The sequence below is a fragment of the Canis lupus genome, chromosome 17 (assembly GCF_003254725.2).
Source record: "Canis lupus dingo isolate Sandy chromosome 17, ASM325472v2, whole genome shotgun sequence".
Taxonomy (NCBI): domain Eukaryota; kingdom Metazoa; phylum Chordata; class Mammalia; order Carnivora; family Canidae; genus Canis; species Canis lupus.
This window is the reverse complement of record NC_064259.1, coordinates 49,790,852-50,944,284: the sequence shown is the minus strand read 5'-3', so window position 1 is coordinate 50,944,284 and position 1,153,433 is coordinate 49,790,852. Positions and strand designations below refer to the sequence as shown.

General features: G+C 41.7%; 6 protein-coding genes, 11 long non-coding RNA genes and 1 other non-coding gene across 51 annotated transcripts; 8 read left to right on the top strand and 10 right to left on the bottom strand.

Annotated features, from left to right (window-relative positions):
- Nucleotides 1–34,665: 34,665 nt before the first annotated feature.
- Nucleotides 34,666–56,959, bottom strand: LOC118351194 (uncharacterized). Its single transcript, XR_004806243.2, has 3 exons — nt 56,767–56,959; nt 45,605–45,677; nt 34,666–34,931 (listed from the first exon to the last, which is right to left on the bottom strand). It is a non-coding gene; the product is annotated as an uncharacterized LOC118351194 (long non-coding RNA).
- LOC112665141 (U2 spliceosomal RNA) lies at nt 42,629–42,819 on the top strand. Its single transcript, XR_003140246.1, has one exon. It is a non-coding gene; the product is annotated as a U2 spliceosomal RNA (small nuclear RNA).
- An 11,684-nt stretch (nt 56,960–68,643) lies between the features above and the next one.
- On the bottom strand, nt 68,644–79,441 carry LOC112664195 (uncharacterized). Of its 4 annotated transcripts, none has more exons than XR_003139565.3 (4): nt 79,166–79,441; nt 77,052–77,297; nt 74,917–76,488; nt 68,644–69,873 (listed from the first exon to the last, which is right to left on the bottom strand). It is a non-coding gene; the product is annotated as an uncharacterized LOC112664195 (long non-coding RNA). The 4 variants fall into 4 exon arrangements; XR_003139567.3 differs by lacking the exon at nt 68,644–69,873 and adding an exon at nt 72,405–73,832; XR_003139566.2 differs by lacking the exon at nt 68,644–69,873 and adding an exon at nt 78,467–78,549 and having other exon boundaries at nt 74,506–76,488.
- Nucleotides 79,442–79,485: 44 nt separating this feature from the next.
- On the top strand, nt 79,486–86,332 carry LOC112664196 (uncharacterized). Of its 2 annotated transcripts, none has more exons than XR_004806267.1 (3): nt 79,486–79,690; nt 81,401–81,706; nt 85,549–86,332. It is a non-coding gene; the product is annotated as an uncharacterized LOC112664196 (long non-coding RNA). The 2 variants fall into 2 exon arrangements; XR_003139568.1 differs by having other exon boundaries at nt 81,081–81,706.
- A 26,822-nt stretch (nt 86,333–113,154) lies between these two features.
- Nucleotides 113,155–115,734, bottom strand: LOC112664197 (uncharacterized). The gene is made up of 3 exons (XR_003139569.2): nt 115,631–115,734; nt 114,188–114,858; nt 113,155–113,919 (listed from the first exon to the last, which is right to left on the bottom strand). It is a non-coding gene; the product is annotated as an uncharacterized LOC112664197 (long non-coding RNA).
- A 10,873-nt stretch (nt 115,735–126,607) lies between these two features.
- On the bottom strand, nt 126,608–134,715 carry LOC118351259 (uncharacterized). The gene is made up of 3 exons (XR_004806436.2): nt 134,398–134,715; nt 131,082–131,146; nt 126,608–127,302 (listed from the first exon to the last, which is right to left on the bottom strand). It is a non-coding gene; the product is annotated as an uncharacterized LOC118351259 (long non-coding RNA).
- A 3,969-nt stretch (nt 134,716–138,684) lies between these two features.
- On the top strand, nt 138,685–140,351 carry LOC112664198 (uncharacterized). Its single transcript, XR_003139570.2, has 2 exons — nt 138,685–138,881; nt 139,999–140,351. It is a non-coding gene; the product is annotated as an uncharacterized LOC112664198 (long non-coding RNA).
- A 16,357-nt stretch (nt 140,352–156,708) lies between these two features.
- Nucleotides 156,709–167,739, top strand: LOC112664199 (uncharacterized). Its single transcript, XR_003139571.3, has 4 exons — nt 156,709–160,984; nt 161,805–161,942; nt 165,666–165,789; nt 166,428–167,739. It is a non-coding gene; the product is annotated as an uncharacterized LOC112664199 (long non-coding RNA).
- Nucleotides 167,740–195,461: 27,722 nt separating this feature from the next.
- LOC112664200 (cytochrome P450 26B1) lies at nt 195,462–225,857 on the bottom strand. Of its 4 annotated transcripts, none has more exons than XM_049095669.1 (7): nt 225,842–225,857; nt 214,368–215,038; nt 210,601–210,825; nt 201,600–201,875; nt 201,183–201,338; nt 199,384–199,668; nt 195,462–198,997 (listed from the first exon to the last, which is right to left on the bottom strand). In XM_049095669.1, the coding sequence occupies exons 2-7, from the start codon at nt 214,569–214,571 to the stop codon at nt 198,605–198,607; spliced, it is 1,539 nt and encodes a 512-aa protein (XP_048951626.1). In that variant the 5' UTR covers nt 214,572–215,038; nt 225,842–225,857; the 3' UTR covers nt 195,462–198,604. The 4 variants fall into 4 exon arrangements, with proteins under 4 accessions (XP_048951626.1, XP_035556533.2, XP_025309323.1 ...); XM_035700640.2 differs by lacking the exons at nt 214,368–215,038; nt 225,842–225,857 and adding exons at nt 215,879–215,957; nt 216,330–216,916; XM_025453538.3 differs by lacking the exon at nt 225,842–225,857 and adding an exon at nt 215,879–215,943.
- A 9,714-nt stretch (nt 225,858–235,571) lies between these two features.
- Nucleotides 235,572–239,511, bottom strand: LOC112664202 (uncharacterized). Its single transcript, XR_003139572.3, has 3 exons — nt 238,903–239,511; nt 236,081–236,116; nt 235,572–235,769 (listed from the first exon to the last, which is right to left on the bottom strand). It is a non-coding gene; the product is annotated as an uncharacterized LOC112664202 (long non-coding RNA).
- Nucleotides 239,512–239,580: 69 nt separating this feature from the next.
- LOC112664203 (uncharacterized) lies at nt 239,581–260,434 on the top strand. Of its 2 annotated transcripts, XR_003139574.3 has the most exons (4): nt 239,581–240,222; nt 241,349–241,704; nt 248,974–249,125; nt 260,259–260,430. It is a non-coding gene; the product is annotated as an uncharacterized LOC112664203 (long non-coding RNA). The 2 variants fall into 2 exon arrangements; XR_003139573.3 differs by having other exon boundaries at nt 239,582–241,704; nt 260,259–260,434.
- On the bottom strand, nt 241,690–857,281 carry EXOC6B (exocyst complex component 6B). Of its 10 annotated transcripts, none has more exons than XM_025453542.3 (22): nt 857,027–857,281; nt 768,775–768,940; nt 762,248–762,295; nt 760,488–760,578; nt 760,331–760,376; nt 745,810–746,014; nt 609,423–609,599; nt 592,141–592,209; nt 548,777–548,860; nt 548,160–548,206; nt 546,738–546,858; nt 535,168–535,239; nt 534,381–534,478; nt 532,793–532,898; nt 531,808–531,917; nt 521,442–521,553; nt 510,763–510,897; nt 491,182–491,361; nt 427,909–428,050; nt 398,540–398,613; nt 249,214–249,326; nt 241,690–245,135 (listed from the first exon to the last, which is right to left on the bottom strand). In XM_025453542.3, the coding sequence occupies exons 1-22, from the start codon at nt 857,137–857,139 to the stop codon at nt 245,009–245,011; spliced, it is 2,436 nt and encodes an 811-aa protein (XP_025309327.1). In that variant the 5' UTR covers nt 857,140–857,281; the 3' UTR covers nt 241,690–245,008. The 10 variants fall into 10 exon arrangements, 9 of the variants coding, with proteins under 9 accessions (XP_025309327.1, XP_048951976.1, XP_048951975.1 ...); XM_049096019.1 differs by lacking the exon at nt 857,027–857,281 and adding an exon at nt 856,618–856,746; XR_007403261.1 differs by lacking the exon at nt 241,690–245,135 and adding an exon at nt 356,125–356,217 and having other exon boundaries at nt 857,027–857,277.
- A 13,328-nt stretch (nt 857,282–870,609) lies between these two features.
- On the bottom strand, nt 870,610–886,522 carry LOC125752834 (uncharacterized). Its single transcript, XR_007403260.1, has 2 exons — nt 885,614–886,522; nt 870,610–870,943 (listed from the first exon to the last, which is right to left on the bottom strand). It is a non-coding gene; the product is annotated as an uncharacterized LOC125752834 (long non-coding RNA).
- Nucleotides 886,523–888,080: 1,558 nt separating this feature from the next.
- SPR (sepiapterin reductase) lies at nt 888,081–895,466 on the top strand. The gene is made up of 3 exons (XM_025453550.3): nt 888,081–888,582; nt 889,172–889,462; nt 894,668–895,466. The coding sequence occupies exons 1-3, from the start codon at nt 888,261–888,263 to the stop codon at nt 894,856–894,858; spliced, it is 804 nt and encodes a 267-aa protein (XP_025309335.1). The 5' UTR covers nt 888,081–888,260; the 3' UTR covers nt 894,859–895,466.
- Nucleotides 895,467–925,152: 29,686 nt separating this feature from the next.
- EMX1 (empty spiracles homeobox 1) lies at nt 925,153–941,508 on the top strand. Its single transcript, XM_025453552.3, has 3 exons — nt 925,153–925,734; nt 931,589–931,773; nt 940,945–941,508. The coding sequence occupies exons 1-3, from the start codon at nt 925,197–925,199 to the stop codon at nt 941,110–941,112; spliced, it is 891 nt and encodes a 296-aa protein (XP_025309337.1). The 5' UTR covers nt 925,153–925,196; the 3' UTR covers nt 941,113–941,508.
- Nucleotides 941,509–949,180: 7,672 nt separating this feature from the next.
- SFXN5 (sideroflexin 5) lies at nt 949,181–1,071,867 on the bottom strand. 14 transcript variants are annotated; one of them, XM_025453560.3, is made up of 15 exons: nt 1,071,344–1,071,852; nt 1,067,541–1,067,594; nt 1,060,800–1,060,868; nt 1,047,740–1,047,817; nt 1,032,744–1,032,770; nt 1,032,264–1,032,318; nt 1,030,263–1,030,288; nt 1,004,369–1,004,422; nt 1,003,138–1,003,194; nt 1,001,671–1,001,736; nt 990,708–990,798; nt 975,856–975,971; nt 973,798–973,883; nt 967,617–967,734; nt 949,181–952,198 (listed from the first exon to the last, which is right to left on the bottom strand). In XM_025453560.3, exons 1-15 carry the CDS (start codon nt 1,071,443–1,071,445, stop codon nt 952,121–952,123), a joined length of 1,077 nt encoding a protein of 358 aa, XP_025309345.1. In that variant the 5' UTR covers nt 1,071,446–1,071,852; the 3' UTR covers nt 949,181–952,120. The 14 variants fall into 14 exon arrangements, with proteins under 14 accessions (XP_025309345.1, XP_025309350.1, XP_048952149.1 ...); XM_025453559.3 differs by lacking the exon at nt 949,181–952,198 and adding an exon at nt 954,858–962,109 and having other exon boundaries at nt 1,071,344–1,071,856; XM_049096191.1 differs by lacking the exons at nt 949,181–952,198; nt 1,071,344–1,071,852 and adding exons at nt 954,858–962,109; nt 1,070,214–1,070,511.
- LOC112664210 (uncharacterized) lies at nt 969,695–972,621 on the top strand. Its single transcript, XR_003139578.3, has 2 exons — nt 969,695–969,921; nt 972,301–972,621. It is a non-coding gene; the product is annotated as an uncharacterized LOC112664210 (long non-coding RNA).
- A 1,238-nt stretch (nt 1,071,868–1,073,105) lies between the features above and the next one.
- Nucleotides 1,073,106–1,110,155, bottom strand: RAB11FIP5 (RAB11 family interacting protein 5). 4 transcript variants are annotated; one of them, XM_035700719.2, is made up of 6 exons: nt 1,109,655–1,110,134; nt 1,088,884–1,089,320; nt 1,088,070–1,088,769; nt 1,078,939–1,080,960; nt 1,075,511–1,075,700; nt 1,073,106–1,075,226 (listed from the first exon to the last, which is right to left on the bottom strand). In XM_035700719.2, the coding sequence occupies exons 1-6, from the start codon at nt 1,110,083–1,110,085 to the stop codon at nt 1,075,023–1,075,025; spliced, it is 3,984 nt and encodes a 1,327-aa protein (XP_035556612.2). In that variant the 5' UTR covers nt 1,110,086–1,110,134; the 3' UTR covers nt 1,073,106–1,075,022. The 4 variants fall into 4 exon arrangements, with proteins under 4 accessions (XP_035556612.2, XP_035556613.2, XP_025309341.3 ...); XM_035700720.2 differs by having other exon boundaries at nt 1,078,939–1,080,645; nt 1,109,655–1,110,129; XM_025453556.3 differs by lacking the exon at nt 1,109,655–1,110,134 and adding an exon at nt 1,108,572–1,108,707.
- Between the last annotated feature and the right edge of the window lie 43,278 nt (nt 1,110,156–1,153,433).

The window sequence follows — 1,153,433 nt, the reverse complement described above, 5'->3', positions numbered from 1 at the left end:
CTAACATTCCTTCTTATTTCTGGTACTGAATAATTGACAAAAGCATCTTGATTGTGATGCTTTATTTTGCGGAATCTCTTTGGTCCATGCTGGGTTCTTTGGTTTCCTCCCGAGGACAAATCAATAAGACCTGGAGTTTGCCCAGCCAGTTCAACCATTGAGTGAATTGTTCTTGGTTCCTATCTGTCTTTTTGGTTGCTGTACAAATCCTACTGCCAGATCTTAGGCTACAGCATAATAATTTACATAATCAATTCAGAGCAAAAGGAGGGCAGAGCTATGAACAGTCCTATCAGGGTACTGTGTGTCTTGGATTTTTGCTCAGTGTTGGGAGAAGTTATTTTCTACTTCTCTTTTCCTGTTAGGCCTGGCCTTCATACCAGGTATAAGCCACAACTGGACCCAGCTTCCTTCCGTGGCCCATTGCCCACTCCACCAGGGGCAACTCTACATGCCCATGGGCTTGCTAGGAGAGGTTGCTGCTACTCAAGCCCCAGAGCCTCTCAATGCCTCTTACATGGGCGGTTGCTCTGTGGTATGGAGGGAATTCACATGCTGTGTTCCTCATCTGTTCTTAGTCTTACCTGTCCTCTAATCCTTATCCCTCAAACTAGGGAGTGGAGGTAGGGTCTGCAGACTCTCTTCTCATTTTTCCATCAGGGTGCTGCTCCTTAGGTAGGGCCACAGCAGATTGGCTTTGCTAGTGTCTTTCAATACAAATTTGTTCAGAGCCCCCCTGATTTTCTGGATGTGAATGCTATTCTTCCATAATAGCAGTGATTCTGTACATTCCTCATTTCCACATTTCTAATATTTTGGACATTTTAATGAGAATCTTGGGGAATGTGAGTGGGTGGTAAGGAGGATGGAACACCTGTGCTCACATCATTACCTTACTCAGAACTCAGTTGGTCTGTCTGTCTGTCCATCTATTGAGTCAACATTCCAGCAGTTAAATTTGGACCAAGCCTCATCATCCTGCTATTTCCTTCTGACTCAGCTCACTTAATTTCACCCCCCCTTTCCCATATTGGGAACCTGACTTCTTTGTTCTAGACATGTTTTTGTGTGTTGAGGGTTATCTGATATTATATTCTATGTCAATGGCCAGCCCAGAGGGACTAAGTAAAAGTCAACTGAAACCAGTAGGTCAGGATGGACCAGAGACATTTCCTTAAAGAGGAAAAGGCACAGTCTTGATGAGGCTCGGGTACTGGTCAGGCTTCTAGCTTCATCATTAACAGGCTGGGCTGCCTAGGGAGTATGGCTTCCTTTTATAGAGTCTCAACTTTCCTCCATTGTTAAATAAGAGCATTGAAATTCCGAGGCCTCCCTCTGTGATATTTTTGGATTTTTCAGTGAGCCAAATTCTGCTGAGAAAGAGGCAAGAGAAAGTACGGCTCAGATTTCTGGTTAAAGAGGCAAGACTTATGCTTGCATCAGCTTGAGAAGCCCTATAATTGCAGGTAAAACTAAACGTTGCAAACAAGTACAAGATATTTAATATTTTGCTGAGAAAAGAAAGGGGAAAGGACCAGCAGATGGACACAGAGAAATTGGATGGGAAAGAAAGAGAGATAGATGTGAAAAACTAAAGAAAGACTGAAAATAAGAGAGAGAGAGAGAGAGAGAGAGAGAGAAACAAGAGGCAGAGGGATGGAGAGATGTTTTGGGATGGAAGGAGGCAGGAGGAGGCCCCAGCACAGGGCAAGTGGTTGTGGAAATGAGGAGCTGGACTGGACTGGGCATCCATTGAGGAGGGTTTCACTCCTTCTAGTCACTGTTGGAGGTGACAAATAAAGCTCCAATGGTCTGACATGTCCTTGTGGCTGCTTCCCACTCACATTACCGCTCAGATTTCCAGCTCATCCCTGCGCTCAGGAGGAGGGAGCGACACCGCCAATGCAGTGACATCCGGGCCCCACTAGGTGGCCGCGGGCCTCCTTTGAACTCCAGACTCAGCAGAGAATTCCTCCCTGTGTAACTGGAGATCCGTTTCCTATTTCCTCTGTTCCCTGGAGAAGATGGGATGGAATTGTGATGAAAGGAATTCTAAATAGAATAAAGGAGACACACACACACACATACACACACTCATACTTCTTCATAGAAGCAGTTATTGTGTATGGAAATGGTAATCTCTGCAGAGGGGCTGAGGCTGGCCGCCATCATTTCTTGCCTGGTTTTCTTAGCAGCCAGGGGGTTTTCTTGTAAGGCCAACAAGAGTTATGGGTTGAGTTTAGCATTGAGTCAGGATCTACCTTTGGGTAGGGTTAGATTTAGTCTGCAGTCTGTGTTAGGATCAACACAGACCCCACAGTCGGGGTCACGATCAAGGATCTGATTGTGGTCGGAGTTAGGAAATAATTGTGGGGAACAGAACAACTATAAGCTCACATAAAAAATAAACTCGTGCCATTTTGAGCTCTGCTCTCTAAGTGGAAAAAACAGGGATGATTTCCCAGAGAGAATAAACTTCTGGTGAGGCTCTGAAGAAGAAACCTGGCAAGACAAAGTGGAGCCTTGGGGGACTAGGAAGAATGGTCGGACACAATTGAATGTAATGTTAGTGGAAGCCCCCTAATGGTGGTGTGTCTCTATCAGGGTCCAGCTCATCATCAGACACCTGAAGGCCCAGGTCACCCTCCCTTTCTCTGTGGGGGAAGAGAACTCTCCACTGGTGTTGGTCAAGGGCACCTCTCCATGCATTCCTGGCTCTGAGTACCCCTGGGCCCTGTCTGTCCTTGGGGCTGCTAGGGCAGAGGCTGGTGCCAGGCTGGGTAGACGCAACCTGGAAACAAGGAGTGGCTGTGGAAACAATGTGAGTCTGGTACACACCACCAGCCACTCCCAGGCTGGAGATGGGCTGATCATCACTGGGGAAGCCAGAGGCTTGGGTCAGCAGCTGCAAGGGGCTCACTCAACCCAGAGCCACCTTCTTCAGGAGGCCTTACCATCATGACCACCCCAAGTTAGCAACCGTAGCACATGTGAAGTCCACCCCACTGTGTTACCCGGTACTTTTTAGTATGGACTTTCATATGCATCTTAGCTGTTTTCTCAAATGATATCTTCGGTAAAGCAACTCTCTTCTTTCCCTGCTCCCTTCTTCAGGGGACTCTTGAGCCTGTCAGCAGTCTTTGACCTCCATGAGGGGATGGCTTTCACCCATTAGTTAAAGTCTTCCATATAGAGAGTCCACCTCAGTGAGCGTATCTCACTCTGGAGAAGCTCTTTCATCAATACGAGAAAGGGACTTCCTGAGGAAATGCCTCTCTCAGCCATCTGGGAACACTTGAGGGATTCCTCCACCATCAGTCTGGAGACTCTTCTCCCATCAGTCTAGGAGATTCATCATTATGGTTAATTAATGAGGGTTAATTAATGAAGCCTCTCCAGTGTGGTGAACATGAGAATATGTCTCCCCAGCAGTCTGGGTCCCTAAGGGGATGCCATCACTCTCAGCAGACTGGGCAGTCTGTTCCTGTGTAAGACCAGCCACAGCAAGGTGGAAGTGCCAACAAAGAATCCAGGTCAGGCTTGAGTGAAGGTCAGGATGGAAGGTCAGTCCATGCCCATGCAGATTTTGTAAAGGAAATGATGACAGACATAATATGCTTGTGGTGTTGGTGATTAAGGGAGCAGTGATACCTGGTGGTGGCGGTGTTGGTGTGAAGCTGGTGATGGTGCTGAGAACCTCAGCAGTGGTGGTCCTACCCATGGTGTTGTTGACATCAGCACTACTAGTGATGGGGGAAGCGGCAGAGATGGGGGGGACATGAAAGTTAGGGACCTTGTACTGATGGTGAGGGCTGCAGCAGAGGTGACCACAGTGACAGAAGATGGTGGTGGTGGAGATGGTAGAGGCTGCACCTTATTACCACAGTCCTGAGAGGGAAGGGTCCCTGGCCAATGGGAGCACAGAATGGGGAGAGAATAACTAGAATAGTTGGAAGGATAATCTCAACCATAATTAGAAAGTGGTTCAAGTTAGATCTGAAACAGGGATGCCAGTTAGAGTCCAAACCTGTGGGTTTTCCAAGAATTGCGAGATGTGAGTGAGAAAGCCCACAGGACCAAGACTGTGAACCTGAGATGGGACACGGCCCACACTGACGGAGCCCCTGGCCAGGGTGGATCTGAAGGTGAAACCCAGGGGCCTCCATGCCTCTGGGTGGTCCAGAGGAGGCTGCAGTGTCCAGGGCTGCCTGGATGGGGGAGAACTGATGACCAGATCCGTGGACTTCTCTGATCCCTCAGCCTCTTTGTTTTCAACTCAGGGGGCATGGGGTGGGGAGAGGGGAGGCTGTGGGAAGGATGTCAAAATCAGCTGGTGAGTGTTAAAAATATAAGCATACCTCCTCACAACGTGACCCAGTTTCTGGGGTGGGTCCTGGCAAATGTATTTTTAATAAGCTCCCAAGGTGATGATACAAACACACATACACACACACACACACACTCCAGATACTTGACTAGGTACTATATTCAGCAACCTCCACCTCTGCCACTGGGCCTGGGGGTATTTTTAGCCAAAGGCAAGAACATTTCCATATCGTCACCACTTTACCCACCCCACCCAAAGGGTCCTGAAGACTGCTGGCTGGATGGTGGGAGAGGCCGGGAGGTGGAGGGCAGAGGATCGACATTTCCCAGTGAAGAGCAGATGTCAGCCTCAAAGAGGGACAGGAAGCGCTGGTGCCAGACATGACTCCATACCCAGGCCCCGGGCTTCCTAGAGATGTGGGGTTGGTGCAGGAGGTTGGAGGAAGGATGTGGGGAGCTCTCAGAGGATGAGAGCTGAAGGAAGAGGAAGTAGGCAGAGGCCGAGGAGGTGCCAGGAGGGGGCTGGGCGGGGGCACCGAGGCCCAGGCTGCCACCTCTAGGGAGCTTCTGCTTGAGGTGCCCTCCGGCTACTTGGGTGGAGCCTGCCTTGCCCCCGGGCCAGCTCCCACTCACCTGGCCCAGAGACCACAGGACCCTCTTCCTGTGTGAGGCTCTCAGAGAATGTTCTTTGTCTTTGGGATCAGACCCACCCAGGTCTTGTATTTTACCCTTTCTGAAAGTTTTTGGGGGTGTTGTGGTTTTGTTTTGGTTTTGGTTTTTGTCCTCCCAGCTGTCTTCCCCTGTTTCCCCACCCCAACCACCTTGGACCTCGGCCACCAGTGTCCCATGTTGAGCACGGGAGAGTATTTACGAAAACATGTGCACTTGATGTGAGGGTGGAATGAGCACCCAGCAGGGAGTCAGGACCCTTGGGTCCTATAGCCCCGGTCCACCCTGTCCCCAGCTTCTGGGATCCCACTGCAAAGGCAAAGACATGGGAAAGAACTCCTTCCCACATTTCCTCTCCCTCTGTCAAGCCCTAGGGATTCCGTGTCTCTTGTTCTAACATGATGGCCTGAGTCTGCCAGCAGTGGAAGGATGAATCCTCCCACCTGGGGCCTGGCACAGTTCAGACTGTGGCTGCAGAAGGGGAAATCGAGGCAGCCCCTGAGACGCGCAAACAATCTTCTCTCTCCTTGGTGTTCTGCAAGGGGGTCACTTCGGGTCACAGGCCTTGTGAAAAAGGACTAAGGTTGGCAAATCAGGCTGAGGGAGTGACTTGACCTGATCAAAGGAATCTTCTTGAAGGGGAAAGTGAGAAAGGCCTTGAGAGCAGGAGTGACTGGCTTTGAAGATGGGGAGGCCCTGAAGTGAAAGAAGGGGGTGGCCCCTGGCAGAATGACTGGTGGGATAGAGGGTTTTGATGGCTGGTTTGTCCATGTGGTGGCCTCAAAGGGTCGGAAGGGATGCAGGGGAGGGGAGCACTGGAGAATGCAGGGAGGACTGTGGTGGAAGGTTGAGAGACCAGAGGATTGCGTGGCTGAGGTCCAGGAGGAAGGGGTGGTTCTGCAGGATTAAAGGCAGTTCAAATACCAAGGGGACTTTTCAAACTCCTCAGTGTCTCAGCTGCCCCTTCAGTGGCTCCATGGTCACCTGAGGCCAGGCCAGAGCAGCTCCTCCCAGGTGAAGCTATATGAACCTGAGCTCTACTTCCCTGCCAGGAAGCCCACCTCTGGTGTCTATGGGATCTCTTGCTTTCCAGGCCCTCAGTCCCACAGCCCCTAGCTTCTCTGCTTCCCCAGGAGCTGAAGAGGAGTGTGTGTGTGTGTGTGTGTGTGTGTGTGTGTGTGTGTACACACATATGAACGCTTGGGAAAGAGAGGTGTCTATTGTGGGAAGGGAAGATTGCCTGTCCCTGTCCTACTGAGAATGGAATGTGCTGGTAGCAACTTCTCCATTCTGAACAGAGCATGAGTGAAGAAGCTTCTAATACTTTTGCTATAATCAGCTGCATGTAGAGGCAGGTAATGACTAGTCAGGAACCCCTAACAGGGCATGTGAATTGTGTGAAAGCTGGCATCTGCCAGGCAGGCAGACCCACCTTCTCACTGCCCCTTGGGAAGTGTGGCAAGGACTTAGCCAGTCAGGCTTGTGTTCATCCTCTTTGCTCCTTGCCTGCCTCCCTCTCATGATGCCCTCCCAACCAGGCCCCTGCCCCTGTGCTGGAGGAGGCCATGCATGGACGTGGTAAGAGATGGAAGCATACAACCATACAAAGATTGTGCAAAGCCTCATACACAGGTGCCAGGAGTGGCTTTATCCAGAGTAACCCCAAACTGGAGACAACCCAAACACCCATCAACAGGTGCATGGCTAAACAAATTCTGATACATGCATCCAGTGGAACACTAGTCAGCAATAAAAAGGAATGAGCTACTGCTTATATGCAACTACTTGGATGAATCTCAAGATAATTGTGCTGAGGGAAAGAAGCCAGGCCAAATAAAGAGTACACACTGTACAGTTCTGTTGATAGAAAATTCTAGAAAATGCAAACTAATCTATACTGACAGAAAGCAGAGGAAAGGCTGCCTGGGGACAGGGAGTGGCTGGGAGGGGCAGGAGGAGGGATCACAAGAGGCAGGAGGAAACTTTTAGAGTGATATCTTGTTTATCTTGTTTTTGTATGTGAATGTCAGAAAAGATCCAACCACGCACGTTAAGTAGGTTATTTTACATCACTAATACCTCCATGAAACAGTTTGAAGACACAATGTGGGGGTGACTGTGATGGCCATGATAAAGCTGGAGCCAGGGTTGCTGACGGGCCCACTGCCAGTGTGAGTGAGGCCACTGTGTTCATGTGCTTTAGGTCCTTGTCTCTGTCTCCCTGTAAGCCACGGGGATGGATGGGACAGGACCTTCTTTACTTCCGTCCCTAGCACCCAGCATAGGGCTCACAATGCCAGGCATGAAATAGTCTATTTGTTCATCTCAGTGATGACAACCCAGCATGATAAATGCTACAATATGAGAAACCTAGGGGTTTGTAGGAACACAGAGGAACGTCACCATCAGACAGCCCACGAAGGCTTCCTGGAAAAGGTCAGGTCTGAGTTGGGACTGGATAGGCTAGTAGGGGCTCACCAGGCAAAAAGGGCTTAGATGGGGAAGGAATGTCCCATGTGTAGGAAACAGCTTGTGTCAGGGTCTAGAAGCTTCATAGAACAAGAGGTACTAAGGATGTTCAGCATGGTGGGAGCCAGAGTAGGGAAAGGGAGAAACAGGGTGTCAGATGGATGAGTGGATGGATGGCAGGCTGGATGGCTGGATGGGTGAATGGGTGAGTGGGTGGGTGGATGGCTGGATGGGTGAATGGGTGAGTGGGTGGGTGGATGGGTGGATGGGTGAGTGGCTGGCTGGCTGGCTGGCTGGCTGGGTGAGTTTGCTATGTCTACAGAGCCATAGGGAGCTCCTACAGTAGAGTGGGTACAGAGATTGACACTGGAACATAACAGTGGTGTCTCAGAGATTTTCTTCAAATGTGAGTGAGGCCTCTGCCATCCCAGTTGTCCATCTGGTCCAGAACCCGTGGGCCCACCCTGGTACTAGCCCATCAAAAGCAGGGAGAAAAAGATGCATGGGTTTGTAGAGACACCCCCAATTACTACCTGCGGTCCCCCTCACTGAGGACAGAGTCTGTGACTCTAGGAAGAGCAGAAGAGTGGGTTTCCTCCCAGGCAGGGCTAAGTTCTGCTGAGGTCAGGTCTGCAGCGAAGACAGTGATGTAAACAAGGCCAGGGGGGTGGAGTGTAAGGGGGGAGGCAACCCTTGCTGTGGATTGTAGCCGGTGGATCTGGGCTGGCCCTGCCGGTCCCTGGGGGCGACAGGAATGAAGTGAGAAGGTTGCAGATTGTTCTGGGCCCTTCCAGGAAGGCCAGCTGTGCTCCCCACACACAGGGTGGCCTTGGGCAGCACAACCAGATTTGCCTTGACGACAGGGGTGAGCCAGAGAGGCAACCTCCTGCCCTGGCTTGAGTGCACCCTGTGTGTGTGGCCGCAACTTCCCAGCACACAGCTCACCTTGTGCCCCGGCTCAGCCTGGCTTTTGTAGGGTGTAGCCACCCACCAAGGTTGGACACTGCCACCCAGCCTGAGGATCGGTGTCCTCAGCACTCAGTGACTGGGGGCTACAGAGACCACCCGTTCAGGGGCAAGGAGATCCTAGTGCAGTGGGTTGGTCTTGACACTCTGCAGTACCATGCCCTTCCCTCTGGATCCACGGTTCCCGTATCATTGTTCATTCTACTTGACACTCACCCCCTCACCCCCTGACACCGTCTGAAGCCCTTCTCTGCCCACCCTAGTCCCTATGGGTCTCCTATGGAGTGCCATGGCCTCTTGTAACCTCCCAGCTCAAGCCCAAGCAATGGCTACCAGTCCTCTCTTGTAACTAAGATCCTGACCCAGGGGGAGCATCTGCTCCCAACTCTGTTGACTTTTATCACTGTCATCTGCTGTGCCCATTAGGGTTGCAACATTAGAAAGGGCTATTGCCTCCCTGTTCTCCAGGGCTGGTTGTTTTGTCTACTTGAGTCTGGGATCCAGGGCAAGCTGTCCCAGGGATGCTGCCATTGCAGGGACAGCTCATGGCTCTCCTGGCCTCTCTTCAGCTTCGTGTAATGCTGAGTGAGGGGCAGGAGCAGGTCTCCATCCTCCCTACCCACGCCCATCCCTGGGTGACCCTTGCTCCCCTGCCTCCCTGGAGGCGCAGCTTTCAAAAAACCGGCTCTCCTGTGGGTCCAGTCGCTTCTCCAGTCCTGGGGGTGGGGGGAGGGGGCAATATGTCATTCCTTCTGCATGGTGGATCCACAAAGTGGTATATTCCAGGCCCTAGGTCCTTCCAACTTGTCCATTCATGATTCACAGCTCCACAGGGACCACGTCTCCATCATATTCTTAAGGAAGACAAGGAGAGAGGAAAAGGGAATGTCATGGTTACCACCACATCTCCTATTCCAGGGACCTTGAAACTTTGGGGGAAAACCCTGATGTGACTCTAAGTCAGCAGAGACAGGGGAAGGACAGGGAGCGCCTCTGATGTTTATTTGCAGAAATCACATGGTTTCAACAGAAATCAACCTCTCCTCCCTTCCTTCTGCTGCTTCTCTCTTGCTCTCTGGAGATGTCAGTGTTGACCAGAGAGGCCCAGTGGCCCTTGCTACTCTGTCCCAGATGCCTCCAGGATACAGATCACTAAAGGAGCTTAGGAATAGAACAGATATCTGTTTCAGACTCAAGCCAAAGCTATATATCTGAAAAGAGCAAGTGGGGTTCAGGAGGCTATGCACTTGAAAAGCAGCTGGCTCTGAAACGCGGCCATGAGGGTTGGGACGCCAATAGGCCAAGTCCAAGTGTTCCCTCACAGATGGGGAACTTGAGTTCTGCCAACCCTGATCTGGAATTTCTGAAGGCAGGGCCTTAGGATCCCAGGGGGATGTGCAGGCAGGCATGTCCCCGTGCTCTCACTAGGCACACATGGAGGAGCACACACACATGCACACGCATGCATACACACCCCGTGCACGTACAGACGCAGTTAATTCACTGGGTGCTGACTCCTCTCTGGCTTTAAGTTTGTGGGAGTGACTTGAAGCACATAAAGGGTGCGTCCCTTACACTTGCACCTCAAGAGGTTCGGTGAACTCTCTGGGAAGTCACAGCAGGGTGTAGGCAGAGCTGGCTGCATCAGGCCACCTCCTGACCTGGGATTTCCTCTGAAGCAGAATAGGTAGGCTTACGTCCTTTGACTGGATGTTGAGGAGACCAGGGGGGATGGACAAAATGAGAGATTTGGGGAACGTCAGAGTAGGTCCATAAAAAGGGACTTGCCAAAGCCCAACCGTCTTCCTGGTCAGCACTGACAGCCCAGGCACCAAGGCTGAGAGCAGGAGGCCCTGTCCTCACTCTGCAGAGCCCAGGCAGTCAGCCGCACAGAGAGAAAGCTGGCAGCCAGCGAAAGGCCTTGGACCAATTTTTTTCCACTGGTGAATCAGAGGAGAGTGGTAAAGGGGGCCAGGCTGGCCTGACCCCGGTCACCTCTGTGAGTCAGAGCTGAGGTCCCTGTGCTAATCTTAGCCCCTCCGGGAGGGCTTGTTAGGACTTGTCACTGAATCCTGACCACCAAACTACTCGTGGAGCTGATGTCACCCCAGGAAGGCCTGGCCCATCAGGGCAGGCTCAGAGCCTGGAGCCAGGGTGGAGGAGGGTCTGGCCTGGAGTTAGACCTGCACCCAGCTCACCTGGGACACTGAGCAAGTCACAGCGAGCCGTCCAGCAACATGAGCTCCCAGATCTTCCCAGCTCAGACATCCTGCCAGACCAGGGCTGAGCGGGGGCCAGCAGGAGGTCACATCTGGCCCTGCCCGGGTCCCAGCAATTGCTCACCAAGGACCTGACTCCTAAGGATGGACACAAATGGATGCAGCCTGGGGCCAAAGGGACCCTGATTTTGTTGTTTGATTTTTGGACACATTGCTCCCCAAATCCCTCCTCTACCCTGAGGCACAGCTAGTGGTTTAAGGCACTGAATTTTGAAGTCAGACTAACCTGGGTTGGAATCTTTGTTCTAACACTTAGAACATGTTTTTCTAACACTTGGGGTAAGTCATTTGACCTTACCGAGTCTCAGTCTTCTTGTCTGTAAAATGGGGAGAGCAACAGTATTTTTCTCAGGGAATTTTTGTGAGGATTAAATGAGGGAATACTTGTGAAATGTTGAGCCTGAGCTCTGTCACCGAGAAAACATTCAGTAAATCCTCGATATTGTCGGTAGCCGCTACGACCTCTGGGCTTTGCTCACACCCCTGTATGAAGAGAGAGGACGGTGAGCCCTTCTCTCCAACCAGCAACTCCAGCCTTTTCAATCGGTCTAGTAGTGTGGGACTTGCAAGGAATGAAAAGTGACGAGTTGTGGAAAGATCTCCAGGGCTGCGGAGACGCAGCAGAGGGATTGCAGTTAAACATGGGTGAGCTCCAGAAAACTGGGTGTGGGAGCCAAAGCCTAGCTGGCTTCCAAACCTCGGGGTCAGGGAGCCCGGCGTGAGCCCCTGGTGTCCGGGAGGAAGTCTTCTCCTCGTGCTCAGGCTGATAATCAGTTTCCCATTGAATTCCAGCAGAAGGATCTTTCTTTCCACATGGTTTCCCCAGGTGGTCCTTTCATCATGATCTTAACCAGAGTGTGTATCAAATGTATTGAAAATGCTGCTATTAGAGGAGGTGCAGGTGACACTTCCCCTCCTTTACTCCTAGCATGCTGATGTGTGTCTGTGAGACAGACAGACTTTCTAAGACACAGAAACACACACACACACACACACACACAGAGACAGAGAGGAGGGAGGGAGGGAGAGAAAATAAGAGAAGTTGCATCTGTGATCTGAACTCACAGGTATGGGCACCCTTGCTGTCTACCAAAGAAGCTGGAGCAGCTGTGGGGCTGTGGCCTGATGCTAAGTCTGGACCCACATCTCTAGACTTCTACACAGGCCAGAAAGGGGCCCTGTCCCTTTCCTACCCAACACTGGGATCTGCCCTCCTGCAGTCCTGGAAGGAAAAGAAAGAACAGAAGCTTTCTTCTCTCTGGGGAATGATTGCCAGGATGGGGGAAGCCCAGGTGTGGCCAGGTTCCAGGCAGGAGGAATGGAGGTGACCCGTCTTGGGAAGATGAGGCCATGTGGAGGCCCTAAAAGGAATGTGATGACTGGGAAGGGCGAGGCACTGGATCTGGAGCACTTCATGTGTGCGGGGTTATGAGATTTTTATGTCTCAGTCAGGAGGATTCTGGAGGATTTGGAGGGCTTGGGCACCTGGTGGTGGAGACCAGCCCTGCAAATCTGGGAAGCAGGGTGCAGGGAGTATAGCAAAGGCATGATGAGCATCCTTCGTTTGTGACTGAATGGTGGAGTCTGCGGGGGCTGCTGAAGAACGAGGGCTGAGAGAGAAAACGAGTAGAAAGGCAGCCCGGGGACCCTCTCAGTTCCTGCCCTGGTCAGACTGGGGTGTGGGGGAGAGCTATATGGAGGCAGTGGGGAGGGCCAGGGGCAATCCCTTGACATAGAGCGCTTTGACTCTGGGGTCAAGGGAACAGCTGTGAAAGCCACGGGCACATCTGGCTGGGGCTGGGCCTGGGCTGGAGGAGGGTGAGCCTGTGGCCGGCAGGGAGCCAGGAATGCGGTGGAGACAGATAGGGCCCATGTTTACTGCCGGCTGAGGTGTTGCAACAGGAAGAGGGCTGGGGGGAGAACGAGGCAGCTCAGGCGGAAACAATTTATCTGGAGCACAAGGAACAGCTGGGGAGGGAGGCCAGTTCTGCTGCTTTCCAAGGCCAAGTGGGACGTGAGGAAGAGATGCCGGGTGCCAAAGCAGCTAGCAGGCCCTGTCTCCTGCCACCCCCCCCACCCCGCCACCTTCCCTGCAGCCTTGAAATCCAGCCCCTCTGTTGTCGCCCAGAGCAGAGCCTGATGTCAGCCATCCCCTCTTGTAGGCCCCAGGCTGGGGCTGCCCTTCCCAGTGGGACACCCCACCAGACCACAGGTTTTATCTATTGCTGAATGTAGGGTGCACTCCCACCCTGTGCCAGGCATTGCTCATACCTTTCATCTGATCACTGTGTGAGATGGGTATGTTCTCCATTTCCCAGAAGGCGGAAACAGAGAAGTCATAAGCAATTTGTCCAGGGACACACAAAAAGTTGGGACTGTGGAAGGAACTTGAACCCTCATCTGTTATTTCCAGAATCATTCAGATGCCCCGGGACACCTGAAGGGGGACTGTGGGCCTGACATTGGCCCCATGGGACAGCCTCTCTTCTTTAGCCTAGCCCCAGGACCCCTCACCTTCACTCAACTCACAGCCCGCTCCCAAGAGGCTGGCAGGCTCCACAGGTACCCCTCTCCCAGCAGGGACTGGTCAGGGAGCCCTGGCTGTCACTCACCTCTCCTGTCTCTGCACCCATGGCTGGATACACAGAAACAGTAGTAGCTTCCAAGAGAAGATTTATGGAGCATAGGCGGAAGAGGACCTGGTGCCGGTGGGCTTCACTTGGATCTCTCCCTTGTCTCTTGGATTTCCAGAATGACCTGGACAGCTGCTACATGAGCCACTGGCTTCCCTCCTGAAGGAGACTTGGAGAGATGGAGGTGGACCGAAAGGAGCTGAGTAGACACCACTTAGAAAGCCCTCTTGGGTTTCACCCACTTATGAAATGAGGGAGAAGAAGCTTGGGGAGCAATGCCAAAGCAGGAAAGGCAGATCTTACCTCATCCCTGCTTTTAAAACCCACCAGTTGAAAAACTGGAATGGAGGCTCCAGCCCCACATTCAGCCGATCTCTCAAGGAATGTCATTTCCCACCCAGAAAGATGCCACACATCCTGTCTCACTTTGTGCCTTGAGTGAGACTGGGACCTCCTTCAGGCCAGGGTCTTTGCCTCCTACTTCTTTGTGTCTTGTTCATGGCAGAGGAAGTGAAATGAACAAGATGTGTGCGTGTCCCATAGTGAGCCACACCCTGTCACATCCGGTCCTCTCAACAATCCTACGAAGCAAGGATAACCACTCCCATCTTTCAGATGATGAAGCTGAGCCCCAAAGAGGAAGAGACTGGCCCAAGGTCATGTAAGCAGTGGGTGGCTATAACTCAAATGGATGGTTATTGAGTGCCTACCATGTATTGATAACAGTAAGTTCAGTCGTGCTACTGTAACAAAGAGCCCCTAAGTCTTAATATGACAAAGGCTTGTTTTCCTCTCAAAGTCTGTGTTAGACTCTTCAGTGCCACCATCTTCTACTCTTGTTTCAGGCCACTTGGCTCTGGGGCTCCGTCATCTCTTCTGAAGACTTCTCATTCACAGGGCATTGTGAATGAAGGAGTTCACTAATGCATTGATCAGAGCCAGCCTCATGGTCCTGCTCCCACACAAGGTAGTAGGGGCCAGGTGCAGGGCAGGCAGGATGCTGGGGGCACTGCAGTCCCTCCACAGCCATGCATGATGCTAGCCTGGGTCCAGTAGTCCATGTCCCCTGGGCAGTGTGCTCACCCTAAACACCCTCCAGTGTCCCTGGGATCTGCAATGGGCCCTACACAGGGGTATAGGTGTGAGCCTACGGAGCCTATAACTCAGCTGGTGTGAGCTTAGGGCTCAGACCTGAGCAAGCTCAGAAGAATCCTGTGATATTCCAACATGTCCAAGTCCATTTTGAGGTTGTCCTTCCTTAGAGGCTACTTCTTTAGGTAATGTCCTGTGGCCCTATGCGCTGGGATCACTTCTAAAGCTCTCTGCATTCACTGTGTCCTCCAAGCCCTTTCCTGCCATAGCCTGGACACCCAGTTCCCCGTCATGTGCCATCCAGAGAGAGACCTGAGCGGAATGACAAATCCAGCCACTGCCCTAGCTTAGCCTGTCCCTAGGCAGATGCACCATCACCGTCCTGATACAGTCTGCTTTCTCTCTCAGCTCAGCACCATGGGTATTTCTTGAGTCCTGGGTCCCTTGGGGAGGCAGTGTTCTTTGCATCTGGGCTCCAGGTCTCCCCATGGGTCTAGGGCTGAGCTGTGCCCCTAAGTACCTCCCCTGGACTCAGAGGCTTCCCCTTCTTCTGCCTCCAGAATTCCATGAAGTCAGGCTCTACTCTCCCCTACAGACACTGGCACAAGAGCGGCTGTTTCTACTCATCTATTCAGGGAAGATGGGGGAGAGACCCCACAAGAGTGCTGGACGCCTCAAAGACCTTTTCCATACGCTCCATTCAGGAATAAAACCAAACCATGTGGTTTCAAAGAGCCTCCAGTTGCCTGGGATTCAAGCCCCTCTAGGGTATTAGGAAGCTTAATGAATAATTATGTAAAGTGCCCAGCTCAGCATTCAAAACATATTAGAGAAACATACAGAGCGACATTATCTTTAAAATGTCTGATGTGGGACGCCTGCATGGCTCAGAGGTCAAGCATCTGCCTTTGGCTCAGGGCGTGATCCCGGGGTCCCAGGATCGAGTCCTGCATCAGGCTCCCTGTGTGGAGCCTGCTTCTCCCTCTGCCTATGTCTCTGCCTCTCTCTCTCTGTCTCTCATGAATAGATAAATAAAATCTTAATAAAATAAAATAAAAATAAAATAAAATAAAATAAAATAAAATAAAATATCTGACGTGGAACCATCTCCTGACCTGAGTGTGTGACTGCTGCCATCTCCACCTGCAGCCCAGCTATGTTCCACAGGCACACCTGGCTCAAGCCTCCCCAATGGCCCTTCTTCCCTCAGAGCCCACCCTCCCTTGCTGCTTAGCACAGGGACCTGTGACCTCATTTTGATCAATGGACTTGAGGGCTTGGAGGAAAGTTTTCTTCTCTACTAAAATAGCCTCATGAATGGAAACTCTGCTATTCGTTGTCCAGAAATTAGCATCTAGAGGTAGTGCCTGGGTCTCCAGAAGCCACTCTTTGACCATGAGGAGTCAAACCCCGTGGACCGAGATTGGTGGACCAAAAGTACAGGTGAAATTTGCATCACTGAATATGTGATTGAACCAATGAACCAACTCTGGGACCTACTGAACCCATTACTCCTTTCAGTTAGGTATTCTGTTACCTGTAGCTGAAACCGTTGGAACTAACATTGCATCTCATAATCAACAGATCCATAGACAGACTCCTCAACTCCTTCCCAATTTTCTCTTCTTCCAAAGTTCCTCACTTCAACAAATGACAGTTTCCTTTGGCAGAAATTATAGTAATCTCTGCTTCTTGATCCCTCATTTCTCTTAACCAGACTGTCACCCAATACCTTGACTTTTTCAGAAGTCTCTTAGATCACTTGCCACTGTCAGCGTGATGATGACACAGTGAATGAATAGCTATGTAGAGTAAATTGACTTCCTCTTGAACATGGGTACCTGTCCTGGCTATCTATGACTATGTTACAAAACTTAGTGGCTTAAAACAAAGACAGCATTTATTTTGCTTGGCAAGACTCTGGAGGGGAAAGAGCTCATCTTTGCTTCACCTCACATTGGTTGGGTTGAATCAAAGGCTGAAAACTCAGTCATCCCAAGGGCCATTCGCCCATGTGACTGGGGGTTGGTGACAGCTGAGGCTGTCAGCTAGAAACTTGCACATGGTCTCTGATGTGCTGGGCTTCCCCACGACATGGCAGCTAGGTTCTAAGGGTGATCATTTTAAGAGAGCCAGGCAGAAGCTGTATTGACTCTTCTGGCTCTGCCTCAACAATCACACAACACCACTAGCGGCACATTCTACCCAGCAAGGCACTCACAAAGGTCTGCCCCCATCATTCAAGGTTGGGGAAATGGGCTCCGCTTCCTGATGGGGGAGTGACAAGGTTCAGGAAGAGCATATGGGAGCAGAAATATTGCTGTGGCTGTATTTTAGAAAATGCAATCTGCTTCAGGACCCCTGTAAGCATTTGAAGTCAACTCTTGTCTACCATTCTCCCAAAACTGTCATCAGTCTTCCTTGTGAGACCTTGCACGCAGACCTCCTTGGTCCTCTCCTTGTCATGCATTTCTCTGAACGTGATAGGATGTACTTCTCTGAACGTGGTTTAGTGAACAGATTACATGCTGTTAGGAAAACTGGGTCTGTAACCCACCTCTCCCTTAATCTGATTCTGTGACCTTGAATAAATCATTTGAATTCCATAGGCTTCACTTTTTTCCTCTGTAAACAAGGAGCTGATGATACCTGTCTCATCAACCTCATAGGTCCCTTGTAGTAGGAAACCATATTGTTTCCTTGCTAGACCCCAAATTGGAGAAGCAGGAATTAGTACCCCCAGCCATGTGATATGGAGACTGTTTGCTAGTTAACACAGTGTACGTCATCCTGATCGCTGGAACGTTGCTGGACCCGATCATGCTTGCCCAAAGCGAGAGCTGAAGTAGTGAGAAGATGGCCCCTAGTTGCAATTCTACCTTCCAAATTCCGTGGCCAGTTGGCAAGACCTAACCTAATTTACGTCCAGAGTCATGGCTTTAGGGGAATCTAGGAAATGTCATTTTTAGCTTTCCAGATTCTATAATGCAAGAAGGCATTCTCAAAGGCTTGGCTTTGAGAGTCAGTTTAGCATACCCACCAGAGCAAACACTGGAAATACTGGAATTCTAAGGGTACCCCAGCTCGAAGCTGGGTGAGAAGAATCTACAACCTGATAATTGGGCCAATCAGGGCGGAATGAAGAGAATGGAGGTACAAAATCACATGAGATGAGCTTGAGAGGGCAGGTCAAGGAGATGGAGTCTATGGTATATAGTGTGTGTGTGATTCCTGAAAACATTTATTTTTTTAAGATTTTATTTATTTATTCATGAGACACACACACACACACACACACACAGAGAGAGAGAGAGGGGCAGAGACACAGGCAGAGGGAGAAGCAAGCTCCATGCAGGGAGCCTGATGTGGGACTTGATCCTGGGTCTCCAGGATCAGCCCTGGGCCGAAGGCAGGCACTCAACCACTGAGCCACCCAGGGATCCCCTCCTGAAAACATTTAAAAGACCCTAAACACAGCTGACTGAATATATTTTTGCTTTGTAAGTATTGCCTTAGAAATTATTAAATGCTACGTGAAATACTACACACCCCTGGATAGCATGAGTCTGTGAGCTCCGTATGTACAGGGAGCATGTCTGTTCATCTGTGTTGGACTTACCGTAGGCATTCAATAAATGCTTTATAAAGGAGTGAATTTGTCAGTGTTCCACTGAGAAACTGACTTAGAGGCCTTGACTTGATGTTCCCGGTGTGGTCTGATTAATCAGAGCCTGGTGGGAACGCCCCCTCCCCTGGTCTTAATATTATACTTCTCTTAACGTGGCCCAAGATTATATTAGTCTCCTTGGCAGCCACACCACACAGATGATTCATATTGAGCTTGAGGTCAACTATAGTCTCTGGGTCTGTTTCACATGAACAACTATTAAGTAAGGCAGGGCTTCCCCATCCTGTCCATATGCAGTTGATTTTTTGAACTGAACGCCTTATGTAACATTTCATCCCACTGAGTTATAGTCCATCCTTCTAGCTTCTCAAGACCTTTTCAAATCTTAAGTCTTCTAACTCAATGTATTATTCATCCCTCTTAGAGTTGCTTCATCCATGACTGTGACAAAATACAAAATACAAAATACAATCAGAGATAGGTTCGGGCTGGAACAATGGAATGTACAGAACTCCCCCGGTCTCTGGTACTCATGCCAAAAGGGAGTGGGATCAGCCAGGTTTACCAGCCCTTCACAAAATGACTCTGGCTCCTGGGCATCTTTGCTTCCTGTAACAGGCTGTTAAAGACATTTATCTCATCAGTATGTATCAAGATGTTCACACTGATAGACCTGGTAACCCCACTGCAATGTTAACTGCTGTGATCTAAAAGTCTAGGTACAGGGAAATGGCAAAGTTGATTGTGGTACAAACTCTCCATGGAACCACATGGGCACTATTAAGCAGTAATTATTAAAAAAAAAAAAACAGGGGTTGGAGGGGCACTTAGATATAATGTGAGGTCAAAAAAGCAAGCTACAAATTAACGTACCCCACGAGGGTAAATATGTTAAATCATGTGCATGGAAGAGGAGTATCCAAATATTGTAGAAGATGGGTGAAGGAGACAGGACTAGGGGTGATTTATTCTATTTTCTAAACTTCCAGTAACCCCATAGAATATGGCTCCTGAGACAAGAGTTAAGTGAAGGTATTATGCTGAGGACTGTGCCAGGGAGCAGGAGGGAGGGACTGAAAAGTGGGGAGGGAGGGAGAGAGCTGGCCTTTAGTACAGAGGGTCACTGGGTTCCACAGGGCTGCTGGTCTGTGAGGGCCAGTGGGAGCACTCATCAACTCCAGCTTCATGCCCTGGGAAACTCACTCTCCTACACTCCTGGTTTGTATGTGAGGGCACCTAGAAGGTTCCTGGGGCACTCCTGCTGGAGAGTGGGTGGTGCAGTGGTGCCCGAGGTGAGTTGGCCAGTGGCACAGATCTATAGGGTGGAGGGCAAGGTGGGGGCAGGGGGAGGAGTGGCAGGGGCATGGGGCTCACAGAATCTGATGTGCCGCTCAGGATGGGTCTGACCCAGCTCTGCTTATGGGTTATATACCTACCGAAGCCTGCTCTATCCCCTCAAATGCTGGACACTGGTGTCACTGTCTTTGGGGTCCACATTCCATCCTGATGTTTAGGAGAGCCTTTGTCCATCCCTGGTTTTCATCTTACCTCCTCTCATCCCGAGGTGACACCAGTGATTTCTCCTGAAACCCACCTCCCCTGGACCTGTTAGACACCTGCACCCTCCTGCACCTCGTGTACACTACCTCTGCGGGTACACATGGTGCCCAGGGAGGCTCGCTGTCCCAGGAAGGTGGGAGCATTTTCAAAAGGCAAGAGTTCAGCCATCTCTCTCATCAAAGTCCCTTTTAAGCTCTGACATGTTCTGTAGTGGCCCTGACACACTTTGTGTTATCTGATCTGAGGAAATTTTTTTGCAAGGCCCAGGGGTGGGGTGAGGCGGTATGGGGGGGGGGGGGATTGTTTTCCCACAATCTCATTCCTTGTTTGTTGTTGGTGATAATTTTTGTTTTTCCTCTGTTTCGAGTTTTTCACTGATCTTTTGAGTCATCTTTTCCAGGCCACTATATTTTCCCTGTTTGAAAACTATCTAGAGGTCCACCCTCCACCACGGCTTTTGCCCACCACTCCCTTCCTGTGACATTGTGAAGGCCAGGATGATAAAGTCCTTTCCTTCCCAGGTCCCTATCCTTTCATTTTACCACCACATGCCTCTTAGTTGATCAGAATTGGGTGTATCCTGCCAGTTTTGTGTGTTTCTTTTTCAGAGATTAAATTATCAGCCAAGCAAGAATGTAGCAGGCATCCTGGCTTCAGCGGATGTCCTTGTACTGGAGTCCCATCACTCCAGCCAAGACCTGGCTTCCGATGTTTGGGGGACCCTGATCTTGGACATGGAGAAATACTCCTTTTCACTCTCCAAAGAGGGACAGGAATCCTCTCAGCCCCCAAGGAGGAGTCTGGGGGAAGGTTTTTGGTAAAGATGGCTGGTTTCTTGGAGCAAGTCTTGCAATCCATTGAAGCAGAGGGGAGGGGAATGCCAGGCTTCAAACCTCAGCTCCATCACTCACTGGCTGTGTGACTTTGGGCAAGTTACTAACCCTCTCTGGGCATCAGTTTCCAAATCTATAGTTGTCGGAACTCTCTTGATCTTCCCAGAAAGTGTCAGAGGAAGGTTTTCCACACAAGGCCACAATGACTTGCCTGACAGAGATTGAAAAATGCCATTGACTATATTCTGATTTCGGAGAAGCTAAGTGAAAAAAAAAAAAGAGAGAGAGAGAGAGAGAGAGAGAGAGATACATCTTGGAACTGATGAAATAGGGCATTGTGAGAATTACATGACTTAAAAGATGCAAAACAGTAAGGGACCTGGACCATGTGTAGATGTGAGTGTGTTGTGTGTGTATATATGTGTTTGTGTGTGTGTGCCAGCTTTGGATAGTAAAGAGAATGGCAAGGATGAAGGCCTTGGAGGCATAGACAGCACAGCAAGATGGCTCGCTCTCTATTGTCCTTCCCAGTAGAACAGAGATTTTCATTTTTCTGAGAATCAACTGCCCAATGAGGTACTGTCCCTGACCCCACTTTCTCCCAGGGGTACTATGTGTCATGTGATTAATTCTCACCAATGGTGTATGGAAAGGGTTACTTTCCAGCTAAGGGGTTTCAAAAGGGAGCATGTCTTTTTCCATATATGCCCATCTGCTGAACTTATGGAAAGGCCTCAAGGCCCCATGGGATGATGGAACCACAAGACGGGAGAAGCTGGGGTTCCTGAATCATGCCCTGGCAGAAAGGCACAGACTGACCAGGAACATCCACATTGGGCTGCCACATAAATGAGCAACAAGCCACAGTTGAGAGCAGCCACTGACATTTAGGGATTAATTTGTGATGGCACCTCGCGTTACCTTGGCTAAGCACACGGTTGGTGGCACTTGTGGAGGGAACTTGAAAAAACCTGGGAGAATGCTTCAGAGAAATTCAAGGGACTACACGATCAGGGTCTCCCTCGCCGTATTCTAGTGCCGCAGAAAGCAGTTGACAGCATCCAGCCTTCCTTGGCCTCCCCCACACAGTGCTGACTTTATACCCAAGTTTTCATCAACGGACCATTCATTCAACATGCAGTGTGTGTCTCCCACATGTTAGCACAAAGTCCCTGCGTGACGGGGCTCTGCTGGGTGTGGTCTCAGACCGGCCCCCCATCCTGTGGTCAGGCCCACTCCTGCAGCCCATTCATCATCCTGACATCCAGAAGAGACCCCATCAATCACAACACCTCATTTGCTAATGTGACTTCCTTCAGCCGCACTCCACCAGGGAGGGAGACCCAGCCGTCCTGCGGTGGGTGGGTAAAGTCGGGGACAGCAGTCTGTACTCCGCAGACCCACAGCAGGACTTCCAGACCTCAGTTCCAGGCCCCAGGGTTAAGACCCCAAGGGCTTCTTGTCTGTGGTGGGGTCACCGCCGCTGAGCTGCAAGATTTCCTCCAGGAAGCTGTCAGGAGTGGGGAAGGAGGGGAGGAGGGGGTGGGGAGGGACCCCTCCAGCTCTGCCTGGAAGGCTGCAAAATCCCAGCACCACTACCTGAAGTCAGCTCTGAGTTTTATTTCTTTTTTGTTTGAAAAAATAAATAATAAAAAAAGTCCAAACGCAAACGGTTTGTCTGCATTTTCATTCAGTATGTGAGTGTCAAGATTAAATAGTCTGTGGCTGCTCCCCAGTTCACCTCTCAGATCATAAAACCTCTGTAGTGACTGAACGCAGGAGTGCATCAAGTGGCTTTCTGTTCTCCTGCTTGTGTCCCCAGGGCTAGTTATAAGGAATCCAAGTTACAAAGTGCAGGTACCTCAAGGCCGGGCCCCAGGTGGCCTTAGAAGTCACCCCACCTGGGATAATTTTCTATAACCCGAGGCCCACAATTGGGTGTGACAGTTTGACCCACAGGTTTTCTGAGGTTCCTCTCCCAGACTCTGAGGCAGGGGCCCCTTTGCCGCCAGCTCTGGCTCTTGCCTGGTCCGGCAGGGGTGCTCCGGCCTAGCAGGGCAGGGTAGCTGGAGGATGGGCCCTACAGAAGAAAGAGGCCCAACCTGCAGGTGAGACAAGCCTCCTGCCTGCAAGCTCAGCCTCCCTCACCCCTTCCAGGGCTGCTCTCCTGTAAACCTTTCATGGGGAAGTAGACCCAGGCAAGTAAAGTATTTGTGACCCGTGAGCTCTACTCATCAAATGGTGCAACCTGGGAAAGATGAAGTTGTTCCAAAATACAAAAGAGCAAAATTGGAAATAATAAAATTTTAACGAATACATTCAAATGTCATTAATTGTTCAATTTGATACTCATGAAAATTTCCTTCCATTTGAAAACAATTTGTACCTTTTATTTTCTCGCCTCGTACAGATTCCTGCATCTACGTGATGATGGCTGGGAAGTTGGAGCCAATTGTAAACTAAATGAGTAAACTTTAGCCAAATAATTTCAAAAGCAAAATTATAAAAATTCTTTCCAAGTATTTTATAGCAAAATAATTCTATTTAATGTGGGATGTGGGTGCATTTTAATTTTTTTATATACTCTGGGGTGGAACCTACAAAAATAAGACTGTCTGTTATCCAGGGAGCCCTGCCTCCCTCCTCAGCCCCTCCTCTTTCCCCTCCCTCCTCCCCTACTTGTGTTTCTTCTCAAAAGTCTCCTTCTCTGGAGTTTCAAGGAAGCATCAACAGAATCTTCTATGGAAAATATTAATTTTTATAAAGACACCGATTCTCAACATTCTGAGGCCGCTCCTTGGAAGTGGTAAATGTGACACAAAAGGATTGTTATTTTTGTCTCTCTCTGATCATTTAGCTATTTCTAAGGACAACATGCTCTGCTGGAAGGGACACTTCCTTGCAGCAGAGGAACTGAAGGCGCACTGCCCCTGGCTCCTCCGTGGATGGTCAGTCCCTTTGCTCTAGTTGGCTGGGCGATGGGTTGCCATTGTGGTGCGTGGATTCCGTGGTAAGCCTGGAGGTTCAGCCAGCAACAAGTAGATGCTGCAATCTGTGGCTTAGCTCAGAGGCCCTTTTTAACGAGACAGGTGGCCACCCAGCAGCATGGAACTTTCTTGCCAAAATGCTCAGACCCTCAGGACTCACAGGCAGCCTTCCCATCCCCTGGGAAAACTGCCTTTAGCACCTGAGGAACTGAGAGAGTCAAGGTGTGGCCCACAGGCCCCTCAGCAGGGACAGGTGAGACAAGCAGGTGTCTGCAGAACCCAGCAGACTGCTGACGGGCCTCCTTGGTCAGGAGAGAGGCTCCAAGGATGCCCTCTGAAAGCCCCCCAGGGACTCTCTCAAGCAACCCTGAGGATGGCCAGTTGTCTCAGCCTGGGGAAGCATATTCCAGAATGTCCTTCAAGGCCCTCCCAGAGACTAGCCACACTTAGCTCTGCAGCTTCCCTCCTTCTACTTCCTTCACGCCCTGCCCTCCAAATGGCAACTCATGAGGGGCCCCTGCCCTGCTGCCTCAGAGCCAGCTCTATCCATGCACTACCCAAGGCCCCCAGCCCGCATCTGGCTAGCTCCCCCATCTCCTTCCAGATGAGCTAGGGTACCCCTTCTCCCACGAGGCTTGCCCCAATTCCTCTGCTTCCCAGATGCTCCACCCTGTTCCCTGTATCAGAGAGATAGATGATAGATAACAGATAATAGATGGACGACAGGTTTAACTGTTGCTCCATCCGACCGAGAGCACCAGGGAGCCTCACTCATCCCTGTGCCACCCCCAGCCCGAGAGCAGAGATGGGCACACAGTCATGCTGAGTGAGCAGATGGATGGTTGCACAAGGACATGGCCCGGGGAAGCAGAAAGTTGAGACAGATATCCAGGTATCTAGAATGAACTCCAGCATCTGCTGTCTCCAATGCTCCAGGGACAGCATGGGGTCAAGTGAGGCCCAGAGACTGGGACGCTGTCCCCACCTCCTGCTCTCCACCCAGTGGCAGAGCGGGGCCCACCGCGGCGGAAGAGCCCCAGCTTCGGGGGCCAGACCACCTGAGCTCATGTCCCTCCTCTGCCACCTGCTCACCGTGGAATGTGACGCGCACTCTTCCGCTGCACTGTGCCCCCCCACCCCCATGACAGCAATAGCAGGGATCCTTGCTGAGTGGTGGCGGGGACGGAAACAGTAGGAAAGCATTAGGGCTAGTGATGCCAAGCCCCGCCCCTCAGCCTGCCTCCCTTGCCAGCCTGAAGACAGGGTCGGGGTCAATTTGAGGTCAGCCGGGGTCAGTCTGAATTCAGGGTCAGGCAACAGCCACGGTTCCACTGCAGGTGGTTTGGGGACTCCCGAAACACTCTCACCAAAGCCCCCAGGAATCAGGAGAAAGGGGGTACCGAGGGAAGCCTGCCACACTGCTGCCTCAAGGGATGCAGGGACAAGGTGGTCTTGCTCCTCACAGCCTGGCCTCCTCCACGCCGCTCCGTTACAGAAGAGCCTCACGCCCAGCTCCCCGCAGCCATGAACACTGGGCATTGTCAAGGGTAGGCCAGGCCCTGGCACACAGCGTGTGGGAAGCACTATGCCCATTGTCAGCCTCCCTGCCCCGGCGCAGAGGCCAAAGACTACAGGGCACCACCCCCAACCCGGTGCCCAGTGCCTGCCTGACTGGAGGAAGCCTTCCCCCAGCTGAAGGGGAACGAAGAAAGCCATCCATTCTGGAGATGTTGACTTGCCTCCCCGTCCCCTTGGCTCTGCACTTTGCGGGAGCTTCCCCAGAGACTCCAACAGCCCTGTCCCGGGCCCCCAGCTCCATGGTCCTAAACACAAGACTGGGGCACAGCTTCCTCCTATTTCCTCTTTCCACTCAAGCATGGCCAGGACTTCCAGGAGACGCAGAAAGGCCCATGGGAAGCAAGGACACAGTCACACACAAGGGGAGGCTTTTCTAAGGTTTGCTTTATAGAAATCTGAAAAAAAAAAAAAAAAAAGAACCATCCATACATCAAACCTGGCGAGTAGTTCAAGTCCCAGTTTACTCCCTTCTTCCAGGAAGCCTTCCCTGACTGCCCCAGCGTGCAATCTCTTCCTTTTCTCAGTGCTTTCAGCAGCTATTCTAAACTGCCCCATAAATAAGTGTGTTTAACTGGCTGGTGGCCAGGCCGAGGTGGGCCTGGGGCCTGGGAGCACAAGGGCTGCTCTCTGACAGCTCCAATAAGCTCTGAAAGTGCACACGCCCACGGTCAAAGGGCTCCTGAGCTAGAGCTGGGAGTCACCCCGCACTGGCTCAAGCAGAACACAATCACCAACACAGGATGTTGGGAGGCCACTGGGAGAACTGCTTTGTGCAGAAAGCCTTGCTCTGCTGGCTGTGTTGGGCCTCCCCATGATGTCTTCTCTCACCCACAGCATGCTTCAGGGAAGAACAAAAGGCAGTCGGCTGCCTGACCCGGCTGGGTCACACATCTAGAACCACTTGTCAGCACTGGAGTCTTCTAAATGCAGAACTCAAGTCTGGGGGTAGGGGCTTGGGAACCCAGGTTGATCTGCAAGCACGCCTGGGTCTGCGGCGGGTCTTTTTGGCCTGTTTACCTGAGCAAGAACCCCCTAGCTCTTGGGCTCTGGGGAGAAGGGGGCTTGGAGAAGCTCCCTCCTCTTTTCCCTGCCTCCTGACAGCAAAACTCTAATCCGTGCAGGCTGAGGGGAACTGGTCCATCTCTTTTTTTTTTTTTTAAGATTTTATTTATTTATTCATAGAGACAGAGAGAGAGAGGTAGAGACACAGGCAGAGGGAGAAGCAGGCTCCATGCAGGGAGCCTGACGTGGGACTCGATCCAGGGTCTCCAGGATCACGCCCTGGGCTGCAGGCGGTGCTAAACCGCTGCGCCATGGGGGCTGCCGGGTCCATCTCTTTTTGAAGCTGGCCAAGCTCTTCATCCTTTGTCTGCTTAACATCCAAACAATGTTTTCTTTTATCTGACTCGTGTCCTCAGGTCCTGTTTCCGGAGAGGTGGGGAACAACGTCTCCCTCCTCACTGAGCTGTCCTCGACTCATCCCCTTTGATTCACTCTCCCTTTCTGAACCCTCTTGTCTCTGGGTGCCTCCCCCTCCTTGTCTGTGGCCAGCCCTGGTCGGCCAGGGCCACCAAAGGACACCATTGGCACCTGCGAGCCTTTCCCTCCTCCTAGGGGGACGTGAAGGGCTGCCCATAAAGCAGACAGGCAGCCACACACCTCCTCACTGGACTTCTGGCAGCCTCACAGGGCATCCCCCTTCCCTCTGGAGACCCTGCTGGCACCTTGGAGCTTCCGAGGGGCCGTGTCTACTTTCACCCCTTTCTCTCTTTGCTCCTATCTCTCATCGGCAATACCAAGAAATAAAGGTCTCTTCAAACTGTCCAATGTACGTGGTTCATGAGGTGAGGAGTGGTATACACTGGGCTCCCCTCACAGGCCCTAAAACCTAAATGAACATGGCTATTACCCAAGGGGCTCGTGGTCCAAGCAGATTCCCTGGTACCTTGCCCAGTGATTCTGTTTCATAGATCTAGAGTGGGGCCTGGGACTCTGAATTTTTAATGAGCGTTTACCCCTACCTCCCAGGTCACATGTCTCCTGTCTCTGAGCCTTGTGTTGGCTACATTGTGAGGGAACAAAGGGGGGGTGGGGCCGGTACCCCCAGGAATCTCACCTGCTGCCCTGGCACCATGTGAGGCAGTGAGCTTAATGTTCACTCTGTCCACTCAGAGGTGGACAACATTAAGGAAACACTTTAAGGTGGCTTCTTTGATGAGGCAGGACTTGGGCTGGGTCTGAGGGCCTGGAGGAATTTGCATGCACAGAGAGGAGGAAAGACACATTCAGGTGCCAACCCGAGGAACAATGGCTCCACAGGAAGGAAGTGCCAGTGATGGAATTTTGGATGCTGGGGTGGGCTAACGAACGGGCCATTTACACACTTTGTCCAGATGAGCTCTTGGAGGGACTGGCAAAAGAAGAGGGAATGGAGGAGGAGGGCATAGAGAAGACTGGGCTCCAAGAAGGGTTGGAACTGAAAGTTTCAAGTATCTGGGTAAGCCCTCAATTCCAAGTTCTGATGTCAGTTCTTTCTTTCTGCCCCTAGTCAGGGCAAGAGTGCGGATGAAGCCAGAGCCAGGATGAGGAGCACAGATGGGTGTGGGCCTGGACCTGAGGAGGGTGTTCCAAGCCCCAGGCCACCCTTGCCGTGGTCTTGCACCCAAGCATCAGCCTCTCCCAGCCAGGATGGCTGGCTTCTGACCACGAAAGCATCCTGCAGATTTGCTGTCACAGTTTGAGGCCAGCTGCTGCCCACCTTCCTGCCCCGGCACCTGGCTCAGGGACTAGCCTTGACCTCGTGAGTGATCCTCCACTGGCTCCCCACCCCGTGTCATGCTCACTGTGCTTATGCATGTTGGCCATGGTCAAGAATCCCCTCTCCTGTGCTCACTTCAGCAGCACGTATACTACAAGAATCCCCTCTCCTGTGCAAGCTCAGTGAAAGTTGAAAGCCAGTGCCAACAAGGAGTAAAGAATGGAGAGAAAAGAGGAAGGTACCCAGAACCCCCAGGAGGGGGAGCTCTGGCCTGGGAGACCCCACACCTCAGGTCCAGTCAGGTCTCTGTCATGTGGTCTTGGGCTGGCCTTAGATCTCTTTCCTATAAAACGAAGCGGTTGAAAGAGTTTCTCCTGCTCCTGGATGCTGTATCCTGCTGTATCCAAGGAGACCTGCAAGGAGAACACAAACCCTCACCAGGCATTGTGAGGTCAGCAGTATCTGGGGAAAGCACCAGATTCAGCCACACACAGAAAGAGGGAGTTTTGTCTCAGAGATGCAGGCCACAGCCCAGACCGTCGTGAAGAGAAGAAACATCAACGGCGTTTACCCAAACTGGCTAGCAGGTGCTGGGTAGGGAGTTTTGACTGATAATGGGTCACGTTTGGGTATGTAGGTGTTACCTTCATCGCAACTGTGAGGAAACAAGCTCTGAAAGTGCACACGCCCATGGTCAAAGGGCTTCTGAGCTAGAGCTGGGAGTCACCCTGTGCTGACCCAGGCAGACGGCAGTCACCAACTCAGGATGCTGGGAGGCCACTGGGAGAACTGCTTTGTGCAGAAAGCCTTGCTCTGCTAGGGGAGGAAGCTGCCTCTGTGCCTGCCTGGCCCCGCCCTGGCACCCCCCCAGAGCTGCCTCTGGGCCTAACGGGTGCCCACCCCGGCTCCCAGGGCCCAGCGTCTTCACGTTTCCGGCCATGAAGCGGGCCCTGTGGGTTTGGAAGGGGGACTAGACCCCCCAAAACGGAAGCTCCATTAACACCACAGGCCAAACCAGTCAGTCACTTGGTAAAGCACAGCTGGGGTGCTTCAGATTAAACTGGGCTCTTCTTTGAGAAAAGGAAATGACAGAAGAGAGGGGCCCAGGAGGGCTAAACATGGTTCAGCTTCTCAACTGACCTCCGGGAGAGGGGCTGCTGGGGACAGGAATGATACTTTGTGTCTTTTTCAGAGACAGCTTTTATTTTATTTTTAAAGATGTTTAAAAATTTATTTATTTATGAGAGACACAGAGACAGAGACATAGGCAGAGGGAGAAACAGGCTCCCCAGGGAGCCTGGTGGGGGACTCGATCCCAGCACCCTGGGATCACACCCTGAGCCGAAGGCAGACGCTCGACCACGGAGCCACCCAGGCGCCCCAGAAACAGCTTTGAAATGAAAATAAAATTTCAAATATTAGTTAACATTTTTGCTTACTTTGTGAGTGTCAGTAACTGGGTCAAAGGCTTCAGGTGAACTAGCCCGGTGAATCCTCAAAATAGCCCCAGGAGCGAGGTATCACTATTACTAGCCCACCCTACTCTCAGAAACTGAGGCACAGAGAGGGAAGTGGCTGGCCCGACCTGGATCTCACAGCAGGCAATGGCCTGGCCGCCCACCCAGTCCTCAGCCGGTTTCTGCAAGGGCAGGTCAGTCTCCGTGGCCCCTCCCCGGGAAGAAGGGGCCCCTGGGCTCTCCACAGCACTCAGGAGGGCCGGCCCTCACTTCAGGGACACCCTTGTTCTGAATGGCCTCCCAGTCTTCCACGGGGACCGTGGGCAGCACTCAGCTTAAAGCAGAACGGCTGGCTCCTTGCCTCTTCCTTGCAAAGCTGTCTCTGATGCTCGAGCCCTTGCCCTCCTCGCCTCCTGTCTGCTGCCACTTTAGCTCAAAGAACATATGTGTCATCGTCTTTTTCCTTTGTAAGTTGCCTGTTTATATTTGTTGCTTATTTTTTTTCTTTCAAGTATTTCATTTTTCCTCACTGATTGGTAACGGTACTGTGGCATTTGCATATTCTCCTTCACTGCCTTTGTCTCTTTGTGCAAGGTTTTCATCCCTGTGGCTTAGGGACAATTCCTTAACAGTAACTATACTTAGGGGGTTACATCGCACCGTGGTTAAGAGAGTAGGCTCTGCAGCTAGCTATCCTGCGTGGGCTCAGACCCTGTCTCCACTCTTTATCAGCTGTGGAACCCTCAGTGAGCTCTCCACACCTCAGGGTCCCCATACACAAAAAATGGGGATAATAGTAGTACTTCCTTCAAAGGGTCGTTGAGAGGATGAAGTCACACATCCATGTAAAGGGTTTAGCATAAGGTCTGGCACAAAATTAATATCAAAGCAAGAAGTTCTATCTAATGGTGAGCATGTAGGAAAGACAGGCCCGGTAACTGGCTCAAGAGAGGTATTGGCACTTTAGAAGGGCTTGGGTTATACTGAATTTAATGAGGTGCTAAGTGTTTATGGTTGCATCTACAGGTTCAATGTACTCACTCTAGATTTTAGGTTCCAGATGAAACTGATTTGTACATATGGGTGTTTAAGATCTACAAAGAGAAAGTATAATATATGATAGGTTTTCTCATTATTTCCTCACTTTCTGTCTCAGCCTTTCCATATCCTGCATGCTCAATAAATAATCTTAAATCAGAATAAAGAAATAAATAAAAGTTCAAGGGGGGAGCTATTATATTAGTATTAAAGACATTGACCCTCTAGCTGCCATTTGTCCGACACAGGAATCAACTGCCCTCTAAGATTGGGGGATCCTGTGAGGTGGCAGGTTCTCAGTTCTGCTGAGCTTTGGAAAAGGCTGGGGTATTTTTGCTCGTGAGATAAGACAGAGCAAGAAGAGTGAAGTGCTCTGCATGACAGAGGGAGGAGAATTTGGTGTTGGAGGAATTCTGGGATGTAGGGAGGAAAGGGGAGATGTTAGTCAGGAGAGAGGGGTGTGGGTATAAGCAAAGCATGGCTGGGCTCCAGAACGTGGCCCCCTGACCTTCCAAGAAGCCCAGTGTGGTAATGTTTGGTTTGCATGTGGTTTCTTTGATCTGACTCTGCATCCCAGTTGACATAAAATAACTATCTCGGGCCATAAAGTCGGGAGCCAGCAGAGTCTGTTATCCCCTTGCTCCCTGACCTGGCAAATCCATGCCATTGAGAGGCGTAGGAGCACGCGGAATACACCCAGACTGCACACATCTCCTTTAACCCAGTTGATCATTGGGCTGTGTGTCTTCTCTGTGGTTGGAATGGATGCTGTAATGTGCCATCCTGGTCTCCTTTAGGACTGTAGGGCTTGATCTCCCGATTACAGAGAAGTGCTGCCACCGAGAACTGCTGTGCCACAGGCATAACAGTAACTAATGTTTGGAAATAAATTGCTCCAAAACAGGGGAACTCAAAACAACATTTATGATCTTGCAGTTTCTGTGAATTAGGAATTTGAGAGCCACTTAGTGAGTGGTTCTGGCTTCGGGTGTCTGATGAAGTTGCAATCCAGATGTCGACCAGGGCTACAGTCATTGGGAGTCTTGACTGGGGCTGGAGGATTGGCTTATAAAGGCAGCTCCCTAGAATGGCTGTGGGCAGGAGGCCTTGGGTTCTCACCACAGGGGCCTCTCCATAGGTCTACTTGAGTGTCCTTGGCACAACATGGCAGCTGCCCTTCCTTCAGTGGGGAGGCTCGATGAGGAGCCGTGATGGCTGTCATGACCTACCTAGTCTTGCCATCACTTTCTGCCACGTTGTTTGTTAGAGATGACTAAGTCCAGGCTTCATTCAAAAAGAGGGGAAATAGGCTCCATCTTTTGGAGGGCTGAATGTTAAACAATTCATGGACATATTTTTTAAGCCATTAAAGTGCCCAACTCCTGGAGAAGCCTATATCCAAGGATACAAAGGCCCCCAACTTGGGACAGCTCTGAAGGGCCATCTCAGCTTCAGAGCTCCCTGTGGGGTCAGCCCAGCCTTCATTGAGATGCAACACGGCTCAGTTTCTCCTGGTCTGACCCCACCTGCACATGTGATATTTCCAAGAACACTAATAAACCTCTAATAAACCTCCCATGCTCTCTACCTCAGAGTTGGCCTCCCAGGGAGCCTACCTGTGAAAGTGGTATGTTCTGTTACTGAGCTGAAGTTTTCCTCTCTTACAGCTATATCTTTGTGGATTCTGTTCTCGTGAAGGTTTTCAGGAAGTCCTTCCTGATCCTGAGATGAATTAAATACCTAGATCTTGTTCTAGGTTATCTATGATTTCAAACTTCACTCTTAATTAAGTAATACAATTGGAGTTTAGTTTAATTTAATTTAATTATTTAATTTAATTTAATTTATTTGAGATGGAAAGAGAGTGCATGGGGTGGCATGGAGGGGCATAGGGAGAGAGAGAGAGAGAATCTTAAGTAGGCTTCACGCCCAGCATGAGCGGACACTGGGACCGCTGGGCTCTCACAACCCTGAGATCATGACCTGAGCCGAAATAGAGTCAGACACTTAACCAACTGACTCACCCAGGCACCTCTAATTGGAGTTTTAATATATTTTGTGAAATAGGGATTTTTCTCTGCTGCTTAATCAATTGTCCTAACACCAGTTTTTTTTTTTTTAAGGAATCATTTTCCTACTGATCTGAAATGAAACTTTTACATATGTACTAAATTCTAACATTTAATTGGAATGGTTTCTGAGCTTTCTATTTTGTTCTGAACCCCAGCCACATTATTTTGATTATTATATTTCTGAAGTATATCCTAACATCTGAAAGTACAGGTCACTTTTCCTTTTCCTTCTTTTTTGATACTGTCATGAGTTTATTCTTTACATATACTTCTATAGTAAATTTGACATTTGTCTCACTTCCCAAAATCACACTGAGATTTTGACTGGGATATGCTAGATGTTTTGATGTCTGTTCTTCCAAAATATCTTTACAGTATTAAACTTCCCATTTAAGAATATAATATGTCAGGGTGCCCAGGGTGGCTCAGTCTAAAGCGTCTGCCTTTGGCTCAGGTCATGATCCCAGGGTCTTGGGATGGAGCCGGGTGTCATGCTTCCTGCTCAGTAGAGAATCTGTTTCTGCCCCTCCCCTTGCTCCTTCCTGCTCTCTCTCTCTCTCAAATAAATAAAATCTTTAAAACAGAAAAGAATATAATATGTCTACCTTTTTATTAAAATCTCATTTAAAGTTCTTTCTGGATATAGCTATATGTGTAGAAGGTATATGTGGGGAAGGACGTGTACATGTATGTATGGGTGTGTGTGTGTGTGTGTGTTTTCACATAGGCCCCACTGTGCTTAGTACACTTATTCCTAAATATGTCATGGATTTGGTTGCTACTGGTGATATTTTTTATTATGTTCTCTAGTTGGTTATTTATGGAAGCTAATGAAATCTGTATATCTGTTTTTTAATAAGCCATTGTTCACTCTATTTCTAATACTTTTCTAATTGATTCTCCTTGGTTTCTTAAGCTGATAGTAATATCTTTAAATAATGATAATTTTCTTTTCCTCTCCAATATTGACCCTCAAGATTTAGAGGAAGAGCACATTCCAGCCTTGTGCTAGTTTTGTTTCCTTTTCATACACGAGTAATATATAAGCATAGTACATATGTTGAAAAAACTTTTAAAAATCACCCATCTGAAATAACACAACTGTCTCTACTTATATTTTCTTTTTAGACTGTTTTCTGTGGAAATATATATGCATGTGTGCACATATGTGTGTATGTATATAAAATCATATGAATATATAAGTATTATAAAAATGAACACTATTTGTAATGTGAATTCTAGGCTTTCTATAGCATGAAAGCATTTTCAGGAAAATAAATATATATGTCATAATTTTATATTGATTTATATCTTTGTATCATAATCTATTCACGCCAGCTTCTAATTTTAGGACATTTAAGTTGTCTCCAGTTTTTGATATTCTAAATTGTCTTGCAATAAATCCTAGTTAGAATAGTCTGAATAGACTAGTCTGAATAGTCTAGATGCCCCCGCTGCATCTAGAATAAATTCCTGGAAATAGAATTGGTGAGTTGAATGATACATGTTCTTATAACATCTTTGATATATGCACTATTTTCCTACCAATAGTTACAGGGGATTTTAATGCTGATCATTTCATTGGAGCGTATCTGTTTCCATTTTCTCCAGTGCTGATTTTATCATTCCTTTTCACCTTTACAATCTGAAAAGAAAAAGAAAAAAGAAGTGTCACATTTCAATATGAGCTTCTTTGATTAGTAAGGAGGTTGGATGCAATTGGAAGTTGTATCTTTCTTTTGAGACTGCCTACCTATGTAGTTTATCCAGATTTGGACTTTAAGAGGGGTGATTCTGTAATTTTGTTGTTGAATGTCAAGTATTCCATATATAAAAACTATATTAACCCTCTTTGTCATATATTTTTTCCAAATATTTTTCAAAGTTTACATTACAACATGTAGAAATATAATATCCATATATTTTTTCACATAACATTATGAAATATCAATTTGTAAATTAGCCTTAGATTTTTTAAAAAGCAAGAAAACATTTCATTACATCTGATCTACTTTGTGTTTCTCTCCATAATTGCATTATACTTCCTCTCTCTCTCTCCCAATCTAATCATTTTCCCAGTTTTGGAGGGATAATGCATGTTTTGATAGTAATACTATGTGTGTGTCCATAAATTATGTATATATACTCTTGTTTGGCACATTATATTTTGAAACTTTACGTTAATCAAATCATAGTATAGGTGTTCGATAATTGGCTTTTGCTCAATATTATATTTGGAAATATATTCATATTGAAATATACAGCTATAATTCATTTATTTTAATGGAGGCATAGTATTCTATTTTATAAATACCTGACAATTTATCCATTTTCCTGTTGTTGGGCACTTAGAGTTTTTATTTTTCTGAATTTTCATTATAAGAACATTTAAATGAATATTACATGTATAAGAGTCTCTCCAGGAACATAGTGAGATGAGGATTGTCTGGGTCACTGGTATGCACAATTTCAGATTCTCCAGATGGTGCCAAACAGCTCTTGTAAGCAGCGGTAGCATTTTACTCTCTCCTGAGTATTGTTTCTCCACTCCAACTCATTGTAGTACCAAACTTTTAATTGTCAGTGCTGTGGAAAAAAAAATCTCACTGTTTTACTTTTGTATTTTCCTGGTATGAGTCAGTTGGGCTGTCTTTTCACCACTTTTATTGACCACTGGCGTTCCCTCTTCCTGAAACCTGTGTATACTTTGCCCATCCTTCTGTTTATTTTTCTAAACTAACTGTGGCAATCCTTTATACTTATACACGTTATAAATTATAAATTGTTTCATAGTCTATGGTTGGCCTAGGAATTTGTCTGGTGTTTTGTTGAGAACTATCTTAAAATTTTATGTAGGCTGACATTCTTTTTTTTTCGGGTTTGGGCTGTGTGTGTGTGTGTGTGTGTGTGTGAAATCTGACTTTCCTTATATGAAGATCATAAAGATAGGCTCCTATATTTTCTTCTAAAAGTTAAAAACTTTCGCTTTTTATAGTTAGTTCTTTAATCTACCTGGAATTTATTTTGTATATGGTGTGAGGTAAGGATCTAAATTCTTTTCCATATGGATAACCTGCTATCCCAGGACCACTTAGCAAATAGTTCATCCTTTTGCCACTAGCCCATCATTTCATTTTCTGTCATACCAAATTTCTGTATATGAATGAGCCTGTTTCTGCATTCTCTGTTCTGTTCCACTGGTATCCTTGTTAATGCCTCCACCAACAGCACATTTTAATAATTATATTTTTGAAATGTCTTGATACATAGCAGAAAAAGTCCTTGTACCAGATTTTCTCCAAAAGTTGTTTTTAATATAGTTAAATAAATCATTTTTCCTTTATATTCAGTTTTCTGTTAGAAAGGTGTGCCCCACCCAACATTATATAAATGTCAGAACGATAATGTATAAATATTTCATAGCTTCCCTACCCTCCTCCAGGCCAAAGAATATTCTGTACCTATTTACTTAGATCCCTGATTTTCTGTCATATTTTAAAATACTTGGTACAAAAAGCTGAAGAATCAGAAGGATCAAGGGTACATATGTATTTTGCATATACAAAATGTATAGCCACAGAAGAGGAGTGAGGAAGTTGAACCATACATTCTTGGTTTCTGAATGAATTTTGATTGGGAATTGAAGAGTGGAATAAATACCAAATTTTGTAGCTACAAGCTGTTGTACATGTGGAGGACATGGAGAATGGCAGAGATGGGGAGAGAATGTTTTTTTAATGTTTTGTAGCTCATTAAAAATGTACTTCTCTCTCTCTCTCTCTCTCTCTCTCTCTCTCACACACACACACACACACACACTGTCACTATGGCCCATTGGTATTTATTCAAGAGTGTAAAGATTTAAACTCCTTTCAATTCTCTTTTTCTGTATGGTTTCTGTTTAATGGTAATTCTATGGTAAGATTAAATTATGAAACAACTTAAATCTTATTTTGATAAATGAATAGTAACCTGTTTTTCCCTAGTACTTTAATAACCATACAATTTATTTCAGTAACAAATGCACATAAGAGAAGGTAGATGTCCCTTCCTACCTATTCCCCAGTCTCTAACTTGCCTTTTTCAGGCAAATTGTGACCAGTTTCTTAGGAACCTAGAGATACTTAAGTGTAAACCATGTGTATGGTTTACATTACCCCCACCCTTTTATCCCCATTTACAGTAGCATACTACATAAATTCGGCTATTCCTTACCTCTATCCCTACTGAACACATTATTTGGAGATCATTCCTTATCTGTGCATAAAGAACTTCCTGATTATTTTAGCACTAGCATAATATTTTACTATATGAACACATCAGTGTATTTACCTAGTCTTTTCTTTCCCAGTATTTTACTGCTGTAATTGGTATGTTGAACAAGCATACCTAATGATATACTCAAAATAAAACTTTTTCTCCCATTAACCATGATAATCCCAAATCCAAAAGTATTTCTTTAGAATAACACCTCTTGCCTTTGTTCAAAAACACTAGCTGTTCTCGTGGGTTTTCATTTTCAGTCAAAAATACAGCCTCAGTTCAGAAATTATAATCTTTATTTACATGTAACAGATCAAACCCCTGAACTTGACTTAGTGTCTTGTTAGCTACTGGTAAGAAGATTGCCATAGGAAAGGGACCTTTGTCTGCCTCTCTTCCTTACATGATTCCCCTGCTAGTTGAGATTTCACTTCCCACAAGAGTCAAGATGGGGGAAAGGGTGAGTAAAGGTAAAGGAATGAGGGGATGGTTATCATTGTTTGGGTGATTCTGAGTTCTCTGTCCCTAGCTGATGGTCCCGCTGCTTCCTTCTCTTAAGGAACTATGTGTGATTGTTGGAAGTGCTCTAGAAAGTTGCTCTTTCCTGCAGTTCTCCTGACCTGTTACTAATTGTTGTTTTAGACTCCTTTCTTGGCATTACCAGCTTTGTTCTACCAAGTTCTCCTTGGCCTATGGGGCAGCCCTATTGAATCAGGCCCAGGGACACCCTATGCTGGTCTTCAGTACATATCTGACTTCAGAAACACTCATTTATCCCTTGTCCTAACACTCTCTGATCCCAACCCAGGTGCAACTGCAGGGTTTTGACTAAAGCTGCAAGACAGACCTTCTCTGATTTCTGGGTTTCTCAGAAGAGTCAGCCCCTGACCCCGGGCCATTTTAGCACCCCCATACCTGGGGCAGGCACCAGTCTCCTTTTTCTCCCACTCCTGGAAAAGTCTTTTGAAGCTCCCCAAGAAGTTCCTTGAAATTCTCCTTCCTAGTCTTCATAGCAATCTTCCCTACTGGTCCCCCAAAGTTGAGGTGAAGACCCAAAAAGGCAACAGCTCTCTAAAGAATCCTTTCCTCCAAGCCCCAGTCTTGTAGTCTCAGACCTTGTTTTCATCCTTGATGTGGCTGAGGAGTTCAAGAATCATTGAACAGATTCTTGGCCAAATTCCTTCATCAATCTACAGAAAGAAAGGGGTCTGTGGCACATTCACTTTGGTGTCCTGAACCAAGAAAAGTTCTCTTCTAATATTTTGTTACACGATCATAAATAATACTGCCATTAATATTCTTTTCCAAGGATATTTATTTGTGCACATGGGCCAGTATATCTACATAAAATACCAGATGAATTAATAGAAAAGGAATTGTGGGGCCAAAGTATATGGTCATCTCTTTGTTATTAAAATATTGATATAAGATATTGCCAAATTGTCCTCCAAAGGGTTATGCAAATTACTGTGCACCAAAAATATATGAGTATCTGTTTCCCACCCTTTGAATAAGCTTCATATTTTACATTTAAGCCTTTGACCTACCTGGGTTTATTCTGACACAAATTATGTTTTAACTCCTGATATATCCCCTGCCCCAAAATATATTAGATAGAAAATGCAAATGTATTTATTAAAGAAATTCATCCATTCCCCACTGACTTAAAATGCCACTCTTATTTTGCAATACATTCTTGAATATTTTTGGACTTGTTCTGGGCTTTGTCTTTTTGTTTCACTGAACTGTTTTGTCTATTCCTGCACTAGTTCCATACGATTGTGATTATTGTAGCTTTATTATAAATTTTAATATCTGGTAAGAATACTCCCATTTCATTACTCTCTTTTTTTTCAAAAATTCCCTGGATCTTATCAAACCTTATTCTTTCAATGATTTTTAGAAACATTCTGCCTAGTTTAAAAAATCCTATATGGATTTTGATGAAGATTACAAATAATTTATAGTTAAATATGTGAGAAATAGACAATATTTAGTATTTAATATTCCTAAATAAGAACATAATATTCTTACTAGTGATTTAAAGAATTCAAGTGAGCCTTTTAATTTTCTTCATACAAATTTTTCAACATATTTCCATAAATCTAATTCCATGTTTATGTGACATTGCATATATTCATTGTTATTAAAATAAATATCTTTTTCCATTATACTTCCTAATTGCAGTTGATCCTTGAACAACACAGGTTTGAACTGCACTAGTCTGGACTTTTTGTATATAGTACTATAAGTGTATTTTTCTTTTCCTTATGATTTTCTCAATAACTTTTTCTTTTCTCTAGCTTATTTTATTGTAAGAATACAGTATATAATACCTATAAATACAGAATATGTGTTAGTTGACTGATTATGTTATCACTAAGGCTTCCAGTCAATAGTAGGCTATTAGTAGTTAAGTTTTGGGGAAGTCAAAAGTTATATGTGGATTTTCTACTACAAGGGGGTTGGTGCCCCTATACGTCATGTTATTCAAGAATCAATTGTAGTTAATATTGGCATTAAATTTTTTCATTTTGAAAAATATTACTATTTCCAGTCATTTTAGTTTATCTTCTTGGGCCTTCTAAATAGGTAATCATATTATTTATAAATAGTGATAACATTATTATCTTGGATAACTCTATTCCAAGATTTATACTATTCATTTTTATTTATTTATCCAGTTACCAAGGCTTCATCATCCACTACAAAGTTAAAGTTATGAACTCATACTTATGAATGTCACTAAGGATAGACAATAGTTGCAAAGACACGTTAACACAAAATGTTAAGAGTGGTTATTTCCTAGGTTGAAACGTCTGTATTTTGGTAATATTTGCAGTAAACATCAGGAAAATCAGTAAAGCTAATTTATGCAACTTATTTAAGTCTGTATGTCTATAATTACCCAAGTCAAGGAGTAAAAGAGCACTTACCCTCCTACTTCCAGTGATAATGGATTAATAGGGATGGGGCTTACTTTTCCACCCTAAATAACTAGAAATTAGAAAAATGCATGAAATAAGCACTTCCAGATATTAGAAAATAGGTAGCTCAGGAAGGACAAACAAACAAACAAACAAATGAGGGATTGAATTGGCTTTCTGCCTGGAGGCACCTTCTGGACCACAGAACACAGAGAGAATCCCAAGCTGTGTATGGCAGTTTCACTGAGTTGAGGAAACAGGAACTGGAGTTCAAGGATGCTGAGGCAGCTAACCTATTGAGAGGAAGAATTCCCAGGTAGGGTAAACTATTCAGAAAAAGAGCTTGAGAAATATGCACAAGAATCATTTTAGGAGTCTTTGATGAATACTAAAATGGCTGTGTGTTGAATAAAGCTCCATGAGAGTGGAAAAGAATAAACAGTGAATCAGAAGGTGAATAATTCTAAGATCTCAACCAGGGCTGGAAGAGTCCTTATTGAACATGTAGTACATTCAGTAGAGAGCCAAAGAAGAATCACACATTAACAGAAGGACTAAATCATAGATTAAAAGCCCACCAGAAAGGGGGCACATAGGTGGCTCAGTGGTTGAGTGTCTGCCTTTGGCTCAGTCATGATCCTGGGGTCCTGGGATTGAGTCCCACATCGGGCTTCCTGTGGGGAACCCCATTCTCCCTCTACCTATGTCTCTGCCTCTCTCTCTGTGTCTCTCAGGAATAAATAAATAAAATCCTTAAAAAAATTAAAAGCCCACCAGAAAAACGCTTTTAAAAAGGCCTTAAAAGGATCAAACTAAATCATTGGTAACTTTGCTGCCCACCACAACAAAGGCCAATGCTTTTTTAAAAAGACAACAACATCCTGAGTTTTAAGAATGTATTACTTACAATGTCCAACCTCTAATCTAAAATTTCTCGAGATGACTAGGAGCAGAAACGGGTCACCAATAATCAGGTGGAAATATCATTCAATAGAAAGATACCCAGATGGTTTAGGTGAAGTAATTATTACTTAATATTTAACTATTTACTCTCTTAATAGCTATTATGAATATGTTCAATAATTTAAATTTAAAGAAAACCTATATCTTAAATGTATTCCATAAGGCAGTACAATGCCATTTGAAGGTAGACCGAGAGACATATAAAAAACATGATAGGAAAAAAAAATAAAAATAAAAAAAATAAAAAATAAAAAATAAAAAAAATAAAAAACATGATAGGGCAGCCCAGGTGGCTGAGCGGTTTAGCGCTGCCTTGGGCCCAGGGTGTGGTCCTGGGGTCCCAGGATCGAGTCCCCCCGTCGGGCTCCCTGCATGGAGCCTGCTTCTCCCTCTGCCTGTGTCTCTGCCTCTCTGTGTGTGTTTCTGTGTCTCTCATGAATAAATAAATAAATAATCTTTAAAAAAAAAAACCGATAGCACTCTCTAATCTCTAAAAATAAAGAAGCTAATAATAGTGGAGGCAAAATAGAATAAAAAAAATTCAAAGGAGAAAAAAATGAATAACTGGGACAAATAGAAAATAAATAAAAAGATGGTGGACATACAAATGGCCAACAGGTATGTGAAAAGGTGCTCAATGTCACTAATCATCAGGGGAATACAAATCAAAACCACAATAAGATGTTACCTCATACAGGTCAGCATGGTTATTATAAAAAAAATAAATAACAAATATTAGTGAGTATGTGAAGAAAGGGAAATCCTTATACACCATTGGTAGTAATATAAATATATACAGCCATTGTAGGAAATGGTATGATGATTCCTCAAAAAATTAAAACCAAAACTACCATATGATCTAGCAATCCCATTTTTCAGTATTTATCTGAATATTTGCACACCCATGTTCATTGCAGCATTATTCACAATAGCCAAGATATGGAAGCAATCTAAAAAGTCCTTTAATGGATGAATGGATAATTAGAATATTGTTAATATAACATATTTAGTATAAACGTGCTATGCAATGTAGATATATGTATATATCTCTTGTCGTGAAATATTATTCACCCATTAAAAAAAGGGTTTATTGAAGTTGTGGGATATAATTACAGCAGTACTTAGAGGTAAATTCATACCACTAACTGTTTATGCTAGAAAAAAAGAAAAGCCCCAAATTAATAACATAATTAGCCCATCTAAGAAGTTACCAAAAAAAGAGAGAGAGAAAAAAGCCTAAAGTTATTAGAAAAAAAATAAAGGTAAGAGCAACAAAAAACGTTATAGGAAACAAACACACAAAAGAAAATCAATGAAAACAAAAGTTGGTTCTTTAAAAAGAATGTTGTTTAATTAGAAATCTCTAACTAGGGGATCCCTGGGTGGCGCAGCGGTTTAGCGCCTGCCTTTGGCCCAGGGTGTGATCCTGGGGACCCGGGATCGAGTCCCACATCAGGCTCCTGGTGCATGGAGCCTGCTTCTCCCTCTGCCTATGTCTCTGCCTCTCTCTCTCTCTCTCTCTCTCTGTGACTATCATAAATAAAAATTAAAAAAAAAAAGAAATCTCTAACTAAATTTATCAAGAATAAAGGAAGACACAAATGACCAATATTAGGAATAAAAGACAGGGAGTTCATTTAGATCCTATATACACTAAAAGGTAATAAAATAATATTAGGAATTAGTTTATGACAGTAATTTTATGATAATTTGCAGCAAATGAATAAATTTATATACACAATAAATAAAATTCCAAAATTTGAATTTGTGATTAGAAATAGTACCACAGATAAAACTGCAAACTCAGATGACTTCACTCATGAATTATATTTATTTCTATTAAAAAAACTTATCTGACATAAACTCTTTCTTAAAATAGGGGAAGAAGTCAGTATTATTATAATGCTGAACTATATAAAAACATTTGGAAGATGAAAAAACAACAGACCAATATCCTTCATGAACATTAAAAAAAATCCTTAAAAAAATATCCTTAACAAAATACTAGCAAATTGAGTCTGGTAATACATACATAAATCATGACCGAATGAAGCATTTTCCAGGAATGCAAAGTTGGTTTAACATTAAAAAATCCTATCAATACATTTCATCATATTAAAAATAAAGGTGATCATTTCTCAGCCTTTTGGCTAAGATCAAGTGCAGCATCTGTTCTTATCAGTTTAATGTCTGATATATTATCTATCCAGGGACGATATATTAAATAGATTTTTGGAGCAGGGAGATGGAATAGGAGCTTGCTCTGTCCAACCTGTGCATCAACCTGATATTGCAGTACCTTTAGGAATGGTGGACCCCCACCTTATTAAAAAATAAAGAAAATAAAAGTAAAGGTAAAAAATAATAAATAACATTCAATCTATAAGGACAAACACTTGACATAATGCAACTCCCATTCATGATTAAAAGTTCTCCACAAACAAGGAATCAAAGATTTTTTAAAATCTAAGAAAAACCTATACCCTCCTTCATCAAACAATAACAGAATACGTATTCTTCTCAGGCTTACATGAAAGACTGACCACCCAAGACTGACCACATTCTGGGCCACAAAACACACCTCAACAAATTTAAAATAATATAAATCATACAGTGTCTGCTTTCAGACCACAATGGAATTTAACTGGAAACCGGTAACAGATAACTGGAAAATACCAAAGCACATGGCAATTAAACAACACACTTCTAAATAACACATAAGTCAAAGAAGAAATTTCAAGTAAAATCTAAAATATTTTGAAGTAAATGAAAATGAAAATACAGCTTTTATCAAAATTTGTGAGATATGGTGAAATCTGTGCTTAGAGGGATATTTATATACATTAGGAAAGAAGAAAGATCTAAAATCAATAACCTAAGTTTCTGTTTTAAGAAACTGAAAAAAGACAAGCAAATTAAATAAAAAATAAACATAAGTAAAAGAAATATCAAGAATTGGAGCAGAAGTCAACAAAATTTAAAACAGGAAATTAATAGAGAAAGTCAAGATAACCAAAAGCTGTTCTTTGAAAAGATCAATAAAATTAATAAGCCTCTCTCCAAGCTATCTAATAAAGAAGGAGAGGACACAAATTTCTGATACCATAAATGAAAGAAAGGATATCACTATAGATCCCATAGATATTAAAAGGATAATAAAGACATGGTGCAAATGACTATATGCCCCCAAATTTGAAACCTAGATGAAACGGACCAATTCCGTTTCATCTAGGTTTCAAAAAAAAAAAAAAAAAAAGGTACAAATTGCCAAAATTCACACAAGAAGAAATAAACAATCTGAATAGGCCTATATCTACTAATGAAATTGAACTGATATTTAATAATCTTCCAAAACAGAAAGCACCAGGCCCAAATGGGGTCACTGTTTACTTCTACCAAACGTCTAAAGATACCCATTCTCTATAATCTCTTACAGAGGATAGAAGCAGGGGAAATAATTCAGAAGTAATGTTTTGAGGCTAGCATTTCCCTAATACCCAAACTGAACAAAGACATTAAAAGAAAGAAAACTACAGGTAAATATCATGAACATAGATGCAAAAATCTTCAACAAAATATTAGCAACTTGAATCCAATAATGTACAAAAAGAATTATACACCATGATCAAGTGGAATTTATCCCAAGTATGCAAGGCTGGTTCAACATTCAAAAATCAATTAACATAATCCATCATATCAATAGGCTGAAAAAGAAAAATCACATGATCATATCACTAGATGTAGAAAAAGCATTTGACAAAATCCAACACCTATTCATGATAAAGGCTCTCAGTAAACTAAAATAGAAGGGAACTTCCTCAACTTGCAATTAAACCTTTAAAAATACTACTTACAATAGAATCAAAGATATGGATCATTTAGAGATAAAATTAAACTATATAAAACACTGCTGAGAAAAAAATTTTAACTTAAGTAAATGAAGGGAAAGATCACATTCATGTATCAGAAGACTCAGGATCATTCAGATGTATATTCTGCCCAAATCAATCTATAGATTTAGCTGCAAGCTCAATCAAAATTCCAGTAGGCTTTTAAATAGAAATTGACAAGTTAATTCTAAAATTTATATGGAAAAGCAAAGGAACTAGGATAGCCAAAATGATTTTGAAAGAAAACCAAAATTGAAGGACTTAACAATACTTGATTTCAAGGCTTATTATATTATACTAGAAAAGAAGCCAGGTACAGAAGAGTACATATTACATGATTCTGTTTATATTAAACTCTAGAAATACTATCTAGAGAAATAGAAAACAAATTAATAGTTTCCTGAGGTCAGGGGCAGAGATAAAGGACAGAGGTAAGGGTACAAGTGAAACTTCTAGGTCAATTATCTTCACTGTAGTGGTGGTTATGAGGTTGTACACATTTGTCAAAAGTCATTGGCGCATACACTTAAAACGTGTGCATTTTATTGTAAATTATACCTCAGGAAAATATAGCTTTAAAAAGAGTATTATTAAGATATCCCTATGAAAGATGAAGAACTGGTATATGTTTACATTATACTTCTAAATTCCTCCTCTCAATTTTTGCCAAAATAATTTGACATTTTTAGTTTAGTTTTATCATTATCAGTTATATATATATATAAATATATATTTAAAGATTTATTTATTTATTTATTTATTTATTTATTTATTTATTCATGAGAGACACAGAGAGAGAGGCAGAGACATAGGCAGAGGGAGAAGCAGGGCCCTGCAGGAGCCTGATGTGGGACTTGATCTCGGAACTCCAGGATTATGCCCTGAGCCTGAGCTGAAGGCAGACGCTCAACTGCTGAGCCACCCAGGTGTCCCATTTATATATATATTTTAATGTAACTGAGAAAGTAGTCCACTTCACAACAGTAATTGCAATAGTTTAAATTTAGTTCTGTGTCCATATTGCTTCAATAGTCCCCAGTTTCTTTTATAACGTGACTCCCTCATTTGTGAACTTTCTCATTTTATCTATTTCTTAATTGGATTACATTCTTAAGTAAGTTTTTTTTCCATAGAAGATGGGTGTGTGGTATTTTTCCTGAATATGTATGTAAATAAAAATGTTTTCTGTTGTCTTAATACACAAATGACAACTTACCTTATATATAGAATTCTTGAATCTCATTTTTTTTCTTCAAAATTCTGGATAAATTTCTAGTTTTCTCAGTTACCTAATGTGGCAAAGAAATATGAACCAACTTTGATTACTTTCAATCTTGAAAAAAATCTCTCTTCCTTTGGTTTCAGACTCTTACAGACTCCTAGTTTTCCACATTTCTCAGGATTCACCTTCCTACACTCTTTTGTAATACTTCTTCCTCCTCTGCTCTTTAATATTGGTGCTCCCAGAGACTCTACCTAGGGCCTCCTTTCTCATGCCATACCAAGGGTCATAAATCCAGTCAATAAAAGAACTCAATAAAATAAACAATTTTCTTGGAAAATACAAATTGCCATAAGAAATTCAAGAAATACAATGCCTTAAAAGACCAATAATTAAGGAACAAATTGAAAAGGTTGAACTATCTCAAAATATGGTACAATGACTGTTTTATCACTTAAATGTTCATGGAATTGAGGATTTCCATGATACATAAACTTTTACAGAGAATATAAAGATATTTTTATATCTAGTTGATTTCATAATCATAGATTAATCATGATACAAAAACATGAGAAATATAGTAACAAAACAAAATGCCTACCAATCAGGTAGAAAATCAGATCAAATCAGGTCAAATCTAGCCCAAATAGTATCAGCCCACTGTTAGAGGAATTTGCAAGACATGATAAAGTAACTATAGCAAAAACGATACTCAAACTCAGTTCAAACATCAACTTGAGCTACTCAATGACCACACACCTCTCTACACAGATTAATGGTCTCACAGAAAAAGAATCATGCCCACCTCTGGGCAAAAGTACTATTTATCTCAGTCTCTGCTATTTTTCTACACACCATGTACAACATTCAACAAAAGTTTACAAGAAACACAAAAAAGTAATTAAAAAAAATTGTCAAGAGATAAGGTAGTCAACAGAACTAGACCCAGAGATTACCCAGATATTAAAGTGATCAAATAGGAACCTTAAAATAATTGTGATTAATATTTTAAAGGACCTAATGGGAGAAGTGGACAACATGCTAACGGGACTTCAACACTGAGGTTAAAACTATAGGAAAGTCAAATAGAAACACTACAGATGAGGGATGTGATATCCGAGCTAGAGAAGCATTCCTTTAGCGGGTTTATCCATAGACTAAATGCAGAAGAGAAAAGAATCACTGAACTTAAAGACAGCTTAATAGACATTTTCCAAACTTAAGTATTAAAAATCCAGAAGACCCAAAAGCTGTAGGACAATATCAAATTGGAGTCCCAAAAGAAGAGAGAAAACTTGGAAAAACAAACATTTGAAGATATAGCGGCTGATAACTTTTCCAAAATTACTGAAGGACAACAAACACAGATCCAAGAAACTCAGAGGAAAAACAAATATTAAAAAGAAACAAATAAAATCTAAACATATTAGTCAAACTGCCAAAATTCAAAAATATTCCCTGTATTGGTTTAGGGTTTCAGTGAGATTTCAATAAAAATTCCAGTGAGATTTTTGATAGAAATAGGCAAAGTACCCCTAAGCTATATATGAAAAAGCAAAGGAAAACTTAAATAACCAAAATAATTTTGGAAAAGAAAGTTGAAAGACTCATACTATCTGATTTCAAGACTTAATATAAAACTATAATTATCAAAATGGTAGTATTGGTAAAAAGACAAATAGAGTAATAGAACATAATAAAATCCAAAATAGACTCTCATGAATTTGATTGATTTTTGACAAAGGATCAAAAATAATTCATTAGAAAAAAGATAACATTTCAACAAATGGTGCTGAGATGCTTGGGCATCCACATGCAAAAAAAAAAAAAAAAAACAAAAAACGAAACCTAACTTCAATCCCTATCTCACTTCATATGAAAATTAACTCCAACACATCATAGCTCTAAATGTAAGTTCTAGAACTATAAAACTTCTAGGGAAAAGCTCTGGAGAAAATCTTTGTGATTGGATTGGACAAAATTGTTAAACTATGAGTTTAAACACAATCCACAAAAGAAAAGAATGATAAATATTGGCCTTCATCAAATTAAAAAATTCAGCTCTTCAAAAGACTCTAAGAAAAAAGAATGCAGGTGTGGAGAAAATATTTACAGCATATATATATTAAAGAATTTTTATCCAAAAATTGTAAAGAATTTTTATAACTTAATAGGAAGACAACCTAATCTAAAAATGTGTTTGAAAATAATCTAAACACCGAGCCAGAGAAAATATATGGGTGGCAAATAAGCACATGAGAACAGGCTCAGTATCATTAATCATTAGGAAAATGTAAGTTAAAACCAAAATGCGATATCACTACACCCCTATTGAATGGCAAAAATTTTAAAAATTAACATTACTGGGGTACCTGGGTGGCTCAGTTGGTTAAACATCTACCTCTTGGTTTTTGCTAAGGTCATGAACTCAGGGTGGTGAGATTGAGCCCTGCATCAGGCTCCACACTCAGTGGAGTGTGGTTCACAATCTACTTCAGATTCTCTCTCCCGCTCCCTCCTCCTCTGCCCCACCCACATGCACATACACACTCTCTCTCTAAAATAAATAAATAAATAAATAAATAAATAAATAAATCTTTAAAAAAATAACTAACATTACCAAGTGTCGCAGAAGAATGTTATTGATCAGAACTCTCAAACATTGCTTCTGGAGATGCAAAATAGCCCAGGCTCTAGGAAAACAATGTGGCAGCTTCTTATAAAATTAAAAATACAGTTAATATCTAAACATGATTCAGTGATTCTGGATTCCTAGGAATTTACCCAAGAAAATGAAAACATATGTCCACCAGTGACTGATCGGTAAACTTTTAGGAGCTTTAATCATAACTGGCCCAAATTGGGTAGCCCAAGTGGCTCAGTGGTTTAGCACCTGCCTTCATCCCAGGGTGTGATCCTGGAGACTAGGAATCGAGTCCCACGTTGGGCTCCCTGCATGGAGCCTGCTTCTCCTTCTGCCTGTGTCTCTGTCTCTCTCTCACTCTCTCTCTCTGTGTGTCTCTCATGAATAAATAAAAGCTTTAAAAAAATAATTGGCCCAAATTGGAAATAATCCAAAGGTCTGTCAACTAGTAAATGGATAAGAAAATTGTTATATCCATATAATGGAATAGTACACAGCTATAAAAAAGAATGCAAGAGTGACACAGGCAAAATATGAATGAATTTCAAAAGCATTTGCAAAATGAAAAAAGCCAGACACAAAACACCACATACTATATTCCACTTATTAGACATGGTATAAAAGGCAAAACTCTAGGAATAGAAATCCCCTGTATCCCTGCAAATTCACAAACATAAATACTCTCCAGGTTAATTCTCTCTCATGCAAAATCACTTATGCAAAAGGAAACTTAAATGAAAAAACTCAGACTCCAGCTTAAACCCCCTTAGGATGCAGAAAAATGTCCATCACCATATTATTTGTAACATACACTTAAAGGAAGTGGTTGGATGAATAACCATTGAAAGAATGCAGCCATTCAATCACGTGATGGAGAATGTTAATCACGAAAGAAGCAGATGGCATATAGGTAAGAAGGTAGGATACAAAATGGAAACACTACGAGCTAACAACTATGGAACGGCTCCTATGCATTGGACACTTATCTCAGGACTTTATGAATGTTATTCCATTCAATTCTGGCAAATACCATATTGTTATTGTTGTGTTGTTGTTGTTATCAGTTGTGGGTTCTCAAGCTCGAGAAACTTGATGTAACAGGCAGTAAGTGATAGAGCTGAGATTGGAGCCCAGGTAGTCTCCTCTAGACTCAGAGTTCTAACTGATACACCTTAGTATCTCTATCCTGCGTGACAGTAAACCTCTATTTCTTAAAAAGCACATATAGGCCTGGAAGCAGCTGAACCAGAATATTAACAAGTCATCCTCGGGTGGCGGTTACAGACAGCTTTTATTTTGTTATTTTGCTTCTCTCTACTTTTAAAATGTGTTCGCCAGCAAGAGTGTGATGTGTATAAGAAAGTAGAATAACACGTGTGATTTACATTGATGAGGACTTAGTCTTGTCTAAAAGGTTGCCTCCTCATGAGACTTGACATTCTAAGACTGAGGTCTACGCTCTGTAAGTCCAAGTGTGGCACCCTGCACTCTCTCTGGCTCACTCTCCTTCTGTGTCACCCCACTTCAGAAGTCTAGGATGAGCAGTGAAGCGCTGTCTCCAGAGAAAAGCCTTCCAGCTGCTTCTGCCAGGCGTCCTGGACAGCAGCCGGAGGGAGGCCGGGTGAGGCCAGCTCCCCCTGAGTCTGACGCCGGCAGGGCTGGCCCAGGGTCCTCAGCTGAGCCCAGGAAGCAAGGACCCAGGTCTCCCCCACTGGAGGTGGGATGGGTGAAATGATAGGAGACAAGGAGCCTTGAGGCAGTGGTGGCAAACATTAACAGGAGAAAAGACCTGTTTGATTAAGCCACGTCTCTCCTCCCCAGAACCCCCCTTCCCTCCCTGAGCTGTATTCAAACCCCATTGCATTTGGAGGGAAATCCAACCCATGTGTTTCTGATTCATTTACACTTAACTCATCAAAATCCTGTTTTGAAAGAGGCCATTGGATGGTCTACAAAGTCTGAGCAAAGCTCCCCGCCGCTGCGGGCTGGTTATGGACTCACCAAATACCCCTTCTAATCCACCAGGCCTGTGGGCAGGCTCTGCACCGCGGTACAGGCTGTCTGAATGTCTGCTCCCCAGCCTTGGCCCCCTTGGAGCCCTTCCCCAAAGCCTTCTGCCTCTTGTGAGTTCTCAGGCTGCCTGCGAGGGCATGAGAAACTCACCCAGCCCCCAGGGAACGGCACAAAATGTGCTGCCCTTCCCAGACGAGGCTGGGTTTGAGATGAACCCATAGAGGAGAACGCAAAAGAAGGGAACTAATAGATCTCGGGCCCGGGGAGTATATTTTAGGTCGCAGTGGTCTGCATGGGGCCCTCCCATCATAGTGGGTGCAGCACTCATCTCAGAGGTGAGTGATGACAAGACTAAGAAGTCTACCTTGTTGCCCAGGCATGCCTCTCCCACCAGAGTCTGAACCTGCACTATCTCCCCAGTCTCGGACCTCTCTGGACTGGGTTCGAATGAAGTACTGATCTTCCAGCAAGAGCAGGGCACCGAGTCCATCGTCAGGGCCCTGCAGGTGTGCTTGGGTCAACGTGGCATGGTGCTCAGTGTCAACCACGGGTGCAAAATCAAGTTCTCCTAAGCAGACATTTGGAAGTCATTAAATCAAAAAATGGTTGACTCAGATGCAAAGCACGCCCAAGCTAGAAAAGGCCTTGGAGATCTTTGTGGTCCAACCCCCACGTTTACAGATTGATCCTCACGAGATCCCCTCCAGGAGGCTTTGGAGGAAGCCAAGCTCCTCCAGCTTGCTGCTTTGGGAGAACATGGGGTGTGGTCAGAAGAGACGAGGAAGGCTGGGCCCCCTCCAAGCAGGGCTTAGACGAAACACGTGGGAAGCAAGAACAGAACCAAGAGTGGGGACCTGGGTCCTTTTGTGCCCCCATCACAATAGGTTTTAACCTTTACATAACCCCCATCCCTCTGTGCATGTTGCTTCTTTTCCCCTGTGATTACTACGAGCAGGGAAAATTCTTCAGAACCCGCCATGAAGACATGGACAGTCGGGGACTAGAAGGCAAGCAGTGCCCTGTTGGGAGCCATGGGGGGAACAGAAGGAGCTGACCGAGACAAGAGGACGGAAGATGAATAATGATAGTAATGACTGTTTATTGGGAGAATTTCTTCAATTGTGAAGCTCAGAGAGGTTCAGTAATTTGCTCCATTTCACACAGCTACTAAATGTTGGCATCCGAGTTCAAATCCACATCTGCCTGTCTCTAAAATCCATGTAACCCAACAAATAGGGAATGGGAGAACAGAAGGGAGAAGCTAGATTTGGCTCTGTGCTCCCTGGCATGCCGGCTTGATAATCAAGAAAGCTCCCAGAAGGAGGTGCTGTTGTGCAGAGTCTGGAAGGAGAGGAGGAGCGTGGTTTATTGTGGAGGGGAGGAGGGTGGTCCAAACGGAGGAATCAAGGTGTGTGCCAGTTGGGGTGTTCCGTGGCTCTGGGCACTGATGGTTTATGGTGGTTGCACCTGGAACCCACCAGCAGGTGGCAGTATTTCAGAACAAGAAGGTGACCAAAGTAGGTTAGGACCCTAGGTTAGTAGTTACTGAGCTCTTACTAGGTGCCAGGCATTGTCATAAATGTTTTATAAAGAGCATCTCATTGAACCTTCACAGCAACTGCATGAGGTAAGTATTATTATTAGCCTGTTTTACGCATGAAAAGGGTTTAGTGACTTGTTCAAGGCCACAGATCTGGAGATATGGGCACCAAGATTCTTAACTTAGAAGCCTAACTCTGGATTCAGAGCAGTGCACAGCTGTCACATCTCAATCCGCAAGCTCCCACCATGGGTGCCCCACCATACTGGGCACTAGAGACTGGACAGCATGTCTGCTCCTGCTGCCCCATTGATAGCTCAAAAGCCCTGGGATGGGGCAGGGAGGTCCTTAGAGGGAGCAGGTATAGGGCCGGCCACTGACCAGGTCCTCAGACCTAACTCAGGTCTGGCTGCTCCGCTCACAACTGAGCAGCCTTGGACATTAATGGATGTCTCAGTTTTGTTCATAATTGGGTATCACGGCAACATCATAAGGATTAAAAGGAACAAGAATCAGGCATGGCGTGGGTAGTGCCATGACCACGAATATCAAACACAAAGGGCACCAGGAGCCCAGAAGAGGGCCATCCAAGTGAGTTTCTGAGGCTGAACAACAGCAGGCTGCAGGAGGCTGAGCCCGAGAAAGCATGAGGACTTGTGGGCAGTGAGGGGAATTCAGTGTGCACCTCCCCATCCATGGAATCAGGCCTTGGGGAATGTTAGAAGACTGGGAAGTGTGGTCTTCAGAGGGCTGAACAGGGCAGTAGAGGATTCAGAGCACCCCGGTCAGCATGCCGCCAGCCCGCAGGCATGTCTCATGGACATGCTAAGGGCCAAGCACTAATCTGGAGTCGGCTCAGCATGGGCTTTTCCTCCTGCCCTGTACATGCATCCTGTCACTCTTTTGCCATTGACTGAATTAAGCTCTACCCAGACCCACCACCTAGCTCTGCCCAGCAGCTCTGTTAACCACCTGGTTCCAGAAGTCCCCTACAAGCTCTGCATAACCCACTCTACCTGTGACCCCACCAGTCACATCCTCAGAGTACGCCCATCAGGGCAGGAGATGGCTATACAATCTCCATCCCAGGAGTGGCTGAGTCACTCAGAGAGGGTGCATGCCTCAGGACACTGTGATAGATGAGGGTTGTGGGCAGACATGTAGAGTTGGGACCCATTGGCCTGCAAACACAGTGCCACCCAAGGTTGCTCAGGCAGCAGGACCCACCTCTCCTCTCTGCTTCCATTTCTGACTTTCAAGTCTTCAGTCTTCAGAAGCAGCAGTGAGGGCAACCTCTCGCTCTGCTCCAACAACCCCAGGCCTCCCTCCAACTCTCCCCGCCCCCCCATGCTTCTAGCCTTTCTTCTCAAGATATTGCAGGAACAAAGGCTACTGGCTCTTCAGGGTGGAGGGTGATGGGAGTGCATGTCTGGCTCTGGCGTTATCTGCACAGAGGCACATTCCTTCCCTAGATCACCCCCCACCCAGAAACCTCATCCTTCATTCCATCATACGCACAGCTGGGGCTGGGGGAGGCCACGACAGGTGGGCCAGCCTCGGAGGTGGGGATGGGGTGCCACGGCCTCTTCTCCACCCTCCAAACAAGACAGATATGTCCCCTCTGAACATGCTGGGGGAGATTATTTTAACAAGCACTTTTGTACCAGGAAATCAGTGTGTTTAACCTAACAAGCAAAGAACAGCCCAGTGGGGCCCATAAATCTCGTTCCCACCTATTAATTTTATGGCCTACATAAAGCAGTGTTGAAGTCCAAAGTATATGTGACCTAAAAAGGCATTGCTCATTCTGACACATATACGACGTGGCCAGGACTCGAACCCTGACCCTGACCCTCGCTCCAGGAAGCCAACTCCCAAGCCTCACAGGGTGCAGGGGCTCACACTGCAGAAACCTGCCCAGCCTCCTCTTGGAAGAACAGGACAGCTGGAGGAGACGGCTGGGGAGGAGGCTGGAGGATGCAGCTATTCCTGAAGCCCTTGATCCGAGACCCCAACCACCTCCAGGGCCTCTACATGGAGCTGTATAGGTTGGTCATTGCCCAAAGGCACCCAGACAAGAGGATGAGTGAGGGCTGAAGTCCAGCCTATACTCCATTTACCATGCCTTCTGGGTCAGGGATGCGTCTACCAGAGCAGGGCATTTTTAAAGATCCACTGGATGGGCAGCCGTGCTCATAGCACCCTTGGATTATCCTAACTCTTTCAAATATCAACCCCAAATCCAATGACTCACTGTACCCTCAAAGCAATTACATAGCCCTCCTGTCAGGTAAATCCTGGTTGTTGACTCCTGACTTCAGTTATGTGCCAACCCTTAGTGTGCTTCGGTTGTCTCACTCACCATGTAAGGACGGATGCTGGGTCACTCTGGCCACCCCACAGCAACGGCATATTATCTCCCACAAATTCATCAGGACAGGAGCCACCCCAATGAGACCTAGCCCTAAGCCAAGCCACCTCAATCCCTCATGGGCCCCACGATGGAAGAAGAGCTTGAAGACCCCAAATCCCAATGCACACTTGCCCAGCCACATGCTGAGCTCCCAAAGTGCACAGCTGTGCTCAGTAGCTCCTGTTTGCTCCCCCATCCCACCCTAGATTCATGGTCCAGCTTGTTTGCCTGGGAGGCTCACCTCCAGGCACATTTGGCCTCTGGTTTCCACCCTGGTTCACACCTCAGAGCCCCTCTGGGCAAAGTAAGGGAGGAGAATCCTGGGGCCAGAGACACGCACTCTCCATCATGGTGTTTTGCTTTATCTGGGAAAGCCATGTAAAATTCATGCTCCCATAATATATCTTTGTTAGCTTTATTATAAAAATGTTTCTCTTAGGTCAGTTTCCCCAGAAGCAAACCTGAGACAAGGATATGGAGGCAGGTCCTTTGTTTTGGTCCATGATCCCAGGAAGCACCCTATGGGGGTGGGGATGTGAACTGGGGAAGGGAAGGAAGCCCACATGGGCTATATTAGTGAACGAGGGGCTGCTTACTTTAGGGAAGGGGCTCAGCCCTGCTGAGAGCCTGTAGCTGGAGTGGTTAGCCATCGGTTCCTACCTGTCCTGTCATTAGTGCTGGGCTATCACTAGGGAGCAGTAGCTCCAGGCATTTCTGGGGATTGCCTGGTGAAGATGGAACCTGCACCCACAGTCTGACAGCATCCCCAGGCAGAGCTGCAGGTGCCTGAGCAAAGTACTATGGGCATTCAAGGTACATTGACTATGGAGTGGGGGTGGGCCGGGCAATGTTAACATCTGCTACAGTGTTTTGTTCAAATATGCAAGTAAATTTGATCCCTAAACCTCCCCTGGCCTCAGCATTCTCCAAGAAGGCCAGTTTGAGAAGCCAACATCCAGAACTCTCCACCCTAAATAACTCCCCATACACAGTCTTTCCACCAACTCCTATGATCTTTTCTTACCCTCGTAGTCATATGCTGGCCTGCTGACCTCCAAACCCCACCACACGTGGAACCCAGGACCCGAGTCATGAGCCGATCCCAGTTCAGCCTTGGAGTCTCTGCTTATGAAGCTTCCTTCCTCTGGGAGTCTTCCTCAGGAGACCACTTGTTCTTCCCCATCCCCAACTTCATCCAAGCCCTACCGCCTCCAACTGAAGGTCAATATGAATGATACGACCTACTGATCCCTAAACACACACTGACCCTCAAACCCGGCTGTACCTTGACCCTTCAGTCTAATGACACAACTTTACAAAGACCCACACACTAAACTATATCTTCAGTCCTCAACCATGGGTGACCCATATAATCAGTATGGTTATACTGATCCTCCAGTGCCAACAACACACTGATGCTTTAGTTCCATCTTTGGCCACACAGTGACCCACACTGACCTACAATCACACTGGAATATGTAGTCCGGGCACATATTACCATTGAAGTCAATCACACTTGGAGACACCCAGCCCTTAATACACACCAGCCCCCAGTTCCAAACAGGACACATGCTAACCGTCTAAATGCAACAAGATGCCAATCAATCAAGCACAAAGAATGCTGGCCACCATTCTTTCCAACCACACGCTGACTCCCAATCCCAACCATTGTCTGTCACTCCTATCTCAAGCCCTACATGAATGCCCACCACCCAATTAGGACCGCTGGCATGGACACCTCAACCTGAGCACTCACTGACCTTATGAACTTTAGCCACCCAGTGACCTCAGTCCCAGTAATGAACCTCAACCAAATAATGGTCTTAATCCCAGCTACCCCATAATCAGTCACTCTAACCCCCAAACAGGGCCACACCCTTAACCCCAGAACTTCACCTCACAATCAGTCCCAATGAAGAATGATCCACCAAATTTAACCTCAGAGTGATCCTGTCTTGAGCATACATGGACCCTCAAACCCCATCCATGTTCTTACCCTTAGCCCAAAGTCATACTGATCCCAGCCTGACTGCAAGCTATATACCCTCTGCCAAACTTCACTGCTCCTCCACAGAAAGGGCACTCTGATGGCAGCCCCAATCCACCCACTGTTCCTTGATTTCCCCCTAGCCACAGTGAACCCCTGGCTACACTGAGCCTTCAAATCCTGTATACATACTAACCCACCACAAAATATTCCCAATCCAGCCTCGCTCTATCCCCTTCAACCTCCCCACACCTGAACCATACCTCACACGAGTTCAACTGCACTTTATTCTCTAACACAGCCTCACCCTACAGACCTGTGACACACACAGCTAGCAACCACAGGGATGGTATTCATAGAGGGATCATCTCCAGGCTCCTGCATGCAGCAGCCCCTAAACCTGGACACTTGATACTGTCCTTTATGTCCTGTCTCCATGACTCACAGAAGGCACCAGGAGATTTTACCCAGCAACACTGGGTTAACCAGCTACATTCCTTCCTCCTATTATTTATATGTCCAACTTGACATATTCCTCTCTAACTTTGAACATACTGACCTCTTCCATGGGGTACAATTCCCTTGTGCCAGGTTCAGGTCTCTAGGGAGCCATCCTGGACAGCTACACCGAGTTGGGTCACACAAGTTCTGTGCAGACTACTGGGTAGAGGGGTCAGGAGCCTGGGTGATTATCCTGCTCACTCACCCATAGGGTGGGTAATCTCAACTGGTCACTTCCCCTTTCTGGCACTCATTTGATCCTATACATCAGGGGTTAGCAAACTAGTGTCAGCAGATCAAATCTGGCCACGCCCCATCTCATTTTCATGTTGTGTATGGCTGCCTTCACAAAACAATGGCAGACATGAATAGTTGCAGCAGGAACTGTATGAAGCTCAAAGGTGAAAATATTTACTATCTGGCCCTTACAGAAAAAGTTTGCCAACTCTGCTGTGCATCCCCTACCTTTTCCCCAGAGGTTTAATCACACTGGAAGATTCTCTGTGTGAAGGCTTGGATACAAGACCCTTCCCTTCCTTCTCTGGGCTTCTCCAGGAAGATGCTCCTTAATGATGTGTGGATTGTTCACTATGGTGATAATAAAACCTGTGATTGCCTGCCCCCCAACCTGTGGAAGAGGGGCCAAAGAAAGATCACAGAGTCAGAGAAAAGGCCTTAGGGCTTGGGTAGCAAAATTGGGATGTCCCAGTCTCTCTGTTTATTGTGGAGGTTCTTCCAACATTATTGCTTTTGTTTATTGAAACCAACCCCCATGGCGCTCACCACCCTTGGCAGTAGGCCCAGGCCTGCCCAGGCCCCAGCCTGCCAGTCCTGGCCAAGAGAACTGGGGGTGGAGGGAGCACTGGCCAGGCCCCATTCCAGGAGCCCTGCTTGCTTACAGCCTAAGGCACTAACCCCCAACCCCTTCTTAACGTCTTGCTTACAAGACAGCATTTGGAGACAATTTCTCATCAGACCTTCTTGTAAACATCCTCCTGGATGAAGCAAGCCTGAAGGAGCCCTTATTAGAAACACCTGCGCCAGACAACGGGCCCGGTGAATGACAGCTTGCAGAGCTGCCACTGGCCCCCCTGCCAATCCTGGGGCTGGTGAAGTGGGTGGGATGGGAAATGGGAGTGAGGGTTGTAGGGGGGCAGTCTTTTCCCTGCCTTCCCCTCCTCCCTAAATCCCCAGAGGGCCAGTGTTGCTGAGACAGGGCCGTTCCCACTGTGGTGTGAAAGGGTGTCAGGAAGGCTCGGTGGACAGGAATCTCTCATCAGCTGGTTCTTGTGGTGCCGCAAGCTCCCCCCATAAGTCACCTCTCAGATCTCGGAGTTAGTTATTGGCCTCTTCAGGTTCTCTAAACAAGATGGCAGCCACACTTCTTTGTCATCCATACACACCCAGAAGAGTGAACCTGCTGAGTTTCTTACCACGTGAAATGAATGAGACCATTCAAGACATTGAATTGTCCAAGTTCAAGCAGAGATAGAAGAGAGGGAGATAGAAGTTTACGTATGTGGAATTCCTAGGATGGAATAACCTTGACTGCCAGCAAAAAATAGAGAAGAAGCAAAATCTGAGTCCAAAGGCCACATCTTCTTCTGTAAGATAGTCTCAAGCCATCTTCCTTGCTCCAACCAAACATTTTGGCAGGTGGTGATCCAAATCCCCATTGCTAGAGAAGCAGCAGGAAAGAGGAGAAGGGGGAAGAGAGACTATATAAATTGAGCCCTGAGCTCCCCAGAAATCAATTCTTATACCGTGAGCATTGGTCTGTGATGGGACCTTCCAGCACTCCCTGCGCCCCTCCACTCTCCCTGCACCTGGAACTTGTGGCCAAGCACCTCTGCACCTCTTCCTGCAATCCTGCTCAGAGATTCTCCCTGCCATGCCACTTGTCTACTGATGCATCCCGGGACCAGCCACGGCTAGCTGGTGCTCTGGGCCATCCCTCGGCCCTTGTAGCAGGCCTGGGAAAGGACCTTCTCTACTTTTGGGGTGGGAAAGACTATACTTTCAGGGATCCTTTCTATACTTTGTTACTACTTCTGGGGCTGGACACCCTGGTGAGGCACCTTGCTAAGTCTACGTGGTTAGTTCTAGAGGGAGGAGAGGCATGAGCATCTCTGTCTCTCTCCCTGAGCCATGTTCCCACCACCCCTCACCCCAACCTTCCTCCCTGTGGAACACAGAGCTCCTGAGTGAGACTATGTTGGGGGAGATTACGAAGGACCAGTCTTTAATGAGTGGGGCAGAAAGAGGAAACACGGGGCTCCATGAAATAAATTAGTGAAATCTCGATTCCGATAAATCCAGTTTCTTAAAAAAAAACAAAAAAAAACAGCAACTGGTAGGAAAAGAAAATGTAATTTATGCCTATTGAAAGGAGGCCAGGTTTAAATTGATGAAGTCTCCTGTTTATGTAATAAATCCATTTCCATTCATGTCACCAATATATTTATCCACACATCCTGGTCCAAGTCAAATCTTCATTATTTTATTATTCAACGGGGGGCAGAGGGGAGGGCAGGGGAACAGAGTTCTGTGTCGAATTAATAAAGTCTCACTCTCTCCCCCAGATCCCTCCTTGCACAGGGACAATTTATTCCTAAGAAGAAGGCAGAAGAACTGGATGCAATTTATGTGCTTTGAAAGAGACCCAAACATAATTAGGCAAAGTCTCAAGTTCACCGAGAAATAAATCCCAGAGAAAGTAGCCAGGGGTAAAATTTACGTTCCCTGAAAGTCTGAAAGCTTCTCTCCCACAGGCCTCCTGCCCCTCCCCCAGGCCACCGGGCTTGGTTCCTAGTTCCCCAAACCCCACCAGGCCCCAGGGGTTCTCTCCAGTGCCCCCGCTTCCCACAGGGCGCTCCTGCAGGTCCCCAGGGATGCTCACGCTGCCCGTCCACGCCCCCCCCAACACATACACACCCCTCAGACCACTCACTGTCCATTCACTCCAGTTAGGACAAGTATAGGAATGAGGGGCTTCTTAGCCTGCAGGGGCCTCTGCCCCAGAGAAATGAGGCTTATGGGGGTGCCTGTACCTCCACACCCAACAGAGGCTCTTCCTGCAGAAGCAGAAACTCTGCAGGCAGCCCCTCTTCCAGCTCCAGGGGTCTCACTTTACTATCGAGGCCTCAGCTTCCTTATTTCAGGAGGGACGTCCAGGAGATAGTATGCCCTTGCCCCAGGAGGGGGGGTGTTTGGTGTTTGGGCAACCCCCAGGGTGGTTCAGGCTTTTAAAGCCATCTATTTGGAGACTCAAGTGTGGCTTCATGGAAGACAGTGAGCTGGTGGGGGGTGTTTCCCCAAAGGGGAAGCCAGTGAGTGGGGGTGAGCAGAGCAGAGTACCCCCCACCCCGGGAAGGACAGGGGCTGCCTGGGGCTCTGTATGGGGAGGGCAATAGGAGGTGAACCTCCATTCCCCTCCCCCACTCAGCAGACAAGGCCATAGGAATGAAGGATGCCTCTAGGACTGATTCTGCCCAGCGGAGAGGCTTCTGGGCACACACAGCCAGCACATGAAGGCTCACGTGGCTTCAGAGAGACCACGGGAATGTAACCTCAGTCCAGCCTTCCTTAAGGTTCCCCCCAGTGAGGAGATACACTCAGGGCCCATCCCTAGCCTGGCTTTGTTCCCCCAAGAAACAGGCTTTCCTGCTCTTGGCAACCAGGCAAAAGCACTTGGGAGGGTGCTGGAAGGTGAGGTGGAGGTCTGAACAGAGCCCAGGCCCTGACCACAGAGAGAGGACAGACATAACAAGTAACCAGTAGGAAAAATCAACAGGACACTATGTGGGGTGATGGAGTGAGGGTGGTTCGTGGGTTTCTGGCAGGAGCACCTGTGTGACCAACTGGTGATGCTATTGGCTCTGGTGGGGAGGGTTGAAGGAGAAGGAGCCAAGTGGCACCAGGTGGTACCAAAAATGATGCATTTACCTGGAAGAAGAGGAGATCTGGGGGAAAAGCAGGGATTAATTTGGGTTCAGTTTAAAGCAAGTGAGTTGGCCTAGACTGCCAACCCCAGAGGTGGGAGGAGACAGAGGGGTGCTGTTAGAAAGGGGGACACCCCCAATAGCGTCCAAGGCTGAGAGAAGACGAGGCACTAAAGATTGAGATGCCTCCATCACTGGTAGTGGAAAGTACTGCTGACTTTTTGTGGGAGCCCTTCCAGAGGAGTGAGGGGACAGAGCAGAGGCCAGACCTCAGCAGATGGAGGCAGAGAGCCTCAGCCTGTGTGTGGCTCTGAGGATGAATTTAGCTTTATAGGCTGAACAATGACTGACCTGGCATCACAAAACCAAGTGCTGGGGGAGAGTCTTGGAGAAGGTGTGAGGGGGCTGGTTCTCAGAGCAGAAGGCTACTGCACCCTTGGAGAGCATGCAGGGCACTTTTTCCCCCAAGATGGTAGAGAAGGTGGCTCCAGACATGAGATGGAGGGCTATGCCCAGGTTAGGGAAGTGCAGGGAAGTGGCCTGGTTGGAATGTGGGGTGGGCACTTTGCGTGGAGCCCCAGAGACCCCTTCTTTCCAAGGAAACACTCTTTCTAAAAACCCTCTGTTTTCAGCTTTTGCTGGCCACTGCTGACAGGGTGGCCTACCCCTACCCCTACCCCTGGAGAACATCAGGTACCTGACTGAACCCGACAGGACCAGTTCCAGAGTCTACTCTCCTTTGTTTGTGCTATGAGGATGCTCCTGGAGGGCAGGGTCTCAGCTAAGGAGCCCTTTCAGCTTCCCTAGCCAGCCCACCCTGATCGCCATGCTAATTGGAAGTGACCTAGATGCTGGGAATGCTGATGCCTTTCTCAAAAAGGCCCAGGCTGGGCCCCATCCATGGGCAAGCTGCCTTCAAAGACTGCTTCCCCTCGGGCCACACCTCTGGGAAAGTCATCATGACCAAAGGGGGCCATCTGATCCAACTGACAATGCTATTGCTCAACAGCAGCCCATGGCATACGTTGACGGGAAATGGGCTTGCAGTTCAGCCAAAGGGCTGGTGGCTTTGATGATGCAACAACTGCTATATCTGTGAAATGGGCATTCTAGAAGGTTCAGAAACAGAGCCCTTCCACCCTCAAACTCCCTCTGCCCATTGGCAGCCTCAGGCCAATTCTGAGCAAGCTGAGCAGGTGTGGTCAGGACCATCCTGTGGCCCGAGGGGTGGCCAGATTGTCACTGCCATGCACCTCCGGGGGTGCTTTCCTTGTAGCCGTACACCACCAACGGGGACCACTTCATCGTGGTCCGACTTCCCTGATCTCGGCAGTAGGGACTCTGGCTGTAAAATTCTTGTTTTACGAGTTCTCTGGGAAGCCAAAACTCCCCTGGCAAGCCGACCAGGCAGCCCCAGAGGAACGCAGCAAAGGGAGCCCGATTGCCAAGATGCGTCACATCCCAGTTGCTCTAGGAGCTACTTGTTTCTCAAAATCCCAAATATCCAGCCACTTGTCACAGATGTTGAAGGAGGTCTCTGTCTCCATCAGGAAGGACTGACTATGAACAACGATCTCAGGGTCCTTCTGTCCCTGATCCAAGCATGGTGAGAGGAACAGGAAGTGGGGGAGGCATCAGTGCAAGCCCAACTCGACTCTTCCATTGTGCATCAGACCCTGGAAAGCCCCCTCAGTGGACCTGCTGTCTCTCAGAAGCAGACCCTGAGAAGTGGATTCATGTGCAAGTGATTCATCAATGAAATGCTTCCAAGAGAAGCACTTTGGAGGAGTGGGGAGAATGGGACAGGGATAGGAAAAATCTAAATCACAGTGTGATTTCAGGTGAAGTTCCAGTGTCTGTATGATCCTGCAGGGAGCTCTGGAGCATTAATCTCACCACAGAGCTTATCCTGCTGGAGGCAAGAAAATTGGGCCATATTCCTTCGCCAATCGGGCAGTATAGTAGTTCGGTCTGCCACAGGCGGATAGAAACTCAGAATTTCCAGATGGTGCAAACTCTTAGGAGCAAAGCTCACAAGAGCTGTGGGATGGACACACAGAACTGGCAAAGGGCACATCGGAGAGGCCCAGAAGCATCGTTCCTCTTTGGTAATCTTCAGCTTTGGGATGACAGTTATTCCCTGCATTGATCCCTGTCACACCATTCCAACAAAGGCAGCAAATGAAAACCACTACCCATCTTCCCAGTATGGGTCCCACTATCCTGGCCTCTGACTCCCAGGCGGGAACCGTTATGGGGCCAATTGTGGGGTTTCAGTATGGATCAGTGTATCCTGAGAACCTCAATGACTACTGTACCACTCTGGGAATCATAGGAGTTACCATTTAACAGAGTCTCTTTCTGAAATGGGATAAAAGAGGACTGGTTTCAGGGCCCCTCCTTACTTTCTGGGACAGGAAACATTTGGTTCAGGCATGCAGCTTTTGTCACGACCACCAGAAAGACTGGACTGAGGGGTCATGACAAATATTCACTCCTCTGGGGGCTGGAAGCTTTACTCATGAACCACCAAAGCTGTGTCTTTGGATCATGAGCCTGACATTTCAGAATTAAAGTCCGCAAACTTCTACAAAGTGGCAATATTGGAACTCCACGTGATCATTATCCATCTTCCTTTTGTCTACAAGGAAACTCTCAAAATTTTGTGATTAGAAATGAGCCATAGCTTGCATTTATGTGTATTTTAAAATATTTTCCCTTATTTACCTATACTTGTTCCACATGCCTCAGCATCAGGGTAACTATCTATCTAGACACTGTTCCTGATAAGGACTCCTTCAGTTTTATGAAAGGATAGCAATTTTCTTGGCTATAGCAATTTTCTTTGTCATCAGCAAAGCTCATGGTCATATCTTAAATCAACAGCAGAGGATATTTTCACCCTGGTTGTTTGTCTGGAATTGTAACCTGAACTCCCTGCTACTCAGCTGTATTCAAAAGCATGGGGGGTAAGGAGGTGTGGTGAGTGAGGTGGGTTCCTGGTCATATTAAAAATCTCATTCCTGAATTAAGCCAGGCTATCCTAAGCTACCTGAGAGCTCATTCTTGGATGCATAGCTTTGAACTCTCCTGTAATTGCTGTTACTAAATTTCCTTTTAGTTCTGAGTTTTAAGACTTAGTAAGTTGTATGCAATTTACTATTTATTATGGGGATGTTGCCTAAGATCTTGTCTCTGGAAGTACACATTGCTATGAGGAGAAATCCACAGGAGAAATTTTTCTTTGAATTGATGGCCGAAAAGCCAGAGCCACAGATCTACTTTTTTTTTTTTATATGGGCATTGAGAATCTTGTATTACATTGGCACTGAGAATCTTGCATTATATGGGCATTAATCATCCACTCCTCTTTGCTTGGCTGCTAGAAAGCTCAGAGCCAAATTAACATCTCATCTATATCAGTTGTACATAGGTGTGAGACTTTCTATAGAATAACTGAGAGAATGCTTATCTTCAGCCTTACTACATATTATCAAATTATTGTCCAAGGAGGTTGTCATCATGACCCAGAGCTCCTGTTTCTTCCTCTCCTCATCAACACTGGATATGATCACAATGTTTAATTTTTGCCAAGCCAAAGAGTTCGAAGTGGTTGTCTTTTTACATTGCATTTCACTAGTTCCCCAGGAGCATCTTTTCATGTATTTATTAGCCTTGAGGTTAATTCTCTTTCAAGCTACCTATTGAGAGCCTTTATCTCTTTTTCCCTATTAAAATATTATTCTTTCTTTTACTGACTTCTGTAAGATTTGCAAGACCTATAGACTTCGCTTTACCCCTGACTTTATCCTACGTCCCTAATCTATTTGCCTCCATCTTGATTTCCTTAGCTATCTTTATATTCTTGCAATATACTTGTAAATATGTCATCTGCAGTAAGTACTCTTGGGGTTGTGGTAATCGGGATCGAGTAACCACGATAATAACAAGCCCCAAACTAAAAATCATTTCTAGAACAAAAGTAGTACATAATCAGGGTGAGACTGAGAGAGCCAGCGAAATAAAGACTAATGGGGTCATGGGTGGCCCATGTCAGAGGTGAGGAAGAAGGTCTTAAGGACCTGGGGTGAGGAGGCCTGGAGGAAATGGAGACTGAGATGGGAGGCCTCTCCGTCAAGCTGAAGGAGCCACAGTGGGCATGGCCAGAGGGCACATGTCTGGGGACTTCCCAGAGTTGTCTCAGTAGCTGTCCCCTTCTGAGCCAGGAAGGAGCAAACAAATGAGGTGAGAGCACAATCCCTGCCCTCAGGGGCTCACCATCAGGAAGGACAGACATATCCTCAACTGATTGCAGCCAGACCATGATAAATCACATAATAAAGCTGTTACCAAGCTTCCAGTGGGGGCAGACACCAGGGAAAACAGACTCTGCCAAGAGAGACGAAAAGGCATTCACACCAGGCTTTAAAAGATGAATGGAACATGTAACAGGTGGACAAGGGGACATGGTGGGAAGCCCACAGATAAAAATCCATGGAGCTAAGCCATCCACTTACTGATGCTTATATATACATACTCATCATATATTATTTCATTTAATGGCCCATAGCCACACTATGTTATTAGCCCGTCTTTACTGATGAGAAGACTGAAGGGTGAAGGTATGTGAGGAGACTGCCCAGGAGCTCAGTCAGAGGGAGTAGCAGATTGGGCAGAGGAAGTTGTCTGAGCAAGGATGTAAAGAGGAGAAAGTATGGCAGTGTTTAAGGCAGACAGCCATCCTGACCTCCCGCTTCTCCCAGACCCTGAAACCAGGCCAGCCCCCTCCCCTGATAAGGCCCAGCAAACACCTAGGGCTGGGCCAAGCCCCTCTATCCAGCATGTGCTGCACTCCCTACCCCAGAGCCTGATCCCCATGCCCGCTCTGGCCTAGAGATGGGCACCATTTCAGGCATGGGGCAGAGGCAGTGGCAAGAGCAGGAACTTTGGAGTCCCGACAGGTGCCTGGCAGTCTTCCTAGCATGTAGCCTCCAGTGATGTGGCCAGTTCTGCTCTTGGTGTCTCCTCACTCAGGAGATGAGGAGGGTAACACCAATGTTGCAGGGCTGTGAGGATTTTGGAAGGAAACCGGATGGCACATTTCACACAGCCCCTGGGTTTTGCCAGGAACCCAGAGAGGAGGATTGTTGAATCTCAATTATCTAGGATATTTCTAGGCAGAAGGTTCTCCCCAGGTCCTCTCTTGCTGCCCCTAGTCAGCATTCTGCCTGTAGAGGGATTTCTCACCCTGGCCTTCTACTGGCCCTCTTCCCGGCAGCTTGTGGGGGCAGAGCCACTGCTCCCCCAGACCCCTCACCTAACAACCTCCCCAGCTCCAGTGTATCTCCAATAAGTGGCTGTGTAGGTCGGTGCACGGGCCCTCCATCACCCACCCTCACTCATGGCCTGCAACGACTCCCTCTTACCAATTATGATTGAACTCCTCTTCCTGGACCACACGCCTTCATCCTCTGCCACATGTCCACGCTGCTCACTGTCCCTTCTACCCAGCAGGGACCTGGGCTCTCACCTTCCCACCACCACACTACAGCCCATGAGTTCCCTCTGTCTGGAATGCTCTCTCCCACTTCAACTGGCAGTGCTTACCTGATACTCCTCCCATCTGAGGCCATTACCCTCTAGAAGCCTGGCCCAAGTGTCCGAGGCCGGGAAGGATGGACAAATAACCTGGGCCACCAGGCAAAGAGGCTGGGTCCAGCAAAGGAGCCATCTTATTCTTCCATTGCTCTAGGCTGAGCCCCATTGCTCATTTTGTTGAAGCAACTGTGGCCTGGGAAGGGCCAGTGGCTGGCCTGGGTCCCCCACTGCCAGCAGCTCTCTGCTAGGCCCAAGGGTCCCTCCCACCTTTACCCCTGCCAACTGCTGCCAAGGGAACCCATGAGATGGGGTTGGTTACGTGCTCTTTGTCTCTAACTCTACTAGAAAGCCAAATGGAAATGAGCTGCTTGGGAGGAGGCAGAGGGGAGCCAGTAATGGCCTGGTCTTAACAAAATAAAATTTTATGATCCTTAAATACGTGAAGTCACCCTGAACAGCCATTAACCAAGCATGGTCAAGGAAAGGTACTGGCTGCTTCAAAGATGAGGTCAGAGTTCACTTGTGATTGGCACACTGACTGTTCCCATGCAAGCGGGTTTTGCCAAAGGGTCCAACACTCTCTCTGCCATCTGGAACACACCCCTCGTTTGGAGGCCAGGAGCTCCTATTATTATTATCTTGTTCCCACTAGGAGTTTGTTCAGCACATGTTCCCATCAGCAGGGTCTAATTCCTCTCCAGCTCCTGAAAGCATCACAAATTCTAAATTAGAGGTGTCTGAGCTAACAAGGGCCTCACCCTGCTCTTCTTACATTTCTTCCATTGTGTGTTCCTCATCCCTGCCACAAGCCACCAGCTAGATCTGCAATTCCGTGGAGACAGGGACTGTGTGTTTCGTTTTATCCATTCAACAAGTACTGATTGACCACCTGTCATGGGTTGTACCAGGTGCCTTGGGGAATAAAAAACATGGGAAAGCGAAGTCCCCACCTTCAAGAAGAGGTGACTTCAAGACTGTTGTGACTACATGGCCTTGCTTTGTGAAGCCATCAATATTTTCAGATACTAGCTCCCTTGAATATCCACAATGCTCCTGAGGGGGAGGCGGAACTAGGGCTGTTCCCATTTGCCAGACAAGTAAACTGAGGCCCCCAAAAGCTACCTGACTCCCTTGGAGGCACACAGTCTATTGGTGATGGAGCCTGGGCTAGAACTCCCCGTTCTCTGCTCCTATCAACAGTGGGCAGCGAGGCCTGTGCACTCACACATACAGTCTTCAGTGTCTGCTCCTCTGAAAGGGTTGCATGGTGCCTCCCTTCTTCTGGCCCTGCCCAGTCTAGCACCAAACACCCCACTCCCACCCAGTATGTACAGTTTAAGCACACATAGCTTTACAACTCATGGGAGACTAAAACCAGAAAATGATAAAAGGCAATGAAAAAACTGCCACGAAAAAATTTGATATTTGGCCAAATGCTCACAAGGCAGGAGGGGCCCCACTGGCAGGAAGTAACCCTGCACCCCACTCTGTCCCTCCCACAAGCTCTTCCAAGGGCCCTGTGAAGCAGGAATCCTTGAAGGAGGGTCTGTTTGGTGGATGGCTCTTGCCTGGAGTTTTAGAGACAACAGGGACCCCTGGTTAAATAGAACGTTGTCATATCAGCTCCTTAGGGCAGCAAAGCCATGCCCTCCCCAGAGGCAGCCAGCTGACAACTGATTCTGTCTGCAGGGCACACCAGCCTTTCATCGCTCACCTGCAACACCAATGGCTTCGTGTTGCTTCCCTCCACTGCTAGGGACAAGGTTCTAGGGCAGAAATGGGAGCCCGGTGAACTAAATTGAGATATTGCCCTTCCCTTTTCACAAACCAACCCATTTATTCTGCTGCCCTGATGTTCTCCATGGATGATACTGGCTCCTCTGAGGACACTGTGTGGATATGGCAGGCCGGGCTGGGGGTTGAGAGGGCGGGTGACACAGCGGCAGATGCAGCCACCTGGCCTTCACTCCCACAGACCCAGGGGATGATGGGAGCGGCGATAAACCTGAAGAGCTCGAGTCCATATGGACGGAAAAGACTTCTGGGGGGAGGCAGGGTTCAGCCCTGAAGGAACCACTGGTGCATCCTCTCTCAGGGAGAGCAGCAGAAGAGAAATGTCTCCCTTTTCTGGGGGGAAGTTTTGTCCCAGGATAGCCGAGGCTCTACAACCAGAGTATGTGCCTGAATCCCCTGGTGGAGGGGCCTGGGAGATGTTGCTCTTGAAAACAGAGATTCTGAGGGCCCACCCCCAGAGCTACTGATTCAGTAAGTCTGGGATGGGGCCTAAGAAATGTGCATTTTTCTTTCTTTCTTTCTTTCTTGCTTTCTTCTTTCTTTCTTTCAGAGAGAGAGAGAACTAATGTGGGGGGGGGGGCTGTGGGCAGAGGGAGAAAGAGAGAGAGAATTTTATTCAGGCTCCATTCCCAGCACAGGGTCCAACACAAGGCTCGATCTCACCACCCTGAGATTAGGACCTAAGCTGAAATCAAGAATCAGACACTTAACCCACTGAGCCACCCAGGTACCCCAAGAATGTGCATTTCCATCAAGTTCCTAGATGATGTGGATGCTATTGGTCTGGGGTCCATGCCTTGAGAACCACTGGAACATTCTAGAGACACACAAGTTGACTTGCTCTGTGGGGAAGTTCAGAATAGAGGACCAGCAATAGCTGTCTTAGGAGGCCTCTTATCTGGGAGCAGTCTGGGATGGTAAGGCAGGGAAGTGGACAGGTGAGTGCTCAGTCTTCTTCTTTCCACCCCGTCAGGGAGGAAGGAGATAGGAAGGCTGAGGGTGGAGGTCAGGAGCCGTGCACACTCATGCACACGTGTGTGTGCATGCATGCTTGTGTGTGTTGGGGAGGTAGAGCTGGACCTTCGCTGCCTCAGGAGTTAATCAGAGCTGCTAACTCTGCCTCCAGCTCCCATGGTTGGACCTCAGAAAGTGCCCACAGCTTTCTAGGACTCTCTTTCCACCATGCTCCCCGGCTGCTTGGCCCCTCCCGCCACCCCAGCTCTCCTCACGTCACCAAGGTGGGACCACGCGTGCTCCTCCGGCATCTCCCATGGTGGCCTTCACACAGCAGGGCCACAGCAGGTGCTCAGTAAACAATATGGGGCTGGATTTGATTTGGAGCAGAGCTAAGACAACCAGGAGTGGGAGGCAAGGAATGGCAAGGCCATGGGCTCCCAAGTGCTGAGCTAAAAGTGGAAAGTACAGTCACAGCCGCAGAGGCTTGGCCTTCTTCCTTCCCTCGCCATCTGCTCTGCGAGGAAGGGAGCAGGGAGAGGCCACAGCACATGTTACTCACTTGCTGAAGTCACGGGGTGAGGCAGTCGGGATGGGTTAGGGAAGGAGGCCTTGTTCCCGTCCCAGCTGGTGGCCCCTCCAACTACCCTGCTTCTCCAGGCCCCAAACTTAGAGCACCCCCAGCCCCTCACCCCCACACCCAATGCTGCAGGAAGTCAGGGCAAGGCTCTTTCCGACGTGTCCTCAGATCCATCCACTTCTCTCCATCAAACTGACACCGCCCGGGTCCTCCTTCAGTCACCTGGACTCCGAAATAGTCTCCTCTTGTGCTGCTGTGCTCCACTTCGGCTCCCTCAAACCCACTCCAGCCGGTGAAGCTGCAAAAGAGTCAGTTTGTCTCATCGCTTCCTTGCTCAAAGTTTTCAAAAGCATCCCTACTGTTCTTTGATTAAAATGTCTGCTCCTGGCGATGGGCTTCCAGACCCTTCCCGAGCTGATCCCTACTTCAACCTCACTCCTCTCAAATCTTCACTCCTCACTGTGGCCACATCAGCCCCCATGCATTCCAGGCACTTCCCCTTCTGACTTCTCTGCAGCGGTTCTTCCTATCAGGACACAGCCTGGGACTCTCACTTAACACTTGTTCACCTATAATTCAAGCGCTTGCTGCCAGGTGCTGGCCACCCTTGGCTGGATGAGTAAGTGACTGGTTGTTGGGAGACAATGCTACCCTAGTTAGACAACTCTAGCCCCAGGAGGGATTAGAAAGGAAGGATCTTCAGCCCCATGGCAACCCAGAAGAGGACATTATCTCAAAGTGGATGCCCAATTCCAACCCCCCACACCAACTCCTAGTAGGAGACACAGACATCTCTGAGGCAAGCAGGGATTCCTCATTGCACCCCAAGGAGCCCAGAGTTCCCACCTTCTGCCCGGGGTGGGCCTCAGGAGAGCTCCGGGGGAGGTCAGGGCTGTCATTCACAACATGGTCCCTGGGAATGGTGCTCCCAGAGCTGTTCAGTGTAGTCTGCAGGGCCACATGCAGCACCCCTAAGAAATGACCACTAGTATCTGTTTCTCAGGGGAACTGGGAAGAGATCAGCGAGTGATGCCTTTTATCCTGGGAGGAAAGGTCAATGAGAAAAGGGAATGCATGTCCCAGGGGCTACATGTTTTCACACAATGATTCCTGCAGGGTAGGTGATGCGCACTGCTTGGATTTCAGTATCTCAAGGGTCTGTCTCCCTGCTGCCCCTGTGGGTCCACTTCATGTCCTGCTTTTGTGGCCATGGGGTCTCCAGTTAAGATACTAAATCTTGTGTGGTCAATAGAAGCAAAATGCCAGTGTCTGATCCCCGTCTCCCCAGCCTCACCTCCAGCAGTCCCACGTGCCATCCTAAGGGATACCGAGCCTCCCTCCCAGGGCATTGGGACAATTGCATCAGCAAGCAGACATTAAGCACCAGGCACCGTGCCTGTCGCAGGTGGGTGCTGTGTGCTCCCCGTGGGGCAGGGGCAGGACTGAGGATGGGGATGGGAGAGAGACTTTCAAACGCGGAGTCTGCTTCCTGGCACCTATAAAATCATACTGCAAAGAGAAAGAATTAGAAGAAAGAGCGGAAGGGGGATGACAGGACTGCTTCTCGATATGCTTCTAATTTGGAGATTCTGGCAAAGGGCTGGGCGACGGCGTGGCAGGCTGAGCGGAACAGGGACGCGGAGCCAGGAGCCTGGGGTCTAGAAGCCACTCTGTCGCAGCCCCAGGGCCTGCCACCGCCCCCCTCAGCCTCCTCGGCCCCGGCCCGTGCCCGGGAGGGGGCCGGGGGAGAGCACTCCGGGGCCAAGCGGCTCCCGCCCAGCGCTGCGAGTCTGGGATTCTATTTAAGAGCACGTAGCCCATCTGGTTCCCATTGAGGAGGCTGCGTTTTCTCAAGTGCCGCCGCCCCCCCCTGCAATCCAGATCCCCACCATGTGACCCCATCTTCTCCCAATGGTGTTCAGTTTTATGGCTTGTTGTTCTGTGTGCGTGATTTGAGTTTGGGGACTTTTTTTTATCCCCCACACACAGATTTCCCTCCCTCTTCCAGAAAACATGGAGCTTGAACTTTTGACTGCCTGCAACCCTCAGGGGGATGGTGATGAGGACAGAGGGCATGGGGAGATGGATGTCTCCCTGCCTGTCTCCTACCACCCCTTTCTCGGCTTCTTCATGTGTTTCTCCTCTGTTTGAGGCTCTGCTTGCTCCTGATGGCTCCTCACATGAATCAGCCGAGGAGCGCGGAGGCCAGAGAGGAGGCTGGAGAGAAGCAGCGGTTCGGTTCAACAGTTCAGCCGTGTTTCCCCAGCTGCCTGGGCCTGTGCGTGCTGGAGCGCGGAGGGAGGGGGGCGCCGGTCGGGGCTGGGGGGGCCGCACCCCGATGGGCCGCAGCAGCACGGAGGGGGAGCAGCCAATAACCCGGCTTGTGGCTGAGCTGCCACCCATCTGCCTGCTCAGGGGCCGCCAGAGAACAGGGGGGGCCTGGCAGCCCCACCTGGCAGGGAGGGGCGCAGCGAAGGCTTCCTGGTACCTGATACGGTACCTGGTCGTTGGTCCGTTCCATCGTTCTGCAAGTATCTATGAGGCCCCTTGTACGCGCCAGGCCCCTCGCGGCCTGTACTGTGGAGAGAGCGGCAAAGGCAACAAATGTGGTCCCTGCGCTCAGAGAAGGAGCTTCCAGTCTCTAGGAAGAGGAGGACCTCAAGCAGATAACAGCAAGTGTTTTTGTATGTATATATATAGTTATAAAGTGTGAAAATGCTGACAGCAATTATCAAGGGGGTCTCACTGGAAAGAGCTGATCTTGAAGAAGTGACATTTAAGCAGGATTGAAAGGAAGAGTAGGAGTTAGTAGAGAGAGAGTGTTTCTGGCCCCGGGGGCGAGTGCAAGCCTGACCGGGAGCAGGGAGCCAGGAGCAGGAGGTGCAGACACCACAAAGATCTTTACTCCTTCAAGCAGTATGAGTGGAACATGGGGAACATGGGGGCGGATTGTGGGGAACAAAGGATGATCCAGGAGAGGTAGGCCGGGGCCAGTTCATCCAGGCCATGGTGAGGCCAGGACTTAGCCAGAGGTCAGGATCAGGGGTCATTCTGAGGTCAAGTGTAGAGGTCAGTATGACGCAGGGCTTAGTGCCCAGGCTATAGCGCAAGAGGCTGTGCTCTGGCCATGGTCAAGGTTAGGCCTTTGATGCCAGAATTAGGGGTTGATCTATGGCCAGAGTTAGAGTCAGTCTGAATCCAGGGCCAGAATGATTCTGAGGTCAAGTTTAGAGGTCAATCTGAGGACAGTGTAAGGATCAGTCATTCATTAAATATTCACCGAACATCTCTCTGGTTGACTCCCTAGGAATATAGTGACTGCCCCGACTGTATTCCTTGCTTTCCTGGAAACTGGAGTTGAATGGGAAAGACAGTCTTTAATGAAAGAATTTCCTCAATAGCTAATTCATTAATTACCATTGCAATGAGTTCTATGGAGGAGAATAGTTAGGTGCCTGAGACCTCAAAGCATCCTTCTGGTTACTCTGGCCACTGAGCAAATAATCCCACAACTGTCACCACATGAAACAGCCCTCTGCTACACTCACAGAATTGGTGGGTTAGGAATTGGAAAGGGCATGGTAGGGATGGCTTATCCCTGCTCTGTGCTGTCTGAGCTTCAGCTGGGAAGACCTAGGGGCTGGAGGTGGCTTGAGAGCTGGGGACTGGAGGCATCTGAAGACTTCTGATTCACACATCTGGCACCCGGGCCAAGACGGATGGCCAGAAGAGCTACCTGTGGCCTGTCCATGTGCCTTGGGTTCCTCACAGCATGGTGACCTCAAGGAAGCTGGACTTCTTATATAAGCACAACCATTACGGGGCAAAGGCAGCATCACCTTCTAGATGACCTAGGCTCAGAAGTTATGCAGCATCACTTCCACTGTGCTCTGTTGCTCAGGCAATCGGTGCCCACCAAGAAACAAGGGAAGTGGAGGTGGACTCCAGCTGCCGATGGGAGAGTGGCATGGTACAACACATGGATCTCAGGTATTTGGAAATCTCTGGAAAATACCATCTGCCACAGATACCAGCAGAGGGCAGGCCAACTTGCCCTGTGGTAAGGAGTCTACCTCTGTACAGCATTAGAAAGAGGGAAAGAGAGGGAGCTTTTGGAATGTACACCGGCCTCTGACAGAAGGGGAGCTAATCACTCTGCTCGGTGGCCCCAAGCCTGCTGGACACGCCGTGGGGAGGTGGAGAGGTTCCAAAGTTGAAGACGCTCTGCAGCAGACCGGCTTCCAAACACATCCTCCCCTGCACAGTAGAGAGGGCACACAGTTTCCAAGTCTTGGCTCTAATTCCTTACTGCTGCATCAATTTTTCCTTAATAAAATGGGGTTAAATTCTCCTGGCCCAGGCAGATTGGAGGCTGGCATAGTCCAAACCGATTTTGGGTTCCCTGATGCTTGAGGAACCTACAGGCAAGCCTAACTTTGATTGTATGCCATATTTTAAAAACCTTTGGTGCCTTACAGATGGTAACTGTTAATAACATTTTGTTGAAATTAGAAGTTTTGTGAATCAAATTCCATATGAAATACACCAGGGAACGCCTTGCCTTAGTGGAATCCTATGGTAGAATTTTCTCTAAAATGAAGAATAGTTTGTAAAGTGAAGAATTTCTCCCACTCTAGTGTGTGTGTGTGTGTGTGTGTGTGTGTGTGTGTTTTAAAATATGGATTCGTGTTGACCTGGTTGGAGGAAGCTGAGCCTCCTTTCCCAGGCCCCAGACTCAAATAAAACCTTTCCTTTGTTCACACGGGTCTCCCTCTGCCATCTGGAGCATTGTCGTCTGTCCTGGGCGGGGTGGGGGTGAGAGGAAAAGAAAAGGGTTCCAATGGCAGCGAGGATTTAAATCAGAAGTGGACAGAGCCTGAGTTATGTGGGTCTCTAGGAAAAATAAAAACAGCTGGAGCGTACACCAACCTGGAGGCCGTGAGGATGTATTGGGACAGCGCTGCCGCCAGGACCCCTGCATGAGGGGGTACAAAGAACCTTGTGTGGGATCCTAGGCACTGCTCACAGTTCAGGTTCAGCTACTAACTCCCTGAGTGGGCTTGGGGTGTCTCTCTGCGCCTCGGTTTCCTGCGTCACTCCTGAGGTCCCTTCCATAGTTCGTGGGCCCTGACCCTAACAGCACCCCACCCCACCCGCCTCCACCCCCTTCATGATAGCTGAAGCTCTGCAGCAGCCGGGGCATGACCCTCTTCCTCACTGGCCTTGGGAAACTCCCTGAACTTGGCCCCATGGCTGGGGTCAGGCGGGAAGTGTGGCCCAGATGACCTCATGCTGGGTTCTCTCCAGCAGTTCATCCCTTGCAGGCAGCTCAGTGACTCACCTCAGGGGGGCGATGAGCCAAAGCCATTTGAAAACTGAAAGCCTTGTGGGGCCCTTCCCTTCCAAGGGCTCTGAGAACAGGCCTCTGGCAGCTAGTAAGCTCTTCCCTTCCCAGGGACCCAGAATGAAAGGCTAGATGTGTCCCAGCCAGTGTCCCTTGTTCCCTCAGGCACGCTAGAGTATCCTGCCTTCCCCATTCTCTCATTTCTGAGCCAGGACCTCAGGACTCTAGGCTCAGCCAGTCTGTGTGGCCGGTGATTATACTCTTCGTCCTCTCTGGGCCCATCTCGGCATCTCAAAGGTACAATCTCTCCACTCCGTCTCAGTCCATCCTTGTTCTTTCTCTCCACGCAGCCCTTCTGAATCTGTGGCTCCAAGTCTATGCCTCTTAGCCCCAGGAAGGTTTGAGAAGAGCTCGGTGGGGAAGTTATTTCTTGCTCTCTAAGTATTCGTGGGTCCCGCACACTCTCCAGCTTCCTGGCAGTTAGGTGGGGTCCCTGCTCTGTCCAGTCTGACCAGTGATGACTTCTTGGCTGAGCACAGAAAAGTAGGCAAGTTTCTCCACGTGCTCTCTTCTGCTGGCACCTGGGAGATGGATATAGAGACTTCGTGGTACGGAGCTGCACTGCCAAGTGTGGTAGCCATAGCCGCATATGGCTATTGAAATTCGTTAAAATTCAATGAAATTCAAAATTCTGTTTCTCAGTCACACTAGCATGTTTCAAGTCCTTGATAGCCACATGTGGCTAGTAGAGGTTGCATTGCACAGCACATATAAGACATTCCATCACGGCAGAAAATTCTCTCGGACAACACCATTCCAGATGGTGAAGCTACAAGATGCCAGGTCACCATCAGCCCAGGTCCTCAAGGAGAAGGACCTCCCACCAATCCATGGTGGACATACAGCATGAGCAAGAAATCAGCTTGTGCCATGTGAAGCCCCTGAGGTCTCAAAGTGGAGTGATTGCTCCCATAGAGCTCAGCGTCCCTTGACTGGCACAGCTCACCTGCATGAGATGAACTGGAAGCAGCAAAAACAGGTAGAAGAGGACCAAGTTCTAACCTGCTGGGCAAATGCCATATGTGATCCAAATCATCTGTAATACAGAGTTGACACTTCACTGGCCTTGCAGGGGGAGCTGGCTGAGGCATAGTCGTGGGAGAGGTTCTGGAATAGGTGATGGGCCTTGGAGAAGGGGCAAGCTTCACAAAGGCTTATAGTCTTCAGCCTATAATAATTGTTGGCTGTCCACCTGGGAAAGCAGAGATAAGCAAAGAGAAGGGCAGGTATTCCAGTGGGAGCACCAGGATAGGCAAAACACAAGAGCAAAAATGTTGCTGGGAACACAGAAGCCGTGGGCCATGCAATTTTCCTTGGGGTTGAAAGGGAGCCTTTGGAAGCTCAGGAGACAAGTCAGATGGGAATTGTGAAGTGAGTCTCTGCATGTTTCCACCCGGAGTTGGTCAAGAGCAAGGAGTAGAGTGTGTGGAGAATGAAGGATGAACTAATGTCATTATTGATTGTCAAGGGTGAGGTCAACTTCAGGCATGACAGGCTGGAATTCCGTAACTAGGGTTGCAGAATTTGACGGGAAAGTATGGGAATTCACAGAGGCGGCATTTTGTTTAGGGAATAATCAGTTAATTAGTGATTAATTCACACCAGAAGCTAGCTAATTCTAGAGCTCCTCTTTCCTTCTGAGTTCCAGGCTTGACTTTCCAACGCTCCACTTGGCTTCCCCAGCTGAGAGTCCACTCAGCACCTCAACCTCAGCCTGGCCAAAGTGACCTGCACCACAAACCTCCAAATGGCACCAAATGCCATGGTAATCCAAGTGCATGGTCGTGTCCTTGGAATTCTCTGAAATTCACTCCAGCACCACCACTCCCGCCACCACCCACGTATGCACACATGCATGCACACACATAGCTCATCTCTCAACAAGTTCTGCTGGGGCTTCTGCCAACAGTACCCCAGCCTCTACACCTGCCCCAACATCCCTGCCTCTCCCATAGTCACACCTGACTATTCTCCTGGACCACAAACACCTCAGGACCGCAGGCCTTATCTCCTGTCCCTCTGCTCCCTCCAACCCATCCTACCAAACACCAAACAAGATTTTCAATATTTACTTGGGTTGTGCCTCTGCTCAAAAGCCTTCAGGGATCTCCAAAGAAATCAAACTTCCTCATCCTTGTGTTCAAAGTCTTCCGCTTGCTGACCCCAATGCATATCAGCATGATTCTTAACATTCCTTTTGCACAAACTCCAGTGTGCCAAAAAGATCCCCTCGTTGATGCCTCTGCACTTTGCTCTGTGAGACTCCTCCGGCCCTGCGAAGACTTGCCCTATCTCCAGCTGTTCCCTGGAAAGTATTTCTGGGTAGATGGAGGTCAAGTTCAATGAGATGAGACAGCAGGGACTTCTGTTTCCACTTCCCGACTACAAGTGCCACCTTATCATTGCTGGCAGCGGCCCCACACCCAAACCTGTGCCACAGCAGGCAAGAGCTTCCTATTTACAATAAAATCTGAACCCTTTGCTGCCACCGGCAAGGCTGTATATGATCTGGCCCCTGCTGGCCTCCCTAGCCTCATATTCCTCCACATGCCCCCCTCCCTCTCAGTTCTGTGCCCCTAGAGGTCTTCCAGCTGACCCTGAGGGCCCTTCCGCAGGCTGTCCCTTCAGTCTCGAATGCTGCCTAATGTCCACCCAGGTTGCAAGTCCCAACTCAAAAGTGGCTTCCCCAGAACCCTATTCACCATAGTCCCATGTTCTCTGGACTCACAGTCCTTTTCTCTCCATACCTCCTTCACAGTTTGTAGCTGTAGGGTGGCACACTGGATTACTTAATGTCTGTCTCCCTGCCAGGATGTAAGCAAGCTCCTTATGGCGGGGACCAGGCTTATTGAACCTGCCGTTGAATCCCCAGCAATAAATCTGGCATATAGTAGATGCTCAATAAAGATGTGGGGACAGAATGAGTGAGTGAATGAATGAATGAATGAATGAGAATCATGCAGAAGGTCCTTAGCACCATAGGGGTGTCCCCTTCTGGGCCCATCTCCCCATCATCACCTCTACACTCCTGCCATCACCCTGTTCATCCTCACTGGACAGGGGAAGGGGCCACTCCACATGGCTTTGGCTGGCTGGGACCTCACACTGAGCCTGGCTAGGCCTGTACTTATGGAGAATAAACAGTTCTAATCCAGAAGGGCTTCCTTTGCCCAGGGACTGGGTTTAGACACATAGAATTCTGTGAATTTGATTTCCCCAGACTCCAGGCCCCTCCCAGAGCAGCAGCCTCTGTTCCCCAAGCAGGCCTCTGGATAGAAGCCAGAACCCTGCCACCTTCTAGGTCTCTTCCCTCCCACAGTTCTTGGGCCCCCCAAATCCTAATCTCTCCTCCAAGATGTAAAAATATATTTCAAGGCACTAACTGGGGAGGTCATTACTTCAAAGACCCTCTTGGCAAATTCCTTTACTGGCCCAGTTTAAAAAGCCAGAGTCTTCTTATAATGGGGCTCCTCAGAGCAGGGCCCACCTGTGAAAATACTGCCCTCTTCAGGGATTGATCCGAGCAGGGAAGGGCAGGCGCCAGGCCCCTTGGCTGCTCCCAGAGGAAGGCTGGGGAGGAGGTTCAGAAGAGCTTAAGAAATGGTCTTTTCCTAAAGAGAGGGCCTAAACTCCTCCTGGCCAAAGACTCCAGACGGAAATTAAGGCTTTCAGGGCCTAGTTGAGGGACCAGCATTATGCGGGCTTCAGGCTGCCTGCTTGTTTGTGGGAACCCAGTGTACTAAAGGGACTGACATTGTCCACGATGAAAACATTATTCCTCCACTTCCAGCCCTCTGAGCAGGTGACCTCACTCCCCATCTCTCAGCGATGTGAGTCCCTGAATCTCTGGTCCTCAGATGTAAAGAGCTCCCTGCACTCAGACCATTGGGATCTCACAGCCCCTCCTCTCAGTTCACAGGGAGAGCCTGTCGGCTCCAAGCCTCCTCTCCCTCAAGCTCCAGCCACAATGAGAGCCGCACAGGCATCTCCTTCTACCTTCTCAAGGATGCCTGCCTGCTGTGAGTACCTCTGCCCCCCCTTGATTTAATCTCTCCATCTCTACTCGCCCCTCCCACCACCATTGATGATGCTCAAGAGTCCATCTGTTGAACCTGCACAGCTCCAGCCGCTGCCCTAGCTCCTTCTGCCATTCATAGCCAACTGTGTTGGAGGTACCCACACTTACTGTCTTTTCTTCCTCGCCCCTACTTTCTCCCCAGTCCACAGTAGTGTGGCCATGGTCTTCACCCCTTTCCTGAAACTGCTCCCTCCAAGTACCCAGAAGGCCTCCTTGCTTAGCAGCATATGTCTCTCCATCTTGAAATGCTACTTTATCTGGCCTTTCTCAGCACAGCATAACTCCATTGGCTCCTTCCCTCTGGCTGCACCTTCCTGGTCTACATCATGGGCCCTCTCCAGAATTCTGTTTCTGTTGTTCCTTGTTTTTTCTTCTCTCCACACTGCCCAGGTGATCTCATCTACTTCTATGACTTCAGAGACTCTAGAACCTTTATCTTCAGCCCAGAGCTGTCTTCTGAGCTTTGGACGAATACATTCATTCATATGTACACTCACTCACTCAACAGATAGAGCCCCTGCCATGTGTCAGGTGCTGTTCTCAGTAACAAAACAACAAGCCCCTGCTCTTGTGGGGCTTGACCGTGTAGTGGAGATAAATACTCTACGAGGAAACTAGGTCCCTCCAGGCAGGGTAAGTGCTAACAGAGAAACAGGCCAGTGTGATGGGGGGGCCTTGGGGGCTGCATCCGTCAGGGTTAAGTCAGGAAGCAGACGCAGTGAGTATGAAGAAATGGGGGACATATTATAGGAATAAGACATTTCAAAATTGTGGGGAAAACTAGGGAAGCAGAAGTCCTAAAGGGGGAGTTGGAAGAGCAGAAGAAAGTCATGAACCAGCGCCCCCAGCCAGGCGTGCCCAACAGGAGTGGGCCCTGGGGAAAGTCAATGGAAGGCGGTTTGCCCTCCAGCTGGAGGTGAGCAAGGCGGGCACAGGAAGACTGGTTCCAAGAGCCAGGTGCTGGCACCTGGGTTACAGCCATGTCTCCGCTCGGGCTCCCTGGTGCCCTTCTCTCCTTCCGGTTTGTCCCTCACAGTGCAGCCTAAGCAGCCTTTCGAACATGCCAACCTAACCTGCTACTCCTTTTCTTAAAATGCCTCCTGCTCCCCATTACCTTCAGGATCCCATTCAGACTCTGGCAGGCTGACCCTGCCTACCCCGCCTGCCCGGCTCCAGGCTCAGCCTTGCTCTCCAGATCCTCGCCACATAAAACTTCCTGCATGTTCTCGTGCCCTCACTCTCTTCCAGACTTCAGAACACTCTCCTTTCTTCCCTCACATTCTTTTCCTGCCAACTCTTACTCCATTACAAGACACCAGCTTACACACCTCCTCCTCCAGGAAGCTTCCATGATACCCACCCCACAGACATCTGGGCCCTTCCCACAGGCTCCTCCAGATCCTATATTTCTCTCTCTTTGCCCTTGTCTCATGCTAAGGTATACCTGCAGGTTTGCATGTCCTTGTGCCTCATTCTACCATGACCACTGAGAGGAAAGAGGCCTCACTCTGACCAGCCCGGGCCTGGGCACTGCAGGTGTGTGATAAGGGGTTTGAATTAACAAAGGTTTATAAAAGCTGTGCAATAAAACATAAATAAGATTTATTCTGCAATGTTTTTGTAAAAAGCAGAATGCAAAATTTGGTGTATATTAAGATTATAATTTGTAAAATAAATAGAAGGAAAATGTATACACAGTTAAATAAAAGGGGGAGGGGTGGAAGGAATGAGATAGTCGTTGATAAAGGCTTACCTCTGGCAGGTGACACAGTGGATGATTTTTCTACCTTTCAGTTTCAAACTGTTCTGTGAAGTAAAAAAAAAAAAAATCCCATTAAATATTTTTCAAAAGCAATAAATTGCTCTCTTACCACCTACTTCTATTTTTATATTCACATTCCTTCCTAACCACATTTGTTCTATACTTCCAAGAATGAAGATTTCTGTCTTGGGCAGAGAAAGCCAAATTTTTCCTTTCAGTAGGAGTTGACTGACCTGTCTTGTCTCTGTCATCTGTTCCCAGATACCATCTGCCAGAAAACATGTTCCCATCCCTTTCTTACTTTTCTTGCTTTGTGAGACAAAAAGTAATTATGAAGATTTTGAGTTGTATCAGAACAGCATGCTGATGGATATTTTTAGATACATAAATGGCCCAGGTGTGGGGTCCCAAATCTGACTTTAAAGAACAAGCTTTCCTCTAAATTCCCCAAAGGAAATATAAGCATAGAAGACAAAATAAGGCCAAGGAGCCTTTGTTCCTGGTGTAGGCTTTGCCTCAAACCCTGCTGCAGAGCTGAGGAGGTCTCCCTTGGCTTTGATGGGTGACCTTCTCCTCTCTAGGTAAGCCCAACCTCAGATCCTAGAGCTGTTGCCATGTGAGGAAGGGTGAGAGTACTCAGGGGAGTGGAGAGGTACACAATGAGGAGAATGTGAGCCCTAGAATCCAGAGCAGAAGTGATCTGGGAGGCCCATCCAGCAGTGGGAACATCACCAGCCCAGGATAAGTAAGTAACTGCTGAATCCAGGACCGAAGGAAGATCACAAGCCTAGCACTGTGGACCAATTTTGACTCTTATCATCCTCATTATGGAAGGAAGAGGAGAGCAGAAAATCAGATAGGAGCCTGGTCCAACTTGAGACTGATACGTAAGTTGCCATTTGCGTTCTGAAATTCGGCTTTCTTTAGATGTACCACTCCATCTTTGCTGCTGTCCTGCATCTATGTTCATGAGAGAATTCCCTTGGGGGATTTATATGCAATTATTTGGAATAATTTCCCCCCGAGAACATGTTTTGATCAATTTTGTCATTTCGAACCATGTTAGAATGTTTGGATTGTGTAGGAAGAGGGTGAGCCTTGGAAATTGCCAAGTAAGTAGATGGACTTGGTGGATTTAGTGCCCTGAAAAGAAGTCTCTAACATCAATATCAAGAATGGGTAGGTTGCACTAGTTCAGTAAGAGTTAATGAAAGCCTGAACTATGGCAGTCTGAGGAGGTGGACCCAGAGAAGGAGGGGAAGGTTTGAGAGCCATTTCAAGGGAAAGCTGATGGGATTAAAGGAGCAGTGAAGGTCATGTCCAAGGCTATAGCTTGGGAAACAAAGAACATAATGATAACAGTACTCCAGACCTGTGGCACAGATGAAGAGGTAGGACTTTGAGGAGAAGATGAGTTTGAAATGCCTGAGAGATATCTAGGAAGAAAATTTCAATAAATATTTGAAAATGTGGGTCTGAAGCTTGTGATAGAGATTGGGGGTATAGATATGGTATAGATAATAGTTGTAGATGTGCAGATACAGATACAAGGCAGATATGCATGAGAGACAATGGACAGAGACTGAGGTAGATCTAGCCATCTTTTGACACATGGCAGTAGGAATCCAAACCAGGGTGACTCCAAGAATTTTTCAAGGAAGAAATAATGGTAGTTGGTGACACTTAAGCATATGTGATAAAAGCTTGTAAGCAGTGAAAAGTGATTCCAGACATCAAGGACAGTGGTCCCATGGGAAGAAATCAAACAATCAAGTTGTGGGAGGAAATGATGACTGGGGTCAGAGTCCCTGAGTTTGAGACAATGGCAAGACATGCAACTGGGAGTCCTAACCAGGCAGGTGTTGGACCAGAGCTCTGGTTAGAGCCAGCCTGGAGGTGCAGAATTTGGAATCATAAATTCCTAAGATGTTAGTGCTGGAAGGAATTTTTAGACTCCATCTCATCTGATGCCTTACTTGTATAGATGAGGAAACTGAGATAAATTAAAGGCTCTACTCAAGCTCACACAGCTTTGGCTAGCAGAACCAGTCAGAAGTAGAAGCCTAGTCTCTCCATTCCCAGTCTAGAACTCTTGAGAATGCGAAGATGGAGAAGATAGTTTCTGAGGGAGAACTGAAAAGGGCTTATTGCAGTGTTAAGTCATGGTGACTCTGAGAGCTCTGAAATGATTATATTAGAACATGTGCTTGGTTGGAAGGGACAGAAATTAATTGTACCAACTCACAGTGAGGCTAGGAATGGCCTTCAAGGATAACTGGATCAAGGGATCAAATGCCTTCTGTACTGTTTCTCTCTTCTCTGTGTATGAACTTGATTCCCTCAGTATTATTTCATTCATAATGGGTGACACGGCCACCAGCATACTCCAGACTCCTCTCCTTTTAGCGTTTGGCCAAAGAGGGAAAAGGGCTTGCCCAGGGAGGGGCTTTGATTGGCCAGCTTACATCATGCTAATATCTCACCAAAATGCTGTGATCCACAAGACATCACATGACTATGACTGGGAAATTGTTTTTAATTGGAAAGGCCAGATGAGTCAGCAAGATGAGCAAAGAGACAGATTCCCTAAATTATGTCCTCTAGGAAATAAGGATTACTTATTATTACTTATTATGTCCCATAAAAACATTCTTTGATACGGCACAGTTACTAGGCCAGTCAATTAAAAGCATGAAGAAAACAGAGGCACAAAAAGTAAAATAAGCTATAATCACAATTCCCAGAGGTAACACTATTGAATTTCATATATTACTTTATATAAATGCTTTTCTTTTTTTACAAAACTTGAATCTTACTGCACATATTTAATAATTTGCCATTTCACTTAACAATATGATGCAAACATCTTTTCGTGTCAACACATACATTTCTATAATACTTTTATTGGCCACATTTAATTCTAATGTTTGCATATATCATCATTTATTTAACTAATTCTATACTGGGGCCACTTAGGCAATATTCTTTTCTTTTCTTCTTTTCTTTTCTTTCTTTTCTTATCTTTTCTTTTCTTTCTTTCTTTTCTTTTCCTTTCTTTTCTTTCTTTTCTTTTCTCTTCTCTTCTTTTCTTATCTTTTCTTTTTCTTTAAGTTTTATGTACTTAAATCACATCTACACCCAACATGGGCTTGAATTCATGACCCCAAGATCACGAGTCACATGCTTTTCTGACTGAGCCAAGCAGATGCTCCAGTAATATTCAATTTATTTTAATTTTCTATAGCTATACCTTTATATACATGACCTTTAACTTAGAACAAATTCCTAGAAACATAATTTCTTCAAAAAGAGTGTGTGTACTGTAAAAACCAAAATTGCCCTTCAGAAAGATTGTACCACTTTCTCTCATTCTCACTGATGGTAAATAAATGGCTTATTTTTTTTCTTCTTTTGCTAGTAGTATTCCTTTCCAGCTATTACTGGTAAGAATGATACATGTGTCTAGCATTGGGAATATATTATAAGAGTCCCTGTTCAAATATTTGGGAGCCAGATGAGAGATAAAGGAAAAAGATATTTTGTAGGTTTTTATTGGGTTTTTCTTCTACTCAGTAGATTCTAAGAGTTCTTTATATATATTTGACATAAAAATGTTTTGTTAGATATGTATATCACAAATATTTTTCCCAGTCTGTGGCTTATCTTCCTATTTTCTTTTTTTTTTTTTTTTTAAGATTTGATCTATTTATTTGACAGAGAGAGTGAGTGAACACAAGTATGGGGAGCAGCAGGCAGAGGGAGAGGAAGAGGGAGAAACAGGCTCCCACTGAGCAGGGAGCCCAATGCAGGGCTCTATCTCAGGGCCCTGGGATCACAACCTGAGCTGAAAACAGACACTTAGCCAACTGAGCTACCCAAGCACCCCATAGTTTTGTAATGGAATTTTTTAAATAGCAGAAGTTTTTCATTTTGGTGAAATTTAATTGCTCAATTTTTTTTCTATGGTTCATGCTTTTTTGTGTCTATACTAAGAAATACTCACCTACCCCCAAATCATAAAGATTATCTCCTATCAGTTCTACTAAAATGTTTACAGTTTTAGTTTTTACATGTAGGTACCTGACCCATTTTTAAGTAATGTTTAGTATGATGTGAGGTAAGGGCCAGGGTTCTTGTTTTCCACATGAATCTCCATTTGATCAACCATCATTTGTTGAAAACACTCATTGAATCAGCTTGCCCACTTTGTTGGAAATCCGTTGGTCATATATGTTTGAGTCCTTTATTTTGTTTGATTGATTGTCTACCCTTACGCTAATATGACACTGGCTTGCTATTACTTCATAGTAAAACTTGAAATCACTATCAATTTTTTTAAATTCTTGAATTAATAGCTTTTTAAATGTTTATTTTTAATTTTACTTGTGTAACAATGGAAATATTTAGGAGTGCAACTTTGCCTCTGAATCACACTTTGAGTCATCTTTGCATTATGGAATGAATTTGTACAACCATGCATTACAAAATATTTTAAATCTAAGATAATTAAAACTTGTGTTAATGGCACATACACAAAAAAGATATTCAAATACAAAAAGAACTTAGAAGGTGACCAATTAAAGAAAAGTATTTTAAAAGAAAAATAGCTTTCGTCTAAAAGTCCCAGACCTTTGGTATTAAGGCACCAGCCCCACTTCTTAGGCATTCTTAAGAGATACCCCGTCTCCACCACCAGTGGTACTGAATATGTTCCCTTGAATCTCTTCAGGCTGCTGGGCACTGCTGGTCTCGGTTGCTAAACCACTGCTACAATGGCTCCACCACCTTGGAGCCTCCCCCTGCAAGACCTCCACCAAGCCACACTGCTAAAGATGCCCCTACTGCTTTGAGCCACATCGCCAGTGACACCGGTGGTTCTCCTCCCTTCTTCCGAGTCTTCTCTTTCCCCAAGGACTTTTCCTTGTGAATTCACTCTGGGAACTAATGTGTTCAATCGAACTATACTGAAAGAAAAAAAAAAAAAAGTTCAAAATCTCTTCCAGCGTGAGAAGAATGCTCCTGCCCAGGGTGATGCACTGGGTAGGTGGCTGGGTGAAGTCCTAATCAGGACCACTTGGGCTCCTGAAACACTATACAGTTTTGTGAAAATGGCTTACTTTTTAGCCATTTTAAGCCTTTCACAATTTTGCTGTTCTTTCAAAAATACACAGTGTTATAAAAGTAATACGTATTCAATGTAGAACATCTGGAACACACAGAAAAGTAGAGAGACAAAAATCATCTATAATTCACCACTCGTGTGAACACTGTTAATACTTTTCTATGTATATTTTAACCTAATTAAGAATCAAACTATTTCTACAGTTCATATCCTGCTATGATAAGTTAATATTATTTGGGGATTATTGTCAGGTTTAAATTTTCTAGAAACCCTATTTTAATGGCTATGTATTTTTCTGTAGATATATCATAATGTAACCATCAACTATTGTTGATTATCTAGAGTATTCCCGTTTTGCTCTTATAAATAATACGTGCTATGCATCCTTAAACACATCTGTATTATTTATTATTTCTCTATAATAAATTCCTAGAAGTAGAATTACTGGTTGAAAGAAAATAAATCTTTATAAGGCTCTTGATACATAGAAGACAAATTTCTTTCTAGAAAATTTTTATCAGTTCCTACTCCCACCAGCTGTGAATAACAGTGTTATATCACACTTTGCAAGCACTATTTTTTTTCAATCTTTGTTAATTTGATAGGCTAAAAAAAGACATCTTGTTGTTTTAATTTGCATATTTTGATTACCAGCCATGTTGAAAATTTTTATATGCGTTTATTAACCTTTCATAATTTTGTTTCAAAGCTCTTTACATTTTAAGACCATTATCTTTCTGCCATATTTACTGAAGATATTTGAGGTATTGTTCAATGTTCTAAATTATTAGTGGTCATTTGAAAATAGTACAAATTCTTTTTTAGCTAAGATGTAAATTTTACATTAATGTTTAGATTGATAGTAGTTAGTTAAAAATGTCTCAAGAAACATTGCTATTAAATCTCTACCATTCTAATAGGTTTTGCCTTGTGCCTTTTGATGCTATAGTGATGGAGCATTAAACATCGATGGGGTTCTGAAAGGAAGCAGATGGCCCACTGTAAGTGGGTAATTTGAGGAGGGTCTAATAAAGAGACTAAATGCAAAGGTGTGGTTCTCCTACAGTAAAACCACAGTGGTAGTACAGTACCCTAGGGCTAGAATAGCAGGGATCCATCATCTTCCTTAGGTTGGAAGGAGCAAGGGTGAGAGCAGATATGGGAACCTGAAAACAGGGAGGGCCATGTGAAAAGGGCTCCTCAATGAGAAGTATGACCTCAGGGGAGGGACAGAGTCAACCTGTGATGCTTTTGCAAGAAGGCTACTGAGGAACTAAGCACCCCAGCTCCACCCTTCAAACTCCCCTCAATCTCCTGCTGGTGTTCTCCATTGACCAAACCCAAGTGGAAGCAGAGAGCAAGGGAGCTGTCAGTGTGGCCCCTACAGGCTCCCCTCTTGGAGCTCACAGCACCCAAGGAGATGAAGGAAGAGCAGATCTGGCAAGCAACATGAAAGGTGTCCAGGACAAAGACTTCTTACTGTTAAAAGGTTCCTATGACCTTAAACTCGTATCAACAGTAACTGACATTTTATGATACTTTTTGTCTTAATTCTGCTTTTTCTGGATATTCTGTTTACGTGTTTTTCTAATGTAATTTGCCCTATGCATTTTCTAATGGTGTAAGATTATTTTGATTGGATTTATTATCTATATAGCTTGCACTGAGCTAAGAGAAAGAGGGAAAAGCACAGACACTGGGCAGAGGCTGCAGGCTATCCCCTACTATCCGTTTCTCTCTCCTTAGTAGTAATAAAACTCTCAGTTGTCATCTGGGCACATGGCTTTTCAGAACAAAGCCTGCATTTCTCAGGCTTCCTGATAGCTAGGGTGGCATGGGACTAAGATCTGGCCAATAGGATGTGCAGAGAATCGATGTAGGCAACACTGGTCATTTCCCAGAAGGATGGAGCATGAGCCTTTCTCCCCCTCCTCCACATTGCTGCTTGGAGCAGAGATATGGTGGAGCGTCACCAGGATGATAGGGATGCTGGGGTAAGGTCCCTAGACCACGTGGATTGCTTATCTTCAGACACTGAGAAAGACATAAACTTCTTCTTTAAGTTACTGTTGTTTTGTGTATCACACTAAGCCAAGCCTAATTCCTAACTGCTATAGATCCCAAGGAGCAGAATTTCAGCTATCCATTCAAAGGGGGAAAGAGAATGGAGATTAACATTCTCTGAGCACCCACTTTATGCTTTCACCTATGTTACTGCGCTTAATCCTCCTAATAATCCTGCTATTATCACCATTTTCACTCATGAGGAGACTGAGGCTCAGTTTGTTTAAGAAACTCGCCCCATAGTCACACAGCTAATACCCTGACAAGGTAGGAATTCCAACCAAGGTGTGGCTATCTGACTCCAAAGCCCTAGTTCCCTTCATGTCAATCTCCTGTAGAAGAGTGAACAAAAAGGAGATTCCCAACTGGGCCAAGAGTGGGCTCATGAACAGGCTCTAATTGCCTCATATCCACTTGTGTGCTTCTGGGAACCAAATAGATAAACCATAACACCTTGTCATCATAGCAACCGTTGTTTACAACTGGAATTCATTCTTCAGCTCTGAGGAATGGCCAGGAGCCCTCAGCTCCGGGGATTTATGAGTAATAGGAAATGTGAGAACTTCAGTGTTCTGCTGTCAAAGAGAGAGGCCTTGGAAGACAAAGGTACATACTGCACAATGTCAAGCATTTGTGATTCACATGCCATCACCAGCATCATCCTAAAAACTCTCTTGATTCAAAGAAAATCACTTTCTCCAGTGAGATTCCCATTTCTCTTATTTACATACTGAAGGTGGGCAACAGGAGAAAGAATTACTGAAGCTTTGGATCATTTTTATACTTCTCAAGGGTAGAAAGAAAATGAATTGGGTTATAGAATGTGCCGGGTCCCCAGGTCTTAGTGAGCTGGTATCATAACTTCATGAAGACACCACATTTGTACTTTCTGGGGTCTTTTTCAGAGAGCTGCTTTGGGCTAGAATGTTGTGGGGCACACTGTGAAGTTAGCTCATCCTCGAAAGTAGTCAAGTTGTCCCTGCTATGATGTCCATACCCAGATGTGTATTCCACGTGCTACTAAAACTTCCAGTCCTTGGACTGACAGAACTTGCCTGCATCCTATATAAGAAGGAAGAGAATGACCCCTGCTGCATCTCTTGACCATTTGACCCCAAACACTCTGGATGCCAGCATTCTCCGGAAGTTTCTCTTTAGTTTATGGGACTTCTTTCTCTCTTCTAAGCTGCAGATTGAGATTCATTTTTTGCATATGAAAGTCTAGTTGTTACAAGGCCATTTATTGAAAAGACTATCACTTCCTCACTAAGTGCTTTTGCATATTTGTAAAAAATCAACTTACCAGTCTCACACCATGTAAAAAATTAACTTAAAATAGACAAAATACCTAAATATAAAGATGCAAGAACTAAATCTGTAGAGTTCTTAGAGAAAGATGGATATGAACTTTCATGATCTTTGTTTTGTAGATATGACAACAAAAACATGAACAATGGAACAAAAAATAGATAAATTGGGCTGCAACAAAATTAAAAACTGTACATTTAAGGACAATGTCAAAAAATGATGGGATGATCCACAGAATGGGAGAAATTATTTGTAAATTGTTTATCTGGTAAGAGTCTAGTATCTAGACTATTTTAAAACCTTACAACTTAACAACAAAAAGACAGCAACTGAATTTAAAAACAGGCAGAAGATATGAATAGACATTTCTCCAAAGAAGATGTACAAATGACCAACCAGTACATGAAAAGGTGCTCAGCATCACCGGTCATTAGAGAAAGGCACATCAAAACGACAGTGAACTCTCACCTCACACTCACTAGGATGGTCACAATAAACCAAACCAAAACAAGGGAAATAGCAAGTGTGGTGGGGATGTGAGGAAATTGAAATCCTCACATTGCTGGTGGGAATGTGCAATGGCACAGTAGCTATAGAAAAACAGTTTGGCAGTTCCTCAGTAAGTGAAACATAAAATTATCATATGACCCAGCAATTCCATTTCTAGGGGTATACCTGAAAGACTTGAAAACAGGTGTTCAAACATCCATTAGTTGATATCCATATCAAATATCCATTAGTTGATGAAATACCATTTGTTTAAAATGTGGTATATCCATACAATGCTATATTATTAGGCATAAAAAGGAATGAAGGGTTGCTACATACTATAACATGGGTAAACCTTGAAAACATTATGCTAAGCAAATGAGGCCAGACACAAAAAGCCATATATTGTATGATTCCATTTATATAAAATGTCTAGAATAGACAAATCCTTTAAGACAGAAATAAGATTGGTGGTTGCCAGGGGCTGGGGATAGAGGGGAAAGTGGTGTGATTGCTTGATGGGGACAGTGTTTCCTTCTGGGACGAATTTTGTTTTGTTTTGTTTGTGCATATTTGGATTCCACATATAAGTGAAATCATATGGTATTTGTCTTTCTCTGCCTGACTTATTTTACTTAGCATAATACCCTCAAGGTATTAGTCATTCATGTTGTCTCAGAAGACAAGATTCCTTTTTTTTCTGAGTAATATTCTGTTGTGTGTATATACTGTATCTTTTTCTTCTTTTTTTTTTTTTGTATCTTCTTTATTTTTTTCATCCATAAGTGAACACTTGGGTTACTTCCTTATCTTGGTTATTGTGAATAAAGCTGCAATGAACACAGGGGTGCATATATCTTTTTTGATTCATGTTTTTATGTTCTTCAGATAAATGCTCATAAGTAGGATAGTTGGATCATATGCCAGGTCTATTTTTAATTTTTTGAGGAACCTCCAAACTGTTTTCTATAGTGGCTGTAACAATTTACATTCCCATCAACAGCGCATGAGGGCTCCCTTTCTCTGCATCCTAACACTTCTTTCTTGTCTTTTTGATAACAGTCATTCTAACATTGTGAAGTGATGTCTCATCATGGTTTTTATTTGCATTTCCCTGATCATTAGTGAGGTGGAGCGTCGTTTCATGTGTCTATTGGCCATCTGTATGTCTTCTTTGAAAAAATGTCTATTTAGATCTCCTGCCTATTTTTAAAAATTAAGTATTTTTTTGCTATTGTGTTGAGTAGCTCTGCCTCTCTTACTGGTCTTGATGTGGCCCTTTTCTCCTTTGCTGTAGAGGAGCTGTTTCACTAGCTTTTTAGGGTTTTTTCAGAGGAATTGATCCAGATGTAGCTATGGATTTGGTTTGTCCACGGAAAGAGGTGAGTTCAAGATCTTCTCACATCACCATCCTGCACTACATCTATTTTAAACATTGAATCTGTAATTTGAAACCTTCCCACAAAGAAAGCTCTGGCCCAGAAGTTTTCACCAAACACTTACAAAAGAAATAATGCCAGTGTTATACAAACTGTTCCAAAGAATGAAAAAAGAGTAAGCACTTCCCAATTTATTTTATGAAGATAGATGCAAGAAAATAAGCAAATTGTGAACAAAGCGAATCCTGTGATGTGTTTAAGAAACCAAGTTGGGTTTGTTCCAAGAATGCATGGTGAAAGGTTAGTTTAACATTCAAAATCTCAAGCAATATAATTCACTATATTAATTATAATTGAAAAGAAAAATCAAATAATTATTTCAGTAGATGTAGAAAAAATGTATAGATCTCTCTCTGTATATATACATGTATATATATTCATGTATATATATTGATAAAATAAATAAATAAAAATTGTTAGTAACTAGCAGTAAAAGGAAACTTGCTTAATCTGATAAATTGTATCTATAAAAAAGTTATAGCAAACATTGTACTGAATGATGAAATATTGAAACCTTTCCTTCTGAGTTCAGGAATAAGAGAAAGGTATCTACTATTACTTCTGTTCAGGGATGCCTGAGTGGCTCAGTAGTTGAGCGTCTGCCTTTGGCTCAGGGCGTGATCCTGGGGTTCAGGGATCAAGTCCTGCATGGGGCTCCCTGCAGGGAGCCTGCTTCTCCCTCTGCCTATGTCTCTGCCTCTCTCTGTGTCTCTCATGAATACATAAATAAAATCTTAAACAAAAAAAAAGAATTTACTATTACTTCTGTTCAATGTTTATTAAAGATTTTAGTCAATGTGTTAAGGCAAGAAAATAAAACTAATAAAAAGGTACAAACATTAGAAATAAAGAAATAAAAATCGTATTAGCCACAAATGACATAATAGTGCTCATAAAAAATCCAGAACAATTGCAGGTAAATTATTACAGTTAATAATGGATTTAACAAAGTCACTGGGAATAAAATTAATATAGGAAAATCTATTGTACCTCTATACACTAGCAGCATACTATTAAAGAATAGAAATGATTATAGAATACTACTTATGACCTATCAAAAAAAATCAAATGCCTAGAACTTAATCTAATAAAATATGTACAAGAGTTCTACAAGAAAAATAGAAATATCATCAGGAGAATTTTGAAGTATTTAAATAAATGGAAGTATGTATCATGTCAAGAATTAGAAAGCTCAGTATTATAAAAATATCTGTAGTCTCCAAAATAGTAGTCCATGCAGTGAGACTCACACATACACATTGATTTGGACAAAAGTGACACTACAAATTTTTAGAGCAGTAGTTGGCAAATATTTTCTGTAAAGGGCCAGATAGTAAGAACTTAATGCTTTGTGTGCTATATGGCCTCTTTTGCAACGTCTTGACTCTACTATTATAATACATTAAAAGCAGTCATAAGCAATATATTAATAAACAAGCATGGCTGTGTCCCAATAAAACTTTATTTGCCAATGTCATTGTGTGCATTCTCAAAGGAGACAATATTGCCCTCAGGGAGTGAAAATTCATTCTTGGGGTGTGTACATGTGTGTGTGAAGACATCTTCTTTTTTTTATTTATAAAACATAGATATATGTATAGTACATAAACTGATAATATATGTAGAATTAAAGTTTTACAGTGGAGGCAATAGTGATTAGGGAAAAAATATTAAATTAATCTCCTTTCAGGGTATGATTTTTAGTTATCTATTGCTACAAAACATTACTACTGCAAACTTAGTGACATAAAACAACACATCTACTACATCACAGCTCCTGTGGTCCAGGAGTCTGGGCACAACTTAGCTGGGTCCCCAAGAAGACTATTATAAAAGCATCAGCAGGGGCTGGGTCAGCTGAAAATGTGCCTGAGGAAGGATCCACTTCTAAGCTCACATGGTTATTGGCAGCACTCTGTTTCTTGCAGGCTTTGGGAATGAGGACAGCAGTTTCCTCCTGCTGTCATCCAGAGGTCACCCTCAGATCCTTGCTACATGGCTGTCCTCATTGGGAAGCTCACAATATGGAATCTCACTTCTTCAAAACCAGCAAAGGAGAATATCCCCAAGTAAGACAGCTGTTATAATCTTAGGTGACAACATAATGGCAGAATGACAACTGATCACCTTTGCTGTGTTCTATTAGCAAGAAGTAAGATGCAGGTCCCTCCTGCGCTCAAGGACAGGGGATTACACAGGCATAAATACCAGGAGCAGGGGAATGATGGGAACCACCTGTCCATCACAGAGGCTAATGAAAAAGGTTGGGAAACCTTGTTTAGATGATAGCACAGGAGAATGTCTTCATGATCTGGAGGTAGGTAAAGATTTTCTAAGTAGTATACAAAAAGCATTAAGCACAATGGGACAAGATGATAAAGTAGACTACATTAACATGAATAACTCTATCAAAAAACACCATTAGGAGAAAGGAAAGAGAAGCAACAAACTGGGTGGGTGGGAGGAGACATTTAAAATGCACATATCTGACAAAGATAAAAAAAAAATCTATCTAACATGTATCCAGAAATCTGGTAAGTCTTGAAAGACAGATAAACCACTAGAGAAATGGGCAAGAAATTTAAATAGGTATGTCTCAAGAGAGGATTTCTAAATGCTCAATAAACAGATGAAATGTGTGCTCTGTCATTAATCATCAGGGCAATGCAAATTAAAAGCACACAAAAAAGACTAAAACTATAAAGACAAAAATACTCGCAAGGATATAGAGCCACTAGACCTCTCTATCACTGCTGGGGTAGTATAAATTGGTAAAATCATTTCTGGTAGTGGTCTTTGACAATAGATCTTTGCCAGTGTTTAGTGAAAATGAACACACAGATGCCCTGTGCTCCAGCAATTCCACTGCTAGATGTGTACTTAACACAAGTGTCATGTACCAAAATGCCCTGAGTAGCACTGTTCGTTAGTAGTCAAAACTTGAAACAACCCAAATGCCCATCAACAACTGAATAGATAGATGGTGGTATATTTACCTAATGTAAATCTAGATAGCAAAGAGAGGAAAAAAGACTTACTGCTTCGTGCAACAACAACATCGATGACTCTCACAAGATAATACTCAATAAAAGGACAGAAGGTGTGATTTACTCATATAAGTTTCAAAAATAGAAAAAACTAATCAATGATGATAGAAGTCAGAATAGAGATTTCCCCTAAGGGCAGAGAGGCCAGTGACCAATAGGAGTCACTAAGGGACTTTTGGGGAGCAGATGATATTCTATTTCTCCATCTGGACGCTGGTTTTAGGCATTTGTCATTGAGTTGCATCCTTACAGTTTGCGCACTTTACTGTGAGCATGTCATGCTTCCATAAAAAGTTTGTTTTAAAATTATATTCATTGAATTGCTAAAACCCAAATACAAAATCTAAATCACTAGTAGACAGAGAAATACAGACTAAAGGGATAATGAAATATTGCTTCATTCAATAGCATCTATTCCTAGAGGACATGTGGAGGAAAAGGAACTCTTAACATATTGTTGACAGAAATATGAAATGTTCTAGCTGTTTTGAAAAGCAACCTGTAAACACCTATAAAATTAAACTATATGGATATATGTGTACACCTAGCCATACATTGAGAGAACTAGGATACATAAGGATATATATTCAAAGACATTTATTGCTGCGTTGTTAATGTGGGAAAAAAACTGGAAGCAAAATTAATGGCTTTAAGCAGGGAAATGGCTGAGGAAATACTGTTAATACCATGGAATATTATGCAGCAGTTTTATAAAAGTGGGAAATACACTTTTTGCCCTGGAAGGATTTACATGAGGTTTTATGAACCAAGATGTAGAGAAGGGTAAATAATTTCTTATCTTTATACTTTTTTAAAAAAGATTTTATTTATTTATTCATGATAGACACAGAAAGAGAGAGAGAGAGGCAGAGACACAGGCAGAGGGAGAAGCAGGCTCCATGCAGGGAGCTCGATGTGGGACTTGATTCTGAGACTCCAGGACTGCGCCCTGGGCCAAAGGCAGGCACCAAACCCCTGAGCCACCCAGGGATCCCCCTTATCTTTATATTTTGATCAAAAATAACAAAGAAACAAAAACTCTTAAGTATGAATGTGTGTGTGTATGTGCATATGATCATGGTATAAAGATCACGGTAGCATAGAGAAAAATATGGAAGGTTCCATACTAGTTCACTAACATGGGTTGGGTTGCGGTTTTATAGAGGGATAGATGAGAGGGGGAAAAGATTCCAAAAGAAAAAGGGAGCTCAAAAAAAAAAAAAAAAGAAAAAAAAGAAAAAGGGAGCAAAGCAGTACGTTCATGTGAATTTACCTGTGCGTGTGCATGAAGAAACTAATCAACTTTAAAGGACAAAGACTGAATAATAACTTTGTAGTCATTTCACGAAAGAGGAAATAAATGATTTCTCTTGCATCTTCCAACTTTCAAGTCATTTTCAGGCATGCAAAAACCTTAATCCATAGCTATGAACCCCACTATTTGCTTGTAAAATGTAAGTAAGCTATTTTTCTTCCTTTTGTATTTTTATTTAATATAATATTTTTACTTAAAATCGTTGTCTTAAAAATAGTTCAACAATTATGGCTTGCGCTACCTTTCCTTGCTTTATTACTTTTCTTTATAACACACAGTGCCAACTGACAGCATACCATCCGTTCATTTACCTCCTGTCCTCCACGCTGGAGTGCACATGTGCTGAGGCAGGGCCTGACTCTGTTTGCCACTGTGTCACCAGTGCCTGGAGGGGTGTCTGGCAGACAGTAGGTTCCCAATCAATGCTTGATTGGATTTCTGAATGAGTATCTTTTCTATTTTGACTTCCCTCTATTTGAGCCCATTTCACTTACTCATGAATTTATTTAGCACATGTTTAAAGCGTACTTGCCATGTACGAAATAGGAACAAAGGAAGACAACATTCCTCCCCAACATGAGTTCCAGTGGGAGAAAAGGCCAGAAAGTCGGTGACTATAACAGAATGCAGTGACAGAGGTAAGCCTGATATATTAATGGAGTGCCAAGTACTGCCACTTCACTCCTAATTCAGCCCATTTGGGGCTGTGCAAGGGTAGAGAAGCTTCCAGAAAGTAGTAATCCATTGAGGGAAGGCACCGAGGCTGGGGATGGAACTACTGTGAGGGCAGGGAACAGGCCATAGGGCAGGAGCCAGAGTGTCCAAGGGAATACCTACAGGAAATCTGACTCCAAGGAGCAGGAGAGGGCTTCTGGATAGTATGAAGCTCAGTATCAAGTCCTCCTGGTAGACATGACTGTCTACTGAGGGATCCAAATAGAATCGCAGTGTAAGTCTTGTCCTGTCGCATCTGCCAGAGCTGAGCTTAAGGGGAATGGGTCAAGGTAGGTTGGTACTAAATTTTCAGCATCCTTTTCTGGTGGAATTTGCTGGGTTAACACGCTTCTTAGGATCATCTCGGCCTCTGCAGATGGATTTCTGTCACCATGACTCTCCTTAGGGAAGGTAAGATTCAAGGCTTTCAGATGCTGCTGTAAGACCCAGTTCTCTAGTTCAATTGGTTTGCAGAGCAAGAGGCAGCCTGGGAGCTTTCCGGGGACCCACTGGTTTACCCAATTCCCAGATCAGGATTATTTTCTCCTCCCTGACTCAAGGATAAGCTAAAATACAGCAGTTCTATCTATGGACTTGGTGTGAATTCTCCTGGCACTTTTAGTTGTACTGTTTTTTGCTCAGTGCACTAATTCCCCTTTCCTGGTACCCCTCCCCCCTCCCCGGGGATAACATCTTCAGTTAGTATGAATTGGATTATTACATGGCCCGTTTAATCTTCACGAGAATCCTGTGAGACCATTACTATTATTATCCCCATTGCCCAGGTGGAGAAACAGACTTGCAAGGACAAATCACTTGCACAATGCCTTGCAGCCACAAGGTGACACAGTTGCACACCTTGACACCCCAGCCTTTACCAATTTAGGAAGCCTCACTTCCCCGTAATCCCTGATTCACAGAAGTCTGAGCTCCTATCCGTTTTCAGCTCTATCTGGACTTCCTGGGGAATATTGGTATGTTCAGCAAATGCCTCCTATGTTCTTCCTACCTCAGGGCATCATCTGGCTCTGAAACACTGCTTGCTCTTCTGAACATTGCCTTTGTAGGTTCAGGATCAGTTTCCCCTGACATGTTCCTGTCTTCCTTGAGTCAACTCTTCCCCAAGTGTAGGAACAGCCTCCTGCTGCCATTCCTCTGGTGATTGGAATTTAACACAAGCCGGCCGAAGCGTAGGTTCTGCAGACAGGATTATCACACTAAGGGTTATGCTATATATATCAGCAATGACTGCCTGGCGTTCACAGGTCAGGGGGACCCACTAATGCCCTCCTTCGTGGGGAGGGGGTATCCACTTCACTGGGGCCCACTACTGCCTTCATCTTTCCCTTGACGCTTGCTCACCTCACTGGGGTGAGCCTCCTTGCCTTACCCTGATCTACTTGTCCTTATGTCTTCTCCAAAAGAAGTGTCCTTGAGCATAATGACCCAATCTAAGATCCAGCTAAATCGTATCCCAAAGTCCACAGAAAGGATCCAATTTTCTTTTACTTAACTCTAGGCCCACCTTCCAAGGACTTATTTTCCATTCCTATGATTAACCTCTTGCAAGCACAAATGACAATGAAAACTCATCTTCTTTCAAGAAAACCCCAGCCCTACCCACAGGAATATAGTCTTGCCCTCTGGTCCTTAAAATATATACAAACCTGAAGTTACCAGTCAAGACCTTTCGCAAATTCTAGCTTACTTCGTCTTGAAAAGTACCGTGTGTGAGCTATCAACAGTCAAAGCCATGCCAAAACCATTCCTTTGTCCTCTCTCCTCCAGCAACGGTGCTGACCAGACTGGCACAGGCTTTCTGTCACCTTCAGGGTTTCCTCCAAAACCTGTGACCAAATGTCTAAAGAGGAACCTAGAAACACCTCCCAAGAACAAACAATATTATACCAAGAAAGACAGCCTAATCCAGTAGTTGTGAAAGGTATTTCTTTAAAGGAAGTTAAGTGTTTCTGAGGCGGTGCAACTCTGTCCACCCTTCCCTACCTCCATCACTATCATTCAAAGTGACCTGTTAACATTGTTATGCATAAAAGCTTTGCTCTTTGGAAATCCACTCCATTTGCTTTGCTTAATTGGAAGGGCTGTTGCCCAAGAATGAACCCAAGAACTGCCGCCCCGAACCCATGGCCCCAGCAACAACAACAAAAATCACTTGAACTTTTGAAATCACAGTTCTGTTCCAGCTTTGACTCTCCTTATCAGGACTATATAAGCCCCAGGACCAATTTTTGACTTGAGGATCAAACTCAGAATGTCTTGGCTTTCTCTTCTCTCAACACCCTCTGCACAGAGGACGTTTCTGAAGCAGATGGTCTAAGAGTGACAGTAGCTGACATCCCTGTGCACTGTGTGCCCTGTACCACCACATCGAGCACCCTTTCTCATTTTCCAACAAGGACGGTGAAACTCAGAAAGGACAAATAGTGGGTCCAAGGTCCATAACTAATAACTGGAAGAGCCACTATTGAACCCAATTAGTCTGGCTCCAGTCTTCTAAACTGACTTTCAGGAGGGGAATGAGAGCCCCATGTAGGGAGGAGAGCCACTGAAAATACTTCCCCTTCCACAGCAGAATGTGTGTGCCATGACATCCACTTGGTGCACAATGAGAAGTCAATGCCCCTCCATGGTGCATATATCCAGCTCTGTGAGGCAACTTCTGTTTTTCCACTGTCAAGGAGAACACCGAGTGTGGTCCCTTTGGTTCTCTTCTCGGCATTGTTGTTTTCTTTAATGCTGGCTCATTTTCTGTGGCTGGCATCCCCTGCAGATGCTCACTCCTGCAGCAGTTCCCCGGCCCCTGCCGTTGCTGTGGTTCTTTATGGACAAGCTCTCTTTACTGGGAGGCCATAGGGGCCAGTAGGGGAGAAGGATTGCTCTGGGGGAAAGGAAGACTGGAACTCAATCTAACTCATGGGAGGTCACCAGCTTAACCCATTCCTCTCTGTTTTTCTTTCTCTGCAGAGTCCTTCTCATGCCCTGTGGGCTCTCCAAGGGTTCTTTTCTCCTGAGTTTACCAAACACCCCAGATATTTGTTTTGGATGCAGAGGTGGAGCATGTTAACTATGGTGTTTCTTAATCAGGCCCTGTGTTTAATAGACACTCCTTTGCATCTGTGGTATTTGGTTGAGTAAGTGCATTGGCTGCTTTATTTAATTCTTTTACACAAGGGGTGACTTTCAAGTGAATCTCATGCATTGGATAAATGAAGTCTTAGAGCCCCAAATATCACTGCAAATGTGATTACTGAACCATCATTGATAATTTTTGAGAGTACATAGAGAACTAGAGACAAGCCACAAAGGAGGAGACCGACAAGTATTAAATATTTTCCACGTCAACAAGAATGGAAGGCATGCAGGAATTGTAGACTGATGAGTGTGACACCTCGTACCAGCAAAACACTAGAACGGACTAATAAGTAGATAGTTTGTGCACATTAAGTCACTATGCACAAACCTCAATGATTATCTTACACGAAGTAACCTACTCTGTTTCTCCTTGGTTATTTGACTAATAGATTAGGGGTCACTATGGGTCAGTCATTGTGAACTATGCTGAAATCTCTCTGGAAATCTGTCTTTAAAGATTTTATGTGAGACACAGAAAGAAAGGCAGAGACATAGGCAGGGGAGAAGCAGGCTCCCCGTAGGGAACCTGATGTGGCACTTGATCCCAGGACCTGGGGATCACGACCTGAATTGAAGGCAGACACTCAACCATTGAGCCACCCAGTCACTCCGCATCTTTGGAAATCTTAATAGAGAAGATGAAAAAATGTCAGTCAGTTGCTGACAAATTAGGTGAATTTGTAACTAGCTGAGGAACTAACTATACCTAAGGGATGTTCATGAAATATTTTTAATTGAATTAGACAAGAGTATTTATGACATGTTAATCAGATTTGCAAATCATGCCAAACTGGGAGAGGTAACTAATAATTTGAATGACAAAATTTAGATTCCAAAGGCTCTTGATAGACCAGAACTTGGGCTAAAGCCAGCAATAACAAAAGTGAATGGAGGTAGTGTAAAATTTTTCACTTAGGTACCAAAACAAACAAACAAAACAAAACAAAACAAAAACCAATATACAAGCGCAGAAAAGAATAGATACGAGTTAGCAGTAATCCCTGAATTCGAGGGGGATGCTTTTGGCTGCAAGTAACAAAAAAATGCTTAATTCAATTTATCATCTGTAACAGAGAAACCTAGGAAAAGTAGCTTCAGGTGTGAAAACTTGACTCCTCTGAGACACTCTATGCTAGTGGTTCTCAACCATGGTGGAAGGATGGGGGACAGATTTGTACCTGGGGAATGCTTGACAATGTCTGAAGACATGTTTGGTTATCACAACTGAAGAGATGAGGTGTGCTACTGGCATCCAGTGAATAGAGAGAGGCCAGGGATGCTGCTAGGCATCCTGCAAAGTATAGCAGTGCCTCCACAAGAAAGAATTATCTGGCTCAAAATGTCAATAGTGCTAAGAAACTTTGACTTAGAGCAATCCAAATCTACCCCTACGGGTAGGAGTGTGAATGGATTGCCTTCTTCAGAGTCACATGGTAGAGGTATGGATAGCTGAACAAAACTTGGGGTTGGTTAGGAAGAAGGGAAGAAGTGCATTGGAGAGTCCACCATAGAGACAAGTTACCCATATTAAAAATATCTATTACTTTTGATGACAATGAGCCAGGGGCATTGTTAGCACGCGAAAGGTCTTTGTATGAATTAAAAAAGGCACCCCATTCCTCAGACACTCTACTGCCATCTACTGGAAAGTTATTATATGAAATACATAAATCTACAGTATGTTGTAAATAGAGCCCCCTAGAGTTGTGCAGGACATAAACTCACAACAGTTTAGAGCATCTCTTCTGCGAGTCTAACATGATCCAGCTATGTGCAATGGCAGTCAAAGAGGTAGCTTAGGATTTTATAAACAGAATTGCATGTCTCACATAAAGAAAGCAAAAAATCTGACTATATTCTACATTCATCAGATCACAGCTAGAATTCTTAAACTTTTCGTTCCATAGCTTCAAAAAGTGACCAAAGGAAATTGAACCAGAAAAGAAAGAGTCAAGAAGTCATGATATACAAGGAGTGATTTTTTTAAAAAAAAAGGATAAAGGAAATGGAGCTGTAGAGTCTGAAGAGGAAAACACTAGTAGTGAAACAGAGTCCTCTACAATTATCTGAAGGGTGTCAAGGGGAGCGAGGTCAGTCTGAAGCTGTGCTTCTCCAAAAGGCAAAACTGAGTCCAAAGAGTAGAACCAGAGAAAAATGACATTTCAAGTCTGGAAGTGACCTTGATGGTCAATTAACCCCAGAAGCAATATCGATATTCCTTCTACCTGAAGCAGTCACCCTGAGGGGGCAACTCCAGTCAATCCAAAAGGGTTTTTTTCCCTTTGACTCCCATCCATTATCCCTGGTCTCAACTGCTCTCTGATGACAAGTAGGTTTCAGAATCAGATTTGCTTTTACACAAGGAAGGTTTTCCAACCAGGGTTTCCACTCAAGGGCTTCCAGTAAAGATGAAACGACATTTGTCAGCGATTGGGTTTCTCAGCTATAAAATGAAAGCATTGAATCTAGATCTCCAGATTCTTTCCTGGTGTCCGAATGGAGCATGGCCTCAGGGCTACAAAATTAGGAGTGTGATGTGCAAACATAGAGCTAACTTTGTAGCTGCCAAATTTTTCCTCCCAGTTCCTCACTCTCCTTGCGCATGTTGCACAATTTGATGCTTGAATTTACCATAATTAATCAGTCCGCAACTGATAAACCATCAGGTTGTCTTCAATTTTTCACAATTATAAACCTTATTACAATAAACATCCTTATAAATAATTTTTGGGCACTTACATAAATATTTTTATAGGTTAACTTCCCAGGAATAGAATTGCTGAGTAAAAAGACAAACCCTGCAAAGTTAGTCCTCCTTAACAACTTACTTCACTTACAAGTATCCTTGTACTCACACCAATACTGGACAATTACACTAAATCCTATCCATCAAACTGATAAATTTGAATTTGAATCTCTTTGACTATTAGTAAGGTGGAGCATCTTATGTGTGTTGATGTCTATGAATTAGTTTTTCATAATTTTTGCCTATTGTCTGAGTTACAGACTTTATATGGAATTTTTTTTATTGTGAGTATTATGTCCAGTTTTGCATTTGTCTTTCCAAGTCTATTTAGGTCTTCTATTTGGCAGAAATCATTAATGAAATAAGATTTAATGCAATCTGACATTGTTTTATAACTGCTAGGTTTTAAGTTATGATTAGAAAGGTGTTTCATAGGGAAAGATTATGCAAGTATTCTCCAATACTGTTATAGCAAGATATTTTACATTTAATTACTTAATGAGTCTCAAATTATTTCTGCATATGGTGTCAAGGAGCTAGAGACACCATATTTTTTTTTAAATGGATGTCACATATTCTCACTTCATCTATTTTAAAAAGTCCTTTCCATGTTAATGTGATTGTAACCTTTTTATACTTTACATACTTGGGTTTTTTACGTGTGTGTGTATTTGTCTATTGTTACACTCTATTCTCTTCCATTAATCAAATCTTCTTTTTTTATCTCTGTCACACAATTTCCATTACTGTATCTTTATAGTACCTTTTTCTTGTATAGTTGATATGCAATGCCATATTAGTTTCAGGTGCACAAAAGAATGATATGACAATTCCATCCATTGTGCAATGCTTACCTTAAGTGTAGTTACATCTATCACCATGCAATATTATTACAGTATTATTGGCTATATTCCCTATGCTATACTTTTCATTTTGTGATATAGTTCTTTTTTTATACTTCATAAAACTAATTCCCTTTTCTTATTTTGCAAAATTATAATTGATTTTCTATGTTCAAGTGTTAAAATCCCATTGTGCTTTTCATTGGAATTACACTCAATTAACAGAGCAATTTGGGAAGAATTGATATTTTCACACAATTAAATCTACCCATCCGAGAAATTGTATTTCTCCATTTTTTAATTCAAACATTGCTCTATATTTAAAAATGTATTTTTCACATTTCACTTGTTAAATGTGCTACTAGTTATTTTGTAGTTAAGCATACTCTGAATTTTTTTTTACATTTTATTTTTTAACCGGTTATTAGTATTCAGGAAGCCTATAGATATTTGTTTTTTTATATAGATTTAGTCTGGTTGCCTCACAGAACTCACTTATGTCTGCATACTTGATGGTTGATACACTTGGGTATTTCAGTTACTCACATCATCCATAATAATGAGAAGCGTTCCCTTCCTATTGACTGTATGTAATTCTTTATTTGGTTTTCTTATCTCACTGTTTGTGCTAGAAATTTTAACACAATGATAAATAATAGCAGTGATGGTTAGCATCTTTGTCTTATTCTTGGCTTTTTTTTTTTTTTTTTATTCTTGGCTTTAATAGTGTTACTAGTTTTTTACTGTTAAAGATAATGGTTGCAGTAGTTTTATAATGACTAATTTTTATCAAGTTAATAAACTTGCCTTATTTTCCTGGCTTACTAGGAGTTGTTTTATCAAGGACAGAATTTAAATGTTGTCAAATGACATTCTGGCATCTGTTGAGATGATCATAAATTTTATTTAATCTATTAATATAAATTAATGAATTGTCTGATATTGAACTAGGTTTGAATTTCTGGAATGTTTAATCATAGTATTTTTATATTTTAATACATTACTTATGTGGAAATTTCCAATGATTTGGGTAGGACTTTTAAACTTCCATATATTGGTCCACATTTTGGTGCTATCTTTGTTAGATTTTAGTATCAGCACTAAATGAGTCTCATAAAATTATTCTGGAAGGAGTTTGTTGCTAAGTATAGACAAGAAACATTTGCCCTTTGGAGACCTGATAGAACTCACCTGTAAAATCATCTACCCCGAGATCTTTGGGTGTTAAATATTTTATAACATTTATACTTTCTTCTGTGGTTATTGATCCTTTTAGGTCTTCTGCTTTCTCTTTGAGCCAATTTTACAATTTATATTTGTCATGAAAAGAGCCCATTTCATTTAGAGTTTCAAATTTATAGGCATAAATCTATATATGATTTTGGATTTTTACAACTCTCCTCCGTATATATGATTATGTCCACTTTCCTATTTGTAAAATTATACATTTATATTATTTTTTACTCTTTTCTTTTTTCTTGCCAATCTTGGAAGAAGTTTGTCTCTTTTTAAAAATCTTTCTCAAGGAACTCCGCAGGAATAGCAATCATATCTGCTGTGCTTCCCCCAGGATCCCCACTGGCTGTGTGTAGTACCTGGCACATGCTTGGCAAACACTAAGTATTTACTGACAGAGTAATTGTTAGAGCTTAGTTTTGACTTTCTATATCAATTTTCTTCTTTCTAATTCATCAATTTCTTCCCTCTACTTTCTTTCAATCTTTTATTTTTAACAAAATAATTAAAGCAATGAATTCTAATCTGAGTGCAGCTTTGGCTTCACCTCATAAGTTTTGACATATTCTGTTTCCCTTGCTATTAATTTTTTGGTATAAAAGAATTTTTAAAAGATTATGTCTAGTGATTCCATTTTAGGAAAATTTTTTGGTTTTGTTTGTTACTCTTAGTTTTATTACACTATGGCCAGTTTTGGAAATTTATTGAGAATCTGTTTAGCTATTTGTATGTGGTCAATTTTTGTGTGTGAGTCACAAGTATTTGAAAAGAAGTTATTTTTCTGTGTATTGGGCGTAGAGTTCTATTGCAGTCATTGCATCAAACAATAATTGTGTTATCTAAATCCTTTTGAGTGTCCAATTCTGACAAAAATGTGCTAGAACCTCCCTCTATGATTGTGGTTCCATTAAGTTCATGCATTTCTAGAAGTTTATACCTTTCTTATAACTAGATTTCAATGCATAAAGCTCCACTAATATTGTATATTTTCAATGATTATAACTTTTATAAATATAAATTATCTTATTTTTCCAATCTAATTTTGAAAAGATTTAATTTACTTATTCATGAGTGACACAGAGAGAGAGAGAGGCAGAGACGTAGGCAGAGGGAGAAGCAGGCTCCATGCAGGGAGCCTGATGTGAGACTCGATCCCGGGACTCAGACCATGCCCTGAGCTGAAGACAGATGCTCAACCACTGAACCACCCAGGTGTCCCTCCAATCTAATTTTTTATTTGAATTCTACTTGTTGTGATAGCAATATTGCAATCTCTGCTTCTATTTTCTCAATTTTTATTCATCTTCCCCTCCCCATCTCTCTCTCACACACATGCATTTCCCAATATATCTTTATTCATATCATTATTTTCCACCTTTTGTGTCAGTTTGTTTACATGTTTCTCTTATAGACAGCACAATATTGGATCTGACTTTTATAGACAGTATGAGGGTTTTTAAAAAAATAGAAAACTTAACTTAGTCACACTTATTATTGTTACTTTTATGTTTGATCTCATCCCTGACATTTTATCTTCTCATTTTTATTTATTAATAGAAAACTTAGAACTTTTCTAAGTTTTACTGGGTATGTTTTTTGTTCCTTTATTCTCTAGTAGTTTCAAAGTCCTACATCCAGTTTGTAGCCTATCATTGGTTATCTCTAAATTTTGACAAATAAATCTGAATAAAGCGTGCCCATCAATAAATAACCAATATCTCAAAAAAAGAAAATTTTAATATGCTTTTTCAATTGTCTTTTTCCCCTGACTTCCTATTCCCTAGATTTCTACAGTTATGTTTTTATTTTTATAATCCCTCCATGATAGATGCATTAAGTTTCCAAATCCTATTACTAACATATTTATTTGGATTAAGTTGTTTCTTAGATCCTGGATCTTCCCTTTGCCTGGATTTTTTCCCTCTGATTCATTTTCATTTTGTTTCTTTCCAACCCTTCCACCCTACCCTCCCAGAAAGAGCATACAGATATTTTGACTTCCGTGTTCAAATAATGCCTTTTTCTGTCTCTCACATTAAAATATCAGTTGGGCAGATATAGATTTCCAGGTCCCCATAATTTTCCCTGAAAAGGCAGGTTTGTAATAGCTGCTAGGCTCCAGGGGTGGAGTTTGCCTAGGGTGGGAACTGAGCCACCACTCTGATGGTGGCTTCCTTTCAGGGTAGATGGGCTGGGAAGAGCAGCAGGCTAGAGTTCTCAGTAAAAGACTCGTGGCTATAAGGGCTCCCATCTTCATGCTCAAGTGCTGTGCACTCTGCTTCTAGTGGTAGTTTGGGGGATTGGAGAGCATTGGCCAACACCTGGGGTGAGGAACTCTGGGCAAGCCCGGAAGACCATCACATTGCTCCCTCTGATGGCTTCCTGGCCTCTAGCAAAGCTGTTGATGTTAACAGGACAGTGTCAACAGGAAGAAGGAAAGGAGTTGCTTCTGTGGGTGCTGAGGCCTTAGAGGATTTTACCATCTCTCAGATTCCTTTCAATTCTCTGTATTTGTGGTACTGCTCAGAGTTAACTGGGGCCCTGCTACATCCTCTTCATTCTTCAGTCCACACTTAGATTTGATAAGGAACACACACAACATGAACCTTCCCCTCTTGCTGGGGTGGATGGGGGTGGGTGGGAGGAGTGACCTGGTTTCCAGTTCATGTCTATTCAACTTGCCAAATGAGACTGTCCCACCACATACCCATTAGCTGTCCCGGTTGCTGCAAGCATTGGATCTTTTGAAGTTCTAAATACCCCTGCCCTTACTCCCAGGGGGTGTCCTCTTCACCTGTAATGCCTGCTCACTTGTGTATAATCAGCTATCCCTTCAATATAGATCCTGCCTATATCATTTCTTCCAGAAATTCCTATAAATGAATTTCTTGACATTTTCATGGCAGCCTCCTCTGTCAGTTCTGGTCTGGACTTTTTCTAACTCTTATTCTCACTGGTCTTTTTAGTGCATCTTTGGGAGGTAGAAGACTCAAGACCAGAACTGACTGGACTTTTCTAACTCTTATTCTTACTGGTCTTTTTAGTGCATCTTTGAGAGGTAGAAGACTCAACTTGCCATCCTAGAGCTGTATCATGAAGGTGCAGGAGTCTGGCTGTCAGAGGGATCTAGGGAGAGGGCACTGGGCTGGGAGAACAGGATATACAAAGGTAAGTGGTATGAAGGAACATGGCCTGTCAGGGGACAGACAAGGATAGCTGGACTGCTGGCATAATTTGCAAGTTGGAGAGGTATGACCAGGGTCAGGGTTGGGAGATGCCAGTAGTAGGTAGAGAATACATCATGAAGAGCCAGTGTGCAATGCCTGAGTTTGAATTTTGTTCTGCAGGCTCTGGGAGTTGTAGCAGTGGGAATGAAGCAATTGATTTTTGTGTCTTAGAAGCCTCACTGTGGTGACAGGGTGGAGAAAGATGGATGGTGCTAGGAAATGAGAGGCGAGGAGGAGACAATCACACCAGAGGGGGCAGGAGCTATGAGCACTGGAACTAGGGCAGTGGCCTGCAGCACTGAGGAGCAGATGGATAGCAGAGATAATAGGGAACTCTAGTCACTCAAATCTGGAGACCTATTGGATATGGGGGTAATGCAGAGTCGGGATGACTCAGAGGTTTCTGGTTTGGGCAACTCAGAGGATTATGCTGCTATTCATCAAGATAGAGAATACACTAGGTGAAGCAGGTTTGGGGGGAAAGATAATGAGTTCCATCTTAAACTCACTGCTTTTAAGTTGCTGCAAAGTGACCAAGTATTGATGCCAGTAAGTTGGGCCAAAGTTGGGTCTAAGGCTCAAGAAAGAAGAAACATGTGAGAGTTATTAGCGTATGTGGTAGTCAATGCCAGTGTGCGTGAGGTTGTCCTGAGAGAGTGTAGAATAGGCAAGGCCAGCTTCATGGGTGTGTGGCCACGCAGGGCCCCATGTTCAGAAGGGCCCTGTGTTTAGTTTAACACTCTACTATCACCATCTCGAATCTCTTCATAACTTTTAAACTGGGCACTTCACATTTTCACTTGCACTGGGCCCCACAAATTGTGCAGCAAGTTTTGAGGATAACAAGGACAAAAGCAAAATGCTCTGAAGCACTAAGCCTGATAAGACTGTGACAGAGCCCTGTGCCAGGTGAAAGGAGATGCAGGACAGGTGTGGTGTGGAAATGAAAGGGAGAGGGTCCCAGGGTGCCATGTCACACAGAGGAGAGTTGACAAGCTGTGGGGGATTGGGGGCCAAAGCCAGTTTGTACCATGAGAGATAAAAAAAGGTCAGGACTTTGACAAGAAGAGTAAACAAAGCAGATGTCTACTTTGGTGAGAGGGCACAGAGAAAGATTCGGAATCCCACCACTTCTTACCTCTTCTGCTGCCACTGTTATAGTACAAACCCCCATTAGCTTTGCCCAGGACCACTGCAATATCCTCCTCACTCATCTCCCTGCTTCGTCCTTGCTCCCAATGGTCACGGTGATCATGCTGAAGCTTAAGTCAGATCATGTCATGCCTGTGCCCAGACCCATCAAGGCCTCTCATTACAGCAGAACGTCAAGTCTTTACTGTGGCTGGCAAAGCCCTGCGGGATGGAGTCCCTCCTCCCTGTCTGGTTCCGCTCACCTCCACACTGTCTCCCCTGGCATGCCTGTCTCCCTGAGCTCCTCCAACATTCTCAGCTTTGTACTAGCCAATCCCTCTGCCTGGAATTCTCTTTCACCATAGATGCCATGATACCTCCCCGTCTTCCTTGAGCTCTGCTCAAGTGTCCCCTCTTAGTGAGCTCACCCCTGGCCAGGCTGTCTGTACCCTCTTCCCCCTACCCTGCTTTATCTTCATCACAGCTCTTAACATCTCCTGACTTTCTGTGTAGTTATTTATTTGCTTTTGTCTCCCCACCCCTTGGAGTGTAGAGACTTGGCTTTGTTCAGTTTATCTGGATGGTCTTGTAGAAGAATGGTGGCCCTGGGGACGGCAGGGGCTATACAGACCCTATTTCCCATGCCAGAAGTTGTCATATGTCAACTAGTGATGAAACAGAATATGCATTTGTTTGTCTGTTTGTGTACATACCTCTTTGTTTCACAAAAGGATTTAGGGCAGCTACAAAGATGTATCAAATTCAGCAAGATGACATAAATTAGAAGCAGGTGAGAAAGAAAAAAATGCAAAAGCATGGGTAAAGCCATAAAATGGAGCCAAGGATGGGACTAATACAAAATAAACATACCGTAAACTTTGATCCATTTGCTGGGGATGGGCCGCAAATTTGGCTCTGAAACTTCTAAGAGTCAGTGCCAAGATGAAACCCGATCAGCTGCACAGCTCCCAGGACCCTCAAGATTAAAGCAAACCACTTGCCTATGAGAAGCACCAGCATTCATTCCTGATGTGCCAGAGAAAGCAAAGAAATGTCTCCTTAACCCCTCCCAAAAAGGACAGCAGATAAGACTGTGAGCCCCAGGCTCAGACATCTTTGCAGCAGGCCACGAGCTCTGTTTCTTACATTTTCCAGCAAGGTGTAAGGGAGTCTTGCGGGACGGGAAGTGCATTCAACTGAGGGCCAGGCACATGAGGTTCAGTGCAGCTACCAGAGTCCCCATGGCCTAACGTAGCCCAGCAGTAGATGTTAGAGCACATGGTGGAGGGTGTCATCTGCCAATCTCTAAAGTCATGCCTTGGAAGGCCAGCGTCTCCAGGCCAAGTTCAGGCAAATGCTGGGGGGACCTCAGGTTCTCATGATTGGCACCTTATTTGAAGCCCTTCCAAGGGATGAAGTTTCACAGGAGACCCATCAAATGTCAAACTGGTGGAGAGGTTGGACATGCTCCTGGGAAAGAAAAATGAAAGAGGCCTAACGAGGGCCATGATTCTTCCCAGAAAATAATGATGGGCCCAGTGAAATATATGGCAAGCCACTTGAGCCTGGGGACATTTTAAAGCAGAGGCAGCCAAACTCCAACCCACTTTTATTTAAGTGTCAATAAAGTCTGTACGGGTGCCCAGCTCTGAGCAGTCTCCTTCCTGCTATACCTTCCAAGATAAACCGTTTGTGAAATGCACCCCCAAGGTAGTTGTGAGAAGCCCTGTGTGGGATGATTCACTGACAGCCACCTAAAATAATGACTTTGCTGATAGAGTATTTGATCTGAAGTCTTTCTTTCTGGCAATAATTAGACAGACAGCCAGCTGTCTCCCGGGCCCAAATGCTAAAATCCAGCTGCCCCAGAAACTCTAGACGGTAGGCTGCTGGGAGGCCAAGTAAAGATGGAGGGGCCCCTCCCAGCCCCACGCCCCGCCCCTGATAAGAATCCCAGTCACCTCCCTGCCTCCCTTGGGTGTTGAAAGGCTCTGAGATAACGAAGTGCCCCTCCTCTGAGTTCCTGGGAAGGAAGGTGCTAGGCAAATAAAAACCAAGGCCTGTGCAAAGAGCACCAGGAAGACCAGAATTACAAGGCAGGCTCCAGACCTGCCGGCCCCCCCACGCCCCTCAGAGCCCCAGCTCCTGAGAACTAGGCTCTTGGCACCATGACCAGGTGGAAGAAACGACTGGAGGTCCTTCTGGGTATCTTCCCTAAATCTTTCTTGACACGGATTAAAACACGCTGTCAGATCCACAAATACTGAACACACTGAGCAACCAAAGTCCAGTATATCCAGAGCCCTAAGATGCCTCAGCCTCATGCAGGGCCACCTTTGAGCTCCCTGGCTCTGCCCGAGCCAGCTCCCGAAGCCCAAGGCCCTCCCCACAGCAAGCCCTCAGGGCCTGTCTCTTCTCTCAGCTGGCCCCCTGCCAGAACTAGCCCCACAGAGGCTCAGCCTTGCCTCCCTCAGCTGAGCCTCCTGGCCTCCTCAGTCCTCTGGCCTTTGACCTGGCTGTACTCTCTCCTTCTCACCGGCTTTTTGGGGTCAGCCGCAGTGACCCTTCACACAGCAGGGCAGGAGATCGCCTTCAACCTGCCCGGTGACCACAGAGAGGTGGGGGGGTGGAGGCCAACTGTTAGGTCAATTTCACAAAAAGAGAAATAAGCTCAGAATTGATGTCGCTTCTGGAGTAGTGTTGTTGGGGTCTGGAGCTGGTGGCTGAGAAAGAATTCCTTTTTTTTTTTTTTTTTTTTTTTCTCTAGGAAAGAATTCTTAAGACATCTTTGGTGGAAAAAGATGGGTTTTTTTTTTTTTTAAGGCACAGGGACAGGACCCATGGGCAGATTGTGAGGAGCAACTGATGACATACTTTGGGACTGCGGGAAGTAAAGACAAAGGGAAGTTCCAAAAGGATTTCCATATGCCAAAGAAGACTCACAGGATCCTGGAGGCCTGGCTATTGCTAAGCTAAGGTAGTTCTTCCCTCTAACAAGGCATTAGCATTAAGACAGTTGGGAGCTTCCCGGAAGAACTATACTCTGCGGCCTCAAGTGTTTGTCAATGGGCTGCAGGTTATAAGGACATTTGATTTTATCTGCATTTCCTTCTGCCTGTTTCCCACATCAGATTCATTCCATGGTTGTCCCCCAGACAGGTCCCAAGTGAGCACCTACAAAAGGAGCACAACTCAAGGCTCCAGGCCGCCAGCCTGTAAGCCACCATGCCCACCCTGTCCCCAAAGCCAGCCATCTTATCAAGCAGGCCAGCTTTGCGGGAGGACAACCAGAACCTAGTGGACAAATACACGTGACAGGTACACGTCAGGGAGGCATGAAGCAAAGGGGTGGAGACCTCCACATCTCTTGTTTCACTTCATGCTTCCAGGGAATGACCCAGCTGGAGGGACCTATGAGTTTCCCCATTGTAACCTTTCACTTCACAGGTGGGGAAACTGAGGCTCAGAGACAGGAATGGGGATACAAGCTCATGGCTGTTATGCAGACTGTGCACTCCCATGATCAGAGCTGGGCAAACTGCAAGGTTCAGCCAGGAGTGGGGGTGAATGAGCACCCCTTGCTGATGGCTGGGGTGTCAGAGTCTCACTCACCCCCAACATGCCCATGCAAACATCTACCCTCCAGCTCCCATATACATCTAAGTCTCCCTGTACAAGTCCTGGCCACTAGGTCTTCTGGAAAGAGTATGAAGTCAAGCATCAGAAGCTCCAGTTGGCAGCTGAACCTCTGAGTGTGCTTGGGCCTGTTCTCAACTTTTCCCGTGAAGGAGTTGATCTGAATGAATCCTGGGTCTTTCTGGTCTCAATGTTCATCTTGGGATTCCAGGACTCCCTTTGGGAAAGTAGTCACCTCCTTGAAGGGACCAGATGTGGCCATGTGAGGCAGACACCAAGGAGAGGACAGGGGTAAATGCTGGATTATGGCGGAAGGTGAGAACAGGAAGGCTGCCGGAAAGACGAGGCAAGACACTGAGGAGGAAGACAAGCAGGACCCCAAGGCCAGAGAGAAGCCTGAGGGCAGATTGAAGCCCATTTGGGGCTCCCTGATGGTGCAGCCCAGCCAGAGGCCCCAGAGTCCTGGAATTTCCAGCCCCTTCTTTCTCCAGATGGAAAAGCCAAGGCTCACCTTGAGCTCAGGTCAACCTGGAATGGCTCACACCAGACATTTGCACATGCAGGGTCTCATTGGCACTTGATCATCTACCTGTGCAGTCAGGATTGATAACTTTAATTTGCAGACAAGAACACTGAGGCCAGAAAAGTGGAGCCAGGGCTGAACTGGGATGGAGCTTTGCCAGGAGCAGCAGGGACTCCATGGCCGGACCAGTGCCCTCCCCACTGTGTGCTGTGTGGCCCTTGGCCTCATCACAGCCCCACTCATGTCCAGATCCCTGTGTCGAGAAGCTTGGAATCTAGGACTGCTTCTAGTCAGGAAATCAGAAGTATCAAGATTTTATGTTCAATACTAGACTTGGCCTTCTGTCAATCTTTTTATTCATTTTATTTCCCTTTCATTTGTGAGGTACTGTGCTACACTGTAGTTTTGCAGTTTGTTTAGGGCATGGGCTTTAAAATGATCTTGTGTGTTATTGCTATGGTGCAACTGAGCATTGCTGCACTGTCTGGTGGGGGGAGCCCCCCTCCTAAGACCTGAGGCTCTGAACCCCCAAGGCCCCGCAGAGAAGCCTGTGTCCTCAGCTGTGACTGTGGGGTGAGGAGTGGAGACTGTGGGAGCCGAGAGGAGGAGGGAAGAGAAAGAGCCTGAGAGAGCTGTAAAAGTGAGGAGGTAATCACTGGAGAAGTTCCTCTCCATCATTAAAGAGGATCTTAATTAAAGTCCCCGAAATAGATACCGAAAACAAGCAACAGCTGTGGGAACCAGATTGGGCAGGGATAGCCAGGCTGCCCAGAGGTGCTGGGTGTTAGCTGGCTGGCTCCTCACCTGTCATTAGGGAGTGGGAAATCGCCCCACATCAAAGCCAGCCAGGAAGGAATGTGACAAATGCCATTCACCTTTAAATGGTGATGAAAATAAATGCCAAAGTCTGCCAACCATTGTGTGCGAAAACTCCTCAGGCAGAAGGACAATCCCCAGAGAGAGAGGCCAGGTGTGTCCAGCCAGGAAGCAAAGATGGGATGCCTGGATCTGGGAAAAGAGTCCTCCCTCTGCTCTGCGGTCTCGTTAGGGATGCACTTCACTTGACCTTTGACCTTTGGGTTACTTGGGGCTGAGACCCTCCGTGATCCTAGGAGAAGAATAAGCAGTTGAGTAGCCCCTTTCTGCCTGTTGTCCCACCACCCTGCCCAGTCACCTAGGCTGGTTCCTTCACTCCCTGAGCTCCCTGCCACGTCAGAGTCTTAGTGGGCGAGGCAGGTATCAGAGGATACCCCTGGCTGACACTGACACTGGGTCACAGTCACTTCCTGTCTTGGAATCCCTGATTTCCCTCTTCTGGGAGGCAATTATTTTCTTTTTTGTAATCCTAGACAAAAAATAAAGTTAAATTAAATAACCTCTGAGCCAAGGAGACTTCATTTCAGCATAATTCAGACTGTGGGGGAATGGCAGCAGGTTGGCATTTCCAGGTCAGATGGTGGTTGACACTGACAGGAGTTTGCCAGTGTCTGCCTGGAAAATGGAGCCCTGGGAGTCAGCTGGCCAGTCTTTTGCCCTGGCGATGTGCTGATACAGTCTTAGATGGGGGGCTGGCCACAGAAGGTGGAAGAATATTTTTTGTGCGAAGGGTGGGGCTACGCATTCATCCAGTTGAAGGAGAACAGTCAATCCCAGCACCTTTTCGAGGCTGCCTTGAGTAGAAAGCCAAGGAACAGTGGCACAGAGACCCAGAGATGGAAGCAGGGACAAAGGAAGACCCAGAGGGAATTAGGAAGGCAGGGAGGGGCACATCACTGCAGAGCAGTCTGGACCGAAACGCTGGCTTTCCCAAATAGCTTTCTCTTGGCACTTGACTTCCAAATCCAATACCAAGAGAGGCCAGCCTGTCCTCTCCTGTCCCAGCCTTTAACTTCGAATCCTACACGCATTGCATGGCAAGTTCAAAGCAAGGTCCAATGACTCTTCCTTTCCCTCCAGCAGCAGGTGTGGCCCAGGTTCCCTGACAGCCTTGTGCAGGGAAGAACTCGGAGTTCCCCAAGGGCAGAAACGCAGGTCTGCTTCTTGGCTTCTGAAGAGACAGAAATGTACAGGAAAGCCAGGCATGTGTGTTTTCCACTAGGCACAGAGGGAATGCCCTGGCTGTTCAACAAGGCCAGCAAGAGCAAAGGAGGGGGCCTGGCCAGACCCTTGGGCTGGGAAGATGTTTAGATGGGGGGCAGGCAGCTCTGAACCCCAGTAGAGGCAGGAGCCCAATGGAACAGAACCTGCTATCTTCTAAACCAGGTGGCCCTGAGAGTGGTTTCCCCCTCTACAGGTGAATTCGTGTGTGTGTGTGGGGGGGGGGGGGTGCCATGGTAATGCTGTCTCAGACCAGCACACACTGGCCCAGGCTCTTGTGATCCCGCCACCTCAGGCCAACGTCAAAGAAAGCAGACAGAAGCGCCTCACATAATGCATCCTCTGGACCACATCCACGAGGCCTGTCGCTGGCACTCTGGATGCCAGCCCACCCTTTGGCTGCTGGCCCTATTAGAACCTCGAAGAGAGGTCCCCGAGCCCAACAGATAGGTCAGAGTTGTGTTGTCTCTTCCATCCTCATGACCCAACTGTCAACTTTTCAAGTGTAAACAGGAGAAGAGGAAAGGGAATCGGCCACACATGTGTGGTCACTCACGCAGCAAAGCAAGCATTAACTCCACTGCACACTGCAAGTTTCTTTGTGGAAACTGGGCCAATATAATGGAACAGGCTTCCTGGCAGAGGACTGGAGAATCTACTTGACAAGTGGAATTTCCACTCCCATCCTGAGAGAATGGCGCACACAGGCACGATTAGCTCACCTTGTTTTAAGAATCCCAAAGTTTCCCCAGCTCAGAAATAACAGCTGGGCAAATCCCCAGCTGGGTGAGTGCGGGCGAGAGGGTGTTTGTGGTGGGTGGAGGCCCTGTCCTTTCTCCGGTGGAGAAAGCCATTTATGACCTCACAGGATGAAAGGAACCAACCCAGGCCCGCTGAGCTGTTATTATAACAATTATCAAGACCTATCACCTCCCTTTGGGAAATGTTCCCTTTCAAGTTGTAGTGCCCTCGTGTACCCTGGCTCACAGCCTTTCACAGTCATTACCAGGTGCCCAGGGCAACTGATTAATAATGCTTTCTTTCCGATGTGGATGGACGTGACCTGTTTAAAGGGCCATGGCTTCTCAAGAGCTCATTAAAGCCACTGCAAGGTAGTGGAGACGAAGTGTGTGCATGCTGTCCTTGTTACATTCATGATAGCCTCCCCCAGGCTCGTCCAGGTGACTAAACATGCCCAAGTCTTGTCTCAGGAGGTGTACATAGCTTTGATCCTGCTCAGCCTCCCTGCCCTGCTCAGAAATACAAGGTAAGGGGGATGGGAGGGGGACAAGGAGAATATTTTCCCAATTTCACCTCTCTCCCCGCAGGGTAATCCACCACTGCCCACACCTAAGCTACAGAAGCTTCCGAATATTTTGAGCTTGGGGCTTCAGGACATGTACTGATCCCTTTTTCTTCTAGAAGTTGATTCAGGACCAGCAGTTGACTCCCTTCTGGGTCTTTTTCCTGGATTCAGGTTCTTGGGAGAAGGAGGCCTTCTCCCCATCCCCTTCACCCTCATTTGACTGTCCCCATTGCCATGGGCTAGCGACAAAAAACAGTGACACTGGATTCTTGAGGAAATAATGTCAAACCTACAGGAACTCTAGAAACATCTATTACAGGCTCCTCATCTTACAGATGGGCAACACAGCAAGCAAGCGACAGAGACAAAGTGGGATCCAGCATTTCCATTCTGGGGTACCAAAAACAGTTGCATTCCCATGTCATTGCTTAGGAGTCCACTCATGCTTTGCTTACAAATATTTTTAAACGTGACACAATTTAGAAATATGCTTTCTTTTAAGACAAAATGTGCCAAGCCCTTTGAGATTTAGTCCTTTAGACTCACAAACACTCTGAGATCGGTATGAAAGTTATTCCCATTTTAAAGATGAGAAAGTCAAGCCCCAGTGAGTCACATGTTCAGGGTTACACAGATGAGAAGTGATGGAGCTGGAGCTCAAACTCAGTGGGTCCCGGGCTTGCTCCCAGCAACTTGGCGCTATGGTTCCCAACATCTCATGTTCCAGAAGCAAACAACCCTTTCAAGAAGACTTCCCATATTTCAATCCCTCTTTTTCCTAGTGGGAACTGAATTATTCTTCCTCATAGCCAGGAGCACTCTTCATAGCCCTCAGGTATCTGGTCACCAGATGTGAGCTCTCGAGGATGAACAGGGCTGGCTGTGGCTCGAACCTCCCAGAACCCGTCAAAGCCTTTTGTCCATCGTGCTCCTCCCAGAGCAGAACTGACAAGACACACAAAAACCCAGTCTTCATTTCTTTCCATGCCAAGTTTCCTACCCAAAATTGTCCTCTCTAACGCAACTGACTCACCTTCTGGGTCACAAGAACTTTGAATTTATTTGTTTGCTTGCTTGTTTGTTTGTTTGTTTAGAAGATCAATTCTGTCCTTAAATTGTAGCAGATTTACCTTAGGAACACATGCAAAAGAAAGTGCCACAGGTCTCTTGGATTTGTGTCCTCTGCTGGGCTCACCTGACTCCTCTGAATGACCAAGGCCAGCAGCTGCTGAATATTCAGTCCAGGCCCTCAGCTTCCTCCCCTGTGCAATCTAGAAACTTCTGTCTCCTGCAGGAATAGAGGCTGCTCCTGCCTCAGGGACAGAGTCTCAATGGGGGTTCAGGACAGTGAAGGGTCAGAGGAAGGGACAGAAGAAGAGTGGGAGGTATTCACAAGCAGGAAGGCAGTCCCTGGGGATGAGCATGCAGGCAAGAGGGAGGAGGAGGAGACAGCAAAAAGCAGAGGCAAGGGAAAGAATGTGCATGGGGAGGGCCACAGGATCCCAGGAAGAGACAGTGCTGTGCAAGGGGTAGGGGTGGGACTGGTTTCCCATACCCTGGGGCTGCCAGGGTTGCCCTTGGGAAAAGCACCCACAACTGGGCTGCCCCCGAGTGAGGTCTGGGAGAAGTGAGTCCCAGAGAGGGTGTGGAGAGGCAGACTGGGGAAGAGAGACCCCATAGGAAGTCCGGGCACAGTAAGAAAAAGAAGCAAGGGCTAGAGAGGGAAGGGAAGAAGGGACCAGCAGGCCATTCCGGGCCATGTCTCAGCTGTCTTCTGTGGCTCTTGGGGCCCTCTTGTGCCATCTTGGGTGCTTCCTTCCTCCAGGCTTCACCCAAGCCCCATGGCCAGCCCGGGAGACCCTGGCAGACATATCCCCTCTTTCCATCACAGTCTAAGAGGAAGAGATGGTGTGTCCATGCGGCCAAGAAATCCGAGCCCTATGTCCTATGTGGCAGCACCTCCCTGTGGCCCCATAGGACACAATTCCCCATTAAGGATTTTTCTACCCATTCTATAGATGGGGAAACTGAGGCTCCAAGAGGGATATCTTACTGCCTGTCAGGGACAAAGTGCTTAAGACAGGGCCTAGGCATACAGCCAGTGCTCAGTCAATGTCAACTACAGTTGTTGCTGTCTCAAAGCCTGAACACCTTTGTCTTGTTTGGGGCCATCCCAGAGCATGCTGTCTCCACATTTCCCTGGTCCAACCCTTGGCTCTTACTTTAGGGGATTGGGTGTCCAGGAAAACCCCCCAGGGCACCAGCCAGAGAGGTAGGAGGGAAGAAAGAGGGTCTTATTTACCTTTCCCTTGGGAAAGAAGGCATGATGTGCTGGAAATAGCACAGGCTTGGAGTGCAAACCCAGCACTGACCCTCTTCCTGACTAAGTGGACTTGAGGGAGTCACTTAACTGCCCCGAATCTCAGTTTCATCATCTGTACAATGGAGATGCTGCTTTGTTCCTGGAGGGATTAAGGGGGGATCGCCAGTGCCAGCACCTTACAGCTATGGGTACTCCACAAATACGAATTCCTTCCCCTTCCCTGAAGGGAGCTTCCCTTTGCCCAGTTAACAGGGGTGAGTGGGTGTCGATCTTGGAGAGGCTGCGTCGAGGGCTGTCCCACGTATAAGACACTTGGTTAGGCATCCAGACGTCCAGAGGTGCCCAAGACAGGCTGTCAGGCTGGCCTGGCCCTGATGCTGACAGCTTGTAGTGCCACTCAGGCACGAACACGGGGGCCAGCTGGGGCAGCAGAGGTGGCAGAGTCTGGGCTGCAGGTGAAGGAGGGCCAGGCCTGTCTTCCCCACTGCCCCCCAATACCTAGCACTATGCCCAGGCTGAGGAGAGGAAGTGCTGTGGGCTGGGCTGGATGAGCCTGAGGTTGAGCACAGGCCTCCCTAGAAACACAAGTTGTGAAACATCAACATAATTATGAAAATGCAAGCATAGGAACTTTTGCTTATGGGAACTAATGGTTTTTAATGAAGGAAATCAGCTTAGTTAAATCAAATTATTAGCTTTGCAATAGATGTGTAAACAGGAACTTAATGAATTTGTTGATTGCTCTTGCCTACTAAAAAGACATTACAGGAGTCCTCAGTCTAGCCTAAATACACACACCTGAGCTCCCCTCCCCCGTGTGGGCAACTCCCCAAACACACACCCCACAACCCCCAGCCACCCCCCACACACCGGGAGCTCCCCAGGCAGAGAATGTTTCTCTCCCATCAGCTCAAAGGACCACAAAGGGCGGGGTGCTTCTCTATGAAAAATCTTGTGCTTCTGTTCTCCTCTGTATACTCTGAACGTGGTTGCTGCCCAGGAGACCGTCCCTGGAGATTACAGGATCCAGGAGACAGAGGCCAGACGAGGAGGAAGGTTAAGACACTGGGCATCCACACCCCAGCCCCTGTGCACACATCAACTCACTTGACCCCGGAGGGACAACTCCTACTCTTATTCCCACTTTACAGCCTAGGAAACTGAGGTGCTGTGGAAGGGATGGGCTGGTGGTGGTCGAGCCGGCCTGGGCAACAAGCTCCAGAAGGGCACTGTTCCTAGTCTTCTCTGACCTCAGGAGGGACTTGGGGCCAGGAAGGGGAGGGAGCAGAGAGGAAATCTCTCACTGGGAGGGGAACTCATTGGTGCAGAGGAGCATATTTGAAGGCCATTTGGGATTGGGAACCGGAAGTCAAGGCTCAATGCTGGGATCCTTTGTGAGCCATGAAATGGAAATGGGGCCTCCCATCTCTAGGACACCCTGGAGCCGTGATGTCCCCATGGCTTCTCCTTAGGAACTTGTCAGAGGAGAAATCCTAGGGTCTCGTCCAAGAGGAGGTATAGAGAAGCCCCTCTCCCCTGAAACACGCGCGTCCACACACCGTCAGTATCGGCCAGGCAGGTGTCTCTTACTTCCAGGGCTGGGGGCAGGGTGCTGGTCCTGGGGTTGTATGAATAATGTAATGATCTCAGGCAGGGGCTGGGGTGAGGGCCAGGTGGGAGCTGAGGCAAACAGCAGACAGACACTCCCAAGAGACAGCTCACCCAAACCACCTCCGAGATACCATCAGGCAGTTACACCGCAAACTGCTTGTTGGAGCAGCAGCAGGAGACCCCGCCACTGCTGTCTCTCACCTGGGGTTCACAGATGGAAACATTAGTCAGAGAGAGGGAGGGAGAACGTGCTGAAACCACCGCAGGCCCTGGCCAGGTTCCCCCCATAAATGGGCCAGCCTGCAAGTCTCCGTGAGCTTGTTTCTGCTCCGGAGCTGGGGAGAGAGGAAGGGCGATGCCGCAGCCCCTGCCCTAGGGTGATGGAAGAACAGACTCAACCCTTGCCATCTGAGCCTTAGGCCAGGGCAAAGCCAGAAGCCACCATGCGGCAGCTTTGGGGAGTCACGTCTTATTTGGGAGAATCACATTTTCTGCACTCTGACCCTTGGAGCCTGCCATTAGTTAGAGGCAAAATATTCTCCATTAGGACCCCAGAGATTCAGAGCCATTACTAAGAGACCTAAACCAAGGGCAGGTGGGTGGATGGGTGGAGGGTAGCAGAGTAGAGGGGTACAAGAGGAACTTCTGGGCCACTGCTCACTGCTGAAAATAAGAGGGAGTGGAGATAGCTCCAAACTGGGTAGAGCAGCACAGTATCCACGGTCTTGCCACTCCAGTGGATGGAAGTGGATTGGACACTGTGTCCATACCTCCTGGAGAGAATCTCTATGAGAGCCTATCTCCAGGGAATATGGCTATAACCTCAGGGTGCCTGGCCAGGCACAATGGACTGATTTGGTATCTTCAGAATCCCTTCCCGGGAGGAACAAGTCTCTTCTCAAGTCGAACCCAGTGATTTAGAATCTGGAAACTGAAAAATTAGCCTGCCACTGGACTCAGCCTTAAGAGAGGGGTTGCCGCCAGGGCAGAAGAATCAGCCCAAGGAGAGAAGGAAGAGGCCTCCTTTCTAGCTCCCTGGCCCCAGCCATAAATGGTCCCACCCTCTCCATAATTCCCTTTACATACCGTACATTCTTCTACCAGCACAGTGTGTACTAATTAAAGATGCACCTCCTTCACTACACAAGCTGCTTAAGGGTAGAGATGGTGTGTCTGACTCAGAGCGTGGGTTCCCAGTATTTGTTGCAGTAATGGATGGATGAATAGATGAATTAAGCAGATGGATGGATGGCAGATGGCTGGAAGGGTGGATGGATGGGTGGCAAATAGATGAATGAATGGATGGATGGATGGTTGGCTTATGGATGAAGAGATGAATATTAAACCCATATCCGCCAGCACCCCTAGTGGCCACAGTATGCTTTGCCTTACTCTTGGGTTAGAGGCATCAGCCCTTCTCCATTCTAGCTCCATGCAACTGATCTAAATGTCCACCGGTGTCCTCACATGAAAAATTTCCTTCTCATTTAGATGCCAAGTCCTATTTCCTCCCACTCTTCTAAAACCTCACTCAGGATTATGGTTGTATCAAAGAACTTCTACGGTCTTACTGGCATATGGGCAGGGAAGAAGGGTCAGAGTCAGAGCTGGTTGAGGAACAGAAAGGCTTCCAAGGGAAAGTAAGACAGAGTCCCACCTGCTCCCATTCAATCCCTATCTGGTCTCTAGAGATGGAGCGAGGACAGGGCAACCCAAAGGAAGGGCAATTCTGGTACTCCCTGTCCCCAGGCCCCCTCAGATCATGAGGTGGAATGTCCAGTAATGAATGGAATCATGAGCCAGAGTCACTCACCTTTACCCCCAAACCAACTCAGCTCCAACCCCAATAACAATAAAATAACAAACACCTAACTACTACCATGTGCCAGGCACCTGTCCTAGTGTTTAACATATATGAACTCATTTAAACCCCATAACAACCCTGTGAGGCAAGGGTTCTTATTATCTTCATTTTACAAATGAGGTTACATAACCTGTTTAAGGTCAATAGCTAATAAATTGTAGAGCCACAATTTAAGCCCAGAAATCATGGATCTCGAGTCTTTGCTCTTAACCACTAGAGCATCCTGCAACCCTGATTTCAGACCTGGACCCAACTTAACCCTAACACCATCCTCCCCAATATTACCCAAACCCCACCCCCAATGCCCACCTCCCCATTCACTCACTCTTTACACCTTGACCTCACCAGCAATAGGAACTTCTAGAAACAAGTTCAATTGCCAGAAAATATAGGGAATAAAGGAACAAAGTAAAGGATACTAGAAGGTGGCAAACAGACAAAATACAAAACGTGGGACATTTTACAGAGCAAGTGACCTGGTATCGCAGCAAGTCAATGGCATGAAAAAATTAAAAGGGGAGGGAGAAATGCTCTAGATTCAGAAAATTATGAATCATAATGACCAAATATTAAAGGTGACTCTTGTTTGCATCCTGCCCAGTTTGAATAAATCAACCATAAAAAGCCATTTTTGAGGTAGTCGAAATACTTTGATAACGAGCTATTGGAGAATACCAAGGAAAACCGTGTTAATTTTGTCAGGTGTGATAATGAAATTCTGATCCTGCAAGAAAATAGTCATTATTATACTGAAATACAATTGATTTTCACTATTCTGGGAAGTTATGCTATATAAAGTCATCACAACACTGAGTTATCGAATACTGACTCCTTGCTCCCAGAGAAAATACAGGATAGGTCCCTATGAAGTGCTGGTCACATTTTCATCAACCGATCAATACGTGGCCTTGTTTTATGTCTGTGTCTGTTTAAAGAAGCCTTATTTCATACATATTGTTTATTCATTAAACACTGAATCTGGCCAATAGCATTGTAATTCATGAAAGTGAATAATTCATACAAGCCTGAATGCAGCTCATCTGCTCATCTAACACACGTATTTTCTCCAGAAGAGAGAATGGAGCTTCTTCATAGCTTCCTTGAACCCAGGAGCACTAAACAGAAAAACCACCAGCAAAAAGAAACAAAAATGCAAAAAATGTGGCATCAGATAGACTATAAAAAGGACGCTCTCTCGTTGTGGTAGGAGAGCTGAAACAAAAAGGCAGAACAAAGTTGTTAGGAGAGTAGATCTTAAATATTCTCCCCCACAAAAAAAAAAAAAAAAAAAAAAAAAAGAAGTAGTAACTATGTGACATGATAGAAGTAGCTGGGGGGGGGGGGATAATCATATTGCAATATATAAGTGTATCAAATCAACACCTTGTACACCTCAAACTTACACAATGTTATATGTCAATTACATCTCAATAAAGCTGGGGGAAAGAAATGAAAAATGAAAAGAAAAAAAAAAAAAAAGGAAGAACACTGGCTTGTTTGACCTCAGCTAAGAAGAGGCGGTGACTCAAATTTTTCACCACTCTATGTCCGTGAGGGCCCACCGAAGCAGCACCAGGGTTGATTTGGGCGTTATAAATTTTAGCACTAGATGGACTCGCAAATACAGAATCTGTGAATAATGAGGCATGACTGTTTTAAGAGTGAAACGGCATGGGGTCCAGGATTTTCTTGAAATCACTCCAGGAGTTGGGGGAGAAAGGATGGGGAAAGCTAGACGGACGGATTATTGATAACTGCTGACTGTGGATGATGGGTCTGGGGGTCCAGGTCCTCTGACAGGCAGACACCAAGATGGGATTAAAGATTTTATCTTGGGGGCACCTGGACGGCTCAGTTGGTTAAGCATCTGGCTTTGGCTTGATGTCAGGAAATCCCGTGCTCCTTGCTTAGTGGAGATGTCTGCTTCTCCCTCTGCCCCTCGTCCTGCTCATGCTCTCTCTCTCTCTCTCTCTTTCACATAAATAAATAAATATTTATTTATATTTCACATAAATAAATTGGGGGCACCTAGGTGGCTCTGTGGTTGAGCATCTGCCTTCGGCTCAGGTCATGATCCTGGGGTCCTGGGATCGAGTCCTACTTCTCCTTCTGCCTATGTCTCTACCTCTCTCTGTGTGAATAAATAAAATCTTTAAAAACTAATAAAAAATAAAATCTTTAAAAAAAAAAAAAAGGTTTTCTTATAATAGAGGAAATGCCTGTGATAAAGGATGTAAAGAAAGAACCAGGAAGGATGGGACAGCCGTCATTCTAGGTGCAAGTCTGACGCTTTGTGAAGGGGGAAGGAAGAGAAGGTTGGATTAGCCCACCCGAGAGACTACAATGCCATTGTGGGATCCGAGGACACTTGCGCAAAGCTGTGGGGGAGACCTCAAGTGGCAGTCACGAGCAGAGGAGCCCATGTCTCCCAGGACAGGGTTGCCTTAGCCTTAGTTCCAGGCTCTGGGCCAACAGCATAAGGATTCAGAGCCCTGCAGCTAGGTCCCTCATCAGGTAGGGCCCCTACAGCGGGATGTCCTCTGAGCATGCTCTCCTGGCTACCGTGTTAATAGTTCATTAAATAATTCTCTCTACTTTTGAATAAGTTTAAAATTTTTCTCAATGAATATTCAAAAGACAAAAGACTGTAGAAAGCAGGAAAGTCTAGGGGAGGGAACCCTGGGTGGCGCAGCGGTTTGGTGCCTGCCTTTGGCCCAGGGCGCGATCCTGGAGACCCGGGATCGAATCCCACGTCGGGCTCCCGGTGCATGGAGCCTGCTTCTCTCTCTCCTTCTGCCTATGTCTCTGCCTCTCTCTCTCTGTATGACTATCATAAATAAATAAAAATTAAAAAAAAAAAAGAAAGTCTAGGGGAAAGGAAGCATAACCAAGTTAGTGCCGGCTACAGACTGCTTGAAGGCAAGCAGTCCATGCAAGCAACACTTCCCTTTTTAATTCTACAGGTTTGTATCACAATGCAATATGGTTTCCAAATCACCTCCACTAGTCTGCCTTGAACCCTCACATCTACTTCATGAGACTGCAAAGGCAGGCACTGGGGTAGCCTTATATCCATTGGACAGATGAGTAAATCTCTCCGAGCACCCAAACCTCACTTTGGTCAAGAGAGTTGCCCGCAGTCATCCTGCTGAGTGGGGGCCAAGGTGGAAAACTAGTCCTGTTTCTCAGTTCAGCGGACCTTCCTGGCCCACCCTGCAAGCATTAAGACTTGCGGTGTCAGCTGGATTCCTCTGAACCCACGTGGAGCTGCCCACCCTGCTGTACCCGATCTTTCTTGGAACAAAGAACTTGCTTTTGTAAGATGGATAGGGTCAAAGAGGAGCCTGGGGGAGAAGGTTAAAGCTGTGTCTGAGGCCAGGGTTGATGGTTAGTCTGGGGCTAGAACAGGGTCACTGAGGTCAGGGTTAAGGGAAGGGTCTATGAGTGGGGAGTGACACTCAGCCCAGCGCTGACCACTATGGCTGGGGATCCCCGCTGCCTGGCCTGACCCTCAGCCTTCCAGCCCTGCTCTCCTCAGCCCCTCTGGACCTGTGGACAGGAGGGGTGACCCCACCCATGGCAGAGGTGCCCTGCGTTTGTCCCTCAGGCTCATTTGTGTATGTCGCTCCTTGGGCTCACCCAGGACGATTTCTCAGGAGCATTTCGTAAGCCACCTGCCTGTGTTTAAGCCCACTGACAGCAAGAACAGCTTTGGGACAAGATCCACCAATCCCCCGCCCATTGCTACAGACTTAATTACAGAGCCCAGCCGCAGTAAGTGGCCACCTTCCGCCCCCACACGGGGCAGGGGCAGGAGAGGGGACGGGTTTGTGCTCCACACGGCCGTATCAGGGAGAGAAATCAGAGAGCCTTTCCCAATAGTGTGATCAGCCTGGGCAGAACCCATGACCATGGTGGTGACATTTTCTCAGACTGCTTTGTGTTCCTTGTCTGGGTTCCTTCCCCCACTTTCAGCAATATTGTCCCCATCCCCCACACACCTGGGGTTATTTCACCCTGAAAAGGAAGGCCTGGAATCCCTGCCACCTCATAAAAGGAGTCTGAAGGGGCAGTGTGTAAGCCCAAAAGAGGACCACTTGCTGGTGGGATCACTGCCCCTGTGCCCAGCAAATGCGAGGCCCTTTTTGGCCACTGGGGTCTTCCTGAAGCCCAGTAGCAGTAAGGCTCTGGCGAACTGTGGCAGGAGCGATGTCCTCTCCTTCTTTAGTGTCTAGACCCCTAGCCAAGAGCTCCTAGGGAGCTGCCCCTGAGCTGTCAGAGAAAGGAGGCTGCTGAGGGCACTCCTGACCAGGTGGCTCCCACCACCCACACCTACAGCCCACCCCATCTGTGGGGCCCGTTCCCTCTTCTCAAGCCTCATCACCACCCCGGGAACCCACCTTACAGGAGCCCGGCAGGTCTGCCCTGCCTCCCCAGCCCACACTGCCCTGGGCCCGACGTGGACCACCTGCCCCACGTCTCCCTGGACCTCCTTAGAGCTCTTTACCTCTTCTGCAGACAGCGCGCAGCTCCTCGGCACAGCTCTGCCCTCAGCTGGCAGACCATGTTCAGCCGTAAGCCAAATCCAACCCGCCATCTGCATCCCTAAGGCCCCACAGACGGAGAATGGTTTTCACAGGTGAACACTTGCTATTAGTCAGACCATAGGGAGACCACTAACTTTAAACCCCAATTGAACAAAATGTTATAGTCCTCAAAAAATTTCCATTTCCCCCATTATTGACCTCTTAGTATGTCTTTAATTGTACTCATTATTACATTTTAAATTTCATCAATTAAAAAATTGGTGCAGGGATCCCTGGGTGGCGCAGCGGTTTAGCGCCTGCCTTTGGCCCAGGGCGCGATCCTGGAGACCCGGGATCGAATCCCACGTCGGGCTCCCGGTGCATGGAGCCTGCTTCTCCCTCTGCCTGTGTCTCTGCCTCTCTCTCTCTCTCTGTGACTATCATAAATAAATAAAAATTTTAAAAAAAATCTAAAAAAAAAAAATTGGTGCAAATTTGTTTTTTTCTTTTGTTATTTTAAGTGCCTATGATTTCTTCCATTTGTCCTCTTGGCCTGCAAAGTTGAAAATAATTTACTGTGGGATCCTCACGGGAAAAGTTTGCCAACTGCTGATCTAAATCCTTTCTTTGAACAGTCAAGTCCCTTAACCATAAGCATCCCTGCTTCCTCCCAGCCCAACCAGACTTCTTGAGTTCAAATCCTGGCCCTTCTGCGTACCGTCTTGAGTAGGTTATTTATACTCTTTGGTCCCCGGCTTCTGCATCTATAAAATAGGGATAATAACAGCATGATAATTTGGTAAGTTATTATGAGGACTGAATCAGTTAATATTTATGAAGCTCTAGAACAATGTCTGACACATGATGAGCCTAGGTATATGTTTGATGAATAAATAAAGCCTCTCCCAGCCCAGTGCAACCTTGAGCATCCATTAAATTTCTATCTCCTTCATATAGTTCCCTTCTCCTTTCACTGAACCCCTATCTGCATATCTTATCTCTGGCACACAATGAGAGCAGTGATAACATAGGTACTGTACTCCTTCTGCTCTGTTCCCTACAAGCTCCTTGAGGGCAGGGATAATGTCTTCTCTTCCTTGTTTCCAAGATGATTACAAGACGAAGCCACACACAAATACACACTCACACAGACGAGTGATATTCAACATCTAGAGCAGGCAAGAGCATTCTTAACATAAAAGTGACTGGAGTGGTTCTGGAGGAAAAAAATTTTAATTTGAATGCTTAGAATGTAAGTTTTCTGTATGTCAAAAAAAATTAAACAGACTGTAAAGTCAAGTAGGAAATGTAGAAACAATATTTGAAACAAATTTGGCCAGTAAAGAGAGAGCTAATGTCCTTATTATACAAAGAGTTCTTAGAAATTGATATGATAGGGCAGCCCCAGTGGCTCAGTGGTTTAGCACCACCTTCAGCCCTGGGTGTGATCCTGGAGTCCCGGGATCGAGTCCCATGTCAGGCTCTGTGTGTAGAGCCTGCTTCTCCCTCTGCCTGTGTCTCTGTCTCTCTCTGTCTCTCATGAATAAATAAATAAAATCTTTTAAAAAATAAAATAAAATAAATTGATATGATAAAAAGAACTAGGAACAAAATAGATAAATGGTAAAAGGAAAAATAGAAAAAAAGTGAAATATAAATGGCCAACAGCCATGTAGAAATGTTGTAATCATTAATTATCCACAAATGCAAATCAAAAGAATGACAAAAAATAATACTCCACATTAAATTTATAAACAGTTTTTAAAATAAGATTATCTAGGTTTGGCAAAGGAACTACCAGTGGGCGTGTAAATCGGTCATTTCAGTGAATTTGGCAATATGAATCAAAGGCCTTTTTAAAAAGACATCTTTTTACAATTATATCTCAACAACAATGGGGCAGGGAGGGAAGGGGGTTTTACCCTTTGACAGTATTGTGACTCCTGGGAACTCAGCCTAAGGAGTGGATAAAGACTTATAAACAATCTTGTGAAAAACTGAAAATGACTTACATGTTCAATAATAGGGATTGATTTAAGAAATTATGGTCTGCCCATATGACAGTATATTATGTATTGATTTAAAATATGTTAACAAAAAGCTTTTCACGACATGAGATATAAAATTGTACAAAGAGTTTAACTGCAAGTATGGTTTTTAGTGCATAAAAGAGATTGGAAGGAAATGTGCATGACTGTCCACCTTTCTGTACAGTCAGGCAGCTTCCAGGGAGTTGAGCTTACAGGAGGAGACTGTTCCAATCTGGGACATGTCCTTCTACCCTACATGAAGGACTCTGTGCATTGATACACGGGAGCCTCATTGTATCTGTGGTCATGTGAGAGAATGTCTTTATTTGTGGACACGGGTGGGAAAGCACGTGCCTGCGTAGGCTCTGGGTTTATGTAGGCATGTCTTCCACTTCAGGTTAAGCAAATTAATTAGCAAGTGATATGGACATTCCTCAGCCTGCACACCCTGACCATAAGGGGCCAGTAACTGTCCCCATAAAAAAGTATCCAGAGCACTCAGCCCCCAAGCTGACCCTAGCCAAGGGTACCTTCACACTCAATTTGGATGTAGACAACCTCAGGGGACCATGACTGGAGCTGGTCCATGGCAGCCCGGTCTGAGTAGAGGTGACCTGGAGGATCCCAAAGGCCTAGAAGGAGGCTGCAGTTGCTTCCCAAGGCTCTGGAAGGCCAAGATCTACATAGCCTCAGAGTGACCTTCAGGTGATGTTGGCCCAGTCTCAGCATTGTCCATGTGAGGGTCCCGCAGAGAAAAAGCCCACCACTTCCAGGTTGAGATGGGCCTAAGTGCCCTCCACAGACCCAGATGTTTGGTGGCAGCCCTCTGGCCCAGTGCCTCTCAGGCCCTCTTCTGTTTCCATTCCCAAGAAGAGGCAACACGATAAAGTGATTTTCCACTAAGAACTTCCTGTGTGATTGTCATCTCCCCAGATCTCCACCCGTTGGCCTGGTTGGAGATAAGGCCCCAGGAGCAGATGGGAGCAGACTCCCGGAGGTGTGCCAGGATGGTATCTGGAGCACCCAGCCCAGATCACAGGGTGTGGAACTCCCCAGAGTCCCCAGCACCTTCCCCTGAGCCTCAGCCCTGCTGCCTAACCCTAAATTGAACCCTGACCTGGGGCACTTGGCCTCTGAGGGCCCACCCTCCTTCAATCAATCAGGTCATCCTGTCCACCCCTCCGCCTCCAAGCCTGGCTGTGTGTGTGTTCCACTTGGCACACGTCTACCAGCACCTACTCAGTCTCTGGGGAGCTCCCTCAGAATCCGGACCAGCCACACCAAGTCTGAGTCACCGGCAACCCTCCTGTGAAACGAGTAAGCGATGATTTAGCCGGAGAGTGGAGAAACATCCACTAAAGTCCAGCTGAGGGTGCCCAGATTCTGAAGAGGCTGGGCAGTCTAGGATCAGGGATGCAGGGCTCTTCCCAGAGAACCTGCACATCCCGTCCATCCCTGAGTTACAGGAGCACAGAGTGCCGGGCATGGATGTCATGCTACCTTCTTAGAGCTTACAGTCTAGATGGGAAGATTGAAGACAAGTAAAATTGCAACTGCATAGGGGCTTTAGACCAGAATTTCATGGTGCTGGGAGAGCCCAGACAAGCATGGGGTATGGCTCATGGGGGAGGGCAGCTTGTCTCTGCCCTGTGCTCCAGGCCTATGGGCCAGGTGCTCCCAGCACTGTGTGAGTTCCTAAAGTGAGCCTGAGCCTCAAGCCAGATCTCTCCCTGTGCTGCATGGTCCTCCCAGATGGCAGGATGTTCACAGCGCCTGGGGACTGGGTTAGCATTGAGGGGAATCCACCCATCCTCAGAGGGTTAGCATTGAGGGGACTCCACCCATCCTCAGAGTAAGAGGTAGAATGCACACTACAATCAACCAGCCCCAAGTGGGCAGCCAAGGGTGGAGGGGTAGCGCTACAGAGATCAGGAAAGGTTTCTGGAGAAAATCATGTCCGAAGGAGAGCTCAGGGCTGTGCCAGGTGCTGCGCTGAGCTGATGTCCCCCAGCAGGAGGAAAAGCTAGCAGTGAGGCTGGGCGGATGAGCATGAGGCATGAGCCAGAAGTGAAAGGTGGCAAAGGTGGGCCAAGGAGGGGCCAGTGGGAGATGAGTTCTGTGGGCAGCCAGCTGGGCCCTGGGGGCCGAGGTCAGCCTCCTGTCCCTATCCTAAGCACACTCGGAAGCCATTGAAGGATTTTAAGCAGATGGTGGAATGAGGAACTTTGCATCTTGCTGTCCCCTTGGCTGCCAGATGGAAAACCAACAGAGAGGCCAGCAGAGAGGACCAGGGGCCAGTCACAAGGCTTTGGCAGCAGACCAGCCAGGGGGCCCCAACCCAGAGTGGGCAAGGAGGCAGGCAGATGTGGGGAGAGTGGGGAGCCCTGAGCAGCGGCCTCCAGGGGAACCCACGGGAGGCAGGACACAGATAGAGACAAGATGCCAGCACTGAGGATGAGGCAGCAGGGATGTCAGCCCCCCAGTCTCACTCTCCAGGCATTGACCCCATGTACCTGGGTCAAGGTGTAGTTTCAGAGGCCAAGATCCTTATCCTGAGGTCCCTGGACCTCTTGGGAGTCTGTGGAAAGAGTGCAAAGGTTGAAAAATTGGATGAAGAAAAAAATTCCATCTTTCTTTTCACTAATCCCTAACTGAATTCTCTTTCAATTATGCATGTAAGACCACAAACCACAGCAGGGCTCTGAAGTACCGGTGACTCTCACCAATAGAAATCAGATAATTTTCATATCACATTACAGTTAGGAAGAGTCCTTGAAATATCATAAATTCTCATCACTGCACTGGAATTGCAATAATGATTAGACCTTCTGCTAGATCTTATTGTTTAAAGTACTTAGAGAAAGCACGTGTATTATTATATCACAACTTCGGCCCTGTGTCGTTCCCACCCGATGATGGCTTTCCCACAAGCAGCCTCTATGCCGCCAGCCATCCTCACAAGCAGAGAAAAAAGCACCCAGTTAACCCAAGAAAGCTAATAATTAGTTTCCCAACAACCCATTAAAATTGTTTGGTGTTCAGCTTTTATTTAGTGGAAATGGAGACACAGATTTTTCAATTAATACAAATTATGCGCTTCTTTATGTTTGAAATAAGAAATCAATTGGTTGCAGTAAATGTAATATATTTCAATTTACTTGGAATTGTCTTTATTTCAGAATCTTCTCCTGATTTATAACTGGCCACTAGTAGCCACACCCTTTAACTCACACACATACCATTACCAAGCCTGATTCACAATATATTTAAACATTATTTGCATTCGGGTTCATGGGCATCCACTAGCCACATTTTTCCAGTTCTCAGTCCTCCTTTTTTGAAACTGGACCTGTTAAGAGGGTCATGTCAAAGCCTTTGAACCATATATAATAAAACAAATCCCTCCTTCCCAATAAAAGTGCTACATGCACCGTGCATTATTTGGTTGCAGGATTTCGAGTCATCGCCGCTTGGACTGGGTCCCAGGTGAGAGGCATGCCATGTAACTACGTCATGCAACATGCACATGCTTATCGTGGAAATACATGGATGAGATAGGTGGCATAAAATTTTCTTAGTTTTGCTTGAGGACATAAAATTTTTCTTAGTTTTGCCTATTTCAGTGGGAGAAGAGCTAATAGGCATTTGGTCATTTATAGATGGGGTCACATGTAGACGCCTAAGTTAGATGGCACCATTTTCCCACTTGAATCTTTTGTGCTCTCTATGGACTGGTTTGTGACAGGTACCCAGGTTTGCTTTCCCTGAATTAGGTTCTGCCTGCTACGGGGAACTGGACTCCAGACTGCCTCCCTTCAGGGTCCCCCTAAATCATCCCCTACAGCCCCCTATTCAAAGAAGCCAGAGACTCACCAAGAGTCTCACTGAAACAGGGCAAGAAGTGTTGACCTAACTGTTGGGGCACTGGTGAACATGGAGAAGGGCTATCCTGAAGCCTCCAAATGGACCTCGTCCTCCCACGGCACAGGTGTGAAGTGGCCTGAGGTGCTTCTGGTACCCAAACTTCCCATGGGGTTCTCAGTCTGCTCTCCTTTTCTTTGCTCCCCCTATCCCACCCCATCACCCACCTGGGGAAGAAAGTGTTAGATTACGGCATTCATGGCAATGGGAACAGTGACACCCTTCCCAAGGAAATGGGCCTATAATAAGGGGATGTGCCTTAGTCCAAAAGGGTGAGTCTCCATTGCTCATGCTCAAATCCAGGCAGCATAACATTTAGCTGGGGCTACCTGGAGAGGAGACTTCTGGATATACCTCCAGTAAAACTCATTGTACCTGTCTGTGAGGTGGCCAGCCTTCTGAGCTTGATCCTTCTTGGGAAAGTCTTTGGCTTCCTGCCATCCCCCAATCTCTATCGGATGTAGTTGTAGACATCCTGTGAGCTGCCCCATGCCCTGCTTCCTGGGAAAGAGGGCACGACCCAGGAAGTCTCGTGTTTTTCTTCTGAAGTACAGGCTATGCCAGGGAAAGAAGGAGAGCCGGCTGGGGCTGAGGAACCAGTGAAATTAGCACAGGACGGCTTCCTGGGGGAAGAGGCGCCTCAGCCCCTCACCAGTACTGCCCAGAACATTCCACAGACATTCAGAAACTTCTGTAATCTGACCCTCCCCTCCCCTATACACACACCCTATGATCTGGCCCTTGAATACAAATTCATTCCATTCCACTGGCTATTTCCTTGCCCAGAGTGCCTTCTACCCAGTTTGTTTCTTCTCTGATAGTCTTCTGATGGCTTTCATGGACTGCTGTTAAGCACCTGCCCACCAAGACTTCTCCCACAGCCCCTGGCCAGCCCCTGTGACACAGCCATCCATGAGGCTATTCCTTCAGGGCCCCTGTCTCCTCCTTCTCCCTTTGCCTAAAGTATCCGGCGAATCGAGTCATTTCCCCCAAGGTCACATCTTGCTTCCCTAGATCAGAGAATCGAGGCCAAGAGTTAGGGAATGGCAGCCAGGCTTAGGGCCAGGAGTGACAATAAATGGAAGAGCTCCTGGAGTCGGACAGGCTGTATCTCTGCACTGGCTTTCCTATGAACTAACTAGTTGGGTACTCTTGAACCTCAGTCTTCTCATCTGTAAAATAGGACTATCTGAAAGCAGTTTGTAACCTGCACAAGGCTGAGCCCCTGGATGGAGATGGTTACTCAGGAACTGCTGGCTGAATAGGTGACAAGTGAGCAAATTCCAGGCTGGGGCAGGGATCTGGGGCAGGAGTGGGTGGCTGCCCGCCTCACCTATACACAGGACCAACCCTGGGCTTGAGTTCCCATTCTTCCCCGCTGGATCCAGGGATTTGCCAAACAAGCAGCTCTCCTCTGGAAAGAAAGTGACTCAGGCCCCCAGGAGAGCTGGAATGAATCAGGGAGGCAGGGACTGAGTGTAGGGCCCCCACCCAGGGGCCTGGGCCTCTCCCAGCAGGAAGAACGTGAGCCAGTGCCCAGAGCTCACTGGGTGAGAGGGCAATCCTGCCGAAATGTGCCCCTGGCTAGCCAATGGGGCATAATAATAATCATTGCCATACTCCCTCCCACATTCCAGGCCTGTCGGGGCACTTCCACCAGTACTATCTTGTCATGCACAAATCTCCGAACCCTGCGTCAGGGAGGCCTCGGTTCTAGCTCTGCCGCTTGTCCTCGCCGGCCCAGGCAAGTCACACAGGCCTCAGTTCCCTCTCTGTTAGGGGGCATGGTGGACCCAGGCAGCCCTAGCCCCTTCCTGCCCTGGCTGTCTCTGAGAGGCAGTGGATGCAGAACGCAGGAGTCCCTGTCCTGGGGAATAGACAGGTGTGAATCCCGGCCCTGCCACTCACCTGCTGCATGGCCGGACCTGTTTCCTTGGCAATCCCCATGCTCCTGTTCTGCCATGACTGTGGGACAACTGGAGCCAAGTCCTCAGCCTGGACCTCTCCCTGTACGCCAGACCTTGCTGGCTCCACTGCTCTGCTGGGGATGCACGATAAGCAGCTCAAACCCAACACGCCCAAGACTGTACTCTGATCATCCCCCAAACCAGAAAAGAACCTTCTCCACCCTGTAGCTCACTAAATGGTAACTCATCCTTCCAGTTGTTCAGGCCACAAATTTGGACTCTCTAGTTCTCTGCCACCCCACATCCAGTCCAGCGGCAAATCCTTTGGCTCTGCCTTTAAAATTGATCCAGAATCCCACTATTTCTCACCACACCTCTCCTCCCACCCTCACTCCCTTTGAGTCTTGGCCATCCCACTGAAATTGCAGCACCCCCTCCCCAACATCCGCAGTCCACTTTATTCTTATCGTTCTCCATAACACTTACTAGCTTCTTTTTTTTTTTTTAAGATTTTATTTATTGATTCATGAGAGACACAGAGAGAGAGAGAGAGAGAGGCAGAGACACGGGCAGAGGGAGAAGCAGGCTCCATGCAGGGAGCCCGACGTGGGACTCGATCCCAGGTCTCCAGGAGGCGGCGCTAAACTGCTGAGCCACCCGGGTTGCCCCACTTACCAGCTTCTAACGTCCTAGATAATTCACATGTCTACTGTGTGTCCTGGTTATTGTCTTTCTCCTCCTTCTGAAATGTCAGTTCCAGATGGGCAGGGCTTCTTGTCTGTTTCACTAACTCATGGATCTGACACATGGTACATAATCAGAAGTTCTAGAATGGATGGATGGATGAATGAATCAGTCTATAGATTGTAATGGTTAAGAGAACCTTGGTAATCCACCATTTCCTAATTGTGTGATACAAACTGTTTATGCCTCAGTTTCCAAATGTATAAAATTAAGCTAATAATGGTACTTGACTTGTGGGGCTGTTGTATGGATCAAATAAAGGGTTCGCTCCAACACGGGTGGTGGGGAGGTTGGGGAGTAGGCATGCCATATGCTCAATAAGTGTCCACTGTGCACATGATGCCATTTACACAGCATCACTGGGAGCCAGGTGAGTCGGGGCCCACGGCCCATTTCCAGACTAGGAGATGCTCTTAGAAGCTCCTCTCAGCACAGTCAACAGGCTCTTCTTGCTCAGAGTCTAGGGAGGGCAGAGTCTAGAACCAGGCTCCTCTCCAAAGGAGTCAGGCAGCTCTGATGCAAGTGCTGGGTCACCCTGAGATACTGGGACTGTGACATGGAGGGACCGGGACCAGTGGGGAAAGCAGTGGCGAGAGGGTGAGGGTACCAGGCCTCAAGGGGTGAGTGGTCTCTCTGGGGCCAAGGAGAAGCTGTTCCCATAACAGATAGATTCCCCTTCTAGGAGCTAGGAACAGAGGGCTTTTCTAGGCTTGGAGTCTAAGCAAACCCTCCTAGTTTTCTTTGAGCAGCAAGAGCAGTGTGCAAATTAGCCCTGATCAGAAAAATTGTTAAAATCCACTCAGGGGAGACTTGCAGAAGCCCAGTAAAAGCCAAGGTTGGGGCCCTCATCAAACCCATCATACCCCTCACCATATCCAGAGGTCCACTGAGGCAAGAGAATCTGACCAGATCCCACTACCTGGAGAAATGTGGAGCTAGGGTCAAAAGTCAGGCTTGTGGCCTAAACCTAAACCACTCTCCTTCCACAGAGAGCCACAGTTTGGGCCAAGGCCTGCTGCTTCTCACCCCAACCAGAAGCTACAGTGGGCACTTGTTTCCAGGTCTTCAGGGCCCAGAAAATTCCCTTTTTCCACACCCTGTAGCTTGAGAGGACATCCAACCAAGGGGAAAGACACAGGTGTTCACATGAATCCCCTCTAAAGGTCTGTGAGTGGCTATTGACAACCAGTTGATTTTTCATTTATACTCTTACTTCCAGAGGGGACATGAGGTTGCTTACAATGAGATACATGCACATAATGCTGCAAAGAAATAAAAACAACGAATAAAAATTCCAGAGGAGAAAGACACAAATATGTCAAACATAGAAACTGACACAATCATATCCCCAATAGCCAAGATTTAAAAAGTCTCCAGGAGTCATAGAACCATCTTCTTTCATCCTTCTCCAAAACCTGGCATCCAGGAGACCCTTGAAGAATGCTCGTGGCTGATGAAAAAGTGGATGCCCCAATCTCTGGGGCAGCCTGGGTTCACACCCTGCTTTGGCCAAGCGACGCCATGGAGCATCTTGTCCTCGTTTTCTTGGTCTCTCCCCCAGAGGTTAGTCTAGGTCACGCATGAGGATGCTTGCCTTGCTCTTCTCTCTCCCCTGAGAAATGGTCTGTGGGTAAGACCCCTCAACCCATCTATAGGAAGTGTGCCCCTGGCTCATGAAGTCATCGCTGACCTTGGCACCTGTCTTGTTGTCTTAATGAATCAGGCCTCACTAAGGAGAAAGCCTCAGGTGGCCAACTGGAGTCATTCAAAATGACTTAATTGATTTACTTAATTGAAAAGAGAGGAAAAGAAGCCAAACCCTCCTGAGAGCAGTTTGGGTATCTGTTTGGGTCACGAGTACCATGGATAGGTCCCCAGCATGGTGGCTCTGACTCAGGGGACTCACCCCACCCTTATCCCAGCTTTACCTTAGAAAATCCATGGTGGGAGGGGCAGTTTGGGCCTTGGATCCTCACTAGCTCCAGAGAGCCAGGCAGCTTGGGATCATGGCAAGACCATCAACAGAGGAGGAACAACCTGGCTTTTGTGACCTAGGTTTAGAGAGCCAGACCCTGGCAGATTTCAACCTAGGAGCCTTCCTGGAGGAAATAGGCTGGGTCAGGCAACCCACAAAGAATGGTAGCTCTAGGGAAGTGAGGCTAGGAAGGAGAGGCCTTCTTAGGGGGGAATGCAGAGAGGAGCTCATGGAGAGGCTGGACCAGGCCCTAAAGGCCCAGAGCCCCCAAGGAGCTATAAGAAGTGAGGGTGGCAGGGGAGGCCAGCTTAGACACCGCCATCTGATCTCTACCCCATGAGAAAGACCTGGTATGTGTGTGTTGGGGTAGGGGTGATGGTGGAAGAAGGAGGGGGAATCTTAGCCTCACTGCGTGTCCCTGCCCTTGCAGAACACTGAAATGGTAGAGTTACAATATCAGTGATGTCTGACATCCATGGAGCAGTCACAGTGCCAGGACCTTCACCTGGTGCTTCCCAAGGCCCCTCTCGTCTAATCCTCATGGCCCCACCAGCTAAGTGACATCACCGCCCCACATCACAGCTGAGGAAGCTGAGCCCAAGAACGCACAGCTAATCATGGTGGTACCAAGACTTGATTGCAAGCTTGACAACTCCAGTACCCCAGCTATTCCTATCCCCTCCTTGGACGCGTTCCTTGGATGACTGAGACACAAATCAGGCTCCTGGGGATCCCTGTGTGGCTCAGTGGTTTAGCGCCTGCCTTTGGCCCAGGGCATGATCCTGGAGTCCTGGGATCAAGTCCCACATCAGGCTCCCTGCATGAAGTCTGCTCCTCCTGTGTGTGTCTCAGCCACCACCCTCCCTCCCCCATCTCTCTCTCTCTGTGTATGTCTCTCATAAATAAAATCTTTAAAAAACGACAACAACAAATCAGGCTCTTGGGGATGCCCTAATCTGATGGAAGAAACACAGTTCTATCCTTAATAAGCCTGGCCCAACTAGGGAGCTCGGTCATTGCTCTTAGGGAGCACTCTGGACCAATGGAGGGTGGCGGTCTCTTCTATCTGGGAGCTGTAGTCAGAGGAAGCAGGAGGAAGGATCCTCTTCAGTGGGCATCGCTGCAAAATAGACTGAAGAGACAAAGCCAGCATCTTCTCTTCCCAGGCTGAGGCCCCCTCTCCTTGTGATCCCGTCCAGGATGCAAGGGGGAGGCAGGCAGGCACTCTCATTCAGATGCCCAGGGGTTAGAAGAGAGGACAAAGGGTTCAGAGACAGGAACTCCATCCCAGAGGCCCCCTGAGTGCCTTGCATGTCTGAGAGATGGGTCAGTCTACAATCAGGGCTAGAGCTCAGCCAGGGACCAGAACAGCGACTGTCTGAGCCCAGAATTCAGTCAAATGGCAGAGCCACAGTCAGAAGCCACCTTGAGGTCTCAGCTAGAGGTCAGGGTCAAAGGTGCATCTGAGGCTCGAGAACAGTCTGTAAGCAGCAGGCAGCAGAAGGGAGGAGCTTAGGGGTCCTGTGTGCTGGGTCTGAGGTCACAGTGAGTAACTGTGGGAACCCTCGGAATCCTGCTGCCTATTGGTCACCTGCGAGGGAGCAGGTACCAGGTATGGCTGGGAGGGCCCCAAGGGTAGGCAGGGATCTACACCCAGCCTTATAGACTCCGTGCCCCTCATTCCTCCCAGTTGAGGTCATTTCACAAGCCCAGCCACTCCAGGACTGGGAGGAGAAGCAGAGGTTCTGAGGCGGCTCTCCCAGAGTGTGAGTCATGATTCCTGGTACTACAGCTTCTGGGCCCAGCAAAGGATGGGGGTACCCTATCAGCCTGCTGCCCTTAGCCTCAGGACCTCATGTGTCAGTAACTAAGAGTCAGCCAATGGCTAAATCCTATTGTGCCAGCCACAGTTCTAAAGCTTCATATACTTTGTTTCTTCTAATCTAATGCTGTTTATAAAGAAGGAAACTGAGGCAGAGTGGTGAAACGTGTGGCTCTGTCATTTAAATCCAGACACTGTTTTAAACCCAGGCAGTCAGCCTCACTCTTAACCACTGGATAAATTAAAAGCAAGACCAAGACTAGCCCCACTCCCCGCCACTACTCCAGCAAGCTAAGGCACCACCAAAGCCCTCCCCACTGCCCCTAGACCCACTCCCCCACTGGAAGAAGCTTAAAGCCAGTGTCCGAGGTGCCAAGAAGGGAATTCCAGGAGATGGAGGCCAGTCCTTGGAGAACGGTGGACCGCATTTGCACTGTCTCCACTTATCTGGATACCTGGAATGCCACCATCTCCATCCGTTTCTTTCTATTGAACACAGGCCCATCAGCAGGCATCTTACCCAGAAGGGGCAGCCCAACAGCATGCTAAGAAACACCACACTGTGGTGGAGTTATAGATGCACAGATCACCATGTTTCTAGTTGGTGTTGGTGGCCTTAATGCCTCTGGGGCTAAACTATTATGAGGACTGGGGCTTGTGAGGGCAAGAACAGGGATCAATAAAAATAGCTAAGGTATTCAGGGCCCCAGGGCACAGCAGCACCCTACACCCTTCAGGGGGGCTCTCACTGCTCCCTGAGTTCGTCTCATAGGGGGTGAGGTAACTAGAGCTGAGATACCCAACCCATTGCACAGATGAGCAAATGGAGCCCCCCCCACACTCTACACAGGATGCATCAATGGCTTCCCAGGTGACACTCCACTCCCCCTAGTCCTCTGTTGCTGGAAACCCCCAATTCTGTCTTGAAGCTCATCATCCCAGCTGCTCTCAACCCCAGGGGTGAACTCTATTGGCCTAAGCCAGAGGCTCACAACCCTTTCAAACCCAACATCCTCTTTTGATAGCAAACCTTTTAATCTACTCTCTTTTCTATCCTGAAGTGAAATCCGTAGATGATACAGTTTCAAAGATTAATACAATGCCATGCTTCCCAGAAAGGAGGAATACGAAGAAAGCAATTTCTAAGAAGATAATTGTGTTTCAATATGTTATGTGGTCAAGGAGGACCACCCCAGACAAGGCACTGTGACAGCAGCAAATGCAGAAAGATCCAGTTGCTCATGCCCCATGAAACCATGCTGCCTAGGAGTGGTGGGTGGCTCTCAACCACAGAGAATTATCCATCAATTGATAATTTAGTGACTTAATTCTGCTAAGTCTTGGGCAAGAACATTTCTATACAATGGAATTAGGTCCTAGGCTTGGATAATAAAAAGCAGGCTTTTTGCCCCCATGAATGGCTGGCATGACATCCAAAGGTCATGGAAGATGCAACCACCCCAAGTATTGGAGGACACCTCCAGCTGCCCACCGGTGGTCGTCACAGCATGGCATGGCCAGGACAATCAAGCATGCCCATGGTTACCCTCTGAGAGCCAGCCATGCAAACTGATGACAGGGTCTCACCCTCCTGGCCTGAGCGTGCCATCCAATCTTGGTCAGTGGGACCAGGGGGCCATAAGAAAATGTTTTCTAACTAATGAAAGAAGAGAGAGCCTCCTTGCCTTTTAATCACATGCCATTTTAACATTTACCACCCTAAAGGAGATGCTACAACTGCTATGTCAGTCAGCCCTGGATCACCCCCCATGTCAGAACCCCTTGCTATGTGTGAAGACAAACCAACCCTCTTGTTTTAGCTGCTTTGAAGTAGGCTTTCAGGTCCCTGTTGCTTGTTCAGGTACAAGAGACTTTTTCAGACCTAATCTCCTGACCCTCCCCTGGCTCCTCCCTCTACCTTGTCCCGAGGGACAGAAACACCCGGGACTGGTGATTTGCTCAGGGTTGCTTCCTGGAAAGGGAGTCTCCTGGGGGCTGTCCCAGGGGGTGCAGACCCTGAAAGGGTAGATCTCCCAGAGATGTGGAGGAGACCATCTGGGAACTTCTCGGGGCTGTTCCCTCCCCAGTTCCTCCTCTGACTCAAGAGACACTGGGATTAGCAGCTACATTCCTCACTGGTGTCATCCTTTATGCTTCCAAGTACTTCACAGGAGTCAATTAGCAGCAAAGCACCCCACCCGAAGTTGCCTCCTGAGGAGCCAGGGCTCCGTGAATGTGATGCGGGGCAGGACCAAACCCCGCCCGCAGTGGGCAGGGAAGCCCCCGAGTGGGGAAGAGTAGGCTGAGAGAAAGTGTGCAGGGAGGTGGCTGAAGTATGCTGTAGGGAGACGTAAGAGGACACAGACTCCACACCATGCAGGGCCTTCAGGCCTCATTGCAGCTTTAAGTTCAGCCCAGGTACAGGGGAAACCATGAAAGGGTTTAAGCACAGGGTGATGTAGTCATCACAAGCCCTTTCTCTAACCTGCCAGGGCACAAGCCCAATGGCCGGCATCCCTGCAGGCCTCACACTGTAGACAGATGCTACAGGCTGGAGTTTGGTCCTCAGTGGGGGACAGGGTGGTCTTCAAGGACTGGCACCATTTCCTGGTCTTGGGATCATCACGCTCTGGTGCTTGTTATTATCGGAGGAAGCAGTATGTGTTACAGACTGGAGTCGCTTCCTGACACGGAGTTTGAGGCCCATCATCCCTGTGCTCCAGAAGCTACCTTCACTCCCTACTGCGCAAAAGGTCAAGTCCAAGGCCATTCTCTGCACTCAAGTGGTCTCTCAACCTTTTCCCATTTGTCCACCAACACCATCACAGAGATCCCAGCAAGCTACCCTCCCAAGACCCTGGCACCAAGCACGTCCCCACCTCTACACAGTTGCTCCCCCTGCCCCCCCAACCCCAGCCTGGCCAGACTGCCACGCACCCGGCGTGCAATTCCCTCCTCCACAAATCCCACCCAGCTCTCAGCAGCTGCTTCTCCCCCTATAGACTCCATATGGATTTGCAAGCTCCCCCAGCCCACCACAACCGATGAGTCCTCAGAACCAGAGGGGAGTTTAGGTTGCACATTCCACGAGGGCTTCCAGGTATTGCCTTGAATGATTACTGTCATCTGACAGTGTTCTTCTTTTTAGCATTTGTATTCTCACCACACCCGCCCCCCTCCCACCATAGTAAACTCTTGGAGGCTGGAGACTGGTCTCCCTCATACATTCCAGCCCACTGCACAGTGCTGGCACCTGTCTGCTAGGAGCTCAGAGAGCGTCTTGTGGTTTTGAATGGCCTCTGCTCCAAGAAGTGACTCACCAATGAGGTGTCCTAACAGGGATCATTGGGGGGGGGGGGGTTGAGGGAAGGGTCCCCCCCACCGCAAATTATTATCACCACCAACAGATATTTGTTGTATGGCTCTACTGCCATACTGTAATTGGGGGATGAGACCTGCCCTTCCAACCTGTGATGATGGCAAGAGAAGCCTGCGAGCAAAAGATGCAGACAGAAGGGAATAAGAAGGCAGATGGAAACCAGTCAGGGAGGCCAGAATAGGGCGCGGGAGCAGGACAGTGACAGGGACTCATGGCAACAAGGGGCAGGGTGTAAGGAGAGGCTCAAGCAGGGACGGGAAGAGGCAGAGACTGGGGTGGGGTGAGGACCCAGAGAGAACAAACGAAGGAGACAGGAGGGAGAGGGGGTCAGAAGGGCAGCAGGAGCTCAGCCCCTCCCTCCCTGGCTGCCTCAGTGCCAGGCTGGGCTCTGCATCCCCAAAGCCTCTCCTGAAACTCCTGCATGTTGGAGCACGAAGCCCAGGTCCAGGAAGGGAGCCAAGCTGGAAGGCAGCCGAGTCCCAGCAGCCGGGGAGGCGTGCCCCCAGGAGGGTGGCAGTGGGACAAGGAGACAGTGCCCTGTCTCGTGCCCCCCCATCACACCTCCACCCCACCCGACCCAGTCAAGGGACAGCTTCCACACCCAGCAGGCTGTGGGCTGGATGGGGAGTCCTGCTCCAAGGCCTGACTCGGGTGTGTCTGCCGGGGACAAGGAAAGGGAGTGGCTGAGACCGTGGCTATTGGGGGGGTCAGGAATAAAAGGAAAGCCAGGATTAAAGTTTCAGTAACCTGCCTCGAAAGCACCCAGACATTGTATAGGACAAGATTCCCGGGCACTGAGTAAGGAAGGCAGCCATCCCAACTCCAGCTGGGTTGGAGAGAGAGGTGGGCACAGGGATGAAGAGCCCCCCAACCACACCTCCCACCAGGCAGCCCCTTCCTCACAACACAGGCCAGGCACCCACTGCCAGGGGCTTGGAACCCAGTCAGTGAGAACAGGGTGTGGCACTAGATTGGGACTTAGGGACAGCTGGGCCTAGAGAGGTCTGGGAGAGATGCCTGTATGTGTATGTGGTGAGAGGGAGATGGGAAGCCAAGAGAAGGGAGAGAAAGAAAGGCAGAGGCTGAAGGGCTTTGAGAAGAATAGCCAGCCAAAATTTGCAGTTCATCCGTGCACTTAAGCAACATTCATTGACACAAAAGGACATGGGATCCAATCAGAAGCCAGCATCTGCAGACAAACCCTAACCCTGATCGCACACTGAACCCTAACTAAACCTGGCCTCAGACTGAACTTTACCCCTGGCCACAGACTCACTGCTGAACCTGTCCTCAGACTTACTCTAATCCCAACTCCTCCAGCTTTACTGAACCTAACCTTGGCTACTGGCCACCCCAAAACTGTGTGTTTCGATCTCAAAGGTACAGGGAAAGAGCATAGACATTTCTGGAGAAACCCCACAAACCACACAGCGTCAGGGCTTGGTGGGAATGACATCTGGTTGCATCTCTGACCGAACACATCAGTCTTTCAAAGCCCTGCTCTCCACATCACCTTATGACCCTCAACGGGATCTCTCATCCTCCCCCCATCCCGTCCCCCTACCCTCCTCCAGGCAAATGTGCCCGCTTCTCCCTACCCTGGCCTCCTGCCCCCCACCAACTCCTGCCTGGAGGAAGTATTAAACCCCTACCCCCGAGCCATCTGTGTTCCAGCTCACCTAGCACAGCTTTCATCTCCTTCCCCAAGCCAGTCCTGGTGGGAACGCTCTCTCTGTCTCTCTTTCTCTCTCGCTCTCTCCTGAACTCCTGCAGCAGTGTGACTTTAATAACCCATCTGGCCACTAATCACAGACACTTCTGCTATCATCTTCTACAGCTATTATTCTCCTGGGCACATTGATTGCTCATGAGGCAAATGCTCAAATGATCTCCCCAAGTGGACAGTGATTTTTTTTTTTCACTCTCAGAATTGATGCTGAGATGAACATCCTTACAGACTTGTATACCTGAAAAACACCTCTTCCACCAGAGGAATACCCTGAACATAATATTAAAAGTAAAAAAATAAAAAAATCTCATGATGAAAACTAACAATGCCCAGCTCACTCCTCCTTTCCCCATTGAGACATTTGCGGTTCCTTTGGTGGTTTTCTGGTCTTTAACTGCATATATCTAAATTGTTTGTTTATATTCCTCTTTCTTAATTAACCAAATTTAAACTGTTAGTAGATTAAAGATCTGTTGACTTTCTACTGTGGAAAGGGAGTACTCTTCTACTGCCACACAAAAATATTTCTCCTGGTCTCCATGTTCTTTTTTGTTGTTGTTTGTTTATTTTTATTTATTTATGATAGTCACACACAGGGAGAGAGAGAGAGGCAGAGACACAGGCTGAGGGAGAAGCAGACTCCATGCACCGGGAGCCCAACGTGGGATTCGATCCGGGGTCTCCAGGATCACGCCCTGGGCCAAAGGCAGGCGCTAAACCGCTGCGCCACCCGGGGATCCCACCTGGTCTCCATGTTCTAATGGTTAACATGCCACATCTGAGCCGCATGGTGTACTATGATTACATTCCCTTTCATGGAGCATTTGCATTCTTTCTGGAGTTCTAGCAGAGGCTGTTCTTTTTCCACATAGGAATGCACTTGACTTGCTAATGTTCTATTGATGTTTTATTCATGAGTATATTATTCAGTAGTTTTCTATTTGCTGCTATTTTATAAAGCTTTTGTATTAGGGTGAAATAGATTTCATTAAATAAAAACTTTTCCTTTTTTATCTATTCACTGCAGCAATATAAGTTGCACATGAATTCTCATAGGTTTGAAATCAATCACGTGCAAGTACATATACCTTCGGTGCCTTTGGTACAGTTCGTAAGAGATGGGGCAAAGGGGCAAAGTTCCTGACAAACCGCTAGATGCATTCCATGTTTATTGCTCTAGTCAGCCTTTCTTTTTCTTCTTGACTCTGTTTTAGTTGTATTTTCCCTAAAACTCAACCAACTCTTCTAGATTTGCAAATGTCTTTTCCTTTTTAACAGAAGCTTTACTAAAGTGGAATTTACATTTAAAAATTCACCCATATTAAGTCTCTAGGTCAATGGGTCTTAACAAATTAATGCTTTCTTGTAACCTCTACCAAAAACAGAGTATTTTGGTGGTGCCATAAATTTCCCTCAAAACCCACCGCATCCCCACTTCTGCCCCAGGCAGCCAACCACCGGTCTGCTTTCTCTCACTGTAACTGTGCCTTTCCTCAAATTTTGTAAGCATCGAATCAGAAAGAATTTGCGTTTTCTATCTGATGTCATCTGCACAACATGCATGTTGTCATGCATGCATGTATCAGGAACTCATCCCTTTTTATTACTGATTAGTATCCTATTGTATGGATATACTGAAATTTGTCTATCCATTCATCAGTTGATGAAAATTTGGATTATTTCCAGTTTGAGACTATGGTAGGCTGAGAAAATGACCCCTCAAAAGATACTCACATACTGATACCTGGAATCTATAAAGGTTGCTTTATATGGAAGGAACATCTTTGCAGATGTGATTAAATTAAGAATCTTAAAATGGGGTCATTATTCTGGAATATCAGGGTAGGCACTAAATGCCATCACATGTATTCTCATAAGAAGGAGGCAGAGGAAGACTTGGCACGTGCACAGAGAAGGAGGCATGAAGACTGAGCAGGGAGAAATTTGAAGATGCTGCAGTGATACGGCCACTAGCAAAGGCAGGCCAGTAGCCACTAGAAACTGGTGGAGAAAAGACACAGGGTCTCCCCTAGAGCCTCCAGAAGAGGCAGGATCATGCCATGCTTTGATTTCACGCCAGTGAAACTGGATATCTGGATCCCAGAACCATGAGAGAGTCAACGTGTATTGTTTTAAACCACGATGTCTAGTAATTTGTTACAGCAGCTTCAGGGAGTTAATTCGGGGGCTATTTCAAATAAAGCTTTTGTACAAACCTCTGTGAGGACACATCGTTCATTTTTCTTGGATAAATAGGAATAAGAGTGCTGGAATATACGTTTAAATTTTAAGAAATTGACCATTTTTCAAAGTGGCTATACCATGTTGCATTCCCATCAGCAGCTTATGAGAGTAGTGCCACTGTTTCATATCCTTGCCGGCACTTGATATGGTCAGTCTTTTTAATTTTAATATGTACATAGTGATCTCTCATTGTGGTTTTAATTTATATACCCCGTTGACTCATGATGCTGAGCATCTGTTCATGTGCCTTTTTGCTACCCCTGTACCTTCTTTGGTGAAGTACTTATTCAAATCTTTTATCCACATTTTATCCAACTGTTTGCCTTCCCCTTGTTAATGTGTAAGAATTCTTTATATGACAAATATAGTTGCAACTATTTTCTCCAAGCCTGTAGCCATGTATTTTCAATATCTTAAATGTCTCTCAAGAAGTAAGACTTTTTATTTTGATAAAGTGCAATTTAATTTTTTCTTCTATACTTTGTGGTGTCTTGTGTCCTAAGAAACTAGCCTAACTTAACATCTCAAGGATTTTCTTCATTGTTTTCTTTTAGAAGTTTTATAGTTAAAGCTCTTACATTTAGATCTATGATCTATTTCATGCTAATTTTTTGTACAGTATATGGAGGTGAAGATTAAAGTTCACTTCTTTACATATGGATATCTAATTGTTCTACTTCCATGTTTTATTTTTTAAAAAATCTCCATTTCATAACTTTGGCACCTTTGCAGAACATCAACTAACCATATATGTCCCATTGATCTCTATCTCTATCCTCACTCCAACACCACACTGTCTCGATTACTATCATTTTGCAGTCATGAAAACAAAGTTTAATTAAGTCCTCCAGCTTTGTCCTTTTTAACAAAATTGTTTTGGTTCTTCTAGATTTTTTGTATTTCTTTTTTTGAAATTTTATTTACATTCAATTAATTAACATATAGTATAGTATTAGTTTCGGAGGTAGAGCTCAGTGAGTAATCAGTTGCATGCAATACCCAGTGCACATCACATCACGTGTGCTCCTGAATGCCCATCATCCAGTGATCCTGTCCTCCATCTCCCTCCAGCACCCCTCAGTTTGTTTCCTAGAGTTGAGTCTCTTATGGTTTGTCTTCCTCTCTGATTTCATTTTACTTTATTTTTCCTTCCCTTCCCCTATGATCTTCTGTTTTGCTCTTAAATTCCACCTATGAGCAAAATCATCTGATGATTCTCTTTCCCTGATTGACTTATTTCACTTAGCATCATATCCTCTAGCTCCATCTACATCATTGCAAATGCTTAGATTTCATTTTTGATGACTGAGTAGTATTCATGTATATATATATACACACCTTTTTTGCATTTCCATATACATTTTGAATCAGTTTAGCAATTTCTATCTCTTCTCCCCCCACCACACACACAAAGCCTGCTGGGGTTTTAATTTGGATTGTTTTACATTCATAGATAATTTGGAGAAACAACTGAAGTTTTAATAATATTTAAGTCCTCCAGTTCACAAACACAGTATATCCCTCTTTTCATTTCAGCTCTATTCAATTTCTCAGCAAGGATTTATAATTTTCCATGTATATGTCTTGCACATAATCTGTTATATTTATCCTTGATTATTTTAAGGCTCTGATGCTCTTACAACTGGTATTTTTAATTTGAATCTCCAATTGTTAATTGCTATCTTTTTTAGAAATCGCTTTTTCTAGGGTTTTGTGCTGTTTCTCATTCATAACATTTTGTGTATTCTTTTTGTATTTGATTGGCACTGTTAAAGATTGTCTTATTTTATTAGTCTTGATACAAATGAACACTTTGGATTGTTTATTAAGTGTATGGAATCTTTACTTTCTAATTTATTAAGTTTTGTTTTTTGTCTGTATGTTTTTCCTTTTACCTTCATTAGGTTTGCATTACTGCTCTCCTGTAAATTATTTAGTTAACCATTGAATGCATTTGCTTTCTTTCTCTCTTATTTAATTCTTGTGATGGGTTTTCGCTGAGACTCCTTGTCTAAGCTGGAAGCCCTACATTTCACAGAATTCCCTTCCTTATGTGGTTGTGAGTTCAGGGGGCCCCAAGAGAAATTTACATGAGATTTGGAAGACAGGAGTGGAGGAGTAGCCTTTTTTTTTTTTTTTTTTTTTTTTTTAACATGGAAGGCCAGTGTTGGGCCTGGTACCTGTTGGGCCAGGTACTATTGCTATGCATGAGTGCTGCATATCTGCCAGATGATCTTAGTGTGGACAGTGGCCCTCAGCTCCACTGGATCCCCTCCTGTTTCTCAGATTTTTGGTCCTGTTGCATGTTCAGTTGGTGCCAGCTATTTAGACAGTGAGAGACAAATATGGTTCCTGTTGGTCCTGGTGGGTTCCAGTTTGCTGTTACTCTTTCTTACATTTCATGCATTTTCCTTTCCACCTTCACCTAATCTGAGGATTTTCATTGGAATAACCAGAGGTGTTCAGTGTAGTTTATTACTACAAACTTCTTTTCACTTTGGTTAGCTCTCCAAAGAATTTTTTTCTCATCTTGTTAAATTTCTAACTATGTTACTAGCAATAACTTATACATTAACATAAGTTTTAAGATTTTATTGCTTGCCACCATTTCTTTTATAGCACAGCTTCTGTATTGGAGTTCTTGTTTTGATTCATTTCTCTGTTATATTTCTTCAAGCAATTTTTCAGAAGGAGTAATGGGTGGTTTACTTTCTGAATCCTAGCATATCTAAGAGTTCCTCTGTGCTGCCTTTCACATGAATAATAATTAGGTTGGGTAAGTAAACAGTTGTTTTTGCTGGCCCAGTACCCAATTCTTCCTCTTACGACCACCACCTCTCCTTCAATTCTCCATTCATGTAGGCTGAATGGAGATGACTCCATCCTCAGAGTGCAGGGGTAAACAGGCATATGACAATGGAAACATGGCAGTCTCCTGGTCATATGTCTAATAACAATGAGCACTGGCCACTGCCAGGTCAATGAGAGTGACTTTTGTTGGAATTATTATAAAACAAAGTCCCAGGGCTGCTAATGGCCAATTGAATCACCATGTAGACATTCTAAGAAAGAAGCCAACCTAGGGCAACTGGGTGGCTCAGTTGGTTAAGCATTTGCCTTTGACTCAGGTCATGATCTTGGAGTCCTGGGATCAAACGCCAAGTCAGGCTCCCTGCTCAACAGGGAGTCTGCTTCTCCTTTTATCCCTCTCCCTGTTCGTGTTCTCTCTCCCTCTTTCTCCCTCAAACAAATAAATAAAATCTGAAAGAAGAAAGAAAGAAGAAAGAAAGAAAGAAAGAAAGAAAGAAAGAAAGAAAGAAAGAAAAAAGAAAGAAAGAAAGAAAGAAAGAAAGAAAGAAAGAAAGAAAGAAACCAACCCAAAGTAATTGCAGACCTGAGGGATTACAGGAGACAGAGTCTTAAGCACCTGGATCTTGCCAGAAAGGAAAATGATTAACAACTAAAAACCCCAAAGATAGATTCAATTACTGCTGGAATTAGCAATACAAATGTGGAATATTTCTTTCTTTTTTTTAAGATTTATTTATTTATTTGAGAGAGAGCATATAAGCAGGGAGAGGGGCAGAAGGAGGATGCAGCCTGAAGCTGGGCTCAATCTCATGACCCTGAGGTCACAACCCTGTATTGTGAGATCATGACCTGGGCTGAAATCAAGAGTCAGATGCTTAACTGACTGAGCCACCCAGGCACCCTGAGTATTTCTTTTTTAACTTAAGTTTAATGGAATAAATTTGTTTTATGTTTTCTTATATATTTTCCTGTTTCTCTGAATGGATCTCTTGTTTACAGTTGCTTAATTTACTTGTGTGTATGGTGATTTTGTTTAACTAATCAGAGTGTGTATATATTTCTCCACGATTAGGATCTATGATATAGTCTGTCAACAATAGTTTATATATTGACTTCCATTCAGATTATTTAGTCCTGGATAAAATAGATCTTTTATGTGCTTTTATTCTGCTATTTTTGGGTTGAAGGTGGCTTTCAATTGCCTAGAAGGGTGGAGTAGGTGAGAATCAAGTGATCCATACAGAGTGATCTCTGTTCCTATGGTTTCTGAGGTGTCTCAAGGTCAGCCAGGCCATTGCCTCTCTTGTCTACATGAAATAGTGACATCAAAGATGTCCTTATTGGGGTGCCTGGGTGGTTCAGTCAATTTAGTGTCCAACTCTTGGTTTCAGCTCAGGTCATGATCTCTCGATTGTAGGATTAAGGCCTGAGTTGGGCTCTGCCCTCAATGTAGAGTCTTCTTCAGATTCTCTCTCCCTCTCTATCTCTCTCTCTGTCAAATACATAAGTAAATACAATCTTAAAAACAAACAAACAAAAAAGATGTCCCCACCAAATTCAGGTTGTAGCCTCAAGCCTTAGCCAATCTCTCACCACACTGGTTCCTGCCACATCTCCCAAAACCACTCATGGGATTGAAATTCCTGCCTCTTCTTCATCTCCTGCTACCCTGTCCACAGTCACCCAAATTGTTTCATAACTAGTCCTCAATTCTGCACCTGTTTGCTCTAAGCTTGGGCTTTCTGCAGGTTTCCTGGGTAACCTGTACACTTACTTTTCATGCAAGATGTAAACTTGCTACAGCTCACTCAATCCCAACATTTCTCAAACCCTAAGAGGCATACCTCCTATGTGAACCCAACAAAACACAGGTGGGGAGAGGAGTGCTGGGATGGGGGGCACTTGCACTTGCAGTGGGAAAAAAATGAGTCTGTATTCTTAAATTCATATCAAACTAAAGTAAACTTAACAAAATCTCAATTGGAGACACACAGGATAGGGCAAGAAAATTGTGTAGGGGCAGAGATGTTGAGAAACGCAGCCTCCAATTTTACCGGTAAGTTCTTGGCTGACTAATGGCTTCTTTCCTTTGTTTTAAGAGCCAATGTCAGATATATAAAGGTGGGTGGGTAGATAGGTGGATAAATGGATAGAAGTCCCACAAAGAAAACAAATGATATTTCAAAAATTCAACTATGGTTTGAGATCCCTTGCCTATCATAGGGTGGCATTCCATTTAGGAAGGTAATTTCCATTTTTTCCATAATTTTCATTGTTTTATGAAGATATAATAATACCTTGATTTTGTAGCAGAAACAATTAGATACTACCAAAATAGCATCTCCTTTTTGTCTACAGTGATAGTTCTATCTGAGAAGCAGTTGTGCAGGCTGACACCACACTTGCTGGTGCCCTTTGTTCCCCAAGGCAAGGCCACATGACCAGTCTTACAAGAGAATGAGAGCAGCTAGGATATGTACCACTGCCAGGTCTGACCTATAGTCCCTGCTCGTTCACTTCTCCACATTCTTCCAGCTGACTAAGATGGCAAGGACTAGACCATACTGGGAAGCCAATGCTCAAGTTGGCAGAGCTGCCATCAGCCTGATTCCCTGAATGGCTGGATGGAGCATAGCCTTCCATATGTTCCCCTTAAATGAGAGAAATAAGTTGTTTTCATTCATACAATTGTGGAGTCTTTTTTCAGAAATTTACTATTTTGCCCTAATACAATGGGATTCTAGGTCAAAATCAATTCCTTCCTACTCTCATCTTCCTGCCATTTCCATGGTATGAAAAGAATATAGAAAAAATAGCTCAATCATTCCATAGAAAATTGTTAGAGAAATTTTGAGTTTTCATGGGCAGCATGAAACAAGGAGAATGAGGCCACCCAAAATGTAGGGAGGACTAGAGAGTGGAAAGAAGACCAGAGTGGGAAGTGGCACAGAGGCTAAAGAAAAAGAAGTAGTCAGTGGTAAATTCCCAGTGGTGAGAATAGCTGAGTATGAAAACATCTAAAGCCCAGTGTTGAGTAATGCTCTGCGATGTAGCACTCCCTCCATTACTCCCCTGGAAACTTTAGTGAATCCTACTGCACAAAATTGTCTGATGATAAATGATAATTGAAGGAATGACCAAAGGGTGGATCAAGCAAGTGTGGCATACTAGAGATAGCACAGGATTTAGAGCCAGATCTGGGTTCAATCCCTTCACTGCTTCTGTGCCTTTGCACAGCTCTTATCCTTTGTGACTTTGAGTTTCCTCACTAAGAAGTGAGGGATTTCCAATTAAATGTGGAGGACCGAACCACTCTCTCAGAAGTCCCACTAAAACAAATGTGAAATAAAATTTTAATTTATAAACACACAAGGATAGATAGAAGAGGAATAAATAGTCACAAAATATTGGAAGGCAGAAAGTGGGTGACTAAACCATAACTGACAATACACAGGGGAAAGCTGAAACCCAAAGAAATTGTTGGGGAACACCAAAGATAAGTTAAATAGGCTTCAGTGCCCTTGAAAATCTGACAATTAGAAGTACCAGTTACCCCTGAAAGGGTTGCAGGTGAGGCTGAAAATAAGAGGTTTAGTTGAAAGCCTTTTGAGGGGTAATTAGATTCCCAGTGTGCCCTCTCCCATCCTGGCACAAGACTAGAATTTTCCCTCCCGAGGGAGATTGAAACAAGAGAAGCTCTGAATGCAGAAGCACTGGGAACAGCCGCAGATGGCTGTAAATGAGGAACTAGGTGATGGTGGCATGCAGTCCATTCTCCCAGCTTGACTCCCACATTCCTACAACAGGACTTATGGAACAATCTCAACCTGGGTGCAGGAGATTGTGGATCTCTCTCTGATTAAACCAACTAACCCTGGAGGAAAAGCCTGTAGATATTGATAGTCAGTGGTATCCCCAACAAATCAGCTCACACAGATTCCCCGAGGCTGTCACATACACTCCAAAAGCTTCACTCAGTTTCCAAGTAGATGTTTAGTGCCCCATTCTTAAATATGAGCAGACAGCCAAGGACTGTCAACATATGATGAAGGATGTTGACAAGAGCAAAATGGAGTTGACTATCAGTGTTAATTACAATATATCTGAATATGTTCAGAGGATTTTTCACTTCCTTTGGAGAGTTACAGGACTAATTAGTGATAGGTATGAAAACTAAGCAACCAAAAATGGACAGTTATTAGCCTCAGGGAAAACAAAAAGTTACACAAGGAAATGTGATCATAGTACACTATGTGGTTCAGCCGTGAAGAGTGGTCAGAATGTCAGGAGTAAATATTCATCCAGTCAAAAAAATATTTTTAAAAAAGTTATGATTCTATTGTAAGACTGGAAAGAGAACAAGTATGTCTGTATGTTGGGGAAGGAGTGGTAGCTAAAAATCTCACTTTTTATAGTAGAAAACCAACAGATAATATCTAAATCTACCAAAAAAGCCTATTTAAGCATAACATTTAAAATATGGAGACCAATATCACTGAAAAAGCTAAAAGTGGCCATCTCTAAGAAATGAGACTCAGAACTGGGGAGGGGTACAACTTTTAGACTTGGTTAGCCGTGTATATATAGAACTTTGTCAAAATAAAATGCCTGTTTAAGTGAGGTGCTGAAGTTTGTGAAGGCATTTGTAAGTTGACTTGCATTGCCGGTCATAAATTATTTTCTCTTTATATGCTTTAATTAATGGTGTTTGTCTCTACAATTATTAGTGTTCCTGGAGATTTTCCTTTTCCTCCTCTTTCCCCCTCCTTGTAGTTGGAACCTAATGATTAAGGACAATACCGACAGTAATGACCCCTGCTTACCTTCATTATCTTATTAAATCCTTGCAACAGCAAGCTCAGATAAGTGCTACTTCCTATTCTGCCTTAAAGAAAAGGAATCTGAAGTTCAGGGCAATGCAGCAACTCTATCCAGGTTGCATAAGTATGGCAAGTGGTGGATCAGCGGTTCGAATGTGGGTATGCTGACCCAGGGCCTGTGCACTGATGCTTCACGCTGTCAGAAACTTTGGTCTGAAGTCAGTGTGCCAGCTTCGAACTAGCAGCAGCCAAGAGCCCATGAGCGAGAGCTGCCATCTTCAAGACAGCAAGTGCCCTGCCCACTCTGCCCAGATGATTATTTCCTCACCCACTTGGGGCCCTTCATTACTACTCCCCGAAACAAGTCCTTTGAGCTGCGATTTCACAGTCCCGCACTTGTACCTGGTATTTGGAAGACAGCTCATGGGTGATATGTGTCATTAACACAATGGTTGACTAATGCAACCCCATTCCAGCTTGTGAGGGCCTCTCTTGTTGTTTTTGTTAAACATCTACTAGCAATAGCCTCTGCCTGCAACACCTGGCCAAGACTTCCCTCTTGTTCGTCCCCGGCTGGGAAAGCCTGGACCATCAGGGGCCTAGAAAAGTTACAAAGTACCAGTCCATCTCTAAGAGCAAATCGTGAGAGAGGCCTCACGACTTTGTGAGATGGCATGGTAGACATACAAGGGCTTGGAAGTCTTTGTTAGTCACCCCCACTGAAAGCAGGATCTAATTCCCAGCTCCCAAATGTGGGCTAGCTAAGCTGGGGCTGTCACCCAGAATGCCTACCCTTGAGGCACTGCAGGAGACTTTGCCTGTAGGTGCACTCTGGGTGACAGTCCCAGCTGACCTCAGCCCGGCAGCTTCTCTCCCAGCCTCTTGCACTGCTCAAAGCTGGGAGTGGATGAGTGAGCACCCTACACCTCCAGACCAGCCATTTCACCAGCTGAGGACTGTTGAGTGATTTGAATCAACATTATGAGCAGAAGGATAGTACAGCTGAGCTCTGTCCAAATCCCTGACCCACACAATTGTGAGATGTAATCAAATGGCAGCTGTTGTAAACCTTTTGAGTCTGGGGGTAGATTGTTACACAGCAACGGAGACCTGCAGCAGTCCACTTAGGGCCAGGATAAGTGCAGAAAGACTTCGTGGGTTGGAACAAATGGAGCCATGGCTTATGTTGACATTAGGGGAACACAGGGAATTAGCATGGGAGGAGACAGTAAATGTCTCTGATCTTGAGGGAAGAAACTGGGGTAAGGGAAAAGAGGCACTGAATTGGGAAAAAAATGAGCCCTAAGGCTGGTGAAAAGGGATGAGGCGCACAGTTGGTGGAGGAGTCTGGAGGGCATGGGAACCAAGGGAGCGTCCCTGAATGAGGGAGTGAAGGGACAGGATGGGAGACTCAGGGGAAGACAGCACCCTGGGAAGGAGAGCAGGAAGGAAACAGAAGGGGGCACCAGCCCACCTCCCGAGCCCTCATGTGGTTCTGGGCACCTGCCTGCTGTGCCCCTATGCCTAGTCAACAAGGGAAGAGAGGTCCCACCCTCTGCCACAAAACCTTCCCAGGGCCAAGAGCCACATGTAGTAGGACCTGCAGCTCCCTGCCCTTCCAAGCTCTCTGAGGAAGAAAGCAGGGATAGGCTTTGCTTCCAGGAAAACCAAGGCCCAAACGGAATAAGAAACTGCCCCAGGCCACAGAACTAGTCCAAGGGTGTGGCTGGATGCCTGGGCCCTAGGCTTCCCACTGGTTCCTTCCACCAGATTGCACCTGAGCAACCACCTCAGAGGAAGTGAGGGGAGGAAAGGTGAGTTGAGGTGAAGTGGTTCACATCCCAGCCCAAAGCTCATTTCCAGAAGGCACCACGGTTCTTCCCAATTCAGGGAGGGAACTCAATGCTCTAGCGAGCACGTGCATTAGCACACACAATACACATGTGAGCGCACATGCATCAGACAGTGAGGAGCTATGAGTCACACACCACATTCTGCTTTGGGGCAATGCAGGCTGTAAAGCATGGAAGCAATGAGACTTAGGCAGCTGGACTCCAAAGACAGCTCTCTGCCCACCCTTCATAATCAACACTAATGCCCAGGAGCCCGAGAAGGAAGCTGTGCCTGGATGGACTTCTGGCAATGATGCTCCACCCCCACCCCCAAGTGTCTCTCATGCTGGGACCACTTATGGAGTAGGACGGTCATGAGTCCCTCTAAGATGGGATGAGGGTAAGCCAGGGGCCATGGAGCAATTCTCCACTCCACACCGCAGCCACAAACTCACGAACCACAGGTACACTAGTGCTCACGCACTAGCCCGTGAGCCTCTGTCTCTCTGAGATTTGTAGGTCTTCTTACTCGCCTGCGAACCCAAATGACTCAGAGCTCTGGGGTTTCCAAATCCCACTCCCTGTAGCTCAAATGGCATAGCTGAGTAACCAGAAGGGTTGCAAGGGTCAGAGCCACTGATTTCCCAACCCTTGGGCCACTCTTGAGGGCGGTGGAGACCCCGGTCACAACGGTCATCTATCTTCAGAGCCCCAGACCTGAACAAGCCACCACTCCCATTGTGGACCCCCAAGCAAGAGCCTCAGGTCTATACCTCTCGCCCTGTACCCATCCCTCCTTGGTCTCCATCTTGGCAAGCTGGCCTGCCCCCACCCGTTAGAATTCTGGGAAAGGCAAAGAGGAATGGAACAATGGCCTAAAATTAGAAAGTACAACAGAAGCGTGGAACTCTGAGTCATGCATTGTTCTTTTTCTGCTGTTCCGAGTGCTGCTGGTAACCACAGCCTTCTGGCCCTGACAGAGTGCTGACAACAGGATTATGGCAAGCCAAGCCTCAGGGAAGAGGGGCTGCAGGGGGAGGGCAGGGGGATGGCCCCATGGAGTTTTGGCTACTGGATGTCAGAAGCCAGTCAGAGGACAGAAGGCCAATGTTCCTCTCGTGTCAGCCCCAGGGCACACAGAGGCGGCAAGGCATATGCCAGGCTACCTTCCACCTGCCTGGGCTCAAGCCCGTTGGCCTAGCCTCCCTTCAGCACCTCTGTGCAGTGTGTGACATGGATGTGCAATTTTACCTGTTCACACGAAATAATGGTTGACTTGGAGGATGGGTGGGCCATGATGGTGATACCTCAGGAATCACCGTGTAGCTGGTTCCCCTGCTGAGACCACACATTTGTCACCTTCTCAGAAAAAAATCAATTCATAGGTGCGTTTTCCAGTTTGCACTCTCAGGATAGAGACTGTGTCCTTTACCCCTTAGGTTGGGGATATCATAAGACTGCAGGACCCCTAGCAGGGAGCCTTGCCCCAAAGACCTCTTGTCCATCTTTTTGCCTCCCTTTAATGAAGGAAACCGGGTTTTGAGGCCCTCTCTTGCGGGTGGCCCCACGCAGTTACGGATGAAGCGTGTGTGCCCGGCTGCAGGCAGGCGCACTCCGTGGTGGGCCAGACCTCACGTGGAACACAGTTTTCCTAGAGCTCTACTCACCTGGGCTTTGTGGGAGGGGTGAAGAAGAGAGAAACAGTACCCTACCGCCTTTCTATCACCCCCAAAGTCCCACAAGGCCCCTTGAAAGTCAGCCAAAGCTAAAACTACCACCAGGGCAGCTGGCTGAGGAACCAACTCCCCGTTCCCAAAAGCTCTGAGTCTAAGGGGCCTGGGGACCCGTCAGCCTTCCTACCCAGTCTCCAGAAAGACTCCGATGCCGGTGGTGGGAGAAACACTTTGAGAAATAGGAGCCGAGACTTGGATACCATCGGCGATTCCAGAGCAGTGAATGCCCAGGCCCGCTGCCCCTGCGGGTGCCAGGGGAACCTGACGGTCAGACGGATCGTGTGGGCCGAGCTTGGGAGCTCCCAGAGCACCGGGAAGCAGGAATCGGAAGTTAAAATTAGCAAGATTGTGAAGAGCTTTGAATGCCGGGCAGGAGCCTGACTCCCACCTCTTAGAAATGGGAACAGGGTGGGGACAGGCACACGGCTGTGTGGAGATGGCCTGGAGGGGAGGCAGGGAGAAGGGATCGCAGCTTTCCTGGGTGCTTCTCGGTGCCCCGCTGAGAAGGGCCGGACATGTGGCCCTGCGGAGTGGCCCAGGCTGTGGGGGTGCCAGGCGGGCCTCGGAGCCTCGCGGTGGAGCGGGCTGGTAGGGGCTGGAGGCGGGCCAGGTGCCTGTGGCCGCCGGCAGGGAACAGAGTGGAGGGAGAGGAAAGGTGAGCCGAGGCCAACCGGCGACATCAGGATCCCCAGTGGAGCCGGGAACACGCAGTATCGTTGTCCTCGCATCATGACCTCTGCCCCACACGGTGAGGTCTCGGGAGCGCGGGGCGTGGGAGCCCTTGGCCTTACTGCTAAGCTGCACACGTGTCCCAGGTCTGGGGGGAACGTGGCTCCTAACCTCAGCTCCCCCGAGGGGCGCGGGCCATAGCGTCTCCTCCGAGGGCGGTTGGCACCGCAAGAGAAGCCACTGGAAGCTGGAAGAATTTCCCACAGCTGGAGAGTCCCCAGCACGTGGCTGGGCTTGGGGAGGGGAGGCTGCAGCCACCGCCGGCATCGGGCCCGGAGGAAAGTCAGGTCTGGGCCCCCGGGAGATGCCTTAGCCAGGATAGTCAGAAACGCAGAGCTTTGGTTCCAGTTCAGACCGACTGAAGACGCGTCTTTGTTTACAAAGAGCGTTTGTGTTTGTTTCCATTTGGGCTTCGGCGGAGGAGGGTAGTGAATTCCAGGGTCTGCTTCACGGATCAGCTCCCCTCGAACACACGCACACCCTGCCCTCCAGTTGTGCCGCCTTCTGTGTGTCGGCTGCCGGCAGCCCGGGAAGGAGGGTGCCCCCAGCAGGCGGCAGCGGGAGTGGGGGGCTGCCCCCCACGGGAGCACCGGGGGTGAGATGCTGCAGCCCACGGTTATGGAGACGTCCAGGACGCCAGGCGCGTGGATCATCTCGTTTGCAGTTTTACAGCAACCTTAGATACAATAATTAGCCCATTTTACAAATGCAAATGGCAGTTCAGAGAGGTAAACACACACACACACACACACACACACACACACACACACACAGGCAGAGCAGGATTTGAACCCAGCTACCCCAGGGCCTACCCTGAACCATCATTGGTGGTCATCCTGCCGCGGTACTGCCACCAGGGGCCTTGCCCCTCCCCTGAAAGAGGATGTGGACTGAGAGGCAGGAGAGGCCTGCAGCCCCGGAGCTGGGTGACCTGTCATGCCCCTCCCAGGAGACAGCTTGTCAGGGCTGCTTCCATGAGGCGCCTGAGGCTGGAGCAGCAAGGACTCTGGGGAGGCGTCATCTTCTCGCATCCCCCAAATCTGGCCAGCTGCAGATGCAGGGAGCTCAGCCAGCCTCAGGCTGTGGAGGCAGAAGGCAGGATGTCAGGCCCCGCAGCCTGGAAGGACACCTCACCTGCCTGCAATCCTCTCTTGATAATTCTTCATGAGATCTCTGCCCTGAAGCTCCAGCAAATCCCTGGGGTGCTGCCCAGCCACTGTCCCCTAAGCCTCCCTCCCACCCAGAGTGTGCCTCTGAAAGGAGGGTCTAGTCTTAGGGGAAGAAGCCATCTTCACAGACACAAACACACCTTCCAGAAATGCCAAGGTCAGAGCAAGGGATCACAAAAACTGATGACGTGAAGCAGTCAAGGCGAGTCCTGGGAAGTGAGGCTCCTGGGCAAGCTCTAAGCTATGGGAACCCATCAGCTCCTCACCAACCTGGGAAAGCTGCCTGGAGGAAGCCAGCTTTTGAGTGCTGCTGGGTATCCCCAGAAGCTCCAAACTGCATTCCCAGAGGCCTCTAGCTCCCAACAGCACCATGGGCTCGCTGGCTCCCTCACGCCCCTGCACACCCCATGAGGCCACATACCTACCATGATGCCAGACGAGGGGGCAGGAGGAAGAGATAAAGAGAAGCTTTGCAAAGGAGGAGTGGGAATACAGGCCACCTGGGGAACAGCCACCTCCAAACCTTCAATTCTGTGGTCCCTGACCACAGCCTTGCCCCCACCCAGCTCCTTCCCCAGAAGCTGACCTTGCCTAATGCAAAGAGAATCAGGACATAGCCCCCACCCCCCTATACAGGCTTCCTGTCTTGCCTCCTGAGGTGGGCAGCGTGCAGAGCCCCCGCAGCTTCACCACGCTCAGGGATTTGTGCTGTATCCCTTCTCCTCCCTCAGTGCTCCCAGCCAGCACGGCATCGAGGCAGAGTACACCACCCCCCCCCATGCGTCTCTAATCCACCTCCTCTCCCCAGCTCAGGGCCTGATCCTCTCTTTCCTAGACCACAGCAGTATCTTTCTCCACCACGAAGGATGCCCCTGGCTGCCAGATACAAGATGGCCAGCCAATAGAGACTCAATCAAGTAATGTGGAATCTTGGCTCTTTTTCACCTGTTGTGTGGATTTGGGCATTCTCTGTGCCCAAGTCACTTTGATTCTCCGTGCATCCATTTCCTCCTTGTAAGACAATAACCTACAGGTGTTACATGTATAGTAATACACGTATGAGTTCTTTAATTTTCTTATGAAATTCTTATGAGAAATTAAACACCATACAGTGACATTCTTGGCACAGCCCTCAGTGTTGGCCACCACTACTCTGCAGTGGGCAGCCAGGAGGCAAATCGCCCCAGCTCCAGCCAAGTCAGCCACTCAGTGATGTCAGACTCGGGTCAGCCTGCCTTGATTCTTGGGGCTCTCCCCTGAAGTGTCTAAGACAATGGTCATGGATGCCGACAGCACATTATCACAAGGCAAAGTCTAAAGGCAAATACCACTTACCTCAATTTTCTCTTTTTATCTGGAAGAAGCTTTTACCTGAAAAACCCTTCCTCAGGGGGATTCCCTTGAGTTCCATCATCTAATTAGGGTCACATGCCCATATCTAGGCTGGGAAAGTGGGTGTCCAATATTTTTAGCCCTTTACCCAGAGGATGGTTCTACCAGCAAGGAGAAGGAAGGCTGCCATTCTGCTTACCTGCCCTTTGATCTTTTTCCTCTCCAGCCCACTCGCCATCCTGCCTCCAGAGTGATCGACGTCATGTCAGGTATGGTTGTGTTGTCCCTGCTTAAAAAGTTTTAATAATTGACCTCAAGATAAAGGCCATTGTCCTTGGTGTGGCATATATGTCTCCTACTGTATGATCACAGCTTTTCTTCCCACCTCAGCCAGTTCAAACTTCTCACCATTCTCTCACACTGGGATGCCCCTCCCACACCACCCTCCCTCCTAAATCTGCTTCACAAAACTAAACTCCTGCTCATTCCTCTGGATGTAAGCTTCTCTGCAAAATTTTTTTGGCCTCCTTGCTCCCCCGTGAGGCCACATACCTGCCATGATGGCAGACGAGAGATGTTCATTCAGTGTTTGATAAGGAAAGGAAGGAAAGGAAGAAGGGAGGAGGGGAGGAAAAGAGGAAGGGAGGACTAGGATGATGCCCTGTGTACCACTAGGCACTTCCTAGTGACCCTTCCATGAGTACCCACTACTAGAGTAACCCTCTGAAGCCTCCCGGGCATGACATTTTGTCCCAGGCCATTGGTACAGGTTGAACCAGAGACCATACTCTTATTATTATAAGAGTCAAACATTTGGGTTTTTCTCTTTAGGGCAACTCCCTCACCCTACTATTTTCCTGTAGTCAGTGAGACATGCCAAGTATTTTTTAAGAGCTATAGTGCTGCAATCTGGTTGGAGGGAGCAATTTCCATTTGTTTTTTGAGTGTCATCACATTGGATTTGGCTCATCTCTCCAGCCTGACTCTAGGTCTCTTTGACCTTTGACTCTGACATCCATTCTTTATCCCTCTCAATCCTGGTTACACCCTCATGTGATAAACCTGTCATCTATGTCTTCATCTCTTTAGCTACTAAATCACTAAACAGGACAGAACATTCTGCTGAACCCTCCCTCCGTCTGACCTCAATCTTTTTCAAAATCGACACCCTTTGGGTGTGGTCATTCACCCCTGGAGAGACTGAATGGGGACAAGGCCTGGCTCAAGGTAACCTCAGAAGATGGGAAAGTGAGAAAAACCTGCCTTAGTCAAGCCTGAGGGAGGGGGAACAGGAGGGGGAACCAGACTGATACCCAGGAGGCTCAACATGGCTGCAGAGTTGCATCTTCCGCATCTCTGAGGCAAGCATCCCTCCTGCCCCTTCCTCTTCCTGCGTTTCTCCTTTGTACTGCCTGACTTCTATGAGTTACCTCACTTTTGAAATTCCCAAGAGAAAATCTGATGGGGCCAGCTAGTCACTGTCCAATATGCAACACTCCTGTGGGCAAAATCTTACCTCAAGTGTAGCTCATGGGCAGCTCATATCCCCTGTGTCCAGCCAATAGATGGCCTCTGTGGACTCAAGTCTTGATTCCTGGACCAACCCTTTGTGACCAGAGAGGAGCAGGGTTCCAGACCATAACACCCAACATTCACTAGCAAGTTGCTGTTCAACTCAGAGATCCCCTGACTAGCCCTCTGGCCCCAACCTGTGAGAACAGGGGCCACAGCTCATAGGCTGTATGAGAGCTGGAATCTGGGGACTAGATGCAACCCTGGAGCAGCCACTTGCTAGGGAGAAACCAGTTGTCATCAGGGGCAGGAAGCCCGGTCGAGCCAGTCAAGAGAGCAGACAGGTAGCAGAGACTGCCCAGGCGAGCCAGCCTTGGAGAAGCCTAGGTGAGTGGCCAGAGAGGACCAAGCTCATGTCTGTAGCAGCCCTGGTGGGCCAGATTGCACAACACGGGGCTCACGGAGGAAGGGGATGCAGCTGGCTGGTTAGGACAAGACACGGAGCCAACACTTGGATGGAATGGAATTCCTAAAATGGCTCTAGGGCAAAAGAGACCTTATGTGAGACTGGGTTCAAGGCCAGCCCTTATCTCTAGATCTGGGGCTTTAGGTGACAGCAAGCCCCAAAACAAGAGGTAACTGTGCTGCCTTATCCAATTCTAGACCAACTGGACTCCTTACATTTCCTAAAACCCTTGCTGGGATCTACTCCTTGATCAACCTTCCGGGTAGCTAAACATCCACCTGGTCTTAGTTGTAAGGAGAGGAAAGAAACAGGGTCAGACAAGGGCCAGGGTCTCCAGCTGGCCTCACTAGGGTGACTTGAAAGACTTTGGGTGAAACAGACAGTCCCCCACCAATACGTCTCACTTCATAATCAATCAAAAATGAGCATGAAGGGTGCCTGGGAGGCTCCGTTGGTTAAGGATTTCTCTTGGTTTCAGCTCAGGTCATGATCTCAGGGCTCAGGGTTGTGAGACTGAGCCCCTCATCAGGCTCATGCTGGGCATGGAGCCTACGTAAGGCTTTCTCTCTCCCTCTCCCTCTGCTCCTCCCCACCTTCTCCCTCTCCAAAAAAAAAGGGGGGGGCGGAATTTCACTAGTCTTTCTAGCAAAGTCAGGGCAGTGCCCAGTAGTGACCACTTTCTACAGATTTGCAAAGTTATGTTTTTACCCATCCAATCAAGGAGCCTACTTAGGCAGGATACTTCTACCATAATCCATCTTCTTTCCAGTTTTTAAATTCTCAATGACATTTGCCCCAGTTTCCTGATACTCTCCCAGCTTCCATGATGACCCAGAATTGTGCAATGCACATGTCTCCAGGCCTGCCGGTCATGACCACAACTTACCAACAAGATATCAGCACATCATTGATTACCCTAGGGCAGTTGTTGGGTATTGTCTGAGTAATCAAGTTCAAAAGGGCAGTGGTGGAATTAAACATCTGCTTTGGTTCTGGATCATTCACCAAAGGGAAGTGAAGATTCAGCCTGGGGCAACAGGAGGTGGCCTGCTTGCACTAGGGGGTGGTTAGCACAGATCAAGTCCAAACTCCTCAGCCTCATATGAGGAAATGACTCTTCTATAGGCCAAGGATTTCCAAAGTATTACTACTGCACGTTTTGAAACATGAACATAAAACCAGTGATGAGATTCCCAAAAATGATCTCACGTGAAGGATGAGAGGGAGGTCCTGGGCTCAGAGAAGAGAGAGGCTACTGGCTTCAGCCAGAAGGGCTTGCTCATCATTTAACCTTAGGCATCGCTTCCTCTAAATGTGTGGGAAATCAGAGGCCTCCCTGGGCTTGAAGCTGAAGACTCCAAGATCCTTGGAGGACTGTGAACTTGGACCAGGGCATCTCATTGTCTCCCGGAGCCTCAGATTCTCCCCTGCACAAACTCTCCCACAGCATGAAAGTTCTGACCCTCTTTTTTTTTTTTTTTTTTGGATGAGATTTTTCTTAACAGAAAACTCATTTTTAAAAGATTTTATTTATTTATTAGTTAGAGAGAAAGCACAAGCAGTGGAAGAGGTAGAGAGGGAGAGAAAGGGAGAAGTAGATGCTCTGCTGAGCAGGGAGCCCAACACAGGACTCGATCCCAGGACCCTGAGATCATGACCTGAGCCAAAGGCAGATGCTCAACCGACTGAGCCATCTGGGCGCCCCAAGTTCTGACCATCTTAATAAACAAAATAATTTCACCAACAGAGAAACAGTGAGATGGATTAGAAAATGATTTAATATATACGAAATTTATATGCACTTAATACATCCATAAATTATATTTAACATAAAACATCATTTTATTCTGTTGTTAAAATTAAAGCTGGAGTTTTAAGTAACATGTGCTACTTTTACAGAAGAAAACGCCAGATTACTAAACAAAAGCTAAAGACATTGATTTAAGAGCCCTGAGTGTCTACCAGTTTACATTAATGCTCAATTTCTTTTCCTTCAGTGGAAGTCCGGCATTAATGTAATTGTCTAACTCTTGATTGCTTGGTTTGTAGATGTAATACAAGTAGCTTTCACATTTGCCAGGACCCTCTCTCTGTCCTGTCTTCCCTCCCACCTGCCACCAACTGATCCTGCTCCCTTTCAGGCCTCGCTTATCACCCAGAGGGTCTGGAGGGTCTGGATTCTCCTCCCAGAGAGCCTCTAGGATCTGAACTCACTGCTTACCTCACCCTACCTCCCGTCATCTCTGTGCTTGGCAATCTGACCTCCGCAGCCGTCAGGGCAGGAAATGTTCCCCAAGGTCACAGCGGCCTCAGGTGCTTCCAGGACTATCTTATTTGATTTTACTGTCCTGTCCCATGCTGGGCAGCTCCCTGCTTCCCCAAGGTGCTTCCTCTGGAGTATCTTATTAGTCCTCCATTATCTCTCATCCTAGACTTTCCTTAGATGTTGGCATTCCCCAACTTTCTCTCCTGAGTGCCCTTTCTTTTTCCTTTCAGGGCAGACCCTTCCACTGATTCAATGCCATTGATTAGATGACGACCCTCTCAAGGTCCAGATTAAAACCCCATCTATTGTCTCCTGCCCACGCCACCACCCCACTCCTTTCCCCTGAGGTTCATCTCTTTGGGTCATTCTACCACCCAATCAGTAGTCTGGGTTAGAAATGTGGGGAATATTCCCACTCCGTTCTTTCCCTTACCTTCCTCATTCAACCCACCTCCAAATTTTCTCACCACCTCCCCCTTAGGAGCTCTCAAACCCATGTCCTTTTCTCCAGCCCCTTTTTAGTTCCAGGGATCATCTGGTCTCACCCATGCCCCAGTTGTAGTCTCCTAACTGGTCTTTCTACTGGTTGTCCCACCCCTGTCACTCCATATCCCCCATCTCCACCCTTATTCCAACCCACCATCCACATAGGAGTGATTTTTATAAAATGCAAATCTGATGATAGCAGTCTCCTTTTGGATCAAAGGATCCTCATCAGCTTTGGGAGAAGATGGCCATCCACAGCCCAGCCTGCAGCCCTCGTGTCTATGAAGCTAACTGCTCACCTCTCCAGATGGACCTGCCTAGTCCATCCTCCCTAACTCAGGCAGGTAATGGTAACCAAGCCTCCAGGTCTTATTCTAAAATCCAACAACTCTGTAACTTGGGCTGACCAAAGAAGGCCTCACTAACCTCTGGGAACAAAGGAGGTCACCCTACTGAAAATAACCCTGGCTTTCCTGTCCTGTGTCTAACAAGAATTTGGCATCTTACCATCTCTACTCCAAAAATTTCTGGGAGACCCCAGGAGTGTCTCACTTATGTTCACATACAAGCCCAGTTGCCACCTAGTGGTCTGCTGGGCTCTTGTGGAGGGTGGCATGTTGCCTTCTCAGCATGCAATTCACCCATCCTGCATGTGTACCAGCCAAGCAGTTTGAATCTTACTGACTCATCTCAGTTGTAAGGGAGGATCCTGATTGGTTCAAGCCAGGATTTCTCAACCTCAGCACTGTGGGACATTTGGGGCTGGCTAATTCTCTTTTGGGAGCGGGGAATGAGGCTGCCCTATGTGTTGCAGGATATTTAGCAGCATCTCTGGTCTTTATTCACTAGATGCTAGTCACACACACTCATCCATTGTGACAACATATCTTTAGGCATTGCCAAATGTCTCCTGGGAGGCAAAATTGCCCCTGGTTGAGAACTACTGGTTTAAACTAATTACACATGTCATTCCCTTCCGCAGTTACTGGTTTGGATATCTGACATCAATTGGTCCAATGAGAATGAAGTTCAAGAACTGTGTTCAGTGTTCAGTGCTTCGGTTTTCGCATCTGACTGATGTAGCCTAGGATTGGAGGTGGCCATCTTGCAAACACAAGGGGAGCCAGCTGTAGGATGAAGCCAATCTCATGGTAATAAAACAGAGATGAAAAGAAATCAAGTCCTAAGTGACATCCTTGGATCTCTAGATTAAACTGCCTGAAGCTCACTGCATTGCTGGACATTTCCAGATACGAAGCCTATAAATTCCCTTTATTGTTCATATTATTTATAACCCTGTTACTTGCAACTGAAACTGTCACTGCTACATCTGGCTCAGGCCAGATCCATAGCCTAACACAGAACCCTGTACCATCACTTGCTGTTTCTACTAGTGCCATTTCACACTGGGCTCTGATCTCCAGCCTGAGCATGGCTCCTGGAGACAGTACTTCTCAGTGGGCTCCGAACCCTCAAGATGGGAAACCATCAGCAAGTCCAGAGCAAAGAAATAGATTCTCTCTCTTCCCTTTTGTGTTACATTCTGGGAGAAGATCTCAAAGCTCATTGCTCTATCCACAAAATGGTTCAGCGTTAATGAAGTGGATATTTTGCTTTAATTAGCACTGCAGCTCTCTCCCAAGGGCAAGATGTGAGTTCATGGGACATGGCCAAGGACATATTTAAGTGGTAGATAGCACCCCATATTATTAGACTCTCTTAGCCTCTCCAAGGCCAACCAGGAGCTTTCTAATCTTAGAACACATTCCTTCCCAGAAGGTCTCTGAGTCTCTTACTGAAACACACTTTGTTTTTTTAGACCAATATTGATGTATCAATTAGTTTGTGCCAGTTTAGCCTGCAGTAACAAACAATCCCCAAATCTCAGTGGCTTGCAGTAACAGGAATTTTCACATTTTCAATATTATATTTGTAAAATAGGCATAATGGTTCTATATGTAAGTTTATTCAAGATTCATAACCCTCCCTTTCATATAATGGTTGCTGTATCCCACAGTTCTTTGTTTAAATTAATCTCTTGATCATTTGGCTTCCCTGACCAGGTAGTTTTTCAAGAAATGCTTAAGAGTGCCAGTGTCTCAGCATATTTTCATCTTTGTGAATGACTGCTGCCTTTAGACTTGAGTAACAATTTGCCTGAGCGAGAGCCTGTTATGTCATTCGTCTCTAAACTCTGTAGACAATACTCCACTAACTTTTGCTACTGAATGTTACTGGGGATAAATAAACCTCGGACCAACTGACACAGTTTTCTCCCTTGTGAGTGACTTGCTTTTTCTGCCCCTGTGCCTCTATGATTCTTTCTTTAGCTTTAATACCTAATTACTTCACTGAGACATGTTCTTTCGAGAACATGATGTGTCTTTCAAACTGTACATTCAGATCTCCCTCTATTGGACAGTTTTCTTTTCTTTTTGATTTTTTCTTCTCCATTTATTCTACTTACACTGAAACAACAGTTGCATATACTCTGAGGGCTTTTGTCTATCTTGAACACTATCTGTTTTTTCTATCTGTTCTCCAATTCATTTTATGAGATTTTTCTCATACTTATCTACTATGCATCTTACTCTGCCTTAAAAAAAATCTGTTTTACTGATTAACAATAAGGTTTTTGTCTTTCTAACACATTTATTGTCATCCTACATTTCTGGTTTTTTTTTTTTAATCTTTATCAGCTCACTATTGATCTCTCTCCGTTGTCTTAATGTTGCTTTTTAATCTCTTCTCTCTTCTCTGAGCTTTTCCATTTCCACTCAAAGAATTCATGTTCTTATTAATTTCTTTGTCATCATTTGGGGTATCAACAGGGTATTTTCCAAAGTGTTCCTCTGTTTCCTGAAGTAATTCTTTTTCTGGAATACATTCTTCATCAGCTCCTTACTTGTTTTATGTCTTCTCTTCTTTCTCTGTTGTAATGGAGTTTTGATGATTCCATTCTGTGTTTACTCATCTTTGGGGGAGTTTTTTCTAAGCCAGTATTTTTCTTGAGAATTATGTGGGGTAACTATGGATGAGTATACCAGAACAGCTGGCAGCCTGAATTTTGGCATGACTTCCTTACCAAGAGCACCATGTTGTTTTCCCAGGGTCACAATATTCCTGTCTCCTGTGACCTTCAGATTCCTTCATTCCACCTTGAGATGTGCAGGAAATCTTCTGGCAGTTCCCTTTTCTTTGAATGTCCTTCCTACTGTTTTTCTAAAATAATTTTCAAAATCCATTGTACTTAAGTAATATGTGCTCAGTGTAGAAAATTAAAAAATTCATACAGGACAAAAAGGAAAAAAAATCACCCATAATCTCACTTCCCAGAATTTAATATACTAACCAAGGGTTTCCAAGGCTCCATTTCAGACAGTCCTCCTCAAAAACGGTTCTCATTGTTTTAGTCTTTGCCAACCTGATAAGTGAAACTTACCTTTCCATTTGGGGTTTATTAAATTGTTATTAAAGTTTTCATATATTTATTTGTCATTGTATTTCTACTTTGCGAATCTTTATCTTCTTGTTTTTCCCTGATTTTCTCTTAATTTGTCCATATTTTCTTAATAATGTCTGCAGAATCTTTGAATTTTAAGTATTTGGTTGTGTATGAGGCAAATATTTATCTAGCTTATTATTTGCTTCATATTCATCTACTAAATAATGTTGAGCACCTACTCTGCACCAGACACCTTGTTAGATATAGAAAAATCATCAATGAACAAAATAAGATTTAAAAAAACTACGTTCTCATGAAGCTTATACTCTTAAGCAGGAGTCCATAAACTTTTCCTATAAAAGGACCAGAAAATAAATACCTTCAGCCAACAGGCAGACTCTATATAGTTACTTATGTAAAAGAGAAAATTCACTCCTCTCCACCCAACTCCAATTGCTGGGGCAGTGGGCACAATTTGCGTTTGTAGTTGTCAACTGCAGACATTCTTGGGAGGAGGAGCAACTATCCCAAGGAGGAGGGGGCACAGCTGCAATGGCCAGTTTCACTCTCTGTCCCAGTGATAACCAAAACCTAACAAAAACTGATTCTGCTCTTCCAGGACATCCTGGCCATCGCGGCTAGAGCAGCTGGTTAGCAGGAAGACCCCTTGCTGACTTGCTGTCCCCTAGACTGAGATTCCGCCACTGGATGTTGGGAAGTAACTAAAAGCACATAGGTGACAACTGGAGGGTCTCAGGAAGCTGGGAGGTAGGACACAGGGGGTAGACACTGGGAGCTGAGGGGAAAAGAGAGATGCCCGAGAATGCTCCAACTGGATCTCCATAGCTTAGACTACTAACCCATACAAACACAGGCTGTGGGCTGAATTTGACCCACATGCTGTTGTCTGCCAACCCTCGTCCTAGAAGAATGAGACATATAGTATATATACATATACATATAACATCAAATTATTGAGGTGCTACAGAAAAATAAAACAGGAAAGAGGGACAAAGAGTGCTGGTAGGGAGATAGGAATTGAACAAGAAAAACCTCACTATGAAAGGATCATCAGAGGAAGCATTGAAGGAAGTGAGGGAGCCAAGCCATTCAGATGTCTTAGGAAAAAAGGTCTGTGCAGGAGGGAACAGCATGTGCAAAGGCCCTGAGGCAAGAGCATGCCTGGTGTGCCCAAGAACAGCAAAAAGGCCAGCTCAGTTAGAATGGAGTAAGGAAGGAGTTGCCTATAAGAGATGAGGACAGAGAGGTAATGGGGCAGATCATGTAGGGCAGGAGTTTTCTACTCTGTCCACACATTAAAACCCCTGGGAGCCTCCCTATACTCCCAGAGATTGCCTTTTAATTGGCCCAATTCCAGACATCTCTATTTCTGTTAGAGTTTCTAAATGATTCTAATGTGAAGCCAGAGTGAAGAACCAATGATGTTGAGTTGTGGAAACTGTTGTAAGGATCAGCATCTTTTCTAAGATGTATGAGAACACTGAATGGAGTAGGGATGATTCTGATGGAGAAATGGTGTGATCTGAGTAAGCTGGGGAGGGAGAAAGATGTTTGGGATTCATAATGGATATCTGAGTGAAGATGTTGAACGGGCAGGTGAACACACTAGTCTGGGGTTCAGAAAAGAAGTCCAGGCTGGGGACATAACTTTGCTAATCATCAGAACATAGATAGTCCTTGAAGCCATAATATTGAATGAGATAACCAAGGGAAGAACTGTGGACAGAGAAGAGAAGAAATTCAAGGAATGAGTCCTGAGACCTCTCAACATTTTATTTATGATGACTTCCTAGAGAAGGTCCTAAATTTGTACATAGTTAAAGCTATGGGTTTCGCCTTTGAGGTTATATTTTAAAATTCTTTCTCACCCAAAGATTACATAGCTATTTACTTATGGTTCTCTCATGATTTAACTTTTTTTCTGTTTAATTATGCCTAAATCTTTATTCCTCAACACTAACTCCCAATCAAAAGAATCAGAACTCCTTAGAGCAATGGCTGATTCCAAGTCTAGGGCAGAGAAAGTACAAAATGAGCCTGGAACATCTTGTGCCAGAGTACAAAGAAGTGCTCAAAAATGAATAGGAACAGGTCAGAAGGCACAGGACCCACTGGCCAAATCGGCAACAATTTGAGCATCAAAATGAATAATGACAGTAATGGATGATGGCCCAGTGAAGAACATAGAATCCATGAGTCTACACTGACAGGAAAGGAAAGAGAGGGAAGAGAGCAGAGAGAGAAGAGAGGGAGGGAGGATGAGAGGGAGACAAAGTTCTTGCTTATAAATAAATGCCGACTCCTGGGTGGCTCAGTGGTTGAGCATCTGCCTTTGGTTCAGGGCATGATCCTGGGGTCCTGAGATGGAGTCCCATGTCAGACTCTCCACAGGGAGCCTGCTTCTCCCTCTGCCTATGTCTCTGCCTCTCTCTGTGTCTCTCATGAATAAATAAATAAAACCTTTTAAAAAATAAAAAACAAACAAATAAATGCCAACCAATTAAGAAAGAATGGTAGAGTTAGAAAATCACCATCTTACAGCAACCCTAGTAACAATTAACTTAGGCAAAAATGGGTAACGTATTTACATAGCCTCAAAGTATCCAATCCCCTATAGATTTTTGTACTAACCCCCCCCACACACACACACAAATAGAGTAACTTCCCAGAGGAGAAATCTGTTAAACACCACCTAACCAACTGATCGATCAAATTTGGCATCGTCAAAGATGGAAAAACCCTGCATAGTGTACCTCCCAAAGTGATGCACTGAGGATGACACAATGTGTCTTACAAAATGCAGAACCTGATTTTAATCATGAAGAAGTACCAGATATACACACATGGAGGGAGATTCTTTGAAACTACTGGCCTGTATATTTCAAAAAATACCAGTAACATGAAAAACAAAGAAACACTAAGGAATTATGCCAGATTAAAGGGAACTAAAGACATGGCAAGTAAATGCAGTGAATGAACCTATATTGGATCCTGACTGGAACAGGGGGAATGCCTATAAAGATTATTTATTGGGAAACCTGGTGAAATTTGAATATGAACTAAGCATTAGGTTAAGAAGATTGTATCAATGTTAAATATTTTTTAAGATATATTTATTTATTTGAGAGAGAGAGATCACGAGCGGGGGGAGGGCAGAGGGAGGGTGAGAGAAAATCCTCAAGCAGACTCCCTGCTGGGCTGAGAGTCCCAAAGAGGGATCAATTTCCTGGCCTGAAATTATGACCTGAGCCAAAGTCAAGAGTTGGACACTTAACCAACTGAGCCACCCAAGTGCCTCTCAATGTTAAATAATTTTAGTTTGAGCATTGCATTGTAGTTGTAGAAAAGAATGGCCTTGTTCTTTGGAGAACCTCACTGAAGTATTTAAGGATAAAGAGTACCTGTTACCTGAAATTTACCCTCATTTGTTATAGGAGAAATGAAACAAAACAAAACTATGGTTTCTACAGTTAGGAAACAGAAAAGGCCTGGGTTTGAATGTATATGCTACATAGATATATAGAATAAAGCCATTGCACAATGTTAACTATTGGTGAATAATGAAGGATATGATGGAAGTTATTGTACCCTCGTAAGCCTTTTCTGAAAACTTGATATCTTTTCATGACAAAATAGAAATATGCATAATTAGAAGCTAAAACTTGTTTTTCTGTGCATCTTGAGAAAGGAATCTAACTTAGCCATTATTTATTGACTTGGTGTATGAAATACCTCAATAATCAGTAATAAATTCTCACATACAGTTGGATCTGTTCCTGCCTTCCTAGTCTGTCCCATGAATCCATCTGTTTTTATGTACCAGGGAATCTGTTTTAATTGTCAAAGTCTTTAATTATATTTAATATCTGGTAGGGTTAAGTCCACCTCCCTTGCTCTTCTTCAAAATTTTCCTTTCCACATTTCTAGTTTTCCAGAGAAATTTATAACCATTTTGTCAAGAATTTCCTCAAGAAGACAAATCTCATTGAAATTTGGATTAGAATTTGTTCATTTGTAGATTAATTGGTACAACTAAAAACTTGTATTTTGATTCTTAGAAGAATGCTTGTCTCTTCTTTTGTTTGTCTCATTTTGGGTTTTTCTGTAAAGACTTTTTTGTTTTCTATGCATAAATCTTTCCCATCTCTTAAGTTCATTTGCATGAATTTCGTTGCTGTTGTAAATGCAATATATTTCCATGATGTGTTCTATCAACCTGCTCATTATTGCAGGAAAGATCTTGGTTTTTACATCTATATTTCTATAGTTTGTGACTGCTTCCCTCTACTAAACTCATTTGTTAGCTCTATGACTGTTTCAATGGATTTTTTGGAGATATTCAAATTACAAAAAACCATATCCCCCAAAATGACCACAATAATATTTCCTCCTTGGGAATATTCATGACCTTTATTTTATCTTCTTGTTTACTTCCATTGCTAGAACTTCTGCAACATTATAAGTAATAGTGACTAGACAGAGACATCCTTATCTTGTTCCTGAACTTAATTGGGAAGTCACTAATGTTTTCACAGTTAATTATGATGTTGGTTTGGTTTGAGAGAGATTATCTTTGTAATATTAAAGGAGTGTTCCTCGGTTCTTGCTTTATTTACAAAAACATCACCTGGAATGAGTGACAATATCTTGGAATTTTTCTAAAACTCTCATTTACTGAGCTCTGATTATGTACCAAGCTCTGTGCCAAAAGTTTTATAGTCATTAAGTAATCCACAGATGACCCTGACTTTAGACATTATTTTCCAAACTTGAAGATCAGGGAAATGTCCAAAAGTCCGCAGTTAAGAAGTGAAAAAGATAAGATTTCTACTCATGCTTTCTGTCTTTAAAAACTTAAGCTCTTAAAATAGTGATAATGTGGTTTTTCACCTCGATCTATTAACATAATTAATTGCATTCAGCAATTTCTTGCTATTGAACAACATTGGCATTGCTGGCATCAGCCCTCCTTGTATATAGCGAATTGTTATTTCACACATACGGCTGCATTCAATTCTCTAATATTTTGTGTCTGTATTTGTGAAATTGGGTTGCAGTTCCTCTTTGCCCATCTGTCTGATTGGCTTTTGTGTTGTGGGGACGATGCTCACTCAATAAAGTGATTTGGGACGCTGCCCATCTACTTGCAATTCCTAATCCTACTTACACAGCACTGAGGTGATCTGTTCCCTGAAGGCCTGAAAGAATTCACCTCTGAAACTCTGAAACGGTCTAGGCTTACTACTTTTTTTTGACAGTTTGTTTCAGCAGCGTCTGGGATTATTCATCTAATTCAGCTTTTCTACTACTTCTCCAGTCAAGTTTGGTAATGTGTCTCTCTTCCTAGAAAACTATCCACTTCATTGAGATTTGCAAGTTTATTAGCATAAAGTTATAAAACCCATTTCTTTCTATTTTTCATTTGCTCCCTATCATTTCTCATGACTGCACTCTCATATTTTTTTCTTGATTAAGCTTGCCGATGGTTTCTCGAAGTCACTGGTCTTTTTAAAGAGCCAGACTCTGGGTTTATTTATCACTTTACATTTCCTATTTTCTAATCCATTAATTTCTGGGGGTTTTCATGATTAGCTTCTCCTTGTTTCCTTGGGTCGTGTTAGTGGATGACGGTGGTGGCTTGCTTTTCTCTTTTTCTGGTGTCTGGAGAGAAATGCCTGGCTCATTTATTTTTCTGTGTTGTTATCATTAGCATTCTATATACTGCCTGTTAAGGATGTTTGTATTCCCTCTCAGACCCAAGAGTGACTTAGAAGAGTGATTTTTAATTTCCCAAGTGGTTCAGTGTTTTTTCTCTTTGCTTCTCCTTTGGTTTTTAATTTCTAGTTTTCTTGAATTCCGGTCAGAGAATGTGACCTGTACAATTTGTACATTTTAGAGTCTATTGATAATGTCTTTATGACCTGGCATAAGAATGATCTTTTAAAATATTCTCAACAGCAATTGAAGGGAATTTCTATCCTCTGTAGAATTCTCTGAGATGACCCCTGAGCAAGCTGGAAGGATGGAAGGCCATGTGACCTCAAACAGTCCCCAGGGGCCAGTGAAACCTAGCTTTCTCAACATGGGAGACAGAGAAAAGAGCCTGAGGTTGGGGTCCTGGGGCTAGCAAAGGCACAGGAGGGAACATCCTGTCCTTCTGTGGGCCTTGAGGAAATTAAGGAGTCAATCCCATTTACAATTGCACCCAATTCTTAAACCTAGGAATAAACCTAACCAAAGAGGTAAAGGATCTATACCCTAAAAACTATAGAACACATCTGAAAGAAATTGAGGAAGACACAAAGAGATGGAAAAATATTCCATGCTCATGGAGTGGCAGAATTAATATTGTGAAAATGTCAATGTTACCCAGGGCAATTTACACGTTTAATGCAATCCCTATCAAAATACCATGGACTTTCTTCAGAGAGTTGGAACAAATTATTTTAAGATTTGTGTGGAATCAGAAAAGACCCCGAATAGCCAGGGGAATTTTAAAAAAGAAAACCATAGCTGGGGGCATCACAATGCCAGATTTCAGGTTGTGCTACAAAGCTGTGGTCATCAAGACAGTGTGGTCCTGGCACAAAAACAGACACATAGATCAGTGGAACAGAATAGAGAATCCAGAAGTGGACCCTGAACTTTATGGTCAACTAATATTCGACAAAGGAGGAAAGACTATCCACTGGAAGAAAGACAGTCTCTTCAATAAATGGTGCTGGGAAAATTGGACATCCACATGCAGAAGAATGAAACTAGACCACTCTCTTGCACCATACACAAAGATAAACTCAAAATGGATGAAAGATCTTAATGTGAGATAAGATTCCATCAAAATCCTGGAGGAGAACACAGGCAACATCCTTTTTGAACTCAGCCACAGTAACTTCTTGCAAAATACATCCACGAAGGCAAAAGAAACAAAAGCAAAAATGAACTATTGGGACTTCATCAAGATAAGAAGCTTTTGCACAGCAAAGGATACAGTCAACAAAACTAAAAGACAACCTACAGAATGGGAGAAGATATTTGCAAATGACGTATCAGATAAAGGGCTAGTTTCCAAGATCTATAAAGAACTTCTTAAACTCAACAGCAAAGAAACAAACAATCCAATCGTGAAATGGGCAAAAGACATGAACAGAAATCTCACAGAGGAAGACATAGACATGGCCAACAAGCACATGAGAAAATGCTCCGCATCACTTGCCATCAGGGAAATACAAATCAAAACCACAATGAGATACCACCTCACACCAGGGAGAATGGGGAAAATTAACAAGGCAGGAAACCACAAATGTTGGAGAGGATGCGGAGAAAAGGGAACCCTCTTACACTGTTGGTGGGAATGTGAACTGGTGCAGCCACTCTGGAAAACTGTGTGGAGGTTCCTCTAAGAGTTAAAAATAGATCTGCCCTACGACCCAGCAATTGCACTGTTGGGGATTTACCCCAAAGATGCAGATGCAGTGAAACGCCGGGACACCTGCACCCCGATGTTCATAGCAGCAATGTCCACAATAACCAAACTGTGGAAGGAGCCTCGGTGTCCATCGGAAGATGAATGGATAAAGAAGCTGTGGTCTATGTATACAATGGAATATTCCTCAGCCATTAGAAATGACAAATACCCACCATTTGCTTCGACGTGGATGGAACTGGAGGGTATTATGCTGAGTGAAGTAAGTCAGTCGGAGAAGGACAAACATTATATGGTCTCATTCATTTGGGGAATATAAAAAATAGTGAAAGGGAATAAAAGGGAAAGGAGAAAAAATGAGTGGGAAATATCAGAAAGGGAGACAGAACATGAAGACTCCTAACTCTGGGAAATGAACTTGGGGTGGTGGAAGGGGAGGAGGGCAGGGGGTGGGGCTGAATGGGTGACGGGCACTGAGGGGAGCACTTGATGGGATGAGCACTGGGTGATATTCTGTATGTTGGCAAATTGAACACCAATAAAAAATAAATTTATTATAAAAAAATAAATAAAGATGACTTTATCTGGCTGCACTTGTAAAGGGGGCAATGCATTTTCTCCCATGGCCCCATTCCATTTTCCCTGTCACTGGCAGGGTCCTCTTGAGCAAGATTTTTTTAACAGCTCTCTCTGGGCCAGTTGATGAATCCTCATTCTCTGACCCATGAGAAACAGGGGCCCCCAGGCCAGGCCTCGGCAGAACAAAGCAACTGAGGCTCCCTCTGCCCTGCTGCCTCACCTGAGAACCACAGCCTCTTCTCAGGCAGGTGCCAGACCCCAGTCTACTGTGTGCCCCCACTGCAGGCCAGGCAGACTGAGCTCTCCCAGGGGCCTGCACAGAGGCTCACTCACACCCACACTCTCCAAAGGGACCCTCCCTCACCTATCCTCTCTACCCCCACAGCCTGGCTCTCCCACAGTGGTTTATGCCCCTGATCTGGGTAAAGGGCCCAAGAATCACTAAGTCCTTCATAATGTCCACATATGCCCTCAAATAGTGGTTTACAACTCAGGTGCACATCAAAATCACTTCAGGTGTTTTAAAAAGAATAATCCCTGGGCCGAAGCCCCCAGATCCTCATTTCATTGGCCTGGGCTGTGGCCTGGGCATTGGGGTTTTTTAAAACTCTACAGATGACTCCAGTGAGCAACAAGAATGAGAACCCGTGTCTGAGCCCATTGCTGCTCAAACTTAAATGTGCTTACGAAGTGCCCATAGGGCCATAAAGCTGCTCCCATTCAGGCATCCTTGGGTGGCTCAGTGGTTTAGCGCTGCCTTCAGAGTGATCCTGGGGTCCCAGGATCGAGTCCCACGTCGGGCTCCCTGTGTGGAGCCTGCTTCTCCCTCTGCCTGTGTCTCTGCCTCTCTCTCTCTCTCTCTCTCTCTCTCTCGAATAAATAAAATCTTAAAAAAAAAAAAAAAAGCTGCTCCCATTGAGCAGGTCTGGCATGGGGTCAAGAGCCTACATCTCTAACAAGCTCCCAAGTAAGGTGGATACATCTGATCCAAGGACCACTACAAGTGTCAAAGAGCTAGGATACCTATGTGACTTGGTGAGACTCTGCTTCATTTTTTTTAAAATAGACTTTATTCATTAGAGAATTTTGGGTTCACAGCAACACTGAGCAGAAGATACAAAGATTCCCAATCTATCCTCCACCACTACACACATACAGCCTCCCCCACTATCAAGCTATCAGCATCCCCCACTGTCTATGCAAGTTTACCTTAGGGTTCGAGCTTGGTGTTGTTCATTCCATGGGTTCTGACAAATGTACAACAATGTGTATCCACTACTATTGTGTCCTAAAGAGTGGTTTTACCACCCTGTAAATTCTCTATGCCCCACCTACTCATCCCTCCCTACCTGAGGGGTCACCTCAAACCACTTAAAACTGATTTCAAACACCTTCTTACATAGTTAGGATTTTTACTACTCTAAGTCATCTTCTTAAATGAAGAAGGCAGTACTGGCTCTCTAACACAGTTTCCCAACCTAAGCCCTATTATTTGGGGACAGATGGTCTCTGTGGTGGGGGCTGTCCTGCGCATTGTAGGATGCTTACCAACACCCCAGTTTTTACTCACTGGCAGCCAGTACCAAGTTACTGTACCCCCCCACCAAGTTGTGACAACCAAAAATTTATCCAGACATTATCAAACATTCCCAGGGGGCCAAAATAACCCCCAGTTCAGAACCACTGATTTATAGCAACACAAAGAGTTTGTTGGAGTTTAAAATTTTTTGTATTTAAATTTTCATTCATATATGCATTATCCTCTTGAGCCAGTAGTATTTTGTGCCAAATGGAGTTTTAGGAGTGAGGATACAAAAGTGAACAAACCAAATGCTTATGTAATAATATAACATCAAGCAGTGATAATGATGTGCAGACAAGAAAATTAAAAGAATAAATAAAGCAGGACGAGGGAATATTGATGGCCTGGAGCGGGGCTCAGCCAGCAGGGAAAATCCCATCATGAGGAGGCAAAGAAGGCCTCTTTGAGGAGGTGACTTTTGAGCTTTCAGGAAAATGAAGTGAGGATGAGTCAGGTAAAGACAGTGGAGGGCAGAGGCCAGGTTGTTCCAACCTAAGGAAACGTTGATACAAAGACCCAAAGGTGAGAGTGTGATTTAATCCCAGAACAAAATGTGACGTTGGTCTGAGGATGAAACGTTTGTGCCCCTTTCTTCCCCAGCAGACTGTGAAAGGAGCGGGATCTTAGAAGGTGATCCTGCCTGTTTGGGTGAAACCTCAGGAGTCTCCACTTTCCCCCTTTACTGCTATACCCATGTTATTCAATTTCTCTATAGCTTTTTTTAGTGTCCTTTACCTGTTAAATACAGGGATTCATGTGTTTAAAATCCTAACTAATACATGATGAGAAGAGCACTGGGTGTTATATTGTATGTTGGCAAATTGAAAATAAATAAAATATTTTTTTAAAAAATCCTCACTAATACCATGGATTTGTGAATTTCTTCTTTTGTTTATAATAGTTTTTGTTTCCAGCTTTTTTAACGAGATATTATTTGGTTCATAAAAGTTTGTGATCTATTTGTATTGTGGATTGACATTTTGATCAATATAAAATAACATTCTTTTTTAAGATTTTATTTCTTTATTTGACAGAGAGAGAGCACAAGCAGGGGAGCAGCAGAGGGAGAAGGAGAAGCAGGCTCCCCACTGAGCAGGGAGCCCGATGCAAGACTCGATCCCAGGACCCTAGGATCATGACCTGAGCTGAAGGCAGATGCTCAACCAACTGAGCCTCCCAGGCATCCCTAAAATAACACTCTTAATTACATTTTCCTTTAAGTTCTACTTCATATAGTTCTAATATTGCTACTTCTGCTTTTTTGTTTGCATTTCTTGAGTATAATAATTTCCCATCCATTTATTTTTCACCCTTTTCTAACACTGTATGTTTCTGATAAACAGAATATACTTTGATTTTTTTTATTTTTTTACACAATGTAAAAATTTTCATCTATTAATGGCAGAATTTCATACATTCATATTTGAATGAAACTTGTATGTTTGGCATTATTTTTGCAATATTCCTTTGTGATTTGTTTTATCTTTTCTTGCTGTTTTCTTTTTCTGAATTTTGTTTAGTTGATCAGTTTTTCTTGACTCCCTTTTCTATAATAATTTGAAAGTTATATACCTACAGAATAAAAGAAAATATTTAAAGCAAAAAATTGAACAGAAATCTCACAGAGGAAGACATAGACATGGCAACAAGCACATGAGAAAACGCTCCGCATCACTTGCCATCAGGGAAATACAAATCAAAACCACAATGAGGGATCCCTGGGTGGCGCAGCGGTTTGGCGCCTGCCTTTGGCCCAGGGCGCGATCCTGGAGACCCGGGATCAAATCCCACATCGGGCTCCCGGTGCATGGAGCCTGCTCCTCCCTCTGCCTGTGTCTCTGCCTCTCTCTCTTTCTCTCTTTGTGACTATCATAAATAAATAAAAATTTAAAAAAAATTTAAAAAAACCACAACGAGATACCACCTCACACCAGAGAGAATGGGGAAAATTAACAAGGCAGGAAACCACAAATGTTGGAGACAATGTGGAGAAAGGGGAACCCTCTTGCACTGTTGGTGGGAATGTGAACTGGTGCAGCCACTCTGGAAAACTGTGTGGAGGTTCCTCAAAGAGTTAAAAATAGATTTGCCCTATGACCCAGCAATTGCACTGCTGGGGATTTACCCCAAAGATTCAGATGCAATGAAACGCTGGGACACCTGCACCCCGATGTTCATAGCAGCAATGTCCACAATAGCCAAACTGTGGAAGGAGCCTCGGTGTCCATCGAAAGATGAATGGATAAAGAAGCTGTGGTCTATGTATACAATGGAATATTCCTCAGCCATTAGAAACGACAAATACCCACCATTTGCTTCGACGTGGATGGAACTGGAGGGTATTATGCTGAGTGACGTAAGTCAATCGGAGAAGGACAAACATTATATGGTCTCATTCATTTGGGGAATATAAAAAATAGTGAAAGGGAATAAAGGGGAAAGGAGAAAAAATAAGTGGGAAATATCAGAAAGGGAGACACAACATGAAAGACTCCTAACTCAGGGAAACGAACTGGGAGTGGTGGAAGGGCAGGAGGGTGGGGGGTGGGGGTGACTGGGTGACAGGCACTGAGGTGGGCACTTGAAGGGATGAGCACTGGGTGTTATTCTATATGTTGACAAATTGAACACCAATAAAAAATAAATTTATTAAAAATTTAAAAAATAAAAAAAATTTTTAAAAAGCAAAAAATTTCTACCAATTTCAAGAATTAAATAATGTATATAATCACACTTAACATGAGACATTTAGGGCATTTTTATTTCCTTCTTGGCTTTCCCCTCAGGTTAAATTTTTGTAGGAATAATTATATATTTGGAATTTACACTTCTTTTCCTTAAAGAATTAGCCATGTTCCAAAACATAACCATGAAACATAACCACGTTCCAAACAATGATTTAGATATTATTTTTCACAGCTTTATTACTCAAGGTTGTTTTTTTTTTTTTTTTTGTGCCACTCTTTTCATTTTTGGGTTCTTTATTTTGACTCATTTCTCAGATGATTGCTAAACCTTTTGAGGCATTGTTTTTCAGGCAGATTAAGTGAGTCCTTAAGTGTCTAAGAATATCTTTTTTTTGACCCACATATGAATGACATCTTAGTTATGTACAGAATTCTTCACAACTGTTGGTTCTGAAAATTTTACAGAAGTTGTCTTATTCTCTTCTGGAGTTTAGAGTTTCATAAACATAAGTAAAGTCTGCGACAAGCCAATTTTTTCTGCCTTTGTGCTTCTACCCTACCTACATACCAAAAGTGTTATTATTTTATCCTTGGAACTGGAGATTTTGTAAAGCTGTAAGTATGAATGGGTCCCTTTATTTTAATTTTGCCCCTTAAATCTGATGGCTCACAACTTCCTTTGCATCAGAAAAATTTTCTTCTATTATTTCTTTGATTATAGAAATAGTAGATTACAGAAAATAATTAACAAAATCTTTAATTAGAACCTTTCCTTTTGGAATTTCTTTTTGGTTCAGTTTGATTGAAATACAATTGACTTATACAACATTGTATAAGTTTAAAGTGTAGGGCAGCCCGGGTGGCTCAGCGGTTTAGCGCCGCCTTCAGCCCAGGGTGTAATCCTGGAGACATGGGATGGAGTCCCACGTCGGGCTCCCTGCATGGGGCCTGCTTCTCCCTCTGCCTGTGTCTCTGCCTCTCTCTGTGTGTCTCTCATAAATAAATAAAAATTTTTAAATATTTTAAAAAAGTTTAAAGTGTACAGCATAATGACTTGATTTGCATATAGTGTGAAATGGTTACCACAGTAAGTTTAGTTAACATCTATCACCTCATACAGTTACAAGAGGGAGAAAATGTTTTTCTTTTGTGATGAGAACTTTTAAGATCTACTCTTTTTGCAACTTTTAAATATACCACACTGCAGTGCAAACTATAATCATCATGTTGCACATTACATCCCCAGGACTTATTTATACCTAGACATTTACTCTTTTTGACCACCTTCCTCCAATTTTGTCTCTCCCCTGCCCACACCTCTGAAAACCACAAATCTGATCTCTTTTTCCATGAGTTTGTTTTTAAGATTGTACATATAAGTGAGATCTTCCTCTATCTTAATTAGAAACTTTAAATGAGTATATAAGATCTCCATTAGTGGTTGGCTCATAATAGGCTCACTAAATATATGTTGAATGAAGTGAGTGAACAAATGCATCTCTTTTCTCCTTATTTGTTCTCTTCATCTTCCTCGTATACAAAGATTGGTTCACCCGAATTCTCTGTTTCTTTTGTTTTCTCTCTTCTCTAGTCCCTTTCTAATAGATACCTACTATCTATTTTAATATCTAATCTATTCTAATTTTCTAATATTGTTTGCTTTCATGCTACTCATAGTTTATACTTTTAAATTTTTATAATAGTGATTTTTCATGAAAAGGAATTTTTGTAATTGAGATTATTCTTTTCCCATAGGCACAAGTAAATTTGTAGAAACTATAAAGATAAAGATAAGCTATAAAGATATAATACTTCATTTCATTTTGTTTTCTCCTTTTTTTTTTTTGCAGTAACTGTTCCACTGAGGAACATCTGTTCAGTTTCCAGTTGTCCCTGGGTTGCTAGTCTCCAAAACGTTCCCCCAAAAAGGCCCACTTCCTGCCCTTGTGGGTTCTCCACAGTGAGCCAGGGATGACCTGTGAGACTGATGGAGTCTTGCAACTATGCAGATATGATGGTATATGACTTTGGAGGTGAGATTCTAAAAGGCACCATGGCTTTCTCCTTGTGTTCTGGTATCTCTCACTCTGGATAAAGCTCACTATTGTCATGAGGATGCTCAAGCAGCCCTGAAGAGTCCACCTGGGAAAGGAATAAGAGGTCCTGCCAACAGCAGGTGCCAACTTTCCAGCTGTTATGAGTTGAACCACCTTGGAAGCAGATCATCCCAACCTGTCAAGCTTTCAGATGACAGAAGCCCAACTGACATATTGGAGGACCACCCTCATGAGAGTCCCCAGGACAGAGCCATCACACCATCCCTCTCCCAAATTCCTGACCCACACAAATTGTGAGAGATCATAAGTGTTTATTTTTGTGTTAGGCCACTAAGTTTAGGGGTAATTTGTTGGGCAACAAGAGATAACTGATATAGTCCTCTTCTTTTGAACTACTTGCTCATTTCAATAAATGTTACTTTCCCTCTGTTTACCTAGTATTGAGATCTGAGGTCAGTTCTGCCAGAGAGCATGTGGGGCTCTCTTCAAATCTCATTCCTACAGGAGGGAGAAGAGAAGGACTGAGCTGTGTCCTAGCTTTACTTTTCCTGTGCAGAGGTCTATCTGTTCATGATGAGCACAGAGGTTTCTATGGCTTGGTAAGTCTGGTTCTAGATGTTTCCTCACTGTGTGGAAGCATTTTCCATGTGGGTATATTTGAATGCTAGCTAGTGGTAGTAGGGGCTTTTCCCTGCTCCCAGTCATTACAGCCAGCAAACTCCCCAGGCCTCCTTTTCTCCATTCCTGCCAGCCATGAGGTCACAGTGTTGGTCTTTTTGCTTGCTTGCTTAGGTCTCTGTGACCCCTCCAGCAGTCCCTGGGAGGCCCCAGTGAGTTCCCATTGCAGGGCATTCAAGAACCAAATGCCCCCTTTCCTGCCATGAAACCCATCAGTCTCCATCAAATTAGCTTTCCAGACCACAGACTGAAACTACATTCTCAATGGAAATATATGGGCCAGAACAGGAATGAATAGCCACACAGGAAGAGCAACCTTTGGGAAATGGTCTGGCATCATCTTGTAAAGTTGAACACTCACACTCATGTATCCAATGGCCTACTTCTAAAGAGACTCTGGAATTTGTTCATTGGGACACAAGAACATTCATGACAGTCCTGCTTCTGGTAGGAAAAAAAAAAAAAAAAAACCTGGGAAACAGTCAAATGTTCACCCACTGTAGAATGGATAGATAAAATCAAGGTATGTTTATGACATACAAGGAGATATTATATAGTAGTGAAAGAATGAACCACAATTCCACATAATTTTGTGGAATCTCAAAATTCATAATGTGGAACAGAAACAGCAAGTGCAAGAAGAATAATGCCATTTACAAAATGACAGGCACCACGAAATACTACTTTGCCTAGGGTTACATTTCAAGGCGGGAAACAGAAAAACTCAAAACTGAGAAGGATGAGAAGAAAGGAGGGGGCAGCTGAGGCAAGTCTCACGGAGTTGGTGCCAGGCCTGGCCGACTTCATCGGCTCATCCTGAGGGGAGGTTGCAGGATATTTGCTTTATTGGTATTCTTTAAACCTCTACACATTCTTACGTGCTCTTCAGTATGTAATAAATACTTCACAAGGTGACAGATCGAAAAGAAAAGATTCCAGTTCCAACAGCTTTACGACTCAGGTCTTTCCAGTGGGGGTCGTTGGAGCCTGGACATCCGCTCCCCTCCTCCACCCTCCCGTAGAGTCGGGAAGGCAGCTGCCCTTCCCCCTGCTGGGAACCTCACCCCTTCCTCAGGGTCCTCAGTCTCAAGAAGCCCCTCAGTTGGCCTGATTGGCACCCGGTCGACATCTCCTGGGCCCACGTTCAGCTTGTCCCTGGACTGCTTTAAATATGAGGCAATAAATTCCTTCGTGTGCATGAGCTAGTGTGAGTGGGATTTCTGTCACTTGCAACTAAAAGCATCCTGAATAATACATAAGGTTTGTTAATTGAACATTTCTCAGAAGGTATGGGATCTGTTCTGACATGTATAAAAAGGTCTGAGAAGTTTTTTCTAGATCCTTCAAGGGAAGGGGCTGGTTTCTGAGTAGGGGGCTCATTCACCGACTCGGTACTAAGGGCAGTAGCTGGGCTGCTTCTGGCCTGAGGGACAAAACAGCCAGGTCTGTCAAATGGTTGGGGCCCGAAGCAGCTGGGGCTGGTCACAGGCCACTCAGCCTTAGACGCTTCACCTGTGAAGTAGGACGTTTGGGCCAAATGAAGCTCACGTACATTTTAACTTCATGGTCCCTAGATTCCTACGTGTTAAGCGTTTACAGACTGTGAGGGTCACTGATGAGTCACAGGAAATTTTAGTGCTGAGGGTCACTAAAGAGGCTGTGTTCTCCTTGAGGAAACAGGGACACGCAGCACCGTCAGCAAGCAGTACCCGGAGGCTGACTCAAGGACCAAGGTTCCCGGCACGGACGGCAGCCTGCGTGGGCTCCGAGGGAAGTCACCTGAGGAGGGGTAGGAGCAAGCGGTGCCCCCCTGAGCCAAATGTTTGGGGATTCAGACAAGGCTGAGAAGGTTCTCTGGGCTTGTTTCTGGCCTGGAAGTCTGACCTAGAACCAAGGGTGGGCTGGGGAGAGGCAAGACTCAGGGGTTCAGATCTGGAAGGCAGGCCAGGCCGAGCACAGTGCCCAGCAGGGGAGCGGGCGCCCTGTGGAGCTGCAGGGTTCAGGAGTTCGTGAAGCGAGCACCGTCTGGAGGGTGTGCTGTGCCCCCTCCCCTGGAGTGAAGCTCTCTTGCTGGATGCAGGAGTGAGGGTCATCAACCAGACCCTCTTGGGGGCTGAATATTCAGTCTGGAGAAAGCTTAGGGAGGTTCTCACAATAGGCCTCCAGCAGCTGCCCCATTCCATCTGGCGACTGGTGTTTAGAAGCTACGGGAGCTAGCGATTTGCAGCTGGGCCGAGGGAGGGAGGTGGGAGGTTAAGAGTGAACTTGTTCAAAACAGATTTCCCTGCTGCCTGGGCATCCTAAAGAGGGAGCTGGCTTCCAGAAGGGCCCCCTAAAACTGACCTCAGCCCAGTGCCCAGGGCAGCCAGTTCTGGTAGGAGGCAGAGGGGGTGAGGAGCCACATCATCCAGTGGGGATGGACAGGTGCTATCCTAACCAAACCGAGGAGCCCCACAGCCCTTCATCCTTCTTCCACATGCCATGGTTGGCCCTGCCAGATCCGTGAGTGCTGCCCCAGGTAAAATGGGTTACGAGGACCCAAACGCCCCTGCTGGCCCCATGGCTGGAAGTTCCCAGCAAGTGTGTGCCACCTGGTTTGCATATTTGTTTGCTGGTCAGGAGGGGAAAAGACATTTCCCTGTGGGAGGTTGCTGCCCCAAAATGGCTTGAAATCCTGTTATTGAGTCACCAGTTCTGCTACAGTCTCCCATCTAAGTCCCCACAGGTCTGTCATCCCCCTGAGCCATTGGCCTCATGACAGCCGGAAGGGTCAGAGCTGCAAATGCCCACAAGCACGGCAGGCTAAGTGTTCCAGGAGGGGGCTGGAGGAGGCACACCCTTCCACCATCTTCCTGGTCATTTGGGAAGCTCCTGTCTCACTCCAGGGACTCATGGTCAAGCCAACAGTCACACACTCCACTGCCACCCCTGGGGGGCAGGCACATGATCTCACTGGCCATCAGGCACTCCAGTCCCTGCCTGCAGCCAGAGCCTTCCTTGGGATTGTCATATGATCCATGAAAGGGAGTTCTCTTTCTCCTAGGATTTTGTGGACTGGGGTGGTCCTTGGCCAACCTGCCTCCCGCTCACTCAGAATGGAGCCAGATACACACAATGAAGGACCCAGGGATAAACCTAGAGAGAGCATCTGGGTAATCCCATATAAACCCCAGGAACCAACAGTACCTAAAGCCAGAGCCTCTTCTGGCCTTGGCAGCTCTGAGAGCCAGTGGGTCCTGTTTCCTGTTGCCCGTAAACAAACATCTTTACTGATGCAAGCCCTAAACGCAGGACACAGGGGACCACCTGGACTTCCACACTCCCCCCAATGTGATACCTGTGGCTCCGTGGGCCCGACTCCAACATCTTGAGGCCCCAGCCCTAGAGCGTCCCGTTCCGCAGCCCAAGAGCAGAGGCACAGATCCTGGCCGCAGCGCCTCCCATTCCCTGGGGTGGGTTGGCTTGGATCAAGGGCTTCTGGCCTCAGCTGGAGCCCCAGTCCCCACCTCAGGAACGCAGATTTCTCTGAAGAGTTGCTCCACGGCACGTAGACTTGGAGGCTCATTCCTTAGCTTGAAAGTGCAAGAGTTATTCCTCATTCAGACAGAATGTGAGGGACGCCTGGGTGGCTCAGCAGTTGAGCGTCTGCCTTCAACTCAGGGTCCTGGGACGGAGTCCCACATCGGGCTCCCCACAGGGAGCCTGCTTCTCCCTCTGCCTGTGTCTCTGCCTCTCTCTGTGTGTGTCTCCCATGAACAAATAAATAAAATCTTAAAAACAAAAAACAAAAAACAGAATGTGAAATCAGAGCTAATGATGGGATGAAGTGCTTTTGAACCAATGCACAAAAATTAACGTAGTACTTTCCAGTCTTGTGGAATCGAGGAAGCCAGGGTCCAGCCTGGGTGGGAGAGGACTAGAGGGTCATTTTCAGCCAGCAATGAGGATGGGATCCACCCATTCACATTTGTCCCGAGCACATGCCTGATTTGTGTCAGGCTCTGGAGCAGAAGGAGGCCCACATCAGTGAGCCTTGCAGGCAGTCCAGGGCCCCAGACCCGGGGATCCGCCTGTCCGAGACAGACGCCCCGGTGCCACTGCTGCAGGACACAGATGCTCGTGTGCTTCCCCAGCCCGCACCCCCTCAGCGTGTTGTGACAAGGAGGGACAGAGACGGGGAAACCAGTCAGCCATTCGTGAGTCAGGCCTTTGGCAGGAGGCCCCCGACCCCAGGGCATCTCTGACTCAGCCTGCTGACTGACAGATGGGGGACTGACAGACAGGAGGCAGTGAAAGTGCCAGGAAAGGGCGGCACTGAGGGTAGACTCTGCTCCCAGCTTCCCCAGAAAGCCTATAGGAGGCACCCCACCACCTCCAGGCCCAGCCCCGCGGGGCGCCCCGTGTCCAGCTTCCCCTTGCTCCTACTACTCACAAACCTCCTCAGCCTGAGAGGCTAAACAAGATGAGTGACCCCTGAGGGACAGACCAAGGCACCCCGTTTGCTGTGGTCCCCTAAATCCAGAGGAGACATCCGTCTGCCCTCCAAAGGACAGGACGCTCCAGGGAGGGTGGGGTGGATGCTGAGGGCTGAGGAAAGATCACTTCCTGGCCCTCAACCCTTCCCCACCCAGCCACAGGCCCCACCCCACAACCAGTTCTCTAGGTGCTGCTCACCGCCAGTGCCAGTGTGGGGCCAGCCCTGACCCCGAGGTCGTTTTCTTAAGCCTGCATGGCTCATCTGCGTCCCCCACCCTGTATTGATGCTGCCAGTTTGGCCCCTCGGGACACACCTTACACTCACTTCTCCAGCCTGAGCCCACACATGCCCTGACTCTTTATGTTCACGTCACTCCACCCAGCCTCCCAGATGCACCTCACAGCCTGCCCCTGCCAAGGGCCCCCCCACACTCACCCCCAGCCTTAGGATCTGCTGAAAGCCAGAGACAGGGCTGCATGGAACTGTTCTCCCTCGAGTTATCTCAGAACCCTAGGAAGGGATGGCTTTTTCTTCTGTTCATCTCCTTCTCTGCCACCTCACAGAGGGAACGGAGTGTCTGACAGCTTCTGCACCAGCCCCCCGGGGCTCCTGAAGCAGCCACCCCCCTGCTGCCTGCACGCTGAGCCAGGAGAGGCCCGGGCTTCCTGCAAGCTGCACCCAGGGGCCCTGCCTGCGCTTTGTCTTGCTGGGAGAAAATCCCAAGAAATAACATCTGCTCAAGGATTCCAATTCTTTAGCTGTGGGAACTTGGACAAGGTACTTAGCACTCTGAGTCTCAGTCTCCTAATCTGTAAAGAAGAATATTTGGGGCCTGGGATACAGATAAGGACCAAAGAAGACCATCTCTCCTTATTTTACTATTACTGACCCCAAAACAGGGCACTGATTTGCAACTTCCCTATACATCCCTGGACCCCTTTGAAAAGCTCTAGAAGCTAGGAACTCTCACTCCACAAGCCTGCCATGGATCTCAGGTTAGAAACTAGCTCCACCGATGCAGTCTGGATTGGACTTGGGGCTCAGCACTGGGGGCTTGGGGTTCAGTCCGATGCCAGTGACCATGGTCATTCAGCTCGTAACAAAGTACTTTGTCTACACCACTGATTATCCCACCAAGGAACAGCATCTTCAGTTTGTGCAAGGCAGAAAGGAGTTCCCATGTGGCTTTGGTCTCTCGTCTAGCCCGGGCCTGGAGATGGCAGAGCCAGGGGAGGCCAGTAGGGTATGCAGCTCCCCATCAATCCCCCCAGCAGGCTTCTTGCTTCCCCACAGCAACTTGACGCAGGTGCCTCCAGGCGGTGTGACATCCTCAGTGTCACAGTCCCATGCAAGCCTCCTCACCTCCTTGCATCTCTTGCCTAAGACAAATCTCCTGTCTGTTTTTATGTTTAAGTTTGGTATGCATGAAATACAACAGGCCTACAGAAATAATGCATGTGAATATATCAATGTATAGCCCAGAAGACATTTCATAAGCAGATACTAGTGTAACTACTACCTTAACCATCGGGGTCAAGAAAGAATGTTCCTCCTGGAAGGGACTGGTCCACATGGTACTCACTGCCTTGTTTTTCGTTAGAGTTTTACCCCTCTACATATGCATCCCTAGCAATATACTTAATTTTGCTTTTTTAGAATCCATAGATAGAGATATACCCCAAATTTTAATGTCTGGCTTCTTTTGATCAACTTTTTATTTGTGCAACTAATCCATCCCATTTGTGCCCCACAGTTTGAGGATCTGAGTTGCTTTGTGGCAGTAGGGGCAGAGCCCTAAGGCAACTCTAAACTTCCTGCTCCTGGGGGATCACTGTGTGTGACCCCTTCCCTGTGCATGGGACTGGGACTGGGAATACATGCTGTCCCACCCTGGCGATTAGGTTCTATTACACGGCAAAGGTGAAGGGAGTTTGCAAATGTAATTAAGGCTCCTGATCCACTGAATTCACATGAATCCGAAGACAATCCTGACATAATCAGATGTGTAGAGATCAGCTGAGACACCATCCTGGTGGCCAGGAACAAACAGGCTGCCATGTGGTCATGGGGGTCAGGAATAGCAGGCAGGTGTCAGGAGTTGCGGATCTAAATTCTGGCAACAATTGGTGAGCTTGGGTGAGAATGCAGCCTCACGAGACCTTTGGTGCAGAATCAGCTAAGTGATGCACAGGCTCCGGATCTGTGGAAACCATCAGACTCTACCATCTGTCTCCAAGGCCCACATGCAGAGCGGCTCGAGGATAATCCCAGGATAAAGTAGCCAGTCAGCTCGGGGAGCTTGTGCCAACCCAGTTTCCAGGGGGCATCACCACCTTACACTGCCCTCACCGTGGGTGAGAATTCCTGTTGCTCCACTTTCCCACAAGTGCTTGTGCCCCTCTCGTGCATTCCCATGCTCTCCTCGCCAGGTGCCAGGGGTGGACTGGAGCCCCAGGTACAGCGGCCAGGAGTCTACCAGCTGGGAAGGGCAAGCACCCTGCCAGCTGCTAGAGACCTTCGTCGTCTGGAGTTAGCCCCTCTCTGATGAGGCTCTGATTTGCATCTCATTTAAGCCCCCTCAGTCATGGGCAATACTAATTTGATCCTGCTGTTTTGTGGATTAAAAAACTGAGGCAAAGATACATGATGTTTCTTGCTCAGTAGAATCGGGCTTGAAGTCACACAGACACCAAGGACATTTCTGCAACAAGAGAATTAGGGGCCTCCTGACCTAGTACTTGAGGGTGGCAAGGATTGGAGTGACTTGAAGAAGAAGCCAAGGCTTGGTGCTCTTCCAGATGGGCCACCTACATAGCACCACATGAAAAATATGGAACTTCTTCCTGCAGAAAGCCTTCCCTGATTTATTCCATCCCGCATCAGTAATTTTCCTGCTTCATCTTCCCAGGTTAGACCCTCTCTTAACACTCTGTTCATTACAAAACCATTGAGATTGAGTTTTATAAATACCATTGACACCTGAAGTGAACTTTTGAGGCATTATCTGCTTCTCTTGCATACTCCACTTCCAAGCTGCCTCATCTATGCGGGGTGACTCTGGCTCCCTGGACATAGTTGGCCCAGAGGGTGACACAAGCTGGACCAATCAGATTCTGTCTTCCAAGAGACTGGAAAGCCCAACGCCAAGGAGCCTCTGGAGCTGTCACACTGGAGAGAAGGTAATTCCACAATGCCTCCGCCCTCAATTGCTGGCATGTCCAGGACAGCCTTGCTTTTCTCTTCCAATGGCTTGAGGTTCAGGTCTTCCTTGGGGAGTCTATGACACAAACTGACATTCTCCCAATAAATCCCCCTTTGTGCCAAAGCTACTTTTGTTCAGTCTCTTGTTTGCAGTAGAAAGAATCTGATCTAATGTTAGAGCAGGGAGGAAGGCTAGCATTCAGCTCTTCCTTCTCAGGTGGCCGAACAGAAGCCCAAAGAGGGGAGGTTGGTGGTCCTGCATCTCCCATAGGTAGAGGGTGATAGAGCTCGGAACAGACCTCAGTCCCAGACTCCCCGTGCACAGTCCAACATGCACAATGTTGACTCTGAGAATCACAGCAGGGCTCCCAACACCTGCCTCCCTCAGCAGCAGGTAGTTGTGCTGGGAGTCAGGTCAGGGAAATGAGAGGAACACGATGTCGGGGAGATTGGAGGGGAGGGGAAGAGGTGGGTCACAGTCAAGTGCAGCATGGAGTACATATTTGTACTGAGAAATCTGCATTGCTTTTTAAAACTAACCCCTGCTCTAATCGGCATATGGAGTTATTCACAAGTTATGGAACTTAATCAAGACTGGAATTATGAAATTAACATAGAAGCGGCATCTGGCTTCTGACAGGCACAGGTGTGCAGGTTGTATCTCAGGTAAGTTCAGCATCTGTTGCTGTAAACTCCTTGGGAGGTGCCACGAAGTGACACCCCTCACAAAAGGGATTGATGTGTCTTCCCACCCCCAAGCAGGGGGAAACAGCATAGGCAGGTTAGAACTTGAAGATGATTTTTATGTTTGTTACCAACTCCAGAAGATAACCCCCCCGTTTTTTTTTAATGGAACTGGAACTTGGCCTTATGGACTTTTGCCTGAGATGTAGGTCTTTGGGTAGGGCCTGGTGGTCTTGAAGTTTAGTTGGGATTGGTGGTGGTTATGGATTGGGTTGGGTGCCATCTCTCCTACCCTCATCCCAGGGCAACCAGTCAGAGGTAGCCACCCTCCTACCCAAGGAATAAACATGTGACACAAATCAGGCCAGAATCCTTGCAGAGGGTTGCCACATGACCACTGCAGTTACAGGCTCAGGGTAAGACTTTCTCACTGCACACCTTCAGGGGGCACAAGTCATGATGCGTTCTACATCACATTTAGCTCAAGAGGGCTCTAAGCCTGAGTCCCAGAGGAAGGAGCTGTGGGAAGGAAGGGCTTATCAAAATGTCAAGTCTACACCAGGTAAGGCACAAAGGGCTCCTGTGGTGTGGATAAGCCAGAAAGGAAGGGAGCTGTAGCCAAGCAGGTGGACACTGCCCAGGCACATCTGCCTCCCAGACTCCCTGCATTCCCTCCCAAGGAGCCTGATGCCCTCGGGTGAGCCAGGAGCCCAGCCATGTGGCTACTGCCAGCCAAGGAACCCCCTCTGTACCTCGGACAGCCTCCAGGACAGACCAAGCCCCCTGCAGGGGTGTCACAGTGCCACACTCCCACAGAAGTCTTTGTGGGCTCACCTGTCCTTGGTCTGCAGTGCGAAGGGGGCTCCACTGAAGGGAGCCAGAGTCAGAGCACCAGAGCTTGGTGGGCCGAGGGGAGGCATTCTTATTACCTGGAGGGGGCAAAGGCCAAAAAGGCTGGAATAAGTGTCTTCTGGGAGGCCAGGGTCCCTGGGAGGGGGGAGGCGGGGCAGGCAGTGCAATCTCTTCTGGTGAAAGAGAGGTCAGGTCAGAGATGAGGTGCTGACCCCACGCCCCTGTCTGCTGCTTGTCATCAGTGCGGCTATGACTCGCTCAGCCCTCCAGAGCCTCTGCAAGGCTGCCTCAGCCTGAAAACTCTGAGGCAAGTCAGGTTTGTTTTTCCTTTAGCCCCCAGCACAGACACAGAGTCATCCCCCCTTCCCTCCCGAGGCCCTGACCCCTCCGCCCTCACCTGCTCGGCGCCCAGCGCCCTGCGCCCCCCTGCCCTGCTCCTGGCTCCCGGGCCCTGGCCACCGCAGCCGCCCCCCGGCCACCGCAGCCCCCCCCCCCCCCCCCGGGCCACCGCAGCCGCCCCGAGCCCAGGCTGTTTTGGAAAAGCGCTGGGAGGCGCAGACTGTGCGGTCTGTGAGTTCCCTCCAAACCGGCGCCCCCACCCCTGCACAGACGGCGGCCGTGCCTGCCTGTCCACAACAGCCTGTGTTCTCCTGCCAGGCCAGGAGATCCCGGGGCCGGCGGCCGGGTGGGGGACGTCGGTGGCCCGCGGGGCCGCAGGGGAGAGGCGCGGACAGACCGGGTGACGACAGGCGGTCAGCCCGGGGGCAGCCCGAGGACCTCGCTGCCTGCACCTCCTGCGGCCACACGGGACATTCCACCGGGAGGCTCGGAATTTACGCTGTGAAAAACTACTACCTTCTGCTGGCACGGCTCCTGGGGGAAGCCGGGGCCCTGGAGGCTTCTGTGGGAGGGAGCCCCCGGGGGCAGGCAGGGTGGGGTGGGGGGCCCCAGTTCTGGTTCAGGAACTGCCCTACCCTGTGCTTCTGTGTGGCCACGGGAAAGTCACTGCCACTCCAAGACTCTGCTTTGCCTTATGGAAAATGGGGGACTCAGCTGTGCTCTCCCCCTCCCCAGGTGGAGGTTAGGGCCCCAGGAGGGCAGACCCTAGTACAGTGGGGAAGGGCCCGTGTAGCAGGACCAGGGCTCAAGGCGAAGGATGCAAAGGATGCGGTGCACAGGGCTTGCTGGAAGTCCTGCCCTGGCCGTGTGGTGCAGGAGATGCTGGTGATTCTTTTCGGGGTGGCCCAGCTCTGTGCCCAGGTGGCCAGGTGGGGAGAGGCCCTACAACCTTGTCTGGGCCTAAGGACTCTGAACCAAAGCTGGGTCTGACTAATGAGATCTCAAAAACTCCAAACAAACAAACAATGCTGTAGCCAAAAAAAAAAAAAAAAAAAAACCTTTTCTGGGTCAGCCGGGAACATGGGTGTGGGGGAGATAACCTCCCTAGGCTGCAGGGAGGGGATTGGGTGCCACAGAGGATGGGACCAGCCTGGGCACTGTAAGGCCCTGCCCTTGCTGGGGCTGAGGCTGGGGCTGGAGCTGGGCCCTCCTTCCCTTCTCCTGGCCCCTGGGTCCCAGAGTGCCCCCTGGATGGACCTTGTCCCTGCCCTGGACAGCATGCCTTTATACTGGCCTCACCTCTGGCCTCTGTGAGCGAGGTTGCAGGGCACCTTTTCGCAGAGTGTGATAAACAGGAAAGGCGACATGGTTTCAGGGGTCAAATGCACTTAGGGAACCCTTTGGTCTGTGTCTACTCTACACTGTGAAGCCCCTCACATGCCCATTCTCAGGCTCAAGGTCCTGGGAAGTCCTGTGGTGAAGGAATCTGCCCATCTTTACTTGACCCTCCCCTCAAACGTATTTGATCAGGGAACTTGTTCTCTCCAGCAACCACCACATAACAGGCTCTTGAGAAGTGCCTTGTGGGGCATGAGGCTGGAAGTCAGGAGACTTGAACTCTGCTCCTTAATTGGCCATGTGGCCATGGACATGAGTGTCCTCACTCAAGTAAACAAGATGGACTCTGAGGACAGGCCCTCAGCACTGGGTTGCCTCATCCAGCACCAAGAGGCCTGGCCTAGCTACTCATGGCCAGACTCGGCCGGCAGAGCCAGCTCCCAGCTGCCCCGTCCCCCAACAGGCCTTGGGGACCAGTGGCCATAAAGTTACACCTCCCCTTCACCCCAGGGGGATGGGTATGTCTCAAAGGACAAACTTTGTGGAGAAGAATTTCCTGCCTGACAGGTAGGCATTGCAGAAAGGAACAGGGGTGGCCCAGAGGACCCTGATAGTGATGCTGACAAGACAGAGACAAGACGGCCAAACAAGAGTGAGTCCCCACGGTTTATTATGGAAGCCTATAAAAGAGCCAGGTTGAGTATTTCCAAAATCACAAAATGCACAACATTCATTTTTTTTAATATGCAACATGGAATATTATATACAGATTAAAACCACATGACAGCAAAAACACTCACACGGCACCAGTTTCATATCAAAACAAAACACACAAGTGCTTTTTCAATATTAAAACAACTGTGATAAAAACATATTAATATTTTGAACCATGTTTACAATAGAGAAAAAATTCATATTTTACTAAATAACAAATATTTAACAGCAAAAACTTTATACTAAATATCTATTTTGAATTATAACAAAAATAGTACTTATAATAGTTTATAAAGACAGACACAAAATTATAACATTTATGAAAAAAAAGTTTTGTGTATAAAATAATATTATAGTGATCTGGGCAGGGTCAGGATGGTGCCCAGAACACAAACGCCAGCGCCCAACATCGAAAGTGCTTCAATCTGCAAGCCCATGGCAGGAAAAGTGTTGTGGGGTTTTGTCTTTTTAATGTCAAGTTACAATAGTTAGGAATGGTAAGTGAGGAAACATCACCCATCTAGCGCTACCTCTACTGAACCGGCACACAAATACACAGACACGCGTGGACAGAGACGAGACGGCCACATTTCAACACTGGAACCCTCCTGTCAGCCAGTCAAGAGCTTCTTTCAGTTCTGTTCTTGTTGCTTTTGAGACCCAGCGGGGCAAATAATCCTTCCTTCCTCCTCACAGGGACCCCCTCAGCCTTTCCCTCTGCCCCTCCCAGGCCGGTTACCCCAACACAAGGCCACCGATGCCTCCCAGAGCCCACCAGCCCCCCAGCCCCTTACCAGGGCTAGGCCTGGTGGACTTCCTGTCTAAACTAGCACTTACTGCATTCCTGGATATTCAGTCAAAAACAATTGGTTCAGGGCAAGCTGGGGCAGCTTAAAGGAGCATGAACCTTCCAGACACTGAGAATTTTTTTTTTTTTTAATGGGTAACAAATTTTGGTGCACCATGAAGCTATTTTGCAAGCTTTGATGAGTCTTTACACATTTTTGCCTGTTTTTCAGATTGTGTGTGTGTGTATGTGTGTGTGTGTTGGGGGGATGGATTGAGAGATTTTGCTAAATTTTTTAAAGTGTCTTTTTGCCAATATGTCTTTTCTGCGCTGATATTTTAGTAGTGAAAAAGTAGGAACTAAATAAAACATTTGAGAACAGGGTTACAGAGCAGTCTGCCAGCCATGAGCCCATTCCCCTAAAGCCTACCACAAGGGGGTGTGGGTGGGGACAAAGGGGGGTGCATCCTCCCCCTGAGCACCATAGAGGGGCCACGCAGATGTCCACAGTAGTCAGTGCTGCAGGGAGGGACTAGAGGGATTGGTATCCTGTACCCTTCTGTGTGTTTTTTTCTTGTAAAGAGGATTCACTGCTTTTAGAACATCAAAAGCCAATAGAGAAACACAGAAAGCAAAGAAAATCTGAAAACAGTCAAAATCATTCAGAGACTCATCAAAGATCCCCAAATCATCCTCGGGAAGCATCCCAAATTGCCAACACTTGAAATGCCAGTGGCAGGAGCTACTCCTTTTTCCCCCAGTCATCCCCTAACCAGCCGGTTTTCAACCAAATCACTTCTGACAAGTCGCACATACCCTCCTCCTCAGCTCTGCAGCCCCCGTGCAGTAGCTGCCTCGGGACCAGGGCAGAGGACCCGAGTCTGCACAGCAGAAGGGCTGCCTCCTATGCTCACCTCCCCTTGCTTTCATCTTGTCCCCACACCCCTGAGCTGGGCTAAGCAGACAGTGGCATAGAGGTGGGAAGGACTTCAAGGACATCTTTCCAAGGGCAAAGGGCCAAGGGTGAGGGTCAAGAGAGGGACCACAGAGGCCCTCACTCCCTGTCAGAAGAAAGAACCCGTATACGTCCCCATGCTCACTAGCAGGAGTGGGGGGCACCGGGGCAAACAGTGGCCAAGCAGGAGCTTGTGGTAGCCTCCAATCCCCCACATGATCAGGGTTTTTGACAGAGCAGGGAGGGGGACAGTGGGCCATCTCCCCATCTCCATAGAGGGCAAAGGCAGAGGCACTGGACTTCACCCAGGGAGTGAGGCTCTGAGGTTGGACCCACAGGAGGTCTGGAGCCTAGGGGTTGGGGGACTGCATCATTTGCAGAAGTCCTGCCCTGGACAGCTGGGACAGAGACTAGGGGACAGACGAGTTGCTTGTTCCAGTCCCCAGGAATGCCAAGATTCGGTTATATCAGTGAATAAATATGGGACGGTGGGGGGGGGGGGGCTGGAGGGGGCGGCAGGGGTGCAGCCCAAGAGCCAAAGGCCTTGTGTGTGTGTGACAGGGGAGCAGAATGGGCTCAAGGCTGCCTGGCGGGAAGGTGGGGACATCAGTGTGTATGCCCAGGGCCACCAGGGAGGATGCTGGGAGGACAGGGCCTGGGGCTCCTTTGCCCCAAGGTCAGAAGAGAGAAAAAGTAGCAGCAATAGGTAATTTCAAATGTCCAAACTGGTGAAGGGGTGAGGCCCCTCCAGGCTGACTGCAGACCCCCGCCCCACCAAGGGTGACTTGTGTTCTGTTACCCAGGATGCTATTCTTCGGCAGCCACACCAGGAAGGGCGCTCCACCAGTCTGAGTCAAAGCAGGAGGGACGGGGGTGCTAAAGACAGCGCCGAAGGGGGCACTTCTTCTCCTCCATCCCCAGCGTCAACTACCTGCTCTCAGACTAAAAGGGTCCCAAAGCAATAGAGAGGTGGGGCCAGTTCGGGACATCACGAGCACATGCTGCAGCCGAGCCACTGACATTTAACACTGTAATGGGCAAGCGGAGCGCCCCACCAGCCCCTTCCCAGGAGCTAAGCCGGGGGGAACTGGAGGGACTGGAGAGAAGTAGGAACCAGGGGAAAGGCCCTCCCCCCACAGAAGGATGGGGCCCTTTGGGCTTTGGGTAGGGTTTACTGGGGGTGAGGGCGGGGACAGGGGAGGGGGCAAGGTACAGGGGGCCACTCCCCGCTCCCCAGGTTCCTACCCTCTCCCACACACAGGTTTCGACCCTTCTGGTGCCTGCGGCCCCCACCCCCCCAGGCCTGGCTGGGCTGGGCTGGGGCTACCGGCTAGGCCCAGTTAGACTGTGGCACTCAGCATGGCCTCCGTCTCCGGCAGGATTTTGTTCTGGTTCGAGTCCAGGCCAAAGAACTTGACGCTGAGCCCATCCACGGGGTGCAGGACAGGGACCAGGGTGATGCGGGGGAAGGTCCGGGTGGCCAGCTCAAAGCGGCTCGTGCTAGCCAGCTCCACCGCCAGCACCTTCAGGAACAGCTTGGCCAGATGCTTGCCCAGGCAGGTGCGGACTCCGCCGCCGAACGGGAGGTAATGGAAGCGGCCGTCCTTGTCCTCACTCCGGGCCTGGCCGAAGCGGTCTGGATCGAACACGTTCACGTCTTTGAACACGGGCGCTGTGTCGTGGGTGTCCCGGATGCTGTACATAACACTCCAGCCTTTGGGGATCTGGAAACCCTGGAGGCAAGATGGGGGCAGGGGTGGAGTATGGTGGTGAGAGCCAGAGGACAGCGAGAGGGCCGATGACTTCCTGTCGGCCATCCCCCACCCCCTGAGCCCAGATGTTTCTAGAGACCCCCTTCCCCCCGCCCTAGGGTCCCCCAGTCCTGCCCAGCATCCCCATCAGCATGTTAGTCCTGTCTCTTGTTTACGGATGTCCACGTGCAACTTCACATAGGACATCCCGGTTGGCTTCATCTGACTCAGCATTTGGGGCAGGGTCTCTCCCATCTGACTGAGGTACCCTGACAGGAAGGCTGGTGTTGCTGTTAGTCAGCACCCACCCCTGACGCAGTGTTCCCAAGGCGCCCCGGAAGCCCCAGCCCTGCAGGGCCCAGCCTCACATCCAGCTCGAAGGTCTGCAGTACGGTCCGGTAGCCACCAGAAATGGGTGTGAACAGGCGCATGACCTCCTTGATGACACAGTCCAGGTAGTGGAGCCTGCTGAGCGTGTCGAGGCGCAGCGTGCCCTCACAAGGACAGCCGCCACTGTGCAGGATGCCCTGGGCCCGCAGCTCCTCCCGGAGCTTCTCCAGCACAGCTGGGTGCTTCAGCAGCTGCATGATGAGTGAGGTGCTGGCGCTGGCGGTAGTGGCATAGGCTGCGAAGATCAGCTCCAGGGTCCCATCCTACAGTGGCAAGAGGTGATTCAGGTTCAGCTGGGCAGGCCCAGTCTTGGGCAGCCCCCCTCTGCCAGTGGTCCCCCATGCCCCAGGGTCATCCAGCTGGGCCCTGCCCCTGGGCCCCACATTGCTATGGCTTTCAGACCATGATGGACACAGGTCACAGGGCCAGTCCCCTGGCTGCTACAGCCCAGGGCAGAGGCACTAGCCTGGGAGTCCCTTGGGGTAGGGCTGCTTCTCACTCACTGCTGGATTCCTGAGCCAGCCTGAGCAGGCCTAATCAGTGCAGTGAACAACCAGAAGAAGAACAAATCCCAAGAGGCCAGGCTCTGTGTGGGCAAGTAGGCTAGATCTGCAAATGGGCTTTCCAACTGACCACTCTGGCCCCTTTCTCCATCCCCAGGACATCTGGCAGGAGGTCAGATGGGGTTGGGGAGGTGACCTGAGACCACAGCCATGGTGACCTGTGCCGGGACAGCAGTGAGAAGGCTAAGGGGAGGCAGCCCCCAGAAGACTCAGACCCTGCCAAGGCTCTCAGGAGAGCAAGACACCTGAGCAATGGGTGCCCCCAGGCAAAGGTCTCAATAGGCCATCTTTGTCCCAAAGCCTGTATTCTACAAAAGAAGGACTTGGGTCCCTGACTTGCATGGCACCACCTATGGGTCACAATACTTCTTATGAGAAGGGAAGGTCACTGGAGCACCCAATGGTTCACCAGGGGAAAAGCTGCAGTCAGACTAGGGGTAAGCACAGAAGGTGGGGATGGAGAGGTATGCAGTAAGTCTCCACAGGCACCTGGCAGACATGCAGGTGGCCTAGTCTAGACAAGGATGAGTTAACAAATCCCTCTTTGGGTGGTGCACCCACCCTAAAAAGAGGCAGGCAGGAATCCTTCTTGGAGCCCTGTGTGGACAGTCTTGGTGCTAGCAGCCCAATTGGGCTTAATCAGTGCCAGGCAGGCCAGGAGAGAGCTTCAAGTGCCACCACCTTGAAAGGGCTGGTGGGATAGGAGGAGACCAGAGTGAGGTCCAAATCTCCCTGCTCATCCCCAAGGGCTGAGGCTGCTCTCAAGCAAGGGACTTCCCTTCTGGGGACCATGAGATGCACCGAAATGGTGAATATTTGGGGTGGAGGGAGGTGAGGAGGTCAATAAAGCTGCTGGCACTGAGGCTGTCCAGAGGTTGCTAGAGGCCAATTTTCAGCATCTTCTCCTAAATGGTATATGAGATGGTTGGGAGCAGAGGGGGATGGAGAGCATGGAGCCCAACTGCTGCGGGGGACCCACTCAGTACCAGGACTGGGTGCACAGAAGCTGTGGTGGGGGGCAGCCCCATGTATTGTGGGTATTTCTCATCCTCCCCGTCAGACCACATACACAAAGCAGGCTGGCTGGGTCCCCCAGCCCCAGGCAGTGATGACCACCACAGCTGCCCAGAAACAGTCCCTGTGGGGAAGGGAGCAGAATGGGTAGAAACAGAACATGGGGTGCTCATGCTGCCCTCTGGAGAGGCCGCCCCCACCTTTAGCTCCTGCATGGTCATCTCCTTTCCGTGCTCCTTGCTGCTCTCAATGAGGATGTCCAGTGCATCTGAGTAGTCCTTGCCCTGGGTGCACTGCAGCTTTTCCCGGATAGCTTTCTCCAGGCCCTTCTGCAGGATCTGCCGTGCCTGAATGCCCTGAGGGGAGAAGGGGGCCATGTGGTCACTGGAGAGGAAGGATAGTGTCACCAAAGGCCCCCTCCCAAATCCAGAGGGACTCCTCCCGGAACTTCCCATCTCAGCTGCAGAGAGCGGCAGGCGAAGGCTCTTCCCTCCCCCATCTGCTGACACCTCGCCTCTGCCTGTGTGACTGGTGAGTGTCCCGTGGTCAGCCACCCTTGCCCTCAACGTGGGCTAGTGGATGTCCATCTCCTCTCTTCCCAGGTCCTAGGTGCTCACCCGCCGGTAGCCGCTAAAAGGCAAGTCGACAGGCAGGGAGAAGACGTTCTCCACAAATTGCTGGTAGACTTCGAAGAGGTGACCAAGGTCCTCTTCAGGGATGCTGAAGCCCAGCAGCACACGGATGGCCATGCGGAAGGTGAGCTTCTGCGTCTCCTGGTACACGTTGATGGCCTCAGGGTGGCTGCTCCAGGCCCGAAGTGTGTCCTGGATCACCAGCCGGATCTTGGGCAGGTAGCTCTGCAGGGCCTCGTGACTGAAGATCTTGGAGAAGACCTGGAAGGCAGGGGGCAGTTGGCCAGAGGAGCTCTTCCAGGGCCCCACGGAAGCACGCACCCAGGGCTGTGGTCACAGATACACCAGGTCCTCATTCCCACCCAGCTCCACTTTCCATCTCCAGACACAAACCTTGCTGGCTCCCCTGCTCCAAACCCCCTCCTACTGCGTGTGCCTTGGAGCAGAGGCAGGGGAAAGAGGATGAAAGCACAGTGCACGGGCACTTTTATTCAAAGTCAGGACCTTCCATGTTACTCACAGGGATATCTGAGCTGTCATCTCCTTTCCTGACCCCCAGAAAAAAAGCATGAGCTCCAAACAGTGGCAAAGCCCCCGGGACTGGGCAGTCCAGCGGCCAGCAGGTCTGCAGAGGAACTTGCCCCATCCACAGCAGGGGCCTATTCCCAAATTCCCAGGCCTCAGGGCGGAAGGGCCCAGGAGGAGTGGAACACAGATGCGTGGACTGGACAAGGAAGAGGTGGAAAGCTGGAGGTGGCTAGTCTCCACTGATGGAAGAACAAGAGAATCTGAGGCTAGACTGCAAGCAGGACTTCCTGAGACACCCCCCCCCCACCACCACCACCACCAATTGCTCCCATTCCCTGGGCAACACCTAATGGGTGGAGATCCTACGGAGTCTGTTAATAGCTGTGCCATCAAAATGTCTTCAACATGGCTGAGTCAGGAGGCAGGGGGATGGGGACAAGAGTTTTCTACCCCAAAAATCACAAGGCTAAACAGAAGCCCATTTTGATTTCTTGCATCTTCCTGGTCCATTTTAAGTAACCAGTGGGTCCCCATTTCCACCTTCTCTGCCTTCCAACCTCATGTGTCCTCAGTAACCCCCTCCTGTCCCCTCCTTGCCCAAATGCCCCAGCACGCAGTCTCAGGCTGCTGCCCAAGGTTACAAGAAAGGGTAGAAGGTGAGTTTATTTACTGATGCCCTTGCGTCTCACTCGTTAAGGGACATCCTCTATCCACCCCACCCCAGAGTCCGGAGCAGAAGGGAGACACCCCCACCATCACCGAGGGAAGGGTCATTGGGGAAGGCGGAGAGGGGAGGGACAGCGCAGAGGAAGGGGACACAGAGTCCGCTAGCTCCCTTACCCTGCCCCGCGCAAACCACACACACGCGCTCACCCTCCCCGCCTGTCCCCCAAACACAACCACCGCACAAACTGTAAATGTGAGAATTTCCCCTGCAGTCAGCTCGAGGAGGAAAAGGTAACATTTTCCTGGCCTCAGCTCTGCATGGCTAATGGGAGGGCTGGTTTGCAGAAATAACAGTGCCGGTCCTTCAGTGGCCCAGCCAGGCATTCACAATAGCACTTTCATTCCCAAATTCCCGGTGGGCAGACGGAGGGAGGGAAGGAGGCCGGCGAGGGGCAGAGAAGCCAGCACTGTTTGGGGCTGCTCCTGCCATGAAGGGACAGCTGAAATGCAGAAGGACGGGAAGTGGCCAAGGGCAGCCGGGGTCTGAATGGGTCACTCACACCTTGCTCAGCTGTGGGGGTCCCGGGAACTCGCGAGGGAGGCTTCAGTGGCCACATCCCTTCAGAGGGTTCTGGCTAAAGGCAGTGCTCTCTGCCTCAGCCTGCCCCTCACTCTGGTATCCTTAGAATTTCCAGTTCAGCTCCTGATCAGAGTCTAATGGGGTGGGAATGGGGCCCTGTCCCCAGAGCCTAGTGTTGGCCAACTATGGGCCCTTACAAAACAGCAAGGTGCTCATCAGGGAGGCAGAAAGGTACTTTGTGGCTACCAGGCCTCGATGGGGAGACTGGAGGTGGAGGCAGGCAGAGATAGGGAGGCTGTACCTGGCCTAGAGCTGGTCGGCTCAGGGCCACCTGAGGAGTATGGTCATGGAAGGGGTAGGGGCAAGGACCGGCCAGGGCCCCCAGCCAACAAGACACCCCAGCCCAGAGGTGGGCATGTGGAGGAGCCATGCAGACCTAGATTGGTCAAAGTCCAAGCCAGCTAGGCTCTAAGTGCAGTGGGGTGGTGGGGAAAGGCAGGCTGGCCACCCAGAGACCTGTGTTTTAACCCAAGACCACACACCAACTCACTGCACCACCGTGGCCAAGTCATGCCCTCCAGCCTCAGCTTCCTCACCTATGAAATGGTAAGATTGAACGGGGTGACTTCTGTGGCTCCTTTCAATATACAGAGGACATAAACACCAACACTTAGGTGTCCCAGACTAGATGCTGCCCCCTCCAAAAAGCCCAGAACCTGGCACTGCCTGAATCACCTGGTTAAGCGCCTACCAGGCCCCCACACAGACACCGTACACAGGCCACAGTGGCCCAGGAGGGGCCATCCCAGGGTTACCAAAGGAGGCTCTCTGAGGACCCACGCCGCACTGTGAGGAGTCACCCGCCCATGAGCCCTGTCCTGCCCCAAAGGTAACATTCTCTGCGCCCTCTAGTGATGGCCAGTTGAATTGCTCCTCTGCAAGCCTTGGGGTCCAAGGAGGACAGGAGGACCCAGGGGACATGCGACTGGGGAGATGGACTCCAAGGGTAAGGGTTCCACGCGTCACTCCTAGGTAGACAGGGGTCCTAAGCAGAGGCTGGAATGACCCCAGGAGGCCCTCTGCCACCCCACACCTGCAGGCCTCTGGGCTGGGGCTTCTGGAAACGTCCAGGGCTCTTTCGACCCAGCCCAGGACTCACCACTGGCAGCCAGCAGGTTACTGTGCTCTCTGGGGCTCAGCTTCCCCACTGGCTTCATGAGGGGTCTAACTGGATATTTTTGGGTCCCTTCCCGCCTAGCTGCCCCATCTAGGATTCCTCGCAGAGGCCCCCTGAGGAGGGGGAAAGGAGAAGCAAAGCAAAGGGAGATAGGCAGGCACTCTGAGAGTCAAGGGACTTCCGCTCAGAGGTCACGCAGGCCATGACCCTACTTCCAGCCCAGCTGTTCCATCTGCATCAGGGCCTCCCAGGCACTAGAACTCCAGGTCCTCATCCCTAGGTCAGTGCCCAGGATTAACAACAGAGGCACTTCCTGCAGCCAGCCAAGGCAGCCCAGAAACCACCACCTACCACAAAGGCCAGGAGGGGGTGGAGGTGCTGGCGAGGGCCGCGGGAGGCCTGGGCCACGTCGGGCAGCCGGGGTCAGGACCCGGGCACATGGGAAAGTGCCCAGCAGAGCTGCTAGTGCGAAGAGACAAGAGACGAAAGGTTCCCAGCCCCCAGAGCCGCCTGCCCTGACCACAGTTGTAATAGGAGCCAGGGCCGCTTTGTTTCCCTCCGGAGCTTCCCTAGGAATTCCCAAAAGCCAAAAGCGAGCCAAGAATGTTGGACAAAGGTCATCGGGAACCAGCTCTGGCCCAGGCTAAGCCCTGCAGAAGGAGCAGCAGGTATGGACTTCCCACCAGCGTGGGTGCCCGGAGAGAGAAGGCCGAGTGTCACGGGAGAACCGGGAGCTCCCAGGCACAGAGGCAGGGTGGACGGGCCCCCACCTTGAAGGGCGTGCTTAGAAACCTCCATCAGTTTCTCCAGCAAAGTGACAGGCTCAATGGCCTTGTCCCTGCTTCTCTCTCAGCCCTGAATGGGAGGGGGTGGAGGTGAGGCACCAGGGGGCTGGTCAAGGCTCAGATTCTCCATAACTGCTTCTACTAATGCTTGCTTCCCCCTCCTGCCTCTCGCTGGGTGCCCCTGGGAGAAGGGCTGCTCACTGGAGCCCTAGGGCCCTGCGTGCTGACCCGCTCAGCCAGATAACCCCGCCCCTTCTCAGCTGGTGGCTGCGGCTGAACAGATGGACAGACAGCCTCTGGACAGGCCTCCTCGGGAGTGGGAAGAGCCGGAGAGGGAACCTACTCCTTGGGCCAGTGACTCAGACTGGGAGGAATGGAAGCGGCTGGCTGCCCGGGAGGGTGGGGGCCTGGGCAGGCTACCCGCCGCCGAGCAAGGAGCCAGAGCCCGAGCCGCAGCCTGCGGAGTGGAAAGAGCAACAGAGGGCAGGCAGGGCTGGAGCAGGAGCAGCCGTCAGCACAGCGCTCGGTGACGCCAAGGTGTGTGCTTTAGTCTCAAGTAAGGGGGAGGACGAGAGAGGACGTCATCTTCCCAGATGCCTGGCATTTCCACTGGGCCTTGACTTCACCCTGGCTGCCTCCACTCTGCCACTCTGGCTGGGAGGGGCTGGCCCAGACCCCCCAGGCTGTGCACGCTTCTGGGTCCCAGACACCTATGGGAACAGAGCGCCTGTCCCCCATTTAACTCTAGCTCTGTCTCCCCTAATGGTTCCCCCCAAGACACAAGCACATGGTTGGGGAGGGAGGGCAGCACTTGGCAGCTACCTGCTAAGCCACAGAATCCGAAAGGTTAGGTTCACCCAGACTCCCATCCCTCTTCCAGCCATAGCAAAACCCCTCAGAAAGCTGAGGCCCAATGGGGGAAGGGCCCTCCCAATGGCCCAGTCCAGGCCACGACCACCAGTGGCCCCCACCCCATCTCCCCCCACTCCAAACCCCACTGATTCAAGATCCACCCTCCACCAGTCCTGGGGGCTCAGAATTTATCTAAGAGCCCTAAGGGGACCCTCCTTTATGGCCAAGCTTATTCTCAGGGGAAGGCCAGCTGTTCTGGTTACTGTGTCCCCGCTTCAGCACTTCTCATCTCCTGGAGACGCACCCCCAACCCCAGCCCTTCAGTCCGGCAGCCTGAATGGATACACTGGCAGGCACAGGGGGCCTCAGGGCCAGAGCAGACCCCAGCCAAGCCTGCCCACTCGCTGTCAAGGCCAGAATTGTCTCCCAAGGCTGGAAGAGTGAGCAGACACATCAGCATCACAGCCTTGGACCCCTCCCTGCCCTGGGAGGACAGAGAAAGGAGGGTAGAGGGAGGGGATGAACTGGCCAGACCACTCGCCCCCTGCCTGGCACAGGGAGCAGTGTGGAGGGAGGCACCCACTCTAAGGCGCTCTGGCGGCTGGCTGGCCATGGGCTCCCTCCCCCATTGACCTTCAGAGAGATCGGCTCCTGCCACCCTCCCCCTCAGCAGCCCCTGTACCCACTGGCTGGTGCTACAGTAACTTTTGAGTGAAGGACTTCTTGGGCCGGCAGAACAAAGGCCCTGTGCTCATGCCAGGGGGCTGGAGCTGAGCTCTCAGTCGTTGCCCTGCCTGGCTGTGCCGCCCACCTTCCTATCCCTGCCCTGCCTGGCAGGTGGAAACTTCTGCCCTCAACTGAGCTGGAGAGACTCTGCAGCCAGAGGCTGAGCACTTGTCCAAAGGCCATCAAGAGCCAGTCTGAGCTGGCCTCCCCGAAGACCCCCAAACCCTCCTGGTTCTGCCCTCCTGCTGAAGCACTTCCTGGACTCTCCACCCCAACACAAACTCCAGGATGTACAGGGTTTCTGCGAGAAGTGCAGTGATCCTGAGCCTAACCTCCAACCCTACCCAGGACAGGCCCAAAGGCCAAGTCAGTGAGGGGTGGTATGTGGTTAGGCAGGGCTTCTTACTCCTGCCTCCAAAAGCCTGGGGAGCTGTTCCCCCCACCTTAGCCTTGAGTACAGAAGTCCCTGTAGCCAGAAGTCTGGGTTGGAGGGGCAAGAAAGCCATGCCTGGGGTCTCTAGGACACCAGGAATTCAGGATGAAGTGCATCCTCTGAGATGCTCTCCACATTTTGACAGGGCTACTGTCTGAGGCCCCCTAAAGCTGCTGGCCTTGCAAAGACACTCAGAGGAAATGCCTGATTCTGGGCTGTGGGGCTGTGCACTGGGGCTTCCATAAGTACCCCTAATTCCTCCTCTGTGTCTCTGACAACCTCCCCACACCCTTCTACCCTACCACACTCCATCCACCCTTCTAGGGCAACACCCCAGCCTCCCTGCATGCAAGGAGGGATGACATCCCTCCCCCATCGATCAGAGACACTCCATCCAGGCCCCCCAAGAAGGGACAGAGTCTGAGGTAGTGCCTATAGGGACACAGACCTGGCCTCTTAAGAGGATTCTGCTAGACTGGGCAAGACTTTCTGGACTTTCTGCCTGGCAAGCCCAGCCACCTTGGCCCTAGACCACCAGGATAGGAGGGCAAACACCTGGAGTGCAGCGATGGCTGTATGGAGCCCCTTCCCAGCACATCTGGTCAGACCTCCCAGAGAAGGGGTGGGCCACCAGCCCCAATGGAAACAGTGACGCTCCTAGCTCCCTGCCAGCCGGCCCCAGCACACCTGGGCCTTACTTCCTGTGAGTACATTCTAACCAGGCCTGGGCCTGGCCCAGCTGCCTGCTCACTAGCCAGGTCCACGACTGCAGCATGGACTGGATAAGGCAGTGTGCACGGCACATCCCCCCACGCTGGCCAGGCTGGGTCCTCGGGACACTGGGGTCCAGCAGACTGGCCATTCTCTCCAGGACCAACATCAGCCCCTGAAGACTGACTCTCTTCTCATCCATCCAGCTAGACTCTACTTCTTGAGGCAAGGACCAAGTTGCCCACTTTTGTGTCCACCTGACCCACAGCCTTCAATTTGGTTCAGTAAACCTAAGTTTGTGGAACATGAATTAGAGAGATTTGGGGGGAAGGACCCTTTTGTCCACCCATTTCCCATAGGACCCAGACATATGCCACATAGCAAACATGCACCAGGACACTTAGAGGGAGGGCCCGTGCACTGTGTTCCCGAACCTCTGTCAGGATGAACTGTTTTTTGGCGGCTTCCTATCCCCAAGGAGCTAGGGGATAGGGTGCCCCAAATAGGGAGACCATCAGTGCTTCTTCTGTGGCTCTGTTCCGGGGCCACTGCCCCTGCCCCTGCCCCATCTCCACCCCCCATCCCCCCTGGAGGCATTCCTCTGGCAGCTTTCTCTGTGCCATCTTCTTCCCCCCTCCCAAATGGACAATGTGAGCCAAAACCTTGGGGCTTTCCAGATGGGCCCTCCCCACCTGGAGGCCCACAGCCAAGTCAGGCACAAGGCGGGTGGAAGCACAAGACAACAGCCCTGCCCCAAAGCTCTCTGCTCCCCCAGGGTCTCAAACTCTGGTCCTGGCCTTCTCTTTCCTCCCAGCACCTCCTCCCCACCCCATCTCCAGCTCTGGCAAGCCCAGGTGGGCAGGATTCAAGTAGGGCTCTGCTTGGTGGCCCAGAAACAGCTCTTCCCGTGGATGCCTGTGTTGCATGCCCTGTCCTGCCCTTTCTTTGCTTCCTGACCTGGTTCAAGTCTCTCAAACACGCCAAGCCTCAGTGTCCCCTTCTGCGAGAGGGGGACAATGAGTGTTTTCCTGTCAAAGCCTCTATAAAGATAAAATGAGGAAGCAGACATAGCCCCTGGAGCTGGGGTTTCAGAGTCTCAGGCTGTCTCACTCCTTGGAACGGGCTTCGGGTGGAGTCATAAAGACTAAGAAAAAAAATAGTGTCTTATAAGCCCCCTCCCAGCCACGCCCCATCTGTCCCCTGGACGTGTGAGCTGTTTCCTGCTCTAGTGCGGCAGATGCGGGAGACTACTCTAGAAGCTCCCTTCCAGTCCCTGAAATCCGTGCTCTCCGGGGAGGGGGCTGTCTCCTCCGTCAGACTTTGCCTCCTTTTGTCTGCCACGGAGAACTACTCTTCACAGGCAGTTGAGAAGACCGCAGCTACGAGACGAATTCCTGCGTTCACAAGGCCCTCTTCGCATGGACTCCCGGTGGAGGGGGCTGCTCACGGTCGCCCCCACGCACCCCCCGACTCTGCCACTGCGCCCGGACGAGCAGAGGCTGCGGCCTCTCTCTCCTTTAGGCTTCAAACCGGGATGGGTCCCGCGACCCAGCGGACAACAGGGAGTGAGGGGCGGCCGCGCGCAGCGCCCCCCCCCCCGCCCGCCCCGCCCGGCGGCGGCTCGGCTTTCGGGTTACTGCAGTTCAAACAGCACGTGCCGCCCGCGCTCCGAGCCGCCGCGGCGGCGGGGCGGGGCGGGGCGGGGCGGGGGCTGCGCGCGGCGCGGCGCGGCGCGGCGAGGGGGCGGGGAAGCAGCTCCGTGCGCGCTGGCTCGCCGCCTCCGCGCCTCTTTTAGGCGCTCGGGAAATCCACGGGATAAACACCCGCTTTCTCTTCCTCTTTGCGGGAGGGGGTAGGTGCGCCTTGATCCCCCGCAGCGCCGCCGCGGTTCCCCCACCCTTTGCCTTTCCTCCACCATCCAGACCTGTGCGGCGGTGACCCAAATTCCAGCCCCCCCCCCCCGCCCCGCGCCCCCCGCCCCCCTCTTCCTAGGCGAGGCCCTGCAGCCGTCGCGCACAGCGTGCTCGGCTCCCCGCGCCTGCCCGCGTCGCCCTTAAGCAACCAGTGGCAGAAAGGCTAGGTTTGGTTTTACAAAGATCCGTCTCCAGTCCTCCGAACTCCTGAGGGAAACAGGGCGAAAGGGGGAGCATGGAGCACCGTCTGCCCTTTTCTCTTTTCGGTTTTGGGGAGCGCGCGAGGACAGGCGTTGGACGACGCCCTACTCCTTGCACGTTCGAGCTCGGCCCACCTCGCCTCCCCGCAACAGCCACCTCCGGACCTGGTAGTGGGACCGGCACAGCGCGCCGACACACCCGCCGACCCGGAGGAGGCCTGCGGGCTCTGGATCCTGCACCACAGCCGTCTAGACACGGAACTGTGGGATCCTCGAGCACGGTGTGAAACGGGGGCGCAGATTCCGGGTGGGGGCGTCCCTGGGCTTCCACAGACTCCTCTCACCCGAGACGGGTGCACGGAAGAACGGGGTCAGAGCAGGGTTGCGAGGCCCCCAACCCAGACAGAGCTCTTACCTTGCGCTTGTTGCGGTGGATGTCGCCGATGGAATTGGCCACCGTGTTCGGGCCCAGCAGCATGCGCGTGCTGCGTGGCCACTCCGTGCTCACGAGGTGGTGCTCGCCCATGAGGATCTTGCGCACGTTTTCCGCGCCTGTCACGCGGATCAGCGGCCGCCCCAGCAAGTGCGTTTTGAACACGTTGCCATACTTCTCCCTTCGCGACGACTGGAAGCCAGAACCCTGGGGGAACCACGGAAGACCCCCGTCTCAGGGCGTACATCTCCAGATGGGATGTCCCGGAGGCCCACCCCGGAGGGCCCGCGGAGGAGGCGCAGAGGATCCCGCCTGGGCCACCAGTTCTCCTGCCCACCCCCCAACACACACACACACGCACACGCACGAAGGTTTTATTTTTCATAGTATGCACAAGAACCAGGGAGCAGGGCCTAGAGGATAATAAATAACGCAGGAAGGCGGGAGGCCCGGGGCACCCCTCGGGAGGGTGTTTTTTGGTAATGACTTGCGGGAGGAAAACGGTATCCCGGACGGCGGGACCCGAAGCTAGAGCCTCCGCCCCCCTCCCCCTCGCTCCCCCGCCTCACGCTCCGGAGACTCTCGGAATAAATATTTCCAGGCTCCCGGCCACGGGCTGGCGAGACCCCGCGGGGTGGCCGCAGGCCAAAGATTATTTATAGCGGTGAGCGGTGCGTGCCCAGAGGCAGTCACTCCAGAAGGGGGTTGGGGTTTCCTCCGTTCTCAGGGGTGGGCCGCGAAGGGCCCCGGCGGCTCTCTCAGGGATCTGCAAGGAAGGGTCACGGGGCCGAGAGCCGCGATTTCCCTAATGCAGTCTGCCCGGGGAATAACCGAGGAGGGTTGCGTCGCCGCCCCCGAGTTTGGAACGAGAGCTGGGAGGACGGCGCTCCCCGCGGGGCGGGGCGGGGCGGGGCGGGGCAGGGCGGGGCGGGGCGGCCGTCACAGGTAACCGGATCCCCCGCGGCCGCAGCGACAGCGCGAGCCCTGGACGCCCAGGCCCCGGCCGGCGCGCAGACGAGCTGGCTGAGCGGGCCCGGCGCGGGTACCGGAAACCGAGGGGACCTCGGAGGGGCGGGGGCGGGGGCGTCCCGCTCACCTTTGACGTCGGCGCTCGCCACCCCACCCCGCGTTAACCCTTCTCCCTCCGGGGCGGCCACCGGGTTCCAAGGGGAGGGGCGCCACCTGTCCTGCACGCTCGCTGGGCCGCCGCCGACGTGCGGAGGCAGATGCCGTACCTACCGAGTCCTGCGCCCCCGGAGGGACAGCGCGGCGTCCCCTCTTCCCGGGTGGGTCCCCCTCCTCACTTTGCTTTCTTCTGCGGAAAAGTATCCTCCAGCTAAAAGTGTACACACCCCAGCACTGCCGAAAAGTGACTCTGCAGAACCCGGAGCCCTAATCGCTTTTCCACATGTGCCTCCGGCCGCGGCGCGCGACAGGGAGCGAGCCCAGAGCGCCCGGGCCTCCGAGAGGGGGGCTGGGCCGCCGGGGGACGCCACCCCACTCCCAGGTTGGCGGCGCCCCCCCACCCTGCCGCCGTTCTAGACGACGCCTACCCCTTTAAGAGGAACCTAGGCGAGGGTGGAGGTGCGACCCGGGGCGGGGGGGGGGGGGGGAGTTGGGGAGCGGGATTCCCTCCCTCCGTCTGCTGTACCCGTCTCCCTCGCTCCGTCTCACTCTCCGTCTCTCCTCTCCTTCTTTTCCTCTGTTTTTCTTTTCTTTCGACACAAAAGTTGGGTTGTGAATTTTCCGAGGTCGCCGCCGCCTCTCTCCCGCCGCCCCCTCCCGCCTCTGATCTGCCTAACTATAATTAAAGTGCGTTTTTTGTGGCATTAATAAAGAGTTATTTGTCCGCCGTTTCCACGGTCTTCACAAAGAGGACTTTCATAGGGGCAGCCGCGCGGGCCGCGAGTCCAATTTATACAAAAATGTTGTATTTTTAGCCCTAGGCTCTGTTTAGATGGCGCACGGTGGAAATGGAGAGCCCTTGGAGGTCCCCCCGTAAAATCTGATAAATGACTCCAAAAAAATAAAGCTGGGATTCAGAGGGCTCCCATTAACCCCTTCAGCGCTCTTCTACAGGCATCCCCCATTTCCCTCCCACCGCGGGGTCCAGGGCCCCGCGGGCTGATGGAAGGGGAGGCGGAGGCCTGGTTCCCCGTCTGCTGTGCGGGTTGGTCGCGGAGCCCCGAAGGCCCTTGTGGGATTCGGAGGAAAGGTCAAGGGGACATTCGGGGTAGCAGAGAAAAGGTCAGGAGAGGTGGTGGGGGGGGAGGCGACAGGCCACAGACTCCGCAGATTGTCTCTAACTAGACAGGAGCTGATGCCCGCGTGAGTTATTTTATTTCCTAACTTCTCGGCCAAAAGCCTAGACCACCGCCGCAGTTAACTCTTTAAGTGTGGTGGCGTGGGAGAGGCCCTGGGGATTTCTTTACGGAGGAGGGTAGCCCCGTTGGTTAAGGCGGACCCCACCCCCACTGAATGGACATCCCCAAAAGAGATGGACAGATTCTGGGACTTGGGAGGACCACACCGCAGAGGAACCTGGCGCCCCCCTCCCCGCCCCCGCTCCGCTGTCACTTGGCGCGGGGCGGGGCTGGGCGGGGTGTGTGTCTCTGTGTGTGCGCTCGCGGATTGCACGCGTCTGTTAATTTCAAGCTACGCTTTCTCACTTCTAAACCCACAGGTCCCTGCTGTCGCCTCCCGCCTCACCTCTCCCTTGCCGGGGTTGTCTTCAGGACATTCATCCTTCTCTTAACTCCCATCAGCATCCTCCGGACAAAACAGGTGCTCACGCGAACAGAACACACATCCCGCGGTTAACCAGAGGCGCCCCCCACCACCCAAAAGAAAAAACCTGGTGTATATCAAGCTGTAAAAGCGTTTGTCCAGCACTTGACGAGGTTAATTCCAGGTTAATCTCCCCATTACTTACCTGTGTCTGGTCCCCGACGCACCCACCGCCATTATCACCAGCAGTGTGCGGTTGTGTGGCGTCTAGCAACACACACACACACACACACACACACGCACACACTTTGGATTTAATAGACCAATCCCAAATTTCTCTCCTCTGCTGAAGTGTCCCCACCCAATAAGTAAATAGACCCTTTTCCTTAAAAGCCGAGAACCCTCGGGTCTCCGGCTTCTCATCTTCCTTGGGTCACCTCCTTCCTTCCCCACCACTAACTTACACTTCCCTGGACCGTGGACAGGGCAGTTGTACCTAGCGCAGCCGACGACGCGGCAGGAACACAGCCGGGGTCTTAAAGGGGGCAACTCTGGCTGCCACTGGCTCCTTCCTCTCCCCGACTCAGTTTTCGGGTCCCAATGACACGTCCAAAGCCCCCGGAAGCCGACGGCGACAGGGGCCTGGAGCGCGAAGGGGAGGCGAGAGCTGCTCAAGCCCCGACGCCCCCTCCGGCTCGCAGCGCGCGGGGAGCCCGCCGGACCGTCCACGCACCCTTGCTGGGCCGCCCGCGACTGGAGAAGGTCAATCTTGGGAGCCCTCTCGGGTCCAGGGGCCTCTCCGCGGCAGCCCCCAGGCTTTGCGCACCCGGCGCGGATGGGCTCCGAACCACGCCACGGGCGGGCAGGGGAAGCCCGGGCGGCACCCGCGAAGAGGAGGGAAGGGGCGGGGCGGGGACCGGTGCCTTCAGGCTCCCGGCGCCCCCTGGCCGGCCCGCGGCTCCAACGGCCCCGCGCTCGCCGCTAGCGGACCCCGGAGAGCAGCGGAGCGAGCGCACCCTTACCTGTAGCAGCCAGTGGCCGGTCTCTCCGATGAGCGGGAAGCCCATGGAGCCCTTGGGGATGGGCAGCTTGCAGCTCTTGTCGCGGGTGGCAGCCCAGCGCAGCTGCCACAGCTGCTGCGACACGGCCAGCAGCAGCGTCACCGACACCAGGCACGCGGCGAGGGTGGCCAGCGCCGACACCAGCTCCAAGCCCTCAAAGAGCATGTTGGCGGCCGCTCGGGGGATTGGCTGTGTCGGCCGCGGCGGGGGAGGGGAGGGCCGGATGAGAAGGGACGCGAGCGGCGGGGGAGGGGAGGCTGCGGCCGGGGGTCCTGGCACCTCCAACCGAAACAGAGAAGGAGGAAGGGGCCGAGGGAAGGGGAGTGGAGGCTGCGAGGGGAGCGGAGAGAGGGAGGGAAGAAATTGCCTAAAAGAAGAGAGAGAGAGGAGACACGAGGCGACTCGGAGTGTAACTTTGTTTGTTTGTTTGTTTGTTTGTTCCCTTATAGCGGGTTTAGGGGCTGCTCGAGGGGTGGTGAGATGAAGCCGTGAATCAAGCTGGTGGATTAGCTCTCCCCGCAACCATCACACTCGGAAAACTTTGCAAAACTTTGTCCAGCGGGAGCCTCTCTCGTTAAGAGCTAGCGGAGAGAAAGTGCGATCGATTTGTCAAAAGTTTTCCCCTCAAATTCCTAGGTGGAGAAAAAAAGGGAAAAAAAAAAAATCTGAATGCAAAAATTCCAACGAACCCAGAAACTTTGGGGGCGAGGGGGAAAGGCTCCCCCCTGGCCGAGGCGAGCGGCGGGGCCCGAGCCCAGCGTCCCCGGGCTGCCCCGGGCGGCGCGCCCGAGCCGCAGAGCCGCCGCTGCACCCCCGAGCCGGGCGCGGCGGGCGAGGCGACGCGGCGGGCGCGGCGGCCGGAGCGCGGGTGCGGAGCGGGTGGACCGCAGTCGGGACGGGACGCGGCCGGCGGCAGAGCGGCGCTGGGGAAGCGGGCGCTGGGGAAGCGGCGGCGGCGGCGGCGGCGGCGGCGGCGGGCGGGGTGAGGCGGGGTGGGGTCGGGGAGGAGGTGAAAACCGGAGCTGGGCTATTGTATCAATTAAGAAAAGGCAATCCGTCCCGGGACGCAGTCTGTCGGCTCTGGAGTTGCTGCTGGGGGAAGAAAGGGGGAAAAAAAGAAAGGAAGGCGAAAGGAATGAAAGAGGGGGGAAAGCAGGAGGCAGGGTTTCAGGGCTGGTGGTTTTAAAAGCTTCTCTCAATGTGAATTTGAGTCCAAAGCGAGGCGATGCGTGTGTTTATATAGAGGCGGGAGGCTGCGCCGTGGGCGCTCCGCCAGCCCGCCCCCCCCCCCACCCCCATCCAGCCCCCCCCAGCTCCCCACCACCGCCCCCCCCCCCCCCCGTGCTTACAAAGCCGGAGGCGTGGTGAGAGGCCGGCGGCCGGAGCGTGTGAGCGCCCGCCGGCCTCCCGCCCCGCCCCGCCCCGCCGCCCGCCGCCCGCCGCCCGCCGCCCGCAGCCCGCCCGGGACCCACTTGTAGCAGCCGCAGGATCAAACTCAGTTCACCTCTCGCCTCCTCTTCCTTCTCGCCGGCGTCTCGCTGAGCCCGGCACCTACAGACGGACGAGAGGAGACACACACACACACACACACACACACACACACACACACACGGTGCGCTCTCGCACAGTGCCCGCTTGGCTGCTAGGCTACTTCCCTCCTCTTTTCCTCCCTCCCGGCCCCCGGCCCCCTCCTCCCGCCCGGGGCAGTCCCGAGTGGGCCGTCGCCCCAGCGGCCGAGGTCCCCGCCGGACTGCCCCTCGATTGAGGTCCTCCGAAAGCCCCTGGACTGTGCTTGGGGTCCCTGGCTCCAACCCCGCGGAACCCCGCCGGCTCCTATCTCCCGCGACCCCTCCACCCTCCCATTTGCCCCTCCCAGTTCCCCCTGGCCAGGGTCCCTCATCCCGGATCCGGGCATCCCCAAACCTCGGACGCCGAGGTCTCTCCGCCACCACTGCCCCCATCCCCTGCAGATGTCTCTCATCCTCCAAGACTCCGAGGTTTCCCTCTCCCCGTCCGCGCCCAGGGCCGCTCTCGCTGCAGCCCTTCCTCTCGGGGACCCCCCTAACTTTGCAGTCCCCCTCCGCCCCCCGCAGCGTCGGAGGAACCCCGGGGCCGGCCTCGGTGAGTGTCCCGCGCCGAGGACAAATGCCGCAGCCCGGGCACCCGGAGGCGGGAGGAGTCCGGCACAAACGTTCATTGATACAAATGGGTAAATAAACACGCTGGGCGAGCGCGGCCACCTTCTCGGGGCGGCCACAGAGGGCCCAGCGCGCGCGCCTGTGCGAGGTGTGCGTGTGGCCCGGGGCCGCACCTGCGTGCGCGCGCGTGTGTCCTCGGGTCGGCCCGACATCTGCGGAGCGGGGTGGTGTGTCTGCGGGTTTATGTGTTCTCTCTGGAGCCATATGTGTGTCTGTGCATCGGTGCATCCGTCTGTCATCTGGCCTCTCCTCCCGCGTGGCTGCGATACATGGAGCTCCCCGCGCCAAGCGCGGCATCGTCTAGCTAGAGCCTGGCTCGCCCTCTCCCGCAGGTCCTTTTCTCCCCCAGCCCCCTTGTCTCTGCCGTTCGCTCTCTCGCACTCCCAGAGCAGAAGACTCGATATCCCACCTTCAGTCTAAAGTGGTGTGCGTGTAAACGAAACTAGACTCCCCTTTTAACACCTCCCCTGCACCCAATATCCTTCTATTTTGGAGTTCACCAGAAGAGAGTGCGTGTGAGCGTCTAAGGTGTGAGCATATGTGCTGTCCCTCCCTGTGTGCGCGCTTCGGAGGTTGAAGTGGCCACAGAGATCTGAAAGCTGGTCTCCTGCTTCCAGAGCTCTGGCGTCTGGACTCTCACTCTCTGCCTTGGAACCCCACCTGGTGGACAGTTGCAGTGCTACAGATCGGGGGGGAGCGATTCGCGTTCCTCCCGCCCTCAATCTTCCTTGGCACTGGGCAATCAGCCCCATAGGGCCTGCCAGTCGGCTCCCAGAGGGCTGCCTTCCCTCCCCAGTGCCCTCGGATTCCCCCCCGCCCCCCCCCCCCGCCCCGGGTAGCTTGGGGCTGAGATATTCACAAAGTTCCTGTCAGGACTACTGTGGCCTCAGAAATACAAAGCTAGAACACACCATCACAATGAGGAGGTTTCACAGGACAGTCGACTGCACTGGGGACCCAGGAGTGGTGAGGCCAGCATCACCTTGCTCCCTATGTGGGATTGAAGCTGGGTGAAAATGGGGCTGGGGCGGGATCGTTGAGTCCCCACTATTTTGAAGAGCCCTAAGAGTCTAGCCTGACCCCCAGACATAGCACTGGCCCCACGGTGGTGAAATGGGCAAGATGCCCTTGGGGAGCCCACCCATAGGATCACCCATCTCTGAAAGGATGCACATACATACATCTGTGAAACGATGGGCACACAGCCTTATCGAGGTACTGTCTATCTGCACAGGCAGATAGTGAGCACACACATATACGTAGGAAGGCATATGCACTCTGAGAAGCGTCATCAACAAATTCACACAGCGCCCACCTCCCAGCCACCAACATCAAAAGTCCACAAGAGTGTCTCTTCTGCGGGATCATAGCCCCAGAAGTCATTGTGTTTCCCCTTCCCTGTCCATGCTCCTGGAGATGGCTTTTGTGCACTTCCCTCCCCTCCTCCTCTCTAGTGGCAGAGTGGGAATTTGGAGGGGGCACAGGGAAGTCATTCTGAGTCCTTCTTGCTCAGCCACCAAAATGGGGTCCTGGGGAATGTCCACAGGAACAGCACAGCCCCACAACAATAGTTTCTGGATTTCCTAATTGGAACCATCTCTTTGCTCAAATCCCAAAAAGCACTTAGGACAAAAGAGAAGAAAAGCCATGGTGGTAGAGTTTTCTAAGATGTGCCAGAGACGCTGGAAAAAGTACAAATGCCGGGTGTGTGGAGCAGGCTAGCTAGGAGGGGCCAGGACAGAGAAGGGTCAGCGACTATCGTCACCAGTCGGATTCCATCAGAGGACATTCCTTCATCCACCTCAGATGGACTTCTGACCCTGGCCCCAGACCTCAGTCTGACCTGTCACCCTGACCTAAAACAAACCCCGGAGCCTAATTTCCAGATTGACCCTTAATCCTGGTCACAGATTGACCCTGCCCCTGACCCCAGACTGAACCCCAGTCCTCTGGAACACCACCCAACCTCTCCTTTGGCCAAAGGAATGTGGCTGCCCCCTCATGCACTGCCCCAAAGGGGGTCACGGCTCAACCCATGAGGCTCAGGGAGCAAGAGTGGGCTATGGATCGGAATATTTTTCTCATCCTGGCCTGAGAATGATCACCTGTTCCCCTGTAAGCATCCGTCTCCCTCCAGGCTGCTGCAGCTAGTATCCCAGGAAATCCTGCACACTCACCCCCCCCACCCCCACCCCCACCCCCACCCCGTCTACAAGTCTACAATCCTTTTTCCTGAGGCCCAGGGCACAGCCAGGGCTCCAGCTACTGCCTGCAGTGCTCTGAAACCTTGGCTTACAGCTTGTGTTTCATATCCCTGTAGGCCTCTGGACACCTCGAAATCAGTCAGAACACACTGGGGATCAGTCGTGGGGATGCTGGTTCAAATGGACTTCTGCATGGATAGACTTTGCAGCGCTTGGCAGAAGGGGCAGAGAGAATATGGGGGACAGGCTGCAGGCACTCCTGGAATATGCACGCGATGGGCAAGATACAACCTCTGTCTGCATCCTCTTCCTGGGCTCTGAAAACACCCATCCACAGGGGCAAGTCTCCCTCAAAGCCCGCTCCTCATCAAGAGCTCCCCAGGAATGTCCCGGATGTTCTATGCCCAGAGGAATCTGGAGGCGTTGCACCTTTCAAATTCCTTATATGTGTGCAGCGCGTAGAGCCCACACGTCTCTTCTGCAGCACTATTTTGTCTCATTTCCACACAGCCCATGAGATAATGCTCTTCTTAGGTATTAGGCACATTACTTTTTTGTATTGTTGAGAAAACTGAGGCCCAGAGTCCCCTTCCCCATCCTCACCGTACTGCCCTACTGTCTCTTCCTCCAAGCAAGCACACAGCCCTGTGAGACTTGAGATCCTGTCCCCCATGGCAGCTGCCCCTTTGTTTAACGTCCATTCCGACCATTAACACTGACGACAGAGTTGTCAATTTCACACTCAATTTTGCATAGTTTTGGCTCAGATTTTTAAAAATGTACACTTACTTTCTTTTCACTGAAACTACCTCTGCTTCTTCCAAACAGAGCCAGAGGATAACAGTGAGCAGAGAGCAGAGACCAGGAGCTGGTGGACAGGAAGCAGAGCTGGTATTCAGGGCTGGACAGAGTTTATGCAAGGCCTTCCAGGTTTCCCGCCTGGACTGGGATAGTCTGGGCGCAGGGGTAGAGCTCAGAATTTCACTTCAGGAAGTTCTATCTGCTCTTCGCCCCATCCTGCCTTGCTGGCATCCAGAAGTCCTGGGAAATCAGCTCCCTGCACCCCTTCACCCTCCACAGGCCTCAGGCTGGTCCTCATTTCATCTGAAAACCTCTCAGTACATGCTTGCCACTGGCAAGGCCCCTTTCCTGAAAAACCCCAAGACCAGTGGGGAAGCAAGATTCTATTTGCTTCTGAGGAGCTGTGTAGGAGAGGTCTCACCCCAGGACACCAGCTCCCGCTCAGATCTGTCCCTCCACTGCTTCTCCAAAACTGCAGGAGAAACTGCTACTCGAGTGGTGCCACTTTGGCCCTAGATCCAAACTCGTGGCCCTAGATATTCATCTCAGAGGCCTGCTTGTCTACCTTCTCCCACTCTATGCCCTCCTTCCAGAATAGCCACGGCAAGGCCGGCAGTGCACCTCCGGCGCCCGATCCTCAAGGACAGTGTAGAGGACGCTCCCTGACTGTGCCCTGGCTATTTGGAGAGGAAGGGGGACCCTCCTGTCCTGGCTGGGTAGGGGTGGGGAGTCAACCGGGCTCTGCTTGAAAATCGCTACAGCGACATGAATGCTGCCTTTCTAGAACCCCAGGAACTGTATCCTCCTCCATCCCCCTTCCTTCCAGTGTCAGAGGCTCTGAGGCTGTTTAGGACATTCACAGACCCCTCCAAAACCACCGCCTGCCAGGGTCCCACCCAGTCCACCCACCTCTTGTGAGGCGCCCTCCTGCTCTTTGTGATGCCATGGAGCCGGGCTGATTCCCGATTCCAGGTATTTATTTCTCATCTTCTTCCTTGTCCCTTAGTGTGACCTGCTCCTGCAACCCACCCCCCGCCCCACCCCGCCCCCGGTATCCTGTCATCATTGGCTGTCTAGATTTTTAATTTTTTAAAAAAATTTAGGTTTATTTGACAGATAGCGATGCCTGTCCGAGTGTCTCTACCTGCCAGGGTCAGATGCAGGCATAGCCTGGCTCCTCACTCCCGACCTCCCAGAGACCACTGGCTGCAAAAGAGCCCCTCACCCACCCTCTTGCCGCCCTGGGAAGGGGTGGGGGGGCGCTTAGGAAAGAAGTTTGCTGCTTTCTCCTTTGCCTGAATAAGAAACGAACCTCACCCCCCAACCTCATCTCAGAAAGCTCAGGTTCAGAGACTTACCCAGAAGGAATTTGACAAAGAAATGGAAATCTCCCCCACCCTCCCCTGTCAAAGCCCCCATACCCACTCCTTTTCCTTCCACCCCACACCCAACCCAGACGAAAGCAACTCAAAAAGGGACTTGCCGATGGAGAGAACGGGTAGGTACGAGGAACGCAGCTGACAGCTGTGTCCAAATCGGCACTGCCTGGAAAAGAGTAGCCTGCCCGGTGGCGGTGGGACACCGGCAGTGCCCCAAGCTGGCTGTGGCTGGCAGGGACACTGCCGCAGCGATGGCGTTCCCTCGGCCCGGGGAGCCAAGAGCCCTTTATAGCCTGAAACCTGCCCTGGCACCGCCCACTGGGCGGCTGCAACCAGGCCTGCAACTAGGGGAGTCGCTGGAAGCTGGGAGGGCTTCCGCCCGGGACCCCAGGGCCAGACCCCCACGCACAGGACTCTGAGATTCCACTTCCTCCCATCCCAGGCAACTCTATGTCCTGGTATGTGCACAAGACTCTGTGTGTGTGTGTGAGTGTGCGTGCGCGTGTGCTCGTGCTAAACGTCCATTCAAAGACCTCAGATCTCTTTCCCTCAGCCTCTTTCTCTGGCGGTAACAGTTTTTGAAAGGATGGGGAGAGCAGTGTGTTTCTGCTCAGTTTATCAAATTACACTCGGTGACAAAGGACTGAAGTGCATTTTCTTGAAACCTTGACAATTGGGATCCAGGAAGAGAAAAGAAAGCATGACAGAGAACTCAGAGCTTTTGTGGAAGGTAGAACACGGCTATGAAAGGCAGGGGATGTGGTTGGGTGGCTCTAAGTGAATTTGCCTTCATGTGGTTTGGTGTTCAAAACTGCCTCCCCCACCCGCTACCTAAGCTGCAAAAATCCCACGGATCCCAGAAATTGCAAGATTGTTGATTTTTAAAAGGAACACTATTCATTTTCACATGGGCTGAGTCAGACAAGCTGGAGCACAGCTTCCTCCCGCCAGGGCTCTTTTCCCAGCCCTCTGGGCCAGCGGGCCAGCGGGGGGAGGCCTTCTCAGAGAGGTCGCTTGTTGACCTCAGTGCCCACCCCCCCCACCCCTCACCCCCACCCCAGCTTCTCCTCAGGAGCCTGTCTGAGAGAGGAACTGGGCAGGCTTTTCCTGGACAAAGCCCTGTCCTGCACCTGAACTCTGAGGACTGCTAGATGGGGAGGCCATGTCGGTGGTCTGGGGCATTGGACTGCTCCTTTTCACAATTTGGGGGCAGAAGGGTGGGTAGCCACCCAAGTCGCCAGCCTGAGATGCACAAGAGCAAGCCTGAGAGGAAAATACGGCCTCATCCAGAGCTTGGAGACCTGCTCTGAAACCAGCCCACTCCCCCTACCCTGCCTTCCCATTCCCAGCTGGCTTTTGTTCAGAAGTCAGCCAGCAGGCAGGCCACTGACCTACCAGCAGCCTTGCCCACATCGCTCAGAGAGACAGCTAACCTGAGAACCTCACTGGCACATATCCCCAACCCCAAAGCATGTCCTCTAGCATGAGCCACGGCTTCTGCTCTCTCCCAGAAGGAGATGGAGAGGCAGAGCTGGGAGGCCTTGTGTCCGCTTCCTAAGCAACCCCCACCTCTCTTCTCACACTTACACCAGCTCCACGCTAACCAGTTCCCTTAGTTTCTTCCCTGGAAACTGATAAGGTGGGCAAAGCCAAGAGTCGCCCGGGTCTGACTGTTCTGATGGCCAAGGCCCTGTCCTGCACCTGAACTCTGAGGAGCATGGTCCCTCCATGCTTTCACTTGATCTCCATGCCTGGGCCTGGCCACTCTGGAGGTACCAGGAGGTCCGTGGGAGGCCTTTTAGCCCGCCCTGCCCATCAATATCACCACCAAAACTCTATGCTTCCTCTTCCAATCAAGTTTCAGTACCAGCCCCTGGTCTCACTCCCTGCGACTAGATGGCCACCCAGAAATGCCTTCTGTATGGAAAATCTGGGGTGCCTCTGCCTGTCTTAGTTTTCCCTCCACTGGTTTCTTTTTCTTTTTACGATTTGTTTATTTCCTTGAGAGAAAGAGCACAAGCAGAGGGAAGAAGCAGGGGAAGAGGGAGAAGCAGGCTCCCCACTGAGCAGGGAACCTGACGTGGGGCTCAGTCACGGGACCTAGCAACATGGCCTGAGCTGAAGGCAGATGCTCAACTGAGGGAGCCACCCAGGTGCCCCTTCCCTTTACTGGTTTCATTCCTTCCTCACTGTCCTGCTTTCCAAACCCATTCATTCTCTGCACTCGCAATTAGGCGGGGTAGCTTGGTAGCTACAAACAAGGATTCTGGAGTCCTTTAGACCTAGGCCTCAAATCTGCTCTGCCATTTATTAGCAGAGCACTATTCTTGCCCTGTGTGAGCCTCAGAGCTCCTCCAGTGTGGCGAGTGGGTTAGTAGGGAACGAGAGCTGGGGCACGGAGACCTATCAGGAGACTGGGGATAACTCAGGTAATAGCAGCAGTTATAACAATAGTGATAATGATAGCACAATAATAATAGCTAGCAGTTATATTTCCTGAGTGCCCAGTGCTTCACATGTATTATTTCATTTAATCCTCACAGTGATCCCACAAAGTGGATACTATTATCCCCACTTTACAGAGAAGGAATCTGAGGTACCAAGTGGTTCAAAAAGTTGCCCAAGTAAACTCTGCCGCATTTTGAGAGTTAAACTCAGGGAATCTGGATTAGTCTGAGCTATTATCCAGCATACTAAGAACTAAACCAACTGGTAGTAGTGAGGATAGAGAAATGTGGGAAAATTTTAGAAGTATTTAGAGTTCTAATCAGAAAGTGGATGGATATGGCAACTGACTAGGGGTGGAGGGAGGAGGAAGGGGGTGGTTAGGATTTCAGGTGCATGGTGGTCTTATCTACTAGGCTAAGAAACTCAGAAGAAGGGTGAAGCTTGAGAGACAAGATGAGTTTGGTTTTCCCCTGGAAGATTCCAGGTGGTTGAGGGATATTCAAATGGAGCTGCGTGGTGGGCTGTAGGATATGGAAATCTGGAGCACAAAAGAGAGATCTGGACTGAAAAGAGATTTGAACATCATCTGCATTCAGGTACTAGGGGAAGATGTGGGAATAGAGAAGCCTGTACAGAGAAGCCAGCCCAGGAGAGAGTCCCAGGGAGTACCAGGTACAAGCAGAGGAGCAGGAGTCCCGGAAAGAAGGACCTCTTTTCTTTGCTCATAACACACATCCTAGTTAACTTTACTTGAGACCGATTACCCTATTTGTTTGTTTCCCTTCAGCACTTAAAATCAGAGTTATCAAGGAACTCTGCTTAGCAATTTCAGCCCTACTTAACTGAGGGCCACACAGACACACTCACGTACACATGCACATGCATGTACACAGAACTTCCTGATCTGTGGACCCCCATTAGTAAGATTCTTTATCCAGCTGCCTTTTTAGCAGCACTTTTCAGTATCTTATAATTGTTTATAAAGCTATCTACTTCACTGAGGTATTTCAGCACATGACATGGTGACATGAACATTTTAGGGGCCCCTCCTAAGTGGGCAGGGTCTCATCTGTCCCCAGGCTAGGACTCTGTCCAGGCCGCCAGTCTTGCACCAAGTAGAGCTCTCCCCTTGCACTATGTCCTCTACCAGACCGTGGCTTCCTAGAGAACACAACCTGACTCCACTGTCTTCCTCTGTGCACTCAGGACAGAGACAGAAAGGGGATCTCTGAAGGAGTGGGGAGTAGGAGGACCTGGTGAGCTCAGAAGTACCACACTATTAGGTGTTCACAAAAAAAAAAACAAAAAACAACAACAACAAAAAAAACAAATGGGTGTGGGTAGGGGGAAAATATGAGAAGAAAAGCAGACAAATAATAGAGAGAGATGCAGCCACTTCCCATGCTCTCTTCTGACCCACTGTAGGAGAGCTCATGTGCCAGAGGAGCAAACATGGGTGGCCGGGTCAGGGGGAAGGCAGGAGAGAAGGGCAAGAGACAGGTGAGGGAAGGAGAGGAGGATGAGGGTGCTTAGGTAAGGTCTCTATGCAGTAATGCTAGTTATTAAAGCACCAGCTCCAAACCTCTGGGCTCAGCATGCCCTCCAAGGGGAGACAAGGCATTGCCATGGGGGGCAAGTGGCAACTGTGGGGAAAAGACCGGGCACAACTGTCACGTGGAGAGCAAATGAGCAGGGCAAGAATCCAATGCTTCTTCCTCTGCTGGGGGTGTGCGCACATTCTGATTCTCACAGATGCTCCTATTGCACTCACATCCATGCATTCTTTTCTCACACTACACATGCTCATCCCCCTCCCCATTCTCCACAAGCTGGGGCAGGAGGTGGGAACACTGAACTCCATGGCCTTGCAGCTTCAGGCCCAGCAGGAGGAGGACCGGCCACTGTTCTCTGCACCTTAGGACCCAGATGAGGAGTGACTGGCTTGGCCTGCTGTGTGAGGGACACCTCACAAGAAGATGGCCTGCTGGGGGTGAGGATGGGAGTAGGGGTGAGGCAAGCTTCTCAGGGAGGGCCACACTCATGTAAAAAGACCCTGCGTGGCCCTTTTCCTAGGCCCCAGATAAAGGTTTCCAGCTCTGCCCAACTGCTGATGTTTCTCCACCAGGGCTCCTCTCAGACAGGGCCATGGTCAGTTTGGGGAAAGCAGGATGAGCTGCTGTAGGGCAGGGGCAGCCCTGGGCTCAGAGAAGCCATCACTGATCCCTCAGGGCTCTGTTACAAGAACTTGCACCCTCCTTCTCCTGTGACTGAGTGCTCCCTCTCAGCCCCCACAAAGCAGCTGCAGTACTCAGTACAGAGCAATAGTAGAGAGAGGGACACTCAGTCCACAGTTAGAGAGCTGTCTGGAAAGGAGACATTTGGGCCAGGGGCCTCTCTCTGCCCACCTTATGACCAGCCAACCCAACTCAGGCCAAGGGGCGGCGGAATGAGCACAAGCCAGGGGTCAGTTCTGCCATCAACAGCTGGAGAGTCTTGACCATTTCTCTCTGAGGCTCAATTTTCCTATAAAAATGGGGAGAATAAGTTCTTGCCTTACTGGACACTTGGCAGTTGTGAGGCTTTAGAAAAAAAAGAGGGGGGTGATTTATGTAGACACTTGAAATGACAGGCTCCTAGCAGGGGCAGATTTGAGGAGAAGCTGAGGGAGCTGAGGTTTTGGGGTCTCACCTTTCTAGGCTCCTTCTGAAACCCTGAGAGTGGCCCTCGCAATTCATATTTTTGTATTATTTTCTTACAGATTTCAGTTTTCCCAACCCCTGGGACCTGAATGCTACTGCTTCCCCTTCTCATGTCCTCTTATTCTCAGTCCTCTCCAAGTATATTCCAGATGCAGAAGGAGAATTGCCCAGTCTGGCCGGCAGAGCTAAAATGAGCCCTGGGCCAGGTCCCATCCAGATAGAAGGTCTGGGTGAAACCACCTCTCCTGAGCAGGTTGCCCTCGGACTGGTCTCATGGCTGAACTGGGCATGGTGTCTGTCCTTCCCCATCCTCTACTCACAGCAGCTGGCCCAACCCAGGGATCAGGCTAAATGAATTCCCTGGGTTCTCAGAAGTTGTGGCTGACTCTGAGCCTTGTGTCCCAGTCTGGCAGGGGCTTTGCTCCAAAAATTATGAACTCCTAGAGAAGCTAGTTGTAGGGACGTGCGTGCTAGACAACCCAGAGGCTCGGGTATGGGCCTTCAGGAGAACAAAAGCAACTTGGTTGGCTTCTCCATTAGCACCCCGTTTCCCTAAGGAGCCTTGGAGGGAGTGGGGACACAGGGCTCCATCCTCAGTGTCTGGGAGATGGATGGGGCTGATTTTTTCCACGATTCCTCCCCATAAATCTGATTTGGCCCCTCATCAGTCTCGGCCAGTCTCCATGGAGGTGTGTGGTAGTGATGAATGGGCTGCCTGGCTAATGTGACTGAGGTGGCAGGGACTTGGGGAGGGGCTCTGCTCTGATGGATGGTCCTCATGAGGGCATATTGCATTAGACACCCATAATGCAATCAGCAGGGCCATTACGATACCAATTTGTTGCTCTTCCTCACCAGGGTGGGGCAGTGAGCTGGAAGATGAAGGACAATGTCAGGACTTTGGAGACACCTGGGAGGGGGGGGCGGATTTCAGGAGGGGGTCAGATTTCCCTGTTGGGGGATTTTGCTGGGGGGATAATATGAAGCCAAAGAAAGCCCAAGCTGGAAAGAGAAGAGAGGGGAAGTGAAGCCCAGAGAGAAGATGTGACCTGTCCAAGGTCACTTCTGGAACCAGAGGGAAGAGCTGGAGATAGCACCTGAGTCCCCTGCTTTCTGAGCCAGGGTAAGCGGGGTTGGAGGAGACAATGGCATTAGGAGAGAAGAGCCTCATCGCTGGCCTCTGTGTGGCTCAAAGCATCCACATTCCCCAGGAGATGTGCCGAGATGAGCAAAGCCCAGGACTGCTCCTGTGAAGAAAGCAGGTGGTCCACTACGCGGTGCTGCACTGGCCCCAGACGGCGCCCACTCCAGACACCTCCCCCACGTTATTTGTGATCTATAACCGTACCGTGAAGTTTCTCCTGTGACTTTAGTCTCCGGAACACGACACTGTCTCCAGTCTTTCCTTATCCTACAGGTCATCAGAAGAGAACCTTTACAACAAAACATTCCTCCCTGCTTGTGAAAGCTGTCAGCAGCTCCCAGTTGCCCTCAGGATGGGGCCTAGCCTGGCTCTCTGACTTCAGCCTTTCTCCCAGCCTGAGACCCAGGGCTCCCTCCACTCCGCCAGCCTCTTCTGTGGCGGCAAGAGCAGGCCCAAGCTTTTAGGTTCCGGGGCCCTTTCCTTGGGCCTCACGGGCAGGAATCAGACTATCGGATGCTTCAGTTCTGGGGAAGTTCAGCCAGGGCAGGCTTCACTCCTGCTATCTTTGCCCCGGCCCTCCTCTGGATCCCCTTGCTTTTTTTTTTTTTAAATTTTTATTTATTTATGATAGTCACAAAGAGAGAAAGAGAGAGAGGCAGAGACATAGGCAGAGGGAGAAGCAGGCTCCATGCACCGGGAGCCTGATGTGGGATTCGATCCCGGGTCTCCAGGATCGCGCCCTGGGCCAAAGGCAGGCGCCAAACCGCTGCGCCACCCAGGGATCCCATGGATCCCCTTGCTTTACCTCCAGGCTCACACTGCACTGTGCTGGTATTGATTTTATGCTCCGTCCTTTCAATGTATTAAAATGATAGCAAGTACAGAGATTGCATTCTTCCTCTTCAGAGCCCCCTGTGTCTATGTTCTCAATAAGTGTTTTTCTACATGAATCCTCTCATATATTCCAGGACTCAGCTCGTTTCCATCTCAAGCAACTTCATTCTGGTCATTTCTAAATGTTTCTTCCCTTCTGCCCAGAGCCACGCCAATCTCTCTCTTAGCCTGGAAGGACTTTCCCTCGATGCCAATGAATTCTAGGCTGACACCTCAGAAAGGATGGGATTAAAGAGCATGACTGTTAGAATCAAGAAACTTTGGAGAACTTTCTCTGCTTACTGATCTATAGTTTGGAGATAGGTCAGTTGTGAGGTTACATTTACCATTTGATGGCATTCTGTGCGCAATTTCTTTCCCTCACCAGATTTCTAAAAGATATCCTCTCCAAGTGTCTAAAACAGATTTCCTCACCTTCTCTCAAACCAACATTTCCCTGGCACCTGGCAACCCTGTTTCTGGCAGCCCTGTCAGTTTTTCCAGTAAATTAAGGGAACATTAGTTTACCTCTCCCACCTCTCTGGCTGTTTAATTAAGCAAAGGTCAATTGATTTACCATGCATTTTGATTCTTGAATCCACCCCTCATCCCCATACTCATTTCCACTATCCTCAGATTAGAGGAATCTTCAGATGGGGTAAGAGTTTGTTTAGAGATAATCTATACAATTAAATCTGCTGCTATAGCCTATTTTCTCACCCTTTCTTACCCTTACTTCCCACCCTGTTTCTCACTCATCTACACTTACCTGATGGCTTACAGGAGTCACAAACTATCAATGAGCAGCACCCTAGGTACCTCCTTCTGCCCCAGATGAAGGTAATTTTACAAGCTATATCAAGGAACAGATAACCCTTGATACAGCACTTCAGAGAATAAAGATAAGATTTCTCAAAAAAATTCCTTCTGCATGCCAAAACAAAACCTGTTGAAAGCAGCACAAAAACACTATTTGTACAGACAAGTCTTACTTATGAATATTTATATGAAAATGCTAATCAAATGCTACCAAATAAAATTCAGAAGTTCATCAAAATAATCAACCCAATCATAACCAAGTGGGGTTGAACTCATAAATGAGCCAAAAAATATTTCAACAACAGGGTCTGCTACATTAATAGGTAAAGAAAAAAGACTGATCCCTTCACTTTGTGTTGGGAAAAAAAAGCGTTTAATAAAATTCAACACAAATTTCTTATAAAAGCTTGCAATATGCAAGGAATAGAAGAAAACTTTAACCTTATAATTCACAACTGAACATTAGAAGCACTTCAATTAAAACAAGGAATAAATTCTAGCCATGATCTCTATTGTTCAACCCTGTGTGGTTGTCTTAATTAAATTTTTAAAAAAGTCACAAATGCAAGGAAAAATCAGAAGTATGAATATAAACACAACAAATGAACAAACAAAGGAAAAAGACAAAAAACAGACCAATACAGAGAATTAACTGGTGGTTGACAGAAGGGAGTTGGTGGGGGGAGGAGATGAGTAAAATAGATGAAGGAGATTAAGGGTACGCTCGTGGTGAAGAGCATGGAGAAATGCATGGAAGCACTGAATCACTGTACTGCACATCTGAAACTAATATAGCACTGTATGTTAACTATGCTTGAATAAAAAAGTAAATGAGCAATAGTAACTCCAAAAGAAGTATGAATATAAATAAAAGAGATCGCTCTTGAACAAATTTCTGATTTCTTTCAAGATTATTGATCTTTTAGAGCTCTCTCTCCCTTTCTGGAAAAGAAATATTCATGCAGTGGAATATACAATTTTGGCAATATGTATTTTTCTGGAAGCATCAGCCATCCTTAGGTTTGTGGATTTCTTTCCACAAAATTTACTTATATTTTAGTTATTTTTAAAAATTACTTCAAAAAATGTCCTCAACTCTCTGCTATTTCCATTTTCTGATCCTAATTTCGTCCAGGAAACAGGAAAGTATTTGTATTTTCTTACACTGGTTTTCCTTGATTAGGTTTGCTTAGTGATTTGTCTAGTTCATCCCCCTACCAATAAAATAGCTCTTTTATTTAGAAAGGAATAGGACATTGTCATGATTACAGCTGTTAGGACTGCCTATAATACAATCTCTCCGAGAATCAACAAAAAAACCTATTTAATAAAAGCATGTTGTAACTTGTTCAGATACATGATAAACATATAATCAATAGCTTTCTTATGTTAGAATTAATAAATTAAAAATACGATTTAAAATACATAATGAATAATGTGAATATTTATGTGAATAATGTGAATTCATGAATAATGCAAGACTTGTGGAAAGAAAACATAAAACTTTATGAAAGACGTAAAAGAAGACCTAAATAGAGACTTACCATGTTGGGATGTCAGTTTCTCCAAAATTGAATAAATTCAATATAATCACAATCAAAATCCCCATGGGATTTTTAAATGAAATTTCACAAATTAATTCTATCGCTCATCTGTGAGAATAAACATACAAGAATAGCCAAGATATTTCAGAAAAAGATCAATGATGGGAGACTTTTCATACTAGATATCAGAATATATTTTAAGGTATCAAAAATTAAAGTAGTCTCCTATTGACACTGAAATAGAGAAATAGGCAAGTAGGATATTGAGTCTAGAAATAGACCCATGCATTGAAAATCAGTGAGGAAAGGATTGACTAATAATAGGCATTTAGGATCTTCCAATAGCCATTTGAGAGAAAAAAAAAGTTTAGAGTTGCATCTTATATAACCCCAAAATAAAATCCAGATAGATTGAAAATCTAAATATAAAACAAAAATATTTTTATAATCTGGAGGCTAGGAAAGCCTTTCTAACCAAGGTACATAACTCAGATACTTAAAAGAAAAGACTGACAATTAAATTACATTAAATTTCAAGATTCTTTATGACCAAAATAGGTGAATGTGAAGTTATAGGTTAGCAATTCTGAAACTGTAGAGTGGGTTTGAATAAATAAGTAAATGGCTGGTAGACAGCGGGAGCGGGTTCTCATCACTGGAGAGAAGGAAAGGTTAGAATTATCCCTGTGGTACTGGATTGGAGTTTGAAACATCTATGTAAACTCATTTATATGTATATATATAATATATACCACACACACACACACACACACATGCATACATGCACACACAGATACATGAATACAGAAATAAATAGAGATATGCAGGTATATGTGAGTTAGTGTATATAATAAAGTATCTATCTCTGTCTGCTAAGAGCCCATAAACAGCACCCCAGTAGCAATGAGCACACCAAGCACCCAGATCTTGGTTTCTAAATATCATTCTACTGTAAAAGGAGCGCTAAAGCTCCTTGAAGAATTGGGTAATTCTAGGACTGTAACAGGAAAAGCACAAGATAAACCTGAAGCATCTTATAGTTCCATAAATCTAAGAAATGTTAAAATAAACAAAAGGGTGGAAGTTTTTCAAAGGTAGACAGGAGCCAACTTGAAAGAACTTTCCAATGGCCAAATTTGAGCAAAGAAACAAATAACATGGGTTGGGCTATAATCTGAAGTATAAAATAAATGCAGAAGTCCAGAGGATAAACATAGAGACCTGAGAGCAGAATTCAATGGGGAAAAAAATAATAGTCTTTCAACAAATAATGCTGGAATAATGGGACCTCCACACATAAAAGAATGAATTTGGACCTCTAACTTATACCACATGCAAAAATCAACTCAAGATGGATAAAAGACCTAAATGTAAGAATTTAAACTATAAAACTTTAAAAGGAAATGAAGGTATACATATTTGTGCTTTTGTATTAAGCAGTAATTTCTTAGATCACACCAAACCACAAGCAACAACAACAAAAGATAAATTGAGACTTCATCAAAATTTAGAAACTTTGTCCATGAAAAGGCACTGTCAAAAAGTTAAGATTCATAGAATGGGAGAAAATATTTGCAAATCATATTTCTGATAGGGGCCTAGTATCCAGACTATAAAGAACTCTTACAACTTAACAATAAAAAAGACAACCCATTTAAAAAAAAAAAAAAAGAGCAAAGGACTTGAATAGACACTTCTCCAAAGATGATATAAAGTGGCCAAGATCCACACAGAAAGATTCTCAATATCATTAGTCATTATGGAAAGGCATATCAAGGGGCACCTTGGTAGCTCAGTCAGTGAAGCATCCCACCCTTGGTTTCAGCTCAGGTCATGATCTCAGGTTCCCGAGATCCAGCCCCTTATGGGGCTCTGTGTACAGTGCAAAATCTGCTTGAGATTCTCTCCTTCCCCCTCCTCTTCTGCCTCCCTCCCCACTTGTGTTCACGCTCTCTCTCTAAAATAAATAAAAAAAAATTTTTTTTAAAGAAATGCACATCAAGACTACAGTGAGATATCACTTCATAGCCACTGGGATGGCAATTATAGAAAAATAAAAAAGCCAAAACCCAGAAAATGGCAAGTATTGGCAGGCCATGATGAACGCTTATACATTGCTAGAGGGAACATAAAATGCTAAAGCCTCTTTGGAAAACAGTTTGGCAATTTCTCAAAAAGTTAAATGCAGAGTTACCATATTACCCAACAATCCCACTTCTAGGTATGTATCCAAGAGAATTAAAACATTTGTTCCAAAAAAAAAAAAAAGTATCCACCAATGTTCATGGAAGCATTACTCATAATAGTTAAAGAAGTAGAAACCACACAAAGGTCCATCAAACCTAAATGGATAAATGAAGTGTGGTATGTTCATGCAATGGAATATTATTCAGTCATAAAAGCAATAAAGGACATTGTATATACATGGATAAACTTTGAAAATGTTATGCTAAGTGAATGCAGCCAGATGCTGAAAGTCACATATTATATGGTTCCATTTATATGAAATGTACAGGATAGAGAAATTAATAGAAATTAATATCTACAGGATAAAAAGTGGATTTGGGGGATGAGGGAAGGAGGGAATTGGGAGTGATTGCTAGTAAGTAGAAAGTTTCTTTTGGGGTGATGGAAGTGTTCTGAGATTTGATGCAGACAGTTGCACGATGAGTATAGAGAAATCCATTGAATTGTATGTTTTGAAATGCTGAATTTTATGTTGTGTGAGTTCTATTACAATACAAGATTACAAAGAGAAGAAAGTAGTCTAAAATAGATGCAAAAACATGTGTGAATGTCCATACTGAGATAAATAAGTGATTTAAATAAATTAATTAAGATGAAGAGCCAAAACTTTCCTATGAGTTCCCAATGGTTTATCTAGATGCCCATTCTAGGAGGCAAAGCTTAAGCCCCTCCCCTCCCTGCTGCCATCTTAGTGGTGTACTGCTGTCAGTGACTTGTTTCTAAACAACTAGAATATGGAAAGGGATAAATAGTCGCTTTATGGTGGAGAAGCATGAAGGACACTGTTATACCCAAGTGTTCAAGGTTCATACCACTAGTGATGTTGTGTAACTTCCGACGTATCACCTCTATTGTATTCTTTCAAAAAACCCATAACCCCCATCTACTTAAGAGCAAAACATCAGATGAATGCCAATTGAAGGACATTCTACAAAATGTCTAAACCAGCATCCTCAAAACTGTTAAGGTCATAAAGAAATAAGGAAAGATAGAGAAACTGTCACAGACCAAAAGAGCTAGAGCAAATAAACATTGTGGTATCCTAGATTGAATCCTGGAACAGAAAAGCTGGTGAAATCCCACTGAAGTCTGGGTTATGGTTTATAAAATTTTCACAAATGTATATAGTAATATGTTAACAAGAGAGGAAACTGGGTGAGGGGTATATGAGAACTCTGTATCTCTTTGCAGCTTCTCCATAAAGTGCAAGACTAGGAGAAAATATTTGTTCATATGTAACAAATGCATAGTTTGCACTAGTAAGCTTTGCCTCCTAGAATGGGCATCTAAATAAACAGGTCAAGGATATAGATCCGACCTCTTGACAGCATTCATTTCCCCCTGGTTCCCGGTTGACAGGACTCAGATTGGCTCAAATAGTGGTGCCGATCTCTTGATCTCTTGCCCGGGTCCCAGCTCCATTTATCTTTTCATTCATATACATAGTCGGTTCACTCAATACAATTAATGGGCATATATTATGTGGTAGAAAGTCTTCCAGATACCGAGGATAAAGCTGTGAACAAAATACTCTGTTCTCCTGTAGTTTACAGCCAATGAGCCATAAGTGGTCTAAACCAGAGGTAACTTCCCTCCCTTTGGCTGTGATTGGTTTTGGGCGTGGCCATGGGGTTCAGTTCTGGCCAATAAGATGTAAGAGGAGGTAATATAAAGAGATCATTTAAAATAGTAATTTAAATTTAATAATTTTGAGAATATTTTACATGGTTTTAGGGAAACAAATCTATAAACCCGAAGACAGAAAATCATGGTCTCCTAAGGAAGGAAGAGAGTTGGCCTGCACAGGCCTTTATCTCTTGGACTTTTCCTTGTCCTCCTTCTCCTTTCCTCCCGCCTGGAAGGTGGATGTGATGATGCTTGGAGGTTAGGCAACTGTCCTGTGCCCATGAAATGCTAAGCATGCTAAGTACAACAGAACAGAAAGACAAGAAGCCTGGGTCTCTGAGGCATAGCTGCTCTATAATTTCCTATAATGCTCATATTTAACTCTCCAGAATTCTTCCGATTGAGAACATTATGTAGAATACAAATCTATGTATTTGTAAAAACATTTCAACATCTTGCTGTATTCATTTCGGATTTTAAAAAAAGAAATTAGACTAATGAATAAAGCAAAAAGCCTGCTGTGTATCCAGGGGGACCTCATTTTTCCCCTCACCCTGCAGAGATGACTACTATACTGAATTCAGTGTTTTTCTCATGAATGTTTTCACACTTAAAATCATATCATGCTGTCATCATTCTTCAACTTGCTTTTTTATTCAACAAGTTTTGAAAGATTTGTTCATATTGACCCATGTAGTTCATTTTAACTGCTATACAGTCTCTCTTAGATGAATATCTCACCATCTATTCTCCCATTGGTGGAGATTTAGGTGATTTCTAATCTTCATCATTATAAATAATACTGGAATGGAATAAGACCTGTCTTATACATGTCTCCTTGTGGATAGATTTCTCTTGGGAATGTTCTCAGAAGTGGGATCACTGAGTGTGAGGGTATGCACCTCTTTAACTTTATGGGACACAGGCTCACAATACCTTGTTCAAAACTTTGTGGGCCAAATGTGTTTCAGAGTAAGAACGATTTGGATTTTAGAAAGGCAGTACAGTGCTGTGCCATACATCATATTCTAGCAGGGCTTGGGTAAAGTATTCCATAATCAAATATATTTCTTTTTCTGTGGTGAAAAGTGAAAATATCCACACACAAAAAAATGGAATAAAGACCATAAATAATCTCACATAGAGTCAGGTTTTGCCACCACATATGTTAAGAAAGAACTTCCAGTTATCAGGGTTTTTGTTTTGTTTTGTTTTGGTTTTATTTCTGAATTGCAGATAAGGGATTTGAATCTGCAGCACAAAACTGCTTTTGAAAGTAGCTGTATTAATATATCTTCCTACCACTGTTTCTTCAACCCCTCATCAGCATCTGTTAATATGGGACTGCAGGACTTTGCTATCTGATAGATGTTTGCATATTCTGTAAGTAAAACAAAACAGAAAATATAGAATATGGAAGGAGAGATCTCACTCACAATAGTAATGAAAACGTTAAACATCCATGGTTGTACGAAGTAAGAAATGTGAGGAATCCAAATGAAGAAAATGTTAAAACTGTTAGAGGAATATAAATGTGATAAGTAAATGGACAGATATTTTTCATCAATGTTTACAGGCAGACTATGTTATAAAGATGCTATTTATCTGCAAGTTATCTTATACATTCAATGCAGTGCCAATCCAAATCACAATAAAACTTTTGAAACTTGAAAAAAGCATGTATAAAATTACCATGGAAGAATAAATATCCAAATATTCAGGAACAATCTGAAAGAGAAAAGCATGATGTAGAAGGGATTAGTAGATATTAAAACTGATTAAAAAGATTTGGTAGTTAAAACAATATGGTAATGGTTCAGAAATAGAATGATCATGGAACAGTAAATAAAGTCCAGAAATAGGCCCAAAGATAAATGGAAATCTAACATATGATAAATATATTTACACTGATATTTACAAATTAATCTGTGATGTTCTGGGAGAATTGGTTAGCCTTTGGGGAAAAAGAAAAAGCTGGATCCCTGACCCATTCTTGACCTCAAAGTAGACTTCAAATTGATAAAATAATTAATGTGTTAAAAATGAACTCTCAGATTTTTATCCATTCATCTGTTGAAGGACATCACAGCTCCTTACAATACACACACACACACACACACACACACACACACAAAAGAACTATCAGAAGAAAACATGGGTCGATATTTGTATAATTTTGGTGAAAAGACAGTCTGACATGAAATCTACACGTCATAAAGGAAAAGCCTGATAAACTGACATTTGAAAACTGACGTTTTTCAAAAATGAAAAACCTTTCATGTGGCAAGAAATGCCAGGTAGTGAGTATTGTGGCTCATCTCTTCAATATCCTTCCACCATTGCCCCAGTGTGTAGCTGCCATGCGGTTTGTTTGGGAGTGAATAGTAACACCTCTTTACTCCAGAGTCCCAGAACTGATTGTTTTATCCTACCAGAGTGGTTCCATTGGCCTTGCCACAGTGATGAGTTCAAGTAACTCGTGTCTCAGCAGTAACCCCACGGCATGGTCCTTGTCAAAAAGAACGGCACATAATCCAATTTAAGCCTCTAAATATTGGAGGCTACGGGTCAGAAGGGGCCTTACTCTCTCAGAGGGCCTTTGAAAGTCAGTTTCCGCACATTGTAGTGTGGCGGTGGAAGAATGACAGCCCGTCAGCCACCAGCAGGGAACTGAGCTTTAGGATAGCTTTGCCTCTATAAAAGGCAGGGGGAACAGAAGGGAAAGAAACAAGGCCCTGACAGTTAGTCATCAAATCAGACCAACTCTGAACTACCTTTGGACTTTCAGCCAACAAATCTCCTTTTCTGAGTTAGGTTTTATGTTACTCGCAGAATAAGGAGTTCTAAATGATATGGACCATGAACAAACTCAAAAGACAAACTGAGGAAAATATCTGCACATGCAAATGACAAATAATTTAAATCCCTAAAATGCAAAGAACTGCAAATAAACACAAAAAGGAAAATAACCTTTTTTTTTTTTGTTTGAAAAGGCAGACTATATGGATAGCTGCTTCATATAGGTGGAAATGCTAATGACTAATACACATGGATGCTTAAGCTCCCTGTCAATTAATTTACATCAAACAAAGGGAAATCATTCTTTACTTATAAGATTGGCAAGGATGAAAAATATTGATGTTACTTAGGGCTGAGGATATATAGAGGAACAGACTCACATCCTATTGAAGACAGTGTAAATTGGTGATTTTCAAAAGAGTAATATACAGCTTCTCTTAACGTTTATAATACTTTTGATCTTTAACCAACCAGTGTCACTGCTGAAACTTCATACTACAGAAATAACTATGCAAGAAGGCAAGGGTGTACACAAACGTCTTGCAATACTATTCACAATAGTGAAACGCCAGGAACATCCCAGATATTCACCAGTTCAGAATTAAATAAACTCCAGAGACATCAATGCAATGGAAATATTCAAAGGCTTTATAAAGGAAGAAATCCTATTATATTGCCATGAAAGATGTCCAAAACATATTAAGTGGGAAAGAAACCTGTAATATAATATACTATGGTTGTGTGTTTTTTGCATGTGAAAAAGTATATACATATTCCAGTAAGTGGGAATTTCCAGCGGTTCTATGTGGGCAGTGGGATCAGGGCTCCATGACGGGGAGGTCTGAATTCTTTTAGATGCCCACATCCACATATCCTCGCACACCTGCCTTCACCCCCAACCCCACCCCTGCCGGGATGCATGGCCTGTCAGGGATTACAGGGCTGTTTTGGTCTCTCACCTGACTCACTCTGTTTCCCACCTGTTCCCTACTCCACAGTGTACCAGGAATGGGCTCATACATGCTTGTAGACAGCGTTCAAACCACAACAAAACTGACTAAAAGTTAGTTCGCTTTTTATTCTCAATACCCTTCCTAAATCCTGTCAGCTAAAAGATAGTCCTCCTAGCAGGGAGTGCTAGTGCTCCTTTCCAGGCCCCCTCCCTTGGTAGCAACTGTCTCCGCTCCAAGAGTGACTCCTTTGGTCACGACTGCCCAGGCCCCCTCCCTTGGTAGCAACTGTCCCCGCTCCAAGAGTGACTCCTTTGGTCACGACTGCCCAGATGCCATTGGCGGGGTAAAGTGCTGCCAAGGATGCACACAAGTGTAGAAGGTCATCCCTGACTTCAAAGAGCCGAAATGCCAGACAAGACGGCAGTTACTAGAAATCGTCAGTGTCTCTGGAGCTCAGCTTACTGCCTCCATGACCTGCCTCCCCAGAGCAGCCTCTCTCCTCCTGCTGCCCCGACGACAATGACAACGAGGGATCTAGTCTCACTCCTCCCCTGATGCCCTGTGCTGCCCTGCGCCTCAGGCCTTACCCTTTATTTCTCGGCCTGTGGGGAAAAAGGAAACTCTCTGATGCTTTGGTCTTCCTTCTCCCGTGCCCATCTTTGCCTCCTTGGGTCCCCAGGGTCCAGATCATCAGTTAACCTTTCACTTTGCCCCTGAGAATGACACCCCGAAAACTCCTTCCCTAAAACCTTGGAAACCTACCTGGGAAGAAAAAGTGAAATGGCGGCTCAGGCCTCACTATCTGAAAAGCCCTCGGCGGGGCAGAGCAGCTTTCCTAGGCCTGCGGAAGTGGTGTTTCCCCAGCAGGCTTCTCTGGAGAAGAGGTTCACTGGAGAGGGCAAGGCCTTACTCCATCAGCTTTAAAAATGAGCACTCCGTGGAATAGAAAGAAAGAAAAGCCATCCACTCGGGTGAACCTGAGCCTTGTAACAGAGAGGGGAGTGTGTAGGGAGAACAAGAGGGAGATCCAATTAATTACCCTTAGAAGCAAAGGTAAAAGTTGAAGATTACGAGACCCATTTACAGGAGGAAATAGACCCATCATTGAGCCTAGAGAATGAAAGGATTGTTTAGGCCAGAAAAGCGTCTCAATGTTCAGATTCCATTCCTTTTCTGGAGCTCTGGAGAGAGGAAGGTCATAGCTTGGGCTTGGAAGATAACACTGAGCAGCGGGTTCAGATCGGGAGGGGGCCTGTTGTCTTGGGTCCGGTGCTGGCCCACATCCTGCCCCCACCCTGAGGGAATAGGAGCTTCGATCCTCTCTGGGAGTTGATGTGGGCCGGCTGGTGAAGGGGAGCCCCCCCTGGCAGAGAGGCCCCTCCATTACCATCACAACGGCTGATGTCACAGACCCCACAGAGCAGCTGGGGCCCCCTTGTGCAGGGTAACCCTAACCCCAGCAGTGATTGAAACAGATAGAGTGGTGGCTCTCCCACACAATGCCCTGGCCCCCACTTCTCTCCTCCTCCTCCTCCTTGCACTTCCTCAAGAGCTTTTGTCTTCTGGTCCCTTGGGCTGTGAGGCTCTCTCATTCCCGGCAAACAATGCCCATTAAATTTAAAATTGAGGCCTCTGGGGAAAGGGTCTGGCACTTTCTCTCCCACTAGCTAGTCCCTGTCCTCATCTACCTGGGGAGCAGATAAGCCTCCCTGTAAGAAAAGGGGCAAGCTGCTGACTGCTTCATATCCCTCTCAGGTCCCCCTCCTCCCACCCGGCTCCAGGCACCCCATCAGGGCTGCTATTCCTCTCTGGGTAAGGTCTTGGCTGAGCCCCTGCACCGGTCAGTGATCAGAAGCTGCAGGAAATGTTCTGGAAGGAATCAGGTTCGGCCTGGCTTTGAGGGCCCATGTCTGTATTGGACCATTTTGTTCAGTCTCCCCAACTGGCTGGAATTGTCCGTATCCTCAGAAATCGGGGAGGATATGATGATCTGGGGATCACATGGGGGTTCCTGGAAAAGGTGGGTGGCAAAGCTGTAGGTCTTGGAAAATTTGCCAGAATTACATGAGACAGAGAGAGGAGGTAAGTGCTCAGAGCCTCTGGCTTTCCCTCAGATCTGTATTTCCAAAGGGATTTGGTTATCATTCAGTATTTTAGTCCTGAATCTTTCTTAGACATTGATGAAAGCCATGTACTTTCTACCCAGGAAAATGTGTGAATGCAAGCTGGCGCACACATGTCCACACGCACACACACACACACACACATGGTCCAAGGGTTCATGGACCCGTGGTTAAGGACTCTTAAATTCTATTAGGTGGTAGAAGTTTTGGCATCTAAGAGAGAGCAGAGGATGTTCTAGGTGGTACAGACAGGGAGAGTCCATCTGAAGGAGTGGCTCTACTGTGAGCCATTGGCTGATTTGAAGGGCTTGTACCTATTTCACATACAGGAGCTCGAGAGGCCTTGCTACCATTAACCCTGTTCTGGGCTTGGGGAGGGGAAGCCAGAAGGTAGAGAAGCTCTGGACACTTGTGTCCAGTGCTCAGCCATGAGAGATGTTTTGGAATGGGTTGGGGGGGGGGGTGCTTAAACCTTGCACATGCTATGGCTAGGTACTGGCTAAGCATTTTGACCATCCAAAGCTCATTCACTCTTCACAACCACCCTGATAAATCAGGACTACTTCTCTGTGCCACTGATGAGGATTATGAGATTTAGGGAGATAATTGGTCGAGGTCAGCCAGCTGGCGAGTGGCAGAGCAGGGACTGAAACCCGGTTGCAGTAGTCAGACTTGTTATTGAAGACATTTTTTCCATCCTCTTCTCATGGCTTCTGCACCAGCCGAGGGTGCAAGCAGGCCAGGTGCTGTTCTGCCATTTCTGGCCTTCATCCCCATGGTTTTGGTGTGCCTACTGGGCTCTGCACTCCTCCTCCCAGCCTATGCCAGGTTCCAGTCAACTTTTCACTCTCACGTGGTCTGTGCCTCACATCTTCCCACGGTTACCACAATCTGAATTTCACTCCTTTAAGGCTGAGCTAATTAGCATCCTGCTTTCTCTATGCCGTCTTCCCGACCAGACCCACTCACTCCTGTAGCAGGCCATGGTGCCTGTCCTCTCCCACACTGAGCTCTAAAGTAGGGCTCATCTTTCCCCTTCCCCCAGCCTGGCTTTGCTCTGGATAATGCTCCATCTTTCCGTTTAGACTAGGACCTTTCCGTTGCAGGCCTGGTGTTCACTACACACGAGGCTTCAGGATGCCTAGCCCAGCGTGCCACCTAAACCAGGCATTCCAGAAGTTCCTCCTCCTGATGGTGATGACACCTGTGTTAACCATACAGACAGGAAAACCCAACCCAGTGCTTTGGGATGTTTCCAAGGGCTCCTTGCCTGGTCTGGCAGGTAGGCTTTCTCCCCCTAGCAGGCCCCAGCCTGCTCTAGTCCTCAGTCCAGTCGAGGGGTTGCAATGGCTGTTATCCAGTTCGCCAACCAGAGCTGTGCTGTGTGAAAGGGGCGGAAGAACCAAAAGACCATGAGACAACACCGTGGCTTTTGAAACAGGTACATAGGCTTCCTTGTTTAATAGCAGTTAAGAGAGGAAAATGTACAGGAGGAATAAACATGCTCTTTCCACACGGGAGGTTCCCACTAACCACGAGGCCCATCTGCATCAGTAGCTTTACTAGTGAGTCTTAAAGAAAAAAGTTCCCTTTAGAGTTCAAAACGGACTCTCTTAAATTTCCTCCATAAATGTACAACTATTTGTGCAAAATAAAAAAGGCCATTTCCAACACATTAGTGAAAAGTAATTTTGAATGCAGGCAAAGGAAAAAAAAAAAAAGAGGCAGTTGAAGCAGCCAGGAACAGGGTCCTGGAAGAAGGGAGGCTAAGGTAGAGGCACCTCTGTAGCAGGCCCCAGGGAGTGTTGAGAGGCTTTATGAGGAAAGTCATGGCCATTGCCAAACTTGGGGATAAAGGGCCCTGGGTCTGGGGCTCGCTCAGAAAGCACTTGTCAAGTATGCAGTGAAGCTAGGCTGCTTTTGAGGCCTGAGAGACCGTTAGGCCTGGTAAACAATAGAAACACCGGGGAACACTCCTTGGAAGCTGGATGCTCCTCTTGTCAACAGGGACTCTGCTGGTTCCAATTTCCAGGTCCTGTTCTTCCTCACCCCCAACAGCTTCATTCATGGTCCACTCAGAGAGATTTCCTATGAATGTTAAAACTATCCAAGCTGCCTACACGATGACTGAAACTCACTAGGGTCCCAAACCAGAATGTCCCTTTAGAAACACGGGCCTGATTCCCCAAAAACTTGGGTAAGTGTCACGCTAACTCTAAGGCCAGCAGGCTTCTAGCCATGGGTGTTCTTGTTCTCTTACTGAGACCTGCCAGGGCTCTTCCACATCTCTGGGCATTTGAGGCTAGATCTTAGGGGTCTGAGGCGCATGGGCACATGTGCACAAGTCCTGTCAAGGGCTGGCTCATCTAGAGCCCGGAGAAAAACTCAAAAATCCTACTTCACCAATTCAAGCCACTTGGACATTGCTGCTCTGGGATTGTTGACCTCCCCCTGCGCAACAAGAGGGCATCTCTATAGACAACTCAGTAGCAGCATGTTGCTTTCCTCAGAGAAGACTGCAAGGAGACTGAGAGGGACAAGATCTACCAAAGGGTCCTCCCCTGAGCTTGGGACTTCTGTGTGTGAGGTGCAGAGGCATTCCCATTCCTCCACCCTGTTCGCCTGTGCTACAGCCATCTTTCTGGGGTACAGACTTGAGACCAGACCAGCAACGATGACTCAGAAAAGACAAAAACTGTGACATGCTTAAGGTTCTCTTTGTCTCACATCCCAGTCTCAGTACTCAGAGCTGAAAGTGTCTGGCTGCAAACTGGGGACCAGTGAAGGAGTGTGTGTTGGGCCCTTCTTAAGCAACAGGACTTCAGATTAGTGTAATCATTTTTTGCTCTCTCTCAATCAAGTCCAGGCTTCAGGCAATTGCATCTTGGGTCTTATTCCCATGGGTCCCCCACTCCCCATTGCCTTTGAAATTCTGGGTGGCAGCACTCATCCCTGACCCTCCTTCCTCCTGAGACCCTGGGTCAACCACCTGGGACTCAAGGTAAGCCTTAAAAAGCTTTTTCAGAGCTTCCAGGCAGCCTGGCCTCTTCAGCTTTGTGGAAGGCTCATGTCTGCGTGCATAACCTCTCTCCCTTGGTTTGCAAGTCGGGTAGGCTACGGGTGGTTGGGGTGGGAAATGAAAAAGGAAGCACTGCCCTCCCTAGAAGCAACTCAGTAGCTGACAAACATAGTGAAGAATTCTGTTTGATGAGTTTCTCCTCCCACTAATCCAAGCTGGAAATGCCTGTGTGGCTTATTTGTCATTGTTTGGGGATGCACAATTATACTCTTGTCTATAGCCACGGGAGCACCTGCCTAGAGAGTTTTAAAGTGAAGGTTCCTCTGACTGACCTCACAGCAAAGCCCTTGCACTAATGTCAGGAGCCCATCTGGGACAGTGGACACAGCCTCCAAGCTACAGTCCAGACTCCCCCGGCAAGCTCCAGAATGTGTGGGATCGGTTTACAGATGGGGCCAAAAGATAGCTATGGGGATCTCGAGAGAGGATGGAAAGGCTTGGGCTTCCGTAAGAGCTTCATATCTAGCATATGACTTAGTAAGGGAGAGTTGGGCCACTAGTGACAAACTACTAGCCATGGTTGGCCCCGTCTACTTCATGGTGACAGTGGCCCCATCCCCACAGGCATCCTGTCTAGCAGCAGCTGCCCCTACAGCACAGAGGCTGATAATATTCTTTTAAAGATGGCGGCCAGAAGGCTGGTTTTAAGATACAAGCCTTGGTTTAAGATACAAGATGTTTACTTGGAACACTCCCAAGTAATCTTCAGGTTTTACCTCGGGGTAAAGCAAGGGCCATTTTCAGGCTTCTGGAATCTGACTTATCCCAATGACACTACTGAAGGAGGCCAAGTCTGAGACTCTCTGTGAAGAGCTCCAGAAATAACTGTTGATCTGTGCTCTGAACCAAGTGCCCTGACCCTGAAAAGAAGACAACGAGATGAACAGGGAAGGGACCAAGGCTCTGATTCCATTCACACTGGCTTTCAAGAGCCAATAAAACTCCTCCTAGTGTGGCGCAACCTGCAGTTAGTCATGGAGTCCAATTATTACCACTGTATACTCAGCTCTGTCTTGTCCCAGAACAATTAGCAGTAAAAGCACCAGGTCAGATCTGGGCTAAACAAACTGCCAAGCTTGGGAGATTGGAGTGAAGGTGTCCTCTGGCCACATGCCATGCTTGTTCCACAGCCAGTGAAAGTTGGTGGACTGAAGAGGCAAGAACCTCCAGAACTGTGTGCTGCTCTTTCATACCCTAAGCAGTGATGTTTTCCGGGTCCCCTCCTTGTATCAGGAAGAGCCAACCTCACCTATGTGGTGAATGGGGCACCAGGGAGTGAACAGGAAATACTTTATTCTCTTTTTGCCTACTCACCTTACCTCCCAGAGCCAAGTACCCATTTCGTTTGTGTCATTCCTGAGCCCCAGACCTAGAGCCATGATGAAAGGTGGTTCACCATCCTGGGACTGGTGATACCACCATCTCTAGGCTAATACAGATAGTGCAGTGTAACTTCCCCTAAATCCCAGCCTAGCAACCTCTCACGTACTTGCTTTTCCTTGTGCCTCTTTTACTATAGGGAAAGATTATGCGAATACTGTACATATGTTATTAAAAAAATACATTTGCTCTCTTTGAAGAAGAATGCACAAATGCAGGGCAGCCAGGGCTGGGTCCTGGACTATGGGGCTGTCGTGGGTGGCCTCTGTGGGCTGGAGGCCAGCCTTCATGAGTGGTGGCTGCTGATGAGTCCCCGGAGCTGCTTGGCCACAGTGTCGATCAATTTCTGCTTGTCTCGTTCATTTTTCCGAAACTGTGCAAACATGTTGTTCTTGCGGCTGGTGTCCTTCATCCTAAACAGAGAAAGAAAGAGAGAGAGCAAAGTGTTTGAGGAGATGATGGTGGAAGAAAAACTGGCAGGAGGCAGAATGGCACAGTGCATCTTCGCCTCCACTCAGAGCTGAGAGTCTGGAATATTTCCATTGCAGGCCCGTACTTACCTTCTATTTGGAAAGCTGTCCTGCTTTTACCTTTGGAAGATAGTCAAAAGCCAGCTCTGGAGGGGCTGACCCCCTATCATCCAGACCCACCCTACCTATTTCCTTACTTTCTATCTCCAGGTATGCACCTGTTACAGGTATGTGGAGCATGCTAAAGCCCTGATGGTCAATAGGCTCTTAGAATATCTAGGATCCACTTATCATCTCATGAGCTTATGAAATCCTGCTGGGATCTTAAAGCTTGTATTTGAAAGATAAAGCAGAAAAATCCTCTCAACTAGCAATTCCAAGAGGAAATGAATAACTGAAAGCCACTGTGTCTTTCTAAACTTCAGCAGCCGGTTACTCTCTCCCATCCCTAACAAAACTAAAGGCTCAACTGATCTCTTTTGTCCCAGAGTAGGGACAAAGATCCAGAGGCGGTGGCTGAGTCCATGGTGCTGAGGAGAGCAGGGGGACCGTCCGTTCACTGGAGCCAGAACTTTAGGCAAGAGAAGCCCCTGAGAACTTGAGGGCTGTCCATACCCTCAGACCTTTGACTTCTGCAGAGCTTTCTATTACCAGGTCCTGCTAAAGCTCCAGAGATGGCATATTCTTAGAGCACAAACCATGGGTAGTTCTGGCCAACGGTTGTGGCCAGATGGAAAGACAACTAGGAAGCATGGATAAAGTCAAGACCAGGCTGGGGCTTCACAGAAACACCCAAGTCTGAGTGAGCCATTGTGATAGAATGTGGGAAGGTACTAATCCCTGCAGAGTTCATAACCTCTGACATCTGCCTGTTAACTCTGGCCTCAGCCTCTGCACACTGGACCTCCAGGCCACAGCTAGTTCTGGTGTTAGAGAATTAAGAACACCACCCAGACCAACTTCTTGGGGTTGGTATAGGTAGTCTTCACCACCATCCCCCAGGAGCCTGGCTGGCTCTCTGACTTCACAGTTCCCTGGGCTGCACGGAGATAGGTCAGAAGAAGGGCTGGGGAGAAGGAACCTGTTAACCCTGGTAATCTACCTCCAGGTAAACTTCCCAGGGGCCTTCAGCTAATCCTGGTCCATTTTTTTCCCCTATGGGGTGGCCCTTGTGCACAGGGGCAGATTTGAGGCCAATGGGTCAAAAGGCTAGAGATGCTACAAGGGCATTTATATTCAGGATATTCTGATAAGCATCAAAACTGGGTGGTTGGGGCTGACATTAACAGCCATAAATGAGTTGAGACTTTTCTCTCAGATCTAAGCTTAAGGGCTTGCAGGTTGGAATTCCTTAAGCGAACTCAGAACACTGAATATTGGGTACAACCACCCACATGTGCAGGTCTATGCTTGGAGGTGAGGAAGAAGGAGAGGTGACAGAGGTTGGTTGATAAGAAAGCACAGGATCCTCGAGGCTATGGTGATCACTGTATTTGATCCCTTGCACATTAATTGCACAATTATGTTTGTGGAACTTGCCTGGCTTTATTTATTTATTTTTAAAAATTTATTTATTTATCCCAGAGGACTCCCTTTCCTTTGCTGAATATGCTATGAATCTAAACAAAACAACATAAAACAAAAAAGAAAGAAAGGAGGAAGGAAGAAAAAGCACTCCCTTCACGTAAAGGGTGGTCGTTTTAAGGTCCTATGTGATCATTAATTTCATGACTCCTCGAAGCTGCCCAGAGACGGGGAGCCAGAACTGGCTTTCAACTCCCATAAGGCAGCTCCTGTAATAAGGTAGGAGAGAGGGAGGAAGAGGGTGCTCTCTGAGCCTCAGAGGCTAGGAGTTCTTGACCATTAAGGCCTAGAGTTGGGATTACTCAAAAGATAAACTCATGTGCCCTGATGGCTGATGGTGGTGTGCCAGTGTGTGCCTTGGAATGCTCCCAGTCCAAAGGGTAGCCCTTCTCCTCTCCCCTCCCCTCCTGGGATTCTGATCTACTTTGGCTATAGCCACCTCTCAATGATATAGGTGCCTCTTCTCTTTCCTGAATGTCTTGAGCGTGTCTTTGGGTCTTTTTACGTCTCACCCTGCCAAGAAATGCCAGGTTGAAAAGGAGAGATTGTCAAGCTCTGTGGTATATCTGGCTGTGGGGAAAGCAGGAAAGGGTCAGGTAAGAGGACTGATTCCTATGAGGCTGGGAAATAGGAATATTAGTGATCTGGGTGGCCTCTAGCCCAACTGTGTTTGGGAGGAAGCTTTTAAACTCTGATGATTGCTAGGGACAAGCACATGGCTATGTTACTTTCAGGCCTTCAGAATGCTATAGAGAGGCTGATTCTTTTAGCCTATTGTTGATCTACAGAAAGTGGATGAGGCACTCTCTCTCAGATCTAGAGATTCTTAGGAACAGACAAGTCAAGGACTGTTGAGAGAAGGAAATAGAAGGGAATCCCACAGCCTGTTTGGACACACAGTGAGTATGACGTCTAAACACCAACTGAGAGGCCTGCAATGAGGGACATTCATTTCAGCTGGGATTAGGCCTTGCCTCCAATAAAAAGTCTTCCACAGTAGACAGGGGTTCCAGATCATAACACCATGGGCTTCACCACCAGGAAGTGGGGGAGACTGCCGAGGAGCTCCCTTCTGTCAGGGCTGACATTCAAGCTTCGCACCAGCAAGGGCATAGACTGTGCCAGGAAGCTGAGTGGGAACAATCTTTTACCTGGCACCCACGGGGGGAATAATCCCTGCCACCAGCTCCAGCCCCATAGGAATTGGGAGGCCAATGGTCACTCTAAGGACCAAGGACAGAGGAGATAGCCAGCCAGTTGGCACCAGGCCAGTTTAGTAGATTAGTATGTCAGGGTGGAGACTCCTCGCAGGGTAGGGATTTAGTGCAGTCATTAGTGTCAGTGAGGAAACCAGAAGGACTCGCCTCAAAGTGGTGGAAAAGGCCCAAGTGGATAATATACTTACTCTCTAGATATCCTAGGGAGGAAGGTCATTGGGAGAGAGGATAATGGGAAACAAAGTTAAAATGGAAACATTAGTCTGTCATGGCTGCAGAAAAGTACACCCTGGGCTCTGAGATTCTTGGCTCCAAACACACTCCTCTGCATCCTGCTCTGGCCTACTTTCCCTCTCCCTCCTTCCCCCTTTTTAATTGCCTAGTAGGGAGGACACACCTAAGCCTTTCCTTCTGCTTGAGGTTCAACTCTGATCTCCTAGATGCCAATCCATGTATCTAAGTTCATATACAGCCATAAATGTACTTGCTGTGCTGCTTAGGTGCGGGGTACTCTTCTAAGAAGCTGGGAACTAACAGGTGTGATGACAAGAAAAAGCTGCCCTTTTTCCAAGCTGCCTTGGTTTCTGGCCTGCCAGCTCTCAACTAGGTTAGGAAAAGCCAGAGCAGAGCTAGGCTGCATAACAAATCCCAGCATCTGTGTGTTATCCTGGCGAGCCATGAGATGGTCCAGAGCTGGCCAACTCAATCTCAGTGGTAGCACCTGTGCTGGCCAGTGGCTGCCCAAAGTGAGAGTGAGACACCTTGTTCAACGTAGCTTTCTTGGGACAGTTGGCACAACAAGGCTCAACCTGGCAGGGAATGGGAGGGGGGTGCTGGTGAAGATTTTCGAGAATTCGGGGAACTTCTCTGCTAGAAACCACAGAAGCCATCTTCTGTGGGGCTGAGTGGGGCGAGTCTCACTCTGTTCACCAGGCAGCCTGAGCCCAAACTTAAGGCATCTTCCTTTCTTCTCTTGCCAGTTCTAGTCAAAGAGATGTTGCTTGTTGGCGCTCAGGAATTAAGAGTCTACAAGAAGGTGGCCAGCCTCCCAAATCCTGTGGTGGAGCTTACTGGGAGCACTTATGACAACTTCCAGAACAGGGCCTCTCTGCTATCTTTTGAAGATTTGAAGGTATTTTCAAAGAGAAAATTATCCCTGACCCTGACTCCCATGCCCTTTTCCCCACCTCCCAACAGAGACCACTGGACTGGGTACTCACTTCTCAAGCAGGGTCAGAGCCGTCACTGGGTTTACCCGCAGGTACTTGCAGTTGGGCTGACCATAGTCAGCAAGGTAGGTTGACCAATCCCACTGGATGAAGAGATCCAAAAGCTAGAAAATATTCAAACCCCACCCCAGGGATTAATCAAACAAGACAAACTGGGTTTCAGTTTACTATCACTTTATCACTTTACTATCACCTAACAGTAGATTTGAAAAATAAAGATAAAAATGTAGTCAGAGAAAGAATAGCTAAAGACTGTAATGCAACTATGAAAATAAATGAGCAATCAGTAGAAGGCCAAGTCATATTTGCCACAAGCACTGCAATGCTGCTAAGACTGCAGTATAGGCCAACATTTAGGTCTCAGAGGCAGGCCTGAGACTGAGGCAAAACACAAGACTATCATAATAACTGGTCACTTATTAATTTAGTGAATACCTATCAAATGCCTTCCATGTGCCAAGCACCATTCCAGAAGCTTAGAATTCAACAATGAACAACTAACGGTGGATGCAGTCCAGCGGCACATATGCAACCATATAACCTTTGAGGCTAAAAGGTGTGGGTTCAAGAACCAGTTTCATGACTTGCTGCATTGACTTTGCTCAAGTTACTCAGTTGCTACCATGAGATATACTGAGACGATATATATTGGTCTCTGGCCCTGGTTGTTGGCATACAGCTCCTAAAACCCTTGTAATTTGCTAAGTGATGAGGATACTAGGAGCATCTCTTGTCCTAATATTAGCCTTTGGCCTCTGTTCTTGACACAGATCTCCTCAAACCCATGTAATTTCCTGGGTGGCAGGAGTATCTTTTGTTCTAATGAGGTGACCCAAGGTAGGCTTCCGGATAAGAACTGGTCACTGGAAAGATCAAGCCATGATTAGAAGCTTGAAATTTTCAGCCCCATCACCCATTCTCTTGAGAAGGGAGAAAAGCTGAAAACAGAGTTAATGATCCATCATGCCCAGGTGATGAAGTTTCCATAAAATCCCCAGAGTACAGGGTTTGGTGAACACATGGAGATAGAGAGTGGTGTGCCTAAGAGGAGCACGGACACTCCTTCATGTCCTTTTCCCTGTACTTTGCCTCATGCATCTTCCACCTGGATGCTCCTGAGTCATGGCCTTTTCTAATAAACCTGACATCTAGTAAGCTGTCTCCTGAATTCTGGGAGCCCTTGGAGCAATTCAGCAAACTTGAGGAGGGGGTCAAGGGAACCTCCCATCTACAGCAGTTGGTCAGAAGCCCAGGCTGACAAGCAGGTGGCTGGTGTCCCGACTGGAGGGAGGGTCTCGTGGAACTAAGCCCTTTACCTGTGGGATCTGACGCTATCTGCGGGTTAACAGTGTCAGAATTGAGTCAAATTGTAGGACATCCGGCTGGTGTCACAGGGAATTTCTTGACGTGGGGAAAAACTTCCACACATTTGGTGACCAGAAGTGTCAGAAATGAAATGTTTCATATGAGTAGTAAAGGAGACTCAAGGGAGAAACACAGGAGGGAAGAACTAAGCTTTTCTCTATGTGGAAAACATAGAACTGAGTTTTTCCTTTATAGTCACAGACACAGACACATGCCTATAGTATGTAAACAGGACACGGGGACAATATAGAAACACTGGACAGAACCATGAATAGATCACATAGTATTCTGTGAGGCAATCTGTGTTGTACCTCTGTGGACACTGGCTGAGTAGATGAAAGCTAGGACCAAGGTAGGTCAGGACTGAAAAGTGGGCTTAGTCCATGGTTGTGGGCACAGAGCCTGGCACCAGGGTCAGGAGTGCTCAAGAGGAATGCCATGGAGTTAGGATTGCCAAGAACTTGATGTGTCTAAGATGAGGAGAGCACTCTGATAGTATACGGAGTTCTAAGTCTGGGGGAGATGCTAACTTAGAGAAACTTGAATAAATTTTGTCAAAGGCTTTAGTTCCCAGCCAGATGTAGCCTCAAGTTACCACCCTAACAAATATTTTAAAACTCTGAGTAAAACTAAAAAAGAAATTGGTACATTTCAAAGGTTAAGTGACAAAGGGGAAACTGTTGGCTCCCCTTGTAAGCTTCTAGAGGGGCTAAAGTCCCGTTCTCACATTGCTGCACAGGAGCACCCTAAGCAGTCTTTCTAGCAATAAGATACACATAAAGGCTGCTGGACTCCAGGCATGTCCCTACTTCTCCCTTTCCAACGCTGACGGAGGCAAGTGGGTGGCCATCTCTCTGTGCGGAACAAAGACCAGAGAGACCCAGAGTCCAATCCAGTGCCAGAACCTGGGCTCCAGGCACACCTTCCTCCCGTCTGTCTTCACTGTGCCACTGGGCAAACAGGCACCGTGGGCCTTGCCCTGCTTGGCTAAGCCTCCTCTTCCAACCATTCTTTTAGAACAGTTGTTAGAAACCTCCCCAGGCAGGACAGGAATTGGCTGAAAGCCTGAGCCTACAACTGAGAAAAGCCCCTATACCCTCAGCCAAGAAAGGGATGTTAAGATGAGAGGAGATGGAAGACAGATGAGCAGACACGTTGGTTGGTCTAGGCTGGCCTGGCCCCAAAGAGCCCTCTCAGGCCTCTTTCAGGTCAGGCCTATTTTAGTTGGCAAGTAAAAGGGCTTCTTCCACTTCCTTTCACTGCCCCAAGGCCTCACAGAGCTCTGCTTTAGGAGAGAATTCTCCCTGACTTCCTCCTACTCTAACTGGGGTGTCTCTGGCCTGTAGTGCCCAAAGGCCAGGCGACAGAGTTCCTCTTCACCTGCTCCTAGGAGTGCGATAGACATTTGGAGCGTCCCTTGTTCTGTAGTTCTTCCACTACTGTGCTTTACAAACATAATTATGCCTCTTCCCCAAGCCCCAAGAAAAACGTATGAAAAAAGATAGCATTCTCTTAATCAAAATCCCTTCTCAGAAAATGTAAAAAACCTTGGGGAGTTTGTTATTGTTTGTACACTAGGGAGCTAATAAAGAAAAAAAAAAACAAAAAAAAAGTGAGTGAATAAGTTGACTTGGAAAACTTGAGCTCTTAAAATACTTTTAAGGTATCGTCAAATGTGGACATGCACACGCATTTCATAAAATTACATTCTCTATTAATGAGTTCCTAGTTTCTGCGATGGAATTAACGGTATCCATATTTTCTGACTTATTGCCAAGAAAGCCATGTCCTTCTGGCTGATGACACCGGTGAAAATGACCAATGGGTGTGGAGATAGTTGATGATTTAGCTCTACAGTTTTCTATTTTTATCATCCGGCCAAAGTCTCTCAATGCCAGTAAGGAGCCTAAAAGCTCTGGGATGACAAGCGACTTAATTGCTCCCACTCTGAGCATGAAACTACACAACTCTATTAAGCTCAACCAGTCCAAGGCTGTCGATCACATTCTGGGTCCGTGTTGCTTTCCATAGTCCTTTCAGGGGCCAGTGCCCAGATCTTACAGCTTCCTCTGAGACAGATGGACATAGACTAGAGTCTGGGCACTACCGAACCAAGTTAGCTGCACAGGGCACGGTTCCACCAGATTCCACAGAACAGTGTTGGGAGGCCAAGAGACGCAGCAGGCCTGTTGGTCAACACGGCACTTTGATTCCAAACTGACTTGCAAAGGTGAACCAGCCCCTTGCAGCCTGGGTCTCTGCAAACAATGTCCTTGTTAGATCCCAGCTCAAGGATGCAAAACATTCGGTCATCATGAATGATCCCATTCTTTTTAACTTGTGAAATTTTTCATTTGGAAATAATTTCAAACTTATTACGAAGTTGCAAGAATAAGCATAAAGAACATCATATGCCTTCCTCCCACATCCATCCATTACCAACATTTCACACCATATGCTCTAGCCTTTGTGTGCTCTTTCTCTCTGTACACACATGGGCACACAAGATCTTTCTTTTCCGAGTCTCTTAAAAGCAAACTGTATGTACCGTGGCCCTTTATTCCCAAATACTTCAGCATTCCTAAGTATTAGGGATATTCTTTTACATAATCGCCATAGTTTTCAACTGCAGAAAAGTTAATACTGATACAGTCTGTATTCTAATTTTAGAAATTGATTAAAAAATGTCCTGTATGCAGACTTTTGTTTTTGTTTTGCTCTACTACATCACATAGTTTAGGATTAGGTATTACAGCTAGTGGTTTCTTCAGTCTCCTTTAATCTGGACTATTTCCACAGCCTTTCTTATATTGGTATTTTTGAAGAATACAGTCCCCTGCCTCCTTTTCCCTACGCAGTTTTTTTTTTTTTTCTGGTGCTTTCTAATAATAAGATTTAAGACTGGCATTTCTGGCCAGAATACTACTTAAGTGATGCTGTGTACTCCTCAGGGGATCACATCTGGAGGTATACACTGTTTGTGTCTCATTGGTGATATTATTTTGATCAGTCAAGAGGTTGTCTCATTCATCCCTGTCTAGGTATTATGTTTTCCTTTGCAACTAGTAAGCAACTGAGGAGGCAATTTAAGACCATGCAAATATACAACTCCTGATTAAAATTTCCCCTCAGATTTAATATCCATTGAGGGTTCCTGTCTATATTACCTTTACTATGATGGTTGCAAATGGATGGCATTCCAACTCCACCCTTCCTTCCACATTTATCAGTTGTCGTTTTGCATTCTTCCCCACTAACTTACATATTTACTTATGGTATGGATTCCTTGGTTCCCATTTCTTCAATGGCTTATATTCATTACTATCTCTAATTAATTATTTTGATGCTCAAACTGTCCCTTGATTTGACAAGTGGGAGCCCCTCTGAGCTGGAGCCTGTGCCCTTGTGACATGCCCCATATATTTTTTGAGGACTTCCTCACTTTCTGACATAATAAGGTGCTGCAGGCTTGTCTTGCATCTAACCTGCCACAGCCATTTCTCTGAAGAGCTCTTGTTTCTTTTAGTGGTAATGTTATAGAGACCAGGGTCTGGGTATTGGGTGTGCTTATTACTACTGGACTGTTTTTGTTCATTGCTACTGGGGGGCAAACTGTGGGAAGTTAAGCCCTTTCAGCGGACAGAGCTAGAAAACACATGCATGTAAATATACATACGTGTGTGCGCACACATATATACATGTGTACATTGGTGTAAGCATGTACCCATACATATTTTAGAAATGATGCATTTACACCAACACCTCAAATTCTAATCATTCTCACAGAGTTCTTTCTTGCCTTCCTCTATTCTGTATTGGTACTTGCTTTCTTCCACAGTGAGAATCCTGGCTCTCAAGAACACCATTTCATTTACTATTTTGCTCAGTCCTATAATATATCTAAAATAGGTTTGGAATTATTTGTACATATGACTACAAAAAAAAGCTTATTAAAAAAAGAGCTTGGGATATGCTTGCAATTTTCCCTCCCAACTTAAGACTGAGCATACAATCAAACACTGTGTTTCTAAATCACTTGGGTAAGTTCTTGATTTTCCCTTCAGTGTAGTTATGGTATTTATTTAAATGCAACTGGATTCATTTGTGTCCACTTGCTTTTAGTTTTAGGCTCTTCCTTCTCATCCTTGTTATTTAGTTTTTTTAAATATATAGGACATTAACATGCTTCCAAAAACCAAAATTATACAAAAAAATCAACTCGGAGAAGTACTGTTCCTTCTCTTGCTCTATCTCTTTTACCCCAATTCCTTCCATGCTTCACTGGTAACCAACCAGCTCCATTGGTTTTGGATTTGTCCTCCCTATGCTTCTATTTGTGAGGACAGGCAGAGGCACCTCTGCTTTCTTCTTTCTTGCTTGCTTTCACAGAAAGTGGCCTATTATATATGCACTTTAAGAACTCTTACCTCTTGATGTTCATAAGTAGGTGGTGGGTAGAGAAGAAGAAAGGAGGGTCACAGGTGAAAGACTGAACTTAAGATCACTTCCATGATCTTTATAATTTGAACATCACCTTGCAATTTTTACCATATCCTCATGCTCTGTGTTTTTATTTACTTAACATTTTTTTTGTATCGATTTATGTTTTGATCATAAGAAATACATAGAAAAACACTTGACATCGCTCTCACAAATGGGAACCCATTCCTATTTGCCATAAGTGGAAGATGTCTTGAATCCTAGTGTCACCATGAGGCACTGTCCCCGCCACTAAGACTAAAAAGGAATAGCTTAAGACATGGTTTAGCATTTCATGGTGCCTCTGGGTGCTACTGAAACCTGCATCTTGAGTACTGGAATGCCTTCTGTACCTCCAGTATTCCATCCACCCTATGTTTTGGGTTTAGGTTGTGATTTCAGCCAAGAGTTCAGTGATGGGGATCACTTGGGGGACCCCAACGGGGTCCATAGCCAAGGGTCTGTTTTGGCTGGTGAGGCCTAGCAAGCCTGGCTGGGCTGGGAAACATGGTAACACAACCACAAAAATAGTTCATTTTGCTCACAACCAGGTATCCTCATTAGTGTGTTTCCCTAATAGTTGGCTTCGGGTGAGTTCTTACTTCTGCATCAGAACATTGTTACAAATCTTGATGCTGCATGGAATGACTTCTGATAGGATTTATAGAACCACACTTTGAGCCTGCACTATGTTCATTCTATTTATATTTAAGAGATCCCTCCCTCCAATTTTAAAAAAGATTTTATCTTTAAGTCATCTCTATACCTAACATGGGGCTTGAATTTATAATCGCACGATCAACAGTTGCATACTGACTGAGCCAGCCAGGTGCTGCTGGATTTCTTAAGAGTTGTATAAAAATTATAAATAACCTACTAAAGTTTAAAAAGTTCAAATGAAGTAATCCCTTTTCATATTAACTCACAAGATTTGAGAGTAATAATAAAACATTTGCTTGTCTTAGATTTTCTTAATGAAGATGCAAACCTACTGAATTCAGAGAATTTTTTAAAGCATCCACTATGTGCAAAGAACATGGCTGGGCCTTTCAAGTACCATTAAAATAAATGGTTTACCCTCATATAGGAGAATAAAAGAAAAGCATGAATAACTGTAATCCAAGCCAAATCAGTGAAATGTTATTAAATGGCATGTACTAGTCTGGCTATTCCTCCTTTTTGAACTCAATCAGCTGAATTATTTTACAAATTTTTTACTTCTAACAAAATTTAAACAGCAAATACAAATTGTGGTGCAACCCACAACACACACACACACACACACACACACACACGTGCACACACTCTACATGTGCTTTAAGTTTATTCTGGTTATCACATAATGCCTAGAGGTGTCGGGAATCATCTCAGCAATATTAAATGCCAGTTAGGCTTATATCACTGCCATAAAGTTCAATATAGAAATTTGCCTGCATTTTATTAACATCAGTGGGGGATTTTTTTAAATTCCTATTTTGAAATAATTTTAGGCTTATGTAAAAGTTGCAGAAATAGTTTGGTCTGTACCATTTACCCAGCATTTCCCATTTCACATATTACATTGCCATCGTATAATGTTCAGAACCAAGAAATTAACATTGGCACAATACTATTAACTATGACTTTATTCTGCTTTTGCTAGATTTTCCACTAACATTTTTCTGATCTACTCCAGGATCCCACATTGTGAATTTACTCATCATGTCTCCTTCATCTCTTCCAATCTGTTACAGTTCCTCATTCTAATCTTTCAAGACCTTGATACTTAGTTTACCTTTGATCTTTTATTTTATAGACTGACCCTTAATTTGCATCTGCCCAATATTTTCTATGGTTAGACTGAGACAGTAGTTCTTAGCCAGGGGGAATCTCACCTCTAAAGAGACATCTGGCAATGTTTGGAGACATTTTTGATTGTAACAAGGCTGGGGTAGTAGTGGTGGTGATGATGCTGCTTCTAGTGGGCAGAAGCCAGGGAAGCTGTTAAATGTCCTACAATGCTCAGGACAGCCCTCACGACAAAGAATTGCACAATCCAGAATGTCATTAGTGTTGAGGTTATGTACTTTTTGCAAAAATAATACAGAAATGATATCGTATCCTTTTTAGTGCACCAAGATCAAGTGTACATGATGGTCACATCTCATTACTGGTGATATTAATTTTGCTCGATCACTTGGCTAAGGTAGTGGCTGATGACTTGCTTTGCTGCAAAGTTCCTATTTTTACCTTTGTAATTAATATGGTTCGTGAGGGAGTTACGTTTTGAGACTATGCAAATATCCTGTTTTCCCTCAAACTTTTGTCCACCAACTTCAATATCAACTGGTGAATCTTGCCTGCAACAATATTTACTGTAGTGGTTGACTATTTCTCTCTCATTCCTTCTGTAGTTATTACTTGAAATTCTGTGTGGAAAAGTACTGTCCCTTCTCCTCCTCTTATTTATTTGTCCAATTATTTATATTAGTATTACCTCATGAATATTTTATTTCATGGGTTATAGTTTAATATGATCATTAATTACATTTTTTTTTCAAATTGTTCCAGTCTTGGTCATTCGGAGATTGACTCTCCAGTGTATTTTTGACCAGCCCTTCCCTTTCTCGAACACTTGCTTACTCTCTGGAACTAAAATGTTGCAAGCTCATCTTGTACCTTCCCTGCCCCTGCTCTCAATCAGTCACTTTTTCAGAAAGCTCTGGTTGCTTTTACTAGAGAATGTTTTTTAGAAGCCAAGATCTGAGCAATTAGCATGCCCATTTCTACTGGGGTATTAATGTTTCTAGGTCATTTCAATGGACAGAGCTAAGAAATAAATGTATGTTTCCTGACTTGAATGTAACAAACACATCTATATTTATTTCTGTATCTATTTATATATTAAAATCATGAGTTCCTATCTGGTGTCTCCGTTTGCAGTCCAACACCACAGGGTTCATGCTAGCCTTTCCCTTTTTCCTTTTTTTATCATTTCTTTCTCCAAGAGTGAGAAACCTGACTCTCATTATCTATAATCTATTTTACTTATTTGTTCAATCCTAGCATAAAGTATTTTGGAATTGCTGATCCATACTCCTGTGAAAAATAAATTTACTAACTAGAGCGTAGTATCTACTTTTTTCTTTTTGTCTTTAGGCTTCTAATTTCCACCCGAAATACTGGTTTCAAATTTACTTGGGTTAGTTTTTCTCTTCCTCACCCCTTTCAGTGTGGTTATATTATTCTTTCATAATTCAGTTAGATTTATTTTTCAATGCTTGTGTTCCATTGTGGATTCCTCCCACATTCTGGTTGATTTTTTTATTATTTATTTATTTTGGGGAATGAGTCAGAGCTATATAAAAATTGTACTCAGAAGTATCGCTCCCTCCTCATCCAAACTAACCTGTTCTAGTCTCTTCACTTTTTCTATATCCTTCCTATCCACGCATTGCACCTAATTGCACCTCACCAATTTAGTTTCTGGTTTATTCTTCTTTTACTAGTTTTGTACAAATGGGAATACACATGTATGTCTTCTTATACCCTTTTCTTTCTCACTTGAAGGTTAACATTACCATAGATACTCTTTTTACACTTTGCTTTTTCTCACTTAATGATATGTCCTAGAACTCTCTCCCTAAATGCTAATTCCTTATTAATAATCATATTCATTATTTATTCATATAAATGCTACTTTTGTAAACCAGGTAAGTCATTTTTCAGACATTATGTTTTAGGGCATTTTATCATTAAACTGGCAGCATACAGGAGTATGCTCAATACTTAGAGAGTAGGGACATACTGATAAATGTTAGGACAACTTCAGTCAAAAGAAAACTCAACAAATCATTAATGATGCTTTGACTGCAAACAGAGTTACTTGTTTATGGTATTTATCAGAGGAGGACAACTAAAGTGTAGTAGTTGATGTTAGTAGTTGACACTTTATCAGCTATATAGGTTAACAAAACTGTAAATTATATTACTGGGTAGCATACAAAAATATGTACAAGTGGGAAAAGTTAGGATAAGGAAAGACATTTGAATCATGTCATACAAGTAGATACTATAATGAGCTCTTTCTCTCTCTTTTTTGCCTCCTATATGACTTTTAATCTATATAACTTTTAACTAGGGCTTTGGCAGTTCTAAAGCCATCTCCATTATATTTCTTAGTTATTTCAGAACACCCTCATAGTTTAAGGATTCATATTAAAATTCTGACTTCATGGGGGATGTGGTGGGGAGGACCAAGTTGGAGGACAAAGGAGAAGCAAGTTGCTGTAAATCACGAGATAAACATGTGGTACAGATGGCTTGATGGCTCACTCCTCAAGATGCCCCAGCTGTTTATTTTTAAAAACCCTCATTGATCCAGGGGCACCTGGGTGGCTTAGACAGTTGAGCATCTGATTCTTGATTTTGGCTCAGATCATGATCTCAGGGTCATGAGGTCGGTCCCTGTGCTGGGTGTGGAGCCTGCTTAAGATTTTCCCTCCCCTATGCCCATGCATGTGTGAGACCATCCATGTGGGCATGGATGTGCTCTCCCTCTCTCTCTCTAAAAAAAAAAAAAAAAAAAAAAAAAAATCCTCCATTGATTCAGGCTCTGGTACTTGCCTGAGGCTAGGTCAAAATTCTAAACAGACTTTCCTTTTTGCAGAAGTAGCTGAGAAAGACTAGAAAAATCCAAATGACTCAAAGTAAAAACTAGTCTAAGGGCACAGAGTGAGTTAACTGGACAGAGGACAGATAGAATTATAATAGTGGAACAAATGCCAACTTCCAGAAAAGGTCTTTGGAATGAGATATGAAGATAAAGTAGGGCTCTGTTGATCTTGGTTAGTGCATACCAACATACATGCTTCTCTAGCAGAAAATGTACAAGTAATTCAAATGGATGAGCTGTGCATGGATAAAGGAGAAGGAAATCTTCAAGTAACAATTATAGATTAATATTTAAGCAAACAATTCTGGGGATCCCTGGGTGGCTCAGTGGTTTGGCGCCTGCCTTTGGCCCAGGGCGCGATCCTGGGGTCCGGGGATTGAGTCCCACGTCGGGCTCCTGGCGTGGAGCCTGCTTCTCCCTCCTCCTGTGTCGCTGCCTCTCTCTCTCTCTCTCTCTCTCTAAGTCTATCATAAATAATAAATAAATAAATATAAAAAAATAAGCAAACAATTCTGATGGTGCCCTTGTGCTCTCATAGGTAGAAAGGATTGCCCAAGAACTCAGAAAGTCAAGATGAAGAGACTGGTGAAGAATGCCCTGCATGTTACCACTACTGGACTAGTGCTTGTCAACCAAACCAATTCATATCATGCTTACTTTTGGGAAAGAGAATCTATATATTTTTTGCCTTCATTACTAATTTTGTGATCGGAGCCTCATTTCCCATGTAGTAGATGGGGAGTTGCCTAGGATGGGGATCATGTTTTCTCCTTCTGACTCCTACATAGCTCATACATGGACCAGTGTTGGGCTAGATTCCCATCAGACAGTCAGCAAAGATATGTTACATGGAACTAAAATAGGTGAACTAACATTTTATAGGTACAGTTTTGGCTAGATGCTGGGACAGTCTTATTAATGTGTGCTTTTCACAAGAAACTTTCCAATGGACTAAACTGAAGGTCCTCTTGACCAGCACTAGAATGGTGGTTGAGTGAGGAAGAAGGAAACATCAAACAGGAGAGATAATTCCTATCACATGTGAGTGGGAACCCAGCCCTGGATATGCGGTTCCAAAGTTCCAAAGGAAGATCCCTAGGACTAGCAAATGGGAACTCAGCAGTTGTTTGGCTCCAAGGTGACTTCTGGGCTAGCTCCTAGTGGGCAGTATGGGGCCAATCTCACATTAGGGAGGGCCTCCTCCTCCCAGAATGTCTGCCAAAATTCCATGGGAGTAAAGGATCATAGGAGCTAAGGTACATGCAGACAGACACAGGTACAAAGACACACTGGCAACTGCCGCACCTCTTTCCCCCAGGGGTGCTTTTCTTTACATGTTTTCTCTTGAACAGGCACACTGAATCTTGTAGAGAATTGTGCTCCCAAAGCAGGTGTGTCGTTGAAGTCAACTTGATGTACAAAACCCTGAATCTGCACTTTACATATATTCCAGAAGAATTTTTCACATTAAAGAAGACAGACTACAAAACAAGTCCAAATAACATGCTCTTCTGAGACATTTAACATATAATCTGACAAAATTCTAAATATGTTACCTCTTCAGAACATGGCCACTACCTAAAGCACAGTAAACTTACTCAAGAGAATAGCAACATACAGAACACCAAGCCAGGCAAAGTTTCCTTTGTCTGTTCCCTGCCTTGGATAGGATGAAACCAATTGCATCATTATAAAGTATTTTTCATAATCACTAATGCACAGGTGCCCTTTAGGAGGCAGGTTAACACAGCAAGAAGGAGCCTCAGGGTGGGGGTTCCCTGACTGATGATGTGACCCCAGATAAGCCACTACATATGTTTTCTCCTTCGATATGGAATAATAACAGCTATTGACAGCTGAGGGCAGAGCAAGAGAACGGCTGTGAAAAGCCCACTAAAGAGCATTGGGTTGACTACTGGTCCCTTTGTGTTCACTGCCCAAGATGTCCCTCAATTCCCTGACCCTGGGGATGGGCCACATTCATTAAAGGAAGAGCATCTGCCTGCCTTCCACATACCCTTGGGAGAAATGCCTGACACCAAAACCTAGGCAGATGGAAGAAACAGAAAGCAGGACTTATTTTAACAAACATAAACCAAGTACCAACAATGTATCAGGGAGTCTTCTGAAAGCATAAGCTATCTTGAGTCTACAGAATGATGTGAGCACTCAAAGAAGTACTCTAACAAATAGCAAAGAAAGTTCAGAAGAAGGACATCTAAGCCTGAGCCAGGTAGGTGGGGACTGCCTTGGAAGTAAGCGGGACAAATGAGCAAGTGATAAATGGCCTCATATGCTAAACTAAGGAGATTGAATTTTAGCCTAGAGGCTTCTCTCCTTGTTTTCATCAAAGCTGCTATCTGCTTTCTTCTAGATCATGGGATGGAAAACTGCAGTCACCACTTGTTTATGTAAATAAAGTTTTATTGGAATACAGCCACGCTCATTGGTTAACATATTATCTGTGACTGCTTAATGCTTTAATCATTGAGTTAAGGAGTTGTGATGGACCAAAGGCCTGAAAAAACTAATATATTCCCTATCTAGTCCTTTACAGAAAAAGTTTGCCTTTAAGTCCAGGCCAGAGAGGGCAGTGTGCTCTGAAATTCTCTCAGATGTGAGATGTCTAATATCTACTAAATGAAAGGAAAAAAAAAAAAAAAAGAAAAGACAGAAAGAAACTGGGTTCATGGAGACCCTTCTGAGTATGAGGGGCAAAATCTTCATTATCTTAACATCTGGCATCAGAATTCTTTTCAGGCAGAGAAATATGTCTGCATCTCACTTTGTAAGATCCCCAAAGTGCCGATACATATAGTAGAGGGAAGGAATTTGTTACTCTAGTTCTTAGAGGCAAGGAGCTAATCTAAAGAGACAGGACTTAACTAATATGTGTGAGAACAGCTAAGAGGGAAGTTCCTATTGGTCTAATGGCCCCAAATGACTGTGAAGAGCTGGGATGTCTGATAAGTGACTGTTCTAAAGCTGTTTACTGTGTCATATGGGATAGAAATCTCCCCTAACAATCCACACCTTCAATTCTTATCTTTAAACAAATCTACTCTGCTCTCACTTGCTTGGGAGAATGAGTATTTATTTCTTGGTGAGCTTGAAGAGGCTGAGTTTCACACCTCGAAAGCTGCACATCGGCACTGTGGATATGGGAGCCTAGGAAAGAAGACTGGAGGTATCTAGGGATTCAAAGAAATCTGAAGAAGGCCATTGCAATTTTTACAGGCCAAGGAATTGGGGTGGGGAGAGGTGCCAATTTCTCTGGATCTCTATAGGTTAAAGGCATCTGGCTTACATTTGAGTTTTTCAACAATGGCCACTCGGTAGGCTGGCTCTTGGGCCTTCCAGAAAGGTCTGATCTCCTGCTCTTTTTTTCCCTGGTTGTGAGAGCAGGAGAAGGGGCAAGTAGAGTAGTGGCTGTGCAGTTCCCTGCTCTCCCTCCACCCCAGCAGTCAGGCACGGATGGAAGCTTCATTAAGCTCTTTATCAGAGACCAACTGCACATCAGCAGCTTCCTCTGAAAGGGAACGTCACTCTGAGAAATATTTATTTGCCTCATAAATGTGGGTTTATAGGTTTGCTATCTAAACTTTTCACCTCTGAGACTACCTTGGTAAAGAGAAAAAGAAAGACAGGGAGGCTTAAGGCTTTCCCATTGTCATCAGCTGGTGCCTGGGGGGAGACTCCCAAATAAAAATGCCAACACCAAGCATTCCTTTGTCAGAGACTGTCCTGTTAGGCCATTTCTCATCGATGACAGCATCTATCCTGCTGCAGGGGTAGAAGGAAAACCTATTATCATGCTGGGTGATAATAACTATACTGTACGTACATGTTCCAGGGGAGGATGGGAAGCCCTTGCCATGGGCTGACAGACTTGCCCCTTGGGGAAGGCAGGCGGGTGTGGGTTTTCGATGGAGTTGCTGCCACACATGTGGTAGGAGAAGGAGGTAAGAGCCATGGGCCAGTGTTCACTCTTTCAGCACCCTGTGATTTGTTCAAGGTTCTTAGGTAAGTGGATTAGGAACCATACTGTTGAGTTTTTAAGTATATACCCTCCCTCTCTGGCTAAAGTGAGTAAGTGGTTTAAACCCTCGTCCCCTGTGAGGATACTATGGATTGAAGATAATATTAACACTGTGAGCATAAGCAAATATCAAGGAAATGGCAGGGCACACAAGTCTGTCATGAATGAGCTCTTTCTCATCCCATTATAAAGTAAGTACAATGATCAGAGTTGATAAGGCAGCCCTCCTGAATTTGAAGTCATTAAAGAGGCTATTTAAAATATGATCCGTACCCACTATTGTGAATAATGAACTTTACTCAGCCTAAGGACATATTTCACATTGAAATATTAATGATAGTGATGTGTATGGACACTTACATAGGCATATGCACAAGCCCACTTCTGAAAGTAATTGTTCTGGTCTCTTAAACTGCAGTGCAGGGGGAGTGCGGTATGTGTAGGACTATCCTTTTGTAGCTATTCAGCATCTAATTGTAATTAATAAGTTGTCAACACATTGTTATATACACAAATACAAAGGGTGAGTCCTTAAGACTTTTTGTCAATAGTGGTGGTCAATCAAAAAAATTTGGAGACTCTGGTTAGATCACTTGCAGGAAAAATTATCCAAAATCCATGATGAAAATGGTCTGGGTTCTCTTTTATAAGTGGAAAAATTAAGAAACATTAGTTGTCAAAAATTACTTCTTGCCTTATATGAGTCATTACAAATTATAGCCCGGGAACTTTACGGTAGGCATAAAAAATATATCTAACATTAAAGGAGAGTAAAGCAGGAAATGTCCTCCTACTCTGGTCAAGTTTAGAATGATCTGGAAAATATGCCTGGGTCCAGACAAAAGGCTCGGCCTACACAGCTAACTTCTGAAGACCCTTAGCCCAATCAGATATGTGTTTAAAACCCATTTTGTTCTTGGTTTGAGAGACAGGAGACTGAATAAAAAAGTGCTACTCAGATTCCACTGCCAAATTGTAGAACTAATCAATAGAACAAGCAAAGAAGCACTAGATAAGTGATTCTCAACCACCAACGGATCGTTTCTGTTTGTCTTCCCTTTAGAAACTCCAAATTTCAGAAGGGTTCTTCTGTCTCCCAAAGACTGTAGTAAGTAAACACTAGTTCCTAGGAAGGCCACAGTCTCGGTCCCCCTAGGGTTGGTGTTTCCCTTGTTGTTAAATTTCTTTCCTTCCTTTCAATTCTATTTTTCTAATTATATTTGTGTATTATTTTAATGAACCACCTCAAGACCATTTTGGAAACGGGTGAGATTAAACAAATTTGATAAAAATTGCTAGTGAGCACCATACCTGCCCTTGAGAGGCAAATGAAGGGCCCAGACAGTGAGTACAGCATGTGCATGTGTTCAAAACAAGAAAAGATGGGCACAATTTGCACAGAGAAGAGAATTTCAAACAAGAGATTAGTGGACACCATGGTGAAGAAATAGGAGTAGCTGAAATGTGTTTAAAAGAAAAAATTGGACATTCCTTGAACATCCACTATGTGACAGATACCGGGCTAGGCATCTTACCTATTTCATTGAATCCCCAGGAAAATCAACAGACTTAAAGGGTAGGTATCTCATTTTATAGATGAAGAAATGAAGGCCCCAAAGGTTAAGAGAACAGATCAAAAGGAACAGATTCAGAAAGTGATAGAGTTAGGACTCAGAGGCAGGATAGTATAATTCTAAGACCAGGCTCTTCCCTTTATTCCCTTTTGGGCGTCTCTCCATGGCCCACTGGTATGCAACCTGGCTGAGCAGAGGTGCCATATAAAGTAGTAGTAGTGGGAAGACCGAAGAGGGAGTAACGGAGTTGGACTATGAGGAGTATTGACAGTCTAAGGATATCTAAAACATTTTTTATGCCATGGAGAGTGATAACATTTTGGTAGCAGTCTATGAGTCAGATCAGTAGACTTGAGAATATTTTCAGGCAGGAAGATAATGAGGTAGGTAGGTAGGAAGGTAATGAGGACTTGGACTAGGGTGGCAGCAGCAGGATGGCAGAGAAGAGGATGGCTTCTGTATCAGATCCAATGGGAGGACAGGAGGCGGACTGTGTGCTGCAGGGGAACAGGGAAGACTAAACAATGATCTTGAGGCAGAGTTTTCAAAATCCGGTTCCCCCAGGGACTAGGCAAGCAACATGAGTGAATGAATCTGGCAGGTGGCCACATGACTGTTCTTATTCTCAGCAAAAGCAAGTGCATCAATATGGCTCTAGGTTCTCTCTTGCACCTGCCTTTTGCTTAAACTCTAGAGGAGATGAATAGATATATCTTTTGTTTTCTGCTTTGACTTTGCTCACTGAATTTTATAGACAGAACAAGGCTGGCTAGGGGCCTGTGGCAGGTTCAATGTGGTCAAGATCAGTTAAGCCTCATGAAACAGCGTAACCTTAGAATTAGCTAACTCCACACCCCTAATACCACAAATATCCTTCCTTTCTTATCAGAATCTCCTTCTAAAATTGCCCTCATGTCAGAAACTGTCACATAGGACTTCTCAGAATTCTCATTTGAGGGAGGAACAATTTTTGCTTGAATTCTCCCTGGCATTTCATAAAAAGTCTGGACACCAAACTTTTTCAGTTTGTTCTACAGTATCTCTTGACTAGTGAACATACCTTTCCTTCGCTAGCTTTATATGTATTCATTTAGCTTTTGAGGGGTTTTCAGACTCACCAAACAGAAGATAGAAGGCCAGCATTACAGCCCTGGATCTGTCACTAGCAACCAGTTCTACTACTAAGTAGGATTCCTCTCAAAATAACTTTTACTGATGACCAATGGCATTACTGTCCCTTCCAGCTCTAAGATTCTCTCTAGAGAATTCATTATTAGGACATAAATAGCTATGGGACAGAGAGAGTAGTTCTCATCACTTAGCAGGAATGAGGCAGCTAAAATGGCTACTGGGAGGAATTGCAGAGAATGGTGCCATTCCTTCACCTTACAGACAAGGAAATTGAGGTTCAGAAAGATTCGTGATAATGTGCAAAGCCGCCACGAATGGGGCTGGGGTTAGAACAGAAGTATGTGACCTGTAGTCTACTTTTCTTTCCATTACATGCAGCAATTTAACACTTCTGATAGAGAAATAACATATGGCAAGGTTTTGTGGGTTTTTTTTGTTTTTGTGTTTTAGTTTACACACACAATATTGTACACAATGTTTGCAATTTGCTTTTTTTATTCAATATTATGTTTTCAAGATCTATCCTCACTGATTCATGGAAACCTAGTTCATTAGCTTTAACTGCCAAACAGCACTCTCCACTGTGTAACTATACTGAAATCTACTACCATGTGTTTATCGACTCATTCAATGATGGGAATTTGTATGATCGTGTGTCTGGCTGACAGTCTCCAGAGCAGAGTGCTTGCCTGTCCCCAAGGGGTGGCAGCATGCTAGGCAAGCATGGTGAGAAAGAGTATTGCTCAATCTTTACCACTGTCTGTATCTGAAATGAGGTAAAAAAGGTCACTTAGTGGGCCAACTTAAATACCCCTGCATATGATACCACAGCAAGCAGCACAGAGAAAACCCAAATGACCAGTCTAGGCCAGGACTCTCAATGAGATAATTGAAAGGAAATCTCTCTCTTGTTGGGAAAGAACATGCAGAGGAGTAGAGAAAGAGGCACAGTAAGCTGAGGTCATTAAGCCCACTCTGACCAGAATTAGGATAAACACAAAATATTTCCTGTCTGAATAGTAAGGACAGAAAGTTATATCCCCATTTCTGAGCCTCTGGGAATGGATCAGGAAGTCTCTGCAGGGTTTTCAAGGGTACTGGAGGTTGACCAGGGGCAGTAGAGAAGGACCAGCTCTGCTTCCATAGCTATTGTCCTCTATTTCCTTGAACTTGAAGAGATTGTCTCTGAAATCTTCCAAGAAGCACCCAAATGCCCGTTAGCTCATGTCTGAAGCGGTGAAAGAGACATGAGGAGAAGAAAGAAGCCTCCTCGTGGGACTTTGGTATCACTCTCAGGGGTCCTGAGATGGAAAGATTTCTTCTCTTACTCTGCACAGACAAGCTCGGTCTTCCAATTTCTTGTCTGGCCACAGCAATAGGGCCCTTGGTCTGTGATGGCATGGGAGCCATTAGCCAACACAAGGCCCTTGTTTTCATCAATTCCGAGTCACTGAGCTCTCAAATCAATATAGTTTTCTGACTCAGTTTCTCAATCAGTTATGTGCATTTATTATGAGCAAAAACCTGCTCCAGTTTATTACATAAGAGTAGGAAGAAAGATATAGTAAGTGAAAGCACTTGGAAAGTTTGCAGTGTTATTATACTTACTAACACTATTATCATAGGGTAGCATTTTATTCAAAGAGATTTTTTAAAAAGCAACTAAACATTACCCTTCATGAACTTTAAAGCAATCAAACTTGTCTGCCTTTTGCTTCAATGTTGTCAACTGGAGCCCCTGGCGCTCCCCCAAGCTACAACTCCCCTGTCCTGACCCCAGAGCCATCGTGTCCATATTCTCTGTGAGCCGGGGCAGATGGATATTCTCCTGTTTAGCACTTGTCCATGTGTCTTGTTCCCTGGAACAGGGTTCCTGCAAGGGCTTTAACGAGGGCCAGATTATACGCTGTGGGTTTTTCTGGAGGGGACCACCCACAGTTTAAATACCATGACCAAGTTATGGGAAAAACAATCTATCCTTTCACCTGAGATCTCTCCCACAGCTACAACCACCCCCCACCCCCAGAGGAGATGCCACAGTGTCCCTGCAAATCACCACCATTTCGTCACCCCTTGTCTTGTCCCCTCCATCTGGTGACCAGCCCCCTTCCTAACTTGAAGGCATCCTCTGTAGCAGCTACATATTCCCAACCCTTTCCCCGGCCCCCTCTACGGGTCTCAATAGCAGACATTCTACAACACTGGGCTTGGGGTGGAGGGCGAATTAGGAAATCTCCAGGCACGAAGACGAGCAGCGTGGTGCCAACTCAGCTCCAAGTTGTTCTGCCTGGGGGCTGCAGTCAGTTTAGGGTTCCATCGTGTCTCACCCCTATGCCACCCGGCAAGATACCAACCTCTTTCCAACATGGAAATAATAAGATCTACCCAGGGAAAGTGCTCAGCATAGTGCCTGGCATGTAGTAAGTGCTCAGCAGCTATTAGTAATGAGGAGGAGAACGAGGAGTAACAGGAGGAGGGGGTCGTGGGGAGGGGAAAATGAGAAGCCAAGTGACTTGTTTCTTGTTCACAGCCTCACCAGTGATGCTCTCTGATTTGGACTACCTGCCTATTTGTCTTTGTCCATCCAGATCCTTCCCTTTCTAAAGAGACCCCTAAGAAGAAGCCTTCTTCAATCATGCCAGGCACAGTCTCTCATTTGGTGTTATCAGAGCCTATCTGAAACTCCGAATTGTTCCTGTTGCCTCTTCCCGGAGATTATAAACTCCTTAAGGGTGGGATCTAGCTTTTTCTCTGTCTCCGCCTAGCACAGGTCTTGTCCAAGGTTAACTATGAAATGCTTAGGGTTGAGTTGAGTCACGGAGGCTTCTATTTCCCGGTCCCAGAGTGGTACCAAGAACAGCACAAAGGAAATTTCACAGCTCAAGGCTGTGTCTTCCTGGCTGCTCAATATGCCTGGACTTTATCACCCCACACGATTAAAATGGCCCTGTGTTGGATGAAGGCGGGGAAAACCCACACTCTCTAGACACTCCTCAAATGAGTAAGGGGTTCTAGAGGCTGGTTTGAGGTTCCATACTTGCCACAGATAATTCACTAAGCAATCATTCCCACTCTGGGACCCACTCTGGATGTTGGAGTACTAATTACATCCCACATTCCCAAGAGGGCTGTTGAGGTGCAGAGCTCATTTGTACTGGTCCAGAGGCTCTGACTGCCAAGGAATTGGGTTTATGGCAAATCAGAGTTGGTTGAGATAATCAAGTGGCCACTGCTCATCTGTGACCTATTGATGCTCAGGCTGTGGGTCCCCGTACTGTTCATACATAGTGCCTTTGCAAGCTTCTGGAATTATCTGGCCTGGGAGCATCTCTACAAATGGGAGGCTCACCAAATCAGAGTCCTACAGTTGAGGGGAACTTGGGACAGGCTTCCGTCCCAAAGTGGTCTTCAGCTTTCCCTGGATACCAGCAAAGTCCCTCTCCTTCATCCTCTTACCTCTAGGGCCAGATCAAAGGTACTCCCACCTCTCAGCCCATAAGCACCTTACAGGCTTGTTCATGTTGACTTTTTTCATGTTTAAGCACTGTGTGGTGGAGCAGAAAGGAGCCAAAATAAATGTGTGCTGACGGTTGTGAGAAACTGTTGCAGGAGGCCTGCACCCTGGAGCCCTGAATGCATCAAAGCAGACACCTCTGCCTGAGGTCCTCCTTCAGGCCTCCTCTGGCTTCCTGGCAGCTCTCCGGGGCACTAGGGCTCTCCACAAGGTACTGGTTTCTGCTTTCTCCTGGTGTTTCTTCACGTTCTCCAAAAGGCAGAGAATGGGTGGAAAGGCTCAGCCACAGGATATTGGACTGTTTACAGTTGGCCAGGCCAAGATTAGAGTGAGCACAACATATGCCAAGTTCATTGGAAGTTACATTTTCCCTTTGTTTACACATTAAAGGGGAGAAGACCAGAAGGAAAAAAAAAAAAGCAGGTGACCTCCTGTTAACCTCACTCGTCTGCAAGAGGCTGCTGCCCTCACCTCTGAATGAACTTTCAGATTATCTCAGACAAGATTCACCTTGCGCTGAACTTGTACGCCTGCTCTGAAGCCCCCAGTCACGTAGCTGTGATTAAACATTACAGAGTGGCCATAAATTTACAGAAGTATTATTGTAGCTTGCTTTCCTCTTTCTTCTTTGGGAGAGGAAGAGAGCAATGGTTTAGGGTGGGGGGAGCTCAAAAAGGGGAAACTTGTCGTCAAACAAACAGTTCCTTTTCACAGCTCCGAACAAAAGAGAAAATGTTGCATAGGTGTCTCAGAAAGAAGGGCACAGGAATTTGGCCATGGGAGAGAAATTAAAGCTCCAGAAGACTTCAGAAGTCTAGGGCACAGCCCAGATGTCCCCCCTCCCATTTCCAGGCAATCTCAAAGTCTGCAGGTGAAGCATGAAAGTGTGCTGCCCTGGCCCCCGGCTTTGACTTCAAGGCTATCCGAGAAGTACGTCTTGTGCCTGTGAGAGAGAGGCGCCCTCCCAGGGTTGGCTACAGGGTGTGGGCAGGCTGACGGCAGCAGGCAGGGGAAAGAAGGCTGCAGGCAAACATAGTTCGTTTTGTTCTTCGAGCTGCTGTGAAAGATGAGGACGCCCTAACATCTGGGAGATTTAAATGGAGATTGGACAGAGACTAGACCGTATTCTAAGGAAACACCCTGTGGCTGCACCCAGGAGACTGACCAGATGACCTAAGAACATTTCTTTCTATGATTCACTGTTGTATGCTGAAAGTAAAAAAAAAAAAGGATATTCCACTGAAGTAACGTTTGCTGAACCCTCTAGCGTCCCAAAGCCAAAATCCGCCTGCAAAAGGCCTGTGCTGCCCCTTAAACAATGAGACCTCTATAACCAGAAAAGGCCACGGAGTGCTCTATTTGATCCAAAGAATTGTAAAAAGTGGTCAGGAAGCCCAGACTGAGGTGATAGGCTCTGGCCAGCAAAGTCACCTTTGGAAAGGAGTCGTTCTGTCTCTGGTTACCTTATGGCAGTGACAGGGGTGCTAAAGAGGCTCATTGTTTCTCCAGTTGGCAAAGCCTTGTCCATAAAAGCAGCAAAGTGCGAGGTCCATCAAATGAGCAAAGCAGCTGAAGGCTTAGCTCAGCTTCTGCTCTCGGCAAGAACTTCTGCTGCTGTTAAGAATCAGAATCAGCCAGGAGTCCAGAAATGGCCTTGGGGCTACTCAGGCATCACCTCTGACACACAGAACTGGGCTGGGAAGAGAAAAGGCCATGGAGCGAGGACAGTATTGGCGATAGTTAAATTTGGCAAAGGAGCTCTGAAGGCAACCTCTGGTCCCGGGGGCCCCTGTGTTCAGAGCTCTGATCAGGACTTTGAGAAGGGAAACAAATGGGTTCCTGCTCCCTGTGCAAGTTCTGTGTTTGGTGGCAAGCCAGGAGGCTGAACACACAGAGGCTGGGATAGGACAGACAGGGGAAAGCTGCGAGTAAGCAGGAGCTATCCTGAAGCTGGCGGTCTGAAGGTAGGCAAACAACCATGTCATCACAGAGGTAGTAGCCGAGGGCAATGAGATAGACTCCATGGGGCAGCTAGCAACCAAGAAGGCATACACAAGAGGAAGAGAGGCAAAACTGTGCCAAGAGTTAGAAAATAGGAGATTAGACTATTGGATGAAAATTTAGGGTGGGGGTGGGGGAGGAGTAGCATAATAAGTTACATCTGTTGAGAGCTGAAGGTCAGCCAGACACAATATTAAATGCTTTATTGGCACTGTCTCATTTAATGTTCTTCTAGGAGGAAGATACTATTATGCCCACTTTAAATATAAGGAAATTGAGGCACAGGGCAGCTAAGCAACTGCTCAAAAAACACCCTGTTAATTAGCAAGGAAGTCAGAATTTGAATCTAGGCCTACTTGACTCTGTAATCTCTAAATAAGAGAAAAGAATCTTAGAACCATAGAATTAAGAAAATCTACAAAAGTTCATGTGGGTCAGGTTGAATGCAAGGTCCTCCTGCTTTTCCCACTATCCTTCAAGATTTGTATAAGCTCACATCCCCTCTAGGAAACCCTGAATTCCGCTATCAGCCTGTGAGATTTACCCCTCCTCCAAACGCCGTTTGTACTTACTGTTTACGGGGCACAGGAAGCACTGTATCACATGTTTTTCTATTCTTCCAACTGTTTGTCCCTCACAACTGAATATTTATTATGTCAGTAAGCCAGATGTTGATATCGAGAGAAACCTAAATGTTTTATGTTTGTAGATCCCAGAATAGAAAGTCAACTCCTTGAGGTCTGAGATTCACAAGGCTTAATACACTGAGAGGCGCACAGTGGGACCTCAATACCTTTGTGACTAAGCCCCCAGAAGCCAATGAAAGCTCTCCATATACAAAAACAAAAACAAAAACAAAAAACATTTTCTAAAGAAGAGAGCTGTTCATTAGTGGAATGTGCTGGAGTAAAGGGTGTAAGGAGTATGTATGTGAAAATAGGATGAGCTCTATTTCTTTTGGGTATATTTTTTCCTCAAAATGACATAACTTTATTGTGTATTTTCCTTATAAAAATATATATGGGGATGCCTGGGTGGCTCAGCGGTTGAGCATCTGCCTTCAGCCCAGGGCGTGATCCTGGGGACCCAGGATCGAGTCCCACATCAGGCTCCCTGCATAGAGCCTGCTTCTCCCTCTGCCTATGTCTCTGCCTGCCTCTTTCTGTGTCTCTCATAAATAAATAAATAAAATCTTTAAAAATATATATATATATATGATTTTTGCAAAAAAAAAAATCAGGTAAAACTTCCTTAACTCAAAAAAGCATAATGGGCAAACTATCAGCCATAATCTTATCTCCTAGTAATAACAGTTGGCAAGAATTTGGTATCTAGCCTTCGAGACTTTTGTCTCACCAAAAATCGAGTGCATCAGACATACTTTCAAAAGTAGATTTTTCTCCACTAACACAGCACAGACATCTTTTACATGTAAACACCTGTAGATAAACTTCATTTAAAAAGACTCAATAGTGTCTATTTAAATGGCTATATGCAATACTAAGTGAATGAAGCCCTTACAGATAGATACTTTGGTCCCCCCCCCATGCCCAATACTTCCCTATATCACAGCTTTTGCCATTCACTCAAAAACTGCCCTCCAGAATTGAGTATCAATTTATTCTCCCATTTAGCAGTTATCAGAATGTTCAGGAATGGAAATGCCTGACCAGAGTTGAGATGAACATTCGCCAGAAACACTAGAGGGACTATCTCACTGAATCAAAATCTTTATGTTTATGATCTTGATCATCCCTTTCTACCATAAAACCCCATCATGGGTGCCTGGGTGGCTCAGTGGTGGAGTGTCTGCCTTTGGTTCAGGTCGTGATCCCAGGGTCCTGGGATTGAGTTCTTCATCCAGCTTTCCACAGGGAGTCTGCTTCTCCTTCTGCTTATGTCTCTGTGTCTCTCATGAATAAATACATAAAATCTAAAAAAAAAAAAACAAACCCAAAACAAAAAAGAAAACCCCCATCATGCTTCCTTGCACTCTTCCTAAATCACAGAAATGTAATGAAAATCACTAGAACTTGTTTCAAATACCTGGAACCCTTTAGAAGGAGAGTGATAACTTGTATTTAGACTGTGCTTTATAATTTACAAATGTTTTCAAGTATATTTTCATTTTGTGGTACAAATACCATCTTCTTATTGGCTCTGAGATCTCATACTTTCCAACTCGAACAACTTAGGGATGATTAGGTTACAAAATAACCAGTGGGATGCCAGTTCTCATCTTAAGCCTTTTCTAGATCCTAAGACCCAGTCCTGCACCTCAGAAAGAAATAGGCCCGGGGTGCCTGCACCCTTCACCTCACCACCCCCAGATGGAAAGCTCTGTATGCATCTTCTATCTTCCATTGTCACTATCTAAGAATTCAGAAGCTCCTTTTCTCTGGATTTTAACCTTGCAACCACAGCTCTTTTTCCTCTGTGGTAACTTTTGTGTCAAATGAACACATAGGCAAGGAGTTAAAAGTTACAATTTTGTTACCTGAAGTAGCTTGAACTATTTTCGTCTGCTCAGTTGTTTTTTTTTTTTTTTTCTTTTTAATTTAATTTTATTTATTCATAGAGACACAGCTAGAGAGAGAAAGGCAGAGACACAGGCAGAGGGAGAAGCAGGCTCCTTGCCGGGCGCCCGATGTGGGACTCGATCCCAGGACTCCAGGATCACGCCCCAGGCTGCAGGTGGCCTTAAACCGCGCCACCGGGGCTGCCCTGCTCAGTTGTTTCTTATGTCATTGGTTGGGAGCATAGACTGCAATCCATAAGGGAAAGCTCCTTAGCTGTTCCTATCCTGCTGTTCCTCGTTCCCCCAAAAACCTTCTTTCTTAATTTTTCAGGCTTCTAAAGAAGCAAAGCTCAGCCTGGTGTCTTCAGAACCTCCCTAAAATTCTCCATTTTAGCACCCTTCCCTCTTTATAGGGAGTGCAAGTACCCTACTCTATTGGAAGTTATATGTGCTTCAGCCAAAGACCCTAGGCCGGAAGGAACAAGTGACTTGCTTAAAAACTGGGCTCTAGTTCCATTTCTGATCATCGCAGTGTTTGCTGAAGCAAAGGCTTAATGTCTACCTTAGAGAATGAGTGCTATAACCTGTACCGTGGATATTAAAATCAAGAATACACTGAAAATACAATATTGGGCATTAGAATATGCTCTTACATAATTACCCATGGCCGTAATGAAAGCAGTCCCTCTTTCTTAAAGTATATGGTGCTTTTGGTCTTCAGTGACAACATTTTTATATTATTGCTCTTTACATTCAATTATGATACAACCAATGAACCAGCTATGCACAATTACCAGGCATACAAGAAAAGAAGAAAGAAAGAAAAAAAGAAAGAAAAGGAAAGAAAGAAAAAAGAAAGAAAGAAGAAAAGAGAAAACAAAAGGAAAGAAAGAAAAAAGAAAGAAGAAAGAAAAGAAAGAAAAAAGAAAAGAAAAGAAAAGAAAAGAAAAGAAAAGAAAAAAGAAAAGAAAAGAAAAGAAAAGAAAAGAAAAGAAAAGAAAAGAAAAAAAAAGAAAAGAAAGAAAAAAGAAAAGAAAAGTTAAGTTTCCTTTGCTGGGTATCTGTAGCTGCCATTTCCAGGGTGTGCTGTTCTTTTGGGTCCTAAGCCTTTGCTTGCTATCAGCCTCTTCCTTATTCTCTCTGGTTTGTCTCCAGATATTACTTTTTAGGCAGTTAATCGACTACCCTTAATTTATTTTCTCTCATTTGCCATCATGTAAAATGCTATAAGGACTACTGCTTAGCATTAGAAAAGGGCAGATACTACACCTCTACCCTCAAGGAATCTATAAGTTAGTTGGGGATCCAGGCCAACATATTTAAATCAATTAATATGCTATCACTTTTTCTTGATGGCATATTACCTTTCCATAAATGCTACATAAAATGAGCACATCGACATGCAGTAAGGTATGTGCTGCCACAGATTTAAAAGAGCAGTGTATAATGATAATATTTTGTATGTACTGTATACCCATTTCCTAGAACAGTTCCTGACATGTAAAAGACACCCAATAAATATTTATAGAATGAATTCTCTCCTCTCCTGACCTGCCATCTATTTTAAAGCTAAGGGACCAGGTGTTTCCAGGACATGTACCTTTCCCAAAGGGCCCCAGAGTCATTACAATTTCCATAAAGTTGTGCAGTTTTCTGGCAGCCATCCCAGAGGGGGCGATACCTCATCTAACAAGTCAGCGGGTGCTGCTTCTCTGGGGACAGTGCCCATGGGAGCTTCGTTTGAACCTCTAATGAGACTGGGGGGTTTTGGTGGGTGGTGGGGAGCAGCAAGGTGGTGATACAGGTCTGCAGCAGTGAGTCCTGTTGCCTCAGCAGAACGCGCACACATCTCCGGTGAACACCCTGTAGCCCAGAAAGGCCACTCAGCCACACATTCTTTGATATGAGTGGGTTCCAAGAGATGTTTACAAAAGCATCTCCGCAAAGTGTTCTCACTTAGCACTTATTCAAGGGTGCCAATTAGGAAAGAGAACCATAGGCTGAGTCAAATAGAAGGCAAAAACACCACCTCTCGCTCTCTCCAGGCGGCGAAGCTTCCTCCTGTGAGATCTGGGCAGTAAAGGGTTAGCAGTTTTATGCTCCTCCCTCCACCTGAAACGCCTTCAGTCCTTGCCAATGCTTGGGCACCTGCAACCTTTAAGACTTGTGCCTCCATGGGCCAGTTTACTTGCCCCACTGGCGGAGATTCAGTTACAGATGTAGTGACAAGTGATGCTGGAAAAAGTCCTATTTCTGGACTCAATTTCCTCATCTATAAAATGAAGTTTGGGGGCTAATTGATTTCTCAGGGCCCCTTTCTAGCTCAAACTTCATCTTTATATGGGCTGTGTTCTCAGGTGAGAGGCTGGAGTGGACAAAGAAGCCTTCCTCTTCTGCTGGAGCCATCCTGTCAGGGAAAGGCCAGTCTTCCAAGAGGTCTGGTGCAAGGTCAGGGCAAAGGCTGGCGCGGTTACTTCCATACACGGTGTTCATGCCTTCACCTCCTTAGTCACGAAAGTCGATGATGAAGGCCTCACATGTGCCCCAAACAGTGCAAAGCCATAACAGAAATACAAGCTTTATTCTGCATAAGACAAAACATCCTACCATACCCACCACAGGCCAGTTTTATAGAGATTTTAATGAGGCACCAAAATGGTGAGGTTACTAGAAGGTGATGGGCAGCCTTATGAATGATTCTTAATCATACAACTCCCCACTGCTCACTGTAAATGTAGTATGTGGTCAGGTAACATAATGTGGGATTACTACAAAACCGATGTGATTTTGGATGTTTTGTTTTGTTAACCCCAGGGGCTGTGTGAGGAACTTAGAAGGGATATATTGGTTTGGTTTACCTGTTCCTTTGCTTTGGCTTTCTCTACCACCCAGTGTTACCTTAGTCTATTTAAAGTTTTATCCCAGTGATTCTCAGTGGTAGACTTTTCCCAAATCACAGAGCCCTTTACTGCTGTAATGAGTCTCCACACTGATAGGAGTGTGTGGAATCCCTTAGGTGTGTTGAGGTGGAAAAAAAAAAGCTCTACTGGTTTGGAATAGGCTGAGGGTATTTCTCCCTTTGGCTCAAGAATGCTGTGTCAAAAGGAGTGCTGCCTTGAAGGTGGCTGTCTGGCCTCAGTTGGTGCCTCTCCTTGTAGATGTCTTTCCCCTCTGGGGACCTGAAGCATTTCTAGAGGTAAGGAGCAAAAACGGGGTTTCCAAGGATGTGATGATTGTTCTCAACCACCAGCTGTTTGTCTCTGCCTGATTCAACTCTCAATCCTCTCTGTAGTTCCAGTTTCTTGGGCAGGGTAAGCTGTTTTATTGCTCACTGTAGAGATTTCCTTTAATTACTAACATATCACAGAGATAAACCCAAGTTTCTAACACACACAGGAATAGAACAGACCTAGGAAATAATAGCCCTATAAAAGAGGACTTGGAGTTGCTGGAACTGAGAAGGAATAAAAAAACAGAGTAATAAAAAAATTAAATGTCAGTATCAAGCGTATTAGTGGAACTGAAAATGCCTGTGAGGATAATAAAACATCTTCAACTTAATAATAATAAAAATGCGTTTGACTTAGATAATAATGGGGAAGATGAACCAAGAATTTGCATCTTGTTTCCTTCCAAGTTTTTCCTCACAAATGCTATTCTATTGAAGAGAAGCAAGGTTTAAGCCTATTGGATAATCAGCCTTTCAGGGATGTATGGATGGTAAGGACTCCCATATTCTCCATCTCCACTATAAAGTGAGGAAGAAAGCATGAATACTAATTGTAGCACATAAAGCTCAGGTTAAATATAAAACAGCTCCTACCAGAGCAGAATTTGAGCACTGGAAGAGGAGTCTGAGGTGGTGTAGTAGACCGTTTCAAAAGATGGCTGCAACAATAGTTCCCATCCCATATGGTCCTTTGCAAAGAACCTTTCTACTCTCCCATCAAGAGGCGGAGTCTGTTTCCCCTCCCTTTAAATCTCAGTTAGCCTCAGGCCTTGTTTTTACCAAAAGAATATGATGAGTGGGTGGTGTGGACCTCCTCAGGCTGGGCCTTAAGAGATCATAGCTTCTGCTTCACCACTTGGAATACTCATTCTTGGAATTCAGCTGCCATGTAAAGAAGCCCAAGTTAGCCAAGTGGAGAGGCAGAGACAGGTTCCAACCTCCTAGTCAACCCTGCCAACATACTACACGTGTGAGTGAAGCCATCCTGGTACTCCAACCTCAGCTTCCATCAGATAGCAACCTCTTGAAAGATGCCAGCTGATACCACATAAAGCAGACGGATGAACTGTCCAGTTGAGTCCTGGTCAAATTACTGACCCATAGAATTAGGAACAAACAAAATAGTTCTTGACTAAAGGTACCGAATTTGGGGGGTAGCTTGTTAATGTAGCAAAAGATAATCAAGACAGGTGAAAATCTCCATTTTAGGAGCAGGTTAGATAGTCACTTGTTTTGAGAACTCAGGCAAGACAGTTTGAGACCTCAAACCCACCTTTCTGGTTATAATAATCCACTGAACATGGGGAAAGAGGAGGAATTAATTCTCTTAGAGTCTCTATGGTGAATCTTGTTAGCACTTCTGGATGGGACTTCCTAATAGGAAGCCTTCAAGAGGAAATTGGTGTTTCTCGGTAGCTCCTGAAATAAAAACTCTTCATTCTCACTCAAGAAGGGGTTTCATTGATGCTCGTTTGCCCACTACCCCCTAGAGATCCTTCCTGCTGTAGAAAATTAAAGTCATTTCTGTTCATATCATCACTTGATATTACTGAGAATTATCACTGGTGTCTGGAGCACAGGATGTGCTCTAGAGTATCCTCTCTGGTGACTGTTACCACACACCACTTTGGTAACCCAAGCCCCTTTTCAGTGTCTGATTCTGGCTATGATTGCCCAGCCATTCAATCCTGGTTCTATGGCATCGTCTCTTCTATTTCCTTCTGGCTAGCCATACTTTCCACTTTGGTGAGCTGTAGTTAGAATGCATGAGGTATGTGGAGAGGTGGCCACTTGCAGGCTTCTTCCTTTTAGACTGTATCAATGCCATTAATGGGAGGTTCCCACCTACCATAAAGGGATTAATTTGATTTAATGAACAGAAACGCAGGCTGAGGGCTTAGGAGAAGCTTTCCCAAAAGGTTTAGTTGATGCTATGTTTTTGTATGTGAAAATTTTGCTTTGGGGTTGTGAACTCTTTAAAACAAACAGTTGAGGTCATTGTTAATGGGAGACAGGATGACTCGCATAGCTTCTGTCAAGACTGTTTTTAGGGAGGAAATGCAGCAAACAGGGTTGGGCCTTTTCACAATGATCCATCTTTCAAAAGCACGAGTGAATGCCCCATCTCATTAATCATAAGACTCTGGCTTACACTGCAAATAGGGAGCAAGAGCTACTCATGAGGCCATCACATCTCTCCTCTTGCTGAATAGTGAGAAAGGGCCAAATAATCTCATCTTCTTCCTACTTGCTACTAAAGAACACCTCTTTGTCCAGGCTGGGCACAGAAAAAAATGGGTGGACATTCAAATTATTAAATCTTATTGTTTTATGTCACTCTTCTGAGGTAAAATGTTAGGGAGGAAAAAAATCTTATTTCATTCTTGATTGCCCTGGGCTAGGCACAAGTTTCATCATGTCTCTTTGATATACCACCCTACCATCACCTGGTAACCAAGAAGGCCAAAGCAGATGCATCTTCTGTCTCACATGATCTCTCCAACATGTCTCATTCTCCTACCAAAACAATGCTTATTACCTAAACTTAACTTCCAAGAAAGAAACCATTATCCTACACAAAAATGACCAAAGAAATCAAGGGAGAGTAAAAACTCTGCAGAAAGGAACAGTTTTTGAACTTATCAGACAGCCGATGTTGCAAAACCAACTAGCTTAAAACTCAAAGGAAGACAAGTACTTTCAAGCAGACATGAAAAATGAACTCTTGTTTACTTGGGGTAGATGCTGGGTACCAGGCAAACAGTCAGCTAAAATTGTTAACAAATTGCATGAGAGTATAGAACTTTTGGGAACAATAGACAAAAGAGGAGTTTGAACCCATTGGGAAACTCTTTCTCATAGACTTTACTGTTCAAGTGATATTGGGAACAGAACAAGAGGTGAAAGAGGTCTTCCTTTGTGGTGGAGGCCTAGGGAGATGCACAGTTGCCACTTTAGGAAAGGAACAAAGCCCTGCCCCAGATGCTTCTACCCTTTCTCTACTACAAAACAAAGCCTTAAGCTGCTTAGGAAAAAAAAAGAGCAGCATTCAGGGCACAGGGGAAGATCCAGTGCAGCTGGGGAAAAGGAATAGGGAAAAACAACAACAACAACAACAACAACAACAACAACAACACACCCGCAACCCTATATCTACGCAGGACAGAAAAAGGATTGGGTCCAGATGATTAAAGATTCCTTACTGCTGAAGGAGGGACAGGATCACTGAGAACAGAAAATGTGAACACCTCCACTCCTCATCACCAAGCTAGCAAGCAACAAATAACTAAGGTCAGCAGTAAACTGCTGGAGGAGAGAGATTCTGAGATGAAGCAGAAAGTAAAGACCTAAAACAAGGAAGATCACTTAATTATGCTCTTCAATAGCGTAGTGAAAATTTCAGACAATGCAGTAAGGCCAGAAAAAAAGGCTCACAGATTAAAAAGGGAGAAAGAGCACTATTCACATATGATAAAATTGTCTATATAGAAAGCCCTCCTCCCCCAAATCTACAAAAAAACCACTAGTACTAATAAGTAAGTTTAGTTTCGTAAGATCACAGGATACAGGGCCACTATATGAAAACAAAACAAAATGAAACAAAAAACCACCCTCTATTCTAATGCTATATACAACAAACAATTGGAAAGTGAAGTAGATTTTTTTTTCTTTAAAAAAAGCACCATCTATAACAGCAACAAAAACCATGAAATACTTAGGTGCCAGGTTTGTGTGCTGAAAACTACAAAATGAAACAAATCAAAGATAACCTAAACAAATGGAAAGATATACTATGTTCATGGATTGGAGAACTCAAAGTTGGTAAGATGTCAAATTTTCCCAAACTGATCTATAGATTAAACACAATCCCAATTAAAGTACCAGCACACTATTTTCATTGGAAATTGACAATCTGGCTCTAGAATTTATATAGAAAAGCAAGGAAACTAGAAAAGCCAAAACATTTTTAAAAAGAAGAGCAAAGTTGGAGGATTCATACTACTTACTTTCAAAACCTACAACAATCATGACAAAGTAGTATTAGAGAAATTACAGACATATAGATCAATGTTCCAGTAGGAGAGTCCAGAAATAGATTTAATACATATGTATGATCATGGTTTTTGACAAAAGGTGAGAAGAAAATTCAGTGGAGAAAGGAGAGCTTTACCAATAAATGGTGCTGGAAGAATTGGATAGCTATTATATTAGTGCCCTGTGATCGCTGTAACAAAGTTACAAAAACTAGCTGACTTAAAACAACCAAAATGTATTCCCGCTCAGTTCTATAGATCAGAAGTCCAAAATCAAAGTGTTAGCAGGGCTGCATGCCCTCTGAAGGCGCTAGGGGAGAAACTATTCCTTGCCTTTTCCAGCTTCTCATGGCTGTAAGTATTAACTGGCTGTGGGCACATCACTCCAATCTCTGCTGCTGTGGTCACATTGTCTCCTCCATTTCTATGTATTTCAAAAATCCTTCTGCTTTTCTCTTATAAGGAAACATGAAATTGTACTTAGAGTACACCTGAATAATACAGGATAAATGTTCAAGATTCTTAATTACGTTTTTTTCTCATTAAGTAATGTGTATAGGTTCTATAGATTAGGGCATGGACATATCTTCTTGGAGGCCACAACTCAGCCCAATAGAACCACATACAAAAAAAAAAAAACACACATTATGCCATATGTAAAAATTAACTCAAAATGTATCATACACCTTAATGTAAAGTATAAAACTATAAAATTTCTAGAAGAAAACATGGAAGAAATTTTTTGTGATCTTGGCTTAGGCAAAGATTTTTTAGATCTATCACAAAGTGCACAATCCATAAAATTTTTCAAAATTGATATAATTAGACCTCATCAAAATTAAGAACCTCTGCTCTTTAAAAGAGAAGGACAAAACAGCATGGACTTGGAAGAAAGATTTTCAAACCATATACATGAAAAAGAACTTGTATTTGGGATACAAAAAGAATTTTCAAAACTCAGCAATAAGAAAAAAACATTTTAAAAATGGGAAAAAAATTTAGATGGACACCTTACCTTAGACAATACAAAGATGACAAACAGGCATGTGAAACGATGCTCAGCATTATAAGTCATTTGGGAAATACAATTAAAGCTGCAATAAAATCACTATGCACCTATCAGAATTGCTCAAATTTAATACAAAATCATACATCCATTTTGGAAAACACTTTGGCAGTTTCTCATTAAAGCTTAGCATAAAATTCAGCAACTCTACTCCTAGGTGTTTATAAAAGCTAAATGAAGACATGTTCACAGCAAAACATGTATATGAATGCTTATGGTGGCTGTATTCATAATTGCAAAAAACTGGGAACAACCCAGATGTCCTTTAAGTGGTGAGTGGATAAACAAACAGGGGTACATTCATTCAATGGAATGCTACCCACTAATAAAAAGGCATGAACTACAATCATGCTACAATATAGATGAATCTCAAATGCAAATTGAAAAAGACCAAACTGAAAAACTTCCATATTGTATGATTCCATTCACATAACATTCTCGGAAAGGCACGATACGGGAACAAAAATCTGATCAGTGACTTTAAGAGGCTGAGCATTGAAGAAAGGGTTTGATTGCAAAAGGAATGAAGGAATTCCTTAGCATGATGGAACTCTTCAATATCTTGGTTATGATGATGGTTACATGACTGCATGCATGTACTTGTTAGAACTGTAAAATACAAAGAGTAAAATCTGATGGATGTAAATATGTAAATTATTATCTCAATAAACCACCACCACCAATAAACCAATAATAACAACAACAAAAGTTGTGCTAATTTATGTTCCAAGTGGCAGTGTAGGGATCCCTGGGTGGCGCAGCGGTTTGGCGCCTGCCTTTGGCCCAGGGCGCGATCCTGGAGACCCGGGATCGAATCCCACGTCGGGCTCCCGGTGCATGGAGCCTGCTTCTCCCTCTGCCTGTGTGTCTCTGCCTCTCTCTCTCTCTCTCTCTCTCTCTCACTATCATAAATAAATAAAAATTAAAAAAAAAAAAAAAACAAAAAAAACCAAGTGGCAGTGTATGTCAAAGCCAGTCTCTCTACCTGTTCCAGTAATGCATATTATTTGTCTTTGAAAAAATTTGCTAATTTGAAAAAAATATTATCTTATTATTGCTTTTATTTTCACATTCTTGATTATGAAAGAATCCATATATTTATTGTCTTTCTGTGTTTATTTTGTGAATTTCCTGTTCACATCTGTTGTCTACTTTTCTATGGGCTTTTTCCTATTGATTACTGACTAGTGGGAGGTCTAGCTATATTCTGGATATTAATCTTCTGCCAATTATAGATACTGAACATTATTTTCTTCTAGTCTGTCACTTGTATTTTAACTCTGTTTTATAAATTCTCACCAAGTATCAGTAAGTTTTCAATTTATTTTTATACATTTTCCTGGCAATTATTTATAATCAATAACAATTTTTTTCTTTTTCTTCTCTGTCTTACTTCTGCATGTTTTAGTCATTAGCCGGAATATGCAGTATCATAATACTGAAGACAGTGAGCATTCTTTTTTTTTTTTTTAAAGATTTATTTACTTATTTGAAAGAGAGAGCAAGTGCACTCATGTGTGTGTGCCAGCAGGGGGAGGGGCATAGGGAGAAGGAAAGGGAGAGAGAATCTTCAAGCAGACTTCCTGCTGAGCATGGAGCCCAACTTGGGGCCCAATGTGGGGCTTGATCCCAGGACCCTGAGATCATGACCTGAGTTGAAATCAAGAGTTGGATGGTTAACTGACTGAAGCACCCAGGCACACTGACAGTGAGCATTCTTATTTAATTTTCTTACTTTGGCGACTTTTTCCCATTTTTATCTGCTGATTAAGATAGTCTGGTGTTTCCTGGATAAACCTTATTTGGTCAAAACAGATTATTCTCTTAATATGCTGCTGAATTCAATCCCTAGTATTTTGTTTGAAATTTAAAAATCTATATCCTAATTCAGAATGATGTATAGTTTGCTTTTTTGTATTTCTGGAAATGTGTCTTCCAGAATTAGGCTAATTGGATAAAGTGAATGAAGAAAATATTCTATTTTTTCTTAAGTTCTGATAGAACGTGAACAGATTGTACAGGAACATATTAAATAGAATTATTTACTAAATATGTGTGTGTGTGTGGGGGAAATCTCATCAAAAGACTGTTTAGTCCTCAGTCCTCTTTCAGAAAGACTTAAATTAGTTTCTCTCTTTTAGTAAAATCTTTGTTCCTAATGACAGTAATATGTTTAGTTGCTTACCTATAATATACATAAGACTGGTTCAAAGTGTAACACCAATTATCAAACTATAACGAACCTAAGAGTAAAATTTAAACTTTTTTTTTTTTTGTAATTCTTTTGTGGAAAGAAAACATAGCTGTTTTCAAAAATAACTTGAAATTATTATCTGTTCTTCATGGTTACGTTATGAATTTAACATATAATTAGGTTAATTTATTTCTGTTTTCATGCAATTTTTGAGTCTGCTTTCTTTCCTTTTTGATTTAATCAAAATTTTTAGATTTTGAAATAATCACAACTTAGAAAAATTGAAAGTGTGGTACAAATAATTTTACATTTTTTTCCCTAAACCCTTTGAGAGTTAATTGCCCATCTGATGCCCTATTATATGCACAATACAAACATTAAAGTCAGGAAATTAACACTGATATATCACTATCATCTTACCCTCAAATCCTATCCAAGGTTCACCAATTGTCTCAGTGTCTTTTAGAACCAAAGAATCCAGGTGAGAATTACAAGTTGCATTTAGTTGCATTTCTTTAGTCTTCTTAAATTCGGAACAGCTCCTTGGCTTTCCTTGACGTTCATGATCTTGAGACTTTTGAAGATTATAGATCAGCTGCTACCTTCTCCCCGCGAGTGCAAGCCCTCCTTACACTACCCCTAAGCTCTGATTCCTCATGCCAGACCGTTTCTCCAAGTGGGCACTCTTTTTGGCCTGTACTGGTTCTGACACCTGGAGCTGGACTGGCCCCATGCATGCAGGCCTGTGCCTCACTCTGCGCTATGATACTCTCAGCCAGGTCACTTCTCTGTGTGATGCCTTCCTCACCACCAGGCCACCCTTCAAACACAGATACCTTCCTCATTCATCCTGTTCAGGTTCTGACAGCCCACACCAGGCCATTCCTCTGCAGACTGCCTCCTCACCCTTAATTTTATTTTTTAAATATATAAGTGTTGAAGAACTACTGGAAAAGAAGTAGAATGATGGAAGCTTCAAGTTAACCAAATGTCTCAAATTTCAAAAAAGGGGAAGAAAGCGGGTTCTCATATAACTGTCACGGATATCCTTTGACATAGTAATTTTATTCCTGATACTGAATTTTATTCTGTTTATGCTGAATCACTTGACATGCTTTTTAGAAGGCCTTATATACCAAAGTGATCACAACGGATTTATTTATAAGAACTTAAAACTGGCAATATCCAGCAATGGGGAATGATAATGTAATTTATAATACAGCCATGATAATTTTAATTATGTTTGCAAAAATACAAAGAAATATTTTTTTAAAGATTTATTTATTTATTTTAGAGAGAGAGAAAGAGAAAGGACACACGAGTAGGGGGAGGGGTAGAGGGGGAGAGAGAATTTCCAGCAGGCTCCCCACTGAGCATGGAGTCCAATGCTGGGTTCAATCTCACAAACTGAGACCATAACCTCAGCCAAAATCAAGAATTGGAAGCTTAGCCAGCTGAGCTACCCAGGCACCCCAGGGATAAATTTTTAAATAGTATATAAAAGTCAGTATATAAAATTAAATATATAGTATGAGCTAAATTATGCAAAAATACATATTAGTGAGGAAACTAGATACAACAAAATATTTAAGGTGATTACTCTGGGTAATATGACAATGGGTATTCTTTTTCCCTTCTGAATTGTACCTTTTATATTCTTCTACATTTATTTAACAAGCATGTATTGGTTTTAAAATGGGAAAAATAAACTTTAAGACATTAGCATCTATCTCCATAGCACTGTAAGGCATAGCAGCTACTCATATCTATGACCAAAGAATGAGACTCTTCTGGATAGGAAGGGCCAAACCTTATAAGCAAGTACAGAACATCAGAAGCCATGAGGAAGGATGTGATCTTCTGACTAACAGTAGTGGTAGCAGCAACAGCAGCTAATGTTTGTTGAGTACTAACCACATGTCAAGTATTGTCTGTGTATCTCTTTATCTGATCCTCAGTAGTTCCAAGGGATTCCATTATCTTCTTTTTACAGATGAGGACACTGAAAGGTTAACTTACTCATGGTCAGACAGCTAGCACAGGGCAGAGCCATGACCTGAATATAAGCAGCTGATCTCACAGACTAGTACAGATTGGGCAGGTTGTAGAAGAATGAAGTCTACTAATCAGGGGGGTGAGAGGCACTGCAGCACAATGATCTCACTCTCTTCTCATCTGCTACGTGATTCCAGACGTCAGGTAGAAAGCAGTAACTGCCGTAAGAAAGAGCCATGGTTATGGGTTGGAGAAGGGAGAGATAACTTCTATCACACAGCAACATGGAGGATAAGTCAGCAGACAATGAGGCAGGCAGCAGGAAGACCAATTAAGAAAAGTTGTAGTGACGCAGGTAAGAGAAGAAGGTGGCCTGAACTAAGGTGTCTCTTCTATAGGCCAGCTTTGTGGATTAAAGGTTTCCACTCTGTGCTTCCCATGGACTCCCACTATTATGGCTTATTTTCCCATACCAGACCTGCCCTGGATAATCCCAATATTTGCAGGTCACGAGAAGTTGAGGATTAAAACCAGTATGCATTTCTGGTACTTGAGTCTTGCCATCCCTCCCTCTGAATTACTTTCTTTCCCTTTTACTCAAATTCCTATAAGGAAAGAACACACAGCAAACACAAAGGGGGATCAAGCAGAAGGACTTCTCAAGTTGATACAGTATGGATACCCAAGTGGACTTCTAGACTCAGTGGTACAGGATGAGGGCACTGACCACGTCTGCTACGTATGGTCCCTCAGCCACAGAAAAGAGCTGGTGCAATCAGAGCACTTGCTGTGCACCAAGTACCTGCCAGCAGAGGAGGGAAAGTACCCCCCAAGAGGGGAGCTTTGGGTCTTGCAGCCAAGGCACAGTCTTCTACCACAGGGACATTCCTTGTTCAAGGTAGGAGACAGGGAGCTTGCCTTAAAGGGGCCAGAAGAAGAATCTGGCAGGTAAGGGAAAAAGATGTGAGACAGTCACAGTGTGGACATGGATGCCTGAATGGCATATCAGAGTTGGCTTCAAGGGACAGATGTCTGGCAGAAATTTCCAGGAGTAGAAGGGAGGATGAGCATCTTGAAGGCTTTTTGATTATGATTCGCTTTCTTTGTGCCTCAGTTGCCCTGAACAGGACTGAGCATACAATGGGCATTTGGTAAGCAGTCAATGATATAACTTTAATGACCTCAAAACAACCCTAGGAAGCAGGGTTTATTAATAAGCCCACTTTACAGATAGAGAAGGCATGGTATTAGGAGCAATGAAGGAGTAAAATTTTGCCAGTTTATAAGTCAATGAATGTGTCAGAGGAACAAAATCAGCTGCCTTCTATCAACCAAGAGCATGCCTCATAAATGTGTTATTTGTGGGTGTGGACAGCAAGGTGTGAAGTGGCTACCTACCGTTCAGCACATTAGCACAGTGAATTTTTCAAGCATGAATTTTTTTATTGTCTCAATTTCTTTCTATCTTTTTAAAAAAAGATTTTATTTATTTATTTGACAGAGAGAGGGAGAGAGCATAAGCAGGGGGAGTGGCAGAGAAAGGGAGAGGGAGAAGCAGACACCCAGAGGAGCAGGAACCCCAATGTGGGGCTTCGTCCCAGGACCCTGGAATCATGACCTGAGCTGAAGGCAGACACTTAACCAAGTGAGCCACCCAGGTGCCCCCTTGATCCTGCCTAATTTCTAGGGACTAAAGCTAGAATAAGGAGGCCACCAGCAAAGGTCTCAGAACATTGCATGTGTGTATAAGTGTGTGCACATGGATATATCTACATGTATGTATTCATGTATGTGTTCATACCTAAAACAACTACTATTCATGTTAACTAACCAAATTAACATGATTAGTAATGATTTATTTGTCCACTGTCCTACAACACTGTTCTTCACCTTGCTGAGTTTTTATTTATTCTTAGGACCTTTTCTTTTGCATTTATCCCTTAATACTTATTCCAGTTTTTATATTTCCTTAAACTTTCCACTTAAAAAAATGGAATGAAGAAAAATTCTAGAGAGAATGACAAAAAGAACCAGTTTTAGCAACTTGAATGTACCTGCAGTTGCTTGTATCTGGGGGCTTGCTTTCTGTAGGCAATAAGAGACCCTGGCCTTCATCAGTGATGCTATAGCTAAGGTCAGAGAGAGAAGGATTCAAGGAATACCAGCTGCAATCATCAGGTGGTCCACCAGTGTGTGGATCCTGACAACCAACTTACTGGCCTCATTTTCTAAAGCACTGGTGTAGCATCAGCAGGAGGGAGCAGGTGGTGGTGTGGAGGGAAAGAGTGCAGGACTATGTGACCTTGAAAGGTCATTACCAGAGTTGGGACAGACCAATGGTTTGGAGCGGGGAATCCAGCTATCGGAAGCATTGTCTGCCCTCATATTTTCAGCTCTCCCATCCCTGCTGCCATAGTGCTGGAGTTCAGACAATGCTTCTCATGCCAAGATCAGCAGTTTGTAGCATTGTTATACACAATTTTACCTCTTTCATTTTTCTCCTCCTAGCATTACTCATTCTTTTAATTGTTAGTTTACTACTCTTGTGTTCCTTCTCTTCCCTACTCTAATCTAAGCTGAGTCAAATGACGGAGAGGACTTAGTTTTGTGAGAGGGTCAGCCACAGGTTGTCTCTCTTCATGTTTTCTACTCAGGCCCCAAACCGATAGCACTCCCTAAATATTAAATAATGAGGTTGCTGATTCCTTCTGTCTCAGTCCACTCCCTAGTTATAACTGGTATTATCACACTTCCAGTGTGCCTCATTGTATTTTCGTAATCATTCTTTGGGATTGGTAGGCAAAGATCACTAATATCTCACATATAGGTGAAGAAACTAAGGCTCAGAGAGGTGAAGGGATTTATATTGGTGGAGCCATGGCTGAATACTGATTCACATACTGTGAAGGTACTGGGGACCTGACTCATGCCACAGCCTCAGGTAAGCCACTTACCCCATTTGTGTGTAATTTCTAGTATAGGGATGAAAGTACCAACTTGCTTCCCAGGGAAGCTGCAGAGATTAATTAGCCAATTAAACAATTGTCAAAGGATTTGGAGATTCCAAATGTTACATAAATGTTTTAATAAGCTTTTAATGTTAAGGCTACATTAGGGACCCATGGGTGGAAATGAGGTGAATTTATCTATGAGTGCTTCTATTTTACAGGGTCTGCAAAGTGCATAAACTAGATTGAGCTGGTTTAGGGAATATGGTTGGCTCTTTCTAAATGGCTCCTAGGTGTTGGCCCTGCTACTTGCAAGTCCTATTTCTGCTTCCCCTCCTCTAGTTGAACCCAAGCAGATGGTCGCTGTCTATCTGGCCAACATAACGAGAAAACACCAGAGAAGGGCTGGCTCCCCATGCCTCCTGGGGCAGCTGAGATAATCACAAGCAGACTCCCCACAGGCCTTCCAGATGGGCACTTTGACCTCCAAGAAAATATCCCAAATAATTTCCAGGGCATTTGAAGCATGTATGGTGTGGTAATGGCCATTAAGAAATGACCCAGTCATGTCTAGGGTCTTCATGCTATGGTTTCTCTCTCTTCACTGAAATTTGTTTAACTTGGATCATAACAAGTTTGTAATATTGCATAGGGAAACTAATGACAACATCATACCAAAGAAAATATCTGAAGTCAATTTACTTTACAAGAAACCTCTAAGGCCCAATGAAGACAGGTTGTGTGATGACATGCTATCCCATGCTCATCTGAAAGACAATGGCCTGCTCCCAGTTGCTTAGTTTCATAAGTCTACTGAAGCTAGCCTCCCTTCCCTTTCTGTGTCTTACTTTTCCCAATCTGTAGAATAAGACAATGGATTCTGTCTGAAAGTTGCCTCAGCTGAAAGTCACTTTAAGCCAGAACAGATATTCAGCTGGTATATCCAGTCTCTTCATCTGAAAAGGAAGGACGAAAGAATCTACCCACAAATTTCAAATGGTAAGTCATGGCCCTCCATCACTTGGAGAGCTACTCTTTTTCTCAGATGTCTGCGTGAATAACTATGTCATTTCCTTGGAGGCACTGTTCAAATCTCATCTCTGTGAGGCCTGCCCGGTCTCATTTAATACTGCATTTGGTGTGGGGACACCTCTCACCTCCCTTCCCTGTTATCTTTGTTTTACTTTCTTATTCTTTCCACAGTACTTCCTACCTACTTACGACTATATAGCTTAGGAATTATTCTTATTACTTATCTATTTCCTCAATCCTCCATCCTGAATTATAAGCTCCATGAGGTCAGGAATTTTGGCCTATTTTGTTCAAAGATGCATCTCTAGTGCTTGGCACATAGCAGAGGCTCAGCAAATATTTATTAAATGAATGAAGGACCCTCTAAGAATAATTTACTTTTAAATTATTGAGAGTAAGAGGTTAACTTTTTTTGAATACTCACTATACACAACTCAGGGCCCAGAAGATATTTAAAAACACCTTCTAGTTGACTGGCATATGTATCTGAAAACCACAAATACTTTGTCATTGCCTTCTTCTACCTGTTTTCTCTTTGGTTTTGGGAAACCCTATTGATTAACCAGCCAAGTAGGAGGGCCATGCAAGGGAGGTGAAGCTGGGTAAAGTCAAGGGATATGAAAGGAAGACTGAGCAAAGACCCAGAATACTCACAGCAGTAAGTCATTAAGACTTCACAGAATTTGGGAGAGTCACTAACAGAACAGCCAGAGAAGATGGGGACTTGAAAAAACATTTATAACATCTGTCCTTCTGTTGTTTGGACCCCACTCCCTGGCTTGTTCTAGGCACTGCAATAGTTATCCTGTAAGATATAGGGAATACTATGATTGCCACTGAAAAAACAGAATCTCTAAAAAAAAGAGGCAACTGACACACTGGATGGAGCAGGGAAATGGTGTGCATGAGGAAAGTTCACAAGGCCACCTGTGTGTCCAGAATTCATCACAGAAAACTTCCTACAGGAAAGGTAGACCTGAGAGTATGAAAGGAAATATTTTTGCGTAGACATAAGAACAAGTATGTAATAATTATATTTTTTTATAGGCAGAGTGGAAGGCATTGGACAATTCATTTAAGAAACTTCTTAATCATTTTTTGTAACAAGAAATATGATTTTGTTTCACCATAATTCAATTTAACTTTTATTATTTCCAGAATCATTTTTTAAAATTATTTTTATTTTTTAAAGATATTTATTTATTTGAGAGAGAGAGAGAGAGAACAAGTGGAGGGAGGGGCAGAGGGAGAAAGAGAAGCAGACTCCCCACTGAGCACGGAGCCCTATGAAGAGCTCGATCCTAGGTCCCTAGGATCATGACCTGAGCTGAAGGCAGATGCTTAACAAACTGAACCACCCAGGCATCCCCCCAGAATCATTTTTTAGAAGAAAACTTTATTGTATATTTGAATATCAATGAACCTAGTTATGGACTCTCAAAAACAAACAAACAAACAAACAGCCCTGGGCTAGAAGCTACTAAGCTGATTATCAGCTGGAGAGAGTATATAGCCTTTCTTCTTGTGATTAGGTGCTTTGTAATTGGGTCCTTATGGGGGCAATGGTATCTTTGTTAGAAAATATCTAATACTCATCCTGGCCTGTACTGAAAACAGGTCATGCAGCTAGCTGGGCTTCATGAGTAATTCTCCTGGAAAATACTGCTACTGCACCATGAGCTGTGTATATCACTTAATATATCCCCCTACACGTCAAATAACTCATCACAGGCTATGCTGAGCTCTAACTGGGCAGAGGAAACTTTCATGCTAGGGGTCCCCTCATATATTTATTATTCCTCGGTAACTGAACCAGCCGGGGGAGGCTGATGGCTAAGACACCAAGAGAAGGAGAGGAGGCACTTGCTTTCATGTGAGGGCTTGCAATACACTCAGTCTTTGGAGACTAAAGTTTTATATGTGAGTCACCAGCACTGAAAATGTGTGGCAGTGACAGCATCTGTGTTCAGTATGTCTGAGGTCCATTGGCTCTGTTGTGAGCCTCCTCCCAATCCAACCCAAAGAATCCTGCTGTCTTTTCCTTGGTTACCAGGCCCCACTTTATTTGGCAAGAAGGTAGAAGGATCCCTAAATGCAGATAAAGTTATAAGGGTTAACTGATTTCAACAGCTCATAGCCATTGAGAGACCATTATTCAGAAAATGTAGTGGGGAACACACACACACACACACACACACATACACACACACACACATTCCTTCAACTTGTTTTAAATCATTGGACCAAACACATTCAGACTTTGGGAAAGTGAGTAAGGCACCAAGTTATGAGTGCAGTTTATAAAAGATAAAGATCTGAGTCATCCCTTTGTGGTTACAGATTATGAAGCCACTTTAGGCTCTCCCTAGACAGTATTCCCCGTGAATATTAGGCTGCAAACAGACCGAGCAGAAGGGAAGCACCTCTGATTACGACCCCTGTTAAGATCTGGTCCTAAGTATCTTTGTATACTTTACAATTTAATTTTTTGCTTTTGTAATCTTTACCCCTTGTGTATGTATCATCTAATGAAAAGGCCTTTTTTGAATTAACGTGGTATTTGGAAAAAGAACATGTGTTTCTGTTTTATTATTAAATATATTTTATAAAGAGAGAAAATGTTCTCAGACCCTAGTAGATGCCTGTCCTTTGTTTTTGTTTTTTTTTAAAGCAAGAATCCTGTAACACTTCAGGAAAATCGAATCCTTAACATAAACACTAAGATGGTGTGGGCCATGATAGGTTTTTGGGCAGACAGTGACTGTGGAGCTTAGGAATTCAGATTTGCTTCATCTGACCACCTTGGGGGTAAACATACTGCTCTGCCTTTTCCCAGCTAGTTGGTGAGCTTGGCATCTATTAAGCAGAACATTCTGGGATACAGACCATTCCAATTACCACAATGGTCTTGTGTTTCAAGACTGCTTGTTTATAAACACAGTCACTTTCTAGTTTAATTTCTTTCCTTTTTCAGTTTGTTGAAGCTCCAAAACCTTTTCAGAGTACAAAAGCTTAAATAAGGATTTTTTAGATTAATGTCTGGCAATATGCATTAAAATAATAAAAGACACCTGAAATGTGTGCTGCATAAACATCTAGTTTACATTCACTAGTAATCAAAGAAAAGGACATTAACACAATGAGAAGTTGCCATTTTGCACCTAATAATTAGCAAATGTATTAAAAATATTACTCTTGATGTTTGCAAGGTTTTGGTAAAATCAGCATACTCATGCACGGAAAGTAGCACTATAATACAGCAAATTGTATAGGAAGATATATTACCTTATGTTTTGTGAACTGTGAAACAATTTCTACCTTCTGGCACAATGATCCCACCCCTAGAAATTTACCTGCATGGAATAATTTACTAAAGTAAAAATGTTTAGGAAGATGTATATTACAGAATTCTCAGAGGAAAGAAAAAACCTATATAAAATTAAAAACAAGCTGAATGAATGGCTCTCAACTAGAGAGCAAATACCCTATTATGGGGGATGACAGTATCTCAGAATCTTCCTAGGGGAAAAAGAGGAAAGAAACAAATATATGTGTAGTTTTAAAAGCAAACTGGAAATTACCATTGCTTTTATATTATTTTAATAAAGTTGCTTTATTTGATAATTTTAAATAATATTAAACAGGATATGATGTTTTTATGTTCATTAAAAAAGGTATGAGTAAAGAAAAGTTTGATAATTTCAAGAGCAAGTCTAACAGGCAGAAAATTAGGAAATGCAACTTAACAATGATAATTAATATTTATTGAGTACTATATGTGTTGGCTATTGAGCCAAGCTCCTGTATTATTCTTTCTTTACTATTCATATCCTAGGTGGTGGAGTAGTTGCAGTGTGTGAAAAATCATTATCAGAACCAGGTAGTAAAGGAAAAATTCATTGGTTGTCTCAGAGGGCAGGGAGGTGTCTGAACCTTGAGCCTGCGTGGGGACTGGAGACAAAGACTCTGACTTATCTATGAAGTGGGGTTAGAATTGGAAGTTGCTGTGTAAAGATAAGATTCTTCATGGACTGAACTTCAGTGAAAGCACAAACCAGAAAGCAAATCTATCCTCTGGAGTGCGAGTAATAAAGAAATCTATTTACCACAACAAATGAAATACACTCTTCTGAATTTTCCTCTCCCAGGCACCCATTTCACAATATATTGGGCATCAGTTCATATCAGGCTATAAAATTTCTTCATTGCTATCCTTTAAACAATTATAAACAATAATGCCCTGAATAACTTCATATGTATGTACAAGCATATAAATCTGTAGGACCTCAAGTCCTTGGAGTGGAACTGCTGGATGAAAAGATATGTACCTTATATTCCCTTCCTTAGCAGGTGTACCAATTATACTACCACAGCAATGCATGTGACAATTTCTTCATATCTAGGAAACACAGGATGTTGGTAACTTCTAAAAGAATAGAAATAGAATGTAAAACCGCCAGTCCAAGGGGAAAAAGGGAGAAAGGAGATTTTAAAAATCAATCAAATAGAAGGAAGGCAGATAGACTAGAGACATGATGACCACATGCAAAGTGGTACCCTGGACGGGATCCTGAAATAGAAAAAGACATTGGTAGAAAAACTGGTGAAATTTGACTAAAGTCTATGGTTTGGTTAACCAATGTTAATTTCTTATTATGACAAATGTACCACATAATATAAAAAATACTAACATTCAGGGCAACTGGGTAAGGGCATACAGAAATTCTCTGTATTATCTTTGCAACTTTTCTATAAATTTAAAATTACTCCCCTCCAAATTTTATTTATTTTTTCTAAGATTTTATATATTCATGAGACACACACACACCCACACACACACACACATACAGAAACAGAGGCAGAGACATAGGCAGAGGGAGAAGCAGGCTCCTTGCAGGGAGCCCGATGCAGGACTCGATCCCAGGACCTCGGGATCACTCCCTGAGCCGAAGGCGTTGAACTGCTGAGCCACCCAAATGTCCCTTTATTTTAAAAAACAACACGGAAAAGAGGAAGGCTAGAGGAAGGCTGTCCCAGCAAGGAGGAAGATAGTATAAGCAGAGACATGGAAGGGAAATGTAGTACCATCCATGCAAGGAAATACATGGTTTGGGGTTGCTCAAGAGTAAAGTTGTATCTTTGAATGTGTAAGTTGTTCATTATTTCTTTTCTCCAACATCTTTAAAATCTTGATCTAGGTGTACGTGGGTTGTCATGTTTTAAGGAAAAGTGTGAATTTAGGTTTTGTATTCACTTTGATTAGCTCATACCATTACCAAAGCATTGCCATTCTGGTAGTAACTAGGGAGGAACTAACTTCATTCATGAAGACGCATCAGTGAATTGGTGTTCAAGTTACATAAACAGCCAAGTGGTGGTGGATATATTAAATTTGACTTCTCTATCAACTAAATAATGGCAAAAGCAAAATAAATGTTTTAGGGACAGTATGTTTTCTGCCCCCTTAATCAGAAGCAAATTGTCAGGTAAATAGGAAGCAGGGGAATTGACAACCACCGTATAAAACAACTATATATATATAGTATATATATATACACACAAATATATATATTTGTGTATGTGTGTATATATATGTGTATGTGTGTGTATATATATGTGTATATACACATATATAAACACACACATATATAAAATCCTTGGTATATGTGTCAAAGACTGATAGTAATTTAAGGTATTAAGTAATTTTAGAAAATACTTGCTTGCATCTTGTATTTCTTTTTGCATCCTGTATTTCATACATGTAATGCTAATATTTTATTTTATTTTTATTATTTTTAAAAATATTTTATTTATTCATTCATGAGAGACAGAGAGAGAGAGGCAGAGACACAGGCGGAGGGAGAAGCAGGCTCCTCATAGGGAGTCCGATGTGGGACCTGATCCCTGGACCCGGGATCACGACCCGAGCCAAAGGCAGACGCCCAACCGCCAAGCCACCAGGTGTCCCCATGTAATGCTAATATTTTAAAGCCATATAAAAAAATAAAAGGCAGGAAAAGTTAAAAACAAAGAAAAGGGATGATAAATAGCACAAATAAGATGTTAGAAATAAAAATATGAGAACAATGGTCTAAACTAATGAGTTAAAAGATTGAGGCTCTCATATTTTATTAATAAGCAAACCCAACTACATGAGAGACAAGTTATAAATCAAAAATATAACTTTGAGGACACAGAAAGTTCAAAGTGAAGCAATGGAAAAAGACAAACTGAGCAAATACGAAAAGAAAAGGAAAAAAGAAAGAAAATACGTGCAAAATAGACTCTAGGACCAAACCAAACCAAAGTACTAGGAATAAATAGTCACTATGTACTGGTAAAAGGAGAATTCACCAAGACAAAATTTTTAAAGTTTTATATACCCAGTAGCATAGTCTCAAGATACAAAACTATAAAAGCAAAAACTTGTCACTGTTATAAGAATAAATTGATATGCCACAAGAGTAGAGGGAGATTTTTATCACTTTTATTTTTATGATTAATAAGGCAGATTAAAAATATTTAAAAAGTGCAGAAGATTTGAATAGCACCATTATTTTTTTAATAATAAATTTATTTTTTATTGGTGTTCAATTTGCCAACGTACAGAATAACACCCAGTGCTCATCCCGTCAAGTGCCCCCCTAAGTGCCCGCCACCCAGTCACCCCCATCTCCCGCCCTCTTCCCCTTCCACCACCCCTAGTTTGTTTCCCAGAGTTAGGAGTCTCTCATGTTCTCTCTCCCTTTCTGATATTTCCCACCCATTTCTTCTCCCTTCCCCTCTATTCCCTTTCACTATTATTTATATTCCCCAAATGAATGAGAACATATAATGTTTGTCCTTCTCCGATTGACTTATTTCACTCAGCATAATACCCTTCAGTTCCATCCACGTCAAAGCAAATGGTGGGTATTTGTCGTTTCTAATGGCTGAGGAATATTCCATTATATACATAGACCACATCTTCCTTATCCATTCATCTTTCAATGGACACTGAGGCTCCTTCCACAGTTTGGCTATTGGGGACATTGCTGCTATGAACATCGGGGTGCAGGTGTCCCGGCGTTTCACTGCATCTGTATCTTTGGGGTAAATCCCCAACAGTGCAATTGCTGGGTCGTAGGGCAGATCTACTTTTAACCCTTTGAGGAACCTCCACACAGTTTTCCAGAGTGGCTGCACCAGTTCACATTCCCACCAACAGTGTAAGAGGGTTCCCTTTTCTCCGCATCCTCTCCAACATTTGTGGTTTCCTGCCTTGTTAATTTTCCCCATTCTCACTGGTGTGAGGTGGTATCTCATTGTGGTTTTGATTTGTATTTCCCTGATGGCAAGTGATGCGGAGCATTTTCTCATGTGCTTGTTGGCCATGTCTATGTCTTCCTCTGTGAGATTTCTGTTCATGTCTTTTGCCCATTTCATGATTGGATTGTTTGTTTCTTTGGTGTTGAGTTTAATAAGTTCTTTATAGATCTTGGAAACTAGCCCTTTATCTGATACGTCATTTGCAGATATCTTCTCCCATTCTGTAGGTTGTTTTTTAGTTTTGTTGACTGTATCCATTGCTGTGCAAAAGCTTCTTATCTTGATGAAGTCCTAATAGCTCATTTTTGATTTTGTTTCTTTTGCCTTCGTGGATGTATCTTGCAAGAAGTTACTGTGGCCAAGTTCAAAAAGGGTGTTGCCTGTGTTCCTCTCTAGGATTTTGATGGAATCTTGTCTCACATTTAGATCTTTCATCCATTTTGAGTTTATCTTTGTGTATGGTGAAAGAGAGTGGTCTAGTTTCATTCTTCTGCATGTGGATGTCCAATTTTCCCAGCACCATTTATTGAAGAGACTGTCTTTCTTCCAGTGGATAGTCTTCCCTCCTTTATCGAATATTAGTTGACCATAAAGTTGAGGGTCCACTTCTGGATTCTCTGTTCTGTTCCATTGATCTATGTGTCTGTTTTTGTGCCAGGACCACACTGTCTTGATGACCACAGCTTTGTAGCACAACCTGAAATCTGGCATTGTGATGCCCCCAGCTATGGTTTTCTTTTTTAAAATTCCCCTGGCTATTCAGGGTCTTTTCTGATTCCATACAAATCTTAAAATAATTTGTTCTAACTCTCTGAAGAAAGTCCATGGTATTTTGATAAGGATTGCATTAAACGTGTAAATTGCCCTGGGTAACATTGACATTTTCACAATATTAATTCTGCCAATCCATGAGCATGGAATATTTTTCCATCTCTTTGTGTCTTCCTCAATTTCTTTCAGAAGTGTTCTATACTTTTTAGGGTATAGATCCTTTACCTCTTTAGTTAGGTATATTCCTAGGTACCTTATGCTTTTGGGTAAAATTGTAAATGGGATTGACTCCTTAATTTCTCTTTCTTCAGTCTTATTGTTAGTGTATAGAAATGCCACTGACTTCTGGGCATTGATTTTGTATTCTGCCACACTGCCAAATTGCTGTATGAGTTCTAGCAATCTTGGGGTGGAGTCTTTTGAGTTTTCTATGTAGAGTATCATGTCATCGATGAAAAGGGAGAGTTTGACTCCTTTGCCAATTCGAATGCCTTTAATGTCTTTTTGTTGTCTGATTGCTGAGGCTAGGACTCCCAGTACTATGTTGAATAGCAGTGGTGAGAGTGGACATCCCTGTCTTGTTCCTGATCTTAGGGGAAAGGCTCCCAGTGCTTCCCCATTCAGAATTATATTTGCTGTGGGCTTTTCGTAGATGGAATAGCACCATTATTAAGTTTGATTTGCCGGATATGTAACATTGCATTCATTTACTAGGAAATACACATTTTTTCAAGCACCTGAAGGGTGTGACAAAAATTTATCAAAAAGATGCTACAAAGTGGAGTACTTGTCTGGCTCAGTCAGTAGAGCATGCAACTCTTGATCTCAGGGTTGTGAGTATGAGCCCCACCTTGGGTGTGAAGATTACTTCAAAATAAAATCTTTAAAACAAAAAATATGCTATTAAGCATACCTCAAAGGGACCATATTCTTTGAATCAGTGCAATAAAGTTACAAATACACTCATCTGTGTGTTGTCATTCTTTTCCTTTTAAACAAGACAGTCTATGACCAGGAACCTTATAATTTTACTCAACATACAAAAAAATTGGTGGAGCAAAAAAGCTAACAGAGTGATACCTTCATTCAGCTTTATATAATTAATATTGTTCACTCGTGTTATTCATCAAGCCAAGAACATTGCTGGTGGAGGAACAGTATTCATAAGGGCAAAAAAGATATTGAAAGAGCAAGGCCTTATGGAGGAAAGTATGACTGAAGCACTGGATGAGAGGGAAAAGCACAAAAGAAGCTATTTAATGAGGAAAACCTGAGCGCTTTTCCACTAAGGTCAGGAACAAGACAATGTCCACTCTCACTACTTTTATTCAGCCTAGTCCTAGAAGTCCTGCCATAGTGATTAGACAACAAAAAGAAATAAAAGACATCCAAATTGGTAAGGAAGAAGTAAAACTCTCACTGTTTGCAGATGACATGGTACTATATATATAAAACCCAAAGACTCCACCAAAAAACTACTAGAACTGAGAAATTAATTCAGTAAAGTCATAGGATACAAAATCATTGTACAGAAGTCTGTTGCATTCTTATACGGTAATTATGAAGCAGCATAAAGATAAATTAAGAAAACAATCCCATTTACAAATGCACCAAAAATAATAAAATATCTAGGAATAAACTTAACCAAAGAGGTAAAAGACATGTACTATGAAAACTATAAAATATTTATGAAAGAAATTGAAGATGATGTAAACAAACGGAAAGATGGTCCATGCTCATGGATTAGAAGAACAAATATTATTAAAATGTCTGTACTCCCCAAAGTCATCTACACATTTAGTGCAATCCCTATCAAAACACCAACAGTATTTTTCACAGAACTAGAACAAACAATCCTAAGATGTGTAGAAACCACAAAAGACCCTGAAGAGTCAAAGCTATCTTGAAAAAGAAAAACAATGCTGGGGTATCACAATTCCAGGATTCAAGTTACATTATGAAGCTGTAGTAATCAAAACAGTATAGTACTGGAATAAAAATAGACCGGTAGATTTATGGGACAGAATAGGAAACCCAGAAATAAACCCACAATACATGGTCAATTAATCTTTCACAAAGGAGAAAAGAATATTCAATGGGAAAAAAGACATTTATCTCAACAAATGGGGTTGGGAAAACTGGAACACTTGCTTATACTATACACAAAAATAAACTCAAAATGGATTAAAGACCTAAATGCGGGACTCCTGGGTGGCTCAGTGGTTGAGAGTCTGCCTTTGGCCCAGGGCATGATCCTGGAGTCCCGGATTGAGTCCCACATGGAGCCTGCTTCTCCCTCTGTCTGTATCTCTGCCCCTCTCTCTGTCTCTCATGAATTAAATAAATAAAATCTTAAAAAAAAAAAAAGATCTAAATGTGAGACCTGAAACTGTAAAAATCCTAGAAGAGAGCACCGGCAGTAATTTTTCTGATATTGGCCATAGCAACATTTTTCTAGATATGGCTCCCAAGGCAAGGGAAACAAAAGCAAAAAATAAAGTCTTGGGACTACACCAAAATAAAAAGCTTCTGCACGGCAAAAGAAACAATGAACAAAACTAAAAGATAACCTACTGAATGTGAAATGATATATTTGCTAAAGGGTCAGTTTGCAAAATATATAAAGAACTGATACAACTCAACACTCAAAAAACAAATAATCCAATTGAAAATGGGCAGAAGATATGAACAGACATTTCTCCAAAGAGGACATACAAATGGCCAACAGACACAGGAAAAGATGCTCAACATCACTCATCATTAGGGAAATGCAAATCAAAATCACAATGAGATATCACTTCACACCTGTCAGAATGGCTAAAATAAAAATACAAGGGAATATCACTCAGCCATCAAAAAAATGACATCTTACCATTTGCAATGATGTGGATGAACTAGAGGATATTATGCTAAGCAAAATAAATCAATCAGAGAAAGACAATTATCATATGATTTTGCTCATATGTGGAATTTAAGAAACAAAACAGAGAATCATAGGGGAAGGGAAAGAAAAATAAAATAAGATGAAATTAGAGAAGGAGACAAACCATAAGAGATTCTTAACCATAGGAAACAAACTGAGGGTTGTTGGAGGGTGGGTGGGGGATTGAGTAATTGGGACATGGCATTAAGGAGGACACATGATGTAATGAGCACTGAGTGTTACATACAACTGATGAATCACTAAACTCTACCTCTGAAACTAATAATATGCTATATGCTAATTAATTGAATTAAAATAAAGTAAAATTTAAAAAAATTTAAGTTGAACAAGCAAAAAGAAACCCCATACCACACAAGAAACAAGTGTTGGTGAGGATGCGGAAAAAAAGTAACCTTCATGCGCTGTTGGTGGAAATGCAAACTGGTGTAGCCACTGAGGAAAACAGTATGGAGATTCCTCATAAAATTAAAAATAGAACAACCCTAAGATCCAGTAATTGCAGTATTGGGCATTTATCCCCCAAAATATAAAAACACTAATTCAAAGGGATACATGCACCCTTATGTTTATTGTAGCATTATTTATAATAGCTAAATTATGGAAGCAGTCCAAGTGTCCATCTATAGATGAATGGATAAAGAAGATGAGGTAGGTAGGTAGATGATAGATAGATAGATAGATGATAGATAGATAGATAGATAGATAGATGATAGATAATGGAATATTATTTGGCTATAAAATGAATGAAATCTTGCCATTTGCAACAACATGAATAGAGCTGGACAGTACAATGCTAAGTGAAATAAATCAGTCAGAGAAAGACAAATGCCATATGATTTCACTCATGTGGGATTTAAGAAACAAATGAGCAAAGGAAAAAAGAGAGAGAAAGAGACAAACCAAGAAATAGACTTTAAACTATAGGAAATAAACTGTTGGTTACCAGAGGGGAGATGGGTTGGGGGATGGAGAAACAGGTGATGGGGATTAAGAAATGCACTTGTGGTGAGCACTGGGTGATGTATGGAATTGCTGAATCACTATACGGCACACCTGAAACTCATGTGACAGTGTATGTTAACTATACATACATTTAACTATACATACATAAGTTTAAAATAAAAAACTTAAAGAAAAAAAAAAGAATCTGTTATGGTAGACTGGAATCAGCAAGTTTACATTCCATCCAGGGGAAGAACATTTGAACTTTATCATTTAGGCAAAGGGAAGTGATCAAAGCTGTCTAAGTGTGAGGCTGATAAATCCGATCATTCTGCTCCACCGTGGAGGATGGACTCCACTGAAGAAACAATGCATGAAGTGATCAATTAAAGGAGTTCAACTGAGGTGGAAGCATGGAGCTACAGAGTGACGAACTGGTTTGAGATTTTGTAAGGGTACAGAGTTGACATCACTTAATAAATTACCTGAAATCCAGGGGAATGAGCAAGTGGGAGGAAAAGAGGAATCAAGGACCAACTGAAGATTTCTTAAAGTATTTGATTGGGTAGTGACGCTGTTAATGGGGAGAAGGGATGGAGAAGAAAGAAAAGCAAGTACAAGTGGAAGGAAATACAGCACTGGATTCAGAACATGCTGGTGGGACAGTGATGTTAATTTAGAGGAAGCAGTAGGAAGCCAAAGGGAAGCAGGTGGAGATTAGTGGCTAAAAAGAATAGAATTACCAGAAAATTGGCAACCAGAACCCATCTGCCATTTGCTATAAAGCCACAATCTTTATGACAACAGGATGAGTTTGGTCTGATAATTTATGGTCTACAACAATAAATGAGACATCTATTTCCAGACATAATTGTCAGCGGAAGACTAGGCAAGGAGTTCCCCAACTGATGCTGCAGAAGGATGCCACAAAAGGAAGGGAGAGACAATCCACAAATTGAAATATCTGTCCCATTTTCATTCTTCTACAGTTACAACTGCATAAAAATGTGTATTATGGAGTCACCTGATAGCAAAAATGGGAAATCATCTATATTCCCAACAAAGAGTCAATTGCTAAATTATAGCACATTAACTCAAAATATTTCTTTTAGAAAAGCTGCCCATGTTCAGAGACATAGATGCCACATGCCACCTAATAACATTCTTTGAAATGGTAAAGCTTTGGCTATGTTTGTGGTACTGGATGTAATTACATCAAGGTAGGGATTCTCTCTGATAGGCATTCCCTCTCAGAGCATCTTACAAAGGCAGGATCAACTTACTGTACAATGTAACCTAGACAGAAACCAAAAACAAAATATCAGAAGCAGGAAAGGAAGGGATTAGTGCAGAGGGAAAAGGAGTAGAGCAGCACTATTTCCCAAAGTTTGTCCACAGATTCTCTGCAGGGGGTAGGGGGAGAGTTCTGCAGGCAGTAAGTTGGTACTATGGTAAGCACCATAGTATAGGTTCTGAGAAGTTCTGGTGTAAAGAAACCCACTGGAATTCATTGAACTCAGCATGTCTCAAATTTATATATTATGGAATTCTTTCCCTGCTAGACACTTATTAGCATGGTATGGGACTATGGTTCTGCTGAACATCAAGAAATATGAGCTAAATTTTAAAAATTTATTTGTGAACTGAGTAGCTTTGGAAGGGGAAGAACTAGTAGAAAGACAAAAAGGTTGAATTTGGGAGGTCTGACTTCTGAGTGAGGTCTTTAAATAATTGAAGGCACAACATTTTATCTTTTTGATATTTTATTTTTATTTATTTTTTAAATTTATTTATGATAGTCACAGAGAGAGAAAGAGAGAGAGGCAGAGACACAGGCAGAGGGAGAAGCAGGCTCCATGCACCGGGAGCCCGACGTGGGATTCGATCCCGGGTCTCCAGGATCGCGCCCTGGGCCAAAGGCAGGCGCCAAACCGCTGCGCCACCCAGGGATCCCCATTTTATCTTTTTGTATTACAACTCCTTTTTGTCTCAAATGGAGAGAATTTATTTTACCTCTGTCTTACAGAGACCCTGATACTGGGTGCACAAGAAGCTGGCAGAGAGGGCAGTAAATATATAACACTGGATCCTGTGCATTCTAACATTTTAGCTAAAGACCCGATCCATATATCTAAGTGAGATTTTTAAAAATTCTTCACGCCGGGTGCTAAGGAAGAGAAGAAACAGTCTCTGCAGCAAGCTTACAATATCTGGTAAAATAAGATTTACATATGGGATACAATGAATTTAAGTGCTCAATTATTATGTATAGATTATCAGTCCTACTAGAATTCAGAGGACCAAACAAAACTAGGTAGAAGAATTAAGATTTGAAGTACTGATGAAAGATAGCTAAAAAAAAAAAAAAAAAAAAAAGCATTTAAGGCAAAAACCACTATGGATGAAAGTAGGAATAAAGGTGACATATTCCTAAGGGTGAAAAAACAGGTATGTGTCAGAGAACACTAGTTAAAAAAAGAAAAAGGAGTCAATAAACATTTAAAGTGCTTTCCCATCCATGTGAACAATTGGAGATAAAGTAGTTAACATTGATTTGATAAAATCAAACTCACTGAGAACATTTGATTCAAAAGTTCCCACCAAAAATAGAATCTAGTTCTGGATTAACATGGTGGAAGATTTTCCCAACTTTCCCAACTTCCTATTTCCCATGAAAACACACAACACACACACACACACACACACACACACACATTCTTTAAATAGTAAAGGCACTGTAAATTTAAAAGATCTAGTTGCCAAATCTGGGGAAATGAATTAATTGACAAAAGTGCTGGGAAAATGAACCGCATGAGACAAAAATAAACTAAATCTTCATTTCAGACCTTTATCCAAAATAAATTCTAGATGAATTCTTAATCTAATTTTAAAAATGGACCAATAAAGAAGAAGTTATTAATCTTCCTTCCAATAGTGGACTTTTGAAGAATAAAAGCGAAAAAAAAAAAAGAATAAAAGCGGTAAAAGAAACAAAGCAGGGTTATAGATTTGACTATATACAAATTTAAAGCTTCAGTAGATAATAAGACAATAATACAAGGCAAATAAACCAGGAAAAATGTCTTTAGTAAAAATGAGAAAGGAGTAATAACTTTACCACGAAGAGCTACAATCAATAAGAGAACATAATGCTCTTAATGAAACATGGGCAAAAGACGTGAATGTTATCACACAGTTCACAGATAAAGAACCATAAATGGCTAATAACCATCAAAGAATATTTAGCCTTAAGAGCAATCAAAGAAATGTAAATGAAAACAGTGAGATACTTTCTGCTTATCAAATTATCAAAGATTTTTAAAAAGTGAGAATATTTAATACTGGTCACAGCAAGATTAAAATGGGCTCTCTCACATAACATAGACTGGTAAAACTACTCTTGAAGGCAACTTGTTAATATACCACAAGAGCCATACAGGTTCACAGTGTTTAACCTAGTAATTCTACTTCTAGGAATTGATCGTAAGGAATCAATAAAAAAATCCAGACAAAGATATATGTAGAGGATGTTCATCACAGTGTTACTTACACTAGGCTAAAACTGAAACAATCTACATGTCTAACCACAGAAAAATTATATTCCCTAAGGTAGAATATTAAAAATGATATTTGTATAGTTTTTTTTAACAATATGAGAAGATGCTTATAAGATACTATTAAGCAAAAACTGTAAGACACAAATCCATGCAAATAATATCTCAGTATTATTCCAAATGTATACTTCTCCATATTTAAAACATTTTCTATGGAGCAGCCTGGTGGCTCAGTGGTTTAGCGCCTATCTTCGGCCCAGGGTGTGATCCTGGAGTCATGGGATCGAGTCCCACATTGGGCTCCCTGCATGGAGCCTTCTTCTCCCTCTGCCTGTGTCTCTGCCTCTCCTCTGTGTGTGTCTCTCACGAATAAATAAATAAAATCTTTTAAAAATAAATAAATAAATAAACACTAAATATTTTCTATGATATATATGTATTACTTTTATAATCAGGGAAAGAAACCCCACTACTTATGGTAACCATTTAAAGTGCCAATGGGACTAAGAATCTCAAAAGATCACATGACTGTGGAACCATATTTTCTTTACTAAGCAAAAGGAACTAGAACATTCAGGCAGAATTGATAAAGAGAGCTTCTAAATGGTGCTGTCTAGGAACTTAGTGAGCTAGGATCATCCCAGTTCACAGGTGTGCAGGGCTTTCTGTTTATAGCTGCCTTTACCCTAGCCCTCTTCCCCAGCCACACTCTTTGGAGATGCCGTGCTCCTTCTGGGGTACAGCCCTGCCTTCCTCCTTGCAGCATGGTGAAGGCCCTTGGTCTCTCTGGCAGCCCTTCCACACCATTGCAGCCTCTGCCCCCACCTCTTCTTCCCACTGCTTGTACCACTTATTTGGCATTTATCATGTACCATTTTGTACTGTGGTTTTATCTTTTTGCAGTGTAGTTTGCCTCCTCTTTAGGGAGACTGTCAACCCTTCAAGGCTAACACAGCCATACAAAAGTGTTTAACAGATGTCGGAGCTTAAAGCATCTAATAAATGCTGTATTCATCATTATGACCATGCCTGAGAAGAAAGGATTCCTCCCCATGTTTTATGGAAACTGACATCTAGAAGAGTTAATTTACTTCTCTTGGATTCTTGAGCTGAACCAAAATGAACTGAGAATGTTCCTCTCCCGGTCAGAGCAGGCAGCCTCCTGGCAAATCAAAGGACATAATCCCTTCAGTAACACAGCTTGCTTTACTAGCATAGTTGGTATTGATTTATGCTTCTGGGCACATGGCAGTTAGAGAGTAGGGCTGTAATATCAGGCTACTGCATACATACACAAGGGGAGATGAAATGGTTTGAAATATTTAGAATCTTGGTTTTTTTTTTTTTTTTTTTTTTTTTTGAGCTTGAACAATAACCTTCCAGGTACACTATTCTGAGAGCAAAAGGAAGTAAATCACATCCTGGCACTGGCTTGTCAGTACTATCTCAATTCAGAATTTCATAATCACTCAGTATTTGGTTATCAAATATAACACAACTTTCAACATGCTTTCCTGCAAGACAGCTACCAATTTATTTACATTAAAATATTCTCAGGTTCTATAGAATTGCCCGGAAACTTCATGCCAGCACTGCCCTAGTCTCTGAAGTGTTTTGACATGTTTGGCCCATAATGACTCAATCAATTAGCAATGCTATTCCAAAGGCAAAGTGGCTGGGATTTCTGTGACTCAGCAGAAGAGTCTTGACAGATATGGTTATTTTCCTGGCAACTTTCGACTTAATTGTTATTTAGCCAGATCTAGTATAAGCAGGTAAACAGAACTGCAAACAAAGAGGGATATCAAAATTTAGGACTACGGGCAGTCTCGGTTTCCCCTATACAATTTCAAGGGATTCTACTGCTCTTTGGCAAAGTCAGTGCCACCCCTAGTCACTATCAACATATTACAAGTTCTGTATTTAAACACAAAAAAGTAGTAGTCATGTTTTTTTTTTTTTTTCTTTTACTTGCTGGATAGAAAGGCAACATAGCTATAAACTCTAAATAGGGTCAATACTTCCAGAGACTTTAAGACAGAAAGGCAGGCCTGGAAAAGAAAAAGGCATAGTGGCCCATGGAGAATCGAAGAGCACCTACAAGTGCTAGGTAGAGGCTATCTAGGCAGTCCATTTGTTGATTCATTTATTCATAAATATTTATGGAGCACAAATGAGAGGTTAGGCATTATGTTAGGCAGTGGGAATGTAAACTGTTGAACTCTTCAAGTTTAATATATTGCTCAGTTGGGTATTTGACTAAGCTAGGAAAGTTATGTGTGCTGCGTGACGGGTTATCTGGTAATCTGGATGCTATATCCTTTACTTCTGATCAATGATTTTTCTCGTTGGACAAAAAGGCTTTTGTCTCTTAGAATATTACAGGAACTTGAAAATGTACACATGCAAATTTCAAATCAAATATATGCAATAGGAAAAAAGGGCAAGTAGTACAGAGAACAAAAAATCAATAGACATACCTAATAAAAATATAAAGAACTCAACACAAAGATTATGAACAAAACACAACAAACTGGAAAACTGACTATAAATGAAGTAAAGCCTCTAGCTGACAATATAAGGCGAGCTACATGGCAAAGAGAATTTAAACATGTTCCGAGTCAACTTTGTCCTTCTTCTTACCCTCGCCCTCTGCCTGACCTCTCAATCTCTGTGTAATTGCCAGTTTGTGTGGAACTTCACATACTATGACTTTTTGATTTCTGTTCTGTATAACATATTTCTACGGAGTTTGACATTGTGGCAGCAGGGGCTGTAAACTGAGTGCTCCTTGGAGGCTACTGACTTGAAGTGTGGGTGGAGAAGAGGCAGGAGAGAGCCAAGGCCAAAGAAAGAGGGAAACAAAAATATCTCTCAGTTTTGGACTTGGGGGATCATTTGCTATTTTTTTCCCTCTTAACAGTTTAGCTAGGATGTCTGGGTGGCTCAGCAATTGAGCATCTGCCTTCAGCTCAGGGCATGATCCTGGACTCCCAGGATCGAGTCCCACATCAGGCTTCCTGCATGGAGCCTGCTTCTCCCTCTGACTGTGTCTCTGCCTGTCTCTCATGAAAAAATAAATAAAAATCTTTAAAAAAAGAACAGTTTAGCTAAGATACAATTCATATACCATATAACTCACCCACTTAAAGTGTGCAACTTAATGGTCTTTAGGATGTTCACAGAATTGTGCAACCAGCACCATAATCACTTTTATAACATTTTCATCACTCTATAAAGAAATCCTGTATCTATTTTCAGCGGTCATCTTGAAATACATCCAGAGTATTCTGTTCTTAGCAAGCCTTTCTCTCAAAAAAACTATCTTAGAAGAACCTAACTGGTGTTTTAACAGCGCCTAACCAACCTGGGAAAGATAAATACTCAGGTCCAGACTTCCACGTGGGGGAAGGAGAGTACTGGACTCTAGCCCTCCCTAGCCTCCCTAGCTCATCAAAGTGGGTAGGGGGAGCTGAGATGCACTTGTGAAGGTAATATCCCAGGGGCAAAGGCTCACTAAAAGACAGATCAAACAACAAAACAGGAGAACACTTGCCCTCTCGCATTATGACATATCAACAGAGTATGATACATGGGGAATACATGATACAAGAGGAATACAACTGAAACAACAGCATATCTCAGACATTATCTTTTTTAACTGTCTAGGGAAATCCAAAGATAACGAAAATTTGGAAATTTTATCTTTCCAAAAGAAATTTGAAATTTGGAAATTTTCTCTTTCCAAAAGAGGAAATTTTTGCCTCTGATACACCTACAGCAAATGATAAACACAACATAACTCCCAGTAAGATAATCATCAAACCTCACACTAAAGGTATATTTATCTCCATTTCCTTTACCCAATATGCATCACATCTAGCTTTCAACCAAAAAAATTACAAGGCATACTGAAAGGCAAAACACAGAACTGAAGTGACAGAACAACCTTCAGAACCAGACTCAAATATGACAGGGATGCTGGAATGATCAGACTATAAATAAAACTACTATGACTAGTTTGCTAAGGACTCTAATGGAAGAAGTAGACAACATGCAAGACCAGATGGGTAAAGTAAGCACAGATATGAAAGCTTTAATAAAGAATCAAAAAGAAATGCTAGAAATAAAAAACATACTATAATACAAATCACAAATGCCTTTGATGGGCTCACCATTAGACTGGACATGGCTAAGGAATCAGTGAGTTTGAAGAAATGTCAATAGAAACTTACAAAATTGGAATTCAAAGAGAAAAAATGGAAAAAGAACAGAATATCCAAGAACTGTAGGACAATTACAAAAGGTGTAACATACCTGTAACTGGGATTGCCAGAAGGAGGAGAAAGAAAGGAAAAGAACAAATATTTGAAGTAACAGTGGCTCAGAATTTTCCAAAATTAAAGACAGACATCCAACCGCAGATGCAGGATGTGCAGAGAACACCAGCAGGATAATTACCAAAAAATTGACACCTACCCATATCATAGTCAAACTTGAGGAAATCAAAGACAAGAGAAAATTTTAAGACAGAGGAGAAAAAAACAACATACGTATAAAGTAATATGGAGAAGAGCTATTTAAGACTTATTTTTAATGATCATGCAAGCAAGAAGAGAGTGAAATGAAATATTTAAAGTAAAAATACCCCATCAACATAGAACCTTACACCCAGGTAATCTTACCTTCAAAAGTGAAGAAGAAATAAAACCTTTTCCAGATGGATAAAAAGTAAGGATATTTGTCAATAGACCTGCTCTGCAAGAAACTTTAAAAGCAGTTCTTCAGAAAGAAAGAAAATGTATACATAAAAAAATTACATCTAAATAATGAACATTAAAAAAGGAATAAATGAAGGTAATATAAAATCTATTTCTTATTCTCTTTTTTAAAAGATTTTATTATTCATGAGAGACACAGAGAGAGAGAGAGAGAGGCAGAGACACATGCAGAGGGAGAAGCAGGCTCCAAAAAAAAAAAAAAGAAAAGAAAAAAAAAAAGCAGGCTCCATGCAAGGAGCCTGACACAGGACTCAATCCCGGGCCTCCAGGATCACGCCCTGGGCCAAAGGCTGTGCTAAACCACTGAGCCACCCAGCTGCCCTACTTCTTATTCTTAATTGAACTAACAGATGTTTGTTCCAAGCAACAATGTATTTATCAAGTATATACAGCTTATGGATAAATGAAATGAATTAACATCTATGTTATAAAAGTTAAGAGAAAAAGAATTGAGAATATTATGATGTACTTGCGCTACCCATGAAATATTATAGTGTTCTTTGAATATGGACTTAGATTTCTTGTAGGTTTATTGCAAACTCCAGGACAACTACTAAAAAAGTAGTATAATTGACATAGGAGAGGAAAAAAATGTAATCTTTAAAAAGTTCAATTAAAACTGTGGACAGCAGAAAGAATGAAAGACAAAAAAGCAAAAACAAAAACAAAAACCACCACCCTTACAAAGCAAAAGCAATGACTAGAAAACTCTAATAAATATGGTAGATACTAATCCAATTATATCAACAATCATTTCAAACATAAACTGTCTAAAAACCAATAAAAAGAACAGAGACTATCAATGTGGATAAATTAAAAAGACTTAATTATACGCTGTCTACAAGAAAGCTACTTTAGGAAGACAGATAAATTAAAAGTAAAGGAAGAAACATTTAACTTTCTAATACAAATTTTAAAAAAGCTAGAGTAAATTAATTTCAGACAAAGCAGAATTCAGAGCAAGGAAAATTATCAGGGATAAAGAGAGGAATTATATAATGACAAAGGGGTCAATTCTTCACAAAGACATAACAATCCTTTAATATGTAAGAATCTAACAACAGAGCCTAAAAATATGTTTGACAAAAACTTATAGAACTACAAGGAGAAATATACAAATTCACTATTATAGTTAGGAGACTTCAACATACCACTCTCAGTAATTGACAGATTCAGCAGCCAAAAAAAGCAATAAAGAAACAGCTGAACTGAAAATCACCATTAAGTGGATCTACATGACATTTACAGAAAAATTCATCCAATGAGAGCAGAACACACATCTTTTTGAGGTCATATATATAGAACATTCACTAATATTGACCATATTCTGAGCCATAAAACATATCTTAACATATTTAAAAGAAGAGAAAACATATAGCGTGCTTTAAGACCACAATAGATATGAAGAGCTTGATATAAAAACAGAAAGATGGTTCAAATAACCCCCCAAATACGTGAAGATTGAACAACACACTTCTAAATAACACACAAGTCATATAAGTCTCATGAGAGAAAAAATCTTTTGAACTAAAGTAAAAGAAAACTTCTAAAAATTTGTGGGATGCAGCAAAAGTGGTTCTGGGAAATTTATATTATATTTATATCAGGGAAAAAAACCCTAAAATCAATAATCAAAGCTTCCAGCAAAGAAACCTGAATAAAGAAGAGCTAATTAAACCTAAAGCAAGTAGAAAAAAATAAATAATGAAAATTAGAAAAGAAACCAATAAAACTGAAATCAGGAAATCAATAAAGAAAACCAATGAAAAATTGGTTCTTTACAAATATCAGTAAAATTGATAAACCTCTAGCGAAGCTAGAAAAAAAGACTAAAAGACATCAGAAAGGAAAGCAGGACTGTCACTCCTCATACCATTGACATTAAAAGAATTAAAGGTCAGAAAAATAGGTGGTCACTGACTTCACTCACCATCACATAAAGACCACCAATGTGGCAACTGTCTATAGACAGGATACCTTTGTGAAAATCTCAGAATCTGAGGTAAGGATGAAGCACCCCCTTGGACACAGTGACCAAGAAAGACCATATCAGAAGAATAAGAGGAGCAGTTTCATTTTTATTGCTCCCCCTCCCCAGGCTGGCACCGTACCACACTGAGAGGGCCCACTTGGGTCTTTGGTTTCAATTTCTTCAGTGGGAAAAAGAGGGCCTAAGGTAGACGTCTACTTTCCCAAACATTGACAGATGATTCTCAGAAGGCCCACTTGGATCTTGCTTCATAGGAATCACTTGGGGAGTAAGCGGAGGCTAGACAATTGGGGATTAGAAACAAAGCAGGGACAGAGTTTAAGCAGCTAGTAAATGGAACTTGGAAAACTGTTTCTGCTGGTAGTGGCAGCACTCAACAGATGCTAGCTAGTGGCACTGCCTATTTGCATAGATGTTCTGGTGGGCCTGTCTGGCTAGGGAGCTTGATCAGCAATTCTGCTTGGTGTGGTTCCCCCAGTAAATGGATCATATCAGCTGTGGGGCCCTTTTGATAGCACTACCCAGACAAGGAAGTAAGTCAATAGTCCTACCCAACTTCTGAGTATAGCTTTAGTTCTGTTTGACCAGGAAGCTGGCCAGAGACCCCAGGAAGTCACAGAGCAAACCCTACAGCTCCTCTTGTGGGAAGAGCCAAGCCAGCAGCCCTGTCTAACTGCTGAGCAAACCTTCCAGCCCTGCCTGACTAGGTAGCCTGAACAGGAACCCTGGGAAGTCTTGGAGTCCAGCTTATAGCCACACTCAATTTCTGTAAGCCTTACCTAGACAGGGAAACTAGCCAGTGATCCCAGCCAACTGTGAATAGCCTATAGTAGGTCCCACCTGACCAGAGAGACTGGATAGTCACACCACCTGATTCTAGAGAATACTGTCCATCCTCATCCAACTGCCATAGTATAGCTAGAGGTCTTGCCTGACCAGAGGCCTGCAACCTCATCCAATAGCAGAGCACAGCCAGTGGCCTGTCCAATGGTAGAACCCAGGCTGATCTATGGATCATAGCCTGAAGCACTCTAATGCCAAGCCCTGCCTGTGGTCCTGCTTGGATAGAATCTAGCCAGTGGCACATCTGGATGTAGAGCACAGCCTGAGGACCCTGACCAGGAGTGACTGGAGCACAGGCTGAAACTCTGCCCAATCAGAGTCCACCTAGTGGTGCTGCCCTGTCAGGAAGCATAGCCTGCTTCCCTGTTCAAACATAGGTGATTATAGACTCTAGCTACTGGCCTTCCCTGACCCCAGAGCACAGCTTCACATGACCAGTGAGCATGAATAGTGGTCCAGATAAATGTGGAGCACAGTCAGCAGGCCCACTCAATCAGAGCCCAGTCAGTGACTCCCCTTCCCTGAAATCAGAGAGCCTGGGTGGCAGCCTCACCCAACTAGAGAACCCAACATCAATCCTAGCCTGCTTGTGGATGCTATCAGATGACCTGTCCAGAATATCATGCTGAGTTGACTAGTGAAGGTCTTTCCATACAAAGGCAAACCTATAAAGTCTGGAAGAGGAGACTGCTTCCTCAAATGTGTAGATATCAACAGAAGGACACAAGGATCACCAAGAATCAGGTACATGTGACACCATCAAAAAAAGTAATAGCTTCAATAACTGACGCTTAAAAAATATATGAACTGTCTAACAAAGAATTTAGAATAATCTTCTTAAAGAAACTCAATTAACTATAGGAACATGCCAACAGGCAATCAAACAAAATTAGAAAGACAATGCAAGAACAAATAAGAAGTTCAACAAAGAAACATATTGGACCATAAAAAAGAAACAAAACAGAAATCCTAAAACTGAAGAATACAATGACTGAAGAATTCAACAGAGTTTCATTAGAATACTTGAGCAAGCAAAAAAAAACAAAACAAAAAAACAAAACAAAACAAAACAAAAACACAAAAAAACCAAAACCACCCTTGAACTTGAAGCCAGATTACTTAAAATTAAATAGTCGTTGGATCAAAAAGAAAAAGAATAAGAGAGTGAAGAAGCCCCACCAGACTTAGAGAATATCATTAATAGAAACAATATATGCATTATGGGAATCCCAGGAGGAAAGAGAGAGAGAGAAAGAGAGAGAGAGAGAGAGAGAAAGTGTATTCAAAGAAATAATGGCTCTAACTCCTCAAACCCAGGGAAAGAAATGGATATTTAGATTCATGAGACCCAAGTAGGTTAAACCAGAAAAAAAGACTTCAATGAGACATAATTAAACTGCCAAAACTCAAGACAAAAAGGTTCTTTTTCAGTTGAAATATAGTTGACACACACTGTTACATTAGTTTCAAGTGTACATCACAGAGATTCAACAGCTCTGCTCAACACAAAGATGAAGGGATTTGAAAGCAGCAAGAGAAGAGTGGCTTGTCATATACAAGGGATCCTCCATAAGACTATGAGTAGATTTATCAGCAGAAACTTGGCAGAACAGGAGAGAGTGAGAGGTTATATTCAAAATATGAGAAAAAAAAAAGACTATCAGGCAATAGTACTATTCCCAACAAAGCTCTTCTTCAGAGATGAAGGAGAGCTAAAGACTTTTCCAAACAACAAAGGCTGAAGGAGTTCATTACCACTCGCCCAACCAAACAAGAAATCCTACGGGAATTTTTCAAGCTGAAATGAAAAAACTTTAATTAAAAATGTCAAAACAAAAAAAAAAAAAAAAAAAAAAAAAAAAAATAAAATGTCAAAACATAGGAATGTTTAAAACTCAATGGTAATGGTAAATATATAGTCAAAGTCAGACTCTAATGGCAGAACAATTGTAAATATTTATGCACTCCACATTGGAGCAGCTAAATATGTAAAGCAAATACTGAACTACCATATACTCTAGTAATTCCACTTCTGGGTATGTATGCAGAGAAAATAAAAATACTAACTCAAAAAGATATTATGCACCTCCTTGCTCATTGTAGCATTATTACAATAGTCAAGATATGGAAATAACCTAAGTGTCCACAGATAGATATATTGACAAGAAAAATTTGATGCATACACACACACACACACACACACACACACACATACAGGCATTATGCTAAGTAAAATAAATCAGACAAAGTTAAATTCTATATGGTCTCACTTACATGTGGAATCTAAAACAAACAAACAAAAAAATGAACTCATAGGTACAAGGAACAAATTGGTGGTTGCCAGAGGCAGGAGGTGGGAGCTGGGCAAAATGAGTGAAGGGAGTCAAAAGGTATAAACCTTCAGTTATAAAATAAGTAAGTCATGGGGATATAATGTACAGCAACAACAGTTAAGAATGTTCATATATTTGAAAGTTGCTAAAATAGTAAATCTTAAAAGTTCTCGTCACACACGCAAAATTTTGTTACAGTGATGAAAGTTAACTAGATTTATTGGGTGATCACTTCACAGTATACAAAAATATCGAATCACCATGTTGTGTACCTGAAACTAATATAACGTATGTTAATTATACCTCAATAAAAAAGTAAATACTAACAATACTAAATACTAATACTAGCAATACTGAAAGGAGAAATAAACAGCAACACAGTAAGAGTACAAACTTTAATACCTTACTCTCAACAATGGATAAATAATATAGACAGAAAATTCACAAATCAGAGTGGATTTTAACAACACCATAGACCAGATATATATAGAACATTCTATTTTACAGGATCAGAATACACATTCTTTTCAAGTGCAGATAGGACATTCTTCAGGACAGATCATATGTTAGGCCATAAACTAGGTCTCAACGGATTTAGGAAGTCAGAAATTATATCAAGTATCTTTTCTAATCATATTGGTATAAAACTAGAAATCAATAACAGGAAGAAAATTGGAACATTCACAAATACATGAAATTAGTACACTTCTCAGCAACCAATGGATCAAAGAAGAAATCAAAAGTGAAATCAGAAAATATCTAAAGAAAAATGAAAATAGAAACAATATGCTAAAACTTACGGAATGTAGCAAAACCAGTTCTAAGAGGAAAGTTTACAGCTCTAAGAGCCTACATTGAGAAAAAAAATCTTTTTTAACATTATAACATTGTACATCAAGGAACTAAAAAAAGAAGAACAAACAACAAAGTTAGCATAAGGAAGGAAATAATAAAGATGAGAGTAAAAATACATGAAATAGAGAATAGAAAAACACTCAAAAAGATCAATGAAACTAAGAGTTCAGTTTTTGAAAAGACAACCAAAACTGACAAACATTTAGCTAGACAAAGAAAAAAAAAGAGGATTCAAATAAATAAAATTATAAATGGAGACATTACAACTATATCACACAAAGTATCCTAAGAGACTATTATGTACATTATATGAAATCAAATTGGATAAACTAGAAGAAATGGGTAAATTTCTAGAAACCTACAACATAGCAAGAATGAATCATGAAGAAATAAAAATCTGAACAGACTAAGGACAACCAAGAAGATTGAATCAGTAATCAAAATCACCCAACAGGGGATCCCTGGGTGGCGCAGCGGCTTAGCGCCTGCCTTTGGCCCAGGGCGCGATCCTGGAGACCCGGGATCGAGTCCCACATCAGGCACCCGGTGCATGGAGCCTGCTTCTCCCTCTGCCTGTGTCTCTGCCTCTCTCTCTCTCTCTCTCTCTGTGACTATCATAAAAAAAAAAAAAAAAAAAAAAAAAAATCAACCAACAATGGAAAGCCCAGGGCCAGATGGTTTCACTGGTGAATTTCTACCAAACATTTAAAGAAGGATTAATGCTAATCTTTCTCAAACACTTGCAAAAAGTTAAAGAAAAAGGTATACTCGTAAACTCATTTAATGAGGCCAGCATTACCTTGATACTAATGCCAAATAAGGATACTACAAGAAAATAAAACTACAGACCAACATCTTTAATTATTATAAATAAAATACTAGCAAACTAGGGCAGCCCTGGTGGCCCAGTGGTTTAGTGCCGCCTTTGGCCCGGGTGTGATCTTGGAGACCCAGGATCGAGTCCCACGTCGGGCTCCCTGCATGGAGCCTGCTTCTCCCTCTGCCTGTGTCTCTGCCTCTCTCTCTCTGGATCTCTCACGAATAGATAAATAAAAAATCTTTTAAAAAAATACTAGCAAACTGGATCCGACAATACAGTAAAAGAATCATACACCAAGATCAAGTGGGATTTATCGCTGGGATGCAAGGATGGCTCAACACAAGTAAATCAATATGAGTGACACATTACATTAATAGACTGAAAGATAAAAATTATATGATCATCTTATTAGATTCAGAAAAACACTTGACACAATTTAACACACTCTCATGATTAAAAACTCTCAACAAATTAGGCCTAGAAAGAAATAATAAAGGCCATACATGATAAACCTATAGCTCATATCATATCAAGAGTGAAAAGTTGATATCTTTCCTGCTGAGATCAGGAACAAGTCAAGATGCCACTCTCATCACTCTTATTCAACATGAAACTGGAAGTCCTGGTCAAACCAAATAGGCAAGAAATAAAAGGCATCGAAATTGGAAAGGAAGAAGTAAAATTATCTGTTTGCAGATGACATGATGTTATATATAGATAGTCCTATAGTCCACCAAAAGATTGTTAGAACAATTAAATAAATTCAATAAAATTGCAACATACAAAATCAACATACGAAAATCAGTTGTTTCTAAACACCACTAAAAAAGTATCTGAAAAAGAAATAAAGAAAACAATCCCATTCACAGTAACATCCAAAAGAATAAAATAATTACATATGAATTTAACCAATGATGTGGAAGATCTGTACATTGAAAACTATAGGGCACTGATGAAAGAAACCAAAGAATATACAAATAAACGAAAAGATATCCTGTATTTTTGGATTGAAAGAGTTGTGAAAATGTTCATGCTACTCAAAGCTATCTATAGGTTCAATGCAATCCATATTAAAATTCCAATTCCAATTCACAGAAAAGAAAAAAAAATCCTAATATTTGTATGAAACCATAAAAGGTCTGAATAGCCAAAGCAACCTAGATAAAGTAGAAAAAATCTGGAGGCATTTCACACTTCCTGATTTCAGACTATACTGCAAAGCTATACTAATCAAAACAGGATGGTATGGACATTAAAACAGACACATAGACTAATAGAACAAAATTAAGCACTCAGAAATAATCCCATGCACGTATGGTCAGCTAATATTTGACAAAGGAGCAAAGGATACTCAATGGGGAAAGTATTGTAAGTAAATGGTGCTGGGTAAACTAGATACTCACATGCAGAGGACTCCTATTTTACACCATTTACAAAAAATAACTTGCAATTGATTAAACTTAAATGTAAGACCTAAAACTTTAAAACTCCTAGAAAGGACCTAGGAAAAAGGTCCTTGAAATGGATCTTGGCAATGATATTTTGGATATGACTCCAAAACCATAAGCAACAAAAGCGAAATAAACAAGGGAGACAACATGAAACCACAGTGCAAGAAACAATAAAATGAGAAATCAGCCTATGAAACAAGAGAAAATATCTGCATACCATCTATCTTATGGGGGTTAATATCCAAAAAACATACCCATAAACTCAATAGCTAAAAATTAAACAATAACATTAAAAAATGGGCAAGAGATCTGAATAGGTATTTTTTTCTAAAGACATACGAATAGCCAACAGGTTTACAAAAAGGTGCTCAACATCACTAATCATCAAAGAAATGTAAAATCAAGATCACAAAACGGTATTATCTCACACCTATTAGAACGGCTGTTATCAAAAAGGGATAACAAAGTGCTGGCAAGTATGTGGAGAAAAGAGAACCTTTGTATACTGATGATGGAAATCAAAATTGGTACAGCGTTTAGGAAAAACAGTATGGAGGTTCTTAAAAAATTAAAAATAGAACTCCCATACAAAGTAGCCATTTCATTTTGGGTATATGTTTGAAGGAAATGAAATCACTATCTTGAAGAGATATGTGCACTCCACTGTTCACTGTAGCATTATTTGCTATAGCCAAGACATGGAAATAACCTAAGTGTCTGCTGGCGGATAAAAGGACAAAAAATGTTTTTAATATATAATATTACTCAGCCATAAAAAAGAAGAAATCTTACCATTTGTGACAACGTGAGTAAACTCTCAGGGCATTATGCTAAGTGAAATGAGTCAGAGAAAGACAAGTAATGTATGATCTTACTTAGATGTAGAATCTAATAAATTCTAACTCAGAGAATAAATCAGTGGTTTCCAGAGGCAGGGGAGTGAGGGAAATGGGGAGATGTTGGTCATGGGTACAATCTACCAGATGTAACATGAGTGACTTCTGGAGTACTAATGTATATAGCTCAGTGCCTAGTACTATATTTTATCCTTAAAGAATAGGTCTTAAATGCTCTTACTGAAAAAAAAAAACAACTATGTGAGGTGATGGATGTATTAATTAACTTTATTGTGGTAATCATTTCACAATACATATGAATATCAAATGTACACACTGTATACCTTAAACTTATACAATGTTATATATCAATTATATCTCAATAAAGCTGGGAAAAAAGAAATGATAAAGAAATATTACAGAAACTAATAAGCAATTTTAGAAGTGTTGCAGGTTCAGGGTTAATATACAAAAGTATATTTCTTCCCTATATACCAGAATTGAAGAACTAGAATTTGAATTAAAAATATATTACACTTGCAATTATGTTAGCACTCCAAAAAATGAAATACTTATATATGAATATAACAAACCATGTACAAGATTTATAAAAGAAAATCTATGAAACTCTGATGAAAGAAAGTAAAGAAGATGTAAAGTAACGAAGAGATAGTCCATGTTCATGGATAGGAAAGCTCAATATTACCAAGACATCAGTTCTTCCCAACTTGATCTATAGATTCAAAGCAACCCCAAACAAATTCCAAGCAAGTTATTTTGTGGATATCAACAAACTGATTCTAAAGTTTATTTGGAGAGGCAAAAGATCCAGAATAGCTAACATAATAGTATAGTATAGCCAAAAGACTAAAATTATCTACTTTAAAACTATTATAATGTTACAGTAAGCAGGATAGTGTAGTAATGGTTAAAGAATACACAAGTAGATTAATGGAACAAAGTAGAAAGCCCAGAAATAAACCTTCTCATCTGATCTTTGAGAAAAGCAAAGGCAATTTAACAAAGAAAGGACAGTTTTTTTTAACAAATGCTGTTAGAACAAGTGGACATCCACATACAAAGAAACAAAAATTAATCCAGATCCTCTATAAATTTACATACCCTCTATAAAAACTAATTCAAATAGATAATAGACCTAAATGGAAAACAAAAAATTATAAAACTCCTAGAAGATAACATAGGAGAAAACCTAGGTGACCTTGGGTTTGGTAATAACTTTTTAGATGCAACACCAAAAGCATGATTGATAAGTTGTACCTCATTAAAATTAAAAGCTTCAGCTCTGCAAAAGACACCATTAAGAGAATGAAAAGATAAACCAGAGACTGGGAGAAAATATTGCAAAACACGTATCTGATAAAGGACTTGTGTTGAAAATATATGAAGAACTCTCAAAATTTATCAATAAAAAAATAATCAGCCTAATTTAAAAATGAACAAAAGATATGAACTGATACCTGACCAGAGAAGATAAGTAGCAAATTAACATATGAAAAAATGCTGCATATCACATTTGCAGACAAAGCTGCTATTATCAGAGGATTATAAATTACAACAATAATGAGGTATCAATATACACCCATTACAATGACTAAATCCAAAACTCTGATAGCAACAAATTCTGGTAAGGATGTGGAGCAAGAAAAACTCTCATTCATGGTTAGTGGGAATGCAAAATCACACAGCCACTTTAGAAGACTCTCAGTTTCTCATAAAACTCTTAGCACATAATTCAGAAAATGTGCTCCTTGGGGTTTACTCAAATAAGATGAAAACTTATAGCCACACAAAAACCTATACATGAACATTTATAGCAGCTTTATTCATAATTATCAAAACTTGAAAGCACCTAGAGGTCCTTCAGTAGGTGACTGGAAAACAAAATGTGGTACACCCATACAGTGGAATATTATTCAGTGATAAAAACAAATAAGCCATCAACCTACAAAAAGACATCAAGCACCCATGAAAGCATATTGCTTAGTGAAGAAGCCAATCTGAAAAGTCTGCATGCTGTATGAATCCCAGTGTATAACCTTGAAAGAGCAAAACTATAGAGATGGCAAATAGATCAGTGGTTGTCAGGAGTTTGGATGGAAAGAGGAAAGGAAAGATGGATGGAACACAGGATTTTTAAGGAAGTGAAATTATTTTGTATGATGCATAATGACACATGCCATTATAAATTTGTCAATGTAATGTACCATACAGAGAGAACCCTAATCTAAATTATGGACTTCAGTTAATAATAATGTGCCATTATTTGTTTAATTTAACAAACGTACTATACTAACACAAGATATAAATAATAGGGGAAGCTATAAAAGGAAGAGGAGGGCAGGAGGCATGTGAGAACTCTGTATTTTCATATGAAGTTTTCTGTGAACCTAAGACTTCTAAAAATTTTTTAAATTTTTTAAAAGGTGAAATACGTCTGTTTTAGATCTACCATAGCTCCTTTAATAACCAAGCATGAATAATCAAGGAACTGAATTCATATTCCTGTTAAATATTTCCTTTCTTTTCTGTTCCATATCTAAATAAATAGCATCATTCTCAATCCAATTGTTCAAGCTAGAAATTTGGATGTATGATAGTGTATTCATTTATTCATCCAAAAATTATTTAAATACCTCATATATGCTACATACTAAGGCTACAACAAAAACTAAACATATCTTAACCAAAAAGAGCCTTCTCAGAACTCCTGGTTTATGTACTATATATTCTTTATTCTTTCTTCTTCTTTATTCCAAATATTGGCAATTCTACTTTTTTTCTAACCCACTTGCTTTTCTGTCTCTATTGCTATTATAAGTGGTTCAAGGTATTTTCCTTCCTTCCTTTATTTTTTTTTCTTTAAACATCTGAACTATTGCAAAAGCCTCCAGATTGGTCTCTTCCATTGCTTCTTGATTTCCCCAATCTGTAGCCAGAGTGATTAAAAAAAAAAAAAAAACAAAAAAAAACAAAAAAAACAATACAGAACCTGAATGCCTTGCTTAATCAATGGCTTATTGTTTTTTGGATACAATTTTTTAAATATGAAAAATGCAGTATGTCCTACAAAGCCATGATCCAGCCCATTTACAACCTCATCATCTATTCACCTCTCAAAGTTCTAAAGAGATTACATTCTTTCAGTTACTCAAATGCACCAGTTTTTGTCACCCTGTCATCTTTGTGTCTCAGTTTATGTGTTACTTTTTCACAAAGGCTATCCCTAATCCCTCCACATTAGGCTCAGTCCCTATAAATTAGGCTTCCATAACTTATACTTTCCCTTTCATAGCATCCTTCATCTTCATCACAAACTGCTTGTTTTGTTTTCTAGAATGTAAACTCTGTGAAGGGATGGCCTGTAGCCTTCATTGTTGTATCTGTAGCGCCTAGCATATGGTGGGTACTCAGAATTAGTTGACTAATAATTGACATTAGTTGACTAATGACTGATATTCTGGAATAGGTTAATTTAGGAAGCAGTTGTTACCCTATTCCTGGAGATAGAGCTAAACAGATCTGGAATACTGATTAAGAGGTTCAATGACAGTTTCTCTGAGATCATTTTCTGTTGTAAATCTATAAAAGTAGGGACCTAAAAGAGATGACCTTCTAAGAACCTATTCTTTGGATGAGGTTTTTGAGTTTCCACAATAAAGTTCCCTGTGGTGTCATCCAAATTTAACAACAGTTATTTGCTTACAGAGGAAAAGTGACACACATGGTACCAAATACACATTTCTAGAGGAGGGTCATAAAACCTGCAACTTAGAAATGTAGAAGGTAGGACTCTACTGTAAGGTAAACCTCAAGAGGATAACATCGAGAAGGTGAAGAGAAATTTTTTTAAATTAATTAATTTAGAGAGAGCGTGCACACTTGGGTGCAAGCTTTGGGGGAGGGGCAGAAGGAGAGAGAATCCCAAACAGACTCCCCACTGATCAGGGGGCCTGACACAGGGCTGGATCCCAGGACCCTGAGATCATGACCTGAGCCGAAATCAAGAGTCGATGCTCAACAAACTGAGCCACTCAGGTACCTCGAGAATTTTTCTGATAAATATTTTGGATTTAATGAAATACAGGTTCTGATTTGTGGGGTAGGTATGTGGTCAAATCTTATGCCTGCCTCAGGAATGAAGACACAGAAAGGCAAGATGTGGACAGACATCAGGAATTATATGATACCACTATGTGTACAAGTCAGGGAACTACAACCCCTCTAGCAAGAAGCCAGGAGTCTTTGAAGGTACTGCAATAGGATGCTGAAAGTGGTAGGGGGAAAATCCAGCAGAGACTACTGCCTGAGAGAGAAAGGACACTTGGGGATATTGTCATTACAACACAGATGCTGTTGTTTGCTTAGTGCCTTTTCAAAGTTTCTAATCTTCCTCTAGCTCTTCTTCCAGGGTTTCCCAAGGATAATACACTATGCTGACCTGATGGTGTACCTCTAGCCTTTCCAGCTCCAACCAGATGTCAGAAGTCCTCCCTTGTAGATCTGCTATGAAATTAAGACACTTTTTGGCAGGCTGAAGTTTGTGACTGTAACTACTCATGTAAACTCCCAGCAACTTCTCTACAGCTGCCTTGGAAGGCAAACATGGGAATTTTGCAAATTTATCAGAACATGATGATTGGCTCATAGATGAGATTCTTTTTGGGGTGGGGAGAGGAGAAGGACAATTGGTAGTTTTTTCAGAGTTAATACTTTTGGTCATTTAATGATTTGTTTTGATTCATCTTACGAGGAATTTTGGAAGGCCTATTAAGATGCTCTGAATCTGAACTTGGATTTCTTTCTTGAGAATCCTGGGGAATTGGAAAGGCTGTCATCTATCTATTTATGGTGTAGAGGATGCCTGGAGAAGAGGAGATGGACTAGCTATCCCTGAAGAGCCTCTCACTGAAGATTCTCCAGTAATACACAACCAAATCTCAGAGTGATTCCATTGATGGCTATGCTTGCCAGTGGCCCTCCAGTCCCTCTCTGAAGCATTTCTCCACTTTCTCCACCTTGCCCAACTCCCTCTTCCAGAACCTGAACTACTCAGATAATACAAAAACAACCAAAAATAGGTTAGAAATCTTTCATTATTATAATTCCATGTCCCATGGCAGGTATGGGTACTATACTTCCTTTCCTTTAATCTTAGATTTCTGTTCTTATTTAGCAACCAGACTGGCAGTCTTTGAAGGTAGGAACCAGGTTTGATAAATCATCATTTTATTATAAATAAATAAAGAGACACATAAGAAACAATAGTTATATCTAGATTTGTTGAGCTTTAAGCTCTTTGTAGGCAGAGACATTTTAGCTTAAATTTGGCTCAATTTTCACCATTTCACCATGTGCCATTTGCAGTGTAGGTTCATTCAAAAATTATTATCTGATGGTGACTCAGTTTCCCAAATTTCCAGTGTTCCACGAAAACAGCCAGCTTAAATTGTTCATTTCTTTGGGTATGCCAAAAATCTGTTTTCACCTGTATTTCCTTCTGCAGACCTTGTCTATCTTGTTCATTGCTATCTCTCTTATGACCAGCATAGTAAATGCTCAATAAATATTTGTAGAACAAATGAAACAGTGTTATTAAATTATATTAAATTACTACTTATACTCTATCTACTACCAAAAAGAACATAAAGTTACCTGCGATATTAAAACATATGATGTGATGAGCACTGATAAATCATTGAATACTACATCTGAAACTAAGTATGTACTTTATGTTGGCTAATTGAATTTAAATTAAAAAATATATAAAATAAGATAAGGGCAGCTCTGGTGGCTCAGAGGTTTAGCGCCACCTTCAGCCCAGGGTGTGATCCTGGAGACCGAGGATCCAGTCCCACGTCAGGCTCCCTGCATGGAGCCTGTTTCTCCCTCTGCTGTCTCTGCCTCTCTCTCTCCTCTCTGTGTATTTAAATAAATAATTTTAAAAATCTTAAAAATAAATAAATAAGATAAATAAAAAGGGTTAGATTGAAAAACAGAAAATAAGAAAAATACAAATAAGAAAATAAAAATATGTAAGAAAAACAGAAACAGTAAAAAATATATTATATATATTAATATATTAGTGTATAATATAAAATAATGTATTATAATAGAAGCATATAGAAAAATATAATAAAATTTAAAATAGACATAGATAAATAGAAAAAAGTTAGATTAACCCTCTCCCCTATCCAGGAGTGCCTGGATGGCTCAGTAGTTTAAGTGTCTGACTCTTGATCTCACCTCAGGCCTTAATCTCAGGGTTGTGAGTTTAAGCCCTGTGTTGGGCTCCACACTGGATGTGGAGTCTACTTAAACAAAAAAACACTACACAAAATAGGAGAGAAAGAGAGAAAAATAAACTGGGAATCTGGGCAAATTTAGCATTGTAATGGAGCACTAAAGAGTTTTTGGCTTCCTGGCCATCAAACCAACAGAGAAACGCACTAAATTTCTAGTTTCAATGGTGTTCATTTGAAGAGGCAAACATTTTCTTGGCACTAAATTCTAGGATAAAAAAAATTTTTTTTGCATGAATCCTTATATGGTGGATGGTAGACAAAAAAGAATACAAACCTTAAATAACTTCATACCTGATCAACATTGACATTAGATGACTATTTCTTTTTTAATTTTTTTTTTTTTTTATGATAGGCACACAGTGAGAGAGAGAGAGGCAGAGACACAGGCAGAGGGAGAAGCAGGCTCCATGCACCAGGAGCCTGACGTGGGATTCGATCCCAGGTCTCCAGGATTGCGCCCTGGGTCAAAGGCAGGCGCTAAACCGCTGCGCCACCCAGGGATCCCTAGATGACTATTTTTGTTTATACTATTTTATCACCACCACTATTTTATCAAATCTATTTGCACCTTTCTATCTGTACCTGTATCTTCTACTTTATCCTCTGTTACAGTGAATGAATTATCCTTCATTTCTACTCTAATCCCACTCCTTTTGGTCTACCCAAGGGCTCTGTTCCCACAATTATCCCCTTTCTCTAGAATCAATTTTTCTCTCTGTGTTGATCCCATCACCCCATAAATATGTTGTATTATCTCTCAAGCTGAAAACTTCTGACTACTATTAGGGCACAGGAAAAGGAAGAAGGGCATTGGAGCCACAGAAGGGGTTATAGCTATTTTTGGAAATCATATAATTTTATTTAATTGAATTTATATAAACAAAGGTGAAAAATCTACCATTATTCTCTATGTAGATATTCTTTCTTCAGTGTGTGTGTGTGTGGGGGGGGGGGTGGGGGGGTGGGGTTGGTTGGTTGGTTGGTTGGTTGGAGGGCTGATGGAATATATCTAAAATCATAGGAAATACCATATTCAAATATCACAGGAAAGATATATTTCTACTTATAAGATATATTCAGGAAAAAAAATATTGGGAGGCAATGTAAAGAGTAAAAACTTCAGATCTGTCATCTGACACATGTAGATTCAAATCTAGGTTCTGTCATATACTTTGTGATTCTGATCAAGTCAGTTCATACTTCGGAGCCTCAGCTTCTCAACTGTATAAGAGCAATAATACCTGCTTTGTAAGTTGTTGTGAGAGTTGAATAATACACACAAGCATGTTAACACAATTAAAATATTAATAGTTTCAGTAATGAAAATGCTTGAAAATCACAGATCATAGTTCTAGAAGGGAGCTTTAGAAATAATGTGTCTCCCTTACTTTTGGCAACTGTAGTGGGTTGAATGGTGACACTCAAAATGAGGGTCCTATCCCCCAGTACCTATGGATATGACCTTTTTTGAAAAAAGAATCTTTGTAGATATTATTAAGGGCCTCAAGATGAGGTTATACAGAATTAGCATGTTGAACACTAAATCCTATGACAAGTTTCCTTTTTTTTTTTTTTTTTTAAAGATTTTACTTATTTATTCATGAGAAACACAGAGACATAGGAAGAGGGAGGAGAAGCAGGTTCCATGCAGGAGCCCAATGTGGGACTCAATCCTGGAACTCAGGGATCACGTCCTGAGCTAAAGGCAGACGCTCAACCGTTGAGCCACCCAGGCATCCCCTATGACAAGTTTCTTTATAACATGGAAGAGACCACAGTTATACAAACCATAAGCCAAGAATGTCCAGGTCCACTAGAAGTTTGAAGAGGCAAGGAGTCTCTTCTAGAACCTTCAGGAACACAGCAATGCTAACACCTTAATTGGAGATTTTTGGACTCCAGAGTAGTGAGAAAATAAATGTATGGTTTTTTAAGCCAAGCTTAAAAAACTTATGGTTATTTTGTTGCAACAGCCCTAGGAAATTATACAGATTTTAGCACCTGTAAAAGAAGTGCTGTTATAATAAATATCTCAAAATGTAGAAGTAGCCCCGCAACCAGGTAATGGGCAGGGGCTGAAAAAATTTTGAGTGAATCAATAGAAAGGCCTAGATTGCCTTGAAGAGACTACGGGTAGAAACATTAAGGGTGATTTTGGAGAGGGCTCAGAAGGCATGGCAAAGAAAGCTGTCATCTTAGAGGAGGTATATATACTGTCAAGAAAAGAATGAGTGAAAGAAACAAACATTAAAGGTGCTTCTGGTGAGGCCTCAGAAGAAAATAAGGAACATGTTACTAAAAACCAGAAGATGGGTTATCCTTGTTATACATAGTGGCAAAAGATGTGTTTGAACTGTGTTCTACAGTTGAGTAGAAAGTAGAACTTGTAAGTCATGAATTTGGATACTTAGCTTAACAAAGCGTTGAAGACGTAGTCTGATTTCTGCTTGCTGCTTACGACAAAATGTGAGAGAAAAGAGATAAATAAAAATTACCAAAAATTAGAGACAAACAAAGAAACAGACTTTTAATTATAGAGAACAAAGCAATGGTTACCAGAGGGGAAGTGAGTAGGAGGATGCGGAAAACAGGTGATGGAGATTAAAGAGTACACTTATCATGATGCAAAAATAGATAAAATGATATAAGAAAAATTATTAAAAATTAAAAGGAGGAAAGAACTGTTAAATAGAAAGAAACCAGTAGTTGATGATTTGGAAGATTCTGGGCCTACTCAGATTGCAAAGGATAGCAAAATTAGGAAATTTACTGTTAGGAAAGTGTGCTTTGGAAAGAAAGCCCAGGGTGTGCCTGGACAACATTTTGCTAAAGCGATTCAGTGTGAGACTTATTGATCCATATTCAACTATGTCAGCAGAAGCCAGAAATAGAGATGGGTTACCCAGGAAAGCTCTATGGATGGTCCTCCTAGCTAATGCTGATGGATCCCTGTGATAAATACAGGAGACCCACATGATTTTTAGGAATGTTGTATCAAGAGACACACTGCCAGCCTGAACCAAGGGGACAGAGACAGCACGAAGCGAAGGAAGGCTGTTGGACTTCCACCGTTCTAGAAGCAGGAAATTAGCAGACAGAGCTACTCATTTGCAAATGTGCTACCAAGAAGGAAAGGAAAGAATAGCTTCCAAGATAAAGACTCTGGGGCAGAAGTGGAGGCTGTTAGAGATGGCACAGCCTTGGAGAGCAGAGCCATGAGCCTAGAAAGCCATAGATTGTGCCTAGGCCCTGAAGCCTGATGGTATTGGCCTTGCTGGATTTTAGAGCTTCTTGGAATTGGTAACTCCTTTATTCCCTCAATTTATCCTTTTTGGAATGGAAATGTCTATCCTCCACCTGCTCACCACAGTATTTTAGAAATGGATAACTTGTTTTCTTGGTTCACAGATCCATAGACAAGAGAGGAATTCTGCCCCAGGAAATGTCATACCGAGTCTACCCATATTTGATAGAGATGATTTAGATGATGAAATTTGGGACTTTTGAGCTGATGATATTTAGGTAAGAATTTTGACTTAGAAGAAATGCTATAATGGATTGAACATCCAAAAATGTTGGGATGTGTGGGTCTATGTGTTTTGCAAGGGTGACAGATGTGAATTTGGGAAGGTCAAAAGGTGAAATATAGTGGGTTGAATGGTGATCCCTAAAAAGCTATGTCCAGGTCTTAACCTCTACTATCTGTGAATGTGTCCTTATTTAAAACAAAAAAATCTCTCCAGCTGTAACTTAAGTTAAGGATCCTTAAATTAAGGATCTTAAGACAAGATCATTCCTGGATTAAACAGGTGAGCTTTAAATCCAATAGTATGCAGAGAAGTGAAGGTCATGTTAATACAGAGGCAAACATTGGAGCTATGCAAACCACAAGCCAAGGAACCCCTTGGAGTTCTTCCAGAGGCCGGAAGGAGCAAGGAAGAATTCTCTCCTTTAGGCTTTGGAGGGAGCACAGCCCTTCTGACATTTTGATTTTGGAATTCTGGGCTCCAAAAATATTAGAAAATAAATTTGTTTTTTAGGCCACCAAGTTAGTGGTAGTTTGTTGTGGCAGCCATAGGAAACTAATACAGCTACTGAGATATCACCAAACCATTTTGCAGATAAGGTAAAATAAAGGTTAAAGAACTTAAGTGATTTCCATTCAGAGAAAAAGTATGAAACAGATGGTCTTTGCAACTATTGCTACAAGGCAGAGTAAAAAGATACTGGATTGAAAACTAGAAGCCTAGAGCTCCAGCTCTGGCTTTAGCTGTGTGATTCTGGGCAAGTCCCAACTTCTTGGGCATTAGTTGCCTCACTTTTAAAACTGAGAGTGGGGATGATAAGTACTGGTGCGTATAGTTCAAAACTGGCTGATCAATTGAATCACATGAAAAGCTTCCTTAAAACTACAGATTCTCAGCCCTCACCAAGTTTGGGAATCACAAGGCTAGATGATTACTAAATAAATTCCTTCTAATGCCAAATGTTACATTTATTAGAGATCCCATAGTTTACAGCACTTAAGTATTTGTATAATCTAGACTGTGTATCGTTGTGAACATGGAGGGGCTGAATGTAAAAAGAAGTATCTGGAACCTATTTATTCCAGGTTCCAGGGGCATGGAATTTGGGCCTAAAGTCACCCTTAATATCCTTTGTTCTATATAACCAGTCACTGTCCCTAGGCTGGAAGCACATGTGTGACATGACACAGGCCAATTTAAATAGGTATTGTTCAAAGTGTCTGCATATAAGTGAGTCTTGCCAACACAGATCTGTCACATCTGAGAATAATATTCACAAAATCTTTTCCATCTTTCAGAAGTCACATGGCTTTAAAGAAATAAAATACATCTTCTCTCTTAGAAAAGGCCCAGTTTGACTAAATATGTTGTTTGTTTGTTTTTAAACCTAACTTGGGTTATCTTCTTGGCTCTCCAGATTAATTTTTTTTTTCTTTTCTCCTGAATTTAATCTTTAACTGCAATATCATGGTTGGGAAAATCACATTTGAATTATAGCCGGAATTTAATCATTAAAATTAGTTGACCCTGAATAAATCAAACGTTAGCAGAATGAAAAATCGCTATCAATCTGATCCTTAAGTCAATACTGAAGGAAATGTATTATTCTGATGTTTACCATTTGAGGAATACAGAGTGTTAACAAGGCCTGTTAACACACAAAACCTGAATTACATGTCTGTCAGCTGCCAGAAGATCCTTATGAAGACAGGATTTGTAAATTCTGGAGAATTAGGGAGACCTAAAAAGATCAGTGAGACACTGATGCTTCCTTATCTTGAGAAAGATCAAAGCAAGGAGTGATTTCTTCTCTTCCCTCTGAACCACCCCTTTCTCAATGGCTGGGCTAGTCACCACAACTTCCATAGTCACAAAACGATAGGAGGCTGATGGAGAGGGATCACAGGGTCCCAGACAGTACTCCGATTCCTATAACTCCAGTCTCTTTGAAGACTCTTTGAAGATCTGAAGTTAAGTGGGCACAGAAGTATCTCAATCAGGCAGCTGGGACTCTTCCCACGGTTCTGTGTTAGGTCCTGTAAAAAGGACACCCTCTGGGAACTTCCTTCCTGAGACTTTTCAGGAGGCGGTTGGCTCACTCACTACATTTCACATTTGAAGTCTTTAAGTAGTTTAAAGCGAAGAGCCTATCTGTAGTTAGATTTTTGTATATTCTTAAAACCTAAATGGCCCAGCATTCTTTCAATTGTTTTTTAAATTCTCAGACTCCTAAGGCATAGAAATCAGGGAAACAGAGCTTTCTTTATGGAATGTCAAGCATGAACACCATGGAAACATCTCTAATCTCCCCCATTAGACTGTGAGCTTATCAAGGGCAGCGTTTATGTCTCTTCATCCTAGCATTCCCAGCACTTAGACTAGGGCTTGATACAGAATAAGTGCTCTAGAAATGCTTGTTGAATAAGTGATTTGAGTTAATAATAATAATAGTAGTAGAAGGGTCAGATATCTACAGATTGAGACAATAATTATTTCACTGAAATGTTTAAGCTTGGCTTTTCTTGTTACTGCAGCTATTACTGCTTCCCAAACAACAACCCCCCTCCATTCTGCCACCAACACTTTATGAAAAATTTCAGATGCACATAAAAGTTGAAACAATTTAACAGTGAACACCCCATACCCATCCCCTAAATATTACAATTTACATTTTACTGTCCTTGTTAATCACAATATATTCATCAATTATTCTTTTTTTTGATGCATTTCAAATCATGCATATCATTAACTAGCATTTGATATTTATTTACAGATCAATTTTTTCTTTTGAGGTAAAATTTACATACAACGCAATGCACATATCTTAAGTGTACATTTTAGAGGAGCTCTGAAAAATGCACAAATGTGTGATCCAAACCCCTTTTAAGGGAAAATATTTCCATTATTCAGTCCCTACCCCTCAGAGGCAACCACTGTTTTAATTTTTTTCTATGTTAGATTAGTTTGGCTCATTCCATGAATATTGTATAATAGATTGTCACCTATTCTAAAATTTCACAGAAACAACAGCATCAAATCTGTCCTCTTTTGCATAAGATTTCTTTCGGTCCATATGATGTTTTGAAGATGCATCATGCTGCTATATGTTAGCGGTTTTCATTTTTATCAAAGAATAATATTCCATTCTACAAATATACAACATTTTATCCATTCTCTTACTGATGGACACTTGGGATCTTTCAGTTTTTTACAATTATGAATACAGCCACCATGAACATTCTTTTAAAAGCCTTTTTGTGGACATGTTTTCATCTTGGATAAATACCTAGGATTGGAATTGCTGCATTATAAGTTAAGTACTTGTTTACTTTCACAAGAAACCACCAAACCATTTTCTGAAGTGGTTGTACCATTTTATACTCTCATCAACAATGCGTGAGAGTGCTGGTTGCCCTAATCAGGCCATTTTTGATGGAGCAATTTAGCTGTAGCTAGTGTCACCCCCAGCATGTCGCTCTGGGTTCTTTTGCCTTGGAAGAGTAGCAGTGGTTGAATTCTCTCTTCAAGTGTATATATAAAGTTTATATATAATAATAAAGCAGTATTATAGATTACACATCATAGAAATGTATATATATAAAGGAAAGTAAATTCTGTGTACATATCTAAAGGGAATGCTGTGGTCCATGGAGACTGTTGGGCTTTCATCAGTATCACAGGGTGAGGTGAGCCTGATTGGGGCATTAAGAAAGAACGGCAATTTACTTCTGAAAATTAAAACTTTGGGACTGGCTTTTGGAAAACAGAAGCATATCCAATTTTGAATATGTGAGGCAACAATTATGAACAGGGAGTCACTAGTAACCACTTTTGTGAAGTTGAAAGAGATTTTTAAAAAATATGTTGCCACATAGATCAAATTCAAAGGTTCCCTTTTCCTGCCCCATGGCCAATGATCTAGACAGTATTTCAAACACCCGGAAAGTATAATAGAAAAGAATCTTGTACAAAATATGGGCTCCTCAGCAGATTTCAGAAAGGGGAGTGTGGCAAGTGAAAGAAAAAACAAACAAACAAACAAACAAACAAACCAACCAAACAAACCAAAACAAACAAACCAAAAAAAAAACAGGAAAAACATAGACCAAAACCAAAACCAACCCCCACTCTCCCCCAGCCATCCAGATAATTTGATAAGAGAACAGAGAAGATCTTGGCAATTTCCTTGTAATAGCTGCAATTCTTGGTAACTTAATCCTTGGGGGGATGGTGAAGTGAAGATATTCCCACATGCAAGAGCATATTTCAACAGATTGTCAATTAGAGACACTGTCCACCAAAATTGGCTTATTTTCTACGGTGATAATCTATGGAATTTCTTTTCCTTAAATCACTGACTTGGAAATATAAAAGTTATTAAATTTATCCAGTTTAGAGACTACTATAAATAAGTCTGCTTGAGTCTGTATGTGCCTGCATGACATCTGTGATATCCTGAACCACCTCTGTCTGTTCTTCAGAGCGATGGGAAGGTGAATAAAGAGTTTATGTTGACAAGGACTATGAACTAAGCAGCTCCAAACACACTCCCCAGGCTCCCAGAACACAAAGAAAAAAGTAATCACTCCAAATGACCCCCAACTATTTAAAATTTCATACCATCAAGTCAGATGAACCAAAATTGCTACCACCTGTAAAGATTCAAAGCAATACAAAAATCACTAAGAAGATGAAAAAAAAGTGGCAGATGTGCTTGGAGGGAGGGAAAAGGAGCAGAGGAAGAACATGCTTGGAGCACCCCCTCCAGGGAACTGGTGATCATATCAGAGGCTGAGAAGTTCTGCCAGATTGCAAAGTAAACAAACAACATGCCTTATCTATTCTTCTCATACTTGGGATTTTAAGAAAAGTTTGTTCAAACTTATAGATTTTTCAGGGCCATAGAACTGAAGGCTAGGAGGAGTCTGAGTTTGTCTACACCCAAAATCATAGACCTTTAGCTTTAGAAGGGACATTGGGAATCATTTAGTATAATCTGCTACCCAATATGAAACATCCCTTATAAATGTGAATCTGTTTTCTGCTTGCATGGCTCTGGTTATAGGAAATGTAGTCTGCTCCAATTTTTGAGAGCTGTAGCTGTTGACAAGTTTTTCTCTTATATTGAGGCAATCTGCTTCCCTTTAACTTCTAATCATGGGTCCTAGTTAGCGAAACAGCAGTAAGCCTATTCATAGTTCCTACAAGTTGGGTCTTCCTAAGTTTGAAGCTGGATATTGTGGATCTTCTGAATCTCCTCTTTTCCAGGCTGAAATATTCACAGTTCTTTAAACAGGGCTTTCAGGGGCGCCTGGGTGGCTCAGTGGTTGAGTGTCTGCCTTCAGCTCAGGTCATGATCCCAGAGTCCTGGGATCGAGTCCCACATCAGGCTTCCTGCAGGGAGCCTACTTCTCCCTCTACCTATGTCTCTGCCTTTCTCTTTGTATCTCTCATGAATAAATACATAAAATCTTTTTAAAAAATAAAAAATAAACAAGGCTTTCAGATCTCTTGATAGCTTGCTTAAATTTTTCTCCTAAATGCACTTTACTAGCATCTTGCTTAATGCAGTGCTCTAGATCAATGCTTCAGGTATGGGCTTATTATCACTGCATACTGCCTCCAACTACAGTTGACAGTAAAGGTTGGGTTACTTGCTCACATTTACTTAAGTAGACAGCAGCAGAGATTGAAATAGGAAATCTATCTCCTGATTCTCAGGTCAATATTCTATTCCTGTATCACACTGAAAATAACCTGTTGGATAGAACAAATAATGTTCTTCAACATGGATAACAAGAGTTTTTGTGATAATAAAAGGAATGAATGGAAAACAATGAGTCTTAGCATTAAGAACTTCCTTCTCCTGGACCAGGTTAATTTCCTTACTGTGATCTTCACTCCTGTCCACAAAGGAAAATGAGATGTGCTTGGAGGCAGCCTCTCTGGGTAAAGGTCTTCAAGGATCTAGTAGCAGAGGATCAAAGCATATGAGTGCCCTTTGGTCTTCATTTAAGAGGTCCAGTAAGGTCCAGACCGGTTCCCTGCAGGTCCCAACTGAAATCCCAAAACTTACTTGTCTAGGCAATAGTATCCCCTGACATTAAAAGCACCTTACAAATAAATCATAAAGAAATTCGGTATGATTAAACATTGGTCTGGGTGGTAGGTGGCAGTGATAGTGATGGTAGTGGGTAGTGGGGTAGTGGGTAGTGGTGGTAGTGGAGCCTTGGCATATAAGCTAAACTCACCTTTTAATCAGAATTTTGAATATCGGGGAGCAGGGCGGGGGGTGGGGGTGAATGGGTGATGGGCACTGAAGGGGGCACTTGACGGGATGAGCACTGGGTGTTATTCTGTATGTTGGTAAATTGAACACCAATAAAAAATAAATTTATTATAAAAAATTTTTTTGAATATCAAAATACATATAGCAAAGGTGTAAAATGAAGTGATGTATATTACCCATGAAGGGGTGGCTAAAGTTTTTTGGGAGCATTGGGCAAAACAGGCATTCTGGTGCTTATCCGTCAGGATCTTTTTATCTTGCATCTTTGCTTTCTTTGTATATTTCCCACCTCCCTCAAGTTCTGAATTCAGCCCTCAAAATACATATGGAATTAATTCAACATATACTTACTGCAAATCAACAAGACAAAAGGCACTGAAAAGTGAAATTCACACACAAAAAGAACAGGCCTGTCTTGAAGTTGCTGGGCAACTAATCTAAAAAAGACAAACACAAGACAATAAACAAACTATGCTGAGATGAGAGAAAATGGATGCACGCAATATAAACATACCTAGACTGAAGCTTTTCTTCTGAAAGTGAATACCAAAGTCGAGGGATAATTGAGAATTGGGACTAATTTACTTTTGTCATCAGATTGAAAATTCCAGGAAATCCTCACAGAAATCCCAGAATAAAAATCCCACATAAACGACCCAGAAACTCTCCTGCCAATGAAATAAACTTGCCCTATGAAATTAAGTGGCCCTCATGTGAGCAGTTCTGTGCAACAGGCTGCCAGAGCAGGTTAACAGGAGGCTGGCAGCCAGTGCCACATGTGGCCTGCATAGCCCTGTGCAAGACTTGGACTCCGATATACCTGAACTTTCCATGACTGATGATGGGCTGCTGGGAAGAGGCTGCTCCATGGTCAGAAGGGACACTCGATCCTTGTTTGTTTGGGAGCGGGGCACTGCTATATTTGGAGTAGAATGTGCAAAGAACAATTGAGATAAGGCCAGGGTAAGCCACATTGTCCTTCCCCTCCTGTCACTGGGTAGACGAGTAAGCAAAAAACTATTATGCTGGACACGAGCCATCCTTATCCCCAAAGCAATGGATTTTATAAGTCAAATAACAAATAGAAACCAAATCTAGGAATGCTGAATTCACTGAGAAATCCAAAAGAGAAATATCAATTGTCAATTCTTTCCCAAAGGGGTTGGAAGGAAAGGCTGAATAAAGCAATTCTATAAAATGCAATCCAAAAGCCCTCATTGTTTACTGCATGGTAAATCATAATGGCAGGAGTGGTCTTATCCTGTTACGCTGGAAAGTGAGCTAGAAAAAGATAAAGTCACAGCCTTCGCCACTAAATAAAGTAAATAAATACTTTATACATACAGCTGAATGCCCAGACAATGCACAGTCTCAACTGCTCTCAGCCACTCCTGCAAAGGGAAATTCTCTCCCTTTCAGATTCTGCTGCAGGCACCACAATAAAGCATTCTGATAGACAGTCATAATGTTAGGGAGATTATGAAGGCAGTTTGCTTAGGACACCACAGAGCTGGCTGATATTTGAATTCTAGGCCTAAGATATTTTATTTCCTTTTTCTGAATTAAGAAGTGGACCTATCCCTCAGTATAAAAAGGAAGGATAGTGTACCAATAAAGAGGAGATGCTGCATGTAATCAACTAAACCATGTTCATCTCTCCTGACTGTAGAGCTGGAAACTGCCATTCTGTCTGTTGAATGGGAACAACATTGTAGACAGGGAGGGGACCCAGAGTCTCTCATTTCTATATTCTGCACTGACATTATCCCCACTCTTCTCTACTCTTCACTGTAAACATATACCTATAATTTCATCGGGGTCATCCCAACAAGTAAAAATCTCATGCGCATCAAGACAAGATTAGATGAGCCAGGAATTCTACTTCTAGGTTTACTTTGAGGTAAAAACTCTCAAGAAAGCATCATAGGCATGCACAATGAAACAAGCATAAGAACGCTCCATGAAATGCTACTTGTAACAATACCAACAAAAAGATGGAAACAATTTAAATGTTCTTCATTAGGAGAAAGGGTAATAAAATCTGGCATATTAATATAATGGAATACCATACAACAATAAAAGGAACAAATTAGATATCATTAATGGCACAGTGAGGTCTTAATTCTATTGGATGAAAAAAATGTTGCAAAAACAGTACATAGTGTGATCTACGTACATAAATTTAGAAAACATTCAGGGTAACATTCTATTATTCATAGGTATTCATATATTGCTTAAAAACCTAAAAAAATGAACTGAAAAAATAACAATTCACATCAAGAATAGGCCTACCTAGAGCCACTGTGGAAACACTATGGGGGTTCCTCAAAAAGTTAAAAATAGAATTATCCTCAGATCCAGTAATGACAATGCTGGATATTTACCCCCCAGATACAAAAGCATTAATTCAAAGGGATACATGCACCCCTATGTTCACTGCAGCATTATTTACAATAGCCAAATTATGGAAGCAGCCCAAGTGCCCACTGATAGATGAATGGATATACATATACAATGAAATATTATTCAGCCATAAAAAAGAATGAAATCTTGCCATTTGCAACAACATGGATGGAGCTAGGGAGTATAATGCTAAGCAAAATAAGTCAGTCAGAGAAAGACAAATACCATATGATTTTACTCACATGGGGAATTTAAGAAACAATAAGCAAAGGAAAAGAGAGAGAGAAAGAGATAAACCAAGAAACAGACTCTTAACTATAGGGAACAAGCTGATGGCTACCAGGAGGGAGGGAAAAGGGGGGAATGGGTAAAATAGATGAGTACTTAGTTACCATTGAGCTAATGTATAGAATTGAGCACTGAGTAATGTATAGAATTGTGGAGTCACTATATTGCACACCTGAAACTAATATAACACTGTGTGTTAACTATACTGGAATTAAAATAAAACAAACAATAAAAAAACAATTTTTTCCCTTTTTAAAGGGAAAAAAATCGGCCTGGGTATAAAATATACTCCAGTGTTTTGCTTCTTTTGTTTTCATGTAATTCTTTTTATATTTCTTCTTGCCAAAGAAGAAAACAGTCAAAAAATGTTGAATTTTCAAGTCTGGAGAGTAGAAATACAGTATTTGTTATATTTAAATTTCTCAAAAAACATGATCTCAAAGGGGCCAATCACTTGGTCATATTTACTCTGAACTATGGAAAATTTTATCTATTGGATGCTAGACATTTTAAAATAAGTAAAGACTTAGCCATGCTTAACGTGTCCTCTGAAACTTAAAGGCAGAGAATTGATGGCTATGTGAGTGAACATTCAGTACTTCAGACATGAGCCCGCCGCTCAGCTATGGTGGTACCCCACGAGGTCACTAGAGAGCAGAGGCAGAAGAGACCAAACATGCTGAGTAGCTCCAGCATCAGACAGATCTGAGTTCAACTCCTGAATCAGCTACTTCATGTGAGTTTGGTTAAGCTGCTTAACCTATTTGAGCACCAGTTTCCTCAGCTATAACACAGATATAATTCTTATCTCACAGTCTTTGGAAAATTACTTGAGATAATGTGTGGCTACCCTGCTTAGATTTTGCCCAGCACAGAGGAGATGCTCAGATGGGCACAGCAAATCAAAAGGATGAGGGAGTATTTATGGAAGGCTTCTAAAAGTGAACCATCCTTTTGTTAATTCCATATACATGATGAAATGAGACATGCCTCTCATTAGAGTGGGGAATATGAAGAGGTGAACAACTACAGGATGTGAGGTGGTGACCGGGGACAAGAAGCCTTCTTTATGTGCCCCAAACAGCCATGCCTTCCCATCATCACTGAGAATCACTGTTCTAGTTCAGCAGAACCAAAGCCTGGGTATTTCAGGCTCCTAGAACTGCAGAGTAGTGTAGCTGGTAGCAACTCTAGATCACTGCTCCCTCTGGGAACCTGGCTTCCAGAGATCACAGAAACGTGAGGCTTCCTGTTGACAGCAGCTGAAACCCCTGGGTAGACAAAACCCTGGGGCACCAGAAGGTGAGGGTGGCTGCTACTCGGTCTAAGCAGTCTGGAAGCACTATGCATGGTCTCAGGGGACTCCACCTGTAGTAACAGGCTCTAGGAATCCCAAATGAAGGCTGACACATAGTCCTAAGGTATCTGTCTACTCCAAGTCCCACCTCCTTCGAAAGAGAGACAGTGCTATGTGTATCTTGCTTCCAAAGAGCAATAAGGGGGCAAAACAAAAGATTACAAAAATGAACTCTTCGGACATATTAAATCACAAACTCTGAAGAAGATACCTCGGGTGGAGTCCATGTGCATGCCCATTCTCCCTCCACTTTCTCACCCACACTATCCTGAACACATCCCAGGTTGCTGTTGAAAACATAAAACTGCTTTCCTTAGCCATTTGTTTCTCAACATTTTCTGTCAACTAATCTAACTTTATTCAGAAAAGCATCAGTACCAGATACCTTATTTTCCTACAGTTATTAGGAAGTTATTAATCTTCAAAAATCACGATGATCAGAAAATGAGTAAAACTAACTTTCCTTTGTATTGAGCCTCACCTAAATGGCCCCTTCCCCAGACAAATAGGTGGCAGGGCAATACCAGGCTCATTTAAAAGTTTCTTGCTGAAATTTAAACCTCTGCTGTCTTAATCTTCCTTATGTGCATGGGAACAGTCTAGAAGGAAGAAATCAGCAACCAAAACAATGTTCTCTAGCAGTTCCCAAGTACAAAATCGCTCCAGATTTTCCTCTCAGTCCAGAGACAGTGCCTATCATTTTAGCAGCCAGGTGCTTTGACATGTTTCCTATTACGTTCAGAAAATGAGGAAACAGATGGTGGGAGGGATTAAGTGACATGATTGAGGCCAAGAATAAGGGTTTTAAAACTCTCCCTCTTTCATTTCTTGGGAGATATTCTTTCTGCATTCTGGTCTGCATTCTCTCAAGACTTTAAATTAAGTAGGCAAAGAGCATGGTGAATGCTCTGTCTACTCGGGAGTAACAGTTAAAATCCCAGCCTCTTGAGTATCTCACTTGTCACTGAATCCTTGAGTGAATCTGCCTACATGAATCTGTATCTTCTGAGGGAGTGTCTGGGTTAGTCAAATGAGGATTTTCACAACAGAAAGATCTACTGAAGGAGAGGGTGAAGGAAGCAGGGGGAGGGGAGACACAGAGACAGAGAGAGACACAGAAAGAGACAGGGAGAGGAGAGATTAGAAGAGGAAGGGAGGTGAGAGAAGAAGGGAGGGAGGAATAAAAGAGGAAGGAAACAGCAGGGGAAGGAGGTTAAGGACACTCTATCCTTCCATTTTTTGGGGAAAAAAACCCTGGTGATATTGGTGCTAATATGATGTAAAGTGGTCTGTGTACCTGTGAGGAAAAGCTTCAGTTTTTATCTTGATAAATACTTCTGGGTTTGCACATATACCACAACAGATTATAGTTCAAGATCAAAACTGCACCTGCAGTTCACAATGACCTATTTTTTGCCCCAGTCCCCCAAAGTTGCTCTGTAGCAAAGCCAAGTCAAAACAATGCTCAAAAAAAAAAAAAAAAAAAAAGGCTGCAAGTTCCTGGCAATTTCCCTTCCTTCCACATGCTGCCAAGGTCACCTAGAGGTGAGGCTGAACTCTCCATTTGGCCTTTTTTTTTTTTTTTTTCATTTTCCTCCCCCTTTCCCCTCCCGCTACTTAACGTACATACTGATATGGTTTATAGCCTGTACCTCAATAGCATTATCGCCCTGGATTTTTATCAGATCTGGGGTCAGGGGAAGCAGGAAAGGAGATTGGCTGTGGTTCTGGGTGTGGCAAGGTCCTGTTGCCTTATCAGGGAGGTAAGAAAGTGAATCTACCTGGTATGCTTCTGGCTGTGAAGTGCAGGGAGGTGAGCCAAGGTGCCAGGGGGTCACTAGGAGTTCACTTTGGATGAAGGCCCAGTGTTTGTAGAACTTAGCTCATCAACCTTTCTAATTTGCAAAGATGTATTTCCTGTTGGGTTTCTTCCTCTCTGTCATCTAGGCAAAAGAATCCAGTACGCATGCAGCTTGTTTGGCGTGTACAGGAAACATCCCTTTCCTGAATTAAGTCCAATTACGGTAATTCATTCAGAAAATCCTTGGGATCACTGGCGCAAGTTGAACTGCCCAGGGTGGATGAGAGGGGTGGTTAGCCAGGAGACTATGTGTCAAAGATCCCTGGGTGCTTTCCTCACCACTGCATTGACCTGTACCTGAACCTACCCGATGTCATCTTGCAAACTACATAACCTTGGTGTGCCTTGTTTGACTCTCCAATAAAATGGCGGTCCTCATTTATTTATTCCTAAACTGATTCTATTACCTGCTTAGAGAGTCCTGGAGAGTAGAACGACTGAGTCTCAGTGACAGAGAGAGAAACATAGAATCAAATTTCAAGAGTCTGTGCTCAGGACTTTGGGGCCGAGGGCTGGCTGATAGAAAAGCCCTGTGGCTGGCCCTGAAGAGAATGTTAGTGTTCTTTTATGCTAATTTTGGATAGAATTGGCCATTGGGTGGGTCTTACTACAGAATAATTACAAAGCAGGTGGGAATACTGACTAATTCCGATTAAGATCCTGGCTGAAAATATTACAAAATGCTAAAGAAAAGTGTTCATTTTCTGAGACTGATACTGTTTTAAAAAGAAGGTAAAAGATGAGACCAAAGATTCTACTTTTCTAGTTACAGCCAAATTATCCTTACACCCATCTGACTACTTTGGAATCCAGGTGTGATCAACAATACCAATCAATAATCATCCACTCAAACTAGAAAACTTTCTCAAGTCAAAGTACCCATGGTCAAGACACACGTTGAGAGACTGGATTCTCTGCTGAAATACGAAGAGGGTGTATACACAAGTCCCCTTAGCTAGAAGTTCATTTATCAACATGAAAGCAGGACATCTATAGACAGAAAGTAATTTACAGGCATCTCTCTCACTGGAAATCATTTGGCTTTCTTTTAATTCTATTTTTTTTAAAGTTTATATGTTCATTCATTCACTCAACAAACATTTTTGAACAGGGAGTATGTGCCAGGAACTGAGAGAAGGATATAAAAATTAGTAAGACAACAGCCTATCTTAACTAGTTCACAGCTAGTAGAGGAGACATATAGGAAAATACAGTATGGTATGATACACTATAATAGAGTTTTGTATAAGGTGTTAAGGAGGTGCAGAGGGCTGGCCAGTTCCTGCCTGAGAAAGTCCGACAAAGTTTCCCAGAAGAGGAAGACCTGAGTCTTAAAAGTTGAGTAAATGTTTGCCATAGGAGTAAGTGCCTAGCTAAAAGGAAGAAACTTTGTATGCAATGTTCATTGCATGGCAACAAATTTTGTGTGGGTATACCAAAAGAATGGTAGAAGAGGCAGCTGGAAAGGCAGGTAGGGTTTGGCCTGAGAAGGCACTTAAAGCAAGAGTGGGTTTTTTTTTTTTTTTTTCCCTTCTCTGGAGGTGGACAGATCCTAAAGAGTTGTATGCAGAAGTCCAACAATCAATCAAATTTTCAGTTTAGAAAGTTTGGCAGCAATTACAGGGGGAAGAGGAGCTTACCATGAAAAACAGAAGGGATATTGAGACAAGTGTGCAAAATAACTACAATAAAGGTTTTGTTAAGTGCTGACATTAATGTGGGTACTTGTGTGAGTCTTGTCATATATCTGCCACCACTGTGAGTGCTATAGAAAATCAAAGAGTTCAGAGATTGGGATGTAATAGTGAGGGAAGCTTCATGAAGAAGGTAGGAAGGAACTAAGAAACCACTGAGGCTCAGGTAGGGTGAGCATCCCAGAATGCAGAATCAGCACAAATAAAATGTGATGCTTCTAACTGCAGGCTAGAAGCATGAAGTACCCATGAAATGGACAAGACCTATCAGATAAATGGGGAAACAAGAGAAATAAAATTATCTGAGGCCCAGATGTTAAGGCAGATAGATCAAGTTATGCACAAGTCCATCCAAATCTGCACAGCATCTCAAAGCGGAACTAGGCAGTCAATATCTGTGGACCCCAAGCCTCCATGATCATGTGTGTAATAAGGGTTTCACCAATTTTTAAGTTTGTGCATTTGACTGAGGTGAAGCACACTGGACAAATACAAAACATATTCTTTCAAAAAGACATAGATTCCTCTAGTCTGTTAGCAATGTTGAACTTTAATCACCAACCAAGTGAAATGACATTAACTTGAGATAAACATGCCTCACTGGTTAGTACCTTGTGAAGTTTTCTCTTCATTTAAGAGTTGTACAAGAATTACAAGAGTATTCAATAGGCTATGACTAAAAGGAGTTGGCAAAGCCAAGAGTATTTGTATTTGTGTCCTAACTGAAACCTCTTCTGAGATAGGAAAACCTCAGTGTTAAGTATACATCTAATGCTTACACTAAGCAGAGATGTGAACAATTAGATCATTCCAATCCTATGAATGGAATATTTCCACCTAGTAATAAAGCCCATTTTGGATTATTATTCTTTGTTTATTAAACCAACAAGAGCACTCATTCTAGCTGGCCTGTCACAAGCACAAAGTGAACTAAATGGTTTGTTTAGTCTAACGATAGATGCTCTCTGCCAAACAAGGAGGATCTCGAAATAAAACATGACTTTACCATGGAATGATGTTATATAATTAGAGGGATGTGATGTAAAGATGGAGGCAACAGAATGATGCATTTCTTTTTTATTCAGCATGACATGAGATGAAATGGATTTCTTGCCAGGTTAAAGCACAAGGTGTGACAAGGTGTATGTAGCTCAAGACTGACTCTGGCCATAAATCAATTGTTGATGGTATTCCTTTAACCTAGTACATACTTGATAACTGCAGCACCATAATACAGTTCTGTTGATGACATAAGACAGTAAGCCACACACTGACTTTAAGATAACATTTCATGGACAACAAAGAGTTAAAGTTTACCTCAGACCCATTTACTCTACACAATAAATGACCCCATCAATCCCTCCTAGTCATTAACAATGCTAAGTTACTGCTGAATGATTTTGCCTACCCCATTTTGAATGGTTCCAGAAAGTTGTCCAGTCCATGTGTCAACAGACCACTTGGGAGTTCAAGCAACACTCCATAGCTCTCAGTTGGTAATTATAATGTTTTCCTAAATATGCAGCTGATATGTGGTTTGTAAATTTGCAAGAATCTTCCCAGGCCATTATCAGGTCTGGTAACCTCTCAGCACCTCAGGAATCAATTCACAAAGTGGGCAAGTAGAGTCATTTCCCTCAGCAGTTGTAACAAATTTTATGCTTCACATAGACATGGATGGTCAAAACCCATTTTTATTTTCTGATTAGTGCTGCTCAATTAATCCTCAACTCTCTTACAATCGACACTAAAAGAGACATAATCTTCCTTCTAAAACTACACTTGGCCCCGGACATATCCTGATTTCACCTGTTCGGGTCTCTGGGTATTCAATAAAGCAAGTTCAGCCGCTGTGCCAAGAGGCCACACAGAGTTCAAGGTAACACCTCACAGCCATCAGCAGGTTAATTATAATTTCATTTTCAAACACACCGACTGCATGCTTGTTTCAACTCCAAATGACCTTACCTGCTTAATTTTTTTTTTTTTTTTTTTGGGGCCTACATGGAGTAAATTTCTGTCAGCAAAGCTGAAAGGCCACTCAGAGTTCATAGTAACAATTCATATTTTTAACAGGTTGCCCAGACCTAAATCCTCACCTTCCAACATTCCAGAGAGAGCACTTAGTAGCTATGAAGAAAGTAGGGCACGGGGGATGCGAAAGAGAAGTGGGGAGGAAAGGGAAGGAGAAGCCATGGCTCCTGGTTTCTGGAGTTTTGAAAGGTTCAGTGCCAACGGCTATCTTAGTGAGCTGACTGGCTTGTGGGGGAAGGCCCTGTACTTTTGGGGTGGAGCCTTTACGGGAGTTTCTAGATACTTACTTGATGACTGCATCATTGCCAGAAGCAAAACTGGCTCGAAAGCAGTCTTGTGTTGCATTCTGAAGTGATCAAAATGGTGGAAGCTTGATGCTTCACTGAAGACGACTGGGGCTAATGCTGGCTTCCTTCCTACTGCTTTCTCAGTGGGTAGGGACAGAAAACAAGTTCTCAAAGGGGTAGATGCTCTCTGCAGACAAGGGCTCCTTCTCATATCGATTAGGCTGAAAGAGCCTGGGGAACATCAATGAGAGGAGTCACTTCAGATGTGATTTTTCTCATCCCCTGCTGCCTCTGTCGTATCACATGCCAGAATGACACGTTTTGTGGGAATGTTCTGTAGGGCCAACTGACCCATTTTCCCACTCAAACACCAAATCAAAACATGTGTCCCCAAAGCTTTTGCTCAGAAATGCTTTCTGGATAACTCATCATTCATCCTGTATGGAAATCTCATCTTCCATTTCACAGAGCTTAGCTGTTTTTTGTTTGTTTTAAATTTTTTATTTATTTTTTTCCCTAAACTGTGTACATGACTCAACTGCTCATGGTATTATTCATGTTGTGAGCAACTTGAAGGGACCAAAAATAAGTACAGACCCCATTGACATATTTCGTTCTTGGCAATTTATTCCCCTTGAAACAATTATTAGTTGCATGGGACTTTGTCTCAAGTTGCTTAAGAAAACTCGGCACTCAGGTTATCACCTGGCTTGAGCTGCATCTACTTTCTTACAGCCTGATCTGCCTTGTCGAGATGCTTTTGAATGTCCAAATGAACGGACAATTTCTATAATGTTAACTCATTCCCTCTACAGAGGTTCCCTGTCTTGGCAAACAAGTGGGTAGAGCCTAACAACCATTTCACTCTCAAAAATGTGACCACAGTCAATCTCAATACTGCTTTTCAAATGAGGGAGGTAATTTCTGGTTGCTGCAGGACCACAAAGCATTTAGTTGAGTGTTCTACCATAAAGCCTGAATGTTTCATTATTGTTGCATAATCCAGTGATTTAAATTTTTTAATTGCAGAGCTGGTTGTCTTTCCCCAAGTGAATCTTAGGAAGAAGCCCAGTATATAAAACATGTGATATCAAAGCCATTTAGGCAAATTTAGGCTAATCATCCAGGGACCTATCAGCTCAGCCCTTCTATCTCCCCCATTCCACTGACTTCTACCACCACAGCATAGAATCATACCCAAGGGGGCTCAATGGAACCACTAGCTGCCACATGACACAGCTTAAAAGCTACTAAAACATGGATGTTGGCAGTAATTAGAAAGTAGATATTTGTAAGTGGCAAATCATCTCCCCAAACTTAATTGACTCAGAACTATGTGAACATGTCAGAAAACCTTTTTTTCCCCATTAAATTATCATCTGTGAAAGGCAGAAGCTTTGACTCATTTATATATACTCCCCACAATACCCAGGTCATACTAAATGTTCAATAAATGCTACATTATACCACCTTGCCTCAGACTGGAAAAAATTACTTTCTGTGCAAAACATGTCATTTTAAGGAGGGCAGTAAAGTTATCTTCCTCCTCCCTTACTCTGCATTCATCCAGAAATCTCTAGTTATCATAGTGATTGCAAGAGACTGGTCATCATCAGATTCTCTTCATCACAGAAACATACCACCTGACCTTCAAACAAGGTGACAACCTGTATGTACCTCAACTTTCCTAATGAGAAATGTGGAATGACAATTGAAAGTTGAGGCCTAAAAAAAAAAAAAAAAAAAAAAAAAAAAAAAGAAAGTTGAGGCCTTGAAGAAAACTGATTTGTTTTCAACTTCCCCATTTATAAACAGCAAAAATTGAACTGATCATTTCCCTTGTCTGGCATTCCAAAGAAGGTGGTGAGTGTTCAACCAAGGCAAAGAAGTCATTTGAAACCTGCTTTTCATTTTAGAGGGATTGTTCCTTCTCAGTCAACAAGCAACCACGTATCTATTGACACCCTTGAGTCCAAAAATGAACATGAACCTGATCAGAACACTGGAGCCCAAGTTTAGGATTGCTACTTCATAGCAGAACGACACTGCTTAAGAATACCTTGAGTATCTTTTCCTTATTACTGTAAGTGGAATAATAATTGGTATCTCACAAGATTATTTGTAAGATAAAATGATAATACTCATGGAAATATCTGGTGTTCCTGGTGAATATATTATTCAGGATCCTGTGTGGGATCCCAGGAATAGAAAGGGTCAAAGAAGAGATACAAAAGAAATGTACTGGAATTTTGTACATCAATTTCCATAAGGGGAATATGCAGGCAGTTTGTGTTTTTTTTTTTTTTTAAGATTTTATTTATTCATGAGAGACACACAGAGAAAGGCAGAGACATAGGTAGAGGGAGAAGCAGACTTCCCTGTGGGGACCCTGATTCGGGACTCAATCCTAGGACGCTGGGGATCACACCCTGAGCCAGAGGCAGACACTCAACCACTGAGCCACCCAGGTGCCCCAGCAGTTCGTATTTTAATGTCCGTTGTGCTCAGGGATACCAGCTTAGCTGTAGTGAATCAAAGTTGTGGGATGGTAAGGGAGGAACCTAGGGCTCTGGGTTTGTTCCTAAGCAAGCCTCAGGATATATCAAATTGATCTAGATTCAGAACCCTACGAAGATTAAAGGCAGAACAGAAGCCACATTCCATCTGTGGAACAATCATACTAATGGTTATTCTATGACATGAAAAGGGTTTTCATTTCAATCACCGTATCTTTTCCATCACTCTCTTTCTCTTTCCCTCTTTTATACCTGAAATCAGGGCTGAACTGGAGCTAGAACAGAGACTGGATATTCTCAGAAGTGTAGAATACTATGGTCATAGACCACTTACCAGTGTTAAGATCTGTTTCTTTAGGTAATTATACCTCTGCCAAACTTTCTGGAGTTATATAGTTATATTTTAGATTCCCCTTGGGGAAAATTTGACCAGCCCTTAAGATTAGAATCAAAATACCTAGGGTAAAGGATCAGATGGCTTAGAAAATTTGGACCTTGGTCCATATGAAAATTGTATAAAGGGCCCAAATGTTAAAGAATTGCTTTTTGTATGTGTTAAAATAGAATTCTGAGCTGGAGGCCATTTTTTTATTCCTCTCAAAGTTATGATAACAAAGGAACTTCTGATTTGCTTCTCCTTTTTGGATCAACATTGGTGAACTAGCAAAATAAGTACAATTTTTCTAAAGCTAATGAGTCATTTAGAAACGGATGACTGACATTGTCATCAGCAATAACCTGCTTAACTGAACCAAATAATGCTTCCTAAAAATACATTTTTCATTTGTCTCACAGCAAGCATGCACTGAGTACTTCATCTGTGTAGGATCTTAGTCATAACAACCTCTGGTCTTCATTAATCTCTTCCTATTATTCTGCTTCTATTTTGCCATTTTCTCCTTTTTGTACCTTTTTTAATGGCATTATAACAAAGCATTTTATTTATGAGATCGATTCAAATAGCATATTCTGACATTCCTTCCTGTAGTTTTATTTCCCTGTTTCATCTTCATATTCTTTCTGGGGATTCTCTCTCCATTGCCTGTATCACCTCTGACTCCTTCACATATTAATTCAGATATGTTTCAACTATGGTAACTCACTATTTTTTCTCCTCCTTTTCACATTCCTTATGCTTTTAAGCCTTTTTTTTTTTTTTTTAGTAAAGTGTTCTGAGATAAAACAGATGTTTGAATTAAAAATAAATGACCATTTCCCATGCACCAAATATGGGTATAAAAGTCCGTGATAATGTGGAAAAAATCACTGTAAGTTAAAATGAAACGTATCTTCAGATTTCTAATCCAGACATGGTTGGGATTCCGTGAGGCTTCAAAACATTAAAGGTGGTAATGGCATCAGTAAGAATTTCTATTGTAAATCAATACAGGTTTTTGGTTATGATGAGTAACTTGCAGTAGACCAACACTTCTGCCAAGAATAACTAGAAAAGCCAGAGGAATGCCTGGGTGGCTCAGTGGTTGAGCTTCTGCCTTCGGCTCAAGGCGTGGATCTTGGGATCCAGGATCGAGTTCCACATCAGGCTCCTTGCAGGAAGCCTGCTTCTCCCTCTGCCTGTGTCTCTGCCTCTCTCTTTGTCTCTCATGAATAAATAAATAAAATCTTAAAAAAAAAAAAAAAGAAAAGCCAGAAACAAAATTAAAAAAAAAAAAAAAAAAAGCTGCTTGAAGGCACTATATTGTTGTTGAGACATCCAGGATTTGAGAAGACAAGATCTGGGAGAAAAGAGAAGTTCTTTGGGATAAACCCAAAATTCTGCATACCAGATTCTTGGTGTTGGGAGAGAGGCAAGGAAGCTGGGAGAATTTTTGGCAAACTCACAGTGCTAGAGAGAAAAGAATGGAGTTTGGTGTTACCAAGGGAGAAAAAATTTAAGTAATCAAGATTACAGAGAGAAGACAGAGACAGAAAAAGCAAGCCTACTGGGGCATGTGCTGATACTAAACCATAGCAGGCAGCCGGCTGAGAAGCCAAGCAGAAAATGGCTGAAAAGTAGAGCAGAGTTTTCTGCAGAATCTTGGTAATGAGAAAACAAAAATTAAGAGTTCACCTCTTAGCTAGGAGGGTCCTTACTAAAATGCCCTGGGCCCTTACTTGGAACACACTGAGGAATACCTACAAAAATGAAAAAAGTATACATGGAACCTTATATAAATTGCATCCCAGTCTGCACAATTCCTGAATGGACAGCACTGATGTCCCCCTCACTCTAATACCTGCTCAAGGATAAGATCAATCTCTGGAGGCAAATATCATTATCCAAAAAATTTTCATGCACAATGGCTGGGATTCAATAAAAATACAGACTTGCCAAGAATGGGAAAGAGAAAAACACAACAGAAACAGTTCTACTGGTGAACAAAATCAGAAATAAACTTTAAAGTAACTGTGACTAATATGTATAATAAAATAGAAGACAAAATGCAGAATTTCACCTCACAATTGACAAATGAAAAAAAGAGAAAATTCTAGCACTGGAAAATATAATATCTAAATTTAGAACACAGAAGGTAGGTTTAAGAACAGATTGCACACTGCTGAAGACAGCATTAGTAAATTGAAATACTGGTAAGTGCAAAATATCCAGACTGAAGCAAATATCTAGATTGAACCAAAAAGATAAAACATGTGAGACATAGTAAAAAGATCCAAAATATTTATGGTTAGAGTCTCAAAGAGGAGGAGCTAGAGAATGAAGGAAATGAAAATTTGAAGATATAATGGCACCAAATTTTTTAAACTGATGAATGATATCAAGTCACAGATTCAAAAGGAATTTTAAATTCCATGGAGGAAAAACACAAAGAAAACCATGTCAAGGCATATTAGAGGAAAACTGTCAAAACCAAAGACAGATGTTCAATGGACCAGCAATAAGACTGACACCTGACTACACCAAGAAAAATGATGAAAATCAGAAAACAGTAGAACTACATACTGACACACTTAAAGAAAGTAACTGGCAACTTACAATTCAATACCCAATGAAAATGTCCATCAGGAATGAAGGTGAAAAATAAAAAGACACTCCAAGATAAACAAAAGTTAATTGACTATCAGCAGACCAACACTAAAAGGAATATTAAAAAGAAACAAAAGAGTAAATATGTAGATACATATTTACATATAGCATTACCATCATCATCATCATAATTGTGTTCCTTTGGATTTAGAATACTTGTGAAGTTAAAATATGATAGCAATAATTAAAAGGTTCTAGCATTTTTGTGGGACTTGTTAAATTATTCTAGACTCTAAAGAGTTAATGATGTTTGTTGCAGAGTTTAGGGCAATCACTAAAAGAAATACCAAACAATGAAAGATATGTTTGTTATACAGTCTAAAAACCAAACTAATAGATAAAAAAGTAGATAATAAAATACAATGAATTTTTAGAAGGGAAGAAATAAGGAAGAGAAAAAAAAACAAAGAGAGGGCAAAATACAAAAACAAGAAGTAGGATGACATATATAAATCCCAATATATCAGTAATTAATTTAAATTCCAGTTAACTAAATACGCCCATTAAAAAGCATAATTTGTTAGAAGAAACACTCTACATGTTTCTGAAAAAAAGCATATCTTAAATATAACAACCACCAAAATCTGAAAATAAAATGATGAAAAAGTATATACCATGCAAATACTAGTCAAAGAGAAATCTGATGCAGCTATACTAATATCAGAAAAAGTAGACTTTATGGTAAAAAATATTATTGGAGACACAGGAGGACAATATCATATTGTTAAAAGAGTCAATCTACCAAGAGAATGCGACATTCCTAAATTTATTTTTTTTTAAGATTTTATTTATTTATTCATGAGAGACACAGATAGAGAGGCAGAGACATAGAGAGAGAAGCAGACTCCCTGTGGGGAGCCTGATGCAGGACTGGATCCTGGGATTCTGGGATCACACCCTGAGCGGAAGGCAGATGCTGAACCACTGAGCCACCCAGGCATCCCCATTCCTAAATTTAAATACACCTGGTCATATATGCTTTGATATATGTAGAGAAAAATGGGCAGGAATAAAAGGAGAAATAACAAATCTACAACCACAACTGGACAGTTGCATTCCCCTCAATAACTGATATAACAATTACAATAACAATCACAAAAATTCGTAGAGATTATCAATTTGATTTACCCATCTGATGAATAAACTTGATCTAATTGATAGCTGTAGAACACTGCAGCCAGTAACTGCAGAAAACACACTTTTTAGAAGGGCATTAGAATATTTACCAAAATTGACCACATGCTGAGCCAAATGATAAATCTCAACAAATTTCAAAGCACTAGAAATAGTTCTATTATATTCTCTGACCACAGTGAAATCAAGTATAAATCAATAACAAAAAATAGCTAGAAAATCTAAAAATGGCAAATAATGTTGAATGTTAATGAAAGTAAGATTTATCAGGATCTCTGGAATGAAAGAATATCTGTGCCTCAAGGGAAATTTACTGCCCTAAATACATACATTAGAAAAGAAGACTGGGGAAGCAAAAAGATGGATTTGGGTATTCATCTCAAGAAGTAAAAAAACAGCAGCCTGCTATTGCTGCCATTGCTGGTGCTGCTTTTACTTCTCTGTAAAAGTGCAATGAATAAGGTCAACAATTGTTTTGTAAAGACTAGTAAAAATGATAACCTCTATCAACAACAATCAAGGAAAAAAAGAAATAAAATATCAATATTAGGAATGAAAAAGAGCACATAACTATAGATCCTACAGATAATATAATAATACAATGAGATAATCTTATGAACAACTTAATGCCAATGGATTAGGAACTGTGGATAAAATAAATTCCTAGAACACAGTTTACCAAAATGGACATAAAAATAAATAGAAGATCTGACTACTCACTTGTGTATTTAAGAAACTAAGTCTAGGGATCCCTGGGTGGCGCAGCGGTTTGGCGCCTGCCTTTGGCCCAGGGCGCGATCCTGGAGACCCGGGATCGAATCCCACGTCGGGCTCCCGGTGCATGGAGCCTGCTTCTGCCTCGGCCTGTGTCTCTGCCTCTCTCTCTCTCTCTCTCTCTCTGTGACTATCATGAATAAATAAATAAAATCTTTAAAAAAAAAAAAAAAAAAAAAAAAAAAAAAGAAACTAAGTCTATATTAAGTTTCCCAGAAAGAAATTTTCTCATCCATATGATTTCACTAGTGAAGTCTTCATAACATTGAAGGGAGAAATAACGCTAATCTTACACAAATTCTTCCTGAAAGAGAAAATGAGGGAACTTTTCACAAATGATTTTTATTAGACTTGCATAACCTTGATACCAAAACCTGAAAAGGTCATTGTAAGAAAAGAAATCCAATAGAAAATAGGGCAAAATACTAGAACTAGCACTTCACAAAAGAAGATATCACAATGGCTAATTAACATATGAATAGGTTGCTCAATATCATTTGTATTAGGGAAATAATGCTAATTATATTATTTTATTTTACAACATATGATTATATTAAAAATAAAACTCACAATGAGATACCAGTACACACTCACTGGAATGGCTAAAATTAAAAAGAATATAATACCATGTGTTGTTGAGGATGTGGAGCAAGTTGAATGATCATCATTCTTGGTATAAATTGATTATAATCACTTTGAAAAACTGGCAGTATATACTAAAGCTAATATACATATATCCTATGACCAGCAATTTCAATTGTAGGAATATGTCCAATAGAAATGGGTGCATCAAAAAGCACTTATAAGACTGTTAAGGCAGCACTATTTGTAAAAACCCCAATCAAGACTTCCCAAATGTCATCAACAATCAAAGATTAATAAATTGTGGTATAATCATATAATGGAATACCTCACAGCAATGAGAAAGAATAAATTACTGATTCATACAACTGTTTGGATGAATTTCATAAATATATTGTTTTTAATAAAAGAAATTGAATGTAAAGAAGTACATACTGTGTAATCCTATTCATATAAAGTTCAAAGCAGGCCAAACTAATCAATCAATGCTGATAGAAATAACCATAGTAATTTTATTGGTTGGGAGGCATGAGAGACCGGGAACAGGTATAAAGAGGAACTTCAGGGGATTGTTGGTAAATGTTTAAGTTTTTTAATCTGGCTTTTGTGAGTGCATTCACTTTATGAAAATATAACAAGGTACACAATTGTGATGCATAGTTATTTAGTCTTATAATAATATGTTTATTTAAAGTGTCAGTAAATGGAATATTTACTTTCCCCCTTAAACTTGTACTGCTTGACATCTTCTAAGTGAGTGTACAGTAAGACATGAGTAGTAGCCAAAGGAATTCAGAAGAATTTGTTCATGATCCAGTCGGTTGGTTTTCCACTCAAAGGAACACAGCTAGGTACTGTGATGAAAGTAAGTGAGTGTGTGTGTATATTTACCATTACAAAATTTGAAAATGTTGGGGCACCTGGGTGGCTCAGTGGTTGAGCATCTGCCTTTGGCTCAGGTTGTGATCTCAGGGTCCTGAGATCAAGTCCCATGTCAGGCTCCTTGTGGGGAGCCTGCTTCTCCCTCTGCTATGTCTCTGCTTCTCTCTCTGTCTCTCTCATGAATAAATAAATAAAATCTTTTTTAAAAATTGAAAATGTTTTCATTTTTAATCATTCTGATGGTTAGTTTTAAGTGTCAATTTGACTGGGCTACAGGGTCCCCAGACATTTTGTCAAACATTATTTTGGGTGTGTCTGTGAGAGTGTTTCTGGATATTCATAATATTTAGATCAGTAGACTGAGTAAAGCAGATTGTTCACCCCAATGTGGGTAGGCATCCAATCAGTTGAAGGACTGAATAGAACAAAAAGGCTGACCTCTTTCTGCCTAAATGCCTTGAGCTAGGACATCAGTCTTTTCTGGCTTTTGGACTGGTACTGAAACATCAACTCTTTTAGTGTCTCAAGCCTGCTAGCATTCAAACGGGAACTGTATCACAGGCTCTCCTGTGTCTCAGGCTTGCCCACTGCAGATTTTGAGAAATCTGTCAGCTTCCATAATCACATGAGCCAATTCCTTATAATAAATCTCTTATAAACAAATAGACATATGAATATATACATATACATATACACACAGGTCTTACTGGTTCTGTTTCTCTGGAGAACTCTAACACACTCATATGTTGCTTAATTTTTGCCCATAATAGATTGTCTGTTTAAAGGCAGAAGACATAACCCTGAAATAAGAAAAATAAATGAAGACTATTGAAATGATAATTTTGCAAATACGTTCCAATGATCTTAAATAAATTTGTAATTGTATTTATTGATCAGACTCTTCATAAAAACATATTTGAAAAGAGGAAATAGTTTTATTCAATCTGACTTTGTATTCATTAGGATTTAAGATTAATCATATTGACATTTTTTTGAGAAACACGTGCATTTCCTACCTTTCCTTATTTTATTTAGAAACACAATTTGAAAAATATAAAAACATTAGTCTTTAATATTCAAAATTAAAAATTTCAGGGGCACCTGGGTGGGTCAGTGGTTGAACGTCTATCTTTAGCTCAGGGCATGATCCCGGGGTCCTGGGATTGAGTCCTGCATCGGGCTCCCCGCAGGGAGCTTGCTTCTCTACATATGTCTCTGCCTCTCTTTGTGTCTCTCATGAATAAATAAAATCTTTAAAAAAAAAATTCGAACAATCGATCTTATAAATAGATCTGGTTCTTTGGATCTGTATTTTAATAACTGGAACTCCTTACATGTTATCTCCAAACAATTCAATAAAATATTACAATTGGATTATTTCATAAATCATGCCTTCTCTTACATAATTAGCTTAAAATAAATACTATGCATAATTTTTATATGAGAAAAGGTAACATGTATTTAATATTTCTGGATATTATATTGAAATTAATCTTAGAATCTTTAATTATATGCAAAATCTGAACTTTTCATTTGCTTCTTTATCATATGCCATGAAAAAAATAACAATATTATTTTTAAATTCCAAAAGGGGAGTGGTCATGAGGTTATATTTCAATTCCAACACTCATAAATGTTTGAAAAATGCTCACTTACTCTAATGTCTACCTCCAACTTTTACAGATAAGAAAAATGACAACCTGAGGAGTTAAGCAATCTGACCAAGGATACATTTTGAGTTAGCAGTAGAGTGAGAGCGAGGGTTAAACACTCAAGTCTCCTTATTATTGGCACAGAGTTTTTTGTACCACAGCATAACAAAGTATCTCCCTTCTAGTGATATGGATCATCCTAGCTCCTCAATTGATTTTTGTATAAATGCAAAAAAGAATCTGGTCAACTCTAGCTATTTAAATGTTGCCATGTCTGGCTGAGAAATTCGCAAATATAATGGCTCTTTACATTGTCCCCCACCTTCAATAAATTTAGCTTTCACCAGCTAATGTCTGAAAACATCTTTGGATAATTTTCAGCAGAGAAACAATAAATCAGGGATGTCAGTGGGCTGAGAGGGGAGAACTTTTCCAATTTTCATAAACAAAAACTTCCGTGACAGCTGCTTTCAGGTTTTGAATGTAATTTTCCTAACTGATGTCTTCACTGTGGTGTGCCTTGGCTGTCTTCCATTCACTAGCCAACCTTGAGGGAAACGTGATTTATGTTGACGCCACATCAGTGTGAAAATCTGATCAAGTAAAGTAGTACTCTGCAGCCTCTCTGGGGAAAGCTGGAGGCAAGTCACCATTCACATGTAGATAAGGCAAAGACAAGGTCCATCTATGAAAGTACTACCACCCTCCTTCTGGTTTAAATTCCCAAATGATTAGTAGCTAATAACACAGCCTCAAGAAACTTCCCAATGAAATAGCTATAAAAACTCTGAGAAAAGTAAAAACTCTTAACAATGCTAAAATCTAAAATGGGTAGTTAACTTATTGCCAGAATTCAGAAAGATCAAGAATCACAATCCAGAGCTCATGCAGAACATACTCACCAATCTTCTCCACACCTACCCCTGGCTCAAACACCAGCTCTATAACATGTTTCCTAATCCTGGACAATTTTCTGCAAATCAGATTCTTTGGCTTCATTTCTAGAGATCCTGGTTCAATGAGCCCAGGGTGGAGGAGGGGGGTGCTGTCTAGCAGTGAGGTTTGAAAACTACTGGTCTCTAACAATCAGAAAAATTGAGTGGCCATTCCACTGTTGCATGACTGCTGCTTTTTTTTTTTGTTTTTTTAAGACAGCTTTTTTTTCAATAATTAATTTTTAAATTTTATTTATTTATTCATGAGAAACAAAGAGAGAGGCAGAGACACAGGCAGAGGAAGAAGCAGACTTCATGCAGGGAGCCCGACGTGGGACTCGATCCAGAGCCTTCAGGATCACACCCTGGACTGAAGGTGGCATGAAACCAATGAGCCACCCAGGACTCGAGAAGTTGCAAAAATAGTACGAGTTTCCATAAACCATTCAGCCAGCTTCCCCCACTAATAGCTTTTATATTCAGGGTACATTGTCAAAACCAGGAAACTGACATTGGTACAATACTATGAATTTAGGTAGAGACCTTATTTGGATTTTTACCAGATTTTACATGGATTCTTGTTTATGTGTGCTTTATATGCACTCGTTTGTGTTTTATAAAATGTACAAAATTTTATCACATGTAGATTTGTGTAACTATCTCTACAATCAGAATGCAGAACTGTCCCATTACCATAATGGAACTCCTTTGTTTTACTTTGTACTAGTCACACCTTCCTCTATCCCCAACCCTAACCTCTGGCAACCACTGATTTATTCTTTATCACTAAAATTTTGTCACTTAGAGGATGTTATATAAATGGAATCATACAATATGTAAACGTGATAGATTGGCTTTTATTTTTCACTCAGCACATGCCCTTGAGAGCCTTTCATGTTTTTGCATATTATCAATAGCCCAAACCTTCTTATTGCCAAGTAGTTAGTATCCTATTGTATAAATCTATCATAGATTGCATGTATCTTCAAAGCGCATATCCATTCATTCTTTGAAGTACCTCTGGATTGTACATAGGAAGTACATTTCCAATTTTTGATTATTACAAATAAAGCAGCTATGAACATTTAAGTATAGTTTTTTGTGTAAACATAAGTTTTCATTTCTCTAAGATAAATGCCCAGGAGTGTGACTGCTAGTTTATATGGTAAGTATATATTTAATTTTATAAGAAACTGCTAAGGTGTTTTCCAGTGACAGTATCATTTTATATTCCCACCACTAATGCATGCATGAGAAATCCCATTGTTCTGCATTCTTATCAGCAGTTGGTTTATCAGTTGCTTTCTGAAGTGCATAAAGCTGGATACCCTTTCTCTCAGCCTCTATGTAATACTTAGACTTTTATAATATGGCAGAAGGTAAGAGGGCTTGAGTGATACAAAGCATTATAGAGTCACAATGCAGCACAGATTAAAAGATCCCAGGAAGAGAACATGCTAGGGCAATAGGGTATCCATTCATCCTACTGGTTAATGTCAGAGAGAGAGACAATACAGATAGGCTTAAGGTAAACAGTAAACCATTAATGTTGCATTAGATGAATAATTGCGGGATACCTGGACAGGAAGTGTATATCAACGTGCTCCCTAGCTGTGGATCTGAGATGGGGCTAACCATACTCAAGAACAGGGTTAACAGGTATCTGGTTTTTGAAACTGAAAATCTGGTATTTAAGCTTTTGGCCTAGAAATAAATCCACACTGTGATGTAGCTTTTGAACCAACATTCTTGCTCTAGGCTTATAAAATGTGCTACTGTGCTGACTCCTAACATGGATACAAGAGCATGAACTTTCTTTTTTTATATTTCTGGGGACACTATACAGCAAACCCAAGTAAACAAGACCACAGTGAATCACAGATCCTGTCTGTTGACATAAAAAATGCATCTAATATTCCTTCTAGGATAAATAATTGGGGGAAAAAACCTATGGAAAAATACTAGGATCATTGCAAAGGAGTATCATCCTTAAGTCTCAAGAGGAAAACATATTTTTGGAAAAGATTTAATATAGAAACCAGAAGGGAACTGAAAACTAAAAATTGATTTCAACTCCCAATATGATGCAAGGAAGCGGTACACAGTGAAAGAATAGTCATGATAAAGGAGACAGTGTATATAATGTAAAATACCCACAATGCAATAGTAGAATTTTAATAAATGTTAAAGGTAGTAATGATCATGACTTCTGCAACTTAAATATAGATTAAAGGACAAGTCAGACTTTGATAAGAGTGCAGAGGTAAAACAAAACAGATAAACAGAAAAAGAAGATGATTTACGTGGGGAGACAAGACCTAAGAATTGAATCAACAATTATTCACTCTCCAAAGTTAACATTTATTATAGTCATTCTATTCTTTCCCCAGTTTGTCTCTTCACAACAGAAACAAACCACTGATGATCTGATACAATTTTCAGCTCCAGAATTCTGGCCACAATGGCTCTAATTTCAAGACATCCAGATTCAGGAAGGCACATGTTGAAGACAGGCAACCATCACCTCCATCTGTTTTTCTTTCCTTAGAAGCTTGGGCTTATTTGGCTGCTCTTCACCAGATTTTCTTCTTCTTTCACACATATATGCACTAATCTAAAGCCTAGGACCTCCAGGCTAAGGCAGTAATATAACACACATTTATGTGTTTTCTGTAATGACAGGCTCAAATGATCTTGCTTGATCATTAACCCAGTAACAAAGTGTTTAATGAAGTTAAATGCAGTCACACTTCAATTTCTTCAACTATAATTCAATATACCAATTTTAATACCACATGCTCACCAATTTTAATACTACAGCCTCTACTTCCCCTTAAATTATATTTGCTTGCGTTTTTGTCTTTTGTCTTTTAATATCTGAGCATCATTTTTTGACGTCTCGATTTTTTTTAAAAGCCAATCTGTGTCTTTTAGTAGGAACACAATCTATTTACATTTATTACCATAAAGAGTTTGGTCTTGAATTATCTGGTTTATTGCTTTCTGTTTTGTTTTATTCTTTGTTGTTTCCTTAACTATGCAGAGATCTTCTTTGATTTTGTTTTTGCTAATGATTTACAAGGTATACAAACAATCTTGATTCAATTTTTAAGATACGTACTTATAATAATTATCAGTGTCAAGAAACAAAGAGCATTGGGGAATCCCTGGGTGGCTCAGTGGTTTAGCACCTGCCTTCCGCCCAGGGCATGATCCTGGGGTCCTGGGATTGAATCCCACATCAGGCTCTCTGCAGAGAGCCTGCTTCTCCCTCTGCCTGTGTCTCTGCTTCTCTCTCTGTCTCTCATGAATAAATGAATTAAATCTTAAAAAAAAAAAAGAAACAAAGAGCATCTATCTATTCTACACTTTTTCTCATCCTCCAATATGATTGCCATTATTAGGGATTTCAGACCTAGCTCTTTATTTTAAAGTATTTTTAAGTCCTTACATATCTTAATATAATATCTTAATAAAATATTTTAAATATTTAAAACTGTCTCTCAAAAACTATTCAGACTTCAAAATGTTTTTAAAAACTTTAATGTTACCTACCAGGCCTTTTATACAATTACATCCTTTTATTTAAAAAAGAAAACAAATTTTGGGGTGCCTGGGTGGCTCAGTCAGTTAGGTGTCTGCCTTTGGCTCAGGTCATGATCCCAGGGTCCTGGGATCCAGCCCCACATTGGGTCCCTGCTCAGTGAGGAGTCTGCTTCTCCCTCTCCCTCTGCCTGCCATTCCCCTTGCTTGTGGTCCTTCTTTCTTTCTGTCAAATAAATAAATAAAATCTTTAAAACACGTCATTAAAAAAAAAAAAAACAAACAACATTTCTATTGATTAAAAATACAAACATCTTGATTACATTATGAAGACTTTTTATTCTTAAAAGTTTGTAAATGTTTTCACTTTCTTTTAATACTATGGAGCAGGGGGTGGCAAACTTAGGCCAGGTAGTGTTTCAGGTTTTGTGGGCCATATATATTTATTCTCTGTATCAAGTACTCAAGTTGGCCATTGTAGTGCAAAAGGAGCCACAGACAACAGGCAAATGAGTAGGCATAGTTTTGTCTCCATAAAACATTACTTATAAAAAATGCAGTGGGCCTTAGTTTGCTGGCTTTTGCTATGGAGAAAAGGTCTGGGGCCAGCCTAATTGAGTTAAATCCTTCTCTAATTTGATGATACTGTATGAAATGAGAGGCATAGCTCTATATTCTCTATTCTATATTCCTCTTATAAGAGACTAGGACATAAATCTAACAGATATTCAGTCATTATTTATGATTTTTTAAAAAAAGTAAAACTAGAGCTTTAATGAGTATTTTAAAACCAGAATGACCCAAATATTTTCTCATTAAAGAGCACAGTCTCTGAGAATCTGTTTAATTTCTTTTGACACAATCATTATATCAAGTAAAAAACTGATTTTCCTGTAAAATGAAAGCAAGCTCCAGGGGCACCTGGATGACTCAGTTGGTTAAGCATCTGACTCTTGGTTTGGGCTTGGGTCATGATCTCAGGGCCTGCATTGGGCTACACACTCAGCATGGAGTCTGCTCAAGTTTCTCTCTTCCTCTTCCTCTCCATCCCCCTCTGCCACTCCCCTACCTCACTCAGCATGTGCATTCTCTCTCTCAAATAAATACATAAAATCTTTTAAAAAAAAGCAAGCTTCACATCACATGGAGCTCTGATAAATGCAGCAACAATGGAATCTTACTTTACGGTGAATCCTAAAGGTTCCGTGACTCTTTGTAAGTACAACAAATCCAGAATGGTATATAGAATAAAGAGTAATAACTTCAATCTTGTCTGCTTCTTGTACTTGGCTGGAGAAGGAATATTGAAAGATGTGTAATGTAAGCATCTTATAGTATAATGAGATGGATGAAGCCCTCAATGATGGGCAGGGCTCTCATTTTCACCAAATTGGAATTGTAGGAGAAATATTGGCAGATGTGTAGGAGGGGAAAGGGGGAGAGATAGTCAGCTACCAGGAAAGTAGAGCTAGGGGTTGTCTAATAAATTCAGACAAAGCTGTAGTATAATCTAGTGAGACCAGTGTTCACTGCAACTATAGGCACAGCTGAAACAAATCCACAAAAACCTGAGCTTCAATTATCATTTAAAATAAGGCAACTTCTTGATTTTCATTGCAGATATCCTTGGTTTGCCTCTTTTTAAATCTCTCCTAAATTTACTACAGATTTCCCAGAATAAACATCCTTGTTAAGTATTATGGTCTCTTTCTTTCTATTTTAATAATAAGAACTTAAAAAAAAAGGTACTTGCTAGAAAGGGGTAATTAGGTTTCTTGCGGGAAATAAATGCTCCCAAGCATATCTATTTATATATTATTCTCTATTTCTCTCTATATGTATATTTCTCTCTCCATATCTTTATGTATTTGAAGGGATCTCTAACATAAAAATATAATCCTGTAATTCCTACTCTATTTGTCAAAGAGAAGGAAGGAAGGAAGGAAGGAAGAAGAAAGAAAGAAAGAAAGAAAGAAAGAAAGAAAGACAGACAGACTATGGTGAGGAATGGGATGAAAGGCTTATAAGCAAATACCCAAACTCACTGCTATATGAGAATATCTATCAAAATACTTGAAAGTGAAACCATTAGAACTATGGAGATAGAAAAAATCCACTAAAATATCAAAGAATGCCTTAAGCCACAAGGGTTAAGAGATGGAACACAGGTTCTAGAAGAGGATAATAAAACTGGGGAGATCTGAACTTTAAGAAGAAAGGATGAGAAGGAAATTCCCTTAATGTATGTACCTGTTTGTGTACATCCAGTGTTACATGTGTCCATCTCCTACTGTGATCCAAAATTAATGCAGTAATGATTTTGAATGGCTCATGAGCTCAACCAAGGCCAGGATAATTTTAAACAACAGATTTTAAGTAAAGGGTTGAAAACACTGGACTGAGGTTCTCAGGGGACTGCAGAACCTCTTTCTTCAAAGATAGCAAAGACCATGTGACCACCTAATTGCTGCAGTAATTTCCTAAACTGGGTAAGCTTCTATATGACCTAGGGGCAGATTTCCTTGCTTTGTTACTTCAAGAAGCTTCTTCTCTACCATAACTGTTCATGGCCTTGTTTCCTAAGTACAGCTTCCAGTGGTAATAGTGTTCCAGTGGTCATTGCCTGGTTAATCATTATGGGCCATGACTTCCGCAGGAGAGAAAAAAGCCTGGCTTAAAATGTATATTCTTTTAGTTGACAGTGAAGATGTTTCATCATCAGTATCAGCCAGAACTTCTCAGACACATATGCCTCAAGCTATCTTTTATTTCAACCTTTGAGAAACCCAGAGTAAAGAGGAAGACATGGAAAATGTTTGGTTTCAAGACTCTGTCCAGTGATTTGCTGCATCAAGTCCTAGTTTGAATCTTCGTCCTACTGTAAATTCTGCTGACTACAGACTTGTGTAGATCTTAAAACTCGACAGCTACCTGCAGGAGAAATTTTTTATTTTGATAAGAAACAATCATATATCTGCTGTCATGTGATGAGCCATGTCAGCAGGGAAAGTATTAGCACTTCCTCAAACCCAGGCTACAGAGAAAGAACAGAATATGGCAAACGTGATGGGATGTCACTTCTGTGATTAAGTTTCAAAGACTGTGACTTCCATCTTACTATGTCACATTCTCTCTTCCCAACTCACTTGCTCTGATGAAGCAAGTTACCACGTTGTGAGATGCTCTATAAAGAGGCACACATGGCAAGGAACTTGAGGTCATCTGTGGCCAGCAGCTCTTGTGCAACTGAAGCCTTGGGTAATAAACCTATAGGGAACTGGATCCTCCATCACTGGGTAATTAAGGAAATGGATCCTTCCTGAAAGAGATTTGAAGTGACTGCAGCTTTGTGGGAGACCCTGAGCCAGAGAATCTAGTAAGCCAATCTCATCCTTGACCCACAGAAACTGTAAGACCATAAAAATGTGTCATTTTACATCAAGTTTTAGAGTAATTTGTTATGCAACTGCAGATAATGAACATGAAAGATTAATGGGTAAATTAAAATTGTCCATTAAGTCTAGGGAGTGGTTCATATGAGTAGATGCTATTCTCTATGGTCAAGGAGTGCCACAGTTAGTGTTTAATAAAACAGCGAAAGCTGGAACACTACTCTTCCTGAATAGCAAGGGTCTCATGCTGAATGACTGCAAAGGGAAGTTGCTGAAGTTTGTATTTTTCTAGATTTTCCAAGAAGAGAAAGGATGACTCCTAAGTTCTTGAAGCATCTGCTTGCCTAAGGCTGATTATTAGAGCAGATGACATTTTGAAGTCTTAACTAATATATTTATTTTAAACAGATTAGATAATTATAAATAGAATAAATTAAGACAAGAAAAAGCAAACTTTCGCATTTGTATTTTTCAGAATATACTGAAAGAAGACTGTACAAAAGAGGACGTGGAAGTTAAATATTTATAAGGAGCCTTTCCAATACGAATCATGCTTTGTAATTGTCTGTAAAATCCCCTTAAAGACAAAGAACTAAAGGCTAAGAGTGGTTATGGATTTGTCTATGTTTTCTAACATAGAGAATTTGAACAGAATCCTGAATGTGTATGTCTCAATTTTACATGACATTAAATAATATTATATTAAAAACAATAGATTTGCTTCTGAATAAATTAGTATGTAATCCTGAAGTGCTGAATATAAGCTTATATTCATTCTGGCAGTTTCTAATATAAAACAGGAAGTTTCCACTGTAATATAGTTTGAGCTAGCTGAAATGATACCTTGACATGCTTGCGACAGAAGAAAACACAAGTCTTTCAGACTTTTCTAGTGGAGAAGTTTTCTGAGTTGACAAAATCCAGAGGGTCAGATTTCCTTGGCTTTTCTAATGCCACTGTTCTTTTCATAGCACACATACAAAGGGAAGAAGGAGAGTTCTGAAGAAGCCCCTAAATATTTAGATGAAGATAATTCATGTAGAATTTCCTGAGGGTCTCTTTTATATACAGCATACATTTAAATGGCATAGATAAGAATAGTAGATAGATAAAGATATCATTTATTAGGTAGAATTATTTTGCTCTCTATTTTGCCTGTTTCTAAAATGTGTTTTGGGGGTTTCATGATAAAGGATGTGTGTATAATAATGTTTTAAAAATGGAAATAGAAAAGACACGATATGATCATATGACTACTCTCTAGGTATTTAAAGAACATGACTATTAAGGAGGAGAGAAAAGCATCTTAAGAGACTTAAACTAACTAGGTGTAATGGGATGAAATTAGGCAAAGGAAAACTCAGGATAAACAGAATGTTTTTCTGATTTTTCCTAAGTTTCTACTTGTGAACTAAATTCCCTGAGGACGATTTTTTGCAGTCATGTGAAAAGACTGCTCTTTTTGTACTACTGTATAAATGATGAACTTGCAGAAATAAAGACAAGAGATGAACACAATTATATAACAAGTATTTTCTACCTCTAAATTTATCTTCTAAAATTAACTGTAGTTTGAAAAAGCATGCAAGTAATACGTAAACACATTCTCAAAAGTTGGAAGAAGGCAATCAAGTAAAAGTTGAAATTCTCCCTTTCCTCCCTTCTATAAACTCCCTTTCTTCTTCAAGGTCATGTCACTGTTAACATGAATAATATAGACAGATATTTGAGAATAGATGGAATTTTTACTTTAAGTATTGTCTCATGACTTAGCTTTTTAAACTTAGTATGTCTTGGAGATCTTTCCATGCTGCTACATCTACTGCCTCCACCTTTTTTTTTTTTTTAAGATTTTATTTATTTATTCACAGAGACACACCGAGAGAGAGAGGCAGAGACACAGGCAGAGGGAGAAGCAGGCTCCATGCCCAACGTGGGACTCCATCCAGGGTCTCCAGGATCACGCCCTGGGCTGTAGGCGGCGCTAAACCGCTGTGCCACTGGGGCTGCCCTGCCTACACCTTTTGAATGGATGTATAATATCTCAGATATGAATGGTCCATAATTTAGCCATTCATCTACCAATGGGTGCTTAGGTTTGTTCTAATTTCTCCCTGTTACACAAAGTACTATAATGAATATTTCATATTCATATTCTTGTACACATGTGAGAAGTACAATTACTAGAGGTGAAATGGAAGGTGGAATTTAAAATATTGATAATTACTGCCAAACTGTCCTCAAACACGCTGTACCAATTTGTACCCCAATTTATAGCTTCAAATAGTGTCAGTCTCTTCTCTCCTTTTTTCAACACTGGACATTAAAAATTAAAATTTTTTCACTCACCTGATAGCTGAAAAATGATACTTCATTATTATTTTAATTTCCTTAATAATGAAGGTTAAGTACCTTTTCATTTTGGGGTAGGACAGTTTTACTTCTTATCTTCCCAACTATCTGTTGATTTGCTACCTTTTGCTCATTTTCCCACTGGTTGTTAGACCTTTTTCTTATTGAGTCCTTAGAGTTTTTTATATATTCTGGATATTAATCATTATTCCATTACAGATACTGCCATTATTCTTTCAGACTGTGATTTAACTTTGGTTATGCTGTCTTCTATTATATTAAAGTCTTAAATCTTGTCAATTTTATTTTATGGCTTTAGATTTTGTATTTTAGTTAGAAAGTCTTTTCCCACTCTGAGAGCATAAAAATTATTCTCCTATTTTTCTTATAAAACTTTTAATGTTTAGGTTTTTAATACATTTGGAATTTATTTATGGGCATGATATAAAGCAGGGGTCTGATTTAAGTGTTGCCCCAAAGAGATAGTAAACTGTCTCAGCACAATTTACTAATATTTTCTGACCAATTTGAAATTGCCCCTTTATCATAAAGAAGCTAAATTCCCATTGGTATATTTTTTTTCTATTGTGCTACTTTATTCTTGCTCCAAAATAATAATTTTTAATTTATGGCTTTATATGATGTTTTGATTATCGAGTAATGAAAATATTCCCTTGGTATATAGGCAAGATTGTAGGGGTTAAGAATGAGGGCTGGAATCAGATCTTAGTATAATCTCAGCTGTGTTATTTACTAGTTGGGTGTTACTAATTTTGTTATTTACTAACCTTGGGCAGGTTACTTGATCTCTCTGTACTGTTATAGTAGACATGATCTGAAAAATGGTGATACTAACAGTTCCTACATTTTATTATCGGGAGAATTAAATGAATAAAGACATGTAAGGTATTTAAACCAGTACCCAACACATAATAAGAATTCAAATATGATAGCTATTGTTCAAGATCTTTATTCTCACACATTATATGTTTCACAGAAGTTTGAGAATCAACCTATCAAGCTTCATAAGACCAGTTCCACAGGGATTTTGATTAGTATCCCATTGAATGCACTGAGGAGTTTCAAGGACAAAATATTGACAAAATTCCTAGCTCTTCCAATCCAGAAACATGGTGTATCTCTCCATTTCTTCTTCTTTTATGTCCTTTTGCAAAGTTTCATAATTTTTTCCTATAGATGAGGTATATTTCTCATTAGGTTTATTCCCCAGGAATTTTATTGATTTTGTTCCTATTACAAACGAGATTTTTTGCCTCTATTGATATTTGCTGTTATATAGGAAAGCTATTTGTTTTAGTACATTAATTTTATGTATGATCATCTTTTATTGGTACATAGGCATATCTTGTTTTATTGCACTTTACAGATGCTATGTTTTCTACAAATTGAAGGTTGGGGCAATCCTAATGTCAAGTCTACGGGTACCACTTTTCCAACAATATTTGTTCATTTAATGTCTCTGTGTCACATTTTGGTAGTTCTCACATTATTTCAAACTGTTTCATTATTATTATATTTGTTATGGTGATCTGTGATCAGTGATAATGACTGGTTGAAAGCTCAGATGATGGTTGGCGTTTTTTTTAGCAACAAAATATTTTTTAATTAAGATACGTACATTTTTTAGACATAATGCTATCACACACTTAACAGACTACAGTAGAGTATAAACATAACTTTTATATGTGCTAGGAAACTAAAAAACTCATTTGACTTGCTTTATTAACACATTCACTTTTATGTGGTGGTCTGGGACAGACCCTGCTATATCTCCAGGATATGCCTGTATGGTTTCTCAGTCAATTTCCTTGAAATATTTAGGCTGACGGAAATATAATCTGTTAATAAGGACAGCTGTGTTTCTTCCTTTCCAGTATTTTTTGATATTTAGTCAAAAACACTGAGGAAAAAAAAATTGTCATTTCTTCCTGTCTTTTGGTTGAGCACTAGAAGTTCTGCTCTATTTAATGCTGCATGGCTCAAACAAAAACACAAAAATAGTAAGAAACATATAAAGCTTCTTATATGCTAGGTACTCTTCTAAGTGCTCTAAATATATTAATTTATTTAATCCTCATAACCTCATTAGGGATAACTGGAATTAATCTCCCCAAATAGGACTCTCATTGGAAAGAGATTCTGAGAGTTTTCCCTTAAAGGAACTTTGTAGTCAGTCTGTTAGTTACATCTAAACACCACCACCCAAGGCAAGTTAAGCAAGTTGCTTCTTGTCCTTTAATCCCAAAGCTGCTTAATTTCCAAGTGAGCAAGACCAGTCAGTTCCAGTTCTAAAATCTTAATCAGACTAACAACTTAATCAGAATAAAAACAAGATCTGTAAGAATTGACTTTGACTTTTCATAGTCACATGGACCAAGAGTTGTTGTGAGCAAATCCTTAGCATTAAATAAGTCTCTTAGGGTCATAGACAGCCCAATTCAGACGTACTGTCAGGGAAGTCAGGTGTGAGAAAAATTAGGCTGTATTTCTGGCTCTGAATTCTTTAAAAAATTTAATTAAAAAAAAGGTTTTTAATATATCATTCTCAGCCTTTCTTTTAGTAATATCATAGATAATGTGTTATGATTTATTTTTCTATCAACGATACAGTGTGACCAACTAAAATTAAATAAATGTAGATTTGTATTGTAATTTTTTAACAAGTTCATCATATGTTGTAGATTTTTAAAAATTTTTATTTATTTATTCCTGAGAGACACAGACACAGAGATAGAGAGAGAGAGGCAGAGACACAGGCAGAGGGAGAAGCAGGCTCCCTGTGGGGAGCTTGATGCACAACTCAATCCCAGGACCAAGGATCACGACCTGAGCCAAAAGCAGACATTCAACCACTGAGCCACCCAAGTGTCCCATATGCTGTAGTTTGAATATGCTATTTTAAAAATGTACAGCGATGACTATGAACTAGGCACTGTTGTAAGTGCTTTATAAATATCAACTCATCCTCATTACATCTGAGGTATGTACCATAGTATACCATATGGCATGCATGTACCAGGATGTCATCATATTAAACACATCAAATTTTGATTTGATTTAATTAAATTTTTAATGAAATTGCTCCAAATTTTTGTCATTACAAACAATACTGTAACAAGGTTCTTGGCCCATCTGCCTTTGGGAAGTTGTACAATCATTTCCTTAGTCTCAATTAAAGAAGTGCCTTCTCAACAGCTCTACACTAGCTGATTCAAGCTATCCCGAGAAGCCAGTGAAATAAAAGGATTATAATTCTAGAGCTCAGAATTTCTGTTCTAGTCTAAATAGCACGTGACTGAGGCTTCCTTCCTGTCTTTTTCTCCTATTCCGAAAGGGGGAGCAAGCAGCAAGATCCCAAAGTCCTAAAATTTCTGAACACATTTTCCTTCTTGGAGAAAGCAAGCCTCTTTGAAAGAAAGGAGGAACGCTTCTTGAAATCCTGAATAGCCTGACTCAGATGAAGGCATCTCTCAAGATATGTTCATATATATTTCCCATCATGAAAATTATCTTTAAAATTTCACAGTTGATAAAAACTGAATCTAAGAGGCATAAGTGACTTCATCTTAAAAAACTCTCCAAACCCAAATGTTCATAACATCTTCATTGTTATCTTCACCATTACAAAAATACATTTGTATATAATTGTATCATTGTGGATATGCTGTTTTTCTGATCTATTTTTAACATTATATTGTACTTCTTATATGTATTGTGCTCCTTACATGCATTAACCAGGTCCACAAATCTGTGGTTTTAAAGACAATTATGATTAACATACAACTAACAGTTCAAGTCTTCTTTCAACTGTGAAATATCTATACTGTTTTTCACTTTCTTAAAATCAAAAATAGTAATAGTACAGATACAAATCCCCTGTTTTATTCCCTCTGTCTCTTATCCCCTTTGGATAATTTATAAAGATTAAGAGTATTTTTAGGTTAAAAAAAAGTAGTGGTCAGTTTTATGGTCTTCATTGTATACTGCGAAACTCTTCTCCAGAAAGACTCTGGCAATTTATTCAGTTACATCTAAGTCTACATATTTAAAAATCCTTGCCTGTTGTAATTGGTAGTGAGTTACCATTTGCTCTCATTCTCTACAGTTCTGAAAAAACATGGCAATCATTCCTACTTACTAAGTAATGAATTTCTAGATAATACTATTAAAATTGAATTCTATTTTATTTAAGATATTTGCATCTGTGTTTATAAATGAGATTACTGTGATGTCATATTTTAGGTGCTCACTTTAGTGCACATTTTAGGATCAGGACCATATTTATTTACCTCTTTCAATAAACTAAGGAACCTCCTAGTTTGTTTTCCCAAGTCCATAGTAACCCTCCTTCAAATCCTTCCACATTACAATGAGAATAACCTTTTAAAAACTCAAGTCTCATCACTACCCATTCTTAAAATTTTTAATGGCTTTTTACTTTTATGATATAGTCTAAAATCCTAACTTGGTCTATATAGTTATGGAACATCTGGCCACGCATGCCTCACCTTTTGCTTTGGGGTCTGTAATGCACTCCTCAATGGGAAGTCTACTCCCTCTCTCAGCTAACTTTTACTGAGCTACTCTTAAATGCCACTCACATCTGGTTTAAAGGTCCCTCATTATCACCTCATTTTGTTCAAAATTGCTCATTCAATGTCGGATGTCTCTGCTAAACTGTAGAAAGCTCTGTAAGAGCAAAGAACCTTTATTTTTTGTTTTTCCAGGGGAGCAGTGAGTAGGCATTCTTTACCTCAGGAATGCATGCACTTGATACTGTACATACTGCTTTCCTACTATGGTACAAACCAAGGATAAGGACCAGTTCTTGTGTATGCTTTCCACTCAAAATTCAGCACAGCGTCTTGGACTTAATTAAAAGTTCAATGGATTTATATCAGCATGTATTCTAGAAGAGTAATACAAAGTTAATAAAACTTAAAATTTGTATCTGGTATGTATTCTTTAATATTTTAATGTAAAACATTACATAAAGCATAACAAATATGTTTACAAAATATACTACAAAATAGAATATAAACTAGAGGAGATGATCACCCACCACAAAGACATAGACATACTGACTTTTAGAGTCCATTGATGATACTCAACAGAACTGCTGAGGTCAAATAGTTGACTCATTTGAAAGCCTTATACAATCGAATAGGTAAAGTCCTTTAAAGGGAAGAAATACTCTGAAGTGAAGAAATCTCCTGTGCAGAGACTGCAAAGAAGGAAAATTCAATAAAACCCACAACATTTAAATATTTTCTGCTTTTACCATTCACTTCACTAAGTCCAAATAGCCCTAAATTCTCTAGGAAATGCCCAGGTGTCTACTGTATATGCCCAATCAGACCTAGCAACCTTTCCACAATAGTGGATCATCTCTTGAAACACTGCAGCCCTAGAGTCTTATGGCATCAATTGTCAAAATCTACACTTGTTCCCTGTATATATACTGATAGCTTAAACCAAGAATTTTAAGAAAAGTGAAAGAGGGACAGCTATGCAATAAATAAGCAATGAAATGTCTGTGGTAAATAAGAAGAAATAAATTCAATTAAAACAAATTTGATAATTGATTGAGTCTATTACTAAGAGGACATCTGTAAAATGAGGATAACAGGAGTATTTACCTCACAACGGTGTTTTAAGGATCAAATGAGTTAATACACACAAAGTTCTTAGCACATGTCACTATTACTGGTTTCTTTTTCCTATTTCTCATTAGGCAGCTGGAACTTAAGGTCTTAAGTAAATAAAAATAATTGGCTAAGAAGAGACCTTCTGGTTTATTCATCATTGATGACAATCTCTATACATGTACATTTCTAGCGAGGTTCCTGATATTCCAACATTATTACTTTTGTCCATCATAATAGGCAGGCAGTTCTTCCTATCATATCTAAAACTAGTACAGATAACAGGTTTTTGTCTAGTTCTTTTTTTTATTCGTAGGAAAAGAGAGGTGTTTTCTATAACTTAAACGAAGATGATGACTCTAAATGTATAAGGGAAGTACTTAAACCAAACTGTTTTTATTATCATAAGAAAAAGTAATTATACTAACATAAAAAGATGATAAATCTGATAGTGATTAGAAACTTTAGAAAATAAGTCTTCTCAAGCAGAATTATAAGAAATCAAAGGATAGCCTTCTGTTATGAACCGAATATCTGTGTCCTTTCCCAAATTCACAAGTTGAAAAAAAGTTCAAAATGATTATTTTCTCAAAGTCATTCAGTAGTGTATGAGAGAGACAAGATTCAAATTTAGCTTAGTCTAAATGTACAGATCACACTCTTTTTTAAATTTAAATTCAAGTTAGTTAACATATAGTGTAGTACTGGTTTCAAGAGTAGAATTTAGTAATTCATCTCTTATGTATCACACCCAGTGCTCATCCCAATAAAGTGCCCTCCTTAATGTCCATCACCCATTTAGTCCATCCCCCTCTCCACCTTCCTTCCAGCAACCCTCAGTTCTCTATATTTAAGAGTCTCTTATGGTTTGTCTCTCTCCATTTCTTATTTTCTTTTTCCTTCCCTTCCCCTATGTTCATCTATCTTGTTTCTTAAATTCTGCACATGAGTGAGAACATAGGATATTTATCTTTTTCTGACTAACTTATTTCGCTAAGCATAATACACTCTAGTCCACCCACATGGTTGCAAATGGCAAGATTTCAGTCTTTTGATTGCCAAGTAATATTCTACTGTATGCATCTGCGTGTGTGTTTGTGTAAACACACCACATCTTTTTCATCCATTCATCAGTTGATGGACATCTGGGCTCTTTCCATAATTTGGCTATTGTTGATAGTGCTACTATAAACATTGGGGTGCAGGTGCCCCTTCGAATCAGCATTTTTGTATCCTTTGGATAGATACCTTGTAGTACAATTGCTGGGTTTTAGGGTAGTTCTATTTTTAACATTTTGAGGAACTTCCATACTGTTTTCCAGAGTGGCAGCACCAGTTTACGTTCCCACCAACAGTGCAAAAGGGTTCCCCTTTCTCTGTACCTTCACCAACATCTATTGTTTCCTGAGTTGTTAATTTTAGCCATTCTGACAGGTGTGAGGTGGTATCTTTTTTTTTTTTAAGATTTTATTTATTTATTCATGAGAGACACAGAGAGAGGCAGAGACACAGGCCTGTGTCAGAAGGAGAAGCAGGCTCCATGTAGGGAGCCCAATGTGGGACTGGATCCCAGGACTCCAGGATCACACCTGAGCCAAAGGCAGATGCTCAACCGCTGGGCCACCCAGGTGTCCCTATGTGTGAGGTGGTATCTTATTGTGGTTTTGATTTGTATTTCCCTGATGATGAGTGATGTTGAGCATCTTTTCATGTTTCTGTTAGCTGTCAGTGCCTCTTCTTTGGAAAAGTGTCTATTTTATGTATTCTGTACATTTCTTAACTGGATTATTTGTTTTTTTGGGTGTTAAGTCTGATAAGTTCTTTATAGATTTTGGATAGTAACATTTTATCCAATAGGTCTTTGCAAATATCTTCTCCCATTCCGCCGGTTGCCTTTTAGATTTTGTTGATTCCTTTGCTGGTGCAGAAGCTTTTTATCTTGATGAAGTCCTGATAGTTCATTTTTGCTTTTATTTCCCTTGCCTCGGAGACATGTTTAGTAAGAAGCTACTGTGGCTGAGGTCAAACAGGTTGCTGCCTGCTTTCTCCTCTAGAATTTTGATGGTTTCCTGTCTCACATTTAGGTCTTTCATCCATATTAAATTCATTTTTGCATATGGTGTGAAAAGTGGTCCAACTTCATTCTCTGCATGTCACCGTTCATTTTCCCAATATCATTCAGATCGCACTCTTATATTGCACTGCATTATTGAATAGCTTATATAGTTTTTTACTTCAGCAACAGAAGACATAATGTATGTTGGATTAGTTTTATATTTCTTCCATTACAAACTACCACAAATTTAGTGGCTTAAGCAATACAAATGTATTATCTCACAGTTCTATAAATTAGAAGTACAACATAGTCTCTCCTCAGCTAAAATCAAGGTGTTGGCAGGGCTGCATTCCTTTCTGGAGGCTCTAGAGGAGGATTTGTTTCTGTGTTCATGTAGTTTGTTGACAATTTGGTGCCTCATGGGCATAGGACTGAGATCCCCATTTGCTTGCTGGCTGTTAGCTGAGGGCCAGTCTTAGCCTTTAGATGCCACCCATACTCCTTGCTCATGTTATCTTTAAAACCAGCAAGGTAGGTCAAACTCCTCTCACACCTTGAATCTCTCTTTTCCTTCCATCTCATCTCTCTAACCTGCTCTTCTGCTTCCCTCTTCTCTTTTAAGGACTCATGGGATTAGACTGGATTTGCCCAGATAATCTGGGATAATCTCTGCATCTCATAGTCCTCACCATCATATTTGTAAAGCCTCTTTTGTCCTATAGGTAGCATAGTCACAGGCCTCAGGGATTAAGGTGTGGACATCTCTGGGGGAGCGGGGCATTATTCTCTCCCACACACACATTTTTCTTTCCTGAGCTAGGCAGAATATGGAGAGTATGAAGAATAGAAGACTAAGAGAAACTTGAAGCATGATACGAAGGAATGGGTAGAAATACAGAACCCCCTCCCTCCCAAAAAAGAGCCAAAGAACGAGCAGAAAGCTAGATCTTTAAGGAGACACTGATCTTGAAGATTCTTATGTGAAGTTTTGCCTGTACATGACTTATTGATTTCCTCTTTTAACTTGGAAATAATTTTCTCAAAAACACTTTTTCTTAGTCTTTTACCTTCTAATTCAGTCATCTTTCATGTGCTGCTACTTGGGCAGTGACCACACAAATGTCAATTTTGTACATAATATCCTAAAATATCTCAGAACACTCAGCCAATGAATTGCTAAATTGGCTGAACATTCAGAGACCTCTTTTCCAGGAACATCTTGCTCTAGGCAATAGAATAATAATAGATCATTGCTAGAACTCCCTAAAGCAAGGTAAGTGTAAAGCTGTAATAGCTAGATGGTAGGTTCCACTGCTGGTAAGCAAGACCTTTGCCTCAGGTTTTCAAAAAAAAAGAACGCAAGCAGGGGAGACTCTTAATGTCCATATTATTTTTTTTCCAACTAAGTCAAGTAGATTCTGAGATAGATATGTGGACTGATAAGTTTTCATTTAACTAACTAAAGGAATCAGGTGGATCTTGTGTTATAAATGGAGGATCATCCGTGATAAGACAGCTAAAAATCTTCCTGTTACATAAATGCTATCTTCTAAAACTGAAATAAAGGAGTTCTAAGCAAGTATGTATAAATTAAGAAGGAAACCATCTTGAAAGAGGGCAAGTCTAAAGCCAGTAAAGATGATCCAGAATCACAGAATGTAAGACATCAGAGGGAACATGAAAATTACCTAACCTAATTATTTCATTTTACATTGTGAAAATTAAAATATAAGGAAGAGACTTTCCCAAGATAACCAAGTGTTTGGCATCATCACACATCCTGACTTGCCCTTCAATGTCCTATATCCCGTGCAGAGTGCAGAGGAGGTGGTTCTACCATTAGTTGCTAAATTAGATTCTAATCTGTCAGCCACCTTATTCTTGAACTTCGATGAGGAGGACAAAAATGGGGGTGAAAACAATGCCAATCTTTGCCACTGTAAGCAATTCTAGCCTCAGTGCTACTGGCAATTCTGTTCTATCATCTTGGGGCCCAAAGAACATCTCTTCAAAAGTAAGAAGGGTTGGCTTATGAAAAGCAAGAGCTCTAGTTCTCACCCAGGGGTCAATGTATCTAAAAGATGGTAGAACAATGCATAACACAAGACTCAGTATGTGCATAAGAGATTTTAGAAGTGTGTGTGTATTTAAAAGTACCACTGGATTCTGAGGGAAAAATGGGAAAGACAAAGTAGGAAGAAAGGTTAATGGCTTCACCTCTGCCACAGCTGACTTTCCGCCAAGACTTTTTTAGTTCTATTACCATAAACTCATAAAAAAGCAGAAGCCACAATAAAGAAATCTCTGAAACCTATGCTGCTCAGCACATTACACGGTACCACTAACATAAAACCACAATTATCTTATTCTGTTCCAGATTGGGAAATTAAAAAAAAAAAATCCACATTTCAAGGAGTCAGTTGGCCTATCCTATCTAGGCCTTCCAACCTTAGCATCTATGCAATTAGCTGGTCACAGATTTAAAGATTAAATCTTATGATCCCTATCCAGGCAATTTGCTACTTAAGGATAGTGCACTGTTGCTAGCTGCCCTTTCTAAAAGCAAAGGGAGATTTCAGCAAGCTGTGAGTCCACACATCATTCTCTATTCTCTGGGTTTCTGTGCACCCAATGCTTTCAAGGACATTGACAACCATGCTGAGAAAGGGGATCAAGGAAATGGACAGAAAGAAAGCAACAGGGCAGTCCCGATGGCTCAGCGGTTTAGCACCACCTTTGGTCCAGAGCGTGATCCTGGAGATCCGGGATCGAGTTCCACGTTGGGCTCCCTGCATGGAGCCTGCTTCTCCCTCTGCCTGTGTCTCTGCCTCTCTCTCTCTCTCTCTTTCTGTGTCTCTCATGAATAAATAAATAAAATCTTTAAAAAAAAGAGAAAGCAACAGAAGGTGCCTAATTAGCTAGGAATATCTTATTTCAGATTTCTCTGCCATGTCTCAGGATGGGCTACTGAATTTGTGGTCTCTAATTTTAGATTATGCAGTTTTAATATCTTTTTTTTTTTTTGGAGGGGGGGATCCAAGATACTGTACTTAAACTATCACAGCTGCTTCTTTCTTCTTGTTTACTGAACTCATTATCCCAGGTTATATCATATTATCACATTCACTTGGTATCCTGATTTATCCAAACTTTCCATATATCATCATACTCTACTATACTCTGCTAGAAAAAAGAGGTGATTCCATCCCCATACTATATTAAAAGTCCTCTAAAAGTCACAACATACTTTTCCAATCAGGAGCCAATTATTGGTCTACCAAAACATTCCTCCCCAACTGTTCTGTCAAGTTACTTTGACCATTTCTTGATAAGCTGCATTGCCAGAAGTTTTACTGCAACTTGTGATCAGACTTTCCCATCTGGCTCACAGTTTTTTCCTCCACACTTAATCCCATCAACATCATCACCATCAACATCACCAACCTGGACCACATGTTATTAGAAAGGGACATTTATCAGCAGGTCTCTATCAATCTACATTTAAAGCAAAGAAATCTACAACCAAGGTTACTTTTAGGAAAGATCCTTTTTCTACTTCATTGAAAGGTATAGAGTTTATATCCAATATGTACAACACATTTTTTTTTAATTTTGTTTATTTATTCATGAGAGAGAGACAGAGAGAGGGTGGCAGAGACACAGGCAGAGGGAGAAGCAGGCTCCATGCAGGTAGCCCAACATGGGACTCGATCCCGGGACTCCAGGATCATACCCCGGGCTGGAGGCGGCGCTAAACCGCTGAGCCACCCAGGGCTGCCCTGTACAACACATTTTTAAGCCAGTGATCAAAAACTCTCTGAAATGCCTACTTTTAATGGCGCATCAGTTGTTTTGTAGAACAATTCCTATCTAAAAGGCTATTAACCTCTTAGTACTTAAAACTAAGGCAAACATATAAGATTACACTTTTTTCTTTTAATTAAAGGCTACCATGTGCTAGGGATTGTTCTAGACACTAAAAATAAAGCTGTTCAAAAATGGGCAAAATCCATAAATGCATGAAAAAATTTCTAGTGGGTGGAAAACAAACAAGATATGTAAGGCACAAAATATACTAGATGATAAATTCCTTAGAGAAAAATAAAGCAAAGAAGAGGATAGAGAACTTTACTCTGGTTTTTGGTTTGGTGGTGGGGTGACAGAGGTAGTGGGAGAAAAAAGCAACAATCTTAAATAGGAAAGGCCTCAATAAGAAGGTGAACTTGAAATGACTTGAATAATGACCTGAGAAAGATAAAGGTACAAGCAATATATGTATCTGGAACAGAGATTTCTAGGAAGTGATGGTGTCAAGTACACAGGCCTTGAGACGGGAGTGCACCATGTTTGAGAAATGATACAGAGGCTAGCAGTGCAAGGAGAAAAGCAGTAGGAGAGGTTGGAGTTCAGGGATACTGTGTGTGCAAGATCCTACAGGCTCTTGTAGGACATTAAAAGTACTTGGCTTTTACTTAGAATGAAATGGGAAGTCATTGTGAGGTTTTGGACAGAGGAGTGACATGATCTGACTTTTGTTTTAACTGTTTTATGCTGGCTCCACATTGAAAATGGTCTATAGAGGAGTAAAGGCACAATGATGGAGACCAATTAAGAAGCTATTGCAAGAATACAGTGAAAAATAGTCATTACTTGAATCAGGAAAAGATAAATGATAGTTATAAATGGTTGGCTTCTGGATATATTTTGAAAGGAGAGAAAACACAACTTGCTAATAGACTGGATGTAATATGTGAGAGAAAGGAAGGAGTAAAGGATGACTCCAAGGTTTCTATTCCTAGAAGAAATCAAAATTGCTATTAATTGAGATACAGAAGACTGCAGAAGAAACAGGTATTCATGGAGGGAATGAGAAAATCAGGGATTTAGCTTTAGAAGGCTCTAATTAAGGCATAATTGATGTCCAACATTTATTTGTTTCAGTTATATAACATAATGATGCAGTATTTATATATACTGTAAAATGATCACTATAGTAAGTCTAGTTAACACCATCACCAACATAACAGATTTTTTTCTTATTATGTTATGTTTTTCTTATATGTTATTTTCTTATCTATTTATGTTATTTTCTTATTTCTTATTATGTACAGTACATCCCCATGACTTATTTATTTTACAACCGGAATTTTGTTCCTTTTGACTACCTTAATCCATTTTACCCCCTCTTTCAACCCCAGCCTCTGCCAATCACCAATCTGTTCTCTGTTTCTATGAGCTTGGGTTTATTGTTGTTGTTTGTTTTAGATTCCACATGTAAGTGAGATCATACAGTATTTGTCTCTCTCTGTCTGACTTATTTTACTTAACATAATGCTCTGAAGGTCCACTCATGTTGTTGCAAATATGAAGATGTAATAGCCGAATAATATTTCACTCTGTGTGTGTTTATCACATCTTCTTTATTCATTCATCCGTTAATAGGTATTTTAGGTTGTTTCCACATCTTGGCTGTTGTAAATAATGCTGCAATGAACATGGGAGTGCAGATATCTTTTCAAGTTAGTGTTTTTGTTTTCTTTGGATAAATACCCAGAAGTAGAATTGATGGATCGTATGGTAGTTATGCTTTTCATGCCTTTGAGGAACTTACATACTGTTTTCCATAGTGGCTGCACCAATTCACATTCCCAAAACAGTGCACGAGGGTTTCCTTTTTTCTACATCCTTGACAACACTTGGTATTCTTGTCTTTTTGATAACAGCCATTCTAACAGGTGTGAAGTGATATCTCATTGTGGTTTTGATTTGCATTTCTCTGATTGGTGATGTTGAACATCTTTTCATGTACCAGTTAGCCATCTGTATATCTTCTTTGGAAAAATGTCTATTCAGATCCTCTGCCCATTTTTAAATCAGATTGTTTGGGGATTTTATTTCTATAGGGTTATATAAATTCTTTGTAAATTTTGGATATCAACCCCTTAGTGGCTACATGATTTGTACATATTTTCTCCCATTCAGTAGGTTGCCATATCACTTTGTTGATGGTTTCCCTTGTTGTACAGAAGCTTTTCACTTTGACATATTCCTACATGTTTATTTTTGCTTTTGCTGAGGAATTCAAAAAATCACTGTGAACACTGATGTCAAAGAGTTTACTCACTTCTGTTTTTTTCTAGGAGTTTTATGATTTCAGGTCTAATGTTAAAGTCTTCAATCCATTTTGAATTAATATTTGTGTTAAGATAGTGGTCCAGCTTTATTCTTGTGCATCTGGCTGTCCAACTTTCCCAACACCATTAATTAAAGATACTATCCCCATTGTATACTCTTGGAGTTTCTGTGGTAAATTAATTGGCCATATATGCAGGGGTTTATTTCTGGGCTCTCATTTTGTTCCTTTGCTCTATATGTCTGTTTTTATGCCAATACAGTATTTTTTTTATTAGTACAGCATTGTAATAAAGTTTGAAATTAGGGTATTTTAAGCTATAATAGAATATAACACATTAAGAGTTTTTAATTATCATACATGATGATGATCAGCATATTTCTCACATACAGAATAAGGTCACGTTACATGTTCAACACATTAATCACTTTCATTCAAAATTTCATACTGCCTCGGCAGGAATTATTTGTAAACTACTTAGGAAGTCAATCCTAGAAAGATTTCAATATCTTGAATTGGTTTCAGAGTTTGAATTGACATTCTGGCCTAATTTTGGAGCTCAGTTAGTAGGCCATGTATGTCCCAGAGGGATATAATAAGGATGAGATTCTGGATGAACTCCAAGGGTGGATTTTCATTGAGAAAATGGCCTCCATTTGGGAATAGAAATAGAAAGGCAACACCTGACACTTGACACAGGTGCTCACCAGGGTTGGAAGAATATGATCAAGTGTTTCATCTGAGAAGTCATCTCCTGTTGTAGCAGTAAGAACAATTTATCGGGTGAGGAGCTGTTTTCTTTCCCAGAACGAAGCATTTAGCTTCACAATGCTCCTCCTAGGTGGCCTTATGGCTCTAGCTAGAGAAGCCCTCATATGCTAGGTCTGGGAGACTACTAGCTAGGTTCCCTTTCCCTATATTTAGTCCTGCCTTCTCCAGGGCTGTGATCTCTATACTTCATTTAATAAAATTAAAGTGAAAATTAAGAGCATGTTGTGGGAGAAAAATTATGAATACTATTTATTTACGGGAGCTTGAGGGCAAATATTATTCAGATACTCCATCTAATTCCATTTATTTCTGAAATGCCACAAAACAATATTAGGTCAATGCATTCGGCAAGTGTTATGAAAGCATAATACTTAATAGGAACTATGTTACCCACTGGGGGAGGGGGAATTCAAGGACAAAACAGGGTTCTCACCCTTGGTGAACACAGAATCTAATGGAGAAGGTGGATGATTGAACAAGTAATTATAAGAGAATTAGTAATGAAGGGACATACAAAATGTCAGGGACCCAAAGGGGGAACAATTAAATCTGCCTGAAGAGGTTGGAAAGAATTTATAAAGGAGATGACATTTGAGTCACACTGTGAAGGAAGGGAATAAGTCTGTCATTCTACTGAGAGAGAGTGCCCTCTGTGATAGGCAAAGGGGTCCTGAAGCTCACCCAGTTTTGGGACTGGGAAGGTGTGAAGAGTGGTCCTGGAAAAGGTTACATGGGGAAGAGTGACAGGAAAAGGAGACCAGAAAGACAAGCTGGGACCAGACTTGCTTTGCTAGGAGTTTGTCCTCTGTTCTTTGGGCAACAGAGAGCTCTCAGGCTTTGTAAGCAGGGAAATGACATGATTATAATTGTGTTTTAAAGAAATAATAGGTGGCAGAATGGAAGAAAAAAAAGTAAAAGATCCTCAATGACAGAGACCTAAAACAGAACAAGAGAAGGAATAAGAATAGAGTTTCATACTTAACAGAAAGAACCATGAACATATCCACTCCTATGCCCCTTCCCCAAAACCTATCACCTTCCACCAATGAAATTAACTGTCTCCTTTCACTGTCACTTCCTCAAGCGGGCAGTGCTTCTCCACAAAGATAGAAAGATAGATGTAGGAAAGTTGGCATCCAGAGAAATCACATGGAAAACCACCTTCCCTCTTTCAGTGATTTCTATCAGGTGTGATAAGGGAAGGAAAAATTAACAGCATCATATAGAGCTCTAACCGCATGTTGATGTAGAATAGGAAAGCATGCATGGAAAAATACACACACACACACACACACACACACACACACACACACCAGCACCACCACCACCATACTACACCACATGCACAATGCTGTAGTGATTAATGATAGGCAGTATGTACTCTACAAAGAATAATTACATATGCCTTACCTCATAACACATATGCTCTTTTAATGACATTGTCAATTTACTATGAGACAGTTCTTTTTCATATAGTCTTGGTGTACCAGTAGCTTCTGACAACTACTTTCCCTCAATGTCTCTCCAAATCTCCCTGGGCTGACAACACCGAATAGTACAGACTCTACCAGTAGTAGCTCATATCGAGATCAGACCATTGCTATAGAAAACCTGCTGTTTGCCTTGACCAGGCTCAAAGCACAGAGCTCTGGGAAGAATTTGGGAAGCCTCTCTAAGATGGATGTTTGGCTTAGATGAACGTCTCAACCTTCAGATTAAGTCTCTAGAGCGTATTTTTTTAGCATAGTCTGGAAAACAGAGAAGTTATACTTTAATTTTGCCAGCCAAAAGCAGGCTAATTTGCTCTCTTCTGTAATAACACTGGAGCAAAGGAATAGTTTAAACATTTTTTATTACTAGCATGGGATTAAATCTCCCCAGATGACCATAATTTTCACAGACACCATGAAGAGTGAATATAAAATGTTTTGTCATAGAATGCTTTCAGAAAAACTAAATAACGGAAGTAAAAGTGAGAAAGAAAATCAGCTTCTACTGACTCATGATAAAAACAATAAATAAAAGGGCAAGAATCATCACTTTTAATGGCACAGCCATACCTCCCTCCTTCAAACCCATACAATGCTTACATGCTACTTAATTTGGTGCTTAAATCATTTGCTGCTTCTTACTGATAGTTAACTTTTTAGAAGTATCAGTCTCACTTTTCTTATTAGATTATAAAGAGCTAGCATGATATTGAGGGTGCATCACCAAATCAGACCGCAAAAAACTTACCACAGAACAGGACAGTGAGAACTGAAAATTGGGGCACTCGTAAAGTCACACCCTTATTGATGATCATGGGCCACTCAATATTTTTCATGTGCAAAAAAAAAAAAAAAAAAACAGAAAAGAAATGTGAAAGAATGAGGTATCCTCTTAATTAATACATATTAAATTTACTAAAACACTTAAAATTTATATAGTATAGACTCAATGTTGGTGAGGCTCTGTAAAAGTAGTGCATGAATTCACTGCTGGGTATTCTTTACATTGATATAACCCTTTGTTGTAGGAATCAGCCATCCATTGAAAAGCCATAATAAGGGTTTTATAACTCTTATATAAACAAATCATTTTAAGAAGTAATTCAGATAAAAAAGCCTTAAATATGAATATCTTATAATTTCAATGTAAAAACAAAACATTAGACATAACTTTTAAGTTTAAAAATAATAATGCCTAATTAAAGGACAGAATATAAAACTTCTATGCCCTTCATGGACAGCCCTGGTGGCTCAGTGGTGTAGCGCCGCCTTCAGCCCAGGGCCTGATTCTGGAGATCTGGGATGGAGTCCCACCTCGGGCTCCCTGCATGGAGCCTGCTTCTCTCTCTGCCTGTGTCTCTGCCTCTCTCTCTGTCTCTCTCTCTCTCTCTGTCTCTCATGAATGAATAAATAAAATCTTTAAAAAAATAAAATAAAACTTCTATGCCCTTCATAATAAAAACTCTAAGCAAATTAAGAGTAAAAAGACACTTGCTCAACTGATGAAGGACATGAAAAATTTATACCTATTTTATTTAATAGTGAAAACAGAATACTTCCCCATTAAGATCAGGAACAAGACAAGGATAACTGTTCTCAGTACTTCTACTTGACATTGCAGTGGAGGTCTTAGTGCAATAAGGCAAAAAACAAAAGGTATCTAGATTGAATGGGAAGTAAAATGGTCTTATTCACAGATGTCATAAACGTCTACGTAGAAAACCCCCCCAAATACATAAGATACTACTAGGTCTAATAGGTGAGTTTAACAAGTTTGAAATTCAAGGTCAACATACAAATAACAGTTGTTTCTATATACTAGTGATGAACAATTAAAAGTTGACATTAAAAGTATACCATTTGCAATGAACATGAAATATTGTGAAATCTTACAAAATACATGCAAGATTTGCTAAAAAATACAAAGCACTCATGAGCGAAATCAAAGATAAAAATAAATGGAGAGAGAGACTACACACACACACACACACACACACACGGACTAGAAGATTCAATATTGTCAGAAGGCCCATTTTTCTCAAACTGATCTAAGAATCCAGCAAAATCCTAGCCAAAATTCCAAGAAACTTTTTTGTAGGAATCAACAAGCTGATTCTAAAATATGTATGTAAAGGACCTAGAATAAAAAAAAAGATTAAGAAAAAGTTGAACTCATATCATACAAACTGATTTCAAGTTTAACATAAAAGTAAGATCAAGACACAGTAAAAGGACAGACACACATGGATCAACACACACACAAACACACAGCACAGAATCTAGAATCTAGAAATAGAAAAACACAAACATTGGGTCAATTGATTTTTTTATTAAGTGTGTCAAAGCAAATCAGCAGAGAAAGCATAGTCTTTTTAACCAATGGTGCTGGAACAACTAACTATATATTCTACACTAAAATTCAAAACACGACCATATCTTACATTATATCGAAAAATTAATTCAAAATATATCATCAGAGACCTAAATGTAACACTATCAAACTCCCTGAAGAAAACATAGGAGATAATCTTTGTGACTTTGGGTTAGGTAAAAATTTCTTAAGATAGGGCACATTGACTATAAGCCATGAAAGAAAAAATGATGTCAGTATGAACTATGTATTATTAAAATAAAAAACTCAAAACTTCAAAAGATACTGTTAAGAAAAAAGTCACAGCCTAGGAGAAAAAAGTTGCCAAACACATAACTGATAATGGACTATTAACCAAAATATATAAAAGTATTTTAAAATAATAAGAATTATTTGAAAAACTGGACAAAAGATTTGAACAAACACTTCACAAAAGAAGATATATGGATGCCAAATAAGTATACAAAATGATGTTCAGCATCAATAGTCACTATGGGAATGTACATTAAAACCATCACAAGGTACTACTATATATACCTATTAGAATGGAGCAGATAACAAAAATCGACAATACCAAATACTAGTCAGGGTGCAGAGCAACTGCAACTCTCATATACTTCTGATGGAAATGCAAAATGGTAAAGGCACTTTGGAAAAGAGCTTGATAATTTCCTATAAATTAAATATATACTTTGTGATCCAGTTACCTCTTCTCAGTACTTATTACTCTAGAAAAATAAAAACATATGTCCACATAAAAACCTTTACACAAATGGCTTTATTCATGATATCTCCAAATGGGGAACAATCCAAATATTCATCAACTGGTGAATGAGTAAATAATCCCCATAATGGAATACTATTCTGCAATAAAAATGAACAGACTACCAATATATGCAATAATATGGATGAATCTCAAAAGCATTATGCTCAGTGAAAGAGGCCAAAATTAAAAGTATGATTCCATTTATATTGACAAAACTATAGTGTCAGAGAGCAGAGCAGTCATTGCCAGGAGCTGGAAACAGGAAGAGGAGAGTCATTGCTTGAAAAGGCATAAAGAATTTTTTGAGTTATAGAAGTTTTATTGACTTTTGTGGTGGTTACACAACTGTGTAAGTTTGTAAAAATTTATAGATCTGTATATCTAAGAAGGATGAATTTTACTATATGTAAATTATGCTTCAATAAACCAACAGACAAAAGACGGTCGCATCAAACATTGAAGAGAATGTGAAACACCTGAACTCTTGTTCACTGCAGGTGGGTGTGCAATATGGCACAACCACTTTGGAAGAGTCTGACATTTTAAAAAATAAAGGTAAACATACTCTTAGCACAGACTCAACAATTCCACTCCTTGTGCTACCCAAGAGAAATGAAAACACATATCCACACAAGCACTTGCACATGAATGTCCATAGCAGCCTTTTTCATAATATTCCAAGACTGGAAATAACAAAATGTTAGTAAATATAACAGGTGAATGACTAAGTACGTTATAATACATCCATATAGAGAAATATCACTCATCAATTAAAAAAATGAACTCTTGATACATCTAAATCCATGGATGAATCTCAAAACATTACACCGAGTGAAAATAACAATATAAATTCTAGAATTTTATACATACAAAGTTATATATACCTTTTACATTGTTACTTTTAAAATCAATGGGCATTAAGGAGGGCACATGATTTGATGACCACTGGGTGTTAGACACAACTGATGAATTATTAAAAATGACATCTGAAGCTAATAATATACTATATGTTGGCCAATCGAATTTAAATTAAAAAATCAATTTTATTAAGATATAATTTCATGTACAAAACAAACCTACTTTAAGCATACAGTTCCATGAGTTTTGACAAGTATATAGACCTATGTAACTATCACTACCACCACCAAGGACATGTCTATCATCCCGAGCTCCCTTGTACTTCTTTGTCATCAGTCCTGTCCCCTCATCCCCAAGGAATCACTGATCTACTCTCTGTCAGTACAGATTAGTTTGCATTTTCTAGAACTTTATATAAATTTTAGAACTGGATTATCAAATATTTCCTTTTTATTGATGAGTGATATTTAAATATTTCATAATTTATTTAGCCTCTCATTACATTTATGAACTAACCAACTGAAAACAGATCCTAGGCTATAAAAAAGATGAGTTTATAATAACTTATAAGGTTAAAATGCTGGAGTAAGCATTATCATGTTACTCAATTTGGTAAGCATATAATCAAAGATAGTAGGAAACTACATCTTAGAGATATCAAGTAATTTGCCAAATGTACAGCTAGTAACCCAGGCCCAATTCCAAACTTTTTTAAAAAAGATTTTATTTATTCATGAGAGACACACAGAGAAGGGCAGAGACATGGGCAGAGGGAGAAGCAGACTCCCTGTGGGGAGCCTGATGTGGGACTCAATCCCAAGACCCTGGGATCACCACCTGAGGCAAAGGCAAATGCTCAACCACTGAGCCACCCAGGCGTCCCAATTCCAAACTTCTTAACCACTATGCTGTCCCAACACCCAGCACAGGGTTCCTGGAATTTATGGATATAGAAGACTCCCATTTTTCTAAATATTTAAGGAGTTGAGACATAGAAGGGAGACAGTAGAAGTTTAAAAGGCCAAACCAAGAGCTTTCTTTCTCCACACTTAAGGGATTTGGAAAACTGTTAAGTGCTCAGCATTACGAAGAAACTAACCAGCTCTCTTGCTAACCTACTGGGAACAGATCCTAAGTCCCCGGATTTACTAGGATCTTGCCTGTATTACTAGTTTGCCAGAGCCAGTTTTTCTTTTCCATGGGATATTCTTACCAAATGTTACAGAATAAAAAGTGAAAAGGGAACGTCAGAAGCTAATCTAGGAAAGTCAACTGTCCTTTCATACCCATGCTACCCAGAAGGGTTTCATGTCCAAGTTCAACTTCGTTTCATGTTAAGAATCCCTTACTTATGTCTTAGAATGTCATATCACCTTTCTCTCTGGCCATGTTCTCAATGAGTTATTTTGCTCTTGAAATCAAGAAACACTAAGAAAGAACTGACCCTGGTTAATCAAGGCGGAGCTACTTTAAGAGATGAGAATCTCACTGATCTGACTGTTCAGTCACGTCTGAAATTGGTCCCCTTGCAGCTCCCTGCCTGATGATACCCTACAGAAGGCTCCTTCCTGCGGACAGCTGTCTCAGGCAATCAATATAGCCTGACTGTACTTTTGCCTCTGCAACTTGCTCAGTCTAGTTTGCCTCCCACCAAACTCTTTCTTTCATTTGGTCCCTGTTCCATTTTTGCTTCCCCCCTTGAGACTTCACACTTTTGACTGCCCTACCTACCATTACGGAAGCTGTCTGGTTCCCCTTTTCCAGTCAATACTATCTCATTTCTTTGCGCATTCCTAGGAACCTGACTAGAAGGAGGGTTTTAATCTTCAGATCAGGGTTCTAGATGCTCTTTTTGGCCCTTGTTCTCAGGAGCCCATGCTTGCAGCTCTGACTGCCAGATAGCGAATTCTCTTATAGCTAAGGGGCTTCTTTCTTGGCAAACTGAAACATGCCCCAATTTCCTAAATCTAGTCCTTTGTTGTCACTCTCTGCTGCCCTCCAGCGGCTGTCGATAGGATACAGTGGTTAGTAGTTAGCTCCAAGATCTGGCTCTTTTGCCCTTTCCATGGCCTGTAAGTGTTCACTAGTAGGACAGTAAGGCAGTGCCATCAATGGAGATAAGACTTGTGTTTGGATCTTCTAGGCTTTAAATTCTGCCAGCACTACTGTAACAGCCTTTGATACCGCTGCTACTTCCAGGGAGATTCATTGGTGATGACTCACTTGTCTTTTCTCCTGAACATGTGATTATCTCAGAAATTTACAAATTCCAGGTTTGTGGGTTTGAATATTCATGTTGTGTGTTGAGGTATGGGAGAAACCTCCTGAGTTTCTGAGGCTTGGCTTGCTGGGAGTAGCAGAGAGCAGTACAAAGCTTCGCACTAGTCCAGGCAGCATTCTTCACAGTTTACCTTGGTCCCTTTTAAGATCACCAATGCTGTCCATGAGCAAAGGGAGAAACTGCCAGGTGGCCTGTATTATGTTTATGCTTCCCAGTTCTTCCCACAAGAGCTGAAATGGAATGAAACTCTGGCCTCTGAATGGACAGACTTTGCTATGAGGCTATCCAGAGTGACGCTGAAACCAGGCCCACTTTAAAAGTGATAATTATTCTATTAGAGCAAAGAGGTAGAAGGTTGTTGCAGACCAAATTCACACTTCTGGAAAAAGTCCTTCTACAAATCCACTGGAAAGCCTGTTCCATGCTCTATTGGAAATTCTAAGTGGCAGAGCTCTGCCTTTGGGTTAAAGCAGGAAGTGCTGGACGACTCTGTTGATCAAGCTTTAGACTTCCCATCTAAACCAAGACTGTGCCAATATGAGTTGACAGCAACAATGGATAATGTTAACCTGCGGGGCCCATGAGTCAAAGGCCAAATCCAATTTATTATTCATGGGAAAATACATCCAAAGTCTAGTGTTTTGTCTCCTGCTATCCAAAAGATTATCCATAACTGCTCCTAAGTCCTAACTAAAAGTCCTTCATCCACTGCTTGTCTCCACATAACTTCCATTGATATAGTTTAAGGGCCCTGACAGGGCCCATAGTGCCTGTCATTCATGAATCAACATTTCCAGACACACAAACTCTAAAAGGGAGGGTCCTCAAAGAGGCTCAGAAGCTACCTCTTTACCAAACACAAATGTACAAAGAAAGAACCAGATGTCTGCCATCCACATTCCACATCCACATTCCTGTTAAGTAGCTATGCTTCCTCTTCCTCTTTGAGGAAAAGCAAAGCCCCTGGAAAATACACAGGGGTATTCGTCAGACCTTCCACCTTCCTTTCAAGGACCCCAACTATTCTCCATTGTGAAAAATCAATGAAGAATCTACCTTTTATAAACTATCATGGTCTCAATATGGTTAGCAACCCCTACTAATACTTGCTCTTTCTCCTCTGATTTCCAACCTCTCAAAACAACTCAAAACTTTAGAAAAATCAGATTTCCGAATTGCTAAAATGATTTCCATCGCAAAAGGATGATTAATAGAAAAATGGCCTTCCCAAAGTGCTATGATGCCATTTGGCCCATTAAAATGTCTGGGTTTTTCCCTAGCATTTAACATCTTACATGATTTTCTATACCAAAGAGTCGTGCTGTGCTTGGATAGTATTTCATGAGATCCTGATCTGGAAACAAATGGATCCTATGTTTAAAAAAAAAAGCCACAAGACATAATTTCTGAGCTCACCTCCTCTCTAGTTAAGCGGTTGGTATGAGGTGAGACAAAGTTCTAGAATACAGTCTCCTCCAATCAACCAAGGGTGTTTAGTTAATCCCAGAATGTTATATTACTGGCATTTCCTTCTATGAATGTTCCATGATGGCCCAGTTATAATATCCTGGAAAGATAAGGAAGGAGACCTGATTTGCAGCAGCTGCAGCAGCACCCTAGTGGCTGACGACCTTATTTACCTGGGCCCCAACCTAAGTGTGCTGATCTGGCCTTGGCTTATATGAGGTCAAAAGTTTAGCTCTGCGGAGTCTATTCTCAGTAATGTTCCTATTTATATTTTTTACAGAACCAGACCCAAAGGTGTTAGCTTTCCCCTGCTCAGGAACAGAAATTCTCTGCTGTCAGAGCTTCCTTTGAGGTTAAAGGAATCATTCTGAAGGTTGCTGGTGTCTTTCAAAACAATTTGGGCAAATCAATTTGGTCACAACAACCAGAACACCCTGCTTTCAAAAAAACAAAGGATCACTTTTTCAAGTGTTTCAGGCTGACCATCTTATTTATGCCAGGCTGCCAAATCATTGCTACAAGTTCTTTGCTGAAAGCCTGTGTATCAGTGTATAACAGACTTTGCCTTGTCATGGGGATCTTGCCAGAAACTCTGCAGCTATCTCTCTAACTGACTGATATAGCATCAATATAAAAAAAATAAAATAAAAATCTAGACCTGGTGGCATCCAGGAAGGTCACCTGAAGAGAGATTTTGGGAAAAGAATGAAAAGGCTCTTTTATAAGCACAAGAATATGGGCCCCACAAGGGCAGGGACTCTATCTGATTCACTGTACTAACCATACCTCTATACCCACTATAACAGAGCTAGGCATAGTGTTCAATGAACACTGATTAGGGAGGTCTGGATCTATATCCAAGTGTTCACTGTACCTATGTTAAAACATGGACTATGGTTTGCAGGAACCTTTAGTAACTCTGTATCAGCAAAGAGATCTGTGCAGGTAGTCTGATATTATTATTTTATCTTCTTCTAACCACCAAATGCCTTTGGGATATGATGACTCTAGATTTCATTTCTGAAATGACATCTAACCACATATACATGTAGCCCACATATACATGCTACCACACCAGTGATGCTGACAATCTTTTCCAAGATAATGACTTAAACCATTTTTTCTGACCCCATCATCCACATCAGTTGTGGTAATGACATCTTCCAATTCCATGAGTTATCAAGTTGTTTGATTTCTGACCCTTGTGCAGATGACTCCCAGTTTTATAGGGCATTCTTTTATTCAAGATTATATATAATCTCAAGGTCAACAGAATACTTCAAGCGAGCATTCAGAAAGTATTTTTATTGACATTACTGATCCATTCACTTTACTACTAGAGGATTTATGGATTTGCAAACCACTCTATCTTCCTCCACTAAGAACACCCTTTCACAAAAAGATTCCCTTACTCTCTCCACACCTCTCACTTTCTCTACCATGACTCCTTGGCAACTGCTCAGTAAATACTTGGGAAAACTATAGACCACCACACCTCCAAAATCCCAGGTTACATTCCAGCAGGTTACAAATCAGTATTAAGTGGGAAATGGCTTTCTTTGTGTTACATACAGCTTAGCCACTGTGATGAAAAAAAAAAAAAAAAAAAAAGAAAAGAAAACCACACAGAAGACTGCCACCTGAGGCCTTGTAAGATGTGGGCCTGCTCTACCCTGACAGGTAAGGACCTGGGCTTCTTAGGTAGTCTTGTAGTTAGGGTTTATTTAGATTGGTTAGGGAGAAACATTTAAAAAGAAATTCTATTTACTATTTATCATTTTGTTATGTGCTATATCAGACAAATTTATATCAATGGGCATCCTATGAAGGTTAAAACATAAGTGGCTATTAAATAAAGCTAAGATTTTTCCACAAGAGGGGCACCTGGGGTAGCTCAGTTGGTTAAGTATCTGCCTTTGGCTTAAGTCATGATCCCGAAGTCCTGGGACAGGGCCCAGCATCAGGCTCCCTGCTCTCCTTCTCCCGCTGCCCCTCACCCCACTCCTGCTCATGCTCTCTTTCACTCTCAAATAAAGAAGTAAAATCTAAAAAAAAAAAAAGAGAGAGAGAGAGAGATTTTTCCACAAGAGCCAAAGAGCAGTCAAGGGAGGATGTTCTTCGTGGTAATGTTGTTTGTTAGACTTGTGGGCAGGGCAAAAGAAAAAATTAGGCAGTTTGATTCCAAAACCAAAATTTCATTGAATAGGATCAAGACAGGATGGGAAATAAGAAGAACAGTTCTACATAATTAGGTTCTTGAGTTGTTCTCCCGTTTGCATACCTGATGTTAGCTGACAGTAATGATTCACTTATATACCTCTAACAGGAATAACATCAGAATTTGTTCAACATCTCCTAAGAAATATACAATTATTTCTCTCAGGTCCTATAGTTGTTTTTAAGGCAAGTTAAGTGCCTGCAATGGAAATGCACTGTGTTTACTTCAGACTGAAGGTTTAGAAATTGGGGAATAACTGGCCTAGGGGGAATGTCACTAGCTCCATCTAAAAAAAGCCTTAGATATCTTGGGATGGCTTTGCTGTGTAAGAGTTGTTGCCAACAAGCTCCATTCAGGAGATCTGATGCAATGTCACAACCTAGTTCATTCAGCTCTATAGACAGCATATCGGAAGTAAATAACAGTCGGGGCCAAGGAAGAGAAAGTAATGTTACTCAAGAAAAGAACCCACTCAAACTTTTCCTGTTGGTCAAATATGTAAGGTGAACAGCCATAAATTAAATGAGTAATATAAATAATTAATTAATCTGGGGAAGTTAAGATTCTCTCATAATGAATGTGAATAACAGATATGTGAAATATTTCAGATTGGCCCACAATAAGCAGTATTTGATGAGAAGTATAGGGCATTAAAAAAAAAAGATGTCCATAAGGAAGCTGAACAGTAAAAGTGAGGAATGAAGGAGAGAAATTAAGAAATGGGGGTTTAAATAGATGAGTCTAATAGTTCACAGAAGGAAAGATAGTTGAAACCTTAATTAAACCAATCCACATCTGTTTTTAAACAGAACTTAACACTAGCTATTTTCTATGCTTAAGACCCTTTCCTCCCTCACTAATACCTAACTTTCTTTCAGTTTAACTTTCTACTTTTTAAATGAAATATTTTATAACTACGTAGGCTCGCAAAGATTTCTCCTATTCTAAGGCCTCTTCCTGTATCCATAGACACATCATTTGTATAAAGAAAGGTCTTCTATCCCAATCAGAGGATAAGCTGAGGTTGATTTTCCCAGTCTTTGACTCAGGGCTGGCCCTGTAACCAGTATTAGCCAACAGAATGTGGTGGGAATGATGGCTTGCTATGTCCGAGTGTAGACCTCAAGTGGTCTGCACATTTCCCTTTGCTCTCTTGGAACTTACCGATATGCCACGTGATTAGGCCTGGGTCAGGCAGCTGGATGACAAGATCATCACATGGAGCAGAGAAAAGTCAGTCTGGCTAAGGCATCCTAGACCAGGCAGTTCCTAGCCAATCTAGTACTCGACCTCAAGGTATGAGTAAGCCCACTGAACCCAACCAAATTACCAATCTGCAGAAACATGAGATAAATAAATGGTTCTTCTACTAAGATAATACGTTTCAGGGTGCTTTTCTAATGAGCAAAACACACTGAAATAACTGAACCATACACAATGATCCTTCCAATGTAATACTTATTATAGTATGACATATTAAAATTAAGTATTTGGTGATCACCTATTTGCTCCTGGAGGACACAAACTGTAGTATATACACTATATATATATATATATATATATATATATATACTGTACTTAAATACTGTATATATATACTGTAGTATATATACTGTATATGTATATGTGTATAGACTATTGTATATACAGTATATATACTACAGTATATATATATCAGTGTATCAGTATATATACTACAGTATATATATATCAGTGTATATCAGTGTATATACAGTGTATATATATATATATATATATATATATATATATATATACTGTGTACTCCCACAGCACCTGGGTTGTGCTTTGTTCAAAGCAGACACTCAGAATGTGATAAAATAAGCCGAAATGAAAATCAAGTGAAGTTCAAATTCTAATGTTCATCAGCAGTATCTACTTAATTTTTAACAACAGAAGAAAAATACAAGCCAAAGCACTGTTAAAGAATCAAATCATTGCTGAGAATCTACTATTGGCCTTGTATTGTAATTCCCATTATGAAGCATTAAGGGTTGGCAATTACTAGTACTTGGGAGTGTACATGTCACTTCAAGATCATTAATAAGAAAGCCCTCTAAGTTGTCCTTGTCAAGAGTTAACATTAACCCAAATTTGGATTTTGATAGAAATTTGCACATATATTTGACATATGAATGTGAAGTTGTATACTGCAATCCTAATTTCATGAACGTAGAAGTTTAGAAAGCATAAAGTGGCAAAGGAGATTTTGATTTGTACTAATTCACATTATGAACAGTAGGCTTTCTAAGTGCAAAAGTCTGACACACGAGATAAATATGTTCACGTGCTTAACTATATTATAGCACTCTACGCGTGTAAAGTATCATGAAAGCTTGTACATTCAAAATGTCATTTCATTCTTTCTTACTGAGAATAGACAGGGCAGGTGGGAAAGGATGAATAGTGTTGCTGTCCATATCTAATTTGCTTCCTAACTGAATTTCCATAGCTTTTAAATGACACTCTGCTATTACAGTCTATACAGAGATGATCTCATCAAATATTGTTTTGATTATTTTAAAAATTATCATTCACTAAATAGTGTCTGACACACTCTAAAGCAAGAGAACATGAAAGTATAATCAGAATGAGTATGCTCATAAACCAGTGAGGCAAACACAGTCAATGACTGTAAAAGAATCCCCTGCAACTGTGGTGTCCTGCATGGGTGTATACGCTATAACCTGCTCTAACTTTAACTCCTTCCTTTAACTTCTGCCTTGCCTGTTTAATATTGTTATCTCAGACTAAGAAGGGACATGATAATGAAATAAGTTACTAAGCTAGAAAACTGAATCAGGACCTAAAGAGGTTGGGACCAGCTGGAATGATAAAAATCTATGCTGTTAATAGTATGAAAGAAAGATTAAACCAACTGTAGAAGGACTACATGAAGAATGGGTAACAATGCTACACGTGACAAAGACTCAATTACTTGCAGGGAGGATGCTCAATAAATCAGAAGAAGCCTGTCCCCCAAGGTTCTCTCCTTATGGTTTGAACATTTCCATAGTTCAGAAGAAGTCTCCTTTTAAAAAGATGCTCATTTAAAATAAGTTATGAGAATGACAAGGAGGTACTGCAAAGGGATTAATATTTGCAGCATGGGATGTGGAGAGATCATTTTTCTCACAATGATTCAATCTATATGAAGCCTGCTGCTAATGAGTCACAGCCTGAGAGCTGAGGAAGTTTTTCAAATGATCCAGGTGAGAAAAACTTTAAGCTATTTTAACAGAGACAGCTATACCTAGAAATTAGGTGATAGATTCAATAGGAAGAGGCAGACTCTTCTTATTCGTACAATTTTGAAGTTTTGGTTTCTCCTGCTAAAACATCATAAAAGGAACTCTGAGAACAGAAATGTAACAGCAAACAGGAACTTAAGCATAAGCAACAGTCTCACTGAGAGCTCCCAAGTATTTGAGCATTCATCCGCGGCTCAGATCCACCTTATTTTGGCTGTGCTTTCTAACTTACTCCCTTAGTTAACATTTTCTGTGACCACTAGTTGCTTTCCATAGGGACCAAAACCACAGACTAGAGGAATGACCAAGTTTCCTCCTAATGAATAGCGAGAAAGGAAAAAATTTTCGTTGGATATGTCTCTCCAGTGAAATTCAGTGTCTGCTTTCCAAGAAAAGCCAATTGGCTCAGAAGCGTCTCAGAAGAAACAGGGGAGAAAAGTCCAACAGATAACCTTCCACAAAACCCCAAAGAAAAATCCCAATCTTTCAGCTTCACATCAGCCAAAGGGTTAAAACCTGTCCCCATTGAGTTGCTGAATCCACAGGTGGAAGGTCGTAAGTGTGGAAAGAGATACTCACAGCTCCATTTGTGACCATGCTGGGAAAGCCTTTATGTGTAAGAGAACCCCCACCTCGGCCCCCAAATATTAAGTTGACACACGTTTCTGGGACGCGGCCTGAATCCTCAAACTTTGGCGGGTCTACAGAGACACAATTTTCTGTTTTCTGCTTAATAGGGCTTTCCAGAATTGTCATCAGATGACAGATTACACCACTCATCCACAAGGATTCAAGGGTAGCTCAGGCCATCCATTACGGGTTAAAAGCTGTTCCAGCATGAATCAAGTCACAGTGGTAAGGAGACTACCAATACAAGGGGTCCTATAGCTTTAAGAAATACTCTGGGCATCTAAAAGTTTTCAGAATGCAAACTATGTCAGCTCTGAAAACAAGAGGCACTGCATCATTATGGCAGGAGAAACAAAGCCAGCCCCTTTTTTAAAACAGACAAAAAAAAAAAAGATTGTTTTAATAGGAGAGAAGCATCAGTCATTGATTCTTACTTCATTCACACTTTCTATCCAACCCCATCCATCTTCAGAGTGAAGACATGACAGAGCCCAGTGAACTCTCTCCCTCTTTTGGCCCCCGCCCATCCTATTCCTCTCCACCCAAACCACCGAGGCCTACCAACCTACCCATTTCAATCCGCAAACAACGGCCCTACAAAAAGACTCTTTCCACCTGATGGGCTTGCAATGTTCAGGTACGCCCAAGGACCAGCTTTCATCAACAGCACTCAAATGGGGTTGCCCGTCAGGTTAGCATGACTGGTTGGGGCCTTTGCTAATCATCTTCTAAAACCACCACTTAGTCACTCATGGCTAACCACATTCTACAAAGGAGGGGATGGGAAGACTGAAGGCAACAGAAAAAAAGTCAACAGGCCAAACCAACAAGCCAGAATGTCAAATATTTCATTTTTCTTAAATGTTGCTGCCCACATTATCTGCAAACAAAAGTCCTCCGGGCAGGCAGTGCCTGCATCAGTGCACCTGCTCCGCATTGGTTTCCCTGAGTTATCTTTTTGCTGTGTCTGCAGAAGCCATCTATAGCACAATGGATCACATCACTTGAGGGTCACTTGAGTCCCTCTACTCTCTGGGTCCCTCCTCCCACCTCCTGCCTTCCCTTCCACCCACAAAACCTTTAACTCCACCATAGCTAAGGATCCCAGATAGCTAAATAAAAGAGGTGGCCTCAAACACAGGGAAAAACCCTTAGGTCTCCAGTGTGAATCGCCAACGCCAAGCCCCCTCCCCTCCCCTTTTCCTTAAGACCTGATGGTCTTCAGTCACACATCTTAAAAGAAAAACAAAAAACAAAAACACAAAGACTTACTTGTCTCAAGTCGATGAAGGCCAACTGCAGCGTGTCCTCCTGGAACCCAGGCACCGGGCCGGATCTGGCAAACTCTGTGGGAAAGAAAAGAGGATAAAAAGCGCCTTTAACTAACCATGGACAGGGAGATTGGCAGACGGATGACAGGGAAGACAAGAGAGGCTGGGGGAGAGGAGGACCAAGCTTCTAAGGAGTCATGTCTTTCTGCCTTCAGCTTCTTTGTGTGCCCTTCAAAATTCGTGTCATCAAAACACCATTAATTCCAGCATCCTGACAGCAAGGAAACTGTACTAATTCGACCTGAAATTTATTCCCATGAGCCGCGCTGGGCTTCAGAGTATTTGTTTTGTGAATGGACAAACAACTTGCAAAGGAGGAGGGGGTGGGGGAGAGAAAAAAGTTTTTCCTCTCAACACAATAAAATCTTCAGCTGTGAAACTCTTTTCAGTTCCGAAAGCTATTTATATTTCAGATCGCTGAAGGAATTCTCTCATTTCACGCCTGTCACCTCATCCCCCGAGCATTTATCAAAAAATATTCCCTGCCACATCATTAATTATTCCTTCACTGATTATTTGTATTATCTCATGACTGCATTATTGCCAACACACACACACACACACACACACACACACACACCCAGCAGAAGCTGTCCTGATCCACTGCTTGGCTCTTGAGCAAAGGAGTATTTGCAGATATGAAAAGGCCCATCTAAATAAATCTCACGGCAAAAGCTTAGGGAACATTTGCACACGTCCATCCTATGAATGTATTCTTGTATTCTTTGTCCTTGACTTCTAATTCTTTTCCATTCTTGAAAATTCTTTCTCTTCCCTCTATCCAAATTTAGTCTTAGGTCAAAGAGACCACATGAATGCTATTTATGCTATTTGCAACTTACAGTAGCGCCTTGGGTACCTGCTCGGTTTATGACACTGGCTTTCTACATCGTTAACAAGAAGATCACTGTGCGGGGCTATAGGGACAAACTTGTAACAGTTAAGAATGTCAAGTTTTATCGTCCCTAAGCCCTGCTTATTATGAAATCAAAAGGTCTCATTTAAGTTCCCTACACACACACACACACACAGAAAATTCAAGAGTTGGACAGTTACTATGTCTTAGATTCTCTCTCAAAAGCCCAAGTGTGATGGACACTTAACATCAATTTACTATTTACCTCAAAAACAACTCGAGTGTTGGCTCAAAGCAAATATGAAAAGGAATGTTTTCCTTTCAATTATGTTTTTCTCCAGGAACGAATTTAAGAAATTCTACAGACCTGGTATACTTTTCTTTTGAAATTAAATAAAATCCATCAAGGTTTTTGCATAAACGCCTGAAAAATTACTTGCAGCATCCAGTAGCAGGAAAGATTTAAATGATGATTGGTGAACGATTATAGGAATTCCGGTTTTTAAAAAATATTTTCCATCTGGGGCTTCTTAGAATATAATAGGTTTTCATAAAGTCCTTGCCCCACTTAAAAAAAAAAAATGCTGACAAGCTAAGTTGCAGGGATTATGGAAACATCATGTGAAATGAAATTGAATACAATTTATTAAACTAATAGAGAGCACAAATGATTCTACAACTATACAGAAAATATTATTTTAGACATTTCAATAAAAACGACCGTTGTAAGTGGAAGAAGATAAACTCTATTTAGCACGATTAGTAGCGCTAGATTTCTAATTGCTTTGAAAAGGAAGTTCAAATTCCATTTGTAAATGAATTCTATCAAATTACAGCCCAAACGATTCAAGTTTTAAGAAAGCAAAATTTACAACTGTACACATTCTTGATGAGGGCCATGTTAATAGAAAGCCTGACATAACCCATCCTTTATATCTTACAACTGCCATTACGCGTGCTAACCTTGGAGATAGCAGCTGCTCAAGTCAGATGTACAATTTTCCCATACTCTGTTCTTACAGAAAACAGTTCTTTGAATCATGGCCACAGCCACTCTTTCTGACAGCCTTGATTGTCAGTGGTCGGTTTAAATAAGCTTCCTATGCCTGATGGGTTGCATCCAAGGTCGGTATAGTCTTCCTCTATTGCTCCTGCATGAGTGGAGGCTATGTTGCATCATTTGAGGTAATGAAGTCCTTTCTGTTAGTAGGAACCTTTCTTGAGTCAAAAGTAGCAGCTATCAAGGTGTTCTGCTTATCAATACATGTCCAACTTAACAGGATTACCCTCTGATACGTATTTTAAATGCTTGAGAGCTGGCTACACATCCTCACATCTCCTTGAGCATGCTTCCTGAGGCAAAAGGATGACACTGCTGAAACCACACAGATTCCTGGGTGTGATACATATTTAGTTTTCAGAGTCTCACTTTATGGGCCTCATTTTTATGACCACTGAATCTTCCAGGTTCCCAGAGGACACAGTGGCCTTTCAGATTTGATTCTCCTTTTATAAATCAGTGAATTAAAGAAGGATAACTGCATCAAGGAATGGCAAAGAGACTGACTTCACATACAGTTTATGGAAATGTCTACTGTATTTTCAGCTTCATGTTTATATTTTTTTCTCATTGTTTTACGTATATAATTCTTGTCTTCCCATGTGGATAAGTAAACTCCTTAAGGAAAAGGACCATATCACTGAACCTAACAAGTATTTAAAATAGTAGATGTTTAACAAATACTCATATATTAATTAAATAAGTTACAAAAACAGAAAGATTTGTTAATCACACATACTCTTCACTACCAATGAAGATCTTTGGATTGCAATAGGCAATGTGTCCTTAACATGAGTATCAATAAGCAGGCTTTAGGAATTTATGAGCTCCTTAGAATTGGTACACAATGATTAAGGGGATGGGTTTTGAGGTCATAAATATTAGAGTCTGAGCCCAAGATATTGGGTCTATGGGCACGGGAAAATTACTTAATCTCCTTAAAGCTTCAATGTCTTTTTCTCAAAAATGAAGAAAACAGTGCATTCCTTATAGTACTACTATAAGGATTAAATGAAATAACACATATAAAGCAGTTGGCAGAGTGCCTGGCATATCATAATTGATTATCATTACAATTAGTTTTTTGTGTGAACATACAGTTCTCTGGGAAGAAGGTTCATAGCTTTCACTGAATTCTCAGAGGGCTGGTGACCAAACAAAAGTTAGTGAAACACTGTTATATATCCAGGACAAAACATTAGAACTGATTCAGCTACCATTCAGTGATGAGTTAGTGAGTTGACACTGCAAATTTATCTACAGGCAAACATTTAAGTCTTTCACTTAAAAGAAGTTGATATGACTAATTAACAGTACATTAGCCACAACACAGTAATTTTTATTGGTGTTATTTAAGAATTGCAATAAATGCATAAAATAGATATCCTGTAATTTTCTGATGCAATATACCTTTAAAAACATGGCTGTTCTAGAATCCATTCTTTAGATATATGAAAAGTGCTAATAGCATAAGAAACTGTGACTATTCTAAGTAAATGAGCATTTGTGTACAGTCTGACTCCAACTATATAAAATATAACATGCATAGAAAACACAACTCGTGTAAGTACTCATCTCACAATGTTAACTGAGGCTGTTACAGAAAGAAAGATTACAAGAGGGCTTTATTCCTCTTTATATTTTATAAACTTTTAAAATGAGTACAGACCACTTTCATAATCAAAGAAAAGGAAACAACACGCACACATGCACACACACCAAAATTAGGCGCTGATTTAGTCATACTTTGTCTAGTAATGAGAGAGATAACTTGTTCAAGATTTAGCATTACGGGCAACTGGGATTGGTCTGCACACCCAAATTCCCAGATGCTGCTTGACAGAAAGAGAAGACTCTAGGTTGGTGGGGGGCAAAAAGCCCCAGTCTATATAATAGGCTGACGCTTATACAAATTGACGCCTACACATAAACATAAGAAGCCTCTCTTTAGCGTCACAAATGGAAACCTTCCTTTTTTGAAATCATAAAAAGGGGTACAAGTATGCAATTGTCACTGAGTGGAACCAATGTACATATGGGGCACAAGAAACAAGTCCCTTTCTGGACTTGTCTCTGGATTCCAGGATCTGTAGCAGGTTTGCAGTCTCCTAAGTGTTTGTTTCCAACACCAGTGTTTTCCAAAGCCTGGAGTTCTATAGAGTAGCCTCAGCATTGCAAGACTAGCAGGTGCTTGCTCTATTACACACGGACCCAAACCCAGACCTTTGACCAGCGTATGTTACTCAGGGACCAAGTCAAGGTCCCAATGAGGCTGGCAGGAAAGCTCCCTCTTCATAACTTGGTTCAGATTAGTGGAGCCCAGGACTATGACTGACACATTTTGCAGAGAGCTCTGCTCTGCCTGGCAGCTCTTTCCTGCCCTTATGCCACCACAGGAGGGACTCTCAGAGTTGAAGCTGCTATGGGGGCTTGGCTCCAAGAATCAATTTGCAAATGTGAAAAATCTTTTGGTGAGGAAACTGTCAACTCACTGAAGTTTATGAAGAAAATATTTTTATTAAAAAAATGAAAAGGAGGTGTAAAAGTTATGGAAAAGAAGGCTTATTATTAAGTGAAGGTACAGAAGGAAATTAAATCACACACAAAAAGCATTTTACTTATTTCTCTACATTCTCATACACACTTCAATTTAGGAGGTTTGGCAATCATTTTATTTTATTTTATTTTTATTTTTTTGGCAATCATTTTAAAAAACAGTATTAATTTATGAAAAATATTCTGTAGGTTTACACTCCTAATAAACTTCACATTATAATGACATAAAATTACCGAAAGAGATTAAGAAAGGATTCCATTAATTTTAAAATGCTTTCTAGATGTCTTGACGGCTGATCTTATAAATTAACTAACACTGTCACTTAGAGGGAGAAGGAAAAAAAAAACTTTAAAAACTTGAAAATTATCCAGTACATTCACTTTTGGCTGAAGAAAGAAAAATTTTATAAACACCCTAGAACTCTAATTAGAATAAAATGGTAGAGTCAGATTAGAAGGAGCTTTGAGGAGTCAAAATGACTGTCTTAGTCTATAATCTGTATATCTAGATAGGACATCTGGGAGTTTATCAAAAGCAAGTTGTGAGAAACAGAAAATAAAATTAGTTCTTCATAGGAGAACTAATCATGTTTTTAAGGGTCTACTGAGTCACAAAACTGCAGATCTATATTATGCAAATTGCCCATGGAACAAGAATAATTAAAAAAAAAGATGAGCAGCAAGGTAACATTTATTTCAGAAAAGCAAAACTAGTACAATATCTGACAAATAGGTAATACAGCAATTGTTGGAGAAAACCATAATTGTTTTAAAAAAGAGGAAGTTGAAAAGACAGTGGACAAAACGTTAACCAGAGGTCCCTGGATACTATCATTTACTTTTGCTCCCAGTGAATTCCAGGTCACTGGGATGGGTAAGATAGTATCACCAGCCCTCACTGAAGGGATTCAAGGTTTCGTTCTGGCCAAAATGCCAGGTGAGAAAGAAAACTTAGTACCCAGGAGCCCAAAGTATGCTGGCTACTTGTTTATATCTTAAGATCATGTCAGGTCACATGTGTTTTTTGTGGGATTGAAAAAATAAAAGCCACTGTTGCTGTATTAACATAATGGTTTCCTGGTATCTGGCTCCCTGGAGCCGCAGGTAAGGCGTGTGGCAGACTACGAAGTATGGCTCTGGGGAAGCTAACCCCTTCTTGCATCACTTCACAGTGGCTCGGCTAAGCTAATTACAGAGAGGAGCTGATAGACTCCGCAGGGAATTCACTCAGGGCCCTGCTGGTCAGAGAAAGGTCGGCCAGAGCATAAGGAAGTTAAGAACGAAAGAGACAGCTATCAAGGAAGCAAGGAAGGAGACAGGAAAAGGGGGATGGGAGAAAAAAAAACACCTTGGAGATGCAGCTGACTATACGGGTCTCAGTGCGCTCACACGGACATGTGATCATGTGAAACAGACACCTTTATTTAGCCAGGGTATGGCTCTGTGCTGCACGTCATTCTCTGCTTTTCCATACCTTAAGTTTGCAACTTACTATGTCTCCCTCCCCAAGAAGGGCAGAGGGGAGCACAGGCTAACTCAAAGCTCTGTGGGAGAAATCTGATTAAAAGTGATGATACTAAAATCCGATTGCAAATGCCAAAGAGCACTACAGACTTACAAATTACTATTAATGTTTAATTTTCTAAGTTCAATTCTCCAAGCTCCTTCTGCTGAGAGACCACTGAAAACTGGGACAGTAAATGTGACTTTTTAATCAATAAATAATTAATCTAAAAAAAAAGAATTAATCTCCTGTAAGCGAGGAAATGGCCTCCAGCAAGAAGGAACTGCCACGCTGCTGCTAAAAGGCCAATCACTCTCCACCTGGCTGTCCCCATCCGGTACCACTGAGAAGAAAGAGGGTCCTGGCACTTTCAGTGATGGATGTCAGTGACAGCACACATTCCTAGAAAATCAGAGGAGCTGATTTCTACTTCTTATATAACATTCAAGAGGAATCCATAAACAGTTTAATGAAATTAGTTAGCTGAATCTAGCAAACTTGGAAACAATTCTGTTCAAGATTTAAAAGACAGAGATGAAGGGTGCCTGGGTGGCTCAGCGGTTGAGCGTCTGCCTTTGGCTCAGGTCGTGATCCTGGACTCTGAGGATTGAGTCCCACATCAGGCTCCCTGCATGGAGCCTGCTTCTCCCTCTGCCTGTGTCTCTGCTTCCCTCTTTCTGTGTCTCTCATGAATAAATAAATAAAATCTTTAAAAGAAAAAAAGGGGATCCCTGGGTGGCGCAGCGGTTTAGCGCCTGCCTTTGGCCCAGGGCACGATCCTGGAGACCCGGGATTGAATCCCACGTCGGGCTCCAGGTGCATGGAGCCTGCTTCTCCCTCTGCCTGTGTCTCTGCCTCTCTCTCTGTGACTATTCTAAATAAATAAAAATTAAAAAAAAAAATAAATAAATAAAAGAAAAAAAAGACCGAGATGATGTAAATTCCTATCATTTCAAGGAGTCCAGGGGGGCACTGGTGCATTTATGGAAATAAAGTGCTATTTTTTTCTCTGAAGAAATAATGTTATAAATGATGGATAAGAATGCTTCGCAGCACTCACTAAATTCAACAGAGGTACTTTCGCATCGTGTGATTCTTTGCAGAGGAAGACAGGTTGGGGCAGGTCAAGACAGTAACAAGTGACTGAATAGAATCATGCCACGTGGCAGTGGACTTCACCTTAAAATTCCAAAGAAAAATAACAGCCACAAACAGAACAAAAGGTGAGCTAGGACTGAGTCTACAACCTACCATCCTAAAGCTGAAGGGAGCATATATAACTACAGAGGACTCCTATAAATGAGAAAATTAAGACCCAAAAGGTTAAGTCAGTGACCTAGTTAGAATCTGATCCTTCTAAGTCTGTCCTTCTATTATTTCAATATTCATCCCCCACCTGGAATGTCTAAAAACAAATATTCACTTTACATGTTCCTTTATATGCATATTAAATATTCCTTTCCATTTAGTTAGGAATAATAGAATCATAAAAATATACAGATCTGTACAAAGTTATAATTTAATTTAAGTTATAATTTCCCTCTGAAGCTCCTGAATGCTTTACAATTTTGCAAAATAAAGGCCGATTTCATAATATATCTTTTAAAATTATGGTGAAAAGAAGCTTCTCCTAATTAGCAATCAGCAGTGCTTCTGTGTATAATCTCTGGAAAGCCCACCTCTCTCTCTCTACCATGAGAGAGAGAGGTGGGCTTCCTGAGAGATGAGAAAGACTAGTGCTCTGAAGTAGTAACTTTATATCCTTGACATTTTTACTATGCTTTTAAGGACTTAATTTTATCCATGTGTTTGTTCAGTACTGATTATTCTGCTCTATGAACATATACACAAAGCTGTGGCTATCTGAAATTTTACAGAAGGATTTGGAGAAGGATTCTGCAGGTCATTTAACCTAACAGTGAAAATCAATTTTCTAGAAAAACCACTGTGCAAATAGAAACATAAGCCCCATGTGTAATTTCAGAATTTCTAGTAGACACATTAAAAACACAAAAGTATTAATTTTAAAATTGATAATGTATCTTGTTTGACCCAATATATATAAAATACTTCAATTTTAACATGAAAATTACTATTTTAGGGGTGCTTTGATGGCTCAGTCAGTTAGTGTCTGCCTTCAGCTCAAGTCATGATCTCAGGGTCCTGGGATTGAGCCCTGCATTGGGCTCTCTGCTCAGCAGGGAGTCTGCCTCTCCCTCTGTATTCTTTCTCTCTCTGTCAAATAAATAAATAAATAAAATCTTAAACCTATGAAACTAATATTTTAAAATTTTCATATTTGGGGCACCTGCCTGCCTCAATTAGTAGAGCATGTGACTCTTGATCTGAGTTGTTGTAAGTTCAAGCCCCACATTGGGCATGATGTCTACTTAAAAAATATATATATTCTTTTTTTTTTTTTCAGAATTCAGTATGTATTTTACATTTACAGCACATTTCGTTTCTGACTAGCTACATTTCAAACGTTCAAATGGCCACTGGAGGCTGGTAGCTATAGCACTGGATATCACATCTTTAAATAATGTGAACTGTAATGAATGTAAATTAAAATTAATTGTGCCAGCCACTCTGGAAAACTGTGTGGAGGTTTCTCAAAGAGTTAAATAGATCTTCCCTACGACCCAGCAATTGCACTGCTGGGGATTTACCCCAAAGATACAGATGCAATGAAATGCTGGGACACCTGCACCCCGAAGTTTTTAGTATCAATGTCCACAATAACCAAACTGTGGAAGGAGCCTCGGTGTCCATCGAAAGATGAATGGGTAAAGAAGATGTGGTCTATGTATACAATGGAATATTACTCAGCCATTAGAAACGACAAATACCCACTATTTGCTTCGACGTGGAGGAACCTGGAGGGTATTATGCTGAGTGAAATAAGTCAATCGGAAAAGGACAAACATTATATGGTCTCATTCATTTGGGTAATATAAAAATTAGTGAAAGGGAATAAAGGGAAAGGAGAGAAAATGAGTGAAAATATCAGTGAGGGTGACAAAACCTGAGAGATCCCTAACTCTGGGAAATGAACAAGGGGTAGTGGAAGGGGAGGTGGGCGGGGGGTTGGGGTGACTGGGTGATGGGCACTGAGGGGGGCACTTGGCGGGATGAGCACTGGGTGTTATGCTATACGTTGGCAAACTGAACTCCAATAAAAAATAGTAATTCAAAAAAAATTAATTGTGCCAAGGGGCACCTGGATGGTTCAGTTGGTTAAGTGTCTGATTCTCGGTTTTGGGTCAGGTCATAATCTTGGGGTGGAGGGATCCAGTCCCGTATTGGGCTCCACACTCAGTGGGGAGTCTGCTTGTGGTTCTCTCCCCTTCTCTTTCTGTCCCTCCCCTAGCTCACATTCTCTCTGTCTTTAAAAAATAAATAAATCTTTAAAAAAAATTAATTGTGCTTGGGATGCCTGGGTGGCTCAGCAGTTGAGCATCTGCCTTTGGCTCAGGGCATGATCCCAGTTCAGAGATCGAGCCCCACATCAGGTACCCTGTGAGGAGGTGTTTCTCTTTCTGCCTAGGTCTCTGCCTCTGTGTCTCTCATGAATAAATTTTAAAAAATTAGTTGTGCCAAGAATGACTTCAGATTTTGAAATGACAAAGAATGAGCAGTCCGAAAATTTATAGCAGTATGAGTTCTATTTTCTACATTGGCTACGAAATTATGATTGAAATAAATGTCCATGATGTTACACAATGGCTTCTACTCAGCTCATATTATAAATGTATGTTGCCCTCAGAAAGCAATATACTTTTTATATGCTTCACCTTGCCTGCTAATACATTTTTATATTACCTCTCTATTAATCTGGATACTTATATACTAAAATCCTGATACTTGTATTCTTACCTTTCTTCTCTTCAAACTATTTTCTCTTTCTTACACAGTTGTACCCCCTTATCTGCAGGGGAATATGTACCAACTCACCCAGTGGATGCCTGAAACTGCAGATGTACTGAACCCCATATATACTATGTTCTTTTCCTATATATACATACCTATGTTAATTTACAAATTAGGCACAGTAAGAGATTAACAACTAATAATAAAACAGAACAATTGCAATATATTGTGATAAAAGTTATGTGAATGTGGTCTCTCAAAATATCTGATCTACTATACTCATCCTTTTTATTATGATGTGAGAAGATAAAATTCCTGCGTGATGAGATAAAGGAGACAAGTGATGTAGGCATTGTGATGTAGTGTTATTCTACTACTGACTTTCTGACAATACATCAGAAGGAGCATCATTTGCTTCCAGATCACAGTTGATCTTGCCAGAGGAAGCAAAACTGTGGATAATGGGAGGCTACGGTACCTAACTTACTTATTTTTTTTTTTCAATTTATCCTTTTGGAAGTGGTCTTAAATCATTTTTGGAAAAAGCAGTAGGGTGTCAGTTTTTTCAAATAATGATTGTTGATGAGTATGTAAGTTTCTGGACAAAGCTAATTGCCTCAGTTTCCCCAGCCAATGATGACAGTAACAATCCTGATCTATAACTGCAAATGTTTTATAAGGTGCAAAATAAAATAAATGCTAATTTGTTAAAAGGAAAATTTCAAGACTCACTATCAGAACAGGGTAGAGGTATATCATATCACTCTATGAAAAATGCTGAAAATCAGAGAAATGACTAAGGTTGGTTTCACATGGGAAGTTTCCAAATGTAAAAATGCTAGTTTTTTTTTTTTTTTAGGTCAATATAATTCTTTTCGAACTGAGAGTAGTTAGTATTTCATGGATGTTCTCACAATTTGCCAGGAAAACTAAGTCTCATAATAAAAGCTGATGTCCACAAAATAGCTATATCATTAGCTAAGGTAACTGAGATTTCAGTCCTTTCTAGAATTTACTTATGTGATGTTAGAGCATATAGGTTTTTATTTCCAGATGTCTCTGCTGTAAAATGAAGGTAATAATATTTTTGCTTACTTAAAGCTAGAGGACTAAATCAAATATACTCTTGAAGTCTGTGATATAATAAAGAATATATCTGTTCTTTGTCCCCAGCTCCTGAAATGGAGTTTCAAATACCCTTGAAAGTTCCTGAGCAATAAGAGCTGCTATTCACAATGAGCTTCTTTTGACCCTACCCAGGTTATGCTAACAAGGTTGCTCAAGTAGGCCCTTAGTTTTAAGGGAAGGGCTGGACAAGCCAGAAAGACAAAGCTCATGATTAGAAGGTTGTAATTTGGGCAGCCCAGGGGCTCAGTGGTTTAGCGCCACCTTCAGCCCAGAGCCTCCTGGAGGCCCAGGATCCAGTCCTACCTCAGGCTCCCTGCACGGGGCCTGCTTCTCCCTCTGCCTCTCTCTCTCTCTCTCTCTCTCTCTGTCTCTCATGAATAAATCTTTTTTTAAAAAAAGGTTGTAATTTTCAGTCCCAATCCCAGTCTCCAGGGAGGGTAAAGAAGCTGGAAATTGATTTTATCTATGTAGCAAATTACTTATTCAATCATGCCCATGAAATGAAGCCCATATAAAAACTCTGGACACTGAAGCTCAGTAAATCTTCTTGATTAGTGAACACACTGATGTGCTGGGAGGGTGATGTGCCCAGATTCTAACGAGGAAAGGATGTGAAAACACTCTGCTGTCTCCTGCCTCCCCAGAACCCTGACCTATACATATCTTTCATTTGGCTTTTTCTAAGTTACAGCCTTTATAATAAAACTATAATCGAGAGTATAGAATTTTCAGTGATTTCTGTGAGTTTTCTAGTGAATTATTGAACCCAAGGGAGTGTGGGGAGCCCTGAATCTGCAGTCAGGTAGGAAGAAGTATGAGTGGCTGGGAGACCTGAGACTTGAAGTGATACCTGAAGACCCACAGTCTTAAGGGACCGACTCTTAACTTGTGTAGTCTGCAATAACTCTAGGTTGTTAGTGCTAGCATTGGATTGAATTGTAGGACACTCAATTCATGTCAGAGATCTACTGTTGGAGCACAAAGTCCAATCTAGATTAAGTGTAATATAACTTGATATTGGGTCCATTTTAATAACTAGGCTATAGCCATATACACATCCTAGCACTATTAATGTAAAAATTACTGGGACTGGATATAATAAAATAATATGCTTCCCCGCCATCTAGCCACTTCTTCACTGAATTAACATTTTTAAGATACTAAATTAAAACAAGTCTTCATTATTAGAGATCATTTCTGACATGGCAAACTAAAAAGTTCTACATAGCTTGCCCAAAGAAAGTTAACATTTTCTATATTTACTAGCTTTGCCTCTTTGCTTCATGAAATTTTTCTAGTATCTGCTGGGAAGTTTTTCCCCTAAAATGGAAATTTAATGTAAAGTATTAGAACAATGATCTGACATCCATGTTAAATGTTTGCATTACATCAGTATCAACATAAATACTGTTCTCCCATTCTGTTACATAGGCTAATGGATTTACCTCCAGAGGTCAAGACCTAAACTAAGGATCTTCAGAATCCATCTTACTTAGAGAACATAAACTGTGCCACTAAGAACTCAGTTTAGGGTCTGTTTTCCCTTTTCTTCTTTCCCCCTAAAACAAACAAAGAAACAAAAAACAAAAGAAGGAGAAGAGAATCTCTGTTAGTGCAACCTGAACCCTTCTTCGGCTGATAGCTACTAGGTAAAGGGTCAAGGAACTGACTGGAGACACAGCTCTGGAGCTCTAGAGGAAGGATTAAGGGTTTTAACTCCTAGGCACTGTTGAGAGGAAGATTAGTGTTTAAAGAGAATTTAGGTTAGCTGGAGGAAAAGGAAATGAAAATAATTGTTTCTTAAGACACATAAGCAACTTCTTTACATGATAAACTGGTGCTTTTAAAGGAATATCTTAAGTGCTGAAAGGTACAGGAGATAAATGAACATTTCAAGTATTAAAAGCACTCTAGTCTTTCAAATGATCCTTGTTGAAAAGCTCTCAAAAATGCTTTTCTAGGGAAGAGTAGAGAACCTCACTCTTTCCCCTGGTTAACTGTCTGGGTAGGGGCTTAAGCTATACCTTGTTTCCATCCACTGATAGGCAGACAGTTGACAAAGGGATTCCAGCGAATTAGAGGACAGAGCAGGCCTCAAGCAGGCTGACTGCTGGGATTTGATGAAAAATGGAGATTTGAATTTCTCCAGAAAGGCATATCATTCAGAAGAAAGGGAAGAGAATGACAGAAAGAAGACGAAAATGAATAGGCAAGTTTTACTGATGCCTACAAAGGAAAATAAAGGAAGAATTCTTTTTCTTTAATTCTAGGTTATATTATATAAAATGTTTGGTGTTATTTGCTATGAAACAGTCCCAAATCATTAGGCTGATCATGGCAATATAAAGAAAAATAACCACTGAAATTCTCACAGGCAATGAAATGAACAACCTATTCTTTCTTCTCTTTCAAACTCAATTTCTGCAAGAGCTGTTTACAAGCACTGATTCAACTTTATCTTCCACTCATTCCTGACCTCTCTGTAATCTGGTTTCTACCACTCCAACTTCCACTGAAAGTACTCTCTCTAAAATTTACTTTGGCTTCCTCCTTACTAAAGCAACACGTTTTCAGTCCTTATCTCACCTGACATTTGCATGTATCATGCAGCATTATATAAAATTATTCATTGCTTATCTGAAATTCAATTTTCCCCCTGAAGTTCACATTTAACTGGGCATCCTGTTTTTTTAATCTGGCAACCCTACGAGTTTCTGTATTTTGGCTTGCCCTCTTCTACGCATTTTTCACAATTTTGCCACAGTCATTTTCCTAAAGCAGAAAATGGCCATGTTATTCTCATGCACAAAACATATGACCAGCTCCCTATGTACCTAGAATAAAGTATATACTTCTCAACAAGTCTTCCAAGATCTAACACTGATTATATTTCCATTATTTTCTCTTGGCTGTCCCAGTTCATTTCACCCTATTCTCCATTCATAATGAACTAGTTTTAGTTTTCTAATATGCCATTTTTTTTTCCTCCCAGAATTTATACAAATACCTGCCTTAGACGGAACGTCCTTCCCAACCTACCTCATCCCATTTGAGTAGCTAACTCCTACCCATGTAGTTCATTGGATATCCTAGTCCAAATCATTCATATATAACAAATGAGTAAAAAGATTTTTAGAAAGAGTAAGTGTATATTCACAGCCACTTAGTGACCAAGCAAAGAGAAAGACAAAAGTCACAGTTCACCCATTCAAGTATATATTATTCCACCAGTGACCCACCATACCACTTTCTCCTCCCAGGAAAGGAATGGAAAATAGAAGTAAAATATAGATCAAACATAATCACAGAACATTACAGGCAAAACTTATAAAATTCTATACATTGACTCACAGGAAACTTAGCTTTTCTAAATCAAAGTGTTGGCAATGATATTTCCCTCATGTTTTCCAAATTCCAATCTTAGAAGTATAAAAATTGTAAATGCTAAGGTGATCTTCTGGAGAAATTCAGGTCTCCTCAACTTCTATCTCTCTCTCATTCTCTCTCTCTCTCTCTCTCTCACACACACACACACAGATAAAACAGAGGAAGAGAGAATGAAGATAAATTTTTATAATTTGTAATGCTAAAAGCATACTAGATGTTTTAACTCAAATCAGAATCTGTTAAATGCTGAAGAGCAAGTAATCATTGAAAGACATGAAGTGTTTTCTTTCAAAATGTCTTATGAAGAACTAGTACTTTCATCAATTTTTTGAGATTGTATAAGGTGTAGTAGATAGATTAGAATGTTATGGGAACTTCTTGCAGACCGGGGTAGAAGTCTGTCAACCTTCAACAATTAAAATAATTTTTTAAAAAGATTTATTTATTTATTTATGATAGACATAGAGAAAGAGAGAGGCAGAGACACAGGAGGAGGGAGAAGCAGGCTCCATGCAGGGAGCCCAATGTGGGACTCGGTCCTGGGACTCCAGGATCACGCCCTGGGCGGAAGGCAGGCGCTAAACCGCTGAGCCACCCAGGGATCCCCAATTAAAATAATTTTTAAATAAATATGGTATTTAATATGGCTTCCTGATTTATACCCTATAAAATGGCCCAATTAAAATAAGTTTACTAGCCTCAGCCCCAAAGACATGAAGTTAGAGTCAATGAAAATATGAAATGTATAAAATTCCTCAGTGTAAACACTTGAAGACAAGCGAGAGCAGTGAATGCATCAGGTATTTTTGGGAGACTCTGGCTTACTACAGGCATTAAGATTTGGGCCTACTTGACTATAAGGGATGTACAAATGGCTTGATGGAAGGAGGCAGTAATGCTAAAGAAGTAAATAACTTTCAGTTGAGGTGATGTTTGGAGCTAGCTGATATAGCAGAAAGAAATGGCCATATGTTGCACGGGGGCTAATGGTGAGGTCTCAGGTTTGCAATGATGAAGATGAGTGATTTTTCTACTGGCTCATTTCTCCCTAAAAATGCTTTTGGGTGTTTTAAAGCAAATCATAGGGATTAATGAAAAATTTAAAAATTTTTTTTTTTAAGTTTCTAATGAAGAAATAGTCAAAAGGCTTTGGAAAGTAAGAAACTATTATGATATACCCCCTCTACTGTTTTACCAAGGTTTTACCAAGAAAACCTGTTTTACCAAGTCTGGGACCAGGGGCAAGTGACAGGAAAGTAGCAATAACCACAATATAGTTTTAATTCTTCTCCTTCTTTGAAATGGCATTTCTTAATTGTTCTGGTCCCTAAAATTCCCAAAGTGAATAAGATCTCAATGTTGTGAAAAAATAAGGAATAAAATCTGAAACAGCTAAAATGGAAAATGTAGAGAAAGAGGGAAGGAGCACCAAATTTGGAATAAGCAAACAAACAAACAAAATCTGGTATTCTCCTTTCCAAAACTATGCAGCAGGAAAATAGCCTTTTGGAAACTATCAGCTGTTTAAGGTAAATCTCCTGCCACCACCCGTCCCCACCACCCCCAAAATATCCATTGAAATAAAATCAGGAAGAAAAATTTAAATAATTTCAAAGAGGAATCAGTCACCATCCTTATTTAGAGATGGGGTTACCACATTTACCAGACAGAATTTAGGGTATTCAGAAAGTTTGCCACAGAAAGAGAACCTTAATTCAAAATTATGATCCTTCATGTATCAGGTCCTTCGTACTCCCTCAACACTATTAGGCCCTACAAACAATCCAAGGTAACATTCACTACCAGTAAAAGTACTTTGTCTGTGTTGGCCAATCTCTGGAAACCAACAGCAGGGCTTGACAGTGATATATAACAAGGTTAGAGTGGCACGATCCATCTCCATTTGCTTGACAAGGATGGCATCTTAGGCCATGGTGAGGAAGAGCAGGTTGTCTGCCCTCACTGCTCAGGTTGGCAGCACCTACTATCAAATGACCAGGTGTCTGGCAATGGGCTCAGGGAGACAATGACTTCCTTATCTTCTGGAATTCAAGGAACTTCAGCCCATAAACCAAAATAGCCGCCGAGTGGGTACTATTCATTGAACCATGTCTGAGGAGAGTCCTCTTATAGGGTACAGGGTCTATCATCCATAGTCAAAGAGAAGTGACATTGCCATTTTAATGGCAGGGAAGACTTCTATTTGGGTTCTCCAGAGCAGAGAGGCACATCATAATAGCATAGAACCTAGCATGACAAACCTTACAGTCATGGGAAGACAATAGCAAACAAAGCACGGCTTTTGTACTGTTTATTTTGGATAGAAGGAAGATACTTGGAGTTTGTGCTCTTCCTGCATCATTTTAGATCTGAAAATCCAAGCTCAACGCTGCATTTAAAAAGAACTGGTAAAAAAAAAAAAGAACTGGTAAGGATTTGGGAAGTGGGGCAGGGACGAAGCCATGCAATCGGTAAATTTCTGAAGAAACTTTTGCATAATATATTGATTCAGAGATGTGTACCTGAGAAAATGATACCAGACTATGGCCTCTATTTTCATCCTATAAATTTCCACTGTACTTGAGGTTTTTTATTTTATTTTTTATTTTTAAAGATTTTATTTATTTATTCATGAGACCTACAGAGAGAGGCAGAGACATAGGTAGAGGGAGAAGCAGGCTCCCTGTGGGGAGCCCTTCTCAGGACTCAATCCCTGGACTTTGGGATCATGACCTGAGCCAAAGGCAAATGCTCAACCACTGAGCCACCCAGGTGTCCCTATACTTGAGTTTTAAATCTGACTTCTTGCACAGGATAGCTATAGGTCTTGCAGAGAAAGCAAAGAACGCAGAGAATGAACTCTCAATTACTGTATACATACATATGCAATGGCCAATTTCATGATTCTCCCTTGTAAATCTGTAAGTTTTGCTGCAGATACTGAATCAAAATGTGAATTAGAAACAGAAATACAAAATGAAACTGAGAAAAGGGGAAAACAAATGATAAAATGCATAAACAAAAATATGCTCTGTTAAGACTGGCTACCCAAATTCCTTTATACTTCCAGTAGAGAATGAAAGCATTATTGTAAAGAAGAGACATAAAATATTTTTCTGATTCCATTAACCAGTCAATCAACCAAAAGACAAAATTCATTAACCATGGAGCTTGCCTCATGGAGCAAGTTATTGTCTCCATCACATTAAAGGCAATAACGACTAATTATCCTTAGATTTGCCCATGTGCGGAGCACTGCAAATTATAAAAAAACAAGTTTATTTTTCTGTATATGAACCCAAAATCTATCATCAATCTTCTTACCTTAATGTTTCCCAGATGGAAGAGAGCAGAAAGTGAAAGCTTGCTTTAAAATTATAATTCAGAAAGATGAGGTTGAAGATAAAAGCTAAGGGATCTGAAATTAATGATACTGAAACACACAACATGTCCTTCAATAGTCTACTCACAGGTCATTTGCATCTTCGAGCACTATACAGACCATATGAAAAGAGGTATCTGTTATTTTCATATAACCTATAGAGATTGGGTTTAAAATTTTACTAAGCTCAAATTTCTTCCTTTTGACTCTCTTCAAACCTTCGCTTCTTAAGATGGTTCCCTTTTAAGACTTGAAGAGGTACCAAATGCTTAAGATACAATCTGAAAAGTGTCCTTTGGATCAAGTATAAAAAATATACTTTAATTGGAAAGGAAGTAAATTCTAAATTTTTCACAAGAATCCCTTAGGAAATGGTGCCATTTGTTACAATGATTTAACATTTCCAAGATTTATTTAATTTCGTAGAGAGCCAACTTCTCTCCTTTAAATCTATTTCTATCAGTACTCATGTCCCAATTGCCGAGTTTCCAAGAGATGTATTCATACCCTTTAGTGTCCTCTGAAATTCAGGACTGCTTAACATGTTTCATTGTGGCAACTCCAATTTTATCCACAACCACACCGACATCGCCAAAGGTTACTGCAGTGTGTCAGGTCTTCACTATACAGCTTGCCTTTCTTCCTGAGCCAATGTCATCCAAAAGTAAATAGTATTAAGATGACTGAGACAATCCTGGCTTAAAGAATTCTATAGAAAGTGTCTCTGAGAAAAAAATTATTAACCTATTCCAATGGTCATTGAATTTATAAGAGCCCTTGACAGTAATCACTCAGAACCTGCTCTCTGATTCCATACACTTTAGGTATAAGTCCTCTGGAGAACATGGCATTGTATATAACTATATGAAAATTCTAATAAACATTTAACATTTACTGATGCTTACAAATATTTATGTATATAGGATCCATAAAGCATTTCATATGTATTATCTTATTTAATCCTTACAACTCTCTACATAAAATATCCACATGCTCTTTCCTCCCATAATAAATAATGCTATCTTTTAAAAAATTTTTATTTATTTATTCATGAGAGACACAGAGAGAGAGGCAGAGACACAGGCAGAGGGAGAAGCAGGCTCCCCAGAGGGAGCCCGAGGCGGGACTTGATCCTGGGATTCCGGGATCATGCCCTGAGCGGAAGGCAGACGCCCGACCACTGACCCACCCAAACATCCCAATAGTGCTATCTTTAAACTAAATGGAAATTTAGAAATCATCTAGCCAAGGTATAAAGAAACCAAATGAAGATCCAGGCTTCGAAGGTCAATCTGTCTACCACCTACAATTTTAACTACTCCGTATTAGACAGTTTATATATTTCAAATTGACTGTTGGTGGCAAAGATGGCTTCATAATCCATAGAAGTTGGTGGGTAGGATATGTGTACTAAAGTTGCTAATCACTGCCCTTCTAGGTGTACATCCTCCTAAGAGAATATTCCTTAGGATTCCAACCATATTGCAGGCTGTCTTGCTATTATGCTCATCACATGATACCCACCCGAGCTTCTTGCTACTTATACTCCTTCTCATTCTCAGAGCTGACAGAAGAGCTCCAGAAACAGAGGCAGTTGATAATCAAGTCATTTTTATTCATTCAACCAATATTTATTAAGCAAGCACCATATGTCAGGCACTGTCCTAAGTGCTAAGGACACAGGAACAATCAGGGCAGACACAATTCCTAACCTAACTGATTTACTGTTTACCTTTCTCTTGGATTCTACGAAATGCATATAATTAAAATAAACTTTCCTTTTATTCCTTAACTGGTTTGAAGAGATTTCTGTACCTTACAAATACACATAGTCTAGTTAAGACAGATTATTAGGGATTGAGCTGGCAAACAAAAGACTTTAGAGAAAAAGTAGAATGTCTGAAATTGGTTAGCAGGTGATTGCAGGGAAAAGGGCATTGAGACCTCTCATTGTTTCCCAGGAAGTTGACAGTCTGAGGAATGTGGCAGCCAACCTCACAATGGAGGTATTTTCTTAAGTCCCCACTGAGGGTAAAGCTTTGGAGGACTAGGCTGTGCTGCCATTGATCAATTTAAAGAAATTGAAGAGGGGGATCCCTGGGTGGCGCAGCGGTTTGGCGCCTGCCTTTGGCCCAGGGCGCGATCCTGGAGACCCGGGATCGAATCCCACATCGGGCTCCTGGTGCATGGAGCCTGCTTCTCTCTCTGCCTATGTCTCTGCCTCTCTCTCTCTCTCTCTCTCTGTGACTATCATAAATAAATAATAATAAAAAAAAAATTAAAAAAAAAAAAAAAGAAATTGAAGAATATGAGTCATGAGAAAGCTTTGAACAACACTGAGCAAACATGAAAATGGGACAAACTCTGGTCCTTGCTAGAATGTGGAGCTCAAAAATCCAAGAAAACAAAGAACCATCATGAGTCTCTACTGCAGGAATTCCCTTTTATCTGCAGGTGGGCAGCTGAGTGGGTTGAAGATGAAGTGCATAACTTGATCTTTCAAGTTATGTATTGATATGCCAGCTATCTTCATAATCACCATATTTCCTTGATAAATGTAAGAATACTGCAAGAAATTGTGGAGCCTTGATCCCTCAGCTTTCTCCAGAATGCTCTCCCCCATGTCCTCCTTGCCAAAGCAGTAGCAGTCTGTTCCTCTATATTCCATCCCTCATTGAATCTTGCCCTGTGACTCAGATCTAAATACAACATGGGCTCAAAGGGTGATATGCAAAATAAAAGTAAAGAAGAAAAGAAGCATATCCAGAAGGTAATATAAATAAGAGTTTTCTAGGGACTCTCAGCAAAAACAGGGAAAACTGTAGGGATATGCATATTTGCACTACTTATTCAAGGACAACTAAACATAATTTGATTGACAAATTAATTACTATAGGGCATCTCCCTGGAAAAGCTTGATTGAATGTACTAGCTAGAAGTTATTTTAATAGTTTGCTTGGTGGGCTGAGGCAGATTTGGGTTTAGCACTGGCTTAGATGTTATTTAAGGGCCAGAACTCCTTTTGCATAATATAAACTTCAAAGGCTGCAAAAGAAGAATGATATAGTGTGGATGTGTCACATATGTTTTCCTTATGTTTCTCACCAGGGTCCTGAGGACTCTCTTCTCTCTCTCACACATCAAGAGGACATAGGTAATGGAATGCCTGAAGCCTTCTCTAAGACAGACTCATGTGTGAGTGACCAAAGGTAGATAATTAATTACATGGAATGGGAGTGAAGGATGGGTGGGTTCAAGTACTGTAGAAAATCAAAATAAATGAGTGCATTTATCCCAACTGGCAGTTGTTTGGGAATTTAGGGTTCACAGAGATCACTTTATAAAGATTCTTTAGTTCTGAAGCCCCAGTGGCAAAATCATAAGCAAGTCAGCCTATTAAGGTTTACCTGATTAACATTAGCTAAAACACACCTGAGTGTATCATGAGGTGACTCAAAGCCATTTATTTTAGTGAATATTTACAAAGATATTAAAATGTTAAAACGTCTAGGAACTACTGGATCTTTTGAGCTAAAATTAGTTCTTTATGGATGCAGAAAGCTATCTGATCTTTCCGTTAGAGTGGGGATTTACAGACGGTAAGTGACAAATGGTGTTCTGCCATTATGTTCTATCATAGTAGGCTCAGTGAGATCATGAATTTACTCTGAAGTTGTTTTCCAAAATCCTGAGTTTAGGCAGATTCTCCGATTCTCCACACTGGTTTCCTGACCTGTAAAGTGAGGGCTATTATGATAAGAATGGTGAAATGGAAGACTCTGGGGCCCTTCTCCAAACAGTAAACCAAGGCCAGATTAACTTGACCATTAAAGAAGTGAGAGAATTTGGCAATCTTACCTTATTGTTCAAGGACCGAGTTTATTCCGTGCAAAAGACTAATGGGTCCTGGGAAATGGATTCCTCCAAATTTTAAAAGATTCGATTTCTGCTGCATTTCTTTTTAACCAAATGTGCCCTGGATTTGGCTTAATTATATTATACTTTTAATATACCAATATTTTGAATAATTTAGGGACCTGAGTAGATAACTAAAAACCGAAAACATTTAACATTATAAACCAAATAACAGTGAAAGTGGGAAAGAAAATAAGAAAAACACATAAAAGCATATGGATAAAGAAATGATTAATGTAAATAAATCAAATAGATGTTTATAAATGATTTTATATACATTAACTCAGTTCACTTCCTAACAATACTGTGAGACAAACAGAATAGAGATTAATATTTTTAGTTTGTTGATGGACTCAGGGAGATTAAATAAGTTGATTTATTCACTTTCATGGCTTGAATTACCATGCAGAAATAGGCTGAAGCTCCCAACTCATCTCTATCATGTATCTCTATACTGCAACAGTCTTATTACTGGTCTTGAAGGCTCCTGATAAATTGCAGAGTCCTTTTCAAAAATACAAACCTAATCAAGTCACTCTCCTATTTAAAATCCACTGTTTTCCATTTTATCTCCAGCCTCCAGCCTGGTACTCTACACAGAGTAGGGGCTCCACATATATTTGTTGAGTAAGTGAACAGATTACTGAATTAATGCTGTAACCAAGTAGTTGAGCTTGCCTATGATCCTAGACCTCTTTATTTAGAATGCACAAAGGGAAAGCTTAGGAAATTCCAAATCCAGACACAGACTGACTAGGAAGTACAGGAATGATATAGCAATCCAAGTTTGGCTAAAGAAATAAAGTACTAGGCTATCGAGACTTCCTAGTATTCAAAATCCAGTTTCTCGGCCAGGTTCCAGTGCTCCAACATCCAAAACCAAATCTAAGACATACTAATGTATGAAAGTGTAAGATGAAATCTATACACAGCAGAAATACCCAGAGGTCACTGGCAATTATGAAAGGGAAAGGAGTATTTTCTTCACACCTCCTGAATTCCTAATAGCCTCCACTTTAAAGGTAGGTGGTTTAGTAGCCTGTCAGGAAGAATTGCATAACAACAACATTTCTACTAGATGATGCCCTCAGCATAGGTACTATTTCTAGTAAGCAGCTGAGCCAACTGACTGTTATCTTACAAGAGCATCATTCCGAGAATCGGAAAATCGTTGGTTCTGGATCAGACCTTTCAGGACAACTGCAGAAGTTTCACAGACAGCTACCAAAAACAAAAATAAATTTCTTATGCCAAATAAAAGGGCCTCTCCAAACCTACCTGATTCATAAACTAACCAAAGATTTGAGTGGCCTACAAAAGACCTCTGAGCGTTCTGGATATGTATTAGCTGCTGGGCTGCTACTGCTAATGGTAAGCGGAGAAGCCACCACTTAATTCATGGTTACTGTTTTGCCGGCCATGAAATAAACCCTTTCATGCATTCTCTTATTTAATTCTGTGTTATTAGTTGCTATTATTATCCCTGTTTCATAAATGGTGCTGTGAGAAGTTAAAGAATTTACACATGGCCACACTAAATCCAAGTGGTGATTTGAATCCATTTGGTTGAACTGACTCTGAACTCTATGTTCTTACTGACTACACTATACTAGCTAAATATCTCAGGCTCATGGTAATGCATACAATTCCTCTATGTACTTGGGATCTAGGAAAATGGCAGCCCAGGCCTCAGAGGCAAACACTCAAGGTACATTCACATTCTACCTTGTCCAGAGTTTGATTTCTTTCAGGACCTATACAGTTCTTGCAAGGACTCACAGACAATAGAGAAAATACTGCATGCACACACCACTGGGTAGAAAGATGTAAGTGTTAATTATCTTGTCATTTGGGGCTGCTTTTATACGCCTCTGTATAGTTACTTGAATCTTATGTATCATTTCTTTAAGATTTTTTTATAGACCACTGAGCATCTAAAGAAAAAAAGAATTAGGGGGATGGTATAGCAAAAAACATAGAATAGAATTCTTTCTTTTAAAGTAAAATAAATGGCCATGAAAGTTTCTTGACAGACAAATTACTGACAATCAGAAATGAAACATTAAAACTGATGAACCTTAGTGATTCCACAATATACGGAGGAAAAAAAATGCTTATTGGAGACACTGTCAGGTCCTACAAATGTTGGCTTTGAGCTGATCCTAAGTCTGAAAGGCTATGGCCAATATCAAATGGCTTTTCAGATATAGTACTGGCTCTCTGGAACCCCTTTGGCAGGTTAACAAACTCTATTAGGTTTCCACCCTTTCATTAAGTGATCTGTTCACCTTTTAGCCTTAACTGAAAGCTAGCTCTCTGCGAAGGATACCAATTCGCCTACAGTTCTCTCAAGTAGAAGCTGCTCATTCTACATAAAATGTACTTCAGTATCAGGCCTAACATGGGTATCTTCCTTATTCCCCAGTGCTTCTCCTAGGCCATCACTCCTCTTCCTCTAGGCTCATATATTTTAGCCTTATCACCTCCAATCCTTTTTATCTTTTAGTTCTGACAAGATGTAGTCATGTAGTGATTCCCAATCATTCATCAGACTTATTGTTAAACCAATGCCACTGGTTGGTTGCCCACCCCAAAGCCCCATTCTTCCTTCTCTGTATATCAGAATGAAGTTCTACTCTTTCCTCAAAACTTCGAAATGAATGACTTTATACCCAATATTAAAAATCAATTTTGACTGGTCTAGCCCATCATCAAGCATATTTTATCCTCCTGGTAAATAATTGGTTAAGACCCAGGCACATAAAACAATTTGGATTAATTAGATGCGCGGATCTGATGGATGATTTCTAGAAAAAAATTCTATGGCTGCTGGATATTATCATTTCTGAATATAATCTCTGGAATGTATTTATTTCAGAATGATGAGATTATGGTGATTTTTCTCTTTGTACTTTTCTTTTTTCCCCCAAAAATTCCACAAAAAGCAGGGTTTTTTTCTGCAAAATATAAAATTTTTAAAAAGCATGAGAAGATATTTACTTGATTATTCTGGTACTGGTCATGATGGAGTAATAGGAAGAGGACTCATCTTATCACCAGATTAAAAAAACTAAAAACGAAACCCCAAATTGGACGAAGCATGTGAAGGAATGGTTTTATAGAGATTAGACAATAGTCAGTGCAGCACTGTGATCTCTGAAAGAAGGAAAACAAACCAGGTAAACATACCTAGAGGCAGCTTCCAGGCTGTGAAGCAAAGCGGGCATAGGGAGGGAATCCAAACAAAGCATGGCAGTCTGAGTTGAAAAGTCACAGACTATAGTCCAGAATGCCAAGGAAATTAGTATTTCCAGGGCCAAATACCAGAGTGGTAGAAGCTACAAATCAAGAGAACTCAGGAAAACTTCAGAAGGTTCTCACTGAATACTTGGCTGGGTACTAATCTATGCATATATGAGAAGAAAGTACCCAAGACTGGGGAAAGGACCACCAGAAATAAATAGGCAGAATAATTTACGGAGCTTTTACAGAGCTGGGCATATTTTGTATGCCCACCAGCCAGAATCGAAAGGTCTCCTGATAGGTGGGACATGAGGTAGAATCCTTCAAAAGGTGTTGTTCTGGATTTGGGGTTAATAAGACCTAGATAAAGAGTGGCTCTGGACCCAATATAAACATAAAAGCAAGAGTTGAAAGATTCCAACCAATCCCATATAATGTAAATGCGAGTCACGACAAAAATCTAACACTATTTAAAGGAATGTAACAAAACACAGCACCAATAACATAAAATATTAGATGTCAGATATCAGAGCTTCCCCATGTGGTCCCCCCACAAGCTGATCTGGGTTTCCTCACATTGTGGCGGCCTCAAGGTAGACGGACTTTGTTAGCAGCAGCTAACAAAGGTGATGGTGGCTGCACTACCTTTTATGATCTAGCCACTTAAGTTAAAACAGCCACTTTTGTCACACTCTATTAGTTATGATCAAGTCACAAACTTGCCCAGATTCAAGAAAAGGGGAGTTAAATGTCCCATCTTAATAAGGTAGTGTGAAGGTTCTAGAAAAAGATGTGGGGAAGGCGATACTACTATAGACATCTTTGAGCAATGTAATCTGCCTCATAGATCTGAGTGAGCATCTAGTACTTCCCTTCAGTTGGAAAAACTACCTTTTAAATGAGTTGTAGTGCAAACCTGGCAAACAAATTTTCTTAACTTCTCTTTACTTGAAATGCCTTTATTGTATCTTGATTTTTGAAGGATATTTTTTACACGACATAGAGTTTTAGGTTCACAGGCCTTTTTGTTTTTCTTTCCTTTCAGTACTTTGAAGATATCCTATTGCCTCCTGGTAACACTGTTTCTGATAATAAGCAGTCATTTTTATCATTGCCTTTCATTATGTAATATGTCTTTTCTTCTTGGGGCATTTTTAAGATTTTCTCTTTTATTTATTTTTATTTTTTAGTAATCTAACATAATGTACTTGGGTGTGGCTTTCTGTTTATCCTGCTAAAGATTCATTGAGCTTTTTGAATCAATGCATTAATGTTTTTTATCAAACCTGGGAACAATTTCAGCTATGGTTGAAAGTACTAAATATATTTATATGCAGATTTTTAAAGGCCCTATTATTTTCAACATTTCTGTTATCAGTGGGTCTATTTCTATTGCCTGTCACTTCTTGTTAGGGGTCACATTCTCCTGTTTCTTTGCATGTTAAATCTTAGCCTTTTGCTGTGAAATTGTTGAGGCTATGTGGTTAAGAGTCTGAAATTTTTTGTGTGTTCCTCATCCTTCAAAGACAGTTGAGTTTTGTCTTGGCAGGCGATTGTTTTATTGGTAGGTTACCTTTATTTTGTTAGGTATCATTATTTGGCTTTCTTAGGATGTATGAAGATTGGCTCTTACTCTAGAGCTTGAATACTCTTAAGGCCTAACTTTTGGGGGTCTTATTGAGTGCAAGATGATTAGCTGGTCTCTCAACTTTGGTTGGCCAGAATTCCAATGTCTCTTAGCACTCACAGATCTTCAGTGGCTGTTCTCTGCCAGGCTTCCCAGGATTTTACCCTGCACACAGCAACTTAGTTTTTGACCATCAGAGACTCAAAGGCTCTCTGATGTAGACTTCTAGAGCTACTTCTCTAAACAATTCCTTGCTCTCTTGTATCTTGCCCCACAAAAAACCCAGCTGCCTCACCAGCCCTATATATTAATCTCTGGTTTTTGTTTTGTTTTGTTTTCTGTGCAAAACTCTGCTTTTGATTTGGGCTCTACTTTACTGTGCAGCTGTTTGGACAGTAAGTAACCCCAGACAGAAAATGAGAGTGAATGTCAGGTTTATCTCGTACATTTCCCCTTTCTGAAAGATCACAACTTTGTGCTACTACCCAATACATGAAAAGAATTGCTTTCTGCATTTTATCCAGTTTTACAGAAGTTTATAGCAGAAAGGTAATGTTGATAACTGTTACTGTGTGGTGACTAAAACTGGAAGTCTCTAGTAAGTAATTCATTAAAAACAGCATAGCCAATAAAAGCTTAATTTCTAGTCATCAAAAGTCAAACAAGAGAAACTAACAGGCAGCAAAAATAAAGAGATAGAGAAAAAGTATTAGCAGACTTTTAGAATTTTCCACTAATTTTTCTTAGAGTCAGAAAAAAATTTCAAGTTGTCATATCATTTTTGTTCATTTTCATTTCTGACACCACAATGAACATCAGAACACTCTTTATTTCTTCCTTCTTCTTCCTAACCAGAACTAATTTTATGTTCAACTCCAAGGGGATGACTCATGATGAATCAACTATCCTAATAATGATGGTCTTCTATCACTTTGCCAGATAATCTTGTGGCCTCCCTCAGAGGTGGAGGTAACCATGGAACTGTATTATTACCAATGAGACATACGGGGAAGCTTGTTAGGTGTCTCCTGAAAAGGTTTTAATTTTCTTAATAAAAGGACTAAGTGACACTGGCCTCTTTTTCCTGTCTTGAATGTAAATCTCCTCTTATTTTTTTTAAAAATTGAAGTATAGTTGGCATACAATATTAGTTACAACATAATGATTTGACAATTACACGCGTAACAAAATGCTTACCACAAGTATAGTTACCATACCACCGTACAAACTTACTACCCTAATAACTATACTCCCTAAGCTCTAATTTTCATCTCTGTCATTTTCTTATTTTTTAAGTAGAATTTTGTATCTCATCTACATCACTTATTTTATCCACCCCTCACTCTCCCTCTGGCGATCACAGTTTTCTCTATTTATGAGTCTATTTCTGTCTTTTTTGTTTTATTTTTTAGATTCCACATTAAGTGAACATATATTATTTGTATTTTTCTTTCTGACTTATTTTACTTATAGCATAAGACTCTCCAGGTCCATCCATGTTGTTGTGAATGGCAAGATTTCATTCTTTTATGGTTGAATAATATTCTATCATAGAGATATGTCACATCTTTATCCATTCATCTATCTATGGACACTTAGGTTGTTTCCATATTTAGCTATTGTAAGTAATGCTGCAATAAACACAGGGATACATATATCTTTTCATATTACTGTTTTATTTTCTTTAGATAAATATTTAGATGCAGAATTATTGGGTCATATGCCATTTCTGTTTCTTTTTTCTTTTTTTTTTTTTTTTTTTTTGAGGGAATGTGATCTCTTCTGACTATAATATGTATGAAGAGGAAAAGTCCACACTTCCAAGTATGGCAGAGGAGAGGGAACAAAAGAGTCTGGGTCCTTGAAATATCAATTTAATTTCACTCATAACGTGGAATCTAAAAAACAAAACAAATGAATAAACAAACAAAAAGCAGAATCAGGCCTATAAATACAGAGAACAAACTCATAGTTGTTTGGGGGATGGTAGGATGGGCAAATGTGTGAGGGGAAGTGGGAGATACAGGCTTCCAGTGAAGGAATGAATAAGCCATGAGTATAAAAGGCACAGCATTAGAAATATAGTCAACAATATTGTAATAGCATTGTATGGTGATAGATGGTAGTGCACTTGGAGTGAGCATAGCATAAGGTATAGAGAAGCTGAACCACTATGGTGTATGCCCGAAACATTGTGTGTCTACTAAAAAAAAAAGCCCAAGTCCTTGATGACATCACTGAGTAACTAAATCAATATAGCAACCAACTGTCTCCAAGAAAAATAAAACCTATTTTTTAAAATCACTCTAACATTCTCTGTTTCTACCTGTAATAGAAAACATTTCTGACTGGTAAGTGCACACACCTTTGTTCTTTAGATGAAGAAGAGTTTGTAGATAAGATGTAAAAATGGTTTTAAAATATTAAAAAAAAGTAGTTGGGAACTGTATTCTTTTGAAGGCTTTCGACTAATCAGGTTTTCTTTGATGTGCATTAAATGCATGTCTGCCTTATATCCCCACCCCTGGGATTGCAAACTTGTTTGTGGCCAGAGATCTATATTCTGCATAGGGGCCTTGGCACTTCTGGGTGCTCAAATTAGCTTGCTGATAGGCTATTTCTACACGCCTTTCAAGTTGTCTCTATCATCCAGGTATTCATCAACTCCATCAGGAACAAAGACCCCACAGACCTAAGCTTATCTTTTTCTTTTTTTTTTTTCATGGGCGTGAGTACACACACAGGTAAAACAAACAAGTAAAGAGATGCTTCACTGTCTTACGTTCACATTCTCTGACATCCAAGTTGAACTGCTGTAATGCTCCCAAGGTGAGTTGTCTTACTTCAGCTTCCAGCAAAAGTTGCATCAAGGATGTGGCTAAATGCTTGCAAGCTGACATACATGCTGTCTGGGCCACCTTTCCCTGAAATAGAAGAGTGTAAATCATAATGTTATTGGACTAAAAGGAAATCCCAACAAAAATTACAATAATTTTTTCTTTTTTTTTTTTTAAGATTTTATTTGTTTATTCATGACAGACACACAGAGAGGCAGAGACACAGGCAGAGAAAGAAGCAGGCTCCTCACAGGGAGCCCGATGCAGAACTCGACCCCCGGACCCCAGGATCACACTCTGAGTCAAAGGCAGATGCTCAACCGCTGACCACCCAGACGTCCCAATAATTTATTTTTCATAATTAGGGATTTCTTTAAGATTTTCTCCAGTATGATATCCTTGGCATTCAATAATCTTGGATTAATAGCACCTGGTGGCAATCATCTTCACTACTACCTTCATTACCATGAGTTATATAGCTATAACATTAAAATTCATAAAGCCCAGCTATTTATTCAAGAAGCGCTTTCCCCCCAAAATACACAGTAGACAAATAATATTCAAAACCTTAATTAAACTAAAAAGGGATTTTTCTTCAGAGGGTAAATTTCAAAGTCCCTTCCAAAATTACTAGAATCCTTAAAAAACAAATGTAAACAAAATTCCCTAATTTATCTAGAAACTATAGTGTTATCAAAGAGGAAGACAAACCATGAGAGACTCCCAACTCTGGGAAACAAAGGGTTGCAGAAAGGGAGGTAGGTGAGGGGATGGGATAACTGGGGGATGGGCACTAAGGAGGGCACATGATGAGATGAGCACTGGGTGTTATACTCTATGTTGGCAAACTGAATTTAAATAAAATTAAAAAAAAAAGAAACCAGAATGTTTACTGCTTTATTGATTGAACACATTAAAAAATGTAAAGAAAAATCCAAATTTTCTGAAAAAAATAAATAAAAGGATTTTTATTTTTTATTTTTTTTTATAATGAACACTGAGGAATGCCTAACTGGCTTAGTTTGTGGCATATGTAACTCTTGATCTCGGGGTTGTGAGTTCAAGCCCCACGTAGGGTGTAGAGATTACTTTAAAAAATACAATATAATCTTTAAAAAAATTGTTCCTCATCTATACAGTTCTGTTTGGATGTTCTGAAGATCCACACTCTAGAAGATTTAAGACAAGTGGAAATACTTAGGGACTACTGTACAGGCCAACTAAAAAAGAGACAATGGAAGCATATTGAATCCTAAAGAGAAAAGTCAACATTATAAATGAAACCTACATTAAATGGCTTGCTTTCAGTTAAACCCACTGGAGACCTGAAACAGGTAGCACACCAAGGAGAACCAGAGAGTTCAACAGTAACAGGCTCTGGGTGAACAATCAGAGGGGGCAGATCCAAGCTGTGAGAAGCCCTGTGGCTTTTCCACAGAGAGAGTGGGAATAGAATGAAGGAAGGAGGGTAAGACTAAACCAGATCAGAAGCCAGAGAAAAGGGTAAGAAACTATCTTTTGGGCATTAGCATACACCCAAGGTGGCTGGACTTAAGCAGGTGACATCTTATGCTATTTCATTTCATTTGCAGAATCACTGCCACAAGTTGGTATTCTTTTTTTCTTGTAGATGAATACACTTCTGTGAAGTTCAGAAATTTTTATGAAATCAAATGGCTATTTATTAAGCATTTCTACCCAGTCCTAAATCTGTATCTTTCCAGTAAACCATCACCTAAAAAGCAGTACTAAATCTTATACTGTCTTACAGGGAAACATTGAGCAAAAACTGGTCCAGATGGTAACAAGGTTAATGGGTCATCCAAGATGTAGACTAGGCCCACATAGGTAAGATAGTGGTAATTCAGGAGCCAACTCTTCAAATACTGAGTATTGGCTGCGGTGTCCTTCTTAACATGTGGCCCAAAGTAATCACCTAGGCCAAGATAGATGCTTAAAGAACCCAACAAGCTGAACATGGAGATGTTGTGAAAATCAAAGAGCTAAAAGCCCGATGAAGCTAGAGGCTGAAGAAGATAGCATTTGAAAGGCTTGTTTCAGCAGCCAAAATAGGTTGCCAAGGAGAAGCAAAACTGGACCGGTAAAATGAAAATAAGATAGCTGAGAGTCAGAAAGTCCCAATCTTTATTCTCTACTACTTACTGGCTGTGTAATTTGGGATAAGATAGTTGATACTCCTGACTCCTGATTCATCTAAAAATAGTAAATGGTTTATTACCCTTAATGTATTAACATGAAACATAGACTTGGCTTTCAAGTCCTCATCAATATATATCAATCAAGAAAGCCAAATGCACTTATACATTATCAAATGTTATACTACTCTTAACATATTGAGTTATTTAACTGCCCTCCAATTACTTTCCATTCTACTCCCCTTCAAGCTAATTATTTATTCCTAAACAAAGTGATAATTGCAGAAATGAATGTTTCCAGTGTTAAATATTTTGCCAACTCTAGAAAGCATTTTGGAACTTTGCTAATTCACAGTCCACTACCCATTCTTTTTTCATTTCTGGTTTCTGTTACCACCACAGTGTCCATAGGTTTTCTAAGAAAGGATAAACATAGACTCAGTCAAAATCACCAACATATCATGCAAAAAAAAAAAAAAAAAAGGTGGTTTCACCCTCTTAAGTAATCTTTTTTTAAAAAAAAAACAAATGCATTTTCTTTTCTTTTTTTTTTTAAGATTTTATTTATTTATTCATGAGAGACACACACACACACACAGAGAGAGAGAGAGAGAGAGGCAGAGACACAGGCAGAGGGAGAAGCAGGCACCATGCAGGGCGCCCGACGTGGGACTCGATCCCGGGTCTCAAGGATCACGCTCTGGGCCGAAGGCAGGTGCTAAACCGTTGAGCCACCCAGGGATCCCCTCCAAAGAATATTATTAAACTCAATTAGAGAACCTGAATAAATATCCACTCATTAAAATCATGCATAATTCCCTCCATTCTAAACAAACAGCTTAAAAAAAAAGGCCCAAGGATGATAGTCAAAATATCCTGGACAACATATATAGTGTTATTTAAGCCATTACTAGGCCTACAATGAGATGGTGAACCCCTAGTAATAAAAAATAAGAAAAACATAATAAAAATAAAAGAAAATAATTCCTACTTAACTTGTCATGAGAAATTAAGAAGTCCAAAGAGAAAAGCATTGTCCAAAGAAAACTGGGAATATATATTCAGGATGTGAATGTAAGGAGAAGTCAGAGGAGGGATTTACCAGATGCTTTACACCTGGTTCTGAGACTTATCCACTTGCTTCACTTTTTTATTCTCAGTCACCTTTTAAGAAACCCAAGAAATCTTAAAAAACAAAAAACAAAAACAAAAACAAAAACAAAAAACAAAACAAAAACAAAAAAAAAAAACACTTTTTGCTACATATGAGGTATACTTACAAGCAGTACCTGGGCGAATCTTAAGAATATAGCTTGATGACCTTTTCATATGTAAAAACCTATAAAACTACCATCCAGCTCAAGATACAGAACATTTCCATAGACTCAGAAGCTCCCCAAGTTGCCTTTAAAATCGGTAGACCCACCCACACCATGAGATAACTCTTCTGACATACAGCCCCATAGGTTAGCTCTGGCTGCTCTTCAACTTCATATAAAAAGATTTCTCCAGGCCTCTTTTATACCCAGCTTTTTTTCACTCAGCATGTTTTTGAGATTCATCTAGGTTATTTCATGTATCTATAGCTTGTTCCTTTTTATTGCTGAAGAGTATGAGTAAATCACAATTTGTTCATTTTTTTTTTTTTTTACTGGTATGTATTTGGGTTATTTCTATTTGGAAGCTATTACAAATAAAAGTCTTTAAGTGGAAATATTCATTTTCCTTGGAAAAATACCTAGGTGGGAGATTGCTAGATCATAGGGTAGTTATATATTTAATTTTATCAGAAACTGCCAAAGTTCTTCAGAGTGACTGTGCCATTTCATATTCCCATGAGTAATGTATGAGCTATCCCATAGCCTCTCCGACACTTGATATTGTAAAAACCTTTTGAATTCATGCTATGTTGCCAGAGTATAGTGGTATCTTATTGTGGCTTCAATGTGCATTCCTTCAGAAGTAATTCTATTGAAGCATATTTTCATACCTTCTGGTCAAACGGATATCCTCTTTCAAAAGGTACTTGTTCAAGTTTTTCTCCATGTAGTGAGTAGACGTGGAGACTATCAAACATGTTTTTATTTCTTTTTAAAAATATTTAGTGAAATTCTAGTTAATATACAATGTAATATTAGTTTCAATATAGTGTACAATATAGTGTTCAATATTAGTGTACAAGATAGAGATATTGCATAGGCACCTTTGTTGAAAATCAGGCTCCCTATTCTGTTCCTTGATCTTTTTGTCAAACTTTATGCCAATACTTCACTCTCTTACTTACTAAAGCATTATAGTAAATACAGAAACCAGGCAGCATAAAGTTCCCTAACATTCTTCTTCTTTTTCAAAATAGTCTTAGTTATTTTATTTTAGGCTTTGAATTTTCATAGAAATCTTAAAATCAGCTTATTAACATCTATACTTATTTCCTTCAAGATTTATATAGCTAGTACAATTCCACACACGTTGAAGAAATGTTACTTCATTATATATCATGGATGCCTTAGGGAATTGCGGTGTGATTCTCACCTAGAAGCCTGATGGAGAAAAGTTGCTTTACATTAATTTTGGGAAAACTAACATTTTAATAATATTGAATCCATAAATACAGTATACCTTTCTATTTAGTTAGAGTTTCTTTCATTTTTTTGGTAATTTTTTTAAAGTTTTGAGTTGCACATATTTTGTTTGTTACATAGTATTTCCAGTATTTTGTTTGTTACAGAGTATTTCCAGTTTTTTGATGTTGTAAACTACACTGACTTTTAATTTCAGATTTTAATTCCTCTTTATTTGTACAAAGAAATAGACCTGTTTTGGAGTGCCTGGGTGGCTCAGATGGTTAAGCATCCAACTCTTGGGTTTCAGCTCATGTCATGATCTCAGGGTCAGGGATGGAGTCCTGAGGTAGGGCTCCATTCAGCATGGAGTCTGCTTGAGAGTCCCTCTCCCTCTCCTTTCCTCCTCCCGCCCCCACTTGTGTCTGTGCTAGTGTGCTCTGTCTCTCTCTCTCTCTCTAAAATAAGTAAATAAGATCTTTAAAAAAAGGAAACAGACCTGTTCTTTTCATAGTGACCTTGTATCTTATGATCTCAGTTTTACTACCTTTTTAAAAAAAATCTCTTAGAATTTTCTAGATAATGGCGTTATCTTTTTAAAAAAGAAAAAATTTTCAATGTCCTCCTTTTCAATTAGCACACTTTTTATTTCTTTTATTGTCATTTTGCATGAACTAGCTCCAATAGGGTGTTGATTTAGAATGTTGAGAGCAAACATCCTTGTTTTGTTCCTAATCTTAGAGGTCAAACATTTAGTCTTTTACCATTAAGTAAAATGTTAGATGTAGGTTTTCACAGATACCCTTTTATTGGATTAAATAAGACTAGATTTGTCTCCTGAGAGGTAGATTTTTTTTTTTGAAAGAGTGTCCATTTTTGACAAAATCTTTTTCCGCATCTCCTGAGATTCTTTCTCTCTGTCTTTCACACACACACACACATTAAATAAGCTTATTTCTAATAAAGAAATTGAATTTATATTTTATAACCTTCCAATAAAGAAACTCTAGACTCTGATGAATTCACTAGTGAACTCTATCAAGTATTAATGGAAGATACTAAACCAATTCTAGACAAAACCTTCCACAAAATATAGGAGAGAAAACATTTCTAAACTCATTTTATGAAACCAACATAACCCTGATGGCAAAATCAAAGGCAAAGATGATACAAGAACAAAAAAGTAAAAACCAAAATCCTGCATAAACATACATACCCAATTTCAACACAATTGCAAATCACATCCAGCATTATATAAAAAAGATGATACATTATGTCTAATTGTGGTATATTACATAAACATGTCTATTATTTACTTCTAACTTATTTCTGTTGCAAATGGCAAACACAGTTGGTAAGAACTTATTCCTTTTATATTTATTGAGACTTGTTTTATGGTCTAGAATGTGCTTAGTGAATGTTGCATGTGTACTAGAAAAAAAAAATGCTGCTCTTGGTGATGGAATGTCGATTAAATCAAGTTGTTTGATATTATGGTTCAAGTCTTCTACAGCCTTACTGGTATTCTGTCTATTTGTTTTATTGGTTACTGAAGGAGTACTAAAATAATGAAATATATTGTAAATCCATTTATCTGTTTGGTTCTGTCAGTTTTTGTTCATATATTTTGAAGATCTGCAACTGAGTGCAGACACATTAAAGCCTCTGTACAATTCTCATTCTCTCCTGGGTCTCCAAGGACATACATATTACACCTTTCAACTGGCTCCATATCTCTTTTATGACCTATTCCATTTTTAAAAGTTAAAAATAAATTAGTATTCTTTTTTTTTTTCTATGTGTTTAAGTTTGGGTGTTTTCTGTAGATCTTTGAGCTAACTCATCTTGACTTCTGCTTTGTTGATTCTGTTAAACACATTTAATTCATCTTTGAGAGCTCTTGTGATGAGCTTTTCACTACAAATCCTGAATTTTACTATCCTTAAACACACATTTGATTTTTAATATCTATTCAAATAATTTTGTTTTGGTATTGTTCATTCTTTCCTCTGTTTTCTTTAACATATTAATCAGTTATTTTGAAATCTCTGTCTCCTAGCATATCTGGTTTATCTAATGATCTGCTTCTACTGACTGTTTTAACTTTTGATTACAGGTCAGTTTTTCTTATTATCATGTTAAGAAACTCTGTTTCATATGCCATATGTTGCAGATAAGATGCTATAGAGGCACTAGATTATTTTATTTTCCTCAGTAGAGTTTTGAATTTTGTTTAGGCAGGCAGTTAAATTATTAGTGGATCACTTTCATTTTGTCAGGCTTGTTTTTAAAGTTATAGTGGGTCTACTTTAATTTCACCCCTTATCTTAGGAACTTGTCCTTAATCCCTATAGATAGCTTTACTGATGTTTAAACCGAAAGTTCCGGGGATCTCTGGGTGGCGCAGTGGTTTGGCGCCTGCCTTTGGCCCAGGGCACGATCCTGGAGACCCGGGATCGAATCCCACGTCGGGCTCCCGGTGCATGGAGCCTGCTTCTCTCTCTGCCTGTGTCTCTGCCTCTCTCTCTCTCTCTGTGTGACTATAATAAATAAATAAAAATTTAAAAAATATCCATATTTAAACTGAAAGTTCCATGTGCTTATCAGGGCTCTCCATGGGTTCAATCTTCAATGTCTTTGCTGTGCAACTCCAGAATATTTGCTCAGCTATTAATATTCCAAGCAGCTGATATCTTCTGCAACTCCAGAGTGTGCCCTATTCATGTGAAGCTTATAAATTAGTCAGGAGCTCAAGGGGAATTTTATAAAGACATTTTAGGGGTTCTTTCTCCATGTTTTTTTCTTCTTTGGTACCCTGTTCCTCTGAAACCAATTGTTATTTACATCTCATGCACTGATCCCTTCATTTTTTTTGACAATTGTCTGGTTTTATATTTTGTATATAAATATAAATTATAAATATAAAAATATTTATGACTAGAGAAGTCTGATATGAGCTATGAGATCACAACTAAAACCCAAAAAGAACCTTTTTAATTTGCCAATATATATCAACCAGAAAAAATGATAATAACCATTTAAAGACTTTCTCCCTGGCCAAAAATTTCATATGCCCTAGTCTCAATTTTCATTATCAGCCTGACAAAAACTTTTGCTTTATAAAGAAAATACATTCATATATGGGTCTTATGAACTCAAATTCACAATAAAGGATAAGAAGTTATAACCAGTTAATCATACATGCCCATTACAAAACAATGAAAACACCAGCAAATACCTTAACTTGTATGTTCTACTGCCATAGACCAACACAGTGTTAAGAGCAAAAACAAACAATAGAAAAATATATAAAGGTAAACAGACAAATTACAGATATGTGGTTTAATGAAAACAAACATTAAATACAATGCCCCATTAAAAAATAATAAATAAATAAATAAATAAATAAATACAAAGCCCCAGAATACTGACGTTAACCTTTGCCTCAGTTTTGTCATCTGCAAAATAGAATTGCTTCAATGGTTAAATAAAAATAATTCCTATGTAGTATTTACCACAGTACCTGGCTTATATTAATTAAGTACTCAGCAAATGACTATTACAATTTTTATCCTTCTGATCCTGAGTATGGAAAACAGTTGACAAGACATTGGGTATATTTGTTTAAAATGTAAGATATTATGAGTTCATAATATTTTACTAACCATTTGTGCCTTTTATAGAGTCATATGATTTTCTTCTTTTTAAGTAAAAAATTCTGTCACACAAAAAAGTGGAACGTGTACTTCCTGTTCTGAAGCAAATCAAGGAGAACATGCAATTAACTGCTAAATTGAGCAGAATAAACTCTAAGTGCTATATGATTTAAAAAGAAATAGTTATAAGGCCAAAATAGTCAGAGAAGGCTTCACAAAAGTGGTAGGACTTTCTGGGTGACCTTCATTACATCCCAATAATAACAACATGGAAATGTTTTCAAGTGGCTTCCAATTTGAAATGAGGTCATATAAAGTACTCTACAAATAACAATTATTACTACACAAACCTCCATAGAATAAGAAGTCCTCATAATGAGAAATAAAAACTCTTCCTTTCTCTTTCCTCAATTCCTGTTCAGGTTAAAGGTCAACTTCATCAAGTCATCTCATTAACACAGAAATGTCTTTGAAGGTATTCAGTCTTTGCCATGCTTGACATTTCACCAGACTGCAACCAAGATGCCAAAGAATCAGATTCATATATTAATGAGCAAAAGGTCACAATGAGGTAATCTCCAAAGTTCTATTAGTTCCTGTTTTCTGACCCTATCCAATTCTGCCTCTCCTTCTCCAGTCCTCTCTTACTACCTACATTTACAATCACTGGCTTCATTTCAAGATATACCCTCTAAACTGTAATTTCACTTGAAGTGCATTTTAAGTGGAGGCCTCTCAAATGCTGATTCCCAATCCAAGGGCGATCTGCAGAGGTATCAAGTTAAAATAAAAAGAAGAAAAAAATCACGTAAAAACTACATCCAATTTTGATATTTAACTGCTAGGACAAAAAAAAAAAAAAAAAGAAAAAAGAAAAAAAAGAAATAGCAAAAAGAAAAAAGAAATGCTCTCTTTCAAACTAATAAGCTATTTAATAATGTGACAAAGCAGAGCGTATTAAAATATTAACCAAAGCTTCCAGGAAAACCTCTATAATCTCAATTGTTTATTCAAGACCTTTACAAACCTCATAAAAAATTAAGTGGGCTTGGAAAAAACACACCACAGCCACAGGAGAAAGTTTACAAAACACAATGGTACAGACGCCTGACTGTCTGCCAGTCCGTCGCTTTTAACTTCCACATACAACTTATTACTTAGTTCCTAACTGGTCAATACCCTAAATAAGAGCATTTCTCCTCCCAAACACATCATTAGCCTGAGTTTCTTTTTTGCTTTTTTGAGCTAACGTATCTTGTATGTGCTTTGGTTCATTATTTTCTGCCAATACAAATATTTCATTTCAGAATATTTAAAACCTTAGGCTTCTCTGAGGGAAATCATTTAAGATCTTCTTTACAAAAATTTCATTAGCTCTCTAATTAATCTTCTATGGGAGAACAGTGCCTGAGCCATCATGTCCATTTTATGGTAGTGGTAGTGAAAACAAGACAGGACTACAGTGGAAGTGATACAGAGAGAAAGAGCAAGGACTTTGATTCATATTAATTTAGGTTCAAATACTGGCCCTATAACTTATGTGACCTTTAGGAAAGTTGTTTAATCATGCTTGTTCATCAGTAAAGTGGAGATAATGACACCAACCTTGCAGAAATTTATGCAAGAAATGGGATAACAGATATAGAGACCTGTACAGTATCTGGCATATATTAGGGCCTCAGTGAGTGGTAGGTAGTTTATTATTAAATGTTCTTATCTTTGAGGGGAGTACTGCAGATAGCTCAAGGAAATTTTTCAATGAAAGTTTATTTGGGTCCCAGGTAGAATTAAATATTCCACCTTTCCTGAGAGGCGGTTATAGAAAAATTCAACATACAAATTCTGACGTGAGCTGGGTTTAACCAACTTTCATACATGTAGAAATCCACTCTGAGCTATTCCTGTTATAGGAAATTGAGCATGAAATATGAATATTTCACTCAGTTTCAGTTTGGGAGAGCAAATGCTCTTAAACCATTTATATTCTAAGGAAACACACTACATAATCTCCCCATCCCCATCTTTTTCCTTTCTGAATGGCCTTACAGGAGCCGTAAAGAGGAAACTTTTCATCACAGTGTATCTGTGTGAAAGCACCAAAATATGTTAACAATTAGAAAAGAGGAAACCTGAAAGACTGCCTTGTTAATTAAGGAACTCGCTATCAAAGAACTCATTAAACGGTAATGAAACCAAATGGCTATTAAAATAAATACCCACTGAATAAAGATTGCCTGGCTAACAACCCTTCAGTATAGCTTTTTTACAAACACTCCCAACAGTAAAGAGCCAGAAAAAGCCACAATAATGCTAAAACCAAGATTGAAAAAACCAGCAATGAAGTTATTGTAAGTAGAAGGCAGAAGTTGAATTAAGAAAAATGTTCCTAGAATTCAGAATATGGGGCATCAAACATTTTTGAAGATTTCTACCATCTATCTCTTGATCTCAAAGACCCTGAGCATTACATAATAGGCAGCTGTCCTCTATATTCGCTACTCCTAGGCATTAAGTTAGAATGAGGTTCTCCCTGTTTTTCATGAGTTCCTCAACGACTCCAGGCCACCTAGCTTCTTTCTTAAATTTAAGCAGAAGCTGCATATTTTGAAGAGATGGCATAAAGTTACAGTTAAAGGAAAATTGTTGAAATAAAATGTAATTTCAGAAGCATAGTCCCATCAGCAAAGAACAAGAACTAAAGAATCTAGGGGTGCCTGGGTGGCTCAGTCAGTTGAGTGTCTGCCTTCAGCTCCGGTAGTGATCCCAGGGTCCTGGGATCGAGCCCCACGTGTGCCTCTTGCTTGATGGGGAGCCTGTTTCTCCTTCTGCCTCTGCCTGCTGCTCCCCCTGCTTGTGAATGTGCTCTCGCTCTCTCTGTGTCAAATAAATAAATAGAATCATAAAAAGAAAAAAGAACTGAAGAATATCTGTAACAGAACATGCTAGAAACTGACCATTTACATTGTACTCTGCAAGTCTAGAAAATTTTTAGAGAAGCAGACAATGGTCACGGAAAGACATCTTCTCTACTCAAAAAAAATATATATGTGCAGACCATGTTAGTTGCCTATTTGTTATCCCTGCTCCCTTCCACATTAACAAAATAATCCTTCGCAATACAAACAGAATAATTATGTTTCTCGACCTCTTGTCAGATATGGAAGGCAAATGATTTGAAAGCAGAAATGTCTTCAGAAACTTTTTGCCTGCTACAGAGGATATGATGGCTACATTTCTCAGCTACCTTGGAACCTTGAGGAAAAAAGATCAAGAGATTACAAATATATTAGCCCTGACATTCCTGAGCCTCTGTGTGATTACAATTTCTGGAGTTGTTATTATGCAAGAAAATACCATCTTAGGTATGAAAGCCACTAAAGTTTATTAGCTGTAATAACTGATAACTTAAAAGCCAGTAGAAGCAGGAAATCAGAAGACACACAAATGATTTGGGAAAGGGATGAGACTGCCATTAAATAGAGCAGAGAAAAGGATGATAGGCTGTCTACTCTCCCTGTTTTTTGACAAGGATACAACATGTAAAGAACTATATCTGAGGTCAAATAGGAGAATAAAATACTAGCTATATGGCCCAAGTAAAAATGAAACAAAATAGGAAAAAGAAAAAGGGTAAAGCAATCTGTAAAGATTAATTTTATGTATTAATTTGACTGGATCCCAAGGTGCCCAGATATATGGTCAAACATTACACTGGGTGTGTTTGGGAGAGTATTTTTAGATGAGATTAACATTTAAATCAATAGGGACTTCTGAGTGGCTTAGTGGTTGAGCGTCTGCCTTTGGCTCAGGTTGTGATCCTGGGGTCCTGCGATCAAGTCCTGCATCGGGCTCCCTGCATGAAGCCTGCTTCTCCCTCCGCCTATGTCTCTGCCTCTCTCTCTCTCTCTCTTTCTGTCTCTCATAAATAAATAAATAAATAAATAAATAAATAAATAAATAAATAAAACTTAAAAAAAATTTATATCAATAGAGTAAAGCAGATTCCCCTCCCTAATGTGGGTGGGCCTCATCTAATTCGTTAGAGGTCTGAACAGAGCAAAAGGTATATCCTCCTGTGAGTAAGAAGGAACTCTTGCCTAACTGCTTTGAGCTAGAACATCAGTCTTTTCCAGCCTTCAGACTTGAACTAAAAAGCGGCTCTTACTAGGTCTTGAGGCTGCAAGACACTCATAAGAAAGAGTGTCTTTCTCTCTCTCTCTCTCTCTCTCTCTCTCTCTCTCACACACACACACACACACCACACACACACACACACACCTTATTGTTTCTGTTTCTCTGGAGAATCCTGACCAATACAGCATCTAAAAGACTCACAGAATTCTAAAGCCTCAGAAAATTATATATTAGAGAATAAAAAGGAAACTTTCAAGACTCTTGGGTATCATCAGCTAAAAGATAAATAATTTCCAATAAAAGAGGAGCATAAAGCAATACAGAGAAAATAGTGTGAGGTGAAATAACATGATAAATCCAAATGTGGGTGGGCCTCATCTAATTCGTTAGAGGTCTGAACAGAGCAAAAGGTATATCCTCCTGTGAGTAAGAAGGAACTCTTGCCTAACTGCTTTGAGCTAGAACATCAGTCTTTTCCAGCCTTCAGACTTGAACTAAAAAGCGGCTCTTACTAGGTCTTGAGGCTGCAAGACACTCATAAGAAAGAGTGTCTTTCTCTCTCTCTCTCTCTCTCTCTCTCTCTCTCTCACACACACACACACACCACACACACACACACACACCTTATTGTTTCTGTTTCTCTGGAGAATCCTGACCAATACAGCATCTAAAAGACTCACAGAATTCTAAAGCCTCAGAAAATTATATATTAGAGAATAAAAAGGAAACTTTCAAGACTCTTGGGTATCATCAGCTAAAAGATAAATAATTTCCAATAAAAGAGGAGCATAAAGCAATACAGAGAAAATAGTGTGAGGTGAAATAACATGATAAATCCAAAAGTTGGGCAGCCCTGGTGGCTCAGCAGTTTAGCGCTGCCTTCAGCCCAGGGTATGATCCTGGAGACCTGGTATCGAGTCCCACGTCGAGCTCCCTGCATGGAGCCCGCTTCTCTCTCTGCCTGTGTCTCTGCCTCTCTCTCTCTCTCTGTGTCTCTCATGAATAAATAAAATCTTTAAAAAAAAATCCAAAAGTCAACAAGAAATATAAAGAGAGATGGATAAAAGGATTAGAAGAATACCAAAAGCACAGTAACTAAATTAAGCTAAATTAAGAGGGAATAAGTGCAAGATTTATGCTATGGAAAATAAGTCAAGTTATGTGGAAAACAAACATGAGATATTCTCCAAGAACTTGGTATGAAGCTAAAAATTATGATAGAGAAGATGATCAAATTGAACACAAATGATAAAGTTAGCATCAGGACAATTGATGTTTTAAAGGGGAGGCAAGAGAAAACTGAAATATTAAGAATAAAAATAAATAAATAAATAAATAAATAAATAAATAAATAAATAAATAAATATTAAGAATAACCAATAGAGGGTAGCCCCAGTGGGGCAGGGGTTTAGCGCCGCCTGCAGCCCAGGGCGTGATCCTGGAGACCCTGGATCGAGTTCCACGTCGGGCTCTCTGCATGGAGCCTGGTTCTCCCTCTGCCTGTGTTTCTGCCTCTCTCTCTCTCTGTGTCTCTATGAATAAACAAATAAAATCTTAAAAAAAAAAAAAAGAATAACCAATAGAGGGGCACCTGGGTGACACAGTGGGTTAAGCATCTGACTTTTGGTTTCAGCTCATGGTGATCTCAGGATCGTGAGATCAAGCCCCAGATTGAGCTCTGTACTCAGTGTGGAGTCTGCTTAAGACTCTTTCTTCCTCTCCGTCTGCCTCTCCCCCACTAAAATAAATAAATAAAATCTTTTTTTAAAAACAAAGGAATAATCAATGTACCAGGAAAAAATATTTATAGAAAAGTACAGGCATCCAGGTAGAAAAATTAGGTTGATAAACAAAATCCAATTTCTCTACTGCAACACTAAAAGGTAGATAACAGTGGAACAAGTACAGAGTATCCAAAGGGAAAAAATGTTACATAAAAAATTATTTTGATCAAGCTAAAGGTGAGAAGAAAACATTATGAAATGTACAGAAGGCCTCATAAAATATGAAACAAATATCTTTACTTAAAGATATGCATTGTGAAAGCCATGCAAACCAATAAAAAGTGAGATAAACTTAATAGCTGTCTTAAAACTGAATGTAAATTTCAGTACCCACTGTTGGAAAAAGACATAATGTGGAAAATAATGCTGTAATAATTAATAATAGTAACACTCTTGATCTAAAACATGGGAATATGCTAAAAATATAAGAGAGGAAGAGGGAGATAATGAATATGTGTTGATAAACCACTTATATTAAGTAGATCACAAATAGAACTTTTCACACTAATTCTAACACTTAGAGAATTATATGTTGAAGAATATTTTGAAAAAATGAAAATACATTCTTTAAAGCGGCTGGAGATGTGCAAGGCTAAAAAATATATAGGAAATGCACCAAAACAAAAGAAACAAAAGAAACTTTAAAAAGAGAAAAAAACAAAAAAAAGTAAAATAAATAAAAAGAGAAAGAACAAAACTATACACTCATAACCAAATAAATAGCACAATAATTGAATATCATTTAAATTATCTTATTAAAAGACAAAGGCAGGACAAAAAATTGATGAAACTGACAGATAAAATAATGGGGAAAGGCATATAAGGAAAAAGAAAATGTAAAAGAAGAGTAGTAACATATTAACAAGACATAAAATTCAAATTCAAGGCAAACAGTATTAAACAAAACAGTCATTTTCTATCAGCATTCTAAAATAGAGATCTCAATGCCACAAGCCCTAACACAATACATAATATTGCATAAGGATGCATTAAAAAAAAAAACCCAAAACTGTAGAACAGGGAAAGTACCAAAAACCACATACAGCACAATGGTAGTAAGAGATCTTGACAGAATACACAGACTTTGACAGATCAACCAGAAAAAAGTTACAATGGTAAGTGAGACCTGAACAATAGTATAATAATATGGACTAAAAAGATACATAAACTGAATTTTCTGTGTTGTGGTCAGGAAATGTCTTCTAATCAGGAAATGGGATAATGTCCAGTGAAATCTGAAAGAACTTTTCAGCACTGGTGCTTGAACAAATGGATAGTCATATGCTTAAACATAAACCTCAACTGTTTGGTCACTCTGACATAAAGAAGAAAATTCCTAAATGGATCACATGGCCAAACAAAAAAATGTTACAGTTATAAACCTAGAAAAAACACAGGAGAAAAGTGTTTAGAAGTCAGAGTACAAAAATAAATAAATAAATAAAAAACAAAAAAATAATAAATAAAAAATAAAAAAATAAAAAAAAAAGAAGTCAGAGTACAGGATTTCTTAGGCAGGACATAATGAAAAGCCAAGGACTCAGGATATATATAGAACTAAATATAGAAAATGAAATAGAACTAGTATCCAGAATATATAAAATACTCTTCCAACTTAATAAGAAGAAAAATAGCCCAATGTAAAATATGGGGAAAAGATCTGAATATGCACTTGATAAAAGAAGATATATGAACAGCCAATGAGCATATGTCAGGTGCTCACTAGCAGTAGGTACTGGGGAAATTATAAAACCACAAAAAAATGCCAGTACCTACTCGTTAGAGTGACTAAAGTTAACGAAAAGGATGACAATACCAAATGTTGAGAAGAATTTTGAGCAAATAAAACTCTCATACATTGGTTTTTGAAACATAAAATGGTATAGCTACCATCAAAGACCATTTGGCAGTTTCTTACAAAGTTAAAAACACACACTTATTTGCCATTTGACATAAATGAAAATTAAAATGAACACATGGATTAATTCTTAACATCACAAAAACAGAGAAAACTAGAAATCATGAGCCTCCCAGCTCAATGCAATTAGAAAAATACATAAGTATCTATAAAGTATTTTATACATCTATATTTAACCACCAACTTAAGGAAAATAGAGAGCACAAAGGAACATGTTTAGGGACATCCCAGGGATGTACCATGGGAAATCTTATAAAATAAGTAGCTAATTTTCTTTAACAAATAACTAACAAAACATGAAAAGTAATGAAGAATATCCACAGATAAAGAGACTTAGGAGCTTTCCAATGATAATGCAGTTAGTCTTCCCACCAAGACCCACTACAAAACGTGATGAAATAACACAGACAAAACAAAATAAAAACAGCTATTTGAAGTCATCAGAGAGCAATGGAGGACACAAAGATTAAGGGAAACAAAAGAGAAAAGTTAAACATTGAGGTGACCTGCAATTTCTCCAGTGTTTCTGCCTCTTAGGGATTTTGCTTATTCTCAACATAGAGCATGGAGGCTGAGAAGAAAACTGGACTGCTCAATCATGTAGGGTCAAATAATAATGGATTCAGCATTCTTACTGCAGGCATCCCAAAACAAAGACAGTCAAAATTAGGGAATCAAATGTTGGAGTAAAGTGTACTGCAGAGGAATGAGATTGACATTCTTTATATTGTTTGGTTTACTTAATCTTAAACTGTAATGGGGGCCTGAAACAGAAATGACAATTAGGAAGAAATAGAAAGAGGTGAGACAGCCCAGCAGAATTTAAGTAGTCTCATGGAGCAGAGGTTGGAGATCAAGGTCCACCAAGGAGGAAGAGCCCTGGCAAACAGCCCAGATTCAAACTGAGATTCCAAGAGGACTATACCTTATGATTATGTGTAAACCAGAAACAGACTAATCTTTACAAAGCCTTGAGGACAGCCTCCTTTCAGCAAGAATACATGGGCTAGAACTTAAAAAAATTATCAGAGTATCAAATGATGGTACTATCTCATAAGAGGGGGTGGGGCAAAACAAGATAAAAAATAGAAAACAGAAACAAATCCTTGGGTAATTCATATATTATAATTATTATGTGAAATGATGTTTACAAAACTGGTAATGAGATAGATTAGACCAGAGATCTAGCAATAGAAAATTGATAAAAATTCTGAACTGAAAAACACAATTCCTGGAACTGAGAACTCAAAAGATGTTTTAATGACATATTAGACATAGCAGAAGGATTAATTTACTAGAAGATAAGTCCAACCAAATATTCAGATTCCAAGAAAGAAAACCAGATGTATAAAACAGAAAATATTATAAGAAACATATGAAACACAGTAAAAAATATCTAATATATCTTTAATAGAGCTAATGTAATAACTAAAGTCCTAGGAAGAAAGTGAAAAAAGAAAGAACTGGACAGAAAAAAATAGTTGATGAGATACTGGCTGGGAAGTTTTCAGAACTAATGAAGGACATTAAGCCCCAAATCCAAGAAGCTCTATGAATGTCAAATAAAATAAGAAGAGTCTGTCAACTAGAAATATTTTAGTACAAATACAGATAAAAAAAAAAAACATTCCTTTCTATTCTTAGTTGTCTGAGTGTTTTTACCACAAAAGGCTGTTGGATTTTGTAAAATCACTTTTCTGCAAGAGTTGAAAGGATAATGCGATCCTCCTCCTTCACTCAGTAATGTAGTGTATAACCTGACTGCTTCTCTTATGATGGACCAGCACTGCATTCCCAGGTGACATCCCAGTTGGTCAAGGTTTACAATACATTCAATATTACTGGATTCACTTTGAGAGTATTTTGTCAAGGGTTTGTCCTTATATATTTATGTAGAACATTGGTCTATAATTTTCTTTTCTTGTGATGTCTTCATTTGGCTTTAGCATCAGGGTTAATGCTGGTCTCATAGAATGAGTTAGGAAGTGTTCCTAATCTTATATTTTTTGGCAGAGTTTAAGGAGGATTGGTGTTATTTCCTTTTAAAGGTTTGGTAGAATTCACCAGGGAAGCCATCTGGTCCTAGACTTTGTTGGGAGGTTTTTGATTACTGATTCAGTCTCTTTACTTATTTATAGGCCTTTTACAATTTTCTCTTTCTTCTGGAGCCAGTTTAGATAAAGTGTGTTTCTAGAATTTTGTCCCTTTCCTCTAGGTTACCTGAATTTGCCATAAATTACATTTTTACACATTTATATAAATGTGTACCCAATAAGATAGATTTATAATTCTTTTAATGCATTTGTCTTTCAAATCAAGTAGGAATGCAAAGTAGAGATACAGCCCGCCCCCAAAATAATACTGATTCTTATATATATTTACCTTTACTGGAAATCTTTATTTCTTCATACAGCTTCAAGTTACTATCTAGTGCCCTTTCATTTAAAACTAAAGGAATCGGGCAGCTCCAGTGGCACAGTGGTTTAGCACCGCCTGTAGCCCAGGGTGTGATCCAGGAGACCCGGGATTGAGTCCCACATCAGGCTTCCTGCATGGAGCCTGCTTCTCTCTCTGCTTCTCTCTCTGCCTCTCTGTGTTGCTCATGAATAAATAAATAAGATCTTAAAAAAATTAAAACTAAAGGAATCCCTTTAGCATTTCTTGTAGGGATGAACTCCTTCAGCTTTTGTTTTAAGCTCTACTTCATGTAGAGCTTCGACATGTTTTAAGTTCTACTTCATTTTCAAAGGACAGTTTTGTCAAATACAGAATTCTTGGTTGACAGGCTTTTTTTTTTCCTTTCAGTGCTTTGAACATACAAACCTACTGCCTTCTGCTTTCCAAGTTCATAATCTGAACATGATGTAGTCCTCAGACAGGTTAGAAAAAATATACACAATAATTTGTATATGAGATATGTTCTGATCCCCCCTGCAGTCAGTCAATAGGGACCCATGCTCAGGAACATGGACTGCTGCTGCTTCAAGACTACCAACGTGCTGGTGGGAAAGTGGCTAAAAGGCAATAAAAACACCACACAGATTTCTTACTGTTACCAGACTGCCTTTATTTCTTGATTCAGCATTCATTTGGTCAATGTTTGTGGAGGGATGAGAGTTTGGAGCTACCTACTCCGCCATTTTATGATATCATTCCAAGAGACAACTCTTCTTAATTCAAGTAGCCATGTCACAAGTGTATGTCACAAATCAGAGTTCCTCAAACTGGTTTACAGAGAGACAGGTTCTATGGTTCTTAATGGGACATTTTCCACATCTTTGTGCTGGTCTACAAACATAAATTAATTATGGCTTGTTTTTTCTGAATGCCTGTTTTTGTAACTGAAAATCATGATGCAATTTTAGTCTTTGCCCTTGCATCTATATTTACAATAAGATTGGCATCAAGTAATAGGACATTTTTGCCATGAGTGAAAGGGCAGACATGGACCTTTCAGCAATTGTACCAAGTTCAAGTCAAAATAGTTCATCAGACAGTATAAAAAAGTTTCACAATAGGCTAACTAGGCAAAATTGGTAGAAAATTGAAAAATCATACATTAAATGTGACTTTGAAAATTCTGCATTGATACTTAGTATTATTCAAGTTGGATGCAGCAATTTAGCTTTAGCAAAATCACAAAATTGATCTTATTATTTTAATTTTACTCATTGTAAATTTTTAGATTTAATTTATAAATTTGTTTTAGGCTTATAGTTGTACTGGGATTGTATGGATGAGATATTTATATTACTTTATGTTTACACACATATAGGTAACACTATCAAAAAAATTGGGAGAATTTGAGACTAAGAAATTTTAACTCTGACAATATGGCAGACTGAGCTGACACAAAACATAGAAATTACTTATAAATTCAATATCATAATATTTTTTAGCTAAAGAACTCAGTTTGAAAGAATAGGAAATATCTAGGTAGTAGTGTTGCAGGATTTTCTTTTCCTTCAATGCCCATAGTTCTTGGTCATGTTGTTTCAAAGAATGAATAGGTAGACCAGACGAAGAGTGATGGGCAACAAAGTAAAATATATTGAGTGATCATACAAAGCTCCCGAAGAGGGAGGGTACCTGAGAAGGTTGCTGATTTGATGTTTAAATGTAGGGGGTTTTATGGGCTGTTTGGTATGGGCTGATTAACCTTCCATGTGCCTGTTACCCAATCAGGTTTTTGTCTATTCACATGGGAAAGGGCGGAAGGCTCCTTCCAGGGTGGTGTAAAATCCTTTTAAGAGCGGTTTCATCTTGTACCTGCCTGCCTTTCTTCCGACTATCCTTCATTACTAGGGCAATAACAAAACAAAACAAAAACTAACTAACTAAAAACCAGAGGAATGTGCTCCTGAGCTGATTTTGCTCAGATCTCAAGAGGACATGAGGCAGAATTACCTAACAGCTGTGTAGTGGATTTTAATATTAATACAAGGATAGACCTCAGGTTCCACTGAAGAATGAAGATAGAAACTAGACTTCTGCTGTCTTAGCTTGGGCTGCTACAAAAGAGTACCATAGATTGGGTGGCTTATAAACATGAGAAATTTATTTCTCATAGTTAAGGAGATTAGAAGTCCAAGATCAGGATGTCAATATGAATGGGCTCTGCTGAGAGCCCTCTTCAGAGTTGCAGGCTGCCAACCTCTTACTGTATCCTCACATGGTGACAAGAAAACAAGCTAGCTCTCTGGCCTCTTCTTATAAGGGCACTAAGATTTAGATTTTAATATATGAATTTTAGGGGGATACAAACATTAAGTCCATAACATGTGCATACTTCTGAGATCTTGAAAGGCTATACTTTCAGTGAGAAGAGATAAGATTAAAGTGACATGGAAGCTTTGTTTTAGCTATTCACTTGCTGTTGGGAAAAAATAGTCTCCCACAAGAAATTAAAATCTAATTGTTGGAAAAAAACATAAAATCCAAATATTGGTGTGCTGTCATTATATGCAATACTCACATAGTACAGGAATCTGTAAGCTTAAATAGGAACAAAAAAAATCAGTTCTGGATCAGTTGAAACTCCTGAGACAAAAACAAATGTAAAAGAGCACAATAGTGGGACGCATGATTCCAGGATCTGGCTTTGAGTCCCACATCGTGCTCCTTGAGGCGAGCCTGCTTCTCCCTCTGCCTGTGTCTCTGCCTCTCTGTGTGTGTGTGTCTCTCACGAATAAATAAATAAAATCTTAAAAAAAAAAAGAGCTCAATAAGGACACTTTCATTAATCTAGGAAATACACATTCCCATGGAAAAACAATTCTTGTCAAAGATAAGCTCATAATCAAAAATTTAAAACCACATAAAGAACTGATTTTTCATGAGGTAAAGTCAAAAGATCAACAAAAAGAATAAGAAGCATAGATAGAGACTTGAAACAAAAGAACTATTTGAAAGTTAAAATAAAAGATAATTAGGATGACAAACAAGACAAAAGGAGTTTAAATAATTACAGAAAAGCAGAACTTATGAACAGGCAGGTATGAATAAGAACCAAATAGGACTTCTAGAAAAATACACACTAAAATGAAAAAAATCAATAGATTATATAAACAATAGATGGACTACAAGACAAGTTTCCTACAAAAGAACAATGAATCAGGCTGACAGCAACAAGAAGAAGCTAGAGGATAAGGAAATAGTATCTTCACAAGGCAGAAAGAAAATAAGGCTTAATTCAGAATTCTAACATTGGCTAGAGATGAACTGGGATAAAATAAGTACATTTTTCAGATAAAAGAGGTTTATCCATCACTTAAAGCTCAATATACTGCTTTAGGTAAAAACCAGAAGCCCACTGAGAGTAAGGTGATTTAGTGCAAGTCATATATATATATATGGGATATATATATTCCCTTAGTCTAGAGAAAACCTTAGTGGCCATTTTACTAATCCCACAAGAATGACTACTACAGCATTGCCATTGATGGTGTCTAGATTTCAACACAAATATCTCCAAAGAAGTGAAGCTCACTAAATCAGAGGCAGCATATGTTTTGTTGGAAGGTTTTTCTGCCTTTTGTCCTATCTTTGAGAGCTCAGAAAACCCTTTAGCTAACTGAAGGCCACAATTACGTCATAAACCTCTAGGTTATCTTTTCTTTAGACTAGATAAAACAAAACTTTTTTCAAATGTCTCCATATGATTTAGTTTCTAGTTCTTTCTTTCTTTCTTTCTTTCTTTCTTTCTTTCTTTCTTTCTTTCTTTCTTCTTTCTTCTTTCTTTCTTTCTTTCTCTTTTTTTTTCTCTTTTGAAAGAGAGAGAACAAGAGCAGGGGTGAGGGAGGTAGAGGGTAAGGGAGAGAGAGAATCTTAAGCAGATTACACAACCAGCATGGAGCCCAACAAAGGGCTTGATCTCACTACCCTGAGATCATGACGTAAGTTGAAATCAAGAGTCAGACACTTAAGCAACTGAGCCACCCAGACACTCCAAGTTTCTAGTCCTTTCTATACAATAGCATTTTCTTTTAGAAGTACTCCAACTCATCAGCATCTTTTTTAGATTATAAGTCAAAGCAGAATATTTGATTGAGGAATGCTCTGCCCAGCATCAAGTAGAAGAGGATATTGTTCTAGTTCTTAAACTTTAGCATACATCAGAATTCCCTGGAGGACTTATTAAAACAAAGATTGCCTAGACAAAAGCTTGAGTTTCTGATTCAGCATGTCTGGGATGGGGCCCAACATTTTCCATTCTTTTTAACAAGTTCTCTGGTGATGTTGACACTACTGTTCTAGGGACTACATTTTGAAAACTGTTAAATAACATGATATAACACAATCTTAGACCAATTTAGCTTTTTGATAGACCTATAGTCTTGCTTATTTGACCTTAACTGGTAGGCCATTCAAATTCTCAAGTCATTACTAAACATTCCCATTCCTTGTTTTCTATTTCTATTGAGAAAATCAACAAAAAGCATGTTATAGATGGTAGATCATTAATGACATATTTATCTATGAAAGACAGTATATTATCCTTTATATTTTAGCTTTAGTTCATCAAACTAAAAAGAGTTCCAGATCTCTGTCATCTCCAATTAATAAGTGAGTCAGGGTTTTTTTTTTTTTAGTTCTCTTGGTGTCCTTTCCCTGACATTAAGAGAACTCAAAGGCTCTGCACTGAGTATTCTTCAAATTATTTTTTTAATCCCATAACAACAGAATCGCTAAGGATGTCAAAAAACAATGAATCAACTACATAATGCTTTCCAAAGCCCTTTGAAAAGTAACTGTTGGCTCCTCAACTATATGAAATAGTTTATCTAACTGTTCAATTACTAGTTGTCTAAAAACTAGTTTTATTAATACTTATCTAAAACTGAAAAATAAATTACTTCCAAGTTTGAGTGCTTGACTCTAGTTAGCTAATGAGACAAGAAAACAAAGAACACTGCCTTTTCCACACAACATGGACAGAGGCCCTCTGTGTAGGGATATATTAATATGCTGAGAGAACAGCCTATCAAGGAACAGATGCAATCAGTGTCAATTGGTTACACTTGAGAAATGAATGACCTTCACTAGCTTTGCTTAGTTATTTTGGGTGCCAATTTCTTGGGTACCAAAGTTCAATTTGAGACAGTTAGACAGACCTAAATCCCAAGAATATAATCTCCAAGTCTATAAAAATTTACTAGTTCGCTGAAATTACCCAGCTCTGTTCCAACTTACCTCAATTCAAAATGCTATGGTTAGCAGAGGATCAATAGACAATTACTAGATTACAATATAACTTTTATGATAATTCTTTTTTTCCCTGCCCAATGTAAGATTTCATGCCCACTGCCTTCACTGAATTAACCGATAATAAGTACTTTCCAATCACTGAAGTGGTGAAAATGTTTCTGGAAGGAATATAAACATGCTGTGTTTTTATATATCTTTCCTTTATGAAACATAATCAATTGCTATAGCAATCTGATCCTTAAGATTCAGGTACTCATTTGCATTATCAAGTTAGGAAAGGTAATGAGCCTTAAGGTTCTCCATTCAGCTAAATTAAAGAAGCCAAAATCTGACTACACTTTTTGCCTCAATCTCCTAAATTTAGCTATGGAGTTCTGAAAATTTACAAATCAAAGATCAAACAAAGGAAAATATGCTGAGTGTGGGGTCCTGCATGAATACAGTGATCAAAGGCCAAATCACTGTGGTTGTGGGGAAGAAGCAAGGTCTTCTCAAGTTAAAACAAGAAACTCAAAAAACTATGTTTGAAACATCTTGAAAACTCTTAAAAATGTACTGACACCGTGTAGTTTGAAATGTGTGGAAGACTTTCCATGTTTTTTGACTGCATTCAATCACAGACAGATGCTACAACTTACTGCCTCAAAGTATGAGTGTCCAAAGTATGATCAACAAATTTAGATCACAGCTTCTAGAATTAATCATGCCAATGGAAAAGCCAATTGAATATTGCAGAACACTGCTTCACTACACTAAGGAGGAGGAATAGGCAGCACAAAGTGAAATTCTGACTATTGGCACTGTCCTTATAACAAAACAGGATCTTAGAACTGTGAAAAATAACAATAGTACATATGGTATATATGGAATTGTGCCAAATAGTAATAATAGTTTTTATATGTTTCACTAGCAAAGTGCAGAGAAAAGGTGATTTTTTTTTCTTTTCTAAGCAGATTTTGGAGGCTTAGCATCTTCAGGATTCTAGAGGTGAAAACAAAAAACTTTGACCAATATTGACTTATCAGACAACGTACACTAGGTTACACTGCAATAACAAATAATTCCAAAATCATCATGGTTTACAACTATGAAGATTTATTTATTACTCATGTTACATGCTAGCTGGAGGATCAGCCTGAAGAAGCAGTCTTCCTGGCATATGCTATCTTCATGGCAGAGGGAGGTCAGCCATGCCAGAACAACCTAATGATTCTCAAGGATCCTGCTAAAAGGTGACATCCACCTGTTCTGTTCACATTTGATTGGACACAGGAAGTCACATGACCAATCTTGAAGTCACTGGGTAGAGAATTTTAATTCTCTCACAAGGAGAGTCAGTAAATAATTAGGGAAAATAATAATACTACAATCTGCCAACTGCTCACAAATATTTGCTTTTTCCTACTGCATACAAAATATACACACTCTGCTCCCCAGAGGGGATAACCAGAAAGTCCTATACAATCACGCCAAAAGAGTAAGTAAAAAAACCTCCATTATCTTGTAATAAACTCTATTTAAAATCCAGATCTGGTACATTTTACTCTGGAGACTAATAAACTAAAAAGGCAAGTTAGCTGCCCCTCAAACATCCCAATATATAATTGCAGAATAGGAATACCACAACTGGAATACTTTTCAATTTGGAAAGGTGAAGATAGGAAACACATGGTAGTTTCTTATCCATATGAATTCTGAAACTTTACTGGACAGAAGTTGTAAGAGCCACTTGCCCTGGGAGTAGAGTACATTCCTCAACTGGGGCCTCGTTCTGCTTTCCTGCAGTGGCTTCCTCATTCGTTGTTCTCTTGAGGCTGGTGACTCTGCCCTCTGGACAAACACTGATTTTTCTTGATCCTTGTTGGATAGTTATTTCAGTTGAATCTGAGGTTTTAACAAAACTGTGCTAGCTTCAGCTCTGATGTGGTTTTTGACAAGTGGCTGAAATATAATGGGTTTCTGTCCATTCAAATAATTTTCAATTATATATTTAATCAGTTGAAAATGAGAAACAGTTAAATATGGTGACTCTTCAATTCCTGGAATTTCTGGATTCTCCTTATTCCCTTTATACCCTGTTAATAAGCAGGTCAATTTTTTCCTGAGTTTATCTCTTTTTTGTAAACAAATGAAGGCAATAGAAACCAATGAACATTGGTCACATTTTGTTTCCCAAACTCTCCTACTGCCTAATACCACATGCTCAATCTGGTATATTATCTGATTTCCAGTTACAATTTTCAGGTGACAATTTCACCAAAGGTTTTATTATGGAAACTACCTTCTGCCTAGCCTCAAAGTCAATGTCAAATATTTAGGTACTTTTGTATGTCTGTTTATTACAGCAGTATCTTGTTTAGTTATCAACTTCTGTATAAGGCAGCTTATATTTAGTTATGATACTGTAACAAACAACCTCTAAATCTCAGTGGTTTACAACCAAGGCGTAATCCTCACCCAAATTACTGTTAGCTAGGGATCAGATGCTCTGTTTAATGTCATTTTTATTCTAGAACCAAGTTGGAAATGGGGCAGCTACACTTTGGGACATTCTATGCATGTGGCAGAGGGGCAAGCATAATGGAAGAACCACAGAATGGTTCTTACAGCTTCTTCTGAGAAGTAACATATGAAACACTTCCATTTTACTAGCCAGAGCAAGTCATTTGGCCAAGGCTATTGTTTTCATATCACTGTTTAAAACACGCTATCTAAAAAACATTCTCACAGATAAATCGTTGCCTATTCATGACGATGTCTTGAAAACAATGTATAAGAATGAAAAATTCTAAGTAAGAGGGCAGGGACACATAATTTTAATAAATGAAGTCAACTGCCTCCTAAAAAATCATATTCTAACAAAGAGTATATCAGTGCTTCTTTCGGTCACAACTCTGCCAAGACATGAAACATATCACTGATGTTTTCATTTGCATTTCTATAATCATGAGCACAAGTATGCTTACTTATTGGCCTTTGTATTTCTTTTTGCCATTTGCACATTTTTCTTCCAGTTTTTTATTACATCATCATTATAAAAGACTCAAAATAATAAAGAATTTAATAGAGCAAATTGTGAAAATCCTTATTCACATTTATTCACTAAACCAACTCCCTTTCAGAGAGATGCCTGGAACAGCATGGAATACATTCTTCCAGTCTGACTTTTATGCATTTTCATACATGTACAAGCACATATATTTTTTTCTTAAAAGATGAAGTCATAATAAATCTAATGTTCTGTAATTTAATCTTATCTAACAGGAATTTACCACATCAGGTTAAATATTATTCCAAGTACTTACTATGGTATATAAGCCTATTAATGGGCATCTAAACTGTTTTAAATTTTTTATACAACAATGTTGCGATGAATATTTATATATATATATAGATCTTCAGTGGGTACAAGATGAAACCGTTGACTCTATGAATGTGCACTTTAAGTTTTGCTAGATACCGTTAAGTTGTGCTCCAAGAGGGCTTTATTTTTTTTTTAAGATTCATTTATTTATTTTAGAGAGTAGGGGGAACAGAGGAGGGAGAGGGAGAGAGAAAATATCAAGTAGACTCTGCACTGAGCACAGAGCCCAATATGGGGCTCGATTCCACAACCCTGAGATCATGACCTGAGCAGAAACTGAGAGTAGGACACCTAGTCAACTGAACCACTCCGGCTCCCCCAAAAGGCTTTATATCATTAAAATGTAGAAAAGAGCTGATTTTTCTGTATTTCATCAATCTTTATCATTTTTACTAATCTGATAAGAAAGATGTTTTATTTTGACTTTGAACATCATTTTTCTGATTACTAATGAGAGCTAAAAATCTTTTCATTTACTCACTAGGTATTTCTAGTTCTTCTGCTGAAAAATATCTACACATATTCTTTCCCAGTTTTCTATTGAGCTTGTTCTTAGTAACTTATAAGATTAAGATCTTAACCTTTGTTATATATAAATATTTTCTTGGTTTGTCTTTAATTATCCAGAGTTACCTTTAACTTTTGACTAGTATCTTGCATCATATAAGAATTTCAACTGTAATGTGATCAAGCACTTTAAAAACATAGTTTTGTCTATTCTACATCATTGTTATCTTTTTCTATTAATACACCTCACTAATTTAGATGCTACTGCTTTATCTTGATTATTTCATAAGCTGAATCTTTTTATCCAGGAACACTACTTTGTATTCCTGCTAATGATCTGGTTTTCTTCTATGCCCCTCATTAAAATTTTAAAGTTTCCTCTTATATATCATGCATATTTCTTGTCATATTTATTTCTACCTATTTTACCATATTTCTTGCAATGATGAATGCAATCCATTTTTATCACATTTTGTAATATGGCATAAGGTATAGACAAGCTGAAGAACATGATATGTAATATTGTCTCTGGCATTATTACTAAACTCTTACTAATTCTAATAAGTTTGCAAGTGGTTGTCTTGGATTGTGTTGAATGGATAATCACATTGTCTACAAATTGAACCTTTCTCACTTCTATCCAATGGTCCCACTGCTTATTATTTTTCTTGTCTTACTGCACTGGCTTGGACCTCCTGAAAAATACTGAATGGCAGTGGTGACAACGAGCTTGTTTATTCTGGCTCTGGTATAATAGGACTGCTTATAATGTTTCGCCATTAAACATGATGTTTCTTCCACATTCTTAGTAAATAGTATCTATGAAATTAATGAAGTTTCTGTTTACTGTTAGCTTGTTCAGCGTCTATTAGGAGTAGCCATTAAATTATATCAAATGTTAAACTGTTAATTTCATGTTCAAGTATTGAACTGTTTTCAATACTTGAGAGGTGATCATACAGTTTTTACCTTTTAATCTTCCTGGTGTATTGAGTATTTTTTTTTACAATGTGACATATACCTCTCATCTAATTTTGAGATTGTTTGTCTTAGTTCTGTTCTAATTTATATAAGGTTCATGTTACTTTCTTTTTCTTACATCTGCCTGGAATATTTTCTCACATGTTTATTTTATATCTTTCCATCCTTTTTTATTTGAATAGTATTTCTTTCAAACAACACAAAGTCAAATTTTGATTTAAGGCAAATCTGACAGTCTCTATGTTTAAAAGGAAATTTTACTATTTTCACACTGGGTGTCATTTTTTACATATTTGGACTTCATTACCACCATCTTATTTCATATTTTCTCTTTTATCACAGTTTCTTTTTACCTTCTCATAATCTGGATTGGTTAAATTCTCCTAATTCCTATTTTCCCCTTTTCTGTTATACATTTTTGTTTCACTATTTTTAACTGCTACCCTGAAATTTTTAAAACATTTAAAAGACCTATTTCGTTAGTATTTAGAGATAGTCAATACTGAGAGTCTCCAGTGGAATAAGACAAAAATCTCGAATGCTTTCTCTTCCTTTTCTCTCCCTTAGTATCCACTACATGTTAAGATTTTTCTGAGATCTGTCATTTACAATATACATGAATGTCATTTAGTTTTAAGTATGAATTTACTGGTTTCTTTGCCTGGGTTTCTGTTAACCTTTGCCAATGTATACTCCTGAGTGACCTCAGGGGAAGACGGGAAGCTTCTGAGTTCTGCCACATCCAACGCTGCCTTTCTTTTGCTGTGCCACTATAAACACAAATGCAGGCATAACAGAAGCCTGATTTCAAAATGATTTTCCTTCAGAAATTTAACAATATTGATTCACTGTCCTCTAGAATCCAATGTTGCTAATACTCATTTATCTAAGCTTACTAGATGATTCTTCAACTGTGTCTATTCTATTTAGCTAATATTTTGTGTTTTTAAAAATTCATTTATTGTATTTTTAATTTTGAAATTTCCATTTTTTTGAATTTCTCTTAAGATTTAATTAAACTTACTTTTGAAAGTTCTTCTAAGTTGGATGTTAATTCTTCTCTTTGTCATTTGCCTACCTTTCATGTTGTTGGTTTCCTCAATTATTGGCTTGATTTGTCTGTTCATCTTTGTATCTAAGAATACACTTATCTTTCTGTTAATGCTGATTATATCTATAGTAAGATGTCCCCAGAGGCTGGGGTAGAAGACAGGACACATTTCTGGGAAGAATGAATTGGCAGTTTAAATTCAGGCTATGGGACAGCCCGGGTGGCTCAGCGGTTTAGCGTCTGCCTTCAGCCCAGGGTGTGATCCTGGAGACCCCAGATCAAGTCCCACGTCGGGCTCCCTGCATGGAGCCTGCTTCTCCCTCTGCCTGCGTGTCTCTGCCTCTGTGTGTGTGTGTGTGTGTGTGTCTAATGAATAAATACATAAAATCTTTAAAATATAAATAAATAAATAAATAAATAAATAAATAAATAAATAAATAATTCACGCTATGAGTGATGCCCATCTCTCCTTAAGGGGATAGTGACTGCCTTATCAAGTTAGTTAAGTTGTTAGACACAAAAGCCACTTCTCAATTGTCCATTGAAAAGAAGTAGGAAAGGGTTAGAGGGCCAGTGGGCCAACTTCTTTGCAAGAAAAATCACACTGACAGTTGTCCAAGAGTCCATTCTCTATTAGGGTAAACAGTGTTAAGTAAGAATTATCAGAAAGGATACTGATTATAGGAAAAGGGAAAGACATCAACAGGAAGACATCACTTAATTTGGAAGATTTCTGTAGTGGTAAGACAAATCTTGTAGGAAAAAGGTCAGACCTTCTAAAGAAAGACAAAAGTATACTTACTAGAAAAGGCAGTCAGAACCTTAGAACGATTTGAACCCTTTTAATCATGAGTGAGGGTAGCTAGGGAAACAGAAATAATCATACAAAGAGGAGTTAAAAGGGTTACTGAAAGAAGCATGGCACATAATCCATTCCTAGTTGCCTTGATAATAGGACCCCACACCATGACAATGAGAAAGAAACATGAAAGAATAAGTAAAAATTGGGCCAGATATGCTCTGGTTAACTATACCTTGGGTATTCATGAGGAGTTTGAGAAAGGGGTTATGCCACTGGAAAAAATTTAGACAAGAACATGATTTGTCTGTAGAAGAGTTAAGCTTACACTAGTAACTCAAGAAAGCTTCTAGGAAGTGTTACCATGCATATCATGAAGTTACATACCCATGTTGTCTTGCCAGTTCTATTCACTGACATCACTGCAGAGAAGGAACCATGCATTTTCTCTCCTGGGGTACTACATAAGTAGGTTGGAGTCTGGAGAAATCCAGGGAGTCATCTGCTTACATTGTGCTCACTACCCTTATCCTGATCACCCTAGAACTGAACTAGTCAGCAGGGAAATAAAAGAATAAGGAGTCAACATGCTGGTTCTCTGCTTGGTACACTGGAACAAGAGCAATTTCATACTTGACTTTTAAATAATGGTTTACTCAGTATTATTTCAGTATTCTTTCCCCAAATAATCTCATATATATAATTCCTTACCCTCTATGCCAATGACATTCTTTTTCTTTTCCTTATTAATACAGTATTTATTTGTGTTACCTTTGCCAAACCCAAGCCAACCATTTTACCCAGCCTGTCTGGGGATGTATAAGAAAAGGAACGTGCAGGGAAGACAAGACAAAGAAGAAAGGCCCAGGCGAATTGAAGATGGCTCCTTCACATTTTGAAGAGGATGAGAAGGGCCACCATGAGGCAAAAGAGCCCCACAGTGTCCAAGAGGGAACAGCCCAAAATGGAGTAAGAGAAGAGCTGTTGCTTCAGAGAAGTGTTTCTGCTATAACCAATGATGAGGCTCCCAAACACAGTCCCAATTTCAGCCCCAGAGCCAGCCACCCCTACCGCGGCTGCCTCAGCCCCAAGAACCTAGCTGCTTGTGTGAATGTCCCCTTTAAATAATGCCAGTTTGGAAGCTGTGGCTAGGAATAGGTGAAGTTAAGGTACAATGGGACTCCCAAGCTGTTCTGGCACCACTGCAGACAGTGATTGGCTCATGAACTGACACTGCTTCTGACCAAGCAGGGGATGGAGAGAACTTTATGCAGGGATACATTTCCAAAGGATGAGGGGTTGTGGTTCAAGAGCAGTACCCAATGCCACGAAGATAGGGACAACACAGGTTACACTTTCTTCTTCCCTTGCACTGTTACTATTTTATTTCCATTTAAAAAATATATTTGCTTTATTATTTTATGGGACTGGAGGGTTAGAGGACATGTGTACCTAGTCTATCTTGATCATGTACATTTTTTACTGGTAGTATTTTAACTCAATATCTAAGGATTCTCCTGTATGGCTCCTGAGTTTTTTACCACAATATGAAAATCTTCACTACATTTTCTTCTAATACATTTGTGACTTTTAAAAATCATATATTTAAATCTTGGTGTAGATGAAGTGAAAGGAATTTTCTCCCACAAAATCTACTGATACAATATTTATTCCATAATCCATCCTTGTCCCCAGTGATCTGAAATATATTTATCATATATTAAATTCCCAAATAGTCTTGGCTCTATTTCTGCATTAACTACTCTACTCCATGGAGCTATATATTTATATCCCTGCAAGTGCAACCTCCCAAACTAGGCAAGAAAAGTGCATTCTCTCTAATTTCCTTTCTTAGAACTTAACTGATCATTACTTCCCTCATATTCTTTCTTCCAGATAAATTTTACATAATGGTAATAAATCCAGTGCAAATCCCACTGGGATTTTTATTGTGTTGCTTTGGATTAATGGATAATTGACATTTTTACAAATACCTCATTGTATGAAAAGATTATGACAGCAGGGTTTTATAAATTCCCTAATATATATAAATTCATATATTTCATGTTTATTCCTAAATGTTCTCACCTTTTTGATGATATTATGAATGTGACTTTTATATCCATACATTTTGGAGGTTTGAATTTATTTATTCATGGATACCACAAATTAATGTATTCATTAAATTCAATATCTTTTGTTTCTAATCAATTGCTCCTTAGTTAAGTTTCATGGTATTTCAGATATTAGACAATATGATTGGCATGTAGTAATATTTTGCTACCAAATTTACCAAAGCAACTAGGAATGGATTATGTGCCATGCTTCTTTTAGTAACCCTTTTCACGGTATTTATAATTTGTTGTTCTTACATAATTGCCTTAGCTAGCACCTTCTAGAGAAAAATCATCAAATAATGATGCTGGGAAACAATCTTTGTCTTGTTTTACACACACATACACACACGTACTTATTTTAAGAAATTGATTATCTATTCATATTTATCTAGGGATTTTATATAGGAATATTAGATTATATCAAATGTTTAAGGTATTCAAAAATTTAATATTTTTAATTTCAATATGATCTCAGAATTATATTGAACTAACCCCTGCATTCCTAAATGAATTTCATTTGGCCATGGCTTATGATCTTTTAATACACTGGTGTATTGCATTTGCTAAATTTTTAAAGATGATTTTCATCAATATTGAGCAAGATTGATTTGTAGGTACTTTTTTCTTACTTTTTGATGTGAGGTTTTTATGCCAATATTATGTTGTCTCCAGAATGTAATTATTAATTATGCCTTCTATCTCCAAGATCAAGGAAAGTTTTAATGGCACTAATATTACCTGTTCCTTGACAGTTAAGGAGAATTTAACCATTAAACAATCTAAAATGCATTTTATTTAAGAGATAGGGATAGATAACACTCTTTGTACAGTTTTATTTTTCTATTATATGTTTTTGTTTCAAGTTTTCTATCCCCTTTTAAATCCGCTTAAAATTTCCTAGAAAATCATATATTTCGTCTAAAACTTCAAATTTGTAGGACTGCCTGATTGGCACAGTTGGTTAAGCATCCAAAACTCTTAGTTTTAGCTCAGGTCATGATCTCAGGGTCGAGATTGAGCCCCATGTCAGGCTACATGCTCAGCACAGAGTCTGCTTAGGACTCTCTCTCCCTCTCTCTCTATACTCCTCCCTAAAATAAATAAATAAAATTTTTAAAATGAAAAAATAAATAAAATTTCAAAATTGTAGCAGAGATTTGTGCAAAGCTGTAGCATTCAATTTTGCCTGTATCTTAAGTCATCTCCCAAACCTTATCTTTAATTTTGGACATTTCTGGCTTTCTTCCTTTCCCTAACTTTACACTACTGACTTTTACATTATCAAAGAAAAAGCTTTTAAATCTACCAGTTCAATTGATATTGAATTCATTGATCAATGGTTTTATCATTATTATTCAGTTCCTGCTGCGATACTTTTGTTGCTGACTTAACAAAATATATATATAAGTTTTTCTTCATTCTTGATGGATTAAAATTGGAAATATTTAAGTTATGAATTTTCCTTGAAGAATGCTTCTTAATTGTACTTCATAGGCTGACATGTTTTGCTTTTATTACCATTATTTTAAAAATTTCCAGAAGTTACACTTTTGACTTCTATGATCACAGAAGTGGGTAATAGGAAGTTTTCTCATTGTCAGTGTTATCATTACACAGAGAATTTGACTGTATCTCCACATCTGCTGACATTGCAATTTGAACCCATGTCAGTCTGATGCCATAGTTTGAGGTCCCAACTATTATTGCTATTTTCTAATAGGTCCTCTTCCCAGCATTTCTTTTGTTTTCGGTCTTTTGCTTTATGGCTTGTATTTTACTATTTTTTCACTCCCCTTCTTCCTTTCAATCATTAATTTTAAAAATACATAAAATAGTCAAGTTTTAGTATTATTAGTGATGACTTCACATGTTTACCATCTACATTCAATGCACTTTAAAATGTCAATAATTAGGGGTGCCTGAGTAGCTGAGTCATTAAAGCGTCCAACTCTTGATTTCAGCTCAGGTTAGGATCCCAGGGTTGTGAGACTGAGCCCCATACCACGCTCTGCACTGGGTGTAGAGCCTGATTAAGATTCTCTCTCTCCTCCTTCTATCCCTCCCCATTTCCTCTATAAACAAACAAACAAACAAACAATAAGATGCATTGTTATTTTTAAATGATCAAGAAAGAAAATATAGTGCCAAATATAAGCAGAAGTCACAATTGATTAGAAGACAAATTTCAAGTTTGGAGATGCTAAAATGTAAAAAGAAATGTTCTTTACAACTGATGAAATACGCCAGTATGCTGAAACCACATTTTTCCATTTATATACTTCAAAAATAAACTCCCCTAAGAATGATGAAGCAATTAGCACGTTAACATGATGTTCCCTCTGAAGCCCACCCCTACCAGAACACTACATTTTGCTGGTTCTTCTTTAACTTTTTATCCCAGCTAACTACCACTGAATTACTATTTGTAAATGATATATCTTCTATTAAAAAATTTGAATATTACAATCTTTTCCCCTAGCCTGTTTGATTCTGTGTTTGACATGCTCATCACCAATCTTTCTATATGGGTAATTTTACCATTTACAGATTTCTTCTTTTGACTCATCTTCTTTTTTTTTTTTTTTTTTTAATTTTTATTCATTTATGATAGTCACAGAGAGAGAGAGAGAGGCAGAGACACAGGCAGAGGGAGAAGCAGGCTCCATGCACCAGGATCCCGACGTGGGACTTGATCCCGGATCTCCAGGATCGCGCCCTGGGCCAAAGAAAGGCGCTAAACCCCTGCACCACCCAGGGATCCCTTGACTCATCTTCTAAGTAAATTTTTATGCAGGGTTCATAGAGGCTGTAATTTCTTACTTTTTAATAATATTTTTAAATTTTTTTTATTAAATAATTTCTTATTTTAACTTAATTTCTTATTTTAACTTAAGTCACCTATTTTTTCCCCTTCAACATTCTATAGACATTATTACAGTGTTATTTGGGGTCTGAGAGAAAAATATGAGGCCAACTTAATTTTTTTTTAACTTTGTAGGTGACTTCTTTCTTACTCTAGTAATACTTATGGAAATTTTTAAATCGTAAAAGGATGCTAAGTGTTTATTACTTTTTCCTGGTATTTAGTGAACTTTTTTTTTTTTTCAGTGAACTCTTTTCAATCTGTAGATTAAAGTCTTTTATTTCAGGGATGAATTTTTTCCCCTCTGTATCAATAAATTTCCACTGATAGTTTTTAATCTCTCTTATTGCATTTTATGTGATTTTTCTCAAGAATGTCTCTAAGTCATTGAGTCCATCTGCTGCATCATTCACTCTACATCTTCCTGTATCTAATGTGGCTTTAATTATTTTAATAGTTTTACTCATCCCCTGACTGCCAACTCTCTTTTAATCTTACATTAGTGTTCTTTTATCTATATCTTAATCTCTTAAATTCTTCTTTGATCTCTTATCATACAGTCTATGGTTACTTTTATCTTCTTGAGAGTGTTGAGAATTATTTTTTCTTAAAGTGTTCTTCAGTTTCCTGAAGTAATTCTTTCAAAATATATTCCTCCATTGCCTTTTATGTTCCCATTTATTTCACTTATTTTTTAGTAGCCCTCAAATACAGGTAAGAGAAGAACAATTTGGTTATCCCTCTACTTACTATGATTAACGTAGTTGTATTCTCCTGCTTCTCAGTAGCTTTTTAAAAACAAACTTTAATGAAAAGTTTGTTTCATTTTAAACGTCTGAGCTGGACATCTAGAAATTGGTTGGATATAATGTCTGTTCATTCCTTCAAGATTCTTTGGGAAGTGGGAAGAGGTTGGTAGAGAACAGAGATAACCTAAATTCAAATACATTGTTTCCAAACACTCCTATCAGGGACGCCTGGGTGGCTCAGTGGTTTAGCACCTGCCTTTGGACCAGGGTGTGACCCTGGAATCCCGGAATGAAGTCCCACATCAGGCTCCCTGCATGGAGTCTGCCTTTGTCTCTGCCTCTCTCTCTCTCTCTCTCTCTCTCTCTCTCTCTCTGTGTGTGTGTCTCATGAATAAATAAATAAAAATCTTAAAAAAAAATTCCTATCCAATTGGAAGACTCTTCTCCTGAGGGTAACTGTTTCAGATTTTAGAGATTATCCACTTCAGAGCCAACAGCACAACTGGATGGATTTTTCAACAGGAAGTCAGGCTGAGAAAAATAAAGATAGTATATTTCAACCCTCTATCAACCTCACTTCCCCTGTCATTTATATTTTCAAGTATGAAAATTAGCCCCAATTTGGTATTTGCCATTTGTATCAGTCTTGCTATCCCGAGGTTAAGAATTATTGATAGGGTCTTTCTGAACTTTCTCACTTACTTTGCAGAACCTAGAACCTATTTGAAATTGGGGATATATACGTCAGCCTTTGACATTCACCTTTGATTTGGTTCAAATTTTATTAAAATCAAGAAAATACCCTGAATAGCCAGGGGAATTTTAAAAAAGAAAACCATATCTGGGGGCATCGCAATGCCAGATTTCAGGTTGTACTACAAAGCTGTGGTCATCAAGACAGTGTGGTACTGGCACAAAAACAGACACATAGATCAATGGAACAGAATAGAGAACCCAGAAGTGGCCCCTGAACTTTATGGTCAACTAATATTCGATAAAGGAGGAAAGACTATCCCCTGGAAGAAAGACAGTCTCTTCAATAAATGGTGCTGGGAAAATTGGACATCCACATGCAGAAGAATGAAACTAGACCATTCTCTTTCACCATACACAAAGATAAACTCAAAATGAATGAAAGATCTAAATGTGAGACAAGATTCCATCAAAATCCTAGAGGAGAACACAAGCAACACCGTATTTGAACTTGGCCACAGTAACTTCTTGCAAGATACATCCACAAAGGCAAGAGAAACAAAAGCAAAAATGAACTATTGGGACTTCATCAAGATAAGAAGCTTTTGCACAGCAAAGGATACAGTCAAAAAAACTAAAAGACAACCTACAGAATGGGAGAAGATATTTGCAAATGACCTATCAGATAAAGGGCTAGTTTCCAAGATCTATAAAGAACTTATTAAACTCAACAGCAAAGAAACAAACAATCCAATCATGAAATGGGCAAAAGACATGAAGAGAAATCTCACAGAGGAAGACATAGACATGGTCAACAAGCACATGAAAAAATGCTCTGCATCACTTGCCATTAGGGAAATACAAATCAAAACCACAATGAGATACCACCTCACACCAGTGAGAATGGGGAAAATTAACAAGGCAGGAAACAACAAATGTTGGAGAGGATGTGGAGAAAGGGGAACCCTCTTGCACTGTTGGTGGGAATGTGAATTGGTGCAGCCACTCTGGAAAACTGTGTGGAAGTTCCTCAAAGAGTTAAAAATAGACCTGCCCTACGACCCAGCAATTGCACTGCTGGGGATTTACCCCAAAGATTCAGATGCAATGAAATGCCAGGACACCTGCACCCTGATGTTTCTAGCAGCAATGTCCACAATAGCCAAACTGTGGAAGGAGCCTCGGTGTCCATCGAAAGATGAGTGGATAAAGAAGATGTGGTTTATGTATACAATGAAATATTACTCAGCCATTAGAAACGACAAATACCCACCATTTGCTTCAACGTGGATGGAACTGGAAGGTATTATGCTGAGTGAAGTAAGTCAATCGGAGAAGGACAAACATTGTATGTTCTCATTCATTTGGGGAATATAAATAATAGTGAAAGGGAATATAAGGGAAGGGAGAAGAAATGTGTGGGAAATATCAGAAAGGGAGACAGAACATAAAGACTCCTAACTCTGGGAAACGAACTAGGGGTGGTGGAAGGGGAGGAGGGCGGAGGGTGGGGGTGAATGGGTGATGGGCACTGAGGGGGGCACTTGATGGGATGAGCACTGGGTGTTATTCTGTATGTTGGCAAATTGAACACCAATAAAAATAAATTTATTATTAAAAAAGGGGGAAAAAATAAAATCAAGAAAATAGTCTTTGTAATAAGACTATTGGAATGGGGCTAGGGTCACTCCTACCATTTCATTTATGGCTAAAGCTTACAACTCTATTTTTGCTTCTTTTTTTTTGTTTGTTTTTAAAGATCTTATTTATTTATTCATAGAGACACAGCTAGAGAGAGAGAGGCAGAGACACAGGCAGAGGGAGAAGCAGGCTCCATGCAGGGAGCCCGATGTGGGACTCGATCCCGGGTCTCCAGGATCACGCCCCAGGATGCAGACGGCGCTAAACCACTGCGCTACCGGGGCTGCCCCTATTTTTGCTTCCTTACGTTCATTTTGGAGAGTGTTTAAGGTAGGACAGTCTGTTAGCCATCTTTCCTAGAACTCTCAAATTTCACTTTTCACATAAATTTCAGATAATTTCACATAAGATTTGATTAAATAAATTTAGGGATATCAAATAATAGGCCTTTGTAATTAACGATAACTATATTTGGATTTTACCTTGAACACTTAGTACTCTAAGATAATTTCATTAATTTAGCCCATTAAGAGATAGAGAACAAAAGAAAGAGTTATCTTTAACTTCTGTTTGGTTCCAGTGACACTATCAGTATTTCAATAACTTTTCTGAAAACTATTATGGGAGTTGCATATCCTGATATTTGCATTTGATCTCTACAGATATTCTGGCACTTTCTGTCAAATGAGCACCCAGTTGTTTCCAATGGACTATCCTTGCCCTTTTCAAAAATGGAAAAGGCAGCTAAAAAGATGAAGATGTTGGAAGATAATGGAAACATTAAAAAAATGACAAACTTTAGAAAATTGAACATTATTTTAGGTGAGTCTGATTAAAAGCAAATAGGCCATATTAGAAGAAATGAATAAAGTGCCAAGAGCAAGTAATTGTGGAGGCCGAGAAAAATTAAGGCCATCCCACCTAAAGTTTAGCATTAGCACAAGTATAGCCATCTTAGGCCACTGTGAATAAGAGCTGAACTTTAGGGGTAAAACTGCAGAATGTCCTCAATGTCCTTGGCAGGGAATCCCATATCAGAAAGACAACAGAGCTCAGAATTGCCCTGGGCAGAGAATCCCATATCAGAAAGACAAGAGCCCACACCAGTGGTAGAAAGTCCCATATTAGAATGAGAAAAGAGCTCTTTGCCCTTGAAAGCCCCATATCAAAATGTAAACAGAACTTGAGAAATTCCTCCACCCCTTCTGAAAATCCCCTAGACTAGCCTATAAAAAACCCAGCTGTAACCCACTTCGGGGTCCAAGTCCCTGCTCCGCTGTGTTGGGTATACTTGGACCCAAGCTCGAGCTTGCTAATAAACCCTCGTGCGCTTCCATCGGTGTCGGCTCCTTGGTGGTTTCTCGGATTTGCAATCTTGAGCACAACATAATGATATAAATATAAGCACAGAGTGATTTAATTTTTTTAAATAAAAATTCCTTTAGATAGAAATAAAATCCACAGGAAGCTGTACTATATGCTAATCACTCTGCATATTCTTGAAACTCATCTTTTACAACATCTTTCATGGCCATTACTGTATTTTCAGTAGAAGCACTATTCACCATCTGAAGGATAATTTTTAAAAATTTTTAATTCAGATATTAGAGCAGTGATGATTTTGTTTTCCATGGGTCATTTGACAAAGTTTGGAAACATTTTAGTTGCCACAATTTAGGGAGAATGTGGGGTGGGAACACTGGCATCTAATGGGTACAGGGCAGGGATATTGCTAAACATCCTAGAGTGTACATCCCCCACACCCACAACAAAGAATTATCCAGCTCCAAATGTCAATAGTGCCATGACGGAGAATCCTTGCTTTCGAGCCAAGACTGAGGAATAAAAGGGTAGGTTGCTTAAGTATGGTTTCTTGCATTCTTTAGGTATTTAACAAAATTTCTTGGATAAAGAAATAATTAAACTGAACGACACTCTTTGGGATAATAAGTAATAATTATGAAACAACAAGACCTAGAAAATGGCTCTAAATATATTGCTTTAGAGAAAACCGTATTGTCTCCCAAGAAGACTATCAAAGGAGAAAATTTATTTAGAAGTGTGTTATGATTGCTTTAAAAACCACACACACACATGCACATGGACATACATACGCAAACACACACAACTAATAACAGACACATAACATAATCGAGAAGGTTACATTTCTTCATCTTATTACTAGCAGAGTTTTATAAGAAAGCAAAAACAGACTGCTGATATAGCCAGCATCTTCTGCTCATCTATAAAGTTGGTCTTTGCTTCCAAGTATATGGATAGGACACATGGTTCTCCCTATAAGTCTTGAAAACTCTTTATGCTAAAGTCTGAGGGAAAAAAAAGATGTAGAGGAGAGCAGAACCTATAAAAAGCTCTAATACCTTAAAAAGTCATACCAGAAGGAAAATTGAACTTTACCACTTACTTAAGATATCATTTCACAACCAAGTTCTATCTAAAGAAATGGATAACCTGGATTAAAGGGAAATAAAAAGGCCAAAAAAAAAAAAAAAATCCTGAGGTTCTCTATTTTGGTTCAACTATTCAATGAAAGTGAGGTACCAATCCTGCCATGAGAAGTGTTAAGACATTGTACACTAAAAAGAACAAATTTCGCAGCTGGAGATTTGACATAGATTTGGGGGCCAACAAATTCACGGCTATGAGAACATAGACAAGGTGCTTAACCATAAGGATCTTAAATTCCTCCATGCAAAAGCAGGGATACTAAAATCTATCTTCTCAAATGTTATATGCTTTTATTACCATAAATCATAGTAGAGACCAAATGATCAGACAGTATCTGATTTAATTTCCTAGAGCACCGAAAAGACCACAGAATCATTTTTAAGCTACTATAGGACTTTTTAAAAATATTTTATTTTTTCATGAGAGACACAGAGAGAGGCAGAGGCATAGGCAGAGGGAGAAACAGACTCCCTGCAAGGAGCCTGATGCTGGACTGGATCCCAGGACCCCAGGATCACACCCTGAGCCAGAGGCAGACACTCAACCACTGAGCCACCTGGGTGTCCCAACTGTAGGACTCTCAACTAGTATAGAAATTCTCAAAAAGAAAAAAAAGAAAAAGAAATTCTCACTTTAAACGTACTTTTACAGAATTGGCATCCTAGCTTCAAATAAGATTCATGAAAAATTTCATAACAATTATCTTGATAAGTAGCTTATTTATTTAAATTTTGCTACACACTACCTCCACCAATACCAGGCCCTGAATTAAGAGTATGAGAACAGAAGGATCAGCTTATGTTCTTATTTATATCTTCAATAAGGACAAAGAATTAAATCTGGGATAAATAGCTATCTACTGACAAGAGCTTATTTTAGTGATGAATTATTCTTAAAAGGCATCCTCAGGACAGTCGGATTCCAAATGCATCCCATGCAGTTAAATCAACAATACTCCAGGGGTTCCCTGGGTGGCTCAGGTGGGTAAGCATCTTATTTCAGCTCAGGTCATGATCTCAGGGTACTGGGATCAAGCCCCATGTCAGGCTCCATGCTCAGGGGAGAGTCTGCTTCCCCCTCTTCCTTTGCCCTCTTCCCCTCCTCCGACTTGTGCTCTCTCGCTCTTTCCCTCTCTCTCTCTCTCAAATATATAAATAAAATATTTTTAAAAATCAGCAATATGACAAATCATTACGCTATATTCTTCCTTGGAGAGGAGATTTCATTCTTATAACCTTACCAAGTAGCATAGTGCATCATCAAGCACATAATAGGTGCTCAATAAATATCTGTCAGACTAAATTGAAAGCAGTGAATCTCAAATTCTAGGAACTCAAGTTATTCTAAAGTTATACATCTAACAATAAAATAAATTAAACAATGAAAAGGAAAAGTCATAGAATTAGAACTGCATTACTATCAACCTACCTAAGGCATTAGACCACGAAGATACATTAAAACTTGATCTGGAACACACCACAGAGAAAATATGGTCATTCTGAAACTTAGGGCTATAGTTCTCAATCTTTATAAACCAGCACTCATACAGACCAGTGTATATGCTTTTCCCTTACCCTTCCAGAAATCATCTTCAACTCATATTTAATGCATTCTCTTTTCATTAACACTTCAGAATCCAGTTTAGAGTCTTGCTACAAGGATGTCTAAAGCAAGATATACAAATGTTGAGGCAATGGACTAGAATTTCCTTTTGAAACTTTTCCTAAAGCCTAATTTAATTTACCTTGCACTATGCTATCCAGAAAAACATCAGCTGTCAAAAAAACCACTTCATTAATTCTGTACAAGGTTGACATTTTTTATTCAGGAACTAGAGGCAACAATATCCTACCTTTGCCTCTTATGAGCTGTGTGATCATGGACAACCTAAGTTCTCTGTGCTTGAGCTTCCTCATCTTGAATGAGTAAAATACTACCTCTCACTGGATTCTTAAACAATCAATATTTGTAAAGTAACTTAGAACAGTTGGTATATAATATTGGTGTATATAGTTTTGTTAAATAAATAAGATCTATTATGTGAGGAGCAGCCTCAAAAGTCTTATTTCACAGATACAGAAATATAAAGATTATTATAAAATCCATAAATTAAAACATTTTAACTTAATCTTTTAAGTTTTTACACCTGGCTGCATTTAAGACATTTCTTTGTCTAAATAAAAATGAAATCTTGAGTGTTATTCTGATCTGCATTCCTATTCTGCTTCTTGTAAAAACTAGAGTGAAAAAAATCCCTAGAATCATGACAAAGCTAAGTATTTCTTGCTATATAATTTACCACCAACAATATATACAATAGAAAAGCTACATGCATCCGACTGAGTTAACACATTTAAGAAATTTCATTGTCAGAAATATGTTTTCATTAAATACAGGACAAGAACTTCTCTATTAAACTAAAAGGACAAAGTTGAAAGACATAGAATCACATGAATAAAAGGAATCATTTGGGTCCATTTATTCCAAATATTTTACACAACGTCATATGTATAACACTCTAATTTTAAGTACATATTAAATGAACTCAAAGTCATGTTCAAATCTAAATTCATCATCTCTTCCTAAAACTGCTCTTCTTTAAAGGTTATTTACCTTCTTGACACTATCACCCTCTCAATTCCTGGCTCAAAGCTTTCAGTTATCTTTAACTCACACCTTGCTCTAAACATCCATTCACTATCCATTTATATTCATTCCTACCTCCATAATATCACTCTTACTAATTTTCCCTTCATCTCCACTCTGTCAATTCAAACATTCTTTAATCTGAACTAGAGGTACTAGGAGAAATCTCTGCAACTACTAATTGGTTTTCCTATCTATAATTTGTTCCATCTCCAATTCAATTTCCTGCAATCAAATTAATTTTCCAGAAACAAAGCTATGATTTCAACACTTCCTTGTTCAAATACCATTTTCCTTAACTTGCTAGTTGGGATCTCTCACATTCTGGCCCCAACTACAGCCTCCTCTAATTTACTTTTCCCTGCTGTTATTTCTTTATATATCTTAAGCTTAGCAAATATCACACTATCCATTATGTCCCCCCACCATTTCTCTAAGCTTTCAAGCTTTATTGCATTTTTTAAATAGGGCTACTTCTGTCTTAAAAGATATTCCCTACAGATTCTTGAAAAGAAATTTCTTTTCTTTATAAAATCATTCCTAAACTTCCTCTCTCTCAGAACTCCTGCTTGGACACCCATGGTGCTTTATCCATATCACTCTTAGGGTACTGATCATATTTTACATTGATCTGTCATCATTAAAATACCTCTCTAGTGCTTTTCACATATTTGGGGTTCAATGAACTCATTTGAATGACTGCTGAATGTAACATCTGTTTTCATATGAGGAAATGGAGGTAAAGGTCTTGAGGCTGCCACTCCAAGAGCACACTGAGTGTTCATTGGCAAGGGGATTACCATATACCGCACCACATTTTCCTTTCACTTAGACTATCTGTCAATCATTCAATCAATCATGTGTATGTACATATACATACACTACTACATACATATTATCTGTATGTATATATGCACACACACAAATACATACACAAATATTATAGTGGAAAAGAATCTTGAAAGCATTATGGTATCTAAAAAGAGTGTTTGACTAGAAATCAGGGGATCTGGGTTTTATATTATCATCTTGTTTTCCATTAAGTAATTGCAATAAGCTAAGTTAAGTCACTAAAGTCCTCTGAAATTCATTTCCCTAATCTGTGTGGAATGGAATATATTGGGCATCAAGGTGGACACTATAGGAAAATAAAGACACAGGCTGCTCCATTAGCAAAGACCGTTACTGATTTGCTGCATTCTCACAAAGCTAAGGTTGTCTTTTCTTTTCTCTTCCACTAGATTATATAATATACCAAACTATTCTATAATTTTTTGAAAGCACATCTTTTTTAAAAACATCGTTATGTTTATGTAACTCTAGGTACAGAAGAATACATTCCATCCTTTATTAATTTAAATTATGCGATTAGATAACTGTTCACAAAATCAACTTATAATGACATAGGAAACAGCTTCCATAGAGGAAAAAATGTATTCTCAATATTTTTTCATGCATTCTCACTTGAGGTGTACTTGAAACAATACTCTGTGGGAGGAAAGTTTAGATATATATTATCATTGTCTCTCAATTAATAAAGAATTTTATCATGGGAACATAGAATAAATGAACTAAATGTTAAACCAAACATATCACCTAGACAACTAAAACAGTGGCTATATATAACATTAAAGTAGAATATGAAAATCAGCAAAAATTACTATAAGCTGGCTAGACCATCTGCTTAAATCAATAATAATATTCAAACCTAAACTGCTCAAATCAGAGTTCTTTATAAAGACTGAGTGCAGTGCTGACTTAGTGCATCTGGACAGGAGATTCACCATGGATCAAGTCACTTCCGTAGATGCTCTGCCTGGTTATGGACAGGACACTGTAATTGTCAAGGTGCATCTAGTAAGATGGCTAAGGGCTCTAAGGAGAGATGTGGTGTCATCAGTATTCTTTATATATTCACAAATTAGAAAGAGTCATATGAGATTCCAGAGTGCCAGACAGTGAAATAAAAGAAAAGTACAAAATTGCCAGTCTGTTGTTTACTTATGTACAAGCCCATAAGGAAAATAATCCTCAGTTCATATTATATAGACTTTGGAAGTCTTACACCAAAGCAGTAAACTATAAATTATGTTCTAATTCTTTACCTTTGCAAGGTGAAAAACTCATATTCTGAAAATTATAACAATGATGAAAGAAATTGAAGACAACAGAAACAAATGGAAAGATAGTCCATGCTCATGGATTGGAAGAACAAATATTGCTAAATGTCCATACTATCCAAAGCAATCCATAGATTTATTATAATCCCTCTCAAAATGCCAACCACATTTTTCACAGAACTAGGACAAGTAATCTCAAAATTTGTATGGAAGCACAAAAGACCCTGAATAGCCAAAGCAATCTTGAGAAAGAATAAAACTGGAGGGTTTCACAGTCCCTGATTTCAAGATATACTACAAAGCTGCAGTAATAAACAAAACTAAACTATCAAAAGAGTACAGTAATAGCACAAAAATAGACACATAGATCAAAGGAACACAACAGAGAGCCCAGGAATAAACCCAAGATTATATGGTCAATTAATCTTTGACAAAGCAGGAAAGAATATGCAATAGGAAAAAGTCCCTTCAACAAATGATGTCGGGAAAATTGGACACCTATATGCATAAGAATGAAACTAGACCACTTACTCAAATCATACACAAAAATAAACTCAAAATGAATTAAAGACCTAAATGCCAGACCTGAAACCATAAAAATCCTAGAAAAGAACACATAATTTCCCTGACATCGATCATAGCAACATTTTCCTAGATATTATTACACACTGTCAGAATGTAGAAAATAAAAAACACAAGAAACAACAAGTATTGGCAAGGATGTGGAGAAAAAAGGAAACTTCGTGCACTGTTGGTAGAATGCAACATGGTGTATCTGCTGTGGAAAACAGAATGGAGGTTCCTCAAAAAGTTAAAAATAGAATTACCATATAATCCAATAATTTCACTATTGGTATCAAAGAATAAAAAAAAGACTAATTCAATGAGATATATGCATCCCTATTTATATTGCAGCATTATTTACAATAACCAAATTATGGAATGAGCCCAAGTGTCCATACATAGATGAATGGATAAAGAAGATGTGGTATATATACACACAATGTAATTATTAAAAAAGAAAAAATCTTGCCATTTGCAACAACTCAGATGGAGCTAGAGTATAATGCTTAATGAAATAAGTCAGATAAAGACAAATACCATATGATTTTACTCATATGTGTAATTTAAGAAACAAACGAACAAACAAAAAGGGAGAAAACCAAAAACCAGACTCTTCACTACAGAGAAGAATCTGATGGCTATCAGAGGAGAGGTGCGGTGGGAGTGGGGGGTGAAATAGGTGATGGGGATTAAAGATTGTACTTATCATGATGAGCACTGAGAAAGGCTAGAATTATTGAATCACTATTATATTGCACACCTGAAACTAATATAACACTGCATGTTATCTATAACGGAATTAAAATTTTAAAAAATAAATCTTTTATCTTTGCTATTCATGTTCCTAATTCCACTTTCCAATCTGTCTTACAGCATTATTTTTCCCCCCAGTGCAGTTACTGGAGGATAGAGTTATAACAAACTTTCAGAATAGATCTCTCCCATTAAGTTCTACAACTATATTGGGTCAAACATAAGTATTTAATAACTAAATAAGAGCAATACAAGAAATATAAGGCGAAAATTACTCCAAATTCAGGGCCTGATTTAAAATTATCTTTACCATCAATATAATTTTTAATATTTTTTAATAGTTACTGTGCTGGATGACCTCTAAACCTTATACACACACCATGTCAACATTCATCAAGATTTTCCTCACATGTGATTCTAGCACACAGAGGAAGAAGCACAGGAATCTCAGGGTTGGAAGACCAAGAGTCCTAGGTCTTATGCATGTATTACCTTTACAACATTCCATTAAAAATAATTTATTCTCTGTTCTAATGTTGACCATTAATTAACTAGTTCATACACTATTTAATTTTACTCTAACTTCTACTTGTTAGATTCGTTCAAAAAAAGGTCTAATCCATGTTCTATGCAGCCACTTTTTCCAGCATTTGGCTTTCCCATTCTAGAAGAAGAAACAGAGAGTCATTGGGTATCCAAATTTTACTCTAAATAAAAGGTTGCAAATTAATGGTAAGAATCAGTAACAATACTCACTCTATCCTCTGGAAAAATAATAAAGAGACAAAATGAGTCCTCCAGAAATTTGTGACAGGTTCCCCAGTATTCACATACCCTGTTAATGCAGACAGGGTAAAATGGACTGCAAGGAGATCTGAAGGAAAAAGAAGCTAAATTCTGGTGTTTAGACAAGATCACTTTCTCAGAGTGCCTCCCAGGTTTTTGGACTAGAAGCATTTAAGCTAAATATCAGCTCAGTCTCCATAAAGACATCAGAGACAGCCTGGTAAGTTTACCAGAGGGCCCTGAAAGGCAAATGTCATATGCTTAAAGTGTATAGAGCCATTAAAAGTTAATCACGTGACTTTCACATGATTAAAAAAAAGTAGAGGAATTAAACAGTGGGGGAAGGTTACTTGCTAACTCATGGCAAAACTGTCAAGATGAGTCATAGAAAAGTTATCCATAAAGATATTATAGTTTGGTAGTCTTGGGAAGGGAAGTTTTTCATCAAAAGCAGATCAAATGCTATATAACATAATTAAAGGAACTCATCAAATCAGACAAAAGGTCACTGGACATTCCTCATGACTTTCTGCAGCTAGCATCAGTAACACAATTGTGCCAGTTCTAGCAAGCTTTCCTCAGCATAAAATAGGTATGATTAACTCTAATCTTAGCCATATTATTTCCAGTAGACTGGGGCCATGAACTAACATCAGGGCTGAACTAGGACTGGAGAGTTGAGCATTACTATTAAAACTCAACATATATGCTATAAAGCTGATGCTCATTAGACTCAGACCTGCCCTACACCTGGGAGCCAGATTCCACCAGGAAGGTAAAGAGATAAACAAAAAACACTGGAAGGATCCCCATAGACCACTGTTAAAGGAAAGGGAAACCCTAAAGAAAGAGCACGATTAAATGTCCCCTCGGGAACGGACATCTCATATTTCCTTTACCACCTACAAGATGTCAAATCAACACTATCCCTTTAATAATGAAATAACTAATGTCTCTTGTATATATTATAGAAGGATTTTTAAGTTTTAATAATAACAATATCTATCACAAGATTTAATATTATCTGTTATAAATATAGCTGATATTTATTAAATGCTTACTACATAGTACGCTATGTTGTTATTTATTACATACAAAGGTTCATGATATTAGGATAATCTTGAATAATTCATTTCCTGAAATAAAACTCTTCTAGGCTTATAATTGTTAATGAGGGTGCCTGGATGGCTCAGTTGGTTAAGCATCTGCCTTCAGCTCAGGTCATGATCTCAGGAATCTGGGATGGAGTCCTGCATTGGCTTCCCTGCTCACTCAGCAAGAAATCTGCTTCTCTCTTTCCCTCTGTGGTTTCTCTCTCTCTCTCTCTTTCAAATAAATAAATAAAAATCTTTTTGATATATATATTTTTTATTTTATTTATGATAGTCACAGAGAGAGAGAGAGAGGCGGGCAGAGACACAGGCAGAGGGAGAAGCAGGCTCCATGCACCGGGAGCCCGACGTGGGACTCGATCCCAGGTCTCCAGGATCGCGCCCTGGGCCAAATGCAGGTGCCAAACTGCTGCGCCACCCAGGGATCCCAATAAAAATCTTTTTTAAAAAGTTAATAAAAAAATATCTGTGATCTAAAGGAATCAAATATCATGTAAATATTTGAGATTTACTTTTGTAATCTTTCCATTTTCCTCTCCAATTTACCAGTTAATATCATGAATGTTTCAAGTTATCTGAAAGTTTTGAACCATAAACCAAAGTATATCGAAGCTACGTAATTAAAAACTTCAGATTTGTAAGGAGCAGAGATCACATACACCAACACCACAGAATAGGCAACTCCATCTTGCTAAGGAAGAAAACAGAAGATCTGGAAAGCAGAGGTGTGCCATAGAGAATTAGAATAGGAAAATGGTAATGTGTCAATTTGCCATGACCAATATTTCAATTCCTTTGGGAGGGAAAAAAAAGCTTAATTTTGAAAATAATAGGAAAAAATAAATTTATACTTCTCAAAGGGTAATATGTATCATCAAAAATTACCATTAAGAGAGTGAAAAGGCAAGCCAAAAACCAGGAGAAAATGTTCGCAATACATAATCCTATGAAGGATTCATAACCAGAAGAATAGTTCTCAAAGTGTCATCAACAGATGGCTGAGGGTCCTCTGGACCCTCTCAAGGTGTCCACACAGTCAAGACAATTTTCATAATAACACTAAGATATTATTGGTCTCTTTCTACTGTGTTGACATTTGCACTGATGATATTTCACTTGTGTTGACATTTGCAAAAGCAATAATTGGCAAAACAACTGGTGCCTTAGGATGAATTAACTCTACGGTACCAAACTGTACTAAGTAATCCTTTTATTCTTCAATGATAGGCACTCACAATAAAACACATGCCAGTTTCATTTAAGAATGTCCTTGATGAAGCAGTAAAAATTATTAATTTTATTAAATCTCAACTCTTCAGATGTCTTTTTTACATTCTTTGTGATGAATTGGGAAGTATGCATAAAACATTTATGTTGCATAGCAAAGTATGGTAACTGTCTCAAGGAAAAGCGTTTGTGTAATTGTTTGGGTTGCAAGCTGAACTAGCCCCATTTTCATGGAACGCCCTTTTCATTTGAAAGAATAGCTGACAGACAAATTATGGTAATTCAGGCTTGGGTTTTTGGTAGGCATTTTCTTAGAAATGATTGAAATGAGCCTGCCACTTTAAAGAAAATAATTGACAGCATTATTTACTAATGACACAATTCAAGCTTAGAAGCAAAATTTCAAATTTTGGAAAACCAGTATCTGCCACCATGATAACAGCTTCCCAATACTTAAGACTTTTTAAATGAGACTGGTGGTAATATTACTGAGTGTGGGATGGGTTTTTTTAATACCAATAATAAAATATGCCAACATTGGGAAGATTTGAATAACTGAGTATAAATGACATATGCATGATGCTACAAAATCACACATGGGTAAAAGATCTATTCAAAGGACAAAATAGAGCAATGAATTTTAGGTAACAGGATATGAAAAATTCATTGATAAGGTTTCAGATTCCACATTACAACTAACCTTTACAAAATTGTCAAGTTTTGCTGTAATACCTAAGAATATCAATAATAATCTGAAAAGCCTCCTTTATCCAATATATCTGCAGCCACATTTTCTCATATACATTAAACGAAACAATTTATCACAACAGACTGATACAGAACACTTGAGATATTCGACATTGTTCTATTAAGCCATACATTAAAGTTGTATAAGCTATAAAATAATGCCATTCTTCTCACTAAATTTCTTGTTTTAGAAAATACAGCTATTTTTCTTAAAAAATACATTATTCACGTTAACAAATAATGAGTATATTATTGTTATTTTTTTAAAAATATATTTTAAATTTCTCACTCTCAATTTCAAATATATTGATAGCTATAAATTGCACAAACAAAATATCTTTGAATTCCTCAATAACTTTTTTTTTTTTTTTAATAGAGGAAGGACAGGGGGGCAGGGTGGGAAAGACAATCTAAGCAGGCTCCAAGCATGGAGCCTGATGTGGGTCTGGATCTCATGACCCTGAAACCATGATCTGAGGCAAAATCAAGAGCCTGATGTTTAATCAACTGAGCCATTCAGGTACTTCCCTCAATAACTTTTAATAGTGTAGAATCAGAAGACCAAAACTCTGAGTACAGCTATATTAGATTTCTATTGCTCTTGTAGCAAATTACCACAAATTTGATGGCTTAAAACAATACAGGTTTATTATCTAACAGTTCTGGGGGCTAAAAGTCTAAAATAGGTCTATGGCAACATTCCTTCTAAAGGTTTGAGGTAGGGGAAAATCTATTCCCTGCTTTTTTTAGCTTCTAGAGGCTTCTCACATTCCTTGTCTCTTGGCTGTATCACTCTGACCTTTGCTTCTGTCATTACATTTCCTTTTCTCTACACTCCTACCTCCCTTTTATAAGGACACTTGAAACTACATTGAGTAGTCTATATTACTTCTATATGCAATGGATATACAGCACCACTGTAATACTGAACCTAAGTAATGGCACAAGAGTACATTCCACAAACAGGCAAAACCAGGCTATGTTATTAAAAGTATGGATAGGGCAGCCCTGGTGGCTCAGAGGCCACCTTCAGCCCAGGGTGTGATCCTGGAGACCTGCGATCGAGTCCCACGTCGGGCTTCCGGCATGGAGCCTGCTTCTCCCTCTGCCTGTGTCTCTGCCTCTCTCTCTCTCTCTCTGATGAATAAATAAAATCTTAAAAAAAATAAAAAATAAAAGTACGGATAACGATTACCCTTAGGAAGAAAGGTACAGATTTGATGGAGGAAAGATTAAAAGGGTCTTCTGGGAAACTGGTAATGCTCTGTTTCTTGATCTTCATGCCGAAAACAAAAGACTACCTACTTTGTGAACATTCTTCAAACTATATATAATTTGTTCATTTTTCTATGCTTGCCATTCTTCAATTTAAAAACAAACTATTTAAAAAAACCACAAAACACACACACATTTTTCCAGGGGTCTCTTAACTAAAACAATGAGCTGGGGTCACCATATCTGTCTTACAACAACAGAAATACAGATGATCAACATGGCACCAAAAATATAGTTCTAAAGAAAAATCTTCAAATTGTATATAGCTCTAGTTGGAAGCTAGGTTCACATGTAGGAAAAAAATAGGCACAGAAGAAAAGTACCTTTAAAAGGGATTTATGATAGACTGCTTAAAACTATAGCGTTAGGATCTATCTGTCTATTGAAAAACAGCTTCCCTTGTGATTTCAGCTCAGGTCATGATCTCATGGGTCCTAGGATTAAGTTTCCATGCTCAGCTGGGAGCCTGCTTGAGATTCTTTCCCTCCCTCTCCTTTTGCCCCTCCCCCCATTTTCACACTCTTTCTTTCTCTTTCTCAAGATAGCTTCCCATTTTCAGGTCCTTGTCACCTCTTGATCTTAAGACTACTTCCAAAGGAGCTATCAAGATACACATCGATTAAAGGAAACTTAAAAACAAAAAACAGCAATCTACCAAAACAGAACAAAAAACACATATACAAACACAGAGCTTAAAACTTCCTTGCTTTGTTAGATAGTCACTATAAGTATTGACAAAAGTCTCCATGCTGGAATAGTTAAAGATAGTAAATCATTCATTTACAGAAATACTATAAAGGCAATCAAATTATTCTAAATGAAATAAAAATCCTGTATTCTTAAAAATATAATGTATTCAGAGAAGCATTTCAAGGTAGAAAGTTCATTTTTTGGCTGTGTGTGTGTTTGAGAGAGAGAGAGAGACTCTAATCACTTTTTAAGAAAGTAGTTTTTCCTTAAACAGTGTCTGGACCTCATCTACAGCCAGGGATCTTAAGAGCAACAAGCCTGCAGTTGCTAATTCAAAGTAAGAGGAGTCCCCAGGGGCAAGTATGTACTGTGTCTGATTTCCAATAATGTGTGTTATTTGTTTGGAGAAGTTCAAGCACTTACTAAACCATATGAAAACTATGGCTATAAACCACCATGAAAGTATTGCAGAACAGTGGCATGTACTAGATTCCTGTTCATTTAACTGTGAACTCCTCACCCCACAACATGTGTGCTAGAGTATTTTGGCACCAATCAGCAGGCTCAAATTTGCCATCTTGTCAAATAAGTAAAAAATATAGTTTAGAATGACCTAACTGCAATATTCCAGTATTCCAGTATTCAGTATTCCAGTAAGTAGCAGTATTTTCTTCCTTGTGAACTTGGATAAATACCTGTGCAGTGTTTTCCCAACTTCATTCTCAATGAGATGGAATTGTAAAGCAAAATAAATTTACATTAAAGTGTTGTAATAGAAAAGATGTCATGTGATGGCGAACGCTCATCTAAGTTGGAAGTCACTGACTGTTCCATGTACAATGCTCCTGTTAGGCACATCTAATCTCATCATGACATTCAACTGGATAGGTCCTCCGTGCTGGAGGATATATTAAAGTCTAAGACATTTTCCTTCAAAGAGCTTGTAACCTGAGAGATAATAAAGAGAATATATTTTCCCAAAACCAATTGTTTAAAATAATATATCTAAAGTTTTAAATAGAGAATGGAGAGAATAAGATCTATATGAGTTTACAAGAAAATCAAACCCTTGGGGTATGACTTGTGGGGAAGAGGGAGACTAGTCCAGAAAGACTTCACTGGAAAAACCAACTTGCTTTATTAGGACATGCTTAGATCCTTGTGCTTCTGCCAGGTCAGAATTGCCTTTGCTTATTAGTTACAATATTGTAAGATTTCAATCTTCCTAATAAAGCAAACACTTAAATATTTGTTAAATACCAATAACAAAAAACTATAAAATGGCAATTTTGAAAAGATTAGGAAGCTACACCACAACTATTTACATTTTACGTATTAACTCCTGAATATTTTGCCCACTACTAACATGCTTTAACAGTTTTTACACACTTGTAATGTTTGTAAAATTTTATTTCTTTTTTTTTTTAAGATTTTATTTATTTATTCATAAGAGACAGAGAGAGAGAGGCAGAGACACAGGCAGAGAGAGAAGCAGGCTCCATGCAGGGAGCCCGATGTGGGACTCGATCCAGGGACTCCAGGATCACGCCCTGGGCTGAAGGCGGTGCTAAACCGCTGAGCCACTCGGGCTGTCCTGTTTGTAAAATTTTTGTCCTGTTTTTTAACATTTTCATTTGACATTGTATTGTAAATACTCTACAGTGCAGGATCATTACTTAATATTCATAAAGTTAGTGCATAATAGTTCCTGGATCAATAGTATACAGTTTATATAGTCATTTACCTGTTATTACACAGTTAAGGTTGTTTTTAATTATTTGATCTTATAAGCAATGTTGAAATAACTGTTTGGTCCTCAGAAAATACCCAGCTTCCCACTACCTCAGTACCAATGCAAAAGGCTCAGAGTAGCTTCTATCTCATTAGATAAGGCATCTGAGTTACTAAAGTGACCAGACAGAGCAGTATCCAAGATGTTCTCACTGGAATCCCTGACTCTAACTAGTGGATTAGCATTTTGTGGTCTTTTAAGCACTAGATTCTCCTTATTTTCTACCTCATCTCACCACTGAAAACAAGATTAAAAGCAGATACCTCTTAGTATTTGGAATCAAACATTTTTAATCTTTTAATTAATAATTATGAAAGCAGATCAATATCAAAGAGGCAAAGGACTACTGGCTGAATACTGCCAGAAAGGCTGTGGCTGTTGCTAATAGTTTTCTGGAGGAACATGCTATGTAATAGCCTAGCACACAAAGATGTCTCTGAAGAAATATAAAACTCCTAAAGAATATAAGTCACTAACTAAACTCACAGCCCGAATACCACGATAGGGAGCTAAACTGTTGATTTCAAAGTATTCTACGTAGCTCAAATAAGCAAAATCTTAACAGCACAGAAACAGGGAACATTGATTTCTCAGTAGGCAGAGAAATCATCCACAAATCTATAATTTGTTGTATCAGAGGAGGAAAAAAAAAAAGAAAAAAAATTCCTTGGATACCAGCTCTACCCATATAATTAATGTAAGCAAAATTTGACTAATATCCTGAAGGCTCTGATGCCTTCAGTTCCTTGAGAACATCTGAAACTTCCTTATAGGCCTGCCTCATTTTATTGCACTTCACTTTATTTCGCTTATATTGTGTTTTTGGTAAATTAAAGGTTCAAGGCAGTAGAGGAAGTAACTTCAGATGTGGTGAAAATAGCAGAAGAACTAGAATTAGAAGTGAAGCCTGAAGACTGGACTGAATTGCTACCTCATGATAAAACTTAAACAAATGAGGAGTCATTTCTTATGGATGAATAAAGAAAGTGGGTTCCTGAGACGGAATCTACTCGTGGTGCAGATGCTGTGAAGACTGTTGAAATGACAACAAATGACTTAGTAGAACATTATATAAACTTAGTGGATAAAGCAGTGAAAAGGTTGGAAAGAACTGATTTTTATCTTGAAAGAGGTTCCATTTTGGGCAAAATGTTATCAATTGGCATCATATGCTACACAGAAATCATTCCTGAAAAGAAAATCAATGCAGCAAACGTCATCATCTTATTTGTAAAACATTGCCACAGTCACCTCAACCTTCAGTAACCATCACCCTGATCAGTCCAGCAGCCATCATCAAGGCAAGAACCTCCACTGGCAAAAAGATTGCAACTCATTAAAAGCTCAGAGATGATGGTTAGCACTTTTTAGCAATAAAACATTTTTCAATTAAGGTATGTATATTGGTTTTTTAAGCATAATACTGCTGTACACTTAATAGACTACAGTAGAGTGTAAACATAACTTACATGCACTGGGGAAGCCAAAAAACTAATTTGACTTGCTTTATTGCGATGTTCGATTTATTGCCGTGGTCTGGAACCAAACCCACAATATTGCCAAGGCACGCCTATATTTTGTTCAAGAGAAAACCACAGGGATTGGGCCGATTTAGAGAATTGTTATTACCATTAGATGAGAGAATTCCCACATGAGATGTCAGCTAAAGGAACTAGGTTAGGATACAAACAGGCAACCTACTTAACTAGTATCCTTTCCCTTACCAAACAGAGTTTCCACTTTCTGAGCACATTATCACATTTACCTCTCCTACTGGGAACTGTTCTGGTCATAATGACTACTATTTTATATGCTAACAAAAAATGCTGAGTAAGAATCTCATAGAGGATAGGCATTTAAATGATGGCTCCATGAAACACAGCCTTGTGTTTACAGGTAGCACAGTTTACAGGTAGCAGAGCCTCGTAGGAAAAGAAGTTGGGGTTTGATGGCAGTTCACAGCCCAGACCCACTACCTCTAGATGATTAATTTGTCACAAGTTTATAAACCTCTCCATGCTTTACTTTTCCCATATGTAAAATGAGATAATACCTTTTTTTGCAAATATGCTACAAGAAATAAATGAGAATATATATGAGAATATATTTATATTTTTATTATATAATGTATTTATATTACACAGAATCAATAATGGGGCAGATTCTAGATATTTTTACACTGGATCATGCTTTCTCCAGTGTATAAAACTATCTCTCCATATTTATAATAGCTACCATCTTTTGAGTACATACTGTATAACACAGGTACTATGTTCAGCATTTTCCTTTGTGTGTGTTTGTGTGCACACAAATAAATTTGTTGCAAGGAATAAGTGAGAATATATATATGAGAATATAATCATATAATAATGAATATAATATATAAATATATAACAATAAATATAATATATAAATGCACAGAATTTAGTATTTCACAGAATTAAATGCAATGCTAAGAGAAATGTCATTGAAAAGGGTTTTAGGCAGGAGAAATTTCAGAAACTTTTACATAGAAAATGACTTTCCCTTAAAGAAGGTCCTTTCAAGTAAGTGCCTAGGAAGGAAAGCCAAGGACAGGTATTTATTGTACTTTTAGACAAAGAAACTGAGGCCAACCAAAACGGGTTAAGAGAGATCTTGACTCAAGTCATATAAATTAACATTAATAGCAGTTAGAGAAAACAAAGTCAGGATTCCCTCCTCTGTGTCCGTTACTTGAGACAGCATTTCCTCCCTCCCTCTCTCTCTCTCTCATGCATTTCTGAAAGATAATTATCAGTATAACAAGGATAAATTCTCAAAAGTACACTCTTATGCTGAGCATGCAAAATGGGTAGCTATGCATGCAATTCTAAATCTTACAACAGGAGCCTGCAAACACACTTGTGTATTTACCTCATCTCTTAAAGCACATGGCGACATTTTAGAATTCTAACTGTAGAAATCCTTATTATTACAATAATTTCTGGGTGCCTCATGAAAATAGGTAGGCCACCTTGGTCATCAAAACTTCAAGGGGAAAATAGTTGCAAATTTCAATAATTTTCCTCCCTTGACCATTCAGGGTTCAGTGAAGTGTAATCTAGGGCATCCACTCCCACTCAAAACACTGTCTTTCCCTCTCCATTCACATTCACACACACACACACACACCTACACACTGCTCTATCCCTTTGGTTATGTTGCTAGGGGGTAACAAAACATCCCTGAGAAGAAGAAAACCTGGGTATTTCAAAATGTAATATAACAAGGCAGTCTGGCTTTTCTTTACAGTTCTTTCCATGTCTGTTTTTCCTATTCAATCTCTCTTTGACAAGAAAGCCACTCTTGCTAAGGAATTTAAAATATGAAAAGAAATATTCATGTTAATTTGAAAGACAAGTGATTTTGTTTTTTTTCTCAGAAATAGCTCCTTCCTCTCATCTTTCACTATTAGTACACAAGAGCAAATCTCAGATACAGCTCTGTTTGGCTAATACATTTTACTAATATGAAGATGTTATCTAGTGTGCTGAGGAACATAAACACAGATGCTGGGCAGTCTCTTTTGCTATCTGTGTAAAAACCAGAAGAAGTGGTAGTTTTAGAAGCTGTACCAATTCGATTCTAGAGAATATAATGATTGGTAAATACAAATACTTTTTGAAACAGTAGCCTCAGAAAGAAAATCTCTATACTAGACTACAAAGAAACATGGCATTTGTGGAAGCAATATTGTGGATTTAGGGCTCTGGGGTTACCTCCGACTTTGATTCTGAATAGTACAATCAACCAGATCAACACCAATATGTTATAGTGTTTCAGTAGCAATGGCAGCTCAAAATAAACAAAAACAGGAAAAACTCTCAACAGATTACTTCCAGTATAGACCTACAAGAAAGGTCACAACTCTACTAGAGGAAAAGGCGTATACTTTGTGTTAGACAAACATGAGTCTGATTAACAGTACTGCTGACATTAAAGTAAGGGGTTGACATATGATAGCTATAGTATATATAAGAACCAATTCACTATATGACACATATAAATAGTCACGATTATTAGGGTGTCATTTTTATATTTTAAGAACAGAAAAAAAACAAGGAAGATGAATATAGGGAACACCTGTCCAGGATGGATTTGAATTTGAACTATTGCATTTTATTGCCCATGAATTCTAAAATCTGACTCACTCAAGTAACTGTACAGTGTTGGGGAAGAAATTACAGCCAAAATACCATTGGCCATTTTCCTTCCACAAAATGAAACACATTTGTAAAACTCTTTCTTCAATAAAAGTGGGGTTTTTTAAATATAAATTAATTATCAAGGACAGAATAACTTTGGAACAGAGAATAATAGTTCTAAATATCACCTTCCCCCCACCTCCAGAACTACAAAAGCAGTAAATGTTTCATGACAGAAAAAAAATTTTTTAAACACAGATAAACAAAAAGGAAAATAAAAGCTATACAGAGACTAGAACAGTTAAACCAGGAAGTCTATAATCCTAGAGTTTTACTGTACATGATATAGATGATTTGTGTGTATCTATATTAATAAAAGTGAGATCCTATTGTATAAAAGTATTTTGCAATCTGCTTTCCCAATCAAGAAATAATTAACATATTTTAAATTGATAAAATATCCATCTCCACTAATTTAATGAATGATATCATATTATACGAATATATATTAATTTATTGAGCTAACACATCTGTACTGGCTTTTAATTTATTCCCAACTCCACTATGCAAAAGACAATACTATGTTGAACATACTATTACATCTGAACTGTATAATATACCCATAATTGTTTCATTAAGTAAGATTTCCGAAGGTGGGATTGGATTGCAAGGTCAAAGGTAAACAAATTTTAAGAGATTTTTGAGGCATTCTGAAAGACTGACCACCAAGAAGAATATACCAATTGACACACACTCCAGCAACGTATCAGAATACCTGTTTGGGGAAATATTTCTCATAAATATTGAACATTATCATTTTACTTGCTTTTGGCAAGGTTAGAGGCAAGAAAATCCCATCCCATTAATATGCATGCCTTCTTATTACCTGAGTTATACATTTTTCTCATGTTATCCTTAGTCTTTTATTTTTCTTCTTTTCTGATTGCCTAAAATACAATATCTGCCAATCTCCCCAGTAGGTTATGCCTTCTTCTTACTGGTTGGAAACAATGTGTTATTATTGTAATATAGATATTACAAAAATTATTGTATCTATATTGTAATATAGATACTACAAAAAAGATATTAACCTTTTGGAATACTTGTTAATTACTTTTGTAATAAGTTCACATTCTATTTCTTTATTAGTTCTTTTTAGGTATCTTACAAAACATTTTATGCAGCCAAATGATTAACCTTTTCCTTAAAGATTTCACTCAGTGTCATCCTTAATATGCTGACTTATTTTCAGATTACAGAAATATTTGCTAATATTTTTACTAGTTCTTCTATAATTTCTTTCTTTTTAAAAATTTGAACATGTGGGTAGGGGGATAGGGTAATTGGATAATGGACATTAAGGAGGGCACTTGATGTAATGAGCACTGGGTGTTATATGCAACTGATGAATCACTAAATTATATCCCTGAAACTAATAATACACCATATGTTACCTAGCTTAAATTTAAGTAAAATCTAAAACAAAAATTTAAATACATTAAAATGTAAACATGCATTTGATCTAGAATTTATTTTGATATATGAAAACATCCTTTTATCCAAATTAGCAGGTGGTACAGGCTACGGGAATTGTAATGCCACCTTTATCATACACCGAATTCTTACATACTTGGAACTACTTATAGATTTTATGTTCTCTTCCTTTAATCTATCAGTGTATTTCAGTGTGATAAGGGTATCAGTTAAATTATTTTTGGTTTATAATAACATTTCTATACTTGATAGGAAAAGACCACATTCAATTTGCTTTTTCATATTTTTTTGGCAAATACTGTCCATTTTTGTCAGCAAATAAATTTTAGATTTATTTAGTTAAGATAACCCACAACCACTAAATTCACTTTATAATTATTGCAATTAGATAATTTTGGAAAAATTCATTCAGTACGAAATATTCCCACCTAACATGCTGTATGTATTTGTACACAATAAAGCCTCTTCTAAATTGTTCTGTGACATGTTCTTCACATTAGGCCTACATATAACTTATTAAGTATACTTATAGAGATTTTATAGTCCAATAATGAACAGGGCATTTTTTTGCAATATATTTTCTATGAAAGTATTGCTAATACAAGAAGCTGATTTGTTTTCTAAGTGAACCATATAACTAAAGTCTTATTGGTCCTAATTATTTTTTAGTTGATTTTCTGGAGGTTATCAAACCACACAGTAATAATCTTTGAACAATGGTTGCATTTATTATTTCTTTCTTTTACTATATTTGATAGAACTTCTAAAGCACTAGTAAGAAGCATCTATGCCACATTTTTTATGTAAATGCAAATAAATGTTTTTAGTGTTCTACTATTAAATCTATGGTGGTTGCTAAATTTCAGATAGATGCTCTTTATCATATTATTGAAATATTATATATGAGTTTTAGTAAGTTTCTTTAAAAATCAGGAATGCAGGCTGGATGTGCAATGTAATTTTTTTGAATACACAAAGATGATCTTCATAACTTTCACCTAGTAATGTAATCAATTAGATGAAGAGATTTTTACTTATTTTTTTTTGTTTTTTTTGAGATTTTTAAATATCAAACCATCCTTGCATCTCTAGAATGAGTCCTTCATAGTTGTGGAAAATTATTTTCTTAAAAACTTAGGAATTGACTGGCTAAAATTTATTTATTGTTTCATCATTTGCTCTATTGTGCTACTTCTGTCTGGCTTTAGTATCAAGGTGAAGCTAGATGAAATGACCTATTTTTCTGTAGGCCTATGGTCTCACCAAGCAGTATAAATGGCAGTGAAAAAACAGAGAGATACCAGATAGCCAGGAAGCAATAAGGACTATAGGGAATAAAGCTGCAAAGAGGGCAGACCTTTTCAAGGTGAGTTGAGGCTCCGCAGCCGTCCCTGGAGGCATCTGCCAAACATAGGCATAGTAACAGACTGAGAATCTGGGTTAGGGGCAAGCAGAGAGTAATTACTGGGGTGAAAAAAAAATCACTGAATTTTTGTTGCTTCCATGGGGATGGAGTGCCAAAAGTGGAGATCTGAAGGCTGGTTTTTGCCTCAAGACATTTTCTGAATTCTAAAGCTAAACAGGTGAGGGTCTAAGTCATGACCTTTGAAAACTAAGATTCCCCACAGTCTTACAGTGTTTCACAGAAAAAGACTCACAAGTGGGAGGATTCACGAGAATCTCAGGTGGAAGCTGAAGATCTTGAAGGGGTGGGGAACTGAAATTGACAATCTCCAACCACTTTTTTCCTGTCGGCAATGGCTGATCTGGCTAATCCTCCTTCTCAAAACATTTGCCAAATTCTAAATTTTAAAAAGGCAGGAGGATGAAAAGCTAAGGTTTCTCTGAAACGTGGCAAATTGCATAGTCCTCTTGGTTCTGAAAAGATGACGATGTGCCAGGCTCTCATTAAAAGCTCTGAAGAATTATATCCTAGCCACAGAAGCAAACGAAAGGTACATTGCATCTGCAACCTAAACTGGACCCAGATTAGCCCATGATGAGATTAAGGTGATGAGGCTCACTCCATAACACACCTGCCCATACTAACTACTTAGAAAGGAAGGGATACATCAATTCTGGTGGGAGATGTTACCACCTGGAACCTCTATGTGTTTAAATGCAATGTCTAACATCAACTAAAAAATAGAAGAGATAGGATCATGTATGACTTATAACTAAGAAAAAAAAATCAGAAACAATTCCACCTATGTGTAGATGAACTACACATTACCATTAGTAAAAAACAACTTTAAAATGACTAATATGCTCAAGAAAATAGAGAAAATATAGATAAACCAGATAAAAAGATGGAGAATTTCACCAGAGAATTTGATGTTAAAAAAATTAAAAGGATATTTAGGACTAAAAGATACACACTTGATATCCTAACTCCTAAGTTTTTCTTCTGTTTCTACCATGGCATACACTATGTGTTTGCACTAATTACTTTAGGTGAAGTTAGGAGGAACAGAAATAGACATAATATTAGGGACCATTGTCAAACAGAATCTAAAAGGCAATGAAAAAATGATGGAGAGGTCTCTAGAGTTCATCTAGGGTTGATAATTATAGGACGAGCTTTTATATCCTAAAGAGCTAACCAGGTAGTTAAAGCACAAACATCTTTCACCAAACTAGATTTTAAGAAAACATTTTTCTACATGATGGGCAATGTAAGAGCAATTGTCACTTACAGGAAGGTGTGTGAATACAGCAAAAGTGCTTCGTAGAAAGGCAATGAGGTCTATTAGGTAATCACTGGCTTTGTTGCCCAAATCTCCAGTCATCCAATCATAGTCAGCCAGCTGTAGAAACTGGTCAATCTTTTGGTTTAAGTTGGTATAAATCTCTTCTTCAGCCGCATGTCTGGCATCCTGTGAAATACAGAATTTAAAAAAACATTGAGACTCCAGTATTATCAGAAATTTCTACTTGGAGACATCTCACATATCCACTAAGTAACAGAATTGGAAATATCAAGTAATATCACAGTCTCCATTAATTTTTCTTTTTCAAAAGCAGAGTAGAGTCTTTTCTATTCTGTGTCTGCAAGATAAGCTATTGTTCTGCTTCACCAAATAGAGAATCTGTCTTTATTGCCCTCAACTATCTGCATCTTTTTTCACTTTCCTACACTTGTTCAAAACTATACTCACTTTCAGGGTCTTATTCCTGTTCACTTCTTCTAGGACTCCAAGAACCTCCCTTCCTATAATAATAACATCTCTATATCCCCTAGTCCCCTCACTTTGCTTGAAATAAGTATCCTGAAGTTTCAGTTTCATGCCCTAAATACTCCCATTAGTTACTAACCTACCTCTCCAATGTCTTTGTCATCAAGCTTCTTCAAAGATTGGTATATGCTGCTGTTCCCTGATTCTAAGGAACATCAGATCTGAAAAATGCTAACACAATGGCACAAGAGTTCCTCCATCAAATAAATTTGAGAAATGCTGTTTAGGAGATTCATGATGAAGACTAGCAGGCAGAAGGCTGTAAGAAGGATTATAGGACTAATGTTCCAAGAAAAACATTTTCAGGACAAACAGGTCTATTTGAACCAGAACAATCAGGATTCAAATGCTAACAATCTGTCAGCACGGTTTGGTCCGCAGTAACTTCATGACTTCATGCTATAACATGCAATATTCATTTTTCAGTCTGATCTTACTTGATCTCTGTTAAACATTCTCTCCTGTAACTCTAGTCTCCATTGACTTTTACAACATGGTTTTCTCCTGGTTTTACTTGTACTTTGCTGGCCTCTAAACCTCTCAATTTCACCAGGTGATTACATCATTCCTAGAGCTCACACTGTCCAAATCTACTCTTGTTAAAGACCTGTATATCTCTTTTTTCTGTATCTATTTATTATTTTTCTTAGAGAGTGAGAACCTGAGCAGCAGAGGGGCAGAGGAAAAGAGAGAGAGAGAGAGAGAGAATCTTAAGCAGCTTCCACAATCAGCAGAGTCCAACTTGGAGCTCGATCTCACAACCCTGAGATGATGACCTGAACCAAAATCAAAAGTCAGATGCTTAACTGATTAAGCCACCCAGACTCCCCTAAGACCCATATATCTGATTGCTTCCTGGGCATTATGACCCATAGAAACTTTTTTTTTAAGATTTATTTATTCATGAGAGACACACACACAGAGAGGCAGAGACACAGGCAGAAGGACAAACAGTTTCCTCTCAGGGGGCCCAATGTGGGACTCCATCCTGGACCCTGGGATCACACCCTGAGCCAAAAGCAGACGCTCAACCGCTGAGCCCCTCAGGCATCCCTGACCTATAAAAACTTTAAACACAGAGTCCAAGGCTAGATGGATCATAATCACCACTCTTCACTCTAGTTCAGTCCAAGGCAGAAATCTACACAGGATATTGGATTCCATTCCTTCCTTCATAGTCAGTCACTGTGTCCTATAAATTCTAACTCCTAAATTTCTAACTCATACCTTCATCTCCACTTTCATCATTTTAGTGGCTGCATAATTTGGCAATGTATTTACATATTATAATTACAGGCACTGACTCTATTTATATGAACAATGTTTCAATGAGCATTTCTGGGGTTACATATTTACACACTTGTATGATAATCTAATACTGTCCTTGAATTCCCATTTTACTAAGAGTTTTCTTTTCATTAATAAATATTATTCTTTAGAAATTTAGGCTTAAAGAAAAATTGAGCAGAAAGCACAGAGCATTCACATATATACTGCCTCACATATTCCCCTCCCGCTGTTTCCCTTAACAAAACAACTTCATTAGTGTGGTACTTTTGTTACAATTGATGAACCAGTACTGATATTTTATTATTGACTAAAATCCATAGTTTGCATTAAGGTTTGGTCTTAGTGTGGTATAGTTAGTTCTATGGGTACTGACAAATGGATTATGTCATATTTTCACCATTATCACCAGTATCATAAGGAATAGTTTCCCTGTCTTAAAAATCCACTCAGTTCTATCTATTCATTCCTCCTTTTTTCATCCATTGAATCCTGGCAATGACTGACCCTTTTACTTTCTCTATAACTTTGCCTTTTCCAGAATGTCATATATTTGGAATCTTACAGTATCTAGCCTTTCAGACTTACTTCTTTTCCTTAGCATTTAAGCTTCCTCCATGTCTTTTCATAACTTGGTGGTCCATTCCTTTTCATCACTGAGTAATGCTCCATTGTTTGAATGTTTAAATTTGTTTATCCATTCACTTATATCAGGACATCCTGGTAGCTTCCAAATTTGACCATTTACAAATAAAACTGCTCTAGACATATATGTGTAAGGTTTCATGTGGTGTAAGTTTTCAACTCACTTGGATAATAACAAGGAGCATGACTAGTAGATTGCATGGTAAGACTATCTATGTTTAGACTTGAAGGAAACTGATAAACTGATTACCATTTTGCATTAGCACCAGCAATGAATGAGAGTTGTAGCTGCTCTAGCATTTTGTATTGTTAGTGTTTTGGATTTTAGCCATTGTAATAGTTGTGTAGTAGTATCTCATGGTAGTTTTAACATATAATTCTCTCCCCACTGCTTAGTGAGGTGTCTGTTCAGATCTTTTGCTTGTTTTTAAATTGGGTTTTGTTTGTTTTCTATTGTTGTGTTTTGCCAGTTCTTTGTATATTTTGGATATGTCTTTATTAGATATGTTTTGCAAATATTTTTCCCCTACCTATGGCTTGTCTTTTCATTCTCTTCACAATGTCCTTCCTAGAGACCAAGCTTTTCACTTTGATAAAGTCCAACTTAGCAATATTTCCCTTGATGGATCAGGTTTTTGGTGTCGCATCCAAAAAGTTATAGCCATACCCAAGGTAACTGAGATTTTCCCTTTTTGCTATATTCTGTTAAGTTCTATAGTTTTGTGTTTTAGATGTAAGTCTGTTGATTCATTTTGAATTTTTTGTGAAAACTGTAAGATCCGTAATAAAAGTAAAAGTGTAATAAGTGTAATAAGCTGTCTAGATTATTTCTTTCTTTTTTGCATGTGGATGTCCAGTTGTCCCAACACCATTTATTAAAAATACTTTTCTTTCTCCATTAAATGACTTTACTCTCTATCAACATTCAGTTGACTATCTTAGTGTGGATCTATTTCTGGACCCTCTATTCTGTTCCTTTGATATATTATCTATTCTTTTGTGAGTAGCATACTGACTTCATTACTGTAGCTTTATAGTAAGGCTTGAAATCAGAAACTGTCAGGCCTCCAACACTGTGCTGGCTATTCCGGGTGCTTTGCCTCTCCATATATCTTTTAGAATCAATTTGTCAATATTCACAAAATGACCTGCTGGGATCTTGGTTGAAATTGCATTGAATTTATAAAATCACTTGAGAAGAACTTGATAAAGTTCTTCTTTATCTTGATAAAATTTTAAGACTTCCTATAAATGAATATAGAACATATATCCATTTATTTAGGTCTTTCATCTTGGATTTCTTTTCATCAGAATTTTATAAATTTCCTCATGTAGGTCTTGTTTATTTCCTAATTTATACCTATTTCTCTCTTGTTTGATGTTAACGTAAATGGCACTGTATTTTTAATTGCAAATTGATGGTTTCCTTTGATGTGCTGGTATATAGGAAAGCAAATGACTTCTGTATATTAACCTTGTATCTTGAGCCTTGCTATATGTACTTATTACTTCCAGTAGTTTTTTTGTTAACTTTTTAATATTTTCTACTTATACACAATCATGTCATCTATAAACAAACTTAAACCTTCCCAATCTGTAAATATTTTCTTTCCCATCTTATTGGATGTTGAATAGGAGTGGTAGAAGCAACATCCTTGTTCTTTTCCTGATTTTAGGAAGAAAAAAATCTAGTTTCACATCATCATGTATGATGTTAGCTGCAGGGCTTTCATATTTTTTTCTTTGTCAAGTTTAGAAAGTTCTCCCTCTTTTCTAGGTTGGCTGAGAGCACCTATTGTTCTTTAGCCCACTGAATGTGATGCAACACATTGATTTCTGAATGTTAAGTGAGTGCTGCAGACCAAGAAAAAATCCCAGGGTCATAGGTTATAATTCTCTAATGCATTGTTGGGTTAGGTTAGTGTTTTGTTTAGAATTTTTATCTATGTTCATGAAAGATACTAGTCTGTAGATTTTCTTTCCTGTAATGTCTGGTTGGTATTACAGTAATGTTGGCCTCATACAAGGAGTTAGGAAGTTTTCCAAGTGGTGTAATGTCTTCCTTAAATATATAGAAGAATCTTTCTTCAGTTTTATTCAGATACAACTGACAAAATTGTTAGATATTTAAAGTATACAACACAATGATTAGATATACACTGTAAATGAACTCCCTACATCAAATTAATTAACACACACAACACCATGTTTTTGTTAGTTTGTTTGTTTGTTTTTAGTGAGAACATTTAAGCTCTACTCTCTTACCAATTTCGTTTATATAATACAGTGTTAGCAACTATAGTCACCATGTTACATATTAGATCCTCAGACCCATTCTTCTTACAGAAGTAAGAAGTGTTTATACACTTTGACCAATCTCTCCATGTTTCCCCTCACCTCTCAGGTCCTGGCACCAACTTTTCTACTGTTTCTTAGCTCAATTTTTTTCTTACATTCCACATATAAGTGATACCATGCAGTTTTGTCACTCTCTGTCTGGCATATTTCATTTAGCAGAATGCTTCATAGGTTTATCCATGTTGTTGCAAATGATAGGATTTCCTTCCCTTTAAGGCTGGATAACATTCCATTGTGTATATGATGTGTGTGCCTATGTGTGTCTATGTGTTTGTGTATGTCTGCGTATATAATTTCTTTCCCCATTCATACACTGATGGACAATTAGATTATTTCCATATCTTGGCTATTGTGAATAATGTTGGAATGAATGCAAAAGTATAGATAAGTCTTCAAGATGATAATTTCAACTTCTTTGGACATATGCCCAGAAGTGGGATTGCTGGATGATCTGATCTCTCTATTTTTACTTTCTTGAGGAATCTCCAAACTATCTTCCACAGAGGTTGTACCAGTTGACATGCCCACCAAGAGTGTACAAGAGTTCCTTTTCCTCCATATTCTTGTGCTCCATCTTTTGTCCTTTTGATGATAGCCATTAGTCATTCTAGAAAGTGTGATTTGCACTTCCTTGATGGTTAGTGATGCTGAACACCTTTGCACATTTCTGTTGGCTATTTGTATGTCTTCTTTGGAAAAATATCTATTCATATCCTTTGCTCATTTTTACTTGGGTTATTTGAGTTTTTAGCTATTGATTTGTAGGAGTTCCTTGAATCACTTGGATATTAAACCCCTATTGGATATGTAGCTTGCAAATATTTTCTCACATTCCATCAGTTTTCTTTTCATTTTGTTGATGGTTTCCTTTGCTGTGCAGAAGATTTATAATTTGATATAGTCCCATTTGTTCAATTTTGCTTTTGTTGCCTTTGCTTTCATGTCAAAGACACACACACACAAAAAAAACCCATCAATTTTAAGACTAACAGCTTACCCACTATGTTTTCTTCTAGAAGTTTTATTGTTTCAGTCTTATGTTCAAGTCTTTATTTTGAGTTTATTTTGGTGGATGGTGTAAGATAGAGTTCCAATTTCTTTTGTATGTGGCTGTGTAGTTTTTCCAACACAATTCTTCTCGTTTTGAGCATTTTTCAATCCTTTGCTGTAAACTAATTGAGCATATATGTATAAGTATACTTCTCGGCTCTCTGTTCTATTCTATTGATCCATGTGTCTGTTTTAATATCAATACCATACTATTATGATTATTGTAGGTTTGTAATAAAATGTGACATCAGCAAGCATGACACCTCCAGCTTTGTTCTTCTTTCTCAAGATTATTTTGTTTTTTCAGAGTCTTTTGTAGTTCCAATTTTCAATACCAGTATTTTAATAGAGATTTCACTGAATCTGTAGATTACTTTGAGTAGTATGGACATTTTAACAATATTCTTTCAAACCATTTGAAATTCTTTCAAAACCATGAACAAGGTCTATCTTTCCATTTATTTGTGTCTTCTACAACATTTTCAACTGGACTTGATGTTTTCTGTCTTAGAAGGCTACTAATTATTGATTCAATTTCTTCAATAGATACAAGGTATTCAGATTATCTATTTCTTCTTGTGAGTTTTGGTAAACCATGCCTTTCAATGAATTGATTCATTTCATGTAGGTTATCGAACTGTGAGTATAGAGTTGTTCATAATATTCCTTTACTCTTTTAATGTCCATAGAATCCAGGGATCCCTGGGTGGCGCAGCGGTTTGGCGCCTGCCTTTGGCCCAGGGCACGATCCTGGAGATGCAGGATCGAATCCCACATCGGGCTCCTGGTGGATGGAGCCTGCTTCTGTCTCTGCCTCTCTCTCTCTCTCTGTGACTATCATTAAAAAAAAAAAAAAAAGTCCATAGAATCTGTAGTGATTGCCCCTCTTTCACTTATGACATTAATAATTTGAGCCTTCCTTCTTTTATTCTTGGTTAGCTTGGCTCAAGGTTTATCCATTTTATTGATCGTACTGAGAACCAGCCTTTGGTTTTGTTAATTTTTCGCTTTTGATTTTCTTTCTTTTTTTTTTTTTCGCTTTTGATTTTCTATACAAAAACCATTTCAGCTCTAATTTTTTTCTTTCCTTCTGATCACTGTAGATTTAATTTGCTCTTCCTTTTCTAGTTTCTTAGGATAGAAGCAAAGATTATTGATTTTAGAAATTTCTTATCTAATATATGCAATTAATGCTATAAATTCCCTTCCAAGCAATGCTTTTGGTGATATCACAAATTTCAATAAATTGAATTTTATTTTCATTTAGTTTGATATACTTGTTAATTTCTCTTTGAGACTTTTTCTTTGACCCACATATTACTTTTAGTGTGCTGGTTAATATCCAAATATTTGGGGATTTTAAAGCTATCTTTCTGTTATTTATTTCTACAGTTAAATTCCATGTGGCCAAGAGCAGGTTTTGTAAGATTTCTATTATTTAAAATTTGTTAAGATTTTAACAATTTTGTGTTTATTAGCCAGAACGTGGTCTGTTTTGATGAATGCTCTTATGAGCTTGATAAGAATTCCACTATTGTTGGATGAACTATTCTGCAAATGTCAATTTGGTCCAGTTGACTGATAGTACCATTCAGTTCAACTATATCCTCCTGAATCTGTCAATTTCTGCCCCCAGGATCTGTCAATTACTGATAGATGGGTTTACCAAGATATTTTAGCAGGAAGAGATGATGCCTTATATAAAATACCATTTTAGTATCTTTTAAATACTCATGTATTTTTTCTTATTTGATCTATTACAGAAGTGGACAATTTAAAATAGTTTTCTTTTTCTTTAAGCAGTTTCCTAATACTAATCATTCCCATATTCTTAATATTAATTTCTACTTTCTGTGTCCTTCTAGATTATGTTTGATAGACTATTATTTATGGTTTTTACATCAATATTTACATTTAATGGTTCAGATTATTGTTTGTGGTTTCTCTGTGTTTGAAATCATTATTACGTTTATTTTTAAAAATGAAGTTAGTTTCCTTTTTTTTCTCTACAATCTGGAATAGTTTAAATAATACAGAAATTATCTGTTTCATGAAGGCTTAAATGAATTCACTGATAAAATCATATGGATCGGGATGCCTGGGTGGCTCAGTGGTTGAGCATCTGCCTTTGGCTCAAGGCATAATTCCAGAGTCCCGGGATCGAGTCCCACGCTGGGCTCCCTGCATGGAGCCTGCTTTTCCCTCTGCCTGTCTCTCTCACTCTCTCTGTATCTTTCATGAATAAATAAATAAAATTTAAAAAAATCATATGGATCTTGTTCAAATTTAAGAAGTCTTTAGTAACTTTTTAATTTCTTTCATAGTTATTAGTCAATTTACAGATCTTCTTGAATTAATTTTTATCATAAATTTTCCAATATATCCTCAAATTTATTAGTATAGTTACACAAAGTTTTCTAAGTACTTAATTTCCTCTGATAATGAATTTCAAGTGATTGTGATTTATTTACTCCTTCCTTTCTTCTTTCTCTTCTTTCCTTCCTTCCTTCCACCCTTCTTTCAATCCTTTCTTCTTTTTAATTAGGCAAGGTAAAATGATTTTTTTTTAAGATCTTATTTATTCACGAGAGACACATGAGAGAGAGAGAGAGAAAGAGAGAGACAGGCAGTGGGAGAAGCAGGCTCCATGCAGGGAGCCTGATGTGGGACTTGATCCTGGAACTCAGGGATCATGCCCTGGGCCAAAGGCAGGCACTAAACTGCTGCACCACCTGGGCATCCCTTTCTAAAATGATTTTTTTAATGCAACATATACAGAGAAAGACAAATATCGTATTATTTCACTCATATATGAAATCTAAGAAACAAAACAGATGAACATAGAGGAAGGGAAGGAAAAATTAAATAATATGAAAACAGAGAGGGAGGCAAACCCTAAGAGTCTCTTAACTATAGGAAACAGAGGGTTGCTAGAGAGGAGGTGGATGGAAGGATGGCATAACTGGGTGATGGGCATTAAGGAAGGCACTTCAAATAATGAGCACGGTGTTGTAGACAACTGATGAATCACTAAATTCTATCTCTGAAATAGTACAGCGTATGTTAACTAAATTGAATTTAAATAAAAAATTTAATTAAGAAATGCAACATATCCTTGCGTGAAGTCTCTCAAAGACTTCAGTAGGGTAAAATCCTAATTATCTATCAATACAAAATGTTGACATTTAATTACTTTTCTATCTCACTGTGCCCCTTATTCTACTCTGAATATGTCTGGTTTTATTTTATTCTTTCATCTTTCTACATGAAGTTGCTTCTCCTAAAAATGCCTCTTACTCCATCATCTTCAGCTTCCCTCCATCTGGACACTTTCTGCTGGTCCCAGACCCATCTCCTATTGTGCCTTTTCTGGGAAGTCCTCCCTGAAGGTCTCAAAGCTGAGATAAGCATTGTCATCCTCTGTGGCTTTCTCCACGTCTTCTAGACCTACATATGTTGATTTCCCTTGGAGGCTCTCTCATCTTTTCTCTATCTATATTCAATTTCCAGAAGAAAGCCAGCCCCATGGCATTATATGCTATCTTTATATGAATGAGTTCTAAATTTTTATGTCCAGCTATGACTTTGTCCTGTCAATTTAATATCTCTATGCAGATGACTACTAAATATCGGAAGCTTAATATGTCCAAAATGGAAGTCTTGACTCCACTGCCTCTCCTCAAGTCTGTTATTCTCTCAATGTTCTCCATTTCACAGAATAGCTCCACTATTCATCCAGTTTGCTCAGTTCAAAAATCTTGGAATTATCCTTGCCCCCACTCTCTCTCTTATAACCTCATCCCTAATTTAGCAGTAAAACTTGCCAACTTCACCTTCAAAAATATTTCTTACCACTGTCATCATCCTATCACAGTCATCCAAAAAGCATCATCTCTTACCTAGAGTACTGCAATAAAGTCCAAATTAACAACGCCTCTTCTTCCACCCTCACTGACCTACAGCATATGTTTTCCACACAGCAACCAGGGTACCCATTAATATATAAATCAGATTGTCACCACCACTTGTAATTTTCTAATGGCCTCCCATTTCAATTCAGAATAAAAACCAAAGTATTAACTGTGGCCTACAAATCCAGAAAATATCATATTCCTGACTATCTCATTTCTTACCACTTCTACCTCCAATGATAGATACATCACTGCCAAACTGAACCTCCTGTTTTTCCTTGAACATACCAATATCTACTATTGTACTGGTACCTCTGAATGGAATGTTTATCTATCAGAAATCCAAATTATGTTATTCCTCATTTCATTCAGGTCATTTATTTTTCTTCTTAGTTCTTGTCATTACCTGAGATTAAATGAGATATTTTTGTTTGTTTATCATCTATCATCCACAGAACAATATAAACTCTGTAAAGTCAGGAGACTTGTTTATTCAGTTCATACCCATAAATTGCCTGGTATGTAGTAGATGCTTCATACAAATTTGTAGAATTGTCGAGGGATTGAATGTATTTATTGTAATATTCTAGTACTTTTCACAAAGGTCTCTATAAAAGTTACAGTGCCTGTCCTCCCTATAGGTATAAATTCTAAATCCAAGGAATAAGTATGTTTTCTCTCTCTACCCAAGAACCTATGAGATTGTTGCATAGTAGGTACACAAACAGTATTTGTGAGGGAGCAGGTTAATAAATAACCTCATCCTATTTTGTAAGAGTAAGGAAATTCTTATGAACAAGGAAAGCTAATAATGCCAGCTTCATTATGTCACATAATGAAGAAACAAGAGGCAGTTCTGCAGGAAAATACCTTGAAGACCTTCTGATTATTTTTGCCCCTTTTTCAGCATAAAGGTTTCCATCTGCAAAGGAAAGTTTTCTGGAAACAGTAGCTTAGGAAAATACACAACATGTAGCTGTTATAATTGCCATGTTTATACTGAGTTCTGGGGTAGTTGGTCTGAAACAGTCCTGGTAAAAATAAACTTTCAATGTGTTTTAAGCAATCAGTGTTTCCAATAAGCACTTGTCAACATGACCTTTAGTGGTCTCCAGAACTTCTCCTTTACTAAGTATTTAACTGGCTGCTCAACTCCTATGGCTTCCTGTCTGCCTTTAATTTTCCCTCAGCAATTTTAATGCTGGAGGAACAACAAATTACACAAGCCATCCTTAGGGAGGATTTCTGACCATAATTTGAAAAGCCCTTGAAATAAGAAAATTGCGGTGGGTTAAGGGAAGAGTAGCAATACATACTATATATATTCCCCATATGAGACAAGTATAAATGAACCTCACATTTTAACTCCCTAACTCCCTCTTCTCTGGTGAACATTAAACCATAGCCCTGCCCACATGTGCTTTCCTGGAGAAGTTTTGGCTTCCATAGCAAATCAAGCAGAAATATTTTTGACAAAATTATTGCCTGTGCTCCACAAAACTGCTAAGATTTTATAGGAATTATAATTCCTATTACTGTCTAAGGTAATGCTAAAGTTCTTAAAGCTCTTATCATGCTCATTCATGGATCTTCTTTAGTAGACAAATCTTTTCTTCACTATAAGAGTTTCAATATTAATGGAATGAGACACTATTAGAAATTTTCAACTAATGGTACCAATATAACATAATGTTTAATAAATTTTTTTTAGGTAATTTAAACAAATAATCCATGGTGACATCATGAATGTGAAACTCATCTAGCAGCTGACCTAATCACATATGTACATAAAGAATATTTGTGAACATCTCATTTTTTCAGCTTTATTGAGGTATATTGAAAATAAAATTATATTTAAAATGTGCATTTTGGTGATTTATATACATATATACACACACACACACACACACACACACACACACTATGAAAGGATTCTCATCACCTAGGTATTAAAATTCATTACCTTGCACATTTACATTTTTTATGAGAACACTTAAGTTATATTCTCTTAGAAAATTGCAATTATACAATACAGTATTATCAACTATAGCTACCATGTTTTACATTAGATCCTCAAATCTTACTCATTGGATAGCTGAAAGTTTGTACCCCTTTACCAATTTCTATTTTCCCCACCCTCCAGACCCTGGCAACCACTCTCCTCTCTGTTTCTTGACTTTTTTTTTTTTTAAAGATTCCACATATAAATGATATCATGCAGCATTTGTCCTCTATCTGGTTTATTTCACATAATACCCTCAAAGTCCATCTATATTGCGACAAATGGCAGAATTTCCTTATTTTCTTGGTTTAACAATATTCCACTATGTATATATACATTTCCTTTATCCATTCATCTGTTGATAAACACTTACATTGTTTGCATATCTTGGCTATTGTGCATAATGCTGCAATAAACATGGAAGTATAGATATCTCTTCAAGATAATGATTTTTATTTCTTTAGATATACACCCAGAAGTGGATTGCTGGATCATACAGTTCTACTTTTAATTGCTTGAGTAATCTCCATACTATCTTCCATAGAGACTGTACCAATTTACATGCCCATCGACAGCACACAAGGGTTCTCTTTTCTCTCTGTCTTTGCAAGAATTTGTTCCTTCTTGTCTTTTTGATAATAGCTGTTCTAACAGGTATGAGGTAGTATTTCATTGTGGTTTTGATTTGCACGTCCTTGATGATTAGTGTTGTAAATATTTTTTCATGTACCTGTTGGCCATTTGTATGTCTTCTTTAGAAAAAAAATGTCTATTCAGTTCCTCTGCTCTGGTTTAGTTGGATTATTTGTGTTTTTGCTATTGAGTTATATGAGTAATTTATATATTTTGGATATTAACCCCTTATGAGATTTGGAAATATTTTCTCTCATTCCATCAGTTGCTCTTGTGTTTGGTTGGGTTTCTGTTACTGTGCAGAAGCTTTTTAGATTAATGTAGTCCCATTTACATTTACTGTTGCTTTGGTACTAAATTTAAAAATCAATGCCAAGACCAGTGTCAAGGAATTTACTCACCATGTGTTCTTTTTTTTTTTTAAGATTTTATTTATTTATTCATGAAGGACACAGGGAGAGAGAAAGAGGCTGAGACATAGGCAAAGGGAGAAGCAGGCTCCCTGTGGGAAAGCTGATGCAGGACTTGATCCTAGGACCCTGAGATCATGACCTGAGCCAAAGGCAGAAGCTCAACCACTGAGCCACCCAGGTGCCCAAACACACCATGTTTTTTCTTACAGAAGTTTTATAATTCAGATCTTACATTCAAATCTTTAGTTGATTTTGAGTTGATTTTTGTTTATGGTATAAAAATGGGGGTCCAGTTTCATTCTTTTACATGCGACTATCCATTTATTGAAGAGATTATTCTTTACACATTGTGTACTCTTGTGCATACACCTTTGTTGTAAATTATGTGACCATATATGCATGGGTTTATTTCTGGCTCTCTGTTCTGTTCTATTGATCTATGCATACGTATTTTTGCTAATACCATATTTTTTAGATTACTATAGCTTTATAATAGAATTTGAAATCAGGAAGTGTGATACTTCTAGCTTTCTTCTTCTTTCTGAAGATTGCTTTGGCTACTGAGGTTCTTTCTCATTTCTTTTCTTATAAAAGAAAAAGGAGATCTTACTAACAGTTTTTATCTCATAAAATATGATTAGCAGTTATGAATCAAATTTGATTTCTGGTTTTAAATCTCCTTTCAAAGGAAGTGCCAATAAATAGGGAAAGATGATAAAAATGATAGGAAAAAGTAGACACTAGTGGACATAAATCATGATTTCAACTCTACAACTTTATATCTAATTAATATCAACCTCTAGATTACAAAAGGATGAAACAGACCTTATTCAAAACTAAAACAATCAAATAATAAAAAGTCAAAACATACAGGTTAGTAATCATTTTAGTGGATAAGATGTTACCCTATTACTCTTTCTGCTTAATATTTATCTAAAGCTAACATGGCATTACAAAGGAGTTACTTAAGGCTCTTTTAATTAAGTCATTTACAAGGGAGACTGGCAAGATGGCATAGGAGTAGGAGTCCTCAACTCATCTGGTCCCACAAACTTACCTAGATAACTTTCAAAACATCCTGAACATCTACTAATTTGACCTGAGATGTAAAGAGAGAAGAGCTGGAATGCTACAGAGAGAAGAGTTTTTGCTTCTAACAAGATAGGAAGGCGAAAAAAATAAAATAGAAATAAAGTGGTGAGGAGAACCCTGACTAGCAGGGCTAAAGTGGAGCAGTGAAAGGCTCTGGGGTACAAAAGCCCAGCCCTGGACAAGCAGGAACTTTAAAAATCCATGCCTGAGTTTTTCCCTGACAGAAAAGTGCTTAGCAGGGAAATTGGGCAGAATCAAAGGAGGGGCTGTGAGGCATCAACATTCCCCGAGTCACTATAAGATGGCGCCGGAGGGGAAAGCTCATCACAAACCTTGGTGTGATCCCAGTAAAGGGCTGGAGCACCGCAGCCCTTGGGGCATTGTGGAGAAGGCCGCCCGGGTTACACGGGCCAGTTCCAAAGGGCCCTTTACCCTAGAGCCTGGCAACGAACTGAGATGTCTGTACCTTGTTCACTTCGAGACAGGCAGTCCCCGGGAGCACGAATCCAGTGGCACAGGGCCCTGGATCCAAAGGCTCTGAGGCAGATAAAGTCGGCTATCCTCTGTTCCCTTTGGGACAGGTAGAAGCAGGGAGGGCACAGGAAAGTGAGAACTTTCCTGCTGTTGGGTGCCCTGCAAGCTGTGCAAATCAGTGCACCTGTGCCTGCCCTCAGGAGCATCTAGGCCAGTGTGGATTGGGAGACTGCAGATAGGTATTCGCGGGGAGCTAGCTGACTCCAGAGCTGGAAATCTGGCCGCCGCCATGTTTTTTTCTTTGTTCCACCTTGTGCCTGGGAGAGGCAGGGCCGCCAGGGAACAAAGGCCTCACAGAATAAACAGCTCACACTGAGCCCAGCACCTGGCGGGGTCGGGGCACCTCCCCCAGGCACAGACGTCTGAGAATCAGCACAGCAGACCCCTCCCCCAGAAGATCAGCTGGAAGAAAGGAGAAGAGCAAGTTTAGTGTACAAGCAGTATTGGAAAGCTCCAGGACTGAGGGATAATAGAACTAGAGGGTCCTTTATTTATTTGTTTTTTTACAACTCCTTTTGATATCAGGCTGCAAATTTCCAATGTTTTTTCTCTTTTCCCACCTTAACTTCAATATTTTACCAACTCTTAGTTTTTAAGTTTTTTTCCTTTTTGACTTTCATATTTCTACAGTTACATGTCTTAGATATATTTTTCACTTCTGGATTCCCTTCAACGCATTCAATTTAATTTTGGTAGATATGTGAGATATGGGTTTTTGTTTTTTGTTTTCTCAGTCATATTTTGTTTTATAGTTGTGGAAGTTAGTACCTTCTAACACACAACCAAAATACACCCAGAACCAAGTGGAATACCATGTTGATTCATTCTGTGAGATAATATTCTCTCTTCCTTCCCATTCTGCTCCCTTCTTTTATCTTGTTTATGTTACTGTGGTCAATGTGGGACTTATATAAGTATTGTTGACTTATATAAATTTAGGATTGGGCATCTTCTAACATACAGAACAAAATATGCTCAGAACCAAGAGAGGTTCACTACCACTTCCTCACCACCAGCATCCCCTCCCTTTATTTTTCTTTTCTTTCATTTTTTCTGCTTTGTTTTTGGTTTTTTGTTTTTATGTCTTTATTTTAATTTTTTTTTTTTTTCATTTTAGTGGTCCTTTTATTTTGTTCTGTTCTTTTTATTTTCTGGTCTCTGACCTCTTCCAAATCATCTAGGGTGTATTCTACTTAGGTCATAGTTGATATTTTTGATTCAGCCTGTTCATACAGCCAGTCTGCACTGGACAAAATGACTAGAAGGAAGAATTCACCACAAAAGAAAGAACCAGAAGCAATACTCTCTGACACAGAGTTACAGAATGTGGATTTAAATATGATATCAGAAATTCAATTCAGAAGTACAATTATAAAGTTACTGGTGGCTCTGGAAAAAAGCATAAAGGACTCTAGAGACTTTGTTACTGCAGAATTGAAATCTAATCAGGCCGAATGAAAAATAATTTAACTGAGATGCAATCCAAACTGGATGCTCTAACTGCTAGGGTTAATGAAGTGGAAGAGAGAGTGAGTGACATAGAAGGCAAGTTGATGGAAAGGAAGGAAGCTGGGTAAAAAAGAGAAAAACAAGAGCCCAGGAGGAAAGGCTTAGGGAAATAAATGATAGCTTGAGAAGGAACAATATACATTTAATTGGGATTCCAGAAGAGGCTGAGAGAGAGAGAGGACCACAGAGTATATTTGAACAAATCATAGCTGAGGACTTCCCTAATCTGGGGAAGGAAACAGACATTCAGATCCAAGACATAAAGAGAATCTCTCCCCCAAAAAATCAATAAAAACACTCAACACCTCGACATTTAATAGTGAAACTTGCAAATTGCAAAGATAAAGAGAAAATTTTTAAAGCAGTGAGAGACAAGAGATTCTTAACTTATATGGGGAGAAATATCAGATTAACAGCAGACCTCTCCACAGAGACCTGGCAGGCCAGAAAGGGTTGGCATGATATATACAGGGTACTAAATGAGAAGAACATGCAGCTAAGAATATTTTATCCAGCAAGGCTGTCATTCAGAATAGAAAGAGAGATAAAGATCTTCCAGGATAGGCAGAAACCAAAAGAATATGTGACCACAAAAATTGGCTCTGTGAGAAATATTAAGGGGAACTCTGTAAAAGAAAGAGGGAGCCCAAAGAAACAATCCACAAAAACAAAGACTGTATAGGTAATACAATGACACTAAATTCATATCTTTCAATAGTTACTCTGAACATAAAAGGACTCAACAATCCCATCAAAGGACACAGGGTATCAGACTGGATAAAAAAGCAAGACCCATCTATATGCTGTCTATAAGAGATTCATTTTGATCTAAGGACACTTCCAGCCTACAAATGAAAGGGTGGAGAACAATTTATCATTCAAATGGTCCTCAAAAGAAAGCTGGGGTAGCAATCCTCATATCAGATGAATTAAGGCTTATATCAAAGACTGTAGTAAGAGATGAAGAGGGACACTATATCACACTTAAAGGGTCTAGCCAACAAGAAGACCTAACATCATGAATATTTATGCCCTTAATGTGGGAGCTGCCAAATATATCAATCCATTAATAACCAAAGTAAAGAGATATTTAGATAATAATACACTAATAGTAGGAGACTTCACATGGCACTTTCAGCAAATGACAGATCTTCTAAGCAGAACATCACCAAAGAAACAAGGACCTTGAAGGATACACTGGACCAAACAGATTACACAGATATATACAGAACTTTCTATCCTAATGCAACTGAATACACATTCTTCTCAAGTGCACATGGAACTTTCTCCAGAATAGACCACATACTGGGTCACAAATCAGGTCTCAACCAATACCAAAAGATTGGGATTGTCCCCTGCATATTTTCAGACCACAGTGCTTTGAAACTACAACTCAATCACAAGAAGAAATTTGGAAGAAATTCATACATATGGAGGTTAAAGAGCATCCTACTAAAAGATGAATGGGTCAACCAGGAAATTAGAGAAGAATTAAAAAGATTCATGGAAACAAATGAAAATGAAAATACAACCATTCAAAACCTTTGGGATACAGCAAAAGTGGTCCTAAAAGGAAAATACAATACAAGTCGCCAAAAAAATCAGAAAAATCTCAAATACACAAGCTAACCCTGCACCTAAAGGAACTGGAGAAAGAACAGCAAATAAAGCCTAAACCAAAAAGAAGAGATATAATAAAGATTAGAGCAGACCTCAATGAAATAGAGACCAGAAGAACTGTAGAACAGATCAAAACCAGGGGCTGGTTCTAAGAAGAATTAAGAAGATAGATAAACCCTAGCCAGCCTTATTAAAAAGAAAGGGAAAGACTCAAATTAATAAACGGAGTAGAGATCACAACCAATACCAAGGAAACACAAACGATTTTAAAAACATACTATGAGGGACGCCTGGGTGACTCAGCGGTTCAGCATCTGCCTTTGGAATCCCAGGATCGAGTCCCACATCAGGCTCCTTGCGTGGATCCTGCTTCTACCTCTGCCTGTGTCTCTGCCTCTCTCTCTCTCTTTCTGTCTCTCGTGAATAAGTAAATTTTAAAAATCTTTAAAAAAGAAAGTACTATGAGGAAAACTATATGCCAACAAATTAGGTAATCTAGAAGAAATGGATGCATTTCTTCTGGAATTCCACAAATTACCAAAACTGGAACAAGAAGAAATAGAAAACCTGAACAAGCCAATAACCAGTGAGGAAATTGAAGCAGTCATCAAAAACCTCCCAACACAAAAGTCCAGGGCCAGATGGCTTCTCAGGGGAATTCTACCAAATGTTTAAAGAAGAAATAATACCTATTCTATTAAAGCTGTTTCAAAGAACAAAAGAGGAGGGAAAACTTTCAAACTCATTTTATGAGGCCAGCATTACCTTGATTCATTCAGCATAACACCCTCCAGTTCCATCCATGTTGAAGCAAATGGTGGGTATTCATCCTTTCTCATGGCTGAGTAATGTTCCATTGTGTACATAAACCACACCTTCTTTATCAATTCATCTGTCAAAGGACATCGTGGCTCCTTCCACAGTTTGGCTATTGTGGACATTGCTGCTATGAACTTTGGGGTGCAAGTGTCCCAGCATTTCACTACATCTGTATCTTTGGGGTAAATACCCAGTAGTACAATTGCTGGGGGGTAGGGTAGCTCTACTTTTAACTTCTTGAGGACTCTCCACACTGTTTTCCAGAGTGGCTGTACCAATTTGCATATCCACCAACAGTGCAAGAGGGTTCCCCTTTCTCCACATCTTCTCCAACATTTGTTGGGTTGCTGAAGAAGTGGGTGGGGGGATAGGGTAACTAGGTGACAGGCACTAAGAAGGGCACTTGATGGGATGAGCATGGGTGTTATACTATAGATTGACCAATTAAATTTTTAAAAAAGTAAAATAAATAAATAAATTCACTCATTCATTCATTTACTCTCCAAAAACTCTCTGTCTTTTGCTCTACAATAGTGTCATTTTTCCCGTTTGATCAAAATCTAGATCAAAACTAGTGGTGGGGCCTTGTGAAATGATTATAAAATTCCTGTCTACAATAGAAAGGGACAGAAATGCCTCACTAAAAAGTAAGGTGAAAAAAACTGGACACAGGACACAAAGAAGCAAGAACAGCTAATTTTAAAAATTTGGGGCACCTGGGTGGCTCAGTGGTTGAGCGTTTGCCTTTGGCTCAGGGCGTGATCCTGTGGGTCTAGCGATAGAGTTCCACATTGTGCTCCCTGCAAGGAGCCTGCTTTTCCCTCTGCCTATGTCTTTGCCTCTTTTTCTGTGTCTCTCATGAACAAATAAATAAAAATCCTAAGATTAAGAGAATACTTTAGACTTCGTGATTAAGACGAGGCCCAACTGAGGAAATAGCCATTTTCAAGTACAAAATACAAGGAATATTTAGTGGACAGACTTGTAGAAATTTTTAAGTTTAAACATCTAGAAATTAGCATTGATATTTGTTTTTTTAAGGAAATCATAAGCCCTTATTCTCAAAACCATGTTATGAATCACACTAGTATGCATCTTGGGAGAAACAAAGCTATTTTAGGTAGAATGCCCCAGACTATGCACACCAGAGGCCATAGGGCCCTCTCACCTTAAAAGTTGTGGTGCCATAGAGCTTGGTGGTGTGGACTGTCTCTGGAAGCACATTAGTGATGTTGGTGATGAATTCTTCCAAGTACTTACAGGATTTCTCCAAGTGTGTTGTATTGATAATAATCTGGACAAGCTAGAAAATAACAAGCACATGTAAGAGTCATTTGACTATTTACCCGAAAACAAATGGCTCAGTATCAATCTGCTGGTAGAGGAAAAAACAAAAGGCAAAATATGGTAGGGGCCTTTTGTAGTCTACAAAGGGTTTGTTAGAGCATGGGCTTAGGTTGTAATTCCTCTAAGAAGCCTTCCCTGACTCCCAAAGCATCTTGCATTCCCCCTAGGAGAAGAGCACTTGTCTCTCTATTTTAAACAGATGTCTTCTTCTGTTTAAGAGACTAAGAACGAAGACTGCTAGTGTTTAGCACAGAGCCTGGCAACAAATAATTGCCAAATGAATGAAATAAATACCCCCCCCCCCCGCGAAAGAACAAGAAAATGGCAAGAAGTTTCAAAATTAGGCATAATAAACGGCAAATAGACTACAGGATATTAACAAACTATATTAGCTTACAGAAGAAATAATGTGGGCATTACAGTCAGAAAAACCAGCAAATCAACTATTTACAAATTATTAATCCAGAAAAAGTTTCTTAATTTCTCTGTTTCTTTATCTGTAAACTGTTAGTAATAATTTCTTAGTAATAATTTCTACTCACACAGTTATTTTGAGGATTAAATATCCTTTCGTTAATATTATTTTCCTTTTCTAACAAGAAAGATTCTTAAAAACCATAGTACTGGTATGATAAAAAGTCATCTATAAATAACTTTGAGGGGAGGATGAGAAAGAATGACTCTTATTGTCAGGATAGAATTAAAGTTTACAAAGTAGTTCACAATTCATTTTCTTACATTGTCTTCCCAGGAACCTGGAAAACTAAGTTAAGCTGGGCATAATTATTGCTTCTATTTTACTAAACAGAAACAAGAATGAAATGATTTTCTCTAGACCACAGAACCTAAATGGAATTTGGACTCAATCCAAGTCTTCTACCTTCAAATTATGGACTCACTGAAATGACTTCTGACAATGCCTTTTAGCATAAGCATAAAATGGCAGCCCTGGAGTGCTGCACGCTTATGTACATAAGACTGAAATATCAGATTCTGGGTCTGCCATCAACTAGACCTCTCCATGAAAAAAATTAATTTAAATTTTTTTTAAAAAGGGGCACCTACTACTTATTTCAACTATGAAAACTATTCATATTTCCCAGAGTCTAAAAGAAATATGAAGAGAAAATGGAATAAAACCTTTTTTTGTTTGTTTGTTTGTTTCTCTTTCCTACATCTTTAACTTTTTATTTCCACAGGAATGTGTGTGGTGGGGGGGTTGTGGCAGACAGGGGGAGTTTGGGTATGTAAGGCTATAGGTGAATTTAGTTGTTCCTCTAGTCCAGTGAGAGAAGGAATGGGGGGTGAGTGGATAGATGACACAAAGAGAAGTTGAAACTGAAGATAAAGGTGGGGGGTAATACACATTTTACAATTAAAAAATGTTTAAAAGTTGGAATTACACTTTAGTAGCAGTCATTGTATTATACTGCTGAATATTAAACAAAAATGTTAATAGGATTGTAATCAGAAAGTACATTCTTCTCTCCCCAACAGCAAACCAGCACAGGGCTAACGTACAGTGTTCATTCTGAAAAAAATACATATTAAATCATAACAATGCTTTAGTAATAGATTGGACTAAGGAGAAAGGTACTTTCTACTCCCCAAGGATCAGCTGGAAACTGGGGGAAAATGTCTGCTTTTGGAACGTGAGGGCAAAGGGCAGAGACCCAGAGATGCAGTTCCAAAAAAAATGAAAAGTTAGGGCAACAAAGGGATCAGATCTCTGTACTATTCCCCACAACTCATCAGACAATTTCATATTCCTCACTAAGCCCCTTCCCTTCATTTAAAGACTCTGAGTTTTGGACACAGACACTATCTCTTTCTATAAAACTACCCAAAACATCACACTTTTAACTGTAGAGTGCTCTAGGAAAAAACACCTACCAAAATAAGCAATTCATCACCCTCTTTCTTTCAACATGTTTCTCCCTCAGAGAAAGACTAAAGTCATTTTAAAAATTTAAATTGTCTAAATTAAATCACTCTTCTTCCTCAGGAAGGTGGCTACTGGCAAGGTTGTCTTGATACATAAATCAGAAAAGTAAGAGAGTTAATTTGGAGAACTGAAGAATTTCTATTTTAAAGTCAGCATTACCTATAGGGAACACATTCTATCTATCAAAAGAAATCCTAATAATAAGGAGGAATCATGTCATGTTATTGAAATAAAAAACAGTGGCAGTCAAAGAGAAAATTGTCCTGTTTTGCAGGATATTGACAGTTTAAAAAAAAAAAGGAGGCGGCTTCACTAGGTACAGTAGTAATTTCCCTTGACTTTTTAAAGATCTGTCAACACAAAAGATCACCATGAATTACATCAATTGGCTGTCAGTCACTTTTGAAATGTTTCATTGCTGAGCATAGAATAGATTATTAAAACCCTCTAGGATTACATTAGATACCATGTCATTTTCAAAGGGAATAATGTCTGTTAATGAGGTCTAAGTGATCTCTACTCCTGAATGACAGAAAACCAAAATCCTTACAAGGGCATTTACAAATGTGAAGCCAGATACTGTGGGGGTAATTCTGAACTTAAGGATACAATGAAGCAATTTCAGATATCAGCTTCCATCAGAGTTTTGAGCTCCTTTGATATTTTTAATCCCCACTTCCCACTCTCTTACAAAAATATATCACCACAGCAATCCGAACTGTCCTTAACATTGTTCCAAAGACATGGTATTAGCATCAGATTAGGTATAAAGTAGTTCTGTGAGGAGTCCAAAAAGAGAGAGAGAGAGAGAGAGAGAGAGAGAGAGAGAACACTAAAGCAAACAACCACCTCTCACAATTAAATGACAGGAGTTACTAAGGTTAAAAACCATTAAGAAGCAGAAAATTTTTCTGTCTCTCATTCCCAGTAGCAGAGAGAATCTAATGGAAAGCAGAGTAGACTGTGGAAGTCACCTGTTACCTTATCTTGTTTTCCAAAGCAGAGAATTCAGGATGCTAAAGTTCCAAAAGTACTAACCTAAAGCAAGAAAATGAGAAGTCACACTCCCTCTCCACACTGCCAATGCTTTTCCACTGTTGGATTCACAAGATAAAGAACTAAATAGCAGTGTTTGTTCTCATTCACAAAAATAAGCTCTCCCTAAGATTTCAAGGAATTTTTCTCCATTTCACCCCAGCAAAGATACAAAAAGCTAGGTCAACTCCTCATTTTTACCATTTCCAAAGTAAACACCTAAAAATACTGAAGTACTTGGAATTACTGGTCCAAATTCAAAGGTCTAGTACAAGGCTTATATTTGACAAGACTTCATTATAAAATGTTTTAACATAATATTAGCAACATTACTACTGTTAACAACAGGGGATGGTAAACACTGTTATATGGGAGACAAATAACACAGGATAGAGACATGTTGCCATCAATCTACATTATATTCAAAAGAAAGCATTGGTTATTTATTCAGGTCTCTTGGGGCACTATTATAATAAAATAGATACATAAATATTCAATATGGTATCACTAATAAGAACTCTTTTTTTAAAGATTTTATTTGTTTATTTGACACAGAGAGAGAGAGAGAGAACACAAGCAGGGGGAGCAGCAGAGGGAAGGGGAGAAGCAGGCTCCCCACTGAGCAGGGAGCCTGATGCGGGGCTCGATCCCAGGACCCTGAGACCACAACCCAAGCTGAAGGCAGAAATGCTTCATGGACTAAGCCACCCAGGTGCCCCTAATAGGAAGTCTTAATTTCTTTCACTTTACCCTAAGAGCCTGCCTCTCTACTTTTCTTTTTTCTTTCTCTCTCTTTCATCCATTAGGAACTCCTATGTGCCAAGGAATGAGAATACAGTTGTACACAATTATACACAAGACAAAAGTCCCTGGCCTTGTGGAGATTAGAGTAAACACATACACTTACGAACATATAGCATAATGTTAAGTAATAATAAGCACTGGGAATAGAAGTGAAATAAGGAGTTACACAGTGATGGTAGGTCTCAGATAGGGTGGTCAAGGAAGGCCTCCTTAAGGAAATGACATATGAGTGGAAACATAAAGTGAAGGTGTATTATTTCTATCATCTATAATAAATATATTTTTAAATCCAGTTTATATCTTAAGTCTTTTTATCAATTCATTCTTCATAATAATGTAAGATGTTTTTGATTCATCTTAAAATTTTGTTTCAAGCTTAACTAATCTATGATATTCTGAGATGAATAAACTGGTGGTTTGTTTCCTTTATCTCTATGATACTGTTTTGCAAATTAATGCAGTGAAAGAGCAAAGGCTTAGAACAAAAGAAATTTCAAACCTTTACTCCAAATCTTATTTTTAAAGAAAATTTTGTATTTCAAAACTTATCTCAAATCTTATTTCCAAACTACTTACTGGTTGTATATGGCCTTACGCAGTTACTATCTTTCATCATCTTAAAATTGAGATAACAACATCAATGTCATACTAAAGAAATAATTGATATTATAAATTACTAAATATAAATACTAATATAAATAATAAAGTATTGAGTATAATACATACCAAATTCCTGAAAACTGTTATTGATATGGATTTATTATATCTCCAGCTAAATATGGCTTAAGAAAATATACAACCATTCTGACCAGTCTCACTTTAATTCCTATGCACTAGCCAAAGTGGGCACTTAATGCTACAAAATAACCACATCGAGTACCAACCAAATCTCTTTTCCATACCTCCAGATATACTTTCTCTCTGCTTCAACACCAACATTTGTTCTGGAACTCTACTTTCAGCTGAAGATCTTTCACTGAGAAAACAGTGTTTGAAGTCTGCCACCATAACATATGCCCAGCCACCACCATCTGCATCCACATAATCTGAGTCTCATCTGTTACCCAAAGATGAACTTTACACCACCTAAAGCCAATTCCTTTGCTTGTGCATTAGATTCTAAAGTCTCTCTCCTCCTCAAGGACATTTCTCCAAAGATTTCCTTTTTTCTCTTCTATCACTTCTATCACTTTTTGCTTTCTATTGCATCACTCTCATCAGAAATAACATGCTGTTACTTCTATTAAAAAAATAAAAAATTTGTTCTTAATGTACTTCCCCTGTCAACTCCCTCATTTTCTTGCTTACCTTTGTAACAAAATTACCTCTGAAACAGTTGTCTTCTACTTGCTGTCTCCAATTAAATTGTTTAAGTAAACGATTTTAAAATGGTTTTATATTATTTTATTTTAAAATATCTGTTTTATATTACAAAATAGTTGCAAAGAAAGCCCAAATACGCCACATCTAGTTCCTCCTATTGTTAACATCATACATTACCATGGTATATTTGTCACAAGTAAGGAACCAGCATTGGTGTATTACTATTAATTGAGCAACACACTTTATTCAGATTTCACAAGTTTCTCCCTAATGTTCTTCACCGTTTTCAGGATCTCTTCTAAGATCCCACATTACATTTAGTTGTCAAGTCTCCTTAGCCTCCTTTGGTCTGTGACAGTTTCTCAGACTTTCCTTGTTTCTGATGACCTTAACAATTTTAAGGAGCACTGGTATTTTGTAGAATGTCCTTCAGTTTGGGTTTGTTTAATTTATTTCTCATGGTTACAGTGAAATTTGGAAGATCAGAGATGCCTTATCATCATATCAAAGGTACGTGCAACCAAATATCACTTACCAATGATTATGTTAACCTTGATCACCTGACCAAGGTAGCATGTGGCAAGTTTCTTCATTATGAATTTTTTCCCTCCTTCCATACTCTACTTGTTAGATGCAAGTCATAAATACAACCTACATCCAAGGAGTGGGAGCTAAGCTCCACCTCCTTGAGAGGGTACTATCTACATAAAGTATTTGAAATTCTTCCGTACAGGATCCACTCTCTTTTAAACCTATTCCATCAGGAGTCTCCTATCTTCGTTCTATTAAAAATGATCTTATTGAGGTCACCAATGTACTCCAACTTGATAAGTCCCATAGTAATTCTTAAAAAAAAAAAAAAGATTTTATGTATTCATGAAAGACACAGAGAGGCAGAGACATAGGCAGAGGGAGAAGCAGGCTCCTTGCAGGGAGCCCAACATGGGACTCGATCCCAGGACCCCAGGATCATGCCCAGAGCCAAAGGCAGATGCTCAACCGCTGAGCCATCCAGGTGTCCCAGTCTCACAGTAATTCTTAATCTTTATCTTACCTGATCTATCATCAGTATTTGTCAAGCTGACCACTCCCTCCTTCTTGATATACTTTCTTCACTTGGCTTCCGAGACACAATACTCTTGTTATTATTCCTATTTTGTTTTGTTTTGTTTTTTTCCTAGTTCTCTAATGGCTCCTTCCCAGTCTCCTTTGTGAATTCCTCTTTTCTCCTGACTCCTTAATAATGGAATGCCCAAGGGCTCAGTCCTTCAACTTCTCTTCTCCAGCTTTACAAATTCCCTTAGTGATATTATCTAAACAGGTAGTTATAAGTATTATTTGTATTCCCCCAATTTTTATCTCCAGGCCAAACCTCTTTTTCAAACTCCAAACTCACATATACAACTGCTTACTCAAAATCACAAAATGTATATGAAAAAACACTACATATTAAATATGTCCAAAACTAAATTCCCAATCTCCTCCACCCTAAACCTAGCTCTATCTAAAGTTTTTGCCATCACAGTGCATGGTATATACAACCTTCTAGCGGCTCAAATCAAAACATCCTGGAGTTACCTTCAACTTCCTTCCTTCTCTCTCCCTTCACATATAGTCATTAAGAAAACATGCTGACTCTGCACTCCAAATCTAATCACCTGTTACCATCTCCACAGCTACCATCCATGCTGCCATCAAATCTCCCTGAATTAGTGTCACAGCTTCCCAACTGGTCTCCCTGTTTACACCCAACAGTTTATTCTCAAAACCACAGTCAATGTTATTCCTTTGAAATATGTCACATAGTATCATTCATCAAATTCCTGCAGTAGCTTCCCACTTCACTCAAAATAAAAGTTTAAAACTTGACAGTGGCCTACCACACACCCCTGGCACCTGTGATCTAATCTCCTGAGTCACTTCCCCTTTCTCACTCCACTCTAGCTTTATCCTAGCTTCCTTACTATTCCCTGAACTAACCAGTAACTTAATACCTCCAGATCTTTGCTCTAATTTCTGCCAAGAATGCTGTTTGCCCTTCAATATGTCACCATCATTTCAATATGGTACCAATGATATGTCAATAAAAAGATGCTTCTCTTTTTATTAAAAACAAACTTGGACCTCTACCCAGACTCCTGATTCCCTTAGCCCAGATTCTTTTTTCTCTTCAATGCATTTACCTCCTTCTATCATACTAAATGATTTACTATTTACTTTGCTTAGTATTTACTGTTTTCTGCCACTAGAATGTAAGCAAGGACCTCTTTTGTTGTTGTTCTTGTTGCTGTTCACTTATTTATCCATAGGGCTTAGATCAGTGCCTCTTACACAGCAGGTACTCAATTAATACTATAAAGTTAATAAGCAAGTTATTTATCATAACACGTCATCTTGCTGTAATCTTCTAACTTCTCTTAGTTAAAAAACCATCTTTGCACCAAACCTGACAATCATTGTTTACTTGGCCAGACCTCTTTAACAACACGAGGTAATATGCATTGAGTATTTACTACTTATTAGACACTGTTATAAGTACTTCGTACGTTCATTCATTCCCCACAACAACCATAGGAAATACATGCTTTTATTGTCCCCATTTTACACATAAAGCCAAATAATTTCCCCAAGAACACATTTATTAAGGGAAGAGAACCTAGGCAGAATTGGAATCCAGGCACTCTGCTTTAGAACACACACTCTTAACCACAGCTCAGCTGCCCTTCTTCCCAGTCTAAGGAAAACAGCTAACCCTGCTGATTGAGTAGGGATAGGCACATAAGGTCTGAGAGTACAAAACATTCAAGTTACCATAAGCGAGAACTGAAAGGCAATGGTGAGTTGGCTCAATGTGGGGAAGCAAAGATGCAATGAGAAAAAGCAAGAAAGCCAGGTTACAGAGAGAAAAAGCTAAAGGATAGAGCATATGGACAGAAAAAAAGAAGAAATAAGATATCATATAAATTCAAATAAGACAGGCAAACGACAAACATGAGCTTATATGAATGTTTAAGTCCTGAAAGAATTGTCTGACAGCCTGAAGTAGCATTCAGTGAGTTTTGTATGCTTATAATACTTCTATTGTTTGAGTGGCTCTGTGCTCGCTGTCACAAAATCATCTCTAACCAGAACAATCTCCATATTACTATGGACTTCTTGTAAAAATGCCTTTGTTCTGATGAAATAATTAAATCAATATGGAAGGCAGTACATTATAGTAAAAGTGAATTAAGTTTGGGAGAAAACAACCCAGACATAGGTCTCATTTCTATCATTTTGTTAACTACATAACTGTGGACAATCCCCCTACACTTCAATTACGCCTTCCAAAAATTGGTAATAATAACACATGCCCAGCCAGTTTCCAATGTGACTAATACTAAATGAAATGGTATCTGTGATGGGCTTTGACGAATACAAACTGTTTCATAAACATTATCTACTGTGATGATGATTTCAGATGGGAACTCACTTCAGTTCCCTGTATATGAGGATATAATGTCTTCTCTGCCCAAGGTGAGCAACATAGTTATTCAAAGATTTACTGGCTGTTGATAAAAATCATTGAGTCTGTATTTGTCTATCCACGCATACACCACCATAATAGCCAAAATAAATAAATGTATGCAGATGTTCCTTCAGCCATATGCAAAGATATTCATAATGAAAGTGCATTATTGCCTAGAAAGATTCAGTGACTTAGGAATAATACTTAGTATTCACTGAAATAGTGCCAAGAACTATGATCTAGTCATTGATAAGCTTCTACTGCTTCTCCCAATCCTGACCTGATCTGCATATGCCCTAAAGGACAACGGAGTTAGGAAAACTGAAGAACTGAGAAGTTTGGTCTTTCTCTTCAGATGTCACAGTAAATCAACAGCACAGCCACAACCAAACTCAAGACAGTTCTGAGGCCAAAGCTGTTTCTATCGCACCATGTGCCTGCTATACTACTTGTTTAAAATGTTTTATGAGACTGTCAAATCAAATGGCCTAAGAAAACTTATCAAGTTCTAATACAGGGAGAGTTCGCAAAATAAATAACCAACTTCCTGTCCTACTTGGGATTCATAAAAGCAGAACAGTACAATACACCAAAAGCAGGAGGACTTCCTACTTCTCATTCCATTTCATTCCATTTTCCTTTTTCTTTAGTTTTCCTGATGATGAAAAGAAGTTAACCTATTCTCGGACACACAAAGATAATACTAATGTTTCTCTACCAAGCAACAGAGAGGAAGCTCTGCAAAATGAGGGAACTGTCCTAAATAATGTCAAATGTAACTTTCAGCCATAAAAAAAAGTTTGCTATAAATGGAACTCAAACACTGCCAAAGTTCCACGTTATAATATTTTAAAATCTTAACACAGGGAAAGAAACAAACAGTCTAGAATCTGAAGTAGATGTTCACCTGGCTTCCAGCTGTCTTTACCTATGAGTCAGCATCATTAACCATTTGCCTACTTTCACCATTAACTTTGACAGTGTATATCTGAAAATGTCAATTTTTCCTAGAGCAACTGACTTTCAAACTACACCACCTCTGCAAGTAAAACAGATGGCCAACAGCCTTTCCCTTTCTCTGTGAAAAAAATTCCTCCAAGCTCTCACTTTTGGCACTATAATTTCCATAAAATGGCAGGTTGACGCTCCCATGCAATCCTGGGTTTCCAAGAGAAAGGAAACTTCACATCTTTCTAAATTTTAGGACTTTACGCCAACGTGCCAAATCTTCAGTTTGCCAAATTACTGTTCTCAACATGTGTGTAATATCCCTCCTCGCTTTGTGAGATTCTGTAAGCTTCCACAGAAATGTGACGATTGCCTTTCTCTCACATTTCCTCAATCCCAAATTCCCAGACTCACATTCTGATAAAGGGTAATTTACCATTCATATACAGGAGGTATCTCAGAAACAAAAGCTGAGTCTAACACTAACCATGGACTGTAAGTGCCAATATCTTTGGCATCAATGATTTATGCAGACAAGATGTGATTTCATATTGTATGTTGTATTTGAACTGTCATTCATTTGGATGGAACGTAATGTTGTCTATATTCCACAATCAACAATTTTGTTTTTATATAACTGATGGCAAATAATATAAATTTATCACAGCATCTTCAGAAAGGAAAACAAGTTAAGCTGGTGAAAATAGAGAGAGAAAGAAAGAGAGAGAGAAAGTGACTTCTCAAAAATGTAATAGATTTCTCCAAGGTGACCAAAGAGCAAAACAAATTACTTGTTTTGCACTTTCACCATTAGGAATCCATTAGGAAGAATGTGATGGACCTTATAGAAAGTTATAATTAACTCACAAACAAGACCCAGAGCTTAGGACATCTGTTCACATATTGCCTTGGCTGCCTCCATTAAGAGCAGCTTTACCTCAGTAAGTCCAATATTCTTCCTTTTAATGACATTCTGCAGGGAGTTGCTCAGAGTCCTGGTTAGCAACAGGTTTGTAGATTTGCGAATCATGTCATCGACTTCAGTTGAGCTGAAAAAGAATTCTCAAGAGTCAGTCATACTAGGTAGCAGGATTACATTGCAAACAAGGTGCCAGTGGTACTTCTGATAATGATTAATAATAATAATAATAATAATGGCTGCAAAGAACATTTATTTTGTGCCAGAAATTATTCTAAGTACTTTAATATATTAAAATTGATTTAAATTTAACACTAATGATACTAATTACTTTCATTATTAATTCTAATTTGCAGATTAGAATCTGCAGAGGAAATGAAGACACAGAGAATTTAAGTAACTCGTTCAAGGTCACACAGTACGTACACACCACAAAAAAAGGATTTTAACACAGGCCATCTAGCTCTAAAGACCACATTTAAACACTATGCTGTACTGTCTCTCAGGGTAGATAAAGAGTTTCCCAGAATGATTCCTTATCCTGAAACCATTATTTCTCTTATGCTTCCAAGTTCCTTCACAGATTATTGTTTATAACTTTCCAACATGGTCTTTCTATTGGTTTCCTGCACAATTAGCTGATAAAGGCCCCTAAGAAAAGATATCTCTGCTCCTATCCTGTCATCATTCGTATAATGTCTACTTAGCTCTGATTCGAAAATAAGTATTTTAGACCAGCAGTTTAATTCTGCATAAATGTCTTATAATCCTTACTACCCCCAAAATTATCAATAAAGACTTTTTTCTTTTTTTTAATTTATTCACTCATTTTTATTCCAATGGACATTATTAAGTCCTTATTATATGTTGTTGTTGTTTTCTTAAGTAAACTCTACCTCTAACACGGGGCTCGAACTCACAACTCTGAGATCAAGAGTCACATGCTCTCCCAACCATGCCAGCCAGGTGCCCCAATAATGACATTTTCTACACACTAAAGGAAACTAAATATAAAGAAAATGATTCAATAGACATCTTTGTATGCAAAGTTTAAAAAAAAAAAAGACAACTGTTCCGTAACCAATAACCTAAATTCTAAGCCTATACATCCTTAATGAGCCCCTGAAAGCATCAGCCAAGATGGCTTTCTAAAAAAAGATATCCTTTTAGGACAAATACCTCTTCAATGATAAAATTACTTTGTAGAAATACTAGCTTATAAACAGTAAGAAATAACTGTAAATGGAGATTTGTGAGTTCTTGTAAATTTATTACTTGTGGACAATGGTCACAAAATTTTTTTCTCATCGATTTCTCTTTCTAGAGAAGAAAATCAGAGGTTTCATATAGTCAGATTAAAAATCTTATAATTCTAAATACATAGACAAGCTACATTATCATGCTATGTAGAAAATAGAAAAATACTAAAAACAAGCAAGACTACAGAATGCAAGAACATAATCAAGAAAAAATGATACATCAAAATATTTTCACAGGTCCATGTAAGGATACATTTAATTGACCAATACCCTCTAGACCACTACTAACCTTACCAAAATTATTACTGAACTGAAATACTTCATTCCACAAATATATGAGGTGTTAGGCATTGAGTTGGTGGAATAATGAGATCAAAATGGTGAATGAACAAAATGGTCATGGTTCCTGCCTTCACATATTAAATTCATAATTACATCAGGTCAATTGTAATATGTGCTACAAATAAGTATAGGTTGCTATAAACTATACTTAACACAGGTGTCTAAAGTAATCTGGTGTCCTTGATATTAATCAGTCTCACGACATCCCTGTGCTGATTATGTATCTCTATTATAGTTTAAGAAGATCTAGCAGAAGTTCCACATTTAGATATGATGTAGAAGATCAAGAAAGACCACATTACTTTCATAACAACCAAAAAGTTAGGTCTAATATTAAAAGTATTTTCCCTCGATGTCAACAAGGTATGATTAACACATATACACAAACGCCTAACTGAACAAAATTGCACACCACACCAGGATATGCCTTTGAAAGGGTAGCAGTCACTTTCATACCTGAGGCCATTTGCCTAATTTGGGTACAGATGGATAAAGTATAAAAGACTGAAATAGTCAGAGGCTGAAAGGCTTCACTGAGATAAAGAGAAATCAGCCAAACCTTTAACTGCATGGGCTGCTATTACAGTTCGGAATCCAGGAAAGCCTCGAAACAAAAATAAACTAACTGACGCAACATTTCTCCCCTACAAGAGTTCTGCTCCATAAGAAATGGTGAAGGCAGTGCAAGAAATCAGAAAGAGATCTTGCAAATTCTGCAAAGGGTTTTGGATTCAGGGCTACTGAAATGCAATCCAAAAGAAAGAAAAAACTAACTAATGTTGAAACCTAGCCCAGCTCAAATCCCGTTAAGATCAGAGATAAGTTCCTGGATGAAAGCTTTGGAATTTCAGAGTTGGTCTTAAGGACAAAGAGACTTCTGGAAATAGCATTTGAAATCAGAAGTAATTTGAAGCTAATTAAAATTGAGACATTCAGTTCACTCAAGTAATGATGAAACCTGAATGATCCATCAAATGCAGCTAGGAGTTGCAGGGGAAAAAAAAAAAAAAAAAGAATGAGAAAGAAGACATATTTAAAGAAATTTTGGCAAAATCACCTCCAAACATGATAAAATATTTCAACCCACAGATCCATGAGGTTTAGTATGTTCCACATAAAATTAATTATAAATAAAACAATACTTACGAATATCACAAACTGTAAAGTCCAAAGACAAAAAGAAAATCTTAAAAACAATCATTGCAAAAAGACAATACATTCAAAGGAAAAACAACAGGAATGATGGCTTATTTCTCTTCATAATACAATGGAAACAGATAGTGGAAAGCAATCTTTAAAGTGTGGAGAAAGGGAGGACTAGCAACCTAGAATTCTGTGCCTCAGAAAATATATTTTTGAAAACAGAGATGAAAAAGATTATTTTGCAACTATTTTAGAGGGGTGCCGGGGTGGCTCAGTTGGTTAAGCGTCTGACTCTTGATTCTGCCTCAGATTGTGACCTTGGGTCTTGAGATGGAGCCCTGTGTCAGGCTCCACACTGGGTGTGGAATTTGCTTAAGATTCTCTCTCTCTCTCTCTCTCTCTGCCCCTCCCCCACTCTCTCTCTCAAAAAAAATTAAAAATTTTAAAAAATAAACTATTTTAGAAGTATTTTTAAAAGCTAAGAAAATCCAATACCAGCAGATATAACACTAAAGGAAATGCTGAAGGAGATTTTTTAATGCAGCAGGAAGATGATACCAAAGGGTAACCTAGATATATAGGAAAGAATGAGAAGGCCTGAAAATGGAACATACGTAGTGGGCAAAAATAAATAAATGTAATTTTTTTCTTGAACTTTAAAATACTATTAAATGTTCAAAGCACAAACAACAATATATTTTAGGGTTAAAAAGAGGTATATACATGCAATATATACCAACAACGTCAAAAAAAAGGAGATGACAAATTATACTGTTGAAGATTCTTAAATTACATGTAAAGTGAAATAATATTATTCAGGATAAACTATGATAAGTTAACAAGGTACACTGTGATTCCCCAGAGCAACCACACAAAGAAATAATTAAAATAACCGAAAAGTTATACTCAGGTAAAGCCAATAGGGAAAATAAATCATAATACTAAAAAAACCTAATCAAGAAGAAGAAAGAAAAACAGGAAAAAATGAGCAAAGAACAAATGAGACAAATAGAAAAATAGTAGCAAAATAGCAGGCCTCATTCCAACTATATCACTAAATTCATTAAGGTAATGGAATACAGTCCAACGAGGCAGATTACATTAAAAATCAATATGCAGGGGCACCTGGGTGGCTCAGTAAGTTAAACGTCTGCCTTTGGCTCAGGTCATGATCCCAGGGTCCTGGAATTGAGCCCCACATCAGGCTCCCTGTTCAGCGGAGAATCTGCTTCTCCCTCTGTCACTCTCTCTGCTTGTGCACTTGCTCGCTCTCTCTCTCTCTCAAATAAATAAATTTAAAAAAATTTTTTTTAAAAATCCGCTATGCAACCATTTGTTGATTCAAAATGATGTATTTTAAAATAAAGACACATGTCCAGATCATATTTTCAAGATACCACTCAACACTGAAAGGAAGTGCTCCTTGTATAAATCAATGATACTGTGATTAAGCAAGAAATGTCCCAAAACGTGATAGGAATACATCAATAAGGCATAGGAACTAGTTTGAAATGGCTCACATGCCATATGTCTGGAACAGTTGGAGCATCAAAATAAATAAAGATAGTGAAGGAATGAATGAAGTAAATTAAGAATCCATGAGTCTCATCTGATGATAGGTAGATGACAAACAAAGAGACAGACGATAGGCAGCAAGGAAGCAGATGGGGAAGGACTCCTTAAAATAGAATGCTAAGTAAAACACAATTAAGAAATCATAAATTAATTAAAAATCATAACTCAGTAATTATCAGAATGAAAAACTGATTCAGGCAAGAATCATTAATGGACTTAAAAAGGAAGGAAGTGAGGAATATCTGATAACTAACAGAATATACATTTCAACATAAGCACAAACATTACTTATTATAAAAAAAGAAAATGATAATGATATTATACTGGGAGAAAAGACAGTATCTCAACTAATCAAAATTAATATAAACCACAGGGCTTATAATAGTATACACACACACAGATACATACATAGTAAGAAACAGCTAGGGAGGTGAAGAATGAGGGGAATATCCCATATATTCCTTTTATATAAAGAATTTCCTTTCATTTCATGCCAACACTACAGGTGCATTGGCAATGAATTACCTCAACTTTTTTTTTTTTTTTGGCTAAAATAAAAATTTGCATGGTTTCTGAAAGTTATTTTGCTGCCTATAGAATTCTTGCTTGATTGGTTCTTCGGAGTCCTTAAAGTATGGCACTCCATCTCTCAGGCTTACATAGTTTCTGAGAAGTCGGCTCTAACACTTTTCACTATACCTGCTGTAGCATCTTCTTTTTGCTAAATGCCTTCAGGGCATTATGTTACCTTTTATTTTCACTTGTTTGAATACAATGTGTTTAAGTACTTTTCTTTTTTTTTTTTTTTTTTTTTTTTTTTTTAAGATTTTATTTATTTATTTATTTTTTTTTTTTTTTTTTTTTTTTTATTGGTGTTCAATTTACTAACATACAGAATAACACCCAGTGCCCGTCACCCATTCACTCCCACCCCCCGCCCTCCTCCCCTTCTACCACCCCTAGTTCGTTTCCCAGAGTTAGCAGTCTTTACGTTCTGTCTCCCTTTCTGATATTTCCCACACATTTCTTCTCCCTTCCCTTGTTTTCCCTTTCACTATTATTTATATTCCCCAAGTACTTTTCTTTGCTTGTTGTTGTTACAACTGTTTTGTTGTTTATCTTAACAGGCTTCTCAAAATCTCAAGTCTCTGGGTTGATTTCTTTTATTAAATATACTTAGCCATCATCTATCTCTTAAAATATTTCTCCTTCCCTGATCTCTTTATCTTCGTCTTGAACTCTCAGTTACACTGTTGTAACTGACCCACAGATTTTGGCCACTTCATTTTTTTCACCTCATTTTTTTTCTTTGTGTGTCAATCTGGGTAACTTTCGCTGACCTATCTTCAAGTTTCCTGAGTTCTTCCCTCAGCTGTGTCAAGTCCACTGGTGAGCTCTCAAAGGAAGTCTTTATTTCTAAAACAGTTTCTTATATCAAGCATTTCCATTTGACTCTTTCCAAAAATGTCCACCTTTCTCCCCAAAGTCCCTATCTGTTTATGTATGTAGTATTTTAAAGTTCTAACTTTAAATGCTCTATCATCTGGGTCCTCAGAGTCTGGTTTTGTTGATTTCATCTTCCCCTGACAATGAGTTGTTTTTAATTGCTTTATTGAATGTCTCCCATTTCTTATTGAAGTTTGGATATCATATGTAAAACAGTAGAGGTTATGGTCACGTACTTATACTTGGAAATGACTATGTCCCTCCTCCTATTGGGCCATGAATATAAACAAGAATTGAACTGGGTTTGGGTTTTGGTGTTGCCGTCGTTACCTACAGCACGTCACAGGTTTCAGATTCTCCCACTGATCACATAGGACTGGTGTGAGTGCTGGGGTCCAGAGGGTTTTTCAGAAAGTTTCTGCACCACCCACCAGTTTCAGTTATACACCTCTACGCCTAAAATACAGACCTGATCTCTACCCTACCCCAGTGCCGCAGTTTGTGATAGGTATAAATGAAGAGTTCAAACCATGGGGTGGGGCTTCATGACCTCCTCATAGCAGTGGCTGATCCCCTTCTCCACACCTGCAACATCATGGATGGTTCTCTCTGTTCTCTTATTCAGCTCCCAATTTTTCTCAAGAGCACCCAGTAAAGGTCCATGGAAAAGAACAGATGAGTGAATGTGACTTCTTCCTGGATCTGGGACTCACAACTAGAGGTTCTGTACTAACATGCTAGCTCCAACTAAGGTGTTAGCAATCCATTGAGACTTTGATCTCTTTCTCACTTGTGTGGTATCTCTACCTTTCTTCTTGCTCTGCCACAGGTGAGGGAATCTGTGCATCCTATCACTCTTCTTAGAAGGTCCAGTCTCTTGAATTTCAGGGTAGCTGGTCACCCTGTAACTTCAGCTCTCTGATGGGTTCCATAAAAGTTTTCATTTCGTAGTTTATCTGTTTTGTTTTGTGATGTTTTTCATTATTAGGGAGGAAACAATACTCTTTCCAGCTTTCTTATATCATATATAGAAGCAGAAATATCTTACAGTAATTTGCTTTAAAAAAAAAGCCTTATGCAGGTACATGTATTCACATATAAAGAGTAAAAGAAAAGGATTTCTCACATATAAAGAGTGGTTATTACTATGTTTTAAATTTTTGAGTTTTTAAAATTTTCCTTCTTTGAACTGTTCTCTATCTCCTAGATTCTTTAGAGATCCAACTTTATAACATAAAAAAACTGTGTGTATTCCTATTTTTTAAGTCAAGTGCAAATGCTAGAACATTATTTTACCAAAGACATGCCATTTATTTGCTGTCTTTAAAAAATAATTTTCTTTCAAACAGAAAGTTTTTTGTCCTCAGAATTCACATATTTTTTTCAATATTTCTAATGCTATTCAGCATTTATCATCAAATGTAAAAGGGAAAAGTCTTACAGAAAAAAAATAAGACTTTAATTTACAAGAATAATTATCTTTAAAGCTTCATAAAAATCTCAATACACCAGTTTTTCCCATTTTAAGAGTCTTGTGTTTAAAAGAATTAATTGTTTTGTATATATTATTCTCATATCTCATATTATAATCTGCCCCCATGACAGCTATGATTGTCAAAGTGGTCTCTGTCACTCCAGGTTACAAGGCAAATATAGACTAGAAAATAAGGTAAATGTAAACTAAAGAGTAAAGGCAGCTATAAAATCTTCTTAAAATGAGTATTTATTTTTGTCAATGTTAAACATAACAGAGGGAGTTTTCAGGCAAAAGCTCAATATATTCAAGCAAGAAAAAGACTTCTGAAAAATTTACTCACATTATCCCTTTACCATATTACCTTTCCTCCAACACAGGATAGAAAAAGTCTCTATGCTATGCACTTGTAATATTTTCTATACCGTAACATACCTCACAGTACCCTAGATACCATTCTCAGTTAGTAAGTCATTTGGTGAGGGTGGAGAGCGTGGACCCCAAGGGGTAAAAAAAGTTTTGGTTTATAACTTCCAAAGATAATCTCATTTCTATGAGGCCATTTCTATGAAAATGATCTCATTTTCAGAGAAAAGAACAAATTAACTGTATGAACCTCATGCTTCATTTTTTTACTTAGTAAGAATAATTATCAAACAGGTAACTCAAACTATTTTCCAATTATGTTTACTTTCAGAGTTGCCTGGCATGCCATACATTCCATTCACTCATTTTTTCTTTTTTTTTTTTTTTTCATTTTTTCTTTTTGTTATAAATTTACTGAGCTGGTACAGGGGATGTTGTGCTGAACAAACATTAAATGTTTCTACCCTTCCAGAGACCTTTTCTAACATCCTTAATTTGTCTCAATTTTTGGCTCCTATGCTGCTGCTATGTCTCTCCCTCATAGTGCATATCACCAATTGTTCAGTTCCTCAGTTAGATTACACACTCCTTAGTGACAGTGACTATATTTTCAGCATCTTAATGTCCTTACTACCAAGCACCAGCTAACCAATAACAAATTTCCTATAATGGAAGGTGAATAAACCAGTAAATAAATGAACAGAGGAGCCTATAGTCTAGCACATACAGAAACGCAAAGATATAAGTAGAGCAATAAAATCTAAGGGGAGCTTTGATGACAGCATTTGCAAGGTACAGAAAGAGCACAAAGGAGTCAGCAGATCAACTCCATTAGGGATGGAAGTGATCAGAAAGGTTTCGTTCATTAAAGGCTTAGAGTGAACCTGGAAGGATGGTAAGAAGCTAGTTAAAGGGGGTACCTGGGTGGCTCAGTGGTTGAGCATCTGCCTTTGGCTCAAGTCATGATCCCAGGGTCCTGGGATTGAGACCCACATAAGGCTCCTTGCAGCGAGCCTGCTTCTCCCTCTGCCTATGTATCTACCTCTCTCTCTCCATCTCTTATGAATGAATAAATAAATAAATAAAATCTTTAAAAAAAAAAAAGAAGCTAGTTAAGGAGCACCAACAAGGAAAAGGTGATTTCAGGTAGAGACAGAATCATGAGGAAAGCCAAGTATCAAATAGCATATTGGGATCAAAACACAGTAAGTAGGTTGGTAGGACTGAAGCATGGAGGGACACAGAAATTAGCCTGGGATCTGAACCTGGAAAGGTAAAGGAGGACTAGGCCAAGGAGCAGAGGAGGTAGATTGTTAACTGTCAGGCTAGAGACTGAGCCTTATGCTGTAACCCATGAGGAATCCTTGGAAAGCTGAGTAAAGTTAAATGATAAGATCTGATTTTAAAAATTACTCTAAGGAACATATAGCATAGAATGAGGAGAAAGGGCAGATGGTTGAGAAAGTAAACATTTCAGAACAATTAGGAGATTATTTAAGTGGCCCAAGCAATTATAACTACAATGTCAATGAAAGCAGTCACCCTGGGAAGAGAGAACTTTAAAGAAGAAAAAAAAAAAAGAGGTGCAAATAAAAAACATACAACCATCAATTTTCTCCCCAATTAGTTTAGAGAGGCTAATTTACAAATGATCATTGCCTTCATTTGTTAAATAAGAATAATTAACACAACATTGTGACAACTATCTGAGATAATGCATGTAAAATACTAATACTGTGAAGCCAAGGGTAAAAATTGTGAACATGGCAGTAATCATTTTGTTGAAGCTGATGCTGACCAGATTTGAATCCTGGCTTAAGCACTCCTGTGTGACCTTGATAAAGTAACTTAACCTCTCTCTGCTCACTTTCTTCCTCTGAAAAATGGAGTATATCTAGTACCTCGCAGGTTAGTACTATTTTGAGTTTTACAGTTTTTAATATATATATATAAACTGTTTACAAAAATGTAGACCAATGCTTGAAGCTTTGTTTTTAATAAAAATAGATACTAATAGAAAATAAGAAGTTAAAATGATTCTTACATTTTTGGCTTGGGTGAATGAGAGAAGGGGGTTCTAGAAAAGACAATTATCTTTTAGAAAAGACAATCTAAAAGATGATCATAATGACTATTCCCCCCCAAATTCTTTAAGATGATCTAATTAGTCTTCTAGGTGTTTTGCAAGTAAATTCTCCATATTTCAACACTTTCCATGGTATATTTTCATGCCTAATATCCTCAGTACATATTGACAATATCTGAGGGCAAAGAACTGTGTCTTTTACTTCTGCATTCCCAATAAGTAGGATGTACCTGGCACTTAAATAGGCTCAGTATATGTTAGTTAAATGACTTAACTTAAAGGAGATGTGGATAACTTCAACAAGTCCAGAGAATATTTGGAAAGAAGGATGTTTCCAAGGGATTTTACTTGTTACTCCCCTAGTAGCCTTAAAATTTTATCAAGTAGAATGTAAAAATTAATACACTGTTTTCTAGTGAATTCTCACTAACAAAAAGTGTTGAAATGCAAATCTATAATGAATATAGAGAATAAGGTAAGTAATATAAACAAAAACAAATTATTTGCTGGTTTCCAACTTTTTCTTTTACCATGACTATATTCATAAATATAGCAGGTGCCATGCTGTGAAGGGCTAATATTAAGACTTCCAAATTCAGAGCTGAAGGGAGAATGGAAAGATTTTCAGAATATTTATGCACATAAGAGTCACAATCTCAATGTCTGTTGCATTTCCACTGTTTCACAGCATACCTTAGGTGAAGATCTTCAGAAAATTTCAGGCAGGCATAGATAAATTCTTTAATTTGGTTGTAAACTTTTGGCACAAATTCAGAGAAAGGAAACTTTTTGGGAAATGGTTGCTGTAAATGCAAGAATTAATGAAAGTAAGTCACAAACTAACATACGTTGAAGATTCTTATAAATTAATTAAAATGCAAAAGGAATTTTCTTCCACATGGCAAACGGTCTATTTAACAACCTTAAATTTAAGAAAGTGTTTCCAAAAGTTTCCTGATACTGCAAAGAAGATGTAAATTTAAATAAATAATAATTCAAATGCCTTTCAACACTCGAAGGGCTAAAAAAAACTGTGGTAAATATTCAGCAATAAAAAGGAATGAATTATTGCTATATACATCAACTTAAACAAATCTCAAAAAGCATCATGCTGAGTGAAAAAAAGCCAGCCTCTAAAGGTTACCTACTGTATGATTCTGTTTAGATGGCATTCTTGAAAAGACAAAAGTAGATGGATAGCAACCAGATTGGCTGCCAAAGGCTGGGGGTTAGTGTTGGAAGGAACTGATTAAAAAAGAGCAGCATGAGGGAACTTTTGGGGATGAGGGAACTTTTGGTATTGTTATTGTGGTAGTACATATATGGCTCAAAACACTGTCAAAACCATTAGAATTATATAGCACAGGATAATTTTAACTTTATGTTTGGGGGAAAAAATGTCCTGAAAGTATAATAAAAGCAATTATTTCACAGTGTAAAACAAAATTGGAACATGCCCAGCAATACTCCTAACACTTCAAAGGTGAAAGGGCCCTCAGGTCATCTACTGATTCCCAAAGCAGGAACTTCTATTCTTCTTAGCCCCAAAATTGTTCTCTGAAGGTGTTTTAGAGTTTAAACATATTGAGTTGGAGGTAATGCCTTTAATGAAACTGATAAAGTGAAAAATTTATAGGATGCCAAAGCAAACAGAATTTTATTTGATAGTATTCCTTACCTTTTCCAGTTCTGTATCTTGGAATGGGAATTGTCCTACCACTTTTTTATACATTTCTTCACTTGTTACTGGTATAGGACTGTAGTTGTCAGAATCAAGTATGTTTCTAGAAAGAAAAGGAAGGAAGGAAGGGTGGACTGGTTAATCACATAGTGATTACAAGTAATTTTCAGGTAAACTCAAATGGTTGCATATATATAACCACCAAACAAATGACTTCCAGTCCCTAGTCTATTCCTCCTATAATGAAGCTTTTTGTTTCAGGGACAAACACCTTAACAGAAGACAGGAAGAAAACTACAGTCTGAAACAAAGGGAACACAAATATGAACATGATATCATAGTATCTGAGATTTAGATATGAGACAAAATTTCATAGCAATATGGAGAAGCCATAAGGCAAATGAGTAGCAAACAACAAAAGGATGTGTGTGGGAAAGACAAAAGGATTTTGTTTTCTCATTTGCTTTTGAAGAAAATATATTTGATTATGCTCTTTAATTCTATACTAGATATCTATTCTAACTTTCAAAATTGGTAGATGAGGAAAAGTAACTTCTATAATAAGTCCAAACTATTAATTTACTTCATCTACTGTTCTGTATTAAGAGTGAACTTCATCCATAGGAACTGGCTCCTTAGCTAGACTGGAGGCTCTCTAAAATGCAGAGACCATACTATCAAAATCAGAACCAAATTTACTGAAGGGATCAGATCAGACACTCTTACGACTATGAATATATGATGTTATTAATTTTTAAGGTCCCTATAGACATCATCTTCCCTTAAATATAACTGTACCATTAGTAAGGTAAAAGGGAAAATGTAGGATCTTAAAGCTAGAAGAATTTGGAAACAGGATAAACTGATCTGGGGACAAGGCCTTGCTATAAACAGGAAGATCACTTTAAGTAAAAGAATAAAGATTCAAAAGGAGAAGAAACTCAAGGGATCTGACATGGGTCATATGCCAGGAAAACAGTCCAAGGAGATATTTGTTAATGCAAGGTGTAATAAGGTAACTCTCATATGATTGTATACATGATGTATGATGCAGTAACTATTTAAATAATATGTCTCAAACACTGGAATGTAATAGGCCTCTTCTTTGTATGTAGAGAAGAAAGAATTTGAGAAATCACATGAATAAGTCTTCAAAATGGTTCCAAAAAAGCCTAAATTATTCAAAGGGGCTCAAAAGCTACTACCCTATAACAGAGCTATAGCCTAGGCTTGATCCTCAAAGAGAAAGCCAAAATATACATTAAGAAGACACAGTATAATCTGGATGGTATGAACTAAGGTATGTGATATTTATTCGAGGGTTGGGGGGAGAGCCAAAATGGAGCCTGGGGACTCTCCCACGGTAAACATAATACACTGAGATCAGACATCTTGGGAACTTTATTTGGAACATCTCTATAATTTGCTTGAATTCTGAATCATAACCTGGATCATAGCTAGAATATATAAGCCACTCATACTTGTTGCTTATCATATCTGAGAAGCCTTATGTATAAACACATGTGTATATACACCAGCTCTGTGCACATACACACGCCCCACACGACTACAAATAATTTCTCACCTGAAGATACCTGCCCACTTCTTTAGCAGAGTCTCACTATACTGATCTCTGATTTCTAACAGCATGTCAAAAAGCTGATTTACAGGAAAACCATACACCTGAAACAAAATTTAAAAATAACTTCATTTTAGAAGGTGATTTTTTTTATTAGCAACATGAGAGAAATCAGGCAATGAAATATATCATCATTCAATTTAAATGACAGTAGCATGTTTCACTTGCACCTAATGTCTAAAATTAAAAGATACATACCAAAATATTTAAGCCAGTCAGAAAAAAATAGAAAGATGAAAATTAAAATCAATATATACCAGGGACAATGTCAGCTAAGTTCTCCCTACAATTCCATCTGTACCCTTAGCATACTTCACAAGTAGAGAGAGAAATTTGAAATGCTACCCACTTCTAGTGATATTCTATCAGATGTGATACATGGTTCAAATCAATAATCGTTTGTTATTCAAATAGTAGTTTAAAAACTCCAAAATCACTCAGGTACTATATCTGAATTAAGGATATTTTTAAAAACTAAGGTAATGAGTGGTACAATTAATTGACTTGCTCTAAGCCCCCCCCCAAAAAAAAGGGGGGGTGACTAGAACTCTTTATGAGAATATAAATTGGTCAAGATGATGACAGGAAATGCTGTAAAAAAAGATCTAGCTCAAGGAAAAGAAGAAACACAACTAAAAACTAAAAGGCATTTATTCAAGCTTGGGTAAACAACGAAAAGATCTAGAGCTGATGAATACTCCTTAGATAAGTCTATGTAAACAGAAGCACAAACCTGCAGAGTGTCAGCAAAAAGCACAATGAGGTTCTTCAGATCTAACACAAGGTTTGGATCAGAGCAGTAAGACTAAAGGAAATAAAAGACAATGAGAAAAAGAAAACATTTTAATTATTAAAATACAACCAAATTTTGAATTATTTAATTGTTTAATGCTTCACTTGTGAAGTCTCTCCAAAAAGGTTAACACCAGAATTAGCCAGGGAAGGGCTGAATAAAGAAAGACTCCAGTAAGCCATGATCTATATTTGTAACAGTTGGAAATTTAAAAACAGACTTCTAAATAATTCTTCAGTCAAAAAGAAATCAAAATTGATATTGCAGATTATTTTAAAATGAACAATGTAATACTTGATATCAAAGCCTATGCAATGAAGCCATTTCAAGATACATTTATATATTTAGATGCAAACAGAAAACATAAAAGTAAATAAATAAGAAAATAAATTAGCAGTAAATAAAGAAAATAAATTAAGCAGTCAACCCATAAAGCTCGCTCAAAAAGCCAAAATAAATCATAAGAATGTGAGACACTACAGAAATAACATAGAGAAGACATGAAAGATTTGATCAATGAAACCAAAAGCTCACCAAAAATACCAATAAAACAGACAAATCTTAGGAAAGCCTGATTTAAAAAGAGAAAACAAAACTAAACACAAGCAATACAAAAAAAATAAATAAATACAGAGGAAAATAAAAGTTACAAATGAAGTCCATACATAATCTCTTATAAACAAAACTGAGAATTGAAATGACATGAACAATACATTCTGTGGGTAGGATTCAAAGATATATTATGTCACTATGTGAAAAGTTCAGTAATTTTTTTATTCAAATTCTCTTGATTACAGTTTGGTTACCTCTTCTCCATTGGATCTCCCAATTTCTGAAAGAGTTGTGTTGAATTCTCCCACAATGGTATGGTTTGTCAATTTCTTATTACTAACTCTTCTTGTTCTGTACATATTGATGCTTGCCTGTCCTCTATTGAAAGGCTATTGTCTTTTTGATGCATTAAAACTATAATAATACAAAATATTCCTTTCTTCTCCCATTAAGGTCTTCAAATTCAGTTTATGTGCCTTGGAGAATTCTATTTATGCTTCTCTTTGTTTTTACTATTTTTAGGTCATCATAATGTATGAGTGGATCTCAGTAAGCAAACTATAAAACTGCCTCAACCCGTGATTTCTGACAGGTTGAACCTATTCAATCTTATTTTCAGTTTCCTATTTAACATGAGTTCTTCTTTTTTATCTCATGGTTTTCATTGGATCAGTGTTCTTAATTATCTTACAGTGGTCATTAAATAAGTTATACACTTTCTTCCCACATTTTTTTAAAGATTTTATTTATCTGAGAGAGAGAAAGAGAGAGTACAGAGGGAGAGGGAGAAGCAGACTCCCCGCTGAGCAGGAAGCCTGACATGAGGCTGGATCCCAGGTGACCCCAGCCATTGCCTGAACTGAAGGCAGACCCTTAACCAACTAAGCCACCCAGGCACCCTCTTCCCACTGTTTACATGAAATAATCTGGAGTTTTCATTAAGAAAAATTTTTATACATTAAGTCTCTGTCTTGTACAGATTCCTAATAGCATTAAACTTAACAAATAAATATCAGCTAATCAGATTTATCTATGAGTGTTACTGATCTTTTGCACGCATTTTATTTAATCCTATCCCGTCTTACATTCTGGGTTTTTCATTTTTTGCACAATGCCAACAAAATAGGTTAAACTGTAAACTTTGAATCCTCGTATGTTTGAAAATGCTCTTCTTTTGCCCTCAAACTAAAATGCAAAATTTCCGACATGAAAGAATTGTCTCCCATCCTTTACCTTGCTTGACACTCAGTGCAGTCTTCCAACTATAGTTATCTAGTCTTTCCTCATTGCAGGGAAGTTTCTTCTTTTAATTCTCTAATTCTTAAACTCGTCTCCTTTGTGACTATGCTTTCTTTCTAAATCTCTATTAGATACAATTAAAAAATTAATATCAGGTATCCATCCATGTTTCTTAACTTTCCTTTTACATTTTCCATCTCTTTGGCCCATATTTGGGAATATCTATTGTGTTTGTCTTCTTGATCACAGAATAATAGGCAGTTTTATCTGTTTAATCTTTGAATTAAATTTCTCTATTCAGGTAATCAGAGATTTCTAAGAAAACAATGTTTATCTTTGGCTTGCTTGCTTCCTTTTCCTCCTTACTACATTAAAAAAAAATTGTTTTAGTACAGTATACCTGAAGAAAAAAATGAATGAAACCTATATATGCAATTTTACCAGGCAAACTTAAATGACAGTGCCAACATGTCGGAAGCTCCTGCATGCTCTGTGCAACTCCTTTCCTCCCCACTCGGGGAAACAGTATCATGACTTTTATGATAATCACTTCCATGTCTTTCCTTAGTTTTTTTGTGTCTTTGCATTTTTTACTTAACAGACTTTATTTTTTGGAGCACTTCTGCATTTACAGAGAGTTCTCATATACTCCACATACAGCTTCCCCTATTATATAATACCTTGTATTCATGAGTACTTTTGTCACAAGTGATGAACCAATTCTGACAATTATTCACTAAAGTTCATAGTTTATATTTGGGTTTACTCTTGGTTTTGTGTATTTTATGGATTTTAACATGTGTGATATCATATTCCACCATTACAGTGTCAGGTTTCATTGCCCTAAAAATCCCCCATGTTCCACTTATTCATCCCTCCATCCGTCTCCTGAATCCTAGCAACCCCTCATCTTTTTACTGTCTCTGTAATTTTGTCTTTTCCCGGGCAGCCCGGGTGGCTCAGCAGTTTATCGCCGCCTTCGGCCAATAAACTGGCTAGGGCATGATCCTGGAGTCCCGGGATCGAGTCCCATGTCGGGCTCCCTGCATGGAACCTGTTTCTCCCTCTGCCTGTGTCTCTGCCTCTCTCTCTGTGTCTCTCATGAATAAATAAATAAAATCTAAAAAAACAAATTTGTCTATTCCAGAATGTCACATAGCTGATCTTCATACTGGCTTAAAAATATTATGATCAGGTTGTAACATACTCATCCTCTCCAAAATAAAACTATGGAGACTTTCCCCCTGAAATAAATTTGCAGATCAATTTTGTGAGAATTGATACCTACAATAACACTTCCAATCAATGGACATGATACAACTCTCAATTTTATTTAGGTCTTCTTTAATTCATTTTAGTCTCATTTCATATAATGATTTTGTATCCAGGAAACTTGCTAACCTCTTCTATTAGTTGAATAATTTTTTTGTAATTTCCTTTAATAATTTTTCTGTAAGTTCCTTTAGATTTTTGATATAGAAATATATATCAATATATATTTGATAGATCAATATATAAAATATATCATCTGCACAATAGCAAAAAAAAATATATCATCTGCACAATAGCAATTTTATTTCTTGCTTTCAAAAGTTTACTTGCTTTATTTATTTATTTTTCTGCTGATACAGCACTTCAAGTACAAAACAAAATAGGAGCAATGGTAATTAAACATGGTATTTGTTAATAGGTTTTTCAGGATGTCTTTTATCAGTCTAAGGAAATTCTCTTATGGTTGTTTTCATTAAATGCTTTTTCTGTATCTATTGAAATGATTATATATTTTTGCTTTTTAATATAATAATGCATTAAATTACATTAATAGACTTTTGTAATAGTGAACCAAGCTTACATTTAATACTATAAACTCTATATATTAATGTTGCTTGTAAACTGCTGGATTCTGTTTTCCAGCATTTGTTTAGGACTTCTAATCTACATTTGTGAATGAACCTAAACTATGTTTATGCAATTATACTCCCCTTGTCGAGCTTCATTATCAAGTTTATATATACTTCATAAAATGAGTTGCTGGTTCCTCTTTTCTATTCTCTGAGAGTTTGTGTAGAATAGGAATTGAAGATAAAACTCCCTGAACCCGAAGATCTTTTTTTTTTTTTTAATTTGGGGCAATTTTATTTTTTAATTAATTTTTTAAAGTAATCTCTATGCCCATCACAGGGCTTGAAATTATGACCCAGAGATCAATTATTGCATACTCTACAGACTTAGCCAACCAGGTGCCCCCTGGAGATTTCCTTGAGGAAAGAATTTTTACTTTTTCTTTTACTTCTGAAAGGAATAATCCTTTCCAGCTTAATGCAGGGAGGTCACCATATTATACACTTTCTATCTTGTGTGGTCCCAAGAGGCTGTCAGAAGTTCAGGAGATCCCTGGGTGGCTCAGAGGTTTAGCGCCTGCCTTCCGCCCAAGGCATGATCATGGAGTCCCAGGATCGAGACCCACATCGGGCTCTCTGCATGGAGCCTGCTTCTCCTTCTGCCTGTGTCTCTGCCTCTCTCTCTCTGTGTGTGTGTGTGTGTGTGTGTCTCTCATGAATAAATAAATAAAATCTTTAAAAAAAAATCGAAGTTCAAATTGTTTGAACTAACAAGTGGCCTCAAGGCAAAGGCAGCTTAAGTGGTTGGCCTATCTCTCTGGACTCTCAACTTCCCTGGATTTGGCTCGGTAATTCCTTAATACTCTTACCAAGCACTTGGGAACTACAGAACATTTTATATGGTATATATACAAAAAAGCAGCATTTTTAGTAGTTTCCAACTGAAGGGTTGATATGAATAACCAGTCTCCTATATTCCTAAAACCAGGAATGACCATTACTTTGCAAATTTTTCTCCTAGTCCATTTATTATTTGTATTTGCTAGAGAATGGCTATTCTATTTGTTTACTGTTATCTTCTATTTGATATAACTGGTTTTCTACAAACATTTTATGACTCTTGACTGTTCATGTTTTTGAATAAAGGACAGGTTGATTACTATGGATAACTTGCATGGGTTTTTTCCCTCTGTAAGTTTGTTTCCCAATAAAGTGCAGGCTCTGTGTAAGTGGGTGGAGCAGATGAATTACTTTGTTCAAAAAGCAGTACGAGAGAACTTCACTGATCATACTATTGTCTCTTTACATAGATGGTAAGGTTGGCCAAAGGAAATGGGTAAACAGCTGGCTGGCTAAGATTTTTGGAAAGTAGATCTCTAAATAATTTCTTTTATGATTTCTCCTAGGCCCATTTCTGATCATTGTATTTGTTAACTCTAAACTTGGAGTGTTCCTAGATTTCATTTGGAAGAATATCTACTACTTTGACAATACCTCCCTCTACCTTATTTAATGTAATATTTTCTTGTCTCAGGTTCAGTCAATTTTCTGATTTTGTATGTTTTCTAAGTTCAAGGAAATCTTTCAAAACTTCTGGCCAACAGATGGTACTTTGTAGAATTTCATTTTTTATTTTGTTTTTCTCTATGTTATTTGGTTAGAAAATCTAGAAGACACTAGAGACTAGAAGAGTGTACTCAGTATACACTTTAACTCAAAAAAAAAAAAAAACCTTAAAATATGTGAGGGAAATGGGTATGAACATGGCATGGGTGTGTATAAAACCATATCCCAATACACACTCTTCACTACATACCACATAACAAACTAAAATGTCCAATATTTAATATCTATAAAACACGAGGTTTTAGCCATATAGTATTACATTGTTCCATAATTTCAAATCTTAAAAATTAACTTAAAGTATTATCAGATAATCTGTTTATATGATTAACAACTATATTAGCAGATCTAATATTGGATTATTCCCAATATAAACTCTCCTTCGTATTAGCATATTACATTTCAATATACTGCTAAATTTAATATACTGTTAATATACTGCTAAATTCCAAGCAAGGTGAATCATGTAAGATCTCTATCATGTTTTGAAGTCAGCATTGAGAATACCATACATACTAATACTTGAAAAATTGTACCTTTCAAAATATTTCCAATTTATGCAATGACTAATAATTCAATCAGATAAATAATAGTTTTAAATGTAACATAGAAAGTTAGAAAGATACATAGATTTTTGATAAGTAATAACCATCCAGATATAGTATTTATTTTTGAGAACTGTTTTGGTGTTTGGGTTGCTCTTATTTTGGTTTGCTTTGCTGGGTAATATAAGACAATAAACAGTGTCATGAAATAGAATTAACATCTATGGTATCAATTACTCTGTCTCATAATAAATAAAATGATTGTAAATGTATGTGATGCTGAGTTATGTTTTAATAGCCTTGTTGAGATATAATTCCCATACAACTCACCCATTGAAGTATATAATTTAATAGTTGTTAGTATATTCACAGACATGTGCAAACATAACCACAGTCAATTTTAGAACATTTTATTCCCTCAAAAAGAAAATGCATGTCATTTAAATTATACCCCTAGCTACTTTCAGCCTGAAGCAACTACTAATCTACTTTCTGCCTCTACAGACGGACACTGAACTATTGGGAAGAAAAAAAGTATTTTGTTATTATTCTTCCATTCAAAAGAATATACACAATACATCTACAAAGAAAGGCTCCATTAAGAGTAATTTTCTCCATAGATATACATTTTAATCAGCATACTTAGAAAGTATCCTGCTCTTACTGACATCAAATACAACTGCATAATGAAGAAGAGAGGATAGTTTCCAACTGAGTAGATCTGTTACATTCTCAAATGTATATATAAGTCACAGAGAAAAAGGTAAGAACCATTACTTTACAAAGAAGAGACTGCTTGCAAGAAATCTAAGTTTTCTAAGAGAAAAACAGCTTTTCTCAGGAAAATAATAAAATTGATGAAATCACCAACATGGACAGATAATAAACCAAATCAAGCACCCCTCTCCATAGAATACAATATTTGTCAATAAATATGATTGGGGAAAAAGCTTTCCTCAAAATATTACCAGAAAAAAACATAAAACACCAGTTATAGGACTTAGAAAGTATATAAAATACTTCACAAAAACACATGAAATAATTGAGAAAAATACATATATTCCTAGTGAAAAATACCAGATGCTGAAGTATGTCAACTAACGCCATTTTAATTTCCAGATTCACTAACTAGTAACACTATAATTCAACTAGAGGAGGGGGTGTTGTAAGTGGTGAAAGGGACGTGACAAAGTGATTCTCAAATTAATCTGGAAGAGTAAAAAAAAAAAACGTAAATGGTTAGCATATACTAAATAGAGGATTTTAAAGAATGTACATATCCTGTAAGAAACTACACCATACTATACCAATTATAGTAATCAAAACAATGTTGTATTGGTTCAAAGCAGAGAGAAAGAAGGAAAGGAAGGGTGGAAATCATAGAGCCTAGCAACAGAGCTTAGTATTCATAAAATATATCACTTTATGATAAAGGTAGCCTCCAAAATATGTTGGGAAGAAAGAGATGTTATAGACTAAATATTATGCCTCACCCCCACCCACCCAAATTCATATGTTATAGTCCTAGCCATGAGTATAGCTATATCTGGAGATGGAACTTAGAGAGATATTTAAGGTCAAATGAGGAAGGGCCCTGATCTGATGGAATCAGTAATCTTATAAAAGGAGTAGGAGACACTAGTATGCACACTGAGAAAAGGCCATATGAGGACATGCTGAGAACACAGCCATCTGCATATCATGAAGAGTTCTCACTCAAAACCAACCACGCTGGCACTCTGATCTCAGACTTCCAACCTCCAGAACTGTGAGAAAATAAATTTCTGTTGTTTAAGTACCATCTATGACATTTCATTATGGCAATCTGAGGTGAATAAAATAAGAGATTAACACAATAATGTTACTGGAAGTAATGAACCTTTTTTATTTATTTATTTTTTTTAAATTAAAGATAGAATCCAAGAAGCACTTGGGTGGCTCAGGTGGGTAAGCACCAACTCTTGGTTTAAGCTCAGGTCATGATTTCAGGGTCATAAGATCAAGCCCCATGGCATGCTCCACGGTCAGCGAGGAGTCTACTTAAGATTCTCTCTCTCTGCCCTTCCCCTCACTCACGTGTGTATGCATGCATTCATTCTCTCTCTCAAATAAATAAAATCTTTTTTTAAAAAAAGAATTCAACCTCACTCCCCATACTAAAACTTTATATATATAAAAGTAACCATACAGAAATACAAAAAATAAATATAGACAAATAATTATATATTCTTTGGAATAAGGAAGACATAAATTTTAAGTTAAAAATCAATATATTTACAAAAAATTTTAAACTTCTGTAAAGCTACGGAAAAGCAAAGCAAAGCTAGAGACACACGAAACTAAGAAAAAATATTTGCAACTTATATATCAGACCTAAGATTAACATTCAGATTAAAAGCTAGCATCCATGTTTTGTTAATAAGTAATAAAATATTTTAAACTATTAAAATATAAAGGCAATGCATATGAACAGGAAACTTTGAGAAGATATATAAATAAATAAAAATGTCTGAAGAGAATTTCAGTATCAGTATTAATCAAAGAAAAACATGTTAAATTAAGATATAATTTCTGACAGATTAGGAATGATTTTTTTGTTTTTAAACATAATTGTGAAGTAAAAGGGATAGGGAAATGGGCATTCTAAAAGACAATGCTCAGAGGGCTAAATGATACAATATTTTTGCAAAGCAAATTACAATATGCACCCACAGCCTAAGAAATGTACATATCCTTTAACACAGTAATCTCACATCTAAGAATTTATTCTAGATGCATTCAATTATGCAAGAATATTTTTATAAAATATTCATGGCAGGGATGCCTGGGTAGTTCAGTCAGTTAAGTGTCTGCCTTCTGCTCAGGTCATGATCCCAGGGTCCTGGGATCGAGCCCTGCTTTGGATTCCCTGCTCAGTGGAAAGCCTGCTTCTCCTTCTCACTCTGCCTGCTGCTCCCCCTGCTTGTGCTCTCTCTCTAATAAATAAATAAAATCTTTAAAATAAAATTTACTGCAACGTTTATAGTAGCTTAAAAAAAGGCCCAAAACTTTTTTTTTAAAAGTGGATTATTTTAAATGATACATTCCAACAATGGAATACTATGCAAGTATATATTAAAATTAACACAGATTGATTAGACACTAAGTGAAAAACATAGCTTGTTTCTATTTAAAATACATATTGTATATTGTATTTTTATACTCACAAAAAAAGAATATTTACATTTACATATAAGAAAGTTAATAATAATCATGCCAGGGACCATGGCCAAAATTTGTTACTACTCAATATTTTCTATCTTAGAATAAATATATTACCTTTATAAAATAAATATTTACATAAAAAAACATACCATATTGAGGAAGAAGGTAAGACATTTTAAAAATTATCCTAAAACCAGATACACTGTTGCAAAAAAAATGAGATCCTTAATCATTCTTTAATAAAGATAAATAACAAGTGGTAGTGTATACATAAATGTATTAAAAAAAAAAGTCAAGCCATAACATAGTTATGAGACTTTTTTTTTAGTCTCAGAATAGACAGGAACTTTTAAAAACAATTTTAAATTTGCCAGGCTTTATTATGACAAAAGAATAAAATGGTAAAAATGTCAGAGGAGTCCTAGGTCACATGTAAGTAATGAGGGAAATTTTAAAATAAGATATATATGGGGACACCTGGGTTGTCCAGTCAGTTAAACATCTGCCTCGGGCTCAATTAATGATCTCAGGGTCATGAGACAGAACACCACATCAGACTCCCTGCTTAGCAGGGACTCTGCTTCTCCCCCTCTCTCTCTGCCCCTCCCCCCAGCCCCTAGCTCATGTGCTAGCTCTCACACACTCTCTCCCTCAAATAAATAAATAAAACCTTTAAAAAAAAGATAGATATATAAATAGGCAAACAGTTAACATTTCTAAATACCAAAAATGAAGCCATAAATAAAAATAAAAGGAGAAAAACATTTGCAATGCATTCAATGACATATCCTCTTTGGTTTCAAATTCATATATTAACCAAACTATACCTTACCACCTGGATGGCACAAAAGCAAAGTAATCATAACCAAAGGCAACTGATGACCTCTCCACTCCAAACCATCAAAGGGAAAGAAATCATAAACCTAGGCATTACCTTGATATGCTTTTATCCTTATCTTTTATATTTAATCCATCAGAAAATTAATCTTACCTCCTAAAAATCTCTCCAAATTCATCCACATCTCTCCATATCTACTATCACCCCTTGGTCCAGCTACCATCATCTCTTGCCTGATATTAGACTAGTCTAATTGTTTCACTCACAACCTTTCTTATCCCTCATCCATAATTTAGCTAGAATGGAAATCTGATCTTCTCACTACAATTTACCCTATCCCCACACTGAACACATATACACTCCATTTAACCCAGGGCTTAAAGCATCAAATAGGTCTTAAATAATATGACATCTATCTACTTTTTTATTTTTACTTCATACCATGCCTAGTTTTATATATTCCATGTTCTACCCACTCTGAACATTTTTCAATTCCCTAAAAGAGCTACAGTCCCATCAATTACAGATTTTACACATAGTATGTACTCTGGAACACTTGATGATGAAGAGATAAGAAAGCTGAAGGATCATGGATAACTTAAGTTTCTCACTGGCACAAATAGATGGATAGTAGAGCCGTTTACTGAAATTTCTAAATGCTAAATTATCTTCTATTACTGAGTCCTCACTATCATTCCTTAAACAGTTAAAAAGTTAAAAAAGTAACCCCAAAGCCCTTGTACTACTATTTCTTATACCTACAATTCCCTTTTAATTTAACAGTGACTCTTTGATATTCTGATTCTAAAAATGCCACTTCTGATCAACCAATCAAAAGTAGGCACCCTGTTGTCTTAATCTATCACTGTTTTAATTGCATTGTATTATCACTATCTGATATGCTTATTTATCTGTTCATTGGGAACCTCCCCAATCAAAATACAACTTTCTGAGATCAAAGACTTCATCCATCTTGTTCACTGTTATATTCCCATTGTCAACATGTACATAATAAGTGTTCAAGAAATACTGAATAAAATTCAGAGCCAACATTATCTATCTGAAATAAAGTGAGCTATAATCAAAAATTCATGTTTTGATAAAATATATCAAAATTATGGAAACTCATAATTAAGTAACTTATTGATACATTGTAAGCTTTTTCTTTTTTTTTTTTTTCAAAAAAATAATAAAACTGTAAACTCCAAACCAGTTTTAACTGGCCTTATAGAAAGCAATATAGAGTAGTGGCTGAGAATATGGATTCTGGGAGTCACATGTCTGGATTCAAATCCAAGCTGTACCACTTACTGTGTAACATTAGGCTGGTTACTTCTCTCAGGTTCAGTTCCCAGACCATAAAGTAAATATAATAATAATATCTACCTTATGAAATATATATGAAGTAGACATAACAAGCCTGACATAGAGGATTCCAATAAATGTTAGCTGTTTGGTTTTGTTTGTTTTTTTTAATTGCAGAGAGCATCAAAAAAAGTGAGTTCAGTGTTAGAAAGGATGGCAATTTGAAGTGGCTACTTCCATATGTCTTTGAAAAAGCTCCAAGCATGTGATTCCACATAATACATATTTGATTATTTTAAAGCAGGACAACATTGGCCAGTGTATCAGCAATAAGTGAGAACTTCTCATGGGCTTCTTACATACCGAGTGGGTGCGTAGGGCCGCGATGGTTTTTGAAAGTGCCATTTCCCAGAGTTCATCAATGTAGGCTCTGTTTACTAAGCCCTGGGTTGTATGTAAAATATGATCTTCAACCACAAAAAAGCTAAGATTGAGGAAAAAAGAAAGCACAGCTGTCAGAAATTACAGTTTGACTACTATCTTCAGAGTCTGACAAACATTAATAGCTGCCATCAAATTCAAAGTTAACAGCTTTTTTTTTTTTTTTTTTTTTAAAGAAAGCTACTTGGTGTCTTAAACAAAAATCACATTTCTTGGACTTAGAATTTTGTCTAAACACCATAGAAATCAGAGTCACATTTCTATTAAATGTTAATCATACTGGTCAGCAATTCCAAAGGGAAGAAAGTGTTTTCAGGTAAAGGAGGCTAACTGCATTATATTAAAAACACCAGGCCATTAAGACATTTAAAAAAAAAAAATTGGTTTTAAGAGAGAATGAAGCTGAAATACACATTTTTGTAAGAGCCCAACGTACAAAATATCAAAATGATTCCCTTTATATGGACTTCCTCATTACAGGACTGAAAAGGTATCGTACAAAGGCCAAAAAAAATGCAAACTTATTTTTTTAACACCTTGCTATAGCTTTATTGTTGTGCATTTAAAGAGTATCTTCAGCTATCTTGGTTAAGTGTTCATACTAAATAATTCTTTAAATAAGGAATTCTTAAGATATAATCACAACTATCACATTAAAAAATCTAAATCTGAAATAAAAAAGAGATTTCATGGAACAATCCAACTCATTACTCTTTCTTTTAACTGCAAAGTCATTATTTTGCAATGAGAATAAACTGCCTATATTTGAGGTGTTTATTTGGGAAATGCAATTCCATATTAATTTGTATACTCTAGATGATGGTGGCAAACTATATAGCCCATGGGACGAATCTGGCCCACTGCCTGTTTTTGTAAATATTGTTTTATTGGAACATGGCCACATTCACTGATTTCTGTATTGTCTGTAGCTGCTTTTATACTGCAACAACAGAGCCAAATACTTGTGACAGAAATCGTATGGCCTGTAAAGCCTAAAATAGGTTACTATTTGGCCCTTTTAGAAAAAGGTTGCCAACTTCTGCTAATTATTTGGTTCCCTCTTACCAAGAATGGAGAAAAAAACATCAAGTATAATAAAATCACAATTCAGACTTTTTCTCTCTTTATTCATCAAAACTACTCTCCAACAATATAATGCTGAAACCAATAAAACACTCCTTTAAAATTATTAGAAAGTCAAAACTAGACCTTAAGAATTTAAAATAAAAAATGAAAAATAATTTCCCAAGGAAAACTTATTGTTCCAAGTCTCATGAATCCAGGTATCCAAAGTGTATAAATTTAAATACACACACACACACAAACACACACATATATACCTACCCTACAATTTGATTAAAATACTTCCTGTAGCCATCTAAAGTTTCATGCTACAACAAAACAAAGAAGAAAAAAAGTTATTCTACTTTGATACATTAAGACAAAGTTAAAATCAGTTCCTTAATTTCTTAAGGCTCAGTTCCCAAGACTCGAAGGTGAATATAACAATAGAACACTAACTTACAGGTTCTAATGAGGATGAAATGAGATAATTCACACCCAGTACTTAAAACAATGCCTGACACATAGCAATCAACAGATGTTAGTTGCTATTTTCTTCCTGTCCCATCCACCAAAAATGATCTCAGAGCAACATTAAAAAAAAAAAAAAATAGGGGCACCTGGGTGGCTCAGTTGGTTAAGCATCTGCCTTGGGTTCAGGTCATGATCTCAGCGTCCTGGGATAAAGCCCCCACAGGACTCCCTGCTAAGTGGGGGAATCTGATTCTCCCTCTTCCTCTGTGCTTCCCCCCACCCCACCCCACTCACTCTCTATCCCTCAAATAAATAGAAATCTTTTAAATAAACAAATAAATAAATAATAGTACATATGAAAGATAATGAATAGATGCCAGAGAAGAAAAGTGAAAAATTGAGAAAAGTTAAGTTGGTGATCCTACCATGTTAGATGGAGGCTGGAGCACCAAACGGGCCTGTTTTCGCCTCTGTTTTCGGTAGTAGTTCTCAAATGTTTCACGGGCACCCTGTGAAATAAACAAAAGGAAAGGAGTTGACACAATTTGATCAATTATTCTAGTATTTCATGGGAAAAGAGAAGCTCCCACATCTAGATTTGAGGCAACCACACATTTCTCAAAATCTATTTTGACAATGATAATAATCACAGAAAAAAATAAAAATGACTATTACCATTTATTGAAACTTACTGACAAATCCCATAAGAATGGATACAAAAGAGTCTTAAGAGAACACTACCAGAACTCAACCACCAGCACACCAAAGCTGGTTGCTGAATCAACTATCACAAATTCACAAGAATGAAGACAAACCAACATTCTCATAAGAGCAGTTGAGAAAATATTCCTTAAAAACCTCACAGAACATTCCAGAAGAAAAATGTTCAGAATGAAAACCAGTCTCAAATGAATCATGAGCAAAGGGCCAGAAGGAGGCAGGAAAAAGGCAGAAGCAGAGAACAGTAAATCAGTCTTCCCAGCTAGTATATAATCAAGCACAGGATTAACACTGAAAAAGAAGAAACAAAGCCCGGAAAATTCTTAGTGCACAGTTTCTTACTTTGAAAGGTGCTCTAGAGAACAAGAGCTGGCTCATGAGTCTATAAATGGGTTGAACAACATCCTCTCAAAATTCATGTCCCTCCTGGGATGCCATAATGGGACCTTGTTAAGAAATAGTGTCACTCCAGATGTACTTAAGATGCATTCACACTAGAGTAGAGTGACCCTTAATCCAATATAAGTGATGTCCTTAAAAGAAAAAGAGAAAAGACACAGAGATAGATACACAGGGAGAACATTCTGAGACAACCCTGGCAGAGATGGAAGCCATGCAGCTGAAGCCAAGGATGCCAAGGACTGCTGGCCACCACCAGAAGCTGGGGAGAGGCAAGGAAGGATGCCACCCAGAGTCTCAGAGAGACCATGGCCTTCTGATGCCTGATTTTGGATTTTTAGTCTCCAAACCTGGTACAGAATAAATTTCTGCTGTGTAAGCCACCCAACCTGTGACACTTTGTTACAGCAGCCCTAGAAACTAATAAAACTTAAAGCTTTTAAAACACAATGCCCTACTACGACTAAATTCTACTCTTAATCCAAGACTTTTCTAAATATATAAAAGTAGAAATGGAGAGACGGCATGTACGGTGGTTAAGAGCACTGATTTTGCGACCAGATGACTATGATTTCATTCAAACTGTGAATCTGCTCCTTTTAGCTGCCTAAGTCACCTGACCAGCTGTATAACTTTTCATTAATTTAGCTTCCACCATTTAATGATTCGGCTTTCACTGACAGATGTGCTATGGTGTTCTCTTCTGTAGACATGTCACCCTCATCATTGTCATGAAGATTCAGATGAGTTATAAAGCTTTTAGAACAGTGTCTGATAAATAATCACCACTGTGCATGTGCTTATTATTTTAAAAACTGAGATGAAATTAATGATGGAAATGAAAGCCCTGCCCATGCAAAAAAGTATAAACTCTACCCAATACCCAAGTTCAGTTTCCTTCATCTTGCCAAAAGTCTAAAGAATCTTACTCAACATGACTTCTCTGTTAGATCCCTAAACCGGAAAAATTGATTTAAATCACAGTAACTCCATAGCGTAAGCTCAGGGGTTGGCAAACATTTCCTCTAAAGGGCAGGATAGTAAATATTTTAGGCTTGGTGAGCCATATGGTCTCCGTTGCAACTACTCACCTCTGCTGCTGAAATGCAAAAGCAGCCACAGACAGTACATAAATGAGTGTGGCTGTGTTCCAATAAAACATTAGTTGTGGAAACTGAAATTAGAATTTCATATCATTTTCATCATCATGAAATAGTCTTCTTTTTATTTTTTACCAACCACTTAAAAATGTAAAAGCCATTCTGAGTTCACAGGTCACCTAGAAACAAGGAGCAGGGTGGATGTGGTCCATGGTTTGTTGACCCCTGGTGTAGCTTAAAAACAAATTTAAAATGCTAAAGTGATTATAACTGTAGGCACCTGAGTCTTTCCTGCTATAAAATGAAATCAAACATTAAGACAGCTATTTTAAGGCTTTCTTATTTCTTAGTCCATAAGTTAATGAGGTAGCAAATGCTTCTATTTAAGAAATAAGAAGTGGAAACTGCCTGTTGGTTTGTTAAAGTTATTCCCCACTTGTCACCATTTCACAGCATTGTGGTATTATTAAATGTCAATTACATTCTGTACACACTGAAGGGCTTTTCATTTTAAATTTAACAGCCCTAAAGGCCCTTTATTATTCTTGTGTGACATTACACATTCAACATGCTTTGGAGCCAAGATACACTTTAGCTGAGAATTTAGGGAAAGTTTTCTCTCAAATTAGACCATTGTATAATAATTTAATTATTTGTTGAAAAAGATAGAAAATATACAAGATGAAATTCTATATAAAAACCTATCATAGACCTCTACTTGGTTCTAAACTAGATATGGTTTTGCCTTTCAAATATCCATTCAATAAACTAAAAACATAAGAAAAGACCAATTTATCTAATAATTCTGGCTTCTCCATTACAAAAATGAGTTAGATTTTCCCTAATGGCTGCTAAATAAATTGACCTCTGAGTATTCTATTTCCTCTGCTAATTTTGTCAACCCAACACTTACAGGTAGAATTTGAAGTAGATGTCTGACCAGTCTGGCTGAGTGCCTATCTTTTCACAAACAGATCAACAGATGAACTATAAAAGTTTGTCACTTGAGTTTCAAGCTCCTCTGATCATTAATATTAATTTTTTAAAACCCACCTCAAAAGCCAGTGGAAGTATAAACAGATAACAATAGGCCAATGAAAAGTAGTTTTAGTTTGTTTTCATTTTATGCCATTAGTATTCCTAGTCCAAAGGCTTTGTAATAATCAATCATCACACATAATATCATAGAATGACAAGTCACTTTATATATATAAAGTGCTAACCATACAATAAAGAATAGTTCCTGTCATCACTGAATTTATAGTCTATGGTGGAAAACCAGCAATTAAATAAACAAATACTACAGAATCTTATAGATTGGAGTGGCTGTGTGTGTGTGTGTGTGTGTGTGTGTGTGTGTGTAGCGAGTGGGAGGAATGTCAGAGAAACCTTCCCAGAAAAAAAAAAAAAGCCATTTATATTCAAAATTTAAGAGTGAGTCAGAATAAGCCATGTAAAAAAGAAAGGGAAAAATATTTCTCATAGAGATACAGAGATTCAAAGAAAAAAGCATCATGTATCCCATGAACTGAAAGAAGTTCTTCATAGCAGGACCCTCAGAGTGTAAGAGAGAGGAATGACAAGAAATAAAGGCTAGAGGGCTTTGTAAATTTGTTAAGATATTTGGACTTCAACTCTAGAGACAATAAGAGTTTTAGACAACTGTAAGTTGCAATGTACTGAGTAGAATGAAGAAAGGGAAAATTATATATAAAAAGATCAGTCTGAACCTGACATATATTTAGGAGGTACAAGCTGATAGCTGATTGGATATTGGTGATAAAGGACAGAAAAGACAGCAAGCTAACACGAAGCTTCTAACCTGGGTAACTGGTTTGATGGTAGTGTCCTTTAGTCAGTGAGAAAACATAAGGGCAGGGATATATAGTTGACTGTTATTCATGGATTCCATATTTGCAAATGTGCCTACTTGCCAAAATTTGTTTGTAACCTCAAAATCAATACTCATGCTGCTTTCATAGTCATTCATAGTCATAGTCATAGTACAAGAGTGCTGAAAATTTTGAGCTGCACCCAATGCACCTATTCCTAGCTACGGTCAAACAAGGCAACACTCTGTCTCCTTTCTTCAGTTCTCGTAACATAAACAATTATCCTTTACACAGTCATCCAGTGCCACATTCTTTTTTATTTTTTTTGTGCTTTTTAAAAATTGAGATATAACTGACATATAACATTATATTATTTTCAGGTGTACAACCTAATGATTCAATATTTACACATATTGCAAAATGATCATCACCATAAGTCTAATTTACACCTATCACCACATACTATTTCTTTCCCTTATGAAAAGAACTTTTAAGATCTACTCTCTTAGAAAATTTCAATTATCCAATAACGTATTATTAGCTACAGTCACCATGCTGTATATTTTATCCCCAGGATTTACTTATTTTGTAACCAAAAGACTATTCCTTTTCATCACTTTCACCCAATTCCCCCATCCGTCACTTTTTGCAACTACCAATCTATCTATGAGTTCAGTTGGGTTTTTTGTTTGTTTAGATTCCATATATAGATGAGATCATACAGTATTTATCTGTGTCTGACGTATTTCACTTAGCAGAATGCCCTGAAGGTCCAGCCATGTTGTCACAAATGGCAAGATTTCATTCCTTTTTATAGCTGAATAATACTCCTTTGTATATGCAGATCCCACATGTTCTTTATCCATTCATCTGTCAAGGAACATTTAGGCTGCTTCTGTCTTGGCTGTTGTAAATAATGCCACAATGAACATAGAGGTGCACATATCTTTTTCAGTTAGTGTTTTCATTTCCTTCAGATAAAAACCCAGAAATTGCTGGAACATATGGTAGTTCTATTTGTAATTTTTTGAGAAACCTATTTTCCTTAGTGGCTATACAGTTTACACTCCCATCAACAGACAACAAAGGTTCCACTTTCTCAACAACCTCACCAACACTTGTTAGTTCTTGTCTTTTTGATAACAGTCATTCTAACAACTTCGAGGTCATATCTCATTGTGGTTTTGATTTGCATATCTTTGATGATGAGTGATGTTGAGCACCTTTTCATGTACCTTTTGGCCACCTGGAGGTCTTGCATTTTTGTGCTTCCTGTTGGTGACTTTGCGATTTAAAATGGCACCTAAACATAGTATTGAAGTTCTGTCCAGTGTTCCTAAGCTCAGGAAGACAAGATGTGCCTTTCAGAAGAAACATATTTAGATAAGCTTTATTTGGGCATGAGTTATAGTGCTGTTGGCCATGAATTCAATGTCAATGAGCCAACAATATAGATTAAATAAGATATCCTTAAAGAGAAACACACATAAAACAGGGTTATGAATTGTCTGGCTGATGAAATGTTGTAGGCAGAAGCTCACTGGAACCTTACCATAGCAGCAATGATTCAGTATTCATAACTCAGTGTTTACAGTGACTTTATAAAATATAACCAACATGAGTAACAAGAACTGATTGTACTTGAGCAGACTGATGAAAATGACCTCTGTAATGAACATGTTCAGTTTGTGACTTCCAAGTGGTAAGTGTTAGGGAGCAGGCGTAGCGTATTTGGGTCTATAGCTCAGGTGAAATGGCTAAGCTAAAGAGAATAGTTTTCAGAATCAAGAATCAATGGTAGAAAGATGGTAATCTAAGCCTAGGAAAATGAGATAATCTAAGGAGTATCTGTATAGTTAAGTACAAAAAGACCTAGCACAAAAACCTTAAGCGACACCAACAATTAGGAATCGTCTCTTTCCTGTAATTAAAATATAACTTTAAATGTCACCTATTTAGAGAAGACTTTTCACTATTAAGTTGAAAATGGAAAGTTTTGCGGGATACCTAGGTGGCTCAGTCAGTTAAGTGGCACTCTCTTGGTTTCTTAGGGTTATGATCTCAGGTTTATGAGATCCAGCTCCAGGTTGCAGCCTTCATCCCCCACCCTCACACCCACTGTGGAACGCACCTCAGACTCCATGTTCATCTGCACTCAGTGTGGAGACGGCTTGGATTTTTTTCCCTCTTCCTTTCCCTCTTCACACCCCTCACCCCAAGCCCTGGGCTCACATGGGCTTGCTCTCTCTCTCTAAAATAAATAAATAAAATCTTTTTATTTTTAAAGGAAAGTGTACCTAATACATAGCCTTCTTTTAATTCTTTGCATAGCATAATCTTCATCTGACATTATGTTGTTTGTTTATTGTTTATCTCTTCTCATTAGGATGCAAGCCCCACAAGAAGAAGTTTCTTGTTTGTCTTATTTATTGTTGTGTATCCAGCCCTTAGAGCAATGGCTAGGATAAATGTCACTCAATATACATTTGTTTGAATAAATGATTAAAAGTATTAATAAAATATTAATCAATATTTTCTTTCAAGGTTCCATTTTTTATATTTTCTCTTTATCTCCTAAATAGCAATAATCACTCCTTTGTAATTATTCCTATTCATCTCATCCTGCTGTTGTTCCACCTCCATTTATTATTTTCAAGATTTTTGTTCCTGTTTCATAGAAGTTATGCCTTCTTCATGCCAAACAATTTTCTAAAATTTCCTCTTGGCTCCTGTAGAAAATCATTCCTAGAATCAATCATGTTTCCTTTGAATTTTTAGAATGATGTCCCTTATCCCATTTTATTCAGGATGTTTTTGCAGATCTCATATTTTGTTTTGTATTGTTTCATTTTCTCAATTGCTCTGTTTTGAACAATAGGAGCTCTTTTTTGGACCAGTATTTTCTTCCAGGCTTGTTTTGTGGTTTGCCTTGGCCCACTCACCAGTCATCTGGCTATAGATCTAATATCTTTATAGAAGCAGGAATTCATAGCAGGTTGATGCGCCCAGGTCCAAAGCTGTTTCAAAGTAAATCCACAATCTGAGTTCAGTGTCTAGCAAGCAACTGGCCTCGAAGGTTTTACATAAAATATGGCCGAACATTCTTCTACCACATAGTGCCCAGTGTTTAACGCTCTGAACTTCTTAAGTGAATAGCAACCACAATAATATAGGGTCTTCCTATCCGTGCTCTTGTACAGCACTATTGAGTATTCTCCAGCATAGGAAAAATGTCCTGCCACCACAAGTCCCACTTTCCCCCTCACCCCACATGCTAGCAGCCTTATAAAGGAGAATCTATACAATACAGGGGTAGGCAGCCAATGTATTCATAAATTCGGGATTGTATTTTCAAGCCAGATGACACAGAGTGGAAAAGGCATAAAGGCATCTTCTGACTTTTAAGGTTTGCTCTGATTATAGCAAGCAGCAAAACACACATCAATCAATAACTAGTTTTTTCAATCCATTCATCAGCCTTAAAGTTGGAGAAAATTTTATTCAAATTCAGACATTGTAATGTTAATTATAAGTCTTCTTTAACAATGGTGTTGTAAGTTTTTAGACTTTGATGCATCTAAAGAATTTTAGTAGAAGTCAAGAAAGGCTTAACAAGACTTTGCTCAATTTTTTCTGTTAAGTTTATGTATATTCCATCTGAAATTTAACTGAAATGCAGGAGTTTATATTATTATAAAGAATTCTCCACAACAAATTTCTTCTCACTCACTGATGAGCAACTACATAAGAAGAGCTAAATGACCACAGAACATATTCTATTTTTACTTAATGCTAAAACAAGAGAAAGACATATTCCCCAGGTTCTATTGACCTCTTCTTCAATTCACTGGGTGCTTCCTTTTCTAAATTCATATTTAATTTCAATATTATATCATTGATAAAATTGGAGAAGGGTGCTAATGGTCAAACGTCCAAAAGCCACTGCCAATTTCTTAAGTCTAATCATTAATCCTAGCACTAGAATTAATCAGGAAATCACCAACTTCTCTTCTCTATACTGAAAATAGTTGTTTAGCTGTTTCTTATTTTGGGGTTTTTGTTTTGCCTTATCTTTTGCTTTTAGCTGTGTTTTTAATATTGTGTCTTTTTAAATTACTAATTACAAAAGTAAAATATGTAACTTTTAGAATAGCCAGACAATAAAGATAAGGCAAAGGAAGAAAATAAAAGTCATTCACAACCCCATTGCCTGGAGAGAACTACTATTTACTTTTTAGTGTCCTACCTTACAGATGTTTTTCTATCCTAAATAGATATTTCACATACATATGTACATATACACACCTAAATAGGATCATATTGTGCATACTTTTTTCACTCTTCATTTTGCATGCAAAAATATTTTCTCAAACATAATTTAGTATGATCCACTCTTATTGCACAATACTGTGCGAACTTTCTTTCTTCAAACCCATACTATACATTGTCATCATACAAGTGCTACAACTAACGTGGGCTTTCAATATATGTTTAAAAATAAAAACAGGAACATAAGTGATAACTTTGAATTTCCCATGTGTCTAGGCCTTGTCTGGATATAAACATAGGAAACACACACAGTATTGACACTCAGTGTGGGCAAATGAGTGAGATTTTGTTTTTGACTGTAAAAGTGGTAAAATGTATTGCTAACAAAGCTCAAAGTCAAATTTTAGCTGCTGTCAGTTTATAAATGTACACCAGTAATCAATAAATTAGGATCATGTGATCCTTACTCTTGAGCAGGAGGTAAAGGGAAGACCACGTGAAAGACCTTTCCATGGAGTTCTTTTTTCTTCATTAAGAGTGACGATGTATATCATGCACACAGACACCCTGAATTTTTCATACAATTACTGAGCCCCATGCCTCCAAACATTAGTGGCATCTATATGTCTAGTTTTGTGGAAGAAAAATAAAAACTTATGGTGAGATAACACTATTTCATATGGGTAATATGTCTAAACAACAGATAAAATAGGATAGCCCCATCTTCATTAAACATTGAGTGTGCTATTTGGCTAAACAGCTCTTCATCTAGTGGGCCTTCCCCAGTAGATTGATATGGGGTCTACTGAAGAGTGGGTTGAGTCCTTCCCATCCACCACAGTAACAGAAAATTAACCCTTGGATTAAGAAGCAGCAAGGGACAAGTAGACAAAGAACAAAGGAGGGAAATGGAAGGAGGGAAGCACGCACCATTGTTCTTCCGGCTTTGCCTACAGGAAGCAATATTTCCATTTGGTCTTGGGCAAAGCCTGTAATTTCACCACCCTGACTGCAGCTGGAGAACTCCCTTTCAACTGTCCCGGCATCCAAGTGAAGACAGGTTTATTCAGAGTTTTAAAAAAACCAAAAACCTGAAAGGGCCATTTTAATTTGCTTCCATGTGAAAAGGGGAGCACTTTTCATAGGGCCCCATAATGACGTTCAGCGGGATATTACACTTCGCCATATGGCTAATTTGCACAGCAGGCCCAAAGCAGGATTTTCTTTCATTAGAACTGCCCTAAAGATCAGACTACAGAAACATGTGTAAAGAACAAACCCAAGATGCCCCCTATTGCTTAAATCTAGAAACATTCGATTCCCAGATGTAAAAGCCCATTCAGAGAGTTCCCATGGCAAGGTCACTCAAGAGTCGAGGTGGTATGTGTCACAGTCCCATCCATATGTATTAGAGCTTTGAAAATGTCTAAAATTCAAAAGCCACAAAACTGTCAAAACACCTCAAAAAAATCCCCACTATATACAGAGATAGGATAATAGCTCTGGAAGATAATTTATTATTACAAAAAAAAAAGAAAGAAAGAAAGAAACCCCAAAAAACAAAAACATTACTTTCTGAATGCCTGAATTCTTGATTTCATTCATTAGCCTACAAAATAAATCTACATAAACTTTTGACCCTTTGTGAAGACAGCAAAGGCAGTCTGACGTTCTAAGAGAGTCCTGTTTATTTTTAAGATGGCCCTTATAACTTATGTTTGTCTTGGCATTTCCTCCTTCTACCATATCCCAAGCCTGAGCCATAGAAAAGAACATCCCCTCCGGGAATGACAGAGTCTGCAGGATTTAAAAAAAAAAAGAAAAAGAAAGAAATCTGATGTCTAATGATTATGGAGTAGTTGAGTCTGTGCTTTTGAAGAAAGTAAACATTATGATTAACAATCTTGGGCTTTGTAATTAGCTTCCCCCTTCCAAGAGAGAGTGTTAATTTATTAAATATTTTAACAAAGAGTCTTTTATTATCAGATTCAGTTTGGCTGGCTCCTTTCATAGCATTACCAATTACAACCAATAAAGCTTTAATTGATGACTACTTTTTATAACCTTTGACCCAAGATGATAAACAGCTGTACCTCAGAAGCGAAAGGGTAAACCTCAAAGGGAACGGTGTCTTAATCATGCTTAGCAAACCAAACTGCTTAAAATTACAACCTACCTACCTGGTTAGAACAAAAACCCAGACTTCCTCCATGATTAAGATAATTGATCAGGACAAGATTTGAATTTCACTTTTAAGATAAGTGTCCTTTTTGTTAGAAAAAACCCAAGCTAAAATTACCTGCATATAACTGTGTACCATAATGTGCTAGTTATAGATTATAATATGATTCAATTTGCAGACAATTAGCAAGTAAATTTTAATATGTGATATAGCTTCTAATATAAAATAATTGAAATGTAAGGCTTTTTTTTTACTATTTTTTAAGACACTGTAATTTAAATTCTACCCCCACCCCCCAGTCCCATCATTTTATTGAGTGGTACCTTTATAGCACCAGACACTGTAAAGAACATGTGAGCAAAGAAGTAAACCAAAATAATTGTCTAACAATGAAACACCAAAAATTCTTACAGAATTGGGCCTACACATGACAAGCAAGGAGGCTCATTCCTTTAATTAGAGTGAGATAATGAGGTTGTCTGCATTTTCTCCAAAAAACAATTCCCAAAGTTGGTAGTGTTCCAATGATACTATTCAACTGCCCAATTTCACACTTCCCAATTTTTAAGGAAAATCTTTTCTAACTCACACCTGTCAATCTTTTAAACTGCTAAGGTGCTGCATAATTTGGAAGTTAAAAATCTCCCAGACAAATCTCTTAATCTGTGTCATGTTGCCAAAATGAAAAGGGCCTGTGAACAATCACTAAAGAGCTAATAGGAAAATGTGGCAGCTAAAACTGTAAATGAAAATAATACCATCATGTCACAGTGGTTACACATCATCACTCCATGGAGAAGACGACAATGAAGACACCATTAATTGTCCTCACAATGGAAGTCCTGGCCTAACAGAAGGTATGGTGTAAGATTTTATATAAAAAGAACTAGGCATATAGCTTTTAAGTGACTTCTCATGTACATAAAGGAAGTCAATGCCAGAAAAAGCAAAAAAATCTGAAGTTCAGTAGAAGTACTTTATAAATTGAAAGAGCTATATACATTATTTTTATGATATATAAATGTATGTAATAGCTATTTTATTAAAGACACATGGCTGCTCTCTCTGTTTCAAAATCAAATTTGCCACACACCCAGAAAAAAAATAGTGCTTTATATAGTTAAGTGAGGATTGCGGAAATTTTGTGTAAATAATTCTATGCTTTCCTCCCCATTAACAGATACTATAAAGAAACAGACAAATTCACAATCTAAGAATATGGAAATCTATCATACTGAACTTCAGATGTCCAAAAACACAAGCAGAATATTTAAAAACAAAGCGGATAAAAATTAAGCTTAAAAAAAAAGAAAATAATACAGATTAAGAGAAAAAAGGAAACTAAAAATTGCATAAAATTTGCTTCAATGCCAATTTTCTAAATTAAACTTTTTATTATGATAGAATTATAGATTTATATAGTTATAATAGAGACAGATCCTATGTGTTTTTACCCAATTCCTCCAATTGTAAACATTTTAGAAAAGTATAGTAGTATATCACAACCAGGATATTGACACTGACACAATCAAGGTCCACATTTCCAAAACTACAAAGATACCTCAAAGTCTCCTTCGTGTAGCCATACTCACTTTCCTCCATCCCTATCTCCTATTTAAATTTTGGTAAGCACTAATCTATTCTCCATTTCTACAATTTTGTCACTTTAAGAATGTTACATAGATGGCATTTTATAGTACATAACCTTTTGCGATCAGCTTATTTCACTCAGCATAAATCTCTTGAGATTCATCCATGTTGTTGCCTCTCTCAATAATTCTTTCCTTTATATTGCTGAGTAATATTCCATGGGAAGGTATAAATGTACCACAGTTCGTTTAACCATTCAACTATTGAAGGACATCAGGGTTGCTTCCAGTTTGGGGCTGTTACGAATAAAGCTGCTATCAACTTTCATGTATAGCAAATACCTGAACTAAATTTTCATTTCTCTGGGATAAAAGCCTAGGCGTGCAATTGGTGGGTTGTATGGTAATTACACACTTAGCTTTTTAAGAAACTGCCAAACTGTTTTTCCAGAGTGACTGCACTACTTTACATTCCCACCAGCATCCTCACTGCCATTTGGTATCATCACTGACACTGACAGGAGAGCAGTGATCGCTCATTGTGGCTTTTATTTGAATTCCTGTAATGACTAATGATGCTGGGCATCTTTTCATGTGTTTATTTGTCATCTGTATGTCTGCCTCGGCGAATTGTTTCTTCATGTCTTTTGCCTATATTCTAACTGGCTTGTTTGGTTTTAAACTGTTGAGTTTTAAAAAGCCTTTGTATATTCTACATGCTACTCCTTTGTTACATATGTGGCTTACAGATATTTTCTCCCACTCTGCCCTTGTCTTTTCACCTTCCTAAAGGGTATTTTACAGGGTGAAAGTGTTCTATTTTGATGAGGTCCAATTTTATCAAGTTTTTTCTTCTATGGTGAGCATTGTTGGAATATAATTTAAGTACTCTTTGCCACCTCCTAGATTCTAGGATTTTCTTCTTTAATTTTTCCTAAATGTTTTAGTTTTACATTTTACATTTAAGCCATGATCCATTTTGAGTTAGTTTTTGTTTAAAATGTAAGAAACAGCTCAACATTCACGTTTTTTTAAATTTTTTTTTACTATGGATGTCCAATTGTTCCAGCACCCATTTGTTGAATTGCTTTCACAATTTTGGAAAATACTTTTTTGGGTCTATCCTACCTCTGGATTCTCTACTCCTTTCCATTGATTTGTCCATACCTCTGCCAATACCACATAGTCTTGACTACTGTAACCATATAATAACTCTTAAAACTGAGTATATTGATTTCTCCAGCTTTATTATTCTTTTCTCTTTTTTAAAAAAGATTTTATTTATTCACAAGAGACACAGAGAGAGAGAGAGAGGCAGAGACATGGGCATAGGGAGAAGCAGGCTCATGCAGGAAGCCTGATGTGGGACTTGATCCTGGGACTCTGGGATCATGCCCTGAGCCAAAGGCAGGCGCTCAACCACTGAGCCACCCAGGCATCCCAGCCACCCAGGCATCCCTACTATTCTTTTCAAAATTGTTTTAGTTACTCTAATTCCTTTGCCTTTCCATCCAATTTTCGAATAAGCTGGTCCATATGAACAAAAATCTTATTGGGATTTTTTTTTTTTTTTTTAGGGAAGAGAGGGAAAAATGGAGGAGGAAAGAAAGAATCTTAAGCAAACTCCATGCCCAGCATGGAGCCCGACGTGGGGCTCAATCTCAATCTTACAACCCAGAGATCATGACCTGAGCCGAAATCAAAATTCGGACGCTTAAATTGACTGAGCCACCTAGGCACCCCTTATTGGGATTTTGACAGGATTTCACTAAATCTGTATATCAACTTGGGAAAAATTAGTCTTTACTATGTTGAGTTTTCCAATCCATACAATGGCCTTCTATTTTTTACATCTTTGTTGATTTTATCCATCAGCATTTTAGAGTTTTCAGCACGAATACCATACATTTTTTTAAAAATTTACACTTAAGCATGTCTTTTTTGAAGTATCATAAATTATATTGTATGTTTCATTTTTGTATCTATATGTTAATTTCTAGTATTATAGGAATACAATTGGTTTTTGTGTATCTTATATCTACCACCTTGCTATATTCACTTATTAGTAATAGGTGGTTTTATCTTAATTCTTTGGGGTTTTCATCAGGAATAATCATGTTATTTACAAATGGGTACAGTTATATTTCTTCCTTTCCACTTTGTATGTCCTTTATTGCTTTTCCCAGTCTTACTGTACTGACCAGAATGTCTATTCAACATAGAATACTATGTTGAATAAGAGTGGTGACAGCAGACATCCATTTTTTAAAAGATTTTACTTATTTACTCATGAGAGACACAGACACAGGCAGAGGGAGAAGCAGGCTCCCTGCAGGGAACATGATGTGCGGCTCGATCCCAAGACACAAGGATCACGCCCGGAGCCAAAGGCAGACGCTCAACCACTGAGCCAACGAGGTGTCCCTGAGAGCAGACATCCTTGCTTTGTTCCTGATCTTAGGGGGAAGACAGTCTTTCACCATTAGGTATAAAGTTAGTTTTAGGTTTTTGCATATATTCTTTATCATTTGAGAAAGGTTTAGTTAGGTTTTTTTAAATAATGAATGGGCTTTAATTTTGTCAAATGTGTTTTCTACATCAATTAATATAATTATGTGATTTTTCTTTAGCCTGTTAATGTGGTAAATTACATTGCTTGAGTTTTAAATATTCAACCAGCTTTACATACCCTAAATCAACCTTACTTGGCCGTATATTCTTTTAAATTACTAAATTCTGCTTAGTAATATTTTGTTAAGAAATTTTACAACTATATTTATGAGGGATACAGTCTGTATTTTTAATTTTTGTATTATCTTTGTTTAGTTTTGGCATCAGAGTACTATTTACCTTCATAAAATGACTTCAAAAGTGCTCCTTTTACTTCCATATTATGGAAGAGACTACATTGAATTGGTGTTAATTCTTCTATAACTGTTTTGTAGAATTCTCTAATGAAACTGTCTGGGCCTGGAGATTTAGGACAGGTGTTTTTAAATTATGAACTCAGTTTCCTTCATAGTTACAGGGCTATTCTATCAATTTCATATTAGGTGAACTGTGGCAGTTTGCATTTTTCAAAGAATTGGCCAGTTTATAAGTTCTCAAATGTATGTGTATAAAGCTGTTCACCATATTCCCTTACTATCTTTTTAATATTTGTAGTGTCTATATCAATATATCCTTGCTAACCCTTGTTTTATTCCTGTATAGGTAATCTGTTTCTTCTTTTTTTTTTTCTTTATCAGTTTGTCGAATCTAGAGATTCGTCCATTTTATCAATCCTTTACAAAAGCCAGCCCTTTCTTTGATTTTTCCTGATTGTTTTCTTCTTTTCAAAGTTGCACTGATTTCTGCTCTTATTTCCTTTATTCTGCTTGCTTTGGGTTTATTTTTTGTCTTTCTTTTTCTAGGTTTTTGAGGTAAGAACTTACATTATTGATTTGAGACTTCTCTTTTTCTAATTCATGTAAGTTAGTGCTATAAATTTTCCTCTCAACACTGCTTTAGCTGTGGCAAATTTTCATTTTCATTCAGTTCAATATATATTTTTTTCTCCTTGAGACTTCCTCTTCAACCCTCTATTGTATAGAAGTGTGTTATTTAGTTTCAAAGTGTTTGGAGACTTTCCTGTTATATTTCTATTACTGATTTCTAGTCTGATTTCATTGAAGTCTATATATGATTTCGAATATTGTTGAGGCTATTTTATGGCCGAGGATATGGTCTAACTTAATACATGGTTTGTGGACACTTGAAAAGAAACTGTATCCTGATGCTTTGTGCCCAGTATTCTATAAATGTCTATTATTTTGTTGGTTGATGGTGCTGCTGAGTTCTATATCCTCGATGATTCTCAGTCTAGTTGTTCCATCAATTGTTGAGAAAGGGGCTTGAGGTCCCCAACTTTAATTGTGAATCTGTTTCCTTTTAGTTCTAAAAATTTTGGCTTCATAATTTAGCAGTTGTTTTGGGGTGTACTCATCTGGGATTATAGATCTTAATATAATGTACCTTTGTCCTCTGGTAATTTCTTTTGTTCTAATGTCTAATTCATTGATATTAATACTGTCTATTCCACTATTGTTTGATCAATGTTTGCATGATGTCCTTTTATGCTCATCCTTTTTATTCTCAGCCTGCCTAAATATTTGAAATGATTTTCTTACAGACAGCAGATAGTTGGGTCATGTTTCTTAATCCACTCCGCCAATATCTGCCTTTTCATTAGTGTAGTCAGATAATTTGCATTCAGTGAAATTATTTATATGTTTAGTCTTATGTCTGTCATTTTAGTTTTGGTTTGTTTTTTTGTTTTTATATTGATTCTCCTTGTTTCCAGATTTTTTTTCTTTCTCCTACCTTTCTGTGAGTTACTTGAATATTATTTAGAATTCCATTTTTTTATCTAGAGTGTTTTGGAGTATATATCTTTATACAACATTTTAGGTGGTTACTCCAGGTATTACATTTTATATATACATAACTTATCATTGCCTACTGATATTGTCATTTCACTAGTCCCAGGTAACTACAGAAACCATACTTCCCTTTATGTCTTTATTTACCCTTCTCAATTTATAATATAATTATCTTAAATATATTCTCTACATACTGTTAGAACCAAATTAGAAAGTATTGGCAAATCAAATTATCATACTATAGATACTCTATCAAGTGCAGAATATACATTCTTTTCAAGCACATTGAACATTTACCAAATTACACTATATGCTGAACTATAAGGAAAATCTCCATAGATTTTAATGTTGAAGTCTATAGGGTATATTATCTGACTTCAATGGAAATGTAGAAACATCTAGAATATTCCAGTCCTAGATATTTTCTCCAGAAAAGAGCATCTGGTCCATTAAAAAATACTTGTAAAAGAATGTCACAGTAGCTTGATTCATTCATTATAAGCCCCAAACTAGAAACAACCCAAATGTCCATCAATATCCATAAAATGAAAAACTACCCCACAATAAAAAGGAACAAATTACCAATGCATGCAACAACATCCATGAATCTCAAAAACATTATGTTGAGGAAAATCAGCTAGACACAAAAGAGAATATGTTATATGATTAGCTGTATATGAACTTCAAGAACAGGCAAAACTAATCTATGATGATAAAAATCAGAGAAGTTTACTCTGTGGGAGAAGAAGTCTAGTAACAACTAAAAAGGGGCAAGAAGAAACTTCCTTGGGGATGGAAATGTTCTATTTCCAGATCTGGGTGAGACCTACAAAAGTATAAACATATGTTAAAACCCATTAAGTTACACAATTAAAATTTGCACACATTTTAATATATGCAACTTTAAAAAACACACGGGAAAAATGACAGATTGATTACATGATTAATTCTAATTAACTGGAATAACTAAACTTAGAGGAAATAACAATAATTTTGGGTCTACATTTGATATAAATAGATATTTGTGATATGGTATTTGTTAATAGGAGAAGCAAATAAAAATCATAAAGAAATACACACAGTATAACTAAATTTTTATAAAAAGTATTTCAAATATGCCCAAAGAATAAACAAGAAAAAGGAGACCAATATTATGGTAGAATTGTAAGTTGGTTTCTTCAAATTTTTCTCTTTTTTTAAAACAGGGAACAATTGACATTTAAGGGAAAAAAACATAAGATATTTCCTTAGTTCCTTTTCATTAAAGGCATTACAGTGTCTGTTAACTGATCTTATCAGCTAAGTTACCAGAAGCTGGTAACAGATCTTACCAGCTAAGTTGCTGGTAGTTGCAGACTACCAGCTTAGTCTGCAGCTAAGAGCAGACAATGGTGGAATGATTCGTACAGAAACTACCAGATGCCAAGAAAAAGAACACAAGAAGAGAGAAAGAAAAAGGAAGTGCTCTCTCTGAAGTGGGTAGGTGAGAATAGAAGTGGTTAGAAGTAACAGTGCTGGCACCTAGAAAGGAACCCATCGTCCTGGTAGCAGAAAGATGACCATAAAACTAATAATTTGTTGACATTGTCATCTACCACTTCTGCCTGCAGACAAGGTGCCTGGCTATCTGATGACTTCTCCCTGCGAATGCCAACTATGCAACTCTACAATAATTGTGGGGGATGATTCCAGGCAACAGAAGACACCCTGTACAGCAGAAACATAACAAAAGATCTTTGAAACAGACAAATATCTGAAGGTCTTCCTTAAAAGAGTATTAATGTTATGCCTGGAAAGAAGGGAAAGTTTTGCTCTTTTCTGAATGGGAGGGCCCAGATGAAGTCTGATCCTGGAACAAACTGACAATAACCTGGCATTATGAAGGGCTATTTGGCAAGTCAAGGGAGGATGATCTACCCAAAGACTAATCCAGAATAAGTTTGGCGCTGCCTAACTTAGCATTGGCAGGGATCCTTTTAAAATAGCAGTATTAGCACCTGCCCCTCCCCTCCCAATTTTCCCAAGCCACGTCTAAAGTAAAGAGCAGGGAGGGGGCACAGGGTAATTTCTAATTGAAAATAAACCTTTAGGATGAATTGTAGAGAGCTGTCCCAGCAAGGCTGAAATTTTACATGGCAGTAACAAAACACTGACAAGCCTAAAAAGACCTGGAATGACGACACTAACACATTATTAGAGCTCCTCATAAGGCAACACTCTCAACCTAAGGGACAAACTATGAAATAGACTGACCATCTTCTCTCTCCACTGCAGGCATTTTTCTAAGCCAAACCAATGTGGTTTGTGTGACTGTCTTTCTCCAGGTCTTTGCCTTTAACAGTATTTGAAGGTAGGGCATGACTTTTATTTTTAAATTCTTTATTTTTTTTTCCAGAAGCCACCAAGAACTTTACTTTCTTAATTAAAAACTTTATAAACAGGGGAACCTGGGTGGCTCAGTCAGTTAAGCTTCTGCCTTCCGCTCAGGTCGTGATCTCAGGGTCCCGGTATGGAGCCCCATATCGGGGTGCCTGCTCAGTGGGGAGTCTGCTTCTCCCTCTCCCTCTGTCCCCCATCCCTGCTTACAAGCGCATGCTTTCTCTCTGTCAAACAAATAAAATCTTAAAAAAACAAATTTTATAAACAGTTCTTTCCCCTCAAACTTCAAAGACCAGAAATTAATGCAAAACAATGCCAACGTGTTTACTTTTTTGTAATTCTTTCAGAATGCATCATTATGGAAAAAATTATTTTCCTTACTACAACAGAAACATTAATGATACAGGAAAGTGAAAAGAAGTGTTCAAATACAAATCACAAAATCAGACTTAGCTCCTGGTTTGGCCAATCACTGGCTCTGTGTTCCATCAGACAGATCAATTAATCTCACTGAATCTCAATTTCCTCAACTACCATGTCAATATAAGATGCTCACTACAAAACCTGCCTATGTCAGACTGGTATCTTGAGGCTTAAGTAAGATGAAGTGCGTGTGAAAATGAGTGGAAAAAAAAAAAAAAAACATGAAACCTCTAAACTTGAAAGGACTCAGCAGTTTGGTATGTTGACTATAAAACAGCTTCAGGCTATACCTAATACTGTCTGAGAAAAAAAAGACAAAACTACCCTTCCTTCTAATGAGGCTTACGGTCTGATCCTTTTCTGTTTTTTGTACTTTCATGACCTATTTGAAGAGGAGATAAATATAGCACTAAAAATTAAGCAGCATCACCTGTGCTTGCCATTTTCATAAAGGATATTTCACAAGGAAACAAATATTTTTAATTATACTGAAAACAGAGAATGGAAACTGAAATAATCTATGCTTTGGGTCTTAAAAATATAGTAAAATTTTCTTTTAAAGATCATATTTTAACTGCATACTCTGTAAAAATAAACCTCTCCTAAGAAGCTTGATGAGATAAGGGTTGGATTTAAGATTTGAGGAGATAGGGGCACCTGGATGGCTCAGTCAGTTAAGCATCTGCTTTTGGCTCATGATCTCAGGCCCCTGGGATTGAGCCCTACGTCAGGCTCTCTGCTTAGTGGAGAGTCTGTTTCTCCCCTCTCCATCTCCCTCTGCTTCTCCTTCCTGCTCGTTCTCTCTCTCTCTCTGATAAATCTATAAAAATCTTTTTTAAAATAAAGATTTGAGGAAGTAGAAGAGGCAAGTTTATACATGCGTAAGAAGAAACATTTATCACACAGAATATAGAGAGAGCAATTCCTATACCTACTGTGTGCTTTATAAAAAGTCTTAGTATCTCATTTATTCTTCTCAAAAAAAGTACATTTTCTTATCCCTGTAAGCAAACTGAAAGCCAAAGTTACAAAGTTCACTGAGAGCGAGAAAACTTTGTCTGATACCAGCTCATGTTATCCTTATTACATTCCTCTTTCCCAACACAGGTTTTGCTGTCTAGTCCCATAACCTGTCAGAAGTACCTTTTTTTCCCCTTCTCCAAGAATGGGTGAAGGTTTCTCTCTGAAACTGTCTCCTCCTTCAAATCAAACTTCTAAGACTAAGTCATGCTAAACTTCAGGGGAAGTAGACAGCCTAATGCAGTTTCAGGAAACTTCCATCAAAGTTGTTTTAATGAAAAAAAATTGTTTTAATGAAGAAATGTGTTTCACTCATTGACCACAGATGAAAAACTTCAAATGAAAACAGAACACTTGCTAATCATATCACTGACATCTCTTTCCTTCTTTAAGAACAAGAACCATTTCAATATCTTTCATGCTTACAGGGTGCTGAGACCTTCAGCAAGGAACTCTGTTTTTTCAAGCAAGGAATTCCTGATGCACTTCTTCAGAGTCTAGAATGCTAATTGGTTTGAAACCTGCCCACAGAGAATAAAATATATCTGCAATAAATATTTGTTGAATGAATACAGCTTTACTTCTTTTTTTTATATAAATAGTTGTTTTTCTTTGAAAGAGTGGTACAGTGACTTTAAAAAATGTACGGTGACTAAAATTCACTTTATGGATACTAGTTGTGTACAGACTCCCCTTGCTATAAGCATCAAATTCTTTTCTATTTTGTATGGCTTGCACATCAATGATCTTAAATACAGGCTTTCAAGTAACACAAAAGAGAAAGATGAAATACATAAAACCTTCCACATGTGTTTTGTGACAATTCCGCTTAGATTTCAAGGGTAGAGGTGGTGCTAGAGGAAATTCCCAGAAGCCTTTGACAAATCCTAATGGGATTTCTCTGATACCATCACATTCGAGTAGAAACAGTTTAGAGCATTTTATTAGAGCATCACTTGCAAAGACTTGATTTTATAATACTACCCTAGCTCAAGATACACTGTTGAAATATGTAATATTAAACATTTTTATTTTCTTTTATGCCTCATTCCTAATCTCATCCCCCTTATCAACACAGGTACCCACTCTAGTATATAGAAGATGTCATTTAAATGAAACTTTTATATTTATATTTATTGTATATTTATTTTATATTCATATAAAGATGTACCTTTGAAGTAAGTATAGATAGTGGTATTTTGTGGGTTTAACTTATATAAATGACATTGAGCTATCAATTGTATTATCTCTTACTTTGATCCCCCAGCACTATATTTCTGAAACCTTTATATATTGTTATATGTAACTAATGTTATTCATTTTAAAAAGCTTGGTATATGTTGCATATTACACTCAATCATATGCAAATGCCGATTTTACTCATCAGTCCCCCAGTGATGAATACCTAGATTGCTTCCACTATTTTCTACCAGAAACAATACCAAAATCAATACCCTCATAAATGTATTCCTAGGAAATATAGAGGAGCTTCTTGTGGGGCCATTGTAATGTGGCCTCAAGTCTTCACAGTAAGCCACTAGCTTCTACATCACAGCAACTTGGATAAATTAGAAAAAGGGTTGCCAAGTTACCACAAACTTCCTATTGGATTTGCTTTAATTTAATGGATTTTACAAATTAAATCAGGGAAAAGTTGTCAATTTTACGATGTGTAGACATCCTACTCAAAGAGTATGTCTCTCTTCATTTATCCAGTACTTCCTAAATGTCTTCTAATAGTATTTTGAAATTTTTACAATAAAGGCCTTATTGTACAATTTTTAAACTCTATCTTCTTTCCATTTTACTTTTTTTTCCTTGGCCTAGGACTTTAGGAATAAGGAACACAATGGGTGGTGGTAGGCATCTTCGAGTATTTGTCTTTGTGTTCTTCCTGATTTGTTAGGAATCTTTCTATAGTTTACTCATTAAGTATGATCTTTGCTAGGAATTGTTTAGAGCTGCCCTTTGCCAAATTAAGAAACTTCCATTTATATTGGTAGTCATTTCATTTCTATATCAACTTCTCTTGAATGTAATAATATACCTCATACTTGTCTCTCCTCAATGTATAAGACATTGTAGAAACAATATTCTCAGACTGAGGAGGCTTTCCCCTAACAAGGCTATTGCAAAAGTGTGTCAATACTACTTAACAACAACAACAACAACAACCAAAAATTTAAAAGGAGAAGGAGGAGGTGGAGGAGGAGGGGAAGAAGGGAAAAGAATAAAAAGAGAAAACAGAATGATATTTCCCTTTATGGAACTGGACTCAACTACATGTATAGGATTCTTCTTGGCTAAAAACCATCCTACTACCTCCTCCTTAAACAGTTCTACAGCAGAAAGTCTGTTTGTTGTCCCCTCCCTGAGAGTTGCCTATAGCTTTGTTCTTCATCAGGAGTGCTCCCCACTGGGGCCTCAAGTCACAGAAGCCCCTACAGCCCTGAAAATTATCTATACCATGGTTCAGACTTAGATTAAAAACTTTCCCAAATTCATACATACCACTAATACCAAATATGACCTACCTAATGAAAGACAAACTAAATCTAAACCATGCAACTATGATGACAAAAGATGTTAAGACTGCCACAATCATTTGCAGAGGTCCAACACTGGTATACATACATTGTAATATATACAAGAAGATTTAGCTTCAAGCTTCTAAAAAATAAAGCCATCTGTAGGGCACTGCAATACTTATGTCTTGGCAGCCTTCCCAGGGCATGAAAGAACCAACATTTCCAAAAGACACAGCCAGGCAGCCATCAAAAAAATCTTCCCAGTCCAATCTCCTCTGAGCAGAGTGCACTGTAGACTTCAGCAACAAAAGATAATTTTCACAAATAAGTATTGAACATTTTTTACATAATTTTGTACTGATTTATAATTTTATAAATGACTAAATGTTCAAGATTAAAGGTGAATTTTTCTTTCATATTTTATAACTCATTATATTATGCAGTCACCATGATCTTACTTCCCTGTAGCTACAATAGTTAAAAAAGAGGGAAGGAAGGAAGGAAGGAAGGAAGGAAGGAAGGAAGGAAGGAAGGAAGGAAGGAAGGAAGAAAGGAAAGCAGGCAAGCAAGCAGACAATAGAGGCTTACCTTAACAGTTTAGTAGTAAATATAAAAGTTCTACCAGAATTCATGAAAATACTACCATTAAGACTTGTGGGTCACGCTAATCACTTTTACAAATGTCAGCTTGTTATTAATGAATCTGGTTGCCCAGAGATATTCACCAAGGTTCCAAATTTATTCAGAAATGTCAAGAATTTGACAATTGGACAAGAATTGGTATTTTTAAGATGTACTGACCATCATAAAAACTGGAAAAAAAAAAGAGTAATAATCATGGCTGACATTCTTTCACAGAAAATGTTAAACATACTAATACTAGGGGCACCTGGTGGCTCAGTCAGTCAAGTGTCTGACTCTTAATCTCACACCAGGTCCCGATCAAAGGTCATGAGTTCAAGCCCCACATTGGGCCCTATGGTGGGTATGGAGCCTACTTAAAACATAAAAAATAAATAAATAAAAACATAAAAGCATACTAATACTAGAAATGAACATAATCACTTCATGATAAGAGAGAGGGGAAATACTCAAGGTTTATATATATTATTTCATATTTGATGAATAGCAATGTTCCATAAAAATATAATGCAAGCCACAAATGTGAGCCACACTATAATTTTAAAATTCTCTAGAAGTCACAGTGGACAAGTGAAAAAAGGTGATGTAAAATATCTTACATTCTTTTTTTTTGTACCAAGCCTTTGAAATCTGGTGTGTATTTTACACTTACAGCACATCTCTTTTAGGGCTCTCCATGTTTCATATGCTCAAAAGCCGCATGTGGCTAGTGGCTTATTAAATAGCACAAGTCAACATCAACTGGTTGTTGATCAACTAGAATCTCTGTAGATTCTAGCCAAAGGCTGAAGGATGGACCATATGTTCTGCATACAATAAGCATGCAATATTTATTGAATGGATGAATGAACAAAGTGAAGAAAGTGAGACAAAATCCTGAAGCAACAACAACAAAGATGACAACACAAGAATATAAGCGGAAAAATAAATCACTAAAAGAGGACATGACTCTTTGTGAGTCCCCAACTTCAAGCATCTCTGACCTGCTGTGCTATTACTATAGTTCTTCAGTTATAGGGACAAAGTTCCATGGATGAGCCTCGTGAGGTGGGAGTATACATTAGATGAAATAATGATTCTCAGGTCATGGCCAGAGGAGCCCGTGAAATATAACAATGTCTCATTAAACCTCAAGTACCATTTTCCTATTCATGGGATAAGCCCAAAGTATCTAATTCACGAGAAGACCCCACTATCCACAAAACTGAAACAGAAAGGCTGTCCCTAAAGCCCAGAGTAGAGCGAGACCTCCAGCTGACAAAACAGCCTGCTTAGAACTGCTGGATTTGCCAGTAGAGCCAAAGGGGGAGAAAAAAGAGGAAGAAGAAGAAGGGGGGAGGGGAAGATCTAACATACTTCTTCTGCCCTGTTATTTCTACTCCCCACGACGACAAGACCTTTGAGAGCAGGCAAGGGAGTTGAGAAGAGAGAACTCAATCTCTGCAGTCCAGGCTGCTTCGCATTTTTCAGAAATTACTGCATGTTCAAACAATGGAATATTTGTCAAAGTACAACTTGATCACCAGAATTCATCTGTTTTTCATAACCACATTTGACCTAAACTGTGCTGACTAAACAAGGTACCCTGTGTTTCGCAGTCTGGAAAATGTGGCTCCCACCATCATTTTCAGACCGCACTAAAACCTCTGGCCCCTAGACTATAGCCGCTTTGGTAACTAAGTGCATTAAGATTAGGCCAAGGATGATGTCTGCTGGCTTCCCTTGTTACATCAATCACAGATTTTCATTTCCAATTCACGTTTTGGTTAATCTCTCTTTTTTCTGTAGGTATCTATCAAGAAGGAATAAAGGAGCTACAATTTTTTTTTTATATTTTTTCCTCTCTCTGGGCTATGGGTATACATATAAATTCACATACACCAACACACATACTCTTTAAGCCTTTTTTTTTTATTTGAAATCATTCCAATTTACAGGAAAATTATAAGAATAGTATGAAGAAATACCTATGTGCTATTTACTCAGATTTACCCACTGTCAATATTTTGCCCCAACTCCTTTATCACTGGCTCTCTAAATATTTTTTTCCTTAGCCATTCCTTAGTATATAACCATGTTATATACATCAGATCTCTTTACTCCTAAATGGTTCATTGTGCATTCCCTGAGAATGAGAATAATTTCTCCAACAACATAATAGTTATCAATTTCAGAAAATTTAACATTTTCCTAATCTACTGTCCATATTCCAGTATTGTCAATGGACCCAAAAAAATGTCCCTTATAGCATATCTTCACTCAAATACAAGATTCAATCTAGGACAGGGATCAGCAAACCATAGCCCATGGGTCAAATCTATCCCATTATTAATTATGTAAATAAAGTTTTATTGGAATACAACCACACTCATTCATTTATATATGGTGTCTGGCTACTTTTGAAGTATAATTTGAGTGGTCGTGCAGAGACCCTGTGGCCCATAAAGCCTCAAATATAACTATCAGGCCCTTCAGAGAAAATGTTTGCCAATTCTGGTCTAGGACAATGCATTGCATTTAGCTGTCATGACCCTTTAGCTTCCTTTAATTTGAAACAGCTCTTCAGCTTTTCTTTATTTCTTCTGATTGACATTTTTATAAAATATTCTTTCTTTTTCTTTCTTTCATAACAGAATGCTTCTCTTCTGAAGTCTCTGTGATTTTTCCTCATAAATTAGATTCAGGCTATGTACCCCAGACTGGAATACTACATAAAATTATGCAGTATCACTCTCAGGGCATCTCACTCAGAGGCACACAATGTTTATCTGATCCTTAACTATGATTTAAATTTTGGTTGCCTGATAAAAAAGGTACCCAATTATATTTTTTGTCTCATTAATAATAAGTAATCCTGGGGAGACACTTTAAGACCACACGAATATACTATTACTTACCAAAACTGCCCCACTAGATTTAGTATCTATGAATGATTCCTGCCCGAATGAATCTATTGTAATGACTGTAAAAGAAGAACTACAAAGAGTCTGAGATTTTAACTCTTGCAAGCCAATAAATAAGTGTGCCACAATTTCATGGATGCTGGTAGGAGGCACAAAACTGGATCAGAAACAAAGGACTTTATTACTAGTATCAACAGCAGCAGCTAGAGTATCAGCATTTACACTTGCACCAGTTCCCAGAATCCCTATCTCCACAGGACAATGTGAAGAAGTCTAGGAGACACCTGCACATACAGTGGTTTGCTATAAAGGAGAGGAACCCTGAGCATAGGGAACCTAAGTATCTTTGTTCCATAGAAAAACACTACCTCAATCTTCCAAAGCTGTAAATATGCCTGCTTCTTTCTCCAGCAGGAGACATCCCTACCTTAAAAAGCTGTTGGCTACACAAAAATCCTTGAAAAGATGATCCATAACAAACACAGACAGGGCCTCTGCACACAAGATGTACAGAGATGCAAGAAAACCATAAGTGCCTGTCAACAGTCAACACTCAACATTCTACTATACGAAGTAAGAACACAGGCTTCTCCCCTGTTAACATACATATGTAGATATACATGTATTTGTTCACTCGTTTATATATCTGTTTATTATTAGTAATGACTCATGGTTTTCTATTTTTTCCCCAATTAAAATACCCTTACTCACAAACTCTTTTTTTTAATTTTCCATTAAGATTTTAAAGCCCAGCTGCTTTTTATTGCATTATTTGGTGGAAGGAATTACACATCTGAGTTTCTGAATAATGTTGGAAAAATCTAGGAAGACAATAGGTCAAATGCAACTAAAACTTAGGGAAAGTGTCCTTATGGCCCTCCCAAAGACTTGAGTAACAGCTTAACCAAACTTCACAAGTAACCACTGTTGATTGCTTAAGCCCACAACTAGTCACAGCCAAGTATGGTCTGGACTGGACTATTCACTGTTTCATAGATGCTCGTTTCAATGGCATCTTTTTATGTTACAAGGGGAAAAAAACCCAAGTAGGCAGACAGATCATTTTCTTAGAAAGTAACTGATCTTATTGTTGAAGAAAAGAAAATCCCATTCTTTTCCTTATGATGACTATGGCAAGTCAGACCTCCCTATAAGGTGGTTCTGGAAAACCAGAGCAAAAAGTTTTTAACAAACATAGTCACATATAATTGTTAGAGTCACATAGTCACAGAATTGTTGAAGTATGTACCAAAAGCAAATCTGAAGGAGAAAGGGTATTTTGAAAAGGCAGACTAAAAAAATGCAGAAAGCCTTCCCACCTCCATCCCTACTTTCAATCATTACTGACAAGAAACTAGGTCAAGTCCCTGGTAGTAGAACAAGAAAAATCATGTGCTGATTAAGTTTATAAAGTTAATGTACCTATTATATATCTTATTACAGTATAATATGATATGAATAACTTAACACTTGTAAACACTTTGAACAGCTCTCCACACTTAGCATGATAAATTGAGCCACTTTAATGATGATGACAACTGATGGAGGAAAGAACACAGAGAATTTATATTTAGCTTTGAGTTCTTTTTATTTAAATTCAATTAGCCAACATAGTACAGCCTTAGTTTTATATGTAGTTTTCAATAACTTCAATAATTCATTTACATGTAATCCCAGTGCTCATCACACCACGTGCCCTCCTTAATGCCCATCATCCAGTTATCCCATCCCCAACCCACCTCCCCTTCAGCAACCCTCAGTTTGTTTCCCAGAGTTAAGAATGTCTCATGGTTTGTCTCCCTCTCTAGTTTTTTCCCCATTCAGTTTTCCCTCCTTTCCCTTATGGTCCCTCTGCACTATTTCTTATATTCGGCATATGAGTGAAATCATATGATAATTGCACTTCTCCAACTGACTTATTTCACTCAGCATAATACTCTCCAGTTCCATCCACATGAATGTAAATGACAGTTATTCATTCTTTCTGATGGCTGAGCAATCATATACAACACATCTTCTTTATCCATTCATCTGTTGAAGGACATCTCAGCTCATTCCACAGTTTAGCTATTGTGGACATTGCTGCTATGAACATTGGGGTGCAGGTGACCCCTTTCTTTTCACTACATCGGTATCTTTGGGGTAAATACCCAGTAGTGGGGATCCCTGGGTGGCGCAGCGGTTTAGCGCCTGCCTTTGGCCCGGGGGGATCGAATCCCACATCGGGCTCCCGGTGCATGGAGCCTGCTTCTCCCTCTGCCTATGTCTCTGCCTCTCTCTCTCTCTCTGTGTGTGACTATCATAAATAAAAAAAAAAAAAAAAAAAAAAAAAAAACTTTAAAAAAAAATAAATAAATAAATAAATAAATACCCAGTAGTGCAATTGCTGGGTCATAGGGTAGTTCTATTTTTAACATCTTGAGGACCCTCCACACTGTTTCCAGAGTGGCTGTACCAGCTTGCATTTCCATCAACAGTGCAAGAGGGTTCCCCTTTCTCCACATTCTCCTCACCAACATTTGTTATTTCCTATCTTGTTAATTTTAGCCATTCTCACTGGTGTAAAATGGTATCTTGTTGTAGTTTTGATTTGTATTTTCCTGATGGCAAGTGATGTGGAGCATTTTTACGTGTGTCTGTTGGCCATTTATATGTCCTCTGTGGAGTTCTAATTCAACTACCTACCACTTATGAGACTGTAAGTGAGTAACTAAACTGCCGAAGGCCAAGGTTTCCCCTTCTGTGAAAACAGATGGATACAAAAAAGGGTAGGCAAAAGTCCTTCTTGCTCTGATTATTTTATGGTCCTTAATTTCTAGATTAGTATTTTGTAAAAGTAACACTAAATGGGGATGGGCTGGAGGAGGAAGAGCACAGGTGTTCTTGTACTATTTCCGTATCTATGTATTTATGTCTACACATACATTAATCTAGTTCCTTATTTCTTCTTTGCTGCATTCTTAAAGAGTACTTTTTATAATATTAAAATTTAGGGATGGAGTAGGAGTAAGCAGGACATGTACAAGTTGGGAAGAGAAATTTTTTTTTAAGATTTAAAAGTAGTGGGCCAGGTGTTTTTACATCCATTCTTATATTTTATTCTAACAGAAACACTGTGAGATGAACACTATTATTTGAATTTTTTAAATGCAGAAAATGGAGGCTATGAGACATTAAGTAAGATGTCTAAGTCATGATTTAGATTCAAGCTTTCTGATTTGTCCCTAAATTAAAAACAAAACACCACGTTGACTAGAAATCACTTAATTTCTAATTTTAGTTGTTTTTAAAATCACAATAGTCTTCAGCATTTTTACAAAATATTTTATTCTTTGAAGCTACTGCTTTCCTGATGGATGCAGTACAGCTCTTGCACTGTGGCCTTCCCACCTGCTTTCTTTCTGACACACAAAAAAGCTGCCTTAAGTTGTAGCATCCATCTTGAAAAAACAAAAACAGGAACTTCCATACTACAGATGGAGGACCAGAACAGCTAAAAGAACCTAACTAAGTCTCTGATGAGTGTAGTGCCACCATACCAACACTGAAGTGCCTGGACTTGTCACATTTTTTTTTTTAAGTATGTTTAAACCATTGAAGTTGGGTTTTAGTGACATGTACTCAAACACAACCTGTACTGCTACAAACATCATCATTAAACATCATAAATGACCTCATCTTCGTATCCAAAAAACCATGTTAACCTAACTTATACTTTGTTTCAGGGTATAAAGAAATCCCAACCTATACTAGAAACATTCCACATATAATAGATCAATGAACTATATTAACCCCAGCCAAAAAAACAAAACAAACAAACAAACAAAAAAAACTACATCTTCTTTGGCTATGGCATCTTTGATGGTCCTTGTATAGGTCTCCATTAATTTTTCATATTATATTTTTTGAGGGATTCTGAACATTCATTCATTTGTTTGTTTCACAATTGTTTGTCAAGCTCCTTCTGTGTGGTAAGAATAACACAGTAGACTGAGTCAGAAGTTCTAGTTAAAGACATTCAGTTAAGGAAATCAAATGAATTCTACCTACATTCCCTGAACAAATTTGGAGTGTTACAGGCAAAGAGTCTGAGTTTCTAGTCCAGTGTTGAGGTCCTAAACTACTTCACCTCTAAATTGTGGTTTGAGCTATAAAAGTCTGAAGAAGTAGAGAATCCACTAGAGGCCCAAACTCAGCTTTTCCAAATCCTCCACTATTTAAAATAAATCATTTCTACTCACAGGTTAAAAACAAACTCTTCATTACACCTGCCACAATCAGCTATAATTAAACATGTGCTCCAGTTATGGCATTTGCTTCTGGTTAGATCATTTTGGTATATGCAACTTACATAACTGAATGACCAAATTTCCTCTATAAAGCAAAAGGAACCCCCTCCCCTACATGTCCCCTTGTTCAAATCACAAGGCTCTGGCCATAGTTATTTGTGTCACCCCCTCATAATATCCAAAACTATTGGGACAATGTATTAAACTAAGTAGCCAGTACAGCAGGCATTTTAGGAAAGCAAAAGTACCTAAAATTTTTTAATTTAAGAACTGAAAATAGGGATCCCTGGGTGGCGCAGCAGTTTAGCGCCTGCCTTTGACCCAGGGCACGATCCTGGAGACCCGGGATCGAATCCCACGTTGGGCTCCCGGTGCATGGAGCCTGCTTCTCCCTCTGCCTGTGTCTCTGCCTCTCTCTCTCTCTCTGTGTCTATCATGAATAAATAAATAAAATCTTTAAAAAAAAAAAAAAGAACTGAAAATAAACAAACAAAAACCTGGCAGTCATAACCAATAGGAAAAGGAAGAAAAAGATATGAGAGACCTGGCTGGATATATGAGACGAGGGACAGAAGATCATAAATGCCAAATCCAGAGATTTCAGTAATGGAAGAAATTTGGTGTAACTAATAGGAAGAAATATCAAAAAGAAGACAAAAAATATGGAATATGTTTCAGGAAAGAACTGTCTTACAAAGGCATCATCATGAGAGAACATGGGGTCAATATATCTGGAGCATAGACTGAGAGCAGGCAGGAAGAAAAGAGCAATCAGAAATGAGGTAAGAGTAAGTCAAGGATAGAACATGGGAGACTTCAGAGATCACATTAAGAAGTTTACTTTATTCTGAGAACAATGAGAAATTAAAGTATTTGAAACACAGTTTTTATATGATTTAAATTGTATTTCAAAGAGGTATAACTGGGTATGATATGGAAAATGATTTATTTCTTGTTTATTTTGTCAGAGCTTAAGAAATAATTATGCTATGGAGTGTCTAAAACTGTTTAAGTGAGACATTATTGTTAAAAAACAAAGAAAAAAAAAAAAACCCAAGTAAGCACTCTTGAGTTCAATCTTCCTGACATAAGCATTTTGAAAAACAAATGTGAGCATGAGTAGAAAAGAAATTTTTTGATCACATATTTTTTGCCTCTTGTTTTTATTCAAAGCCAAATGATATGTACACTCATGGGTAATAAGGTCACCAGGTTAAAAGAGCAATATGACAATTATAAACAGATTACAGTGGTTACGAACCAGGGCCCATTAGCCCATACTACAGGAAAGTTATCGCTATAAATGGCTTTTCCTGTGTCCTTATCAATGCAGCACACAAAGTATCTCACCCTCAGCTTTTCTCTATGATCTATGTAGTGTTTATGCCTATCTAACCTCACCAGGCACTGGTGGGTCAGTGCAACTAGGAGGCGGGGAGATATGGCAGCAGAGTGATGAGACAATCTGCTAAGTGTCAGAGATGGACTAGGAGTCACCAAATATTTCAGAGTAAAACTTTCCACATTAAAAAAATATCTCTTAAAAAAATACTCAAACTATGCTCCTATTGCTCAGAAGTACTCAAGATCACCGTGGAAGCAAACCAGAATGCTTCCAGCTCTGTTCTAACTGTGTAAATTGGCTCCTCAAACAGTGCAACTTGCATTTGTCTTAGATGGGGCCGGGGGGCGGGGGGAGCGAGAAGATGAATATTTCTAAGACAGGAAAGAGAGTCCATTTAAAATGAAAATAAAACACCACTTACAAAGAGTCAAGAGGAATAGAGCCTAAAATATAAGTCACTTGAAGTTCTTAAAAAATAAATGTCAAGTATATAAACATCAGAATTTCTTTCTAGTATCATTGCTATTCTAAAAATTTGAAAGTGGTACCTACTCATTTCATATTACTATGGTCAGGAAGGCTTTCCCATTAAAAGTTCAATATTCTTTTCTTATTTCCCAAATAAAATGTATGTATTTCAAATAAACACGGTGGATTAAAAAAAATAAAAGAAAGAAAGAAACAAACAAACAATCTTCACAGTCTCCTACAAAGCAGCTTTTCTCTAGACTCATTAAATTATGAGCTTTTGAAAGCAAAAAGTATCCTGGTCATCCTTACCTCTTTCACTATGTTAAGAAATATTGGCTTAAATAAAATTTAACATGTTTATTTTCTGTAGATCTTCTGAGAACACACTTTTAATATTCTAATGTGATCTGTTAAAAAAAAAAAAGACAGAAATACAGTATACAGAGTTCTAATGACATCTGAAACAGGAGCCATCTTCTTCCTTTTTTTTTTTTCTTTTTTTTTTAACAGATCATCTGATGAGCCTGGTGTTCCCTAGAAATACAGCTCCAGAAACAACTTTAAGAAGATCTAGATCATTAAGCTATGTGCTTCTGGCAATGCTGGAATTCTATATCCACAATTTCCAATTTCATGTGACTAGTAAAATAAAGTGATATTTCCCTCCCTCTGTAACACCATCTTTGGAAATGTCAAAGAGAGTAAAAACTTAGAAATTCTAAACCACTAGGATTTTACATATAGGCCTTTCCATTTGTCTTAATTTCTACAACAGGAATAGCAGACAACCCTGTCTTAATTTCTACAACAGGAATAGCAGACAACCCTGTCTTAATTTCTACAACAGGAATAGCAGACAACACAACCCTGCTTGTGTTTCTGCCCAAACCAAATATTTAAACATTCATTCAAATGTCTTTGTAAAAAATTGAGAGAATTTAAATAACGGATTTTTACTACAGTTGTAGAAAATAAATACAAGTCAATAGTTTCAATGTTTAAATTAGAATCAGGATATGTCTAAAAAAATAGGCTTACTAAGGTACAATCAATTTTAATGAAAACTAAAAAGCTAGACAGAGCCCTATTTATCAGTGTTTGTTGTCAGATCAATGGTCTCTGAGAAACACTGGGAAAATTGCATGAAGCTGATGTATGGATATCTTTCATTTGCCAATCAACTGTCTTAATACTTAGATGTAGCAGTAATGTTTTGTTAGTTTTTAAAAGGGAAGTTTCATCTTTTTAAGCCAAAAACAATTTTAAAAATCTGACCATCCGAAATATACCCAATCTTGCAGATCCGCTTTAAGTCTATGTTCCAATTCTTGCTGTTCAATGTACTTGATTATTAAATAGCAACAGTGCCTTTTGATAAAGATACAGGCTCAAGAACCATGACATCTTACCTCTGGTGCCAACAAAATAACTATTTCATGGCATAATTCAGAGTGAGGCCAGTATCTACCAAGTGAGATGTTTTCTCATTTGCCATATGAATAAGTCACTTATTTAATATAGTCAAATTTGAAGCACTATGAAATTGTTGCACAAAGTGTTAGGTGAAATCCAAGATAACACTATTATAAATACATACATAAACAACAACCCTTCAACTGCTGCTATTTGAAAGGATCTGGAAGTCTAACCTTAGAATGCCAAGACTAATCACTTTTTTTTAATTGAAAATTTCAGTAGTTTCTTAGGTCTTTCAAGTATCTATTTCCCAAATGTTTTAATGTAACAGCTAACTGCTGCCAAAGTTCTTTATGTAATTTCATTAAGTAATTTCCTTAACACTTCAGAAAAGATGTCACTTAGAACTGGTTATATCCATTCCTTTTTCCTACTCTCTAAATCCTTTCTTTGCTATTATTGGTAGTCACAGGACCATGGATTTTGTAGTTTCCTCCAGCTGCCAGTGCAGACCATATAAGTAGAAACCTCAGATTAGAAAGGGAGGGAGAAAGAAATATGTTCCAGGAAGATTCCTGCCTACCCCACCCCACCTCACCCTACCTCTGGCCCCCACAATAATCATGAAGGATTGTAAAAAGATTGTGGGCAAATTCTAGCTCTGCTACTGACTCATCTCTCTAAATTATGGCTAAGTACTTAAAAAGGGATATTATTAAAAGCAAGTAAAGGGTAAAATATCCTGAACCTTAACAAAATTACTTATGTCCAGGGAGATAAATTACTAACTATAGTTCTCATAATTATTTTTAAGTCTCTGTCTGAATCCTTCTTAGTAAAAGAATTCAAGGGACAAATCTATTAGTTTAGGTGCTGGAGCTAACATTCTTAATAGAAAAACAGGTTACCAGCTTGCCATGCATAATGACTGCCCAGGGAATGAAGATTTATGACACAGAAATAAGTTCACTTTGAAATATGCTTTTAAATTTATATTTTGGCAAGGCTTCCAAACCTAAGAGAAAGACAAGTGGTAGTGCATCCTTAAGAGGCTTATAAAAGGGGGTACTCAGTTGGAATTGGGTAAGCTATTCTGAGGCATACATCTGTAGTCAGTAGGTACCTGAAACCTAACTCAGCTTCTAGTTCCTTTTACATGAAAGATTCTTTAAAAAAAAAAAAAATTATATATATATATATATATATATATATATATATATATATATATATATTCTTTCAAGTCTAGTAAGATTCAGGAGTTGAGGAGGCCTCTGAAATTCTAAGCAAAATATCACATGCCTATACTTATGTGCATTTTGTCTGGGGAAAGGGCTCACAGCTTTGATCAAATTCTCAGAGGTCCCTCGCCCAAGAAAATTTAAAAGAAATACTGCACTTGCTACAGCCTTTGTAATATGAATTCACTGCACCACTGACATTCTGCATTCCCTTAATATCTCAGGTTGTTTTATAGTCTCCATTAGTAATTGAAAGTGAATTAAATACAAATGAGGGTCTTATGATTCATGTAATACTGAAAGGTTGCTGCTAACTAAAACATCCACATATTGCTTATAATATGCCATCCCCAGATCCAAGGTGTCAGAAACCTTTAAAAAGTACACTTTTTATTATAGTATAATACAAATGCAGAAAAGTACATAAATCAAAGGTATACACTGGTCAACATTCTTAATCTAGTATTTTTTTAGTCGTTAATGAGCACATGATATAAATCACTGGAGAACAAGAAATCATAAGAAGATTATAATGAGACCTACAAACTAGGACTATGGCTGTATTTACAAGTTTACTCCCCCAGTCTCTTAACGACACCCAAGCTCCTTAATATGGGACATATCCATCATTCTTTCAGTGATAGAATGGTGAATGAGCAGCAAATATGTTGCAGTGTACAGAGGAGCTTAAAGTATATACAAATCTTTGTCCAAATTGAGCTGGGTTCAAGGCTTGGAGCCCAAAAACATGGCAGACACCAGTAGACTGATACAGTTGTTAAAAAAATCTCTAAGACAGATTGGTTTCTGTCTTCATTAGATAGATAGTTCACCCATCTTTTTAACTACTACTATACTATGTACAAAAATCTCAAATTATTATTATTATTCATCATTTCTCTTCTGGCAAAATTTTTTGTTTTGTTATTTTCTCCCTCCTAAAAAATTAACCTTAATGACTATAAGATGTTTTATATTTTTCCCCTCACCTGCCCACCTCTAAACTGTATATGAAGATTTAACAGTATAAGTTGTTTAATACAATTCTATAAAATACACCTACATTTGCCCTGCATACTTCTACTGCATTACTATACCAAGAACCAAGTCTCAATTAACCACTATCTGACCCTTGTTCACTTTCTTCCCTTCCCCCCTCCTGCCAAAGTTTGCCCTTCCTGCCAAAGTTCAGCACTTCCTAGAAAAGTCTCACTGCCTGTTTGATATTGTACTTCACTTTAGTCACCAAAGGAAGAATTTACAGGTGCTTGGCCCCATCTATAAGACCATGACCGAAATCTGACCTCCTGTTACAATATGTGAACTCCTGCCCTACTGATAAGGCTGGCAGATATAAGTAGGATTTTTCAAATAATCCTTTGGGAATTTATAAGCAGCACAGCCATAAAAGGGGGGTGAATGGAAGGTCGGTTTCACTAAAAATAATAAATATTGCCATGTTTATTCAAAGTGTGCCTTGTTATCCTCCAGGCCAAAAGTTCAGATAAACACTATTGTAAATGACAAAATATTAGAACTTTTTGTTACTTCTGTTATGATCCTTCCGTTGGACACCAATAGAACTGTTTTCCCTCATATAAGTCCCAGCCCTGATATTGTATAACACTGCCTTAGGCTAGGATACTGGATTCATTTGCAGGTCAAAAGGAGGGCAGTTATCTTTCAAAATCAAAAACAAACATTTATTATTATATACTACTAATACTAAGTGCTAAGGCTAAAAAAGATGAATAAAACATGGTACCTGCCCTAAAAGAGCTTATAGTCTATTGAGGAAAAAGAACATATATTTAGGATAAGATGATATAATACAGTCAGCACTGATACAAATTGTATTGTGTCCTTATAATAGTGCAAAGGGGATGGGGGCCCACTCAGCTCCACCTGAAACATCAGGAAAATTTGCTGGAGAACACAAGTATGAAATAAGTAGGAATCTGTAAAATAAAAAGAAGTGGGATTACTCATCCAGGCAGAAGGACTAGAACGAAGAAAGGGTGACAAGCAGAAAAAAGCATTGTGCGTTCAAAGAACTGGAAGTATTTTGGTATCATTAAAGTAAAGTGGTAAGCAGCAGAAAATACAGCGGACAGGACATGGAAAACCTTCTATGCTCCTATATGCCATATTTTCTTCTATAATTCTATATTTTACTCCAAAACTGACCAACTGGAGAATTTTAAGCAGATAACATATATGCATATTCACAGATCACTATCACTACAATGAGAAGTTGAGTTAGGGATTTATGATATAAAGTAGAGAGAACAATTAAGAGAATGTTTTCAATAATCCCGATGATCTAGGGCAATTTTTTTAGGATAGGGGAAGATGAGAGAAAGTAAAACTATATTTAGGAGGTAACATTTGCAAGATACAGGGATCTAGATACAGTACTGAGAAAAAAGAAAAGGTTTGGGTTTCTTCCCGGGGACTTGATATGATGCTGTTATTACCTGAGATCATGGTAAATCCAAAAACAGTAGATTTTAGGGAAGGAGGACATAATGAGTTTATTTTGAAACATAAAGAGTTTGTGCTGCTTGTGGAATATCTAAAAATGTTAATATTAATTACATCAGGAAATAAAAAAAATATTTGTTACAAATCTTTAATTAAACATTTTCAAATATCTTTGTCATTAAAATTATGAAGAGATGTCCTTCACTATATACTAATACAAATTAGTGATGTGAGAATGGGGAAACAAATATAGAAAAGTAACAAATTAGAGCCCCCCAAAAGCTATGAAAGGAGTCAACTCTAGAAGCCATACATGGTCTGGCTCTTCCTTTAGCAAAAGAAATATTTGAGTGCTTTTTTAAAGTCCATCTAGGTCTGGAACAGCAATGCCTAAAAAATAAACATGCGTTCCAGAAATAGAGCTGAGCTCTTACCACTAGTTGTATTTTTTTTTCCAAAACTAGGAAACATTATGAATGTATGAATGAGGGGAGAGGCCTGTCTCTGCCCTATAAACAATGCCTTATCAAATTATTCCAGAACATTTATGAATGCCAAATATTTCAACACTACAGAACATCAGTGTGTGTGGAATTTATTTTTTAAAGGGCAGTTTAAGGTCCTCCTTAAACTCACAGTTTAGGATGATATAGACATTGTGTATTTAAGAATGTGTACATTTTAAATAATTGATAAATTGTTTATGTTGGCAGAGACTAGAACCTCTACCTATATGTCTATACTTTACCTCATATGTTTTTAAAAATACCAATAATGTGTCTAAAAGTCATCACCAGAGATACATAATTCTTGCCAGATTAACCGCCACTGATTAAATTCCAGTTATGTGCCATAGATGAAGTGAGGCACCATTCATACATTATCTGTAACTGTACTAGGCAGATCATTATTATCACAGCTCACACATGAGAAAGCTAAGGTTTAGGTAATTTGCCTCACACCACACAGCTAGTAAGGGTGCAAATAAATTATTCCAGTACTCTTATGAATCACTTTCAGAGTTCTCATTTGAGGAAAATTTATTACATTATTTATACCATAAAATCTTAATAAAACTTACAAAAACTAGCAGATACACAGTGATGAGATGAAGTGCTGTCATATTATAGTCATTCAAAGAAGATGTGGTATATGTATACAATGGAATATTACTCAGCCATGAGAAACGACAAATACCCACCAATTGCTTCAATGTGGATAGAACTGGAGGGTATTATGCTGAGTGAAATAAGTCAATTGGAGAAGGACAAACATTATATGGTCTCACTCATTTGGAGAATATAAAAAATAGTGAAAGGTAATAAAGGGGAAAGGAGAAAAAATGAGTGGGAAATATCAGAAAGGGAGAAGAACATGAAAGACTCCTAACTCTGGGAAACGAACTAGGGGTGGTGGAAGGGGAGGTGGGCGGGAGGGTGGGGGTGACTGGGTGACGGGCACTGAGGTGGGCACTTGATGGAATGAGCACTGGGTGTTATTCTATATGTTGGCAAATTGAACACCAATAAAAAATAAATTTATAAAAAAATAGATTTTATAAAACTGTTAAGCCCTTGACGAAACATCTTATTTTCATACCAGTTTTAATATTCTGCTAGCAATCATATATCATCTAAGCCATTTCAAAGGTTTTTTTTTTTAATTCTTATTTACTTATTATAGTCACAGAGAGAGAGAGAGAGAGAGAGAGAGGCAGAGACACAGGCAGAGGGAGAAGCAGGCTCCATGCACCGGGAGCCCGATGTGGGATTCGATTCCAGGTCTCCAGGATCGCGCCCTGGGCCAAAGGAAGGCGCCAAACTGCTGCGCAACCCAGGGGTCCCCATCTAAGCCATTTCAGAACAATACTGTAATAACATGAAAATGCATCTTGCTTTTAAGGTAAATTTGTCTAGTTTTGCAAATCAGACGATAGAAATTCTGAAGTGGCATTACCAATAATTGAATTAACCATTATTTGTCAAACTTTATGTGTGAGGTGCACTGGTAGGTACTAATTTATGTTGATATCTAAACATAAATAGTTTTTGTTCATAAAGATGGTTAAAGTTGATGCTAGAAATGAAAATAGAATAGCAGTTAATAAATTTATTAGGGGTTTATGGTGGCTCAGTCAGTAGAACGTGCAGCTATTGTCTCGGGGTTGTAAGTTCAGACCCCACATTGGGTGTAGAAATTACTTAAAAATAAAATCTTAAAATAAGTAAATAAATAGATAATAAAATCAAAAAATAAAAACAAAGATTTTAATTTCTCTCCTGATAGATTACAAATTTTTAAAAGCAGAAGTCCTTGACTTATTTATACATCCTTGCTCTCCAAATCCATTTCATGGAGAACAGAAATTCATAAGTATTTAGTGAATAAGTATATAAGTGATAAAGTTTGAGTTAGCATACACTCAAACAAATGTACTGCATTTTTTAGCTACCACTTACTTATTCATTCAGTTAATATTTATTGGGTACCTACTGTATGCCAAGTACTGTTGTTAGCACTGAAGATATAATACTAAATTAAACAAACTACCGATTTTCATACTTTTACACTATTTGAGAGGTAAAGTACACTTGTTTTTGAAATTATGAGATTTAACAATAAACCATATACATAAATACAAAAAAGATTAAAAATTAAAAAATTAAAAGGAGTTGAATTCTAGATTGCTTAAAAAAGAAAAGAATGCAAGTTGAACTTATCTAAAGAATATAAGGATCATTTAATATCACAGAAGTCTTCCAATGAAACTTACCACATTCATGAACTAAGGGATAGGGACAAAACTGTATCAATATATTTGCAAAACAAATCCAATAAAATTCAACATTCTTTTATGCTTTCATTAAAAAATACCAGGAGTCTAGGAATAACTAAAAAATATTTACCAAAAACTTATTGCAAACATCAGTTAATGAAGAAACTTTAGATACTTTCTGTTAGAGATCAAAAATCAGACAAGGATGCCTACTATAACCTTCCTGAACAACAAACTAATGATGATCCTGGTCAATACAATAAGACAATAAAAAGAACAATGGGTAGGAGGAAAATAGACAAGTCAGCATCTGCAGACACTATGATCAACTACACAGAAAATCTATTATAAACCAAAAAACAACAATAATAACCCATAAAAGAGTTGAGCAAGGTTGTTAGATTTAAGTTAACTTACAAAAATCAAGAACATTCCTCAATACAGCAATTATTAATTTAAAAGCAAAGTATAAAACAGCAATAAAAACTGTATCCCCAAGACCATTAATATTAACATAGAAACAAAGCCTAATTAAACAATTTAAAAGACTTTTCTCTTCCATGAGCAGCATGACTTAGCATTATAAAGTTGTCAATTCTTCCCAAAATTTATCTATAAATTCAATCAATTCAAACCAAAATTCTAAAAGGATTTTTTTAATGAACTCAAAGATTCTAAAATATACAGAGAGAATCACTAAAACCTACTCCTGAAACTAAGATTATATTATATCTCTATGTTAACTAACTGGAATTTAAATAAAAACTTGAAACAAAATGGGAGAAGGAGAAGAAGAGGAAGGGAGAGAGGAGGAGGAGAGGAAGAGGGAAGAAAATGATTGTAGAAAATGATTCTGGGGGATCCCTGGGTGGCTCAGCGGTTTAGCACCTGCCTTCGGCCTAGAGTATGATCCTGGAGTCCTGAGATCAAGTCCCACATCAGGCTCCCTGCATGGAGCTTGCTTCTCCCTCTGCCCTTGTCTCTGCCTCTCTCTCTCTCTCATGAATAAATAAATAAAATCTTTTTTAAAAAATGATTCTGTCAGAAGATAAGCCTCAAGGAAGTCATAACCTTAAGGTGGCCCCAATTTATTTTAACTTCTTTGGGGAAAAAGGTACTGAAGCCTTTTCCATTAAAAAAGAACTACTTATATAGACACCTATTTTCATTATGAAGATTCATTCTACATTTGAATAAAATAATTTGTTTTTTAAATAAATAAATAAAACAGAGAAAATAAAGCTGCATAAATAGTGAAGGCAATTTAAAAGAGGAGAAATGAGAGGAGACTTGTTTTACCATATATATACAAGTATCACAAAACCAAATTTAACAAACTAGAAAAGTGAAAACCAGATTCTCATATTTAGATATTCAGTATATGCCTGAGTTGCTACCAGGAATCAATGGGCAATATACAGATAATGTAGTAGATGGGACTGGTAAAACTGAATCCATCATCCAAAAAAAATTAAGTTGGATGCCCACCTCATACTATATACTATGGTGAATCTAAGATGTATCAATATCAAGATGTGATGGGAAAAATGTTAAAGGTAGTATAAAAGGAATGCCCTATGACCTTGGAATAGAATGGGAGTTAAAAAAAAAAAAAACACACAAGACTTAACAGTACAAACCACAAGGTTAAAATTAATGGACTTGATTACATCAAAATCAAGGATTACTATTTGTGAAAGAATATACACATAATTTAAAGTCTGGGAGTAAACTGGAAAAAGGATATTTGCAACATCCTAAACTATCAATATCTACAATAAATAAGGAATTTCTGAGATTTCTCTTTCTAGCAAATAGAAAAAAAAAAAACAAGAAAGCCAATACAAAATTGAACAAAGATTAAAAATAGGCATTTCAGAGAAGAAAAATCCTAAATGCTTAGTGACTCTATAAAGAGAAGTACAATGTTACCAGTAATTAAAGAAGCACAAATTAAAACAAAGAGATATGCTTCAATTTCCATCAATTTAGCAAAAATTAAAAATTGGTTAAAATTAGTATTCTACATATACCTTGGACTTATACAAAATAATGATAATAGTGTGTCACCAACTAAGATGTATTTGATTTATTTAATTCTCTGTATATGAGACTGAAAAAAATCATCTACTTATTTGAGCTGCCTTGAGACAACTCAGTCTATATCTTGCTCCATCTTTATATAAGGAATGACAAATGGAGAAAAGAGGTGGAGAGCGAGAAGAAAGAAGAGGGGAAGAGGAAATTAGAGAGCAAGGAGAAGTAGGAGGAGGAAGGAGAGGAGTGGAGAAAAAATTACCAAGTCTTTCTCACACTAAGGGTAATCACCTCAAAGTACTCCAGTCAGGAAGTCCATAGAACAATGTCCCAAACTGTCTGGAGTAATGACTAATTGACATTATATTAAATATATAAAGAAGCCAGTCGGAGAAGGACAAACATTATATGTTCTCATTCATTTGGGGAATATAAATAATAGTGAAAGGGAATATAAGGGAAGGGGGAAGAAATATGTGGGAAATATCAGAAAGGGAGACAGAACGTAAAGACTGCTAACTCTGGGAAACGAACTAGGGGTGGTGGAAGGGGAGGAGGGCGGGGGGTGGGAGTGAATGGGTGACGGGCACTGGGGTTATTCTGTATGTTAGTAAATTGAACACCAATAAAAAATAAATTAAAAAAAAAATAAATAAATAAATATATAAAGAAAGAAAATGGGTAATAAATGGACAAAAATATTCACTCAATCATATTATAAAGGAACCTGATAAAAGCTTCATAGAACTTTGCTATTAAAAAATATCAATAATGGTCTTCTCTCATCAACTTGTCTTTGATGGTACTTTTTAATTTTTTGATTGCCTTGTGTGTATCTGTGTGTCTGCATGTGGGTATACTACCAAGATGGAGAAAGGGCTATTTCTTATCATACCAATAATACCCATAATAACTTCCCCCCCAGGCAGTTCCTCTGCATACTGTTATATGACAAATGGACTAAGTATCATCAGGAATAAAAAAATAAAGTTTTTATAAATATTATTTTAACATATAAAGATAGGTTATTTTATTTAAATTACATCATTAAATTAAGGACAGAAATCTGTGTGTGTAACTATTTCTAGGTATGATCTTATCATTTGTTGAAGACTAATAGAAATTAATGTTATTTGCTTATGTCATATTACCTGGCAAATAAAAGATTCAAGAAGAGAAGAAAGGATTATTTTTTATAATTAATATTCCTTAAATAATAACTTTTTTCCTACTCTTGATAATAAACAGAAAAACTTTCAAAAATGAGAGAGAAGAGTTTTGAACTCAATATACATCTTTATTAGACAGAGCCAGATGAAGACTCACCAGGACAGAATATATGTGTAGACATCGATAAACAGGAGAGAAATCCACCAAATCTTGGGCTCCAGGTACCTGCAAAACAAAATAGTCACAAAACATTCAAAGAAATCTATGAAGAACATTGAACTGAATTCATTTTTACTATTTAAGTGTAAAAAATAAAAGCCAGCTCTAGTTTCTACGAGAAAAACACAGAACAAACAAACAACCCATGCTCCCAGAAATCTAGTTTTGGTATTTTAGCCTTTGGATTAATAAACTGTGAAGATATCAGCAAGGCTGGGACACAGAAGAGTAGGATAAATAACAGAGAAGAGTAACAGGTGTCTCAGACCCTGCATCTGCTTTTGCAGATATATTTTATATTTATATCATTTTTATAATATATAAAATATATTTTATATTATATATAATATATAAAATATATTTATATTATTTTATGGGACTCCAAAAGGGAAGAGAAGGTGGGAATGTGACTCAAAACCAAAATTTGTCACACAGAAGGAATCAAATGACCTGCCAGCCAACTTCTGAAGGTCGAAGAATTAGTGAACATTTACATCACCATGCAATCAAAATACAGAAATATGCTAAAAAGCGAGGAGAATCATGTAAAAAGACAATAAATAGAAAAGCCAAACCTAGAAGTAATACCAGAAAATTATAATATGAACAATGTAGACAAATTCAATCTAGACATCAAAAGACAAAGTAAAACAAGTAACATTAGGTAAGAACTGGATAGTCACAGAGCTAAAACTCTTCCATCATGTGACCTGACAATGAGCAACTAACTCACAATTTACTTTGGCCTCAATTTCCTCACCTGAAAAGGGAAACTATTCCCTATATTGTTGACCTATAGGAATTAAACAAGAATGAAAGGACACAAAGTAAATATTGAACAAAACAAAGCAAAAAATAGAAGACAAAATTGCATAAAGAAATGATCAAAACTGGGATGCCTGCATGGCTCAGCGGCTGAGCATCTGTCTTTGGCTCAGGGCCTGATCCAGGGTTCTGGGATCCAGTCCTGCATCCGGTTCCCTGTGGAAAGCCTGCTTCTCCCTCTCCCTGTGTCTCTGCCTCTCTGTGTCTGTTATGAATAAATAAATAAAATCTTTAAAAAAAGAAATTATCTTTTTTTTTTTTTTTTTTATGATAGTCACAGAGAGAGAGAGAGAGAGAGAGGCAGAGACACAGGCAGAGGGAGAAGCAGGCTCCATGCACCGGGAGCCCGACGTGGGATTCGATCCCGGGTCTCCAGGATCACGCCCTGGGCCAAAGGCAGGCGCCAAACCGCTGCGCCACCCAGGGATCCCAAAAAGAAATTATCAAAATAAAAGACCTAGCTGTAGTTTTCACTGTAACACTGGTAACTATAGGATTCATCAGAATATAAGCAGCAGAGCCCTCTAAATTAGGTTGAGCTGACTGGTGATAATTACAAGGTCAGTTTTCCTTATTCCATCAAGAAAGCCTCATTTCTTCTTTGGAGACATAGCTTTCTTCACAACATATTTTTCCTAAGGAAATATACTCATTCTACAACTTGACACAATACCTACTTTCTTATCCCTCCAAAATTATTACCTGTCTACATGTGTTGGTTCAAATTCATTGGCCACTCTGTGCATTTGCTTTACACCCATGATAGCACATACTAAATCTCTGTTTAAGAACCTCCCAGTGCGGGATCCCTGGGTGGCGCAGCAGTTTAGCGCCTGCCTTTGGCCCAGGGCACGATCCTAGAGACCCGGGATTGAATCCCACGTCGGGCTCCCGGTGCATGGAGCCTGCTTCTCTCTCTGCCTATGTCTCTGCCTCTCTCTCTCTCTGTGTGTGACTATCATAAATAAATAAAAAATTTAAAAAATATATCATTAAAAAAAAAAGAACCTCCCAGTGCTAGATACTCTGTAAGCACTCAAACTCTTGTGAATCCAAGTAAGATGCTCAAGATTCTACACGATGGCATAAGCATAGATTTTTTTTTTTTAAGGCAATTAGAAAAGTTGGTGAGCATTGCAAAATCACTGAGAAAAACATTTTATGGACAGATAAGTACCATATAGTTAAAAAAAAATCAAAAAGCATGTAACTTTAAGAGTACAAAAGGACACTCGTTTTCATCTTAATAACACAAAAAGAGACAATACGTAATCAACTTAGGCACTCTTATTTGAAATGACCACAACATTAAAACATCTTTATAGTCTCCTCTGTTGGACTGCAAAGTAAAAATGTGAAGAAAATTTATTTTATCTTGCCAGAAAAAAACGAGTCTCCTAAGCAAAACACAGGTTCAAAAGATGAAAAATAGAAAAATTCATAAAATTATATGGATAGTATTTAAACTACATAAAAATTACACATACATATGAAAAGGTATAAGAAACATGCAAAAAACATTTGTAGAGAAAATGAAACTTTTTTCTTTTATTTAGAACTAATGCTTATAAGGTTATTTATAATAAATATATTTTTATAAAAAGTTTAAGGAAATTTAAATTAATTCAAACACACCTTTCTTCATATGTACTTCTTTATGCAGTTTATTTTGTTTTGCTTTGACTCAGAACCACTAGTTTCATTCAAAAGGAAACCGCTCCTAAGCCAATCCTCAGACAGAGCCATGGCCCCTGCACAGGTCAGACCCATCCTTATATACTGAACATCCACATTAGGGATCAGTTTCCCTAAAAATCTCTGATGAATAAACTAATGGTGCTCCCTACTAGTGGGGTAAAAATAGTGGTTTACCTGGGCCAACTAAAAAATAGATATATTTAGAGAGGACAGAAAGGTTCTCCTGTCATCTCCAACAAATATTTACAACCAAACCTATTTTCTGTCTTGGCATCCATCATCATCATCATCCTTAGCTTCAAAATGTTTAGCCCTGACCTGCAAGTATTGGCTTTGCTATTTCTTAGCCTTCGCAACCATGATCCAGTCAAGTCCTCCTAAGCAAAGGACTACCTGCTTTGAAAACAGCCCACAGAAATCTAGACAAGTAAAGAAGGAGCAAAATGGGGCTTCAGTTCACAAACTTTACCTCTACCCCTAAAATAGCCTACTATTTAGAAATCATTTTTCCTCCATGCTCCCTTCTGTGAGGAACACTGCAAGGAATCAAGAAGAGTGTTGTGAGGAGAAAGGTATGTAAAGCATGCACTGACTCATGTTGCTTTGAGCTAGATGTGTTTTCTCTGCTTCCACTAATGAAAAAGAATCACATCTACTGAAAGGCAATAGGAGGAGAGTAACATACACTATGTGAGGGAATGCCACCCGTTTGGAAGGATAAGAAATGAACTTTCAAAAATCTAAATAAATGCAAGTGGGAAAGAGAACAAAAGGCAGTCTCTCCTGATTCACATAAATAGGTGTGCTTTAGGGTCCAGATTTGGCTACCCATTTAAAATGCAGAATCTCTTTCAAGGTTGTCTTCATTCTTCTTCCCCTCCTGTTTGCCCTTCTCTCCCCTCAAGTGCAAAAAATGATTCAAGCAGGTTTAGGTTTCAGCTGGGGCAGAGGGAGGGGTCCAAGGACACTTTCCTCAGCTAACAATGACTGTCTCTAATGGTTTCTGTCTCCTAACAAAAGCCAGGACTCCGTCTTTATCAGCTTCATCTAATTTTTCCTTTCCAAAGTAAATAACACAGCCCTTGCATTTTACACATGTCCAAGTTTGACAAATCATTATCGACTGGGACTATAACTGATAAGAGATAACTTTGTGGTAGGACGTTGTCATTTCCTCTCATAAGGGCTTTCTTTTTGAGATACAGAAACATGATTAAAATAGTTAAACATTTCCTCTGCATTGCAGTCAGGAACTCAAGACATTAAGATACTGGAGTCTGTATTTTTCTAGTTCAAATAGATCCAGGAAGATACCAACAGCAGTCACAAACAGTATACTCAAGATTATCCTGCTTTTTTAACTAGTTGTTTTCCTTATTAATTCACATGAAATAATTTCATCACCAAGGACAGCAGCTGCCTAATTCCCTATATAGCTTCTGAATGAAGAGCATTAGTGTCTTCAGCCAACACAAACCTCTTTATTATCAGGGAGGAGCAAATTGTAGGCAAGATTTTAGATTCTGTAACTAAGAAATCTGTGCCACAGAGCATTTTATAATATTACATAAGTTAGATATTAAAATAACAGATAAACAATAAGCTATTAAAAGAATTTAGGAGTGGGGCTCTTGGGTGGCTCAAGTCATGATCCCAAGATCCTGGGATGGAGCCCCATGAGAGGGCTCCCTACTCAGCAGAGAGTCTGCTTCTCCCTCTCCCCTCCCCATTGCTCATGCTCTCTCCCTCTCTCTCAATAAATAAATAAATAAAATCTTTTTAAAATTAAAAAAAAAAACAGAATTTAGGAGTGGTTGGACTACAAGATTCAGAGGTAAGTATCATGAAGGCAAGTCTTACAATCTGCAATTACATGTTCACATACCCATTAGAGATCATGCATCACAAGATGCTATATTGGCATGGTTTGTCTATCCATTTCAATATGCTTCTTATATTTGTAGAATACATATTAATAGCTTCCATCAAAGCTGTAGTCTTTGTTACTTAATGTCTGTGGATTTTGTTAAATAGCGTTATATCCTGTCAATACATCAACTATCACAGCATGTCACCTTACAGGTGACAAAAAAAAAAGAGTCTGGGGACAGAGGAAGCTATAAAATAAGAAAAGTAAATTTATAAACAGGATCAATGAAAGGCACCCTGAAAAAGAGTTGTATGAGCCTCTGCAGACAATATATATTGGAGAAGATATAAAGATTCAAACTAAAAATGGAAATATTAGATGGTCAAAAAGCAAAGAAGCATAAACATTTTTTATTATAAAAATTCTTGCAAAATATTAGGAACTGCCTTTTATGATACATTTTTCTTCTGTAATACATCTTAGATCAAGTCAAAAGAAGAAGGAAAATGATTTCACAATTAAAGAAAAAAATGAGATTTTTGGTTTAAAAATAAATAATGGCATTCAAGCTATAACAGATATATTTATTTAATATTTTTACAACTCCCCCCCCCCCCCAGTAAAGAAGCTGGAAGATAGTAGCTATTTCTACTATCTTAATTAAGACTGATTAGTGAAAAAAAATTTAAAAATAAAAAAAGGACTGATTAGTGAAGGGAGGCAGGGGGAAAAAAGTATTTGTAGGTAACAACCTGATAGATCTATCTGCTTTACTAGTGGGTAAGCATATCATTAGGAAAAAGGAAAATAGAGTACAAGAAAAGATTGCTTGCCTCCTTCCACTCAAGAATATTACCTATGCTGCTGATAAAGATAGTACATGAAAGAAAGAAATGCATTAGTGTGCTCTAGTCTCATTGTTCACAGCTGTCCAGGAGGTACACATACAACACAGGCCACTTATTTTTCTCTTATGAAACCTTTCAAAGAAGGTGGAACATCCAAAAAAAGTATGATAAAAATTTGCAAGGAATTTAGATATGTTTCTCACTAATCAGTTGAGTCATTCTCCTTCTTGAAAATACTTTTGATTACCACTTAACACAAAATAGTTCCATGGTATTAGTAAATGAATGCAGGGACTTGGTGTCCATTTCTGAACATTAGTTGGATCTCAAGTCATTAAAATGTACCAGGCATTTTTCTGAAGGGAGAAAAGAACAAATGATTAGCTAAAAGAGCATTACCTTTGCACTCAAAGGATCAATTTTTGACTGCCCATATTATGTCTGGAAGCCAGGAAATACTTGGCAAACATTTTTCACCCGTGTGCTTTTCTGTACTACTTTGCTTCCAAAACTTCAGAGAAAAAAAAGGTAACATTCATTTGGGCATAACCTTCCACAGAGCTGGACTAAATATCATGGATGCTCCAACAAACTAGAAGGCCTAGGACTAGAATTAGCAAAAGTGTAAGAGAATTTTCTAAACCTCTGAACATGTAAGAATACCCTGAATAGAGCCCTATCCTAAAAACTGCAGGACTTGACTATAGAGCTTCTCACAAATTACTAGGATTCTTCCTGAGAAATCTCTAAACAAATTTCCACTTAACTTACTCAAATGCTTGCACTAAGCAGAAGAAAATCAGGAAAAATTACCATTCCTCCTTTACTGAGACAATGCAAAAAACCTTGTAGCCAAAATCAAAAGATACTCCCTCAAGAATTCTCTGCTTGAAGCTGAATACCAGGATGGGAAAAATTCAATTCCCAGTAATAAAAATAGTAGCTAGGCACCCTGCCAGTCCTTCGTATGGTATATTTTTAAAGTTAATTCTAATAGCTATGTAGCCAAAACACCGTATTTTAATAAGAAAATATTAGAAATCATTAAATACTCACATATAGGAGACTGGCTGAAAAAACTGTAGTACATTCAATTCAAACAATGGAGTACTATTTACCAGTAAAAATAGAATGAGAAAGATTTCTATGAACTAATATGGAACAATTCTCAAGATATATTTTCTAGTAAAAAAACAAGATACAAAAACATATATGCATTATTTTATTAATAGATTGTGTAAGGTATGAGGAAAAGTACTTGTACACACACACAAACACACACACTCATACTGATTACTTACAAAGAGTAGGCAGGAGTAAGGTAGAAGGGATAAAGAGGAGAATGGGATATCACTGAATATATCTTCTTATAAATTTTTGCTTTTTGAAACATGTTTACTTTTTACATATTCAAAAAATTAAATTAATAAGGATGGGACTCTAAAAAATATACAAAATAAACAAATGAACCCAATTATATATCAATTTGGTAACAATCACACATAAGAAAAGTAGCAAAATAATTTGAACAACACTCTGAATTATAGCCCTAGTGGGATATACTGTAGGATAAAAACAATTGCAAAGAAATCTTGAACCTCATACATTTACTGCTTTTAGTGACATTTGCACAGTAATTCTAAACTATTTTGCTTGTGTTATAGGAGCAGGCAATGGGTAATTATATTAATTCTCTGGGAACCAGAATTCTCAGAGACACAAATATGGAATAGGAGAAGAGGAAGACTATGATATTTGGGTAAAACTAGAAGCATCAGCCTTAACTCAGGATTCATAAAACTGTCTATGTGTTAGTGCAGTGTGTGCATTTCTTAGCTCTGTCTGCAGAAGGAGTATACCTAATGCCTACATTTCAGTTTCTATATACAATTCTCCAGTAAAAAGGACAAGCATTCTTTGACAAAATAGCTGATTCCAGAGCTGGTGCAGAACTTGAAGTGAACCAAGAATATCCTGTGCCCAAAAAATGGAAGTGCTTCAAAACTGATGGAAATGTGTCAAAGGATAATGGAAAAGACTCCCACTGGCCAAACCTGGAACAATTAGAGAATCAAAATGAAAGACAAGAATGGAATATAACCCATTTTATATAAAATAAGAATTCAAGTACCAATACTGACACTTAAAAAAAAAATGAGACAAAAGGAAAGTTCTGCTTTATAGAAGGAAGAATGCCAGCTAATCAATGTGAAAGAAACGATAAAAATAGAAAAATCACTGTTTTTTTTTTTTTTACAGAAACAGTCTTTTATTTATTTATTTATGATACAGAGAGAGAGAGGCAGAGATACAGGCAGAGGGAGAAGCAGGCTCCATGCACCGGGAGCCCGACGTGGGATTCAATCCCGGGTCTCCAGGATCGCGCCCTGGGCCAAAGGCAGGCGCTAAACTGCTGCGCCACCCAGTGATCCTGAAAAATCACTGTTTATAATCAACACAGTAATACATGATTCAGGAACAAAGCATCAATGAATTCTAAATCACTAAATCAGAAAAACTGTTAGGGAACAGGATTGTCCCAGGACCTAAAAGTATCACGCCACAGATCACAATTACAAACAGAGAAGGGTACCTTTATGATGCAAAAATCTGGTAGACACCACCTTAACCAACAGTGTGCCTTCTGATGTGATGTACTAAAAAGGACATAATATTACTTTCATAATAGTCCTGTCCTGTCAAAAATGATCAGCCTAAACCTAATCACAAGGATTACCAGACGTATCTAAATAGAGGGATATTAAAGGAGAATAAACAAACATAAAAATTAAATGTAATGTGTGATACTTGTCTAGATGTAGCTGTAGGAAAAGTGAAAAATAATCTGCTATATAGGAGATTATTGGGACAACTGGGGAAATTTGTACATGGGTTATATGTTAAGTGGTAGTATCATATCAGTGTTAAAATTCCTGAGTGTGATCACTGCATTATAGTTATGTAGAAGAGTGTCATTTTTGGTAAACCAAATATTATAGTATTGAGATTTCAAATATGATGAATGAAGCACACCACTTCTTTTCAAATAGCTCAGGTTTGGTGGGGAGAAGAGGACTGATGAAATAAATTCTTTCAAAATCAAATTTTTAAGGTAGAAAGTGCCAAATTATAGTAAGTGGAGTATTTAAGTGAAGGTACATGGATGTTCATTTTACCACTCTTCTAACTTTTCTGAAGATCTAAAATTCTTTTTAAAAATAAATTATTTTAAAGATTTTATTTATTTATTCATAAGAGACACAGACAGAGAGAGAGGCAGAGACACAAGCAGAGGGAGAGAAGTAGGCTCCATGCAGGGAGGCCAATGCAGTACTCAGTCCTGGCTCCCCAGGATCACATCCTGGGCTGAATGCGGCGCTAAACCGCTGAGCCACCTGGGCTACCCTTAAAAAATAAGTTTTTATAAAGAAGGTGCTACTCTGGATAAGATTTTGGGGTGTGGGCAAGATAGGTGAAGGGGGTCAAAAGGTACAAATTTCCAATCATAAAATTAAGAAGTCATATAGATGTAATGTATAGCATGGTAACTACAGTTAGCAATAGTACATTGCATATTTGTACGTTTCTAAGAGACATCTAAAAGTTCTCATCGGGCAGCCCCAGTGGCCCAGCGGTTTGGCGCCGCCTTCAGCCCGGGGTGTGATCCTGGAGACCCAGGATCGAGTCCCACATCGGGCTCCCTGCATGGAGCCTGCTTCTCCCTCTGCCTGTATCTCTGCCTCTCTCTCTCTCTCTCTCTCTCTCTGTCTCTCATGAATAAATAAAGAAAATCTTAAAAAAATTAAATAATAAAATAAAAGTTCTCATCATAAAAAAACAATGGAGCCTGCTTCTCCCTCTGCCTGTATCTCTGCCTCTCTCTCTCTCTCTCTCTCATGAATAAATAAAGAAAATCTTAAAAAAATAAAATAATAAAATAAAAGTTCTCATCACAAGAAAACAAAATTTTGTAACTAGGCATTCTGATGGATGTTAACCAGACAACTATGGTGATCATTTTGCAATATATGCAAATATTGAATTATTATGCTGTACCCCTGAAATTAATATAATGTTAAAAATCAATTATACCTCAATTTAAAATAATGAGTGAGGGATGGCTGGGTGGCCCAGCGGTTGAGCATCTGCCTTCGGCTCAGGGTATAATCCCAGGGTTCTGGGATCGAGTCCCACATCAGGCTTCTCGCAGGGAACCTGCTTCTCTCTCTGCCTATATTTCTTCCTCCCTCTCTCTCTCATGAGTAAATAAAATCAATCTTTAAAAAAATAATGAATAGATAGATAGATAGATAGGTGTTCAGAAGAGGTCACGTTGAGCTAGTCCTCAGGGAAAAGTAGAATTCAATATTTTAGACAAAGATGAGGGGAAAAGGAGTATATTCTCTCATTAGGGCTATTAGCAACTTATTACAGAGTGAAGGGGGTGGTTGAATAAGAATATAAAGGAGAAATTCTACAAGAACTGAAAAGTCAGGTAAGTGTTTAGAAATTGAAGAAAATAATTTCAAAATAACAAGAACTTTATACCATCAGCACAATGAAAAAATATTAACGATATTAAATCAATGTGAGCCGTAATATATCCCTGCCAATAGACAGACCTAAAAGCTAAAAGAATAAGAAAACCAAAACAGAATGTCTAAAGCATGCCATAGTTTTCATTCAACTTTCTAAATTGTTTTTATTGCTTTTGATTTTAAGTATGGGTATGTATTTACTCTTCATTTCATTATATGTATTCTTAATAGACCAGTTTTCATTAAGAATTAAAGAGAAGAGTGACTGGTTAAGCACCCAACTCTTGATCTCAGCTCAGATCTTGATCTCAGAGTCTTAGTTCAAGCCCGCACTGGGGTCCACATACATACATAACTAACGAACAAACTAACCAAAAGGTACTCTGATGGGACACCTGGGTAGCACAGTCGGTTGAGTGTCCGACTCTTGGTTTCAGCTCAGGTTGTGATCTCAGGGTCATGAGACTGAGCCCCACATTGGGCTCCACACTCAGCACAGAATCTGCCTGAGTTTCTCTCTCTCTCTCTCTCCCTCTGCCCTTCTTCCCCTTCCAGGACTCTCTCAATCTCTCCCTCAAATAAATAAATAAAACCTAAAAAAAAAAAAAAGAAGAAGAACTGAAGTGAAGTGAAGTGAAAAACCAAGACTACAAAAGTCAGTGGGTATTGGGTATAAGTGAATCAGGCCAACTTTTCAAATTGTATTCTCTTAACAGACATACTTTGTATGTGAAATATCTAGAACAATTACTCATTTTTACAAAGAACTCTGTTCTTATCATTTTTTTTACAAACATGTGACCCTTGTCAGTCTATCTTACAGTTTGCCATTTTTAAGTACAGATCCAGTGTAAGTAATAATATATTTCTCTCAATAGCACAAGTGTGATAATAAATGGCAACATCCAATGTGCAGACACAAAAGATATCATAGCTTAGTGGCAACCTTGCTACTCGAGGAGATTCTCCATACTTAGATAGAGGCTAAGTTGGAAATACAGATTTTTATGTGAATTCAACTACTTAAACATTGGCAAATATTTTTAAAACTTTTAAGCACTATGTAAGCCAACAGTCATTTTGCAAACTCTTTCTGGCCCAGGGGCTGCCAATAGGCAGCCTCTGAATTTAACTCTAAAGTAATAATGGCATCCTTTACTTCACTTTAACTGACTGAGAAATAATCCTCATTTTGTTATCTTGTTGTCATTTGAAAGTGTTGCAATAAGTAATTTGAAATTTGGGTCAAATATCACAATAACCACAATTTTTCACAAGCAATTTAGCACCAATTAATTATTGTCACTATTTTAGAGGTGGGAAAAGAAACACTCAGAGAAATTACATGATTTGCTCTGATAACACAAAGCTGACAGAACTTGTACTTTCTAAATACAAATCCTGTGTTCCTTCCAATCTCCCTGTGTTATGGACTAAATTATATCTCCCCAAAATTTCCTATATTGAAGCTCTAAACCCCAATGTGACTGTATTTGGAAATACAGCCTTTCGGAAGATAATCAAGGTTAAATGAAGTCATAAGGGTGGAGCTCTAAGGAAATAGGATTGGTGTCTTTATTTTAAAAAAGGAAGACATACCAGGAAGATACAATCACAGAGAAAAAAACTGTGTGAGGATGAAGCAAGAAGACAGTCATCTGCAAGCCAAAGAAAGAGTCCTCAGCAGGAAACCAACCCTAGTGACACACTGATCTTGGGAATTCCAGCCTCCAGAACTGAGAGAAAATAAATTTCTGTTGTGTAGGCCAGGTACTCTATGGTATTTTGTTATGGCATCCCTGGCAAACAAATAATCTTGTTATCTCAAAATCAGTACAGTACCACATCATAAAGACATCTCAGAAGGCATTATATATTACATGATACTTGTATGTTAATTAGCAATTCCATCCTGTTAACTCCATATTTCAAAAGAGATAGCAAAATCTTGAGAGCCAAATCTGACACGGATCATTTGGTCAACAACCATTTATTTGACCTACACCATACAAAGAGTTGTATGGGTAAAACAGTGACTACTACTCTTTCACAGTATAAACAATTAAAAGAGATACAAAATATATAAAGACACTTCTCCAAAGAAGACACACATAGGGCTAAACAAGCACATGAGAAAATGCTCTGTATCACTTGCCATCAGGGAAGTACAAATCAAAACCACAATGAGATACCACCTCACACCAGTGAGAATGGGGAAAATTAACAAGACAGGAAACAACAAATGTTAGAGAGGATATAGAGAAAGGGGAACCCTCTTAGGCTGTTGGTGAGAGTGCAAACTGGTACAGTCCATCTGGAAAACAGTGTGGAGGCTCCTCAAGAAGTTAAAAATAGAGCCACCCTAAGACCCAGCAATTGTACTACTGGGTATTTACCCTAAAGATACTGATGTAGTGAAACATCAGGACACCTGCACCTCAATGTTCATAGCAGCAATGTCCACAATAGCTGTGGAAGGAGCCTTGATGTCCTTCAACAGTCAAATGGATAAAGAAGATGTGGTCTATATATATACAATGGAACATTACTCAGCCATCAGAAAGGATGAATACCCACAATTTGCTTCGATGGATGGAACTGGAGAGTATTATGCTGAGTGAAATAAGTCAATCAGAGAAGGACAATAATCATATGGCTTCACTCATTTGTGGAATATAAGAACTAGTGAACGGGATTATAAGGGAAAGGAGGGAAACTGAGTGGGGAAAAATTAGAGAGGGAGACAAACCATGAGAGACTCCTAATTCCAGGAAACAAACAGGGTTGCTGAAGAATAAGTCTGTGGGGGGATAGAGTAACTGAGTGACAGGCACTAAGGAGGGCACTTGATAGGATTAGCATGGATGTTATACTATATGTTGGCAAATTGAATTTAAAATAAAAAAAATAAAAGAGATACAAACTAGAATAAGAATGTGCCAGAAATATGGTACCAAGGAAGTGTTCTAAGAATGCAGACGCTCTGAAGTAACCTAGAAACAAAAAAAGAAATCACAGGCCCTGCTTCAAACTATTTCTTATCCAATATTGCTTTATTTCAAGCAGATTATTTACAGTAGATAGTGTTCCACCAGTCCATGCAAATATATGCTATCAAAAACTGTATTAACTTGTATTTTACCTTTATTCCCCCAAAAAAGGATATAGTCATATCCCATAATAGTAACTATTATATACTCATAGCATTGTGTGTGCCAAGCACTGTGATGAGACCATTATATATATATACACTATTTCAGTCAATCCTTACAACAGCTCTGCCTTCAGAAGGCATCATCGTTCCCCTTCTCACAAATAATATATCATTTAAAGTATCCTTGTACTTTATCTTGAGATATCTCAAAAACGATACACCTGGGGTGCCTGGGTGGCTCAGCTGGTTAAGTGACCAACCCATGATTTCAGCTCAAGTCATGATCTCAGGGTTGTGAGATCAAGTTCCCCAACCCCCCACCTCTCCTGCCCACACCCCCTCCCCAACCGCTGAGCTCAACGCTCAGCAGGGAGTCTGCCTGAGATTCTCCCTCTGCCCCTTTCCCACTCACATGCTCATGCACATGCACTCTATCTAAAATAAATAAATAAATCTTTAGAAAAAAAGAGACTCCTGATGAATCTAACACCACAAGTACATTCTCAATCTAAAAAGTTCACCACTTCTAAAACAAAACTGTTAAGTCCTATCTAAATATTTAGAGAAGAGCAATAACATCTACTTATTCCACAGGATGATATAGAGATTAAGAATAAATTCCCCAGATCATACATATTTACATTGAAAATGCCAATTGAATTAATTTATTATTATTATTTGATAATTTATTTATTTAGCAATTTATATAGTTCAACTTTAATACATGACAAGTAAAAACAAACAAAAAAAAACAACCTTACTTTAATCAAGGTGACCCTTTCATTAGCTCAGACAAAAAATAAAGTACAAATAGAGAATTTTACAGAGGAACACTTTTCCCTACAACACTTCTCAGGAATCAAGAGAATGACTATGTCAGTTGGTTCTCCATGTGAGCTGATTTTTTCATCCAAGATGATTTCATCTTCAATTCCCAGCCTATTTAGTTTTTCTATGTCTGGCACAAACTTTATTTCAGTTCAACAATATATTAAATACCTGCTTACTATGTTCTAAGCCATTTTCTAGGTGTTAGGGTTTTCTTACCCATCTCATTCTGTGGTCTCTCATTAAGTATTAGCACACTAAAGACATAGCAGTCTACAAATGTCACTTGACTCAAAGAATGTACTAAATGCACTTTCATTAAAAGTACAGGAAAGAGAAAAAGTTCTCACTTCGGTGCATAAGAAAATACCTAAACTTAAGTATATTAAGTCCAAGTCATAAAATTTCATAAAAAATAATGCCGGTACTCTTTTGTATAAGAAATAGATTTTAGAAAGCAAAAGATAACTTTCTCTTCAAGTACTGCATTCATTGTTGAAAAAATCTTAAGACATAATAATGAAAAATCAATAAGAAATCCAAACATTCAAGGTTTCTGTCTTCTTTATGCACTAAAAATGTTTCCTTGAGGTCCTCTATAGCCCCGCAACCTCAAGTGTGCTATGTGTACAGAAGAAGCACCATCCTCACCTGGGAGCCTGTTACAAATGCAGATTCTCAGATTTCATCCCCAACCTGCAAGATCCAAATCTGCATTTTATAATGATTTGATGGTGATTTCTATGCAGATTAAAATTTCAGAAGCACTTAACTTATAACCTGTGTTCTTAACATGGCTTCTGAGGGCAAACTGAGTTTCAGAAATCCCCTGAAATTTCATGCACAACTTTTTTGAGTGAATACATGTATATTTCACTGGGGAAATACGCCATATATATTTTTTATCAAACTCTCAAAGAAATATATGAACCCAAATAGATTAAGAATCACTGCCTTACAGGATTCTGTGCCACAGTTTAGAAGTCAAAATATTTCAAAAACTATTTATGCTGCTCTCAATGAGGCCTGTTGAAGAATGACAAGAATGAAGGTCAGAACGTCACAGTGGGTCACGAAAGATCTTATCTGAAGAATTTATTCACACCATGCAAGAACTATGCCAAGAAACCAGTTTGGAGACATCTAAATAAATAATTCTCTACATGAGGTTTGAGATTAAGAATGTGCACTTGAAGAAGATTCAAACTGAGAAGTAAATAAATAGAAGGTACGATTTTTTTTAAAGATAGGATGCCATTAGATGACAGTGAAGTGCTGAATTCTTGTTGTAAGAGCTCAATCAGCAAATCTCTAACAGGATTCTGTTTGATTTGGGATATATGACCATTTTAAAATGTTAACTTCCAAGTACATTCTTATAATACTTCATTTATGAGAAACCCTCAACACATTTCATAGTCCCAATTTATCTTCTCTGGGCCTCAGAAGACAAAACAAAGAAGAAATATAGCACAAAAACTAAAGAGGATTTGCACAGGATCTTCAGTGAGCTCATGATAAAGAATGGCTTGTATCCATAAGGTTCTCACTATATGTGAGACCATGTATATATTTCGTTCTTCCACCTTATCATCTAGCCATCTCTTTGAGGTATATATTATTGAGGGTATAGACTATGTCTAACTTCTGTTTTCCTTAGGTCACAGTGCCTTATAAGAATTTAATTTCCTTAACAGGTACCCAAAATGTAAATGAAGGGCATTAAGTATTCTTTCTTGATTCTGATGCTTGCTTGTACCACTGCTAAGTTGCCATCAGTGACGGGCCTAATACCTGAGAGTCTGGTCTTCAGGGTAGATCCATATCCTACCATAACAGTCACTTCAAGCAAGAAGAGAGGATGCTAGAAAATACTCAGGAGAACCAAGTCTTCTCTGCCCCTTTCTGTTTCTGTAGATATTAGGCAAGTGCCTGGTTCTTTTCTTAGCTCTATTTCTTATCCAGGTGCAATAGGGATTTTGATGAAACTCTCACACATTGTTAACTACTAATGTATCTCATTTATGTAATAAACACATCCTGATGAACAAAATGACAGTAGTGATACATAACACAAGGTGGCAAAAAAGATTAACAACAGAACAGAAACTAACATTTGCTGACCACCTTTTATGGAGCAGACACTTGTACAATCCTATGGCATAGACTACGATCTTTACTTGACAGATGAAGACTCAAGTTTCAACAGATTCAACAGTTACCTAAAATTCCCAAGTTAGACAGTGGCAAGTTTGACGGTATAGTTTTTGGGTGAGAGGGGGATTAAGAATAAGAAGGGCAGTCAGACAGAACAAAGAACAAAGATGGAGAAGACCGTAACCCCAATTTTATCTGAAGAAACGAAACAATGCAAAAGAGCCAAGTACTTAAAGGCAAACAACTGACAGAGTGCAGGCATAAATGGTTCCTCACACATGTCAGTGGACATTTAAAAAAGTAAGTGATGTGAGTAATAATGATAATTTTAAAAAACAAAATATAACAAAATGGCAAAGCCAGGATCTAGATGCAATCTGTAGGACTACAGTGTTCATGCTCCTGATCACTACATTCACAAAGAAACTGATCCAGTTTATTCAAATGGTAAGTATTTAGAAAAACATTTTAACGAGAAATCTCAAGTATTCCCAGTAGTTTTATTTTTAAAAACACATTAAATTTACTTCCAACAACAAATCAAGATATAAATACATGTACTAGTTAAGCCAACTGAAAGTGATACAGAACTGATCTAAGAGGTTATGGATGTCACAAAATTCCCAGATTCTCCATAATTGCTCATGTATTTATTTCTTTCAGTAATCCATTCTCAAATTTTTGGAGCCTTTTTCTATTATTAATTTAAGACCCCTTTATTTGTACCCCACTTTTAAAGCAACATCTTTTGTCTCAAGTAACCATGTTCCAGTTCAGAGGAGGTCACCTATATCTTTCTCTATGTCAGGTAAACTCTACTTTTTCCTTAATGTAGTAACCAGTTGGTATATAGTCAAAAACCTTGAAACTTAAAAAATAAAAAATGGTTAAGTATATTCAAAATCTAAACAATTAGAATCTAAAATACCATGGTGTATCTCCAATTTCCTTGTGTTGAGGCCCATTTGTGTTTAAAATGGTATTTAATATCCGTAAGATCACACAAGTTGTATTACCTGGGTAAATCCTTTATCACATCTCAAATATACTACATTTAAACCTAACATTATGGGTACCTGGGTGGCTCAGTCAGTTGGGTGTCTGCCTTCAACTCAGGTCACAATTCCAGGGTCCTGAGATTGAGCCCCGCAGTGGGCACTCTGCTCAGCAAGGAGCCTGCTTCTCCCTCTCTTATTGCTTGCCTTCTCTCTCTCTCTCTCTCAAATAAATAAATATAATCTTAAAAAAAAAAAAAGTAAACGTAACATTAGTCTCATTTCCCCAGTTCAAATGTTGGTTACCTCTTCGTCATCTTCCTCATCTTCAACATCCAGGATTCCTGAATCCTGTTCAGACTTGGGGCTAGTGCTTTCTAACTCTGTATCAAAAATTGTGTACACGTCTTTCTTAGATTTTCTCTTGCTACCTATTCTGGGTTGTTGCAAGACGATGTTATCCAAGTTTCTTTGCTGTTGTGCCTAGGATAGAAACACATACACACGCATTAAAAAGGAAGAAAGAAAGAAAAGGACTTAATTCAGCATTCAAAGAACTTCTAATTTTGAACAAGTTGGTGTCTTAAAGAAAATACAATAGGATGTCTTAAGACAGTTTTAGTCCCAGAAATAAAATCAAACACATTAATATATACATTTTTTAACCCTGAAGTTACTCATCTTGATTCATTTCCCAGAAAAGAAGATAATCAGTCGATGTTATCAGAAGACTTTCAAATATACTCACTACATCACCACAAAAATGAAGCCTACTCTTCTTCACCTACACAGGTAAGAGATTAGTGCAAATGACTAAACATGCATCTCCCACGAGATACATGCCATGCTGGGATCATTGTGGTTGAGGGAAGAGGGACAAGAGCTTTTTAGCTTAGTAGACCCTTGAGAACAGTTCTGTGGTTATAAGAGACCAACAAATGTAATCAGGAGAATGAAACATCTTAATAGAGTAATTTGAACTAACTAATCCTTCAGAATTGCATGATCTTAATCTGTGTAAAACAGAATTTTAAAGGGTTTCTTCTTCTGAACTTTCATAAAAAGGAAATGTAACCCACTCGGCTTTATAAAACAGATTCAGATGGTGTGGTTTCAATCCATGCAAAGAAGTGGAAAGTGTGACTATGTGGAGTCAGTGACATAAGTATTAAACCACACGGTGCTAGAGCTGAAAGTGACCTTAGTCACGACTCAGGGAAATGAGGCTGGAAGACAAAAGATTTGTTTGAGGTCACAAGGCTAGTTAGTGGTCAAGTAGAAGCTCAATGTGTAATCTCCTAAATCCAGAAGAGAAATCTTCCTACTACACCAATAGATCCTCAAAGCATGACAAAGTATTTCCCCCACAAAAGGTTCTGTTGTTGAATACATGGGAAACACTGTTGTCATGGAGCCTTGTAGGTACACAATGCACATTAAGAGAATAAAAATTGAGAGAAATCTTTTTTAAGGAAACTTCTTTATTTGGTTTAACCCAGCATGTTCCAAAATATTTCACAATGGAACTTCCACTATTTTTTAAATAATGCTCAGTGTCATCCTAAGACACAAAGCTTAAGAAGTATGGTCTCTCAAAATATGCATTTCTTAATCAATATTTGACATTTCCCCTCAGTGACAGGCAGAAATTAGTTCTGGAGAAAATCAGAGTCTCCAAATATTCTGAATGAGATTAAGAAATTCAAGATAAATAAATATTAAGAATGTTAGTGCAGGCACTGGTTAAATGAGACAATTACAATAGGACAGAGAAAAACTTGAATTATGGGAGCCAGTTTCTGCCAAGAAAATGAAAAGAATCTACATTCCAGAGATTTGAATCAATGGACAAGCTTGTTTCCATGCATAATATTCACTGATATTTTGGTTTGACTTACATAAAATATACATGGCTTCAGTAACAAACTGAAAAAGAGAGGTTACCCAAAAACATTTAATTTATGTTTGTACATAAAATATCCTATCCTCCAAGCATATGAGAACCTCAATTAGATAAAAGTCTTTCAAAAGTAAGAAGTTCTTTTCCACTTTCAAGCAAATCACACAAAAAAGGATTAAGGACTCTGGGGAAGCACAAAAGAAGGGAGAACTTCCTAGAGCTTTCATATTTAAAAAAAGCAAGCCCTACACTAGAGTGATCACTTGTCTTTTAATCCTGTCCTTTTTAGTACAGCAAAACTAAAAGCTTTCATAAGGTGGTCTTAATCTATTCAATCCCAAATCATTTATTTTTCTTCACAATGGATAAAATACTACCAGTATATCAAAAGCAATCAAGAGGAGCCACATTCAAGTACTGTCATTTAAACTTGAAATGATACAAAACTGAAAGTATCCTAGGGAAGTAATTTTAGATCTTCTGTGATGTGTTCTTTTTAGGTGCTGCCGGATTTTCCTAACAATGTAAAGAAACGCAGTTTGGGCCAAATAGGTAAATTTAGATAGCAAACCCTATAGCTAGAAATCAAAGCACGGCAAATTGTAGTCCAAGGCTTTACCAGTACTTGAGGTCTCTCAAAATGATCAAGGCTTCTGTCTGTAAAAGAATAGTCAGGGCAGATCTGCTAAGCAGAAGCAGCCAAGTTGGAAACACGGAATCTCAGGTGGAACAATGAAATATTAAAATATGAATGAAAATGAAAATTACCATGGATCTAAACTCTGTTATGGGACTGGCAGGAAGTGGGAAAGAGTAAATATAGATAGAACTATATAAATGTATGCAATATATGCTAAAATTAAAATGTAACACTAAAGTCCGTGAAAAACAACAACAAAAGCCCTTCAGAGCTCTGTCCTAACATGCGCAACTATTTCACCAGGACCATTTATTCTGTCCCTCCAAAGACAACCTTTATAACCATGAACCAAAGCAGCAGCAGACTGATCTCTGCCATCTGTGTTGGATTGGGAGAGGAGGATACCAAGCAGACAAGTAGACCTTAGAAAGCACTAGGTGTTTTCTTTTTCTTAATTGTTGACTTTGTGACTAATTTTTATATACTTAATGACATCTTTCTCAAGATTCCTTCATATATATCCTTCTCTGATTTCCTAATATAGAGAAATTAAGCAAGATTTCTTCCTCAAGCCCTCTTCTCTTTCCACTCTGACCACTCTCCCAAGACTCAGTAGCACATCGCCTATACTGCTTGTTGGTTCTACTGCCGCCTCACTTCCAACAGACCTAAAATGGAACTCATCACCTTCTCAATAGAATTCCCCTGCATATTAGGGCCAGGCTTCTCTTAAGCCACAGAATTCATCACACAAATTGAACATGAGGGAAACCGGGAGAAAAAATTTAAACAAGTACAAATCCCAATACCATCCCAACTTCCCTTAGACTCCAGCATAATGGAAGCTGAATCTAATTTTCCAATGTGCTTATCCAGTACTCTCCACCATGAATCTTCAACTTGGATCAAACTCTACCACATAATACATTAGAAACAGTATGCCATTTCTCTACTGGATGACCTCTCCCTGCCTACATCCAACCTGTCCTCTGAATCCCAACTAGAACTCTTTTCCCTTAGGAAGCCTCCTTTCGCTGTGCTAACTCAGAGTGCACCCTCTCCATATCCCTACTGTCCGCCAAATGTGTACTGAATGTCTCTTGGTACCAGGCATTGTGCTGCATCCCAGGCCTACAAAGAATCAGATGGAGTCCCTGACTTGTGAACCTCACCTCATACTGTTACAGGAAGCAAAGAGAGGCAAATAAGTGGCTGAAATTTAGTGCAATAAGCATAATAACAGAAACACAGATGCATAATTAGACATAGGAGGAAGTAATCATATCTGCTTGGAGGGAATTCCAAATAGGCTCCACAGACGAAGGAGTAGCAACCTGTGCTTTTTTTTGCCAAGGAAGATAGGTAAAAGAATAAGCGTGAGAAACGATCATCATGTGTGAAATAACATTACCCACCCAAGGAATAAGTAATTCTGTATGAAAGCACAGGTGATAAAGAACTACCAAGAGATAAAGAAGCCATACAAAGTGGTCTGAAGTTTGCTAGTAGGCAAGGGAGAAACAACGAAAGAATGCAAGCAGAGGCAGACCTGGATCAGCTTTACAATTCAGGCAAATCCTCCAGGAGCCGAGGAGCAGTCAACTGGGAGAAGACAAGGACTAGAAACAGAAAACCCAATATAGATCACTAGGACAGTCCAAATAACAATGAGGACTTGAATTAAGGTAGGAGCAGACAGATGACTGGCAGAAGCAACAGAATTTACTGATTTCAATGCAATACCTGGAAGAGAGGAAGGAAAAATAAGACTATTCTGGTCTTGATGACTAAAGGATGAGGTCTTCCAAACAGAAGAACCACAGAAATAATAAGTTGAAGGAGGATAGAAAAGAGGTATTCAGTAAACCTGTCAGGTAGTCAGGTTAAAAAAAAAAAAAGACAGGACAGCACTTTAGTGGGTAACTCTTCTCTTTGAGGATAGGAAACACATTTCATCATTCATCACTCATCCCCCAAACCCAGATATGGTGACACATACATAGTAAATTTAGATAAATGTTTACTATATAAAGGCAATGGATAACAAAAGAAATATATTAAGAATGAGATTTGGCTTAATTAAAGAGATGATTTGGATGTTCTCCTACCTAATAAAAAAGGGGAAAAACAGAAAGAAAAAAAAAAGAGAGAAGGAGTAAACACCCGTAAGAACTATCTGAACTGGACTATTAACCTAGTATGTCTACATATAAAAAAATGTCTACATATGTTAATAAATAAAGTTTTATTGTGAAATACAACTTCCAAGGGTACCTAGCAGTAAAACTCAGTTGAAATTCTGTGAATCAAATAGCAGAGGCTCCGGTCTTTATCAACCTAATACTGACCTCTAGTGGATTAAAGAAATACATTAAAATGACCTTCAGAATCAGAAACTAGCTGAAGAGAGGTCTCTAGGTGTATAGGTTTGGAGGCCTGACAGGATTATATGAGCTTCAATTATAGATAGATAGATAGATAGATAGATAGATAGATAGATAGATAGATAGATCGATCGATCAAGGGAGGGGGGAAGCTTCTTAGAGTTAAGACAAGTCTATTTTTTTAATTTATTTCTTATTGGTGTTCAATTTGCCAACATATAGAATAACACCCAGTGCTCATCCCATCAAGTGCCCCCCTCAGTGCCCATCACCCAGCCACCCCCAAGGCAAGTCTTTAAATTTAAGCTCTACAATTTAGTAATTCTATAACTTTGGGTAAATTCTTTCCTTCTCTGTGTAACATCCCTATCTATTTAAAAAAAAAAAAAAGATTAAAAGAAATGTATCTCAGAGCTGTCACAAGGTTTAAATTAGATAATGTTATGTAAAGTACCTTGAATTAAAAGACAAGTCAAACAGAAAAAAAAAAAAAAACACTAAGAATTTTAAGCTGCGCCTGTCTTCCCTCTAAAAATGAGATAGGAACCTTGTTTTAAGGTCTAGGAGAGAAGCATCTAAGCTAGCAATATTTAGATGCATAATCATTAATGGCATCTAATACTGCTACTCATTGCCACTCAATGTTGTATTTGTATTACATTTCAAGTCTTAGATCTCTATTCAGGACACACCTTGTACTCCAGATCCTCTCAGTCTCAGCTTATTCCAGCTAGAGCATCAGCAACCTGTTTTGAGTGCCACAGAGTAGAACCTAAAACCAGCTTTCACACTTACACCACATCTCTAGCTTCCTGTCATCACAAGAACTGTTCAGCATTCATGATTCTCAGCCCAGAAGTGAGACTGCCCTTGACCAAAGAGCTAAATGCTTCCCCGTTCTGCCCCTCCCACTGTTGTCAGTTCCATATGGCTTCTCAGAAGGCCTCATGGATCAAGGAATCAGACTGCCCTACAATGCACCATTGTACAGATTCTACCAACTTTTCTTCTCACCCTTCCTGACCCCTATTCCAATAGATCATGTGCTTAAATAAACCACTCAAATACAACCTCCTATGTTTCCCTCAGGGAAACCAAAGCTAAAATAACATCTCATACAACAATAAAATGAAGTAGAACTACGACCCTACAACCCCCTCTTTATGTCTTAAGCCCAAATGATAACCATGAAAATAACTGGCCAGATCAAGATACAAAAACTCTGAAGTTGTCTCTCTGAGTCTCACCAAACAAGGGAGATGCAAAAGAGAGGCAATATCACAACAAAGTTTCTTCATATTTACCAGCACTAGCTCTGGCAACTAGCATGCTTTGGCAACCAGCTCCAACATCTGATTCAAACAAATAGAAAACAAAACAGAAGATAGTGATTCAAAACTGAGGAAAAAGAACATATCAAGATCATATTTAAAAAGTTATTTTTGCATAGTAGAGTCCATAAGGACATGTATATATGTATATACATGTATGAGTACTTTGTATGATACTTTAAAGGAAGGATAAATAGTTTTTCGTGTACCTTAATCAGATCCCAAAGAATTTCCATCAGTGGGATGAGTAATCTAGGATTATGATACCCTTCGAACTTTTTTTCATTGAGGAAGATAGTCACTATATTATTTTAAAATTATAACTGAGATCCTGAGCCCTTTGAAAGTTTCCAGTTCATATTTAAACCTGTATTTCCTTGAGGGGAGTAGTTTTAGCACTAACAAAACTCACTGCAATAAGATGTACTACATGTAGGGTATTACACTTTGTATGATGCAATAGTAAAATTTTATGCAATTCTCTTGTATATTAGGATAATTCTCAGCTCTTTTTATTTTTTTTCTCAGCTCTTTTTAAAGACTGTTTTTCCTTTGTCAATACACAAATGGACAGACCACATATACACAAACATGTTAATTACAGTTAACTGTAAAATAAATTAGAAAAAAATAAAAAAGGTATCAAAATCTCCATTCAGTAATATCAGTAATTTTGATGAATGACAACCCAACATACAAAGATTTCTGTACATGTGACAGATTGCTCTTTTTGCTTATCTATATTTTCTATTTATCAGCAATTCACATTTATATTGGTAGGCCAAAAAAAAGAACCATACTAAATAAATTTCTTGTAATCTGCTTTCCCTCATAAATGTATCACAAATATCTTTCTCTGCAAATAAAAACATGTATAACAACATTTGCATGGTATTGCATTTAAAAGAACACATGTTTATTTAAACATAGCCTACTATAAGATATTTATATTGCTCCCAATATTTTGCTGTTTAATAATGCTGTATAGACTATCTTCAGAACTAAACTTTTGTGTATATCCTTCATTATTTTATAGGGGAATTCCTAGAAGTAGAAAATGTAGATAGATGAAAGTATAAGTGCTACACATAATACTGAGAAACTGCCCTCCAGAAAAACTATGCCACTTCATAGTAGCACATCTAAGTGTATGAATGCTTATTTCCCAGCCCCTACAGAATCACTAGACATGACTACCCTCTGCCCATTGAATATAAAGGTTTCTAAACATGACAACAAAAGGCAGAAGCTGTAATATAAAATATAGTTAGATTTGACTATGTAAAAAAAATTTTAATTTCCACTCTACAATTTCATTAGTATTTATTTTCCTCTAGTCCTTCTATGATTTACTTTACAATAATATGTTTAATCCTTCTACAACTTTACCTTGAGTGTTACATAGAGGTGTAACCTCTCACTCAAATAATTACTTATTCCACTTTGATTTTTTAGAAAACTTCATCTTTATCCAACTAATTTATTTCATTTTAAATGTCTGCCAAGTGAAAAAAATAAATAAATAAATAAATAAATAAATAAATAAATAAATAAATGTCTGCCAAGTGAATATAAGTTCATGTTTTTAAAAATCTGAGAATACTAAAATTATTTTATGAGAAACAGTAGCACCCACTTATGCTTTTTCTCACCCTCAATTCTGTTCTGTAGAGTTAATATTTTTACATCCACATCTCTAAAAAATACCCTATACTTTTAAAATTTATATAAAAAAGTGGGGGAGGGGGGACATCAGGATGGCTCAGCAGTTGATCCTCTGCCTTTGGCTCAGGGCGTGGTCCCAGGATCCAGAATGGAGTCCCATATCGGGCTCCTTGCCAGGAGCCTGCTTCTCCCTCTGCCTGTGTCTCTGCCTCTATCTCTCTTTCTGTGTCTCTCATAAATAAATAAATAAAATCTATTTTAAAAATAAAATAAATACCCTATACTTTATGGTAAAAACTTAGCTCACTTAAAAATCCAGACCCCTTACCTTATCGCTTCTTCAATTATCTTCCCAGCATAGTATTTTAAGTTAAAGCAATAATCATGTTAATCATTATGTCAGGTAAGCATTCTATCTCCCCACAGAGCCAAGTATATATGCAATGATTACATATATTTAGTTATAGTTTTCTGTTTTGATTATAGCTTTTGTTTTTGAGTTTCAAATTCTCTTTTAATTCTGTAATGTAACATTCTAATGATAATAATCTTTGTGTCTTCAAAAAGGTTATCATAATAAGTATAATAGGCACCGTATCCAGACTGTATTATTCCTAAAGGCATAAGTAACCTGAGTTGATTGTCCTAGAGGGCTGCTTAATAAATGTCATTCCAGAGGGGACTTACTTTCATCTTTCACTGGAGTTAGAGCCATAGTTTCCTAAATTCTGTACATCTTCAAGTGATTCTTTTTTTTTCCTTCAGATTATTTATTTATTTTAGAGAGATGATGGAGTAGAGGGAGAGGAAGGGAGAATCTCAAGCAGACTCCAGGCTAAGCACTGAGCCCAACACAGGGCTCAATCTCATGACCCTGAGATCACGACTTGAGCCAAAACCAAGAGTCAGATGCTTAACCCATTGCACCACCCAGGCATCCCTCTTTAAGTAATTCTTAAGAAGTGACACATGAAAGTTAAATTTCCTGAGTCCTTGAAGTCTAAAAATGACTAATCATTCTTCACATAAACTGATAAAATAATTAACTGAGTAAAGAATTCAAGGTTCCTCAGATTATTCAAGACATTGTTCCATTGTCTTCTAGCATCCATTATTGCTAATGAGAAAGATTATGCCATTTTGAACTTCATTCTTTTGTATATGATACTACTTTTTCTCTCTGGAAGCTTTTCAAATCTCTTTACTCTATGTGTTCTAAACTTCACAATGGCATACCTTGGTGTAAATCTTTACTTCATCCATTCTGCTGGGTAAGTAATATATATCCATGAACCTGATAATTTGAGTCTTTCAGAATAAAGGGAATTTTCTTATATTACGGCTCTGATAATTTTTTCCCTTTATCTGGAATTCCTAATGGATACTGAATTCTCCTGTAAAACCTCCTGATGATCTCCGTAACATTTTTATTTTTTTTTTTTTTTTTTTTTTTTCCGTAACATTTTTAAATAAAAGTCAAATCTTTAATTTTTGAGAATACCAATTAGTTTTTTTTAAACATATTATTCTGTTTCTGCATTGTCTGTTCTCTCCTGATAATTTTTCTTATTGTTACTTGTTTTCACATATTGGTAGATCTGGGTGTCTCTCTTTCCAGTTGGATATTTTTCCCTCAACTGTCTGTTAATCCTTGAGCAGCCATTCATGTTTAACAATAAGTCACTTAAGAGCTTACAGAAAGGTCTGTGAGCATGGGAAGCCTTGTCAACCAACAGGCTTCAACTTTAGGGAGTTCAAGGAGGGAAATAACCTCTTTGCTGATGAAATCCAAATGGTGCTCCATGGCAGTCTTTTATGAATTTCCCTAGAAAGGAATCTTCTAATCTTCCACCTAAGAATTAAAGTACAAATATTCCATGCATGGAGCAGAAGGAAGAAGAGGAAATGACTGTTTTGTATATTAATTTTCAACAAATCACACTATTTTAAACCCCTCATCTTAACCCACCATCTATATTTTTTTAAGATTTACTTATTTGAGAGAAAAAGTGCTCGTGAGTGAGAGAGAGCAGGGGTGGGAGGTACAGATGAAGAGGGAGAGAGAATCTAAAGTAGACTCCCGGCTGAGTGGGGAGCCCACTGAGATCATGACCCGAACTGATATCAAGACACTGACACTCAACCAATTGAGCCACCCAGGCACACCCCCACTCCCATCTATTATTAACTCACATCTCAAATCTCAGCTTCTTAGGAGTTATCAATATGAACTGGACGGTTTTCTCCTTTCCATGGGTACTTTTGTTTATACTTCCACTTATGGCTGCATACACCCTGCTATATTAGTTACCACTCTTCCCAGTGCTTTCTCTTTTTTTTTTCTTCCACCTTTATTGAGGTATTACTGATATATAACTTACATAGTTCAAGTGGACAATGTGCTGTTCTGATATGCATACATATTGCAATATGATTACCACAATATGTTACTTAACATCTCCATCCATTCACATAATTATCATTTTTGTGTGTGGTGATAACATATATGACCTGCTCTCCTAACAACTTTCAAATATATAATATTGTTAATTTTAGTGACCATGCTGTATATTAGATCCCCAGAATTTACTCATCTAATAGCTGGAAATTTGTGTCCTCTGACCAACAGCCTACCCATTTCCCCCAGCTCCTAGGCTCTAAACATCACTACTTTTACCTTCTATTTCTATAAAATTGATGTTTTACATTTCACATATAAGTGATACCATATAGCTTTTATCTTTCACTATCTGACTTATTTAACTTAAGATAATGCATTCCAGGTCATTCCATGTTGTCACAACAGGCAGGATTTCCTTCTTTTTATGGCTGAACAATATTCTATAGTATATATATGCTACATTTCTTTATCTGTTCACCCACTGATGGACACTTAGGTTGTTTCCATGTTTTGGCTATTGAGAATAATGTCTCCAGCTTTGGTTCTTTTTCAGGATAGCTTTGGCTATTCAAGTTCTTTTGTAATTCCATACAAATTTTAGGACAATTTTTGTTTGTTTGTTTTTTGGGTTTTGTTTTGTTTTGTTTTTACTATTTCTTTGAAAACTGCCATTGGGCTTTTGATAGGAATTGCACTGAATCTGTAGATCACTTTGGGTACTAAGGACATTTTAACAATATTAATTCTTCCAACCAATAAACATGGGTTATGTTTTTTTAATTATTTCTGTCTTCTTCAGTTTCTTTTATCAATGTCTTACAATTTTCAGTATATAGATATTTCACCTCCATGGTTACATTTATTCCTATTTTATTATGCTTGATGCTACTGTAAATAAAACTGCTTTCCTTTTTTCTTTTACAGATAGTACAGTTAGTATACAGAAATGAAACTGATTTGGGGGTGTTGATATTATATCCTGCAACTGTGATGAATTTATTAGTTTTGATGGTTATTTTATAAAAACTATAAAGATTTTCTACATATAAGATCATATCATCTGTAAACAGAAACAGTTTTACTGCATTCTAATTTGGATGACTTATTTATTTTTCTTCACTAATCTCTCTGGGTAGGATTTCCAGTACTATGTTGAAGAGGAGCACTGAGAGTGAGCACCTTGTCTTCTTCCTGATTTCAGCACAAAAGTTTTCGACCCTTCACTGTTAGATGTTAGCTGTGGGTTTGTCACATACAGCCTTTATTGGAGCACCTGGGTGCTGCAGTCAGTTAGTCGTCCAACTCTTGGTTTCAGCTCCAATCGGGACCTCAAGGTCATAATATCAAGCCCCACACCTTGGGCTCTGTGCTCATTCTCTCTCCCTCTCCCTTTCCCCTCCTACTCGTGCTCACTTGTGTTCATGCTCACTCTCTCTCTAAAATAAATAAATAAATATTATATATATATATAATATATATATATTATATATATATCCTTTATTATACTCTGGTACATTTCTTCCATATCAATTTGTTGAGAGTTTTATGATGAAATGATGTTTTATTTTGACAAGTGCTTTTTCTGCATCTATTGAGATGACCATATAATCTTTACCTTTCATTCTACTAATATGATATATCACATTTATTGACTTGACTATGTTGAACCATCCACACATCCCAAGGATGAATGATACTTGATCATGGTATATGATCCTTTTAATGTGCTGATGAATTTGTCTGGTAATATTTTGTTGACAGTTTTTCATCTATATTTATCAGGGATATTCACCTGTAGAGCTCTTTTCCCCTACTGTCCTTATCTGAGTAATACTGGCCTCATTAAATGAGTGTGAGGGTATTCCTTCCTCTTAAGATTTTTGGAAAAGTTTAAGAAGGATCGATGTTAATTCTTCTTTAGATGTTTGGTAGAATTCATCAGTGAAGCCATCTGGTCCTATACTTTTCTTTGTTGGCAGGTTTTTGATTACTGCTTCAATCTCCTTACTTACTACTGTCTATTCAAATTTTTTTATTTCTTCCTGATCCAGTCATGGTAAGTTGTATGTTTCTATAAATTTATCTGTTTCTTCTAGGTTATCCAATTTGTTTGCAATTACGCATTTCTTATTATCATATTTCAGGGGTGTCAGTTGTAATGTCTCCTTTTGCAATTCTGATTTTATTTGACTCTTCTGTATTTTTTTTCTTCATCTAGCCTAAGGTGTGTCAATTTTGCTCATCTTTTCCAAAAAACTGTTCATACTTTCAGTGGTATTTTCTATTACTTTTCTGGTCTCTGTTTTCTGGTCTTCTCTTTTCTGGTCTCTTTCTTACTTCTGCTTTGATCTTTGTTATTTCTTTCCTTCTCTTAACTGTGGGCTTAGTTTTGTTGGGTTGTTTTTTGTTCCCTAATTCCTTAAGGTGTAAAGTTAGGTTGTCTGTTTATCATCTTTATATTTTCTTTTTTTTTTATAAATCTATTTTTTATTGGTGTTCAATTTGCCAACATATAGAACAACACCCAGTACTCATCCCACCAAGTACCCCCTCAGTGACCGTCACCCAGTCACGCCCACCTCCCTTTCCACCACCCCTAGTTCATTTCCCAGAGTTAGGAGTCTCTCATGTTCTGTCTCCCTCACTGATATTGCCCACTCATTTTTTCTCCTTTCCACTTTATTCCCATTCACTATTTTTTATATTCCCCAAATGAATGAGACCATATAATGTTTGTCCTTTTCCGACTGATTTATTTCACTCAGCATAATACCCTCCAGTTCCATCCACGTCGAAGCAAATGGTGGGTATTTGTCGTTTCTAATGGCTGAGTAATATTCCATTGTATACATAAACCACATCTTCTTTATCCATTCATCTTTCGATGGACACCGAGGCTCCTTCCACAGTTTGGCTATTGTGGACATTGCGGCTAAAAACATCGGGGTGCAGGTGTCCCGGCGTTTCACTGCATCTGTATCTTTGGGGTAAATCCCCAACAGTGCAATTGCTGGGTCGTAGGGCGGGTCTATTTTTAACTCTTTGAGGAACCTCCACGCAGTTTTCCAGAGTGGCTGCACCAGTTCACATTCCCACCAACAGTGCAAGAGGGTTCCCCTTTTTCCACATCCTCTCCAACATTTGTGGTTTCCTGCCTTGTTAATTTTCCCCATTCTCAATGGTATGAGGTGGTATATCTCATTGTGGTTTTGATTTGTATTTCCCCGATGGCAAGTGATGCAGAGCATTTTCTCATGTGCTTGTTGGCCATGTCTATGTCTTCCTCTGTGAGATTTCTCTTCATGTCTTTTGCCCATTTCATGATTGGATTGTTTGTTTCTTTGGTGTTGAGTTTAATAAGTTCTTTATGGATCTTGGAAAATAGCCCTTTATCTGATACATCATTTGCAAATATCTTTTCCTATTCTGTAGGTTGTCTTTTAGTTTTGTTGACTGTATCTTTTGCTGTGCAAAAGCTTCTTATCTTGATGAAGTCCCAATAGTTCATTTTTGCTTTTGTTTCTCTTGCCTTCGTGGATGCATCTTGCAAGAAGTTACTGTGGCCAAGTTCAAAAAGGGTGTTGCCTGTGTTCTCCTCTAGGATTTTGATGGAATCTTGTCTCACATTTAGATCTTTCATCCATTTTGAGTTTATCTTTGTGTATGGTGAAAGAGAGTGGTCTAGTTTCATTCTTCTGCATGTGGATATCCAATTTTCCCAGCACCATTTATTGAAGAGACTGTCTTTTTTTCAGTGGATAGTCTTTCCTCCTTTGTTGAATATTGACCATAAAGTTGAGGGTCCACTTCTGGATTCTCTGTTCTGTTCCATTGATCTATGTGTCTGTTTTTGTGCCAGTACCACACTGTCTTGATGACCACGGCTTTGTAGTACAACTTGAAATCTGGCATTGTGATGCCCCCAGCTATGGTTTTCTTTTTTAAAATTCCCCTGGCTATTCGGGGTCTTTTCTGATTCCACACCAATCTTAAGATGATTTGTTCCAACTCTCTGAAGAAAGTCCATGGTATTTTGATAGGGATTGCATTAAACGTGTAAATTGCCCTAGGTAACATTGACATTTTCACAATATTAATTCTTCCAATCCATGAGGATGGAATATTCTTCCATCTCTTTGTGTCTTCCTCAATTTCTTTCAGAAGTGTTCTGTAGTTTTTAGGGTATAGATCCTTCACCTCTTTGGTTAGGCTTATTCCTAGGTATCTTATGCTTTTGGGTGCAATTGTAAATGGGATTGACTCCTTAATTTCTCTTTCTCTAGTCTCATTGTTAGTGTATAGAAATGCCACTGTCTTCTGGGCATTGATTTTGTATCCTGCCACACTGCTGAATTGCTATATGAGTTCTAGCAATCTTGGGGTGGAGTCTTTTGGGTTTTCTATATAGAGTATCATGTCATCGGTGAAGAGGGAGAGTTTGACTTCTTCTTTGCCAATTTGAATGCATCTTTATATTTTCTTGATGTTTATGTTAATTGCCATAAACTTATTTCTTAGAACTGTTTTTGGTGCATCCCCATAAGTTTTGGTATGTTCTGTTCCCCTTGTTTCTTTAAAGATAGTTTTAGATTTCTAAAGATAGTCTTTAGATTTTTTTATTTCTTCTTTGACCCACTTGTTCAGAAGTCTTTTTAATTTCCACACATGTATTAATTTTCTCTCCTATTATTTATTTTTCACTTTATTCTCTGTGGTTAGAAAACATGTGGTATGATTTCAGTCTTCTTACATTTGCTAAGCTTGTTTTGTGACCTAACATATATTCCATCCTGGAGAATGTTCCACGTGTGCTTGAGAAGAATATATATTCTACTGCTGTTGATTGGAATAATCTGTATATGTTTGTTTATTTGGTCTAAGGTATAGTGCAAGTACAATGTTTCCTTACTGACATTCTGTCTCAATGACCTATCTATTATTGAAAGTGGGATATTAAAGTCCCCCTGCTATTATTTACCATTGTCTGTTTCTCCCCACCAGATCTGTTAGTATTTGCCTAATATATTTAGGTGCTCCAGTGTTGGGTGTATATGCACCTCCTCCTTTTGTTCTTCCAAAGATTTATTATGCCTTCATTTTCTTTATCATTCTAATTCAATTCATTCACTGGATGAATTTGTAAAGCAGTTATCATAACTACACTTAAGGAGGTAAAGAAAACTATGCTCACAATGAATGAAAATGCAGTAAATCTTAGCCAAGAAATAAAAATTATGTAAAAGCGCCAAAGGGAAATTCTAGAACTGAAAAATACAATATCTGAAATAAAGAGTTCATCATTTACTGGACTTAAAAGCCAAATAGAGATAACAAAAGGAAAAAAGTCAGTGAACTTGAAGACAGATCAACAAAAAATTATCCAATTAGAAAATAAAAAAAAGAGAAATGAAAGATTAAACAAACACTAAAATCAGAGCCAGAGGAACATGGGGAATAATACTGAAAGGTCTAATGTAAGTGGAACTAGAGTCCTAAAAAAAAAAAGAGAGAAATAGTGCAAAAAAAAAAAAAAAAAAAACCTGAAAAAATAATAGATGAAAATGTCCCACATTTGATAAAAGACATAGAGTAAGAGTTAAGAAACTTAGTGACTCCTAACATAGATAAATGCAAAGAAACCATGCCTAGGCACACCAGAGTCAAAACACTGAAAATCAAGATCAAGAGAAAAATCTGGAAGCCTTAAGAAAAAAAATTTACATATATACAGTGGAGAAACAATACGAATGATTGTTGATCTCTCATCGGAAACTAATACGGGCCAGCAAGCAACAAAAAAGAAAATGAAATTAAAATAAGAAATTATCAGCCCAAATTCTATGTGATGAGTTGCATCTTCTAGAAAGATATAATGAAGTCTAAACCCTAGCACTTAATAACATGACCTTATTTGAAAATAGTATCAATGCAGATGTAATCAGAGGAATCCTGGCCCAGATGACACTTGGACTTTGAACTTCCAGCCTTCAGAATTGTGAGATGGTAAGTTTTTTTTTAAGCCATCCAAATTGCAGTACCTTTTTATGGCAGTCCTAGGAAACTAATACAGGAATGAAAGCAAAAGGAAAATATTTCAGATAAAAGAAAACTAAGGGAATTTAAGACCAGTACATCTGCACTACAAACAACGCTAAAGAAAGTTCTTTAGCTGAAGAGAAATGATTCCAGACGGAAACTCAGATCCTCAGGAATGAATGAATAAGTGAATGGCATCAGAAACGGCAAATAGTTGAGCAAATATAAAAGAAGGAAAAGAAAGTTTGTTTGTTTTTTTTAATTTTTTTTAAAATATTTATTTATTTATGATAGTCACAGAGAGAGAAAGAGAGAGAGGCAGAGACACAGGCAGAGGGAGAAGCAGGCTCCATGCACTGGGAGCCCGACGTGGGATTCGATCCCGGGTCTCCAGGATCGCGCCCTGGGCCAAAGGCAGGCGCCAAACCCCTGCGCCACCCAGGGATCCCGGAAAAGAAAGTTTGATTTTTGAATACAGAGTGATCAAGTAGAGTCTCCCTCATAAGTGGTGTTTATGTTTCAGACCCTATTGTTTGTTTACTTAATGTTGCTAGGGGCTAAGAAAAGAGAGACAAATACATATGGTTAATCCTTTAATCCTGAGCTTTCACAGATTCTAAACTATTATAAACATTATATTCCAATATCTGGAAAGGCAATGTCAACCATGGTGATAACATTTCAAGAATTTCTTAGTCATTTTAAAATACAATATGGATGAGAGCTACCTGAAGATAGGAGTATTATTGTAGTTTTTGCTTAATGTCTAGCACATTAACAGATCATTCAATACCATTTATGGATGATTCTAAGATAGGCTGGTTCATGAATGAACTAAATTTCAAGATAATTCTTATTATTTCTGACAATAGCATTAACTCTTCTCTACAATTTTTTTTTTACCACATATCAGTTTGAGTTTTACATCCTTTATCACTGTCAGCCTTTAGGTGGTGATGAAAATTGGAAGGAAAAATAATCAAGGGTAGGTAGTACTCTCAGAGTAGTAATCTCCTAGGTGCTCAATAGTTTATATTTTAATCTAGTCACCAGAAAAGATAAGGCCTATATAAGCAAAGGATAATTAAAACTCTTCGTTCAATCAACATTTCAACCAAACCAATCACTTCAACTGCAACTACAGTATCAACAAAGATCCCAATTTAACATCCCACTTCTAAGCTTTCATTGTAACAAACAATAAAATCATACAAAGAACACAAGAACATGTTACCATACTATTATCCAACCCATCGTTTTCCCAAAGGCAACTGCTAAAATTAGGAGGGAAAAGAGAGCAGACATAAACCCACTAACTACACATACTCTGTGATCAGGCTGCATACCTCACAAAGTTGTTTGGTTTGTTTTTTGTTTTTTTTTAAGATTTTATGTATGTATTTATTTATTTGAGACAGAGAGAGGGCAGGAGCATGAGCGGCAGGCAGTGAGGGGGAAGAGGAAGAGGGAGAAGCAGACTCCCCACTGGGCAGGGAGCCAAAGGCAAACACTTAACTAAGCCACCCAGGAGCTCCACCTCACAAAGCTTTTAAATCACTTCTCTCGGTCAACAGAACCTAAATGAAATCTAAGAAGTAAATACATAATAAATGTCTCACCAGCTTGCATAGGCATAGTACATCAATCACCAGATTAGATAAGCTACTATTCTCCACGCCCCTTCCATTTCTGCTATATAAAACAAACTTAGAAACACCTTCTTTTGTCTATTCCACTTACAAGACTTACAATCAAAAGCCACATGAGAAAAACAAAAACAGAAGAATACAATGAAGAACTGGAGCAACAGAAAGTAAAATCAATGGCATCTTGGGGTCTATTCCTAAAGAGCAATAATTATTCCATAATTACATACACTATCGATTCATTCTTTCAGCAAAATAAAAATTCTAAATCGATCTTTATATACCCACTATCTTCCTTTTAGGAAACTAGGCTTGTCTTTTGCCCACACCTTTAAATTTCAAAATCCATCCCTAATAAAAGCCAGAGACTCTGGAGTCTCAGATGCAGAGGAGATTCCCAACTTTCCAAAATCTCAGAAACAAATCTCTTTACCCAATGCAAATATTATCACATTATGAAGACATTTCCTTATCCCATCCCAACGCTGCTGATTATACTTGTTTGAGAGGAGGGGTAGGAGGAAGAGGAGGATGGGAAAGGGGAGGAGAGAAGGAAGGGGGGGGGGAGGAAGAGGCGACCAGATATCCTACTAATAGATCCCAAAGGGCAAATGCTTCCAATTATAAGAACATTATATTAAAGATTTCAATCCAGTCTAATATTCTTTTCAAATGTACTGTTAGGCTTTCTCTCTGTAATACCTACCATAAGAAAAGGAATACAATTAGGCCTTGGAATAGTCTGTCAAAATTTTTTCCCTAACAGATTTCTTCTCAAGAAGTTAAAATTAAAGTGATGGCTACAACAAACAACAAAGGAGTATGACTAAGAAGAAAAAACTTACTGAACAAAGAATCATGAGATGTAACTTACAGTCTAACTGCTACTAATAAGTTGCATGACCTGGTATAATTTTAGTTTGCTGAAAAAAATAAAGATTTTTAATTGCTAAAGGCAATTCTGGCATTAAAATTTAAACATTATTTTAACACCTGAAACAACATAAACTCATTTTAAAAATGTGGGATAAATCTTCATCAGTTGTTGAAAATTTTTTAAAAGATTTTTTTAAGTACTGTAACTCTTTCTGATAGGACAGATGATACAAAGTTAAGAATTCCTGAAATAATTAAAATAAAAAAATCTGACTGAAAATACTAACTTTAGTTCTACATACAAAACAAATTGCTTTCCCCTCTTGCATCTTCTATAGTAAAGTGCTACAAAGTGCTCTGCGTTTCTTAAATGTTATCAAGATGGAAAATATTCAGCAGTATGTATTGAATATTCAATAAACATGACGTGCATGGTCCAGGAAAAGAAAACTATTCTTTTGTTAAGAGAATAAGTTTTAGAGACGCCTTGGTGGCTCAGTGGTTGAGCGTCTGCCTTCAGCTCAGGTCATTATCCCAGGATCCTGGGATCAAGTCGCATTTCGGGCTCCCCATAGGGAGCCTGCTTCTTCCTCTGCCTATATCTCTGCCTCTCTCTGTGTGTCTCTCATGAATAAATAAATAAATAATATCTTTTTTAAAAAAGGAAGTTTTAAATTTTGGAAAGGAGCAGGATATCACATGTATATCTTTAATTTCTTTTTACCCAAGTGATCCACTGAGACATATTACCTGCCTAAAAATTAGTTTTCCCCTAGCAAAATTAAAAGTCTAAAATCAAGTTACTATATATGCACTGAGTCACTAGAATTACTCTCCCATGTCTATCTACTCTCACTGTCTTCTCCTTATGTTTTTGCACCCCCAAGAAATAATATAACAGATCCAATGTAACTTACTTGACATGGTAGTGAATGAAAAAAAAAAAATGATGTGTTAGAAAGCCATAGTTGAATTTAAACATTCTGTTTCAAATAAAGGCTTCTGTAAGAAGTCCAATGAAGAGAAGAAATTTAAAGACCACATCAAAGTGAAGGGCAATACTCCAAACTGCCCTCTAAAGAGAGGAGAATGATGAAGGAAGCCAATTTTTAGCAGAAGAAACCAGTACCTTTAGTGTGGTTTACCAGAAAAGCCAGGATACGCTTTTCCTATCCTGTAAATTACCTTGACTTTGGGGCAAGATCTTAGAACTGCAGTAAAGTTACTGGATATAAGTCACTGGGTATGTAGAGTCCTAATGAGACCAAGGCTGTGGAATCCAAATGTATAGAAGACAATTTCCCACAAAGAAAAACTCCATACAAGGAAAAACTTGATTATGGTCTTAGTAAAATTAATGCATTGTATAAACTATTGGCAACAAAGCAAATCTGGAAAAAGTAACATGGGTAAAACTGTTGTTTATAAGTATAAATAGAAAAGTTATGAAAACACTTTTAGTCTACATTCTAACACAGGATCTAAAGAAAAGCTATTAGAAGACCCAATCTATTAAGAATAGAAATATTTACAAGAAATGCTGTGCTTTATATCCTCTAGAAATAGAAAAAAATAGAAAGAAAATGAAGAAAACCTTGAAAAAAATTAAGATTTTCAGAGTTTAACTTCAACCTCCTTAAGAAGTGTTGAAAGTTCTAAACAAATCATTTTTCCCATTTTATGTGAGAGTGCCTAGCACAACTGACACAGAATAAACATTTGAAAATGACGGCTTTTTTCCTTCTGTAATCTAATGTTTCCTTGCTTTACTAATTGCTTCCTATCAACACAGAAGACATGCTTTTCATAAACCCCACTAGAGACATAAGAAGAGTATCAGGACAGGGAGAGCATATCTCTCTACTACCCACTCCTTTAAGAAGTGCCATAGGAAAAGGAACAGCAAAATTGCAGTTTAATCAACCAATGAAAGACTAAACATAACAACCATGATCCAGTTCATAATAAAATACTGAACCAAAATTCCCACAAAATTGAGTTTTGATGAACCATAATAGTTAGGAAGAGCGTATGGAACAGAAAGAACATGTCTTCACTCCCTAAAAAAGTGCCATAGAAGAAAGAACAGCAGTAATTACAATTTAACCAATCTATGAAAGGCCATCATTACAAATATGAACTAGTGTACAAAAGCAAATAAAAAGGCTATAATAAATGTTGCATCAAAACGGAGTACTAAGTTGTAACATTTAATCTCAATGATGCTATTAAAATTTCCAATTTGTATATCTATATTTACAAAAGTGATGTGAAATGCCTCCCTCTCACCCACAAAAGAAGCTGGTGATGTTGATTTCAAAAAGAAAAATTAATTTGCTGTTTTGTGATGATCATTACAAGCTGATTTACTATGACACAGAACAAAAAGTGAGTTAAGGTTAACTCTGTGGTTCTAATTAGTTACTGCATATTTTGTGTTATGGTGTTTTATGAGTCTACTTAATGGACTGAGACATATGATTTTAAGACACAATTTTACAATATCCTTTTGAACAGAGTAATATTTTTAAAAAACAATATTATAAAAAGCAGTCTTTCTATAAGAAGAAAAAGAGAACAAAGTTAATAAAAAATGACAGCAGAAATGGCTCAGGGCCAAAAGCCCATTTGAAACTTATAAAATCTTCCTAAGATCAGATGGACATGTGTTCTCTTATTGCTAGGTGTAAAACTATATACTAACACAAGCTTCTGTTTCCAGTTTTAACTTAAAAGCCAGGTGTTTCTCAAGATATTAAAGGTTCCTATGCATCCTCATAATAAAATTCAATTTTGTTATCATAACAGGTATTTAGTTCAGTAAGGATGACCAAGTTTACATTCATAAAATGTGTCAAGTAGAGGGTCTGTAAATAACTTTGAATCTAGAAATATCATTATGTAGGAAATACAAAAAAGAAATGTAAATGTCTAGTGATAGGAAATTAGATCAGAAAAAAAGAATGGGAAATTATACAATATAATGTCAAGAAATAATTCAATAAATTAAAAACTATGTCCTTAAAGAACATTTATTTACATGGAGAAATAATTCTTAATATTATGTTACCTTAAAAAATCAAGATATAATTTACATATACAATTTGATCAAAACTTTATTAAACAGATGTGGATATAAACAACTATAAAGGAATATTCACTTCAGGCAATGCTGAACTAAATAATTTGGACAAGAAAAGCAGAACAAAACATAAAAGCCATCTGCATAAAGGCTTGAGAGAGCTCACAAGATGGTGAAAACTTATTAGGCCAGGATGCAGGAAAGGGAAATGACATGGGGAAGAAATGCCTAACATTTGAAACCATTCTTCCTTTGACGACATTTACCAATACTAAAAGGGTAACAGACTGGCTAAATAGCACTTGTTACAATGCCAAAGGATTAGAAAACAGGAATAAAAGTCAAGTTCCATCAAGAAGGAATGACCTTGGTGAACTGTTCGTTACAGGCTTGAACCTTGAATAGTTGCACCATATGAAAGGTTAAACCAGGAGTCAGACAGGCCCCTACAGGAATTCACAGTGAGCATTAAATTAGACCAAAGTGATCCCAAAGTACTACTGTCACCCAGCATCCTAGAATAATGCTGCCCACTGGTATCTAGTAAAAGCAAGCACAATTCCTTTCCAAGGAAGAACACCATTATTCTAGGCTTAAATTGTTTCTACGAACAATTCTGAAACTATGGTGCCAAGCACCATAGTTCAAGATAATCAAACACAAAAGGAGATAAGACAAGCATAGAAACCAACAGTGGGGGGGGTGGGGGTAATGTGTGGAGGATGTGTGTAAAGAAAATACATCAGAGCTTTAAATTTTGTAATTATTAGATATGGACTTTAAAGATTCAAAATCAGGACATCATTACATATCCAACAGACATTCAAAAAATTAGGGAATATTATGAACAACTATATATCTATATATTCAACAACTTAGATGAAAGAGACAAATTCCTTGGAATATAAACTACTGAAGTTCACTCAAGAAAAGATAACCTGAGTAGCCCTATACTTATTAAAGAAATGAAATTTGTAGATAAAAACCTTCCAACAAATAAAATTACAAGCAAAGATGATTTGCTGGTAAATTCAAACAAGGAATAAATATACATAGATATTTTTTAATATATATAAAATTTATTCCACACAATGCTTCTATTTGGAAAAGAGAACATATCCAAATTCATTTTAAGAGATCAGCAGTATTCTGATATAAACAAACAAAAAATGCACAAAACTACAACTATCCTTTGTGAAAATAGACATAAACATATTTAACACTTTTAGCAAGCTGAATCAAACTGTAGATATGTGTGTGTGTGTGTGTGTGTGTTCATTGCTAATACTTAATGACCAGATGGGGTTCATCTTATGAATGTAATTTTGGGTCAAGATCATTTTTTACATACAACATGTCTGACACCAAATGTGTGGGTTTTTTCCATAAGCCAACACACCAACTGGATGTCCTACAATTCAATTCAATTCAATTCAATTCAATTCAATTCAATTCTGACATTACCCAGAGTTAGTGTGAGATTCCACAGGTATACGGTCCCAGACTCACGATTTTGCTATCACTTTCAGACACCAGCCACAAGTATTGGGTGCCCATGGAACCCACCCTCCTGTCCAACTTGGCTATAAATCGGAAGTTCCTATGCCCTTTTCAGGTTCAAAAATTGGCTAGAATGGCTCACAGAACTCAGGAAAGTGCTTTATTTACTAAGGCAGGTTTATTATAAAGAATACAACTCAGGAACAGCCAAATGAAAGAGATGTATAAAGTAAAATAAGGGAGTGGGTCAGAAGAAGGAATGGTGTCCAGAGATTTCATGCCCTCTCCTAGTGCACCACCCTCCCAACATTTTGATGTGTTCACCAACTTGAAAACTTTCTAACTCCCATGGCTTACAGATTTTTATTTCATTACATAGACACAATTGATTAAATCATTGGCTAATGATTACTGAAATCTCTAGTTCTTCCCTCTTCTCTCCTTCTCAGAGGTAAAGGAGTAGGGTTGAAAGTTGCAACACTCTAATCATATGGTTGGTTCCCGCTGGTGACCAGTATCCATCCAGGAGCTATCAAAGGACCCACACAGAATCACCTCATTAGCATAAACTCAGTTATTATTGAAAGAAGTTTGTTATGAATAACAAAAGATGTTCCTCTCCCTTCTATAACTCAAAAAAATTCCAAGGGTTTTAGCAGATTTGTGCCAGGAACCAGGGATGGAGATCAAATATGTACATTTTATTATACTGTAATATCACATAGGTTCACATTAAAAAATTGACCATGTAATTCACTATATTAAGAGACCAAAAGTGAAAAACCAATGATCACCTCAATAAATAAATGAAAGAGCAACTGAGAAAATTTGACATCCTTTCAGGGTAAAAACTTTCACTAAACTAGAAGTAGAAGGTAACTTCCTCAAATTAATAAAGGCCTTTACTTGGACTTAGTGTATAACATCAGACTTAATGGTAAACAACTAAATACTTGTCTTCTTATATTGGGAACAAGGCAAAGATAGTTGCTCCAACCACTTTTATTCACCACTGAACTGGAAGTCTCTAAAAAGGCAAAAATGATGGGGATCCCTGGGTGGCTCAGAGGTTTGGCGCCTGCCTTTGGCCCAGGGCGCAATCCTGGAGTCCCAGGATCAAGTCCTGCATCGGCTCCCAGCATGGAGCCTGCTTCTCCCTCTGCCTGTGTCTCTGCCTCTCTCTCTCTCTCTCTCTCTCTGTGTGTATGTGTGTCTATCATAAATAAATAAATCTTTAAGAAAAAAAAGGCAAAAATGAGAAACAAAAGGCAAACAGATTAGGGCATCAGGATTATGAACCTGACTTTGCAGAGATGATCATCTACAGAAAATCAGAATCTCAAAACAAAACAAAACAAACCTACTAGAACTGATAAGAAAAGTTAACAAGATCACAGGATACAAGGTCAATATACAAAAATCTATTGTATTTCTTCTACATTCTAACAATAAACAATCTGGAAAAAGCAAGACTTTACAATAGTATCAAGAATATGAAATACTTAAGAGATACTTTTTTAAAAAATATTTTTATTTTATTTATTCATGAGATACACAAAGAGAGGGAGAGAGAGGCAGAGACACAGGCAGAGGGAGAAGGAGGCTCCATGCAGGGAGCCCGACGCGAGACTCGATCCCAGGACTCCAGGATCATGCCCTAGGCCGAAGGCAGGAGCTAAACCTCTGAGCCACCCAGGGATCCCCCAAGAGATACTTTTAACCAATGGTGTACAACACCTGTAGAATAAAAATGCCAAGTACTGCTGAGAGAAATCAAAAAAGACCAAAATAAATGGTGAAGTACATTATTCCCATGGACAAGATTTATTGTTGTTAAGATGTTAATGCTCCCCAAATTGATCTATAGATACAATAAACTTCCAATCAAAATCCCAGCAAGATTTTTGCAGAAACTGACAGGCTGATTTGAAAGTTTATGGAAATGCAAAGGATATGGAATAGCTAAAATAATTTTGCAGAAGAAAAATAAGTGCAGATAACTTACACAACCTGATTTCAGAATGTATTATAAAACTGGAACGATAAGACAGTATCGATATACATTGGTATAACGATATATATTGGTATAACGATTGACATGTATATAAATGCAACAGAACAGACATTTACGGCCAACTGATACTTTGTAATTGCAAAGGGAAAATAAGTAACTTTATGGTGGAGAACCCTGGCAGACATCACACTGACCAACCAATCAAGGTTAGTAATAAATATTAGTATCATGTAACCCCCAATATGATGCACTGAGAACATATTACTTCTTTGGTATTCACTCTAATAATGCACAACCTCAACCTAATCTTGAGAATACATCAAATAAACCCAAACTCAAGGGCATTCTACAAAATAACCAATTGGTATGAAGATCATAAAAGAAAGAAAAGACTGAGGAACAGTCACAGATTAAAAACTAAGGAGACAGAACAACTAAATGCAACAAGGGATCCTAGATTTGATCCTGGAACAGGAAAAGGATATTAGTAGTGGCAAAACTGGTGAAATCTACATAAGTTCTATACACTAGTTAATAGACCTGTATCAAGGTTAATTTCTTAATGTTAGTAAATGTTAATGTTCTATGGTTATGAAAGGTTATCAGAGTGGAAGATGGGTAAAGGTATATGGGAAAACTCTATATTATTTTTTACAACTCTTATGTAATCCTCAAATTATCTCCAAAAATTTTTTTTAATTTTTTTAAACTATTTTTTAATTTATTTATGATAGTCACAGAGAGAGAGAGAGAGGCAGAGACACAGGCAGAGGGAGAAGCAGGCTCCATGCACCGGGAGCCCGACGTGGGATTCGATCCCGGGTCTCCAGGATCGTGCCCCGGGCCAAAGGCAGGCGCCAAACCGCTGCGCCACCCAGGGATCCCTAAAAATTTTTTTTAAAAAATCAATAAAAATGTACTAAATGACATTAAACAGTTCACTTTAAAGTGGTTTTTATATTGTTGAATTTCACCTTAAAATTACAATTTTTAATAATAATAAGCTAAATATATTGGGTTCTAACAGTTCATGGATAAGGGAAATGTATAACAGAAATGATGTGAGGGACCAGAAGGAGGAACTGGGAATTCTGTTATATCTACTCTACCTGTAAAGTGTTATAGCATTTCTGAAATGAACTTAGATTAATTTTTTTTGAACTTAGATTAATTATAAAAATATGTTGCAATGTATGTTGCTAGAGCAACCAGTAAAAAAACAAACAAATAAACAAACAAATAAATAAATATAGCATAATTAGTTGCAAAGAAAGAAAACCATAAAACACAGAGTTAAAACCAGAGAGGGCAGAAATGGATTTAAAAAAAAGAACAAATGCAATGAATAAGAAAATTACAAATACGGTACATATTAACCCAACTACATCAATAATTACTTTAAGTGTGGATGGTCAAAATACAGCAGTTAAAAGCAACTGAAAGAAAAAAAAAAAAGCAACTGAAAGAATAGATAAAAAACAAGACCTGACTATATGTTGCCTACTAGAAACCCACTTTAAATATAAAGTCACGGGGAGCCTGGGTGATTCAGAAGGTTAAATGTCTAACTTGGTTTCAGCTCAGGTCATGATATCAGGGTCACGAGATCAAGCCCCATGAGGAACGCCACATGGGGTACCGCACTGAATACAGAGTCTGCTTAGAATTCTCTATCGCTCTCCCTCTCCCTCTCCCTACACTCATGCTTTCTCTCTCTTTCTGAAATAAATAAATAAAATGTTTAAGATAATTGAATTAATAAATATAAAGTCACAGATTGGAAAAGTAAAGAGATGGAGAAAGCTATACCATGCTATCACTAATCCAAAGAAACATGAAAACTAACCATATCTTTTCAGACAAGCAAACTTTAGAACAAAGAAAATTATCAGGAATAAAAGGTGTATTATATAATTACATAGTTCCTAAACTTGATGAAGAACATCTATTGAAAAATCTGTTACACATACTTAATGGTGACAAACTACATGCTTTCCTCCTAAGATCAGGAAGAGGGCAAGGATGTTCCCTCCACCTTACCAGTTCAACATCATACTGGAAGTCCTAGCTAAAGTAACATGACAAAAGAAAAAAAAAGAAAGAAAGAAATTACATGTATACAAATTGAAAATCAAGAAATAACACCAACTTTGTTTGAAGGTGACATGATTGTCTATGTAGAAATTTCCAAAGAATCAATTTTCAAAAGCTCTTAGAACTAGTAAGTAATTATAGAAAGATTGAAGGATGGAGGTGAATATACAAAAATCAATCGCTTCACTAAATTCCTGCAATGAACATTTGAACTAGAAACTTACAACATAATGCTACTTATATTAGCAACCAAAAGAAATACTTAGATATAAATCTATCAATATATGTGCAAAACCTACAGGAAGATAACTAGAAAATTACAATTAAAGAAGTCAAAGAAGATCTAAGTAAGTGAAGAAAAAGCTCATGTTCATTGATAATAAGACTCAACATCGCTAAGATATCAGTTCTTCCCAATTTGATCTATAGATTCAACACAATACCAATAAAATCCCGGCAAGTACTTTGTAGATATCAATAAGCTAATTCTAAAGTTTATATGGAAAAACAAAAGACATAGAATAGTCAACATAATATTGACAGAAAAAAAAAAAACAGAGACTAACAGTGTCCAACTTCATAACTTAATATAAAGCCACAGTCATCAAGAGAGTGTCGAACTGGCAAAGAACAGACAAATAGATCAATAGGAACAGAAAAGAAAGTACAGAACTAGACTCACACAAATACAATTACCTGATCTTTGGCAATAAAACAAAAGCAATTCAGTGGAAAAGGGACAGTCATTTCAACTAATGGTACTAGTACCAGACATCCACACACAATAAAATGAATGTAGACACAGATCTTAATACCACTCACAAAAATAATTAAATCAAAATGGATCATAGACCTAATATGCAAAATGTAAAAATGTAAAACTACCAAAAAAGAATACTAGAGAAAATCTAGGTGGGGCAGCCCTAGTGGCTCCAGCACCCTGTATGGAGCCTGCTTCTCCCTCTGCCTGTGTCTCTGCCTCTCTCTCTCTGTGTCTCTCATGAATAAATAAATAAAATCTTAAAAAAAAAAAAAAGAAAAAAAGAAAAGAAAATCTAGGTGACCTTGGGTTTGGTGAAGACATTTTTGGTAACCATTTAAAATGTATGACTCATTAAACAAAAATTGATAGGTTAGGGTTCATTAAAATTAAAAAAACATCTTTTCTTTGAAAGACACTATTAAGAGAATAAAAAGACAATCCACAGATTATCATAAAATCTTTACAGAATGCCTATCTAGTAAAAGAATTGGTATCCAAAATATATAAAGGACTCTTAAAACTCAACAAAAAACAAACAATCCAATCAAAAAATGAGCAAAAATTATGAATAGACACTCACCAAAGGAGGTGTACAGGTGGCAAATAAGCATATGAAAAGAGGCTCAATATGTTATTAGAAATTGCTAATTAAACCTATACAATGTTATATGTCAATTATATCTCAATTTTTAAAAATGTTATCAATATTGCTTATCAATTGTAACAAATATACCCTATTAATGCAAGATAATAATAAGGAAAACTGCTAAGAATAAAAAGTATATGGGAACTATCTGCTCAATTTTTCTTTAACCTAAAACTTTCTTTAAAAATAGACAGTCTACTGGGCAGCCCAGGTGGCTCAGCGGTTTAGCGCCACCGTCAGCCCAGGGCCTGTTCCTGGAGACACAGGATTGAGTCCCATGTTGGGCTCCCTGCATGGAGCCTGCTTCTCCTTCTGTGTCTCTGCTTCTCTCTCTCTCTCTCTCTCTCTCTCTCTCTCTCTCTCTGTCTCTCATGAATAAATAAATAAAATCTTTTCTAAAAAAATACAGTCTACTGGGCATGTGGGTGGCTCAGTCGGTTAAGCATCTGCCTTCAGCTCAGGACATGATCCCAGGGTCCTGAGATTGAGCCCTGTGTTTGGGCTCCCTGCTCAGTGGGGAGCTGGCTTCTCCCTCTGCCTGTCACTCTCCCTGCTTGTGCTCTCTCATTCTCTCTGTCAAATAAATATTTTTTAAAATAGTTTATTAATCTAGAAAAAAAAGCCAAGACATTTTAAAATAACAAATATTAGGGAGACATCTTCATATATTTTTTTAAATCCTTAAGTAAAAATTGCATTTTATGAACCATCTTGAAAACTCTATCTGTAGTTAGAAACACAGTTAATCTTGATTCAAAATAAATCACACATGCCTGGGGAAGTTGGCTATGAAGAAATCAGAATAGTGATTATTTTAAAATTTAATTAGCTCTAAGTAACTTATCACACATTGATAAGACAACATGAAACTTATATAATTAGAAGTTTTATACTGCATAAAAATTATGATATATAAAAAATTTCCTTTATAGGAAAAAGCAACTTAATTATACTTGCCCCACACACAAACACAACAAAAGATAAGAATAAAGAGATGAAAAGAGAAGGTATATAAGAGCATTAATTTCTTTATCCTTCATTAGGAGAATCATCAGGCATTCAATAAAAGGTAAAAATCAAAAGACAGGTTGAGTGCACACTGTGAATGCCAAGGTAGGTTCCCAGAGAATTGAGTACATAGCTCTATTAAAGTATGCATCATTTAATATCATAACTAGACCTAATCTTCTTTACTAGACTAAAATATACCGAACCTTTTAGAAGACAGAGGCTGTAGCTGGTTGATCTTTGTGCTAAGCACATAATAAGCCTCAAATACTGAATTGAACTGAACAACCTCAAAGGTATCACTGCTAAAGCATTAAAAAGAACTATAACACTAAAGCTGTATTCAAGAGGGGAGTATGGGTAAAAAAAATACTTCCTTTTTTATTCTTTAAATAATAATAAATTATTGTTTTTATTAATGATTAAGTACAAGACCAAGTTTGTGAGCAGAAGGAAAAGAGACACACACAAAAAAAAAAGGACTAAAAATATAAGTAAAAGAGATACTTAAAACATTTTAGAAAAATTAGGAAGATACAGGATCAAAAAAAGTTTATATAGGGGCAGCCCCGGTGGCACAGCGGTTTGGTGCCACCTGCAGCCTGGGGTGTGATCCTGGAGACCGGGGATCGAGTCCCACATCGGGCTTCCTGCATGGAGCCTGCTTCTCCCTCCGCCTGTGTCTCTGCCTCTCTCTTCGCTCTCTCTGAATGAATGAATGAATAAATCTTTTAAAAAAAAAAAAGTTTATATTAAGGAAGCCAAGTATTTCTTTCTCTGAAATAGAAAAGGGAGGGTGAATGACCCAGGGGAAATTTGAAGTAGAAAAAAATAAATTTGAAAAAATTATCCTAATGGCTTAGATCTCTACCTAATGATCTTTCTTTTCTAAGCAAAAGAGCATCCACTCAAATGTAGAAGAGTATAGTAAAGAATAACACAAGAAAAGTTTATAATAGTCACCCCAAAAAAGAAACCAGAACTTATGAGATAATTATAATTATTTGTAAGTAGCCATAAATGTCCAGGTGAATTCAGGTAGCATGATTATAGTGGATAAAATCTGGGTAATTATATTACTTTTTCCAGAAATGCACTCTCAGTAGCACTAATTTTTTTCTTGTTATGGGTTTTACTGCCTAAGTCTATTGCTTGTTCAGTAAAACCATCACACTTCAGATGAGAAAGAGAACAACAATGAACATCATGGTTAACGGTTAATAGACAGAACATTGTCTCACCAACATGAGAACAGACCAACCATGCTGACAGCTCACAGGCCTAACAATTAATTAAAATCTTATCAAATACCTGGTTATTATTTCAGAATCCATTTGCCATAACAGACTGCTTATATAGTACAGCAATCTGATATGAACTTTAATTCCCACTAACACTTAGTAACTTCATGCCAAATGTGTCTTTGATTATAAATACCATACACAATTCCTACACAGACCATTGACTTCTGCTAACATATCCAAGACATACAAACAGAAATGAGCCCCAGATTCAAAAGCAGCAGTCTGAGACTGAACAGCAGCCTTAGATCAAAATTAAGCATTCTTCCTCCTCACTCAATATCCTTGGATCTGGATTAAATTAATCAGAGCCATCAATGCATGAAAATGACAGCTTCTGGGAGACGGTGACACAAATTTTTGTGAGACCAAAAATCTGGTTTTAACCTGAGTCTTTGACCAAAAAAAAAAAAAAAAAAAAAAAAAAGGAGGAGGAGGAGGAAGGAGGAAAAGAAGGAGGGAAAAAAGAAAATAGGGTTAACTTGTGTATGGACAGATGGATTTTTTTAAAGCACTTTCTTTTCCACCAGGGAATATCAATAGCCTTTTAAGCAGTCTCGCATTTAAATGTGTGTTCTGACAGTCATGTCAGAGCCTGGGTAAAAGCCTTTTCATGGAAATCATTAAAACGAAAAGATCCAGACAAGAGGCCTGTTTTTTTCCAGGGAGTGAGGGTAGAACAGAATAATGTCATTTGTTTTAAATGGTAGTAACCTCAAGCACTGATGGGATAGATGAAACACCTCCCTTCCCCCTCCTAACCTTTCCTGTCCCCCCACCCAGCACCTGAAAATTTTTACCTGCTGCTTTCTAGAACATTCTATCATAAATAGTCAAGGAACCTGAGGGTAGGGTTAGCAGTGAGGAGAAAAAGAAAAAAAAAAAAAAAAAGCCTACAAGCACACCTCAGCCTGTGATTCAAAGCAGAAGGGAATAGAACCATCCCAGAAGTATTCCAAGGGAGCTGACCCTCCTGGGTCCTATGTTCCCCATGTGTAACTCACAGTCTCACAGCTCTCAACTTTAAACTGCTGAATCATTTCAGCAAGTAATGTGTACCTATCTGCTGGTGAGAAATAACAGTCATTCCTCGCTTCCACCATCATTTCCTTGCTTCCCACTGGTAAGTGCTCTGCTGCCCGCTGTCAAGCACTAAAGCAATGCTGACTGACTCTCCCTAGGAAAACTTGAGGTTCAGCCAGCCAGCCACGAAGGTCACTTCATATCTTGGCTCAAACATTAGCCCTCTGCAAAAGATGTTTTTTGTTCCTAAAAGACCACAGAGATACCGGTATTTCCCTTACCCAAGTTAACAACTTTTCAAGGACTTCCCCCACCCACCACATTTTTCCCTTACGGTCCTGGAGTTTGTGTGTCTGTGTGTGTGTGTGTGTGTGTGTGTGTGTGTGTGTGTGTTTCCCTTAATATTAAGACTAGATCTTCATCTCTTAGAATGTTTTTTCATTTATATGTTCCATCAAAGTCATTTCTGAACAATTAGGAACTGTGCCAGAAAAAAAAAAAATCATCTTAGATTTATTAGTCCCTGGTCACTTGATGCTGATGGAAGTTTCTGTCACACTGATCTAGAGTCCCCAGATGATTTAGTGGCTCTAACCACCTTCAGAAGAAGAATAATACAAAACCCAAAGTCAGTATTATTGAAATAAATCTCACAGATGCATGGAGATTTCCCCCTGAGAGTTACTGTTATTCAGAGTCTTTAAACCAAATAGAAAAAAAAAATCTGTGAATAAAATCTGGTTTCAGGTCCTCCAAAAATACTTTTAAATGTACACTTTACCCTTAAAATGAGGAAATTCTTCTAATTTTTCAGGCTAAAAAAAAACAATTATAAAAATGAATAACAATAAAAATTTTCACGTATGCTCTTTAACGTACCAGGTACTATCCTAAGCACATAATCTGAATTATTTTATTTAAATTACAAAGAACTCTACAATGTAGCTACTTTTGTCATTCCCACTCTAGAGAAGAGGAATGTAAAGTTTAGAGGGGGGCTTTAAATGACCAGGGGTTACAAACCCCAGAGAGTGGTAGAACCAAGATGTGAAGGCAAAACTAACCATAGTGGTGGTACCCTTAATCATTGCAAGGACATTCTCATGTGCATAATAATGACACTTCTCTTACTGATCATATCACATTACCTATTATATTTATTTAGTTCCAAGTCTGGCCTATATTATACCAAAGAGTGAGAGACATCATTAAAACATTCTTGGCCATACAAAAGTCTTTCTCATCAATAAAATTTTCTGCAAAGTTGTACTTTATACAAATTATTTATTCAGAATCACTCATGTATTTACTCAGTTTCCCGGCCATTAACAACTAAACATAAAAAAAATAGTGATAGCCCTATGTATTTAATTATTCAACGGCATGTGTACAAAAGTGCAAGCATCACTTATGTACTTAAGAAGCTCATAAATCTGAAAATCTGAAGACAAAATACTACCTATAAAGGTTACAATTGAGACTCTCCAGGGACGCCTGGGTGGCTCAGGGGGTTAAGCATCTGACTTCACCTCAGGTCATGATCGAGCCCCAGATCCTGGGATGGAGCCCCACATTGGGCTCTGTGCTCAATGGGAAGTCTGCTTCTCACTCCCCTTTGCTCCTACCCTCGGACTCGCTCTCTCATGCTCTCTCTCTCAAATAAACAAAATCTTAAAAAAAAAAAAATTCTCCAACGCATGTAAGAGAAACAATAAAACTCTGGCATGAGAAGACATGTCGATCTGTTGACTGGGTGAAGGGAAACCACAGAGGGCTTCACAGCTCCCAGTCCCAGCTTTTCCCATTCTTGCCTTGATTTATAACTGTCCTCTGAGCCTAGAGGAAGAGCATTTTGTAAGTTTTTACTACAGTTCTCACTATATCACATTAACTTGTAAAGAGAATGCTTTCTTTGCATTTTAAGTTCACAAAATGGCTGCAATTAAGAAGAAACCTTTATTCTTTTAGCTGTTGTTGTTCAATGGCAAAAGACCACTCCCATAGCATTTTCATGAAAGACCAGACTAGCACACATACATTAAAGCCTGATTCATAAACTAATCCATTCCAGGCAAACAACTCTTAGGAAGCTTTATTTATATGTCCTCAAAATCCCTTTGAGCCTAGTTCCTCCATTTAGTCCTCAGGAAAGATGAAACCACAGTTAGAGACCATATTATTGCAACAAAAATGCACTGTAATTGAATTAGTTTTATAGTTTTGTAACTATCTTTTACTTCAACCCAATATCAGTAAAAATAATAATCCTGATATTTATAACAGATCATAGAATATGTGAATAATAATACAGAACCTATTCACCTTATTAAGTAAGGACTTTAGATGAAAACTGAAAATAAAAAGCTCTATTTACCATACCTGTAATGCCCTCTACAGGCCATCAGTGGAATGAATCAAAAAGGGAACTAAATAAAGATTTCTCCAAGTTCAGTTATTATGTATTAATAACACCGTTTTTTCTTTTTTTTTAAGATTTTTTATTCATTTATTTGCCAGAGAGAGAGAGAGATTGCACAAGCAGCAGAAGCAGCAGGCAGTAGGAGGGAGAAGCAGGATTGAGCCCCTGATGCAGGGATCCATCCCAGGACCCTGGGATCATGACCTAAGCCAAAGACAGACACTTAACCGAGTCACCCGAGTGCCCCAAAACCTTATTTTCCAGATAGGCTGAAATAATTGCTCTCATTTTCAACCTGAGTAAATTTCAAACAAAATATTCTACATGCCTTCAACTCTTTAAATGAAATCTTTCACAAGTTCAATTACATCATTTACCAAGCTTATTTAAATTTAATATCTTATAAAGATATAAGATTATATCTTATATATATACTATAGTGGTAGATATATATAATATATATAATACATATATATATTATATATATACTGGATATACTACTGACAGACCTACAGAATAAACATTAAAAATCTATCCCATATTAGCAAACCCTTCTATCCATCCTCTCACCATAAGAAACCAGATATTAATGAGGCTTTCAGAATGTAAGTTTGACAAGATAATCACCTCCCAGAAATATAGTCCATTCACATTCTTTCTAACCTAATGTTACCAGGATTTAACCTAACAAATATTCTAAGTGCCAAACTCAACAAAATCACCCTCCTGGATAATGCATATAATACAACAAGTAAGAAATTTATTTCAGGGAAGCCTGGGTGGCTCAGCGGTTCAGCGCTGCCTTCAGCCCAGGGCGTGATCCTGGAGACGTAGGATCAAGTCCCGCGTTGGACTCCCTGCATGGAGCCTGCTTCTCTCTCTGCCTCTATGTGTGTGTGTGTGTGTGTGTGTCACATGAATAAATAAATAAAATCTTTTAAAAAAAAAGAAAGAAATTTATTTCAGTGAAATCATTTTCTCATGGCATTTTTAAAATATTGCCATTGTTACAACAGCATTAAGAAAAGAGAGTGAACACAGATTATAATATAAAAAAGCTATTTCCCAAAGCTATTTAGTTCAAGTCTAACTCGAAATATCAAGTTCTTTCCCCAAATAATTAGGGCATTTTTGCATCTCATAACTTATTGAAGATATAACTATACCCACCTAAGTTTTTAAAATCATCTGTTTTAGAAACTCTCAAGAAATAACATTTTTACAAATACTGTATGTATATTGCTTAATCCAAGTCCTTATTTTCTATTTTTTTAAGGATTTTATTTATCTATTCATGAGAGACAGAGACAGAGACAGAGAGAGAGAGAGAGAGAGAGGCAGAGACACAGGCAGACGGAGCAGGCTCCATGCAGGGAGCCCAACGTGGGACTCGATCCCGGGTCTCCAGGACCACACCCTGGGCTGAAAATGGCACTAAACCACTGAGCCACCAGGGCTGCCCTAGTCCAAGTCTTTTGGCCAATGTTTAGAAAAATATATGTTATATTCTATAGTCCAGTCAGAAACTCCCTGATCTACAAATAGGAAAAATCAGTCCTCCTTATTAATGAGGTTTACATGATAATTGGACAATTAATAACAGGATAAATTCTTCTAAGTTCAGAAAATGTGTCACTCAGATGTATGTATATAATATAGGTATGTATGTATATGTATGCAAACCTATGTAATGTATGTATAAATAAGTATGTATATGTGTACATGTATGTGTATATGTTATACATATGTAATGTGTGTGTATACACACATGTGTACGTATATATACACATATAAAGTCAAACTCACAGAAACAGTAGAAAAGTAGCTGCCAAGGCCTAGAGGACAGGTAATGAGAGAAATAAAGAGAGGTTGTTAAAAAGGAACAAACTTGAGGCACCTGGGGGCTCACTTGGTTATGTGTCTGCCTTAGGCTCAGGTCATGATCTCAGGGTCCTGGGATTGAGCCCTGCATCCCGCTCTTTGCTCACCAGGAAGCCTGCTTCTCTCTCTCCCTCTGCCATTCCTCCCAGCTTGCACGCCCCTCTAGCTCGCTCTCTCTCTCAAATAAATGAAATCTTTTTTTAAGAAAAAAGTATAAACTTTCATTTATAAAATGAATAAAGTTTGAGGATCTAATGTATAACATGGTGATTATAGTTGATAATATGCATTACATAATTGAAATTTGCTTAAAATAATAGAATTAAATATTCTCAACAACAACAAAAGGGTAAATATGTGAGGTGATAGATGTGTTCATTAACTCGACGGGGGAATACCTTTTACAAAGTGTATGTACATCAAATCATCGTGTTGCACACTTTAAATAGCTTAGAATTTTATCAATTATACCTCAACAAGTCTGAAAAATATGCCCATTGTAAAGAAAAGAGGAATATTTATGTTTAAAACATGAAGAGCTAAAATATGAGAACCTAAATATTTTATCGTATTCAATGTGACAGTCTAAGAAAATATGGGTACAATACTATTAGACAGCTAGCCTATGAGCTAACAGGTCACACCCAACATTTATACAAGTTTCAAAGACACCAGATTGAACTTCAGCAAGATTTTCTAATAGGTGGCCAGAAACCTAGGACTGAAATTTTCATAACTGTTTGGATAATGAAATGAAAAGTTAGTATGAAAGTGTTGCAAAATTGAAAGAAAAAGATTCCAATTCAAAGAGAACAAAAGACATCAAGGAAATTATCAGAAACGAGTCAAAACATATGGAATATTGTTTGAAGGAATGAAAGTTTCGTGTAAATTTAGTAAGTATGAAAGGTCATCTTCAAAAATAAGTTTAAATGAACTAAACAATGCTATTTAGACCAGAATGTACAGTGCTAAATAAATGAAAACAGAATAAAATATACAAGATTCTAGCAATTCCAACCCTGAACACTTAGCTTTATGGATCTCAGAATGGGGCATTTAGTACATAATGACCCGAAGCTTTAAGGAACTTTAAAAACCCTTAAGAACTAAATAAGGGACTCAGTACCATCACAAAGAAGATATTAAAGGGATGCAGGTGTAAAAAGCAGAGAATAAAAGACAAACAATAAAGTTTGGCAAGATTTCCAGATACTAAAGATAACTAAATCCCAGAAAGTCTTTCTTGTAAGGAGTGAAAAATCATTGATCTTAGAAATCCCTGAGTAGTTTATTAACTAAATGACCTATGGATACCTTAGTTTTAATGGTCATCAGTGACCTAATTATTCTTCCTATATTCAACTTCATCCCTTCTCCCCAAAATAGTCACATATGCGCACAAGCTTTATTGAACCAAAGATTCTTTATAATTTCTTTTATTTCATGCACACACACACACACAGTAGCCATGAGATTTCAACCTACTTTCCCTCAATGCTTATGTTTCAGGATTGAATGTCAAAGCTGAAATAAATTTTGAAAAACTTAATTCAAAGAAGAAAAAGATTCGATTCTAATTATGCTGTAGAAAACCACAATAGGCCATTGCTCTCATCATACCAATAACAATGACAATACATACCAAAAAGTAAATATAGTTATTCTTCTTTAAATATAGTTATTCTTCTTCTTTTTATTCTTCTTTCAGTTATTCTTCTTTATAGTTATTCTTCTTTAAAAATGTACAATAGATGTGGATAAAACAAAAATCTAAATAAACAGGGGCACGTGGATGGCTCAGTTGGTTAAGTGTCTTAAGAGTCTGCTTCTCCCTCCCTCTGCTTGTGTGTTCCCTCTCTCTCTCCCGTCCCTCTCTTTTTCCCTTCCTCCCTCTCAAATAAATTAAATAAAATCTTTTAAAAATGCCTACAAAGTACCAGAAGGAAATAAGCCCTTCACAAGGTTAGCAGACAATGACATCCACTATTCTCATGAGGGACAGCTGTCAAATCTGGGTCACAGGTGAGGAAAGGAATAATCCTACCATAGAATTTTTTTTAATGTTGGAACAAATAAAAACCAGTCAAATGTTTAATACAGACACCTGGACAGGTATGGGGGATTGGAATCCAAAGATATCCAAACACAAAACTAGTTATCCCTACTTTCCATTTACCACTTCACAGTCCACCTCCACTCACAGGCTCATAACCAAGTAGGTAACATGTGGGAAAACAGAAATGGTATTGAAAACACAGGGAAATCTACAGCCTCAAGTGCTTCGATCTAAAAGCCCTGCTGGAAGAGCAAGGGAATAAAAATTGAGACATGGAAAGAAGCAAAAAAATGTAACTCATAATCAGGAGAAATTAACAGCAATATAGATGACTTAGTTTTCCAAATTAGAAGACAAAGACTTTAGGGGGATCCCTGGATGGCTCAGCGGTTTCACGCCTGCCTTTGGCCCAGGGCGCGATCCTGGAGTCCCGGGATGGAGTCCCACGTCAGGCTCCCGGCATGGAGCCTGCTTCTCCCTCTGCCTGTGTCTCTGCCTCTCTCTCTCTCTCTCTATGTCTATCATAAATAAATAAAAATAAATCTTTAAAAAAATAAAAAACAAGACAAAAACTTTAACTATTATAAACATGTAAAGAATTTATAAAACTAGAAGAAATGAGAATGTGTAGACCTTATTAGAAGAGAAACAAAATCTCAAAAAGTAATCAAATAGACATTCCAGTACTGAAAACTGCAATATCTGAAATGAGAGATTTTATTGGTGTTTTTAGAAGCAGATTGAATGAACCAGACTGGATAGCATTAATGAAATCAAATAAGCTATGAAAGAAGAAAAAAGGACAAGAGATCAATGAGTCAATATTTAACAGTATGAGAGATGTATAACTGGATTCTCAGAAGGAAAAGAGACATAATGTGGAGCAAAAAAAAATGTATTTTAAGAGACACTAAATAAGAATTTCTCCAAATTAATGAAAGATTTCAAACCAGAGAAGCTCAGGAAACCCCAAAAAGGCTAAACACTGATACACATGCACCCCAAAAAATTCACCTGTACACCGTACAACTTAACAATAAAGAAAATATTCAGAGCAGCTAGAGAAATGACATGCAATATATTCAGGTAAAGAACAATTAAAATACAACAGATCGGGGCTTCTGGGTGGCTCAGGCAGTTACACATGTGCCTTCGGCTCAGGTCATGATCTCAAGGCCTTGGAATGGAGCCCCACATCAGGCTCTCTGCACAGTGGGGAGTATGCTTCTCCCTCTCCATCTCCCTCTGTGATTTCTCTAGCTCCCACTCTCTCTCAAAAAAATAAATAATATCTTTAAAAAAAAAAAAGAATACGACAGATCTCTCTTATTAGAAGCAAAAGCAGAAGACAATGGAATGACATGTTTAAGGTGCTGAAAAAATAAAATAACAAGAGAAAAACAAAGATTATATATTTACTAAATAATAAATACGGATATTGCAAGTATGCATAAAAGTCCAAAGAATGTTAAATGAGAACATAGAACAAAACAGTATGTGTGCACAAACTCTTACAGTTATATAAACACAAAGAATATAAAATATGGATCAGAAAGGATCATAAAATCTGAAATAGGAAACATTTTATCATTTTGTCATATTTTACTATATATTACTTAATATGAAATATAAAATAAATGTGAATCTGAAGATGTATAATATCCTGAAATCCTATCATTGCAAAACACCTAAAATGCTGGATAAAACAAAAATATATATGTTTGATGTTATATTAAAATGAGTATTAAACTTTCTGAAGCTTGCGTGGAAGTGAGAAAACTTCTAAAAGAGCTAAAAATGACAGCAGCAAGCAGGAAAGCCATCTTAATAACCTAAAACATGGATTGGAAAAGCCATGGTCAATAAGCCAAATCCAGCTTATAGCCCTAAACTAAGAACATTTTCTTATTTTTAAATGGTTGAAAATAAAAAAGACAAATCTTAACAAGTGGAAATTACATAAAATTCAAATTGTAGTGTCAATAAAGTTTTTCAAACAGCCATTCACATTTACATAAGAATTGTCTACAACTGTTTTCATATCACAACAGTAGAACTGAGTAGTTCCACAGAGACTGTATGACCTGTAAAGTCCAGAATATTTTCTATCTGGCCCTTTATAGAAATATTTTCTATGGCCTACACCTTCATTTTTAATGAATACACAAGGGGGACAAGAAATAAAGCCTCTGACTCATACAGGGTAAAGAATTAAAGTGGAAATGCAGTAATAAGGCAGTAACAAAGGGCTAGACACTTAACAAAAACTGAACTAGAGAAACATATATCCACAAAATCACATGGCACAGACACAAACCTGCTTCCACAAAGACTCTTCACCAAGAGGGTAGGAAGGCAGGGCGCAGGGAACAAGAAGGCAAGTTTCTCTAAGCATTTGTGGCCACTGAACAGCTTGCATATGAGTCTAAGGCTCAAAAATACCAAGTTGAAAATTTAATTTAAATTAGACTCATGTAATCAGTGTCCCCCACCTCACAAGCACCTGACTGAAACTACTACAAATTTTCTCAGAACTACAGAACCCATAAATAAAGTTCCAAAAAAACTGAGTTAGCACTAACAAAAACAAATCACAACAAAAATTCTATTTCTAATAACAGAGAGGTAGGTTACTCAAACCAACATTTCTGCTTAAGATAAGCAAAATGTTAGCTAAAATATTAGAAACATCAAGTCAAAAGCACCAAAGTGCTATTAAGCTACTTGTGAAACCATCACAACAAATTCCAGGAGAAACTTAGACCCAAAGAAGTAAGAACACTATAGCACCAAAGCTAATTGTGAACTGAGGGCATTTGCCAGTTACAATTCCAGAAACTTCAAACTTGGGTTTCATTCTAGGAACCTGAAAGAGTGAGGAGGGTGAAGTTACAGCTCAAGTTCATTCAAGATGAGGAATGTTATAAAGATTTTCTCCCATATAAAGTTTCAAAGGACTATATCCTACAGATAAGGATACATCATAACTAAACCCTTCCTGGTTCCAACCAGAGAGGAGTCCAAGGAAAGTGGCCACAGTAAGGAGCAGAACACAATATCTGTTTTTGAAGGGGACAGAGACAAAATGAAAACAAGATGCTGAAGAAACCATGGTCACAGACAAGGTCTCACAAGGTTTTGGAGCCAAGGCCTAAATGGCCCACATGAGTTTGGTTTAAGAAAGTTCCTTATTTTTTGCTGTGCAAAAGCTTCTTATCTTGATGAAGTCCCAATAGTTCATTTTTGCTTTTGTTTCTCTTGCCTTCGTGGATGTATCTTGCAAGAAGTTACTGTGGCCGGATTCAAAAGGGGTGTTGCCTGTGTTCTCCTCTAGGATTTTGATGGAATCTTGTCTCACATTTAGATCTTTCATCCATTTTGAGTTTATCTTTGTGTATGGTGCAAGAGAGTGGTCTAGTTTCATTCTTCTGCATGTGGATGTCCAATTTTCCCAGCACCATTTATTGAAGAGACTGTCTTTCTTCCAGTGGATAGTCTTTCCTCCTTTATCGAATATTAGTTGACCATAAAGTTGAGGATCCACTTTATGGATTCTCTATTCTGTTCCACTGATCTATGTGTCTGTTTTTGTGCCAGTACCACACTGTCTTGATGACCACAGCTTTGTGGTACAACCTGAAATCTGGCATTGTAATGCCCCCAGCTACGGTTTTCTTTTTTAAAATTCCCCTGGCTATTCGGGGTCTTTTCTGATTCCAAACAAATCTTAAAATAATTTGTTCTAACTCTCTGAAGAAAGTCCATGGTATTTTGATAGGGATTGCATTAAATGTGTAAATTGCCCTGGGTAACACTGACATTTTCACAATATTAATTCTGCCAATCCATGAGCATGGAATATTTTTCCATCTCTTTGTGTCTTCCTCAATTTCTTTCAGAAGTGTTCTATAGTTTTTAGGGTATAGATCCTTTACCTCTTTCGTTAGGTTTATTCCTACGTATCTTATGCTTTTGGGTGCAATTGTAAAAGGATACAGTCAAAAAAACTAAAAGCCAACCTACAGAATGGGAGAAGATATTTGCAAATGACCTATCAGATAAAGGGCTAGTTTCCAAGATCTATAAAGAACTTATTAAACTCAACACCAAAGGGGATCCCTGGGTGGCGCAGCGATTTAGCGCCTGCCTTTGGCCCAGGACGTGATCCTGGAGACCCGGGATCGAATCCCATGTCGGGCTCCCGGTGCATGGAGCCTGCTTCTCCCTCTGCCTATGTCTCTGCCCCTCTCTCTCTCTCTCTGTGTGTGACTATCATAAATTTAAAAAAAAAGATTTTAAAAAAGCTTAGTAACCACCATAATCACACAAACAGATATTCACAGACATATATATATATATAAAAAAAACTCAACACCAAAGAAACAATCTAATCATGAAATGGGCAAAAGACATGAAGAGAAATCTCACAGAGGAAGACACAGACATGGCCAACATGCACATGAGAAAATGCTCTGCATCACTTGCCATCAGGGAAATACAAATCAAAACCACAATGAGATACCACCTCACACCAGTGAGAATAGGGAAAATTAACAAGGCAGGAAACCACAAATGTTGGAGAGGATGTGGAGAAAAGGGAACCCTCTTCCACTGTTGGTGGGAACGTGAAATGGTGCAGCCACTCTGGAAAACTGTGTGGAGGTTCCTCAAAGAGTTAAAAGTAGATCTGCCCTATGACCCAGCAATTGCACTGCTGGGGATTTACCCCAAAGATACAGATGCAGTGAAACGCCGGGACACCTGCACCCCGATGTTTATAGCAGCAATGTCCACAATAGCCACACTGTGGAAGGAGCCTCGGTGTCCATCGAAAGATGAATGGGTAAAGAAGATGTGGTTTATGTATACAATGGAATATTACTCAGCCATTAGAAATGACAAATACCCACCATTTGCTTCAACGTGGATGGACCTGGAGGGTATTATGCTGAGTGAAGTAAGTCAATCGGAGAAGGACAAACATTATATGGTCTCATTCATTTGGGGAATATAAATAATAGTGAAAGGGAATATAAGGGAAGGGAGAAGAAATGGGTAGGAAATATCAGAAAGGGAGACAGAACATGAGGACTCCTAACTCTGGGAAATGAACTAGGGGTGGTGGAAGGGGAGGAGGGCGGGGGGTGGGGGTGAATGGGTGACGGGCACTGAGGGGGGCACTTGACGGGATGAGCACTGGGTGTTATTCTGTATGTTGGCAAATTGAACACCAATAATAATAAATTTATTATTTAAAAAAAGAAACAGTTTATAGTAATCTCAATCTTAGTTAAAAATTATAAGAGGAAAAAGTCTAAAAAAAAAAAAAAAAGAAAGTTCCTTATTGGCACTGCTCCAAGGTACCTGACAGAAATAAACAAAATTCATTTCAAGAGAAAGGAACTTTCATCCTAGGCCCCAAGAACCTGCATATGTTCATGTGCATGCCCACAGACTCACACACACATTTTCTCAAGGCTAATAGCCAGGTCAAAGTCAAATAAAACCAGGCACAAAAGAACTTCAAGATCCATGAGTGTGAACAAGGAGAAAAGCACTCTTAAAGACCTCAGGTCTTAGAATTAATAGGCACAGATATTACAACTATTCTTACTCTGTTGAAGAAATAAAACTGTTGAAAACACCCCAAAAAAAAAAAAAATAGGAAACTAGTGAAAGAGAGCGAGAAACAGAGAGAGGGAGAGAGAAAGAGAAGAGAGATTCCAGATTTGGGGAAACAATGGAAACTAGAAAAGAAAAAAAAACTGAAATTCAAAATTTCATGAACATCATTGATAGATGGAACACAGCATTATAAAGAATTACTTATGTGGAAAAAGATCAGAAGAAATTATACAGAATGAAGTCAGAGAGAAATGATCAAAAATATAGAGCAGAAAATAACAAGCAGTTCAGAGTGAAATTAATCTAATTTACATTTAATTCTGGAAAGAAAATGCAAAGACTGAGGCAAGGACAATATTTAGAGAAAGAATGGCTGAGAATTTTCTGGCATCAATTAAAGACACCAATCCATATATTTAAGATGTACAACAAATCCCAAAGAGTATAATTTTTTTAAAAAATCTACTTACAAACATAACCACAACGAAGCTACTGAAAACCAAAGACATGGAGAAAATGTAAAATCACACAGGGCAAAAACAGGGAGAAATTAAATTAAAAATGACAGCCAGACTGACAGCTGACTTAAAACCATCAAAAAGAGAAGCTAGAAGACGGTGAAATAATATGTAATGTACTGAGGGAAAATAATTACAAGCCCAGAATTATCTGCCTACTCCTAAGAATAAAGGTAAAATAGGGGCACTTGGATGGTTCAGTTGGTTAAATGTCTGCCTTTGTCTCAGGTCATGATCCCAGGGTCCCGGGATCAAACCTCGTATTGGGCTCCTTGCTCTCTCTCTCCTCCCTCCCCACTCATGCTCTCTCTCTCTCAAATAAATAAATAAAATATTTTATTCACTTATTTGACAGAGAGAGAGGACACATGTACAAGCAGGGGGAGAACCAGAGGGAGAGGGAGAAGCAGGCTCTCCACTGCACAGTGAGCCCAAAAGCAGGGCTCAACTCTAGGACCCCAGGATCATGACCCAAGCTGAAGGCAGACAGACACCCGACCGACTGAGCCACTCTGGCACCCCATAAATAAAATCTTTTTAAAAACTTAGGGTGAAATAAAAAATTTCAAGACAAACGGTGGGGGTTGAGGGGTATTAAAAATGTTTGTTGCAGACAGATTTCTATCAATGTTAACTGTAAAGGACATATTTCAGGCAGAAGGGAAGTAATCTCAAATGGAAAGTCTGAGTTTGAGGGAAAGAAGGAATGAATAAAGAGTTCAATATGGGTAAATATAAACTAACAATAACTGTATAGAACAATGCATTCTAGTAAGATTAAAAAGAAAATTTAGTATAAAACAACAATATCACAAATCAGATGGGAAGTGAGTGGAATTTAGGTGTTCTAAGGTCCCTATACAAGTGGAGAGAAAAAGTTTTGATTAACTTCAGACTTTTGGAAGTTAAGGGTGTTCTAGGCTACCCACACAAAGACTAGAAAGTATTATATAACTTTCAAAAGAGGAAAGGGGGCTTGAGAGATAGAGGATGGCATGATTTTTAAAAATCAATCCAAAAGCAAGAAGAGGTAAAAAAGAAACAGAAGAGCCAAAAGACAGAAAGCTCAAAATTCAAACAAGAGATAAAAATTCAAATACCATTAGTACTAGATTAAATGTAGACTGAATGCCCCTATAATTAAACACTGATAAAGGATCACACTATATTAAAGTTCCAGCCATATGCTATTTACAAAAGACACATCTAAAAAGTTATTTTCAGGGATCCCTGGGTGGCGCAGCAGTTTAGCGCCTGCCTTTGGCCCAGGGCGCGATCCTGGAGAACCGGGATCGAATCCCACGCAGGGCTCCCGGTGCATGGAGCCTGCTTCTCCCTCTGCCTGTGTCTCTGCCTCTCTCTCTCTCTCTCTCTCTCTCTGTGACTATCATAAATAAATAAAAATTGAAAAAAAATTAAAAATAAAAAAAATAAGTTATTTTCAAAAAAAGTGAAAATAAATATTAACCACAATAAGTTGGTATAATTTTTTAACATTACACAAAATATCAAGCAAAAACATTACTAGACATAAAAATAAGCTTTTAAGAGTCAAACACCTAATATTGCACAGCTTCAAAATAAGTAAAGCGAAAAGTGACAGTACGTACAATATATTATGCATAGACATAACCATTATATACATAATGTTATATACCAAACCATACCATACTGTTTGCAGGTCATCAAACTTGCCATCTTCTAATGTTCATCCTCAGTTGAATGGCACAATACATCCTACTATTTTTCTACAGCAATGAAAATAAATAAGCTACAAAGAAATGGTAGCAACATAAGTGTTCAGTTGTAAAATGCAAGCCTAATATATGTTACCTTTTTTATCAAGATCAGAAACAAGGAAAACTAAATAATATATTATCTATGGTCACACCCATAACTACAAACAAAAAAAAAAACAGAAGTAAATGAGGTATACAAAATATAGCATTACTGGCTACCTGTGATGGAGGAGGAAGTAGGGATAGGTGAAATAGAGCAACTCAGAGAGCTTCACAGTTGTTGATAATATCTACCTTAAGCTGAAGAGCAATATAAATATACTTTCCTTATTTTCATGCTTTATATTTCGCATATATTATATATTTGGCTGCATTAAGTATTTCATAACAAATAAAAAAATAAATATACTATATCCAATAACCCATTTACAAATATGAAGCCAATGTTTTTAATAAATAAATATATGTGCTTGTATATCCTTAAAAAATAAAATCTATTAAAATGTTAACAACTGGGAAGCCTGGGTGGTTCAGCGGCTGAGCATCTGCCTTTGGCCCAGGGCATGATCCCAGGATTGAGGATCAAGGGGATCAAGGATCGAGTCCCACATCGGGCTCCCTGCAGGGAGTTTGCTTCTCCCTCTGCCTGTGTTTCTGCCTCTCTCTCTCGCTGTGTCTCATGAATAAATAAATAAAAATCTTAAAAAAAAAAAAAGTTAACAACCTCTTCCTAGATGATACATCACTAATCATCTTATTTCTTCACTGTACCTCTCAGTATTTTCTAAGTTCTCTAGAATGAACAGATATTACTTTTACAATCAGAAAAAAACTTAGTTTCTATAAAATTAAAAATAGAAACTCAAAAAAAAAAAAAAGAAACTCAGGCAAATGTTTGGAAAAATTTCTGTCTTGGTGTTCATTGGAATTGCAACTGATCTTAATAAAAAAATATGGTTGCAATTTAACAAAAAACAACAACAACACTTTCGTGTTTTACATAAGGAAAGTCCCCAATAATGTAGCCTTTGGGAATCAAAAGAAAAAGATGTGGGTAACAAACTATTCCAAATATCCACAACTGAAATTGGATGTAGAAAAATACATTCAACTTTTACTTCTATTTATGATAAACCAAAAACATATGACCCCAAAAAACATATTGTGTGAATTGATAATTAACTGTCTATACACGGATCGTTTCCCTGCAAGACAAAGGCCAACAAAGAGGTAGGTAATTTAAGTCAGATAAAGTATTCTCAAAAGATAAAAGGTGAGATGGAGATTGATACAGTGTCTTGCCTCTCTCTATCCCCTGGAGTACTTTATACTTTCACAATTGTAGAAGAGGATAAAAATCACAGAAGCAATCATTTTGGTGTCTGTCATCATGAGAAGAGTGGGGCTAAGAAAAAGCAGGTAAATGAAAAGCAGGTAAGTGTAAAGAATAAGAAAGTTAAAATGCAAACAGAATACAAAGTCAACTTTGGGAGAAGACTGAGCCTAAAAGTTTCTAACTCGAATCTACTATTTAAAGATCTAAAATGTCAGTTAATTCCTTACAAAGTATTTAGCAAATATTCCCAGAATTGCTAATTCTGCTAGCAGTTCTTGTAATTTCAGTTTATTCTAGGAGTAATCATTTCAGGTAATGTTTGTGAAAATACATTCAAGAAGTGTAAATGACTTCACTAATGTCGTAAGACAAGTCCAGAGCAAAACTAGAACCTAGTATACCCACAATATCCTTTTTTCACATGCCAGTGCAAGAACAAGCTGATTAAATACCCATAATCTCCATTACATACTAATTCACACATATTGCAGTAAAAATAAAAATGGACAAAACGATCAACAAAAACTGTTAAAACTAATATGGTAAATGGTTAAAAAATTCATTTTTAGATAACGTCACTCTCAAAGAATACAGAGTAAACACAGAATGGGAAATTAAGCACATTTTTAATCTTCTTACTGAGAAATTTGGTGAGCATAAAGATAATCCTCTCCTTTTTTTCATCCCATCCAATATAAATCATAAAGATGTGACAAGAGTCAATGCAAAGCATTTAGAATGCTACTAGATTACAGCTGTGTAACAAATGTGTAAGAATTTTTTTCAGGGTTTTATGTGCCAAGAATTCAAAAATAGAGGGGATACAACAACAAAGTGCACTTTTTAAACCAGATTTAAAGAGTAAGAAAGCACAACCCAGCAGGACATGGTAAGGATGTTGTTAAGACCACAGAAATAAGAAGTCCTGACATCACCCATGCCAGAGAGAGAACACACACACACACACACACACCCAAAAACCAAAAATCAAAAACCAAAAAGCAATATGAAGGCAGAGGCAAGAATTAGTTTACTTAGAAAACAAAACCACCAAAAAAGTCTAGGCTAAGTCATTCCCACGAGACCTTAGACAAACCCAGTGACATGAGCCAGTCACCATAAGAAAAAGCAGAGTTTGGGAGAATATACCAACAAGGGATCAGGACCAAAGGCAAACATTTATGAAAGTACTGAGGATGGTCTAGAAATTTCTAATCACATTTATTTACACTGGCCTATGAAGACCATCAGCATTAAATGTCAGTATTTCCAGGTAAGAGAACCAAAGTTCAAAGCTATATAAGTATTTACTGGTCCAGTATCACCCAGCAAAGTAGAAGCAAAATGTGAATGAACCACCACATCCAACATACTGTGCTTCCTGTGACATACTTTATAAAAAGCATTTAACTTACAATTACCGATTCCAGATATTAAGATGAATAAATAAAACATTTTAGCAATGTTTTAGCAATAAACTTTCCCACATCCTTCCTGTTAGTATCATTTCATTATGTAACGAAAAACACTGCACAGCTTCATACCAAGAAATGAATTCATTTAACATATATTTAGATAGCAATAAGTATACGACACATGCATTGGCTAATATTTGAAATATAAAGATGATTATAACAACTGGCTCAATCCTACAAACATCTACTATGTAGCTACTGTGTGTCAGGCACTTTACTAATGCCCTATACAAATATCAATGTAACACAGTTTCTAGCCTCAAAGAGCCCAACTGGGTGGACAAAACCAACAAAAACAGATCACTGCACTAAAGACTAAGTGCAATGATGGAGATATGGACAGGGCACCACACTATTCCACTGAAGGAGGAAAAGGGAAAGGAAAAATACAGGGAAGGCTTCTAAGATGAGATGACCCAGAATTTAATAAATTTGTTTGGCCAAAATAGAAGACCAAAACAGGCATGAGGATAAGACCAAAACAGAAAATATGAGGAAAGGCATAATAGCAAGAAAATGGAAAGAGAAGATTCTTGAGGTAAAATGGGACACTAAAAGTAAAAGACCAAGAAGGAGCCCATGAAGGAATTAGAAAAATAGTTTCATAAAAACCAGTTTCTGGTATAAATGATTCAGAAACCATCCAAGTTAGAGTTGCTAGAATGAAGCATGATACAAGAGGAGGTAAGAGAAGAAGAGACAGGAGTCAGATAATGGACATCCCTTGGATGCAGGGATAAGAAGCCTGGACATTACTTCCAGGTATTGGGGAACTACTTACTGCTCCTTGTAAAGGGGAGTTGCCCTCGGCTGCTATCATCCTAGTGACTATATAGAGAATGGCTTTAAGGGAGAAAACAATGAAAAGCTGAAAGGGTGGTGAACTGACACCCAAAATGAAGAGTCTGACCTGGGGCAGCAGTAGGGAGATGGATATGAAATGGAGGACTCAAAAAAAAATGTCTTCAAAGACAGTTCCAACTTGGTAAGAGCAGAGGCTCTAGAGGCAGACTACCAAAACCTCCACTTTCTAGCTGTACAATCTTGGGCAATTTAACCTCTTAGTGTCTCAAATTCTTCATGTATAAAATAGGGTTGATTAAAGTTCCTATCTCAATGGTGTGCTGTGAGACTTCAATTAGTTAACACATGTAAACTGCTCAGAACAATGCATGGCAAAGGATGAATACTGACAAATGGGTTGATAGCTATGGCAGTCATAATGGTGATGATGACTGTAATAATGAAATGAATGTCAAAAGAGGGAGAGAGGGGGATGAATGTCTAGATCCCTATTTTGGAACACTTAGTACAGCTATCAAGAAAGAAAGATAAGAGAAGTTTTTGTTTAGGCATACAGTACGAATGAACGTGAAGTTAATTTTGGATATTTTAAGTGTCAGGTGTCACTTTGAGTTTCATCAGGGGGAAGTTGTCCTATAGGTAGTCAGAAACAGGAGTGGAATTCAAGGGAGAGTTCAGAACGGATGATGGTATTTGGGAGTCAACTAAAGGGGATGGCAGATGAAGTCCTGAGAATTTTCACATTTCCTTAGATAGGAAACTTGAGAGTAGAAAAAAAAAATGGCCAAGGACAAAACTTGGATATTATTACAAGTGGATCAAAGCAGTCTACAGAGTCCTTCGGGGGAGGAAGGATATGTGCTACATTTTTTTTCTTAAAAAGTTCTTAAAACAGCTTAAACCACTAACAATTCATGAAGAAAATAATGGAAAGATAAGAAAGGCACTAAAAGGGGGAATAGAAAATACGGCAACCAGAGAAAGAGAAAGAGGAAAGATGAGGACAGAGATGGAGACAGAAAGAAGAAAGAAGACCGGCCACTCCTGCCCAGAACACTTGTTTCCAATCAACTGCCCAACCTCTTACCAAAAACATCATTTTAGTCCTTCCCTCTTTCCTGCCGATATTTCCTTTCCTATGTCAAAATGTACCACACTCACTGAGACAGATACAGTCTGTCTGGAGTGGTAACATAAGAAGGAGACACAAGCAATTCACCAAATGCAAAGTTTTTGGATACTGATTATGATCAAGACAGTGTGCAAGAAGCCAAAAATGAAATGAGGTGCAGGAGGCTAATCATTCATTTAAAGAATTTAAAATCTCACTATAGATTAGTCAAGGCAAACAAATAAAGAAATAAGGCTCAATTAAAAATCATATGAAGATTACCAAATTAATGATCAGAGAGTAAATGCTGTTAGGAGAAATGCTCTATTAGGCTGGAGTGACTGGGAAGCAAAACTAATAGGGCAAAACTAATAGCAAAACTAGGGCAGCCCGGGTGGTTCAGCAGTTTAGTGCCATCTTCGGCCCAGGGCGTGATCCTAGAGACCCAGGATCGAGTCCCACGTCAGGCTCCCTGCATAAAGCCTGCTTCTCTCTCTGCCTATGTCTCTGCCTCTCTCTCTGTGTGTGTCTCTCATTAATGAATAAATAAAATCTAAAAAAAAAAAAAAAACTAAATGCTGAATTTTCTATGCTCTTGAATTTCTTTTTAATCTTCCAATCCCAATTCTTAATCTATTAAATGTAGATAATAATACCAACAGCTGCACCACAGTAAGTTTCTTATGAGAATCAAATGAGATGATGCATATAAAAGTATTTTGCCAACTGTAAGTAATGTAAAAAAAGTTAACTAATGAAAGATGAAATGGACCACACTTCTCCCTACTCCTCCAACTAAGGAGAGCTAGAAATCCTAAACATTATATATGAAGCAAACATAAGAAGATTCAGAGAAGTAGAAAGACTAGTCAGGGACCTCAGAAACTAAGGAACATCAGGTGATGAGTGCCCTGGTGGGTTGGTTTTCTTTTCTTTTTTTTTTTCCCTTTGGCTTCTTATATCCGAGAGTAGGTATTAGAGAAACAACCAAGTAAAGCTAACAAAAGCAGACAATGTCAAAGAAAAGCCCCTTCTCTCTAGCCAAAGTAATAGAGATAGTCAACCTACAGGACAGAAAACTTAGTAGCCATCCCACTCCAGCCAAATATCATGGGAAAAAAATATATAAACCCCACCACTACCCAATCAGAAAAGGCTAAACGGGAAGGCTAGATATCCACCCTCATTAGGCAGTTAACAAGGCATACGGGGATCCTGGATTTCAACCTCCATAAAGTAGTAGTGAGACCAATCAGAGAAGGCCCAGTGAGAAGTCAGATTCAAGAAGTTGAATCAACCCTAAGCAAGATAAACTGAAAGAAATCTATGCTAACACACATCATAATTAAACTCCTGAAAACTAAAGACAATGAAAAAGAAGTCTTCAAAGAAGCCAGAGAAAAATTATCTCACCTACAAAGAACAATTCAAACAATAGCAGATATTTCAACAGAAACTATGAAAAACCAAAGGAAATTATGTAATAGCTTTCAAGTGCTGAAAGAAAAGAACTGTCAACCCCAAATTTTATATCCTTCAAAATTAATCTTCAGGACTAAAGTGGAAGTCAAGACATGTCTTAGATATCTTCATAAGAAGGTCTTGAGACATTCAAGATGAAAGAAAACTAAAAGAATTTGTCACCTACCTACCTATAATAGAGAATGGCTAAAAGATGCTTTCTAAGTAGAAAGGAAATGATAAATGAATAAAACTTGGAATATCAGGAAGGACAAATAATAAAAAGAGAAAAAAATGAGTAACTACAGTAGGCTTTCTTACTCCTCCTGAGGTTTCTAAATTATACTGGATGATCAAAGCAAAAGTATAATATCATGTGACAGAGATTTCAAATTACATAGAGAAAATCTTTAAGATGATTATAATAGAGGTTAAATTTCTACACTTCAATTGGTAAACTGTTAATACCAGTAGATCTTTGCAATGATGAAATAATTCTACACATTGACCGTGACAATGGGTACAGGAATCTACACAAATGATAAAATAGCACATAGACACAAATACATTGTAACAATGTGAGTTTCCTGATTTTGATACTGTACTAGAATTACATAAGATGTGGCCTTTGGGGGAAACTGGGTGAACTGCACACAGAATTCTTTAAACTATCTTTGCAATTTTCTGTTAATTCTATAATTATTTCAAAATAAAGCTTTTAAAGAAAGCTGACTGAAGATACCAAAAACCTATATAAAGAAACTGGCAACTGATCTGAGACTTAAATATAGTGCTAGGTTTCAAGTACAAGCAAAAATTATAGGTCAACTGAGGTCCTGATGTGTTCACAGGACAATCTTGGTAGGAAGAGAATATTTGAGTAAAGGAGCAGAATGATAGGCTGGGATATGCTGTGGACGGTTCTGACGGCTGGTCTCCATAACTTGTAACTATTCTGTAGTCAACAGAAATCTTAGGACTAAGTCCAAAAAAAGAAAAAAGTCCAAACATGAACAAGTTTCACTAACAGTATGGCAAGACTTAGATTTAATAAATAACAAAAAAAATAAATAAATAAAAAATAATAAATAAATAAATAAATAACACAAGGGCAGCCCCGGTGGCGCAGCGGATTAGCGCCGCCTGCAGCCTAGGGTGTGATCCTGGAGACCCGGGATCGAGTCCCAGGTCAGGCTCTCTGCATGGAGCCTGCTTCTCCCTCTGCCTGTGTCTCTGCCTCTCTCTCTCTCTCTCTCTCTCTCTGTCTCTCTCTCTCTCTCTGTCTCTATGAATAAATAAATTTTAAAAAATCTTAAAAAATAAATAAATAAAATAATAAATAACACAAAAATAACACTAAACACAGGAAACACTACTAATGTGGCTAGAAAATAAAATACCACATATTTTAGGCATCCTTCGGTAAGCACTAAAGATTGAGAAAAGTACAGACTCCAGATGAGAAAATATAAGGAACATTCATAATGTGATAAAGCAGTATTCCACTCAACTATAGAAGCAGTAATATCCCTGGAAAGCAGGTAGCATCAGTCTCTTCTTTTCCCTTCTCCATATGTGTCCAAACAGTGAGACTCTCATAGAATTATAGGCAAACAAGATCAGTTTTTAAATAATAATAAATACTAGATATTTAAAGAACCTAGTAAAGTACTACTATTAGGTACTAATATTAGGTACATATTACTATGTACATAGTACATAGTAAAAGAAGTACAGGAAAGCGGTTAAATGTGGGTCTGAATTCTAGCTGTACCACTTACTAGGTATGTGACTTAAATTAATTAAGTTTTAATGCCTCAGCTTTTATCTTTATAAAAATGAGAAGATAGCACCTTCACAAAGTTACAGTAAAAGTTAAATGAGATTATGTAGAAAGCAGTTAAAGAAACTAAATAGTGACTTGTATTATTTTTCATCTGCATGTTATATTAAGTTTTTTTACAAAATCTAAAGGTCACATAAATATTAACCATGTAAACTTTTTAAGGGATAAAAGAAACAAAGCAAGTGTGAAATTTCTTGGTGAACTAAAGGAAATTAGAGTGATTTTTAAATTTTCTATAAAGCCAAAGGTCAGAAGAGGTCTAAATTAGAGATCATTAAAGACTGCATCATCTGTCAGTATTTAATAAATGATTATTAACATAAAAAAGCAAGAATTATTCAGGGTAACCAAAGTTCTTTGTGCTGAGTTGTGTATGCTAAATTATCTTTCATTTGCCCCTATACCCATAAACGGAAAATAAAAATTTTAGAAAAATCTCCACATATTATCTCATATTATAGGAATGGAAACATTAATTTGCTATTTTTTTTTTTTAGATTTTATTTATTTATTTTGAGAGAGAGAGAGAGAGCATGAGCAAGGCAGATGGGCGAGGGAGAGGGAGATGCAGACTCCCCACTGAGCAGGAAGCCTGATACGGGTTTGATCCCAGGACCCCAGGATCCTGACCTGAGGTGAAGGCAGATGCTTAACCAACTGAGTCACCCAGGCACCCCAGTAATTTGCTATTTAAATATGACCTGCTTAAATATTTGGGTACAGTCAAGAAAGGAGGCACAACACTACATTTTCATATATATCCTCTTTATTAGTGTTCAAATCAAAAAAAGGTAAATAAAATTTCAACAAGTGGTAACTACAATTTTTTCTAAGTTTGCAATTCATTGGCTCTCTCAAAACCCATGATTCATTTCTGGGAATAAATTTCAATAGGATATAATACAGTAAAATCAGATAGTCTTAAGGTTGAGAAAGTAGTTTTATTTAGTCCATCTCAATTAGAGTCATCAGAGATATTTTTAAATTAAAAGCATATTTTTATGGATATTAGAGTTAGATTAAGATTCTATGTTTTACAGCATGGCAATATATACAAGATCTTTGAAAGAGCTGCCATTTGGCCCTAATACTTTGACATAATTCAAATATCCAATAGTAAAGGAATGGCTCAATAAACTGGCACATCCAATTGATAATTCAATCGCTTAAAAATGGTTTCAAATAAGTATTTAGTCATATGAAGAAATACTCCTAGCATTATTTTAAAGATAAAAACCTAGATACAAATCAGCATACATACTGTATGATGTAAAATTTATTTTAAAATTATTGTTTGTAAAAAAAAACAAATATTGTCAGAGCTATCTTTGGGTTATAAAATCCATGTGATGAAATTACATTTCACTTTCTAAATTTTCTACAATAAGTATGTCTTGTCTTTACAGTAAGAAAAATGTAAGCAATCCATATTAGTACTCAAGAGCTCAATTGTGCAAAAAATTAACTCATAGGAAGTTCTTTCAAAATAGGGAAGGAGGGAAAAAGGCAGGGAGGACAGAACCAACCTAAGAATTAAGATTTTACTAGGTTTGAAAAAGTGAGAACAATCACTCAATAAATATTTACTTAATATTTATGTGCCAGGGAACTTATCTAGGCATCCAAAGATACAGGATGAATAAAACAACAACAAAAATCTGTATAAATGGTAGGTGGAAAAGTGAATGTCATTATTTTATAAATACAACCAATCACGCTCTTTTTCCATTTGCATCTGCATATATTTGTGAGGTATCTTTCTCAGCTATGAAAGTCATAAAAACCAAGTATCAGAATGAAAACTTATTATCTGATCTTTGCTGTATTACAAAATATTAAACCAATATTTCCCAAAGTAAAGAATGTTCACCTTTCCCTATCATTGCTCTCCTTTAAAAATACTAATAAAGGGACGCCTGGGTGGCTCAGCAGTTGAGTGTCTGCCTTCAGCTCAGGTCATGATCTGGGAGTTCCAGGATCGGCTCCCCATAGGGAGCCTGCGTCTCCCTCTGCCTGTGTCTCTGCCTTTCTCTGTGTGTCTCTCATGAATAAATAAATAAAATCTTTTTTAAAAGATACCAATAAAAAAATAGGGGCGCCTGAGCGGCTCAATTGGTTAAGAGACTAATTCTTGATTTCAGCTCAGGTTATGATCTCAGGGTCATGAGATGGAGCCCCTGCACTGGGGTCCTCTCTGAGGTGGAGCCTGCTTAAGATTCTCTTTCTCTCTTCCTCCTCCTCTGCTCCTTCCCTATTCATGCATGCACTCTCTCTCTCTCTAATAAATAAATAAAAATAAAAATACTAATAAAAGGTAATTTAATGAGAATTCAAAGAAATTGTTTCCAGTAGTAAGTGAAAATTATTTTTAAAATTCATTTCATCATAACTTTTTAACTCTTACTTTGTGTAGAGTTATGTTTTATAATGTTATTGTATATTAGTATAGTAGTGCTTATTTCTAAATTAATAAATAATATTATATAATGTTTATATTACAGTATAGTAAATATATAATTATATATAAATATATTGCTATATTATATATAAGTTTATACCTAAATTAATAAGTACCTGTTTGTTTATTTATTTATTATCAGGGATATACTATCAAAAGATTTGGAAGCCACTGATTTAAGTTTTGTCCTAGAACTCACTGAATAGAATTCCCTCCAGGTAGAGTAGAAAGAATGGAGACAAAGCATCATAGGACTCCAACTCCAGTTCAAATGCTGTCATCACAAAGTTCTAGGTTTGCTACTCAACTATTCAAAACCTCTGAATATAAGTTGTTCTGTTATATCATTAAACCCCAGCCTCTTCTCTTTAAGTCTGTATACATTTCTGTAATTCAGAAACCCATTTACCTGTCATTGTGGGACTGTATATTTGCATATCTCCAGATGGTATAACCAAATTAGATTATAAAATCTCTTAAAATAGCTCTGTTCTGATTGGCTTAGAGATCAAGAAGCACTTTTATAAACAGAATAGTCCTTGAATTCCTAGAAACTAAACTTCTAATACTTTAAATGTGAAAAAAAAGAGGTACTCTTATGGAACTAGAAAATATTTCATGAATTCAAATTCACAGAATTTAGATAAATCTTTGACAAGTAAGACTATTTTGGTTTATTAAAAACAGCTATCTGTTTTCTAATACCATTATTAAGTATAATAAATGCATAATTCTTTAATTCTACTATGTTCTTCCTACACTTATACTTTACTGATCAAATAAGCTACTGTTGCATCTTCTTAATGTTTGAAATCATGAAAAATGTAAACTGTGTTCATCCAAATTGAAAAATTATTCTGACAAATTTTATTTCAACAGTAATTATGTCAGCTTCAAGACAATTCCTAGTATCTTTAGGTAACTTAAAACCTTGGACTAATACTAAATTTAGTTAATTAATGGGCAGTCATTAGATACCTGGATTATTTTTTAAATGGAATATTAAAACACTGATTACTAAACATGACAAGTTTGTATGCTTTTGCTTCTTATTTTAATATGCTATAGTGAGGCTACATATACTTGAATATGTTAATGAATGAATTTAGTTTTGCCACTTTGAAATGTATATGGATAAAGAAAACAATACAAAGTTTTGGGAAGAAACTTATTTGTCATTGTCAAAGCTGACTACGGTTTGATGGGTTTGGGTTTATTTATAAGATTTTCATTAAGAACTTAATGAAAAAGATATTATGTTGATACAAAACTACAATTTGGTTTTCTGTTAAAAATGGCAAATTTTCTAAGATTTTTGGTCTGCTCTCAATAAGAGGTTGCAAAAAATTATTCTTTACCCTCTTGTAGTCTGCCCAGATGGCAAGCATTCTGTACCTTAATCAAGAAACTCTCTGGTTTATGTTGACTTTATTATATCCTTGGTTAAGAAAAGAAACACCTCTCATTAGAAGTTTCTTTAGAATCATGTTGCCTCTTATTTTTGCTTTTAAAATCTTTAGTGTTGCTTTGATAAAATAGATAACCAAGTATTACTTCCCTGTAACCATGAACCTATCGCAGCCATGCATTCAAATCTCTTAACAATCTCTGCTATCTTGCCTTCCTAAAATGGAATCCTAAATATCTTTTGCACATAAAACTGTCTTTGAGATTTCTGAGAGGGACCCTGGAAAATCACAAAGGACATGTTCTTTCACCTTGTAAAAAGAGAAGTGCTAGAAATATTTAAGTTTAGTTGATAGGTTACTGTTGATAAGTTAGCAAATCAGAAGAGATGCTTAGCCTTCCCTAGATTAAATCTGTAAAATGCGGTGTGTCAGAAATTGTATGCTGTATGAGAAGAACCAAGAAAACTATAATGTCCTCACTGTCCATAATAGTTTTCCATTTATCAGTGTCTTGGTGCCACTTTACCTGATATTAGATAATAGTACAGTGTCATTCATCATAATTTCAGTTATTGTTCAAAGTGTTAATTTGGCCACAACTCTACTTTCTAAGTTAAGTCTTCCCAGAACAATGGTTTTCAACTAGAGATTCCCATCACTTATCCATTCAATTTTATTAATATAGAGATGTTTAGGACCAGCTCCAAACCTATGAAATCTCTTTATTTGATATGCTTTGTGATATATTATGTCAGGATTATCATGTGATATCTGAAGATATTTTTATCTGTAAAGATTGTGTTTGTCCATTTTTTATGAATTAGAGGTAATATGCATTCTTCTTTGATGATACAGTCAGTATGTTTTTAAACTAAAATTTATAAATATTTTTAATTGACTTTTATGTTTTCCATGCCACAGAAACAACCATATTTCAGTTACTTTATTATCATAATAAACCCTCATTAAATATTCCACTTTTGAAGTAAGTCAAATACAGCCAATATAAATCTTTTGTCACCTACAGATATTTTTATGATGCTTCTCTGAAAATACTTGCCATCAGCTATAGGCTATAATGCTTCATCTTCAACAAAGACATCTCAGAACCCTTTGGTAAAGGACTTTGGCAGGTCCTTTTGGGTACAGGACTCTGATGCATCACTTAACAAGTATGAGGCAATACTAGTAGAATTAGGATTTCTAGAACAACAATTGAAAGTAGATGAGTCCATAAGAATGTTAACTCAAGATGAAGCAGAACAAGAATTAATTAGAGAGGACTAAATGAACTGGTGAATAATTGTAATTTTTATTGGAATATTACTCATATTTTAATGTTCTATTTCTGAATATATAAGGAAGTGCTTTCCAGTTAATTTCTGTAGTCTATAACCAAAACTAAATACTAATAGAAAAGTTTAACCTATATATTGTCTTCAGTTCCAGGAGAAATGAAGAACAAGATACAAAGAGTAACTTTCTATATTTTCTCCCATTAAATCAAGATCGGAGGATCTTATTTTACTTGATTTTATTTTTAAAAGCATTTATATAGTACCTGCCATTTGCCATTCTAAGTACTTTACACATATTACCTTATTTAATTTTCCTATCAACTCTATGAAAGAAGAAATAGACACCAAGAAGTTAGGTAGCTTCCCAAGGTCACACATATTATAAGTGACAGAGTTGGGATTTGAAACAGACTGTGTGGCCCCTGAGTCCACACAGTATAAGCCACTACACTCTTCTACCTACTAATCAATGATAACAGTCTGGTGGTCTTTCCATATTTTTTTCCATGCTCAAGAACATAATAGTTTTTTATTTCATATAAAAAGAGACTTAAAAGAGATTTTCAATATTGTGTAACATTTGTTCACCTATAAAATTCCAAGTGAAACTAAAACAGTCTTTTCATTTTGTCTATAATTACAGAGTCAAACACATGTCCAGAGCCCTAAAGACTACTCTGCTAGGATCACTGCTTTCAGTTACCTCTCACACAAAATTTATTGCCAGTCCCTAGAGAAGGACTGGCCCTCTTACCTGTCCATAAGGATGGCAAGGAAACATCAGTTTCTTGTTTCTCCTATTGTCCTCATTCCAGCAACTCATGAGAAACTGTCCCATGGAACACATCTGGAAGAGAACTTTTTTTCCCCAAAATTTGCTAGCATATGCCAAGAAAGGCTCCAGGCCATACCAATTACCACCAAATTTCTGCACTACTCTTCAATACCCCAAATGTCATGCATTCTCTAGGGATTGTTGGTCTTTTACTGAATTGTATAAATATCTGAGGATGTTCCCATTCTCCTTCCATTGCTACATAACCGCCACAGCAGATTCATTACAAATCTGACTTCAGGAACTTCACCTCCAATTCACATTTGGTCATCATTTACACTAAACAATGATTTTCAATTTAATTTACTGTGGTTTTTACAAAACTATAACTTTTCCACGGTTTCAAAGAGACAAAACTATATGTTCTGGCTATCCTTCAAACTTTCTACTAATCTATCCCTCCCTTCTGAATTCACCCATATTCAGAATTTAACAGTAGCTTTTCTTTCTTTTGTCAGGCCTACTGCTTAAATCAAGGAATTTAAAGCTACATTTTTCCCCATCTCCCATAATGCTTCATCAAATCTAGAAACAATAATATAAAACTCCAAAACACACATTTTTTTCACTTAAAGAATAAGAAATGATGAAATATAAAACTATCCTAAATTCATTCTCGTACACAAACTCACATTCAACGATAGAAATGAATGGCTCTTTCAACATTCATCTGGCTGGATCTATCAAGGAGAACAGACACTAAGTGGTTATCAAAAGGAGAATAACAAGGACTCCTAATAGTATTTACAGTTTCTCATAAGGCAATAAATAGGTAGCATAAAAGCTCTCAAATCTAAATTAAGAAAAACTTTCGATTTAGCCTCATCCAAAAACGTTAAGTTTCCCATCTTTAGAGATACCTGATTGTAGACTAGTCAATCTCTAAATGGATTATTTAACAAGATGATATGGGAATCCCTTCAAACTGTGAGATTCTGTGAATTCTCTTATTTAGCTGTCCTTGACTATCCCATCAATAGTGATCTCTCCCTGTTCTGATAACTTTTACTATACAATGCCTATAATATTTGCGTTTATATACTACCACTGTAGTTTCCATATGTCATAGTTTTGTCTTCCTATTTAGACTATAATGATATTAAAGACAACATCATGATTTTTAAATAATTTTTTAGTATCTAACTGGCACAATACACATACATCATTAAGTATGAGAGAGGGGAGCATTTTCCCTCCCCAACACCCTATAATCTACGAACATGAGAGAGGAAACCCTTTTGGTTTTATATTATTTTTAAATATGCTTATTAGCAATCTAAGATGTACTAAACTTATGCTTTGGGCTGAAGTTTTATCCCTACTGGGCAATGATGTTAATTAAGATTATTCTGACCTATGTTACACTGGATAGATACTAGGATTCAGAAGCAAATTTAATTTCTGTTTAATGAGGCTGACCGAATATTCTATTGCAGAGGGTAGATTAGTTGAAGGTTTAAGGAGAGCAGGTTGAGGTGAATACCTCAGTAATTTGAGTGAGGAAAGACTGCACTCTGAGCTATTATGAAGACAGGGAATGGAGGCAGAATTCATGCACAGGCTTTTAGTAAGCAAAATGGGACATCAGTGTCTTGTTTTTCTTTAGCTGTTCTGAATGCTGTTCTGCATGCAAAATTGTTCCTTTCTTCGTCTCTGCTTCTCAGGTTACTGAAAGTCAGGGCAAACTGCGAATCAAATTCCTTCTCTAATTGAGTCTAAGCCCCTGCAAATGTACATATTAAAAACAATCTCCATTTCAACAGTACTCCCCTTACTGGTGCCACATCAGAAATCCATGCTCAACTGTATCATGACTTGCCGCTCACAGAGCAGAACCTTTGTAATTTAACAAACTATGCTGTACACTCTTATGCAACCATCCACAGAAATCATTCCTGAGGGTCAGAAAGCTTTTTGATGGAGTTAGCTTCAAGTAGAAAATATGTATTTTATATTTAAAGAAAACAATCAATTAAATTACTTGTAAAAGCTCTCACATGAATTAATGAAGTGTTGGTTGTTTGTGCTTATGTTAATCGATTGTCATGCATAATGTGGCCATCTTAGAAGGAAGTGTTCTGCACAAACCTGGCATCAGCCTGTCATTTTCATGTAATCTCTCTCTCTCTCTCCCCATCTCTCTCTTTTTTTTTTCCTGGAGAGAAGATGATACAGTGTATCCTTGATTCTTTAGGTGCTTGTATTCAGAAAATAAGGTTGGAAAATCCACCACAAGAAACACAAAAATGTAATGTATATTCTCCTTTCTTGTTGTGATATTTTTATGATACATGAATTCTTGCGGATGCATTTGTTATTCTTTGCTACTTTTGTACATGTAGGCTGTAGAAGCCATTTAAAGTAAAAGATTAGGGATCCCTGGGTGGCGCAGCGGTTTGGCGCCTGCCTTTGGCCCAGGGCGCGATCCTGGAGACCCGGGATCGAATCCCACATCGGGCTCCCGGTGCATGGAGCCTGCTTCTCCCTCTGCCTGTGTCTCTGCCTCTCTCTCTCTCTCTGTGACTATCATGAATAAATAAATAAAATCTTTAAAAAAAAAATAAAAATAAAAATAAAGTAAAAGATTAGCTTTGAAATGCAGTTTTAAGCAAACATGGAATTAGCAAATTTTTACAAATATTTACCATTTTAAAATAATATTTTTATAGAAATTTAAATTATTTTGAAATAATATTTACTGTATTGAATATTATAAGATTATATAATACATATGAAATCACATGTAGCATATGAAATGTTGTTCCCATCCCCTGACTTTCTTCTTCCTGCACCCTAATCTTTCTCTAACCCCAAAACTTCTACCCATTTGATATAATGCAACTCTCAGTACTAAAACATTACAATTCTAACCAATTTTCCATACTTAACCCTTTTAAAATATAAAACCACATCAATGGCTCCAAAAGTTCTGTTTTCCAGATTAAAAACATATTTTAGTCCTTCAACTCTCATCATATGCAACAGTGTTTTGTTGGACAGCTATTCTATATCCTTTCCCCTGAAGATGTTCTGCTTCATTTATAGCCTATTATAGTGTGGCTCCAAAAGCTGAAAATAACATTCCAGGTGTGTTCCAAACAAAACAGAATGGAACAATCATCTCCTTCATCCAGTACTAAACTATTCACACAGCCTTGCTTTTTTTTTTTTAAGATTTTATTTATTTATTCATGAGAGACACAGTGAGAGAGAGGTAGAGACACAGGCAGAGGGAGAAGCAGGCTCCATGCAGGGACCCCAATGTGGGACTCGATCCCGGGACTCCAGGATCACTCCCTGGGCGGAAAGCAGGTGCTAAACCACTGAGCCACCCAGGCGTCCCAGCCTTGGCTTTTTTGAATGACCACACTGCATTGCCTTCCTATACACACACACACACACACACACACACACACACACAACTTATAAACTTTTCCCATCTTGTACTTAACAGCTATTTTAGATTTAAGAGCAATGCAATATATTAAGATAAAATCTTATTGGATAAAGCCAGTTCATCACCCTGTAGAGAACCTTCAGAATCTTGATTCATTGATTCTATACATTAGCTAGTAATCAGACATGTAATAAATATAATAAACATACAATTGTATCTCTATTCTGATGAAAAAGCCAAGACTCAATACAAAGAGCATCAAGGGCAGCAATCATCTCTCCTCACTGATTCATTTATCACTGAACTTTATATGCAATCAGTTTATCTATTTATTCATCTTTTTACTCAATTCATTGTCCTTCACCATGTATAAACAGTGACTAAGATGTCAATGTTAAAAATAAGAAATAGTTATAAGAAGTAAATTATTTTCCAATTCCTAAATGCACCATCCTCTAGCCTTTGCAAACTTTGTTCCCTACCTACATGACCCACCTACCACCCCACCCTCATCAGACTCTTGTCTCAGCTGATACATCACTGTTTTTGGAGGCCTTCCTTGACCATCCAAATCTGGGTTAGATATCCCTCTCTTAGGATTCAAAAATATCCTGTACTTCCCCTATTATAACATTCACTGTACTCTATTATAATTTCTTCTGGGATCCCTGGGTGGCGCAGCGGTTTGGCGCCTGCCTTTGGCCCAGGGCGCGATCCTGGAGACCTGGGATCGAATCCCACGTCGGGCTCCCGGTGCATGGAGCCTGCTTCTCCCTCTGCCTGTGTCTCTGCCTCTCTCTCTCTCTCTGTGACTATCATAAATAAAAAAATAAAAAAATAAAAAAAAAAATTTAAAAAAAAAAAAAATTTCTTCTTTACTGGTCTTTAATACTCACCAGATTGCAAGCCTTTGGAAGCACCATTAGTCATGGGTATCATTACATCACACCAAGTCTCAAACAGCCAATAAATGCAGAAAGAAATATTAAGGACCACAGCAAGAGATCTAGCTACCCATCATCCTTTTATAAGCTTCAGAGACTAATTCTATCATGCCTCACATCAGTGATTAAGGCCTAACCTTCTTCTTTTTCTTTTTTTTTTTAAGATTTTATTTATTTATTCATGATAGACAGAGAGAGAGAGAGAGAGAGAGAGAGAGAGAGGCAGAGACACAGGCAGAGGGAGAAGCAGGCTCCATGCCGGGAGCCCGACGTGGGACTCGATCCCGGGAACCCAGGATCGCGCCCTGGGCCAAAGGCAGGCGCTAAACCGCTGAGCCACCCAGGGATCCCGGAGGCCTAACCTTCTTTAATTACTCCTCATCCTCCAGACTCATCCTCACATGCTCTCTAGATTTTCTAAGTGAGCAATCACAAATGTATGACCTGCCAATATGAAGAAGTTAGGAGAATTCATACCAAACTTCAAGTTTCCAACATCTCTTGGGGAAAAAAAAAAAAAATAAGGCCTGCTAATAATGGAAATAATGAAAAATGTGAAAATAACCAGCTAGAGCTAAATAGTAGCTAACCTCCTTAGACCTACACAGTCTTTACTATGCTCATTTACATACCTGCTTAATTCCTGGAGTTAACTGAATAGGCAACACCTGTCCAAATATGACCTAGTCCTGTCCATGTTCATGACCTCTTCCCCCAACCCTTCCATTGTGATCTCTGGAATCTCATACTGAAATCAAACTCCTATATACCTTTCTGTATTGTACAATAAATGTGTATATGTTTTTCTAAACAGAAAACAAAATAAAACTTTTTTATATTTTTTAAAGCAATAATGCTACCAGAAGTTAGGAAATATAGGATTACTTTTCAAGTTAAGTAAGAGAAAAGAACTCTCAAGCTAGCTAATTAAGCAATTACAGTAGGAGAAATGGCAATCCTAAAGCATATTAACTGTATTTTTGCCCTGGAAAAAAAATTCTAATGCTCAAGTGCAAATCTCAGGAGGAGATAGCAATATGAATAATAATGTTACAGTGAAACATTGGCACCATATCAAATCACCAAACTAAACTAAATAATCCCAAAGTGATGTCCTAACATAGCAAACCACATAACAGCACATTCATCATGACTTTGCATTACCACCACTAATCAGAACATCCCACAAAAATTAACTTTTACTTACAAAGGAAAACATATCACAATGTGAACAGGCAATCTGGCATAGTTAACATTCTCTCATAGTTCTAGAGCAAAGAATTGTATATATGTGTGTTTACAGATGTATGTACATATATGTATATCTGTGTGTGTGTGTAAAACAATGTAACTTAAGTGAATCAAAGAAAAATTATCCATAATCTTACATCACTAGTATATAGGATTCCATTTCATTACTACATCCAACCATAATGTTTAACTCTGACATCGAACCTGTAAAAGATAATGTACAAGCACATGGGCATGTACATGAATCCAATTCATAACAGAACATATGGATTAGCCAATACATGGTGATGCCAACTTAGGAAGCAATTTAGATTTTTATAACACACTACATACCAAAATAAATTCAAGATGTATTAAAGAGTTAAATTAAGAGGAAAAATCACTCAAGCCATTAAAGAAAAACAACAAGAACAAGATCAAATACAAATATCCAAACAAAAAACAACAATAAATCACAAAGGAAAAAGAATAGAAGATACTGTATGAGACTGGATACAAATTGATGATTTAAGAAAAAAAGGAGGAGAGAAAGAAACCTACCCTTCACCTCCCAAGAGAATACAAGAATGAACAAGGGAAATGAGCACACAATTCACAAAAGAGAAATATATCTAGTGGATAAACACATGCTAAGATGTTTTTTAGTGTTACTAGTGATTAGAGAAATGCAAAGTAAAACAATATCTGCTAAACCTTAAGAGACTGAAGAAAATAGTAATACATTCTAGTGGCAAGAGTACAACAAAATAGAAACTCTCTCAAAGTATCAGTAAGATGTGAAAAATCAATTTGGAAAACAATTTTTTAATATGTAGCAAGAGCCTTAAAGATATTTATATTCTTTAACTCAAGAATTTCATTTCTCAGAGAATCTATCTTAAATTATCTTAATACGGAAAAGTCTATGGACAAATAGTTGGTGTTTTAATATTTTTTAAAGCCTGGAAATAATCTAAATATCCACTATCTAGTAAAAATAAATGATTAACATACAGCATGACGCCTCTCTACATGAATATATTCATTAAAAGAGATATTTACACAAATATATAACATGAAAATAATTATAAGTAACTGTATAAAATAAGATATACAACTGTACACACAATTTTAGTACAATTAAAATTTTTTTTTCCAAAGTAGCACCATGAAGACAAAAATTCTGGAGAAAAATAAGCAAAAATTAAATAATGGTAATCTTACATTCTACTTAGTTTTTACCCTCTACTTCTAAGTACCCAATATTACATCTGATAAGAAATTACAATAACTGTCCCCTAGGAATTAAATCCCAGACACCAACTTCTTAATTTATACATTGGTTTCCCAATGATAGGAATGAGATATGAACTTACTTCTTTAAACTGTCGTGCTAGAATTAACTGTTCCCTGAGTATATCCATTGATATATATTTTTTAAATTTTATATTATAGCACTTATTTGACTCTGACTGATTAACTTATTAGCTCAACAGCAAATTACAAAACACAAAATTTGCCTCTCACACCAAATACAAAGGCCCTTAACAAAAAGTACACTATCTGCCAGCAGGTGGAGGTGCAGGGATTCTAAATATAGGAGCATATTCTTGGCGGCCTGTCTTCAGGACCCTGCAATGAGGAAGGAACTAGGTAGGATCATACAGTGTTTGTGTTGTTGTTGTTGTTGTTATTTTAATATCACTTCCCCATCTCCTACTGCCATCAAGATTCTGAGGCCCCAGTGAGAATCATTTGTATAATTAAAACAAAATGAGTTTGGATTCAGACTGCTACCTGAGTCTGGTCTTTTCTAGTCCTCCAACCTTAAACAAATTACTTGAGCTCTTAGAGCTCCAGTATCCTCTCCTATAAAAAGGAATAGTAATATCGGTCTCACAGATTTATATTCATATTTAATTAGCAAACATAGGTAAAACACCTAGAACAGTATCTTAGAGCTCATTTAAAGTTTCAACTTCCCCTTAATAAAACTACAGATGTGTCAACTACTGGGTTAAGCATTGAAATATTATTCTAGGGCACTGTAAGCTAGTAAGTAAAACAAAATTTGTTCCATTAAAGAACTTACAATTTTGTGAGAATAAAAATAAACTTTAAACAAATAGTCACACTTGAAAATTTAGAATAACACTGTTATAAATACTATAAAAGAAAAGTTGACAGTGTTATGAAATAGCATACAGGATCTAATATCTTAGATTGCTAAGGGTCAAGAAAGTATCATTTGAGAAAGATGATATGTAAGCTGAAATCTAAATGATAAACAGGAGATATCTAGGGAGACAATGGAGATAAAATTGATGCAGATGAAAGAAAGTGCATGTGTGAAGATCCAAAGACAAAAAAAGAGCTGGAAGGTTTAAAATAAATAAATAAATAAATAAATAAATAAATAAATAAATAAATAAACAAACAAACAAACTAGTGGCTTGCAGCACACTGAACAACCCAGAGACTCAAGATAAGATTAAAAAGATATAGGCTATCACATTTGCAAACTATAGTCCATGACCCAGATCCACTTCATAGCCTGTTTTTGTATAGTCATTGAGATAAGAATGTTTTTTTTAATATTTTTAAGGATTGTACCAAAACAAAAAACAAAAAAACACTACAAAACAACAAGATTCCACTACACACCTATTAGGACAGCCAAAATCCCAAACACCGGTAACACTAAATACTTACAGGGATGTGGAGCAACACGAAATTTCATTCATTACCAGCAGAAACACAAGGTGGCACAGCCACTTTGGAAGACAGTTTGCGCTTTCTTATGAAACTAAACATACTCTTAATTGTGTGCTCCTTGGTAACTACTCAATGGAGTTGAAAATTTATATCTACACAAAAACCTGCACATTGTTTACAGCAGTTTTTATTTATCATTGCCTCTTATGAAACTAAATATACTCTTACCATTTGCTCCTTTGTAACTACTCACTGGAGTTGAAAACTTCTATCTACACAAAAAACTGCACATTGGGTGTTTACAGCAGTTTTTATTCATCATTGCCAAGACTTGAAAGCAACCAAGATGTCCCTCAGGTAAATGCACTGTGATACTTCCAGACAATGGAGTATTATTCAGCACTAAAAAGAAATGAGCCATAAAGCCATGAAAAAACATGGAGGAACCTTAGATGCATATGACTAAGTTAAAACACCCAATCTGAAAAGACTGCATACTTTATGACTACACAGCTACAGAACATTCCAGAAAAGGCAAGACTATGGAGACAACAAAAAGACTAGCAGTTGCAAGGGTTGGGTGGGTAGAAATAAGCAGAGGATAGAGGGCTTCTAGGGCAGCGAAAATACTCTGTACAATATACTATAACAGTAGATACACATCATTATACATTTGTCCAAACCCGAAGACTATACAACACCAAGAGTGAACCACACTGTAAACTGTGGACTCTGGGTGATTATGTGTTAATACACGTTAGTCAGTTGTACCAAAGGTATCACTCTTGTGGAGGATGCTCATAATGGGGGTAGCTATGCCTATGGGGGGGGTAAGGAGTATATGGGAAATCTCTGTGCTTTTCTCTCAATTTTGCTGTGAATCTAAAACTATTTTAAAAGTCTTAGAAAAATAAATTAATAAAAAACAAAAAGGAAACTTTAACTTCCAGAAAAATAGATGTATTTTTTCCTACTCTTCCTAAGTACAGCTAAAAACTCTAGACATTACATAAACATTCTGAGAGCAGGAGGAAAGGCAGCAGACTATCTGGGGACCTCGGGACCCAACAAACATGGCAGTGAGTTCCCTGGGTTTTATTTTGATTCATTTATACCACACTGAACCCTAGGGAAGCCAGCAACATGGAAAAGCCAATGAGAGCAGGCAAATAAAAGGTTCAAAAAGTTCCCTGTCTCTAGTCAAAGGACCAGCAGAGGGGTAGTCTACCAAGACCGAAAACTTATACACCATAACTACTCTATTCTCGCCAAACACCACAGAAAAAACAGCAGCCCCATCCACCACCACCTCATCAAAGACCTAATGAGGAACAACACACACACACACACACACACACACACACACACACAAAGACCTAATGAGGAGACGATATTTACACTCCCTCCAGACTATAATGACGTGCTCTAATTCTACCCCTCCCCCATTAGAGATGCTGTTAGAAAAGGGAGAGTAGAGAGCCAGAGCTTTAATGCCCCCCAGGTGGTTAACAAGGAACCTCTACACAATGTCAATGGAACCTCTACACATGTGATAGAATGGAAAGGAGACATAGCCAAATTCAGTTATAGCTGGAGATTCAACACCCCTATCTCAAAACTGATAAAACAAGTAAACAGGAAATCAGCAAAGATAATGAAGAACTCAACAATGCCATCAATCAACAAGACCACATTCATAAAACATTCCTCATAATAACAGCAAAATACCCATTCCTTTCAAGTATCCACAGAACATATACTAAAATAGACCATAATCTGAGCCATCAAACACATGACAATCAATTTAAAAGAACTGAAATTATACAGCATGAGCTCTGAAAACAATGAATCTCTCACACAATTGGAAACTAAGCAAAACACTTTTAAACAAAACATAGGTCAAGAAAAATCTCAAAGGAAATTTTAAAATATACTGAACTGAATGAAAATGTAAATAAAGCACATCAAATTTTGTGGGACACAGCTAAAGCAGTGGGAAAATTCATAACAGTCAATGTACACATTAGAAAGGAAGAAAAAAAATCTCAGATCAATAATCTAAACTCCCACCTCAAGAAACAAAAAGAAGAGAAAAATAAACCCAAAAAAGCCAAAGAAAGAAAATAATAAGGATAAAAGCACAAATCAATTAACTTGAGAACAGGAAAATAATAGAGAAAAATCAATAAAACAAAAAGGCAGTACTTTGAAAATATCAATAAATTTGACATATTTTTTGGTTAAAGATTTATGTATGTATGTATGTATGTATGTATTTATTTATTTATTTATTTATTTATTTATTTATTTATTCATGAGAGACACGGAGAGAGAGGCAGAGACATAGGCAGAGGGAGAAGCAGGCTCCCGATGGGGAGCTGGATGCAGGGCTCGATCCCAGGACCTCTGGATCACACCCTGAGCTGAAGGCAGGTGCTCAACCACTGAGCCACCCAGGCATCCCTAAAATTGACAAACTTCTAACAAAACAATGAAAAAAAAAAAAAAAACAGAAAAGATATAAATCAGGAATGAATTAGGGGATATCATCACAAACTGTGCTCATAATAAAATACTAATAAGGGAACACTACAAACAATTCAACAAACGTAAATTTGACAACTTAGATGAAATGGACTGATTTCTTGGAAACTACAACCAATAATCAGCTGTGGTACATCCATAACATGAAACAATGTATCTCAAGAACAAGTAAAAAAAGTCAATCCAAAAAGTCACATACTGGACAAGTCTATTCACAGAACATTCTCAAATAACAGAAACAGATTAATGATTTCCAGGCATTGGGGATGAGTGAGAGGGGTGAGATGGGGAGGTGGGTTTAACTATGAATGGGTAGCATGAAGGAATTCCTTGTGTTTAACAAAATAGTTCTGTATCTTGATTGTAAAACTGAGGTGGCAGTTACAGGAATTCACATACATGTGGTAAAATAACAGAACTAAACACACAACACACAAACACACAGAGTACATCAATTTCCTGGTCTTATCAGTGTGCATTTTAAATATGTAAGATGTAACCACTAAGGAAAGTGTGTGAAGGGTATATCAGACCTCTCCATTCGCAACTTTCTGTGAATCTATAATTATTTCAAAATAAAGCACCTGTATGGTGCGCAGTCAGTTAAACATCCAACTCTTGGTTTTGGCTCAGGTCGTGTCTCAGGGTTGTGAGATTGAGCCCCCATGGTGTTCCACACTCAGCACAGAGTCTGCCTGGGAGTCTTTCTCCCTCTTCCTCTACCCCTCCCTCTCGTGCTCTCTCTTTCTCTCTCACTCACTCTCTCTCAAATAATCTTTTTTAAAAAGTTTTTTTTATTTTTTTATTTTTTTTTTTAATTTATTTATGATAGTCACACAGAGAGAGAGAGAGAGAGGCAGAGACACAGGCAGAGGGAGAAGCAGGCTCCATGCACCAGGAGCCCGATATGGGATTCGATCCCGGGTCTCCAGGATCGCGCCCTGGGCCAAAGGCAGGCGCTAAACCACTGCGCCACCCAGGGATCCCTAAAAAGTTTTTTTTAAAAGAATGTAGGACAGACACTGTATGTAGCCCCTAATGCCTAAAATATTTACTATCTGTATTTAATCTCTTTCTCCTTTATACAAAACATTTGCTAGCATCCAATGTAGAGTATTTGGAGAACGGAGATAGAAAGACAAGAACGGAAACAAGACAAATAAATAAAATATTTTACAAGGGAGGGGGAGGACATCTGGGTGGCTCAGTTGGTTGCGTGTCTGCCTTCAGCTTGGGTCATGATCCCAGGGTCCGGGGATCAAGCCCCACATTGGGCTCCCTGCTCAGTGGGGAGTCTGCTTTCCCTCTCCCTGTGCCCCTCCACACCACTTGTGTTCACGCTCTCTCTCTCTCTCTCTCTCTCTAATAAATAAATAAAATCTTAAAAAATAATGGAAACAAGAAAATAACTCAGGGGACTATTTCATCTCTCCTGAAAAATGTTATACATATGCTAAGCAATAAAATCCTGAATTCTTAATTAAAAAAAATAAAAAATAAAATAAAATCCTGAATTCTTAACTTTAAGAAGTAAGGTTATCTAAAGAGTAATATTATCCAAGTATTCACTGAAAAGTGAATTGAATAAAACCAAAGACTAAGCAAATGAAAAACAACAAAAACAGCCAATTTTTACCGAACGTTACTATGTATCAGGAGTTATACTAAGCACTATCTGTACTTTATCTGCTTTAAACTTTCAACTACTATTTGAGTTAGGTTTATTACCTTAAACTGTAAATTCTGGAAGTTAAATTCCTCACCCAAAGCCTCACTATTACAAAGTGTAGAGCTAGGACTCAAAATTCAGATAGTCTGATCCACAAAGACTATAGTTCTAATCCATGACTTAATACTGCCTCTACTATACTATCCTCCACTTTTATCTGTGAGTGAACCACCAAATAAGATGCAGAAAATTACATTTAATACCAAAATGAAGTAGATAGACCTAAACTGATATAATTTGAAAAGGCATTTAAAAGGAAAATCTCTGAAGACACTATTGTTCTAAGTACAACTAATCGATGTTACAATAATTTATTTAGTGGGCATTAAGGCTTGCAATTGGAATATCTACATTTACTAAGACTTAAAAAAAATCAACACTTTCATTCTACTTGAAGACAAAATATGACACAATGATATATATATAGATCCAAGTGTAATTTGGGCTGCTTCTGGCAAGGATATGAATTAAATACCTTCTAATATCTACTTTGTAATTCATCCATTTTATAAATGAGTCAACAAATGTTACTTTTCCAAATTTCTATAAAACAAAACCATACATTGCCAAGTAAGAGAATTCTGATATATATCACAATAAATTTCAAATTTCTTTCCTAAAATAAGAAAACAAAACTGAGTGATTATACCTAATAAACATAGTAGTTGGAAAGTCAATCTTTATAAAAAAAAAAATCAGGAGAGGTGGGCAGCAGGACAGTGGGTTAAAAAAAAAAGTGTAACCATCTGGCAACCATACAATATTTGAAAAAATGTTAGTGTTCTAATTGAGATCTAATTGAGTTTGATTTACTTGTCAAGATAATTGCTTCAGTATTAATTAAATATGTCTCCTGCAGCTGCAGAGAAAGCTAAACCTTACATTCTGCTGATTATATAGGATACACATCACTCATTCAAGTCAACATTGCTGGGCTCATGTTACCCCCAAAATAGCTCTCTGTATATTGATTATTAACATCTCAGATTTTGACAGTATTTTCTCCATAAATTAAGGCTACAGTTTCTTAAATCTTAAAAGGAAACTGGTGAGGCTACCTAGAGATTAGTCAGAAAACCATTCACTTATCAACAATATTCAATTCTGAACAGCTTTTTCAGATTTAATTTTAAATCCTTTAGCATCTGAGCCACTATATCTCTTTTATTGACTGACAAAATTAACATCAGAATCTTTATTTTCTTTACAATACTTTTTACTTACAAGGTTTGTTCGCAAATTAAAACAAAAAATCTGCAAAACTGTTGCATAGTAATTCCAGGATTTATTGGCAGTTGTTAACTTTTTCTACATATACTGAATTTAAATTCTGCCATAGAACCAGTCCAATTGGGATGCCTGGGTGGCTCAGCGGTTGAGTGTCTGCCTCCAGCTCAGGGCGTGATCCCAGAGTTCTGAGATCAAACCCCACATCAGGCTCCCTGCAGCGAGCCTGTTTATCCCTCTGCCTATGTCTCTATCTCTTTCATGAATAAATAAATAAAATCTTTAAAAAAAAGCAGTCCAATTATTTTTTCCTCTTGAAATGGTAGAGGATAGCTGATCAATATTCTTAGAAAATTAACTGTGCATACATATACTTAAAGATAATTATTAGATCATCCTACCAACTTTCGGGCTACTTATACTCCTCAATTCCTTTGATTTTGCCTCATTGGCTCTACTTTCTAACTCTTTAATCATCAAAGTAATTCTCTTCCAAATCCTTTCCAAGGATTTTATCTTCTGGTAGAACAGAAAGTAAAGAGAATTCTAGTCTAATCAGAGCGCATTACATGAGTTATACTTAGGGCCCATAAATCAGTGCATTTCTAAATCCCATCTCCATGTTTCACTTTTCATCCATTCATTCACTCAGTCATCAACAATTATTTCCGAAGCTCCCACTCTATACTAGGCATTGCCTGAGGCGTAGTCCAATGGGTTAACTCAGAGAAGGAAAGAGGCAACTAAAAAGAAACGTTGGAAGGTCCTACGTTAAGGAAAGTAAAGGGCACAGTTGGTTAAGCATCTGACTCTTGGTTTCAGCTCAGGGTCGTGATCTCAGGGTCATGATCTCAGGGTTGTGATCTCAAAGTCATGAGATCGAGCCCCACATTGGGCTCTGTGCTCATCAGAGAGTGACATTCTTTCTCTCTCCCCACTCGTGCTCTCTATCTCAAGTTAAAAAATAAATCTAAAAAAAAATAAAAATAAAGAAAGAAGGCCATGGACTTACACAGCAAGGGTACTTATCCTAGACTTAGGAAGTAGTATAGTGAAGAAGAACCTTGGAAAAACCTCCCCAAGGGTAACAACATTTAAGATGAAGTCATCAGGAGTTAGCCAGGTCAGGGGTGAAATAGCAGGAAAAGCCCCACAAACAGCGAAAAAAAAGTGTTCAGACCTGAATGGGTAAACTAAAATATATTTTACATGGACTAAGATAAAAGGAGCTTAGAGTCTGGAAAGTATAAGTGGAGAATTATAAAAAAGCAAGCAAGAGAGAAAAGAGTCTGCATCCTGGCAGCTGAGGACACATTAAGTACTTAAGATTTCAAATGTCATTTCTACAAAGATTACTCTGGCTGCTGTGAAAAGAATGGGTTGGAATGAAACAAGACTGCAGGTAAGGGAACAAGATAGTCTATTCCAGAAACCAAATGATGAGATTATAACAGACTAATTTGAAGTAATGGCAAAAGGAATGGCAAGCTGGAAAGATTAAAGAAATATTTAGAAAGTAAGTTTGATACATCTTTATAACTGATTGCATGTGAAAGATAACGGGAGAAAGGAATCATGTACATTTGAGATTTTTAGTTCTCACACTGAACCTGAAAAAAATTAAGTCTTCTTCTACCTTATCTTTTTGGTTTTTAAATTGTATCCATTTGTTCCTTCATTTAAAAATCTCTCCATTATGGAAAATTTTTAAAACATAGATTAACAAAAAGCATTAAAATCACCCACATTTCCATTATAAAAAATAACCAGAGTAAACATGTTGGTGTATACTACTGTTTAAATTATTTTTTACAAGTGTACATTATTTAACTCATAAGAGCAGAATCACATTATAAGCACTGTTTTATAATCTGTATTCTTTCCCTAAATATTTACCTTAAAAAGTGGTTCTCAAGAAAAAAAAAGTGGTTCTCAAATAGGGTCCCCAGATCACCATCATCAACATCACCAGCTAATCAAGTGCAGCCTCATGGTCCCCAGACCTGGCAAATCAGAATTTGTGAAGATGGGGAACTAGTAATCCTGAAGCATACTCAAGCTTGAAAACCTCAGTTTTAGAACACCCTTTCAGCACATTTCTTCACTGTATAAACATACAATAATTTATTAATGGTGGATATTTAGATAGTTTCCAATTTTTACTGACATAGTGCAGTACATATCTTGATAACCAAATCACTGAACACATCCTTGATGATTTTAAGTGAGCTAATCCCCAATCTTGAAATTCTAAGGTAAAAGCTTTTAATGTGTGTTCTCTCAAGGTTTTTTTAAGTCACTAATACTTCCTCCAATCAGAAGTGAGAATGGCTGTTTCTCTACATTCACAGTCACCAGTGAATATTATCACTTTTTGAAAATCTCTGCCAATTTCATAGGTGACAAATGATATCATATTAGAGTTTTTAAAGTACATTTCTATTACTTTTACTGAACTCACCTTCTTCTGTAAACTATCTTTTTCTATGCCCATTTTTATGGGGCTCTCGTTTTTAGAGTTCTCTGAAACTAAACATTAACTATTTACTTATGTTCCACAATACAAATGTTTTCCAATTGTTTTGTCCCTGTCTGGTTTGGGTTTTTGACATGATTTTTTTAAAGATTTATTTATTTATTTATTTATTTATTTATTTATTTGAGAGAGAGAGAGAGAGAGAGAGAGAGAGAGAGGCAGAGACACAGGAGGAGGGAGAAGCAGGCTCCATGCCGGGAGCCCGAGCATGACTCGATCCCGGGACTCCAGGATCGTGCCCTGGGCCAAAGGCAGGCGCTAAACCGCTGAGCCACCCAGGGATCGCCGACATGATATATTTTTTTTTTCAACATGATTTTTTTTTAAACTAACATTTTGCGTTGGTGTGGTACATTTGTTACAACTGATGAACCCATAATGATAAATTGCTATTAATTAAAAGTCCATAGGTTAGTATTAATTCTTTGTGGGTTTTGACAAACACGTAATGTCATATATCTATCATTATGGTATACAGAATAGCACATTATCCTAAAAATCCCCTATGCTCTCCCCATTCATCGCCCCCCCCCACACTTGCACCTCTACTGTCTCCCACAGTTTTGCCTTTTCCAGAATGTTATATAGTTGGAATCCTACCATATGCATGTAAACCTTTTCCGTCTGGTTTCCTTCCCTTAGCAATATGTAGTTAACATTACTCCATGTCTTTCCATGGCTTACCAGTTCATTTCTTTATAGTGCTGAATAGGTATCCCATCATATGGATGTACCAGTCACGTACTGAAGGATACTTTGGTTGCTTCCAAATTTTGGCAATGATGACTAAAGCTGCTATAAACATTCATGTGCAGGTTTTGTGTGCAAACACAAGTCTGGGTAAAGATCTAGAAGCATGAATGCTGGACTGTATGGTAAGAGTTTATTTAGCTTTTTAAGTAACTGCCAAACTGGCCTCCAAAGTGGCTGTACCATTTTGTATTCCTAAAGCAATGAATGAAAGTCCCTGTTGCTTCACATAAGCAGCAGCATGTGGTGTTGTCAGTGTTCTAAATGTCCACCATTCTAATAGGGGTGTAGCAATATCCCATTGTCTTTTGCAATTCCCGATTGATATATGATGTATGGCATCTTTTCATATGCTAATTTTCAAATGTTAATATCTTCTTTGGCAAAGTGTGTATTTGGCACTTTCGCCAACTTCTTAATTGGGCTGTTTATCTTACTGTTGCATTATAAAAACTCTTTGCATATTTTGGATACAGGTCTTTTATCAGATATGAAATATTCTTTCCCAGTCTGCAATTGGCCTTTCAATTTTGACTTTGATAATAAGACACAGGTTTTTAATTTTATAATGAAATCTGCCAAATATTTCCCAGACACTGTTATATTTTTTCTGATACCATGTTTAGAAATCTTCCTTAACCACAAGCATAATAAACAGTCAATCATATTGTCTAGTACCTGATGGTTTCTCACATTTAATTCTTTAATCTACCTGTAGTGGTTGTGTGCCACAGTGAACCCTTTAGTCTTCTTACTAGTAATTCAAAACGCTTCCTTTATCATATATCAACTTCTTATATGTACAAGGGTTTATGTACTTTCTATTCCAGTCTATTGTTCTGTCATTACTGTATGTTATAACTTTATATATTTTCATATGTTAGCGCCAAATCAACAATATGTACCACAAAAGCCACACACCATTATTCATGGTAATATGATTGTAGCTATTCCACCAAGTGAATTCTGGAATCACTTTTTCATTTTATGCAAAAAAACTGCATTTCATTGTGACCTTTATTAATAACTGTTAAATTTATGATTTCCCAACTATCAACATGGTCTCTTCACTTATTAAAATCTTATTTTGTGTCTCAATAATGTTTATTAGCTTACTTCTTCACATGGATCCTGCATCTTCCTTAATTTATTTCTTTGTCTTATTTTTTTCCCAGAAAGTGTACATATACTTTAGTGTGTGTAGTTATTGTCAATGCTCTGGTACAGGGTATCTTTATTCCCATTCTTTCTACTTCTAATTTCTTGCATATAGTAAAGCATTGCGTTTCATATATTCGTGGCTAGTTACTAGTCTCTCATTAGTTCAAATCATTTTCCAAATTGTTTTCTTGTGCTCATTGAATAAACGGCATTGTACTGTAAGTTTAAATAATTCTGCCCCTCTTTACTTTTTATACAATTCATTTCATATTCTTCTTTTATTGCACTGATTGAATTTCTATTAAATGTTGAATAGTGATCATAATATACAGCACACTGGGGAACCTGGGTGGCTCAGTCAGTTAAATGTCCAACTCCGGATTTTGGTTCAGGCCATGATCTCAGAGTTGTGGGAGGGAGCCCTGCTTTGTGCTCCATGCTCAGCATGGAGTCTCTCTCTCTCAGGCTCTCTCTCTCAAATAAATAAATCTTTATTTTTTTTAATATTTTATTTGAGAGAGAGAGAGAGAAACAGAGCAAGTGAGCAGGGGGAGGGGCAGAGGGAGAGGGAAAAGCAGACTCTCCGCAGAGCAGGAAGCCTGATGCAGGGCTCGATCCCAGGACCCCAGGATCATGACCTGAGCCAAATGCAGAAACTTAACCAACTGAGTCACCCAAGAGCCCCCAATAAATAAATATTTTAAAAAAGAATATACTATCTTATTTCATAATGTTAAAAATTGATATTCCATAATAAACCCTCATTATAATGAAATCATACTTTAATAAATCTTTAAATCTATGTTTCCCTTATAGCTTATGTGTAGCTTATGCATTTCTTACACTATTCTTACTAAGTTGCATCTATATGTCTTAGTTTGCACTGACTTTACATTGAATTCAAAACCTATTATCCAGTGATGGATCTCCCAGCCTCTCCAATATTTACATTTATTTAGGTCAGTTACAAACTACCCAAAAACCACAGAACCATTACCAATTCCTTGGTACTGCTTGTTCTGCAAAATATGAAAGTCCGACAAGTAATGGAAATGAAATGATAAAGTGATAACCACTTTATGAATAGGAAAAGGTGGTTAACTTTTGTGCCGAGAAAACACAGAAATCCTACTTTGAATAGATTTTATTACCATAGTGCATGTCACATCAAAAATCAATCATAATAACACTTAATAATGATTCATATCAGTCACCAAAATAATGATGCTTTTTAGGGCAATAACAGAGTAACAATTTCTAAAAAAAAAGTACTCTTATCATTTTTACCATTTTTCCTGGTTAATCAAGTGAAACTTTGCAATTATCAGCAATGACCAATGGTAGAAATTTTCTTATTTGTTGCTAGAAACAATCTAATTACAGTCCCTATGGCTTAACTGTTCTGAGAAAAAAAAATTTTTATGAAAATAAACCATACACACACATACACACAGCTTATATATAATAGACATAAGTTTTTATATATACACACATATGTATATGCATACACATATATTTTGTATACCTCATATATAACTATAAAATATTTCATATATATATAATTCCACAGAGAAAAGCAAAATTACTTTTATAATCATTTTGGCTTTCAACTGACACTGTGTTGAAAGAGACTTAAATATCATCTAATTTTGGGACGCCTGGGTGGCTCAGCAGTTAAGCGTCTGTCTTCGGCTCAGGGTGTGATCCTGGAGTCCCAGGATTGAGTCCCACATCAGGCTCCCTGCATGGAGCCTACTTCTCCCTCTGTCTATGTCTCTCTCTCTCTCTCTCTCTCTCTCTCATGAATAAATAAATAAATAAAATCTTAAAAAAAATCATCTAGTTTTGTGTTGTGATGAACACCAGGTAATGTATGCAAGTGCTGAATCACTATTTTGTACATCTGAAACTGATATAATACTGTATGTTGGGATCCCTGGGTGGCGCAGCGGTTTAGCGCCTGCCTTTGGCCCAGGGCGCGATCCTGGAGACCCGGGATCGAATCCCACATCAGGCTCCCGGTGCATGGAGCCTGCTTCTCCCTCTGCCTGTGTCTCTGCCTCTCTCTCTGTGACTATCATAAATAAGTAAAAAAAATAAAAATTAAAAAAAATACTGTATGTTAACCAACTAGAATTAAAATAAAAAATTAATTGACCGAAAAGATTAAAAAATTAAAAATCATTTAGTTTACCTCTAGTCCTAAATACAAAAAATATACCGTAAAGAAGGAATAATATCAACCAGCTGAGCAAAATCATTGATTTGATACCTAACATTTGAGCCTAACATTCAACAGTCTTTATCAAATATAAATCTTCCCATATATATGCTTCAGTGGGATATACCAAGTTCCCATAAGTAACGATTGTAGCATTGCTAGAAATCAATCTAAATGGATACTCAATATTAATAACATCAAAGGGCTCCAGGGCTAGTGAAAGTACACTGGTTTATATACCTTTGCATAACATCTTCCATTTAATTTAAAGAACACACTTTTAGACATTAGATTTACTGCCAGCTTTCAATCTACATAGAAGTCTTTAACAACTGTCTTCTAGGAATTCTAATCTTATTCCCAAAAGGTATATATGTCAACTCCTGAGGTAAGTTTTCTATTTCTTTCACATTATGATCACCTGGATTAACCAAGAAAAACCTCAAAGGAAATGAACAACAATCACTTGGGTTGAGAGGGAGACTAGACTGTAAAAATGACATATAGAGTTTAAGTCTAATTTGTCTTATTTTTGGCTCCTCTAGAGATGTAAATTAAACAAGTAAATTTAAAAAGTGCTTTTTCATACTTTCTGAATATATGAAATGTTTACATACTGGACATTGAAGGTAAGTAATTTCTTTTTCTCTCTTTCTCTTTTCTTCTTCTTCCTCTTCCTCTTCCTTTCCTTCTTCCTTCTTCCTTCTCCTCCTTCTTCTTTTTTTTTTTTGTTTTTGCCTTTCTGACCACACAACTTTATGCCGGAATTATTTTCAATTCAAAGCCCCCAAATATAATGCCCAACAGCTGTTATCACCCACATATCAAGATTGCCACAAATGCTCCAACCACAAAAATATCTCAACAAGTTAGCAGTCTGTACGATTTTATAAGTTAATAAAGCAGAAAACAGGCCGAACATGTTTTCTTGGGATTTTCTCTCTACCTGAACTATCTTAAATACTTTCCAAGAAAGACATGGGGATATTGACTGAAAACAAATAATACCATACATAAACAGTATTATAGAATTAATGCATTCTTTAATTTTCAAATATATTTATCCTTTGAAAATTATTAGCCCATGTAGAACCAAGTCTAAATCTAAATCCTACTCTACAAGTTATTCACAAATTAATTATACTTTGGGACACGTGGGTGGCTCAGCGGTTGAGCGCCTGCCTTCGGCTCAGGGAGTAATCCTGGGGTACCAGGATCAAGTCCCACATCGGAGCCTGCTTATCCCTCTGCCTATGTCTCTGCCTCTCTCTCTGTGCCTCTTACGAATAAATAAAATCTTTTAAAAAAGTTAAATGTACTTCTGTCAATATTTTCCTTACAAGAACAAATATGACTTTCTTACAGATATGGGAATACGGGACACATACTTAATGTCCAGAATTACTATAACGATTCAAACAATTAAGAAAAAGATTTTAGTAACCATTCTACACAAACCTTGGTTAGGAGCAGTGAAGTTTATGCAGAAATAATTGTAACTATGATCACTTACCTCAACAGCTGGGGAATATGAAGGTCAATTAAAAAAATACAAGAACATATTATAAGTAACTGTATGCCAACTTATTCAAAACTATTAAGGTTTTTTATTCCCAAATATATAGACTGTTTTTTTTTTTAATTTTTATTTATTTATTTATTTATGATAGTCACAGAGAGAGAAAGAGAGAGAGGCAGAGACATAGGCAGAGGGAGAAGCAGGCTCCATGCACCGGGAGCCCGATGTGGGATTCAATCCCGGGTCTCCAGGATCGCGCGCTGGGCCAAAGGCAGGCGCCAAACCGCTGCGCCACCCAGGCATCCCAGACTGTTTTTATAAAGATAGGCTAAAAAGAAAAACAAGTAGACATCGGACTTCTACCATAAATGCAAGAAAACAATGGAGGAAAATAATTCTGAGGGGAAAGCACTTGACACAAGAATTCTACATTCAAAAAAACCTCTTGGGATCCCTGGGTGGCGCAGCGGTTTAGCGCCTGCCTTTGGCCCAGGGCGCAATCCTGGAGACCGAGGATCGAATCCCACATCGGGCTCCCGGTGCATGGAGCCTGCTTCTCCCTCTGCCTATGTCTCTGCCTCTCTCTCTCTCTGAGTGACTATCATAAATTTAAAAAAAAAAAAAACTCTTATTTGTGAAAGGAGGATTATAAGGGGGGAAATTTTTCAAATAGACAATAGTTCCACAAGATTTTCATCCATGTAAATTCCATTGCACGTAAACTTATTGAAAAAGTATTCAAAGATGCACTTCAAACACAAAATGAATCAAAGTAAAAACTCAAACATGGAGAAATTCCAGTGTCTAATGCCTGAAAATGAGTACTGAAATATTTAACAAAATAAAAGATTCAAATAATTGTTGAAAGCATGATGGCCAAAATTTTAAATTCCATTTTTTTGCAGAAAGTGCCTTTCTACTTTAGCAATATTGAACTAGTTAACCATCCCTGAGATGAAATATTTTGGAAAGGTTCCCAATTTAAATTTAATATTTTCTGAGCCTATCTTGGTTTATGAAACTTAATAGACATAAAGAAGACCAGAATAAATGAAGATATACACCATTTCCTGGATGTGATGCCTTGATTAAAAATGTCTATTCAACCACAAATTAGAAATATAATGCAATTATTTTCAAAATTGAACAAAGTTCTTATGAAATATAACTACATTTTCAAAGGAAATGTTAGAAATGACAGACTAGATGAAAATGCCTCAAATCATTTTTTTTAAGATTTTATTTATTTATTCATGAGAGACACAGAGAGAGAGAGAGAAAGGCAGAGACACAGGCAGAAGCAGCAGCCTCCACGCAGGGAGCCCGATGTGGGACTGGATCCCAGGACTCCAGGATCACGGCCTGAGCCAAAGGCAGGTGCTAAACTGCTGAGCCACCCAGGCGTCCCCTCAAATCATTTTAAACTAAGAATATTAAAAAGGAGCTAAAAATTAGAGTATAGTATACAGTGATGATAGTTGAAATAGTGTGCAATAGAAGAAAACCAAATTAAAAAAAAAAACTAGGGGATCCTTAAAATATTAAAAATATTTTTCTCACATAAAAATATTCACAACTCACTACAGTGATAGATTTTAAACACTACACATACAAAGAATCATAAGAACCACCAAATATTATCACCAAATATTATCAATGGTAACTTCGAAGTATTAATTGTATACAATTTTCATATTATTTATTTCCCAGATGTCCTACACTAAGCAATACTACTTTGGTAATTTGAAAACTTATATAGATAATTGAAATAAAGCAACAGACATTGGAAAATAAAGTCCAAAGAACTGGTTAACTAGCCAATTCAGCACTTTAGTTCTCTCTTTATAACTATACTAAATATCACATCACACAACATCCTAGAGGAACCAGTATAGATACGTTCTTGACCTTTAAAGGATCAATGTATCGGAGGCAGTCAAAGAGAAAGAGGAGGAGGAGATGGAAGAAATCAAAAGTAATTTATATATAACAATAAAAGGAAAATTATTCTTTAAAAAGGCACAAATCAATTTAAAACCAATAAAAGCTCAATAATTTAGGAGAACAAAGAAACATTTAATGGCTAAGTGTACCACACATTTCTGTCTGTTAAAATAATTTGTTAACTATTGTTAATTTCATGGCTGAGCCCCTTTTATTTTCCAAATATTATAATGGCTCTGGGGAGGAGCAAAGACTCAGTTTCATTTGCAATGTTCCCTCCCTCCACTGCTTTGTCTCCATCACAGAATTCCGCCACCTTCCCACCTTCCTCATCCTGACATTGTTGTACTAGGGCCAACAAAGGGCTTTTGCTTGCCTTTCCTAAGTGACTGGCCATTTGATTGTTACAAGTCTGAATGACAAGAAAGAGAAAAAGAGAAAGACTGAGAAATATATTTTGTAATTAAGTGTATATAATTTTATAAGGAGTTAGCAATTTTCTTTTTGTTTTTCACAAATATACTTTGTTTTTAGTCATAGTTACTATTGTAACCCTCCATCCCAAATAATCAATAATTATCTTTAATTTGAAAAACAAAACAAAATTCTGCATTCTCTTAGAAACTGCAGGGAGGGGATGCTTGGGTGGCCCAGTGGTTAAGTGTCTGCCTTTGGCTCAGGGCGTGATCCTGGAGTCCCTGGATCGAGTCCCATGTTGGACTCCCTGCATGGAGCCTGCTTCTCCCTCTGCCTATGCCTATGCCTCTCTCTCTGTGTTTCTTATGAACAAATAAAATCAAAAAAAGAAACAAACAAACAAACAAACAAACTGCCAGGGAGGAAAAGTCACATTTTTTTTTATCAGACATTGATGAAAATTACCTATGAATATGGTAAGGTTACATACAGAAATGGAGTAATTTTCTATAGATCAATTTCCCAGTAAAATTATTTCCTCTTCCTTTTTTTTTAAGATTTATTTATTTGTGGGTGGGGGACAGAGGGAGAGAGAAAGAGTCTCAAGCAGACTCCCTGCTGAGCTTGGAGCCCAACTCAGGGTTCAATTCCAAGACCCTGAGATGATAACCTGAGCCAAAACCCAGAGTCGCACGCTTAAATGAGCCACCCAAGTGCCCCTAATTACTTTCTCCACCTTTTAGTTATGCCTCCTAGCCACCATCATTTTCATTACTATATTACTGCTCATTTAACCCCAGTATTCACAGGTCTCTGTCTTTTCCCAGGAGTACCTCAAATTATTTTAGGAGGTAGGCAGAAACATATAATAAATTAATAAATTGAATATATGCAATTGGAAAATTATAGTCTTTTGGCCACAGCCTACATTCAAAAACAATTTAAAATGAGCTATTATCTTCCCATCTGAAAAAGATAAAGTCACACAAGGAGCAAATCTCTCTCCATGGGATCTCTATCCTTCAAAGTGACTGTTCATCTTTTACCAACTGCATAGCAAGCAAAACCCTTTCCACAAACCCATGATTCACGTTACACTTACGTTCTACAATTCTTATTCCAATTTCTAATTATTTAGCCCTGAGAAAGAAAGTGAAAGAATTGTGTGCACAACTATATTTTTATCTCCCAAGCCTACCTAAGGTTTCTTTATCTTATTAGTCAAATGCAAACAGACTTCTGTGAAGGGCTTGGTTTGGGGTTTTATTTTTTTTGGCGGGGGGGGGGGGGGGGGAGTTTTTTGGCATCCAAAATTTCACTATTGCAATGACCACAATGCTGGCAAACGCCTCCTGACCTAGAAGCAGAACAAGATTTCAAATAATTTATAAATAATCATTTCAAGAACATATCGTTTCTTCTTTTATCCCACAAAAGACAGTATTTTGTTCAGGACCCACAAGCTGTCAACTTCTCAGCATACTCCAAATCCCACTTAGTTCTCTATTGTAAACAGTGTAGTATTTCGCTACCACATCAATAAATAAAATTCTTGAAAGAATCATTTTGTGTTTGATTCACATTTGTTCTGCATATGCCAATGAATCTAAGGTATTTGTAATGTTAAACTCTTAAAGGCCTTAGCTTACAAAAGGAGCAGGCAATCTGAAAACAGCAAAAGGTCTATCCCATAAAGATCAGTCTAGACAAAACCCAAAATAAGGAATCACAGCATAAAGTAGTACGATATTCTCCTTCACTACTCTATCTCACTCTCTCCTTTTAGTAAACTTTTTTTTAGAGTAATAGTGAAGAGTTGGCTTCACTGATTAAAAATCAGTCTGCAGATTGGCAGTACTATCCTAATTCTTAAAACTAAAATTTACCTAACCAAAAAGATGAAAGAAATAAAGCCTATAATAAGTAACAGTTGATCCTTGATATATACAAGGATGGGGGGGACCAATCCTCTATAGAATCAAGAATCCACCTATAACCTGATTGCCCCCAAATGTAACTACTAATAGCCTACTGTTGACCAGAAGCCTTACCAATAACACAAAGAGTTGATTAACACATGTTTTGTATGATATATGTATACATACTGTATTCTTCCATGAAACTGAACTAGAAAAAATAAAATGTTATTAAGAAAATCATAAAGAAGGAGAGGCCCTGGGCGGCTCAGTCAGTTAAGCAACCAGTCCTCATTATGACTCAGCTCATGATCTCAGGGTCCTGGGATAGAGCCCTGCCTTGGACTCTGTGCTCAGCAGGGAGTTTGCCTAAGGATTTCTCTTCCTCTCCCTCTGCTCCGCCTACGCCCATGTCTGTCACTCTCTCTCACCCTCTCACTCTCTCTCTCTGTCTCAAATAAATAAATCTTAAGAAAAAAGAAAATCATAAGGAAGAGAAAATACATTTACTGTACTGTATCTATCAAAAAAATCCATGTATATAAGTGGATTAATCGAGTTCAACCCATGTTATCAAGGGTCAATTATAATGACCTTATAGACATTGAGTTCTTTCTAATAGCCCAAATAATTACCTATGGTTTCCTTGGAATTCCTTGAGGAGTATATTCAAGGATACAAATGCTATCCTGATTTAATGCCCCCTAACAACTTTGTCTTCATTAGTGCACTTGCCCATTAATTGTTGTATCACAAATCATTTTCTTTTTTTTTTTTTTTTTTACAAATCATTTTCAATTATAACTATGGCAACATCATGAGCTCATTCACTCTTGATTACTTAGACTACATACAAGAGAGATGGTTCAGCTCAATCTCTGTAATATTCCATTAATGAAGTCCAGTTCCAGGTAAAATGGAGTACGCATACTCAAACCTAAGACTCCCACTGAATATAGCTGTAAAATCTGGACAGAAGGCGGGAATAGCTCTTTGAGGACTCTGAAAAGTAAATAATAGCAGGCTGGCTTGGGAAGAAGACCAGAACTTGAAGTACCACTAAGCTAACAATAAATTTGCCATTTTTTAAAAACTGTTATCTCCTAGCTTGGGCTTAATGTACCAGAAACCTGGTAGTGGGCAATGAAGCTTCACGACCAGCCCTCCAGTTTTAGCCCAAAGAGCAGAAAAGATACTTCCTAAGCTCAGAGAGTATGGGAATAACTCCTCTTTTTTCTCTTTTTCTTATCCATGCCACCACAGCCTATAAGTAATCACTAAGCAACAGTGGCATTGGTCACTAATGGGAGCCCACAGGAGCTAAAACCCTAAGGGAAAAGACTCTTTCCCTCCATATGATAAAACTGTGGTCCTAAAAGGATAGGGCCAAACCCTAGCTTTTTTTCTTTTTGGCCTCTTACTGTTTGGCTCAAGATGAGGGGGAAGCTGGGAAAGTCTATAGGAAAAGAAAGTAAGAAAAGCCCCAGCTTTCTAGTCAGAATATTTTTAAAAATTAAAAATTAAAATTAAAAAAAGCCAGGGAATTGAAAAGTATCTGGTCAATGCAATAAGACAAGAATGAAAAATTAAAGGCATATGGATTAGAAAGAAAAAAATAAACCTGTCATTATTCATAGATGACATGATTATCTACCTAAAAAATAACCAAAGAATCTTAAAAAAAAAAAAAAAAAAAACCCTCCTACAATAAAAAAAGTTAGTTTGGCAAGCTTACAGGATATAAAGTCAACACACAAATATCAATTGTACTTCTATAAACTATCAGTAACTACTGAAAACCAAAAAACTTTAGAATCATTTATAACAGCTTAAAAGAAATATGAAATCACTGGTAGAAATCTAACATACGTATACAGGACCTATATGATGAAAATTACAAAATGCTAATGAAAGAAATCAAAGGAGACCTAAATAAATGGAGAGATACACTGTATCTGTGAATTAGAAGACCAAATTTAGGGGCAGCCCTGGTGGCTCAGTGGTTTAGCACTGCCTTCAGCCCAGGGCGTGATCCTGGAGACCTGGGATCGAGTCCCGTGTCAGGCTCCCTGCATGGAGCCTGCTTCTCCCTCTGCCTGTGTCTCTGCCCCCCTCTCTCTCTCTGTGTGTCTCTCATGAATAAATAAATAAAATCTTTAAAAAAAAAGACCAAATCTAATAAAGATGTCAATTCTCCCCAAATGGAATCCTAGATTCAATGAAATTACAATTAAAATCCCAGCACAATTTTTTGTAGATATAGACAAGCTGGTTCTAAAATTTATATGGAAAGGAAAAGGAACTAGAATATTTTTTTAATTTGGAAAAAGAAGAATAAAGCAGAAAGAAATATAGAACCTGCTTGTAAGACTTACTTTAATACTACAGTAACCAAGACAATATATTATTGGTGAAAGGACAAACACATACCCCAATAAATCAGAAATAACAGAAACAGACCCACACAAACATGTCCACTAGATTTTTTATAAAGGTGCAAAAACATACGGTGTTGGAGCAATTAGACATCCGTATGCCCAAAAAACAAAGGATTCTTAGACATGACACCAAAACCATGATCAATTTTTTAATCTGATAAATTGAACTTCATCAACATTAAAAACTTGAGCTTTGTAACAAAGTGTTAAAAACAGAATTTTTAACAAGCTACAGGGTAGGAAAAAATATCTGCAAATCGTATTACCTCACAAACAACTTGCATCCAGAATATACAAAGAACTCCCAAAATTCAAAATTAGAAAAAAAAAAAAAAAACAAATTTAAAAATAGACAAAATATTTGAGCAGACACTTCACCAATAAGAACACCTGCATGGCATGAAAAGATGCTCAAGATCATTAGCCAAGGCAGACAGACCAATTAAAACCATGATAAAATCACTACACATGTTACACTCACAGAGAAAAAATACGAAGTGCTGGACAGGATGTTGAGCAACCAGAACTCACAAACATTGCTAGTGGGGCATTTTGAAAACATTCTGGTCACCTTCTTGAAAGTTAAACATATACCTACCCTATAATCCAGCAATCTCATTCCACGGTATTTATCCTAGATAAAAGAAAACTTATGTTCACACAAAATCCTATATACAACTGTTTATAGTAGTTCTATTAAAAGCTGAAAACAGGGATCCCTGGGTGGCGCAGCGGTTTGGTGCCTGCCTTTGGCCCAGGGCATGATCCTGGAGACCCAGGACCGAATCCCACATCGGGCTCCCGGTGCATGGAGCCTGCTTCTCCCTCTGCCTGTGTCTCTGCCTCTCTCTCTCTCTCTCTGTGACTATCATTAATAAAAAAAAAATAAAAATAAAAAAAATAAAAAAATAATAAAAATAAATAAATAAATAAATAAATAAATAAATAAATAAATAAAATATTAAAAAAAAAAAAGCTGAAAACAACCCAAATCCCTTTGATGGTTGACTGGATAAACAACTTGTGGCACATCCACACAACAGAATAATACTGAACAATATAGAGGAGTGAATAATTGATACATACAATAATTTGGATAAATATCAAAGAAATTATGCTGAGTGAAATATGTCAGTTTCAAAAGTATACATATGTACACCATTTATTCCATTTATGTGGCACTCTCAAAGAGACAGAACTATAGTGATGGAGAATATACCAATGGTTGTTAAGGGTTAGGGGTGAGGAGAGGACTATAAAAGAAAAGCATAAGGGAATTTTAAAAATTAATAACATAAAATTAGCTAGAAATTGCAAAATAAAATAAAACAAACATACACACATCTAAATAACACATGGATCAAAGAAGAGGTCTCAAGAGAAACTTAAAAATATTTGGTACTAAGTGAAAGTACAACTTAATCAAATTTTTGTGATGAAGAAAAAGCAGTACATACAGGGTAATGTATAGCTATTGTGATTCTAAGTATATGACATTATGAAAAATAAAATTATGGAGATAGTAAAAAGATCAGTGGTGGTGAGGGGGTGGACAAGGGAGTGGAGGGAAGTATAAATAGGTGGAACAGGAGAGACTTAGGGCAGTGAAACTATTCTGTGTGATACTGAATGGTGGGCACCTGTCATTATATATGTATTACTCTATATTTACTATTTATATTATTATAAAATCTACAGAATATACAACACAAAGAGTGACCATATACAAACAGCACTGGGTGTTATACTATATGTTGGCAAATCGAACTCCAATAAAATATATATATATAAAAAAATAAAATAAAATAAATATCATCTTAAAAAAAAGAAAGGTTTTGCCAGTTTTTCATTTTTTATGAAGTAATGAACTTTTATAGTTCCTTAACCCACCATTTTTCTAGCTATAGGTTTTTCACTGATGTGTCTACATCTTTACAGATTTTCTACTTGTTCTAACAATTACTGAAAGTGCATTTTAGAAATCACTTACTGAAATCATGTATTTGTCAACCTTTCCAAACTATGGTCTTTTTTTAAGATTTATTTATTTGAGAGAGAGAGAGAGAGAGAGAGAGAGAGAACATGAGCAGGAGGGGCAGAGCGAAAGGCAGAGAGAATCCCAAGCAAACTTCTCAATGAGTGCAGAGCCCAACAGGGAGCCTAATCTCAAGATTCCGAGATCATGACCTGAGTTGAAACTAAGAGTTAGATGCTAAACTGACTGTGCCACCCAGGCGCCCCAAACTATTACAGACTTTAATTAATAATAAGGTATCAATTTTGGCTCATCAATTGTAAAAAATGAACCACACTAAAGTAAAGGGGCATATGGGAATTCTCTGTAGTTTCCTCTCAAATGTTGAGTAAACCTGAAGCTGCTTTTTAAAATGCATATTATTTTTTAAGAAAAGACAAGAAACTCATTATTCAAATATGGAAAAATAGTTACAAATCTTGGAACATCAGTCACCAGGAAAGAGCAGCCAAAAGTTCCAACCACTGCAAGTAGCCAAGAAAGTCTCACAATGCCCAAGAAGCAAGTGAGAGGTTAACTACAAGCTTCCCTTTCCCACAATATAACTGTAATCTAAGCTAATAAAGGCCATTCACATTTTTGTAAAATACAAGGGGAAAACAAAGTCAAAGAAATGAGTCTGATTTATAAGTAAGGGTACTATTGTCATCAAATTGTATTTATATGCTTCAGAACTCAAAAAAATGAGGAATTAATATTAAAATATATCAAAAAAATAAAAAAATAAAATAAATAAAATAAAATAAAATAAATATATCATTATGGCTGGGATCACAAACTACTTAAATGTATATCTATACAATTCTAGAAACACCAAACAATATCATTTCCCGATGATTCATAAAAAGTTCCAGTATGACACCATAGTTTTCTCTTTAAAATTCTTTAAAAGGAGCAACACCAAAAACAAAAAGATCAATGGGCTATTAAACTAGGGATCTGTATTCTGTGTGTGTGTGTGTGTGTGTGTGTGTATGCTGTGTGTGTGTGTGTGTGTGTGTGTGTGTGTGTGTGTGTTGGAAAGGAGATATTTAAGAAATTGGGAAGGTTTGGTCACCACAATAACTGGTAAGTAACCAGGCACTACTACTGGCTATTAATGGGCAATGCCAGGGATATTAGGCATCCTGACATGTATAGAATAGTCTTACAAAGGAAGAAATGCCCCACGTCACTCAACCATCTGATGCTCCAGTTCACATCCATGTAAGCCAAAGAACTCTGAACACAGAACTTAAAGGTTTCTTCTGCAGAGCGTTAATATACAGTGAACTTGCAGAAATACAATGATTATGTAAACGGAGGGAAAATACATTCTATGGTTTGTTCAGAACTTTACAAAGTGTTGTTTGCTAACTGAGAAAAGTAGCACCAATGGTAAATGCTATGCTGCTAATGGTATTTAAATTGTAAATAAGGCATGTTGGTATGCACCTTCATTACATCTCTAATACACAAAGTTAACAAGTACTTGACTCTTTCATTATGCCTTCAATATATTCCATTATGTTTTCGAGTATTTTTAAATAGAATACATAATTATTTGTTAGTAACACTACAATAAACATTGATGTGCAGGTACCCCCTTCAAATCAGTATTTTTGTATCCTTTAGGTAAAAATCAGGATTTTTGTATCCTTTGGGTAAATACACAATAGTGTAATTGCTGGACTGTAGGTTAGTTCTATTTTTAACTTTTGAGGAACCTCCATATGTTCTCCAGAGTGGTTGCACCAGTTTGCATTCCCACCAACATTACAAGAGGGTTCCCCCTTCTCCACATCCTCTGCCGACTCCTATTGTTTCTTATGTTGTTAATTTTACCCATTCTAACTGGTGTGAGCTGATAGCTCATTGTAGTTTTGATTTCTGTTTCACCCATCAACTGATGAAATGGATAAAGGTGTGGTATACACACACACACACACACACACACACACACACAAAATGGAATATTACTCAGCCATAAAAAAGAATGAAATCTTGCCACTTGCAATGACATGGGTGGAGGTAGAGAGTATTATGCTACATGAAATAAATCAGTCAAAAAAAGACAAATACCATATGATTTCATTCATATGTGGAATTTAAGAAACAAAACAAATAAACATAGGGAGGAAAAAAGAGAGGCAAACCAAGAAACAGACTCTTAACTGTAGAGAATAAATTGAGGGTTGCCAGAGGGGAGGAGGATGGGGGCATGGGAGAAAATAGGTGATGGGGATTAAGGAGGGCACTTGTGATGAGCACCAGCTGTTGTATGTAAGTGATGGATCACTAAATTCTACACCTGAAACTAATATTATGCTGTATGTTAACTAACTGCAATTTAAATAAAAAGTTAAAAAAATAAATATGTATGTAGAAGCATTAAAAAAGAATACATAATTATTTTATCTAAGGAATTTTTGTGTTTATTTATGGAAAGATCTATAAACAACATGTTATACAAATCTTGAGCAATTCTTTTACAAACATGTCCAGAATTCATAATATTTTACAAAAACAAGATACAACAGACCTAAGAAAAAGACGCAGCTTCAGATTACAGGGATAAAATAAGACCCATCCCTGAAGTAAAGATTTCCTCACAGAGAGATGGCCAGTATTCACCACAGGAACACCTCCTAACCCTCATTGTATAAATACTCAGTTCCCAATTATTCATGGTTTCCTCAAGGTTGGAGTCTCAGAAGAGACCAAATGGGAAATGTCTGGTAGAAGCTCCACTGGGGAAGGCTGCTTAGTAAATTATTTGAAAAGACATAGGCTCAGTTCTATTTTCTGGGCCCACAGCTATCGAAATTATATTGTACAGCATTGATCTTAAATGATGTCTGCTTCAGAGTCACTCATGTATATCTGTACAGGTTGTAACAACAACACTACACAAATCAACATATCATAATATAATTTTTGACATAATCATATCTTATTATAAATTTATTTTACTTCTCCTTATTACATATAAGTAGATTATATTATCCATGAATTTTATTTCAAAATTGTAAGGGTGCATATAACAAAACATTTTATAGGAAGGTAGTGTTAGATCAGATATGGCTGCACCAGTATATTAAACTATTTCCTCTCTCCCCTTAAATTGCGCAATAGTCTCTCAATTAGATTCCTTTTCATTTGATCTGGTCATCACACTGCTTACCAGTAAGTATTCCTAAAACACAAACCTGGTCATGCCCTTCTGCTGTTCATAACATTTATTAGAGCTGACAGGAAAATGGCACTAAAGTCTCTCTGTGATATGATACTATGACTTGCCCAACAATCTTTCTTTTCAGGAACTTCTCTCCCCGTCATATTAAAAACTTTCCTCACTATGGAAGAACTGAGAACACTTTTCTATTCTTCTACTTCATTATTGAATGCTCTTCTTAATATGTTTTGCTGGACCATACCTCCAATCCTCATCCTCTCAATGTGGGAGAGGTTCCTGTGCTTAGTCCTGAGACTTATTTAGCTACACGCAATCTCCAGGTGATTTCATCCAGTTCAATGATGAGTCCCAAAATTATAATATGGTTTGGACCTCTCCCCTGAACCACAGACTTCTAAATCTAATCACCCTACATCTAACATCTCTACTTGGATGTCTTATAGTCATCTCACACTCAACATTTCCGAAATCTTACTCTGAGACTCCCTCTCCCAGCCCCTTCCCCCTCACCAAAACCTACTCCACCCATATTCTTCATCTTGGTACAGAGCAATTTCATTCTTTCAGCTATTTGAACCAAAAGCCTTTAGAGACATTCTTGATCTCTCTTTATCCTACAACCCACTCAATCCACCTCTTGGTTCAGGGTTGATCATATGACCCAAACCGAAACATTTCCTGAACTTTTGTTGAAGTTATCTGGAGTTATATGGCTAATGTTTAATATTATATAAGCCTAGGGTTGCTAATGGCCATTGTTGCCACCCTATAGAAAAAGTCTTCTTTAAGAATTAAATCATCACAAAGAAAAGCAGATATAATTAGCACGTTAGATCCATCTGTGGAACCATTCTTGGAGTTTTCAAGTAGGTGCACCAGTAAATTCCCCCCTTTTTTTGGAGAAGATAATTAGACTTGGGTTTCTGTCACTGGAAAGAAAAGAATTCTTACCACAATTATAAGCATGTATTTAATTTTTAAATCCCTTAAGATTACTCTTTCTCTACCATCAACCCCCCAACTAGATAGTAAAACCTATGAGCAGAAAGACTATACTGGGGATGCCTGGGTGGCTCAGTGGTTGAGAGTCTGCTTTTGACTCAGGGCACGATCCCGGAGTCCCAGGATAGAGTCTCGCATCATGCTTCCTGTATGGAGCCTGCTTCTCCCTCTGCCTGTGTCTCTGCCTCTCTCTGCGTCTCTCATGAACAAATAAATAAAATCTTTTTAAAAAAAAAAAGACTATTGATTTCCTTCACACCTGTATCTACAGCATTGATAGTACACTGATGCACAGGAAATACTCAATACATATTTACTGACTAAGACTGATTTATTTCCACTACTTATATCTATCCAATATATAATGAATCATATAACTTTTACACATAACATAAACGTGTTTAATAATAATGATGATGATGATGATGATGCTTGAATGCTTCTTAAACATATTGCTTTCCTATCATTAGGAAAAGATATGGACCTCAGCTGTATATCCCTTCTACAAAATCAATGATATGTTTTACATACCACTCAAAACAAACACAACTAAAATATCTTGCTTCACCATGATACAGGTATGTACCCAAAATAGTACAATCTTATTGATAAATGCTTTATGATCAGGGCATATCACTAACTGGTTCTTTGAATTTTGTACTGACTTTCATATCTGAATTCTATAATACAAATTTTCCATAGCTTATTTATGCCTCAAAAAAAGGCATACAAAGCTGAGCAAAGATCTCTCCCAGTTTAAAGAAAGCATTTATACATTGTATTAGTCTGATGTCATCGAACAGAATCTCCTAAAAAAAAAAAAAAAAATCTACCATTAAAAGCTGGGATCCTCTGTAAGTAACTAACCCTGAAAACTGGGTCAATTACTTGAATACTTATGTTGTGGAATCTTTATGACTCATAAGATCCCCTTAGGCAGTTTCAAGCAGCTAAATGCCTTAAACTCGCATGACAAACATCAGGATTAGAAAAATACACAAAACACAAATTCTTCTACATATTCTCTATCAGTGGCTCATTAGCTTCCTCCATAGAATTTGAAAAAAAAAATCCACAAATAAAATGCATATCTATACTCCCTCAAAGGCTCTCCCCCTGCCCCCCCCAAAAAAACATTGAATAGAAGGTAGACTCTGAAGAACAGCCCTAATGAAAGAGCTGATAGGAACAGACAAAGCTCTGAACCAGTATGTGTGTATCATAGTTTAGTTATAAATATAGTTTTCCAATTTTTGAGGGGGCGGGGAATCAGCTCTGCTTACAAGTCATTCTGAGTCTTTAGAGAATGCCCTGGCCATTTTCTGTCTCTCAACTCAACCTTTCAAATGATTTTTTTAAAAGGTTCAAATGCTACAGAGCATCTGATTTAGTGAAAAGCACTTTAAGTACCTCTCCAAGTACTCCCCATTGGATCAAAATGTCATAGAAATGTTGTAAACACTATCAGTCATGTTCCAGAGAACAATTTAAACAAACATTGTTTTGCTCTTTTGTCTGGAAAAGTAATTTCTGAAGTGAAGAGTTCAAAACTTTTAGCCGTACATACTATGCAGTAAGAAAAAAAAATACATCTTTTAAGCATCAGAAGCAGAGTACACAATAGGCTTTGTCTTGTTAAACAAAAGAACATGCTTTTCCTTTCAATCATTTCCAGCTGTATGATCTGGCCTTCATGGAATCAGAAATTAACAGCATATGGCATCTGGCTACCTGCACAGACTGCATATAAAATCCGAAGTCTTCAATAAGATTAACGGGTCTAGCAGTTGAGAGTAGAGGGGTAACCACCAAACACTATTTCCAAAATTGAGGCAATAGCCCTAGCTAAAAGGCAGCAGGAAAAATTGTGCCTATCTAATAAGACGTCAATTATATTCTTGAGAAATGACTCTGATCACAGTATCTTCCTGCCCCTTGGAAGCTGAAGAAGATACTAGCACTGACTCAACTGTTTTTGATTCACAAATAAATAAGGAAGGAATTGATACAAAAAAAAAAAATCCCCCCAAACCAAGAAGTTCTGGGTTAACCCACCTTACAACACAGCAGAGTCATACCCTGGACCCAAATGAGCCACAAACAAAAAAAAATCAAATGATTTATTATTCTTGTATTAAGTTCCACTAAGCCTTGGTACCAGAATGTGGAAATATACAGAACCTTGGACTAAAGGGTCTTTAAAGGTCTTCCAAAATAAAAATATTCCAGACATAATATTAATTATTTTATTAAGATCAACAGACCAAAAACCTACTAACTCCTGGAATATTTTTCAGTGTTTCAGAATCTATACAAACCCTAATCTCTAACCTGATTCTCAGCTGTCAAAACAGAAATCACAGACCTTCCTTCCTGCAGTTTGATAAGGTATGGGGAATGAGTGCATGACAATAAAGAATAAGTACCTTAAAACTTAAAATAAATAGTTGCTCAAAATGCAACAGACTGATCCTTTCTGGTCCCTCCCCAACGCTTTCTTCTACAGCTTCAGGCACTCAACATCTTCAAGTCTACTCTTCACACTTATCCTATTTAATACTTTTATCTGGACCCTCTCAAAAGCATTATAGCTGAGCTTTAGTGGGCCCAAAAGTCAGTGCTATATTCCTTGACAGTTTACTTCTTAACTCCTAGAGGAGAAAGAAAATATAATTTATTAATAAATATTATGAGAAGTGGGCTTATAACAATTTCATCAATAAAATTTAATTCTGCCCTCAAGCATTTGTAGCCCATAAAATAGTTCAACAATCCTTAAGTGAAGACAGAGGAGGAAACCCAAACACATTCAAAGGCAGAATTAAAATCTCATAAAGGCATACAATTCAGAATCGACAAAATAAAGAGATGGGCAATCCATGACAGAGATAACTACTTTAATATTTTTTAAGGCATCCATATTCTAAGCATAATCAACCACTGGAATTCTTGTATCAAAAGCTCTTTTACTGACTATGGGAACTAGATTCCAGCAAAACTATCTAGAGTAAACAAACAAACAAAAAAGAGCAAAAACATAAAAGAATAACAAACCCATTTTCATCTCAGATTCTCCCTCTCCCCGGTTCTCACCAGGACCCTGACAGCCTGACAACATCAAGTACTGCATATCCTGAGGCACTAGGTCAAATGCAGGAATCTATCACAGCTGCTAATGTTTTATCTTCACTTGAAATTTCAGAAATGCAAATGCAATACACCAACAGCTGTTCACACTTTCAACATTTTCTTGTAAAGCTGGTCATGATATGTGGCTTGCTGAACATTTGTAACACGATTACCAATTTCCGTTTCAATGGCTATATATGCCACTCTCACTAGCATATGATCTGATTTCACTGCCCAATGGTGAAACAGCTTGGCTGTTTCCCTGGCACTTGCTTCCCTGAAGGAGATGGAAGGGGAAAGGAGATAGGGTTGCTTATTAAGGAATTGAAGCAGACTAATAGCTAAAACATACATGAGAGCAGTCTATTTAAATTAGGAACGCAGTATACAGATATACTTAACATGTGTGTTCATCTGATCAGTGTGCAATGGAAATTTTCAATAAGAGCATTTGATTAAAATTTGCTCAGACCTACCATTTTATTGCCTACTAGGATTTGATAAGACACACAAAAAAATGCTTCAAGATGCAATGTCTCTCCTCTAGAAGTTAACAAACTAACAGTAATTCTTAAAATTATTCTGGGCTATGAACCTTAAAACCCTAATGAAAAGTATGGATTATCTCTAGAAATATATGCAAATACACATAATATTTCATTTAATTTCAGAGGCATTAATTTCATTTAATTTTCAGATGCATTAAATGAAATTAATGGACCTATAGATCATGGGCCACAATTAAGAATTCCAGTTCTAAAAAAATTCCTTTAAGGTAAATAAAGGAAATGTGGGTCTCTTAATTGCAATCTGTCAAGATGATGTTTTTGGAAGTGTATTTTCAGTGAAAGAAGAAAGGAAGTTTGAGAGAAAGAATAATACTTTTCTAACACTAAAAAAATTGGTAATTTCATGGGACTCTACTGATGTAAAATGAATTGGGAGAAAGTAATGGGAAAAGTGTACATTTATAATTGGAGAAAAATTCCTGAAAAAGAGAGAAAAAAGGAACCTTGAAATTATTAAATCATTGAAGATGATAGACATGGCAACAGAAGATTGCAAAAGAAAAATAAAATATAATCAATGTTTAGCTGAAGACAATGATTCTGGTAATAACTGCCATAGCCAGTCTATGTGAAGCCTGCACAGAATGGAGATTAATAAGAGCACAAACTCAGAATAGGTGAGCTGGCATGGGATCCTGAACCAGAACAATAAAAAAATTTTTTTGCAAAATCTGAATAAGGCTTATAAATTGGATAATATGAATATGAATTTCCTAATTTTGAAAATGTGATTATAAAGAGAATTCCTTTTTTTAGGGGACATTATATCTGCAGCTAACTCTAAAACCAATTGAAAAAATAATATGTAAAAAAAAAACAAAAAAAAAGAAAAGAAAAAATAATATGTATATGTAATTACATGTAGAGAGAGAAGGATGAAGCAAATACAGTACAATGTTAACATTTGGGCAATCTGGATAAGATTGGGCTGGTCTGTAACATCTCTACAACTTTTCTTTTTTTTTTTTTTTTTTTATTTATTTATTTATGATAGTCACAGAGAGAGACAGAGAGAGAGAGGCAGAGACACAGGCAGAGGGAGAAGCAGGCTCCATGCAGGGAGCCTGACATGGGATTCGATCCCGGGTCTCCAGGATCGTGCCCTGGGCCAAAGGCAGGCGCTAAACCGCTGCGCCACCCAGGGATCCCTCTACAACTTTTCTTTAAATCTGAAATGACTTCAAAAATTTTTTTTAATCATGTGCTCTGAAATATAGCTGCCTAGATTCAAACCCTGGCTCTGCCACTAATTAACTATGTGGTCTGGGCAAGTAAATTCTATGATCCATCTTTGCCTCTATTTCCTCATTTGTAAAATAGGGATAATACAATACAATCCCAAGTTGTTGTAAAGATTAAAATGATAATAATTCATGTAAAGTGTTTATCGGAAGAGTATCTGACAAATAGGAAGCACTCAAGTCTTAGTCACTACTGCTGCTGCTTTCCAAATATCATCCTTATTCCCTCCTTCTTTCATCCCAACAATCCGTCTAGACCAAGTCATTATAGAAAAAAAAGGACAGAAACAAAATAACAATGGAAAAAGGCATAGTTTTTCATCTTTACCTTCAAGTTAATTGATCCTCTGTGCAGGCATCCTGTTTCCAGGCTGGCCATCCTTTGGCCTATTCTGTTTGCTGGATGGGGTAGTTTTTATTTTCTTTTTTATTTTTAGTAGGCTCTACACCCAACGTGGGGCTTAAACTCACAACCCCTAGATCAAGAGCCACATGCTTTACTGACTGAGCCAGCCAGGTGCCCCAATCAGGGTTTTTTTTTACACACACATAACTACGAAAAGTCAATACCTTCCTTAAAACCTTAATATTTAACCTTTAATAATAAAATTCCAATTTCTTTAATTTATTAGAGAAAGTCCATCATGATTTAGTTACAGCATACCTCTCTGCTCTCATCTGTCAACACATTTCCACAAATATTCTTTCACTCAGGCCTCAATGAACCACGGTAGTTCTCTGAATACAAACCTTCCATCCCAGGAAACAGAATATTCTCTCTGCCTAGAATAGAATTTCACCCTCATTCATCTAGCCAACTCATATTCAACCTCAAAACTTATCTCGGTGTGATGTAAATGGCCCCAGGAGCACACAAAACCCTGCATGCACACTTCCATCACTCTTTTTTTTTTCACTTCCATCACTCTTATACTAAAATCACTGATTAATTTGTAGTGCTTATTAGGGTCTAAGCTTCTTAAAAGGCAAGAACTTTATCTTATAAGTCTTTGAATTCCAAGCACAACACCTGACATAACGCAGACTTTCAATTAGCGTTGAGTGAATGAATCTTGACTAGAATCTCTTGACAAGAAATTGTAATGTGTGTGTACACATAGAATAATCTATTCAGCAGTAAATGAAAGCATTTATCAAAGGCAGAGGGCTTATGCATAAGTCAAATCTATACTTTTAACTAAGTATGTAAAATGTCAGCCATGCAACTTTCCATCATTAAAAAACTAGCCTCGTGCCTCCAAAACTTAGAGAAAGTAGATGGCAGTGTGGTTTAGTAAGAAAGGGGATTCCCCTGAACACATGCTTATGGATTTCCTCATAGACACGAGTCATAACAATATTATGGCATTAAGTTGTTAAAAACAATATTAATAACTGAAAATGTTTTTGCTGCCAGAGCAGCCATACACACCATATAAAATAAGAACTCTTCTAGTCCTTCTCTCCACTACCCGTGAAATAGAATGGTTTAATTTCAGTTCATAAAGTTATTTCTAACCAGAGTATCTGAATAAAAGAACTAATGCAATCTCTCTGAGAAGGCTTTTAATCTTGCTAGTCATAGTGCCTGGTTAATTCCTGTTGCTAAAGTCTTGACCAGAGTTCCCTTTCACACCATGAGTTGGGCAAAACACATGGCCAAATAAAAAAGGTGCTGGAAACAGGCCCTTGAGCCGTATTAAACACAATGGAAATAACACTTGAAAATAGTATTCTTCCCAGCTGGGTAAGAAACACAATGGCTCCAACCATCTGCTCTTTCTGCTTAAGATTCCTTTTCCACAAATGGATAGACTGACTTATTACTTATTCCATTCAAGAAACAAGATCCCCAGAGTTGAAGATCACAATTTAAACCAGATAAAATTCAGACAGTAGTAAAACAAAAAGTGTACAAACTCCTAGACACATTTTACTGTTTTTCTTTTTTATATTATATTCTCCTCCTTTACTATGCTGTCTGTAAGAAAATTCAGTAAGAAGCTTCTGAGAAGAAAAGATGTTCTAGAGTAATTCTGAAAGGAGAGATGATGGGCTAGAATGCAAAGAAACAACTGGGTAACCATAGAGATGAGCAGACAGTGACGCCTGGGTGGCTCAGTGGTTGAGCGTCTGCCTTCAGCTCAGGGCCTGATCTCAGGATCCGGGATCGAGTCCCACATCAGGCTCCCTGCATGGAGCCTGTTTCTCCCTCTGCCTGTGTCTCTGCCTCTCTCTGTGTGTCTCTAATGAATAAATAAATAAAATCTTTAAAAAACAAAAACAAAATTTGGCAAATCTTGTTGCCCAGGTATACAGAAAAAGGAATGATCAGCAATAGAATCATATAAGTCTGACAATTTTTGCACAAGCCACCACACACTACATTATGCAAAGAAAAATACTTAGCTTTCAGCATCTGATTGAGTTTCACTGGAGTATGAATTCCTGGATTATGAGTTCCCAGAAGGCAGAAGTAAGACTTTGTCGTTTTTGAATCTCTAATCTTCCTCAACTTTTCCAACCCAGTGCCTAACACAGAGCTTTAGACCTAAAAAGTGGCTCTTTTAAAAATATTGGAAACAATCAAATATCCAGAAATAGAGGAATAGCTAAATTATGTTATTTATGTAAAATGCTATTACAAATTATTTGGTAGATTTATACTCATGAACATTAACTATGTCTAAGATGCGAATAAAAAGGCTTTAGTTTTTATGTATAGTTCAAGCCCATTTTTGCAAATATGTAATGCTGACATGCAGATATACATAAATGACTTTTATTTATCCATAGATAAAAATCTAGAATCTTTTCATCAAAAGGCACCTGTGAGGAGCACCCAGATGGCTCAGCTGGTTAAGTGCCCAACTCCTAATTATGGTTCAAGTCATGATCTTGGGGTTGTGGGATCAAGCTCCACGTCAGACTCCATGCTCAGTGGGCAGTCTGCTTGAGATTCTCTCTCCCTCTGCCCCCTTCCACTCACATGGTCGCACATGTACTCACTCCTCTCTCTCTCTCTCCTTCTTCTCTAAATAAATAAATAAATAAAATCTTCTTTAAAAAAGGTTATCTATGAGCTTTGGGATTTTTAAAGGATTCTCACATTCCTGTTTATATATACATCTTTATATAGTACATGAAAGGTTTAAATAATGAATCCCTCCCACAGATATTAAAATCATAAAAATGTTTTCATGCTGAAAAAAAAATCAACTAAATTTAACTGTCTAAGCCAACTACTATTCTCCTTCCCAAATTCCCGAAGTGACTTCAGCCCTGGTATCCTTCAGGGCATAGCTCCATCTTCACTTGCCTTATCACACTACCTTTCTGTCTTCTTTTTCTTTATGTTTTCTTAACTCACTTCATCCGTGTCCAACAAGACCAAAAATTCACTATCTGGGCTGTTAAAATTTGGGGGTTTTTGTTGGTTTTTTTTGTTTTGTTTTTAGAGATGTTTTATTTATTTATTTATGAAAGACACATGGGGGGATGAGGCAGAGACACAGGCAGAGGGAGAAGCAGGCTCCATGCAGGGAGCCCAACGTGGGACTCGATCCCAGATCTCCAGGATCACACCCTGGGCTGAAGGCAGCGCTAAACCGCTGAGCCACCTGGGCTGCTCTTACAATTTGTTTTTATGTCCCTTCCATCTCTTATTCCTCATTTCCCACACTAAGCCAAAAATTAATGTTGACCATAATGAGATACCACTACACACCCACCAGAATAACTAAAATTAAAAAGACAACAACGAATGTTGGCAAGGAGGTTGAACAATTGAAGTTTTTCATATATTAATAGCAGGAATACAAAATAGTACCATTTTGCAAAAAAAGGTTTGGCAATATTTCATAAAATTCTCACCCAGCATCTACTCCAAGTATATCTACCCAAGAGAAATGAAACAAATGTCCACAGAAAAACTTACACAAGGATGTTCACAGTGGCTTTATTCATAATAGATGAGAACTGAAATGTCTTTAGTGCCCATCAACAGAAGAATGAATAAACAAACTCTGTTAAATTCATGTAAGAGAACAAAATTTAGCAATGAGAAGGAATAAGTTACTGAAACATGTAACAACACAGAAGCATCTGAAAATCACTGTGCTGAGTAAAAGAAGCTTACTGCATGATTCCATTTATATGACATTCTATAAAGGCAAAACTAATCCATGATAGAAAAAACTGATTGCCTATGGGGAGGGAAGGGTACGTGGCTGAGTAGAAAGGAGCATGACAGACCTTTCTGGAGTGATGGTAATGTTCTACATCTTGAAATGGGTTTAGGTTAAACAGGTGTATACATTTGTCAAAAACTCACTTCGGATTTGTACATATCATGGTATTTGAAATTTACCTCAAAAGAAAAAATAATGTAGGATGTTAATTGTAGAATCTACATTGGTAGGTAAACATAGGTGATAACTTTTTTTGTAAGTGCAAAATTTTTCAATATAAAAAGTTAAGAGAAAGAGTGAACTCCGATCTCCAACTCAAATTACTTTTTGCTCAGTCTCCAGAGACAGCCAATCGAATTTTGTGGCAAGCAAAGCCCAATTTCCCTCTACTGAGACCACTAGGCAGGCACACTTAACATGCTACTTAGCTGAGGAGTCAGAAGTGGTAAATCAGCAAGCTTGCCTGGAGGAAACACTGGCCCCAAAGGATGAGCCAAACAGGAAACTCACTGATGCAAAGCAATCAAAGAGCAACTTAGCTACTACTAACTGTAACAGTCAACTTTGGTGACTACTTTCTTGAGCTAAAACTCCAGCAGCACTTTCAACCAGCACAAATCACCTTTAGGGGAGACTGCCGCCACCACCCAAATATTCACAAACATTCTTGGGCAGCTTTTCTTCCCTAAGCACAACCAGAAGTACCTTCTAACAAAAACACACACAGCTTTGAATTGTAGCATGAGACAGATTTATGGAATATGGAAGACATTAAAGTATTCGCTTTCTCTCTGAAAATAAAGAGCGCAGACTCATAAACAATGCCTGAAAGGCATTTCAGCAGCTTAATCCACACAGGACATGTTTTGCTTTTTCAGAAAATCAGGAACTGTTGGGTACAGGAAGCCATAAACAACAAGAATTTGGCTTTAAGAGGAGAACAAAATAAATGTTTTTTATGGAAATCACTTAACGTTTTTTGAAGGGGTTTATTTATATGTGACAAGGTCTACAAGACATAACTTGTACATAAGCAGCAGCTCTTACAACATATCTAATATTGATTGACTTCTCACAACAGGGGCACCAAGCAGAACCAGTCTGTCAGCGTGTCCATCAACAACTACATTTGCTGGGCTTAATAATTCCCTTTTTCCAATTTTCTCCAGACAGAGAAAACCACTTAGCTAGTTCTCAGCATTCAAACTCAGCCAAGAGTTTTTCTTTTAAGTTCCATCACACATGAAGTCTGGACTTTTGGAAAGTGCATTTCCTTAGGTAGGTGCAGTCTTTCAAGTTTAAGAGGCAAAAGAGTCATGACAGAAAAACCACCCACAGAATTCTGTAATTTAACAAAGATGCCATACACAAAATTCACAGAGTTAATAAAGTTTAAGATAGAATAAAACAGACAATACCATGGGTGGTAGGAGAAAGATATTCTCTTAGAGAAAAATTACTATTTCAAAAGGCACCTTAGAATACACAATGATGATCTGATATTCCTATGGAAGCAAAACAAGCTATGAAGAAAACACAGATTTTTTTTTTAAGATTTTTTAAATTTAGTTCTTAATGAGAGAGAGAGGCAGAGACACAAGCAGAGGGAGAAGCAGGCTCCTTGCGGGGAGCCCGATGTGGGACTTGATCCCGGGTCTCCAGGATCAGGCCCTGGGCTGAAGGCGGCGCTAAACCATTGAGCCACCCGGGCTGCCCAAAAACACAGATTTTTTTTGTCAAAGAGTAGTATCTGAAAAGTCCAGGTTCAGAAACGAAGGATTAGTGTTCTGCTTCAAAACTTCTGTATAAACATAAGCAAGATTGTGAATTCTTTATTTACCCACAAATAAAATAAACCAAACTTTCTTAATTATGTTCAAGATTTTGAACTTCTCCTAAAGGCAATATAAATAAGCATTGAAGCTATACTCATTTCTTCCCACTATAAAAGAAGAGACCCTGTACAATACATATATATAGTACTTCTACCCCAAATGATGAAACTTGGCACAAATATCCTACACAAATTGAGAATATATATCTAATGCACACTAAAATCATAAGATCTTAGTTTCTTCCACAACTTTCACTCCTATGGTTTCCTTATTCAATAGTACTTTATGAATACCCTGGAAGGAAATAATTGTTTGAAACATTATTCCTCAGATGCTCAAAAATATATAAATCATTAACTATTGGGACACAATCCACAACCTACCATTTTATGCAATACTACTGGCTGTACAGCCTCCCTTTTTTTTTTAATTTGGAAAAAAAAGGACTGTATGGGATGGGTTTGGATGAGCAGACCAATCTGACGAGGGTCTTGGAAAAGAGTGTTTTGGAGATGGCACTTGAAAAGTAGGTTGGGGCCATACTGTAAAGATTCATACGACCAACTGTGACGTTTAGATTTTGTTCTGATGAAAATGCAGAGCCACAGAACATTGTGAGCAGGCAAGTGACAGGTGGAAAAGGGGATGCAGGAAAATAGTGCCGAGCTGGTTCAGTTAGTGGAGCATGCAACTCTTGATCTCAGGGTTGTGAGTTTGAGCCTCACAGTGGGTGTACAGACTACTTAAAACTAAACTAAACTAAGTAAAATAAAAATCTTTAAACAGGCACATTAGGGACACCTGGGTGGCTCAGCAATTGAGCATCTATCTGCCTTTAGAACAGGGCGTGACCCCAGGGTCCTGGGATCAAGTCCTTCTTTAGGGTCCCTGCAGGGAGCCTGCTTCTCCCTCTGCCTATGTCTCTGCCTCTCTCATGAATAAATACAATCTTTTTAAAATATATAAATAAATAAGTAAATAAATAGGCTCATTAAATTAAATGCCAGTTAGACAAGGGAGGAGAGATAAGAAAGATGTCAGAACACAAGGTTCAAGCTTCTTTTATCATGTCTTCTTTGGTGAAAACTAACCCACATGTTTTCAAGTTAAAGATGGTAGATTGAGCATGTGCACTGAGCTGAACTCCCTCCTCAAAACCCACTAACATAAAACAAAACAGCCTCTTTTTGAAAAGAGGTTATGCAACCTATAAAATCAAAGAGTAAAAAAAGAACCAACAGCAACAAAATGTTGGGAAATTAGAAAGCAGAGGGCCAGTTGGTAATCAGACAAAGCAAAGAGTAGGAAAAGGCAAGTGGCAGTCTGACTTGCATAACACTGGCAGCTGAAAGTATCTGAAAGGGAATATAGAAAATGCAGCCTGAATGAGCTTAGCTGAAAGTCTGCTTACAAAGCAATTAGACCCCCGGATTTTTATTTCTAACTTCATCTGACCAAGCACCTATACCCTTTTCTCCACAGCAAAAAGCTAGGGATTTGTTTTACAGAAAAAAACAGAAGGTCTCAACTTGGAGAGAAATGTTACCAGTGAGAAGATAAGTACCATCTGAAAATGAGGAATTAAGTATAAGAGTTTATTTACTGACTGTTGAGATCACTGATCTTTTTCCAATTAGACTCCTTAAAATAAGGACAGGAAAGAAGAACTCTAGAAGTTCCCACTTAGGGTAATTTGATCAGACAGGGAAAAAAATCACCGAAAAGACACTGACAAAGGAAAATTCTCGCCAAGGAAATCAACCATCCAGATCATCCCACAGGTAAGAGGAGGGGATGGGGGAATAAGTTCAATGGAAGATGGAGTTAAATAGCTATGTATGCACGCTTCGTCTTGGGTCCACTAGAAACTCACGTTTATTGCTGACTATATAGAAATAGGGTCCAAACTTCTTATTGCTATTGACTACTGTCTTATTTTGAGTTCAAACTAGAAGGAGAACCTGAGAAAAGGATTTGAATCTGTGGAATTTATGTGGGAGACGACCCCAGGAAGGACTTGTAGGGTCATAAGGAAGTGAGACCATAAAAAGAATGGTCTAAAAAGATGTGAATAAAGGGTATCAAGCAAGTTAGGCCAACTAAAAATTTCACAGGGAACTCAGAAATAGTATATAACACTTACTTCAGAAATATTCTGCACCATCCTCCCATATGAGGGCAAAGGAGGTGAGGTATTTACAAACCAGCTTTCATCAGTTATTAATTGAGAGCCACTAGGACAGGAGGATGGGCTGAAAACTGGCATTAATTCTCCATTTCTGGCATCCAAAAAAAGCACTGAGTCACGAAGATGCAGGTGCTGACAACCGGAGGTTTGGTCAGCATGCATTGAAAGGAAAAGCACTGAAGGGATGTAAATAGCGTGCCAATAGCATCTGCTAATGTCTATCATGATCAATGTTCCTTTCTAATACTCGGATCCTGTAGCAAAGTCTGGCCCACTGTACCAGGATCCTTACTCATACGTTTATTTCTCCTAAGGTCTGCACTGCCTGTCCGTGCAATGTGATCAGCTCATCTCAGTTCAAGTATTTACAATTGTGCTTACCTTCTTTCCCCTGTGCTCCATCATATAGTAGACAAAGGAAGGACAGAGCTAGGTGCTGCTTAAGTGTCCCTGAGACTTCTAGGATGGTTAAGGAGACTGCCCAAAACATTTATAAGACACATTCAGTGGAGTATTACTTAATTTCTCATTCCAGCCTTGACTCAACCAACACATCCTGTTATATGAGTTTGAAGTCTTCACAACAGGAAAACAGAGATAGTTTATTACAGTCCAGGAATTAAATCTTTAGTTCAAACAAGTTTATCAGCAAGTTCATAGCCAGCCTGCGTAAAGAAGTTGCTTTTTCTCACAGCACTGACTTTTCTAGCCTCTAAGGCAGAGAAGAAAAAACACTAACCTACTTCACAAAAATGTCAACAATAACTACAAAACCTCTGAACAGATGCTTCATACAATCAGTGATCGTTTCTTCATTTAAGTACCATATGAGTACATGATAACCAAGGACAGCAACATTATAATCAACAAACAGGGATCCCTGGGTGGCCGCAGCGGTTTGGCGCCTGCCTTTGGCCCAGGGCGCGATCCTGGAGACCCGGGATCGAGTCCCACATCGGGCTCCCGGTGCATGGAGCCTGCTTCTCCCTCTGCCTGTGTCTCTGCCTCTTTCTCTCTCTCTCTGTGACTATCATAAATAAATTAAAAAAAATTAAAATAATCAACAACTAATGGCCTTCTTCATGTAGGCATATTCCAATCAGTCCATGTCCATGGAACAAGAAATAGAAAGGAGTATCTTATTTTCCAAATGAAACTAACCTAATTATTCCTTTATCCCCAAGTTGCTTCAATAGTTATATCAGATGGCAATATACCAATTCACCTTTCCTGGAAAGGTTCTCAAGGATTTTTTCCTTTTGAATCCTTTGGCAGTATCTAAGTCCTTGTACTTCATGGTCACACAAAAAATGTCACTGACTACTATTGACTTGTTGACTATAGTTAGACACAACTTGTTGACAAACACTAATAATCACAGATCAGTCTTTCTAATCAGTTTGACAACTCTATGTATACACTATTAGTCTGAGTTTCTAAATATAGAGACTATTTTACCTATCTACTTTTAATTAGTTTTTTTTATAAAGTACAGGTTCTTTTATGCTAAAGATTTCTGGGACATTTAGAGCTCATTTCTCATTTTCCTTGTGGTACAACAATACAGAGAAAGCTGGTAAGAAGGGCATGTCAGGTACTAAGTCAACTTAAATTCTACTGTTGTGAGTTAAATTATGTCCCCCATAATCATAAGAAGATAACTTAAAGTCCTGACTTCCAGTACCTATAAATGTGACCTTATTTGGAAATTATGCCTTTGTAGAAATAATCATCTTAAGAGGAGATCATCAGTGTAAGCCTCAATCCAATATGACTGGTGTCCTTATAAGAAAAGGAGAGGGGACATAGATACACAGGGAGAATATCAAATGATGAAGGTGGAAGAAATTGGAGTTACACTGCCATGAGCCAGGGAACACCAAGAACTGCTGGCAAATATGAGAACCTAGGAGTAAGGCCTGAAATAGATTTTCTCTCTGAGCCCCCAAGAAGCTATCAACCCCTGATTTCAGACTTCAAGCTTCCGGAACTATGAAAGAATGAAGTCCTATTGTTTCTTTTTTAACCCACCTTACTTGTGGTGCTATATACAGCAACCTTGGAAACTAATACATCCACTTTAACAATAAACTAAGGGATCAAATTTGAAAGAAAAAACTAACACACAATAGGAAAAACCAGGATGAATATGCAACTGAATTTACAGAGCTCTAAAAAAGTCAATCAATAATATTTTATAAATAACTTTTATTCAATTTTGGCTTAATATTTTTGAAAACTTTAAAATCTATAGGAAAATAAAAATAAAATTTTAACAGGAATGTTTGCAAAAAAGAAAATATGAACTAGCAAGCCTTCCTAAGCCTTCCTAGCAATGTTCCTAAGAACATTGATAAATACAACGTTCTAGAGCTTCTGAGAAGTGTTTCTAGATAGGAGTCCTTAGGGATCCAAAGACTCAGTTCCTGAAGTTTAAGGGTCAGTAAACTTGCTCTACAAAGGCCAGATGGTAAATAGTTAAAGATTTGTAGGCCATATATGCCTATTACAACTAGTGAACTTTGCCTTGGCAGCACAAAAGTAGACAATATGTAAACAAACTAGTATGGCTGAGTTCCAATTAAACATTACTTACAAAAACAGGTGGCCTACCCGCAGGCTACAGTTCAACCCCTGCTATGGAGTAATGGTTTTTAATTGTCCTGGAATTGTAGACACATAGTTGTAATATGTCAGCTTGGCTAGGCCAAACTACATTTCCAACAATTCCCCCCAGTTAAGGGCAGGCACAAGAGATATTCCCACGCAAGATTTAGAAAGCAGTAAGGAAGCAGCAGCCATTTTGTCGCTCATATATGTCGCACTTACCTGCTAGTTAAACTTGTTGGCACAGGGCAACAGCCAAACCTGCAATCACCCCCACTGTCCCCCAGATCCTCCTTCAGCTTCTCATACAGCAGGTGTGTATTCAGCCCCAAGGTACAGGTTACCAGTTTCTCCTGCAGCTTACCCACATCATCAAGATCAGAAGCAGCAAGAACTACCATGAATTTCAGTCTATCCTCCTGGTTTCCAGCTCATGCATGTGGGTTGCAGCTTATCCTTGCTCTCCCTTATTTGAGATCTACTTTCCTTTCTGGCTACCTTCTGTATGGACTTGAAACTCCAGCATCAGACATAGAGATAAGGGCCCTGCTCAGAGAGTGGCCATATGCAACTGTGGGTACTGGGTAAAGCAAGCCCTCTCCTAGGATTTCTGCTCACCTGACTGAGCCTGGACTGATGAAGAAACTGCCATGACAGTTTGTGAAAGTTATGAGCCAAAACATGGCACACACACATATAGAGACACAATCTAAAAACACTTACAGGGGTTCAACAAATCCTCTCAAATACCCTAGTATAGGGTAAAATAAGTAAAAAGTATAAGTGTCAACCAAAAGACTGAAAAGTTTGAAACTTTCCAGCCCTGACATAAAATAGAACACAAATGTGCCTACCAACCTGACTGACAAGTTGGCTAAAAATGAGTTAGCTTTATCAAAGCTGTCAATGGCAACAAAAACAGGAAAAGCATCCAAATCTGCTTTTAATATATAAATTTACAATGGATAAAAACTTCTTTAATCTTGAAGTACTTTTTTAAAAGAAAAAAATGGATACTATTATTTGGGGATCTGCTGTTGTATTTGGCTCTGCACTAGCCCAAACTACTATGAAAAACAAGGACAAATACAAAATTTTATTCCCGTTTACTTAATAAATAGCTGTTTATAGTCAGAATCTGGGCCACTGAAGAAGCAGAGGCATTAAGAGCTGCCACTCAAAGATACCCTAAACTCTAACAGAATGATGAGTTTCAGCTGATGTGAAAAGACAACGAATCTTAAAAATACAATAATTAATCTGTAAGTATCTAGCCTTAAAACACCGAAAGACTGAACACCTTACCCAACTCCAAATAAACGGCTAAATCTCCCCCTCTTCCCTGCTTGATTTCTCTCCATAGCAAACAGCACCATCTGGCATATACTCTACTGACTTGTTTTTAATATCCAATAGGTATTTATTGACTGAAATAATAAATGAAGTGTAAAACATCAAGGTATTAACATTTATTGACATTGTTTTAAAACTGTACTCAAATTCAAATTGTAAGGATAATCTTTCACACATAAATTAGTAAGGTAAATGTTATATAAGTAGAATACTACATGATTACTGCCCAGTTCAAAATTCCTTTTCTAATATTCTTCCTTCTCTTTTACAACTTTCACTACATAAGGAAGCAGGGAGGATCTTCCTCTCCTTTTTTCATAGTATCCTTTACCAACTAACATTGCTTTACAGAAGGTTAAATTTCCATTCAGTAACTGACCCATCTGAAACTCTAAGATAGTCCTTGGAAGTAAGTGGCATTCACTAAGATTCAGTGGCCTATGACATTCCAGTTACATTTTCCTCCCTACACAAAATATTCTAGAAAACCTCAAAAGGGGAAACTAAGTGGAATCCTAGATTTCAAACTTTTTTTTACATGAAGTCAATACTAATATCCTCAGGGCTAATCTTATTTTGATCCAACCAGGACTCTACAAGAGAGAAAAACAGATTATCAACTTCCCAACCCCAAACCTCTCTTAACAAAAGTTTGGTTAAAAATACTCTTTAGAGGGACACCTGGGTGGCTCAGTGGTTGAACATCTATCTGCCTTTGGCTCAGGTGGTAACCCCAGGGTCCTGGGATCAAGTGCTCCATTGGGCTCCCCATGGGGAGCCTGCTTTTCCCTCTGCCTATGTCTCTGCCTTTCTCTGTGTGTTTCTCATGAATAAATAAATAAAATCTTTTAAAAAAAATACTCTTTAGAAATACGTATCTTCATGAATGCCACTTTTGGGCTCTAATACCAGAGAAAAAAGAAGAAACTCTATGAAATTCAATAAAAACCCCAAAATGGCAGACAAACAAGCAGCATCTTCTCTCTGTTCCCTGATCATTTTCCACACTCATTTCAGAAGAGTGAAGATGAAGAAGGAGAGGAAAAAATCTGATTTAACAAAGAAATACGATACACATCATAGAACACACTTAAAAACACAACAGATCTGATGGTCTCACCTGGAAAACTGGAATATATCCATATGTATAGGGTTTGCCTTTTTTTTTTTTTAACATTGAGCTTATAAAAGCAAGTTCTGAACAACAAAATGTATTTGTTATCCTAATCCAGGATCTGTTGTATAGTGCTTTTCTTTGCCTATGACGTTCCTATGCCTTCCCTATCTCAAGTATAATCTAGATATTAACAAAGTCCCGCAGTGAGTCCCCAGTGCCATCTTTGGGCCATTTAAAAAAACAATAGGATACTACAAAGGATCAAACAATTCTTCATTCTCTGGAGCAGGGAATGATTGTGATAAAGTACATCAGTGTTGGGGTTATTTAAATCCACAAATCAATATAAGAGTGGCCACTTTTTATTTCTATTTCATATCCACTCCACATTTTGTGATCACTAATCTTCAACCTGTCTTACCCAGGTTCTTTCTGGCCTACCCATGAATTAAAAGTTTAGCTCATCTTTCTCTATTAACCCTCCTCTCCCCGCCAATTGCTTCAAGCATTCTTTATATCTCCCCCTGCCATAACATGTGTACCACTTGTCCTTCTTACTCCTCTACATTCCTTACATTTCCTTTTAAAATGTCTAAATTTCCTTTAAAGAACTGATAGGCGGTCTCTCTCTCCTAACCCAGGGCAAGATGTCTAAGGAAATGTGACCTGCAATACTAATGTTGCGTATTGTCGCCTTTGAGGAAGAGATGATCTACACTTATGATACGAAAACATACTTCTTTTTAGAAAGAAATCCTAGGAAACCTTGAACGTAAAAAGCTCTGGATACAAACATATCTGCTCTGCAAAAGCATATTTCCTTTAAGAATGAAATTCATAGATTTCATCCCAATGAACCATAAATGTAGCTTCAGAAGGTAGATAAGTCTTCTATCTCTGTCTTTGGTCCAAGTTAGGTTTTTAATAAGTGTTCAGTGGGAATGGCACACTGAAGAACAGTGTAATGCAAACTATTATTTCCATATGGGTTTTGCTGTTGTTGTTGTTAAAGGGGAAAGAAAATGAAAAGGCTTTCTTTCCTGTTAAAATGCCAGAAGAACAAAGGAGTTGCTAAATGAACAAAGGAGATACACAGGCTGTGTATGCACACATGCCCAGAGTCACCTCTCCTTTTGCAGGCTTGCATATTGCTAAGATAGACAGAATTCAGCCCTTCCATTTGTAGCAAGACATTTCTCTGTATGTCGTTTGGCAGATGCAGTTGTGGGGCTCTGCCAATTCACCCTGGAGCCCTCCATTTTAATCGGTATCACATAAAGTTTAACACATGCTTTGAAATGTGCACCAGATCCAAAGCTTTGCCTGGGGATGGGGGTGGGGGTGCTTGCTACAAAAACACATACAATCCCAGCCGTGACTCCACAAGCAATTATCCTTCACCTTTGGCTGAACCAGAAGAACTGTCAACACCAGCACACTGCCAACCAAAGGAAAGGTTATGGGGTCAAAGCAGCAAAAAAGACTGAATGCTTTGGGGTTCAGCTTGGCTCTTTGCTAATCCTGCTGGCTGCACGGAAGAAGCATTCTCTGTACCTAGCAGGACACAGAAAAGCACAGGTATCCGAGAAGTAGCTCTGAGAGCACTAGAATTTTACCAAGGCTTTTCAAGAAGTAAACTCCTTAGTAAAAGTTCAATGTTCCAAAAACACAATAGGACAAGCATATATCAAAAGCCAAAGAACTCATATAAGTAAACTCATACATCAGGAAACTACATCCGTGAACTGAGTTTTATAGGGAAAAGGATTAAAATAAACCTCATACATTGGAAAGAAACAATTGTTTTTATCTCCTATCTAAATACAAGTTTAAAATATATGAAAATATTTTTAAAGTTTTCTTTTGAATATGGAAACCAAAAGTAGGTTGCCATTGATAATGTAAATAATTACTAAAGTAGAGATGGAAGGCCATAGTCTTCCCCCAACTCCCTCATATAAATCCCATACATACACACTGCTGCTGAGATCTTTCCCAAAATGCCAACTATGAAATGTATGTACACTCTACCTCTTCCATAAGTAAAATCAATCTCTTACAACCAGAATAACAGACACACTTCATCTCCTGTCCCATCTATGATCTATTTGTGAAGCCTGGCCTAGGTCACTGCATCAAGAAGGACTCTAAGGCTTAGTCTAGTACAAGGGTAAGAGTATCATGATAAATCACTGACTTCCATCAGCACTGGCACTAATAGGCATACCAATGCCACAGACTTGTGGCCCATAACTATTACACATCAATTAGATCAATGGTCTCCAAAGTGGGGTGGGTCTACCTCCAAGGCTATGTGCAACAATCCATCAGTATATATACTTCTTTTCATCTTTTAGAGAAAATAAAGGGAAATAACTAAGCTTTACTAATGTTTGGTTTAAGAAATGACACTGACACCCTCATTCTATGTCAGAAAGTCATGTACCATAAAGGGAATTCAGGAAATACTGGGGTGCCTGGGTGGCTCAGTCAGTTGAGTGCCCGACTCTTGATCTCAGCTCAAGTCTTAATCTCTGGGTCGTGAGTTCAAGCCCTTCGTTGGGCTCCACACTGGCAAGGAGCCTACTAAAAAAAAAAAAAATAGAGAAAGAGAGAAAAAAAAATACTATAGTAAGGAAAGACAGTACAGACAGTACAGAGTGGTTGATAGTAATACTCTCATTAGTTGATTCTCTTTCAATTTTTTGTGATGTATTATTGATTGCATGTGCTTAGTTAATTATCTAGTTTTAAACTTGCAGAAAGACAAATGGTTTTAATATATTCTTAGAAAGAAACTGTAGTTTGAAAATAATATTAATAATGCTAATACATACAAATGACAAAAAATAGTTATTACTTATCTTCATTCATTATAATGGTCCCCAATGAATCATGTCTACTGTGTGCATGTCCCTTAGCAATGTGACACTGTTGCTTCTCTTACCAAGAGGCAAAGACCATTTCTCCACCTTCTTGAACATGGACTTGCTCTGTGACTTCCTTCGGCTAAGAGAATGTGATAAACATTGTCAAACTCTGGAGTCTAGGTTCTAAGAGGCCTAGCAGCATCAGCTGTTTCTATCTAAACCCTAAGACCACCATGGTATAAGAAGCACAGTTCAGCCTACTAGTGGATGAGAGTCCATACAGAGAATCAGGATAACAGCTGGCACCAACGGCCAACCAGCCACAGGCATGATTCCAGGGGAGGCAACAGACAAACTCTCTAGCTAGCCTAGCTTCAAGTGCTGATCCATGGAAACATAAGATAATAATAGTATTTTTTTTTACATTTTATTTATTTATCTGAGAGAGAAAAAGAGAGAGCACACAAATCGGGTGGGGGGGGGGGGGGTGCCACAAGCCAAGGCAGAAGGAGAAGCAGACTCCCTGCTGAGTGAGCAGGGAGCCTGACATGGGACTTAATCCCAAAGCCCTGGGATCATGACCTGAGCCAAAGGCAGACACTTAATTGACTGAGCCACCAGGCACCCAACAGTATTATTTTAAGCCATTAAGTTTGGGTGTTTTATTAAACTGCAATGGATAACTAATATTCTGGTATAAGCCCCAGGGCAAATACATTGTGTAGTAAATATAAGGATGATCAAGCCATATCTGACAGAAAGTAACCCTCTCCAAAATTGAAATTATCTAGAAGACTATTTGAAAAGAACATACAAATGCATTATTAACAATGAATCTCTCTCTAAACCTATCTTCTGCTCCAAGATAGTAACTAATGAGAGTAGTACATATATACATGATTTTAAATATATTTTAAATAAATAATACATACATATGGGGGGATATATGTGCAAAAATGTTTTTACTAAAGGCAGTCCATAATCCAAAAAGTTTAGAACCACTGAGTTAATGAAAGTAGTACACATATATCACTTGTAAAAACAAATATACAGATATACATATAATAATTTAATTTCTTTTGAAGTAAGAGTGTCAAAATGTTTGACAATTTCTAGTGAGCTGCCATGCACTAGTTCACATAGTAAAGCTGATAAAAGAGCCTCATCAGCAACCTATACCATCTCTATTTCCAGGCATTACAAGTTCCAAGCCATCCCAGGGAGTAAGAATCTCCATGGTTCTAATATTTTGCTTTTACTAATACAATGCATTTTTACTTTACAATATTATATATACTCTTCCCCAATTCATGATATTTTACTTGCTATACCACTCGCTACATTGAGATGACTACCCAACTACCAAATTTCTTAGCATGGCAGACTTCTATCTTGGGTGAACAGTGATACCATTCAATGACACAGAAAATGTGGAAGAAAAGCACTGGATGGTGCAATAATGGGAAGAGAGGTCTGTAGTGATATGGTCAATGTAAGGGAGACCTGAGCATGTCAAGTGCAAAATGGAAAGAGTCACTGAAAGGGAAAGGTTGAAAAAAAAAAGTAAGAGTTTCTTGTCTAAGAGTGGAGGTGAAGCAATAAAGAATGGCGGAGACATATAGATAGTTAAGGAAAAAAAGTGCTGAAAGCCAAGAAAGTTTCTGCCTAATTGTCTTGTTTCTCCATGGCATTGGTTAAAAAGCAAGGTCACCCATAAAGAAAAAGGGGCATTGACTCTGTGAAGGAAAAGTTGAAGTCTTCACCTTTTTGTGTCATACAGAATATTTAAATGAATACCAATTTCACCCTTACTTATACTATGCTAACTCTAGCTATTTCAAGTCAAAATTAGAACATTTTTTCATTGTTATTTTCCCCTTCTCTATTGCTTCTATACTACCTGCAAAACAGGAACAAGGAAAGGGGGAAGAAAGGGACAAAAACACAGGAGAAATCATAGCCAAACTGCAGTCTGGCAACATAATCTTATACAACTTACCGAGTAAAATACAATATAGGTCAACTTATTCCCTGACAGTTATCTACTACCTAAACTGGGCCACTCAGGAAAGTTTACCAACACCTTGAACCTACCTGTCAATGTGATGAGGAAGATGATATCCATTTTCACTAATGATATAAAATTCTGAGACGACTACAAGTCTAGTCAACCCTTTCTATTATATAATTGTCACAAATCAAAATTAAACTAGAAAGGGAGCATTCCAGAATATACTACTGAATCTGACATTGATACTGCATCTGAACAATTCAGATGGCTCCCATAAGGAATATATAATTGGATATGTTTCAGAGAGTGCCTAAATCCTCTGACATTTCATAAAAAAATTTGCATTCACACAATGATTTTTCTAAGGAGAGCATTCATGACTTTCATTAGATTCTCAAAAGGTTTATATCCCTAAAATGTTTATGAACTGTCACTATAGATAGTATCTTCTCCAATGTTAAAAGACCAATTCCAGTTGAAGACCTACCAAAAAAGGCAAATAGAACACATGTCCAGTTAGCCCACAGCCTCTTCATCAGGGCAGCAGGGAGAGCCATATGTTTAGCGAACTAAGAGGAGCTAAAGTCATTCTGTTGGGAAGTAAGCTATACTATTTTTTGGTGTTTGCTTGTTTTCTTATATGGTTTATTTAGAAATAAAGGAAAAGTACAAATTAAACAGACTTCAGCCTAAATTAAAAATAAAAAAAGATTCTAGTACTTAAAAAAAAAAGGACACTCCTTTCCTTATCTTTAAATTCTCTGACACCAGGATAAAATTATCATATTCAAGTACAGTATAGCTCTCAAAAGTAGATTAAGATCACAGTGATTCAAGCCAGCTAGTAATGGCACTAAACACAAACCTAAGGTAGATAGATTTCTATATACCATGTTGGATACAAAGACCACAGAAATACACACACATCCAAACTGGGAAGACTTTAAGAGAGCAAGGGCTACTCCCAGTTGTTGCTTCTGAACAAATTTTTTAAGGAAACTGAAGTATAGAAAAACCTATCTAAAAATTTGAGAATTACAACCTACTTAAAAGTTATCTGGAAGAGAGTCCAGATAAAATTATACCTAAGCAAAAAAATTTCACCTAGGATTTCAAGGATAAATTGCATCTTGAGATATCAACGTTGAATATAACAATCAAAAGTTTTGACACAAAATTCATAACCTAAGAAGAACAGAAAATATTAAAACTTTTATAATATCCATGTAGATTCTCTGTCCTTAACTGCAAAAGTGCTCTTCCAAGGGAAATGGAAGATATCTGTAGGTATAATACAACAAGAATTTGCTGAATGCCTAAAGTATACAAAGAAGTGTGCTCGATTAAAAAAATAAATAAATAAAAAATAAAAAAAGAAGTGTGCTCAATAGATTCTTTGGGACACAGCCCTTGAAAAATGCCAGTAAATAACTATCCTCTTAGTTCTACTTCCTGAACTCTATCCTAGCTACAGGTTCCCCCTCCTCCAAACACCTGCCCTTTTATTACCTAGTATTCTGCAAGTGGGTCCCCTGTGATTTACAGTCTACTTTCTTCATGGTGGTGTGCTACAGGACAGAACACATCTTAAGCACTGCAAGGCTGTTTTTAAAAATAAAGACTCAAATAAAGACTCTTAAATTTTCTGCTTCCCTCCCAATCTCATTAACATCTCATTGATATACAGCGCAAATCATCTCCCCAGAAAGGCCACTCTGATTTCTAAAACAGTATTTTTTTTTCAATTTTTAGAAATTTCCAAATAGTTAAAAATTTACATAAACATCCATTATCACTGTTCTGTTTTAACGACTAACCACACTCAGAGGCCTCAATGGTTGGCTGACTTCTGAGTTTAAACAAACACACACGTGCAAGTAGGCACCAAAACCTGACAAAGCCTGTTCTTCCCTTCCTCACCCCTGACAAATGCCCTAATCTGCAGAGAATTTTCTCCTCCGCCTGCACACACACAAGTAATAACTGAAAGCTGTTCTAAATTTGCTAAAGATGTGCAATTAGAAAAGTATGTCAGGAAGGTAAAGTAGCCTGAATTTGTCAACAAAACAATTTTTTTGCAAGCTTTCAAAACAAATAAAATGTAGCAAATTGAAGACTTTCAGCTCACAGTATAAACTCTTGCTCATTGTTTTATTCCCTAGTCTCTCACAAAGAACAAAGAGTCTATGAGTAAAAAATTCAATTCTAATGACCATGTCTCATACTCCCTCCTTAGTCCAAGGTGTTACATTCCCTATCCATCTCAGTGTAGTTATCTATTCACCTTCTAATGAAGATAGAATCCATCCCAGTAGTCAGGTTCAAAGATGACAAGGCCTCTAAAGCTTAGAACCACGAAGGCCCAGGAAAGGCAACAACTTAGGTGATCATTTGTCACTATTTAATTGAGAAAATTTAACTGTTCTGTGTTTTGGTTTGAGGTTAATTTAGATCCTAAACAAAAGAGAGTAAGTGAAATGCCACATTTCTAATCAGTGAGGAACCGAGAAATAATTAAAGTTTATAGTAGTCCTCATTACCTGTTTAATGTGTTTCCTTATCCTGATACACTTCACGTGCTTCCTATCCTGATAGCATTTCATGATCAGTGGCCAGGGGTTACGTGTAGAGAGGTTTAACTATAAGGGGGAAGCCCAAGGGAATTTGGAGAGGTGACAGAAATATTCTGGATCCTGTCTGATGGTGGTCACATGAATCTAACTATGCATGTTTTAAAAACTCATGTTCACAGGGACTCCTGGGTCACTCAGTGGTTGAGCATCTGCCTTCAGCTCAGGATGTGATCCTGGAGTCCTGGAATCTAGCTCCATATCGGGCTCGGGCTCCCTAGAGGAGCCTGCTTCTCTCTCTGCCTATGTCTCTGCCTCTCTCTGTGTGTCTCTCTTGAATAAATAAATAAAATATTTAATAAAAAAATAAAATAAAAACTCATGTACACCAAAAAAAATTAAAATTATTTTATATAAATTTTTTAAAATTCTTAACTACTTTGGTATCACCTGCTAAAACTTTTTAGGGTTTTAGGAAAATCTAGAAGGATGTAAGAATACACATCTAAGTTAGATTCCTCATGTTGTAGAACATCATTAGGTCTATTTCTCTGGCCCTCCTGAATATGTTTTGAATATTTCTCTTTCTTCTTTCTTTTTTTTTCCCTCACATATCAGTTCCCTGAGCATTATTTTCCTGGATCTTTTGTGCTCAGTAAAGAAAACATCTGGCAGAGGACAAGAATAAAGCACTTGCTGAGAATACAACAATCCCAGGAATTCTCAACTGGATTTCTCCAGGGCCAGTAAGAGCTATCACCCGGGTCAAAGGACACACCACAGGGACTTGGGGAAGACACTAGATCCAAACCTCAGACTTGGCTCCACTAAACTCTGCACACGTGGCTGGGGTCTAGGGATGTTGAAAATAGAGTGAAGCACACCAGTAAACTGACCTGTTCATACCAAAAAGTATCAGCATAGAAGGAGATAAATGCTTTGACCTCAGCATACAGGTCAATCTAGTGACTGAGAAATATAATCACCAGATGCAGAGTGAAGCTATGATAAGACTAGACTATAGAGAAACTATGAGCCCAAAATCAAATTTCCAACAACAAAATAAAGATCCATGTAAGTCTCACTAATTTCTATGGCCTGAATTGCTTATTTAAATAGATGTAGTGTTTGCTTTCTCAGTGACATTAAAGCCATCATTACAAACACAGTAAAAACAGAAACAAATATAACCCTGAATTTATTAATACTGAAGCCTGAAAATAATAAGAAAAACCTCTTAAGGTTAAAAAACAATTTTCTCCCTCCAAAAGTGGTGGCTCATGCTTTCCCAGATCAGTTTGTTTAAAATCTTATGGAGGGCAGCCCGGGTGGCTCAGTGGTTTAGCGATGCCTTCAGCCCAGGGTGTGATCCTGGAGACCCAGGATCAAGTCCCGTGTTGGGCTCCCTGCATGGAGCCTGCTTCTCCCTCTGTCTGTGTCTCTGCCCCTCTCTCTCTCTCTCTCTCTCTCTCTGTCTCTCATGAATAAATAAAATCTTTAAAAAATAAATATAAATAAATAAATATAAACTCTAATGAAAAAAATGCAGTTGTAAACATTTAATAAGGAGATGGAGTGGTGGAGACCTGGCTGGTATCAGGCTATCAGTACCCAGGGTACCCCAATGAAGACTTCAATTACCTGATAAAATCATATAGCTCTCAAAACACAAACATCCCAAAATGCCATATTTATTAAGTACCTGCCCTGAGTAGGACACAGTGCTAAGCAGTCTATATACATCATCATATTTTACCCTTACTAATAAAAGAGCACACTAAGGATTAAGCTAAGTGTTTTTGCTCAGTCACTATTACAAGTGATAGATGCAGGTTTTATTAACTCAGCTTTTCTGACTCCAAACCTATGCCTTTGATATTGAAAATAGTACAAAAGTTTTTCTACAAGAAAGACTTGATCAGGAATAGACATGAGCTTACTTTCTTTAAAAATTATCACAAAGGGGGTATATTGTCACTCTGTATTCTGTATTATCAGTAAAAGTGCATGACAAAGATAAGGCATTACCTCTCCTAGTCTTCAATTAGTGCAAGTCAAGTTCATAAAAGTAAATGTCTGTTGTCTTTGAGAATGTCAGCAATGGAACCAGTCTCCTTTCTTCCAATCCTAAATCTATTAAAGGGTCTACATTCTCAGACCACTATCTCAACATGTTTTATAACTATTGTAATGAAACACAGTATTTTTAACATAAATGTAGCTTTGTTTAGAGTTAATTCCTCTTTAATTATAATATTTTATAACTCATAATTCTTCTACTTATATAATGTAACAGTAACTTCTATAGTCACCTACATAATAAACTTGCTTAAGGTATAATAATCCCTGATACTCCAATGAAAGTATTAATAAAATGAAAGACAATTGAAATGACCAAATATATCTATCATCCTCTATGAGATCTATTTTATAGAATTATATTAAATAGATCTAAACATAGGGTAGAAGAAAACTAAATACGAGAAAGCACTCACCAAATTTAAGATGGAATTCAAACAGTAGAATGAATTAGTATCTGCCAGCAGGGTCCCAGTATTTAATCAGATTTAAGTAAAAAATGGGAAAGGTTTTCAACCATTTTAAAACAAGTCCTTGTCAGCCTTATTTGCTTTGTATACTTTTCACTGTATTGATATCAGATTAGGCATTAGAATGTATCTAATCTAATTAGAATTAGTAGTGAAGATATATCAGAACATCAGGAAATTCTGAGATCTGAGAATGGCAGAACTGATTGGTCTTTATCCTTGAATTTAAACCCTCTAAAAACATCATACTTGGAATTGTTCTCTAGACCAAGGGACATTATCTACACAGCTAAAAATATACATAAAACAGAGAGCAAATACCATGGCTCTCAAATCTGATTAATACTCTATCATGGTTTTAAAAATAAAAGATTCTCAGTTGAGGCAGTCAGCATGTAAGCCTACTCAGGAAGAAGCTGAATCCTCAGGTCTCAGAAGCAGGATTTCTAGAACTCAGAGAAAGGAAGGAAAAAAAAAGGGGGATTGAGGGGTCAGGGGGAGGCACCTAACCACATAAAGAAGTGGAAAGTAAAAGGGAAGCAAGTCTTTGCTCTTAAATATTTATTCCATATTTCAATCATGCAGTTTTTACATCTGACTTGAAAAAACACCATCCATATACATATAAGCAAAGTAAGATAGTAACTGTATAAACAGGTAACAACACAAGAACACTAGCTCATTCAGACCTGTAACGAGAGATCACTACCTTTAAACATAAGCTTTAATAGTCATTCCAATGATAAGATGAAAAATACATCTTGCTTCCATTTATCTTTTAGAAACGTAGACAGAGGCTGTCCCTGACCATGTCTAAATTTTATCTGATAATAAAGTGGTTGTTCTTAGGCTCCTGTATAGTAATGTTTAACAGAACTTAGGTTGTGTATTTATATATTATATTTAAGGCATCATTTTAAATAACCTCTTTCTTACCCTTGCATATTTCAGAGGTTAAATCACATAACAGAAACATAACCAGATAGCATCTTATTTGTTAATAAGATCAATTCATTTCTACCTCAGAACCCAAATCTAAAGTACTGGTCTCAAAGGGCTAGTTTCCAAGATCTATAAAGAACTTATTACACTCAACACCAAAGAAACAAACAATCCAATCATGAAATGGGCAAAAGACATGAACAGAAATCTCACAGCGGAAGACATAGACATGGCCAACATGCACATGAGAAAATGCTCTGCATCACCTGTCATCAGGGAAATACAAATCAAAACCACAATGAGATACCACCTCACACCAGTGAGAATGGGGAAAATTAACAAGGCAGGAAACCACAAATGTTGGAGAGGATGTGGAGAAAAGGGAACTCTCTTACACTGTTGGTGGGAACGTGAAATGGTGCAGCCACTCTGGAAAACTGTGTGGAGGTTCCTCAAAGAGTTAAAAATAGACCTGCCCTACGACCCAGCAATTGCACTGCTGGGGATTTACCCCAAAGATTCAGATGCAATGAAACGCAGGGACACCTGCACCTCAATGTTTCTAGCAGCAATGTCCACAATAGCCACACTGTGGAAGGAGCCTCGGTGTCCATCGAAAGATGAATGGATAAAGAAGATGTGGTTTATGTATACAATGGAATATTCCTCAGCCATTAGAAACGACAAATACCCACCATTTGCTTCGACGTGGATGGAACTGGAGGGTATTATGCTGAGTGAAGTAAGTCAATCGGAGAAGGACAAACATTATATGGTCTCATTCATTTGGGGAATATAAATAATAGTGAAAGGGAATAGAAGGGAAGGAAGAAGAAATGTGTGGGAAATATCAGAAAGGGAGACAGAACATAAAGACTCTTAACTCTGGGAAATGACCTAGGGGTGGTGGAAGGGGAGGAGGGCGAGGGGGTGGGGTGACTGGGTGATGGGCACTGAGGGGGGCACTTGATGAAATGAGCACTGGGTGTTATTCTGTATGTTGGCAAATTGAACACCAATAAAAAATAAATTTATTATAAAAAATTAAAAAAAATAAAGTACCGGTCAAGTTCAAGTCAAAAGAGAGTTCAGTAAACTGAACCTCATTTCCACATTAGTGTAGTACATTTATTCATGGTACTTGCGGCAGTAGGAAATCCCAGGCGTGTTGTCATGGAATAAAGTTCAGTTATTGTACAAACCACTCAAGAAAAACTTCATAGTGTGGGCCATGTTCCTTTATTTTAAATTCAACAGAAAGCTTAGTTTCCCAATGAAGTAATAATAATGAGGCTACTGGCTCTCTCCCACAAGATTCTGAGGCCAAGGCAATTATAGGAAGCCTGGCCTATCAGCACTATTTTCCTTCATTGTTTTTCTAATACCCTCTTTCCTCCTCTTCTCCTAAACTACACAGGGACCTCTCACTCACTCACTCATCAGAACACATGCCCAAGGATGATCAGAATGGATTAGAGTTCATTATGAAAAGCAACCGTGTCCTCCTCTCCTCTTTCCTCCTAAATCCTGCTTCCCAGAGGCAGCCATTCTTCTGATGTTCACCCTCTTTATCTAGAATGCTTGTGTATGCTACTGCCTATTTTTTTCAGGTTTTTTAATCGTGGTAAAATATATGTAACATAAAATTTTCCATGTTAACCAGTTTTAAGTGCACAGTCCTATGACACTAGGTACATTCATACCGTACAACCATGACCACCATTCTTCTTCAGAACTTCCTCATCCTCCCCAACAGAACCTCTGTATCCACGAAACAGTCATTCTTCATCCCCTCTATCCCAGCTCCTGGAAGCCATCATCCTACTATCTGTCTTTAAAAATTGACTACTTCAGGAACCTCACACACATGGAATCACACATTATTTGCTCTTCTGTGCCTGACTTATTTCACTTAGCATCATGTCCTTAAGGTTCATCCATGTGGTAGCAAGGGTCAGTTTCTTTCCTTTTGAAAGCTGAGTAATAATCCATTATGTCATGTATCACATTTTGTTTATACACTCATCTGTAAATGGACTCTTGGGTTGCACCTGCCTTTTCCTGTGTGGAGTTTTAGTCTGGCTTTTATTAAACTAGATAAATGCAATTCACAGCCAACCTCTATAAGATGCCATGAACACTTTTCCTTTTTTTGCACAACTTTTGTTTTCTGGGGTTAAGTTTTCTCATTTTTAAGTTTACTTAAGCTTTGTATGTATTTACCATTACTTTGTTCCCAATTTCTCCCCAACTATCTGAGTTCCCTCTCAATATGTACAAATACATCCAGTATTCTATTACTTCCACCTTTTCAGGATACCTCTTTAAACTTTCTAAAATGCTCCAGACTGTACTGGTTGTACTTTCTCCCTGCTACCCCACTGTTGACCAACTACCTCCCTTTTAATCATCATCTTAGAAAATCTATTTACCCCTTTCCTCTCTTCGGTTATCTATGTCCTTTAATATCTCATATCATTTTTTTTGGGGGGGGAGTGGTTTGGGGAACCAAATTTATGAAGACTTTCATTACTGAAAACATCTTTATCCCACCCTTACACTTACGTGGCATTGTGTAGCTAGATAGGGAAATACAGATGGGTAATCATGTAGAATTTGAAAGACACTGCTTCACTCCAGTCTATCTTCCAGTACTGCTATAATCCAAAATCATTTGGACACTGAATTATATTTTTTATCTCTAGAGGCATTTGGGATTTTATATTTGCCCTCTGGCTTCTGAAATCTCACAACATGTCTGGATGTAAGACTATTTTCATCCCTTATATTAGGCACCTTTTAATCTGGAAGTTTATGTCTTAGAATTTTGGGAAATTTTCCCATGCTATTTCTATGAATTCCTTTCCTTCATTTTCTCTAGTTCCTTTTTCTAGTATTCAAATACTGGATTCTCCTGGACTGACCCCCTAATATTTTTCTATCTTTTTTATTTCCTATGTTCCATTTCTTTTTCTTTTTACTCTCTCTCTCTCTCTCTTTCTCTCTCTCTCTCATGGATCTTCTCCCCTTTATCTTCTCCACAAATACTCCTTTAAGGTTTCTGCTTTCATATTTTTAATTCTTAAATATTCTTTTTGATCTTTGAATTTATTTTTTTAAAAAAGACTTTATTTATTTATTTGACAGAGAGAGAGCATAAGCAGGGAGAGCACCAGGCAGAGGGAGAGGGATGCTCCCCATGGAGCAAGGAGCCCAATGTGGGGCTCAATCCCAGGACCCTGGAATCATGACTTGAGCCAAAGGCAGACACTAAACCAACTGGGCCACCCAGGTGTCCAGGAATTTCTCCTTTTGTGTAGCTTTCTTATCTTGCTTCTACATACAATTTTTTTCTCCTATCTTCTAACATTATTGTTTTGTTTGGCCTTTTAGTTTTCCTCTTCTTGTATAGTCTCTATCTTTTCCAAGTTGCTTCTTTATATGTGTTTGTTCTGACCTCTAATTGTAATGTTAGAGGATTTCCTCAAATGTCTGCTGATCCTTAATGATCTGCTCATATTTCAAACTGGGAAATTAAAAAGCTGATTGAAAATTCTGTGCATGTACATCAGTCTAGTCAACTACAGACTTCAAAGTGATGTGACTTGTCCATTTGGTTGGGGACTACCCAGTGGACATATCTTTAGGGCAGTTCTCTTGGACTACTAATGATATTATTCGCAGTGCCTTCCAATCTCGTACCTGAAGGATATAAACCTGGCTATTAGAATCCTGGGAACCAAATCAGAGAAGAGGGCTGTGAAATGCAAGATGAATCTCAATACTGAGCACACAAACTTTCACTGCTTTCAGTTTGATAACCCTACCCTCGACTTCTGTCTACTGTCCTCTGGTCTTCTGCTAGAGCTGGGATAGGGTGGTTAGTTGGTGGGGAAAAGCTGGGAAAGGAATCAGGTTGTCTAACTGGTTTTGAAATAGATAGTCAACCAATCCTTCTGTATGAACATCAGTTCTACCCCCCTTTCCCGAAGGAACCTGATGCTATAGATTTCTAAAACATGGGAGTTCTACAAAACACAAAATATTGGGTTGTCCTCAAGCTTTTTCTACTAACTGGCTTAGAACTGCATTTTCTTGGGTATGCTAGGACAATTATTACACACCTACCTACTTTCCAGCTTCCAAATTATGTTGCTATCATCTAATTCTCCTGTATTATTTATGTTTGGGAGCTCATGCTAAAAAAAAATAGTAAAAAATTTTTAAAAGCCCTTACCTATTCTTTTTACAAGTTTGAAGAGGTAGAAAATATAAATATATATGTTGAATTCAACATTTTTAACAAGAAGGCAATTTGTTAACCTCTTACTACTTCCACAGTGCTTTCAGGAAGGGTCAAAATCCATTCAAAAAGCAATTTTAGATATTTTCATATACTTAAGATTGTAACTGGAAACTAAGAGCATTTCCTTACAACATTTTTTAAAAGATGCCTTTTCCTGAAAAATGTTAAGGTGTAGGTACATAAAATTTAATTAAATAACACAACAGTCATTAACTGATTTACTATTTATTAATATCTACTGTCCCCAAGTACTATGCTAGTAAAGTACTGACTATAAAAATAAAACCATACATCTGTCCTTACACAGACCACAGACCGGTTGGGAAGACAGATAAATAAAGCAGCAATCACGTTAATGAAGTTGTTCACTTCTAAGAGATGTCCCCTTGGAGGGCCCTACTGGCTCTCTACCTTCACCATTCTCATAGCTTAGCAATAAGCTCATTCAGTAAAACTGATTTAGCTCATCTGAAGAACACTAGGTCTCTTTAGTTGATATAAGTGGCATTGATATGACAATTATTCTTACCAAGACATTTCTCTGATCAACAGATCCACCTAATACATACTGTCTTCTGCTCTTCCCAGCTTCCCCATAAGTGATCTGAGAGCAGGGTCCCTCTCCTGAGCAACATATCCTGCTGTTTGTATAGCAAAGCTAAACCTATCACATCTCTCCAGAGAAGGACAGTAGAATGATGCTCCCATGCACTCTGCTGACCTTTCTGCCTATAAGATTTACTGAGGGACAACTTACTTTATACCTATATGGTGTGACGCTAATTTTTGTGTATTTATGCTTCTTGCATGACACCCTTTTGTTACTTATTAAATTCATATATATATATAATTTGGTCAGTTTCTGTACTTGTATTCTGTTCTACTACTTAGTTCATTCTTCTACTATATTGTATTATTGCTCACAAGTCAAGGTTCAGTAAAAGGAATATTCTCAAAAAAAATTTAATCTTACAACCAAAATACACACACACACATACACATACACACACACACATATATATATATATATATATATATATATATTTGTAAGAGATGGTATAAGTATCATAATAACTGCTCTTCCTCTAGATTTTCTAAGCAATGTTCTATGAGTACACCACAATACCATAAACTGTATTGAGAATCCATAAGATAATTTTCTCCTAAGTTTAAAAAAAGGAAAATTTCTCCTAATAAGCTAGTATGCTTTGCTTAGTCAAAGCAAATAAGTATTATATTCATTATATACAAACACATATATATACATCATAATTTCCTTCTTACCCTGAAAAAAGAAAGCTCAAAGTCAAACTGCAATATTGTCTTCAGATCAGATTTAAGAAATAAATTATCTTTCTTCGCTCATCCCAACTCATAACCAGTAAAAGGATACTGATCTCTTATATTTAATAGTCTTCTAATATACACATGATTCTTAATTGAAATCAGGTCCAAAATATTTTAGAAGTACATGTAACTGTTTTTTAAGGCAAGGAGAAAAAAATTTAAAAATGAGATCTAATTCAAGGCTGAAAACTGTCATAGGAAATTTAATTTTAGGGGGAAAAAAGTATTTCAATACATCAAGTTTAACCTCTAATTATGTTCTCCACACTCTTAAGAGTCTATTCGCATTCACCATTCACCTAGAAGAGTCCTTTTTCTTTAAATTTAGCATTTATTATATGCCTGGAACCAAACTAAGTACTTGATTTCCCTAAGTGTTTTCAGATCTTTGAAAAGTTTAAAAATTCCTACTTTAAGAGTTGTAAAGACTGGGATACTTAGTAACTTGCTCATTGTCATATAGCTAACAAATGGCAACTCTAGGAGTCTAACCCAGACTCTAAAATCTATTCTGTTAACTATCATATTATTTAATAGTAAACCAATTTCCTACTATTGGACTACGTACCATATTCTGATTGCTAACTATTCTGATTGCTGCTTATATATAAATACAGAAATCAAGAAGAAAAGAGAATATAAATTAAATACCAAAATACCAGACCAACTAAACACCACCTTCTCTGACTCCAAAAGCCATGTTCTATTAGAGTATTACACAGTATCCAGCACAAAAGAGGTTTCAACAGCGATATCGCTTTTTCTTGGCAGTAATTACCTAGCCTGTGTTAATTCAGTTGGTAGTACTATACCAGATCTAAGTCAAAAGATGTCATACACAATAAATAAAAGAGCACATTTTGCTCTGGTAAAGACTTAACCAAAGAAAGTCAAGACTTGAAAGAACCATGGAGACTATGAATCTCACCCAAAGATCAGTTTCTTTGAAACCAGTTACTAAAGGATGACTGCCTAGGAGCCTTCCATCTCTTTTATGAGCAACCAGTTCCTGTTCTAAGCAACAGTTATATAACCCATATAATTTAGCAAAGCCAAGTTAGAATTTTAAAAGTAAATAAATCCTTCCCTTTGTTAAACAGCCTCACACAGAAATCAACCTAGCCAAGAATGTTTATATTATAAATGTTATTTAGCCTCACAAGGCCTAAGGCAAACTAATCAAAATAAGAAATACAGAACTTCCCTCCTGCACAAATCAATTCCATAACAAGTGAATTACAGAAATCAGTGTCAACAGGAAACCTAGAAAACAGCAGTCAATTAACAAAGAATTTCTTTATAAAATCACTTGAAGCCAAAATGATAATTCTAAAATAAGATATGCATAGTATTTTGGAAACATTCAGGAAGAAGACCAACATAAAAAATAAGACCAGATAAAAAGTAGGGGCTTTCTGCCTACTTTGCAGATGGTTCTATTTCCCACGGCAGAAGCCACAGGTGGGTCCACTAAATGCTGTCAATCCAATACCATTTTAAAACACAGATATATGAAAATATGATTTTCTGAAAATGGAAACAAGACTGCTTAACTTAAAATTCAATAACACAATAAATAGCAGAATGGACAATTTTAAAATTCCTCCTGAGATTCTACTAAATGGTTGAACTTCTCTCCTATTTTTCATACTTACACATTTTCTTACTTTTCTGCAGCTTCATAGGTATATTGGAAGTGAGGTAAAAAACTCAGACTTCTAGCCTAGACCATTTTAAACTAGACTATACCCTTGTGTCTTAGCTCCAGAGGCTAAATAAAACTGTACAGTTTAGTAAAAAGTAATTCTACCCAAGACCAAAATATGCTCGTTCATGCTCTCTCACAGTCTCTCTCTCTCAAATAAATGAATAAATCTTTTTTTTTTTTTTTAAAGGTGGGGGGTGCCTGGGTGGCAGAGTTGGTTAATCTTTCAACTCTTGATTTCAGCTTGGGTCATGGTCTCAGGGTTGTGGGATCAAGCCCCACATCAGGCTCCATACCCAATGCAGAGTCTGCTTGGGATTCCCTCTCTCTGTCTCCCACTGCTGGTGCTCGTTCTCTCTCTCTCAAATAAATAAATAAATCTTTAAACAAAATTTTTTTTAAAAGACCAAAATGGAGCATATTAATTTTCTATTGCTGTAACAAATTCCTATAAGCTTAGTGGGCTAAAACCACACACAATTACTATCTCAGTTTCCATGGTTCAGGAGTTCAGCCTTTTTTGCTGAGTCTTCTGCTCAGGGTCTCACCAGGCTGAAATCATGGTGTCAGTCAGAGCTGTGGTCTCATCTAGAACTCAGGATCCTCTTCTAAATTCATTTATTTTATAGGCAGAATTCAGTTCTGTGTGGCTGTAGAATTCTGGTTCCCATTTCCTTGCTGGCTATCAGTTAGCTATATCCCTTAGCACCTACAGTTCCATGCCATGTATCCCTCTCCAAAATACAGCAATTTATTTCTTCAAGACCAACAGTAGAGCATCTGCTGCAGCTTTACATCTCTCTGACTTCTATATCTGATCCCCATTCCCTCTTTTAGTCTACCTGATTAGATCAGGTCCACACACTCAAGGAGGGTGATTTTGCAGGATGCATACACCAGGAGGCAGGGGTCATCTTAGCATTCTGCCTACCACCTGCGATCAAAGCAAAGAGATTCCTACTGATAAAGTTTTATCCAGAGACAATATAGCACTTTAAATACGAAGGAATGGATAAACTACATATCCTTCAGATCATCCTCAAATAGTATTTTTTGCAGCATATCTTTTGATATAATGTTGGAAGCCACATGTTGAAGTGAGAGAACCACAGTCAGAAGAGTCCCAGATCCTGACGATCACTTGAAGGAAGAGCTATCCTACCAGGAAGATCTATTTTGGACTTCCACTGGGCAAAAAATGAATCCTCAACAGTGAGATTTTAGAGTTTAGCTCTTACAACAAGCAGCATTATTTAAGGAAAACAGAAACTAGTGTTGGAAGAATGGTTTTGCCTTCACAAAAAAATAAATAAATGGCACTGGTTGAGACGTCAGGTAGTAGGCAGCAAGAATGTATATTTAATGAGTTGAAAGCCTGGAGAGCCCCCATAATACTATGGTAAAACAACTGGTAAAACTGGAACCTGTGATAAATGAAAAGATACACCACATGCCTATGGGGTCTATAGCTTTGGAAGTGAATGGAGAATCAGAGTTATAGCATATATTGGTATTTACTTTCTGCTTCTAGCAAGGCATTACATAAAAGAGATAAGCACAAAAAAAAAAATTGCTGGTTTGCTAAATGAAATTATAGGAAATAGAAGTCCAGATACTTGGGCATCAGAGGCTTAGAAAGCTGAACACATAGAATCCCAATGGTAAAAGAATAGTAAAGGTTTGAGCAATAAATCCCAAAGAATAGTGCTAGTCGAACAAAGTGACTCAATCCTGAAGTGAAGATCAGATTCACTATGGTCCTCTTACCCCTTATTTCATACAGCCTCGAAGTAGAGCCATTGTAATAAGAAAAGCATAAGGCAAGGCCTACCTCCCCAAACTAGGGAGAAGAAAAAAATCCATCCTCAAAATTATAGCTAGAAAAGAACACTGGGTCTGGTGTCCACCTAGAACCTATGGGAAAGAAACAGACCAGAGGCCTCCTAAGTTGTGAGGTAACTAGAGTGCCCAAAAGCCACAAAAATGAACTAAATAAACCTTTGGCTGTTCAGAAACTTAAAACAACCCTTGGACCCCTAAACTTGCAGAAGCAGAAAGCAGGCAGTAAAAGATATATAGGGAGGTATATGTGTATAGACGTAGTTCTAGATATTAGTGTAGGTATCTAGAAACAGAGAAAGAAAATGAGAGACTGAGAGAGAAAGAGATTGTCTAAGAAAGGTATATTCCCCAGCACTCACTTCCTTCTGAAAAAGAAAAAACAGAGTGCAATCAGGAGAACTACAGGCAAAGGAATTCCTCTCAGAGTTAGTGTGTAAGCGAGAAAGACCCACTACTACAAAGGCAGAAGGATTCCCCAACGATGGCCCAAAAGGATTACACTGATTTCCTTATGAAGCAGGAAATACTGTGCATCTCCCACTATTCCCTTTTCTAAATGAAAGCTTTTGTTGTAGTTATTCTATTCTAACTTCTTCATTGGAGGTGGGATGGAACACAGGTATAGGAAATTTGTCATCTTCTTTCCTGGTCAGCCACCCATCTGGATCCGGAGACTTATCTGGATCTGAGGGAGAGTTCTGAGCATCCCTGGAAGATAACAGACTTTGAAATGGATGTAGTAAATAAATGGGATATTGAATTGCCTTCCTTGGGAAGGAGCATATGTGTTCTAGGGATGAGAGGAAGAATGAAGAGATATTTGATGACCAAAGGGTAGAACTGTGTCACAGATTAGCTACTATGCACCAAACCTTAGTCCTTCTCCTCTTAGTAATAGAGTGAGATTATTTTCTTTCAGCCTCCCTTGCAGGTCAGTAAAGCCAAGTAAGAAATCCATCACAAATCAGAAATACCGTTTTGGGCTTGACATAAGTGGAAAAGAAATCATATCCTTTCCCTCTTTTCCAACATCCATGAATTCAAACAAATATTCAAATTGTTCACATGAACAATGTACTACTATATACAAAATATATGGTAATTTCTTTCCCTCCCACTTTCCTTATTGTTTAGGTACTATGGATCCTAAAATATGTTAAGATATGTTTATTCAAAGATCTTAACTAACATAGCTTAGAATAACAATATATGCTCTTATTAGAGCTATACTTGATATGAAGTTTTATAGGAGGAATGAAGTATTATCAGTTAATTAAAAGTCCTGAATCCACAATGTTTTCTTCAGTTCTTTGTATGACACAAACACACCAAATAGCTAATACTTTACACAAATTGAGTGCCATAGTAGACAAATTCACCTCAATCTAACCTGAATTCTACTATAGGATCTGACCTTTACAAGCTCTCTAAACTTGAGCAAAGTACTTCCCTGCCCTATGCCTCAATTTTTAAAGATAATTAAGAAGTGAAGCCAGATAATCCACATTAAATGAAATAAATGTATTTTCATGGAATACTTTCTTTCACCAAAAAGGAATTGAAGTTAATTTCTCAAGCAGAGGCCTTAAAAAAAAGGCAACTTTAAAAAAGAATGCTTCCAAAGAGGCTCTGTACTATACTTTCCTATATTCTGAAAGTTTAGAAAAACTTGCCAAACACAATAGACTTGTCTTACAGAATACCTTCATTCCCATACTCAAAATATATACCTAGCAATACAAAGATACATTTTCAATAATTAATTTTTTTCTTCACCACTAAAAAATGACATCATTATTTACATCAGATTTATCATCAATTAGTTTTAAACTTTCCCCATCATAAAACATAACATTGACAAAATTTAAAAGAGAGAGGAAAAGAATATCTCTATTGCTTCAGGAAAGGAATTTCCAACAGGCAAATCTCTTTTGCAGAATAAGAGATCTGAAAGATTACCAAGACTTGGTGAGATCAAAAATACAATGTGCACCCTCCCCTCCTTCTTTCCAGAATGATAACCACAAATGACTTCTTCAAGAACACAGTTGTTTGTAGAACCAAACAATACTTTCCATAAACAACCAAGTCTTCTATTTGTTGTTGTAGACTACATTATAAGGTATACTGAGATATTTTAATAAAATCAATGTGATTTAAATTTCGAGAGCAAGCAGCCCTGCAAATCATTAGCGCTCTTTTTATTTAAAATGACAAAAAAAAAAAAAAAATCAAGCCATTCCTTGGTGACTTTCATTACTTAGAAAACATTAAAAAAAAAAAAAAACTAAAAATTTCTAACACATTTGTTCATTTATAAGCTGTAAATAAATCTCTTTCTGTGATCATAATCCACATTATTTCCCAAAAGGCCTTTCTTCATTAATACCCACTGATACCAGAAATAACAATTACAGAAATATTTATAAATAACATGATGTCTTGTTTACATAATAAGTAATTAACCAAAGGTACCTGCAGCACAATTTAGCTCATTACCTAGAAAGAGATCTTTTAAAAATCTTGGGCTTCAAAGCATATCCAAAGTCAAGGAAAATATTCAAAAACCAGAAAAACCTCTTTAAAGTCCCTATTTAACCATCACAATAAATCCATATTTACTGACATCCACAGAGCAGAACATACTAGTAAATAAATAATGCATTGCTCTGTTGAAAAAAAGAAAAACAAAACACATCTTTTAATCAAGTGTTCCCATAAAGAGGAAGAACTTCCCTAAAATGATACGAAACAATCAAGACACTTAGCAGAGAGAAACCCATGTTTAACAGAAACTAGCAAAGTCACTGGCCAACCTATCATAAACCCAAGACCTACTTGCTTCATGGCAGTCTCTCCAATTTTGTCAGAATGTTTGCGGATACTCTCCAGAAAGTCTTTGAGATCAGACATAGAAACATCCTTAATTTCTTCTCGAAGCTTGGGGATGTTATCCACCATCACCTTGCAGAATCGATAGTGGCTTACTTGAGGCAGATAGGTATGCTCTAGATGTTCCAGAGTTTTCAGTGCAGGATAATGCCTATAAAAGGAATTATATCACCTTTAGCTCAACTCAGTCTTCTTTAAGGCCACAGATATATTCCTTAGGTAAAATTTCTAGCCTGAATTAGTTTTCATTGTTCATTACAACAAATTCAGTATTAAGTTTCAAAAAAAAGAAATCAATGGAAAAATGTCAAATTATTCAAAATTAACATATAAATTAAAGGACTTAGTAAATTACAATGAGAAAAGATTTTATCCCAAGAATATAGAAAACTTAGAAAACCTACCAATGAAATCCATTATACAAAAATTAAAAGAAAATACAAAATGATCGTATTAATGCCAAAACAACCATCCTATAAAATAAAATACCGAAGTCTAAACTTCCAACTATGGCACAGGGAAGAGCTTAGCAAATCTTCTACCCAAAAAAACAAATATAAACTAAACAAAACTGTCCCAAACAACCATTTCAGGGCTCTGGAAATAGACCAAAGGAGAACATATTGAAAAGTGTTTATTCATGAAAACTGCTGAACAATGGAACTCTGTGGTGTTCTTGCCTGGGGCTACCTCCATCAACCCTCCAACTCCACCCGCACTCCATCCCCTTCCCTCCCACTGGTTATATTGGCTTGTCATGAAAACCAGCAGCCTCCCTGCCCTTAGAAGCAGATGTGATTTAGAGTGGCATTATTAGGTAAAGTAGGAAACTCCAGATGAAGGAAGGAAGGAAAGAATAAGGACAAACAAACAAACAAACAAATAAAAAGATAGGGAAATACCCCAGCTCTCCAGGCCTGAAGTTAGTCTGGGTTGGGTCAAAGGGTAGATTAGAGGACTAACCAGAAATTTAACAGAGAAGCATGGAAATAAGAGACCCACAGAAGGACCCAATAGCTCTTTGCACAACCCTAGCCTTAGTCATGACTAAGGTTGTATAAATGTGCAGTAGGAGACCCAAAAGGGCCTAAGCAGTCCACACACCTCTGGCTGACTAGGAGGCAGCAGGCACACACAAAGCAGAAGCCCTGGGAGAAAGTTAAAAGCTCAGGCTGTTTTGAAAATTGCCTGAATTTTTAATGTATTCCATAGCCCCCACACATATCCACTGACAAAGGTAGAAACCTTTTTGGCTCAAGTTTGATTGAGCACAAACCTTGGACCAATCTTTGGCTAATGACTATCCTTTAAAAATGAAATATATTTCCTGATAAACAAAACCAGATAATTCCTTACTACCAGATCTGCCTTAAAAAAAAAAAAAAAATCCTGAAAGGAAGTGACAACAGAAACTAATTGGAATTCACAGAAAGAAATAAAGAGCATAGGAAATAGTAAATATATGTGAAATATAAAAGTCTAAATAAATATTTCTTTTTCTTTTCTTCTTTTAATTTCATTAAAAGAAAAATTTTAAAACAAATGATTATAATACTGTATTGCTGAGTTTATAATATATAACTATATGACCATAAAGCACAAAAAAGGAAGTAAGAAATGGAGTTAAGATGAAGCAAAATCACTACTATATATTCTACCAAAACTACATCAGAAAAAAAAAAAAAAAAACTACATCAGCATTAACCTAAAGTAGATTGATATATTAAGATACAGATAATCCATACAGCAACCTCTAAATAAATAACTCAAAATCTATCATTAAAAACAAAAGAGGAATTAAAATAGTACACTACCAAATATTTAATAGAAAAAAAAGAGAGTAAAGGCTAAGAACAAAAAGATATGAAAAACAGAAAACAAAGAGTAAAATGCAGCCATAATAATTACATTAAATATAAATGGACTAATAAACACTCCAGTTAAAAGGCACAAGGTTAGGATTTAAAAAGCATGATCCAATTACATGTCCTCTACAAGAAACACACTTTAGATTCAAAGATACACAAATAAGTAAAAGATAGAATAAGATATACCATGCAAAAAGTAACCATAAAAATGCTGGAGTGTCTATATTAATATCAGATACAATAGATTTTAAAAATAGAAATAAAAAAATAGAAATATTGCTGGCTATGCAAAAGTAAATATTGCTGGTAAGGCAATAGTAAGGGGAACGATATTTATCTGATAGGTAGGAAAGCTTCCATTAGCATAAGAGAATGAATAAAACTAAAATTGTTAAGTTTGATGAAGTAACAACAAAATAAGTTACACATTAAAAAACATAATAAGAATAAAGAAGAAACAAAAACTTGGTAACGATTATTTAACCTAAAGTCGATTGAAGGAGTCACAAAAGAAGAGTCAAAAAAGAAGAGTCAAAAAAGAAGAGTCACAAAAGAACATTAAAAAGGACAATAAGGGTGGGGGTGTGATTTGAACAGTTATGTGGAAAAAATGCAAATCAAAACATGATTTTGTCATTCAAACTCCCAAAGATTTCTTAAAACATAATGGGTATTATTATCAGGAGTTTCAATAAATGAGAATTCACTGCCTGCTGGTAAACAAATTTGTATTAATGATACAAGTTTTCACTGAAGAATCTTACGAAAATAAGCATTCTAACCAGTTGCCTTTCCAAAAAGAAATATTAGATTAACAAAAGTATGTAAACCTCTTGAATTATAGGTATTTACATAAGTCAATAAAAAACTAATCTAGATGTCTAATAATAAAGAACTGGTAAAATAAAATACATCATGATACATCCACATAGTAAAAGACAGCAAAATGGTTACAATATTGTTAAGTAAAAGCTATTGCAAAAAATAAAATTTACAAGTATAATCATATTTTTCAAAATTATAAATATGCATACATATATAAATTCTGAATATATGTGCATGTATGAGCTATATATCACTAAATACATGCATACACACATATAGAAGTACACAGAAAATGAATAGAAAAATATAGACAAAAATGTTAACCATAATTTTTTTCCCTTGGGATAGTAACATTTTGGGTGATAATTTTCCTTATATTTTTAATTTCCTAATTTCCATACTTCCCATGATATATTTAGTAGAGGAAAAACTCAGTTGCAATCTTATAAATAAAAAACTGATAGCTCTATTTTAGATTTTTAAGAATGAATTTCACAGTATACACTTGAGCTCTTCTTGCTCCAATATGCTTAGTACCACAAACACTAAAGACTAGAGACTGGTTTTACTTTTTTTTTTAATGTCTTTACCTCACATGTTCCAAAAATCAAAATCTTAGTCCAAATAAATGGAGGGGAGAAAGATTTATTTCCTCTACATTTAGGAATAAAAGTACAAATATAGTTAATGTGAATTGGTTGCTTTTATTACAATTTTACAGACTCAAAAACAGTACTGATTTGTTATTCACATGGTTTAGTGTAAACAGAATGGTGTTTATACTACAATTAGGTATGAAGAGCTATGTGCAATAAAATGCAATTCCTCTAGAGAGAAACCTTAGAAGGGATAGAAAGCCAGAAATTAAGCCAAAAAGATAAACACACTTTGGGGTTTAGTTATATTTTGGAACATTGTTTATAGAATGAGAAAAATCTAACAATGTTGCCTGCAGACACAAGGCACATTCACTGATGAGACACATGGCCACATGCTGAAAACATCTGGTCTGTCAACTCCACATTTTTCAAGGCTAATTAGTACAAAACCCAGTGATTCCTGGCAACAAAGAATGTCACCTTATTTTCCCATTGTCCTTTCGCTACCATATTCATATTCTAACTATAACAGACCAATAAGATTATTCAAATTTCTAGTGTGTTTTAATATCAGGGATAGGTTAAAGAATGACAGCCAATTAAACACCTGAGTAGCAGATACCAAAAGAAAAAATTTCTATTTCCAGCAGCCATGGAAATCTAAAACCACATTTTGACCTTATTTTTGATAACCTCTAACCATTATTAAAACTAAATCAGAAGCCAAATCTTAAGTTTCATTTGCAAGTGTGCTAGCTTTCCCTGTCTCCCTCTATTACACCCCCTAATAGAAATGTGAGCAGAAAAATATTAAAGGAAACAAAATCAGGACATATAAAAGAAACAAGGGAAAGATATTTAAACAATTCTATAAACTGGGTAACTATTGTCAGAATAACTTAGACATAGCTGAATGCTATTGTGAGAAGAGGAATGTTAATTCTAGGCAAATTAAATTTTGGTCCTTTTTTGCCATGGTATAGAACTCTCACACAATAATGATTTTTTAAGTTCTAATAAGTGATCTTTTAAAGCAGATCACAACTACCTGTGAGAAATTTTTATAAATTCAAAGTATGATAAGAATATAACATAAAAGCTTTGACCACAGGAAATATTAGTGGCTTTCCTTTTTTTTTATTAGTGGCTTTCCTAATCAAAGAGCACTGTTAACAAATATTTAATCCTTTCTATGTGTTACAGGTAGAAAGATGGTCAGGTATCTTTCCTTAGGGAACATAGAACCTAATAGTATTATCACTATTATTACAGCTTTAAAAAAAATACAACTAAGCTTCTACCCATGCAGGAGTAACAAAGAAAAGACATGAACCCCCAAACTTAAAAAGCAGAAGACTGGCTAAAATATAAAAACTGATTTGGTAGTGAACAGTGGTCTCTGAAAAAAGGGAAACAAAAAAGCTGAGTTTAAGTTTAATAATTATCCAGGTTATATGTGATTTCTAAATCATGGGCAGAATCAGAGAAAACTCAAACATAGCCTAGCAGCTTAGCAGAGTTAAAGTCAAAGATAGTTCAGGAAAGGTGACACAACTTGAGGTTGTACAGCAGAATTCCAAACAAAAAGAGGAGGAAAGGAGCAATGCAGAAAAAAGAACTGCAGAATCTATACAGGGGTTCCCTTAAGTCTTTGCTGAGTACTAGGCCAGGTATAGAAAAAGTGAAATTCCACAAGGACAGCAAAAAGAAGGGAGGGAATGAAGGTGGACAGGGAAGGGAAAGAGGAGAGGGAAAGAAAGACAGACACAAGGAAAATATGTGGTAAACACTTCAAGGAGCTCAGAAAATGCAGAAAAACCTTGGTGAAAAGTCTCTGGGGATTCCTGAGTTATTCCAAGTAGATGAATATACTCTGAACTACCCTCGGAATGAAGGTGCAGCTAGCAAAGACTAAAAATGGGGTTTGGGTGCCTGGGTGGCTTAGTTGGTTAAGCATCCAACTCTTGATTTTAGCTCAGGTCATGATCTCAACTCAGGTCATGATCTCAGGGCTATGAGATTGAGCCCCACCTCAGGCTCCACACTTGGCATGGAGCCTGCTTAAGATTATCTTCTCTCCTTCACCCTCTGCCTCCATCCATAAATAAATAAATAAATAAATAAATAAATAAATAAATAAGTAATAAATAGGGTTTGATGAGAACAAATAGATCTGCAAACTAAACTTTTTGCCAAAACAAAAAGCAATACTCTTTAAGAAAAAAACAGTTCCCAGAAGTCCACACTCAGCAGCATAATATGTTTGTATCCAATCAAAAATTACTAGACATGATAAGAACCAAAAACTTGGCCTATAACTAGGAAAAACAAAATCAGTCTGCAAACAGAAATCCAAAAATGCTAAAAGTGACAGAACTAGCAAAGAAGTACATGAAAAGAAATATCAGAGCCATGTACATGTATTCTTAAAAAGACACAAAAATAACAAGAAATTAAGCATTTAAAAAACCCACTGGAACTCCTAAAGATGAAAAATATGTTATCTGAAATGAAAATTTCATTGAATAGGATTAAAAGAAAATCAGACAATGCAAAAAAAAGAGATCAGTGCATTGAACATAGGAATAAAATCTATCAAACAATAAAGCACAGAGAGAGAAAAGATCGAGAAGGAAAAAAAAAGAACAGATTATCAAGTCACCAGTGAGTTTATATGTTGTCCAACATAATATGTAATTAAGTCCTAGAATAAGGATGGGAAACAGACAGAAAAAAAAATGTTTGGAAAATCCGTATCTGAACATTTTCCAGATTTTACAAAAACTATAAACCTACAAATCCAAGAAGCTAAACAAGTGAACAGCAGGATAAATTCACACATATACACATGCATGCACAGACATATACGTATGGCAACATGCCTCAAAATCAAATTGCTAAGAACAAATGATAGAGAAAAAAGTTTGAAAACAGCTGGAGAAGACACATCAAGTAGAGTGACAAAGATAAGACTGCTCACATACCCCTCCCTCAGAAACTACATAAATGAGAAGGCAAATGATGTCTTAACTAATGAATCTATAAACCTAGAATTCTATGTCCTTCAAAAATAATTTTCAAAGACAAAGATGAACAATAAGATATTATGTCACACTCACCAAGATGGTCATAGTCAAAAAGCCAGACTATAATTTGTAGAATTTGTAGAATAATTTCTAGAATTTGTAGAAATTGGAATCTTCATATGCTGATGGTAGAAGGTAAAATAGCATAGCTGCTTTGGAAAACAGTCTGACAGTTCCTCAAATGATTAAACATAGAGTAATCATATTATCCAACAATTCCATTCCTAGGTATACAGCCAAGAGAGATGAAAACATATGTCTACACAAAAACTTGAAAATAAAATTTATAGCAGCATTATTCATTAAAGCCAAAAAGTAGAAATAACTCTAATGTTCATCAACTGATGAATGGATATATAAAATGTGGTATATCCATACGAGGGAATATTATTCAGCAATAAGAAGAAATGAAGTACTGAAATACAGTACAACATGAATGAACTTTGACAATATTATGTTAAATGAAAGAAGCCAATCATAAAGAACCACATATTGTAAGATTCCATTCATATGAAATGTCCAAAATAGACAAATCTATAGAGACAGAAAGTAAATTAGTGGTTCCCAGTAGCTGGCAAGGTGTTAGGAGCGGGGGGACAGGGAGGAGAGGATTGGGTAGACAGCTAAGGGGCTCAGAGTTTCTTTTGAAAAGAACAAAAGCATTCTAAATCGACTGTGGTGATGACTACACAACTCTGTGAATACACTAAAAGCCACTGAATATACATTTTAAATTGATGAACTGAATAGTATGTAAATTATATCTCAATTAAGCCGTTAAAAATATTTTAAGCAAAAAAAGAATATTAAAAAACAGATAATATAAAAACTAAATAAAAAGAAAACAGCAGTGGCTATATTAATATCAAACAACATATACTTTTTTAAAAAAAGAATATTACCAGAGATAAAAAGGAACCTTTCATAATATAAATAGGTCATCTCATCAAGAACATATAGCAATGCTAAATGTGTATGCACCCCCCAAAAAAGCTCCAAAATACAACAATATCAAGAACTGAAAGAACAGAAAAAAGACGTGCAGATCCACAATCAAAACAATCTCAACACTCCTGTCAGCAACTGACAAATACAAAATCACTAGGATGTAGAAAACCTGAACACTATCAATCAAGTATATCTAAATGGCCGTTAAAAAATGTCCTACTCAAAGAGAATATACATAATTTTGAAGTGTACACGAAATTCTCACCAAAACGAACCATATGCTGGCCCATTAAAACAAGTCTCAACAAACATTTAAAAAGTTGAAATCAGGGAAGCCTGGGTGGCTCAGTGATTGAGCATCTGCCTTCAGCTCAGAGCATGATCCCGGGGTCCTGGGATCAAGTTCCACATCAGGCTCCCCACTGGGAGCCTGCTTCTCCCTCTGCCTATGTCTCTGCCTCACTCTCTAGTCTCTCATGAATATAAAATTTTTTTAAAAAGTTGAAATCATACATTTATATTTATGAACACAAAATATAATTACAAATCAATTTTTAAAAATCTGAAAAATCCTCTAATACTTGGAAGTTATCCAACTCATTTCTAAATAATGAGCAGATTAATTTTTAAATCACAAAGGAAATTAGAAAACATTTGAGATAAATGGAAAAAATACATTATCATAAAACATGTAAGATGCAGTTAATGCACTGCTAAGAGAAAAATGTACAGGTTTAAATAGCTACATTAGAAAATAAAGAACTGGCAGGCGGATGGGGTGACTGGGTGAAGGGCACTGAGGAAGGCACTTGATGAGATGACCACTGGGTGTTATACTATATGTTGGCAAATTGAACTTCATAAAAAAAAACAAATAAAAGGCAAAAAAAAAAGAAAGAAAAGAACAAAAATCCACCTTATAAAGTTAGAAAAGAGAAGATTAAACCCCAAGTACGTAGGTGAAAGAAAATACTAAAGATAATAGCAGAAATCAGTAAAATAGACAACATTAAATAATAGGAAAAACTCAAAATCTAAAGATGCTTTTATGGAAAAAATTAATAAAACTGATAAACCACTAACTAGAATAATCAGAGATAGAGAAAAGATTTACCAATATAAGTAATGAAAGGGAAAGCATTACTGTAGATCCTACACATTAAAATAATAAGAGAATAACTGGAACAATTTTTGCTAATGAATTAAACAATTTAGACGACACGAGAAATTACTATAAAGACATAAATAAGTAAAAGTTACTCAAGAAACACAAAATGCAAACAGCCTTGTATTCGTTTTTTAAATTAAATTTGTAGTTAAAAACCTTCTCACCAAAACCAAACAAATCTCCTGATCCAAGTGACTTCACTGGTGGATTCAACCAAATATTTAAGAAAGATAATGCCAACACTTCAAGAAAATCAACACTTCAAAGAAAACCAACTCATGCTATGAGGCCAGCATTAATCTGACACCAGAGTCAGACCAAAACAAACAAACAAAAACAACACTACAGATAAATATTCCTCATGAATACAGATGCAAAAATCCTCAACAAAATTTTAACAAGTCAAATACTGCACCATATAAAAAGGATAATATACCATGACCAAGGAGGATTTATTTCACAAATGCAAGTTCATTTAACATTCAATAAATTAATCATATAATTCATATTAATATACTAAAAATTTTTTTCAACATATAATCACCTCAACTGACACAGAAAAAAGCATTTGACAAAAACAATATTAATTCCTGGTACAAATTTTCAACAACCAGAGATAGAAGGAAATTTCCTCAACCTTCTAAATGGCACATACAAAAAAACTACACCTAACATCTTAATGGTGAAATGTTTTCCCCCTAAGATCAGGAACAGGGCAATGATATTCATTCTCACTACTTCTACTCAACATTGTACAGAAAGTTCTAAACAGTACAATAAGACAAGAAAAACAAACCAAAAAGAAAGCTTCCCAGTTGTAAAGAAAGGAACATTTTATTTGCAGATAAGATGATTATCTACATAGAAAATCCAATGGAATAAACAAAAAACTGTTATAATTAATGACTTTAGAAGGTTTCAGAAAACAAGATAAACATACAAAAAATAAAATAGTATACTAGTAATAAATGACTGGAAATTAAAATTTAAAAATCAAAAACCATTTAAAACAAGCATCAAAAAGCATTAAATATTTAGAGATAAATATGATAAAAGATATGTAAGACTTACTAAAAACTATAAATATTGCTGAAAAAAATTAAAGAAGACCTAAATAAATGACAATATCCATATCAGTTGGGGGGGGGAGGGAAGATATAGAATAGACCAGCATGGTGCACAAGGGACCTACTGAAATATGGAGGATGCCTATATAGAAAGGTAGCCTGGTATGGAATGTCAGAACCAAATAGGGATGAGGAGGGTATTCCTGTAGAACAGAAGCTTGCCACAGAGTATTTGAGTCGAAGCAGAATAAGGAAGATATCATACAGGAGGGTAACTCAGTGTGTGGTGTTAGCAAGATAAAGACTTGTAGTGACAGCAATAATAGGCAATTAGTTTCATGAAAGGAACTGATCCAATAAGTAAATACATTATGAATAATGAAAGTCAAGTTACTCAGCAGTAATGAGTAGACTGAGCACACAGATCTTGGCTTCTAAATAACATTCTCTACTTAGGGAAATGACTGATTCCAGGGCTGCAGCAGGCAAAGTACAAGATAAACCTGAAAATTCTCTCCTTTCCTAGTAACAAAGTACTCAAAAAATTATGAAAACATATTAAAAAAAAAAACAGAAGCCAGACAGAACGGGCTACTCTGGTGCCATTCAGGATAATCTGAACAACAAAATAAGTAATATTAACAAATTGTGACTCATCAAATAAGAAACCATGAGTCCATACTGACATAAAAAAATTAAAGTGAAAAATCTGATGAAAAGTGATTATTTTATATAACTATAAAATACCTCCCCATAAATTTTTAACTACAAATGTAAAAAAGAGCAACTTCACAGTGGAAAAGAATCAAAGTGAACACTATCCCTCATAGGACAAATCAAATTTATATGTGACCTGGTAAGATACAATGAGAACACAGCACCACTTTTGTAATATTCCAGCCACAGACATATAACATGAATGTAATCATGAGGCAATATCAGACAAACTCAAATTAAGACACATTCTACATAAAGTTGGCCTGTAATTTTCAAAAGTGATAAGCTCATAAAAGTCAAGGAAAGACTGCAGACAGCTCAAAGCTGAAAAATAAAGAGACATGACCACTAAATGCAATACATGTTTTAAACTTGATTCTTTTGCTATAAAGAACATAACTGAGACATTTAGCAAAATCTGAACTGGGTATGAGGATTAGATGCTATTAATATATCCGTGTTAATTTTTATTCTCTATTGCATTGTGGCTGCACAGACGAATGTCTTTATTTGTAGGAAATTACACCAAAGTATTTGAGGATGACAGGGCATCACATTAGCAACTTACTTTCTACTGGTTCATAAAAAACATAGCTAATTTATATGTACTTAAGAATGTTTAAAAATAAAAATTTTTAAAGACCACAAAATAAAGGACAACAAAATTTACGACTACTATGCAACAAAAAGTACTAACCTTACAAAGTTAGTAGATAAGCCATGCATTTGAAAGCAAATATTTGCAGGATATTCCTAATAAGAGGAAAAGGTGTCCAAAGTATCTAATGAATTCTTATAAATGAACAACAACAAACAACCTAAGAAAAACAGGCAAAATACATGAAAGAAAATCCGAATGTCCAAAAACCAATTTCACTAGTAATCAAAGAAATGAAATCACAGCACAATAATCTATCATTTGATAACCATCAGACTGGCAAAAACCAAAAAGTTTCACAATACAGATGTTGCCTAGAGGTGGAGTAACAGACCTCCCATAAAATGCCAGTGGGAATCTAAATCACTTTGGAGAATAATATCTAGTAAGAATGAATACATGAATATCCTTTCTTTGATTTCTTTCTAGGTATAAACCCTAGGCCAGTAGAATGGGCAGAAGCTAGATAGAAAAATGCAGAATCTCAGGAATGACCCCCAGAAGACCTCCTGAGTCAGATTCTACATTTAATAAATCCCCATATGATTTGAATATATAGCAACATATGAAGAGCACTGTTCTCAAGCAACCTTGAATGTGTGAACAAAGAGACATGAACAAGAATATTTATTGAACCAATGTCTGCATAGCAAACAACTGGAAACACATCAAACATCTTTCACAGCATTGGTTGAGGACAGTTATCCTGTAACAACAACAATCCCAAAAATTTCAGTGTCTTAAAACAAAGATTTATAACTTACTTATATTATACATCCATAACAGGTTGGCAGGGTAGTTCTGTTCATTACAATTACTCAGGGATTCAATCAACATCTTAAAAGTTACCATTTGTCATAACCAAGGGAAAACAGAACTCTGGAGACTTGTACTAGAAATTAACTGTGAAGCCCAAAAGTAATATTCATCACTTCTGCTCACAGCTTATCAGCCATCTTATCAACTCACATCTTATCAGTCACGCAGCCCAAAGGAGCCCAGGAAATATAACCCTACTATGTGCCAGAAGAAGGTTGAGATTGAAATATTGGTGCACAGCACTTATGACAACTGAAAATGAGAGGAAAAATGTGAATTATTCATTTAATAATGGACTATTACACATAGTCACATTTAATAATGGACTATTACAAAGGATTAAATTAAGGGAACTAGATCTATATACATAAGGAAAATAAACTCTCCACTAGTATGTAAGCCCCACAGAGTAAATATTTTTGTCTGTTCTCTTCAGGGCTGTAACCCCAAGAACAATGCCTAGCATATAGTAAATACTCCATTCATTTTTGTCGAATGAAATGAATGAATTTCAAAAAAACAGGACAAGAACCATTCATACAAATGTTTTTTTTTTAATCTTTCTTTTTAAGATACTATTTGTTTATTTATTTGAGAGACAGCATGAGTGAGAGAGATCACAGAGGGAAAGGGAGAAGCAGACTCCCTGCTGAGCAGAGAACCCGATAAAGGACTCGATCCCAGGACCCTGAGATCATGACCTGAGCCAATGGTAGACGCTTACTTAACCAACTGAGCCACCCAGGTGCCCCCAACATAAATGTTTTTAAAAACACAATACAATATATGATTTGTAGACTTTAAAAACATGGACTAGAAAGACCACAAATATGATACCGGTTTCCTCACAGGACTAGGGAAAGAAATAGGGCTGAGGAAGAGGACAGAAGTTTCATCTAATTTTTTTTTTGTAATGTCTATATTTACATCTCTCTGTCTATATGTGTGTGTATTTATTTCCATATATTTACATATACATCAATCAAAACTGGAAAACTATTAATATCTTTTAATTCAGAGAAGTTGGTATACAATGTTTTTTTATTCTCTGTAATCTATGATTTTAGAATTTAAACTAAAAGGTTATCAGGGAAATAATACATTTTTTTTAAGATTTTATTTATTTATTAGAGACAGACAGAGAGAGAGACTGGCAGAGGGAGAAGCAGACTCCACACAGGGAGCCCGATGTGGGACTCGATCCCGGGTCTCCAGGATCACGCCCTGGGCTGAAGGCGGCGCTAAATCGCTGAGCCACGGGGGCTGCCCGGAAATAATACTATTTTATATCTCACTGAGCAGAACTTCTCAGTTGTCCTACCTATGCTCTTGTATATGAACATATCCTCCCGGGGAAAAGAAGAGAGTCTAAGAAATTCAAAAAATGTAGATGCCTCATGCTTTAAGGCTTTAAAATTCTTGAGAATTTAATGTTTTTATTTATAATATTTCTATTGTTATTTCAACATCACATTTTAATTCCATACTTTTCCCTAAAACCCTAGGTAAAATCAACATTCCAGAAAGATGTGTCCTATTTTTCCTACAGCTTCACACACCCCCTCACACTGCAGCATACTCCAAGGCAGAGGAGGTGGGGTGCTTACTGTAGCTTGGAAAGAAGAGTGGGGCAGCCCCAGTGGCCCAGAGGTTTGGCGTGCTGCCTTTGGCGTGGGGTGTGATCCTGGAGACCCGGGATCAAGTCCCACGTCAGGCTCCCTGCATGGAGCCTGCTTCTCTCCTTCTCCCTCTGCCTGTGTCTCTGCCTCTCTCTCTCTATCTGTCATGAATAAATAAATAGAATCTTAAAAAAAAAAAGAAGAAGAAGAAGAAGAGCGAAAGAGTCACTACAGACCTTTTTCTGGAATAAAACCAGAGGAAAACAACACACAGAAGAGTAATCCTCTGAACTTCATATCGACCTTGCCCCCTGTGATGATTAATTTTATGGGTCAACTTGGCTAGGTCATGGTACCCAAATATTTAACAAATATTATTCTGGATATTTCTTATGAAGGTATTTTTTAGATGAAATTACTGACACAAGTCAGCAGACTCTGAGTAAAGAAGATTACTCTTCATAATTTAGGTGGGCTTCATATAATCAGTTGAAGACCTTAACAGAAAAAAGACTCCTGGAGAAAGAAGAATTCTGCCAGCAGACCACATTCAAACTCAGGCCACAATATTTGCTCTTCCATGACACCCTAGCCTACCACCTTACTATGCAGATTTTGGACTTGCCGGCCTCCATAATCCCATGAACCAACTCCCTAAACTCAATCAATCAATCTCTCTCTCTACCCACACACACTCTCTCCACTGATTCTGTTTCAATGAAGAGCCCTGACTAATTCATTCCTGCACCAGAACCAGTAACTATTTTTTCTACTATAATACTAAACCAAAGCATGTTTCTCAAATCAACTATCACTAAAAGTTGTTTTACCCCTGAAAGACCGGGTCTTCTAAAAATCAAACTATGAGTAATGGTTTTTTTTAATTTATTTAACATAATACATGACAAAATATATTAGCATACCACTAGTATGTAAATAAATCTCAGGATAAATCAACAGATATACAAAAGGCTAGAGAAGACGTTATACGGACTTAATTATTTCTTGAAAGGTTATGCTATATACAGACCTTAAAACTATCCTAATTAACAGAAATTTAAGACAATGGAAATATTCAATAAAAAAATCTTACCTTTTTGTTTTCATCTGGTCTCTCAGTTTGCTATACATCTCCAGGACTTGAAAGAAAAGGGAAAAAAAGAGCACACAAGCATTATTTAGAGAAAATGAGAAACTTATTAAAGCTAAAGGAATTGCATCAAGAACCTAATCCACTTCCAGTTCCTCACCTGGAAGACACAGCATTAATTTATCAACAGTGGCTGAAATATTTCTCTGTTGTAGTCGACACTGCTTCAGCTCTTCCATTGCTATTACCAGCTTGGCAAGAGGAAAAAAAAAAAACTGAATTATGCCAGTAACTGTAAATAAAAAGCTTCCAGTCACATTTTTCCACCCTGTGTTCAATTCATCAGAAAATCCCAGACAGTTTCAGAGAAAGACCTGCCAAGTGAACTAAGAAACTGCCTTTCTCAACTAGTAAAACATTCCTGTCGTTTCCCATTTTCTCCTCAAGATACGTACTGTACTGAAAAAGGCTAGCTAAAATGAAATCCCAAAATCCAGGGGTTATTCAGAAGAAAAGAAAAAATTTGCAGGTTTTCCCCAAACTACTCAGACTCTTCAGAATGTATGGTTTCATCAAATCTTCTGAGAAGAGCCTATGTTTCTTTCATCAACGCTAAACTCCTCGAGGGAAACAGTCCTCCCTACATAGCTTCATTTGAGTCTTAAGAATAATCTTCAACTAAATCTCTGTTTTAACAAATAAACCACACGTTTAGAAGTTATAGCTTTTCCAAGAGTTCCAGTTTAGTGGAGTAACTCACTTTCCTTCTCATAGCTGTCTTAAAAGGCTTCCATCTGAAGTCATACCATACTATAACTGGAAAACACTGTACTCTCTGCATAATTTTGAATATGTGAGACAAACTTTCAAAAAGCAATAATCTACATAGCCTGTTGTAGTATTCGTCCCAAACCTATCCCTAAAAACATTATCTTCTTAGATGCCATGAAAAAAGAAAAGAGAACAGCCCTGATTAAGTCATTGATAAAACAATCAAAAGCTAATCTTAAAAAGTATTAAAATAAAAATTAAAATAATTACTAGTCAGTAAGAAAGAAACATGATACAGAGAATAATAACAGACTGCAAGTCATAAAACTTGAGTTTTAGCCCCAGCCTTGTCAATTACTATGTAAATTTTAGCAAATCATGTCTTACACCAATAAAATAGTGATAATACCTGTCCTGACTTTCTGATAGGCCTGTCATGACAATCAAGTGAGAAAAAACATACAAAATAATCTTGTAAACTGTGGTGGCTTAAATGGTGATCCTATCAATTAACAGAATCACTGATCCACTTGTTTAACAAATATTTATGGGAAAAAAAAAACAAATATTTATGGAGCACCCACTTTGTGCTAGTCACTGTGTAGGCAGGTAAAGCGAATATGGCAATGAATAAAACAAACAAAAGTTCCCAACTTAATGGAACTTAATTTCTCATGGAAGGAGACAGACCAAAAAAAACAAACATTCAACTAAAATATATAATAGCAGAACATTGTAGGTGCAGTGGAGAAAAATAAAGCAAGAAAAGTAAAAAGAACACAGCAGTGAGAGTTAGTCTGCAATTTCAAATAAAAGGCCTCATTAAGGAGGGAACATCTGCGCAAAGTCTGAAGTAGGAGAACACTAGGGAAAGAGCATTCCAGACAGAGGGAAGAGCACTGGCTGTATTATGACTACTCAAGTAATTTAAAAACACAGTGAAGAAAATCTACAACCTCTTTCATCAAGCTTTCTGGTGGCTTCATTTAATAGTCATTTAATTCAGAGAAACACTGGGGAAAGCAACAATTACTGTCCACAATTCCTCCAACACACTCCTGATGGTCCTATAAGCCACTATATCAAGAATGCAGTCATCAAAAGAATGAGATGAAACAGACGGTTTTTCAAAAGGTAAACTGTCCTTACTTCCTTTCCCTCATGTTGTAGTTTTCTATTAGTATCCGTCACTTGATTCTGTGGAGAGAAGACAATTTAAACTCATAAAAAACAAACATTTAGACAATTGTTGGGTAAGATCACATTTTAAATTAAAAGACTAAATTCAGTTGCTCAGGTAGTTTCAGTATGCCAACACATTTTGGTTTAATGGCATTCTCCTGGGTCTAAATTATATCAACCTTTTTACTAATGTTGTCTACCGCATGATCTTTTGAACAATGAAAGGAAAAATTTACTGAATGATATATTGAGTTGAGAATATTCCAAACTAAAACATTATAACAATTGGAGATCACACTTTAACTTTGGAAAGACAAGAGAAAAAATAGGAAAAATAATCCAAAGAATACCATCTCTGTTATGTGTACAAAGGACAAATTTTATCATAGATATTCCTCACCTCACCAATGTATTCCTGGAAAACTTGGGTATAAATTGAACTTTTTAACTCAGGTCAAATCTTCCCTATTTATTATCCTAATTTTAGAAAACATTTTATCTTAACTCTTTTTGGATCATTAATTCTTAACAGTTCCTAACATTTCCACATTCCCATTTTTCTAAGTTAATCTTTCCATCAGATAGTCAAAACCATGTAAACAAGCCTTAAAATTTATCTAGAGTTCATAATTTAAAGGAACTGGCACCAAGTTTTTTGATAACCACTTTTGGAGACTCGACTGATATTTAAAAATGGAGTACGGGATCCCTGGGTGGCGCAGCGGTTTGGCGCCTGCCTTTGGCCCAGGGCGCGATCCTGAAGACCCGGGATCGAATCCCACATCGGGCTCCCGGTGCATGGAGCCTGCTTCTCCCTCTGCCTGTCTCTGCCTCTCTCTCTCTCTCTCTGTGACTATCATAAACAAATAAAAATAAAAATTTAAAAAAAATTTTAAAAAATTTGAGTACACAGAACAGTAATTTCCTCCACACCTCAGATATTATCAAAACATGAGCAATATTAACTTCTAAAGCTTATTTTGATAGAAGCTTTCACCAACAACTGCCACTCCATACACTTTCAAGGTATTCCCTTAGCCCAGTGTTTCCTATTATGTCCTTTAGAACACAAAGAAATGTTAGTTAATAGATACTGTGCACATGCACACAGAGGTGCACACCTTCACAAATATACACACACACATGCACACACAAACCCCAAATATGTATGGGAAAGTCCACTAAACAGGTTAGTTTACTTAGGACTTCTTGAAGTCTTTAATATCCTACATGCACCATGAATGCCCAATAAGGGGATATCATACAGAATGTTTTCCAAACTTCTTTAACATAATACCTTTTTATTGAGGATCATCTTAAGAAACTAGTTTGTCAAGAACACATGATTGAAAACTTTACCCTAAACTATAGACTCTACACCTGGACTACCATTTTCAAAGCAGATTACCACATGCACCTCCTTTCACAGACAAAATAAAACCCAACCTTCTCCAGAAAGTCTTTATAAAGTAACAGAAAGAGAAGAAACCTTCAAATTCCCACTTTATTATTTATTTAATAGCACCACATGTCAAACATGTGGTTTTATTCAACTGTTAGCTCAATATAAATTAAGAGTGTGATGTAGCTGTCCCAAATGCTGATGATCTAAGACATCATTAGATACTGTCTAAAGCAGAGCTCAGGAAATTTTTTGCAAAGGGCTGGGTAGATAACCTCTGCTGTAACTATTCTGCTGTGCCACTGTAGCAAAAATGCAGCCATAAACAAAATGTAGATGAATGGTCATTGCTACATTCTAATAAAACTTTATTTACAAAAACAGGACACAAGCTGAATTTGGCCTGCAAGACATAGTCTCCTGATTCTTGGTCTAGAGTAAGTGAGATGGCATAAGGCTATTAGACCACATCATGAGAGTTACATTTAGATGCCATGTTTTAGGAAGGCCATTGACAAACTGAAACACAATTAGATAGGAATATGTTTGGAGAAGGACTTAAGCTACACATATGAAAAATAAAGGATTTTTTTTAGCTCAAAGAAGGGGGAAATATTCATTTGGGGATACTATATACTATACCTGGACACTATACTCTATACATCATACCTGAATGACAGCTGTCCATCAAATATCTGAAGAGCTATTACAAGAAAGCTGGTGTCCTAAAAATAATGCTTATTACTTAAACTAATAAATGGATGTTACTAGAATATAGGATTAATATCAGCTTAATATAAGAAATAGCTGTCAAGTAATGTGAATAAAAATGGGGTGGGATGCCTTGAATTGTGTACAGCTATCCCCTGCTTCACAGTAGTTAATCAAGAATAATTAGCTGTTTAATACTCAACTAGAGAGCTCATAAAATTCAATATTCCATAAATACTACTAAATTCAAAATCTCTCTTTACCTTATAGAGACACCATTTCCAAAACTTTCTTTTATCTCAAACTCATTGCAAGGAAATTATTTTACATTGTAACCCAGTACATAAGTACAGGGCGCACACATAGACACACACACACACGCACATGCACACGCACACACGCACACACACACACACACACACACCCCTGAACAAAATTCTCAAGAAACAGGGTTTACCCTCACTACATGTAATGTACTTTGTTTTCTATTCTGTTCTATCTCATTTCAATTTTTCTATTAAAAATACTGATTATGGCCCGATAAACTGATCTTGCGCAAATGACAGTTCTAAAACACAACCACAGAAGCCTAACCAGTGCTTCTAGTAAGAAAGATAATTACCATTTCATTACTATTTTAACATAAAATTGAGAAGAAAGTATATTGCCTATCTAGGATGCTACTCCTCTTGATACAGAAAACATAAATATGAAGAGGAATAAATATATACACTAAGAATTAAAATAAATAGGCATTCTAGAAAGTGTAGTTTCTTTTCATTGTTATGTTAAATAATACTGACAGTAGTTAATACTTAATATTTTGCATTTTCTAAACTCTTTTCTCAGAGTTCAAGAATCCCTAATTTTCATAAGTTCCTAACCCAAGTTGAATGATCCCCCTGCTCTAGGGTATGCTGCTAGACTTTAATGCCCTCAGGTTTCAGAGTAAACAAGTGGAGCCTGAACTAGTCAAACACCCTGACCTGGTAGCCTCCAGGTCATGCTTTATCTCAGGGGGATCCTGAATGTGAAGAAACTTGAAACTTGAATCAATTTGGAGGAAGGAAGATAAGATGAGTACCAAACAAGTGATTCCAGCAATTGGTGATTATGGAGGCAATGTTCAGCGCTACCTGCCAAGTAGTCCACCACATGACTACTTCAGTAACCAGAGACAGAGCATTGTGCTGCCCATCACAGACAAGGGACCCAGAGAGCAGAGGGAGAAGTCTAGAATACACACATCCAAATAACACAGAAAAGAACAGCTTGAGGTGAGAATGGAAAGCTGGAATGCTAAGTGAGGACAAATAGCATACATGGCTCCTGGCAGGAGCCCCATACCTTTGCTTTCGGACATTTCAGATACTTTTGTCCATTTGAAGCCTCAATTGTCCATTTCAGCCCCCAAATATTCAGCATAACTTTTTATTTAAGATAAAATCAAATTGCTCATTTTTAATTGTTTTAACATTAAGCAACATTTCTAATACTTTCTCATGTAAGAAAGATAACCCTCTAAAATAAATTGTAGTTTGTTATTCTTGTAAATGAATGTATCGTGACTTATTTTACTAATCTTCTACTAAATGACTTTAGTGACATTTTAAAGTTTTACCTGTTAGAAGGCAGGGGAGAGGGAAAATGAATAAAATAAAATAAAAATTTTATACATTAAAAAAATACAAATATCCTTACACATGCACCTATAAGCCTTAGAATAAGTCTTGGGGCACCCAGGGTGGCTTAGCCAGTTAGACCTCTGACTCTTGGTTTTGGCTCAGGTCATGATCTCTAGGTCGTGAGATCAAGCCCCATGCTGAGGTCCATGCTCAATTCCAAGTCTGCTTGAGATTCTCTCTCTCCTTCTCTGTTTGTCCCTCCCTGACCCTTGTGCACATAAAATAAAATAAATAAAATCTTTAAAAAAGAGAGAAAGTCTTTTAAAAATGTGGAGTTTTAAGTATTCATAAATAAAATTGCTGTCCTCAAAGGTTGTAAGAATCTACACTTCAACCAAGCATACCCTGGTTGACTGGTATCATATCTCTAATCTTAAATGTCATTTTTTCATCTCTGTCATTTTATTAGGCGGCATTTTTATTAAGTTTGCATTCCTTTAATTTTTTAAATTGTAGAGTTCCCTTGTATTTCTTTTTTTTTTAAGATTTTATTTACTTACTCATGAGAGAGAGAGAGAGAGAGAAAGAGAGAGAGATAGAGAGAGGCAGAGACACAAGCAGAGGGAGAAGCAGGCTCCATGCAGGAAGCCTGACGTGGGACTCAATCCCGGGTCTCCAGGATCAAGCCCTGGGCTGAAGGCAGCGCTAAACCGCCAAGCCACACAGGCTGCCCCCTTGTATTTCTTCTTATGTACATTGTATATTAATATATATTTCTGTTTCTTATTGGAAGGTTCATCATTTTCCTTTTAGTTTATAAAGGCTTTTTAATTTATAAAGTCTTTAATTTATAAAGATTTTTTTCTATGTTACAGGTATTAATCACTTGGCAAATGTATTTTTAAAGTTTTTATTTATATTTAATTTTTACTTTATATGTAGAAAAAATTCTTTCATTTTAATGTCATAGCTATCAACTTTTTTCTTTCTGGCTTTAAGAATTTTGTTTAGAAATGTATTCCTTACTCCCAAAATCACACAAATATTCATCTGTACTTTCTACTAGTTCCTATGGTTTTGTATTTTACACTTAACTGTTTCATTCATCTGAAATTACTGTTGGTATACTGAATGAAAAGCAAGTCAAACTTAATTTCAAATTCAAATAGTTGAGCATTAAGTACAGTAAGAACATATCAGAAGAGCTGTTACTTTGGGAGGGAAGAGTAAAGGGAGCAACTGAGAAGGATACAAAAGAGAGATTTAATTGCGTTGGCAATAATATACTTCTTACAAAGGTTGGACAGTTGTTGTACAGTTCCATAAACTCTTATTTGAAACCTTGGGACCCACCGTGTTTTGGACTTCAGAAATTTGGAGATGTTGTAAAGATATTATGGTACATGTTGTATATAACATAACACCCTTACCCAATGGGTAGAAGGACAGGATCCCACAAGCATACCCATTAATATTTCTTCAGCAAAAAACAAAATTTTACATTAAATAAAACATTTAAAAAGCTTCACAGCTTTACACAGGTTTTAGGTTTCACAGTCAAATTAGCTTTGTTTGTTTGTTTGTTTGTTTTATTTAGAGAGTGGAAAAGGGCAGAGGGAGAGGGAGAAAGAGAATCCCAAGAAGATTCTGCCTAAAGCACGGAGCCCAACACAAGACTCAATCTCAGGACATTGAAATTGTGACCTGAGCTGAAATCAAAAGTCAGATACTCAACCAACTGAGCCACCTCAAATTAGCTTTTAAATCACTTTCCCTCTCAATAAAATTGTTTCTTTGCTTTTCTTACCAATTGCATTTTTTATATGAATTGTATACTCACTGTCAAGTTCACCCCATGCCCCAGAAAAATCCTTTTGGGATTTTAATCCAAATTCTAATAGGAGAAGGAGGACAAAGAAGAGAAGAAAAAGAGAAAGATGAAGGGAAGGGAATGGAGGAAGGAAAAGAAAGAAGAGAAAAGAGCAAAGAAAAGAAAGAGGGAGGGAGGGAAGGAAAAGGAGGAAGCAGGGAAAAGAAAGGGAAAAAAGGAAGGAAGGGAGAAGAAAGGAAGGAAGGAGGAAAGAAAGGAAGAAATTAGAGGCATAGGATAGGATTGGAAATAAAAAAGCTGTTATTGCTTACAGACCATATGAGTGTTTATATAGAAACCTCAAAAGAAGTCCACACACAAATTATTAGAAGTAATAGAAGGGTTTAGTGAAGTGATCAGATTTAAAATCAATAAGCAAAATCAGTTATCCATGATAAAGGACCAGACCAAACATGGCTGATCTCCTTCTTGGATTTGAATCAATCATATCAAGAATCCATGCTTTGGTAGAAGATAGCCCACAACTATCACTATTTTTTTTTATTCCTGTAGCCTTGGGTGTTATGCTGCAAAGACTTCTACAACCCTGTCATGCCCTATGACCCTGTCATCCTATAGTGATGCTTTTATCTAACAAGCACGTAGACAGATGATATGAAGAATCAACTGGGTTTCTATTTAAAGAAACAGTTACTGATTCTGTTGTTGTTTCTCATCCAAGCGTAGTCATCCAAAATAAAATTTAACTTAGAAGAGTATTCTTTTTTAGCTAAAATTCATTCTAATTATCTATGTTTCAGTAAAAATTCCTTTCTTAGTATCTCTGCTACAAACATGTAACCTGCAGTATATTCCCTACTCCTTTAATGCTAATCAAAATCCCAGCACAGGATGGAGCAACAAGTCCCTCTTAGAGCCTCCTTACTTTGAGTTTCTGAGCTTCCCCTCTCACTTTCAGCAGTTCAGTTATAGAATCCACAAAGCCCTGGTAATGAAAGTTGCACATCTTCTCAATTTCTCGGTCATGATTGCGGATGCGAGTTTCAAGCTTCTCCATGAAACGTCCATGTTCCTCACCATCATAGACAGACCTTTAAAAAAAATGGTATGATGATTACACCACATTTACTTCTAAGAAAGAGAAACAGAATTATAAGCCCAGAAGCGAATTTATTTGAAAACTTCATATTGAAGGTACATTAACCATGGAGAAATCCAATTATATTAATATTGCCCCAATTCTAGGTGAGTCTTTTTTTTTTTTAGGAAAACAGTAATTTTGCTTTCTATTCATTCAAAAAATTTAAATATTTGATATTCATACATATATAATATGACACACATATATATGTGATATAATTCATCACAGAATTATAGTCATAAAATGAAAGGACTGAATTATAACTCATTTGCAACTTTCTTTCAGAAACTTACCTGGAAAAACTCAATTTTGGATAAAGTCAACTATCCAATCACTCCATAACTGTACCCAAGAAGTTGATGTTGCTGGAGAAAACTACAGCTGTGCTGGGTTGACTCAGTTTAGCTATATAACCACAAATCTAAATTGGACACTTAATAAATATTGCTAGATAATACTACTAAAACCATACCCCCTACCACCGCCACCACAAAATCACTTTGTATTCTCCAAAATAACTATTTGTGAGAACGTTCCTTTGTCCTTTCCTCAAATATCTATCCCCTCACTCTCAGCTGCTGACCTGACTACACATTTCACAGGAAAAAGAGAAATATTTCTTCTCCCACTACAATCAACCAACTTTCTTAACTCTATAACTCCTACTCTGTCCACCCTCCTATAACAATGGAAAAAATGTCCCAAGCGCTTTTATGTCAATCTCTCTTGTTGTCTCTCACGAACTTTATACTCCTTCAATTACTCCCTTTTATCCATGCCCTACAGCATACATTTCCCCACTCTGCTCAATCTTCTTATGGGCATATAAACATGACTTTTTTTTTTAAACATGACTTTAAGAAACTGTCCTTACCTACACATTTCCCTCTAGCTATCATCTTATTTCTCTGCTCCCCTCCCTGCAAAACTCCTTGTCCCTTCCCCACCTTCCAATAGTTAGCATTCATCTTGCTCCACCTAATAGCAGCATTTGCTGTAATATGATACACATTCCTTCTTGAAACAATCTTTTCTCTATAATTCAATTATACCACAATAGTGTGGTTTTTATCCTTTCATAGACAAGGATTCTCAATCTTCTTTCTTGGCTCCTCCTCCTCATCCTCCTCATATTTTCTAAATATTCCTAAAACAACTTATCTTTTCTAACTATGCTCTCTTACCAAGCAATGTCATCTAATGCCAAGGCTTTAAAATATCATGTACATAATAATGACTTCCTAATCTACACCTGTAATTCAGAGCATTTCACTGAGCACTAGACTCAAATATCCAACTGCCATTTAACAATTAGAACTGGATTTTTAAAAGCCATCTCAAATTTAAAAATCATCTATCACCAAACTATCTCCACTCTCAGACATGTTCCTCCCAAAAATTTCCACACTACTCACTCACTTCATCACAACTAATGGCACTCTCCAGTTGCCCAAGTCAAAAATCCAAATGCAGGAATTACTCCTAATCCACCTTTTTCCATCCCATACCCCATCCAATTGATTAATAGATCCTAACAACTCAACCTCCAAAACATATCTTAACAGTGGACTGCATCTCACCATTTCCACTAAAACCCTCATCCAAATCTGTATCACTGGTAATGGACTCCCAAAAGTTTGCATCTCCCAATCTCTCCATCTCCATATAGACACCCTCCACACAGCAGTTAAAATGATCTTTATAAAGCAATAATTGAGATGTTATCCCTCTGCTTAAATCTTTTTTTTAAGCTTTTATTTATTCATAGAAACAGAGAGAGAGGGGCAGAGACACAGGCAGAGGGAGAAGCAGACTCCATACAGGAAGCCTAAAGTGGGACTCGATCCAAGGTCTCCAGGATCAGACCCCAGGCCACAGGCAGTACTAAACCGATGCGCCACCGGGGCTGCCCTGCTTAAATCTTTCTAATGGCTTCTCGTTACCAAAGGAATAAAAATCTAAAACCATTACCATGGCCTAGAAAACCCTATACAATCTAGCCTCTGATTATCTCCCCACCCTCATTTTTCTCAGCTTCCCACACCTAGCCACCTTCTAGCCCCTATGTTCTAGCTACAATGGCTTTTTTTTTTTTCAAGCTTCTTCTTCCCTCAAGAATTGTATTTTTGTTATTCTTATGCTAGTAATGGCTCATCCTCTATATCTTCAAACAATTTTCTCATTCTTATCATCCATGGTTTGTTGTCTATCTCTCCCCCTAACACATCCCAATTAAATGATAAACTCCAGGGCAAGAATTCTGTCTGCCATATTCTCCACTGTACCTCTACAATAGTGCCAGACAGGTAGTAGGCAATGAGTAAATATTTGTTGACTAAAGGAATGACTAATATCTCTAAAACCTCTTTGACATCTGATATTTGTTAAACAAATAGACATTTGTTCATTACCAACACTTTATGGTTCTAGAATCATTAGTAGGTGCCAGATCATGACCCTGATGTTACACACTCTTCTCAGCAGATCAATTCCATTGCCCAAAACTCAGCAGTAACTTCAGACAACGCATACAAAAGTTTGGCTTCCAGTAAAAATTCTAAACACTTATTTCAGAAAACCCACCAGAATCTAGATTCATTCCCCTTCCTTTGAACTAATGAGATCTTCAAATAAATTATAAACAATTCTCGTTCTGACAATAAAGACACACTATAAAATAACCAATTGCCTGAAGGAGCTATTTGAAATATAGATAGAAGACAAAATCTACCATTGACATTTCAACTAACTTCAAATAAGCATAAATATCCCCTTCCAAAGAGAAGAAAAAGAAAGATTTCTCTGTGAAGATCCTAATATTCCTTCCCACTAATAGAAAAGTAATAACCAATGAAAATGTATCAATCTAAATGACATGAGCAGATAGTATTCAGTATCAGACAACTCTTTGGTTCCAAATTCAGTTATATCTTGACCTAGTCATACTTCTAAGTAGCAAATCTACTTCCTTCTACTCTGTAGAACTTTTCATTTTTCCCTTCCAAAGATCTATATTAATATCACAAAAGACAACTCAAAAAAAAGAAAGTCCCCAAATTAAGAAAGTCATAACATGTTAATTACGCCTCACTAGCTCCATTGTTCCCTGAACTTCCTATAAAAAAAATATAAATCAAAGAAAGGAAAGGTGGATTTTAGCTGCCTGACTGTATACCCTTGGTTGTAGCAATGCAACTAACCAGCTATGAATCTTTGGCTAACTCAGTTAATCTCTCTGACCCCTAGCTTTCTCATTTAGAAAATAGGAAGCAATCAGTTACAAATTCTCCTAAGTATCAGCTTACGTCTGACTTTCTACAATTAACTTCCACTTTCAAATTAAGTCAATAAACTGTAAAGATCATACATTTTTCAGAAGAGTGTTAACAGGTATTAGTTCAAAACAACTTATAGAATTTCCTACATCTTTATCACTAGCCCCTACCTATTTCTCCTATCTTAGGGCATTTATGATTCTACTATTCTCTTTAATCATAATAATGTTGGATAACATCAAAGGTTTATAGCAGATCTCCTGAGTATCTTGAGAGTTTAAAAAGTTAAAATAAATGTAAAACCCACATATTTAAAACAAGGGTATTGAACTATATTTAACAAACTTTGTGTTACATGGGTACCAATCAAGAAATCCACAACTTCCAGATTTAATGTATGTATAAGGAGAAGCACATATATATAATTTTAAGGGAAAATGATCCATAGTTCCCATCTGGTTATCAAAGAGGTTAAAAATCACTGATTTAAAAGTTTTTTTTTTTCAATTGCCCAGTACAGAAAAAGGCAATTATAGATCACTACTTAACAGCTCAATTTCTACCAGAATTTCAAGTGTATCCCAGCCTTATTCAGTGCTAGCCAACATATCTATCAGATACAGAATCTTAAAAATAAAAATAAACAAGTCTTAAGTTCTGAAAAGGTTATAGACCTCCAGAAGCTAACCTAATATTCGTTGTCAACATTGCACTTGAACAAAGAATAGCTTCCCTACCAGGACCACCACCACCCCCAATCTGGAATATAAGACTTAAACTAGAGAAAGACTGCCATCTACTGATAACCCATTTCTAACATTCCTTGAAACTCCCAACTTGATATGGTCAAGAGGGACTGTTTAAAAATCTAAAAGCTATATTCTGTAATACCTCCTGGCCAAAGACTTATAACTAGTTATTAAATTATATTTTATATAAATCACTCTAATATTTAAACTTCCATTTCTAATATAAAAGCAGGATTTTTTTTTAAGATTTTCTTTATTTGAGAGAGAGAGCGTGAGCAGTAGGGAGAAATAGAGGGAGAGGGACAAGTAGATTCTGTGCTATTCAAGGAGCCTTACACAGGGCTGAATTCCACAACCCTGTGATCATGACCTAAGTTGAAACTGAGAGTCAGACACTTAACCAACTGTGCCACCCAGGCGCCCCTCTGATATAGAGCAGGATTAAGAGAAAAGCTATATTTTTTTTAAGATTGATTGATTGATTGATTGATGATAGACACAGAGAGAGAGAGAGGCAGAGACACAGGCAGAGGAAGAAGCAGGCTCCATGCCGGGAGCCCGATGCGGGACTCGATCCCACGACTCCAGGATCGCGCCCTGGGCCAAAGGCAGGTGAGCCACCCAGGGATCCCCAAGCTATATGTTTTTAATGTACCTGTGCCACAGTTAAATAAGACTTTCTATGAAATAAACTGTACCACTGGTTTCATTATTTGTCATAATCTGAAGAATATTCTAGTACCAATAAAAGGTAAACAGGAAGAAATGCTTGGGAATTGACAAGTTTTTACAACCTAAATTTTGAGTCAATCACATAAATGCTGCCTTGCAGAGCCTAACTGCACATATAAACACACACAAAAAAAGAAAACCATGCACACACACATGCACACACACAAACACATAAGTTTTTATAAAAAGTAACATGTTTTATACTAGTGGCTACATCTGATGCATACTGTCAAACATCCCACATAGATTTCGTAGGCATTTTAAGAGAGAGATTTTAACTTCTAAAATGGCCCTTCAGGAATTCTATTCAACAAATATTTATTATTCCTCTATAATTAACCATTACAGGATTATATCATTTGCTACAGCCTATATCAGCTCAAATCTGTTAGTCCAAAGAGAAATATAAATAAATAATGTTATGAGCACAAGTTATCTCACTTAAATCCTATGAACCTTGTTAATTAGACATTATTCCCATTTTATAAATGAGGAATTGAAACCCAAGAAAATGAAGCAACTTGCCAAATTCAAGCAGCTAGAAAGTATCCTCCATAGTATACTGATCTGTCTCCTTTTCAAGCAAAGAAAGCAAAAAAGTTCCATGAACCCCTAAAATGTTAGAGCTGAAAGAGGTCTTCGAGGCTCTTATTGTAAAATAAAGGAAACTGAGGTCAAGGAAAGTTAAAATGCCATAGTCAAAATTACATCACTTGTTACTGATACATCTGGACCTGACTCCCAAAGAAAACACAATTAGGAAAAGCTAATGCTGGACACAAAGCTTAAGTGGTTAAAAAAAAAAAAAAGACACATACACACATACATACACGCTTATACTACTTCAGGATGAGTCAGCTGCCTCTTAGTTGTGCCTGTGCAAAAGCTATTCCATTCTTCTTCCTGTTGGAAGAGTCTCAATTTACTCCCGTATTCTACCTTCCTATCCGACCTTCAAGTGGTAAATACTAACTAATCTATAAACCAAACATGGTTATTCCATTCCCCATGTCCATGACCAGTTAATATGTGACACAACTTTCCCCCATGTGAAATAAAGAGAAGTCTCAAAGTGAAGATCAAAGAAAAGGTTTTCTTTCCTGAAGAATGCAGGAAAAGTAACTGCACTTCCAACTTCTGACACTTTTTTTTAAGATTTTATTATTTATTCATGAGAAACACAGAGCGGCAGAGACATAGGCAGAGGGATAAGTCTCCCTGCAAGGAGCCTGATGAGGGACTCCATCCCAGAACCCCAGGATCACGACCCGAGCCAAAGAAAGACGCTCAATCACTGAGCAACCCAGGCATCCCTACTTCAGACACTTTCCTATACAATGCTTGGGGATGCAACAACCATTCTGAGGTGAGAAGAGACATTGCCAATAATCTGAGGATGGCAAGAGGCAAAGATGGAAAACACCTGGGTCTTTGATGATGAACAGTTCTATCTCCCAATTTCATGGTATGTTAATAAATTTCCTATTTTAAGGGAAATTTCCAATTTTGAGAAGTTTCCTATTTCTACTTTCCCTCAATATTCTACTATTTGGAAAGAAAAGAATCCAAAAAGTACAATATCGTTTCAATCTTCAAAGGTAGCAGGCAAATCAAGAAAAAGCCAACAGTAAATCAAAGTCTACACAATGCTAAGGAATCCTGTTCCCAGGACTGCTAGACTGCTCTTCCCCCTTTTTTCTTCCAAGAGTTAACTCCCATTCACTCTTCAAATCTCAGTATGCACCTAACTTTATCTAGGAAACCTTCTCTAGCTACATAGACTCTGTTATGTTTTCCTCCTTTGTTTTTAACACCATCACATAATGTACGAAACAATATTCTGATTGCTCATTCACTTGTCAATTTCTCTTTACTAGAACATTTAATCTCCTTGTGGCAGAGCCTGTATCTTGCCTATTTTATCTCTAGCTCCTAAAATAGAGCTGGGCACAGAGGAGATCCTTCATGTATGCTAAAGATGGAGAAAGAGAAAGAAAGGTAGGAGAATAAAATGTGGGAGTCTGATTGTCTCAAAGGCAGTTGCAAGAAGTATCACATCAAACAAAGTTTAGCTGTTGAGATGTTTTTAGAACCAAGGAGAACTTCAAAACACAAAGACTGAATTTTTTGATTAATCCAAGAAAACAATTCCAGAGTTTATCCTGGTCTTTTCTTTTTCATATATATTTTTTTTAACTTCTGTCATGGTTTTAGTCCTGAAACATTTTCTTCTCATTAAGCTTCATAAAAGCATCATTAGTAATTTTGTTTATCCCAAAGGTTAAAAATAAAGTGGAAAAACAGATTTGAGCATGATGTTGAAAGAGAAACTGCAGAAGGTCAAGTGGAGTTTAAGGTTCCTTCTTCTTCTTACTTATAGCTTATCTATCAATTTAACTCAGACCTTACTATGGTAATTTGGATGCGCAGAGTACATAAAGGTGAAAGTAGATCACTGTATATCATCATCAAGGACATGGGAAGCATATGCTAGTTAAGGAAGTCTGAGCTGAAGACTGTACCCAAATGTTCTTGTACTGTCATATTCAAATCCTTCTTCCATCCTGCAGACACCAAGGTATACAACTGGCTTCACCAAAATAGCCCATGCAACCAAGGAAGATTGTGATGGAGATCTCCCTCAAGGCAGAAAGGGAACCCCACACTTCTATGATAGCTATTTTCAGAGAGATAAAAACAGGGTGGAGAAGTTCCAACCGGTACCTAGTCAAAGGGCATTTTCTGAAAACCTGGCAATGTTTAAACAGCACAGAAAAGTAGAGAAGGGGAACTTGTCACAAAACATCAGTCAAGTCAACAACAGTCTATTAGAAAATAAATTAAGGAAAGCAAGGAAATTCCAAATTAAAGATATAACTCACCATAACTCCTATCTTGATAATACAGAAAAGCAAACAAATGGAGGCAGGATATAGGAAACATTTAAATCAATAGTTCCCGAAAGGGAGGTTCGGAGGGGAGGATGGGGCAACTGGGTGACAGGCACTAAGGAGGGCACTTGATGGGATGAGTACTGGGTGTTACACTATATGTTGGCAAATTGAATTTAAATTTAAAAATAATTTTAAAATAAAATAACAAATAAAACAACAAATAAACAAATAACAAATAAAACAAATAAAATAACAAACAAAATAAAAAATAAAAATAAATGAATAGTCCCAGTCTCTTTAGGCATACAGATTTAAAGTAGGCCTAACAAAATTAGACCAATCAAATTTCCCAAAATCACTAAATCAAACTATAAAAAATGTTCCAGATATCATTTGTAGATGTGTATGTTGTGTATAATATATATGTACATGTGTATCTGCATTATATAGTGTGTATGCAATAAATGTATATCTATGTGATTTGCACACATATATATAAAACATAAACATACATACACACACATTTTTCTGACTTTCTGAGAAAGAACCAGACTTTCCAAAATCACATTCAATTCCTGGTCCAATTTCATTTGCTAGGCGTTGCTTATTGACACCCCATGGCCAAAGTGACCACAATTTAAAACTCTGTAGTCTATAAGCAATTTAAGACCCTGAAGAAGGGTGAATAAATGGTATCAGAATAGTTCCCATCCTAAAAAGTAATGGAGAACAAAATAGGCAAAATAAGACTAAATTCCATGAACACTATGGAAGATGGGATATACCATGAAAAAACTTTCTACTACTAAACTCCCAAAACTGCTAGGATTAAGTTTCTAAATCTTTTTAGTGCATGGCTAAGGAAAAAACAAAATAAGGAAAATTTCCAGAAGCTAAAATAAAACTAGAATAGGAATCCATATTGTACCAATCCTCTATAACCTAAGGCTTCTATTTGAGAGCCATATACAGTAAAAGAAGCCCATAATATGTAGACAGTCCAATCAGAGGCCTCCAAATGAAAAAATCCAAGATACCCAAGGGCTACACCCTTAGTGAAAAATAAGAAAAAAAAAAAAAAACCTTTCCCCATAAGAATTAAAGGAATCAGTAGTTTCATAAAGGTAGGCTGCAAGGACACTTACCTGCCTGAGACTTGACCTTGAGTAGAGGGAAATCTCCCATGAGAACTTGAAGCCAAAAGATGGCCTTTTCAAAGAAGGGAAACCTATATTCATACTATTAATACTATCTTTGCAGTCTGAGATACCTCAAATTAAGAATTTATTTTAGGGGTGCCTGGGTGGCACACTCCATTGAGCACCCACTCTTGGTTTCAGCTCAGGTTTGATCTCAGAGCCAGCCCTAAGACTGGCTCCATGCTCAGCAAGCAGTCTGCTTGAGTTTCTCTCTCTCCCTCTGCTCCTCCCCCTGCTTGCACACATGCTCACCCTCTCTTGCTCTCTCTTGCTTTCTCAAATAAATAAATAAATACTGTTCAATTAAAATCACTGTTCTGATAAATTTCCTTCTGACATCCTTTCTCTCTCTTTCTCTTTCCACAGCTAAGATTCTTAAAAGAGCCATCAACACCCACTGCTTTTATTTCCTCAAATTGGACTTGCTCTCTTCAACCCAATGTAACCTGTTTCTTATCCATATCACCCCAAAGGACCTATTCTTGCTAAGATCAATAAGAGCCTAGGGATGTCTGGGTGGCTCAGTCAGTTAAGCATCTGTCTTTGCCTCAGGTCATAATCTCAGAGCCCTTAGACTGAGCCCTGCGCTAGGCTCCCTGCTCAGCAGTATTCCTTAACGGCCACAGCATCCTCATTTACCACCTCACCCTCATTTTGACACTGTATAAACTTAAACTGGCCTTGAACCTATGAAATCTTGTGTGGTTTGAGGTAAATTTCACCAGAAGTACTACCATCCTGTTTTTCCTAAAGTTCTTCCACAAACGCCTAGTATTATTCTAGAAATGAATGGGCACCACTACTAATGACATTTACCAATGGAAAGCAGAGTCAATACTCTTCTGTTTTGAAATGTTTATTTGTTCATATTTTTGAGCACTCTATATCATAATGATTTATTTACATGTTGATCTTCCCTACAGGACCTTGCGTTCCTTGAGGGTTTATTTCTGGAACAACACTTGTCCAAAGAGAATGCATTATAAAGTAACAAAGGGTCTAAAGTGATGCCTGAAAAATGTTTCAACATTTTTTTTAAGGATTTCATTTATTTACTCATGAGAGACACAGAGAGAGAGGCAGAGACATAGGCAGAGGGAGAAGCAAGTTCCCTGCAAGGTACCCGATGCGGGACTCGATTCCCGGACCCAGGATCATGACCTGAGTCAAAGGCAGATGCTCAACCGCTGAGCTACCCAGGCATCCCAAATGTTTCACATTTAAACTTTCTCCAAAGATAAGCACTAGAGTTAACAATAAACATTCTTACTTAAAAAGGTAAATTCAAGTTCTAGCAGTGCGAATAATCTGTACCTTCAACTAAAATGCAAAATAGGAAAAGAAGGAATTAGGAAGAAAGGAAGGAACGTAGAGTTCAAGGAAACCTACTGTGGGAGAAGAGATGTGTCTGGGAATAATTTGTTATTTCCCCAGCTCTCCTCTAACCTTCTCTGGAAACTAGAAGAAAGATGATTAAACAGCAACAAGACCTGGCTCTGAAGGGAACTGGTGTTTCTGGCCCTTGTTGCCAGCAAAAGGGGGAGGGTGACAGCAGTCCCTCAGGGCTTTTAGAAAAAATTGCTTCCAGGTGGAAATTTTTTATGGTACTGTGCAGCCTGGAACCATTTTTTGCTTTCTTTTTTAACTACTGATGATTAAACCATGGACAATCAGGCTACAACAATGGAAACAGATAACTCCCAAACATCATGGTTATATGCTCCAAATTACCAAGCTAACTCTCAAAGGAGAGAAAAAATTTGTTGGCAAAGTCTTTTTTTATAAGGCGGAGAGTGGGGTACAGTCTGTTAAAGATTTGTATTTGGTATAACATAAAAGTAGTCAAGAACTCTGTTATCATAATGATAACCATCAGTCTCATACCAAAACTAGACACCGTAATATACAGTCATGGAGAGCTGAACAAAGGACAATGCTAAATGCCCTGTTACTTAGCAATTTTTCATCATTTCAACCTGGATTAAGTATTCTGTTAAATGATTATCATAGGGGTATGCAGAGAAGTCCTACCACACATGATGTGGGACAACTAAGTCAATTTATACCTGATGGTTCTGAAAAATGTCTGAGGTGTATGTCTGAGTTTGTAATGACAGCTCAGGAACATCAGGGGAAAGTTACTTATAGTACCAACTCATAAGAAAAGCACTGAAAATTAGAGGCCATTCAACCACCCAGCTATTGAATCTAGAAAATCTTACTATAACAGAATCACTGACATTAAAGGATAAATCCAGCTCAAATTTATAATAGTAAAAGTATTTACAAATATATACCAAGCTCTCTGTTGAACATTTTACATACACTAATTCATTTATTGTTCAAAGACAATCCTACTGGAGTAATTACTACCATCGTTTCACACATGAAGCAACCTTTTTGACACCACCCATACACAAAAACATTTATCTTCCCCAGGCGGCCACAATTACATCAAGAATAAGATGAAAGGAAAAGGAAGAGAAGGAGAAACAGGAAGATGAGACAGAGGATGAAGTCAAGGGGGAGCTAGCTGAAGGATAAAGACACCAAAATAATACAAATGGCAATGTTTGGATAATGCAATTGTGACATTTTTTCTTTCTACTTTTCTGTAACTTTAGACTTTCTTTAAATAAACATGTATTGCTTTTAGCATTGAAAAAAGGAAATGCATTTTTAAAGTCTAAAGTAGCACTAGGTCATAATAGGTAGATGTTCAATAAAACATTAATTGAGATAAAAACCAAACAAAAGTAACCACTTCAGGGTAATTTGGGGTCTAATGTTTAATATTTGTCCAAAAATCAAATAAATGTAAAAAAAAATAGAATGAGAATTTCTTCTCACAATCTATCCCCTACATACCTAAGAAGCAATCACCATTGGTCAGAATTTTTTAAATTCAGTATCTTTTTTTAAAAAGATTTTATTGATTGATTGATTTGAGAGAGAGTAAGTGAACAAGAGGGATAAAGAATCTGAACAAGAGGGATAAAGAATCTGAAGCAGGGGCAGCCCGGGTGGCTCAATGGTTTAGCGCTGCCTTTAGCTCAGGGTGTGATCTTGGAGACCCGGGATCGAGTCCCACGTCGGGCTCCCTCCATGGAGCCTGCTTCTCCCTCTGCCTGTGTCTCTGCCTCTCTCTCTCTCTCTCTCTCTCTCTCTCATGAATAAATAAATAAAATCTTTTTAAAAAAAAAAAAAAAGAATCTGAAGCAGACTCCACATTGAGTGCAGATCCTGATGCAGGGCTCAATCCCATGACCACAAGATCATGACCCAAGCTGAAACCAAGAGTTGGATGCTTAACCAACTGAGCCACGCAGGCATCCCCTTCCATATCTTTTCTATATTCTAATCCTCTCTTCTTATCGATCACAATCTCAAAATGTATTTAAAACATTAATATATTATTCCCCTGAAATTCTCAATTGAAAACTTGATGTAGCAGTTTCCTAGGGCCCCTCTATTGCAACTATGAGGCCAAACAATTAATGTTCTTTCATGAGCCTTCAAATGGAAGGGGAATAGGGGAGCCTCAATGGTTATCATGGAACCTCTGATATATAACCTCTGATTTGTGAATGGGAAAAGTAGGCCATTTTCTGTCATTTCCTATTCCACTAACCTGACATACAAAGAATTCCCTACTGGAATCACAAGGCTATTTACAAAATAACTTTTAATGTTTTAAACAAAAATACATTAGATCACACCCTTCCTCTCACACCATGAGCACCATGTTTCCATTAGGAATCAATGCTGTGTGTTTTTTTCATAGAAGCATTTGTTTAAGAATATTATGCGCTAGCCCATTTTAAAGATTTCTCTTTAAAATAAGAATGTACAGAAAAAGGAAATTTCAGAGATGATCACTCTATCAAACACTTGTCCAGCTTTTTTCAAACATCTGTAGTAAAAGAAAGTTCATTATGAGGCAACTGATCCCATTTCAATGTCTCTTGCAAAGTTCTTATACAAAAATAAAATCTGCCTTCCTATAATTTTCACCATCTATCTTATCTTTGCCCTTAAAGGACCATTGAGAACAAGTCCTTGATCCCTTCGTTCCCTTGTCCAGACTAAACAATCTCAAATTATTCAACTATTCCGCTTATAAACAGCCTTTCAGTCCAGGTTTTCACCCCTCTGGACACATTCCAGTAGTCAACATTCTTCTTAAAATGTAATAAAACAGGCAGTATGGGACAATGGTCAAGAGCACAGGCTTCAAAGCCAGACTTCCTGGATTCAAGTTTGGTTCTGCTACTTATTAACTTGTGATCTTGGGCAAGTTATTAAACTTCTCTATATTTAAGTTTCCATATCTGTAAAATGAAGATAATAAAAGCAACCACTTCATACAGTTGTTGTGTGAAAATTAAATAGCATAATAGAAATAAAGCACTCAAAACAATGACTGGCACACAGAAAGCATGCTATAAATACTAGCAATTTTAAAATCAAGCATGGACAAGCTAGAAAAAAAGACACATCTTTAACTTTTTTACTCACCTTCTATTAAAATAGTCTAACAATAATGCTTTACCAGTTTTGGCAGTCATATCATGCAGCATATTGAGCTTAAAGTCACATAAAATCTTTTAATTTGCTTTTATATATTGCTATACTCACTCAGTTGAGATCTTAAATCTACAACTTACTACCTATTACAATTATAGTCTACTTTTCCAGTCTTCTGAGACCTCTTGAGACCATGATTTTGTCATTCAACCTTCCATTTCCATGTTTCCCTTTGTTATGTGGTACACGAATATTTTCACAAAAGAAAACTCTACTATGGAGAAGGGCAGAAACCTAAGCAACTCTAAGATCTAAGACAGGAGAGCCCTGGAAAACACCAACATACAGAACTGTGGGATTTTCTGGTTCCATTTTAAGGGGGCAGGAGAGACCATTAATCACATAAAATCAAGAGTAGAAAGCTTGAAAAGTTAATGTTCAGTCTTTAAAAAAAAAAAAAAACTCCAGGTTATAGAAGAAGTCCCCAATACCATTTCTTTTAGCCAACATTCATTCAGCCCCCCAACTGCGTCCAACTTGGAGAGAACTTGTCATGAGCCAAAGCTTTTAATGTTCCTCCCTTTTGAAGGCAGAGTGGAAACAATTCCCCAGAACAAAGGAGTTGCGTCAGAGAGCTCTCCGCTCTTTCAAGTTGGAAGGACAGTTGATTCACACCATGTGTCAGAGAGAAACACCAATTAGAACACCAAGTGAGACAAATTTTAGGCCTTCTGAGCTGTTTAATATTAAACTGTAATAAATCATCTTTACAGCAAATTATAAACAAAATATTTTGTTTACCCTCCCTCTTATATGCATCTTCCCTTGAAAAGAAATTCTAAGAGAAATCATAATTCCAAGGTCACATTCTCCACCAAGAAATCATTTTCAAATGTTAGCATCCAGAATCAATGATCTGGTTCATACTCCCAAAACTGTCCTGGCATATCACAATTAGCCTTCCCATAATGGCTTTTTGTGTTCCAAAACAGGGTTAGTTTAGTGATGGTCATGGTCTTTGATTAAGAACTCACTTGTCATTAACTGTCTCTACATTAAGTCATCTTAGTATCCACTCTAGTCAATATTTTTACTTTATACCTAGACCATGAAATCAAATATACATTCAACTGCATAAATTATATTAAAATGATTTTTAATACCCTGAAAGAGAAAAATAAAATCTGAAACAACCTTGTTCTATACAAAATAAAATTTAACAAAATGAGGGGTGCCTGGGGGCTCAGTTGGTTAAGCATCTGCCTTCAGCTCAGGTCATGATCCCAGGGTCCTGGGATCAAACCCCACATTGGGCTCCCTGTTCACCAGGGAGCCTACTTCTCCTTCTACTCCCCACTCCTGCTGTCTCTCGCTATCTCTTTCTCTCAAATAAATAAAATCTTTTTTTTAAATTAAAAATTAAAAATATTTAATAAAATGAGTGATACCAAAACTCAAAGCATAAAATAAAGGTTGGGGAAAAACTAGCTTAACATATTAAGAGACATGCCTCTGAAAAGAGAGGTTGTAAAAACTACATGATTGGTTCAATAAAAGAAATTAAGGAATTATAATGAGTAACTGTAGGGAAAGTAAATTGCTTTCCTTTCAGGATTGCTCCTAAGATTAACATTTATTAGCCATTCAACTGAGATCTAGTGCATATTTTCACCATTCATCTATTATCAATTATCTATTATCAATCAATCTGGTCTGGATCGTATAATTTCTTAAAGAATCTGCTACCCTGGGATCCCTGGGTGGCGCAGCGGTTTAGCGCCTGCCTTTGGCCCAGGGCGCGATCCTGGAGACCTGGGATCGAATCCCATGTCGGGCTCCCGGTGCATGGAGCCTGCTTCTCCCTCTGCCTGTGTCTCTGCCTCTCTCTCTCTCTCTCTCTCTCTCTCTGTGACTATCATAAAAAAAAAAAAAAAGAATCTGCTACTCTATACAAGTTAACTCTGAAGTCAACAAAATAATGATCTAATATGGCCACAACATCACTAAAAATACAAAGACTAGTTATCTATTCATAATTATGTTTAGCTCACTCTCCCAAAGCTATGAATATCAGTATCACATTCTAGGTGTCCAATCTACTGAGTAGCTTGATTATTTCCTTCATAAGGAAAAATGGGGGCAATTTTTTTTTAAATGTTTAAGAAACACTAAACTAGGGGATCCCTGGGTGGCTCAGCAGTTTGGCACCTGCCTTTGGCCCAGGGTGCAATCCTGGAGTCCCAGGATCAAGTCCCACGTCAGGCTCCCAGCATGGAGCCTGCTTCTCCCTCTGCCTGTGTCTCTGCCTCTCTCTCTCTCTATGTCTATCATGAATAAATAAATAAATCTTAAAAAAAAAAAAAGAAACACTAAACTGTAAGAAATAAACTTTTAAAAGGCAAGAGAAATTTGATTGTTAAATAATAAAATGACCATAGCAAGTTAAATAGAAACTGTTGCTATATTAGGTGGGTTAGATATTTTTCCACCATGAGTTCATTTAATAAATATTTACTGAGAATTTATTAAAAAGAAAAAGACAAGAATGTTTACCTTTTAGGGAGCTCATACTGTAATAGTAAGGAAAGACAGAAACACAATTAAAGGCAATTATAAACCTGTACAGAAATATAAAGTTTAAATCTGTACACTTTGTATTATAGTAATGTAAAATAATGTTCAGTATCAAACTGGACTAGTCAGGAAAAGTTTCTTGGAGTTGTTGAAAATCAGTAATGGCGGGACAGGGGGCTTAAAAGCAAACAGAGGAGAAAACAGGGCACATTACACACAAAGATACAAAATTAGGTTACGGCAGACTTTTCATCAAAATTATGTAAGCAGGAAGACAGTGGAAAGATATCCTTAAAATGCCAAAAGAGAAACCGTAGACCTTGAATTCACTATGCAGAAAACATGTTCTTCAAAATCTAAGGACAAATAAAGTTTTTTTTCAGACAAAACCTTAAGAGAATTTGTTGCCAGCAGACCTTGCACTACGAAGAAACATTAAAGGAAGTTCTTTAGGCAAAAAGAAAATGAAATCAGGACAAAATATGAATCTACACAAAAGAACAAAGAGCAAATGGGAAATACAAAAATTTTTATCATTTTTTAAATTTCTTTAAATTATAACAACGTTTAAACAAAAAATAATTAGCAAGGAATTGTAGAATTTGTAATATATAAATATGTTAGCAATAACTGAGGTCATTGGGGGAAATGAAATCCTACTGTAGAAAGAATCTTATGCTACACATGAATAGCATGGTTATCATTTGAAGGTAGACTGTTGGCTTAATCAAATCAGGCTGCTATAACAAATTTTCATGGACTGAATGGCTTAAACAACATTTATTTCTCACAGTTCAGGAAACTAAGAAGCCCAAGATCAAGACCCTGGGAAATCCAGGGTTGGGTAAGGGTCCAATTCCTCCTCGTTTACCAGACAGCCATCTTCTCGTTGCATCCTCACAATGCAGAGAGTACAGAGAAAGAGCAAACTCTCATGTCTCTCTTATAGGGGCACAAATCCCATTCATGATGTCTCCTAAACTATCTCTCTCCCAAAGGCTTCATCTCCTAATACTATCACACTGAGGGAGGGTGAGGATATTGACATGAGTTTTGAAGGGACACAAAATATTCAGGCCACAGCAACTGCAATAAGTTAAAGATATACATTGTAATCTCTATAGCAATCACTAAAAAAATAAAACAAAAAGGTGTACTTAATAAGCCAATAATGCAACACACCAGAATCCTAAAATATATCTGGTTAATCTCATTCTGTTAAGAAAGCAAAAGAGAAAAGGTGGGCAAAAAAATTGGACAAATGAAAAATAGCAAGATAATAGATTTAAATTTAAGTCAAATAGGTAATTATATTAATGTAAATGGTTTCCTCTTATCCTGCTTTCTTTTTTAAGATTTTATTTATTTATTCATGAGAGACAGAGAAACAGAGAGAGAGAGAGAGAGAGAGAGAGGCAGAGACACAGGCAGAGACATAGGCAGAGGGAGAAGCAGGCCCCATGCAGGGAGCCTGACATGGGACTCAATCCGGGGTCTCCAGGATCACACCCTGGACGAAGGCAGCGCTAAACCGCTGAGCCACCAGGGCTGCCCTGTATTCTTATTTTTAAATCCTTTTTTTTTTATTTTGGGGTGCCTGGGTGGCTCAGTCAGTTAAGCATATGACTTTGGTTTAGGTCATGATCTTTGGTCTTGGGATTGATTCCAAACTCAGTGGGAGACCTCTTGTCCCTCTCTCCTTTCCCCTGCTTGTGCTGTCTCTGTCTCTCTCTCAAATAAATCAAATCTAAAAAAAATTTCTTTTTTAGTTTTAATTTTTAGTGTGACAAATGTCGATAAATATAACCATATACACAAAAGTTCTTGGGGCCCTCAGTATTTTTTAAAGTATCACATACTTAGGTGAAAAAGTTTGAGAACTTCCTGGTTGGGCCTTTTGACTGTGTACCGTATGCTTTGTGTTTCCTACAGTCTTCCATATTTTATGCCCTTTTTTTTCCCTTTTCTTGTTTCAATCTAGATATTTTCTATTGATTTATCTTCACAAATCCTCTCTTGCTGATAAACCACCTTTGTAGTTCTTAATTCTAAAAATCTTATTTTTTACTTCTGAATTTTTTCCTCAATTTTTAAATAATAGAGATTTTAAGGCTCTGGTGAAATTTTCTATCTTTTCATCAATTTTGTTAATCTTTTCCCTTTTTTTCTTTTTATTAATCACAAACATTTGAAAGTCCTTTCATGATAGTGTCAATATCTGTATCATCTATAGATCTTGACTTTTAGTCATGTGATCCTTTCTTTTAGCATACCTGGTGATTTGAGACAGAAGAGGGATAAAAAAAATTCAGAGATCCTGGATAATCTTATCTTCCCTAAGAATTAGAGATTTACTCCTCCTCCCTCTTTTTTAGTAAGACAGATAGAGTGGCAGTGATCTTAGTCCAGCCAGAACTTGCTAAAAATCCAAGGTTGGGCTTTGGTTAATGCTGTGGCTATCTCTGGTTCAGTACTGTCTTATGGTATCCCATCACAAAGAGCACTGGAGTGATGATTAGGGCCCCTTCTTTCAGGTGGATACTGATACAATCTTTATTTCCTCCAAACCTCAAAACTACCTAACATCCTGTTCTGCGTTTTCTTTGTCTTCTTAGCCTCTTGCCCAGTGTGGTTTAAGAATTCAGCAAGTGTGTTGAAGGAAGCACAGAACAGTGTTGTTTTCTTTCCGTTTTTCCTTTCCAGGATCTTTACCTCTTAAGTGTCTAATTTATGTCACTTTAGCTGCACAAAACTGTCCAAAACTGATTTCTGTACCTCTTAATCATGGCTTTGTGCTTAGTTTCTTTACTGGAAACTTAACTTCTTTATTTGTGCACAGATTTAGCAAATCTGAGGGGAAAAAGTGACTAAAGAATATTGGCTCAGCTCCTCTTGTTTTTCCCCTGGTGTCCAGCATTTTGTTCCTTTAATTTCTGATTACCTTAGTGTATAAGTGTACTGAGAAGAGAGGGAGAAAAATCATACGGAATGAGGTAAGTCTGATCTGATTATAGCAGAAAGTAGATGATATATAAAATTATAAAAAGAAAGTAGCAGTATTATTATAGGTTTTACAGTTATCAGCTTAGCTCTAGAAAATTAAAACCAGAAACATTTCTAACAGTTTAAAGTGTTTTTTTTTTTTCCTGGAGAATTAGAATAGAAATCCAAAAAGCTTAGAAATCTTCAAACAACATAAACATAAGCAACAAAAGTACACCAAGGCACTTCACAAAGTAATGACAACAATAGCTGGACAGATGGGAAGGAGGAGGTATAGTCAATTAGTTAAAAAGAAAGCAGGAGGGCAGCCCTGGTGGGGTCTCACTAGGGAGACCCAGGATGAAGTGCCATGTCAGGCTCTCTGCATGGAGTCTGCTTCTCCCTCTGCCTGTGTCTCTGCCTCTTTCTCTCTCTGTGTGTCTCTATGAATAAATAAAAAATCTTATAAAATAAATAAGAATACATAAGTAGCATCACATTAGCCATTATATCAATGTTGTCTTCATAAATCATGTAGCCTCTGGCTATATTATACTATAGTCTCCTGCAGAAATGTGAGTAAAAGAAGTAAATAATATCTTAGTGACATTACGAAAAGTTTTGAAAAGCAAAAATAGTTTTGAACTTGTGACTCTCATGAAAGGAGTTTAGCCTTTCTGTAACAGGGCAGAAACAGTAGTCAACTATTTCCCAAAACTAATGAAAGACATCACTCCATAGTTTCAAGCCCTACAAACCAATGAATATGATTAATACAAAGAAAACTGTATCTCAGCACATCATAGTAAAACTGCAGAAAATCAAAAACAATGGAGAAAATATTAAAGGAACAAGAATAATATTAAGAGCTGACTTTTAAACAGAAAAAATAGTCAAATAACAACTGAATGATACCTTGGCAGTTCCTCAAAAAATTAAAAATGAAATTACCATGTGTTTCAGCAATTCCACTTAAAGGTATACAACTGAAGGCAGGGACTTGAAGAAATACTTCTACAGCTATGTTCATAGTAGCATTATTCAAAAGAGCCAAAAGGAAAAAGCAACCCAAGTGTTCACTGACAGATGAATGGATACACAAAGTGAGGTACACATATGATAAAATATTAACTCAGCCTTAAAAGGAAAGAAAATCCTGACACATGTTACAATATGGATGAACCCTAAAGACAATTATGCTAAGGAAATAAAACAGTCACAAAAGAACAAATAGTATATGATTCCACTTGTATGAAGTACCCAGAAGAGTCAGATTCATAGAGACAGAAAACAGAATGGTGGCTGCCAGGAGCAGTGGGGAAGGAGGAATGAGGGGTCATTGTTTAATGGTACAGTCTGAGAACATCAGGACAGTTCTGAAATGGATGATGGTGATGGCCATACAACAATGTAAATATACGTAATGCCACTAAACTGTACATTTGAAAATGGTTAAAATGGTAAACTTTATGTTACATGTTTTACCGTAATTTCAAAAGAACCAAGGTTTAAAAAAAGGACATTTTTCATGCAAACAAGCAAAAATACGAGAGAATGTGCTGGCACTAAAAGAATTGTTAAAGAGAGTTCTTCATGCAAAAACAAAGTAACCTCAGAATGAAGTTCAAAATGCTGGAAGAAATGAAAATCAACCAAAATGGGTAAACATTAATGAATGCTGACTCAACTAAATTATAAGGATAATGTCTTATGGGCACTAAATGACATATAAAATTAAAATCCATGGCAGCAATAGCTTAACAGGTAGGAGAAAATAAATGAAAGCAAAGTGTTCTATGGTCCTAACAGTGTCAAGAATGTAATCAGAGTAATAATTTATGTTACACTCTATGAGTCAAAGATACACAATGTAATCCTTAGAGTAATTCCTAAAGATTAAAAAAAGAAGAACCAATGAACAGAGGGGGGAGAAACTATTATCAAGAAAAGAAAATCCAAGATTTTTCTGCTCAACCCAGCTCCCTTTTTGAGTATAAAGTCTATAGAGTAGCCACTCTGAATATACAATTAACTGAAAACGTGGTTCACACAAGTCCTTCTTAAGGCTACTACTAGAGAAGGAGCTTCAACCAAACTAAATGACAGGAGAAACTACAACCACAAAGGCTGGGTGAACATATTTAACTGCAACTCTAAGACAAAAACAAGATCAGATTAAAAGTGACAAAACACAGTATATAAAAATTAGTATGTAAAAATTATACAAGTAATAGGGGCACCTGGGTGGTACAGTCAGTTAAGCATCCAAGTCTTTGTTTCAGCTCAGGTCATGATCTCAGAGTCTTGAGACCAAACCTCACATCAGACTCCACCCTCAGCACAGAATCTGCTTAAGACACTCTCCCTCTCCCTCTGCTCATCCTTCCCACTCTCGCTCATTCTCTCTCTCTCAAACAAAATCTTTTTTAAAATTATACACTAATGAAAACAGAAAAGATGGAAAGTAGCATAAGCTAGTAGATTGCTTTATACCTAATAACTGGGAGTCAAAGCAAAGGAAATCAGGTACACGTCTACAATCCCTAACCTAAAAATCCTTGCAACAGAAATGTTTCATATTTCAGAATTTTGCAGATTTTAAAAAAGTAAATATAGTGTTTTTGATAACAACCCCAGCGAGATCCTAAAAAGCGTTCTCGAATCTCTAACAGTAGTATTACTGCAGCAAAACATAGGAATATTTACACAAAGGTAAATAAAAGACTATCACTGTCTCAACACCTGCCAAATAAATTTAGACAGTTTGATGACAAATGGTTTTCTGGGCCTTTGGATTATTTAACTACAAATGAGAAATTATAGCCTAGAAGAATTCTAAGCATACCAGACTATAAAGTAAAACACTACAATAACATTATTGACTAACATTATGGACTAATAAAGAAAGAGAAAGAGTAAGAAAATATAGTAAGTTTTACTGTTTCTGCCATATGAGGAACCAATACACACTATCTTAGAGAGACAGGGAAAAAAGAGGAGATTGAGGATACATTTCAAAGGAACCTTAAGAACAAATTTTTTAATTCAAAGAAAAAGAGATCATGAGATATGGCTTCACAGTAGTATCTTCCCCCTGATCCCCTGCAAAAAAAACAACAAAAAAAAAAAATCTTTTTACTTATTTTTTAAACCACAAATACATTTATTTCTCTAAGAACAGTATTAAATTTTTAAATTTAAAAAAATTATTATCAACTGTCTCTGCAGCTTCCTTGCTCTTATTAAACTGATTTTAAAAATCCCAGAGCAGAGCAACTGCTATTGTTAAGTGACTACAGTGCCCTAAATTTCCGTTATTGTACTTGCAGAGTAAATTGCTGATAAGCATAAAAGTCACTAGGGGGCAGCAGAGCACAAAGAGTGGCCCCTGAAAGTGGGAGAAACTTCAAAGTACTTACAAAGCTAGAGTACCAACAGCTCAAAACATTTTAGTCATTCTCTAACAGTAAAACACTCACCAATTAACCTGTAAAATCTGCTAAGTGATTCATTATATTACTGCATAATTTTTTAATTTTTATTTTTAAATAATTTCACATTGCATGTGTAGTACAGAGAACTCCAGTATACATAACTCCTTTATGTAGAATTCACCAATTTGTAAGTTTGTCACATTTGTTTTATCATTCTTTCTATATATATACACATGTATTTTTATTTTTCTAAATCATTTGAGAATATGCTGCACTGTGCCCTTGAAACTGCAATATGTATTTCTTCTCTTAACTAACTATAGCAGTTATCAAAGTCAAGAAATTTACATTGATAGAATTATAAGCTATGCCACAATCCATATTCCAATTTTGTCAACTGTCCCAATAATATTCTTTAGAGCATTCATTCTTTCTGGAGGGTGTCCAATCCAAGATCATGTATTAGATCCAGCTACCATGTCTCTTCAGTTTCCTTTCATCTAAACTAGCAGTTCTCAAACTTTTTAGACACAGAACCCCCTTACAGTATTAACAATTGAGAATGTTTGTTTATATGGATTATATGCATATGTGTGTGTGTGTGTGTGTACAGAGGCTGTATTAGAAATTAAAACTCAGTACAAAATATTAATTCATTTAAAATTAACCCATTATACACGTTAAAGAATATATTTTATGAGAAAAAATATTATATTCCAAAAAATAGAAGAGATTTTCTTCTCTTTAGTGCAAATCTCTTTACTGTCTAGCTTAAGGTAAGATATCTGGATTCTGTAAACTGCATCTGCATTCGAGCTATTGCAACGTAAAGTTTTGGTTGCAGGATATGAAGAAAACCCTTGCATATACGGAGTTGCAAAGATACAATGTACTTTTTTTAAAGATTATATTTATTTATTTATTTTCATGAGATACACAGAGAGAGAGGCAGAAACATAGGCAGGGGGAGAAGCTCCCTGTGGAGAGCCCGATGCAGGACTTGATCCCAGGACCCCAGGTTTACAATCTGAGCCAAAGGCAGACACTCAACCACTGAGCCACCCAGGTACCTCGAGGGTTAGAGACTTTAGCCCCATCCCTCAGCCCCTGGGGAGGGGTAAGAGGCTGGAGCTGGAATCCAATCATCAATGACCAGTGATTTGATCACAAAATTCCCTAAAGAACAGGATTTGTGAGCTTCTCAGTCAATAGACATATCAAAATGCTTGGGAAGGTGATGTGCCTCAGGAGCTCTGAGCTAGGAACCAGAAAGAAAGATCTAATATATATTTCATATGGTACCACAGCTAAGAAACTACAAACAGCCTAGATGTCCTTCTAACAAGTGAATGGTTTAACTGTGACACTACATCCATATCATACTACTCAGCAACAAAAAGAAATAAATTATTAATACACAGAACTACTTGGATGAATCTCCAGAGAATTACACTGAGCAAAAAGAAATTCCAATCCCAAAGGTAATTAACACATACTGTACAATTCCATTTATGTAACAATTTTGAAACAACAAAACAAAAATGGAGAGATTAGTGGTTACTAGAGGTGGGATGAGGCAGTAGGGAGGTGAATATAATAGTTAAAGGGTAATTCAAGGGATCCTTATGGCGATGAAATTCTTCAGTATATTGACTGCAGTGGTAAATATATCAACTTACATGAGATAAAATTGTGCAAAACTAAACATACATACATAGATGACTACATGTTAGAAAAATCTGACTAATACTGGTGAACTGTGTAACAAGTCAACATCTTAGTTGCAATACTGTACTACTGTTTTACAGAATATTACTACTGGCAAAAAATTGGGTAAAGAGTACCTGGGATCTTTCTGTTATTTTTTACAACTATGTGAACCTACAATGATGTTAACAAAAATATCAGTTAAAAATCAATACTATATACCTAACGAAAATTCAGAATACTTATAATTCTGATGTAAGAAAGGCCCTTTTAAGCAAGACATAACACTCAAAAGCCACAAAGAAGAAGACTGGTAGATTTTACTACAAAAATGTTAAAGTTCTATTTTAAAACTTATAACATAAATTAGGTCAAAAAACAAAATGAGGACATCCATTTATAAAACATAATATAATTTTTTTTTTATGATAGTCACACAGAGAGAGAGAGAGAGAGGCAGAGACACAGGCAGAGGGAGAAGCAGGCTCCATACACTGGGAGCCAGACGTGGGATTCGATCCCGGGTCTCCAGGATCGCGCCCTGGGCCAAAGGCAGGTGCTAAACCGCTGCGCCACCCAGGGTTCCCTACAAAACATAATATAATGTTAATATACATAACATATAAAGATTCCTACAAATCAGTAAATAAAAGCGAACAACCCAATAGAAAAAACTGGACAAAGTTTACGAGTTTCCAACTGATAGCAGAAGAAATAAAATTGTTCAACATACACAAGAAAAGATGCCCAACATCTCTGATCATTAGAATTGTAAATAAAACCAAAAATCAGATACTATATAATAGTGTTCACCAGCACCAGTAAATGTTAGTGAGCTTCCTATTCCTCTTGCCTTCAGCCTTTGCCAGGAAGGAAGCTCAGTATTTTGAATGCTGCATATGGGCAAGCCCCAGCAGTGTCTGGAATATAGCAGGGAACTCAATAAATATCAAATAAGTGAATAAATGCATGTGGTTCCTCAAAAGTCAGGGGCAAAAAATGGCAGGGTAAGAAACTCCAAAAGTCCATCCCTCCACAAAAGTAATGAATAAACTGGTAATGGTCAGAATCAACTCTCTTGGAACTCCTACTACTAATAAAAGGCTTGCTATGACCAAGAGAATGTTTAATCAATAAAAAACAGCTAAATCTCAGTATCTAAGAAAATCTCTATCAAATGATTAGCTGACCCTAAATAAAGGAACAGATGGATCAGTGACCACACTCAATAATACAGACTTAACAAAATTAGTTCTAAAAATTCACTAAACAAACAAGTACAACAAGCAGCAAAAACAAACACTGGAGAGTTATCACATGATGATATTTAAACTGTCTGGCTTTCAACAACAAATTATGAAGTATGCAAAGAAAAAATAAAGTATGGACCATATGCAGGGGAAAAAAGTAAATAATAAAAATTGTCCCTAAAGAAACTAAGACAGTGGATTCACTAACCAAAGATTTCCGTCAACTATTTTATATATGCTCAAAGAGCTAAAAGAAATCACAAAGGCCTAAAGGAACCAAGAGAATAATGCCTCACCAAACAGAGAATGTCAATAAAGAGATAAGACTTCCAAAAAATAAAATGGGAATTCTAGAGTTGAAAACTTTAATAACTGAAAGAAAAAATTTACTAGATGGGTTTAATAGCAGATTTAGGTAGACAAATAATTAACCGACTTTATGACAGATCAGCTGAAATTATCCAGCCAGAGGAACAGAAAGAAAAAACATTCTAAGGAGCAGAAAGAAAAAAGAAAAACAGCCTAAGACACTTATACCAACATATACAAGTCCCAGAAAGAAAGGAGAGACAAAAAGGAACAGAAAGAATATTTGAAGAAATAACAAAAATTTCCAAATCTTGATGAAAGATATGAAAATATTTATCCAAAAAGATCAACAAACCCCAAGCAGGGTAAACTTAAAAGAGATCCATCCAGATAAAAGCACATTATAATAAAACTGTCAAAAGACAGAATTTGAAAGTAGCAAGAAACATGATTTGTCGTGTACTGAGAAGTCTCAGTAAGATTAAAAGCTAATTTCTCATCAGAAACCATGGAGGCCAGAAGGTAGTAAGATGACATATTCAAAGTGCTAATACAGAAAAATGTCAACCAAGAATTAATTATCTGGTGAAATTGTCCTTCAAAATTGGGGAGAAATTACGACATTGTTGGCTAAATATAAAACCTAAGAGTCCATCAATCATAAAACTGCCCTACAAAAACACTAAAAATAATCCTTCAGGCTGAAATGAAAAGATAGTAACTCAAATGCGCATGAAAAAATAAAGAACACCAGTAAAGGCTAACTACATGGGTAAATATAAAAGTCAATATTAATGTACCTTTGGTTTGTAACTCTTCATTTTTCCCTACCTGATTTAAAAAACAGATGTACAAAACAATAACTCTAATTTGTTTTGGTAGGCACACAACGTATAAAGATATAATGGGGATCCCTGGGTGGCGCAGCGGTTTAGTGCCTGCCTTTGGCCCAGGGCGCGATCCTGGAGACCCGGGATCGAATCCCAAGTCGGGCTCCCGGTGCATGGAGCCTGCTTCTCCCTCTGCCTATGTCTCTGCCTCTCTCTCTTTCTCTCTGTGTGACTATCATAAATAAATAAAAATTTAAAAAAATTTAAAAAAAAAACAAAAGATGTAATGGATGACAACAGAAAGGCAGAAGGAAATTACTTAGGAGAAAAGTTTTTGTATACTATTTAATTCAAGTTGGTAGAATGCCATAAACTAATACTAATTGTAATCTCCAAGGGCGACAACTAAAAAAATAAATGTTTTATATATATATATATATATATATATATATATATATATAGAGAGAGAGAGAGAGAGAGAGAGAGAGAGTAAAAGAAAAGAGAATGGAATCAAAGTATTAAAACTAGAAAATATTTATCTAATACAAAAGAATAATGGAGATATTGAGGAACAGAAAAAAATATAAGACATATAAAATACGAAAGATGAATGGATAAAGATGTGGTTTAAGTATACAATGGAATATTACTCAGCCATTAGAAACGATACCCACCATTTGCTTCGACGTGGATGGAACTGGAGGGTATTCTGCTGAGTGAAATAAGTCAATAGGAGAAGGACAAACATTATATGGTCTCATTCATTTGGGGAATATAAAAAATAGTGAAAGGAATAAAGGGGAAAGGAGAAAAAATAAGTGGGAAATATCGGAAAGGGAGACAGAACATGAAAGACTCCTAACTCTGGGAAACGAACTAGGGGTGTTGGAAGGGGAGGTGGGTGGGGGGTGGGGGTGACTGGGTGATGGGCACTGAGGTGGGCACTTGATAGGATGAGCACTGGGTGTTATTCTATATGTTGACAAATTGAACACAAATAAAAAATAAATTTATCTTAAAAAAGACATATAAAACAAATAACAAAATAGCAATAATTACAATAAATGAAAATGGACTTATTTTTCAAATTAAAAGGCTGAGATTAATGAAGTGGATTTAGAACAAATTAGGGTGCCTGGGTGACTCAGTTGAGCATCTGGCTCTTGGTCTTGACTCAGGTCATGATCTCAGCTTCATGGGATAGAGCTCTGTGTCAGGCTCCACACTCAGTGGGGAGCCTGCTTCTCTCTTTCCCTCTCCCTCGGCCCCTAATCCCACTCATAAAGTCTCAAAGAAATAAATAAATCTTTAAAAAATAATCAAATAAAAAAATCTAATAAAATGGAACAAAACAAAAAAATGTGATCCAACTATACACTATCTATAAGAGACTCATTTTAGATCAACCACACAAATAAATTGAAATCTAAAGGACAGAAAAAGTTATTTCATGCACACAGTAACCAAAAGATTAATAAAACAAGAGAGTTGAACTTAGACTAAAAAAAAACCTGAAGATAAAAACAGCTGCAAAAGAAAGAATAGGACATTATATAATGATAAAACAGACAATCCATCAAGAAGATACAATAATTATGAGATAAACACCATAATAGTAGATGTATTGTCATCTCTATTTTAGAGGTTCAGACAACTAGTACTCAAACACTAGTCTGCAGACTGCTTTTTCTACAATAATGTACTATCTACAACAGAAACAGAATTAACTCTTCAGTGCCTTAATAGGAATTAACATACAAATAATGAAAACACTGTCATTTTTTATACTTTATAGTCTCTGGTTGATCTTTAGCCTGTTTATGCCAGTCATCTTTTCAATTCAGTAAACGGATATACTAATCATACTAACCAACACACTGAAGCCAAAAACTGTAAATCATGACTAAGATTTGCCATTAGTCATCTCACATTCCTTCTGAACACGTCATATCTTTGAGTTAACAGCTATGGTACTCAAGCAATGTTTTTCCCCAAAATGCCATGTTTCAGAGGAAAGTTAAGATCACCAGTAAACTCAAAAGTTTATTTTCTTTAGGTTTGTGAGGTTTCTATAAAGTGTTGAAGTTTAAAACATAATATAAAAAAGAGATTAGTGAGAAAAGCAGGATACAAAATCCATAACACCTGTCTATATATTAACACAACAAATATATACAGTGTATATGTCCATAAATAGTATAAGCATTACAGTATTCATAATAATAATATTCAGGGGCACCTGGGCAGCTCAGTCAGTAGACCATGTGACTCTTGATCTTGGGACTATAAATTCGAGCCCCACACTGGTTGTAGAGATTACTAAAAAAGTAAAATTTTTAAAAATTAGTGATAATAATAGTAATATTTATTACATGTTTACTACTTATAAAGGACTATTGTAAACACTTTTTATGTATTATCTTACTTTACCTGAAACCATCCCATGATATAGGGTAATAGTATTATCTTCATTTTACCTACATACATAAGGCAAAAACATGCTGGCAATAGTATTATCTTCATGTTCCTCTGAAATATTGCTTTAAATAAAAGAAACCGAGCCACAGAGGTTTGCCAAGTCACAGAGCTATGATTAAGATGTAGTAAGTAAAAAAAAGTAAAAAAAAAAAAAAAAAAAAAAAAAGATGTAGTAAGTATACTGACACAGAACACCACACTCATCTATTTCTCTATCTGCCCGTAAAATGTGTGTATGTATATATATATATATATATATATGGTACATATTATAGCTTGTTGTCCCTACATAAAATACACATAACATTATATAACATTATAAATACACATTATATATACACAAAGAAATTTATTGCATATTTCCATGTATGTGTGTATTTTTCAACTACATAGAAAAAAAATTGTTAAAAATGTAAAACACAGGGATGCCTGGGTGGCTCAGCGGTTTAGCACCTGCCTTCAGCCCAGTGCATGATCCTAGAGACCCGGGATCGAGTCCCACGTCAGGCTCCCTGCATGGAGCCTGCTTCTCCCTCTGCCTGCGTCTCTGCCTCTCTCTCTCTCTCTCTCTCTCTCTCTCTGTGTGTCTCTTATGAATAAATAAATAAATCTTTTAAAAAAATGTAAAACACATTGGGATGCCTAGGTGGTTCACTCAGTTAAGTATTCAGTTCCTGATTTCAGCAGGGCTGTGGGACTGAGCCCCTCATCAGGCTCTTCACTCAGCAGGGAGTCTGCTTGAAATTCAGTGGCTTAAAACAACAAAAATACATTTCTTGCTGATGGTATATGTCCACTCTGAGTCAACTGGAGGCTGTATTCTACAGTGTCCTCATTCTAAGAAGCCAACATCTAGAGCAGTTGTCAGCAAAATTTTTCAGTAATTGGCCACATAGAAAATATTATCAGCTTTATGAGACATATGGTGTCTGTCACAACTATTCAACTTGGCTGTTATAATTCAAAAGTAGCAACAGACAATACATAAAGAAATGACTATGGCAGGAGCGCCTGCCTAGCTCAGTTGGTAGAACATGCAACTCTTGAACTCCAGGTTGTGATTTTGAGCACCATGTTGGAGGTAGAGATTACATTAAAAAATCTTTCAGAGTGCCTGGCTGGTTCAGTTGGTAGAGCAAACTACTCTTGATCTTGGGAGTTTGAGCCCCACACTGGTTGTAGAGATTACTTTATTTTTTTTTATTATTTTGGGATGCCTGGGTGGCTCAGGGATTGAGCATCTGCCTTTGGTCCAGGGCATGATTCTGGAGTCCCAGGATCGAGTCCCCCATCAGACTCCCTGCATGGAGCCTGCTTCTCTCTCTACCTATGTCTCTGCCTCTCTCTCTCTGTGTCTCTCATGAATAAATAAAATCTTTAAAAAAAAATTTTTTTTTAATTTAAGACAAATTAAGAAAAAAATTTTTTTTAAAAAAGAAAGAAATGACTATGGCTATGTTCCAATAAAATTTTATTTCCAAACACAGTCAAGAGACCATCTTTGCCCACATACCAATCAGAGCACTGCAGGTCACTGTGGCAGAGGAAAATAAAGTATAGGGATCCCTGGGTAGCACAGCGGTTTGGCTCCTGCCTTTGGCCCAGGGCGCGATCCTGGAGACCCGGGATCGAATCCCACGTCGGGCTCCCGGTGCATGGAGCCTGCTTCTCCCTCTGCCTGTGTCTCTGCCTCTCTCTCTCTCTCTCTGACTATCATAAATAAATAAAAAATTTTTTTAAAAAGTTTAAAAAAAAAGAAAATAAAGTATAGTGAATGTGTGGACTCTAAAACCTCTGCTTTGAAGTGACTCATACCACTTCCTCTCACATTTCATTGGTCAAAGCAACTCACATGGCCACAACTACCTTCCAATGGGCAAGGACATGTAATCATAACAAGTGCCTACATTAACAAATTCAATCACTTTGGGACAGATATTGTGTTATTTATCTCTGTGTATTCCATAGAACTTAATACTATGCTGTAAGAAGGGATTCAATGAAAGTACTGTTGGTTTCCCATCTCTCATTTGTTAGTTTATGGGTTTTTTAATATTATTTATTTGAGAGAAAGAGCACAAGTGGGAGGAACAGAGGGAGAGAGAATCTCAAGCAGATTCCATGCTGAGCATGGGGCTGGATGAGGGGTTCATTCTCGGATGAGGGGTTCATTCTCATGATCCTGAGATCACAACTTGAACTGAAACCAAGAATCAGATGCTCAACCACCCCTTAAACTAGGGGTGTCTGTACCACCCAGACACCCCTAGTTTAAGGATTTAAAATGGTATATAAAGATACAAATGATGTAACAATAAACAAACATAGGAGAGTAATCAGTACAAAGGACAGCGGCCTAAGACCATAAGTGAAGAGGGCACATAAGATGCCTATAACAAGAAATCATATCTTTTATGAAAGTAAGCCACAAATTTAGCTGTAAGTATTTTAGTAGGCAAACAAAAGCAAGATCTATCTTATCAATCACCACATCAATAAGATAAATAATTGTTTAGAATAGGTATGAAATTAAATAAGGCCCTTTAAATAAAATATTTGGACTTTTTCTTTAAATAAAGTAAGACAGGGGCACCCAGGTGGCTCGGCGATTTAGCACCGCCTTCAGCCCAGCGCCTGATTCTGAAGACCAGGGATCGAGTCCCACGTCGGGCTCCCTGCATGGAGCCTGCTTCTCCCTCTGCCTGTGTCTCTGCCTCTCTGCCTCTCTGTTTCTCATGAATAAGTAATTTTTTTAAAAAATTAAATAAAAATAAATAAAGTAAGTAAGTAAGTAAGTAAGACAGGGGTGCCTGAGTTCAGGTGGTTAAGCATCTGCTTTCAGCTCAGGTCATAATCTCTGGGTCCTGGGATCGAGCCCTGCATCAGGCTTCCTGCTCAACAGGGAGTCTGCTTTGCTTTCTCTCTCTCTCTCTCTCTCTCTCTCCCCCCCCCCCCCAGAGCTCATTCCTTCTCTCAAATAAATAAAATCTTAAAATAAATAAAGATATTCTGCAAAACAACAGACCAAGAAATGTTTTCCTAAATAATAGAGCTAGTATGCAAGAGATACTGAAAGAACAATAATTGGGTAAATATTCATCTAAGGATATATTATGTTCTCTGCACAAGCCTGGATGTCAGAAGGAAAACAAAGAAATTATAAAACAATTTGTAACCTAGTAGTTGGGAGAACAACATAATACACATGATATGACAGCAAGTACTAAGATTATACCATAATTCAATCATTTATGCAGTATTTATATTCCAGATCCTATATTAGACTGAAGATAAAATAACCATTAAAATATTATCCCTAGGGAACCCTGGGTGGTGCAGCGGTTTAGCGCCTGCCTTTGGCACAGGGCGCGATCCTGGAGACCCGGGATCAAATCCCACGTCGGGCTCCCGGTGCATGGAGCCTGCTTCTCCCTCTGCCTATGTCTCTGCCTCTCTCTCTCTCTCTCTGTGTGACTATCATAAATAAAAATTTTTAAAAATATCCCTAATTTCAAGAAACTCACAAACTATCAAACGATACTGATACAAACAACTATAATACAGTATAATGAATACTCTGATGAAGATTTTTATAAAGTACCACGGGATAGGGACGCCTGGGTCACTCAGTGGTTGAGCACCTGCCTTCGGCCCAGGGCGTGATCCTGGAGTCCCCAGATCAAGTCCCACATTGGGCTCCCTGCATGGAGCCTGCTTCTCTCTCTGCCTGTGTGTGTCTCTGCCTCTCTCTCTGTGTCTCTCATGAATAAATTAATAAAATATATATTTTTTTAAAGTACCAGGGGAATCAGTATAAAAAAGTAATTGTTTTCTGCTCAGAAGAAAGCAAAAATGGCATCATTGCAAAAACCCTTTGAATGGGTAAGGTATGCTATAACTTAACTATGAAGAGCCTACAGTAGACAAAGATGGAAGGTAGATTTTAGAAAGTTTATGGCAATGATACAGAAAATGGACAGACCAGCAAACTATATACTCTGCTAGGGCAAGACCATATCTGTCTTGTTTATTGCTGACACTATTAGTGCTAAGCACAGCATCATACACACAATAAACCTTGTTGGGTGCATAGTTGTTGAAAAAAATGAAAAGAATGAAACAGAGATACCATCAAGTGGGTCTAAATTAGGCCAATGACACGTAAAGTGGGGACAACATCAACACTGAGTTAAGCCTTTATTAAAATGCTATATTTTATGGCTTATGAACCATTAGGAACTTAGAGAAAATAGCTATAGAGATTAGAGATACAATCTGGTCCACAAATCAGAAACACTATCTGACAACCATAAATTATTTACATATTGTTAGAAAGTAAGCCTTTCAACTAGTACTGACTGTGAATTCATCTCAGAAAATCTTTTAAAAGTTTATAGGCCAGGACACCTGGGCGCCTCAGCAGTTGAGCACCTGCCTTTGATTCAGGGCATGATCCTGGGGTCCTGGGATCAAGTCCCACATCGGGCTCCCTACATGGAGCCTGCTTCTCCCTCTATGTCTCTGCTTCTCTCTCTCTCTCTCTCTCTCTCTCTCTCTCTCTTTCTCTCTCTCTCTCAGGAATAAATAAAATCTTTTTTAAAAATAATAATAATAATTACAACACAAACTTCAAGAAGGTTCTAATTAAGACACAGAAAAAGAGTACTGCTTTAATTTCTGTGAAATGGCACTACAAATTCAAAAGACTAAAAGGAAGATACATCAAGCCATATGAGCTAGATACTTGAGACATGACTCAAGAGTTTTCTAATACTTATATTCACTTTTTTCTATTCAAGCATGACGTTAAAGAAATAACTTATAAAAGGGATGAGATGATACTTACAGCATTTTTCTAATATAGCATAATGGTTTTTGATAGAGCATAGCAGTCAAGGGCACAGACACTAGACTCCCTAGGTTCAAATTCCAGTTCTTTTGCCTAACCATGATCCCAGCATTATTCAAGCTCTCTGTGCTTGTTTCCTCACTTACCTCATAAGGCTGTTATATTATATGAGCTATTTTTACACATATTTAAATATTACACATATTTATATGTGTAAAACTGTTTAGAATAATGTCTAGTCAAAGTAAGTACTCAATAAATGTTAATGAGTCTTATCAAAAATAATATCTAATACAACTATAGGTATAAAGTTGAATGTGAATTCTAGTCATTTAGCCCATGTATGAGCCTAGCAAACTACCACGCATCAGCATTTCAATTGGCAATGATCTAGAATTCTCAACAGCATATAACCTCCAAAAACAAAAACTCCCCCAGACTCCTATCGATACCTCTGGCAGAACCCTGAGGAAATTGTGACTCCTTTTTTTGCTTGAGTTTTCTCCTTAGATGTTCATATCAGCTTTTTCCCAGGATTCTGAGATGAGTCACAACCTCTCCACTGAAACCCTGATTTAGGTTCTTCTACGGGCTGTGCCTGGCTGATTCTGGGTGTGGTGCTAGAGCTGGCACCATCCCTTCAGAGAATGCTGATGTGGTGAAAGGCAGCTGTATTTAGGCTGGTTTACCTTGTAATTTTCCACTGTTTCTTTACTAGGATGAGCAAAAGGATAAAACATAACTATCACTTATCACTATCAAGCCGCCTGAAGTCTCAAAGAATTAATTCCTTGGTCAACTATCCTCTAAGAAGCAGTATTGACAAGTCCCACCCAGATTGCCAATCATGCGAGATTTAAATAATTTACCCAATGATAAAAGAACCATTTTTCACCTGAGATCCCTAATTCAAATGTACCTCATATATTGTCATCACAGTGACCTGAAAAATAACACAAATTTGTTTTAATTCAAAAATACTCCTCCTTGGGGCACCTGGATGGCTCAGTGGTTGAGCGCCTGCTTTTGGGTCAGGTCATGATTCCAGAGTCCTGGGATCCAGTCCCACATCAGGCTCTCTGCGGAGAGCCTGTTTCTCCCTCTACCTATGTCTCTCCCTCTCTCTCTCTCCCTCTCTCTCTCTGTGTGTATCTCTCAGGAATAAAAAAATAAGAAGCCAGATGCCCCTGGACCCAATCCATTTCAATGGACTATGTTAGAGAGCAAGGGCATTATGTCTATTATTTATGGCTAATGCCTTTTCCAGTGAGTTCCTGTGCCATTCCTCCGAATGTGGCAGCCCCTAATGGAGTCTGTGAACAACCAGCTAGATTGGTATTAGACCTGGTAAAATTTATAAAGAGAAAACACAATCAGATTTTGCTTTCTAATGATTAATTAGGTGGTGTAAACAGTAATTATTTTTTCCTAGGCTCTAGGAATGTTAGTATACAAGTATGTCAAGTTCTATCACCAACTCTCTGCTGCTCAACTTTTTTTTAAGCAAAACTCCTAAAGCAAAAGGGAAAGAACCACCTAGATTCAATAATTAATTATTAACATTTGCCATATCTACTTTATGCACATTTTCCCATTTGGTCATCAAATTGGCTTTTCATTATATAGAAAAATTAGGTTTGGTGTCATCAGTTAGTAGTTCTGATTTTCACATTTGGCCTAAAAGGTAAAAAACACTTTGACTTTTGAGTCATAAAATGAATATTTTTGACTTAAACAGTAATGCTGATTTCTTAGTTTCAGGTAAGGTCATGATCTCAGGGTCGTGAGATTAAGCTCTGCCTTGGGCTCTGCACCCAGTATGGAATCTGCTTGAGACTCTCTCTCTCCCTCTGTCCCTACCCCTGTGTGCATGCACTCTCTCTCCCCACCTCTAAAATAAAATAAATCTTAAAAAAAAAAAATGGATTGGTCTGTTGAGTGTATTCCCAAGCCTTCACAATGAATAACACCTCTACTCCAAGGAAGTATTAGAAAACTTTACTGAGATAAATGTTTAAAATTTTAAATTCAAGAAGGAAAATATTGAATACAATCAAATAAACCTAGGAAAAACAAAACAGTGTGGTAAAAGCAGTAGGTGGTAAGTTTCTACAACCTAAGTAGTAAAAAAGAGGATGTTTTTCACCTAAACAGAAATAAGAAAAGAATTATATATTTAGGGGCAGCCAGAGTGGCTCAGCGGTTTGGCTCCTGGAGACCTGGGATCACATCCCACGTCGGGCTCCCTGCATGGAGCCTGCTTTTCCCTCTGCCTGTGTCTCTACCTCTCTCTCTCTCTCTCTCTGTGTGTCTCTCATGAATAAATAAACAAAATCTTAAAAAAAAAAAAAAAGAATTGTATATTTAGTATCCCATCAATATTTCAACTGCAGGGGGCCCTAATCTATAATATCCTCTTTAATATGATAAAATATTTATAACTTAAAATATATAATATAATGAATATATAATATAAATAATATTATAAAACATAAAATAATAATAATGTTAAAATTGGAACTTTTTTAAAAGCTCAGGAATTAGCTTATTAAAAGGTCACTTAAATAGTTTCTGGGACCTAAAGCAGTCCCAAAAAAAGCTATACTTCCAGCTTGCTCTGGCTTCCTAAAATTTTAAAGCTAAATATAGTGAACAAACTGTTCATATCTCCTTTCTTAAGTAATGTAGGAGGCAAGACAAAAGTAGTCCATTTCAATCCAAAACAGCTCAGCAGAAAAAATAAGAGTCTAGCAAATTAGACTACAGGATTACTATTAGCACTAACAAGCAATCTGGAGCTGGGGATACACATCTTGATATCACTACAACCTCTCTGGGTGGTATTTAAAAGCCATTTTAATGTTATCTTATGCTTAAATTGAAAGCAATACTAACCATGCTTTCTGAACTGAAAATAGGCCTATTGAAAGTAAACTTAAAACTAAGGGCTATACAAATGTTTATTAACAAATAATAATGATGAGAGAACAAATACAGCTGGAAAGGAGTCAATACCCAAAAGATAGATAGATAGATAGATAGATAGATAGATAGATATCTTCAATACCTAGTGGATAAGCAATCCTTCATGAAATCATCTTTTTAAGCCTCTGTAAATCTAATTGCAAACTATCAAATCTGGCTTCACTGCAGCAAACATCAAAGATAGTGAGCACATCATAAATCAACATGCAATGTATTATAGCAACCAACCGTGTAAGTTTTTGTGTCATGCTGAATTCACTGAAATTTAGATTCCAAATAATTGCCCAAAATCCCAGCTTTAGCCTTTCAAATTAGACTCTGTTAAATTAGAATTAATCCTGGAGTCCTGGAATAAACTAATTAGTTTAACCAATTACTTTCAATTGCACAACCATGGAAAATGGGAGTCCTTCCCTGGAAATGGATATATTCTAGTGGTCTTCAATAGAACTTTTTCAGGGTATAAGTCGATTAAATACTTCTAAGAGCATTTATATGTACACTATATTTATATGTATTCACTGTATTTACTACATTTACATGTACAGTGAATGGACTAACAGCTATTTTCTGATAACTTTCACATCATCAGTAACAGCACAATGAAAACCGTTGACTCAAAGCTCAGCTCTACCACTTATTAGCCATAAAATGCTAAGAAACTTACCTAACTGACCTGTTGTAAGATGGTGATAATAACACATGGGTTAACTCTATCATAATTAAATCTGGTCTCAGGGTTATTTTAAAGATTTAATAAAAGAGTACGCCCAACTAGCAAGACATATAACACAAAGTAGCAATAGCATCCAAATACAAGTTTCCTTGTCTTTATCCTTATTTTTAGATTTTATTTCAATTTTATCAAATTTTTTTAACTTTATCCTCTCTACCAAAAGCCAATAGCATCGGCTTCAAGTCATGGTGAGAGATACAATATAAGAAAACATTATCATTAAGTTTTCTGTATTTACTATTAGCCAAACACTGAGCTAACTGCTTTATATAGTTTAATTCACCTAATCATTATTACTTTCATAAGGTAGTTATATCATTTCACTTTATAGTCAAAAACAGTAAGGCTAAGAGGTTAGATAACTGGCCCTGAATCACCTGCATACCAGAATCGTTGTTACTTTTGTCCTACCAAGTATTCCTTCCCAATCTCTACCTCATTCCTTCCCCCAGAGGTTACCATTAACCTGAGTTTATGATAAACATTTCCTTACTCTTCTTTAAATTTTACCATATATGTATGCATCTACAAATAATACCAGCTGGTTTTGACTATTCTTAAATATTATACAAAGGAAATACAGAACTGTATTCTTTTGTGCCCTGTTTCTTTCAATATCATATGAATAACTAGATGTCATTCTATCTTACCTATTGTTCATCCATTTTCTTTTTTAACTTCTTGATTTAATGCTAGTATAGTTAACATCTATTTTTTTCATAATTGTGTAATATTCTACCTTATGAACATACAGTGATTTGTTTATCAATCCTATTGTTTTTGGACATCTGAATTGTTTCCATGTTTTAGTTATTATGTACATTGGTGCTGTAACCATTTCCTTCACATGTAACCTGATGTACATGCACCAGGATTTCTTTAGGGCAGTGATCTTCAGACAGACTATAGACCTATACAAAGGGTACACAAAAACTTTCCAAACGGTAAGTAGGCATATAGGATCTCAAGAATCCAATTTTTGCCCCATAACTTCCATAGATACTCTTTCCTAAACTGGTCTGCGTAAAAACAGTAACTTTTATGATACAGTAACTTTTGCAAATAAAGGCCTACTCTCTACCCATCCCAAATTATTACTACAATGTTCTGGTTCTAATATAAAATTCACAGAAAAAGAAAAAACTCATAGAAAGGTAAAATGATTAATCTTGAGGGGAAGGAAAATTGACAAGTAAGAATAATGTGATAAATTCTATACTAGAGGTATGAGCAATCAACATTCTTTAGAAGCAAAGAAAATGAAGTACTTCACCCCCTGGAGGAGGCAGGAAAAAAAGAGATGACAGACCACTGAAGTGGGCCTTGGAGAGTGGGTATGGTTTTCAGGTGGGAAATCGCTGAAAAGATAATCTTTCAAACAGGACAATGAGGTGTAACAGGTAATTGTTGGGTAGCACTTAAAAAAAAATACTATTAAAGAAAGATAATTCAACTGGAAGATGAGCCCCTTTTAAGCACTGGGAAGCTTAAGATTTGAACTAGAAAGACTAAGGTATATAAGAAAGGAACATGATAGAATATTTTGTACCTAGCATAACAAATACTACATGGGCATATTGGTAGACAGTACATAACATTAATATTATATAATTATATTTAATAATATAATATATAATCAATAATTATATTAATAACATTAATAAAAGGAACATGAAGGGGATGCTCAGGGAAACTAAAACTCAGGCTTAATCCCCCCACTGGAGTCATGTCCAGCAGAAGCTGCCTGAAATCCCATTCCAAAAGGGAAGTGTCCACTGGTAAAGACTGTTCCTTGGTATTCGGGATGACAGATGAATACAACTTATGAGCAACTAACTGCCCTCCCACTAACTACTGCCATGTCCTCAGTAAACTTCTTTAAATATCATGTCAATTGAGAAACCATGTCACATGCTATATAGAGCTATCCTTGTCAGAAGCAGCTCAATTTTGATCAAACACAGGTAACCTGCCATTTGACTTTTTATTTGGAGTCTATATTTGAAACCACTATTCTTCTATCTATGGCATCTTATGTATGTATGACACGACTCTCCAAACTGCAGTCACATGGACCACTTAACCAAACTCACTATCAGCTACTCTAGAATGATAACTAAGTAGCTTTGAGGCTCCCTCTGGAGCTCCCCAAAGTGGATGTCAAACAATCCTAAATATAATCTTGAAATTTGGGGAATATCACCCAGACACTTTAGTGAGATGTGGAACAACAAACCAGAAAAGAAAGTTTAGTCACATAAAATCCACTAATAATCAAAAGCACTTTAATCAGTGCCTACCACTTTATAGATTTCTACTTCCTTTGTTCACTCCCTAGAAAAGGTGTTGACAGTTTATGACCTAATCGTAAGTACATGAATCATAAGTAACTGCTATTTGATAAGGGATCAAAATAAACACTGAATCCCCACCATGACTCATTTACTATAGTGGTGGTAGAAACAAGGAATTCATAACCTGTTCAGGAAATGAGTGTGAACAACTAAACAGTGTGAGCTAATTGCTATAAAAGAAATATAAAGTGTGAAATGTAAATAGAAAAGAAATAAGAGAGTAGTTCTACCAGATTGAGTCAGGAAAATATCACAGAAGAAATGCCATCTCACCTGGACTTTGAAGAAATACTAGGAATTCACACAGTGGAGGGAAGAAGAGAGAATATCCCCTAGTAATAACAGCCCAATGTGGCTACATTAGTGGTTCTCAACCCTGGTTGGGAAGTAGTATTGTCTTATACACATAACTGTATGCCATTTCACAGATATTTCTGTGGTACAGCCAGGTTTGAGAAGCACTGGGCTAGAAAACCAGATTACCATGTCGGGAGACGGGGCCAGGGAAAGAGGAGAGCTAGAAGCTAGGCTAGGGCTAGATGAAAAAACCTTATAAGCTAGGCTTTAAGAAGCCCTCCCAAGGGGCATCTGGCTGGCTCAGTCAGGGAGCTAGAGACTCTTGATTTCAGGGTTATGAGTTCAAGCCTCATATTGGGTATAGAGATTAGTAAAATAAAATAAATAAGCAGCCCTCTCAAAACCATTACAGAATTTCTTTTTGACCATTATTGTGGTGAAAGGAATCATATATTTTATCACGGAGGAAGGAAGCCACAAGCCAAGGAATGGAGATGGCCTCCAAAAGCTAGGAAAGGCAAGGAAACAGATGACTCTCCTAGAGTGTACAAAAAGGAACAGAGTCCTACTGACACTTCAATTTTAGCTCAGTGAGACTCATGTCAGACTTCTGAATTATAAAACTATATAATAATAAATCTGTATTAAGTCAATAACTTGTGGTAATTTGTCACAGCAGCCATAGAAAATTAATATATTTCCTTACTTAAAAATAGTTTTAAATTCATTATCTCAGGTCCAGTTCAAAAGGTACCTGTTCTTCAAAGAATTAATAACTGTTTTGTCTGTCCTTCCTTATAAATATATACACTCATTATATGATATCATAATTAGATGAGTATGTAATCCTCAACAATATGCTCTTCAAGAACAGGGAGCATATTTTATTCAACTTACTATCCTGAACACATATTAGGCATTAAGTTATTGTTTAAAAACTGAATCTCTCTCTTCACCCTCATTTCTATTCCCTTCCTCCTGGCACATGCTCAGAACCCTAATCCCCCCTCAAAAAATCCTCCACCCAATACATCTTGGTACTAGCAGTACACACAGGCCCTTTACCTGGCACAACCTACATGCCAGTCTACACAATTTGGAGGAATAAATCTCCCAGGCATCCTCACTGGCTCTACTGCCACAAGAGACAACTAGCTTAATTTGCAACCAGAGGCAATTTCACTTAGACCACAAGAGGAGAGGGATCCCTGGGTGGCAGAGCAGTTTAGCGTCTGCCTTTGGCCCAGGGCACGATCCTGGAGACCCAGGATCGAATCCCACGTCGGGCTCCCGGTGCATGGAGCCTGCTTCTCCCTCTGCCTGTGTCTCTGCCTCTCTCTGTGTGTGTGTGTGTGTGACTATCATAAATAAATAAATAAAAATTAAAAAAAAAATAAAGCAAAAAAAAAGACCACAAGAGGAGAGGACCCATAAAAGAGGAGATAATTTACCAAGAGGGAATAAGGTTATTCTGCAAAGTAAACTTCCCAAAAGAAGGTAATTACCTCTATGCAAATATACATCAGGCTACCATACTTCTCAGGAGGGGAGGTAAATAAGTAGATAAATTTCTGAGAGGACTTCTACTCAAGGGAGAAGACTTTAGATAGAAGAAACAGGAGTAAAGTGAGAGTCAAAGGAACAGCTGCCCCTGGAAATCCCAAAACTGAGATCATGATGCCTGAGGCCAATGGCATCACTGACCACTCTATCATTTTCTCTGGACAATCCTTTCTCATAATAACCAAGTAGCATTAGTCTCGTACTCTTACTCAGCAAGGGTGGGGATCTGAAGGGACAAGGGAAGACGTATTTATAAAGTATGTGTCTTGCTATCCTTCTGCCTGGTCCTGACAAAAATGTCCCTCTTTTCACTGACTCCTCAGAAAAAGAAGATATAATTGTCACTATTTTTTAGTCCAATGTGGGGTGAGAGGGGAGGGGAAGTTAACAAAAGTTAAGAGGTCTCTACATAGAAGAATATAAAAGCAGGATAAGGATGAAATGGCCTAGAATTTGGATCTTTTATAAGAGGAGGAGCATCTAAGCTGAAGGCAGATCAGAGGGAAAAGAATAAGTAAAAACAACAACAACACAAATTTAGGGACCCTCTCCAGGAATCAGTCCATTATAGCATCACTAGGAAAAATTACCATAAACTCAAAGTCATACAAAGTACAGCTTTGTACTTTTTCCATAACAAAATTAAGAAGAGTCACCAGATTTGGATTAGAGAATCTATTTTAAATCCAAACAGCCCAACTAAATTTTGTGATCTCAAACAATTCACCTCACCTCTCTGGGCCTCAGTTCACTCTCTCATATGAAATGCAGAGTTTGAAATGAGCTTCAAGGATATTACATTCCACCTTTGCCTTTATTAAGTTTTCAATGTCTCTGAACAGCCCTTTTGCCACTTATTATGTATTACCTAATAAGATCATCAAGTTGATGGTCTGCATTACCTCCCTGAACATTTGCACAGTCTAGAAAAATTAATCCAGACTACCCTTCACCTCCTTTAAATAAATGCAATGTAGATGGTAGGGATTTATAATACTAGTCTCTCTACTTCTGTGCATGTTTAACATTTTCAACAATGGAAAATTTATTACCTAAAAAACACTAGAAGAAACCTTAAAATACTCTGTATTTTAGAAAGAGAAAAACATACTTAATTATAAGTAATATACTATTTCTATGTTGATTCTTAGTAATCAATTTTCCCATTTCAGTATTCAATTCATCTAAAACTAAATATCAATTTTATTGAAACACAAACTGAATCAAATGCTAAATCAAAAAGAAAAAATTTATCACAAATTAGATTTATGTATTTTCTAGAAATACTAAACTAGATCAAAATATCTACCAAAACAATATTTTATTTAAGTCCTAGATTAACTGAATCTCCCACCATGTACCAATCATACAGCTTCAGAAATTATCAGTATATGGAGAATCTTGTTTATCCTTATCCCCACCCCCAAAACAAAAAAAAACTAACCACTCACTGAAAAGAATGATACAACTAATTTCACTTCTCATATTTCTAGTATTTTGTGAATAGTTGTTTTCCCTGAAAAAAATCTGACATTATGGAGAAATTACTCAAACATAAATGCTCAATTATAAGAATCTGAGGATACTGCCAAAGAAATTCTTGATAATCCATGTCCTCCTAATTTTATCTTCAAGTATAATTGAGAAAGTAGATATTTAGGAAATGTTTATAAACCAAACAATTCAATGAACAAGAATAGCTCTAGAGACAGTAAAAGTAAATTTAGTCATTGTCTATCACAAACATTTACATGCTGTAAGAGACAAACATAAAAGGTGAAAATCCATTTTGTGTAACTCTATAAAGGAAAGAAAAATAATTATATCTGATTTTTACAATTCTTAAGCTTTCACAAACTCATGTTAACTTTACCCAAATTCGAATTGAAAAAGTATATGTATATGAAGGACGCCTGGATGGCTCAGTGGTTGAGCATCTGCCTTTGGCTCAGGTCGTGATCCTGGGGTCCTAGGATTGAATGCCACATTGGGCTCCCTGCAGGGAGCCTGCTTCTCCCTCTGCCTATGTCTCTGCCTCTCTGTGTGTCTCTCATGAATAAATAAATAAAATCCTTCAAAAGAAGAAAAAAACATGAAAATTGAACACGTTTTTCTTTAAATTTAAACTCAGATCTGCAACATGCTAACTTACAATAGCAACAAGCTAGATATTATAATCACTAATCAAAAAACACTACTTAGAGCTCCAAACTGCTGAATGCCTAAATACCAAACATTTATGATATACCAAAATAGGTTCTAACATTTAAGGAGAAAAGAATTATATATATATACAGTGATCACAAAGTTTAGATTTTCTCACTTAGACATTTTCACATACTTGATCTCAAGAGTTCTCATAAACCTTAACAGATGGAGACTGGCAAGATGGTGGAAGAGTAGGGGTCCGCAATTCAGCTGGTCCCACAACCTTACCTAGATAACCTTCAGAACATCCCGAACACCTACAAATTTGACCTGAGAACAGCTGGAATGCTATAGAGAGGAAAGTTTTTGGTACTAACATGATAGAAAGGCAAAAAAACTAAAAAAGAAATAAAGTTGGGGAGGGGAACCACGACAAGCAGGGCTAAAGCTGAAAGGCAAAAGCCTCCAAGGTATGAAAGCCCACCCTAGACAAGTGGGAACTTTAAAAATCCGCACTTGAGTTTTCCCTGATGGAAAAGTGCTTAGCAGGGAAATCAAGCAAAATCGAAGGAGGGGAAGTGAAGCATCAAGATTCCTAGAGTCACTATAAGAGGAGGAGTGCCTGGGAGAAAGCTCACTGCAAATCACGGTGCAATCTTGGTAAAGGGCAAGAGAGCCACAAACCTCCAGGGCATTTGGGAGAAGCCAGCTGATTATGTGGGGTGGCTCCGGAGCTGCCTTTACCCTAGAGCCCGGCAACAGATTGAGGTGGATGTCCTCCATCCCCTTTGGGAGAGGCAGGTCCCCCAGGAGCATGGGTCCATCGGTGGAGGGCCATGAATCCAAAGATGCCAAAGCAGACAGAGCCAGCTATCCTCCATTCCCCCTAGGACAAGAGGAAGCAAAGAGGGCACAAGAAAGCAAGAACCCTCCTGCCATTGGGTATCCTGCAAGCTGTGCAGAGCAGAGCACCCCCGCCTGCCTCAGGAGCATCTAGGCCAGTTGGACTGGGAGACTGTGGTTAGTTACTCGTGGGGAGCCAAACTGCAGAGCTAGAAACCTGGCCCACCACCATTTTTTTTTCCTCTCTTCGGTTCACCTTGCACCTGAGAGAGGCGGAGCCTCTAAGGGAACAAAGGCCTCACAGGATAAACAGCTCAAGCTGAACCCAGCACCTGGCAAGGGGGGTGACATCTCCGCCCAAGCACATATACTTAAGAATCAGTGCAGCAGACCCGTCCCCAAAGAAAATTGTTGGAAGAACAAGGGAAAAGCAAGTTTACTGAAAAAGAAGCAGTGGTAAGCTACAGGACAGAGGGAAAATAGTATATAGAACTAGAGGGTCCTTTTTTTATTTTTCATTACAATTCGTTTTGATATCAGACTACAAATTTCCAATATTTTCTCTTTTCCCACCTTGACTATGATATTTTACCAACTCTTTGTTTTTAAGGTTTTTCATTTTTGACTTTCACATTTCTACAATTACATATCTTAGATATATTTTTCGCTTCTGGATTCTCTTCAACGTATTCAATCTAATTTTGGTAGATATATAAGGGTTTTTGTTTTTTGGTTATTCTGTATTGTTTTGTTTTACAATGCTGGAAGTTAGGACATTCTAACAGATGACCAAAATACACACAGAACCAAGTGGAACATCATGTTGGTTCATTCTGTGAGATTATATTCTCTCTTCCTTCCCATTCTGCCCCCTCTTTTATCTTGTTTATGTTTTTGTGGTTGCTGTTGGGTCTTTTCTATAAATACTGTTGGTTTATATAAATTTGGGACTCAGCATCGTTTAACATACAGAACAAAATACACTCAGAACCAAGAGGAGGGCAGCCCGGGTGGCTCAGCGGTTTAGCGCCTGCCTTCAGTCCAAGGCATGATCCTGGAGACCCAGGATCGAGTCCCACATCAGGCTCCCTGCATGGAGCCTGCTTCTCCCTCTGCCTGTTTCTCTGCCTCTGTGTGTGTGTGTGTGTGTGTGTGTGTGTGTCTGTGTCTGTGTGTGTGTGTCTCATGAATAAATAAACTCTTAAAAAAAAAAAAAAAACAACCAAGAGGAACACCCTCTAGGGTCGCTCAGGGAGACTGCATTATTTCTCCATTATAAATTCCTCACCACCACCGACCCCCCTTTACTTTTCTGTCTTGTTTTTCTTCTTCTTCTTTGTTTTGGTTTTTGGTTTTCTTTTATTTTTACTACTTTGTTTTAAAACTTGTTTTACATTTTAGTGGTCCTTTTATTTTCTTCTGTTCTTCTTTAACTTTTATTTTCTGCTCTCTGACCTCTTCAGAATCACCTACGGTGTATTCTACTTAGGTCATGGTTGGTATTTTTGACTCAGCCCGCTCATACAGCCACTCAGCACTGCACAAAATGACTTGAAGGAAAAATTCACCACAAAACAAAAAACCAGAAGCAATACTCTGCTACAGAGTTACAGAATGACATAAATACAATGTCAGAAATTCAATTCAGAAGCACAATTATAAAGTTACTGGTAGCTCTGGAAAAAAGGTAAAGGACTCGAGAGACTTTGTTACTGCAGAATTGAGATCTAATCAGGCCAAAATTAAAAACAGGTTAACTGAGATGTAATCCAAACTAGATGCTCCTAACTGCTAGGGTTAATGAGGTGGAACAGAGATTGAGTGACACAGAAGACAAGTTGATGGAAAGGACAGAAGCTGAGGAAAAAAGAGAAAAACAATTAAGAGCCCATGAGGAAAGGCTTATGGAAATAAATGACAGCTTGAGAAGGAAGAATATATGTCTGACTGGGATACCAGAAGAGGCTGAGAGATGGAGGGGGAGAGAGAGAGAGAGAGAGAGAGAGAGAGAGAGAGAGATAGGACCACAAAGTATATTAGGACAAATCATAGCTGAGAACTTCCCAAATCTGGGGAGGGAAACAGGCATTCAGATCCAAGAGCTAGAGAGGTCCCCAAAAAAATCAATAAAAACCATTCAACACCTCGACATTTAATAGTGAAACTTGCAAATTTCAAAGATAAAGAGAACATTTTTAAAGCAGTGACAGACAAGAGATTCTTAACTTATATGGGGAGAAATAGCAGATTAACAGCAGACCTCTCACAGAGACCTGGCAGGCCAGAAAGGGCTGGCATGATATATTCAGGGTACTAAATGAGAAGAACATGCAGCCAAGAATACTTTACCCAGCAACACTGTCATTCAGAATAGAAGGAAAGATAAAGAGCTTCCAGGATAGACAGAAACTGAAAGAATATTTGGCCACCAAACCAGCTCTGCAAGAAATATTAGGGGGACCCTGTAAAAAACAATCCACAAAAACAGGGACTGTATAGATAATACAATGAAACTAAATTCATATATTTCAACAGTTACTCTGAATGTGAATGGGTTAAATGATCCATCCCATCAAAACGCAGGATATCAGACTGCATAAAAAAGCAAGACCTATCTATATGCTGTCTACAAGAGATTCATTTTAGACCTAAGGACACCTCCAGTCTGAAAATGAAGGAGTGGAGAACCATTTACCATTCAAAGTGTCCTCAAAAAAAAAACAAAAAAAAAAAAACAAAAAAAAAAACAAAAAAACAAAAAAAACTGAGGTAGCAATCCTCATACCAGATGAATTAAAGTTTATACCAAAGACTGTAGTAAGAGATGAAGAGGGACAGTATATCATACTTAAAGGGTCTAGCAACAAGAACTAACAATCACGAATACTTATGCCCTTAATGTGGGAGCTGCCAAGTATATCAATCCATTAATAACCAAAGTAAAGAATTACTTAGATAATAATACACTAATACTAGGAGACTTCAACATGGCACTTTCTGCAAATGACAGATATTCTAAGCAGAACATCACCGAAGAAACAAGGGCTTTGAATGATATACCAGACCAAATAGATTTCACAGATATATAGAACTTTCCATCTGATCACAAATAAATACACATTCTTCTCAGGTGCACATGGAACTTTCTCCAGAATAAACCACATACTGGGTCACAAATGAGGTCTCAACAACACCAAAAGACTGGGATTGTCCCCTGTATATTTTCAGACCACAATGCTTTGAAAGTACAATTGAATCACAAGAAGAAATTTGGAAGAAACTCAAACATATGTAAGTTAAAGAGCATCCTACTAAAAGATGCATGGGTCAATCAGGAAATTAGAGAATTTTTTATTAATCATGGAAACTAATGAAAATGAAGATAAACTAATTCAAAATATTTAAGATACAGCAGAAGTTCTATTTCCCTCCCTAAGGGGGAAATACATCTCAATACAAGCCACCCTCAAAAAATTGGAAAAACCTCAAATACACAAGCTAACCTCACATCTAAAGGAACTGGAGAAAGAACAGCAAATAAAGCCTAAACCAAGCAGAAGAAGAGAGATAATAAAGATTCAAGCAGAACACAATGAAACAGAGACCAGAAGAACTGTAGAACAGATCGACAAAACCAGGAGTTGGTTCTTTGAAAGAATTAATAAGATAGATAAAGCCCTGGCCAGCCTTATTAAAAAGGAAAGAGAAAAGACTCAAATTAATAAAATCATGAACCAAAGAGGAGAGATCACAACCAATACCAAGGAAATACAAACGATTTTAAAAACGTAATTATGCAGGACACCTGGGTGGCTCAGCAGTTAAGTGCCTGCCTTCGGCTCAGGGCATGATCCCAGTGTTCCGGGATCGGGTCCCACATCCAACTCCCTGCATGGTCCCTGCTTCTCCCTCTGCCTATGTCTCTGCCTCTCTCTATGTCTCTCATGAATAAATAAATAAAATCTTTAAAAAATAAAATAAAATAAAATCGTATTATGAGGGTCACCTGGGTGGCTCAGCAGTTGAGCATCTGCCTTTGGCTCAGGGCGTGATCCCGAAGTCCCAGGATGGAGTCCCACATCCAGCTCCCTGCATGGAGCCTATTTCTCCCTCTTCCTCTGTCTCTGCCTCTGTGAGTGTGTGTGTGTCTCTCATGAATAAATAAATAAAATCTTTAAAAATAAATAAATAAATAAAAATGTATTATGAAGAACCATCTGCCAACAAATTAGGCAATCTAGAGGAAATGGATGCATTTCTGGAAACTCACAAATTACCAAAACTGGAACAGGAAGAAATAGAAAACCTGAACAGGCCAATAACCAGTGAGAAAATTGAAGCAGTCATCAAAAACCTCCCTAGACACAAAAGTCCAGGGCCAGATGGTTTCCCAGGGAAGTTCTCCCAAATATTGAAAGAAGAAATAATATCTATTCTACTAAAGCTGTTTCAAAGGACAGAAAGGGAGGGAATACTTCTAAACTTGTTTTATGAGGCCTGCACTACCTTGATTCCATAATCAAAGATCCCACCGAAAAGGAGAATTATAGACCAATATCCTTGACGAACATGGATGCAAAAATTCTCACCAAAATAGTAGCAAATAGGATCCAAAAGAACATTAAGAGGATTATTCACAATGACCAAGTAGGCTTTATCCCCAGGATGCAAGGGTGGTTCCACACTCATAAAACAATCAACGTGATAGATCACATCTGTTAAGAGAAAAAACAAGAACCATATGGTCTTCAACAGATGCAGAAAAAGCATTTGACAAAATACAGCATCCATTCCTGATTAAAACTCTTCAAAGTGTAGGGATAGAGGGAACTTTCCTTAAAAGCCATTTATGAAAAGCCCACAGCGAATATAATTCTCAATGGGGAAAAACTGAGAGCCTTTCCCCTAAGTTCAGGAACATGACAGGGATGTCCACACTCACAACTGTTAATCAACATAGTACTAGAAGTCCTAGCCCCAGCAATCAGACAACAAAAAGAAATGAAAGGCATTCAAATTGGCCAAGAGGAAGGCAAACTCTCCCTCTTCGCAGATGACATGATACTGTATATAGAAAAACCAACAGACTCCACCCCAAGATTGCTAGAATGCATACAGCAATTCAGCAATGTGCCAGGATACAAAATCAGTGCCCAGAAATCAGTGACATTTCTATACACTAACAATGAGAGGAAGAAAGAAAAATTAAGGAAGCAATCCCATTTGCAATTGCACTCAAAACCATAAGGTACCTAGGAATAAACCTAACCAAAGAGGTAAAGGATCTATACCTCTATACCCTAAAAATTACACAACAATCCTGAAAGAATTTGAAGAAGACACAAAGAGATGGAAAAACATTCCATGCTCATGGATTGGAAGAATAAATATTGTGAAAATGTCTATGCTACCAAGGGCAATTTACACGTTCAATACAATCCCTATCAAAATACCAGGGCAGCCCTGGTGGCGCAGCAGTTTAGTGCCGCCTGCAGCCTAGGGTGTGATCCTGGAGACCCCGGATCGAGTCCCACATCAGGCTATCTGCATGGTGCCTGCTTCTCCCTCTGCCTGTGTCTCTGCCTCTCTCTCTCTCTCTCTCTCTCTCTCTCTCTCTCTCTCTGTGTGTGTGTGTGCGTGTCTCTATGAATAAATAAATAAATAACCTTAAAAAAAATAAATCTTTAAAGAAAAAATACCACGGACTTTCTTCACAGAGTTGGAACAAATAATCTCAAGATTTGTATGGAATCAGAAAAGATCCGGAACAGCCAGAGGAATATTGAAAAAGAAAACCAATGCCAGGGGCATCACAATGCAGGATTTCAAGCTGTATTACAAAGCTGTGATCATCAAGATGGTGTTTCACTGGCACAAAACAGTCACATAGATCAAGGGAACGGAACAGAGAACTCAGAAATGGGCACAGAACTCTATGGTCAACTAATATTTGACAAAGAGAAAAGAATATCCACTGGAAAAAAGACAGTCTATTCAATAAATGGTGTTGGGAAAATTGTGGACAGCCACGTGCAGAAGAATGAAATTAGACCATTCTCTTACACCGTACACAAAGATAAACTCAAAATGGTTGAAAGATCTAAATGTGAGACAAGAATCAATCAAAATCCTAGAGGAGAACACAAGCAACACCCTTTTTGAACTTGGCCAGAGCAACTTCTTGCAAGATACATCTATAAAGGCAAGGGAAACAAAACCAAAAATGAACTACTGGGACTTAATCAAGATAAAAAGCTTCTGCACAGCAAAAGAAACAGTCAACAAAACTAAAAGACAATCTACACAATGGGAGAAGATATTGGCAAACGACCTATCAGATAAAGGGCTAGTATCCAAGATCTAAAGAACTTATTATTAATCTCAACAGCAAAGAAACAATCCAATCATGAAATGGGTAAAAGATATGAACAGAAATCTCACAGAGAAAGACATAGACATGGCCAACAAGCACATGAGAAAATGCTCCGCATCACTTGCCATCAGAGAAATACAAATCAAAACCACAATGAGATACCACCTCACACCAGTGAAAATGGGAAAAATTAACAACAAATGTTGGAGAGAATGTGGAAAAGGAAGAACCCTCTTGCACTACTGGTGGGAATGCAAACTCGTGCAGCCACTCTGGAAAACAGTGTGGAGGTTCCTCAAAGAGTTAAAAAATGCTACCCTATGACCCAGCAATTGCACTACTGGGTATTTACCCCAAAGATACTGATGTAGTGAAACATCAGGACACCTTCACCCCAACATTCATAGCAGCAATGTCCACAATAGCCAAACTGTGGAAGGAGCCTTGATGTCCTTCGACAAATGAATGGATAAAGAAGATGTGAGATATATAAATACACACACACACACACACACACAATGGAATATTATTCAGCCATCAGAAAGGACAAATATCGACCATATGCTTCGATGTGGATGGAACCGGAGGGTATTATGCTGAGTGAAGTAAGTCAATCAGAGAAGGACAATCATATGGTTTCATCATACAGGGAATATAAGAAATAGTGAAAGGGATTATAAGGGAAAGGAGGGGAACTGAGTGGGAAAAAATTAAAGAGGGAGACAAACCATGAGAGACCCTAACTCTGGGAAACAAACAAAGGGTTGCAGAAGGGGGGGTGGATAGGGTGATAGAGTAACTGGGTGACGGGCACTGAGGAGGGCACTTGATGGGATGAACACTTGGTGTTATACTATATGTTGACAAATTGAATTTAAGTGAAAAAATATAAAAAATGTATTTCACAAAAAACTAAATATATAAAATGGGGGGAAAAAGACCATAACAAATCCCAGTATTTCAGCAAATACTAATTAAATAAAATAGTTCCCATTACATATACTTCTACATCTTAAATACTGGACACAAAAGATTCAGAACACTGGCCAAGGCAACCATGATATTCATGAAAACATGTAGATGAGGGGTCTATATTGTGTACATGTACATACAGAGTTCACTAACAGCCCAGTAACACAAAAGCAATTGGGTAAACAAGAAAAAGGAATATGAGATAATAATAGTAATGGATTTATTGCCAGATAATAATTATTCTATGTGGTCATTTGGTCAGAAGTTCAACATTGTTTGAAATGTGTTTTAAATTAAATTTTTAAATTGTATTTTAGGAACGCCTGAGTGGCTCAGCAGTTGAGGCCTGCCTTCGGCCAAGGACATGATCCTGGAGTCCAGGGATCAAGCCCCAACATCAGGTTCTCTGCATGGAGCCTGCTTCTCTCTCTGCCTGTGTCTCTGCCTTTCTCTCTCTGTGTCTCTCATGAATAAATAAATAAAATCTTTAAAATAAATAAATTAAATATTTAAAATAAATAAATTGTATTTTAATTTCAAAATATATGCCAAACAAATACATTTTTGAAATGTTTATTAAAAGAATAAACTTTTCATTGAAGAAATGGGACAGGCAAAACAAAACACCTTATTTCTAACACAGAAGCTAGATAATTATTTTTTAGGGTTCATAATATCTCAAAATAATAGAATATTACAGAGACATTAAATATTATGAACACAGCCAGGGCACCTGGGTAGTACAGTCCATTGAGCATCTGACTCTTGGTTCAGCTGAGGTCATGATCTCACGGTCATGGGATTGAGTCCCACATAAGGGTCCATGCTCAGCACAGAGTCTGCTTGAGACTCTCCCACTCCCTGTCCCCCTCCCCACCCTCACTGTCTCTGTCTCAAATATTTTTAAAAAATTATGAATACAGCAAAAATAAGAATATGAAAAGATTTTATTAAATAATTTATTCAACAAATTAAATTTATAAATTTTATTTTTTGTTATCTGTAAGGAATAAAACATATATTTTTTATTGATTGCTTATAACACTCTGGCATTTTTTCTAAGCACTATACAAGTAATAATCCACTTAATTTTTATAACAATTTAATGGGATAGGCACTATTGTTATCATTCATTTAAATAATGAGTAACCTGAAGCAAACCTAAGCTGATTCAACCAAGGTGACTTGGCTAGTAACTAATAAAGCCAGGATTCAAACTCAAGCAGAAGGACTCCAGAAAGACATGCCATTCTGCTTGTCATAAATTTTCCTTTTTTATAGTACTTTGAAGTTAATTTCATAATAATGAATGAAGAGTAGTAATAATAGCAAATATTTAGTAAAAGCATTGACTACAAGATAGATCATTTCTCGCAAGAACCTTGGAAGACAGATGCTCTCATTAGCCCCATTCTATGGATGAGGAGTAAAGCATAGAAAGGGAAAGTAACTCACCAAAGATCAGTCAGTGAATAGGTACAGAGCCAGAAACTGAATCCAAGTGGTCTAACTCCAGAATCTAGGATTGGGCTCTTTTTTTTTTTTTTTTTTTTTTTAAGATTTTATTCATCCATTTGACAGAGAGAGAGAGAGCATGCACAAGCAGGGGGAGCAGGAGAGGGAAAAGCAGGCTTCCCACTGAGCAGGGAGTCTGATGTGAGGTAATCCCAGGGCCTTGAGACCATGACCCTAACCCAATGCAGATGCTTAACAGATTGAGCCATCCAGACATCCTTAGGAGTGGGCTCTTAACCACTACACTATACTAAAAGGTAATAAAGAGAAATGAGACAAAATGATTTCCACTATACCTTTTATAAACTCCATGGTTCTAAATAGAACTAGATCTAAAGTCAAAGTAATACATACTCTATCAAGGTTGTTAAGTAGAATTTTACCAACTACCTAAAGATACCCTCTTCCTCCTCATTCTCTACTACTACAATTATAAATAACTTTAGTTTTTCAGAAGTTGATAAAGAAACATAAAGTGCATTAAAGTGTTCAGAAACAAATGATCCAAACAGGTATTTGGGTTGTGATAGGTATAAAAGTTCAGTTCAAGTATATGCCTCAAAATAGGAGGCTCCTTTTCTCTGTAGAAAATGATGCTTAAGAAATAAACCCTGCAAAGAATGGCACTTTCTACTGAAGTACAGAAAGAAAATTAGCATCTTTACTATTAATATCTTAATCTCACCCTTTTAAATCTCTATCTTCCTGCGTATGTTTTATAATATATTTAATATTTTAGTACTTGAATATAATTTATAAATAAATACACTTAAAGAGGGTTAGGGTGCTCATTGTTTACTGTAAGAATGCATGGTCAAAAAAGATACAACTAACAACAACAAAACAAAAAAAAAAAAAAAAAACAGTACAACACTGAAAAGATAGTTTGACTTTTAAAGGTTTCCTTTTACACCCTAAAGTTTCAGGATATTTTTAGTTGTTTAACTGGTCACCAGATGATTCCTAAAGCACTATGTTGACTGTTCCTACCCTGCAATAGGACCTTTCCAGAAACTTTCCACAAAGCTTAAATGAAGGACAAATAACAGTTGTCATCTGAGGTCCTTTCTATATCATGAATCTGAAGAGGTGGGAAAGTGTTTTGAAGCTCACCAAGATTAAATAATCTTAGAATTTGAGGACTTTCCATCCCAGAACTACTAGAATATTGATATGTCCATCTTAAATAAAACATTTTCTAATGTTTCTAACATAAGAAGATTAAAGAAATTTGCTCTTAAAAATCATATCAGTTTATAGATAAAGTTAGGCATTGTTAGTGGAAGTGTTCATTCACATTACCTTTTCTAGAGGCAATATGGCAATATTTATCAAAATTTTAAATGTATATCTCTTTTGACCTAGCAATATTATTTTTTGGAATTCACAATAAAATGATTAGACATATGTATAAAGATATAAGAGCTTGTGACTACTAGAAAATTGGAGACCATATATTTACACTGTCATTGGTTTAATAAATTGTGCAATCTACATAACAGAATACTAATTTGTTATATATCTATATCTATTGCATTGCTGAATTTGAGAAGTAGGTTACAAAACATCAGGCATAAATGAAACCATCTTTTAATGAGATCATAAATTTATATAAATACATACAAAAATATCTGGAATGAAGTTTACCAAAACTGGTTTACTGTATTGACAATGGGATTTTAAGTAATGTTTAGTTTCATCTCTAAGCTTTCTTTTTGTTTTGACTTTTTTACCCTATACATATATTTTCAAATTCAGGAAAATTAAAACCTTTCCATCTTGGAAAAAAAAAAGAATTCTAAGACTGATAGTTTACTCAAAGACTTGAATCTATAAAATTAGAGAAGAATAAGGTAAATTTATCTTAGTGCGGTGGTCCTCAAGGTATGGTACCTTGAACCAGCAGCATCAACTGTCACCTGAAATTCGTTGGAAAAGCAAATTCTCAGGCCCCACTCCAGACCTACATGAATTAGAAACTCTGGGAATGGAGCTCATAATCTGTACTAGAGTCATCCAGGTGATTCTGATCCACACTCCAGTTTGATAACAATTAAGATGAACTGGAAACCTTGCGACCTGAAAGACCGATTTAAACTCCTCATATCGTGTGCCACATAAATCCAAACAAGTGCAAGTGATGTCCTCACCAGGAGAGCCTGCTTCTGAGTAAACTTTGGGGATACAGACCTTAAAAAATATCTGAAATATCAGAAGTAAAACTAAGACTAATCTTGATGCAAAAGAAACAAATAACAAGACTCTCAAACCCAACTTTAGAAACAAAAGCCCCAGACAGTGAATACTATCAAAAGTCAGATGCTACTCGGGGCAACCTTCCGGAAATTCTGAGAAATAACAAATGAACTTGGAATCCCAGCTGACCACATACTGATAGAATCACAACTGAGTAATACCCAAACCTCTGGCAAAGATGTGAGGTTTATTCAACATACAATGGAGCTATTAACTGGATCCAAGCATTAGGTCATCTCAACATGGCAGAAACATCCATATTAAGGCTTCAGAGTTGCTAAACTGTGAACAAACGCAACAAAAATAAAAATCCAAAACACTTTCATAGCAAATCCCCTTAAGAGCTCATTTCCCCAAGGAGGTTAAAAAAAAAAAAAAAACACTGTCAGTATTAAGGAAAATGTGGGAGAAATAATAAATACAGGACACGGGGGATAAATATATGGACCGTGCACTTAAAATTATTGCATCTATAAATACAACTAAAAAGAGTTCTTATTTACAGTTCCGTAGGGTCTACACTTGCCCATAAAGTATCTTTCTGCTCTTAAAGATATCTGCCTGCCATCTGCTGGAAAATTGTCCCTAAGAAATATATAAATGTACCTTATCTATGCTATAAATGGCATCGCCTTAAATACAGCCCAGCTATACACTATATAACCTGCACAACTGTGCAAAGCAACCAAGCTTAAAAATTAACCTAATTTAAAACACACCTACACCTCCATACTGAGTTTGAAGTCTTTAAGATGTCAGACTATATAGAGTTCATAGAGGTCACGCTGACAGGAGCCTCCCAACTATGTACATAACTTATAACCTACTCTTTCCAAGTAATTACTGATAAAGCCCTGGGGCTCCAACTTCAATTAGATAAAGAATTGTAGTTGTTCTCTGACCTTTGGCTTTCCATCAAATAGGATGAAGCTGCTTCAACTATGAATTCTAATATATAGGAAAACAAGACTAGTTTGAGAATTTTACTGGACTCATTTTCTTCATTTCCTTGAATCAGTTTAATTTTTACTTAATTATTTTCAAAAGTTTGGCTGCCTATTTTGTCTGTTATAACTCTGAGAATAAGAACACTACAATACACGGGTCTGATGCAGCCCATCCTAGAACCATTAAGAAATGAATAGTGTGGTGACTAGTAAATATTTTAGTGACAACATACTGATTTGAATGATTCTTTAAAATTTATATTTGATGAACAGAACCTAATAGTGCAAAATGGTAGCACCAGAAATAAATCTGCTCAAGTATACAGCAACCTGGATTTGCAGGCTTTCTTCAGTTCTGGACCAGATAGATGACCATTTCTCCTTCATTTAACTCTCAAAAAGAACTGTTCTACATGAGAGACACCTAACTCTGGGAAACGAACAAGGGGTAGTGGAAGGGGAGGTGGGCGGGGGGTTGGGGTGACTGGGTGACAGGCACTGAGGGGGGCACTTGACGGGATAAGCACCGGGTGATATGCTATATGTTGGCAAATTGAATTCCAATTAAAAAAATAAAAAATAGGGATCCCTGGGTGGCGCAGCGGTTTGGCGCCTGCCTTTGGCCCAGGGCGCGATCCTGGAGACCCAGGATCGAATCCCACGTCAGGCTCCCGGTGCATGGAGCCTGCTTCTCCCTCTGCCTGTGTCTCTGCCTCTCTCTCTCTCTCTGTGTGACTATCATAAATAAATAAAAATTTAAAAAAATAATAAAATAAAATAAAAATAAAAATAAAAAATAAAAAAACTGTTCTAAAAAAATTTTTAATTAAAAAAAAGAAAAAAGGACTACTCTAGAGGCAATCTCCATGCATTATCACCTCTAGCGGACTAGCAAATTTAGGAAAACAAAAAGATTGAGGAATTTCAAAGTCTTTCTAGTAACTTCATGTAATGAAATGAAACCTTTACAATTCTGCTTCAAGCAACTTGAGAAATTTCTCCCTGCTTCTCCTTTCAACAAACTGTTGTAATTTAGAACTGATTCTAAGTTAAATGGGATTTGTCCTTTTAGTCTGTCAAAGACTGCCAGAAGCCAAAAATAAAACTCCTGACCAACTTTGCGTAGTGACATGGGAAATAAAACCACAAAAAGGACACCTGAGTTTTTGGCTTTGTGGAGGGGTTTTGGTTTGTTCGGGGTTTTTTGTTTTGTTTTGTTTTGTTTTGTTGTTTCTTTTAGAATAAACTGATTATAGGCTTCTGACTTTTTAAAATAAATCTGGCTAACAAGGGCAAATTCTGGGTCACGCTGTCCAAAGTTGGTAAGTGAGACAATGACAGTTTAATGCTGGTATACCTTTGGGAGACCGTTTTCCCAGATTTCTATACTGCCAGAACTTTGTATATTGAAAAGAGGCCACTTTCTAAGTTCTGGTCACAGGCTCCCATATTACATAGCTGATTTAAAAGTTCAAGCTAATAAAGTCCTTAGAAAGATTTTCTTCCTCCAAAACTATCCAATAACCACTTTGCCAAATTATCTACTTCACATGAATGGTCTGTTCTGAATGGAGAGAAGAGCCTAAGGAATTATTTTAAAGGACAACATTTTGCTTGTCCTCAAAAAAAAAAAAAGTAGTGCCTTATTAAATAATCCATTATAATTACATGCTAGCATACTCAATAAATGCAGTCTTAGGCTTTTCCAGTCAACATCATTCAAGGAGCTGACAAGCTTGATGCAGAGCTGTTCTAACACTGATCAAAAGAAATAATTAGAAAGAGTATCAATTGCATGAGGCTTTTACTGACCCTTATCAGCTTAAGACTCTGGGTAAAAATTGTATAAGCTTAGGAGCACTTGAGTGATGCAGTCAGTTAAGCATCCAACTCTTGGGTTTCAGCTCAGGTCATGATCTCAGGGTCCTGTGATCAAGCCCCTTGTTGGGCTCCATGCTCAATGTGGAATCTGATTAAGACTCTCTCTCCCTCTCCCCCTACCTATCCCCTGTACATGCATGCTTGTATGCATTCTCTCTCTCTCTCTTAAAAATAAGTAAATAAGGGGCACCTGGTCTGCCTTTGGATAGAGCCCGGAGTCCGGGAGCCTGCTTCTTCTTCCTCTGCCCCTCCCCTACTTGTACCCTCTCTCTCTGTCAAATAAATAAAAATCTAAAAAAAAAAAAAAAAAAAAAAAGGTGTTGGGAACTGTAGACACTTTTCTAAAAGATCCAAAAATCATTTTCAGTGAGACAAACAAGGATTTTTGTTGTTGTTCTTTAGTATTATACCCTATGGATATGATAACTATTTGGTCGAGCTGAATGTATGCCCTTCTTCCCCTCCCTCATGCCATCCCCACACAGAATGGAAAGAAAAGCTAAATATTCCATATGCTGATTACATGATTTTAGGTGTGATCTTTGAAAATTGGTTTTTTTGTTTAATTGTTGCCAAAATGAACAATTTCAAACCAACTACACATAGTCCTTGATTCACTCATTGATTAAGTTCCTGAGAGCCTATTTATGAAGCAAAAATCTCTAAGTCAAAGCAAAATCTCCCAGAAGTAATATGGGTAACCCTGAGGTGTTTATAGATGAAATGATATGATGCTTAGGAAATACTTCAAAATTAGCCAATGTAGAGATGGAGGGAAATGAGTAGCAGGAAGAGAATTAGATGAAACAAGATTTGTTATGTGTTTATAATTGCTAAGGCTATAAGAAGGGTACATGGGGATTTATTATACCATTTTCTCAACTTCTGTGTTTTAAATTTTCCACAGTCAATTAACTCGGAAAGAAAAAAGAATGGGATGGGAATTAGTTGTATTTATCAAAGTTTTAAATTTACCAAGCTTATTCTCAGCAATTCCACCTTTAAGTATCCTACAGAAATACCACTATCAACATGTAAAGAAACATTTATCAGAATACAGAATTGTTTGTAAGAATAATGTGGAGAGGGAAAAGAAGACCACCTAAATGTCCATCAACAAAGAAGCATGTAATTCCATAACAGAATACTCCACAGTCATTAAAAAGAATGAAGTAGAGCTAGAAGTTTCAACTCATAAAAGATATGATATACTTATATATTGTTAAGTAGAAAAAAACAGACATGTATCGAAATGTATATGATAATACCCATTTTAATAGAAAACTTGGGCACCTGGGTGGCTCAGTCGGCTAAGTGTCCAACTCCTGATTTCAGCTCAGGTCATAATCTCAAGATCATGAGAGTGAACCCTACTTAAGATTCTTTCTTTCCTCCCTCTTCCCCCCCTCCCTTCTCCTCTGTGTGTTTGTGTGTGTGTGTCTCAAAAATAAATAAATAGTAAAAGAAAACTGTAAGACTATATATATATAAATGAATGTATGTATATATACATGCTTATTAGGCATAGGAAAAAAGTCTAGAAAATTACACATCAAACTACCAATAATGCTTTGAATAGGTGAGCTTAGAGCAAGGAAGAGAAGGAATGTTTACTCATGTACTTGCAAATTGTTTTTTATTTTAACAATAAACTTATAAAACTTTGAAGCATTGAAAAGCCACTATAGTATAAAAATAGAGTACCTGGTACAAAAAGGTACACAATTAACAAAAGGAAATATTAAATGAATCAACTAGAAATTGTCACAGGCTCACAGGGAGGACATAAAGTAATTTCACATAAAATGGAAAATAATAAAATTTAAAGGCAAATCATGTAAGCCAATATAGTCTTTACAAAATATGAAATAAAAAGTAGATGCACCAACAGGGACACGTGTATGAATGAGTCTGCAAGCCTGCTGCTGTGGTGGGGGTGGGGGAAGGGGTTTATGCACAGAGAGAACTGCGGCAGACTGTATGAGAAATGACTGGCTATGTACAAGTGAGGGGAGAAAGAGACTGCGAAAAAACATGTGGGAGGAAAATGAGGAGGAAGTGAGAGAGTCACATAAATGGGAAAGTCTTCACATTGTACAAAGAGTATTGAAAAATGGGGAGTGGGGGATGGGACAGGGCAGTTAGTGGTTATAGAAAATCCTTGGAGTTTTCCTTCATTAAACAAAAAAAAAAAAGTCTAGTGACTATCTACTATTTAATGTATCCTGGCTTCCCTAGAGTACAACAAGCCAGCATGAGTAACTCTGGCTTCCAGACTTCCATGTCAATGCAATCAGACAACCATGTGCATTTACCTTCCTCCCTCCTAAGACCCCATTAAAGGAAAAGGTATAAACCTATTACTCCATGAACAGAAACAAGGAAAAGGACCTGCAACCAACAAGAAATAGCAACAAATTTCTGCTAGGTAAAAGCTTATAAACAACAGTAAGGATGAAGTAGAATAGTATAAAAAGAGCTTAGAGTATTTGCCAAAGGAAAGAAATCCAAAAAGGAGTCAGAGTACCAGCCATAAACCATGGAGAAGGTCAGGATTCAGAATGCCAAGAATAACAGAAGCACCAAAAACAAACAGATTAATTAAAAGATTGAATACAGCAATATCCACAAATGGATATTCCAGCAGCCAAATACTTAACCCTAGGCAAGGTATCAGAGGACTTTCCTCTGGAGAAATTATGTAGCCTGAGAATATACTAAAAACCATGGAACTGGGACGCCTTGGTGACTCATTGGTTGAGCATCTGCCTTCGGCTCCTGGGATCAAGTCCCACATTGGGTTCCTCACAGGGAGCCTGCTTCTCCCTCTGCTGATGTCTGCCTCTCTGTGTCTCTCATGAATAAATATATAAAACCTTTAAAGAAAAAAAATGGAATTGTACGGTATATAAATTATATTCACTAAAGCTATTTTGAAAAAAGAAAAAGCACTAATTTTCCTTTTCTTCCACAGTGGGAAATCAATTAATATTGCCTAAAACTGAATGTGAGGGTTTTTTTTTTAATTACAAAGATAGAAACGGACTTTTTACCTTCTTAAGAGATTGTAAAAAGTGAATATCATTTGTGATAAAAAAAAATTTACCTGAAAATCAGTAATTTCCTAAGTTGCATTTCAGTTTCTTCTTCAAATAAGATTATATTTAATACTTTTTGTTAGAAATAGCATTATAGCATATCCAGTTTTTTATGAAAATTATTTTCTTCTACTCACCCAGTTTGTATATTTGTGTGAATTAATGTTGATCTGGAATGATGATCACCTAAAGTTAATGACAGTTAGTTCTCAGAAACAGATTTTTGCCTGCTATATTTGTGTCATCTTTATAACCTTCTATACTGCTTGATTTTATTTTTACTACTAAATATATACCACATTTATAAAAAGAAAAATAATTTGAAAGTTTAAAAATATATATTGGAACTTCCACTTCATGGAAGATGGAGCAAACATAGTTTTTCCTATTCCTCCCACTACTAAGTATAACTAAAAACTCCAGATATTATATATAAAACAAACATTGAAGAATCTGAAAGATGGAAAGGAGAAGGCAGATTGGCTTGGAACCCCAGGACCAAAGGAACAACAGTGCCAAGTTTCCTGCATCTTCTTTTTGGCCTCATATCCCAGACTTCAAACTAAATAGACTAACAATCCAGAAACACAAATAAGTGCAAATAAAACAAAAGCCTGCTCTCTCTAGCCAAAAAAGGTAGTCTACCAAGACAGAAAATGTTCACATAGTCACTGTTCTATTCCAGACAAACACCACAGAAAAGAACTATGGCAACATGCACACCAGCACAAGCAGAGAGTAAGTCTAGACTTGCACCCCACAATATGATAACAAAGTACCCAACATTCCAGTTGGGGTGTCAGAGAAGGCCAAGAAAAGAGGTGGGACTTTCTTCACTACCAGATGCTTACAACCTCTCTCCCACACTATGGTGTCAGTACAGACCGTGTATGGAGCCAAAACTCCTATCTCCAGCAGTAATTAGGAGTCCCCCTCAGGTGTCAACAAAAGCCAAATGGGAAACATGAGCATCCACCTCCATCTAGCAGTAGTAAAGCAGTAATCCACACCCTCTCCCACCAGAGGAGTGTCAAAGAAAGATAAAAGAATAGTTTAAATGAGACAGCCAGAGTCTCATAACATAATATGAAAATGTACAGGTTTAAATTAAAAATCAATCTTCAGGGCACCCGGGGGGCTCAGCGGTTTGGCGCCGCCTTCAGCCCAGGGTGATCCTGGAGACCCAGGATCAAGTCCCACATGAGGCTCCCTGCATGGAGCCTGCTTCTCTCTCTGCCTGTGTCTCTGCCCCTCTCCCTCTCTCTCTCTCTCTCTGTGTCTCTCATGAATAAAGAAATAAAATCTTTTAAAAAATTAAAAAAATAAAATAAAAATCAATCTTCATATCAAGAATATGAAGAATCAATCTTCATATTCGTTTGAAGTCATCAAATGAATGAAAAAGGACAATCATTAAATGTCAAAACCAAGGTGACATGATGTTAGAATTCTCTGATGAAAATTTTAAAGCAGTCATAATGAAAATGTTTCACAAATAATTATGAACATGTTTCAAACAAAGAGATTGAAAGCCTCAGCAAAAAAAGAGGAAAATATAACCAATGGAAAGTACAGAACTGAAAAATACAAAAACATATAAAAACTCAGTGTACAGGCTCAAGAGCAGAATGGAACAGAGGAAAGAGTTAGTGAACCAAAACACAGAGCAAAAGAAATTATATTATCTGAACAAATGTGGGGGGGAAATCCTGAAAGAAATGAACAGAGCCTCAGGGGCTGTTGGGGTGTAATACACAACTAACACTGGTATCACCAGAGTCCCAGAAGGAGAACAGGAAAAAAGTGGGGTGAGAAAGTACAGTAAGGACTGAAAACCCCAAGTTGGCAAGAGATGTAAACCAACAGATTGAAGAAGTTCAGTGAATCCCAAACAGAATAAACCTGAAGGGGATCCCTGGGTGGCGCAGCGGTTTGGCGCCTGCCTTTGGCCCAGGGCGCGATCCTGGAGACCCGGGATCGAATCCCACATCGGGCTCCCGGTGCATGGAGCCTGCTTCTCCCTCTGCCTGTGTCTCTGCCTCTCTCTCTCTCTCTCTGTAACTACCATAAATAAATAAAAATTAAAAAAAAAAAAGAATAAACCTGAAGAAATCCACACCAAGCCACATCATAATTAAACTCCTGAAAACTAAGGACAAAGAAAAAATACTATAAGTAGCCTTAGAAAAATGACACCTTTCCTACAGAGGACAAACAACTTGAATGATAGCAAGTTCTCACTGGAAACCATGGAGGCCAGGAAAAAATCACACAGCGCTTGCTGAAATAAAAGAACCGTCAAACCAGAATCTTACACCCAAAAGAAATATCCTCCAGGAATAAAGGGGAAATCAAGACATTTTCATGTGGAGGAAAACTAAGCCATTCTCACGTAAAAAGAATTTGTTGTGGGACACCTGGGTGGCTCAGCAGTTGAGCATCTGCCTTTGGCTCAGGACATGATTCCAGAGTTCCAAGATTGAGTCCCACATTGGGCTCCTGCACAGAGCCTGCTTCTTCTCCCTCTGCCAATGTCTCTGTCTCTCTCTGTGTCTCTCATAAATAAATAAATAAAAACTTTAAAAAAGAGAGAGAGAATTTGTTGCCAGCAGGCCTTCCAGAAGAATGTCTACAGGAAGCGCTCTAAACAGAAAGGAAGTGACTTTTTAAAAAAATCTTGGAACATCAGAAAGGAAAAAACACAGTAAGCAAAAATATGGGTAAATACAATAGGCTTTACTTCTGTTAAGGTTACTAAATTAGGTTTGCTGCTTGAAGCAAAAATGAAAACACTAATGTGGCTCTACATATTTGTAGAGGCAATATTTAAGAGAATTATAAATAAAGAAAGATAAAGGGATATACAGAGAGGTAAAATTTCTAGACTTCACTTAAACTGGTAACACGATGTCACTAGTAAACTATAATAAGTTATATATAATGTTAACATCTACAGAAGCCACTAAAAAAGCTATACAAAAAGGTACACTCAAAAAACTATTGATAGGGATATCTGGGTGGCTCAGCGGTTGAGCATCTGCCTTTGGCTCAGGGCGTGATCCCGGAGTCCCAGGATCGAGTCCCACATCGGGCTTCCCGCATGGAACCTGCTTCTCCCTCTGCCTATGTCTCTCTCTCTCAGTGTCTCTCATGAAATAAATAAATAAAATCTTAAAAAAAAACTATTGATAAATCAAAATGGAATTCTATAAAAATATTCAAGTAACTCAAAGGAAGGCATAAAAGCAAAGAAACAAAAAAGGAGAGAATAAACAGAAAACAACAAATAAAACAATAATTAAGCCTTACCATGTTAATAATACATAAAATGTAAATGTTCTAAATATGCCAGGCAGAAACTCATAGAGTGAATTTAAAAACACAACAGAACCGTATGCTATCAATACAAAACCCACTTCAAATATAATGATAGAGGCCAGTTAAAAAGAAAAGGATAAAAAATAACATATCATTCAAACATTCAAACAATTGTAACTATATTATCATCAAATAAAGTAGACTTCATAACAAAGAAAATTATCAGAGATGAAAAGTTCATTATATAATGAAATATTAAATTCACTAAGAATGGGGTGCCTAGGTGGCTCAGTCGGTTAAGCGTCTGACTCTTGATTTCAGTTCAGGTCATGATCTCAGGGTTGTGGGATTGAGCCCTACATAGGGCTCAGTGTGAAGTCTGCTCCTCCCCCACCACTCACTTGTTCTCTCTCTCTCTCTCTCAGACAAATAAATAAAATCTTTTTAAGAAGGAAGGAGAGAAAGAAAGAAAGAAAGAAAGAAAGAAAGAAAGAAAGAAAGAAAGGGAGTCAATCCACTAAGAAGACATAGCACTCCTAAATGTGTATGTATCAAACAACAGAGCTGCTAAATATATGAAGGAAAAAATGACAGATCTCAACGAAGAAAGAGACAATTTCACAATTCTACTTACAGACTTCAACATCCCTCTCAACAACTAACAGAAATAGACAAAAAAAATCAGCAAGGATATTTAGAACATAAAACACCATCAACTAATGCAATATAATGAAGGTTTGTAAAACACTCTATTCAACAGCAGCAGAATGCACATTCTCTTAAAGTGTGCAAAGAACGCATACCAAAAAAGACCATACTATGGGCCATAAAACAAACCCAACAAATTCAAAAGAACTGAAATCAAATACAATATGTTCTCCAACCAAAATGGAATCAAGCTAGAAATCAATAACAGGATAACAGGAAATGTCCAAACCCTTGGAAAGTAAATAATACACTTCTAAATAATTGATGGGCCAAATAACTGAAGTCTAAAAAATCAAAAAATACACTAAACTGAGTGAAAATGAAAATACAACCTACCAAAATTTACAAGACAAAGGTAAAGCAATGCTGAGAGGGAAATCTACAAAGCTAAATGCATACATGAGAAACGAGGAAGGGGCACCTGCGAGGCTCAGTCAGTCGAGTGTCTGCCTTTAGCTCAGGTCATGATCCCAGGTCCTGGGATTGAGCCCCGAATCAGGCTCCTTGCTCGGTGAGGAGCCTGCTTCTCCCTCTGCCTCTGCCTGCTGCTCCCACTGCTTGTGCTCTCTCTCTTTCAAATAAATAAAATATTAAAAAAAAAAGAAACAAGGGAAATCTCACATCAATAATCTAAGCTCCTATACCAAAAGAACCTAAAGAGAAAGAGCAGATCTAAAAACCAAGCAGCAGGAAGGAAATAATAAAGGGCAGAAATCAATAAAATTAAAACCAGAAAAATAGAAAAAAATCAATGAAAAAATCTGGTTCTTTGAAAAGGTAAATAAAATTAACAATTATGTAACAGAAAAAAAAAAGAGAAGATACAAATTACCAACATAAAGAATGAAACTAGAGATAACACTACACACCTTGTAACATCAAAAAGATAATAAAAGAGAACTCTTTTTTTTAAGATTTTATTTATTTATTTGAGAGTGAGCAAGTGAAAGAGAGAACATGGGGGAAGGAGGCAGAGAGGCAGAGAGAACAGCAGACTCCCCGCTGAGCAGGGAGACCAATGCAGGGGCTCAATGCCAGGCCTCTGGGATCATAACCTGAGCCAAAGGCAGATGCTTAATCAACTGAGCCACCCAGGCACCCCAAGAGAACTCTTTTAATATAAATTTAACAACTTACATAAAATAAACAATTCCTAGAAAATCACAAACTATCACAATTCACTCAATACAAAATAGTTAATTTATATAGCCTTATGAAGAAAAATGAATTTGTAACTTAAAATATTCCAAAAAAGAAATCTCCAGGCCTATATAGCTTCACTGGAGAATTATACAAAATGTTTAAGGAAGTAACATCAATTATAAAATTTCTTCCAGAAAATAGAAGAGGGAGGAAACACTTCCCAATTAATTTTATGGAGCTAGTATTACCCTATCATCAAAACCAAAAGAAAGAAAAGAAAAGAAAAGAAAAGAAAAGAAAAGAAAAGAAAAGAAAAGAAAGGAAAGGAAAGGAAAGGAAAGGAAAGGAAAGGAAAGGAAAGGAAAGGAAAGGAAAGGAAAGGAAAGGAAAGGAAAGGAAAGGAGGAAGAAGGAAGGAAAGAAGAAAGAAAGAAAGAAAGAAAGAAAGAAAGAAAGAAAGAAAGAAAGAAAGATCTACAGATCAATGACCCTCATAAACACAAAAATCCCTAAAAAATAGAGAAAGTACAATTTTTCAGCTTTACTCATAGTGCGAAACAGTATGTATTCATTAGAAACCATACTTTAAATTTTGAATTTTGATCTTTTCCTAGGCAAGTGATGCTGTACAATACTTACTCATGGATGCTGGGCAAAGAGTGAATTGCAGCTCTCAGTCAACCATGCAATTACAAGGATAAACAACCAATACACTTACAACCACTCTGAACCCATACAACCATTCTATTTCTCACATTCAGTATATTATTTAATAAATTACGTCAGATATTCAACACTTTATTAAAATAGACTGTGTGCTAAGTACTAATGTTAAGTTTTCTGAGCATAGTTAAGGTAGGTTAGCTAGCCTAAGCTATGATGTTAGGTAAGTTAGGTATACTAAATGCATTTTCAACTTACAGTATTTTCAACTTATGATGGATTTATCAGGACATAGCCATCATAAGTCAAGGAAGATTTGTACTGGCAAGTAGAATTCAGTAAAACATAAAAAGAAATATACACAATGACTAAGTTAGGGTTTATTTCAGGAAGGCAGGCTCATTCAATATTCAAAAATCAGTCAATGTAATCTACCAAGGTAAAGGTGAAAAATCACATGAACATATAACCAATGCAGTAAAAGCACTGAACAAAATTCAATATTCTTTTATGATAAAATTCTCAGAAAATAGGAATAGAAAGGTACTTTCTCAACTTTATAAAAAGCATCTGCAAAAAAAAAAAAAAAAAAAAAAACAAAAAAAAACAAAACAAAAAACATCTGCATGGGACGCCTGGGTGGCTTAGCAGTTGCACATCTGCCTTCAGCTCAGGGCATGATCCCGGGATCCAGGATCGAGTCCCACATCAGGCTCCTTGCAGGGAGCCTGCTTCTCCCTCTGCCTGTGTCTCTGCCTCTCTCTCTCCCTCTTTCCCTCTCTCTCTCTCATGAATAAATAAAACCTTAAAAAAAAAAAAGCACCTGTAAAAAACCTTAAAATGCTATATTGAGTGGGGGGAATCTAAATGCTTTGTCTCTAAGATCAGGAAAAAAGCAAAGATGTCCACTTTCACCAGTCTTATTCAACATAGTTCTAGAAATTCTAACCAGTGAAAGAAAATGAAAGAAAAGGCATACAGATCAGAAAAGAAAAACTAAAACTGTCCCTATTTGTAGATTACACTATCATCTCCATAGAAAACTCTAAGAAATCTAAAAAACAACAAACTCCTATACCAGTGAGTCCAGCAGTCACAAAGATATAAAATAAACATACAAAAAATAATGTCTATATAGTAGCAACACAGTGACACCAAAATTTTAAATATAATACCATTTATGATCACTTTTCGAACAAAACACATACTTACTTTGTAGTTAACCACTACATAAGCTGATGAGAAGCCTAATGAGAGCTAAATATACTGAGAGACATTCCATGCTGTAGATTGGAAGACTCATGAAGTAAAGATGTCAATTCTCTATAAAAGGATGTACAGGCTTAATCCAATTCCTATCAAAATCCCAGCAAGATATTTTGCAGATAATAGACAAGAGTATTCTAAATTTTAAACGGGAAAACAAAGGAACGAAATGAGCTAAAACTTTTGAAAAAGAAGATTAAAGTGGGAGGGACTGGTCTACCCGATATCAAGACAGTAATCAAGACTAATATTGGCAAAGGAACAGACACATAGATCAACACGAAAGAGAGAACCTAGAAACAGATCCACACCAATATGCCCAAGAAATTTGTTATTGTTGTTGTTTTAGAGAGAGAGGAAACATGAGTGAGGAGGGAGGACTGAGGGAGAGAGAGAGAGAGAGAGAGAATCTTAAGCAAGCTCCATGCCCAATGCAGAGCCCAATACAGAGCTGGACCTCACCATCCTGAGATCATGACCTGAGCCAAAATCAAGAGCAAAATGCTTAGAAGTACCTGGGTGATGCAATTGGTTAAGTGGTAGACTCTTTTTTTTTTTTTTTAGTGGTAGACTCTTGATTTTAGCTCAGGTCATGATCTCGTGGTTATGGTGGTATTAAGCTCCATGCTGGGATCCACACTCAGCACAGGGCAGATTGCAACTCTCTCTCCCTCTCCCTCTGCCTTTCCAACCCGTGCTATCTGTCTGTCTGTCTCTCTCTCTCTCTCTAAAAATAAAGAGATAAATCTTAAAAAAAAAAAAAAAAAGAAAAAGACAACCCACTGAGCCACCCAGGCACCCCACAAAATATTTTTGAAAGGTGCAAAAGCTGGTTGGTAGGGGAAAAACAGCCCTTTCAATAAATGTTACTAGAGCAATTGGACATTCACAGGCAAAAACAAAATCTTCAAAGTCTCACTTCTTATACAAATATTACAAAGATTAACTCCAAATGGATCATAGATGTTACATTTTAGTAAAACTATAAAACTTTTAGAGAAAAAAAAACAGGAGAAAATCTTTAAAATCTAGGGCTGGGCAGAGTTGTCAGAATTGACACCAAAAGCATGATTCATACAAGGAAAAATTGATAAATCAGACCTCAACAAAAATTAAAAACTTCTGATCTGCAAAAGACCCTGTTAAGAGAGCGAAAAGACAAACAGAATAAACTACCTGCAAACCACATATCAACAAAAAAACTAGAATCTATAACACATCAAGAATTCTCAAAAACTCAACACTTAAAAAAAAATCTAATTAGAAAATGGGCAAAAGACATGAAGAGGCAGTTCAACAAAGCAGATATACATATGGCAAATAAGTATATGAAAATATGTTCAACATAATTAGCAATTAGGGAAATGCAAATTTAAACCACAATGAGATATTACTATACACGTTATCAGAATAGCTAAAATAAAACAGTGACAATACCAAATGCTAGCAAGGATCTGGAAAAACTCGAACCCTCACACACACTGCTGGTGGGAATATAAAATGGTACAGACATTTTGGAAAATAAGTTTGGCAGTTCCTCAAAAAGTTAAACATAGAGTTACCATATGCCCCAGCAATTCCACGCCTAGGTATACACCCAAGAGAAATGAAAACATATGTGCACACAAAAACCTTTACAAAAATGTTTATAACAGCTTTACTTTTAATAGTCAAAAACTGGAAACAACCCAGATCTTAAGTGGGTGAATGACTAAACAAACTGTGGTGCAGCTATCCCGTGGAATACTATTCAGCAATAAAAAGGAACAAACTATAGATACACTAGCCTGGATGAATCTCCGGGGAATTAATGCTCAGTGAGAAGCACCAATTCTAAAAAGTTACATACTGTATGATTCCATTTATATAACATTCTTGAAATGAGGAACTGGAAATTATAGAACTGGAGGACAGATTACTTGTTGTCAAGGGATAAAGAGGGGATGGAGACAAAAAGAGAGGGGTTGTATCCATTAAAAGGCAATGTGACTGGGCAGCCCCGGTGGCACAGCAGTTTAGCGCCGCCTGCAGCCCGGGGTGTGATCCTGGAGACCCAGGATCGAGTCCCACATCGGGCTTCCTGCATGGAGCCTGCTTCTCCCTCTGCCTGTGTCTCTGCCTCTCTCTTCGCTCTCTCTGAATGAATAAATAAATAAATCTTTAAAAAAAAAAAAAAAAAGGCAATTTGACTGATCCCTATAGTGATGGAAGTATTCTGAATCTTGACCTTGAAGACACAATGTCCATATCTTGGTCATGATACAGTGATACATGATACAGTTTTGCCCGATGCTACCATTGTAGGAAACTGTAAAGGTACAAGGAATCTATATATTATTTCTTACAACTGCACCTGAATCTACAATTATCGCAAAATGAAAATTTTAATTTTTTAAAAAAGCAAATAATGTATATAGTCACATGACATTACCATTTAAGATGCTTCTAATAGCCTATTTTTCTTTGGATTTCAAGAGCTCTTCTCATTTCACTTTCCTCTTACTTTTGCTACTTCAATGCCAAAAGATCTTCATTGTACACTTCTTCCTTACAAATGTGAAGAAATTCTTCTACCTCATCAAAACAATATTGCTTGGCTAGCTCCCTTATTTCTTTCCTTTTTTTTTAATATGTTACACAAACATGTCTTTCCCAAAAATCAAACGCCAAACCAAAAATGTTTCATAACATAGATTCAGTCAACCTCAATGTCTATTGTTTTCACTCATTCTTAATGCCTGATAAGATCACATTATATATCAATACCTTTCAAATCTTAATGTTTATAGAGCTATCCCAGCAAGTGGAAGTTAGCTGTACTCTGATAATTCTTGCCTACTTAGATGTTTCACTGAATAATGTGTGTTTTAAAGTTCTAAATTACAGGAAATAGAAGGGGGGTACAAAAACAAAAGCAAGTACAAATATGAGGAAAGAAACAAAGGTACAATTTGCAAAGAGAAAAACATAAAGAAACAAGTTCCAAAAATAGAGATATTGAGAACAATAGGAGCAAAGACACCTGGCTTACAACATACTGTAAGATGTCAGTGCTCCATCAGACAATATAGTGCCAAAAGATGTGCTTTTGTCACAGTTTGTCATGTTCCAAGTATATAAAAGCACAATCAAAATTAGAAGCCTGTGTTACTTAATCAAAACAAATATAGCGAAAGAGCTGGTATTTTAAGCCAAATCGTTATATTTGACAAATGGCCTTCATCATTTTATCTAACATACAAGAGAATATTTATCTAACATTCTAAATACCAGAAGCAACCAAATGCTAAAAAAAATGATAGAATTGTTCTTAAAAAAAATAAAAAGTAAAAAAAAATAAAAAAAAATAAAAAAAATAAATAAAAAGTTCACCACTGGTGTCATTTTTTTTACTTTTGCTTTTATCCACTGATCTGATTATCAAACCACGGTAGTGACTGAAGATAAATTCACTACAGTGCAAGGCACATATTAATGTGATTATCTTCAAAACTGTGAAAGGCAAGCAGGTATTTGTAAGAGTTCCAATCCATACATATCATCATAAATCACATTAAGGTAATCTAGTTGGTTGCACTGTGAGAGTTCTTGTTCACTTAGATGTTTCACCACATAATGTGTTTCAAAGTTCTAAATTTTAGTTATACAAATATATATATGTTTAAATTTCTTTTATCAATCAGGTGCTGGGGTGGCTCAGTCAATGACGAGTCATCTGCCTTCATCTCAGGTCATGATCCCAGGGTTCTGGGATAGAGCCCCACGTTGGGCTCCAAGCACAGAGTCTGCTTCCCCCTCTTTCTCTCTCCCAGCTTTTGTTCTCTTTCTCACTCACTTTCTCAAATAAATAAATAAAATCTTTTTTAAAAATTCTTTTATCAGGGATGCCTGGGTGGCTCAGTAGTTGAGCGTCTGTCTGCCTTTGACTCAGGGCATGATCCCAGATTCCCAAGATCAAGTCCCACCCACATCAGGCTCCTTGCATAGAGCCTACTTCTCCCTCTGCCTGTGTCTCTCTGCCTCTCTTTCTGTGTCTCTCATGAGTAAATAAATAAAATCTTTTTTAAAAATTCTTTTATCAATCATTATGCTCTTGGAGTTATATATCTCAATTTTTTTAAATTTATAAACCTAGAACAGGATAGGTTCCAGGTAAATAACCTCCTTAATAAGGAATACATTTTCCAGACAATATATTCCAAATAGCTTAAGGCAAATATCTATGGTTACTTTATCTATTGGCAATTCAATTTTTCAAGTGATCAAGGTGGATTGGTTATTCTTTAACATCAAATTTAACATTGTTTCAAATAAAATCATTGTGGATTTAATAGCATTTACTTGAGTGCTAGAACACATCCCAAATTACTTCTAAAGAAAAATCTTAGCCCTATCATTGGATACTCTCACTCCACTTCTTCTGGAAGAATAAGATGACTTGTATCAGCCACTTCAACTTTCATATAAAGGTATTAATCCAACCCATATCTGGTTTATTTGCTTTTAAGGTATATGTAGCTCTGTACTTAATTAAGAATACAGGCAAGTGTATTTCCTATTCAGAAAAATATGACAAAAATTACATAATCTTGAACTTAATGATATTATTTAGTTATCAAAAACCTTGCCTATTAAAAGTAGTACTTACGAAGAATTAACCAGTGTACATGCAATGCATATAGTCTTCCATATCAGAAATCATGGAGACTGGATACATATGCATTTTACTAAGGAAAGGGACATAGAGTTCATAAGATTCTCAAAGTGATCAATGATCAAAAAATAAAATGGCCAGGGGGAAGGGGGGTGGTGCAGATAATGCACTTTTTAACTTTCGCTATAGGTATTATAAAACCTATGCCTTTATTAAGCCAAGACCAGCAGAGAACTGAATTCCTTTGGCTCCCTGCAGATCTGCCTTTACTAAATTGTATTTTGGTTATGCCATATGCTTTCACTAAAGGACAATATAAGAAACAGCCTGTCACATATTGCTGCATTTACTGTATGGATATTAAAGTTACATTATACAGGGCCTTCTTCGTGAAGACATATGGGAGAAACAGTTCTCTGGTTTTACTCAGAACCAAGAATAGCTGTGCTTCTCCTTAAGTAACTACTTTTTAATTTTACAACACCATAACTCAAATAACAGAGTATGTCTCTCTTTCGCACTAGCTGCTGGAAAGCCTAGAACCAAACTGATAGCCTACCTTAAGAATATATACAGGCCTTCAAATATGAGTCTTTTCATTGCTCTCACTCTTGATTTCATAGTCTTCCTACCTTTGTTTTCTCATACTCCAATTTCTTCACCATTTTTTTATATATCTATTATGTGTACTTTTTAAATCATGTAGATTTTTTGAAATTATCTAATTCCTTTCTAGAACAAGACAAGGGGAAAAATCAGAAAAAAGAAAAAAAGAGACAAAGAACAGTCAACTGTCATTTAACCAGAATAAAAGAAGACTAATCAGATGTGGCAGAAATTTTAAGTTACCTGCAGTTTAAGGGAAAACATTAACCATTCTGCAGACATCCAGAAATGGAAAATATAAATATAACTTATAGATACACATCACAAATTGCTTTTTAAAAATAGCCAAAGTAGGGCAGCCTGGGTAGCTCAGTGGTTTAGCGCTGCCCTCGATCCAGGGCGTGATCCTGGAGACCCAGGATCAAGTCCCACGCTGGGCTCCCTACATGGAGCCTGTTTCTCCCTCTGCCTGTTTGTGTCTCTGCCTCTCTCTCTTTCTTTCTCTCTCTCTCTCTGCCTCTCATGAATAAACAAATTTTGTTTTAAAAAATCTTAAAAAAAAAAAGCAGCTCTCTCCCCTTCCTCGCCTGCCTGCAAACCCAACCCCACACGCTGTCTTCAATCGCTAAACAAAAGCATTATAAAAAAAAAAATAGCCAAAGTATTAAAATACTTCATTATTATTGTCACTGAATTCTCCTTCATTCAAATACTGAAACAAAGTCTGTGCAATACTGGTGAGTCTTTGAGTAAACTGTCATATACTTGTGACATCTTTACTCTTTAACATCAAATTTAACATTGTTTCAAATAAAATCATTGTGGATTTAATAGCATTTACTTGAGTGCTAGAACACATCCCAAATTACTTCTAAAGAAAAATCTTAGCCCTATCATTGGATACTCTCACTCCACTTCTTCTGGAAGAATAAGATGACTTGTATCAGCCACTTCAACTTTCATATAAAGGTATTAATCCAACCCATATCTGGTTTATTTGCTTTTAAGGTAAATACTCTGGCAGATACTACTAAATCACTAAAATGGCTTTACTCTTTTCCTTCCCACTGCCACACCACAAATCTCTAAGAAATAACCTATTATGTCCATCAAAAGATGAATGGATAAAGAAGATGTGGTATATGTATACAATGGAATATTACTCAGCCATTAGAAACGACAAATACCCACTATTTGCTTCGATGTGGATGGACCTGGAGGGTATTATGCTGAGTGAAATATGTCAATCGGAGAAGGACAAACATTATATGGTCTCATTCATTTGGGGAATATAAAAATTAGTGAAAGGGAATAAAGGGAAAGGAGAGAAAATGAGTGAAAATATCAGTGAGGGTGACAAAACATGAGAGACACCTAACTCTGGGAAATGAACAAGGGGTAGTGGAAGGGGAGGTGGGCCGGGGGGTTGGGATGACTGGGTGATGGGCACTGAGGGGGACATTTGGCAGGATGAGCACTGGGTATTATGCTATATGTTGGAAAATTGAACTCCAATTAAAAAAAATTTTTTAAAGAAATAACCTATTAATAAGCACCCTGGGTCTCATGTGTTTAAGCTCAGCTCTGTAACTCAGTTTTGATTTTTAGTAACTCTTCCCCCCCTCAACTATTTCTGCTATTTCCCTAAGCAAATTTACAGTGTCATCATTGCTCAGCATCTCAACCCCAAATCATACATTTCATAGATAAGCCACTCACTAATGTTATTTATTCAAGTTGCCTTCAGCTGAAAGCTTGATTATGGTATATAATTAAATCAATTATTATATCATTAGAAAATATTGCAAATTATCAACTGCAATGATGTAAAAAATCAGAAATCTTTGCTTTCCTCAATTACCTAATTAATATTCATATACATCATATTCCAAACTAAAACTATGTCATAAAAATCATCTAAAATTCCAAACTGATGGGGATCCCTGGGTGGCTCAGTGGTTTAGCGCCCGCCTTCGGCCCAGGGCGTGATCGGGCTCCCTGCATGGAGCCTGCTTCTCCCTCTGCCTGTGTCTCTGCCTCTCTCTCTCTCTCTCTCCCCCCACCCCATGTCTCTCATGAATAAATAAATTAAATCTTTAAAAAAAAAAATTCCAAACTGCTTCCAAAACCATACTAAATTGTCCTTATCAATAACTTTTTGCAACAAATTCATATACTAGTTGTATTGATGCCAGAAATTATATAAACAAGAATTTGTTAAAATATTGACAACTTCTGATTCATTAATATTCCTTATATAATTATTGTATTCCCCAAAAAATATGATTTTAAATTTTCAATCTCATAAGATTTTTTTTAATTCCTTTAAAATGTCTGCTTATTCATATCCCTTTATGACTAAAATAATGAAAAGACAAGTTTGAAGCTTTCATTTCTTAAAAAACAATGGTTTCTTTCTTTTAGTAATCAAAACTCATTGCGTTCTGTATACTCCTGGTATATACTCCTGGTGTATTTCAGCAAAGCATAACAATGAAAGGTTCTTTACTGATGCTCTGAAATCAAAGAAAAAAATACCACCTTTATAGAAAAATAAGCAAAGCATATCGACAGTACACACAAACATGCATACGCATACACACACACGCACAGATATACAAAAAGCCTTTAAACATATGCATATTCAGCCTGACTCACAATAAAAGTGCAAATGAAAACTACACTGAAATACCATTTATCGTTTATTATATTGGCAAAAAAGCGTAATACACACACTTTGTTGAAAAAACCATGGAGAAATGAGCAATATCAAACTCCTAGAGGAAGAGCAAAATGGTCCAACCTCTAAAGAGTGTATTACCTTCCAAATTACATATACATTAATGTACCAATTGACCCAGCAATCATTCTTTTTCTTAATAGAATTTTAAGATTTCATTTATTTATTTGAGAGAGAGAGAGAGAGCAAACATCAGTTTGGGGGGGGGGGATGGTGGCAGAGGGAGCAGGAGAGGAAGAAGGCGATTCCCGGCTGAGTGCAGACGCCAAGGCAGGGCTTGATCCCAGGACCCTGAAATCATGACCTAAGCCAAAGTCAGATGTCCCCGCCCAGCAATAACTCTTCCGGGAATCTACCCTAAAGTATAAAGTATGAAAAGTACAGTAAGAAATAACAAATGGGGACGCCTGGGTGGCTCAACTGTTGAGCGTCTACCTTTGGCTCAGGGTGTGATCCCAGAGTACCAGGATGGAGTCTCACATCGGGCTCTCAGCATGGAGCCTGCTTCTCCCTCTGCCTATGTCTCTGCCTCTCTCTCTGAATAAATAAAATCTTTTAAAAAAAAAGACATAACAAATGGGGGACATCTAGGTGGCTCAGTTGGTTGAACATCTGAGTCTTGATTTTGGCATAGGTCATGATTTCAAGGGTTGTGAGATCAAGCCCCATGTTGGGCTCCATGCTGAACTGGAGCCTGCTTAAGATTTTCTCTCTCCCCTTCCTCTGTCCCTCCGCTCTCTTTACACATGCACACATTCTCTCTTTAAAAAAAAAAAATGCTCAAGGTTAATCCTTGCTGCATTATTTTGTCTAGTATTAGACTAGAAATAACCCAGCTATACAGAAAAAGGGTACTGGCTGAATAAACCATGATAGATTCACATAATGGAATACTATGTAGCTGTAAAAAAAAAAATAAGGAAAATCTCTGTATACAGATATGAAGAGCTCTCCAAAATATACTGATGAGTAAAAAACAAAGCTGCAAGGCTGTATATTCAGCACATTACTTATTGTGTAAAAGGGGGAGAAAATAAAAGTATAAATGCTTACGTTTGCATTAAAGACACAATAGAAGAATAAACAACAAACTAATTGAATGGGGAAACAGAGGGAATGGGAGAAAAATATGTTTATTAGATCTATGATTACTATCCTTTTCTTTCCATTTTTTAAATAAAATATTTCAAATCCAGACAAATAAAGATAATTGATCTATTTACCTTTTATTTTCAACATTATATTTCCAGGAGATCAGTTTCACCAGCATTATATATTGGATCTGATAACTAATATACTCTTGGTATTCAGCAAAAGAATGACTGCCAAATACTCTCCTCCCATTTATTTTCTCTCTGTGACTACTAATGTTTATGCAGTTTGAATCTAATCAGATGACACACCAGAATAATCTTCCACTGGAAGAACTTCAATGAAAATTTTTGTTTATATAGTTCAAATAAAATCAGACACAGAGTCCATTGCTAATTGAACCAAATGAGTATTGTCTTATTAGCTATAAGAGGGTTTTTTCAGTTTTTCATTTTTCCAATTTGCTCAACAATTCAATGATGTTATTAAAATAAAACCTAACTTTTTATCAAATCACAAAAAAGTCATTTTCCTATTCCATATGATAATGAAATTTATTTAATGCTACCCACTCCCCTTCCCCCCACAAATGTACAATTCTATTTTTCCGAATGCTAAGCTTTATTTATACAATGTACACTTAAATTATAACATTTTAATCACTAGATTTATCATACTTAAATTTGCAAACTTTTAACAACATGACACAAAATATTAGATGACAGGTTTTAGGGGCCAATTTTTTTAGATTATACTTTTGACTGATGAAGAGAAACAGGAGGGACGCCTGGGTGGCTCAGTGGTTGGGCGCCTGCCTTCAGCTCAAGTCATGATCCCGGGATCCGGGATCGAGTCCTGCATCAGGCTCCCTGTGAGGAGCCTGCTTCTCCCTCTGCCTGTGTCTCTGCCTCCCTCTCTCAGTCGGTGTCTCTCATGAATAAATAAATAAATCTTACCAAAACAAAAAGAGAGAGAGAGAGAGAGGATCAATAAAATTATATATAATTCCAAAAAATAAACACATCTCATATGTTGAAGTTTTCCAGATTTTCAGCAGTTTTATTTTTTCTCAAAAGCCTAGTCATATTCTTTTAAGACAGTTAATCTACAAATCAGTTAATCAATCTTCAGATAATTTACAGTTAGTGGTACAATTCTTGTATTCTATTCATTCATTAATATTTACTAACTACCAACTATATACCAAGCACTCTTTTAGATTCCTAGGAAACAGCAGCAAACAAAAAAAACAAAATCTCTCTCCTCCTGGAAAACCAATTTTAGTGGAGGAGTCTATATGTCAAGCAGCAGTTTAAGTGCCATAAAGAAAAATAAAGTTCCTCGCCTTTATTCCCTATCCCACTAAATGGCAACCACATTCACCCAGCGACTTAATACTTAAGCAAGAGCCTTGGAATCATCCTTGATTCTTTTTCTTTAACCCTCATAATTAATTCAACATTTTGGCTCTACTTTCAAAATATATTTGAAATCCAGCTATTTATCACCACCTCTTCCCAACACTTTATTGTATGCCACAGCCACCTCTTGCCTCTCATTACTGCAAATATCCCGATTGACTTTCCTGTTTCCTCTCTTATTCCATCTCCACACAGCACCCAGAATGTTCCTTGTTTAACCTAAGTTAGAGCATGTCACTGCTGCTCAAAACTCTTCTGTACCTCTTAGTCTATATGACATGGACCCAGACTGATCTCCTACCATCACCTCCACCATTATGCTATTCTTGAGGGCTTTCTCTGTCTGTGCCTTCCGTCTGGAAGACTTCTGGAGAGTCACATCCTTGCTCCTTCACTCTAGTCAAACCTTTGCCAGAGCAACTTTTTCTAAACACAATGGAAAACAACACCTGATCATATGTAACACTAATCACTTAATAGTATTACTTTATGTATCTGTTTGTTCATTTGTGTGTTCCACCAGAATGTAAGGTCCATAAGGGCAGGAACATATCTATTTTGTTCCTGTTGTACCCAAGAGTCGGGAATAATATCTGGTGCATAAAAGTTGCTCAATAAATGTTCACTGAATGAATAAATTCGTGAATAAAGCTACTAAAATACATAACAATGTATGAAACTGTATGTAAGAAAGTAACTGAAAAACAAAGATAAAACATGATAGTACTCTTCTAATACCTAATATAATAAAATGCATATGGAAAAAGTTAAAAAGTAATATGCAAATATAAGAGTTTTGACAGGGTGGTAGGATTAAGTTTTTGTTGTTTGTTTCTTCTATCTTTTTAAAAGTCATATACCATTTAGAATTAAAATATAAAAATGTTACTTTTTAAGGGGAGCTATTATTAAAAATAAGCAATCAGGGCAACCCCGGTGGCCCAGCGGTTTAGCACCGCCTTCAGCCCAGGGTGTGATCCTTGAGTCCCGGGATTGAGTCCCACGTCGGGCTCCCTGCATGGAGCCTGCTTCTCCTTCTGCCTGTGTCTCTGCCTCTCTCTCTCTCTCTCTCTCTGTGTCTCTCATGAATGAATAAATTTTAAAAATCTTTAAAAAAAAAAAAGCAAAAAAGCAATCAACATGAGAAATCATTTCTTTCCCCTCACTGTCATGGAGGATTATGTCGGAATTGCTGGAGGGGCTTTTTTTTTTTTTAAAGATTTTTATTTATTTATTCATGAGAGAGAGAGAGAGAGAGAGAGAGAGAGGCAGAGACACAGGCAGAGAGAGAAGCAGGCTCCATGCAGGAAACCCGATGTGGGACTCAATCCCGGATCTCCAGGATCAGGCCCTGGGCTGAAGGCGATCCTAAACCGCTGAGCCACCCGGGCTGCCCTGGAAGGGCTTTTATAACTGTTTCCTATATCCTCTTCCATTCTCCATCCCAAAATATTTTGATGAGTCTTGATTACAGATGAATATTATATCCCTCAAATAGGTGAGAACAAGCCAAAAAAAAAAAAGGCAAAGAACCACTAAACTAACATAACTCCCAAAACAGAAATACTTAAGTTCACATAGCAAACTCAAAGATAACAGGCAGAAGATGACTCACGCTAACTACTACACAAGTACCATGAAGAATGTTTTGTCTCCCTTTTTTTTAAATACTGTTCCTGCAGTAGACATGGTATCATCCCCATGTTAACAGAAGAGAAAAATCTGCCCACTCAGGTGGTAAGTTGTTTATAAAAATAACTAATTGCTTAAAGAAGTCCATGCGTGTGCCAATAATAACACATCATGAACCAAGGATTATGCTTAACTGGTTTCTGTACAACTTAGGTAATAGAGGACAGCAGAAGATGGAAAACAAAGCCATGCAGCCAAAGGCACATAAGTAGTAAATGGGGAAAACAGGTCCTCATATTTAATTATCAAATGACATTGAGCAAAACAACAGAACATAAAGACTCCTAACTCTGGGAAATGAACTAGGGGTGGTGGGAGGAGGGCGGGGGTGGGGGTGAATATGTGACCGGCACTGAGGGGGGCACTTGACGGGATGAGCACTGGGTGTTATTCTGTATGTTGGCAAATTGAACACCAATAAAAAATAAATTTATTATAAAAAAGAAAAAGAAAAAGAAAACATCCTCCCGGGCAGCCCCCCGAGGCACAGCAGTTTAGCGCCGCCTGCAGCCTGAGGCGTGATCCTGGAGACCCAGGATCGAGTCCCACGTCCGGCTCCCTGCATGGAGCCTGCTTCTCCCTCTGCCTGTGTCTGCCTCTCTCTCTCTCTCTCTCTCTCTGTCTCTGTCTCTATGAATAAATAAATAAAAGCTTTAAAAAAAGAGAAAAGAAATCCTCCCAATTTGTTTTCTATAAGAGACAGCTTTACAAACAACTCGGTTAAATAAGCAAGATAAAACATCGTCTCTACACTGGAACACCTGGGTGGCTCAGTGAAGCGTCTACCTTGGGCTCAGGTCATGATCCCAGGGTCCCGGGATGAAGCCCCATGTAGGGTTCCCTGCTCAGTGGGGAGCCTGCTTCTCCCTCTCCTCCACCTGTCAGCCCCCCTGCTTATGCTCACTTTGTCAAATAAATAAATAAAATATTTTTTAAAACTGTCCCTTCACCAATACTATAGCTTTGTAACAATAAAATATATATAAAGCAACAATCTAGAAGGAAAGCACAGGTAAAAAAAAAAAAATTAAATATACACTGAACTACATCAAAACTAAACTTCTGTGCAGAAAATGATACCATCAGGAAAATGAAAAGACAACTCACAGAATGGAAGAAAGTATTTGCAAATCAGATATCTGATAAGAGACTTATATCCAGAATATATAAAGAACTCCTAAAACTCAACAATAGAAAGACAACCCAATTAAAAACTGACTAAAAGATCTGAATAGACTTTTCTCCAAAGATAAATGACTAATAAGCACACAAAAAGATTAGCCATTAGGTAATTGCAAATCAAAACGACAGTGAATTGCCACTTCAAACCCACTAGGATAGCTAACATAAAAAAAAAAAAAATCACAACAAGTGCTGACAAGAATGTGGAGAAACTGGAATCCTCGTGCATTGCTGGTAGAAGTGCAAAATGGTACCCATATTTTAGAAAACAGTTTAGGAGGGGCTCCTGCATCCAACTCTTGGTTTTGGTTCAGGTCATGATCTCACGGTCATGAGATCAAGCCCACAGAGGGATCCGTGCTGGGTGGAGGCTGGCTATTTAAAATTCTCTCTCTCTTCCTCCGCTCCCCTGCCCCACCCCCATGCCCTGCCCCCTCCCCTGCCTCACTCTCTTTCTTCAGAAAAAGAAAAATTTCAGAAAAGAACAGTTTGGCAGTTTCTCAAAATGTTAAATGTAGTTATCATATGACCTAGAAATTCTACTCCTAGGTATATACCCAAGAGAAATGAAAACATATGTCCACTCAAAAATTAATACACTCAAAAAAAAAGTAATATACTCATGTTCATAGAAGCATTGTTCTAACAGTCTCCAAATGGCAACAATCCAAATATCAATCAACTGATGAATAAATAAAATGTGGTATACCCATACAATGGAATACTACTCAGCAATTAAAAAAAAAAAATACCAATACAAGCTACCACATGGATGAGCCCTGAAAATATTATGGTGTCACACACACACAAAAGAAACCCCATATTGTACAGTTCTATTTATATTAAATGTCCAGAAGAGGTAAATGCATAAAGGCAGAAGGTTGTTTTTGCCTAGGGAGTGGGGACAGAATAGAGAATCACTACAAATAGATGTTGAGATGAAAATATTCTAAAATTAAATTGTGGTCATGGTTATACACCCTGTGAATATACTAAAAACCAGTGAATTGTACACTTTAAATGGGTGAACTGTTTGATGTATTAATCATATCTCAAAAAAGCTATATTTTTAAAGGCTGTGTATTTTACTGTTAAATTTAAGAGCTTAAAAACAAAATCTTAAATAGCAATTAAGGCTAAATGTTAATTGCTAAAACCAAAGAGTAAAATGAGGAAATGACTTCTACTGAATAGCAATATGAAAGATGATTAGAAATACAGAAATGAGGGGACACCTGGGTGACTCAGTGGTTGAACATCTGCCTTTGGCTCAGGGCATGATCCCATGGTCCCGGGATTAAGTCCCACATCAGGCTCCCTGCATGGAGCCTGCTTCTCCCTCTGCCTATGTCTCTGCCTCTCTCTCTCTCTGTGTGTCTCTCATGAATAAATAAATAAAATCTTAAAAAATATATATAGAAATGGGATTTGAAAAATGAAAATATAGAGCTATTGTTCATGAGTGATTTCTGATCAATATTTTAGTATTAGCACTACAGAGCAGGAATCATTATTATTTTAAAAACAAGACAAGCCCTGGGGTGCCTGTGGCACAGTGGGTTGAGTGTCTGACTCTTGATTTCAGCTCAGGTCATGATCTCAGGGTTGTGAAATTGAGCCCCAAGATGGGCTTAGCACTCAGCACGGAGTCTGCTTGAGTTTCTCTCCCTCTGCCCCTCCTCCAGCTTGTACTCATGCTTTCTCTCAAATAAATAAAAATTTTTTTCAATTAATTAGTTAATTTAAAGTTAACTTTTTAATTAAAATCTAAAAAAAGACAGGCCCTAATATGTTATAGGCCTCTTTCCTCATCTGCAAAATTAAGACTTGCAGCTAACAAAATTTTTAAGATGAAGTCAGAGAAGAAAGAGATGGCTGCTTTCCCAAAAAAATTTTTTAGGCAACAGCCTCTATATGCATGGATATGCTTGGGCCTTTCAGAATACAATGAAAAAGGAGAGGCACTCCCTTACGATATATGAGAATTGAGTACCACTGCATGCACTGTTCGAGATTAAGATAAGGATAGTTATACAATGAGAAAATCAAGCCATTTTTGTGGCTCCTCAAACAAAAAGGCGTAAGACTGGAAGAATAATTTCGTAACACCAAAGGAAAAGAAAGCAAGCAATGATTCACAAGCAATGGATGGCAAAGGAAAGAGTCTGATTAGGCAATGTAACTATGTGGATTTTTGTGAAGAGCAGGAATTGTGGGGATAGGTACGCTAATCTTATATTTAATACAACTTACTGTGATTCTCTTCCTTAGTTCCCCTTCAGTTACAAAACCTAGCTCAGGAACAGCTAAGAATCCGGTGCTTTAGAAATGCTATGTCAAAAGATAGAAGGCATTCAGAGGAGTATGAAAAAGGGTAGAGGAATTTGAGATTTACAGTTGAGGGGAAGACAGGCTACTGCCCTAATCAAACCTATGTAATCACTGTGATGGAAGAACAGAGGAGATAATAATGCTGAAGGGGCATCCAGGGTAAGGCATGGACTCAGAAACATCAAGTTTGTGCATGCTGCTGCCTCTGAGTGAGATAAGGAATCCTGCCCGATGAATATGGGTAGAAATCATCAAGACCAGGGACAAAAAACAGTGGATACTAGTACTTGCATTATATGATGTTCAACTGATTGAATCTTGGGGATTTGGAGTTACCTGCCCAAGACAGGATGAGGCCAAAAATGAAGAGCCCCTAATAATCATCCAGGGAGTCAGGAAAAGCAACTAAAACTGGTAGAATACCGCAGTAGTTCTCAAATGTCCTTTTTTTTTTTTACCATGTCCCCTTAGGGCAAAAGATCCCTTAATCCACCTACCCCAACAAAACCCACTTTCTAGGGTAAAAAGAACTTGGTAACAACAATGAAGCAAATTTTAGGGAGGATGGGTAACATATTTTAATCATAAAGCATATTAAGTCAAGACACTAGAAAATTATAGGCCAAAATTCAGTTGAAGATATGCATTATGATTCAGTGGAGGGGTAACATAATAAATCACAACAAACTACACTGATAACACTAAATTAATATAAACCAAGACTGACAGCAATTGAAAACCACAACCAACTCAAGACAATATTGAGGGTATTCTGATAAAGAACCCTTCCTAAAAACTCTGGTAATCCCAACTACTCCAGTGAGAACTTTGCTTGGCTGCGAACTGCAGCTCAGTAGCCAAATTTCTTAGTAAAATACTGAAACAGCATCCTCAGTAACTCCAGTAACATTTTGTGCTATAAAAACCCAATGTTGGGACACCTGGGTGGCTCAGCGGTTGAGCATCTGCCTCTGGCTCAGGATCGAGTCCCTCGGCAGGTTCCCTGCATGGAGCCTGCTTCTCTTTCTGCCTAATATCTCTGCCTCTCTCTGTGAGAATAGATAAATGCCTCTCTCATGAATAGATAAATAGAATCTTTAAAAAAAAAAAAAAAAACCCGATGTCAATAACCATTAGAACTGCACTTAGAATACTAGTAAGCAGTCTGTAGTTTTTATAAAGTAAAGATAATGAAGGGTGCCTGGGTGGCTCAAGGCAGATCAAACGTGTGCCTTCAACTCAGGTCATGATCTCCGGGTCCTGGGACCCAACCACATATCTGGGCTCCCTGCTCAGCGGGGAGCCTGCTTGTCCCTCTGCCCTTCCCTCCCACTCCTGCTCTCCCTCTCTCAAATAAAATTTTTAAAATCTTAAAAAATAATAAAGATAATGAAAGAAGGAACATTCATCCTTAAGAGCTCAAGAAAATGAAAAAAGAAAGGAATATGATAGTCATGATCCCAGTGCCATAAGGGACAAAGGCAAACTACTTAGAATGGTCTTGACAGAGAAGGCACAGAGGGAAGTAGGCTAACAAGGTGACCCAGAGAAGAAAGATGTGCAGTGGAGATGAGGAGTAAAGTCTCCGCCTCCTCCTCCTTCAAACACTCTTTCATAAGGCAACTCTCCCTATGGGAAGAAAAAAAAAAAAGGCAGTGATTTATAACTTCTTTTTTAAGGGAGGAACAGTCCGCCAAGACTGTTTTTAAGGGAGGAACAGTCCGCCAAGGTAGGTAGGAGAATTATCTATCTACTGACTGCATGAAGAAGATCAGGATGTACAACAGGAAAGATGAAGATGAGTTAGTTTCAGGGCCTCAGTAAAGTGAGGGGAAAGGGAAAGGTGGTTTGAAATTGAATTTGGTGAGTAATTAACAGGAAGTACAGAGAGATGATAATCACCAATTGAGACATAACAGAGGTTAAGAATTAAGACTATGAGGAGCAAGCGGTAGTGGAAGGGGAGGTGGGCGGGGATTGGGGTGACTGGGTGACGGGCACTGAGGGGGGCACTTGGCGGGATGAGCACTGGGTGTTATCCTCTATGTTGGCAAACCAAACTCCAATAAAAGAATATGAAAAAAAAAAAAATTAAGACCGTGGATCCAGACAGCCTGAGTAGGACTCACTACTCCCCCACTTTCTCTGTGACCTTGAGCAAATCACTTAAAGTCTCTGTGCCTCATCTATAAACTGAGGGTAGTAATAGCATCCACCTAATAGGACTACTCTGCCTTTTAAGTTCCATTTGTCAATTGCTTAACACAATGTCTTGCAATTTCCTAGTAAGGGGTGCCTAAGTTTTTGATAAATGCATGAAGTCGAAGAAAGTGGAGGTTTGTTTTGACATCTACAAACTAAATGGGGGTGAAGGGGGGGCGCATGGATGGCCCAGTGCTTGAGCCTCTTGCCTGTGGCTCAGGTCGTGATCCTGGAGTCCTGGGATCGAGTCCCGCCCCGGGCTCCCCAGATGGAGCCCGCTTCTCCCTCTGCCTGTGTCTCTGCCCTTCTCTCTCTGGGTCTCTCATGAATAAATATATAAAATCTATAAATAAATAGATAGATAGAGGGATCCCTGGGTGGCGCAGCGGTTTGGCGCCTGCCTTTGGCCCGGGGCGCGATCCTGGAGACCCGGGATCGAATCCCACATCGGGCTCCCGGTGCATGGAGCCTGCTTCTCCCTCTGCCTGTGTCTCTGCCTCTCTCTCTCTCTGTGTGTCTATCACAAATAAATAAAAATTAAAAAAAAAAAAAAAAAAAAAAAAAATAGATAGATAGATAAATAAGGGGGAGGGGGAAGTAATGGTATGAGGCGGGCAGGCAGAAGGGGTGATACTTTCTCTCAACGATGAGACTACATGAGGCTGCGCCTTTGGAAGAGGTCGTCCTCCTAACGGGCTTCGGCAAGTACCCGCTCCCGGGAGAGGGGCGCGGGTTGAGGGGAACTTCCTTCCTTCCAGGCCTAAGATTTTCAGAAACTCGTTTCTGAGAAGTGGCTGTGATTTTCAGGAGGCACGAGTTTAACTTCCGATCATCAGACCGAGGGTGAATTTACGTTTCGTCCGTAGAGCAGGACTCTGGTCTAGGGCAGGATGGGGTCTGAGCCGGAGAAGGGCGAGGTCCCCAGGGGCAGGATTCGCTGAGGGCTACCCTCTGCGGGGCGCGCTCTAGTCGCCCAGCTCCGCGCCAGCCTGGGAGGCAGAACCAAGACTGCCCCGGCCCGGCGAAGGCAAGAGGAGGCTGCGGAGTAACTGGGCTGTGCGCGCCGGCGGTTGAGGAGGGACCCCACGTCCGGGCGGTGGACGGAGACCCGCCTCGCCGAGGGGGGAGGTGGCTCGCGGGGATCCCCGAAGGGCGGGGCCGGCGCTGGCCCCGCGAGCGGCCGGCCGGGCGCACGACCCCGAAGGGGCCCGGCCCCTGTCCCGCCCGTGCCCGCCCATCGGTGGCCCGGGTCCCCGGGGTACCTGAGGGTGGGCCCGATGCAGGCCGTGTCAGTGCTCTCGATCTCGCGCAGGATCCGCTCGTGCTCCGCGGCTGTCTCCAGGCTCTCCGCCTCCGCCATCTTACCCCGCTCCATAGACTGGGGGGCGCCGGGCAGCGCGTCCCCTCCTTCGCTTCTGCTCACCTTCCTCGCTCCTCTCTCGCCCTAGGCTCCAGAGCCTCCCCGGCCTCCGGCTGCCCGCAGGACGACCCCTCCCTCGGGCTCGCCACGCCCCCTTGCGTCACCGCGTCCGCCGACGTCCCGCGCAATGCCCGCTGGGACTTGCAGTTCCCTGGGCGGTGACCGACGCGGTCCTGCTTCTTTTTTTTTTTTTTTTTTTTTAATAAATTTATTTGTATCGGTGTTCAACTTGCCAACATATAGAATAACACCCAGTGCTCATCCCGTCAAGTGCCCCCCTCAGTGCCCACCTCCCCTCCCCCCACCCCTAGTTCGTTTCCCAGAGTTAGGAGTCTCTCGTGTTCTGTCTCCCTCTCTGATATTTCCCACTCATTTTTTCTCCTTTCCCCTTTATTCCCTTTCACTATTTTTTATGTTCCCCCTGCTCCTGCTTCTTGATTCTTTGAATCCACAAATGCGCGTAGAAAGCCCCACTAGAAGCCGGGAACATTTAACGACACCGCATGTGCAACGGTGACCAAGTCAGGCAATGGCACTGATCCTGCACATCCTTGTAGAGGACCCTTGCCACGATGTGAACAAGGCTCTGTGCACGCGAACAATAAGACACAGCAAACTGGGTTTCTGCAGAAAGCGATCTTACAAGCTCCCAAGGAGAGAAAGCTGGAGAATCCCCAAACTAAGGAGTAAGACAGAATGTGGCTGTGAGCCAGGTCTGAGAATCGAGTTCAGGGATCACTTCTGGCTGTGAAGATATTCATAGAAAGACTGGGCCTGGTAGTTTAAAAGGTGTGATTGGAAGGTGTTAGGATCCTCACGAAGGCCAACAAAAACTTCATATGCGCTGGCATGTAGAGAAGTAGTAGTAAAAGATGGAGCTGCAAAGGTACCCTAAAGAGAAATATCAGGCTGAGGAAATTTGTGCTTTATTCTAATGGTTCCACCGGTCCAACAACCGACTGCATCAGAAGCACTTGGATGCGTTTTTTAAATACAGACTAAAGGTCCTACACCATCTGGACATTCTGATCCAGGCATTTGCATTTCATAAATTCCCCAGATTAGAATTTTTAAATCATATTTATTGATTACTGCTTGAGTTTTTACATTATACGATGAATGGAATGAAAGGCAAATGTGTGACGTCCACAGAGATAGAAAATTTGGAAACGGCTGAACACTTTAAGAATTTTAAGGCCTAAACCAGGGATGTAGCAATGAGAATGAAAGAGAATGAACAAATGGAAAAAAGCAGAATTGGCATGACTTACTAGATGTTGAGTTGGAGGACCTTGGGTATCACTCCAAGGTTTGGAGCAGAATGACTGGGTGAATGGTTTGCCATCAACAGAAAAAGGCATATAAGTACCAAACTGAAAGTTGAAGGTAAATCATTTTGGCCCCAGCCACATCCCTTGGATTATTTATTATGCAATCATTAAAAAGAAAAGAAAAGGAAAAGAAAACATTCCATATTCAGATACAAAACTGTCTCCAAATTATAGGGTTGAGTGGGGAAAAAGCAATGCATGAAACTGTATACAGAATATGTTTTCATTTGTTTCTTTGAAAAGAATATTTAAATATATGTTTATATATACATGAAATATGACATAGAATATTTCTGAAAGATATTCAAGGGGCACTGGGTGGCACAGTTGGTTAAGTGTCCTACTCTTGGTTTTGGCTCAGGTCATGATCACAAGGTCCTGGGATCAAGCCCCATGTCAGGCTCTGCACTCAGCATGGAGTTTGCTTCAGATTCTCTCTCCCTCTCCCTCTGCCCCTCCCACTCATGCTCTCTCTCTCTCTCTCTCTCTCTCTTAAATAAATAAATAAGTCTTAAAAAAAAAAAAAGATATCCAAGAAACTGTTAAGAGTAGTGGCAGCCAGGAGCAGGATTGGAAGGAAGGGGCCTAAAGTAAGAGAAAGGTCATTTTTAATTATGTATGCACTTTTGGAATTCTTTCCCTTGTGCCTATATTGCTTTTTTCAATAAAAATAGTAGTTATTAACTGAAAACACACTTTAAAAATAAACAAACCAATAGTGAGAACAATGAGTTACAAGTCCTGGTATTTGCCAAGAACTGAGTAAGTTGCTAAACCTGTCTGTTTCTAGATAATCTCTGGCTGTCCTCATTTTATTTAATTACTCATGCTTAAACAATCCCAGACAGATGTAGGAGAGGCAGGGAAAGTACAGAGCCTTTCATATTTCTAAAGATCTCTTGAAATATATGACAGAGGGTCCCTTCAGACACCCATTTTAACATCTCACTCAGCAAAAAACTTTTTTGTCCATTAGAGGAAGCAGACTGGTATGTAGAGCAGATATGTATAGTAGTGATTAAACTAGCTTCCGCTACTGTCAGCAGCTTTTTTGAGCCCTCACAGAATCCAGAAATCTCATACATTACCAACAAGGGTGTCTGGAGTGACGGGTATACAAAAGCTCTAGTGAAGACAGCAAGACAGCCTGCCTAATGTGTATGCCCTCTAAATAGAATGTCAGGTCAGTTTGGAATGATCAGACAAGCACTCAACTAAGAGTCAGGGGACCTTTAATTCAGTTCCAGCACTGGCAGTTAAAATGTACTGAGCACTTTCTGTGTACCAGGCACAACACACAGAGTAAGCACTTCACACACATCATTAAATTCTTACAATCATCCTTTGCAGTAGATATTATGCATCCCATTTCATAGATGAGAAAGCTGAGAGATTATAAAGCTGAGGTAATACCTCAAGTCTCACAGCTAGCAAACGATCAAAATGATATTTGAACTGAGGTCCATCTGATTCCATTGCCCATTTCCTGACCATTCGGCCATGCTGTCCCACCCACACCCTCCACTGCCAAGAGTGGAATAGGAGAGCTTACGAAAATCATTCTCTCTCTCTGCATCTACGTTCACATTACTGTAATGGATTGTATAATTTCTCAGCCCCCTTCTAAATCACCTTGAAGACCTCTTCACAGAATTACCTTCAGGGAAATGCAAATCAGCCATTACATGGCTTCTTTGAGAGTTTTCTCCAAATGCCACAAATCCGCAAAACTTTTCTAACAAATTTACTGAAAAACATCAACATAGAAGCGAACCTGCACAGTTCACACCCATGCTGTTCAAGGGTCAACTGTATTAATGCACAACTCTACCTTGTTTCCATCACATGGTATGATCTTGAGCAGTAGCAATAACGCTATCGTTCATTAAATGGCTACAGAAACATGTTAGGATTTCCCTCAGTCTTCACAATCATCCTGCTGTGAAACAAAAATTGTTTTCTCCATTTTAATGAGGAAAAACTGAAGTCTGGTGTGGTTAAATAACTTAATAACTTGCCCAAGGTCAGATGACAAATAACTGACAGACTGAAGTGACTGGCCAGGCCCAACCTCAAAGCTCAAACACTTTCTTTTATTGTTTTTACCAGTCAAGTCTGTCTCTCCACCTGTACTGAGAGCTCCTTGGGGGCAGGGGCTTGCCGCAGCTGAGAATTCACCCCGTAAGACCCAACAGGTCCTGAGGTAAGGATTCTACACTGGCTGGTGGAAGGGTAAAGGAAAAGAACGATAATTGAACAGCACCTGAGGGATCCCTGGGTGGCGCAGCGGTTTGGCGCCTGCCTTTGGCCCAGGGCGCGATCCTGGAGACCCGGGATCAAATCCCACATCGGGCTCCCGGTGCATGGAGCCTGCTTCTCCCTCTGCCTGTGTCTCTGCCTCTCTCTCTCTCTGTAACTATCATAAATAAATAAAAAAAATAAATAAAAAAAAAATGAACAGCACCTGAAAGCAGCTTAACTTCCAGGGCTCTCTTTGTCATGTTTGCTTCTCCAGCCTCTTCAGGAGCTGTGAGGAGTCCTCCCTGGAGCCTGAGCTCACTGGGTCCCCTGGGCGGTGATGTTAGCCTCCTATTCTGCCAAAACCTTGAGGCCACAATCACTCTGACATCACCCATATTTCCATGGTGCTTAGTAAGGAACCGAGAGCTCGTCCACATGCCTCTGCCTGAGACAACTTCTGTAATGGTGATTTTAGGGGTCCTTTCCTTTGCCCAGAGGTCTCATTTCATGTGTGAGCACCTTTTCTTCCCGTCTTGTACCCTAACTTGCCTGTCCCTGACAATGGTAAGCTTCACTCATTACTTAGCTCTACCCATTCACCGCCTGGAATCTCTGACACATGAACATGAATCAGGAAACACGGGAAATTAAAAAATATATATCTCCACCAATGATCTTGTCAGACTGGAGACAGGAGAAGAGAAGCAAGAGGAAATTAGGACAACTTGTCAACCTTTCCAGGACCTGACTGTCTCACGACTGCTCCACTTTAAAGTGGTTAGAAACTTTAAGGACTTCAACCCTAAACTTTTGGGTTTTTAACTTGTCAGTCTTTGTTAGCCAAAAGGAAACCATCTCCATCCAACAACCCCTAGTTTGATTCATTATGGCAAGTAATCATCAGACAACCAAATAGTTGTTTACTCATATACCTGGCACTAAGGGATACTGTTGAAAAACACAAATTAGACAGATATTCCTCAGCTTAAAATCCTTACATTGGGACACCTGAGTGGCTCAGTGGTTGAGCGTCTGCCTTTGCCTCAGGTCGTGATCCCAGGGTCCTGGGATCAAGTCTCACATTGGGCTCCCTGTAGGGAGACTGCTTCTCCTTCTGCCTACATCTCTGCCTCTCTCTCTATGTCTCTCATGAATAAATAAATAAAATCTTTAAAAAGAAAGAAAAGAAAAGAAAAAAAGAACAGAAGAAAAGAAAAGAAAAGAAAAGAAAAGAAAAGAAAAGAAAAGAAAAGAAAAGAAAAGGAAAGGAAAGGAAAGGAAAGGAAAGGAAAGGAAAGGAAAGGAAAGGAAAGGAAAGGAAAGAAAGAAAAGAAAAGAAAAGAAAAGAAAAGAAAAGAAAAGAAAAGAAAAGAAAAGAAAAGAAGAAAAGAGCCAAGTCCAAAAGTGTATGGTGTAATCAGGGGTATTTTGGGTTAGTTTTTCCTTTGTCTCTCAAGCTCCCTCTCACAACCCCTGTGCCCATCCTAGACAATCTAACTGTATTGTACACTGAAGAGACACTCCTGAATACACATTTACACCATGAGGTCTTGTCAATGATTCGCCTTCCAATGCTTGGAACCCCCACTAGCACCCCCACTAGCAGGTGGTCTAGCACCACCTCTACCATCAGAAGCTAAGGTTTGACATCCTGTGCTCAGACTTTTACAATAGTCAGCCAACTCAGTTTCCTAAAATCCTCCTTCCCCATCATTCACTCCTTTGCTCTTCTATTCCAAAATCAGTTTCGAACACCTACAGTGCCACTAACTGTGTAAACTTGTGCAAATTTCCCATGCTTCAATTACCTATAAATCAAGATGATAGGGACTCCTGGGTGGCTCAGTGGTTGAGCGTCTGCCTTCAGCTCATGTTATGATCCTGGGGTCCTGGGATCGAGTTCTGCATCGGGCTCCCCACAGGGAGCCTGCTTCTCCCTCTGCCTATGTCTCTGCTTCTCTCTCTGTGTCTCTCATGAATAAATAAAATCTTTTAAAAAAATCAGGATGATAATGGTAAAAAGAATACTTCTCTTATAGGATTATTATGTTGTTAGAAAACAGTGCCCAGCATAATAAGGGCTGGATCAATGCAGGCTATTGTATTAGTTGTGGCTCTTGTCATTACTGTTGTTGTTGCTTGCTAGCACTCTCAGGTGCTACAGACATAGTGGTAACAAGAGAGACAAAAATCCCTGTTTTGAGGCACCTAGGTGGCTCAGTCAATAAAGCATCCCACTCAGTTTTGGCTTACGTCATGATCTCAGGGTTGTGAGATCAATTCCCATGAAGGGCTGTGTGCTGGGTGTGGAGCCTGCTTAAGATTTTCAATCTCTCTCTCTCTCTCCCCCCTTCTATTACTCCTCCACCTTCCTCTAAAAAAAAAAATCCCTGTTCTTACAGAACTTATAGCATAGGTGCAGAGAATAAAAATTGTGTGTGTGTATGTGTGTGTAAAAATCCCAGCTAGTTACAGGGAGTTATTTACAGAATTAAAATGGAGTAATATACCCTTCACACTCATTAGATGGTTATTATCAAAAGAAACCCAGAAAATAACAAGAAGCTGGCATGGATGTGGAGAAATTGGAACACTTATGACTATTACTGGGAATATAAAATAGTGCAGTTACTGTGGAAACCAGTATGGCAGTTCCTCAAAAAATTAAGCACAGAATAATCATATGATCCAGTGATTCACTTTTGGGTATATAACCAAAAGAATTGAAACTAGGGACTCAGAGGGATACTTGTACCCCAATATTCATAACATTATTTGCAATAGGCAAAAGAGAGATTAATATAGCATATTATATATTACATATTTGTGAATATTGTTCAGCCTTAAAAAGAAGTAGAATTCTGACACTTGATATAACATGGCTAAACCTTGAAGACAGAATGCTAACTAAAATAAGCTAGACACAAAAGGACAAATTTTGTGTGATTCCACTTCTATGAGATACCTAAAAGAGGCAGATTCATAAAGTCAGAAATTAAATAATGGTTGGCAGAGGCTGGAGGTACAGAGGGGGATGAGAGCTGTTGTTTAATTGATATACACAGTCTACATTTAGAAAGATGAAAAAGAAAAAAAAAGAAAGATGAAAAAGTTCTGGAGATGCGTGGTATGATGGTTACACAACAATGTGAATGTATTTAATGTCACTGAATTATACACTTGAAATTATTAAGATGGTAAATTGTGTTATGTATGTTTTACCACAATAAAAATAGATTACATTTTTTTTAAAAAGCACAGTGACATAACAATGTCTGCACATGTAACTTCTAGATTGATGGTCAGAGAAGGTGTCTCTGAGGAAGTGACATATAAGCTGAGCTCTGGATGACAAGAAGGAACCAGCCATGTGTAGATGTTGGGTGAGGGGGAAGCAGGCTAGACAAGCGGTACAGAGTGCAAAGTCCTGAGGCAAAAACATGTTTGAAGGGTTCTAGGAACCCAAAGAAGGCTCCTGTGGTGGGACCCATGGGGCAAAGGAGGGAGAGTAGCTGGAGTGGAAGGTAAAGAAGTGAGCACAATAACCACATGACAAGTCTCTCAAGAAGTTTTTCTATAAAGAGAAACAGAAATGGGGCAGATGTCAAAGGGGCCTGTGGGAAAATGTTTAGTTTAGTTTTCAAGATGGAATGATCCAGCAGAGAAAGAGAACTGGCAAGGCTAAAGAGAGAGGCAGAATCGTAGAAAAAAGTCCCTGAGTAAAGAGAAGGAATAAGATCCAGACCACTAGTGGAGTTTCTGGTGAGAGGTGATGCCAGCCTAAGTCCCTGTTCCTGTATTTCTCAATACTGAGACTGGGCATACTTTCCTGCCCTTGCATTAAACAATACTGTAATTAATTTAGTAATTTAGCTAGTGGTTACAGGAAAGCCCTGACCCTGGTAGATAAGACTGTGCCCTCCACCTCACAGAAGACTTCACCTCATGCCCACCATTTCCAAACTGTTATGCATTTGCTCAGTCCTAACCAGCTCTCCTCCTTGCAAAACTCACCTTAAAATCACCCAGCCATGATTTTAAAACTCTATAAACATCCTGTCCCCCATGTCCGTATTTGGAGACACTAAGATTCCAGCAAGTGGAGCTCTCCCTTATTGCAGTGAGTCTAACAAACTAAGCTTAACCCATTGATGGTCTTTTGGGGAGTTAACACTGACTTTTGATGGGGGCTGGGATATTCCTCCATTGTTAGAGGAAGTAGGGTATAGATGGATTCAAGTGTTTTGAGGGCTAGGTGGTGGAGAGGTGATGGAGTCATCTTTCTAAAATATAGAAATTATACCACGACTACCATGTACCCTATTGTTGCTGTCACAAATTCCCACAAGCTTAGTGGCCTGAAACAATGACAGATGTATTCTCTTACAGTTCTGTAGGTCAGAAGTCTGAAGTGGATCTCACTAGGCAAAAAAACAAGGTGTCAGCAGGGCTGGATTCCTTCTGGAGGATCCAGGGGAGAATCCATTTCCTTGCCATTCACAGCTTCTATCTGCTAATTGCATTCCTTTCAAAGTCACCACTCCTGTCACTCTGACCTCTGCTTTTGTCATTACCACTCCTTCTCTGACCCAGACCTCCCTGGATCCCTCCTTCACTTAGAAAGGCCCTTACAAGTGACCTCACATTGGGTCTGCCTAGAACATCCTGGACAAACACCCAAATCAAGATCCTCAATCACATCTGCAAAGTCCCTTTTGTCATGTAAGGTAACATATTGCTTCTAGGAATTAGAACAAAGAATTCTTTGGGGGCCACTATTCTGCCCACCACACACTATTATAAATCTGTGATATCGTAATTTATAATAAATATTTATTTTTTGTCTTCACCCATAGTTCCTGGCTCAAAACCCTTGGAATTTTCTAAGGGAGGAAAGAGGGGCTAGAGACTGAATTCAATTACCAGTGGTCAATGGCTTAATCAATCACACCTACATAATGAGGCTCCATAAAAATTCCTGAACTATGGGGTTTGGAGAGCTTCCAGGTTGGTGAACCAGAATGCATCCTGTGCCAGGAGGGTGGTGCCCCCCCCCCCAACTGCACTGGGAGAAAAGATCCTGTGTTCAGATCTCTTCCAGACAAACCCTGATATATCTCTTTATCTGGCTGTTCATTTGCACCCTTTAATATCCTTTGTATAAATTGGTGACCTCATAAGTAAACTGATTTCCTTAGTCCTGTGAGCTCTCTAGCAAATTAATCAAACCCAAAGAGGGGTATACTGGGTCTATAGCTGGTTTGATTAAAACCCACATTTAACAGGTGTGGAGAAAGAGTCATTTCCTACATTGCTAGTGGAAGTACAAATTGGTTCAACCTCTAAGGAAGGCAACTTGGGAGTACTGATCAAAATAAGTGTCAATATTTTCTAATCCAACAACTGCACGTCTAGAAATTTATTCTCGCACATGTGTAAATGACATATCATCCACGTTTGTAATAGCAAAAAGATTGGAAACAACCTAAATATCCATCAGTAGAGAAATGGTTAAATAAATTACAGGCATTCTTTGGAGATACTGCAATAAAGCAAGGATTGCAATAAAGGGAGTCGAATGCATTTGTTTCCCAGTCCATATAAAAGTCGTTTAAACTACACTGTAGTCAATATATTAGGTGTGCAACAGCATTGTCAAAAAGAACAATGTTTATATATTTTTTAAAATATTTTATTTATTCATGAGAGACATACAGAAAGAGGCAGAAACATAGGCAGAGGGAGAAGCAGGCTCCCTGCAGGGAGCCCAATACGGAACTCAATCCCAGGACCCCAGGATCATGCCCTGAACAAAGGCAGATGCTTAACCACTAAGTCACCCAGGTACCCTGAACAATGTTTATATCTTAATTTAAAAATCCTTTATTGCCAAAAATGCTAACCACCATCTGAGCTTTCAGTAAGTTTTAAACACTGACTTCAGATCATATAACAAAGACAACAATGAACCAGTTTGAAATACTCTGAGAATTACCAAAATGTAACCTAAACACACAAAGTGAACAAATGCTATTGGAAAAATGGTGCCGATATATTTGCCCAGCAGACAGTTGCCACAAACCTTCAATTTGTGAAAAACAGTATTTGTGAAGCAAGGGAAACTGAAGTGCAGTAAGATGAGGTATGCCTGAATAGTCAATCCACACTATGAAGTACGAAGCCATAGTAAGAAAAATGAGAAAGCTCACTGTGTACTGAATCAGTAATCTCCCAGGTACATTATTTTTAATAAGCTTGTTATTTGGAATAATTTTAGATTTGGAAAAAAAATTGTGAAAATAGTACAGAGAGTTCCTATATACCCCTTGGCCAGTTCAGTCTCCCCTGATGTTACCTGCTTACACTACATGTGTGAAAGGGTGCCAATCTAAAATGGAACTGGGGGACGCCTGGGTGGTTCAGTGGTTGAGAGCCTGCCTCCAGCCCAGGGCATGATCCTGGAGTCCTGGGATCGAGTCCCACATCGGGCTCCCTGCATGGAGCCTGCTTCTCCCTCTGCCTGTGTCTCTGCCCACCCCCCCTCTGTCTCTCTCATGAATAAATAAATAAAATCTTTAAAAAAAAATAAAATAAAATAAAATGGAACTGGAAGGGACAATATGAACTGAAGAATGTCATGCGTGCACTCTCAGAGGGATGCAGTTTAAGAGCTGAAAGACTGTTTTCCCATAAATGCCCAATTTACAAAAGAGTGAGACTTATCTCCTGACCAATGAACATCTGCTAAGAAGATCTCCCCATTCCCAAACCAGTGAGCTTACTTCTTGGACTCTGGATGGACTTCTTCCTCTTTGTAGTCCTACAAAAATTGGCCTGCCCCAAACTGTCAGAAGACTTGCTTGCAGCTTGATATAACCCGTTTCCCAAAATGCAATTCCTCCACTCTTTCTGAATAAACCTAGTTTCTGGTAGTTTGAGCTTGCCTCAGTTTACCTCTTTATTTAGTTCGCCCCATGATACATTGTCAAAATTAAAAAACAAATATGGGGACCTTTCTGCTAAATAAACTCTAGCCTTCATTCAGATTTTACTGTTTTTTTCCATTAATGTCCTCTTTCTCCTCCAGGATCCAATCCAGGATCTCCAGACTGTGACAGTTTTTCAGGCTTTCCTTGTTTTTCACAAATTCAGTGAGTTCCTTGAGCCACACAGGCCAGATATTTCATAGGATACCACTCAATTTTGTTTTGAATGGTACTTTTCTCAGGACTAGACTGGGGCTCTGAGTTTCTAGAAAGAATACCACAGAGGTGAAGTGGCTTCTCTTTGCATCATGGTAGGTGGCACCATGATGCCCATCCCTCATCACGGGTGATATTTACCTTGATCACAGGGTTAAGGCAGTGTTTGCCTGGTTTCTCCAGTAATATTACTATTTTTTGCCTTTCCAAAGTCTGTTCTTTGAAATCCAGCCACTAAGTGAAGTCCATTCTTATCTGTGGGAAGGGAACTAAGTTCCACCTCCTAGAGGGAATGTCTACCTATGTTAAATGAAATTTCTATTTCATGTTTTGGGTAATAATCCAATACAAATCACTTACTTTATTGCTCAAATTGTTCCAGCTTTGGGAGCTCCTTCAGGTTGCTCCTTGTGTCCTTTCCATGGGCCCAATTCTGGCATTTATTTGATTATTTCCTTAGTTTTGATTGCTGTCTGGAGGACAGCAGTTACCCCTCTCTCCCAGCCCCTGCTCTTCCTCTGTGGCTTCTGGTATTTTCTTTCCCCCTACACTTTCACTCAGCCAGCCTTCTGTGGAGGGCTAAGTCAGAAACAGCACACCTCAGCTATGTCTGTCTTCAAGGCAATTAAGAGGCCCTGCAGGAAAGCCCAGGGGTCCTGCTCCCAAACCTCTTTCCACCTGTGGAGCACTGAGTCCTCGGGGCATGGAGGTGGGGGCCCACATCTCTCACATGACCCCTGTCACCATGGCACTCTGGTACAGCTTCTTCTCCAGGGATCAAGACCCAGGGAGCTTGGTCTACAGGGGAGTGGCTGGCTAGCCTTTCTCCAGAGTTCTCAGGGAGGGCCTGGTGAGATGAAGTCACAGACTTGTTGAGCTCCAATGACTCACCCCTTGGGATCTCCCTCTTCTCAGCTCTTCTATCCGATGTTTATTTCCTAACCCAAAGCTACTGAGTCTGAGTTTTCCTTCTGAAACGACTGACAGAGAAGACTTTCTCCCTCCAAGGATACTAACAGAGAAACAACTGTAGGGATGTGGGCATTTGTTGGCATCAATGCATTCTGCCAAACACTAAGAAGCAAGAGAAGGTGGAGTGTAAGTGTGAATGGAGGTGTAAGTGGGCATGGGAGGGTGAGTGTGACCTCACCCTTGAGTTGCAAATGCACCTTTCATTCCTTGCTCCCAGATTCTAAATAGGTCTTCTCTCCATGCCCATTGCCAATACCCCCATGCTGCCATCACCTCTCAGACCACAGCTATACCCTGTTAAGACTATGCTTATCCTGTTCCAAGTCATTGTACAGATGTGTTTCACAGCCCAGATCATATTATATCACTAATCTCTTTCAAAGCCTTCAATGGCTCTTCATTGCTATCATGATAAAGACTCTCAATCCCTTACCTTACCTTGTACCACTCCCTTCTCACTGTCCCAACTGCAGCCACCTTGGGTCCTCCTTACCCTGTACCCAGCCTCCTTACCCTGGGTTCTTCCTCCGCTGCAATCCCCATCCCTTTACCATCATTCCCCTTCATCCTTCAGGCATAAGGGGTCTGTTAAGAGAATGTTAACTCTTTGGAGTCATTTCCCTCAATTGCCCAACACATAGGGGAAAAACACCAAAGGCTTGTCAGGGTGGAGTGGGACACCTGGCTAGGGGGAGATGATGGTAATGGGAAGAGGCCACCATAGTGGTGGTCCCCAACCTTCAGAGTGGGGTCTCTGGATGCTGAGGCAGGGCATACCCTCTCTAACTCGCACTGCAAGAGAAGATGTTCCCAAATGTCTGTCTGAGACCTCATGAGAGAGCAACTGCAGTGACAACAAGGATCTTTGTGAGGTGGGAGCTTCATCTGGCTGTGGTAGCACAGCATGGTCAGGAGCACAGACTCGAAGGAGCCCTGGTCAGTAAGAGCAGGAGAGAAGGAGCCACAGGGAGACTCACCCTCAGCCATGACAACATGAGAGAAGAGGGCAGAATTTTTTGAAGCAGTCCAGATAACCCTTCTGGTTTTTTTTTTTCCTCCAGGGGCTACACTTCTGTAAGTCCCTTCCAGAGTCACAGACACTTGTATGTAGCCAGACCTCACTTGCCTTCCTGAAGAGGGTGAGAAGTGAGCATGGTAGTGAGGGATGGAAAGAGAGGGAAGGTTTCCACTGTCCCGAGTGTGAACTCCAGGAATCTTCAAATTCAGTATCTGACTGTCCCACAGGACTATCAAAGATTCAGCCCAGTGCATTTTGAAAGGATGTTCTGGCTAATAGTCCTCAATGCAACTTCTTTGCTTCCCAGCAAAGCGCCCACAAAACACAGAACACACACACACACACACACACACACACACACAAAAGGCAAAAAAAATCACAGCAAACTTATGCCAGAGCTCAGAGAAACTGATGATAATAATTGTAGGCTGTTAGAGCCAGGTCTAGCAAAACTTAGTGATGCCAAGACACTTTTAGGAATTTTAGTCTTCCCACCTTTGGGATGCTCTCCCAATGCTCAGATTTAGCAAGGTCTAGGGAGCCCATAGATTTTACTTAAGATTAGATGCCAAAATGGGGGAAATGATGAAGTGGCCAATCAGGAAAACCTTATAGCATTAACAAATCTTTATGAAAAAATAACTAAGTTTCTGTAACAGTATAAGGAAGGTAGTTATTTTCTATATCTTGAATAGGATTCAAGTACAGAAAAACCTTTGGGTATTAGCAACAACAGTGTTTTAATGCAAGCCAGTGCCAAGTTTGCTCACTTGTGAGAAGCAGCGCAGCAGAATGATGAAATGCAGATTGTGAGGCCAGATTAGAGACAAGGAGATCTTCCACCTGGGCAGATTCTTGCAGGGCAAGAAAGGGTCTGGACTTTATGCAAGTAAAAAACCTTCAGGTTCCGTAGCCACCTTACAGAGGTCATATCACATCACAGTGTCCCATGCTCTGGTTATATGGGGGACTCCTGATTTGGGTCACATGAAGAGCTGCAAAAGACCAAGGCAGACATAAATATTATTTTTATATGCATACAACAAGAATGGAGAAAAAAATACTTTCTCACCAAAGGAAAAAATATGTTCACTGAGGGTCAGCATTGGGTTAGGTGTGTGATGCAGAGCAAATCACTTTAACCCTTCTGAGCCCTATCTATTGATAGGAATGATAATACCATGTCCTACATAGTGAAAGGTTAACTGAGATAATGATTGTTTGGCACTGAGTCCCTGGAATATGGAGTTGTTATTACAGATAATTGATATAGGTGAACAAGAAAATCAAAGTAGTTCCTTTCTGGTAGTTCCTTTGAGGTACACAATTTGAATTCATTGAAATCCTTGATTTATAATACATGTCTATCAGTGGTTGTATAGCACATAAAAAATACACTTCTGTTTTGGGATTGGACGCTAAAAGACCATCTGGATTCAATAATTCAGCATAATTCAAGGATTGAAAGAAAACAACATACCTCCACACTTGTACACACACCCCCACACTTATACACACCCATACCCACACTTGTATATCCACACCACACTGTACACGCACCCCTACACTTGTACAACACACCCATACTTGTATACCCATATTTGTATACACGCACCTATGCACACCCTTACACTTGAACACACACACACACAGGTATAAGTGCTTTACAACTGGTCAGTGGCTCATATCAATCTGCTGTCATCCTCAGAAAGGAAGTTCCCAATTTCATCCTGGTTACAAAGGTGTGGGAACATCAGGATTTTGAAAGTTATGTCAGATCTTGCGGCAGTGGGCTCTAACCTACAAGGGAGGGTGTATTGTGACCCACCTTGGGGGTGCACAGTGGGCAAATTGGAGGAAAGGTAGAGCTCTCTGCTCAGTACTTTCTGAAGGACAAGGTAAGTAAGAGATGTATATTTTGCATTTTCTCTTAGTGTAAGTCTACTAGTTTTTTAAAAATAACTAGCTTTACTCTTTTTCCTAATTAATTTAATTCTGCAGTTCTTTACTCTTAAGGGTTTTTTGTTTTTCTAAAATTCGAAGTATTCAGTTGATTAAATTCTCTATGTCTTAGCTAACAAGAGCATATATAACTCTGAGTTTATATCTGGAAACACAGCTTTGTCCCTATACCTTAGCATTAATAAGTTGTTTTTTCTTACTCTTTTTCTAAAGATTCTGGTATTCTAATCTTGATTTCTCAATGCCTCTACTACTGTTTAGGATAACTTCCCTCCCTTTTATGATTTCTAAAGTGGGTGAGTTTTCTTGTCTTGCTTCAACATAGTTATTAGCTATAATGTGGCTACAGAATATAGTCAGTACAATTTCTGCTTTGGGAATTTATGAGGGTTTCTTATATGCAATCAATATTTACGAATATTTGTAGCTGATGTGCATTTCATGGGCCAAGATCTCCCTCTGGTAAAACAAAATGTAACTTTATTTTTCTGTTACAAAACTTGTCCTCTTTTCTGAGTATCTATTACTCCTAATGGCCATTAAAACAATAAAATCCACCAACCACCTACAAATATTAGTCACTTCCAGGCAAACTCATTTCTGTTTTTTCAGGATTTTCCCCGGTCAACGAGGGTTTCCCCCTTCCCACCTTCCCGCAGCAGGTTGCATCTAAGCCAGAGGGAAACTTTGCAGCATAAAGGGAAGGTCATCTGAAGGCTCTGTAGGTCATTTCCTGCTCACTGTGGCATCCTTGAGGTGTCTTCTCCCCCCAGGCCTGTCCCCTGTCAGGGCTAATGCAGACTTAGCTTCATGGCTCATTTTCCTCATTTCCAGGCTTGGAACCCCAAAGCCACTTCCATTCTCCGGCCCTCTCCCAGCCACCTTTGTGAGACCTTGCCGTCCTCAGGTCCTCCAGTTCTGATGCAATCTTTTTTTTTTTTTTTTTAAGGATTATATTTATTTATTCATGAGAGAAACAGAGAGAGAGAGAGAGAGAGAGAGAGAGAGAGAGAGAGAGGCAGAGGCAGAGGGAGAAGCAGGCTTCATGCACCAGGAGCCCGAAGTGGGATTCGATCCCGGGTCTCCAGGATCTCGCCCGCTGCGCCACCCAGGGATCCGTACTTTTTAACCTCACGTCCCTAACTGGAGGTTGGGGAAAGGGCAGAGGGCAGGGCCCCTTATCCTGAGACCCATGCAGCGTCTAATCCTCAGGCCTCCGGGCTTCTCCAGCCTGAGGCTGCAGGACACGAATCCCACCCCACCCTACCCCACCCCACCCCCGCCCGCTCTCGGCTGCGCTTTGGCGCCACCTGGCGGCGGCTGGACAGCCGGTCGTAAACCCTACCTGGGATTCGTGGTGCCCTTGCAGGTGGTCCTCCACCTGCGGCGACTCCCAAGAGAGCTCCTCTTTCCAGAAGCCTCCTGATTGGATGGCACCTGCTTTGTTGTGTGATCTGATGATACTGGGCAGCGAGAATACCGAGGACAACACCTTCTGTGGCTCGGTTTGCAAAAATAAGGTGGCCTGTGCTTTCACTGCCCGGCGTTCCCCCCACTCCCACCCTACCAACAAAAACTGATGACTTTAATTCCCACCTCAGCCCTTACAGAATAGAAAAGTCACCACGAACGGCAGCAGAATTCACACGGGAGTGAGGGATGTTTCCCTCCACGCGTGTTGGGAGCCCTCGGAAGGCGGTAATAAGCCCTCTCTGTAATTGTCTGGTTCCTCCTTCCCTGACAAGTGGGGGTCGGGGGATGCGAGTGCTGGGGTCAGACCCGGGCGGAACAGAGGCGGCAGCGGAGGACGGTGACCTGGTCCCAAATCCACCCAGGCGGTACAGCAAAGCAAAGGGATGGGGTGGGGGAAGGGAATAGCTTCCCTGCTTTCCCAGAGTACGGTTTGTGCTCTCCTACAATCCCTTTCCTAAACCGAGATGGCATAAAGCAAAGAAGCGATCACCAACCAGTTCCTAAAAGCAAAAATCCTCTTCAGATTTCCTTCGGTTAGCGGAAATCGGTAGGGATGTGATCTTCTGTAAAAGTGAAGTGGGGTAAAGCAACCCAGCAGATTGGAGGGGAAGGGGACCTCTGTACCTGAAGGAAGTGGAAAGACCCCTGAAGAGCGGGGCATTCAAAGTAGCAAGTCAATGGGAGATGGGGCTAGAGGGGTTTCCTGAGTCACAGTAGCTCGCATTCCCCTGGGGAACTGCCTGTGAGAATAAATTGTGCCTGACGTGAAATTTAGCCTTCCTTATACCCACATTTTAAAACAATAAGCTTGGGACGCCTGGGTGGCTCAGAGGTTTAGCGCCTGCCTTCTGCCCAGGGCCTGATCCTGGAGTCCCAGGACTGAGTTCCCCATCCGGCTCTGCCTCTGTCTCTGCCTCTCGCTTTGTGTCTCTCATGAATAAGTAAATAAAATCTTTTTTAAAAAAACCACACACACACACACACACACACACACACGAGCTTGGTTGTAGGAAAATACGGCAATTTGGGGAAATATATTTTATATATTGGCTCTATGTATCTATCTATAGAGAGCTTACTGTTATTTGTGTGGGTGCATATCCGTGCGTGTGCATATCCTCAGGCTGCTGTTAACAAATGACCACAAACTGGGTGGCTTAAAACAACAGAAATTTATTCTCTCATAGTTATGGCAAGCAAAAGTCTAAAATCAAGGTGTCAGGAAGGCTATATTCGCTTCAAAGGCTCTGAAAGAGTTTCATTTCTTGCCTCTTCCAGATTCTGGTGGCTTTAGACATTTCTTGGCCTGTGGCTTCTTTTATCTCTGTCTTCACATGGCCGTGGCCTTCTCTGCAGTTTGTGTCTTCTCTTCTGCCTCTTACAAGGACATTGGTCATTGGATTTAGGACCCATGAGGATAATCTAAGATGATCTCATCTCAAGATCACTAATTTACGTCTCCTTGCCAAATAAGGTCACATTCACAAGTTCAGGTGTTAGGATGTAGATATACACACTCACACACATCACATTTTTGGGCATTCTCTTCAGGTGCCGGTTATATGCATACATAAAACTTTTAAAACTGAATTTAAAAAAAAATTGAATTTAACTCATAGACTCTGTACACTTTGTATTTAATTCTTCCATATGGAAATGGCTGCATCATAGACCATCTTAAATGTGCTATACTTTATTTAACTGTTCAGTTAATATTAAGCACTCATAATTTTTGGTACTATAGACAAATGCTGTAGTGAACAGCCTCACAAAAACTAGTTTCTAGGGGCACCTGGGTGGCTCAGTCAGTTAAGCATCTGCCTTCGACTCAGGTCATGATCCCACGGCCTTGAGATCATCCCCTGCTCAGCCAGGAGCCTGCTTCTCCTTCTCCCTCTGTGTATACTCTCTCTCTCAAGTAAACAAAAAATCTTAAAAAAAAAAAATCTAGCTGCCAAAAGTGTGTAATGAATGACTCATTTTTGCCACTCTGTATCCACTCATTGCCCCTTCTTCTGATTAAATACCCCAGCTGTTCCTGTGGAACTATTCCCTGTTGGCCATGGGTTTGGTGTAGCCATCATTGAAGATGCACAAAACTTTTCCAGACTTAAAAATAGAAATGAAATCTGACCTAGGCTAATTTTATGGTCTCTCCATAGCAACTAAATCTTAAGCAAAATGATAAGGCCGAAAACAGCTGTAGCTGATTCATTCTGTAACTAATTCATTGCTTTCTGTTACCTGATGTTGTTACCCTGTTTGATGATAAAGCAACCCCAGAGCCACCTAGGGTTTCTGCCCTTTTTGGACCTACTTTTTAGCTTTCTCTTTCAGGGCTATGAAAAAAAATATTTTTTTAGTTTTGTCTAAATTGATTTCCAGTTTTTGCAAAGATCCTTAACACATAAGGTTACTTGATAACCTTGATCCATTTCTTTTTTTGTCTTTTTTGCTTTCTTTTCTTTTTAAAGCTTTATTTTTTTATTTTTACTTTTTAAAGATTTTATTTATTTATTCACGAGAGAGAGAGAGGCAGAGACACAGGCAGAGGGAGAAGCAGGCTCCATGCAGGGACCCCGATGTGGGACTCGATCCCGGGACTCCAGGATCATGCCCTGCCCCGAAGGCAGGTGCTAAACCGCTGAGCCACCCAGGGATCCCCCTCTTTTTTGCTTTCTAATTAAAAATATTTAGCAATATAAATTTTCCTCTGAGCAGAGTTCTGTTGATGCACAGTGCTCTCGCTATCGTTTCATGAATGGATTTATATTTCTTCTTTGAGCACACATATACACAAATGTTATAGCTAATAACTGAATGGATACAAGATCAATACATAAAAATCAGTTGTATCTTTATATACTAGCAACAAACAGTCCAAAAAGAAAACTAAGAAAACAATTCCATTTATTTCTTTTTTTACTTTTTTTTTTTAACATTTTATTTATTTATTTATTTGGAAGAGAAGGAGAGAGCACAAGCAGGGGGAGCAAAGGCAGTGGGAGAAGTAGTAGCAGGTTCCCTGCTAAGCAGAGAGCCAGATGTGGGGCTCGATCCCAGGACCATCATAACCTGAGCCAAAGGAAAACACTTAATCCACTGAGCGACCCATGTGCCCCTAGTTGACTTTTTTCCTGAGCATTTTCTTTTGAAATGGAATTGTTAAATTAAAATGCTATTTTAGATGGAACTGGGGAGGGGGACGCCGAATATTTATTTATTTATTTATTTATTTATTTATTTATTTATTTGAAAGAGAGAGCACACGTGAGCATGAGTAGAGGCAGGGGCAGAGGGAAAGAACCTCAAGCAGACTCCCCACTGAGCCTGTAGCCTAACACTGAGCTCAGTCTCATGACTCTGAGATCATGACCTGAGCCAAAACCAAGAACCAGACACTCAACCGACTGAGCCACCCAGGCATCCCTTTTTGGATGCATTTTAAAGTAAACTGCAGACATAAGAACATATCTACCTAAATTCAGGTTAACTTTTTTAAAAGAAAATTTGAGTTAATAAGTGGATCATCATTTTTTTAGAATAGTTTTATTTTTTTATTTTTTTTTAATTTTATTTATGATAGTCACACAGAGAGAGAGAGAGAGAGAGAGAGAGAGAGGCAGAGACATAGGCAGAGGGAGAAGCAGGCTCCATGCACCGGGAGCCCAACGTGGGATTCAATCCCGGGTCTCCAGGATCGCGCCCTGGGCCAAAGGCAGGCGCCAAACTGCTGCGCCACCCAGGGATCCCGAATAGTTTTAGATTTACAGAAAAACTGTGAAGATCCACATCCAGTTTCCAGCTTCCCCTATTATCAATATTTTGCACCTAGTGTGGTACATTTGCTCGCAGCTAATAAGCAAATTATTACTCTTTCCTAAAGTCAACACTGTATTCAGATTCCCTTAGTTTTTACCTAATATTCTTTTACTGTTCCAGGATCCCACCCAAGATATCATATTACATTTAGTCACTATGTCTTCTTAGTGTCTTTTTGATGATAAAAGTTACTCAGGCTGTCCTTGTTTTTGATAACCTTGACATTTTTGAGGAGTAGTAGCCAAATATTGGGTTAAATGTCCTCAATTTGGGTTTGTCTGATGTCCTTCTTATGATTAGACTAGGATTATGGGTTTTGAAGAGGAAGACCACAGAGTAAAGTAACATCCCTATCACATCATACCAAGGGTACATGTTATCTACATGATTCATCACTGTTGTTGACCTGATCTCCAGGCTGAGGTAGTTTTTGTCCATTTCTCCTCTATGTTACGTTTTTACCCCTTTGTGTACTATACAATTTGGATGAAATTCACCATGCCCAGCCCACTCCTAAGTGGGGAGTGTTGCTCTGCCATCTTGAGGTGAAGTATAAGATGGAGCATAAATACTCCCTTGAGGTATCTACATAGGTTGTTTGGAGTTCTTCTGTATGGGAGATTTGTCTATTCGCCTACATTTATTCTTGTTTATTTAATCATTTATTTATAACATGAAGACTCATGTATAATTATTTTATACTTTGGGTTACAATCTAATACTACTTGGTTTTACTGCTCAATTTGTCTTGCTTTGGCCACCAAGAGCACTTTCAGTTGCCTCCTGTGTCTCTCTGACATACTCATTTTAGGTGTTTATAAGCACTTTTTCACTGTCGGTCGCTACAAGTTGTTCCACACTATTTCCTACACCAGTTTTAGAATCAGCCATTTTCCCAAGAAGCCCTGGTTCTTTTTATTGGTGAATAGTATGAGAAACGAAGATCTGGGCACTGCATATGCTCATTGCTACTGGGGTGTCTGCTTCTTGATCCTTTCAGAGGGCAGACTATCTACAATGATTTGTCTATTCTAAACAAGTTCATATTTATGTCTACAATGTGAATCCATCATCACATGGTTTATTCCGGCCTCCTCCCCGCTCTTGTTTACTTGTAAAATCCCACTCCAACAGCAAGTTTCACATATGGAAGTGAAGACTAAAGTTGATTACTTCTTCAGCAGTTTCCAGCAGATTAACTCCTTTATCTTCAAGCTGCTGTGACTGTTAGCAAGACCTCCTATGCTGCTATTGTTATTTGCAAAATAAAATGTCAAGGCTTTCTTTTGGTCAAACAGCCTTCTTTTTTATTTATTTATTTATTTATTTATTTATTTATTTATTTATTTATTTATTATAGTCACAGAGAGAGAGAGAGAGAGAGAGGCAGAGACATAGGCAGAGGGAGAAGCAGGCTCCATGCACCGGGAGCCCGATGTGGGATTCGATCCCGAGTCTCCAGGATCGCGCCCTGGGCCAAAGGCAGACGCCAAACCGCTGCGCCACCCAGGGATCCCTAAACAGCCTTCTTAATGTTAAAACTATTTTACCTTGTTTAAACATCTTTTATAAGTACTTGACAAAACAGTTCCAAAGTTTTATGTATATCACATAGTGTGCTTTGAGTGGAGAATATGGAAAAGGTCTACTCTGTTTATTGCCAACAATCCATGATGCTATTTTATTTTTTAAAAGGCTTCTGCAAAAAAAAAAAAAAAAAAAAAGGCTTCTGCATATTCAAGTGTCTGAGGTACAGAATACAGAAGTAGCGTATTTAATAATATCATTAGCCTTCATATATACAGCAGACTTTAACTGTAAAAATTGTTTTTAGTAACATATTTTATAGAAGGAAATTTGTATCATCAAATGTCAAAAATCCTTCATCTCCACCACTAAAAAATAGTTGGCAGTCTACAGCAATAATTTTGTCCGCTTTCTGTTTCAATGTTTTATCTCAAAAGTCAGGGCAGCCTGGGTGGCTCAAGGGTTTAGCGCTGCCTTCAGCCTAGGGCACGATCCTGGAGATCCGGGATCAAGTACCACATCAGGCTCCCTGCATGGAGCCTGCTTCTCCCTCTGCCTGTGTCTCTGCTTCTATCTCTCTGTGTCTCTCATGAATAAATAAATAAAATCTTTAAAAAAAAAAAGTCGAAGGAACTACATTCTTGAAATATTTTTATAAAGTCTGTTGTTCTGTAATTTGATTAGTAAGAACATAATGGGTTTAGGATGTCTCATTTTTTTTCTGAAACTTTCTCCTTTTATTCACAGTCTATATTCTTTGTTATATCTGGGTCAAAGTTGTTTCAGCATGGATATGTTCTTTACATAATTTTAAAGTTTTCCTCCTCATGAACTTTTGAGCTGGCAAAGTTGATGTTCTTCCTATAAGTCACAAGGATGATTTGTGAGACATGAAGAATTCCCAAAGAGGCATTTTTCTTGAAAGATTCAAAGCTAAATAAAATTAAATAGCAAAAACTAAATGTAGTTCTTAAACATTAGTTTGTTTAATGATACAAATGCTAAAATGCCAAGCAGCTCTGCGAATATTTAAATTCAGATATGATCTGAATTTTTTTCCTAGTACATTTATGTATTCATTTAAGAATGTATCTTATTTTTGAATTGAGAATACACTAACATAGCTTTTAAAAATCAATTCAAAAAGGTACACTCTGTGTATATATACTTCCATCCGAACTCCCCTCTCCCACCTCTATAGAGTTAACTAGTTTTATAATTTATTGGGAATTTTTCTAGTACTTAATATATTTTATTCTCCCTTTGTATCGTACAAAAGGTAACAGTATATACTTGTTTCCTATTCTTCACTTTGCCTTTTTCATTCAATTTTTCACATCAGTATATGAAGAAATTTTCATTTACTTTTACACCTGCATATTATACATTGTTGTAGATATATCACAAGTGTATTTAACCAGGTCCCTCTTTCAAAAGCAAAAAACAGGTAGGACTACATCCATAACTCTATGGTCAATTAATCTTCAACAAAGCAGAAAAGATATCCAATGGGAAAAAAGAGACAGTCTGTCTCTTCAACAAATGGTGTTAGGAAAAATGGGCCGAATAATGTAGAAGAAACTAGACTGCTTTCTTATGCCATACACAAAAATAAATGCAAAATGGATTAAAGACCTAAATGGGAGACCTAAAACCATAAAATCCTAGAAGAGAACATAGGCTATAACCTCTTTGACATTGGCCATAGCAACTTTTTCCTAGGTGTTTCCTGAGGCAAGGGAAATAAAGGAAAAATAAACTATTGGGATCACATCAAAATGAAAAGCTGTACAGCAAAGGAAACAATCAATAAAACTAAACAGCAACCTACAGAATAGGAGGAGATATTTGCAAATGACATATTTACAAAGGTTAATATCCAAAATACATTTAAAAACTTACAAAACTCAATACCCAAAACCAAATAATCCTATTTAAAAATGGGCAGAAGCCATAAACAGATATTTCTCCAAAGAAGACATACGGATGTCCAATAGACTCATGAAAAAAAATTACTTAACATCACTCATCATCAGGGAAATGCAACTCAAAACCACAATGAATTTTCACCTCACACCTATCAGAGTAGCTAAAATCAACAACACAGGAAACAGAAGGAATTGGTGGGGATATGGAAAAAAGTTACACTTGTGCACTGCTAGTAGGAATGCAGACTGGAAAAAAGTCTAGAATTTCCTCAAAAAGTTAAAGATAGAACTTCCCGATGATCCAGCAATTGCACTACTGGGTATCTACACAAAGAATACAGAAACACTAATTCAAAGGGATACATGCACTCTCATGTTTATGGCAGTATTATTACGATAGAATGAAAGCAGCCCAAGTGTCCATTGATTGATGAACAGATAAAGGTGTGATATATATATATATATGTGTATATATATATATATATATATATATATATACACACACACACAATGGAATAAAATTTTGTCATTTGCAAGAAAATGGAGCTAGAGAGTATAATGCTAAGCGAAGAAAGTCAGAGAAAGACAAATACCATATGATTTCACTCATAAGTGGAATTTAAGAAACAAAACAGATGAGCATAGGGAAAAGAGAAAGAGAGAGGCAAATCAAGAAAGACTCTTAATTATAGACAACAAACTGATGGTTACCAGAGGGAGGTGGATAAGGGTATGGGTTAAATAGATGATGGGGATCAAGGAGGGCACTTGTAATGAGCACTGGGTGATGTATGGAAGTACTGAATCACTATATTGTACATATAGTACTGAATCACTATATTGTACACCTGAAACTAATATAATACTGTATGTTAACTACCTGGAATTAAAATTAAAACTTTAAAAGCCAAAAACAAAAACCAAAACAGGTAGGACTACATCAAACTAAAAGGCTTCTACATGCAAAGGAAGCCATCAACAAAATGAAAAGGCAATCTAATGAATGAAAAAAAAATAGTTGCAAATCATATATCTGATAAGGGGTTAATATCCAAAACATATAAGGAACTCATACAACTCATTAGCAATAAAACCAACAAAACAACAGGGACACCTGGGTGGCTCGCGGTTGAGTGCCTTTGGCTTAGGGCATGATCCCGGATTCCCGGGTTTGAGTTCCACATCAGGCTCCTTGCACACAGCCTGCTTTTCCCTCTGCCGGTGTCTCTGCCTCTCTCTCTCTCTCTCTCTCTCTCTCTCTCTCTGTGTGTGTCTCTTTTAAAAAAAAAAAAGATTTTATTTATTTATTCATGAGAGACACAGAGAGAGAGAGAGAGAGAGAGAGAGAGGCAGAGACACCGGCAGAGGGAAAAGCAGGCTCCATGCAGAGAGCCTGATGTGGGACTCCATCCAGGGTCTCCAAGATCACGCCCTGGGCTGCAGGCGGCGCCAAACCGCTGCGCCACCGGGGCTGCCCTAAAATCTTTTAAAAAATCTAATTAAAAGATGGGCAGGAGATCTGAATAGACATTTTTCTAAAGAAGAGGTATAGATGGCCAAAAGGTACAAGAAAAGATGCTCTGTATCATTAATCATCAGAGAAATGCAAATCAAAACCACAATGAACTATCACCTCACATCTGTTAGAATGGCTATCATCACAGGACAAGAAACAGCCAAGTGTTAATAAAAAGAGTGAGGATGTAGAGAAAAGAGAACCCTTGTGCACTGTTGGTAGAGATCTAAATTGGTGAGACCACTATAGAAAACAGTATGAGGGTCTCTCAAAATATTAAAAATATTTTAATATTTTATAATAAATATTTTAATAATTTAAATCATTAAAAATGATCCAGCAATTCCACTTCTGGATATTTATGCAAAGGAAACAAAAACACTAACTTGAAAAGATATATGCACCCCCATGTTCATTGCAACATTATTTACAATAGCCAAGATATGGTAACAACGTCAATGTCCGTAGATGAATGAATGGATAAATATTATTCAACCATTAAAAAAAAAGGATGGAAATCTTTTCTCTATATCCTCACTCTGTTTAGGCTTTTTTATTTTTTTAAGATTTTATTCATTTATTCATGAGACACAGAGAGAGAGAGAAGCAGGCTCCATGCAGGGAGCCTGACATGGGACTCAATCCCAGGTCCCCAGGATCAGGCCCTGGGCTGAAGGTGGCACTAAACTGCTGAGCCACCAGGGCTCCCCATCCTCACTCTGTTTATTAACATTTGCTGTTTCTTGTCCTGTGATGATAGCCATTCTAACAGATGTAAGGTGATAGTTCATTGTGGTTTTGATTTGCATTTCTCTGATGATTAATGATACAGAGCATCTTTTCTTGTACCTGTTGGCCATCTATCTTCTTTAGAAAAATGTCTATTCAGATCTCCTGCCCATCTTCTAATTAGATTGTTTTGTTTTATTTTTTTTTAATTTTTATTTATTTATGATAGTCACAGAGAGAGAGAGAGAGAGGCAGAGACAAAGGCAAAGGGAGAAGCAGGCTCCATGCACCAGGAGCCCGACGTGGGATTCGATCCCAGGTCTCCAGGATCGCGCCCTGGGCCAAAGGCAGGAGCCAAACCGCTGCGCCACCCAGGGATCCCTGTTATGTTTTGTTTCAAATGGAAATCTTGCCATTTGCAATAACATGAATGGACCTCAAGAACATTATGCTAAGCGAAATAAGTCAGAGAAGGTAAATACAGTAATGATCTCTCCTCTTTGTGAAATCTAAAAAAAAGAGAGAGAGAGGCAGCCCGGGTGGCTCAGCAGTTTAGGGCTGCCTTCAGCCCAGGGCCTGATCCTGGAGACCAGGGATTGAGTCCCATGTTAGGCTCCCTGTATGGAGCCTGCTTCTCCCTCTGCCTGTGTCTCTGCACCGCCCCCCCTCCCCATGTCTCTCATGAATAAAAAAATAAATAAATCTTTAAAAAAAAAAAGAGAGAGAGAGAGAGAAACAAAAACAATCACATAGGGATGCCTGGGTGGCAGGGGCAGGCCCAGAGGTGGCAGGTGCACAGGGGTTAGGGGTGTCTTTTCTTTTTACGTATGCATAGGTTATAGGTCATAGATAGGGCCATCTAAGGGACACCACCTACTGGTTGGGGGGGGGGGGGTTTGTCCTATGCAGTTCTTGCTGGAACTTTTATGGCCATCCTACCCCACAGGGGTGAGGTTGTAACCACAATGTGAATATATTACAATGAAGCTATAGGTTACCCTGGGGCAGGGAGAGGGGGCAGTGGTAGAGGTGGAAGAGGAGCAAGCATGCTCTGCATCTGTGGCTCTTGACCTGTTAGCTCCATCGTCTTGGAAGCCACAAGGCCAGGATGCTGAGGGGTCTTGGCAGCCACAAAGTCAGGATGTTGTACCCCCAGGCTTCTTCTTTTTTTTAAGTTCTTTTTGTTTTTTTAAAGATTTTATTTATTTATTTATTTATTCATTCATTCATTCATTCATTCATGAGAGAGAGAGAGAGAGAGAAGGCCCGTGGCAGAGACACAGGCAGAGGGAGGGCAGGCTCCCTGCAGGGAGCCCGACCTGGGACTCGACCCCTGGTCTCCAGGATCAGGCCCTGGGCTGAAGGCCCGTGCTAAACCGCTGAGCTACCTGGGCTGCCCTACCCCCAGGCTTCTAATGTGTAACCTACTTATCACCATATTTGACTTCAGCTTATGTCTAACTGCATACTCTGTCACCTTTAAAATGGGCATCCCATTCTTTTTTTATCTTTTTTTTCTTTTTTTTTCTTTTGAAGAGCCATGGCTCTCTAATTTAATTTTTATTTTATTTTATTTATTTTATTTTTTTAAAGATTTTATTATTTATTTATGAGAGACACACAGAAAGAGAGAGAGAGGCAGAGACACAGACAGAGGGAGAAGCAGGCTCCATGCAGGGAGCCTGATGTGGGACTCGATCCCAGATCTCCAGGATCAGGCCCTGAGCCGAAGGTGGCGCTAAACCACTGAGCCACCCGGGCTGCCCTAATTTAATTTTTAATTTTAAAATAAGTTTGAAGAGGGCAGCTCTGGTGGCGCAGCAGTTAAGCGCCACCTGCAGCCTGGGGTGTGATCCTGGAGACCCGGGATCAAGTCCCACATCGGGCTCCCTGCATGGAGCCTGCTTCTCCCTCTGCCTGTGTCTCTCTGAATAAATAAATACAATCTTTTAAATAAATAAATAAATAAATAAATAAATAAATAAATAAATAAATAAAAAAATAAGCTTGAAGAGATGAAAAGTTCCCCATAATGGCCATTAATGTACTAAATTACTTTTGGTTAAGTTAGTCCATTTAGTTATAAATGTACATGCAGAGGGACCATAGTTTTTAAACATAAAACCAGCCAGAAGGATGCCTAGGTGGCTCAGGGGTTGAACGGCTGCCTTTGCCTCAGGTCGTGATCCCAGGGTCCTGGGATCGAGTCCTGCGTCAGGCTCCCCACAAGGACCCTGCTTCTCCCTCTGCCTATGTCTCTGCCACTCTCTCTGTACCTCTCATGAATAAATAAAAATCTTATAAAATAAAACAAAACCAGCCAGAGTCCCAGTAAGGGCAGGGGGGTGGGCAGCACCCTCAAAGCATCTTGATGACTGTGATTCCATTTCTCAGAGATTTTTCTCTAGGGCAACGAGAAAACTTACTCAACAGCATGGTTTCATCAGGAACAGCCTGGTTCCAGAAGGAATCAGACTAAAGTCCAGTACAGTTCCAATAGGGACAGTCTGGTTCCAAACAGGAGTCTGATGGAAGCATGGGTCCAACAGGCACAGTTCCAATGGGAACAGGAACAGTCCCCAAAAAGTGCAACTAAAAGCTAAACAAGCACTTGCAGAGAAAAAACAAACAAGACCTGAAAACATCCTAATAATGCCCAGATAGTACAAACACAAAGCACAGAGCTCAAAATCCAGGAGAAAACTTACCTCAAACTCGAGGGTCAGCCAGAAAGCAATAGGAGCCCAACTGGCTCTGTGGGTGCAGGCCTGTTTGTTCAGAAGTCTGGTAGTTGTTGGGGGTCTTCTTTGCATCCCACTTCTGATCACCAAGTAACATGAACATTTATAAACAAAACTGTCATTTATTTTACCAGCAAAAATGAGTTTATTCAGGAAGAGCAGAGAAATCACTCTCCTACAGAACTATAGGTAAGTCACTCCAACAGAAGAGAGGAATGCTCTTTTATAGAGGAAATGGGGGAGTTGGAAGTTATAAACAGAAAGTCCATTGGAATAAACTGGGAGTTCAAAGTATAGTGGCTTTTCAATGGCTGAGTTGTGGCAGTCTCTCATTGGCTGGGCTGTTGCCAGGGAAGGAGAAAGCCTTTCTTCCTCCCGCTGGAATAATAAAGCAGTATTCATGTGCAAGGTCCCTCTCTTCCCTTGGGTGTCTAATTGATAAGTGACAGGGCATGAGAGCTCACCCTGAGGGCCTCCATTCTAAAGGAGATTTCCTTTCATTAATTTTCACAGGGCATATTCTAATCTCTGCCATTGTTGCAGGAAGAACTCCTTAAAAAGCTAGTCATAGGTACTGGAGAACCAACACACCCAGAAGAGAAAAACAGGGCTTTAGTGTTATTTTGTTGTAAACGTAGTCACAATAAATACTACAGTTTTTTTTTGGTTTCCAATACAAATTTTCAGTTTTCAACTTTTCCCTTGACTTCCTTCAATTTATACCTAGCCTCTTTAACACTGAAAATTTTAGCTCCTAACATTAGCATAATTATTTTTTTTGGTCCTGCTTTTTATCAAATAATTTCAAAATAATACTGTGCATATTGACAATAAGTCTAAATGACATTTAAGATTTCTGTGCAGTTTCATTTGTTGTTAGAGCATGTTCCATGGTAACATATAATCTGAACTGCACATTTTACAAAAAGTTTGCAGTAAGTGCACCCATGTTGACCAGTAAAAACCTTTTCCCCAAATTGTTTTGGTGTTGATATAATAGCTCACACAGCACAAGGAAGCAAAACGCATTTCTTCTGAAGCCCTGAAAGGCAACTTTGCTGTCTATCCTGAGAGAGAGAAGAACCTTATGAAGACTTGGGTTGAAAAAAAAAAAAAAAAGACTTGGGTTGAGTTATCAGAGGTTACTTACCACCTTGATAACCCCCGAAAGGTCTCCTGGTTAAGCAGATTTGTAGTTGTGTCCCAACTTCTCATCTTCCCTCTCTCCGAGAAAAAAAAAAAAAAAATCAGAAATGTAGGTTTTCTAACGTACAGGTCTGGAAGTATAGATTCAGGTGATTACAAAACTTGAAATGTAGCCAGGGCACAGGGGTGCAAGGACACTTGGCTCAGAGGGTCCCAAACAGACCAGATTTGGCCAATCACAGCTGACAAAATCCAAAGGCAGAGAGAGGAGTGGCGGTGAAATCAGAAAGGAATTTATTTCAGTGAGGCCAGCATTCGGAAGAGAGCAGACTAAAGTCTCAAAGACTGTCTTCAAAGCGCCAAAAATACTTCCAGGTTTAAATAAGGAAATGTGCGGCAAACGTCAGTGGATACTGCGGATAGATGGTGAAGGTCAAACCAACCATTGTCTTGAGGTCAATCACAGGGGGTCGTGCTGGCTCAGGGCAGTCCCTATTGCTTGAGGGTTGGGTGGCCTGAGTTCAGAGATAAGCTAGAAAGAACTTAAAGTTGGAAGGTCAGTGGGGATCCCTGGGTGGCTCAGCAGTTTGGCACCTGCCTTCAGCCCTGGGCATGATCCTGGAGTCCCAGGATCCAGTCCCACGTCCCACGTCAGGGCTTACTGCATGGAGCCTGCTTCTCCCTCTGCCTGTCTCTCTCTCTCTCTCTCTCTCTCTGTCTCTCATGAATAAATAAAATCTTAAAAAAAAAAAATTGGAAGGTCAAAATGGAGGCACTTGCAGTCAGTCACCTTTCAGAAGTTGGGAGTGGGTGCGAGTGTTGGGAAAAGCGTAGCGGGAGTGGGTGCAGAAATCCAGGTAGTCCAGACCTGTTGGCGCAGGACTCAGAAACCCCAGAGGAAGGGGAACTGGCCGCGGAGCACAGAGTAAGGGAGAAGAGGTTTTTACATCACTTGGAGGAGCCACCGTGGAGCTCCCAGAGGTAGCTCAGGTCACCCTGAGCGCGGGGAGTTGCCAGAGCCCGAAACTGGCAGGTGCTGCACTCAGGGCTTTTGCAGGCCGCTTCCAGGGATGCCCAGCGCCGAGCAGCATGGCCCGGCCTGCAGGAGGCCCCTTGTGCCGGGAGGTGCGGTGTGAACTTGGGGCGGATGCCGCGGGTCTGAACGAGCGAAGGTGCTGGGAAGCAGGGTGGGTGGCGGCGGCGGCGGCGGCACAACGAAGCCAGGCCCAGAACTGGGCTGGGACTCGCGTCGAAGCCGGTCCTCCGGACCCCTTAGGTTTAGCCCCTTGAGGCCGACCCAGACCGCGCAGGCGCCTCCACTTCCGCCACGGGCGGCCGAGGCCAGGGGCGCCGCGGTCGCCGCAGCCCGGGTTCCCGCCCTCTGCGCGCCGCCTCCGCCTCCTCCAGCCGCGGCCGCCCCGCCCCCGCCAGCCTGGGGTCCCAGCGCCCGCGGTCGCAGGTCGCAGGCATGCAGGGTGGCAGCGGCGAGGAGGGCGGCCTGGGGCGCGCCGTGTGCGTGCTGACCGGGGCCTCCCGCGGCTTCGGCCGGGCCTTGGCGCGTCTCCTGGCCCGGCTGCTGGCGCCCGGCTCCGTGCTGGTCCTAAGCGCCCGCAACATCGAGGCGCTGCGGCAGCTGCAGGCCGAGCTGGACGCCGGGCGGCCCGGCCTGCGCGTGCTGAGTGTGCCCGCCGACCTGGGCGTCGAGGCCGATTTGCAGCAGCTGCTCGGCGCCCTACGCGAGCTCCCCAGGCCCGAGGGGTTGCAGCGGGTGCTTCTCATCAACAATGCGGGTAAGGCGCCGGCCGGCGGGGGCGGACTCCCCGGGAGGGCCCCGGACTCCTGCTTAGCGCCCATGTCTCTTCAACCTCCCTCTCACTTTCCCCACCGCTAGGAACTCTTAGGAGTCAGAAAAGATGCCTGAAAAATCCGAGCTGTTTCAGCAAGTTATGGAGAAAGACTCCGTGCCATCGGCGCGACCCATTTTTCCCATCCCCCCCCCCCTTCCTTCCCATTTCAGGCAAATTTTCTAAAATGACTAGAACTTTCCCAATCGCCTTGCTCTGCGCCCTCTGGCGGAGGCCTGAGTCAGGGCATGAGGTCTTCCTGCAAAAGTAAATTACCCGCTTTTCCAAATGGCCCCTTGAGTCCTCCTCTCAGGTCCAGGGCAGGGTATGACATTTCCATTTTGCAACTTGGGGTGACTGTGAGCAACCCCAGGTGTGTCTGTCTGCGAAGCTGGGAAGAGGGAGGTGTCTTCAGAAGCACTAGGGAGACTCCTCCAAGTTTAGTTAGGAAGGGGGTATCTAGAGGAATTTGGAGAGGGCTGGGGAAAGAGGGACCTGCCTGCACACCCTGATTCCTTAAGGTCTGTTTTTTCAGGCACTCTTGGGGACGTGTCCAAAGGCTTCGTGGACCTGGGCGACTCAGCTGAAGTAAATAACTACTGGGCTGTCAACTTGACCTCCATGCTATGCCTGACTACCACCATCCTGAAGGCCTTTCCAGACAGTCCTGGCCTCAGCAGGACCGTGGTTAACATCTCATCCCTCTGTGCTCTGCAGCCTTTCAAAGGCTGGGGATTGTACTGTGCAGGGAAGGCTGCCCGTGACATGATGTTCCAGGTCCTAGCCGCAGAGGAACCCAGTGTCAGGGTGCTGAGCTATGCCCCAGGTAGGTGGGGCATTACCACCTCCCTTGTCACCAGGAACCTGCTGGTTCGCCCCTGGGGGGTGTGCAGAGGGCCTAGTCTGTCCCCTCCAAGAAAGAACCCACAGAGTATGTTGTCCCTGAATTCTTAACCATCATTCCTTAAGGAAAATGTAGGCTCCAGAAGTTAGAGCCAGCTGGGATAAGGAGTGTGTTTAGAAGATAAGGTGAAAGGCAGTTGCCCGGCCTGGAGGGTGGGGCTGGAAAGTCTGAGATACTAGAGTTGAAAGACGATTAGGGTTTGAATTTCAGGCCTGGCCCACATTTCCTTATGTGAAACAGGAAGATGCTATCTGTCTACAGGGCAGATTAGAGGACTAAATGAGGTAATATATATGAAAATGATCCCTAGCCATGAAGTGCTATCTAACTGTTGGCACTTCTAAATATTAGAACTTATCACACTGTATTTTCTTCATATCTATACTACTTTCTCCTGAAAAGCCTTGAAGGCAGGAACTTTGCACTGTGCACCTGTATGTTCCAAGCACCTAGCAAAGCACCTCACTGAGTCAGTCTTCAGTAATGTTAGTTGAATGAAGAGCAGAGAGACATTGTGAAATGCTGGCCACCCCCGGCTAAATTGTGCTAGAATACCAAGAGGATGCTGGGATAAATAAAAGAGGGCCCTATCTTCACAAAAGTTAAACAGTAAGGGGTCTTGTGATACTTGGTCTAGTTTCTCACTACCCTGCCATGATACCACTCTTCCCCTTTCTGAAAAGTGAGGCTTCCTTTTTTTTTTTTTAAGATTTTATTTACTTATTTAATCATGAGAGACACAGAGAGAGGCAGAGACACAGGCAGAGGGAGAAGCAGGCTCCATGCAGGGAGCCCGATGTAGGACTCAATCTCAGAACTCCAGGATCACTCCCTGAGCTAAAGACAGACACTCAACTGCTGAGCCACCCAGGCATCCCGAAAAGTAAGGCTTCTATACTAGACTTGAGGCTGGGGGAATTATAAGACAGTGACAAAGCTGTTGTATAATATCTAAGTGACTTAGAGTTCCAGTGGTCTGTTCCCCTTGGAACCTGGGGGCAAAATGTAGAAAGACCTGACCAGAGCCCAAATGCGGCAGAGCCAGGATCAAACCTTGCCTCCAAGTTCATGACCAGTGCTACTTTTACTTCCTCATGCTCTCTAGTACCCAATCTTCCCTTCCTTCCTAACACATACACTGTTATTCTTTGTTTTTTTTAAAAGATTTTATTTATTTATTCATGATAGAGAGAGAGAGAGGTAGAGACACAGGCAGAAGGAAAAGCAAACCAAAAAAAAAAAAAAAAAAGAAAAGCAGGCTCCATGCCAGGAGCCCGACGCGGGACTCGATCCCAAGTCTCCGGATTGTGCCCTGGGCCAAAGGCAGGCACCAAACCGCTGAGCCACCCAGGGATCCCCATACACTGTTATTCTATAAGAATAACACGATTGAACGTGTCAATTGAACTTGGCACCCCCCTGGACTCAGCCTAGGACTTACTCAATCAGCTGGGGCAAACAAAAACCACAGTCTGGTGTGGAGCCTACTCCAGAATGTCATTTGATTGGGTTGGATCTGATTGAACGTCTGCAAATCCATCAATACAGTATACCATATTCATAAAGCGAAGGATAAAAATCATATGATTATCTCAGTAGAGGCAGAAAAAATACTTGGCAAAATTTAACATCAATTTATGATTTAAAAAAACTAAAAAAAAAAAAGGGTAGAGGAAATGTACTCAACATAGTAAAGACCATATATGATAAGTCTATAGCTAACAGCATACTCAATGATGAAAAGCTAAAAAAACTTTCCCTCTAAGATTGGGAACAAGACCAGGAAACCACTATCACCACTTTTATTTAACATAGTATTAGAAGTCCTAGCCAGAGCAATTAGGCAAGAAAAAGAAAAGACAGTCAAATCAAAAAGAAAGAGGTAAAACTATCTATTTGCAGATGACATATTATATATAGGAAACCCAAAAACTCCACCAAAAGACTATTAGGACTAATAAATTCGGGACACCTGGGTGGCTCAGTAGCTGGGCTCCTGCCTTCGGCTCAGGTCATGATCCCGGGATCCGGGATTGAGTTCTGCATCGGGCTCCCTGTGAGGAGCCTGCTTCTCCCTCTGCCTATGTCTCTGCCTCTCTCTCTCTCTCTCTCTCTCCTCTCTCTCTGTCTCTCATGAATAAATACATAACTTTTTTTTAAAGGACTAATAAATTCAGTAAAGTTGCAGGATACAAAATAATACACAAAAATCAGCTGCATTTCTGTACACTAATAATGAGCTATCATAGAAATTAAGAAGACAGCCCCATTTACAATTGCATCAAAAAGAGAAAATAGGAACAAATTTAACCAAGGAGGGAAAGACCTGTACACTGACAACCATAAGACATGGATGAAAGAAATGGAAGAAGACACAAATCAGTGGAAAGATATTCTGTGTTCATGGATTGGAAGAGTTAATATTGCTGAAATGTTTATACAACCCAAATACATCCACAGATTCAGTGCAATCCCTATCGAAACTCCAATGACGTTTTTCACAGAACTAGAACAAACAATTGTAAAATTTGTATGGAACCACAAAAGACCCCAAATACCCAAAGCAGTCTTGAGAAAGAGAAACCTGGAAGCATCAACTCCCTGATTTCAAACTATATTACAAAGGCATAGTAATAAAAACACTATGGTATTGGCATAAAGACAGACACAATTTACCAGTGAAGTCATGTAGGCTGGGTGTCTTGAAGAAGATAATTATTGGGGGAGGGTGTTGAAATTTTGGAGTGACTTATTAGCTCCATGAACTTGGATGTACAAATCTTACCCCAGATTTGGGAAGTTCTCAGCCATTATTTCTCTGGGATTCCAATATCTCTTAAGTCCTCTTTACTCTTTTTTGTTCTTTTTTATTTTGTACTCTTCTGCCTGGATGATTTCTAATGATCTGTCTTCTAATTGAGTAATTTCTTTCTTCTGCTTGAAGAAGAACAAAATTTTATTCTTCTGCTTGGTTGAATCTGTTGTTGACTTCTCTTGAATTCTTTAGTCATTTTATTCTTCAACTCTAGGATTTCAGTTTGTTGGTTTTTTTAAAGTGGTTTCTATTTCTTTGTTGAATTTATTCTGTTCATGCATAGTTTTCCTAATTTCATGTAGCTGTCTATCTGTATTTTCTCTCTTTTTAAGATTTTATTTATTAATTTGAGAGAGAAAGTGCATGTGAGCAGGGAGAGAGGAAAAAGGCAGAGAGGGAGAGAGGGAGAGAATCTCAAGCAGACTCCATGCTGAACACAGAGCCTGATATGGGGCTCGATCCTACCACCCTAAGATCATGACCTGGGCAGCCTGGGTGGCTCAGCGGTTTAATACTGTCTTCAGCCCAGGGTGTGATCCTGGAGACCTGAGATCAAGTTCCATGTTGGGCTCCCTGCAGGGAGCCTGCTTCTCCCTCTGCCTGTGTCTGTGCCTCTCTCCCTCTGTGTTTCTCATGAATAAATAAATAAAATCTTTAAAAAAAAAAAAAAAAAGATCATGACCTGAGCTGAACCCCAGAATCAGACACTTAACCAACTGAGCCACCTGGGCACCCCATCTATCTATATTTTCTTGTAGTTCACTGAATTTCTCTAAGAAGATTATTTTAAATTATTTGTTCATACATCTAATTTCTTTAGGGTCAGTCATTGGAGTTTTAGAGGTTTCCTTTGGTTGTATCACATGTCCCTGATGATTCATGATCCTTGTGGCCCTTGTTGGTGTCTGTTTTTGAGGAAGTAAGCACCTCTCCCAGTCTTTACAGGCTGACTCCAGTAGGCAAAGCCCTTTAACAATCAGCCTATCCAGTGAATCTAGGTGAACCATCTGGTGTCATCTGCATCAGACTTGCTGCTGGAGTCTTTGGGCAGCCTGTTGCTGGGGTGGGTTGAAAGCCTGGGTTCATGGTAGTCAGTCTGGTGCTGAGCCTGGCAGGGAGCCTGGGTTTGTGGGTGCCTCCATAGAGCCTGGATTTACAGGCACTGATTGCAAGCTTGGAGGCATCTAGGGCCATAGGAGCTGGCTGGAATATGCCAGGTACCTTAGTTCATGAGGGCTTGTCAGTAGTCTGATACCATGGGAGCAACCTGAGGCCACAAGGACCAGCTGATACTGGAATGGATTGGCGGCCTGGGTTTCTTGGGGCTTTCTGGGAGCCTGGAACCACTTGGGGCCATTGGAGCTGGCTGGAGCCAGCAGGCACCAGAATGATCCTGGGGCCTACGTTTGTGGGAATCTGTGCTATAGGAGCTGTGTGGGGCTGTGGGAGCCACTTGGGGCTGCAGAGGCCACTGGAACTGGGGTTAGCTGGGGGCCTGGGTTTATGGAAGCCCATAGGGAGATACCTAGGGCCATGGGAGTTGGCCCCATGCTACAGCGGGTTGGCTCTGGGATCCCCTATGAAGTCAGGTGCTTACTTCACTCTCCCATAGGGAGAGTGTCTCTACACAGGGGTGCCTGGGCTTGGGGGACAGATATAAGGGTAGTACAAATCTCTTATTTCCTACCTTCCTCAATGCATCCTTTCTTATTTCTGTGTTTCACCCAGGTAGTATAATCCCTTACCTGGAATTCTTGGCTTTTGTGAAGGTAATTTCACATGCAGCTAGTAGTTCATATTAATGTTTCTGGAGAAAAGTGCTAGAAATTCTTATGCCACCATATTTAGCCACATTTTAGCAAGATACATTTTGCAGAGGGCTACGGGAAGAGTTGAAGCAGAGAAAGCACCAGAGGGCCGGACTATCGGGGTATATAGAAACAGAAGGGTCTGTCCTACTTGGTGACTGGTCAGCTGCAGGAACAGAGTGGGGAGGGAGGAGGTGAGGATGGAAGTTCTGAGCTTGGGAGGAGAGTGCTTCATGAATAGAAATGGAAAAGTCAGGAGGAGGAGGTTCTGGTTGGACAGGAGATGATAAGCGTGGTTGTAGACACAGTGGTCTGGAGACACCATGTTCCTTGGGCATCGGAATTTGAGTCTGGAGCTGAGTAGTGGCAGAATGACCCTGACCACACTTGTCAGCCAGGGTGAGGTATTCCCTGTGGCCAGACCTGACTCCACCATACTCCACACACACAGCACGGACCCCTGGCTCGGCCATGTCCCCTCAATGTCTGCTCTTCATGCCCTAGGTCCCCTGGACACAGACATGCAGCAGTTGGCTCGGGAGACCTCAATGGACCCAGACTTACGAGAACAGCTGCAGAACCTGAAGACAAAAGGGGAGCTTGTGGATTGTAATATGTCGGCCCAGAAACTGCTAAGTTTGCTACAAATGGACACATTCAAGTCCGGAGCCCATGTTGACTTCTACGATAAATAAGCCAATGTCCTTGGCTTCCTGGGGCTTTCTTCCCCCTCCCTCAGGCACACCCAGGAGCCCTGTGCCACCCCACATCCTGCCACAATGGCACTGCCCACCCTGCCTTACCTTGGTAAAGTCTGCCTTACCCAGATAAGCACTCATACCTACTGTCCTGCCCTCAGATCCAGCTAGCAGCAAGGGCCTCGGATTGCTAGAATCCCAGTTCTTAGGAGTCTATTGACCGCCCTGGGTTAGGGGGAGCTTGGGCGAGAGAAATTGTGGTTGTTGACTTTCTGTCTCCCCAGAAATAGAACTTTAGGGATGGAAAAAGCCGGACAAGAAGCTGAAACCCTGAAGAGGAGTTGGGTCTCTCATGGCCAGTCCATGGCTGAGCTGGTGTCAAATGGGAGGGCCCACGTAGATTCACTGCCCACAGGGGAGGGAGGACAGTGCAAATTCAGCACACGAGGATGCCCCATGGTCATGGTAGCAGGACCTTGTGTTGAACTCATCCTCATTCTGATGCCTCCTCCCTCCAGAACCTACCATCTGTCCCTCAGTGGGGGGAAAGGAGAGTTTATGTGCATGTGAAAAGCAGATACAAATAAAATGTAGATTGTCCTTTATTAACGCTTGCCTTCTCTGTTATGGGGCCCATGACTGACTCCTGGTTCGCTGGTCCAGAGGTGTTCCTATGGCAATTAGCCCAAACTTTGGGCCTTGTCCTTACTTCCAGGGGAGTTGTCAGGGTTGTCAGCCTTTGGGCCTTGTCCTTATTTCCAGGGGAGTTGTCAGGGTTCTCACGGACCCCTACCCAGTGGTGAGCTCAGGTTCAGAGTTGGACAAGATAGACATTCCCGGACACCTTTTCCTCTAGATGCCTTTGCTGACCCCAGTCTTTAGTAGCCTTTCCTCATCCTTGACCTATTCAAAGAGTAGGCTTCAGTGCCTGATTCCCAGCCTCCCTGGCCCTCTCAGATTCCCAATCCTACCCGTTGCCCACATGGCAATGTTCTGAATGATCTCCTTAGGGGGAAGTCTGTCGTGGGATGAGCCCTCGGTTCTGGTCCCTAGTGGGGTGGGCTTAAGGCCAACATGCCTTTGGGGAAGGTGGGCAATATTCCAAGAGGGAAGCCCTAAGAAACCAGGTATGTTAACAAACCCATCCTTCTGCCAGTCAGGGGATGTGGGCCAGGGTGGAAGCTCCACAGTGGTGGAGGTCTGTAGCCAGCCAACTGGCCCCTTGCCCCGTGTCCTTATTTAGGAGAGACCACTGTCTCCCAGGACACTTCCTGCATCTGAGCTTGTGGGAGGAACTCTTGTTCCTCCTCATGTACAGCAGAGGGCGCACGGAGGCCGTTCCTCCAGGAGAACCCCAGCCACTCAGCTCAGGAGGCAGGCTGTGGGCCAGAGCCTACAGCACCCTGATAGGTTCCCTAGGAGGGACCCAGTAACTCCTGCTCTTTCATTGCCCAGCAAAGCGTTTGCCCTCACTGGAGTCAAAACCACGGCACTCACGTCCCTGGTCTGCCATTTGCCAGCTGGTAACCCTGGGCACGTTGCCTCTCCTTGTTTCAGTTTCCTTATCCGAAAAATGGTACCTCCCTCAGAGGGTCATTGGGAGCATTAAGTGACTGAATATTTGTAAATGTTTAGCACAGTGCTAGTTTTGCAGTAGGTGCCCAGAGATTCAGATATTATTACCTTTGAATATCAAAATCCAGATTAATCTGGAGCCCCACTTGCAACCCAGATGCCCACCCCCTTGCTGACCTAAAGCAAGAAATCTCACTGTGCTCCCACTGCTTGAAGCCTTGGTGGGCTGGCATTCAGTCTGGACAGCTTGTTCTGGACTCACCAGGCCCATAGGAACATGCACGACCCTTGAATTTAGAAACCCTTGGCCCCATGTCCCCCTGTAACAGAGATCTTGAAGGGTCTTGCAGCAGGGCCCTCGTCCTCTGGGCTGTTCCTTAGAACAGAGGAGCTCCAAGATTCCTTCCAGAAGGTGGGGCTGGGCCAGCCTGGGCTGCCCCTTCTGTCTGGTCACTGTTGGGCAGATTTCCTCACCCAGCCCTCTGCTCCTGGGGAGTGTGAGAGCAGTGCACCAGCACAACCCTCATGGGTGCCCCATCGGGCAGGATTGTTTCCCTCTTGTCCCACCAGGCTGGTTGACCAGGACTTTGTTTTTTTGTTGTTTTTCTTTTTTTTTTTTTTAGTTTATTTATTTATTTTTATTGGTGTTGAATTTACCAACATACAGAATAACCCCCAGTGCCCGTCACCCAATCACCCCCACCCCCCGCCCTCCTCCCCTTCTACCACCCCTAGTTCGTTTCCCAGAGTTAGCAGTCTTTACGTTCTGTCTCCCTTTCTGATATTCCCCACACATTTCTTCTCCCTTCCCTTCTATTCCCTTTCACTATTATTTATATTCCCCAAATGAATGAGAACATATAATGTTTGTCCTTCTCCAACTGACTTACTTCACTCAGCATAATACCCTCCAGTTCCATCCACGTTGAAGCAAATGGTGGGTATTTGTCGTTTCTAATGGCTGAGGAATATTCCATTTTATACATAAACCACATCTTCCTTATCCATTCATCTTTCGATGGACACCGAGGCTCCTTCCACAGTTTGGCTATTGTGGACATTGCTGCTAGAAACATCGGGGTGCAGGTGTCCTGGTGTTTCATTGCATCTGAATCTTTGGGGTAAATCCCCAACAGTGCAATTGCTGGGTCGTAGGGCAGGTCTATTTTTAACTCTTTGAGGAACCTCCGCACAGTTTTCCAGAGTAGCTGCACCAGTTCACATTCCCACCAGCAGTGTAAGAGGGTTCCCTTTTCTCCACATCCTCTCCAACATTTGTGGTTTCCTGCCTTGTTAATTTGCCCCATTCTCACTGGTGTGAGGTGGTATCTCATTGTGGTTTTGATTTGTATTTCCCTGATGGCAAGTGATGCAGAGCATTTTCTCATGTGCATGTTGGCCATGTCTATGTCTTCCTCTGTGAGATTTCTGTTCATGTCTTTTGCCCATTTCATGATTGGATTGTTTGTTTCTTTGGTGTTGAGTTTAATAAGTTCTTTATAGATCTTGGAAACTAGCCCTTTATCTGATACATCATTTGCAAATATCTTCTCCCATTCTGTAGGTTGTCTTTTAGTTTTGTTGACTGTATCCTTTGCTGTGCAAAAGCTTCTTATCTTGATGAAGTCCCAATAGTTCATTTTTGCTTTTGTTTCTTTTGCCTTCGTGGATGTATCTTGCAAGAAGTTACTGTGGCCGAGTTCAAAAAGGGTGTTGTTGCCTGTGTTCTCCTCTAGGATTTTGATGGAATCTTGTCTCACATTTAGATCTTTCATCCATTTTGAGTTTATCTTTGTGTATGGTGAAAGAGAGTGGTCTAGTTTCATTCTTCTGCATGTGGATGTCCAATTTTCCCTGGTTGACCAGGACTTTGTAAGGAGTACCACATGTCCCCACCAGGTGGCGAGGCCCTCCCATGCCTGACACTTGTCTTCAGGAAGCCTAGAGATTTAAGTGTGTTGGAAACAACCCTCATCTCTTTCTCCCTGCACTCTGGGATTGAGAAGGCTCTGGGGTCCCCAGGAAGCTAGAGAGGACAAAAGAGCTGGGATTACTCTCCCTAGCAGGCCCAAGGCTTCCTTAGTGACCCATGGGCTCCAGCAACAGGATTTCCCAGACCTTGCTCCTCTGGCCCAGACTTCTCCCACCAACGGGGTGAGATTTCCTTGCCCCACCCTGTGGGGCTAACCATCTGTGTTCCCAGAGTGCAAGGCCTGGCTTTGGCCACCGCACACATGAGCACACTCAAGCACATACACAATACATGCCTACACGGGCCCAGAGTCCAGCCACAAGGTCGAGCAGGGCCCCAGATTAGCCAAAAGACAAACAAAGTTTCTCTTTGACGTGAACGAGCTGGGCAGTTTTTTGTTTTCGTGATTAATACCCTGATGCTGGAGGCCAGCAGCTGGCCTGTGAGGCAGGGGAGGCAAATATTCTAGGCCTACCCCAGGGGGAAATCCAGCACCTCTGTCCATGAACATGACCAGCTGGGACTACACTGTTCAGGAGCATCCTCCCCACCCCCCCGGTGCTCATCCTTCATCCCCTAGCGGCCCTTACTATGAACTGGAAGAGGCTTGGACTTCTACTTTCAGGGAGAGGTTGGAGGAAAGGAGGCAGGCAGGAAGGGAGAGAAGGAAGTTCCTTTTTTTCCTTTGGGGCATCTACCTCTCAGGACCACCCCCCAACTGACTCCAGAGTCTCAGCATAATTCCTCAGCTGACCAACCTGGAAGTTACCTGGTGGTTTCTTAGCCCACAGGCCCACGTCCCCTGATCCCCAACCTTACTTCGGGAGAGACAGGCCTCTCTCCCACTCCCCTAGACCTGCTGTCTCCTCCTAGAGCTGCAGAAGTCTCTCTGGTCCATACTCTGGTTCACTTTTAGTCTCACTACTGCAGAGAGAGGCCTTTTCTGCCCCCACCCTGCCCTTCCAAGCCTCAGCTCCACCCAGGGAGCCAAGGCCTCAGGTTCAAAAGCCTGTGTATATTCCACAGACCTTATCCAGACCTAACCCAGTGAGGTCCTGTAGAGTGAGGAATGAATAAATGAGTGAATGAAGAGAGTGAACAAGCAAGTGAGCCAGGGAATGCTAGAGTGGCTCACTGCCAGGTGGATAGTAAAGCATTTAAAATGGCTCAGGTGTGATGATGGTGCCCGGGAGTCAGGTCTCTGCAGCCAAAATCCCTCCACCCCAGGCATCCTTATGTGAGGGTTCAATCCCACCTTGGGTTCCTCCTTGGAATCCCTAAAGGAAAGCCCAAATGTATGTATTATGGAAGTGGGTGGGGCTGTCCTGTGTCAGAATCACCTGGGCAATTAAAAAAAAAAATCACTTTCCCATTGCTCCTCCTTCACCCCAGATTCCAATTCACTGGATCTAGGTATGTCCCCACATGCACTAGAACACTAAAAAGTGAGCTATGAGAAATAATTAATTCATTAATTTAAAAAGTGGGCTGTAAACCTTGCAAACCCAGGTGGTATTGGCAGAGATCAAAGAAGACAGCTGCCTAGAGAAAGGAAGTCTAAGGCACAAAGTCAGAGTTAGGAGTTGGGGCTAGTCTGAGGTCAGAGTTAAGGATCAATATATGACCAGGGTCAGGGTCACTGTGAGTCCAGATCTGGGGTCAACACAGGGCCATGGCTAGGTTCAGTCTGTGTTGGGGGTTGGGAATACAGAAAGGACAATTTTGGAGTATTCGGGGAGGCAAAAGAGGCCTGCAGTATTGGCTTTTAAAATATTAATTTGCATGTAAATGATGAGTATCAGGGTGAACTGGCTCATTAGGAAAAGAAGGCCAGGCCCAAAGACCAAGGTTGAGGGGTTGCTCTCTCGGGGGCCCAGGATAGCCCCAAATCTGTCCACCCCATCCCCCCACCAGGCAGGAGCCCTGTGCATAGGGCAGGAACATTACCTAGAACAAAATGGGCTTTAAGAGTTCATCCTTATAGCCAGCCTGGGTGAGACAGGGAAAGGAGCTGGGGCAAAGTGAAGACGAGGGCACCTGGGTGGTTCAGTTGGTGCAGCATCTGCCTTCAGCTCAAGTCATGATCCCAGAGTCCTAGGATTGAGCCCCTGCCTCAGGCTCCCTGCTCAATGGGGAGCCCGTTCTTCCTCTGCCCCTCCCCCATTCATGCTCTCTCTCTCTCTCTCTCTCTCTCTCAAATAAATAAAAATCTTAAAAAAGAAGAAGAAGAAGAAGAAGAAGAAGAAGAAGAAGAAGAAGAAGAAGAAGCTGAGAGAAAGGGCAAGTCTCCTCTCCTCTCTGGAATACCCAGGCCAAGACACAAAAACAGACACAGCAGGGCACAGCTAGACAGGGTAGGGTGAGCAGGACAGGGACAGGAGGCTGGAGGAACAGAGACAGAAAGACTTGAAAATATAGTAAGACAGATTTAGATGGAGGGAGAGAGATTGGGAGAAGCCACATGCTCACACACACTCATACACTCTCTCATGCACACACTCACATACACTGGGGCGTGAGCTCACGTAGCCACCCTGAGCCTCACTGGAAATAATCCCACTCTCGACGCCAGGGCCTCAGCTGCACAGGCGGTGCCGAGCTGTTACCTTGCACATCTGTCAGCTCCAAATGTAGAAGCTGTCATAGGGGTGTGTGTGTGTGTGTGTGTGAGAGAGAGAGAGAGAGAGAGAGTGCCTGTGTGCATGCCTGTTTCTCCCAGAGAGTTCTGAGGGCTTAGCCTGGCAGAGGGGGATCCCCAAGGGCCCAGAGGCTCTCCAGGAGGTCCACACTGCAGGAAGCAGGCCACATTCCTTCCCATCCTGCCCAGAGAGAGGCCCACACACTGCCCGGCTTTAGGAGATAGCCCACTGGATGTGGCTTCTGTGGCCTGGCTTGGCCACGTACAGCCACGAGGTCCCAGGCAATCGAAGCAGCTGGGCCTCCTCATTTGTTAGGTTGGCAGTCAAGTAGCCTCTTGATGAGCCACAATGAGTGCCTGGCTTCAGGTGCATCGGTCACTCCTGGGACTTCAGGGGTTTTCAGCCTGTTGGTTATAACTGGGGATCCCTTCTGTGGCTGACTTCCCACTTCTGGGGATGTACCTAGCACACAGGTTCCTCTGGGGGCACCAAGGACATTGCCTTCCTCTAGCCTTCTCTTCTCCCAGCCCTTTCCGTGCTCAGACCTAAGGATGCGCCTAGAACACTGACTCTGGACTGCAGAGGGCTGAGAACCTCTGCCCTGGATCCTCCAGAAGGAGAGAGGGTTGGCACAAAACCCAGGGACCCAGGGATAGATAACCCTTTCTCATAATGATTCTTAGGTAGAACCACGTGCTTTTTCTCTCTGACGACCCTTTCCAGAATTTTGGCCCCCTATCCTCATGTGTCGGGAAGTTTGTTTTTGTGTTTGCACTCTGCCCTGCCTTAATCCAAGCCTGTCAGAAAGGGATTTTACAGCAATGAGGAAGAAAGCCCCAAGAACTATCCAGAAGGGAAGGTAACCTTTTTTTTAATTCTAAGTATGAGAAAACAGGTTCCTGGCTGAAGGGCCCCATCCGTGTCAGGGCTCTTCCACTGCGCTATGCCTACTCAGTGTGGCCCTCCCCAGTCCCACAGAACTGACACTTTGACTATATGGAGACAGACTACGCAGCCCAGCCACCATCCCACAGGCTGGCAGCCTCACCATTGACGTGCCCCATCAAAGCCCACCCTGACCCCCAGAGCCATATCTCTGTCCATATCCATATCTTTCCTCAGATCCACCATCCTTTCTGCCCAAAGGTTGGGTGGAACATTCTAGGTGGGCTGTGGGTGCTCGTGTTGCTCAAGCAGGGGATTCTGAGAGAGGGAATGAAGTACTAAGGCCTTGTATCCGTGGCTCCAGGCCTGCCTTTTCAGGAAGGCGAAGGGCTGTTCTCTGGGGTGTGTTCTCTCCTGGGGCCAGGGTCTCTGTGCACACATATGTGTAGGTATATGAACAACACATGGGCCCTAGCTATGTGCGTGTAACTCTTTGCCACCTTAGTGTTAATATTAATCGTACAGATGCTTGAACATTTGGCTTTGCTTATGCATGCTAGGGGGTTTATATAATTGTGTGTGTACCTGTATATAAGCATTTTGATGTAAAACTCGCCAGATAACAGCATGTGCACACAAATGTGGGTTCAGGTGTGTGTGTGTGCACATACCTGTAAGATGAAAGTGAGTGTACATGTAAACTACTGTGAGTGCACATCTGCTTTTGTGTCTGAAAAACAGCGGGTTTGTATGTTGAAACCATGTACGCATAGAGTTGTGTGCATATGGTTGTATGCATGCACATGCATGCACACGTGTGCATGCATGTGGTTACATGTGATTGTGTATCAGCACATGTCGTATCCCTGGGCAGCTCTCAGTTTATAAGTGGTGTGCAGGTGCACACATGCGACAAGGTGTTACCTTGCCAGCACGAACCTATGCAAAGCTGAGGGTGAGATCTAACTGGCACGTGTGTGTGCATGCGTGCGCGTGCCTGGGTGTGATTCTGACCTGGTACAGGCGGTCCTGGATAAATGGGTGTGTTCGGGCCTGCGACTGAGAGCCAACAATTGTCTGTTGACAAACTCCAGCCACCCCTTAAGCCACGTCCAGTAAGAAGGAAACGTGTGAATGTGCTCGTTAAATAGGAAACAGAACAGCCACCAAAGGCCAGGTCCCGCCGTGGTCCGAGTGAGGAGTGAACCGGGAAGTCTCTGCCTCTCTCCCTCCCTCGCCGGCTTGTGGCCCCTCGCCCCTCGCCCCTCGCCCCTCGCTGGTGCTGGCCTCGTTCCCTCACACCTAAGCCCAGTGGTGTTTTGCAGTCTTTCAGCTGTTACCTCAGTCCCTCCTCGCCTCATTCCCGATTCACTCCGTTGCTATAGGTATGTTTGAAACCCCAGCGTGGTAGATTTTAATTAGTCTTCCTACAGATGGCCAATTAACATTCATTACTTTTGCCTTGAGCGATTAATTATGAGTTTGGATAGAAAAGGAGAGAAGAGGAGAGAAGATGGGCAGGTGAATGAAAGGAGAAAAGAGAAGGGGTTTGATTGGAGTCTGGGATTTTTACACAGAGCAGGCTGCTGGGGGAGAGGGTGGGAAAGAGCCGTTTGAATCTCGTCACTCCCAGCGGCCTCCCTCGGCCCACAGCTGCTCAGGGCCCCTAATCGGCTTGGCTGGCCCAGCCCTCCAGGAAAATAGAGCTCACACCCTTGTGGGGGCGTCCCTAAGCCTTTGGTGTTCCCTGACCCCAGCCCCTTTCATAATACCGGCCCTCTTGTCTTTCGTGCCAGAGCTGGATGGGAACTATGTCAGGAATTGTCTAAAATGCAGCAGATGACCCAGAAGCTAGGCTCCGCTGAGAATCACTTGTTCCTAGAATTGGAGCAGCTCATTGTACAGATGAGGAAACTGAGGCTGGACGGGAAATGACCCCCAACTCGTGCATCTCAGGAGGAGAGGCCAGCTCTGTTGACTCCTGGCCCCGTTGTTCTCATTCTGCTGCAACCAGGGTGTTCATGAAGGCTCTGTGCAATGTTTAATGCTACTATCTGGAACACACTGCCTGCATCAGACAGAAGCGTTCTTCAAGGTTTCAAATGTAACTCACTTCCTCCAGTGTGCACCCAACTGCCGAATGCTCCTGTGGTTTCCCAGCTCATTAAAAACACTCCCTGGGTGATGTTGCCTGATTTAAGAGCTGTAGCTGTGTTCCTAATCCTCAATTCATTTCAGGAATGGAGGAGAAACTCCTAAATGTAAACGCTGGCCTTTTTTGTTTTTTTTTAAGATTTTATTTTATTTACTTATTTGAGAGAGAGAGAGGGAGCATGAGCAGGGCAAGCAGCAGAGGGAGAGGGAGAAAGAAGCTAGCTCGCCACTGAGCAGGGAGCCCTATGCAGGGCTTGATCCTAGGACTCTGGGATTATGACCTGAGTCCAAAGGCAAATGCTTAACCAACTGAGCCACTTGAGCACCCAACACTGGCCTTTTGGGGGATAGGGTTACAGATGACTTTTGTTTTCCTCTTTGAAATCATCTGTGTGTTTCACTGTCTCTAGCACAAATATATTACTTAAGCAATATTAAGTATATAAAGTAGGACTACATGTTACTTGAAATTTTCCCAAAATATTTTTTGTAGAAAGAAGCAAAGGGGGCATCTGGGTGGCTCAGTCCGTTAAGCATCCGTCTTTGGCTCGGGTCATGAGGGTCATGATCCCGGAGTCCTGGGGTGGAGCCCTGAGTCCTGCTTCCTGCTCAGCAGGGAGTCTGTTTTTCCCCTCTCCTCCCCAGCTCAGCTCATGCTCTCTGTTGCTCATATCTCTCTCTCTCAAATAAATAAATAAAATCTTTTAAAATAAAAAAAAATTTTTTTTAAGAAAGAATCAAAAAAGGAGTTCATGATTTTCTTTAAAAGGCCATCAATCTGGGCAGCCCGGGTGGCTCAGCGGTTTAGTGCCGCCTTCAGCCCAGGGTGTGATCCTGGGGTCCTGGGATTGAGTCCCACGTCGGGTTCCCTGCATGGAGCCTACTTCTCCCTCTGCCTGTGTCTCTGCCTCTCTCTCTCTCTCTCTCTCTCTCTCTCGCTCTGTGTGTGTGTGTGTCTCATGAATAAATAAATAAAATCTTAAAAAAAGAAAGACCATCAATCTGATACACCCAAATTTTAACAATGGTTGACCTTGAGTTAGTTACCCCCCGCCTGGATGCAAGGTGCAGTTCTGCCACCTGCTTAAACTGTGTCTCAATTTCCTCATATGTTAGGGGGAGTAAAAAGAACACCCATCTCGCAGGGCTGAGGGGATTAAATAAAATCACACATGGAAAATCTTAGAGCAGTGTGTTGTGCCTAGAAAGAGCTCAATAAATATTAGTTATTATTACTATTAATAACTGATTTTTAAACATGATATCTGGGGGGTAGGATTTTAAAGATTTTTTTTTTGCCCTCTTTGCTTTTTTGTATTTTGAAATTTTTCCATAATGAATCCACATCACCTTGGCAGTATGAAGAAAATAATAAGGAGGGAGAGAGAAGGAAGGAAAGGGAGAAAGAAGGAAGGAGAAAGAAAGGAAGGAAAGAAGGAAGGAGGGGTAGATGTATTTATTCTGTTCAAAGCAAATGCAGTCCTGCTATTTGAAATTTCTATTAACTTTCTACTGGTCTGACTCATGCTGTGGCAAGCACAACTGTATGGCCAGTGTTCCCTGGAGGTCTCACTCGCACTGTGACAAACGCCGTTTCCTCCTGGAAACACCCTCCTTCTCCTCTGCTGGGCAGCTAAGTGTTCCTCATCCTCGAATCCCGGCAGCCTCTCTGGGCCTATCCCACTCCTTACTCGACCCTGACCCAGGGGCCTGTCTGATTGGATCCCCTTTGTTTGGAGATTTCATGGGTCACTGTGCAGGTGCCTGGTGAACAGGAACGGGAGCCTCCAGCCTTCCCCTCAGGGACCCACCCTGTGTCTCTGCCGGTCAGCTAGCTCACTTCTCCTCTCTGTCCCCCAGCACCCTTCCTCTTGGTCCCTTGTGACTTCAGCATGCACACAGCCCTGTCCACATCGCCTAGGCCCACCCACATTTAACTGCAACTTCCATCTACATCTCTTATTCCCATTTCTGAGAGTGAGCCCCTTTATAGGTCACTGGCCAGGACATGGATTGGGGCCCTGTGGATTGCATGTCCATCCTCCATCTGATAAACTGTGGAGTGGTGGGGCACTGGGCAGCAGGTTTACACGGTACAGAATATACCCATTTGGGCTAGAGTTTACTAAGATGGGGGTTTGGGTGGAACAAGAGATGGTTGGCATCTTTGATATTGTGCTCCTGCCATGGGCTCCCAAACACCCCCTGCCAGCCATACAACACCATTCACACTATATCATCAATGTCTGGTTGCTCACTCTACTCCACCAAACATGCCCCATGCCAAGCTCCGTGAGAGGGGCAACAACGTTTGCCTTACTCACTGCTTTGTCCTCGATGCTGAGTACAATGCTTGGTATCTAGTAAGTATTCAGTAAATACCTGCTGAATATTGGAAAAGTACATCATACAATCACACCATTCTATAAATTTATAAGGTCTTGTAGAAATGCAAAAGGTGAACACATGTTATAGAGTCATTTGTGAGCTTCAGACTTCTCTGGAGAGACTTGGCAGAGCCAGGTGATTTGGATCTAGAGTAGTCAGGGAAGGCTTCCTGGAGGAAAAACTAACTGCACTGAAGGAAATGAGATGCGGCTTCCACTGAGGCAAGAAAAAGCTTGGCTTAGCATGCTCTGGTCTTTTTTGTTATTCATGTCTGAACTGCCAATCACAACATCAGCACTGAGGACATTAGACAGGTCAGGGCCCGGAGTCAGGCTCCCAGAAAACAGGGAATGGGAGCAGCAAGATTGAGGCCTGAGCTGCAGGTAGCATCAGGGTGGGAAGGGCAAAGCGAATCCACTGGTGCAACCAAGGGGAAAAGGCTGATCTCTGGAGGAAGAGGAGGCTCTCTAGAAGAGCTGCCAGGCAGCTCATTAGGATAATGAGAGGCTTGCCCCAGCTTACCAAGGATCCGGGCTAGCCACACCTGAGCACTATTAAAATATACTTGGCTAGCAGGTGCTGGGCTGAGAGCCCAGGCTGGTGCTGCAGCATGGGGCAGAGACAGGGGTCTTCCTCAGCTGGGTAGGGATGAGTGGGTGGGTTGCAGCCTGGGAGAAGCATCTCTGGGCCTTTGTGGAGGCAGGAGAGAGAACAGCCGAAACCAGAGGCCCCCTAGACATGACACAAGGAGTACTGGAAAGCCAGGCAGGGTGTGGGTGAAAGGAACCTCTTCTGGCTCTCCTTTCTCTTTGGGGCCATGGAATGATGCCAAAGGGGGATGAGGGGGCCTGTATTTCTGGTGTGGGAACCAAGGGAAGTGGCTGCCTTGTTCTTTTCATGCCATAGTCCCAGAGAGTTCAAGGCTCCTGCTACATGCCTTTTCTGAGTTACACAAATGCAATAGTAAGTGGTGGTCTGAAGATGCCAAAGGGTGATCTCTAGGGGAGGGAATGTGGGCAGGGCTGCCTAGGAGAAGTGAGACCAGAACAGGCCTTGAAGTTTGCGCACAGCTGGCATTGGTGGGGAGGAGGAAGTCATGCTAGATGGCAGAAGTCTCATAAGCAAAAGCACTGGGCAGCGCGGGAGACTAAGCACGGCATGTGGGACAGAAACATAAATGAGTTGGGTGGCCCAGTGTCTATTAGAGAGGAGTGGATGAGGCAAATGATGGATGTCCTCGAGGCACCCGGCTGAGGATTTGGGGCCTACATGAGCTGCCCTCCTGGGGATGTGTCCACATGATCAGGCCCCATCATTAACATGGAACTCCTGAGACTTCCCAGGGCTCTCTCAGGGCCTTCCTCCAGACCTCTCCCCAGCCACTGACACCACCTGTTCTCGGGCCACCTTCCAGGGGATCCAGTGAAAAGCTGGCAGTCGTCTCTTGCACTGCCTTCCACACTCCATATCCTTCAGCTGGCCAGATTTCCTAACTGTCCTCTTATCCTAATTAATCCATTTCTTTTTTTAAAGATTTTTATTTATTTATTCATTCATGAGAGACACAGGGAGAGGGAGAGAGAGGCAGAGATACAGGCAGAGAGAGAAGCAGGCTCCATGCAGGCAGCCCGACGTAGGACTCGATCCTGGGTCTCCAGGATCAGGCCCTGGGCTGAAGACAGGGCTAAACCGCTGAGCCACCCGGGCTGCCCTAATTAATCCATTTCTTGAGGAGCCTGGTGAACATGTACTGTAGGGAAAAGTAAAATAACAAATACAAGGACACAAGCTCTCAAGGACTTAAGAGCTGCTCAGGGAAGACAGGCATGGGTGAACCAGTTCCACAACAAAGGCTATGCTCCTGATTTTCAGTCCAACAGGCCTTTGGATTGACACCAGGGTGGCCTCTCCATAGAGGCTGCTGCCCTGGGCTCACAGTGAGGCCCAGCCCCCAGGAGGGTTCCAGGCACTGTTCCTACCTCCCTGGTTCGCTCTACTCTCTGCTTCTCTGCTCACTACCAAGTGTCATTGCCCTCTGGGTCACTTAGTTCAAATGCCTGAGAGAGAATCTCATTGTTTGAGCCTGCTCCAAATCAAGGTCCTTGGCAAACTCAAGGTGACCACCTCAATCCAATCAGCTGTGGTCAGCAGGATGGCCATGCAGTTCACCCATGGCAGTCAGGTGTGTGTGGAGGTGTGGACATGGCAGGCAAGCACACCAAAAATTCTTGCACATGTTCAGCTGTTTCTTCGTGTTATATACTGTTCCACAAAACAGTGTTTCTGAAACTTCCTTCATTTTGCTGTTTCTGGCTTTCAAAGACACAAATTTAGTACTATGGTCACTGCTTATTAGAAACAAACATTTATTATAAATTGTTTTTTTTAAAAGATTTTATTTATTTATTTGAGAGAGAGCACGAGGAGGGGAGGGCAGGGAGAGGGAGAAGTAGACTCCTCGATGCGCAGAGAGCCTGACCCAACATGGGACTTGATCCCAGGACCCTGGGATCACGACCTGAGCCAAAAGCAGAAGTTTAACCAACTGAGCCACCCCGGTGCCCCTATAAATTGTTTTTCTGATATAGTAAGGGGAAAATACTACCTGAATTACCATGAACTTTTTGTTTCATTTAAGTAATTTTTTTTTTTCCTACTTCGAATTCTTCAGGGATTACTTTTTGGCATAATTTCTCTGTTCTGTCCCAAATGGCTTTGAAATATTTATCACTTCTCTCAGATGATAAACCATGAAATTTTGCTTCTAACTTTGATGGCAACGAGAAAAATGTCTGTAGCTTCAGTTAGAAGCTCTTTAGGGGGAAAAAAATGCCTGCAATATTTGGCCCATTATTTAAAATTTGTTAAAATTTGTAAACGGAAGGTGAATTCAAACTTGGAAAACAAAGTCAGCCAAGACCTCACTGCACCAGCCACCCTCACATTTCGAGAATAGCTTGACATGACTTCCCGTGTTTGAATACTCTGCCGAAGTTCCTCCATCACAACCAACAATCCAACATGTTTTCAACAACCTTGGAGCTTCCTGTATGTTATGCCTTCATTCTGCTTACAAATGTTTTGAAAATTTGCCAGCTTTTCAGAGATGCATGAATAGTGTCATACAAAGAATTGACAGGACTGAGATCACTGTGGAGCACTTTCATATCCCGACAAATCCCAGCACCATTAAACCCCCAAGACATGCATGACAATGTGTGTATAAAGCTCTTGGCTCATCCTCTGTAAATGTTGTAGCAACAACATTAAATCTTTCACTTATGTCAAGCTCCTGTGTAGACATAGCTATGCATTTTATTCAAATCAGCTTTCATAATAATTCGGTACAAGAGCCTCCCAGGGATCTTAACCATACCCATGGTACCCATGAGTGTCTGCTTAATTAAGAGAGTTTGGGACGTTTGCTGTAGGAAACTTGCACAGGTTGAGAACACTCTTAGTTGTCTTATTGTATCTCATGAGTAATTTATGGAAACATCATCCATCTTTATGATTTCATTAATAATTCTAAATGATTACTACGTGCCAGGCACTATTTAAAGTGCTTTACATTCACATACTCATTGAGTCCTCTCGACTGACTATACAGCAGGTTTTATGATTTATTCCTATTTTTCAGAAAAGGAAACTGGCACTGAAAGGTTAAGTAACTTGCCCAAGTTTCACAGAACATTTGCATTATTTCTGGAAACCAATTTAAAATTAGTTGCAAGTTCTCTTTCTATTTCTCTTTGAGTTCCAACTCAAAATATGTACCCTTGTTCACAAATTAGATTCCCTATGTCCTTGGTAGACACAGTTTTTTTCAGAAATAAAATATTTTCAACTTTAGACTTTTCTCATTAGGATTCAAATAATTGGGTAATAATTTTACAAAAGACAATGGCACCAAAAAGTAGATATTTGTGACAAAACTACACCAATACAAATGCATGCATTTCCCATTTTTTTCTGGTTTTCTGAATTTTTCCAGTAATTTTTTTCAAGTTTTAATTGCTCTTTCATTCCTGAATTTTTTGTTAGTAGGACAACTGGAATGGGCACCAGAATAACTCATCTTTTATAATGCTCTCCTCCATCCGTCAACTACAAAAGTTTTAAAAGACTATTCTTTCGAAGTTTTCGTACTTTGAGGGTAATTTTGGATAAATAAGGCCTCTTGCTTTCTCTCATAAATTTCAAACCATGTACAGAATCTTGGCGAGATGTGTTACTGTCTGTATCAACTTATCAACCCTGATTAACTCTTGAGGCTGAAACACTCGATTACCCCTCACAATACTATTGGCACCATAATTTGATGGTAAACTCTTAGAAATTTTTGTGAAAAACAGAAACTCAAACTTTTGTTTTGACATCACTTTTTGAATTCCTGTGATTTCAGTATTTATTTAGAATTGCTCAGTGATTGTGCTCCATCTCCAAGAAGAGAATGCCAGTGACAGATTCTCTAACACTTCTTGTTATGACACTTTCCATGTTCTCTCAGTTATTTTCCAACCGGATTAATGTCCCAAAGCAAGGCTCTTTCAGGCTTGTGGCACATCACCGTTAGAGCCTAGAAACCCCAGATTTCAGATTTTTCCACTGATGACAGTTTTTATCAAGAAACTGTTTTATTGTTATTTAATAACAATAGATTCATCCTAGATTTTTTTTAATTCTATTTTTTTTCCTCTTTTGCTAATTTGGAAGTAATACTCTGTTTCTTATTCCTTTGGTGGTTACCCCAGACATTTTATCAGGCATATTTAATTTCTCAAACCTAAAGTTAATCATTATCTTTACCTTCCTTTAGAAAAATATATCATCCAAATATGCTTTAAACTTGGTCACCACTCTGCCCCATCTATGTGCTATTGTTCAATATTTAGTTCTATGTTTTTAGTCCTACAAATTATATGGGAAGCTTAAGGTTTTTTTTTTTTTTTTTTAAGATTTCATTTATTTATTTTGAGAGAGTGAGTGAGAGAGAGGGAAAGAAGGAGCAAGGGGAGAGGGAGAAGCAGAGTCCTCGCTGAGGAGGGATCCCAATATGGGGCTCAATTCCAGGATCTCAGGATCATGACCTAAGCTGAAGGCAGATACTTAATCGACTGAGCCACCCTGGAGCCCCTGTCTTAATGACTTTTAAACATACTGTTCAGTGGTATTAAGTACATCCATATTGTTCAGCAACCATGACCTATTCAGCTCTAGAATTCTTTTCATCTTGCCAAACTAAAACTCCATACCCACTAAACAATAAGTCCTCATTTCCCCTTCCTCCACAGCCACTGGCAATCACCATTCTGTTTTCTGTCTTTATGATTCTTACTATTCTAAGTACATCATGTACATGGAAGCATACAGTATTTGTCTTTTTTGTGATTGGTTTAACAAAACGTTCCTTTCCTTTTTAAGGCTGAATAAAATTCCATGGTATGCACATACCACATTTTGTTTATCCATTCATCTGTTGGTGGATACTTGGATTGCTTCCATGTTTTAGCCATTGTGGAAAATGCTGCAATAACCATAACACAGATGTACAAAGATCTCCTCAAAACTCTGCTTCCAGTTCTTTTGAGTATATATCCAGAAGTGGAATTGCTGGATCCTGTGGGACTTCTTTTTAAGTTTTTGAGGCATTCCTATGCTGTTTTCCAAAGTGGTCACACCATTTTATACTCTCACCAACAGGGCACAGGGCTCCAGCTCTTCATGTTCTTGTCAACACTTGTTATTTTCTGTTTTGCTGACAGTAGCCATAGTAATGGGTGTAAGTGGTATCATCCGGTAGTTTTGATGTGCCTTTCCCCAGGGATTAGTGATATTAAGCATTTGTTCATGTGTTCATTGGCTGTTTCTGTATCTTCTTTGAAGAAGTGTCTGTTTGAGTCTCTGCGCATTTTGAATCAGGACTTAATAACTTTACCCACCATTTATGCTTTCATCTGACTTTCCTTATGCAGTAATTTTCCTTCTGCCTGAAATTCCTTCATTGAGGGTCGGTGGGTAGTAATTTTCCTTTCTTGCTTGCCTGGTTCTATCTTTATTTCACTCTTATTCTTGAAAGACCATTTTTGCTAGAGATGTAATTCTGGGTTGTAAGTTATTTTTCTCTCAGTGCTATAAAGATATATCCTGTTCTCACCTCAATCCATTGTTAAGAGTCTCAGTCCTATAGTAACCACTTTGTGTCTGACTTTTTTGTCTAATCTGTCTTCTCTGGCTACTTTTAAGATCCCCTTTCCTTAGGTGTTCTGGAATTCCATTGTCTATGTGCAGATTTCTTTTATTGATTGTGTTGGAATTCGGTGGGCATCCCTAATTGAAGGATTGGTGTTACTTGTCAATTTTGAAAAATTCTTAGCCATTAGCTTTTCAAATGAAGCTTCTGTGCCATTACCATTAGTCCTTGTTTCTACAATCCTGATCAGATATAACCTTTTTTTTTTTTTTAAGTAGGCTCCACCCCCAGCATGGAGCCCAATGCAGGGCTCGAACTCATGATCCTGAGATCAAGACCTGAGCTGAGATCAAGAGTAAGTCATTTAACTGACTGAGCCACCCAGGTGCCCCTAGATATAATCTTTTATACATAACCCTCCGTATCACTACTAAGCCTCTCGATCATTTTATGTCTGTGCCTCTCTTTGTGCCACATTTCTTCAACTCTTTATTTTTTTAACAGATTTTTAAAATAGATTTTATTTATTTATTCATGAGAGACATACACAGAGAGAGAAGCAGAGACATGTAGAGGAAGAAGCAGGCTCCATGCAGGGAGCCCGACATGGGATTTGATCCCTGGGCTCCAGGATCATGCCCTGGGCTGAAGGTGACGCTAAACCACTGAGCCACTCGGGCTGCCCTCTTCAACTCTTTAGATCTTTCAGTTCACAAGTTCTCTCTTCTGCTATGTCTAATCTGATAATTTCTTACAAATTGAGTTTCTAATTTTAGTGATTATAGTTTATATTGCTCTTTGGTACTTCCCAAATTGGCTGGGTCCTTTTTAAATATATCTATATACTGAGGTATAATTTACATATTGTAAAATGCATCAATCTTAAGTGTACATCAGGATGAATTTTTACACATGTGTACATCTGTGGTAACACCCTCCATAGCAAAATATAGAACATCTCTAAGACTTCAAAACATTCCACTGTGCCACTTTCTAGTCAATAATCCGTAAAATGTAATTATTCTGACTTCTATCAACCCAATAATGTATCTGAGATCTATCCATGTTATTGCATGCATCCATTATTCATTTTTATTGCACTCCATTGTATGAATCTAATAATTTACTTAATCATCCTATGGTTGATAGGCATGTGTATTGTTATGAGGTTTTGATGATTGTGAATAAAGTCTTTGTGTGGACATACACTCTCATTTCTCTTGAGTATACACTCAAGAGTAGAATGGCTGAACAGGAATATATTTTTAAAAACTTTTTTTAAAATTTATTCATGGCAGACAGAGAGAGAGAGAGAGAGAGAGAGGCCAAGACACAGGCAAAGGGAGAAGCAGGCTCCATGCAGGGAGCCCAATATGGGACTCAATCCCAGGTCTCCAAGATCACACCCTGGGCCGAAGGTGGCACTAAACCACTGGGCCACCGGGGCTGCCCGGGTATATATTTTTTAAAAGATTTTATTTATTTATTTGAGAGAGACAAAGAACAGAGGAAGAGGGAGAAGCAGACTCCCTGCGGAGCAGAGAGCTCAATGTGGGGCTTGATCCCAGAACTCTGAGATTATGACCTGAGCTCAAGGCAGACACTTAACCAACTGAGCCATCCAGGTGCCTGCCCCTCAGTGAGTATATTTTAACTTTATTTAAAACTGCCAAATAATTTTCCAAAGTTGCACCACTTTTCACACGCATGCTAGGTTCTTTTAAATATTATTTCTTTTAGTTTTTAAATACAGTAAACATAAGTATTTTTTTAAAGATTTATTTATTTATTTATTCATGATAGACACAGAGATTGAGAGAGAGGCAGAGACACAGGAGGAGGGAAAGGCAGGCTCCATGTCGGGAGCCCGACGTGGGACTCGATCCCGGGACTCCAGGATCGCACCCTGGGCCAAAGGCAGGTGCTAAACCGCTGAGCCACCCAGGGATCCCAACATAAGTATTTTATGTTCTACATGTGATAATTCTAATATATGCTGTCTCTGCAGGTCTGATTCTGCAGCTTGTAGTTTCTACTAATTCTCATGGTGGTTCATATCCCCGTGTATTTTGTGATTTCTGATTGTGAGTTCATCTTCCTTGGAACTTTGTCTGGGGAAGTTATTTGAAGTTTGGCTTTCAAGTACATTCCTCTAAAAAGGAAGATAAATATACTTATTTGCTTCTGCCAGTGGATACTAAATTCTCAGCTTGGAATCTTTTAGGGCCTCCTAAAATTTCTGGCCCTAAATCCAAGTAAAGTGAGGCTGTGGTTAGGAACTCTCAAGAAAATATGTTTTCTTTTTTTCCCTTCCACACAGAGCCAAAGCTAAGCCAGACACATATGTCCACCACCTCCCTTTGTAGGGCTGGAATTTTTTTCTCATTCACTCAGTAAAGATGTCACTTTTCAGGGGTCTCTGATCAGATTTCCTGTCTCAAACTTTGTCTCCTATCCCTCTCACTTGTGGCCCTTTAAGACCCAAGCTCTGTGCCACTACTAAATTGGGGTTTGTTCCAACACAAACTCTAGCTTCACAATCCACTTCCTTGTCTCAATTCAAGCTTTCTGTAATTTCTGGGCATTTGAGGATTTTTCCTTATTTTTTGTGCCAGCTCAGCCATCATTCAAAAAGATGTTTTTAAGACTGGCAAAAGATTGATAATTGAAGTTGAGTGATAAACATGTGGAGATTCATTATACCACTCACTGCAAACCATGTTTGAAATTTCACATAATAAAAAGTCCTGGTATGGTTTTTTTTAGGATTTTATTTATTTATTTGAGAGGAGGGGGAAGAGGGAGAGAGAGAAACAGAGCATGAGCTGGGGGAGGGGGAGAGAGAGAAGAAGAGGGACAAGCTGACTCCCTATTGAGCACAGAGCCCATTGCAGGCCAATCCCAGGACCCCAAGATCATGACCTGAGCTGAAGACAGACACTTAGCTGACTGAGCCATTTAGGCACCCTAAAAGTCCGTTTTTAAAAAGAATTCTCCATAGAGATTCACAGTGAGATATTTAGGGGTAAAATATCTTGATGGCTGTAGTTTACTCTAAAATACTTCAGAAGGAAAGGAATACAGCAAAATGGAAAAATGCTAATACTTATAAAGGTTTTGGTGATTATGATAACAGGTGTTCATACTATTTTGCCTACTTTATTTATGCTTGGAAATTTTTATAATACACAGTCAAAATATGACAAAAAGAATTCTTAGGTGTTCTGTCCTGGAAGGGGTCTCTGGATATCTAGCCTACCACATTATTAGAAACAAATATGGCATCATATTCCATGATTATACTTACAAAGAAAGAATCTACAAATGACCCTGGCCAAATTGAACAACTGAACAACTGAAGAAAAGGAAGAAATGTATGTACAGTGTTGCAAAGCTGTTTAGATCCAGATTTGAACAAATAAATTTGTGTGAGTGGACAACTGGGGAAGCAGGAAGGTGAACAAGTTGGCAGAACACCAATCAAGTAGGGATGGGCCTTCCAACGTGTCTTAACACTGAGCTATACCACAAGGCTTAGTTTTCATTTGTGACTCAATTATCTGCTGTAGCCCCATCCAAGTAATAGTAGGATCTAGCTTCCCCTTTCCATGGGTCTGGTTTGAGGGAGGAGGGATTGTCACCCAGCTCCAGCCCAAATCTCACCTGCTGTCTAAGTGCCCCCATCCTAACCCCTTCTGCTGCCTTACAGGATGCCTATGAATCACCATGTCCATTCCAAAACTCCCAGGGGCTGGTCTTACCTGGAGCCCCACTGGGACAAACCACTACTACATAATTATCTGATATGAATACATTTCCCAAATCATGAGAATTCCTTCTGGACTGAAACCCTGAGAATTCAGCACAATAAATAGCTAACGGTGGGTTTGGCAATTTTGGTCAAGACCCCTCGGCCAGTGGGAAGTGAAAATAAGGGCCCCTCTCCCTTCATTTTCCACTTCTACGGAGAACTATTTGAATAAGATCACATCCACACAGTCAAGAAAGAGCTTCAATTTTAGGGACAGAACATCATAGACCCAGATGTTGAAAAGAAACATTTTCTTGAAGTAATAGTCATCTGCAAAGATAACATCTCATTTTAGAGAAGACATTTATATTGTTACGCAAAACACTGAGACACTGAACCATGGGCTCTTTAACTGCTCCATTTAAGAAGTAAGTCTTTGGTTTATCTTTGCAAAAGTGAAGCAGCCGGGATGCCTGATTGAGCAGCTACCTTTGGCTCAGGGAGTGGTCCTGGTCCTGGGTCTTGGATGGAGTCCCACAACAGGTGCCCTGGGAGGAGCCTGCTTCTCCCTCTGTCTCTGCCTCTCTGTGTGTGTCTCTCATGAATAAATAAATAAAATCTTTAAAAAGAAAAAAAAAGGGATCCCTGGGTGGTGCAGCGGTTTAGCGCCGGCCTTTGGCCCAGGGCGCGATCCTGGAGACCCGGGATCGAATCCCACATCGGGCTCCCGGTGCATGGAGCCTGCTTCTCCCTCTGCCTGTGTCTCTGCCTCTCTCTCTGTGACTATCATAAATAAATAAATAAAAATTTAAAAAAGAAAAAAAAAAAGCAAAGCATCCATTGACCCAGAGGTAAGAGATATTTGCTCCAGTTCACACATCTTACCGTGTAGAGAGACAGTGGAAAGTTTTAATTTAGAGTTCTCCCCACCCAAGAGTTTAGCCAATTATTAGACAGTGTTCAACTTCAAAGTGTTGAAACAATTCTCTTCCCATGGCAAACCTCACAGGGCATGGACGGTCTCCTTTTTGTGTTCTACTGTGATGAAATATTACATTATTACATGTCTCAGGACAAACCATCTTTTCTAAAAAGATTGTATTTATTTATTTATTTTGAAAGAGAGAAAGATAGCCTGTGGGCATGCTTATGAGCAGGGGGAGGTGCAGAGGGAGAGAGAGAAAGAGAATTTCCAGCAGACTCAGTGCTGAGAGGAGAGCCCCACCTGGGGCGCAATCCCAGGACCCCGAGAGCATGACCTGAGCCAAAATCAAGAGTCAGTCACTCAGCTGACTGAGTGACTGAGGAGCCCCAGAACAAACAAATAATCTTAAATTACGTTTCTCAAATTCCTATGTCAGCCGACGAATCTTTAATGGGCATCTATTATATGCCAGGCAATTGTGCTAGTGCTGGGAACACAGCAGCAAAGAAAATGAAGTTCTTGTGACATTAGCATTCTATATAGTTGACTTCATGTACGTTTGCCAATTTCCTTAAACATGCTATAATGTTTTTGAGTCAGGTTTTGTAGGGGAAATGTGTAGGGCATGCACAGAGAGGCACAGGGGAAGGAATCCCTGGATGAACACCCTGGGTGGTAGCAGTATCGCTACAGTGAGGGCTGCCCGGAGGTGAGTAGAGGACATGAGGCTAGAAAGGTAGGCACTTGCTGTCCCTAGAAGACCTCAAATGTCAGGATAAGAGTTTGAACTTTATTGGAAATAGTGACTCTACGGGAGTTTATGGAGTTCTCACTCTATGCGCTAAGAGCTATACATGAATTGCCTCATTTCCATTCTCTCAAGGACTCTCCAGGTACTATTATTGTCTCTAGATTAAAGATGAAAAACTGAGTCACAGAGAGGTAAAGAAACTGTGCCCTTGGTTGGCACAGTTTCACAGTTGTGTGAAAACATTTTTACGTGGAGTTGTGTCGTAGAAATCTGGCAACCTGCAAATCAGATGAATGGCAGAGAGGAGACATCACAAATGTTTATGGTAAGAGAATCACCAGAATGGGGCAGCCCAGGTAGCTCAGCGGTTTAGTGCCGCCTTCGGCCCAGGGTGTGATCCTGGAGACCTGGGATCGAGTCCCACGTCTGTCTCCCTGCATGGAGCCTGCTTCTCCCTCTGCCTGTGTCTCTGTCTCTCTCTGTGTGTGTCTCTCATGAATTAATAAATAAGACCTTTAAAAAAAAGAGAGAGAGAGAGAGAGAGAGAATCACCAGAAGGTAACAGTGGCAGAGGGAATGGCAAGAAAGGAATGGATATGAAGATGGAGTGGATGTGCTGGGTGGTGATGGAGAGAAGATATTACAGATGCCTCTCAGCTGCTGAGACTAGATGTCCTGGGTCTGCAGGTCTGTCTTCAGAAAAGGCTGAGCCAGGGAGGGGTGCAGATTTTGAGCTCAGTTTTGGGATATAGTGAAGGCCCAAGGAGCGCATGGGACCCTCCCCCCCCTCAAGAAAATCATCTCACAAGCACTGAAAACTAGCAACTTAATCTGGGGGAAAATAAAGTTGGGTTTACAAACCTGTAAAGGGTTTCTGTCAAGGTATTGCTTGAAACTGTGGGAGTAAAGATAGATGATGGATGATTAGATAGATAGATAGATAGATAGATAGATAGATAGATAGACAAATAGATAGGAAGGAGAGCATAGACAAAGGTTCCTAGTGGATATCCACAGTAAAGGAGAAGAAAGAGGAACCCACAGAAGAGCAATTCCCCTGGTGGCAGAGCCAGCCAGGTACCTTGTTAGGAAAATGGAGGAAAGAGAAGGTTTCTAAAAGAAAAGGGTGGCTCAGTGGTTGAGTGTCTGCCTTCAGCTCAAGTTGTGATCCCAGGGTCCTGGGATAGAGTCCCAAATCAGCCCCCTGCAAGGAGCCTGCTTCTCCCTCTGCCTATGTCTCTGCCCTTCTCTGTGTGTCTCATGAATAAATAAATAAAATCTTAAAAAAGAAAGAAAAAGAAAAAAAGAGTTGAAATCAAATGCTAATAAGCCCACAGATAATTAGTAAGAAAGATTGGAATTTGGAAACAGAGTCCTGATGAGCATTTCAGAGAATGAAGGGAAACCCTTTAAACTCTGCTCATGGGGGAACACATGGGTACATGTTCCAGAGGACAAATTGGCAATATGGATCAGAAGAGTTAAATACTATATATCTGGAAATTATACTTCTGGAAATGTACATAGAAAAGCAGTACTCATGGAGATGCAGTAAGATAGAGCTATGGGGCTGTTGGCCAAAATTTTGTTTAAAACAGTGAAGGGGAACCTGGATGGCTCAGTCAAGTGTCTGCCTTTGGTTCATGATCCTGGGGTCCTGGGACTGAGCCTAGAGTTAGGCTCCCTACTCAACTGGGAGTCTGCATCTGCCCTTCCCCCTCTCCCTGCTCATGCTTTCTCCCTCTCAAATAAATAAATAAATAAATAAATAAATAAATAAATAAATATAATAGTGAAAATTTGTCAACAGTACAAACATCCAACAATAGAGAATATTTAACAGGTGCAAAGAGGACTGTGATCAGTGATAAAGAAGCAGGTTACAAAAACTGTGTTTCTCCCACCCTATCCCACCCCTGTTTAAGGAAGGCAATAGAGAAAGAACTGGACGATTATACTGCAAGAATTTCATGATGATTGTTTCTGGCTGGTAGGATATGATAGTTATAACATCTCTGTTTTCCCTTCCTACATACCCATTTATCCTCCCTCCCTCCCTGCTTTGGATTACCTTTATCTTCTATAACAACCTTGTCCAATAGAAATATAATGTGAGGGGCACCTGAGTGGCTCAGTGGGTTAAGTAGCTGCTTCAGCTTAGGTCATGATCTTCAGGTCCTGGGATGGAGCCACGATGCAAGGAGCTTCCTGCCCAGCAGGGAGTTTGCTCCTCTCTCTCTACCTCCGCCTCTTTCCACAGCTCGTTTTCTCTCTTTCAAAGAAATAAAATATTTAAAACAAGAAATATAATGTGAGCCACATATGTAATTTTAAACATTCTAGTAACTATATTGAAAAAATAAAAACATAAAAATGACCTTAATAATAACTTTTTTAACCCCAATATATGAATGTTATTATTATAACATGTAATGAACTCAAGAAAATATTAATGATATTTTAGCTTTTCCAAAAACACTCAGCCTTCCAAACCTCGTATGTCTTTTACATTTACAGAATATTTCGACTTGGGCCATCCACATTTTAAGCACCTTAATGGCCATATGTCTTCCATATTGGACAGTAAAACTGTACAAAATTAATAGCTAATATTTATCAACTGCTTACTATGTGCTAGGCACTGCTGTAAACCCACTTGGTGGGGGTTATAACTCATTCAATCTCACAATAACTCCTTAAGGTTCTTATGATTATTACTGCCTCCATAAACACAGGTTGTTATCATAATAAAACCACAGTAAAAATTCTGGAGCTTTTTAAAAAAGATTTTATTTATTTGTTCATGAGAGACACAGAGAGAGAGAGAGGCAGAGACATAGGCAGAGGTAGAAGCAAGCTCTTTGAAGCCATTTCCCTGATGAGATGGGGGCACAAGTCAGGTTGCAAAGGCTTATGGAGTCAAGGAGAACTGAGGCAGTTGGAGAGATGAAAACTTATTCAAAAAGTTTGGTGGTGTAGAAAAGTTAGTAGAAACATGAGGACAGAAGGCTTTTTGTGGGGCGGAGAGATCTGAAAATGAAGTGGGCTAAAGAGAAGGGAGGATGATGAGAGCCTAGAGTCAGGGGAGTGGCAGGGATGTCAGACCTAGCACTCCACTCGGCTCTGTTGGATAAACATTGCCTGGCCTGTGCAAGAGTCCTGATGGCTGCCGCTGCTCCCCAGCTGGGGGTGGAGGTGAGTGTCCTAGCAAGGAGGCAGGGGGCAGACCCAGGCAACTCCATCCTGCAGGTGAATGTTAGGACAGAGTGGGGGCGGGGCTCCCTGGGGGGAGTGGAACAGAGAGGTGATGAATGAAGTCAGCCAGCAAAGAAACAAAAAGGGGAGGGATTATAGGCTTGAGAAGGACTTGACTACAAGATTGGGGGTGACTGGATGAGGAAAATGAGAGAGCAAGGATCTGAGGGCAATTTCCAAGTTTCCTGCATGGGCAAAGGCCTCTAGAGACTGTAACTTTTACGGAGTTCCTCCCTGGAGTCCCACATTGGTTCTGTGCACCACATACTAATCTCAGTCACCCTGACAGAGGTCCCATATAATGCTTCCCCTTCCGCAGATGTGCAAGCTGAGGAAAGATTATTGGCCCCAGGTCTCACTGTTAATAAGTGGAAGAGTCAGGATTTGAGCCCAGGTTATTCCAGAGATGGAGGGAAGGAGGGAAAAAGTGACGAGGGTCCAGAGCTAGGATGTGTGGTTGAGGGATGGGGTGGGGTGGGGGGCAGGCAGGTGGGGAATGAAAGGGAAGCAGTTGTGGGGGGATGATAGGGCCCTTCAGCCTGAGGATGGCACTGTCTTTGGGCAAAACTCAGCAACCTGGGAGGGAGGACAGGCAGGTGGAAAGTGGAGTTGGGGAACAGAAGTGGGGGGGGCAGTACATTTGGTTTAAGGTGGGCTGCTGTCCACAGGTGAGGAGAGGAGGCATTTGTGGACCTGATTGGCTAGGGGGCACCGGGAGGTAGTGGGAGAAGTATGAGAACTTGGCAGAGACTCGGCAGATGAGGAGGCAGAGGAAGACACAGAGGCCAGGTGGGAAGCACTGATGCTAGATCCAGGACACAGTGGCAGGCTTAGAGAACCCCTGAGGGCGACAAGGTCTTCTCTTAACCTACTGCAGAAAAAAATGACAATGTTGGAAGAGTTGGAAATAGAGGAAACCAGGTAAGGGATAAAAATCTTCAGAAGGAGGGAGAGGATTGAGGGAGGTTAGAGAGTTACAGGAGAGGAAAACCAGAGAAAAGAGGCTTGGGAGAGGGAGAGGGGAGGGAGGATGAAGGTAGAACTGCAGTCACCCAGAGCACCCATCCCTTACGCTGTGACCACCTGTCTTGGGGTTAGCTGCAGCTGCCCTGTGGGGATGAAATGAGGGCGGAACTCGAGCCAGACCAGGATCCCTGGGCTGTCCCAGCTCAATCCAGACCGCAACTAGGTCACTGGTCCTGTGGACTCTGTTTCTTCATGTGTAAAATGGGGTTAACGACAGACAGCTGGGTGTCAAAATATTACACAAGCACCACCACAAGGCAAGGTGTTATTATATGATAAAGGTCTATCGAGTTAATAAGAATATGTACCCCCAGAACCACACAGAGGCAAATACACGTGGCCAGTGTGGACGGCAAGTCTAGAAGTGGCCCGGTAGGTTCTAAGCTCCTCTACCTGCCCAGTTTGGCGAGTTCGTGGCCAATGTCCAGCCTCGCGGCGGGGTAGGAGACGAGGGCCTGCGGCTGCACAGATGGGGTTCATCTCCGGCTAGGGGCGCAAGGCCCCGGGCAGGGTTAAACTTGCTCCGACTCGACTCGTGTGTTCTCCTCGGCAGCCCCCTGTCGCCGCAGAGCACAGGCCCAGGCAATGCTCATCCAACTGAACCCGCGTCCCCGCGGGGATCTTGCTCCAACAAAATACCCAGGCATCTCCTTCTATATAAAGCGAACCTCTCCGGGAGCTGTGTCTTTGCCTGGCTCTGCGCCCTCGCGCCCTTGGCGCTGTGGCCCCCTCAGGTCTCCTCTCGGCGGAGCTTCCCCTTTTCCAGGACCGAGGTTGGGGCAAGGTCGGAGGAGGGGGGGTGGAAATAAATGAAAAGTCGGGGTGGAGGGTGGAGCAGCAAGACAGGGGCGAGGATAGACAGCCTGAGACGGAAACCGGAGGGAGAGGCCAGGACACAGAACCAAAAAGAGCCGAGGAGGTTGCGAAAGAGGCACAGGCGCTCGCCGCGGACTCGGTAACGATTTCCCCCGCGGGCGTGTCTGCCGGGGCTCGGCCGCGCTCGGCCGCGGGCTGCCCGGGGCGCGAAGGGCTGCAGGGTGCGGTCGCCCCACCTCCCCCTCTCGCCGCCCCCTCCCCACCTCGCCCAAGGGGGCCGGAACGGCGTCGGCGCGCGGGGGCTTTTCGGAGCAGTCGAGTGGAAAATAGACTTTAACCCGCTTTGTGGCGACGAGGGCGCCCGAAGCGCTCCCCCGGACCAGGGCTCCCGGCGCTCAGGCGGGCCGCTCCCAAGACCCGGCCTGGAGTCCCTGCAGAGTCACGCGGCACGCGGCGCGCCGCACCCCTGGCCTCAGGGCGCCGGCAGGCCCAGCCCGCATCCGCGCCGCCGGCCGCCGCGACCCACCCCGACCCGGCGGCGGCCAGGGAGCGCAGCGCGCGGCCTTCCCCTCCTCGCAGTGCGCTGGCGGGTCCGGGTCCCAGCCTGCCCGCCACCGCCCCGCGCCCTCCTAGGCCTCGCTGCGCCGTTTCCTGCGGCCTGGAAGGCCCCGGTGAAAAAGTTTGCGGAGTACTGGTTCTCCTCACCCTCTCAACCCCGGGAAATTGTTGCAAGACGTGGACACCTGACGGAGCAGGGTCGTCCGCTGCTCCGCGGCCGCAGGTGGAAGGTGAGGGTCGGGGAGGCCAGGCGGCCGCTGCGTTCCCGGGATGGCAGGTGTGTATTCTTGGAGACAGGGTCGACTGCTCGGCCAGCTCCAAGTTAAGGCCCGAGGCCCGGGCCTGGCCCGGCCCGCCTGCACCTGAGCCCCACGGCCGGAGAAGGTGAGCAAAGCAGCAGATCGCCCTGTGCTGACGCCGGCCTTCCCGGGGTGAGCAAGGGCGCGGCGGCCGCGGCTGGGCCAAGGAGGTGCTTCCGAATCCGGATCTGCGGCTTGAAGTGTGCAAAGTGACCACTCCGCTAGCGCCGTCCTGGGCCTGGCCCCTCGTGAAAGGAGTCGGGCGTCCCCCGTATGGAGCTGCCCCCCCGTAACACTCAGAAAACGCGAAACCCCACGAACAAGGCCGCGGCTTTCAGACCCGGTGAGCGGGAGGGTCCCGGAGGCCGGGGGAGCAGTGACCTGGTTATCGGAGAACGTATTTATTGGGCAAAAACCACCCTCCCTCCACTCGGATCGAAGTTGCCTGAGAAGCGAACCGACATCCCAGGATGAATTGGAGAGGCTTCAACTGAGTTACACATCGGGAAGTGGGGTTTGAGTTTCTGCCAAGCCCCAAGCCCCTCGGACGCCCTCTTCGGCTCCCGCGTGGGCCGAGACGGTCGGGGCGGTCGCCAGACTCAGCTAAAGGACAGAGACGCGAGGAGGAGCCTGAGGCTAGGGGCCGATGGGGGGTAGGGGGAGGCCTAGATAGCCCGGCAAAGGCTCCAGTCCGCTTTTTGCCTCCGACTGCTGGCTCCTTCCCCACCCGCCGTCCCTCGCCCCGCCCCGCCCCGCCCCCCACCTTGGGGCAGGTGAGCGGCGGCCAATGGGCGAGCGCGGGGCAGGTGCTGGCTAAGTCGCGCCTCGCGGCGCTGCGGCCGAGGCTGAGCGGGGCAGTGCTGGGCGGACCGGGGGCGGGGGTCGGTCCTGGCCGGACTCGGGAGGGAGGGGGCCGGGCTCAGCCCCCAGGCCGTGGAGGCAGCTCGCAGCACCGCCGGGAAGCCGCGCCAGTGCCCGCTCCGGGAGCTGCCCGCTCGGCCCCCGAGGCCGGCGCGCCTAGCCGCGCGCCGTGGCCAGACTCCGCGTTCGCTTGCTCTCGCGCCCCTCGCCTCTCCGCGCCTGGCTCGCCGGCAGGGTCTGAGCGCGGGCGGGCGGGCGGGGGAGGTGAGGGGTGCTGGTGTGTGTGCATGTGCCTGGCTGGGTGCACACCCCGCACGGCGGCGGCGCCAGGACGCGGAGCGCTCCCCGGAGCCCGGCTGCCTCCCTCGGCTCTGGCGACCGCGACCATGTTCCAGCCCACAGCCAAGCGCGGCTTTACCATCGAGTCCTTGGTAGCCAAGGACGGCGGCACCGGCGGGGGCACTGGCGGCGGCGGCGCCGGCTCGCATCCCCTGGCGGCGGCCGCCTCGGAGGAGCCACTCCGGCCCACGGCGCTCAATTACCCTCACCCTGGCGCGGCCGAGGCGGCCTTCGTGAGCGGCTTCCCCGCCGCCGCCGCCGCCGCCGCCGCCGCCGCCGCGGGCGCGGGCCGCTCGCTCTACGGTGGGCCCGAGCTTGTGTTCCCCGAGGCCATGAACCACCCCGCGCTGACCGTGCACCCGGCGCACCAGCTGGGCGCCTCCCCACTGCAGCCCCCGCACTCCTTCTTCGGCGCCCAGCACCGGGACCCTCTGCACTTCTACCCCTGGGTCCTGCGGAACCGCTTCTTCGGCCACCGCTTCCAGGGTGAGTGCCCATGCTGTGCCCGCTCCGGCGGCCGGCCAGCGCCGGCGCTGCGGGGGCGCGGGGGAGGCTCGGGGGCGCGCGGGGCTGTTCAGAAGTTGTTGAAACAAGGCTGTGGGTCCGCAGAGGCCGGTTCCCAAGCAGGGAGTAGCCGCGCGGGATCCGTTCGCGCTTCTGCGGCGTTGGGTTCCCTCCCCGAGAGCCAGGTTGGGATCTCCAGGCTTTCCCGGAAACGCTGCGGGTTCGGACGCCAAGCCCGGGCGCATCCTTGGTGCCTCTCCGGATCCTGCCCGCGGCCTGCTGGAATCTCTCCCTGCTGAGCGGGTCCCAGCCCAGAGTGCGCAGCGCCCACCGCCCCCTCCCTCTGCCCGGGCTGGACCTGGGACCCTACCTACTTCGCTCGCACATCCACCACCAGTTCCCAGATATCTGCCCTCTGGCGCGTCCGAGCAGGGTAAAGTCCACCTGCGTGCCCCGGGTCTGCGGAGAGAAGGGGCAGCGGGGAGGGCAAACTGGAGAGTTAATGTTCACTGTGGAGTGCTGCACCGTCTTGGGGTGTTTCCCAGCAACCTCGATCCGACTTCTTCAAGTCACAAGTGCCTCTGGGACCTAGGGTCGGGAAGGTTTGCAATAGCAGCCGGCTTCCTCCTCCTTGCGCCGACTCTGGGAGCCCACCCGGCTGCTGCGGGACCCACGGCAGTCCTCTCAGGCAGGGGGCGGGGGCAGAGGGCTTTTAAGGTCGTAGCAAGTGGAGCTCCCGTGTCTTCACCGGGCAATTTGCTAATGAAGATCCCCCACTGGCCTTACAAACGCGCGCACACACGTTTCAATTATCTGACTTTCCCGAAGGAAAGAGAGTTGTATTTGTTGGAGTTCGTTTTCTTCCTTGAATTTGTTAAAGTTTGTTTCTCTTTTCATGTCTTTTTTTTTTTTTTTAAGAATGGCCTTAATTTGTGCAGTAATTGCTTTACTTTCCAGTTTTATTTTGTTACTGTAGACGGGACTGGACCTCAGCCTTTTGAGCCTCCATGCCTCAGAGCTAGGTAGCCCGCTTTTTAGTGAAACAAATGAAAAGGATAGAGCTAGAGCTTCAGCTGCCAACCTAATCTGAGGATAAACCATGGTCTCTACACAGTCTGAGGATAAACCGTGGTCTACACAGTCAAAGTAAACCAGATGTTTGGTACCATTATTTAGATAACAGAAGAAAAATGATCTTTTGAGGTGTTGGCTGTAGCTGCTGAACTGTTTCACGGAAAATGGCTTTCCTGGTCCAATTTGTCAATTTGCTTAGTTCCATCTGACCAGTAGATACTGACCCAGCAGATCCCACAAAATAAAAAGAATGTAATTACTTGAACAAGAATTTTTTTGTGGGCAGACTTTTCCCCCCTGGGATTCCAAAGATTTTCCCAAAATCATTGGGGGGGGGGGGCGACGCAAGGGAGGGAGTCTATGGTGTCAGGCGCTTTAGGCAAGAAACCTGTCGATTACAATCATTGTTTACTGCTATAAATGAAGTTTTATTCAAAACTGAATCACCTCGAGGTTCCATGGGCCCAGCCCTGCCTGGGTCTCAAAATCTGGCACCCGTGGGCTGATCTGAGAGTCCCGGGCTATTTTTGAACCGTCGGGCCGGGGCAGTAGGGGGACCTGTGGTTAGGAGGCTGGTGCGGGGACAGGGGCTCCGAGGAGAGGGCAGGGCAGGGCCGGTCCTAAGTCCCGTGGACTCTCTGCTCCTCCGGAGCTGGCCTCCCGGCTGCGCCCTTGGCTTCGGACCCGGCGCCCCGCTGGTTCACTGTGGACTGCTCCACCGTCTGCTTTTCCCGCCTCTGGCCTCGTCCCCGCCGGCGCGGGGTGCCGAGGGCCGGGGACACCTCGCGACTGCTCCGGCTCCGGCTCTGAGAGCGTTCCCAGCCCGGCGAGGCCGGATGAATTCTCCGAAAAACCTTCTCAGAAATTGCTGCGGCTCCCTGAGCCATCAGTCCCGGCGGGCACGTTGTCGAGTTGCAAAAACGGTTGGATTTTTTCTCTCTCTCAAGAACCGTGTCTGGACACGGAGATGGAGCCGTGCGTGGCCGCATTTTTGAACTCGGAAATCCGTTGGACACGGAAGGGCTTTTCCGACCCCGAGACGTTGCGGCTTTGGGTCCGGTCTTGGTGGCGGCGGAGCCGTGCGCGCCCCGGCAGCCTCGAGCCTTGCGGTCACAGCGAGGCCTCGGGGCTGCGGGCCGAGCCGTCCCAGGCCCTCCGGCGCCGTGTTTTCTAGAGAACCGGGTCTCTTCGATGCTCATTTCAGCCCCGTTTTAATGCAAGCAACGAAACCCTACACGGACGAAAAGGAACATGTCTGCGCTCCGGGCGCAGCGCCCTCCGGCAGCGCGGGCCGGCGCGCGGGGAGGCGGCTCCTCCGCTGAGCCCGGCGGTGGAAGAGGACGAGCCCGCGCGGGTGGCCCGGGTCAGGCGGCGGGATCCCGAAGCCGCTGGCCCCCGAGGCCTGAAGGGGAGGAGCCGGCGGGGACGGGGACCGGGCCGCACTTCGGTGCCATTTCCCCCGGACTCGGCAACTTTCCAGACCCGGGAACGGCGTCCGGAGGGGGCCCCGGGGAAGCCCCAACCCGCAGGAATCGGCGTCGGTAATGGGCCGGTACTTCAAAGGGCGCCTTTGTTCCGGCAGGAGGAGGGGGAACGAGGCCATCTCCGCAGCTTGGCCGGCCTCTCCCACCCGTCGCCCCGGGCTCCTCCGCCCAGCCGGCCGACCTCGAGCCCCCCGGCCGGCCGCGGCCTCTCCAGGAGCGAGCGCAGCGGCTAGCCCGGCGCTTCGGATCCCTGGCTCCCACTTCCAGCCACTTCAGACCTGGGATTTTCTATTGCCAGTCTTTGCCTTGAAAGGACCCGCATTGAGAGGCTGGAGGAAAGCGGGGTGGGGTTCAGTTCCTCCTGGCTCCAGGGAAGGCTAAGTCAGCCTCCTTCCACTCTTCCCCCCATCCTTGTCTGAAACTGAACGCCCACTCCCACAGTGCCTGGAAACAGGCCACACTGGCCCCAGCCCCAAGCTTGTTCTGCTCTTGTGGTCCAGTTAAGGGAAACGGAAGCTGTAGACGGATTGTTGAGGCCCCTACCCATCGTGGGTGCCAGCATAGGCACCTAAGGCATCATTCTGTCCATACAGAAACAGAGCTATTGATCCGTTTGTCCCGATGGTTAGTTTTGCGGGAAACCACCTCTTCCTTACAGGGAAAAGCCTTGCTTCTTTTGAAATCCAACTGTGTCATCACTTTTCAGTATCTTGAGTCATTTTCCTGCCCCTTGCTTCTTCATGGGTGGGTCAGAAGAACCCCTGTCCGTGTTTCTGCACATACATGTGGACATAGATAGAAGGATACATTCTATCTGCCCCGGCAGGACATTATAATAAACCAAAGCAACCTAGCTTTTCCTAAAATAGCCAGACTTGAGGCAAAGGGATGTGTGTATGTCAGAAGGACAGAGATGCTTGGTGCTTCCATCCTCCACTTTGGTTTTATAGAGAAACACAGAGAACTCCACCACACAAGTGACCAACACACAGTCCCAGAATTACAAAACAGTCATCAAATCACACACACACACACACACACACACACACACACACACGGAGGCAGACTGCAGGCCTGCTCACTCAGCCACAGACTGCCCTTGACACCCCTTGCACCCCATTTACTCCCACCTACAGGGTCTCTCCAGGCTGCCACCTCACATTTAACCAGCCTGGGCTAGTTGAGTTGCTGAGGCCAAACCCTGTGAACTCTGGGATAGAGCAAGGCCTTCTCTCTGTCCAGCTCACTTGTGCAGAGGAAAACACTATTGGGACTTCACCCAGGCCCAGAACAATGCTGTTTTTTTTTTTCTTTTTAAGCGATTTAACCTCAACAAAGAGTGTTTGCTTCCCCCCCCCCCCCCCCGCCCCCACCTAGTCCACCTTTCTGTGGCCTATCACACTGGTACCCACTTAGGACTTTAATTCTTATTCCTACTTGGATCAGGCTCCTCCTTTCATTCCTTCTTAACTCCTGTCTGCCAGACCACCTCCTGTGATCATCTGTCCCCTCCACCATCACCAGGCCCCCACGTTGAAGGACCTACTGGGCAGGGTGCCCCTCCATCTCCCCATGATGTGATGCCACCCCCCTTTTGTAGCTGCACAGATCCAGCCACTTGAAACAGAAAAGTGATGGTCAGGGGATTTCATCTCCCCTCTAGCCACCTCGCTTAACAGGAAACCCCAGCAATAAAGTTCACCTGTGTAAATGCCCAAAGAAGCCGAAGGACTTGGAGAAAGTAATGCCAGTCAGTTTCCACCACCAGAGGGACATGAAGTTACCAGGAGAGTTTTAGCAATAGCATCTCAATTATGTGCCCTTATTTCACTTAGAGAGGTGTTTCCAGAGATGGGAGATCTCCACTGAAATCCAAACAATTGTCTTGAACAGAACAACACATCAAATAGGGTAAAACCAGTGGCCATCTCTGAAGAAATTAATTGGACCAGTCAATCTCAACAGCTAACCATGTGAAAACATTCCATCTAGGGCTCTTCGTCGTTGTCAGTGGCTCAGGGGTCATGATATGTGCCACTGCATGAGAATCCATGGGTGACATCAGGGCCTGTTTCAAGTCTGATAGCATGTGCAACCAAGCCAGAGATTGTGTGATTGTGTGAAGGCCTAGTGGGGGGTTTATGGAGAGTAGGGCTGTGGGTGGAAGCTTATTTTGGCTTTTGTAGTTCCTGACCTAACCACCCTGGCATCCAACCCAGTGTCAGCCCCTCCTCCTGCCTGTAGGAGCTGAGTTCCCATGATGGCCAACATTTGCCAAGGGACAATCACACTCTTTGAAAATCTTGTATGGTAGATGGGAGAAAAAGACAGTAGGGAGGCTGGAGCATATATTTACACACGCCCATGCAGAAACCAATATATCTATATCTATATATATTAGAGAGAAAGATGACATCTAGATATTTATACACGTGTTTCTTCAGCACGGGACTATTCAGGGATGAAGCAAGGCCTTTTCCCACCAGAGAGCAGGAGGAGTCTTCTGGGGGAGAGAGGTGGGAAAGGGGGAAGGAAAAGCCTGACCTCAGACCTTCAGGTGTTGCCTGGACCTTGGGCTAGCGGCTAGCCTATTTTTTACCACTAGCAAGGTAGAGCCTGGGTCGGTTGGCAGGAATTTTCAAAGGGCTAGCAGCCTGAGCATCTAGCTGCAAGGCTGGTTTAAACAGGTGTGAAAAGAGCGTGCCTTGGGTACCTTCTACTTCCTGAAAATGTGTTTGGCATGAGGGTGCTTAGCAGCCTCACTGTTGCCCTTGTCACCTTCCTGACACCCAGCCCGGTCCCTACTCTTGGCCCTTTTTGAGGGAGCTAGGACAGGGTCAGTGGACAAAGAGAGCTCAGGAGGGACCTTGCCCACCCCCACCCCCTCACCCCCCAGCCCCTTCCGCGGCTCCGCTGCTCCAGGCGCTGTGCTTTGGGGCCGGCGGGCGCCTCGCTAGGCCCGGGCCCTCCTGGCCTAACCCAGGGATCTGCAGCTCAGCTACTCCCCGCCTCCGGCGACCGACGGGGTAGCTCTGGACCTAGGGAAGCACTCGGGAGGAGAGAGGAGCGGACTCCAGGAAGCGTCGGCCCCAGGGGAAGGGGAGAAGCGGGGGCGGGAGTCCAGGATCGGAGAGGGTAGCCGAGGGCGCCTGCGAGCGGGGCCAGAGGGCTGGGCTCGGCCGGCTCCCGCGGGACGGCCCGGGCGGCCGGGCTGCGGCTCACGGCGCCCCTTCTCTCTGTCTATACCTGCTGTGTTGCCGTCGGCGGCGCGGCCGCAGCGAGCGACGTGCCCCAGGACGGGCTGCTTCTGCACGGCCCCTTCGCGCGCAAGCCCAAGCGGATCCGCACGGCCTTCTCGCCCTCGCAGCTCCTGCGGCTGGAGCGCGCCTTCGAGAAGAACCACTACGTGGTGGGCGCCGAGCGGAAGCAGCTGGCCGGCAGCCTCAGCCTCTCCGAGACGCAGGTAATAACCACCGCGCCGGCCCGCGCTCTGCCCGCGCGCCCAGGTGGAGGTGGGGGCGGGCAGGTGCAGGAGGGGCCCGAGTCTCACCCTACCCCCGCCCCCCGCCGGCCTCCCCGAGGCTCCGTCCCAGCCAGTTCCACAAGCCACCGCCCCCCGCCCCGCGGCCCTCCCGCAAAGCTGGTCTCTAGAGCCCCTTCCCTCCCGCTGGGGTTGGCCTCGGCGAGGCCGCAGGGACCTCTGTCAAGCACTAAGGACACACCGGGAGGTTGGAATCTAACCACAACCTGGCCTGCTCCCCGAGCCCATGGGAGGTGCCGGGATATCTCGGGGAGGCGGTCGCCACAGCCGCTCCCGAGCTGTCCTAGTGTCCCCGGGAGCCGTCTCAGCCCCGTGGTTACAGCAGCTCTTCTCCCGCTGCTCCTCTGGGGTGCTCACGCTTTTGTGGATCGCCCGGGCCTTTCCCGTACCGGCCCTGCTGCTGTTCACGGGCAGAGCTGGGGGAGGCCTGGGCTGCCCACCAGCGGATGTGCTGTGGGGAGAAAGCCTCAGGCTACCAACATCAAAAGCAGAGGAGATTAGCCAGGAAGGGGCCAGCCCTGCTTGGGGTCCGAGGGTGGCATTGATCTCTGCGCAGGCAGGCTGGTAGGGCTCTGGAAACTGGTGTCTGGGCACACAGACATGTGAGGAACCTGGGAATGGTGGGAAAGTAGATTCTGGGACTGTATTCAGACACTTAAAGGGCTGTTGAGTTGGGGAGGGAACAAACTCCCAAGGTGTGGAGAGGTTTTGTACTGGGGGAAATTGTGGTTACCACGTAGCATTTTTATGATAGATAATTAAGGGGAAAAAAGATTTAAAGAACTAGATTGGAGTCATAGGGAGGCAGATTTGGGTTTATTGTAAGTAAAGATTTTGCCATAAATAAATGCTGCCTGGAAGCACCGCCTAAGCTCTTGGTCTCAGGGAGTAGGACGTGCTGTAGGGGCTGGCTGCTGCCCTGGAGGTGGATTTCGGTGTCTGGATGGGCCTCGGGAGACCTTACTCCCATCCAGCCCTCACAGCTCCCAGATTTGCAAATGAGAAAGGTCCACTTGCCCTCGCAGCGGCTCCCACCCCGCCCGCTTTTTATCAGCCTCTCCCCTTTCTTGCTGGTCAGGTCTCCACTATACCACCATCTTCCTTCCTAGTCCAGGACCTCGGAGGAGGTGCCTGGCGGGGGGAGGGCAGCCTGGGGCTTTCCACGAGTAGTGAAGGGGGCTCAGTGGGGGGGGGGGGTCCAGACCCTAAATGCTTCCCCAGCTCCCTTGGCCAGCATCACCCGCCAGTCCAAGCGTCCTATTTTGGTTTCTATTGTCGTCTTATCTGTCTGATGCCCCATTTAATCACGCCTCTGCAGGACCTGTGCTTTTTCAGATTTGCTAGCTGGGCTGTTCTAACTGCACAGATAAAGCTTACAACACAGCGGAGTTAGTTTTTAAAATGTTTTAAAGAAATATATGCTAAAAAAAAAAAACCCAGGTTAATAAAATAATACTCCGTTCCCTCCTGGCAAACCGTGTTTTAAAATTGTTGTCTAAAACAAAGCATCAATTAAAGAATGGTGTTTATAGTTAACATCATTTAAAAAGTATTAGTTATTAAATTTTAATTGCAAAAGTGTAAGAAAACAAAATGGTTTATAATCCTCCCACCCACAGATTAACACTTGTTGAAATAATGTCATTGTTTTTAAACTTTCGGTTTTTTAGCTCAGTAAGAGCATTTTTAATTAACTTTCTTTCAAACCGAATCTAGCTGCCTATTTGCTCCCAACAATGCCAGTTAGTAAATGTAATGATTGTTTCCTTCGTTTTTTATTATGTTTCAAAAATATCTAAAACAAAACCCGATGGAATAATGTAATATATCCAGCTTAACTACCAAAATTCATGTCTAATCTTGTATCTATAGATGTGCTGGTTTTAGCATATAGAACAAAAAACAATAGAACTCTGGGAGGTTTGAGCCTGAGACACATCCCTGTAGAGGTTTGTCTTTCCAGGTTAGGGCTCTGAGATAGAGATGGATTGGGCAGGGCTCCCTAGGCAGGCAAATTGGATTTCATTATCTTTCCCCTTGCTGACTGCCTGTGTGACTTTGGGCGAGTTACTCAACCTCTCTGAGCTCTGGTTTTCTCACCTGGGAAACAGATTGTTTAAAGATCAAAGACTTCCAAAAGGAATTCAAATAATGTTGATTCTCATCCCCAGTCTTTCCCTTCCCTCTGTTTAAAGTAGTATGTCAAGTTAGTGTTACAATAAGCCCCTTACCTGGGCGTCCTGAGTAGTCCAGAGTTCCTTCTGCCATACCCGGTGTCCATCATCATCATAGCTGTCTTTCTGTCCCTCTTGTAAACTTATCATTTGGACTTAGGCTATATTACTAACGAATCACCTATCTTGCAGTATTTTCTGGGCAAGCTTACCTGTCATTTCCAGCTCCTGGCTATTTGTCAAGCGCGTGTCTGCCGTCAGCCCCCTGCCATCGATTTCTGCTGTCAGTGTCTGCATTTGTCTCTTGGAGCTCTCTGATCCATCCTGCACAGATAGCTGTTTTATATCTAGCAACGTACTTCTGTCTGAGCTCATTAAACTGCCGCTCCAAAGCAGGTTAATTTATATTTCCTATTTTCTATTGATTACAATCTTCTTCTTCCTAACAATAGCTCTCACTTATCCAACTGTTTATTATTGCCTTATCACCTATTCTGCTTTCTCTTCTGTGTATCTACCATCCATCTCAAGCTTCCATCTCTATAGGTCTAGTTAGCTACTGACAGCATATTCATATGTCTGCTAGTGCTTACCTATCACGTCATCAGCTCTCCCTTTATCTTCTTTCTGGGCCTCAGTTGCTGTATCTGTAAGATTTAATGAAACGAACTCCGTGGTTCTTTCCAGCCCCCTGAGTTTCTGGCTCATCTATATTCCGCTTCTGTTTCTATATGATGCTTCCTCCAAGTTCTCAGAGCTCACAGCACATCTCCCATGTATCATAATATGCACAGGACTTTGCTGTTGTTAAATCATCTACCATGTCCAAATGTCATTCTGTAGACTGGCTAGATCTATCTCCCAAAGAAATCTTACAATGCAGATTCCCAGACCCCCATTCAGGAGATTCTCTTAGGAGTTCCAGGATAGGATCCAGGAAATGTACTTAAAACAGCTCTCTGGGTGATGAACAAGTCAGCTCTGGGAGCCAGAGGTCAAGCGTTCCTCCTTCTCTCCCTATGCTAGGGTCCAGCTCAGTGAGGAGCAAGGAGTAGATGCTCCATAAACATGTATTCAACGAATAGGCAAATTTCTTTTGATTGTACACATATCCATGCGTTAACTTCTCAGCTGTTTCCCTTGCTTTCCGTAGTCACCGGCCCCTCCCTGTCCCTCTGTTTTCTGTCTTTCTCTTGCACTTTAATTTATATGATCTAGTTTTATCCACCAGTTCATGGATAAAACTTCTGTGAGGGTTAAGGAAATCACTGTGTGGATCTTAACCCAGAGCTCAGGGGTCTCTGTATGCTCAAAGCTTTAGTACGGAGTGTTGGGAGGAGGGCACCCTGAACTTCTTTGTGGAGGCAGGTTTGTATGTTTGGTTGAGAGTTGGGTATTTATACTGGGATGGCCACAGGTCAATCCAGGAAGTGGAGGGAGCGGTCTTGAGAAAGGGCTGGTTCTCCTTTCTGACTGATTACTCGCTCCTCACTGCTGTCTATGGTGCAGCCTCAGAGTCTGACCTGGAAGACTGGATGATGTCCATCTAAGTTTCAGCTCTCGTGAGGCAGACCCAGATTTGGGTCAGATCAGAGCTGTGAGTGAAAGTGAATGTGTGTGTGTGTGTAATGGGTGTGTCTAACATGTATGTGCTACAATGTGGGCCACATACAGGCAGTGTGATTGATGCCCAAAGCTCAGGTGGATATCATATATACACTTGGTGTAGAATGCAGCTCAGGTGCTTATGTGCATGTGTGGGGTGGCACGTTATTTTTATGGGGAATGGAGAAAGCATTTGGTTGCTCCAGGCTGACTGTTGGTCACTGTTTCCAGCTGCCCCTCCTGTTCTGAACAGTTCAGCAGGTTTTTCTTCACCTTCTCTGGCTCTGAGTTCAGTTGAGCTATGAGGGAAAGCTTGGAGATTCCTCATTTAGCGATGGGGGTAAAATGTAAAGTGTGCATACTTGCAGAACATGCACAGGATGAGTGACTGGAGTCTCCTTGAAGTCACACTGTGGGCTGAAGAAAGTGAGGGGAGACCTGCATGGGTGGAAGTTTCCCAAAAGACCTCAGGCCCAGAGAGCTTGGAGGGATGCATAGGATTCTAGGTTGGTGGGAAGGGGAGGATTTGAAGTGGGTGGATTAAAACAGAGCAGGGGCTGTCAAGTTTGGCCACCATCTTGGGGCCCAAGAACAGGTGGGGAGGTCTTAGAAAGAAGGAGTATATGGTTACCTGCCTATGGGTTTTTCCCCCAGCGGCATTGGTAAGGAGACTTCTTGGGGTCCATTCCCGCTCTGAAAAGCTTTGCTTTTTAGGTGATAGATGAAAAGGAGATATCCAAATGACTTGAATTTTAGGGAAAGGTCAAGAAGCCTTTGTTAGCTCACTGTGGGTTCTGAAATGGATTCATCTCTTCTCCAAGGATTTCTGCATCACTCAAGTTCCAGGAGTCCAGTGGGAGGCAGGACAGGGCAGGGGAGGTAAGAGAGACTGGAGTGGTTCTTTAGGGCCTTGTCCTGAGGAGGCAAATGAATCTGTGACATCTCTCTGAGAGTGAGGGCAAGCATCCAGGATGGTCTGACAGAGGGGATAAGAAGGCTTAGGGAGATTTAGGCTATGCTTGATGGTGAGTCAGAGATGGCCTCAGTTTGGTGGGGTGAGGGCTGAGCCTAGCATGACATTGGGTTTGACCCTGAGAGTGGGAGTAGCTCAAATAATAGGAAATGGATCTCCAGCAGAGAGGGGTATGATAGGGTGTTTGAACTCCTCGAGAAGTATTCTCCTGAAAGTATGCAGGAAGGAGCCACAGACTCTTCCCTTTGGGGTGGGCTAAAGTTGGGGACTAGTAGAAACAAAGGGGTACAAATCTGGGTCATTCAAACAGCAGGTTATTCAAAAGTAAAGTCCGAAATACTTGGCTGGATGGAGCTGTAGTTTGCTTGTGTGTTAGTTCCTCTGTCCATTCATTTGCTCATTAATACATGCATACCTTCAGTCATTACTGTATACATACATCCGTCAGTCCGCTAATATATTGATTAATTAATTAATTCATTCATTCATTCACAGCATCTTCTTCATCTCATTTGACTCATATGGACCCTTCTGCCTCTCAACAATAGGTCTCTTTCTCTCCCCCACATTCTCCCTGGAAGTGGTTAATCCAGTCCACAACATGGAGAATTAAGACTTGACCCTGTTGTAGAAGTGTTCACTGTACTCAGCCTAAAAAGAATCCCATCTCTCCAGTAGTTGCACTTCCCAAACCCCTTTTCTGATGAGACCTCAGTCCCCCTACCATTGATTTTCTTGGGCTCCCTAGTTCTCCCTTGCCAATAGCATAGCGCCAGGTCACTTCACCTGTGCCCAACTTGCTGAACAGACTGGGAGGTGCCCACTGGGACATTAGGGTAGAGTTCTCCAGGTTCCCATAGCCTGATGAGGAGACAGAGGTTCAAGTACACAAATTAATGCACTGCTAGGGTCACTGTTGCTGAAACGGAAAATGATTAAGGAAGCACAACAGGCTGTGGGGCAGGTCCAGGCCAGGAACAGCTGAGCAGGATTTTGAAGGCCAAGGAAGAGTACCCCAGATGAGGTAACTCAGGCAAAAATAGAGAATCTGGGAAGGATCTGGCTTCTCTGAAAAACTAAGATGTTCAGTGAAATGGGGACTTCAGAGACCACAGGGAACCTCTCTCCAAACCCAGAGAAGTCGGGGATGGGTGAGGGGGTTCCTTTAGCCAATATCCCAACTGTGTCTTTGGGGTCTAGTGTGGGGGTATTGCGGGGAGGCAGGTGCAGAAGGAGCAGACCCTGGTAAAGCTGGCTCCCACGGAGCTGGTAGCCACACTACATGACCTGGTTCCTTTCTAGGGCCTCTGTCTTCTAGGGAGAGGGCTCTGGGGTGACCCCAGATTGCCCTGCTCCGTGTTGACTCTTGTCTCCTACTACACTCAGAGCCCAATTCTTTTAAGTAAAAAATAACTATGAATTGTTATCTGTAACACATTAAAGAAAAGACAGAAAAGTGAAAAGAAGAAAGAAATGTCACCCACACTTTATGTATGTTTCCTTCTAGTCTTTTTCCCCCCCATGCATTTTGTTTTCCTATGGTGGTGATCACACTGTGCCCAAACTGCATCCTGCCATTTCCACTGATATTATTAAGTCATAAGATTCCCCTGTTATTACAGTCTTTGTAAACAGCATCTGGTCACCCAGCCTAAGGCTGTTCACAGGATAGCCAGTCTGCTGAGGGAGACAGTTTACATCCCTGTTTCTAGAAAGTTGCCTCCTTGACCCCAATTGTTTTTATGGAGAAAATATTCAGCATCACCTTTCATTTGGGTGTGCCAGGAAGCTGGCCCTTGCCTGAGAGCATATCCCATGCCTGGAGTTCCACCATTGGAGACTTGGCTTCTTTGGGCCAGTGTTGTGGGGCAAGGGGAGGAGGCAGGGTCCATTCCACTACAGATAAGTCTCTTTCCTAGAAGGAGACTTAGGAGTGTGTGTGGGAGGGAGAAGGGGCAGAAAGGGGCCCTTGGCCCTGGTGTTGCCCAGAGCTTCCCAGGGTTGCCCCGTCACTAGGCTGGGGGTGCTTAGCCCTTGGCCAACCCCGTGGGCTCTCAGAAATGCTGCTCCAGCCCGCATCTAGGCCTGAGTCACGCACATGCTGTGCACAGGAGCTCACCCACCTACTGGCTGGCATAGTGTCAGGGGGCTCTAGGGTAGGGAGTGGGGGCCAGGCAGGCTGCCATGTAGTTGTGCTGAGAATCACCCAGGGCCCAGCCAGCCCTGTGCCCACGGAAAGGCATTTATGGAATCTAGAAGTCTTGAACTCAGAGTGTCTACCATTCTCCCTTGTCTATGCAGGCGATGGGTTTGCACCCTGCCCTAGAAATGAGGGAAGAAGATCTCCTCTGACACCATCTACTAAGGCCAGGTGCCTCATTTCTTCCTGTCCCTGGCTGGCTGCCTTCACCCAAGTCCCTCTGGTGCTCTAAAATCAAAGGGCAGGGCCGACCTATTAGGGGAAGCCTTGGATTGGCTGTGCTCCAGGAACGGGACAGGGTATAGTGTCTGGGTAGTACAAAGGTAGAGTGTCTTGGGCAGGAAACTCCTTCCTGGGCCCAGATGCCAGGCCTGCCACTGGCTGCCACTGCCTGGCTCTATGGCTTAGGCCTGGGCTTTTCAGCCCTTCTCAGGGACTAGCCGCTGGACTGGGGAGTCTTCTGAGGACTGTTTCTGGTCTCACCCCGGGTTCAAGGATCTTCCCTTAGCAGCCACTGCTGCTGCCAAAACCAAGGTGTTCATCATCATTCCACACTCACAACATACCCTCACCACCAGCAAGAACACCGTGTATCACCCAGCTGTCGCTGACAGCACCTACTTGCCATATAAATAAGCCGTTGTTTTCAGGAAACCATCCACGTCTTGTAACCCTGCCATCTCTGCATAACCTTCCACAGGGACCCTCTGGAGCAAAAGCCCAAGAGGTGCCCTGGAGCTGCAAGGGCCCCAGAAAACCTCTCTCCTATGAATGAGGGACTTAAACCCAGAGTGGGGAAGGGACTTAGCAAAGGATCAGCACCCAGCCTCACTTTCACCAGCTCTGAGGATGGGGCGGATGGCCTGGCTCTGCACGGCTCTGCAAGGCTCTGCAAGGAGAGAACTGCAGGGTCAGGAGGAGTTGACAGACTGGGTGAGGCTTTCTCCACAGTCCTCAAGCACTAAGACTAGTTAGGGAGCTGGGGTAGCCCTCCTAGATCATGCACAAGAGGATGTTAAAAGCTGTATCCTGGACACTGAGCAAATGCTGGGGGAAGTGGGAGAAGTGAGGGGTGATTAGAGATTCAACTAAATCTGGGGAGGCTTCCTGGAGGAGGTGGGTATAGCATTGTAGACCTGTCCCTCCCTCCAAGCCCCCACCACCCATCACAGAAGACAGTTGTCTGCTTTTGAACTTTCCCCTCGTCAGGAGTCTCACTGACTGACACAGAAATGGGGAGCCTTCTCTGTTCAAGAGGAGCTCACATCTGTACCCTGCGATTTCTCCTATATCACCTATTCCCTTATTTGGATGGGATGCAGAGGCCAGTGCTTTGGGGGCAGGAAGCTTAGAGCACTGCCCCAGGTGGGGCTTCAGACACCCCTATGTCTAAGGAGGAGGAGGCCCCATCGGTGGATTTCAGACTACCCTGAGTAGCTACCACCTGAGCGGCCAGGCTTCTTACCTGCCCAGCTCAGCCTCTGATGGGGGATGACGGTTATTTCACCTGACATTGCTCACAGGGTCCCCTGGAGAAACAGACTGACCTAGGTGGTGTTGGAGCCTTGAGTGGCGGGGTCTGTGACCCTAGGAGTGCCCTGGCTGTCCTGGGCACTGCTCTTGCTGTGGACCTCACCTCCTGGTTATGCAGCCATGTCCACTCTGCCTCTTTGCGCTGCAAAGAGCATGGGGTGACTGGGCAGCGGGGGTTGAAGGGAGGCTCATGAGGACTCATGCGATGACTTTTCATCTGTTCGTCTACTTACTATTTACCCCAACCTCGTAAAGGAGCAATTATTATCTCTTCTCTAGAAATGTGCTGGGCTGCAGAGCCTGGATTCCTCCCATCTACTGTGCTCGGGCTACCGGATGCTTGGCAGCTCCATGACTGCTCCCTTTCCTTTGCCAGAGGGACTAGAAGATGGCGCTTCTTGGCCCACTGTGTCCTCTCCCTGCGCCACCCCCTTCACATCTGGAAGTTAGTCTTTCAGACCCAGCAGGTGGCACCAAGCCAGAGGAGAGGACCCTGGCCTTGGTCTCCCCATCTGGCTCCCAGCTCAGCCTGGGTGCCGAGGCCCCAGTAGCTACCCTTGGGGGCCTCCTGGGTGTTTCTTACTTCTACCCCTCCCTCCCTGGCCCAGGTGAAGGTGTGGTTCCAGAACCGGAGGACAAAGTACAAGCGGCAGAAGCTGGAAGAAGAGGGACCGGAGTCTGAGCAGAAGAAGAAAGGTTCCCACCACATCAACCGGTGGCGCATCGCCACGAAGCAGGCCAACGGGGAGGACATTGATGTCACCTCCAATGACTAGGGTGGGCAGCCACGGATCCAGGAGGGCAGAGCCTCTGCTCGCTGCTGGCCAGGCCCCCCCGGGTGGGCCCAGCTGGACTCTGGCCGCTCCCCCGCCAGGCTTCAGGGAGGCCTCGAGTCACGGCCCCACAGGGCTTGGAGCCTGGGGCCACCACTGACAGAGGGACAAGAAACGGGCTGGCCGAGGCCCGGGACTCCACCTTCTCCTCGGAGAGCCCGCCTGCCTGGGCAGGCCGCCAGCCTCAGCAGCCTCCCAGCCACTCTCCACTTCTCCGATCTCCTGTTTGTTTTGATGCATTTCTGTTTTAATTTATTTTCCAGGCCCTCGCTGTAGTTCTTAGTGATCCCCTTGTATCTCCCTTCCCTATGGGAATAATAAAAGTCTCTCTCTTAATGACACGGGCATCCAGCTCCACCCCCAGAGCCTGGGAGCCTGGGAGGTGGCTTCCGGCTCTGGGGACCAGCTGGGACTGGCAGACCAAGCTTGTACAGTGCCCGGGAGCCCAGGGTGGGGCCTTGGAGACTCAGCTCATTAACTTCTCTCCTTCGTCGATGGTCCACCCTGGCTCCAGCTCCAGCTATCTAGTGAGAGACACTGAGGCTGGACATGGGGAAGGACAACCCTGTGGCTTAAAGGAGGCTATCTACGTTCAGGTCTTCCCAGGCTTTTAGAGTAATGGGAAACAGGGCCATGTGGCTTTAAGGAGAGAGAACCGGTGCACTTCTGCATACTGAGAGACTCTGGTGGCTCCTCCAGTTGAGGAGAAACTAGAGAAAAAAGAGAATATTGGGAGCTAAGGGATAGAGCACCATTCACAGAAGTTGACTATCCCAGCCCCAGGTCCTGGCCCCACCAGGATGTTCATCCATCCCCGGAGAACCCCTCCTATGCAGATGAAAGCTTCCGAGATGGGTGTAAGGCTGAACCTACAACCTGTCCCCAGGGACGCAGGGTCTCTAGTCAGGAAAGAGCAACAAGGCAGGGCCCAACTGAGCTTTTAGTTCACCAGCCCTTCTGCTCATCCCCTTGCCTTTCCTTAAAAGCAAAACCTGTATTCCTAACAACCTCTCCCTTATGACATCCAGACCTGTCTTCACTTCTTTACCTCCCACGTGCTCCCCAACTCTCCACTAATGCCAATCACCTCACCAGTCACCAATCATCACCACCCCTGGGGGCCAAACTCAGCTGCTTCCTGTTTGGCTTCACCTACACGCCTCCGATCTTCTGGCCATTCCCTCCCGCACCCCTCCCTGCCTTAGTCCCAGTACTTCTCACACTGTCACCTCTGGCCTCTCCGAGTCCTCCCATCTCATCCTGGCCTCATTGCCCCTGCCCACCATAGGGGCAGTCCTTGCACCTCCTGCCTCTTCACTGTGCCCTCCCGGGCCACACATCCACGTCCAGGACTTCTCCTGGCTCCCTGGACTCCTTCCAGCAGACCTATGCCGAGCTGCAGACCCACTGAGCCAGCTGCCCACATCTGCTGCACTCAGGCCTTCGGCCCCTCGAACCCAACACATACACAGCTGACTCATCTCCCCATCCATTCTCCTCCAGGACTGCCCACCTCGGGGCCAAGGTTTCTTCTCCCTTGGGAAGCAATGTGCATGGCTCTTGGGGGGTTGGGAGGGGAGGGAAGGAGTGGTAGACAGAATGAGGTTTGTGTGGGTGTCAAAGATGAGGCCCCTTCAAAGGAGGACCTCCATAGAGTGGCTAGGTTTCTCTTCCTTGAACCCAAGCAGGACTGTGTCACACCCTTCCTAAGCCCTCCACTCTACCCCCTACTTCTTTCCCACCTTGGCCTCTCCTACCTCACTCCTGGTGTCCTCTGCTTCAGTCTTGCCCATGTCATTCCTGTCCCCCAGTGAGCCATGGGTTTTGCCTGTGCTGTGCCTTTACTTAATGCTTCTCTTGGCTCCTGGAATGTGCTGGGGGCTTGATCAATGTTGATGTCAATGTTGAAGACTTGATGCCTGGGGCACACAGGGATCCGAGCCCAGAAGGCCCTTTTGCTGGGACTGTCAGCATCTCACTTGGGTCCAGTCAATGCTAGAAACCAAAGGGCTTCTCCCATCCCAATGCCCCCCCTCCCCATCAACCAGGAAACACATTCCTCACATGTTGAACGTCCTAACTTCAAGGTGCATTCTCTCACTGCCAAGCAGGTGGATAACCCCTGGGGAGCGTGCACACACAGGGAGGGTGAGGTCGAGAAGGAGAGGCATTCTTTTGGCACCGGCGGGGGCAGAGGAATGGGTGAGCTGTTCCTCTCAAGATTCTCTCACTTGGTGGGGGAGGGGGTGCATGAGGATCACAGCAGAGCAGCCCCTGCCATCCAGATAAAGGGCTGGAAAGGACCCAAGGAAACCTGCCAATCTTCCTAGGCCAGGCCTGCGAGGGGTGGGGCGGGAGTCCCCACCGCACTCCCATCCACCCCCCCGTGTTGTGCCTCTCCCTGCAGACGGTAAATATTGGTGTTGTGACTTCATTAATAAAGGCTTCTGTGAGCCTGAAAAACATGGAATCAGGATGAACTATTTTCTGAGCTGCCGGCTTGCCAGGTTTGCTAATTTGGGAGTTTTTGGGTCCTCTCCAGGGAACAAACCAAAGTTTCTCTTGAAGAGACACAGATGCAGCCGGGAAGGGGAGAAGAAGCCGAGGAATGATGCTCTCCCGTCCCTCCCTCGACTGCTCCTTCCTCTTGGAGATCAGGGCCCAGTCGGTGGACAGGTGGGCAGGGGGGCAGGGGCTGCTTGGCCAGGCTTTCCCCGAATGAACCTGGTGATGTCATGTCCCCTCAGCTGGGCTGGCCTCCCGGGCCCTGCAGAGTCAGATGGCTGACGTACTGATGACAGGCGACAACCCCATGTTGCATGTGGCTTAAGTGGAGGGAACACGGGGCAGCTGTTCTTAACTCTCGTGGCCCAGGCCATGTGCCTCAGCTTCAGAGAATGATCTTTACACTCCTCTCCTCCATGGAACTTTCCGAGATTAGTCCCCACGGCTCCGTAGCAACGTGGCTTGTGCTCTCAGCATCTCTGCACTTGGTTTTCACCAACTCTTCCTCAGGGGTGCTGCGACTGCTTCCCGTGGGGCTTCGTGGAGCCCTTGCCTAGGGAACTGGGTTCTGCCCCAGAGGGAGCCAGGCGGGGCCCCCAGGCCTCTGGCAGAGCCCCTGCTCCGGGCAGCCCTGCAGGGGGAGGGGCGGGGGGCCAGCAGGCTGAGTGGTGCAGGCCCAGCCAGCTTTCCTGTCAGACAGGCGCTGCCAATGCGGAGCCAGACATCGGGAACAGGTTTAACCAATTACCCGAGCGCCCCATCTGCTGTCTGGGGTGTGTGTGAGGGTGAGTGCATGTGAGGGTGTCTGGGAGTGTCTGGGAGGGCTGTGGGCGTGTGTGCGCGAGTGTGACTGTGTGGGTGTGTGTGGGTGTGCGGGTGTGCACGTGGGCGGAGTATGCTGCCTGTCTCAGTCGTACCCCTTCATTTGTCAACCTATGGCCACCAGCTTCTGGTCTTCCTGTCTCCCCAAGACCTGGGGGTCTCCGTGAACAGCCCACCCATTGCCCCGGGCTCCCCTTATCACCACGCATTCCCAGGGCTTAGGAGAGTCCAGAATCACGCCTTCTTTCAAATCACACGTTCAGATGTCCTTTCCTATCAGACCGCATGGTCTTCCCTCTCACTTGCTCAATTTTCTTCTACAACCGTGCGTTGACCTCCTCCCAGGCCGCTCCTGGCCACGGGCCCCTCTGTTCTCTCTCCCACATCCCCTGGTATCCACTGTTCCTTGATTGCACCTGCCTGGCAAAATCACAAACTCGCTTGAACCAGTTTCCCCATCTGCCCTTGTAGCTGAGTCCGTGAGGACATCTGGCAAGCGAGCTAGACGGACCCAAGGTCCCAGCCTCAGTCTAGGCCTCATCCCCATTGATAAATCCATTCCTGTTCTCCACGGGGGATATCTCAAGTGGTTACCCTTCTCCTCAGACCTCTTCTCCTGCTTACTCTCGACAGAGGACCTTATTTCCATCTCCAGAGAGAAATGAGAAGCTCTGGAAGAGAACACCTTCATATCAGTCAGGGGCTGGGAAGAAAGAGATACTTAGTCTCTTCCAATGAGGCAGTCAGAGGAGAGTTGGACAGAGGAAAAATTCAGAAATTTTGGGAACCCAACAAGAGATGTTATAGTGCCCCAAGGCGTACGACAATGGCCCACAGCCCTGGGCTTAAAAAGGCAGGGGCAGTTACCAGACCCTGAGAGGACAGATGGATGGAGATGGCCCCAGATAGGAGCTGTGGTCTTCCATAGCGGGAGGCCTAAGGATGCAGGGGAGGCCAGGGGAATGAATCTCCCAGTGTCACTCTCCTCAAATCCTTCACTGGGGACACCCAATCACAGGAGCCAGCCAGCAAGTCCATAGGAGTCTGCCTTCTGGGACAGAGAGCGGGTGGAGAATGGTGCAGAGTGTATCTTCAAGATTCAGGCAAGCTAGCCTCTCACTTCCCCCAACCTCCCGCCCTCAAACCCACACCACCTCCATCTAGCCCATCTCCTCCACCTCCTTCCTGTTGCCCCTGAGACTGTTCTCTCCCATTGGCCCGCCCCTCTCCAGGGGACCTCACTCCTCTTTTCTGCCTCCCCAGGCGCCTTCCCTCTCACCCATTAGTGTCCACATGCCCAAGTCTTCCTTGTGAAGCCCTCCCTTAGCCCCACATTGTCCTGCAGCCATTGTCATGTCTCAAAGCCCAATTTCTTGGAAATTCTTTGTTTTGTACACTGGCAGCCAGTCGGAGTCCTACTAACTTCTCAGCACCCGGAGATCTGGCTTTTGCTGGACTACACTCCACTGAGACTACCCTCTCCAGGTCCTTCCAAGGAACATGCTGTGTCTCCATCTTTCTTATCTCTCAGCACCTGTTCATTTTATTATTATTTTTTAAAGATTTTATTTATTTATTCATGAGAGACACAGAGAGAGAGAGAGAGAGAGAGGCAGAGACACTGGCAGAGGGAGAAGCAGGCTCCCTGTAGGGAGCCCAACACGGGACTCGATCCTGGGACTCCAGGATCAGGCCCTGGGCCGAAGGCAGGCGCCCAACCACTGAGCCACCCAGGTGTCCCTCAGCACCTGTTCAGTACATGGAGAGCCTCCCCTCTTGGAAGCAGCCTTGTCTCTTGTCCTTTGGGATACCACGTTCTCCTCGTCTTCCTCTTCCCCTGGCATTAGTGTGCTAGGGCTGTCAGGACAAGCACCACAGATGGGGTGGTTTAAACAACAGAAATTTATTTTCTCACAGTTCTGGAGGCTTAGATGTCCGAGCTCAAAGTGCCAGCCGGGGTGCTTTCTTCTGGAGCTCCTCTTCTTGGCTTGAAAATGCCTGTCTTCATGTTCCCAGGGTGTTTCCCCTCAATGGATGTTGTGCCCAAATTCCCAATTTTTATAAGGTCATCAGTCATATTGGATTAGGAGCCACCCTCATGAGCTTGTTTTACCTTAATTAACCCTTTAAGGACCCTCCTCTGAGCACCGTCGCATTCTGAGGTACTGGGTGCTGGGGCTTCAACATTTGAATTTAGTGGGACACAATTCAGCCCATAACAGTCTTCTTAGCAGCCTGTTTCTGGCCAGGCCCCAGAGGTGGGGGTTCCTCAAGGTTCCATCCTGGGTCTCCCTCTTCTCACCCGACACACTCCCCCCTGGGTGGTTGCCACTGCTCCTTTAGCTCCAAGTGCTCTCAATAAATGGATAACACACCAAGCTAAACATCTAGTCCCCACCTACCTCCTGAGCTCCCGACAAGCACACCCAACTGTCCCCCAACATCTCAACTTGGCTCTTTCACAGGAGCCTCTAATAACCTGTAAAACAGATTGTATTACTTTCCCTGTAGATTTGGTCTTCTTTTTCTGTTCCTAAGCTCTGAAAAATGGCACACCATCCATGTCCTCAGCTGCCTAAGCCAGGAACCTGGGGCCATCTCTGACTTCTCTCTGCCACCTTGACCACCATCAGTCACCAAGAGCTGAGCAGTCCTGCATCTCTTTATTCCCTCTATCCCCGTTGCACCACACAGTCTAGGTTCCATCTTCCCCCACCTTAACCCTCTCCTGCTCTCCCCAGCAGCCTTGCCTGTGTCCACAACATGCTCTACTCTATGGCCAGATGGGTCCACTTCTCTACTTAAGGCCTCCAGTGGCTGCCAGCTGACCCACTTAGGTCTCAGTGTCCTGTCTTGCCCCCTATTCCCTGACACTGAGCTTCCTGCAGTTCACCCCAGGACTGAGTGGGGGCCCTGGTGTGCTGTCCCTCCTCTGCCACGCTGACATGTGAAGAGGAGGAGGACCAGCCCAGGAGGCCAGGGATGGAGAAAAGCCTCCTTCCCTCACCTCCTCACTGGATTGGTATGGGGTCTTCAAGGAGGTCTACCTTTTCTTTCTCCTTTCTCTTCACCCTCCTGACGAGGTCCAGGGAACCGGGGTGAGGTGGGGCCCCAGATTCTGAGATGTTCTTGTTCTTGAGCTTAGACAAGATTGTCGGCAGCTACCTTGGAGAGGGGCATAAGAAGGGAATGAACATTTTTTAGCCACCACCCTGAGAGACACCTGGTACTGCAGGGAAGCAAGGGCACATGGGGGTTAGGCCTTTTGGGAGTGGCTGAGACTTTCCTGTTTAAGGGGCTAATCAGTGGCAGGGGTGTGAGTGAGATGGCAGGAGCAGCAGCAGCTCGGGGAGGCCGAGGGAGCTCCATTCTGAAAATGACCCTGGGGCCTTGAGAAAGGGTCACTCATCACTGTCCTCATCCCCCTAGCATTCTGACCCTCCTTCTAACCATGGCCTGAGTGGGAGGAGGGAGGCCATAGGGGCCAGGGGGTGGGGATGGGGCCGGGGGAAGCCACATTCCTGGAGTGTTAATGATCTCAGGCTGGGCAGGAGCTGAGCCCCCAAACCAGCTAAAAACAACAAATGGCTCCCAGGAGGGATTTGTGTCTGTCCTGAGAGTCGAGGATTTCCGCCCGGATGGGGGCTGTGGCGAGTGGGGCTCTTCACAGAGAAATTCCCCAGAGACCAGAAGCCCCATAACCTAGAAGTATCCCTTTGAGATCAGACCCCTCTCCCATCCCTTTCCCTTCCCCCACTCTCCTAGAGAGGCATGAGAGAAGAGTCTGGATGCATTCCTTACCTGGTCTCTGCAGTCCTTACACCAGCCCAGCAAGTGATGCTGTTCTTGACATTTTATAGCTACAGACACCATGACTCTGCTAGAGAAGATGCTTCATAAACATCTGACGGGATTAATGGGTGAATAAAGGAAATGACTAGCTGGAAGTCACAGAGTCACGCTGGAGCCAGGCTGGGGCTGGAACCTGGGTCAGCCTGACCCCAACCATGGACCTCACCTCTACTACATGGTCCCCCTGGCATGGGAGGCCCTACAAGGGTAAAAGATGCTCAGAGGTCCCAGAGAAGAGCTCAGTCCTCACTCCCCCAGGAGTTCTGGGGGCTGCTTAGAGGAAGAGGAGCCAGTGCTGTCAGGAGGCAGCTAAGGCCTGGCCCTGAGGGACTGTGGGGCAGCTAGGAAGGGGGAGAGTCCCTGGGGTCAGTGCCGTGCACGCTGCAGACATGGCGACCTTTCCACTTAGCTCAAACCTTGCCTCCCTATGAAACCTCTCTGGGCTCCCAGGCAGGCCAGAACTACCCACCCCCCTGCACTCCTCTCCTAGTCCCCTGGGTCTTAACAGTATGAGAATCTACTCAAATCCCTGTCTCCTCAAGGTTCTTGCAGTGGGGCCTAGTGAGTGTTCTGCACCTGTTCTGTTAAGGGGTTCCTTCTGCAGAAGTCAGCCCGCCTCCTCTGTCCGGCTTCCTGCCCTCACGTGCTCTTCCATCCTTTCCTCTCCCTTTCCCTCCGGGCCTCCGAGAGGGCTTGACCCCTCCTGAAGCTTGGGTCTACATAGACCTTTCTCAGGACCCTCCCCACAAAATCCTCAGGCAGCCCTGGCTCATCCTCACTATGTTTCTGTACCCCTGTCACTCCACCTGCAATCCACAAAGCCAAGCCCTGATGCTTTAAATCCATCATTTATTGCCCACAGCTTGTTAGTATTACATAAATCAGAGACTGAGAAGTTTTCTGAGAAGGTTAAAAAGACACCGCAAAGTCTCCTTGGTGTGGCTAAGGCATGCGTCCCGGTGCCTCACTCACACCTGGCCCAGGGCTGGGAAACTGCCTGGCCTCTGGCCTCTGGCCTTTCCTCTCTCAGAACCATTCTGCTCCCAGGCCAGGGGCTCAGGAGAGAAAACCAACCGGCTCCTGATCAGGAAGCAGAAAGGAGGCGGTTGGCCGCCTCGACCCAGCAGTCATCTACACATCTTGGGCTTTTGGTCCTTGTACCACTGGACTGTTCTCTGGAAATGGGAGAAGGGTGTCCCCGAGCCTGAGCGAATGTCTGCAGTGACCAGAAGGCTGGGCCAGTACACCAGGGCTAGAGAACCAGTTGCAAGTATGCCCTGGATTCTGGCACGGCTGGGCCAGCTGCATCCTCACTGTGGGGCCCGGCTCAGCCTCCCCGCCAGTCATGAGCCAGTCTGCCCACAGCCAAGTGGGGGATGGATGTTGGCCGAGAGTTTTCTCTCGTGGTGTTCTCCACAGCCAAGCCTGCGTGGCCCCCTGAACCCCTGTCACCATCCCCCTGAGCTATCCAGATCCTTTGCCATCCCCTCCTGAAAGAGGAGTCCCCTTAGCTCACCTGAAACTGCATTTGGGAACCTGAACAGAAATCATCCAGAAGACAAAGTAAGTAGGTTATGAGATGCTACAGGGCCGGGGCTGCGCTGGTCCGGGCCAGGGCAGCCAGTGCAGAGGGGGCAGGGGAGAGACCTCATCTCTTCCAGGCCTCCAGAGTGGGGGGAGGAGGACTGGGGTGCACAGTTCTGGTCTCAAGGCAGAGTGCATGAGAACACGACTCAATGATGGGTGGGGCAGGGGGAGTAGAAGAGAGCTTTTCCAGAGGGGACCCGGACATGCCCAGCCTGTCACTGGCACAGTCACATTGTGGCAGGATCAGCTCAAAAATACTTGCCCCTCTAACACTGTGGCAACCTTTCACTCTACTGTTTTGTTTTCCCTACTTGCTCTGTTTCTCCCTTTCCTGATTGGTCAGGGAGTGCTGCTCCTCAGCAACTCAGTGTGACGGTGGGGGGTGGGGGGCCTCAGGGCAGCATCCTATAGAAATGGCAGGGCCTGGCTGGGAGGTGAGGGCAGCAGGGGCTTCTGAGGGGGCGCCTGGAGTCCATGCCTGTGGAAGACCCACCTTGTCACAACCACCCCCGCACTGAGGATGGTGAGAGTCGCCCAAGGCCCCACCCTTGCTGCCCTGCACTACTCTTTTCCTGAACATGTGTTCACCTCCAGCCATGTTTCTCCCCAGGTTGTTGTTAGGTGAGGGGTACAATGAGGCCCATGCTTCCTCTTTGCCCTGTTCACTCCCATCTCAGGCCCACAAAGAGGAGGAAGCAGGAGCCAGCAGCAAGTGGCATCGAAGGCCAGGGCAGGGTGGGAGGTGGCATGTGGGTATGGAGCCACACTTAGGCACAGCCACCCAAGCTATCGCCTCCTTCAGAACTGAAAAGTGTTTGGCAAAGGTCAAGTGTTCCCAGGATGTGGGCTCACATATAGAAAGTTAAGGTCCAGTTCAGAGGCCAACTGCTGGCCATCCCCAGGGGGCCCCTTTCCCAGTCCAGTGTCCACAGTGGGGATGTGCCTGGGAGGACCAGCATCTGAGCAGGATAGGCAAAGATGCAGTCCAGCTGGAAGAGCCAGTGGGAACCCCTTGATCCAGTCCTCTGGTTCCAGACAGGAAGTGGAGGCTCAGAGAGGGGAGTGGATCCTCCACAGTCGCACAGCCTATTCGTGGCACAGCCAGGGCCTGCGGTTCCTGGCTTGATGCTGACTCTCAGATAGGTGCCTACAAACCTGGCCTCCGCACTCATGCAGAAGACCCTTCCATTCAGGAAGCAGTGGGATGGGGCAGACAGCCTTGGGGGCTGGAGAGGCCCCCCAGATGGCAGTCAGCCCAGCTCCAGCTCCAGCTCCAGCTCCAGCTCCAGCTCCAGCTCCACCCTCAGCCCAGCTTCCAGCCTGGTGACTACAAGGAGGATCTTCCTGCAGAGGTTGACATGCAGGCCCATAATTCCAGCCAAACATCATTCCTTCTTGGAGCTTCTTGCCTGGAGCTGGGGTCATTTCAGGGTTCCATGAGGGGTGACCCCAGCCCCAGACACTGGGCTTCATGCAGAGAGATTGGTTCTGCAGGTTGTGGCATGGATGAGGGCTGGCCACGCTCAAAGGCAATTGCCCATAAAACTTTTCCGAGGCTTCCAGTGTTCCTGACTCCCAGGGCCACCTTCTGAGGACCTCGGTCATTGCTGTTGGTCCATCCTGTGAGGTGCAAACTGCCTTCCCTCCCTCCCCCACCACCCAGCCCAGCCCAGCCCAGCCCAGGGAGCCACTGGGCCTGGCTATCATAATATCTTGAATCTACCAGCCCTGCTGCCAAACCAACCAGCCCCCAGGCCTCCTCCTGCCACCGCTGGTCAGCTGCTGTATCTGGGCAGCTCTAACCAAGGCTCAGACTTGATTCTGATAAAAAAGAAAAATAAAAAAGAAAACCAAAGTATAAAAGGATCCTAATTCTACCCCGTGGGCACTCTACAAATTTTCAGCTTCACACATGATTGTGCTGAGTAGAGTTTTGACAACCCCACGTAAGGCCCAGAAATGCACTTGATTATTTTTTATAGGAAATGTATCAGAATTCCTCTCCCTTATGTTAACATGTGAATGGATTAGTCTCCCTAACTGTGGGTCCAGTGCTCCCCCAGGCGGCTCAGGATGGGTGGGGTTAGCTTGCCCACCCCCTGCAGGCCCAGCCCATGAGACCCCTTCCCCACCTCCAGCTGCCCGGCCTGGCTAGTGCTCCGTCCCCAGGCCGGCTGGCCGCCACTCACAGCCCCTTGTTGTATACCACTGTCCGGCTACTTGTGGCTCGGGCAATCTCTGGCTCTAACTGGGATGTCTCAATCTGAGGAGAGAGTGAGAACAGAGAAGAAAGGTGAGGGGGGACAGGAGGGGAGGGGTGAGTGTGGAAACTGGGAGGAAAATTGGGAGGACCGCAGTGCCCACAGTTCTGCCACCTACTGACACACCCCTCTTTACTGCTCTCCTTCCAAGGGGCTCACAGTCACCCTTCCCGTCTAGGTCTTGTCTCTTCCTCTGGCGCCATGTCCGTGCAGGTGTATGTCCTACACCCTGACCTCCGAGTTATGTCTTCCTCATCTCCAAGGGCCTTGGCTAGGGCCCCACACCACACCCCGGTCACCACCCAGGGCTGCTCCACCCACGCTCCTGAAATCCAAATTCCATCCTCTTGGACTCCACAGTCTCCTATCCTTCTCTCCCTGTTTTTAGACCCTGAAGATCTCAGGCCCCAGACTCCCTGCAGCTCAGTCTTCACGTCCTCCCCCTCCAACCCGGACACCAGGGACCATGACTCCAGCTAATCTCTAGCCCAAAAGTCCTTCCAGCCCCGACTGGCAGAAGCCCGGCTTTGGAGGAACTCAAACAGGCATCCACATTCTCTCCACTAGAACCTGACACTCAACATTCCCAGTCAGTCCCTGACTTTGGCTTGCCCCCCACAGTGACCGGCAAACCTCTCCCTCCTGACCACTTTGCCCAGTCAGCTCCTCCTCCCGTTCTCCACAGAGAACCCCCTTAACATGCCACCCTCCTCAGCCACCCACCCTCAGCTCCTCACTCATTCTGAGCAGAAGAGCCTTCTTTCTACTTGAGAGAAAAAGCACAAGACGACGGAAGGAACCCCTCAGCATCCCGCCACCAACCCCATGAACTATCTGTCCATACTGCTCCACGCCTGTGCTCCTGCCACTCGTCCCCTCAGAAGGCACAATCTCCTGGGGTCCACCTCCCCGACACCCACTCCGGGAGCCCACTGCCAGACCGTCCTCCTCGGCTCCCACCTTCACAGTCCACTGACTCTTGACCATCAGCATCTCACCATTGACAAGGACCTCCCATCTGCCAAAATGTCCCATCAAGCCCATATCACACTCCAGCTACTGCCTGGTCTGTCTCTCCTCCCCAACAACCACGTTTCTTTAAGGCACTGTCTCAACTGGCCTTTCCACCTCCTCACCTCCCACTGACTTTTCAACCCACAGCAAATCTGGCTTCTGTTCCCATCATACTCCACAAAAATCCTTCTCTCCAAGTTCACTGCCGCCCCCACATTTCGTGACATCCACTGGACACTTGTCAGGGTCACTGGGGCTCACCCTGGCTGGGTGCACAACCCCTGGGGGGTGATTCAACCCTCCTGGTGATTCCCAGATCTGAGGAGTCTCCAGCCATGTTTCTGCCCTGGGTCCTGGGCCTGCAGAGACTGCCTCCTAGACCTTCTCGTGGATACCTTACAGGCGCTAGAACTCAACCCTGAAATCCAAATCGAAACTGAAGTCACCATCTCCCTCTTCCCCAGCCCACCTCTCCACACCACCACCCAGTGGGGGCCCAGGCACTGCCTCACATCCTCTCTCCTTCCTTCCCTTGGAGTCCCAGACACCCCAGTCCACCCCCACCTCAGGCAGTGTGAGCCTTCTCAACCACAATTTTGGTTACCCCTCTGTGTTCCTTTTAACATGGCTCAATGACCCCACTGTCCTCAGGGACCCAGTCTAGACTCCTGTGCTATCCAGCCACTGCCTTGATCTACCCTGCCCCTTGGCCTGGAGACACCATTTATTGCAGCCTGTCCGACACACAGGGCTTTCCCCACCCTGAGTCTTTGCCTGAAATGGCGCCTCCATCACCCCACTTTCTGTCCTTCCTTGGCCTTCTCTTCCACGTGGCAGCAGCGTTAGACATCTTCTCTCCTCCAGCCTGGGCATGGCCACTTCCCCGGGGCCCCACAGCTCCTGGGACTTCTTACGTCCCAGCTGTATCACTTGTTGGCGACGTTGACTGTCCACTCGTCTCCCCCCTCTCCACTTTAGATCGCAAGCTCCATGAGGCAGCAAGCGTCATGTGCGATCGTGTTCATCCCCGCATCCTCAAGGCCTAGTGCCAGTACACAGGAGGTATTCAGTAAGTGTTGAATAAATGAATGGGAAGAAAGGAGGCAGGAGGCACGGGGAGGAGAGGGTCCCCCTGGAAGCTCTACAGCAGCCCAGATGTCCATCTGCAGCTCCAGGAACTAAGCCAGTAGGGATGCCTGAGCCGCCCCCCCACCAAGGAGTCTGGGAGGGAGGTGCTACCGAGTTGAGGGGCCCTGGGCCTGGTCTCCACCCTAGGTAGAGTCAGGGAAGTGCGGGCCCCTGGGGCTTAGTTCAGCTGAAACCTGCTCTACCTCAAGACATAGCGGGCTGGGCAGAGGATGCCACAGACCAGCCCTGCCTTCAGAGAACGTAGCTGTGCCTGGGCCGCACGTCAGGGGCCAGGGGAGAGGGAGGTCAGTGGGAACTAGAGCTGGTGGGCATGGTGCAGTCCCTGGGGAAGGGGGACCCCTTGCCCTGTAGTCCCTGGTAGCCCAATACCTGGGCTCTGGCCGTTGGAGAGGGCCAAAGAGACAAGAGCTAGGCTTGGGGCCCAGGCCTCTTCCCCACCCCCTCTCATCAAGACACCTCTTCCCTCCCCACCCCTGCCGGCCTCCGAGTCCCCTCCACCCCACCGGCTCCCCTCGTCCCCATGCTGCCACTGACACAATGCACAGCGCCCACGCTTAAAAATCTAAATGCTTTTGAAAATGTTTAACCTAGTTAGACAAATTAGCAAAAATTTGTGCAAAACAATTTAGGTATTTAAAATATTCAATGTTTTTAAAAAACTGGAAAACTGTTCTTAGCTTTCAGCTGCAAAAACCAACAAAATATAACATCCCAGCAATCTTACCATGAGGTGTAACATAACCCTTCGGGAAAGCTGTTAAACAGCTACTGAGGCATCCTGGGAAATAGCACTTCATTTATTCAAATGCACATATGTCAGGCTTTTGCACCATATGTCATTCCAAGCTATTTACAGTAATAATTAAATCTTAATCAACGTTTAACCTCTGTAAAATGTTTGAAGAATCCTAATCACCCTTCAGACTGCACTAATGAAGGAGAAATATATAAACATAAAAGGAAAATGATGCACAGATATCACACTGGAAAGAACAGTAATTGCAAAATTGTATTTCTTTTAAATATAATCAGTAAATGATGTAAAGTAAGCCAAGGAGTATTTTAAGTTAAGACATCTTGGATGTCAGAGGTGTGAGCAGCTAATTTTGTTCTGCTACCCATAACAGATGTAGCATATTTTATTTTAGTGCCATTATTAGCAACTTCCCATGCCGGCTTTCACCGAAGCACTGAGGCCCGCATTAAAATCAGAGAGGCTGCTCACCACCACAGTGGAGGACCATGGGCCAGGGCCACGGCCCACTTGACCTGCTCGACCCACTCCCTGGAGAGCGCTGGCCCGGGATGCAGACTCAAGCATCATCCTCCCAGCAGGCACTGTCACAGACCCAGGGCCCCCCAGCCTCCCCACTGTGTTGAGGGCAGCAGGTAGGAGGGATGCAGGGGGGAGATTCGGGCAGAGGAAGGGCTCTGGGGAGGGGCAGGTGGTTGAGGTACTCAGGAGCTTGGGGGCAGAGTGGCATTCGAGGCTTTTCCTCTTATTTCAATTTAATCAGTCCTCAAGTCGGATGTGTATGGTCGCCAACACCATACACCAGGGCTGGGCACACAGGAATGGACGAGAGATATCCTCCACGCCCTTGGGAAGCTCAAAGTCTAGGGGAGGAGTTGATATGAAAGCACATGGAGAGAGACGAGGTGCCATGGAAACTGGGGAGGGGGTGGGGGCTACCATGTATTGATGAAGGAACAAGGAAGAAAGACTTCTCAGAGGACGTAGGCCAGGAAGAAAATGAAGGATGTTGATACCAGAGGGCAGGAAAAGCTTGGTGGGTGAAGGGGAAAAGCATCGGCTGGCCGGCACGGCCTGTATGGTGTGGGCAATGCTGGGCGTGTAGGGAAGGTGGCAGGAAACGGAGGTGGGGTTAGGACAGGCAGGCCCTCATGAATGTGTCAGTGGGGGACATGGGGAGCCACGGGAGGCTTCTGAGTGGGGCCATGAGCCAGACTCTGTTTTAGAAATGCTTCTCTGGTGGCAGTGGATGTGGAGGACGGACTGGAGGGTGAGCGAGGGGGCAGCTGTGGGAATAAGAGAGAGGTGCCAGGTCCTGCCCTATGAGGCTGCCAGCGGGGCTGTGAGGAGGGCGGCACTGGGATCCTTTCTGAAGAGAAATCCATAGGAGTTGATGACCAATTCCATGTGGGGGTGAGAGGGAGGTGTCGAGGATGACTGTGCGTTGGATGACTCCTAATTCTAGCTCAGGAGCTGGGGTGGCTGGTGACGCCGTTCTGAGGCAGGGAGTGCGGGAGGGGGATGGGTCAGGGTGGGAGGGGGACAGGCTCAGACTTGGCCATGCTGAGATCCCCTGGGGTGGAGAGGCCTGGGAGGCAGGCAGGGCGTGGGTTCTGGAGCTCTGGGCAGGGGTCTGGGTGGGAGAGTGAGTCCGGGACGTGTAAGCACAGCCGGAGCCCCTAGAGTGGGGGAGCTTGCCCGGGAGAGCAGATGGAAGGGGAGGGCGCCAGGCACATGTGAGGGGCGGGTGAGGGGAACAAGCCTGTGACGGTGGCCTTGAGGGACAGCCCAGGAAGAAGTGGTGTCAGAGGGAGCCACGGCACCAGGCAGCATGGATACCAGGCAAGCAGCTTTCTGAGTGGTCCCAATGAGGGCTGGAAGGCTTTGGCCTTTGCAGCAGGATCTGGGGACCTCTGGAGGCCTGATTTCCTACCCCCCAACTCAGTACCCGGCCCAAGCACAGACTTACTTCCATCCCTGGGGCCGACCTAAGTGGCTGTTCATTAAGACTCCCCTAGTCTTGGCTTGGGCTTGGCCGATGGCAGGTCTCATTGGTATCAGGACCATTGAGGGTCTTTACCACTAGGCTCAGTGGGAGGCTGGAACAGGGGGGACCCTGCGCTGCTTGAAGATCATCTCTCTGAGGTGTGGGGGTGCTGGGTCTCCTCCACAGAAATCACATCCAGGACTCTGCTGATAAATGGACGTGATTCAGCCACTGGGTGAGGGCAACAGAGCGCCCTGCTGCTGCTTCAACCAGGGAGAGAGACAAACGGCTGTGCTGTTGTCTTGGGGTGTCTTCACTGCTAGTGGGGCTGACAAATAAGGAGCAGAAGCTGGCTTTATGTGCCGTGTAGACAGCAGAACAAATATTGTGGTAGTCACAGAGGCTCATGGGTGGCTTGCAGAGTGAGGGAGGTACCCAGTAAGGGGAGTGGGTGCCGCAGGAGGGGCTACCAGTAGCAGCCCAGCAAAGGCTAGAGGACCCAGGGTAGTGGGCTGAGGGCAGGGGCTTGGTTCTGACCACAGACAAGCTCAGAGGGGCCTCTTCCAGGGAGAAAGTGAGGTAGAGAGAGGGGGCTGGGCAAGGAGTGGTCACAGGGGTGACCTAGCCCCAGGCAGGTCCCTCTGTTTATCTGGTAGACATCTCTTCCCAGGCACCTGACAGTCAGTCAGCAGGGGACAGGGAGCCAGAGCCCTGGAGGGTGGGGGCTGCAGGGACCAGTGAGGAAGCTGAAGTTATCGGCACTGTCTGATGGACCCCCTAGCCCCTGGACTGGCAGTGCTAGGAAGCTGTGGGCCTGCTGGGGACGTGCCCACCCTGCCACGAGAAAAGCAGTGTTGTCCAGCTAACATCTCCTGACCCTGGCGCAGAACCTGCACCCTGGCCCCCTGAGAGCCTCATCCAGGTGCCCCTCATATCAGAGCCCCAACCCATCCTCTACACTCAGCCACTCTGCTGCCCCTCACAGCAGACAGCCCCCAACTTTGGGTTGCATCTAAAGTTGGAGGCAGAAAACATGAAGCACCGTGTCCCGAAACCCCCAGCTTCCCCCAAGCACCCCCAAGGGCCAGCTGGCCCCAGAGTCCCCCAGAGCAGCCTGATAGGGCCTTCCTTGGTGGTGCAGAAAGGGTTAACCCTGAGCTAGCTGCCTCTGTCTCCTGGCTCATTAGGGTGGGGGGCCAGAGTCAGGAATGCATGTGGGGCCACCTCGGGCCTCCACACAGCCTGGGAGCACACACACCTGCAGCCAGCGGCCAGCAGATAGTTTACATATTTGAACCTGGAGCTAAGGTGCTGAGACATAAACAGGAAACTGGATCCCTGGCCTGTGCCCCATTCTCAGGGGCTTTTACCTACTACAAAGAACTTCCTCCTCCTTGCCTTTCTTCTGGTGGCTTTTCTGCCTCCTTTTCAAAGGCAAGGGCTGGAGAGGGGGGTTATTCAGTGTGACCCTGTGACACAGCTCAAAGCTGCCTCCTGCTCTTGGCCAGGGTTCTGGGCTTCTGAGCATCTGCAGGTGGTGGTGACATGGACATGGGGTCCAGTGTCCAGGTCAGCACCTGACTGGCCCTGTAGCGCCTGAGGTCTCTTTCGGGCCTGGGACCTACTGGGCAGCACACCTCACCCCCTCTTTCTCTCTGGGGCTGAGCTGGCCTCAGGTCCTGCTCAGACACTTAAGTCCAGGCTCCATCTTTGGTGAAACTGTTCCAGGTGTCCTGGAGGGCAGGGGTGTCAGGACAAGGCTGGGGAGCAGCTGAGGCCTGAGCCCGGACCCCTAAGGTCAGCCCTCTGATGCGGGCTCTGGGCTCCTGCTGCCTTCCCAATGAACATCAGCTTCCTTCCTTAGGCCTAAAGACACTAAAGGCCTTCTGGGACCTTCTCTAGGTTCCTCACCTATTGGATGCTCTCTGTTTCCAGTACATTGTATGTTTAGCCTTTGAGGCCTGCATCCAGCGATATGCTAACCTTCTAAGGCTGCCTCCTCCAGGAAGTCTCCCCTGACCTTCTCAGACCAAAGCCAGTGCTGCTGCTTCTGGTTCCCCTGGCACTTATTTCCATCTCCTTCACATCCCCAGTCACAGGCCATCTTTTCACTAATCGTCTGAACACAGCAGTCCCCCACCTCACCCCCGTTTAAGCCAGTTGGTCCTTGATAAAAGTCAAATCAAACTGAACCAAAGCTCCCCAGGAGCAGGGATCCAGTCTTAACACTCTTCCATCGCCCCTGTGCAATGTGTACCCCGGGAGGCTCAGACCCCCTCCCCATTTTGGAGGTCTGTTGTGCTCCTGGGTGCCCCCTGGTGGGCCAATCTCAGAATCATTCTCTCCTCCATCTTCTGGGCTTTGAGGCCTCAGTTTCCTCGTGAGTGTGGTGGGAAGATTTTCTACTTCTGGGGACTGAGATAAGGACAATATCAAGAAATAGGTAAGAGAGCCCCGTGGAAGCTTAGAAAACCTGTGTGATGCTGCATAAGGAAGGCTGGACCCCATGGCTATCCTAGAGCCCAGGCTTGCTCACTGGCATCCCCTCATGGTTCAAAAGGCTGAGCCCTTGCTGGTGGGCCAGGTACGTCCTATCCTTCACACAAATTAATGCTTTTAGTTCTCTCAGCAGGAGCTTTGCAAAACCAAGCTTTCTCCCTCCCTGTCCTGAATTCAGAGAGGCTTTCTAGAAGGTCCTAGAAAGAACCAGGAGGGATAGGCTGAGAGGTGGCCCTGCTGGGGCCTGTCACTGGGGCATGTGTGTGCATGTTCATGTGTGGGCCTGTGTGCACGTGCAGGTTTGGGCCGGGGGTGTGGGGAACAGGCAACATGACAGGTGGCGTTGGCGTTCCTGGGCTCTGAGTGGCTCTGCCATTCCCATCCATCCCTCCTGGGGGGTCCTGTGGGCAAACTCCAAGAAAGCAGCGGGCGGGGAAGTGGCAGATTTCTGACGGCAAAAATAGCCCACTTTGAGTTCAGTAGAGACTGATTAAACCAGTAAATGAGAAAAACCCCAAACAAACATCTCCAAGCAAAGTGGGAGATGGATTTGAGATTAGAGGGGAAAAGGCCCCTGCTCTGGGAGAAGGTGAACCTCTGTGGACTCAGGAGGGACACAATGCCCCCTAGACTTTGCCTCTGGCCTCACATGGGGACTGGAAGAGCAGAAGCAAGGACCAGCAAAGTCAAGGCAAGCCCAGAGGAGCCATGCTCCTATTAGGTGTTGATGGAGTGCTAATTCTCAGCCTCAGGGACACCTATGCATTGAGGGAGGGAGAAAGGACAATTGTCCTGAGGAGATACATGGGACAGAGGAAACACAGGTCACCACAGTCTACATGTGTGAGGTGAGACAGATCCTAGTGGGTCTCATCAGAGAAGACTTCCTGCTGGAGGAGTCATTTCTAGCACAGCTTAAATGTAGAACTGAGCTCATTCCCAACTCTTCCTCATTCTTGGTTGGGAGTTCGAATGCTTTCTCAGAGAAAGAGAGGCAAGCTGGGGGAGACATTGGCTTCTGGTGAGTCACAGCTTCCAGCCAAGCTGGTTCATGAAAACTACCATTTTCTTCAGAGCTGGTGATAGGGAGAGAGATGGAAGAGGTTCTGATGCCCACTGGCGTTACCCATATTCTTTCCCCATACAGGGAGGGCATGCCTTTGTTTCTTAACTCTTCAAACTGCAAGGGAGACCAAGGATGGGTAGAGGGTAGGGAATGAGAAGGGTGTAGCTGAACTTGACCCTCAGGTACCTCCTCTGCAGTATGAATGTGGCTTCTAAGAGCCACCCTCTGGGGCCATGGTGAGATGGGGCTGGTAAGTGGTATGAAGATATGATGAGGGTCTTAGCCTTCTTCAGAACATGCCTTCTGGCACCCTGGATCCTCTAAGGCTGAGGTGAGGAGAGGCTTGGCTGGGGGTGGGGGTGGGGTTGGCAGGGTTGACATGGGAGGCTCTGAGCAGGAAGCCCTGGGGGCTTTTCTTTTCTTCCAGGCAAGGAGTCTGGCAGAGGGAGGGTGAAAGAGGGGGTAGCCTGCTGAGCTATCAGGGGATAGCAAAAGAGCAAAGGCCAACAAACCAACAACTGCAGTGCAGACCAACAGAACAAACGGGCCTGGCAGGATACAACCCTACCTACTAGTGAACCTGATTCCTTGCCTCCTCCTTTGGCACCTGCAAAGCCAGTGCAGGGAGGAGAGGCACACACACACTTCAAGAGCCCCTAGTCCCACAGAAGCAGCCAGAGCTCTCTCCTCCACCTGCAGCCAGCCAGAGGCACATAGCCCATCTTTCCCCTGACCCCATGACAGTCCCTATTGCTGCTGGGAGGCCAGAAGATCTGAGTGAGCGTCCCGGGGCTACAAAGCATGTTCCCAGGAAGGCGAGGCTCTGCTCAATACTGTTTGGCAGCATTCTTGAGTCATGCCAGGCCACAGGAGGGGGCTCTCAGAGGGCAAGCCCACACTACAGACAAGACACCTGAAAGGTCAGCATCTGACTTAAGATCACACAGCCTGCTGCTGGCTCTTCCAACTGGGCTCTAGAACTCAGGCCTGGTCTTGTGGTTTCACTTCTAAGAATCCTAATGGCCAGAGCCAGGAAGAAACGTAGTTCTACCTCCCTATGGCTGGGGAAACTGAGGCCTTTGAGGTTAAGGACAAAGTCTTATGGATAGTTGAGCCTGAGGGAGGAGGATGGGCCTGGGGACTGCACAGTGACCCCCAGCCCCAACCCCACTATGGACGGGCCAGAGCCTGCAGTGGCCACCTCTCCCCCACGCCTCACTTGTCCCCAGGAAAGCTCCACCTTTTCCTGTGGACACGTTTCAACCTCACCAAATCAGCTAATTATTGACAGTTGGTGAAGAGGAGATTTCACTTTTTCCTCCTGTTAAACTGCTCCTAATTAGTTCCCTGTTACCACGGCTGGCTCGCCTGCCCGCCGCCCGCCCGTCCGCGCAGTAATCCCGCTGCACAGTGCCTCATTAACCTTTCGCTCCTCTCCTGCCGCCTGCCAACAAGATGAAGACAAAAACAGATTGTCAAACAATGGCTCCGGCTTGTATGTGCAACCCCGCTCCCCAGCCCCTGAGCTCCCGGGGGAAGAGTGGGGAAGAGAGAGGGGAATGGGGTTGTGGTTGGGAGGGGGGGAGCCCGAGAGGAATCAAGGAAGGGAGAGGGAGGCACAAAGAGAGACAGGAACGGGCAGGGACACGGGGAGAGGACTTGGCCAAGGTATTGCTTCTTGCTCCAAGGAGACATGAGGTTCATTAAATGGGATTGGAAGCGCTCCCAGGTGGGGAACACTGCTGTCAGAGTTGGAGGGACATTCACCATCCCCTGGTTCAGCCTCCTGCAGTAGCCAAGCCTGTGAGCACCAAGACTGGACCCTGGACATCTCCCTCTAGGGACCTGGGATGCAGAGAGTGTGTGTGTGTGTGTGTGTGTGTGTGTGTGTGTGTGTGTAAACATGCGTGTATCTGGGGGAGGACAGAGATGACCACATGTGCTGGAACCCAGGACCCCAATCTCCAGAGAAGGCATGGCCAGAAAGGCCAACAACAATCAAGCCCCACATGCCATGGAGGCTTCCAACAATCCCTGTGACCTTGAGTTGCCCCCAGGGCAAACCCCAGCACAGCCCTCCACTTTATTTTCATGTGACTACCCCAGCACCTGACGTTTCTTGTTCATTGGGTTTCTGTCCATCCTATCATAATGGAAGCTCTCTGAGACCAAGGCCCTCCCAGGTACAAGAAGAAGGGAAAAGCCACTCAATATGTCTAGGGTGGGGAACAGAAGCTAGGTGTGGATGGGTCCATGCCTGGGCACAGCCTGATGGAGCTGGCCATGGCCACGGCCCCACAGCCTTAACCTGCAGGTCACAGGGTCTGCCAGGGCAGACCCCACACTCCCTGCATGGTGATGGGCCTGGGGTCTGGAAGGCCAGACCTGATGCCCCTGTTCTCACACCCAACTTCCTAAGGAAGTTCCCTGCCCCACCTGCTGGCCTGCTGGCCAACCCTTCCCCTACCACTAGCTCTGGTTATAGATTAAAGGCACAAACACCTACTCTAGAAGGTCCCTGTGAACATGGACATGGATCCTCCCAGAAAGGTAGGAGAGCTGGCTGAGGGTGCTGGAATGTTCCTACTGATACATTAGCAGGGAGCCATCTGGGGCTCAGACGTGGGCCTTCTCATTTTATAGTGAGGTAGAGGTGGGCTGGGGAAGGGTATAAAATCCTTCTGTGGGTACAGAAATGACTCATCATTACCAACTTTGGATGTTGGGCAAGGCATGCCTCAGTTTCCTCATTTGTAAACAGGGAATAATATTGGTGCCTCTATTTCATAGGACTGTCATGTTCTGCTCCCCCCCCCCCCCCCCGTTCCCTCTCCCTAAACAAGCAGGCTGCTCTACTTATTGGACCCGAGGGCCATGCCTTTTTGCTCTGGGCTCTGTGCATCCCCGCTTGTGCATTCCTCCCCATAGTCTCCCTCTCCAGGCTCCCACTCCCATCTCGCCGAATATCCAGGGAGGGAAGCTTTCTTTGCTGTTCTCCAGTGGTTTCCCATCCGTGAACTCACTTCTCTGAACACAGAGAAACTTGATTACCATTGCCTCCACTGCTTTGCCTACTGCACCCCCCAGGTGCTAAGTCTCATCAACTCCTGGTTCCCCTTATGGTAGCTCACTCTGCCGAGAACCCCTCCTCCTTGAAACACTCTTGTCTTTAAGGTCCATGAGGGCACTCCATCAGTGTCTTCCCCCTGCCCCTCTCTGCTCTGGCCTCCTCCTCATACCTTTCCTTCCTCCCACAATGACCTCACCCCTTCCTTAGCCTCAGCTCCCACCGTGCACCAAAGGTTCCACATCTCCAGCCAAAACGTCTCCCCAGAGTCTGAGATACACATATCCAATGGTTTAGGTGACGTCCCTTAAGAGTCACTAATACCTCAGACTTGAAGAGCAGGGGGAGGACTTAACCCGCCAAGGTTTGCGTAGTCACCAGCATGCTGACCAGTCTAGTAGAAGCTTAGCAAGCGGCAGCCAGTATTATTATTTGCAGTTTTCATTTTAAAATTAGCATCACTTTAATAGGCAGGAATACGGGTTTGAAAAGAGCAGGCAAAGCTCTCTCCCAGGAACTGAAGGGAGGACTGAGGTCTCTTTTCTCAACCTCTGGGGTGAGTGGGTTGGAAACTCCACACCAATCACTGCAGGCCAGCCATTCTAGAAACAAGTTCCTAAACTCCATCTCCAAGTCCCCTAATTAATTAATTAGTGTTCCAGCTATTACTCCTGTTGACAACTTTGGTGGCTCTTGGCAAGGATGGGTCAGCCCAAGCAAGTCCAGACTTATTGTGGCAAATCCCACCGGCTTCTGGGATGTGAGACATGATCCCCATACGGCAGGAGCGGTACCTCGTTAGAGAGAATTAATTGAGAGGGTGAATGAGGGGGAATGAGGTCTCTCAGCTAGCTGGCTGATGGCCTTGGTGCCATAGGTCACAGATAGGCCTCAAAACACCTCCATTTGGCCCAGGCTGCCTGCATCCTGGTGGAGCTGATGCAGATGAGGAGGAGGCACATAAGACCAAGTCTCTACCCCCCTCTCTCAGAGAATAGACTTTCATGCAGTGCAGACTCTTCCCAGTCTAGAAAAGAGGTTTGGGTTTCAATGAGAGGGACTTTGGTTAGACACTCAGATGAACTAATTTCCATGCCTATTTGAGGTAGGCATGAGGGAAGAGAGAAGCTTGGACCTTGACAGGGAGCCTCTGTGAGGCCAGGCCTGCTTGCTGAGACCACCTCCTGCAGCTACAGCCAGAGGCTTGGGTGGGGGGACTGTGGCCATCTCGCCATTATTTGCCCCAGAGGAACACTGGCCAAAGGCCCACAGCACTCTTAGACCCTCCCCACTACACACACACACACACACACACACACACAGGGTGGCCCCTAGCTCCCTTCTCTCTCCACTAGCCCACGGCAGGCAAAGTGGTTGAGGGAGGAGAGAAAATCCTGTGGAACAAGCAGATGCAGCATTTCCTGGGAGTTCTGGCCTAGGTGTGGGCCTCTGGGGTTTCTTCTCATATCAGCACCTGCCTTCTGTGACTTTGAGCTGGTGCCTGGGCTGCTCTGGGCCTCCACATCCCCAGCAGAGCCAGGAGGATGGTACACAGGATGACCCCGAGCAAGCCTTCCAACAGGTCAGTCCCCGATTCTGTACTCTGAGGCTTCTCTGCCCTGGGGCCCTCCCAGTGCAGACAGGCAGAGCTATGGGACCTACCTAAAGCTTCTGAACACCGTGGTGCCTCCAGGTGCCTCTGACCCTCGCCCGGAACTGCACACTTAGCCTGACTGTATAGAGAGATGCCGCTGCTTTGGGGAGTGCTGCGCCCTACCCTTCCAAAATGGGGATGCCAAGACCACCAAGCAGTGCCCTCCCTCCCAACTTCACAACGTCCAGGTGATCTGGAGCCCTTGTACCATTCAGAGTCCCCAAATGTCAGAAAACAGCTCTTCAGCTTTCGTGGGGGGTGAGATATCCCTGGTTTCATGGCACGGCTGGGCCCTATGGGCATGAGGGCACTCCAGGCTCCCCACCATACTGTGCCTTGGCCCTCCAAGACAGGAGTCCCACCCCATCCTAGTTTCCTCCTAAATCCCTGGGGCTCAGTGGAGGTAAGTTACTCCAAGCCTCACCTCCCAGGACCCCAGGGCCTGGAGGCTGGCTTACCACCTCCTACTTAGGACCTTGGGTCTTCAGCCCCCATGGTCCAGGCCACTCATTTTCACATTTCCAACTTCCCTCCAGGAACCTGCCTCTTCCCCACCCCCACCCCCACCCCCTCTCAGGACTGAGCAGGGTCAGGCCTGCAATCGTAAACTCAGTGGTGCCGGTCTGTGGCCCCAGCTGCCATCTCCCCAGAGCTCAGTGACTCCAAATACCACGTTCATTTTTTGACCTCCTTGGGTCTGCCTGTCCATCAAACCTTGCTTTCCCCACTCAGCTTACTTGCGCATCTTCACCCCCACCCCGCTAAGATGCTGGGCCCACTGCTCCTCCTGAGGGCCTACTCCCTGAATGCCCCACCCAGCCCCATGCGACCTGCTGGTTGAACCCTGTGACCCCTGCAGCACCCAGCACCTCAGATACACAGATTCCGGCCCCACCCACAGACCTGCGTCCTCACTCAGCCACCCTCTCCACCAACCCCTTGCAGGTCTATTTCTATTTTCCCCGGGCACACCAAGGCCTCTGGACAGAGTGGTCAGTCCTGCCACCCCACTTCCTCACCCCTCAGCTGGGTCCACCCCTCAGCTGGAGACGGTTTGCCTTCATTGCCTCAGATACCAACCAATACTTCTCAGCTTCGTGGCATTCCATGTATCAGGAGCATCTGCCCTGTGGATGGCCCATCACCCTCTGACCCCACTTGGCTCTGTCCTTGCCGCCCGGGGCGCTTGTCCCTGAACACCACTCCTCCCCAGGGCCTCTCTGCCACACATTCGCTGGCTTCCATTACTGGTTTTATGCTGGTGGCCTTACTTCTGTCCCTCTAGCCCAGGCCTCTCTCCTGGATTCCAGACCCAAAGCCGACTTCCCACAGGGCAGTCCCATTCGCACATTCCATGGGCTCCTCAAACCTCACGTGTCCACCCAACTCAACACACCATCTTCCCTCAAACTGCCCCTCCTTGCATCTCCATCCTCTTAAGCAGTGCCTACATCTGCCTGGTTGCTCAAAAGCAGAAAGATGGGCGCACACCCTACCAGCTCCCTTCCCCTCCCACCACTCGCAGTTCTTCATAATCCTAACTCTCTCTTAAAGGACCCACTTCTTGTTGCCCACTGCCAACAGCCTGGTCCAAGCCGCCACCATCTCTTGCTGGACACCCGCCACCGCCTCCTGATGGCTCCTCCTCCAGAACTCCAGCCCAGACTCAGAGTCAGGAATCTGCAGTCCTCCATTGCACAGCCCTTCTGAGGGTACCTACGCTCTCTGCTTTGGCTTCCAAGTCTCCAGCTCCACCTGCCCTGGGCCCCCTGGCCTACCCCACTTCACTGTGCTCTCTGCTTATGTTGCGGATTTTCCTCTGCTCTTGGAACGTGCTGTGTGCTGCCTCACCTGAGAACTTTAACCCAGGTGACCCCAGCCCTACCCACTGCCTCTTCCCCCAGGCACCTGGCCAACTCCAGCTCATCCTCCAGGCCCCATGAAATGCTACTTCCCTCTAGGCTGGGTTTGGGGCCCTCTATTGTATCCTCCCACATCCAGCTGGACTCATCTCCTCCGTGTCCTAATCCTTCATCTGCTAGTCGCTGTATAATTGTCATGTTCACTGCTTGGCCCTCAGCTTGGGAGAGGTCAGAGCCTGGACTGACCTGTCTCATCTATGTTTCTAACCTCAGTGCCTAGCTCAGGGCTAAGGAGTTGGCACTGAATAAGTGTTTGTTAATAAACAGCTAAACTGCACCCCTCCCTCTCCTGCCCTCCCCACACTGACCTCTGACATCTGCGGGAAGAGGCTGATGGCCAGCGGCAGGGCCAGGCCGAAAGCTGCCAGGCACACAAGGCTTTGCACAGGGAGGAGGAGCCGGGGGCGTGCCTGCAGGAGAGCCGTCCTGTGGGGAAGACAAGAGACCCGAAGAAGGAGTGAGCTGGCTGCTAGCCACCATGCAGGGCCCCACTCAGTCCCAGGGCCAGGGCACTGTGGTCCTGAGCCAGTGCCAGCCCATAGCTATATAGTTGTGGTGGGATTCCGTCTTTGGGGCCTTCTCCAGTTGGCACCTTTGTCCCCAGGCCCTGCCCTGAAGGACACTGCTGCTTGAACTCTCAACCACTCATTGTAAATGGGTACTTGTGGGGTACTCATCCCACCCTGTGTCCAGCCCTGTGCAAAGAAAAGAAGGCCACGTGTGAGGGAGACAAGAGAGGAGGCTGTAACTGCCCCCTCCCCCACCAGGGAGACATATAGCAGAGAAAGATGGTCCTTGAAGGCAGCACATAATAAAAAACTGAACAAACCAGAATAGAAGTCCAGGGGAGGAGGCAAACAGCACACACAATACTTATACACGCGGGGATACATGCGTGCGCATGCACACACACACACACACAGCTGAGAAGGGATTCCACAGAGAGGATTCCATCCTCTTCTGTGTATGGAAACAGACCACACCCAACTGCCTGGTCCACTTTGATCCAAAAGACAATGAGAAGGGCAGTGACTTGTCCAAGGCCATGGCCAAGTCTGCTGGAGGCAGGCAGGGCTGCGGCCTGGACTCTGGACTCCCTGCCAGTGCTACGGCTCCATGCTGCACCCAGCTCCTGCCTTCAGAACCCTTCGGCAGTGTCATCACCAGTGTGTCACACCTGGCACTCACCCACCCCATGACAAGCCTTGGAGGTGGGATTCCTGGGCAGGAGAAGTGTATGAAAAGTATCCTTCCAGGCCTTGGGCCCCTCTGCTCCATGATTAAAACAGGCTCCCCAGACAGACTGGGGCTGTGCCTGCTGGCAAATATACCTTCACCATGTTGTCCATCAGAGCTTTACATTTTCTATATCTGGCAGGCCCTTTGGTGGAAACCACCAAGACCTCCTTGGTGAGGCCTGGGGTAGGTGTGCCAGCAGATGGGTGACTGGACTCTTTGCCAGGGGATGCTGGGTGGGCAGTAAATCTGACCTCAATAACTATGTCACCTCCTCACGACTGGGACTGGCTCCTGGTGTGATGAGCATATATAACCAGGCTCTTGTCCTTCTGCTGGAACAGAGCTGGCTGCAGCCACAGGCAGAGGAGAGACCCTTCTGGGGGCAGGGCCTCAGTGTGGGGCAGGGAAACCCCACCCCCCTTCACCTCTCTGGATAAGAATCCTTAGAGCACCTAGCCCTGATCAGGCGGCAAAACTGGGAGCCACAGTTCTCAAATTCACGTGTCCAAGCATCTGCTTAATGCAGACCCCCAAGAGCCCCTCACCCCACTGACATCCCCATTCTGTTGGTACTATAACTGGGAATCTGCATTTCAAACAACCTTCCTGAGTCTTAAACAGGTCATCTCCAGACCACACTTCTGAGAAACCCTGGCCCAGGAAGTTCCTGCTAAGGTACCAATAAAGCTCCAATTACTTGCAAATTCTATGCAAATAAAGGGCCTAGCCTCAATAAGTACTCAGTCACTGTGGGTTATTACGGCTGTTTTTGCTCTTAGGGCAGAAAGGAGGGAGGATCCTAGTGACGGGCTGTCCTCTAGCCTTTCCCACTGGCCCAGACCCCAAGACCCGCCCAGCTGTTGAATGAAGCCTGAGTTGAGCTACTGGAGGGCAGTTTCACAGGATTAAGAGCAGCAAGGCAAAGGTGCCTAAATCAAGCTCTAACCTATCTGACCTTCCCCTGAGCCTAGTGCCCCCATCATCTCCCTCTCCTCCAGGTGAGCCTCACACCCTCTGTTGACTCAGCCTGAGGCCTGCTGGCTTCCATGGGAATCAGACAGCTGAAATGGGCTCTGAGACCTTTTCAGCTGAGATCGACTTCTCCAGCAGGACAGGGAGGTGGAGTACCCAGAACCTCACTCTCCTGACTTGCTTCCATAGGAGGCCCCCTGCCCTGAAGAGGCTGTGGAGGGCGGGGCTGCCCTCCTGCCCAGTGGCAGTTGACTGTGACCTCAGTCCCCTTAGTCCCCAGTGGGGAATCAGAGGAGGGGGAATGGGACAGGAGAGTGTGAAGTCCCTGGAAGCATAGACTGGAAGGTCAACAAGGCCAAAGAGGGGGATGGGGAGAAAGGCATGAAGTTCCTTCCCTGGCAGGTGAGGTGTGCTCCTGGCAGGGACCCTGGGGCAGCTTCCTTCCACATGGGGCTGTGACCTTGGCACCTCTCTCAGGGGTGGCTGGCTGGAGTCTGCACTGGAAAAATGGTCCAGGAAGCCCCAGGCCTGTTGCTCCTGACTCAGGAAGCAGGCAGCCGCCCCCCCACCCCAGACTTCAGCCAAACAGAAACCCCTGAAGTCCCAGCCCTGAGCCTGGAGGCCCAGAGAGTGAACACAGCAGGATGGGGGGAGGGGAGAGGAGAGGGAAAGGCAGCTGGGGGAGTTGAAATATGCAGATGGAGAGATGTGCGTGTGCGAATGCCTGGAGAAAGGAAAGACCCGGAGCCCAGGGAATGAGGGAGGCTGGGGAGCGGCCTCAGGAACCACTGTGGAGGATGTGGCTTGAACCCCTATCCAGCTGAGACCCCACCTGGCTGGAAGGTGAACTCCAGGGTGAGGGATGCAGAGCTGTGGGGGGAGAGAGCCGCTGCACCTGCCTCTCAGTTGGTGGGATTAGGAGGAGGTTGGATCTCCCAGCCAGGAGACTAAAGCCAGCTTCCTCGTCAGGAGAAGTGGGAGACCTCAGCCCCAGGTAAGGGGCAGCAGAGGGAAAGGTGTGTGTGTGTGTGTGTGTGTGTGTGTGTGTGTGTGTGCGCGCGCCCTGGGGGGAGGCACACGCTCAATGCTCCCTCTGCAGTGGGGGCGGCCACTCCACTCCATCTGACTTTCCCTTTCAGTCTCAGAGACAGGGACACCTGGACATGCTGGGCTCCTCCTACCTCTCTTAATGCTAGCAGGAAACCCAGGGACCTTGTGTCTCAGTGCTCCTCCCTGCGAGGAGGAACTGAGGCCAGAGGCAGGGCAAGCCCAACCCCAGCCTCTGTACCAAACGACAGCTTGTCTCCCCACTGCCGTGCATTCCCTCAGCACTTGGAGCAATCTTAGTTTGCACTCCATTAATTTGCAAGTAGGCTGCTTTGTAAGTGTTCTTTTGTCTTTTCCCCTGGCTGTCCTGACTCTCTCACCCGAATGGGCTCCCAGAGGGTGGGAGCAGGCTCGCCCCCCCATCAGCCATCTCAGCAGAGGCCTCTGCCATTGGCACCCCTGCGTGGAAGGCTGCAGGGTGCTTAGCAGAGCCCCTGCAAAGACTCCTGCTGAAGGGTGTGAAATGCAAAGCCCTGGCAAACGAGGAGGTGAAGAGGGCAGTGCCACTGTTCCCCTGGTGAGAAACTGAGGCTGAGGGAGTCTCCTCGACCAGCATAGCCTTAAAGTGCTGGAGTGGGAACCCAGATTTCATTTTCCTACCAGGATCTCAGCCAGCACTGCGACACTGCCCTGCCTCTCCCATCAGTCTTGTGCATCCCTGAACAGATGTGAGGTCAGTAAGTCTTTGAGGGCACAGACTGGGTCTCGATATTGCTGAGGGATCCTGAACTGTGTGGGCTCTTTCTCTTCTTTGGAGACCTGCTCAGGAACTTCAGAAAAGGACTGACCCAATACAGGATGCCTGAACCAAATGTCCAACCTCTGCTAACCTCTGCCTACCTGAAGGCCTCCTTCAGCCTCTGAGCTGAGCCAGCCACATACATGGCAGCCTGGACTCTGGGCAGATCCCAGCCTGGGAGGTTCAGAACCAGAATGATCCCACCCAACTTCCCAAAGCTATTTTATGTCCTCAAACTAACCATCACTCTACTCTACTTTCTGCAAACCCAACTCAGATGGCAAGTGGAAAGGCATCACAGACGTTTTCCCCAGAAAATACCAGGCCCAGGATTCAGTAGCCTTGAAGACAGAAGCCCTCCCTTCTTCATTTGCCTGGTGGTCTCCTCTTGTGCACTCACAGTCACTGGTATTTGGGGAAAGCCTCAGTTCACGAGGCAGCGATGTACACAAGGGGCACCAAAGCAATTCCTCTCCCAGGATCTGTTTGTTTTTGCAACTCCCACACGAGATTGATTTTCTCAAATGCCGGTGCTCAGAATGCCACACCACTGCTCAGGTTTCTCCCACAACTCCCCCTCTTCCATGATGAGGAAGGGATCGAGATATCTCCTTGTCTGGTCTCAGGGCTCCTCATCCATTGGTCTGGCTAGCCTCCTCAATTTCCCACACAGTGGAACCCACAGCCTGCCCAGAAAGCCTGCCTTCCACAGAAATCCTACCGTGCTCTTAGAGTCAGCTGCAATCCTTCTCCCATTCCACCTGGCTGATGGGCCCATAGTGCTCCCTCCCCTCAAGGTCACCTTGGGCCCATTTACATACTGCCCAGCCCCACCTGCAGCTGGCCTGTGTATGGGACAAGCCCGTGTCTCCTACCAAAATACAGGCTTCCTGACACCAGGACCCCAAATCTGCTCCTCCCTTGTCTTCTTGCAGGACAAGACCCAAAGACATGCTGATTATGTGCTCCGATCCGAAGACATGAGGCCCCTCATGTGGTAGGAAGAGCCCAGCTTTGCAGCTGCACTCCTAGGTCACTCCTGGCTCTGTCATTTCCTATCGTATAACTATAGGCAGATGACAGAGCCTCTTTTTGCCTTGCTTTCCTTATCTGTGAGATGGAATTCTTATGCTTACCTTGCCGTGCTGCTGTGATGGTTGAATGAGATCATTTGTTCATCCGACAAACACTAAGCATCTACTCTGTGCCGGGAATTGGGCTAGATGTTGTGCAGGGCAATAAATAAAAAGAATGTACTTGCCTCCAAGGAGATGACCAGACAGGTAGCAGACAACAAGATAGAGTCTCTGATGCTGCTAAGTGGTATGAATAAAAATAAGGCAAGGGAGGGAAGCGGTGCTGTATCTTGATGGGGCGACATTCGGGGCGGGACTCTTTGAGGAGCTGGCATTTGGGCAGAGACCTGGCTGGGAGGACTGGCAGGTAGAAGTGCTTACTAAATGTTAGCTGTTACCATAATTCGTACTGCAGCAATAGGAAAGTCCTCAGACTGGGCAGATGAGCCTGCTCCGAGCCCCCGACGGTGGCCCTAACCTCACCCTTACGCCTTGAGGTGCCCCCTCCCATTCCAGGCCGCCAGGAGAGAGCAAGTGCTCAGCGCCTCCCTTCTACCTGCATGAGCCAGGGGTCTGCACCTCCAGGATTGTATTCATCTTACTGACCCCACCCAGAATGCTTCCCTGCTCCTCGCCAGCCTCCTAGACTTGCCCTCACCCTCAGAGCCTGCCCAAACCTACATGAAGGTCAGCTCTGGCTCCTCCCTCTCTCCCCTTGCCCTGGCAGCAGCCGTTTCTGGCTTCACGATTTAACCTCACGCTCATTAATTTATAGGATCACTCTATCGTTGTTCTTATTATTGTGTTCCCTTACAACATCTTTACAGTCACAACAAACAGGTTTTCTCAGAACATGCTTTGAAGGAAGGCAGGGAGGTTTGTATTATTTGTGTTTTATAAATGGAAAACTGAGGCTCAGTGAGTTAGCGAGTTGCCTTGTGGTTGGATGCCTGAATAGGGTGGGAGCTGACCCCAAATCGAGTCTTCCTGCCACAATCCTCATACTTTCCCTTCACAACTGGCCCTGCACTGCACACTAATAGCATACATGCACACGCGCACACGCCCATGTGTGCACACAAACATGCACACCCCAGAACTGTCAGTCCCTCGGGGCAGGGCCAGCACTGTCCATCTGAATATCCTTCGAAGCACCTAGCACAGGACCCTGCATAGTAAAAGCCCATGAATACTCACGGCATGATTCCAGGAGTACTGCCTGGGAGTGTTTGAACAAACTGGGGTAGGGCAGACTGCCAGCTGCTCCCCTGTCCCCTGCCCCGGGCCAGCTGGTTCCCCTTCCCTCTCACCCTCCTCCCCAGTGGTGGCCCCTCTCTCCTGGCTGCCCCAACTCACTTCTCTAGCATGGACATGACGATCGGGGGGAGCACCAGGATGGGCATGGGGAGGACCACTCGCGTCAGTGCCGTCTCCAGCAGGGCCTGAGGGGCAAGCAGAGGCTGTAGTGAGTGGAGCTCCCAGGGTGGGGGGCACAGCCACCTGGCAGTGAACCCCTCTCTGGAGCCCGTAGGTGTGTGCACTGCTGCTAAGCACATCTGGCTGAGTAGAATAATTCATGGAGTTGCTCAGGAAGCCTTATTCCAAACACCAGAAAAAAACCACCCCCATCTTCCCACCAAACAGATTCAAAAAGAGCAGATCCCTGTCACCTGCCACGTGTGGGGGAGGGGTGGCAACACAGAAGTGGCCCCAGGAAGGGGCCTGTGCCCAGGGAGGTGCCTCGACAGCGGGTGCAGGGCTGGGGAGGAAGCATATGGAGGACTCGAGATGCTCTAAAAACAAAGCAGGCACTGAGAGGACCAGGGCAAACAGCTGGGGCCTGCTGAGTCGCATGAGGCTCCTGATGCTGAAGGAGGACAGAGATTCTGGGGTTTACTTTTTTTTGACACCCTTAAAGACAAAAATTTGGAAGATCTTGCATCTCCTGGCTCTGGATGAGACCCTTTCTTAGTGATAAGAGGTCGGCTTTGTGAGCAGGACATGCTTCTGCTGAGTGTCTGCTGTGTCTCCATATGGGGTTGCCTGGGTCCTTGCCCAGGGGGTTCCTTCAGGATTCCTGGGGAGTGGGGGCATGGTCAAGGCATGGCTCAGAGGCAGTTCTGCACTCTGATGGTTACCATGGGGAGTTCTTTCAACCCCAGGGGCTCCCGGCCCTCAGGGAAGGCTCAAGGAATGGCTCATAGCTCACAGACCCCAGGAGCCTTCCCCTAGACAGCAAGGGGCTGACCCCGCCAAGCTGAGGGAAGCCCAGGGCTGCAGAGAAGCCTGGGGTTCCCTGCCGCTTGCACCATGAGGAGAGTGCCCATGGTTGGCCTCCCTCTCAGCACGTCAGGTTGGATGGGAGGTTGGGGTCAGGTAGGAAATTGAGGCCAAATCCCCTTCAATGATGGATAGGTTCAGAGTTGAAAATTTCTCCCAGGAACCTGAGTCCTGTATGATCAGCCTCTGGAAGGCTTGGGAGGAGGTTCCTCCAGTCTCCTAATTAGGTGTTGGAATGATGCAGAAAGCAGAAGATGCAGTGCTGGCACTGGCACCCCTGAGCAGCAGCTTTGCCCCTCCTAAGCCTGGGATGGCACTCACTTTCTCTGAGACCAGTGGAGAGGGGAGCACCAGGACAAGAGAAGGGTCTTCCCTCATCAGAGGATTATAGAGAAGGTCTCAATGACAGAAGTGAAGCTTGGGGCCCATCGTGGGAGCTGATGAGGGGGCAGTGGCTGGAGCAGAGGGGAATGCTCAGCTACACGCACCTGGCTCCCCATACCAGCACTCAGAGGCCAGAGCAAGACAAGCAGCTCATTACCACTAGGATGAAGGCAGAGAAAGCATGAGGAGACCTAGAATTTTCTAAGAAATTACAGTTGCCGGAGTGGGTGAGGCCGGTGAAATGAGGAGTAAAAGAGGGCCTTCTTGCAGCAAGCTGTTCTTCCCCAGACCCCCACCTCAGCCACCCTCGGTCCCTGGGGAGGTATCATCTGCAGATGCGCCTATCAGCACAGACCCGAGAGCCACCCGCAGCCACGCTTCCTCTTCTTGCCCAGGAGGCCACAAAGGCCCAGGGAGCAGGGCCCCAGGTCCCAGGGTAGGGGAAAGAAAGCTCTGGGGGGTCTCCTCTGCCCTTTCCAATTAACAGATCAGAGAAGCCAGGTCCTGAGGGGCTGGGACAAGAGATGGGATGTCTTATAGTGGTGACGATGGATGGAAAGAAGGAGGGATGTGCAAGGATAGGCGTGGCCGGGGCCAGGGCTGGGGGCCCAAATGGGGGGCAGGCTAGGGTCAGGAGTGCAGATCCAGAGGACAAAGCAAAGGCGCTGTGCATAGAGGCCCCTGAGGAACAAAACCCCCTCCCTGTCGCTGGCCTCCCCACTGGCCCCACTGAGACCCCGGATGACCCACGTGTCTGGCTGCAATCTTGGAGGAGCCCACGAGGTTGCCGTCACCATCCAGGACATCGATCCCTTCCTCCAGCTCCCCATACCGCATCAGGACCACGTTGCAGATGTTGGCACTGGCTGGAGGCGGGGGGTGGGGGGCAAAGAGGCAGGAGTGAGAGGTGAGGATGCCATTCCACCTAGTGGAGAAAGCCACTGGGCTGCACCCAGGCCCCCCTACCCCAAGCAACAACAGTCCTGAGTAAGTGTCTAGTCTGCGTTCAGATGCCGTGGGTGACGGGTGCCCACCTGCCTGGCTGACCACCAGCCTGTTAAGGGACTTGGGGGCCCTTAAGAACCTGGTGAGCAAAGGTGTAAACTAATCAGTGTGAGAGAGGATGGGGACAGGGTTCAGGAGCCGAAGAGTGACCAGTTATCAAGGGAGCTGCTTTCTTTTCCTCGGGGGGTGGACCTGGCAGGCAGGCCATCTGGGAGGGTTCCCCGCTGCAAGACCCCCACCAGCCCCCAATGTCTCACCATCAGCAACTCAGGCCCTTGGGCTGCCTTTCTGGGTATCTTCCTGAGATGGCAGCCCCCCATATTCAGCCCTTTGCTCCTCAGAGTGAACCAAGTTCCCAGAGATCAGCTTCTCTGACAGCAGGTGCCAGAGCAGGCAGGAACCTCAGTGCTCACCCAGCACCACCCCCTCATCATATGGATGGAAAAGGAGGCTCGGGGGAGGGGGTGACTTATCTGAGGTCACACAGCTAGGTGGGACAGAGCTAGTCCTTTGGGTACTCAGGAGATGGGAGGGTTTGGGGATGGAGGGTCCTGGGGTGGGGTCAGGCGGAGCTAAAGGCCGACCTTCTCCATTCTCGCTTCAGATGGTTGGGTTCCCTCCCTTGGCTATGAGATCATGACAGATCTGGGCTGAGGGGAGGGTTCCTGGCTCCTTAGTTAGACACTGGGTGCCAGAGTTTGGGGGCCACTCATCAGCTGGTGACTAGCCCCAGGAGTCTCCCTCTGTTCCTCTCAACTGGAGCCCAGGGGCCTGAGCCTGGGCCCTGGGGGGCAGGGCGGCTGTGGTGCTGACCTTGCCTGACCTCCTTCAGCCTTGCTCCAGGATAAAAGTGGGGGGACTTGAGGGTGGTGGGTGGGTGGGGAATGGGGGGGGTGACAAATGTGGAGGCCGCCTGCTGCACTCCTCCCCCAAAAGCGCCTTGCTGTGTTTAAAGTTTTAATTTTTGCTAATTAATGTCAATTAATTTTGTATAATGAGTGTTTAATTTTGGGGAGTGTGTGAGCCTGGGAGCGACTGCAGTTCTGGGCTGTGAACGCTGATTAGCATCAACACCTGCTGCTTCCCCACTCCCTCCAGTGGGGGGGCACGAGGGTTTGGGGAGCTGCAGGGCTGCAGGGCCTAGTGGGCAGGTGGAGTGGGAGGAGGACCACAGATGCTCCTGGTGCCTGAGCCAAGGCTGGGGAGCAGGCGGTGAGGGTGCTTGCAGCTGGGGGACAGGGTTCTGCAGGTGAGGGGTGGCTCGAGACCCTCAGGGTCTCTGAGCCTCAGTCTCCCGTTTCAACGAAGTGGGGAGGTGGAATAAACAGAGGGGAAGACCAAGATGCTCTGCAGTCTTTGGAGAAGAAAAGCAGGAGACCAAATACGGTTTTAAAATGTATTTACAGCACATATGCCGTCTCTGAGTAGCTCTTGTATTTCCACACGACACTCAGCCGCAGTGGTAACCATGGGCAGACCTCTTCTGTGCTGGTTCCCTCCTGTCCTCCCAGCAGCTACACTCACCTGTCTTATACAGCCAGGGACGGGCTTGTGAGACATCTGGCAAGGTTTTGAGACATGTTTGATGATCGCAACCTGGGTTGGGGGTTGCTGCTGTCATCTAGCGGGTGCTAGATCCAGAGGTGTTGCTAAACATCCTACCATGCACAGCCCTCGCCACAAAGAATGATCTGGCCCAAAATGTAAGTAGTGACGTTGAGAAACCCTTGTCTTACATGGAGACTGGCAGAAGGAAGAGGGTGAATCTGAGGTAAAGAAGGAGAGGTTGGGGCCTGGTTTTGGGGCCAGCTGGGCTTGAGTTACACTCATGGCTTTGATTCTTGTCCCCTTCACTCCCAGAGGTGAACTCTTGCCAGCCCTGGGTGCTTCCCAGGTTTAGGGCCTAGAAGGGCCCCCAGAATGGCCTTGGGAAGCAGACACCTGGCCTGTGTGTTAGTGACTCGCCCTCTAGTGGCGGCAGGAACACTCTGCATTACTCACACCTCTGGGGCTGCCCCAGCCCTTGGTTCCTAGGAGACCCAACAAAACCACTGGAGGGGATTTTGGGGTTTTCTGCCCTGAAAGACACCGATCTCTGCCCTCTGAGAACCCTTTACACCACTGCCACACCACCACACTACCACCACTGCAGGTAAGACAAAGCTAAAGGAATGTGGTCCAGGCAACCGGCATCTGCCTAAAGTCAGGAGCCACCAGTTCATTCTGCGGCCTGAAGCAGCCACCCTTACCAGGCTTCCCTGGATGTAAAAGGGGGTGCTGTGTTTAGCATCTCTATGGGACCTCTGGGCACTAGCTGAGGTCACATGGAATGTCAACTTCTGCACCCAAGCCCCCACCAGGTTAGGGGAAGCCAAGGAGAGCTGAAATATGTCTAGCTCCTTGCTGCATGCATGTGCACGTGCGCGTGTGCACAGGTGCAGGAGACAAAGAAGAGAGTATTTGGAGGTGGTGGCCAACCAGTCCCAGATTTATGGTGGCATCTTGCTTGCTCTCTGCAATTTCCAAATGTGAAATGTAGTCATAGCAGACAGAGTAGGACTTTGGTTCAAACACAAAACTACTTAGGATGAAACATAAAGCAGGAAAAGAAATGAAAACCCAATGCCCTTCCCCTCTAACAGCCCCTCCAGGACAGTTTGGACATGAGAAAGCCCTCTTCTCATCTCAGCTGCTTGGATGGAAAAAAGAGAAAACCCGAAGAGCCACCCTAAAATGATGGCACCCCAAGCTCTTCCTCCCTCAAAACACCCATAGTTCTCACTGCCTACTCAAATGACACCTGCCCGGTAATATTTTCTATTGACTGTACACTGGTGGTGCATTTATTGGGCACCTGCTGTATGCACAGGTTACTAGCTATCTCCCTGTCTTTGAGCAATGAGAACTTGCGACTGTTTCAGTGATTTCATTTCCATGATCTCATCCAGAACTTTCATTTCTGTTGTATTCCTTTCAAACCTCCCTGGTCCTTCCTATCCCACTCCTGGCAAGTCCAGCTCCTAAGTCACAAGCACTGAGAGCCTACATAAATGAAAAAGAGAGAGAAAGAGAGACCAACCGTAGGCCATGGGTCTCCTTTCTAGCACACCAGCAATATCTATTATTGACAGTATCAGCAGGTTAATTAAGCAGTCTGTTAGTGATAATGTTAAGAAAGCTGGCACATTTTCAACTCAGATTGACACCATTCAAGACTCAGGCATAACTGACGTTGGAGAAGCTATGCTGAGAGATGTCACGAGATGAGAGAGAGACAGAGAGAGGGAGAGAGAGGGAGAGAGAGAGATCATTTCACACTGATGGCAAGCTCAGTGTCAAGTCCTGAGGAAAATATGCTCTTGATTGCTGCAGATGTTCTCACATCAGACCCATCGTGATGCAAAATCATGCAGATTGTGAACAGCTAATGAAGCACCCCATGTAAAAGGGACAGTGCGGGGAAGAAGAAAGAGCAGTAGACAGAAAGACAAATGTACCAAAAAAAAAAAGTTCTCAAAAAGAAGACTACAGGGGCGCTTGCCCCCCAACCTGGCACAGGAACAAACACACAGATCAGCCGAGTTCACAGTCCAGAAACACACCTACCTGTAGGCGAAATGAGTTTGTGGTAAAGCAGCTCCATGACTCACAACAAAGGGTCATTCAAACACGAAGGTGAAGCAATGGGCTATTGGGCTATTCATGTGGAGAAAACAAAAATATCTCAAGTCCTGGGTTCTATGATGCTTTCTCCATATTTTAATGTTTTAAAAATCATGATGTGCCTTACGACAGACGCCGGGCTGGGGGTGGGGGGGAGAGGAAACCTTACCCGCTCCCCCCTGGGACCGCCTGTGCATGTGTAAACTTTGCCACGTGTAGAGGTTCATTCAAGTGTCACCTCAGCTACCCATAGCAGTCTGCACAGAATTTGAACTTAAACTTAGATTCCTAATTGTTGCCTAAAACATCTTTTTAGAACTTACACTATAATGGAGCACGGACATGAAAAGTTATTGTACATGCAGAAGATCGTCTGCCAGATACCAGGCAATGCAATTAAAGACAGCAGAAATTGCCAAACCATAGATAGCTACCCTAAAGAAATGCTTGCCCATCTGCACAAAGAGACATTTACAAGGATGTTAATTATAGCACTGTTTGTAAGAGCAAATAATTAGAAACAACCTAAATGTCCACCATTAGGGAACTCACATGGGAAGATCTCCAAAACAAACTTATATGAAAAAAGCTACCAAGTATGTACAGGATGATTCACTATCTGTAAAACCCGATCATTGGTGTATACATACCGTGTACCCATAAATCCGCAGGTAATGTTTTGGAAGGCTCACACCTCACACAGTGATCCCCTTGGGAAGGGAACTAAATTTAGAAATTAGAGGTTGTTGAAAGTCTTCCACTTTCTTTGCCCCCTTTTTCTAAACACCATTTGAATTTTTACAATGAGAACATAACCATGCTTTACTTGTCTAAGAACTGAAAAGAAATTGCCAAACTTCCTAAAGTAGATCACAAAAATTTGAAAACCAGCAAGGATTGGTGTGACCTACTGGCAGTTCCTACACTTAGGTGTGTACAGGGGAGAAACTTCCTAAAGAAGCTGATTAACTTCAGGAAGAGTTTTATCTTCAAGTAAAGAAAAAAAATGAAGCCACAAGTATAACCAAGTAGGAAATGCAGACCAAAAAATCCCCAAATTCTTTTATGTGCTTTGAAATTATACTCTTGGTTTTAGGGTCAAGAAGGGTCAAGATTGGACGTAGAGTTACAAAAAGCAGTGGTAGCCGTGACGCTATGTTTAACAACCAATGTCCAAAAGAGAAGTGGAAAATGTGAGCAAGGCTCAGACTCAAACTCTGTGATCTTGAAGAAAGTGACTCAGATTGGATGCGTAGTGAAGGCTTGTTTATTTCCTCACCTGAGCAGGAAATACAGTCCTCTCCTCTTCTGAAAGGCTATTGTATTAATGCCCCCTTATAACGGAGGCATCTGAGCATTGAGAAATATGGCCCTTGATATCTGTGAATCATAAGAAATGGGAAGTGGGAAAATGTATTTTATGTGACAAAGAGCCGCTACTACTCATCAACAGAGGGTCATGATGACTGACTCCCAACAGCTTTTCTACCCCAGGAAGGCTAGTCCTAACTAATTATAATAAATCCCTCCCTTGGGGCACTTGAGTGGCTCAGTTGGTTGAGCGTCTGCCTTCAGCCCAGGTCATGATCTTGGGGTCCTGGGACCCAGCCCCGCATCAGGCTCCCTGCTCCATGGGGAGCCTGCTTCTCCCTCTCCCTCTGCTGCTCTCTCTGCCTGTGCTCTCTCAATCTAAAAAATATATATATAAAATAAATCCCTCCCTTGCCAGTGCTTGATTGAGGAAGGGACATGTGACCAACTCTAGCCAGTGAGGGATGTCTGCAGGGGACTTCCGGGAAAGGTCTCTTCTCATTGAGGAAGCAGCAGCAGAGCCTCCTGTCCTCTGGGCCATGGTGGGCCTGTATGTGGTCCTTGGAGTTGCTGCTGCCATTTTAGGACACGAAAGGGACTAGCCCCCAGATGAAGTCCCTGGCAGAGCACAGAGATGGAAGGAAGGGCCACCAATGCCTCACACAGCACTCGACCTTTGTGAAGTGATACATTTATGTATTTAATTAAGCCAGTGTGAGTCTGGTACCTTTGGCCAAAACATTCATAAAACGTAGAAAGAGCCTTAACAGTTATTAAGAAAAAAAATATAGTCATTGAAAACACCCCAAAAATATTCAAGTAGGAATTAATAAAAGAAATAATAAAAACTCAATGAACATGAACTTGATCTTACTAATAGTCAAAGATAGATTTTTTAATCTAGAGAAAAGTCAATCTGCAGGTGTTCTCTGGATGTGTTGGAGACTAATCCTCATTGGTAAAATGATTTACAAATAGTATGTGTCTTGTTATCTCACTTTGTTGATGGAGACTTCTGGCATATAGCGTAACATGTCATCAAACAGGCAGTCCTTTCCCCTCTGGTATACACTGTCTGTGTCATCAAGAAATGCTGCCGCTCCCCAATGTTCATCTCTATTTTCTTCTAGAAGCTTTAACATTGTACTTTTCACGTATAGGTCTTTAACCTCTCTGGAATTTATTATTGTGTGTGGTATGAAATAGGGATCTCCTTTTTTCTCTTTTCTATCTGAAAACCCAAACATCCAATAAAATTAAGAAAAAATTCTCAACCATTCTGGGAATTGGAAACATACAAATTAAAATGAGAAAAGAACCATTTCAGATGGACAGAAGTTTTTCTTTGAGATTGATAACACGAAATGTAGGGAAACAAAAACTTAAACCTTGTAGGCAGAGTAAAAAGCCAGTATGCTCATTTGGCAATGCCTAGCAAAGCGAGGTATGTACATATCCTCTGGTGTGGCCATTCCATTTCTAGGTACTGAGCCTTGACTGGTGATTCTCAACACTGGCTGCATAACTGAAACTAAATCTAAGGTTGGGTCCAGATCTCTGCATTTTTTAAAGCCCCCCAGATGGCTGTTTGAAAACCTCTGCCCTGGAGGAGTTCCTACTACTCGTGCACATAGGGACACACCTACAATGTTGTGTAGTGCGGTGCTATTGTGGTTCTTAAAAAGGATAAGCTGAGATTTTAGGACTGCCCTATAAAGATGTTTATAATTTATTGAGGTTAAAATGCAGTTTACAGAACAGTATCCATGGTATGATTTCATTGGTATTACATATGTATTTATATAGGCATATTTATGTTATATATAGATACAATAATAAATAGAGATCCCTACATTTTTAGATGTTAGCTCAAATTTGGAGGGATATGCACAAACTTACTCTGGAGAGCAAAGTAGGATTGTTTACTTTATAATACAATCATGTATTATCAGGAAAAAAAGTAGAATCATTTTTATTAAAACAGATACAAAAACATTCCAGTGGCAACTAGGAGACGAGCTTCCATCTTCGGTCCGGACTGACGCTAGATAAAGTTTTCTCCACTCTACTTCCTCTCTCTCTTTCTCTCTCTCTCTCTCCTATTTTGTGGGTCATATGTGCACACAGTAAATAATTCAAATCGTATACAAGTTTACCCTTATAATAAAACCAGCTCCTTCCAAGCTTTGACTCTTAGCTTCCCCTGCGCCTTCCCCAGAGGCAGTCACTCTAGCCAGGCTCTCATGTCTCTGCCAGACACAGTCGATGTATGTACAAGTGGAGATGTATGCACATCACCACCTGAAACACACATACACACACACTCAAGTGAATCACACTGGAAGAGAGCCCCAGCCCTGCCTTCAGAGAAGGGATGATTATCAAATGGGGATGTACACCCTAATGCTTGATTTCATGATCTTTCCCAATATTCCACCCAAAAGGCAGTGCTATCTGACACAGATTTTCTTTTAAATAGCTTGAGGATTTTAGTATGGGTTTCACAGCCCAACTAAAGTGTCACAGGCTCAGGACTGGGAATTTTGGGATTGAAAAATCAGCCTGTAAATTTAGGTGTAGGCTGACTCTGAAGTTCAGGATCTCTTCACAAAAGATTCCTGCTAACACATTCATCTTCTGGAAAACTCCCTTTTATCACAGCTGCTCCCTAGCTTAAAATTCTTTAGCAGTTCCCTATTAACCATAAGGTAAAGCTCCAACTCTAAGCTACCATCCAAGGCCCCAGTGGTCCTCTGCATGGGCCCTTCCCCCACAAGCCCGGCCCACTCCCACTGGCTCTATTCCTCTTGCATTCATAACCCGCTCCCCTGCCTTGGGCTTCCTACCTTCTGTGTCTCTGGATTTCTCTACTATCTGGATTTCAGTCATTATAAAATCTCTGACCCAGAAGGCCATTCATTCAATATGCATTCACTGAGCACCTACTGTATGCCAGGTCCTGGGCCAGCTGCCCAGGAACAGGTGACCTGATCACACAGGAATGCCCCTTCACAGCTTTTTGGGCCAGGCTGCTACTTGGACGCTTCCCTAATTGACGGGTCAGGCAGCTCATTGCAATAATAATCGGTCAGTTTTTCAGAAGATCCTGAAACCATTGCTGGGCTCCCCCTTAGATGTGGAGCATCTCTTGACATGTGGAGTCCAGAACTAAACAGACTCCTTTGTTCTGGGTTCTCTGTTTCTAGTAATGTAGCTGAAGTCTGAGTGGGCCTCCTCAGAGCCATACACCACACTGCAGACATATTCTGAGCATACGGCCCACAATCCCCGGATCTTTATCCTAAGTAGTCTGGCCAAGTCAGGTCTTCAGCAAGCCTACACTCGTGTAGCTGCATTTTTTGAACAGCAAACCTTATATCAAAACTTGCAATCTTAGATCCTACACCTCTTACCCACGAATTCACAACCACTGCCAAGTTGCTATGCTTGTTCCTTGAATGCGACCCACTGTTGTATGTGACCAAGGCAGTTTTAACTGCAGAGGACAAGATTGATGACAGAGCCCTAGAAATGCACCACTAGAGATTTCTGTCTGGCTAACTTGGCCTCACTACCCATGTCCTCTTGGAAGCTGACACACAGTGGGGGCCCATGTCAGTTCTAGGGCTGCTCATGCTTATGGTACCCAGACCAGCGCACCTATCTTTCCAGATCTAACCCAGAAAGGCTGGAGAATGTGACCTGGATGACCTGGTTAGGTGGCCTATTGGTCATCCACCCTAGGCCTGCCAACTAAAAGTGTGAATGACAGTGTTAGTGAAAACTTACATAAGAAAACAGAAGATTCAAAAAATAATTTTAAAAATAAGAGTTAAAAAAAACACAGAATAAATGTCCAAGCAGCCATCAAATGTGGCCACCAACATCATCATGCTGGGGTTCCACTGTGGGTATCCAATTTCAAAGCCTTTCTGTCTGAGCACTCATTTGATCACTAAATAAACCCACATTGAACACTGTGTGCCAGGCATAAAGTGAGCCTGGGGGCTGGGGATGAATGAGATCTCGTCCCTGTCTTGGGGAGCTCACAGTCTGATAAAGGAGGCAAACTCAGAAACGAAGTGGGCAGTTCTGGGTTACACATAAACACATACAGGGTGCTGTGTTCTAACCCTCACTGGGGCTACCAGGGAGGGCTTCTTGGAGGAGGTGGTGTCTGAGCTGAGCATCAAAGGCCTGGCAGTAAGAGAAGGTAGAAGACGAGGCTGAGGTAATGGGAAGAATGGAGATTCCAGGCAAACATGGTCACGTGCAAAGGCCTGGGGCTCCTGACAAAGGCAGACAGGAGGTCAAAATACACCACAGCTGCAAAGGAGTATGAGCAGGGCCCAGGTCAAGGAAAGGACCAGAGGAGCCTAAGGGCTGTGGACACCATATTATCATTGATCTGGATGGAAGGAGCATACGTCATGAGGCCCAGCTGGCACAGACACATCCTGCCATCCTCTAACCACAGGGGATGAGGCTGGAGGAGGTCAGGACTGAGCTTTGGGGCATGGGCACACTGTCGTGGCCACCTCCTAGACCAGGCAAGCAAGGTGGCTCAAACACCAAGGGAGGGGCTGTGAAGGGGGATCAGTGACACCAAGACCTCTGTGGCCTGGGGGTGAAAGGAGTGAGGAGATGGGGTGGGGCAGATGTGTGAACAGAAGACCTTCTCCAGAAGACGGCCCCAACCTCCTGAAGAACAGACCCCTGGTGAATGCAGAGGTTTTTTTCCTGATGAAATAAGCTGTGACATTTAACATAGGGGACTGTCGCGGACAGCACAGAGAGAAGTCGCTTCCCGGCAAAGGGATGATGAGGCTGGCACTTTGGCCCATACAGGAAGGTTACTCCCTGTGCAGAGGGTCGGCTGGCTGGAGCTAGGGCTCGGGCCTCCCCTGAGGGAGCTCAAAGCCCACACGGGGGTCTTTGTTAGCACCTGACCCAGCTTGTCCCCTGCTGGATGTGGCCAGGCAGCTAGAGACGGGGGAGGAGATCTGCAGGTCACCTTCCTTCCCTAGGCCCTGCACACATATACACAGGGGCTGGGTGCTCATTGGTGACACCTGGGGGTCCCTACTTCTCTCTCGGCCCCTGGCTAACGGCCCTGCCCCACACATGCCTGATGAGATGGGCCTACTGCTCTCACCAGGGCGCCCTCACGGCATCTGTGACCTTGCATTCCTCCCACTGGCCACTCCAGCCAGCTCCCGGCCCAAGGCCTCATGAGAAGGCTGTTGTGGGGCTAACTTCCCTGGAATGGACTCCGCTAGTGGAGACTGGCAGTTGGACCTGGAGGAGGGGGGTATGTTTTTCCAATGTCTCGACTGACCTTTAATTACACTGTTTGCCCAGCTCCCCAAACCATTAACTCCCACCTCACAGCAACCATCAATTAATGGAGGGCCTGCTCTGAGCTCGAGCTCCTGAACACAATTAAGCGTGGCAGTCCACAAATAAGAAAGAACTGGAGAATTAATTAAGGTCTAAACAAATTAATTACCAGTCCCCAATCGATTCCAATGCCAGCACACATGCTCCTGAGCTCACCGTCTTTCCTAACATCTCCATGTATAAATAGAAACTGAGTTTTCCCACATGATTGCTACTCTGGACCGGGCACAGCAAGGCTCTGAAACCACCATGAGGGAGAGAAGGGCTCAGTGGGCGTCCTCGGGGCTTCTCACATACTCAGCACGCGGGTACATGCACATACAACCACGGCTGAGAAACCAGGGTCAGCCTGAAGGAAGGGTGCTCCTGGTGGGGCACCTCTGGACCACATCCTGTTTCTCAGCTACATGGGTGAGGGGTTATCGAAGTGGGCTGGGGTAGGGTGGGCTAGGCCTTTGAGGCTCGGGCTGTGGCCAGCTCAGGATAACTTTCAGAGAGTCTGAATGTGTTTATTCTGGCTCGCTCTGCCTCGGGTCCTCCCAGAGAGAGAGAATGTGGGGTGTGAAGGGGAGCAGAAACCTGCTGGGGAAGCCAGGGAGAGCTGTGGGGCCCCTGCAAACCCAGGGGAGGCCTGTAGTGTTGTCACAGACATCCCAGGGGGAAGAGGCTGAAGTGGGGTCTGGTCCAAGGCCGGGAGGGGTATGAGCAGTGGAGTCAGGGATGGGATGGGAAACGAGGTGTCCTGTGCCCAGGTCCCTCTCTTGGGCAGCATGTGGAGCCCAGTGAAGAGAGGTGTCCTCCTATCTTCCAGATTGCAGGCTGGAGTAGGGCAGAACTCGCTGGGCAGGGCAGCGGGGAGGAGCCACAAGTCCTGGGAGCCTCCTTCTTCCCTGAGCCTGAGTTCCCAGCCTGGCCAGGAAGGAGGGAGTGGGGATATGGCCTCTGAGCACAGGGCACACAGGCCCCTTCAGGAACCCATCCTCCCCCAAGATCCCCTTCTGCTTCCTACTCACCTCACCAAGCCCCACCACACATCCCAACAACTGGGGCTTAATCCCATCATTTCCACTTGCTTCAAGGATTTCCTGTGAGCACTCATGGCTCCGTGAATTCTGTCTCCCCAACAGGCCAGGGGTCTGAAGGGGCAGAGGACCCTCTACAAGGTAAAGCAAGTCCTGGGCAAGCTTCTTGATGGCCTTGATGTTGGCATGGCCTGGCCTGGCCTAGCCTGCCATGGAAAACAGGGTGAATGCCTGGAGGGACCTAGACCCTGCCAGCATGCAGTGAGGCTTAGAGAGGCTGTCTAAGCCTGAGAAGAGAGTGAAGGGTAGCCAAGTGCAGGGGCTATGTGATGGCCTGAGAGGACAAAGGGCTCAGAAGGGGGTGAGGGTCATGTTTGATCATCTTACACACCACCGTGTATGCACACTACCGGAGGGGGTCAGCAGGTACCCATTTATAGACAAGCCTGGGAGGACATCAGGGGCCAGAGAGATGGAAGGGAGGCAGGCACACGGCCAGGACTCAGGCAGCAGACCTGAGGAAGCAGCCAGAAAGGATTTGCTGCTCTGAGGATCCTGGCAAACAAAGGACTCTCAGGACTGCAAACCACATTGTGTGCAACCTGTGTAACTGGCTAGGGATATGTGGGATCTCAAGACCTCTCAACAGTGGCTGGACCTGGAGGTTCCTCTCGGATAAGACAGGAAGAGAATCAGGCTGGAGCCCAAAGAGGGACAGAAAGTCTCAGGTAGGGATGGTAGACAGGGTCAAACCTGAAAGGAGGGACCTTCCTCCTGAAGGGGCCCCAGAAGTTAAGACCACCTTCAAGGTCATACAGCAAGATGGCCAGCAGGGCAAGGCTGGAATGGACCCCTGGCAAAGTCTTTGTTTGAACCTTGGCTCAAGGACAGATTACATCTTGGCCGAGTCCCACATCCGGTCCAGCGCAGCTAACAGCTGCCACCTTCCGAGGCTGCATCAGACCCTCCAGCCCAGGGTAGTGAGCAGTGCAAGATCGGCAGCCTTGTTTGCTAAATTAGGCCCCTTAACAAAGTCAGATCTAAAGAGTCATTCCATTAGGGGCCCATGCCAGAAATAGCTGAGAGTTCATTAAAAGTGTGGAGTTGCTATAGCAATTATCTGGGTCAGCTGATGCTCACTGGGCAGTTGGTCCTGGGAGTTCATTAACCCCTGGCCATCGAGGAGGTGGGGCTGCCAGGTAATGATCTCCCACCTTCACGTAGGGGCTTTTCAGGTGCTCCAAAGCACTTCCCTATGAATGGGAGCTGGTCTGTGGTCTCGTCTGATCTTCCTATAGCTCTGGCCTATAGGAAGGTACTGGTGTCCCCATTTTACAGATGAGGAGGTTGAACCCTGGAGGTGAAGAATGAGATTGGGACCATGAGTCTGGGTCTGACTCTGGCTCTTCAGACTCAGCCTTGGCACCCAGGAGGTCACAGGACCTCACACCACTCCTGTGGTATGCCCTCATCTTTGTGCTCTGGCATCAAATGGGAAATTTGGTATGATGGTTCAAGCCTCTTTTGACAACTAATCACGCACAGCCTCATGCTTCTGTCAATGTTTCTTTTTAGTTTTTAGAAGTCCAATGTGCTACCCATTGTACCACGGAGCCACCTTCTTTTTAGTTTTTAAAAACTCCCTAGGCAAGGCGTGGGATTCTTTTTTTTTCTTTTTCTAAGAGTTTATTTATTTATTTATTTATTTATTTATTTATTTATTTATTTAAAATATTCTATTTATTTATTCCAGAGAGAGAGAGAGAGAGAGAGAGAGAGAGGCAGAGGGAGAAGAGGCTCCACGCAGTGAGCCTGACATGGGACTTGAACCCGGGTCTCCAGGACCAGGCCCTGGGCCGAAGGTGGCGCTAAACTGCTGAGCCACAAGGGCTGCCCTAAAATGTTATTTATTCATTAGAGAGTGAGTGCATGAGCAGAGGGAGAGGGAGAAGCAGGCTTCCAGCTGAGCAGGGAGCTAGACATGGGCCTGAATCCTAGGACCCCAGGATAGAGCTGAAGGCAAAGACTTAACTGACTGAGCCACCTAGGCGCCCCAGTGTGGGATTCTTAAGAGTTAGGTTGGGCTTGATGGGATGGCCCAAGGCAGCTCCTGGAAGCTCAAAGGCTCTAAGACCAGCAAAGTCTTGGCTGAAGGCAGTGAAATCCCCTCTACACACGCATGCATCACAATTACCTGACTATGAATGGAGACTTACAGAACCTAAACGGTCCACAATACCCAAGGGCTCGGGAAATATCAGAGAGGGAGACAGAACATGAGAGACTCCTAACTCTGGGAAACGAACAAGGAGTGGTGGAAAGGGAGTGGGCGGGGTGGGGGTGGGGGTGACTAGGTGACGGGCACTGAGGGGGGCACTTGATGGGATGAGCACTGGGTGTTATGCTATATGTTGGCAAATTGAAATCTAATAAAAAAAAAAATACCCAAGGGCTCGGAACACTAGACTTGCAGGCGCCTTCTTTTGCACCAGGAATCCCTGTGATTCCTGGCCAGGAGATACCTATATGCCCCACTCTAAATAACGTCTCCAAATGCATGAAATGGAACACACGGGATTATAAAGGGATTATATTGGAATACATGATCAAAATATTTTTTTAATTGTGATACAGTAACAGGTGTGCTTTTTAACTAATGAATTAAAGAACGAGACCTACCAGCGGATTAAATAAATATCATAATTTTGAGTTAGTATTACACATAAACAGTATTTTTAAAATCCTTATAACAACTGTAATAGGACTTGAAATTATCTGTGGTTTCTGTGGGTGAAAGAGCCACAGCTCTTGCTTGATACTGTGGTTTGCTGCCTACATTCACAATGGAAGGTAATGTTCAATTTCAGTTAGAGGCTAGCGTAGTCATTTTCCCCAGCCAAGACCATAGGATCCACTGCACTCTATCTACTTGCCCCTTGGGAAGCTAGGGCCCTGGCTAAGAATCCCAGTGCTAAAAGCAGAACCTTACTCACAGAGCTCGTCAGCAGGGCCCCATCACCCTTACTTCTGTCTACACGTGTTTTGCCCTAGTTGTCAACACCAGGAGACCCCCGATGTCAGAGGAGGTCTGGAAAGGCAGTCCAGCTCCCCTAGAGCCCTGCGGCCCCGCACACCCGGGTGGGACACACACATGCCTGTACACACGCGCACATGCACACCTCTGCAAAGTGCAAGTCTTACCTACGGCAGGGAACGGCACAAATCTCTGGACAAGAAGGCGGGTGGCCGGGGTGAACTTGTTGGCTTTCTGAACCAGGACATTAAGGCCCACCTTAGGAAGAGAGAAGAGAAAGTGCGTGGTGCTGCAGGGGCCTGGCAGGCTGGGGCAGGAGTGGAGACTGAGCGGCACTGTCAGCCCCAGACCCCAAATCCTCAGCGCCACCTGCTTCGGCTGGGCTCCAGTGCCACTATGCAAAGCACCACTGCCCTGACATCCCAGTTAACCAGCCCGTGGGGAAGGATGAGGGGAAAGCCTCAGCTACACACATGCCCACGCGTGCACACACACACTGAGCACACACACACACACACACACACACACACACAATCTCTCTGAGGAGGGAGAAAGGAAAGGTTGCTGTTAGATGAACACATAAATAGCAAGTAAATTAAATGTGAGAACCCTCATCCTGCCTCAGCCACTGAGCACTCCATTTTTTAGGCCCCACTATGGCCTCAGGCATGGACCTAACCACCAGGACTCAGGAGAAGGGCATTGGCATACCTGCCACAAGTGGCTGCTGAGCTAAGCAGAGCAGCCCAGAACAGGACAGGGGGTGCAGTGGACCTCCTGAGCTCACTGCCCTCTTCCCATAGACCCCAGCCCCCTCACGCAGCCTGGGATGCTGGGGCCCCCCTTGCTTTCACCTTTCCCTCCCCTGTCTCCCCACTCCATTCCGTCCCCTGTGCTGTCCTTTGTCCTGGAACACAGGTCCAACCAGATTGGCCACAACCAACTCCTCCCCACGACCTGGGTGAAAAGGCACAATCTCCTTCACACAGCCTTCCCACTCCCCTAACACCCCACCTTCTCCTTCTAGGAATCCAGTTTATTGCTCACCAGATGCTATGGGGGCTTTCCTACTTGGGGACCTGAATGTCTGCCTTCTCTACCCAGCCCACATCTGTTCTGTAAGGCCCACCTCTGAGCTCTACCTCCGGTGACTTTACTAACAGTGGGAGTCACTGAACCTTTCCCTCCCTCAGTTTCCTTGTCTGTAAAAAGGAATGGTAACATCTACAGCATCCCAGGGCTGCTATAAGAATGTATGTAAAGTGTTTAGCGTGAGCTTGGAGCATAAATGAAGCGATGTAAGCATGTCACCTCTCCCAGGCAGGAAGCTGCTCCCTCACATGTCTCAGCGCTTGGTTCACTGCTCATGATCTGATGCCCCTGCTGGAGTGGGATGTGGGACCCCGCCTTTTTCATGTTTGTATGACCAGCACTTAGGACAGTAAATGGCATGTAGTATTAGCTCAATAAACTGGTAACTGAGGAATAAACACATGAACCAACAAATAAATGGATGGATGGAGATCAGCAAAGGCTAGAGGGGAGTTTCTTGGAGGAGGGAAAGGTGAGGTTAGAGCAGAAGAAAGAGAATTTTGGTGAGGAAAACAGCACAAGCACAGGCATAGAGAGAGAAAAGGCGAGATGCATGTGTCAGACCAGAAACGGTATAGAGAGGCCACCGCTCCGCAGTCTGAGGCCAGAGCTAGCCCCTGCCCTGTAGATCTTTCCTGGGAGGAGGGGCAGCAGGGGCTGCCACAGGGCTTCTGGCCTAAGGGTGCCTGGGGCAGCCTGCTTTCAGCTCTGGCACACCTGGTAGCTAGCAAGCCACCCTGTACCTGCAGCCCTGACCTCAACCTTCTAGGTCGCTGGAGAAGATGCAGAGCCCTGGGAAAGCTTCTGGGGCTGCAGGGTGACTGTAGCAGTCAAAGCAAGAATGGTGCAGTGACCTGGGAAGTGCCACCCTGTCAGCCCCTGGGTATCCCAGGACCCCATGGAGCCAGAATGCTGCCAGGCAAGCCCAGTTTGGGCTCTTGAGTGTCTGGTCTATATTGGAAGCCTCAAGCTGATCCTCAGAGTCCAACTCTTGTTCTTTCTGCTTGCTCAAGGGAAGGCTGGGAGGCAGGGAGATGTGTGGCAGGTTGGGCACACTTCCCTGGTACGCCAGGGCAGGCCAGGGAGCTGCTAGCCGACACTAGGCCCTGCTGCCCTGCTTCTAGGCTGCCCTGCCATGCAGATGGAACTCCTCAAATCCAGGTCTCCATAGCTCTCAGCAGTGAGTGACTCTATTTCTGTGACCCCCTCCCCCAAATGCCAGGGAACATGTTACTATAGGGTACAGGGAGGGAAAGTACAGAAGGAGGCAGGAGGACACACCGGCAGGTGTTGGTGATGGAGAAGAGGAGGGGAGGTGCCACGCCATGAGCTGAGCATGTCACATTAAATGTCTAAATTAAATGCCTGCCATAAGACTCCTAGACTTCTGCTCCTTACAGATTCAAAGAAGTTCAGACAAGTTCAGAGAAGTTAAGTAACTTTACCTAAGGACACACAGCTACTATGAGGCATGTAACATTAGGATTTGAACCAAGGGGTCTGCTGATTCCAAAAGTTTGCTCTTAACTGTGCCGTTTATTTCCAAGTGTCTTCCATCTCAATGAGGGATGCTTTCATGTCTAATGTGCCATTTAAAACTGTCTGAGTAGCAAAAGCTTCCCTGAAAAGACCAGCTTGAGGCTGTGGCCCAGATGAGTGGAAGGCAGCTCCTGTGAGGGAAGATAGGGCCCTTGATCCAGCCCTGCCTGCACCTACCTCAGCTATAAGACAAAAGGTTCAAACCCCAGCCCCACCCCCTACAGTCTTTTAGAAAGAGCAAGAGCCCTCAGGTGGCCAGCAGGCAGCTGGGACATTCCCCTGGCAGCCTCTTGGGGGCAAGCAGGGCTAGAGTGTGGTGGAAGGACAAGAAATAGTGGCCACTGGTTGCAGCAAATACTCAGACTTGTCCTCAAGCCTCCCTGACTGGCTGTCCTTCCCTCTGGCTAGGACTGGCACAGTCCAGAGTGAGTGTCCCAGCCTGTCTCCCCAACTCTGGGTGGGAGGCCACAGGAGTGGGGAGGAAAGAAGAGAGAAAACAAAGCCTGGGTTCCAGATCTCTTCTGGCCTGCCCTTCCCTGAAGCTCACTGAGGTCTTCCCAGCATACTCATTCCTGAGCATGGCCAGCATGCCTGAGCTGGGGAAGGGACTGGGGACCAGCAAAGTGGGGAGACTAGAGGCTGGTGAGGTCACCCTGCTCACCCACTGATGATGAGCCAGATAACAGGAAGGTGCAAATACGGGGGAGGCAAATGGCCACTTATCCCCACTCCTCCCCCAGCCCCCAACTCAGGTCTTACTGTCCCAGCAGCTAGGATGGCATCAGCCTGGGAAGGAACCAGGGTGGGCTGCAGACCGGGGTTGGGAGCCCGTCTGTTCTGATTCCTCAGGGGCCCTTTGGCCTGGAACATTTGGTGGAGCCCATTAAAATTAAAAAGCCAAGTGGCTGGTGGCTCTGAATGCCAGCTCATTTTCCCTGGCATGGTGGGTCCTGTTTAAGGGAACCAGCTGGCATTAATGGCACACAACTCATCATGAACAGCAGCTAGCGATCAGAAAAATCTGAGCTAATAATCGGGTTCGGGAAAGATAATGAGATATGGAACAATCACTGCTGAGGGTCCCCCAGGGTCTGTTTTAACAGTCTCCAAATAAGCCACAAAATAGAATTTAACCAAACAGGGGCTCCATTTTGGCGGAGAGGAAAACAAACAGGGTATGGATTTTGCACACGATATTCCCCTTGTGATCAGCAGACAGGAGTCCTGGGAGAAGCAAGAGCCCAGGACCCTTGGGATGTTGGCAATGGCCTAAGGAAGCTTCTCTGGTCACTTCTCTCCAAGCTGGGGCTCCCAAGCCAGTGAATTTGCCATGGGCATGTACAGGAGCAGAAGAGGGAAGACTAGCCTCCTGATCATCCCCAAGGCGGGGTAAGTGCTGACCAGCACCAAGAACCAGGGTGCGGTGGGGGCTTCGTGACACAAGATCTCCGGTGTCATGAGCTGTGCAGCTATGAGCTGTCTCCTAGCACCAAAGTCCTTCCCAGACCAACAGCAGCCTCCCTTCTGTGAGGCCAGCGAGGACACACGGGATGGGGCCTGAGCAAGGCATGCAGGCTGGGTCCTCCACTTCAGCCCATATCTGCAAACCCCTGCAGGGTGCGTTTAGCTAAAGGGGCTTCAGCCACTCACCTTCACGCACCCCAAATGAAGGCCTTGCTCTTCCTCACCCACCCCCTGCCCGCTCCAACTCCTAGCAGCTCCTGATGCCCAAAATCCATGAGTCTCTCTGGACAGGAGCCTCTCCCTCCCCACATGCAGCCCAGCATGCAGGGCTACCTGTCCTGTCTTCCAGGTATTCTGAATATGACTACTTCTCTCTGCTCTGGCCACTTACCTTAATCACCCATCTCTTCTCCCTGGACAACTGCCCACTTCCTAACTTGGCTCCCTGCTTCTGCTCTTGCTCATTCCAGTCTGCTCTCTACACAGCAGCCAGAATGATCTTCTTAAAATGGGCATCAATTTGCTTTAGGCTTTCAGGGGCTTCTCACTGCACTTAGAGATCCACAGGGCCCCGCTTGCAAGGCTCTAGCCACCTCGCCTTGGCCCACTCCTTCCATGAGCCAATTCTTTCTCTCCTTCTCTCCCTCCTGTCCTCCACCCTCCATCACCTTTCTCCCCAGAGCCTTCAAGCATTGCTCCCCCTTCGCCTCCTCACTTTTCAGCTTAAATGTCAGAGAGGCCTACTCTTCACTTGGGGCTCCCCTTTTACAGTTTCTCACAGAACTCAGATCTCTTTCTTCCCTGTCCCTATCACAGTCTCAAAGTATATATTTATTTACCTCCCTAAAATGTTGGGAATCAAAGTAATACATATTTAATATATAAAAACTGAATAGCACAGAACTATTTTTACCTGTGGCCTCTTTACTCAATATCCATCTCTCCCAGTAGGTCCTAAGCACTGGGTGCAGGGCCTGTGTTTCTCTTATTCCTCACTGAATTCCTGGTGTCTGGGAAAATGAGTAGGTGCTGAAAAAATATTCTAGAATAAGTCAAGTGAGTGGTTTCTGAGACAGGAGAAAAAGAGCCACAAAGGAGACCTTTCCTGTGCACTCACTGCTGTCCATCTTAACAAACACAGCTTTATGGTGCTAAACGCTACACACACAGGTCTAAGTCCATCTGAGCAGATGGTTATCACTCTGCCTTGAGGGGGTGGCCCCAAGGCCGTGAAGGTTTCTGAGAAAGTGGATGCCCGACTGAGCCCTGAAGCATAAGTAGTAGGCAACCAGATAAGAAGGGAGGAGGCTCAGTAGAGCTTTGGAAGCATGAAGTACCAGGTCGTCCATAGCCAGCTGTGAACTCTACTGGCACCTACAGGGATCTGAGGAGCCCTGGAGAACAATGGAGAAGAAGACATGCCTGAAAGGAGAGATGGCATGAGGTTCAGAAACTAGATATACTCTTGGGTGATGGATAATAATGTAAGCAGATGGTTAGGAGTTTGAGTGAGCCTTGGTGGGGCAAGGGATGAGGCAGTTCAAAGAATCTTTGAGGTGCCAAAAATGCCCAGCAGAGGGCGCCTGTGGTAGAATAATCTCTTGGTAACCAAGTTGACTCGGTGACCCTCTATGGAGGTCAATTGTCCTCCATAGGCAAAGGGCCAAGGTGGCTGGGACGAGTCATACACAGGCTAAAATGCCAATCAGCTTCAGCTGTAGCCAAGTGGCTTTGTTTGCTAGCAACAGCTAGCAAAGCCTGACCTCTGAACCATGCCCTGCAGGGACCTGAGGGCCACCTGCTAGAAAACCAGTTACATCAGACTCCTCACATGTAGGAGGGGACAACAACTTGTCCTCCCCAGAATAGAATAGATGTAGAACCAATATTCATGTCAGATTCACCACTGCCAATATCACCATCTGCAGGCTTCTGGAAAACTTCAGATTCTGCTACAGGGTCCATGCAATGGGCCCTCTAACCCAAAAGCCAATCATAGCAAAAGCAGTGAGACAATAGTCTGGTCTGGGATTCTCAGGCTAATGGCCCCTGTCTTCATTAGGCCCAGAGAAGGACAGCAGGGCCAGAAGTACACCCTGGATCACAGAGAACACCCTGAAGTACACCCTTGACAGAGAACACACAGAGGTATGTATATACCCTTGACCACAGAGAACTCCCTGAGGTACACACTGGATCACAGGGAACACTCAAGGTATACCCTCAACCACAGAGAACACTCTGAGGCATACCCTCAACCACAGAGAATATTCTGAGGTACACCTCAGATCACAGAGAACACCTTGAGGTACACCTTGGATCGTGGATCACAGAAACACTCTGAGGTACACCCTTGACCTTAGAGAACACTCTGAGGTATACCCTGGATCACAGAGAATACCCTGAGATATACCTTGGATCACAGAGAACACTCTGAGGTACACCCTCAACTTCAGAGAACACTCTGAGGTACACCTTGATCATAGACAAAACTCTGAGGTACACCTTCAACCACAGAGAATACTCTGAGGTACACCTGTGTTACAAGAAACACTGAGGTACACCCTCAACCACAGAGGACACCCTGAGGTACCCCTGGATTACAGAGAACACTCTGAGGTATACCCTCAACCACAGAGAACACTCTGAAGTACACTTTGGATCACAGGGAACACCTTGAGGTACACCCTGGATCACAAAGACTACCCTGAGGTACACCCTTAACCACAGAGAATACTCTAAGGTATACCTTGGGTCACAGGGTACACCGTGAGGTACACCCTCAACCACAGAGAACAGCCTGAGGTACCCTGGATCACAGAGAATATCCTGAGGCACATCTTCAACCACAGAGAACACTCTGAGGAACACCCTTGATCACAAAGAACACTCTGAGGTACACCCTCGACCACAGAACCAGCCAGACATGATCTGGCAGGAGGCGGGGCATGCTACAGACCAGGGACAAATATATGCTACTGACTCAACCTTGGCCAGAAAACACAGGTGCAGAAACCAAGTATGAAGTTGGATAGAGGGTCTAACCGCATTACACCTAAAGAGCCTCTCAAAAATTTTCTTCCAGTCCCCGCTGTTCCCAGGGTATCTGAGGGCAGACCTATCTGCCAGGAGGCACAGTAACAGTTCCTCTAAACTGGAAGCCAACAACACTGCTTGGCTTTTCCCTCCTCTTTACCACAATGGGAGCAGGAAGAAAAAAGGGTCTTTGTATTAGAATAGTGCATGATTCAGTCTGTGTTTGAATCCTAGTTTTGTCACTGGCTTCACCTCTATGTCTCATGTATAAAATCGAAAGGAGCACCTATGCAGTACCTGGCACATTGAAGGCACTCCAGAAATGTTAGCCATTATGGATATTGTGATTATTTCCTGTTTTAATACTGGGACATGGAGCTGCCAGTGAGCCGTAGGAACTGGAGGGGTAGGGGTTCAGCCCAGGGGCCCCTGGGACACCTCCTTGTACTCCGGTATCTTATAGACATTAGCTGACAATCACTGTGTCCTTATGCAAAAAGGACCCCTCAGGGCCCAGACCCTTTGGGAATGGAGATCAGCAATGTCCCAACAGGGAAAGGCCTCGGCCACCTAAGACCTGGCTGAAGGTGAGGGGTTTGAGGACCAGGCATGAAGTGTCTCTCATACTCTGGCTCCTCCAACTGGCTCCTGACCAGCATGTAGGACTTCAGCCTGAGCCTTCCTTTCCAGCCACAGGTCCATTCTCAGCCAGGACCTGGAGTCCATGAGGGAGGTCATCTGCTGGGCCTGCCACCCCACCATGACTTCTCCGACCCACTCTGCCTGCACCCCCTGCCACACCCCAGCTCCCTGAGTCCAAAGCACTGTGCGTGCTTCATGAGTGGCTCTGCTACTCCCCAGTTCTCCATCACCTCATCCTCATCACTCATCCCATGATGGCCACACTCATTTCCCCACCGCTTTGGAGTCCGTCATGTGCTTCTCTTGTATGCCTCTCAACGTGCTGTGCCCTCTACTTGGAACCCCCAATCCTGCCTTCAGCTCTCTCTGCTCTATTCTGGAAGAGTTGGCTCTGTGTGACTTAGGGGCCCCTTCCATAATTCCCACCACACCTGAGGGTCACCTCATCATAATTCTGGTTCTACCACAGAGTATCCTCAGCTTTTCCTCTCCGCATCTTGAAGGACATACCAATCTGTATAACCCCCAGCACAAACACCTCTGAAGGGCAGGAGTGAGCGTCTCACCCTTGTGTAGCCAGGGCCTGGGGAGGCTGACCAGAGATGTGCTCAGCGTGAACCCCCAAACTCAAATACAGTGAGGGCTGACAGAGGCTTCCTTTGTTAAAAGACAGCAAACTGTTAGATTTCAAAAATAACTTAAGACAAAATTTCTTTTTTATTCTCGAGCAAGAAGCCAGACATTGCCAAATCTATTTAGAGAGTTCACCAAAAGGCTGCTACCCCTGCGCTGGTGGTCCCACCACCACGAGACTCCATTCAGGGGGCCATACAGACTGGGGGTCCTTGACGCTGGGGGTTGCTGGCCAAGGTCAGGGCTCTCTGGGTCTTCTGAGGGAGAGGAAAGGTCCAGGGAGGAGGCTGGACTCTTGGGGCCTGGCCTCACTCCAGCTTGTCCCCAGTCCCTGGGATTTGCCCTCAGCCTGTCAGCCCCCCCATCCGCACCGCCTGCTTGTAGGGACTCGTTTTAATTAATGCCAGAGCTGGGCCAACCACTGGGGCCGTGACACTTGTTTGCAGGTCATCTCCTCCTAACAGGTTCTCCCTGGGAGGGGATTTGTCACTAATTGAAGCAGAGATCAGTTAATGAGGCCGCGGGCCCAGGGTTCCAGAGAACAAGGGAAAGGAAAATAAAATAAAGCTTCTTTCTTTGGAGGTTTTGTGATTTACACACACAAAAGAAAAGCGAGCAAGCTGCAGATTTTCCAAGTCAGAAACTCCGCTCCATCTGCCGAAGCTAGCCCCTCACTGTGTGAAGACGTCAGGCAGAGGGACGCCGCTACGGCTGAGACCATGGGTCTAGTCGGAGAGGGGCCTCCCGAGGCCAGCAATCAATCAGCAACCTAATTAACAAGTATTTATGGAGCAGAGCTTGTGCCCCCTCGGTGGGGGAGAAGACACAGGGCCTGTCCCTGGTTAACTTGTAATCTAGGGGAACAATGACAGGACAGGACATGGGGCGTAACAGCGTGTGGGAAGGACAGAAGTTTCTGGAACTTAGGGGTGGGGGCATAGTTTGGACTGGCATGGTCAGGAAAAGCCTCTTTGAGCACCCTGCAGCTTGGCAGGGCGTTGGAAGGAGGGTGTCCCCAGCACAGGCACAGTCCCTGAGGCCCCCGGTCCTTGAAGTAAGACTATGCTTCTGAGAGCCTAGAGGGTCCCCCAGTCCCCAGTAACCACAGCCACAATCTGGGTTGGCTCTGATCCTAGGAAGTGGTAGGGATGGAATAACCAAGGGCCCCTTGGGTGGGGCAGAGAGCGTGGAGCGCCATGCCTGTAGGAGGAGGAGGATGGCCCACCATGACAGTGGTCCTTTTTACTCCAGCCCTTTCCAGTCCAGGCCACTCAGTATAATCCCTGATGTGACTTCCTCCCTCAGCTTTGCCCTACCTCACCCTTAAATCTCAAAGAAGGAAAATGGGATTTTCAAGCTGCTAAACTAGACTCCTCTAGTTATGAAGAGCAAGGAGGAGAGCCCCTTCCCCTCTCTCACCAGAACCCTGATCTTTGCCAGTAGCCCCCAGAATCAGGGACTGCTGATTTGTGTGACCCTAAGTGAAGTCTCTGCTGGGCTGCAGACTACCAGGGTGGGGTTTGAGGTCTCCTGGCAAAAGCCATCTGAATAGATTTGGAAATGTCTGGCTTCTGGCTTGGGGTAAGATAAGGATTCGCGGAGGAGCTTGATCTTGGGCACAAAGTGGGGATCACTCCCCAACGGGTCATTTGGAGAGGACACGGTCTACATGGGAGCAGAATCAATGAAGCCATCCCAAAACAATCGCAGATCCCTACTTTCCCAGAACAGTGAAATAAATGATGGTGTATGGTACAGTGGGTTAGTACAGAGTTGTGAATAATTATTATATTTAATGACATGGGAAAAATGAGGAAAGTGGGATTATTATATGTGAATTCCTTCATTATATATGAATTTTTAATTTTGCATTTTCTAAGTGTATTTATTGTGTGGTAAAATAACAAAGTTGTGAAGTGACCTTTACCCCCTGGAGTCAGCTATAGGAGACTACCCAGCTAGGATCTAGACAGTACAGATGGAGATGCAAGGGTGGGCTCATGAGTGGGACGAGTGTAGTGAAGGTCCTGGGAACTTGAGCTTCCACTCTGGCTCCGGCCCAGGCCCCTCACTGTGTCGCCTGCACTCAGCCCTCTCATCTGGGATGCAGCCTTATGCTCACATAGTCAGTTTACAGACCTAGCCTACTTAATAGCTGCTTTATTCTCAAAGTCCTGTGGGATTCAAATAAACCTATTGCCCCTGTCTTGAGGAGCTTATAGGCCTCCAGGAGGAACTGGATATATGACCCCATTACCAAAGATGGGGATGGGATGAGAATGTCCTGGGAGCTCAGGCACAGAGCAAAGGGGAGCTAACATGTGGGCCAGCTTTACAACTGTTCCCAAGCCCCTTGCTTCCTGCATCAACCACATTATTCAGAGTGGAGAGCAGCTCCTCTGAGGAGGGTTCTGGATGAACATGGGCCCCTCTAGCGACAGACATCCTGCCCTCAGCTGGAGTATGCAGCCCTTTGCCGTTTGCATCACTCAAGGGCACCACCTCACCTCCCCACCTGCTCTCCAAAATCTGCAACACTCTCTCTAATAAAGTTCATGTCTCTCTATTAAAGTGTCAGCAGAATCTACTCTCTTCTCTGCCTAGAAAGCCAGCCCTGGTGGCCCACCCACACAAACCTCTGTCTCCTACACCTTCACCTGGCCCTGACTTCAGACAGGTCTGGCCAGAGCTGCAGGACACAGAAGTGGGGACAGAGTTACTCACAGCGATGGAGACGGCACTGATGACAGCTCCCAAGTAGCCCTGGATGAACTTGGACGCCGGGGAAGGCTGGAAGGCAGAGAGAAATTTCCAGGCCCACTGGGTGCCCAAAGCTGCCATACCCTGCCTTGCAAGCAGCCCCAGCCAGCAAGAGATGTTCCTGCCCACCAATAGGTGAGAAGGAGGTCCCTCTGGAAGCCAAGGGGATCTGGGCCTCCATCAGCACAGCTCCCTTCATGGACATACAGGGCAGCGAAGGGGACGCCAAAGGGCCTGCTGCACTTTCGCCCCATTCTAAAGAGCTCACTGGCAGACCCTGCTGGCTGGAGGTAGGCAACAGCAAGGGCCAAAATGGGTCATTTATGGTGAGGGTGAACAGATCCAATGTAGGAAAAATGAGCGCTGGAAGTGGGCTGCTGGCACCTGGAGGACCGCCCGGTGGAAATGGCAGTGCCATGGCTGGCACACCTGGTGGCCTCTCCGGTGCCTTGTCAACCCCCAGGCACAGCAACCAGGCTGCCAATCCAGCAGATGACAGTTGCTCCACATTTCTACAGGAAAATGCAACCCAGTTGCAATGGACAACATTAAGAAAGGGCTACGGAACTTGCCTCTAACTAACTGCTCTGACGGTAATTTTGGAGGTGTTTGGGTTAAGGTAAATGGGAGCCATCCAGGTAGAGGTGTACGTGTGTGGATCATATGCCCAAGATGCAGATTGAAGGTTTAGATGGGGGGGTGGGGAGGCATCCTCAGAGTTTCAGGACCCAAAGTTCCTACCACCCAGGCCAGCCCCTAACTCTCTTTTGTCTCCCCCAAGGTTAGAGAATGCCCACACCTTCTCCTCCCCCAGGTGATAGCCTCCCAGGGAGATCCAGACTCCTCCTCCTCTCTCACTGGCTTTGGACAGAAGTACAGGACGGACAGCCTTGCCAGTGAAGCAGGGGCCTAGCTCCGCCCTAGACAAGGAAAGGGGGACAGGGACTCCACTAAGAGCTTGTTCCAGAAGTGCAGGGGACTTTGGGGAGGAGGTGCCGGTACCCTCAGACCCCTCACCCGTCGAGAGCAGCCCTTCAACTTTACAGCCAACAGTCTGGGGGCACCAAGGCAGCTTCCAGGCAAGCTTGGAGGAAGCTTTAGGGGAATTCAGTCCCCATGTGGCTGATGCCATCCTAATCCAAGATCTGGGGATAAGAGTTGCCCAAGGAGGATTTTGAAGCCAACAGAGCTCATCCCTCTCACCGCCTCCACTATATTCCCATTTTCTGGGTCCTCTTCACTTCATGTGAACAGCCCCTCCCTGGTGGGTCCCTTCCTGAAGGGTGGGCAGTTTTAAATCAGGTGCTTTGAGGAGGACAGTGCTTAACTCAGAGGAAGCAGCCCCTGCTGCTTCGGCTCGCCATACTGTAGGGAGGATGAGGGTCACCCCAGCCTGTTCCCTGCCACCGCACAGCGGGCTGTGGTGCTCACCTTGGTAGCATTGCGGTTTGCATAGTTGACACAAGCGTTATGGCTCTGGTTCAGCCACTGAAAGGCAATGGGGGAGAGGAGATGTCAGGGAAGGTGTGACATCGAGGCCAGAGAGACATGGGGTGCTGTCCACATGGTGCACAGGTGGTTCTGTCCACCCCACAAGTCAGCAGGACCAACTGTTCCAGCTTGCCTGACATTGTGCCAGTGGCAGCACTGGAGCCCTGGGAAACCCCTCCATTCTAGGCAAACCAGGAAAGTGATCCTGCCCATACCGGCAGCTCATCCCAACCCAGAGACAGTCACCTCTCCTGGAATCATGCCCCATCCATTGTCCCAAACGGGCCTCACTTTCGTTAACACACATCATCCTTGTTATATTACTTATTGGGGAAAGTCAACATTCACCCCTCGAATGACTGCCAGCCCTGAACCTCTTTCAAAAACATCTCAGCCCAGTGTCTTGCACTATTGTAGTGCCCAGATGTGGACACTGTTAGAAGTTTTGTTAGGGAAAACTTTGATGTTTTTTCCTGAAGACAGGTTTTTCTTCTTGCTTTACTTTCTGCACAGGCACACAAATACACACACACACACACACACACACACACACACAAAAGGCTTCAACTGTTTTTAGGGAGCCACGGTCCAGACTCTAAGAATGGACACCAGGGTCTGTGGTACCTTTCCATAAATACTTGCTACCTTAAGGTTGTTGATGGACTTACCTTCCCCATGGACTTGAATGAGGCCAGGGGCCTCAAGGTCAGAGGCCTTTGGACAACAGCCAAGGAGCAGCAGGCAGCCACAAACAAGCCCTCATCCCCATATGCAAAAATTAGAGAGTCACAGGGACACCTGGGTGGCTAGGTGGTTGAGTGTCTGCTTTCAGCTCAGGTCATGATCCCAGGGTTCTGGGATTGGGTCCTGCATTGGGCTCCCCTCAGGGAGCCTGCTTCTCCTTCTGCCTATATCTCTGCCTCTTTCTCTGTGTCTCTCATGAATAAATAAGTAAAATCTTAAAAAAACAAAATTAATCACATAAAATAGCCTAGGCATGGGCCACTAGGACCTGCTCAGCAAAATCCAAAGTCCTGGGGCTCCCCAGTGGCTACTGGGTCAGGGAGGGGTGGGAAGTGGGTTGACTCTCCCCGAGGGGCCTCGACAGGGAGCTCTAACCAGCACTGTTGGGTCTTTCCTTCAGGAGCCCTCTGTTGCCAGGGACTGTTACCTGCCAGAAGACTGTGGATGCCAGTGTCTGGTTGGGCAAAAGAAGACCAACTACCTACAAGAGAAAGAGAGGAAAACCTGAATAAAGCAAAAGAAACATCCTATACTTTTGCAAAGAAGAATGACACAGCCATGAACAAAAGTAAACTGGATCTGTACAAACTGAGGTGGATGATGGGTATATAAACTGCTAACCACAGTGGGATGGTATGTGATGGAAGTGAACCAGGTTGCATAATTATATCACAGTACAATCCCATTTTTGTCAAGAAAAGAAATCACATCGTGTGTATAACCATATACACAGACATAGGCATATACGTAACTCCACGAAAAAAATCTATACCCCAGCATGTAGATGTCTCTGGAGGTCAGGCTACAGTACTTTCTCACATTCTTCTTGAATATTCCTGTATTCTTTTAAATATTGGACATGTATTACTTCCATAACTAGGGGAGGGGGAACGATAAAAACAAACAAGTAAACAAAAGGAACATCTTTACTTCCACTTAGCTAACCCAGCTCTTTCATACTCTTGCCATCCCATAGGATTTTTGTGAGGATTAAAATATAATGCTGGGGGTGCCTGGCTGGCTCCATCGGTGAAGCGTCTGCCTTCAGCTCAGGTTATGATCTCAGAGTCCTGGAATCGAGTCCGGTGTTGGGCTCTCTGCTCAGCAGGGAGCCTGCCTCTCTCTCTCCCTCTGCCCATCCCCCCACTCATGTTCTCTCTCTCTTTTGTTTATTTATAAATAAAACTTTTTTTAAAAAGTAAAATAAAATATGATGATAAAAATCATTTCCAGGGCCTTATATACTTTATAAATTCAAGCAGGGGGAATTTATATCTGTTATCTCTGAGCCCCCACGAAGAAAACCCACACCATATACAAGCTTAAGCTATCAATTGAAACACAGATGTCTAATAAATACTTGCTAAGGGAGCAAATGGACCAATGGATGAACAAGCACACACATGGCTGAGTACTGGTGCCGAGGTATGGATTCATTATGCCCAAAGCCCAAATGTCACTTAAGAGGTAGACTTGCTGACTTTGTTTTTTCGGTTTAGGTCAAGATTAATTGTCTCATCTGGACAACTGGCCAAACTTTGGACTTCAGGAATCCATGTGTCTCTCTCAAGTTTACCTTTTGAGTGCTTGTGTGCAAAATAATATCTACCAAGTACCATGCATATGGGAAAAATGTGCACAACCATCCACATATTGACTTATTTATTATTCCTGTAGATAAAATGGCTCTTTGGCAAGAATTTCTGTAAGGAACAAGTATAAACATTCAATACTACACAGTAAATCAAATTCTAGACATCCTCAGCAGCATTTGTAAATCATGTTTTAAACATTAAAATGTTTTAAGACAGCAAACACACACATTTATATTTATTGGCCCATATCAGTTTGAATAAAATTATATAATGTAAAGCCATTCCATAGCTCCAATGAGGAATTATCTTACGACTTTTTTCTCCCCAAAATGAGATCTCAGTTCAATTTTTCTCTGCAGCAACAGCCTAGAGTCCTGGAATGAGAATCAGGAGAGCCTGGAGCTCAGCCTCAGCCCATTCCTGTGTGATCTCTAGCTGACGGTGTCTCCAGCAGAAGACGGTCCCCTTTAGGGCGCTAGCTTTCTTACCTTGGTTTAAAATCCCATTCTCAAGGTTCAAATAGGAAGTATTAAGTCAACTGAGATAGCCTCAGTGCCTGTAAAGGGAATCCCTCCTCACCCAGCCTGGCCAAGAAATATCCCTGGGGACCCAGGACCTCCCCCTAGTCAGCCAGGAGTGAGACCACAGAGAGGAAGCTGAGCCTAAGAAGAGAGGTCTGAAGTTGGGAGTCGACAATGTGATCCCAGAAAGTGTGTGTGTGTGCATGCATGTGTGGATGCATGTACACATATGCATGTCTAACAGCTTCTCAAAGCCTAAAGAGATAAAAGCTATTCTTCACTGTTGGGAACTGAACTCAGGAATTCATTCTCCTAATCTGTTGGTTTATAGAGCCTGGGTGTATTATGGACAACATTGTCTTCTCCTCCTCAACCTCCCTTAGACCTCCTAACTGAGCTTGGGCTGTCAGAAGCATCATAAGATACAGCCCCTTGGGACTCACTGCATTTACCAGATAACCATTGTCCAGGACACTCATTGCTCTTTACATCGCAGAATCCCCTTTATGAATCCTCCTGGGGGAAATTTTTCTGGTCTTGGGGTCAGGAATTCATACTTCTGAGCACCTGGTTTGCATCTGTCTTGCAGACATTGAGCATTTAACTGGGTCTCTTTTCACTGACTGTTGAGAAGCTCAGGCCAGATCTCCACAGCTCATATCTGTCAAGTATACAGACCCTCACTGCATGTATTTTGTGCCCAAACTTCACTCCTAGCTTCTTCCCTTTCCTAAACTTCTCTCTCATTTTTTGTCTTTATTTGTATTTTCTGGTGGCAGGCATTTTTTTAATGTGACATCAAGTCTTTTCCAGAATAAACCATAGCACTAACCTAAACTGAAACAGTACCTAGGCTATGTAATACACACACACACACACACACACACACACACACATATACATAAACGCAGTTTGTAACCTGTGAGCTTTTTCCCTTGTTGGCCAAACCCGACCAACCTCCTGCTCTAACATGGGCCTGATATCCATGCTGAGCACCTCTGACTCCTTCTATATTCTCTTTTAAAAAATCTATTCATGAAAGACACAGAGAGAGGCAAGAGACACAGGCAGAGGAAGAAGCAGGCTCTCTGTGGGGAGCCTGATATGGGACTCAATCCCTGGACCTGGGATCATGACCTGAGCCAAAGACAGATGCTCAACCACTGAGCCACCCGGGTGCCCCTCCTTATACGTTCTTATTTGATTGATTGATTGATTGATTGATTGATTGATTTTGCTAAGCATTTCCCCTATATCACTTACCATGATCCTGATCAGAACTCTGGGGCTCACACAAAATAGAGATTACTTTCTTTTTTTTTTAATTTTTATTTATTTATGATAGTCAGAGAGAGAGAGAGAGAGAGAGAGAGGCAGAGACACAGGCAGAGGGAGAAGCAGGCTCCATGCACCGGGAGCCCAATGTGGGATTCGATCCCGGGTCTCCAGGATCGCGCCCTGGGCCAAAGGCAGGCGCCAAACTGCTGCGCCACCCAGGGATCCCGAGATTACTTTCTATATTTTACAAATGGGAAACCTGAAGCTTACAGAAATTCAGTGATTTGCTCAAGGCTTTGCAGCTAGAGAAAGTCAGAAAGCTCTCCTGAGTCCTGGCTTAAGGGCTCCAACTCTATGATTTTGGGGTTCCTTTTCCAGCTTATTCACCTGAGCACAAAGGAAGAGTCACACTCTATGCCCCTTTTCAAACATCTTCCAAGCACCAAGTTCCATGGTGCTCCCAATGGACAATACAGGAAGAGAGGACCATACAGCACCTAACCACAATAAACATGAAGACCAAACAGGAAAATGTATGAGAATATCCTTTCTCACATTTGGACACAAAAATGACCAGGTGGTTTAATCAGGTACTTGGGTATGTCAAGTTGATAAATGCAAATATCCAAACCCGGAGCTCAGGAAGGACAGGTCAGAGTGCTTGGGCTATGTGCCAAAGGAGGTGGTAGGCTGGAGCTGGGATGTGCACGCATGCTTATGTAAATGAGTGCATGTGTATGTGTGCGTGTGGGGGCGGGGCAAGAGAGCACGCTCACAGGAGCAGGGACAGCCAAGAGATTGGCCTTATTAAAGGAGGAGGTTTGAAAAATCAGACCCGGGTGAGGTTAGGGGCAGTGGAAAGCCATGCTGCATTGTGCCCCCAAATGGGGCCCAAGGGAAGCATCTGAGGCTGAGGCAAGGGGAACAGGGATCCCACTTTCCAGGTCCTACAGTCAAGCTGCTGGCTGGGGCCAGGAGCACATGGGTGCCAGCCCCATTCCCTATTAGGCAACACACAGCACCATCTGCACAGTCCCAGGAGCAAGAGCAGATATTTTATAACTTCCTTTTTTCTTTTTAAGTCTAAATTAAAAATAAATGTTCCTTCAGTTCTCAGATGTATATCTCTGGTGCAACCTGCCCACATTCCCCCACGCTGCCCTTTCCAGAACATGGCAGGGGAAAGGAGGAAAGAGATGGATAGAGAGGGAGCCAGTCCACCCGGCTTCAATGCCAGTGGATTGCACCTCTTCCAAGAGGGAAACGCTTCAGGCGTGGCCGCGCAGACGGGTGGAGAGAGCCCAGAAAGTGGCTGGTACCAGGGAGAGTGGAAGGAGAGCCAACAGCCAGAATTTCCAGCCCAGCCTCCCCGCTATCTTGCTGCAGGACCTTGGCCAAATCGCACATCCTATCTTTGCTCCCATTTATAGTTTGTAATACAGCTAGGGTCCCCTCCACGGCTCCCGCCCCATGGCAGCTGTCCTCTTCACACATCTGTCCACTTTTGCTGCTCTGCTTCCCCTCAAGTGGCCATCCATAGGCCCTGGGGATTAACACACAGGCTCTGGTCACAGAAAGAGCCAGACTTAAATCCTAGTTCTAGTATCTACCAGCCATGTGACTGCACACAAGTTACTTGAGCTCTTCGTACCCCCATTTTTTCCATCTGTTAAATGGGGCCACCCTGGTAGTTTTCTGGATGGCCATGGGGGGAGGCAAGGCATAGAAAGAATTTTGCCCAATGTCTGGCGTGCAGCAAGTACTCATTAGGTGCAAGGTGTCAGTATGGCTCCTCTCCTCCTATCTCATTCATTTCTAGTTTTTGCTGGTCTTTCATTTCTCTGAACTCCACAATCTGCATTACATAATCGAGCATCATCACCTTGCCCCCATCTTGTCTTTGAACACAAGCCTCATCCCTCAAAGGATAGTGAGCTCCTGAAAGGTAGAATTGGGGCTTTTCTCTCTGAGGTCCTCCAAAGCACTCAGCACAAAGCTGGGCCCACACTGTGCTGTATGTACTAGAAGAATACCGCTAATTCATTATTAAGAACATTAAATCTTGGGGGCGCCTGGATGGCTCAGTAGGTTAAGCCTCCAACTCTTGATTTCAGCTCAGGTCATGATCTCAGGGTTGTGGGATCAAGCCCCACATCGGGCTCCATGCTCAGTGTGGAGTCTGCTTGTCCCTCTCTCTCTGCTCTTCCTCCTCCCACCTCTAAAATAAATAAATAAAATCTTAAAAAAAAAAAGGAACATTAATTCTTGGTCTGGGAAAAGATCTATGATGGACTGTGACCACCACCACTCATTTCTTCTTTACTCCTTTTATTAAAGTCCCATTTACAGAGGGGTGTTGACCTTTAGGGAGGGGGGCAGATTGGGTTTTTGGTCCTGATTCTTCACTCCTCCCTGCATGCATACCCTTGCTATGGGAAGAACTCTTTCCATTGCTTGGCTATATATCTTGCTGTGGCCAAGCGCATGTGGGAGGAAGTGGCAGTGGGCCAGCCCGAAGCCCAGGCCTCAGAGGGCATATGTGTTTCTGCTGGCTGTCTTGTGTTTCTAATATTGCCATGAGGAGACAGGCCCTGACTAGTGTCCTGGTCAAAGGAGGATGAGAGGCATGGGCAGCAAAGGACAACCTGTGCCAGCAGACTCCCAGTTGACCCCAGGCCTGCAATAAGAAGCAGGCCTCCGTCAAGCATGATCTAGACCAGCTACACCCAAGTAATAACAGACCCCCTAACAATAAATGCTTATGGTTACCAGTGAAATTTTGTGGATGTTTGTTACACAGCACTGTAGTAGCAATAGCTGTTTAATACAGACAGGGATTGCCATGTCTGAATATGCTGTGCTTTCTGGTCCCAAATTCTGTACGATTACTAATGCACTGGAATTATGTCTTCACTAGTGATGTTGGTTCCTGAACAGCCTAGCTTATCATTCCACCTGGTGACCAACAGCCCAACTCTGGGGCTGCCCCAGTCAGTCAGGGAAGAAGGGACCCCTGGGCCTGAGTCTTGTTCAGGACAGAATCCAGAATGGGGCCAACGGCACCCATATGGCAGTTGGCACACAAGAAAAATCACATCTTTACTTCAGGACTCCTTCTTCACAGTATTCTAACCTCTGCAGAGAGGTAAGATCTCCATCTGGGAGACAGGCACCACCAAATATCCCAAGCTCTTGGCCAGAGGTGGGATGTGAGCAGCTGGAGATGAAGACAAGGGAGCAAGGCTGCTGGTCACAATTCTATGTCCTGTGATACTGGGGCTCAGAAAGAGAGAACTGAGCAGCTCCCACTTCCTTGGCTGCCACCCATGCAAAACTGACTCGGGTGATAGGAGAAAAGATGTTTTAAAAGCACAGAAAATCCAGAGAGGAAGCAGTTTGTGTCAAAACAATGGGGTGGTGAAACTCAAGTCAGGGGATGAGTATAGGGTCCGGCAACTGTCCCTGTCACCTCATATCTACATGGCTAATCCCTCCTCATCCTCCAGGTTTTAGCTTAGTTGTCACTTCCTCCAGGAAGCCCTCCCTGGCCCTCCAGATGAGTTAAGTCCCCTAGTACCCTGCCTGCCTTCTTTGCAGTATTCATCTCAGTAGTAGGAATCTGTTTAAAATCTTTCTCGAGTTTCCAGAGACTTCAGAGGGGTGAGAACATCAATGTTCAGTTATCACACACCTGGGAGTCCTCGCTGGTAAAGTGACAGTCCTCTGGCATCATACCCATTTCCTCCATATTGACTCACTCAATTCTAAAATATTCCTCTTCGTTTTTAAAGACCTGCCAAGGGCCCCAGTACTCAATAGTTTGCCTGTTTTTTCCTTCTACTTTGTCTCCATCTTCTGATTTATGTGGCTAACGATCTGAAAAGTAACACTGCAGTGCGCGAGGGGTGCTATTTAAAGGATTCCAACCAGTTAAAGAGGAATAGAATATCTTTTGTCAAATGAATGTTTGTCCCCGACAGGTCAATTCTAACTTAACTGAGCAACACCTCTTTTATGGTACAAACCAGGCCAAACCGACTAGTGTCGGGTTACAATGGAGGTAGGCCAGGAAGAAAATTGTGATTGGCATTTAAATGTGTGAAAAAGCAGAGTCTGGGACAAGGAAGGTTGGGAGACACCAGGAAGGTTCTGGGACACAGCCAAATCCTCATGCAAAGTGAATCGTCTGTGGTCTACCCTTCCTTCCTCTGGAGATGAAGTGACCCACACCAGCACCTTCGGAGATTTCTAAGTCCACAAACACATCTACCATGTTAAAACCACATGGTTCAGAGTATGGAATCCAAGCTCTAAATGTCCCAAGACGGGTATCTGGTTTGGATGTAATGTAAGGCCGCTGGACTCACTGACTGGATGCTCCTGGTCTGCCTTCCTCAGTCTCCCAGCTGGATATGGGGGATGGGGGCCTTGGATTCTGAGCGTTCAAAAATGACAGGGGGAGGGGAGAGGAAGACAGCAGTGTCCCAGGGGGCTCAGAGTGGGGAGGCACAGATAGCACCTGGGAGAAGCTCAGGCCCACAAGAGAAGCCCAGTTCCTGGCATCTGAGACATTACAGTAGCCCAGGGTGCAGGATGGCCAGGTAGCCAGCAGGTAGGCAGATGCAAAGAGGATAGGACAGGGACAGCAACACAGGCCCTGCCTCTCCCCAGCTACACGTGCATGAAAGGGACTGTGCTGCACATCCTCTAGGGCAAACCTGGGAACAGAACTGCCAGTTACAGGCAATCATGGTTGGTGGGGTTTTTTTGGGAAGGCCCTGAGGAAGAGGTGCCATGAACTGCACTAGCCTCGGAAACAGCCTCGATGCACTGGCTTAGCCACCATGCTTATGTATAAATTGGGATCTCTTTGCCACACACCGAAGGGGGAAAAGTTCCCATCTTTAAATGTTAAGCTTAAAATAAGACACTACATGGGTGCCAGTGGATCTGTGAAATCTGCTGACTAAACTGGCACCAGCCTCTGGGAGAAAACCAGCTCGTTTCTCCTGAGCTCTGGAGAGTGAGCAGGGTGGGGGCGGGGTTACTCTCAGGCAAGGCGGGGAACAACACGGATGGGGAGGGGGGGGTGTCAAACCCGGGATGCTCACCTAGGCAGGAAGCATGGAGGTTGTTTCCAGAAGCATCTCAGTTGAGGCATCTGCCAGCCTTAATCACCCCTTTCTTTCATCACTCAGGGACCCAGTTCCTAGCACATTCGCCAGCACCCCATTTCTATTTTGGTAAGCACTTTAGTGGCTTCTGCATGTATATGTTTCTTACGTACTGTATCACATCAGGGGCTTCCCTAAGGTGTGGACTGGAACCTTCACTCTCCTTCAGACCAGGCATTTGTTGAGGTGTTCGGTGCTACCAGGTGACAGTGGGGGCCATAGGGGAGTGGCCAGGCTCTGGTAGAAGGACTGGAACAGTGCTCCTTCTACGCAAAGCAAGGCAGTGGCCCAGGAAGGAATGGGACAATGAGCCCTCTGATTGCTTATCTGCATTAAAGTACCAAGAGAGAAGGCTACAGGTTCTCCTTGCCTAATGACTCCTCTCAGGATCTGGCCTCTGGGCCAGCTATTCTGAATCCTGGAATATGAATATTTGGGACCAGGAAGTGGGGCTAGGTGAGCATTGTCATTTTGGCTCTGGCTGCCACCAAGGCCTGCTGAGAGATGTCCCAACTTATGCTGCCCATGCACCTCCCTCAAGTGTTCATCCACAATCTCAGGGCCAGGGCATCCTATTTTCATACTCTACACATTTATTCAGAGGGATGTTTGTTCCAGGCTGGGAGAGAATTGGTCTTCAGGGGACATTTGCAGTATCTGCTTCAGCAGTAAACACCTAGACAACACAAGAGTAGACAGCCTCCAACTTCCCAACAGGGCTGTAGTGACCCTGAAATAACTGACTTGTCTTGAGTAGGAAGAAGAGAGAAGAAATGATGAAGTGTCATCAATAACACCTTGTGAACCAGAGACAGTGCTGGTATCCCTTGGGTTAGCTAATTCATCCCAGTTAATGGCAGCTATTAATTGTAGAAGGGTCCAATTGGCCTCGTGTGGGGAAATGAGCCCCAAATTCAACTTTTCTGGTTTGGTAAAGAGATGATATTGCTAAGTGATGTATCTTTCCTTTTCAAGTGTTGATAGAATATTTATTAAAATTATTATGGCATATTCTTGTTTGCCTACATACTAACCATTCGTTTCTTTCTTAGTAACAGAATCCCCATAATTGGGGGATTCTACATGAAATGTAAACAGAACTGTGTTGTGAGACTTTGAAGAAGTCTCCTTAAAGGGAACTGACTCAGGGACACTTGGATGGCTCAGCGATTTGGTGCCTGCCTTTGGCTCAGGGCATGATCCTGGAGACCTGGGATTGAGTCCCACATCAGGCTCCCTGCACGGAGCCTGCTTCTCCCTCTGCCTGTGTCTCTGCCTCTCTCTATATATCTCTCATGAATAAATTTAAAAAATCTTATTAAAAAAAAAAGGGAACTGATGCAGTTGGGAAGTATATCCTTTTACTCCTCTCATCTTTCTCCTCCCTGTAATGTAGATGTGATGGCTGGAAATCTGACAATTACATCGGGTTATGAAGTGATTTTGATGACAGAAACCAGCACTGAAAATGGTGTAGAAAAATGGAAGTCTGGCTTCCTGGTAGCATTATAGGGATCTGCCTACCTGCAAACTTCTTTGATGTGGGAAAGTAATAAACTATTTTCTGTAAGGGACTTTTATTTTGAACTGTTTAACATGCAGATGGTCCTAATCCTAAGTGGTCTAATCGTATAGTATGCTACAAAGACAACCATAATACATCTTAAATGGCAGAACTGTAGAGGTCATTCTCTCTGAAAATACAACAAAGTGGAAAATAATGACAAAAGAATACATTTTTAAAAGGCCAATCACTTGTGTTTTAAAATATGTTCTTCTGGGGGCACATGGATGGCTCAGTCAGTTAAGCGTCTGACTCTTGATTTTGGCTCAGGTCATGATCTCAGGGTCATGAGATCAAGCCCCATGTCAGGTTCTGTGTTCAGCATGGAGTCTGATTGAGATTCTCTTTCTCTCCCTCTTCCCCTTCCCTGACCCACTCTCTTTAAATAAATAAATATTTAAATAAAATATTTAAATAAATAAAATCTTCAAAAAACTAAAACAAAATAAAATGTGTTCTTCTGACTAATTGATTAAAGATGACTCAAAACTAATTCCAAACTCATTTATAAAATAAAAATATAGATCACTATATATGATTACATATTAGATACAGCCAGGCATTAGATATACTCAGAAGCAAATTCACAGCCCTAAGCCCTTTTATTACAAAGAAAGAATAAATAAAGTATTCAAGGTAAAAAGTAAAAAACAACAAACAAACAAAAACACCATAAACACACCAAAGAAAAGAGGAAAAAAGGGTATTATAAAACAAAAGCAGAAATGAATAAATTAGAAAATAAAAACAGAAGAATTGATAAATACATCCAAGAGCTTATTCCTGGATACAACTCTCATAAATCTGCTTATTTTAACAAAGGGTTGGAGGTGAAAAGGGGGGATGGGACTCAAAATCAATCCAAGGAAAGATAATTATATATATATATATATATATATATATATATATATATACACACATATATGAGATTATATTATTAATTATATTATATATAAGATTATATATATAAAAAATTTTATTTATTTATTTTAGAGAGAAAGAGAGAGAGCATGAGGAAGGAGGAGCAGAGGGAGAGGGAGAGAGAGAATCTGAAGCAGACTCCAAGCTGAGCTTGGAGCCCGATGCAGGGCTTGAACCCAGGATCCTGAAATCATGACCCAACCTGAAATCAAGAGTCAAACACACAACTGACCGAGCCACCCAAGAGTCCCGAGAAGACCATTATATTTAAAAACATCAATATTTAAAACTGTCCACAACAAAGACACCAAAGAGTGAAGGGGAAATAGCTTGGAGAAGAGATTTGCAATGTATGTAATTTAAAGAATTAGTATCCAAATATAAAAAGAACGCTTACAAATCAATTAGGAAAATACAGCCAATGGAAGCATAGACAAGATGTGAACAAGTAATTCACAGAAAAGGAAATATAAATGGTAAATGAATAGATGAAAAGAAGCACAATCTTCTTGGTATTCAGGAAAATAAAAATTAAAACCATAGTAAGATGCGACCCTTCTTCCATCAGGTTAGTGCACAAGAAAAATCTAAAAATATGAATACCAATGTTACTAAGATGTAGTGAAATATAGCCTTCCTGAAAGGAAATTTGGCAATAGCTCTCAAAAATGTAAATGGGCATAGCCATTCACACAGCAAATTCACTTTCTAAAATGGGTTTCTGAGAAGTCTTCATAGTTGTACAAAAAGAACTTCACAAGGATTTTTCACAGCACTGTTATTTCTAATACCAAATCATCAGAAACAATCGAAATCCATGGCTAGTGGGGAGAATACTACTCAGCAGGAAGAAACAAATGAATGAAGCACATCTTTATGTAGGCACACTGCTAAGTGTAATAAGCTAATTGTATATAAATAAATATACTGTTATATTTTTAATGGAAAAATTACAAAACAGAAAAGAATGTTTAAATGGTTCACATGTATGGAAATGCCTAGAAAAAAACTGAAATTTCACACCAAAGTTCTTACAGAGGTTACTTCTGGGAGCAGATTTGGGGTTGAGCCTTGTCAGGGGAATTTCTACTTTTTTTGTATTGTTTCAATTCTGAGCTGAGAGAACATATTTATGTATTACTTGTATAACTTTTAAAATATTCTTTAAAAAAGTCTTGGTGGTATTTTTGAATTCCAAAGAACATATTCATGTATTACTTGTATAATTTTATAAAATATACAGAGAAGTTTTTTTTAATCCTGAGGATATTTCTGAACTCCAAAAGACAAAGAGAAAAAAAAATACCAAAGGATCCCAAAAGGAGTGGTGGAGGTTTACCTACAAAGGAAAAGAGAATCAAGCCAACCATTGTTCATGTATGAGAGAGAAAAAAAGACATTTCCAGATATGCAAGGACTCAAAAAGTATATTGCCCACACACTCTGAATATTATTCAAAGAAGTGCACCAGCCAAACATAGAATACACACACACACACACACACACACAGCCTAAATAATTTTGAATTTCATACAGGTGTTCATTAAGCGAGGATTCAAAAACCTGATGAGATTTTGGATTATTTCTACAATCTTGGCAGGTGTATATGGGTAAAATGGTAGAGAGAAGAGTAAATGGTATGTTAAAATTATCTTCCTGGGGCACCTGGGTGGCTCAGTCTGTTAAGTGTCTGGCTCAGGTCATGATCTCATGAGTTATGGGATTAGATTCCAAGTTGTGGGGATCCCTGGGTGGAGCAGCGGTTTAGCGCCTGCCTTTGGCCCAGGGCGCGATCTTGGAGACCCAGGATCGAATCCCACGTCGGGCTCCTGGTGCATGGAGCCTGCTTCTCCCTCTGCCTGTGTCTCTGCCTCTCTCTCTCTCACTGTGTGCCTATCATAAATAAATAAAAATTAAAAAAAAAAAAAGATTCCAAGTTGTGCTCCACACTGAGGGAGTCTGCTTGAAGATTCTCTCCCTCTGCTCCTCCCCCGATTCATGCATGTGCACACACTCTCTCTCTCAAATAAATAAATAAATAAATCTTTTAAAAGAAAAGATTCTTCCTATGTATGAAGGGTTAAGAAGGTCATATTTATTATTCAATTATTGATATTGACAGGGTAAATATAATGGAACCATATGTATATATGACAGATGAATAGTAATTAGAGAAAAGTAGAATGCTTCCCCTTCCAAACTACTTAAGAAGCCAAAGGATCATTAGAAAGATCACTCCAGCACAAATCAGGAAAAGAAGTGGAAATAGCAGCAAAGCTTGATAAACAAACCAACAAACTGCTTAATGGCAGGGATAAGTGGTCACAATAACCAGTGGCAGAACAAATATGAGTGGGTTCCATTTATCATTAAAATTAAAGACATGTTTCTCATACTGGGTGGAGAAGTAAAATTCAGCTATAGTTTGTCAAGAGACATATAATACAAAATGACACAGAAATTAAATGTCACTCATACAAAGGTGTAGGCAATGATTTACAAGGCAAATAAACCAAACAGGAATAGAAATACTGATATGAGATGAAGTAGAATTCAAGACAGTATTCACTGAAACAGGGATACTTTGTGCATGTGTGAATGAGAGAGAGAGAGAGAGAGAGAGACAAGGGAAGAGAAAGAGAGATGCTACCGTTTGTCACCATGCAACATCACTACAATACCATTGATTATATTCCCTATGCTGTACTTTTCTTCCCTGTGACTTACTCATTCCATAGCTAGAAGCCTGCATCTCCCACTCTCCTTCACCCATTTTGCCCATCCCCTCACCCCCTCTCCTCTGTCTAACAATCAGTTTGTTCTCTCTATGTATAGGTCTGCTTCTGCTTTTTGGTTATTCATTTGTTATTCATTTGTTGTTCATTTGTTATTCATTTGTTGTTCATTGTTATTCATTTGTTATTGTTTTGTTTTGTTTAGATTCCACATATAAGTGAAATCATATGGTAGTTATCTTTCTCTATCTGACTTATTTCACTTATTTCACTTAATACTTTCTAGGTCCATCCATGTAGTCACAAATGGAAGATCTCGTGCTTTTTATGGCTGAGTAATGTTCCGTGATATATATATATATATATATATATACCACATCTTCCTTACCCATTCATCTATGGATGGACATTTGAATTGTTTCCATATCTTGGCTACTGCAAATAATGCTGCAATAAACATAGGATCACATACATCTTTTTGAATTAATGTTTTCATTTGCTTTGGATAAACAGACTTACTGGATCATATGGTAATTCTATTTTTAATTTTTTGAGGAAACTGCACTATTTTCCACAGAGGCTGTACCTGTCTACATTCCCACCAACAATATATGAGGATTTCTTTTTCTCCACATCTCATCAACACTTGTTATTTCATCTTTTTTGATTCTAGCCATTCTGACAGGAGTAAGATGACATCTCATTGTGGATTTGATTTGCATTTCCCTGATGATGAGTGATGTTGAGCATCTTTTCATGTTGTCTTCTTTAGAAAAATGTGTATTCAGGTCCTCTGCCCAATTTTTATTTGGATTATATGGTTTTTGGTGTTGGGTTATATAAGTCCTTTAAATATTTGGATATTAACACCTTATTCAATATATCAACTGCAAATACCTTCCCCCATTTGGTAGGTTGCCTTTTCATTTTATTGGTTTCCTTTGCTGTGCAGAAGCTTTTTATTCTTTTTTAATTTGTTTTTATTGACGTTCGATTTGCCAACATATAGTATAACACCCAGTGCTCATCGCATCAAGTGCCCTCCTCAGTGTCTGTCACCCAGTTACCCCAATCCTCCACCCACCTCCCCTTCTATAACCTTTTGTTCGTTTCCCAGAGTTAGGAGTCTCTCATGGATTGTCTCCCTCTCTAATTTTTCCCACTCAGTTCCCCTCCTTTCCCTTATAATCCCTTTCACTATTTCTTATATTCCCTGTATGAGTGAAACCATATGATGATTCTCCTTCTCTGATTGACTTATTTCACTCAGCATATCACCCTCTAGTTCCATCCATGTTGAAGCAAATGGTGGTATTTGTCTCTTCTAATGGCTGAGTAATATTCCATTGTATATATAGGCCACATCTTCTTTATCCATTCATCTGTCGAAGGACATCAAGGCTCCTTCCACAGTTTGGCTACTGTGGACATTGCTGCTAGCACATTGGGGTGCAAGTGTCCCAGCATTTCACTACATCTGTATCTTTGGGGTAAATACCCAGTAGTGCAATTTCTGGATCATAGAGTAGCTCTATTTTTAGCTTTTTTTTTTGGCCCCCACCCCCTATATTTTAACTTTTTGAAGAACCTCCATGCTGTTTCCAGAGTGGTTGCATCAGTTTGCATTGCCACCAACAGTGCAAGAGGTTTCCCCTTTCTCCACATCCTCTCCAACATTTGTTGTTTTCTGTCTTGTTAATTTTCACCATTCTTACTGGTGTAAGGTGGTACCTTTTTTTTTTTTTTTAAAAAAAAAGACTTTATTTATTCATGAGAGACACACACGGAGAGAGAAGCAGAGACACAAGCAGAGGTAGAAGCAGGCTCCATGCAGGGAGCCTGTTGCGGGACTTGATCCCAGGACTCCAGGATCATGCCCTGGGCCAAAGGCAGGCGCTAAACCGCTGAGCCACCCAGGGATCCCCAGTGAGGTGGTATCTTATTGTGGTTTTGATTTGTATTTCCCTGATGGCAAGTGATGCGGAGAATTTTCTCATGTGCTTGTTGGCAGTGTGTATGCCTTCTTTGGAGAAATTTCTGCTCATGTCTTCTGCCCATTTCATGATTGCATTTTTTTTTCTTGGGTGTTAAGTTTAATGAGTTATTTCTAGATCTTGGATACTAGCCCTTTATCTAATATATCATTTGCAAATATCTTCTCCTATTCTATAGGTTGTCTTTTAGTTTTGTTGACTGTTTTTTTGCTGTGGAGAAGTTTTTCTTATCTTGATTAAGTCCCAATAATTCAATTTTGCTTTTGTTTCTCTTGCCTTCACAGATGTATCTTGCAAGAAGTTGCTGTGGCCAAGTTCAAAAAGGGTGTTGCCTATGTTCTCCTCTAGGATTTTGATGGATTCTTGTCTCACATTTCAATCTTTCAACCATTTTGAGTTTATCTTTGTGTATGGTGTAAGAGAATGGTCTAGTTTTATTCTTCTGCACGTGGCTCTCCAATTTTCCCAACACCATTTATTGAATAGACTGTCTTTTTTCCAATGGATATTCTTTCCTGCTTTGTCGAATATTAGTTGACCATAGAGTTGAGAGTCCATTTCTGGATTCTCTGTTCTGTTCCATTGATCTATGTGTCTGTTTTAGTGCCAGTACCATACTGTCTTGATGATCACAGCTTTGTAGTACAAACTGAAATCTGGCATTGTGATGCCCCCAGCATTGGTTTTCTTTTTCAATATTCCTCTGGCTATTCAGGATCTTTTCTGATTCCACACAAATCTTAAGACTATTTGTTCCAACTCTGTGAAGAAAATCCATGGTATTTTGATAGGGATTGCATGAATCTGTAAATTGCCCTGGGTAGCATAGACATTTTCACAATATTTATTCTTCCAATCCATGAACATGGAATGTTTTTCCATCTCTTTGTGTCTTCCTCAATCTCTTTAAGGGGTGTTGTGTAGTTTTTAGGGTATAGATCCTTTATCTCTTTGGTTAGGTTTATTCCTAGGGACCTTATGGTTTTGGGTGCAATTATAAATGGGACTGCTTCCCTAATTTCTCTTTATTCAGTCTCATTGTCAGGGTAGAGAAATGCCACTGATTTCTGGGCATTGATTTTGTATTCTGCCACATTGCTAAATTGCTGTATGAGTTCTAGCAATCTTGGGGTGGAGTCTTGGGTTTTCTATATACAGTATCATGTCATCTGCGAAGAGGAGAGTTTGACCTCTTCTTAGCCAATTTGAATGCCTTTTATTTCTTTTTGTTGTCTAATTGCTGAGGCTAGGACTTATAGTACTATGATGAATAACAGTGGTGAGAGTGGACATCCCTGTCGTGTTCCTGATCTTACGGGAAAGGCTCTCAGTTTTTCCCCATTGAGTATGATATTTGCTGTGGGCTTTTCATAAATGGCTTTTAAGATACTGAGGAATGTTCCCTCTATCCCTACACTCTGAAGAGTTTTGATCAGGAATGGATGCTGTATTTTGTCAAATGCTTTCTCTGCATCTGTTGAGGATCATAAGGTTCTTGATTTATCTCCTATTGATGTGATCTATCACGTTGATTGTTTTATGAGTATTGAACCATCCTTGCATCCCAGGGATAAATCCCACTTGGTCATGGTGAATAATCTTTTTGATTTACTGTTGGATCCTATTGACTAGTATCTTGGTAAGAATTTTTGCATCCATGTTTATTAGGGATATTGGTCTATAATTCTCCTTTTTGGTGTGGTCTTGGTCTGGTTTTGGAATCGAGGTAATGCTGGCCTCATAAAACAAGTTTGGAAGCCTCCCTTTCTATTCTTGGAAACAGCTTTAGTAGAATACGTATTATATCTTCCCTAAATGTTTGATAAAATTCCACTGGGAAGCCATCTGGCCCTGGACTTTTGTGTCTTGGGAGGTGTTTGATGACTGCTTCAATTTCCTCACTGGTTATTGGCCTGTTCGGGTTTTCTATTTCTTCCAGTTTTGGTAATTTGTGGTTTTCCAGAAATGCATCCATTTCTTCTAGATTGTCTAATTTGTTGGCACATAGCTGCTCATAATACGTTTTTAAAATCATTTGTATTTCCTCGGTATTGGTTGTAATCTCTCCTCTTTAATTTGTGATTTTATTAGAGTCTTTTCTCTTTCTTTTAATAAGGCTGGCTATTTATCTCTTATTAATTCTTTCAAAGAACCAACTCCTGATTTTGTTGATCTGTTCTACAGTTCTCCTAGTCTCTATTTCATTGAGTTCTGTTCGAATCTTTATTATCTCTCTTCTGCTTGGTGTAGGTTTTACTTGCTGTTCTTTCTCCAATTCCTTTAGGTGCAAAGTTAGCTTGTGTATTTGAGTGTTTTCCAATTTTTTGAGGGAGGCTTGTATTGCGATGTATTTGCCCCTTAGAACCCCTTTGCTGTATCCCAAAGATTTTGAATGGTTGTATCTTCATTTTCATTAGTTTCCATGAATCTTTTTAATTCATCTCTAATTTCCTGGTTGACCCATTCATCTTTTAGTAGGATGCTCTTTAACCTCCATGTGTTTGAGTTTCTTCCAAATTTCTTCTTGTGATTGAGTTCTAGTTTCAAAGCACTGTGATCTGAAAATATGCAGGGGACAATCCTAATCTTTTAGTATCGGTTGAGACCTGATTTGTGACCCAGTATGTGGTCTATTCTGGAGAAAGTTCCATGTGCACTTGAGAAGAATGTGTATTCACTTGTGTTCAGATGAAAAGTTCAGTATATATCTATGAAATCTATTTGGTCCAGTGTATCATTTAAGACCCTTGTTTCTTTGGTGATGCTCTGCTTAGAAGATGTCATTTGCTGAAAAATGCCATGTTGACATCTCCTACTATTAGTGTATTATTATCTAAGTATCTCTTTACTTTAATTATTAATTGATATACTTGGCAGCTCCCACATTAGGGGCATAAATATTCATGATTGTTAGGTCTTCTTGTATGTTAGACCCTTTAAGTATGATATAGTGTCCCTCTTAATCTCTTACTACAGTCTTTGGTATAAACATTAATTCATCTGATATGAGGATTGCTACCCCAGTTTTCTTTTAAGGACCCTTTGAATGGTGAATGGTTCTCCATCCCTTCATTTTCAGGCTGAAGGTGCCCTTAGGTCTAAAATGAGTCTCTTGTAGATGGCATAGAGATGGGTCTTGCTTTTTTATCCAGTCCAATATGCTGCATCTTTTGATGGGATCATTTAGCCCATTCATGATCAGAGTAACTATTGAAAGATATGAATTTAGTTTTATCATATTACATATACAGTCCCTGTTTTGTGGATTGTTTCTTTGGGTTCCCTCTTTTTTTTACAGGATCCCCCTAATATTTCTTGCAGAGCTGGTTTGGCGGCCACATATTCTTTCAGTTTCTGACTATCTTGGAAGCTCTTTATCTCTCTTTCTATTCTGAATGACAGTCTTGATGGATAAAGTATTCTTGGCTGCATGTTCTTCTCATTTAGTACCCTGTATATATCATGCCAGCCCTTTCTGGCCTGCCAGGTCTCTGTGGAGAGGTCTGCTGTTAATCTGATATTTCTCCCCATATACGTTAAGAATCTCTTGTCTCTCGCTGCTTTAAAAACTTTCTCTTTATATTTGAAATTTGCAAGTTTCACTATTTAATGTTGAGGTGTTGGATGGTTTTTATTGATTTTTTTTAAAGATTTCATTTATTCATGAGAAACAGAGAAAAAGAGAGAGAGAAAGAGAGAGGCAGAGACACAGGCAGAGGGGGAAGCAGGCTCCATGCAGGAAGCCTGATGTGGGACTCGATCCCGGGTCTCCGGGATCACGCCCTGAGCTGAAGGCAGATGCTCAACCTCTGAGTCACACAGGCGTCCCTTAATTGATTTTTTTTTGGGGGGGGGAGGTCCTCTCTATCTCTTGGAGCTGAATGCCCGTTTCCTTCCCCAGGTTAGGGAGGTTCTCAGCTATGATTTGTTCTAATATACTTTGTGGTTCTCTCTCTCTCAGCCTCTTCTGGAATCCCAATTAGATAAATATTCCTCCTTCTCAAGCTATCATTTATTTCCCTAAACCTTTCCTCATGGCGTCTTAATTGTTTTTCTCTTTTTTCCTCAGCTTCCTTCCTTACCATCAACTTGTCTTCTATGTCACTCACTCTCTCTTCCACCTCATTAACCCTAGCAGTTAGAACATCCAGTTCGGATTGCATCTCATTTAATCTATTTTTAATTTCGGCCTGATTATATCTGAATTCCGCAGGAACAAAGTCTCTAGAATCCTTTATGCTTTTTTTTTTTTTTTTCCAGAGCCACCAGTAGCTTTATTTACCAGTACTTCTGAATTGAATTTCTGACATCGTATTGAAATCCAAATCTGTAACTCTGTGACAGAGAGTACTGTTTCTGGTTCTTTCTTTTTTGGTGAATTCTTCCTTCAAGTCATTTTGTCCAGTGCAGAGTGGCTGTACGAGCAGGCTGAGTCAAAAATATCAACCATGACCTAGTTAAAATATCTTAGATGATTCCAAAGAGGTCAGAGTCCAGAAAATAAAGGAGAAAAAACAGAACAAAATAAAACGAAAGGACCACTAAAGTGAAAAAAAAATTAAAACAAAGTAGTAAAAATTAAAAAACCAAAGAAGAAAAAGAATTTTTAAAGGAAAGAAAAAAGTAAAGAAAAGAAAAAGAGGGGGAAAGAAGACGGGGATGGTGGTGGTGAGGAAGTGGTAGTGGAGAGAGAATGTAGTCTACCTAAGGGGTCCTAGAGGGTGATCCTCTTGGTTCTGAGTGTATTTTGTTCTGTATATTAGATAATACTCAATCCCAAATTTATATTAACCAGAAATACTTATAGAAAGCTCCAACATTGACCACCAAAAGATAAACAAGATAAAAGAGAGGGGCAGAATGAGAAGGAAGAGAGAATACAATCTCACAGAATGAAACAACACAGTGTTCCACTTGGTTCTTGGGGTATGTTGGTCATGTTTTAGAAGGTATTAACTTCCGCCATTGTAGAACAAAACGAGACAGAGAAAACAAAAAACAAAAGCCCATATCTCATATATTTACCAAAATTAAATTGAATATGTTGAAGGGAATCCGGAAGTGAAAAATATATCTAAGACTTGTAAATGTAGAAATATGAAAGTCAAAAAGGAAAAAACTTAAAATGGAGAGCTGGTAAAATATTGTAGTTAAAGTAGGAAAAGAGAAAAAATATTGGAAATTTTTAGTCTGCTATAAAAATGGGTCGAAATAGAAAAAGAAAAAAAAAAGGACCCTCTAGTTCTATATACTATTTTCCTTCAGTCCTGGAGCTTTCCAGTGCTATTTGGTCAAGAACTTGCTCTTCCCCTGTTCTTCCAGCTGATCTTCTGGGAGAGGGCTGCTGTGCTTATTCTTAGGTGTGTGTACCTGGGGGAGATGCCCACCCCCTGCCGGGTGCCAGGCTCAGTGGGAGCTGTTTACCCCGTGAGGCCTCTGTTCCCTGGTGGCCCCATCTCTCCCAGGTACAAAGTGGAACAAGGCGGAAAAACAACACTGACGTTGACCAGGTCTCCAGCCCTGGAGTCAGCTCCCTGCAGTAACTACCTCAGTCTCCCAGTCTGCACTGGCCTAGAGGCTCCTGTGCCGGTGCGGGTGCACTGATCTGTACAGCTTGGGGGCGCCCAGCGGCAGGAGAGTCCTCGATGTCCTGTGCCCACCCCACCTGTCCTGGGGGAAACGCAGGATCGTGGGCTGTGTCCACCCGGCGCCCTGGGATCCGGGGCCTGCACTGCTGGAATCGTGCTCCTGGGGCCGCCTCTCCCGAAGGGAACCGGGCTTAGCCACCTCCGTCCGGAGCTGCCCGCCTAACCGACTGGCTTCTCCCAAATTCCCCAGGGGCTGTGGGGCCCTTTACCGAGATTGGTCCGGGGTTTGCGGTATGCTTTCCCCCCCGAGCGCCCCTCCTTTTACAGTGACTCTGGGAAACTGGAGGCATCACTACCCCTCCTGGGATTTTTGTCCGATTTCCTTGCTAAGCACTTTTCTGTCTGGGAAAAATCCTGCCCAGATTTTTAACCTTCCCGCCTCGCTGGGGCTGGGCTTTCCTGCCCCGGAGGGTGTCACAGCTCTGCTTTAGCCCAGCCACTCGCGGTGCCCCTCCCCCACTTTATTCTTTTTTCTTTTTTCACCTTTCTACCTTGATAGAAGTGAAAACTCTTCTCTGTAGCATTCCAGCTGTTCTGTCTTTATATCTCAGGTCAAATTCATAGGTGTTCAGGATGTTTTGAAAGTTACCTAGGTAAGTTTATGGGGCCAGGTGAGTTGAGGACTTTTTATTCTGATGTAATCCCTAGATTTTATTTTTGCTTTTGTTTCCCTTGTCTTAGGAGACATACCTAGAAAAATGTTGCTACAGTATCTTATAGTTTTAAGTGCTACTGTAAAGGTTATCTTTTTTTTAATATCATATTTTTTTATGTTTTTTGCAGGTTCATGGGCCTCCAACAATTTTTAATATAGTGTTCTTACATCTAGACATCTTTTAAAAGTAATAGTTGTAATAGTTTGACTATCCTCATGAATGATTTTGTTTCTTACTTTCCAATCCTATTATTACTTATTTATTTTTTCATATCTTAGTGTACTTGCTAGTCTTCTAGGGAAATGCTGCATATCAAGTATTTGTACCCTGTTCCAGACATTGAGGATTTACCTTTATCTGTTTCATCTTTGAGAATGATGCTTGTTTTGCGGTTGGGATTTTATTTTTTTTAATAGACCTCTATAAGTTAATAAAGTTCCCTTCTGAATCTAATCTGCCTTTTAAAAAAAATCATAAATGTAGTTATATTTCATTTAATCAAATGATTTTTCTAAATCTACCAAGATTATCACATTTCTCCTCTCAATTTGTTAGTGTGGTGAACTATATTTCTTTTTAAAGATTTTTATTTATTTATTTGACAGGATGGGAGAGAGAGAGACAGCAAGCACAAGCAGGGGGAGTGGCAGAGGGAGAGGGAGAAGCAGGCTCCCCACTGAGCAGGGAGCCCGACATGGGGGTCATGGGGGTCGATCTTAGGATTCCAGGATCATGACCTGAGGCAAGGCAGATGCTTAAATGACTGAGCCACCCAAGCGCCCTGTGATTAACTATATTAATACATTCTCTAATGTTACCATTCTTGGTAAAAATTATTTGGTGATGATGTGTTTTAATGCATTGCTGGGTTCAATTTGTTATTTCACTTAGACTACTATGTGTAATTTCATAAGTGATATTTGCCTTTAATTTTTTCTTTCTTCCATTTACTTCTTTGGTATTTGTCTCAAAGTACCTCATGAATGAATTGGGGAATATTTCCCTTTTTTACTCTCTTTTAGGAGTTTAACAAAAATTGAATTTGGCTATTCTTTTGAGAGTAGTCACCTTGAAGATAGTGCAAGTCTACTGGTGATGTTTTATTAGTTCTTTGGTGCATGTATTTTAAACAACTTATTTAATTTCTCTCTATTCATAGTCTATTCAAATTCTATATTTGCTCTTGGTGATCTTTGGGAAGCTATACTCTCTCAGAAAGGTGTCCTGTTCTTTCAGATCTTCAAATTTATTACCCCAGATCGTTCAATGTATTCTGATCTTTTAAACTTCTATTGTATCTATAGTTATTGTACTTTTTTTAAAAAATATTTTATTTATTTATTCATGAGAGACACAGAGAGAGAGAGAGAGGCAGAGACACAGGCAGAGGGAGAAGCAGGCTCCATGCAGGGAGCCCGATGTGGGACTCAGTCCCGGGTCCCCAGGATCCGGCCCTGGGCTGTAGGTGGCGCTAAACCGCTGAGCCACGCGCGCTGCCCTATTGTACTTTTTATTCCTAATATTATTTGCATCTTCTCTCTTTTTTCATTCTCAGTGTTTCCAGAAATGTCTATTTAATTAGTCCTTTCATAGAAGTTAGAAATTTACCCTCACAAAACATCTCTAACAGTATCAACACAACATGTACAGGATTACCCACTCTGACATTATTCATAATGGCAAAACAGTGGAAACAGTCCAAATGTCCACATGCAGGAAATGAGCTGAGTAAATTATGGTACTTCCATATAGTAGACTACTATATAGTTATTAAAAAAAAAAACTGAGGAAGATCTCTATAACTGATAGGCCATGATTTCCAGAATATGTCATTAAATGGAAAAAAGATTGTGCAAAGAGTATATGTAGAATGTGACCTTTTGTATAAGGAAAAAGGAGATATATGTTTGTATCTGCTTACTTTTACAAAGAGAAATAGGAAGGATAAAAATGTTGGCCTACAGAGGATGGATGGGCTGGAGATAGAAGGGATAAGGAGGGGAATGGAACTTTTTAATGCTTTTTTATATAGCTTTAACTTTTGAGTGATGTTGATATTTTATATACTTCAAAAAAACCAAATCAATAAGAATAGGGAAACTGAATGCCAACAACATAAATAAACCTAACTATATATCAAACAAATAACATAACCACACAGAAGAAACACATTAATTCAAATAACTTTTGAAAACAATTCTGTGAATACTCTCAGCAGGATATAGTCTAAGAACAAAAAGAACTTCAAAGAAATCTTGAGTTTCACTTAATACACTTTTGGGGAGTAGTGTTGATGTAGCGATTCTGAAATTCTTTCATTTGTGTGTAAGATTTGGTAAGCGAGTACATATATGGTTCTTGGATTCTCATTTGGGAAAGAGGGAGATATAAATATGGAATAGGAAGAGGGCAAGACCTCTGAGATGCTGGATTGGTATGTTGGCATGAACTCATCATTCTGAAGCTCCATCTCCTAGCTCTGAATGCTAAGAGGGCCTAGAAACAATGACATTCCAGCAATGGTGAGCACACCTCAAATTCAGATCTTGGTATCCAAATGCCATTCCCCTCTGAAAGGAATGAGAGCTCTTTGAAGAAATGCATGATTGTAGGACTGGGGCACAGAAAGTACAAGATGAGTCTGGAATATCCATATATTGTGCCAAAAAAGTACTGAAGTACTCAAAGGAGAAGAAGGGCATGTCAAATGGATAAAGAAACTGCTTTAGAGTTTTCCTACTTGTCACATTTAGGCACAATTTTTATATCAAAATGAATAAAAACAGAAGTAAATCATTACCAACCGACTATGCAAAATGTACTGACCATACTGATAATTTTAAAAACATTAAAGGGAGAGGGAGAAGGAAAAAAATCTTGTTTACAGGAGGGGGCCCGCAAATAAATATAGAAGGAAGGATATCTATGAAATATAGAGGAAACTTCAAGACTAGGTAATGACTCTGCTCCCAATCAGATTTTCACTCATGGTTTTAGTATCTGTTGGTCATTCTTTTCCTTTCTTTTCTTTTCTTTTCTTTTCTTTTCTTTTCTTTTCTTTTCTTTTCTTTCTTTTTTTTACAGTTTTAGGCTAAAATGAAGAAAGCAACTATAAACATTTGCGTACAGATTTCATGTAGACATACGTATTCATTCCTCTTGAAGTAAATCCCTAAAAGTACAGTGGCTGGCCCACATCGTATATGAGCGTATGTTTCCCCTTACAAGAGACCGCATACCATTTCACACACACCCCTGCCCCAGTCCTGATCCAGGTTCTAGGATCACATGCTGCATTCCATTGTTCACTCTTTAGCCCTGTAGTATAATCCAGGAGAGATGAGGGAAAATATCCCCTAAAAGATTTCTACATTCACGTTCAAAGCAGCACTGTGTTGTGAACTCCAAACTGGAACTGGCCCAATGTTCACCAAAAACAGGATGGATAAATAAATTTTGATATAGTTATAACAATGGGGATGTGAGGCAGTCAGCAATGAAAAAAGAACAAATTAATACTATGTACAACAATGTGCATGAGTCTCACACACAACTTTGAGTGAAAGAAGCCAGACTAAAAAAAGGACATTCTGATGATTCCATTTATATAAAATTCAGTGATAGGCAAAACTGGAACGTAGTGAGGGAAAGTCAGAAAAGTGATTCCCTGTGGCACTGAGGAATCCAGGAGAGGTTCCTGAGATGCTGCTAATGCTCTAAATCTAATTGAGTGTTTGGATGTGCTTGCTTTCTGAAAACTTACCAAGCTGTACATGCATGATGAATGCACCTTTCTGTACATTAGTTTTGCTCTTATACATATTTTTTAAAAAAGCAAATATAACCCTGATTCCAAAACTAAGCAAAAAGAATACTGAATCCTTTCTAATTTTAGACTTTAGGTTTTAAAAGGTGTGCTTATTTTCTGACTCCCTAAGCTTTTTGGGGAAACTTCCCTGTAACTAGCATGTCTTAGTGACAATACTTGGGATGGGAGTGTGCAGGGACACACGTACTTCGAGGCCCCGTGCTGGGTGCACATTGCCATGCCTTTATGAAAAGAAATTTGACAATACACATCAAGAGAATTAAAAAGACTTATTGTCCACTTTATCTGATAATTCCGCTCCAGGGTTGTATCTTAAATCAACATCTCAAATATTTATGAATAGTGATATAAAGTCATACATTAAACATTTTTTTGGAAAAGAAAACACTTTGAGGTAATAACTTACAATTGGCGTTCCAAAAGGAATATAACCTGAGAAAGGAGAGAAAAGGGTCAGGTCTTACAGTCCCACCCCATTCCACCCCATCCACCTCTCAAAGGATAGACACCAGAAGAGACTTCTGGGTTTGCCTTTCAATGGCCCAGTGAGAGAGCTCCGGTCAGCAAGGCAGGAGGCCCCTCCAGGCTCCAGATCTTCTCCTGGCTCAGCCCTCCCCAGGATAGAGGGCTCCCCTGTGTCCCCCAGCTGCTCTTTCTCTGTCCCCCTATAGCCAGACATTTCTTACCCTCCCCAAAACTCAGAGGCTGGTTGCTAAGGGCAGGGCTGCCCATTGTTGGGAGGGCCACCATGCTACACTTGGTGTTCGTCCCATGATTTCCCCCATGAGGTACAATGTCCCCTGCCCACACTCACTACACACAATACATTTTCTTCAAAGGCCCTGGAATGTCCTCCTCCTCTCATCTTGCCTTTCTAGCACACATCCTTACTTCCCCAGCATCATGACCAGTTCTGGGAAGGGAACTCCCCACACACTTGAGATGTGTAACTCTATGTGCCAGAGGTACTCTTTGACTTTCTCATACCGCGCTAGACGTCATCAGTAGGGTGGAAGAGAGCTGATGTGAAACGCAGCCAGGCCCCAGGGCACCACTGCCTCACTGCTCACTCCCCTGGACTACGGGAGGCTCTGCCCATTGTCCCCACCCTGCAGTCAGCAGGCAGCCTGACCTCTCACTCGGGGCCATCAGTCAGCTGGATGTGGGACAGCAGAGAACCATGCTTATCTGGGTTATCCAAAGCAAAGTTTCCTGAGTGTGGTAATTACGCATGCACAGGAGCTGTCTGTCACTCCCCTACCCACATTCCTCTGGAGACAGATCCAAGGTTTGTCTGGAGAACTACAAGAGAATCTAGGCTCCAGGTGAGAGCCTGCTGTGGCCCTGTGTAGGGGCTAGGACCTGCAGCCATGGCTACAGGATGCTCAAGCCTTGGCAGCCTGGGGCTCCTCACAGCAAAGCAAGGAGGATCATTGGGCTCTCACTGCCTCCATTAGCACAGTGAGGTCATGTGGTTGTTCTCTCACTCATGTGAGGTCAGGCTTTCTGGGGCTAGGGATCCTGACTGACCCAGCTGAGAATACCCCCTGACAGAGACCCATTCTCCAGTCACCTGAGGACTTCCAAGGCAGTGGCCAGCAGTCCTCCACCCAGCCTGCAAAAGTGTCCAGTCCACTGAGAAATGGCATGGAGGAGGCATCAGCTCTCTGGTGTGAGCCTGACTCTGGACAAGACCTGTAGCCTCTCAGAACTACAGGTAGGGCAAACATGCGAACCCCAGGCCCCATGTGAGCAAACACTTTCCAGGCTACTAAGCTCATGCTTACAGAGCTATCCCTCTAGTGACCACAGAGCAGGGACTTCCTAAGGGCAGGCACTTCCTGGAGGCAGGGATCTCATGCCCACTCTCCCACCCCATCCCTTCTGCCACTGGTCTCCAGAAAATGGGAATCTGTCTTCCCTGTGTGTCACAGTAGCACAAATGCAGTGCATGCATTCTGGAGTACAGGTGAACCTGGGGATTGAGTGCCTCCAAGGGAGCATGGTTTGGAAGGAAAGAGTGCAGTGTGCACAGGTAGGTAAGAGAGGAGTGACTCACAGCATGCAGGGCTTGCCCGAATTTGGTGTCACCCCTGAGGCTGCCACTAAGTGAGTAGCGTATAACCTGGGAGGAGTTCCAGATTCACCTGTGGAGGCCTTCACTCCACCCCAACTGCTCAGGCAGAAAAGGCAGATGGGGATTTTTTTTTGTAAAACCCCATAGGTGATCCTGAAGCCTGGCCAGAGACTTATACAGTCGAGCCAAGGTGAACACGCAGGTACAAATGTGGCCATGCGTGTAACGGGTTCGGCCCTTCCTCAAGTTGGTGCACCTGGATGCTCCTGGAGCTGTGACCATGGTAAGCCCCTGAGGCTGGGCAGAAACAGGAGGGTCCCAGGAACTTACCCGACATTCTAAAGGGCATGAAGATCTTCTCATTGGTATCTGGGTGTAGAATAGCCTGGCAAGAGCAGGGAACAGAGCACAGGGTGACTGTGGGAAGGGGAGGGAGCGGGCAGGGGGAAGGCAGAGGGAGGAAGGAGGAAAAGAGCTCCCCCAGAAGGACTGACCCAGTCAGTCCTGTCCCATCATTCAACGCAAGAGAAAACCAAACACGTGCCACAAATAGGCTTTTCCTGACTAACCCTCAAAGCTGAGTGCAGGGTAGTGGGACTGTGTCTACCTGGCAAGTCCTCTGTCCCCATGCCTGATATTTAGTAGGCCCATAAGAAGGATTTGTAGAAGGACCCCACAGGGAAGGTGCTCAGGGGCCCAGGAAAAGGCAAGGGGCCTGAGCTCTGGCACTCAGCACAGCCACAAATCCCCAGGACAGGGCAGGGCAAGGTCCACAGAGGAGGGAAGGAAACGAATCCAAAACTGAATTACCTGCTTGATTTTCTGTGCACTCCAGAGCTGCAAAGAAGGAAGGGTGGGAGAGAGAGGAGAAAAAAAGGAAAAGAAAGGACAAAAGTTAAAGGCATATATCAGTTGAAGGTCTCATAAGCCACATCTTTTAACTAAGAGATCCAGCTCCAAAGGGCACAGAGGCTCAGGCTGTTCTGGCATCCCCAGGTCTGGCAGCTTCCCCGGGGCTCCAACATCAGGGATCCCAGGACAGCAGAACCAGGGGATCTCGTGTAGATCATTTAAACCAAGGGTTCTCTACTCTGGCTTGCTCTAAAGTTACTTGAAAAATTCTTCCAGCAATTCTCTAGTTGATTCTAAGGTGTAGCCAGGCATGAAGCCCTGATTTCATTGGAGATACTTCAATGGTCTCCCACTGAAGAAGGCAGCATAGCATGATTTTTCAAAGCTGGACAGGCTGTCTGGATTCCTGGCTTTGCCACTTCTTCCTTGGAACCTCCATTTCCTTATCTGTAAAATGTGGATAACAGCCGTGCTTCCAACATTGTGGAAGATGTATAGATAAGTGCCCTGAGGCAGCACTGGGCACCAACCCCTGCTGACTGCTGAGGGTATATTATCCCTCTTGTTGTAGTTGTTATAAGAAGGTTGTAAGGAGGAGAGAGTTACTTTCTTATTTTTTCTTTTTAAAAGATTTTATTTATTTATTCATGAGAGACACAGAGAGGCAAAGACATAGGCAGAGAGAGAAGCAGGCTCCCTGTGGGGAGCCCAATGCAGGACTCTATCCCAAGACCTCAGGATCACACCCTGAGCCAAAGGCAGGTGCTCAACCACTGAGCCACCCAGGCTTCCTGAAAGTTACTTTCAAATGAACAGTGAGGTTGTCTCTCCAGCACAGTATGGGAGACAGGCTGGACAGACGGAACCATCAACAATTCCTTCAAATGATATAAATACTGCATTTCATCGATTCTAAGGTACACTATCATGTACCGCCGAGAAGAAAAAATATAACATAATCCCAAGACCTCCATCCATTAAAAGAGTCACCCCATTTGAGAGATGTTAAAACACAGATAAACTTTTTGGAATCAAGAAAACGTAGTAAATAAAAATTTACATGTGGGCACTTTTAAAGGAGCAAGAAAGTATGAGGTGAGAGGGAGGAGGTAGCCGGCAATTGATGTTAGTTTTACAATAGAATGGTTCAGTTATGCTTTGTTTATATGGCAATGTTGTCATCTGGAATATAAATTAAGCTGCAGAAGGCCACTGGATACCAGACACAGAAGCATAAGATTGATGTTCAAAAGTTTATGCATTTTACTCACAACAGGGTCCCTCCAGTCTTAATTCACAGCTTAATTACCTTTATTTTAGATGCATTTCATCTTTTTAAGATTTTAATTATTTATTCATGAGACACACAGAGAAAGAGGCAGAGACACAGGCAGAGGGAGAAGCAGGCTCCATGCAGGGAGCCTAATGTGGGACTCAATCCCGGGACTCCAGGATCACAACCTGTGCCAAAGGCGGATGCTCAACCACTGAGCGTTTCAGGTATCCCTAGATATATGTCAAACATGTTTGATTGTTTGCGATTCCAGACCCACAAAGATTAGAAGTGGTCAATTTTTAAGAAATAATAACTATGGAAAAAGGGGACTGAAGAGAGAAAAATCAATTGCAGAATCATTGTTGGCCAAAGAAGGTAAGTCAGAGCATAATGGCAAAGAGGTAAAACAAAAGGATAAAAGGCCGATCTGCCTTTGCTCAGAAAATGCCTTCATGCACTGTACCTCCAGTCCTAGCACCATGTTTGGTGTGACCCCAGGCCCTGTGCACAGACTTCTGACACCCTATACTTCCCACCTGGGATCAGAATCTTCCATTTCCAGGTCCAGCTCCTTGTCTTGTCTTCCAAGGCTGTCACCTGGCATCTCCCACAGTGCTGGGCACACAGAAAATCTAAAGCTATTCTAAAATTAAAATTTTATTTAAAAAAATTAAAGATCTCTCCATACAATTCAGGAAGGATGGAAGGAAGGAAGGAAGGAAGGAAGGAAGGAAGGAAGGATTGATTTAACTAATTCTCCATGATTCTGATGAACAGCCTGAGTGGAAAACACTGGTCTAAGACATCAAAGAACAGTATAAAGAACAGGTATTAGAACCAGGCAGGCCTGTGTTTAAATCACTTACTAGATGTGTGGCACTGGGCAAATTACTCTGCCTGTGTGCCTCAGTTTCTCCATCAGTGACATGGATTGTTTTAAGAGTAGGGCAGAACCATGCTGGGGCTCCTTGGCAGTTTGCATTTCCCTTTGGGCAAATAGTGAAGACTGTATTTCCAGCCTTCCTCATAGTCAGGTAGGCTCATGTGATGGGGTGCTGGCTAATGGACTGTGGGCTCCTGCAGAGGATCCAGTAGAGGCTGGCAAGGCAGTGAAGCTACAAGGTGAAGGAGCCCAGGCCCTGAACAACGGCATGTGCTCAGTTCCTGAGCAGGGCTGGACTCTGACATGAGATAGAAACAGACCTTAGGACATAAGTTGCTGAAATCTGGGGTTGTTTGTTATAGCACTTGGCTCACCCTGCCTAATACAGAAGTTTAAATGAGATGTGTATATGTAAAATACTCAGCCCATAGGACATGTGCCATGAATGCCTAAAATAGAGAAATCATTCAAGTAAGTAATATTTTTTAACAGATTTAATTATTATTATTTTTAGATTTTATTTATTATTCATGAGAGACAGAAACAGAAGCAGAGACAGGAGAAGCAGGCTCTCCATGGGGAGCCCAATGCAGGACTTGATCCCAGGACCCCAGGACCACACCCAAGCCAAGGGCAGACACTCAACCACTGAGCCACCCAGGTACCCCAGGATTTAATTATTTTTCAAAGCAACTTCATCTCTATCGTCATTTCTACAACATGCCTGTGAGATGGATAGATTATTTTCAGACAAGGTAACTCATCTCAGATTAAGTAACTTAGCCAGGGTCCCTAGGGGCTGGTGGCAGGATGGAGATGGGCCCCCAGGCTCACATGTTCTCCCTACCCTCCAGGGGCCTCTGGACCAGTTCAATGTCTGGTCTGGTCAGGGTGACTGCCAAGCCTGAGGCACAAGAAGAGGAAGAGAGTTTGCTGACCTCATCCTGGGGCCCCAGGACCTCCTCCTTGCAGCCCTGTGGCTGATGCCCCTCGCCAGTATCTGCTGCTCCCCTCCTACCAAAGTCCAGCTCAGCAGCACAGGGCTTGGAACCCATAGGCACATCCATGCTCTCAGGTTCAAGGACTGCCTCTTCCATACCCACCAAGGAGCAGGGGTGGGGGTGGCAGCCAGAGGTGCTCATCAGCAAAGGCAGAAGTTCAGCAGGGGTGTCAGTGGGTCAGGCCAGGGACCCAGCCAGAGCCGCAGAGGTGTTCCCCACCCTGTGGTGACACCACCACACCCATGGCCCCGGGAGGCCGGTGCCACAGAGAAGAGGCGATGACAAAGTCTCACACAGTATTTCCATGCTTCTCCCTTTGGCTGAGCACCTTCTCTCCCATTAATGATTTCATTCTCAAACGCAGAAACCTGCTCTATAGGTGAGGTGAGGAAACCAAAGCTCAGAGTCACCTTCAAGGTCCCGGGCAGATCCAGAACTACAGTTCATGACCTCTGACTCGGTTCCATTCATCCTCACTCATTCATTCATTCACATTTAGGGAACAAGCAATATGTATGAGACATCCTTCTGAGGGCTTTGAATGTACTAACTAAACTAATCTCCTCAACAACCCCATGAGGCAGGGACTAACCCTCACTTCATAGATATGGAGACTAAGGCACAGACAACTTCCGTGACTTTCCCAAAGTCCCACAGTAGCACTGGGATCTGAACACAAGCAGCGTGGTTCCAGACCCCCCACTGCTGACCACCACATGCACCCATCTGTAAGTGCTGGCACACCGACACATGCTGTTCTGTCCCTTTCGGCATCTATGTGTTTCAGAGACCTTTCCGTACCAGTGCACAGAGAGCTACCCTCCTCTTCCTAACAGAAATTTTGAGTGAATATATTATAAACTGTACCCTATGAGTGGACTTTGACACTATATTCCATCATTTTTTTGTGGAAAAATATACATAACCTAACATTTACCACTTTAAGCATTTTTAAGTGGCAGTTCAGTGGCATTAAGTACATTCACATTGTTGTACAGCCATCCACCATCCACCTCCAGAACCTTTTCATATTCCCCATCTGACACTCTGTAACCAGTAAGTCCTAACACCTTATTCCTCCCTCCCCCAGCTCTGGGCCCCACCGTCCTACTCTCCATCTCTCTGAACTGACCACTCTAGGTATTTCATATAAGTGGAATCATATGGTATTTGTCCTTTGTTGACCATGCCATCTTTTACTATCATAACCATGTTCCAGTGAATTCCTCTGAACCTATCATTATTATATCATCAGTATGTAAAGAAAAAAAAGAATACAGGTAGGCAGATATCTCTGGCAGGATTCAGAAGAAACTAAAGTTTTCTCTAGGGAGAGGAACCAGCAATTAAGGAAACTTGTTTTTTTATCCTCTACTTGCTTTATATCTTTAGAAGTCTGTACATTGTTCATATGTTCCCCATTCAAAATAATTGTTAGGGCAGCTTGGGTGGCTCAGCGGTTTGGCACCGCCTTCGGCCCAGGGCGTGATCCTGGAGACCTGGGATTGAGTCCCGCGTGGGCTCCCTGCATGGAGCCTGCTTCTCTCTTTGCCTACGTCTCTGCCCCTCTCTCTCTCTTTCTGTGTCTCTCATGAATAAATAAATAAAATCTCTTTAAAAATTGTTGAAAAAATCACAAGTAACCACTAGAGAAATAGAAATACGGTGTACAACTTCTAAACTCTCTATTGACTTCTTATGGCACAGACTGTTAAGTGTCCAACAAAATCTATGTCCCCTTCTTCCAAAATAACAGAACAGTGGTGGGCAGGTGGCAGATCTAGTGCACTGCACTTCCCGGCCTCCTCTGTGGTTTGGCTCATCCAGGGGACTGAGTCCCCCAGTGGCATCTCAGGGGAAATGAAATGTGCCTCTCCCTGGCCAGCACCCACCACCCCTCAACCATGCCTTTGTCTCCTTCCTGTTAGCTGGCACAGGTATATGGCTGCAGCCCACCCTGGGCCATGCAGAGAAGACAGTCCAGGGAGATGGTGTAGAAATAGGATGGAAGGAGGCTGGGTCCCTGAATGATCCTGTGCAGCTGAGCCATCTGCCCACCTGGAACTTGAACTGTTTCATGGGAGAGAAAGAAATTTCTACCTTATTTGAGCTGGTACATTTTGAGATATTTTCTTATAACAGTTAGTATAACTCTAAGATAACCTGTTTGGGATTACAGGAAACTGCCTCCCATGATATCAGGGAGGCCTTTCCAGAGACAGAAGAAGGAATGAAAACTAAAATAGTGTTTGAGGCTCTTCTTGTGACAACTGGCAATGCTCCCACCTCAGGAGGCAGGTGAGATGGGAGGGACATCTTCATTTAAACTAAAATTCCTAGTCATGACCTGAACTTGTTTGCACTTATCCATCTCTAGGCTGCAGCAACAACAGTCAGAGTCATAGCTTTTGGTTTTGACTCAGCCACAAATTTGCAGTCTCTTGTACAAGCCATTGCATACTGTAGACTTAGATTTTTTTAAAAATTAACCAGGCAGGGGGCACCTGGGTGGCTCAGTCAGTTAAGCGTCTGGCTTTGGCTCAGGTCATGATCCCAGGGTCCCGGGATTGAGGCCCGCGTTGGGCTCCTTGCTGGGCAGGAAGCCTGTTTCTCCTTCTGCCCCTCTGCCTTCCCTTGCTCATTCTCTCTCTCTATCTCAAATAAATAAATAAAAATGTTTGAAAAAATTAATCAGGCAGGGAAGGAAGGGCCCCTTCCTGTGTGACACCAGACTCAGCCTGTAGAGAGAGCATAACAAGGACTCGGATCTGAACCCTGGGTCTGGGCTTTTCCCTGGGACCCCCCGGACCCATGAGTCAGATGCTGGAGGCAGTAATGGCAGCAGAAGCACATGCCAAGAGCTGGTTGCTAGCTTGAAGTTTCCCAAGTCAGTCCTGCAAACAGAGTACAGGCGAGGATCATCCTGGGATGTGAAGCATTTGATGAGAGGCAAAGGAGGTCCAGTGGACAGTTCAGCCACCTGAGAATCTAGGGCAGGGAGTCCTGGCATCTCTTCAGCCTGTGAAGCAGCTGCACTTTAACCAGCAAATTCCTCAACATGGCATGTCTCTTCTGGCTTAGCCCATGTCACTCTATGCCTCTGGTGGAACATAAAAATGTGTGGCCCCAATCCTCTGAAGCTTACTCGCTGCAGCAACAAACCAGTGTGGACTTTAGACTTTGGACCTTGCTTGATTTTTCAGCTTGGGCAATGAGGACAGAGTGGGGGTAGGGGAAGCAGTCTGGGTGAGAGGTTGCTGGAACAATGTGGAAGTTTGCTGCTTTCAGAAATGTCCAGTGTCTCAGCAGAGCTGCTATCTGAATATTAGAATATTAGAAGCCCAGTGGAGATGCCAGAGAGGAGTGGAGGGTGGGCAGAAGGAAAAGCCCTGCTTCTGGGGGAGGAGTAGGGCATACCCCAGCACCCAGACCCCAGATGGAGGAGCCACCGCCCCCAGTCTGGCTCACTCCCCTTCCCCTCTGCCTCCTTCCAAGCTGCTTTTCCAAACCTCTAAAGGCAGCAAAGACAGAGCCTATTTAAAACAACCTCCAGAAGGTAATTAAACAGAGCCCGAAGGGGATCCTTCTGTAAAGCAAAGGATGCCTCCATAAAACAAACAAACAAAAAAAACTTCCTAATTTATCATTTGGGCCAATCCCATTACTCCTTACCATTAATTTTGTTGCCATGGTTACTCCCAGGTAATATGTACATATGCAAGTCTATGTGGGGTGAAGGTACCCCCCCCCCAGTCCTATAGATTCATAAAAGGAGAAAGAACATCCCCCCACCACTGGTTCAGCAGCAGTCATTTCTTCTGTATATGTGCAGCTTCCCTAAGAATACAGGCCTTGGAGTCAAACCGTGGTTTGAATTCCAGATCCCCCACCTGCTGGCCATGTGATTTGGGGCAATTTACTCAATCTTTTTTGCACCTCCGCTTCCTCATTTGCAGTATGGGGGTATGAACACTGACTTTCAAGGTTATTGCAAAGATGAAAGAAAATACATTTATTCAACAACAAATATTCCCTGAGCACCTACTATGTGCTGGGCACTACTCTGAGCACCCACAACACATCAATGAACAAAATGGACCAAAAATCCCTGCTTTTGCGGAGTTCATAGTCCACTGGCAACCGAACATAAACTAAAAATAATACAAATAAAAATAATAAGTAATTTCTCTGATATGTGAGAAGGATGGGCGCCTCAGGAAACCTGGAAGAGTGGTGCAGGGTAGGAAGGTGTGTGCGTTGGCAGTGAGAAGGAAGAGACAGGTAGTCAGGGTAGTTGTCCTTCAGGTAACACTAGAGGAAATACTTGAAGGAGAGAGTGAGTCATGCAGATATCTGGTGGGAGATTAATCTGACGGCCAGAACAGCCAGTGCAAAGGCCCTGAGGCAAAAGTGGTCCTGCTCCACATATTTAAGAGACAGCAAAGGAGGTCAGTGTGACTGGAGTGGACTGAATAAGGGGAGAGGTGTAGAAAACAAGATCACAGAGAAACTGGGTTTCTGCAGGCTGTGCTAAGGACTGTGGCTTTTACTGAGTGGAAAGCAGGGACACGATGCAGCTTTCTGAGCAGTGGTTCTTATGGGGGTTGATTTTGCACCCAGGGGACATTCAGCGATGTTTGGTTGTCACGACTTGGGAGGGGTTGCCACTGGCATCTAATTGGTAGGAGCCAGGGCTGGTGCTAAATATCCTAGTGCACAGAACAGCCCCCACAACAAAGAATTACCTGGTCTCAGATGCCAACAGCACCAAGGCTGAGAGACCCTGGAACCAAGGAGCAAGTAAAATAGTGTATGTGTTCACAGATCACTCTGGGTGCTGTCCTGGAAATGCCACAGGGGGACCCAGGTGGAATAGGGAGAGCACCAGGAGGCCACCACAGTGGTCCAGCCCAGAGATGCATCTGGAGTGCCCAGTACAACACCCAGTTCATCCTGCAAATGCTTCAGCTAGGATCGGTCACTTGCCAGGCCCAATGATAAGGGTCAAACTGTGGCCAGCCAGAGGGTGGACTCCTGACCAGGATCCCGGAAGTCTGAGGCGAAGGGTCAGGGTAAGGAAGGGGAGGTGTCAGTCAAGGCTGCCCTTCAGCTAGCTTCTGACAAACCTGCTGACACCCAGAGAAGATTTGGGGTGCAAGTATTTTTAATTCCCTGGTATTTTCTCTGCTATTTTCAGCGAAGTCCAAACACAGCTGACCCCATTTCCACTGTGCCTGAGGAAGAGACTTGCAGGATCTCTTCCATCAGCTGCCCTTTCTCTTGGTAGATTGCTGGCAGACTCCACCTTTCATGGGGCCCCTGGGTGGCCAATAGTTTATGCTAGGTATAGAGTAGGCACTTAATAAGGTGAGCCGGTCCCCAGCCCCTGGGGGTTGTGAAATGATGGGCAAGAACAACCACTCAGAAGCCAACAGGGGCTCCCAGGGACTGGCCCACCTCACTCCTGCTAACTCCAGTAGCTTCCAAGCTGGTTTCCCTAATAGCACTTACCCTCCCCAGCCATATGGCACTCAGACTGATGCTACCCCAGTACATATTCAGGTTACTCCCTTGCTCAAGAGCTGCCCATAGCTTCCCTTTGCCCCAACACATCTAGCAACTCTACTGGAGTTTCAAAAACTTTTGCAATCTGAAACTTCCCAACTGCCTCTCTAGCTTCCTCTCTCTGGTCTCATCTTCTCTCCCTGCTCCTTTCCCTCCCCTGATCCCATCTCTCTCTCTCTCTGCTCCACTCCACTTCTCTCTCGGGGCCCATTCATTGTGGTGGGTTTCTGTCTACACTCTACACCAACCCCTTGTGTCCCCTCCCTGAGTCCTTCCTCACCCTCTGCATTCTCAAGATTCTCTCCCCACTGGACTCCTACCTGCCTCCACATGAACTTCACACAGACTAGCCTCCAGCCTCGTCTCTAGTGCCCGCTTCCATGTGGTCACTTCACCTGTGCTGGGAGCTGGCAGTGTGAGGGCAGGACTAGGGTATGCTCACCTTCTGCTCAGGCCCACCTCCCAGAGCACCTACTATATCCAGGATGCTCAGCAGATGCCTGAAGCCTGCTCTCACTGTGTGAACTGCACAGGTGTGCATGGGCTGCAGACCTTCACAAATGCTAAGCTCCTCTGCCTGCCATGTTTAGACACATGAGTTCACTCCACAGAGTATCCCCTTTCCTTTCAAATCCACCTTCAAGTTCTAGGTGAAAGGTGGGCATTGGATCTAGCCGGCTATGGGACCTTGGGTAAGAAATGTAACCTCTTGGGATGCTTGGGTGGCTCAGTGATAGAGCATCTTCATGATCCTGGGGTCCTGGGATCGAGTCCTGTATCAGGATCTCTGCAGGGAGCCTGCTTCTCCCTCAGCCTATGTCTCTGCTTCTCTCTGTCTCTCATGAATAAAATAAATAAAATATAAAAAAAAAAAAAAAAAAAAAAAAGAAATGTAACCTCTCTGAGATTCAGTTTTCTTGCCTGTAAAATGGGGTTAATACAGGCACCTACCAAATAGGGTTCCTGTGAATATCAACTGAAATATGTATAAAGTGCTAAGACTTGGTGTAATGCCTGGCACTTGGTAAACACCAAGTGAGTGGTGGCTCATTAGCACAAGGGAATCTTTCACCTTTAACCTCACCCATCTCCATGCATAACAAACTACTGCAACAACACCGTGGCATATAAAGTGAGCACAGCAGAGTCAATATCTAGAAATCTAGTCCAGCTGCCTATACTTATACTTTTGCTCTCATCTATGGCTTTGTTGTTTAACTGATAGCTCCAGTCTTTATCAGGGCTCCTCACATATCAAATTTCTACTTGTCAAGCCCAAAGGGTAAATTATGTTTACTTTTATTTTATCCTAAGGATGAATTTTTCACTGGTATAGCAACATTTTAATGAGTTAACAGTCTCTGGTGGAGAGATATAAGCTACCCACTAACAGAAGACCAAATAGAGGCCATCGGGTATGAACAATCCACTTGTGTATACCCACTGGTGAGATGTCATAACCAGAGGCCAGGTTAGATAACACACTGGTACGCAGGTTACCCAGGGCTGCCCATGACATCAAGACAGGTCTGCAGGCAATAGCAGGTAGCCAGGGGCTTCTGATCCACATGCCTAAAAAAGGATGTCAGAGCAGGCACAGAGCCCAGGGCAGATGAAGCTGTCCAGACTGAGATCACAAGCTACCCTGGGCCTGGATAAAACTTGTGAGCAGGGCCGCCTGGACCAGGAATAGGGGACTATCCTTAACTCCAGATTGCTGAGGCTTCCCCAAATCCTGGGCTTATATATCATCACCCACCCACTCAATTCCTGTCTATGAGGCCAGAAGGTGTGTGGCTTGTAGATGGGGCTCAGGGAGGGAAGCACTGTAAGAGCTGCCAGAGCCCAATCCCTGATGCCCCGGAGAGCCAGGAGGACCAGAAAGGGAAGGAGAGGGAGGATCTGCTTAGTAAAGGGGCCGAGCAGCAGGCTCCCACCTAGAGCAATGTGCTACCCTGCCACCAGATAGATACTACAGGCATCATCACCATGAGCCAGAATTGGGAAGTAGAACTAGCGCCAAGATCCCCGCAACCACCCCTCCTCCCAGCTCCCTGGAGGCACATGGGGGCTTTTAGGACAGAAAACAAAAGAGGCCCCAGGAAACAGGACAAGCAATCTAAGGCTACTGAAGGAAATAAGGGGGAAATACATGGCCACATTCCCCAAACTCTGGATGCTGGAGGGAGTCCCAAGAGGCCACCTCAGCCAGACGGAGATTGGGTTGGGAGCTGACAGAGGACAAGGAAGGTTTGGGGGGCTGAACTCACCTCTGATGGGTCCAAGAGGAACTGCAAAGGTCTGAGGACTACTCTAGCCTAAAGAGGAGCATGTCAGGTCATGCTACTCAGGCTCCTCAGTGCCTGTGCCAGAGGGAAGTACTGTGCTCAGGGATGATTTGGTCATGGCCTGTCCTTCCTAATGGCAGCACAGATGCCTGAAGATAGACCTGCCTAGCCATCACTGCCTCATCTCCCATCACCCCCCAGGGCCCTGCACAAGGATGTCTGGCCAAGGTGCTCCAATCAACTCACACATTTGCCCTCCTTTCAAGTGGCCAGGCCGCAATTGAGCACATTCATCTAGAATTCCCCTGGAGGAGCTTGCTATCTCTGCTCATGATGTGCTTCCTCACCTGGACGGCTCCTACACAGTGCTTCTCCTGGCCAGCCCCTTCTCATTCCTCAAATCCCAGCCAAGAAATCCCTTCTAGACAGTTTGTGCACATTACTCCTTCCTCTGCTCTCCTATAGTATTGTGGCTATTCATAATTGTTCCCTAGATTCTGGGGGTCCGTGAAACAAGATCCTCATCTACTTTCTTCCTTGTTCTCTCCCTCAGGCTCCAGCATCACAACTGTCCTGCAGGTGCTCCATAAAGACATATTAAATGAACTGGGTTGGGGAGAGCTGATGACTAAGCCACCTACCCCAGGAACATCCAACCAGTGTGTCATGGGCAGCCTAGAGCCTCAGCATGGGCTTTACACCTAAAGGTGTTAGAAAGCAGAGTTAATGCCTCATAAAGTTACCAAAAGAATGGAAAAGGAAACAACAGCAGAGTAGGGATAGCACTATGCTTTTGAATGGAAAACAAGTTTTAGTAACTGATCCAGTAGAGAGGAAGTAACCACCCCCTCAGTGCCTGCAGAGTGCATGCTTAAGGAGACAGTTGATTGCCCTCAAAACACCAGCAAAACTCAGGACTTGGAGAGACCAGGTACCATAGGAAAAAAAGGCTAATCATAAGCTAAACACAGGGAATTGGTTAAAAGTCTATCCTCAAAGTAATAAGATCCCAAGACCTTCACCATACAGCAAGGTGACTCTTTAAAAAAAAAAAAAAAAAAAAAGATTTTATTTATTTATTCATGAGAGACACAGAGAGGCAGAGACATAGGCAGAGGGAGAGGTAGGCTCCCTACAGGGAGCCTGATGCAGGACTCGATCCCAGGACCCCAGGATCACGAACTGAGCCAAAGGCAGGTGCTCAACCACTGAGCCACCCAGGTGCCCCACAAGATGACTCTTAACCACCATCACCTGTGTTCCCCAGATGCTGAGGGCTTATCAGCCTTCTGGAGAAACTGAATCCAAGTGATCCCAGACTTGGGAACATCCACACAGTGGAGGATGGGATTGGGTGAGATTCAAAGTAGGGAAATTAATTAAAGTCTGCAAAGCAACTATTGGGAATCCAGCCTCCTTCCCCTACTTGGCTTCCAGAATGCAGAGAAATGAGATGGTTACTGTATTTGCAAACAGGAAAAGAATTCTATTAAGAACAATTTTAAAAAGAATCAAAGAGCTCTTAGAAATTAAAATTATAGTAGCTGAAGTTAAAATTTCAATCGATATGTTGAAAATAAACTCAAGGACATTTCCTGCAAAGCCACAGAGAAGGACAAAGTGATGGAAGAGAAAAAAATATAAGTGTCAATCTAAGATGTCAAATATTTGACAAATAGGAGTCCCAGAATAAGAGGAAATTATCAAAGAAACAGTATAAGAAAATTTGCCAGAATTGAGAGTAGGAGTCTTCAGATTGAAAGGAGTTGCCAGGAACCCAAAATAATAAATTTTAAGAGAAGGCATTGTGGAATTTCAAAAATAAATATAATAGAAAACATACTAAACATTTCCAAAGAGGGAAAATGAGTTACTTACAAAGAATCAGAAATTAAATATATCAGATTTCCAACAGCTGACAATGAGAATACATTTTCCAATACTGAGAAGACAGTAAAACAAGGTCTTCAAAATTCTGAAAGAAAATGTCTGTAAGCCTAGGATTTTCTTCTCAGCCAAACTGTCAGTTAAGACTAAGTGTAGGGGCACTTGGGTAGCTCAGTTGGTTGGAATCTGGCTCTTGATTTCTGCCCAGGTCCTATCAGGGTCATGGGATCAAGCCCCACATTGGGCTCTGTGTTTGGCATGGAACCTGCTTAAGATTCTCTCTTTACCCCACCCCCTCCCCCACCAACAAAAAGCCTTAAAAAAAAAAAAAAAGACAATGCAGAATGACAATTTTCAGACTTAAAAGAACTCAAAATTTTCTTCCCACAGGAACAGCTGGGTGGCTCAGCTATTGAGCATTTGCCTTTGGCTCAGGGCATGATCCTGGGGTTCCAGGATCAAGTCCTGCATCAGGCTCCCCACAGGGAGGCTGCTTCTCCCTCTGCCTATGTCTCTGTCTCTCTCTGTGTCTCTCATGAATAAACAAATAAATCTTAAAAAAAATTTCTTTACATTTACTTTTTTTTAGAAAGCTACTGAAAGAGGTATTCCACCAAAATGAAAGTGTACACCAACAGGAAGACCTAGAGCTGGAGGAGGGAAAATTTCAAGGGAAAAAAAATAGAACTGAAGGACAGAGGTCTTCAGATTGAAAGGAGGCACTTAAAGTATCAAAATGCTGCTAGGATGTAGTAAGAGATCAAGAAGGTATAAAGAAAACCATGCCAATGTGAAAAACTTAGGGAATCATTAATTCCAGGTAAAATATAAAATTAAACAAGAGAGAAAACAAAAAACAGTAAATCCTATTTATATCATTGTGAATACTGAATATCCACAAACCCTCAAATCCATGACAACTATTTTGGGAGAGTGATGAGGATGGGGGAGAGACATGTGGTTTTTTATGGGGGTAAATAACAAGAGAGCTGAATCCAGCTGAATACAAAAGAACAAGTTGAAAAATAGGACTATAGGTAAGCATATTAGTTTGTCATAGATTCCTATCTGAAGAAATAACTAAAAGTATTTGTTTCTAGAGAAAAGGAATGGGAATTGAAGGGGGATGGGAGCAGCATACTATTTTTCCTTCTGGTATTTTAGTACTATTTGACTTTTTGAACTATGCACATATATTACTTTGTTTTGGAGGGGTTTTTTTTAAGCCTTTATTTATTTGAGAGAGACAGAGTGAGCAAGAGAGCACAAGCAGGGGAAGTGGCAGAGAGAGAGGGAGAAACCCAACATGGGGCTCCATCCCAGGACCCTGAGAACATGACCTGAGCTGAAAGCAGATGCTAAACTGACTGAGCCACCAGGTGCCCCTGCATACATATTACTTTGAAAAAAAAAAGTGTGAAATTAATTTTTAAGATTTTGAAAAAGAAAAACTTTGACATGTTAACCGTGTGTCCCTATAATCATTAAAGTAGCCCTATAGTGCATCCCTCTACCTTTCCTCCAGCCCAAAAACAACCATTAACATTTCACTTAGCTCTAGTTCAAAGTCCTAACTGATATTTTAAAAAATAAAATCAGTGTCCTAGCCTAATCCCCACCATACTCCCTTGTCTTTCCCATCCTTATCCTGAACTTTTGAGTAGTGGTATGCTAGTAAATGTTTAAAAATTAGTTCTTTTGGGAAGAAAGTCCTGGCTTATAGCATTTGCCAATTTCCATGGTGTAAAATACTTCCACATGGCTGATTTCAAGCTACCACTCTGACATCACCGAATGTGAGTTGAGAATATATATACATATCAGCTCCAGGAAATTATGGTATTTGCGCCTCTCTTGCCTTATCAGCATCCATGCTTTCCATGAGGTTCAGGGTATGAGGGAGAGTTCAAAGTCTCCTCCAAAAAGCCGGAAGTCCACACGGCTATGTAGTAGCAGTAGAAGTGGATAATGAAGGCAAGAGAGTGGTTCTGCTACAGGGAAGGGGATGTAGCTTTGCCACCTTCCTCCCCACCCCCTACCTCTAGCAGAATTACCTGTTCATTGGTGACACCTGGGTGCAGGGTCCCATGCTTGTAGTCCTCCAGCAGCTGCACAGCTTCTCTGAGACGTCTCTACAGGAGAAAGAAAAAAGACATTGAGCGGCACAGATCCAAGACTCCTGCAACTCTCTCCTTTGCAAACAATAAGGAAGGATACAATTTAAGTGTCCTTCCATGGGGAAATGGCTACATGACAGTGTTCTGATAATAGCATGGAACATTATTAGGCAGTTTAAAAAGTGAAGTAGATCTGTATGTGATTCCATCTCCAACATATTTTTTTGAGTGAGAAAATGAATTGCAGAGCAGTATGATGCCATTCATTATACCAAACAAACAAAGCCCACACACACATAGAAAACAATATTTTCTATGAGAATATTTATATGTGTAAATCCACCAAAAAAGCTCTAGAAGGAGACCCACCAAACTAGTGACAGGAGTTACATTGGGGTAGGAGGAACAGCTCCAGATTTGACAAGGGGCGTCAGGAGGAAATTTAATCTTAATTGTAATATTGAAAGTTTTTATAAAGATAACATATTTATGTAATACTCATATAATTTCTTTTCAACATTTTTAAAACACTAGCAGAGATTTACATACTAAAGTGCATATGGCTATAGTAACTGGTGTGGAAAGAGAGAGAAAAAAAAAGAGGCTAGAATTGTATCATCTGTAAAATCTTTTTTTTTTTTTTTCCATGAGAGATACAGAGAAAGGCAGAGACACAGGCAGAGGGAGAAGCAGGCTCCATGCAGGGAGCCTGATTCAGGACTCCATCCTAGGACCCCAGGATCATGCTCTGGGCCAAAGGCAGGTGCTAAATCGCTGAGCCACCCAGGGATCCCCTCATCTGTAAAATCTTAAAAGCTAAAGAGGGATCCCTGGGTGGCGCAGCGGTTTGGCGCCTGCCTTTGGCCCAGGGCGCAATCCTGGAGACCCGGGATCGAATCCCACGTCGGGCTCCCGGTGCATGGAGCCTGCTTCTCCCTCTGCCTATGTCTCTGCCTCTCTCTCTCTCTCTCTCTCTGTGACTATCATAAAAAAAAAAAAAAAAAGAGACAGCAAGGCAATAGAAGGCAGCCTTTGTCCACCAAAATATTTGTATAAGAATTATTCATAGCTTCACTACTCAAAAAGCCCCAAATTGCAAACAATCCAAATGTTAATACTAGAATGCACAGGTAAATTATAGTATATGTACACAATGGAAATTACACAACAATTTAAAAAGCAAACTACAAATACAGTTTACAACATGGATGAATCTCTCAGACAGAATGTGGCAAAACATATTTTCCAGAGACGGATGCTCTAATATCTTCCATGCCCCATTCTCTTCTAGAACCTTCCCACAGCCCCATTAAGAAGTAGAGTCCATGTGTCCTCCTGCTGATCCTGGGCAGAGTACAGCTGAAGTGAGGCTATGTGACCCCTGAGGCTGTGTCATAAAAATGCCCTGCACTTCCACCTTGTTCTCTTGGGATAGTCACTCGGAACTCAGCCATCATACTGTGAGGAAGGCCAAGCTGCATATGAAGAGACTCACCTGGACAGGTTTGAGGCCCTGGCTCATGGCTACAACTGAGCAGCAACTCACCCACCATGCAAGTGATCCATTTTGAAATGGACTTTCCAGTCCCCCATCAAACTGCCCCAGCAGATGCTACACAGAATAGCAATGGGCCAACCCTTCCAAGCCCTGCTCAAACTGAAGATCAGTGAGCAAAGGAATGGAGTATTGTTTTAAGCCACTACAATTTGTTATACGGCAATGAAAGGCTGATACACATAATGAAGTCTGATGCCAAAGAGTATGTATAGATTTAAAAAACAGGCAAGCTAATCTAACTAACCTGGTGTAGGTCATGACAGTGTTACTTTTGTGAGGGGGCAGGGTGCTGATTTGGAAAAGACATGAGGGAACCCTTCAAGGTAATGGAAATGTTCAATGTCTTCATCTGAGTGGTGGTTACGTGGGTATAAACAAAAGTCAGGGACACCTGGGTAGATCTGTGGTTGAGGGCCTGCCTTTGACTCAGGGTATGATCCCAATGTCCTGGGATCGAGTTCCGCATCAGGCTCACTGCATGGAGCCTGCTTCTCCCTCTGCCTGTGTCTCTGCCTCTCTCTGTGTGTGTCTCTCATAAATAAATAAATAAAATCTTAAAAAAAAACAAAACAGAAGTCAAAATGTATTAAGCCATTAACTTAGGATTTGTGCATTTTACCATATGCAGGCTATACCTCAAAAAATTAACAAGAAACAGAGAACAGTCATAGAAGCCAGCCTATGTCAAGGTGAGACAAGGGACTCAGACATCAGGGTTGTCCAGAATGGGCAAAGAAACCCAGTGAAGCTGCCGCGTCCCCATGATCTCCTCCTTTTTTTTTTTGTTCCCCTTTTAGTAGAAGGACAAGGCTAGCTGAGGATGGAAATGCAAAGACCTCAACAGAAGCCCCTTGGTCTGACTGCAGGATGCAGTACCAGGAAGGGCATCCAGTAGGGCAGCCAGGGTGTTTGCTGAGCCAGCTGATGAACAGTCCCGTAGGATGGGAAATGAACAGCCACTTCCTGTACTGCAAGAGCAGGACTCACTGCCAGTCCAGACCAGCCAGCCAGACCAGCTGACCCGTCAGGCCTGTCTGTGAAGTACCTGTGACCAACACTGGTCTAATCCAGGGCATCAAGGGCAGGGAAACTTCTCACGTAGGAGCAGCCTGACTGCTGGGAAGTACTGCCCCTCCCCTTTCAAATGTATGCATATCAACTCCAAAATTCCAGAGTCTCTCCCCAGAATCTCTTTCCAAATTGGAAATAGCTTGGTGGGATATTTGTGTGTGTTGTGGGGGGCGCGCGGGGGGGGGTGATGTAAAGAGGGCACTTAACCCATGCCGTTTAGAGAAAATGTCGGAAAAAAATAGATAAGCACAAAAGGTAATTTTAAATCACTCATAAACACACCACTGAGTTAACTACCGCAAAAGTGAGGATGGTTTAAAAAGACTGAGGATGATTTTCCTCCAGATTTAATGCATTTGTTTTTCAACAAAACGGGACCATGTTGATTGTTTGTTTTAACTTGCGTAAGGTCACATGGCTGGAAAGTGAAAAGTTTAGTGTTTGTACCCAGAATTTAGTCAGACTCTTGCTGGGTGCCCCCCACCCCTCTGAAAGCCTCCTGGGACGAGGCAAGCTCCCCACCCCAGGCCAGCTTCCTCCCACGCCGCAGCCTCTGCCACGGGACAATGAATGCTCTACTTTCCAGCGCTGAATGGTGAATGGCCGCATGTTCTCATTATTTTCCCACTCCAGGGATTCTCCCGAGTTCCTATAACAACCTGGCCAAACTCCATCTCATTTGACACAGTCATCAAAGGGAGGCCTCCTGCCACAAGAATGAGTTCCAAAGAGCTCTGATCTTGGCATGAGTTGAGGGAGAACTAAATCCAAAGTTCCTGAAGACAAGTCTGAGAAATTAGGACTGGAAGAAGCTAGAACGTGCTTTTCTGTTGCTCTGCCATCCCAATGCTCAGCCAGGCCCCTCTGTCAGAAGCTGAGGGGCTGGGGCTCAGATCCCCTGTGGGGCAGCCAAAGCCCCCAGGACACACTTGCTTTAAGAGCTCGCCCGGCCTCACTGTTCTCAGGACTGGGCTCTTCATGGCAGAGAATGGGGACATTACTGGGGAGCCCTGAGGAATGGGAGGAGGGTTTTCCCAGCTTTAAACCCTCCTCTCACCCCCATGCATTGTGATGCTTGAAAGAGGAGCCTTGGGCACTTGAGGGCTGGGGAAAGCTGGAGGTCTGTGGTCGGGTGAACTTTGCAGGAAGTCTTTTCAACTAGGAACAAAGAGGCAGCCAGGCCCTGAATGCAAAGGCAGCTAGGAGCTAGGGCCGATGAAAGGCTGCAGGCCCTTCTCTAGAGCCCTGGGCCAGGGGAAGGGTTGGCCCAGGTTGCTTCTCAGACTCCCTCATTTGGTTTGCCTGCCTCTAGCTCACCTGCTAGAGTGTCACCTTGAGGTTGTCTACTTGTATTTGACTGGGGCATGGTCTCCAGAAGGTCCTTCTGGAAACACTGGCACCTGGAAGGTCTGCTCCAGGGCAGAGAATTTGAACAGAGGAGAAATCTGGATCCAAGGGTCCTGCCCCAAAGTCCTGAGAGGTAGGAGGAAGCAGAGGGGCAGGCATGGGGTGTTAGGGTGGTGGTCAGAGAGAGCAGGACACAAAAAGGAAAGCTGGGGAAAGAGTCATCAAAAACAAAACTAATCTTTTTTGTGGGGAGAGGGGCACCATAGCCCACCCTCAAACTAAATTCAGACTGTATGGAATCCCTGCTTGGCTAAGAGAGGATGTCAAAATGATATAAAAATGTATTATAATAATATTTAATATATTAAATACATGTTGGCCATGATAGCACCTGACAGGATGAGTAGCACTCACCTCCACTTCCGGTAAGGGACCATTCCCTGTCCGGGTGGTGCCTGCAGGTTCCCACCTCCTGACCTGATTCATACTGTTCACTTTATCAGGACCCTCTTGCTCCCCAACAGTCTATGACCATCCCCATCTATCCTTCCAGGCTCAGTGCCATCTTCACGAATCTTCCAGAAATGTTCTCCTTTGCCTCTGAATAGTCAGAGTGCATTTATTTGGTTTGCATCTCTCTGAGGTTCCCAACCACTTAAGCACCTGTGTGTCCCCGTTATCTGACAGAGATTGTGCAGTGCAGTGACGGGGGTGCTGGTTTCAGGTACATCTGCGGATCCACAGGACCCATTCACCCCTGTCCATTCTTATATGGGGCTATGCATAAGAGAGATTTAACAAAAATGAGTCATTGAGGCTGTTGGGGGAGAGGTGAAGGCTATGGTCAGGGTTAGGAATCCAGGTTCCAAAGCCACAGACCAAAGTCGCTCGATGGTGATGCTCGTTGGACAGAATCCCAGAATTACAAGAGACCATGCCCTATTCACATAGGATATGGATAAGAACACCCCTTTGTATGCATCTATCATAGAACCATCTAGGCCACCCCCTCTCTGAAATAATCGGGACCAGAAAAAGGAAGGGCATTTCCATGCCCAGGGTCACAGAGGGGCAGGCAGAAGGCAACCTAGAAACCCCAAATCCCCTCAGTCCCAGTTCTGGGCCATTTCCACAAAACATCAGCATGGAAGACCTTATTATTCTCGTAACAGTAATAGAAAGAAGGGTGGTCTCCCAGTGATTTCACAGCAATGCCTACATCCCCCAGAGCTAGGGGGGCAGGGCACCTCTGGTAAGAAATGGAAGGGCCTTCTTTACTCTCATTCAAAGCCAGGCCCAGCCTGACACAGAGAAACAAGCATTCAAACATGGGCACTTCAGGCAAAAGGGAGACTTTGGGAATCTCAATGCTTGCAGAACTTTAAAAGAATAAAAATAAAAAAGGCAGCATCAGGGGCCGGGGGAATGAACTGACAATGGTGAATGCGTGAGAGAACGAAGCAGGGATGGCTGATGGAAGGCAGGGGGAGGGGAGGGCAGCAGCTGATGTCACATCATGCCTTGATTGCTCAGTACCTGTTCTCACCTGGGTCAGTCTTGCACCTGCCCAAGGCAGAACCATCATTCTCACCTTGGCCACAATGATGGCCTGAACCATTTTTATTGTGGCTCTAAACGCTAGGACTTGGGGCATGATTGACTTGGGGATGATGATTTATAGGCAGATAGACTCTCAAGCCCTTCTCTTGTCTTCCCTTAGCCTTCCCAAGCCCCTTCTTGTTTCCTCTTGGCAGTCCTGGGACCCACAGGGTTAAACATCTGTGCTGAGATTGGTCCTTGGCTCCCCATGGCCCCAGGCACCCTCAGGGAGGCCCAAGGGAAGGGGAAACCAGGGGCACCTAGGGAAAGGCTCTGCTTTCCTGTGGCTGACCTGTGGTCACTTTCAGGTGGCCCATGAGAGGTAAACAGATATAATTCTGGCAGCATAATAGAAGGTCCAACCCTTTAGAAAATAAATCTGTCTGGTTATCTCAAAAACTTTAGAAACAATCAGCCCTCCAGCCTGGGTAGCCTACTCTGGGGAATTTTTTTTTTTTTTTTAAGATTTTATTTATTTATTTTGAGAGAGAGAAGGAAAGCAAGCTGAGCAGGGAGTCTGAGGTGGGTCGTGATCCTGGGACTCCAGGATTCTGACCTGAGTGAGCCAAAGACAGACACTTAACCCATGGAGCCACCCAGGCACCCCTGGGGAATTTATTCTAGAAAATAAATGTAGCAGAAGTGAAAAGTGATAGGTCCAAGACTATTTTTCTTGGAAAAGCAAAAGATAGGAAGCCACCTATGTGTTAGATCTAAGCATCTAAGAGGGACAGTTATATAGACTTTAAATTTTGATTTTTAAAAAGTATAAAGGGGGCGCCTGGGTTCCAGAGTCCGTTAAGCATCCAGACTCTTGGTTTTGGCTCAGGTCATGATCTCAGGGTCCAGGGATAGAGCTCCACATCTGGCTCCGTGCTTAGCGAGGAGTCTTCCTAGGGATTCTCGCTCCCTTTCCCTTTCCCTCTGCCCCTCCTGCTCGTGATCTCTCTCTTTCACTCTCTAAAATAAATAAATAAATCTTTTTAAAAAATAAAAAATAAGAATAAGTAAAAAATTAAAAATTATGAAGACTTGGAAATTAATGAAAAAAAGCAAGTAAGAAATGTTCAGGGTAATAAATAGGCCAAAAAATTCATACAGATACGCAAGAGCTTAAAATGTATAAAGGTACTGACATTTGGCTATTTTTTAATTAAAAATTCCATTAAAGATTTTTAAATTAGAATATCGATGCTGTCTAGAAGGCGTTTAAATGGACATCCTCAAAGAGATTAAGAGTACATTTATCATGATGAACACTGAGTAATGTATAGAATTGTTGAATTGTTATATTGTACACCTGAAACTAATGCTGTATATTAACTATACTGAAATTCTTTTAAAGTGTAGAGAAACATTATAATTAAAAAGTATTTTAAAAAAAGTATTTAGTTGAAGGGCACCTGGGTGGCTCAGTTGGTTAAACTTCTGACTCTTTTTTTTTTTATAAGATTTAATTTATTTATTCATGAGAGATACAGAGAGAGAGAGAGAGAGAGAGAGAGAGAGAGGCAGAGACACAGGCAGAGGGAGAAGCAGGCTCCATGCAGGGAGCCTGATGTGGGACTTGATCCCAGGCCTCCAGGATCACGCCCTGGGCTGAAGAAGACTGCACTAAATCGCTGAGCCACCCGGGCTGCCCAGCATCTGATTCTTGATTTCAGCTCAGGTCTTGATCTCAGGGCATGAGTTTAAGCCCCACGTTGAGCTCCATGCCCAGCATGGAGCCTACTTTAAAAAAAATTTAGTTGGTGAAAAATTTAAAAATAAAAATAAATAAATGGACATCATCACTCACTATTATTGAGATTATAAACTGATATGATCTTGCTACAGGTTGGCATAATCTACAGGGCAATTTGGCAATACATATCAAAAGCCTTAAAATGTCTTATGTTCAGAAATTCTACTTCCAGGAATTTATGCAAAGAAAATAAAAAGAAATATGGGGAGATTTACGTACATGGATATTTATTGCAATATTATTTATAATGGCAAAAGACTTAAACCACCCAAGTGGGTCACAATAGAGAAAATTATTAAGTACTTTACAGAATAATCACATGATGGATTACTAGGTCATTATTAGATATATTTTGAAATAACATTTAATAACAAGGAAAAATGCTCATGATATGCTACATGGAAAAAAGAGTGTTATGCAAACATATATATCATATGATTCTCTGTACATATTCTATATAAAGAGTATACACACACACACACGTACACACACATATTATATAAATCATCCTAATTTTGCAAATATGCATACAGCAAAATGTCAATGGTGACAATTTCTGGCAGGTGGGATTATGAGTTGTTTTTATTTTCTTCTTTAGCCTTTCATGTATTCCAGTATTTAGGGATTACTGCAAGAATCATATCACATCAGAAGGCACATAATGTCAGATTTTTTCACCAGTGATGCTAAGTTTGGTCACCTGGCTAAAGTGGTGTCCTCTGAGCTCTTTACTGTAAAGGTAACTTGTCCTCTTTGCTAACTCCTCTTCAGGGTGAGACTTACTTGAGAGCATACGCATATCCCATTTCCCTACAACTCGTTGCTCTATGCAAGTAGCATCCACTGATGATTCTGGTCAGAGTCAGTGAGTTCATTGAGCGTTACACAATGGTTCTTTCCTTCTACATTTATCAGCTGACATTCTTCGATGAAGACCAGCTTTCCTCTCCCACACTTTTAGTATTACTAAAAGTTAGTAATTATTAGTATTACTACAGATTCATGGACTTCTCCTCCTCCTCCTTCATGTTATTGTTATTATTGACTTGCAGATTTATTATTATTACTATTATGATTATTTAGTGTGTTATAACCACTGTTTTCATTCTTCTTAATGTTCAAAGTTCCCCAAATGTCACGAGGGGGGGTCCCTTCAAGCCAGTTCCTGCGTCTCCATCATTTCATGAGTGCCCTCCTACTTTCTGTAGCAGCTCTCCCTGTCCCAGATGTGGATTTGGCCACCTCTCCAAGAAGCTTCAGTTTCTTTTAGTAGGTAGCGGTATTTAGAAACCAAGATCTGAGTGCTAAATGTGTTCACTGTTACCAGGTACCATTGCTTCTATGCCCTTTCAATGAGCAGAGCCAGGAAACTGGGAAATTATAAACATAAATGTGTGTGTGTGTGTGCCACGAGTTCATATTCCACACTTCCAATTCAATATAATATCATGTAATCCTTTGTCCTTTCCCCTCCTCCGGATCTATATCCTCCTAATTTCATGGTGAGAACCCTGGTTTCCAACATCAATATAATTACTTATCTAGTCTATCCTACACTGAGTTCATGTTATTAACACTAATATTCCAGGTAGTTTTCCCTGACCTTCAGGATGATAATCTGTCAACCATTCATTCCCTTAAATAATTATTGAATTTATTTATTTATTTATTTTAATTATTGAATTTAGAAGAGCAAATTCCTTTCATCTTCAGCCCATAATTAAAAGTAACTTTGATGTCAGCTGGTACAACCTTGCCCTTAGAGATCTAGATCTAATTCCATGACCTAGGTGCAAAGCCAAAGCTGGGGCTGATCCTGTACACACTGCACCATGATAGGAGACTCACAGCTCCTCAAGATCCATCCCCTAAATAGTCTACTCTTGCAGAAATTTCAAGAACCAAGCAGACTTTACTGGCAACTTCCCAGGAATGATGGTGGAGGGGAGAATGGTACAACACATCAACAACTTTCACCACCCAGTAGTCATGACCAGTCTCAAGATAGCCCCAGTCACAGGCCTCTCAGCTCATCCCAGATGCTTGCTTTCCTTCCCACTGTTTCTCCCTCTCCTTCCTTCTCTCTCCTCTCTTGGCAGGATCGAAAACCACAATTCTTCCCCCTCTGTCAAGCAGACCAACCTCCTCTTCTGACGCCTTGCTCAAGACGTTCTTATGACAAAGACAGCCTTCTTCCTAAGAGAAATTATGGTGAATAAAATTTCCTACGCCTCATTACACATACAAGGGTTGGAATCTTTTTAAAGCTTGGTCAATTATAAGTGACAAACAAATTGCTGCAAAAGTCTCTCAAGATGTGTCTATCCATCGACTCAGCAAATGCCTCTCAGAACCAGGTCACCAGATGGCTCAAGCTGCCCAGGATCTTTCTATCTCAAGAATCTCCAGTTTCCTGAACCACCTTTTCATGTCTCCACAAACCTATCCCCGTCACGGGAAAACAGGTCTGTCCAGATCTCTTCCAGCTGGGTGCCTGCCACCCCACACTCCCTCCCAGAGCACCAGCCAAGGACCCTGAGAGAGAAACAGTGCTCTGTAGATACTAGTCATGGTCTATGGACTGAGTCCAGCAGAAGAGGAACCTGACCCTCCTGGAAGTGCCACAGTTCATGGGGGACAGCCTCAGGTAACTCCCCTCTTTGCTTCTAATTTCTCATTGCTTCCCTGTAGATGGCCTTACTAAGCAACCTGCCTGGGCAAGAACCAGTGAGTAATGGACCTTCCAGAGTTTTTAGGCTTTGATGATGATCTATGGACAAAAACTTTCCAAAAGACCAGCATGTAGTGCTGGAAACAGTCCCCGACCAGGGAGCAAGGGGATGGGGGGTGTGAGTCTTTCTGAGAAGCCTAACCAAATCTTTGATGAGGGGAGGGGACGTGTGAAATTTGAAAAATATTTCAAAATTAAAGCTGTACTGTTTATTTTCTGGCCAGTAAATAGTTAAGTTGCTTTGTCATGTCAATTGCTGATAGGAGAAACAAGTCAAAAAGGGCTTAGTGATATACAGGAATATTGGGACCATTCAAAATGCAAGAAAGATGTGGCACAAGGAGAAGAGGAAATGAAATGGTCTGGGAATGAAAAGAGGATGGATTGGAGAGGAAGGAGAATATAGGCCCCTGGCACAGCTGGCATACCGCCCTATAGCTGTCCAACCATCCTCAAAACCCCTGCCTACTTGTAGTAATCTGGGGAGCCTGAAGTACCTCCTGACCTTCTGTCTTTCTCCACCATTTCTCACTGTGCCTCAAACACACCCTTAGCACCTATCCTTTGAGCTAAGCACTGGCCTCTGTGGTCTTTTCCATCAAGCAGGTGGCATTTTTGTTGGGATTTATGTTACAACTGTATCTAGTTTTGCACCATTCCAGAGCTTTCTAAAAAGACACATAACCTAGGCCAGGTAAGTAGTTTCTCTAGCTTGGTGCTTTTCCAAACTTTTATATAGTCACATTGATGACTCCTTAGGAGAATCCAGACAGAGCTCAGAGTACAGCAGCCTTGACCTTAAAAGGGGCAGGTAAAGTCAGTCAGTAAAGTACCTGAGCCCTTTGTCCATGCTGAGTTCCAGTAGTAAACCACATATCAGGGTAATTCCCACTTTTCACATTACTGGGCTACTCTCCCAGGCCCCATTGGGATTGTTCTAGGCCCAGGTGCCCAGAAGGCCTTCTGCTGCTTTCTATCATGACTTTTACCTCCCAGAGGGATCCATTCCTGGGCTGAGGCAAGCCAGTGCTCAATACAGAGAAGATGTGTGGAGAAGTGCTGCCAACACGGTAAGCCAACTCAAAGGCTCAATGTCTTTCCTTGGGATATGTGGGGACCCAGCATGAGAGCTCAGGCCCTCTGCCACCTGAGTAATCTTGGGATTGTTACCCGACCAGCATGCAAACTGGTTAAGAATAAGGGTTCTGGAAATAAGCTTACCTGGATCATACACTGGCTCCACCATTAGCCAGCACCATGTGTGTATGATTTAACTTCTGCTTCTTTATCTGTAAAATGGAACTTAGAATAATATTCACCAGGATGCCTGGGTGGCTCAGTGGTTGAGCGTCTTCCTTCGCCTCAGGGTGTGATCCTGGAGTCCCAGAATTGAGTCCCACATCGGGCTCCCTGCATGGAGCCTGCTTCTCCTCCCTCTGCCTATGTCTCTGCCTCTCTCTCTCTCTCTTTCTGTGTCTCTCATGAATAAATAAATAAAATCTTAAAAAAAGAATATCTACTTTGTAGGGTTGCTTTGAGTTAATCTTGATGAGCTAATGCATGTAAAACACTTGCAAACCTGCCTTGCTCACAGTAAGTGCTTAACAAATATTTGCTCAAGTGCTCAAAAATATTTCACATATTTTATATGTGCATGCACTGCTATACACATACAAAACCTATAAAAACATACTTCTTATGAAGGCTGAAACAAATCTGGCAATAAATTTAAATTTGACAATTCTACATCTTGGTAAGGATATAGAGCAACTGGAACATTGCAGATGTAGGGCCACTCTCAACAATGGTTTGGCAGCTTCCTATGAAGTTAAACGTACATTTACCACAGTTACCATATGAGCTAGCAGTCCCTTTCTAGTTATTTACTTAAAAGAATTTTTTTTCTTTTTCTTTCTTTTTTTTTTTTTTTTTTTGCTGCAGACATTGGTAATTTATTGTTTTAGTCCAAACATATTCAAAATGGAAACTCAAAAAAAAAAAAAGGAAACTCAGATTACTTTTCTACCTGAAACAATTAAACTAGATTCTACTAAGATATAATGCTTAACACATTACAGCAATAAAGATGGTAATCCATTGTCTTCTATATCTACTAAAACCAAGATGGTAAAGCCAATTTGGTTGCAATAGTGTCATAAAGATAGAATATTAGCATCAAACAAAAATAAAATAAAATATGTCCACACAAAGAATGCTCATAGTATTTTATTTATAACAGCCCCAAACTGGAAACAGCTTCGGTGTTCGTCAACAAGTAGATGAACAAATTCTGCAAAGTCCTTTAAACGGAATACGACTCAGCAATCAGAGGTCACCAACTATTGATACATGCAGCCACATGGATGAATCTCAAAAGCATCATGCTAAGGAAAAGAAGCCAGATGTACAAAGCTACATACTGTAGGATCCCATTTATATGACATTTAAAATAGGAAAATGGTAGGGACAGAAAACAGATGAGTGGTTGCCAGAGGCTGGCAGGAGCAGGGGAGAGCAACTTTATAAATGAGCGTGCACGAACATCATAGGGTGATGGAAGTGTCTACAGTCTCATAGTGGTGGCAGATACATGATTATGTTTGTCAAAACTCAGAACGGTGCACATACAAAAGGTAAACTACACCTTAAGAAACCTAACATTAGCTGCAAGAGGAGGGAATTGGGTACTGAGAGTATATAAAGGATACTTTTCATTCCACTGTAACACACCTGTACCATCTGAACTTTGTAATGAGTGTGTCGTTCATGTACTGGGTAACAACTTTATTAGAGTTTGGAAATAATAATGATGCTGTATATCTACTTTGAAGGGATGTTGTAAGATGCAAATGGAATGAGACAATGTGTATAAAGTATACACAGAGATGACCCATGGATCTTCTACAGTGACAAAGGGCCTCCGCTGAGAGTGACACCCATGACTTACCTCAGTGACAAAGAGCGTGCGAGGATCGATGATATCCAAGAAGTGCCTGAGGCGACCATAGAACGATGTCTGGAGAAGGGGTGGGAGAAGAAAGTAGATCAGCTGCCATCAACCATCCTCCAGCCCCTAAGGACCACACCCCAGAGCTTACCCTTACCATTGGGGTCCCACAGCCCCCAGGACTCCCCACTGATGACTGCCAGTGAGGCCTCACTTCTTAGTGACTTGAGGACAGCTTTCCAAGGTCTGAAGGGTTTCTAATGTCAACTCATACAGACCATTAAGACACTGGATGACTGTCCCAGGTCCTCTTCAAAAGGTCTCCCATTTTCTCCCTTCTCCCAAATCCCTGAGATTCGCTCTAAGCCTTCTCCAGTTCCCAAGCACTAGTAAACACACAGGCTGAAGGTGAGGTCTGGGCCCAGCCCTCTCCAGTCTTTCCTGGGTACCACAGCCTCCCTACCTTGCTCTGGACCTCTCAAGTGATGCAAGTTCCCTCTCCAAGGTGCAGCCTAGGCTCCGCCCCCAGAGAAAGCTCCCCACAGGTAAAACTCAAGCATGACAGTACCCAGCTCACAGCCTTCAAGCCCTTCTTTACCCATAGGCCTGGAGCTGCTATGAAGCTCAGGACAGGGGCCTGCTTGCCCTGGCCTCGCCCCAGAGCAGGGGCCCCTGAAAAGGAGGGCTTTGTGCAAAGCAGGCCACAGACATTAGCCCACAATGAAAGGAAACCGAGCAACGAGTAACCTTGCTACTGGGCCCTCTTCCCATAGGGAAAAAGCCAAGCTCAAGGGGGTAAGAAGATGCCAAGCTGGAGGACAAAGGGGAAGCTGCAAACACTGGGGGTTCATGCCTCACTACACTCCAGGCTCTGCCCCAAATCCTCCCTGGAACCCCACAGCTCCCTCAGCACCATCCTCTGCTTGGTGAAGGAAGCAGAAGCCTCTACACTCCCTCCCTTCCCTTGCTCATTAGGACACCAGACCCTACAGCCAACTTCTGCTACTTTCTCTTCCCAATAAAAATCCTGCAATAGTCCTCTGTGCATACCACGCCCCATGCTGCCTCCACTCTCTGCTCACCCCTTGCATGGAGCACCCACCCTCTCCACCCCCTACCTCCACATTCACAGACCAGATCAAGCCTTGGCACTAGTCCTTAACTACAACAGTTGCTGCTCTAACATCTTATAACTCAAATGGCCTAAACCATTTCCCCACTTATACACAATGCTCACACTGCCATCCTAGCAAAATTTCCCCCTAAATATTTAGTCTAAGGAAACAACTAGAGATGTTCAAAGGTGTGGTCAGATGTACATGCTGACGATGCCCACCACTGCATTCTTTATAAAGATGGATGGTTCAGTAAGTAATGGTCCATTCATACAATTGATCACTATGAAGCCACCTAAAATCATATTTTCAGAATTTATGACATGAAAAAATGATTATGGTTTCATGAAATGCATACAACTAGAGTAATTCCAATTTAAAAAACAAGGAGATAAATAGAGCTAGATGGACAGTATGTGAATAGCAAAGACACAGAATGACATCCAGACCCTGTTCTACTAGAATGAATCCAGGGGTCCTTAGAGAAGTGACAGACTCCAGAGCTGGGGAAGAGAAGAGACAAGATGAAACTGGTTCATCTTTTTGTCCCAGAAAGTAATGAAACTGCCAGCCCACAGAATGATGGGGACATGTTAAAAGGACAAAAGAGGAGCAGATGGACATTATGTGGCTCTGGATGTGACACCTGGGAACTTCATGATGTCACTCAAATAGTATTCTGGAGGGACTGCATCTAATCATGAGTAGACATCTGGCCAACCCAAATTGAGGAACATTCCATAAAATAACCAGCCTTGTTCATCAAATATGTCAATGTTATGAAGACAAAAACTGAGGAATTGGTCCCCATGAAAGGAAACTAAAGAGAAAGACAACTAAATGTAATATGTGATTCTGGACTGTATCATGGGAAGATACTCTCAAGGACATTACTGAGACAATGGACAAAATTGGAATAGGGATCATTGATTAATAAAAGTGTTCTATCAATATTAGATTTCTGAATGTCATAACTATACTTGAGGTTATTCCTAGACACCAAATGTTTGTACCCCTCCCCAAATTCACATGTTCACGAATGAACACCCAATGTGATGGTATTTCAAGGTGGAACCTCTTGGAAGCAGTTAGATGAGGGCAGAGCTCTCACGAATGATATTAGTGCCCTTGTAAAAGAGACCCCAGAAGGCCCCCTGGTTCCTGTCACCGTGTAAGAACACAGAAGATTGCTGCCTGTGACATAAGAATCAAGCCATCACCAGACAACGAATCTGCTAGTGCCTCGAACTTAGACTTCCCCACCATTGTGAGAAACTCGTTTCTGTTGTTTATAAGCCACCTAGTCTATGGTATTTTTTCAAAGATTTTTTTGTTATTTATTTGTTCATGAGAGACACACAAAGAGAGGCAGAGGCAGAGCCATAGGCAGACAGAGAAGCAGGTTCCTCATGGGTAACAGGAATAGGGATGATTTTTATTTCTTTTTAAAATGAAAAAAGAATCAGCATTCTGTATAATATACAGAATATTCTTTTTTAAAAATATATATTTAATTTAAAATACTATCTAATATATTACTTGATTACAAGATCCTGAAGGAGGTAGGCTTCTGGATGTTCTTTCCATATCCTCATGCTCTGTGGCTCCTAGTTTCCTGTCTCACACCTAGAAGGGGCCTCAGCAGCATACCTGCCACAAGAATGAATAAGTGGGCAGGTGAGCAGCCTGTGGCCTGAAGGCTGTCTAGAAGGGATGGAGCCCAGGCAGGGCTTCCGAGGGAGAGACTAGGGATGGAAAGGCGCAACAGTATGGCAGTTAGTGGCCCAAGGAGGGAAGAGGAACGCAGGGCCAGAGGTGAGGGCCTGGAAGGGGAGCAGCCAGTGGGAAGCAACCTCTTGAAGATGGTCCAGGGGAGATGTCTAGCCTCTGATTGCCCTGTGGTCTGGCACTGTCTTCATCCCGTCCTAGCTCTGCTGGCCCGCTGCATCACTCTCCACCATGGCCACTGAGAGATGGTCCTGTGTCAAACACTTTGCTCCACAGATATCCTCACCTTTTTCTGAGCTGGACTCAGGATCCATCACAGTGAGCAAGTGTTCGAGAAGCCGGGTCCCTCAAGAAAAACAAAGAACTACGAAATACCATGATGAGAACTTAAATGAAGCATCAAAGGTATGGCCCAGGGCCAAACTTACAGTCTGACAAAGTCACGTCTCCTGACTCACTGCAGTGAGGGAGGCCACACAGCAGAGGAACTGTGGGACGCATCACCAAGCAAAAGGAAAAATCGAGTCAGTATAGAATTCTGGGCAAAGATGGAGTAAAAATCAAAGGACACAGTGCTTTAAATAGGCTCAAAGCAAAGCAAAGCTTTGGGGAAGGGGGTCCATCTAGGTCTGGACTGAGAAATGGACACAGGGTCTGGTTTCCTTAGAAACTATAAAATTGGAATGCCTGGATGGCTCAGTGGTTGAGTATCTGCCTTCAGCTCAGGGCATCATCCCTGGGTCCCACATCAGGTTCCCCACAGGGAGTCTGCTTTTCCCTCTGCCTGTGTCCCTGCCTCTGTGTCTCTCACAAATAAATACATAAAATCTTTAAAAAAAAAAAAAAAAGGAAACTATAAAATTAAGATAAATGTGGAATGTTGTGTCCAGAAACTGCCTATTTGAAGCACTGCCCTTGGGTTAATTCTCTGAGTCCTAGTGACTTAGACACACCTATCAAGAGGGGGATGTTTCATTCCTATTCATTATTTTAAACAGCAAAGTTGCTGGCAACCCTTAGTCTTGGGAAACGCAAATGCACGATGAGTAAGGAGGTGTGGTCACTCAAAGAAGTAAGTAACTGGGACACTTTACAGCTGCAGCAGGTCCTGGTGAGAACTGCTGATTCTTTGTAGAAGAATCAGACAGATGTCTGTCATTTCAGACTGAAAAATGGCAGAGAAGGGTCTTAGTCTCTCAGGATGAGTTCATTTTTATTTTCTTGAAAGTTTTCAGTGTCTGCTTTTTTTTTTCCTCCCCTCCAAAATTCAGCTCCCATCTTTCTCCCTATCAATCAGTGGATGTTTTTCCCTTGCCTTCTTTACCGGACCAAGGAGTCAGCCAAGTGGTTCCTTCTCTTTCCCTTCACAAGAAAGGTGAGTCAGCTTCTTCTCAGCAGGACCTGTGACATGAACAGCAGGCCTTGGGTGCAGCAGCTGAGGGCCAAGGCCTGAAGGAAACTGGCAGCCCTCCATATATACCTATACCAGACGTTGAAGTCACAGCTCTTCCAGATCAGGAGTAAAATAGGCACTAAACCTATATAGCCCAAATGCAAAAAGGCTGAGCCACCTCAGCAGTCTTTAGCCAGGCTGTGCAATGAAACACTGGGCAGCCCCAAAGGAGGTCTTCCACCCAGGGATTCAACTTCTATTGGCTGGGGTGGGTTCCAGGCATTGGTGTCCATTTAAAACCCGCCCAAGTGATTCTAATGGGCAGCAGGGATTGAGAGTCACTGGACTAGAAGATGTTGACCCTATCTGCAGCACAAACCACCTCCAGGACCAGCCTGGGAGACAGTCACTCTCCAGCCTATAGGATGTAAATGATTAAGACACATAACTACCTGCAAGGCATCATCATTCTGGAACCTGAGTTCAGGCAAACTGTATAAGAAACCTCCTTCCCACCTTCCAGTTCTCAGCCCTCACACAGCTCTCATCCTGGACATGAAGAGTGCACTTTCCTGTTCCAGCCAGATCCTCCCCCACAAGGAGCCCTGCGCAACCCACCTGCTATGCAGCCTCAGTTCATTTCTGAGTCTCCCATTCACACACAAAGCACACTCACACCCCCTGTCAGCCTAGCAGCTAAGTGACTCTCCCAAAGGAGCAAGGAAGTTGAAAAATAAAGCAAACCAAAAAATCCAACTTATTTCTGGGTAGACTAAAACACAAATGGAAAGCAGCACATGTATTTGCTCCCTGTCCTAGGACCCAGTTTGCCAAAAATGCTGTCTGGGCCCAAAGCACGTTCAGGAGAGCAAATGAGCAGGAAAAGGAAAGGAGGAAGAACACAGGTCACAGAGCTTCCTGAGGAGCTGTCCTATTGTCTTCTTCCCCTTCACTAGACAATATGGGGCAGTGGTTAAAAGCATGGACTGAGGGGCGCTTGGGTGGCTCAGTCGGTTCATTATCTAACTCTTGGTTTCGGCTCGGGTCATGAACTCAGGGTGGTGAGGGTGGACTCTGCTTAAAATTCTCCCTCTCCCTCTGCCCCTCCCCCTCCTCTCTCCCTCCCTCTCTTTCTGTCTCTCAAATAAATAAATAAATCTTAAAAAATAAAAGGCATGGCCTTTAATTTATAGGAACAACAGGGGACAGAAGAACAAGTTAAATAATACCACAGAACTGCCATTAGCCATGTTCAGCATGAGAGAAGCTCTACAAGACGGACAACACAGTTTCTTCAACAAATAGAAAAAAAGAAAGAGACAGAGAAGGAGGACCAATACATGAGTCAAATATAATGTGTGGACTTCTGGGTTTCTGATTCAAACAAACCAATTATTTAAAAAATGGTATGACAATCATGGAAATGTGAATACTGCAAAGGACCAAATGTTTGTACTGCCCCCCACACACAGACACACACAAAGTCATATGTTGAATCTTTTTTTTTAAATTTTTAAAATTTATTTATGATAGTCACACACACACAGAGAGAGAGAAAGAGAGAGAGAGAGAGAGAAAGAGGCAGAGACACAGGCAGAGGGAGAAGCAGGCTCCATGCACTGGGAGCCCGACGTGGGATTCAATCCTGGGTCTCCAGGATCGCACCCTGGGCCAAAGCCAGGCACTAAACCGCTGTGCCACCCAGGGATCCCCCCATATGTTGAATCTTAACTTCCAATATGAGTGTAAGTGATGGTATAGGTGGTGGGGCCTTTGGGAGGTGCCCTCATGAATGGGATTAGTGCCCTTATAAAAGAGACCCCAGAAAGATCTCTCCAACTTTTCTACCATGTGATGCTATAGCTAGAAGGTACAGCTGATGAACTGGAAAGCCAGCTTTCTTTCTTTTTTTTTTTTTTTTCTTTTTTAAGATTTTATTTATTTATTCATGAAAGACACAGAGAGAGAGAGAGAGAGGCAGAGACACAGGCAGAGGGAGAAGCAGGCTCCATGCAGGGAGCCCAATGTGGGACTCGATCCCAGGACTCCAGGATCACGCCTTGAGCTGAAGGCAGACGCTCAACCGCTGAGCCGCCCAGGTGTCCCAGAAAGCTGGCTTTCATCAGAGTTTGCCGGTACTTTGATCTTGAACTTCCAGCTTCCAGAACCGTGAAAAGTAAATTTCTGTTGTTTGTTGGCTACCCCATCTAAGGTATTTGTTATAGCAGCCCAAATAGACAAAGACAAATTGTGACTGGTTTTAAAATAATTATTTTAGGTGTGTTAATCGCACTGTGCTTATGTTAAAATTAATTTAAAAAAAAAACCCTCTGATACCATGTGAGAAAGAAGGCATTTCACCTCTGTGATATTCTTCCTCTAAAACTCAATCTCAGTCTAACCATGAGGGACACTAGACAAACCCAAATTGAAAGATATTTTACAAATTGCCTGACCATTACTCCTCAAAACTGTCAACGAAAAGTCTGAGAAGCTGTCACATACCAGAGGAGGCTGAGACATGACAACTAAATGTACTGTGGGATCATGGATGGGATCCTGGAACAGAAAAAGAACATTAGCATAAAAAATAGTGAAATCCAGTAAAGTCTAGAAGTATAGTTAATAGCAATGTTCCAAAGTTGGTTTCTTAGTTTTGACAACTATACCAGGGTCATATGAAATGATAGTGTTCGAGTTATACAGGAATTCTGTTATCTTTTTGTCTTCCATAAATCTAAAATTATTCTAAAGTAAAAAAAAAAATGTTTTTAAAAGAGTCCTTATTTCTTAAAGATACCTACAAGCAGGTACAACTAAATGATTGACTGGGCATTGCTTTGAAATAATTCATTGGTTGGAGGGCGTCTGGGTGGCTCAGTCAGTTAAGCAGCTGCCTTTGGCTCAGGTCATGATCTCAGAGTCCTGGAATAGAGCCCTGAGTGAGTTGGGCTCCCCACTCAGGACTCCCTGCCCAGTAGGGAGCCTGCTTCTCCCTCTCCCTCTGCCCCTTCCCCCCTGCTTGTGCGTGCTCTCTCTCCCTCTCAAGTAAATTAAATCTTTAAAAAAATAAAATAATTCATTCGTTGGGATTGGGGGCATATAGATGAAATGAGGCTAGCCTCACAGTGGCAATTGTTGATGCTGTGACGAGTGGATCATTCTTTGATGACTGTCTCCACTTTTGAATGTCTGCAAACCTTAATAAAACAAAGATCCTGGAGCCAGAATGCCTAGAAAGTGAGTTAATTTGCCTGTGTGCTGCAGGTTCCTCACCTATCATATAATGGATAATTGTATCTGACTCATAGAGTTGTTGTGAAAGTTCAATAAGTTCAATATACCAAAAAGTTGGAACAATGTTTGGCTACTATCATCATCTTATGGAGGAAAAGATGGTCAGAGACCAAAGCCCAGCAAGGCAAGCCATCTTTCTCTACCCTCTGACACTACTCAACATCCTTTCTCCCCCAGCCCTCTTGCACAGAGATCCTTGAAGGATGGAAGAAAGGCCCTGGGGTGACACTACGGGGGTAAGAAAAGACTTCTGCACCCAGGCTTGCAGAAAGCAATGAGACCAGTTGGGAACTGAGGGTGGTATCCCTGGAGTGGGCTCTGGGAATTGAACCCTGGATTATGAGCCATTCAGGGTTCTAGTGGCTGAAAGCAGCTAGTATGGTGGAAACGAAGCTTCAGGGTGGGGGTGGGGGTCTGATTTCAGGAAAAAGAGGTCACCTGGGGTGGGCCATGAGGGACTTTGGGGCCCCTTCAAAAGTGAGGTCTTTATCTCAGAAGCAGGGGGAAGCCACTAGAGAGTGTTTAAGCGTGTGGTGGGGGTGGAGGGGAAGGAGTCACCTGATCAGACCTGCATTGTTGAGACTGCCAAGTAGAAGGAGGCCTTGGAAGGGGCCCAGAGTGGAAGCAGGGAGACCTGTTAGGCTTCCACAGTGGCTCAGGACATAGATAGATAATGGTAGCTTGGTCTAGGATTCCAGCAGGGGAGACCAGTGAATTTGAGAGCTGTTTTAAGAGACGAGAAGTCTGTGCCTCTGGTTGTATTTGGAGGGTGAGGAAGAGAAAGAGAAGTATGCAGGGACTCGCAAGTTTCTTGGGAGTCAACTGGGTGGCAGTTGGGTTGCCTGCACAGCAGGGAGTGGTATGGGAGGAGCAGGGGGGTGCCAGGGAGCGGAGAGAAGTTCCTTAACATGGACAACCACCTCCACTGTGCTTTATGCAGGTCACTATGCTGGAGGAAGGGAGCTTCCAGAGCAAATACAACGAACACTTTTACTGCCCTCAAGAACTGTGCCAAAAAGAGATAGACCAACAATGGCCGAATGGAGTGATCTCAAATGTGCATTTATGGCTCTAGCAGTGATCACAGCAAAGGCCTCAGTCCAAAGCCACTGGGAAGTTCTTAACAACTGTGTGTTGTGTGACTGAATGTCCCAGAACAGGTACCAGAACAAAGACAACCCAGAAATCTTTATTCAGCACATGACCATGTGTCTAGCCCCACCTCGGGGTAAGATGGAGACAAGGAAGGGCAAGATCAGCTCCTTCTCTCAAAAGATGCACACCAGTGTTGAGGAGAACAAGTAACCACACATTAGTATTAGAGGAACACCGGACAGAGTGTCACTCAGGGTGCCCTAACAGGATCCCATTTGGGGTGGCCAAAGTGGGAAGCAGGAGAGAGTCAGTGATCTCCCACCAGGGGTAACACCACAGGAAAAAGGGAGTAAGCGTTTCCAGAGAAGGGGGCCTGCATGATCCTTGAAGAATGAGTAGAATGTGTGTGTGGAGGGCTGGGAAAGGGGGACAGCCAATGAAGGGTCGCCGGGGTCCAGGCAGAAGCACCCCTGACAGTCCGGCCCAAGGCGGCATCCTACACTGGCAGGTAGATGCCTGTCTCGCCTCGGACATGGACATCGACATGCTGAGATGGTTTTTCCTTTTTTTTTTTTTTAAAGGAACTAAAGTCCTGTTTTAAAAACAGTAAGGACATTCTCTCAGAAGGCTGGGGAAGCGGGGGCGGGGGCAGTTCCTTAATTATCAGCAAAGCTCGGTGCACCACTTTGCTGGAACCAGTCGCTCTCCCACACAACCACCACCATCCAAAAAAAAAAAAAAAAAGCAAACACGAAACACACACACACAAAAAACCACCACACCGACCTTTGTACAATTTCTTTCTTCCTGCAAACTTCTTTCCGTCCACCTCCGCTGCCCCCACCCCAGGCAAGCCCTGGTCGCGTCTTTCGAGCCTCTTTGCCCTCCTCCTACTAAAGTCCGCTTGGTCGGCGCTGGAGGCGGTGGAGGCCGGAGGGCGAGAGGCTGCCCGAGGCGTGGGAACGGCCCCTCCGAGCCTTCGGTCCCGGCCGCACGTCCCGCCCGCGGGTTCGAGCCCCATCTCCGTGGCCCCGTCGGGGGCCCCCGAATAGAAGGGCCAGTCACCCCGGTCCGCAGAGACCGGCCGGGCCGGACGGAGCCGCGCGCTCGGCGGCGCCAGGACCCGGGTGCCGAGACCCGCGGGGGAGGGGGCGCCGGGGGGGAGGGGGAGGGACCCGGGTACGCGGACTCTCGCCACAGCCCGTGGCCCCCGAGGATGACACAGCGTTTCCTCCGCACCCGCCTCTCCCCGCACATCCTCGTTCCATCCCCGCCGGCACCTGCCGACCAACTCGCTGCGTCAGCGAACCCCCGGCCGGAAGGGACAGGGGTCGCCGGGCCGCGGGGTGCCCTCGGCCGGGGGCCCTAAACCGTCGCGCACTGCGGGCCCGGCGTGGGGTCGAGGGCTGGGAGCAGGACCGCGGGGTGCACCGGGCGCTGCCCGGGGAGCTCCGCAGCGGCTCGCAAGAATGCCAGCCCCCACCCAGGGAAAGTTGGAAGGCATCTCTGTCACGCCAAGTCGTCCTCCGGGGCCGCGGCCGAACTTTCCGCCGCGAGCGGCGGGCCGCACAGCCCAAAGCGACCCTGCAGCAGCCGCTCGGACCCGGGCGCCCCCGAGCCCCGGCAGCGACCCGCAGCGGCCAATCGCCGAGCGCCTCGGGCGGGCAAGGCTGGAGCGCGCGGGCGGCCGGCGAGTGACGGCGCGGGCGGCCAATGGGGAGCCGCGGTGGGAGTCCTCGCCCCTCCCGCTCGCCAATGGGAGACGGACGGCTGTAGCCGAGGTCCCCGAGGCAGTAGCTGCCGGCTCCCCGGTGGCCGCGGGTCAGAGACCCCGGGACTAAAGGGGGTTTTGGAGAGGAGTTTGCTCGCCCTCCCTGGGCCACCCGCCGACCCTCAGACCGTAGCCCGGCCCTCACCTGCTGGAAGCGGGGTTTGCCCAGCTGGAAAGGAGGTGCATCGGTCGAGGTGTTAGCGGCACTAGCCGCTGCCGCCGATGCTGTAGTCGCTGTATCCGCCATGGCCACTGACGCCTGCAATCTCCGGCCCTTTTAAAATGTCCCTCCTCGGCCCCCGCCACAGCTGCTTCTCCCGATTGGCCATAAGCAACCGCAGCGAGCCGGAGGCGCAAGGGCTTGTGGGGAGCGTAGTTTTTCTCGTCACGGCGCTTGGCAACCCTGGACTGCGGAGAGTTGCACGGACTCAGACCCGGTCTCGGTTCCCGCCGCCGGTTCTGCAGGGCTCGGCAGTATGGGAAGAGTGTGCGTGTACGACTCTAAGGTCGGGGCTTTCCCTCGCCGGCTACCTGCCCCTGGAAGCTTGGCCGCGGAGGGCATCTCTCCTGAAGCTCTAGCCCAGAAGAGCCCTACTCAAGCGGGTCCGACCCGGGCCCCGAGGGGTAGGGTCACTCCCGGAAGGCTTTCTGCAAGGACTTGCACTGCGGAATCAATCCTCGTGCAGATTCCTCGGTCGCTACCCTGCCCCTCCCCTTGTGCTCTCCGGCCACCCTGGCACTCAGTTCCAGGAGCGTGCTCCCCGCCCCTGACCCTTGAACAATTCTGTACCCAGAAAACTCTAACTTTTTATCTTTGCCTGACTCTGGCTCTCCTGACCTCAGCCTAAACATTGCGTTTCCCGATCCGTTACCTTACTGCCACAAAACCCACTATATGCTCCTATAGTATCTGACACTTTTTTGCAGCCCGCACACTTAACAGTCATTGATGGCTTTACATGTGTTTCCATATGTGTGGGTATAAGGTCCATGGGACAGGAGGTGTGACTTTTTGATTTACTGCTAAGTACTCAGTGCCAAGCTTAGGAGGACTCGAAAACAAGGACTCAAATATTTATTGACTATGTGAGTTAAGCAGTGGGAGCTTCAAGAGCCTCGGCATGTTCCACTTCCTTTGTCTAACTAAGGAAGATACCTCCCCAGCTTAATTCCCAAGCAGGAAGAGAACTGGGAGTGGGGAGTCGGGTTCAGTAGTGTTTATTAAACACTACAAGGACCTTAGGTAAGAGAGGGTAATCCGTATCACAGAGCAAGACACTAGCAAGGATAATGAACGCGCTTGTGCAGAACAATTTTGGTATATGTACTGCCGAAGCAAGCACTACACTTGTGCAGAACAGAGTAGAAGATTCCCAGCTGAATTACTTGGTCAGCAAGCCAGGCTGGGGGGAGGGGAGGGGAAGCTGCCTATTTTACTATCCAAGAGGTCAGTAGAAATAATTTTGACCTTAGGGAACCCTGTTTTAGGTCCTTCATCTCATGGTGAGGTACAGTGTTGGCCCATGCCTGCTCGTCTTTCCGAACAATGCATGATCTATAGAAGTCAGTTCCTCATCCATCAACAAGAACTACCAGAAACAGACTATATTCCTAAAGCTGGAGAGAGGTGCTAAGAAGTCATGGGAAGCACATGCTCCCAACTAGACTAAGTGATCTCAGAATTAAGAACCAAGTCTTTTTCCCCCTATATTCCCCCACAGTACTCCATAAATGTGGGTATGTTGGCAAAGAAAAGACTGAATCCAAGCCACTGGGCAACACTGTGCTGCTGCCCCTGGTGTTAAGACAGAGGTGGTGACATCCCCAAAACCCCATCACCTGCCTTCTCCCCCAGGGAAGCTTCCTTTCCTTCATCAATCGCAGCAGGAACACAAGAGAGTCACCGGCAGTATATGAACTTTTTATTCTTCATAAAGTGCTCAAAACATGAAGAACAAGCTCTTTATCAACAGGAGTTACAACCAGGAAGACAAACAGCAAAGCAGAATCGTGCCTGCTCTCTGCCCACCCCACCTGCAAATCTCAAAGTTGTGGCCAGGAGCAGAGACAGCCAACCAGAATCTTGGGCTTCAACTCAAAGCCCTTTCAGAGACATCCTTGCCCCGGGCACTTTGGAGGCTCACAAAGACGAGCAGAAGATGGGGTCAGGGCTGGTAATGAGTAGATCCCAAAAGAATATGTAGTGGAAGAGTGCTCCCCTTCCCCCCAAGAAGAGACACCTATGTGACCCCAAATGAACCCCCAGAAAGCATGACCCAAGACCTAGACACCTGTGGACACTTTCCTCAGCTTTGATGGGTAAATTTTAGAGTAGATAACATAGGGGCTTTCCCCTCATGTGGGGAGCTGCTCTGCTTCATCCTGGCAGAAGTAGTCACCCACAGAGCGTATCTCCTTCCAAGGCTTTCAGAGAGATCACAGAGGCCCTCTCAGGAAGAAGAGGCAGTCCTAGAGGGGCTGTCAGAAGCTTCTACCTCCTTGCTGGGCCAGAAGTATCCTCCTTCAGCACCTCCTCACCCCAAAACCTTTGCTAAAGCAGAGTACCCCAAGTCACTAAAGGTTCCCTTCAGATGCCATGGGAAGCCTGCCATGTTTTCTGCAAGCAAACCAGGGGCTGGGCCAAAGGACGGACACTTCATTTCAAGGTGCACTGCAGCCAAGCCAGGCAAGGCCATGGGGTAGGAGGGACAGGTTGGGAGAGCAGCTAGTGGATGACAGGAGCCCTTCTTAGTTGGGGCTGAGGGAGGAGGAAGAAGGTGGCAAGAAAGTTAAAGGAACAGTGGCAGCTTCGCCAAACCCTTAACAGAAATTAATTCAAGGGGAGGGGCACAGGGCACAGCAAGGCTGACCCATCCTCCTTTCCCATTTCTGGGCCCTGACAGATCTGGCCCCATGTGCTCAACAGGAAGGGAGGGGGCCACCAAGCAGAGGGAGAGGTCTACATCCAGAGGCTCTTGACCCCACCCACAAAAGGCACATTTTAATTGGTTTCCAAAAGTTCAAACCCTGCAGAATCAGAGTTTTGGCATCTGGACAGGCAACAAAAACAAAGGTGGAGGCTTGATCCCCAGCATAAGCACCCCGAAGCCCTGAGGCCCATGGAGGGGCCCACAGCTTGGAGGTGTGCAAGGAGGTGCTCTCCCCACACTTGCCCCAGCTCTCCACACATTCACACGTGACACTCATTGGGAAGATGAGAAGGAGGGGGTAGCCTGGAAGACACATCATCTCCCTCCATCCACACGGCACTCGCTCTGCAAACTGCTGGAAACACACATCATCAGGACACAGCAGACACAAGACCAGATCACATAGGCTCCTTGCTCTCACGGGAACAGACATGAGGCTCCCGTAACTGCAAAATGGGCAGCTTGGTTCCTACCACAGCCCCAGTAATCCCTCCAGGGGCTAGAGGCAGGTGAGAATAAAGATTTAGCCTTGGATGAGATGACTGACCATTGTTGTGGGGTAATAAAGTGTGTCTCGGATGCCGCATCAAATTGCAGCACCCCCCTGTTCTGACTTGAGGGCTAAAGCCTTCGTTCCAATTCCCTGGAGCCCCCGAAACTAAGGGATACGAAAATAGGTAGGTGGGAGAGACCCAGGGCTCCCAAAGACACACACGTTACACGGAACCTGATGCTTCCAATCCGAGTCCAAAGGGTCCCCCTTCTGGCAACCCTCATGGAGGCAGGAGGGAGGGGAGCAAGTGACAACGGAGGACAGACAGCAGCCTGCCTAGGTAGAGTGAGTTCAGCGGGAGGGAGGGCACGCCAGTCCTGTTTGGGCAGGGATGAGGAGGGCTACTTAGGGGGGTCCGGGGGGATCTGCAGCAGTGTGGGTGAGGTCTCCATGATCCGCACCAGCAGCCGATCAATGTAGCTCTCCAGCTCCTGCACATGCTCGTCCCGCTGGCTCAGTTCCCGCTCTCGCTGCAAGAGCAGGCTGATGAGCTCGTCGTGGGTCAGGTGGTAGTACTTGGCCGACTGGTCCAGCACACCTGAGTCCTGAGGCCAGGGATGAGAGTGAATAGGGCAGCCTCGGGCCCACCAGCCCACCTGCCCACTCACACCCAGGCTTCACCCCTACAAGCCCCTCCCCACCCCCAGAGCGGCCTCTGCCTCCAGTGCAAGAGACAGCCTAGCTGGCTTCAGAGCTCTGGCATGGGTGACCAGGCCTGCTCTTCCCTCCACTCTGCCTAGCACCCCGCTCCTGCCCTCAGGACGCCTGACCTCTCTCCACAGTACCACGTGTCTGGTCTGACACCCCCAGGCACTGGGCTGGGTCTCACCTTGAGCCTCTTAGTGTCCACAGTCTGGCCAACGTGGGGGGCTGGAGCCACCGGCTGAACGCTGCCAGATGTGACTGTCTTGAGCTTCTCCAGCCCACTGCTCAGAGCTGTGCTCAGACTGGAGCGGGACTGCTTCTTGTCTGGGCTGCCCTCCAGGGAGGCGGCACTGAGCGGCTTCACAGGGTGGGGGCTGTGGAGACAGAAAGGAGATGCATGATGGGAAGGGGTAAGGCAGCACAACGAAACCATGGGGCCACATTCTCTGCCGGGCCAGCAGGCCTGCTGGACAGAAACCACCACTTGGTGGTGGCCGCCCTACATGGCCAAGGCCATGCACCCCTCTTCCTGCCTCACTGCTCTCCTCACTCACCCCACTGCCTCCCCCCTTATCCACTTTTCCTCAGAAGCCTGCTGGCCCACAGCCTTCCCTGCACCTACCGCCAGGCTTTACCAGGGCCACTTCTATACCACCCCTCCTTCTTCCATATTATAACCCTTCCCTGGGGGACTGACCAACCTTCCAGTTTCCCCATTCTCTCAGGACTGGAGATTTCCAGGCTACAGGACTGGTCCTCGACCAGCCATCCACCCTCAGCCACGTCCCATCTCCCCTTCCTCCTCACCCAGCCCCCCACCCCAAGCATGTAGACTGCATTCTGTCTCTAGAAGTTCTTACATTTCATTGATTCCTCAACCTATCCGAACAGGACATTGGCCCTGCCAGCCCATCACAAGTGTTCCTGCTCAAGTCTGCCAACCCCTCAGCCCTCAACTTACTGAGCTTTCTTCGGAGCTGACACTTGGATCACTACTTCCTTTGGCCTGCTCTCCCTCATCCCCACGCCCCCCCCCCCAAGACTTCCATCTGGTTTTCTGACCTCTGATAGTCTCTTCTCAGTCTTAACTGCTAGCCTGCCCTTGGATCCCTCCCTTCCCCTCCACAGCTCCCATCTCCAGCCTGTACCTCAGCCCTGAGCAGTAGGCTCATATAGAGTTGGAGGCTGGCTCGCTCCACTCCGGGTCCAGCTTGGGCACCTCACACTTGCCGCCACATTTGTCCTTTCCTGTGTCCCTCTCAGTAGGTGTGTGGCTCCAGCCAGACACGTGGGAACCCGTCTCATTCCCCCACCTCTGCTCCAGGGCTAAGAAACATCCAACCCTGTTGCCTCTCACCTTCCCTCGCACCATCCCCTTCTCTCCAAGCCAGTGCTAGCTAAACTTCCTTCAGCTGCAAGTGCTAACTCACCTCCTTGGAGGGAGTCTTGCCCACCTCCAACCACTCTGTTCTGCTGTGGCTTTGATGATCTCAGCCTCTCCAACACTTAAGCGGCCTTTACTGGCTCCCTACCAGGTAAGATAACATAGTCCTTAACAGCATCCGGTCTTGCCCTTTCCTTCTGCCTTTTCTCCTCCACACAGTGCAGCAAACCAGGAAATGTGCTCTTTCTCACTTTCAGGCTCTTACAAAAACTGTCCCTCTGCAGACCACTGGCCCTTCACCTGCTGGCCTGCTAACTCAAACATGGCCGGCATGTTTCAAAGGGCAAGGCCACTTCCTCTAGGAAACTTCCCTGATTCCCCCATGCTGACTAAAGTGACCCCCCCCCAGCACCCTGTGTCCATGACAGGTATGCCAACTGCAAGCATCAGGCCCCCGAATCAATTAATCTTTCCCCAAGGGATCTCTTAAAATCTATGCTTACTTCACAGAGGAGTTGGACCATTCAGAAATAGGAAGCAAAATGGCTTAGCCCAAGGCCCTGAACTCCACTGGAGGGACAACCCAGGCCCAGAGAGGCCAGCTCTGCTACTCAGATAGGGCCCTGGATTCAGTCTCACAGCTGGGAAGGGTGGCAGAGAGGCCAGGTAGGGGGCAGACAACAGGGAAAACAATATATCTCCCCCCACCTAAGAGTCTGCATTAGAGATGGGAGCTTAAAAGCTGCTCTAATGCTACCTATGTACTGTGCCTAGGGAGGGGAGGAGTAGCCAGGTGGCATAAAGAAACCCTGAACGTCTCCTGGGCTCTCAACCTGATTGTCCCCAAACATTGGAGGGACCCTGGACCCCAAAGCTCTCAAGGACCCCATTTCCTCCTCTGAGAAATGGCAAGAGCTCTATTTGGCCCATCCACTTCATGATGGAAGGGACATGCTGAATTCAGACATGAAGCCAACTCTGAGGGCAATAAACCTTCCCAAGGTAGTGAGTATAATTACAAGTGAGGCTGGAATACAGCAGGGCCAGCTAAGGACACTGTCATCACAGCAAGGAAGCTGTAACCACCTCCTCTCCCTCACCTCTGGGAACTGCTTCTCCACCCACCACTGGAGCAGCAGCCAAGGGGAGCCCAGATTCCTTCCCTCCCACTTCTCATATATCAGCATGGGCCCCTGGCCCAGCTCTTCATGGGTGCACTTCTGTCTTCTTCACTGGATTGGGAACTGTCCAAGCCTATCTCGGGGACAGTGTCTTTCATCTCTATCCGGTGCCTGACACTTAGTGGATGCGCAGTGAATTTGGACAACTAAATGTATAAGCCTACAGGCCAGGAGCCTGTCCTGCTCCCCAAGACCCTCACCAGAAAAATTGGCCCCCTCTGTTCCTCCCACTTCTTCACACTGGGCTCCTAGGGGACTAGTGTCTTTCTGGACTTTGCTGCCCCTACAAGCCCCAAGTGACCTGTGTCTCCAGACTTCAGCTCTAGTCACCCCTCACCAGTCAACCCCGTGAGGTCATAGCCTCATAATTCTTCCCAAACAGACCAATGCCACGGTGATCACACAAGCATCCAGAGTCCACCTGGCATAGTCCTAAGCACACTGGGACCACCCCCTGAAAAGGCAGGCACAGACCCAAATCAATAAGGCACCCGATGGGGCTACAGACCCCTTCTTCTGGGGGTGGGGGCACAGTAGTTTCATTTTTCTTTTTCTTTTCTTTTCTTTCTCTAAATAGCTCTTGGGCTTTGTCTCTGACCTCAGCATTGGTCCCTCCTCTGGCTGCCTTCCACAGACCACTGCCCTGGGCCTGCTGTAGATGATGTGGCCCCCATGTAACAAGTGTCACTGCCCCCAGCACGCAGCTCCCCTTGCAGCTGAGTGCCTGAGATCTTATCCTCCTTCCCTTGCCAGCCCGCACTGGCTCAGCCCACTCCATTCCTCACTCCCTGCACCTCACCCACATCCTCCTCCAAACCCCTGGTTGGTGGGGTACTCTGCTTGTCTGAGGACCCAAAGAGCAGTTTCAGAGCTGGTGCCACAGAAAGGCTCCTTTCTTCAAAGCCTCACCTCTCCTGCCTCAGGGTAAAGGAGCCCTTCATCTGCTCCTGGACAGGCTGAGGCTGAAATGTGAACCTCAGCCCCTGGGCTGCTTTGCCCCCCTCCTCCCATCTCCTCTGGTAGAGTATTCTCAGGGTGACAGCTCACCTGGCACTGGACTGTGGCTCCTCAGCTAGTCGTGTCTCCAAGGGCAGAAGCACAAGCGGGGAGGCTGGGATAGTTGCAGCGTGGTCCTCCCCAAGTGGGGCAGGGGAGCCCCCAGGGGAGGAGGCTGGCTCCCCAAGGGTTGGGGAGGAAGAAGTCAGAGGCCGAGCTCCAGGCAGAGGAGAGCATGGAGGGCTGGGCCCCCCATGGCAGTGGCTGGCCCAGGGTGGCAGAGGGGGTGGTGGAAAAGCAGGCTCTGGGGGGGTGGGCAGCTCTTCTGGACCAGAGACGATGGAAGAGTCCCTGGACCCTGGAGGGGATGTGAATGGGAGACTGGGGGGGTCTTGGCTCCTTTGAGACAAGAAGGGATTCAAAGCATCCTCCTCTGAGGTGCAGAGGCCAGTGTGTTGGGAGCTACCTGGCAGAGACTCAAGCCCCTCTCCTACTGGTCCCTGGATCTGGGTGTCAGGACCCTCAGGGCTTTCTCCTTTCTCCGGAGCCCCCCAGATCTGCTGACTCTGAGGAGCCAAGAGCTTTGAGTAACTGGGTCTGGGGGTGGGACCCTCAGGGCAGCCAGTGGGCAGGGATAAGGAGGGCCCAGACACAGGAGGGCTGATACCCTCCACTACATCTTCCAGGCCTGGACCCCCCAACAGGGTTCCAGAAGAATGGCTGTCAGACTCTGACCCAGGTGTCTCGCCCTCCTCCTCGGCCTCCTGTGGACCAGCAACCAGTGTACTTGGAAGGTCGTCTTCTCCTCCTGTCTCTGCCCCCCTGCTTCTCAGCCCCCCTGCAGCTGCCACCACTGCCGCTGCCTCATCCTCCTCCTTCTCCTGGGAATCTGAGGGTGTGAAGAGGCGTGGTGGCTTGGGAGGTGGCCTGCTGGGTTGCGGTCCCTGGTCGGACACCTGCTCTGGTTTGGACTTTGCCTCAGGCTCCAGCTCCGGCTCCGGCTCCGGCTCCGGCTCCAGCTTCAGTGGGGGAGGCCCCTCACTCCCCCTGGGGCTCACAGGTTCTGGTGACTCTGGCTGCATCTGGGGAGGAGGCAGCTCATCGGACTCTCCCCGCAGGACCAGTGAGGACATCTCAGCTGCAGGAGAAATGGTGACCACATCCCAAGGCCACGAATCCTCGACTGTGTTGAGCTCATGCAAAAGCTGGCCTTCACCTTGAGAGGCCTCTTCCTGGCCCTCAGGGGTGTCATCTGTGCCAGGCAGCCTTTCCCACACACTGATCACTTCTGGGGAGCTAAACAGAGACGTCGCGCTGTCTGCTGGACTCTGCCCTGCTTCCCCTCCTGGGGCCGGCGGCTCCCTGTCTGCTTCAGAGTCTGAGGCTCTCAGGTGCTGCTGGGCTGACGTAGAGGGCAGAATGGGCCCTACAGACCCGAGGGGCCCTGGGTCAGCCACACTGGAGCTCTGGCGGTCCAGTCCCAAGTCCAAAGGCATCCTGGGCTCCAGTCGCACACTGCTCCCACCTCTTCCTCCTCCCCCAGGGTCCCCCCGGGGCTCAGATGCCTTCACTGTCATGACCCCACGGCCTTGCTCTTGCAGCCCAGTCACCTCCAGCCCCACTCCTCCTGCAGGGGCCAGGATCTTGCTCCTGGCCTCTGGACGCAGCCTGCTGGCAGCAAAGACGTTGAAGGTGTCTTCCCACTCAGGCGGGGCTTTCCCAGGGGAGGCCAGGGGGGTGGGGCTGGCCCTGGAGGCACTGGGGAGAGAGGGAGCAGGTGAAGGAGAGTTTAGTGCTATGTCAGCTAGGAGTTCCTCGAAGAAAGGGTTGCTCTGCATGGAGGTGAGGAACGGGTTGGTGAGACCCAAGAATCCAGATGGGGTAGCTTCGGGGGCGGCGGCAGAGGCAGCAGCAGCAGTGGCAGCAGCGGGGGAGGCGGCTGCAAAAAGGTTAGTGCTTAGCATGGGAGCAGCGGTGGGAGCAGGAGTGGGGAGGACCGGAGCACAGGGGGAGCAGGGGAGGTGGTGAGGAAGAGCAGCTGGGTCAGGTTCTACCTGAGGAGACACGTCCAGGCTGTGGAGGGAGACAAAACCATGAGCCTCCTGGTTAATGCCAAGACTGGAAACGCCCCTGCTGAACACCACGCACCTGCCAACCACCACCCCCACCCCCGCCTTGGCAGAGCTACCACATGCCACACCCACACGGGCTGGGCTCAGGCATGTGAGCCAAAGGACAAAGGGAAGACCCCAACATGTAATATTATGAGGTGCTGCCGAAGGAGGAAGATGCTGGCCAGAGCTCATTTTATCCCATCTGCAGCCAGGATCCCAGCCTCAACCAAGTGCTCTTCCACTGACCCATAGGCTGAAGATTTGACTCAACACCAGACTTATGCCCACAGAACTAATCAGAAAGTGCCTTATATCCCTTTAAGGACTAAGAGAGGAAAGAAATACTAGCTGTTTGGAGGGGATAAAAAGACCGGAGAAAGGCCAGGCCTAGAACACTGGACAAATCCAGCGCTAATCGAACCCAGCAGGGCCCCTGGAATTCCGACTGCTGGAACAGATGGGTTCTACTGGCCCCTTGCAGAAACAGGAGGTAATGATGAAGCAGGCATCAGACATGACAAAATGTCAATTAAAAAGAACCCGCCTTTCTCGTTTCTTGGAAGGGGTACCATAACCTGCTGAGGATATCTACTATCAGGCGTCCACATGGCCCAGCACCCCACAAAGGGTACCCTTCACCAAGGGACCAGCCTTGAAGGCAGCGCTGCTTGGGAGATGAAGGCTGGCATCTGGCAGAAGCAGCAACTCTGGATGTCACCAGGGGCCTCCTGGGTGCCCCCCACACACAGAGGGACCGCCTATTCCCCTGGGAAATCCATTCCATGGCAGTGGACCTACACCCTCACTGACACTAGAGAACACTGGTTAGCCTTCAGGACCCCTCCAGGGTCCTCTCCAGGAGGGAGCATCCCCTGCACTTGCACTTCACCTTTCACCTATGGTGCACAGCTGACTTGAGGGGTGTGAGCAGGAGCAGACTCTGAAACTAGAGCTCTTGGCTTCCCCTGGACAATCCCAGGAGACAGTGCAGGTAAGGGGGGCCCCACTTCCCAGTTTTAGCATTCTGACAGTGATTTGCAGCTGCCTTGCAGCTGGGCCCACCTGTCAGGCCCAGACCTGGGTGGCCTCGCCTACTGCCTGCTTCTTATCTTCCAGCCCCCCACTCTAAGGCCCAAGACCTCCATTCCATGATCCCTGTCCAGCTGAAAATGCTGGGGAACTTCTATGCCTCCATCTTCTCCACTCAAGCTGCTGCTTTTCTCATGGGGGAAACAGAGGGCAAGCCTGGGGGTAACAGAAGCCAGGCTTTACCAGCCAGCCCATAAAGAATGCAGGTTGGGGTTGGAAGGGCATCTCTAGAAGGAGGCCAGGAAGTCTGGAGCTCACCAGGATTCTTCTGGGAACCAGGGCCCAAATAGAGCAGGCCACACACAGAGCTGGGCAGAGGCAGGGCCAGCTTGTCTACAAACACCAGGGGAGAGGGGTTGGGGGCAGGTAACAGGAAGGAGTCTAGTTCAACCAGCAGCAAAGGTGGCCTTCCCAAGATAGTCTGTGCATCTGTGATCTCAGCCTCACAGGTAGGGCACAACCAGGTTCCAGACCCTGGGTTTCTCTTAAGAATCCAGCTTCCAGAGACCCTCCTGACTCTTTTGCCCTATAACTCCCCATCCCAGGATGACTTCTCAGCCTCATACTACCACCTAGAGATTGGGGGGGGGGAGTGAGGTAAGAGAGTCCCATTGACTCCCACCCCACCAGGCTTCCCAGCACAGCTTTGCCTCTGTGGTCCTGACATGGCAAAGATATTGAAGAAGGGCAAATCCTGGGCCCAGAGTCCCAACCCCACAAATGTCCCATCTCCCTTTGCTCCAAGTAGGGCCACAGACAAACCCAGGCATCGGTGCTGACCTCGGGGACCACAGAGAGCCACGTACCACTGCCATGTGGGTCCTGGCCCTGCCGCCATTCTGCCCGCCACTCCCCCATATACACTGGAGCACCCATAGCAGACACAGCCCAGACCTGCCAGCAGGACCCAGCCCCCAGAAACTGGGCTACTCTAAGCCACCTCTCTCCAGTCCCCTTCATTACAAGTGGCCAGAGGAGTGTGAAGGGAGAAGGCTCCATCAACACTAAATGGCACCTAGTTTAGCTCTGCACACTGCTCCCTCCACCCCCAGCCTTGGTCTGGCTCTACTCACCCTTGAGGTCTTACAATGATCTGGCTAGCAGTCAGAACTGCAAGGCAAGAGACCTGCAAGAGACTCTCCCTTCCACGGGCTCCCCAGAGGTACACACAAACCCGTTGGTATGGAACCAGCGAAGGGCTTTCCCTAGAGGAAGGGACTCCAGGTGCCAGGCCCAGTAGATTCCCAAGAGAGCATCCTGTCCATCCCTCCTACCCAGTAACAACCTCCCCCCCCGCCACCCACCGCCTCCCTTGCCTTGCTCCACACCAGGTACATACTCTGAACGTTCTTACTTTAAAACGTCCCCTCCCTGCCCTCCATCTGGCACAGGTCAGAGACACTTTCCTATGTGTGGTTGTCTCAGCATGTTATGCTCTGAGGGCAGCACCCATTGTGGCAGCCCAGCACAGCACCATCCCCACACCATGCAGAGAAGACTTCAATGGGTACTGACTTGTCTTCTCCTTTAGGAACAAAGTGGAGGGAAGAAATCAGAAGTCCAAATGTCTCTGCCCCTGCAACCTGAGGGAATAAAACTTCGGGGCCTACGGCAACCTGTCCCTTAATGCAGGAAGCACCTGTTCTCTCTTGACGGCCCCCTTTGCTTCAACACTGCCGTTGCTGGGCAACTTACTACATCACCGGGTGGCCTCTGTGGCTGGAGGCCAGGGTTCACTGGTGGTCAGCTCTTCCTTAGGCTCACATGAGCAGTGTGTCCTTGTTATTCTCACACACTGGTCCCAAAGGCAGCAGGTGGGTCTGCAAAGGCTCTCCACCAGACAGTCCCTCAAGATGCCCAAGCCAGCCTTGGAGGCATATGTCCCCAGCCCACATGCCCTTCAGCCATCCCTCCTAAGGCATGGTCTGGTCTCCTGCTGCCCTCCTGAAATGTGCCTGACACCCAGGAAAGGTGTCCAAGAGGCTGGACATATCCTCCCCGATCATCTGAGCACAAAGAGGTGACAGACGCCCAGGAAGCTCTAAGTAGGGACACCACATCTTTTATCTTCCATACCAGGACATTTTTAATATAGTACAAGGGCAACATTAACTGTGCCAGGAAAACAGGCACGAACAGGATGGATGACCACACTAACTCGAGGCCACTGGTCACATATCATGTCCCTCACTTTACCCCACTGGGAATGCCACCAAGACTGAGCTTTCAGCAGCCACTGCACATTCCGGGCTCATCAGGACCTCAATGTCACCACTTCTGGTGAGGGGCTGGGACAGATGCACAGACCACCAAAGGCCACCACGAGACACCTGCTCCCATGTTGTACCACATTTACTCCAATTAAAAAATATTTGCATGCAACACTTGATCCCCCCCTGTACACAGGGTTTTATGGTTAGTGTGAAGAGGAAGGGGCAGGTGGGCTCTGGTGGCCTGCCCACAGGGAGCTTATACTCTGAAAGGGTCAGAGCGGGACAGACACAAAGACAACCCTGTTTGGCTCTGGTGAGTTTATCACGGTTGGTCATGACAGTCCTCAAACACACGGTAAGTGGCTGGTGCCGCAGCTCAGAATGCATGGCTCACGGCAGGGGCCCATGAGCAGGGCTGAGTCCCTTGGCCCAGATCTTAGTCTCAACTACAGCACCCCCTGTCCCGCCCAGGCACACGCAGCCATGGGATTCAGCCAGTGAGGACCAAGTCAGGACGAAAATGAGAGCCATCTTTTCGGTGCCTTATACTCCCGTTCTTTCTCTTCCAACCACTGACCGCTCCAAAAGCAGCAGCTTTTTTCTGGATACTGTGCACCCAACACATGATAGCTTCAGGCCTCTCCATGGGGCACCAGTGCCATGTGGGAGCACTAGAGGGCGCCGCTGCCCTTTCCAGTGAGGAACACCCAGCAATCCCCAATGCAGCCCGGGGGGCACAGGCACCACGAGCCCCTGGGTCTGCGCACAGACCCTGGAGCCCCAGCAGGGAGATGCAGCTATCTTCACTCACTCCAGTTTCCTGATGTCAATGAACTCATCTCTCATTCTCTCCTCAAAAGCCCAGAGCAAACCTCCCGGGCAAGTACCAATAGTCGTTTCTTCCAGGCCACCTTCCCAGCTCTGTGAAGGCCCAGGGCCAGGGTGATGCGGACAGACTCCATGCCCAGGCCTCACACCTGTTCAGGTCAGCCCCCTGTACCCAAAGAACCTTGCCCTTGCAGCCTACGCCCTCAAATGAGCCCCAGGGATGGCAGGAATCCCTGGATGCCCTCCATCCTGCTGAGGACAACCTCAGAATTCCAGAAGGCAAAAACCTCAGCTTCCTTATGTCCATCAGTGACCCAACTTCTCTGGACTCTGAAGGGTGAATGGGAGACATGGAGACACAGGAGAAGGAAAACAGAGGCTATAAGCAGGAGTGATAACAACCCCAACATCACTTAAAGTCATGGCCTACAGGAGTCTAAGCCCAAAGCCTGGGCATGAGCATACAAATGACCTCACAAGAGGGGGGAGGGGGGGGTGCTGAGATGATCCAAAGACAACAGTGCTGGGCCCGTGGTCTGTGTTCCATCTGACTCAGGCCTCCAGCTCCACCCAGAAGATGCCACCTCCCTCCATACTACCACCCACAAATATCTCTAAGTTGTCACAGGGCTACAGGCTCAGCCTGGGCTTCTGAGACAGGCCCATCCCCTTCTTCCCTATCTTCCCTCAGCTGCAGGTGGCCAGCAGTTGCCCTGAGGTCTGGTGAGCAGTGGCCGGGCAGCAGGGACAGAAGCGATGTTCCCAGCAGGGGAGGCAAAGGGCGTCATCACCCAGAGACTGATTCACCGCACCTGCCCATTTGTGAGGTGTACGGGGGTGCTGCCAGGTGGCCAGGCCTGAACCCAGAAAGGCCTGCCATTTCTCTCCCTGCCCCTCTCAGTGGACTTGAATTTCACAAGGAAAGAGAAGAACCAGGACTACAGGAGTCTTCTCCCCTCTGCTGAGGAATGGCTATAGGAGCCTCTCTCGACCCTTCCTTCGCTCCCCACCTCCGGCCCATAGACTCATCAGCAGGGAAGGGGCAGGCTCACTGAGAGCAGAAACAGCTGCCCCACCACAATGGCTGTGGCTGCCACGATGCTGCCTGTCCAGGGCCAGCTCCAGGCCCTTGGGACGCAGGGACATCGGCTCCTAGGACCTACACCTGGTGGCCCTCCCTCAACCTGCTGGACGGTGCAGCAGCCTCCCATGGTCAGACTTAGGAGAAGATAAAGAGCCAGGGTGGGGGGTCAGGGCTGGGATACTGAGATTTGTTCATCTGAATGAACAAATGTGTATTTCTCATATGTATATGGGTCTTCATCCACAGTTTCTGGCTCATAGCTCCAAAAACCCTTGGAATTTCCCAAACAATAAGAGTATCTGTTAATATTTGGTCTCTTGTTCTCATTTCTTGAAATGCTTCAGAGCCAGAAAAGTGAAATGGGCACTTTGTTATTCATAACAAGCCCCTTTCCACCACAACTGGGTTTGTGTTGATGAGGTGGCTTTTACAAAGCCCCTAAGGACCCCAGTGAACAGAGGGTGGAATCTTCAGTCCCACCCTGATTTCTGTGGAGGAGACAGGCTGGAAGTCAAATTGACCACCAATGGCCCATGATTTAATCACTTGTACCTAATCACTTATACCCATCACTTGTACCTTGTGATGAAGTCTCCATAAATGCCAAAGGATGGGGTTTGGGAGCTTCGGGGTTAATGAACAGGCAGACATGCGGAGGGAGTAGCATGCTCAGAGAGGTCATGGAAGCCCTATGCCCTTGCTCCAGACCTGGTCCTGTGCATCTCTTCCATCAGGCTGTTCCTCAGTTACATCCTTTTATAATAAACCAGTATAAGCAAAATATTTCCAAGCTCTGTGAGCCATGAATCAAACTCAAGGAAGGAGCAGGGAGGGTCCCTGGAACCTCTGATCCATATAGCTGGTTGGTCAGTAGCACAGTCAACAACCTGGACTCTCAACAGGCATCTGACTTGACTAGTGGCGGTGGAGGTGGGGAGGGCCAATCCTGTAGCCCCGAATCTATGTGGAGTCTGATGCTGTCTCCAGGTCAACAATGTCAGAATTGAGTTGAATTGTAGGACATCCAGCTAGTGTCAGAGAATCTCTTGGGTGTGTGAGAAAGCAGTCCCCACACTGGAACTGGGTGCAGAATCCTAATCCTAATTATTATCAGGACCCTCTTGAGAGCTCTGCCATGGCCTGAGCTCAAGGACTCCTGTACCCCTTTTGTGGTGGGACTCAGCACATTCAGAACAGAGCAGCTGTCATGAGCACTTGCCATACCCCAAGAGCAAGAAATAACAAAGAGGACCAGAGCCCCAACAGTGTCCAAGGACAGAAGGCCGGTCATAGATTTCAAGGGAGTTATACATAGCCCCTTGCCGGGGAGGGGTAAGTGTATGAAAGGAGAGGTGGGAGCATCAATGACTTGACTGCCATCTCTCAGGGGAAAGAGGTCACAGAGCCAGCTGGGGTGGGGTAGAGGATCTGAGGTACAGGCCCCATCTCCACCTGCCAAAGCTTCCTGACCTTGAGGCCAGAGGGCAAGAGGTATAGGCTGGGAAGCAAAGAATTCACACAAAAAATGTCCTTCCCTGCTTTTCTCCCCTTTCTCCCCCTCCCTCAGGGGGTAGGCATGGCAACTCACGAAGGGAGACCCATGAGAAGGAGACTAGACACCACAATCCACAGGGCCCCCAGAACTCTGTGCCCCTGCAACTTACCTGTGTCCATGTGCCAACAACGAGCCTTGGCTTAGGGAAATGGTAACCCCCACCATTCAACCATGCAAAGCCAGAGCCCCAGCAGCCTGCCCAAGGGCCCCATCTGCTCCATCCTCCCTGCCCCAGGATCCAGGCTGCAATACCCCAGCATCCACCCCAAGGAGCAAAGCTGGTTTTGCCAAGGACATACCTAGGTTTCTGAGTTGGTTCTTTGGCTTCTCTCAAGCCAAACCAGCTACTCTTGGCCTTTTCCTCCCCGCCAGATGAATGATGGGGGGAGGCCCCCTGGGTGGGACCTCCCTTCTCCCCCAGAGAGCCACGGCGCCCCAACTCGCTCCGACTCAGCCCCTGGTGGTGATGGTGGAAGAGGCCCATCCGGGGCTTCCGCTCCTCCTTCCGGGCTCCCTCCTTCTCAGCCACAGACTCAGAGGAGGCCACCAAGGGTGTAGCAACCTGCACTGGCTTTCCCTCTGGGAGCCGGGCCCCCTCCTCCTCTCCAGAGCGGCTGGTACCAGTAGCCAGCACTTTGGCCTGAGAGCTTAGCTCCTCCTGTCCAGGCAGCATCTCTGAGCTGCTGGTGCTGCGGCTGCCTCTGCCCCCGGAGTCATCGGTGGGCCGAGACCCCTCCTCAGCAGGCCGGAAAGACACGCTATGCAGGGAGCTGGAGGGTGGAAATGGGCCCGAGATGGAGCTGCGGTGCCGCAGGGGGGCCTGGGGCTCCTCATTGTAAATGTGGCTCCCATTGACACAGAGCGAGGAGCGGGAGGCGGCGTCTAGGTGGCCCTGGAGGTCCAGAAGGGATCGGGGTGGAGCCACTCGCATCTGGCTGGCCTCATCACTGTAGGTCCTTTTGTGGGTGAGCAGCTTAGGGGACTGGGTGGAGTCCCTGCCTGAAAAGGAAGCACCCATGGAGTTAGTAGCAGGAAGAGTAGCCCGTATGCTGGCCCGGGCCTTCCCCGCCACCCTCCTCTGCCCCCCAAGCAGCAGGGCCCTCCCTCACTCACCCCCTTCAGTGGACAGCCAGCTACTGCGGCTTGGCGAGTGGGTAAGGAGCTCAGTGCCCGGGCCCTGGTAGGCCAGGCTCCCACTGGCAGAGGACAGGGTGCTGTCTGAGCCCAGCGAGGTGTTAGACTGCGTAAGGGAGGACTTTCGCAGCTTGTTGCGGAGGAAGAAGCCTTTGGCTTTGCCCATCTTGCCCAGGCTCCCTAGCTCGGGATCCTCTAGGGCACTGCTCGGGAGGATGGCGGAGGCAGATTCCAGATCGAACTTCTTCTTGCCCTTCATCTTGTCCTTGATCTTGCTGAAAGGGGACCGTGGCTTGTCCTTCATGGACAGGTCAAACATGCTGGCGCTCAAATTGTTGCGAGTGAACTGGATTGTGACTTGGATCTCCCCACGTTCCTTCTCCTTCTTGCCTGCCTTGGAGTGCAGCTTGTACCACCTGCGAGAAGGGGGGCAGGGTGGAGCTCCAGTCACAGGCACAGGGAGTCCCCCTCTACTGCTGCCAGAAACCTCACACAGCCTCTCCCCACAGGCTCCTGCCCTAACACACAAGCCCAACCTTCTGAGCCACAGGCATAGCTGAGCAACTATCTACAACTTTTCCATGATGGAGAAAACCACATCCTGAGTGGGGGAATCTCTTTAGTGCTACTGGGCAGGGCAGTAGTTACCACTCCATGCCACCCTCTCACCCCCCATTCCCTGAAGCTCAGAGATCTCCCCTCTGCCACTCCCCACTACATCTGAAACCCTGAGGCCAGAGAGGTAAGGCTGAGCGTGGAAGGGGCTCTGAACCCTCCAGGCCCCTGGGATAGACAGACCTACCCACATTTCTCCCTGTTTACATCATCTCCTCTGGCTAGTCCCAGACAAAGCTCTGCTCTGAGCCTCTGGCGAGCCCAGGAAAGAACAGCTCATCCAGAGGCCCAAAGCCAGGAACACTAGTACACATACACACACACCTCACTCACTTACTGACTCATCCAACCCACCCCCACCCCCCCGGAAACACCTATGCAAGATGGAAGAGCAGACAACAGCATTCAGGGGCCTCAAGCAAGAGACCCAGGGAAGGGCAAGAGTGTTCACATCTGCTGAGCATCTCCTGTGTGTCACGATGGACTACAAGGGTTTTCACGTCATTCCTATTCACACTTTACAACAAGCCCGGAGGGTCAGAGCCTGATTTTATACAGCAGGAGGTCAAGGCTCAGAGTAAAGTAACTCCTCCAAGAACAAGCAGCCAGAAAGGAGAGAGGAGACTGAGAGCCAGTTCTCATCAGTCCAAAGGCCATGTTCTTCCCGCTACATGCTCCTAGAGACCTCAAACACACATGTCCACTGCATAGGGTGTGCATGGAGCTCTTCCTTCCTCTGCTGCCCAAATCCTTCTCCCCGATCAGACTCATAGGAGTCTGCCTGGCCAGCAGCATCATACAGCATCTACGCGGAGCGGTTAGACACCGCCCCTACCCAGGGTCCCCTCTCATTCTGCTTGGCAGTCCACACCCCACCCATCTCCTACAGGTATGAACACAGAGATTCCACAGAGAAACTGAGCCAGAAAGCTTCTGGACGTAGGGACTCCAAGCCCAAATGATGGGCTCTGGTGCAGGGCTGAAAACATTAGTGAGTGAAAATCGGCCCCTTTCTCACACCAGCACCCAGAATGAATAACCTCCCTAGCACAGAAGAGCTTCGTATCACATTCAAAGGATGTGCTCCACATAAGTTGGAGAAAATCTCCCAGAAAGTAAAAGGGCAAAGATGAGGTGATGATTGAAGGTCAGTCCAAGGAGATTCACCACCAAGTAACTGGAGAGTCAAGAAAGAGAAAAGAGACTGCTCCCCTGTGTGAGGGGCTTGGGAGTCCTCTCTCCCATCCACAAAACAAGAGAAAAGCAGAGCAAGCTGAAAATCAACAACTCACGGGGGACTTTTAGGGCAGTAAAACTATGCTGTATGATACTCTGATGGTAAATACATGCCATTATACTTCTGGCAGTACCCACAGAATACAAAACACAAAAAGTGAACTCTAATGTAAACTACAGGCTCTAAATAAATAATGATGCATTGGTATCGGTTCATCAGTTGTAACAAATGTGCCACACTAATACGAGATGTTAATCAAAGAAGAATGGGGGTCAGTGGGCTGGGGGCAGCGAAAGGCAGACCAGAGTTAGGGAATATATGTGAACTCTCTGTACCTTCTATTTGTTTTTCTGTAAACTGAAAACTGTTTTAAAAAAACCCCCACTATTTACTTATCTAGTTAGTTTTTTTTTTTTTTAAGATTTTATTTATTCACAAGAGACACAGAGAGAAAGGCAGAGACATAGGCAGAGGGAGGAGAAGCAGGCTCCTTGCAGGGAGCCCAATGTGGGACTCGATCCCAGGATTCCAGGATCATGCGTGAGCCGAAGGCAGATGCTCAACTGCCGAGCCACCCAGGCGTCCCACCGCTATTGATTTTAAAGAAAAAAAAAAGGGAGAGGGGAAAGGGAGAAGGAGGGAACAGAGAGAACAAGGGGGAAGAAATTGTCCAAGAAATAATATAAGAAAGTTTTCCTGACCTAAAGGATATGACTATCAGCACAGAAGGACCCACGCACATGAGCAGAGTGAACAAAGATCCAGCCAATAGGTCTCACTGTGAGGTTTCAAAACACCAGGCATTAAACGGAGAGCCAGAAAGCTTCCAAACAGGAGACACAGGTTCATATGCTCAGGAATTAGAATAACATTGGATCCTCACTCACAACACTGGGTACTGTAAGGAGTCATGACTTCAAAATTCTGAGGGAAGGGGCTCCTGGGTGGCTCAATTGGTTAAGTATCTTATCTGTCTTTGGTTCGGGTCAGGATCCCGGGGTCCTGGGATCCAGCCCCGTGTCGGGCTCCCTGCTCAGTGAAGAGTCTCCTCCCTCTCCCCCTCCCCTGCTCATGCGATCTTGCTGTCTCTATTTCTCTCTCTCAAATAAGTAAATTTTTTAAATCTTAAAAAAAAAAAAATTCTGAGGTAAAAGTTTTCAGCCTAGAATTCTAGACCTGGCCAATAAAGCATGAAAGTAGACTAAGGCCTGATGGAGATGGTTTGATTGGTCACTGAAGGGCTCAAAGGCCCTCAGTGCATACACACACCACCCCCACATACACTCTATACTATCCACCCTCTCACACACCACCACCCCCAACATTGCACACTGTACTACACCACACACAAATCCCTCCCACACTACACATGCCACACCACCCCCCAACCCTGAGATCTGCCTACTCAATAGGACCAGCTCCCTGAGCTTCTGAGACATAAACAGGTTCTGAATGGGGGATCTTTTGCATGAAAAAAGGGTCTTCCCAGGGGCAAGTGTGGTTGCACCCATTTGGGAGAGTCCATCAAGATTGCACCGTCCTGTGCCCGTTTTGGGCTATGTGCCTCGCCTCTCCTGGGTAACCCACATTATAGCCCAAGCAGAGGGGCTGCTGGTTACCCCACTAAACCTGAGTGTCCATCTACTGGGCAGCCTGCCTCAGGACAGATAGTACAACCAGGGAAGGTGAAGGGCCATGCTCAAAATGTGGGTGCACATCTCCATGCTCTGATGGTAAGCAGGGGCAGGGGGGGAGGGGGTGAGAGGAGTGCAGGGAGAAAACAAACCAGCCTCCTCACACCCCTGCTTCCTCAAGCCAATGCCCACCCTGAGCCTGACACTCAACCCTTTAAAGGCCAAGCCCTAGTCACTTTCCCCAAACCTATACTAGGCCCTATTTAGCACAGGAAGATCCAGGGAGGTGGGGCAGAAGAGAAGCGTTTGGACTCCCCCCACGCCCACTGTGCTCTGGGTAACTGGAATCTGCGAGCACACATATCTTCTGTCAGGGCACAAAGGTCAGGGGCCCTCCGTCCCAGCTGCTCACACGCCACAAGTCACAGCGTTAGCAGTCATATCTCCCTACCTCAGGGGGGCAGGGGCCTGGTGGTGAAGGTGCGGTATAATGACTGCCTACATTGAATATTTTTGTCCAGTTTGAATTTTTTATATGGAGCACACATTATTGTCTCAATAGAGAAAAGAGACAAAAGAATACACCGGCTCCTATCTTCTCTCCTCAATTGCTTGAGACACAGGCTAGGCTGCTGACCTCTCCTTCCCAGAGAAAGGATGATACATCCTTTCTTTCTCCTCTCCCACCCTCAGAGAAAGGAAGGATACACCATTAGCCCACAGTGACACTCAGGTCCTCTGCCTGAGGATCCCTTGCCCCTGCCCTTCTCCACCCTCTCCCCTATAAGGTCACCTCTGTTTCTCTGCTTCTCCTGTTCTTCCCCAGGGAATTTGGGTCTCTCTCTCTCTCTCTCTCTCTCTCTCTCTCTGTCTCTGACCTGCTTTTCAGGAAGGCCAGGAGTAAAGAGAAAAGACTTTCCTTACCATTTTCTGAGACTCCTCTATCCAGAGCAGAGTGAGGCTTAGAATGGCATCTGGACCCCAGCCGCTGTCACCCAGCTACCCACCTACCAGTCCGGGACAGGACTGAACTGGACCCTGCGAGGCACCTCAGGTGCCCTGGGACTCAACTAGAGCAGGCCTTCTCCCAGGAGTGTGACTCACACAGCCTGAGATGGCAAGGCCACACAACCACCAGCTCCCAAAGACCACATCCTTCCCCCAAACCCCTTGCTCCTGCTTCCTCCTGCTGTCCCGGTGGCCTCCTATGAGATCCTGGACCCACTAGGACACTGTGACATACAGTCCCCTGGAGGCTAGAAGGCCACAGACATCACCAATGTGGGCTGATGATCCCTTAGTGAAACACTGGAGACTTTCTCTTTACAGAGCCCCACATGCAGCAGACTCCAGAGCAAATAGACACTGGGCAACCCGTCCCCACAAACTGGGGCTCCCCCAGGGAATGTGACTGCAGGGTCCTATGGCCCAGCTCAAGTCCCACTTCCCCTAGGAAGATCTCACAGCTGCCACCTTCCTGGCTTGGCCCAATCTCCTCTCTTTCTGACCAGGCACATGTACTCTGGACCAAAGTCACTCTACAACTAGATCAGTTGCACTCTGCTCCTCGGCTACCTGGTACTGTCATTTTCTGGGTGCCTGGGGTCTCCCTAGCTGGATTGGGTTCCCTGCAGATACTTACTGTGCATCCCCCAGGGTAGAGAGCTACAAAGCAAATGAACAGTGCATAGCAGTAAATTTTGAGTTGTTGCAAGGCCTCAATGATTCCCTGTACTTCCTCTCATCTCCCTCTTGCTCTGCCCACTCCTTGCTTGGAGCTCTCATCTGGATGCCCATGGTGGCAAAGCATGGTGGTTAAGAGCTGGGCTCTGCATCCTGAGTGCACACCCCGACCCCAACACTTTCCAGATTCCTTCCCTAAACTTCTATTTCCTCAGCCACCCATTGGGAGACCATCTTATCAGGGCTGCTAGTCAGTGCAGATCCAAGGCTTCCACTTACTCTCAGATGGTGTGAGAGTTGTGGTAGGTGGAGCACCTAAACTCTCCAAGGCCCAGGCAGCATGTACTCAGGAGACAAGGGTTTGACAAAAATGATCATTATCTGGGACTTGTCCCAGATGCATCAGCAGCCAAGCCATGATAGGCATGAAGAGGAAACGAAGAGTGAGAGAAAATCCCTTGCCCCTGCAGAGGTATGCACAGCTACGGATGCTGCTCTTCAGGAGTAATGGCCACCAGTGCTTTCACACTGCAAAGTGCAAAAGGGTCACTGGATCTGGTTAAAATGCAGAACTACAGCCATGGGCATCTGAGAGGCTCCATTTCCACCCAGCTTCCAGGGAATGCCTATGCCCCTGCGGACCACACGTGAGTTGGGGAGCCACGTGATGGGGCTAGAGAACCAGCAGAGCTGGCCTTACAACATGCTCATGTCCCAGGCTCTGTACCTCCTTTACTATCCACATAATCCAAGATCCTATACCATAATCCCATTCTGTGGTTGAGGAAACAAACCTACAGAGAAGGTTTGTCACTTGCCCAAGTCATACAGCGAGTAGGCAATGGAGCCTGGTACCTGAATATGAAGATGCTTAACTCAGCCCATCCCTCAGCCTTTAAGAGGTAGCATTTCTCATACAGCTGAATGCAAACACTCAGGCCTCTGGACACTCTGAAGGCACAGAGGCTGGGAAAGACCTGGAAGTACAACACAGATGCTGTCATAATCCCAGGACGATGCAGCCCTGAAAGGTCATTGAGAGAATCTTGGGGTTCTGTCCTGTTCCCAGGCCATTAAAACCTTGTCTGAGAGCAGCCCAGCCTCCTCCAATGGCCATCAGAGTCCAGAATTCCTGGGGAGGGGGTACAAGGGGCAGAACCATGGGGAAGCCTTCATGGCCCCTTGCTCATCAGCCAAACCTCCCCCAACCTCCCAGGGTGGCTGACAAAAGTTCAGCAGGCCCAGCTTGGACTTCGGACTCAGCCCCTAGCCTCTTCCCCTGCTAGACGCACCCCACCCCACAATACACCCACCTACGGGGCAGAGGACAAAGGTGGGATGGAAGGGCTAGGGGGCTACTTGCCCCACCTGTTACCAAGATGATGGCTATCGTTATTCCTGCTGGTGGGGCACCGCTGCCCACCATACCCAGCTCTCCACCTGTTTCTCAGGGAACAAGGCAGCTGAGCTAACAGTTGCCACACACCATAACTGACCTCGGGCTGATGTCAAACTCAGGCATGCCAGAGCCAGGGCGGCTCCTGTCAGAGACCAGGGGCAGTAGGGGCCATGACACATAGGCCCAGGCACACCTGACTCATCTCCAATTCTTATCGGTCCCCAAATCAGCTTATGATCCAAATGATGGTGTCCCTTCTAAGCCCCAACACATCATTTGTTTCAGTCCCCAAACCCAAGAAGCATCTCTCTTTTCCCCCCTCATATCCTACATCTAAACTTTGAATTCTGTTGGCTCTATGTGCAAATTATACCCAGAATTCTACCCCTTTCACCACTGTCACCCTACCGTCCAGTCCACCACCATCTCCCTGCTGGACTGGACAATCCCCTACTTCCCTGCTCTCTGACTTCTCTGCTCCACCGACAAACAGGCACATCACACCCCGCTCCTCAGAATGGTGGAAAGGTCCTATCTTTTGAGTCCTGGCTCCTCTGTTTCTCTAAGTCACTCATTCCCCACTGGCCCTCTTGATGTCCCTGAACTTGTCAGGCTTGTTCCTACCCCAAAGTCACTGCACTTGCTTCTCCCTCTGCCTGAGACACAGGCTCAGGTCTTGAGGACACGGTCCACTCATTGACTCACTCACTCACATCAGGTGTCAGTTCATCTGATCCTCCTTGGTCTTCCCCGAGTCCCTCTACTGCCAGTGCCCCTGACCCTATTCTGTTTCTTCAGCACTCTTAACACTATCTGACACGTGTATGTGTGTGTGTGTATCCCACATAGTATGATGTACATGTACATGGCTGTGTGATGTCTGTCTTCCCCTGCTCTACAGGCAGCAATTATATTCTGCTCATTTCTGCAACCTGAGTACTTAAAAATAGCAGACACTCAATTATTTATTCAATGAACTAATAGATTAATCTATGAATTGACTTAGGAACTTGTCTGTCCCTGTTCACAACTGAATAATTGTGTATAATGTTGCTCTCATTACAAACCCACGGGTCTGTCCCATGAGGCCAGGGGCTCCCAAAAAGCAAAGAGGGTGCTCCCTGCTTACCATCTCTGACAGGAGCCCTCTGAGGGCAGGAGGCCCAAGTGACAGGCTTAAAGGGGACAGTTCCAAAGGGGGGCCTTCTTTCATCCTGAGAGCCTCAATTCCCATCTCTGAGTGAAGAGTCTCATTCACTTCCCTGAGAGAGAAGGCACCCGGCCAGATCTGGGAAGTACCCAGCCAGGTGAACGGAGGTCAGTGAAGGGAAGTTGGGTGTTGACCCCACTCTAGCCCATCACTAGGACACTAATCTTATCACCATTTACAGCTACACCTCTCTTATTGTATGTTGGGCACTATACTAAGCTCTCAACACACTGGATGATATCTTACTAATCCTCTTAACAACCCCATGAGGTGGGTGTGGGAGACAGACCTTGAGGGTGGCTACAGTATGGACTTTGGAGCCAGGCCTGGTTTAAGCCTGAGCCCCATCACCTGTATGACCTTGGGCAGGTCACTAATATCTCTACATCTCTGCTTCCGCACCTATATATAATGTGGGGGTAACGCACATCCGCTCTCCTCACAAGACCACTATGAGGATGAAGTGGGCTATCTGTGGAGCACTCAGAGAACGGGGCTTGGCACATGGGAAATACCACACAAGTGCCAGCTCACATATTTTTGCTGATGCAGACATGGGGGCACAGTGTGGGTTAAGTCACACACTTCTTTTCGGTAAGCAGGAGAGTCAGGATGTGAACTCAAACTCCCTGACTCTAGAGCCCCTGACCTTGATCACTGCATGAGACTGCCCCTCTCTGCAAGTACCACACACACACACACACACACAGGCCCAGAAACCCCATATCCCTGCCCAACCAAGGAATCCAAAGTCCCCCCCCCCCTTACTTCTCTAGGGCAGGGGTATGTGTTAGATGGAAGGCAAGTTACATCTTTACTTCCCTAACCTCTAACCGAAACTTAGCATTTCTGTCAAGTATGAGTTGTTGCAACAGTAATAGTATAGTAGCAGTACCTACAAGTGTGTCACCAAGAGACACTAGACACTTTTATATCCTATTTACAGTTGTAGTAGATGTCACAGAACATGGTTTATACTCATCTGTACTCTGAACTTTGTTATTAGACAACCACAGACTACATCACTTAATACAGTGATAAAGGACATGGTACTTGAGCAAATGTTTTCATATATTAATAAATGAACTTCAATAGCATTGGTGTGCTTTGTAATCCTGTACATTTGAAGATCTTCTTCTGAAAAAGGGATCTATAGGCTTCAAGCTGATACCCAAGTGGTCCACGGTACAAGAGGAACTAAAAACACCTGCTCTAGAGTATGGAGAGAATAAAGGCAACAGAAACGTGGGTCTTGTCCTCCTGCCCCACTGCATGGCACCCAGGCTGAGGTCCTCCTGCCCCACTGCATGGCACCCAGGCTGAGATCTCAAAGCACTTCTCCCCATTTCCTACCCAGAGACCTGGGAGGGCCTAGTCAGGGGCCAGAAGCTGGCTCAAGGCCCTGACTGTCTCCAGCATTACACTACAGTGCTCAGTCTAACCCTGGATATCCTGCATGCCAGTGAAGGTGACTCCAGCAAAACAAAAACAGCCAGTAAACCTGCTAGCTAGGAGAACAGGCAAGTTTGCTGTAATCACACCCCCAAAACCACATACTCTACATCCCACGGGGTTGCTCCTCACCTGATCCTCACCTGCTCCTCACCTGCTACAGCTATAACCCATCAGGTGTGCAGTTTCTCTCTGATGGCTATGGATGCCACCCTGCTCTCTTCAGAGACAGGTCTCACATCAGGCTACTGAAGAGCCACCACCATACTGGGGATGAGGGGTCCTGTAAAGCTGACCTTTGCTGGCATCAGACCCCACCCTCTGAGGCAAATGAAGCTAAGAGGCCTGCTGTCCTGGCTAGAGAATCTTCCAGAAGGGAAAGTGAGGGGCCAGCACAAAGGAGAGAAAGATATACAGATCCAGTTTTCTCTTCCTGGCCTCCCTTGCCCCATCTAGAGACTTAGTACAAGTGGGGGGCCGCAGGGCTCTGGAGTGGAGAGGACATGCGACTCAAAAAGTAGATGCTGGGGAAAACTGCAGGAGAAAACACTAAAATATCCATCCTTAACAATATTTGCCCCCTTATTCCTACTCCAGGCCAGCCATCAGCCACTTCAAGTGATGTGCAGAGTGAACCATTTGCCCTCAAGATGCCCCAGAGACCAGCTACCCTGTCCCCACCATCCCAGGGCTCATGAGGCCCTGCAATCTCTGCTTTGGCAGGAAATTCCTGCAGTGTAAATAACTAGTATCTATAATAACACTATCATGGGGGCAGGGTGGGTTTTTAATTTGAAAGTCATCACTAATTGAAAAATAATGGCAAAGAACTGTCATTCCCGGTATTCCTCAGTGAACGGCGCCATTCTGCCCATTCCTATGTAGAGCGACCAAAGAGTTGAGAAGAAAAGCTCTTCCTTATGCCAGGTTCCTGAAAGATACAGAGAAAGAGGCAGGAACGGGGGACCAAGGCAGCGCTCACCCGTGGATGCTAAAACCACAGTGATGGCAAGCTTCGTAAACAGGACCTGCTACTCAACCTGGGTCTCACTGATGGAAAGACGCTGACAGCGAGGCCATGGGAGCAGCATCAGCCACCCCACGTGGAAGGACTCTTGCTCTTGCCAGCAGGTGGGGGACAGGGACAGGGCCTTCCAAACCCAACCATGAGTGCTCAGGGGCTGGAAAACTGGGGTGAAGGGCAGCATGAGGAGTTCCTCAGCTGGGGCCACAGGGTCAGCCAGCCTCAAGGACTGGTGACCCAGCTCCTCCATCAGCTAGGGGCCTGAGACAAAGACTGTCATACAGGGATCCCTGGGTGGCGCAGCGGTTTGGCGCCTGCCTTTGGCCCAGGGCGCGATCCTGGAGACCCGGGATCGAATCCCACGTCGGGCTCCCGGTGCATGGAGCCTGCTTCTCCCTCTGCCTGTGTCTCTGTGCCTCTCTCTCTCTCTGTGACTATCATAAATAAATAAAAATTTAAAAAAAAAAAAAAAAAAAAAAAGACTGTCATACTGAGAGGCCTAACCAGGCACAGGATGGGAGCCCAGTCCTGATTCTGACTCAACAAAACATCTGTGAAAAGTAAGTTCTGATATCAGGGGAAATTGAATATGGACTGGACACTGGATGATGATTAAGGAACTGCTAGTTTTATGTGTGATAAAGACATTATGGTTACATTAGGGAGCACGGACTCATTTACATTCTCCTTCTGGGCCCACTTGGGACTAGCAGTGCATTTCCATTAGACCCCAGAGGTCGGGGGTAGCCTTAGGCCAGGGACATAGGCTTTTTCTCCTTCTCCCATGACCAAGCCCTGCTCTGGGTCTCTGAGTCCTGTGCTGACCTGTGGCCCCTCCCATTCATGGCCACACCCCAGCACCCGGGCTGACATGTGGGATCTTGACACTCGATGCCAACCCAACCAGGCACCTGGTGGCTCAGTTGGTTAAGCATCTGCCTTCGGCTCAGGTCATGATCTCTAGGTCCTAGGATCGAGCCCCAAGTCGGGCTCCCTACTCAGCAAGGAGTCTGCCTTTCCCTTTGCCTCTTCCCCCTGCTTGTGCACGTGCTCTCTCTCTTTCAAATAAACAAGTTATCTTAAAAAAGAAGAAGAAGGGACGCCTGGGTGGCTCAGCGGTTAAGCATCTGCCTTCAGCCCAGGGAGTGATCCTGGAGTCCCCAGATCGAGTCCCATATCCGGCTTTCTGCATGGAGCCTGTTTCTCTGCCTGTCTCTCATGAATAAATAAATAAAGCATTAAAAAAAAAAAGAAGAAGATGACGATGACGACCCACCCAACCATGGGAGGCTTCAGTTAGGCCTCTGTTCAAAGCATTTCTCAGATATTTGCCAGAAACAAGAAAGGAAGAGTTCTTGAGAAGCTCACAGCTTGGTGGAGAAATAAGAGAGCCACATAAATCAGGAAAGTGATTGACAACACACAAACACTCCAATTACAGAGGCAAGTTAAAGTGGAGTAGTAAAAAAATAATAATAATTTAAAAATAATAATAAAATGGAGTAGTAAGACAATTTCGGCGGAGTGCCGGCAAGGGGGGAGGGGCAGGGCAGAGGGGGCAGGTAAGGACAGGACATTTATACTGGGCCCTGAGCAAAACAGAGCGAAGAGGCAAGGAGCTGGGGAGAAAGACATTCTAGGTGGAAGGAATAAAATGTGCAGATGCCAGGGCCCACAGGGAAAGTCAGGCAGTAAGGTGCCCTGGGGCAGGCAGGAAGCTGCCTCTAACACCACACACAAGGGCTGTACCTCTCTTCTGAGCCCTGAAGAGCACTCACTCTAGGGTACAAACAAGAATGGGGCCTGATGGACACCATGCTGGACAGCAGGGAGAGGGACCACATGCACACGGGTGAGGCGGAGGTGACAGGCACGGGTGACATAAGCCAGGGCAGGTCCCGTGGCAGGGCTGACCTCAGAAACTCCTTACACCTTGGCAGTTTTTCTCATCATAAATTATAAGCTGGCATTGTGATTTATAAAAATGCAGCAGCAGCTCTGATAACAGTCCGGAACAAGAGTAAAAAAAAAAAGATTTCCTAAATTAGGACAGGAGCAGTGGGGAAGGCAGGAGGGGCCCCTTTCCTCAGCCAGCAGGCCTCCGCCACCACTCTCAGCACTCGGTGACAGTAGGGGCTGCCACTCACCTTTTATCCCCCAAATCCCGGGGTGCGGCTTCATATATGGAACACCTTCCAATACCCGCTGGATAAATGACATGGAAGTGGCAAGGGCTTGACTAGTCCCAAAAATAAGTTGGGAAAAAATGATTTTAAGGGCATAGCGAGAAGACAGGAGACACAGGTTCTAATCCATGATCTGACTTACTAAGAGGCTTTAAACCAGCCATTTCATCTCTGAAAAAGTGGGGCAATAAGACAATCCGGCTAGGGACAGGGAGAAGGGATAACTAAGACTGCTATTACTCAGGGATTGAGAGGGGAACCTCCTGGCCAGAGTCTCCCCCATGGGATGCTTTGGCTCGTCTCCACGTCCCCCACAAGAGCATTCCTCCTCACACACCATCAGACAGGAGGTGTGCAGGACCTCAGGGCCATCTTCTGGCTCCCCACACCCACAATCAAACCCACCCTTTGGTTTGGTATCTACAGCAAAACTGCCAGCCAGACACAGTCATAGGGCAGGATATTGCCTCTTATCAGGCCAGCAGATGATCTTTATCACCCAACCTAGCATAGACGGTCCTCAGAGCCCAGAACTATCGCTTTGTGAGCCACCCCAGCCTATGTGAGCATGGTTTGCTCACCTTACTTCAGAACCAGGTCCAGCTCCCCTCTCCTCTAGGCATAAACACCTCAAGCTAATCCTCATGCCCCCTACTGCCATGGGCTCCAAAGGCCTGTCACTATCAGCTTGCCTCAGGCTGGCCAGTGACCATACTCACTCAGCAGAGGAAAAGCTATGAAAATACCTAGAGACAGATCTAACCACCCTGATAGCAGCAGAAAATATGCAACCGCCAAAAGCACAATGTAGGGGAAAAAGTACTGGGCTTGGAAGTCAGAAATCTGACTGCCACTAGTAAGTCATGTGACCTTGGACAAATCATTTCATCTCCTGAGACCCCAGCCTCCACATCTGTAAAAAAGGGGGGGGTGTCACCTTGTCTGCCCTCAGGGAAGAATGAAATGAGGTGATGCCAGGAAAGCACTCTGAAAAATAGGCCAAACCACACATAATGATTTGGGTTCACTGTCTGTCAAGGGCCTTTTATAAGTCGTCATCAGCCCATGGGAGCAGGTGGCCCAGGACCAACAAGTGATAGCCCTCCCCAGGAAGAAGAGAACCAGCAAGAGGACCTCTCCCAGGTGGTCTTGGTCAGACGGGGGGGGGGGGGGGGGGGCAGGGGTAGGAAATAGGAAGAAATTCTACTTAATTACACCTCCTCCCCAGTTTACTCCTAACCCCATATTCACCTAAAACAAGAGTCTTGGGTCATAGAGGACAAAGCTAAGTAGTGCCTGGTACCTCAGCCAGGTCTTGGTTTAGATGCACAACAGGTGGAGATAAACAATAAATAAACATCCTGTGTGGGAAAATCAGGCTGATCAGAGGTACAACCTGTGTGCAGAGATTGCTACATTTGTACAAACAAATGTTAAGTGCACAGAATAACTTTGGATGGATACCCAAGAACTGGTAATATTGGTTCCCTCTGAAGAGAAGAGCTGGATGACTCAAGGTCACAGAAAGGGAGATTTTTCATTGCATACCTTCTGTACCTTGAGAATTTGAACCAGGTGAACTACTCAAAAAAAAAAAAAAAAAAAAAAAGTAAATTCAGGCCCTTTTGCTGAGAGAGGCACAGGGAAAAGTACGATTGGCTCCCCTCCACTCCTTTTCCTGGCCCAGCCCCAAAACACTCACTTCCCCTTCTGGAGGCAGTCTCCCTCTCTGAAACTCACCCAGTCTCCATCCCAGCCTCAGCTGTCATTCAAGAACCTGCTTCCCCCAGAGTGCCCACTCTGATCACTCCAACCCTGCTGAGTACACCCTTCTCCTGACCCTTTTCTTCTCTCACATTTGTATATGCTGTTTTGTAGGTTAATTATCTCTCCTGGATAAGTCTTGTCGCAAATGTATTTTTTGCCCTTTTGGGGAAAGGGCTATATGTTTCTTTCTCTTGTTTTCTCCAAAGCCCTGACCTAGGCACAGCGGTTGCCTAGCAACTGCTTCCTAGATATTGAACAAGAGAAAAAAAAAAGGAAATGACTGCATTGATGTAAGGCGCTAGATGGCTCAGAGTGTTCTGTCACAGTAACACAAGCATGCGATTCTTGAGAAAGGTCAGGAAGTCTTGTATCTGTGGATGCTCCCAAGCTCTGCTCTACTGCACAAGCCAATGGGAGCAAATCTCCACCGCACCCCCACCCCAGGTAAGGGTGACCAGGGCCAAGACAGAGAGCCTGCCAGGCTTCCCCTCAGCTCCTGGGAGACAACTCTGATGGCATTGATACCCTCCTTCCCAAAGTACCACACAACACCCCGACCCATGTCTGGGAGACAGACATGACTGGACTTGGAGCTGCAGATCAAACACATTTACCCCAATCAGCCAAGGCTTCACACAGGAGCAGCAGGCCATGCTTACCAGAGAGCTCGGCTTTGGGGGGACAGAGGAACCGTCAGGAGGGCAGTGGCTGAGCCCTGGTCCTATGCCGAGCTAACTCATGGAAGATATGGGGGAAAACCAAGGTGGGTAGTACCGAGTGGTGGTGAAGAGTACAGAATCTGAAGCTACAATGCCTGGGTCCAAATCCTGGCTCTGCCTTGTACTGTGTGCTGTTAGAAAAGTCACTTCACCTCTCTGTGCCTTTGTTTCTCCATCCCTTAAACACAGTAATAGTATCAAAACCTCAAAGGCTTCCTGTGAGCTAAGAAGTCAAGGCCTTAGGCAGCACAGAGAAGAGGCTTAATCAATGATATGCCTCGCTAATCTGGCAATAACGGCCCCCCAAAAACAGAGCAGTGGACCTCACAGGTCTTCAGTGGACGTCTCTTCCTTGAGGAGGGGTGCCTGACCACAGCTAAGCTGGGTGGCTCTGTCTGCTCTGAACTTTTCCGGAGCTGCCTGGCAAGGCCTGAAAATACAGCACTTGCCTATGGCCCTTCTTCCAAATGTAGGGATAATCCTCCTAACAAAGCCATAGCTTCCAGGCATGCAGGTTGGGATATCCATGTCTTCCCCACCTCTAAACCCACACTACCCAAGCCAGCGGCCCCTGTAGGCCTCTGCCCAGGCACTCCAAAAAAGTTTTTGGATGAGACTGCCCCTCCAGGTCTACAGATAAGCCCCAAAGCCACCTCCTCTATCCCAGCAGAAAAGTGTCTCTCTCTCTCTAAAACCCCATGGGCACTTCCACAGAAACCCTGGGATGCCCACGGGGGCCCCAAATGCCATCTCTTCCTTACCCTAAATCCTACAGCTCTGCAGGCTAGCAGGGCCTCATAGAGACCACACAGAGCCCCACCGTTCCCCAGCCTTGGTCCCCACAAGTCTAAGCTGTTTGCTAGCTCTGACATTAGAATTCCGCAATCAAGGGCTGTGCTTCCCTCCCTACCAGCCCCTCAACCCCTGGGTCAGCTGAAGGTCCAGGTGGCCTGTGACAAAGCCCCTCCCCCTGTGCAGCTCCTCTGAAGCTCTGCCTCCTGGGAGGGAACTTAGAGGGTCCCTGCTTGCTTTATAAGCAAGAGGCTCACTAAGTAGAGGCCTGGGCCCAGCCCCACTCTCAGGCCTCAGCCTGACCTGCCAGACTCAGCTATCCTCACCAGCTGCCATCCGTCCTGAGGGTAGCAATAACCTAAGGGGTTCTTGGCCAGCTCAGTGAAAGCAAAGTCATTCGACTCTTCCCTGGAAGGACTGCCCTGTGTATAAAGGACCTTACATTGCAGACTTTTTTTTTTTTTTTACTTGGCTGTGGAAAAGGGCAAAGCTTCTTCATGACTACACCATTTTGCAGAGATAGAGTACTGATTCCCAGGGAGCACAGAGAGCTCCTGTCATTGTGTTAATTATCTGTCCCAGCATAGGGTGGGAAGGGCAGGGGAAACATCTGGACAAGGCCAGACCAGTCATTTAGCATCAGCAAGAGTGTCACAGCACCAGGGGAGCAGCAATAACAAGTGGAGCGGCCAGCCCCCATCAGAGGAAAGGACAGTCCTCATGGTCCCCTGGGGTGGAGGATCTGCTGAGGTATGCCTGTTCCTGGTTGGCTACAGGGAGAGGACAGTAGGGCAGAGACAGGGTTCTCACCCAGGGCCAGATGCAGAAGGAAGAGAAAGCTCTGTGCCAACCAGGAGCCGCCCGGTCTGATGGAGGAGTCACTTCCTACCCCTCCCTGTCCTCCAGGCACTGCGGCTCAAGCAACCCCAAATAAAAACTACTCCATAACTAAGGGAGCTGAAGCCTCCTGAATCCTAATGACTGACTTTTAAATATGGCCATACCTTTCCTCCCCACCCCCCACCCACAGCCAAAGCAGACTTTCCCAGCAGCCCACAAGTCTGGGGCTGGAGCAGAAGCTGAGCCTTAAGGTTGGACCAAGAACTCTATGGCCTCAGCCACCTCCTGAGGAGCAGTCACACCTGGAAACCAGTGGAGATAGGCTGTGGGATTACGTGCACAGGAATGTCAAGTAGTCTGGAGGCTGAGAGATGAATAGAAGCCCTCAAAAATCATCCCAATCCTAGGCCAACAGGCTGTATTTTCCCTCCAGAGCCTCTCCCAGTGTCCCTAAACTCCCTATCCTCCAGGGGATCTCGGGCAGTACACTAGTCTCAAACCTAGGTGGTCCTGAGCCACAGGCCTCCTGGAAGCCCTCCATAAAAGCAATGGCACAGGTTTGACCAGGGCCGACAAAGCCTCTCGGGGTGCCACAGTTAGCAGCCTGGCCCTGGCCCCAACAGTTTTACTCTATGGGATGAAAAAGGACAAACCGATCCCAACCCAAATTAAGCCCAGACTCAGGCTTCCCAAGGGGCCAGGCTCTAACCATCAATTTGATGGGCCCAGGATGGAGGTTCTTCACGGCAGGCACTCTTTTCCTCCACACATAACACCCACTCCACACACAGTGCCCACTGATAAAAGTCAGAAAGGAAACAGTGGAGAAGCATCTCAGGATTTTCAGACTTGTGATGATCCATGTATGGATTTACTGAGGGGAGAGGATTATAATCCGTTTGCTCAGGTATTATGTTAAATTTTGTTTTGAGAATTTCCTCTTCAGTTATTTGGAAGCCTCTGGTGAAATCCCTCACCTCAGAGAGCACCTCTTGACAAAGGAGCATCAGGGGCAGTTGAGACACCTCCCACCACCACCCCCACACCATCATCACACAAAGCAGGGTACTCAGAGTAACCACAACACCCATACTTTAAAGGCTTCCTTTGGCCTGGAACTATACGAAGGCCTTTATAGACATGGTCTTATTTAATCTTAAAATTCCATAACTATTATTGTGATCTTTGTAGAAAAAAGGAAACAGGTTAAGTAACTTGCCTGCTAGTAAGCCACAGAACTGGGAATGAAAGCCGTCTCTAGGTTCTGAGACACTGTGCTGTCCTACCTACCCCAGAGGGCAGGGGCAGCTTCAGCCCAGGCTGCTGGGGGAGGGCTGCAAGTGGATCTGAGCCTGGCTTGAGCACTGCTGAGGCCTCCCAAGCCCAGCCCTAATTTTCAAACTTCTAGCAGCAAAGAAAATGGAGGCCTGCAAAGGGCCTATTTCATGAGGAGCTCTCACATTCTGGTATGTACATTGTCACCAGCAGTCCTGGGGCTTTCTCAGGCTCCGTCTCTAAATTCTGTATTGTCGCCCCACCCACCTCTCGCTGCCCATCACATGAGAGGCTCTTCAAGGGGAGGGGACATCTGTCACACCAGAGCTACCAGACACTGTAATCAAAGCCTCCCTCCACTATCACTGCTGTTCCTGACCAGCAGCCACGTCTAGGGACTACATTAGGTGCTTTAATTGCATTCTCATTTCAGACCTTACATCAATCTTATAACACTAGCCCCATTTTACAGATGAGAAAACTGAGGACCAAGAGTTTATTTACTTGACTCACCATAAGGTGGCAAGTTTGAGACTGGAATCTATTTCTTTCAACTCCACAGTCCCCTCCTCATAACCATGAGGCAGCCCTTCCCCAGTCAGATTCTGTCTTGGTGACACAGGGCTGCCATCTGTCTTCCCTGAGACCACCACAGCTGGCTCATGGTATTAGAGTGAATACTGTTCTTTCCCACTGCTACCCAAAGCTGAGGAGGGCATACCCTGGTCCTCCCCATCTTGCCCTCTCTCCACTAGGAAATGTGCAGACTCACTATCTTAGCAGCTCATGCCAGGGTGCTCTCAGGAAACACCACCAGGAGTGGCCATTAAAATCAGAGGTGGGAGATGGGGACCCGAGTGGGAGCAGCAGCCCTCGCCCTCTGTCAGTAGGTACGCCGTTAGGTCTGGTGAACTAGAAGACCAAGCAGACTTCAAAGACTTCTCCTCTGCCCAACAGGAGTGCCCCTCGCCTCTCCTGCCCTCTCCAGGTTCTATCTTTAACCCAGGTCAACCCAACAGAAGAAAAGCAGTGGGTAGGTAAGGAAAGATCCTGGTGGGAAAGATGACTTCTATCAAGTAAATTAAGGCTCCCACTCAGATCAAGAGGTAGCAAGTCGAATTCTCCAAGAGGGCCTGTCCTTGGCTGAAAACAGGCCCCCACCTGGACCTACAAGTGCAGGCAGTTCAGCTGAGGAAGATCCAAAGGCCAAGAAGAAAGCAAGGGCATAAATTTAAGAAATCAAAGCTCCCCTCACCCTAAGTCACTGACTTCACAGAGGCCTTTCCCCCACAAACCCAGAGACTTTCTGTCTCCCCATTGCCCCCAGCCACCAGGTATGTCATCATCTACCAGTCTGGTCAGATTAGTCGAGTGATGAAAACTGAAAGACTAGTAAAGAAAGGGGTGGAAAGAATTGGGGGACAGGAGCCTCTTCAGGAAAAGACAGGGCTAAGAGATCCAGAGATCTTTCTGCCCCACCCCCGGCCAGAAAGGAAGGAGAGGACAGAAAAGGGGAGGAAAAAAACAAAACAACGGCCAAACTATACCACATGATTCCACACCCAGCAACCAAACAGCGCAGAGCTGTGAAGGCCCTTTCCTACATATTCTGAAAAACGTTCAAGGTCAGATCCTTTCTAATCAAATCCTGCTCTCACATGGGTCTGCATCAGTCTCATCCCTCTCTATCAACAAGCTCTCCTAGATTTACTCATTTAGATGCCATTCCACATGGGCAAACCTTTTTGGCACCTGTCCCCACCTAGGGCACACCCCTGCCCCCATCCCCTTATGCTCCCCATCCAGGGCCCATTGGGTCCAGGGGACATGTCACCTTGGTTAACCCCTTAGATGGTCCACAGCAGATGGTCAGCCATGGGGACTGGCTTTCAGATCCTGTCCAAGTCCAAACAGGAAATGGGGCTCCAAGTCTGAAGCCTTGATCTTAACACCGGCAAGGTTAAACACTGCCAAAATAAATGATTAAAAAATGCACAGGCCCTTCTGGGTGGAAGTGGCTGGAGATTATCTCCTGCTGTGCATTAACCATGAAGCTGCCTTCACCTCAAGCAGGACAGGCAGGACATTTGAAGGCTGACTGAAGGGTTTTCTTCCTTCAGTTTGGAGGTTCTCTTGCTTTCAGAACAGGGACACAGAGGTGCTGGGTTCCAGAGGCTTCTGTCTCTAGCCGGCAGAGGGCATCCAAATAGGAGGCAAGAAGCAGATACCCTCTGCAGTCTGGAGATCTGGTGGGGCATGTCCGGTCAATCTCACCCTCAAGCAGAACACTGAACCTTCCTTCCCCCACAGGGCTAGGCAACACCTCTCCACTGCCCTGCGGGCTTGGCTTGGGACAGAAGGCTGCAGGGCCCCTCTCCTTCCAGGAAAGGGAGACAGGCCCTAAAAATGGCCAAAATTTTCCTTCTTGAGGTTCCCACAGTTCAAGGGCCTCTGGATCCCACTCCTAACTTTACTTGGTAATCTACTCCTAGGGCTGGGCCACGAATCATACCTCCCCCCAGGCTACACAAGGACACACCAGCAGCCAAGCACAGACAGTCGCAAGGACGGGGATCAGAAGGGGACCCAAAAACGAACTAGGGGTGGCGGAAGGGGAGGTGGGCGGGGGGTGGGGGTGACTGGGTGACGGGCACTGAGGGGGGGCACTCGATGGGATGAGCACTGGGTGTTATTCTATATGTTGGCAAATTGAACACCAATAAAAAAAAATTTATAAAAAAAAAAAAAAAAGAAGAAGCGGACCCCAAACGCAAAAAGAGCAATTGGTCGGTTTACGCCCTTGAGCGCGCGGCGAGGGCGCAGCGCCGCGGCCGAGGTTCGGGGTCCCGCTCCCCCGCCAGCCCCGCCCGGCGAGCTCTGCCTTAACCGTTTCCGCGCCCTCGGGCCCCCCACTCACTGCGTATGCTGGGCGCGGCCTGCGCCGAAGACCTCGTCCAGCGCCACCGTGGCCTGGCCCAGGAACTTGTCGACGCCGATGAGCGAGCGGTGCATGGTGGTGAGCACCAGCTCGCAGGCGGCGGCGGAGCCCGCGGCCCAGGGAGCCGAGCCCGCGTCGGCCTCCTGCGCCCGCAGCAGGCCGTCCAGGGCACCGGGCGGCAGCTCGAAAGAGCACTCCTCGCGCCACTCGGGGCAGCCCGGGGTCTTCTCCACCACCGACGTGCTGTACTTCTCGCGGCCCACCTGGATCACCGTGTACGCGTCGCTGGTGCTGCCCGCTCCCGAGCTCTTGCCCCGCAGCCCGCGGGCCCGCAACACCGTCACCTGGACGTGCGTGGGCAGCCAGCGGGAGGGCCCCGGCGCCGGCTCGGCGCCCCGCACCAGGGCCATGGCGGAGGAGGCGGCGGCGGACGACGGCCGGCAGGAGCGGGCCCAGACGCGGGCACGGGGCCGCCGCAGCTGCGGGATGGGCTGGGCCGAGCCGGCAGCCGCCTCCCCGCCTCCCGGCCGCCGGCCGCGCCGCGACGTCAGCGCCCCGCCCCCCGCCCCGCCCCGCGACCCGACCCCGGCCCCGGCCCCGGCCCCGGCCCGGCCTCCGCACCGCCGCCGGGAGCTCCAGGGGGCGCCGCGGCCCAAGGGGTGGGGCGCGCGGCCTCTGCAGCCGGGTGGGCGGGGCTCCCGCGTGGGCTCCGCCCCCGGCTGGCGGCGCCCGCGGAACCCCCCGCGCTTGCGGGCGCTCAGCACCCTCGGCCCGGTCCGAAAAGCCCGCTCCGCGTCTCCCGGCCAATCCCAAATCTTTCTTTGCGATGTCGGCCCCGGCCCGCCCCTCCTGGGCCGGCCGCCCCCCGGGCGCGGGCAGGCGGGGGTGGCGCAGGACCCCGCCGCCCCGCGCGTCCGAGCGGCGCTCCCCGACCTCCGGCCCGCCCTGGGAGGAGGGGACGCCGGGAGCGGAGGCAGAACTGACTCCCGCCCCGGCGCGCGACAGCCCCGCACCAGCGAGCCGGCGACCTCCGCGCGCCTCGGGGGCGGGCTGGGACGGCGAGACTGCGCGGCGGGAGGCGGGAGAGCCGGGCGTGCCTGCCCTCGGCGGGCGCTGCGGCGCAGAGCGAATGATGAATAAGTAACCGCATCAGTACTTAAGCCGGGGCTCCTGCGTCACCGGTTGGTGGAAATTAGAGGCTCTGCTGAGGGTTTTAAACAATTACTTAGGCACCCATCGAGTGCCTACTATGTGCCTGTGTGCAAAGCACAGGGTCTTATTTGAACGCTTGGCCTATTATTAATAGTGATAACAATGGTTAGTAATTATAGATGCTGAATTTTAGCCAGTGCCGGTCCGTGTACTTTGTATGCATTACCTCATTTTATCCTCAGAGCAACCCTCTGAGTGAGTGCTTTTTATTCCTGTTTTCCAGAAGATTAAATTGCAGCTCCGAGAGGCTAAAGTGCCCAAGATCCATAATTGGCAAAGGTGGGATGGGATTCCACACAAATGACCCCACAGCCTGTACTTTTAAACTCATGATTTTTAAATAAAATATAACACAGCTAAAAAAAAATAAATAGGACGGAAGCACTTATGATGAAAAAGCAAAAGTCTCCCTCTCACCCTGGATGGGGAGAAAACCCACTTATGTCCGCTGGTGTTTTCAAGCCTGGTGACAGCTCCATCTTCTCTACCTAAAATGCTTATGTATGTGGATTTAGCAGGACAGCCATTATCTATTGCCTTCCTGTTATGATAGATCATGTGTCTGACACCCACATCCCTCTTTCAATCTTGTGTGGTTATCCTATTATTTTTAGTTTCTTTGTTGGATACCTTTATGGTGGAAACCTGTGTTTCTTCTTGGGAAGACTCTCTGCAGTACCCCTTGACTTCCTGTGCAGTGAGAGGAAGAGGCCAAAAATCCCAACTCTGCAGGCCATGTCCTTCACCAGAATATGGATGGAGGGAACCAGTACACCAGTCACTGGGGATCTGTGGGAACATACCCACCACAGGCCCAATCCTGACAGTCTTGCCCCTGCTTTCTGATGACTGGGGTGGAGGAGTCCTGGGCACTGAGCTCCACAGTCCAGCATGCCTGTGGACAGCACCTATCTTCAAGACAGCCAGCTCTGCCTATGGATCTTGGCTGTCTGCCACTTAGCAGTAATAAAATCTGAAGATTAAACCAGCTCTCTGACCTCTACCAGCCTTGTTTCCTCATCTAGAAAATGGGGATAATGATGCCTACTTCAAGCAGTTGCTGAGAAGATTGTGTGAGAAAATATTGTCAAAGATTTTAATGCAGTGGAGACCATAATAAATGATCTCAAGGCATCTGAACATCATACACAGCTTTTCTTTTGATTATTAAAGTAAGTTCAAAAATACAGAAAAACACAAAGAAGGAAAAACAAATAGATCATAATCTCACCATCCAGAAATAAACACTGTTAACAATTTGTTTTGAATCTTTTCTCTATGCTCTGATGTTGATTTGTATGCATTATGGTTGTGAGGCAACTGTAATGTAGCTTTGGAGTGGCCATTGGAGTCCTGGTTCAACCAGTTACATGTATTATCTCATTTACCACTGAAAACAATCATTAAAGGCAAGTGCTATTGCTACCCTCATTTTCACTGATGAAGAAACTAAAGCAGAGAGAGCTTGGGTAATTTTTTCCAAGTTTCTAACTGGAAAATTGCAGAGAATGGAAAATTGCAGAGAATAGTCTGACGACTGCCTGTGGCCTCTACTCTCACACTAGCTTGTTGATCATATAGGCACTACATCATTTGAGGTTGATAAAGTAGGAAGTGTTGTCATACAACCATTTCACAGATAAAGAAATTGAGGTATAAAAAAATGTTAACAGACTTAACCAAGGTTGTACTCAGAATGGAGTCCCAACTTCAAGAATGGATTCCCTGATGGTTTTGCAGATGAAGACATCTTTACCAAAGTGCAACTAACATATATTAGTCACCCTTCTTTAATGGTTCAGTTTCACCTGCTTCCTAGTTCTCTACACCACTGGGCTGCAGTAGCAAGGCTGCAGGAAAGGGCAAAAGAGAACTCAGATGGGCTACTCCCGCTCTCCTTCCTCCTGCCCTGACCCACGCAGTTTGGCAAGCTCAGGCTTCCTGCTGGCCTGGGATTGCAGCCACAGGACAGTGAAGCCAGGCAGGGCTCCCCTGCAGGTCACTTGGCAGGAGGAGGAAGGGGTAAGGTCTCTTAGCTATCTGTCGTTGAGAAAGAGCGGAAACTGAAGACACAAGTCTTGATCACCTAGAGGTGTGTTTTCTCCTCATAAGATGACCCCGTTGCCTGCAGCCTGCCATGAGGGCTAGTCAGAGGATCCTCTGGCTTACCTGGCTCTCTAGGGCTGGGTGTGCTCCTGCGTTCCTGGCTTTCTCTAGTCTGTAGAGATAGTTCTTGCTATAAAAAAGTGCTCCTTTGTGAAATGTCCACTTGTTGCTTCTCTTTGCAATACCATAAAAGCCCATTGGCCCTTCACATAGGTACTTCAAATAACTTTACCAGGCTCTGCAGACTACATTTCCTCCTGTTCTTCACCTCCCCTTTCCCGCATTTGTTTTCTAAGACCCCTCACCATAATAAAGTCACACAGCCTGGGTTCAAATTCTAGTGCCACCACTCCCCAACATTATAAGCTTAGGAAAATCACTAAAGCCCACTGAATTTCAGTTTCCACACCTATAAAATGGGCCTAATATAGAAGTCAGCTCATAGGGTTAATATGAGAGCTATCTCAACACACACTAAGCAGTAACGAATATTGTAACCTTAGAAATCTTTGCTGAAAGCAAACTTGTACATCCATGTGTCTTTTGCATTCTCTGATTGCCAATGAGATTGAATTTTTTTCAATTACTAGTCATTTATATTTCCTTTTACTGAATTGTCTATTCTCCGAATTATCTTCTATGCTCATTTGTCTTTGAAGTCTTAATTTCTTATTAATTTATACTATTGCTTTCCAAGTAAGAATAACACTTTGTCTTGGGTGCCAGGGGTGGCTCAGTCAGTTAAGTGTCTGCCTTCAGCTCAGGTCATGATCTCAGGGTCCTGGGATCCAGCCCCGCATTGTAGGGCCCCCTGTTCATCAGGGAGTCTGCTTCTCTCTCTCCTTCTGCCCACCCCCCAACTCTGCTCTCTTTCTCAAATAAATAAATAAATATTGTTTAAAAAAAGAGTAACACTTTGTCTTTTATATTTTTTGCAAATAAGTTTGACAAAAGAGGTTATGTTGTCAAATCCTTGACTTTCTTCCATTGTTTCAACATCGTTAAATTCTTCCACCCTCACAGATCAATAATATCTGCTCATATTTTCTTTAGTTTTTAGGTTGTTTAACTTCTTTGTTCTTTCATTATGTTTATTTTTATTTATTTATTTATTTTTTTGTTCTTTCATTATGTTTAAATTCTTCTATATGCGGGACACCTGGGTAGCTCAGCGGTTGAGCATCTCCCTCTGGCTCAGGGCCTGATCCCACGTCTGGGGATTGAGTCCCACATCAAGTCCCGCATTGGGCTCCCTGCAAGGAGCCTGCTTCTCCCACTGCCTATGTCTCTGCCTCTCTCTGTGTGTCTCTCATGAATAAATAAATAAATAAATAAATATTTTTAAAAATTATTCTATATGCTCTTTTAGGGAATGGTTTGAAAATCCAACCCTCTCTCCCTCAACAGCAGTCCATGCTTCCCAATACTTATTGCCAATCACTATCCTTTTGCCATTGGGTTTCTCATATACATTCTTGTATGTATTGCAGACAGACTCTGAACTTTGTATTCTATTCCACTGAGATTTCTATCTTGCTGCCAATGCCATTTGGTTTTAATTGTTATTGCCTTTTTCATGCATTATTACAACAGAGGAGCAAAAATCTTCAGTTGTCCTGGGTCCTGGGATCAGCCCCAAGTCAGGCTCCCTGCTCGGCAGAGGAACCTGCTTCTCCTTCTCCCTCTGCTGCTTCCCCCCACTCCTGCTCGCTCTTGCTCTCCCTCTCTCTCTCAAATAAATAAATAGAATCTTAAAAAAAGATGAGTTCAACAAAAGAAGTATAAAACATGTACACTGGAAACTATAAAATATCAGTGAAAGAAATCAACAAAGACCTAAATAAATGGAAAGACATTCCATGTTCATAGATGGAAGGCAATATTGTTAAGATGGTAATACTCCTCCAATTGATCTACAGATTCAACACATTCCCCAACAAAATCTCAGTTGCTGTTTTTGCAGAAATTGACAAGTTGGTCTTTAAAATCATATGGAAATGCAAGGTAGGGCAGCCCGGGTGGCTCAGCAGTTTAGCGCCGCCTTCAGTCCAGGGCATGATCCTGGGGACCGGAGATCAGGGTCCCATGTCGGGCTCCCTGCGTGGAGCCTGCTTCTCCCTCTGCCTGTGTCTGTGCCCCTCTCTCTCTCTCTCTGTGTCTCTCATGAATAAATTTTAAAATCTTTAAAAAAAAAAAGGAAATGCAAGGAATACAGAATTGCCAAATATCTTGAAAAAGAAGAAAGACCTGAGGGACTCATACTTCCTGATTTCAAAACTTAACTACAAATCAAGATAGTATGATACTGGCATAAGGATAGACATAATAGAGCAGTGGAATAGAACTGAGAGTCCAGAAATAAACCCTTATCTTTATGGCCAATTCATTTTCAACAAAGGTGCCAAGACCATTCAATGATCCTTTCCAACAATTGGTGTTGGGACAGCTAGAAATTCACATGCACAAGAATTAAGTTAACTCTTCCTTACATCATACACAAAAATTAACTCAAAATAGATCATAGACCTAAATAGAAGTACTAAAACAATAAAACTCTCAGAAGAAAGGGAGTAAATCTTCATGACCTTGGGTTAGGGGAAGCCTTCTTAGATAGAACACCAAAACCATAAGCAACCTAAGAAAAAAATAGATAAACCAGACTGCATCAAAAGAGAAGCTTTTGTGCTCCAAAGAACACCATTAAGAAAGTAAAAAGGCTTGGGATCCCTGGGTGGCTCAGTGGTTTCGCACCTGCGTTTGGCCCAGAGCATGATCCTGGAGTCCCAGGATTGAGTTCCGCATGGGGCTCCCCGCAGGGAACCTGCTTCTCCCTCTGCTTGTGTCTCTGCCTCTCTCTGTGTGTCTCTCATAAATAAATAAAATAAAATTTAAAAAGTAAAAAGGCAATTTGCAGGATGAGAGAAAATATTTGTAAATCATACATCTAATAAGAGACTAGTATCCAGAATATATAAAGAAATCTTACAATTCAACAATAGAAAGGTAACTCAATCTTTTTTTTAAAAAGGGCAAATGAGGGATCCCTGGGTGGCGCAGCGGTTTGGCGCCTGCCTTTGGCCCAGGGCGCGATCCTGGAGATCCAGGATCGAATCCCACGTCAGGCTCCCAGTGCATGGAGCCTGCTTCTCCCTCTGCCTGTGTCTCTGCCTCTCTCTCTCTCACTGTGTGCCTATCATGAATAAATAAAAATTAAAAAAAAATAAAAATAAAAAAATAAATAAAAAGGGCAAATGAGTTTGAATAGATAGTTCCTAAAGAAAATGGACAAATAGCCAATATGCACATGAAAAGAAAACATGAGCCATCAGGAAAAGTAAATCAAAACTGCAACGAGACACCACTTTATACCCACTAGAATGGATATAACAAAAAATAAATAAATAAATAAAAGTTATCAGGATGGAGACATTAGAGGCCTCATACACTGCTGGTAGGAATGTAAAACGGTGCAGCTGGTTTGCAAAACAGTTTGGCAGTTCCTCAAATTGTTAAATATGGGAGTTACCATATGACCCAAAAATTTCATCAGAATAGAAATATATAGACATACACCCAAGAGAAATGAAAACAGGCATCCACATAAAAAGTTCATTCCTGAATTCCTGCCCCAAACCTAAAAACCAATCATTGGCTATATGTCTCCCATCTCAGAGGAAGAGGTGTTTCCATGTGCTTAATTTCCCTCTCTTGCCTTGAGGCAGTCCAGTTTCCAGTCCATCTCCCCCTTCATTTCAGGATTTCTCATCCATGGGCTCCTTTCGCACATCATATAAATATGCTTAAGTCCCTCCCAAGGAAAACAGAGAAAATGTCAAACTCCCTCTCACTATCAGCCTATGCCATGTCCTCCTCTCCATCAAGGTTCCTGAAGAGGATTTACCCTCCTGGTCTCTATCCCCGTACTTCCCCATTCACACCCCAAAGCCTGGCTCCCAGTGCTCCCACCCATTCATAATTGCCAAATCCCAAGGCCCTCCCTTAGTCCTTACCTCCTTGACCTCTCTTTGGCATTCAGTAGTTAACCACTGCCTTCTCCAAATTCCTTCAACCCCCCCACTCTGCCTCAGGCTCCATTCTTCATGCTTTTGCTCCTGCCTCTCCTTCAACCCACTACCTCTGGATCTCCTTCAAGGGCTTCTCCTCCCCCATTTCTTAATATTGGTTTATTTTTCAGCCCTCTTCCCTTTTCCCTCTTCAGACTCTCCCTGGAGAGTCACCTTTACACACATGGTTTTATCCACCCTATATGTGTTTCCAACTCCTGCATGTCTACCTCCAGACCAATCGTTCTTCCTGAACCCCAGATCCACACTTCCAACTGCCAGGCAACATCTATAGATGCTTCAAACTCAACAAGTTAATATGAGTTTGCTTAGGCTGCCCTAACAAAAATGCGACAAGACTGGGTGGCTTAAACAACACAAACTTTTTTTCTCACAGTTCTGGAGGCCTGAAGTCCAAGGTCACGGTGCTGACAAGTTGGTTCTTCCAAGGCCTCTCTTCTTGGCTTATGAGTGGCTATTTTCTTGTGGCATTCTCACATGGATATCTCTTGGTCTATGTGTTATCTGTGTCCTAATCTTCTGTTCTTATAAAGGACACCAGCCACTTTGGATTTGGTAGGACCCATCCATGTGACTGCTTTTTACCTTAATTACCTTTGTAAAGGCCCTATCTCCAAATAGTCATAATCTGAGGTATTGGGAGTTGAGGACTTCAACACAGAAACTTGTGAGGAACACAATTCAGCCCACGACAAAGTTAAAAGTTGAAGTCTTCCCCACCTTCAGCAGCTCCTTCTGTAGTCCCTCTCGGTGAACCCCTCAACACCCTAACCAGAAACCTAGAAGGCTCTCACCAAACCTAGAGGCTTCAGAGGGCATTTGCCTTTTGCCTGCTTCCCAGATACCATACTGAAAGAAAGCCATCAAAGACTACTAGGATTGTCAGAAAAGCCTTAGAAGCCAACTTGAGAAGCTTCTACTGGCCAGAGGTACAACAAATAGAGCACAGTCAAGGATAACAATCAATGGATTGAAATATATTAAATATACTTAAAACCATGATTTCATAATGATGTTTTAAAGTTAAATTTCTCATCACTAGAAGATGCTAAGAAAATTTGTTTGGAGATACTAGCACAGCTACTCATATACCTTTGACAGAAGAATGGTCCTCCTCTGTCAGGGAAGGTCATCCTATTCTACTGAGTGACCAAGTGCACAGCTTCAGGAGGCACACACATGGAGTGCTCAGGGAGAAAGGAGACACCCATCTAACTGGCCAGATTAGACAAATCTACCCTGGTGATCAATAGGGTGACATATGTTGTGTTATTTTGAAAACTACTAAATAAAGAGAAAGAATCCTGCCTCTTCTATAGGAACCGTAACACTAGATAACAAAATAGTAAATGAGAAGACTCTCTTTATAGAAGCATTCCAGCAAATGAATGAAAAAGAAATGATTGAACTGGAGTATCACCACATCCAGTCCCTAATGAATAAATAGATCTAGGCAGTGATTATCAATGGCTGCTGAATCACACCAAAAGAGATAACCAGGAATTATGTGCCTCCTAATAGAAGAACACACCACCAACTATGAAGTAGTCTTGCCCAAAAAATCTAGCCAGAATCTGATCAAGCCTCTTTATAGGAACTATATGGACAGAGAAAAATGTAAACAACTCAGAGATAAAATCAGCAAAATCCAGGCTATGGGAAACCACAGTATAAACAACCCAGTTTTTCCAAAAAGAACAATGCAAGGAAAAAAGAGTTAGAAGAAGAACCTAGAAATAAGAAAAATACATTTAAAAAAATAAGTTAACATGGGGTGCCTGGGTGGCTCAGTCCATTAAGCATCCAGCTCTTGGTTTCAGCTCAAGTCATGATCTCCAGATTGTGAGATCAAGCCTTGTGTGGGTCTCCACACTTAACATAAAGTCTCCTTGTCCCTTTCCCTCTGATCCTCCCCCTGTTCTCTCTCTCTCTCTCTCTCAAAAATAAAAATAAAATCTTAAAAAAAAATAAGTAAACACACCAATAGCAATGACCACATCTACCACCCAGATCATGGTTTCTAAGTCGCATTCTTTGGGAAAAGAACCAGACTACTTTGAGAAATGATTCCAGGAATAGGGCAAATAAAAATCATGAAGGTGGTACAGGAATGAGAACAGTTTGCTTATTTCAGATGACTAAAACCAAGGCAGAGTTTTGCTCTAGGTCCTGCTTGCTCCTATAACTTGAAAATGGCCTAGCAGGAATGAAGCCTCTTACCACTTTGGTCTCCTGCTAGAGAAATTTCTAAGTTGCATTCCTAGCTTCTGGTAGCTAGAGAGGACAGACTAGACAGTAGGAATTTGGATGTGGACACGACATCGCCTATTTAGAGTCATAGAAGATGTGGGAAAGAAGGAGGAAACAAAACAGCACAGAGATGGCTGGGGCATGATAATAAGCCTTCAATTTAGTCTGGGATGCCGATGGCTCGAAATTTTGTTTTACATTTTGGTATAGTATCAGATTTACAGAAAAGTTGCAAAGATAGTACAGAGAGTTCCCAGTACATCCTTCATCTAGCTTCCATTAATGTTAACATTTTACAGATACATTTATCCAAACTAGAAACCAACAATATCATTAACTAGACTACAAACTTGTTTCAGATTACGCCAATTTTTCCATTAACATATTTTTTTTCTTTCCAGCTTCCAATCTAGGATCCCACACTGCATTTGGTCATCAAGTTTCATCAGTCTCCTCTCATCTGTGATGTTAACTTGATAACAATTCATTAAAGGGTACATTTGCTCTATTTGATTTCCAGAATTTATGTTATATTTAACAATAACAAATTAAAAATAAAACAAAATTGTAATGGTTTCTTATTGCTTTCAGAATAAGGGCAGCCATCCACAGCCTGGCCAGCAAGACCCACCTCTACAGCCTCTCCTTGCTTCACAGTGGTCTAGTCAAAGCTGACCTTCTTCCAGTCTCTTGTATTTTACCTTGCTCCCTTCTGACACAGGGCCATTGCACCTGCTGTTTCTTCTGCCTGGTACACTCTCCTCTCCTCTTTGCCTAGGTAGCTTCTACTCCTCTGTTGATATCATTCCAGCATCCCTCCATCAGTGCAGCCTTGCCTGGCGTCCCTAGCTGAGTAGAATCTCCTTACCACAGGCTCTCATTAGTGCCCACAGGGGCAATGCTCCACTGGTTTGGGTGGCTATTTTGCTTTTATGTCTCTCTCCCTGCTTGACTATAAGGTCCATGAGAGCAGGGACCATATTGTCTAATTCATCTCTATCCTTGGCTTCCTCCACAGTGCCTGGCATGTAGTGGGTACTCAAAATATTTGTTGATTTCAGAAATTAACAAAAAGCATAAAACATGTCCAAAAGGTAGGGGAGAAAAGGAGAGAGGAAAAAGGAATTACCACAGTATTTGTAGCTTACTCATTGCTTTTTCATGGAGATGGAGATGAAAGCCAATAGATGGTAGTTGTGTGTGAAGTTGCCATTAAAAACTTCTTAGGAGGGTAGATCCCTGTAAATCAGAAGATGATCCTATCATTTTTGCTGGGTACTTGGAGGAGTTCCAGATGAAGAATTTTGGCCTAGGAGTTGAGTTTTTGAGGAGACCTGGAGAACCTGAATTGCTGTGTAGAGTGAGAATTTCAAGTTTCCCAGAGTCATCTACCAATCCAGGGGGGAAGGGCAGGTAGGAGAGATCTGAGGGGATGGCAAAGTAAGCAAAATTGTAAGAGGCATGCGCTTTTAAGCCTTACTTGTGTTATTAATTTATAATTTTAGTGCGTTATGAGCAGATGACATGACTGGTACGTAATGGATTCTGTGAAATGTATTACAGCTTCTTTTATAGCCAATGTAAATGTTCTTCCCATGCTCAAAAAAAATATGATTTCTCTCTTGGGTGTGGAGTTCCATTATCCCTAATACATCAAATGTATTACTTGTATTTTTAGATCTTCAGTATCTCTACTTTTTGTCCGCTTGTTCTCTTGGTTTCTGAGAGGAGTGACTGCAGTTATATAGGCTTAAGGATATTTATTTAAGGGCAGCCTGGGTGGCTCAGAGGTTTAGCGCCTGTCTTCAGCCCAGGGCGTGATCCTGGAGTCCTGGGATCAAGTTCCATGTCGGGCTCCCTACATGGAGCCTGCTTCTCCCTTTGCCTGAGTCTCTGCCTCTCTGTCTCTCTCTGTGTCTCTTATGAATAAATAAATAAGATTTTTTTAAAAAGGATATTTATTTAAAAGTAAAAAGATGAAGATTAATATTTAAAAGTTATATATTTTTCAAATTGTTGGGGGTAGGGAGACACAATAAAGAAAACAGACCAGGAAGCAAATGATGGAAAGCAGCAAGGGCATATTTTAAAACAATCTGAAATTATAAAAGGTGACAAGAGAATATCTATCTTTATAACAATAACTAAATGGGAGAAATTTGTCAACTCAAAATATTTTCAGATATGGTTTAAAAATGCAAAAATACACCATCAATAAAAGATATACGTAAAACAAAGTTGTTCAAGGGGTTTGAGAGTAGAAGAAATGAAAATCTCAGTGAGTTTTTAAACTTGACATTATTGACTCTAAAGTAGATCCAAAAGAGTAGATGTAGAGTAACAAGTATTTGCGAGTGCCTACTAGGTACCAGGTACGTGTTACAAAACTGCAATGATTAAAACAATGTAGGGTAGAGCCAGAAGCAGGCAGACAGTCAGCAAGAACAGAATAGAGTCTGGAAACAGTCTTACATTAGTAAGAATTTAATCTATTATCAAGGTAGTATTTCAAATATGTGGGAAAAGGACAACCTTAATTTTCATCTGTAAAAAACAATAGTAATAAGGGTGCCTTGGCTGGGTCAGTCAGTAAAGCATGCAACTCTTGACGGTGGGGTTTTGAGTTCGAACCCCACACTGGGTGTAGAGATTACTTAAAAATAAATAAATAAATAAACTTTAAAAAGTCATAGTAATAAATATTAAATACAAAGTTCGAGTTCCAGCTCATAAAACAATGATGCCTATAGATTAAAGATCTAGACATAAAAACCTCACTCAAGCAATAGAATAAAATATAGTAATTTTTTTTTAAATATCCAGAGCTCTACCTGAACTGCTTAAAGAATTTGAATTTGAACAGTTCACAGAGGAAAAACAAGGGGCAATTAAACGTATGAAACAATGCTTAAGGGCAGCCCCAGTGGCGTGGCGCAGTAGTTTGGCGCCGCCTGCAGCCCGGGGCGTGATCCTGGAGACCCACGATCGAGTCCCACATCAGGCTCCCTGCGTGGAGCCTGCTTCTCTGTATCTGCTTCTGTGTCTGTCTCTGTGTCTGTCTCTGCTTCTCTGTGTCTGCGTGGAGCCTGCTTCTCTGTGCCTGTGTCTCTGCCCCCCCACCATGAATAAATCAATCAATCAATCAATCAATCAATCAATCTTAAAAGAAAGAATGCTTAAGCTTACCAGTCTTTTAAAACTACAAATTAGCACAATGGTGGTATCCAGCGTAGGGGAGTCAAAGGACACCCTTGGTCTGAGTATGAACTGGTACAGCCTTTTTGAAGATCAATTTAGCAGTATCTATCAACAAATTAAAATGGGTCATCCTTTTAGTCTGGCGGTTCCATTTCTAGGAATTGACCCTGTGGAAATCCTCCTGCAAGTGTTCAGAGATCAAAGATGTTCATTTCTGGATGATTTAAAACAGCACACCACTTGGCATAGAGCCCAACTATCCATTAACAGAGACAAAGAGGTTACAGCACATCAGAGAAGGCCAGGAACTCTGCTTCCTCTGCTGAGGAAAGGGGAGCTAAGTGTTCAGCTTCCCTCACCCTGGGCCCAGTGCTGAGGAAAACTTTTCCTCTGCAGAGACCTTGGCATCAGAGTCCCCAGGGGACTCAGCCCATCAGTCCCCAAGCAGAAGGAGCTGTGGTCTCCAAGCACTGGGGTTTCTTTGTGTTCTTGGACGTCATCTCTGCTGACTGACTGACTTCACATTTATTTTGAAAAAGGTACTTAAGGCTTGGGCCTTCTGCTTCAGCAAATTATAAAGATATATCCAACATCCTATTTTAAATACAAAGATTCAAAATAAATAAATAAATAAATAAATAAATAAATAAATACAAAGATTCAAAACAGTAAGGAGCTCTGCATATTTTAAATTGTTGGGGATGGAGGGGGAGAAAGTATCTTTATAAATGGTTCTCTTCCATTCATTTTTTTTAAGACGTTATTTATTTATATGACAGAGAGAGAGCACAAGCAGGAGGAGTGGCAGGCAGAGGAAGAGGTTGAAGCAGACTCTCCATGGAGCAAGGGATGCAGGGATCCATCCCAGGACCCTGGGATCATGACCTGAGACAGAGGCAAATGCTTAACCAACTGAGCCACCCAGGCGCCCCCCTTTCATTTATTTATTGACACAGCAAATGTGGGACAGACAGACACAGCCTCTCAAGAAGCTCCTCCCATTAACCACATAGTACCAAAAATATAAAACTGTAAATGACAATAAGCACTGTGAAGGGAGAGTATAGGATTATGGGAGTCCATAGTATAGGGTTGTATGTAGGGAACTATACAGGGAATATAGGGGAACTTCATTTCAGTTGGGAGGTCAGGGAAGGTTTTCCCAAGGAAATTACATTAGGCAAGACCAGAGAGAGATGAGAGTGGAAAAGAATCCCGCAAGAGTTTGCATAAAGAAGGAAGGGTTTGTGCAAAGGCCCAAGACAGGCAACAGCTGGGAGTGTTTATGCCATTATGAGTATTAAGGCTGGTGTGGCCTGAGCATTGAGTGGATGGCAAGAGGAAAAGGCAAAAGCTCCCCTTCCAGGATCTCTGGGCCACTTTAATGACTTGCAATTTTCTTTTTCTTTCTTTTCTTTTCTTTTCTTTTCTTTCTTTTCTTTTCTTTTTTTTTTCTTTTCTTTTCTTTCTTCCTTTCTTTTTTTTCTTTCTTTCTTTCTTTCTTTCTCTCTTTCTTTCTTTCTTTCTTTCTTTCTTTCTTTCTTTCTTTCTTTCTTTCTACTTGCAATTTTCTACTAAGGGCAATGCAAAACTATGTATGGATTAGGAAGATGTTTCTTTTTAACAAATAATATTTATACCAGCCATATTTTGGGCAAGGGAGTGGTTATGCCCTGGTCAAAGCCATTACCCTGAGGCAAATTTCTCTTCAGAAGGGGGACCCCTGAGAGGTCTCTACTGGAGGGGCCGAGGAGCCTTTGCAGGGCTCTTTCCTGAGGCTGTGCACAAGCTACAGTCCAGATGCTGGGAGGTGCACTGACTGGGGTGTTCTTGGGTGGGAAAGGGATGCCGCAAGTGGGTAGGTTTCTGGAAAGCTGTGAGTCTGTCCGGAAGGGGCCAGGCCAGAGTTAGGAAGGATTGACTTTAGCATCTGACCTGAGATGGGCCCAGGCAGTCATGGCATTGGGAGTCGCTGTCGGTCTCATCTTCGTGAGGGATAGGAGAGGAGTGCCCAGAGAGGAGCTGAAGTGGAGGCACTTGACTTTTTTTTTTTTTTTTGGCACTTGGCTTTTGAGTACTAGAACATTCTAATATCTACTTTAAAATTTTCTTTTTTGGGGGACACCTGGGTAGCTCAGCGGTTAAACGCATCTGCCTTCAACTCAGGGTGTGGTCCCGGAGTACTGGGATGGAGTCCCACATCGGGTTCCCTGCATGGAGCCTGCTTCTCCTTCTGCCTGTGTCTCTGCCTCTCTCTTTCTGTGTCTCTCATGAATAAATAAATAAATAAAATATTTTAAAAAGATAAAAATAAAATAAAATTTCTTTTTTGTGCCTTGTAATTCACCCAAGACCTCAGTGAAGTTTGCCAACCTTTCACCTGCACTGAAGTGACTCACCAAAAGGGTCTGTGTTCACATCTCAGACTTAAGAACAGCTTTCTTAAGTGGCCCCCTCCTGCCTCTCTTCTGAGGCCTCCAAGACTCTAACAGCACCTTTCAAGAGCCAGTAGTCATGCTGGAACCCCAGGAGGTAATGGGTCAGTTCATGGTAAAGTGAAAAAAACAACCCAGGTGTGAAAGGGACAGACTCCCCCACTCTTTCTATTCTAGAAAGGCCAGAAGGTTGACAGACAAAATGAGTCCCCGCGATAACGTGGGCAAGGGCTTTTCAGTTGCCAAATAAGCTAAGTGACACAGGATGAACAAATTGGGCAGCTTCATAATGGACCCCTCTTTCCTCCTTGACCTTCTCAAAAAGGAGATAGCAATAATCTAATGAGGAAGATGCCACATTCAGGGCCAGGTCCTCACATGCAGAAAGCTATGGTAACCATTCTAAAATAGGAGGCACAAACTCTCATATGCCTATAGGAGCCAGGCAGACACAGAGAAGCAAGCAGATCACCGGAAGACAGCGAAGCTGATGGAACATGACCCAGTTCAAGGCAATTACTATTATGTTGATAGGGAGATCTAGGCTGCCTAATTTTCCCATTTAAGGAAAAAAACAAAAAAAACCATGGGGATCCCTGGGTGGCTCAGTGGTTTAGCGCCTGCCTTTGGCCCAGGGCCTGATCCTGGAGTCCCGGGATTGAGTCCCACATCAGGCTCCCTGAATGGAGCCTGCTTCTCCCTCTGCCTGTGTCTCTGCCTCTCTCTCTGTCTCTCATGAATAAATAACTAAAATCTTAAAAAATAATAAAATTAAATTTTAAAAACCCCACATAAATCCAGATATAATGTGAAATTTAAAAGTTTATGTTTTTGCAACTAATTCAAAATTTATAAAATATATACCAAATCTGTTTAAGGTTGGATATTATATAGTTTCCTATGGCTCTGTAACAAATTACCACAAACTTAGTGACCTGAAGCAGAACAAAGGTATTCCCATACTGTTCTGGAAGCCAAAAGTCTACCATCAGTTTTACTGGGCTAAAGTCAGGGGGTCGCCAGGGCCACATTCCTTCCGGAGGTTCTAGGGGAGAATCTGTTTTGTTGCATTTCCAGGCTTCTGGAGGAAGTTCCATGGCTCATGACCCCTTCTTCAGCCTCTTGCTTCCGTATTCTCATCTCTTACCTCTGTGTCAAATTCCTCTCTACCTGCATTTTACAAAGGCACTTCTGATTACATGGAGGGCCTACCTACCTGAATAATCCAGAGAACCTTCCCATTTCAAGACCCTTAACTTAATCATATCTGCAAAGTCTCTTTTGCCATGTAAGATTATACTCACAGGTTCCAGGGATTTAAGATCTGAATATCTCTGGAGCCATTATTCAGCCCATCACAGGATCATAGTTGGATATAGCCCTCAGATTTGAACCTATCACTGATTTTCCCACAGTTAGAATAAAATATTCCTAAATTATTCCAATACTCTGGTTCCTGAACCTATTACCTTTTTTTAAACAGCCTTATTAGAGTTTAATGTATATACCATGAAATAGCATATTCACTCATAGCAAGTATACAATTCAATTATTTTTAGTAAATTTATGGAGTTGTGCAATTATCACAATAATCCAGATTTAGAACATTTCCATCACCCCAAAAAGTTCCTTTGTGCTCATTTGCAATCAGTCCCTATCCCCAGATCCAGAACAGGCAATCACTGATCTACTTCTATCTATATAGATTTTCCCTTTCTTTCTGTATACTTCATATAAATGGGTTCACACAATATATAGTCTTTTGTGCCTAGCTTTCATTTAGTATAAGGTTTTTGAGGTTCATCTATGTCATGTGTGTATCAGTACTCAGTAATTAATCCTTTTTATTGCTAAGTAGTTCTCCACTGTGATTATACCACATCTGGTTTATCCATTAACCTATTGATGGGCATTTGGATTGATTCCTGGTTTTGGTATAATGAATAATGCTGTTATGAATATTCATGTACAAGTTTTTGTGTGGACATGTTTTTATTTCTCTCAATAGATACCTAGGAATGGAATTGCTAGGTCAAAGGGTAGGTTTATTTTTAACTTTTTCAGAAACTGACAAACTGTTCTCCAAAGTGGCTGTACCATTTTACACTCCTATCAGGAATGTATGAGTGATCCAGTTTCTCCCCATCCTTGCCAGCACTTGTATAGAATATCTTTTTCCCATTGAATTTCCTTGGCAACTCCGCCAAAAATAAATTGACATTACATGTGAGGGCTTAATTCTGACTCTCAATTCTCATCCATTGGTCTATATGTCCATCTTTCTACCCATACTACATTGTTTCAATCACTGTAGTTTTGTAGTAAGTTTTGAATTTAGAAAGCATGAGTCCTCCAAATTTGTTCTTTTTCAAGAATGTTTTGGCTATTCTGGATCCTTTGCATTTCCACATTATTATGGAATTAGTTTGTCAGTTTCTACACAAAAGGCAGCTGGGACTTGGATAAGGATTGCATTAAATTTGTAGATAAGGGGAACCTAGGTGGCTCAGTGGCTGAACATCTGCCTTTGGCTCAGGTTGTGATCCCGGGGTCTTGGGATCCAGTCCTGCATGGGGCTCCCCACAGGGAGCCTGTTTCTCCCTCTGCCTATGTCTCTGCCTCTCTGTGTCTCTCATGAATACATAAATAAAATCTTTTTTAAAAATTTGTAGATCAATATGGGCAGTATTACCATTTTAACCATAGTAATTTTTTGTGGATTTCTTAGGATTTTCCATATATAGGACATGTCTTCTGTGAATACATTTTTATTTATTTTCCAATGTGAATGCCTTTTTTTTTTTCAGCTTTGTCACACTGTCTAAAACCTCCAGTATGATATTGACTAAAAGTGGCAAGAGCAGACATCCTTGCCTTGTCCCTATGGGGAAACATTCAGTCTTTCACCCTTAGATATAATGTTGACTGTAGGTCTTGGTTAAATACACTTTATCGAGTTGAGAAAGTCGTCTTTCATTCCTAGCCTAAGAGCTTTCATCATTAATGGAGGTTAGATTCTGTTGAATGTTTTTTCTACATCTATTGAGGTGATCATATGGGTTTTGTCCCTTATTTTACCAATATGGTGATTTACCTTACTTGATTTTCAGATGTTAAATTGACCTTGTTCTCTCGGGATAAAGACTACTTGGTCATGATATATAATTCTATTCATACATTGCTTAATTTTATTTGCTAATATTGTGTTTAGGGTTTTTGTATCTATGTTTATGAAGAACATACAGTTTCATACAGTGAGTTGTGAAGTATTCCCTCTCTTCTACTTTATAAAATAATTTATGAAAGATGGGTACTATATCATCTTTAAATATCTGATAGAATTCACCAGTGAAATATTATTCTGGGAATGAGATTTTTTTTCAAGGCACTTAAGCAATTTTTTAAAGATTTATTTATTTATTCATGAGAGACACAGAGAAGAGAGAGGCAGAGACATGTTGTTCTTGCTGTTGTTGTTTAGACAACAGAAAATTTTACCAATGTATCGAATCACTCTTACTCTATATAATTTCTTGCAAAGTTTCCTGGATTTGTGTCTCTCCTTATTTGCATATTGCCTCCAAAATGTTTTAAACTGTTTTTTACTATGAAGTTTCCAAACTTCCAGAAAAGTAGAAGCAACAGTACAATGAACAGCAGTATATTCCTCCACTGAGATGTAACAATTGTTAACATCTTTTGAACAGTTTGCTTTATATATTAGGTTAAACCATCTGAAATCATTCCATTTAACTTTTCATGTGGGCTTACTTTCTGGTCCCCCAGAGATGTTTTTCAGTATGGCTCTTTTTATTGCGAGTATTTTGAAGCCTGGCTGCCTAAGAATTTTTTTCACATTTGACTGACACCCTGGCTGGATGTAAAATTGTAAATTTAAATTTATTTTCTTTTAGTATTTAAGAAATATTATCCCACTATCTTCTTACACCTAATGTTGCTGCTGAGAGATTTAATATCAATCTAATACTTTTAGAGCTTCCGGTGTTTTTAGATTTTACCACCCAGTATTTTGTGTGAATTTTCCCTCTCTCCTTTATTTTCCACTCTACAGCCTTTTCAGTCTGAGGTCATTCATCCTTTTTTACTTTTTATTTTTTAATTTTTAAAATTTTATTTATTTATTTGATCATTCATTCTTTTTAAACCTGAAATATATGTGTCTATTGTTTCTTCAAGTATACTCTTCAATCCCTTTTCTTTTTTTTCCTTCTGATTTCCTGCTATGGATGTGGGCATTCTACCTCTACCTTCCTTATCGCCTAACTTTTATTTTTTATCTCCTTGTCTTTAAAGAGTCCTGCTTGGAAAAAAAAAAAAAGTCCTTCTTGGAGTGTTTCTCAAAATGATAATCTTGAAATAATTTATTTTTCATCTGTTATATATCTCACTTGTTGTGTTCTTGAAATACAACTAGTATCTTTTTCATACTTAATATTTTCACTTGGTTCTTTTAAACTTTTTCTTGTTTTTGTTTTACACTGCTAATATTACTTTTGTATATTTATAGACCTGCTGTGAAATCCTTGGTCCATGTGTACTAATACTCCTGATTCCATCCTCCTGTTTCTGATGCTACGCATGGTGCATTTCAGTTTTCTTCTGGTTTAATTTTCTGCTTTGAGCATCCTACTGTTTAGGTTTGTGAGCCCAATTTCCCTGAGGGTATTGTCTGCTCTGCTCCATATTGCCTTTTGGGGATGGACAGAGGCCACTCGGTATCTAGTAGGCTGTCAAGTTCAAGGAGAGAAAAGAGACTCAGATCTTGAGTGGGGCACCCCAGGCATCACATAATCACATGGCATCACTTCTGCTTGTCTTCACCTGGCCAAAAATCCTTGAGTCTTGGTTTTATTTTCCACCCTGTGCTGCAAGGAAGCTGCCTCCAGTGATTGAAAGGGCCAACCTGGGTATTTAGAGGGTGAAAGGTGAAGGAGTGAGGATATACTAAAAAACAGTTGTTCCCCTAATTTATCCACTCTGGACCCTGACAGGGCTTTTGTGCTGCTCTGAGTTCATCATCACGGACACCCTGACCAGTGGCTTGAACCACTGCCTCTGCAGCTCTGCAGTGAAAGGCAAGCAATGTCTGTCCAATACAAAGGTGTGGGGAGAAACAAAAGCAGAAAGTCCATCACTTTTCTTTTATCCTTATGATTACTGTCACCTCTGCCTCAGGCTGCAACTACTATGCACACACACACACACATACCACAAGCACATGCCATCTAGTTCTAAACGGTCGTTTAGCTCCCCAGATCTTTCTTCTTTGTTGTTGTTATTTCCTGGACTTCTCATTGCCCTCTATAATTCCTCCTGTTTTTAGTTTGGGGAGGAAACCAGCAGCCCAAGTGAATTCTAATCTTGGCAAGAGCTGGAACAGCCAAGAGATGCCTATTAATCAAATCAAAGGAGAGATAAACTAGACTATTGGATAGATAAGGAAGAGAATTGACTTGGCCAAGAGATACATATTTGGGAGTCATGAGGACATATATGGTTTTTCAAGGCATGAGCCTGGATGACATCCCCTGGGGAACGATTGTAGGTATAGGAAGTACCTTTTGAAAAATACACTCCTTACTGTAAATGAAAATTTAGATCTTGTTTGTATATCAATCTCTTATCAGTTTGGTCAGTATGAATCAGTCCTGGTGAGACTACTCACTCTGGGGACCCCACAACATTCAGGTGTCTGGTCCAGCAAATCTAAAACTCGGACTCTGACCTATAGAGTCTCCATGGATATGCACCATCTCCTGTTCCCACCAGACTCCCTCTGTTAATACTTGCTGTATCATTTTAACTTCCTGAGATAATGTGAGGAGCAGAAAAAGTGGTGCTTATGAAAAAGTTTTGGCAAGTCATAAGTTCTGAACAACTGTAAAATACCTAATCATTCTGTCATGGTCCCTCTCTCTCTCTCTGAGCGGGCAAAGAGGTGTTTACATCATCACAAGACACTCAAGGACTTGGGAAATAGCCCATGCATAAGCCCAGTATGAAGATCTATGAGTCAGGTGACAGCAGATCCTGAGACAGAGGAAGGAACACTACTGGTGTGTTGTAACTGCCCGGAAGCTCAGGCTGTCTCCAGCTCAGCCAGGAAGTTAACCAAAGGGCGAGTGAAGGCATTGGGAAAGGAGAATATGCAACCAAAGACCAATGAGTAGGGAGGCCAGAGTCAAAAGCCTCAAAAAGCAGAGACCTGGTAGGAAAGGGAGGACACTCCAATTCTTAGTATCTTCTAACACTCATAAACCCTCACTGTTCTGTGATGTCCTAAACAGGCTTTGTCCCCCAACCCACTCCATCAAGCCATAGCTGAGCTTTGATCATGACCAAAACCATCCCACTGTGGAAATCACAACCTCCGAAGATCCTACTTTCTGACCACGACCTCCTACCCTTCCAATTTTTATACCCTTAGTCTCACAACATTTGCTCTTCCATCTTACTGAGACTTCTAATCCCTTGACAACAGTCAACAAATACTGATAGAGCATCTAGTATGTGGCAGGTACGGGATCGGGTGCTTTCTTTCCTCATTTTCTTCCTTATTCAGCTGGACTCAACTGGACTCCAAGTGGCATCACTTTACCTTTCTCTGACAGCACTCTCAACCCAGCCACTCAGGAACCCCTGCACCTGCCTCAAACAAGGTTCACCATTCAACGTCAACCATCCTCCTCTGCAATGCTCCTTTAGTCAGGCACCAACATGCACAAGGCATCACATACAAGCACACATACTCAGATAAATGAGCCACTGATGTCCTGGATTAATATTCACAGGCTGCTTCCAGAACAAATCATCCTGATGCATCTACCATTCTCACCCTGTTCCTGGTCCTTCAGACTCTGTTTCTAGTTTCCTGCTTTCCTGTTCAGGACCATATCTCACCCTTCAGACCTGGTTTAGGTAGATGTCTTCGCTCCCAAATGCCACCTTATTAGAACCTTTACTCTCCTGCTCCTATTTACTATCTTCCCTGCCTGCCTGCCCCTTTTCACAGGTGAACTTCCCATCTCAATGCTCCTTCTGGCTCTCTCCTCACCCTTGCAGCCTGTCAGCCACCTCACCAGCTCTTCCTAAAGTCACCAATAGCCTCTGGTTGCCAAATTCAGTGGACTCTGCAGTCCTGCCTTGGCCTCTCTGAGGCAATTGACACTGCAGACAACTTCTTTTTTAACAGGAACTTACAGAAGTAATAGGTAAGTATATTGTCATTGTACCAGAAAAAAAAGAAGAAATCAAACCATACTGATGTACATAAAGAGTAAAACTCAGCCTTATCCCCCACCCCTACTTGAGCTTCCTCCTGCCCCAGAGGTAACTTATTATTAACAGATTCCTGGGGACTCTTCAAAGCCTGTTTCTATTTGCCTCCATCCATATATATCAACTTGGAACTTTTCTTTTATTTTTTTCCAAGATTTTATTTATTCATTTGAGAGAGTCAGAGAGAGCTAGCACACCAGCAGGGGGAGGGGCAGAGGCTCCCTGCTGAGCACAGAGCCCCAGTATGGGGCTAGATCTCAGGATCCTGATCTGAAGCCAAGAGTCAGACGCTCAGGTGACTGAGCCACCCAGACACCTCTCACTTGGATTTTTTCTAACATATAAATTGTATCATGCCACATAAAGTTTTAGCTTGCTTTATTCATTTAACTGCATCAGCAATTTTCCATGTCATTACACGTAGATCCATCTGTTCTTGATTTAAACTATTCATAGTGTCCCATTGTACTGGTAATCCATAATTCATTAAATTGTTGCCCTACCAATGAACATTCAAGTTGTTCCACCTGAATTCTACAAATTGTGCTGTAGGCTCCCACTACCAGGATTGTACCCTACTGGATACTTAAGAAGGGCCCTCTCACTACAAAATAATGAGAAGCCATACAAACCGGACATTTTTGCTCAGCTCACTGGAAATAAGAAAAATCTCAAAAAAAAAAAAAAAGAAATATCAACCATATATATACTCTTATCTCAATTATGTATAAATTATGCACAGAAATAAGTGTAATCCAGTGTCAGTGGAAGAGATAAGAAAAATAGAGAAGATAGCAGCCCATTCAACAACACTGGAGTGGGAAAAAGAAAGCAATAGAACTACACAAACCAACATGAACAAATCTCATGACTGTGAAAAAGTAAACTGCAGAAAAATACCTTCCGTGTAATTTATAGAAAAGTCAAACTAAATAAAACAACATATTGCTTAGGAATGGGTATCAAGTTGGACCATTTGAAACTGCTTAATCCGTATGTGGTAAACTCTAAAGGAAAGTAAAGAAGTGAAAACGCAAAAGCCAAAACACCCTTAATGTCCTTGGGAAGGAAAGGGACTGGAATCTGGAAAGAGCAGCAAGGATTTCAAAAGCTGTGGTTTACTAATTGGGTGGTGGATGCAGTGATGTTCTTTTTGCTTTTATTCCTTGTATTTTACACATATGTAATACATATTCTTCTGTATTTAGTCAGTATTTAATAAGGCCATGTATTTAAAAGAGTGAAAAGAAATATATTTAAGCAATATTCAGTGCTGCATATGGGCATTTTAATTAAATGTGATTTTTCTCCCTTGTCTATATTTTTAACTGTCATAAACATTTTGTACAGTGAACAGATATCACTTTTATCACATATATCAGAAAAAAAGTCTCCTAGCTGAGCTGGAAAGTTGGCAGCAAAAGCATTAATGTTTTCAGAAATGAGCCTCATATTGGAATATTAGAAAAAAAAAACAAGAAAATTTAGGTGAGATGTTTTACTCGTCTTCATATAAAAGAAGGCAATGTGTTTTGTTTTGTTTTGCATAAGGATGGCGAAATCTACCACATATATTATTGCAGTGATCCTGAAGTGATGACACTTTGAGAATTTTACACAGTATTTATAAGCATCAATTATTACTGTGAAAAATGAATAAAAAAGACTAAGCAAAAATTGTTCAGACAGAATTTATAAAGCATTCTATAACAGTAAGACTTGGGAGATTTTGTAAATATTAACAGGATATAGTATAATATCCTTCTTTAAAGATTTAAAAATAGCTTATTATGGAAAATTTCAAAAATACCCAAAATATAGGGAGAACAGTTTAACAAATTCCTATATGAGTACTACCCAGATTCAACAATTACCAAAATTTTGTCAAACTTGCATCATGTTTTCCATGTGTGTGATGTATGCTTGCTACGGCCAAAGTATTTTTAAATAAATTCTACACTTAACGTATCTCTAAAATATGCAGATGTTTTCTCATATAGACGTAATGCTACTATCACATTTAATAAAATTAACAATAATTCCTTGGAATTCCATAATACTAGGGTCATGGTCAAATTTCCTCAGTTGTCTCAAAAATGTCTTTTTCATTGGTCGCCTGGGTAGCTCAGTTGGTTAACAGTCCAACTTTTAATTTTAGCTCAGGTCACAATCTCAGGGTTGTAAGATCAAGCCCAATGACCAGCTTCATGCTGGGTATGAAGCTTGCTTAAAGCCCTCTCTCCCTCTCCAATCTGCCCCTAGCCCCCTCCCTCTCTTAAAATAAAAAAATGTCTCTTTTGGTTGGTCTATTTGCATTAGGACCCACATATTGCATTTGGTAATTGTGTCTCTTAAATTTCTTAGTCTAGAGCAATCCCTCTTTGTTATTTTTTATTTATACATTGTTTTTTTAAACTTTGTGAATACCGTGTGAAAGACTTCATAGTATCATTTTATGTACATAGTTCACTTAAGCATTCAGCCAATGATGAAAGGTAATCTTCCTCCAGTTTTTCATCGATAAATAATACCACAATAAAAAAAAACACTTCATTGAGTGCATTGAATACTAAACACAGATTAGACACTGCTGAACAGAGAAATAGTGAAGAAAGAGCTGAAGGAATTACTTAAAACACAGCAAAGAGCCACCTGGGTGGCTCAGTCAGTTATGTGTCTGCCTTCAGCTCAGGTCATGATCTCAGGGTTCTGGGATCAAGCCCAGGATCAGGCTCCCTGCTCTGCAGAGAGCCTGCTTCTACCTATCCCTCTGCCTGCCAGTCCCCTGCTTGTGCTCTGTCTCTCTCTGTCAGATAAATAAAATCTTAAAACACACACACACAGGGCAAAGAGAAACAGGAGAAGAAAAACATGGCAGAAGATTTAAGATGGAGCACAGAATGAAAGGGCCTATCAGTTGTCTAATTGAAATTGCAGGAGGGCAGCCCAGGTGGCTCAGTGGTTTAGCACAGCCTTCAGCCCAGGGTGTGATCCTGGAGACCTGGGATCGAGTCCCGCCTCGGGCTTCCTGCATGGAGCCTGCTTCTCCCTCTGCCTGTGTCTCTGCCTCTCTCTCTGTGTCTCTCATGAATAAATAAATAAATAAAATCTTTTAAAAAAATTGCAGGAGGACATTATGGGAAGAGTGAAGGCGAAGCAATATATGAAGAGAAAAAGGAAGAGTATTCCAGACTGATGAAATAAATGAACTCACAATAGAAGATGCACCATATAATAGCAAACAGGGTGAATAAAAAGAAATCTGCCCCTAGATGCTTATAAGGAAACTAAAGAATGCTAAAGACAAAGGGAGAGTTGTAAAAGAAGTCAGAGATTAAAATTTTTTGGGGTTCAGTTAAAAACTTGTGTAATCTTAAAATTTAATTGGAAACATCAACATGAACTCACAGGGCTTACTTTTCTTTCTAAATAATAGGTATTTTCCAGCTCTGTTCTTTGTAGAAATGACAACCCAGCAGCAATAAGTGCCCTCAACAACCAAAGTTTGCTCTCTAAATACCATTTCTCTCTAAAAGGGACCAAGGCTCCCTGGAGAAATGACTGATTCCAGTTGTAGGTCAGGATATATACAAGATGAACATGGGAGATTTTACTGACTCATAAAGTAATAAAGTTGTCAATGACTACCAGAGTAATGTTAAAAGGATATAGGAACCAGCCTGAAGGGACACTGGCTAAAGATGGGATAATCTTAGCATCAAAAATAATAATAAATAATAATGACTGCATTTTATTGAGCACATGAAATATACAAACTTCCATAATTTGATAATATTAAACACACACCCCTCAATAATTACCTTGATACAATATCAACTGCACTTCAATTAAGCAGTTGATAAAAGATTTCTAATAGATTAATTACAGCTAATAAATGGAGGAATGACAAAATTAGAAAGAAATCACCATCTTGCACCCTCTAATTCAGTAATGGATACATTTAAAATCAAAGAGCAATAACTAAACACAATGTGCCTCTTAGCATGATGCAATAGGAATGCCGCCTATGACAGCATTCTACTAAAACAATTTCCTAAATCTAACCAAAGATCTAGATAGAACTACCAATTTATGGGAAATACAGGAGCTAGAGGAACAAGTGAGATGACACCATGAGGAAGCAGACAAATCCTGACTGTGGGATATTTCAGAAGACAGGTGGCCTGTTTTTTATGAATAAATGAAAGGCATAAAAAAGGAGGTGGAGTGGGGCTGTGATTAATGGAAACAGACTTAGTAGCCATAGCAACCAAAAGCACAATATGGATTTTATTTGGGTGCTGAGTCAAACAAACCAACTGTAAAAAGATCTTTCTGAGATGATCAGAGAAATTTGAACATGCATGAAGAATTAGATGATATTAAGAGATTAACATAAAAATAAAGCAAAAAGTCCTTAGCTATCAAGGACACAATCTGATCTGTATACGCATCTGGAATTTGCTTTTCCTTTTTTTAACTTTTGTTTTGTTTTTAAGTAATCTCTACATCCAATGTGATGCTTGAACTCACGACCCTGAGATCAGAGTCACATGTTCTACTGACTGAGCCAGCCAGGCACCCATGGAATTTGTTTTAAAGGTTCCAGCAAAAACAAAACAAAACAATGCCTCAGGGAAGGGGAGGCAGACTAGAGAAAACACCGTTGACAAAATATTGTTAGCTGTTGATGCCAGGTGTTGGGAATGTGAAAGCTCATTAAACTTTTCTCTCTCCTTGGGGAGGCATTTGAAATTCTCCATTAAAAAAGAAAAGTTTTAAAGGCCAACAGAAAGGAAAGTCATATCATCTGCAAATAAGCAGCAATTAAGCTGACAAAGATTTGTCACCTCGAGAGTGGAACAGAAGATAGCAAAATAACATACTAAAGAATTAAGAGGAAATAATGGTCATGATAGAATTATATATTCAGCAAACCTACCCTTTGAAGAACTAGGTGAATTAGGGAAAAATCTAGACTTAAAAAAACCCCTGAGTTTAGCACTAGTAAATCTGTACTATAGGACTGCTAAAGAATGTTCTTTCAGGAAGAAAGAAAAGAATCCTACAAGGAAAGTCAGAGACTCAAAAAGGAAAAGTAAGCAGAGAAATCGGTAAACATGTAGGTAACGTGGTCGGTATAAAATAATTCTAGTAATGTCTAGTTCATGGGGCGTAAAAACAAACTTAAAATACCAAACAATAACAGCATCTGGGAACATGGTGTATTTCATTTGTTTCACTTCTCTTCTTTTAAGCAATGCTTAAGAGTTTTCTTCATTATGGGTGGTGCACTTTTTTAAAAAATTAATTTAAAAAAAATTAATTTAAGTCCTAGAGTATTTCCTATCTTTTTATTGTATAAAATATACATAACATAAATTTACCATTTTAACTATTTTAAGTGTATATATTAATTGTATTTTATAGTTTCTAGTTGCTATTGGAAATAGTATATTCTGACTTTTATGTTTTTTTAATCACTTACTGCCAGTATGTGGGAGAACTGTTGATTTTTGTATGTTGATTTTATATTGGCCACTTAATTCTCTTGTTAGTTATAATAGTTTTTCCAGGGGCTCTCTTCTCTAGCTCCATAATAACAACATCAGCAAATCATGATATTCCAGTTTTTTCCTTTCCAAAAACTACACTTTCTTTTTGTCTTTCTTGTTAAAGTAGCACAATGTTGAAAAATGACAGCAACGAAGGAGATTTTTATCAGGTCTTATATTTTATTGGACTGCCTTCAACATTTTACCGCTAAGTTTGCTTTTGATTTCTGGGAGTTTCCTTTTGTTAAGAATGATTTTTTTTTTAAAGATTTTATTTATTGGGCAGCCCCGGTGGTGCAGCGGTTTAGCGCCGCCTGCAGCCCAGGGCATGATCCTGGAGACCCTGGATCGAGTCCCACGTCGGGCTCCCTGCATGGAGCCTGCTTCTCCCTCTGCCTGTGTCTCTGCCTCTCATTCTCTCTCTGTGTGTCTCTCTGAATAAATTTACTTATTCATGAGAGACACACATAGAGAAGCAAAGACCTCTGGGATCATGCCCTGAACCCAAGGCAGACGCTCAACCGCTAAGCCACCCAGATCCCAAGAATGACTTTTTTTTTTTTTAATGTGTTGTTTCTATTAAGTACTTAGTGCCTTTCTAGCTAAGGGTCCCACCATCCAGCCTCTTGATATTCTCTTTTCCCACCCTCTGGACCATACATCATAAAGATCCTGGGACCAGGCTGTCAAAGTCTCTTCTTTAGAGGGCTGGCAACGGGGACACTCGTACACTTTAAAAGTCCCTCATCCCTTGCATCCACCACACTGTCCCTTGGTTATTCTACAACCTCTCTGATATGCCCACTCTCTCTTTTCCCAGCCCCTTAAGAAAATCCTGATGCTCCCCAACATCCCCGCCAAAATCCTCTGCCTCTGGCCTGCCTCTTGCTCATGTTCCCTGGGCAATCTCAGCTACTTCAGGCATTTCACAATTGCAATGTGACCCCTGATCTGCAGGTTTAACCCCAATCCTCCGCCATAGCTCCAGAACGGTATACTAGTTGCCCGGTACGCGTCTCCCGCAGGATGTCCCTCTGGACCTCACATTGCACAGGTTCAAACCCCACTCGCTTTCCCTGACCACCACCACACCGCTCCTCTCCGGCATTCCTGAGTTTGGGCGGTCATACTTTATTTTTATTTTATTTTATTATTATTTTTTTTGCGGTCATACTTTAGAGAAGCGTGGAAGTCGTCTCATTTCTCTCTCATACTTGCTCCCCACATTCTGCGGCTTCTGCGAACCTCGGGATCAGAGCTTAGGTTACAGCCCGCCCAGCACGGAGCAGAGGCGAGCTGAGCGCGCCCTCTGCTGCCTCAGTTGTAGAACTACAGTTCCTTTGAGCGGCTGCGCTCCCGGAGCGGCTGGCCTCAATAGGGCTTCTTGCCCTGGAGTGTCCCCGCCGGATAAGGCTGCTTTGCCCCACACGGCAAGGCTGCCCTTTAGGGAAGTCGGCGAACAACGAGGAAATTCGTCATCTCCTCCTCTCCCAGACCCTGGCCATCCTCACTGCCCCCATATTTCTGCCATGCACACCACCCCTCCATCCCTTTCTCTAGCTGTTCCTCCCTCCTTTCCTGGCTCGCAGCTGAGATGGGATCTCTGGAAGGCAAGAGCCCCTTTTCTTGGGCTCAGGCCTCCTGAGCCAATGTAAGGTGGACGTGCATCCTGCTGGACCGGACACTGGACATGGTTGGATCTCATCTTGCTTTTAAGTGTTTAGAAAAAAGTGCCCCCTTTGGATGCAGTCCTGAGGATATGCAGCTTGAAAGGCACCCCTTCCACTGGGATAGAGGAGGGTGGGACTAGGTGTACCAGGGGAAGCCCTGTATCAGGCTCCACAGCCCGGTGGCCTGAGAGCAGGCTGGATTTCATTCTCCCATAACATCTTATTAAGATGTCCTGGGTTCCCAGCTCTGCCACTTCTGAGATGGGTCCTAGAGAGTAATGGAGAAACAGAAATAAGAGACAAAGATGGTGGAGGGAGGCCACCCGTTAATGGTGTCATTCAGAAGGTGGTATCAACCGGGCTTGGTTGTTGATTAAGGTCATTAAATTAATATTAATTGAATGCTTCAGTATCGGGCACTGTGTGGAGCTTGAGGACGAGAAGGAAGTAACTCCCAAGTTCCTTGCATAAGAAACTGAAATGGGGACAGGGAAGAAGAGACAGGAGAGACTAGGGAAGGGAGATGATGGGCCTTGTGTAGCCAAGCCTGGTATAGTGAATCTGAAACATCCAACTGAGAGGCCCAGAGGACAGCTGAGACAGGTTGGAGCTCAAGCACGGCATCAGATAGCTGATGGGACCTGGTGGGAATCCTCAACACACCAGCTTAACTGAATCCAAGGGGTGAGTGAGCTCCTCTGAGAGGGGGCATAGAGTGAGGAAAGAAGAGGACCTAGGAGAGAGAAGCCTCAAGGGGACTGGCTCTAAAGGTCCACAGAGGAGCAGGTAGACAGGGGAAAAGGGAGAGAGTGTGTGGAAAAACAGAAGAAAGAGGGTGGGGACAACAGCTGGAAGTCCTAGGGTAATAAAGGAGCCAAGAAGTGTCTATCAGACTTAGCCACAAGGAGAGGGGGAGTGCTTTTGCGGAATGGCTGCCAGCAGAAGGTGTACTACAGTGAGCCAAGAGTTTGGGGGTGAGGATGGGGAAGCTGTGAATGTAGGCATTATTGGAGAAAGAAGATGGTTGTTTGTTTCAATGGGAAAGATCAGGGCAAAGTTTGGGAAAGAATCAAGAGTAAAACTTGAAGATAAAGGACAAGGGGTGATAGAATAGGTAGTATAACATGTGGTCCCAAACAATATGACCAGGAGTAATGATATGGTTTGAGGTGAGATAGGATTATTTAAATATCCAAAAGGGGGATTGGAGGTCACCCTGGGTGCTCAACAGCTAAGCGTCTGCCTTTGGCTCAGGGCGTGATCCTGGGGCCCAGGATCAAGTCCCGCATCAGGCTCCTATGGAGAGCCTGCTTCTGCCTCTGCCTGTGTCTCTGCCTCTTTCTGTCTCTCATGAATAAATAAAATATTAAAAAAAACTTATTGAGAAAATGTGTGTTAGGTAACCGTTGTTCAGACATAAGTTATAGGGCTGTTGGCCATGAGTTCAATGTCAATGAATCAATGATGTATATTAAGTACATTGTTCTTAAACAGAAACAGACATTAAACAAGGTTATGTGTTGACCAATTGAAAATGTGACCATAGGGGCTCAGTTGGTTAACTGTCTGCCTTTGGCTCAGGTCATGACCTCGGAGTCCTGGGATCAAGCCCCATATTGGACTCCCTGCTCAGCAGGGAGCCTGCTTCTCCTTCTCTCTCTGCCATTCCCCCTTGCTTTTGCACTCTGACTCTACCTCTGTATCAAATAAATGAATTTAAAAAATTTTTAAAAAAAAGAACCTAACTGCTGTGAAAAAAATGATCAACTGTGTTATCTCACAATTTCTGTAATCCAGACATTTAGAAACAGTTCAGCTGGGGAGATTTTGGTTCATGGTATCTCATGAGGTTGCAGTCAAATGTCAGTGGGCACTGTGATTATCTGAAGGCTCATCTGAGGCTGGAGGCTCTGCTTCCAGGATGGCTCCCTCACATGGCTGTTGGCAGGAGGCCTCAGCTCCTTGTCTCTCCAGAGGGCTGCTTGAGTGTCCTTGTGACATGGCAACTGGATTCAGCTGTGAGAGCACAGCAAGGGGGAGGTTATAATACCTTTCATGCCCTAGTCTTGGAAGTCTTCCCAATACCACAAACAAGTCCCTAAGTCCAGCCTAAACTCAAAGGAGGAGAAAGTTCCACCACAAAAATATATCTGAAAGAAATACACAAGATACTAATAATGCTTGTTTCCTGTGAGGAAAAGAATTGTATGGCGGGGAGAAGGAAAGGAGGGAGATTTTATTTTGTATCCTTTCTATCTTTAGAATTTTTAAAAGATAAACCTATTCATTATCCAAACATGAAGAAATTGAATTTTTTAAAAGATTTTATTTATTTATTCATGAGAGACAGAGGCAGAGGCAGAGACAGAGGCAGAGGGAGAAGCAGGTTCATGTGGGGAGCCTGATATAGGACTCAATCCCGGGTCCCACTGAGCCACCCAGGCACCCCAAGAAATTGAATTTTAAAGGACTCTGGAATATTCTTTCTTTCCTTCTTTTTTTTTTTTTTTTTTTTTTTTTTTTACCAAATAGTTTTTCTGTTCAGCTTGATTTTCGCCAAACTGGTTTCAGTTCAGCATAACTTCTAAAATAAGATCTCTGGGAAGATATACTGGTTGTGGTGGGAGGAAAGGCTGGGATTCATGTTAAAGAAGAGAGAAGTTTTGGGGCAAGATCTGAGGGTATTCTGTATTTAAGGTAGTATTTTCTCTGTGATGTGGGGGACTTTGGAAGAGGTGGCATTTACCTAAGCCACAAAGGAGGGAATAGATTTACCCTGGTTGAGATGAGGGGTGATGACACCCCCAGCAAGTGAATGTGTGAGCCGAGATAGACATGTGGGAATGAGAAGACACACCAAAATGGCTGGAGGTTTAGGTGCACATGGCAGGGCAGATGGGCAGGTTGGGCCCAATGTGTGCCTTGAATGGCAAGCCTGGCATCAGGGCTCTATTTGGAGGCAGTGAAGTCATTTATTTGGTCAGAGCTGTGGTGTACTCAGAGCAATATTTTAGGAAAACCAATCTGTGAGCTGAGTGTCCGTTGGATTTGGTAAGGCCTAGAGGCCATATGATCTATAACAAGACAATACAACGAGTCAGGAGGTACAATGGTGTAGTCACAAGCACAGGCTACCTGTGGGACCTAAGCCTGGGTCCACCACTTCTAGATGTGTTACTGAATCTGAACTTTATTTTTTTAAAAGATTTTATTTATTTATTCATAGAGACAGAGAGAGAGGCAGAGGGAGAAGCAGGCTCCATGCAGGGAGCCCGATGCGGGACTCGATCCCAGGTCCCCAGGATCACACCCCAGGCTGCAGGCTGCGCCAAACCGCTACACCACCGGGGCTGCCCTGAATCTGAACTTTAAAAGGCTAATACAATCTTTTTTATAAGGCTATGTGAGGTGCACATTTGATTGGTAATTCTTGCACAGTGCCTGGCATGTTGTTATGGGAAGCCCAGCCCAGGGGTGATTGATCCTGGGATTAGAAGAGGAAGAACGATGAGATGGGCAACTTTCAGTGACAAATTAATGGAAGAAGAGAGTGAGGGGATACAATGCATGTCAGTGCATGAGAGGCGGACACAAAGTCTCCCAATTTCCTGGCAGCATGGCAGGCCCATAAATAAAGCCAAGGCAGGCAGGTGAGGACTTGGTTTCCCAGTGTGGACAGGAAGTTGACAACTGAGAATAGAGGTCAGAACTGTGGACATAGAGTGGGAGCTCCCTCAAAGCAATTGTAGCTGAAGATGGGTGGGGCGAGGGAGGGAGGAGGCAGTAGAGAGCTCAGTGGATCCTGCTGAATGTCTGTAGCAGGGTTGGGAGGAAGTGGAAATAGGGAAGAGAACATGAGAGACATGAGGAACCAAGAGACACGAGAAGCCCCAGAAAGGAATTATTTTAAACAGAATGACAAGGGTCAGCAACATTGTCTGCCTCAGAGAATCCAGGAAGATGAGGGATGAAGTCTTGGTGGCCTTGATGAGAGCAGTTTCACTAGTGCTGTGGGGGCACAGGCCAAAATGCTATGGGTGAAAGAGGAGGGGAGGAGGGGAACAACCAGTGATTGGGGTGTATGTTATTCTTTTAAGAGCTCCACCTGTAAGTTATTCTGTAGTTCCACTCAACATTGGCACAAGAAACATATACAGGGATGTTCATTATAATATTGTAATTTCAAAAACATCAGAAATCATCAATATGTGTTTGCTAAATAAAGTACAGTACACCCATATACGGAATACTATATAGCTAGAGAAAAGAATGAGACAGATGTACACGAATTAAGAGAATATAATCTTTGGAATCCAATAAGTGAAAAAGGCAACAAAAGCAAATTATGCGTACTATCTGATCATTGGTGGTTTTTTTTAAAGACGGTGCTCAGCGTTCACCTTTTTTTTTTTTTTAAGATTTTATTTCTTTATGAGAGACACACACAGAGAGAGAGGCAGAGACACAGGCAGAGAAGCGGGCTCCATGCAGGGAGTCCAACTTGGGACTCGATCCCTGGTCTCCAGGATCACGCCCTGGGCTGAAGGCGGCGCTAAACCGCTGAACCACCCAGGCTGCCCACCATCGGTGTTTTTAAAGAAGATTATACTTTTTTCTCTCTCTCTCTCTCTCATGTACCTGCATGCACACACACACACACACACACACACACACACCCTTTGGAAAAACACAAAGAGGGAGGTAAGGGAGGTTGCCTGGAGAGCCAGAAGACTGGGAAGGAGATTTTCTCTCTTTTCTTATTTTTAAATAAATAATTGCATATGACCTAGCAACCCCAGTCCTAGGTAGTTTACCCAAGAGAAGAGAAAACTCATGCTCTTGCAAAAACCTGTACACCAATGTGCCAATAGCAGCTTTTTAAATTACAGCCCTGGACCAGACACTGTCCAGATATCTGTCAGCCTCTAAGGGATATGTAAGCTGTGGTCCACACACACAGCAGAATACCATTCTGCAGTAAAAAGGAGCAAACCAAATATATGCAACAGCATGAATGAGCCTCCAAGCATTATACTGAGTGCAAGAAGACAGACTTCAAAGGCCACCTGCTCTAGCTTTCTATTTACATGACATTTCTGCAAAAGGTAAAACTTCAGGGAAGAAGTGCAAAGGAGCCAACATAAGGGGCTGGGTGGAGGGTAAAAAGGAGGTGGAGGAAATCTTGGAGGGTGATGGGAGTGTTCTATATCTTGGCTTTCGTGGTGGTTTCAGGGCTCTCTGCATTGGTCAAAATTCATAAAACTGTATGTCAAAAAGTGTCAATTTACTGTATACTGGATTTGTCCCACCCTTTTGTTGTTTGTCTCAATTGACCTAAGTCCAAAAAAAGAGACATGGCCATTCTGAAGGTTCCTTTTAATACTTCTGGACGCTGGTTTCAAATTTTTAAATAGACAGCACCATGCCCTGATATTTGGGCAACCAAGCTGAAGATGCTGGCGGCCCAGGGATGGCTGAGATAGGCCTGGTTCCGGGTGAGGTGTGCCTAGAGACCCAGGTCACAGGAAGGGCTTTTGTTGCTGGGCTGGAGAAGGAAGGAGGGAGGCTGGCCAGAGCCATGCACCTGCTGCAGGGGAGGAGGCCTAGGTGTGGAGGAGGAGAGAGGAAGGCGCCCCACTTCCGCGGTGGGAGGGGGGGTTGGGAGTTTGGTCCAGAGGGTGTGGTGAGCAGTTCTGGAATCCACCACAAATTTCTTTCCCCACCCACCCCCCCACCCCACCACCCCCTGCCCTTCAGAGTCACTAGGCAGGTGGGGCTGGCTTGGCAACCCGTGATGATGGAGATAGGCCTGGCTCTGGGAGTGTGTGTGTGGGTTGGGTGGGGGGGAGCCGCCAAGCCTCCAGGGCCCAGTCACAAGGGAGAAGGAGTGTGGCTTATCAGCCCCATCAGAGATCGCTACACCTCATCTCACTCCCCTCTCCCCCCAAGCTGGCCTGGCTGAAGGGAGAGGGTGGAAATGGGCTCTCCCAGATTTCATTCATTTCTGCAGGCAATTGACCTCTAATGCACTTCCCACCCACTCACCTGCCAAACCTCAGTGTCGGGAGCAGTCAGGAGGGAAAGCAGAATAGTAAAAGCTTACCCTTACTGACCACTAGCACTGTTCTTAGGGCTCTGTATTAACCCATTTTATCTTTATGACTCCTTGAGGGAAGGAGGTATTTTTATCTATGCCCATTTTACAGATGAACAAACTGAAGGCAATGAGATTAAGAAACTTGCCCAAGGCCACACAGCTAGCAGTGAGGACCTGGGTTTTGAACTTGGGTAGGATTTGGTTTCCATCTTTAAGATTGGGCTACTCCAGTGGAGGAGGTCTCACTCATGTGGAATTTTTTGGTTCTCTCTCTCTCTCTCTCTCCTCCCCTCCCTCCCGCATCCTATTTCCTTCCTTCCTCCCTCACTTTTTCTCCTTCTTTCCTTCCCTCCTTCCTTCCTTCCCTCCTTCCTTCCTTCCTTCCTTCCTTCCTTCCTTCCTTCCTTCCTTCCTTCTTCCTTTCTGTTTTTCTTAGGTGGATAGCCGGGTGGGGGTGGGGGGTGGGAGGGGTAGTGCCTGAGAGCTTGATGGCCAAGCCTCTCCTAAGAGACCCACCAATTTAAGCTGTGTTTTCCAAACTAGCTTAGAACTCATTAATACTCATGAAGCCTTTTTGGAGGATCACAAGTAGTATCTTTAAAGGAAAATAAGAAAAGAAAAGAAAATACTAAGGTGCAGGATATGTACCAAATGCAATCGTTATTTTGCAGAATTTCTATTTCAAATACATATACATGTACTAGGATCTGCTGAAAATCGATTTTTCACCATGACATGAGGCCAAAATGTTTGGAAAATACTGATTCAAGAAGCTATCCCCTAGGGTTGAGAATCTGTTTTCTTCAATTTATCATAACTCCTACATCCTGCACTGTGCCATTTTTTTAACATAGCTTTCTTTACATTTCTAACAGTATTCTTCATTACATTTTTTTTTGTTTTAATTTTGAAGTGATAGAAGAATACATTCTGGTTGTAAGAGTCTAGCATTTCAGGAGCGCAGAGAGTAATAGAACACTCGCTTCTCCTCACTCCACTCCTATGTACTAGGAGCAGTTTGGTGTGTTTCCCTCTGGCCTTCTTTCATAGATGTGAAGGTATATGCATTCATGTGCACGTTATTTTTTACTTATATTGAGTTAAACTGTCTGCACTGGTATCTGTGGAGTTTTTTTTCCACTTATATCTTGGAGATCTTTCGCTGTCTATTCCACATAAACTTGTTTCATTTCTTTTAAGGGCTGAGTGATATTCCACAGTATGAATGAACCATAACCAACATACTTAGCCTCTCTCCTATAGGCACCTTAGTCCATGGCCTACTGCCCCTCCCATGAGTCTCAGCCCCCACATTCTAAGCACCCCTCCTGTCCCTCTCTTCCCAGGGCTCTTGTCTCCCTCACCCAGGCCTGGAAACACTGGACACCCCTCAGCCTCCTGGCTCCTCCCATCAGCCTCTTCTGGGTCGATATTGGCCAGGCTCAGACTGGCAGCAACCACGGCCTGGCATGAGGAAGCCTCCAGGACTGGAAGACATTTGCTAAGGATGCTTAGCAACACTCTGAGTTAATTATTTAATTGGGTGAAACATCCATTAGGGAGGATTCTCACTTTCCAGACAGCCTGTGAGTAAACATGTCGAGAAGAGAAGAGAAAAGTGAGGTGTTGGCGAAAGCTGCCATTCACCCTGGCTCCTCCCCCACCCCCCATTTCCCAGCAGGGGAATGGGACCCTGGAGGACTCTGCCCAGATGTTTCCCCTGGCTGAGCCAGGGCAGGCTGGCCAGGCTGGTGTCTGAGACAGACTGTGTCCGTGAAGTGGGAAGTTGTGGCTCAGGGGCCCCCCACTACTGACAAGGCAGGAATGGGGAATGCAGTGTCAGGAAACCCACTCCCTGGCCAGGTAGCTCACTCCGGAGGGGATTTCATTTGAGAATCCAGTTACAGGAATGTTAGAAAAACCGAAAAGGGGAAGGCAAAGCAACTTCAAGATGAACAATTGCAAGAAGTTGCTACTACCCCTGGAGCCAGACAATGGAGGAGAGGGTGTTTCCCAGAGCCCCGAGCTGGGACTGCCAGGTCAGAGCTACAAGTTGGAGGGGCCACCAGCTGGGAGCTGGAGCCATTAGCGAGGAGTGTCTGGCAGAAGCTGGCTGCAAGAGATTAGATGCCCCTGCTAGGAAAGAGAGAGAGGGAACAAGAAATGCTCTGACCCTTTCCTTCTTCCTGACCTCCAGTGCCTTGCGTTGCCTGAACCCAATAGGAAAACAGTGGACAGAGCAGCCTGGGACATGCAACTCACAGGGTTGGCTCCTTACGTGCAGAACAGAGCAGGGGAAGGGCAGGAAGTGAATGCAAATGCAAACAGGCAATGACCCGCACAGGAGCTGGGCAGCTCACAGGCTGACCCTGGAGCTGAGGCTGCTGGTATTAAGAAGTTTTGTTTGTTTGTTTTGTTTTGTTTTAAGAAGGAGACCTATGTTAGGTGCTATGCTGTGGGTATCTGGGAGAAGAAGAAGGCCTGATTTGCACCTGTGCCTGCCAAGGCTCTGCGTGGAAAACCCCTCTGGGCATTTTAACCAAGGAGATATTTTTTTTTAATTTATTTATTTATGATAGTTACAGAGAGAGAGAGAGAGAGAGGCAGAGACACAGGCAGAGGGAGAAGCAGGCTCCATGCACCCAGAGCACGACATGGGATTCGATCCCGGGTCTCCAGGATCGTGCCCTGGGCCAAAGGCAGGCGCCAAACCGCTGCACCACCCAGGGATCCCACCAAGGAGACATTTAATACAGAGAATCAGGTGCTTTCAAAATTGTTGGAGGGGTCAGAATAGTGGTTTTTTGTTTTTTTTTTTTAAGATTTATTTATTTATTTATTTATTTATTTATTTATTTATTTATGATAGACATAAAGAGAGAGAGGCAGAGACATAGGAGGAGGGAGAAGCAGGCCCCATGCCGGGAGCACGACGTGGAACTCAATCCAGGGACTCCAGGATCGTGCCCTGGGCCAAAGGCAGGCAACAAACTGCTGAGCCACCCAGGGATCCCCAGAATAGTGGGATTTTTTAAAAGATTTTATTTATTTATTCATGAGAGACAGAGAGAGAGGCAGAGACACAGGCAGAGGGAGAAGCAGGCTCCATGTAGGGAGCCCGACGCAGGACTCAATCCCAGGACCCTGGGATCACGTCCTGAGCGGAAGGCAGATGCTCAACCGCTGAGCCACTCAGGCGCCCCAGAATAGTGGGTTTTAACCTAAACATCCAGGAATGATTTTCAGAAGAATTCTGAACTAACCCTGGTGGCACTACCACTTCTGAAACCATCCCTTGAACTATGGATTTGGAACAATTGTACCTGCAATGCAGAGATCACAAAATCAGAATTGAGCCACTACTGACACTGTCACCACTGTCTTTGCCTTGTGATACCCAGAAGCTAGAGAATGGATCATGGAAAGCTGCTGCAGAAAACAGAGAATCAGAAACCACCAGAGGCAGGAAACAGCCTCAGCTTCATATCTACCTTCCAGATTGCATGGTGCAACTGACCGGTGGAATCTTACACACTTCCAGAACCCTAGCTGCAAGGGATTCTGGGAAATGCAGTTCTTCATTTTCCAACCTCTCCAGCCAAAAAGGAGGTGGCATAGGGGGCTGAAGGAGCCTATCTTCATTGTCCATCACACTACTGGGGAAGAACTCAGCCAGGTGGAAGAAACGGCACAAGACTGCGAGACTCCAACTAGCACAGTAGTTCTGAGAGAGGCAGCTCACCCTTTGGCTCCCAGAGTCGTAAGCTAACGTAAGCACATTTAGGAGGGCTGGTCCCCTGTACCAGCTCATTCTATATTGGTGCTCATTCTCATGCACCTCAGGGGACAGGGTGGAGTACATCCCCACTTACTCACAGGGAAACTGAGGCTTGGAAATAACCTGCCCAGGAGCACATGTCAGTTAAAGGCGGGGCTGGGTGTGAACCAGGCTGCTTGACACTAAAGCTCTTTGGCTGTGGGGCAGCCCCGGTGGCGGTGGCGCAGTGGTTTAGTGCAGCCTGCAGCCCGGGGTGTGATCCTGGAGACCCAGGATCGAGTCCCATGTCAGGCTCCCTCCCTGCATGGAGTCTGCTTCTCCCTCTGCCTGTATCTCTGCCTCTCTCTCTCTCTCTCTCTCTCTCTCTCTCTGTGTGTGTCTCATAAATAAATAAAAATCTTTAAAAAAATAAATAAAGTTCTTTGGCTGGGTGTGAAGAGAGGGATGGAAACAGGTTAGATGGGGGCGGGGCGGGGCGGGGAGTGGGAGAGGGCTGAAGGAAGAGCCTCCAGGTGAGGCTCCAGCATGAACAGATGCCCTGAGGGGTTTGGGCATAGGGAACACGGGGCTGATGTGAGCAGAAGGTGTGATGGGGCGTGGGCATTCTGAAGAGATATTTGCAAATGATGTATCAGATAAAGGGCTAGTTTCCAAGATCTATAAAGAACTTCTTAAACTCAACAGCAAAGAAACAAACAATCCAATCATGAAATGGGCAAAAGACATGAACAGAAATCTCACAGAGGAAGACATGGACATGGCCAACAAGCACATGAGAAAATGCTCCACATCACTTGCCATCAGGGAAATACAAATCAAAACCACAATGAGATACCACCTCACACCAGTGAGAATGGGGAAAATTAACAAGACAGGAAACAACAAATGTTGGAGAGGATGCGGAGAAAAGGGAACCCTCTTACACTGTTGGTGGGAATGTGAACTGGTGCAGCCACTCTGGAAAACTGTGTGGAGGTTCCTCAAAGAGTTAAAAATAGACCTGCCCTATGACCCAGCAATTGCACTGCTGGGGATTTACCCCAAAGATACAGATGCAGTGAAATGCCGGGACACCTGCACCCCGATGTTTCTAGCAGCAATGTCCACAATAGCCAAACTGTGGAAGGAGCCTCGGTGTCCATCGAAAGATGAATGGATAAAGAAGATGTGGTTTATGTATACAATGGAATATTCCTCAGCCATTAGAAACGACAAATACCCACCATTTGCTTCGACGTGGATGGAACTGGAGGGTATTATGCTGAGTGAAGTAAGTCAATCGGAGAAGGACAAACATTATATGGTCTCATTCATTTGGGGAACATAAAAAGTAGTGAGAGGGAATAAAGGGAAAGGAGAGAAAATGAGTGAAAATATCAGTGAGGGTGACAAAACTGAGAGACTCCTAACTCTGGGAAATGAACAAGGGGTGGTGGAAGGGGAGGTGGGCAGGGGGTTGGGGTGACTGGGTGATGGGCACTGAGGGAGGCACTTGGAGGGATGAGCACTGGGTGTTATGCTATATGTTGGCAAATTGAACTTCAATAATTTTTTTTTTTTTTTTTTTTTTTTTTTAATGAAGAGGAGGGCAGAAAAGGGTGAGGCAGTGTTTGGGAGGAGGCTTCCTGAGGAGGAAGGAGGATCCTCCTGAAGGAGGATCCTGAAGACCCAGGATCAAGTCCCACGTGGGGCTCCCTGCATGCGTAAACCATGAGGGACACTCAGCAGGCAGAGGGAAGGGGAGCTGCGGGGTCTGGCCCAGGGGCAGGAGCCTATGGGAAATGGGGCAGGACTGGTGAGGGAAAGAACAGGACCAAGGCCTAAGGATAAAGCTGAGGCTCAGGTGAGCACCAGAGCACAGGGGTTCGCAGGGGGGGGGGGGGTCCCTTGCCCAGCTGGGAGCTGTTTTCTCCACCACCAAGTAAACATCACTTCTGGGCTGGAGAACAGTCACTATCAAGGGGAAACAGAGCTGTAGTGAAGGTATTCAGGAACCAGGGGTTCCTGGCTCATTCCTCCTCCAGAAAGCCTTCCTAGATTACCTCCACTCAGTCCTCCTGGAGCCAGGGCTGCACAGTTGCCTGCACAGTTGCCCAGGCCCCATCCCTTAGAAAAAGGCTGCCATGTTTGGTTTAATGCTCTGCTATCACCATCTGGAAATTCACAATAATTTTTTTAACCAGGGCCCTGCATTTTCATTTTGCACCAGTCCCTGCAAACTATGAAGTTAGTCCTGCCTAGAATGAAGCTCCCTCTGGATCTTTCAGGGAGCGTGGGTTGAAGACCTTGAAAGGAATTCCTCCTGTTGTTTGGATTTCATGTCTGTCTCTGATTCTTACACCTCACATACCAGGCATATTCCTTTGTAAACCTGTGTGATTTCCCCATATTCTGGCCCCAGCCTTGCTCTAAGCCCTGAAAAGCAGGGCCTGTGTCATCCATCTATTTAGTGCATATCACCCCCTTACCCCACCCTCCTCTGACTCCACAAAGGGCCATGCACACAGTGGGTGCTCCGTGCTGAGCTAATCAGAAGGCCAGGCTGGGATCCTGGGTGGACAGACTGGCTATCTCCCACAGTCCTCTTCAGCAGCCTAGGCGGGAGCACAGGAGGCGAAAGAAGGGAGTGTATGAGTGTGTGTGTGTGTGTGTGTGTGTGTGTGTGTGTGTGTGTGAAGGGGGGCACATAAAACAGAAACAAATAAAGAGTTCAAATGTGAAACGATTAAAAAAATAAATCGAAGGGAGTGAGATAAGGCAGTGGAGCCTCTGCTCCCTAGTTAACATTCATTGGATTGAATAATCAGGCTTCATTATCTCAAATTGTCTGCATATTTGCCCTCAAAATGCTAATTTACAGTTGGCTGGGAGCAGTCTCGGCCTATTTTGACTAAAATATTATTTCACTTTATTGAGCATTGTTCTTAGCTGTCGGGCATCTTGCTTTGCTAGGGAAAGGAGGGAAAAAAAATAGAGGGAGAGAGGAAAACATTTTCTATCAAAGCTCTGCCCAGCTCAAGTCTGATTATGGGCTCCCTGTTTTGCGTAGAAATGGCATTTCTAAGCCTCCAAGTAAAATTAGAGTCTTTATCATTTTCTTTTAGGGGACAGACAGTTTATCATTAATCTCAGAGAAGGAAATAGGAGAAATAATTTTTTTGTTTGTTTTACTGAAGGGATGAAAAATCTGCTCATCACTCCCTCCCTCCTCCTCACTGAGGCAGCCAGCTCTTCCTCCTCCTCCTACTCCTCCTCCTCCTCCTCCACTTTCTCCTGACCTCCAAAGGCCTGAATTCTCTGCCTCTTGCCCTTCTCTGTCCTCCAGGCCCCTGTAACCAAAACAGTGGTCACAGGCTACTCACATCAGCTTCTGGAGTTTGGCTGGAGTTTCCCAGAATCTCAGCCCTGACAATCTATAGATGTCAGCTCCAAATCTAATTCTGGAATTGAGTTAGAAAGTCATAGCCTTCCTCGGAGCTAAAAGTCCCTAATAGCCCTTTTGAGTCTTTGTTCACACATGAGCACTGTGTTCCAGACAGCAAGACGAGGCCCTGGGCTGGGTTTTCAGTCTGAGGATGGGCTGCACTGAGCCATCCACATTCTCCACCTCCATCCCCCTCTCAGTGTTCCTATGAATGGGGACAGGAACTAGTGTGGCCCTCATCTGGGACAGCCCAAAACTGGGCCAATTCTGTCTGTGGTTAAAGTCCTGGGAAAAAAGAACCTTAAAATCATTCTATCCCAATCCCCTGAATCAAATGACAAAACTGAGACCAGAAAGAAGTTGGCATTCAGAGGTTACAAACCTAGCTCTGGGTCATCTTGGTGACTCGGGTTACTCTTTGGAGGCTTTTCTCCTCTCCTCTCCCAGACTCCTTCCTGAATGCTCTCTTTGGTCAGCCATCTTTCTACTTTCTTTTTGTTGTCTCTTCCCTGTCATAGCTCTTCTGTGGGCAATGAATGGCCATTCTGGCACTCTGTGGAGCAGTAAGTTTCTGGATTGCTGTACCTTCTGCCCTGCCTTCACTGTGAAGGCTAGCCCAGAAGATAGTATGCCCAGCCAGCAGGACTCC

Excerpts from the sequence above, each read along its gene's own strand:
- LOC112664200 (XM_035700640.2), bottom strand. The coding sequence starts at position 216,901 with ATGCCGCGCTTGGCGCGGGGAGCTCCATGTATCGCAGCCACGCGGGAG. Across the intron at positions 201,339-201,599 it reads CTTTTAGCGGCTACCGGCGG|GGCATTCAGGCACGGCAGAT; the intron begins GTGAGCACCTAG and ends TTCTCCCCTCAG. Across the intron at positions 198,998-199,383 it reads TGCAGACCTTCGAGCTGGAT|GGTTTCCAGATCCCCAAAGG; the intron begins GTGAGGCTGGGC and ends TCTTGCCTCCAG.
- EXOC6B (XM_025453542.3), bottom strand. The coding sequence starts at position 857,139 with ATGGAGCGGGGTAAGATGGCGGAGGCGGAGAGCCTGGAGACAGCCGCG. Across the intron at positions 760,579-762,247 it reads TACAACATGAGGGAAAGGAA|CTGGTAATAGCAATGGAAGA; the intron begins GTAAGGACAGTT and ends CCTCTTGCCAAG. Across the intron at positions 531,918-532,792 it reads AAGATACAGAACTGGAAAAG|CAACCATTTCCCAAAAAGTT; the intron begins GTAAGGAATACT and ends TTGCATTTACAG.
- SPR (XM_025453550.3), top strand. The coding sequence starts at position 888,261 with ATGCAGGGTGGCAGCGGCGAGGAGGGCGGCCTGGGGCGCGCCGTGTGC. Across the intron at positions 888,583-889,171 it reads GCTTCTCATCAACAATGCGG|GCACTCTTGGGGACGTGTCC; the intron begins GTAAGGCGCCGG and ends CTGTTTTTTCAG. Across the intron at positions 889,463-894,667 it reads GGTGCTGAGCTATGCCCCAG|GTCCCCTGGACACAGACATG; the intron begins GTAGGTGGGGCA and ends TTCATGCCCTAG.
- EMX1 (XM_025453552.3), top strand. The coding sequence starts at position 925,197 with ATGTGCCTGGCTGGGTGCACACCCCGCACGGCGGCGGCGCCAGGACGC. Across the intron at positions 925,735-931,588 it reads CTTCGGCCACCGCTTCCAGG|CGAGCGACGTGCCCCAGGAC; the intron begins GTGAGTGCCCAT and ends GCGCGGCCGCAG. Across the intron at positions 931,774-940,944 it reads TCAGCCTCTCCGAGACGCAG|GTGAAGGTGTGGTTCCAGAA; the intron begins GTAATAACCACC and ends TCCCTGGCCCAG.
- SFXN5 (XM_025453559.3), bottom strand. The coding sequence starts at position 1,071,445 with ATGGCGGATACAGCGACTACAGCATCGGCGGCAGCGGCTAGTGCCGCT. Across the intron at positions 1,032,771-1,047,739 it reads CAGGTGTCACCAATGAACAG|CTCTGGAGTGCACAGAAAAT; the intron begins GTAATTCTGCTA and ends CCTTCTTTGCAG. Across the intron at positions 1,004,423-1,030,262 it reads TTCCTTTTGGAACGCCAATT|GTAGTTGGTCTTCTTTTGCC; the intron begins GTAAGTTATTAC and ends TTTCTCTTGTAG.
- RAB11FIP5 (XM_035700719.2), bottom strand. The coding sequence starts at position 1,110,085 with ATGGCCCTGGTGCGGGGCGCCGAGCCGGCGCCGGGGCCCTCCCGCTGG. Across the intron at positions 1,080,961-1,088,069 it reads GAACCAACTCAGAAACCTAG|CCTGGACGTGTCTCCTCAGG; the intron begins GTATGTCCTTGG and ends CTCCCTCCACAG. Across the intron at positions 1,075,701-1,078,938 it reads GAGCCACAGTCCAGTGCCAG|CCCCCACCCTGTGAAGCCGC; the intron begins GTGAGCTGTCAC and ends CTGTCTCCACAG.